The 1,153,433-nt window shown below is 47.2% G+C and overlaps 2 protein-coding genes, 1 long non-coding RNA gene and 1 other non-coding gene across 7 annotated transcripts; 3 read left to right on the top strand and 1 right to left on the bottom strand.

Moving 5' to 3' along the window:
- Nucleotides 1-321,244: 321,244 nt before the first annotated feature.
- Nucleotides 321,245-346,348, bottom strand: C26H1orf94 (chromosome 26 C1orf94 homolog). 4 transcript variants are annotated; one of them, XM_006133793.4, is made up of 6 exons: nucleotides 346,026-346,347; nucleotides 331,929-332,596; nucleotides 329,631-329,800; nucleotides 325,693-325,767; nucleotides 323,325-323,509; nucleotides 321,246-321,570 (listed from the first exon to the last, which is right to left on the bottom strand). In XM_006133793.4, the coding sequence occupies exons 1-6, from the start codon at nucleotides 346,283-346,285 to the stop codon at nucleotides 321,495-321,497; spliced, it is 1,434 nt and encodes a 477-aa protein (XP_006133855.2). In that variant the 5' UTR covers nucleotides 346,286-346,347; the 3' UTR covers nucleotides 321,246-321,494. The 4 variants fall into 4 exon arrangements, with proteins under 4 accessions (XP_075764898.2, XP_006133855.2, XP_025045775.2 ...); XM_025189990.3 differs by having other exon boundaries at nucleotides 323,387-323,509; XM_075908783.2 differs by lacking the exon at nucleotides 325,693-325,767 and having other exon boundaries at nucleotides 321,245-321,570; nucleotides 323,387-323,509; nucleotides 346,026-346,348.
- Nucleotides 346,349-352,838: 6,490 nt separating this feature from the next.
- Nucleotides 352,839-1,087,460, top strand: CSMD2 (CUB and Sushi multiple domains 2). The gene is made up of 71 exons (XM_014578911.4): nucleotides 352,839-353,240; nucleotides 404,837-405,053; nucleotides 462,115-462,227; nucleotides 565,880-566,074; nucleotides 597,331-597,538; nucleotides 729,469-729,581; nucleotides 748,344-748,421; nucleotides 759,880-759,967; nucleotides 761,160-761,284; nucleotides 769,487-769,608; nucleotides 783,602-783,705; nucleotides 791,202-791,314; nucleotides 819,776-819,958; nucleotides 833,408-833,734; nucleotides 837,286-837,480; nucleotides 843,089-843,227; nucleotides 846,651-846,838; nucleotides 848,226-848,414; nucleotides 850,148-850,264; nucleotides 859,199-859,414; nucleotides 865,541-865,729; nucleotides 869,244-869,413; nucleotides 874,977-875,133; nucleotides 875,974-876,165; nucleotides 883,036-883,162; nucleotides 896,067-896,269; nucleotides 900,924-901,115; nucleotides 903,304-903,442; nucleotides 904,394-904,581; nucleotides 925,616-925,810; nucleotides 927,802-927,918; nucleotides 931,216-931,329; nucleotides 932,549-932,644; nucleotides 939,908-940,111; nucleotides 940,957-941,081; nucleotides 949,175-949,271; nucleotides 951,003-951,107; nucleotides 960,127-960,245; nucleotides 960,361-960,430; nucleotides 964,499-964,615; nucleotides 965,948-966,157; nucleotides 969,360-969,548; nucleotides 976,376-976,553; nucleotides 978,742-978,887; nucleotides 988,861-988,941; nucleotides 991,140-991,253; nucleotides 993,586-993,774; nucleotides 995,987-996,133; nucleotides 1,000,169-1,000,357; nucleotides 1,011,013-1,011,198; nucleotides 1,012,045-1,012,239; nucleotides 1,014,207-1,014,380; nucleotides 1,015,131-1,015,304; nucleotides 1,021,299-1,021,472; nucleotides 1,023,606-1,023,794; nucleotides 1,028,263-1,028,436; nucleotides 1,031,726-1,031,908; nucleotides 1,043,032-1,043,208; nucleotides 1,045,350-1,045,529; nucleotides 1,048,664-1,048,837; nucleotides 1,052,478-1,052,651; nucleotides 1,058,828-1,058,901; nucleotides 1,062,887-1,062,998; nucleotides 1,065,269-1,065,448; nucleotides 1,066,537-1,066,602; nucleotides 1,068,632-1,068,793; nucleotides 1,070,155-1,070,267; nucleotides 1,072,579-1,072,666; nucleotides 1,077,060-1,077,198; nucleotides 1,080,005-1,080,182; nucleotides 1,083,259-1,087,460. The coding sequence occupies exons 1-70, from the start codon at nucleotides 353,084-353,086 to the stop codon at nucleotides 1,080,162-1,080,164; spliced, it is 10,794 nt and encodes a 3,597-aa protein (XP_014434397.4). The 5' UTR covers nucleotides 352,839-353,083; the 3' UTR covers nucleotides 1,080,165-1,080,182; nucleotides 1,083,259-1,087,460.
- On the top strand, nucleotides 419,409-419,551 carry LOC112547546 (U4 spliceosomal RNA). The gene has a single exon (XR_003091309.1). It is a non-coding gene; the product is annotated as a U4 spliceosomal RNA (small nuclear RNA).
- Nucleotides 656,547-658,993, top strand: LOC142819946 (uncharacterized). The gene is made up of 2 exons (XR_012897630.2): nucleotides 656,547-657,299; nucleotides 658,740-658,993. It is a non-coding gene; the product is annotated as an uncharacterized LOC142819946 (long non-coding RNA).
- Nucleotides 1,087,461-1,153,433: the final 65,973 nt, after the last annotated feature.

Below are 1,153,433 nucleotides of genomic sequence, written 5' to 3'. Positions count from 1 at the left end.
GGTGTTCTGTCTCCCTGTCACACTCCCTAGCCACCCAGGCTGTGTCTAGACTTCAGGGTTTTTTCGAAAAAAGTAGCCTTTTTTCGAAAAAACGTCACCTGCGTCTAGACTACAGCTGTGTTCTTTCGAAATTAAATCAAAAGAACGCGGCTTTTCTTTCGACGGTGGTACTCCTCATTTCACGAGGACGAACGCCTTTTTTCGAAAGTGCTCTTTCGAAAAAAGGCGTTCTTGAATGCAAACAGGGCTTTTTCAAAAAAGAGCATCCAGACTGCCTGGGTGCTCTCTTTCGAAAAAGCAACTTGCTTTTTTGAAAGTGCTGCTTGCAGTCTAGACGCTCTTTTTCGAAAGAGGCTTTTTCTAAAGTATTTTTCGAAAAAGCCTCTTTCGAAAGAGGCTTGCAGTCTAGACGTAGCCCCAGTGTGTATCCCCACACCTTCCCAGTGCAGACTGGGTGTGCTACCAGAGAGGCCATTGACCATATTTCCTGAAGCGACGTGAGCACTGCCAACATTTGCCAAAGTTTCTGGGGTTTCCTGTTTTCTTTTGCATGCAATTCAATGGGTAGTTGTTGCTCTACAAAGCCCTGCATGGTTTGAGACTGCAGGAATTGTCCCTCTATGCACTATCACAAGAGTTCCCACCTGGTAAGGAGCTCTTGCTAACGGACTATACCACTGAATAATTGGGGAGGATAGAGAAGATTGGTCGCTAAGGCCACATCTACACTTACATGGAAGTTCGAATTAAGATACGCAGCTCCAGCTATTTGAATTGTGTAGCTGGAGTCAACGTAGCTTAATTCAAACTTTGGTGCCTTCTCCATAGCGGGAGGTCGATGGGAGCAAACACTCCTGTCGACTTTCCTTATTCCTCGTGATTTGAGGGGGCACCCTCAGTGTTCGATTTACTGGGTCTTTACTAGACTCTCTAAATCGAATGCCAGAAGATCAATTGCCGGAGCGTGGATCTCTGTGTCAGTATAGAAGTGATGTAATAAGCCAAAGGGCCTCGGTTCAGGTATTTTGGTCTACAATACAGCAGCCCTGCTTTGACATTGCAGTTTTGTGTTGGGGAGTGCAAGAGTTAAATCTAGGGTCTGGGAAATGGTTACTATAGCTACAGAGCCAGGTTGCAACCTTCCCACAGTCTGACTCACACCATCCAAAGTGTAGCAAAAACTTGAGGAAATCCTACCCTCATTCAGGACAATGGGACTTTTGCCATCGACTTCCGGGAGGCCACGGTTTCACCCATATACTGTAAAAAAAACCCCACTTAGAAAAGAAATATTAATACAGTACAGTGAATGAGAATGAAAGTCGATTCCTGGCTCTTCTATAAAGTAGCTTTGGAGGAACTTGGGCCTATTTTCCCCTCACAAACGTCTGATCATCACAATATAACAGCGGCCTCACCTCTGTCATCAGAGCTATAAATCTCAGAGAATGGAAATAACAGGTTTATTGTTTCGGTGATGATAGTTGCGGAGGAATTTTATGGTGCGCTAGAGAGATGGGGGGGGGGGAGGATAGTTTATAGGCAAGTGGTGCTTTTTGAAGGACTGTGGGACTCTGTGAAACTTATCCTGCTGCGAAAGCCCTGGATTTAAAGAAAAGCAGTTTCCTTTGATTCATTTCTCCGATACCAAGGCTCCATTGAAGTGCCAGATGATCAAATCCAACGATTCAAATTCAATTTCCTTTACGCATGGGTCCCATCCATTGAAGTTAAGGAGAAACCTCCCATGGGTCATTGAATCCGGTCGCAAGAGCAACACTTTTACTACCGCTTGCACACCCACGAGCATTTGCATAAGTTGCTTCACTTAGGCTACATCTAGACTACAGGCTTCTTTCAGAAGAAGCTTTTTTTTGGAAGAGATGAGACGCTTTCTTCCGAATGAGACCGTCCGCTCTGCAAAAGAGCATCGAAAAAGCAATCTGCTTTTTCGACAGAGTGTGTCCACACTGAATGGATGCTCTCTCGCAAGTCAGCTGTGATTGCTATAGACGGAGTGGCCAACAGGGCATCTGTGCTTTTTCCTCTTTCCTCTTCTTCTGAAAGAACTCCCTCTTGCCCATCCACACAGGCCTTTTTCCGAAAGAGCTCTATTGCAAAAAAGCTTCTTCCTCGTCGAATGAGGATTACCAACACCGGAAAAAACTCTGTTCTTTTGATTTTCTTGTGGGAGAACTCAATGGCAGTGTGGACGTTCCTCAAGTTTTAACGGAAAAACGGCTGTTTTTCTGACAAAACTCTGTAGTGTAGACATAACCTATATACTGGTGTGAAGAAGGCTCAGGGGCTAAGCAGGCAGCTTGGCTCTCTGCTTTTGTATTCGTTATTAACGAGAGTAATTTGTATTCCTGCAGCACCAGGCGGTCCCACCTGGGATCCCAGGGCAGTAAAAGGCAGACCCTTCTCCAAAGAGCTGTCTATCAAGCCTGTGCCGTCCCTGCGAGTATTCCACACCCGTCCGTGCTCTGCCGCAGATCTCCTTGTCTGTCTCAGAGCGTGCCATAGGGGATGGAGGTGTGCAACCAGGTTTTCCACGTGAGGTTCCTTAATGACTTTTCTCAGCTTCCAGACCTCAAAGGACATGCTGCCTGCTTCCCGGGCCATAAATAACGCCGGGGACATATGAGGCCGGGCCGGGCGGCAGTAAGTTTGAGTGATGGCTTTTAGGTCTCAGTGTACCTTCGAAAGCCTCTTCTTTTCCCGACTGGTGCTAATACAATCCAGTGGCTCCTGTATGTATATGACAGAAAGTGGCAAGTGCAGGGAGCTGGGAGTATTAATGAAGGGAGGTTCCAGGCATGTGCTTCTTGGGCACCTGCTCTTGCATGGTTTTTCATCTTCACCTTCTGGCACACTGGGGACACAGGCGTCCCTTTGCACTTCCCCTCCCCTGCTCTCTCCTCCTCCCCCGCACCCCCCCAGATATGGTGATTTAGCATTTTGCACCTCGGAACGAGTCTGAGATGGTTTGGTAAATTCCCACTGGGACACGACTGATTTTATGGATGCCTCCGCTGCTGCAGGACAGCCCGCCGTGAGTCACGATGAAGAAGCCCGGGAGACGGTCCCTGGAAGGTTCTGAGTGGCTCCAACCTCGGCCAGGTGCTGTGCAAGCAGGAGGCACTAAGTCTCTGGCAGGAGGGAGTGTTGCCTTCACTCCCCCATCTCATTTTCTAATGGACATAAATTTAGTTTAATACCAGAGCTAATGTGCAATGTTATTCAGGGCCGAGTGAGCCCATCAACTGAGCATTGCACTGGAGAATCACTGCCCCCCCCCTTTTCTTTTTGCATTTTAATGTTTGATCTTTTCCAAAAATAGCTCTGCGGCTTGGCCCTCTTAATATGGCTTTCATTAAAAAAAATGCTCTCGGTGAAAAGCTCTCGGAAGCTCTGCTGTGGGTTTAATAAAAGCCAGGCAAAACTCTTATCCCAGCAACCACGCTGAAGGACTTCTCAGGGGTCTGATGACATCTTCTCCTGGGCTGGGCTTGGAAAGCAGAGGGAGGGGGGAAGGCACAGGGAGGGGGGAAGGCACAACACACAATGTGTGGAGGGAGAAGGGGCAACTCAGAAGACACTGAAGAAGAGGAGGAAAGAAAAAACCCACAGACGCACCCTTGCGAGCAAAGGTGGCATCACACTCCAGGCAGGGAGCTGGGACTTAAGAACAGAATGGCCACGGTCAGACCAAAGGTGCATCTAGCTCAGCAGTTTGTCTTCTGACAGTGACCAGCGCCAGGTGCCCAGAGGGAACGGACAGAGCAGGTAATCGAGTGATCCACCCAATGCTGTCCTTAGGCTTTATGGGGCCCTGTTACTATTAATCTCGTACTTCTAAGACGGGGAAAGGGGGGTTATTTAGAGGTGCGATGTTATCATCTTCGGCAACACACTAACAGCATCGTTTTAAAGCACATTTTAAACTCCAGTCGACTAACACGGTCAATTCAGAAACTGGCAGGGCAGACCTGGGGTTGACAAAGGCCTGTTAAATGGCTTCATTACCACCTGAATGACTCTTTCCCTGGCTCTGCTAATCGCTCAGGCCTGCTTGGCCTCTATTAAGTGAGCCAGGTCCTCTCTGGAGGAAGCAGAGAACAGGGACAGGAAGAGGCAGGTGGGTGGATGTAAACACCCAGAGGAGCCCCAAATTTTCAGGTGCCCCACGCAGCTGCATATACAACATATGAGTAAGGATGGGGCTGGATCGATCCCTTATCACCCATTCCCAAGAGACTGGGGTTCAAATCCCAGCTGTGCCACAGCATAGACAAGTCACTTCCCATCTCAGAAGAGCGTACTTAGAATGCCTTTGCTCTCTATCATCTGTTTACGCCGCAAGCTGCCTGAGGCAGGGGCTGTCTCTGATTCCGAATATGTGCATCCCATAGCACAGACAGGACCTGATCTTGTTTAGACTCTACCATAATCCTGTTATTATTATTAAACAGGAAGGTTACAATATAGCAATAAGGATAATAAAAGAAAGGTCTAATTAGCATGTTTACTTTACAGTTATCGTTCCCCAGCGCAGAGCAGGGTGGGAGGAAGGGGAAAGCCGAGGTGTGTTAAATGAACTGAGAAACGTGCACAGCCAAGAAGCATTTAAAAATCGAGATCTGGCAGGAGGACTCTAGCAGGTTCCCACCCAGGTCACAAATTACAGTTATGTGTCGGCAACACGCCACAGCAAATGAAATTTTATGGAACGCACTCCCATTGCTTCTCACAGTGCGATGCGTCTTCCCATCCAAAAACTCATTTGGATCTCCCACTCAGATTTTACACTGGTGCGTCATTCCATTCCATGGAGCTACCTTCCATTTAGCTTCCATGGAGCTAATTTATGCCAAAGTGAGGGACATAATGGCTAAATCTACACTGCAGACTTCTTGCACAAGAACTTTTTGTGCAAGAGTTCTTGCACAAGAGTGTGTCCACACTGCCATGCACTTTTGCACAAGAGATGTGCTTTTACACAAGAGCGTCCATGGCAGTGTGGATGCTCTCTTGCGCAAGAAATCTCTGATGGCCATTTTAGCCATAGGGGTTTCTTGCGCCAGAAACCCCTGTTCCCATCCACACTAGCCTTTTTGCGTAAGAGCTCTTGCACAAAAAAGCTTATTCCTCGTGGGGAGAGGAATAACTCTTGCACAAAAAGCCCTCTCTTCTGACGATCTACTGTAAATTTTCTTGCGCAAAAACGGGCTTGTAGAATGGCCGTGTAGACATAGCCAATAGGTGCAACATTATCTTTTGCCGTCTCTCTCCGTTGCATTGGTAAGAAACAATAAGCAGGTAGGGTATGTCTACACTACCCTCCTAATTCGAAATAGGAGGGTAATGTAGGCATACCGCAATTGCAAATGAAGCCCGGGATTTGAATTTCCCGGGCTTCATTTGCATAAAGCCGACCGGCGCCATTTTTAAATGCCAGCAGTTCGAACCCCGTGCCGCGCGGCTACACGCGGCACGGAGTAGCTAGTTCGGATTAGGCTTCCAGCAGAAACGTTTCATTTTTCAACCATCCAAAAACCAACTACCGCCGTGGCTTGCTTTCAATGCAAACCCGAAACATTCCACCAAACATTTGGAAAAGAACACAGCTTATTTGGCAGCTGTGCACTAGCAGTACCCACCTCCAATCCAATGGTCTTGGAGCATCCCTGAAGAATTTGATTGAATTCATCCCAACGTTAAGAAAGACAGAATGGATGGACATCTTGTGAATCAGACTCCCAGAATAACTTATCTCCCTCACCTCTGATGCAGAGAGACACCATGCCTGAATTAAGACGACCCTTGAAATTGGCACAATCGGCTTTGCTTTCCCCGCTTGGTGTCTCTTACTAGCAGCTGTGTGTGCAAACTCCGCCCGGTCTCTCTGCTGCTGGGAAAGGGAGAGACGGCTGCATGCCCCAAATGGGATTCAAATTAGCATCGTACCTAGCATGCCAAGAGCGCCGTTGGGATGAAAAGTGCAGTCGTACCAGCATTTGTTAATTAAGACTCAAAAAGACCTCTGTGAATTAGGTAAGCATCATAAGTAAGTCTGCTCCAAAATGTTCCATTTAAATTGCTTTTTGATGGAATATTAGAGAGTTATAACTAGATACTAGAAGATTTACCCTGCGTTGCCTAGGTCCTTAACTCAGATAAGTTTTGGTTTTCTTCATTTAAATCATTGCTCTGGTATGGGGCTAGGGAGGAGGGCTGCAGGATGCAGGCTGCCCTGGGGAGAGAGGACCACCCTGGCCTTCTCTCACTGCAGCTTGGAGCCAGGTGAGAAGCACTTCTCCATGGCTGCTCCCACTCCAACAGGCATAGCTGGGGCAGAGGTGCTCTGGGACAGACAGACACATAGACAAATAGATACACAAACTCTCTGAAATGTATAGTAAGTAGCTGTCTCTTTCTCCACCACTGCTCCCTTCTGGCCCAGTGGGATTATGGTAGTGCTGGTCCCCATTTCTGGCCCTTTGCTGCCCCCTTGTGCTCATTCTACAGTATAACTGTCCCTCCTACCAGACCCCTCCCTTCCATTTTATGAGAAAGTCACATTCCAGGCACATCCGTTGTCCTGATCCAACCAAAACGTGACATTGCTGGAAGTTAGGAAAAAAGGAAGCTGTCTGCATACCCTAGCTCTTACCGTTTAGGAGTTCTTGAAAAAAAATGGACTCGCAGACAGACTGACAGGTATGCAGACAAAGTTTCTAAAATATTTAGTTGATTTACAAAAAGTGTTTGCTTGCCACAAAATAATCATTTTTGTCACAAGTCTGAAAACTCCAAAATTGAAAATTTCACCCTAGAAATCCCATAGGAGCAGTAGCTCTGTTGCCTCAAGTCCCCATTTTCCTTCGTGGGCCAGGCTCTGAAGCTAGACTGCATCTTCCATGGGGCACTACCTCACCGCACCAAAGGGAGTCCCTGGTTTACCACAGAAGATGTAATCTGACAAGGGAGCCCGACTGATAGATAAGCATGGAAACAGGAGGCACCTGGACTACAACCCCCATGAAACACTGTGGCAGCATGTTCAAATCAAGTGATTTTGGCCAATACATTTCAGGGGTTTTTTTTGTTTGTTTTTTGGCCAAAAAGACAAAATTTTCTACAGAACTCCCCTCATTTTTCAGCTATCTCTGGGGAAAGTGAGGAACAGAGGAGCTAACGGCTTGGTTTGCGGAGGTGTTGAATATCACAGTTCCCTCAGGTGAAATTCATCTGTAGGCCTGGGGCCAGAACAAGGCCTATGCACAGCATAATCCCCACAGGTCTTTGAGCCCTGCAACACCATGCTGAAACATTGAGTATGTCTAGACTACGTTGTTTTTTCGAAAAAAACCTGTCCGTTTTTCAAAAAAACTTCACCTGCGTCCAGACTGCAATCGCGTTCTTTCGAAATTAAATCAAAAGAACGCAGGGGTTTTCTCCACATTGGTAAACCTCAAATTAAGAGGAAGAACGCCTTTTTTTGAAAGAGCTCTTTTGAAAAAAGGCGTGTGTGGACACAGAACAGGGACTTTTTTGAAAGAAGAGACAATCGAAAAAAGCACAGGTGCCCTGGTGGCCATTCTGTGAATAGCAAATCGGGGTTTTCTTTCGAGAGAGTGCCCATGCAGTCTGGACGCTCTCGTTTGAAAAAGCAGATCACTTTTTCGATCCGGTTTTGAGGTGTGGACGCTCTCTTTCAAAAAAAGCTTGTAGTCTAGATGTACTCATAGGTACAGGAAGTAAAGCCGGGGGGGGGGGGGGGAGGGGAGGTGCTGAAGCACCTCCAGATTTTGGGCATCCCAGCCATATACCTCTGCTACCCAGGTTCCTGGCTGCCAGCCCCATGCCCCTGTTTCCCAGAGCTGCTGGGCCTGCTGTTTACCAGGAGCTCTGCTTCTGGCCCCGGGTCCCACTTAGCTGCTGTTGAAGGTCTGGGCTGCTGGCCCCACTGTTCTCTGGATGCTCCACTTCCAGCCTGGGACCTCCGCTTCTGGGCTAAGGTCTTGCTCAGCTGCCGGCCCTGCGAAGAGGGGCTCAGCTGCCAGCCCTGGGCCCCGCGTGCCTGGTCCTGTCCAGCCACCAGGCCCAATGTCGATGCCGGTGCCCAATAAGGAAGCTCCTAAACATGATGTATTCCAGAGGCTATGGAAACCCACAATTGCCGGTCACTTAAGAAAACCCAAAAAACCTCCTTCCCAAGGGCCTGACAGTTTAAACGGGAAAGAGTGTGAATCTGGTGTAAAATCCACTGCCCCTTGATGGAGCTACATCCATTTACGCCCTCAGAGGACTGGCCCTAGACAACTGGCTAAGGATGTGAAGGATAACAAGAAAGGTTTCTACAGGCATGTTAACAATTAGGTCATCAGAGAGGGTGTGCGGCCCCTACTGGATGAAGGGGGTAACCTAGTGACAGATGATGTGGGAAAGCTGAAGTACTTAATGCTTTCTTTGCCTCTGTATTCATGGACAAGGCTGGCTCCTGGACTTGTGTGCTAAGTGACACAAGATGGGATGAAGATGGACAGCCCGTGGTGGGTAAAGAACAGGTTAGGAACTATTTATAAAAGCTAAACGTACACAAATCCATGGGTCCAGACTTAATGCATCCGAGGGTACTGAGGGAGCTGGCAAATGTCATTGAGGGGCCTTTGGCCATTATCTTTGAAAAGTCATGGAGATTGGGAGAAATCCCGGATGACTAGAAAAAGGCAAATGTAGTGCTCATCTACAAAAAAGGGAAGAAGGACAATCCAGGGAACTATAGGCTGGTCTGTCTTACCTTGGTTCCTGGAAAAATCATGGAAGGGATCCTTAAGGAATCCATTGTGAGGCACTTGGAAGAGAGGAAAGTGATTAGGAATAGTCAGCAATGGATTCACAAAGGGAAAGTCGTGCCTGACCAATCTGATTCGCTTCTATGATGCAGTAACTGGCTCTGTGGACATGGGAAAGTCAGTGGATGTGAGATACTTTGACTTTAGCAAGGCTTTTGATACGGTCTCCCACAATATTCTTGACAGCAAGTTACGGGAATGTGGATTGGATAAATGGACAGTAAGATGGATAGAAAGCTGGCTAGAAGGGTAGTGATCAACGGCTCGATGTCAGGATGGTGGTCGGTTTTTAGCGGAGTGCCCCAAGGTTCGGTTCTAGGACCAGTTTTGTTCAATATCTTCATTAATGACCTGGATGAGGGGATGGATTGCACCCTCAGCAAGTTTGTGGATGACACTAAGCTAGGGGGAGAGGTAGATACGCTTGAGGGCAGAGATAGGGTCCAGAGTGACTTAGACAAATTGGAGGATTGGGCCACAAGAAATCTGATGAGGTTCAACAAGGACAAGTGTAGAGTCCTGCACTTGGGATGGAAGAATCCCAAGCATTGTTACAAGTTGGGGACCAACCACTTAAGTAGTAGTTCTGCAGAAAAGGACCTGGGGGTTACAGTGGATGAGAAGCTGGATATGAGTCAACAGTGCGCCCTTGTAGCCAATAAGGCTAATGGCATATTAGGTTGCATTAAGAGGAGCATTGGCAGCAGATGCCAATTATTCCCCTTTATTCGGCTCTGGTGAGGCCACATCTGGAGTATTGTGTCCAGTTCTGGGCCCCCCACTACAAAAAGGATGTGGATGCATTGGAGAGGGTCCAGCGGAGTTCAACCAAAATGATTAGGGGGCTGGAGCGTATGACCTATGAGAAGAGGTTGAGGGAGTTGGGTCTGTTTAATCTGCAGAAGAGAAGAGTGAGGGGGGATTTGATAGCAGCCTTCAGCTTCCTGAAGGGAGGTTCCAAGGAGGATGGAGAAAGGCTGTTTTCAGTAGTGACAGATGGTAGAACAAGGAGCAATGGTCTCAAGTTATGGTGGGAGAGGTCTAGGTTGGATATTAGGAAAAACTATTTCCCTAGGAGGGTGGTGAAGCACTGGAATGGGTTACCTAGGGAAGTAGCGGAGTCTCCATCCCTAGAGGTGTTTAAGTCTCGGCTCGACAAAGCCCTGGCTGGGTTGATTTAGTTGGGATTGGTCCTGCCTAGAGCAGGGGGCTGGACTTGATGACCTTCTGAGGTCTCTTCCAGCTCTATGGTTCTATGATTCCATAACTGAACTGCCCCCAAAAAGATGCCCGTCGAGAAGCAGTGTGGGCATCACTGATGGCGACTTGGAGACAACTAGGCATATGCCATTCGCATCCGAGCCCTGGCACCGCACAGAAGGGGCAGCCGGTGGGCACGGTGCACGTGGCGTTGCAGTGGGAAGCAGGCCACCAGTGACCGCAGAATCCTCTTGCTGGGAACCCGTGCTCAGCAGGGATGCAAGGAAGCAGATGCAAAGTAGCAAGACACCGGAGAGAAGGAAACCCACCGCATACACCAAAAGCCTTATTCATTTAGCTCTTTGTCCTTTTCTAAAGACTCTTCCTACACCACTGCATGAGACTGTCATTCCGACAGACATCGGTTTGGAGCGTGTATAAACGTACACTTCTTTCACTGCAGGTTTATTATTATTGCCTATTAGTCCAGTTTTCTTGCAAGCACCTTTTGCACTCTCTCCCGTATGCATGGGAAGAGTGCCCTGTAATTGTCCCTCCTGTGACATAACGCCAACACCCAGAAAGATGAGGCAGCGGCTGTGCCGTGCAGACTGCTCATTACGCTGAACAGAATCATCTCCCAGTTACCTTGTTTGTCTTGTGTCTTCATCTACCTCCCACCTCTTGGCTCGCATCATCTGTGAAGCTAGTACGGAGAAAGGGATTGCATTTTGGATATATGTATGTATGGCACCTAGCACAATGGTGTCTCAATCCCAGATACAAATAATAATCCTTAAGATAGTTGTGGACTGTCTGTCTGATTGTTTTTTTGTTTTGTTTTTTTTGTGAGCAAACAAAAAAACCCCTCAATAAGCCAAAATTGTGTGGCTGCAGAGATCTAAAATGCAGACTCCTCAAATACATGTGTAACCCACACTTCTGATGAGTGGAGGCAAGGTCCCATTTAGTGGTATGGAGCTCACTTCCAGAGAGAAGAATGGATCCACACTACAGCTTTACCTGTGTGGAAGCAGGAGTAGGGGGATTTGTGTGTCGCCATCTTAGGGTTTGTCAGTAGCAGAGCAAGAGTCAGGCTAAGTCTGCGGCCTGACAACGCGAGAGTTGTAATAAGACGCTGCCTTCGCCTCTTGCCTCCATACGGAGATAAGGATGGAATGCTGACTCCAGTGAGAACCTTGAAGATAAGGTAGCATCTGGGTAGAACTAAAATAAGTGTTAGCCGTTGGTGGGAAGGAGATGGATTGTTTATTGTTATTATATGTAATGCATAGTATATAAGCTGCTTCTAAACTGTTTGTATTTGAAGATCTGCCGGGGGGGAAGGCTCCCCCTTACCTCGTCCAAATCAGGCTTCCCTTGCAATATTGCTCAAATAAACTGCCTCTGGCTACTTGCTGCTTACAAATGCAGAGTGAGTCCACACCTGAGAGCCAGCTTGCTTTTAGCTCATGCAGCAGAGAATCGTGCTCAGAAGTCCCAGGTTCGGTTTCACCTGTCAACGGTACACAGGCACTTATTTGTCTCAGTTTGGGAGGTGGCAGGAGCTGTTCACAATGGACAATATGTCATGAATGCCATAAACTCAATGCCTGCATCAGCGGGATGCATTTGAAGGCTTAGTTGACGCGCACTATTTTTTGTTTTGCAGGGATGCAATGTTTTGCATGGATTAGGTTAAAGTCTTGCTGAACCGCAAAAACCTGCTGTGTGTGCTCCCAGGGAACATCTACAGACTGGCCTCCAAACTAGGGCAGAGTGAAGTGGGTTTTATTACTAAGTGTTTGTATTACAGTAGAGCCTCTCCCTGGATCCGCACCCCATTGTGCCAGGTGCTGTACAAACCCAGCTACTGTCCCTGACCGGAAATGCTAACCAGAGTGAAAGGATGGGATGGGAAAGAAGGACACAGAAGGGTGAAGGGACTTGCCCAAGGTCACTGAGCAGGTCAGTAGCAGAGATGAGACTACAAATGGTGCCTAGACCTTGCGCTAGCTTAGAATTGGAGTGATAGGACCAGTTCATCCCTTATCTCTGGTATCAATCAGTATCACCAATGGGGCTAAGGACCCAGCCCTTAGAGTGTTTGCTTAAACCAGTGACCTGACCCAGTCCTTACTAAAAGCCACCAAAACCTCTGCCAGCACTTACATGATTCCCCATTGTGCCAACCCTTTCTGCTCTAGCTGCAGTGACATTTTCATTTCATTTCATTTCATTTCATTTCATTCCTTTTTTTTTTTGTAATAGTTCAGGCTTATGATAATGTTAAGAAATAGCTATTGCAATCAGCCATTGTTAATCAGCAAATTACAACCTTCCATGTATTACAAAGCACTTAACTACCAGCTGCTTATTACCACATATTTATGCAGGAACAACTCTGCAGAGCAAGTTCCATGTCTATTCCAGAGCTATCAACCCTCCGTAAAGATGGCCTTAATGACCAACCAGTATTTATGAAAGGTGCCAGAGCCTGCCCGTTACAGTGAATCAAGGCTAAGCGTGCAGGTAAGTGTGTGGAAGGCACTGCATTGGAAGTTCAAAGCAAATAGGGGACTGCACGTTGCCCCAGCTGCATTAGTAGCTTCGGGGAAGCTATTATGCAATATCCAGGGTACAACAGTCCGGCCCGGTGCACTGCTTTCTGCAGTCTGTGGCTAGCTACCCATCAAGCTGTAATCATGTTGGTGGCTCTTACAGTTAAAGCTAAGCAAATTGCATGCTTCAGGGTTACATTGCCACAGTAGGGGTCAGGAAGGAGTTATTTCCTGTCAGGGCAATTCGCCAAGGCCTATGTACCAGTTCAGTCCCAAGCTTTCTTCTGGATCCCACTGATTAACTCCAGGTTTGCACCAGTGTGAAAGTGGAATTTGCCCCTTAAGTTCCGTCCCTTCTTCTCTGCAAATCGTAGAGATGGTGTCCCTGTGGGTTCTGGTGCATAGACAGAAGGCAGGGTGGCATTTGGAGAGATTTCCTGCACCCAGAGAGCTTAGCATCTGTGTGCGGCCTCAAGACCCACATGAAGTGGGTTTCGAGGGCCTGACAAGAGAGGGGAGACTGAGAAAAGTTCTCAGGCCTACACTGAAAGCTATACAGTATCCCCGCTCTCCCCCCCAGCTGTGCGGGAAGATATCTTCCTGCCCATGCCCCAGTGACATGTCCCTGCACCAGGTCTGGCCTGAAATCAATGAGAACTGGATTGGACCCTTAGGCAAAGCTCACCTCATGCTGGGGGCATATAACATGGTGCAACTCACTGCCACGGCACCTCCTGCTGGTCACTCAGGGAATCCACTCTTCAGCCCTGGAGCACCCCCTGCTGGCTGGGGTCACACCAACTGTTACTTTTTATTCACCACCTAGTGTTAGGACCCACGTCCCTCTCAAACCAGGATGCCCTTCCTTGAGGGTAGTGTCCTGCCACAGACCCCCCGCACTCTGGGGTCCTCCCCTTCAGGGAACCCCCAATCCTCTAAACCCACCTTGCCTCAGTGACCCGCCTGACAGTTGTCACCTAGCCCCTTATCTCAGGGGCAAACTACAGTCAGACATGGCCACTCCTCACTGCTGCCTTTTGCCTGCCCTGGCTGCCTCCCTGCAGCCCCAATGCTCCTCAGGCCTCTGTTGCTGGACCTTAGCCTGAGACTGCACCAACTGGAGCTCCCCCGTCTCACCCTGCCGTTCCCCAGCACGGCTTTGTCTGTGACACCTCAGCTAGCAGGCAGAGAGGTCATTCACGCTCCAGGGCTGGAGTGAGAATGAGCTCAGCCTAGCCAGCCATTGCTCTTATACAGCCTTTCTGGGCTCTGATTGGCTGCCCCAAGGCCTCTCGTGATTGGGCCCCTCGCTACAGCCCTCTCCCACGGCTCTTTTAATCCTTTTTATGCCTGGAGCAAGGTGACCACCCTGCTCCAGGGCAACACAAAGTCTGTGAACTTCTGAAATCCCAGTGCATGATGGAGGATCCAGCCGGAGCCTGTGTTGAACGTTCATGACCCCTACTGCAGGACATAGGCAGTGCACAGGGCTGGGGATAGCTGTCCGAACAAGGTTGAAATCCAGCCTTAGGGTCCAGTCTAAGTCCCATTGAAATCAACAGGATGCTGGTGGTGGGAGCTGGATTATAAGGTTTCCAACTTTTAGTTTTGCTGTCCTGCTCCATACCCCAGTCCCAAGCCAGGAACCCACGTGCTAGGTGCCGTATTAACATAGAACAAAAAGCCATAGCTGAATGGACTAACCCCATCGGCCCAGAATCCTGCTTTACAAACTTGAGCCACTGCTACCTATGCTGGATGGTTTCCAGGCTGCTACTCTAGCTAGCTTTGTGCTACCAACTTGGGTGACCCCAAGACATTCCCAACTTGAGCTAGCAGCAGTCTCTAGCTAGCTCAGGTTAGGTATGTCTAGGGCTCACCAAATGAAATTAATAGGTAGCAGCTTTAAAACAAACACAAGGAAGTATTTCTTCATGCAGCTCCCAGTCAATCTGTGGAACTCCTCGCCAGAGGATGTTGAGAAGACCAGGACTTTAATAGGGTTCAAAAAAGAACTAGATCAATTCATGGCTATAAGCCAGGATGAGTCGGAATCGTGTCCCTAGCCTCTCCTTGTCAGAAGCTGGGAATGGGCGACAGGAGAGGGATCACTTGATTCCCTCGGGGGCACCTGGCATTGGCCACTGTTGGACGACAGGACACTGGGCTTGATGGACCTTTGGACTGACCCAGTCTGGCCGTTCTTATGGTCTTACACATACTGGAGTCAGACCCCCCAGTTGCAGTGTAGGCATACACTCAATCACGAGAACAGGCAGATATAGATGGAGGTGGATTAGGAGTTTGTGGGGCCCTGAGCCAGAGCAAGTGGGGGACGCTCCTTACCACCTTCTGTCTGCAGTCTCCTCTGTCCCCCCTTGGCCCTCCTGCTGGGGAAATGGGGTCAGGGTGCAGGCACTTACCCCCCTCCATCCCTCCACTTGTCACTCCTGCCAGGGTAGTTGCATGGGGGCTTCTCTGATCCCCTTTGCCCATTTTTCCAGCCCTCCAAGTGGCGGAGGCCCCTGGACATGTGGCCCAGTGGTTCATCCATCACTGTACATAGACAAATGGGGAAGCACAAGGCAGAATGAAACGACGCTGGCCAGCATCCCAGGCAATGACCCAACTCCCGTCAAGATTTTTGTAGACATCACCCCCAAGGAGAGCTTAGGAAGCAGGCGGAAGGAGGGCGACAGGGCAGCTGTTAATGAAACACCCCTCCCAAGTGTAAGGGACTTCAAGCTAGAAGGCCAATCCATTTGTGCATCGCCACGCTGGGCAGCAACAAGACTGTTTAGGTCAGCTTGTTCCTTTCTCAAAGAAGGAAATAGCATTTGGTCGTATTATTTTAACCTGTAACTGGAGTGAGAAAGAAGAATTAAACCGCCGTTTTCTTTTGCCAAAAATTGCAAACAAAGTGCTTTTTAAATATCCCCTTCTGGAAAACCACCTCTTCCCTTTCCCCATTGTTCTTCTCTTTGTAATTTTAATGTCTCCTTTCTTTGCTTGTTCTTTCACCTCGCCCAGCTGTCCTGTTAAAATACAAATGAATGCTTGTGATCAGCCAGGGAAATGTTTTACAAGCTTTAACAGTTTTATTTTCTACAGGGCTAAAGCCGAAATAAGCTATGCAAAGTCAACTGCATAGCTTAAGTTGAAATAGCTTATTTTGGCATTTGGCGCTGCCTACAAAGCAGGAAGTCTGAGAAAGACCACTCTTTCTCCTACTTCCTTTACTCCTCGGCTATGTCTACATTGGCACCCTTTTCTGGAAAAGGGATGCTAAGGAGACAAGTCAGAATTGCAAATCCGCAGGGGATTTAAATATCCCCCGCGGCATTTGCATGAACATGGCTGCTGCTTTTTTCCGGCTCGGGGTTATGCCAGAGAAAAGCGCCAGTCTAGACGCGATCTTTCGGAAAATAAACCCTTTTCCGGAAGATCTCTTATTCCTACTTTCAAGTGTAGATGTACTTTCAAGTAGGAATAAGAGATCTTCCGGAAAAGGGTTTATTTTCCGAAAGATCGCATCTAGACTGGCGCTTTTCTCCGGCATAACCCCGAGCCGGAAAAAAGCGGCAGCCATGTTCATGCAAATGCCGCGGGGGATATTTAAATCCCCTGCAGATTTGCAATTCCGACTTGTCTCCTTAGCATCCCTTTTCCGGAAAAGGGTGCCAATGTAGACGTATCCCTCATGAAATGAGAGTCACAGGAGTTGGAGTAAGAAGTCCTCCAGCTCACCATTATTTTGACATTATATCGAAAGAACTGCTTGTAGTGTAGATGTACCTTAAGGGTACGTCTACAAAGCATCCTAAACTCGAAATAAGATACGCAATTTGCACTACACAAATTGTGTATCTTATTTCAAATCTATTTCAAAATAGAGTATTTTGAAATTTGGCACATCTACACAGTGCCAAATTTCAAAATAACGCGCTATTTTGAGGCAGATCTTAACTCTTGTGCAACGAAGTTTACCAGGAAAGAGAAATAGCGCGGCCATGATTTCAAAAAATATGTTGAAATAACAGGTGGCTTGTGTAGACATGGGGTAGCTATTTTGGGAAACCTCCAGTATCCCGAAATAGCCATGCAGTGTAGCTGTCCCCTAAGTGTCTACACAGGAAGTGGGCTATTGGGGAAAAAAATTAAAAGGTTCCTTAAGCGTGTCCCCCCCCCCCCCCCCAGAAGTAAAAAAACAACGTGTTTCCTCTCTCCCTGGGGAAAGGTAAGTTCCGATGCCAGAGCTGAGGTGTGACTCTAGCGTAACCAACAGTGTCTTCATGATAATTAATCAAAGGATTGGTGGGGGGTGTAGCCAGACAGAAACCCCCCCTTGTAACATCCATTTTTGCTTTCCTGGAGCATCCAGGGCACACAGAGCAGAAGGCCCAGGCTGTGTGACCGTGAATGGCTGTAAACAGAGATACGCCAATTGCTGACCAAGAAGCTGCCAAAGAGTGCCCTTGACTCAAACCCATATTGATACGAACACACATCCATCCGCGGGGGGAGGAATCTCTCGCCCAGTAAAAAAATGTCTAGTGCTCACAATTTAGTTATCTCTCTTGCAAGTGTAAATTAACTTGAAACTTGCTTGTAAGAACTGGCGCCACAAAACGGACCAGTACAATTCAGCATCTTAGATAAGAAAGAGAATACGGGCCCCCAGGGGTATAAAGATAGGTCCAGCAGCGCATTTTCTCTGAGTGTCAATCTACCATCTATCTGCTGGTCGGGTTTGGTGTTTGATCTCCCGAGGTTCCAAGGGGACGCCCACCTCGTATTCGTCTTTCCTAGGAATTGAGAGACCGGCCCTGGCCTGACACGCTGGAGTCGAGAGGCACAGAAAGGGGTAAAAATTGTACCTAGATGTGGTCCTTTGTTTAAGTATATATATACATAGACTTAGAGCTCTTTAAAGATTAAGCTGTCACTTGGTACCATTATTTCTATTTTCTATCTTTATTTTCTTTGTAACCATTTTTTAAAATCTGTATTTGTTAGCATTTAAGAAATAGAGCAATAGCCATTGTAACCATATGCTTTTATAAGTCTTTTAATAAACCTGTAACTGTTTAAGCTTTAACCTGACTCCTTCAGTTGCTGTAACAGAACCAAGCACAATTTAAAAGAACTTCAGCCGGTCATAAAAGGGACAGACATAGGGAGAGCTTGGGCGTTTGGATCTGTGTCACTCCCAGGTGACAAGATCCGTTGAGGCACCTTTCCAGCCTTTCCCAGGCTGCCCGCTGCGAAGGAACCCCTGTGTTCTAGCAGTTAAAATCTAAAGTGTAATAAGCTCTTCCTATATAACAAGGCGTCTGTTGGCCTGCTGGCCACCCTCTGCGACGGGACCCCGGTCCTAGCAGTAAAGACACAGACGTTAAACCTTTTCTCAGAAGCATACACACACACACTGCCCTGACCGTCAGCTGACAGAATTGGCGTAGTCGGCAGGATTGTGCTATTGATTCAAATACAGCAGCATGAAGCCAGTCACGATTGACATGGATTTTAGCTGTACAGAAAAGGAGTTTGCCCGAGAGGGATGAGGCAACCCTAAGTGGGATAAAGAGATGTTAAGGAAAGGCGCTTGCATCTGGCTGTTAAAGGGTATGTGGCAAGCAGCCTGCTCTAGCTACTGGAACTTAGAAACAGAGCTGATAAAGGTGCAGAGAGAAAGATACAAACTCTGGGAGCAATGCCAGAACCTGGATACCCGGGTGCGAACCCTAAATAAGGACATGGAGCACCTTCAGGAACAGCTCTTCCTGAGGCTAGAGAGGGGAAGGAGAAAGTAATTAATGGAGAAAAATGAGCTTTTGGAGCTGGCTTTAAAACTTTGCTAGTTCAAACCCCCTCTCTCCCGCCTTCCACTATAACCAAGATAAAACAATACAGCATTCCAGCCGAAGCTATGGCTCCGGTCTGTGAACTAATTAAAGATCTGAAAAAACGGGGAATCTTAATTTGTACCTACTCCCCGTATAATTTGCTCAGGAAGCATGCTTGATGGGAATGAGCCCCCCCTCTCATGAGGAAGCTCTGAGAGACAGCTGATAACGAGATACGCACTTATCAGTCTATAGGTTCGATTTACCGTAATGGGTCCCATTTCATTTGTACCTTACTGTGGGAAACACAGGGATGTCCTATGCCTTATGGCAAGAAGGAGAAACTGTACCCCGCCGCCCCATACAGTTTGGCTCGAAGTTATGGCAAAGGTCACACTTAAATTACACGCTTTATAAAAAGTGCTTTTGACAGCCTACACAGCACTAAAGGAAACAGAGGAGCTAACCCAAGCTCAAGCCATAACACTTCACACTCCTCTCCCAATCATTAAGCCCATATTAGAAAGAAAGGAGTTGCCACCGGGAATAGCCCAAAAGAAAATGACTGTCCAAAGAATGAGCTTTATATATTGTCACTTTATTTTGTGGGTTTCAAATGAACTAGTTTTATTTTGTTTTGGATTATGTCCTCTTGCTTAAAATTGCAAACAGACAATGCACAAATTGGTTAGTGCTTCTGTTAGGCATTCAACTTTTAAGGTTAAATTTGCTCTCTAAGAAAACCAAGTTATTGTTTTAAGAATCCAAACTCTGAAACTTCACTGTGTCTATGTTCAAGGCTGAGTTGATAACACTTTTAGCTTGCTCTCAGATCCAAGGTTGTAAGTGGGTACAGACTGCCTGTCTGTTCTGAAGAAGTGTGAAACCAACTGTCCCTCATAAGTAAGCCTGTAACATTGTACATATGATTCTTTTCAGGAAAATAAAAGCTTTTTGCTTGCTGGAACAGTAACTGACCAACACCTTGTGCTAAAGAAAAGCATTATAGCTTTACACATTAAGCCTGATCTGTAGTACAAGAAGAAAACTGAGGCATGCCACTGTTGAGGAAGGCTAGCAACTCAGAGGTAATTCAAAGGAGTGGAAAGTCACGAGTACCGATAAAGCACCCTTGTTTTAGGAAAGTTGTAGCTCACTCGCCCATGGAAGTGGTAAGGAACTAGCTGTAACCGATTCCCCTAGCAGATCTTAGGCAGTATTTTAAGTTATAATGGACCACCCCGACGGGGGTAGAAATGTTTTCTTGTCTTTCAGATCATCAGAAAGCGCTGGTGCCAGCTGAAGAAAAACAACAAACAACAACAACAAAACACCATGGTTCTGTGTCATGACACAATAAGTTTGTGTTCTGTCCAAGTTTGTCTTGTGTGTCTTAATTGTAATACGTATTGCAAATATTGTTGTGTGTAGGATAGTGTTTTAATGAAAAGATACTTTGAGTAAAGCAGAAGCATGAATTTAAACCAACAAAATTAATAATTGGGCCCAATCAATTGGCAACTTTAAAATTCAGTGAAAGAATAATAGTTTGGAAATTGTTTAGGCTAGGAGAATGTTAACAATGTCTCCACAGGTGAATAAAGAAGAAACTAGAAAGAAGCAAAGAGTGCATCACGTGAACAGAAAGACTGGGAGTGGGGTACCAGCCCTCTCCCCCACCAGATTGGTTTTGCATTAATAGCTCTAGAGCGCCAGAGATAATAAGAAATCTATAAGAAAAAACACAGGCAAGTGGGACATCAGCATATTTAAGTAAAGATGCCCACAACAATGAGGAAACTAGTAACCTCACCATTGCAATAACAGCTACTTGCCCTGCTACTCACTGGTGCCTGATGCCTTAAAAGGCCTCAAGAATTATAGAATTGCATAAGTTAACAGTTAAATATCTGTGAACCATGCTTGGTCCTATAAGAGAAACAGTGACTCTAGTAAACGTAACCTCCTTCAAGTTACATACACGCTAATAGCAATGAGAATACACGGCCTTAGGCCGCCCCACATTCACACAGAATCATTTTGTTTATTGTAACAACATGAACACTATGAGGACAAAAAATACACAGTCCTCTGAGTTAAAGTTTGTATAGAATTTTGTAAGAAAGAAGCTAAACACTGACATCAGGCCACTGAAGTTGGACCTACTGACTCCCACTGGGGCTTACCACTTAAAGCCCAGACAAGGTAACCCCTGAGGCATGGCTGTCATTTGTTAAACAATGGCCATTGCTAACTTGCCGTATTATTAACCAGGTCCTTGAGGACAAAATAAAGCCTCCCAATTGTGCATTGTGCCCTAAACAGACCCCTGTCCCAGAACCAGGACAACTGTCACTGGTCCTTACCTTGGTGATGTTCCACACTGGTATAGACCAGCTGTATGCTAGACTGGCTAATCAAATTAGCAATTGCCTAATTAGGCAACGACGGGGCTTAGCAGATACAATCGCAGATTGGTTTAGGCCTGGAAACTCTGTCAGCAACACTTATGCCATAGCCCAGAAATTGTATAGAATACAGGCTGGTAGATGCAATAATATCCAATGCCTGTAAAGGCCTAGACACCAGCCAAGCTAACCGACTGATCCTGAATAGTTTGAAGGATTTGTCCAGCTCTGTATCCACTTCACTAGACCTAACCAGATATTTAGACCAGAGACTAATTAGATTGTTAATTAATGGAACTAAATTAAATTAAGAAGCCAGTATTAAAGAATAAGATAGCTTTGACCACCCAGCCCTTATGGTGGTGAGTCCCCATCTCCCCTGTGCCTACCCATGGGAGTGGGGAAGTAAAGAATCCATGAAGACCCAAAGGCCCACAGATGGCAAATGGGAAAACAGATTAGATACTGTGGTGCAAAGATTAAACAATCGGCAGACCCCTACGGGCAGTCCGATCAGTAAAGAATTTTTCCTTTCAGGGAGAACCTCTCCTAGCCACACTGTGCCACTCAAAGATTCTAAATATGCACCTGAAGACACTGTGGTAATTAAACACCCCAGTTTGGGAATGCAAACCCGCGTACTGCACTCCTACAAAGGAAAAAAAGTCTAGACCACTGAAGACGCTGGGTTAACACCAATAACCATTACTGAGGCTTGGATTGTATCCAAGACCGGCGAACTTTTTTGTTTTATTACAGGAAACTGAGGCAATGGCCCTGAACAGTGCTCCAGTGGGATGTATCCCTCCCAGCGCTGGTGTGGATCCAGGAAACCATCATGAACTTTTTGTATATATACCGCTTGCTGTTGCAGTGCTTGCAATCGCTGTTGTTATAGACTGAACTATAGAAAAAGAAACCTAAGCTGAAGCAAGACATAGTACTCCAACTCGCCATGGTCTTCTTCCTCATCCCAACTGCTACTGCTGTACCAGAACACCTTACTTAACTCCTCTACTGGACTGAGAATCGAGTTTGTCCCTCTCAGCCCAAAACAACTGATAGAACAAGAGTGACATCTTCCAATGGAGACCGGTATGGTTCGATAACAGCGACCACCGCAATCCTCAAAATAACTTTGGGGGGAGGCAAAGGAAGTGGCAATGGATAGTATGAGGTAAGACATGCTGTAACTAAGAATGTAAATATCTCATGGCTAAATTGGTTAGCCCAAGAGCTAGAATTTTCCCCAACTCCTTTCCTACACTTTATTTTTAACCACTGCTCTAACCACTATAATTTTTGTAATCATTTTCTGCATAACCCTATGTATTGTGCAATGTCTAGTTAATGCAGCTACCTTTTTTGTGCACATTCGATATACAGCACTAGGAAAGGACCCTAGCCAATTCCTAGATCCTGAACCTTCTATTCCGGCCATCGGGCACTTCTAGATTCCCCCAAGGTGGGCAAGAGGTGCTGGTATCACCGCCATCTTGTATCCTGAGATGTGGTGTGTCGTATCAGGGGGTGGAATGTAGCCAGACAGAAACCCCCCCTTGTAACATCCATTTTTGCTTTCCTGGAGCATCCAGGGCACACAGAGCAGAAGGCCCAGGCTGTGTGACCGTGAATGGCTGTAAACAGAGATACGCCAATTGCTGACCAAGAAGCTGCCAAAGAGTGCCCTTGACTCAAACCCATATTGATACGAACACACATCCATCCGCGGGGGGAGGAATCTCTCGCCCAGTAAAAAAATGTCTAGTGCTCACAATTTAGTTATCTCTCTTGCAAGTGTAAATTAACTTGAAACTTGCTTGTAAGAACTGGCGCCACAAAACGGACCAGTACAATTCAGCATCTTAGATAAGAAAGAGAATACGGGCCCCCAGGGGTATAAAGATAGGTCCAGCAGCGCATTTTCTCTGAGTGTCAATCTACCATCTATCTGCTGGTCGGGTTTGGTGTTTGATCTCCCGAGGTTCCAAGGGGACGCCCACCTCGTATTCGTCTTTCCTAGGAATTGAGAGACCGGCCCTGGCCTGACACGCTGGAGTCGAGAGGCACAGAAAGGGGTAAAAATTGTACCTAGATGTGGTCCTTTGTTTAAGTATATATATACATAGACTTAGAGCTCTTTAAAGATTAAGCTGTCACTTGGTACCATTATTTCTATTTTCTATCTTTATTTTCTTTGTAACCATTTTTTAAAATCTGTATTTGTTAGCATTTAAGAAATAGAGCAATAGCCATTGTAACCATATGCTTTTATAAGTCTTTTAATAAACCTGTAACTGTTTAAGCTTTAACCTGACTCCTTCAGTTGCTGTAACAGAACCAAGCACAATTTAAAAGAACTTCAGCCGGTCATAAAAGGGACAGACATAGGGAGAGCTTGGGCGTTTGGATCTGTGTCACTCCCAGGTGACAAGATCCGTTGAGGCACCTTTCCAGCCTTTCCCAGGCTGCCCGCTGCGAAGGAACCCCTGTGTTCTAGCAGTTAAAATCTAAAGTGTAATAAGCTCTTCCTATATAACAAGGCGTCTGTTGGCCTGCTGGCCACCCTCTGCGACGGGACCCCGGTCCTAGCAGTAAAGACACAGACGTTAAACCTTTTCTCAGAAGCATACACACACACACTGCCCTGACCGTCAGCTGACAGGGGGTACAAAATAAAATTGTGCACATGGTCACTTTGCTGTGTTCCTGCTGAATGTTCTTTCTCAACAGGCCATAATGGGCTGGAAGGAGGGGGAAATGTTACAGATTCACCAAGAGGAGTGGGACTGAAGAACCTTGGTGTAGTAGCAAGCTCTGGTCTGTGGCCCTGGGGATTTGGAAAGGCTACAGGTGGTCTTGTAGCTAAGGCACTGGGCTAGGCTGCCGCAGGTGTGGGGTCACTACCAAGAGGTAACCTGGGGCAAGTCTTTTAGGGAGAGATTGTATTATTACCTTTCTGGCCATGCAAAGGGCAAAACTCCTATTCCCCCGTGGTCACCTCAAACACGGGAGCTCTGCATGTGTGACTGGCAAGTGTGTGTTACCAGTCCCACTTTCGGCTGGCTCTGCCCAGGACAAGAATCAGCTGCCTTCTCAGCTGGGGGCTATGGCAGTTCAAGCTTTTAGCTCTGGACATGCCCAGCTCAATCCTGGCGTGTCAGCCTAGGCCAGTGGTCTTCAAGCTGCGGGTCGCGACCAACGTTCTCTCTAATTTTTTCCTTCTGCGTGCAGAATAAATTTTGTTCTGTGCACTTAGGTCAGTGTGAATGTGCACCACCAGTAGAAACATGTGCTGTCGGCTGTGGGCGCTTGGCTAATCAGTTGGGCAGCTTTTAAATCTCTCTTGAGTGGCCACCCAAGCGCTCAGCTTACAGGGAACATTGTTTGCGACTCAGCACTGGATGGTGGGCACTGGGTCTCATTGCTGCAGGGGAATCAGGCGACCAGTGGGGGGAGGGAGCTAAGGCAGCGACCTGCCTGTAATAGCACCGCAGACTGTGCTGTGCCCCAGAAGCAGCCGGCAGCAGGCCCAGCTCCTAAGCGGGGGTGGGGGAGCAACACGGCTCCCCACACTGCCCCTGCCCTGAGCACTAGCTCCGCACCCCCATTGTCTGGGAACCTGCTGCCGGCTGCTTCTGGGGCACAGCCTGGTCTGTGGGGCCAGGAGAGGCAGGAAGCTCCCTTAGCCCCCCCGCTGCACCGCAGACTGGGAGCTGCTCAAGGTCAGCCCCTCCTGCCCCAACGCGGACCCTCCCCCCAAAGCTGGAGCCCCCTCTTACACCTCACAGCTCTCCTCCTCGGCACCATCCCAGAGCCAACACTCGTATTGGGTCGTGGGCATCAGCAATTCTCAGCCACGTTTGTGGCCATCCTCAGACAGAGAGCACTGCTTTTCAAATCCATGCCAAGCGGTGTGAGGGGGCAATGGTATTCTCCCACTGGCAAAAGAAGCAGTGAGCCTGAATAGTAGTTTGGATGCCACCCAGGGGCTTTGGCAAAACAAAGGAGGAAAAGGAAAGAGTTGCCCTTTTTCTGAGCCGTCAGTGAAGTGGTGTTATCCAGTGGAGAGACGGTAGAGATTTGCTGCTGAAATGGTTCTAGGATTTTGGGGTCCCCCCCTCCATTGCATCACTGCAAGATGTTGTCACTTGTGAGGGCGTGACATCATATCGCAGACACTGTGTCAAGTCACTACATCATACAATTACCCGGTTGCCCCATAACGTCAGGTCATTGCATCATACTATGGCTTTGTTGACTCAGCAAAGTTAAATGTTGTCGTGGATTTGTTCTGTTAATGGCCCCGGGAGCCATTTATCGAGCTGAAGTCAAGTGTGATGTAGTCATCTCACTGACTCTTCAGGGCTGAGTAGATTAAGGCAGGTAATTGTAATAATAATATAGATTATTTCCAACATCTAGACACAGGTCAAAATAATCAAAGAGCACCAGCGGGGGGCTTTTCAGAACCTACAACTTAATCTGCCTTTCAGAGAACGTAGAGCAAGTTTGCCAGACATAAATAATTGAGAATACTTATTTTAATTATAACTAGATGGAATAAATTAGAAATTCAATTACAGAGCCACTCACTGAAGAGGCATTCAAAATGTTTGGACTATTAGTTGCACAAATTATCTGCAAGAAATAACAACATTGGTGGGAAGTGACCCCACACCCTTGTTTTTAATAAAAAAGTCAAGGTGCAAAGCACGACAGATCAGTTTATATGAAGGTCTAACCCTACTACCACTGTTTCTTCTGTATATGACATAAACATCCTTTTATAGAAACAACTAGCTGATACACACAGAACAATTCACACCTGGGTGGATAGGAGACATCAAGATTGGCTCCTCCCTTTATATGTCATTTGCATACTAATATTCTATTGGTTTCAATGAGTCATATTCAGTCATGATCTCGCTGCTTTCTCAACTCATTTGCATACTGTCATTTTATTGGTTAAAATGACACACCTGTTCAATTCTGCCATTTTATGATGTCTGCAATTGACTAAATCCGTATAAGATGCTGTGGTTTTTGCCTAGCAGAGTTTAGCTGACCCAGGGTTGGGTTTTGATTTTGCAAAACCCCAAGCCTGGGTATTTCACATGTGGGTTTCTTTATTTAATTTACCAAAGTACAGTGGGTGAATGGAGGGGAAGGAAGAGAGAGAGGAAAATTGTTCATATTTTATCTAATGCTACTGCAAACACTTTCTTGACTGATACAGGATTCATTCTCCCAACTGAAGTTTCAAAGTTAAACGGACCTCTGAGCCAAATCTCTACCCAAACCACTGGTTTTCTGTCAAAGCCACACAAGAAGTTGAAATGCACATGACATAAAGCCCATAAAATCTGTGCACACCAATGTGCTTCTCTGTTACCCTCGCCACCTGCTAGCACAGCCATGATAGCACACTTCTGACCTGCACCAATGGCCACCACCGAGTTCTACAATGCCCAGTGAAGGCTCTGGTGTCTTGTGATTATGTATCCCAGCAAAGCGGAGTGCAGCTGCTCTCCTGGGGGAAAACCCACAATGACCCATGCACATCGCTTGCACTTAGATTGTAAGAAATGCGTGTTATATGAAACTGATAACTAGACAAGTATGTACGGCAAATAGACCAATGAAGAGATGTTGCAAAATCAAGCCATTTTCACTGCTGTACTCCCCTGAGTCACATGCAAAGTGGTGAGACAGAGGGCAGCGAAAGACAGAGATGAATTAAAGATCAGAGAGAGGAAACTGGACAGTAACACCCAACCTGTGAGTTTCCTTAATCAGTATTTAAGGACACATGACCGGTTTCTAAAGAACGGCACTAATAAATCAAGCTTTCTGACAGGGATTCAGTTTTCCAGAGAGAGCCCTTTAATAAGTTTCACTCAGGAAGTCTCTGCTCCCAATAAAGACTTCACAAAGTTAATTACACTAAACAGTAATTATCGTGTCCCTTCATTGTTCAATTATCTTGCTGAACTGGTGTTTCCTGATTAATTTTCTGATTAAAATGTATTAAATGGAGGAAAGCTTGCAAACAGAAGATGACAGATTTTAGGCAGCTGGGAAAGCGAAAACGGGATAATGCCCAGCTAAGATCCAAGCCATTCTCTGGCAGCACACATGTGTTTTGGCCAAGGAAGAAGAGGGAGCAGTTGATAGGAGCAGAAGAAATTCCAGGAACATGTTGTTAGGGGTTGTTAGCATGCACAAAGTTCGGGAGTGAGGTGCTCAGCTTGCTTTAGGCTCTTGAGCTGTGCAGGTTAGCTCATTGCATGGAGAAGAGCCGGGATAACATTTGGAGGACGTGGTGCATGTTCTACCACAAGAACTCTGCCAATGCACCTTCCACCTAAGCTGCAGTCATCCTGGATGAGCCCATCCTGGGCTCGGCTGATGCTGATCGACTGTCTCTCATGTTATTCCAGTGGTGGGCTCCCGTTACCACTTTGGGCAACTCACTCCTCCTGAAACATGCCTTTGTTTATCTACCCCCAGCCTCCATGCACCTCAGCTGATGCACCTAACTCCAACCCTGCACCCCTGCTTTTCCAGCTTTGGATCTCCACACTGGTCTCTTGGTGCAGCTCAGGTCTTGGTCGGCACCCCCCACAGATGCTCAAACGCTGCTATGCTGCTCTAATCGGGGGAGCGGGTATTCTCTGGCCTGTGTCATGCAGGAGGTCAGACTAGATTATCAGGAGCATCCCTTCTGGTCTTCAAATCTTGGTAACACGCCATTCACCAGCTCTTCCAACCCTGGTTCTCCTTTCCTGATACAGACAAACATGCACCAATTCTGGGCCTCCCAACTCATTTCCATGTGTGACCTAAATGATGGTTGGGTTGTTGATCATGTCCCCTTGCAAGGGAGCCGCTGGTTCTCCGATCCATGTGGGCAACACGTCTGCTCGCGGGTTGCTTCTGAGCCAGAACAATGCTGCTTCCCAGGAGGATGCTGTTAGGATGCACTCTTAGTAATCCGGTAATCATCGGCGCTTTGATCCGCCGCTGATGCCATTTGCATAGCCTCTGTGAGGCAAAATCAGAAAAGAGGATTAATTTGTCTTTCTTCGCCTAAATATCACCTGTGGCTGGGACCACAACAAACAAATGCCTCTCCTCCTGCCCCAAATCCACATGATTAGGTTACTACAGCCCAAGATTTAAGTTAATTATTGAATGGATGCTGCGGAGGTCAACCCCACGTAATGGTTTATTTTGAGTTGCATAATGTGTGTAAGTCTCAATTAATTCACCGCTAAGATGACGCAGGTTGGATAAGAGAAATCTTGGAGGCACTGGAGTGATTAGCACCAAAATAGATAGATTGGCTTGGACTGAAATATTCAGTCCGTGCCTAGTTGTACGTGGAATAAACACTCTTCAGCTACGTCTACACTGGCGGCTTCTTGTGCAAGAACAGCTGTTCTTGCGCACAAACTTGCCGGGTGTCTACACTTACTTTGTGCAAGTAAATTTACAGGCTAGCTTCGGAAAACAGGGCTTCTTCTGGAAGAGTTATTCCTCTCCCCACAAGGAATAAGCCCTCTTGTGCAAGAGCTCTTGTGCAAGAGGGCAGGGTAGACAGGCAACATGAATTTCTTGCACAAGAAACCCCTATGGCTAAAATGGCCATCAGAGCTTTCTTGCGCAAGAGAGCATCCACACTGCCATAGACGCTCTTGCACAAAAACACATCTCTTGCGCAAAAGCACCTGCCAGTGTAGACGTGCTCTTGTGGAAGACTTTTTGCGCAAGAACTCTTCTGCAAAACAGTTCTTGCGCAAGAAGCTGCCAGTGTAGACATAGCCTTCCAGAAAAGGGGTTAAGAGAATTTTTTTCTATTTGTTCCTTAAGAAATTGTGCACTCAGAGAGAGTCAGGTAAGGAGTTAACTTTGCTTGTGAGCTGCGCAGCGCCTGAAAAAGAACTGCATCACAACTAACAAGAGGCATCGATCCAAGTGCTAACTGCTTGTACGTTCCGAGGAATTAAAAGGAGCAATTCCATTTGCAATAGTGTCTCCTGCTGACTTCCAATAATGCTACATAGAACATCTTTTTACAAACATCTTATATTTGCAGCAAGTTTTGTTTCATTCAAAAGGCGGTACACCTTTGCTAACATTTTAATTTCCAATTCACAAAGCAAAGAAAAGTTTGGAACAACCAGAGTAGCTTTTAGATTTGTTTTCATTAATACTACAGTTAAGTAATGAATCAAACTTCATTTGGGTTCCCTGAGTCCCAAAATATTACTTAGTAAACAATTACGCTTAAGCTAGCCAAACCTAATCTTGATATTTTAACATAGTCCCATGTTTGCCAGCTTACAGTAACATTTATCCTGCATCAGGCTGAATGTTGGTGTCCATAAGGGGGAGAGGGGATTAATGCTTGATTTCAAAAGCTTTCTCCAAGTTGATTCATTTCTATTTAATTTTTCCAGGCAGTTGCACTCTGTGTGCGTGTGCGTGTGTGTGTTCATGGGGCGTGTATCACAAAGCCAGTAGCACAGTCTTACCAAGCTGCAGAATACTGCATAACTTTAATTAAAGCACATGCATATATGGGGTACTAGTGAAGAGGTAGGGGGAAATCTTATTATCCCAGTTAAGGTGATGCTTTTGTGTTAAAAAACACACTCACAAAAACTTTTTCTAGCAAAAGTCCAAACCCAGTAATTATGTTGTAACTCACGGCATTATCAATTTAACTCCGGATGAGACTGCACTGCAGCCCAGAGCACAATGCACAATGTAACTGAGGTTAATTAGACCGAACTAGTCCCGGCCTCAGTGCTGGAGTTTATGGGTGGTGTAAAGCAGAGTTCACTCTCTTGACAGGTTAACTGTGCTATAAAGACAATATCACTATATTGTACCCAGCTAATGGCTACAAGGTCATCTTCTGTAGCTTCTCCGGATGGCAGCAATACAATTGCCTATCCTCAGGGGTTGAGGTGGCTCCCGATCCTGCGATCTGATCCACTCGGACTGATTCCTTCATCTGCTCAGCGCTGCTGTCCAATGCAATGTGTGCATGGTGGGGAGGACTGCCCATTTGTAGGATCAGTTGCATCAATCGCCAGACTGCAATTGGTCTATAACTACAGGCAGGATGGCTCAGTGGTTAGAGTGCCAAACCTAGCAGGCTGGAGATGAGTGCTCTTTTCCTTCATCTGCCACCAACCCTGTGTATGCACTTAAGAACATAGGAATGGCCACACCGGGTCAGATCAAAGGTCCATCCAGCCCGGTATCCTGTCTTTCAACTGCAGTCAATGCCAGGTGCCCAGAGGAAATGAACAGAACAGGGAATCATCAAGTGATCCCTCTCCTGACAAACAGAGGCTGGGAACACCATTCCTGCTCATTCTGGCTAATAGCCATTGATGGACTTATCCTCCACTTGGGTACTGTACTTAATTTTCCCATCTGTAAAATGGGGACAACAGTATTGCACTACCACATCAGAGGGTGTTATGGGGGTAGATTAAGACAGTATGTTAAGGGAGGCACACAACACAAGTATCTTGGACAGCAAGACACCTGCCATATGGCAGGACCAGCTGTGGGAAATAAAGTATTTCCTACTTAAAGAGCTACACACAACTTCAGAATGCGTAACAGCTGAAACACAGAGAATTCAAGATCAGTCCTAATTGTGCAAGGTTTTCATACTGAAATGAGGCCAGGCACAATGACCCTATGTAGAATAGCATGCTAGTCGTGTCTAAAGGCCTTCTGAGATCAGGGCTGTCACATATGAGGCACTTTATAAATACACTTGAACCCCTTTAATCCGGCAAAATTGGGTAATAGACTATGCAGGATTATGGAATTTTCTGGACCATGGGGATTCAGCATAATGAAGGGTAAAAAAAGCCTTTTACTAAAGCTTTTGTATGTGCAAGCCACTGTAGAGTACTGTACAGGTGTAACATGTCACAGTCCTTAAAGCACTGTATTTAAACTGTTATTGGATGTGGGGAAGTGGGATCTGTGAGAGCCATGCAGGGATCCGAACCAGAAGGGTTCCCAGAGCACAGACACCCGGATTAAGGAGGTTCAAGTGTATATCCTTAGGGAACATCCCTGCCCTAGAGTGCTTATGATCTCAATAGATAAGACCAATGCTGGGAAGCAAAACAGAGGCAGAGAGAGGTGAAGTGACTTGCCACAGGTTAAACAGTTGGTCAGTGGCAGAAACAGGACAAGGATTCAAATCTCCTGGGGGTATGTCTACACTGCTGAGTTCTTCCGAAAAATCGCTGTTTTTTCCAGAAAAACTACACTTACATCCACACTGCAATTGTATTCTTTCGACAGAAAGTTGAAAGAATGGAGGGATTTTTCTGATGGCGGTAAACCTCGTTCTACAAGGAAGAAGCCTTTTTCTGAAAGAGCTCATTTGGAAAAAGGCATGTGTAGATGGGGAAGAGGGGTTTTTTCGAAAGAAAAGGCCTCCAGGAAAAAGCACAGGTGCCCTGGTGGCCACTCCATCCACAGCTATCAGAACTTAAATGCGAGATAGCGCCCAATCAATGTAGATGCTACCTTTTGAAAAAGCACATCGCTTTTTCATTGTGCTTTTGCTGTGTAGACGCTCTCTTTCCGAAGAAGTTTTCCCGGAAGATCTCTTCTGGAAAAGCTTCTTCCAAAAGAAGCCTGCAGTCTAGATGTAGCCCCAGAGTTTTAACCAGCAGGCCACACTGCTGGATAAGTTCTTTGAGACATCTGGCATAGCTGGGACATGGAACATAGGAAAAAAATTATTTTTAAAGCTTTGCTCATTTTCAAACAAGTCCAGAGTGCATTGAGAACAGAGACACGCCCAAAAGGTCCCACCTTGAGGAGCTGCTACAGAGCATCCTGCCGTGTGTCCATACAGCTTGTTATAGGAAAAGCATATTACACAATCAATACTGTGGGAAAGATCTTTGCATTTCGTTACTGAGTGCTCGTGAGTCCCTCGCCCAGCAGCTCATCGCACATTAATGGTGCATGACAAGCATCGGGCACATTAAATGCTGTTACATCTAACAATACACCCCAGGAACCACTGCAACTTGACACATGAACAGAAAGAGACCTCCGTGCACTAGGGGGGCCATTACACCCCATTAAAGTCAGAGGAGCTGAAAGCCTGTGAGGTGCCATTGTGCTGAGGCTGTGATGAATCTGGCAAGGTTTATTGCCAACGGCGGGATATTTATAAGGCAACGGTGTGTTGCTGATGATCGCGGCTGTATATTTTTTTCTTTTACAAAGGCATTCAGGGAGGGAAGCAGATTAGAAAACCTCCCCTTAGGGGCTCAGCTGTTTAAGGAAGAGCACCGAGGCACTTTCATTCTGGAAAGAAAACAGGTTGCCCTGTGTTTTTTGGTTTTGATTTTGTTTTTGGTGTTTTGTTTTTGTCGGCACAGAGAAGGCTCCTTGCATGTTACCCGTAGTGGCCACTTGATTGCAGCCCACAGTCTTGGGTCCAGCCCTCCCCCATCCCCAAACTCCCTGCTGATCTGCATTGCAAGCCCCGACTCACCGTGTCCCCATCCACAGCCACTTCATTGCAACTCTGGGAGAGATCGGAAAGGCTTGGCTGGTGCAGAGGTACAGACCGAATCCTGCCCTGCAAGGTGCTTCTCTGTCTTTACTGAAAGAACAAATTGGGCTGTAAAACAGAAGAGGCCCTCATAAAAAAATACTCCAGCAGGAACACAGAAGATTTTTACTCCTAAAAGCAACCCATCCCCCACTTCTGGCGGCCAGGGTGGAGTCCAGCAAGAAAACATTCACTGCCACCAGGAAAAGGCTATTTCAGCGTCCTTTCACAGCAGCAAGAAGGATGGAGGGTGGCATTTTCAAAGGAGCACAATGGAAGGATTTGGGTACCTAACCCTCCAGCTGACCCCTGGCTAGGCCAATGAAAAGGGGCTGAAGTCTACTAGGGTGCCTTCCATTTCAGAACAGAGAGGCAGGTGGTTTGGCGGAAAGGTGGGTAGCTGATTTCAAACCCAAGGGGCCCAGTTCTCCCAGGCCCATCTCACGCTGGTCTGGCTTTCAGTCACGTCACTTCAGCTTTGCCCCCCTGAATGCTGGAGAAGCAGAGGAACACACGGTTCTGATATAACAGCCTCTAACCAGCAGCCCTCAAAGAGCTGGCTGGACAAGGGAGGTCGGTATCATTTTTACCTTTCTCTAGAGGGGGACACTGAGGCACGGAGTGGCCGTGACTTGCTCAAGGTGACCCAGCGAGCCAGTGGGAGCACTGGGAAAGACCTTACAACCCCAAATCCCAAGCTAGTCGGCCTCCCTGCCTCTCAAATAGAAGCTCTTTCAATGCATTGACAAGCAATGACTCCCACACCAGTCTGTCCTGGCTGAGGTGACCTTGGGTTCCCCTCTGCAAAAAGGGGACAATAGAGCATCTTCTTGGTGTCTCTGGGTTGGAAACTTGAGGACGGACCAGCTGGCTCTGGACCTCTGCCCGCATCCAGGCGGGTGACTTTAGATTGCACTCATGGGCGATGCCTTCCCAAACCGCTAACCTAGCCAGGACCACACTCCGCCTCCAACCCCTGCCCTCCTTTAGCAGTTTCCTGGGACTGTCTGGGCGTCATCCCCCATGAGGCTGGAGCTGTGCTGCCAGCCCTCCCGGGGCTGAGGAGGTTGGGGCCTGGTGCTGCCTATGCTCCAGGCGCAGAGGGGGCTGCACGCTTAGGGTTGCCAAACAGTTTAACCACAAATAACGAACCGCCCCCCCCCCACCAAAAAAAACAACGGGGAAAAAATTCTGTTGAGAAAAAAAAAGGGGGGAGACCAAAGTTTTTGAGCAAAAAAAAAAAAAAGTGCTGCGCCTTTAAATTGCCCCACGCTCCTCACTCCCCTACCCTTGCCAGATACGGGAGGGCAAAATTGTCCCCGCTGGGCTTCCATCCAAGGGAAACAGGAAATACCAGACATTTTACATTTTACTGCTATTTTCTGTTGTTTTTTTTTTTAACCAGACAGGGCACGCGAATACCGGACTGTCCGGGTGAATACCAGACACCTGGCAACCCTACGTACACTGTGCACCCTCTCTATGCTCCGGGGAAGGCTGGGGCTGCATGCTGCCAGTCCTCCCTCACTCCTGTGCTCTGGCAAAGGCCACACTCTGCCCATGCTCCTACCCTCCAGACTGGGGTGGGGAAGTTGGGGGAGGGTTGGCCTGCCTGTACAGCGGAGGGGGACGTAGAATCTTAAAATCCGAGGGCTGGAAGAGACCTCAGGAGTCATCAAATCCAGCCCCCTGCCCGAAGTAGGACCAATCCCAACTCCATCATCCCAGCCAGGGCTCTGTCAAGCCGGGACTTAAAAACCCTGCTCCCAATCCAACCCTGCCCCACCGACCACCCCTGTTCGAAAGAACCTCTTCATCGGGAACCAAACCGCAAAGGAATAACCGCGCCGAGTGGATTTAATGATGCTCCAGCCTCCGGTGCGTGCAAAGAGCAAGGCAATTAATAAGGTATATTTAGCATGCTAAGAGGAGGTGCCTGGCTCCTGCAGCAGCGGAGATCATTTAAATAACATTTGTCTTAAAGATCACCCCGGCTGTGACTGCAGCTGGAAACGCTGTCAGCTGCTCTGCAGCTCACCTGGCGACATTCGCCCCTCGGAGGGTCAGGAAGACGGTCTGAACCCTGCGCAAAGGGCCAGGTGCACCAGCCCCGGAGCAGTTCAGACAGGCAGGCTGCCTTGGAGCAGGAAACCCAACCTTGCTTCTTCCCGGGCCTGGGAATGCGAGGCTGGCCTGGACGAGCTGCTCCCGGCATTGGCCAGAGGGTAGGAGGTTGGAGCCAAGCTCTTGTGAAAGGGGCTTTCGGGGCTGCCGCACAGGGTAAGAGGGGCCCCGTGCCTGGGGCCCTGGGATGCAGCCACTAAAGCCACATGTGTGCTACATTCCTGGCCGGCTCTGCTTGGCGGGGGTGGAGGGAGGTGGCTCTGCACACTGCCATTCCCCCTCACCCTGGCCTGGAGCCCCATCGCTGCCAAGGCAGGAAAGCGCTGCCCATGCACTCGCCTGCAGCCTTCCCCCCCCCCCCCCCCCCGCTACTCTGATTGGCTGGGAATCACAGCCAACGGAGTGGTGGGAGGTGGTGCCTGTAAGCGCAGGGCGGGGCGGAACTACCTGTCCCCCCACCAAATGGGAGCTGCTCCAGGTAAGTGCTCCAATCCCCTGCCTCCTCCCATCCGTATCCTGCACCCCTGTTCCCAGCCTGCTCCCTACACACTGAACCGCCCCAGAGGCTGGGGGGAGGGAGGGTTCCACAAAATCTGCTAGCCCCAGGCGCCCAGGAGAGTTAATCTGGCCCTGCTTCCAAGCCCACCCCACCCCTTCCACTCCGTCCTCAACCCACACTCCTACATACACATGCCAGCTTTGACCAAGCTCACACCCTAAAACTAGCAATGTCGCCCGAGCAAGATGCGTGGCCACACGGGCTAGCTGCTGAGGGCCTATCAATGTTCCCAAGCTGGTTTGTACCTCTGGTGATCCGTGACTACACTGAGCCTACCCATGTGCGCATGGTCCCCTGCGCTTCCCCATGCTCCCCTGCACTTCCCCATGCTCCCCTGCACACTTGGGTGTGTAGCCCAAGTAACCGCCTCACTCCCAAGTCTTGTTAGGTCCCACACAATCCCTCTGCCCTTTGGAGGGGAAGGAAAGAAAGATCCCCTGTCAACAAGAACTTCATAAAGATGACGCAGCAGGTGAAAATCCATTGAGTCAGCGCGACGAGGTTCCAGAGTTGCTACCCTGGCTAGTGTGAAATTTTAAACGGGCCTCAGTCCTCCAATTTCAGGGCACAAGCTGCTCACCAGCCCGGCTGAGGAAGGAATTTCTCCTCCTGTCCGAGGTTTGCGTAGTTGGGTGCGCAATACAGAGGATTTCCTTTGGGTTGGAAGGACCCGCAGGGCTCTATCAGGCTACATGACTCACTGGGTCCATTCCAAATCGGCAGCTTCACATATGGCCAAGCAATCGTAGGAAATAACGGAGCGGGAGGAACATAAACGCTCACGTTTCAGGGCAGGGAAGAAATTTGTCCTCTAGGGGTTCGGGCCATATGCTTTTCCAGTATGCACTGTCTGAGAGAGGGGAGGAAAAGTGGAGAGAGATTTATCTCTTTGGCAGTTTTAGCCCACATCCCTGATGGGCTCTTTATACCACAGCGGCTCTGTTTGTGATTTACTACAGACCCGCCCTCCCTCGTGGCTTTCTAAGTGGGGCAGCTGAGTCAGGATAAGGAAATACAATAGATGAAGTCACTGGGAACGGACTCCCCTCCAGGAATAACGAGGTGAACTGTCTTTTCACCCTGACCTTGCCCACGGCCCATTCCCGGGCTGGCAGTCCAATCTGCTGCCAGGCAATGCTGTACTGGGAGTCTTGCCTGGACTCAGGAATCCCTCACTGGAGCCGCTTTAAAAAAGGGATCCTGGAAAAACTGACTTTGTTGAGAACTGCAGAATGGAAAGAAAAATGTAAAAAACTAGAGACTTGCCCGCCGAGAAATCTGCGTGCAGAGAAGCCGTTCGACTTCCAAGATTTGACATTATGGTCCTAGAAGGAAGAGTCAATACACAGACCTCAACTTCTGAAGTGAAATGAAGGCCTGGAATGTACGATTTTGGAATCATATTGTTATTAGGTGCTTGGCTTTATGGCAAGCCAAGCACTTAATACATAGGCTCATACGTGACTGACGCTCCATCCCTGATTCATATAGGCTACCTCTAGACTGCCGGCTTCTTTCGGAAGAAGATTTTCCGGAAGAGATCTTGTGAAAAAATTTCAGAAAGAGAGCGTCCACGCTGCAAAAACACATTGAAAAAGTGATCTTCTTTTTCGAAAGATAGCGTCCACACTGAACGGACGCTATCTCACATTTAAGCTGTGATTACTATGGACAGAGTGATCACTAGGGCACCTGTGCTTTTTCCTCTTTCCTCTTCTTTCAAAAGAACTCCCTCTTCCCCATCCACACACGCCTTTTTCTGAAAGAGCTCTTTCGGAAAAAGGCTTCTTCCTCATAGAAAGAGGATTACCAATGTCGGAAAAACCTCTCTGTTCTTTCAATTTTCTTTCGAAAGAATGCGATTGCAATGTGGACGTAACTCAAGTTTTTTCGGAAAAACAACTGTTTTTCCGAAAAAACTCTATGGTGTGAACATACCCATAGACCTAACGGGAGGTAGGGAAATGAGGGTTAGTGGTTTTTTGTTCGGGAGTGGGTGTAAAACTGAAGAAACCACAGGAGAAAGGGACTGGTCTTTACATAAATGGACAGAGGAGAGAGGTGTCTCTTCTTAATTTTGTTTAACCCTGTTCTAAATTACAGTGTCATGGCGTGGTGGCGCATCGGGGTCCCCCACCTCCTGCATCCCCATAGTGGCACGAACTGAATCCACCAGCCAGTAGAGTAGAGGGAGTTTATCGCTTCTCCAGGATACAGCACAGCACAGGTGTAATCTGGTTACAGGAACTGGGGCTAGGAGGCCTCAGTGCCCCCCTTGAGATGGGGGGTGGCTGGGCCCTACAATCCCAGCCCCCTCCCTAGCTCCTTCTCCCCTGCTTCCCACACAGAAACTACAACTCTCTTCCAGCCCTGCCCCCCAGCTAGGGGCGTCATTCCACCTTCCTTTGTTCCTCTCCTTGGGAGGTAACTGGTCGAACAGGTTACCTCCCTGTCCCATCAGCTACTCTGCTGGGCCGTGCTACAGACAGCAGCCAGTGGGGGTCACCCACCGCCCAAGCCTAGCAACCAGCAAGGTACCCACACTACGTCACACATGGGTTCTAATCTTTAGGAATATTTCACTCACAGCAAGCCTCCCAGTGCATCAGGCCCTACATGCTACTTTGTGTGGCCATCCCACCAGATCTCACTAGTAAAGCAAGGCAGAGAGCGTCAGTGAGAACTTCTAACGTCCACATCACCAACCATTCTAGGCTACGGAGCCGTCTTGTCCCTGGGTGGCAAGGGAGATAGCAGAGAAGACTGGCGGGCGTTTTAAAATTTACCCTGCCGTTCAGCCGCAAGTTGTCAGGTTTCATGCAGTGAAAACAGAGTGAAATTTATGGCCTGTGTCATGCAGGAGGTTGGACTGGTTGATAGAACAGTCCCTTCTGATCTTGAAGCCTATGAATCCACAGCATCCCAGCAAGCTGACAACAGTGCTGCCTAGTGATTGCAACAGAGGGATCCCTAGGAGCAAGGGTGTGGAGTTTCTATTCACGGAGGTGACATTGATTTGGTTTGTGGATTCTTACTCGTGCCTTCCCTGCCGTTTGAAAACCATCTTGCTCCTATGAGTATCTCCCTGGAGCGCGGAGGGAATTCATGAGCTAGCTTTTTTCAAGTGCTTTGGGGTCTTCGTGCGAAAGGGGACATATGAGCACACCCTGTTGTGATGGCGATTCCCGGGCTCTGTTCCCAAGCAGCGGCGCCCCACTACACACCAAGAGGCGCAGACCGTGGAGTGGATCAGGATGTGGATTCTGAGCACAGACCTGCCAACTGTGTTCAGTTAAAGGGAGCGATTCCACTAGACCAAGCGGTTTTCAAACTATTTTTCTCAGGACCCAGTTGAAGAAAATCCTTGATACTGCAACCCAACATAATTTGACTGGAGTGGGGGCTCCGGGGTGGGGCTGAGGAGTAGAGCTTTGGCTGTAGGAGGGGCAGTGACGGATATAGGGCAGGGCGAGCGGGGAGGCCGCCCCGGGCCCCGCGCTTCAAGAAGCCCCGCGCGTGCACCCTGTCAAAGGGGGTGTCCCGCGAAATAGTGCTGCCCTGGGCCCTGCAAAATCCTCATCTGCCCCTGAGGAGGGGGCTCTGACTTGGCGAGGGGGGCACGACTGGGGCAGAAGGGGCTGACCTCTAGTGGCTCCTGGACAGCAGTGCAGTGGGGGAAAGGGAGGGGCTAAGGCAGCTTCCTGCCTCTCCTGGCACCTCAGACCAGGCTGCGCCCCAGAAGCAGCCAGCAGCAGGTTCTCAGCCAATGGGAGTGCGGAGCTAGTCCTCGGGGTGGAGGCAGTGCACAGACCCCTGTGTGCTCCACCTCCCCCTATCTAGGAACTGGGCCTGTTGCCAGCTGCTTCTGGGGAGCAGCACAGGTTGCTGCCTTAGCACCTCCACTGGTCACCTGAACCCCACCTGCAGCAATGAGACCCAGTGCCCGAAATTCCGCCACCCAGTCCTGGGTCGTGACCCCTAGTTTGAAAATCACTGCACGAGTCAGAGTATCTTGTTTGGTTTTGAAATGGTCTGGAAATTAAGACTGGAGGGGCGAGGTTAAAAGACCCAGACACATCCAGGATTGGAGAAGAGTGGAGAAGAAGAAAATATTGGCCACTCTTGGGGTTAGTATATAGGGTTAGACAGCTCCCCAGCCTGATCCCGTATTAGAATTCCTTTGTAAAAGTGATAGGGATTGAGTTTTGCTGATCCACAGGGAGCAAAGAAATTGTACTGTCCTCATCTTAAGCTGCAGAAGGGCTGATGTTAGAGGATACTTTGTAATGTTAAAGCAGTGGAAGGAGCTGCAAAGGAGGACGTGTAATAGTGTATTGTTGGAGATGTTCTTTGGGAGAGGTTCTTTGTTCCTCTCTTGGGGATGGTTTAGCTGTTGTGAAATCCAACGCACCATGAGGCCCTGGGAGGAGATGCTGTGCCCCATGGATCAGAACCATGAGCTAAAGGGGTCAGCAGAATCAGAACCACAAATCCAAGTGATTCAAACCATGCTAGTTTGAGGACTTCCAGCAAAGTATTTTGGGGCCTTGTTTCCATAGGGATTTTAATCACTGATGTAACTTCATGACCGCAACAAGGCCACATCTTCACTTGCCCCACTGGAGATCAACCTTCTTGGCATTCGATTTAGCGGGCCTAGTTAAGACCCTCTAAATCAAATGCTGAGGGCAGCTCCGGTCAGCACCAGTACTCCTGGCAGTCACAAGAAGTAAGGGAAGCCAATGGGACCGTTTGCTCCTGTCGGCCTCCCTCTGTGAAGCTATATTTTATGTAGCTGGAGTTGTGTATCTTAACCCAAACTTCCAGGTCTAGTGCAGACCTGGCCTTAGAAAAAATCTACACGGGTATGGTGGAGCAAGCGATACTAGTACAGATCTCGCTGCACCTGTGCAAATTGTGACCACCCCAAAGGTTTGCACTAGTATAGCTAAAAACACAATGTCAAATCCTGAGCCCTGTTGAAAGCAGACGGAAAACTCAGTGCCGCTTCCCACTTGTTAGTAGTGGCACTGAGGTTGGCATGTTGCCATACTGCTATCTGCACCAAGGGAAATTAACAGTGCTCTTCTCTGATGCAAGCACATGTGTTTGCACTGGTCTTTGCATCAATTGTTGCTGGTTTTTGTGAACATTCCAACAGACAGATCTTTGCTAGCCTCATGCTTCTTGGAGGGCTGATAAAAGGGATTTGCAAACACCAGCCACGTCAGCTTGGAGGTTTTAATGCTTTTTTTCCCCTTTTGCAATATTTCCTCCATCTCTACCCCACGCTAATAAACAGTCATTTTTCCTCAGGTTAAAATCACTCCTGCAGCTCTGGAGATGGAAGTCTGTTGCTGACCTTAGCCCTCTGTTCCCCAAGATCTCACAAAACTATTAAAGTTCCACTAAAATTGTAACAAAACATCTGTCTCCTTTATAGCAGCTGCCATCTGGAGTATACAGCCAGACCAAAGGCTGTGCTGAACTGACGGCTCCTAAAGTCTTTGGAAACTACAGCAAATGTAAGAGCAGCGATAAGGACACACTGCACTTCTACACCAAGGAATCGTAAAGTGCTTTGCAAACCCTGAATTAGCCCCAGCACACCCTGTATGTTATTATGTCCATTTTACAGCTAGGGATATTGTGGCATGAAGAAGTTAAAGTAATTTCCTTGCAAGTGGACTATACTCTTTCTTTGAGACCCTGGCATGGATACGCCAGTCCCCTGCCCTAGCCACACAGCCACATGATATCCATTAGGCTACGTCTACACTACAGGGTTTTTGCGCAAAAACCTGCGGAGTGTCCATACCTCAAGTTCATTTTAGTGCAAGTAAATTTACAGTAAATCAAACGATCAGAGGGGTTTTAGCGGTGTAGGTATTCCTCTTTCTATGAGGAATAACTCCTTTTTGCGCAAGAGTTCTTGTGCAAAAAGGTGTGTGGGAACAGGCAACGGGGGAGGGGGTGATGCAAAAAGAGCCAATTGACAAAAGCACAGGTGCTCTGGTGGCTATTCTGTGAATAGCAATCAGAGCTTTCTTTTGAGAGAGCATCCATGCAGTGTGGACGCTCTCTTGCACAAAAGCCCATCGCTTTTGTGATGCACTTTTGTAGTGTGGACATGCTCTTGCGCAAGAAGTTTTTGCGGAAGATCTCTTCTGCAAAAAGTGTCTTGCGCAAGAAGACTGCAGTGTAGATGTGGTCTTAATATCCCTGCAAAAGACTTATACTTGAACCAATGTAATCTTATGTGGATAACTGATGGCAGCAAAAGATGGAGGGCTGTCAATTACAGGATTTAAACGTTTAAAAGGGGAGGGGGAAAACACAAGACCAAAAAAGTAGAGAAAAACAAAAGCTATTATGTAGCAAACAAAAGCAGCTATATATTAAAAAAAAGAGATAGACAATGCAAACCAAAAATATTCTTTATGATGCACTGACAGATAGACAGCGGGCTGAAATAATTAATTGTCTCTTATTATCATTGAATGAGGACCAGATGTGAGTGTTGACAGAACTCTCTTTTTTTTTCTGGGATAGCACGTTGCAAACTGTGTAACTTATCGCTCCTCTACATTCAAGGAAAGTAACTGACACATTTTACTGCCCTTTCTACCCTGGCGACTCTGCTAGATACGAGGCCATTGCCAAGGGACTCGCATAGCTGCAGTTCAAATGAAGTTTGGAGCTATGGTTCGGTTGCAGGACTGCGGAGTGAATTGAGAAGTGGGCTATAAGCTAGAACTCAAGTCACAAATTCACGTGAGCCGGCAGATTTCGGCAACACCTGTTTTTTTGTTTTGTTTTGTTTTGTTTTTAAAAGATGCCCCCGGTTAGATTTCAAAATACCACATGAAAAGGTTGAATCAAAGTGAGCGAAGAGGGGAATTCCTTTCAACTGCATAAATAACCCCCCAATGTAACACGCTATAAAGGGCCTGAGTCTGATACAGAGTGAACCTTTCTAGTCTGGCAACCTCAGTACTTGGCCGGTGCCAAACCAGAGAATTTGCTGAACAACGGGAGGTCAATATTGCCTAGCAGCATGATCAACACTTTCCCTGCTTACTGGGCTCAGAGGGTGTGTCTGCACAGCACCCTGACCTCAAAATAAGCTACACAATTTGCGCTATGCAAATTGCATAGCTTATTTCGATGTTATATTGAAATAGCTTATTTCAATATTTGGCACTGTTTACACAGCACCACATTTCAAACTAAGGTGCTATTCTGAAATTTCCCTTGTCCCTCATGCAATGAGGTTTACAGGAACATTGGAATAGCGAACCTGTTATATTTCAATATAATGGGCTTGTTCTTAAGACATAGAATAGCTATTTGGGGATACTGGAAGTATCCTGAAATAGCTCCGCTGTGTAGACGTAGCCTTAGAAGACATTTGTGGGAAACTATAGCCCAGCACAGAACACTGAGAGCCAAGAGTGGGGGCTATAAACAAACCTCATGGGCCCACGGGAAACTTAGCCACACCCATGATAAGTGGACTTCTGGCTAACTAAAATCATGCCAGACCATGGATGTTGTTGGACCAGTGAGTGCCAGATTAGAGAGGTTCCACCTGTAGGACTAACTGTAGAAGAACTGTGATAGAGATGCAGCTGTGTTAGTCTGGTCTAGATGAAACAAAAGTCAGAACTATGTAGCACTTTAAAGACTAACAAGATGGTTTATTAGGTGTTGAGCTTTCGTGGGCCAGACCCACTTCCTCAGAACAATATGTGGAAGAAAATTGGCACGACCATATGTACCAAAGTGATACAATCAAAAAAATGAAGGCATGTGAAATTGACAGATCAGATTTTGGAACAGAGTGGGGATGAGGGGGGAAGGTTAGTGTCTGTGTAGTAATGACATAGGGATGATAATAGGAGAAGTTTCTGTGAGGTAATGACATTAGGGATGATAACTGGGGAAGCTATCTTTGTAATGGGTGAGATAATTAGAGTCTTTGTTTAGACCAATACATAAATTTAAGCATGAATGACAATTCAGAAGCTTCTCATTGAAGTCTGGAGTTAAAGTCTCTTTGAAGCAATATGCATGTTTTAAGGGAAAGATCAGTCTGGGCTGTGCCCACAAAAGCTTATGATACCATCTACATGTTTTGTGAGTCTATAAAGTGCTACCAGACCATTTGTTGTTTGGTTGTTTGTTTTTGTAATGGAATGAACCATGTTGCACTGGTGTGAAATCAGTACATTTTTTTTGAATAGTCTTTTAAATGTTTCCTGTATTTTAACCAGCTATTAGACTAACAATCTTTCAAAAACATTGAAATGTTGACCCAAAAAAGTACGATTTTTGAAATTTTTGCATGAAGTGTTCCCTTTGTTTTACACTTCATGACAATGTTAGACACACTGATATGTAAAAGATTAAAGGAAAGATGCACAGCACAGTGTAAAAACATTCGTTTCTACCTCAGTGAGCAGCCTGTTTTAAGCTTTATGAAACACTAGAACATTTACCTGGTGATGCTCGGGGCCTTCAGGGCTGGAAGCTGGGGGTGTGTGGGGTGCAGGAGTCAGGGGAGAGGGCTGGGACTGTGGAGGATGTGGGAATCAAGGTTGGCAGTGAGGAAGGGCTCAGAGTAGGGGTTTGGGAGTGTGTGTGGGGGGAGGAGTCAGGATTGGAAGTGAGGAGGGACTTAAGGCAGGGAGTGAGGGTGCAGGAGTCAGGACAAAGGGTGGAGGGTTCAGGGCAGAAATGTAGGGGGGTGGTAGTTAGGGCAGGAGATTGGATGTGTGGCGGAGTTCAGGGCAGAGGGTGGAGGCCTCAGGGCAGGTGGTGCAGATATGTGTGGGGGTTCATGAGTCAGTGAAAGGGCTGGGAGGTGTGTGTGCAGGGGGCTTAGGGCAGGGAGTGAAGGGTGCAGGAGACAGGGCAGTGGGAAGGGGACTCAAGACAGGAAGTGGAGGTGACCAGCAATTGCTCTCCGGAGCTAGCGAGGGCAGTGTGAGCTGAGCTGCTCAGCCCGTAGCTACTCCCTGGATCTGGGACACTTGCTGCCCCCTGTGGTCAGTCTGGAGTAGAACTGTCCCTTTTCATTTGATGAGAACCAATCAGATTCCAGGCACATCCCATTGTCCTGGCACAACCAAACTCTGCCCATTGTCGTGGCACAACCAAACTCTGACCTTGCTTTAAGTTATGATAAGAGGAAGTTGCATCGTGAATTTCATGGTCCTTGTTCTTACTGTTTAGGAGAAGTTCTTGAACAAATAGACTCACAAATGGATGCACAGACAGACACACACACAAATTCACTCAAATATATGGTAGACTAGCAGATGTACTCTCTCAAATATATAGTAGACAATAGTTCCAATTCTCAGCTGATATAAACTGCCCATTTACATCACTTGTTTTGGTCATAATGAATTTAGTCCCCTATTAAGTCATTATTATAATTATTATTAAATAGTACCTGGGCCCTGATGTGTGAGGCATTGTATATACATGCCCCCCCCCCCCCCCCCAAGACAATTTTTTCCCATCCCCAAATCTTTCTATCTAAGTAATTATATAAGCTGGTTCAAAACAATCTATAGAAAGGGCAGAATTCATAAGCCTTTTCTATTTGGGTAGGTTTGTGAAATAAAGTGTATGGACTGAAAGTAGGCAAGACTTCATGTGAGCCCCAAAGACATACTAAACACATCTCCTAAGAGCTACCAAAAGCAGCACTTTTTTTAAGGAACAGGGGAACTAAAGAAGTCCTGTTCTCTTCTGTTTTTAGCTACCATCCTCAGTTAAGCACCATTCATTAAGAACTGAGAGCTGCAGGAGGCAGAGTTCAAAAGCATCAGCAGCTCACCTCTGGGGACCTGAATACAACTTCTGAACTACAACCGAAGAGGCGTTTGATGAGGTTTATTTTTTTCCAGTTCACTCCAGTCTCCTCTGATACACATTAAAAAAACACCCAACAATGCAGAATAGCAGAGGCTCTCAGTGCCACAGGGGAACCACAGTTGAAGGTAAGGAGTTGGAGGCTCACTACTGTGGAGGTCAGGAATGGAAAAGGAGAAGGTTCTGCAGTGTGTTAGCCAAGCTGTATCCCCAGCAGCAGGAATTCTGCCAACTGAGATGGGGCCAGAACAGTCACAATTGCTAGAAGGAGGGTGGGAGGGACTTTGACAGACCTGGATGAGAGTCTGGTATTGAACAGGAAGGGTTGCTGTAGGAAAGAACTGATCTGCATTGGCAGGGCTGGGTGAGTTTCACACGCGTTGAATTTATTCCTTTTATTTTATATGTCAATATCAATTAACAATTGTGGTTGAAATTGCTGTAAAATATGACACACCATGCGAAGTAACTCTTGGAGTTGTTCCAGACTGACAGAGGGAATTCAGGGGGAAATCCAGAGCAACTCTTCTGGGGTTACTCCAGATTGACAGTAACATTCACAAGCTCCCATATAAATCCAGACTAATTCTACCCAGCTTAGTCTTGGCTGATACTAATGCAAATGTAAATCCAGAGTAACTATTCAGTTTATTCCAGTTTTACACCAGCGTACAGGAGATCTGATGTGAATCCAGACTAATAAGCCTGAGTTTGGTCTGGATTTAAAGCCAATGGAAACAAAAACAGATACTGGTCCCTAGTACTATTTGCACATTCCCCATGCTATGCCCCCAACCTCTGCTTTGCTTCCATTTTCATTTCATTTCATAGAGCATAAGACTCCAATGTCACTATTAAAGTTAATCACAGAGTTAGACCCACCCACCACTGGACCATGTAAATCAGCCTGCATGCCATTCACCCGAGCCATGGCAACCCCTTTAATTGCAATTAAAGGGATGGCGGGGAGGAGCGCTGATATTGCAAATATTCATCATGCCTGGGGAGCCTTCCTCTGCTAAGGTCATTTGAGATTAGAAAACCAGGCTGTCACTGATACAGACCGATTCGCTCTGCATTTTGAGGGGATTGTCAGACACAGGCTAAAGGGACTCCGTGTAGGTGATTCACGAGCACAGTGAGTCTAACGACAACAAATTCCTTTCCTCCAGGAGCCTCCTAACACCGTTAATTTAAAAACGCTGTCCTCCATCCCCTGTTTTCTCCCACGGAAAGTTGTGTTGCTTTGCTCCTAGCTGCTTTGCCGACACGACATTTTCTGCTGAGTTAGTTTCTTCTTTTGTGCGGCTTCTTTTGGAGGAGAAGCCGCGGGCCTGCATGTTTCCTCTGTTCTCCCTTTCTGTCAAGGTACTTGTAACACAGCGATGTTGTTTTGTCCCTAATGCACCAAGACACAGAGCCTGCAGCTGGAGTCTGGCACACTCCCATCAATCCCAGGTAACACATGGGCGTCAGCTCTCACGGTGAAAAAGGAAATTAAAAAAGAAAAAAAAATCAGATGGCACGGGTGGATTTTGACTTTCTTTTCATTCGGGGCAAAGTTAGGACTCGGGAAAGACAAGGACTGATATCCGTGGGATGAGCTAGGCTGAATCAGTCATCGGCCCAACCGAAAACCAGGGACAGATCCCCGGCTGGTGTAAATCAACAAAATGCCACTGATTTCTGGTTTAAGCTGAGGATCTATCGATCCCCGCACTTAAATACGTGGCTTGAGCAAAGTGCCTGCAGCGTCCATTAATTTTAGTGACATTTGTGGAGGTTCAGAACTTCTGAAACTCAGGCCGTGGTTATTTAAGCATTTAAATGGGGAGTTAGTTGCCTAATTAAAGAAGCCAAGTTTAAGACCCAATTAGTTGCCTAATTGAAGAAGCCAAGTGTAAGACGGCTGGGACTAGAACTCAGAAGTGGGGAGGCCTCATCTCCTGCTCTGAACGCTGGACTCCCATGTGCTTCCTGAGTAAGAACGTAAGAGTGGCCATACTGGGTCAGACCAAAGGTCCGTCTGTCTACCGACAGTGGCCAAAGCCAGGTGCCCCAGAGGGAGGGAACACAACAGGGAATCCTCACGTGATCCCTCTCCTGTTACCCATTTCCAGACAAACAGAGGCTAGGGACACCGCCCCTACCCATCCTGGCTAACAGCCATTGATGGACCTAACCTCCAGGAATCTATCTAGATCTTTTTCAACCCTGTTAAAGTCCTAGCCTTCACTGTATAGGAAATCTGGCACCGCGTCCTCTTGCATCCTTTCAAGTTAGTTTGAAATGTTTGCTTTCCATAGCAACCCTCTTTTCTTTTGGGGGGGGGGGGAACCATTTTCTTTTTCATTTTTACACTATGACAAAAGCAAACGTTGTTCTGACTCCAAAAACACAACCCTTTTTATTTAGAACAGATCCAAAACAAGACCTTGTGACTATTTCAAACTTTGTTTCCATTCAGGCATTGGGGCAAAACCAAACTGCATTTCTCGATGTCGGTTTTTGACAAAATCCGCATTTTTTTCCCTTTTTGCCTAAAAAGCAGTTTGTCAAAACATTTCTGACTAGCTCTACCAACAGATGAAAGAGGGGCAGTAAAGAAGTGATTTTAAGCTCTATTGGAAGTCTATTCCACACTCCTGCTGAAACCACTAGACTCTGTGCTCCCTGACTCAAGGCAGAAGGGAGAAAGGCTGTAAATCAACACTGATCGGAACTGGGAGGAATCTCTCTTTGCTCTGATTGGCTGTACAGTTCCCAGTTAATATCACAAGCTTTCATTACAATGGGTAGATATCACAACTGGATGCTGTGTAAATGCTTTTTCGAAGCCATGGAGAGAAGGCTGTTCCTTGAATGCAGAATAACAGATAAGCACTTTACAAGCAAAGCTCTTGTTTTCATGCAAATCACCTCCATAATGAAAGGACAAGGGGAAAGAGATACAGAAAAACATTTGTTTAGCTGTGCAGAGTCCTTAACACACAGACAGCGAATTTGTAACATTCTCAATGAGGCATTTTCTTAGTGCATCTTCTTAGTGTCTTTGACATAATTTACATATATTGGAGTTGTGATCGGGCCCCATTTCAGCCCCTACAAACACAGTCTAAGAAGCCCTCCCAGGGAAGGGCGGATAACCCATCATGCAAGTTACAGTCTACTCCTTGTATTTAGTCAACCTAAGAACGTGGTGTCTGATTCAACACCCACTGGGCTTCATCAGAGTCTTGCCATTGACTTCAACATGTGATGAGTTGGACCCTTCTTCGGCACAATCTGGTTCTCTAGATTCCTCTTTAGATGGTGCGTTGTACCAATGGCACCGGTAAAATACAAAACCCTGGTGCTTTATCGTTCATTTGGAAAATGTTACCAACATGTGCTCTTCAGCCCAGGGATGGATTAACTATTCTGGGGGCCTGAGGCATGTAGATTGTGTGCCCCTCCGCCTAGGCTGTGGGATTTGTCAAAAATGAGGGACTCAGTGTATGGCAGGGGGCTGTCAGGGAGCAAGGTGGGGTGTAGGAACAGGCTGGTGGTGCATGGTCTGGGTAGGAGGTAGGGTGTAGGAGCAGGCTGGTGGTGCGTAGTCTGGGCAGGAGGTGGGGTGTAGGAGCTTGCTGGGGGACATGGAGTCTGGGTGGAGATAAGGTGCAGGAGTTTGCTGGTGGTGTAGGGTCTAGGCAGGAGGTAGGGTACAGGAGCGGGCAGCGGTGGGGGTACAAGATCTGGGCAGGAGATAGGTTGTAAGAGCAGCCTTGGTGTTGGGGTGCTGGGTCTGGAAGGGAAGAAGCAGGAGATTGGGGCACTTACCTGGCACAGCTCCTGGAGGGACATGGGGGGCTCCACATGGCGCTGCGCTTGCACCACTTCCAACGTTCCCATTGGCCGCAATTCCTGTCCAATGGGAGTGGTGGCAGAGGAGCCTTCCGGCGAGAGCCCTGGAGCCCAGGTACGTGTCTCCAGCGTAGCCTATCAAGTTGCCAGCCTATCATGCTCATAATATGGTTGTGTTGATTTAGATTAATTCATGAATATATTAATGGGTAGATTTAGTCTAGAGGTAATAGTTAAAAGCTGCAATGCAAGAAATCTGCTGAAGGCTGTAACAGGCCGTTTGCAAGATCAGCTGAAGCTCAGGTTAGCAGATTTCTGTGGTTGAGACACTGATCTCACCCAGACACAGGCCCTAGCTTACTTACAGCTTCCCTGGACTGAAACTTATGTCTGGGACCTTTCACCCACATAGGATGGTAGAGAAAATACCCTCAGACTCAGCACATGCATCATTATATAAAAAGTCCCCAAATAACTGGTTCAGGCTGAGCTGAGTAATCAGGACACAGGATGTGATAAATGACCACAAACGCCCATGGTAACGACTTGACGTATATGATAATAAGTTGAGAGCAATGCTACATTGACCTATAGGAAAAGGACACTTCAGCACTAGAAACGTCCCCTCCTGAATATGCCAGATCCTGGGACAAAGAACCTGTCAACCCTGAAGGTGGTAATTAGAAATTAACACGTAATCGTAGGGGAACAGCAGCTCACAAAGCTGCTTTCTCTTCCATGACCCTCCAGACAAAGCTGCAGCATGCAGGGCTTTAGGGGCTACATCAGGGGGCTCCAGGCTGCTGCCCCTGAAGCCCCTTTCATAACCCAACCCTGCTCCCACCACCTACCAATGGCGACCCAAGGGGTCTAATTCAGTTTTTATGCACAGGCGTTTGAAGATGGAGTTCTTCGGTTTGTTTCAAAGGAGGAACTGGTCCCGATAATGCCTGGAAGTAATAGGTACAAGCAAATGTACTTTGATGCTAAAGTGGCATTGCACCGCCAGAGCATACAGAGACAGGCTCTGTGGGGCATGCTTACTGCTGATAGCACGCCCAGCCAGGCAAAGTGTGAAGTTCCTCTGATAAAGGCAGAGATTACGTACCCCCACCAAAGTCGGGTCACTGGGGTTTAGCTCTCCAGCCAATGCCTGGGCTTTGGCAAATGACTGTAGCACTTTATATTTTATCTGAAAGCACCAAATAAGAATGGGAAAGATAGAAAATAAGCCAAAAGAATCCAGGGGTTCTTGCAAGAAGCAGGACTATGCACTGAACCCTGACTTCTGGCAGGTAGCAGGAACTTGACGGAGAGGGGTAATACAAAGAAGGAAAGCCTGTTTTCCCCAAGAGATCTGCTCTGTGTTTCTCAGTGTGCCTCTCTCTGCTGCATGGAGAGCTGTGGGGAGCATTCATCATGCCATACGCTGCAGGGACCGGGGGGGATTGGCCAATGGGCAGGATTATTTCCATCCAATTGACCAAAGGCTGGATCCAAACTCCCCTGAACCCAGGGGGGGTCTCTCCCTAGCTGCAGGAAAGGATCAGTGTCGGTTGTTTGTATGTGTGAGGGGCTAGAAGAATGAGGGGAGTGCCACAGGAAAGGGTGGGTAGGGGATGGCAGCCGAAAACAGCTGGTGGGTAGGGAATGTGGGGTGTTCAGGAGCAGGCAGTGGGGAAGGTGAGAAAGTAACGGGGGGAACGAGGAAGCTCCAACAGCTAACAGGGAGAATTCCGGTAAGGAATCATAGATTCAGAACACTAGAACTGGAAGGGACCTTGAGGGGTCATCAAGTCCAGTCCCCTGCCCTCCCGGCAGGACCAGGCACCATCTAGATCATCCCTGGCAGAAGTTTGTCTAACATGCTCTAAAATATCTCCAATAATGGAGATTGCACAATGTCCCTAGGCAATTTATTCTAGTGCTTCACCACCCTGACAGGAAGTTTTTCCTAACGTCCAACCTAAACCTCCCTTGCTGCAGTTGAAGCCCATTGCTTCTTGTCCTGTCCTCAGAGGCCAAAGAGAACCATTTTCCTCCTTCCTCCTTGTAACACCCTTTTAGGTCAGACCATGGGGGGGGGGGGGGTGCAGGTGCTCAGAAAGCAGATGGCCAGAGGGCATCTCAGGTCCCATGGCTTCCCAGCGAAGGGCAATGACTCCTGAGACAGGCTCCTCTGTCCCTCCTGAAATACAGCACTCTGAGCCGAGCAACAGCGGAACAAAGGAAAGGCAACGTAGCCCAGCTGCCAACCTCCGGCTGATGGATGAGGAGTTTGTGACAGATGAGTCTTCCTTCCCATTCTCCATTATGTCTCCTCAATGCAGAATTAATGTCAGCCCGTCATCATCACAATCATTTCTCCTGACCTTGACTACAGATCATCCCGGTCTACCGCAGCACTCTGCCAATGGGAAAGCCACATTCAGGACTCTTGAAATGGGCGACATCTCAGGATTTGCAGGGCTAGGAGCCTGATCGTGACATTAATGAGCCCTTCCCCTGCAAACCTACTCAATGTAAAACTCACCTGCCACGCAGCAAAAGAGCCCCGGATGCGTATTCATCTTGGGGACAATCAAACAATGTGGACAAAGGGACATTTTAATGAGTGGAGACATAAAATAATCACCTCAGTATCATTAAAAAAAAACCATCAGGGTCTGAGAGAGCATCTTTTTTATTCCCAGCTTGTCGTGGTAACTTTTCAGTATCCTGACCTCAATTCTGATGACCACAGGGTCATCCAAAGAATATGTCTTTTCAGATACAACAGTCTCGCTTATCAGAGTCCAGATTTCTCATTACACTTCTGGAGAGTTCTGGGTTTGTTTAGTCCCTCGAGTGGAACCTGAGGGGCCCAGATTTAGCTCAGTGGGCAGGTTTATGTTTATTATATTCACTGCTTTGCTATATATTTTGCTTTACTATGTTCAGCAGTAATGCAAGGAACTGACAGGTTTAAATTCCGTGAGACATTGGCTCTAGCAGTTAACCTGAGGTTTAAGGCCTGTAAACTTTGGCATAGCTCAACTTAGGTAACTCATGAGCTATAAGGAACTGGAAGTAGGATGTAAGGGGCAGTCTTGGGCATATAACATCAACTCACCTCAGAACAGGAGCTGACACCAGCTTCTAGAAGGTTCTGGATGGAACATCCGACCTCAAACGTGCCATGGCAACGAACTGATGAATATGATAATGAGTTGAAATCATAAATATACTCGCCTATGGGAAAAGGACACCTTAGCATTGGCAAGAGTTGGAAATCCAAATAAGGAATAAAAGTAACCCCCTATTAAATATGCATTAGACATGGTTACATCAGTGTAACACAGTATGGGTATATCTAGACTACATGGCGCCGTCGACAGAGCCATGTAAAATAGTTTATTCGTCATAGTCAAAGAAGCGGGGATTTAAATAATCCCCGTTTCATTAAAATAAAAATGGCTGCCGGGCTGTGCTGACGATCAGCTGATCCAGCACAGCGCGGCAGTCTAGATGCGGCACGGTTGACAAGGGAAGCCTTTGTCGACTGCTCTGGTATGTCTCGTGAAACGAGGTTTACCAGAGCAGTCAACAAGGGATTCCCTTGTCGACCTTGCCACATCTAGATTGCCGCACTGTGCCGGATCAGCTGATCGTCGGCACAGCATGGCAGCCGTTTTTATTTTAATGAAGCCGACTGCTCCGGTATGTCTCATGAAATGAGGTTTACCAGAGCAGTCAACAAGGGCTTCCCTTGTCGACCTTGCCGCGTCTAGATTGCCGCGCTGTGCCAGATCAGCTGATCATTGGCACAGCACGGCGGCCATTTTTATTTTAATGAAGCAGGGATTATTTAAATCCCCGCTTCTTTGACTATGCTGAATAAACTATTTTACATGGCTCTGTCGATGGAGCCATGTAGTCTAGATGTAGCAGAAGAGAGTAGCATTGCCGGTAGAGAGGTAGACCTTGGGAAAAGCCAGAATGATGATCACTGGTGAAGGCGAGGAAGGGGATGGTAATGAGGAAAATGAGGGCTAACATCCAGGTTGTTCTGTAAGGCATGGCGTGAGTCTGGATGTTCCAGTGTACTTTCTATATTATCTCAGTGTTATGTCTATCTACCTTGCTGACTTAGTTTGCATATCTGTAAATAAACTATTTATTTGTAAATATAAAAGCATTCATACAGTGTGAGCATTGCACCTCTGCACATCTGGGTTTCCAATCATAAAATAATTGAAATCATAATTTTATTGGGCCTGATCATGGGATAGGACCTGTCCATCCTCAGGATGTGTTACACTACAGGGTTTTTTTTTGAAAAAAGTAGGCTTTTTTTGAAAAAAATTCACTTGCATCTAGACTACAGCCGTGTTCTTTCGAAAGTAAATCGAAAAAACGCAGCAGTTTTTTTGATCGCGGTAAACCTCATTTTACAAGGAATAACACTTTTTTTCGAAAGAACTCTTTCGAAAAAAGGCGCTATTGAATGCAAGCTGTGCTTTTTTGAAAAATCTGCTTGTAGTCTAGACGCTTTCTTTCAAAAGAGGCCTGCAGTCTAGACGTAGCCTCAGAGTAAGATATGGGAATCTTCCGATCAGGTTACACAAACTCATCTTATTAACCAACTTTATGTCATCAAGTAGGATCTAGGATCTTGCTTTGCAAACACCAATACTGAAACCCTACGTCCATGAACAAAATGCCAAATCCTCAACTGGCGTAAAACAGTCACACGCCATTAGTTTCAGTGCAGCTTGTGACGACGCGTCGGGGACCCTTGACCCTGCACCCCCGTCCGCAGGAAGATGTGACTCCACCAGCCAGTAGAATAGAGAGGGTTTATTGCTTCTCAGAGATACAGCACAGCCTGGGTTCGATTTGGGCATAGGAGTAAGGGGTCAAGCAGCCTTAGACCCTTTGGGGAAGGGGTACGCAGGCCCCTGAACTCCCAGTACTCGACTTAGTCTGTTTTCTTCATGTTTGCACAGCCAAGACTGCCCAGCTCTCAGGTCCTGCCCCCCGGCCAGGGGCAGGGCAGGTGGCCATCTCTGCCTCCCTTCCTTTGTCCCTCCCTCTGGGAAGAGCCTTGTTAACTGCTCAGGCTGGGACTAGGTGTCTGAGCCAATACACATGTGGGGTGAGTCAATGGGAAACACACATCACAGCACACCCAGGTGGGGACATCGGGTTACAAAGCAGACAGCCCCCCACTGCGTCACACAGCTACACTGTTATGTGACACCCAGATATCTGACCCAGGGGCACAAAAATAACCTAATTAAATTCCCAAGGGCAGGCTGAAACACTCAAGTATAGTGCACAATGACCTGGTGCATTACAGGTGAGGTGTTTGTCTTTCCTTCCTGCACTGGCATGAACCCAGCAACAGCGCAGATCAGGATAAGGAAAACACCTGATGCAAATATTTCCATGCACGGATGTTAGACACGGATGGAAGCAGCAGAGTTCAGAAGATCCAAATGTTCCCAAGGTTCTGAGGTGTTCATTAAGACTTGGAATGGAGCTGGGGTCCGGACTGTCTCAAATGTGGGGGATTTGGGTTTCTAGGCGTTTGCACTGGGCTCCTCTCTGCAATGAACTACTAGAAGATTTACCCAGCGTGTCTCAGGTCCTTAACTTAAATAAGTTTTGTTTTTCTTCATGTAAATCATTGATCTGGGGTGGGGTTGGAGAGGAGGGGTTCAGGATGCAGGCTGCCCTGGGGAGAGAGGACAACCCCAGCCCTCTCTCACTGCAGCAACTTGGGGCCAGGTGAGACATGCCTCTGTATGGCCACTGCAGCTCCAGCAGGCACAGCTGAGAGCGGGGTGCATGTCCCCCAGCTGGGGGCCAGACAGACACACAGACACACAAACCGACAAACTCCCTGAAATATATAGTAGGTAGTTGTCCCTCTCACCACCCCTACCCCCTGCCGACCAAATGAAGGAACAGCTGTCCCGGTCCCCATCTCTGCCTCCTTGCTGCCCCCTTGTGGTCATTCTACAGTATAACTGTCCCTACTATCAGATTCCTCCTTCCCATTGTCCTGGCACAACCAAACACTGACCTTGCTTCAAGTTAAGATAAGAGGAAGGTGCCTGCCAAATTTGGTGGTCCTAGCTGTTACCGCTCAGGAGGAGATCCTGAACAAATGGACTCACAGACGGACAGAGGGACACACAGACACACAGATGCACAAAGTGTCTTAATATATGTCGTAGACTTGTGTAAACCAAAAACACTGAAGCATATGGGCAGGTTATTCCATCACTCAGAAATAGCCAGGAAGAAGACAAGTTGCCCAGGGGGTTTCTTGAATCCCCTAAATCCAATTACCTCCTCCCAGTGTTTGTTCCTAAACAGTTCATACGGTGGATACCACTGTTGAATGTACAATTAACTCACTGATCTGAGGCTGTGATAATAGATGTCTCTTGAAACTGAGCATACATTAAACAACAGAAGGAGTGGGAACCAATAATTCCTCTTGTCATGCCGATGACATGGAACCAAGACGACTAATCTCTGCAACGCGGGGCAGGGGAGAGGCGGAGGGATGGAAGCCATTTCCATATTTATTGACAAATTTAATTTACACCCTGAGTTTTCATGCTGGAGTGAATATATTTCACTTTAAATGTATCAGTCTTTAACCGTCAGCCCAGCAATAATGATTTCTATGCCCGCAGACACTTTTACACTGGGACACTACATTTATATGTAACACTTTTTAAATAAAATGTTATTAAAATTCACCATTTAGACGCAAGCTGTAAATTCACTGTAAGCAGGAACAAACGAGGAGGTGGCAGAGGAACTTCTGTTTTCAGCTTTTAGGGTGTAATTCCAGTAAGACAGCATGCCTCCCCGGGCCCGGATTAACCCTCTCGTGTTTAGGGGGCAGTGCTGAGAAGGCTAGAATGTCCCAGCCCAACTCTGAAGCTGAGAAACAGCTCCCCTGCAGTTCCTGTTGCCCCGGGAGGCATAAGGATGCCCCTTTTGATGTAACAAAGAAGAGCCAAGATGCAAGTCAGAATCTCAGCAACAGGTATAGAGTTCAAATGAAGTCAGCTCATTTCCAGACCCGTTTTGAGGAGATGAGAAGACAACATGGAAAACCAGTCTGACACTTTTCATCCAGCAGTTTCAAAGCACTTCCCAAACACATGCCATAAAGTCTACGTCTACATTGCAGCTCTATTTCAGGATACCGGTGGTCTAGCTATTCTGTGTCTTTTGAGCTTGCCCGTTATTTCAAAATATAACAGGCTTGCTATTCCGACGTCCCTGTAAACCTGATTCCACGAAGAGTAAGGGACGTTTTGGAACAGCAGTTTATTTCGAAATAAGTGCTGTGTAGACAGTGGCAATTTTCGAAATATATTTCAAAATGGACTTGAAATAAGCTACGCAATTTGTGTAGCTCAAATTACGTAGCTTATTTGGAGTTATGGGGGCAGTGTAGACGCACCCTTCGAGATGCAACATCTTCCATGAGAAAAGTAAGAATTATGAGACCCATCTTCCTGGGTGGATCAGGATCAGAACCCATGGACAATTTTGAGTTAGGAGGAGATTCCCAGGAGGCAAACTACATAGAGAAAGAGAAAGTCTGTGAAAAGGGAATGTCACCAATCAACTTAAGCCACTGTATACATTCTAAAAGACAGGAGGAGCCAAAATTTGACTTGCCTTGTCTTCTAAACACACTCTAATACTTTTACATAAAATTATATGTATCTCTTTCTGGATTTGTTGTGTTTGCCACATAAAATGGAAATTTCTATAAATGTCTTAGCCACCATCTTGGCTAGCACACTGGGGATTGAACTAGGACCTCCGGAATTAAAAGAATTAATGTGTGCATGTGCGGGGTGGGAGGATTACTATTTGCGCTAAAGAGGCAGACCTCTGTAGTCTGCAGATGTGCATTGTGAATTGGCTGGAGAGGGCAACCAGGAACACAGGTTCACCAGTGGGTTACAATTATTTTTTTTTCAGTTATAACTATAATCAGCCAACAGCCCAGCATCATATTTTGAAGAACCCTATAATAACAAACCTGCACTCTCATGAGCAACCCTACAATAATGAAACAGCACATTCCTGAAAAAAATCTATGATAACCTCAATGCACTTATAAGGCACCCTACAATAACAAAACAGAGTATGTATCTGACACCGCCCTGTGATAATAATCCAGTGCATTTCTAATCATCCCTAAAATAACACACCTATTTTCCAACAACCATATAACAAAAACTAATCTTAAGTGAAGAGTGCTCATGAGCTGCCATACCGTAAACAGCTGCTCTGTTCATGAACAATACTACAGAAATGAAATAGTGCAACATGAATAACCATACAACAACAAACCATAGCATTAATTACGATAACACAGCAGCAGGTGTGGTTGGTGGTAGGAGAAATTGTTGTGGAAGAAATGCTAATATTGTGAGTTTCTCCAGAGTCACCAATTCTCACAATTTTATTGCCACTCTCGTGATAATTTGTGGTTTTCAGAAAGCCCCAGCTCCTGGAATCATGTGAATATGTACATTTCCCGCACTCTTAGCTGCGGAATCCACTTGAAAACTTGATCCCTAACGACTGAAGAAACAGAAGGCAAATGAAAAGAACTCTACATTTATTTTAATTTTTTTTATTCCATGATATATACTGTTCTGTGGGGTTTTGGGGCCCTGTCTCACAGTTTTTTGACTGCTTTGGATTGGGAGTGGTTCTTCTCAGATGCTAACAAGGGCAGAAAATAAATCATGATGAGTCAATAATTTTGGGCCATGTTGGTGTCTGGGGCAAATTGGCAAAGCTCCACTAACATCACAGGACCAGACAAGTGCTTAGTTTGTAATGAAAGAGGTGTCCATGCTCAAGCAATTTTTTTGTTTGTGTGGTTTTTTTAAAACTTTCATAGAAGTGCCAGGGCTGAGCCCTGAAAACCCTGGCACAAATTAGGCACTGAGGGAGACCAAATTATACCAGCTCAGGATCTGACCCTATGACAATTTTTTGGTTAAATTTCCATCTTGCTTCAGGAAAAGCCTCAAAAAGCACCTTGCTACCCACATGCTAGAATCTCAGCAGGCCATCAAAAATGGTTAAAGGTCTAGAAATCATGACCTCTGAGGGAAGATTGAAAGAACTGGATTTGTTTAGTCTGGAAAAGAAAAGACTGAGAGGAAGGGTCATAACTGTTTTCAAGTTCCTAAAAGGTACAAGGTGGAGGGAGAAAAAAATATTCTTCTTAAACTCTGAGGTTCAGACAAGAAGCAATGGGCTTAAATTGCAGCAAGGGAGATTTAGGTTGGACATGAGGAAAAACTTCCTGTCAGGGTGACTAAGCACTACAATAAATTTCTTAGGGAGGTTGTGAAACCTCCATCATTGGAGATTTTTAAGGGCAAGTTAGACAAGCACCTGCCAGGGTTTATCTAGACGGTGCTTGGTCCTGCCTTGAGTGCAGGGGACTGGACTCGATGACCTCTCGAGGTCCCTTCTAGTCTATCATTTACAGCTCTCCAACTGTCCTGGCTACTAGCCATCTCATTTCTGGAGGATGAGTAGAGCTCTTCAAGTCATAAATAACCGTGAAAGTTGGGCTTATGCAGGGTAAATCTGACCCAGTCTATTTCCTATATGTATATCCTACAGCATCACTTTTGACACATAAAGGGCCTGTAGTGACCAATAATCTTGGTAAGTGGAAAGCCAAAGGCTCATCGTAACAACCACTCATTCATAGACATGGGCTACGTCTACACTGGCATGATTTTCCGGAAATGCTTTTAACGGAAAAGTTTTCCATTAAAAGCATTTTCGGAAAAGCGCATCTAGATTGGCAGGACGCTTTTCTGGAAAAGCACCTTTTGTGGAAAAGCGTCCGTGGCCATTCTAGACACGCTTTTCCGCAAAAAAGCCCTGATCACCATTTTCGCAATTGGGGCTTTTTTTGCAGAAAACAGTACTGTGCTGTCTACACTGGCCCTTTTGCGCAAAAGTCTTTTGGAAAAAGACTTTTGCCCAAACGGGAGCAGCGTAGTTTTTCTGGAAAAGCATTGATGATTTTACAGTAGATCGTCAGTGCTTTTCCGGAAATTCAAGCTGCCAGTGTGGACAGCTGGCAAGTTTTTCCAGAAAAGCAGCTGATTTTCCGGAAAAACTTGCCAATCTAGACACAGCCATGGAGTTTTCTCTTCTAAGAAGTTATTCCAGAGAGGGCAAGGTCTGGTCTATAGATGGATCTGATGCGTGAAGACAAATGAGGCCATATCTCTCTGCGGCCCACTTTGAGAACGCTGCTAATGGGCCTCTCCGGTTTGATTACTTACCAGCTCTGCAGCCTGCAGTTCGCCATTTGCAGCCTGCAGCCCACTTTGAGAAACGTTGGTCTCCAATGACGAGGACTCCACACCCTCCTGAGATAACCTACTCCATGATATAACTATCCTTAGCATTTGAACGTTTGTCCTACTTTCTAGTGTCAATTTCCCTGACTGCAGATTAAACCAATTATTTTTTGTCCTACCTCTAGTGGACATGGAGAAAAATTGATCACCATCCTCTCTGCAACAGCCCTGAACATATTTGAATACTGTCATCAGGATTCAGGATTCCCTTCAATCTCCTTTTCTCAAGACTAAACATGCCCATTTTTTAAAAACCTTTCCTCATAGGTCAGGATTTTTAATCCTGTTACCATTTAAGTTGCTGTCCTTAGGGTTGCCAGATGGTTTAACAAAACATACCAACCCTCCCCCCTCCCCCAGAAAAAAGACTGGGAAAAAAATTCTGTAGAGCAAAAAAAAAAAAAAAGGGACCAAAAATTTTGAGAAAAAAAAGGGTGCTGTACCTTTAAATGACCCTGCACTCCTCACTCCCCCGCCCCCGCCAGATGTGGCAGGCGAAAATTGTCCCCCCCAGGATTCTGTTTGAGGGAAACAGGACATACCGGACATTTCACATTTCTGTTTTTCTTACCGGACAGGTGACCCGAATAACAGACAGTCCAGGTGAAAACCGGACACCTGGCAACACTAGTTTCCTTTGGACTCTCACTGATTTGTGCCCATCTTTCTTAAAGCAGGGCCTCAAAGTGGACACAGCCCTTCATCTAAGACCTCACCAGCACCAAGTAGAGCAACACAATAACTCCTTGTTTTATACCCCAAAATAATATTAGCCTTTTTTGTCTAGGTCATATTCAATGTGTGATCCACTATAATTCCCAGCCCCTTTTCTGCAATATTCCTGGCTCCCCACTTCTTCCCCATTTTGTAGTTGTGCACATCTACAGAAATATCATTAATCTTGATTAACTCTGCTTCCAGCTGCAGTGGTGTAAATTATAGTCATTCCCTTAATCCAGAGTAACTGTGGTTTCAATTACACTGGTGTAAATCTAAAGTAACTCAATCCAGAGTAACTCTGGTCTCAGTTATGCTGGTGTAAATCTATAGTAACTCAATCCAGAGTAACTCTGTTCTCAGTAGCTCTCGTGTAAATCTAGAAATTCCATTAATCCCAGTAACTCTACTCTTAGGGTACGTCTACAATGCACACTTATTTCAAAATAAAATATTCCGGAATAGTTATTCCAAAATATCTTATTTCAAAAGAGTACGTCTACACTGCAGAGAAGCCCCAAAGGTAATCTGAGGTAGGCTTCCCTAATGTAGCTGTGCTATCCTGATTTAGAGCCCCAGGAGGCACTGGGGAGGAATAACTTAGAATGGCCCTGGGGAGGGGCTATTTTGAAATAGCAGCAGTGAAGCGTCTACACCCGCCTTATTTCAAAATAGCTATTTCAGAACAGGCATTATTCCTCATAGAATGAGGTTTACATATTTTGGATTAAGTCATCCCTTATTTCAAAATTTTAAAAATAATGGAATGGCTGTGTAGACCAGGGGTGGCCAACCCATTAAACTAAGAGAACCAACACAGAGGCGAAAAGAATGCGAAGAGCCGCACCAGAATTTTTTTTGAGCAATTTTTGTTGAGAAGAGCTCCCCACCATCCCCCAGAGTTGTGCGGGGGTGGGGGGGGAGAGGGGGAAAGGACGCTGCCCCTTTAAAAGAAAAGACAAGGCTTTTTGGCCACGTCAGGCTCCGGTAGGGCAGCACCATTTTGAATCACCACAATCGACAACTCCCATGCCCCAGTGAGCACAGGGAGCCGGGGGCCGGGGACCATTTCTAGGGGTGCAGAGGCGGCTTCGTGAGCCGTGGGGGAGGCTTTGCAAGCCGCACTTTAAGAGGGGGAAGAGCTGCATGCAGCTCGTGAGCTGTGGGTTGGTCGCCCCGGTGTAGACGCTCGCATTGTTATTTTGAAATAACGCTCGTTATCTCGAAATAATGGCGCAGTGTAGACGCACCCTTAGAATCACTTGTAAATCTGAAGTAAGGAACTGGGACCAGCCAGTCTCTGAACAGCCTGTTCCATGCTCAAAGAATGTAAGAGCCAAAAACTTCCCCCTTCCAGCCCCGGTTCCCACCAAGTGAGCCTTTTTTCAGCTGCGTTGCTCATTAATTAAGATTGTGCTTACTGCGGACAGCCAGTCCACTTGCACGCCACGTCCTCTCCAGGGGGCTGTTCCGAAATGAGCATGTGAACCATTCGTTAGCTCTGGTTGCAGTTTCGCTTGCTACTCAATTATCATTGCCAAAGGAGCTGAGTAGTGGACTGCAGGAGCTTGCATATTTATAAACAGGGGAACGAGACAGCCTGACTTCACTAATCAAATACCGTGGACCCGTTTAGATCTGAAAGCATCACATTCCAACCTGGTCCGTGAGAACTGCGGGCATATTCCTTGTGCCCTTTCCCTCCACAAGATAGAGAGACACACACTGTGTATATTTTAGTAGGGAAGCAATTATCCAGTAACCTTCCCCCCTACGATTTGTTTCATATCCACATTCATTTAGTCGTCGCTTTGATGACTGGCCATGTAGCAACGGCAAGAGGGAAACCTTAAACCTACCAAGAGATTAATGACAGGCTCCGATGGAACAGATGTATATGAATAGCAAATGAGGCCACTGAAAGATCCCCATAAAACTAATGACAGGAGTTTCCACCGCAGCAGAACAGAGCAGAAAAGTTCATTCCAGAACTCGCCAATTATACCAGGCTGCATTTGTGTCCCACATGCAAAGCTGTAAAATTAGGGGCTAGGTACTCAGCGGGTGTAAATGGACATAACCTGATTTCAGTGGCACTGTCCTGGATTTGCACCAGCTCGGGAACTGATCCCTCCTTTTATGGCTTTTTCCCCCTTAGCTGTCTACTGCATCTTTGCTAACTTGTGTATTACCCCTGCACACTGTGATGAACCAGGATCTGTACTGAGTAATGCAGGAAACTTTGAACCAGTTCCTCAGCAAAATAACTCTTCATCTGTAGTTATTTGGCTGATCCTAAAAGGCCCCTACACTCAACTTGCTAACATTCCCCTGTTTGGCTGCACAGAAACAATTGCTGAATGTTGCATCTGATCCATTCCAAAATTGCACAGACTGTTCTGGGCAACATCAGGCAGAAGCTTGTGAAAATTGGGGGGGGGGGGAAGGGGCTTGCAGAGCTCTTGATGTGGAGGGAATAAGAGGTCACACTGAAACTTTGGTGGTGATAGTGGGGAGAATGAAGGGCGTGAGGCTAAACGGGTTGTATCTGGAGGCCATAGCGTGGGAGGAGAAGGGAATGGGGATGCCACAGAGCCCCTGGCATGAAGGATGGAGTGGAGGGAGTTGTAAGGAGACCCTTCGATAAAGGGGGATGGGAGAGAGGGACGAGGAGCTTGCGGGGGGAGATCGGAGGGATGCAAGAAGAACCCAAGCACATTGTAGCCTGGAGCAGCAACAAAATCTTCCCCTTACAATCATGAAAAGAATACTTGAAAGATATTTTAGCTCAGCCCAGGAACGCCCTGTGTGTAGCAGAGCTCTCTTAAAGAAATAGACATTGCCAGGAGCAGATATTTCCAAACCTGTGTCTCTCTGGTCCATTGCGAAAGTTACTGACTGTGTGAAAACCAAGGGACATATGCTACCACAATTCCAAACTCATCCACCATGCCTTACTTTTCCCACTGCCTGAGGAAAGTCCTTCCTGAGTTACTGGGGAAGGAGAACATGCTGGTGTTTAGCCCGTGCAAGCTTAATATTTTATCTGCCTCATTCTCATGCATGCCACCCAGAAAGACAGGAAGAAAAATTGGATTAAGGGATCATGATGGTCCCATCTGAACTTCAAGTCTATGAATCTAGAAAAGGCGGCAGTGAGCCAAAATGTTACCCTCCTAAGGACCATCCCCGCTTGCAAAGTGCTTTGAGATCCTTAAACGAAAGAGGCTATGAATGCAAAATATTAGCAATAGCTTTTGCCAGCTCCAAGGACTGTACTTCTGTGCTGAAAGCCAATCAAAACGTTTTCTTTCCTCGACTGTATAGTCTGTGCAGCATCACACACATGGACTAAGGCACACAAACACACACACATGCATTCACACTCGAATAACCATTCACACACACAGAGAGAGACATGCAATCACCCACTCCCTTACAAATTCGCCCACACCGCAACACAGATTTGTCATATTAACTTACATCCAGAGACACTAACACACTGGAGCAAATGCACCTCACACACAATTAAAAACCCATATGCCTGCAAACACGCACTCAAATCCAAATGTGCAGACACAGACACACACCCGCTTCCATGGTGTCTGTAAATCCCAGGCAGCAATCAAGGGTTTATTCCATGAGTCCAACATTCACAAATCAGGCTGCCAGCCCTGAATACAATTACAGGGGTTGGAACATTTCGCCATCTATGGAGGGAGCTTTTACACCTCTCAAATGAGGCCCTTGGTGAATTTGAATGTTGATAGTCTGGGAAGTGAGAGAGCGGGGGTGGGGAGGGAAGGAATCTTTATCTTGATCTGATGTTGACACCCAAGACTTCATTTGCAGTCATGGTAAAATTCAGCCCAGGGTCCCCAAGTCACTAAAAATGCAGCAGTACGCCTGCTCAGACCTTTAGCAGGGGACTAGGGTGGGGAACTACGTTCATGCTGTGAAAGTCTTGCTTGAAGGGACGCAATGGGGTGTTCTCACTCGGCCCTTGTGCAGGGAACGCGACAAAAGAAAAGGACTTGGAGGTCTGGGGACAAGCTCTTAATGCGTAAAGAGATGAAAAGTCAGGATGTGAAAATGTCACCCATTTTTAACAAGCAGTGACACTCAGGAGGAGGCAGAGAGAGAGAGACTCTGATCTCAGCTGTGCTGACAGAAATCGGGAGTACACTCCTCAGAGATAACAGAGCCACTTTGGAGCAGCAGGGGCAGTGTTGCCAGCTCTCACAATTTCCAGGCGAATGGCACCGGGTTCTTCTTAAAATCCCCTGCTCCTGGAGTCATGGGGCTATGGGATAATCTTGCATTCTCACAAGAAAAGCTGCCGTGCTAGCCCGAGTGGATGCGAAGGAAATCTAGGAATTGGAACACCATCCTTTCCCTGAAGGGAGAACACATCCGAAGGCAAATATAACAACCCCTTAATTTAAAAAAAAATATTTAAAAACCAATCTCATGATTTTTGTGGTGTCTAATCATTTGGGGGGACCTGGCGCTAGCCGTACTGCCCTGCTGTAACAGAGACAGGAATTGAGGAAGAAAGGAGGGGTCAAATAAAGGGAAGAAGAAGAAAAAAGAAAGAAAATGAAAAAATAAAAACTTGCAAGGTTGAGCTGTGCCATGGGCGGCAGGTGAAGGCCCAGCTGGGGATGGCAAACACCAGCCCCGCCCCTTCTACCTGAGGCCCCACCCTTTCCACCCAAGCCACGCCCCTTCAGCAATCTCTTCCACTGGCCAGCTGAAGGGCGAGTTTCTATGCTGCGGCCCCCCCCCCCTCCCCGGGAGGCCAGGGAGCTGAGCTGCTGTGCCTTCCCTTGTCTTCATTTCCCACCACACACGAGCTGTACCTCATGGGGGTGGTGCAGGGGGTTAGGTATAAGCTGCACCACACTAGAATAGCCACTGGAAGCCTCATGTCCCTCAGGAGTCAAAATTCATCCGTCATTTCCTCCGTGACTCCTGCCATCATTGACAAGGTCCCACTCTGGCTCTGTTGCAATAACTTACAGTCTGTAAAGAGCAACCCAGCAGAAGCCTTTTAACTAGGAGTGTTACTGGGCCTAGAAAAACCCAAGAGCAATGATGCATATTCTTGAGTGCTACCGGCTGCTGCCTTATCTCTGGACTAGCTAGGAGCACAGACCTCGCTCCTTTCTGGAGCACCCTAGTGACAGCCGAGTGGAGCCTTAGTTCTACCCACGCCTTATCACTGCCCCCAAAAACCGATGGTAATTGGTTTTCCTACTGAAAAATCTTCCCACAATGCAGGCGGAAAAGGGGCAGTTTGTCAAATGTAATATTTTATTTGGTGCTTTTTTAAATTGGGGACAAACATTTTTGTTTCACTTCAAATTGCATGTTCTTTTGGTTTTTGGTCACTTAGTTATGTTCTGAACCATCTCCTCCCCCCACAAATCATTCATTATTGTTAAGGGGGGGGAAAATAATACTCAGTGTTACTCCCCGGCCACTTGCTTGAGGAAGGAGGAGGGGTGAAAGACTCAAAGTGCTCAGTTCCTCCTGCCCCCCTGGATCAGAAGTGCACTCTGAGGATGTCTAAGGGCAATTTGCTTCCCGGGGAATCCCACATGAATAGGTAGCCCATGGGACAGTGTAGTCCTTCCTTCTTTTGGGAATGCATTTTCCAGTGTGAAAAAGGGGAACATTTTTAGTCAGCACTTGCCAGGTAAAGAGAGGTCTGGTTTTGGGCAGGCCTACCAGTAGGCACCTGTTCTCCTTCCCAGAGTGCCATGCAGCAGGCTGCAAATGTCACCTTTGCCCTTAGTGTTTTCATGGTGGAGTGTGAACAAAAAGTGAGGGTGATGGGGTGCAATCATAGCCGACCCCTTAGGATTGTTCCCCGGTGTGCTGATCATGCCACTGATGCTCTTGCTATCTGAGGCTCCCCACCACTCTGCTGGGCCAGATCCTCAGGTATCCCAGAGTTGGGGTTACTAACCCGCTATATTGCAATGCAGACACTGAACCCACTTCAGCTCTGTCTGGACACAGTTCTCAGGCTCAGAACCCAGGAAACCAATCACTAAATGGGACCAAAACCACCACATACATTTGTCTCTCTCTGTGTACAAGTTTTACACAGGAAAAGCTTATCAGGTAAGCTCACTTTCTTAATGAAAGACAGATATGCAAAGTGGTTGCTCCCCCTAGATAACAATTATTTACACTGGGCCTGATAGTAAACAAAAGTGCTTTTATTAAGTACAAAGAGTAGGATTTAAGTGGTTGCAAGTGGAAACAGACAGATCAAAGCAAGTTATTAAATTTAAAAGAATAGCAAATGCATAGCTAGTTCTAACTCACTAAGAAATGTATTACATGCAAATTCTTACTCTAAACAGCTGTTCCTATTTCAGGCACAATCTTCAAGTCAGAGACAAAATCTTTCACCTTGACATGGGTCTCCAGTCCGCTTTAGAGTTCTTTGTAGCCTTTTAGGGTGTATCAGGTATTTTCCCAGGCCAGTTAAAGACAAAAGGAGATTGTGTCCCATTGCTTAAATAGTCTTTCCACCTGGGTGAGTATCCTTTGTTTTACATCCTCGCTTCCATGGAAAATGCCAGGTTCAGAATGGATTCCAGCACTAGGTGATATGGGCATAGGTCTCTCTAGACCAAACTCTTTCCAGACTTCCAGACGTACAGGACAAACAAGGCTGTTCACAAGTCATTAGACTTCCAGGACACCAGTAATGGCTCTAATTAACACATGTAACACTATAAACAGACTCACACTCCGCACTTCTAACTTCACATACAAGAATGAGGCATGCACCAAAACAGGACATACAGATCCAGCAGACTGCAATGTCAAAATCAATAGTTCCCATCGGGTGTTTTGTCTAAAGCACCTTTGAGTTATGCACATTTATATTCATAAGGCAAATTTCATAAAGCATAGCCGGGAGGAGAGGGGGACCATCACAGAGGGGTCCCAGCCCCTGGATCTCAATGGAATTTACAGTTCAGACTTAGCTCATGAACATTAGAATGAGGTGAACCTGAACACCATGGACCAGATGCCCAACTGGGATAAAGTGGCCTAGCTCTTCAGTGGACCCAATATCAGGATACTCATCTGCTATGAACCATGTGGAGTCACTTTCCCCAGGTGTAACATGACCTACGGAGGTGCAGTGGGGCGTGGAGAGGCAACCCCTCGATACAAAACATGGCTAGCCCTGCTCAGCCCGCAGACAGAAGAGCACCAAAGAAAATCCAGCACACTGAAGAAAGGGATGATGCAACAGGTGACGCCGTTTTATTTCTTTACTCCTCTACCCTAGGACCTGGCATATTGTTAGGTGTCAAGAAACCAGATGTGTCGTCTTTGAAATGAAACAGAAAACCGAGGCTGCTGGGAGACCCACAGATGCTACGAAAGATCTCAGATACATTGGGCATGGATGAGGTATAGAATCCTAGACAGGCCATTTGCAGTCATTAAAGATCCCACTGGATTTTTCTCCGGAGACATCTGTAAAGGACCGTGAATGAAAGCTGCGAAAAGGTAGAACGTTGCGATAGCCTTGGTAGGAGAGAGCAGGCTTTGCTCCACTACAGGAATATACCAGCAGATAGTAATCGATAACTTCTCTGGTCAGCTTTTGCCCCCTCATAGCCTTCTCCTTTCTAAAAATCAAAATAAAGAGCAGTGAGTAGTTCTGGAAGTGGGGAGGTGGATATATTTGGCCATTAAACTCAAGCTAGCTCTCTGGTTTTCATAAAAGATGTTAGTCTGTGGAAAGTGCATCCCTGTGTTTCACGTTTATGGCCCAGCTGGTGACTTGTGTATCAAATCCACTCAGTTTAAAACTCAAAACAGGATCTCCCTGCACTAAAATACTATCAATCACATTACAACAAGGACACAGTCAGACTCTTATTGAACACACAATTTGATACCAGCCTTTGTCCAGGCAGGAGGGCTTTGAACTACTTTGGATGGGGGCAGGTGAACAAAGCCGACAGGTAAGTGAAAAACATGGAGACCTGGGAGACAAGTCAGAAATTGGGTTATAATAGCAGGGATAAAGGAGAGATAAGGCAGAACTGGGGGGCAAAATAAAATCAGTATCTTAGTTGTCTGTGTACAAATGCAAGAAGTATGGGGAATATGCAGGAAGAACTTGGAATGCTACTAAATAAACACAACTATGACATAGTTGGTGTCACAAAGACTTGGTGGGATAATACACATGATATACATATTGGTTTAGAAGGGTACAGCTTGCTCAGGGAGAATAGGCAGGAAAAAAAGGGAGGAGGTGTTGCCTTATATATTAAAAATGTATACACTTGGACTGAGCTGGAGATGGATGTAGGAGACAGACTTGTTGAGAGTCTCTGGGTAAGGTTAAAAGGGGTAAAAAACAAGGGTGATGTCATGCTAGGGGTCTATTGCAGACCACCTAACCAGGAAGAAGAGGGGGATGAGGCTTTTTTTAAAAACAAAATCATCTAAAGCACGGGACTTGGGAGTGATGGGGGACTTCAACTATCCAGACATCTGTTGGGAAACTAACACAGCAGGACACAGATGCTCCAAGTTCTTGGAATGTATTAGAGACACTTGCTTATTTCAGAAGATGGAGAAAGGTACTATGGGGGGGGGGGCTGTTTTAGATTTGATTTTAACAAATAGGAAGGAACGGGTTGAGGATTTGAAAGTAGAAAGCAGCTCGGGTGAAGGTGATCATGAAATGACAGAGTTCATCATTCTAAGGAATGGTAGAGGGGAGAACAGCAAAATAAAGACAAAGGATTTCAAGGAGGTAGACTTTAGTAAACTCAGGGAGCTGGTAGGGCAGGTCCCATGGGAAGCAAGACTAAGAAGAAAACAATTGAAGACAAATGGTAGTTTTTCAAAGGAACATTATTAAGGGCAAAAAAGCAAACTATTCCACTGTGTAGGAAAGATAGGAAGTATGGCAAGAGACCATTCTGGCTTAACTAGGAGATCTTGAATTATCTAAAAGTCAAAAAGGAGTCCTAAACAAGTGGAAACTAGGTCAAAGTAGAAAGGATGAATATAAACAAATAACACAAGTATGTAGGGGTAAAATTAAAAAGGTAAAGGCACAAAATGAGCTCAATCTAGCAAGAGACATAAATGGTAACAAGAAAACATTCTACAAATATATTAGAAGCAGGAAGACCAAGGACAGGGTAGGCCCATTACTCATGGAAGAGGGGAAAATGATAATAAAAAAAAAGGAAATGTCAGAGGTGTTTAACGACCTCTCTGTTTCACTTTTCATAGAATCATAGAATCATAGAATAATAGGACTGGAAGGGACCTCGAGAGGTCATCGAGTCCAGCCCCCCGCCCTCAAGGCAGGATCAAGCTCTGTCTACACCATCCCTGACAGATGTCTATCTAACCTGTCCTTAAATATCTCCAGAGAGGGAGATTCCACCACCTCCCTTGGCAATTTATTCCAATATTTGACCACCCTGACAGTTAGGAATTTTTTCCTAATGTCCAATCTAAACCTCCCCTGCTGCACTTTAAGCCCATTACTCCTTGTCCTGTCCTCAGAAACCAAGAGGAACAAATTTTCGCCTTCCTCCTTGTGACACCCTTTTAGATATTTGAAAACCGCTATCATGTCCCCCCTTAATCTTCTTTTTTCCAAACTAAACAAGCCCAGTTCATGAAGCCTGGCTTCATAGGTCATGTTCTCTAAACCTTTAATCATTCTTGTCGCTCTTCTCTGTACCCTTTCCAATTTCTCCACATCTTTCTTGAAAAGAACGACCTCTCTGTTTCACTTTTCACCAAGATCTAGACACATTTTAGGAAGGGTATGGAGTAATTGGAGAGGGTCCAGAGAAAAGCAGTAGAAGTGATTAAAGGTCTAAAAAACATGACCTATGAAGGGCGACTGAAAGAATTGGGTGGGATTAGTTTGGAAAAGAGAAGACTGAGAGGGGACATGATAGCAGCTTTCAAATACCTAAAAGGGTGTTACAAGGAGGAGGGAGAAAATTTGTTTTCCTTGGCCTCTGATGATAGGATAAGAAGCAATGGGCTTAAATGCAGCAAAGGAGGTTGAGGTTGGACATTAAAAACTTCCTACCTGCCAGGGTGGCGAAACACTGGAATACATTGCCTAGGGAGGTTGTGGAATCTCCAGCACTGGAGATATTTAAGAGCAGGTTAGACCGACACCTGACAGGGATGATCTAGATGGTGCTTGGTTCTGACATGAGTGCAGGGGACTGGACTTCATGACCTCTCGAGGTCCCTTCTAGTGTTCTAGGATGCTATGATTTACATCAGAGCTGAATCAGTGGGTTTTTCACACTTTGCTCAGATACAGTGGGCCGGGACCCAAGGTACTTTCAATCAAAGCTCAGAGTGAGTTTCCTGCAGCTCCTGAACTCACCCAAGAGCTGGGCACTGCGGGGAACTCACCCGTGGCTCCAGGTAGCCAGGGGTAACTTATTGCGGACCAAGCTCCATAGATCATCCACGATAGATGCCTATCTAACCTGTGCTTAAATTCTACAAGAGATGGATCAGAGGGGTGGCCATGTTAGTCTATATCTGCAAAAACAATGAGGAGTCCTGAGGCATCTTAAAGACTAACAGATTTATTTGGGCATAAGGGTTTGTGGGCAAAACCCCCACTTTGTCAGATGCATCATACACCTGAAATGGGTTTTTGCCCACGAAAGCTTATGCACAAATAAATCTGTTAGGGTATGTCTACACTAGCTCGTTAATTCGAGCGAGGTAGGCAAATCAGGCAACCGGAGTTGCAAATGAAGCCTGGGATTTAAATATCCCGAGCTTTATTTGCATGTTCCCATCTGGCCGCCATTTTAAAATCTCCTTAGTTCAAATGAACTGCCCGCGGTTACATGCGGCAGTTTAAAATTAATCCGAACTAAGTCCTTAGTTTGGATTAACTGTTACTCCTCGTGGAATGAGGGATATTTAAATCCCAGGCTTCATTTGCAACTCCGGTTGCCTGTTTTGCCTACCAAGCTCGAATTAATGAGCTAGTGTAGACATACCCTTAGTCTTTAAGGTGCCATGGGATTCCACGTTGTTTTCGAAAGAGAAGGAATCTCTTAGCCCAAACCCGTGAAAAGATCTATAAAGGAAGGGCCAAATTGGCCGAGAGCATAAGAATCAACACACGAGGTTGCTTGGATTCATTTGGTAGTTGTATCTACTTCAAAGTGCTGCATTGGGCCTTTATTTGATCCTTGAGGTGGGGGGCAAGTGGAAAGGAAGAGAAGAGAAGAGAAGAGAAGAGAAGAGAAGAGAAGAGAAGAGAAGAGAAGAGAAGAGAAGAGAAGAGAAGAGAAGAGAAGAGAAGAGAAGGAGCCTTTAAAAATGAAATTACGTTGCTCATCACTTCCTCTTTCATAGCAAGAAAAAGCCTAGCATAGTTACTTAACCTGAATCTGTGTCACTCTAGCCCCTTGGCTGAGCCAAAGGAATCTCGCCGCTTCAGCTCCACTTGGCAATATATTACAGGTGTTGTCATGGCAATGATTTATGCAAGAATTAGTCACCGCTGCAGCACTTCTACAATAGGATGAAAAACAATGGGAAGACGGTAGCATGTGGAAGTGCCTGTGACACGGTGGGGAGGAGAAAGCACGTTTCCTTTTCCCCAAACAATCTCTCCCTGACATTTATAAAGCTCAGAGAAAAGTTAGTCCCTACTCAGAAATGTTATTAATAGTAATCTGACAATAAACCAAACTTCAAATTAAACCTTGCCAGCAGCTGCCAGAGCAAATTCTCTAATGGCCCATTCCTTTACTAAACTTCGATTGGGTAACCGTCAGAGCAGCAGATGAAATTATTACATTTACATTGTTATATAAGAAGAAAATTGGAATTTATCGGCGGTGGGGTTGGCTGGCTCTGCTGTGCCTCGGGGAGGCATTCAAGGAGGAGACAGAGCAACATTGCAAAGCTGCATTTGTCTCTTCTTGGCAAGATGTGCCCCGACAACAGAGCCGGTAGTTTACCAGGAAAGTAGGCATAAGAGATCTTCCGGAAAAGGGTTTATTTTCTGAAAGATCGCGTCTAGACTGGCGCTTTTCTCCGGCATAACCCCGAGCCGGAAAAAAGTGGCAGCCATGTTCATGCAAATGCTGCAGGGGATATTTAAATCCCCTGCGGATTTGCAATTCCGACTTGTCTCATTAGCATCCCTTTTCTGGAAAAGGGTGCCAATGTAGACGTAGCTTAGAGTTTTTTCTGAAAAAACTTCAGTTACGTCTACACTGCAATTGGGTTCTTTTGAAAGAAAATCAAAAGAACAGAAGGGTTTTCCCGACATTGGTAATCTTCATTCTACAAGGAAGAAGCCTTTTCCCGAAAAAGCTCTTTCAGAAAAAGGTGTGTGTGTACAGGGAAGAGGGATTTCTTCCAAAAGAAGAGGAAAGAGGAAAAAGCACAGGTGCTTTAATGGCCACTCCATCCAGAATAATCACAGTTTAAATGCGAGATAGCGTCTGCACTGAATGGATGCTATCTTTCGAAAAAACAGATTGCTTTTTTGATGCGTTTTTGCAGTGTGGACGCTCTCTTTCGGAAGAAGTTTTTCCAGAAGATCTCCAGAAGTCTGCAGTCTAGACATAGCCTCAGAGCCCAAGCTAATGACTCAGGCTTCCTGGATCCGGCCTATGGTGTTAAAAACAGCATTGTCAACATTTTCCGCTCAGGCTGGAGTCTGGGCTCTGAAACCCAGCTAAGGGTAGCAACCATATACAGCTAGGTTAGGGCCACATTGTACAGTAAATCCAGGCTCTGATAGAGGTGTGAGCCCAAACCCCCTTCCCCACACACAAATCAGACTATCTTGGGCCAGTAGGGTTGCCAGATATCCAGTATTGACCTGGACAGTCCGGTATTTCCACCTCCTGTCCAGTAAAAAAAAATCAGAAAATAATGGACACCTAAAATGTGCAGTATTTTCTGATTTTTTTTCTCCCTGCCAGGAGGCAAAAATACTGGACACCTGGCAACCCTACTCAGCAACCAGGCCCAGCCCCCGGGCCCCTCCCCCACAGGCTCCACGACCACCTCTGTCCCCCCTGAACCTCTCTGTCCCCCATGCTTACCTGGTTCTGTAGGGAAGCTGCCTTCTGGCTTGATCAGGAAAACAAGATGGCTGCCAGCAAACAGCTTCAAAGGCTTTTCTTAAAGGGGTCATTTATTTGACTTTATTTTTTTTGCTTAACTCTCAGGGTCTTTTTTTTTTTCCTTTTTGCTCAACAACTTTGGTCTCCTCCTTTTTTTCCCCCGGTGTTTTTTTTTTTAGGGGGGGTGTTCGGTATTTTTAGTTAAACCATCTGGCAACCCTATGGGCAGGGGCCTCTATGGACTCTGGCCTGCAAGTGCTACTGGTCAGAGTTTAATTCCTGCTGACACTCCGGCCCAGCCCTGGCCTTGTGCAACATAGAGGCAGCTCAAGCTGCAGACTCTAGTCAGAAAGTCTGTGTCATGCAATAAGGAGCACCTCTGTGAAGCCTGGGCCAGTGATTGTAAACTAGGGGTGTGAACAGGTCACTTGTTAACTGGTTACCTGGTAAGCGTCACCCTTCCTGGGTGATCTTACTGGATAATGGTTAACTGCTTCCCCAGGAGCAGCCCCTCACACGAAGCCTGCCACAGGCAGAGGGTTACTCTAGCTCAGCAGCCAGTCCCAGGTGTGGGCCTGGAAGTTGGCAGCCAGTCCAAGCCACACCTGTGGGGCCAGGAGCTAGCAGCCAGGCCCAGCCCCATATAGGGTCCGGGAACCAGCAGCAGGCCCAGCATGGGGGTGCAGAGTTTGCAGCCAGCCCCAGTACAGGGCTGGGAGTAGGAGCCCCATGGGTTGGGAGCTGCTCCACCGGAGCTAGAGTAGTCCCCCAACTGGGATCTCATTTAGTCGGTTAACGAGCTAAATGCTAGTGTAACCGAACGTTTAACCGGTTAACTAATGAATCAGGATTTTGCATCCCTACAGTAAATCCAGGTTCCAGCATAAGCTCTGGTTTGGAAACACTGAGTCTGTAAGGCAGGGGTCTCCTACCTTTGTAAGCAGATCACTTTTTGAAATTGAGTGCAATCCAAGATCTGCCTCAGACCCAAATACCCTTGTCCTGCCTCCTTTCTGCCCCTTCTCCGAGATCCTGCCCCTGCTCACTCCGTCCTCCCTCCGTCCCCCATCCTCCCTCACTTTCACCAGGCAGGGGCAGCAGGTTGGGGTGCAGCTCTGGGAGGGCGTTTGGATGCAGGGATGCTCGGGGCTAGGGCAGTGGCTTGGGGTTCACGAGGGGGTTCATGTTCAGGGTAGGGTTTCAGGATGTGGGCTGCAAATGGACACTGCTGACCTCAGGAGGCTCCTGGGTGGGGGTGCAGTGGGGCTAAGGCAGGATCACCCCTGCCCTGGCCCTACACCACTCCCAGAAGCAGCCATCAAACTCTATCCCAAGTCCTGTTGTGCCCTCTGCCCTGCTCTGTGGCGATAGGATACAGCGTGAGAAGGGGGCACCTTAGCATCAGCGTCCCTCTCCCCTGCCCTGCACAGCAAGCAGGAGGCTCCTGGAGGTGGGAGGAGGCAGCTCCAAGGCAGAGGGCAGGAGATGCGCAGCAGTAGGTGGACGGGCAGCTGAATTGCCCACACGTGACAGCCTCTTAGCCAAACCAGTCAGGATCACCTGTCAGAGGCTCCAAGATCTGCCAGTCGATCCCTACTGGTTGGTGACCACGGCTGTAAGGGTATGTCCATGCTACAGGGAAAATCGGCATTGCCACGGTCGATCTTCCAGGGTTCCGTTTACCAGGTGCAGTACAGATCTACTAGATCAAACTCAGAGGGCGCCCCCATCGGCTCTGGTCCTCCTGCTCCCTGCAAGGAGTCAGGGAAGCCAACTCTCCTGCTGTGCAGACAGAGATTTAAGATACGTCAACTCCAGCTACGTAATGTACGTAGCTGGAGTTACATATTTGACTTCAGCCTTCCCACGCTCCAAGTTCACAGTGCGATGGAGACATTCCCTCAGGGGCTTCTGTAAATGTGAGAAGCAGGTTAAGAATCTTTAAGAAAAAAGCCAGCCACTGGAGAAGGATGAGATGGGGCTAAGGCACAAGAGTGGGATTCCCACAAGATCTGGAGGGGGATGGGTATCGTTTCATGACTCTCTGCAACTGATTTCTGCTCAGACACCTGGGCAAGTTACTTAATCTCTCTTGGGTAAAATTTTTCACAGTGGGTAAGGGATGTAGGCGCTTAAGTCCCATTTTGAAAGGTAAATTAGGCAATTAGAAACATAACATTGAAAGTCAGAGAGATTTAGATGCTGGGGGCCCAGAGCCTCAAAATACATTTAAGATTGAAAAAAATAGTCCCCCTGCAAGTGTAGCAAGTTACAGCGCTGTAAAGCGCCAGTGAGAACCAGGATACAACGCCTAGCGCTTTAGCTACTCCTCTCGTGGAGGTGGTTTACATAGAGATCTCTCACACAGCGCTCATGCCATGACCACACTGTCAGTTTAAAGTGCTGCCGTGGCTGTGTTTTAAACTTTTATATGTGGTCAAAGCTGTAGGCGCCTAGCTCCAATCGATGTCGGAAGGAATCAGGCACGTGAATGTCTCTGACAATCAGAGCCTATGTGCCTGCATAACCCTCAAGATGGAATGTCGGCGCCTGTGTCCCCTGAGCGCTTCTGAAAAACATACGCTCCCTGCCTCAGTTTTCCCATTTATAAAGCGGGATGAATTGTCTTTCCTCTGTAACCTGTGGACTCTGTTTTTTCTGGAGGGCAGGTAGTCGCTCTCTCTTACTAAGTTGGAGCATGTTGGAGGAATCAGTGTCTACTGACCACAACACTGCAATCCAATAAGATGCGTGGGATAGCGCCCCCGCCTGGCTGAGAACAGCACTGTGCCTTCTACGCACACAACAGCAATCATTAGCAATGGGCGAGGTTCAAAAGTGCTTGATCCCATCAATAACAACACCCGTGTAGGGAAGGACAATGATGGATGATCCGAAGAGCACCACATTCGGAAGTAGTGATTTATTCTTGTTTTCTTAAAAGGGCCAGATATAAATCAGCATCGTTCCATTGATTTCAATGGCACTCTACTGATTTACACCAGATAAGGAACTAGCGCTGGATATTTGGATGCTATAACAAAGGAAGTTCATTTTAAAAGTCAATTTCAGTGACAGTTACATTGAAAACTACGTTAACAGAACAGTAAGGTTGCAAAATCAAGCACTTAAAAGCTAGGAAATGACAGAATCGCTGTCTTGGGCCTATGCATTATGAGGCAGTCTTTCATCATATGATCACTCCCTACTTTTTCTATGTTTAAAGTATGGCAAACTTAAAAGCAACTCAAAACAGGGTTTTTATAATAAATGGGATGTGTCTGCAACTTGAGTCATGAGGAAAGCTACCAACTCCCCATGCCATACAGAGTGCAGTTCTGTGGCCACTTACGCTAACTTCACCTAGGCCCTCAGTCTAACTCCATCTAGACCTGGAAAAAACAAACACACACAGATCTGCCCCCTTTCTAGCCTATTGTAAAGCCAGAAATATCGATAATTCCTCCAACCCCCCTCACAACTAGGCTAGACTTTTCAATCACTTTCACCCTCTTCCCCCTGAATTTTGCTTTTTGGCTGGCAGGAAATCTTTACTAACTTCTTAATAGTTTTTAAACATATGCATTGTCATATGAGTTTACCGTCAAACTCGGCCGCTAAGCCTAGTGTAAGCCTCAGAGGCACAGAACATATCTGTTCAAATTATATCAGTTTGCGTCTTAAAAAATAACAGATCCGTACCATGTGCCAGTGCTTTGGCAGAGACAAAATGTCTCCTTTCCTGGCTGCCTTTAACCCATTTCATGCTGGACCTCGTTGAACAGGGCATGTGGCTGGTTAGTATTTGCAGCCCAGACAACAGGTGGCGCTGGAGCACCTGTGGTCAGGAAGATAAGGGACAAGACGGAATGAAAGCAGAGGTATCCATCTCTGTTTTCAGCCCTTCTTCCATTCATGACTACACCTTTGGCATTTACCAGAATAAGACTGAGTAAATGCACAGGGATTTGCCACCTAGGAACTATCACAAAATCTTGGAGTCATCTGAAGTTTCAGTGGCTGACTTTGGTGGTTGTATAAGTACTTAGGGGTATTCCACAGTCAACTTGTGGAACTCCTTGCCAGAGGATGTTGCAAAGGCCAAGATTATAACAGGGCTAAAAAAAGAGCTCAAATTCATGGAGGTAGGTCCATCCATGGCCATTCTTAAGTTCTCTTGTACATTTTCCACCAGAACTCTGGAACAGTCAGACCAACACCTGTTCCTAGAAACTCTCCCCAGGTTTTGCACTGAGCCCAGCACCAGATGGGACAGAGCTTTGGGAGATAGAAGAGCAATAAAACTCAGAATCCTGAAATTTGTTGCCTGCCTGGGGCCGCAAGAGGTGGACACCCGCCTGGTCTAGTGCGGAGATCGTGGACTTCATCGAGGTTTAGGGGGAGGCCTCCAACATCCATGATCTCCGCACTATACACAGGAACGTGGCTAGCTACAGCCACATGGCTGCCAGCCTGGCCACCAAAGGCCACATGCGAACCCAGGAGTGGGTTTGCATGAAAATCAAGTTGGTCCAGTGAGACCCCCGACCCTGAGTCTAGACCATAGGAACATAAGAACGGCCGTACTGGATCAAACCAAAGGTCCATCTAGCCCAGTAGCCTGTCTGCCGACAGCAGCCAGCACCAGGTACCCCAGAGAGGATGGACCGAACACAATGACCAAGCGATTTGTCTCATGCCATCCATCTCCAGCCTTCCACAAACAGAGGCCAGGGACACCATTTCTACCCCCTGGCTAATAGCACTCCATGGACCCAACCTCCATGAATTTATCTAACTTCTCTTTAAACTCTGTTATAGTTCTAGCCTTCACAGCCTCCTATGGCAAGGAGTGCCACAGGTTGACTATGTGCTGTGTGAAGAAGAACTGGGGTGCGGGGTTTTGGATAGGAGGGGATTGTGATTTGAGGCAGGAGATTGGGGTGCCAGATCTGGGAAGAGGTATGGGTGCATGTGGAGTAGCAGGGCAGGAGTGGGGGGCGGGGGGGCAGAAGGTTGGGGAAGGGAGGTGCTGGGATGCCAGAGGCAGGTTCTGGCCAGGAGACTTACCAGCCAGCAGCCAAACCAGCATGCCTGCCTGCAGAGGTAAAGGCCTGCAGAGCTTAAAATGTTTCTACTTGCTCGGCCAGGTGCTTAAGTAATTGGGCGGGAGGGCGGCTGCTTGGTATTCAAACGTGCAACTCCCATTGACCAATTTCTGTCCAGAAACTGGCCAATGGGATTGTGCCAGGGCAGGAGCAGTGTCTGAATCCTGCCCCCTCCCCTCTGGACTCATACAGAGAGGATGCCCTGGAGCTGCATTTCTGAGTGACATGCGGGGTTGCGGGGCAAGTAGGGGAGCCTACCTGTGACTCTCCACTACCTCCACGGGCTGGATCTGGTGACTTGGCCCAGGCCTGAGCTAGATCCTGCTCTTCAGTGGTAGCAGGCCAATTTCCAGTCTTTTCACCCCAATTGCACGAGGCTGAGAGAGGGCAGGGGGCAGGCCGGCCCACGACATTTTGGCATCTGAGGCGGGGAGCTCAAATGATGCCTCCAAACCGCCTTTTCTCCTGCCTGCCTGTTATGTCTCTTGTGCCCGCCTTCCTCCAGCACAGCACTCCCCCATCTCTGTGCATCTAGAGCAGAGAGAATACATCTGCGCCAGCAGCAGACACAACTTTCTACACTCTGGGTCCTAGTGGCACCCCTCCTCCCCCACAGTCTGGCACCTGAGGCGGCCGCCTCAGTTCACCTCACAGTAAGGCCAGCTCTGGCAGGGGGCATGTGCACCATCTGACAGACACAGCTGTGTCCAACTGTAGCCAGGAAGGGTCCTTAGTCTTGCTCTCTTCTCTCGCTCGCTTTCCTACCTGTGACCATTGCAACCAACTGCTCAGACATTTGTTCATCCCCCTGCCTGGCAAGTCGAAGGCAGCAGAAAGGGAGGCCTGGCCGAAAAGGCCTCCTGTCAGGGTTTTAGCATTTTCCTGGAGAACCTACTGTCTCAGACATGCCTGAGCACACAAATGAAGCTGCTGATGCAAGCGGCACAGTGGGATGGGAAGATCTGACAGGCACAAACGAGACATGTTTTTTTCCAGGGCAGCTAAGAGGGATGGCTTTGGAGCACCTTCCTGGTGTGGGTAATTACCACGTGAGAAGCAAAAGGGAACTTAATGAGGAAGCCGACTTGGCTGGTTCATGTGAGGCATGGCGTGTGCTGTGGTGTGGAGGGGCTTTTCTCCTCCTCCCGCCTCCTATTCCTGGCGTTCATGCCACCGTTGTTTGACACCTTGTCGGCTGTGTTCTAAAGCGCCCCACAACATGCAAATGCAAAGTGCTCCACTTAGGAAGGCACAACCCGTGTCGCACACACAGAATGGGAAGTGATTGTCTAGGACGGAGTCCTGCTGAAAGGGATGAAGGGTTCATAGTGGACCACAAGCTAAACGTGAGTCAATAGTGTGACGCTGTTGCAAAAAAAGGAAACGCGATTCTGGGAGGCATGAACAGGAGTGTTGTGAGCAAGACATGAGAAGTCATTCTTCCGCTCTAATCTGCGCTGATTAGGCCTCACTTGGAGTATTGTGTTAGTTCTGGGCACCACATTTCAAGAAAGATGTGGAGAAATTGGAGAAGGTCCAGAGAAGAGCAACAAAAATTATAGGCTTAGAAAACATTTACTACAAAGGAAGACTGAAAGAACTGGTCTTGTTTAGTTTAGAAAAGAGAAGACTTAGAGGGGACATGAAAGCAGCTTTCAAGCACCTGAAAGGGTGTTACAAGGAGGAGGGAGAAAAACTGTTCTCCTTGGCCTCTGAGGATAGGACAAGAAGCAATGGGCTTCAATAGCAGCAAGGGAGGTTTAGGCTGGACATTAGGAAAAGCTTCCTACCTGTCAGGGTGATTAAACACTGGAATAAATTATCTAGGGGGTTTGCGGAATCTCCATCACTGGTTGGATAGACATCTATCATGGATGATCTAGGCATTGTTTGGTCCTGCCATGAGGGCAGGGGACTAGACTCGATGACCTCTCAAGGTCCCTTCCAGTTCTATAATTCTAAAAGGGGACCTTGTGGGCAACAAGCTTAGGAAGAGGGCATCGCGTCCCGGATCATCAGCTATGGGTTGACTCCCTCAAGGCCTGGCAAAATAAAAGGGCCCTTTTGTGAGCTCATGGGGTCCAGGGCGTATATCCTTGGGCAGCTGCTGACCTGCGGGCGGGCTCAGCAGCATAGCATGTGATTCCTTCCTACAGATTTCATGGCATCTCAAACAGGGTCAGGACACGGTTAGATGTCCAAGCAGCTCAGCTGGGAAACAGAACCGGCCAAACTCTATGCACTGGTGCAGCTGCTCTCACGCCAAACTACACCTGCATCAAATCCAACTCTGAGTCCCACATCTAGCTCAAATCTTTTCTCCTTCCCTTCTTTCTCTGGGCACTATTCTTTTCTGTTGCTCCCAGCCTTCCAGCATGTGAGGCAATTCCCTGTCAGGCAACAAAACAAAAACAAAAACAAAAACAAAACAACCCCCCTCAAAACCAGGGATAGAGAATAAGACAGAAAATATCTTATTGTCTCTGTATAAAATCATGGTATGCCCACATCTTCAATACTGCATACAGATGTGGTCGCCTCATCTCAAAAAAGATATATTAGCATTGGAAAAGGTTCAGAAAAGAGCAACAAAAATGATGAGGGGTTTGGAAAAGAGGAGACTAAGAAAAGCTTAGAAAAGAGGAGACTAAGGAGGGATATGAGAGAGGTTGATAAAATCATGACTGGTTTGGAAATAGTGAATAAGGAAAAGTTATTTACTCCCACAACATAAGAACTAGGAGTCACCCAATGAAATTAATAGGCAGCAGTTTTAAAGCAAATAAAAGGAAGGTTTTCTTCATGCAGTGCACTGTCAACCCTTGGAACTCCTTGCCAGAGGATATGGTAAAGGCTAGGACTTTAACAAGGTTCAAAAAAGAGCTAGTTAGATTCATGGAGGTTAGGTCCATCAATGGCTATTAGCCAGGATGGGTAGGAATGGTGTCCCTAGCCTCTGTCTGGAAATGGATGACAGGAGAGGGATCACATGAGGATTCCCTGTTGTGTTTCCTCCCTCTGGGGCATCTGACATTGGCCACTGGACAGACAGGACACTGGGCTGGATGGACCTTTGGTCTGGCCCAGTCTGGCTGTCTTCAAGCTCTTATGCTGGTAAAAGGGTATGGCTCAAGCACTCTGGTTGTAAAAGACCTGTTCCCACACAGAACAGGTGAAGCTCAGACACCAGCTATGCTAGATTCCTACATGTGGTTTCCCCATCACCAACTCTATCCTGCTTCTACTGAAACTCAGCGGCTGAAGATCAGGTGCTACATTCCTCAACTCTCCCTAGGGGTATGTCTACACTACCCCGCTAGTTCGAACTAGCGGGGTAATGTAGGCATACCGCACTTGCAAATGAAGCCCGGGATTTGAATTTCCCGGGCTTCATTTGCATAAACTGGGCGCCACCATTTTTAAATCCCTGCTCGTTCGAACCCCGTGCCGCGCGGCTACACGCGGCACGAACTAGGTAGTTCGGACTAGGCTTCCTAGTCCGAACTACCGTTACTCCTCATTCCACGAGTGATGAAGAAAAAAGAAAAAAAGAAAAGGGGGAACAAAGAGCCGCCTGCTGAATTAAAATGTATTTTCCTCCCCTCCCCCAAGAAAGAAATCTCACGAGCGTGAGAGTCAAAACCACGCAAGCCATACGAGTAGAATTACCTTCGTATTTATATCTCCAATGGGTCTTGAGTATCTCAACAAGATACTCAACAGTTCCGTGTGAGCTGGCACGGAACCAGGACGTTACAGCGGCGAGGTGATTCGGGGCAGGTAATTGCTAAAAACAGAGCAAGATTAATTAATGATTAACAGTGTAAGTAGAACTCCGCAGAAAATATAATTAGCATGGCATGTACTTGATGTAACTTAAAGGCTAATAAAAGGACTCCAGCGCTCCTGAGCTGCGTTTTTTAAACTACATGGGGCCGGATCACCAGCTGCGGTAAACTCGCATAGCGCCAGTGACTTTGACCGAGTCATGCTGATTTTCCTTAGCTGGGTAATGGGTACTTCCTGCCTCTGTACAGTGTGCACATGTATCCATACGTTTATTCGTACGGTAGGCAACTTCATCCAAAGACCCCAAAGCCTTTAATGGATATCATGGAGGCCTTCTGACAGACTTTTGAAATGGATTCATTTTTATTTCTCACAGCGTAAGACACACAGTGATATCTCATATGGTCGTGAATCTCTACCAAGGAGCAATAGCATCAAGGATGTTTTATCCCAACTGGCACATGAAAAGTTGGAAACCACAGTTCATATCCTCAGCTGGAGTAAATAAAGAAACAATAATCATGCCTAAGTCTTGTAAATTGACCTATTGCCATTTCACTCAGTGGAGCTATCCCAGTTTTCACCGTCTGAAGATTCCAGCCCCGTTATTCATAGCACTGCCATTGGAAATAACTGGGACGAAGCGTCTGTGACTAAATACCCAAGAGGCAGCATCACGCGACAAGACTCACACAAAGGCACACGAGGGTCACCATGACCCAGAAATCATCTGTGAACGGTCAGCGAGGATGTGCTCCGGATACATGAGCCCCACCAATTTAAAGCTAAGCTCGCTGACTGCACGAGCAATTCTGAGACGCTGTCTCAGACCATCAGCGCAGCCCAGAAGGCTGCTAGCAAAGCGAAAACAATATTTCTGATCTGACAGGAGAATTAGATCGGGCACTGTTCAAGCAAAACGTCACAGGGGTTTCAAAGTAGAGCGCCATATCTGCCGTCAGCATGGGCTGTCTAAATCCATCAGGATGCCAAATGAGCATTTTGCTCGGCCAGCTCCAATTCTTGTTGTGAACCTAAACCAAAATCCCCAATCCCAACACCGCATTCCCACAAATGCTCCAAGGAAAAGTAACAGTAATTTTAGGCCAATGTGCAAACCCCAGAAAGTGTGATAATGAAACTTAACACTAAATCCGAAATTAGAAAATGTTACAATAGTTATAAATCAGAATAAAAAAGGACACACAACCACCAAACTGCCTATGGTCACCATGTCTCTTTCCTGCCTTTTCCTTATTTTAGCAGCTGCTCATGTAAATAGATCACAGATACATTGTCGGTTCCCAATAAATAGTCTGTGTTCTGAGAGGTTGCAGAAAAAGGCATCTGGGACAAAAACACAGCAAGCCATTTTGACCTCCCCTGGCGATATAGATTGCAATGTAATAAATAATGGAGAAGGTTTTCCACTTGCCCTGAGCCACATGGGCAGAGGTAGTTACATTTCTTTGTGCCAGTATATTGGCCTTCGAAGTATGGACTGAAGACAGATAGTAGTAAATGCCCTCCTTAGCATATCAGTACACAAATTATCTAAACAGCTGGCAAACCAATGAGTCCTTCTAACAAGGGGAGACCCAGGTGACAGAGCTGAAAACGAAACAACTCCTATACCCAGCTGCTTATTTGTATCCTCTCTCCTCAACTTGATTCTGGATTTCACATTTTAAAACTTAAATCGAATCACTTCAGATTCTTAGAAACCTGGAACAGAGGAGGAGTTAGGGCTGCCAATGGTGTTGCCAATTCTCATGAGTTTGTCGTGAATCTCACGATAGTTATTGTTATCCTTGAAGACCCAGCTCCTGCAATCAAGTCATATATGATGATTTCAGACTTCATTCTTAAGGATAAAGTAAGTGTTTAGCCCTTGAGACTGTAGACAAAGCTTCAAAATGTGACTCCCCCCATGTGTACCAAACGCTCAAAAAAGCAGAAGGCAACGAAAAAGAACTGCACATATATTATTTTTAAGAACATAAGAACGGCCATACTGGGTCCAAAACTCCATCCAGCCCAGTATCCTGTCTGCTGAGATTGGCCAATACCAGGTGCCCCAGAGGGAGGGATTACAACAGGCAATCCTCACCTGATCCCTCCTCTGTCACCCACCTCCAGAGAAAATGATGATCTCATTTGTTTTTGGTGAGCCTGAGTCACCATTTTTGAATATTCTGAGGTTGACAATACCTATTATTAGAGGAAGGAACCAGGAAGTCAGGCTTCTTCGTCCTTTTTTGGGTTCCACTAATGCCTTTGCTTTGTCCTTGAGTAGAACTAGTCAGTATATCACAGTGCTGGTCTAAGGATTAATTATGCAATGTTTGCAAAGTACTTTGAACAAGAAAAAGAAACTTGCCTTCTCCGGGCCTCTGTTTACACACCTGTTAAGTAAGAATCATAATACCTACCCTAGCGGGGGGAAGGCTGGCTTAATTATTTCATGTTTGCAAAGCTCTCCTAGATCCTTGAAGAATGATGCTACAGAAGCAAATGATAGGATTGTTATTAGAAACAGGTGCAAACTGGAAAGTTCACAACCAGGTGCAAGCTTCTGCAAAGTTTGGAAAGAGTCCAAAAGAAGAAGTTACTCGCCTTCGTGCAGTAACGATGTTTCTTCGAGATGTGTCCCTGTGGGTGCTCCACTATTGGTGCCGGGCTTGTCCCGGCGCTGCAGATCGGAGATTTTCCATAGCTGTAGTCGACCAGACTGTGCATGCACAGTCGGCATCATGCTCCATTTGCACCCTTCGCTCGTGTGCGGTCCGGCTCCCACCAGTTCCTTTCACTACTTATCGACCTGAAACGAGACTAGACAGAGCTCCAGAGCAGGGAGGAGGGTGGGACGTGGAGATGGACACATCTCGAAGAAACATCGTTATTGAATGAAGGTAACCTCTTCTTCTTCTTCAAGTGGTCCCTGGGGGTGCTCCACTGTTGGTGACTACACAGCAGTATCTGTTTGCACTAGGGAGCTAGGTTTAATGTTAATGGATAATACTGCTGAAGTCATCACCGAGTCTCCTGCTAAGCATTGCACAATTGCTTAGTGCTACATAAATGTTGTGTCAGATGACCACATGGGCAGCTCTACAAATATCACTCAGCAGAACTCCTCTGATGAAAGCCGTTAAGGTAGCCATTGCCCTCGTAAAATGGGCCTTCGGGTGAGACTGGAGAGGTCTCTTGCGGATGTTGTGGCAAGTAGTCATGCAGTCTACTATAAGGTTTGAAATGCGCTGGCTTGATAGAGCACAGCCCTTGGAATGCCCTGAAACTGATATTATTAGGTGATCTGTTTTGTGCCAGTCCTGGGTTCTATGTATATAGAAGGATAGCGCTCACCTTATAGCGAGTGTATGGAGTAGCGCTTCCCATGAGGAAGAGTGAGACTTCGGGTAGAAGGAGGGCAGCACTATAGACTGATTGATGTGAAATTTTGTACAAACTAAGGGGATAAAGGCCGGATGTAGCCATAATACCACTGAGTCTCTGGTAAAAGTCATAAAGGGCAGAGTTGCCATCATAGCCACCAACTTGCTGACTCTACATGTAGACGTGATCGCTAGTAGAAAGAGGACTTTTATCATGAGCATATGGAAGGAAATCGAGGCTAAAGGCTCAAACGGAGAATACATAAGGGGTATCCAACATGAGGTCGAGATTCCAAGAAGGGGGAGATGGTCTGTGGGGAGGGCTGAGGTTTGTTAGGCCTTTGATGAACCTTTTCATGGTATGGTTAGCGAAGACCGATGCTCCATCTGCAGAGTGATGAAATGCACTAATGGCAGCTAGATGTACTTTCAGGGAGGAAAGCAAGAGCCCTGCTTGTTGTAGCTGTAACAGATAGTCGAGTATGTGATAAAGGCTCAATGTCTCGGGGTTGATTTGATTGTCAGAGCACCAGAGAGTAAAATGACGCCATTTCACCAGGTAAGTCGTGCAAGTGGATTGTCTTCTGTTATGCATTAATACATTTTTCACTTGCTGTGAACACAGATGCACCTGAACCAGTCAGGAGCCATGCCGTTAGATGCAATGCCTCTGGTCTGGGATGCAATAGGTGACCGTGGTTCTGGGAGAGTAGGTCTAGTGGGAGGTGGTGAGGAAACATGGGGGCTTCATGGACATTAGCTGGAGGAAGGGGAACCAGAGTTTCCTCACCCATGCTGGTGCTATGAGGATCACACCTGTGCAGAGTCTGCATTGATCTTTTCTAATACTCAAAGTATGAGCACTGTCGGGGGAAACACATAGAGCAATGGACCTTTCCAACTGATTAGAAACACATCTCCCATCGACCTCACTTCCATTCCCGCTCTGGAACAGAAGAGATGACACTTGGTATTGTCTTTTGTGGTGAACAAATCCACTCGGGGAGTTCCCCACTGATGGAAAATTCGATGGACAATATCTGTGCGTAGGTCTCATTCGTGGTTGTAGGGAAACTGTCTGCTTAGATCATCTGCAATGACATTGCTGATGCCTGGTAAATATGATGCTAATAGGTTGATGTTGTTTGTGATGTACCAATTCCACAATTGTATTGCCTTGGCACAAAGGGACCATGATCTCGCCCCACCTTGTCTGTTGTTGTAAAACATTGTGGCTACATTGTATGTTAGTATTCTGACAATGGAACCTGATATGTAAGTTCGGAAATGTCTGCAAGCAAGGTGCATTGCCCTGACCTCCAGAAGGTTTATGTGCAATGCCCTCTCTGCAGGTGACCAGCTGCCCTGAACTGTCATGCCGTCCATATGCATGCCCCAGCCTATGAGGGATGCGTCCATGGTTATTTGAAAGGCAGACTGCGAATGATGAAAGGGAATGCCTGTCATCAAATTGTGTGGGTTGGTCCACCACAATAGGGAGGAGCAGACGTGAGAAGGAGGTGTTACCTCTCTGTGGATGTTGTGCTTTGTTGGAATATATACTGACGCTAACCAATGCTGTAGACATCGTAAATGGAGACGGGCATATCTGACCATGAATGTGGTCACAGCCATATGGCCCATTAATTGCAGACAAGTACGCACCGGTACTGTGGGTGCCTGCAGTAAAACGGTTACCAGATCCTGTATGGCCTGAAATCGCTCTGTTGGTAAGTATGCACGTACACTGATGGACTCTAGCCTGGCACCTATGAAGTTTATGACCTGAGTTGGTTCTATCGTGGACTTCTGTTAGTTGGTTATGAGGCCAAGGGAGTTGAAGGTCCGTCTGATGAGGGTGACCATGTGAGTCGTGTCCCGCCGAGACCTTCGCTTTATAAGGCAGTCATCCAGATAGAGAAAGATGATGATGTCTTTGCATCATAAATGCACGGCCACTACCGATAACATCTTGGAAAACACTCTGGGGGCTGACGCCAGACCGAATGGCAATACTCAATATTGGAAGTGCGTGTTGCCAGCTACAAAACGAAGGAATTGTCGGTGCGCCAGATGAATAGCGATATGGAAGTAGGCGTCCTGCAAGTTGAGGGCTGCAAACCAATCTCCGTTGTCAAGTGATAGGATTATAGTCGTGAGAGTCACTATTTTGAAATGTTGTTTTTGAAGATGACAATTTAACTTTCCCAGATCTAAAATGGGCCTCCATCCCCCTGTTTTCTTCTGTGTTAAAAAGTAAGGGGAATAGAATCCTTTTCCCTAGAAGTGGTATGGTACCATCTCTACAGCTCCTATTGTTAATAAACGATGAACCTCTTGAGATGGGTCCCTGAAGAGAGACGGGATTGGTGGGGAGGGAGGAGAAATGGAGGCGAATGGGATTGCGAGATTGGATCTCACAACTTCCAGGACCCATTTATCTGTTGTTATCTCAGCCCATTGATGGTAAAAGGACCGTAGGCAGTGGTAGAATAAAGGATGGTCCCAGTGGTTTGTGTCGACAATGACACCTGGTTGGCAGTCTCCAACGGAGGAGTCAAATCTGCTGCTTCTGCCCTGGTTGATTGCTCATTCGAGAAGTCTGTGTGTGCCAACATTGCACTCACTGTTTCTGGCCAGGCTGGTCAAATGGGTGATGTGGCTGCCTTTGGTAGTGAAAATCATACCTCCTCTGATAGGGGTAGTGTCTCTTCCTCCTATACGGGGGAGTATACGTGCCCAGGGTGCGTAACGTAGTGCAAGAGTCTTTACCACAGTGCAAGACTTCATCAGTCTTTTCAGTGAAGAGTTCACGCTTTTCAAACGGGAGGTCTTCTACTTTAGTCTGTAATTCCTTAGGAATAGCCACCGCGGTGAGCCATGATGATCATCTCATCATGATTGCTGTGGCTGTAGGCCATGCAGCTGTATTAGTGATATCAAGGGTGACCTGTAACCCCGCTCTCACTGTATTATAGCCTTCCTGAATCACTGCTTTTAGTATTGGCTTTTTGGAGTCAGGGAAGTGTTGGAGTAAGTCTCAATTTTAAATAGTTGTCGAAACTATGGTTGGATAGCGAGGCCGAGTAATTCACTATGTGAAGAAGCAGAGTAGCTGAAGAGTACACTTTCCTTCTGAAAATGTCTAGTTTCTTGCTGTCCTTGTCCCCTGCTGTATTTTTGTATTGAGGCGTTTCAGCTCTGTGTTGGGCCGCATTCACCACCAGAGAGTTTGGTTGCAGGCGATTGAAAAGAAATTTGAGGCCTTTCGAGAGGACAAAATATTTCTTGTCCGCCCGCTTACATGTTGGCGCTACCGAGGCCGGGATCTGCCAGATGTCCTCCACAGCCTCCATGATTGCTTCGTCAATCGGAAGCGCAATCTTTGCCCTTTGTTGAGGGTGTAAATGTTTAAGCAGCCGGTATTGCTTCACTTGTACCTCCATTAGCTGCATCTGCTGTGAATCTGCTACCCACTTAAACAGTACCTGAAATTGTTTCAGGTCGTCTGGGGAGGGACATGTCTCCCAGAAACACCACTTCATCAGGGAATGAGGAAGATTGATCTGTTGGCGATGTTTCTGGTTCAGGGCCTTCCGGTTCCGACAATTGTCCCTCCTCCAGCTCTGATAGTTGATGCTCTCTTTCAAAAAAGCACAGTTTGCATTACATAGCGCCTTTTTTTGAAAGAGCACTTTCAAAAAAAGGTGTTATTTCTTGCAAAACAAGGTTTTCCACGGTCAACAAAACCGCCACGTTCTTTTGATTTACTGTCAACAGAATGCGGCGGCAGTCTAGACGCAGGTAAAGACTTTTAAAAAAAAGGCCACTTTTTTCAAAAAATCCCTGTAGTTTAGACACACCTTAGATGTCTTTGAAGATCCCTGTTTTAAAAAACCTAAGATGTGCTAAGAGAAGCATCATTAACCCCTAGAGGGAGAGCCCTGCAGAGAGGGGTAGTGACTTCCCCGAGGTCGCACAGTGCTGGGAAATGAAACCAGGTCTCCTGGGTCCTTAGGACTTTAACTGCAAAACCACGTTTCCCATCATCCCAGGTCTGACTGGTTCCTTCCTCCTGATGAAACACATAGAACCAACGAATCTCACTTCCAACTCACCCAGTCTCTGGGGTGGAACATAAATCACTCATGAGCCTTACGCCCTGGAGGGCACGTCATTAAACACCTAGAAGGCACAGCATATGCCTCTGCCTCCTTGGAAGAGCGTGGCATTCGAGCCACGTGGCTTCATTTTAATTACCAGAAACAAATGGATGCCCAAAGGTGTTTGCTTCAATCATTTGGCATCGCTGCGCATCTCCAAGCTCCCGGGGTGACCAGTGATAAAACTAACCGTGGGTGGCCAATAGCTGTGTGCTGTTCTTTCGCGGAAGCGAAATGTATCACATTGCTGGAGCCACCTCGCCCCGCTGAATTCGCCTCTCCCCGGCATAATGAGCACATCACTCTTTGGAGACAGCATGCGAAGGAGCTCATTATGCCGCACTGAGGAAAGCTGGTGTGCATTGCTCATGTCGCGGGTGGTCCAAGAGGGTACAACCAGGAGCAATGGGGTAAAAATTAAGCACAGAATAATTTAGGTTGAACATTGGGATAAACGTCCTTATGGTGATACGCACTAAGTGGTACAGCAATCTACCATGGGAAACCTGGAAAGATCCATTTTAAACCAGATAGGCTGCAGTGAAGATATTATAGGGAACAACCCTGCATGGACATAATACGTACTAATCTCTTAATTGCACAAAAGGAGTTGTGTGTGTGTGTGTGTGTGTGGGGGGGGGGGGGTTATCCTTCATTGGAGACCGACTGGCAGCAGGGACAGAAATATACAGCAGGAAGAACATAAGAACATAACGGCCATACTGCATCAGACCAAAGGTCCATCCAGCCCAGTATCCTGTCTGCCAACAGTGGTCAATGTCACATGCTCCAGAGGGAGGGAACACAACAGATAATCATCACATAATCCCTCACCTGTCACCCACCTCCAGAGAAACAGAAGCTGGGGACACCATTCCTACCCATCCTGGCTAATAGCCAGTGATGGGCCTAACCTCCATGAATCTATCTAGCTCTTTTTTGAACCCTGTTAAAGTCCTAGTCTTCACTAGGCAAGGAGTTCCACAGGTTTACTGTGCACTGAATGAAGAAAAACTTCCTTTTGTTTGTTTTAAACCTGCTGCCTATTAATTTCATTTGGTGACCCCTACTGTTTATATTACATGAATAAATAAATAACTTTTCCTTTTATAAACCTCTGTCATATCCCCCCTTAGTCTCCTCTTTTCAAAGCTGAAAAGTCCAAGTCTTTTTAGTCTCTCTTCATATGGGTCCCGTTCCAAATCCCTAATAATTTTTGTTGACCTTGTTGAAGCCTGCCCATCTGTACAAAACACAAAGGGATTTAATCCATGCAACTGATCACTGGAAAAAGGAAAGTAAGGCCATGTCTACAGGACATGGAAGATCGATGCTGCCATGGTCGATCTTTCAGGGTTCGATTTAGCGGGTCTAGCATAGCCGCTAAATCGAACTCAGAGAGTGCCCCCATCAGCACCGGTACTCCTGCATCTCATGAGGAGTAAGGGAAGCCTTCGGGAGCATTTGCTCCCGTTGACCTCCCGCTGTGCGAATGGCATGGAAACGCAATTTAAGGAATGTTGACTCCAGATACGTAATTAAGTATCTTAAGTCAACTTTCTGCTGTAGTGTAGACCAGAACTAGGTGCAGTACTTGGCAAATGATGGCCTAGATAGAGCCAGCCCTAAGGATCTGCATTCCGCACCACACGGAGGGCTTAGGTGAGAAATTATTGCCTGAGGGAGCCAGAAGAAAAATCACATTGGGCGTTAACTGAGCTGGGGAGGGAAATCAAGACATAGCCCTTTGTTTACAAAATCATTGAGGATGGTGGCATAATGGTTAGTGCCCGAAGCCAAGACTTCTGAGATCGAGGCCACCCTCTGAGAGAAAAGTGGCCTAGTGGTTAACAAAGAGGAGCAGTGCCCAGAGGCCTGGGTTTTTTCCCCCATCTGTAGCAGAATATGGTTAATGCAGCTGTTGGGGAGCTAGGAAACCTGGGTTCTGCTCCCAGTTCTGGGAGGAGGGGATGCTCTAGTGCTTAGAGAAAGGGGCTGGGAGTCAGATGCCTTTAAGTGAACTAAGAGGAAGAGGAGTTTGACTGACCGCACCAATACAAAGAGTTGGTCGCAAAGGTGGCATTGCAGTGACCACTTCAGCACACACTTCCCACCCTCCTGTGGCCTGCAAAAAGAAGAGAAAGTGGGCCCTTCACCTCTCTAATTTTTCTGGATCCCTCCGGAGTGGGAAAATCCATTTTTTCCTCTCCTGGACTCCCATTGTCCCCCTACTTTTCCATCGAGGACCCTAGGAAAGCAATGCTATTTCAGCTGCTAATAAGTGAAAAGGAGGAGCATGCTTTGGCATCCATGCGCTTTGTTCTCTTGTCATTAACAGACTCTTGATAACCTCATTTACATCCTCTTAAAACGTGCCGGTGTGCCTTCGTGCCTTGGGACCCTCCCTCCCCCAGCTGGATTATGCAGCACGCTCAGGTGATTCCGAGCTGTTCTTCTGCCTTAACAAAACTGCTTGGAAAACGCTTTTCAAACCACTTCTCCTGCTTTGTCAACACTCCACTTCTCCATAGGACCTGGAGGATGGCCAAGTGAACTCATAAGAACAAACATCAGAACATAAGAACGGCCATACTGGGTCAGACCAAAGGTCCTTCTAGCCCAGTATCCTGTCTGCCGACAGTGGCCAGCACCAGGTGCCCCAGAGAGGATGGACTGAAGACAATGATCAAGTGATTTGTCTCCTGCCATCTCTCTCCAGCCTCTGACAAACAGAGGCCAAGGACACCTTTTTATCCCCTGGCTAATAGCCTTTTATGGACCTAACCTCCATGAAATTATCTAGCTTCTCTTTAAACTCTATTATAGTCCTAGCCTTCACAGCCTTCTTTGGCAAGGAGTTCCACAGGTTGACTACACGCTGTGTGAAGAAGAACTTTCTTTTGTTAGTTTTAAACCTGCTACCCATTAACTCAGGCAGTCTTGGGATAAGATTCCCGGAAGGACGGTTCTAATCAGCAAACGGGGACTGTGCTTTCTAGGGATTTGTTTGTTTACAATGATAGACAGAGCAGCCAATTAGGATAAGAGGGGATCAGAAGAAATAAATCCTACAAGCACCTTTAATAATCCCAGCACCACAAAGCAGTATCCAGCAGAATCAATAACCTGCAGTCAACATTTACACTCCTTGGTTGATGTCGTGACATAAAAAAAAAAAAAAAAAAAAAAAAAAAAGATGTTTACTACAGCTTTCCAATAAGGCCCCAAATGAGATCCGGTCCAAGTGATGCTAGATACTTCATGTACTAAGAGACAGCCCCTGCCCCAAGGAGCTCCCAACCTAAATAGGCAAAAGTCAGGTAAAAGAAAATATTATCTCCAGGTCACAAGTAGAAAACTGAGGCACCCAGAGATAAAGATCCTGATTTAAGCAAGCACCAACTGATCCTAACCTGATCTTGGAAGATCTATAGTTTGCAGTTACACACAATTGATTTGCTACACATGCTCACAGGAATAATAATGGAAGTTATGAAAGCTGTAGCAAGTAAGAAAGCACTTGTACCTGGGTTATAATATTACCGTTGCAAGAGTTAAAGACTTGTTTTAGTGGGGTGAGGCCTTGTGGGAGTAGTCACATGAAAGGCTGTATTGGAGCACAAAAGCTCACAGGCCCTGGGAGAGAACCCCAGCTCACAAATTCCACACTCACATTTGGAAAGACAAACAAGCAACCACAAAAAAGTTCAGTGCACCACAATTTGCCCACCTTGGAGAGGATTTGCGGGACTTTTGTATTATAGTAACTAGACAGTAATGAGACAGTTAGACCACAGCGAAACACCGGAATGATTAAAATGAGTTATTAGTATTAATGATTGGGGCATAATGATAAACATCTGGAATGCCGCATGTGGCTAAGAGGCAGGTATTAATCTTGTTATGGTTATGGAAATTGATCAGATATGGTTGTATATCCAATATTACACAGACCTACTTTAGTTTCTTAATTTTGCTGGTCAGTTAGTTTCCCTGGAAGGTTCAAACTGAACCAAAATTGATGGGCTCCACTTACTTTTCCTTTCACCTATGTTTCTAATAGCGGCCACAATGTAAGACTCTAAGGCCACATCTCCACTTGCCACGCCAGAAATCAATGTTGTGGCATTTGATTTAGCATGTCTAGTTATGGCCCACTAAATCAAACGCTGAGGGTGGCTCCAGTCCAGGGTCGGCCAAAGAGTTTGCGGGGCTCAAGGCGGCATGTTGTGGTTGTCTGCACCACGTGGCCGGGCAGCTCCTAGCCAGGGCAGGGAGTGAGCAGCCGGGCGGGAGGGCACCAGGCAGCGTGGGGCCCTGAAGGCGCGGGGCTCAAGGCAACTGCCTTGCTCACCTTGCCCTAAGGCTGGGCCTGCTCTAGTTGGCACAGGTCTTCTCGCAGTCACAGGGAGTAAGGGAAGCTGATGGGAGCAAATGCCTCCCACTATGAAGACGGCACCAAGCTCTGTTTCAGGTAAGCGAACTCCCGCTACATATTTTACGTAGCTGGAGTTGTATACCTTAACCCAGCCTTCTGGGTCTACTGTAGACCTAGCCTAAGTATATACAAAATAAGACTCCAAGCAAGAACGATGCAGAAAACCACTTTACTGTCCTCATCTCACTTTTATGTATATTGATTTTTATGGTTTCAATTATAAATTTGTCTGAATTATATTAAGATTGTAAAGTTTCTGTGTGTCCTTCTCCACATTTTATCTTCTCAATTAACTAAGTAGTCACTCGAAAAAGAACCTGTCATCTGTGATCAGCGCATGTTGCACTCCAATAAATAACTGAATTAAACTCAGATCTCCCGGGCCGCATTCTACAACCTTTAAACCCAAAATCACCTTCCCATTTGATGTGGGGTGTGAATGGACAGAGCTCCCTCAAACACCCCTCTGGCTAGGATTATGGTTTAATAGGCTGCCCTCTAGTGTTGGGCCATGATATAACGGTCTACGGACCCATGGGATAAAAATGCCCGAGTGACCTCGTCTATTCTCATGCTGTTAGTATTTCAGGCTTTGCCCGAGGCACTCAGAGATAGTCTGTAAAGCTCTCTAGAATCCCCGGAGCATTTTTAGCAGCTGCTGGTCCCAGCAAGCAGCAGCGATAACAAAGAGCCTAAGTGGAAGAGTGATTTAAAAAAAAATAAAAAAACCTGGCAGGAAGGTCCCCAGCTGGAGAGACAACTCCACACAGCCCGGTATAGGGGCTGCAGTATGCACACTAGCTTGTCCTTCTGATTCATACTCCCAGCAAGGGCGGGGGGAGTCCTCTGTGGTTAGACACTGACGTGTGCTACACAGCGCTTTGCAAAACGGGGCCAGAGGGGAGGAGCTTTAATAGCTTAGGAGAGGCCAGACACACCTACCTAGGGTGTCCATATCTCCCTATCATATGTAGGGGGCACTTAGTAAAAGGACTTGTATTCAAGCGAGTTCAATAGCAATCTAGTGTACAAACATTCAAATGAACAGCAAGTTGACGGATGCCCCTGTTGAAAAGAAATATTGTTTAGTCGGATTCTTTTCATTTATCTTCACAGCTTTAGGAGTGACACACCCCACTCCCAACACACACACACACATGGGGAGAGGTCACACACACACACACACCCCTATACGCCTCTGTCACAGACTGACCAACACACGCCTTCCGGCTTGGCACTTCTCTCCCCTTCCTCACCATTGCCTCCCCCCTCCCCGCCCGCCTATGCCTAGCTGCAATCCCAGGATGGACCTGCCTCTCCTGGTACCTGGTACTGATTTGAGGTCGTCAGTAACTCAGCCAGAGGCCTGGGTCTGTTACAGGAATGGATGGGGGACGTGCTCTGGCCTGCAATGCACAAGAGGTCAGATCATGATGGTCCCTTCTGGCCTTAAAGTCAATGAATCTATGGTAGGAACTTTGGACGCCGACAGGAGAGGCTCTCTGGTGAGTCCATGCAGTGCTACAGAAAGGGCAGGTATCTCCATCAGCTCTCTCCAGGAGGCTAATTCAGAGCGAGCTGCTACCATTCCTTTCTCCCCATTGCCCTTTCTCGGAACAAAATCACTGGAAAACCCTTTCAAATGATGCATAAAACTCAAAAGCGGATTCTAAATTTACAAGCACAACCTTCTGAGTGCTGCTGTGCCCCAATAACTTAACAGAGCGGAGAGGATTCGCCGGCATGCTTTAAACTTTTTATGAAAGCAGGGCTCTGAACCCAGCCTCCCGCTTCTGTTCCCGCGTGCAGAGAATTATGCAAAGCCCCTTCGTTATTTTATGCCGCTTTGCAGAACAAGTCTCTTGGCCACAGCAAAATCGACAGGCTGGTTGAGAAATAAGTGATTGGCAGAAGCAACTGAGGAGGTAGAATGATAGAACACTAGAACTGGAAGGGACTTCAAGAGGTCATCAAGTCCAGTCCCCTGCCCGCGCAGCAGGACCAAGCACCATCTAGATCATCCCTGACAGGTGTCTGTCAAATCTGCTATCAAATATCTACAGTGATGGAGATTCCACAGCCTCCCTGGGCAATTTATTCCAGTGCTTAATCATCCGGACAGTTGGGAAGTTTTTCCTAATGTCCAACCTAAACCTCCCTTGCTGTAATTTAAGCCCCTTGCTTCCTGTCCTGTCATCAGATGTTAAGGAGAATATTTTTTCTCCCTCTTGTAGCACCCTTTTAGGTATTTGAAAACTGCTATCATGTCCCTCTCAGTCTTCTCTTCTCCAAACTAAACAAACCCAATTATTTCAGTCTTCCCTCAGAGGTCATGTCTTCTAGACCTTTCATTATTTTTGTTGCTCTCCTCCAATTTCTCCGCATCTTTCCTGAAATGTGGTGCCCAGAACTGGACACAATACTCCAGTTGAAGCCTAATCAGTACAGAGTAGAGTGGAAAATTATTTCTCGTGTCTTGCTCACAACACTCCTGTTCATGCCTCCCAGAATCATGCTCGCTTTTTTGCCCCTCAGTGCCAAAAGGAGGGTGTAGCTATCAGGGCATTACCCAGCGATGTATAATCTCCGTGATGGTATCTTCTCTCCTCACGAGTGAGCTGCAACTCTTCATTTGTCTAGGTCTTTGGGGTGCCCAGGTGAGACGAGGATGCTAATGGATTTGCCCTGGGGTGACACACAGCTGTCCTGCTACAGATGCTTTAGGGGGTCCCATCGTGCCAGGTGGTGTGTAGATATAAATGAAGCCCCAGTCATGCGAGATGACCAAGCCGTTGGGGCCCACACACAGACGTCATCGCAGCATAAGGTCCAGAGTGAACGGCTCCTTTCTGGGGGCAGAGGAGAGAGAGCTCCGATTTGTACAGCTCCCTGGGCTCCAAGCAGCACAATCATCCTTTTCGCTGTACAGCGGGACAGGCCCAGACCCACGCACGGGAACAGCACCCCAGAGGCCTGTCACCCCCTCACCACTGGCCCCGCTCGAACAGACCCTCTCCCGAGAATGCCGTCCGGAGCTGTACCCGGGGACCAGGCATCTCCTGCGTCGGCATTAACCCCACAAACACACCTACGCCCTGAGCTCACTGGCGTCGGACGTGCTAATCTGTCCATCTCTGCAGAGGAGTCTGGCGGGGGGAGGGGAAACCAGCGCACTCCCTGGACAGTTTATAAAAATAACAAAAAGTGATGGATGACCCTGCGCGGCACTGGATGGGGAGAAGCGGCTTTTTTCAGCGCAAGATAAATTGCGCCTGTCACAGCAGGGAGCGTAGTGATTTGCCCACAATCTACCTAGGCCAGCTCAGCCGTGAACGGGCTCCACAGGCCTTGCTTATTTCAACCCCAAAGGGCTGGGTTTGTTTTAAGTTGCCGTGACGATAAGTGGGAAGCGGGGCTGTCAGTTTACACCTGGGCCCGGAGAGCGGGGGGCGGAATTTCCTGGCTGTTGAGCAAGGTCGGGGGGGGAGGGGGGACTGTGCTCCTGGAAGGGGAGGAGCCTCGATCAGAAGGGGCAAGGCTGGGGTGTACCCTCCCCTCGCCAGCCCATCAGTACCCGCACTGGGGCATGATTTAAAGGGCTCAGAGCTCCAAGGCAGTGAAGGCTGGGAGCCCCGGGTCCTTTTGAACCACTGGGTCCCAGGTGAATTGCCCCATTTGCCCCACCTATCCGTAGGCTGGGATGTAAGAAGCTTGATTCACCATCGTCCTGCACCTCGCAGAGTCGCTTATGCAACACGTTTCTGCCAAGGCCTCCCACGGGAAGCTACAGGCGGTGCGCCACAGTCCACTGAGCTGGTATTCGAAGCCCAGAAACAATGTCCAGTATTCCTGAGTGCCCTCTACTGGCACCTTTTCATTAATCTGCGGTGTCTCTGCATGCAGAAAGCATGCTCGGAACACTTTCCACCAAGGGTGCTTGCTGCCCGTTGCCTGGCACCTCGGGCTGTCAGTGATACCAGGGCCAGGCAGCTACCAAACATGGCTTCACGGTTTTTGTAGGCGATTTAAGGACAGCCCAGCCTGCTGAGCACCAGAGCATCACACCCATAGAGGTCAAAGATGCCACCCCCAACCGTGTCCCGGTTGCAGCCTGGATCTCCACAGAAGCGCCCTAGAACAGTGATCCCCAACCTTTTTCCCATGGAGGAACCCCTAAAATATTTTTTCATATCCCGAGGAACCCCTACCTATGAAAACGGCTGCCAGGGGCACCTCCGAATGCAAATGGCAGCGTGGGAGAGAATGCCCAAGTGCGTGTTTGAAAATGGAAGCGACTTTCTTCCACGCCTGGCAGAAGGGGGTCCTGAGCATGGCGCACCTAGCTGCTCCCCCAACAAGTGAATAGAAAGAGACAAGGGCGGGTGAAGCGACAGCTCAGGAGGAAGAGTTCGCAGGAGATAGAAAAAGCCTCCCCTTCTACCCTCCCATTCTGAATGTAAAGGGTTTGGAGATTGCACGTGAAACACCCATTATCTCTGGCCTGTTCCGGGCAGCTGGCCCTCCCTGCCACCTAATGCATTCATGTATGCAAATATCTATATTTGATAAGCTGCTTCCTTGCGCCAGAGTTCACTTCTCATTAATGTGCTGGTGGAGGAATAAACTTTTACCTCCTGGCAGCACTCCTGTCAAGCAGGAGAAGTTCTCTCCCTGCTGATCTGGAAGAGATGGGAGGGGAGAGCAGTGATCAGCTCCCATCTAAGCAGGGGGCTGCTGGTCATAGGCCTGTCACAGCCGGGCAGAAGTGAGAGGCGCGTTTATTTATTTATGTCCTTTTGTGACTCGTTCGGTGGCTTGTGAATAAAAAAAAGTGCCGAGCGGAGGCGGGCAGAACGCATGCACAATGTGAACGTCTTCCTAGCCCAGTGCTGACAACACACCTCAATTCTGAGACACACACACCCCAAAACACACTCCTCCAGTCCGGTGCACCCAGCCACCCTCCCGCCACTTCCTCAATCCTGTTCCAAAACCTCCCTGCTTTCCCAGTTCTGAGCCCCTTCCCCACTTGACTCCAGCTCTACTAACACTTCAGCACTGACCCCCAGTCTCTCTTGTGCCCCCAGCGCTCGGCTCTCCACCCGCACTGAGCTCTGCAAGCATATGCACATCTCAACCCACAAAGCCTCCTGCTCATCCTGTTTGATTACTCACACTAGTAATGAACACAAACGTCGCTGCTTCCCCCCCCCCAAAAAAGGTTCCATCGTGTCTTCATCAAGTAGAGGAAGCTGGAGTAGTCCTCTGGTATAGACGCAGAAAGTGGAAGAAAAAGGCAAAGTGACTGCAAAGAATTAGCAGCACAGCTGGGTGGAACCCAAGAATCCTAAACCAGCCCTGGACCATCCCAGCTCTCAGCCTGGCAACTGTGTCACATGTCCCCCACACCCATTATTTTTGACTCGGCTAAATATTGGCATAGAAACAGGTTTATGACCCAAAGTATTGCCACAGTCACTGGCAGCATGTCTACACTAGGAAACTATTCTAACGTGATTATGCAAATGAAGCACAGGATATTTAAATCCCAGCTTCATTTGCAATTCTGAATATCTTCATTTGCATTCCTCTCTCGAAAGAGGTTGCAAGTGTAGATATACGTCACATGGGGCGAAGGGCAAAAGGGAACCACCAGAGGTGGAGACAACTGATCAAACTGTTGAAAAGCAGGCCTGCTTCCCATTCACCCCCCCCAGTCTTGTTCTGTGGCCACTCACCAGCCTCACTAGTTAAGGGAGCAAAAATCTGCTAACAGGAGATAGAATCATAGAACATCAGAACTGGAAGGGGCCTTGAGAGATCATCAAGTCCAGTCCCCTGCCCTCATGGCAGGACACAGCACCATCTAACCTGCTCATAAATATCTCCAGTGATGGAGATTCCACCGCTTCCCTGGCAATTTATTCCAGTGTTTAACCACCCTGACAGGTAGGAAGTTTTTCCAAATGTCCAGCCTAAACCTCCCTTGATGCAATTGAAGCCCATTGCTTCTTGTCCTGTCCTCAGTGGCAAAGGAGAACAATTTCCCCCTCCTCCCTGTGACACCCTTTTAGATACTTGAAAGCCTCTATCATGTCCCCTCACAGTCTTCTCCTTTCCAAACTAAACAAGCCCAATTCCTGCAGCCTTGCCTCATCGCTCATGTTTTCTAGACTTTTAACAGTCAGGATGAAGAGTCTAAATGACCCCATTTAAATTCCCAGTGGTTCAGAGATGCACTGGGTCCTTTCCAAGCCCTGCAGGAACCATCTTTCTGTGGTTTTCATATCTCGCCCCACCCATGCACACATTTGTTTGTGTCCGTTTTGTATACTGGGTCCTTTCTTCCATTTCAAGACACAGCCAAAGAGACACACGCACAGCAGTTTCTGGTGCGTTCTCTCTCCCTGACTCGCACCTGCACTTGGGCACATGCAGCCCTTTCCAAGAGATGGGTAGCATGCATCTAAATGGTGTCCCCAAGGAGACATATTGACAGCATGTTGTCACTTTGCTGCTCTTCACTCCCTGAAGAAGTGTGTGGTTGGCTCAGTGTCTCACCCAGGAGGTAAAAGATCTGCAGCAGAAAACACACTCAACTTGTCTTTGCGAATCAAGAGCTCATCCACTCCCACTCCCTTTGTTTGTTTCAGTTTAACGCCTTTAGGGCAAGATGATGAACGTGGCTGGAGGCAGAGGCCAGCCACCCTTTGACAATATATGACAATAAAGTTACCAGCCCTTTTTCACTTTTCAATTTAACTTCAGCCCTTCCCATCATTGTGCTGGAAGGAGAAAAACCTGCAAAACACTTACCTTGGGGGCGGCTGGAAAATTACTTTTCTGATGCTGTCTGGCATTGTGATTAGGGACCTACCAAATTCACAGTCATGAAAAATACATCATGGACAGTGATGCAGGTTTAAAACAAACAAAAGGAAGTTTTTTTTCACGAAGCACAGAGCCAACCTGTGGAACTCCTTGCAAGAGGATGTTGTGAAGACCATGACTTTAACAGGGTTCAAAACAGAACTAGATAAATTCATGGAGGATAGGTCCATCAATGGGTATTAGCCAGGAAGGGTAGGAATGGTGTCCCTAGTCTCTGTTTGTCAGAGGCTAGAAATGGGTGACGGGAGAGGGATCATATGATGATTACCTGTTCTGTTCACTGCTTCTGGGGCATCTGGCATTGGCCGCTGTTTGGAAAGCAGGATAGTGGGCTAAATGGATCTTTGGTCTAACCCAGTATGGACGATCTTATGTTCTTATGTAAATCTGGTCTTTGAGGCTATGTCTAGACGGCAGGCTTCTTGTGCAAGAGTGCATTCACACTGCAAAAGCGCATCGGAAAAGCTATGTGCTTTTGCGCAAGAGAGCATCCAGACTGCATGGACACTCTGGCAATCAGAGCTTTCTTGCGATTCACAGAATCGCCTCCAGAGCATCTGTGCTTCTTTCGATAGGCTGTTTTTGCACAAAAAACCCCTTGTTTCCCATTCTCACATACCTTTTTGCACAAGAGCTCTTGCGCAAAAAGGCGTATTTCTCATAGAAAGAGGAATAAAAATTGTGCAAAACCCCCTCTCTTCTTCTGATTTACTATAAATGTACTTGCGCAAAAATGCGCTCACAGTTTGAAGGCCCCGTGAGTTTTTGCGCAAAAACAGCCGGTTTTGCACAAAAACTCTGTAGTCTAGATGTAGCCTCGGTGCTTTCATGCTCTACTACACAGAATTGCCAGGGGACAATATTGTTTCTCAAATGTGGGGCCCTGAACCAAAAGAGGAGGGTCATTTTCGGAGTGGGGGTCATTGCTAGCCTTAATTCCATGCTGCCTTCAGAGCTAGGTGGATGAAGAGCAGCAGTTGTCGGCAAGGTGCATCTCTGAAGATAGCTTACTTCTGTGCTGCTGCTGGTGAGGAAGAGCAGCAACGCCTTTCCATACCATTCTTCCTTCTTTGCTGCTGCTGGCAGCAGCTCTGCCATCAAAGCTGGGCTCCTAGCCAGCAGTAACTGCCCTCCAGTCACCCAGCTCTGAAGGCAGCGCTGCCTCCAGAAGTGCAGAAGTAAGGGTAGCAGTATTGCAGCCCCCCACAATAAGCTTATGACACCCCTTCCCCCCCCCCCCAAGCTAATTTCTGGGTCAGGATTCCTGCAAGAATAACACTGTGAAATTTCAGCTGTAAATAGCTAAATTTGCCAGCTGTCTACACTGGCCGCTTGAATTTCCACAAGAACACTGACGAGCTCATGTAAGATGATCAGTGTTCTTGAAGAAATACTGTGCTGCTCCCGTTCGAGCAAAAGCCCTTTTGCGCAAATCATTTGAGCAAGAGGGCCAGTGTAAACAGCACAGTACTGTTTTCCGCAAAAAAGCCCCGATCGCGAAAATGGCGATCGGGGCTTTTTTGTGGAAAAGCGCGTCTAGATTGGCCACGGACGCTTTTCCGCAAAAAGTGCTTTTCCGGAAAAGCGTCCTGCCAACCTAGATGCGCTTTTCCGAAAATGCTTATAACGGAAAACTTTTCCGTTAAAAGCATTTCCGGAAAATCATGCCAGTGTAGACGTAGCCAAGAAGTCTGGGGTGGAATGGAGATGGGAAGCCAAATACTTGGACACTTCCTCTGTACTGCCATGAAGTGAATTGTTTCTCAGGAGAATTGGTTCAGTGGATCTGTTCTCAAAGGTCCTGCTCCCACCTGGCCCCACTGTGAAATGCTAGAAGTTGAACTGACCGTGGCAAAGAAAGTCGGGGAACACGGCAAACATTTTTTTCATACCATTCCATTTGGATTGGCGTCCAGAAGTGGGCAAAGGCTCTCATGCTGGGAAGGTCTTTGTTACAGCAGAGCAAAACTTGGCAAGTTGTTCTTCTCAGGGGTTCGAGGCCACCCCCAAGACACAGCTTCTGCATCCGTTCCAGGTTCCATTCACACCAAAAGCTGCAACGCTGACCATGATTCCCTGGTCCACCCCAGGGTTCAGATATGCCCAGAGCCCAGCCTAAACCAAGCCCAGCAAATCTGGGAGAAGGTCCGGTTTGGAGCTGCATTTTCAAGTCCCCACATTCAGGCGTATTCAGAGCTGGAGCACTGGTTCAGCCAGCTAGGGAGATGGGGCCCTACCCTCAGCAGATGTCAGAGTAGCTCTACTGAATGTAAATTTATTCCAGTGGACATGCTGACCCATGAAGCTTGGCTCTGGCTTATTCAGTGCTTGGTTCCTCTGAGGAGACCACCACTCAATGAAGGAAACTAACATCCGGAGTGATGGTGGCTTTGTGGTGTGGACACTCAGGCACTTGAACCGCACGGTGGCCGCTAGACTCATATTACTGACCAGCTGTCTGATCTCAGAGGGGATGTGACGGGTGGGCCTCACATTAAAAGGCTCCATTTTCGTTATCCCAGCACTTCCTGAATCCCGTGAAACATGCCGGCTCCGGCGTCCATCCCGGCGTCGCTTCGCCAGGCGGAGACTCCGCAGCCGACTTTGCGGTTGAGTTTTGTTTTCAAGCATGAAGCCCCAAGATCCTGCCAGGCCTCATTTAACCCAGCAGGGTTGGGAAGCGGCGACGCCCTTTGGTGCAGTGGGAGAGCTGAGCAGTAAAAGCAAATCAATAGGCCGAATGAAGATATAAAACGCCAGCTGCTGCTCAAAGTGGCGTAAAGCGTGTCAGTCAGAGGAGGGAGAGGGAAGGCGAAGGAGTAAAAGGCTGAAAGACTCAGGGAGAGAGGACAGCAAAGACGTATGTAGCAGGCCTCAGAAGTATGAGCAGTAGGATTTAAAATCAATTTCCCGGCTGAGACAAATCCACCCTGCTAGAGTGAAATATAATGTTCAAAATAACGGAGACAAAAATTACCCGCTAGTGGCTTGGGGCTCCGCAATTTATGAGACAAACAAATAACCTTCCAGGTCACCTGAGTGGGGTCACTCAATCACACAGATTTCAGAGTAGCACCAGCTCTGTCCATGGGACACACAGGGAAATGCAGTGCAAGCCCGTCTGGTTAAGACAATGCCATTCTGTGCCCACTGCCAGGCCGCTTCCCACTTTGGCAGGTCTGGTGATTTCTAATCAAACTGGAGCATATCAGTGTCAAGCAGAGGAAGGTGCCCAGAAACAGTCTTATGCCTCATAGGGGCTCACGCAAGATGAGGCCAAAAACAGGGGAGACCAGCATCTAAAGAACTTGGGCCATGTCAACACTAAACAGCAGATCTCCGCTGCCACAATCGATCTTCCGGAGTTTGATTTAGCAAGTCTCGTTAAGACTCGATACATCAAACTCAGAGGGCATCCCCGCCGGCTGCCGGTATTCCTGCTCCTGCCAGGAGTAAGGGAAGCCAACAGGAGCATTTTCTCCTATGGGCCTCCCACTGTGGGAATGGCGGGGAAATGTGAAACAAGGTACGTTGACTCCAGCTACATAATTAACGTAGCTGGAACTACGTATTTTGCTTTAACATCCCCTTTCAGTGTAGACCTGGCCCGTCTCCCTTATTCATGGGAAGTAGAACCTTACACCATACATAGTCCTAATGAAACCAAGGGATTATTAGTGGAGTCTGAAGCTACAGGGAGGGGGCAGAATCTGATCCTTATGTCTAAGGACCGTTGGATCAATAGAGTGAACACTGGATTGAGACGGGCATGACGGAGAACAGAAATGGCCCTAATTTAAGGCCCTTCTTCATGCTGCTAAGCTGTGGTTCACCTCGCTAGTGCTCTTTTGAAGGAGACTGCTCGTGCGAGCTACAGCTTGGCAGTGTAAGGGTATGTCTACACTACCCCGCTAGTTCGAACTAGCAGGGGTAATGTAGTCATCCACAATTGCAAATGAAGCCCGGGATTTGAATTTCCCGGGCTTCATTTGCATAAAGCCGGCCAGCACCATTTTTAAATGCCGGCAGTTTGAACCCCGTGCCGCGTGTAGCCTAATCCGAACTAGTTACTCCGTGCTGCGTGTAGCCGCGCAGCACGGGGTTCGAACTGCCGGCATTTAAAAATGGCGCCGGCCGGCTTTATGCAAATGAAGCCCGGGAAATTCAAATCCCGGGCTTCATTTGCAATTGCGGATGACTACATTACCCCTGCTAGTTCGAACTAGCGGGGTAGTGTAGACATACCCTAAGAGATTCACCACCTGGCCCGTGCTGCAGCCCCTTCCTCTGTCCCCTCGATCTGAGTGTGACTAATCATGGCGTAACCTACTGGGCAAGGTGGAGATTCCCTATTGCCATGTGCCTCCTTCCCACTAGTGCAAGACCAAGAGAATGGCGCCATTTTGCACTCGTGTCAATGGCTGCAAAGATGCAGGGCTGTGGAGGATCAGGCCAGGTGTCAGAATCTGACCCTTTGACCGCAGAGTAAAACCTCCCCTTCTTTAGCTTGGGTGCTTCTCTGGCCCAAGTGACTAGAGTATCTGAGCGACTCACGAGTTTTAGCATATTTATTTGTGCACCCCCATCCCCAATGCGGTAATGTACAGCTATTATCCCAAAGATGGGAAACTGCTGCTCCACAATATTAAGCAACTTGCCCAAGGTGTCTGTGATAGGGACTTTGAATGGCATGAAACCCAGGTGTTCTGAGTCCCAGGGAAGTGCCTAAGCAGCAACCCATCCTTCCACTTTCTATCATCCACAAACCGGTAAAATCTCCGAACACCACCTAATAGTTACAGTGGAAAGTGCCTCAATTCTTCAAACTTTGGCTACTCAACCGTTCCCCATAGCCCACATCAATGTTCCCTTTAATCTTTTCCATCTACATGAAGATTTTTTTCCACCCACATGTGGAATACTGTTATGTGCACCGAGGTATGTGCGGATGTGCACCACCCATAGAAACAATACACCTCACGGTGAATGCTCTGTTAACCAGCTGAGTGGCATTTGAATCACTTCTGGGGTGACCGCCCAAGCGCTCAGGTTACAGGGACCACTGGTTAGAGACATGCATCTAACAAAGTGGGTCTTTGCCCACAAAATCTTATGTTCCAATAAATCTTTTAGTCTAGAAGGTGCCACGGGACTTCTCGTTGTTTTTGCAGATTCATACCAACACGGCTACCCCTCCGATACTGATTAGAGACACTAAACCAAAGTCCATTTGTCCTTGCAAACATTGGGGATAGGATGACATGTGTCGGTTTAAAAGTTTTACATATATTGCTAGGAGCATCCTTTGCCACCTCCTTTGAAAACATGGCACCCGTGAGAGCTACTTCCAATGGCTGATTGGTTGCCTAGCCATCATCTCCCAGTTTCTCCGGGCAGATGCACAATTACACACTGTCTGATCACTAACACTCTGGGTCCAGACAGACAGAGGGATCCAGCCATGTGTTAATAAAAGGCCTGGTGAAGAACAAAGCAAACCTGCCAGTTGCCAGGAGGAAATGCGGCTGTATAAATAAATAGGATGTAGCGTGCCCATCTGTAGCTCTGTGCAGACACGCTCTCTTGTTTTGCACATAACATAAAATCCACCCTTCGCTCAGGTACAGCTCTAGCAACTGGACATGGCGGGGGGCAGATATTCCACACACTCATTACAGCCAATCCCCTTAGGGGGATGGATGTCAAGCCAGTTCCTCTATTCCTGCACTTGGAACAGGGATGCCTCAGTGAAAGATGAGGTGGGAAGGAAGTTTCTTATGAGCGAAAACAGAGGTCAGCACAGTCCTTGGTGTAAGTTAGAGCAAACTCTTGGCTGCTCTAGATAGGCCTCTGCTTCCACTCGCACCCAAAGGGGAAAAAAAAAGAATAACCCTAGTGCAATGCACATTGGCCACACTCAACCTGATCCACACCAGATGGGGAGGTCTGGGCAAGGCCCATATACTAATTCTATGGTGGTGGTAGGGATGCTCTTAGGGTCCTTCCCGCATACTTTAAGAGCCCGTTACACTGCCAGAGCCACATAAAAAGGTACCAATGTAACTAAACATCAGAACCGATCTTAGGACCCTTCCCAAATTATACTGGGGAAACTGAGGACCAGAGAGTTGATGTGAACAAGACACTCAACCCATGTGTGCTGCTCTGTCTTTGACAGCCTAGTCAGTGTGACCACCCCCAGCACAAAGGGAGAGAGAAACCCACCCAATCAGTAAGTGCAATCTATCCCTTTCTGATACCCAATATTATCTCCATTAAGCACCATAGCACCCCTTCCACAGCCTTACCTAGGTGCTTTCCCCCAGCCTGACTGTAGCTAATGTTGTAGCCAGATGACTGAAGTGGCATCCCGTCAGCAATCATTGCATCTTCTGGTTAATTATTGGAATCATGATGGCACTTAGAGACCACAGGCCCCCTTGAGCATGATACTGTTCAGACGCATCGTCAGAAGCAATGACTGTTCTGAATATTCATAGATCTGAAGGGACCACTCCAATCATTCCAATCTAACCTGTCTGGTTAGGCCCGGCAGCATCCATTTTCAATGTTCATTCATCTGTAAATATTGATTTCACCTGGCACATGTGTACACACATGCTCACACTCACTAACACCCATACACGCGCATGCACACACATCACACACTCATGGGCACATCCACACCCACATGCATGTACACACACGGATGTGCACATACACACATGCAGACACATACACGCACACACGTGTGCATGCACACACACACACACACACACGTGTGCCTGCACGTACCCACACACATACTCACAAGACCTCTTTTCCTGGACTAGACTTGGTGCTTTCCAAAAACAAAAGAAAAAGGTTTAGCACAAAGAGGGGGAGAAGAAAGTCTTTCATTCAAGCCACGATTATGGCCAAATGGGGCAGGAACCTTTCCCAAAGAGCTAAGAAATAATATATGCTGCACATGCAGCCAGGCTGCATATAAATTCCTCTATCCATCTCTGTGCTGAGAAATGAATTTTGGAAGGATCAGCCTCTAGCTTCTATCCAGGACTCATCACACAATCCATTGTTTACAGCTGAGCCCTACGATACAACCAAATCTGCACCAATCCCTCAGACTGAGACAAATACCTGCAAGATCTTTATCAAACATTCTTAAAATTTAAATATCCATCTGGGGAAGTGAGGAAACAGACTGACAGAGCCAGATGAGTACCGAGAAGTCACCTACTTCAGGACAGGCCCAACACGGAAAATAACAGAACACCCCTCGTCATCACCTACGGCCCCCAGTGCAAACCCCTCCAGTGCATCATTGACAATCTACAAACTATCCTGGAAAATGTTCTCTCACTCTCACAGACCTTGGGAGGCAGGCCAGTCCTCATCTACAAAAAACCCCTCAACCTGAAGTAAATCCTCACCAGCTGTTACACACCACATCACAAATACACTTACCCAGGCACCTACCCCTGAAACAAACCCTGTTGCTAACTCTGTCCACACATCTATACTAGTGACACCATCACAGGAACTAACCACAGAAGGCACAACATCAGGAGCTCACACACCTGCCTATCCACTAATGTGATCTAGGCCATCAAGTGTCAGCAATGCCCCTCTGCCATGGATTTTGGCCAAACTGGACAGTCTCTGTGCCAAAGGAAACAAGTCAGACATCAAGAATGGTAACACACAGAAACCTATAGGGGAACAGTTTAACCTCCATGGACATTCAGTAAAGGTGCATCTACACAGCACCCTGAGCTCAAAATAAGCTACAAAATTTGCACTATGCAAATTGCGTAGCTTATTTTGAAATAGCTTAGCTCATAATTTGGTGCTGTCTACACAGCACCATATTTTGAAATAAACCGCTATTCTGAAATGTCCCTTAATCCTCATGGAACAAGGTTTACAGGGACGTCAGAATAGCACACACGTTATTTCAAAACATATTTTGAAAAAACAGACACGCTGTCAAGACGCGGAAAAGCTATTTCAGGATACCCAGAAGTATCCTGGAATAGCACTGCAGTGTAGACATACCCTAATGGATTTAACAGTAGCCATTCTTCTACAAAAGAATTTTATCACCTGATTATGGAGGGAGACATGTGAACTGGAGTTCATTTACAAGTTCAACACTATCAATTTGAATAAAGATTGTAACTGTTTAACTCACTACGAAGGCAATTTCCCCATCTTTGATATTCTCATTTCCACATCACATGCTACGAATGAGACACATCCACCCTGACTTAATTAGCTTCATTTACACTGGTCCTACAATTGACAGGTAACTTATTTTGCTGTTATATATTCCCTAGAGTCTGTAATTTCCACTCCAATTCATCTGATGAAGTGGGTTTTAGCCACAAAAGCTCATGACCTAATAAACTTGTTAGTCTCTAAGGTGTCAAAGGACTCCTCATTGTTTTTACAGACTACATGTGTTTTCCTTGCGGCTTCTTCCCTGTTGTTCCATCCAATTGATAAATTGTCATCAGAGAGTGTTAGCAAGTTGGTGTCCAGAATGTATTACCTGTGTGAAGGCGACATGGACTAGGTGAGTGCAGAAATAGTCACTTTTCTGGATGAGATAAGAGAAGGTTTGCAAGTCAATAATCAGAAGTGGTTTTCCGTATCTTTATGGCTGTCTCATTAATGGCTCGAGGGTTTCGCAGAGTCACAGTCATTGTTTAATCATTTGAAAGTTATGAATTGCATATGCATTAAAATCTCCCTTTTGATCTCAACAAAGGGCCATCTAGCCATCTGGGAGCTCGGCCTATCTGCTTTAGGATTTTATGCAGGTTAGCTGAACAGACCACTCACAGCTTTGCAGGGAAGTGTTGAGGGATCTGTAACGGGGATGGTTTTTATAGGGTCCATCTGGTGAGTCCTGGAACATGACAGCTTGGGCAAAGCTTTTGGAAGGCATTGGGGAAAAAATGACTTCAATCAGCTCAAGAAATGTTGTTACTTTGCTCTTTAGCACACCCTGCAAGGGCACTCATACAAGTCCTGATCCAGCAAAGAATTCAAGTACATATTTGATTCAAAGCATTCACGTACATATTCAATTAGTCGATAAGGACTTCTCCATTCCATCTTTGAAATGTACGAGAGCTCTTGTGCATTTCAAAGATTGAAGTGCTGTGTCGAGCCCGGGGTCAGGGGGGAGTCCCACTAACCGACCCGGGCTCCATGTGGTGCTTCCACTTTGAAATGTACAAGAGCTCGAGCGGGGACTCTTGTACATATCAAAGTTGGCCACCAATGCATCCTGCCCCTCCCACGGAGCTCTAGCTGGGGGGGACTGGCCTTTAAGCTGGCTCCCTCCAGTACCCCCTCATCTTCCTCCCCCGCTTGCTGCCTCTTTGTGATAGAGGCAGCAAGGGGAGCGGAACCGACTAGTCATCTAATGTGTCGACTATTCGATAAGCTTTTGCTTATTGGATAGTTGACTAGTCGATTAGTCGCTTACATCCTTAGTATATAGATGTGATTTTAAGGGTGTGAAAAACCTCATTCAAACCAACAGAACCACTAACATGTTTAAACACCAGCAGTGTTGCTGACTGGAGCAATTCATTTATTTTTTTCCTTAAAGTTGCAGTTCCTGGAATTATCTGACTTAAAAGAATCTAAAGTTTTGCTTAAAAAAAACCCCAACAATTTCAGTTTCTAGCATTTGTGGTTTCTGAGGAAAAAGCTTTGAAAATGTGACCCACGTGTGCCCCCCAAATCAGGAAGCAAATAAAAAGAACCAAAAATGTATTATTTTTTAATTTCATGATTTTGCAGGGTTTGGCTCCTGGCTTTAGAGTATGCAGGTTTGACTTTATGAAATGTGTCCTGAGATTCGCATTCCTGGAGCAGAGCTGGATAAGAATCCAAAAAGCTGGGATCCTCTTTTTGTTCTGTGTTTGTACAGAGCAAAGGGTGATAGGATCTTGGGGTATGTCTACACTACCACCCTAGTTCGAACTAGGGTGGTAGTGTAGACATACCCTTGGTCTATATCTGGGACAAATCTTTGGGGGCTTCAGACAAAATGGAGCACAGATCTAAACTGCAACATCCTCCACATTTCAAATGTTCAGCCTGAAACTCCTGGAGCCCTTAATGGTGTACGTTATCCAAAGGTTTTAAGTAGTGTAAGAAGGGCACTAGTGGTGCACAACTATTGTTCGGCCCTTCTGGGTCGGAGTCAATTTCACCTGCATTCAGCACAATCCGAATGTGTCACACACAAAGCAGAGCAACCCAGCTGTGCCTCTTTGCCTCTATATCAGGGTTACGAGCAAGGAAGACATTTATGGCCCCATGCATTCCTAGGATAATCCCTTAAGTGACTCAGTCCATGCACCATACTTCCTTGATGATGGGCTAAAGCCTCCCATTTATTAGCCGGGTCATACCTGGTAAGTGGTTTGGAAACCGAGGAGGAAAGTAGCACGAGTTCTATGGAGCTGCAGCCTGCACCGTTCCTAGCAGAAGGATGAGGTGAGAGCTCTGTGGACAGGAAGAAAAGCAGGAAAGAGTTAAGGAGGAGAGGTCCAAAGACACACACAGGAATTGGGTCTCAAACCCTGATTCATTTTTTGATAGGATTTGGGCACCTGTGTCCTTAGAACAGCTGCTAATAAATGAACTGTGGGTTTTGCAAGTGCTTGGTGCAGGAGGTTAGAAATGAGCAGCTCCATAGCACTGGCTAAGTAGGCACCACATCTTCCCTCCAGGTCCCATCAATTCTGGTCCAATCAATCGTTTTGTGCTGGTTTCCTAAGTGTGAGGGAAAGGTCTTGATTCTCTGCTTCATGACACCAGATAGATGTAGAAAACCTGCGGGGTGAATGGGCAAGGGAAAAGTAGCATAATTTAAGTGCTTCAGGGGGTAGCCGAGTTAGTCTGTACAGGATAAACTTAAAAAACAACAAATGGTCTGGTAGCTCTTTATAGACTAACAAAACATGCAGGCTACGGCTAGACTGGCATGATTTTCCGGAAATGCTTTTAACGGAAAACTTTTCTGTTAAAAGCATTTCAAAAAAGAGCATCTAGATTGGCACGGACGCTATTCCGCAAAAGCACTTTTTGCGGAAAAGCGTCCTTGCCAATCTAGATGCGCTTTTCCGCAAAATAGCCCCGATCGCCATTTTCGCCATCGGGGCTTTTTTGCGGAAAACAAAGCTGAGCTGTCTACACTGGCCCTTTTGCGCAAAAGTTTTGCGCAAAAGGACTTTTGCCTGAATGGGAGCAGCATAGTATTTCCGCAAGAACACTGACAATCTTACATGAGATCGTCAGTGCTTTTGCGGAAATTCAAGCGGCCAGTGTAGACAGCTGGCAGGTTTTTCCGGAAAAGCAGCTGATTTTCCGGAAAAACTGGCCAGTCTAGACACAGCCATAGATGGTATTATGAGCTTTCGTGTGCACAGACCACTTCTTCAGATGAATGGAGTCAAGCCCGGTATATTTACACTGAACAATACTCATGAGTACAATTTACCTTCATGCAAAGCGTGATTTACCAGTTGTGAGTTAAGAGGAATTTCTCTCCCTCCTCTCTGTAACACCCTTTTGCGTACTTGAAAGCGGTTATCATGGCCTCTCTTCTCCAGATTAAACAAACCCACTTCTTTCCCCATAGCTCGTGTTTTCTGGACCTTTCATCATTCCTGCTGCTCTTCTCTGGATCTCCTCCAATTTGTCCACATCTTCCCTCTGAAATGTGACGCCCAGAACTGGACACAATACCCTAAAGGAGGCCTAATCAGTGCAGAGTCGAGTGCAAGAATGATATCTTGTGTCTTGCTTACAACAGGCTGGTTGATTAGGGCTAGATTAACACAACCTGAGGCCCTAAGGTATGTCAAGTTTAAGAGGCCTCATAGCATTACCAAGAAAATATGTAGTATTCTAACAGAAAGGACAATGAAAATAGACATCATAGTTTTATATTTGCATTTATACCAGTACATAGGCGAGGGTGCAACTACAAACTAGTAATTTTTTTTGTATTTAGAGACTCCTCATAATCCAACACCCAGAGCTGTAGTTTATTTATCTTGTGCATACATCCAGCATTGATGCTGCTACCTCCAAAAAGGATGGCTCAGAGGCTGTGATGTGGCCTCTCAGTTTGGTGATTGATTCAATACTAAATAATTTATCTGATCAATTCCAGCCCCTAGGTTTGAGCCTTGACCATAACTGCTCATCATTTGTCATGTGCCATTGGTCAGTCCAATCACCTGGTGTTGCTTCGGCTCCCTGATTGGAGGACTGACGTTTCCTCCCCCACCCACCCGATTTGGAAACAAGGAATGATTAATTTAAACAGACAGGCTAATAAAGGGTTAGTGTGGTGTAGGGGGCAAAGAACAAGCTTGGGACACCATGGCTCTGGGTTCTAGTGCCACCTTTGCTTGTGGGTGACCTGAAGGAAGTCACCACTTTTCTTTGTGCCTCAGTTTCCCTTGGGAGATAATGATATTGATCCTCCCATTGTAAAATGCTTTAAGACTGATGGTTGATAAGAGCTACGTGTAACCATTGACAGTTTCCTCCTCTCTGTAGTGTTCTTGTGTAAAGGACTCCCGTAATCCCAAGAAAGAGGCTGACCCCCTGGTAGCATGCACCAACCACCACATGTCCTTCACCTGTCAACAATGATTTCTACTGACAAACTGTGAGACCAACTTTCTTCTCCTGGACACTAGTAACCTCTAACCAGTCACTTTGCCCTGTTGTGCCTCAGTAGCCCCATCTGTAAAATGGGGCTGTTGATACTCATTCTCCCTGGTGACATGGACGGAAAGCTCTCTAAAGCTAAGTATTAAGTCCTGTGTATGGAACCGGAATGACAACCCAGCCTCTGCTGCATGGTCTTGCATGGTGTTCATATATACCTAATTTCCATGGCCCTTGCCCATTGCAATGCACGTGCTGTTAAAGTCTGGGCGAGCAACCTGCTTTGAAACCCAATTACTGGCAGTGCCACATCATCCTTAATTAGAAAACAAGTCACTTGCAAGAGAGAATTAATTTTGTGACCCTCCCACGGCTGATCCCTGGCTTGCCTGCGACCTCCCCTACCATTACAACATCACACAGTGAGTGAGAAAAGCTTGAAAGCGTGCTCCGAACAGGAGACTTCACTGCAACCCGTGCACATCGCCAATTAGCTGGAGGTCAAGGTGCTCCTTGTTAAGAGAAGGGCAAAGGCTGGCAACGTGCATTTCTCATTGCTCCAACAGATGTTAATCTCGGGGCACAGTTTGAAAACCTGGGCTCTGGTTTTCACACACACACATACACACACTGCCCGCACAGTGGCCATTGACTGCAACCTGCCTGCAGTTTATCGGCACATCTCAGTCTGCGGGGCACCCAAAAACAAGGCAGAAGAGGGATGAAGAGAAGCGTTTTCAAAAGTGCTTCAATTAGGAGCCCAAGTTCTGGTGACTTTGAAAATCCGACCTGTCATTTGGACGTAAAATATCCTAGGGCTTGCCTCTCTTCACCTCTTGAGGGAAGCGTGGATGAAGGGAAAGGTACCAAGACAGGAAGGAAGAGCAGAGGTGAAAGTGAACCAGGGTAGGCCCGTGCAGTGTTCTGGTAGGAACCGGCCCGCACACAGCAGACATTTTGCTGTCCCAGTAGGCATCTCTGACAGCAGAGTTCAGCAGTGCTGTCACGGCAGTGAGGTTAACATGCTGCTGGACCTACCGGCAGGGTCACCAATGGGGGGAGAAAAAGGGGCAGCTGCCCTGAGGCCCAGGGATTAAAAAGGACCTGGGGCTCCCGACCACCACAGCAGCGGTCGGGACGTCTGGCCTACTATAGGGCATGCTGGTGGGTCTCGGTGTCTACTTTCACCTTTGTGGAAGAACAAGAGAGAAATTGAGCTGAAAAATGTAATTCATGGGGAAAATACCATTTGTCCTTCCCTCACCATTAAAGATGCAGCAGACAAGGAAGAAAAATAATATAATAATAGAAATGTGGGGCTAGAAAGGACCTCAAGAAGTCATTTAGTCTCGCTTCCTGCACTAAGGCAGGATCAAGTAAACTTAGATAATGTCTTCACTTCACGGAAGATTGACGCTGCCACAATCGATCTTCTGGAGTTCGATTTAGAGAGTCTAGTTAAGACCCACTAAATCAAACTCAGAGGCTGCCCCCGCTGGCATCTGGTACACCTGCACTTGTGAGGAGTAAGGGAAGCTGCTGAGAGTGTTTGCTCCCATTGGCCTCCTGCTTGGGAACACCACCACACTTGACTTAAGGTAAGCTGACTCCAGCTATGTATTCTACATGGCTGGAGTTGTGTACCTTAAGCTGAGCTGCCGAATCTAGTGTAGACCTGGCCTTAGACAAACCCTGACAGTTTTTTTCCAATGACAGGGGTTGCACAATCTTCCTTGGAATGCTATTCCAGTGCTCAGCTACTCTTCGTATTAGAAAACTTCTTCGTTGTTTCAAATTAATCTGATTACTTCTCCCCCTGTCCTTCCTCCCCCCGCCCCCCACCATCAGGGGTTACCTCTATGGCTGTTTACAGTTCTAGAAAACCCAAAGGCTCTTAAGTGAGCAAAGCTCTTTCCTGCCATCAGAAACTGTTTATTTTCTCCTGGAGCCATGTGATAAATCAACCTGACACACTTTAGCTTCCATGAAGCCTCCTCGGCTGTAAGAACAGCGCCACAAAACATTCTGTCCACCTTGCTCGGTACGTTCTCCACATTTAACTTCTATTTGTGAAGCGGCTCGAGCCCGCCAAGATGGATGAGGTTGGTTAGCCAAGTCCCTCTCCCTGTTCACATAAAGCTAGGAAATCTATGCATTGACCAACCAGAGAGCACCAGAAATGCACCCCAGGGGATATCGGGATAATTCTTTATCCACTGCAGTCCACAATGCCAACATCAGGGTCAGATTCTCGGTTCCAGCAAGTCAACATAGCCACATTGAGTTCCGATTGAAGCCAGCTGAGCTGGCCCGTTGGACCAACTTTTTCTCTTCTCTACCTTGGCATAAATCCAGAGTAATTTCATTAACACAAGTGTAAATAGATAAGTGGCCCAGGATTTATAAAGCTGGGCGTACGCAGCACATAAACGTGGCTTAGGCTTTGTGCTCCGCGTTAGGGTAAATTTCACCCTACAAATAATTTTTTTAAAGTGCTTCACTATTTTTCTTTGTCCCAAATATCAACACTTTTAATGGCATGAACCACTCTGAAGTAGTTCACATTGGAAATGACAAAATGTTTCATCTAGGAGTGGGTAGGATTGTATTCACCTGAGATGCCTCACAGAAGGTGCAATTACAACTCTCTCACACCCCTGTTCTTCCTTCTATGCCCAATTCCACAGCCAAACTACATCTCCCAGGATGCACTGCAGCCTGTCCCCTGTGGCAGTGTCACTATGGGGCATCACAGGATTCACATGACAGCTGCAGCATAAGAAGAGACTGCCATGCATCATGGGATAGGTAGTTTAGATTGGGGAGCAGGATTCACAAGTCTTATAAAGGTGGGACGATGAACCCAGAACTACAATTCCCATTAGATGCGTTGAGGGCACAGGTAGATACAGAAATTAATGTTGACCCCACCCTAAACAAAACACTTTGTGTAGATTTTGCCTTTTTTCAGCTTTTTGTCTGAAATGTTCCTCTCTCAACAAAATCCCATTTTCTGATGTGAAAGTATGTAGTTCAAAATTTGTCAACCAGCTCAAGTAGAGCAGGAGAGAGCTAAGATGGATAGTATGTAGAATTTAATGAGCAACCCTATAACAATAGGCATAGACAGTAAAGGTTTTATAAAATACTGTCTGCGAATTGACACACATCAGGCCCTTAAACAAGTCCCCGTGGAGCATGGATTTTATTGGACAGTCATACTTGCACTAGGTATTTGGCGTATTTAGGGGCATGCGGGAAAGAGTTAAACTTTCTTCCCTGTCTGTTCCATAAAACCTTTAATTCTGGGAATGTACCTAAAACAAGAACATCGTTAAATCTGTCCTGTGTGTTTTAGGTCTTTTGTTTTTTATAAATGGTCCCACCCGCGATTAAAAACCGTTTTCTCAGTGAATCGGCAACTCTGAATTCCCACAATCCCTTAATCCCCTGGTGAAAGAGCCCTATTATCTCTCCAGTACAAGGCACATTATTAATGGATTATGTTTGCAGCAGGTAAAGGTCATTTTTAATGCTTTTAATGATTTAAACCCGGATTTTCTTTCAGATTTACTCTTTCCAAGGAGTCTGGCTGTGAAATCCTCACCAAATAATTAATTTGCATGCAAAGGTGGAGACAAAAACCTGTTTAATTCTCCAGTATAGAGGCCTGGGATGGATAGTATATATCCCATCAATGCACAATTTTTCAGTAGAGAGGTGACAAGCCAGTCAGTCAGGACAGAAATTAGAGGTCAGATTTTCAAAAGGCCTCTGAAATCAAGAATTCACCAATTTAAAGAGCAATCTCACTGGTGTGCAAATGCCACTTTCTGCTCCGTAGCTTTTATGGGGTATTATTTATCAGGTCTCTTCAGAATAGGCTTAGCCAGCATCTGCCTGCCATGTCTCATGGGTGGATTATACTGTGTTTGCTCATTCCCCGCTCATTCGCCATGTGGGCTCCTCTCAGCTTTGCCAGGATTGTGCGAAAGGTCTTCTACCTTCCCAGTACCCAGGTGACAGCCCTGCAAAGAACCCCCAGCAAAGCGAGTCGGAGGCATGAAACTTTTCTACACTAGCAGTCTCTCTGGAGCCTGGTCTGCACATGAAGGTGGACTGGTGTTGGCCGATCGATAGGGAGGGGGCAAAAGGGGCAGTCACCATCTAGCAGCTGCCGCCAGAGCCCTGAGCCCATTAAATTGCTACCAGACCACAAGGCAGTGCTAAGGGCTTGGGGGAGGGGGTGCTATGCTCTGGGCAGTGCTGAGGGCTAGCTGCCCTCAGCCCCACCCCTTCTGGCCTTGACCCCGCCCTTTCCAGATGCACGGAACTCACCTCCCATGTTGTCTGGGGGCTCATTTCTGTTGATGCAAAATGGGGTTTCATCCCAAAATGGGATACACAGTTGAACTCTCAGATTCTCATGGAATGAAATATTTTGGAAATAAAATCTATCTGGATGTGGTGCCATATGTGTACACACAAGTGCACACAAACACACACAGATCTTGGTGGCTCCACTCAACTCAAAGTAGGACCATTTCCATGGGTCCCATGGATTCGAGAGTGAGAAAGCAAGGGAGCAACTTCAGAACATAGGGGAAATTCCGCTTTGTCCTGAAATCTTTCAGGCAAAGAGTCCAAATTTCCATTCAAAATTCTACCCTGCTGCCTCAGGGGAGTTGTCGGGTGGATGATTTGGGCACTGGCTCTCATCTGTAAGAGGCAGCAACTGATTTTCAGACAGACTGTTTACCTGGCATGCATTTGCAGTAAAGCGGCTGCACGGGGGCAGCTAAGATGCCTGTCCAATCGGCCAACCACAGGATTTAAACCAGAGGCCGCCAGACCGAAAAGCGTGACTCTGTCTTGCTTGAGCAGAAGAGGCAGAGAGACAGAAATACATAATACACAGTGGCCAGTGGGTTACTGGAACTTACTGTCAAAAGTACATCATGCTGTTGCTGCTGATTCCCTGGCACCTACATCTGGCATGTTCTGATACAGTCACATCTGGGCAAACACATAGGCTACATCTAGATTGGCATGATTTTCCGGAAATGCTTTTAACGGAAAAGTTTTCCATTAAAAGCATTTTTGGAACAGAGCTTCTAGATTGGCATGGATGCTTTTCCACAAAAGCACTTTTTGCAGAAAAGCGTCCGTGCCAATCTAGACACACTTTTCCGCAAAAAAGCCCCGATCGCCATTTTCGCGATCGGGGCTTTTTTGCGGAAAACAAATCTGAGCTGTCTACACTGGCCATTTTGTGCAAAAGCTTTGCGCAAAAGGGACTTTTGCCCGAATGGGAGCAGCATAGTATTTCCGCAAGAAGCACTGATTTCTTACAGTAGGAAGTCAGTGCTTTTGCGGAAATTCAAGCGGCCAGTGTAGACAGCTGGCAAGTTTTTCCGGAAAAGCGGCTGATTTTCCGGAAAAACTGGCCAGTCTAGACACAGCCATCCAGTCCTCCTCAGCTGTGAACATAAGAACATCAGAACGGCCGCCCTGGGTCAGACCAAAGGTCCACTTAGCCCAGTGTCCTGTCTGCCAACAGTGGCCAATGCCAGGTGCCCCAGAGAAAGGAAACAGAATCATCCAGTGATCCCTCTCCTGTCATCCATTTCCAGACAAACAGAGGCTAGAGACACCATTCCCACCCATCCTGGCTATACATTGATGTTCTTGTCCTCTGTGAATTTATCTAGTTCTTTTTTTATTTGAACCCTGTTAAAGTCCTGGTCTTCACAACAGGTGTTCCGATGCAGTGTCCTCCTCGGAAGGAGACGCACAGAAAAAAACGTCGTCCCTTCCCTCATTTCCCACTCATCCTCTCGGATGCTTTAACCTCTGATTGCGTGTCTGCCGGTCATTGCACCAAAGCCTCAGAACTTCTCTTCCTTTCTCAGGCTGTCCTGCTCCTTCACCGTTCCTCCGGGCATGGGCTTGTCGACCTGACTCATGCAGAGACTGACAAAGTAACAGCAGGGAGAACAAAAAAAAACAACAAGAAAAGAGACCCGGCTTTGGGAGAATCATTTAGAATCAGCACCACGCAAACCCAGAAGGGAGAGGAAGAGAATGTTTTCATTCAGCCAGCTCTGTTCCATCGAGAGCACGTGCCATCCTCGCCTCCCCCGGACAACTAGAAAGCAGCAGTATGCTCAATAAGAAATCCATCTGCAAGGGATAGGGCAATGCAAGAACAATGCCAATGGACAGTTATCAGCCTGAGAGCAGGCCCCCTTCTGCACTGGACTCTACTGAGGATTAGTTCTACAATGGAAGCCTGTAGGAACCTCTCTCAGGAGACAGGGCTCCATTATGCTAGACACTCCATGGACAAGTACAGTTTGTCCTTGCCCCATAACGCTCCTGGTTAGTGTGCCCTGTAAACTGTGATCTTGTGCAGCTAGAATCATAGAATCCTAAGGGTAGAAGAGACCTCAGGAGTCATCGAGTCCAGCCCCCTGCTCAAAGCAGGACCAACCCAACTCAATCATCCCAGCCAGGGCTTGGTCAAACTGGGACTTCAAAACCTCTAGGGGTGGAAATTCCACCCCCTTCCCTAGGGAACCCATCCCAGTGCTTCACCACCCTCCTAGGGAAACAGTTTTTCCTAATATCCAACCTAGACCTCCCCCACTGCAACTTGAGACCATTTCTCCTCCTTCTGCCATCTGTCACCATTGAGAACAGTCTCTCTCCATCCTCTTTGGAACCTCACTTCAAGAAGGTGAAGGCTGCTATCGAATCCCCCTTCACTCTTCTCTTTTGCAGACTAACCAAACCCAAATCCCTCAACCTCTCCTCATAGGTCATGTGCTCCAGCCCCCTCATCATTTTGGTTGTCCTCTGCTGGACCTTCTCTAGTGCGTCCACATCCTTTCTCTAGTGAGGGGCCCAGAACTGGAGCTGCTCAGGAGAGATTCAAATGCTGCCCAGGCAATTAGCAGAGCGCTCGGCTAGGTTTTGATTCTACTGGTGTTGCACATTCACACATGCCTCAGTGCACATAAAATTTATTCCACACATGGATGGGGGGAAAAAATCCACATGTGGATGGAAATGATTAGAAGGAACATTGCTCCTAGTCTAGGATCCTGATTCAGGAAAGCACTTAAGCTTTCTTAACATTAAGCACATACTTAAGAGACCTTTCTGAATAGCAATACTAGGTGGGAGCAATCCACTGGAGCCCAAGCGTTGAGCCTGTTACCAGACCAGATGAGCTGCATGCATTTTACTAGCTACCAGGAAACCTAATTCCTGTTCACACAAGGTCTGTGCACCACTTACGTCCTTCTACAGGCTGGCTGCCCATGGTATGTGTAAGAGTATGTCTACACTGCAGAGATATTTTGGAAAAATGGCCATTTTTCTGAAAAAAAAACCTTACTTACATCCACACTGCAATCACGTTCTTTCAAAAAAAAATCGAAAGAACAGACCGTTTTTTCCAACATTGGCAAACCTCTTTTTTTACGAGAAAGAAGCCTTTTTCCGAAAGAGCTCTTTCAGAAAAAGGCATGTGTGGAGGGGGAAGAGGGAATTTTTTCAAAAGAAGACGAAAGAGGAAAAAGCACAGGTGCCCTGGTGGCCACTCCGTCTATAGTAATCACAGTTGAAATGTGAGATAGCATCCATTCAGTGTGGACGCTATCTTTCAAAAAAGCAGATTGCTTTTTCAATGCGCTTTGGCAGTGTAGACGCTCTCTTTTGGAAGATATTTTTTCAGAAGATCTTTTCCGGAAAAACTTCCAAAAGAAGCCTGCAGTCTAGACGTAGCCTAGAACTGGACTTGCTGCCTGTGACTATACACTGTTGCAATTAGTTCTGTTCTCCTAATTCCCTATTCCCATCTGCCCAGTCCCTCAATCACTGTGCCTGAGATTCTCTACCACTTGCCTAATTCCCTAACCCAACTAATCAGCTCTCTTTATTGATAATAAAGATCCATGATGTTATAATAATACATAAGGGGGGACATGATAGCGGTTTTCAAATATCTAAAAGGGTGTCACAAGGAGGAAGGAGAAAATTTGTTCCTCTTGGTTTCTGAGGACAGGACAAGGAGTAATGGGCTTAAAGTGCAGCAGGAGAGGTTTAGATTGGACATTAGGAAAAAATTCCTAACTGTCAGGGTGGTCAAATATTGGAATAAATTGCCAAGGGAGGTGGTGGAATCTCCCTCTCTGGAGATATTTAAGAACAGGTTAGATAGACATCTGTCAGGGATGGTGTAGGTGGAGCTTGGTCCTGCCTTGAGGGCGGGGGGCTGGACTCGATGACCTCTCGAGGTCCCTTCCAGTCCTATGATTCTATGATTCTATGATCATCATAGGCCCATTGCCGGATTGGAAAGTTGTGGCCATGTGTCAGCAAGAGAGGCTGATCTCAAGCACCAGAGATCCAAAAAGACACATTTGGCCATTAAGCTGTATTATGCATTGTAAAACCTTGCCTCCGGAGAAAGCAGGGCACTGTTTGACATGCTGGCTTAATTTAGGAGAGCCGGGAAGTCACTTGTGCATCTAAGACAAATGAAAATAGGTGCTGCCGATAAGGTGACACAGGAAACGACACGGACTTTATCAAAAGGACGTGGGCTAGAGATGGGAATGCCACTGCTGGCATTCAGGGCCTGGCCCAAATCCCATTAAAATCTATGAAACTGGTATAATTCCATTGATGTGAATGGATCCACATTGATTGGCACCTGCCATTGACACCAACAGAATTACAGTGATTTACAGCAGCTGAGCCAAGAGGAGGAGGGTGGATCTGGGTTTTACAAACCTAAAACCAAAGGGTGACTTAGACCTCGTGTTGTATTTTGGCCCAGTCACTGATGTTCAAGAGCTGTGATATAACAAATACAAAGGGGGAGACAAATCAGTCTCCCTGTCACATTGCAAAGTTCCCCCTCTTCTCAGAAATCCCCCCCCCCCCATTAGGGATCTTTTAAGCGAAGAGAAAACATCTTTAGATCATTAGGGGGAGGAATAATCACACTTGTATCCAAAGAGTGAGTAAAAGCCCCATTAGTCAGTGTTTTGGGTTGTGTTGTTTCCCTCTCCCTTTCCCCAAGCTATTTTGTTTGTTGTATTTCAAAATATGATGGATTTGCACTCCGGGAAAGCAAAGATTTTGTTAAACACTTCCAATATAAATTACAATTAAAAGCCAGACTTTCACTGGAAGGCATTCATTTCGAAAGACTGTTTTAAATCTTATTTAAACTGGGAGTCTGGCGCTCGTGAAAGCAAAGGGTTTGATTCTTCAGGTGCCCTCTGTTCTCACCGACTTCAACGGGAAATCAGCACCTTGCAGGATTGCAAATACGAACGGGGAGAAGGCTAAGCTAGCTTCCCTCAAGCAGCTCTACCTAGGCATCTCAGCGCAGACCGCTAGTACCTTTTCATTCTAACCTACAAACCTGCCCCTGCTATGTCAGGCCTGGAGACCCCACATCCCTCTGCTAATTAATGCACTTTACTCCAGCCCTCTCCCCTGCTATTGAAATCCACAGCCCCCTTTCCATTCAGTGAAAATATGCTTATTTATACCAGTGCAGCATCTGGACCATAACATCTGCCTAACACAGCCATTGCATTATCAGTAAATTTAGTCATTATTTAAAATGGTTCATAATTGCTTGGCAGACTGCCTTGGGAGAGATGGACCACAAATGGTGCTGTAAAAAGAAGCCACGTTGTACTGTTCTCTGCTATCATTTCCTATTATTCATAACAGAAATCATTGGATATTAAGTGTGACTGTATGTCTTTTAAATGGAAGGTGGGTTTTTAAACACCTTTTTATTTATGATAACTTTTCTGGCAAATAGTATATTAAAAGGTTGTAATGTGCCACTTCTTCCTGACAGCTCTCTAGGCTATTATTCCTGTTAAATTACCCCCCAAAAAGGATTATACCTTAAGCCAAGAGACCTCATCAACATAAAAATACTTTATATTTATACAACATTTTTCATGCACGGATCCCAAAGTGCTTTACTGACATTAATAGCCTCATTTGTCATCAGCTGTAGCTGAAAAGGTATCAAACAAAGAGAGGAAGAATCTTCTCCGACGGCCAGTTGACTATGAAGTCAATGAAGATAAGCTGAGAACTTGCCTTCACTACCAGAAAATCGATCTCCCAGGGATCGATTGAGAGGGTCTAGTAAGGACCTGCTAAATTAACCCCTGATCATGCCTGTGTCAACTCTGGTACTTCACCAGGGTTACAAGCGGTCAGGGAAGTTGACAGGAGAGTTTCTTCTATTGACCTCCCAGAGTGCGGCTGCCACAGAAACTCAACCTAAGGTACATCAGCCCCAGCTATGCTATTCAAGTAGCTGGAGTTGTGTTCTTAGGTTGACTTTCTCCCCTAGTGCAGATCTGGCCTGAGTTAGATACGGGTCTGGCCCCAGGGCTGTAATTTTAAGAGGACTCAGCATGCATAGTGGGACCCACATTTTTCCAAATATCTTGGCTCCCTTGCAGTCACCTTAAAGCATGAGCTAGCGGAGCAAGCCCTGGACTAGAACTCAGGAAACTTGGGTCCTATCGCAGACTTGCAGGGTTTCTGTGAGCATTTCAGCAAGGTCTAGCTTTTCTGTGCCTCAATTTCCCCATCTGCAAAATGAGAGTAATGATGCTAATCTCTTTGGTTAAAGTGCTTTGAGATCTACTAAGGAAAAATGTGATCTAAGAGCTAAGGATTGTTATTTTCCAACAGGCCAGTGGTATTGGATGTGAGCCCTATTATTGATCTCGTCAGCAATATGACAACAGGAGCTGCTGGATTCTGAGCAAAGGTCCTTATGTGCCCATGTAAATTAGAGCTTTGCCATTGAAAAATCTACCTGAGTACTTTTGGGAGTCTGGCTCCATTACCTACCTAGCATTAGCTCCCATTTATGAACCTACAGGTCCAAATTCTGAGCTCTGTGTTGTATGAAAAAACAGGATATGTTAGCCAGGCAGTTCATACAAAGAAATGTTTGTTGGAGAAAGCTATGTGTCAGGATTCCTAGCTTCCTTTTTCTGGTTCTGCCATTGACTTACTGTAACCCTGGTCAAGTCACTTGACTTGTCTATGGCAAAAATCACCATTTGTAAAAGGATGATAATAATTACAGGTTGGGTAAATGACCAATTTTTTAGTTGGCTGGCAGTTTCACAAGCATTTTAGAAAAAATTACAGGTCATCAAAATATTTTGATTGACCCGAAGCAAAACTTCTCATTCCCCCTAAAATGAAACATTTTTGATCTATTCAAACATGTTTAATTTAAAAAACTCAAATTCAGAAAAAATGTGAATAAAAAAGTGAATTTTTTCATTATGAAAGTGTCAAAACAGAACATTGAGTGTTTTTTTCTAAAATTCTTTATTGGTTTTGCTTCCCTTCTTAACCCCCCCCATATAAAAATCAGCAATTTTGACAGAAATTCATGAAATGTTTCAGTTGACCTGACCATGTACTTTTTGCCAAAAAAAGCTTCAGAGGAAATATTTCACCCAGCTCTAATAGAAAGCATTAGTTCAGTCCTGTAGAAGGTTTGGAGATCCTCAGAAGAAAGGTGATCAAAATAACAGAATATGTGTTTAACATGTCTGTCGTACAAATAGGGAAACTGAGGCATGGAGTGGTTAAGTGACTTGCCTAAGGTTACACAATGGAGCTGAGAATAGAAACTGGGAGTCCTCCCTGTGACGCCCCCTGCTGGAACAGTGGGAACACTCTCCCTCCTGGAATACAAGTAACAATAAAAACAGTCTTTATTAACTCATAGACACACCCATGCAACTAGCTCCATTGTTAGTGAGCCCACAAATCTAGGCTGCTGCTATGCTCCTTCAAATTTGTAGCACATAATTCCAAAGCTGCCTCCTTCCATACAGTACATTACATTAATGACTTCAGAGGATTAAGCCTCTAAGGAATTGATGTTTAAGCAGGTAAATAGGCAAATGCCAAGTACTAAAATACAGGCCAGACCCTTAGGTGACATATGGTCCTGGATAGCGAGGGGAAAAAAATATGTCATTTCTTTCTACAGCACCATTTGCAGCCCAGATAACTCAAGGCACTTGCAGTGCAATTACTAAGCACTAGAAGATTTGCCTGGCATTGCTCATGTCCTTTACTCAATTACTTTTTGTTACTTAGAAAATAAAATTAAAATGTCCGTGCTTCATTTAAATCATTGCTCTGGGGTGGGGCTGTGGAGGAGGGGTTCAGGATGCAAGGCTGCTCCAGGAAGAGAGGACTCTCTCAGCCCTCTTTCATGGCAGCAACTTGGGGCCAGGTGAGAAGTGCCTCTGTATGGCCTCTGCAGCTCCAGTGGGCACAGCTAGGGGAGGGGGCTCATGTTCCTCAGCTAAAGCAGGTCCAGGTTCATCTGCCCCCTGCACTCCCCAGAGGAAGTGAGGAATGCAGCAAACTGTGCACTTTCCCCTCACTCCCTGACAATGGGGAATAGTCACCAATGTTCCTGTACAAATTGGAGGGGGGCTTCAGACTTGCCCCCCGTCTCCTCAAATGGGCACCTGAAAGTGGGAGGCTCGGGGCCTAGTTGGTCCTAGATGGAGGGGTACACCTCTAGCCACCCCTCTCTTTTCTGTATGGTTTTATGAGAAGCAAACCCATTCCAGGCATATCCTATTTTCCTGGCGCAACCAGACCCTGACTTTGCTTTAAGTTATGGTAAGAGGAAGCTGCATTCTGAATTTGGTGGTCCTACCTATTACCATTTAGGAGGAGTTTTTGAACACACAGACAGACATTCAGACAGACAAACTCTCTCAAATATATAGTAGATTTTCAGTAATAACTAAGGGAACATCAACAGTAGCTCATTAGTTCGAGCTAGGTAGGATAATGAGGGCAAGCGGAGTTGCAAATGAAGCCCGGGATTTAAATATCCCGGGCTTCATTTGCAACTCTGCTTGCCCTCATTACCCTGCCTACCTCAAACTAACGAGCTAGTGTAGACGTACCCTAAAGTTATCTTTGTGGGATTAAGCAAACTGGGGATGTGAATGTTTAACTGGTTAACCAGTTAACCCAGGAGTGGGCAATATTTTTAATGGTGCACCCCCTGCAGGCGGAAGCTGCTGCAGAATCTGGAGCAGCCCCCCCCTCCCTGTTTTAATTGGTTCATCAGTTAAACTAGTGTTTCCCAATTGGTGTTCCATGGAACGCCCGGGGTTCCGTGAAGCAAAAGTAAGGGTTCCATGAGAACGCAGCCCCCTCTTAAAGTGACAGAGTCTATTTTGCTTTTTTTTTTTTTGGCTCAACAAAACTTCTCCCCTGCTGTAGGGGTTCCTTGAAATTCATCCCAGTTCCGTGGCCAAATAAAATTGGGAAACAATATGTTTAACCAATTAAACAGGATTTTACATCCCAAAAGCAAGCATGTCAAATATTATGGAGCAATACCAGTTTACATCCACTGAGGATTCAGCCCTCTGAGCTTAGCTATCTCACACACCTGCTCCTAAAATAAACTAAAATCCTTTGTTTTTCTTCCTTGTTTCAACTTGCCCCCTGCACCTGGTACCTAAGCTAAGCAGCAAGCATCAGAATTCATCCCATTTTCTGACGGAAGAAAAAGTTCCCTAGCAAATCCATTCAGCCTGACATCCTACATCTAGTAAATAATTGTCACTTACTGGATTGGAGGTAATAATGTTATAAGGGAGGGGGAAAGAATGAAACAAACAACACTGACGTTTCCAGGAAGTCAATCACATGAGCAACAATATCGCTTTCTTACCCAGTGGGCGTTCAAGCCGGCTCTGATAATGAGCTCTCTCGGTGCATTCAGAATGGTCTCCACGCCCTTTATTTATTTTAAAGCTGTAGACAGAGCTGCACTGAATTACATGATGCTAAATGTGAACTTCTGAAAACGGGAAGCAGGATTCAAAAAAATATTCTAGCTAAAGAAGGAGCAGCACACAATGCATGTGTCACTCTCAGAGTGATAGGATGTCTAGCAAGCTGAGATCTGAGCAAACAGTCTGTATTACATGAAGTTGTTAGTCTTTACTTAGCTGGAATCCTCATCCAAAGTCCTTGCATCAAGCTAATGCAATGGACTTTGCTGTACTGTAATTTCACCTTATAACATCATTTAAGATTAGGGACCAGTCTCACCCATCTACCTATAAGGAACAGAAGACTGACCATGGCTTAGGATTAGTTGGGAAGCAGTAATGGGATGTTTCCAACAATTTCTCTTTCGACAAAAACAAAACTTTTCCATTTCTGTCAACATTTTGCAACAATTGTGGGGGGAGATTGTACATCACAAACCCAGAAATTTGACCTGTCTACACTGGCCGCTTGAATTTCCGCAAAAGCACTGACTTCCTACTGTAAGAAATCAGTGCTTCTTCCGGAAATACTATTCTGCTCCCGTTCAGGCAAAAGTCCCTTTTGCGCAAAGCTTTTGCGCAAAAGGGCTAGTGTAGACAGCTCAGATTTGTTTTCCGCAAAAAAGCACCAATTGCAAAAATGGCGATCGGGGCTTTTTTGCAGAAAAGCACGTCTAGATTGGCACGGATGCTTTTCCGCAAAAAGTGCTTTTGCGGAAAAGCGTCCGTGCCAATCTAGACGCTCTGTTCCGAAAATGCTTTTAACAGAAAAGTTTTCCGTTAAAAGCATTTCCGGAAAATCATGCCAATCTAGACGCAGCCACATTTGGTTTTTTCACCTGATCTGATGAAATTTTGCAGTTGCTGAAAACCAAAACAGGTTTGAAAAACCTGTTCACCCAAAAGCTCTTTTCCACTGAGAAAATGTTTCTCCCAAAAAACATTTCTGCTAGCTCGAGCGGTGACTCCCTGATGCTTTTTCAGCACTTTCCCCTGCAGTCATGCTGACCCTGGAATGAGAAACCCATGAGACGGAATCTTGTGGACAGGGCTTTCCATGACACACTGACATCCAGGGTTGTGCCGTTTTTTCATAGATGTGAGAGCTGAAAGACAGAATTAAATGTCACCAAATATCCCTGTACGGAGCCCAGTGACTTTAAACAACACATTTCAGTCCTCAGGAGACTAAACAGGCAGAAAATAGGAGTCCAGGGCCGAAGGTCCCTGCAATGGAGGGACTTGAGCAGGTGAGGCCTGCTGAGACAATCTATCACCGAGCCACACCCCATGTCCATGCCAATCTCATCTCCCCACCTTGCTGAATATTTTCAGGGTGGCAAGTTTCCTCCTGAGGGTCAGGCAGCCAGATCGCACACAGCAATGGTTTGGCTGAAAAAGCTGGGTTTTAAGCCTGCTTTGCTGCTGGAGCATGACAGACAGCCACTGTCAGCCAAGAGGAATTTTTTTTTTTTTGAGGAGGGGTCTCTGTAGACAACGCAGTTGCTGGAGAAGCTAGGGAGGCAGGCCCTCCCCCACAAACCATTTTGATTGGGTATAATTGCCGTCCCAGCATGGCAATTTTTTTCTCCTGCCGACAAAGCGAACCCCCTTCATAGGGAGTGGAAGCGTTAAGCAGCATTCACGCAAGCTGACTTTTAGTGGTGTGGACATAGCCTTGTCGCTAAAAGCTACGTGGTATAGAAGGGGAAACCAACAGAATCGCCACCCGCAGGCCAGTTGGATGGGGTTTGCTCCATGTTCCTGAAAGGGGCGGGGTTTCAGGTGTAGCAAGTGGGACTGTGGTCTGCCCCTCCCCCTGCTGGCCAGCCCTCAGCACTGCTCCGAGCATGCTGGCCATCACTTTAGTAACACCAGTAGGGGGGAAAAAATGTGCAGACAGAAACCAGCTGAATCTGGCAACCCAGAGCGTGGGCAACCGTAAATACAATGTCTCACGGGCCACACGTAGAACCCCGATGGACTGTGGGCTGCAGGTTCCCCATCTCTGCTTTAACTGCTGCAATGCAGTGGAGATCTTCATTTCTTCACAATGGGATTCCGTTCATAAGCCAGTGACCATTTTGGCTGTTGACTTATCACTGGATCTTGCTCTTTAATTTTGCTTTCAGGAAGAGCAGTGTCCAAATGATAAGAAATGCATTATTATCCAATCGAATTGTCATTGCAGGTCAGGACAAAAGAGATGTAGCTGCTGCTGAATATTATGTAATTGTTCTCCTAATGGTACCTGTCATATATTCACAGAAGCCACCTGATTTGCTCAGGGTTCATGCTTTCAGAGGGAAGAGGAAGAAAAACATGGTCTTTCCCACGGCATTTTATCCATCTTAAAGGCTTGCTAAAATGGCTTGTTCTTCTTGGCCTGCCCCAAGCAATCCATGTCATCTGCATGCTAACCAAGAGAGGGTATCACCTGTCATGCTGCTTCCCAGCCACCAATGCAATACCAGTCCAGGGTCTCGGCAGGAGGTGCGTGAGCAGGATGGGATGTGGGATCTGGCATGAAGGGGATGGGGGCCGCCCCCCTGTTGCTCCTATTGGCTGGGATCCCGGCCAATGGGAGCAGCAGTGAAAGCCTCCAGGTGAGCGGTTTCCTGCGCTGCCAGAGGAAGGGGGAGTGGCACCACGCTGAGCCGCTTTCTCTCCCCTGTGACATAGTGGGGGGGCTGTCTGCTCTGTAACTCGGGGTTCCCCTGTGCTGTGATGTGTGATTCCCACTGACTCGCCCACCTGTGTATTGGCCCAGACACCTAGTCCCAGCTTGAGCAGGTAACAAGACTCTTCCCAGAGGGAGAGACAAAGGAAGGGAGGCGGAGACGGCCACCTGGCTGGGGGGCAAGGCCTGGGAGCAAGAGAGTTTCTGGCTGGGAAACATGAAGGGAACAGACTAAGCTGAGTGCTGAGGGGGCAATGGACCCCCTAACCCAAGGGGTCTGAGGCATCCTGGCCCTGACTCTGTAGCCACATCACGTCTGTGCTGGGCTGTATCCGGGAGAAGCAATAAACCCCCTCTGTTCTACTGGCTGGTGGAGTCTGTTCTGGCTGCTACGGGGGTGCAGGATCGGGGGGAACCCTGACGTGCCGTCACTCCCCCGCAAGCCGAATTTGGCCCACAAGGCTTGCCTCCCTGCACCCCACAGCTGGAAGCTGTCAGTGGCATGCCGACCTCTCACGGGGCACGAGGCTGGCGCTCCAGTGCAGGCTCCCCACTGCAGGGAGCAAGTCCCAAGCCCGCGACCCACCGGCAAGAGAGTTGGCCCACACTTTGAGAACCACTGTGTTAAGGATTCCTCACTCGAAGGTCTGGGTACAAAGCACGTCACCAGTGTTAAGTGGATGAACATTGAAATGTCTTTCCCCAGCATCTGGGATTTTGTGGAGGATTTTTCAACCCTCCTTTCGGGTTTCCTCTTCTCATTTATCACACTAACTTTATGAACCCTCTCAGACCTTCTGCCATGGGACACTTTGCAATAAAGAATATCAAGTGATAATGCAACGTCTCAGACACTGGAGGTGCATCTAGACTGGCAAGATTTTGCGCAAAAGCAGCTGCTTTTGCACAAAAACTTGCCAGCTGTCTACACTGGCTGCTTGAATTTGCACAAGAGCACTGACTTTGTAATGTACAAAATCAGTGCTTCTTGTGCAAATACTTTCATGCTCCTGCTCGGGAAAAAGCCCTCTCGCGCAAGAATACTTGCTCAAGAGGGCCAGTGTAGACAGGGAAGAATTGTTTTTCGCAAAAAAGCCCCGATGGCTAAAATGGCGATTGGGGCTTTCTTGTGCAAAATCGCATCTAGACTGGCCACGGATGCTTTTGCGCAAAAGCACTTTTTGCACAAAAGCATCCTTGCCAATCTAGACACTCTTTTGCAGAAATACTTTTAACAGAAAAACTTTTCCATTAAAAGTATTTCCACAAAATCATGCCAGTCTAGATGTAGCCTGGATATTTTATGATTAACCATCTCGGGCATGCCCGTTTTCAGCGGTTGTGTGATGAACTCGGCAATACAGTCATCCCCTTAGCAAATCGAGAGGCAGATATTTTAAAATTTGGTTCGTAGCTACACGGAATTGAGTTCTCCGTCTATATCAGCGAAACAGAATGAGATGCCTCAAATATAAATGCACTGAAGGATCACACCTTCAGTCTTCAGTACTGCAGGCGTTGGTAAAAGTACTGTCTTTCCACTCTTCACTCAACTGGAAGTAGGATGAATGGATAAACAGACAGACACTTTCCCCTTTTAACTACTGAAGTTTGATCCAGAATCAACCAGGGCAATTAAGCACCTGGAGCTAATTAAGTGGGCTTCCTGAGTCTGGCGAACAAAGACTGATTAAAAAGGATCTTCTCTGCAGTAAGTGTGTGAGGAGCTGAGAGAATGGAGGGAGAGCTGCAGAGGGTCAAGGAGGAGCAAGCGCCAGCCGATAGTTGGAGGCACAGCCTGTGATAAGGAAGGTTCTGGGGAAGTAGCCCAGGGATTGTGTAGCTGTCTCACAGCTGGTGGTAGAAAATTTTCTAGGCAGCTGCTGTTACCCGGCCCTAGGCTGGAACCCGAAGTAGATGCCCCCCAAAACCCACTTCCCCATTTCCACGTAGGGAAAAGTCTGGCTGGGGAAAAGACAGGGGTCTTCCCAGCCCTGTGTTATTTGAGGGTTCAGTGAGACTGTGGAATTTTGTTTCCTTCTGTCCCTCATACTGGCCAATGACGAGAGGAGCTGAGCAAACAGCAAGCTGATGCCCTACGTACGGTGCCTAAATTGAGGGCTGCTGTGAGCCTCTGAGGCAAGCAAATCCACCAGAAAGAGCAGGGCCTCCCCAGTGCAAGTAGGAGCTTTGTTACACCTGTCTATAGAGCTATATACATACCCAACCCCTTCAGCATTCCCTGTAAGCTGTGCACTTGGGCAGCTGCTCAGAAGAGAGCCAAATGCCACCCAGCTGATGAGCAGAGCAACTCAGCTAGGTTTTGTGTTTCCACTGGTGGTGCACATTCACACATGCCTTGGTGTGTACAAAAATTATTCCACATGTGAATGGAAAAGATTAGGAGGAATGTTGCTCTCTATCCATCCAAGCTTCCATTTTATCATTGAATTATAGCTAGCTGTCCTGGTTCTTAGACCATGCCCGTCATCCTGGCATCGGACTACAGCCATCAAGTCTCAAGTTCCTCTCTGCTAATCCCTCTCTGCTTCTCCTCCAACCCCTTCATGCTCTCAGTGCTTGCTGATGATTCTCCTAGAAATTCTGCATGACCCCCCATTTTCATACTACTTCTGCACCAACACTGTCCGGCCTCTGCGCCAGCAAGCGTTATGCTATTGTTACTTTCGTCTAAAAAAAAATCTCCTTTCATTCCATGTTCAGGAAGAATAAAACTTGCCAGTAGAGGCCTCAAGTTGCATTTGTGGTTCGAGTGTCAAATTTTTAGAGCAATATGTTGGATTTCCATAAGGTGCGATCCTGGCTCAGTGTGTGATTAACAACTCTTTCTGCTGCGATAAAAACAAGAAGTTTGTCGAGTAATTATCAAGGTAATCGAGATGTTGAATGTCTTTGCAGGAGAGACTAATTTATTGTATTGGCTCTTTGAAAGTAATTGCCTGTCTGAAAGGGATTGGTGACTAAAGTTCAATACCTATGTAACCCTTCCACCGGGTAGGCCTGGCAGCAACCAGGGCCGGGTTCAATATCTAGGGGTCCATCTCACACAGAACCGGATCAAGCCCCCACCCAGTAGCCTGGGAAATTCACACACCCCACGGCGCCTCTGAGAGGCAATGCTTCCCCACTCGCAAGCACAGAGTCTGAGTGTAGAAAAGAAATTTTTAATAAAAGAGAGAGAGAAGTCACATGACATTATCTTGGGAAAATACCACAGAGTTCGTAGCCCCCTCCCCCACGAGTAACTGTCCCAGCTCAAAAGGATTGAGCAAGGTCTTTTGCCTCTCAAGCTCATCAGTCCAACAAGGTAAGGGTTCCATTCACTTAACCAAACTTTCTCCGTACCCCACATCAAACGCCCCACTTACAGCTCTGTCCAGTCAGTGCAGACCCTGACACAGCCTCAGGCTCAAGGAGTAGAGTCATCAGGATGATATGACACCTTTGTGCTGCTCCTACCGGCCACCTGCCGGTTGTTCCCGCCAGCCACTCTCCTGGCTACCCGCCGGTCGTTCCCGCCAGCCACACCACTGGCTGCTTGCCGCCGCTCCTACCAGCCACCCTCTGGTCATTCCCACCAGCCGCCTACTGCCGCTCCTACCAGCCACCCGCAGGTCGTTCCCACCAGCCGCCTGATGCCGCTCCTACCGGCCACCCACTGGCCATTCCCACCAGATGCTCCACTGGCTGCAATGGGTCTGGCTCCCGGCCAAACCAGTGATTTCAGCTCTTAGCAATTTCAACGCTTTAGCCACCACCTAGGCTGGACAAAGATTCCAGCTTCCACTGGACTATCAAAAAGACTCCTCGGCTATGTCTACACTACCGGGTTCTTGCACAAGAACATCTTGCACAAGGGTTCTTGTGCAATAAGTGTTGCACAAGAACACGTCCGCACTGCCATGTGCGCGCTGTGCTTTTGCACAAGAGCGCCCATGGCAGTGTGGACGCTCTCTTGCGCAAGAAAGCTCCAATGGCCATATTAGCCATAGGGCTTTCTTGTGCAAGCAAGCCCTGCAGCGCGTTCACATTGCCCTCTTGCACGAGAGCTGTTGCACAAGCGAGCTTACACTTGTAAGAAAAGAGTGTAGCTCTTGTGCAAGAAGCCCTCTCTTACCATGCCGTACTGCAAATCTTCTTGCGCAAGAAAGGGTGGGCAGTGTGGACACTCTGCAGGTTCTTGCACGAGAACGGCCATACTTGCGCAAGAACCCACCAGTGTAGACGTAGCCTTCATGAAGTCTGCTTTAGGTCTGTCCTTAAAACCAGGGGGGAAGGGGTAGGTTGAGCCAATCTTACAGCTCACACCTGGCAGGCATGAAGCAGGCTGCCTCAAGCCCTTCCCCTCCTCCCCCCAACTCAGTTCACTCAACTCTGGCAGGGGGGAGGCTTGTTCCTCTGAGACCTCTTACAACGATGGCGTTTCTCCTGCAAGCACTGGTGTCACATTTAAGGGCAGCATGATTAGTGACCCCCACAACAGCCCCAAATTAGTTACAATACATCACATTCCATTTCCAACACTGATCCTCCATCAGCCCTCGCTGAATTGGATTTACATAGCCACACCTCGGATTCCTTCCCCCTCCTGGCATGAGCTGTATTTACATATCAACAGTTAACAGTTGATTATCTTGCAGAGCTAAACAATTGGAGTGAGCACACCCACCCCCAGGGCAGTTCTCTCCTTTTAGCTGGCTGATAGCATGCAGTAATTCAGCCCTTGCTTATACGTACATAAGAACAGCCATACTGGATCAGACCAAAGATCCATATAGCTGAGTGGCCTGTCTTCCGACAGCTGCCAATGCCAGGTGCTTTAGTGGGAATGAACAATACAAGTAATCATCAAGTAATCCATCCCATCATCCATTGGCAAACAGGCTAGGGACACCATTCCTGCCCATCCTGGCTAATAGCCCATGATGGACCTATCCTCCAAGAACTTATCTAGTTCCCTTTTAAACTCTGTTATAGGATTGGCCTTCTCAACACTCTTCAGCAAGGAGTTCCACAGATTGATTGTGCAAGGTATGAACAAAATACAGCCGCTTCCCGAGTTACGAACAAGTTACGGTCCGTAACTTGAAGTGTTCGTAACTCGGATCCCATAGAGTTACATGGCAACTGTGCTGTTCGGAAGTGCGTATGGTCGTAAGTGGAGGTGGTCGTAACTCAGACAGGTGTCCATTTCACATTCAAAAAGGCAGCTGGATGGAAGCGGATCTGGTACCCACATCAAGATAGATGATGTGTATACTCACTGGAACAGTTTCAGCTGGTATAAACGAGCATAGATTGACTGATTTCTGGTTCAAACCAAATGAGAAGTTGTCTCATTACTATAGACTCAGGTGGGAGTTGGCTAACTATTTGCAGTCCCAGCTTTCCTCACTTCCTGGGGTTTGCCTTTCTTACACTTTGTCCCCAAAACTAGTTGTTCCTATTGCTTCCTTGAAGAAAAAACCTAGTTCCTTCTGCTTCCAACAGAGACATCTTCACCCGTTATATCGTACTTGGAGTTGCCACTCTAGGATATTTCTATCCTGCTCGATGACTTCCATGGAAACATATGCCTTCTGTATATACAGCTCACAGGCACCGGAATAGTATTAATGAGGTGGTCTTTTCCTTGCAATAGCTCTCTATTAGCCCAGCGTGGCAGGAATCTGTTATTAAACAGCCTCTGCACCGTGTTTTAAATGTTCCACATAGTCTGTAATTTAGAAAGAGGGGTCTTCCCTGTGAAATACAGTGTCTTGTTAATGGGACAACCCTGTGGATTATTCATGACAGACTTTGCCATTGGACGTTTACACGATTTAAGCCCTTTTAGGAGCAGCTGTGAGTCGCCCCACAGGGAAGGACTGGGGGAGCTAAGTTGATACACAATTTTGGAGGAAATGAAACAGCCTGAGTAGCAAATCTGCAACTGCCATGTCAGGATGACACTGTGTGTCAGGATGAATGCTCACTGACCTTAATGTCGCTGAAAAATGTATGAACACCAGCCCACGCCACTGAATCAATGTTCAAAAACCTCACTTGTCAGCTTCCCTCTGTGTTAGAATCCTCGTGGAGGAATGTTGAATGAAAGCACTCCCTTTTACTTAGTTGTGTGTTTATCTGTGCCACATGCTGAACGGGGGAGGCAGGGGGGGGGGGAGACAATACTTCTCTAGTCCCAACAAAATACATTCTCAGTTTTCTGCTGGAAAGAGAGAACTTTTCACAAACAATAACGTCAAAGGGATGTCGTACACAATAAAAATTCATCCACCCTGAAGGTTCATCAAACTGAAAGCATAATATATTTCACCACTGGCGGGGCTTGTTTTACTGTTTGCACTTGGTCCTAATCAGACAGCGCAATTAACATTCCCTGTTTAGTTTCACTTCCTTTTCACGGATCAGGTGTTTACAGCCTCACCGTCCTTTTATTGGATTTTGGTTTGTAGTGTGGCAGGGGAGTACGTGTTGAAATGGGAAGAATACAACCTTTGCAGAGTGTGAGGGTATGTCTACACTACGGGGTTTTTCCGGGTGTGAGGCTATGTCTACACTACACTTATGTATCGGAAAAGGGTACATAAATTGCACCCCGCAATCCGCATACCTTTTTCCGATAGTTTTTTCGGAAGAGGCTTTTCCAAAATTTGGCCCATCTACACTGGACCAAATTTTGGAAAAACCTCCTCTTTTGGAAGAACCCTTCTTCCTCCTTGGGGGGGGGGGGGAGGAGGAAGACAGGGCTTCTGAAAGAGCACATCTGCTCTTCCTCAAAAAAAAAAGTGGAAGGGCAGACGCATTCCGGTATCCCCAAAAACCCCTATAGTGTAGACATAGTCTGAGTTACTCTGGGTTTACAATGGCAGGACTGAGAACAGACTCCATCCAGATATCTCTGAGGTGAAGAGATGTACATCAGCCATGTTGTCAAGCAGACAGTACAACCCTAATGAGTGGAAGCATTCCAGCAACAAAATGCCCGTGGCTGCTACAAAGTACAAGCAAAATATTCAATCACCTTTTTGGGCTTCTAAACACAAAACAAGCAAACAAAACACTCCCATCCCTTTTCGGCATCCATCCCTGTTAAAATTGGTGACACACAATGCTGCACGTTCATGCTGTAGTCTCTTGTGGATGGTTTGTGTAGAATGCAACATGGTGGAACTTTCAGGAAGTAAGCAGTTTCCTTTAATCTCCAGGAAACTAATTATTTTTGACATACTTCTTTAAAACAAAACAAAACACAAATATCTCCCTTTAATTGAAGGATGCTGGGCTCCTGTGGACAAAGGGGGGAAAATCTGAGCATAAAAACATAGGGAAGATGTTTTAAACAGCTCCCCAAACAGGTGAAGCATAACATTTTATCTGAAGCCACAGCACGGGTAGGATGCAATATTTTATGAAGCTACAAGCAATGCACAAAGCAAGTACTATGACAAGTTTGACAGCTGCCTTCAGAGCCAACATGCCAGTGACTAAACCAAGGACCCCCCAGAGTTAAAGTCATGAGAGGCTACAACTGGAGTTAAAAGCTGGTGAAGTCATAGACTCACCTCCTCTGTGAATGTCAGTGTAAAGAGCTTACCCAAGCGATCTGTACAATGTAAGAATTCCAGAGACAGGAATTTATTCAGCAAGGGTGAATTTAAGCCTGGAAAAAGAACTGGCAGACGCCCTAGAAAACATGTAAGTCCCATTCCTCAAAGAGCACAGCTTGAAGGATGCAAAGGCTGTCTTTCTGCACAGGGATGAATTTACCCCTAAATGCTTAGAAAAAAGGGGAAAGCTACATAAAATTCTCTCAGCTGCCAAGTGATATGAACAGTGTATCACAGGGTATGTATCTAGCAATATTGCACACAAAGCATAGGCCTAGTCTATGCATGAAAGTTATACCGGTATATCGGTGAGAAGACTGATTTTAACCAATTGCGTGAGCACAGTTGCATTGCTTTAATGGTGCCTTATACCCATATCGCTCTTCCTGCCCTGCAAGGCTACATCTACACTGGCATGAATTTCCGAAAATGCTTTTAACGGAAAAGTTTTCCGTTAAAAGTATTTTCGGAAAAGCACGTCTAGATTAGCAGGATGCTTTTCTGCAAAAGCACTTTTTGTGGAAAAGCATCCGTGGTCAATCTAGACGCGGTTTTCCGCCAAAAAGCCCCAATCGCCATTTTTGCGATCGGGGCTTTTTTGCGGAAAACAATACTATGCTGTCTACACTGGCCCCTTTCGCGCAAAAGTCTTTCAGAAAAAGACTTTTGCCCAAACGGGAGCAGCATAGTATTTCCGGAAAAGCACTGATGATTTTACAGGAGATTGTCAGTGCTTTTCCGGAAATTCAAGCGGCCAGTGTAGACAGCTGGCAAGTTTTTCCGCAAAATCAGATGATTTTGCGGAAAAACTTGCCAGTCTAGACACAGCCCAAGAGTTATACCTGCCTGGCTGACACCAGCAAATATTGCTACATTGGTTAGGTGGGTAAAAAACATCATACCCCAAACCAACAAGCTGAGGTGGCAAAAGCTCTAGTAGAGATGCAGTTATACCAGCAAAATAGTGCTTTGGCCAACGTAGCTTATTCTGAGCAGGGAACTGGTGGAAGCTATGCAACAAAAGAACTCTTTTTCTGCTAGAAGTGGCATCCTCCCTAAGGGGGTTTGCTGGTACAACTATACTGGTTTAACTATCCCAGTAAAACTTTTCTAGTGTAAACAAGGCTGCAGGATGAGTGGGAAGCAGAGAATAGCTGTAGGGCACGGGTGCAGAACCTAAATCCCGGGGGCCGGATGCAGCCCCCAACTTGCCTGGATCTGGCCCCTGATGCTCGAGGCTCCACCCAGCACTGAGGAGCCCGGAGTGGTGAGGGGTGGTTTTTTTTGTTTCTCACGTGTGTGTAGCCCGACTGATTTGTCTGTGGCTTGGTGGCCTCTGACTCAAAAAATGTTCCCTACCCCTGCTGTAGGGACACATCTCAGCTAAACCCCATACACTGAGTGCTAAGAGCTCTTACCTCAGCCAGGGAGAGTGTCTGTGTAATGCCAATAGATCCCCATCATCTGTGGACAGAATCAAACTTGGGACCTTTTGAACTTGGTGTATGAGTCTCTGCTATGTGAGCTAAAAGGCAGCAGCCTATTAGCTAAGGCTGAAGAGCAGTTTCATTATTCTTTCTCTGTGGCTATATCTGCACTAGGAAATTATTTTGAAATTACTAAATTTGACTTAACTCCCAATTTAACAAAATTGAATTAGTGTGTCCACACGATGGAGAAGCCTCGAAATTAGTCAGAGGCAGGCTCCATTACTGTGGACGTGCTACCGTGGACTTAGAGTCCCAGGAAGCACTGGGGAGTAATTCATTCAAATGACTCTGGGGAGTCGTTATTTCGAAATCGCAGCACCAGCGTGCCCACACGACCACTATTTCAAAATAACTATTTTGGAATTAGCGTTACTCCCGATGAAAAGCAGCAGTCCAGATTTCCAATTAAGCAGCCCGTTGTTTCAAAATAACGAGCTTGGTAGTGCGAACACACTGCTGATAAACAGGATTTGACAAATCTGTGTATATACTCGCCCATAGCAAGTAGATTTCAGCCAGTCACCCCGTTCACCGGCGGTGCGCACGTGAGCAGTGCCGGTCTGGCACATGCGTGGTGCGGGGCTGGCGAGTGGATTTCACCGCGGTTTGTCGAGCCCTGCTGATAAATTTGTCCTAAATATGGTTATTTCGAAATAAAGTCCTCGTGTAGATCAGGGCCTCAGTGGTCTCAGTGCCCTTAGATGGGACAATGTACCACGCCCAAGAGGTGTGTGTGTTACAGCTGCGGGTGGGGGGAGTCTGGGGCAATTCACGGCCTCTGCTTTCCTCTGGCCGGTGGGAGCACAGGGAGGGAGGCTGGGGCAATGCGCCACCCCTGCCTTTCCCAGACCAGCCGGAATCAGCCTCATGGTGGACCATGAAGGACCGGGCGGGAGGGGGAGTTCGCACTCCCTCCCCCCCCCCAGTGTACAGGCCTAAACTCAGTGAAAAAGACTCAGGGTATGTCTACACTACCCTCCTAGTTCGAACTAGGAGGGTAATGTATGCATACCGCACTTGCTAATGAAGCCCGGGATTTGAATTTCCCGGGCTTCATTAGCATAAGCGGGGAGCCGCCATTTTTAAATCCCCGCTGCTTCGAACCCCGTGTAGCGCGGCTACACGGGGCTCGAACTAGGTAGTTCGGACTAGGGTGCCTATTCCGAACTACCGGTACACCTCATTTCACGAGGAGTACCGGTAGTTCGGAATAGGACCCTAGTCCGAACTACCTAGTTCGAGCCCCGTGTAGCCGCGCTACACGGGGTTCGAAGCAGCGGGGATTTAAAAATGGCGGCTCCCCGCTTATGCTAATGAAGCCCGGGAAATTCAAATCCCGGGCTTCATTAGCAAGTGCGGTATGCATACATTACCCCGCTAGTTCGAACTAGCGGGGTAGTGTAGACATACCCTCAGTGAATTCTATCATATGACATTTGGTAAACAGTGGGCCTAATTCGCCACTGCATTGCTTTTGAAATCAATGGAGTTAAATGGGTTTATAACTGGGATAACACACGGATGAATTCTGCACTGGTGAGGCCACATCTGGAGAATTGTGTCCAGTTCTGGGCCCCCCACTACAAAAAGGATGTGGACGCATTGGAGAGGGTCCAGCAGAGGGCAACAAAAATGATGAGAGGGCTGGAGCACATGACCTATGGGGAGAGACTGAGGGATTTGGGCTTATTCAGTCTGCAGAAGAGAAGAGTGAGGGGGAATTGATAGCAGCCTTCAACTCCCTGAAGGGAGGTTCCAAAGAAGATAGAGAGAGGCTGTTCTCAGTAGTGACACATGGCAGAATGAGGAGCAATGGTCTCAAACTGCAGCCGAGGTGGTCTAGGTTGGATAGGAGGAAAAACTATTTCCCTAGGAGGATGGGGAAGCACTGGAATGGGTTCCCTTGGAAAGAGGTGGAGTCTCCAGCTCTAGAGGTTTTTAAGTCCTACTGGGATGATTTTGTTGGGGTTGCCTCTGGGTGGGGCAAGGGCTATGGTCTCTTCCAACCCTAGGATTCTATGAATCTGGCCTGGAAACTAGAGAGTAAAGCTAGTTGAAATTGTTTTTTGCCTACAAAGTTTTTCCAAGAGAAATGGCTTTTTGGTCACTATGAACATTTCAATTTGGTCTAAATTTTCCAGTTTTTCAATGAAAATCAAAATCAGAAAAATATAGTTTGGGTTTTGTATTAAAAATTGAAAACTATTTGAGATTTTTCAAAAAACACTTTGAAAAATGCCAGGTTTTTTTCATGGGAAATGTTTTTAAGACACATTTATGTTGATGTTGAATGGAATGGCTCACAGAATCAAGACTTTCGTTTCTTCCTTTTGTGTGTAGAACAATCACATTAATGTGACGCAAACAAGGCAAAGATAATTTCCTTGCGCACATGAATCATGATTTCTCTGCATCTCATTTTCTATTCCATAAACATTTCTGGTTTTCCCCCTTCTCTGACATGAGCTATTTGCTTTCCTTGTACTTCAAAATGTACAGTGTGCTAAATTGCCTCACACCAGATGCCTGCAGAAGGTTATTAACTGCTTTGAATTTACAGTGTTTCCTGCACTGGTATATTTCCTTAGCTAGCCAGTTAATCACTCAGTTTAAACAACACTTTACAAAATTCATTTATTGCATTTCTGGCCTTGTAATACACAACTGAACAATTTAATCCAGCTTTCGTTTATATGCAGCTCTATGATACATCCCCAACTTTGTAGGCAGCACAGAGAAGATGACATGGTGTTCTCAGATTGCATTATAATGATACAAAACATCCTGTTTTAGCATGTATATCAAATAGCTGCTGAATTGGAGGCAAACTGGTATTTATGAAAGCAACCCAAGGAGATGAAATAATTTTTAATCATCTGTCTTTAAAAATGTCTAGACAGCACTTGCAGACGGCGAAATAGTCTGTTGTTCCTCTCAAGTTTTGGACAAACAAACTTGCTTGACTCTCCCCCGCCCCCTCCCGAATCAATTCTCTTCCCTTTTCTATATTTTTTTTCTTTTCCTTTATGGGAAAGCCACATTATCAGTAATAGGATCTGTACATGATGAAATCTGATTGATGGGCTGTAATAAAAGATATTATAATTCAAAAGTGGAAGAAACAAGAGGGAATAACTGCAAAAAGTGACGATAGCTTTTGGCAATATTACTGTTTTCCTCTGTGCATCTAGTGAGAAGACAGCGGTAGCGAGGTAACAGATATGCAAACTGCTTGCAAATAAAGGCCATATATATACTAATCACCTGTATAATATTACTTGCAAAGCGAAGCTGATTTGTTTTAATAGCGCCACTATCATTAAAATACACCAAGGATGGGAACTCGATGGCTTGGGGGTTGATATATGATTAGAGAGCTGATATAAGACTTCACAAAGTCACGGGGTTGGGTCTTGGCATGTAGAAGTTTCAGCCCTACCGCCATTTTAACCGCCACACTCTCTGGAGCCACAAAAGAAGGAGTACAGCAGCCATTTACCCCACCACCAGAGGAGCCCTCTAATCCAGGCCGGAGTGCCAAGAGGCTGCTCCACAGGGAACAATCTGGATCCATGCTTCCTAAAAGCAGAGACTGAGAAGTGAGAAGGTTCCCCGCAGGTCCCGGCCAAGAGGGGGACCATATTTGAACTTTCAAACAAGAGGATACCTGGTGCTTGCGGGTGCTGCGGCGGCGGCAGCTCCACTCACACAGAAGGCCAGGCTTGGGAGCTGGCAAACTCGTCTCTGCACACCAGGCTTGGGGCTTTGGCCGCCTCCTTGCTGCTGCCAGGGCTGCCACTGCCCCCGCTGGCTCTCATGGCGCGAGGGGACGTCGCATGAATGTCTACTTTTATATGCTCAACTTTTCTGGGCTGGTCACCTCGTACATATGGACAAGGGACTCCCAAAGCCATATTCTTATGGACAGTAGAAAAGGGCAGTTCATATACTGGGAGGCTAGTGAAACCAGTACAAAGGCACTCTCAAAGCTCACCAAAAGCGGACCAGGTTGACCTGAATGTATGGGGATCTGCAGTGGCCAATAGATCAAGATGGCAGCAGATTTCTTAGTCTGCAGTTAAAGCCATGGTGAAGAGCAAAACAGAAAAGGCCAAGGAAGCATGTGCACAGACAGCAGGCGATGGCAAAAATATGCAGCCATGTCTTGTAAGCATCCCTTATTGCTTTACGGTCACAGAAGATGACTCACTGAAACAAATGGGCTCTCATCTGTCCACCACTCTAGCCACAAGGCCTTCCAGAACTAGGTACCTCAGCTGCCATAACTTGAGCTAAGGGGGGAAAAAACCCATGTGGGGTTGTCACAGGCAGGGACCTGTAACAATCATCCACTCACCAGTGGGATACAGCGGTTAGTACAATAGGGCCTGATCTCTTTTTGGCCTGAAGTGCTATTGGAACAATAAGGCTGTTCTATCATTTGGAGTTCCGCAGTTTAGAAAGAAATAACTGGAAATACTGAGAGCCTGAGCAGTTGCCAGTGTCCATTTATTCCATAACACAGAACTAACTAGAACTAGCCCACACTGGCCAGGCTGAACCCTAGTGACCTAATTCAGTTGCTATCACAACAAGATCTATATCTATAACATCCCAATACACAACAACAAAGGCGACCTCATTTTCAGAAGGCACCTGGAGATGGAGGTGTTAAGCATCACTTGCAATCCGGCATCATTATGCTTTAATTCCTTCTCAGCTAAAAGGAAGACAAAAGCTCCTTTCCTCCGTTATAAAATTAACACCCCCCCCACCACATGAATATCAACCCAGAGCCAGAAGTGGCACACGATTGAGGTGATATTAGGATAGCATAAATTAGCAAATTAAAAAAAAAACACACATCCAACTTGGAGGAAGAGAAGAGAATGGGCTTTGTTTTACTTGTCACGATGCTTCGAGGGGGAAAACATGCACTTTGGCTCCCTTCATACATCTCTGGTCCTCTCCCCTTGCACCGTATCCTTTCTCTTTACTCACTCCAGACATTTACACAAGTTATTCCTTCACGCATGAATGGTCTTTTATTTTTTTCCCCTGGGACACTATCTTTTTACAAAGTACTCTTTTTTTTTTTGCCTCATGCTGATGCTTCACAGCAGAAAAGAGGTACCTGTCAGTTAATATCTACACTGCATTCAGATTTTTCTTTTCCTATGGAGAGAGAGAGAAAAATCACACCAGAGAAATGTGGTCATTTCATTTCAAAATTAATGGGCTAGGAGAGAGCTACCGAGGGCCCATGACACACAACTGCCACGGGACCCTAATGCAGGGTGCAGTGAATGAGAAAGACCCTCAAATGGGAGGAGGAATTATCCATGCAGGAACTTAAAATTCTTTCCATCAGGTAAATAATTCAGTTATTGTTCTTGTAGCATGTATAGACCCAAATGAGATCAATGCCTCACACAAACTCATTGAGACAAAAATGGCTGCCCAAAAGAGCTGACAGTCAAAACAGACAAAAAACAGGAGGAGGTAGAGAGAAGAGAGGAAATTTGACCCACAGGCCATGTAAGAGAACCGGGAACAAAATATCAGTTATATGGGTCAAAGTTCAACATCCCGTTTCCTTGGCTGTGCTGCTTCTGTTGCCCGTCTTTGGCCTGAATTTCATGAATATTCTCTTTAGCTGATGCGCCTCATGACAGTAAATCACTTTACATCAGCTGAGAATCTGGACCAATGAAAAGGAATCACCATCCTGAGATATTGTGAGGCTCAGTTTAAGGTTTATGAGCACGGGCGGCAAGTGAAGGCCCAGCTGGTGACGGCAAGCCCCAGCCCTGCCTCTTCTGCCCATGGCCACACCCCTTCCACCTGAGACTCCATCCTTTCTGCAACCTCCCCCTGTGGAGCCAAGTCCTGCCCAACCCCTGCCTGGAAACCTATCCTTCCTGGCCAGCTGGGGAGCAAGGCTGCTACACTGCAGCCCCATCCCTTCCAGGTAGCCAAAGAGCCAGACTCCTCAGCCCTCCCAGGCAGAGTCCATAGGCTGTTTGGGGAAGGCAACTCCTTCCCTTGCCTACATTACCCGCCACCTTTGGTTATAAGTCCTTCTGACAAAAACTGAACAGAATTGTTCTTCCTCCTCTGACAACTAACTCCTTTACACTTAAGCCAAGTTTACACTACCAGCGAAAGTCGACAGAAGATATGCAATTCCAGCTATGAAAACATAGCTGGTGTCGACATACCTTAAGTCAAATTTTTGCAGTGTCCTGTCAACTTCCTCTACTCCTTGCAACCCAGTGGAATACTGGGATCTACTGAGGCACCATCAGCAGTAGATTTAGTGGGTCCTTACTAGAACCACTCAATCAAACCCTGGGAAATTGATCTTCAGAGTGTCAATCTCGGGGTAAGTGAAGATAAGCCAACAGTTGTGCACATAATAATTTGCTTGCATTCTTTTTTCATGCACCACTCACTGTGTTTCCCTTCGAGAAACATTTTGATCCATTTCCTTATTACAGCTTTTAAAAATCAGCCCCAAATGGTCATCACAGACTCTCCATTTTTGCATAAATAATACTCTACTTCCCTCTCATCTTCCACACTTGGAGAGGCATGGTTATTATTATTAATCTCATTAGGTTTGCCTAGGGCTGGTTTAATCTGCATTGTTCTTCGAAGACATTGTGGTACAACAATTTATAATTCTATTGCCAGCCCACTGTCTGAACCCTAACTGCCACCATAAACAGGAAAAGAAGCCTCAATTTCACTTCTATTCTAGTTTAACCGCTTTGATTTATATTTGATTTCTCTCCCAACAAAGCATCCTTTCCTGCCTTGCCTGCATTCCCTGCCACAGCTGTACACTGAGGCTACGGCTATACGGCAACGCTATTTCGGGATACTGAAGTATCCCGAAATAGCTATCCCGTATCTTCACAGCAAGCCTGTTATTTCAGACTCATTATTCCGACATCCCTGTGAACCTCATTCTACAAGGGGTAAGAAATGTTTCAGAATAGCGTGTTGTGTAGACAGCGCCAAACAACGAAATAAGGTATTTCGACATAGCAGTGAAATAAGATACGCAATTTGCATAGCTCAAATTGTGTATCTTATTTTGAGGGATAGTGCAGTGTAGACGCACCCTGAGCAGCAGAGAAGTGTTCAAAACAGTTAGACCTTGTTCTTGGGCAAGTTGTTAAAACAGACTGTAGCGCACACATACACAATGTGTGCTACCATGCCTTTTGCTGCTTTGCTTCAAATGAGATCCCAATTTAGGACAGCAGTTCCATATCCTTCTGAATAATGTTTCAAGTCATGGGGACTTATGCACGTGCTCAAAGAGGAATTTTGACTTGGGGGAGGGATGTAGCGGGGAGTCTGGAAGGGAATTGTGACCTGGAGCAGGATGTGTGTGCAGAGGATTTGGTGACTTAGGACAGGGAGTTAGGAAGTGGGAGGGGCTAGAGTACAAGGGGCAGGGGCTGAGGTGTTGGAGACAGGCTCTGGCCAGGAGTCACTTACCTTAGGTGGGTCCCAGCCAGCAGCCCAGCAGGGTCCCTGAGGCAGTCTCCATCCTGCAGCAGCCCAGGCCACATGGCTTCCCTCCATGTGCTGCTCAGGGCCACATGTCCCTGGGGGGCAAAAGACATTGCATATGCTCCCCTGCCCTCAGGTCAATCATCACAGCTGGGAGTGGAGCCTGGGGGCGGGGGAGCACACAAACTCTTTGGCCCCCCACCAGGGTCATGCAGCACCTAGAGGGAGCCACCAGCTCTTTTGAACGCTCTAAGCGTCACACACTCTTGGGGAGGAGAGAGAGGAGGAGACTTCATACACTCCCCCTCCCTCCAGGGCCAATTGGGATCGGGGGGGGCATGTTGTCTTTTGACCCTGTCCCCCCGCCAGAGCAGGCCACAGGCTGGATTAAATGGCTTAGTGGGCCAGATGCGGCCCACAGGCCATATTGTGCCCACCCCTGTGTTTGGTCCTGCTGTGAGTGCAGGGGACTGGGCTTGACAACCTCTCTGGGTCCCTTCTCATTCGATGAGTCTATGATTCACCTCGTACAGCGCTGAGGAAGTAAGGTTGCATCAATCCAGCATCAGCCTCTAAGAATTTTGCTGGTGTCACCCGTAAAAGTAGACTTGGGTTTCACGCTAGTGACAATGCATCCTCTCCACACATGGCATGTGTTTAACAGAGGTGCCCTCTCCTACCCTCCCTCCTCCCCACCTCCTACTCCCGCCAACACCAGGTGCAAAAGAATGAAGCAGGGAGTGGAAGAGCACAGTGGCCCATGGTTTGGGGTTGCAGAGAGCTGGAACAGCAATGGCAGAGCTCTGGAGAGAGCCCAGGAACATGACAAGACCGAGAAGCACTGGCAAAGCTGTTTGTCCAGAGCCCAGCCCTAGAAACGCAGGGCTAGGATGGTTCCTGTAGATTAGAACTAGGCAGCGTATCCTATAAGCTGAGCACTTGGGCAGCTACAAAGGAGAGATTCAAATGCCACCCAGCTGATTAGAAAAGTGCCCACAGCTGGCAGCATATGTTTCTACTGGTGGTGCACATCTGTTCATGCCTCAGTGCACATAACAAAATTTATTCCATGCATTGATGGAAAAAACTAGAGAGAACATTGGAACTGGAAGAGTTAACGCCCTATTCTGGGCTCTTCCCAATATTATTAGTCCCTCAGTAAATCCACTCATAGGAAATGAAGGTATTTTGCTTTTGCCCAAACCCATTCAATTCATTGTCAACAAACCCCCCTCACACATCAATGAGATAAGTAGCATTATCCCGCCCTTGTTTTTCTAGCTCATGCAATATGGGGACTTTATACTGTAAGACTTCCTCAGTTGCCAATGAGACAAATGAGCTCAAAGAAACTTTAGAAATAAAAGAACAACCCCCCTAAACAAAAACAACAACAACAAAAAATCAAGTTGGGATGAAAGTGGCTTCCAAAAGCACGGATTTTTCCAATCTAATCTTTTTAAATGTATTTTCTACAGGGAACATTTTCTGCCAGAAAACAATAATGAGAAATATCTATTTCCCAAGCAAACCGGCTTCATCAGTTTTATTTCTTTCAGAAATTTCTTCAGTGAGTCTCATACTAAAAAAAGAACAAAACTCTACAGAACAAAACTTTTCCCTTCAATCACTGGATTTTGTTATTCTAACAATCTCCAGTTTCGGATTTAGAGATTCCATTACCTAACTATTTTCTTCTTCCCACCCACAATAATCTCCAGTCTCCCTCTGTTCCTACATGATCCTCACCACCTAAGCTTCTAAGTATCTCATTAATGGGTTTTAGGTAGGAAAGTACAAGCTGAACCTCTCTAGTCTGGCACTCTCTGGTCCAGCAACCTGCATGGTCCAGCATGATTTTAGTTAGCTGGATGTCCACTTATCATGGGTGTGACCAAGTTTCCTGTGGTCCCATAAAGTTTGTTTACAGCCACCAGTCCTGGTGTTCAGTGCTCTGTGCTGCGATTTAACTCCAATTTACCCCTAAATGTTTTCTAAGAACCAAGTAAGCAGTAGATGTGTTGGCAATGTTGCTAAACAATATTGTCTTCTCATGGTTCAGCAAATTCTCTGGTTCTGTACCTGTCAGGTCCTGAGGGTATCAGACCAGAGAGGTTAAACCTATATTAGCTTCATTTTACAGACAAGGAACCAAGTAACACTGTGGGTTAAGTGGCTTGCACAAAGTCTCATAGGAAGCCAATTGCTAAACCAGAAATTCAAGCTCGCTTTCTCGAGTTTTAGTCCAGCAACTGATCCATTGGAGCATCCCTACCTGGGCAAGAAGAGCTGTAGGACTGGTATAAAACTTGTAGACCACTTCTGTACCCATCTGGGAGTCCCTCCTTGCAGACAGTATTCTCAGAGAACCATTTATGGGCCTTTCCAGTTCCTTTAAGCTGCTGACGTATATCTGGGAATCAATGCTTGGGTCTTTGTAGTTTAACAATGAAGTCATCTTTTTCCTCTACAAAAGTTTGAGGCAAGGGGGTAGAAAGTTTAGGCAATGCGTGTGAATTCTAGAGAGCGCTGTTGCTGCCTGTCCTCAGGGCCTAGCCTCGTCTGTTTCTCTATAAAGGAGCATCAGGGTAGCTGAGTTTGTTGACTCAGTGCTTTGTGAGTTGTTTTATAGCTTCCCCAGCAGCGTATTGTAAAACGATGATCCAGATGCAGCAGCCAAAAGCGAAAATAACTACGGTTATGTGAAATGGGATGGCAGTTCGAGCCACATCTGTTTTCCCACTATAAAAAAAGGGGGGAGATCTTTATTTCTGCTTTAAAGTGCCCATAAAACCTTAAGGATCCATGAGAGGATAAGATAAAATGCCACGGTCCCCTCTATAGCATGTACAGAAGGAATTTTTAAAGTGCATTTTTAATTATTAAAATCATGAAAGTCGCATATTTATCACTGAAGCAGCGTCCTCCCGGCACGCTGGTATTTCTCAGCAATGCAGTTAAGGATTATTTCAGGCACCACCCAATTTTCCTCCTAGATAGTGGCATGCCCCTTCCACCAAAATAAAGAAATAAACAAACCCTGCAAATGAAGCTGCTCATTATCTCCTGCAATTTAAAAAGGTTTCCTGAAGGAGCCAGCCAGGCAGGTGAATGACACATGCACGCAAAAAAAAAAGACACTTGTGGTTTCCGACAAGCAATAGCAGCCTTAAGAAAAAATAAACAAACCAACCACACGGATGAAAAATACCATCAGTACTTTTAAAATGATCTGGCTGAGGATAAATAATTCAGCAGCTGTAGCGAATATGAGTACTAGGCAAATCACACACATACACACCTGAAGGGGACCTGCAATACCATTCTGCTCCATAAACATGGGCCCCAGCGAATCTTTTTTGACTGTTACAGTTGGCACGTTAGTTCCAGGGAAGATCGGTCCCTCAGGGCAAAATTCTCTCTTTATAATTTGCAAAATCATGGAGGTGTTTTGGTCTGTTCTTTCATTTACTCTTCTCTTAAATTCTGTCCTTGAGAAACTATAGAGGAAAATATTTCATTTTCCATTATAAACACACACACACAGGGGCGGCCCATGATTATAGGCCGACTCGGCCGTAGCCTAGGGTGCCGCCTTCAACAGTGCCCGATGATGATGTCACAGGGCACCTGATGATGATGTCACCCCATTGACAGCCCATTGACAGCCGTGCAGGCGGAGGCGTCGATCGTGTGTTCCGCCTGGGGCACTAGCTGCCACAGCCCGCCTCAGGCCGCTCCTGCACACACACACACACGCACACACACACACACACACACACACACACACACACACACACTCACTTCATGAACCCACCTGTGTTGAGCCCTCCTATGTTTCCAAGCTGCCGTTCAGAAAGGCACACCTGTTTGTAGGATTTCTCATGGGAAACGATCTACCCACATTTTTACATGTATTTCAGTAGCACTGAAAGGCTTCCATGAAAACCGGAGCTAGATGTGCTGGACATTCAATGTACACAAAGGAAGAGATGTCTCCGCCACACCTGAAGAAGCGGGTTTTGCCCCATGAAAGCTCATGATCCTTTATATATATTTGTTAGTCTCTAAGGTGCCTCAGGACGACTCGGTTTTAAAGTTACAGACTAACACGGCAACACCTCCCAGACTTTCCTGCCCCCAAAGAGTTTGCAAGCTAAGCAAACCCTCCCCCCCCCCCCAAAAAAAAAAGCAATAGGCAGAAAGTATCATTAACCCCATTGTGCAGTTTGGAGACCTGATGTACTAAGGCTCGCAGGGAGGGTGGCAGAGCAGTTAGATTGCTAGTCTAAGACTTATAGCTGAGGGTTCCAAATCCTTCCACTGCTACTTTAAGCTAGCTAGTGCCCCTCATCCCATAAATAAATCTCCCCCATCTTTGCAACACCACTTGGGAGGTAATATGTAAAAACAGTGAGGGGAATTAAATAAAGTAGCAATTAGGAGACTGTGGCGGGGTGTCCAGCCCCGCATTCTTCCCCCAACAGTTCACACCCCATCAGACCCTCAGTCCTAGCCAGCCGCGAGGCCTAGTCTCTCGCAAACAGGCCCTGAGGCCTAGTCTCTCAGGATCAGCTCTTAGTCCGGGAGCTGGGAAAAGGGGGTAGAAGGGCCTAGGCCCTCCCTCTCCACTGGGCCCCAGCCCAGGGCTCTATCAGTGCTGAGTGGTTCCCACTACTGCTTGGCGGGGAGTTCTCTCTCAAACGCAGCGAACCTGCCGGGGCTCCTCCTGCTCCCTTCCCTGGGCTGCTTCCTACCCCATCCCCCTGGCCAGCATAAGTGCCCCCTGTACATGAAGATCCTGCTGCGGTGGCTGGTCTGGTGTCTGGTGCAACCGTGGTGGCGGCAGTTGACATGGCGGCTAGGGTGGCGCCAAGCTGTGGACGGTGGGGCAGCAGAGACCGGTACGGGGACTGTAGCTGTTGCGTTGGCTGGGCCTGTGGTTTTGGCTCAGGCGGCAGCTGCTCCGGTGTTTGGGCAGGAGCTCCTTCCTCTCTGGAGGTCAGCCCCGACTGAGCTGTCTCTCTGTCCCGCAGCTGTAGCCAAAGGCCAACTGGCGCCTTGCTGAAGCGCAGGCTTCACTCTCTCGTCAGTGGTCTCTGGGGGTACATCTACACTGCCACACAATATCGTGGGATACCGGAGTATTCCGAAATAGCTGCCTTGCGTCTTCACAGCAAGCCTGATATTTCGGGCTCGCTATTTCGACGTCTCTGTAAACCCCATTGTGACGGGGCGAGGCGGCCCCGCACTGAACCTACAGGGCCCAGCCAGGGTTACCTGGCTGCAGAGGCCCCTCCCCCACAGCCCTACTGAGCATGCCCGGGCTGCAGCGGGGCTATAAAAGCCTGGGGAAGGACTCAGTCTGGGGAGACAGCTGGAGGAGAAGGACTGGGGCAGGGAGCTCCCACTCAACTGTTGCTGGGGAAGCCAGGAGAGGCCAAAAGGGATGCAGAGGTGAGTTGGGGTAACCCCGGGACTACCTACCGAGGGGACGCCGGCACGGAGTTCGCAGCCAGCTGGGCAGGTACAGGGGAAGGCACCCCCGGGGACTGGGTAGGAAGTGGCCCAGGGCAGGAGCGGGAGCCGCCTCTCCCGCCCAGAGAACCTCGGTGCATTTCGGCCAGACTGCCCTGCCGAGGGAGTGACCTGTTACCCAGTCGCTCACAGGGCCCTGGGCTGGGACCCGGTGGGGTACGGTGGGCCCAGGTCCCCCTACCCGGGGGTGTGCCCTGCTACAACCCTGAACTACATTGTGGACTCAGGCCGGAGGGCCTTGGCCTTGTTTAAAGGGCCAGCTACAAACTGTATTGTGGACTCGGGCCAGGGGCCTTGGATTTATGAGGGCAGGCGGGCGGGGTCCCGCCACACCCATTCTATGAGGAGTAAGAGATGTTTTGGAATAGCGCTTTATTTTAAAATTTGGCACAGTGTTCACAGCGAAATAAGATATTCAATTTGCGTAGCTCAAATTGCGTATCTTATTTTGAGTTACAGTGCTGTGTAGACGCACCCTGGCTTACACACACATATATAGATTTGACAAGAGAGACAGGGAGTTTTCAACAGAGCCAGGATTGGACCTTGGTTTATTTATATGATATCTTAAGCACTCTACCAGTCTTCCTCCTGATTGTTGTGTTTACACTGAGCCCTGAGTCCCAGTTGAGTGCTTTAAGCAGATCATATTTCTTCTGTCTTAAACCAGAGAAGCAACACATCCACTAGAGGGAAAGAGCACTGGCAGAGCAAATCCAGAAGAGACAGACAAAGAAATAAAAGACTTTAACAATGATCCTTTCAACGCAAATCATTCCTTGGTGGATAAAAATTATAACAGGGAGTTTGGGGGAGAGGGTAACAGATGCAAAGCCAAGAACATGAGGCCTTCAATAGTGAGGCATTTTTGCTGCTCAGAGAAGTAAAATGCCTTTTGAAAAGATTAGGCTGAACTCATTTTGCCGATAATGTACATTGCAGCTTTCCAAATGAATTTGGCATAAATATTTTACATGTCACTACAATAAGCTTTGTTTAGGGAGCCTGGAAAATGCAGGTTTTATTTACCATCATTCTGGAAGAATCAATTTCAGTTGATCAATTTCTACAGTCCGTGTCATTGTGCTTTCTTTCTTCCTTTCTTTTTTTTTTTTTTTTTTTTTTAAGTTGTTGCTGCTGCTGCGTTTAGCTTAGCTGTTCAACGGTGGAAATGGAAGTGGTTCTTTCTTCAATAAATAGCCCACTGCAGTCACTCCCTTCATGTCAACCATGGGAACGCGCATAATGTTCCGCAATAGAAGTGCAAGTATTGAAAAGGTTTAGAACTGACGAGGGGCTTGATTCTGCAATTATCAGCACTGCCAGCCTCGCTTAAACCTCTAAGGGCAGGTTTATACTGCAGTGTAGGCCCAGGGTTTGTGGGATGGGTGTCAGCTAGCCCCTGTTGAGCACTGAATTTTAAGCCGGTGTTAAGTTTTTTCTAACCTAGGCTGTGGAGGGCACACGGTAGTACGCATACCTGCATCAGACTGAAGGTGGGGTGTATTACATTTCCTCTAAGAACAGCCATCCAAGGTCAAACCAATGGTCCTCTTGGCCCAATAGCCTGAATCCTGCCAATGCTGGATGCTGCAGAGGGAATGAACCGAGCAAGCAAACATCAAGTGATCCCTCCCCTGCCATCTAATCCCCGCCTCTGGCAGTGGGAGGCAAGAAACACCCAGCGCATGGGGTTGTAGCCCTGTCTATCTTGGCTAATAGCCATTGATGGATCTATCCTCCACGAACATATCGAATTCTTTTTTGAACCACATTATAGTTTTGACCTTCACAGTATCCTGTAGCAAGGAGTTCCACAGGCTGACTGTGAGTTGCGTGAAGAAAGGCTTCCCTTTGGCTTTTGTTAATCCTTCAGCCTATTAACTGCCTATTCATCAATTCCTATGACTGCCATTAACTGGCTCTTCATGGTCTTGTGGACAGACCACATAAACAAGAAGCAAGAGATCCAGATGCTAGTTCCAATATTGACTCTGAGGGGCCCTGGGACAAGTCATTTCCTCCACCCCTCCTGCTTCAGTGTCCCATTGCTAACACTGGACTAACAATGCTTATCAGACTTTTTAGAGCCCAATTTTTATGGATTATCATTACACCCATTTTACTGAAGTGTCTGTAAATCCACTTACAATTGTATAACACCCAAGGCCAGATAATAAATCCATAGAATCATAGAATACTAGGACTGGAAGGGACCTTGAGAGGTCATCAAGTCCAGTCCCCTGCCCTCATGGTAGGACCCAGTACTGTCTAGACCATCCCTGAATCATGTAGCCGCGCGGCACGGGGTTCGAACTGTCGGCATTTAAAAATGGCGCCGGCCGGCTTTATGCAAATGAAGCCCGGGAAATTCAAATCCCGGGCTTCATTTGCAACTGCAGATGACTACATTACCCCCGCTAGTTCGAACTAGCGGGGTAGTGTAGACATACCCTGTGACACCCATTTAGATACCTGAAAACTGCTATCATGTCCCCTCTCAATCTTCTCTTTTCCAAACTAAACAAGCCCAGTTCTTTCACTCTTCTTTTATAGGTCATGTTCTCTAGACATTTAATCATTCTTGTTGCTCTTCTCTAGACCTTCTCCAATTTCTCCACATCTTTCTTGAAATGCGGTGCCCAGAACTGGACACAATACTCCGACTGAGGCCTAACCAGCGCAGAGTAGAGTGGAAGAATGACTTCTCATGTCTTGCACAGAACACGCCTGTTCATTCATCCTAGAATCATGTTCACTTTTTTTTGCCGCAGTGTCACACTGTTGACTTATATTTAGCTTGTGGTCCACTATAACCCCTAGATCCCTTTCTGCCGTACTCCTTCCTAGACAGTCGCTTCCCATTCTGCATGTGTGAAAACGATTGTTCCATGTCACAACTGGAAAAGGAACCCAGGGCTGTGTCTAGACTACGTGCCTCTGCCGACAGAGGCATGTAGTTTAGACGTATCCCAGGAGTCCTGGTTCTCACTCCCTTCTGTTAAGTGATTGCACATCCCTCCCATCCTATATAAATGGCATTGCTTAGACAAGGATGGTTATATTTATGTTTCTGCCTGCCCTGGCAAATGTCTATGCAGAGAACCATGAACAAAAAGTGCTTGTCATCAGCTTTTTGTGGCATCTAATTTAAAGTTTATGTTGTTTAAACATGGTAATGTTGCCTCAATGACTGAGGTGACAGGGAGATTGGGGCTGGAGAAGGAAAAGCAGCTAGTATGTCACAAAGAGTGGAAGTGGAAGCCCGTTGCATCGAACAGAGTCAAAGTAACAAAAACTAATAAGCACAAAATAGACATTGGCTTGGCTGGTAATTTGTCAACTTCGAAAGGAATCATATCATACTGCCACTGGGGCAAGCAGTGCTGACCACATGGGCTCCATCTGTGGAATCCCTGAGAGATTTGTTCTCCATTCTCCCGGATTGCCAGTGTAACGCACAAGTGACTACACACTTCCTTGATGGATATAGCGGAGACCAAACAAATCCAGTCCAGAATGCGCTATCAATTCTAGGGATGTAAAAACGGTGACAACTTGTTAGCCGTCTCACTGATTGCAATTCAGTGACACGGTTAAACACTGCTGCTGGCCCCATATCAGAGTAAAAGATCATCTCTGACTTGAAGACTTGCCTGAAATAAGAGCAGCTCTTTAGGATAAGAATCTGCTTGTAATACATTTTTAGTGAATTAGAACTAGCGATGCGTTTTCTTCTCATTTCTTTAGTAACTCACTTTGATCTGTTTGTGCCACCACTTAAATCCTGCCGTTTGTACTTAATAAAAACACTTTTGTTTACTATCAAGGCCAGCGTAAATAATGGTAAAACTTTTACACAAAGATGGATTTATTTAGGGTTTTAACACCTGTTAGCAGTTGGTTTCCTGGACCCTGGGGCCTAGAACTGCATCTTCCTACAGCTGAGGTGGTTCAGTGTTTGCAGGGGGGCTGGGCCTTGTCTGGGGGAGACCAGAAGATGTGGCCCAATAAGACTGGACGGTGGGGAGCCCCTAGAGAGCAAGGCGGCAGATATCGGGGACATAATCGGCCCACCGGGGAACAATCCCAAGAGGGTGACTGCACCCCATGACTCCTGTATCTCCCTCCCTTTGGACAGCTGCTGAGATGGAAGCTGCTGTGACCTTAGAATCAATAGGGCAGGGGGACGGCCCAACAGGGCTGTGGATTCGCTTCAAGACACAGTTGATTAGGGCTAGTTGCTTTTATTAATCTCACTACATCACTACTATTACAGGCTTAATACTGCCAGATGGTCACACAAAGTAATACACCACTAAGCATAAGCAAAGCAATGCATAAAAGAGTAACAGGCACTTGGAAATGCTTATACATTTCCATTTCAGTCACCTCACACCTGGCCGCAGTGAACATGGCTCCAGCTAAGGGGATCCAGGGCACCTTTCAAGGTCTAGGTCCCTGGTGAGACTCAGTGGGCACGGGACTCCCTACACTAGTTATACTACAGGGCTACGTCTACACTGGCCCCTTTTCCGGAAGGGGCATGTTAATTTCAGAGATCGCAATAGGGAAATCCGCGGGGGATTTAAATATCCCCCGCGGCATTTAAATAAAAATGTCCGCCGCTTTTTTCCGGCTTTTAGAAAAGCCGGAAAAGAGCGTCTACACTGGCCCCGATCCTCCGGAAAAAGCGTGGAACGAGGTGTACAGATAGTTCGGAATGGCTACGTAGTTCGAACTATCTAGCCCGTGCCGCGTGTAGCCGCGCGGCACGGGGTTCGCACTAGCCGGCTTTTAAAAATGGCGGCGCCGGTTTATGCTAATGAAGCCCGGGAAATTCAAATCCCGGGCTTCATTAGCAAGTTCGGTATGCATACATTACCCCGCTAGTTCGAACTAGCGGGGTAGTGTAGACATACCCTAAGAGCATAAGACTGGCCAGACTGGGTAAGTCCAAAGTATCCTGTCTTCTGGTAGTGGACAATGCCAGGTGCCCCACAGAGTGAATGGAATAGACAATCATGAAGTGATCCCTCTCTTGTCATCCATTTCCAGCCTCTGAAAAACAGACGCTAGGCACACCTTTCCTGCCTATCCTGGCTTATAGCCATTGATGGATTTATCCTCCATGAATTTATCTGGCTCTTTTTGGAACTCTGTTAAAGTCTTGGTCTTCACAACATCCTCTGGCAGGGAGTTCCACAGGTTGACAGTGGTGCTGATTGAAAAATCACATTTTGGAAAAGATGCTTTTCTAATACTGGCCCGCTTTCTGAAAGTGTGAGCAGGCCCTTTATCAATAATGTAAAGTGAGGTGTTTAAACCTGAACTGGTTTCGAGTAGGGATGTGAATGTTGAACTGGTTAATCAGTAAGCCTTACCCTTAACTTTATTAATCTGGTGAGGTTTGCTGGTTAAAGTTAACTAGTGGGGGCTGGAGCAGCTCCCCACCAGCCATGGGCAGGGGGCTGCTCCAGCACCACAGGGGGCCCGCCCTGGAGAGGGGCTGCTCTGGCCGAGCTGCAGCCGCCTCGATCCACGCAGACCCAGGTACCCCATAGGCAGTTTAACCAGTTAACCAATTTTTTACATTCCTAGTTTCGGGTAGTGTTCCAGAAAGGGAAAGTTTCATCTGTATCTTCCCCACCCATTCCCCAATTGTTCCCTGTTTGTATGGAAGGAAAAATACACACAGAATTCAGAACTTTTGAAATCAGCGTATTTGGGGGGTTCTTTACCACAGACACCCCTTGATGAAAGAAGGGCCTCCAATTTTCTCTACAAACTCGGTACGGGCTGTATCAATTCTCAGGCCCATATGTATATTTTAAAGAGAAAATAAGGCCCAACTTTAACAGTGGAGCAGTGACCAGCAGTTCTGTATTGCCCATCATTACTGTGAACCACTCCGGTAATTGAATGTATTGGTGATTCGGTTAGCACGCCTCAGCATGAGTCTGTCTGCGCTCATTTTACTGCAAATGGCTTAATCAAATATTAAATTTTAAATGAAAAGAAAGGCTAACTGCAGTCCATCCTTGTGCAGCAGCTGCACTTCTAGTCGAGTTCTCTGGTAGCCATGCTGCTGGATGAACAAAACTTTTCAGAAGCTGCAGAGAGAGAGCCGAGTTCGTTTGTAACGAGAAAAACTTTAAAAATCAACAAATAGTCTTGCAGCACCTTAGTGACAAACAAAACATGCAGATGGAATCATGAGCTTTTGAGAGCACAACCCTCTTCTTCAGATGACTGGAGTTATTAAAGGTTCAGTTTCTAAATAAATAGGGGTGGGGAGAAAGGGAAAAAAAAGAAAGAAATAGTGAATTAGAGCATTGGTTCCCAAACTGGAGGGCATGAAGAAATTCCGGGGGGGCGCGAGGCGACCCAACCTTCCCCATCAAGTTCTTTTTTTTTTTTTTTTTTGCTCAACAATTTTTGCTGCTATTTGGGGGGGGGGGGAAGGGCGTGAGGGTTTTTCAAAAATCAAAAAGTGGGGGCGTGATGCCAAAAAGTTTGGGAACCACTGAATTCGAGTGTCCATGCTACAGGAAGCTGATAGAGAAGGTGCTAATTGTTCTTATGTACCCATTGTTGGGGGGTTTTATGTCATTAGGATGTGGAATGTAGCTGGCCATGCAGCCAATGTCTTTATTCATACCTCTGTGATAGGGATCAAATTTGTAAATGAAGTTAAGTTCTAAGGCTTCCCTGTGGAGCTTGTGGAATTGGCCTGTAATAGTAGGGTGACTTTAAGATCCATTAAATGAGTGCCCCGGGCAAGTTAAAATGCTCCCCAATAGGTTTCTGTGTGTTGCCTTTTCGGATATCAGATTTGTGTCGAATAATTCTCTCTCAGAGGGCTAATCTAGACTATGCTAACGTTTTGAAAGTGGAGCTTTCGTAAGTGAAAGTAGTCAGGACGCGGTTTTTTCGGCAACCCCACCCCCTCTTTGAAAAGCCACGTAAACCTCATTTTTTGAGGAAAAGTGGCTTTTCGAAAAAGGGGGGGGAAGTGCTGAATAAAATGCATCTTGACTACTTTCACTTTCAAAAGCTCCACTGTCGAAAGTGAGATCGGAAGAAGATATGCAAATGCCCATGGAATTTGCATATCCTCTTTCGACACTTTTTTAACGAAGTCTAAATGAGCCCATAAAGACTGTCCAGTTTGGCCAATATTCATGATAGAGGGGCATTGCTGGCATCGATCATTTTGGTGGATGTGTAGTTCAATGAGCCTCTGACGTGGTGGTGTATGTGGCTAAACAACTGAGATTCAGAGCTGGTTCTTCAAAGGGGTTATCACGAAACCGTCTGGAGCGCGGGAAACTCGCTCCGAGACTGAGGTGAGAGGCACAGATTAAGAACCAAAAAAAGATGCAGTTTGGGTGCTTTGTTAGGCAAACTGCAATTTTGACAGAGTTTCCCATTGAATTCTAATACCAGTGTCAGAAGTAAATATCAAGAAGCGGGAACCTCACACCAATCAGAAATGAAGACACAACCCCTGCTAAGCGGAACAGGCAAGGTTTGCTCAGCGCCAGTATATGGCAGAAGCAGCACAGCTTGGTTCTTGGATGCTGGTTTGAAGCCAGCTGGGCTGGTGGTTAAACCAATTTTGGGTTTAGCTTGTGAAGTGAGTCTGTTGTGGAAGAAGTAGAAGAAGAATTGATAAGAATCATCCAGAGGAAATTTCTATCCATAACCTTGCTCCCTCCTGAGGTATCTTTCTCTGTGTCTGCCTCATTAAAGAGGCTTCAAACGAACCCCTTGTAAAACTATGATCAATGGAACAGAATTTGCAAGAAGCTGGGATATAATTAAAATATGCTCATCACAACTTAAGAGCAATTTCTATTAGCTACATGTTGCCTCAATCTTTTTAGGTTCCTACTGGTTTTTGCAGTTCGTTCCAATTCCTGTGCCTCTCAAAGAAAATCAGTCAAACAAGTTCCCAGTAACCCTCCAGAATGACGTGGGAGCTGTCTCAGATTTACAGTTGCATTGCCTTGTGAGTGGGACTGTTGAGTTGTCATTGTAGTGTTTTTGATGCATGAGTCTTGTTCAGGGCCAGATTCTGAACCATCATCTTTTTTCGGCAAGAAGACTGTTTGCAAACGGGAGTGTTGCCATTTGCTATCATTCATGGTTATGCTGATGTGACAACAGCACATGTTTAGTATTCACGGCTGCAGAGCCAAAGCTGGGGAGACTAATATTAGTCTGGTGATGGCATGCTTTTACTTATGTCTATTTGCCAGTTGTTATTAGGTGCAGTGGTGTGTTGTTTGCAGACTCATGGAATTGACTCCCCCAGAAAGCAGCTCAAAACAAGATGAAGCATGGATTTTTAATTGAGAACCCTACCTTAAAAAAAAAAGCATTATTTATTATTTCTATTATCACAGCATGCAGCAGGGCCAATCAGCCAGGAGAGTACCTTTACAAAGTCCCCCACCCTAAAGCACTTAGAGCATAGCCAAGCTACTAATTTGAATTAGCCATTTTGTTTCCAAAGCCTTTTGAATACATCAGCAAGTTAACCCTGTGAAGTAAACAGCATCATTGTCATTTCGAGGATAAGGGAAACCAAAGCACACAGGTTAAGTGACATGCCTGAGGCCTTGACTGCTAGCATGGGCACAGCCAGGATGTGAACTCCTGATACCCTCTTCCATGCTGGGTCTCTAGAGGTGCATCTACACTGCAGGGCAAAAGATGAATTGAGCTACGCAACTTCAGCTACATCAATTGCATAGCTGAAGTTGAAATAGCTTAATTTGGTTTTTGGCGCTGTCTACAAAGCAGGAAGTCGAAGGAAGAACACTCTTCCTTTGACTTCTCTTACTTCTTGTGAAACGAGGGTTACAGAAGTCAGGCTATGTCTACACTGCACTTCATTTTCGGAAAAAGTACACAAATTGCGAACCTTTTTCCGATTCTTTTTTCAGAAGAGGCTTTGCTTACATTTGGCCTGTCCACACAGGGCCAAATGTGGGAAAAATCTCCTCTTTCAGAAGAGCCCTTATTCCTCGTAAAATGAGGACCACAGAGCTTTGGAAAGAACGCGCCCAATTTTTCAGAAAGTGATCCGAAAAAGCGGACGCATTCCCTAGACACGGCAGAGTTTTTGCAGGATACTGGAGGTATCCTGGAAAAAACTCTGTAGTGTAGACATAGCCTCAGAGTAAGAAGTCTGCCATCTTGAAATTATTTCGAAATCGCGGCTTTCTGTGTAGCATTTTGTTATTTCCAAATAATGGTGCTGTGTAGACGTATCCTAGATGACTCCTCTTTCTGCAGCACACCAACCAATCCAGAGTGAAATCCATTGGCATGTCCTATTGTCACGCAGGCAGATTTTGCCCCTTTTTCTGTACGCAAAGTCGCATCTTACTCCCTGCACGATCCCATTGGGACCAGTGCGCTGCCCCTTTCACTCTGCAAGCAGCATGGGGCCAAATGCAGGCAGCCAGCGAGATTAAGCCCTGAAGTTCTCCCGGGTCTCATCTACTTTTCTAATGACATGCTCGGCCTTGGCTCAGGGCACAGCTTTGCTTTGCAGAGCCCCAAGTCTCTGGGGGGAACACCAGAAAAAATTCTGTGTGTGTGGAGTAGTGGGAGCAGCTTGTGAAGCCACACAGCAAGCCAGCTCTCTGGGCTGGCTGGTTCATGGCATCTGTGGAGGGAGAAACATGACTCAGCCTCCTGGATCATTATATAGAGTTGCCCTGGAGTTCCTTCAGCACATGGACTGCATCCCGGCCTTGGCTCTTTCCCAGGCTATGCAAGGAGGAAGCTTCCGTGTGTCTCCTCACACACTGTGCACCCCTGCGTGGGCTCTGGAGAATGTCATGAACCATGGTCAATAAAGCAACATAGTTGGAATGGAGTTAATTCAGTACAGAGTATTTAGTGACCACTCTGAATGGGTGTGACATTGCAAGCAGAGTCATTATGGGTCTGAGGGCATTGCAATGGGACACAATGGGTATAGGATCTTAGCGCCAGATGTAAACATTCACTCATTGCCTTCTGTACTTCTGCTCGTCCACTTGGTGTGTTCATCCGCCTACCACCTGTACCTCTTCTCTAGACCAGAGGGATAGTCCCTCACACCCCAAAAGTAGTACAATAAAAGGTTTTATTCAATATTTCTATTTCTTTTTTTTCAGTTTGTCACATTTTGCAGGAACATTCTAGAAAAGGAAATTTGTTTTGTTTGTTTTACAACATTTTGCTTCCATTTGCTTTTCAAAGCCAAACATTTAAAAATTTTGCAAGAGTGACATTTCAGATTGGCTTTTCCTCTCCACCTTTCTCCCGCCTTCCCCCGCATCCCTTGAAAGGCAAAAGGAAGAGGTGTACCCTGTAAACCTGCCATTCTAACTTTTCAGAACTTCAGTGTTGCAGATAACGCAAAACACCCACATATTCATTCTTTTGCATTTGGCGGAGGAAAAAAGAGGGTGAGGGGGACGAGGGAAAATCAGTTCAAAATTTCAGAATTTGTTTTAAAAAAACTAAATAAAAGTTACATTTACAAATGCAATTAAAGGAAAGTTTTCCATTCATTTTTACATTTCCCATCAAAAAGTAATTTAAAATGTCACTTTCCCATGAAAACATTTTCAACAAAACACCGTTTTGTAGGGAGAACATTTTGCAGTTGAAAAACTTCAACCAGCTCTGTTCCACCTGCAGTATCTCTACGTATCTCCAATATTTATAAGGCATCATAATCTCTCCTTGGTCACTGTTCCACTAAGAACATGCGCTGCAGCTTCAGAGATACAACATTCCTGGCACTGTCCATGCTACCGAACCCCAATTCAGTCAGTCAATGGCGATATGAGTATGTTCAAAATTAATCTACAACCTATCCTGGCAAACAATCCTTCATTCTCAGAGGCCTTGGGAGACAGGTCAGTCCTCACCTAGGGTGTATCAACACTGCAGAGTTTTTTCAGAAAAACAACCGTTTTTCTGAAAAAAATTCACTTATGCCCACACTGCAATCACGTTCTTTAGAAAAAAAATCGAAAGAACAGAGGGGTTTTTCTGACAGCAGTAAACCTCTTTCTACGAGGAAGAATGCCATTTCTGAAAGAGCTCTTTCAGAAAAAGGCGTGTGTGGACGGGGAAGCGGAGGAGGAATGGGGGAGGTTTGAAGAAGAGGCCCCCAGGAAAAAGCACAGGTGCCCTGGTGATCACTCTGTCCAAAACAATCAGAACTTAAATGCAAGATAGCATCCAATCAATGTGGACACTAACTTTCGAAAAAGCAGATCGCTTTTTCAATGCGCTTTGGCAGTGTGGTCGCTCTCTTCCAGAAAAGCTTCTTCCAAAAGAAGCCTACAGTGTAGATGTAGCCCTACAGACAGCCCCCTAACCTGAAGTACATTCTTTCCAGCAGCCACACATCACACCTTAGACACACACGCCCAGGAAGCTACCCCTGCAATAAACCCCACTGTCAACTCTGTCCACACATCTGTACAAGCAACACCATCACAGGACCTAACCATATCAGCCATCACATCAGGGCTTCATAAAACTGCACATCCTTTGATGAGATCTATGCCACCAAGTGCCAGCAAGGCCCTTCTGCCATGTATATTGGCCAAACCGGACAGTCTCTATGACAAAGGATAAATGGTCACAAGTCAGACATCAGCAATGGTAACACACAGAAACTTGTCAGGGACCATTTTAACCTGCATGGGCACACATTAATGGATTTAAAAGTTGCCATTCTTCTACAAAGGAATTTCACCAGCCAATAACCACGAGAGAAAGTGTGGAACTAACCTTCATATACTAATCTGACATTGTTTCCCTGGGCCTGAACAAAGACATTAACTGGATATCACATTATAAAGCCAGACTTCCCTGCATTTAACACCTCATTGACATCAAAAGCTAAATATGAAATACTTCCAGCCCACTTAAGTAGACTCATTAGTACTGGTCCTACAATTGACAGGTCTTTTTCTTTCTCCCCCTTCTTTTTCTGTTATAAATTCTGGGTTCCTGTTATTTCCACCCTGACTGATCTGATGAAGTGGGATTTCCCACGAAAGCTCATGATACTATCTCTCTCTCTCTACATATAGATATGGTACGACAAGACTAGTCACTGTTTTTAAAGTTACAGACTTACACGGCTACCCCTTTGAGACTTTTCAAAATTAAGAACATACTTAAGCTCTGTGCTGGATTGGGGCCTTATTTCCCCATGTAGAAGGATGGACCAAATTTTTGTTCAGTTGATTCAATGGCAAGTTTCCCGTTACTTGATTTCAACCAGCAGAAAAGAGAGTGCTTTGTGCAATGGTACATGCAGATATGACATTTCAACGTGGCTTGTGGTGTACACATAGATACCAGACCCATGCTGTATCTGGGATCACAGCACAATTTCATGATGAAATTGCTAATTAACGAAACAACGATATTTTGCTCTTTTACTGCACCTTCCACCCAAGGATCACAACGCCCCTCGCCAGCTTTAATGAATGAAACCTTGTGTTGTCCCTGTGCTTGAGGTAGCTTCTCTGTTTTACAGATGGGTAAACTGAGGCACAGAATGGCAATGATGCCTCTAAAGTCACATGGCAAGACATGCGAAACTGGGAAAACAACCCCAAAGTCTTGACATTCCATCCCCTGCACTGCGCTGCCGCACACTAACTCCCTCCTGCATTTTGGGAGGGACCCAGATTTTCCTCTTTTGCATACCATCTTCGCCTGTTTTATTTCCATCATAGCCCCAATCTAGGCTTAGCCACATCCTCTCGTTCTATCTCATCTTAGAGATAATAATCCCTTTATTTATGGAAAAAACAGCAAGCAAATGATCTGGTAGCACTTTATACACTATCAAAAAATGTAGATGGTATCATGAGCTTTCGTGGGCACAACCCACTTCTCAGATGACCGGAGTTATGACTAGGGGATAAGAAAACTCAAAATAAATAGGAGAAGGGAAGGGGGTGGGGAGAGAAACATGCTCTGTCGCCCACCCCCCCATCTCTATACCTAAAGTATCAGGAGAAAGGGTGCTAAACCTGAGCAGATAAAGATCAAAGTCAGTAGATAGATTGCTAAGGCAGGAAGGATACCATTCAGAAAACATTCCAAGCCATAGCCTGGAACCCATACTGGAAGCTGCCTGCATCCAACCCAGTCCCCTGAACCCAGCCAATGGACAGCAGGGACAGTTAGCATTCTCACAGCTGAGTCTCACCGAATTAAAGGATTGGTTGTGCACTTTAGGCTATTAGCATAGCAAGCACCATTCGAATCCAAACTCAGTTTAGGAAGCAGGGGGTGGAGGTAATGCACTAGCAAACTACACACTTCAGCCACTGTGATAGCCAATTTGAATTGCATTATCACCATTTACTTGCATGACAATAGAGGAGCCCCAGTAAATGAATGTGCATTTTGCTCTCTGCTTTGCTAAAGATCATAAAGAATCCCCCCCCCCCCCCCCCCCCCCCCCCCCCCCCCCGAGAGTCACAATTTGGTCACAGTCTCATCTTTGCAGCAGCTGGCCCCTGCATGCTCCATGCTGCAAAATGGCAAATAGGGCTCCGCATTAATAAACGGTGTTACAAAAATAAAAGCAAAGAAGGGAGAAAGATATTTTAGGGCTTGTCTCAATATTTCATCCATACAAGTTTGCACCTACAGGTTGAACCTTTCTAAGCCAACATCCTTGGCGCATGATGGGTGCCGAACCAGAACATTTGCCAAAACTCCGGAGGTCAATATTGTAGAGAGTGGGTCTCTTTTTATTTTTATTTTGCCAAACTGAATAAATGGAACAATGCTTGCAACGCTGCTTAATAATGCATGACCTTACTGATACACCCTATATAAGCCTAGCCAAGGCTTATCCGATCTCTTCATAATGAAGTGTTAGTGCTATTACACAATTGTACTGTATTGGCATAAGGATATAAGTAGATAAAGCACAAAAACCATTAGGGATGTTAGATAGCAGTGAATTGAATAATCATGTAACTGCATCAAATTTTGAAAAATTGGCTCCTTGTGCAGACCGATTCCTCCGTGTTGTCCCGCACTGCTGCCTCTGACACAGAGGAAGCAGCATGGGGTGGCAGCAGCCCCCATCCGGGAGGGTGAGATCCCTGCGGACGGAGGCTGCTCCACATCCCACAGACACATAGACACAGGCTGCTCCACGGTAGCCCTTCCCCCTGTTTCGCACTGGTACTCTACCTAAGGTTACACTTGGTAACATCATATTAAATACAGCTCAGTTGCTGTCAATGTACCGGTATATTCTGCAACACAGACAGCCTCCCCGACCTGATACAAATACTCACAATCAACTTCACATCCTGCCACAGACATACACAGAACCTGTCCCTGCAACAAACCCCATTGCCAACTCTGTCCACACATCTACCCTAGTGACACAATCACAGGCACTAATCACATCAGCTATGCCATCAAAGGCTCATTCACCTGTACATCTACTAATGCAATATCTTCTATAATGTGCCAATATCTCTTCAATATCTTCATCAATGATATAGATATTGGCATAAAGAGTACACTTATTAAGGTTGCAGATGATACTGAACTGGGATGGGTTGCAAGTGCTTTGGAGGATTGGGTCATAATTCAAAATGATCTGGACAAACTGGAGAAATGGTCTGAGGTAAATAGGATGAAGTTTAATAAGGACAAATGCAAAGTGCTCCACTTAGGAAGGAACGATCTGTTTCACACATAGGGTATGTCTAGACTGCATCCCTCTGTTGGCAGAGGAATGCAGATTAGGCAGGTCAACATTGCAAATGAGACAGGGATTTAAATATCTCGTGCCTAATTTCCACAAAAATGGGCGCTGCATTTTGCCAACTTAACATTTTGTTGGCAAAAAGCAGCAGTCAAGAGGGGGATCTCTTGAGAAATAAAGCCTTTTTCGACAGATCCTGTAAACCTCCTTGAAGGAGACATAAGGGATCTGTCGAAAAAGGCTTCCTTTCTTGACAGATCCCCCTCTAGACTGCTGTTTTTGGCTGACAAAGTGCTGAGTCAGCAAAACACGGCAGCCATTTTTATGCAAATTACGCATGAGATATTTAAATCCCTGCCTCATTTGCAATGTCGACCTGCCTAATCTGCATCCTTCTGCCGACAGAAGGATGCAGTTTAGACATACCAATACATAATGGGAAGTGTCTGTCTAGGAAGGAGTCCTGCAGAAAGAGATCTAGGGGTTATAGCAGACCACAAGCTAAATATGCGTAAACAGTGTCAAACTGTTCCAAAAAAAGCAAACGTAATTCTGGGATGCATGAACAGGAGCATTGTGAGCAAGACATGAGAAGTCATTCTTCTGCTCTACTCTGCGCTGATTAGGCCTCGATTGGAGTATTATGCCCAGTTCTGGGCACCACATTTCAAGAAAGATGTGGAGAAATTGGAGAGGGTCCAGAGAAGAGCAACAAAGAATGAGTAAAGGTCTAGAGAACATGAGTTATGAGGGAAGATTGAAAGAATTGGGCTTGTTTAGTTTAGAAAAGAGAAGATTGAGAGGGGACATGATGGCGATTTTCAAGTACAGGCAGTCCCCGACTTACGCGGATCCGACTTATGTTGGATCCGCACTTACAAACGGGGCTTTTCTCGCCCCGGAGCTCACGGGCGGCGGGTCACCACCCGTGTCCTCTGGGGCGAGAAAAGCTTCTCCCGGTCTCCCTAGTCTGCTGGGGGGGGGGTCCAGCAAAGTTGCTAGACCCCCCCCAGCAGACCAGGGACACCCAAGCAAAGCCGCCGCCTGGGTGGCTTTGCTCGTTTGCCCAGGAGCAAAGCCGCCCAGGCAGCGGGACCCCCGCCGCCTGGGCAGCTTTGCTCCTATCCCCCTGGTCTGCTGGGGGGTCCAGAAAAGCCGCTGGACCCCCCCCCCCAGCAGACCAGGGGGACAGGAGCAAAGCCGCCCAGGCGGCGGGGGTCCCGCCGCCTGGGCGGCTTTGCTCGGGTCTCCCTGGTCTGCTGGGGAGGGAGGGGGCGCAGCTAGTGCGCCCCCCCCAGCAGACCAGGCTTTTGTTGCGGGACGCCTTGGGTAGAGCAGCTGGGGTGCTGCTGGGTTGGTCCTGTGGGAACCTACCGGGCAGCGCCTCAGCTGTTCTGTCCCAGGCTTCAGATTCAGCAGCTGTTGAAACTGATCAGGCTGATTCCAGGAAGCTGGGGGCAGAGCAACTCTGCCTCCAGCTTCCTGTAGTCAGCCCCTGGTCAGTTTCAGTGGCAGCAGCTGAATCTGGAGCCAGTTCCGACTTACATACCAATTCAACTTAAGAACAAACCTATAGTCCCTATCTTGTACGTAACCCGGGGACTGCCTGTATCTAAAAGGATGTCACAGAGAGGAGGGGGGAAATTGTTCTCCTTGACCACTGATGATAGGGCAAGATTCAATGGGCTTAAATTGCAGCAAGTGAGGTTTAGGCTGCACATTAGGAAAAATTTCCTAATGGCTGTTTTTCCGACACAACCTGAATTACGTCCACACTGCAATTGCGTTTGTCCGAAAGCAAATCGAAAGAATGGAGGGAATTTTCCAGCACTGGTAATCCTCTTTTTATGAGGGAGAAGCCTTTTTCTGAAAGAGCTCTTTTGGAAAAAGGCATGTGTGGGCAGGGAAGAGGGATTTCTTTCACAAGAAGAGGAAAGAGGAAAAAGCACAGGTGCTATGGTGGCCTCTCCACCCATAGTAATCACAGCTTACATGCGAGATAGAGTCCACACTGAACGGATTCTAACTTTTGAAAAAGCAGATCGCTTTTTCGATGCGCTTTTGTGTGTGGACGCTCTCTTTTGGAAGAAGTTTTTTCAGAAGATCTCTTCCGAAAAAAAGGTTTTTCTGAAAGAAGCCGGCAGCCTAGACATAGCCTGGGATATGAAATAACTATTCACACTGAAACCTATTAACAATGCCACTACAGGATTGTTACTTCTCTGGCCATTATACCAGGTTGTGTTTATGATACAATTTGATTAATAAGAGGTATTCTCATGGGATAGGGCTTTGAATATAGGTAACCAGAATTAGCAGTTAGCTTTTAGCACAGATGACTTAGGGTACGTCTACACTGCAACACTATTTTGAAATAGCTAGCGCTATTCCGAAATAAATTAGTCCATGTTTACACAGCAGGCAGTTATTTCGAAACAGTATCAAAATGCTGTCAAGCTAGAGGACTTCTTAATCAGACTCCTGTAACCCTCATTGTACGAGTATGACAGGGCGCCTGCCCTGCACTGGGCCTTTAAGCCCCAGGCTCAGGCCCCGAGCCTGAGGGAAGCTGGAAGACCAGCTGAGATGGTTAGGCTAATGAGCCCAGCTGCCAGCTATAAAAGGAGAGGCCCAGTTGCTGGAAGGGGGAGTGCAGGGCTGACTGCAGAGGCAGCAAGAGCTCCTGGGAGGGATACAGCTGCAGGAGACGGACTGGAGAGGGAAGCTCTCCCTCAGCAGTTGCCGGGGACTCCAGGAGAGGCCTGGAGGAAGGCAGAGGCGAGTTGGTGTCACCTGGAGACTACCTGCCGAGGGGACGCCGGCCTGGAGATCGCAGTCAGCTGGGCAAGGCCAGGTAGGAAGTGGCCCAGGGCAGGAGCGGGAGGCGCCCCTCTTGGCCCGAGAGCCTCGGTGGGTTTCGGCTAGCTAGCCCCACCGAGGGAGTGACCCTGTACCCGGTCGCTCACAGGGCCCTGGGCCGGGACCCGGTGGAGTAGGGTGGGCCCGGGTCCCCCTACCTGGGGGGGTGCCCAGCTACGACGAGAATCCGTTTGTGGACTCGGCCTGTTTAAAGGGCCAGTATAAACTGCTGTGAAGCCGATGATGAGCAACCCATACAGACTGTAATTGCCCTGAGATGGGCCATGTGAAGACAGTCCGGGGGCACTGAGGCTACTGGGGGCGTGTGCCCCTTGACAACGAGGAATAAGGGAAGTCGGAGGAAGAGTGCTCTATTTCAAAATAAGTGCTGTGTAAACGCTTCCTATTTCAATATAAGCTATTTTGAAATAAGCTACACAATTGACATAGCACAATTTGTGTAGCTTATTTCAAGTTAAGACCTGCAGCGTAGACGCACCATTAAGGAATGACACAGAGCCCTAGTTTGCAGTCTATGCTTCCCCTTCATAGTCAAACTGATGCTTGCATTGAGCAAGAGTTGCTTTCTCAGGCCAGGAAATTTAAATGAATAATTATACTGTGGCTGTATGGTATTTATCAGGCCTTTAAATAATCAATAGTTACTTTGTAATAGGCATTCCTATTACCTCGACACAGCTATATTCTGCAAGAGTCCTGCTATCCAAATATCACAGAGAGCTGCATCTTCTTATGTGCTGTTTAGAACACTCTCAACTTGTCCTGTGAGGATTTCCTGATTGTTTTAATTCACGGCAATACCACAAAATGATGCATACCCATTTTATGCTGAGAAACCAAGAAGTACATTTCTCCAGTCCTTTGGATTCTCTTTCCTGTTTGCTCTATAACTTCTTACAAACTTTCTCCTTGGAATCTGGGTTGTTCTCCTGGTTAACCTCCTGCCTCAGTGAACACAAGTAGTCCTGTGGCACCTTACCCCGGTCTACACTACGACTTGATTTCAAAATAACCACACACACCCCAGATTGAATTTATAAGCAGAGTGGCTACACAAGCAAGCCCGTTATTTTAAAATAATTGTCTGTGGAAGTTTAAATGTGTATCCCTGCTTTTCATCAGGATTAATGCTAATTCTGAAATAGTTATTTTGATATAACAGTAGTATGGATGCTCCAGTGTCACTATTTCAAAATAATTACTCCCCAGAGAAATTCAAACTAATTGCTCCCCAGTGCTTCCTGGGGCTCTAAGTCTGAGGTAGTGAATACACATTAATGGAGCCTGCCTCAGACTAATTTCAAGGCTTCTCCATAGTGTGGACACACTTTTGAATTTGTTAAATCTGGAGTTTTATTAAGTTGAATTTACTAATTTCAGAATAGTTTCCTAAGGTATGTCTAGACCACATAAAAATGGCCGCCACGTTGTGCCAGCTCAGTTGAGTTTCGGCACAGTGCAGCAGTCAAGACGTGGATCGGTCGACAGGGAATGCCTTTGTCGATCGCTCCCTTATGCCTCGTGAAACGAGGTTTACAGGAGCGGTTGACAAAGGTGTTCCCTGTTGACCGATCCGCGTCTTGACTCACATGCTGTGCCGACGATCAGCTGAGCCGGCACAGCATGGCGGCCATTTTTATTTTAATGAAGCGGGGGATATTTAAATCCCCGCTTCATTGACTGTCGGATAGTCTAATTTACATGCCTCTGTCGGCAGAGGCATATAGTCTAGACATACCCCTTGTGTAGACATGGCTTTAGAGATTAACAGATTTATTAGGGTATCAGCTTTTGTGGGTAATGCCCACTTCATCAAATGAATTGGAGTGGAGTTTATAAAGCGTGTGTGTGTGTGTGTATATACACACACACACATATGGACAACAAAAGAAAGAGGGTATTTGTCACATAGAATCATAGAACACTAGAACTGGAAGGGACCTCAAGAGGTCATCAGGTCCAGGCCCCTGCACCTCACAGTCTGGGTCAACTGAAAGCCCTTCTGCACCCCTGAATCACAAACTAGAGTCAGTAGCTCTCTTGCACCCCTGAATGGACCACTTGCATTGCTGGAGGAAAGCAGACCAATGGGAGGTGGGAAAAGAGTGGACGGAGCTGTAGCCAAGGGACTCTCTTGAAATCGCTGTGTGCTCCTGGGAATGAGTACAGCTGTTAACCCCACATAGCAGAAATAGGTTTGACTGCACAGATGGACATGGGGGGTGGGTGATGGTAGGGCTGCGTGAGGCAAGCCCCCCCCAGCCCAGCCCTTACTGCCCAGGGCCTGCCTCCAGGAGCCAAGCCGTGCCCCTCTCCCACCACCACAGGGAGGGAGGAGGGCACATGGTCCCAGCCTCTCAACCTCCAGAGCATGTGGACGACCCACAGCCCCAGCTTCCCCTGCCCCGGAGGACAGGCACTTGGCGACAGCAACGCTCTACCTCCAATATGCCTACAGTAAGCATTCTGGGAGCGTAGTGTGGGCGGGGCCCGGTCTGCTGGTTGGGAAGGCATTGCCTTCCTCCATTTATTATACCCACCACTCCTGCAGATAGAGGGTCAGGCTCCATCTTGGCAGGCAGAGCATGGCCATCCACACTGGCCTCCGGCTGCTTGTGTGCTAGAACTGGGCAACGTTACAGATGGGTTCTCGGTGGTTTGCAAGAAAGAGCACCCCACACATTCCCCTCCCCCCCCTAGGCTGGAAGGGGAGCCTCTGAACTAAGGTGAGCTGGTTTGGGGTTGAGAGGTTCTCACTCATTCAATGGGGAGCCTGTAACCGGATGCTGTTTGCCACCGTGCCTGTAAAACAAGGAGATTCGCTCTTTGCTGAAGGCAGCGGCGGATTTAGGGCACGGCGAGTGGGGCGGCTGCCCTGAGACCCGCACTTCCCGAGGCCCTGCGCATGCGCCTTGGCACCACGGCGCATGTGCTGTGTCAAAAGGGGGGCCCTCGCGAAATTTTGCTGCCCTGGGCCCCGCGGCACTCTCATCCGCCCCTGGCTGAAGGGTTTGGAAAACGGTTCCTGCTTGGGGCCCTCAGAATGTGTTGTCTCCATCCTGCAATGTCATTTCGAGCAAGCTAAAGGTGGGCATGTTTATCAGAGCTGAGGCAGTCTTATGGCCGTGTGGTCTGCAAGCCCAGGTAATGAGACATGAATCTCTGCTGTCCATACCCCTGATTTGAAGAACAAAGATGGCTCCTTATGTCTCCTGCAGAGACAATCCGTAATCAAGAATGAAATCTCACCATCTACGCATTGCCATCCATTGACATCAATCATGATCTAGGGTGAATCTTCACAGCACCCTAAACTTGAAATAAGAGCTGCAATTTGCAGTAAGCAAATTGCGTCTTATTTTGAAACGATTTTGAAATAGCTTATTTTGAAATTTGGCGCGTCTACACAGCACCAAATTTCAAAATAACACACTATTTCAAGCCATCCCTTATCCCTTGCGAAACAAGGTTTACCAGGATGGCAAAGTAGCGTGCCTGTGATTTCGAAAAATATTTCCAAAGAACGGGTGGCTTGTGTAGACGTGGGGTAGCTATTTCGGGAAACTTCTTGTCTCCCAAAATAGCTATGCAATGTAGATGTACCATAGAACAGTGGTCCCCAACGCAGTACCCGCAGATGCCATGGTGCCCACCGGGGCATTTATATGTGCCCACCTAATGACCAGGGCCAGCCTGAGACATTCTTGTGCACCGGGCACCCGGCACACGCGCGGCCCCCGCCCCAGGGGCCCGGCGGCCCCAAAATGTTGGGAACCACTTCTCTAGAAGACAAGACAGTGTAGTTCTTTACAAATGGAGTGCACATTCATTACCCACTAACAAGATGGAGCAGTATTCTGGGCCTGTAGGGAAAGCCCAAAGCCTGCCAGGAGATGGGGGGGAGGTTGAGTTCGTAAGCGTCGCTCTTTCATCTGCATCAGGGCTGAATCAATGCCTCAGCGGAGTTATAGGAAAATGAAGCGTGCAGTGTTTCATTTACTTGAACTTGTCATCTGCAGAATAAAAGTAGAGTTTGTAATATGGAAAATCATATTCACTCCACAAAGCACAATGGTGATTATACAGACAGGGGGAAAAAAAGAAAAAGGGAAGAAATTGTAGTTATTCAGTGCACCGGGAGAAAAAAAATCCATGCCCAGATAAAATGACCCTTTTCATGGTATTGTGTTACTTGATGGCATCACTGTCTGTACTATTGCTCAGACAGTTACTCAAGTCATGGTTCATTCTGCGCCGAAAATCATCTTCTCGCTATTTGTGCATTGGCAAGTTAGCCTGACTAGGGAGAAAAAAAAACAACCCTGTCCTTTTGCTACATCCTCTGCTCTCTGGGGAGGGTGTTTTCTGTGCAGTTGTCAGCAAGGGCCTTCAATAATGGGAGGAAAGGTAAACCAAACGCATCTACTGCTTGTTTGAGTCTTAGGCTGGGTGGGAAACTGGAGCGGATGTTAGTAGATTCATTTATTGCCCATCCTGGGTCCGTTGAAATGGAGGACTTTTGAATTACAGCCAATTAATTGTACTCTCTGTGTTCCTAGTCGATCTAAATGGAGACTTAGAGCTTTTAAAATTAACAGACCAAGCATTGCAGCCCTTTATCTCCCCCTGCCCCGTTCCTTTTCCCCATCTAACTTGTGCATGACATTTCAGTTCGTTATTTTAACTCATTTGAAGTGCGTGTTGAGCACTATTCTTCTCTGTGAATGACACGGGTGCTTAGAAACAGCTTAAGGTGATGGAGAGTCCTAGCACCCTTTCCCCTCCTCCATCCAATGCCTCTGCCTTGTCTGCATTCCAAGAAGTCTTGTATCAGAGGGATAGCCGTGTTAGTCTGAATCTGCAAAAGCGACGAGGAGTTCTGTGGCACCTTATAGACTAACTGAAGTGTAGGAGCATGAGCTTTCGTGGGCAAAGACCCACTTCGTCAGATGCATGTAGTGGAAATTTCCAGAGGCAGGAATAAATATGCAGGCCAGGATCAGGCTGGGGATGACAAGGTGGATCCAATCAAGGAGGATGAGGCCCACTTCTAGCAGCTGATCTGGAGGTGTGAATTCCAAGAGAGCAGAAGCTGCTTTTGTAGTTAGCAAGCCATTCACAGTCTTTGTTTAATCCAGAGTTGATTGTGTCAAACTTGAAGATGAACTGTAGCTCAGCAGTTTCTCTTTGAAGTCTGATCCTGAAGTTTTTTTGCTGCAGGATGGCTACTTTTAGATCTGCAATTGTGTGTCCAGGAAGATTGAAGTGTTCCCCTACAGGTTTTTGTATGTTGCCATTCCTAATATCAGACTTGTGTCCATTGATTCTTTTACGTAGGGACTGTCCTGTTTGGCCAATGTATATAGCAGTGGGGCATTGTTGGCACATGATGGCTTATATTACGTTGGTGGATGTGCAGGAGAATGTACCAGTGACAGTATGGCTGATCTGGTTAGGTCCTGTGATGGTGTTGCTGGTGTATATATGTGGGCAGAGTTGGCACCGAGGTTTGTTGCAAGGATTGGTTCCTGAGTTCGAGTTATTATGGTGCGGTGTGTAGTTGCTGGTGAGAATATGCTTCAGGTTGGCGGGTTGTCTGTGGGCAAGGACCGGCCTACCTCCCAAGGCCTGTGAAAGCGAGGGATAAAAGCGAGAAGATAGTTCAGAACAATTGAATAGGTATCATTTTAAAGTGTCCCTGTGGGAGCAGCCGGTGAACTCTCTGAGACTAGGGGAGGACAGAAGCATCCACCACCAGAGACCACTGGCTGCAGCCATGCTTGCAAGAATTCTCAGTTCCCCCAACCAAATTTTGGTCTATAAATCGCAGATGACACTATGACACTTGCAAGGTACTTTTGGAGCTAAGTGCCATGCCGTGATACCTGTAACAATCTCTATCAATGTCCCAGTCTTTAATTGTGCCATGTCTGCTTTCAACTCAAAGCCATGCAGCCGGGCTAGAAATATAAGAACATAAGAACGAGCAGACTGGGTCAGACCAAAGGTCCATCTAGCCCAGTGTCTTGTCTTCCAACGGTGGCTAATGCCAGGTGCCCCCGAGGGAGTGAACAGAACAGGGAATCATCAAGTGATCTCTTCCCTGACACCCCTTCCCAGCCTCTGATAAACAGAGGCTAGGGACTCCATTCCTAGCCATCCTGGCTAATAACCATTGATGGACCTCTCCTCCAGGAATTTATCTTCTCCATTTTTGAATCCTGTTAAAGTCCTGGCCTTCACAACATCCTCTGGCAAGGAGTTCCACAGGTTGACTGTGCATTGTGTGAAGAAGCCAACTAAGGTTCCAATTCTACAGTTGGAGGCACGTGAGCAAAGCCTGGAAGACTTTGGTGAAATTTCACATGGCTGCAAAGGTGCTTCCATAAGAATGCAGTTGCAGGATCGGTACCAAAAGAATTAGCTTCCTGGAACTAGACTATCCATCTGTCAAGTCTAAGCTCTTCCGATCAGCCATTGCCAAGAACTGCTGCTTAGAAGGTCAAATCTGTATTTAATTCACCTCACCTGTTCCACAATGCTAGTTTGGAATTCCTGCCTAGCCATTGCAAAGAACAGTCTCTTCCTGGAAGGATGACCTTTGTGCACCCTGTTTTTGGAAGCCAAGAGAGCTTCCAGACAAAACCAGGAGAGACAAAGTCATGCCACCCCCTAAAGGACAGGGATGGATACAGTCAACCGATCCAGCTCAGCATTCCATACTTGTACAAGTCTTCCCATTGAGGGAAATCAGCCATACCCTGGGCCCTGGCAAATCCTATGGACTTCAATGAGTCCTACAGGTGCTCAGCACCATTCAGGATTTGGCCAAATAGAAGGATTTGTATAGGGAAGGGCTAGAAGGCCTGGGCAGGAGTTGTGAGGAGGCACAAAAGGCTGCTTCGATTGTGATTAATGGCATGTAGATGGAGTAAATTTCAAATTCAGGGTCTGATTCAAAACTCAGTGAAAACGCAAGAACATGGATGATGACCCAACGGTTCCTGTTGTATTGGGGCAGGCCCATGTTGCATCTCCCCACCTGCTGAAATTGCCATAAAATATCCCATTCTTTTACAAATCCAGTGGATGCATGAGCGGTAGTCAATTCCAGAAGGTACCTTTGCAGTTGGGCTCAGCAAAGAAAACAGTGAAGAGAAAATATTTCACTTGCTGTTGATGCCTTATGAAGGCAAGCAGAACCCTGGGCATCCTGGTTGTCATGTCGCTGGGTTGTCAGGGTTTTATGCTCATGCCTTGGGCAAAAAGCCAGCACCGTTTCCATCCAGAGCAGAGAATATGGCATTACCGTAAATTATAGTGAAAAATTAGATTCATTCACGGCAGCGTTAATGGATCTCCCAATCTGCTTTCGAGTTGGCAGCTGGTGAGAAAATCAAACAGAATGTGCGTTTATCTATTTGTTTGTTTTGTTTATTTATTAAGAAGAAATTGAACTCAAGTCTGCCAAGAAAAGGGGAGAGGGGCTATTAAGTACATTTACTGTTGGCTCATTAGTAAATGCCAACTGAATACCCTGAAACTAAAGATGGAGGATACCACAATGTGAACAAGAGAACAATGGAGCAATAGTTGGTGAAATGTCCTAGGTATTGGGATTAACCATCCCCCGCACTGTGAGGGTGCGTCTACACAGCAGTGTTATTTCAGAACTCCTCGTCGCTTTTGCAGATTCAGACTAATACGGCTACCCCTCTGATATTTCAAAATAAGCTCTTCCGGAGTATTTCTTCCAGAATAGCGTATTTCGAAATAAGCGTGCTGTGTAGACGTACCCGGAGTGAAATTCACTCCTTTGCAGGAAATCAGCAGCATGAAGCCTTCTTCCACAGGGCTTTTTGTGAGCCATCAGTCCGGGGACAGTTTCCTTCCTTTAAATCTAGAGAGGTTGATCCTTGCTTTGCCAACACTGCTTTTATGCTGGTGTAACTCCACTGACCTCCGTGAAGTCACGTCGGGGCCAGGGTCTGCTTGAAGGCCTGTCGATGTGAATGGGATTGTTTCCAATGTCACCAAAGGCCTTCGGATCAGTCCCAAAGTGAGAGGAGATTGACTTCCATTCTGACCCAGCTTTCTCCAACAGCAACTCCCCTTTAGTCCCTGTTGCCGCCGCAGGGGCCAGATTTGATATCTGTCAGGTAGGGCCGGCCTGAGCCCTTTTGCCACCCTGGGCCCGGGCATGCGGCACCGCCCCCCGGGTGCAGGGCGCATGCGCAGGCCCGCCTGTGGGGCACGGGCCCGTCCCCGGGGTGCATGGCTTATGTGCGCGCCAGCCATGGCTGCTGGCGCGAAGCCCGGGGCCCGCCCCTGGGGTTCTCGGTGCATGCGTTGCCCAGCCCGGCCTGGCCAGCGCTGCTGGAGCATGTGCCGGGCCCTGTAGGGCCCCACAGAGCCGGGGAGGAAAAGGCCCTGCTGGCCGGTGCTGTGGGAGCCGGGCACATGGCGCCTGATGGCACTTGTAAGGGACGCCGCACGCCCCGTACAGCTGCCATCAGGCACCCCCCCGTCGGTTGACGCCCTGGGCAGCTGCCTGGCTCGCCCATGCCTCCATCCAGCCCTGCTATCAGGATATGCTGAAAAGGAGACATGTTTAATCTGTGGGGACGGATATGATAAAATAACCAAATAGACAGGGCTAGCCTATGAAAGGGGCTTTCAGGGCAGTAGTCTGGGGCCCCCTCAGTATAGTGCCCTGGGACACAGCCATTAAAACTCCTGCATATAACAGACCCTTAGGCTTGTTCTGCTTACGTGCAGAGCAGTCCAGCCATATGGATCACAACCTAATGTACAAGGCAGGGAGAAAAAAGCTATCATCAAGCCCATCTGACTGATTGGGAGCCGCACAGCAAAGAGATGAAGTAAGTGACTTGTTCGAGGTCAACGGCAGAACTAGAAATGGAGCCCAGGTTGCTGGAATTCTAGTTCCGTGCCTCAACCACAAGACTGTATTTCCCTTCATTGCTGCCACATCTGTAAAACAGGCATCCGTGTGATGTGAATCTGCTCCTTGGGGCCTGTCATTCACTTGTATGTGATCTGTAAGAGGGAAGCTGAACCAAGCGGGGGGAGTGGATTAAAAACAGCTAATATAACTGGTAAAAACAACAAGGAATCCCGTGGCACCTTAAAGACTAACACATTTCTTTATCATAAATCTCTAAGGGTACATCTACACCAGCTCCCTGTGGTTCATTAGCATGTTCTTGGCCAGTCGCCATTTTGGAAATTGACTAGCCCGAAATAACTGCCCGCGTCTACACGCGGCAGAGAAGCGCAATTATGAGATAAACCCCTTAGTTCGAATTAACAGTTAAACCTTAGTTCGAACTAGGGGGCTAGTGTAGACATACCCTAAGTCTTTAAGGTGCCTCAGGACTCCTTTTTATTTTTGCAGCTACAGACTAACATGGCTACCCCTCTGAGAAATATACAGCCAGTCCCCGAGGTGCGAATGGTCGACTTACGACCGTTCAGAGTTACGACCAAAGCTGTCGTAAATGGCAGACCCTGAGTTACAAACACGATCCACGCTTATGAACAGCGCAGTCGCGTGTAACTCTATGGGGTCCGACTTACGAACAAACTGAGTTACGACCAATTGCTTGGTCCGTAACCAGTTCCTAAGTTGGGAAGAGGCTGTAACTGGTATTAGACTAAAGGCATGTCTACACTAGGAAATTATTTTGAAATAACTTATTTTGAAATAATAACTCCCGAAATAACTATTTCAAAATAGTGTATCCACACTATAGGGAAGCCTCAAAACTAGTCCGAGACAGAGTCCCTGAATGTGGATATGCTACCTCAACTTAAAGCCCCAGGCAGCACTGGGGAGTAATTAGTCGGAATGACTCTGGGGCATCGTTATTTTGAAATAGCAGGAGTGGAGCGTCCGCACTACTGCTATTTCAAAATAACTATTTTGAAATAAGTGCTATTCTTCGTGGAAAGCAGGAGGACAGATTTCAAAATAACCAGCCCATTATTTTGAAATAACAGGCTTGGTAGTATGGATGCTCTGCATGTTATTTCGAAATAAGGGGAGTTATTTTGAAATAACAACCTAGTATTGACCAGGGCTCAAGTATAGGACTACAAGAAACCCCCAAGTTGAGACTGCCCAAGTTACGACCCCCTGTACTTACAAACATTTTTGTAAGGGGCTGAAAACCCCCGACTTATGTCCTTGGCCCCTGTGGCGGGGTAGCCCCGCCCCTCCCGGGAGTCGCCGGCACGCCGCAGAGAGGGGGGAGGACTCAACCCCCGGGACGGCACAGCCCGCCGCCTGCGGCTTCAGCGCAGGGAAGCCGGCGCCCCGGCCGGGGAACGAGCCGGGGCGGGCGGGGGCGAGGGAAGCCGCCGCGGCACAGGCGGCCGCGCACGGGGCAGGAGCGGGGGAACCGGCACCCCGGCCGGGTGACGAGCCGGGGCCGGCAGTTAGCGCCGGAGGGGGACGAGGGCGGGGTGGCGTCAGGGGGACGTCACCTGACGCTCTACCCTGGGAGGGGCCGCAGGCAGACGAAGGGGCTGACGTCATCTGCCTGCGACCGGCGGCCCATTCAAAAGCGGCCGGGCGGCCGGCAAAAGGGGGAGACGCCGAGGAGACGTTTCCCCCGCAAAGACCAGCGAGCGTAAGCTGGTGTTGGAGGCCCTGGGTGGGGGCCGAGGGAACACCCAGGTGAACCGCTTGGTTCCGGGGGGAAGAAGTGGCCCAGGGCAGGGATGTGGACCCTGAGAGCAGGGGAGTTTAGGGGTCTCGACCCCCCTGTTAGGTGGGGAGTTTTTCCCTCACCTTAGGGCCCTGGGCTGGGGTCCGGAGCGAGGGCGGGCCCGGACCCCCTTCCCCCAACCGCCGCGGGGCGCATACCGAGTAAGTTGCGTGCAGCGGCAAACAACGCTTTGGTGACTGAGGGGGCGGACATAAGCGCCCCCCCCCGGGGGTCCATCCCCTACAGCCCCGCATTTATGATGGCACATGCTGCCTATCGTAAATGAGGTTTCAAGTTACGATGCCCCCAACTTGTGATGTTTCCCTGGGAACCAATCGCGTCACAAGTTGGGGGCTGCCTGTACTCAGAGCTTTCCCACACAAGGCAAAATATTCCAGGGACTCTGAGGGAGTGTCTACACTGCAGGGTGTGATGTAGTGTCAGTACCTTGCTGGATGCTGTGCTTGGGCTTTGGCCCTGTTTGTAAGTACCGGCCTCTGTCTGTAAGCACCATCCAGAGGGGGGCGTCTTGAGGGCCCCCATGACAATGACTGAACTGGTTCTACCAGTTAAAGGAAGGGATGGAAAAGGAAGTGAGCATGCGGGGAAAGGAAGTCTTGGGCTGGAACCATGAAGGGGACAGACTACAGAGGGGCTGGATTCTAGGGGCCCAGGGACCCCATCTCATGGGGTCTGAGGCATCCTGGCCCAGACTCCTGTAGACACATCATGTCTGTGCTGTGCTGTATCCCCGAGAAGCAATAAACCCCCTCTATTCTACTGGCTGGCGGAGTCTGTTCTTGCTGCTACGGGGGTGCAGCGTCGGGGAAACCCGACACGTCATCACGCAGGGCTTACCTCAGAATAAGCTATGCAAATTGAGCTACGTCAATTGCGTATCTTATTTAGAAATTGGAGCATCTACACAGCATTTATTTCGAAATAGAGCACTCTTCCTCCAACTTCCCTTGCACCTCATACAATGAAGGGTTACAGGAGTCCTCCAGCTTGACAGTATTTTGACACTATTTCAAATATCTGCCTGCTGTGTAGACACGGACTAAGTTATTTCAGAATAGCGCTAGTTATTTTGAAATGGTGTTGCAGTGTAGACGTACCCTTACTTGGCCCAGTTCCACCTTTGATCAGATTGAAAGTCTTGTCTTGCCCCAACATACCATTGATATTCCAAAGACAATGCCCATAAAAATCTTGATTGTTGACACCCCCCCGGCTATGTCTAGACTGCAGGCTTCTTTCGAAAGAGGCTCTTTCGAAAGCATCTTTCGAAAGAGCCTCTTTCGAAAGATCGCGTCTAGACTGCAGGCGGATCTTTCGAAAGAGAAATCCGCTTTTTCGAAAGAGCACCCAGCGAGTCTGGATGCTCTCTTTCGAAGACGGCCTCTTTACATTGAAGAACGCCTTCTTTCGAAAGAGGAACTTTCGAAAGAAGGCGTTCTTCCTCGTAAATTGAGGTTTACCGCCATCGAAAGAAAAGCCGCGTTCTTTCGAAATAATTTCGAAAGAACGCGGCTTGAGTCTGGACGCAGGGGAAGTTCTTTCGAAAAAAGGCTACTTTTTTCGAAAGAACCCCTGAGTCTGGACACGGCCCCAGTGAGAAAAAAAACTAACAAAACTCCTCTCCCCCCGGTACAGCTACAGCAAACTATTTTGTCGTTCTTATTACCTGAGTTTAGTAAAACAGATTTTGAAAACAGGATTGACCCAGTCTTCACCACGTACCTACAAACAGCATAAATATAATCCCCTTTCCTTCAGAACATTAGCCAACTTCCAACTCATAGGGGTGAAAAAGAAACATTCTTTAGAGGACATTCTTTAGAAGACACATTATTCCACATTATCTACAACAGGATTTCTTGCACTTCATTTGGAAGAATCTGGTACAAACCACTGCTGGACAGGAAACCGGTTTAAAGGAACCATAGATCCAGCCTGATGTGGCTATACCCCTATATCAAGATAGCAAAAGGCAGAGAAGATGGAAGGTTGACGCCGGGACTGCCGTTAGCTTAATATGTTGGACTTAATTTATCTCAGCAATAATTGATGAATATTGATAAGATGATAATTCTGTCCCTGCTGTGCTGGAGATTGATACATTGCTGAACAAATTATAGTTGGTGTTGTCTTGGGCTCTGATTACACCAATAAATAATGCTTTAGAATGTAAGGAAACAATCAAAACCAGAAAACCTAAACTTCCCCAGAGTCATTACAATTAAGCCAGTTTGACAGCACAATTAGGGTTAATCAGTCTTAAGATTCAAATTTATCCTCTTAGGCATCTGCTCCAGTAGGAAAGAAAAAAAACCTCACAGAACAATGCCACATGCACCGTATCAGTGGTGGAGTAAGTTTGCAGAGACACCCAGTTTTCACCAAGGCGGGAACCTAAACACGGCAGTCATGGAACACATTCGTTATTATTTATGCTGCTATAGTGGCAGGGTTCTACTGTGTTAGGCACTGAACATACACATATGGCGAGAGAAAACGAGGAAAACCCAACCCACTTCATCAGATGAATTGGAGTAGAAATTATAGAGGTGGAAGTATCACTCCTTGGAAGTGCTTACAATCCAAGTACACCAGATAGAGAAAATTAATCCCCACTTTAGAGAGAGGATCTGAGACCTTGTGTACAAGGTCACACAGGGAGTCCGCAGCAGACCTAGCAAATAAACACTGATCTTCAGAGACTAACACTGTGCCTTCACCAAAGACCATCCTTTCTCTCCTTGGATAGTGCTGCTGATCGCTAGACAGGTAAATGCCTATTTGATGAGCCCAAGTAATTACTACGGTTATTTATCTGGATTAAAGTCACACTAAGACCCCAGATGTTACCGCACTAGTTGCCGTACAATTGATTTGAGCTGTCAAGTGTTGGTTTTAGAGGCCCTTTTAAAACCTGGACCTACAAGTGTGTCACTCTTCACATTGTGATTGTATTTGTGATGCATTAATTTACCTCACCAATGTAAATTATCCAATTGGTTTGCTGCTCTTGTCTCATTGTTGCACATGATTGAAATATACAATCCATAACAAGCGCCTAGGGCTTGATGGAAAGGCACTTTTTATATGCAAACCGAAAGAAATTAAATAAGTAAATCTTGATCTGGCAACGTCCCTCCAAGAGGCTGTTCTTCACCACTGATTTGAATAGAATGAGCCCAGCAAAACTGCTATGCAAGCACTACATTGATCCCCAGCCTTACACAAGACAGGCAATGAACAGGCTAAATGACGGTTTTAACAATGGTCTACAATGACACAAGGTCTTTTCTAAGGTTCTTAACCTTGCAGTTCCTAGCTCTGCCACTCATCTGCCGCATGACCTTGGGCAATTCACTTCACCCCACTCTGCTTCTGTTTATCCCTCCCAGCCATTGCCTATAGTGACTATTTCGATTAAGCTCTTCGGGGCAAGGAATGTCTGTTTTGTAGATACAGCATGAAGCACAAAAGAGCCCCAATCTGACCAGAGCTCCAGGTGCTAAAAATAATGTTCAATGGGGAGTTTTGCCTGAGTGAGGACAGAAGAAATTTGCTTCTTAGTTTATTTATGGGCTTTTTAAACAATGGGACTTACAAGCTGTCTTGTGAGTTTTCAGTGCCTGAGTGTTGTCACAAAGCATGATGACATCAGTCATTTAAAGGATGTGAGGGGTATTTCCCTTTTCTTCTTTATATGTATCTTCTTTATATGTAGAGCCCAACCAAATTCAGGATCCATTTTGGTCAATTTCACCATCCTAGGATTTTTAAAATGGTAAATTTCATGATTGCAGCTATATAAATCTGAAATTTCAGGTTTTTAAAGTTGTAGAGGACCTAACCCCCTCAAGTCGTTGAGACAATGTCCTTTCTTGACAACAGCAGTTTTGATCTACTTCTGTAGTGTAGACGTACCCTAGTCAACAGCCGCCACTCTCCAGCCACCCAGCTCTGAAAGCAGCCGTACAGAAATAAGGGTGACATGGACATGGTATCACCATCCTTTCTTCTGCACGGCTGCTGGCGAGATGCTGCCTTCAAGCTGGGCGCCTGGCCAATATTGCAACCACCGCTCTCCCATTGCCCAGCTCTGAAGGCGGCTCAGTAGTAAGAGTGGCAATACTGTGACCCTCCTAAAATAACCTTGTGATCCCCCTGCAGCTCCCTTTTGGGTCAGCACCCCAATTTGAGAAACGCTGGTCTCCCCCGTGAAATCTGTATCATTTAGGGTAAAAGCCCACAAAAAGCTAGATTTCACAGGAGGACACAAGGTTTCATAGTCCGTGATGCATTTTGCATGGCTTTGAATTTGGTAGGGCCCTACTTATATGCTAGAGCTGGCTATTACAAGATAATGATCCAGCTAGGGCCCTGCATCCTCACAACAGGGAAAATCAGTCCTTTCTCACTCTGCTGTGTGTATGATACCATGCACTTAAATAGCTGTGGGACTTTCCCTTCTCACCTCACCTACAGATTCTCACCCACTTGCAAATTCTCTCTTCACTTGGCCTTTTCCCAAAGCTGATTCTCTGGCTAACCTTCACTATCTCCCTGAGAAGTAACAATTTGGAAGCACCAATCAATGGAATTCTGTCTACACTGGCCGCTTGAATTTCCGCAAGAACACTGACAATCTAATGTAAGATTGTCAGTGTTCTTGCGGAAATACTATGCTGCTCCCGTTCGGGCAAAAGCCCTTTTGCGCAAATACTTTTGTGCAAGAGGGCCAGTGTAAACAACGCGGTATTGTTTTGCGCAAAAAAGCCCTGATTGCGAAAATGGTGATCGGGGCTTTTTTGCGGAAAAGCACGTCTAGATTGGCAAAGACGCTTTTCCACAAAAAGTGCTTTTGTGGAAAAGTGTCTGTGCCAATCTAAACGATCTTTTCCGCAAATGCTTTTAACGGAAAAACTTTTCCGTTAAAAGCATTTGCGGAAAATCATGCCAGTCTAGACATAGTGGCTGTGTCTACATTGGCATCCCTTTCCGGTAAAGGGATGCTAATGAGACACATCGCAATTGCAAATCCGCGGGGGATTTAAATATCCCCCGCGGCATTTGTATTTACATGGCTGCCGCTTTTTTCCGGCTTGGGGATAAGCCGGAGAAAAGCGTCAGTCTAGACGTGATTCTCTGGAAAATAAGCCCTTTTCAAGTAGGAATAAGAGATCCTCCGGAAAAGGGCTTATTTTCCGGAGAATCACGTTTAGACTGGCGCTTTTCTCCGGCTTATCCCCAAGCCGGAAAAAAGCGGCAGCCATGTAAATGCAAATGCCGCAGGGGATATTTAAATCCCCCGCGGAATTTGCAATTGAGAAGTCTACATTAGCATCCCTTTTCCGGAAAGGGATGCTAATATGTAGACACAGCCAGTCAGTATAACCAGGCAGATTCAAACCTGGGAACTCGGGTGATTACTGTAAGAGCCTCTACACCTTGAGCTATAAAGGCAACTGTTTAGGTTATAGAACTCCCTTGTTCTTATCTCTTACTGTAAGTGATCTAAGTGTCACTATGGGACAGTGAGCCACGTGGGGGCTATGTCTCCACTGCAGCCTTCTTCCACAAAAGCTTATGCAAATGAAGTGTGGAGTAGAATATCACTGCACGTCATTTGCATGATTAATTAGCAGTCAGTTTTGCGCAAAAAGGAGCTGTGTAGATGGCTCCTTTTTGTGCAAAACCCCCCTCTTGCACAAGAGCTGTTCTTCCTGAAAAAATGAGAACACCTCTTGTGCAAGAGGGGGTTTTTGCGCAAAAAGGAGCTGCCTACACAGCTCCTTTTTGTGCAAAAGCCTCTTGCGCAAAAACGGTCCCTAATTATGAAAATTAAGTGCGGCAATATGCTAATCTATGCTTCATTTGAATAGGATTTTGTGCAAGAGAGGTGCAGTGTAAACATAGCCTAGGTGTGTGGTTTACACTAGCAAGAAACAGCAGGATTGTTTCAAGATAACCTCTCTTCTAACAACATTTCAGGGCTGATTTTGCAGGTGGTGGAAGTCTGGCTGGTTAAGAGACGCTGGCAAACCTGCCTGAACCCCACACTTATACGGCTACTTCTTTCATTACACGTGGCATGGGGTGACTCTTTTCTTTAGGTGCTATCATGGGGAGAGATCCCCAATGAGAGTGAGGCCCACTGTGCCAGGCGAGAAAAAGCTCAGGCCCCCAATGAATTTACAGATGGAGCCCACAAATCAGACAAAGCGCGGGAAGGGAAACTGAGGAACAGCGCAGGGAGCTGACTTTCCCTCCTTTAGACCAAATCAGGAAGAGAACCGCATCGCCTGAATCCCAGCCGAGTGCCTGAGCCCCTGGTCCACCCCTTTCTCCCTCATTGCCATCTCTCAGGACAATTTTGACTGTTTACATTCGGGGATGTCCATGGCTTAGCTAAATAATCAGTGGAATTTCACTAGAGGCGTGGGCGTGAGAGACAGATGACTGAGAAGCCTGGGTCTATAATCAACAATTTACTGGCCTGTCATGAGGTATCAGCTGAGAAGCGTAGGCTGGAAACCATTCCCGTTTAACACCACGTTTGATAGGAGGCTTTTCTTTATATTACAGCCTCTGAGAGTATCAATCATGGACTCAGATGCGGGTATGAGAGGTGCTGAATAGACACAGAACAAGGACCACTCCCGTCCTGATTAACCCACGTAGCAAGTAAATTACTGTCTGACCTTAGGCAAGTCACGTTCCTGCTCCGTGCCTCAGTTTCCCCTTCCTTAAAATGCTACTGACCTCAGGAGACTTGAGTCAAGGGCTTGGAGATCCATAGCGAAACAGGCGCCAGGAAGATACAAAGCGCGATGATTTAGAAAGCCATGCCTCTCACTGGGGAGCACACGTGCATTGAAATGGAAATCAATCTGTCACTGTGATTTCAAGACCTTGTTCTACATGACAGCCTGAAAGCAGCACTTGTTGCATTGCGTGGGGGAGGGGAGAGTGGGGAAGGAAATAAAAACCCTTTTATCTCACTCCCAGAGAGCGATGAGATAATGACTGAGGGAGTAAATTAGAAAGTATAGGAATGTGCTTCGCTTATCACCGGGCCTTGAAACATCTTGTCTGTATTAGTAGGAAATGAGGTGTGTGTGTGTGTGTGTCATGGCTAATTCATACGGATTGTAATTTGGGGACATTAATTACCCCCACCATGTGTGCGCCATAACAAGGAACAACAGCAAAGCTACTCAGGCCCCAAACATAGATGTTAACGAGCTTTTCCCCTCAGCCTTCTGTCCCTGGTGGTTCACCCCTCCCCCAAGATTGAGGGAAGGGAGACCTCGAATTGCTGCCCCATTTGCCCACCTCAGTGGAGATGTCCAGATTCGGAAGGGGAGCTGGGGGCGAGGGGGCCAATCGGAGGCTGGAGTAGGGAACGTTCTGCAGTCCCAGGAGGGGGTGTAATCCCCCTTGTGGTTGTTTTTGTTGCGGAGCAGAAAAGGGAAGGGAAGGAACGTCCTGCCCCTTTAAGCCCAGCGGCAAGATGGCGTCCTCAGCCAAAGGCGAAGGCAACAGGCCGTGGCTTAGTCCAGGGGGTTTCAAACCCTTTTTCTCGTGGCCCAGTTGAAGACAATTGCGGATGCCTGCGACCCAACATAATTGGACTGGAGCGCAGGCTCCGGGGTGGGGCTGAGGAGGAGCTTTGGAGTGTAGGAGGGGGCTCCGGCGTGGGGGGGGAGGCAGAAGGAGCTGACCTCAAGTGACTCCCAGTCAGTGGTGCAGCAGGGGGGCTAAGGCAGCTTCCTGCCTCTCCTGGCACCGCAGACCAGGCTGCGCCCCAGAAGCAGCTGGCAGCAGGTTCTCAGCCAATGGGAGCGAGGAGCTAGTGCTCGGGGCGGGGGCAGTGCACGGAGCCCTGTGTGCTGTTCCCCCTCCCCATCTAGGAGTAGGGCCTATTGCTGGCCGCTTCCAGTGCTCAGCGCAGTCTGCGGTGCCAGGACAGGCAGGTCGCTGCCTTAGACCCCCCCCCCCCCCCACTGCTTACCTGGTTCCCCTGCAGCAAGAAGCCCCACTGCCCAATATTCCACCACCCAGGACTAGGTTGTGACCCATCCTTTGAAAACCCCTAGCCTAAGGCATGACGCCCTTCCTCTAAGCTGCAAGGGAAGAGGAGAGAACTAGTTTTGTTCCCCCCCTTAATTCCAGCCCTGTTTCCACAGACCTTTCCTCCCTGAATCTGAGTCTTTCACGGGGGGAGGGGAGGTGCAAATTAACCTGTTTCCCCCCATACTCACACATGCCCAGCTACTTCTGTCCCGCAAACAGCTGTATCATGAGAGGCAAAAGTTACATCACTGGGATATGCTCCCCTGTTGACATAGCACCCGCATGGACCGCCATGAGGTCATTGACACTGTTTTTCACATCCCCAGTGATGTACGTTACAACTTAAGCCAGTGTTTCCCAACCAGGGTTCCGCGGACCATCGTCAGGGGCTCCGCGAGAAATCGTGGAATAAATAAATAATTTTTTTCCTTACAATGTAAGCTGACATATATAACACAGCTCTTTACAAATACATTTTCATGACGATAATTTAGCAGTCATTGAATTGCGCACCCCGCTGTCAACTTTTTCTGGCCAAGCAAACGTTTTCATAGGTAGGGGTTCCTCGGGATATGAAAAATTGTTTTAGGGATTCCTCCATGGGAAAAAGGTTGGGAATTACTGACTTAAGCAGTGATATAAACCTGCCCTGACAAACTACAGCCTGGCCTTGGTCTGTAGCAATGGGCTGCCCCTTGCTCAGGGGTTGTGGAAAACTCACCATATGGTAGGAAGCCAGTTTCTTCAGGAGCGTAGAGTGCCTGCAAGTTATTAACTAGTCAGTAGGGCTGGTAGAAATACAGCATGTGTTTCCCACCCACCCCCAAAAAACAGAGAGAGAGAGAGAGAGAGAGAGGAAGAAAACATTGTCCCATGGAATTTCTCCGTTTTGCATCAAAACACGTCAAAAGGAAGATTTGTCTTCATTTCTCTGATTTGCGGTTTTTCATCTTTTCTCCCCTCCATGGGGTGGGAGTCAGCTGGAGAAAGATGTTAGAAAAATCCCCCAGTGTTTCATTTCCACTTGTTTTTAAGAAAAAAAAAATCCGCAGCAATATGAATCTTTTTGATTCTCAACCGAAACTGCTGCTAAGAATGAGGATGAATCCTCCCCAAAATAACGGAGGGATTGCAATGATTCAAAGGCCAAAAGGATTTCAGCAGTGCTTGGCCAGAGGCCACCCTGAGGGAGGGAGGAAAGTAGGGGTTAGGTGTGGGGTTGCCCCCCTTCTTTGTTACCATAAGGAATGTATGTTCTTATATGTATTTACTAGAAGACTTACCCAGCATTGGTCAGGTCCTTCAGGACAGGAGGTTAGTGGGGGGGGGGGGGGTTGCAGGAAATGGAGGGAGCAGGAATCAGGGCAGAGGATTGGGCGTAGGGGAAGCTCAGGGAAGGCTGTAGGGGTGCAGGAGCCAGGGCAGGGAGGCACAGGGTGGGGGTACAGAATTCACGGCAATGGGGGCGGGAGCTCAGGCCAGGGAGCTGGGCAGTCTGGGGGAGCTCACTGGGGCTGCAGCTACTGGAACCCCCCCAGATCCTCCAGGGATGGGCAAGATGGCAGGGCAGCGCCTCGAGGGGGGTCGAGGGGAGGGCTGCATGGACTGAGCCCAGCCCCCGGCAGCTGCTTGGGAGGGAAGGGGCTTGCCCCCCATACAGCGCTGGGGTCAACGGCTAGGAGGGAGGGCTTTGAGGTTCACTTATTTGTGGCTGGCAATATGGACAGAGCTAGCCTCTCTCTCCCTGGTGTTGGCCACCCCCCTGCGGTCACTCTGCCTATAACTGTCCCCCACGCTTGCCGGCCCCAGGGTTGCTGTGGAGCGTAGCTGTCCCTGCTCTCCGCCCCCTCCCTTTCTGTCTTACGGCCTTTCCGATTCCATCCCATTCTCCTGGCACAACCACCCCGACCTGGCTTTAAGTCACGAGACGAGGAAGCTGCATTCCAAATTTGGTGGTCCCAGCTCTTTCCGTTGGCGAGTTCTTGAACGAATGGACTCACAGACGGACAGCCTCGTGGACAGACAGACGCACAGACTCTCTATAACAGGGCTCTCCAACCTGCTTCACCACAAGAGCACTTTTTCAGTGTAAGTGGAGTGTAAGGTCTACCTCAGCCTAACTACCCTGGCCCCACTTCCTTCCTGCTCCGTTTTTGAGGTCCCGCCCCGGCTCCACCCCTTCTCTGAGGCCTCACTCTGCTCATTCCACCCCCCCATCCTCACTCACTTTCACCAGGCTGGGGTAGAGGGTTGGGGTGCAGGCTCCGGTCTGGGGCCAAGGGGTTTGGAGTGTGGGAGGGGCTCTGGGCTTAGCCCAGGATGGGGGTTTGGGGTCCAGGAGGGGTTTCAAGGTGCAAGCTCTGGGAAGGAGTTTAGGTGCAGGGGGTGGGGTTCAGGTCTGGGACAGGGGTTCACTCGCTGCTCACAGCACCTCCTACTGTCCGTCCCAGGGATTAGATCACCCAGCTTGGGCTTTCCCTTTGGTGTTGTCTTCTCCCAGTGTGGCTCATTGTGCTACCCCAGTGATGCCTGGGTTTGCTGCTTCCTCTCTGTGGCTTAGCCCTCCACCCAGGTCAATGAAGTTCTCCCCCTCTGAGGAATTCCGTCTTTCCAGACCCACTAACTGTCTGGCAGCTCCAACACCTCTTGCTGCTGTTTCCCTGGGCTCCTTCCTACAGATTTACTCCCCCCACTGCCCCTCTGGGTTTGCCAGCCACCAGCTCTCTCCACTCAGGGAACGACCACCCCCTCCTTCCCTGCAGCCCTTCCCAGCAGCAGCCCCCTCTCTGTAGCCAGCTGCCTGGGTTGCTCCTGCCCAGGTGAAGTCAGGCCTGCTGATGGAGGGTAAAGGGGGCAGTTTAAATTGCTACTGGGGTGCCATACCATGTGCTCCAGGCGGCTCTGAGAGCTGCAAGGGGGAGGGAGTGGCATGCTCCGGGCGGCTCTGGGGACTCAGGGGTTGGGCAACATGGTGCACTCCAAGGGCGTTGAAGGCTGGCTGTCCCCAGTCCTGCCCCTTGTGCCTGAGGCCCCGCCCCTTGTGCCTGAGGCCCCGCCCTTTCCAGGAGCACAGAGCTGCTTCCTCCCTGCTTTACCCAGGGGGCTCAGCAAGTCCTGGGAGCACCTGTCCTTAATTAGCTACCTCCAGCTTACCTCCCCCCCCTTTTGCAGGCTAATTAGCTGATTGGTTCCACCTGGCTTCATTCAGCTCTTGCAGGGCTAGGGTGAGGGGGGAGTCCTCCGCATCCCACTCCGTCAAGTCTTTCTTTGCAAAGCACTTTGAGATGGAAGTTATCCTGACGCATTGCTGCATTATATACGACTTATAGTTTGGGGAGTCTCTAAGGTGCCACAGGACTACGCATTGTCTTTAAAGTTTCCGACTAACTCCTCTGAGACTTTCCTACATTAGCAGCGTTACTTAAGCAGCCCTGAGGACCTTGGCTTGTCAATCAAAGCACAGCTGTGGGGGCTAGGAGCGCAAGGTAGCATTCTCCATTCGGGCAGTGACTGTGTAACACTGAGCAACCCCCAGCCTTGCTGTGTGCCTCGGTTTCCCCATCTGGGAATATTATCTCCCTTTACACAGTGCACTGAGATCTTTGACTGAAAGGCACTAACACACATCAGCATTATATTCACCACTGTGACACTCATTACCAAAAAAAATTAATAATAATACTAATACAGAAGCACCAGCAAACTTGATTATCTCTGCAGCTTCCTTTTAAGAACCTTCTTGGTCTTTGGTGGGGGCCTTTAAAAGGGAAGATAATTCTGTTCCAGCAAAGATATTGGAGAAAACAAGCACCATTTATAACAAAGCCCCAGCTGGAGACCATAGGGAGCTAGGCAGGTTTTACACCCATCCCCTCCCTGCTCTGAAGCTGAAGCTGCAGGCAGGGAGTTGAGAAAGGAAAGGGTGAACTTTAGCTTTGCATAACAGAAAAGGCCATTTAGCTGAGTGGCAGAAGAAAAAGCAGAAGAAAACTCTCTAGGAAACCAGATAATCCAGAAACCAGCGCTAATAAGTTATTGACTTTCCTGCAGTTCTACTAGTGGCTGCTGATGGCTTCTGGTAATCACTCTGCCACCATATTCACGAAGTCCAGCTGTGTCTCTTCGTAAAGCTCATTTATGGCAGCTTGTGATAATGTGATATTTTAGCAATGTCAGCTTTTATTCGTGTTATAAAAATCCTCTAATATATTGCCCCTTGCTCCTCTTGCACACATGGAACGGGAAAGGAGCCCATAAAAGTGTCTCTCTTACTCACATTTAGGTGGAAATTACTCTTTTTCCCTATCTTCTTGCAAACTGCCTGCCAAGGAGGAAGGAAAGCAAGCACATGCCCTCCTTGCTCTGCTGTCATCATTCAGATTTTAGCGTCAGCTGAACTGAAAGGCATCTGGCTTACAACGTGACACCCTGGCAAGCAACAAGGTGGCATGATCCTGCAGACAGGGCACTATGAAGGGGTTAGGAGACCGAGGTCCAATTCCCAGCTGTGAGGCTGATGTGCTCTGTGACCCTAGGCATGTTGTTTTGCACCACTTCTGCCTCTGTATCCATGCTAAGTTCAGGGGTTCTCACATATTTTGCCCCATCCTGCTCAACACAAACCATTCCGGGGACCACCAGCCAACCGCCCATGAAGACAAAATGGGTGCAGAAGGGGGAGGCGGTGCCGGGTCTGGGTGGATGTAATAGTATAATCGATTAACCGATTCACTGATAAGCAAAAGCTTATAGGTTAATGCTATAGACTACATGCATTCCCCCTGCCCCCACTTTGCCAGTTCATGTTTTAACAGGCTGGCCAGCAGCTCGGCTCAGTCTTGGCTTGTGCTGGGTCCAGGACATACCCCTGCTGTGGCTCTGCATTTAAAGTGTATTAGGAGCCGGTTGGGTAGGCAGCTCAGACCCCCATTCCGGGACAAGGGCTGCTGCCACCTTGTGCTGCTGCTTCTATATCAGAGGCAACAATGCAGGGCGACAGGCAGCTGGTCCGTGAGGGGAGCTGGTTTTTAAACTGGCTCCCCTCGTGGACCAGCTCCCACTTGGCAGCCCGCGCTGCTGCCTCAGATACAGAGGCAGCAGCATGGAGTGCCAGGGGGCTCCTCGGGAGTGGCTGCTAGCCCCACCCCTGGGGACTATAGAATAGTCGAATAACCGATAAGAATTCATGAGGTTGCTCAACTATTCAATTAACCGATATTTAACAGCCCTAGTGCAGGCAGGCTCACCGACAGGGGGGACAAAGAGGGCAATTGCCCCAGGGCCTGGCCATTCAAAGGGACACAAAGCTCTCATTGGCTGCTGCTGCTGGCTGGAGTCACAGGTGCTTTTGAACAGCTGTGGGAGTCATGGAGCGCTGCTCTGCACAGCATTGAGAACTGAGAGGGGACAAGACCATGGTCCGGGTGGAACTAAGGGCTGTCTGCTCTTGGCCACACCCCTTCTGGGGGTGAAGAGCTACGCCCCTAACGTGCCCCGGGTCCCTCGGTGGCTGTTGGCCTCTCTAGGTGCAGGACCAGGCTGAGGGTGGGGATTCTGGATGGGGGGTTGGGTGCAGGAGCAGGATGGAGGTACAGGGGTCTCAGCGAGAGGGAAGGAGTGGTGTATGGGAGAGAAGGAGGAAGAGGGGAGAGTGAGGACTGGAAGGAAGGGAGAGTGTGCAGGAGATGGATGATGGTGCGGGTTCTGGGAAGGAGGGAGGGAGAGGGATAGAAGTGTGGGATCTGGGTGTGAGAGGGATGGGGGATGCTTACCTGGCTCCTCACCCCCTGCCACTCCCAGGCACCACCCCCCCTGCTCCCATTAGCCATGATTCCAGCCAATAGGAGCAGCCAGGAAAGCCTCCAGATGTGCAGTTTCCTTTGGGGGGAGGGGGACCAGCAGTGTACGGAACTGGAACCTCCCCTCACCAGCCGGATCTGGCCCACAAAACTCGGGGCTCCACCCCCTGCAGCAGGAAGCCGGCGCTCATGGGAGTCATGGTGCAGGACTGGAGCGCCAAGGCGGGCTCCCTGCTGTGGCGTGGGGCAAGCCCTGAGCCAGCATCCCACCTGCAAGATAGTCATGGACCACGAGAGATCCGTGGACCACACTTGGAGAACCACTGCACTACAGGAATTGTTTTAAGTGGGATTTAGTGTATTAAGAAAACCCCCCTCCAAAAAACGCCTTCTCTCCTTAAATTGAAGAACTGACATGACAGCCCATGAATGACACCCCGGTTCCACAGAATACACAGAGAAGTGAAAGCATTAAAACCTTCCTATGTCCTGAATCAAAACTGACCAACCACCTGTGTCTGATATAATAAATCTTAGCCAACTAGAAGACATTATGCTCTGCATATCACTCAAGACGGGCAGAGTCGCTCAGGGCTTGGGAAGTGGCCATAATTCTCACCAAGATAAAAATGAAAAGTAACGATGATGCATGGGATTGTTGTCACCGAGACTCATCATAGTTCAGGTCGATCAGTTTGCAGGTGAGACTGGTCCTTCGCCCCCGTGCTCTGGAGTCTACAGCAGGGGAGGGTAATTAGCCAGAGGTGGTTCTCCAGGGTTAGGCCCTGGTGGGCCACCGGTGCTGTATTTACCGTATGCATCCACAGCTCCCATTGGCCATGGAGGACCACTCCCAGCCAATGGGAGCTGTGGGAAGCAGCACAAACTTCCTGCAGCTCCCATTGGCCGGGAACGGCAATCCGCAGCCAATGGGAGCTGCAAGCAACCCGATATGTGGACTTGCAAGTAAATAAAGTGCCGGAGGCCCACCAGGGATTAACCCTGGAGAACCACGCCTGGCCCACAGGCCATTTCTTGCCCATCCTAGTTTAGGCGAGACATCTCTTTAGCTGCCAGCCTCCAGAGACTGGGAAAAGGAAGTAACTTTTGGAGCATCCCTCAGGAATGGCTCCTCAAACAGTAATTCGCTTTTATCAACAGTTGCCAGCTGGGGGAATTGTCAGGTTTCTTACCACGGACAAATTGCTCGAGCCTTTAACAATGCTACAGTAAGTGCAGGGGAGAGAGAGAAAAGGAGCCAAGTTAATGTTCAAGGTAAAACGACAAGTGCTAAAGAGAAGGGAGTTGAGACTGTCAAACAGTCGCCTCGCAGGTCTTCTAATAAAAGCACTTCATTGGCTTGCTGTCTGGCATTCGGTGCATGGGAAACATGCCTTTGTCTCTGTGCTGCTTTTGCACGGAATCCTTCCCAGACAAATATATGGAGGTACAAGTGCAGGAAAAGAGCAGGAGCAAATGACGAGCAATTAACACTAAGGGAGTCGTAGTAGTTATTACATTCGCACTGTGGAGGCTCAGCACCCTCTCAGCTGCCCCAGATGTAACTCATCCTGATCTGAAACGACAACAGCTGGTGTAAATGGATGTCGCGCCTTTGAAGTCTGTTCTTAAAGTCAATGGAGATATGCCCTTTTATCCCAGCTGGCAGGGTTGGGGAGGGGAAGGCATCTCATACAGCAGTCAGCCCTGCTCGATGGATAAACACAGGCCTTCAGATTAGCTCCTTTCACAGGGATAAAAATGCAGACCTTACTTAAAAAAAAAAAAAGCAATATAAACTAAAAAGGCATCTGACCTTTTCCTGGCTTAAAAAAAAAAATCAATGCAAGTTTGGCTGAAGGTTCAGCTCTGATCTTATTCAACAAGTCACTGACTTGATGAAAGAGTTTCTGGGTGGAATTCCATGTTCGGGGTTTTGCCAGAGGTCAGGTCGGGAGGTGGGAGGGGCTTTGAAAAGTGCTCCTAAGTCACTTCGGAACACAAGGAGAGGGGTTTCCAAACTAAATCGCTTGCTCACAAAAGGGAATTAGGCATGTCCGTGCCCCTGGAGGTCAGTGGCACGTCAGCTCCTGGACTCTCATGTCCTTTAAACATCTTTCCCACCAGTCCCATTGGCTTTCAAACGCATGTACATTCCCGAGTCCCTTGAGTGCTTTTGAAAATTCCCCCCTGAGATGATCACGAACCTGAAAAATCTCTGAATGATGCAAACTAGCTGACACAGCCCCTGGGTGCAACGGAAGGGAAAGAGGAATTATTAGTGTTACTAGCAGACTGACCTGGCATTGCTGGAACCTGCAGGGCAGGGGGCTAGCAGGACTCAGGACTGGGCCCTAGGTGTGCAGGGGGTGCAAGAGGTGGGGGGGTGCAAGAGGTGTGTGGGGGCGGAGGTGCAAGAGTGAGGGTTGGGGGGCAAAGAGGGGCTCTATGAGGTTGGGTGGGTCCCATCCGGCATAGGCCTTTTCTCTCCCCCCAGCCTGCCAGAGGAGTTTTCTCTCTCCACAGCCCCCCTCCTCCCAGGTGCTACGGACCTTTTCTCTCCCCCCACCCCATCCCGACATCCAGGGCCATTTTCTCTCCTCCCAGCCACCCCTCCCTCAGCCACCGGCATTTTTTCTCCCCTCCCCCCAGCAATCCCCAGCCAGCCACCAGGGGTGTTTTCTCTCTCCCCACCAGGTGTCTTTTTCTACCCTCCTCCAGTGCTGCAGCTAAGGGCCAGGACACAGAAAGCATTTTGGGCAGGGGGGCTACTTACCGGTGTGCTGGCAAGGCAAGAAGGCAGAGACCTAGCCCTGCTGCCACTCCCTTGGCGGTGCGGCTGCCCCCAGTAGACACTCTCATATCGCATCCCACAGAACAGCCTAGCTGTTCCTTTACATGTTATGGAAAACAGTCCTTTTCCCAGCACTCTTAGTTGTCCGGGCACAACCAACACCTTCACCTTGCTTTGAGTTAGGAGAAGAGGAAGCTGCCTACCAAATTCGGTGATTCTTTCTCTTTAGGAGGAGTTATTGAACAAACGGACTCAAAGACACAGACTGACACACACTAAAATATAGAGAGATTATTATTATTATTATTTTTATTATTTTATTATTATTATTATTATTATTACTAGGGGGCTGCATCCCCTGCTTGCTACGCTCCTTAACCCCCCTCTCTGTGGCCGCTTTCGTGGCAGGAAAGCCTGTCAATCTTGCACCGATTATATAGAAAAGTGAACCAACGAAGCGGTGTAGAAAAAAAACATCATTGGTCTATCGGTCACGTACCGCATGTTACAGTTCTTCCTTAAGCAGTATGTTTAAGCCAGCCAGCAGCTGAGAGCAAAACCCAGTTGTGCTCTCCATGGCTCCAAGTCACTCGCACCCTTCTCTGCTCCCACCCCACCACACCCTGGACGGGCTCCTGTATCCGAATGCTCTCAGCCCATCCCACACACTCGCACCCTTCAATCGCCAGCCCACTGCACCATTCCTGCTCCTGCTCCTGCCCTACCCGCTGGTGCTGCCTCTCCGAGCAACAAGAAGACACTTCATAACATCAGTGTGGCATAATTGTAATGATCTTTTAAATGAACTTTGCATTTCAGAGTCATGTAAATGATTGAACCACTTTCTTTGACCAGGCCAATTCTTCTCTGGGATACATGTCAGAGTGGCTGTCTTTGGAGAGGAGCACAGATCGACAGAGGCCCGGCAGGTGGGGGGCACTGGCTCTCTCGCTCACTCACTGGCTCCGCGATGGATTCTCTGCAGCCCATCTGCGACGCCGGACCATCTTAGAGGGAGAGGAACGGGCCACGCAGCGAGATAGTCCCCAGCTCAGGGCTGGAGACTGTTGCACACAGATACTGATGGAACCTGAGTGAGGGATTTTGGTGTAGAACCCAAGAGGGAATTCATGTCCTGGGTCAGGAGGCAAGGGCAGGGAGGTGCCCTCCCCCCCCCCCGGCCTGGAGTGTCGGTGAGGAAGGAACCAGTCACCCACCCCCTTTCCATATGGGGGCACCTAGCCTGTCCTGGGGTAGTGTGGAGATCTTGTTTCCCCTGCCTGGTCTCCCTCTCTGGGTGTGTGTGGGAGAGTCGCTGTCTTCACACATATCAGAGGGGTAGCCGTGTTAGTCTGAATCTGCAAAAGTGATGAGGAATCCTGTGGCACCTTAAATCTCTTAGGGCATGTCTACACATCAAAGTTATTTTGCAATAACAGCCGTTATTTTGAAATAACTTTCCTAATGTCTACACAAGCCAACTGCTATTTCGAAATTAATTTGAAATAGCGGCAGGCTTATTTCGAAATTGGTAAACCTCATTCCATAAGGAATAGCGCCAATTTCGAAATTGCTATTTCAAAATAAGCGCTGTGTAGAAGCTTATTTCGAAATAGGGGGCCTCCAGCCCTTCCCAGGATGCCCTGCTGGCTGCCCTGGCCACAAGGTAACTTCTGACCTGAACCAGTTCCAGACGGCCTTAAATGCGATTCAGTGTCCAATCAGTGTGGATGCGCTATTTCAAAACAGCAAAAAGCTATTTCGAAATGCATTTTGTGTGTAGACGCGTTATTTCGAAATAAGATATTTTGAAATAACTATTTCGAAATTAGATATTTCGAACTAATGCTGTAGTGTAGACATACCCTTAGTCTATAAGGTGCCACAGGACTCCTTGTCGCTCTTGTCTTCACATGCTTATCCCGGCATGAGAAAGAGGAGCCCCTCCCTCTTCCCCTGCCCGTCCACTCTTCTCAGCCTGGGGATATACGCTGATGATGTAATCATGTCATATATCCTAATGGTGTGATGATGTCATTCTGTCATGTGGCATGAAATTTTTTTTTATAGAGAGAGAGATTTATTATTATTATTATTATGATGATGATGATGATGAAAAGCCCTTTTTTCAAAGCAGCTTTTCATGTTCAGCTACAACACCAGGCGGCCTCCCAAAAGATCGAATCCTGCCAAAGGTTCCTATTTCACGGCTGCTCTTTGAAAGGTTAGGGCAGTATATTTGCCATGAGACAAAACGATAACTTTGTTCTTCAGGCTAAAACTACCAAGCTGAACATATTTTTATTCAAACAAGAGCAGATTTTGTCGGATAAAGGGTAAATGGGGCTGTGTGTGTGCATTAGCAGGGTAGAAGACTAGAAAATCCACAGTATATTGCCACATGGGATCATGAAGGATATTCTGTGCCCAGACTGCACGGATAGTATTCAAGTGGGATATGTGCACTGTTTAACCTACGCGGCTGAGGAGTTATGAGAAGCCAAAGCAGGGAAGTTATATCTGGTTACAAGACATGTAAGTACATTCTGGTGTTTTCAAAACTGTAATGCACTGCAAGAAAGAAAGACACATAGGCTATAGGAGCAAAAGGATATCACATGCAAACCAGTCTACTGGGAACATCAAATCACTCCATCCATGCGAGCACAGCGTGGGAGAAATCAATAACCCGAGCAAGAAACCGTAATAACAGCTGACATTTATTTAGCATCTTACGTCCAGGTGTCCCCACACACTTGATAAATATTGCAAACCAAACTGATTTAGAGATGGTGAGCCAGGGGTTGTTCTTGCATAGAGGCAATTGGCATTTTTTAACAGAGCTGAGCAAATAGCTGATTTTTCACTTTGGTGGCTGAACCAAATTAATAATAATAATAATAATAATAATTAATTAATAATAAATCACAAATATATTTATCATTGTCCCTCAAAACAGGTCAAATTAATGGAGATTGCCTATCTCCTAGAATGGACCTTGAAAGGTCATTGAGTCCAGTCCCCTGCCTTCAAAGCAGTACCAAGAACCATCCCTGACAATTTTTGCTCCACATGGCCTCCTCAAAGATTAAACTCACAACCCTGGATTTAGCAGGCCAATGCTCAAACCACTGAGCTCTCCCTCCCCCCAAACAAAGCATTTACTGACTGCACTGTTCCATGTGCTCATGTCTGTTTCCACATGCCGGGTGTTTATGCCCTTTGCCCCCTTTTCAACCATCCATTGCCAATGCCCATTGTGTTGCAATATGGCTATGGACGGTCAAATACAGATGTTGTGTGCACAGGGCTTAGGGAATTGAACTAGCTCTCACTTCCATGGCCACTCTGACACTGACCTGATGGGAAGAAGTGAGCTGTGCCCATGAATGCTCATGATACCATCTACATGTTTTGTTAGTCTCTAAAGTGCTCCTAGACTATTTGTTGTTTTTTAAGTTTTTCCACTGACTTGATGTATGACTTGTCCCCGCCCCCCCCCCCCCAGCCAAGTCACTGAATCTATCTATACCTCTTTCCCCTCCTCTCCTTTGTATCATCTACTTAGGACATGTCTTCACTCTGGGGAAGATCGATGCTGCCACGATCGATCTTCTGGAGCTCGATTTAGTGGGTCTAGTAAAGACTTACTAAATTGCACTCAGACGGTGCCCTCATCAGCAGCCAGGATTGCTGCTCCTGCAAGGAGTAAGGGAAACCAACAGGAGTGTTTGCTCCCATTGGCCTTCCGCTGTGGGGACTATGGGGAAATTCAAATCAAAGTACGTTGATTCCAGCTTTGTAACTAACGTAGCTGGAGTTGCATACCTTGATTCGACCTTTCCCTTTAGTGTAGACCTGGTCTTAGATTGTAAACTCTTCACAAGAGCAGTATCTCTCACTATATGTTTGGAACTGAGACAACAGAGCTCTTTGAGGTGCTCCTCACAGTATAAATAATCCTTATTCTTCAAAGAAGGTAGTATAGATTCACAGCTATGGGAAAAAGACCAAACTTTCAGCCATGAACAGACTAATGGGATTTGTATAGGGTCCAAAGGAAGTCACAGGTCCTCTGCTAATGGCTATCAAGGGCAAAGGATGGGCAGGTTTTTCAGAGTTTTAAGAGCATAAAATAAAATGGTTGCAAGTGGCAAACTGAGCTAGGAGCCCATGTTTTACTGATTTTCAATGGGACTTTGGTTCTCTTTAAAACTGCATGCATAAGTGGGGTTACCTCTTTCTGGGTTACCTTGCTGACTTTTAATAAATAATCCCGGTCATAGTTATTACAGTTCAAATGTTCAAAATTGCTTAGAGTGACTCAGAAGCCTAAGTCCTGTTGAAAATGGCCTGAAATGCTCATTCTGGCCTGAAATCTATTAATCTAACTGAATTACTGCATGAGGCTTTTGAAAACAGACCATCCTCTCTTGTCAATCACCATTCCCCCCCCCCTTCACAATGAGGAACTGATGTCAGATGAGCACATGAAAATTTCTTAGGTCTTCTGTTTCCTCCCATCTTTCTTCCACATGCTGTTGTTCTTTTGCAAACGCTGCAGCAGTAAAAGAGGACTCCAATATGACTGTGCAGAATTTCAGAGGCAGAACCATACAAGAAGATTGTCCCTTTAATTTAAATGAGGCTATCAGAAATAGAAGTAGCAGCAAGTTGGAAATACACGGGAGTTCCGGGAACAAAGATGTGGAAGGGAAGAGTCAAACAATCAACAATTGGAGAGGGGTTTTTTTTTTTTTTGTTAACATAAACTTTAAACAGTTAGACCAGGGCTTCTCTTCTTGATGTCCAAATTTCAAGGTAGATTTGTGGATTGATCTGCTGCGGCCACAACTTCAAAGGGGTAAAACATTTAAACCAATCCTGATTTGCACTAAAAAAGTGTTTTGTCCTTTCACAGCAGAGTTCAATTGTTCTGTTACTGCTCTGATGGGCCAACCAGTTTTCACCAGATTGGAGGGGTTTTAAAAAGAGTTTCTAGCACTTCTGGCTGTGACCAAACACTGCATTATCTGTGTCTGCAGATAGACAACTTGTCTCAAAAGCTCTGACCTCCTCTTACCCCACATACATACATACTCATCAAAATGGCTAATTAACTTGGAATCCTAAGGCACTTGGGAATTTCTTCCTGTGGGGCATCCCCAAACTCTTTAACCCTTCCTCAGAAGAGTGCTTGAAAACAAACAGCAGTTTCTTATTAGTTAACCTCTCAAGCTATGTCTAGACTTCAAGCTTCTTTCAGAAGAAGCTTTTCTGGAAGAGATCTTCCGAAAAAACTTCTTCCAAAAGAAAGTGTCCACATTGTGAAAGTGCATCAAAAAAGCAATCTGCTTTTTTGACAGACAGCGTCCACACTGAATGGACACTATCTTGCATGTAAGCTGTGATTACTATGGACGGAGTGGCCACCAAGGCACCTGTGCTTTGTCCTCTTTCCTCTTCTTCTGAAAGAACTCCCTCTTCCCCTGTATTTCAAGCTGAAGGTCTCATGACTTACCCTCCCTACCTTTGGCTGATGCTTTCTCCAGCCTTGGGGAAGGCTGCCGGGCTGCATGGGGGCAGGGTAGTTGTGGTGGGGTACTTAGACCTACAGCACCAGGCTCCGGAGGTGGAGGCCCTCTACCCATTAGGACTCTGGTTTCCACACCACCACCCTACCTTTGTCTCAGATTTAGGTTAATTGTTTGGCATTTGATAAGCTTCACAACTAGCTTTTAGGTACATCCCTATGGGACCAAAATGTGATCTACTCTCTCAGCTTAGAGCTACAAATTTAAGCAGATAAGATATGTGAAAAAGGCTAGAAAAGTGTTTGTTAAATTTTAAAAAAATGTTCAAATTCTGTCTCATTCTTTTTTTGGTGCCTTAGTTTGTTTTCACGTGTCATTTTTTATTTTTATTTTTATTATGGCTAGCAGCCTCAAAAGCCAAACGTGGCCTGGGCCTCCCAGGACCTCTGAGAGAACCTGGTGAAGTATTCAGATGTTGCTCTAAAACCAGACATCTGAACCTTTTCATGATGTTCTGATCACATTGAGATCTCCTTGCATCTTTGGATCAGTTGTGGTGGGGTCCTTCACTCTGCTTAGCTATGGGGAGGTGATTACAGGAGACCTTATAGCTGTTCATTTTACCTTGGTGAAGATGTTCGGCATTAACCACAATGAAATTAGGAAGGAAAGACATCTGGATGCATCATCGCTGCACCTTTTCAAAGACCAATGAGGCTGGGAACACATGAGGCCCAGGGATGGTCTCTTGTCACTTGCTAGCTCCCCTTCAGGTCATAGAACCATAGAATCACAGAACACTAGAACTGGAAGGGATCTTGAGAGGTTGAGTCCAGTCCCCTGACCTCATGGAAGGACCAAGCACCGTCTAGACCATCCCTGATAGATGTCTATCTAACCTGCTCTTAAATATCTCCAGAGATGGGGATTCCACAACCTCCCTCGGCAACTTATTCCAGTGTTTAACCACCCTGACAGTTAGGAAGATTTTCTTAATATCCAGCCTAAACCTCTCTAGCTTCAGTTTAAGCCCATTGCTTCTTGTCCAATCCTCAGAGGCCAATGGGAACAATTTTTCTTCCTCCTCCTTGTGACACCCTTTTAGATACTTGAAAAACACTATCATGTCCTCTCTCGGTCTTCTCCTTTCTAAATTAAACAAGTCCAATTCTTTCAGTCTTCCCACATAGCTCATGTTTTCTAGACCTTGTGCAAGAGCCATTCTTCCTCATTTTTTCAGGAAGAACGGCTCTTGTGCAAGAGGGGGTTTTTGCACAAAAAGGAGCCATCTACACTGCTCCTTTTTGCGCAAAAGCTTCTTGCGCAAAAACGGCCCCTAATTAATTATGCAAATGGAGTGGGGCAATATGCTAATCCGTGCTTCATTTGCATAGGCTTTTGTGCAAGAAAGGAGCAGTGTAGATGTAGCCCTACTGTGGTTCACTGTCCCATGTAGCGGCACTTAAAGCACAGCAAGAGCTAAGAACAAAGGCGCTCAACAGCATAAGCTGAGACCCTAAATAGAAGAACTAGAGGACACCAAATGAAATTAATGCGTAGCAGGTTTAAAACTAATAAAAGAAAGTTCTTCTTCACACAGCGTGTAGTCAACCTGTGGCACTCCTTGCCAGAGGAGGCTGTGAAGGCTAGGACTACAATAGAGTTTAAAGAGAAGTTAGATAATTTCATGGAGGTTAGGTCCATAAAAGGCTATTAGCCAGGAGATAAAATGGTGTCCTTGGCCTCTGTTTGTCAGAGGCTGGAGAGGGATGGCACGAGACAAATCGCTTGATCATTGTCTTCGGTCCACCCTCTCTGGGGCACCTGGTGCTGGCCACTGTCGGTAGACAGGTTACTGGGCTAGATGGACCTCTGGTCTGACCCAGTATGGCCGTTCTTATGTTCTTATGTATGTTCTTATGACCCAGCTGGCTTTATAGCTCAAGCTATATAGGCTCCTATACTGAGATCCTAGGTTCAAATCTGCTTTGTGGGGGTTACGTAAACACGGCAGCAACAATATTTGAGTTGTGACCCCGACACAGCAGACCCCGTTGGGTTCCTCCTGGGGTGCTGGCATGGCTACTGCCACTCACCTTCCCATTCTCTAGGGCTTCTCATCCCACAGTCCTGCTGGGCCAGCACTGCTGGTCTCCCCGAGCCAAGGCCCTGAGCTGAGATCCCTGCCTACCTGAGAAGCAGTGCAGACTCTGAACCTCTTTAGGCCCAAAGAGAGTGCAGTTTCGGGCCCAGCTTCCTGGGATACCACTCCCTAAATGGGATCGAAACCCCAAAGAAATAGGTAAGCCACCTTTAACAACGGAAGGGGGAATGTGCACTCTGCTTCCCCCCAGTAATAATTTGCACCTGGGTTTGATAGAAAATAAAAGTGATTTTATTCAGTACAAGCAGTAGGATTTAAGTGGTAATAAGAGAGAACAGGCAGAGCAAAGTAGGTTACAAACTCAAAAGAAACAAAACTCTTGGCTAATTCTACACTGAAACCTCAGTACAAATTTTTCAAACTCACCCTAAAACCTCTTTTTCCAGCCGCCCCTCCAGACCAGGGCTGTCTCCCCACACTGGGGTCTTCAGCTCCTTTCTTCAGGTACAGCCCAGCCAAAAGACAAAACGCTCCTCCCTTCCTGTTCTTGTTAAAAAATTCCTTTATTGCATGGGGAGTCACTCGGCCAATCCCTACCAACCACCGCTAAGTGTTAAGGACAGAAGGCTATTTGCATATGACTGCCTATATTCAGTGACTGAGGCCTCCCTTCATGACTTTCATTCCCACATTTAAAAATCATAAAGTATTCCCTCCTCCATATGTCTAATGTTATACACAAGAATGATACACACATCAGAATGCAGATAAACAGAGCCAGCGGATCATGACATGAAGATTGATAGGTTACATGAAATAATTTGCTCAAAGCACTTTTTATTCATGTCCATGGGGGGGGGGGGGGAGGGTCCGTCACATGTGCATAACTAACCCAGAAAGTAAGAACCCCAGATGATTGGCTTGCACTGAGCTCTCACAAGTACCAGGCCAGGGCCAGACCCTCCTCCCTATCTTAACACCATTGAGTGGCAGACTTGTCAGGTCCCACTTGTTTTCCTTTGCAGTTTTCCCTTCACATCCAAAGCAGTATGTGAACCCCCAGCATATTTAAGCAGCTGCAACTGTTTGGTTCTAATAATAATATAAACATATGGGGGATTTTTTTTATTACTAATGAAAAAAAATTCCCCCTGCGTTTTTCACGTTGTTTTCATCTTGTGTTTTCCTCCTGAGGGCATCCCGCCCACACAGCGCAACATGCGGAGGAGGGAGACTGGAACCAGTGTCGCTAGCAAGCCTGGATCGCAGTCAGCGACAGAACCTCCCCTCTGCAGTCACACGTGACAGAAAAACGTTCTGTTGCAATCAGGCCGGCCAATGAGAAGAGGAGACCATAGGGGCAGTTGCCTCAGGGCCTGGCGATTCAAAGTGGCTCTGGACTCTGTGTGGTTGCCATTTTGCTATTGTGACAGCAGTGACAGCTGGAGCCCAGGCCCCTTTAAATCACCGCTGGAGCACCACATGGTGTACTCTGGGCAGTATTGAAGGCTGGGGGGAGGGCAATGAAGTCTGGGCGGCGCCGAGGGCTGGCTGCCCCACCTCCGCCCCGCCCCACCCCGCCCTTCCATCCAAGGCCTCGTCCCTCCCAGGAACGCAGAGCTGGGTCCCTCACACACCTTGCCCAGGGGCCCACAGAGACTTTCTGCTCCCCTGGCTGCAAGCAAATGCCTCAGGAAAAACAAGAGGCATTTTCCAAACTTTCTTGCATTCATAGCAAGGCTTCTTTCTAGCTTTCCTTTCCTCCAAATAAGATATTCTTTCCGAGTCCCATGCATCAGGTTAACCTTCTTCACAGCATAAGGCTATGTCTAGATTTCAGGCTTCTTTTGGAAGAAGCTTTTCTGGAAGAGATCTTCTGAAAAAAACTTCTTCCGAAAGAGAGCATCTACACAACAAAAGTGCATTGAAAAAGCGATCTTTTTTTTTTTTGGAAGATAGTGTCCACACTGAATGGATGCTGTCTCGCATGTAAGCTGTGATTACTATAGATGAAGTGGCCTGCAGGGCACCTGTGCTTTTTCCTCTTTCCTCTTCTTTCAAAAGAATTCCCTCTTCCCCCTCCACACACACCTTTTTCCAAAAGAGCTCTTTCGGAAAAAGGCTTCTTCTTCGTAGAAAGAGGTTTATCAATGTTGGAAAACCGCCTCTGTTCTTTCGATTTTTTTTTCAAAGGCACGCGATTGCAGTGTGGATGTAAGTAAAGGTTTTTTTGGAAAAATGGCTGGTTTTCTGAAAAATCTCTGCAGTTTAGACATACCCTAAGAGCCAGATCCTTAGGTGGTGTAAATCAGCATAGTTTTGCTGACATCGATTTTACCTCTCGGGGCATATTTTTTGTTTTGAGCAGCGACAGCTGCTTTCTCTGTAGCTTACTGTTTGTCTAAATAAGTCTGTAAGCTACCCGGAGAGAATTTGGGGAGTGTGAGGTGGAGTGAAGCTATGAAAAGTTTTCAAACAGATCTTGAATTCTGGTCTCTTCTGTCCTTATCCCTCATCCTGTGACGTCATTGCTGCCCTTCTGGGACGCGTGAGAAATTCCTTTGCAGTTTCACTAAGCCCTGAGAGATCAACAGTCAGGGAAGAATGAATTTGCAAGTTACTGATGCAAAAGTGTCCAGAATCCAAATTATGAATGGAGCTTCATAGGAAGGCATGAAGGCGGATTGCTACCTTAGACAATAGACCCAGATTTCATTTGCTAGATCTGTTCACAGGTCTTGTACTAGTTTAGATACAGATCTCTACGTGAGTTGTGAATGTGTGTTTTCTTTCCGAATCAATCCTTTCCAAGCCTTGACAGAAGACAGAGGCCTAATTTTTCCAAACTGACTACTGATTTGGGGCAGTGGATCTGAGATAACAGAAAGGGCTCTGATTTTTAAGGGCTGGGGTGAGAGCCATGCAGTAACGTACATAAGAACATAAGAACGGCCGTACTGGGTCAGACCAAAGGTCCTTCTAGCCCAGTATCCTGTCTGCCGACAGTGGCCAGCACCAGGTGCCCCAGAGAGGGTGGACCGAAGACAATGATCAAGCGATTTATCTTCTGCCATCTCTCTCCAGCCTCTGACAAACAGAGGCCAAGGACACCATTTTATCCCCTGGCTAATAGCCTTTTATGGACCTAACCTCCATGAAATTATCTAGCTTCTCTTTAAACTCTATTATAGTCCTAGCCTTCACAGCCTCCTCTGGCAAGGAGTTCCACAGGTTGACTAGGTGCCTAAACTCCAGGGACAGGCCCCTAAATCCCTGAGCACAGCACCAGTATGATCCATGAAACTCCTGCTCAGCTGCTGTACAACCTCATACAGGCTCCTAAACTCACTGGGTGACTAACAGTCAGAGTTCCCTTCATGCCAGGGGGGAGCCAGCTTCCATGGCCCCCTCCATGGGCAAGGTGTGGCAGGGAGGGCTGGCACTTGTTCCCTAGAAGGGGCAAGGTCTCATGTGGAAGCAGCGGGGCTGGGGCAGTCAGTCCTCAGCACCTCCCAGACGGCACTAGACTCCCTCCCTCAGCCCTCAGAGTCTCACGAAGCAAACAGCCCAGCACTCCAGTGGCAATTTAAAGAGGCCTGGGCAGCAGCAGTAACTGGGAGCTCTGGGCCTCTTTGAATCAGCAGGCTTTGTGGGCAAGCCCCTCCATCTCCTTGCCTGTTGGTGGGCCTGTTTCATGCCTCTGTTTCAGCTCCTGGGGCATGTTCACGGTCGCCTCCTTCTGAGTGTGTACCACCTGGCTCCAGGGAAGCTGCAAAGCCAGTTGCAAACTGGGGGAAGAGAGGCATTTGGTTCCCTACGTTGCAGGTGGGCCCACGCCCCGAGGAAGCCTCTGAGTTTTCCTACTGAATCAGGTCCCATTCAAAATCCAGCTGGAGGAGGTGAAGGTGGCGCCCACCTGACAGCTTTGAGACCAGGGCTTAGAGCACTCACCAGCTTCAATTCTCCCCCCAGGACAGGGCTGGAAAATTTGAACAAGGCTCTCCCACCACTGTGCTATGGGCTATTGGGATGCAGGACTCTGTCCATCTCTCCTGCTGACGCTGTTCCACTGTGGATACCTAATGACAGAGTGACTGGGGCAGAGGGACTGGACCTGTGGGGTGCACAAACACTGGAATAGAGTCTGTTCTCCCTCTTTCTGGTCATCTTTAATGAATGGAACCGTCACTGGGCTAGAGAGGGAGAACGCTTCCGGCACCCTGACCCTGCTAAAATCTCTGCCCATTCTGGTAGAGATGGGTGCGTTGAACCTGGGTCTGCTAAATCCCAGGCAACCGCTCGAACCACAAGGTTAGGAATCACAAAGGGAAACAGCTTTCTCCACTGGTTGGTGACCACTGCTCTAAACCCACTCGACTTAATTACCTGCATCCTGCTTCAGAAGCCTTTTAAATCTGCACTTGAAAAGGAATCCTCTGAACTGTCATTCATGCTAAAATTTGACACTCTATGCGTGGGTCTCAACAAAGACCCTAGCTATCTTACCCATTACAAAGATAGCTTCCCCAATTATCACCTCTAATACCATTAGCTCACAGACATTTACCTTCTCCCCCTCCCCCCACATCCCTCTTCTGTTCTGAAATTTGATTTGTCCTTTTCATATGTGTTCACTTTTTTCATTGTATCCTTTGGTATATATGGTTGTGACTATTTTCTTCCACTATTTGATCTGAGGAAGTGGGTCTGGCCCACGAAAGCTCATCATCTAATAAACCATCTTGTTAGTCTTTAAAGTGCTACATAGTCCTACATTTTGAGAGTTTGCTTTTCGACCATCTCTGTTCTTTAGCTTTGTCCCCGAATGGTCTCTTGAGTCTTGCCAGTGGTTACCAAATGCCAGGAGAGAGCATCCATCCCTCATCAGAGCCTACAACCGTAGCAGCAAACACCTGCCTGGTTGTGAGGGTTACCTCTGTAAAATACCAGCTCCTAAATCCCCCTTGTTAACCTTTACTGCATGAGGGATTTGTCTCAGAGTAATAAAGAAGACTCATTGTAGGAACAGTTTGTCAGCTTTAACTTTACCACTTTTATATTCTCCTACTCCCAAACCTGCCGTTGCCAATAATGGAGCTTTTTAATGAGACGCCAGAGGCTCACAGTCTATTTCTCTGCCAACGTTATCGTCGGGGTACCAGCAGTCCACTCTCCTGCCCTTCCTAATTCACTCTCGGTGTTTATTTTGTTTTGTCTTCAAACATTAGTTTTCCTCTTGCAAGTATGGTTTAGGGCCTCACATTTTAAAAGAGCAAGGATGCCGTAAAGAACATAAACCTGTTTAAGAAACCCAACAGCACAGGAAATTTACCAGGAATAGCTTCTTGATTCAAAGCCATAAGTGGAGCTGAATTCATCCATAGTTTTATAATCAAAGATTCCGGCTCTTTTCCGATGTTGGAATGCGTTTTTAAGTAAAGACGAGCAAAGAGTGTAGGAAAACTGTGGGCGCTTGCTTAAGATGCACTTTTTAGTGCAAGATGTTTGTGAACCTTATTGTTCCATTTAAAGTGGTACGTAGAGGCCCCAGTGTACACGGTGCTGTACATACACATAAACGATAATCCTTGCCCAGAAACGTTTAGCAGACAAGACACAAAGGCTATGTCTAAACTGCATCGCTATGTTGCAATACCGGAAGTATCCCAAAATAGCAACGCCACATCCAAGGAATGCATCTGCTATTTCGGAAAAAAATTTTAAATACAGATGCCCTCTTTCGCCATCCCTGTAAACCTCATTCTACGAGAAATAAGGGATGGTGCAAAAGAACACTTTATTTTGAAATTTGGTGCCGTGTAGACGTGTCAAATTTCGAAATAGGCTCTTTAGAAATTAAATTTTAAATAGAAATTGCATATCTTTTTTTGATTTTACAGTGCAGTCTAGATGTAGCCAAAGAGTGGGAAGAAAAATACTTAGAAGAGCAGTGAAGTGAATTAACCAATGTCACCAAAGTCAATGGTGGAGACGAGAATGGAATCCCAGTTTCCTGCATCTGGGTCTGGTTTCTGGTCTACTGCATTATGCTGCCTCTCCCTGGGTTGGTTAGCTGAGAACGTTTAAGCCTTTCAGCTTTATTAGCATGAATGCCCACTAAATGCAAATGTGAGGCTTCAGTCATTCACCAAATGTGATTCGGGACTACTCCATTTAATTGAAATGGGAATTTAAGTCATCCAAGCAGGGAATGGAAACACCAAATGACTTAAGAGTTCTGAGGCCAGGACTACGCCGAAGGAGAAATTCGATTTAAGATACTCAGCTCCTGCTACAAGAACTACGTAGCTAGAGTCGACATACCTTAAATCAAATTTCGATAGCAGCCTCACTGTAGGAGGTCAATGGGAGAAAGTCTCTTATTAAATTCCCTTACTGCTCTCAGCCCCATGGAATATTGGAGTTGACAGGAGGGCACCCTCAGCATTCGATTTAGCGGGTCCTTACTAGACCCAAGTAGGCCTTCCCACCATTCATATTATCCTACAGCCTTTCCGAAACATTGACAGTGGTATGCTTTTTATAAGCAGGAAGACCTAAAAATCAAGCTCTTTGTACAGAACAAAACTAACACATCTTAAAACGATTTCATAAAACCCCGTTTATGTAGGTACTTAGCTGGCATTCATGTCAGTAGCACATGAGGACATTGCTCTTTTGAGATGGGGAAACTGAGGCACAGAGGTGAACCAATCTGAACCAACCCCTCAAAGAAAAGCTGTGATGGGGCAGAAATTTACGCTCCTATCTGCTAAACCCCAGCCAAATGCCTTAACTCCAGGACCATCCTACCTACCAAGGCTGCCCTCCTGAGTTCTTTGTTTTGTATTTCAACGCAATCATGCGTAAAATCGAGCCTTAGCAAGAGAGAGCTTTTTTCTTTCTTTTGCATGTTATAATAATAACATTATAGGCATACTATAGAGAACACACTAGCTGTACAGTAATTGGGTCTATTGTAACTGTGAGTCAAACAAGTGAACATACCAATTACTGTCAAGTTTTATTCCACACTGGAGTTCATGTTAAACTCGCCAACACAAAAGCAGACAAAGCTGTGTTTAACACTGGCCAAGAAGAGAAAACAGAAACAGTTCCATGCATAAACCCTTGCACCAAACTGGAGCCGGCAGAAGATGCAATAGAAGCAACTTACTCTGCCAAGCAGTAGGAAATTAAAAACAAATAGAAGCCATCTGGTTACAGAACCCTAATTAAATCCCTATCGGTCTCAATACCAAGCCCCTAAGGACAGGTCGTTTCATTTGCTCAGCGTTAGGGCGGGGGGGGGGGGGGGGGTTGATGACGCAGGTGTTTGTGGCTGACAACAGGCGCCCCACATGTTCTGGGTAGCGGGGGTGGTATGGTTTACTCAGAGCAGGTTCCATAAGGAGGCAGAGGTCCCAATACTGTACAATGCGGCCAGCAGTTGTCTTCATTAGTGTGCAACGTACAAGGCGTGGAAATGACATCGCTCTGTTTCCCATGGCGGTGAGGGGGGGCACTGCCTATAGGAAGTTGAGTCTGGTGGATGTCTGTGCTGAAGATCGGGTCCCCAGTGGCTAAGCCAGACTGAACATCCCATGTATGTTCCTGGAGAGCTGCTGTCCTGAACCTCAGCTGGACAAAGTCTGGACACTTGTCTAGAGCACCCACCATCCTCGACTGCAGCTCTTACAGTTAAGAGCAGTTAAGTCAATGCAGTTAAGTCAATGGCAAGGGACTTAGGAGTTTGGGAGTTTAAATTCTAGCCCTTCCATAGACATGCTGGCCAAGTCTTTTATTCTCTCCAAATCGCCATTCCATAATGCTTCCTTTTCTCCACTTCATGGCCACTTCTATCATAAGCTCTCTGGAGCAGGTATGGTGTCTTCCTGCATATCTGGATAGCCCATAACACAATGAGTCCTTTGCAGCTACAGAATTTGTATCCACATTTGCAAAAATGAGCCACAGATATTCGCAGCTATACCTGTGGATGCTGATCTCCATGGATATAAAGCAGACCACCACCAATCTACAGGGTTCTAGATGCAAAATTTATACCTGCTGTGACGTAGTGGGGGTACCTGGCTGGTTTCTATGCTGCTGGCTCTGGGGTAACCCCCACTGGCTGCCGTGGGTACCACGACCCAGCAAAACCAGATGAGTCACTATGCAAACGAGTATGGCCAGACACCCCCCATGGAGAGGAACAAAGGAAGGTGGAATGCTGCCCTGGCTGGGGGGCAGGGGTGGAATAGAGTTAGTTAGTTGCTGGCTGGAAGCATGGAGGAGACAGACTAGGGAAAGGGGCTGGAGTTTAGGGGCCCAGTCTCCCCCATCTCAAGGGGGCCTGAGGCATCCTAGCCCAGCTCTGTGACCAGATTCCATCTGTGCTGTGCTGTATCCTGGAGAGGCAATAAACTTCCTCTATTCCACCGGCTGGTGCAGTCTGTTTGTGCCATTTCGGGGTGCAGGAGACGGGGGACCCCCAACGCGCCGTCACACCTGCATCCATAGCTGCCAAAATGAACTGTGGGTGTCCGCCGCCACCGCAGCGGATGTGGATATCCCTAGAAATGAAGCAGATAGCTGAGGATTTGCAAGACTCTAACAATGAGGCCCTGAACTCAGGGTTGCTAGACTCTGTCCTAATGCAAATAATAATAACCCCTAATAACATAAGATACAGGAAATCTGCTCAGCTTCCCACTGGCTGTAAATATTGTTTTGAGTGGGAGACGAGAGAAGACGGAGAGAGAATTTTCTCTCCTGCCTCATTGCCAATAAAAGTTTTTGAGAAAAAGCTATTTACAAAGCATGTGCATTCTAAGTGGGTCTATTGTGGACAGGTGCAGCTGGTTAATGGGTTTTTTTTTAACAATCTAGAGAGGAAAGCATTTCCTGTATACAATGATAATAGTAATAATTTGCACTTTCAGCTCTGGCACTCAAAGCACTTTGGAAACAGTGAATTACGCCGCACAACCTTCCCGGTGATACAGGTATGGATTGTTATCCACATTGAACACGATACACCAAAATTTCTGCCGGGGCTGAGTGCTAAGGGGAAATGACAAGGCGAGTGGTTTTTTTATTCTCTTTTTAAGCCTCAATATGAAGTGATCGGAGCTTCCTTTAAAACCAATCTCCGAACAGGAGACCAAAAAAAAAAAAAAAAAGAGCCCTAATTCTAGCTCGTATTTTGGCCTTTTCTGAAACTCCAGTAGCGTAAAACAGACTGGAAAGCTGCTGCAGTACTGTCTATCCTAAGTGGTCACAGACCCTGAATTATACCTGCTGGCTCCCACTCAAGGAATCATGAGATTGGCTTAAAAACAATCACAAGAATTAAATGAAGAAATAAATATTAGGTTCTAACTGAGTCAGACCAAAGGTCCATCTAGCTCAGTGTTCTGTCTGCCAACAGTGTCCAATGCCAGGTGCCCCCCAGAGGAAGTGAACAGAACAGGGAATCATCAAGTGATCCCTTTCCTGTCACCCATTTCCAGCGCCTGACAAACAGAGGCTAGGGACACCATTCCTACCCATCCTGGCTAATAAGTATCAATGCACCTATACTCCATGGATTTATCTAGCTTTTTTTTCAACCCTGTTATAGTCTTAAACCTTACAATATCCTATGGCAAGGAGTTCCACCAGTTGACTGTATGTTGTGTGAAGAAATACTCACTGGCTGTGTCTAGACTGCATCCCTTTTCTGTAAAAGGGATGCAGATTAGACACATCACAATTGCAAATGAAGCGGGGATTTAAATCCCCCCCGCTTCATTTGCATAAACATGGCTGTCGCTTTTTTCCGGCTCGGAGCTTTGCCGGCAAAAAGCGCCAGTCTAGACGGGGATCTTTCGGAAAATAAAGCCTTTTCCGAAAGATCCCTTATTCCTCTTAAAATAAGGACTAAGGGATCTTTCGGAAAAGGCTTTATTTTCCGAAAGATCCCCATCTAGACTGGCGCTTTTTGCCGGCAAAGCTCCGAGCCGAAAAAAAGCGGCAGCCATGTTTATGCAAATGAAGCGGGGGGATTTAAATCCCCGCTTCATTTGCAATTGCGATGTGTCTAATTTGCATCCCTTTTACGGAAAAAGGATGCAGTCTAGACACAGCCCTTTGGTTTGCAGTAAACATGATACCTATTAATTTCATTGGGTGACCCTAGTTCTTGTGTTATGGGAAGGAGTGAATAATTCTTCTTTATTCACATTTTCTACACCAAATATGATTTTATAGACCTCTATCATATCCTCTCTTGGTCATCTCTTTTCCAAGCTAAAAAGCCCCGTCTTATTAATCTCTCCTCATTTGGCAGCCGTTCCACACCCCTAATAATTTTTGTTGCCCTTTTCTGAGGTTTTTCAATGCCACAATATCTTTTTGTGATGAGGCGACCACAACATCTCATAGGCTACGTCTAGACTGCAAGCCTCTTTTGAAAAAGAGCTTCTAGACTACAACCAGCACTTTCGAAAAAGCACAGTTTGCATTACACAGCTCCTTTTTCCGAAAGAGCACTTTCAAAAAAAGGCATTATTCCTTGCAAATGAGGCTTTCCGCGGTCGAAACAACTGCCGCGTTCTTTCGATTTACTTTCGAAAGAACGAGGCAGCAGTCTAGATGCAGGGGAAGTTTTTTTGAAAAAAGGCCACTTTTTTCGAAAAACTGCTGTAGTCTAGACACACCCTTATAGTACTCTATATATTTTAGAAACTAGAAGACTTACCCATGAGCTCCTCCCCATCTCCTGCTTGGGCCTTGCAGCTTGACTTCACCAGGAAAACACCAGCTGGATGTGATTTCAGCTGCCCCTTTCACTTAATCAGCAGCAAAAGTCCAAGGTACCTACACTCCGGCAGCATGGAGAGGGCAGGAGAGAACTCATGAAACCCAGTCTAAAGCAGCATCAGCCTCCAGCTAGCACATGCATCCCTTATTCACCCTGGCTGAGTCTCCATTCAGTCCCAAAATGCAGAGCTGTCTATAATTCGTAAGTAGGCCATAATCTCCAAAGCTCCATGACGGAAGGTTTTTGTAAACCTAATAGCTAGAGTGCTTTGGGCTTCCTAAACTATGCTGAAAGCAGCCACTTGCTCTCCCATCCACTCCCTGCGTTGCTCTCTCCCAGTCGGATTCAGAGCAGTACACATGTATTTTAAAGGGATGGTTAGCGTTAACCCATGTTTCCCTGAATCAGGGCCTACGGGTATGAGCACACTTGAGCTGGAGCCATGATTTCCAGCATGGGCAGATGTACACACGAGCTTGGAACTGGCTGGTGGGTAGGGCAGTGCAGTGACAGTGGTGTGGGTGGAAGGAGGGTTTAGCCAGCCCAAATACAATCATGCCCAGGGCTCGACAATTTAGGTAATCTACTCGCCACGGTCAAGTAGATTATAGCCCAGCACGGCACCGCAGTGCAATAAGCGCATGTGCATGCGCAGCGTGCTGAACCGTACAGCTGGCGAGCGGAGATCGCCACGGCTTGGTGAGCCCTGATCATACCCTGGCTGGAATGATTTAGTTGGGGTAGGTTCCTGCTTTTGTTGGACTCAATGACCTCCTGAGGTCTCTGTGAGCCGTAGGAGTCAGTGATTCTATGATTCTATACATATTCGGTTGGCTAGCCCATCCCATCGCCTACGCAGCTGTGGCCACACTGATGTGGTTAGCCCACTAACATGATCAAAGCTATAGTGCCTACATCTACCCGAGCTGGGAATTACATCTCTGATTCATTGTAGATGTACTCCAAGGCCTGGTCTACACTAGAACTGTCAGTTTAGCTTAAGGTACGCAACTCCAGCTATGTAGACCACATGGCTGGAGTCGGCTTACCTTAAACCAAGATTAGTGGTGTCCCCACAGCAGGAGACTAATAGGAGCAAATGCTCCCATCGACTTCCCTGACCCCTCCCAAGAGCAGGAGTACCAGACACCTGCAGGGGCACCTTCTGAGTTTGGTTGAGTGAGTCTTAATTAGACTCACTAAATCAACCACCAGAAGATTGATCGCAGCGGCCTCAATCTTCCACGGAGGGAAGACATGGCTTAAGTCTCCCTCCATTAGCCTCACTACTTGCTGCCCTGGTCCCTGGGTAGTCACTGGCACGCATGCAAAGCGACTGTCCAACATGCCCATATCCAATGGGTAATATAGCACACCCACTTTGCACAAGGGTGCAATAGCTGGATTGAGTCTCCATGTCACTAAGTTTGCTTTGCACTGCTTCTGCTTAGGCAGTGCAAAGTGACCTTAGACCAGCCCAAGAATCCCTTACAACAGGGAAGGAGGGATGGGCAGGAATCACCAGTGGTATTAAGTCAGAAGAGGCAGTTTAGCCGGGAGGGAGGGGTAGCAGTGAAAGGTGCTTGGATACTTCCTGATAACCAGGCACCTTTAAGGGGGTCTCAAATCAGGCATTCCACAATTAAAACATCCCTAAATATGCTAGTCGCACTGGGATCTCTCAGCCAATGCTTCTCTGAGGTCATCTTTGCTCAGGCCTTGCCAAGAAGGCTCTCAAAAGAGCACTGGAAGAATTGTATGTTTTTCAGGGCTCTGTTTTTCCTTTTCTTGCAAGAAAATTAAATAAAAAAGAGACAAATAAAGTGGGGGGGGGGGGGGGGAGGGTACAGTACACACAGCAGCTGTGTGGTGTCAGGTTTGCTCGGTATCCCGGAGCCCTAATGGAAGCTGACAAGACAAGTCGCAATGAGTTTGACAGGCAGGGTTTGAAAAAGATCGGTTATGTCAAACAGACTCACGGTTCCAGGAAAGCACGGAAGGAAAGGAATGGGGAGGACAGGAAAATGAGAAGGATCAAAAAAAAAAGTGCAACGTGTCATGTGGGTAGCACTGGCTATAAGGCACTTTCAACTGCAATCAAGAGTGATGCAAAGAACCGTTCCGACTAGGTGTTTGGCCGACCCCGCAGGGCTCAGAACAAGCCACAAGTGCTCCCATTTAGTTCAGGAGTGGGCAGTCTTATGGCAGTGGCGGGGGGAGGGCAGCATGTGGGGTTAGGTGCCTCTGTCCCCCACTCCCCAGATTTCTGCCTTCCATTTAGCACAGAGGCTTTCAAACAGTTTGAAAACTGTCACCTCCTGCCAGGAACCGGCGGATCAGAAGCTGCTGGGAGCTGCCCGGTCCACTCTGGCTCTCCACCCTGGAGGTAAAGGCTGCTCTCCAAGCCAGGACTTTGCTGCACCACCAGCCGCTTCCCAGGCAGGGTGGGTACATAGCTTTGAGAGGCACCTTCTACTCCTTCTTGCCTCTCCTGGAACCAGGCCTAGTCCACAGCTCTGGAGGCCTCCTGCTGGCTTGGTGCTCCTGGTCCTGCTGCTGTTCCTCAGCGAGATAAGGAGGGAATAAGTGGCTGGGGGGGGGGGGGGGGAGATGGAAGCAGAGCGGGAGTAATTGGCTGAGGGGAAGTCAGAAGGGAGGGTAGCTTAGAGAATTCCATCTGCCCAAGGAGAGAGAGAGGCAGAAATCCAGCACTCCTCTTAAGCCTCCTGAGCTGGGAAGGTGGAGGTAAAGGGCTGACTGCATGGGATAAGTAGGGGAAAAATGTGGTGGTGGTTGCTGGCACTAGGATGAGGTGGAGGCAGGGGGGAATTTGTTTGTGCTGTGTGTCCGGGGGTGAGGTGGGGGAGGGCTGGATAATTTGTCTGTTCTGTGTCCTGTCCTGACTCCTAGCTAGGCTGCTGGTGCCTGCAAGTTTGAGAAGCAGGATTTTATCCCAGCCCCCAGCTGGGCTGTGGGGAGCAGATTGCACATGGGTAGGTGGAGGAAAGGGGATGGGAGGATGCTGGCATCTGTGCAGTGAGGTGGAGGGGGCAGTTTGTTTGGGGTGTCCTGACTCACTTGCTGCAGAACTCTGTGGCTGGGTGAGTTTGAGGGTGGGAGGGGGCGGGGGGGAAGCAGGCTGCATGCAGGGAGGACATTTGCATGATTACATTTCAAACAAAGTTTACATAGGTGCTAATGGCTTACGGTAATAAAGAAAAAGATTCTTTTAACAGAATTTTTTGGACTGTTGCAGATATCTAAAACTCTGATCTTTTTGATTTTTTAAAATCCTGTATTATTAATTAATACATGGGATATTGTATTGTATTAAGGCCAGATCTTTGCTGTGTGGTAGACTTCTGGCTCTGATGAGTCAGAAGTAGCAAGTAGTAGGTGTGATGCTAACTTTGTAGGATGAAACCTTATTTGCAAGCTCTTTGAAACACGCATCTGTCTATAGACCCTGAAGCCATGTGTTAATTTGTTCTGTGGCTTCTGCTCTTTGAGTTGGTGACACACACAAAGTGAAAGTTTTAAACCAGAAGGACTACTATCTGTTTTCACAGCATGGATCCTAAACATTCCCCAGAGACACTGTATAAGTCTTAGGGTACATCTAGACTGTGAGGATCTATTGGAAAAAGAACACATTTTGCGTATCTTTTTCCAATACTTTTGTCGGAAAAGGCTTTTCCGAAATTTGGCCTGTCTAGACTGGGCAACATTTTGGAAAAAAAACCTCTTTCGAAAACCCCTTTCTTTTTTGTGGAATGAGGAATACAGGGGCTTCCAAAAGAGTGTGTTTGCGCTTCCGCAACAAACAAAGTGGAAGAGCAAATGCATTCCCTTCATGTGTTGGAGTTTTTCGGGAAACCTCTGGTATCGTGAAAAACACCCTGCAGTCTAGCCATACCCTTAGTGAATGCCTTTTACTCTCCTTTCCAGTGTCAATAAATATTAGTCATGCTTTCCTTGCAAATACTATTTCTAGTTGACTCAGAGATTTGTTTAGCTTTTTAAAGCTGAGATATGTGTTGATAATATGCATTGTGGTGTATTTACTAGCTTGAGTTGTTAGAAAGGATGATGATACATGTATTCCAAGAGTAGTGTTAATTTTATTTTGTATTTGATTTCTTATTAAATATCATAAGCATTGCTCCTTGTTAACTCTCTCTTATTTTAATCTATTTTCTTCCACACATATGAATGGTTTAATAGATAGATAGATAGATAGATAGATAGATAGATAGATAGATAGATAGATAGATAGATAGATAGATAGATAGATAGATAGATGGGTTTTGTTTGTTTTGGTGGTGCACATCCACACACTACTTCAATATTGGTGTTGCACATAAGACATTTCAACCATCCCTAAAGAAAATTCAACCTGCCCAAGGACAGAAAATGTTAAAGGAAACTGTGGTAAAGACCCACTAAACTGAACTCAGAGGACATTCCCGTCAGAACCAGTGCTCCTGCTCTTCACGAGGAGTAAGGGAAACCAACAGGAGCATTTACTACCATCAGCTTCACACTGTGGAGACTACATTAAAAACTCAAATTAAGGTACATCAACACCAGCTATGTGATTGATGTAGCTGGAGTTGTCTCTCTTAATTCGACCTTTCCCATTACTGTAGACCTGGCCTATGAGTCAGAACTAGAGACTTCAGTCTGTGACTTCACAAAAGTCCCACCGTTTGAAACACCAAGCAAAAAAAATTTCCACTTTGTTGACAGAAACAAGCTAAGTGTGGAAACCTCTCTTCGTAGACCCATTGGACACTGAAAAAGGAATAGTCTTTGCTCTTCTTTGACCAATGGGGGCTCTCTTTGAAGCCACCTGATATAAAACCATGCTAAAGACAAGGTAAAGAGAATCATCTACTGAACAGCATGGTGAGGACAGCTTTTCATTGTCCACATACTAGTCAGGAAAACATTGCTAGGACTCTGCCTGCAACAACTGCATTTAAATACTGCCATAGGAAGCATAGGTCTATTCTGGAGAACAGAGGAAGTAAAAATGCTAAGTTCCTATTCAATGGAGCATTTCTTTGTTCTTTGCGGATTGTGGAACTCATAGTGATTTCCAAATTGTCGAAAACATTTTATTTTTGCGTCCATTTATATAAAAGTTCCCAAAGATGAGGTTAGCGAATACCAGGTGATTTTTTTTTGTCCCTGTGGTGATTAACTGACGGAATTGACACAACTTTGCCTGGAGCAATTTAGTCCTACAGTAACGCAACAGTAGACCAAACAAACCTAACAACTCCCTGCTTAAACAAAGCTACGCAAATTGAACACAAGCAATTTATAGCCCCAGTGGTACTCAAGTGAGATTTGATTATATCTCAGATAGCTGAATTGGCAAGAAAATCACAAACCAATTTTGTAGTGTAGCTGCTGTGCAGCTTGTTTACAGTGTTGAGATTGCAGGTCATACTAGGAGATGAATGGAAGGTCTTCATTTGCAAGAAAAAAATATTGTGAGGCACTCTTTAGGGTGCTAATTTTGAAAGATGGTAAATAAGAAGCTTTTCTCTTCACAAAGAGGCTGAATGTTGCTTCTGAAAGAAGAGCAGCTTATTTGATAGTCCAAGAAACCCATCTCTCAGAAATATACAGCCTTGTTGAAAAACCCGGGAGTAATTGCTTTTCTTCAGCTCCACACTATGTAACTCTGCACTAGAACGGACAAATAAATAAAACACCTTTCAAATTCAGCTCCTGCATTGTCGATAAAACCATGTGACACTTTGACTCAGGATCAAGCCATTCTGGGAGGAAGGCAGCATTCACAAAAGCTTGACTGGGTTTGATTTAGGGGAGGCACAGGTTGGAAGCAGTAAAACTCGACACTAAAACATCTCCTTTTTTTCTCATCCAAAGAGGAATTTTAGCCAGATTGAAATGGACGAGAGGAATCAAAGCCAATTTCACACCAGCCCAGGGAATATTTCAAAGACGAGTGTTTCCATAAGCTAATTGGTAACCATTATCGTGAAATTAAAAGGCAGAAGGAGCAATTCAGCCTCGTCTTTCTTTTTTTTTATGATGATTCTTTTCCAAGAGATGATGTCTCCATCTCTGAATAATTCCACCCGCCCAAGCACAGCCGATTCCCATCTGCTCTTCGGAAGCCCCACTGTTACTGCAGCACATCCCTTGACAAGTGGGGCTTCACATGGTTCAAAGGGGCCAATAATGACAGGGGTGACAACTGATAAGTGTGGGTCTCCAATGAAAGACTCCACAGGTAAACAAGCAACGTACCATTAAAATATGGTGTCTTGTGGGATGCCTGGAACAATGGAAACCTCACCGGGGAAAGTATCTGGCTGTTTCCACTGGAAATTCACAGTGCTGTTCACTTAGGGTATGTCTAGTCTACATGTCTCTGCCGGCATCAGACTACCTGACATAGTCAATGATCGTCGGCACAACGCTGCAGTCAAGACGCGGATCGGTCGATGAGGAAAGCTTTTGCCGATCGATCCCTTATGCCTCATGAAACAAGGTTTACAGGATCGGTCGGCAAAGGCTTCCCTGCCGACTGATCCGCGTCTTGACTGCCGCGTTGTGCTGACGATCAGCTGAGCCGGCACAGCACAGCAGCCATTTTTATTTTAATGAAGCGGGGGATATTTAAATCCCTGCTTCATTGACTATTTCGGGTAGTCTAATTTACATGCCTCTACCGGCAGAGGCATGTAGTCTAGACATACCCTTAGGACTTGTCAGCACATCTAGGGTGTGTCTAGACTACAGGGATTTTTCGAAAAAGGTGGCCTTTTTTCAAAAAATCTTTACCTGTGTCTAGACTGCTGCTGCGTTCTTTCAAAAGTAAATCGAAAGAACATGATAGTTTTTTCGACCATGGAAAAAACCTCGTTTTACGAGGAAGAATGCCTTTTTTCGAAAGTGCTCTTTTGAAAAAAGGCGCTATGTAATGCAAACTGTGCTTTTTCGAAAGAGAGTATCCAGACTGCCTGGGTGCCCTCTTTCGAAAAAGTGGCTTGCTTTTTCGAAAGTACTGGTTGTAGTCTAGAGGCTCTTTTTCGAAAGAGGCTTGCAGTCTAGACGTAGGCATGGTGCTCTAGCAGCGTGTCTGCTGAAGGCAATGCTGCCTGGAGAAAGCTTTCTAGTCTGCATAATAAACCACCTTGGTGAGCCTCCTGGGTTTACCTGTCAGCATGCTAGGTCATACCTGCTGGATTCACTCCCAGGAGGAGTCCCGTGGTTTTTGATGAAACTATGAGGAGGCCTCAGGCACCTAAGCCTGGGTCTACACTAGGGAGTTATTTCAAAATAACCCCCCCTTATTTCGAAATAACAAGTGGAGCGTCCATGCTACCAAGCCCCTTATTTTGAAATAACAGGCTGGTTATTTCAAAATCTGTACTCCTGCTTTCCTCAGGGAAAAAAGCGTATTTCAAAATAGTTATTTTGGGAATTATTATTCCAAAGTTGGTTATTTTAAAATGATTTCCTAGTGTAGACATGCCCTTAGAGACTACCAGATATATTAGGGAATGAGCTTTCGCAGGTAAAACCTACTTCATCAGATGAATTGGAGTGGAAGGTGCAGAAGCAGAGGTGTATATATAAGGAAGAAGTTGCTTGTGTTAATGAAGCTAACCAAGTCAGGGTGGAAGCGGGTCTTTCACAGCATTTGGTGAGGAGATATGAATATTCAGAGAGGGGAAATTGCTTCTATCAATTGCTATGAATGCCCCACTTCCACCTTGACTTGATTAGCTTCGTTAACACAAGCAACTTCTTCCTTATAATTCCTGCTTGTGTCACTTCCACTCCCATTCATCTGATGAAGTGGGTTTTACCCACGAAAGCTCATGCCCCAATAAATTGGTTTGGGTATGTCTACACTAGCCCCCCTAGTTCGAAGTAGGGAGGCTAATGTAGGCATTCAAAGTTGCAAATCAAGCCTGGGATTTAAATATCCCGCACTTGATTTGCATCTTCCCGGCCGGTCGCCATTTTTTAAATTTACAAGTCTGGGCTAACTGCCTACGTCTACACGTGGCAGGGACCTGGTAGTTTGAATTAAAGCCCTAGTTCAAACTACCTGTTATTCCTCCTGGAATGAGGTTTAACAGGTAGTTCGAACTAGGGGCTAGTGTAGACATACTTAGTCTTTAGAGTGCCACTGGACTCCTTGTTGTTTTTGCAGATACAGACTAACACGGTGACTCCTCTGAAGCTTCTGATGAAACTGTTTGTGGAAGGAAGGCAAGCACAGAATTGTGGGGTTGATTTATTGAAGATGATGCTACAGTGGTATACCAAGCGTGGGTAGCCTTTCAGGGCAGGGAAGCTGTCTTCTTCTGTGTTTGCACAGTGTGTGGTCCAATGGGGCACTCAGCACTTCCACAACATGAACATTAATAGTGATTGTGTACACTGGTCTAGTGGCTTGGATTGGCAACTCCAAAGACTGCAGAGTAAGCCTGGACAAACCTGGGCACCTCAGTCCCCAATGGGCATTGTGCTGTTAACCTCCTTTGGCATCTCTTCAGTCCTGCTGAGGGAGAGGGTTCCATGCGAGTTTGGTCTTACTGTTGTCCGATGGCCAAGGAGTGGCAGGCTTTGGCACTCGAGCCACCTTTTCGGCATTTGTACAGTCCCTAGCATAGACGAGTCCTGGTTCATTGCCATCATGCAGACAATCAACAGTCAGTGGCTGCAACTGAGTTTCTGTTGCTAGAGAAATCTGCCTCTGAGGCAGGGAATTGTGCCGTTTCTTTATTTAAACTAGGCCTTGATCCTGCTCACCTTTGACTGAGGTGGCCAGAACCGTGCAAAAGAAATGCCAGCTACCTTGGTTGTGTTACTGCTGCCCCAGCTTTTATGCTGCCTTTCTCTGATTCCAATCACCTTAGGAGCCCTTTGGAATGCCTGGTCACCCTCCCAGGCTCAAGTCCTGTGGCTCTTCACTGAGGATTGCTCTACCTCGAAGTTTCCTGCATAGCACTACAGATAACCCTCTCTAGCAGCTGTCCTTTCCCATAGCCCAGCTCTCCTGCATGCAGAAATCGTATGGGGTGTGTATATATTGTGGCAGCCTGAAAGCAGGGAACTTCAGGAGCCTGGTGGAGGGCAGGTACATGGGGAGTTGGGTTTGCAGGTTTATGTTCCCTGAATAGGCTGCCAGAGACTGTTGCTCCGCTATTAGGTCAGGCAGACACCTGAAGCCCATCTGGAGTCAGCCTGGAGTGAAGTCTAATTGGAACACCTGCTGCCAGTTAAGGCCTGTGGGCACACAATAAAGACCTTCCCTCAAGCAAGGCAAGGGGGAAGGAGTAAAGGGATGGACCAGAAGCGAGGCGAGGCGAGGCAAGGTGAGATGAGATGAGGGAAAGTAAGGCGAAGCAAGGCGAGGCAAGGCGAGGCGAGGCAAGGCGAGGGAAAGCAAGGTGAGGTGAAGGGAAGTGAGGGGAAGCAAGGTGAGGGGAAGCAAGGCAAGGTGAGGCGAGGCAAGGCTGAGCAGAAGGCAAGCCCTGCAGGCAGCAAGCTAAGGGTCCTGTTCCAAGACGCCGGGGAAGAGGTACCCAGGGAGTGGTTGGGGATGTGGATCCAGGAGGGGTTGCTATTCAGTGGGGGCAAGGGCCAGTTCTCACAGCCCCACTTGGAGCTATCACACAAGGCCTTGGGCCGGAACTCAGAGCAAGTGGGTGGGACCGGGTTCCCTCCAACCCTCCCCCTGGCTGGGGGGCTGCCAGCAAGGAAAGAAGGACCCTTGGACAATCGGAGGAGCTGACCTCCAAACCCCTGACTGGCCGATGATGAAAAGGGCTCTTGGCGCAGAGTACCCTTGCTTCCTCAGCAGTGGTAGGGACACTGCGAGCCTCTGAGCACACAAAAGAACCCTGCCAGGAAGCGCAGGACCCAGGGACATAGCCCAGACCCATCACAATATATATACACACTCCAGCCATATACACCTCATCTGAACTTCCACATGATATCCAGGTACTGTCACGTGCCTCTCAGAACATTCAGACTTTAATTCTGGGTGTTTATTCAAAACGTCTTGAATGCCGAACCTAGATGGAAATGTCATGAGTGTTAGGATATAGACATTCAGGCCTGCCTGTAAGGTCCCATCCTTTAAGACTTTAGGTGTATGCTTACCATTTAGCTAATTACAGGATATAAAAAACAAAGAGCCACGGTCACTTAGGATAGTTTGAGGCCTTGTTAAGCTAGGGCTTTTGGCTAAGTGGAGTGGGAAACGTACAGGCCCGGACACATTCCGAACCAGTCGCATTGAAATGAAGCAATTTGGGGCTGTTGGAAAGGCGATCCAATCTGTTGCCTCCAGATAGAGGGAAGAGCCTAGGAGATTTAGGGTCTGTCTATGAAGACATTCGAAATTGCAAACTGAGGTCCGGAGTATAGCAAGAATCTAAAAAAGGGTAGAAAGGGACCATAAGCTTTTCTTTAGCAGGGGTGGGAGAAGATGCATAGATAGTAAGGCAAGAAAGACAACTGTGATAATCTAGATCGTATAAGCTATCCAATTTCACCTTTGTCGTTCCTGAGTTTGAGCCTCTCTTGTGACCCCCATGCCTATACATGTATGTAGTCACTACTTGTTACCCATGTGCAATTGAGTCGGACACCTAACACTCTCAAACTCCTTTGCAACGCCAAGCCATGGCCTCCACAAAGTACGCGACGGAGAGTCAGTGCTTTCTAAACTTGGAACGTCACCAGTCTCTCGCACTCACAGCACGTCAGCAGCAAACTTGACTGTGTGTGGGTTACAGATCACACGAATTCCAGGGGTCCAGCACGTTTCCAAGGCTGAATCTTGAAGCAGATGATTCGTTGTGTGCAACACCAGAACCACTCGGGATCCCAGCTGTTTGTTTACAGTGCAGCTCTGAAGTGGATTGGCACCTCTTACAAACACTGTCAAAGAGAACAATTTGTTACTCGTCTGTAAGACTCCCGAGGAAGCCCTGTTTAGTGAATCAGAACGTCTTCCCTATACACTCTGCAACTGAGAAAGTGAAATGAATTAACTCCGGTATGTAACGTCGTCTGATTGTTGCCAATGCTAATGGGGTGTGTAGGGAACTGTATAATTAGGTGTATTATGGGAGAGTTTTACACCTCTCCTATGCATTGGATGTGATGGACTAAATGGATCATTGGTCAATTCTGGTAGGGCAGCTCCTAGGGGAAGATTGTCCATTACTGAATTCGTATTAGCCGTGACAGGCAGATCCCTTGAATGTGCTTGATTGGGGCTCATGAAGGCTGCCCGTCATTTTCAGCTCTGATTCAGGTCCCGCCCACACAGATCTAGTGTTTGCATGCTGTTTACGGCTGCCAATTATTATTACATCAGACATGTAAAATCATGAGGCTGAGGTTCAAAGAAAGGATTCCGGCCTCGTTTTTAGCTCCCTCCACGCCTGTTCGGTCCTCACCCTCTTCCTTTGTGCACCTCCCATTGGGGATGTGTCATGCAGGGGCAGCTCAGAGGGATGAAAGCTATGTCAACAGGCATCGTGCATCTAATTCTTGCTGCAGACCACTAAAAATGTTCCTCTCCACATCACATCTGCTACTCAGAGTGGTCAGGAGGATACAAGCAGAGCTGTTCATTTTTATTTTCATTGGAGCTAAACTTGAGCTATGTCTAGACTGCAGGCTTCTTTCGGAAGAAACTTTTCTGGATGAGATCTTCTGGAAACACTTCTTCCAAAAGAGAGCGTCCACACTGCCCAAACGCATCGAAAAAGCGATCTGCCTTTTCAAAAGATAGCGTCCACACTGAATGGATGCTATCTCGCATTTCTGCTGTGATTACTATGGACAGAGTGGCCATTAGGGCATCTGTGCTTTTTCCTCTTCTGCTGAAAGAACTCCCTCTTCACTGTCCACACCTGCCTTTTTCCTAAAGAGCTCTTTCGGAAAAAGGCTTCTTCCTCATAGAATGAGGGTTACCAATATCGGAAAAACCCCTCTGTTCTTTTGATTTTCCTTTCGGAAGAACGCGATTGCAGTGTGGACGTAATTGAAGATTTTTCAGAAAAATGGCCGTTTTCCGAAGAAACCCCCAAACCTCTGTCGTGTAGACATACGGGCCAGTATGAGGCAAGAGAAGTGAATGACTTAGGGACAGAGCAACAGAGCGTTCCACATCGAGGTCACTGCTTCAACCCCCAGGCAGACTGGTAAGTCGTTAGCTGTGTAAATAATGCAAACTCCATTTGCTCTGATCTTTAAATGGATTAAATGGTTCTGTTCATCTGACAGCGAACCCCTTCAGGGACAGAAAGAAATGCCCCTTCAAAGTGAAAGCTGTGATAGACTCTGTGGATTAGGCCCTGCGGGAAGTCTGTGACACCCACCCATAACGGGGTGACATACCCTTTTGCGTTCAGAATTAGATTGTAAACAATGGAGCAGATGGACCATGTCACCCTATGGAGTTTTATAACAGTCGGCACAACGGGACCCTGATCTTGATTCAGGTCTTGAGCCATTGCCAGGATAGAATCATAGAATCACAGAACCGGAAGGGACCTCAAGAGGTCATTGAGTCCAGTCCCTTGCCCTCACGACAGGACCAAGCACCGTCTAGAAATAATACGTTTCCTCAACTATTAATCTGCCAGACTGGCAGGAATATTGTGGGAATGGCAAACTTTCGTCTGATAGTATTAATACTGTTTATCAACATAGAATATTAGAACAGGAAGGAACCTCGAAAAGTCATCAAGTCCAGTCCCCTGCTCTCACAGCAGGGTCTGTTTGACCTGGGAGCCGGGCGTCTTCTGTGAAGCAGGCAAGGTGGAGCATGCAAACTGGCAGAAGTGCTGTGAGAACGGGGAAGAAGCCTTGTCTGACAAGAAGCCTTGTGTTTCCTGATCACAGTCTCCTGGGGAAGCGGAACACGTAGCAGCAGCGTCAAATGAATAGACAGTGGGAAAGAGATTGGCTAAACTTTCCCCAAAGACTGGGGCGGTGCGGGGTTTAGCTTTAGCTTGGCATGACAGTGCAGGGGGGTGTATTTTAACCGAATCAGTTTGCCCATCCCTTAGAGCTGACTCTGCATGCATCTGTAGCCCCCAGGGACCCCACAAACTGCTGCATTTGAAATCTGGATTGGGCTTTCTGAGTCAGATGCTCGGTTGATGTAATTTGGCATCGCGCAATTCCATCCTCCTGGGTGTAATCAGGGGGAGTGAGCCTGGAAGCTCTGGTTCCAAGAGACTTTCTCTGCTAGGCAATTTTCATGGGCGGTGGGTATAAGAGGCTGCCAGCCTGGCCCCGCCCACACTTAGGCCATAGTCGCACTTCCCTGCAAAGTGTTTCTCCCAGGGCGGGCTGGGATTCAGCCCTGATGAGGCAAAGGCTGGGCTCTTCTGGGGCTGGGCGTTGCCCTTCCTCCCTCACTCCAGTGCTCTGGCCGGGGCCGGAGAAGGCAGGAGCTGTAAGCTACCCACTCTCCCCTTCCCCCTGCTCTGAGGCTTGGGGGGAAGGATTCGGCTGTGCACGGCCCACGGGGGAAGGGTGGCCTGCCCCTACAGTGGAGGGAGGGGCAAGCTGCTAGCCCTAGAAGCACCATCTGCCCATGCCTGCTCCGTACTTCACATGTAGTGCTGCATTGCTCAGGAACATGAATTTCCACAGGAATAGCGAGGCTGACCAGACCCTTGAGGGGGATGCGGCCAGGTCTATAGAAGAATGCTTCCATTGACCTAGCCACCCTGCTCAGGAAGGTGAGTTATCTTCAGCGATGAAAGAGCTCCTTCCGGTGCTGCATGAAGTATCTACAGAGCAGCGCTGAGGCGGCATGGCTTTATACAAGGCTACGGCCATATTTAGACAGGGCCTTAGCCAACGCTGCAGCAGCTCATTAATTTCTAGCTCTGACCTTGCTGTTACTAACGCAGAACTGAGTGCCACCCCAAGTAGGCCTGGGTTATAATAGCTCCAGTGAAGCATAGGAGAGAGGGTGCCAATTTCCCACAGCTGAAGGGTCATTCCCCTCTCTTGAGCCCATCATTAATTTACACGCTGCTCATAATGAGCCACACAAATGGCACCTTTTCTTGCGGCTAATGGCCAGAAGGTGGTGGCTCGCTTATCAAAGAGGTTTCACCACTCCACAACGTATTTATGATCCTAGAACGGACACAGAATAAGTGACGCGACCTCCAGCTAGCAGAGGATAAAGTCGCACCATTCAGTGTACTCCAGGCATTTGTGCTTATCCGTATAGGTTCCATGGCCTGAGTCCTCCTGCTAATCCACAAGAGATCACCCGCTCTGATTGGGAAGTATTCTTGTTTCTTTTCTCCATGGTTGTTGAACTGCATCCAGGGATAGCTCACAGTTATAGATTCATTAGTATACACACACACACACCCCACGGTGCCCTCTCCAAACAAGGATCTTCAGTGTTAATAAGGAAAGTAAACAGCAAAACTTTCCACTCAGAGCTGATGGCTCTCCTAATAACTAAAAGCTTCCAGAGTCAACATTTGCCATCAAAGCCATCTGCTAACTCAGGCACATTTTTTCCCCTCAATCTCCTGGACTAACAGGTGACCTCTCTTGTTTACTTCACGCCAAATCTTATCTAGGGTCACCAGATTTGAACTTTCGAAAAAGAGGACACTCTTGAGAGAGAGTGTATCTATATCAGTATCTACCAACTCATGTTGTATTAATGCAGGGGTAGGCAATAATTTTTTGCCGGGGGCCACTTTGGAAATTTTTGAAGTGGCCCTGGGCCACACAGGAAGGGGTGAGGCATCGGGTGGAAGGGGCGGGGCATCAGGTGGAAGGGGCCGGGCATTGGGTGGAAGGGGTGGGGCATCGAGCAGAAGGGGCGTGGCCGATATATTTCCAGGTTCCCCACCCCTAGACAATGATTGGTCTGGAGGTGAGGGAGTGCCTTTGCCCCCCCACCCACATTCTCCCCAGGCATGGAAGGAGACTTCCCTCACTCCCCTGCCCCTAGGCCAATTTGGGTCTGGGGGTGGGGAGCAGGCAAAGCCTCCTCCCGCCCTGTCAGGAATACGTGGCACTTTGAAGGGGGGGAAGGCTGCTGGCCCAAACGCTGGCTGAGGAAAGAGAGGCTGTAGTGGGTCTGAGTGGGTGACCACGAGGGGGAGCCGCCCCTCCCTGAGCCTTGGTGGGCAACAGCTGTTCCTAACGAAGCACCTGACTATCAATCAGGAGGAGGGGCCAGGGAGATAAAAGGCCTGCCAAGGGGACCAGAAGCCTCCACCCTGCGCTTGCCAGAGGAGCAAGACACAGCAGAGGCCGAGAACTGGCCCCCAGCTGCCCGACCCCGCTGTTCCCAGATGACCCGGACGGACTCCCTGCCTGGCCCAAGCTGCTGACATGTTGGCGCTCCGAAGACTTGCCTGGAAACCAGGTACAGCCTCTGGGGAGTTTGGAAGTAGCTCACGGAAAGCTGACTATTGGTTAGCTGAGACAGAGCTCGGGCAGGGTTGCCAGGTGTCTGGTTTTTGGTAATTGAGTCTTCTGTCTGGTTTAAAAAAAAAAAAACAGAAAATAATGGAATTCGGTTCCCCTCCCCCGCTTTTTTTGTTTTTTGCTCCACCAATTTTTCCCCCGCCATGTTCGGGATTTTTAGGTGAAAGTATCTGGCAACCCTAAACTCGGGCACCATTGTGGAACGGATCCCCGCTGACCCAGCAGCAGACTGCTCTGCTGCTCCCTAGGCTCGGACGCAGTGGTGTGGACGGGCCCACGTCCCGCCCCGCCACCTCACTCTTGGGTGGCAGACTCCCCCCTTGGCTGTGCCTGAATTGCAGCCGACACCAACGGCTGCCACATCCTGAACAAGGGCCTGGCTTTAGACTGCTGTAGGTTTGCCTGCTGCCACGCCCTGAACCAGGGTTCAGCCCTGAACTCTTTATTTTGCAGCCTGCCCGACCTTAGCCTGTGAATTGCTCATTTGTTGCCTACCCCGGACAGAGGCCAGGCCCTTCAACTCTTTATTTTTGCTGCCCACCCTGAACTGAGGCTAGGCGCTGAACTGTTTATTTACTCGCCCCGAATGGAGGCCAGGGCTGGGAACTGCTTAGCTGTTGCCCACTCTGAATTGAGGCCAGGCCTGTAAACAGTGGCCCGCCCAGAGCCGAGGCCAGGCTGTTGAACTGTCTGTTGGCTGCCCCCTCTAGGCCAACTCTCTTGTGATCTAGGGCAGGGAACTAGCGTGCAGGGTTTACTCTGTTAGTCAACAGGATCTTAGTTTAAAATTTGCTTTAAAACAAATTTGTTTCATTAGTATGTTGCTGAAGATTGTAAAATCACATCATCTAAAAATAGTCATTTACACACACACACCTGCGAGTGCTATGGTGCATAGGAGCACCTGTTTAATAGTACTGCATAGGTCCCCGTGAATCTTAAGGACATCCCTGGACGTGGGCGTGATTAAATCAATGGTGAATGGATGGATACCATTCACCTACACAGGGTGCAACCCGCTCCTATCTTTGGAGGTGTGAATTGAAGCTTCTGAACGTTGCTTAATAGCAAAGTTTCAGTCATTCCAAACATGGGCTGGATTTGAAGCCCGAGCTTTGGCGTGAATTTCTCTGACCCATTGTACCTCAACAACCTTGAAGTAAACGCTTGTCTGTGTTAGTCTGGGGCCAGAGGGAGACTGCTGGTGCTTTTCATTTTAAATAGGATATTTTTTTAAATGAAATTTACTGCATGGTTTATTCTGCTTAGAGGACTTTGTAGGAAAAACGTAAGCCTCAGAAGGAATGCCTGATGGGTGTTTTATTTTGCATGTTGATATGAAAATAAGATGATGGTTCTTAATGTAGAATCTCACTTTTTTTAAGGTTTCAGCCAAACACTATCATGCATAACTCTGGCAATTTGTAATTCCAGCAATCAGATGTATCCAGCAGACGCTTTGTTTCTGCACAATATAGTTTGTTGTTCTTACTGTTCTGCGTACAGATTACAGCTTTGGTTAGTTATTTGTATTCCAGTAGTGTCTACAATTTCCAAGACACTGCATGCACACACACATTGGAAGACTCAAGGTGAGTTTTTCAAAAAGTGCCTACTGGGCCTGAGAACACAAATGCCATTGAAAGTCAAAACTTGATGTTTAAGAGTTTTAGGTGCCCAAATGACATCACCTTTCAATATCTTTGTGTTCCTAAATCTCTTAGATGCTTGAGAAAACCCACATTCCTCAGCTTAAACAATTCTCTGTCTATGGGAGGGATTTTCAAAGCAAACTAAGGTATTTAGACACAGGGTCTATTCATTGAATGAAAAATGTATCTAACCGCCCCCCCCCCCCGCTCCCCCCCGGCCACGTTGGAAAACTTCAGTCTAATGGCCGGAGCCAAGGCCCATTGAAGAAAGAGGAACCATTCCCATTGACTTCAGTGGATCAAGCTTTAAGAAGCCACACAAAATAAGGTTGAAGAAGAGGGATTTAATCAACACATATATAATTTGTATATATAAACATTTTTACATATGCTGGGCCAAACTCTGCAGTTAGTTTCACAGCTGCAAATCCAGAATAACTCTTTGGACTCAGAGGGAGTTGCTGGATGCTTATGGTTTTCAAAATTAGGTTTAAGAGTCTAAATAAGTATCTAGGGGCCAATGTGAAGACACCTGTCTTTAAAAAATTGCCTCTCCTAGTTACCTTCCCCTAAAGGATACCTACTCTTCCTAGTTTCACTGTATCCCTCAGTGTGCAGCCGTAGCCAAAAAAAGCAAACAGAATGTCAGGAATCTTTTAAACAGGGCTAGAGAATAAGACAGAGAATATCTTATTGCCTCTCTCTAAATCCATGGTACGCCCACACCTTCAATACTGCGTGCAGATGTGGTCACCTCATCTCAAAAAAGATATCTTCGCAGTGGAGAAAGTTCAGAGAAGGTCTACAAAAATTATTAGAGGTTTGGAATGGCTGCCATATGAAGAGAAATGATAACGTCTGGGACTTTTCAGCTTAGAAAAGAGGAGACTAAGTGAGGATATGATAGAGGTCTATAAAATCATGGCTGGTGTGGAGAAAGCGAATAAGGAAAAGTTGTTTACTTGTTTGCATAATGCCAAAATTAGGAGTCACCATATTAAATTAATAGGCAGCAGGTTTAAAACAACAAAAATAATGCATCTTCACACAACGCACGGTCAGCCTGTGGAACTCCTCACCAGAGGATGTTGTGAAGACCAGGACTTTAACAGGCTTCAAAAAAGAACTGCATAAATTCATGGAGGTTAGGTCCATCAATCAGCCAGGATGGGTAGCAATGGTGTCCCTAGCCTCTGTTTGGCAGAGGTTGGGAATGGCTGATGGGAAGAAATCACTGCATGATTCCCTGTTCTGTTCACTCCCTCCGGGACTACTGGCATTGGTCGCAGTTGGAAGGCAGGATACAGGGCAAGATGGACCTTTGGTCTGATCCAGTATGGTCGTTCTTATGTTCTTCTCCCCAAAAGAGGTCCATCTTTTCTAAGGTGCTGTTGGCTCAGCAGAGGGGTCTCTGCCCTATGGAGTAGCTCAGTGGTTTGAGCATTGGTCTTCTAAACCCAGGGTTGTGAGTTCAATCCTTGCAGAGGCCATTTGGGGCAAAAATTTGTCAGACATGGTACTTGGTCCTGCTGTAAAGGCAGGGGAGTGGACTCAATGATGGTTCAAGGTCCCTTCCAGTTCTCAGAGATAGACAATCTCCATTAACTTTAAAAATAATTGGTAAAGGACCAGCCTTGTATTCCTAGGTTTGTGTGTGTTGCATGACTGCCAGGTGGCTTCTGAGTGGTTTTGGTAGCCTGTAAAACTCGGGACCGTTTAGCTCCTATCTACTCTTTGGTCCCTGTTTCAGATGGCAGCAGTTTTCAACATCCGAGGAGTACTGTAGTATTTGCCCACCTGACCCTCTAATGTTTTCAGGCTGACAAGATACTTTTCTGGGCCCTGGAGGGAGCTGGCTCCGGGCCTCCTGGGAGAGGCGGGGCCTCGGATGGAAGGGGAGGGGCATGGGGCTATCCCCCGACCAGCCAGCCCTTCATTGCAACCAGGGTCACAGGGCACATGCTGCTAGGGCTCCGATGGTACTGCCCTTTTTGCCTTACCCCTCCCCTGTTGGCAACCCTGCATGTATTTATCCTCAACACCTCTGTGAGGGAGAGCAGTCATCCTCCTTATGCAGATGAGAGAGATTGAGTGACTCACCCAGGGTGAACCCAACACAGCTCTCAGAAATCTTAGACTCTTGCCCTTCCCGCTAGGCAGTCCTTCCGCACTGTGAACTGGAGGGAACTGAGAGGGGATTCTCACTTTGCGGGCTGTAGAACACGCTTCTTTCCCTTCCTGCCTTTGGTTGTCACGTCCAGGGACCTTGACAGCCCACTGCAAAAGGTGTTTGTTTTTCCCGGGGTATAACTAGAGGAAAGGAAGAAGACTGATTCGGAGCTATGGGGGAGGGTCTGTCTTGCTGAGACTGGGAAGACTATGTTCTTTAGCAGGCCCATCTTTCAAGGTCCACTTCTGATGCGTTTCACTTAAAAATTGTGTTGAATTGATGTTAGTGCCCGGAGTCTACAACAGGCCAGTGACACATTGACATGCTGTCAATAAAAGCTGCTTCGCTAAAAGCACCCAGATTTGCCAGTCCCTTTCTTGTCTCCCTAGTGAGGAGAGGGGGCCACGTTTTGATGAAAACCTGACCTTTCCCAGGCTCCTGGATTTCCGCTTTGGGTTCAGGAGACTCTAACAGAAATTTAGTTAAAAAAAAAAAAAAAACCAACCTTCACAGGAGCCTTTCGATTTTTTTTTTAAAAAATGGAAATTTGTGGTCAGATCGTAGAATACACTGAGCGCTTGAATGGACCTACAATGGTACGCCTGTTCTTAGCACTCTATTACACTTACAATGTCAGGAACCTAAGACTGTGTCCATCCAAGTGGCTGTCTTCATGTGAACTTTCTCATCTGTACTTATAATGGTGCCAACTTACAGGTGAGTATTTTACACACACATTTTCATACAGGTTTTGGTAATAAAGCCTTTTCTGTAGCAATTAAACATCTTGTCATCACAGCTGGGGGAATATTGCTTCACAAAATAAGAATTCTATGAATATTCATTTACATTGTAATATACATTTGCTCTAGGAATTATTGTGCATCTTCTGTGTTAGCTGTCTATCAATAATTCCACAGTCGGCTGATATCTGCACAAATATTTCCAGAAACCAGAATTTCTTGTATGGGCCAAGTACTCATTAGATTTTCATCTGGTAATGTTCATGCCAACAGTGTTTGCACACTCGTCCAGTCAGAAGAAGAAATCATGCCATTTGGCTTTTATACCTAATCATGACTAATCAGCCCAGATAAACTGCAAATTTTAGCAGATACCTGTTGGTTTAAAAAAATCCCAAGAAAATTAATCAAATACTTTGGAAAGACAGGAGGAAAAGCCCTGGGTGACTGATCTGTTCTGAACTGTCCTTGAGCCCTAAAACAAGATAAATTATTTGTTGCAAAGTATCGGCTTTGCACCTATGATTGCGAACCAATTTTCTATCTCCTTAAAAATTGCCTCAAGAACTTCTTAAATCTGTTGTGTAAAGTTACGTATGTGCCATCCATCCCCTGTGTTAGTCAGTCTACCTTCAGTCTGGAAAGCTTAGTTTTTTAGCACCAATTGTGGAGGATCATGCTTTTAGCTCTGGAAGACCCTGGCTCAGTTCCCTGTATCAGCCAAGTTAGCAGTTATCACATTTACACCAGGGATTTTTTTTCCCTACCAGCGTTCAAGCCGTCCTTACTATAAGTTTAAGATTTGTTCAAAAAAACTTGGGATTATATAGTAAAACAACTTAAAGCGGGATTTTTTTTCCTGTGGCTGACTTGCATTTGTGCAAATTGGGATGGGGTTTTTTTTGCACGACTTAATAGTGGGGAATGAGAGGACTTATATTGCATTAGTTCCTACAAACATCAACGACTTTAGTGCGAATGGATGTATACCAGGATGACAGCCTGTAGTTACATTGCTTTTGCACTGGTACAAACTTCTAATGTGGCTGCACTGCATCCATATACAAAGTCGATGGCACTACAGGTAGATCATTTACAAGTTACTCTTTGCACAAGAGCAGTTACATCAGTCTAGCTGCACCAAGGCAAAACCCTCAGTGTGTACGCAGACTTTTAGATGCAGAAGCCTGAGGCTTGGTGTCACATATTTTAGGACTTAGCAATTGTGGTCAATTTCCTCTGGGCTTTGCAGAATAAGCTATTCCTCGATGGCCATCCTAGAATAGCTTCCAGCATGGACACTTTAGAATACTGTGACTTTTAACATATTTGGCAATAGCTGTCCCAGTGAATTCTATATGTGCACAGTGTCATGCCCCTCTCTCATGCTTTATGAAAATTGGCTTACGGATCTGAATATTCATAAGTCAACGATGCCTTATGCAAAACTGTTCATGTACCATATCAGTTTAAAAGTTACAATCTGTTGGATCTGTAAGTCCTGGCTTTGTGCATGTATGGGAAGTGAGAAGTGTGCAGTGTGAATCTATGTATAGTTCTACATGTGCTAATGAGGGCCATTACAGTTGTTTTGGACCTTAATGACTCAGCACTCAAGCCAACGGCCTGTGAAGGGTCGTGTTTGTCCTGTGAGCCCAAAGTGTGGTTGGTCCTAGAAAGACATGTGACCATGCCACCTGGGATTGGAATCCATCCTGAACCTGGTATTTTTCCATGGGGATGGGAGGTGCTGAACAATGAGTTCCCATCCTGGTGGAAAGTCTAGTTAAGCAATGGAAAGCAAATGGTCTTTGTCTTCAGCTGGTCGTTGAAATTGCCTGGTCCACCCTATGAGGATACAAAGACCTTTAAAGAAGCTGTAAATTGGGAGTGGGCAAATACTGGCCCATGGGCTATATCTGGTCTGCCAGGGTTAGCCCTCAGTGGGCCTCTGCAGGTATGGGGGATCACAGCTCCCATTGGTCATGCATCTCCATCTCTAACCAATGGGAGCTGCTATCACCTGTACCTGCGCAGGTGCAGGTAAATATCGCAGCAGCAGCCCAGCAGGGGCTAACCCTGGTGAACCGCTGTGGTTTTATTGCCCACCCCCACTGGAGACCCATGCCAGAGTAAATATCAACTTGGGCTTGAAGCTCTTGACCATAAGAACAGCTGTTCAGGGTAAAAATGTGCATGTAACAACATTTTTTAGTGGATTTGAATTAGCTACGTGTTTTTTGTTCATTTTCATTTAGTAACTTGCTTTGATCTGTCTGTTTTCACTAGAAAGCACTTAAGCCTCACTTTTTATAATTGATAAAAAACATTTTTGTTTATTGCCGAGTGCAGTGTAAATAATTGTTACGGGGGGGGGGGGAAGCGAGGATCTCTCTTTTTCATTGATGAAGTAAGCGGCTCTCCTTAGGAGCCTTCTCTGTAAGACATATTTATTTGGGGTTTTGGTCCCTTTTGTGGGTTGGTTTCCTGGGTGCTGAGACTTTTTAGCTGAGCCCTCCCGGAGCTGAATTGGTTCAGCATCTGTGTTGCTTTGCAGGGAGGGCAGTACCCCAATTCTGGGGTTCAGCTGGAGGAGAGCAAAGGATTTGGCCCAGCTGGACAGCATGGTGGGGAGCCCCACAGAGCAGGAAGGCGGGCGTCAGTGACATGATCAACACCCTGGGGGTCAGCCCCAAGGGGACTTCTTTTATTCAACCCTTCACACACAGACCCTAAAATACCTTTCATGAGATAGAGTTCTCATTGACAACTGGGCTGTTTCTCAGCTTACATGTGGTGTGAAATGCTTCTCCCTTTCCAGGTGACCAGGCTGAGCTGAGCAAAATGAGCTGGCTTTTTTTTTCCAGGGATGCTCCCTTTGTTAGAGGGTGTCCATACAACTATGTTTTGTATCTCATTGGCTCTGGCCGTGCATCAATAGAAAATAGAGCTAAATATGAGACAGTCTCTTTTTTTCCTGTAGTGAATATATATCTATATATCTCCAGACCTGGAAATTCAACACTGGGACTATAAGAGGTATACGAAGTTTTACCTCATTTTGCTCTTGGGAATGTGCATTGTGGAAACTCATTATGTTTCTCTACACACACAAAACAGCCATGTACTTGAAGTCGAGTGAGATAGTAAAGGAATAAAATCTTCCTGGCAAAAAGTGGGAAATAAGACTAAGGAATCACTATTAAATTGTAAATGTTTTGGGGGCAGAGAGTGTCTTTTAAAATGGGTTAGCACAATGCCTTAGTACAATAGATATTGGGTCTGGACTCTGGCTCCTTGATATTAATAATGATGTCAGTGAGGTTATAATATGGTAATCATATGCTGAGAATGAGCTGCCCTGAAACATAGGGGAGTGGGAAAGTGTACTTGGGGTTAAAGACGGAGAGAAGAATGCGACCTAATGTGGAAAGCAATTGTTTGATTTTTTTCTCCAGGTTTCTGAACGAAGATGTCATGAGTAGGGGAAAGTTCAGTGGCAATATATTTTTAAAATTGCCCTTCCCTCCTCCCAGGCACAATTGTAATTTAAATGTAATAAAAACTTAAAAGGGAAAATTAAGATGCTGGAAGCAGTTAAACAGCCTGTCTGGAGACATCTGCACACGGATTTTACTCCCAAGCAAATATAAGGAAACCGGGGTTGGTGGGTTTTTGTATTGTCAAAAGTAATAATGCCTCCCATTTGTGCGACGCCTTTTCCAGCCAAATCCTGTTCACAGATTACTTCCAAAGCAGCACAGAGGTTGATTTATTTTTAAACTCGGTTCTCGTAACCCTTTTTTCTCCCAGCAGCGCAGCATCCTTTCATCATGGCAGCAGGCTATTGAGAGCAGAGCATGAGGTTGTATTTTAAGCAGAGGGACTGTCTACTGCATCAGGGCAAAGCAAGAACATGATTTTGTGTGTGTGTGTGTGTGTGTGTGTGTGTGTGTGTGCACTCCAGCTTTGATCCTGCTGCATGTCAAACTGGTTCCCCTCTCTGCTTCAACATGCTGGGAGTCCTCTGGGAGACTTCTCATCTGCAGCCTTGTTCCCACCTGGCCAAATTCAGGCCCTGGTGTATTGGCAAGATGGAATTAAACTTGGGCTGAACTGGGCCTGTTGTGTTCTGGGCATGATCTGTAGCTTCCCCCACCCCTGCTGATCTTTTGAACTGTCTGATCTTTCCTTTTGGATAGTTTTATGCAACCTCCCCCTACCCACAGCACTTCCAGGTGTTAATAGATGTTCTCTGTGTATTCACCCTTTATAGTCAGTCTCTTGTGGTCACTTCTGCAGAGGAGAAATCTTCCTGTGAGGCCGTAACAGGGCCCCAAGGCCAAAAGGGCCATAGAGAAGTCCTCCAGGTGGCTAGAGGGGCTAGGAGGAACCCTGCCAATCAGGGGCCAAGAAGGATTATATAAGAAGCTGTAAGAGCAGTGGCAATTCAGGTGCAGCCTAGACCTGGGAGGGAGAAGGGGTGGAGCAGGCAGGACCAAGGACAGCTCAGAGTGGGGAGCTGTTGAGAACGTTGTCTCCAGAAGGAGAAGCCCTGGAGGCACCACTCTCTCACTGAATGGGGAAACAGAGTGAGACCCTGGACCGGACTCAGGCATTCTCCAGATGGGCCCCTGTACAGTCCATATCCCGGATGGGTTGTGATTTCACGAGAGGCAGGGTGACTCGGCTGGAGGGCTGAGTAGCCCAAAAGGCTTTTAAAGAGAAAGTGCAGGCACACGCATGTGACCGGATGGGGGTGCCATCCTGTTACAGAGGCCCATGGATTCAGCTCCCCCTGGCCTTCCCTCATGGGCACACAACCAAAATGATCTGTTTGTTTACTCCGATGAAAGTTGAAGAGAAAGGGGCATCCGTGCTCTCTCTCTTCTCTGTAAGAGGCAGCAAGGAGGGCTGGAGTAAGAATGGGATTGTAAGGGCTGCGTCCTGGGGACCCCTCACAAAGATCGCCAGGCTGTCAAAAGTGCAAATGTTTTTGCAGGGCTCCTTTGCTCAGGGCCCTGGGCTGCGCTCTCTGTTCCAGCCTGGTCCCTAGCTGGGGGAGGAGGGAGACATGGTGCTGCACACTGCTCTTTGTCCCGCCACCCCAGCTGGAACTGCACACACCAGGAAGCTCTGTCCAAATAATTTCCCTCGCCTGCAGCTCTGAAACCACTGCTCCCATTAGCTGGAAATCGGGGTACCAGAGGAGGGCTGCCTCAAATAAGCTCCCCAACCCTTAGCTCCCCCTCCACCCCCAACACCCTCCCAGATGCCACCTCCTCCCCCATCTCCTGCCCCGAGCCCCCTCGCATACCCCAAATGCCTCTTTATGCTAGGTGCTCTGTCAAAACCCGGGAAGCGACCATCCCAGTCCCATAGAGCTTGCATTCTCAGCAGACTAGATACAGCAAGGCAACCAGAGCTCTTACAGGTCAGCAGCAGAATCCAAGCCTTCTAGCACCCAGCCCAGTTCCTAATCTACGGGACCACACTGTAGGCTGAGCCGCTCTAATCCGGCACCCTCGGGACCTGACCGCGGCCAAACCAGAGAATTTGTCGCACCAGGGGAGGACACTATTGTCTTGCAGCTTTACCAACATTTCCGCTTACTGGGCTCTTAGAAGACATTTGGGCAAATTAAAGCTAACTAACAGCACAGAGCACTGAGAGCCAGGCCTGGTGGCTGTAAATAAACTTTACAGGACCATGGGAAACTTGGCCACACCATGAGAAGTGGCCATCCGGCTAATTCAAATCATGCCGGACCATGAATGTTGCCGGACCAAAGTGCCGGACTAGAGAGGTTCTATCTGTCATGCCATAAATTTCGACAGAACTATAGAGGCAAACCCTGAAAAGAATATACAATGTGATGTTGCATGAGGGGCTGAAGGGGAAGGCCCCATATTGCGGGGAAATAGCCCAGTCTAACATTGTTTTTTGGCAGTGGGTACTTGATCCAAATAAAAAAAAAACAACACCAAAGCAAGCAGGGAGCAGAAGCAGCCTGCTTCAGATTTCTGAATAGTGATAGAGATGTAGCCGTGTTAGTCTGGTGTAGCTGAAACAAAAAACAGGACTATGTAGCACTTTAAAGACTAACAAGATGGTTTATTAGATGATGAGCTTTCGTGGGCCAGACCCACTTCCTCAGATCAAATAGTGGAAGAAAATTTGTCACAACCATATATACCAAAGGATACAATTAAAAAAATGAACACATATGAAAAGGACAAATCACATTTCAGAACAGAAGGGGGATGTGGGAGGGGGGAAGGTAAATGTCTGTGAGCTAATGACATTAGAGGTGATAATTGGGGAAGCTATCTTTGTAATGGGTAAGATAACTAGAGTCTTTGTTAAGACCCTGGCGTAAAGTGTCGAATTTTAGCATGAATAACAGTTCAGAGGATTCCCTTTCAAGTGCAGTTTTAAAAGGCTTTTGAAGCAGGATGCAGGTAATTAAGTCGTTGAGACAATGTCCTTTCTGGTTGAAATGGCAAGAAATTGTCTTTTCTTTGTGATCCTGTCTAATATCTGTTTTGTGGGCATTGATCCTTTGGCGAAGTGTCTGAGACGTTTGTCCAATGTACATAGCAGACGGACATTTTCGGCACATGATAGCATAGATTATATTTCTGGATGCGCAGGAATATGTGTTCTTGCTACATAGTCTTGTACTTTGTTTCAGATTTCTGAGGATTTATAGCCGGCTGACATGTGCCGATTGTACTGCCAATTTGTTTTCTCTTAGGTACCCCTGTGGTAGGCTCCAGTCTCCTGCTGGATCTGTTGGCAGGCTGAACACTAACTAGCCATGCTCCATATAGACAGCCTAGGGAGAACTACGAAAAATGACCCTTAAGGGCCAGATTCTCTTCCTAGTCACATCTGTTTTACACCAGCATGGGGGAAATGACACTTTATTCCAGATTCACATGATGGGGAGTGAAAACAGACTCAGGCCTGACTGCTACTCTCAGAAGCTGAGAAATCTGCCATCCAGGCTTTTGTGGTTTCCATTAACACTCCCCACCCCTTTGTATGATGTCTCTTGGTAAGGTCTCCTACAGGGTGCAGAGTTGTGTCCAGGGATACCTTAAACACCATGGCTACGTCTACATTGGCACCCCTTTCCGGAAAAGGGATGCTAATGTAGACTTCGGAATTGCAAATTCCGCGGGGGATTTAAATATCCCCTGCGGCATTTGCATTTACATGGCTGCCGCTTTTTTCCAGCTTGGGGATAAGCCGGAGAAAAGCGCCCGTCTAGACGTGATTCTCTGGAAAATAAGCCCTTTTCCGGAGGATCTCTTATTCCTACTTTCAATTTGCAATTCCAAAGTCTACATTAGCATCCCTTTTCCAGAAAGGGGTGCCAATGTAGACACAGCCCATCTGGCTCATGGCCTATGTCTACACTTGCGGCTTCTTGTGCAAGAAATTTGCAAATGAGGCTAAGCGTGGAATATCGCCGAGCCTCGCTTGCATACCTAATGAGCTGCCATTTTTGGAGAAGAGGCTCTTGCACTAGAAGGAGCTGGCTACACTGCCCCTTCTTGCACAAGAAAAACCGTCTTGCGCAATGCCATTATGCCAATTATTTTCAGGAGTGCAAATTGTGCAGCTTTTTTCGAGCTCTGTGTGCAGTGTAGACACCCTGGGTGTGTGTAGACTACATGGCTCCATCAACGGAGCCGTGTAGATTAGGCAGGACGACAAAGGGAAATGAAGCTGCGATTTAAATAATCGCCGCTTCATTTAAATCAAAATGGCTGCCATGCTGTTCCTATCAGCAGTTTGTTCGCTCAGCACGGCAGTCTAGATGGGGATCTGCCGACCCAAGAACCCTTTGTCGTCAGATCCTGTAAGCCTCATTTCACGAGGCATAAAGGATCTGACAACAAAGGGTTCTGGGGTCGGCAGATCCCCGACTAGACTGCCGCGCTGTGCCGACAAACAGCTGATCGGCACAGTGCGGTGGCCATTTTGATTTAAATGAAGCGGCGATTATTTAAATCGCCGCTTCATTTCCCTTTGTCGTCCTGCCTAATCTACATGGCTCCGTCGATGGAGCTATGTAGTCTAGACCTCCCCCCGCCCCAGAGTGAGGCACAAACACAGAGCAATCTGGCCAAGTGTAGGGTAGGGGCTGCAAAGAGCCAGGGACTTCCATGAGGCTGCCCCTCTGTGCTACTTTTCTCTCCCTTCAGGAACAGGGTTGCCGTTAAGCTACAGGCTGTGACTGATGCAAATTGGAGCAGACCGTGGCCCTCACTTTATTTTTTCTCTTCTGAGGGAAAGAGGAGGGGGAGGGAAGCGATGGGATTTCTCTGCGTGTCGTCCAAAAATAACCCGCCAGCTGAGGCTGCTTGATCGTTTGTACTCCTGTCGTGCCATCCGTTGGGGGGGGGGGGGGTCTGGAAGGTGTGTCTAGGAGCGAGCGGCCCATCAGTGGAGGGAAAAGGGACCAACTGCCCCAGGGCCCAGTGATTCAAAAGGGCCTAGCGCCCCACGTTCCAGGCAGCACTGAGGGCTGAGGTGGCGGCCTGCTATGGTCTGGGCGGCATTGAGGGCTGGCTGGCCCTAGCCCCACCCCTTCTGTCTGAGGCCCCACCCCCGCCAAGAGTGCAGCGCTCTCCTCACACCTTGCTCTGGGGCCTGGCCCCCCCGATCTACACTGCTATTTTTAGCACACTGGCTTGAGCCTAAGTAATGCAGGGGGGTCAAACCTGGCTATGTAGCTTGCAGTGTAGACATAGCCCAAGAGAGGCTTACTCAGTCTGCCTTGGAAATGCAAAACCTGCCTCAATCTCCCCTTTCCCTCGCCTGCTGCTTGGATAGCTCATAAACAGCTGGCTCCTTGCCAGCCTTTAATTCTCTCTCTTCTATAAGGGATCCTGGAACGGGGCAGAGCTGGATCCCTGTTAAAGGGCTAGGTCATTGGGGAGCAGGATCTCAAAGCATTTTATAACCCTGGATGCATTTAGCCTCATCATATCCCAGTGCTTTCTTACACCCCTCCATTTTGCTGATGAGGAAACGAGGCACGGCACATTTAAGTGACATGCCTAAAGTCACAAAAGTGAATCGGTGGCAGAGCCTGCCGTTAGCATCTCTTACTCCCAGTCTGGGGCTTGCAAGAACGAAATTTCTCTCTAAAGAGAAATGTGCAGACCCACAATTTATTAATAACCACTGTAAAAATGTACTGAGCTCTCAAAATGCTGACAGCACACTTCTACGACTTCTGGAGGGCAGGGGGGTTGCAGTTTAATTAATTTAGGCTTGGAAAGTGTGAGATCCTTGGATGAAAAGCTCTGGATAAAAGCAACATGTGACTATTACTAGTAACATTATCTATTCTAGCTCTGTATAGACAGCAAACCTAGACCAGTCCCAGTGCAAGCCACTGCAGCGACACCTGCCAAAAGGAAAGGATTGGGACCTGATTCGCAGTCACACTTGTAGCCATTTTGCCCCACTCTTGCAACATAAAAAGGAGTCAGTGGATGGCTCTCATCTTACTGCATCCTCTTTTTGATGGAAGGCTTGGGCTGGATATAGCTGGAATGCAGAGTGGTTACTCTCTGCTTCCCGGGGCTCATGGGAAGCAGCATGTAAGTTAGAGCAGCCTCAAGCCTGCTTTGACTCCAGATGCTGGACATGCATGGTCCCAGAATAGAGAAAGTGTTTTGGAGGCCTTGAGTCATGTAACCCACTGGTCAGAGCATGATATAAGACCCCCTCGTGTTGATCCACGGAGGAAACAGGTTACTATAGCCTCTACCCCATGTTTTTCCACCTCACCCAGTCAGCTCTGGAGGTTCCCGGTTCGTTCCCCACTTCATCAGAGGAATTGGAGTGGAGTTTAAAGAGGCACAGGTGTGTAAATATCAGGTCAATAAAAGAAAGAGGGTACTTGTGTATTTGAGGCTAATCAAGTTAGGGTATGAGCTACAGTTCATCTTCAAGTTTGACACAATCAACTCAGGATTAAATAAAGACTGTGAATGGCTTGCTAACTACAAAAGCAGCTTCTCTTCTCTTGGAATTCACACCTTCAGATCAGCTACTAGAAGTGGGCCTCATCCTCCCTGATTCGATCCACCTCGTCATCTCCAGCCTGATTCTGGCCTGCATAGTTATATCCGCCTCTGGAAATTTCTACTCCATGCATCTGACGAAGTGGGTCTTTGCACCTGAAAGCTTATGCGCCAACACTTCGGTTAGTCTATAAGGTGCCACAGGACTCCTCGCCGCAAATCAGGGTAGAAGTGGCTCATTTACAGCAGTTGATGTGGATATCCAGAGAGGGGAAATTGTCCTTGTAGTGCGTTAACCAGTTAAGTCCTTTATTCAGTCCTAAGTTAACAGTGTTGAATTTGCAAAGGAACCCCAGTTCTGCTGTCTCCCTTTTTGATCAGGGTTTTGTCAGGGACTCGAACCCGGACGGCCTCTGTTCGTTGTCTGACCGCAAAGAGACAGGCAACACCAGCAAGATCCAATCACAAGCTCTTTATTGAATAGTGCACACTACAATAGAGAGCGGCCCATCTCCAAAAAGAACCAGCCCCGATTTCATTAACAGGTAGGCTTATATAGACAGTTCCGTCGCGTCATAGACTATTTGCCCAAGCAACCCACCCCCCTTTATCAGTTAGAAACTTTTAGTATCCATGCACACCTAGCCAACTATACATCATGGCCTTAAGCAATTCATAATGCATCAGCAATTTCTTATCAGCCCAAAAGACAGGTACTGGGCAACAAGGAGAGAGTTTGTTATGGCCAAAGGAGACCATAAACAGGGAGTTTGGAACAAATAGGGGGAGAGCAGAAACAGGGAGTCTCCTTATCAGTTCTCAAAACAAACTGTTCCTCATCACAGCAGGTACAAAAATGCAGCTTCTTACTTATCTCATTTTGCAACTTGAGCAAGCGTGTAGGGTGCGTCCCTGACTGAACCTATCTCCAGTTCTACCCAGGGACTACCCAGAAACCTTTGTTACATTTGCTTTAGCATAACTGCACTAAGCCTATTTTTCTAGGACCTAACAGTTTGAAATTCTTTTGTAGAAGGATGGCTACTTTCAAAACCAGAGAGATTAAAGTGTCCCAGGCTTATGTGTGTGTGACAGGGTGTTTGCCCTGCACTGGCCCTTTAAGGGCAAACCCCAGCCTGGAGCAGGGCCGGAGAGTGTAGCCCCAGCTGAAGCTGCATTAGTGGATTAGGGCCCAGCTGGGAACTATATAAGAGCAGGGGCGGCTGCTCCCTAGGAGGGCAGTGAGAGCCTGGCTGCTGAGGGAGTAGGAGGCTCCCTGGAGCTAGGGCAGGGCTGGGGAGCCAAGGCTGGGCTAGGGGAGCTCTGGCCAAGCAAACCCCCAGACTGCAAGGCCAGAATAACGGCCCGCTGGAGAAACAACTACCCCTGGAAGGGGGGCTTAGAGACTGACTTGGGCACTGCCAGAGGGCAGTATGTTGAAGAGGATGACATGGCCTGGAGGAAAGAGGGGAAACACCACCTGAAGGAAGGTACCCTGCCAGCAGAAGGAGCTGATTCTGAAGCCAGATGGCAGACCCCTGCTACGGTGGTGAGTGAACCCCTCACAGTGTGTTACCTTTCCTGATGTCTCATTTGGGTTCATTTATCCTTTGTCGTAGAGACTGTCTGGTTTGGCCAATATCATGGCATAGGGAATTGCTGGCACTTGATGGCACACATCACATTAGTGGATATGTGAATGTGTGAGCCCCTGATGGCGTGGATTATATGGTTAGTTCCTGTGATGGTGTCACTTGAATTGACATGTGGACAGAGTTGGCAACAAGATTTCTTGCAGGGGTAGGTTCCTGGGGAGGTGTATCCTGCTGGTGTTTGCTTCAGGTTGGGTGGTGTTTGTAGGCAAGGACTGGGCTGTCTCCAAAGGTCTGTGAGTGCAGGACTGCTTTCCAGGATAGATTGTAGATTGTCAGTGATGCATTGGAGGGGTGTAAGCTGGAGACTGTAGGTGATGACCAGTGGTGTTCTGCTTCTTTCCTTGTTGGGCCTGTCCTGAAATAGGTGACTTCTGGGAACTTGTCTGGCTCTATCAGTCTGTTTCCTCACTTCCTCAGGTGGGTATTTAAGTTTTTTAAGGATCTTGTAGATGTTTGTCTCAGTCTGAGGGATTGGTGCACATCTGGTTGTATCTTAGGGCTTGGCTGTAGACGAGGGATGTTAAATTTAGATTAATTAACTAATCGAATAGTCAATGGGATTTTCATCGTCTGATTAGTCTATAAATGCGCTTCTGCCTTTGAACTGTAGCAAGAGCCCTGCCGTGCTCTTGCTACAGTTCAAATGCGGACGCCCCGCAGGGAGCACGGGGCCAGCGGGGGACTGGCCCTTTGACATGTACAAGAGCCCTGCTGGCCTCGTGGAGTGGGGCTTCTGTTTTTGACGCTGGGGCTCTTGTACATTTCAAAAGCAGATTTGCAGCAGACGTGATGTGAGCAGAGACGGCTTCAGTCCCTGCTTGTGCCGTTTCCCACTGTACCGCTACCTTCTCTGCCCCCTGCGGAGACACTGCTGGGGGGAACCAGCTTTTAAGCTTTGATAGAGGCAGCAAGGGTGGGGAATTGACTAGTTGCATCATTAGTTGACTATCCAATAAGCTTTCTGTTTATTGCATAGTCTAGTCGACTAGTCTCTTACATCCCTCCTCTTAACAATGAAGGGTGATGTGACCTGGATGGAAGCTAGTGGCATGTGGGTAAGAAGAGTGGTCAGTAGGTTTCCAGGATAGGGTGGTGTTTATATGACCATCATATCTTTGTATTGTAGTGTGCAGGAAGTGGATCTCTATGTGGCTTGTTCTAGGCTGAGGTTGAAGTGGGAGGGGAGATTGAAGAATTCCACTGGGATTTCCACAAGGGTCTCCTTCCCAGGGTTCCCTAGGATGAAGCTGCCATCAGTGTGACGTGAGTAGAGGAGGGTGCTAAGGGCCAGGAGCTGAGGAAACGCTGTCCTAGATCAACCATAAAATGTTAGTGTCTTGTTTCTGAGGTGCCACAGGACCGTCCTTTGTGATGCACTCTGTGCCGTGTCATTAAAACTCTCTTGCTTTTGACTGAGTTTGAGGGGAGCTGCTTTTTTTTCTGCCACGCCTCAGCGTAAAAGAAGCCTTGTCCCATCTCTAGGTGGCCTATTTGTCACAGCTCTGTTTCCACCAGGCCGCCTGCCGCCTGGCTTTGAAGGCATCCTGCCTACGGAGTCAGGCACTCCTCTGAGAGTGCTTCCTTCCCGCTATGCCCAGGCATTTGGCAATCACTTTTGAGCTCCGCCTCTCTTCTCTGAGAATCAGCCATGTTCCGGGGCTCGGTCTCTGTCTGTCTCTTTTCTTTAAGTTCCTGCATCTCAATAGGGTTTGCATGAAAATGTCACGAGCAGACAATGCTTCTCTTCAAAGCCCTTGGAGAAAAAGGTTGGGAAGTGACCGAACTTCCCAGAACGCCTGGTGAGAACAAGGCTGCAGCATACAGCCCTTGCACACAAGGGCTGCTAGAATAGTGATAGAAATGTAGCCGTGTTAGTCTGGTGTAGCTGAAACAAAATCCAGGACTATGTAGCACTTTAAAGACTAACAAGATGGTTTAATAGGTGATGAGCTTTCGTGGGCCAGACCCACTTTTGATCTGAGGATCATCATCTAATAAACCATCTTGTTAGTCTTTAAAGTGCTACAAGGGCTGCTACTGTCTCTGCTGTACTGTGCCATTGCTCATCTGGCCAGCAGCTCTTCCGATTCAGACACTGAAAAGGAGCTTCCTGGGTCCTTCTCCCTCCTCCCCCCCCCCCCCTTTCTGTCCCAATTCAGTTAATTATCACTGGAAAACATTAAAGACACTGTAATAGACTTCATGAGGCATCTATAAACCCCTTAGTAATCTGTGAGGGCACTTCTAAGGCAAAGAAATATAAACAAGTCTAGGAGGGTGAGTTGTCGGAGGTGTGACTGGTAAACTTCCCTGTATCTTTCTCGGCAGCTGAGCGTAAGTAACTCAGTGTGGACTTACAGTAGGGCTGGGCAAGATGCAGCCCAGGGCCGGATCCAGCCCGCCTAACACTTTGATCCAGCCCACAGACTGCATCTGGCCACTTTCTAGTTATATCTTGCTGTCTATGCCACCGAATTTCCAGGTGGCGCCTCGAGCAGCAGGCTCCTATTTAAATGGCTCCTGGTCGCAGCACTCCCCCAGAAAGAGTTGGAGCTGTGAGCCCTTTCAATAGCCACAGCAACCCTGGAGAGATGCCACGCAACATGGTAGCAGCAGGGCCGGGAGCATCAAGCACTTTGCTGTGTTCTTAATTCAAAGCTTCTGGCCCCAGACAATTCTGGGGGGAGGCTAGTCCCCAACCCCACCCCTTCCACTCCAGACCCCTCCTCTTCTGGGAGTGGAGCCCACCCATAATGATGGACCAAAATTCATTAAGTGGCTCCCCTGGGAAAATTATTTCCCACCTCTGACTTAGTGTATTGAACTGCCCAAAGAGAGGCTGAAATGTCTTGGAGTTCTAGGTACAGTGGCATGTGGTTTATGCATCTTTAAACCCAAGGATTAGTGAGTCAGGACCTCCCCCCAATTAAGAGTGATTTAAAAATCATGGTGGGAGGGGGAAGTGTTTGTTTCTCTTAATTTGCTTTCTGGGTTTTGAGTCTTTGGGGGAGTTCTCAGGTCCAGTGTTCCCTGTAAGCTGAGCGTTTGTGCAGCCGCTCAGGGGAGTAATTAGCAGAGTGCCCACCGCTAGGTTTTTGGTGGTTTTGCACATTTGCACCAGCCTCGCTGCACATCAAAAGATGGAAAAAATCCACATGTGGATGAAAAAGATTAGAAGGAGCATTGCTCAGGTCATGTTTCAAGCTTGTTGCTATAGCCAGGAGGGTAAAAATGCTCCCTTCTTCAATTCCAATGAGAGATGAGATTTTCAGGTAATCACTTGATTCCAGGAGCTGGAGCTTTACGTAAAATATCGAGAGCAGCCTAGCTGCAGAGACCCCAGCCATTTTGTTCTCCTGCAATCCCTCCTGGGGCCACCATCTTATGAACTGCAGATAGGGACTGTCTGTCTCTGTTTGTACAGCACCTAGCACGACCAGGCCACAGTCTCGGGTTCTGCTATCTTATGCGTCACAAGAATAATTAGGCTCCTCAGTTACTTGGTGGTGCTGGCACTGTAGAAGGTGAGCTAACGGCACAGTGCCTCCGCTAATGAACTGATTTGCTTTCCGCACTTTTTTAGGACTAACCTGGCATGAATCCGTATTTTAAAATGCACAGAGAGCAATGCCAGGTGCACTCCACACCCCCATTCACTCTGGCTGGCATTGCCCACCTTGGAACCAGCACTAGACCATCTTACAATGCCCCTAGACAGGTGGATTTTGGAAAGACTTGTACGTGGGTACTACTGCCAGCTGGTAACGTAGTATAAATCTAGGAGACCAGCACAGGGTAACGTAGTATAAATCTAGGAGACCAGCACAGTTATAAGAGAAGAGAGAACAAGGCTCATAATGCAAACCGTGCTGGCCGAGGAAAATCTGCTTTGACCAGCAAAATCACTCAGTAAGCTGCAAGATTGCCTGTGTCCTTTTAACACTCAAAGGTGCCTTTTAAATACAACTCTTTTCTTGGCACTTAGGGTATGTCTACACTACAGCGCTAATTTGAACTAACTTAGTTCAAATTAACTAATTCGAACTAATGCATCCGGACTCAAACTAGTTCGAATTAGCATTTTGCTAATTCGAACTAGCATGTCCACATAAAGTGGACCCTGAACCGGGGTTAAGGATGGCCAGAAGCAGTGCCAGCAGGGCATCAGATGAGGAGTTAGTGTGGAGCTGCTGTCTCAGGCTAGCCGAGGGCTGCGCTTAAAGGGACCCGACCCCCACCCCAGACAGTTCTCAGGGGTGCCCTGCTTGCAAAGCAGTCTTGGCTTGGATTGCCTGGAGTACCCACACCGGGCACATCACAGCACTCGGCCATCAGAACGGCTGCACTTGCTGCAGGCTGCCATCTGGGGAGAGGGGTGAATCGGGGCTGCAGGAGAGGTTCCACCCCCAGAAGCCTGCAGAGCCAGCCCAGTCCTCCCCATCAGGAGCTCATACCCCATTCCTCCCTCACCTCCTTCCACTTACCCTTCCCTAGCCCCCCCTTCCTGATGTACAAAATAAAGGACAATTGTGTTCAAAAATGGAATTTGTCTTTATTGAACAAAACTGGGGGAGACTGGGAAAAGGAGGTGGGAGAGGGGAGGGCAACTACAATGATGGGGGGGGGGGGGGTTGGAACAGGTCCCATATGAAGAGAGGCTAAAGAGACTGGGACTCTTCAGCTTAGAAAAGAGGAGACTGAGGGGGGATATGATAGAGGTCTATAAAAGCATGAGTGGGGTGGAGAGGGTGCATAAAGAAAAGTTCTTCATTAGTTCCCATAATAGAAGGACTAAAGGACACCAAAGGAAAGGAATGGGTAGCAGGCTTCAAACTAAGAACAGAAAGTTCTTATTCACAAAGCAAATAGTCAACCTGTGGAACTCCTTGTTGCAGGAGGCTGTGAAGGCTAGAACTAGAACAGAGTTTAAAGAGAAGTGAGATCAATTCATGGAGGTTGGGTCCATGGAGTGGTATTAGCCAGGGGGTAGGAGTGGTGTCCCTGCCCAAAGTTTGTGGAAGGCTGGAGAGGGATGGCATGAGACAAATGGCTTGGTCACTGTCTTTGGTCCATCCCCTCCAGGCTCCCTAGGGTTGGCCGCTGTCGGCAGACAGGCTACTGGGCTAGATAGACCTTTGGTCTGACCCAGTACGGCCATTCTAAGCTCAGGGTCGGGGGTCTCAGTGGACCACCTTGATTTTCGTGCAAACCTGCTCCTGGGTGGCCAGGCTGGCAGCTCTCCAGCCCTAGACGGCCACTTTCCTGTGCCTAGTGCGGAGGTCATGGACAAGGTCTACGATGTCTGCACTGGACCAGGTGGGCGCCTGCCTCTTGCGGTCCTGGGCAAGCTCCCAGGAGCCGCCAGCCTGGTCCCGGGAAGAGGGGATGGGCTGGGGGCATCAGGTCGCTGGCTCAAGCCGTGCCAGGTGCAGGGTCTGCTGGCTGGGTGCTGGCAGGCTTGCACCTGGCACAGGCACCGTAGCCAGCCCGTGCCCCTTTAAGGGGGCCGGGAGGGGGGCAATAGAGTTTCCCTGGTGTTGGCCAGAGTGGCCACCAGGGAAAGCTGGGGAGGGCTAGCCTCCCACTAGTTTGAATTAAGGGGCTACACATCCCTTAATTCAAACTAGCTAGTTCGAACTAGGCTTAGTTCTCGTAAAATGAGGTTTACCTAGTTCGAACTAAGCGCTTTGTTAGTTCCAATTAACTTTGTAGTGTAGACCAACCCTTATTTATATGGCAGGTTGTACCTGCTGGGCCTGATTCCTCATTGCCTTGGGGCCCTCTGTGTGTCAGCTACATGGATGCAAAGGGGATGTAGGATAAGTCTGCCTGGGTGGAGGAGGGATTCTGGGACGAGCCAGGGATGGAGTGCCAAAGGAGGAATGAGCATGGCTTCCAAAGACTGGTCCCTTAGCTAGTCTATGCCCCAGCAAATCTTGATAGGAGACGCTGTTGCTGTGTCACTTGAAGCTCTCCTGGTCTTTATACTGGCTGCATGGTCCCTCAGCAGGTGATGCATGGAGTAGATGCATTCCTACAGCAAGAAGGATCTTCTGGTAGTAGTTCGTGTGTGTGTGTGTGTGTGTGTGTTGCTCCTCTCTTTTGAATATCAGCATTCAGGTGAATGCCCTCAACATATTATTACAAAGGGGCCTCAGGCTGGAACGGGCATTGTGATTCTGCAAAGAGAATTGGTTTAATTGCAGCAACAGCACCCAGTTGCTGCAGAACAGGGTTGGTGGGGGGTGGAGTTTTATGGCAACCAAGCGTGAAGGGGAGGGGCTTTTTGTCTTTATCTTTTCTCCCCTCCCCATTTCCTGGTCCAGTTCCTTTCCTTGTTTTGTCTCGAACAATAAGCTGATCGATGAGCATCCGCTCTCGGCTCGTGGAGCTAATTGCAGCTAGGGAAGTTATGGTAAGTCTGGCCGGTTAGGGAAATTACATTTGAGAAAAGGGCTGGAAAGGGGTGGCAGGGAGGCAAAAGATGGTTGCGTTCCCTGCAAGCTGCTGGAATAATTAGGTAACCTTTGAGCAAAGTAGCCTCATGGGAGTGGAGAAAACAGAGTAGGCAATAGACTAGGGAGGGATTTTACACAGACTAAATTAAAAACTAGAGTTGCTGAGCACCATTTGAAATTGATTAGGCCAGGCGGGGTCTCCCACATTTTCCCACATTTTCTCATGGCATAACTCCCCCAGACATAGCCAAACACGTCTCCTTCTCCCTTCACCCCCCCCATTTTAATCTTGTGAGGAAATATGGGGTAGTTTGGGGGGGGGAGGATTGGTTATTGGGAGCTCAGATGTGCCTGTGTTTCATAAGACATGCAAGGACAAGCTCCCCAAATGCAAGTTCTGCTGGCTTCTGCATCAGACAATGGGGAGATGCTGTAGGCAGCAAGCTCTTTAAAGAGATACCACTCCATTTCTATGCACCACTGGACATCAATGAGGTCTCTCCTCTCAGAACCATTTCTAGAGAAGAGGGGTGAGGTGACTAGCTGTTCCACTATTGGGGGGCTTTATTTACTTATTGCCCCATCCCAATATTTCATACACACCATCCCAATATTTCACACTCATATTTCGCACTCAGAACTGCGGTTGATTTTGTTTGGAGACTAACAATGAATCAAGAGCTGCTGGGACTTTGGGGGAGTTTGGAGTCAGAGCTTTTTGGACTGTAAATGTCTCTTTCAGGTTGGTTGTATCAGGTTACTATCCAACCTAGATCTCTCCCACTGCAACTTGAGACCCTTGCTCCTCATTCTGCAATCTGCCACCACCGCGAACAGCCTCTCTCCATCCCCTTTAGAGCCCCCCTTCAGGTAGCTGAAGGCTGCTATCAAATCCCCCCCCTTGCTCTTGTCTTCTGCAGACTAAATAAGCCTGAATCCCTCAACCTCTCCGCAGGTCATGTGCTCCAGCCCCCTCATCATTTTGGTTGACCTCCGCTGGACCCTCTCCTCTCCTGTCCACATCCTTTCTGTAGTGGGGGGGCCCACCACTGGACGCAGTGCTCCAGATGTGGCCTCACCAGTGCTGAATAAAGGGGAATAATCACTTCTCTAGATCTGCTGGCAATGCTCTTCCTAATGCAACTTAATATTCCATTCACCTTCTTGGCTACATGGATGCACTGTTGACTCATATCCAGCTTCTCATCCACTGTAACCCCCAGGTCCTTTTCTGCCAAACTGCTACTTAGCCAGTCGGTCCCCAGCCTGTAGCAATGCTTGGGATTCTTCTGTCCCAAGTGCAGGACCCTGCACTTGTCCTTGTTGAACCCCATCTGATTTCTTTAGGCCCAATCCTCTAATCTGTCCAGGTCACTCTGGACCCTATACCTGCCCTCCAATGTATCCTCCCTGCTTTTCCCACCCTCCCCACCACACTCTCACTGCGGTGGTGGGAGCCGGAGCACCCGTCAACCTGCTCCACTCTGCCCTGCCAGCGTCTCCCAGCCTGCTGCACTCCGATTCTCTAGGGTGGCAGGAAGCAAAGCACCCTGGGACCTAGGAGCTCTGTGTCCTCCTGCCACGGTGAAGGGGAGCATGGCTGTCCAGATGGGGGCAGCGGGGCAGAGTGCAGCAGGCTGCCGGATCGCTCCAGCGGTGAGTGTCGGTGTGACCCCCTGTTGCTGCCACACACCAGGTCTCCAAGCAATCCTTCAGGCCCCACCCACAGGATGGTGAGACAGCTGCTGCAGGGCCCCCCAAAGTGCATGGCTGGGGCAGCTGCCCGGAACCATCCTATGGCTCTGGTTTGTACAATGCCTGGCCCAACAGAGCCCTGAGAGGCTACCATGATATAAATAATAGGTCTAGATCTATGCTTTGGGTCTTCCATTGTGCAATGGGCTGACTCAGAGCCCTGAATTTCAGTGGAACAGCCATCGCCGCAGCTCATCAGCTGGGATTGAATCTCGGACCTCGAGCACCCAAGCACAGCCTTGGTTAAATGAAGGAAAAGAGCAGCCCCGTCCACTGGCAGCAGCCATAGATGGTTCACCTCTGTGCACAAGAACTGGCAATGAGGGATGCAACCAACTTCTCAAGTTGTCACTCCTGAAAATCCAGGGAAGCTCCCATTCAGATCAGTGAGACACAATCAAGGATAATACGTGGGCCGCAAGAGTAACCCTCCTCCATCCCGGTGGGCTGCAAGATTGTCGTAACCAAGACAGTCTGCTGGGATAGGATAGTTTTGCTCACTGCACTTGCGTATCTAGAATTTCCCGCAGGTGCCGACTGAACCGTAGCTGCACTTCAGTGGGATGTGGAGGGAGTGCAGGTCTCACTGTCAGTGCTGTGTGTGACCAGCACCCACCTCACTTCATGGGCCCTGGCTGTACGTGTGTGTCACTACAGTAACACTGGTAGGGGGGGGAAAAAAAAACCCCGATGCAGATGAAAACCAGCAGAACCTGGCAACTCTGCTGGTGGGCAACTGTAAACCAAATATCTTGCAGGCCCCACATACAACCCCAATGGGGCACAAGCAGCTCTCAGGCTTCCAGTTGCCCACGACTGCTTTAGATCCACGTTTTGTTTGGGTCAGTTTCAGTCACTGAAAGAATATTATTAAAGCTAATGTTTGAAATAAAAATTCACGAGGTAGCCAGGCTGCGAGGAAAGGATCTAGGTATCATGCTTGGATTATCTAAGCTTATAAGTTTTGCTTTAAGAAGTCACATGATGCATAATCAACACACTCCGTCTAATCTTTCCCATACATGTGCAGATTTTTTCTGTCCATGCGCAGAATACATTTTTATGTGCAGTGAGTCACGGGCGAATGGGCACCACCGGTAGAAGCAAAAATGCTCAGCTCATCAGCTGGGCAGCATTGGAATCTCGTGGGTTGCAGGGAATATTGGACATCACCCCTGGGAAGTTTTACAGAGTTAGTCCTGGAAAGCAGATATGCTAATTCAGCCTCTTCCCAACTTACGAACAGGTTATGGACCAAGCAATTGGTCATAACGTGGTTTGTTCATAAGTCGGACCCCATTGAGTTACATGCGACCGCGCTGTTCATAAGCGCGGATCACGTTCGTAACTCGGGGTCCGCTATTTATGACAACTTTGGTTGTAACTGCGAATGGTCGTAAGTCGGCCGTTCACAACTTGAGGACTGGCTGTAGGGGGAGATTGTCCCTCCAGTCAGTCAGCGTCTGGGGTAGGCTCTGTCAGATAATTCTAAATGTGTAGATGAGGTGCTGTCCATATATGTTCCATGAGTCGTCATCTCCTGCCACATAAGGCAGCGTGGGTCAGTTTAGGGATGAGAGCATGGAGCTTGGACATCTGACTGCAGTCCCCAGCTCTGGCACAGCTTCTATGCAGCCTTGAGCAAAGTGCTCATTTGCTCTGTGCCTCAGTTTCCCAGCTGTGGAATGGGAACAATAACCCTTCCTTATTGCATCAGAGGGTTCTAAGGCTATATCCATGGAAGACTGCTTGGAGCTACTATGCTTGGGCGGAGAGGGGGGTGTCATATGTACCTAGACAGAGGTGCAATTGCACATCTGACTGCTATTCTCTGATTGTGTATTCTCTGTGAAATCAGCCCTTCATTTCAAATCTATTAAATCTGTTGCGCTTAAAGACAGCCGTCGCATCAAACAACCCAGTTCAGTTAGAGTGGGCAAATGTATTCACAACTTCCAACTTTTACATGAGGATTAAATGCCACGAAAGAACAGCACCGCTATTCTGCACCTTCAAGGCATCCGTGATGTTCTCGCGTTCAGAACAGATGTAGGCAGCCAGGGACTACTGGAAAATCATTCATGGTTTAATTTTGAAATGAGGAAAGGCCCTTCTGTACAAGCTGTACTGGCCTGAGGACTGGTTTTGACAGACTCTGTCAAGCTCACATGGAAGGTTCAGCTGCAGGTATATCTAGGTTCGCCGGATCTTTAAATGAGCAAAGGATTATAAAGTCTGATTTATTCTAGTGCAGGAGAGGCCAAAAGATCTGAGAGGTTATGAGTTTCTGATAGCTTGGCCTATTCATTCGAGCTAAGTGAGGGCATAAGGGGAAAAAAAGGAGGAAACCAGGTACACTTTGGTACCCAGAATGGATTAAATGGTGGGGTTTTGAACTGAATAAATGTATTTACATAACCTAATGTTCATACACTGTTAAGTGCATAAATCTGCTCTGGATTTCTAATGCTGCGGCTCCTCTAACACTGATTTACATAGTCCCAGAGTAATCACTCTGCTTATAATTATAATGTTTTGACAATGGCTCTGAAATGCATTCAGGTCAATCAGTGCACCTTACTTTTCCTCTGAATTCCTCAATCTGTGTATGAAAATCACAGGCACCAATCAAAGACGCTCTGGGCCCCAGTTACTATATATGGTTCAAATGTGTTTCTGTCCTGGCATGCCAATAGGCTGTAAGCATGTTTTAAACATGTCCTTGACTCATTCTAAAAAACAGGGGATAATTCATGTTTTTTGCCTTCGGAGACATGGTTAAAATAAAGTTCAATTTTATTTACAAGTAGAGTCCATGTTTTAATGGTGCCAAGTGCATCCATTTTCCGACTGGTCTCTGCAAACACAGTAGATTTCCGCAGACCTTGATGGATAGTGACCTGGTGTTGGAAGGAAGAAATGAATAATTGGTTAGTCTTTCTCTCGGAGAATGCCAAACTCATTCCTAATATGCATGCTAGAAGGGGTTAGAAAACTTGGGGGAGGCATTTCTAGGGGGAAAAAATGGGTCTTTTCAAATATTTGAGTACTACAACGTGCATAAGAACAGGCCAGCCTGGATGAGACCAACTGTCTGTCTAGCCCACTATCCTGTCTTCCAACAGTGGCTAATGCCAGGTGCTTCTAAGGGAATGAACAGAATAGGACACTTTATCAAGTGATCCACCCCATTCAGCCAAAAACTGAAATATTTCCGTTCAGAAATGTGTCCAGTGTCTCATGGGAGTTGTAGTCTGGGTGACTCTCAATCCCATTCTCTTCTGTAAACTGGACTCGCTGGTTAGACTACATCTCCCATTATGCAACACAGCCTCCACTCTTGGCAAGGGGAGGCAGTGCTTCATGGAAGTCTTAGCTCGTGGTTACCCATGGGTGATGTAGTCTGATTAGGGAATGTGGCCTGGGAATGGGAATGGGAATGTGATGCAACTGTTGAAGCAAACTTCTCTCTGGTTTGGTGGCTAACAAACAGTTTTATTGATCAATAAGACAAAGTGAGCCAAATGTGACCCCAGCGGAGCCGGGCCTAGTAAGGCTGGCTAATACAATCAATCCTAGTATTTTATATCCTTAACCAAACAAGTCTGTCAGGGCAAGAAATCAAAGTGAACTTCAAAGAGGAATTATTATCAGCAAAGAATGAAACAGGGTTTTAGGGAGTAAAATAGTTAAAATAGCTTAAAATAGTTTTAAATAATTCATTAACACATTCCAACAGCGCATCCTTCTGGCATCTCCCCACCTCGGCGAAGGCCAGTTCACTCCCTCTACTATACATGCAGACACAAACAGAAATGGCTTTTGTTATACAGAATGGCTTCTAGCTAAATATGAAATGGTTTCCACACAACTGAACTACAGCTTGCATGAGGTACTGCAGCAGCCTAGCCAAACTGTACTTTTGGAGTTTGTTTGTTTGTTTTTTCTGTGGAAAATGTATGTTTCTTTGGAAAATTTATTCTAGAACCAACTTTCTGTCAAACAATTTAAACAGAAAATTTTCATCCAACTCTCCTCCAGAGTAACTAAATCTACCTCTTGACTAAAGCCAGTGTTCCATTCTGCCTTTGAAATTTCGGGGAGTAAAAGGGCTTCTTTCAAAGGTGTTTCTGCTACCTCAGTACTTCAGCACTTGCATGGTTGTTGCCTCTTTGGTCTGTGAATCCTGCTTTCTACCCATCATATCCTGGGATGGATGAGCCTTTTAGGTGTGTTTGAAGGATATGACAGACACCTGTAAACAGGTAAATATTGATCAAAATGTGTCTTGGAACTAGCTAGCTGCCTCTCTTGAAATCCAATTACAGCTGATGGAGACTAGGCCCAGCACTACCAACAAAATGAATTAAACTGAACAGAGAATGGGTTGCCCTTAGAAGCAACGTGATAATGGCCTTTCTTTCCTTTTTTTGCACCAGTGTCCTTTTTTTGCACCAGTGTAACTCAGTTGGCGTTCATGGAGTTGCTCTTGATTTACACCAGATGGTGAGAGAAGAGAATCAGGCCCTATGTGAGCATAGAGATTTGCTGTGGGCTTCATGGACCCAGAGTATCAGTGGAACAGCACTGAGGCTAGTAGTTGAAAGTGTGAGTCTTGCCAGCTGCTCCACTTGCCTTCCAAGAAGTTTGCTCCAAAAGAGACAGTTCAGCATGAAAGCATCCCATTTTTTTGCTGCACTATAAATCATTTTGAAAAATGCACTGGGAGAAGCAAAATAGAAATTAACTCAGTTTGCGAAGATCTTATTTTTAAAGCAGGGCTCACAAGCAAGGCATGGGGAAAACACAACCCAGGATTTTCAAAGGGCCAGATTCCTACTCAGGACACTGTCAAAGAGACCTGATATTCTCATCATTTTCGGGAAATCAAGCTTGGTAAGCTTGGGCATCTACCACTGAAAGCCTCTCAGAGCTATTGTCTCTCTTGAAAATCTTGGTCAATATATCAAACTTTCCACTGGGCAAATGTTCCCAACTAGATTCAGTTTGCATAGATTTGGACCATGAAAATGGAAACCATTTGGGTTTTACCTCATTTTATTTCACCCAGTCGAGGCTATGAATTTCTTAACACAGCAATATCTCCATAGACACCTCATGCATAAGTTGGTTCCATCTGAGAAGACATCATTTTCCTTAACTTGTTTCTCCGTAAGCTGAAGAGGATTCTTGTTACATTGGCTATGTCTACGCTATGATCTAGAATCATAGAACAGGGAGAGACACTGAGGTCATCAAATCCAGTCCCCTGCACTCTTGGCAGGACCAAGCACCATCTAGATCATCCCTGATGGGTGTTTCTCTAACCTGCTCTTTAAATATCTCCAGAGATGGGGATTCTACAACCTCCCTAGGCCATTTATTCCACTGCTTAACCACCTTGACAGTTAGGAAGTTTTTTCCTAATGTCCCACCTAAGCCCTCCCTTGATTCTTGTCCTATTCTCAGAGGCCAAGGAGAACAAGTTTTCTCCCTCCTCCTTGTAACACCCTTTTAGATACTTGAAAGCTGCTATCGCGTCTCCTCTCAGGCTTCTCTTTTCCAGACTAAAAACCTCACTTTTTTTGATCTTTCCTTATAGGTAGGCAGGCCGACAGGGGTGGAGCAAGGAGGCCCTGATACCACTACTATGGCAGAAGTCCCAGGTCCCTCTGAATTGCTGCAGGAGCTCCACCGTGCCACCCCGCACCTTGATGTGGCTCTTAGGTCTGTGGGGGGAGGTTTGCGCCGTGGTCTGGGCAGCACTAAGGGCTGACTGACTTCAGCTCTGCCCCTTTCACCCAAGGCCCCCGCCCCTTCCAGGGGCACAGAGCCGGGGCCTTCCATGCCTTGTCCCAGGTCCCACAGTGGCTGTCAGCCCTGCTGCTTCTAGGTAATTTTTTTTTCTAGAACTTTAATCATTTTTGTTGTTCTTCTCTGGACCGTCTCCCATGGGTCTATATCTTTCCTGAACTGTGGAGCTGTGATTTCCCAGCTCACACAATAAGAGGGACTGTGAGTATAATATGGTGGTGAAAGTACAGAGGGCAGCGGCAGCAGCCGTACCCATACGGTTTGTACTCAGCACTTTGGAACCATGCCGGAAATGCCACTGCCCTTGCTGAGGCTGCTGCACTACTTATACTGACGTGAGCTCTCCCTGAAATACAGCAGGCACAGGTACTTATGCTAGGAATTACACCCCAACTCTGTGAGCAGATATAGTCTGAGCACATAGTAGACATGTTTAGAAGTGGTCCCTCTCCTCCGGGGTGGCCAACTCACTTAACAAAGAGCCAAAACAGCAGCAGAAAAAATGCAAAGAGCCACTCCAGAACTGTCAAGCAAAAAAAAGGGGGGGGGGGGGACAGGACTGCTCCTTTAAGAAACAAGCTTAGGCATTTTGGCCATAGCAGGCTCCCGTCAATGGCTGCCATCTTGGGTGCCATTTTGAATCACTATGCCAGTAAGCACAGGGGAGCCAGGAGCCTGGGGAGGAAGGGGGGGAAGGGGCCGGGGACCATTTGGGTGGGTGCAGGAGTGGCTTCGTGAGCCACACTTTTGGGGGAGAAGAGCCACATGCAGCTCGCTAACTGTGGGTTGGCCATCCCTGCTCTACACTTTTCTGTCTATATGTTGATTTTCCATCCATGTGCAGAATAATTTTCTGTGCACTGAGGCCTGTGTGAAAGTGCACCACCACTATAAACAAAATCTAGCTGTGGGCATTCTGCCAATCAGCTGGGTAGCATTGGAATCTCTCCTGAGCCACTGCACAAGTGCACAGCTTACAGGGACAACTGCCCTGCAGCCATGGTCATAATCAGGAAGAATTGGTGCCAAGAGATGCTTTTTGTGTGGCAAGACCCAAGCGTGTCCTGCTCTGTGTGTTAATGCAAGCGTGAACTGTAATAAGAACAGAGACCACGGAATTCAGTAAAGTTCGGAGTAACCAAATAAGGAGAAAGTAAGAGGCCTTGGAAAAACAGAGGGATGCTCCATTTTCCAGTAGCTGAAATAGGACTGTAAGGATAGTCTCACTGTACATTTAGGTGAACTGGCTTCACTTCCCAAATCTGCTGCAAGCAACAGAGGCACATTATTTTGTCTAAGGCCACGTCTCTACTCACCTGGCCAAAGATCAGTCTTGGCATTTGATTTAGCGGGTCTAGTTAAGACCCTAAGACCCGCTAAATCAAATGCTGAGGGCATCTCTGGTTGGTGCCGGTACTCCTCACAATTGCAAGGAGTAAGAAGCCAACAGGAGCTTTGCTCCCATCAGCCTCCCATTGTGAAGACCGCACCAAGCTCGGCTTTAGGTATGTTGACTCCAGGTCTGTTTACAAAGCTGGAGTTATGTACCTTAAGCCAGCCTTCTGGATCTAGTATAGATCCAGCTTAATTCAATGCTTCTGGCCCCTACCTCCAAATGGAGCTAAGCTTTCTCTGTCTGTCTTGCCTGTTATATTGTAAACTCCCTTATACAGGGACTGCAGTGAGACATTTCTAACCCGATTGTTCCTAAAGGCCCCATTGTAATACAGACAATAATAACAAAGCTGACCTACCAAGGCCTGAGATTTGTACAGAGTTAAGCTAGCATTATTGGCTGGGTGCACACTCCCATGGGACACTAATGCAACTAACATTGCTTCCTTTGCTGATGTGCAGAATGACTTTGTCATGTCCTGTCAGCCGGGGAGACAACGTGTTCATTTGGAATAGCTCATTCGTGCCCAGTCCTCATGGAAGAGGCTGCTCTCCTGGCCCAATTCCTCACTGAAAACAACTTGGTGATGCTACATACCGAAGAAACGCTTACGTTTTGCTGTGCCTTATTGTACGCACCTAAAAATAAGTCCTAAGAACTTGAGAACAAAGCACTTCAGGGAAGATGTAGCCATTAACAACTGAATTCTCTTTTCTGCTAACCCCCTCTATGTGAATGTAATATCTGTGTTTGGTGCTAGGGAAAATAATAGTAAACAGTTCTGTTCACTGGTAATACTTGGAAACCCCTACCATAGCTCACTTAATTTTAGTAGCCAGCAGGTTTAAAACAAAAGGAAGCCTTTCTTCACTCAGCGCACAGTCAACCTCTGGAACTCCTTGATAGAGGATGTGGGGAAGGCTAGGGCTACAGCTACACTGCCGTTTTTTGCGGAAGATGATATGCAAATCATGCTTTCATTTGCATATCTTCTGATTCTTTATGCAGAAGAGTTTTTGCCGAATAAAAGCCCCATGTAGATGGAGCCATTTGTCGGGAACCTTTTTTTGCAAGATCCCTTATTCCTCAAAAGTAGAGGTTTACAGAATAGAGAAGAAGCTAGCCTACAGAGAGGCCATTCTCAGTCATGCCTCACCTGAATCTCTCTTTAACTTCCGGTCTATTGAGCTTCCATTCCATGCAGGGGCTTGGTTCCTAGCTTCGTGCTGTCAAAAAAAAAAAAAAAAAAAAAAACCAATTCACTTGTGGCAAGCAGGAGATTAATGCAGATTTAAGGACCATATTTAGGATTAATTTAGCTATCGTCACTCAAACGGGAGGGGGGGGGAGAGAATGAGATGCTAATTCATACCAACTGCATGTTCTGTGGCTAGAGGGAGGCTGAGCCTCACCAGGTCTCATCTCATCAAGCTTCCAGACCTCAAACAGAACATTGTCTCCTGAGCTGCAAAGATAAAAGGAAGTTGAATTTTGGGGCAGGGAAGAGCAGGGAGGTGGGGAGCTGGCTGGCTAATGAGATAGACCCCTCCTGCTGGATTGATCATGGGAGGAAGTGATACATCCCAAGATAAGCTGAGGGAGAGGAGACAGCTGGGTGATAGAAACAGTATTTTTTTTCCTCCTGTTTTTTGATACTGCAGGTGTTCAGCATAGGGTTGATGTGTGTTTTTTTTTTTTTTAGCTTTCTTCCAAAACAAGCGATGAAGCTGCAAGCTAGCAGTTCAATGTACCTTAAAAGAACAAAAGGGGTTGCTTGGTTTAAGTGGTGAGGGTGTAGTGTTGAAGGTTACCCCTTTTGGCCCAAATGGCTCCCCAAAATCTGGGGTCTTGCAGATTGTTCCCACGGGGAGGAGAAAATGACAGTAGCATCTGCTATGTTTCCTGCCAGCGTGTTTCTTGACAAAGACCCTCTTACGTCCTAATGCCCTGAATGCAGGAGGAAACAAACGGTCAGACAGTTTGCTTGCTCACAGCACCACACCTCTTTTAGCCAGTACTGGCTAGAGCTCACGTGCTTTATATTTGGATTGCTTTGCTTTGTCTGTCTGTATCTTGCTTTTTAGCTGCCCTGTGTGTCTCTCCTTGTGCACACGCATGATCACCTTTCACCCAGATGGTTTGAATTCCTAAACAGATTTCTATTTCCTCTGGTTCTGGACAGTGACATGTCCTTGACTGTCTTACAGGTATTTTAGCAGAAGGGCAGTGGTGAAAACTCTAGCAATCTGTATGTATAGCATGAACAGCCCCATCATGCTAGGCACAGTACATACATATAGGAGGAGATGATCCGTCGCATGACGAGCTTACAGTCTAATCTGGGAGAACGGAGCTATTATTCCCCCTGCTTTCCAGAAGAGTTGAGACAAAGCATTTTGTCCACGGTGACAAAGGACACATGCAGCACAGCCAGAAATCCAACCCAGAGCCTCTCTCCCAAGCCTGGATCTTTGGTACGGAGGTGAGGCTGGCATGCTGGACTACCCTATCTGAGAATCAATTCTGAACCTTCGTATCCAAACTTCTCAGGCCCACTTGCCCTGCCGTGGTGTCAGTCCCACCATTCTTGTGCCTACTGGCAAAGTGCTTGGCAAAGCTGTTGTGAAGGACCCTGAAATGGCAATCTATGGCTAAGAGCCTGTTGTGGGTGGATTCTGCTGCATTTTCTAATGTCTCCTGTCCAGTCAGATGTCTAGTGCAAGTGAGAGACGAGGAGACGACTACATTTGTTGTATCAAATGAGGACTAGAGATGAAGGATGAGTGTGTGGTTAAGACCTATCACTGGGACTCAAGTTTTTCTTGGCCACAGACTCCCTGTGGGATTTTGGACAAGTCTCCAAATCTCTCCTTTTCTCAGTTGGGGATAGGGGAAGCAGTGTATGGAATTTTCTTTCTCTCTCCCTTTCTTTAGACTGGAAGCTCTTTGGGGGCAGGGACTGTCTCCTGCTGTTTCCCTGAAATGAAATACAATTCAATGGGGAACTGAGGGCCGGAGTCGAAATGCTGCATGCAGATGTGGGCCTCTCCTCTCCAAAAATATCTTGGCACTGGAAAAAAAATCACCAAAGGGCAACAAAAATGACTAGGGGTATGGAACAGCTGCCATATGAGGAGAGGTTAGTAAAGACTGGGCCTTTTCACTTGGAAAAGGGAAGACTAAGTTGGTGTATGATAGAGGTTTATAAATCAGGACTGGTATGGAGAAAGTAACCAAGGAAAATTTATTTACTACTTTGCATAACCCAAGAACTAGGAGTCACCACATGACATTAATAGGTAGCAGGTTTAAAACAAACCAAAGGAAGTATTTCTTCACACACTGCACAGTCGATCTGTGGAACTCCTTGCTGGAGGATGTTGTGAAGGCCAGGACTTTAACAAGGTTCAAAAAAGAACTAGATATATTCATGGAGGATTGGTCCATCAATGGCTATTAGCCAGGATGGGCAGGGATGGTGTCCCTAGCCTCTATTTGTCAGAAGCTGGGAATGGATGACGGGGTGGCTCATCTGATTATTCCCTGTCTTGTTCATTCCCTCTGGGGCACTTGGCATTTAGCCTCTGTCGGCAGAGAGGATACTGGGCTAGACGGACCTTTGGTCTGGCCGTGCTTATGAGTGAAATTCCCTGGGATAATATCTCCAAGGGATTTGGGACACGCTGGTGGGGATCACGGCTCTTTTGTTTAGTGCACAAATGTGGTAAGTGTTGGTGTGCAAAGGTGCATGGATTTTTGGCGCACCCAAGCGGGCCCGAACTCTTTGGCTATATCTCCCTACCATCTCGACCTCCACCAAAAGGTCTTTGCTAATTGCTCCTTTCTCTCCCTGTCTTCTCACATTTCCCGAGGAGAGATTTCATTACAGATTGCCCTGCTGGAGCTTTACACTTGTATCAAATGGAATAACCAGAAACAATCACTGTACCGGACTAACAGAGATCGCTCGGAAGGAGATCAATTGCAAAGCTGTAATTCAGCTGAGGGAGGGGAGAAACCATGAGAGAAGATTGAACAGGTCAGCAGGAAGAGTGTGTGTGTGTTGTCGTACTTTGCATCCAAGGATCTCACTGCACTTGTTGAATGGGGATTCCCTGGAGTTCAGTCCCCCCTGCAAGGTGGCTTTAAATGGGCTTTACTCACTGATTTGGGGGGGGGGGGGGAGAACCTGAGCCACAAAGCAAGGCTGTGCCTTGTCCAAGATCATAGAGCACCTTTGTCAGAGCTGGGACTAGAACCCTGATGCTTGTCCTTGCTCTTAGTGGATAATAGTCCTTTCAATTCCATTGCCTCTCTTCCAGAGTCATGCCATAAAATGAAGTGACTTGACTAAGGCTACACTGGAAGTCTGTGGCATGGTGAGGAATGGAAGCCATCTTGCCTGGTAGCTGGGCTATTGCTTTCACTGTCCTCCTTCCTGACATCCGTTGGCCTACACCCATTTGCGCCTGCTGAGAAAATGGCCCATTTGCTGAAACACAATCTGAACACCTCTAGGTCATTTAGAATGGAACCGGAGTGGGGAGGGGAGCGGAGGACAAACTGGGTGGTGATGCCAGACCAAAGAACATTATTCCTTCCAAGACACAGGTTCTTGTTTATTCCAGTGATTACCAGGGAGGGCTGATTCCTACGCCTAATTGCAAAATTTTCCTGTAGATGTAAGCAGTTGATTAATGACAGTTAGTAATTAACACCATGGAAACAAGGTCAAACCCAAGAACGAGACCCAATAAAAGTCACTTTCCCAAAAGTCATGTCAAAATTATTGCTGGGGAGCAGCTTTCATAAATAAATAAAAGTGTGGCATCTGATGAGCTGTCTGACTTATGTAAATGCACAGGTATCTATGGGCTCTGACCTTTTTGCAGAGGCAATTTTGTATTCAAGGCACTGTTGCCTGGCTGCCAAAGTCAAATTACAGGCTTGCGACGGCAAGTGATAACTGAGCTCCGGACAGGCAGTACAGCGGGGAGGCAGAACTGTTCACTGCCAGACAGGGAAGCCTCATCTGAAAGACACAGATCTTGGAGGGTGTTACAGTGGATACACCCCCATCCCTTGAGGGCAAGGTCCCAGGGGTGACTAGACCCTGCTTGCCCTCTTGTTGGGCTGTCAGTGACCTGAGTCAGTCTATCACCCCAGGGCAGCACTGCTTAATGGCCAGAGTCCATATAGTAGCCCTTTGGTCGCAGGGCAATACAGCCTAGTGGCTGAAGTCCATTAAGTCGCCCCTAGGTGGCAGGGCAGCACGGCCCAATGGCCAGAATTTCTGATATTTTGGAGCTCCTGTAGCAGGTCTTTCCTCTCCAGCATCCAGCTTAGACTGAGCTGAACTGCTCCCTTGTATACCACCCCAGCACTTGAAGCATGCTCAGGTCGGCTGGGGAGCAGGACTTCCTCTGCCCACAGGGCATTAACTCCTCCTGGCCCAGTATGGGAGATGCTCACCCAGTTGTAGAGGGGGTTGAATCCTTTTCTGATTAACAATGCACTTCAAGCAGGGATCTAGAGGCTTGACCCTCAGCGACACTGTCTGTCCTTTTTATGCTACGGTGTCCGTGCAAGATGGTTAAGGTGGAGATGCCTCTTTAGGGCAGTGTCCCTCTCCCACCCTGGCTGGTTGAGTACCTGCATAAGGGCTGTCTTCCAGCCCTGCTCCTAGTCATCAGGAAAGGGGGCAGACTCAGGGGGTGGCCACACTGCACAGCCTCACAGCCATTCTCTGCTTCCCGGAGCACTCAAAACACAAGACAGAGCAGCCCAGAGGTCTCTCTAACTTATGCCCTAGGCTGAGAAGGCCCCAGAACAGGTACAAAGGTGACTTCCCTGCCCCAGTACAAGGCAGCAATAGCAGAGAACGAACCTCTGTGTTGTGAAATGATTGGATGCAAGCTCTGCACACAGGCTAATCCAACCCCCTGGGGACCAATGGGAATCTGTCCATTAACTTCACTGGTCTGTTGATCAGACCCCTCAAAGGACCCATCTTCCTTCCCTTTCCAAACGCCACCAGATCTGTGTCAGGCATGAAACGAAATTGCCTTCTCCACAGGAAGGGCTAAATCGCGGTTGTGTGCTGGAGGCTGCACTAGTTCCCAGACGCCATGGTGATGGGCTGGGTGGCACATCTGATCATGCTCCAGAAGGTGCCCATCCAAGCAGCTGTCTCCGCCTCCCTTTGTGGTGAATCGGTGCCAGGAACAGTGAATGGAAAGGGCTTGTTGGAGGAAGATCTGCTCTTGCAGGTCTGCAACGTCTGAAGAAGTCTCCACCATGAAACGTCGTCGGCCGAGTTGGAGGTTGCGTAGCTGGTTGGTGTTCTTTAATAGGTCTGATGCGCTGCTGCACAAAAGCTCTTTCACCTGCTGTGACGTAGTGGGGGTACCTGGCTGGTTTCTATGCTGCTGGCTCTGGGGGTAACCCCCACTGGCTGCCGTGGGTACCACGACCCAGCAAAACAGGATGAGTCACTATGCAAACCAGTATGGCCAGACACCCCCCCCATGGAGAGGAACAAAGGAAGGTGGAATGCTGCCCTGGCTGGGGGGCAGGGCTGGAAGAGAGTTAGTGGCTGGCTGGAAGCATGGAGGAGACAGCCTAGGAAAAGGGACTGGAGTTTAGGGGCCCAGTCTCCCCCATCTCAAGGGGGCCTGAGGCATCCTAGCCCAGCTCTGTGACCAGATTACATCTATGCTGTGCTGTATCCTGGAGAAGCAATAAACTTCCTCTATTACACGGGCTGGTGCAGTCTGTTTGTGCCATTTCGGGGTGCAGGAGATGGGGGAACCCCATCGCGCCGTCACACCTGCTCCTCCAGGGGCTTTAGTATTATTGGAATCTCCTTGTACAATGGAGCTCTCTGGCTGGAGTAAATCTGGCTGATTCTGCACCATCTCTGTTCCCAGCCTCCCCGCAGAAAGGCTGGCACAAGGTCCAATGCACCACTCCATCCCCATTCTGCCTGCTTACACAGTGCAGAGCCTGTCTGTGTTAGCTCTTCTGTGCACAGGTGACATTTCTCCTAGATGCATGGGTAATGTTCACTGGAAATGGAATGTCAGGTTCTCCACAGCCTGGCATACCTTGCTTAACTACTGCTCCTCCCCCCCCTCTTCCCGCCCCCCGCGGGGGGCACCTGGCATCAGCCATTGTTGACAGATAGGACACTGGGCTAGATGGACCTTTGGTCTGACCCAGTCTAGCTGTTCTTATGGACACCCCTGCACAGAGGCTGGTATCAGTGAGTGGAGGTAGCCTATTTGGTCGGTTCTGCGATCACTTTCTCTTAGGTAGCAACTTACACACCCACGTTTTTCTGTGTCAGGTAAGATCATCACATGGGTCCTGATTCTCCAACGCTCTGCAAGCGACTGGCACCCCTGTGCCAAGAGGTGTCGACGTGAAGGTGCGTCTACCCAGCACCCTAAAGTCGAAATAAGATATGCAATTTGCACTATGCAAATTGCATATCCTATTTGCATTCTATTTCGAAATAGCTTATTTTGAAATTTGGCGCATCTACACAGCCCGTGTAGAATGAGGGTTACGGAGATGCCAGAATAGTGCTCCTGTTGTTTTGCAAAATATTGAGAAATAATGGGTGGCTTGTTAAGACGCAGGATAGTTATTTCAGGACACCGGAGGTATCCCAAAATATCTGTGCTGTGTAGACATACCCAGAGGCTACCTCTAGACTGGCATGATTTTCCGGAAATGCTTTTAACGGAAAAGTTTTCTGTTAAAAGCATTTTTGGAAAAGAGCATCTAGATTGGCACGGATGCTTTTCCGCAAAAGCACTTTTTGCGGAAAAGCGTCCATGGCTAATCTAGACGCGCTTTTGCCCAAAAAAGCCCCAATCGCCATGTTCACGATCGGGACTTTTTTGCTGTCTACACTGGCCCTTTTGCGCAAAACTTTTGTGCAAAAGGGACTTTTGCCCGAACGGGAGCAGCATAGTATTTCCGCAAAAAGCACTGACTTCTTACAGTAGGAAGTCAGTGCTTTTGCGGAAATTCAAATGGCCAGTCTAGACAGCTGGCAAGTTTTTCCGGAAAAGCAGCTGATTTTCCAGGAAAAACTGGCCAGTCTAGACACAGCCTAGACACAGCCTAAGTGACTAAGGGTACGTCTGCACTGCAGTGCTATTTTGGGATACCAGAAGTATCCCTAAATAACTACCCTACGTCTTTTGAACACATCCGCTATTGCGAAATATAGCAGGCGTGCTATTTCAGCATCCCTGTAAACCTCGTTCCACGAGGGATAAGGGATGTCTCGAAATAGCGCTTTATTTTAAAATTTGGCACCGTCTACACGGTGCCAAATTTCAAAATAGCCTATTTTGAAAGAATCGAAATAAGATACGCAATTTGCACTATGCAAATTGAGTATCTTATCTTATTTCAGGCTAAGGGTGCAGTGTAGACACACCCTGAGTAACAAATATAGAGCAACATTATGCTCTCTATCTTCCTTCTCCCTTGCACTGCAAAAGGCTATATTACAGTCTCATCAGCATGAACCCATTGACTTCATCGGAGTCACTCCGGGGTTACACCCGGAACTGGGACAGATTCTGCTCTCAATTTCTCCCTCCCCTACCTGAAACAGCTATGTTTATTGCCAGGAGTCAAATTCTCATGTGGCCTCAAGTGATGTCATTCCGGTGCGCTGTACCTTGTGAAATCGTTTACTGTCAATGGAGCTGCACCCATTTACACCAGCAGAGAATTTTGCCCCAGGTATTTTGTTATGTTCCATTCTTCACGTCTCTGAACTTTTTTTTTTTGCTCCTGTTCCTGCTTCCAAAAAAGGTGCTTTTTATGCTCTTTGAATCTGGCTAAGAGCACTCGAAATGGATCCAGCTGTGCCTCTTTTTCTCTTTAATGGCTCAGTTCAAACACGGGTTTTGTGTTTAATGCTTCATTATTTCTCTCTTCCCCCCCCCCCCCCCCCCCCGTTGTGTGGCCGTTAGTAAACTGAAGACGAACTGCACAATCTCGTCTTCCTGAGCTGAGGGAAAGGACAAACCTGGGAGGATGACGTGGAAACTTCATCCCTTCGGTCTGACAATCACGTTGATCTTATTTGAATTGGTTTTTACCAATTGGTGTCTATCCTCTTATTGCCGCTGGCTTCATGGAACAGAGCCTGGTGGTGAATTTCATTCACTGGGTTCCCAGGCTCTGTGGCACCCAAGCCCCTACTGAAGAAGGCTGTCAGGCATGGTACTGTGGCTAGACACCAGCTGCCCAGGGCATGGGGAGTCAGGGGGTTGGGAGGGAGGGAATCTGTCCACAGAACACTGCATTGCATCTGTTCTCAGCCACCAGGGGCCCTATGGGGGGGGGGGGGGCAGAGTCAATCAGAGCATAGAATGTCCTTAGAATTTATACCAGACTCCTGAACTGATTCCTGAGTAACCCCAAAATACAAGGTGGCAAAGATGAGGAAAAGCCCCCTCTACTTCTGTGCAGGCAGGCAGCAACAGAGCCCAGTAGCTCTTTTAGCCTCATGAACTTCCATGTCTTTTAATCCCCGTTTGGGTGATTTGCTTCTGTGATGGACACGTTTTGGATTTTAAAAAAAGCCCCCGTTGCATGCATTCAGGCTGTCTTCTGTCAGTCTTATGGCAAGGGGCTGGGGATGTGTGGGTGCAGGAGTCTGGGTTGGCATGTATGATGGGCTCAGGGCAGGGGGTTCAGGTGTATGATGGGCTCAGGTCACACAGTTGGAGTGTGGGGGTTCAGGAGTATTATGGCTGGGAATGTGGGGGTACAGGAGTGGGCATATGAGGGGCTCAGGTGAGGGGTTCAGATGTATGATGGGCTCAAGGCACAGGGTTTAGGGTGTGTGGGGGTGCAGGAGTGTTATGTCAAGGTGCTAGGGACATGGGGGTGCCGGGCCGTGATGCTGGTGTGTGTGTGTGTGTGTGTGTGTGTGTGTGTATGGGAGGTGCAGAGCACTGGGGATGGGAAGTAGAGTATGGTGAGGGAAGGGAAGGGACCAGATTATCTTACCTGGCAGGGGCCGGGGTGCTGCACCCAGGCAGGACGAGGGGCTGGGCAAGGATCGCCATAGCCGGATCATGGCCCCTCCTCCTATCTGTGCCACAGCCAGAGGGTGGGGGCGCAGCAGGAAGGGGGGCTGCCGTGAGCCCTTCCTGCGGTCAGATGGGGGCCGGACTGGGGTGTACCCCAGGATCAGAACCAGGGACAGGATGCTGCCCAATTATGGCCTTGTGGACCCCAGCTCCGGCATACAAAGCAATCTGCCTGCCAGGCAGCCACCACCAGCTTCCCCAGGGCTGGAGCAGGCATCAGTTGAAAATAGGGGGAAGAAGGCATCAGGTGAAAGTAGGGAAGGTCTTAGAGGCCTAATAGATGAGGCACCAGCCTCCAGAGCTGGGTTTAAAGAGCTCATGCCCCCGGGGTTGGAGCTGGCATTAGCTGAAGGTAGGGAGGGTCCTAATAGATAAAATATCAGACTCTGGATTGTGGGTTTGAGTACCACCCCCTCACCTGGGAGCCACCAGCAGCAGCTGGGCTGGGGTTGGAGCTAGAAGGCATGGGGCAGCTGGTTTGCTCTGGGGCTTTCTGTGGCCCAGCTCTAGCTCCGGCACATAGCTATGCTAAGGACTTGATTGCCCTTGGTCCTGCTTCCTCTGAGAGCCATGTCCCTCTCCTCACTCCCACACCTTGCCCTGGGGCCTGTGATGGCTGGTAGCCCCACTGGGTGTGGATGTGGGCTAGAGTCAGGCCAGGAGGGAGGGTGCAGGAGCTACCTGGGGTCTGGGTGTGAAAGGTGGGTGTTCTCCAGCCTTTCAGGGGTGGGGAGGAGAAATGTGGGTAGGACTCAAACCCCCAGTCTAAGACTCTGGAGGCTGATGCCTAATACTTTAGGACCAGCTTGCTCAGATTTACCAACTCCACACCCAATGTTCATTGCTCTGTTGTGGAGCTGGGCAAGATGCAGCCTGGGGCCTGGCTCCAGCCCGCCTAACACTTTGATCTGGCCTGCGGACGGCATCTATTTCTATTTATATCCTGCTGCCCATGCTACCGAATTTCCAGGCAGTGGCTCAGGCAGCAGGATCCTATTTAAATGGCTCCTGGCTCATGGACGTGGTACAGGCCAGAGCCATGAGCTCTTTAAATAGCTGCAGCAACCCCGAGCATCTACTAGACACTGTGGTAGAGGCAGGAGCTGTGAGCCCTTTGCTGTGTGTTTAATTCAAAGTCTCCGGTCCCAGAGAACTCTAGGGGGAGGCTAATCCGCAGCCCTGGCCCTTCCACTCCAGGCCCATAAATCCCAAATATTGACCTGCACAGTGTTACACGGACGCCTTTGAATTCTGCTTCCTTGATAAATGACATTCTCCCAACGGTGTTTCCCTTCTTCCTCATTTTCTGTGAGATTGCCTCATCACTGTAGCCAGTTGCTGCTGTTATCTGCTTCCACAGAGGTCGAGGCATTCTCTGCAGAATGGCCATGATCAGGCCTTTATGTGACTTCTAGTGAGTGTGACCTTGTTTTTGGTTTCTGTATGAATTAAGGCACCACACACCCCTAAATAGATGTGAGAAACAAGTTGTGTTACCTTCTCTGGCTAATCTCCATCAGCAGTTATACCTGTTATAAGATTCTCCTCATTTGTCCTCTACTCAAACGTGATTTCTGTATGGACATCACAATGTTGATTTTTCTCTCAGTACTTTTTACCGTGATGGGAAAACACCAACCTTAGCCTACCCATGCATTTTTTTCCTGAGTTATAATGATTTTCCTTTTTTATTCAAGTTCTCTTTCTACTCGATTTTCTTTGCTTCAACTTTTATTTTTAAAAAAGCGACAAGGAGTCCTGTGGCACCTTATAAACTAACAGATGTACTGGAGCATAAGCTTTCATGGGCAAAGACCCACTTTGTCAGATGCAATTTATTTTTAAGTAGCAATTAAATTAAAAGATTTGATACATTACTTGTGTTCATTAAATCAAAAACATTTGTAATGTCTAAGGCAACATGCCTGTCTCTCCAGCTGGCTTTAATTATTTAAATGGTTTCGTCATCATCAATATTTAACTGTTTAAACGAAAAAGGGACTTTTACATTAGGAGAGTGTTTCTAATCAGCCAGGCTTGAAAGCAGAAATCATTTTCACCTTCACACATTTTTCATCGTTTCCTACTTGCAATCTATTGAAAAAGCGTTTTTGTTCAAACTTTTATTTTGTTCCCTGGCCATTTATCGAAGGCAAATAGGAAATAAACACTGCATTGAATTACAGTAAAGATTTTTTTTTTTTTTTTTTTTTTAAAGAAAGGTAACCAGAAATGGTTGTTAGAGCTCAACATTTAAAAACAAAATGTTCCTTCAGGTAAAGACTTGTTTATGCATCTCTATGTCTGTATTGTTGCATTTATATTGTTTGTGCATTCATGTTTAATATGCTATTAATATGTTTGATGCGTCACTGATGTGATCGCAGCCATACAAGAGAGCACATGATTTCTGCTCCAGTGAACTTACAATTAAGGGATAATTGGTGATTCTGGGGTTGGTAAGAGGGCAGCGTATTCTGCGCTTCTACAAAGTAAACCAGATCTCGGGGGGGCGGGGGGGGGGCGGGGAGAGGGGCAAATTTCAATCTGGAGAACTAGGGATTGTATGCGGAAGTCTATTTACTTAGCTTCTTATAGGGGTCCCATAATCTCAGTATCTGAACAGTCTTTCTGGACCCTCACACCTGTGAAATAGGACAGTCCTTTATCCCTGTTTTTCAAGTGGGAAACTGAGGCACGGGCAAATGAAATGATTTGTGCCAGGTCACACATGAAGTCTGCGGCAGAACTAGGAATGGAAGGTCTCCTAACTCTCAAGCTATTACCCTAATCATGGGACTGTCCATCTTCTGCTGGTTTGCTGTGGTAGCCCTTGCCTCAGTTTCTCTTTCTACAAGAGGTGCCATGATTTGCCCGGTGTCCAACGGCGAAGTGTTTCCAGTTCTCACTATTCTTTTCATCAGGAGTCTTGTGGTGACTGAGGCTTCTGGAGTCATATACTTATGTGAAATGCTGCACTTTGTTTTTTGAACATTTTAGTGAAGTTTGTAGCCCTGGTGATTGCAAAGGAATACTTGAGGAAGTGATCCCCATAAATGGGACAAATAAGACCCCCAGATTTATTTTTTTTTAAATCACATGATTTATAAGCTAGTCTCATGGATTTTGAGTGCCTGATCCACAGCCTGCTGGCCTATTTTTTTAAAACACTGTAGTGAGAGAAGGAGATTTGGGTGTCTGGGTTCCTGCGGCTCTCTGGTCCAGCCAGGCTCTTTCCCTAGTACATGGGGAAGGAGCCTTCAACATCCCCTTCTCCTTTGTGCATTCAGTGATCGTAAAGGACGCGCTTGCTGTGTAAATGCAGTATCTGCGATGACACAGTGTGTTCTTAGAAGAATGTTCTAATTTGTCTCTCCTGACAAAAAAGCTATTAAACTATACAGGCAAGATTCTCTTTTGTCTTACCCTGGAGGCTTTGTCCACACAGCTGAGGAGCCGGCAAAATATTTTCACTGCTTTCAGGCACTTGTTTTTAATAAGTATCACCTCCCCTTCTCTCCAGGGGGACATCTGTATGACACGGAGGAAAATAAACCACTAGCCCAATGGAAAAAAATAAATAAATACTTTGTGTATGGTTGTTTATTCTGTCTGCCAGCAGTTCCCTCTCGAAGAGTGTACTTAATTGGCGATGCATACTCCAGCATAGCAACAAAACGCATCTTTCTGGATGGCTGAGCCCTTATTTAATGATAAAATTGCTACTGTATAGGGAGTTGCTTTCTATTGACGGAGCAGTCTCTTTAGAACAAGGCCTGTAGATCTGAACAGGCAACCACAGGGTGGGGGATGATCAGTCTGAAGTGTGTTGAGAAGAAAAAATGTTATGCCACTGGCTCAGCAAGTCAGGCAGACGTGTTTGGATACTAGCTTTGCCACATACTCCCCAGGTGACCTTGAGTAAGTCACTTAATATCTATGAGTTTTGATTTCCCACCCCATGGCACATTAAAGACTAACATTTATTGGGGCATAAGCTTTCGTGGGCTGGAGCCTACACATACATTTGTTAGTCTTTAAGGCGCCCCAGGACTCCTTGTTGTTTTTGCTGAAACAGACGTACAGGGCAACCCCTCTGTAACTTGTCACCTGCAAAGTGGAGATGACATTGCATGGTCTGTCCTGGCAATTTCAATTACAAGACTAACTGCCCAAGACCCCACCCCTTGCACCAGAGGCCCCATCCCTTCCAGGGGAATGACCCATCCCCACACCTTACTCCGAGGTCTGCAGTAGCTGTTGGCCCTGCTGCCTGAAGCCCTTTGAATTGCCAGCCCCAGCTTAACTGCCCACTTAGCCCCCCCATCATTGGGACAGAAACATCATGGATTTATATACAGACTATATGACATGAGCCATTTTTCACTGATCTTGAACCAGTGCACGTTAATTGGGATTTCCCATTCTGTATCTGCACCCCCCCCCCCCCCAAATGGTGCTCTGCTCTATCCCAGACTCTGCCTGGTTTCTGCCAATCCCCTTTGGGCTTCTCTTGTCTCCCCACTTGATTGGTCCTGATTTCTGTTTGATCTTTGCCCTTGCTAAGGTCAGTTTCACTAGGTGGCAGCGTTCCCTGTAAGCTGGGTGCTAATGCGACCGCTCTGGAGAGATTCCAATGCCTCTCAGCTGAAGAGCAGAGTGCCCACCACTAGGTTTTGTGTTTCTATGGGTGGTGCCCATCCACACATGCCTTGGTGCACTTAAAATTATTCTGCACATGAATGGAAAAAATCTGCGCACCGATGGAAAAGAGTAGAAGGAATATCGCGAGGTGGAGCTATTGTAGTCTTGTGATTTTTTTTTCTTTTTTAGTATGTGAACAAGTTTTTAGTCTTGGGCAAAACTAGTTTTGGGTTCCGGGTAGAGGAAGACGTGGGAAGGACGCACAGATTGGTGTTTGCCTTGGTCTTTGATTAGCGTCAGCTGGTGGGGCAGAGTTGCTCCCTGGGAACCTGGCACTGGTATTGAGTTGAGGTCTCTGAAAGAGGGGTAGATGCCAGGGCTGGTACATATCTGTAAATAAAGCAAGTTATGCTTAGAATATATCCAGATTCCAGAGCACTAATATCTTCTCCACCGGCAAGATCTTGGAATGTTACCACTGCTCATCAGTGGCATAAAACCTTCACATTTCCCTCTATGAGGCCAGGTCTACACTAATGGGGAAAGTTGACTGCAGATTCACAATTCCAGCTATGTTAATTAAGTAATTAATTATTTTTTGCACCGTCTACACAGCAGGAGGTCGACGGGAGCAAATGCTGCTATCGGCTCCCCTTACTACTGGCGCCGATGGGACGGGTCTTCGTTAGACCCACTAAGTCAAACGCTAGAAGATCAACCTCCCATGGGTTGATTTTCTCCCTAGTGTAGATAAACCCTGAGAGTCTTGAGTCTCAAACACAACAAAAGGGTTAAACAAGCTCTAGATTTACAATTTAAACAAATATAAAACAAGTTTAAAAACCACTCACAGTTTCTTTGACCAGGGGCTTTCAGGAATGCGAGTCAGCCCCAATACTAACACAAACCACCGAAAGATTAGAATGCTCCAGAGATGGTTTTCTGTTTCTTTCTAATAAATGAAAATTCCTACCGGAGCATTGCCCTGAGCTCTTACCAATAAGCTCGGAGTGGTATTCTCTGTCCCTGAGGCCTCAGTGGAATTGGAGGCAAGAGAAGCAGGGATACAACAAAAATCAGAGCCGGATCGTGCTGAAGGAAATGAAAGCCCTGGTGATTGGAACTGGTTAAAGGGAAAGCAGAATCATTAAAGGGAGCTTTATTTAAAGTCAGAGGCTAGACTATAGAACCAGATGGAATGTTTGTTATAGGGTCTGTTTTCCTTTGCTCCCTGTTTGTCAGCCATGGCTAACATAGGCTGACCCTCGAGGCCTGAATGGTGCTGAACCAGAGAAATTGCCAAACCTTGAGCGGTCAATATTGTCTAACAGCTTTACCCACACTTCCACTGCTTACTGGGCCCTTGGGAGACATTGAGGGGTAAATTAGCACTAAATAACAGCACAGAACACTGAGAGCCAGTACTGGGGGCTGTGAATAAACTTTATGGGACTGCGGGAAAGTTGGCGGCACCCACAGTAAGTGGACATCCAGTGAACACAAATCATGCCGGACCACGGAGGTTGGCAGAAAGTGCTGGACTAGAGAGATTCAACCTATAATATTAAAGGTCTGCATCTGAAAGAATGCATTTTGGCAGATTCTTGGAAAGATACGTAACAGACCCATGAACAGGACCATGCGTAAATAGCAAAAGCAGAATTAGACTCTGATTCTGCAATGTTTACAGGCCCCTGAATCTGCAAAGCAGCTTATCAAAGTCAGTAGCTCTCCACGAAGGTGCACGGGTCTGCCCACATGGAATTAAACACAAGATGGGAGCTGTAATTGTACAATGCAGAGCTGGAAAGGAGTTCAGGAGTTCATCTAGTCCACCCCCCACGCTGAGGCAGGACCAATTAAATCTAGACCAGGGCTATGCCCACAGTGCGGTTTGGGTTTACAGTGCAGTTTAGGTCGACAGGTGTTTTAGTAGTTAAACTCTTGGACTGTTGTAAAGCCAAAACAAAAAAGTAGTCAATATAATGGTCTTCTGTTGATATGCGTTTTAGTAGTTAAATTCCTGGACTGTCATTGCTCATTAAAAGAGCTGTCATATGGGTGAAAATCGGGTAAATATTGCATTTTATTAATATCAGCAGAACTGACTTAAACGGGGCCTATGTGTTGTGTAGTCTTGCCTTAATTTTTGTATTAATGCCCGTTAGTGTGAAATAAGCTATTTGCATATATATTTACATGTATATGCAAACACACTTAAGTTGTGGCCCTCAGCATGTGCTGTGAGTATTACTGTGGCCCCCAGGGCTTCCAAAGTTGAGTAGCCTTCATCTAAACCATCCCTGGCAGATGTTTGTCTCACTTGTTCTTAAACATCTCCAGTGATGGGGGTTACTGCAACTTTCCTTGGAAGCCTCTTCGGCTATGTCTACACTCATGGCTTCTTGCACAAGTAATATGCAAATGAGGCTAAGCGTGGAATATCGCCGAGCCTCATTTGCATACCTAATGAGCCACCATTTTTTTCAGAAGAGGCTCTTGCGCAAGAAGGAGTGTCTTCACTGCCCCTTCTTGCGCAAGAAAAACCCTCTTGCGCAACGCCGTTACACCTATTACTTTTCAGGAAGAACGGCATTGCACAAGAGGGTTTTTGTTGCATAAGAAGTGGCAGCGTAGACGTTCCTTCTTGCACAAGAGCCTCTTTTGAAAAAAAATGGTGGCTCATTAGGTACGCAAATGAGGCTCAGCAATATTCCACGCTTAGCCTCATTTGCATATTACTTGTGCAAGAAGCCACAAGTGTAGACAGAGCCTTCCAGTGCTTAACTATTCTCAGAGTTAGAAAAGTGTTTTTTCCCTTAATATTTAAATCTCCTTTGCTGCAGATTAACCATTTTCCTACCTCCTGTGGATCCAGAGAACAATGGATCACCATTGTCTTTGTTTAAAAAGTCTCAAAGGAGTCGCTGTGTTAGTCTGCAACGTTAAAAATAACGAATAATCCTGTAGCACCTTAGAGAATAACATATATTTGTTAGTATCTAAGGGCTTGTCTACACTACACGGAAGATTGATGCTGTTGCAGTTGATCTTCCAGGGTTCAAATTAGCGGGTCTAAGTGAAGGCTAATTTGAACTGAGAGGGTGCTCCTGTCGGTGCTGGTAAGTGCTGCTCCTCATGAGGAGAAAGGGAAGTAAAAGCTCCCGTTGACCTCCCACTATGTGGATGGCACGAAAACACGATTTAAGATAAGGTACTCAACTCCAGCTAAGTCAATTACGTAGCTGGAGTTGACTTAAGTCAAGTTTCCACTTTAGTGTAGGCCAGGCCTAAGGTGACACAGGACTATTTGTTGTTTTCATTTTCTTTATAACAGCCTTTAACATAGTTGAAGATGGTTATCTGGTTCCTTCTCAGTCTTCTTTTCTTAAGACTAAGCAGGCTGAATATTTTTTAAATCTTTCCTCGGGTCATTTATTATTTTTGTTGTTTTTCTTTGGACTCTCTCCAGTTTGTTCATGTCTTCCTTAAAGTCTGGCACCCAGACCTGGACAAAGTGCTCTAGCTGATGCGTCATCAGTGCTGAAAAAAACGGGCCATCGCCTCCCCTGTCTTACAGGCAACACTTGTATTCAAATTCCCTAGAATAATGTTAGCCTTTTTGGGCAGTCACATCACATTGTTGACTCACATTCAATTTGTGATCCAGAGCTTTTTTTCAGCAGTTCTCACCTTGCCAGTTATCCCCATGTTGGGGCTGTGCATTTGATTTTTTTGTTTCCTAGGTGTAGTACTTTGCATTAGTCTTTGCTGAATTTCATCTTGTTGATTTAAGACCAATTCTCCAACTTGTCAAGGTCATTATGAATTCTAATCCTTACCTCCAAAGGGCAGAGAGGGTGCGGGAGCCACATAGGTGGCGCTGAAATAACGGTCTTCAGTTGGCCACTGAATGGAGTGGATGGACAGTAGACTGCAGGTACCCCAGGAGCCAGGGGGAGCACAGTGTGTGGCACAGCCAGAGGGCTGTGTTGCTGAAAAGGATGCCACAATCCTTGAAGAGATCTCCTTCCAAGAGCAGGAATGATGATGGTGAGGCACCTGTGTTACCATGCCAAGCTAATTCCCAAGACAACCAGCAGGGAGCACCAGTTGCCTAATGAGCAATGCCCATTACACTACTCTTTGTCTATTGTCTTCCAACCACTTTTGCATTCATCTTATAGTAATTTCATCCAGATCACATATCCCTAGTTTGCTTATGAGAGTGTCATGTGAGACTGCCTCAAAAGCCTTCCTAAAAATCAAAGTATATCATGTCTACAGCTTTCTTCCTATCCTCTAGTAAGTTGCTTTGACAAGATTCTTTCTTATTGACTATTCCTGTAACCTATCCTCCTCTTAGTGTTACAAACTGGTTGGTTAATAATTTGTGCCAGTATCTTTTCATGTATTCAAGTGAGGCTGACTGGTCTATAACTACCTACAGAATAAGTATCAGAGGGGTAGCCATGTTAGTCTGAATCTGCAAAAGTGACGAGGAGTCCTGTGACACCTATAGACTAACAGATTTATTGGAGCATACGCTTTCAAGAGGAAAGACCCACGAAAGCTTATGCTACCTACAGAATAGGTACACTGATTGGCCAGTACTCTGAGGCCTCATGAGTGCTCAAAGATAATCACAAATTGTTTGGAGATTGCTTCGGCTAGTTTCTTAAATACCATAGGGTATGTCTAGACTGCAAGCTTCTTTCGAAAGAAGCTTTTTTGAAAGAGCTTTTTCGAAAAAGCTTTTTTCAAAAGAAAGCATCCACATCTCAAAACCAGATTGAAAAAACGATCTGCTTTTTTGAAAGAGAGCGTCCAGACTCCATGGATGCTCTCTCGAAAGAAAGCCCTGATTGCTATTCACAGAATGGCCACCAGGGCACTTGTGCTTTTTCTGCTTGCCTCTTCTTTCCAAAAATGTCCGTGTTCTGCATCCACACATTCCTTTTTTCAAAAGAGCTCTTTCGAAAAAGGCGTTCTTCCTCGTAATTTGAGGTTACCCCTGTGTTCTTTTCATTTAATTTCAAAACAATACAATTGGGCTACGTCTACACTGGCACCCTTTTCCGGAAAAGGGATGCAGATTAGCCAAGTTGGAATTGTAAATGCAGCGGGGATTTAAATTTTCCCCGCTGCATTTGCATGAACATGGCTGCCGCTTTTTTCCAGCTTGGGGCTTTGCCGGAAAGAAACGCCAGTCTAGACAGGGATCTTTCAGAAAATAAAGCCTTTTCCGGAAGATCCCTTATTCCTGATTTTAAGAGGAATAAGGGATCTTCCAGAAAAGGCTTTATTTTCCAGAAGATCCCTGTCTAGACTGGCGATTTTTTCCAGTAAAGCCCCGAGCCGGAAAAAAGCGGCAGCCATGTTCATGCAAATGCAGCGGGGAAAATTTAAATCCCCGCTGCATTTGCAATTCCGACTTGGCTAATCTGCATCCCTTTTCCGGAAAAGGATGCCAGTGTAGACACAGCCTTGCAGTGTGGACGCAGGTGAAGTTTTTTCGAAAAAACAATGTAGTGTAGACATACTCTTAGGGTACGTCTAAACTACATGCCTCCGTCGATGGAGGCATGTAGATTTGTGTATTCGAAAAAGGGAAATGAAGCCGCGATTAAAATAATCGCGGCTTCATTTAAATGTACATGGCTGCCACGCTGAGCCGACAAACAGCTGATCAGCTGTTTGTAGGCTCAGCGCGCTAGTCTGGACGCTTCCCTGCTGACATCAAAGTCCTTTGTTGGCAGCCCTGGTAAACCTCATCCCACGAGGAATAATGGGGCTGCCGACAAAGGGCTTTGATGTCGGCAGGGGAGCGTCCACACTAGCGCGTTGAGCCGACAAACAGCTGATCAGGTGTTTGTCGGCTCAGCACAGCAGCCATGTAAATTTAAATGAAGCGGCAATTATTTAAATCGCCGCTTCATTTCCCTTTGCCTACCTGTCTAATCTACATGCCTCCATCGATGGAGGCATGTAGTCTAGACACAGGCTTACAGTGAATTTTGTCAGGACCTTCTGACTTGAACACCTCTAACTTATCCAACTAGTCTTTAACCCGTTCATTCCCTATTTTTAGTTGGTGCTCATTGCCCATGGTAGTTTCTATTAATCCTGTTGAATGACTGGTTATGATTTTTAGAGACGACTGAACTCAAATAAATATTCAACACCTCAGCCTTGTGTAGGCCATGGGTTATTAGCTTTCCTTCGTGTTTCTCTTGGTCATGATGGTTTTTGAGTGAATTTTAATTGCCTTCTAGGTCCATTACAAAGTGCAACTTATTTTGTTTTTTAGCCTTTCTGATTTTCTCCCTACATGCCTGTGCTGATCTTTGGAACTCTTCCTTAGCAATCCGTTCATATGTCACTTTTTTTGGTCAGATTCCTTTTTGATTTTCAGATCACTAAAGAGTTCCTGATGGAGCCATATTGGCCTCTTACTATCTTTCCTATCTTTTCTTTGCATCGAGATAGTTTGTAGTTCTGCCTTTAATGTGCTCTCCTTGAAAAACTGCCAGCTCTCCTGAACTCCTTTATCCTTTAGATTTTCCTCCCATGGGATCTTACCTACCAGTTCTCTGTGTTTGTTAAAGTCTGGGTTTCTTTTTTAAGTCCATTGTCCTTATTCTCCTGCGCTCACTTCTTCCCTTCCATAGAATCACAAAAACTATAATTTCAAATCCTTCCCTCCAAATGGCCATCAACCTTCAAATTCACAACCAATTCCTCCCTGTCAGCCAAGAAGCAAGTTGAAATGGGCTGTCCTCGTGGTTACATCCTGTACCACCTGAAAGGAAAAGTTGCTCCCAACTCATTCCAAGAACATTTTGGAAATTTTGTATTTTGCCATCTTACTTTGCCAACAGCTGTCTGGATAGTTAAGTTCCCCATTACCACCAGATTTTAACTTTCAGATATTGCTGTTGTTTGTTTTACAAATGCCTCATCCACCTGTTCTTCCTGATCTGGTGGTCTGTGAGGAACTTTGCCACAATGCCACCTCTCTATTCCCTTTTATCATCACAAGAGACTGTCAAGCTACCTCTCACCTTCTATCATCCTTGATATCAATATTCCAGTCATGAGATTTCTCCCACCAAATCTCTGTGACACTAATTAAGTCATAATTTAGCTTATATACCAATTTGATTATGAAAATCACAGTTGGTACTGGGCTGATTAAAAACGAGTAGTCCTGTGGCACCTTAGGGTACATCTACACAGTACCCTAAACTTGAAATAATATATGCAATTTGCATATCTTATTTTGATTGAATTTCAAGATAATGTATTTTGAAATTTGGCACGTCTATACAGCACCAAATTTCGAAATAACACACTATTTCAAGACATCCTTAACCCTCATTGAATGAGGATTACAGGGATGCCAAAATAGCATGCCCATTATTTCGAAAAATATTTTGAAATAATGGGTGGCTTGTAAAGACATGGGGTAGCTATTTTGGGATACTTCTGGTATTCCTAAATAGCTGTGCTGTGCAATCATACTCTTAGGGTATCTACACAGCAACATTATTTCACAATAACTTAGTTCGCGCCTACACAGCAGGACTTCTTACTCCAACTCCTGTAACCCTCATTGTATGAGGAGTAAGGGAAGTCGGAGGAAAAGTGCTCTATTTCAAAATAAGTGCTGTGTAGACACTTCCATTTTCAAAATAAGCTATTTCGAAATAAGCTACGCAATTGACATAACTGAATTAGCATAGCTTATTTCAAGTTAAGCCCTGATGTATAGACGCACCCTTAGAGACTAACAAATACATATATATAGCATCATGAGCTGTGGTGGGTAGTTAAAAACACTATCCAGCTAAGGGAGAGAACTATTACCATGTAACCTGGGCAGGTTCCCTGGGCAGCATGAATATCTGGAAATGGAAGTTGATCTGGACATGATGAACTTCTGGCAGAAGAGGGTCCTAATGCTGAATAGTAATTAAGTGAAGAGTTTTTGACTCATGTTGCCAATGATCTGCAAGCAGAACATGAGAGGAAACGTGTCAAAGGATTCCCTGTAAATTATTCACCTATCTCTAATAAATAGATGGTAAATTCACCCCTACAGAGGAAGGCCAGCATAAACTATTATGCATCACTTAAGTCCCACTTAACCCTTATATTTAGGACTTAAATACTGCACAGCCCTTGCAGTGTCTGTCTTAATGGGGTGAATTTCACCCTGATGAGTAGGAATTATCTGCTCTGTGAGCTGTGCATAACAGCCATTGCTGAGTCACAAAATATACATATTCAAAGAATCTCGTACTCTGTAATGCCTCTTTCTATTTCCTCTCACAGCTCGTCCTTTTTTTTTTTTTTTTTTTTTTTTTTTTGCTCACTGCAAGCTTCCACTGTAAACCTATGCTCAGTACCATCCAGAATAGCTGGGACATAATCTGATGAATGTTTGGCATTTTTCTCCCCATGGCAATTATGAGTGTATAAAGAATGACAGTGGGCTTCAAATTGGCTTTCTCACCATCACACAATCTTCTCTTTGAGGCGAGCTGTCACTCACTGTGTGGTAATAATGTATTTTGTGTATTTCCTACGGATTTTTCAGCTGAATTATTTACAAAACAGAATGACACTCAGAACAGTGTCACTTTCTAACCTCAGTGCTGTTCTTTTCTCACCTCATTTTCTTAGAGAAACCGTACTTGGGGTATGTCTAGACTGCATCCCTCTGTCGACAGAGGGATGCAGATTAGGCAGGTCGACATTGCAATGAGGCAGGGATTTAAATATCCCGTGCCTAATTTGCATAAAAATGGCCACCACGTTTTGCCGACTCAGCACTTGGTGGGCAAAAAGCGTCAGTCTAGAGGAGGATCTGTCGAGAAAGAAAGCCTTTTTCGACAGATCCGGTAAACCTCCTTGCAAGAGGCATAAGGGATCTGTCGAAAAAGGCTTTCTTTCTTGCAATGTGGACCTACCTAATCTGCATCCCTCTGTCGACAGAGGGATGCAGTCTAGACCTTGGTCTTGGAAACCCAGAAAAACATACTTGGAAACAGCCTGTCAGAAGCCCCTGTTATGAGTAAGATTATTTAAATCCCTTATTGGCGTTACTGATATTAATTGCATTGAAAGAGGGACCAATGAAGATCAGGGCTCTGTTGTGTTAGGAGCTGTGCACACAAATAAGAGGACATAGCCCCTGCCACATATGCACTAAGAGGAATGTTGTTGTTGTTGTTGTTTCCCAATCATTCACAAAGTGGTCCTGACTTCTGCAAACGTTATTGGGAATTATTAGTTTAAATGAATTATTTCCAAATGATGGGGACTCGATTTCTCCAAGTGCCTGAAAAATTTAGGAGGGCAAGCCCTAGTGAAAGATAATGGGACTAAAGTTTTTAAAGTCACATAGATGCTTCTGAAAATCTCGCCCCGTGTGGTGTTGTTGTTTACCATGGTCCATATTCCTCAAAGTAATTGAGTAACTCTTTAGATTAAGCACATGCTTAAGTGCTTTGCCAAACCAGAGGCAGCTGTTGAGAAGATATAAATATGGTACCTAGTATTGCCTCTGATCTCTGATGGGATAATGAAACTCTCAACAGAATAAGAAATGTCAATTAACAAACTGGCTGGTAGGAATGTGTACCTCTCGTTTGCCAGCTGGTGAAACATTCAGGATTTGGAAACATTTTTCATTCATTGCCCTGCAACGTCTCATCCCTCACAGAAAATGTAAATGGATGAGTGATCAGGACCCAGAGTTTTTAATTCATGAAAATATTTGTCTTTTGGGCTGGTTATACCATCTAGCCTGCTCTGTTGGACAGTGGAGCCATAAAGATCATTCTCATTTTCCGGATCTCCAGCTGGTTTTGGATGCCCCTCGCTGCCAGGACTCTGTATCAGATTTTAACAAAACTTTTTTAAATTGACAATCGAAGACAATTGACATGTTTTGGGATGGAGCCTCAGTTGGTGTAAATTCATACCATTATAGAACACTGGAATTGGAAGGGATCTCGAGACGTCATCAAGTCCAGTCGCCTGCCTTTACGGTAGGACAAAGCACCATCTGGATCATCCCTGATAGATGACTATTCAACCTGCTCTTAAATATCTTCAGCGATGGAGATTCCACAACCCCCCCAGGCAATTTATTCCAGTGCTTAACCACCCCTGACAATTTTTTCCTAATGTCCAATCTAAACCAATTTAAGCCCATTGCTTCTTGTACTATCCTCAGAATTCAAGGAGAACAATTTTTCTCCCTCCTCCTTGTAACACCCTTTTAGATACTTGAAAGCTGCTATCATGTCCCCTCTCTGCCTTCTCTTTTCCAAACTAAACACACCCCATTCTTTCAGCCTTCCCCCACAGATCGTGTTTTCTAGACCTTTCATTATTTTTGTTGCTCTTCTCTGGACCCTCTCCAGTTCCTCCACATCCTTCTTGAAATGTGGTGCCTAGAACTGGACACAGTACTCCACTTGAGGCCTATTTGTTGCATCTACATTTTTGCATCTATCTCTGCCTCAGGAGAGTTGCACCAATTTACACCAGCTGAGGAGTTGGCCTTATATTGATGAAATGTAGTTGGTCCTTGAGGAAACTAACTGTTGGGCCAAAGCTGTGTTAACAACTGAAGGCTTCATTTTTTTCCTGAAGAGGCTGAGCATCCACAATGCTGGGTGACCTGTGTCAGTGCTGCAGCTTCCCAGCACTTCTATATGTTTTAGGAAGCACAGGTAATCAGAAATGCGATCCAGAGGACAGGACGCTTTACCAGGACTCTAGTAACCTGAGGTAAGATCCTGGCTGCTTTGAAATCAATGGCAAAGCTCCCATTGACTTCAACAGAGCCAGGATTTCACTGTGGGCTACATTCCTACATCTCTCCAAGCTTATTATAATACCCTGAACAAAGGATTTCTCCTCTGTCTGTGGTTTGCTCTCTTTCTCGTCTGTTTAGATTGGAAACCCTTCAGGACAGCAACTACCCCATTCTCTGTGTTTGAATGTACCACGTTGAATGGCGCTTCTGCTATGGGTTGCAGGCAGTGTTCCCTGTAAACAGAGCACCCACAGCTAGTTTTTTTTGTTACTGGTGGTGCACATTTGCACATGCCTCAGTGCACATAAAAATATTCCACACATGGATGGAAAAGATCAGAGGGAACATTGTTGGCAGGGAGTTGTAGATGCTAAAAACCATCCTAATATTATGGGTCTGCCAGACATCTGTCAGTAATCAGCATGCTGTTTTAAAGTCAGATTTTAATTGGTTTCAGTGGATGTGATAAATGGCAGGCTTGATCTTTGTTCCAGTTAAACGAACAGTTTTCTCACCCTATTACTTGATGGGGAAACGATAAGAAAATCTTGGCATGGATGCCATGGCTATGTGCTGCAGCTGGTCCTGCCACGAGAACAGGGGACTGGACTTGATGACCTCTCGAGGTCCCTCCAGTGCTAATATTCTGTGGTTCTATGTTTACCATAATTTCACAGAAATGTAAGGGTGTTCTCTTCCTGGAAGCCAGACATTTGCATCTATTTATCCTTCATGGATACAACTGATCGCTTTGCTTCTAAAACTGATGTAGCCGAAAACTGGCTTTTTTCAGTTCAACCCCAAATGTATGGAATAGGGTAATGATTTCCTTTCCCACACTAGGCAGTGGATCATCTTGTCTCTAGTGCATCATCCAAGACAATCTGGGAAAGAACTAGAGATTTCACGTTAATAATTTAGGCTTTTGTTTAAACATTTATCGGTAAGAATGAACGGCTCAATATGAACAAAAGTGATTGCTTAAGTTAATATTGGAGTCTGTCTGAGGGATGGAAGAAAGAAGAGTGATAGAAAAGTAATAGGAAAATATACAGCTGGTTATTAAACTTGAGGCTGTAGAGGAGAGAGACTGCATAACAAGACAAAAGAAATCATGGATCCTCGCCGCAGCCTTCAAAACCTGTAATAGATAAGCTGAACTGCTGCAGTGCTTTGTTCCAATACGCTCTTGTCCTTCACCTTCGCACTGGTGCACAGTGAGTGTAAAATGGAAAGTGGATGTCAAATTGTTGCACAATCAGAGTGTTTTAAACCTAATTTGCGCTCACTCGGTGCTGGTTTCAAGGTGCGCACCAGGGATCTGTTTTTCTATCCCACTTCCACCGAGGGTCAGAACGACACCCTTGCAAAGGGAGTTTGTATTTGTTTTCACTCACATGTTGCATGAAAATGAGGGCACAAGGAGCAGAGCCCTGGGAAATCAGGCCCATGAGGGAAGCAGGCTCTTGGATGTTTTGCAGGAGATAAGAACTGGAAATCTTGACTCTTCCTGTCCAGGAGCTGGGTGGGGAGGGGCGATGTTTTGGAGCCACTGGTGCGGGAACATTTTTAAAGGTGAGCGTGTGGAAATCCAGCTCCCTGACCTCTCTCTTCCCCTTTCCCGCAGCTGAGGCCAGGAACAAAGCCCCCATGTGCTAGATGGCAGCCAGGACCTCTGTGCACAGGGCTAGCAGCCGAGCCCCCAAGCCAGGAGCCCAGGGGAGCTGCATCACCACACACACCCCGAGTCTGACCTGGGAGCAGTCGGCATCCTCTGCCACACCATGCACTCCCTGCAGTGACTCTGCTTGGGCAGGGCTCCTGGGGAGCCAAAGGGCCCCCCGGCATCTCACCTCTACACTCACCAATGACTCTCAGCCAGCATTATGCAATGGAGGGCGTATTAGTCAACAGGGACACAGCATAGAACAGATCTTGCTAGCCCAGAAATCGGGAGCATTCAGCCAAGTCCATTTGTAGGGCAACGATTTATCTCCTGCCATCCCTCTCCAGCCTCTGACACACAGAGGCCAAGGACACCATTTTATCCCCTGGCTAATAGCCTTTTATGGAACTAACCTCCATGAAATTATCTAGCTTCTCTTTAAACTCTATTATAGTCCTAGCCTTCACAGCCTCCTCTGGCAAGGAGTTCCACAGGTTGACTACACGCTGTGTGAAGAAGAACTTTCTTTTATTAGTTTTAAATCTGCTACCCATTAATTTCATTTAGTGTCCTCTAGTTTTTCTATTTAGGGAACTAATAAATAACTTTTCTTTATCTGCCCTCTCCACAACACTCATGATTTTATAGACCTCTATCATATCCCCCCTCAGTCTCCTCTTTTCTAAACTGAAAAGTCCCAGTCACTTTAACCTCTCCTCATATGGGACCCATTTCAAACCCCTAATCATTTTAGTTGCCCTTTTCTGAACCCTTTCCAAAGCCAAAATATCTTTTTTGAGGTGAGGAGACCACATCTGTACACAGTATTCATGATGTGGGCGTACCATTGTTTTATACAGCAGCAGTAAGATATTCTGTGTCTTATTTTCTATCCCTTTCTTAATAAAAAATGTAGTCTATAGCATGAATGTATAAGCTTTTCTTTATCAATTAATCTACTACACTATTACAGCCATAGAGAGTACGCTTATTAAGTTTGCTGATGATACCAAGCTTGGAGGGGTTGGAACTGCTCTGGAGGATAGGGTCATAATTCAAAATGATCTGGACAAATTGGAGAAATGGTCTGAGGAAAACAGGATGAAGTTTAATAAGGACAAATGCAAAGTGCTCCACTTAGGAAGGAACAATCAGTTTCACACACACAGACTGGGAAGTGACTGTCTAGGAATGACTACGGCAGAAAGGGATCTAGGGGTTATAGTGGACCACAAGCTATATATGAATCAACAGTGTGACGCTGTTGCAAAAAAAGCCAACATGATTCTAGGATGTATTAACAGGTGTGTTGTGAGCAAGACAGGATAAATCATTCTTCTCCTCTACTCTGTGCTGATTAGGCCTCAGTTGAAGTATTGTGTCCAGTTCTGGGCACCACATTTCAAGAAAGATGTGGAGAAATTGGAGAAGGTTCAGAGAAGAGCAACAAGAATGATTAAATGTCTAGAGAACATGACCAATGAAGGAAGACTGAAAGAATTGGGCTTGTTTAGTTTGGAAAAGAGAAGATTGAGAGGGAACATGATAGCAGTTTTCACGTTCAGTATCTAAAAAGGTGTCATAAGGAGGAGGGAGAAAACTTGTTCTTCCTGGCCTCTGATGAACAAACAAGACACAAGGGGCTTAAACTGCAGCAAGGGAGGTTTAGGTTGGACATCAGGAAAAAGTTCCTAACTGTCAGGGTGGTCAAACACTGGAATAAATTGCCCAGGGAGGTTGTGGAATCTCCATCACTGGAGATATTTAAGAGTAGGTTAGATAAATGTTTATCAGGGATGGTCTAGACAGTACTGGGTCCTACCATGAGGGCAGGGGACTGGACTCGATGACCTCTCGAGGTCCCTTCCAGTCCTAGTATTCTATGATTCTATGATCCCTACTCACAATATCAGGGGAGCAAAAAATGCTCAAGTCAAACAATTCCTCAATTACCCAGAATTTCTTCCCTAAAGTGAAGCAAAGAGGTAGGAGAAACAGAGAAGTCATAAAGAAGAGCTTGCATGAAGTGACATGCTATTTACAGGACTTGGTTCCTGTGGTTAATAGAGTCATTTGTGAAATCATTCAATAAATCCAGCTGCGTCTTCTGGTGTGTCAGAGTGACACTGAAGCACAGAAAATAGGTACAGCAGAGTACGCCCAGGAATGAGGATAATATTATATGTGGCTGCATGTTATTTTATTTTATTTTTTTTTAAAAAGAGGCCAAGTCCCTGCTGGGAAGAAGCAGGGGAAAGATTGGTTGGTAATACGACGACAGTAAGATCTTCCATCTATTAAATCTGCATTCCAGCTAAGCCACATGAATTGGGGCTAAGTGTTTATTTAGCTTCTTCCTGTTTGACATCTCCAAAGTATTACACTTTACAGTCGCATTTACATGATACGCTTCAAGAAGCAAAAGCCACTTTAGTCATTCTGGATCAGCAATGTTGCCAACTGTCCTGCTTTCATTGTGAGATTCGTGCTAGCAGGTTTGTTGTTGGAGGCGGGGGCGGTTATTTTTATTCTTCGCATTTGTTTTTTCGCTTGAAGTCCCGGCTGCTGGATTCACGAGGAACTCCGCTGTCATTTTTAAACTAGGGAGCTTCTATCCCCATGATTGTGGAGAAGAGCTGGAAAATGGGAGGGAGTACAAAATGTGAAAACAAATAAAAAAACACCAAACCCCCCGCACAAAAGCAAATAGTCTTGTAGCACTGTGACGGGCCGCCGCTGGCCCGCACTCCCGGGGGTCCGGCCGCCTGGGGGGCTTGCACGGTGGCAGGCAGAACACGCCGAAGCCGCGGCCGCCGCGGTGGCGGTGGCAGCTGGAATCTGCGGCGACGCGAGGCAGGCAGCCCCCACCCTGGGGCGTTAGGGAGCAGCCCGACCGGGCGACAAGACGTGACAGACGGCTGGCCCCCGGGTTTGGTACGGACCACCCCCCGACTTCTCCAACTGAGGCATGGTAAGCCGGGTGAATGGACGGATCGTTCGAGGGCGTGGGGGGAAGGGAGGAAGCAGCCCGGGGCGGAAGCCTTCTGGCGCCCGTGGGTAGACGGGTTACGGGCAGAGTGACCCCCGTCTACCGTGTCGGGGCGCGAGCAAGCCTCGACGCTTAGGGTCCCGGGCTGGGACCCGGAGAGAGGGCAGGACCGGGTCCCCCTCCCTCCACCGGGGGAGTGTCCAGCTCCGAGCAACGCCTGCGTAGTCGTGTAGCAGAACCAAGTCACGCACCTCCAGGAGGTCGGACTAAGGGGCTCAGGCCCCACCCCGCAGGGACGGGTAATGACTACTAGGTCCGCTGACCCTCCCCCTTCCTTCCAGGGAGGGGGCTGATCGCACCCGATTCCCCAGGCTTCCGACTAGGAGCCCGGCCACGAGACGAACCAAAAAGAGGCAAAGGGGTCTGCCGAACCCCCCTCTCGACCTGGGAGGGGGTGATCGCACTCTGAACCCCTCACAAGCACCTTGGAAGTTAATATGAGCTTTTGTGGGGACAGCCCACTTCTTCAGATGACTGGAGTTATTAAAGGTCCACTTTCGAAATCAATAGGACACTGATTTTTCTTTAAACAAAAACACCTCGTGATTCTTAGCACAGCCTCCAGGGGATTGGAGGGTGTCTCAGTCCTGAGGGAGAATACTGTTTCCCTGTTTCTGTAAGAAGTGCACTGGAAAGCATTGCTACGCCTATCAAATCGTTAGTGAATGCTGTTAAAATTCTGCTACTGGCATTCATGGCTGACTTCCAGGGCCTGGTCTGCCAAAGTCCTGGGTTACCAGCCAGTCTTTTCGGGGCAGGCAAAACCGATTCATGACTGTGAGTGGCACAGGGCTACTTTCCTACGAATTGCTCAGAACCACTTTTTGAAAAGTGCGCTGTACTGGGGCTGCTAAGCTGCTCCAGGAAGACTTCTTGCGGCTGGCACTTCTGTGCTCTCCACCTGGAAAGCATGTGCTCCATAGTTCTGAAGGAGGCCCCGCATGGGTGCTTCACGTTCAGGGCTTAGCCTGCCTAATTAAGGACTGCAAAAGGCACGCCCAACTGGAGAATGGGGGGAATTGATTTCACTCTGATGTTTCCCGATGTTTGGATGAGGTGGAGTGTCCCGAGGGTGCCCTTTATGTACATGAGCTGCCTATCAGAGAGCTCATGAGCAAACAACATAGGGTGAGTTTCAAAAGGGACTGAGGGCTCTTAGCATTAGCTTTCAGTGGGCCTGGGGCTCCTAAATCCCAGAAGCGCTTCTGAAAATCCCTTGCTCAGGCAGCAAGTGGTCGCTCCCCTCCTATCGCCGTCTCTCCCTCATGTCTCAGACACGTATCCAATCTTCTCTGCACCGTGCCAGACTCGGTGGTGACTGCATTCTGGGAGATGAACATGCCTCAGGGAATGGGGACATAATTAGTCTCTGCTTATGGAGAGGGACCAACATCCCTTGTACCGAGGTGAAAGTCACTACCTAGAGGCCTACATAGCTCTTATATCCCACTAAAGACCACAGATTAGGATTTACCTTTACACCCATGAGCAACCAGCAATGTTCCCTCTAATCTTTTCCACCTGTGTGTGGAATAAATTTTATCATGTGCACTGAGGCATATGCAAATGTGCACCACCAGGAGAAACACAAATGCCACTCTCACTGTGCCCACTTTGCTAATCAGTGGGGCAGCACTGGAAACTCTCCTGAGCAGCTGCACAAGCGCATGGCTTATAGGTGACAAGTCCCTGTGATGGAGGTAGGAACGACGCAGATTTATCAGGGTAAAAAAGGGCATATCTGCAGAATCAGTGCCTCCGAAGGTAGAAACTATTTCTATATCAAGTTTCCTATAGTCACATCTATTTGCCTTTGGCCAAATACCCATTCCAGTAACCTGATATTTTGCCAAATGCTAAAATGAGACACTGCAAATTGCCTGGTTTAGGCGTCAGTTTTGCAGGCTGCTTGTAACATGCTAATCACTCACTTTCGCTGCTCTTTGACAAATAGAATGGAAGCCTTTTTTACCTTTGATTTCCCAGTTTGCTCAGCCCACTCGCTCATCCTTCTCTATTGGCACTTTTTCTAACGGGACTTAAAGCTTGTTCTAGCTACTAGGTCTCTATTTCCTTTTCCTTGTGGCAGGTGTTAAGCCATTTCAGAACACGGCCGAAGGACGTATTTACACCAATGAAAGGAAGTAAAAAAAATCAACGTTCTGAACGTTACGTTTCATAGTAGGATGAATTCAGCAGCATGAAAATAGTGAGGCATCACAGCCATGCCAAGCCATGCCAGGGGAGGTTTAGATTGGACATTAGGAAAAAATTCCTAACTGTCAGGGTGGTCAAATATTGGAATAAATTGCCAAGGGAGGTGGTGGAATCTCCCTCTCTGGAGATATTTAAGAACAGGTTAGATAGACATCTGTCAGGGATGGTGTAGACGGAGCTTGGTCCTGCCTTGAGGGTGGGGGGCTGGACTCGATGACCTCTCGAGGTCCCTTCCAGTCCTATTATTCTATGAATCTATGATTTATGAGTCCCTTGTTCCAAAAAAGCAAGATATCTTATTGAAGGAGGGAAACAACAGTGCATACGCCCGAGCTCTCAGCTCTGTTCATTTCCCCTAGTGTAAATGAGAACAGAGGGTACCCATGTGGAAGAGAGCTGCTGAACTGAATAGGGAGGGAAGCGTGATGGTGTGAACATAAGAATGGCCATACTGGGTTAGACCAATGGTCCATCTAGCCCAGTATCCTGTCTACCAATAGTGGCCAATACCAGATGCCCCAGAGGGAGGGGAACACAACAGGGAAACCTCATGTGATCCCTCTCCTGTCACCCATTTCCAGACAAACAGAGGCTAGGGACACCATTCCTACCCATCCTGGCTAATAGCCATTGATGGACCTAACCTCCATGAATCTATCTAGCTCTTCTGCGAACCCTGTTAAAGTCCTAGTCTTCACCATATCCTTTGGCAAGGAGTTCCAGAGGTTGACTGTGCGCTGAGTGTTGGCTAGGGTCAAAGCCCCCTGCTGGAGGTTTGCAGCCTTGCCCCATCCTGCCCAGGGAAAAGAGCAGAGAAGTCCTCCAGTCATGCTAGAGTGGCTGCAGTGGAAGCAGCCACATCAGGGACCAGCAAGCCAGTATAAAGAAGCTGCTGGAGCAGAGCCCTGGCAGTTCCTTTTTGGGGCTCAAGGCAGGCAGACCGAGGGACAGACAGACGGATGGACGGACGGACTGACTGACTAGGAAGGCAACAGTACCTTGGACAGCTCAGAGTGTAGGGTGGTTGCAGACCCAGTTGAAATCCAGGTCCAGCAGCTGAAGACCAGGCTTAATGGGCTAGGGCAAAGAGCAGAACTCTGTACAGGGAGCTGTGAGGACTCTGAGATTAAAGCCCCGAGAGGGAGAGAGTAAGGACGGAGCAGATTCTTGGGGAGGTGCCTCAGGGAGCGAGCAGCAGTGGACAGTAAGGACTGACACTTAGCAGTCAACTGCTATTTAGAGAGTCCCTGGGCTGGGACCCAGAAGAGTGGGTGGGCCTGGGTCCCCTCCCCCTCCCCTGCCCACAAATGCACCAGTAGCTTCTCAAAGGGGCAGGAAAGAAGCCTGGTCCTAAGAGTCCCAGATGAAAGACCTTCTGGGGCATCCTCCGCTCCCAGAGCCAGTCACCAGAATGGCAGTTTGTGGACACACCTCAGCCAGAAGGGGGCGCTCTAGAGAGGACGAGACCTCTACAGGGAGACAGCAGTGTTCTACAGAAATCAGAGAAAGTGGGGGGGGAGGGTCATTAAAATGTGTCCGACACCGGCATGCGCCTTTCCCAGCCTGTTGTGTTCCAGCAGGGCACGCTGGGCTTGCATATTTTGGCAGGCACAGGGAGACCCAAAACTTCTCTCATCCCTGTGCACAGACCCAGCTGGAAATGGGCACCTTTTGCTGGAGATGGGGAGCCCATCCAGATCTACAGCGCAACTGCCTTTTCACCAAGACCAGCACGTTTGGATGGCAAAATATGCCCAACTTTAGGCCTCGCCTCCTCTTTGTGTCCCACCCACATGCACTGAGTGTTGCTCTTGGCTGGTCTCTTTAGAACACTCCATAGACACTGGGGCTACGTCTAGACTGGCATGATTTTCTGGAAATGCTTTTAACGGAAAAGTTTTCCGTTAAAAGCATTTTCGGAACAGAGCGTCTAGATTGGCATGGACGCTTTTCCACAAAAGCACTTTTTGCGGAAAAGCGTCCATGGCCAATCTAGACGTGCTTTTGCACAAAAAAGCCCCGATCACCATTTTCGCAATCGGGGCTTTTTTGCGGAAAACAAATCTCTGCTGTCTACACTGGCCCTTTTGCGCAAAAGTTTTTCAGAAAAAGACTTTTGCCTGAATTGGAGCAGCATGAGATCGTCAGTGCTTTTGCAGAAATTCAAGTGGCCAGTGTAGACAGCTGGCAAGTTTTTCCGGAAAAGCGGCTGATTTTCTGGAAAAACTGGCCAGTCTAGACACAGCCTGGGTGTTCTTCCCACCACCTTGTGAAGTCAGCGTCATCCCTATTCTACTGCTCAGAGAATGAAGACAGAGGAATTAAGTGGCTGAGCCAAGCCCCACAACAAGACTATCTCAGAATTGGGCTCGGGGCCTAGAATATTTCGGATCCTAGTCCTAAATTAAGGCCCCTGGATTGCCCTAATCCTCAGACTGAAAAAGGGAGACATATTCTCAGTCAGTCAGGCTGCTCTGAAACGCAGGTAGCCATCTTGCTTTATTCTCTCTTACCTCCCCTCCCTCCCTCACTGCCCCGCATGGATTTGCTGGAACCCTGCTGGGTATTGGCATTGCGTGATGCCTATGGAGAGAAGGATTTTTCCTTATTTCATTGTCTATGTTCCCATCCAGGGTAGATGTGATGGGACCAAAGTCTCTGCTCATGTATCTGAACTGGCTGCGGTGGGGAAGTCAGCCGAAAGCATGGCGTTTCGATTCCACACAGCTTAAAAATAAAATGCTTTGATTCTGTCAGGCCCACACACTGGGTCTAAAACAAAAAGTCATTCATCAGAACAGGTCAAAGGTTTTGTCACCCCCCCCAGCTTTGCTGTTCCCCAACGTCCTGCCCCCTCACATCTTCCCTCACCTACGCTCGCTCTCTCGTCCCCGACAAGATTTGCTTAGGTCACAGAGGGTACACAATACAGAGATGCAATAAGTCACCAGGTGCCCAGTTTCCATTATGGGTCTTGCTCCCTTATCAGCTGTTATCCGTGTCTTCGGTTGCACGGATGGAGAAGACCCTGACAGCAAATCATTGGAGTTCATCTCCCCCATTCTGTGAGGGAGCAGATGGGTCAAAGCGATACCATTCAGGGGCCTATCGCTGTGTGACAGTGAAGGATTGCTGGCAGGCGCTGATGACAAGACCATAACTAAGTTCCTACAATTTTTAATCCATTCAAGGTGTTGGCACACATTTTTTTATCGCCCCAGGCAATTTTATTTAAATTATGGTGAGGATTATTTCATGGTCTACAGTTATTCCTAAACCATCGTCGCGTTGTGCAAGGTGATACACAGAGCAAAGGACATTCCCTGTGGAAAAGAGCTACCATGTGTGTTTAAGACAGGACTGTACACGTCTGTGATGTAAATAAAAAGACAGCGTGGACTGTGCATCAGCCACTAAGGGTACATCTACACTACATGGCTATTTCAAGAAAAATGATTCCAGAATAGTTATTCTGAAATAACTTATTTCGAAATAGCATGTCTACACTGCAGGGAAGCCTCAAAATTAGTCCGAGGCAGGCTACCCTAATGTAGATGTGCTATCTCGATTTAGAGCCCCAGGAGGCACTGGGAAGGAATAACCAAGAATGGGCCTGGTGAGGGGTTGTTTCAAAATAGCAGCAGTGGAACGTCTATACATGCCTTTTTTCGAAATAGCTATTTCAGAATGGGCGTTATTCCTCATAGAATGAGGCTTATAGATTTCAAAATCAGGCGTCCATTATTTCGAAACGATTTCGAAATCACAGAATGGCTGTGTAGATGCTCACCTTGTTGTTTTGAAATAACGGTAGTTATTTCGAAATAATAGTGCAGTGTAGACACACCCTAATTGAGGTGAGACAGGAGTCCTGGTTTCTGTTCCCAGCTCGGCCTCTGTTCAGTCTTGGTTAGACATTGAGAGGATGTTTCCCGAGCTCTTTGAGGTACTTTTGTACAGCGCCTAGCACCAAGGAGGTCCTTGGTTCTGACAAGCGCTCCCCCTGTCCTACGGATAGAAACTAGGGGATTACCTGGGCCCAGGGACCTCACTGTGGCAGCAGGAGCCAGAGTGGCCTGGCAGCCTGCTCCATTCCACCCCGTCGCCCTCTCCTGGCTTCTCAGCGGCTGCAGGAAGAAGTGCGCTCTGGCCCCAGGGCACTCCACTTCCCGCTGCTGTGGAGAAATGGTGCACAGCTGGCTGGGAGGGTGGCATAGCACAGCAGAGTGGAGTGGAGCAAGCTGCCAAGCCACTCTGACTCCCACCGCCCCAGTTAGTGCGGGGGGGGGGGTGCCTGCCGTTGTTGCATCAGGCCCCCCATAATTCCCTGGGCTACATTGCTCAAGGGCAGGGTGGGGTCAGAGCAGGGGAGGGGCTTGGGAAAGGGGCGGGGTCAACGTGACAGTTGCCACAGGCCTTGCACCTGAGCCTCTGGAGGAGGGTTGCCCCAGGCCCTGTGCGCCCCTCAGGATGGCCCAGTTCATAAGAAGAAGTCTGAACAAGTTAACACCTATTTCCCTGTTCCCTAAACATTTGCTCGGACTTAAGGAAAATGGGACTTAGAATCCAAATGAACCCCCGGTTGGTGAAATGAAATACCCAACCTATAACTTATGGCCTAGCCAACACTAACACTTGTGTTGCACGTCTCTGGATAATAATAATAATGAAATAAAAAGTTATTTAGCACTGCTGCAGTCTCCAGAAGGGAGAGTAACAAACCGCCCATGGTTCCGAAGCAATGCAAGACATTTGCATCTAATTTTTTCTTTGTGCCTAAGAAAACAGACTGTATCAACTTCCCAAGTAGTGCGCTAAGCTGCACTGCCTTACGCTGTGGTCTTGTTAGTTTTTCTGCAAGCTAAGCAGCGTTGGGCCAGCTCAGGGCTTGGAAGGGCGACTGCCTCAAAAAAAAATCCTGCAGGACGGGGGGTTTGCAAAGGGAACGTCTTGTCCTCTCAAAGCCGAAGGATTGTCACGCAGCTGCAGGCGGGATGAGACCATAAACCAAGGTGTCGCCTGCTCCTGGGAGACGACTGCCCCGTGGTGCTTCTGACGTTCCGGAGGACTCCAGGACTTGTTGACACCCCACACTCGGTTTGCAGCAAGCTGGAGTGTGAAGTTGCTGCACAAGACATGTCCAAGTCGACCTTGCTGAGGTGCATTCACTGATGGCTAATGCGCTTCCATCTCATCCCGTTTCAAAGTCCAGAGCTCAGTAACACACAGCGCCTGTGTGACACCAGGATCCGCATAGAGGCTTGGGCCTGGTTTACACCACACACTGACTTCAGCATAATGATGTTGCTCAAGTGATCTTGAGTGTCGTAGTTATACGCCTAGGCACCGACTTCCCCTCCAGCTGTGAGCTAATCAACCTCTCCTAGGCCTTGTCCCTAACCTACCCCTGCCTGCCTTTTCACGGCCTCCTCCCCTGAGTGCACCCCATCCCTGCTCCTCCCCCTGCATTCTGGAGTTTCCTGAACATTGTGAATCAGCTGTGCTCTGGAAACGCTAAGAGGGAGGGGAAGGAGTAGGTCAGCCCAGCCAGCAGCAAATAAAAGGTTGTGGGGCGGGGGGGGTTCTGAAAAGGGGAGCTGCCGGTGGTCGTGCTACACTCACTAATTTTCCCCCATGGGTTCTCCAGTCCCAGAGCTCCCACGGAGACAGCGCCGGTGGTTACTCAGTACCAAACTTAACCCTCCCATGTACACAGCACGTCGTTGGGATGGTTTCTCCCACCAGCATAGGTACCACCTCTCACAGAGGTGCCGTAAGTAAGAACTAGCTCTCGCCTGCTGGCTTAGAGTGTCTTCATCACAGTGCTACAAGTCCAATCTCCATTTTAACATTTCCAGTAATTGAGAAGCCAACCCAGCTCTTGGAAAGTTGTATAAATGGGAGTATGTTGCTGTTCTGCCCCTGTTCCTGTGATGGACGAATATCAGAGTCCTAGGGGGACCTTTACAAACATATATCAGGTGAGTGGGATGGAAGTAAATTACTGTATTATACCATCAGCAGGAGAAAAGGGGGTGAAAAGCCAGAGAAATAAGATTCAGTATGCTTTCAAAACAAGCTTAAAGTCCCCTTAAATAACCTATGTGTCTCTGCAGAGCTCTTACCACAGATAGAAACTAACATTTCTCCAATGTACATGGCCAAAAATTGGATGGTAGACATTAAGCAGGATTAACTCTGCATATTTTCCATCAGAACAGTCTTGTTCGTCTCAGTTTTCTGAGCCTAACCCAGAGAAAGCCAAAGCAATCCACAGCTTGCTTTCTGGTACATAGCAAATACATTTCCCCCAGGAAGTGAACCCCCCCTACAGGCCCAGCATGGTAATATTGGGCAGCCAAGGATTTAAAAAGAAGATTTTTTTTCCCAATTACCTCACTAAAAGGCATTCCTGCCCCAAATAAAAGTGCAGTTTCATGATGGAAAATCACCCGTCTGCAGAGGCTGGTATATTTGATTAAAAGAAAGTCACAATGGTAATATCTTAGGCCACTATAAGAGTATTTATTTTCTCCTGTTTGGCATTCAAAGAAAATTAAACTGATCTATGACTTGTGAATCAACGTTTTCATCGAGGTACCTAATATTTGTAACTGGCATTAAGTGAACAATTTCTAATGATTCTTTTTTTTCTGTTTGCAAATTATCTGCACGCCAATTGCAAAATTCCCTGGTTTCTTCATTTAAAAAAAATTATGAGTGAGTTTTCTTCTGCTGACGATTCCTTGTCTCTGGAAATCATGCAGACTGTGAATATTATAACTGAATATACTATTCTCACTGTGAAGCAGACTCTTATACATAGTGCAACAGAGGCAACCATAAGTAAGGCCCTGTTGGGTGGTACCCGGTACCAGTAAAAAACCAAAGTCAGTCTTTGTTTGTTCTAAAATGGAGCTACTGAACTGTGGAAGCCCTGGAGGCCACAATGATACTCAGAGTACATGCCAAGGGCTGCAACTTAAGTGTGGTTGTATATACATGCAAATATATATGCAAATATATGCAAATCGCTCCATTCACACTGACGGGCATGAATACAAAGATTAAGCCTTAAGCCATGATGCCAGACCCAAACTTGGCCACAGTGAGTCAGTCAGCACCTCTCAGGCTAAGCAGTCATAAGGCTAAGCACCCAACACTTCCCACAATGCCCCAGTGCTCCTGGCACCTCCTCCCTGAGGACTAGAAATGCCGACACCCTGTACCTGTTTGTTCCAGCCAGCCCGTCCGCTTGCATCTTTCAATGCTCACCCTGCCTGGGAGACACCTGGCTGTTGTGGAGCGTGGTCCCAGTGGAGGCCATGTTCAAAGGATCCCACCCCTGGGCCACATGCTGAGCCCCGTGTAAACCCAAACTGCACCGTGGGATGCAACCAAACGGGCCTGTTCTAAAACAATGTCGAGTCTACTCAGAAACTAGATGTGTCAGGTACATATACACACACGCAACAGAAGTTTAGGATGAGATAATTCAAGTTTCATTTATTTATTAGCTATTTTCTTGTTCCTTTTTTCTGGTTTATTAAGATGTTTGTAGCAATTTTTGATGGAATGTCTGACTGGAATTTTCACAGCACCCTATCGAGGGTAGTGAAGCACTGGAATGGGTTACCTAGGGAAGTAGTGGAGTCTCCATCCCTAAAGGTGTTTAAGTCTCTGCTTGACAAAGCCCTGGCCGGGTTGATTTAGTTGGGATTGGTCCTGCCTAGAGCAGGGGGCTGGACTTGATGACCTTCTGAGGTCTCTTCCAGCTCTATGGTTCTATGATTCTATGACTATACCCAGAGGTGATCAATCACGGAATAGAAACTGCACCACATGACTTATTCCACTCATGAACACAGAACAAACTGAAGTTTGCTGTCACGTCCATTGGGGAATATTGAAGGCATTGGAATAAGAAATCCTTTCTTCGCCCATATTCATGTGGGCAAGATTAATTGCTTTGGTGCTTGTGGAAAGAGAACCTGGAAGAATCGCGAATATGATCCGTCATGAATTTATGTAGATCGTCTCCTGTAAGTCTGCTCCACTTCGGTGGCTGTCTCTGTTCTCCCACGAGAGGTGATCCGAACTCTAAGAGAAGAGTGGAGCACAAATTCAACAAGACACTTAATTTCTGGTGAAGTTCTCTTTTTGCATATGCGTCCAGAAAAGATTAACTGAGATGCACGTCGGTAAGAGATGAACGTGCAGATGGAATTAGATCTTAATTTCAACATTTCTGATACAATCTTAGGCCTCTGTCTCTCTCCTCTAACCCGGGGTTATAACTGGTGACAATGCCCCCTAGGTCTTAATCAGAGAGATGGATTTACCTGCAGAACCCTGTAGACAGCCTTCTTCCCTCCTCAGTGCAATTATACTTACAGGTTGATAAATACCTACTTTGTGTGTGATCTCATCCCAAGGGGCCGGTAACAGTAGAATACACTTATTACCTGTGTCTATCATGGTAAGATGGAGTGTTAAGAGGTTAATGGATAAAGCACAACTAAGAGAATTAAAGGCGCGGAAGCACGCTTCCGATTTATCAACATATATAAATGAGCTGCTCCCAACGTATAAGATTTATTGCTCACGACACTTTAAAAGGTGATAAAATTCTTGTTTTTAAAATAGCAGGGGAAAGATGTGATGGAAATGACGGCACAATGGACTTTACTCTCTCTTAGGCGCAAATCAGGAGTGTCACCTTTGAAATCAGTGGGGTTAACCTGTTGTAAAACCAGTATGGAAAGAGAATAAGTAAGGTTCAATAGTGTCTAACAGGAATCTAAAGGGGAAGCGTATTAATTGTGTGTTCTCAGACCTCCTTAAATCATTCAGTTTCCCTTTTCTTGATATAGGGCTTTGGAGGTACGTGCATAGGGATGCAAACCTCCTCTTTTCTCCTTAGTGCTGCCCCAAAAGAGCATCAAAGGGAACAATGTTATTGCTTCACTATAGTGACTTTTACATTGCAACAATCCCAAAGCACTTTTCAAACTCCCTAGGGTGGACTAACAGCTGGGAGGTGGAACATGTCTGCTGTTTAACAGCACACAGCAACACGGAATGAGAGTTTAGGACAGGACCTGGTGGAGGAATCCAACTGAAACTAACTCGAGGGAACTAACTCAGGGACTCATAGGGTACATCTGCCTAGCAACAGTATTTTGAAATAACTAGCATTATTTCGAAATAACTTAGTCTGCGTCTACACAGCAGGCAGTTATTTCGAAAGTGTCAAAATACAGTTAAGCTGGGGGACTTCTTACTCCAACTCCTGTAACCCTCATTGTATGAGGAGTAAGGTAAGTCAGAGGAAAAGTGCTCTATTTTGAAATAGGTGTTGTGCAGATGCTCCCAATCTCAAAATAAGCTATTTTGAAATGAGCTACGCAATTGATGTAGCTCAATTTCTGGGGCGCAAGAATGGCTTAGGCCGGTCCTGGTCACTAGGTGGGCGCACATAAATGCCCCAGCGGGAGCCAAGGCGCCCGCGGGCACCGCGTTGGGGACCACTGCTCTAATGTGATCTATGCCAGCAAGGCCCCTCTGCTATGGATATTGGCCAAACTGGACAGTCCCTGCAACAAAGAATAAACAGACGCAAGTTACAAATCAGAAATGGTAACACACATAAACCGGTAGGGGAGCATTTTAACCTGCCTGGTCTCTGTCATGTATTTAAAAGTAGCCATTCTTTTACAAAGGATTACAGCCAATTACAGAGAGAGACTGCAGAACTGGAATTCATCTACAAGTTTGACGCTGTTACCCTAGGCTTCAATAAAAACATTAACTGCTTAATGCATTACAAAGCCAATTTTCCCTGCCCTTGACAGCTGCATTATTGTTATGCTTAAACGAAGCACACGAGATCTTTTATAGGGGAAAAGGCAGTATGCCGCATTTATTGAGAATACAACAGTTACAAATGATTTTCAATCACACACACAAACAGCATACACACAAAGTCTCACCAGAAGATGTCACAGTTACCAGTCCAGAGTCTGCATCAATCTAGTGGCCAGCTAGATTGAACACAGGGGAGAGCAGGGCCTTTGTCAGTCGATTAATCCGATGCTCCTCTGGATTTGTTGGAAAGATGAACCCAAAGTTCCATAGCAAAGCACCCTGCTTTTATAACCCTTTTTTCTGTTGAAACCAATGTATTCCGCTGCGTCATTCTGTGACTGGAACATTAACTTTTTTATGTCAGTGTTCCCAAAACATTTTCCAAGGCTCATCCTGTAATCAAGTGTCCTTTGGGGGTGCCCGCTTGCTTCAAGATTAATCAATCTGCCAATATCCAATCATCTAATGAGTTGGGGTACGCATTGATGGTTATAGATGGCTTCTCTGCAGCCAGGTTGTCTCGTCTTCACCCACACTTGTGACCCCGCCTCCTATGGCCATCTGGTTCTGAGAAATAACTTTGCACCTTATCTCGACACATTCATACCCCTTTCACACACATAATTAATGTTACAAAGACTTTCAAGGCTATGCAGCACATCAACTTCTGTATTGGTAAGACAAAGAGGCGTCGTAAATCAAACAATTAAGGCCTCAGCCTTTAACATTCTTATAGCCTTCATTAACACAGACACAATATAGGTATGTGTTCACTTGTCTCCTAGTTCGGACTAGGGAAGCAAATGAAGCATACCGAAGTTGCTAATGAAGCGCGAGATTTAAATATCCCATGCTTGATTAGCATATTCGTGGCCGGTCGCCATTTTAAAATACCGGTCACCTGAATTAAGTCACCGTGTGTAGACGGTGCATGAGGAGTAATAGTTAATTTGAGGGAAGGGTTTTGGCTCGGACTACCGTGTCTACACGTGGCGAGTTAAATCGGGCAACTGGCATTTTAAAATGGCGACCGGCCCCGAATATGCTAATCAAGCGCGGGATATTTAAATCCCGCCCTGCATTAGCAACTTTGGTATGCTTCATTTGCCTCCCTAGTCCGAACTAGGGGGCAAGTCTAGACATACCCTATGAGATCCTGTCTCTTTACTTACTAAAATTTTAGAACAAAGAAATATAGGAGATATATACTTAAAGGATTTAACCTTACATTACTACATTACTAAACCTAAAATACAAATATAAAAAAGAATAAAACTTTCAATCCTAACATTATCACATCAAAAGTTATGAATGGGACACATCTAGCCCATTAAATTAGGTTCATTAACACAGGTCCTACAGTTGACAGGTACCTCTTTCGCTGTTATATATATCTTGGATTCTGTTACTTCCGCTCTGACTCATCTGATGAAGTGGGTCTTACCTATGAAAGCTCATGATACTATATATTTGTGTTAGTCTTAAAGGTGCTACAGGACTACTTGTTGTTTGTCTAGAGGGAATTGACGGTCCTCTCTTGATAAAACTTCTAATATCTTATCTTGCGGTTTTCTGTCTTGTAAAATGAATTTTGCAGACTATTCATGTCTTCTAAATCGGACATGCCCTTCCTTCAGGAAGAAAGGATTTTCTGTGTTCAGTTAGCACCCCTCATTTTGGCAGAAAGTGCCTTGTTTGCCTTGGTTCTCCCTTCAATTTTCCATCTCATTCAGGAGGCCCCTTCTCTTTACAAGAGTGTTGCAATGAATCTAGCTCTAACTACAGCAGTGTCTTGTGCTGCTTTCGGACCAGAGGGCTTTGCTAGGTGATTGCCTCTGCCTGGCAGGGCAGGAGCCCAGCGTGCTGGGAGATGGACTGGAGTGGAGCTTCTCATCTTAGCAGGGAAGTGGAACTGGTGGTGGTGGGGAGAACCGGCCAGAAGGCCAGTGACTGGTCCAGGGCCCCCAGAGGGTACTGATAGCAGAGAGCCAGATATGACCTCCCCTGGTCTGGCAAACTCCCTCATTTGGGAATGGTCAGGTCCCAAGGGTGCCGAACCAGGAGGTCCAACCTCTACACAGGTTCTTGCCCACTGCTGGAATCCCCAGCTGGAACATCTTCCTGGGACCACGTACCAACAGCGCAGCACATAGGAAATATAGTGGGTCAAGAATCCGGACCAATGATTGTGTCTGATATTAATGTAACACATCAGGTCTGTGTCTAGACTGGCCACTTTTTCCAGAAAAGCAGCCGCTTTTCCAGAAAAACTTGCCAGCTGTCTACACTGGCCGCCTAAATTTCTGCAAAAGCACTGACGATCTCATATAAGATTGTCAGTGCTTTTGCAGAAATACTATGCTGCTCCCGTTTGGGCAAAAGTTTTTTTCTGAAAAACTTTTGCACAAAAGGGCCAGTGTAGACAGCAGAGATTTGTTTTCCACAAAAAAGCCCCGATCGCGAAAATGGCGATCGGGGCTTTTTTGTGGAAAAGCGCGTCTAGATTGGCCACGGATGCTTTTCCGCAAAAAGTGCTTTTGCGGAAAAGTGTCCTGCCAATCTAGATGCGTTTTTCCGAAAATGCTTTTAATGGAAAACATTTCCATTAAAAGCATTTCCGGAAAATCATGCCAGTCTAGACGTAGCCCAGGTGTCTTTTTGTCTCCCCTTAGTGGGTTGACTGTTTGATTCATTTGTGAGTTTGCTTCTATCTCTGAATTAATGGACTTGATCCTATAGATTAAAGTGCATAGGTTCATGTTTTTAGAGACACAGAGAAAAGCTTTTATCCTTGGTTTTGCAGTAGCGTCTAACGTCTGCAACAGTGTAAACTTTCTGGCCTGGCATAACTTTATTCTGCATCAATGACAATGAGTCTGTTTTATTTTTTTTAAATTGAATTTTTATACAGTAGGGAACCTTTTAATTCTCCCCTCTCAGCTACATATACAAATATAACAGATAGGCAGAAATATGTTATTAAAGCTATCTGTTTTTCTTGGCATTCCAGTAATTTAATAAACTACTTGAGCTGTGCTACTGCACTTTATGACATCACAAGACTAAAACCCATCCTTTGATTAATTGTCATTCAATCAATCTCTCCCTCCCTACATATTTTCTTAAGTGTAATGAGTTTGGGAGCTGTGCAAGCTAATTTTTTTTAAAAGTTTGCATTGGACAGAGGGGTTAACCATTGACTTTGCAATATCAGAGTGGTGTCTATGTGATTCATTCAGGACAACCGCAGATCTTTAAGTGGTGGGGAAACAAAAGTAAAAAATTGTTTCAGGCCAGTTGGTGTAGATCAGGGCTATTCAAACGCAGCCCACGGTGCAGTTTGGGTTTACACGGGGCTCAGTACATGGCCCATGGGTGGGATCCTATGAACATGGCCTCCACTGGGAACACGTTTCACATTGGCAAGACAATAGAATGGTCTTCTGTTGATATGCATTGTAGCAGTTAAATTCCTGGACTGTCATTGCTCATTAAAAGTGCTGTCATATAGGTGGAAATCGGGTAGACATTGCATTTTATTAATATCAGCAGAACTGACTTAAATGGGTCCTGCATGTTGTGTAGTCTTGCCTTAATCTTTGTATTCATGCCCATAAGTGTTAATGAAGCTCTTTGCATATGTATGCAACCACACTTAAATTGTGGCCCTTGGCATGTGCTATGAGTATTATTGTGGCCCCTGGGGCTTCCCAAGTTGAGTAGCCCTGGCGTAGATGGTTATCTCACCAAAGTAACATTGCAACAAATCTATGGAAACTTCAGACTTCTCAGTTGTCATTGTGCATGGCCACTGTGACCCACACTGAGGCAACAAAGATAGCATTCAGACCCTCTGGATGCTCTCAAAAGCATGGGGACCCCCACCAGAAGAGCTAATAGAAACTCAACATCAGGTAAAAGCAGTATAGGGCATATGAAACATAATGGAGCAATTCTGATGTCATATAATACCAAGAAGAACAGAGATACAGAACAGTGAGAGAGGGAGTAAAATTCTGCAGACCTCAACAATGGAAAATTTGAGAGGGGAGAAAGCAGCTGGGGGCAAAGCTATTAACACTGCATGTGGTCTGTGTCTGCTAAGAGCTTGACTCAAGAAGCCATTTGCAGTGCATAGAAATTTTATTGAACCACAGACTGGTGACCAGTGATGCACACTCATATGTGTCAGAAGCTGGTGCTTATTGTGTGCATGGATTGATCTGCTCCTTTGTATAGAACTCCTGCAACACAATGCAGGTACCAGCCATACTGTTGACAACTCAATAGAGGTGGTGGTAGAGAAGGTTGGGACAAAGGTGAATTGTACTTTGGGGTGACTCTATGTTGTAGTGATTCGGACAGGACGATATTGGCAGAGTCTCCCTTCGGCTCCAGCTCCAGTGTTTCCATTTCAATTGTCTTCCGTCTGCGATGAATTAGAAGTGATAAAAACCTCAGAGAAACATTAATCTTGAGAGGTTCTTGGATGAAGTCATGTAGCCTCAGAAAATTACCCGAGAGCGTTTTTAAGGAGACAGAGAAGGAGGAGAGAAACAGCAGAGTTAGCATTCCCATCCAGACTTGACATTTCTGTCTGGTATGAGGTTTACCAGCCTGGAGATAATCAAAGAAGGGTTTGTTACCATAACCCATGGATTTGCATTGCAGCAGTTAGTGGTGTAAATGGGGGGAAACTGGAGAGGATCTATAGTGTCTTGGTTTTGTTTTGGTGGGACTCTGTTGGGTTGGGCCAGAGGTTTTCTGCGCCTGAGGCAAACTACTGAACTGCCTCCCACTCCCCCAAAAATGATAAAATTCTTAATTTTTTTGTATTAATTCTATTCATTGCACATGTTGTTAATTGCACATAGATTGAGATTGCAAATGGATGATAGTAAAGATATAAATGAAATAATATTCTAACTTTCTAATTTTTAATTTTGCACCCCTAAATATACTGCACCTGGGGCCTGAGCCCTTGATACGGCTCTGGGTTGGGCTAAGATCATCCAAAAATTGGCTGTGGAAAGTAGTAAGCATGTTCATTATCTGTTTGAAGCCACTTAGGTGATTTCCATTGTGAGCAAGCCGCCTGACTGGACTCAGAGTCACTGACCAATAGGCATTCAAGAGGAACGGGAGGAGTTTATAAATAGGAAGAGTGGGCATAGGAGCCACTAGCGAATTCAGCTTTGGAGCAGCATGGGGGCCAGAAAGTTCTGTGGTAAGAACTGTGGCAGTTTTGATGGATTATGCTGTAGGTTCCCTCACCCACTGGAGGAGAAGAGAACTAGAATTCCCTTCAGGCTCTGCAGATGGTAGTCTGAGGTGATAAAGACTCACAGGAGATTTGAAGGCACCTGTGGGGCTAGCAGTCATTCCCCAACTTTAAAGACCTGGCGCACCCTGCAGAGGGCTTGGACATCTGTGACAGGGCGGACAAGGCCCTGAGACCAGAAAGGACCATAGAGAAGTCTTCTAGGAGGCTAGAGTGGCCAGAAGAACTTGCCAATCAGGGTCCGGGAAGGTCTATAAAGGGAGCTACACAGCTCAGCAGCAGTCAGTGTAGGGTAGAGCTGAATGAGAGAAGCCTGTGAGGCTGGCTGAGGAAATTGTCTCCAGGAGAGAAAGTCCTGGAAACACCACGCTCTCCGAGTAGTGGAAGAGAATGAGGGGGAAACAAACAGACAGAAGGGGCATTGGCAACGGGAAAGAGTTTGTTATATGCAGGAGTGAGACTCAGCTAGAGGGATGAGTTGCCAAAGAGGCTTGGGGCGAACAAATTGAGTGCATAAAGTGAGGGCTGACCCTCTTACAACACCATTCACTGAGACTGAGAAGGATAAATCCACCCAATGAAGAGCCCAAGGGGAGTTATGTATGTACATGCTGTGGTGGGCAGATAGCCTCCTCTCACGAAGACGCACCAGTCAAGAAAGAGTTAAAGATCACTGTCAATCTGCCGCACCTGCAGGTTTTTCAGGCCTGGAGGAAGGCCCTTAAAGGAAAGGAAGTCAGTCCAGGTGTGGTAAATGGCTCTCAGCTACAGCCCGCTGGAGCTCCCACACCAGGGTCCTTGCAGAGGAATGGCTGGAGTGCACTGCCAGATCCAGCCAGAGCTATTCCTTAGCTGTAAACCCTGCAGGATGGCAGGAACTGAGACTTGCTAAAAGACTGCTTCCCCTCCTTTGGGTGAGGGAGGGCTCTGTCCCCTCAGGTACTGTGGAGACGTTTCCATTTAGCTGGGAGTCTTTTATACCTGCCCAGAAGGGAGGGTGGACTTGTGAAGGGGAACAGATGGAGGGCTTTGCCCCAGGACCAGACCGCAGTTGCCCAGGGAATGAAGTCTGAGGTAAGTGAGGTGCCTTCTTTCACTCCATTGGGTCAACACTGAGTGTACATTTTATGTTGCATTTGGGCTTGCGGTAATAAGTACAACAACCTGGGGAAGTTTCCTGCAAGTTTCACCTTTGAAAATGTTGTTTTTGACAAGAGCCACAGTTGTTCCACGAGTGCTGAGTAAACTGTGACACATTTATAAAGAGAATTTGTGTTACTTTTGTTCTCTCAAGGTATGTCTAGACTTGCCCCCTAGCTCGGACTAGGGAGGCAAATGAAGTATACTGAAGTTGCTAATGAAGCACGGGATTTAAATATCCCATGCTTGATTAATATATATGCGGCCAGTCGCCATTTTAAAATGCCGGTAGCCAAATTAACTAGCCGCGTGTAGACGCTGTAGTACAATCCAAAACCCTTCCCTTGAATTAACTGTTACTCCTCATTGCATTGCAATTAGGAGAGAAGCAATTAGCCCTGCCTTGGAGACTAACCTATCTTTAGGAAAATGGCTCTCTTTGGTTGAAAAAACGCAGCCAGGGTTTGGAGAATAGACACTGGGGGTGGCGTATCGGAGTTTAGATGCCTGTTTAGGCCTTGTCTACGCAACAGTGACGAGGGTGAGCAGGGATCCAGTTATGATGTGGCTGGGCATGGACCAGCGTTCTAACATGACTGATTATTTTCTTTTTGTGTGATTATAACGTTGTTCAGTCTGTTTGGGAAAAACTGAATGGTGCCTTCACATAGTTAGGATGAGTTAATGTTGCAGCTAGGTTTCCTCGCATTTCCAGTGCAGGGGCCGTGAAAGATGTGAAGGAACTGGAAAGGGGAGGGCCCTATACTTTCTGGGGGTGGGGGTTTGTCTGGCACGTTTGGTGGGAGCCAGGCTGGAAGCTCATCACAGCAGGGCTGATGAGGTGAAACAAGGATGGATTGAAGGGGGAAAGCATGGCTAGGGAATTCCTCTTTAAGAAGAAATCCCTAAGCCACAAACAGGTTTTTTTAAGTAAATTAAACAGATGGTTATTTAACAAGGGGGTTCATCTCTGACTATACTAAGAGAAAAACAAAGCAATACTATGGGCAGGGCTTGACAAATCACTGAATCTACTTGACCATGGTGAGTAGATTTCTGCCGGTCACCCCGTTCACCAGCGGCGTGCACATGCGCAGTGCGGGTGAATAGGTTTCGCCGCTGTTTGTCAAGCCCTGACTATGGAAATGGGACCTTTTGCCCCAGCAAGGACTATCAATATGATTGTGTAATGCCAACAGGCAGAACCAAACCTGGGACTTCTGGAGGTTCATGCAGGACCATCAGCCACCTGGCTGTCTGCTAAGGCTGTAGAGCACATGCTTGCTTTCTCTTTGTGCCACTAGCTGGGACAGAGCACCCCACCCAGAAGGTGTGTGGGTTACATAAGCACCTAAATATCTTTGTGGATCTGGACATAATTGACTCACCAAAGGTCACGCAGGACGTCCATGGCAGAGTAGAGACAAAAAAAAACGATTTCCTCTAACAGCTGGACCAGCCCTCGTGTGGGTTGCTCTTTTGCCCACATGCCTCAGTTGAACTTTTACATGCCACAAAGTGCTGTAGCAAACAACCAGCAGCATTGCTAAGTAGATGGTCTCTCTGTAGCCTATCCTTCAAGTTGACAGATGGGGATTTTTATTACACACTATTACTTAATGAACTCTTCTGTGGCAAATGTAATTCAATATCGCTTCCGATTCCTAGTTTGTCATCAGTCCTTTACTAAGGAAGAAAAATGTAATAGGACTTGATGATGCTTTCATCTTGTTACATTAATTGCTTTAGGAATATTAGAGAGAAACCTTGCAGTGGGTTTAAAGACTGGAGAACCCTACAGTGTATTGCCAGTGGAATGGGTGAATTCGGACTCAGCTGGAACAAATTCAGAACCCATTTTCAGGTTTCACTAGTGTTTATTTTGTTCCATTTAAACTTTTTTGCTCGCCTTTTCAGTTCTTGGTTTGGCTTGACTAATGGAAATACTTCCAAAGCTAGTGCAGGAGAGGGATATTCTGACTTTAGTGGGCCTATGTGGAAGTGAGTATCTTGTGATATTTCTTCTCTGCTTGCTGTTGAATATAAACACCTGAAAATTAGGGGACTCAGTTCTCCTGAACTGTCCTTGTTATTCCCATCATGTCATCAAAACTTAATTGCTATAATTGTGAGAGATGCAAAAATCCTTTGGAATTGTAACACTGAGGGGGAGAAAATAGAGCAATGCCTTGGTCCTTGAAAGGTTTAGAGTTTATATATGGCTTTGCCAACAGCTGACGTATGTTTTTTTTTTTATCCTCCCATTGGGAAAGTGAAGAATAGTACAACTAAGTGACTTTCTGAGCCTCAGTTTTCCCATCTGCAAATGGGGGTAATAACATTTTTGGGGTCAGTTCTGTTCAGTATCTTCATCAACGATTTAGATATTGGCATAGAGAGTATGCCTATTAAGTTTGCAGATGATACCAAGCTGGTAGGGTTTGCAAATGCTTTGGAGGATAGGTCATAATTCAAAATGATCTGGACAAACTGCAGAAATGATCTGAGGTAAATAGGATGAAGTTTGGACAGGACAAGGAGTAATGGGCTTAAAGTGCAGCAGGGGAGGTTTAGATTGGACATTAGGAAAAAATTCCTAACTGTCAGGGTGGTCAAATATTGGAATAAATTGCCAAGGGAGGTGGTGGAATCTCCCTCTCTGGAGATATTTAAGAACAGGTTAGATAGACATCTGTCAGGGATGGTGTAGACGGAGCTTGGTCCTGCCTTGAGGGCGGGGGGCTGGACTCGATGACCTCTCGAGGTCCCTTCCAGTCCTATTATTCTATGATTCTATGATTCTATGAAATGCAAAGTACTCCACTTAGGAGGGAACAGTTTCACACACACAGAATGGGAAGCGATTGTCTAAGAATGATTATTGCAGAAAGGGATGTCGGGGTCATAGTGGGCCACAAGCTAAATATGAGTCAACCGTGTGACACTGTTGCAAAAAAAGCCAACATGATTTTGGGAGGCATTATCGGGAGTGTTGTGAGCAAGGCACGAAAAGTCATTCTTCCGCTCTACTCTGCACTGATTAGGCTTCAGTTGGAGTATTGTGTCCTGAGCAGCACATTGCAAGAAAGATTTGGAGAAGGTCCAGAGAAAAGCAACAAAAACTATTCAAGTTCTAGAAAACGTCACCTATGAGGGAAGACTGAAAGAACTGGGTTTAGTTTGGAAAAGAGGGGTGTTATCAGGAGGAGGGAGAAAAATTGTTCTCCTTGGTCTCTGAAGATAGGGCAAGAAGCAATGGACTTAAGGGGGCTTTAGGTTTGATAATAGGAAAAACTTCCTATTAGGATGGTTAAGCACTGGAATAAATTGCCTAGAGAGTTCTGGAGCTTCCATCACTGGAGATATTTAAGAGCAGGTTAGATAAACACCTGTCAGGGATGATCTAGATGGTGCTTGGTCCTGCCATGAGGACAGGGGACTGGATTCGATGACCTCTCAAGGTCCCTTCCAGTTCTAGTGTTCTGTGGTCTATGATTTATCAACTTCTCAGGTGTTGTGATTTCATTATAGAGCTAGCTGGTTTGTGGGTGTTTTTGCTTTTGCCTGAGCAACCTTAATTCAGCTGATAATGATATGGACTTAAAATACATGTTCACTTACCGTTTTCTTCCATGAGAACCCACCTCATTCACTCTGCAGAGTGGACGGGCACTGGGGATGACTCAGGGTGTGTTGTGAAGGAGGTTATATTGTCTGTAGATGCCTTACCTCATTTGCTGCCAGGAGTTGGAAGGTGTGCAGTGAACGTGGCGGGGGGCGGTTGCAGGAAAAGGATGGGTGAGCTCATGGTTTACACAGCTGCCTGCTGCCCTGGAGAATCGGCTTCTATCCATGCTTCTGCCACATAACTCTTTGGTGGTCCTACTGGAGACCACGAGTTGGGTGCCCACATCTAAAGGACCCTTTCCTGACCTACAGGGAGGATCCACTGAACTCTGGAGTCCAACTGATTATGGGGAACAAATAAAAAGGAAAACCAGGGGCAGGTGTGAAGGTCAAAGGGTCAAAACAATGAAACAGGATGGGGATTCCGAGCAGAGAACCCCAGAGAGCACCCACTGAGAACTCCTGGATGGTGCCGGGTAGGCAAACTTTCCAGAGTTGGTCACTACTTGTGTGCTCATAATTTCCTGAGTACCTGACTCAAGAGCCATGGGCTTGCCTTGCAGCTGAGCATTCTCAGCTGCAGGCTGAAGTCAAGCCGAGATGTGCTTGGAACATATAAAGTGCCCTGTATTGCTAAGTGTTCTGCACAATCTGACCCTGGGAGCTCAGATTGGGCACCCAAAATAAGAGGATCCCTACCTGGAAAACCGAGATCATTCTACTCCCTCCGCATCAGTTGGCTTTATGAAGATCAATTCATGCAGGTTCCTGAAGCAGGCAGGTCCGACCGAGATAAATGCAGTCGAAAGGCCCACGAGGGAATGATTCATTCTGGCTTCAGAGCAGGGTTTGAATACCGTGCGGTAAATACATCGAACAAGGAGGGTGAAATAAAATGATTGCATCATGAATTGAGTACTGTCCGTCTGGTACTCTGACTGAGGCTGGGATGCTGTGGGAAAGAGTATGTGGTCATGGACTTGAAGACGTTCCAATTTATCCCTCGGTAACTTCATCAATACGAAGTTTGGACCACTTGTCTCAACTTATAATACGAGAGGAGTAACCTTGGCGAGATGGCTACATTCCAACTGGACTGACTGCAGTCTTCTCACCTAAATTGCCCTTGCAGTATCATATGACTTCTTCCTTCTTCTCCAGGGGTGGGAAAACTTTTTCGGATCAGGGGGGCTGCTGACCCACAGAAAAATCAATCAGGGGCTGCACACAAGTGAGAAGCAATTAAAAAAAAAACCCTCACTGATGTGGCCCCCGACTGAGAAGGAGAAAGACCCTCCCCACATTCCCCTCATGCACCAAAGCTGAGGGGGGCCCAGGCTTGTAGATTTTGTGTGCTCCAGCCCTGTGGAGGGGCAGCAGGGGGGAGGGGAGGATCAAGCACCAGCGCTGGTTCCCTAATGCTAGGGGGCAGCTCTGAGCCTTGGGGGCCAAATCCAGGCAAGTTGGGGGCTGGAGCCAGGCTCCTGGGCCTTAGGTTCTCTACCCCTGTGACCTAAACTGTTGTATAATGTTCATGTGCCCAGTTAAAGAGCTGCCACGTCCCTTCCAAAAAAAGGGTGAAATGATCCCTATTCATAGCCTGTAAGGCAGGGGTGAGGAACTGCAGGCCCCCAGCTTGCCTGAATCTGGCTCCCGAGGCTCAGGGGCCTCCCCAGCATTGGGGAGCCTGCACTGGCACCCCATCTGCCCCTCCCCCGTGCTGCCCCACTGCAGCGCTGGAGCATACAAAAATCTAGGCTGCCCCCCGGCTCTGGTGTGAGGAGTGTCTTCCTCCTTCTCAGAGGCAGGCCCCAACACAGTGAAGGGTTGGGTTTGGTTGAGTTGAATTTCTCCCTTGTGTGTGGCCCCTGACTGATTTTTCTGTGGGTCAGTGCCTCCCCCCCAACTCAAACAAGTTCCCCGCCCCTGCTGTAAAGTGCTCCAAGCCTTACTGTTGAAAGGTGCTATAGAAATTGTCACGGACACCAATGAAAGTTTTTAGAGCAACATACGGCCCTCAGCTTTGATTTCCCCCTCCTCCGCCCCTCCAGCTGCCTTGGCATGCCTTTAACAATATTTCCACTTGTGCTGCATTATCAAGCTGTCATGTTATCCGCTAGCCACACACAGTGAAGGACACTAATACTGCACAAAACCACTGGAGGTTCTTAATTGTTGGCCTGCTTGCGTCTGGTAGTGTCTTTGCCTGTGGTTTGCCTGGTGGAAAAAAGAAGGGCTAACGGCCCGCTCCTGCCAGGCCTGGATTTTTATCCTAAACTGTCCCCGGTAGAATCAATCATCTGTACAACCCGAAATAAAATGCTGACACAGTGTGGAGAAAGAGAGAGGGTAGCTTACTAGTCTGTTTGAAATGTCACCGGAAGGATTGCTGTGAGATTAGATGTCAAGTGTAGCCAATTCGGACGATACAGCTTTGAAATGGCTTCGACCTCACTCCTCTGAAGTCTGTAAAATGTGGCAGTGTTGGGCGGAGGAGGAGGGGGAGGAATCACACAGCGCCCATGATATGGGGTGAAGGGAGAGGAGGTTTGAATGTCTTTCCCAAATGTGGCTTTGAGGAGTGGGCTACCCAGGGCCGGCTCAAGCCATTCCTGTGCCCTGGACAGCGGGGACACGGCGCGTGCACGGCTCCACCCCCGGGCACATGGCGCATGCATGGCCCTGCCCCCCGGTGTGCTGCGCACCTTACAGCTGCAATCAGGCACGTGGTGCCTGATGGCAGCTCTAAGGGGCACCGTGTGGCCCCCGGGCGTGTGGCACCCCATACAGCTGTCATCAGGCACCCCCTATAGGTTGGCCCCCCGGGCGGCTGCCTGGCTAGCCCCTCCTTTAATCCAGCCCTGGGGCTACCCAGAAGTTATGGCTGTCTGAATTTGGGACTTGACTCTGCAAATGACTCGGCATTCTACGGCTGGTCCAAGGCTTGTGAAACCCCCAAGGCTACGTCTACACTGGCATGAATTTCCAAAAAAGCTTTTAACGGAAAAGTTTTCTGTTAAAAGCATTTTCGGAAAAGCGCATCTAGATTGGCAGGATGCTTTTCCGCAAAAGCACCCTTTGCGGAAAAGTGTCCATGGCCAATCTAGACGCGGTTTTCCGCAAAAAAGCCCCAATCGCCATTTTCGCGATCGGGGCTTTTTTGCAGAAAACAGTACTATGCTGTTTGCACTGGCCCTTTTGGGCAAAAGTCTTTCAGAAAAAGACTTTTGCCCGAACGGGAGCAGCATAGTTTTTCCGGAAAAGCACTGATGATTTTACATGAGATCGTCAGTGCTTTTCCGGAAATTCAAGTGGCCAGTGTATACAGCTGGCAAGTTTTTCCGGAAAAGCTGCTGATTTTCCGGAAAAACTTGCCAGTCTAGACACAGCCCCCAGGGTATTCAGGGCTGATCCAAGTCACTGTGGAAGACAAGGGAGAGATGTCTAATATCTTCCAAAGAGCTTTGGGTTAGTGCCCTGAGAGGGGCCAAAACCACTTAACTCTTGTTGAATTTAATATGGGCTCAGGGTGCTTGCCACCTTGCAGAGAGCAAGTCTTGAAAACACACAGGCAGGGAGGGAATGGGCTACAGAGGAGGGATAGCTTCATCTCAGGTAATAATAAATCTCCACTATGAGTCTAGACTCAGATACATAATTCCCAGGCCATCCTAGTGTGGGCTTAATCTGACATTCCATTGCACTGGGGTTATGATCTGGATCAGCCTTTCCCTCCATGTATCATTCTTCCCCTCGTCGTGCAGCAGCGCCGTTATTTTATCATTTGTACTGTAGCACCAGGGTGGGCAGGACGGCTTCCATGGGCCGGATGTGGCCCACCAAGCCGATGGATCCGGCCCGCAGCCACCCTGCTGCTCCCCACCCCTAGGCCCATTGAGACCCGGGGGCAGAGGAGCACGTGAAGTCTCCTCCCCTACCAGGGGCATACAGCATCAGAGGGAAATGCCGGCTGTTTTAAAACAGCTGGTGGTTCTCTCTAGCTGCCTTGTGCCCCTTCTAGAGTGGAGGCAGGAAGTGAGGCACTTCTTGAGCTCCCTCTTCCCCCAGCCTTGATTGGTCTGGGGGCAGGGAGAGCACGCAAAGTCTTCTCCTGCTGCGGTGCCTAGAGGGAACCACCAGCTGTTTTAAAAGGAATAAGAAATCCTCCAGAAAAGGCTTTATTTTCCGGAGAATAACGTCTAGACTGGCGCTTTTCTCTGGCTTTTCCCCAAGCCGGAAAAAAGCGGCAGCCATGTTAATGCAAATGCCGCGGGGGATATTTAAATCCCCCGCGGATTTGCCTATTCCAAAGTCTACATTAGCATCCCTTTTCCGGAAAGGGGTGCCAATGTAGACACAGCCGGGGAGTTCTCCCAGCCTAACTGTAGTTGATTATAGTCACATTTAGGGACTGTCTACACTGATAAGTTACTGCACTGCAAAGCGCCAGTGTAAATGGGCTCCCAGAGCTGTTAGTTACTCCCCCTCAAGGAGGCGGCTTAGCTAGAGCACTGGAACAGCTCTCTCCCAGCCCTGGGGCCGAGACCTCACTGCCCCAAAGGTGCTGTCACGGTTGCACTTTCCTCTTAGAAGTGTTGATATGGCCAGAACCATATACTGGTCTAACTCCCTATGGGTATGTCTACACTACCCCGCTAGTTCGAACTAGAGGGGTAATGTATGCATACCGCACTTGCTAATGAAGCCCGGGATTTGAATTTCCCGGGCTTCATTAGCATAAGCGGGGAGCCGCCATTTTTAAATCCCCGCTGCTTCGAACCCCGTGCAGCGCGGCTACACGGGGCTCGAACTAGGTAGTTCGGGCTAGGTTCCTATTCCGAACTACCATTACTCCTCGTGAAATTCAAATCCCGGGCTTCATTAGCAAGTGCGGTATGCATACATTACCCCGCTAGTTCTAATTAGCGGGGTAGTGTAGACATACCCTATGTAAACTAGCCTTAGATAAAGACCCACGTAATTTTATAGCCGTGTCCTTGTGCATTTTATCTGTTGCGGGACCTTACAATTGCAGATTGTAAACTCTTTTTTTTTTTTCTTTTCTTAAAGGCCAGAAGGGACCATTATAATCACCTGGTCTGACCTCTAGTGTAACAAGCCACATAATTCCATCCAGTCCTTCCTGCTTTTAACCTAGCCGCTTATTGTTGAACTAGAGGAGAAAGACATCCATCATAGTTGTCTGTAGATTGCCTACCACCCTCAGGCTGTTTTCATGATATAGTACCAAAGGGGAGCTATGTCGCAAGGGCAAAAGCTCACTTTCAAATCTTGCAGCCTGAAACTCTGAATTAAATAAAGGGAACCTAGTAAAATAAGTTTCTTTGTACAGGCATTCTAGTTTCTTCTTCCTTAATGCTAAAGGTAGATAAGTATCACAGTTTTAGATACGAGACACAAGCATTTCACACACACCTTCCTCCCAGAATTGAGTCACATAACTATTGAATGCCTCTGAATTAATCTCACTTTGAATTACACGACTAAAGTTATCACTTCTGAAATTTGTGGGCATGATCCTTTTTATATCAGCTATCTTTATTACAGCAAAATTCAATTTTAAGCAGCTCAGGCACCTGTCATAAATAAAATATTTTTTTATTATTTCTCTCCATCTTACAAAAAAAAATCTCATTTGGTTCCGCTAAACAAAACTCTCCTCTTTTGGATGAATTGTTGTGTAGCTTTTTCTTAACACATAAGTCATGTAGGCTCATTGTAGACAGAAATCTGCGCTGTGGGAAATACGAAATCAGTCCTTATTTGACCTCAGAATTCGTAACAGCGACTGAAGCTTCGTGGTCTCTGAACAATGCATCAAAAAATTCAGATGATCTAAAAGTTTATACCGCTCCCATTGGCAGAGAAATATGGGTTTGTCCTCACAGATCCACCAGGCGTAGAACTAAACCTGAAAAACATTCACATTAAATCCAGTTTCATTTCCTGCACCATGTTTCCTCCCCCCCCCCCCCCCCTTGAGCTTTTTGTTTGTAAAAGGAGGAAATCTTCAATTAAGGGCCAGATTTTTAAAGGTATTTAGATGCCTAAAGGTGCAGCTAGATGCTTTTGAAAATCCCATCTGCATTATTAAACATCTAAATCCCTTTAAAACTCTCATGAGTCTGTATATCAGTTACATTTCATTTTATTTATGGTATATGTACCTCAGACACAATGGTTAAAATGCGAGAGGACCACTTGTTTGTAACAACAGTGGGGCAGTGTGCAGGGCGGGGAGAGAAAACTATCTATGGAAGCCCTATGTCTCTTAGGGCTGGATTTGTAAAACTAAGGATAACAATAGCAGTGAAAATGCAGTGGTGTGACTCTCTGCACGGGCTCGGTACAAGTCCACCAGGGAGTTTAGGTTTCATAGAATCACAGAACATTAGAACTAGAAGGAACCTCAAAAGCTCATCAAATCCAGTCCCCTGTCCTCACAACAGGACCAAGCACCATCTAGACCATCCCTGACAGGTGTTTGTTTAACTTGCCCTTACATATCTCCAAAGATGGAGATTTCACAACCTCCCTAGGCAATTTATTCCAGGCTAACCACCCTGACTGAAGTTTTTCCTAATGTCCAAGCTAAACCTCCCTCCCTGTAATTTAATCTCATTGCTGCTTGTCCTATTCTCAGACATTAAGGAGAATAATTATTCTCACTCCTCGTTGTAACACCCTTTTAGGTACTTGTGGATCTGGGTTACTAGCCCTTGCTAGGCTTCATAAATTCTACAAACAAAGGAAATTCAAAACATTTAGATTGCCCCTCTCTTGAAAAATGGGGAGAATATTTTTTCACAAAAGTCTCCCCTAATTTTGTCCTATCCTCCACCCTGACTTTAAAAACTTGTACCGAGCCCGTGCAGAGAGTCACACCACTGTATCATACATTGAAAAAGTCCTAGAAATTCAGAAAACGTCCACCTCCACTTTAACATTGGTCATTATTTTTATGGACATTGCTATGTGACCATTAATCTTTTGTTCTCCTAGTAGTGACCCTCTGCATTTCTAAATCTGCCTCTCTATAAGGAAAGCTATCATTTTTGCAAGGCAGGGTTGATGTTGCAAACACGCATACACCGTGCTCTCTTTTATGATGTTCTTACGACTTTCCCTTTATTTAAGCTAAGCCATTCAGACTCAAGATGAATGGTTTTGCATCTGGAAGACAACTCATCTTAGAACATGCAGTGACGGCCGGGGTGGAACAGATCAAGCAGTTTTCTGTTGGATGCTATAGGTATGATGAAATCGAAACACTTTTCAGGAACATGGCCATACTCAATGTTCCTGATGGCCCAGTATTTAAATGAATCATTTTGACTTTTTTTAGATCAAGTAAAACATTTGGGTTTGATTTTCATTTCATTTGTTTGGTCTCATATTGAATTTTCTACAGTATATAATGTTCCAACTTTACAGAAATAAAACAATTGAACATGATCTCAATACATGTTTCCAGATCAATCTTCTTTGGAAATTCTGTTCTCTTGAAAATGTTGACTTTTTTTGTTCTGATTCAGTGTTAAAAGCTGTTTGAAATGTCAGAAATCCCATTTTCCAGCTAGTTCCAGTAGCTTCATGGAGCTTTACTGTAACTCACCGAACCCTCCCATGGTATGAGAACTAGACCACACATCAGTGTGGACGTACCCATATGAATGAGAAAAATGGTACTGCGGCCCATCACCCGCCATTGCTGGTGGATCACGTACGCTGCTAGATGGTTTGGATGGGTTCCTCTGCTGGTATGAATAACCGGGCTGGACCAGAGGGACATAGTTCAATAAAGGGGTGTAAGGTGACCGGAAAATCTGCTGTGGGTTGTATGGAGTTACCTACAGAGGGTAAAGAAACAAAGAGCAAGAAGTTGGTGAAATAAAAACCTTTACAACCTGATATGCAGGTTGCAGTTGGAACTTGAGATGGATGAAATATTTCAAATTTTGAAATACAAAAATTATACACTGTAACCTCCGTACTCTGGGTGTCTCAAATTCAGGAACACCCGTGACAGATGCTAGCCGGCGGGAGAGGAGTAGTGGCTCTCCCTTCACTCCTTCCTTGGCCTGGCAAAATCCTTAACCCAGCAAACCCCATTTCACAGGGTTGCCGGATGAAAGAGGTTCAAGTGTATTTAAAAAGGGAAAGTATTCCATGACATCCCCTCTTTTAAAATGACTGGGTTTGTTGGAATTTTGTTTTGTTGGTTTTCTCTTAGTGAATTTTCCAACTTTGATAAAACGAGGATTTTGGGGGGAAAAAATTATATTTCCCCCACCCCATCACCATTTTTTGACCAGATGAATGAAACCTTCAGCTCCAACAGATCTCACAAGTGTTGAAAGGGTGCCTAGCACCTCCCAAAAATCTAGCCCCCAAGATGCTTATGACATTATGACAATCAACTGCAGAAACAATCGGCTATTGTGTGTGTGTGTGTGTGTGTGTGTGTGTGTGTGTGTGTGTGTGTGTGTGTGTGAATTCCTAGAGAAGCCTTATCAATGGCTCAAAACATGCCAAGGATATCAAACCCAACAAGAGCATCTTGTCCTAAGTGCTAATGTTTATCGCACAAAGAAAGGGTGAGGTCATTCAGATCTGATGCTGGGTATTCAGCCTAGGTGGCCATATCCCTTTTGGGGGAGAGGGCTGCAGGAAGGTCTGCTATGTCATATACCCAGATCTTAAATGTTGATCAAAGGGGGAGGTAGCGTTCCCCTTCCTGCCACCCCATTGTAGATCAGAAATGGGAGAGGAAAAAGCTGCTGTGTATTGTGCCTCAAAAGCCTCCTTGAAGAGCATGCTCATAGGGGATTGGCTAGTGTACTGGCTAATTTACTGGCTGGCTTGGTTCCTTTTCAAACAAAAGTACCTGCCTCCTTTTTTAAAGTCTTGCAAACTCTTTGGAAGTAAAAGGTGGGAGGTGTCAGAGCATCGCTCAGACTGTCTAGGACAGGCGTGTGTTCGCTGAAAAGTAAATGATCTCCTAGACCGGTGGTTCCCAACCTTTCGTGTATACGGACCCCTTGTCAATCTGTTAAAATGTTATGCCCCTCCCCCCAGAGGCAATCATAGAACACTACAACTGGGAGGGACCTCGAGAGGTCATCAAGTCCAGTTCCCTGCCCTCATGGCAGGACCAAGCACTGTCTTGATCATCCCTGACAGGTGTCTGTCTAACCTGCTCTTAAATATCTCTAGTGATGGAGATTCCACAACCCCCCTAGACAATTTATTCCAGTGTTTAACCACTCTGACACCTCCTACACACACACACACAGTCCCCATCCCAGAGCTCCTCCTCACCCCCACCCCTGAATTCTGCATCCCTACATTCTCAGCCCCGTGCTCAAAGACCCTCATTAAGGACCTGAGCAACACTGGGTAAATACACGACTTTCTTTTTTCCCCCTCTGGGATGATATTGCAGGACACCCGAATTCTCCAGGACTGCTGCCCTTTCAAAGTGAGAGCACTTTAGCTCTTTCCCTAATGAATATTTTAGCTTTTCTCCCCTCTCCTCACTCCCTCCCCAACTTGAGAAATCAGTTTGGGTCTGCCCGGAAGAGCTGCAGTGATACACATGAACTCAGCTCTCCTGGGGACATCCCAAGCCATCCCAGCTCTCTGTGGTGCCTCTTTCTGTCATAGCTTATCTCGCTGCAGCTCATCCAGGGTTCTGAGTCCTAAATTAACTCACAATAGAAACGCACCATTGCATGACGCCGATTGTACCGTCCTTTACAAAGAAAAAAAAGGACTGCCCTAACTTAACACTAAACATATATAACTGGCTACATTTTGATTAGAGGTTGGGGGGCAGGCCATTAGCTAATGTCAGCTGATGATCCTCCTTCGAGCAATGCTGATTTACACATCTGAAGACCTGGTCCCCAAATCTTTCTTTACAAAGAGACCAAAGTCAGTTATGCCACATGACAAACAGCTCTGTCTAATTCGCTGTGCTTAGCATCTGTGTTCTGCAAATGAAAGAGTATTTATAACCATTTCGACACACCTGTCTGGAATAGCATCCTAAGGGAGGGTGTAACGTCTGTTGATAGGGGATCCGTGCTCTTGGCTGATACAAGCCCTGTTGAAATACATAAGACATGACTTTAAAACAGTCAGACTGGGTCTTCTGTTGTGCAATATTTTCCGTTTCCTTTGTCTTTTCAAAAGCGTGTTATTTGCCCCAGGGAGTGGAGTTCAGCTGAATTTAGTTAATTCCTTTCTGCTCTTTTTGACTCCACAAATCTAGATCTCTTCTCTACATTACAGATCTCTAGTGTAGGTTCTGCATTTTCCATCCTATTTTGTAACGAGCTCAACTTCACATTGACCTCAAAGAGTGAAGGGTTAATTAAGAGCATGCAGAAATGAAATGAGGAGTAACGGTAGTTCGAACTAGGAAGCCTAGTTCGAACTACCTAGTTCGTGCCCCGTGTAGCCGCGCGGCACGGGGTTCGAACCAGCGGGGTTTTAAAAATGGCGGCTCCCCGCTTATGCAAATGAAGCCCGGGAAATTCAAATCCCGGGCTTCATTTGCAAGTGCGGTATGCCTACATTACCCTCCTAGTTCGAACTAGGAGGGTAGTGTAGACATACCCTATAACTGTAGTGGATTAGAGAGTGCCAAAGTGCACCCACAAAATAATAGGGTTAGTTAAGGCCAGTCAATAGGACTTAATCATACAGGTGAGATTTTCAGAGTCAACTAAGGCCAGGTCACATTACAGGAGAAAGTAGAATTAAGATACACAATTCCAGCTATGTGAATAGCATAGCTGGAGTCGATGTACCTTAGCTTGACTTTCCACGGAATTCCCACCTTGGGAGATCAAGGGAGTTCACTGCAATACACTGCAAAAGCACATTGAAAAAGCCATTTGCTTTTTCAAATGATAGCGTCCACACTGAATGGAAGCAATCTCACATTTAAGATGTGATTACTATGGACGGAGTGGCCACCTCTTCTTTCAAAAGAACTCCCTCTTCCCCATCCACACATGCCTTTTTCCAAAAGAGCTCTTTTCCTTGTAGAATGAGGATTAGCAATGTCAGAAAACCCCCTCTGTTTTGATTTTCTTTCGAAAGAACACAATTATAGTGTGGACATAACTCAAGTTTTTTCAGAAAAAAAGGCCATTTTTCTGAAAAAACTCTGTAGTGTAGACATACCCTGACTTTCCATGGGAGACAGGCACCTAACTTCTGTAGGCAGCTTTGAAAATCTCACCTTAAATGTGTAGCTGCATGTCCAAGTGGGTGGGATTGCTAGAGCAGGCTCAGCTCATGGGGTAACAGATGCATCTTTCTGCCCTGAGTGACTTAGTCTCTGTAGAATGGCCGACTGCTCTCCATGCCAAAAGGGCACAGTTCAGTGCAGAGAAAAAGAGCCGGGTGCAATCCAAGCTCTTTCCTTTTTGCCCTGAAAGAAATAGCTAGACATGGCAAGATCTCTAGAGAAAAATGAGGGAGTGCGAACAAAGCAGAGGGATGATAAGACTTTGGCATGGGGCTAGGTTGGGATCTAGAGTTTGATTGAACAGGGAACGTGCTGAGAATATGAAAAATTCAGAGATGAGATTGGTGGAAGGTGGGACGTGACTGAAGAAACTATTCCACGTGTGAAGAGACAGGAAAAGAGTACAATGCAATGCATTTGCTTCCAGCGGAACATTTTCTCCCCGCTAGAAAATGCTGATACATTCAAAATATTGTTCATACGTATTGAATGAGGCAAGGGATTTCAGGAAGAGGAACCTCGTGGTTAAAGTAGTCAAATGTCAGCTTGGAAAATTAGGTTATAGCCTTGCCTCTGCCATAGAATTCCTACGGGATGCCAGTCAAGTCACTTAAATTTTTCAGCAATGGTTGCCAATTGTGTGTCCCTCATTTTCTGGATGCTGGACCTCAGACCCTGGTATTGAATCATAGAGGTGCTGGTTAAAGTCAGTGGGAGTTGTGCTTTGATGAGCTATTTAGTTCCAAGTGCTCAGAAGTATCAAGTTTTAGGGGGTCTCAAACTGGGCAGTCAAAATGAATGGATCATTTTTATCTTTAGCTCCGTGCCACAGTTCCCCCATCATAATCCCTCCCAGATCTTATGGGGATATTGTGAAAAGAAATTCATTCATGTTTGTGTGGCGCCTAGATATTATGGTGGCGAGTGCAATAAGAAAGCCCCTGAGGAAGGTAATAATTCTGGCTTCAGATTTGGACTATGGAAGTGGGCAGTAAATAAAGTCTCGGATGGCACACAGCACGAGGAGAAAACCAACATATTGCTTAGCTGCTCATTGAGAGAGCATCGTGAACTGAATGAGGAAGGGGTCCTGTGGGAAAATAATCAGTGATCACGGAATTAAAGACTGTGCCACCTACTATACGTTTGTGAGTTTGTCTGGATGTCTGGCTGTTCAAGAATTCCTTCTAAATGGCAGCAGCTAGCACCACCAAATTCAGCTTCCTCTTATCATAACTGAAGAGCAAGGTCAGGGTTTGGTTGTGCCAGGAAAATGGCATGTGCCTGGATGGGACTGTGTCTCATGAAATCCTACAGAAAAGAGACAGAATCACCAGGCAGGCAAAAGGGGCTGACTGGCTGGTGGTGTGCCCTAACTCTGAGACTGCCCAATTCTGAGCCTCCCACCCCCAAAGCAGCTTTTAGGAATTGCGGGGGTGGAGAAGGGGCTGAAGCTCTCCCAATTCATACGGGAGCATTGCTGGCTTTTCCCCTTTGTCAGGGAGCCGGGGGAAAGTGCACAGTTTGCTGCATTCCTCACTCTAGCGCGGGAGCACAGGGGGCAGACAAACCTGGATCTGGATCTGCCCCAGCCAGGGACCATGTACCCCTCACCCAGCTGTGCCTACTGGAGCTGCAGCGGCCATGGAGAGGTGCTTCGCACCTGGCCCCACGCTGCTGCAGTGAGAGAGGGCTGGGGTTGTCCTCTCTCCCCAGGGCAGCCTGCTACTGAACCCCTCTCCCCAGCCCCACCCCAGCGCTATGATTTAAATGAAGAAAACCAAAAATGGTTTGAGGTAAGGACCCAGCAGCACTGGCTAAATCTAGTCATGTATACACGCAAGGAAGCTAAACGAAGGCTGTCCAGGGAACCCCAGTTTCGGCATCATTGTCTTTAAACATGGCAGTTGCCTCAAAAATCCATTTGGGGATCCTAGCAAATGTAAACTGGGGTTAACCTAAGAATGGGTTCAGAGAACAGTCAGCCATGACTCTGTGTCTCATAAAGTCAGCTCTCTCCCCGTGACGCACAAGCACCCCGATGCATTTGGCAGCTTGTTCTTTGTATGTTTTGCTTGCCACCCAAATTTCTTCCCCTTTATTTTGGAAGCACTCCGAGTTGGAGAGCGCTCCAGTTGCTTTCCGATCTTTCCAACGGTACAAAGCAAAAAAGTAGGTGTTGGAGCAGTGGTGCTTGCCAACTCTTGCTTGCCAGATTTAGATCTGACAAGGCTCATCTAGACGACATTCCTCTGTCGAAAGAGGAATGTAAATGAGCCCGATTGAACCTGCAAATGAAGCGCGGATTTAAATATCCCATGCTTCATTTGCATATTCCCGTCTGATCGCTGTTTCGAAAAAGAGTTTTTCAAAAGTGAAAGCTCAGTCTAGATGTGGTTCTTTCAAAAAAAACCCCACCCTTTTTCAAAAGACCCCGTACTCCTGAAAAAATTAGGAGTACGGGATCTTTTGAAAAAGGGTTTTTTTTCCTCGAAAGAACTGTATCTAGACTGCACTTTCACTTTCAAAAAACCCTTTTTCAAAAAAGCGCTCAGACGTGAATATGTAAATGAAGCATGGGATATTTAAATCCACGCTTCATTTGCACGTTCGATCGGGCTCATTTACATTCCTCTTTCGACAGAGGAATGTCGTCTAGACGAGCCTGCAATGTCAAATAAGAAGGGATAGGCTTATTTTTATCTTACCTGGAACTGTGGAAAGTTGGAATGATTTGGAAAGACGGGGGGCGGAGGATAGTTTAGACTGAGCCACACTGGCTGGTTTAAGGGTGTAGTCGCTGAAGTGGTAGAAAAACGCGGGGTGAAAACATTCCCATTGTATTTGAGATTGTTCTTATCTGACGCTGCCGTAGTTACTGTAAAATAGAAGAGGGTTAAACACATTATTGAACAGACACACTGTGCTTTTCTTTGCCTGTGTAGATTGGCCAAACTTAAAAGAGTGTGCTTTGCCCACAAAACTAAATTTACTTAAGATCTTGGCTATTTCCAGTGTATTGAGACCCAAATTCAACCCTTTAAATTCTCTAATTAGTAGGCCTGTCCACCAGTGTTCCCTTTAATTTTTTCCATCCCTGTGTGGAATAAATTTTGTTACACGCACCAAGGAATGCGTAGAAGTGAATCACTAATTGAAACACATGTTGCCAGCTATGGGCACTGTGGGTGTTAATCAGCTTGGTGGCATTTGAATCTGTCTTTCATTGCCGCCTAAGCGCTTGGCTTACAGGGAACGCTGCTATCCACCCACTCACTACTAGACTTGGAATTAAATTTGTCTGAGTCATAAGGATGAATGAAAAGGTTCAGACAGAGTAAAAATGGAACAAGACCCTTAGCACTACATTCAAACCTCTTTAAGGTTAGGAAAAAAACTGACTAGCTTTTAGTTTGCACTGAACTTTTTAGCATCTCTCGGTTGCAATACACCTGGGCCAAAATTTTCAAAATAGACAATTGATGATCAGTGCCCATTCTGAGAGATCTTATAGGGCATTCCAGAGGATGGAAGCTCAGTATTTTCTGGCCTCTTTTAAGATGTCTTAGGTTGGGTCTTGAACAAACTATGGCTACCCCAAAATATTTGAATTAATTTGGGAAACCTTGGGCCAATGGGAGCCAGCTCTCCCTTCACAGTGTGGGAGATAATACATTATGGGCCTAATCAATGCTTGTTGAAGTCAATAGAAAGATTCCTGTTGTTTTCCCTTGGCAGTAAACTAAGCTCCTTGATTGTCTCAGGTTAGCCTGCCTTGAAAATTGTACCCTGGCTGATACATAAGGAAAAAGACACCTGCAAGATTTATTCCTAGCTTGGCTGGCCTGGTGTGCTGCAGAGCTGAAGACAATTCCACACAGGTGTTCAAGTTGGCTTCTTTAAAAAGCTACCACCCATATCCACCAATCAATGGTTTCTCAGTATTAGGGCCACCCTACCATATTGTTGAGTGGGAGAAGGGTATTGCATAGATCCCTGCCAGATGACAGGGAGTATCCTGGGAGTTGATCCTGATATGGAAATGAGGATCAGGTTAAGAACCACTGAATCATAGAACACTAGAACTGGAAAGGATCTCACAAGGTCATCAAGTCCAGTCCCCTGCCCTCATGGCAGGACCAAGCACCATCTAGATCATCCCTGAGAGAGTCTATCTAACCTGCTCTTAAATATCTCCAGTGATGGAGACTCCACAATCTCCCTAGGCAATTTATTCCACCCTGACAGTTAGGAACTTTTTCCTAATGTCCAACCTAAACATCCCTTGCTGCAATTTAAGCCCATTGCTCCTTGTTTGGTCATCAGAGGTCAAGGAGAACAATTTCCCACCCCCCTTCTTGCAACACTTTTTAGGTACTTGAAAACTGCTGTCATGTCCCCTCTCAGTCTTCTCTTTTCCAAACTAATCACCCAGGTATTTCAGTCTTTCCTCACAGGTAATGTTTTCTAGACCTTTAATCATTTTTGTCGCTCTTCTTTGGACCGTCTCCAAGTCTTTCTTGAAGTGTGGTGCCCAGAACTGGACCATACTCCAATTGAGGCCTAATCAGCGCAGAGTAGAGCGGAAGAACGACTTCTTGTGTTTTGCTTACAACACTCCTATTTATACATCCCAGAATGAAGTTTCCTTTTTTTTGCAACAGTGTCACACTGTTGACTCCTATTTAGCTTGTGGTCCCCTGTGCCCCCTAGATCCCTTTCTGCAGGACTCCTTCCTAGACAGTCGCTTCCCATTCTGTGTGTGAAACGGATTGTTCCTTCCTAAGTGGAGCACTTTGCATTTGTCCTCGTTGAACTTCATCCTGTTTACCTCAGACCATTTCTCCAGCTTGCCCAGATCATTTTGAATTATGACCTTAACTGAACAGCTGTGGTCTGTAATCACAGAAGAATGAATGTGACCCAGGAGGTCCCTTCCCATACAAAGCCGGCTGCATTTAATTCCGTCCCTCCACCTCAATTGCTCTTCCCCCACCCACACATACCTGTGTTCTGAAGTCCCTCGGTAACTGAGTCAGGATCAGGTTTTGAACAGATCTTGGCAAATACTGGGAGCTGCTTCTTCTGCCCCATCGCTTGGCTTTCTGCTGTTGTGGAAGGTGGTAGCATCCCTGCGCTCTCCTTATGGATGGGTGAACTCATCATGTGATTTTGCAGTCCTTTGTAGTCCTTGGTCAGCCTGGTTTCCTCTACTGCCATTGGGTTATCTGGCGCTTTGGCAGGCTCTGTGTGTTTCATTGGACACTGCGCCAGTGACTTACTGCTGTCTTTGTTGGAAGCCCCTGGGTTACCACTGTCCACCCCTTTAGCAGTCTTGCATGTGCTTTTTGCGGGGCGCAAAATCCCCGTGATGGTGGATTTTGTAGAAAGCTGAGAGTCGCAGAGAGATCTTAGTTTCATCTCCCTTTCTTTGCTCCCCATCATTGCTCTGTACATGCTTTCTACTGCTTCTGTTTCCTCTAGCAACTGGTCCCTATCGGAAAGCAGGAGAAGGCTGTTGTTTGAAGAACTCTGATTTAAAGTCAAGGCGGTTTTTTCCCCTCCTTCTAAGCCTGGCATTTCTGTCTTGCTAATGTTCTCCTGGGTAAGGCTCAAGTACTCCTGTTCCACCAGAAGGGAAATCTCGTCCTTGACACAGTTCTGTTCCAACGATCTACATGAAAGAGAGAAATCTAACACCGTTAATGCACATTCCACAAGGATAGCGGCAGACAACTTGGATGAAGCGCGTTGTGGGAGGGCGAAGAATTACTCTGAGAGAGGTGTTGAAAAAAAGTAAGTTCTGGATCTATACATCTATTTCTGCTGCACAGTGAAATCCAAGCCTTGTCTTTTCTAGGAAGATGACATACGGTCGACCAGAGGGGCGTATGAATTAGTGCCGAACTCACTATGTCTGCAGCCTAGTTCAGTTCAGCATTGGTCCACCTGGCCTGAGCAGTGGGTGTTTTAGGATAGCCAGATGAAAAATGGGGAGAGAGAATTACCCCTCCCCCTTTTAACTGAAATTTGAAATTGTCACAATTGGGGAAGACAGAAAGCACTACTCCAGATAAAGTTCCACAGAAGTTTATCTTGTGTGCAAGGGCAGCCTGTGACTTAAGGCGCCGCCTTCAATGGTGCCTGATGATGACATCATGGGGTGCCTGATGATGTCACCCCATTTATGGCCCATTGACGGCCGTGCAGGCGGGGGCGCCAGCTGCCGCAGCCCGCCTCAGGCCGCTCCTGGTTGTGTGACTGTACTTATATGGCCCGCATCACTATAATTTCAGAACACTTCATAATTGCTAATGAATTTTTACCCTTTCGGCACCTATGTGACGTAGAGACATACTTGCCCCACTGCATAGATGGGAAACTGAGGCACAAGTGTATTAAACGATGTGCCTCAAATCAAAGAGAGAGGCAAGGGCTATGTTTTTATTCTGTGTTTGTACAGCGTCTGGCACAATGGGATCCTGGTGCATGCCTGGGACTTGTAGGTACTACAGTAGTGCACGTGGTAATCGTTATAATAAAATTCTAGGATTGGCACTCTAAGTGCCACTCTGAAGCCAAGAATTTCTGTGGGCTCAGTGTGAAGTGGTGGAAACATCCAGAAGCATGACTGAAAGTTTTGTTTTTATTTAGAATATCAGGCTTCATCACTACTAGGCCTGGCAGCCTGTTACCTGTGGAACTCCTTGTGAGATGATGTTATAAGGACAGGACTTTAACAGGGTTGAAAAAAGAACAAGATAAGTTCATGGATGATAAGTTCATCAATAGTTATTAACCAGGATGGGTAGGAATGGTGTCCCTATCCTCTATTTGTCAGAAGCAGAGAATAGGTGACAGGAGAGCAATCACTTGATGCTTCCCTTTTCTGTTCATTCCCTCTGGTGCACTTGGCGTTGGCTACTGTCAGAAGGCAGGACACTGGACTAGATGGACCTTTGGTTTGACCAAGTAGGACCATTCTTATGTACCATCCAACTCAGTTCTCATTCATTTTTGCTTTGACTTTATGGAGTAGGCCTGTGTTACATCACAGACTGTCAGCTAGTAGTGATAACGTCTCTAGAATTTCAGAGACAAGATGGGCGAGGAAATATCGCCCAGTTGGTCCTGTAGCCTTTTATCCACTAGATTGTCTTTCCCACCTTCCCCATTGAGGGGACCAATGCATCCTGACTTGCTCCTTTGCAGAGAGAGTCAAACTCGGGGTAGAACAAATGTTTACTGGAAGCATTGGGGATAGATTAGAGGTCAGTGATGGCAGAGCTGGAAGTGGCCTTGGAATTGGGACTTCACCACATTGCTTCAGTTTATCCATCCATAAATTGAAGAGGGTGATGCTTTGCTCCATGATTTGTGGAAGTGCTATGTATTGTCAAGGTGCGGCGGGGGGAGTTCTGTGTCTAATCCACAGCTTGCAATGAGATTGGCTTCGCTGTAAGAGTCAAGCTGACATTCTGAGACCAGAGCCCTTGAATCTGAAGTATAATGGGAACACACAATCACTTGCCCTAGGCAATACAAATCTCTTTCTCTCTCTCTAAACACTCACGTTCTTTATTCAAACTGCATATGGTGGGTGTGCAAAGTAGGCTCCTAAATCAGACACATTTTCCCTACTGCACAGATGGAAAACTGAGGCACAGGTGAAATCACTGCTGTGACTCTTGACCTAAAAGTGATCTGATCTCCAGAGGTGCTTGGACACACAGCTCCAAGCTGCAGTTAAAGATCCCGGTCCTAAAATGAGTTCCACGTGATGCAATGAGTTCATGGGGAATAGGTCCATCAGTCGCTATTGGCCGAGATGATCAGGGATGCAAGCTCATGCTCTAGGGTGGGCCTGGATGACAGGGTATGAATCATTCAATTTCAAGATGCTTTAAAAATCTGTTGGGCCCTATTTGCCATTGCCCTGCATCTTGTGCAGCCATTCACACCAGTGCAAAGTGAGCGTGAAATGTACCTAAGTCACAGTATTAATGTTTTGCACCCATTCTGCCCTAGCATGTTGTGTTAATATTTCTTTGTGTTACAGTAGACCTAGAAGTCCCATTTGTGGGCCAGAACTCTGAAGTGCTAGGAGCTGTACAAATTAATGATGTACGCAACTAATTGACTAGTCCACACACTAATCGACTAGTCACTTCCCCCCTACCCTCCTTGCTGCCTCTATCAGAAAGAGGCAGCAAGGTGGGGGGGAAGAGGAGAGGTGCTGGGGGGAGCCGGCTTAAAAGCTGGTTCCCCCAAGCTCCAGCTCCGTGGGAGGGGACAAGGACGCAATGGTGGTGTTCCACCTTTGAAATGTACAAGAGTTCCCACTGGTGGCCCCAGATTCCATGCGGCTTTTCAATTTTTGAAATGCACAAGAGCCCCCGCTAGGATTCTCGTACATTTCAAAGACCAAAGGCTCCGTTGCATTTCTGACTTTTGAAATGTAGCAACAGCCGGGCATGCTCTTGCTACATTTCAAAGTAGAAGCGCCCTTATCAACTAATCAAAGAGTTAATTAATCTAATTTTAACATCCCTGGTACAAATACAGAACTAAAAGGCAGTCCCTGCCCCACAGAGCCTGCAATATAGTGATGGCATAAGTGGTGAAATCAACCCATTCATGGTCAGAAATTTGTTTCTTTTCAAGACCTTGTGGCTCTTTCCAGTGTGGTTGCCCTAAATACTCCTGCCTTCTGTTCATTACTTGTATGATGAATGAACCAGTTTGCTCCCATATTACCAAATGTGACTAGTAACCTGCTACTTTAACTGGTCATCCTTATTGGCTGGGGTGTGTGTGTGATATGAACAGGGTTATAAACGTGCACATAAATAGCTTGCCAAAATTCTTAATCTTCAATTACAATTTGACCTAATTATGTTTGATTATGGAATCACTAGGCTATTATCAGAGTGTTCAAAGTGCCTGCCTCTTTCCTTCCATAACCAAGAAACTTCAGTGGAATACTGTGGGAATGAGAAAAACAGTTGGTTGGTTAGTTAGAGGGTTTTTGGGGAGGTGGTGATGGGCAGCCTATTTAATCTTTTAAAAACTTATAGCTTTCCTCCCCACAGCTGACTTCCCATGCAATTCAAAGCTACCTTTGCAGGATAGTCTAGGGCTTTGATCCTGCAGCCACAACACATGTGGTTTTCCTGATGTGAGTAGAGCCATTGAACTCAGTGGGGCTACTTATGTGAGTAAAAGTAAACGTCTGCATAAGGGTTTGGGGTGTTCAGTACCCCACTCAAATCCCGTCTCGTAATCAACCCCGTCATTCCAGAATGCATCGTGAAGTGGTGAACAACAGGCTCACTCACACATGGGCTTTACACTGTTAAATCGAAGGTTCTACATTTTACATTCAAGGAGCCAAGAACGCAAATCACACTTATGGGGGTGCGGAGGGCTGTGTTTTGGACAGCAGTGACTCAGAAAAGCACTTAAGAGCCACAGTGGCAAACCGGCAGAACCAGAGCTCCAGTGCATCGCACTGGGAGACAAAAGCAGATGTGTTCCTTGGATGTATTAGGGAGGGAGTACCAAGGAGAAGTTGGCAGGTGTTAAAACTGTTCTGCACGGTACTTGAGTAAGACTATTATCGCAAGACTGGGGCCAGTGCTGGTATCGAAAGGATGTGAGCAAATTAGAAAGGATTAAGAGCGACAACTAGGATTCAAGGTCTGGGAATCCTGCCTTACAGTAAGCAACTAAAGAAGTTCTCTAGTTTATCCAAGAGAAGGTTAGGAGGTGACTCCATCATAGTCTTGTAAGTACCTATGGGGAGGGAGGGATTTCTAAGAACAGGGGCCTCTTTATTGTAGCACACAAAGGCGCAAGAAATTCCTGTGGGTGGCAGATGCTGAGCGACACATTCAGCTTAGAAATAAGCTTCATATTTTTAACAGGGAGTGCAATTGACCATGTGGACAGTTTACATGAGAGTGTGGTGGATTCTGCATGACTTGAAGCCTTTAAACAAGGCCGTGATGTTCTAAAAAAGGTGCTCCAGTTCTCCCAGAACTTAGGGTGAAGAGATGGCGAAATTTTTTTGGTGAAATTCTCTAGTCTGTGTTCTACAGGAGGCCAGAGTAGAACATAAGAACGGCCATACTGGTCAGACCAAAGGTCCATCTAGCTCAGTATCCTGTCTGCCGACAGTGGCCAATACCAGATGCCCCAGGGGGAGTGAACAGAACAGGGGAACAGAGCAGGGAATCATCATGCGATTGCTCTCCTGTCATCCATTTCCAGCCTCTGACAAAGAGAGGCTAGAGACGCCCTTACAACCCATCTTGGCTAATTGTCTTTGACAGAGCTATCCTCTGTGAATTGGTCTAGTTCTTTAGAACTAGATAATCAAACTAGACTAGATAATCAAACCAGTCTCCTCTGGCATTAAAATCTACAAAGCCATGTTGATCTGTATGACCGTTTATCAGTATTGCTGCTTCCCCATAAAACTTTCCCTTCTTTAGAATTACTTCCAGCGTCCTTCAAATGGCCCATCAGTTCTCAGAGCCAAACTACGGAAAGTTTGGCAGCCAGGTTTAAAAGTGGGAGAGCACCCAAAAGGTGTTGCCAGCCAGTGGATAGAGGTCTGGGCTAGGAGTCAACAGACGTCATTTGTGCCCATTCCTCCACTGACCTGCTCTGTGGCCTTGGAATTGGGACTTCATCACATTGCTTCAGTTTGTCCATCCATAAATTGAAGAGGGTGATGCTTTGCTCCATGATCTGTGGAAGTGCTATGTATTGTCAAGTTTTGTGTCTGTAACCCACAGGCACTGAGAGAGGCAGAATAAAGTCTACTCTACAGCCTTAGCTAGGTGCTAGTTGGGTTTTAGCTCATGCTATAGAGGCACATGGTTTAGTCCCTAAGGGTATGTCTACACTACCACCCTAGTTCGAACTAGGGTGGTTAATGTAGTCATACGAACTTGCAAATGAAGCCCGGGATTTGAATTTCCCGGGCTTCATTTGCATGTTGCCGGGCGCCGCCATTTTTAAATGTCCGCTAGTGCAGACTCCGTGCCCGCAGCTACACGCGGCACAAACTAGGTAGGCTTCCTATTCCAAACTACCTAGTTCGTGCTGCGTGTAGCCGCGGGCACGGAGTCCGCACTAGCGGACATTTAAAAATGGCGGCGCCCGGCAACATGCAAATGAAGCCCAGGAAATTCAAATCCCGTTCTGATTGTAGCGCGAGGTGTTGTTAGCAGCACTCTGCATTTCCGTACTGCCTTTCACCCAGCAAGTTCAAATCGAACCACAGGCATGGAACCACGTGTCCAGGGGTCTGTTTCAATCCTGTCTGAAATGCATCCACTCCTAGAGCAGGAAATGCAGACCCTGTTCAGCCGCACTCAGGAACATTATGTAAAAGTTTAGGGCTGGTGTAGGCTGCCATATCTACCTGCAACTGGGGAAGAAATCAAGGGAGGCAAATTATGAGTTGATGGGCTTGAATTTGCACACTAGACTTGAGAACCCTAGTTGTTCAGAAAGTCTAGAGTTGTTAATGCTCGTTAATGGCCAGGATCTCCAGCATTACTGTAACCCATGACACCATGCTGGGATATTGGGTTAGATGTGGTGGGAAGCCCTAAATCTGCAAATGCCCGTGTGTAACTTTGCACAAATGGGCAGAGTCATTTACTCCAGTTGTATTCTCCCAGGGCAAATCAAGCATGTGTAACCCACACACTTCTTGGGTGTGGGGCACTGTCCCATCTGGTGACACTAAGACCACTTACAGAGAGACGTCTGAATCTGCCCTACAGCCTTAGTGGAGAGCCAGCTGACTTTTAGCTCCTGCACTAAGTTCCAGAGGTGGCGGATTCTGTGTTACATCTGCACTATCATGATCATAGAATCCTAGGGCTGGAAGAGACCCCAGGAGTCATCGAGTCCAGCCCCCTGCCCAAAGCAGGACCAACCCAACTCAATCATCCCCACCAGGGCTTTGTCAAGATGGAATTCTAAGAACCTCTAGAGATGGAGTTTCCAGCACCTCTCTCCATTCCAGCGCTTCACCATCCTTCTAGTGAAATAGTTTTTCCTACTATCCAACCTAGAGCGCCCCACACTTCAACATTAGACCCTTACTCCTCACTCCGCCATCTGTTACCACTGAGAACAGCCTCTCTCCATCCTCTTTGGAAACCTCCCATCAAGTAGTTGAAGGCTGCTCTCAAATCCCCCCTCACTCTTCTCTTCTGCAGACTAAATAAGCCCAAATCCCTCAGCCTCTCCTCCTAAACCGGGTGCTCCAACCCCCTCATCATTTTGTTGCCCTCTGCTGGACCCTCTCCAATGCGTCCACATCCTTTCTGTTGCGGGGGGCCCAGAACTGGATGCAATACTCTAGTTGTGGTCTCACCAGAGCCGAATAAAGGAGAATAATCGCTTCTCTAGATCTTCTAGCAAGGCTCCTCCTCCTGCACCCTAATATGCCATTAGCCTTCTTGGCTAGAAGGGCGCCCTGTTGACTCATATCCAGCTTCTCATCCACTGTAATCCCCAGGTCCCTTTCTGCCAAACTGCCATGTAGCCAGTCAGTCCCCAGCCTGTAGCAATGCTTGGGATTCTTCCGTCCCAAGGGCAGAACTCTGCACTTGTCCTTGTTGAACCTCATCAGATTTCTTTTGGCCCAATCCTCCAGTTTGTTTAGGTCAAACTGGACTCTCTCGCTGTCCCTAGGATCTTTAAGAGAAAATTGCCACCAATCCGTCCACTTTCTGAGCAGCAAACAAGCTAGGATGTCTGCTTTCTGTGTGGGACTATAGGGCTCTGTGCATGCAAGAATATGTATTCACGCACAGTGGGCATGGGCTGCTTGCCTTCGGCCTTCAGCTTAACAGCTGTTGCACAGTACACCATTCTCTCAGTCATGCAGTATAAATAACACTGGAAAAAAGGCAGACTCAGTATGATTCGCCGGAATCAAACTATCGGTGAAAAATTGTTAGTGCTGGATGATGATGCAAACACAAATCTCTACCACCGTGTTTCAGGCCTCCTGTAAAACTGGCGGGAAGGCGCATCCAAAAAAACGTGCGTTGCCACCCAAGCGTTTGTAAGAAGAAGAGAATGCCCCATCTTGTTTCAGTGCCTAATATTGATTCAGATTTTGACACTGGTGCAATAAAGGTTAGGCGAGCACCTGTGTGCTCCGCTGCCCTCTGCTGGATAGAATTGGAACTGCCCAACTGTTTATCCTAGAGCCAGGATGAGCATACCAGGCTAGAGAGCAGGTTTCATGAGCGGCCCTCCTTCATATCAGTGGGCGGCAAGATTGTCAGAACCGACACGGTCCCCCGGGATGGGGTAGTTTTGCGAAGTGCGCTTGTGCACTTAGAATGTGCCGGCTGTGCTGACGGAATCGTGGCAGCGCTGTGATGGGCTGTAGCGGGTGTGCGCGGCTCTCACCATCACTGTTGTGTGCAGTCAGCGCGCCCCCTGCCTTCGCGGGCTGTGGATTTATGTGTGTGTCACTTTACTAAGACCAGTAGGAAAATTCTCCGTGGATGGAAAACAGTGTAATCTGGCAGCCCTGCGTGTGGGCAACAGTGAACAAAATGTCTCTTGGGCCACACATAGAACCCAACGGACCCTCACGCCGCAGTTTGCCTGCTGTGGTCCTACAGTCTCTACGGCTAATGACGCTGTGCTTCTGCAGGAGGAATCGTGGGTTCTGCCCGTGCTGTTGCTGTCCTGTGCCAGGTGACCTTGGTGCCACTGTGAAGTTTGAAGACCACTGGCTACTTTCCATGGGAAAATATAAAAGCTAGAAAATGGCCACTTGTCGCTGTCCCAATGCAGAGATATAAAATAGCTTCCGTAGGCAAACAGCTCCTTGAGCCAAAGCAGAAACTGGCAGGTGTTAAAGGACAGCAATGTCCCTTCGAGCCCAAGAGGGTAGGAGTGTTAAACCCAGAAGGATCTCCGAAGGGTTGGGAAGGGAGGTTGGATTGGACAGGAACCATAGTGACCCGAAAAAGCAGATCATGGAAAGAATCAAGGAACTGTTAGTAGGGGAAGCTCCCATGACACAGGGAAGGTGTGTATCAGGGAGGTGAAAGAGGAATTCTTTTGCAGAGAGAAAGATCCGCTGCTAGGCTTGTGTGCTACCAGGGATGTGTCGCTATCACTGTCGGGAGCAGTGTTGTTAGTGGTTACAGCAAGGGACAAGAAGTCGGGAGGCCCGTGTTCTGTTCCATGCTCTGCCACTGGGAGAACTTGTCTGAATTTTTAAGGGATTGTCCATCACCGTATGTCGGTGCAGCACCTAGTTTCAGGCTTGCTTGTGTGTGTGTGTGTGTGTGTGTGTGTGTGTGTGTGTGTGTGTGTGTGTGTCTTGCGGGGAGAATTGGCACAGTTTCATGGCTTGGGGGAGACGGCACCATGATCTGGGCAGTGCTAAAGGCAGACTTCTCAAGGCTCCACCCCTTCCATGGGCACAAAGCTGGGTTTCCCTACACCTTGCTCTGGCTCTCAGCCCAGCTGCCCAAGAGGGTAAGGCCCTTATTTCAATGGGGCCCTCAAGCTGCTAGAGAAATACAAAGAATGGTAGAGGGAGCTGGGTAGCAAGCTAATTTTCCTTGCTGCAAAATCATCATGGGCCATCCTGTAGCAGCTGTAAAATGGGATCAGCTTTTGTTTCTCCTGTCCTAGTACTTGAATGGCACCTCTCGCCACAGTGCCGGAGTGCCTCGCAATCTTGTAACGGACGTCTCCTTACGACACCCCTGTGAGGCGCATGGTGGGCATCCCCGTTTTACAGACTGGGAACTGAAGCACAAAGAGAGCAAGGCCCAGATCCTCAAAGACATTCAGGACCCTTTGAGTACAGGCAGTCCCCGGGTTACGTACAAGATAGGGACTGTAGGTTTGTTCTTAAGTTGAATCTGTATGTAAGTCGGAACTGGCATCCAGATTCAGCTGCTGCTGAAACTGACCAGCGGCTGACTACAGGAAGCCCGAGGCAGAGTTGCTCTGCCCCGGGCTTCCTGGAATCAGCCGCTGATCAGTTTCAACCGCGGCTGAATCTGGACGCCAGTTCTGACTTACATACAGATTCAACTTAAGAACCTCAGGCGTCCCCAAGTCAGCTGCTGCTGAAACTGATCAGCGGCTGATTCCAGGAAGCCCAGGGAAGAGCAACTCTGCCTCGGGCTTCCTGTAGTCAGCCGCTGGTCTGTTTCACCAGCGGCTGACTTGGGGACGCCTGGGGCAGAGCAGCTGGGATGCTGCCAGATTGGTCCAGTAGCGCAGAGAGCGGCGCTGCAGGACCAACCCAGCAGCGCCCCAGCTGCTCTACCACAGGCGTCCCGAGAAAAGCCTGGTCTGCTGGGGGGGAGGGGGCGCACTAGTGTGCCCCCCCCCCAGCAGACCAGGGAGACCGTGGCGCGTCTGGGCGGTCCTGCCGCCCGCGTCCTCCAAGGCGAGAAAAGCCCCGTTCGTAAGTGCGGATCCGACATAACTCGGATCCGCGTAACCCGGGGACTGCCTGTATCTGGATCTAAGTGATTCCCCAAGGTCAGGCATGAAATCTGTGGCAGAGAAGGGACCTGAAACCAGGTTTCCCAAATCCTAGACTAGAGCCCGAACTAGGGATGTAAAGGATACCCAGTAACCCTCACCCTTAGTGATACCCGGTTAATTGGAGGCCTGGCTAGGCTTGAGCAGCCCCCTGCCTGCATCAGTAGGGAAGCCACAGGCGGGGGCTTCTCCAGCTCGGCTGGGCTCACCATGTTGCACTGGGGTTGCTCCATCGTTAACCAGTTAAACCAGTTAACTAGTTAAAATCGGTTAGCTTTTTAAACGACAGTTTACACCCCTAGCCCAAACCACTAAACCATTCTTCCTCTCTGCTTCAGCTGTTTAGATGTAAACTCTGCAAGGAAATGGACTGTCTGTCATTAGATGTGTGTGTAAACACTTAGGGCATGTCTACACTAGGAAATTATTTCAAAATAACGTATTATATAATAACTCCTGAAATAACTATTTCAAAATAAGCGTTATTCCTCAAGGAAGGCGGTACAGATTTTGAAATTACCAGCCCGTTATTTCGAAATCACGGGCTTGGTTGTGTGGACACTCCACTTATTATTTCAAAATAAGAGGTTTTTTTTTAACTCCCTATCATAGACCAGAGCTTAGAAAAATGAGGCTGGGCCTGATCTCAGATGGGTCCACTAGGCGTGATCACAATATGAATAAAATGTAATGGAGTTCTGGTTGCTTCCAGTGACTTGTCATCTGCCTGTGTCTAAATAGTCGAGTCACAAAGCCAGGAAGGTGAAACTGTGGCTTCAAAAGATTCCAGAGGCATTGAAAATGAACCTCGCAGTGATTTGCATAAGTCAATATTTTAAAATAATTAAAAGCTTGCGAAATCAAGCAAGGTCACTGCGAGTCGTCTTGGCCCCGTGTGTTGTTGCAGATGACGAATCAGGTGATTCGTGTGCCTTTGCGGGCTGTCAGCATAGATGGTGAGGGGTTTACAAAATCTCTTCCCAGCGACTGGATTGCCTGAGAGTTGTATAAGAACACTGATACCTCCAGGATCTGTGTCCAAACTGTGGTCTGGGTTTGCACCTGCTCAGCCTCCCAGTTGAGAAGCAGTGGTGACTCCAAAGAGGTTTATTCATGTGAGGAGAGCAAAGCAGGTCTTGGCATTTGGTCAACAGGAGCCAAAACCTACCTGAAGGCAGTTCAGTTATTACTTGTATATGCACCAAGATCAAGACCCCGTATGATACAGGGCAAGAGACAGCTCCTACCCTCAGCAGACAAAACCAACACCTGGAGGGTATGGGAGAAGACTTTTGCCCACAGCCCACCCCTCAGCTCAGTGGTAGAAGTGTCAGTAGAACCCAGCTCTCCTGAGTCCTAAGCTTAGTGTGCCCTGTCCACTGGACCCCATGGCCTCTCTCGTTGCATGGGAAACGAGTTTGATGGGTCTCAGTCCAGTTTCTGTGGGTTCAGACGTCCCCATCACAGCTCTGGTGCTCTTGTGGACAGTTTCACCGAACAAGACAAAGGGGCGAGAGAAGAGGATGATCTCCCCAATTATGATAGTTTCAGGGCAGTTACATGGCCCAGTGGCAAGGAATTATGCTAGGTTGGCAGCCCTTGAAGAACCCACTAAATTCAATGCTAATAAACAAAACCAAAAAAACCCCACCCCACTCCATGGAGCTTTACGGGTCTGTGTCACTAAGGGTGTGTCTAGACTACAGGGTTTTTTCGACAAAAGTGGACTTTTGTCGACAAAACTATACCTGCGTCTACACTACCGCTGAGTTCTGTTGACAGTAAGTCGACAGACGCAGCAGTTTTGTTGACGGCAGTAAACCTCATTCTACAAGGAGTAACGCCTTTTGTTGACAGAGTTCTGTGGACAAAAGGCGCTATTGCATCCACGCTGTGCTCTTTCAAAAGAGAGCGTCGGGACTCTCTGTTGAAAAAGTGGCTTGCTTTGTCGACAGAGCTGGCTGTAGTCCAGACACTCTTTGTCGACAGAGGCTTTGTCGATAGTATCTGTCGACAAAGCCTGTAGTCTAGACGTACCCTAACATAAGGGAGGAATTAAAGTTCAGATTGTTAGTAGTAGTTTGATGCTGTTCCACGCTGGCTGTGGTGCTTCCCTTCTCCCCATAACATTTGAGCCCCTCTCATGAGTGCATGAACAGATGTGATGAACATCTGGTTCATAAAGACACTTGGGCCTGCATTCTCCTTTCAGTTACTCCAGCTATGCACCAGGAGTTACTTTGGTGGAGTTACTCCCGGTTTACGCAGTCACAAGAGGATAAACGAGCCTCAAGAGTCTTCCTTCAAGATATAAGTACATTTAGCCCTGGTCTACACTAGGACTTTATTTCAAAATAACCCCTCCAAAGTCAAATTTATAAGCAGAGCATCCACACTACCAAGCTCGTTATTTCGGAATAACGGGCTGCAGAATTCAAAATCTGGACTCCTGCTTTTCATCAGGAGTAACGCTAATTCCAAAATAGTTTTTTCAAAATAATGGTAGTGTGGACGTATCAGTGTTGGTATTTCGAAATAACTACTCCGCAGAGTAATTCAAACTAATTACTCCCCATTGCTTCTTGGGGCTCTAAGTCCAAGGTAGCACGTCCACATTAATGAAACCTGCCTTGCGCTAATTTTGAGGCTTTTCCATAGTGTGGCCATGCTAGTTCAATTTTGTTAAATTGAGAGTTAAATCAAATTAATTAATTTCAAAATAGTTGCCTACTGTAGACATGGCCTTAGTGAGGATGGGACACTGGGTTTGAGTCCTGGATGCCTGGGTTCTATTCCTGGGCTGTGTGGCCTTTGTTAATTTCCTTTCCTTCAGTCTCGCTTTCAAGGGGAAATTATACTAATTCACCTTTTATAAAGCACTTTGAGCTTCTAACGTTACTTATTTACTGTATCTCAGCAGGCTGGGCCCTGTCTGTGAAACTGTGAATGGTGTTATTGCATTTTTACTTTCAGACTAGGACAGTTGCCAACCTTTGTTAATTAATTGCTGGGTTTACAAATTTGACTCCCTCACCCCCAGTCCCGCTTCAGGAGACTACTATAAATACGTCCCTCTTAAATTTGAAAACTGTGCTTCCTCCCCTCCCTTCCTTCTCTGCCAAATTCAGCTCTCCTTTGTAAAGATCAGCTGTTTATAGTATAACATTTTAATTTTCTGCTTTGCTTTTTGAAAGCATCTTTTGCTTCTTACTGTAAATATTTTGATTTAAAAAAAACTGCTGTGGGGAAACTGAATGCGGCAGCTGCTTACTGTGCTTGGGAATTACAGATGTGGCGAGGCATCACGGGGCGTTTTGCATAGGAAAATGAATGTGTGGAGGGAAAGGAAATAATTTTGCCCTCTGGCTTGATGCTGTGAAAATAAACACAGTGTTTCATCTCAACTAGTTTGAGAGATTTCCTACTCTGGTTGTACATAGAGTCCCAAAGCTACTGTAGGGCAGAAAGGGTGTTGGAAAGTGAATGTTTCCACATGGAGTTGATCAGTGATCTTCTTTCTGACATAGTTGGAGAACACTCACTCTTTCAGGTAGCGGCTGCCCTCTCCTCTGAGGAGGTCTGATGGCAAGACTGGGTGACAGGGAGGCTGCAGGACTGGTGACGTTGACTGGAGCTCTTCAGGCAGACCTTGTACCCGTTTCCAGATCTCGTGGCAGGCTTTGTCCAGGCTGTCCTGAGGGGTGTTGTGGTGGATCCAGATGTGCCTGGGGAAAGGTCCTAAAGGAAAGGGGCTTTTGGAGCTGATTGTCGGACCCGGGAGCTCACTCCCGCCTGTGAGCATCTTTCAGTCTTTTCCCACCCAGGCACCAAAAGACAACTTTTTGAAAGGGGCGTTGTGGGTACAGAATGGAATGAAAAGCAACAAGCCATGGTAACTTGGTAACCATAGAATCCCTGGGTCCTGGCAACTGGTACGAAGGACAACAACCGGACACAGCGGTAGGGATTCCAGCAGCACTGAAAGGAAGATGGGGAAGAGGGAGCCATGTGTGAGATCCTCCAAGTAAGGCAGAGGGCAGCCTCTAGGACCGGTGTCCATGGGGTCGCCACCCTGCCCCAACTCCATATATTCTCAGGTCCACGTATTAACTCCACCCTCCTCTTTCCTTCCTCTGTTCTTTATATTTAATGTATCCTGTGGCAATGAGAGGGTTACACCCACGTTGTCTCCACTGAAAAAGGAGGTGAGTTCTCCTCTGCTCCGAGTCCTTTCTCTTATTTCATATCCGGTCCCCTCCTGATCCTTCTCACAGAAATAAACTGAAGCAGAGACCGCAGGATTTACTCTGGTGTGGGTCTGAGAGCCAGGGGCTCTGGCTGTCTTGTCTGGTTTACTTCTGTGTCTCCAAACTAAGGAGCATGAGCATAGCTAGCTAAGTCTCCATTTGTTCTGCAGATGGGCTCAAGGAACCAACTTTCAGAACTTGCCAAAGTTTGGGGCGGGGGGGTCTAGATTGAGGATTTTGTTCAGGACACTATTTTGTTCTTAATGGTCCCTCTGAAGCATTGGACATCGGCTGCTGATGCAGGATACTGGACTAGGTAGCATGCTCTGGTACAACACGTACACCTCCGTCTTTTGCCAGCCCCGCCTTGGGAATGCCACCCAGTACAGTTATTTCTGTACTGCAGTTTGGAGCACCTGGATCCTGACAGAAGAACGGATTCTTAATAGTGACACAGCTCATGAAGAATCGTATTGCTTCTGCAGAAGAGGGCCATGAGCTTTTTCAGCGGAAGCTCCCAAGTCCTGTTCTGGCTGATATTTAAGGCCAGGAGGTGAGAGAATTATGAAACTATGTTGAACCTGAGGACAGGCTTATCAGCGACAGTTAAACCACATTTCTGTTGGGGAGGGCTGTGGAATGTGAATGAGAAGAAGGCAGCCAGCCCAGACTTCAGATGCACTGGTTATACCTGCAGAAATTCATTTGGCTGCTATGGTTCCATGTGCACCATGTGTCTGTGCAAAACAAAAGAACACGGGCAGGTAAAAGTGAAATTTTTACATGTACAAGAGCCTTTGCCCATCTGCAGGGGCAACACTTGTGCATAGATTTTTTTGTTTTGTTACTGCAGCTGTTGCACCTTTCTCTGAAATCTTAGCTCTGTGCATCTCCCGTTAGCTTAGAGTAAAAAGTGGACTTGTCTATCATGCATCTAAAAAGTCACGGTGACAGTAGTCTGTATAATCAGAGAGATTATTCTATGTACAAGCCTCTTGGCTAATACTGCATGGACATCTAATTGCTGCTCTTTTCACCCACAGCAGCTGTGGTTGGTCAACAAAGTAGATGTTGGGATTTATTTTATTCATCCTAAGTCTGTTCATATCCCTAGGGAGACTTGTTGATTGTGCTGCTTTTTGTTTGGGAAAAACACTCTTAAGATTCACCAGCCCAGATGAATTAAGACTCCTTGTTCCTAGCCACCTCTGACTATGTATGGAATGTCATTTAGTAGTTGAAGGGAGACTTAATGTCAGAATTCCTATGTGATGTTCTCAGATTTGGCACTAATCCCCTTTGTGCCCCGGGCAAGTTCTTTCTCCTTCCTGTCTCTCTGTTTCCCAATCTGTAAAATGGAGTTCATGCTTCTTACTACCAGGAAATCACTGTGAGAACTAACTAAGCCAGCAGCAGGCAAATACCAGCACGTGAGCCGGATCCAGTTTGCCAGGGTTAGCCCCTGGTGGGCTGCCGCTACTGTATTTACCTGCATCTCTGCAGGTATGGGTGCTTGCAGTTCCTATTGGCCGCGGATCGCCATTCCTGGCCAATGGGAGCTGCAGGAAGTGGTGTCCCAGATGGTGCTACTTCCTGCAGCATCCCATAGATGAGCTGCAAGCACCCATATCTATGGTGGCACAGGTAAATATAGCAGCAGCAGCCTGCCAGCGGCTAACCCTGATGAACTGCTGCCATCTTATTGCCCACACCTGGACTAAGGCCAGTTCTATGCTATGGACTTATATTGGTATAACTACATTGCTCAGGGGTATGAAAAAGCCATACCACTAAGCGATGTAGTTATACCCACTAACACCCAGTGTAGATAGGGTCATGTCTCCCATCGACATAGCTACGACCTCTCAGGCCATGTCCACACTAGGAAATTCTTTCGAAATTACTAAATTTGACTTAAGAACTGCCGATTAAACAACGTTGACCTTGCGTATCCTCACTACAGGAAAGCATCAAAATTAGTCCGAGGCAGGCTCCATGAATATGGACGTACTACCTCGGACTCAGAGCCCAGGAAGTACTCTGGGGAGCTGTGGGAGGCCTCCCAGAGGCAAGTAAGTTCAAATTAGCGGCACTGAAGTGTCTACACTAATGTTATTTCGGACGTACAAGTTTGGGAATAGCATTATTCCTCATGAAAAGCAGGAGTACAGAGTTCAAATTCCATGGCCCCGTATTCCAGAATAACAGCCTTGGTAGTGTGGAAGCATTGCTTACTTATTTGAACGGGGGACGGGTCTGGGGATTTTGGACTAAGGTCCTAGTGTAGACCAGAGCTCGGGGAGGTGGATTAACTACCATGCTGGCAGAAGCTCTTCTGCTGGTATAGTAGCATCTTCATTAATGGGCTACAGCGTTTCAGCTTCATCACTGCATGTGAAGACAAGACCTAATAGGTGTAAATCATGCCAAGTGACAGATGGCAGAACAAGGAGCAGTGGTCTCAAGTTGTGGTGGGAGAGGTCCAGGTTGGATATTAGGAAAAACTATTTCACTAGGAGGGTGGTGAAGCACTGGAATGGGTTACCTAGGGAAGTAGTGGAGTCTCCATCCCTAGAGGTGTTTAAGTCTTGGCTTGACAAAGCCCTGGCCTGGTTGATTTAGTTGGAGTTGGTCCTGCCTAGAGCAGGGGGCTGGACTTGACGACCTTCTGAGGTCTCTTCCAGTTCTATGATTCTATGTTTCTATGACCCTTGGCTCCCAGACATTCAGAAATATTGTGTTTGATTGTGTTCTTTGGAGGTGGAAGGCTTGCAGTGATTTATATTGCTTTGGCTCTGGTCGGGGAAATGATAGATAGGATATAATACATGCTGAACCTCTCTAGTCCAGCACTCTCTGGTCTGGCAACATCCATGATCCGGCATGACTTTAGTTAGCCGGCACTTGTCATTAGGGATGTGAAAGTTTAACCAGTGAACCGGTCAGCATCACCTTAAATTGGTGGCACTAACTGGTTCCGATTAACTGGTAACGAATGCGGGCTGGAGCAGCCCACCATGAACAGAGGCTGCTCTCGTCCAGAGCAGCCTCTGTCTACAGGGAGCCCGGGTGCCCCAAAGGTAGGGGCTGTTCTGATGGGAGCTGAGAACTGGGGGCCAGTGGCGGGGAAGGGGCTGAGGACTGGCAGCAGTCAGCCACAGGGTGGGATTGGGGGTTGGGAATCCTGTGGGCTGGGCACTGCTCCAGCTCAGATCCCGCTTCAGTCAGTTAACGGGTTAAACGTTAGGTTAACCCAACATTTAAGCAGTTAACTGATTAATCAGGATTTTATATCCCTGCTTATCATGGGTGTGGTCAAGTTTCCTGCCATAAAGTTTGTTTACAGCCACCAGTCCTGGCTCTTGGTGTTCTGTGCTGTGATTTAGCTCCAATTTATCCCTAACAGTCTTCTAAGAGCCCAGGCAGCAGGGGAAGTGTTGGTAAAGCTGCTAGATACTATTGACCCCCTGCCCCCCACCAGCTCCGGTTGGGCAAATTCTCTGGTTCAGCAGTTGTCAGGTCCCCAGGGTGCCGGACGAGAGAGGTTTAATCCGTAGGTGTCAGAATCTGGCCAGTTCTGAGCCTGAGCTTTGACTGTGGGTGGCAGTGTAGATCAAACATTCCTGGCTCCTGTTGGCTGCTTAGAAAGGCAAAAATCCTGTGTCCAGCTTAGTGTGGAGGTAATCAGGCAAGTTGATCAGTGGCTAGTGGAGGTTAACAGCAGCCTGCACTAGAACTGACACACATGCACTTTCAAAGAACCCTGCAAGTTTCTGCCAACTTGGCTGTCCTAGGCAGGCCTGTCCCCAGAGCTGGGCACACCTGGTAAAAGAGAGGGAGACCTTTCAACTCAGCGTGCTGCCAGGTGCTTTTTTTGGAAAGCAATTGATGGGGATGTGTGTGTGGGGGGGGGGGAGCAGGATTGGACCACGCTGGAATCAAATGGGCTCCCACTGGATGCCTGCGTGTTGTCTTTGCTCCCTGGCTAGTTCTGTGTGTCACCCTCTGTGTCTGCAGCAGCCGGGTCCCCTCTTCACCGGCGAGCGCGTCACGGGGGGGTTCTTTGGCAGAACTAGCCCAGGGAAAGGGGCCGGCCGGGGCTGCGCGCTGGATTCCCCGCTCTCTGGCTGGGGCTGCGCCTTGGAACGGGAAGGGCTGTCTGAACAGGACGCTGCAGTGTAAACGGGCATAAAGCGACTCTTTCATCGGCCAGCCCTGGTGGCGGTGGCTCTTGGCAGCGGCTCCCGGGCTGGGCAGGGAGAGGAGGGGGGAGATGGGCCAGCCCTGGCTATAAATTGTTTCCTGGCTGTCGGATGAGCTCATTCAAGGCACATTCAAGGCTGAAGGAGGAGGCGGCGGCGGCGGCGGCGGCGGGGGGGGGGGGGGGGTTTGCAGCAAGGAACTGCAGCAAATGCAAAGCGATAGCGGTAGGGGGAGGGGTGGCTGGTGCAAAAAAAGCCCACCCCTCCCCCCTGCAGCCCGATCACTCATTTGCATGTGGCCTTGCAGACCCCCCCCCCCCCTCCCGCTAAGGGTTGCAGCTCGGGAGGAGGTTGCAATGAGAAAACCAGCCGCCCTTCCTCTTTCGCAGTGGTGCATGTTCTGGATGCCTAAGGCGGGGGGGGGGGGGGGGGGGGGAGCCTCCGAGCTGCGGCGTCTGGCTCGCCTCCCTCTCTGCTTTGCCCCCCCCCTCCGGGGTCGAAACCTGCAGCTAAGCTCCCACCTCTGCTCCTGAATGGGCTCCCCAGATAACGGGAGGGAGGGGGGAGGCTCTTGCGTTTGTCCACTTTAAAATCGTGCCTGCAAAGCGTGGGGAGGGCTGGGGGGCCACGTAGGAGCCCCTATGGGCCGGTCAGCATTGGGGAGCCAAGGACATGCCCGATTGGGGCTGTACCAGACTGGCATGGTTTGCATTGCACTGCAAGTAGCTCACAGTGAAAAGAAACGGGCGATGATTTGGGAGGGGGTGACGCAAAGCCCCCCCTCCCCCATCTCCAAACCATCCCTATAACCAGTCCGCCTTGGCAGGCCCAAATCCGTCCCCAGCACCGCCTGCTCCTGGGAGAAGTAACAGTTGCAAAGCTGGGGGCTTTTTCTGGGGGTTATGGCCGCCCCCCCCCCCCCCCGCGGTGGGATGCCTGCTGTGTTTGTAACGCAGTTTCCTCGCTCATCAAAAGTGACCATAGAGCCTCAAGTTGTTGACACAGCCCCCCCCCCAAAAAAAAAGACGCGGGGGGGGGGGGAGAGAATTGTGGATGAAGCATGCCCCGTTAATTCTAGCAGCTGTGGGAACGCCGAGCAGAGCTGTAGGTCGCATCTTTGATCTGGGCATTTAGGGGAACTGCTTCTATGAAGAAGAAACCTGTGGCGGGTATTAAAAAGCACAAATAAATGCGATCCTAAACCAGACTTGGTGGTGTGTTGTTTCTGGGAGGGTAGAGGGAATTGAGGGAGTAGTGGAAGGAAAATCTATCTATCTATCTGAAAGCACACACATACATACACACACTTCTTGAATCTATCTATCCAGCTATCCATCTACCTATCTGAACACACACACACACACACACATCTTGAATCTATCTATCCAGTTATCCATCTACCTATCTGAAAACACACACACACACACACACACACCATCACACACACACACCATCACACACACACACACACACACACCTTGAATCTATCTATCCAGCTATCCAGCTACCTATCTGAAAGCACACACGCATCTTGAATCTATCTATCTGTCCATCCATCTAAAGCACAACACTCACATACACCTTGGATCTATCTACCTATCTACAAGCACCCACACAAATCTTGAATCTGTCTATTCATCTATCTAAAGCACACACACACAGATCTCTTGAATCTATGCATATCTCACACACACACACACACTCTCTTTCCGCCAAAATCACACCGCTGAAGTATGCCCCCTTTCCCAGGGTTTCAGAAACAAGGCTGTGAAGGGGATGAATCACCTGGAGGATGGTGATGATCAGAAAGTGAAATCCCCCAGGAACCTTCTGCTGCTAATCCTGAAAAGCTCGATCCAAGAGAGTCATTTTTAAGTGGGGAGGGGGGAAAGAGGGAGAATGGAGGAAGGGGGAGGAAAAAAAAAGAGCCAGCCCTCCTCTCCCTAAACCAGTGTGCGACTTGGTTCATTCCAGCTGCAGAAGCTCGGAGCCTTCCATGCATTGGGATTTTTTTCCGAGCTAAAATAATCATAATCACAATCCCGACCTCCCCCCCCCACTTCCTCCCTTCCTCCTCTTCCTCCAGCCGAGCCGAGGGGCCATCCCAATTGTGCAGGGGAGAGGAAAACAAGCCCCCCCAGCCCCCTTGACATGCAACCTGCTTTGGGATGGGACAGGACGGGATGCAGCTGCGGCTTTAGACGGAATTGGGGGGAATTGGGGATCTTTGCTCTCATGACGGTGGAAGCCAGCTACTGGAGCCGGATTCTGCTGCTCTCCCTGGGGCTGTTGGCTGCATCAGCAACCGGTGAGTGGAATGGAGGGAGCTGGCAACTTTGGGAGCATTTCTCTCCTCTCCCCCTTTGCTGTTTGAATCAGGAACCTTATTTAATTCGCGTGTGTGTCACGTTTGTTGCGGTGTGTCTCTGGAGGAAGATAAAGTTTGCAGGTGTCGCCTATGGGAGCAGCAGTTGTACAATCTGGGTTAAAAAAAGCTGGTTTTTGTTCCTTCCTTTACTCCCCATTTTCAAAGGGTCTGGTCACTCTGCTCCCAATGCCAGACGACCAACAATAAGGCCATCATTTTGCTTTTTTGCATCTTCCTTCATTATTTCTCTATCCTCCTATTTGCCTCTCCCTCCCCCCAGTCTATAAAATAGATGTAGGGACTTCTTACATGCAGCATGGGAGCACTTTTAGGGTTCCTTCCTTCCTCAAACATTTCAGGCGGCTGTGCTTCTGTGCATTAGCTGTTTGGTGTGAGCATGATAGAGCTGTCTATGTTTGGCCAAATCTGTAGCTTTAAAACTTAGGAAAGATCAAAATAGATCGACAACGAGGTTTTACCCTCATCCCTTGCCCCCAGGTTTTTGCAGCACCTCCAAATGAAATGATTCAGTCTGAAACTGAAGTTCACTGCTGCTGTGGTCTTGTGTAGAGTCTGGCTTTGTGTAAGGGGAGGGGAGAAGGAGGGTGAAAAAACACATTTTGTTCTTTTCTTCCTTTATCACTGAGGGGTTCCCAGTTTTCCAAATGTTTCGAAATGAGGTTCGTCTAAATGTGCCTAATGCAACTCCCCGTTGTGTGTGTGTGCAGAGCTGAGGGTAGAAAGCTGTTTTGCATTTGTTTGGCGGGGGGGTAAACTTTATGTTGTATCTGAAATGCAACCCTGCTTTTATGATGTCAGTCAGACTTCCTCCAAGGATACTCAGAAAGACCATCCTTGGTACCTTATCCTCCTGAGCTATCTTGCAATGGACACCAAAGAGTTTTACCAACTGGGGACACCAATTAAGGCAGGAGAAAATCAGTTCACTGGCAGTAAACAGAGACAGCTCCTCTCTCCCTGATTTGATCTGCCCTCAGCAAAAGCATTGAGTCTCTCTGAAGACAGAGAAAACACCCTTCTCACTCGGTGTGACTGCTGGACAGATACCTAAAATGAGTGATTTACTATTTCAGGGGTTTACAGTTCTTCTCTCACCACCCACCCCCAGCCTGCTATCCTTGACTCCTTCATGCAAGATCTTGCTGGCTTTCTTTCAGTGCTCAGTTGTTCTGCATTTAGTCCTGCTTGGCAGCACAGCTTCTCTCCCCCCCCCCCCCCTCAATCTTTGCTTCATTTAAAATTAGACCTTCACTGTGGGGCTGTTAATTGATTTCCCCCCCCTTCTTCTTTGACATGAGAGTCAGGTCTGCAAATGCCTCCAGACATCCTTCCGTGTGTTGGCTGCAATAGGACTATGAGGCAATTCTATCTGTGTGTGTGTGTGTGTGTGTGTGTGTTGTTTTTTTCCCCTGCACAGCACCACTACTTCAAGAGATTCTGAACAACCTTTCTGTCAAAACAAGGGACAACTCTGAGATTAGTAAAATACAGCTAGTTAACAGCAGTGCTGTGACTGTGCCCGTCGGGCAAAGGTGCCTACTGTTTCCTGTTTCTGATCGGATATTTTCAGGTTAGCCTAGGGTTGGAATTACCGGTCCCAATAATGAACCCCTACGGGACCACGTTCTTAACATGGTATCTCTTCAGCCTAGTCTTTTCCTGGGGATGGTGAGGGTAGCAATATCCAGAAGTTCCCATAGTGTGGCACTAGAGCTGTGTATATAAAACTATCAGTTAGTAGTTCTAGCCTGTCTGGAAAAAGAGGAAAAAAAGAGAAATCCTACTATTATTATATTAACCTTATTGTATCCACTTATTCTGAGCTGTCAATATTCCTATAGTCTAATACAGTGGGGGGGGGAGGGGAATGGCAGGTTGCTACAGATGATCTCTACAGATGCAAGTGATTCTCAGGAAATTACAAACATGATCACTTGTCTTAATCTTCTGCAAGGAACCAACTGTAGCTAAAGCTATTTGCTTTAAAAGGTAGAGGACACACATGTTTCTTCAAAGGATAATACATAGCTTACACACTAGTGGAATTTAAAAACATAAAATGCAGGAATAACCTGTAAAGCTTGTTGTCTGTTTCGAGAAGATGCTGATTTTTTTTTCTTGTGGCTGCGAGCTGACGATGCAGCGAGTCCAAGATAAGGCTTACCCATAATAGTTTTGTAGGTTTTTTTTTATCCCTCGAACTATGTACTTGTCAAGATTATTTTTCACCCTCGGTTATTTGTTCATTGTTATGTTATAGTTAAGACTGTGTTTTGGGGATTGACTTCCTGTTGATGACTGTATTATTTAAAGATGTACCAGACTGGAACTTGGCCTAGACAATTTTCTTTCTTTTGACCTGACTGTAAATAGTTTTTGGCTGACTTCTTTGTAAAAAAAGTGGCATAGGAGAAGGGAGGTGGTATATTAATTTGTGTGCTCAGAGAGCAGTCCAAAATTATTCATTTTATTAATCATCCCCTAGTGAACACAAAGTTAGACCATGGACTAACCCCCGGTATCTGTGCTCCAGCAGAATGGCCCATTTCTAGCAGGCAAAGCCTCCTCCCCGGTTGCCAGGGGAAGTGGGTAGTACTCAGTGTAAAGCCGGCTGGATGTTTTGACAGGGTAGGGCTGGGAATGAATAGCCACCGAGATGAGATGATCTGACAGAGCCTTTTAAAGGGAGTTTCTTTCATCCGATATGCCAGCACCTTGTACAGCAATGGCCTGTGAGGCTGCTGCTTGTTGCAGGAGTCCTGCTAACAGCCGGTGTGCAGAGGAGGTAGTTTGGGGCTAGACAGTGGCTCTAAAGGGGTGGGGAACCTTTCTCCAGTGGGGGGCTGCGGACCCACAGAGTCCGCAGTGATGGAGCCTCAGGGGATGGATCCAGGCAAGCCAGGGGCTGCATCATCCAGCCCCCAAGCCTCAGGTTCTGCACCCCTGTGAAACAATGCCCTCTGCAATTGTCATGAATTCCCTGTAATTAATTCCCCTGGGGGTGGTGGAGTCATTTATAGCAGCCTTTTACTGCAGCAGGTCTGGCTAGTGTGCAGAGGCAGGGCAGAGTAAGGGTACCAATCAATCCTTGTGTCTCCATACATCCTTCCTGCCCACCTTCTTGCGGGAAGTGGGAAAACCAGATATGCTACCCTTTCTCTCCCTCCGCCCCCCCGCCCAACAGTTATGGGGACCCAAGCTGCAGCCCCATGGGAGCACTGTCGAAGGTGTGACTCCTCCTTCCCACACTCGACACTGCCGCTGCCTGACCCTGAATATTTGCTGGGGCTGTAATACATGGGCTTCATGCAAAGGAGCTTTCCGATGTCCGCGTGCCTCAGTTTCCCATCAGACAATCAGGTTCAGACCCAAAATCTCAAAGCGGAATTTTTGGCAGAAAAGCCGCTTGGTTTGGCCCAGTTCAGGAGTGCATTAGGCTGGAAGAAGTAGTGATCCCAGTGGGGTTACCTCTGTTTCATTGGCATCACTAGAGCACCTCTCCCTTACCAGGTAAGGAACCCTTCTGAGCCAGCTGGGCGCATGGGCCTTGGGAGAAAACTGGTATCTTGGAATCAGGGGGGATGTCTCAACCCAGCCTAGAGCAAGCTCCATAATCTGCATTTCCTGAGCCAGCTGGGCCAGGATGTTGGTGAGAACTGTGTGCAGTTTTCCATGGGGCAGTTAGTGCAGTTAGTGGGTACATCTGTGGAAATGTTTCTGAAAGGGTCTCTGTACATCTCTAAGCTTTCGCTTTCTTTGCATGGGGGGGAGAGAAGGGGTGGATCAGGGTGGGTGTGGGAGACAAACATTCACCAGAGAGGCCACAATGATTCGGGAGATCCGGAAGCTATTGTATGCTCTGCCACTGATTTTCTGTGTGACCTTGGGTAAGTCTCTTTCCTTTGCCTTTGCCTATTTCTGAACTCTCGGGGCAGGGGGAAGATCTGCATGATCTGCCTCTTACTTTGTGTTCCTGCCCACCCCTTGTACAGTAGGGGTTGTGCCATTCCACATGACTCAAATACAAATAATTATGTAGCTAATGAAATCACAGACCTTCATTCCCTTCAGGTATGTCTACACTACCCTCCTAGTTCGAACTAGGAGGTAATGTAGGCATACCGCACTTGCAAATAAAGCCCGGGATTTGAATTTCCCGGGCTTCATTTGCATAAACTGGGCGCCACCATTTTTAAATCCCTGCTCCTTCGAACCCCGTGCTGCGCGGTTACACGCGGCACGAACTAGGTAGTTCAGACTAGGCTTCCTAGTCTGAACTACCGTTACTCCTTGTGGAATGAGGAGTAACAGTAGTTCGGACTAGGAAGCCTAGTCTGAACTACCTAGTTCGTGCCGCGTGTAACCGCGCTGCACGGGGTTCGAAGGAGCAGGGATTTAAAAATGGTGGCGCCCAGTTTATGCAAATGAAGCCCGGGAAATTCAAATCCCGGGCTTCATTTGCAAGTGTGGTATGCCTACATTACCCTGCTAGTTCGAACTAGCGGGGTAGTGTAGACATACCCTTCCTTGCCAACGATCGCTTCCCCAGACATCTCCCGACGAACTTGTTTATTTTCCCGGTTGATCCATCTCCAAGGTGCAGTGCTACAGAGATAGGTGTCTGATCAAACTCATCTTGAGTGGCCAGCTTCCAGGTGTCACGTGCTGCCGTCAAAGGAGACACATGTTGAAATGAGAGCAGGGAACGGGATCCGGGCAATCTACCTGGGGTCCCAGGAGTTGCACTCCGTGCCAGGTTGGTTCAGTTGTGAGACCCATCGTGGAACTATTTGCGGGCTCTTTTGTACCCTGCCTGCTTTATGAAACCCCTTTTCCTTTGCTCTGCAAAAAATGACTCTTCTGGTTGCTGGGAGAGGGCACGGGGTTCTCTCTCTGTTCACCACCTTCACCTGGCAGCTTCACCTGGATTCCTGGCAGCTGCAGACCATGAGGCGCACTGTCTTGATTGCTGCCGGCTTCGGTCTCCTGACAAGCCCGTTGTTTATGAAATGGAGAAGTGTGTGGCCTCAGTTTGTCCCACTGCCACTGGTTAAGTCGAGGAGTGTCTATTGAAAACGAGGGCTCCAAACCTTTCCTTCATAGCTGTTCTCCTCCTGTCTATAAAGGAACTAAACTGCCAGGCCGTAGCGTCCATCCTTTGCCCTCCTTCGGGCAAGAAACTGGCCGTGAGTTGTTATAACATAGGCCAGTGGTTTTGAAACGATGGGTCACAACTCAGGACTGGGTGGTAGAATGCCAGGCACTGAAGCTCCTTGCTGGAGGGGGAATCAGGTGACCAGTGGGGTGGGGGCTAAGGCAGCAACCTGCCTGTCCTGGCACTGTAGGCTGCACTGTGCCCCAGAAGTGGCCGGCAGCAGGCCTGGCTTCTGCTGCAAAGAGTTTACAGCGTCACTCATGCATCTTGCTGGGCACCAAAAGGACAAAGGGACATGTCTTTGGTCCCCTAGATCAGTGTTTCTCAACCAGTGGTACAAGTACCCTTAGGGGTACTCAAGAGAAGTCTGGGGGAGGGAGGGTACGTCAACACAATTGAAATTTGGAGAAAACTGATTTTTTTTTAAGTTTTATAATGCTTTATTATTTTTGTACTTTTTACACCCAAAAATGTCATTGCTCGCCCTGCTATGATTAAGTTGTTTAAACAAATGTGTTGCAATGGCAGAAAAAAAATTGTGTCTGAAAACTGTATTTGGTATTGAGGGTACTTGTACTTTTTTTTAAAGGAGTACAGTAGACTTCTGATAATCTGGAACCTATGGGACCTAGGTGGTACCAGATTATCAAATATGCCGGACTATCAGGCGGTACTATAAGATGGTTATATATATATACTGTATACATTATATACTGTATATAAACTGTTCTAAATCCTTTTTATTGTACATACTGTATACAGTATACTGTAATGTTTTAGGGTTTTTTAAGCCTTTTTTACCCTTTTTGCTCAGTTCAGCTGCTGCCGCTGTTACCTTGTGACTCATTTTTTGCCGAAGCTCACTCACTAGGCTCTTGCCATTTTGATGCCGGACTATCAGGAGTGCCGGACTATTGGATGCCGGACTATTGGAGTTTTACTGTACTTTATTAAAAAAAGGTTGAGAAACACTGCCCTAGATGACCACCGCCCTGGCAGCAATAGGTTAAATGATGGGTAGTAGGTGGAGGGTTACCAGGTGGAGCTGCAAATCTTGTTTGCTTTTCATTTTGGTAGTGCCGAGAGGTCCTTCTCTTCATCGGCATCATACATGCAGGTCACAAAAAGGCAGTCTTGTTTTTCAATCCTCAGAAAATGGTGAGTATGTGGGGATGGGAGGAAGGAAGGAGAGCCTCCATAGTACGAGACCCTACTGGGGTTTCTTCCAGAACCCAAAGATCTGATGCTATATCTATTGTCATTAAGTTCAGTGGGAGCAGGGGCAAGTCCCATAAGACGTGGCAGAACTGTAATGGCTATTGTAATAAGGATGACGCTACCGGTGGCGTGTGTCAGATTACAGTTTATTTTTTCAGTTTGGTCGTTACCAAGAACATAGGCAAAATCTTTCTATTTTCTATTTTTTTTCCAGGCTGCTCATTACCATAGTATTTGAGCAGCTTCCATGTTTTAAAAAAATCAATCCCATTCTTGATTGCTTTAATTACCCACAAAGACCTTCTGTCATTAGAACTAGAGTGCGCAAGCTTACAGGGAAGTTTGCTGAGGACTGGCAGGCCTGGGTAGTCTTATTGTAGTGATTATTGTAAAAGAAACAGGAGGTTTTAGGAGGGATATAAAAACCTCCTGCTTTCAAGGCCCAAACCAGCCTCTAATTCAGGGCGGTCAGGAGGAAAGGATCTCAGAAGCCAGGTTATCCCTTAAGTGACTGGGTTCTTGCACTTCTCTCTGCAGCAGCCGGTTGGAGACTGGTTTAGAGCATCTGTTGCAGGGGGATCGGTTTTATGTTGCTATGGAGAGAGTGGATAAACACGGCAATTGAGGTAGCAATTGGTGGGTCTTATTTAAAAAAAAAAGAATTTTGACTAGGGATGTGAATGGTTAACTAATTAACCTTTATTGACGCTTACCAATTCCGGTTAACCAGTGGGGGCTGGAGCAGCTATCCTCCTCCCAGGGGTAGAGGTCTGCTCCAGCCTCACAGGGGTTTCACCTTGTCCAGAGCAGCTTCTGTCTGCAGCAGGCCTGGGAACCCTGCAGGCAGGGGCTACACCAGTAGCGGCTGAGAGCTTGTGGCAACCTCAGCCCTAGTGTGGGGGCTGGGAGCCAGCAGTCCCTGCCTTAGCCTCAGCCCCAGCATGGGGGGCCGGGAGCTGTCAGCCAGCCCCTGTATGGTGCTAGGAGAGGGAGCCCAGCGGGTTGAGGGCTGCTCTAGTTGGGCTGGAGTGATCCCCTACCCATATCCCACTTAATCGGTTAACTGGTTAAACGTTCGGTCAACCTAGCATTTATCAGGTTAACTGATTAACCGGGATTTTACCTCCCTACTTCACGGCCAGATGTCTGCTGGGAAAAGTCATAGAATCAGAGAATCCCAGGGGTGGAAGAGACCTCAGGAGCCATCGAGTCCAGCCCCCTGCCCAAGGCAGGACCAATCCCAACTCAATCATCCCAGCCAGGACTTTGACAAGCTGAGACTTAAAAACCTCTAGGGATGGAGATTCTACCCCCTCTCTAGAGAACCCAGCCCAGTGCTTCCCCATCCTCCTAGGGAAATAGTTTTTCCTAATATCCAGCCTAGACCTCCCCTACTGTAACTTGAGCCCATTGCTCCTTGTTCTGCCATCCGTCACTACTGAGAACAGCCTCTCTCCATCCTCTTTGGAACCTTCCTTCAGGAAGTTGAAGGCTGCTCTCAATTCCCTCTCACTCTTCCCTTCTGCAGACTAACCAAGCCCAAATCCCTCAGCCTTTCCTTATAGGTCATGTGCTCCAGCCCCCTAATCATTTTGGTTACCCTCCACTGGACCCTCTCCACTGCATCCACATCCTTTCTTTGGGGGGGCAGAACTGGACACAGTACTCCAGATGTGGCCTCACCAGAGCCGAATAAAGGGGAATAATCACTTCTCTAGATCTTCTGGCAATGCTCCTCCTTATGCACCCTAATATGCCATTCACCTTCTTGGCTACAAGGGCACACTGTTGACTCATATCAGGTGGTCTGACCTCACTTAGCGTTGGTCATATAACATATGCCCCATGGCTGAAACGATAAAGGACTTTGTGGGAGCTGACCCAAGCATGGTTTTTGAGTGTTTCCTCTCTGAGCTTCCTTCACTCAAAGGCGAGTCCTTAATACCGTGTTCCTTAGTGGAGCCCTGGTGTAAAATGAGGAGATGCGGTCTGCTGGTTAGACTGGGGCCTTCTGATTCCACGATTCAGTTCCTTTTCGGTAGCTGACCGCGGGAGAGAGAATTCTCCTCTCTGACTTGCCATTTACTCCTCTGCAGGGGTGGCCAGTGAGCATAGGCAAACTCGGCGGTTGCCTGGGGAGCCGCTGGCCCGGGGTGCCCAATGATGACGTCACGGCCATTGATGGCTGTGCAGGCGAGGGCGCCGATCGTGCCTTCCGCCTGTGGCGCCAGCTGCCACAGCCTGTCTCGGGCTGCTCCTGCTCCTCTGTACAGCGGGTAATGCTGACCCTCCAATGCCGTTGTGTATAAAATGCTTGAAGCACCTGGAAGGACAGCTGCTATCAAAGTGCAGTGTTTTATAGCAACGGCCTGTAGGACTTCAACACGCTCATGCTAATCAGCTTTTGAATCAAGACTATCCCACGCCAGGGTGCCAAAGTCACCTTCCATTGGCATCAGTGGCATTCTAGCAAGGCTGCAGTGTATACAGTTAGGTTGAACAAGGAGGCTTGTCTGCCCTTCACATTGGTAGCGGGTGCATGCTGCAATACGCTTCGTGATCCAAGGTTCACAGTGGCTCCGCTTGTGCAAATACAAAGCATGGAGCCCCCAACATGCAGGATCCACGCTCAAGTCCTTAAGAATAAGAGACCCACTGGTAAGTGAACTCACGATTATCCTGTATTCATTCCATCTGTCAGTTCAGCACTCAGTTTGCTTGTTCCGTCTGTGGTGATTGCAAATGTCAGTGGTAATGTTATCACTCTTCAGGCAGAAGGGGAGTCCACCTTTTCCAAGGGCAGTCTCTGACGGATGCAGAAATATGACAGGAGGTTAGCAAGAGCAACAGATAGTTAAGCAGTAAAAACCGGAGAAATGTTGGGCCTGCCCATTGGAACCCTGGCTATAAAAAGAACAGATGACTATATCGAGCCCGTGTATGAATTAGGGGTTTTATGTTCTATCTCTATAGCTCAGTGAAGTCTCTGTGTTGGAATTTATGGGTACAGCATACTGTCCATACTAAATGCATCTATTGGGCTTCCCTGCCTTCCAAGGGGGTGGGGAATCCAGCAAAGGGTATGTAACCAGCACCAGGCAGATTTGAACCTGAGATCTCTGGAGCTGAGTATAGGAGCCTCTATCCTCTAATCAAGACAGCAAGACATGCCAGCTGGCTTTTAGCCCATGCTGTAGCAATGTCTTGATCTTAACTGTTGCTGTGGTCTAGGTACCACTTGCATTGCTCAATAACCACGCTAGGGCTATGTCCACACTCGCAGCTTCTTGCGCAAGTAATACGCAAACGTGGAATATCGCCGAGCCTCATTTGTATACCTAATGAGCCACCATTTTTTTCAGAAGAGGCTATTGCACAAGAAGGAGAGTCTACACTGCCCCTTGCGCAAGAAAAACCCTCTTGCACAATGCTGTTCTTCCTCTTAAGTAATAGGTGTAACGACATTGCACAAGAGGGTTTTTCTTGCGCAAGGAGGGGCAGCATAGACGCTCCTTCTTGCACAAGAGCCTCTTCTGAAAAAAACGGTGGCTCATTAGGTATGCAAATGAGGCTCGGCGATATTCCACGCTTCGCCTCATTTGCATATTACTTGCGCAAGAAGTTGCGAGTGTAGACATAGCCCATGTGTGTGGGTTACACATGCTTGAAACTTTTGACTTCTTGCAATGACAGAGCCACACCGAGGTCGTAAATCCCATCAAAACTCTTGGGAGTCTTTATGGGAGAAACCACGAGGGATCTGTAGCACCTTAAAGACTAACGGGGTTGTTTGAGCATCAGTTTTCGTGGGCAGGATCCTGCTTCGTCAGGTTGGGTTTTGCCCACGAAAGCTTATGCCCAAATACATCAGTCTTTAAAGTGCCACAGGACTATGCACTGGTTTTGTGGCTATAGACTAACATGGCTGCCCCTCTGATTTTTGGGAGAAGAAACATCTGCAACTAAGGGACTCTGTTCCTTCTGTCCTCTGCTTCACCTTAAATCTTAATTAGTGAGTGAAAATAGGGTTTGTGGAAATGATGGAGGAACAGCAGTGGTGCCACCTCCTGACACTGATCCAGAAGGCCTCTGCCAGAGAGCACATGCTGAAGTCTCCCTTAAAGATGCAGTTCTGCCATTCTGCTTCCTGTGAAATGAGCTGACTCATGTAAATGGCCTTTTGTTGCTCCCTGTTCCCTGAACCTTTGACATTGCACCGAGAGACACTCAGGCCAGGCACCGTTCCTTCTTGAGTGTTTGGGAAGCACCACTTGAGTGCTGAGATAATCAAGACGGCAATAGCTCCTTGAGTGAATGGCATGCACGCTTTCCGTGTTCTACTAAAGAACTCCATCCCAAGTGTTCCCTTCCTGGGTTCCTCTGCAGCCCTGTTCAGGCAGCTTGTTCCTGACTTGCACAACCTCCCAGGAGATTGAGTGAAACAAGGGCTGCATCCTTTTGGGGAGTAAGGGAGGTCTCCCTGTGCTTTCTAATGAGCACCCACCTACAGCAACCATAATTCATCCCTTCAGTGTTTTGATCTGGGGGACCCACCTGAAAGCAAGGCCCTGTTATGCTCAGCACTGTATGTACACCTAGTAAAAAAACAATCCCCACCCCAGAGACCTTACAATCTCAATAGACGAGACAGAAAGGCTCGGAGAAAGGAAGGATTATGACCAGCATCTTACAGCTGAGGGAATGTAGACTTGGAGAGACAGACTTGCCCCATCTCTTGGCTTAACCACAAGATCGTTCTTCTCTGATTTGTCAATTGCACTAGTGCTCTGCATGGAGTACGTGTAACTTGTGACAGCTGCACACCAGGGTGGTGGATTTGTGCACACTTAGTAGAGGTCTTTTGAGGCTCCCATCCATGTGCGAGCGGATGGCCTGTTCTCTGGAGGCCTATTCTGGCACTTGATATGCCTATATTGTTTCTTTATGGAAACAGAATCCAGTGATTAAAAAATAGTTAATGGTGGTCCCCATAGTGACTGTATTTACACGGTGCTGCTTGGAGTGAAGTATGGTGCAATTATGGAAATCGGTGTACTTTACTTACAATAAACACAATGCAATGCAGTAATGTGGAAATATATATACTCCAGACATGCAATGCAGTGGCAGACTAATTTGATAGTGGTTAATGTGTAACTGGGAAAATCCCATTGATTAAGGAAATCAAATTAACTCTGTTTCAATCTCTGCTTGCCGCCGTGGGGACAGCCAGCCAGAATGGGGATATTATATGTCAATGAGCCCAAACTTGTAACTTTTTATTTTTACACTTCCCTTGTGTCAGAGTGGAATGGAAGGTGTTTAGTACGTCACTTCAGAGTAGACTAAGCACAATGTTCTTCATCTGTGATTAGATTCAGCATCCAGTCCCCATTTTCCTGATGGCGGGCATCGTGGACTGTCTTTGTGGAATGAAGGGTTTATTGGGGTGATAATGACCTAGCTGGTGTGTGTGCACATCCTACCGAGGGCAGTGGTGTGGACTCAGACGTGCACCGCTCTATCAGAAGCCTAATCATGCTAACAACTAGTGCAGATGCTCCATCAGGCCATGTGTTCCCGGAGCAGGCAGATATAATCTTTGTCTCTGTGGTTAGGAGGTTCCGAAGGGCCACTTTTAGAGCCCGGCACATCCGTGGAAATCCACGAATATCCACAGCTCATTTTTGCAGCTATGGATGTGGATGCAGATACTTATTTTGTATCTAGATATGTGCCCATATCTGCTTCATATCTGCAGGTATCCGCATCCGTGGATGTGGATGCAGATATCTGTGGCTCATTTTTGCAGGTGTGGATACCAATTTTGTATCTGTGCAGGGTTCTAGCCATGGCTTCACGGTGTGCGAGGTAGGCAAAATGCAGTATAAAAATGGGTGGGTGTAGCACACACTTCTGGGAAGCTGGTGCCAGAGTAAAAGGTGCAAAATTGCCTCTTTCCTGCTCTTATAAAAATGCATATTTAGCTGTTTTATTATTTATATTGGGATATTATCCAGAAGCCCAAGTTGGGATCAGATCTTCTACTGTACTGAGTGCTGGATAATATAGTAAGAGACAGGACCTGTCCCAAATACTGTTCCCTCTAAGATTTTCCAACCATGAGCGGAGTGAGTTTTGGCTTGTGCACCAATATTGAGGTCATACGTGCTTCTTTGGATGTGTTATTAACACACACACACATTCCCGGCTGCTGGAGCTGAACCTTCCTCCCTCTCCCCCCACCATGCAGCATGTCCCGTTCCCAGCTGCTGGAGCAGACCCCACCCACCTTTGTCATGCGGAAGGTCCCGTTCCCGGCCCCAGCCCCCAAAACAGGCCCCCGCCACGTGGCAGCTCCAGCCGCCGGAGCAGGCCTCTCCCGACGCCACGCGGCTGCGGCAGGTCCTGGCTGCCCACCCCAGGGGTTCCCTCACCATGCCATGTCAGCCAGCCCTGTCCAGCAGAGAAGGTGGGTAGGGGAAGAATTTCTTGTGCGCAGCTGCACAGGCATGCACCTTAGTGGAACTATGGTCCCAGAGCTACTTATGGTCTTCACATAGACTGTGTGCAACAGACAGATGGAATGTGGACAGCTCCATTTCTATGGATGGGTTAAACGTAGCCATAATCCTAGCTGGCCATTTGCACAGGGTGGGCATGTTGGACAGGGAAGTGGGGCTGGAGAGAAGTCACAAACCGGGCAGTCTGTTGAAACCCTAGAATGGGGGATGGGTACGGCCACTGAGGGGGCGAAAGGGACGGCTGCCTCAAAGCCTGGCAATGTAAAAGGGCCTATTGCTTCTGGCCACCACTGTCGCTGCAGGGGCTGGAGCCCGGGTCCCTTTAAATCACAGCTGGAGCCGTGGGTGGGGAGCACCGCAGGGCTGGGCGGAGGCTAGCTCCAGCCCCACCCCTTCTGCTTGAAGACCCGCCCCTTCCACGGGTCTGGAGCCAACTCCCACCTTGCCCAGGGGCCTGGCAATTTTGTCAGCAGCCCTGGTTATGTGGACTGGTCCAGCAATGTGTGGGGCCCACTGTGCTGGTGGTCCATGGAGATCTAGCTGGTCACATGGGTCCTGGCCGCTCCTCCTTGTTTCCAGCTGGCAGATTGCATTAAATGAAGTGACCAATACCTTAAATACTTTGCTAGGGAGTGTTGTTGCCACTTATTACTGTAGGGCCCTACTTGCTGGCAGCCCCACCCAGGAGTGGAGCCCTCCAGTGCTAGCCCGCATACGTATCTCGAGAGGCGGAACAAAAGCTGGAGGGGCTCTCCCACGTTAACAGAGTAAAGAACAGAACCTCCATCTCTTGACTCCTGGTGCAGTGTCTTAGCCACCGGACTACATTGTCAGGACATAAAGTCCTTGCGGATGGGAGAGGAGACGTTCACGAGATGCTGTCTCGATACGAAAATGTTGTGTCCGCGCTAGTGGCTGCAGAGGCATTTACAGGAGCTGCTGTGAAACTGAAGAGTTTCTCAATCCATTTATCAAAGTGCCTGCAGTCCCATTTCAAGGCAGATAAAACAACAATGAATATCAAGTAAAGAGGCCTGGATCTGGAACATTTTCTTAAATAAAAGAAAGGGAGACGATCAGGGCAGCTGGCGGCTGCTTGTACCCACTCTGCGAAAGGGGAAGTCTGCTCTAGCCTAATGAAATCACTTTATTTGGGTTTCCTTCCTCGAGCTCGGGAGCTATAAATTTCTTCTGGTATAAACTGTGCAGCTGCCTTTCATGCTGACAAGACAGGAATTGCGAGAGACAAAGTAGGAGAGGGAATGCCTTTTACTGGACCAACTTCGGTGTGTGGAGGGTACAAGATTTCAAGCTACCATGATCTCTTCTTGCCAGACCCTGTTGGACCAGCGGACAATTTAGTCTGCTCATCTGTTGCTGAGCCTGGCGCTGCCAGGAGTTGGTAACTATTGACTGAATTGCACAGGAGAAGAAAGATGATCCTGTTAGATGGCTAGCGTGGGACATGCTGCAGAGGTTCTGTATGTCCTTGGACCAGCCACATCGTCTTACTTACCCATCTGTAAAATGGGGTTTCCCCTATTAGTGACATTTTTAAACGTGTTCTGCTCTCAAACTCTCCCTGCTCGCTGTTCTAAGGTGGGTTTGCAAAGCTTGTCACAGATACTCACAATTCGACTGTTGATCAGTCCCAAAAGTTGGGCCCTTGTTTTCTGTTCGGACAGAGTGAATTATGACTCTTGCCATTTTTAATAGACAAACTGAGCCTCACTTGCGCTGACTACTGAGACTAAAAGTTTTCAGTTTACTCCTAAAGCTCAAATGCTGGAATAGTCGTGGAAAGCAAATGCGAAAGGGCCTTTGATAGACTCAAGTCCAAATGTGATTACTGGTTGGAGCACCCTGATCTGACATCCTTGGGACCTGACTGGTCCTGGATGAGGGGTTTTGCTGGAGCAGGGGTCATATCTGGCCCCCCTGCTATAGGCCCCCTCCCCAGCTCTGGACTGGCTGCTGGCCTCCCACCCGGTTCCCCACCGACACTGGCTCCGTTGCCCTGCTAGCCCCCGCCCCTCCAACCCTGCCATGCCGGGCAGTCCGGCTCCCAGCACCCCAGGCTCCCACCCCGCCTGGCAGCCCCACTGCTGTGCATTGGGCATCCAGTCCCAGATGGCTGCTGCATTCTGGGCTCCCAGCCCCGCCAGGCATCCCAGCTGGCTCTCATCTGGAATCCCAGATGCAGGGAGCCGGGCAGCCCAGCTGCAGGGAGCCGTGCTTCCAGTCCCGAGCCTGCTGCCTGCCAGCTCGCAGGGCTCCCAGCTGCCAGCCCTCCACCGAGACTCTCTAGTCCTGGAACATCTATGGTCCTGCCAGACCATGGAAGTTGCCAGACCAGAGAGTCCCGATTCACAGAGGTTCAACCTGTCCTGACAGATCTTTGCAGGTGAGACTTTCCACTGTTTGCCTGGCTCTTCGTTCGTGTGTCCTGACTGCAACACCTTTTGCTGGACTATCTCGAAGCACTTCATGACGATCCCACGCACTCGAGGGCAGGTGAGAAAATGAGAGAATTGCAGCAGATGAGCTTAGTGCTGTTAAGAGATTGAACTGGAGCTTGTCAGGGACGGGCATTTTAAAATATCAGGGATCTGGGGTCTGGTTCCTACAATGGCAGGATACTAATAGAGAAGTTGGTCTGGTAGGTCGGGGGCTATCCTAAACAGCAGGAGACTGGGATTCAATTCCCTGTGCTGCCACAGACTTTGTGTGGCCCCAGGCAAGTCCCTTCCATATCTGTACCTCACCTGTTCCCCACCTGTGACATGGGGATAAGACCACTTCCCTACACGTAGTGAAGTAGCACGTTAAAGATTGTGAAGCGCCATTAGCATACAAGAACAGCCAGTGGTCCATTTAGCCAGGCGTGCTGAGGCAAGGAAAGGAGGAACAACGGGGGCAATCACCCCAGAGATTCAGGAGGGCCCAGGGTTCCCAGCTGTTGCTGCTGCTTCTGCAGGAACGGTGGTGGCTGGAACCCTGGGCCCTTTAAATCACTGCCGGGGCGCCATGCTGCATGCTCTGGGCAGCTCTGAGCACTGTCTGGGGGGGGGGGGGGGGAGCGGCATGGTACGCTCCAGCTGGAACGGAATGTTGGCTGGCACCAGCCCCGCCCCTTCCGCCTAAGACCCTGCCTTTTCCGGGAGCACAGAGCCGGGTCTGTCGGCTCCCCTGGATCTACCCAGTGTCCTGTTTTCTGACCGTGGCCAATACCAGATGCATCAGAGAGAATGAACCGAACAGAACAAGTATCGAGTGATCCATCCTGTCAGCCAGTCTCTCTCTGGCAGTCACAGGTTTGGGGACACTCAGAGCATGGGTTTGCCTCCCTGACCATCCTTGATAAGAGCCATTCATGCACCTGTCCTAAAGGAACTGACGTAAATCTTGTTTTAACCCATTATATTATGATGATGACAGCTGGATCAGTACCATAGACAGTCGCGGGACATTTTCCCTCCTTTAGTAATAAAGACAAGACGGTTTAGACACTGTATTTTTATTAAGATGGTGGTGGGAAAATACAAGACTGTTTCAAAAGAAGATAGAATTAGGATTGATTGTGGCCGAACCACTGCTTTTGTGGAGATCCAAGCTGGTGGGACGTGTCTCGGGGATTACTGCCTAAATCCATCGTTGTGTGGAAAGGCTGCTCTTTTAAGGAGGATTTCTATTTTATTTTATTGTGCAGGATGACTGAACATTTGTATCTTTCTGGAGTGGAAAAACACTCCATCTAAAACCATGCCCAGTGTCTTAGACTTGGTTACACTTCCCCCACCACCTCTTTTGTGAGCAGTGTGCAAATCAGTGTTCTCAAACTCCAGAGATCTAATCACTTCTAATGAGAACCCTTTGTTAGCGCTCTCCTAGTTGAAATGAATCACTCCAGCTTGGTTTTAAGAGTCTGAGGGAAACTAGACCTGCATTTTCCAACTGCAAGAGACTTCCTTAGCCTTGCTCTGTTCTCTCCCTGGCCTGTTTTACATCTCTGAACTTCAGCTGGCGTTAGTGGAATTACGCCTGCTTTACGTTACTCCAGGCAAGAGGAAAATCAGACTCACTGTTCGCATGAAGCCTGATCTGTCGTTTGATGAGAAGTTGATGCCAAGTTGGAGCCACAGAAAAGTGGAAGCTCATTTCTCCTTTAACAAAGGCACAATGCAGTGATCCTTTCCCTTTTGATTTATACTGAATAACACTATTAAAAAAAATGGGACACATTTCCTGGAAAGGGAATGAAACCCCATGCTTTTTGAAAACTGACAGCATTTTAAAAGATGTTGCTCACATCACAGGGCGTATTGATTGTCTCTATTGTTTTTCTTGTTTCCATTATGTAGAGGTTAGGCAGAGAGGGTGGACCCTGGACATCTGTCGGCAGCCATCCGGGAATATTTTCATTAAAGTGAAGCATCTTTCAGAGAAAGATTCAAGCTGTTAATAATAAAATGGTGTCACCTCCTGAAATGCTCAGCTCTGAAGACGGGGGAGCGTGGGGAAGCTGTACCTGATGGCAATGTTTTAGTTTTAATCAGATGTTTAAAATGTTGCAGCCAAGGGACAGACTTTAGGGAATGATCAATCCCGTTACTTACCTGCTTAAGCCACTGCAGTATGAGGCCTCAAATTTGCAGCCAAGGTGAAACATCGTATTTTCTGTTAATGGAGTATGCCAAAGCTATAGCACTGCACAAGTAGATCTGTAGTAAATAGAACTTTTAACAGCAGAGGATAAAATGACAGTCATCTGGAAAGTGCACCTTGATCAGCAATGGGCAACTTCAGCTGGTGAATGGGCTGCATGAGCGTCCCTCTTTCATCTCAGGGGGCCACAAGATTGTCGTCACCAAGACAGTCTCCCAGGATACAGTAGTTTAGTTAACTATGCCGGCAGATCCAGAATGTGCAGGTTGTGCTGGCTGAACTATAGCAGCATTTTGATTGGATGCCGAGGGAGCACATGGCTCTCACCGTCGCTGCAGTGTGCAATCCGTACACCCCTCACTTCACATGCCTGTACTTTATGGGTGCGTCACTTCAGTAATACCAGTAGGAATGAACCAGTGCGGACAGAAACCAGCGGAATCTGCCAGCTCTGTGCATGGACAATGGCGAACAAAATCTCTCATGGGCCACTCATGCAGCCTGTGGGCCGTAGTTTGCCCACCACGGTTCCAGCTGGTCTTTTAAAGAAAACAACTGACACACATTAAAAATGAATGGAGATGAGGGTTGCGGCCTCGTGGGAGGAGGCTAGTTGACAAAGTAGAGTAGCTGGAGAGAAGAAGCAGTTGGTGGAAGACCGAGGGGAGTTCTTCACTTCTAGATCATTCGGTTCGATTTTATGTGAAAAGCATCAGAAAACCGTTCTTGTCCTGGCAGCGACATGAAATCAGCTCGTAGGGGACTGGAGTCCCTCACACTTGATACTTAAGGCTTTGTCTGCCCTTTGTCACCTGAGCATCTCACACCAGGGATGTATAATTTAGATGAATTGGCTAATCGAATCGTCAAGGCAATTTGCAAAGATGAGTCGATAAGGGCTGTTGCTACACTTCAAAGGCAAAAGCGTTGCAGGGCACATGGGGGACTCCCAGCTGGCCCTGGACTTCATGCAGCATTTCAAAGCGGCAGAGCCTGGGCTCCATGCAGTGCTGCCGCTTTGAAACGTTGTGTGCTGCCCAGGCCAGTGGGGGACTCTCTCCTCTTCCCCCCACCCCCTTGCTGCCTCTTCCTGATAGAGGAGAGGCAGCAAGAGGGGGTGGGAATGACTAATTGACTAGTCGTTCACATCCCTGTTTCACACCAGCAACCTTTTAACCCTTTGGTCACCTAGATCTGCTTTGTGCTGCAATAGGCAACCAGATGTTCCAAATTTCAGAGGCTTGTCAAGGCTACTTGCTTATGCTGGGTCCAGAACCTAGCCCCTCTGTGGCTCTTCATTTAAAGTGTATTAGGAGCCAGGCAGGCAGGTAGCCCGGCTCAGTTCCGGCTCGCTCCAGGACTGTATCAGAGGCAGCAGCACGGGGCAACATGCAGCTGATCCACGAGGGGAGCTGGTTTTTAAGCTGGTTCCCTTCACGGACCAGCTCCCACCTGGCACCCTGCCCTGCTGCCTCTGACACAGAAGCAGCAGTGCGGAGCGGAAGGAGGTTCCTTGGGAGGGGGGCTGGAGCGCACTGGCTGCCGGCCCCGCCCCCAGGGACTATAGACTTGTCGAGTAACCAATAAGAATTCATGAGGTTATTTGACTATTCAATGAATTGATATTTAACATCCCTACTCTAAGGTGCTGCAGGACTATTCACTGGTTTTTAAGTTCTTCCAGTAGGAGTAGTCGGAATCACCAACTTAACTGACTTGGAGATGGAGCTTGAGAAGTCTGTAGGTAGGATTGTATGACATGGTGGCCTGTGGTAGCTGGAGACTGAGCTCGCTGACCCAGGAGATCCTTTCCAGGCCTGCATTTCTATGCTAACAAGGTAACCGTGCCGTGAGCAGTACCTAAGATAGTCCAGCTTCAAAAGAACACTTGGTGCCAGAACCAAAGGTTGTTGATGGCTCTCTGTTGACGTTGGTGGCGATTGGAAGAAGCCCTTGAGTCCTCGCTGCTTGGAAAAGGAGCCGCAGTGAATTTGATGGAGAAGCTAAGGAGACCCAGCGACCTTCTCTCATTCCTGTGCGTGGTTTTTTTACACGGGCATGGTGTGGGGCAGAACTTTGTGTGATGGCGGAATTAGTTCCCAGCTTGAAGTTTCTGCATGTGAAGAGTGAGTCTATTACAGAGCATTTTAAGTGAGCGAGGAGCTAATGTTTTAGAGAAGGGTCTGTCATTTGTTCCTGCTAATTGCTGTGACAGTCTTATACTAGAGAACAAATTATAGTCTTTTTCCCCTGCTAGGAACATCAACTTTGCAGGAGCACAGGTAGAAAATGAGAATTCTAGCTAGCTAGCTAGTGGCAGCTACTCACAGTTCAAAATTTTGTACTCTGTGGATTAGCCACATCAGTCATGTGCTCTCACTTCTGTTTCCTGATTGGCCAGCGTGAAATGTGAATTTTGCAACTTAATATACAATTTGAGATTCATATTCAGTGAGTATCCAAAGTGGATGTTTCTTATTGGCTAGCAAGGCTCCAGGGCTGAAATATTCTCAGAAAGCAAACACAAAAGAGTTCCTAATAGAATTAAGACAAAATTTGATTAATGTCTCAAATATTTGCAGGCCATATTTGCCACACTGTTCGCGTCTCTGTGCAATTCACGTGGCTTTGTGGTGTTGTAATAATTAGCATTTGTGTGCTTATGGTATTGCCTTTTGTTGGAAGATCTCAAAGCACTTCATAAATATCCCATGGCCTTTTGCATAGATGAGAAAATAAGAAAATTGGAGCAGAGAATAAAAAAGTGGTTAAGAGGGAAGCATTTGAGCTTGCAAGGACAATAATTCTGTACACTGAGCAAATGGGCGCTGGCAAAAGTAGTCCAGTAATTAGGGCAGTAGCCTAGAAATGCGTAGAAGGCCTGTGTTTGAGTTTCTTCTCTGCCACAGATTTCCGGTGTGACCTTGGCTGAGTCACTTGGCTGAGTCACTTATACCTCCCTCCCTCTCTCTCTCTCTCTGCTTCTATTTTCCATCTATAAAATGGGAATGAAAGTATTGCTGGCGTGAAATAGGGATGTGAGGATAAACAGCTGAAGATTGGGTGATGCTTGGATGCTACAGTAACAGTTGGTAAATGTGTCTAAGACAGATCCTGGGTGTGCAAGACTAATGCTTTAGAAATGGTAAATTGTACATAGATATGGAAACAATCAGATTGCTACACTGATGCTTTAGGGACATCTTTCCAGAGACCGAGCCTTTAATTAGAACACTGGCTGCAACTCCATCTGAACTCAGGTCAGACGTGTTTCTAAATAAGAATATATTTCCAGGGAGGGTGATCTCCTTGGATGGAGTTCCCCATTGGTAAAATGGAAATAACAGCACTTCCGTGCCTCACTGAGGAGAAGACATTTTTGAGACCTTCAAGCACTAGAGTGATACGGTCTGTTCCCAGCTCTCCCCCGAGCTTCGCTGGATATTCTTAGGCAAGTCACTTTACCCCTCTGTACCTCATTTCCCCATGTTTTAAATAGGGATCGTGGCATTGAATTTCTTTGTGAAGTGTGTTGAGATCTGCTGATGAAAAGAATGACACAAGAGATAGATATTTATTATTATGGAGGTCATCTACATAGCTGAGTAGATGGAATGAGGTGAGAAATCTCTTTTGTGTGGAGTTCCATTAGAATCATAGAATCATAGAGCTGGAAGAGACCTCAGAAGGTCATCAAGTCCAGTCCCCTGCTCTAGGCAGGACCAATTCCAACTAAATCAACCCGGCCAGGGCTTTGTCAAGCCGAGACTTAAACACCGCCAGGGATGGAGACTCCGTTACTTCCCTAGGTAACCCATTCCAGTGCTTCACCACCCTCCTAGTGAAATAGTTTTTCCTAATATCCAGCCTGGACCTCTCCCACTGACTTTAAGAGTTCACTGAACTTTATAAGTGAAGACACTGCTTCATTGCTAATGGAGATGAATAAAATTATCGCTAGCTTTCAATCTGTCACCCCAGGATGATGGTTTTTTTTGTTTGTTTTAAAATAAAAAGCCATGTGAAGACTGAGCAAGAATCTAACAGGAGGAAATCTGTAAATTAGCCCCTTTCTGTGATTTGTGAGATGGTTCAAAATTAAATCCTGTATTTTCCCCTTTCTATTTTTCTTTTCAGAGAAATGACCCTCTCCCCACCTCCCTGACAGAGCTGAAAGTGACTTTATATGTTTGACTATGGCACATAAGCCATTTAAATGCAAATATCCTTCTGCTGCAAAATAATTGAAACTCAAATAGAAAAACTTGTTTGGGGGATAATAATTAGTTCCTTTATAAATGTGGCTGCATTCAAAATTTTGCCTTCACGGGTGGAGTTGGTTTGTGTGAGTTTGTGCAAACCTTTCAGTTTTAGTTTTCATGGTGCTCAGTTCTGAGTTTTTCTTTACCTCTTTAGTTGTAATCAGTTGCACAGTTCAAGGCAAACCATGTCTGAAACCAGACTGTATTATTCCCATAAAAATGTTGATATTACAAGAGGGCTTGGAAGTGGGGATGTAAGGATGCGTCTAGACTGCTTTCCTCTTCCGAAAGAGGACATGCAAATGAAGTGTTGATTAGCATGTTTGTGCACTTCATTTGCATATCCTCTTCCAATCCTTTTTTCAGATGAAGTTTAAAAAAAAAGCAGTCTAGACACGGTTCTTTTGGGGGAAAAAAATCCTTTTTTCGAAAGAACCCTGTAAACCTCATTTTTTGAGGAAGAAGTGCTCTTTAGAAAAAGGGTTTTTTGTTTTTTTTAAAAAACCGCATCTAGACTCCTTTTTTTTTTAAACCTTTTCCAAAAAAAGGATCGGAAGAGGATATGCAAATGAAGTGTGTGAACATGTTAATCAGTGCTTCGTTTGCATTTCCTTTTTCCTCATTTGCATTTCCTCTTTCAAAAGAGGAAAATAGTCTAGACGCAGCCTAAATGGTTAACTGGTTAAAAGCCTCACCCTTAACAAATGAGGTTTATCAGTTAGGGGCTGGAGTGGATCCCTGCAGCCCCTCTCTGTGCTAGGTCCGCCCGGTCCCCCCACTGCAATTTACATGCTGGGTTCCAGGGAGCAGGGACAGCAATTCTCACTTCAGGGGAAGCTTCGCTGGGGCTCTCCAGCGTAAAGCTTTTTTAATCTTTATAATGCAGAATCTGCAACACATGTTACTGTGCCTATGTCAGAGCCCTGGCATGCTGGGTGCGACATAGACACCTTAGACAGTTCCTGTCTCCAGAGAATAGAAATTTAAATAGACAACGGAGCGGTTTTCGTTGTCTCCATTTTACAGATGGAAGACGAGTAAAATGTCCAAAAGCTCCTAAGGGTACCAGTGAGACTTAGCTTTGGAATTGCGGAATTGACAAGGGTATTTTGATAAGAACATAAGAACGGCCATTATGGGTCACACCAAAGGCCCTTCCAGCGCAGTGTCCTGTCTGCGGACAGTGGCCAATGCCAGATGCTCCAGAGGGAGTGAACAGAACAGGAAATCATCAAATGATCCCTCTCCTGTTATCCATTTTCAACCCCTGACAATCAGGCTAGAGACATCATTCCGACCCATCCTGGCTAACAGCCATTGATGGACCTAACCTCCATGAATTTATCTAGTTCTTTTTTGAACTCTGTTAAAGTCCTGGTCTTCCCAACAAACTTCCTTTTGTTTGTTTTTAAACCTGCTACCTATTAATTTCATTTGGTGACCCTTCGGTCTTATGTTATGGGACCAAGTAAATAACTTTTCCTCATTCACTTTCTCTGTACATGTCATGGTTTTATAAACCTCCGTCATATCCTCCCTTAGTCGCCTCTTTTCTAAGCTGAAAAGTCCAACTGTTTTAAATCTCTCTGCATATGAAACCCATATCAAACCCCTCACCATGTTTGTTGCCCTTCTCTGAACCTTTTCCAGTGCCAATACATCTTTTTTGAAATGAGGCAACCACATCTGCATGCAGCATTCAAGACGTGGGCGCACTATGGATTTATACAGAGGCAATAAGACATTCTCTGTCTTATTCTCGATCCCTTTTTTAATGATTCCTCACATTCTGTTTGCTTTTTTGACTGCTACTGCACTGAGTGGATGTTTTCAGAGCGCTATCCACAATGACTCCAAGATCTCTCTCTCGAGTGGTTATAGCTAAAGATGTCTAAAGATGCTTAGCGGGAAATACAAAACCATCTAAATAGATTAGGTGCCAAACTCAGGTGCTTCTGCTAGTTCTGCTGGACACCTGTCTGCATCTTCTGGTTCTTCTGTGTCTTTATAAATATGCCCCATGTGCCAAAATAACTTTCAAAAATGAGACTTATCAGGGTATGTCTACACTGCAGAGTTTTTTTCCAAAAAAAAAAGTCACTTACGTCCACATTGCAATCGCCTTCTTTCGAAAAAAAATTGAAAGAACAGAGGGTTTTTTCCGACATTGGTAAACCTCTTTCTATGAGGAAGAAGCCTTTTTCTGAAAGAGTGCTTTTGGAAAAAGGCGTGTGTGGATGGGGAAGAGGGAATTCTTTCAAAAGAAGAGGAAAGAGGAAAAAGCACGGGTGCCCAGGTAGCCATTCCACTCATAGCAATCACAGCTTAAATGCGAGATAGCGTCTATTCGGTCTGGATACTATCTTTCGAAAAAGCAAATCTCTTTTTTGATGCACTTTTGCTGTGTAGACGCTCTCTTTCAGAAGAAGTTTTATTGGAAGATCTCTTCCGGAAAAGCTTCTTCCGAAAGAAGCCTGCAATCTAGACCTAGAGTGCAGTCTAGGATTTTAATCCATTTGGGTGCTTTTGGAAGTCAACCTAAAGGAGTTGTCCAAGGTCTCACAGGAAGCATGTGGAGAGGCCACCTATGTAACACCTGAGTGTCTTAATCACAAAGCTGTCCTTCACCCCTTGATCTGGCTACTGGTTTTGTGTCAAAAACATTTGACCTATATTATTTTTGGATTCAAAGCCTTCTTACTATCCCGAGGTAGAATGTAGATACTTCCTCCCAGGTCTGACCCAGTTCTAAATGTAAAACATGGAGGAAACACCCAAGAGAGCTTTTGACCATTGCATTCCATTAGCAGATAACTCGGGATATTTGAAAAAAAACCCTGAAAAGAACTCACCAAGAAAGCCCAATGAGACTGTGAGTAACACTGGGGACGGCATGGGAAGAATGTGCATTAATTTGTTAATGCTCATAAAGTGTTTGGAAGATGAAAATGGCTATATAAGTACTTGATATTATTATTATGGTGACAAAGGCTATGTAGGAAGGCGTTGTGGAGCTAAGGGAGCAGTCAGAATTGATTAAGAGACAATTCTGAAAGAGTTTTTGAAGGGAGAAAATTATGTCTCTTGAAGAGGCCATTTGGGCAGAATATTAGGATAACTGCCTTGCGTGTCAGTACTTAAGTATATAACTCGCAGTGAATTATTTCTTTTCCCCTGTTTGTGAGCTGTCGGTGCAAAGTTCATCATTTCATCAAAATTATTCTTTCAATAGTTACGGGATGGTTGGTAGCTTTTGGACAGTTGGTTCTTTGTTGCGAATATTGAGAAGCCAACTTTTGTTGACTTGTTTTGAATGGGTATATGGGTCACATGGTGACGTTGCTGTTTCTTAATGGGATGAAGGTAACTGTGGAAACGGAGTGGTTACATGGATAGAAAAGTGGCACTTTTTATCGGAAGTGGTTTTTTTTTTTTAAAGCTTTAGATTACATGCGTAGTCCTGACGCACTTTGGCTTTTATTTTCAAGTTTTACAATTTGATTTTCAAAAATGCTTACAAATTGTTGTCCTTGGGCATTCCTGCAAGACAAAGATTGTAATAAATGAGTTTAGGGAAAGCAAACTCAGGAGGTAAAAATAAACTAGATTTTATTGGCTGGAAGCTCTTGGGAGTTTTTCTTCACCTAGCTGTCACCGTCCATGGCAAACCTCAGAAGGCACAAAAGTTGAGCTCAGATGAGCATAGTAGAGTTCAGACGCTTTTCTGTACCCTGGCCTACACTAGGACTTTATTTCAAAATACTCTCTCCTCCCCACAAGTTGAATTTATAAGCAGAGCATCCATGCTACCAAGGCTGTTATTTCAAAATTACAGGCTGCGGAATTAGAAATGTACACTCCTGCTTTTCATCAAGAATATGCTAATTCCAAAATAGTTATTTTGAAATAGCGGTAGTGTAGATGCGCCGGTTTCGCTATTTCGAAATAAACTCCCCAGAGTAATTTGCACTTATTACTCCCCAGTGCTTCCTGGGACTTCCAACTAATTTTGAGGCTTCCCCGTAGGGTGGACATGCCAGTTGGAATTTGTTAAATTGGGACTTAAGTTGAATTTAGTAATTTTGAAATAGTTTCCTAGTATAGATATGGCCTGTGTGTTATCCAAGTTCTCTGAAGGGGTTGCATATTCAGTCTTGTGAGTGCCTCCCAGAGGGCAAGAAATAGTGGGAACATCCCTTTTTCATGGTGTTTTTAGAAGCTGCGCATGTTACGTTCTGTACTTAGGTCAAAACATCACTAGATCCTAGCTTAATTGTGCTGTATTCTAGGAAGTTATATCAAACATTAAGTGTTTTAATGCATAATAATCTCCTCGTGGTGGGCTTTTTTAATAAATGCTTTATGTGCCAACAGAGGCTCTCTCAGAGACTCTCTCTAAGAAATAAAACAATCTAGGTAAGTAAGTCTAGGTTCTAAGACTTGTGTATGTTAAATATGAGCATTTGGTTTCTAACACTTGCTACCGCTTGACTCTGTGTGCTTCATTAAATAAACACATGCTTGTTTTCACTATAATCACGTGTAAGTGCTAAGCAAAGTGGTGAAATGGGATGAAATTGGCAAGATGAGGTTTTTATTTTATCTGTCTGGTGGTCGGAGGTTAGGCTAAAAGAGACAACTTTCCAACAATTGGTCAGCACTCTTTCGAGAGTGGAGAAGTCTCAGTGGGCTGGAGAAAGTTGGATGGATGTTCTGTGATGGTTCTTTGAGTATATTTTAGATTCAGGGACACAGGACAAACCAGTGAGAGGATATGTCTACACAGCGAAGTTATTTCAAAATAACCATTATTTCAAAATAACTTTCCTAGATTCTACACAAGCCAACTGCTATTTCGAAATTAATTCAAAATAGCGGAGGGTTTATTTTGAAATTGGTAAACCTCATTCCATGAGGAATATCACCAATTTCGAAATTGCTGTTTTGGAATAAGCGCTGTGTAGATGCTTATTTCAAAATAGAGGGCCTCCAGCCCTTCCCAGGATGCCCTGCTGGCTACCATGGCCACAAGGTAACTTCTGACCTGATGCCCTGCTGGAACCAGTTGGCCTTAAATGCGATTCAGCATCCAATCAGTGTGGACGTGCTATTTTAAAATAGCAAAAAGCTATTTCAAAATGCATTTTGTGTGTAGATGCGTTATTTCGAAATGAGATATTTTGAAATAACACTGTAGTGTAGACATACCCAGAGAGATCCAAACTTAACTACCTCCTATTTTATTGAAAGTTCAAGCAATTACAATAACCAAAAAACTTCACAAATAAAAGTGTCAATACAATTCCCACAAGCAGTGCAAAACAAATAAACACAGCACAAATCACAATATAGGCTTCAGCCATGATTCATCATAAGCTAACTTATTACTATGCAATATAATTTATTTACTATGGGTCTTAAAGAGGGTTAGCCTAAAATACCTCTAATGCAAAGCAGTTAGTGCAGAACTATACTACAATATTCAAGCCTAATGCACTTACAGACTTAAAGTTAGGGATTCCAGCTATCTGGTATTGAATTGGACAGTTCGGTATTTTCACCTCCCGTCCAGTAAAAAAATTCAGAAGATACCGGACACCTAAAATGTCCGGTACTTTCTGATTTTTTTTCCTGTCCAGGAGGCGAAAATCCCAGGCTGGCTGGCTCAATACAGAGGCAGCCTGGCAACCCTAGCGCTTATCAGGTTCTGCAGGGGACCTCTCCTGCCCTGCGCATGGAGGCAAGATGGCAGCCTCTTAGGGCCAAAAAGCCTCACCACTTCTTAAAAGGGCCATGCTGTGTTTTGTTTTGTTTTGTTTTTTTGCTTAACATCTCTCGGGGTCCTTTTTGTTGTTGTTGTTTTGATATTTTTTCTGAAACCATCTGGCAAACCTACTTACAGTTCACTCTTGAACTCCAACAAACCCCAGACAGGAGGTCATGATCTTGTTCCTTCCCGCTCTCTGAGTCGTCCTAGACTGTGTGATGTGGATGAACAGGCCCCAAACTTGTGGTTAGGTGAACAGACTTTGTGGGTCTTCTCTGTTCCTCCCTCCCACAATGCATGCATGCGGAAGCATCCTTTATTCAAGGCGAGACTTGGTTGCTCCACACCTTACTGCCACGTGGTGTTCCAGCCATACACATTTCTTTATTCCAACTCTCTGAGATATGCTAATCACTTTACTTCACCTTATTCGTGCGGCCTTTAATTGATGCCATTATCCTAAGCTGTTTACTCCTTTCGTGGCTAGCACTTTTGTGAAATACATGGTGTGCCGTTACACTGGCCCCCCTTTTTGTAAATTATGTTGCAATAATTCTAGAACATTTGATAACGATTGTTTTTAATGGTATATATTTTAATGATTTCAGCACTTTAAGCAACTTATTACCAGGCCTTGCTCAGTTACCGTAGGGTTGCCAGGTGTTCGGTATTGGCCCGGACAGTTCGGTATTTGCAACTTCTGTCCGGTAAAAATAAACAGAAAATACCGGACATGTAAACTTCTCAGACGGAGGCCGCTTGGGACATTCTTCTCCTGCCATGTCTGGTGGGAGTAGGGGGCGCATGGCAATTTAAAGGGGGGCTGTGACTGTTTTTTTGCATGCAATGGTTTTTTTTTTTTTTTTTTTTGCTCAACAACTTTGGTCCTCTGTGGGTTTTTTTTTCCCCACCATGTTCGGTATTTTTGTGAAACTATCTGGCAACCCTAAGTGACCGAAGACATGAACTTAAGCAGCTTCAGCATTTAGTTAATAATTTATGGTTAGGCCTTTACCCCATGACCGAGGACAAAAGGTTGCATTTCATATATTGTTTAGCCTGAGGCCTGCCTGCATGCTTTCTAGCATCAGACTTAACAGCGCCTTGCTCCTTAGCCGAACTCAGGTCAAATCAGAAAAGGCCGTGCAGACTCCTCCACAACGGAGCAGAAGAGGTGGTGGTTGTCATGGTTTACTTGAATTCATTCAGATTGAAATAGTCCCTGTGTAAGGCCAGCCGGCGTCGGTGCCCTGTGTGATTTGTCTGGCATGGATTAGCTCTGGTTGGTGCATTCCCTTTGGGCATTCAGCTGTTCCAGAGAAGTTGCTTAACTTATTTGGCTTGATTTCTTCATTGCTTTGCACCTGTGCAAATGCTACCAGACCAGAAGGATAGTGTGTTAGACCCTCCTTTGCACACCTAGAAGTGATGCACGGGAATTATGTAAACATTTCACTTTGGAAGATCTACGGAAGGAGCTTGAATGTTTCACGTGCCCTGCAGAAGCCTTTCTCCCACATTGGGGGAGTATTATTGAGTTTCTGTATAACAAGGATGTCCAAAAAAGAAAGCCTCTTTGCAACAGGACAGCTGGGAGTTTGCAGAGGTACCATCCCTGTTGCTGCAGTGAAGTGGGAAAACTTTACACCGCCCCTAGATTTGTTATAATCTTACCGGTGTGCCTGAACTAAAGTCCTGGAGCAGAGCCCCCCGAAGATCAAAATCTAGGCGCAATTTTTATGGCTTCCATAGCTGGAAGAGTCATGCCTGTTTAGGGCTGGGGCCGTCTCTTTTCTTCCTTGCCATGCTCTCCTTGGCTTCCTGCAATGGCCGAGTGCCCTGCGGTGCAGCGAAAAGCAATCTGTGTTGCTGATTCCCGGCGGCATGATGGCTGGCAAGGAAGAGGGGGCGTGCCATTATCTGCAACCCTCATTAAACCATGGGTAATGTAAGGTCGTTTTCAGACTAAGTTTCCAAACTAGCAGCTTGTTTTTTGACATTAAAATATATATATTTTAAAAATATTTGTATCGATTTTTTTAAATAGCCAGGCCTGTGATGGAACTGCAGTTAAGCAATTGCATGTGTGCCTTTGCCTAGCAACTGTGCCTAGCAACGTCACAGCATCTCAGAGAACCCAGCATTAGAGACGGAGCTGCTGGCTGTCAAGGAGCTGGTTAGAATGGTAATTTGCGATGAGAGATACCAGGGCCTCTCTTTATGAAGCACGCAAAGCCTTGTTTCTAGTTCCTTGACCTTCAGGCCTCTTGAATGCCTGCCGACAGCTTTTCGACACTGTCCCTCAGGAGATGCGACAGGCTGAAAACAGCCCAGGGGTCTGGCCTTCGTGAAATGTTCCTCGGTGTTTTCTTTTTAAACCAGACAAAAATTTAGCAGGAAGGCTGGACACTAGCCAGAGAGTCTCAGATTGTGTCCAGTTCTGGCTCCCCCACTATAGAAAGGATGTGGACGCATTGGAGAGGATCCAGTGGAGGGTAACCAAAATAATGAAGGGGCTGGAGCATGTGACTTAGGAGGAGAGGCTGAGAGATTTGGGCTAATTTAGTCTACAGAAAAGAAGAGTGAGGGGGGATTTGATAGCAGCCTTCAACTACTTGATAGGGGGATTGGTTCCAGAGGGGATGGAGAGAGGCTGTTCTCAGTGGGGACAGATGGCAGAACGAGGAGCAATGGGCTCAAGTTGTAGTGGGGAGATCTAGGTTGGAGAAAGGGTTGCCAGATGGTTTCAACAAAAATATCGGACACACTTGACATGACATCACAATCGACATGACATCTTATTTAGGAAATACCAGACAGTTCTATTTTCTCAATTTGTTTCCTGAACAGAAAGCTCAAATACTGGACTGTCCAGTTCAAAACCGGACACCTGGAAACCCTAGTTGGAGATAAGGAAAACAATTTTCACTAGAAGGGTGGTGAAGCAGTGGAATGGGAGGGGGTGGAATCTAACTTAGATAGGGCCACGATAAGGTGGGTGCATAATTGGCTGGATAACCGTAGTCAGAGAGTTGTTGTTAACGGTTCTAAATCCTGCTGGAAAGGGATAACAAGTGGAGTTCCACAAGGGTCTGTTTTGGGACCCGTACTGTTCAATATCTTCATCAATGATGTAGATATTGGGATAGAAAGTACGCTTATTAAGTTTGCGGATGATACCAAACTGGGTGGGGTTGCGACTTCTTTGGAGGATAGGGACATAATTCAAAATGACCTTAGCAAGTTAGAGAAATGGTCAGAGGTAAACAGGATGAAGTTTAATAAAGAGAAATGCAAAGTGCTCCACTTAGAAAGGAACAATCAGTTCCATACATACAAGATGGGAAGCGACTGTCTAGGAAGGAGCATGGCAGAAAGGGATCTAGGGGTCATAGTGGACCACAAGTTGAATATGAGTCAACAGTGTGATGCTGTTGCCAAAAAAGCAAATATGATTCTAGGTTGTATCAACAGGTGTGTTGTAAGCAAAACTCGTGAAGTCATTCTGCCGCTCTACTCTGCACTAGTTAGGCCTCAGCTGGAGTACTGTGTCCAGTTCTGGGCGCCACATTTCAAGAAAGATGTGGAGAAATTGGAAAGGGTACAGAGAAGAGCGACAAGAATGATTAAAGGTCTAGAGAACGTGACCTATGAAGCCAGGCTTCATGAACTGGGCTTGTTTAGTTTGGAAAAAAGAAGATTAAGGGGGGACATGATAGCGGTTTTCAAATATCTAAAAGGGTGTCACAAGGAGGAAGGAGAAAATTTGTTCCTCTTGGTTTCTGAGGACAGGACAAGGAGTAATGGGCTTAAAGTGCAGCAGGGGAGGTTTAGATTGGACATTAGGAAAAAATTCCTAACTGTCAGGGTGGTCAAATATTGGAATAAATTGCCAAGGGAGGTGGTGGAATCTCCCTCTCTGGAGATATTTAAGAACAGGTTAGATAGACATCTGTCAGGGATGGTGTAGGTGGAGCTTGGTCCTGCCTTGAGGGCGGGGGGCTGGACTCGATGACCTCTCGAGGTCCCTTCCAGTCCTATTATTCTATGATTCTATGATTCTATGATTCCATCCTTAGAGGTTTTTTAAGTCCCGGCTTGACAAAGCTCTGGCTAGGATCATTGAGTTGGGGTTGGTCCTGCTTTGAGTAGGGGGCTGGATTCGATGACTCCTGAGGTCTCCTTCAACCTTAGGATTCTATGTTATTTACACTCAAAAGTGGCACCACTATTACGGCCTGCTGGTGTAGTTAAAGTGGTACAAACCCTGGGAGAAGCGGAGTAATACAGATATAAAATGGTTTATACCCACATAATTTATTCCCATATGGAACATGGAATAAATGGCACCATTACTGGCATAACTGCACCCAAGCAAGGGGTTGTACTTGTATAGCTGTATCGGTGAAAAAATCACACCCTTATCCGAAACATAAAACAGGACTTATGTAGCACTTTAAAGACTAACAAGATGGTTTATTAGGTGATGAACTTTTGTGGGCCAGACCCACTTCCTCAGATCAAATTGTGGAAGAAAATAGGCATGACCATATATACCACACTCAAAAAAAGTGAACACCTGTAAAAAGCAATCCGTCATAGTTATGCTGGCATGAAAATGATATGTGGACCAGGCTGCAACCAGAGAGGGAGAGAACTGGTAGGCTTGATTCTGCCCTGCCTTGCACTTTGGGTTATCATTTAAACCAGTGCAACATAGCGATGTAATATGTAGCTGTTTAAACAGTTAACCGATAATCATGAGCTTATTAGTTACCCTAACGGTTACACACAGGCTCCTAGCCTTGCTCCCGGGGAGCCGGCTGTCACCCTGCACTGCTGGCTCTTTATCAGAGGCAGCGGTGTGGAGCGGTAGTTGGCTCCCTGGGAGCAGGTATGCACCAGGAACTGGCTTAAAAGCTAGGGAGCCCGCTTCACCGCTGATTCTGTAGTATAAGCTTTTTATTACAGAGCCGGCAGTGCGTAACCGTGTAATAGCTGAGATTTTCAACCATTACATGGTTACCTAATTACCCGCTTTTTAACACCTCTTGTGCAAAGTGCATGTAAAATACTACAGTCGTGTGTGTGTGTGTGTGTGTGTTGCACAGCCATTTACACCAGAGCAAAGCGAGGGTGCACTATGCATAAAATGCTGCCAAAAGAGAGAGGTAGCATCTAAAACGTGCTTCCAGGGGTGTAAGTGGCTACACAGGCAGTCGGGCAATGGGGAAATATGCCCAGAGGTGCATCAGCATAAATTAACAGGACAGGTCTACACTATCAACTTCGCCTATGTCAGTCTGGAGTATGAGGAGTTGGGATCCTTGACTGGCACAGCTAGACTGGCAGGAGTCCCTCGTGCCGACACATCTGTGCCAGCAAAACTGCTGTTCTACTTGTGTAGCTTATTGCCCTTGTGAGCAGTGTTTTTACTGCACTGGTGCTTTATTGGTATAGCTGTGTCCACACGTGGCGGGCTGTGCCAGGATCCTGTCCCGCTACTCCGATACTAAAAAAGCCCTGCTGGTGTGGACATCGTTATGGTCTGATAATTGCAGGCGGTAGTAATGCAGGATCACAGTTTTCAGGGTATGGGGTGCACTCCGAGCTGCTGCTGCAGCGCCAATTGCAGCCACTGTCTTAATTCTTGGACCCTTTGGACACGAGGAGAATAGGTGCATATTATCACCTGCTAAGATCCTAGCAAGTTGTAATTCAAACATGTCAACTGGACAGAGTAAGCCCTAGGTTGGGAGCTCCAGGTTTACCTCACCCAGCTAACATGTTAGAACACTTCCCCCCCTCCCCCCGCCACCCCGTCTAGTGGAGACTAAGTTTTGGTCACTTCTCCACCGGGATCCGACACTCCAAACCCTTTCCTGCCTCCCAACGAACAATGTGGATTCTGCACCGGCGGGGCCGATGGAAGGTACAGCTCTGCCAATCCCGCTTCTGTCTGTCCAAGGTGTTGAGTGGTACTTTAAAGCATGCTAGATAAGGTGCTAACACACTTTTACCACTCGGCTGCCAGGGGAGACAGGAGTTGACACCTTTAAAAATGTGTTAACTGGTCTTGATCTACTCTAGCGGGGAAGATGAAGTCAGAGCCGTGGAGAGTCTACTCTAGGCTAACATTAAACCAGTCTACACTCTTCCTTTGTGGTATTTAAAACCATGCTCACCAACACATGGGTGCTCACCCACCGTAAAGGTGTATTCCCAGCTGAAACAGCGAAGAGGAGCTCAAGAACCAATGTTGCCCTGTTTGTGCACGTAAGAGTTTACACCTGACAGAGGCACTGAGCCTTTGCTATTGCAGGAACAGGAGAGAGAACCTGAAAGCTTGAGTAGTGTGAAGGTGGGGGGCAGGCAGCAAGGAGACTTAGCAAACTAAATGGGCCGGCATGGTTTGTATAATGCAAGCCCTCCACTGGTACAGAGCTCCGGGTTATACAGCCAGCTACATAGCTCCATGGACAGATGAAAGCTTGTTTTTCTTGCAAACTGTCTACAGGCTCCTGCCGATCACTTCTCCCTCTCTGGTCCTGGGGCAAGCAGTCTGGCTGGTTGAGTAAAGGGCAAAGGACCTCCTCTGATCTAGTTCCATGTCTGCCAGAAATGTTGCAAAGCAGCCTGGGCCCGCTCATGTAACTTTTGTCCCTAGTCTGTAAATTGGGGATAACACTTACCCGCCCCATAGGAGGCCATTGGTGTTTAATTACTTGTGGCTGTGTCATCCTTAGCAAATGTGAAGTGCTAGAGACGTTCTTTGGAAGGGGCAGAAAGTTGCATCCGTCTTCGTAGGCAATCAGTGACTGGGATTTTGGAAAACGTTCCAAGTACGAATGTGTTTCAGACTCCTTCTAGGAGGCAGCAGCTGCCCTTTATTGCCCTCTAGTTTTCAACTCCATATTTCAGCTGTAATAGTTTACCCTGAACGTTGGGCCAGCGTCTGTCTTTGGGTCCCAGACACGTGGTCCCATGCTGCTCCCACTGAATGCACCCCCAAGGTGGAACTGAATTCGATAGGATTATCAATTCAGAACCACCATCCTGGTTTTGTTTCTTGTTTTCCCTGTGCTTCTCGCCAAGATTTGTGGCAGAAGAAATCATATGCGAGTTCATTAGCAGTGACGTTTGAGTGTCCTGGAGACTGGCTGTCAGCCATCCCTGCAGCGTAAACGATCTTGTGGAGCAACCTGCACTGTGGCGGGGAGGAAATGTTTCCTCTGGTGACATCCACTGGGGTAAATCTTTAGGCTAGATGGTTAACTGATAAGCTTGGGATTATCGGTTAGCATTCATGATTACACGCAGGCTCCTACTCCACTGCCGGGGAGCAGGCCACGCTGCTGACTCTGTATCAGAGGCAGTAGTACAGGGTGGCAGCTGGCTCCCTGGGAGCAGGGCTGCTGGTGTGAGCCAGTGCACAGCAGGAGCTGGTTTAAAAGACAGCTCCCAGCATGCACTGGCTCCCGAGAAGCCACCTGCCACCCCACGCTGCTGCCTCTGTATCAGTCACAGCAGCATAGGGGTTGCAGGTGGGAGCCCATGGCAGCCCCGTGTGTAACCTCTAATTTTTTTCGGCGTTTACATGGTTCCTCCATTCCACACATTGTAACATACTTAGTACAAAGCACGGGGGATACGTCTAGACTACAAGCTTTTGTCGACAGATACTGTCGACAAAGCTTCTGTTGACAAAGAGCGTCTAGACTACAGCCAGTTCTGTCAACAAAGGACAGTGTAGATGCAATAACGTCTCCTGTCGACAGAACTCTGTCGACAAAAGGCGTTATTCCTCGTAGAATGAGGTTTACCACCGTCGACAAAACTGCTGCATTCTGTCGATGTTATGTCGACAGAACTCGGCAGTAGTGTAGACGCAGGTATAGTTTTGTCGACAAAAGTGGACTTTTGTCGACAAAACCCTGTAGTCTAGACACACCCCGGATGACTGTGGCTTGCCTTGCTAATGCTTGGGCATCACCTTGGTACCCCTCAGCTCTGTGTAAGGCTGGAGTGATCTGTGGTTCATCCGGCCTAACAGATTGTTCCTATGTATCCATAAACTCTGAATCTCCATTCCCTTCCAAGTTAAAGACTCAGGATGCTTTTTTACCCTCTGTGTGTAGCACTGCTGTTCTGACGTGTGACGAGGTGTCATGGCTGTCAGAAGATGTTCTTCCTACAGGCAACAGGTCACACAGAGCCTGCGGACCCTGTTGCCAAGCTGCCCCACTCACTTGGTTGCCAGTGCCCTAGGGCAAGGAGGGCACCTTGCTGCCTAGCACGTATCTGAGAGCGCTAACAATCAGGAAGCCATGCTTGTGCAGCCGAGCATGCTTGTTTGAGGGCAGGTGTTCCAGAGGGCAGGTGTTCCCAGCGGAGGAAGATGTGTCTGGCTCTCCTCATTGACCTAGCTTTCCAGAGATGTGTGCCAGCATGCCGCATGCAGCAATGCTGTGCACCAGCCAGGGAAAAGGATACAGCGGAGGAGAATGCAAACAGGAGATGGAGAGACCTTGTTACAGTCCTCACCCTCTTCTGGCTCTTGCATTAGGCTCCCTCAAGAAGCCAGCTTTCCTTTCCCGGCCATGTTGAGTCTGTGCAGACTAGTAAAGGAGAGAGAAAGAGAGTCATTCCTTATGCAGAAGGGGCAGAGCCCAAGTCTTTACCTCACGGTGCACTTGAGTACATGTGGGTCTGTTAGGAGACACCCAGGGCACAGGGTCAGTACAGCCTCTGTCAGGTGCCACTGAGTTTTCATGGGAACTTCCCAGGGAGCTGCCAGCGGGGTTGAGAAACTGGGCACACAGCTCCCCAGACTTGCCTCTGGTGAAGATAGCGCTCCCCCGACCCAAGGAGGGTAGTGTGGGCCTACACTGTGGTGGCTGTAAGTTGACCTACTCTAGGTTAACTTACGTTTCTAGTGTAGACACATCCATAATTTCACTCCCTATGTGGGTGAGGGCATAGAATTTCCCTCCGTGAGGGCATAGAATTTCCCTCCGTGACTCTTAAACCTAACCGAGTTAGTGTGTATACTGCACATACCCTGTGAGCATAGCCGTTATTAGAAGAGCCATGTTTATCCTTAAGAAAAGATCAACCAGAGTCTGCTACAGTCTCAACCTGTGGAAGCAAAGCTCAGCTGTTTCCTTCACACTCTGTTTGTGCTTTGCAAACACTCACATACGTAGGGGAAGAAACTAGCCGAGCTTTGACGTCTGTCCCCGTAACCTGAGCATGCACGCTGACAGGCTGTGGCACAGAATAACCACTGTGTAGTGCCTCTGTCTGTTTGAGGACTCTGGGCACAAGAAGAGGCACGAGGGGTGTTGTACATTGCCATAGCAACCATATCAGAGGTTCTCTTACTTTGTGCCGTGCGTCTTCTCGCAAAGGCTGTTCGGCTTGGTGCAGCTCGCGCACACGCACAGATCTTTTGCTTTGGGGGCAGAGGGGTAGCTGTATGAGTCTGTTTCAGCAAAAACCACAAGGAGTCCGGCGGCTCTTTAAAGAAGAACACATTTTATAAGACTCACAATGTTTTAAATTTTAAAGACTCACAAGCTGTCCTTCTGTTTCTCTTCAGCAGCGGAGGAAGTGAGCTGTAGCTGATGAAAGCTTATGCTCTGATACCCTAATACAGAGTCTCCCCATTTTATTTGGCCACAGAACCCTTTTTAGCTTGAAAAAATTTCCAGGAACCCCTAAGGTTGCCAGGGTAAAAAAAAAAGGATCCACTGTAGTACGTCGAGAAAAAAACCTCCAACAACCCTGCAGTTTGTCAAGCAAAAAAAAAAAAAAGCCAAGTTCCGCTGCAATTTATCTGTCTCTTTAAGAGGGGGCGGGGACTGTAGAAGTGTACACCCTGGAGTTCCATGGAGCCCTAATATGTATGTTAGTCTTTAAAGTGCCACCCGACGCCTTATTCTTTTTGTGTGGGTGATTATGTGTTGAGTGGAGGTTTTACGTTCGTGCACATGCACACGTGTGTGCGCACATACACACGTGTACACGCACCTCTCCCCACCCCTCCGCTGCTCTGCAATGGATCTGCCCAGCTGGGGTACCACTGGGTCTTAATGTTCACACCACCTTCCTTTCCTATCCCTAGTCTGTAGCTCTTCTTCCTCCGGAGAGGATCGCGTTAACTTAAGTGAAACCCCCTGCCAGAGCTATTAGCAGAATCCTGATCTGGTAAAAGACCCGCTCAGGTGGTAATGAAGCCGTTTAACAGGCATTTGCCAATGCCTCATCTACCCTGTCAGTTTCTGAATTTACTGTATTCGTTGACAGGACCTGAGTTTAAAATTTGCTTTACAACTGTTTCATCCGTGTGTTGCTGAAGATTATAAATCCATCTTCAAAATTGTTACACACAGAGACACACACATGCGTGTGCCCCCCCCCCCCCCCACTAGTTTAATAGTACTACATAGAGCTCCACAAATCTTAAGGACACCCCTGGCGGTGATGAGGCAGTAGAAGGACCCAACAGTTTGCCTGATTTTACAGACCTGTTTAGCCTGGTATGCAGTGGAATAGCCCAAAACTTTGCTTTCTTTGCAGTTTAAATGGAAGAGCTATTTTAGCACAGAAAGTGGATAGAAGCCATTTTTTCCTGTGCTTCATGGCGAATCACTCTTCACTTAGAAGTAGATCCAATGTTGCTTATTTTGTGCCTGGGAAAAGTAGGTGCGTTAGCAAAATTAGCCACCCCCCACCAAAAAAAGGGTCTGTTGCAAAGTTTGTGATGAAACATGTATGCCCGAGAAGTTTTTCCTTTCTTTATCAATATTTCAAACTCCAGGAGGGGACGGATACTGTGACAGCTGCACATTTTCCTCTGCAGCAGTCTTCAGTGAGTACCGAGTGTGGGTAACACCTGAAAGGGTTGGGATGTTAGGTCCCACTCCTCTAATGTGGTCCCTGTGAACATCCCCCTAAACATGCATGGATCTCCACTGATGCTCTGCCTCTGTCCATGTTGGGCACACGGGATCTAATCTGAAGCCTATTTCTTTTGTGTGTATGGGTTTGGATGAGGCCCTAGTGGGGATAAGCATCCAAAACCCCGAGGGCAGATCAGCCAGTTGTGTAAATTGACTGTGGCAGTGCACCTTTGGAACGAAGGCTGGTTTCTGCCACCTGAGGACCTGCCTCTGTAGCTAAACGCACTAAGCCTAGAGCCTGCAAAATCAAAATAGAAACTTGTTGACAGGCTTTCTGATGAGACTTCCTGTGCTGTTTTGCTTCCTTTCATGTCTGGGGAATAAACAATCAGAGCCAGCCTTTTCTTTCTTTATTTTGGTGCACCTTCCACGGCTTCCGGTCCAAGGCAGAAAGAAGAAAAGTAGGAAAGACTGAAGGAGAAAAAAAGATTAAACTTCCTTTTCTGGAACTCACCAAGTTCAGTTCAAGTGATGATGGGGGAGGGCCTCTTTTAGCCTAATTGTGTTTGTCCAATTCCTGTGATCAACCTCTGAGACAAGTGGGTTTCTAGTGGAAATACCCCTCATTAGATTTGACGTTTGGCTCTGAGGGTGGGTGATTTTTGCAACAGGCAAACACAGGGAGAGATTCTCTGAATGACAAACACTACACAGAACATCTGTGGGCTTCTTATCAAGGTATTTCTGTTCCCTTGCACATGCCACAAAGTTGTTGGGAGTGGAAAGGTGTTGGGAGAGTTTTAACCTCAGGAAAGCTGCCAGTTATCACTGTCAATTCATTTTTGGCATATGCAAAATTAGTCATGTACTTTGAGTGTTAAACCATTTTTCCTCTAGATATGATGTAGCCCTTTCCACCAGTCACTAGGCAGGGTCTATATATAACTGTATGTGCCTTGGATAAGGTGACAGAAGGGATCTGCCGTAATGCTGAGAGAAAAGCTCCCTCGGCTCTAATTACATCATGCATTCATTTGACCCCAAATCATTGGTTTGAGGTAAATGTGCTGCTCTTCGAAGGTGTCAGGGTAGCAGCACAGGCAAGTGACCTCTACTGCCACTTTACGGCCTAGCTTGCAAGAGTGAAAAAAGTGATCTTCCCTTCCCCCGGCTCTGCTGTGGCTAGCGTGCGTCAATCCTGTTCATGGCATGGAAGAGTTTTTCATCTCAGGTGGTCTGGTTGCTTTGCTGTGGCAGTCAGGAAACAAGGTCAGTTAATACCAACTGGGGTGGGTTTTTGTAGGGGGAGGGGACTATATGCTGTGGAGATTGCCAATATGGCTTCCTCAGGTAGTGATTTTCAGCCCATCCCCTGAGGAATTCCACGTGGGTTCCTCACAGGCAGTCTCTTCCGCCTTAAATAGGGCTCGACTTGGGACTTTGTTGCAAGAGTGGAACAAATATCTGCAGATCACATTTGCAGGTCATGGAGTGGATGTGGATCCAAATTTTGGAGGGGCTCTACCTATTGGGGTTGAACCGGTAACTCTCGCTGCTCCATTTTTTGAAAATACATTTTTTTTTGACTTGTGGGGAAGGATTTAATTTTTCCAAATTTAGTTTTGATAAAAACAAAATGACACCTCTCATTTACTTTCTTTCCCTTCCCTTTTCCACCTCTTGTCCCAAAGGGAGAAAAACAAAAATGGTGAGAGAGAGAAAAAATCTGTGGAAGAACTTAGAAGGAAGCCATTATTTTCATTTCATTGCAAATATTTTCCAGAAAATATTTTTTTGACCCATTATACTGGCCACCATCTAACGATGTGCTGCGATTTAGAGGCGTCACAGTATTCTCCGATACTTACTGCCTTTGTGTTTTCTGTCCACAGCGAACCTTTCCTCAGAATTGCTTTTCCAGGGCCAGAAAAAGCCTCTATAATATAGGTAGCGTTCTGCTCTTGACACTGGTGTTTATTAAAGCCACTCAGAAGCCTTTTTTCTTTGTCTGGAGATGGGTCAATTTTATCTGCTTGTTTGTGTGCCTGAGAAGAGACCAGTTTAATGCAAGGAACTCAATAGGATAATGAAATTACTGATGAATAGCTTGCTCCGGTAGTTACTTTCATAGCAGGCAGTACTGTAAGGAATTAGTACTTTGGCAGAGAAATGCTGTCCCTACCCATTGGAGTGATGAAAGGATGAGCACCTGAACTCTTTACAGAACAGCTGACCGTGAAACATTACGAACCTCATCAATTATTTGTGTTAAAATGGGGCTTGCGTGCTCAAGCGTTCGGATGGGCTAATTGTGAGCCGGGCTGCTCTGGTGCAGTAGTCGCCGCAGGTATGCCAGCCAAGCAGACCAACTTCCTCAAGGCACGGGGTGGGGAGTGGCTGATTTGTTAAGAACTAAAATAGCTTAAATAGAAATCCTGGTGGTTTTAGTGCAGGGACAGGCAAGATACGGCCTGCGGGCCGAACCTGGATCTGGCCCACCAAGCCTTTCGATCTGGCCCGCGCCCGCCCCTGTGGCAGGGAGCAGCATCGATCAAAGCGGCTAGGTGCTTCTCTACACCACAGGGAGAGGGAAAGGCTTCAGCATGCTGCCCCTGCCCTCAGCAGAATCTTTCAGTTCCTAGTGGCTGGAAACCAGCCAACGCAAGCTGAGAGTTTTTGCTGGGGGTGGGAGCAGTCCAGCATAATTTCTCAGCTCCCATTGGCTAAACCCTCTGTACCCTCCTCCCCACTGCCCCAGGTCACAACTCCCACCCAGACCCTGCACCCCCTCTTACACTCCTCCTCCAGGCCAAAATCCTCTCCTGCACCCAGACCCCTTACCAGACATCAAACCCCAATCCCCTTCCCCAGATCACAGCTCCCTCCTTCACCCAAACTCCCTCTCAGACCCCACACCCTCTCCTGCACCCCTGTCCACTAGCCTGAACTCCCTTCTGCATCCCAGACCCCACAGCTCTTCCATAGAAAAGTGCGGCCCTTAATCACTTACCAAAATCTTGGCATACCCCGTACCAAAAATTGTTGCTCACCCCCCTTGAGCGTGCAGGGTTAACCCACAGAAGCATTGTGTCGGCTAGGGGGGATTGGGAATGAGCAAAGGAGCCATTTACTTCTCGGTCACTAGTGTAGATATGATCTGGATGGGTAGAGACAGAACATCTAAGCTCCTCCCCTTATTGACAAGGCCTTGCATAATCTCAGCCCTGCCTATATCTCTCCTGGGCCTTGCTCAAACTCGTTATGCTTTCCCCATTCTTTATTACGATTTGTATTGAAGGAGTGCCCAGAAGCCCCAGTGATGGACTCGGACCCTGTAGTGGTAGGTGCTATACAAATACCAAACAAAAAATTTATAGTCGGAATAGGTGCATCTCTTTCTCTCCCTCTCCAACTCTCGATTTGATACTTTCTATGCTGTCGACTCCATGCGTTCCATATCTGGACCACTCTCCCTGGCCAATACCTCTCTCCCCTCCCGCACGACATCTGCAGGCTCCCTCCTTTGTACCTGTGTCATGTTTTGTGTCTTTTATTTAAGCAAGTTCCCATGGCGAGACACATTCATCCTGAAAACAAGGTGAACTTTTTTTTTTTTAGATGTTGTTCTTAAAGGTCTGCTGTAGCCAAAAAGGCATTTAATTCAGGGACGCTCTAGAAAGAAGGTCAGACGGATGAAAGCCATAGTCTCTCTCTACATTGTAAGGTCAGAAAGGCCATTGTATTCATTTAATCCAACCCTGTGTCCAACATGAGCCGTCGGACTTCACCTACCAATTCTGATCTGATCCCATTGACTAGTTGAAGTAGAGCAGGTTGCTTAGAAGGGCGTCCAGTGTTGACTTAAAGACTCCATCTGATAGAAGATCCCCATGGTCCATGTGGAAATGGCTCTAATGGGTTCAATCAGGTATTCTGGCATCTGTGCTCCTTGATTCATAAAGATCAGATGCACGTATGGAGGAAGAAACAAAATCCAACCTCTTATGAACCTCTGTTGAGGCTGAAGAATTGGTGCAAGGGAGAGATCTCATTTTTGATAAGTCCTCCTTCTGTTTTTATCAGCCAATGGTGAAGTATTGCCCTTTATCCTTTGCTCTTCTCCTTCCCCTCCCTTCCTACCCCCACCTTTTTATTTGGGAAGTCCTTAGAACTGAATGCTTCATTGAGCTCGTGCCTCAGTGGCCATGTGGGACAGGTCTCTTGGGTAGTAGCCAGTCTCTAAGGACACGGGCCCCATTCTCAAAGTCCAGGCAGTGCTAAGCAAGACTGCAAGTGGCAATGGGGAGTGGGAGTGAAAGATGGAAGGGGTGGATGGGAAGTAATGCCTCTCTCCAAAGCCCTTCCTCCTCCCATCTGAGAGACCAGTTATCATCTAGGAGAGCCAGTCTGATTCACAACATCGCAGCATGATGGTGGTAGTTTGAAAATTCTCACCAGCACTGGTTTCAAGCAGCTTCGTACCTTGAAGAATGGGAAGACCATGGAACAATGCCAGGAACTGCTGAGTTTTAAGTAAAATAGAAGAAACCATGAAATATATGAACATATACACACACCCCTATCTTCAGCAGGTCCATCATCCCTCTTTCCAGATCTGGAGGCCAGTGCCATCCCTGGGGTAGCCTGTGTTGGCTTTCTAGCCTTCCCCTGGGTGGTCAGGACTTGAATGCACCACCCTGTGCTCCCTAGGCCAATGCCCTAGCCCTTAAGCTGTCTCCAGCAGGTCCTTTCTCCCACCATCTTCCGTCTGCTTTCCAAGGGAGCAGGAATTAAACCCACCACCCTAAGCTCTACCAGAACCCAGCCTGCCTATATTACAGGAAACTGCCCTATTTATTTTGTGTACTGTAAACTCCCCCGAACATTCACCATCTCTTACCCTGTGTCTTGTTTTCAGTGTAGGGAAATAAGGGCATTATAGCCACAAGTGCAATGTTGTCTGTTCCTTTGGGCCTGGCATTAGAGTGCTTCCCCCCAGGATGTAGGCAAAGCACCGTGCTCCTTCTACTTGCATTCTTCTCCCTGCCCAGAGACAGGCGGGTGCCTTTCAGTGTATGTTCTCCGTGCTGCTGGACTTTGAGTTAGCAGTTTTACAGTAAATGGAATCTCTCTGCATTATTTATTCCCCGGTGTTGCTTATGAAGCTGTAAGCTAAGGGCAACGGGAAATTGAAAGTATACTGAAAAGAGACTTAATTGTGCATTGTGTGTGTGCTCTGTGTAGGAATACATGCCAGCAAATGTCATAGACACAGGAGTAAACTGGCTATTTCTGTGTATGTATATATTGACTCTAGTGTGTTGTGTGTAAGAAATGTTTATTACTGATAAAATGTTCAAACCAAACAACTGCGGAAAGAGCTTGGAAAATTTTTCTCTCTTTTTAGTATTTACTTGGGTCATTTTACAGTGTCAAATTAAGGTTTTGGGTTATTTTAGAAGACCCTGATCCTTCAAAACCTGCATGTAGGTGACTCTGACTAGTAACACGAGTAGATCCAATTAGAAAAGTTATTCCATTTCAGTGTTAGCAGGATCTCGCCCCTCTTTGTATCTCCGTGGAACATATGTGTGTGAAGGTAAAGTGGACAAAATAGAGGCTTTGTGTGAGGGAGTGGTCTGGCCACACCTTGCCACAGAGAAACCATAGAGAGATCCTCCAAGCAGGCAAGAGTGGCAGTGGAGGAACTGGCCAGTCACAGGCCAGGAAGGCCTATAAAGGGAACTGCAAAACAGCCAGCAGTCAGAGCTCAAGGGGAGCAGCCTGTGAGGCTGGCTGAGGAAGTTGTTTCCAGGAGGGGAAGCCCTGGAGGTACCTCTCTGAGAGGGGGACAGACTAAGAAGGACACTAACAGAGGGCACTGAGATGGGCCCCTATTAAGTGGGTACCCCAGAAAGGGGCTGAGTGGTTCACAAAGAGTGTGTCTCTGCTGGAGGGCTGAGTGGCCAAAAAAGGCTTTTAAAGAGACACTGTGGGCACACCCACTTGACCCAGTGTGGGTGCTCGTGGGAGGTGAGTACTGTCCCATCACTCTTTGGTTTTATGTTTGTGTCTTTTTTGAAATTCACACATTTTATTGCACAGTAAGAAACAATGCAGCAGAAAAACATGTAAGTGTAAATAATAATAGCTAAGGAAAATCAGAACATGAAATGCTGACTGTGATAGGAAGAAAAATGGCCACGTATCCTCTGTAAACTATGTTGCTGAGGGAGAGGCAATGCATATGATTTGATTTTTGTTCGTTTTTTTTTTTTTTTAAATTGTGCGATTGCTGTATTTCAGTGGTGTTAAATTAGTTTTTGGTTCTGTGGAGATGTGAAGTGCCTCAGCTTGTGTTATGAGAAACTGCAGAAATAAATTTTGCTTTCCCCTTTCTGCAGTAGAGTGGGCCAGATCGTTGGCTAATCTAAATCAGCATAGTGAAGAGCTACATGGATTCATTCTAGTTAAGGATCTGGCCTAGTCAATTTAAACCCTAAGAAAAGGCTGGAAGATAATACAATGTTGGGAATTGCATTTTGCACATCATGGGTTGGCAATGTCAGGTGTTGGCTGCATCTCTGATTTTGGGTTGATCTGACAATGAGGAGAAGATTTGTAATGACAGTGTTGGGACGTGTAGGTTGTCTGACTCAGCTATGCTGCCTAAACACTAACGTAGTGGTGGGGGAACTATATGCAGAAGAGTCAAGTTTAACCAATTAAACCTCTAGTTTAACCAGTTAACAATTTACCCCAGATTTTACATGGGAACTCTGAATAAACTTGTGGTGAACAGTTGTTGAACTATAATCTTTGCAGAAGGTGGTTTCAGCAGAAAACAAAGGAACAAATTATTTATAAATGAAAAGAGGCAGAGGGGAAATAAAGATTTTAACATCCATTACAAATCTTCATTTGCCTCTTTTCATTTATATATAATTTGTTCCTTTGTTTTCTGCTGAAACCATCTTCTGCAAAGATTATAGTTCAACAACTCATACTTTGAGTCTTTCTATGTAAAATCTGGGGTAAATTAACTGGTTAAACTAGAGGTTTAATTGGTTAACTGTTCGCCACTCTGGTGGGGGGGGGGGCACTGGAGCTTATGGAAAATCTGCTATGTGTGGGCAACATGGCCCAAGAGTAAAATGATTGTGATGCCCTTAGATAGAGCTAATATAAACTCTGAAACAGGAAGGGGTTGATCCTTCCCCAAACTGTTATATTTTGGGAGAGGAGAGTAGCATTGGTAACGTGTGCCATGGTATTGGAGAGACCACACATGCCATCAAGTTCAGGCCAGTAGTGGGCATGCTGCAGAAGTGCCATTACAGAGAAACCTCCTTCAGCATGTGAGCCCCTGAGTGTAAGGCAGCGGTCTCCAACCTTTTAAAGCGTAAGATCACTTTTTGAATTTGTCAATCCAGGATCTACCTCAAACCCAAATACCCCTGCTCCGCCCTTTTCCTGAGGCCCCATCCTCCTCACTCTGTGAATATGGGGTACAGGAGAGGGAGACAGAAACATCAGAGCTCCCTTGCCTCTGTCTCCCCCACCCTGCACAACAAGCAGGAAGCTTCCAGGGGCAGCTCTGAGGCTCTGGGCAGGAGCAGCTGGGCAGCAGTAGGAGGGGCAGCTGAAAGGCCAGCGCTTGATAGTCTCCCAGCCAAACCAGTCAGGATCACCTGTCAGAGGCGCTAACCTCTACCAGTAGATCCCGATCGACTGGTTGGTGACCACTGGGCTAAGGGTTTGTAACCTGAGAAATGAGACGGAGGAGCCTCTACCTCTTACTGTTTTTAATTGGGAGGCTTGAGGGTTTTATTTTTTTGCTGAATTGTATTTATTTAGCAGTGCCCTGAAAGGGGGTTAGTGCAGAACATTAGTGCCTTGGCGGGGAAGAGGGGAGTACCCCCCCATCTCAAGCTTTCCCAGTGCACTGTGGGATTTTGCAGAACATGGGTGCATGCAGACCTGCACCAGCCCTTCTGCTGCTCCCCATGTCATGCCTCGCTCTGCACTGCTTTGGGGGTGATGTGCACCCAGGGGAGCGCTAGAAGGGAGCAGGTCCTGCCTTTCCCCGAGTTCTGGGATTTTCCTTTGCTCTTGCAATGGATGTGTGCTCCCGTTTGCCAGGAGGACTCAGGTTTGCACGAGAGAGTTGGATTTCTCTTGCATACGGACTGGGAGGCACAGTCAAAAAGGCCCATCGATAACCAAGCTATGTGGGCGCTCCAGGTATTAGTGTGAGCGTCACTAAAACATACATTCCTTTGTATTTATTGATGCCCCCAGGCCATGGGGAGACAGAGAATTGTTACCAGGAGCCTTCAAAGGAGAAATGCAACATTTGTAATCTAGACTTCAGATCAAGTCTTGGCGATCAAACCTGAAATGAACTAACTCAGACCTTCAATCAGATTATTGAATATGGGTAAAACCTCTTATGTTTCCTTGATCCTTTTCCCATGGCTGCCAGCTGTTCTCATCCATTTCCAGTTTGGACAAAGTTCCTATTTCTGATGACGAGTATATTGTCTTGTAGATTATCCGCTTGCGAGAAATTAATTTTTGCTTCCAAGAAGCAATTTTCTATTAGCTGTGTCATAAGAAGCATAAACCCATCTTGGTCTAGAATGAATGTGGAATTATTTCAGAAGATTAATTAGTTATAGAACCAGATCAGCTTTTTCTGTTGTCATTTATTGTGTTTCTTCAGCTAATAGTTAGGGAGGATGTAGATTTGTGTAGCTATTGCTTTAATCTTTGAGCTAGTGTGTGTCTTTCGCATGACTTTAGAACTGTTTGGAACACAGGGTCTCTGACCTTGAATATTCTTAGCATGATTTCTAGTAGCATCAACAGTTTTTATACCAGCAACAATTACACAGATACAGCGCCTTTAATTTACCCATTTTCCCAAATTGTTCAGATGGCATTTACTTATGATTAAAATTAAGAGTGTTCTGTACAGAAAATTGTGTTTCCTCATTTCACCTGCTGAATAACAGTCTGTGTGAAGGAAAGAATATGACCTAGTGGTTATGGAGGGAAATACAGCACTATGTAGCACTTTAAAGACTAACAAGATGGTTTATTAGATCTTGTTAGTCTTTAAAGTGCTACATAGTCCTGTAGTCTGGTGTAGCTGAAACAAAATAACACGGCTACATTTCTATCACAGAATCCTAGGGTTGGAAGAGACCTCAGGAGGCCATTGAGTCCAGCCCCATACTCAAAGCAGGACCAACCCCAACTCAATCATCCCAGCCAGGGCTTTGTCAAAATGGGATTTAAAAACCTCTGGGGATGGAGATTCCACTGTCTCCATGGATAGCCCATTGCAGGGCTTCTCCACCCTCCTGGTGAAATAGTTTTTCCTAATATCCAACCTAGACCTCTCCCACTGTAACTTGAGCTCATTGCTCCTTGTTCTTCCATCTGTCACCACTGAGAACAGCCTCTCTCCATCCTCTTTGGAACCCCCCTTCAGGGAGTAGAAGGCTATCATCACATCCCCCTCTTCTCTCTTCTTTTTTCTCTTTTTCCTCTTTTTTTCTTTTCTCCAGACTAAACAAGCCCAAATCCATCAGCCTCTCCTCATCAGTCATGTGCTCCAGCCTTCTAATCATTTTTGTTGCTCTCTGCTGGACTCTCTCCAATGTATACACATCCTTTCTATAATGGGGGCCCAGACTTAGACACACTACTCGAGATGTGGCCTATCAGAGCCGAATAAAGAGGAATAATCACTTCTCTAGATCTGCTGGAAATGCTCCTCCTAATGCACCCCAATATGTCTTTAGCCTTGTTGGCTAAAAGAGCACACTGTTGACTCATATCCAGCTTTTCATCCACTGTAATTCCTGTGTCCTTTTCTTCAAAAGTGCTGCTTAACCAGTTGGTCCCCAGCCCATAACAGGGCTTGGGATTCTTCGATCTTAAATGCAGGACTCTGCACTTGTCCTTGTAGAACCTCATCAGATTTCTTTTAGCCCAATCCTCCAATTTTTCTAGGTCACTCTAGACCCTATCCCTGTCCTCCAGCATGTCTACCTCCCCCCTAGCTTAGTGTCATCTGCAAACTTGCTGAGGGCACAATCTATCCCCTCATCCGGGTCATTAATAAAGATGTTGAACAAAACTGGCCCCAGCACTGGCCCTTGGGGGATTCCAAATTATATCTGGCTTTAATGAATGCTAATGCCATTCTTTTCCTGTGACTGGCTGGCACTCAGATGTGTGAAAACTTTACTGATGTGAAAGCAGCAATGAGCAATGAAAGGCAGAATTTCCAGTTACTTCAAAAGCCTTAGCAAAGGGCAAACAAACCAGCATGAGCTGGAGAAGCCAAAGTTGCTTTGTACAGCCCAGCACGCTCAACAAGCAGTGATCAGTCAAACTCGACTTGATCACTGGGTAACAAGGGGGCCCAGCTTTTATTATGTACTGCGTTTCTCTGCAAACAATGAGCCTAAAATTCAGCAGTGATGTAAACAGGAGCAATTCCACAAAACGCACAGGAGGGGTGAATTTGCCTGCTTGGCCTTGTCTTCGCTGCTGCAATTGGCTTTAGTGAGAGAGACCGCAATATGAAAGAACACGGGAGCTACACAGAGTGACTAGCCTCGAGTTGCAAATGAAGCTGCTGCAACCCACTTCATTTCTAGCCGGAGCATCAGCTACACTGGCGTTTCAGCCTGCTGGCTTCAGTTCAAAGTGTTAGAGGCTTGCGTGTCCGTGTGGACAAAACTCTGCTATACCTCAAGCTGGCACTGGAGTGAGGACAAGTCCTGTGTTTCAGAAAGCTTTTAATGCAGTGGGTAAGCTTTATAATAACGCAAAAGGGAAATGAAGTACCCTGAGGAGAATTTATTCCATGTTGCTTCATAGGGTATGTCTAGACTACGTGCCTCTGCCGACAGAGGCATGTAAAATAGGCTACTGACATAGTCAAATGAAGCGGGGATTTAAATATCCCCAGCTTCATTAAAATAAAAATGGCCGCTGCGCTGTGCTGGCTTAGCTGATTGTCGACCGATCCGCGTCTTGACTGCTGCACTGTGCCGACAATCAGCTGAGCCGGCACAGCACAGTGGCCATTTTTATATTAATGAAGCTGGGGATATTGACTGTCGGGTAGCCTATTTTACATGCCTCTGTCAGCAGAGGCATGTTGTCTAGACATACCCATACATTGGTCAAGGCTTCTAGGCACTAATGTACTAATACAATAACCTGCTTTTGCAATCACCTTTCTAGCAGGCCTACTCTAAGTGTATGTCCACATTACAGTGGCTGCAGCTGTATTCCTCCACATGCACCCTCCAGATAAAGACGTATAAGAACAATAACCATGTAACTGATCAAAACCGATCAGTTACATGGTTAAACAGTTACCCAGAGACCTGGGGGTAGGGAGGGAAGAATGCTGGGGGGTGTCCTGCACGTGGGGTGCTGGTTACTGGCCCCACCCCCAAAGCTATGCTGTTGCTGGGATCCAGGCGGCTGGCCCTGCAATCGATCTCTGCGGCCAGCAGGCATGCTGGCTAATGTTCCTTCTAACCTTTTCCATCCATGTGAAGATTTTTTCCTATCTGTGTGTGGAATAAATTTTTTATGTGCCAACTGTGCACCACCAATAGAAACACAAATCCTAGCTGCGGTCGCTCTGCAAGTCAGCTGGGTGGTATTTGAATCCCTGCTAAGTGGCCCCCACAGCTTACAGGGAGCACTGATCCTGGCATGTGCAGGGTCCCGGCAGCCAAGGAGCAGCATGGAAGGACCCCATCAGTGGCAATTGTGATAGCCCTTGAATGGGAGCCGGCAGCAGCCCACAGGAACCCCGAATGCAGGGTCAGCAGGCAGCACCCTAGATGGAGTTTAACTGTTAATATAAACCTATAACCAGTTAACCAGTTAAAATCTTGCTAGCTTGATAGAAAATTAGTCTGTTGACCAACCTCTGTCAGTAGGGGGAGGGGAAGGGCCAGTTCCATTAATTTAATGTTGGCACTCAAGGCTGCGTTTTTCTTGCTCTGAATGGTGTAAATCGACGGAGCTGAATTTAAGTGTAGTCCAGGCCTTGAGAAGTGCGGAAAAAAATAGCCTCTGGATGCTTCAGGCTTGTTTTATGACCCGTATGTGATGAACGTAGCTCCAATGAAGCAGGTGTATTTCCAACCCGAACAAATCATCATTTTCCAGCAACTTTTTGAAAACGAACCACCTGCAAGTTGGCTCGGATAGAAGGAAATCTGCACTGTGGTGGCAGGGTAGGATTTTATGAAGTATAAAACAACCGGAAGATTTATCCGACATTCCTCAGGTCTTGTAGGGTAGATGGCTGGGGGGTGAGGGGTACAGGAGTCAGGGCTAGGGCTTGAGGATGTGGGGGCTCAGGGCAAGAGGTTGGGGAGTGGTGGGGTGCAGGACTCGGGGTTGGGGGCTGAGGAGGGATTTTGGGTAGGGGGCTGGGGATGCAGGATGCAGAGCAGGGGGCTGGGAGGTGAAGGGGTGCTCAGGGGAAGGGATGGGGGCACCTGCCGGCTTCTTCATGGGGCTGGCCTTGGGCACATGCAGCCTTCCTGATGGCTTCTCTCTGGGGCCAGTGAGGTGGGGGTCCATGTGGCCCTGCCAGCAACTGCTCCCTGGGGTGACTGGGGCTGTGCTGCTGGCCAGTGGTTGGTCCCTGGGGCTGGGACACTTGCTGCCTCCTGTGCTCATTCAGGTATATAACTGTCCCTGTGCTTGCTGCCCCCCTGTGGTCATTCATGAGAATAACTGTCCCTGCTATCACACCCCATTTTTTCCACATTGTCCTAGCACAACCAAACCCTGACCTTGCTCTATATTTTGATAAGAGGAAGGCGCAGAACAAATTTGGTGGTCCTCGTTTTTACCAAATTTAGGAGGCTTTCTTGAACAAACGCTCTCACAGAGAGCTGGCCAGCTGGACACACATACTCTCCTCAGAGATACAGTAGATAATATGTTTGTCTTTTCTCTCACCAGCCCAGAACTGCAGCTACGTCTTTCAAGGTCCCAACGGGACGATACAAAGCCCTGGATTTCCCTACGGCTATCCGAATTATGCAAACTGCACATGGACAATCACTGCCGAGGCGCAGAACAGAATACAGCTTGTGTTCCAGTCCTTCGCCTTAGAGGAAGATTTTGATGTATTATCCGTCTATGATGGACTGCTTCAGCCGGGGAACCTGAGAACAAGGTACAGGGTGTGCCCCAACAATGGGTAACTTTTATAAGCATGGCGAAGGTACCTGCCATGGGGGTTAAAATACTTGGAGGCTTCTGCAGGGGAGCTGGAGCGAGTTGTACCTTGGGGGGTGCTGAGAGTCATTGCACCAAACGGTGAGCGCTGCATATCATGCCATTTCTGCAGAACCTGGGATCAGCTGGGGAGTCCCCAGCTCACCCTGGGCTCCACAACGCCTCCTTGAAACACCACCTCAGCGTTTCAAAGGGGCGGCACCACACAGCTGATCCTGGGCTCAGTGGTGTGGGGCTGCCCCTTTGAAGTACCCCCTTCCCTCCCCTTTGCTGCCTATATCTGATAGAGGCAGCAAGGTGGGGGAGCGACTAGTCCTTGATATCCTTAGTAAGAACCTGTTAAATCGACCACTGATGGTGTCTCCTTCGCGCCTAGTACTCCATGGGGTCAAGAAGTAAGGGATGTTGATGCCCCTGGTTGGTGCCAGGACTCGATTCATGAGGAGTAAGGAAAGTCGATGGGAGTGTTTGCTCCTGTCGAACTCTTACAGTGGGGATGCTGTGGTAAGTTGAACTAAGATACGCTGACTCTATGCACATAACTGGAGTTGTGTATCTTAGGCCAGGTCTATACTAGATTTGGAAGGTTGGCTTAAGGCACGCAATTCCAGCTATGTAAATAATGCAGCAGGAGACGATGTATCTTAAGCAGAGCTATGCAAATACTGTAGTGGGAGGTGCCCTCAGCTTCTTTTACTCCTTGTGAATCAAGGAATACCAATATCAACCGGGAGGTGACTTCAGCATTTGATTTAGCAGGTCTTTACTAGATCTTCTAAATCAAATGCTGGAAGATTGATCTCCAGCATGGTTAGTTTAGACATGGCCTTAGTTCAACTTTCTCCCTCTGTGTAGACCTAGCCTTAGAAATGGAGCTGGAAGAGAGGAAGTCTGATGTAAGGAAGATCTTCCCTTAAACCCAAAGCTTTGCTATTTTAGAGGGTGGCCTTGTGGTTAAGAGATTAGACCAAGACTCAGGAGATATGGGATTAATTCTTGGCTGTGTAACAGACTGCATGTTTGTTTTTGAGCAAATCACTTTAAGGTCCCTGCCTCAGTTTCCACTGTCTATAAACACAGGATAATAGCCCATTGATTCTGCAATGTCTGGTTAAATAGTAAACATTTTGGGGGTGAGGACTGTCAAAGATAACATGTTACTCCGATGCCTGGTGTAATGGCATTCTTGTCTCAGTTGAGACCCTGAGCGCTGTCATAATATTATGAATAATGTGCTAAATAGAGATGCTGATCATTAAAAAGACATGTGCGAGAAAGAAAGAGACACAGACAAACAGAGTGACAATCAGAGACATGATCCCAGATTGATTCTGAGGTTGTTGATTAATGCTAATAAGTTCCAGGGTCTCTGATTTTAAGATTGAACTAATAAAACTTCATTTTGGTGCTGGTATCGCACAATGAATTCTGTGACGTGAAGCGGCTGCTTCGTGGAGCACTTGAAGTGAAGGCTGTGATATTGGAAGAGGAAGGTGTTCAAAGATTTTGTGCCTCATCTTTGATACATCTGACGAAGTGGGTCTTTGCCCACGAAAGCTTATGCTCCAACACTTCAGTTAGTCTATAAGGTGCCACAGGACTCCTCGCCACTTGTGCAGATTCAGACTAACACGGCTACCCCTCTGATACTTGACAAAGATTTTGTGTTTAATTTTAAGCTGCATATTCACTGTGTGACTTAGGACCAATCCTCTTGGTGTCTCCGCAAGCCCATCTAGAAAATCTGGGTTAGAGATGCAGAAACATTAAAGAAAACACACTGTGGTATGTAGTGGAGTTCAGCTGGGTGGATAAATCATGTCTTTACCATGTCTCGCTATGCTGGAGAATTGTCTTGATTATGGGATGTCAGCATTTAATCAAGAAGCTGGACATGACATTGCTCTTGGCGGTGTGTAAAGGAAACCCACATGCTCAGCCTTCTCTAGACTCAAGTTCTTACGCGGTACACTTTGCAGTGGTGGAGGGTCGCTGCTGGGATTTGCCTTCTCCCAAGGGACCCCCCTGGCAAATCACGCCTATGCTGATGAACACAAACTACCTTTGCTCTCTGGAAGATAGTGGGGGATTCTGCCGAGGGTGTAGAATGCATAAATGGGCTTAGATTGGGGGAAGAGGCCATGGTGGAGTGAATCAGCAAGATTCCTGTAGACTGATCACAGCAGGTATTCCTGTTCAGTGTCAATTACTACCAAGCACAATATGACTCCAGAAGGATGGCCTGGAAATCTGAGTGTAAGCCACTAACACACCGATGGTATTCACAGAGCTTGGAGACATCGGTGATAAGGGTTGTAAAGGGGCCTGGATATCACTAGAGCAGTGTGTTTCTCAAAGTGGTCCGTGGATCCACTTGGAGGCTATGTCTAGACTGCAGGCTTCTTTCGGAAGAAACTTTTCCAGAAGAGATCTTCCGAAAGAACTTCTTCCGAAAGAGTGCATCCACACTGCCAAAACGCATCGAAAAAGCGATCTGCTTTTTTGAAAGAGAGCATCCATTCAGTGTGGATGCCATCTCGCATTTAAACTGTGATTACTATGGGCAGAATGGCCACGAGGGCACCTGTGCTTTTTCCTCTTTCCTCTTCTTCTGAAAGAACTCCCTCTTCCCTGCCCACACACGCCTGTTTCTGAAAGAGCTCTTTCGGAAAAAGGCTTCCTCCTCGTAGAAAGAGGATTACCAATGCTGGAAAACCCCCTCTGTTGTTTTGATTTTTCTTTTGAAAGAACGCTAGTGCAGTGTGGCCGTAAGTGAAGTTTTTTTTTTTTGAAAAACGGCCATTTTTCTGAAAATACTCTGCAGTGTAGACATACTCTAAGAGAACAGCCAACAGGCCATTCCAGTTTATTTATCGGTGCCGCAGCCACAGAGCCACATGGCTCCCACTGGCTGTGGTTTGCTGTTTGCAGCCAAGGAGAGCTTCAGAAAGCAGCATGGCTACTAGGTGGGCAAAATTCCCTGTTAAAACTGTGATGTATTCAAATTTTAAAAAGTCTGAGAAGTAGCTGTGCTAGTCTGTAACTTTCAAAACAATAAGTAGTCCTGTGGCACCTTGGAGATCAACAAAAATCTGTAATATCATGAGCTTTTGTGGATAAAAGCCACTTCATCCGATGATGAGCTGGAGTGGAAATCCTCTGGTGCAGTGGGTTTTACCCAGGAAAGCTCACAATACTGTATATTTTTGTTGGTCTCCAAGGTGACACGGGACTACTTGTTGTTTTCAAATTGTAACTTGGTTTTTTTAATTGAAATTTGTATTTACTGAAATCTCTAATTTTTAAAACAAGCTGATTTGTCTGTGGTTTTGCTGAGCCCTAGGAAAATTTTGAGTGATGACTGGTTCACTTAATAGTCCTGTTTTGAGTGAAAAATCTCTTTATTAGGAAAGAAATCACTACTTAATGCAAAGTAATTTTCTTATTAAGGAAACTAGTGAACAGCCAGACCTCCCTGTGCTTCTCTGTGACCTGACTATGTCATAATAAGCAAAATATCTGGTTTTGCAATGGCCTGGCAGGCAGTGGTGTGCTTAAATAAAGGAAAAACATTATGGAAAATATAATCAGCAAGTTTTGCATCAAAAATGCAAATGGCGGAGGTTTTCAGTGGCTCGGAGCATAGCTAAATTCCCAACTTCCAGTCATTTTCAGTGGCAGTTAGTTGCCTTTGAATTGTATCGGTATTACAAATGTTAGAATGCCGAGAGAAAAGCAGGCTGGCGTTCTTTCTTAGACTGTAAATTCTCTGGGACCGAGGGAGTCTCTTTTCATTCTGTGTTTGTACTGTACAATGAAATGCTGGTCCATGATTGACTCTTCTGCACAATACCGTACTTCAAATCATCATAATCATTTTGAAACAGGGCTGCAAAAATCGCTTAGCACAGGGTTCTATGTAGATTGTCTTAGGGTGTGTCTATACAGCAGACTTATTTCGGAATAATGACCATTATTCAGAAATAATTATGCGAGCATCTACACAGCAATTCTGTTATTTTGAAATAATTTCGAAATAACGGATGGCTTATTCTGACTTCTGTAAACCTCATTCTATGAAGAATATTGCCTGTTCCGAAATAGCTATTTCAAAATAAGGCATGTGTAGATGCCCCACTGCTGCTATTTCAAAATAGCCCCTCACCGGGGCCATTCTAAGTTATTCTTCCTGGGGCTCTAAATCGAGATAGCACGTCTACACTCCAGGGAAGCCTCAAAATGAGTCCGAGGCAGGCTTCCCTAATGTAGACATGCTATTTCAAAATAAGATATTTTGGAATAACTCTTCCAGAATAGCTTATTTTGAAATAACTGTGCAGTGTAGATGTAGCTTTAGCGACCCTAGATTCAATTTGCTTGACTTTAAGGCTGTGTCTAGACTGGCCAGTTTTTCCGGAAAATCGGCCACTTTTCCGGAAAAACTTGCCAGCTGTCTACACTGGCCGCTTGAATTTCCGCAAAAGCACTGACTTCCTACTGTAAGAAATCAGTGCTTTTTGCGGAAATACTATGCTGCTCCCGTTCGGGCAAAAGTCCTTTTGCACAAAACTTTTGTGCAAAAGGGCCAGTGTAGACAGCTCAGATTTGTTTTCCGCAAAAAAGCCCTGATCGTGAAAATGGCGATCGGGGCTTTTTTGCGGAAAAGCACGTCTAGATTGGCACGGATGCTTTTCCGCAAAAAGTGTTTTTGCGGAAAAGTGTCCTTGCCAATCTAGACGCTCTTTTCCAAAAATGCTTTTAGCAGAAAACTTTTCCATTAAAAGCATTTCCGGAAAATCATGCCAGTCTAGACATAGCCCACAAGTTTCTAGTTTACCTGCCCTGCAGACGCTTTTTTGGGATTGGAGAAACGGGTAAGTTCTTCCCTCCTTATGCAACGTCAGCGATCGCTTGGGTCCCAACTGAGGTATGCTGTAGTACAGTGAAGGTGGATTGCCACTCGCAAAACAAAAAGTGAGTGAGGTTCTAGCTGCTATTTGTTTACATGTGTGCAGCTGGGCAACCATCTATAATAAAACTTCTGAAGTGAGTTCCATGTAGTGTGAGATTTTCAAAAGTGTGGAGTAGGAAATCTAAAATCACAGTTAACTTTTTAACAGATGGAATGGCTCTCCGTCTGTGGCGTGGTGCGGTGGGCCTGGCCAGGCTGGAGTACCCCCTCACCCGCAGTGCGGCAACCTCGCTGAATTGGAATGGGCCTGCACCATGCTGTGGATGGGGGGGGGGGGAGACACTCCAGCCTAGCCGGGCCCACTGCACCAGGGGCTGTGCCATGGGCAGGGGCTGCTCAGGCTGGGCTGGCCCCACCACACAGCACTGCGTGGGGGGGAATATTCTTGGAGTGCTCTCTGATTGTAGTGCTATATGGCAGGCCTGGCCAGGTTGGAGCCTCCTTTTCCCCCGCCTGCAGCATGGGCCCGGCGAGGTAGGGCTGCTCTAGCCGGGTTGGGTTGGTGGTTAACCGCTTAACTTGTTACCCGTTAACATCCCTAGTATGGAGATGCTCAAGTCCCACTGAAAATCCTAAATGATTTTTGGACTTGCCACGTAGTTGCAGAATGGCTCTTAAAATGAGAACTTGCTGATTCTTGGGTGTTCAACGTCTCAATCTCTGTTCCGCTAATATTTTGTGATTCAACCTTCCCTTATTAAACTTTGCAGCTGTTGCCAGTGTGCAGTTTTCTTCTTTTTCTAGGCTATCAATTTTATGTTTTTCCTCGGTCTGCTTTCCAAATGTACTCCATTCATCATCTAAGTGCTACGCTAGGAGATGGATGACTGTACACCATTTATCAAAGTTCATCAGTAAGCTGGCCAAAATAAGCAATAGGCAAGAGCAATGGGAGGGAATAAAAATCTGACTCCGTGAAGAGAAAGTTGCTGTTCCATTCACCGTGACTGTGGCCATCAGTGAAATCATCAACAGACGGACAATAATCTTTTCTTATGGCTGCCTGGTCTTCTTTTGGTTTTCACTTATGATAAGACAAGAATACCTTTCAAATGGAAAGAGTTACGAACATACGAATGGCCATACTGGGTCAGTTCTTAGGTCCATCTGGCCCAGTGTCCTGTCTTCAACAGTGGCCAATGCCAGATGCCCCAGAGGGAGTGAACAGAACAGGGAATCAGGTGATCCCTCCCCTGTCTCCCATTTCCAGCCTCTGACAAACAGGCTAGGGACACCATTCCAACTTATCCTGGCTAAAAAGCATTGATGGATCTAACCTCCATGAATGTATCTAGTTCTTTTTTGAACTCTGTTAAAGTCATAGTGTTCACAATATCCTCTCACAAGGAGTTCCACAGGTTGACTGTGTGCTGCATGAAGAAAAACTTCCTTTTGCCTGTTTTAAACCTTCTGCCTATTAATTTCATTTGGTGACCCCTAGTTCTTATGTAATGGGAACATGTAAACAGCTACGGTTATAGTCCTCTCAGTAGATCAAATTCTGTGTTTGGATAGCTATGAATATCTGCTTTTAAAGTCAACAGAAATCAGATATATGAGACTAGTGGTATAATGGGGGGACTGGATGAATGTGTTTATATTGTACCCATGTAGGGACACTGCCTTGTTTAGTGTGTCATTCTTCGCTGAACTTCTTGGTGCGGAAGAATGAGCTTGTTGGAAATTAATGTATTCCCTATTGGTGAAATTCACCCTTGTGCATGAGAAACCTTACAGGGCTCTTCTATTGCATTTAATCTCCGTTACCAAGAATTTCCCCTGCTCTTTCTGCTGTGGGGCTCTGTGCGTCATGTCTAAGTAATTTCTGAAAGAGAGTTAGTAATTCTATTCTTTGTGTTAGCAAACACCCTATTGTGTTGCAGCTTAATGTGGTATGAAAGTTCCCTAATACAATAAGAGTAAACTTAATTCAATGAGACACTTGCTAATAAACTGCTTTACTGTACGTTGGGGAATTTTCATCATGTGTTTGTGATGAGCGCATGAGTATAAATGCATCTATCTCACTGTGTTCTTAATTTAGACCATCTAGAGTGGCTGTTGTCCTTAGCTATCACAATTCTTCCTGGATTGCTATCAGCAGCGCTGGCTCTTGAGGACTGGAGACCTTATTTACTCCTGTAGGATCATACGAACGTGACCTTCTCAGATTCCTTTTTCTCACAACACCTTGCATATTGCCAAAGTTCCTCTTCAGAAGGAATATGGAAATAGAATCTTCTTCTTTGGGTCTAGGTGATGATGAGGACAAGAGATTGCTTTCTTCCCCCTCCAGGGCTAGAGGGTGCCTTGTTCTAGAGGAATTCACATTAGAGCTACAGCTCTTCCCTCAGATGTAGGCATGTGCCTCCCATTGGCTTCAGTGAGATTATCCCATTGGCATCATTAGCCCGGACAAAACTTTCCTCCAGTCTCCAAGAGTCAAATGTGTTTTCTTTGGTTTGTCTTCTCGCTTGCTCTGTAAAAATACTTTCAGGGTCACAATCTTTATAATCTCTGTAACCTGTTGACTGGGAAAGTATGTAGTGTAGAAAAGTGCTGATCTGACTGAAAATCCTGTAAACGGGGGCGGGTATAATAATAATAATCACCTGCCTATTAATATTAAGGATTCAGGGGATGTAGTGATAGATATGTGAATTAACATACTAAAATGGATGAAGGAGTGTAACTGGTGCCAAATTATTGACACTCAGAATGTTGTGTTGGGGGTCTGAGATAAACATGTGTTGGAAATAAAGTGGTCTGTTTACCCCATCCTCTCCTGAGTTGTTGACTGTTTCTTCTCTAATATAAGGTACGCTACTCCAGCTATGCAAAATGTGTAACTGGAGCCAGTTTACTTAAGCTAAGCTTTAGTGGCATCCATACTGCGGGAGGCCGATGGGAGCAAACGTTCCTGTCGGCTTGCCTTCTGATGCTGGTGGGAGATGCCCTCAGAGTTCGATTTAGAGGGTCTATACTAGACCCACTACATTGAATGACAGAAGATCGACCTCTGGAGCGTTGATCCTCCAATAAGTATAGATATCCCTCTACAGAGTGCTAAGTGCTCTAACTCCCTCTGACATCATTGGGATGGGTACGAGGAGTACATCTGGAGTTTTCGGATTTAAAGCTGCTATTGCTACCATGCTTTGGTGAATGCATCATTGTTAAAGGGATGCTCCAGTTACCTTAGTTTGCAACAATGGTTTCTCACAGTCCTGTCCTGTGGGGCTATGCAGGAACACAGCTAAACCTGAGTAATAACTTGGAGCTGTTCATGGGGTTGAAATAATTGGAGCTAGTTATGGGGATGTAGCCCTTTCTAGTAACTGGCTGTCTGCGCATGGTGTCCCCAGGCTGAAACTTCCATTTACAATGGCTTTCCAAATTTAAGAGTCTAAAATTGGGCAGCAGAATCCCTTATTCTAAGTCTCAGATGGCATTCTGCTACCTAGAGCATGTATTTGCACATGTAAACTTGACAGTTGAGCCAAGAGGGAGCAATCAGCAGAGGTAAGTAGGCTTGGCAAGTTGGTTAATTGACTGCCTATTATTTGATGACAGTCAGAAATTGTCAAATATACCAGTAAAATGCCTGCTGTATTTATTTAAATATATGAACGAACAGTGATGGCATAACTCAGTTACTGTTTAACATTAAACAAGGTTTGGAGTTAAGTATATAGGGACGTCAGCTTGTTTAATATTATGGCGAACATACTGTTAACATTATTTCTGCCTGCCCGTAGATATTCATTTCATTGTGTTTCACATTTTCCTGAGTTAAAATAAGTTATAAAGTAACTTTTATTGTTTGTAGCTAGGCATAAGTAATTTATTAAACCTATTGGAGGCCATACAGCCTTAGTCTTTTTTTAATCCCATTTTTACTGTTCTGATAAATGTGTGTTTTAAAAGAAGTACCTATTTTTGACCTTATTTGTTAGGATTTGTCTGATCAACTGACCAAGTAGCTTTGATTCTGTCAAATGCCTAGTGCCCTTTGAGAGCAGTGGGTAAGAGATACCACAGCTTGTATTAAGATATAATTCAGAGTTTATCAGACAGCCCTCTGCTGGTGTGAATGAGCATAGTTAATGTGAAAAACTTTAAAGTGCTACCAGACTGTTATTTTTTAAGACTAACAAAACACGTAGATGGTATCATGAGCTTTCGTGGGCACAGCACACTCTGGTCACCTGAAGAAATGGGTTGTGCCTACGAAAGCTCATGATACCATCTACATGTTTTGTTAGTCTTTAAAGTGTTACCAGACTATTTGTTGTTGTGTTTTTTTAAGGTTTTCCTATTACAGACTAACTCGGCTACCCCCTGAAACTTTTGAACATAGTTAATGTGCCTGACGTCAGTAGGAATACAGTGATTTATATGAGCTGCAAACCTGGTCCTATGAGCGCTGCATTAGAGGAGATGGGTTCAGACTGTACAGTTGGTACCACACGAGATCTGAATCTCAGAAATTCTAGGCATGCTTGTTTCTTGGATTTGGTGCAGGTCCTTCTTTTTAGCATTCTAGGACCCTACTGTTAGATGGATCAGAAAGTACTTTATTTTGAAGTTATGATAAGAGATTTTTTTGTAACACTTATCATTTAAAATATAAGTTGTTCCCATTTTCCTCAGGGCTGGAGAATGCAGGTCCACACTTGGTCATATCAAGAGTTGCTTCTTAACAGGACAGGTTTTACCTTAAAGTGGACACATTATGGGTGCATCTACACAGCAGGGCTTAACTCAAAATAAGCTATGCAAATTGAGCTACGACATTTGCATAGCTTATTTCGAAATTGGGAGCGTCTATACAGCACTTATTTTGAAAGAGCATTCTTCCTCCGACTTCCCTTACTCCTTGTACAATGAGGGTTACAGTAGCTGGAGTAAGAAGTCCTCCAGCTTGACAGTATTTTGCCATTCTTTCAAAATAACTGCCTGCTGTAGTTATTTCAAAATAATGCTAGTTATTTTGAAATAGTGTTGCTGTATAGACATACCCTGTTTGCCCTATAGTAGTATCTAGAGGGTCTAGCTTAGATCTAGGCTCCCCTGGAGCATCTAGAGCAGTGTTTCTTAAACTTTTTAAGACCGAGGAACACCAAATAATTTTTTTTTAAATGAACACTGAGGATTTTTTGTTGAGCAAAAAGAAAAAAAGGGGGGATGGTGAAAAGTTATTGATCCAAAAAAAAAAAGGGTTGGGGGGGGGGGGAGTTATTGAGCAAAAAAAAGTCACCTGCCCCTTTAAGGGTGGCCATTTTGAACTCTGTTGGTCTCTGCGGCAAACCTCCAACTGTCTCGTGGCACACCGGAACACAGTTTAAGAAACACTGGTCTAGAGTTTCTAGCTTATATCCACGCACATCTGTGCAGTGCCCAGCACAAATATATAGTAAGGAGAATGGGAAACTGGTACGGGGAAGAGATGGAACTTCCCCAAGGTCACATAGTAGTGACTCAGTGGCAGTGCTAGGAATAAATGCCAGCCTTCAGCGTAAAGAGGATTAGAGTAGAATAGTTCCCAGGTCTCCCAGCCCCCATTCTTATGCCCTGTATATTGGCCACCTTACTATTGGCGAAGTGGCATCGGACAACTCTGGGGTGAGGTGCTTGGAGATTGCCTAGCATCATGTGGATGTGACAGCAGCCTAGACAGTGATGATGACCGTAAGTGAAAACCCTGTCATTAGAGAACACAGGACTGTTTTCAATACTTCCTTTAATATCGGTTCAAGCAATTGCGAAAACATCGTTTCGTTTTAAACATTAAACATTTTCTGTAAATATTTAAACAGGAACATTTTCTTCTGATTGTTCAACCAGTAAAAGTAACTTGCCAAGAGGTCTTTTAAGGAAAGCAGCAATGTTCATGTTAGCGTACTTTATTTTTAATAGGCTGGTGAGAGAAGTGCCCTTTGGATAAATTTATGCATAGTCAAGGATTTAAACCATATGTTGCTGTTGTCTTTTATCTTGACTGCAGTAGTGCAAGGAGGCTGCAGTTTAGATCAGGGCCTCATAGTGCTAGGTAGGTTCTGTATTAATTTTTAGTAAGACACAATCTCCTTATTCTAAATAGTGCGAAGGAAGTTCAGAGCATAAGGGGAAAGGCAGGCAGAAAGAAGGCCAATTCTTCTGGCCAATTTTCATGGTTCGGTGTCTGGATAGCTCAGTCAAGATAGTCTCCATTGTGCTACAAGCTGTATAAATACATGGCATGAAACAATGCTTGGCTTGCATAGCTGACAATCTAGATCAAGCATGAGAGGGGGAAACTGAGGTACAGAGACCAGAAGTGAACATGCTTAAGGTCACACGGAACAGTGATTTGTTCAGGAGCAGAAGCTATGTCACTTGACTCCCAGTCAAGCACCCCAACTGCTAACTTGTGTTTCCTCCTAGAGCAAGTTAATTGTATTTAACAGAATACAAGGCAAAATAAATATATATATGTATAATCTCCCTCCTTAGGTGGTAGTAGAGGAGGACAGTGCTCTCTGCCTTCATAATACCTGCTCAGAAGAATAAGGGCTACGCAGGTATTAGTGATTTGAGATGCTGACATCCTCTGATGTGAGGCCAGGTCTACACTAATGGAGAGATTTTTTTTTAAGATACACAATTCCAGCTACGAGAATTGCATACCTGGAGCTGACATACCTTAAACCAAATTTCTGGGATGGCCCCACTGTCGGGGGTTAGTGGGAGAAACTATTCTGTCGATTTTCCCTTACTCCTTTTGACTTTGAGGAGTACTGGGGTTGGCAGGTGTGTGCCCTCAGTGTTTGATTTAGCAGGTCCTAACTAGACCCGCTAAATAGAACCCCGGAAGATCAATCTCTGGAGTGTTCATCTTCCCAGAAATATAGATGAGGCCTGAGTATCATGTTAAATTTAGGACTTGCTGAGTATTCATCTTCATTGCATGATTATTTTAGGCTCTTCTCAAGTTAGCCAAGGTCAGAGAGAGTGTTGATGTTGCAAAACACCGGAACAATGCTAATTGTTGCATTAGCAGCACAAAATACCTGAATCCCCACTGCATTATGAGCAGTTCTTGAACACCAACCAACACCATCAAGGAGGCAGCTAGCTTAAGTTAATTCAGGCTGGAGGTTTTTGAGTGTGGATGGGAGTCTGGTTAAGGGCAGCACTCACATTATAGTGCCTTACCCGCCAGAGCACCTTGTCTGTCTCATGCATAGTCATTGTATTCAGTTCACTGCTGGGCTAGATTTTCAAAGGCACCGAGCGCAAGAGTTGTATGGAGGATGGAAATCTTATGTCATGACAGATTTTGAGATCTCCAAACATTAGAAAATTCTCTGCAGAAGAAAATTTTTGGAAAAAAAAAAAGTGAAGTTTTGGATTGAAAGAAAAGTTGTTCGGACAAAACTGAAATGTTTACATTTTGAGTTTTCTGTTTATATAGTGTAAACCAAAATAAAAAAAATAATAAAAGGCCACTTCAAAATCAAAAGTTGAACTGTTTTGTTCTGACAGTGCTGAACTGGGATGTTAGAAAGTTTTCCCATTTCCCTAAATGTCACTTTTTTTTCTGACAAAATTGACATGATTTCAGTGTTTCAATTTTGACCTCGGGAAAATGGCTACATCAAAGTTTTTCTTACCAGCTCTTAGTGCACAACACTCCCACTGTTTTGGGTATGGATGGAATTTTGCATTGTTAAGTGATGAATCTGTCGAAAATTACACTCATATGCTATTTCTCTCATTTTCTTTTTAGCCAATTTAAATATTCTTATGATATTAAGTTTGGGGGGGGGGGGAATATGTAAATTCAGTACAAATATAAAACCTGATTATTTCTCTCACTAATACACTTAATGAATGGATAAAGTCCGGAAGGCATGTGGAGAGAGGAGTCATTTAAGGATAAATATTTAAATAATTCCATATATAAATGAATGGCAAACACCCTTTCCCTTTTATCTCTTGCCTTTTTGATGACTTAAATGCTTCTCTTAGGATAATGAATACTGTTCAATGGATACATTATGCAGCAGTTTTTAAAAGGTTTGTTCAAGTACCTGCTCCTCCTTGTGTGCTTTTTGAGATATCTTCCTACCTTTCCTGGTCAAAGTTGACTTTCCGATATACAAAATTCATGTCAGTCAAAGAATGTTGATGATGTTTTGCTCCTCCCCATGCTGCGGATGCAGTTAAACTGGTATAAAAGTGCTTTATATTTACTGCCAAATTAAGTTTTACCCCTCTTGAAACCTATGACAAAACTCCCTTTGATTTCAAAAGACAAAGGTCAGGACCATGGAGAGTTCCTAACGCTGGGACTACAACCCTTGCCTGGTTTCTCCAATCAGTTCTATTTCTAATGCTAACTCTGGGTCATCAGTGGCCCAACCCCGACTTTATTCTGAGGCAAGGAAATAACCCTAATTCTAGACAGTGCTTGTGGGGATCAGTATCAGATGAAGAACCCAACTTTAAAACCTAAAATTTCTGCACAGGTGAGTCTTTCAATCAGCACAGATGCTTACTAACTGCTGCTGATGGCCTTCACATATAGAGTTTGCACATCATGTTTAGACCCCCATATTTCATAATCATACCTGTGTACTCTGTTAAGAAGTATCCATAAAATTGTAACTCTCTCAGACGCACTATATTGCCATTCATGGTCACAGAGAATTTGGAAGCATTACAATTACTGTCCAGAAATATCTATTCTGTACTAATGTCATGAGTCATATCTGTGTTGGCATAACTCATTGGTTACCTGCACTTCTCCCAGTCCTCTCCCCATATAAGCAGGTCTTCAGACCGCACTGAATTCAGTTGCTTGAGGAAAGATTGGGGTGTATCTTTCAAGACAAGTGAATGAATCCAGATGGTGGGGCAAATTGAACCTGCTATAAATGGGTGTAGCTCCAAGGAAGTCAAAGAGATTTGTGAGATTATACATACTTGAGGAATTGATCTGATATTTCCCCAATATTTTAAAGTTTCTAGGCTAGCTCAGGAATTGGTATTGTTAGATACATTTGCTAAGATTTGCCATGGTATCCTCCTTCTCAAAGTATGAGGGTGATTTGTAGATTCTAAGATAACATACCACTGAGTAACTATCTGGCACTAGATTCAGTTTTAGTGGCAACTGCTGTATTAAACAAAATATTGATGAGGTTTATTGTTTGTTCTTTTTTCCTGAAGACCTACCAAGGAGCATTAAAGGGAATGATTATTGTCAATATACTGTCCATAGGCAATTGCAAAATGTCCTCTCTCTGGCCACATTTAACTGGCTGAAAGATGTAACTGTTTGCGCAGTGGCAGTATTGTAGCCAATGAGGTTAATCCAAGGCATGATTATTGCTAACTGAAATCTTAAACTTGCCTGGCACTGCTTAGGACAGTATACAGGATGACCCGTATACAGATTTATTCAAAAATACCTGTTTCATGCTGATAATCTATTTGTCTTTCTGGAAAAAAATGAATTGGGTAATCTGTACTTGAGAGCCAGTGAGGAAAGCTAAGCTTCCAAGGTGGTAAGTAAGGGGAAAATAAATTGCTCTCCTCTCCCCCAAAACCTCTTGCTTACCATAACTTGCTATCAATGTAAGTCAGGCTTCCTGCACTGAAAAATTCACCCGCGGCAAATTTACTTCCAAAGTGTTGGCAAAAACTGGTCCATTCTCATAGGTGAAATTGTTCCCCCTTTTTAGCATCATGGTAACTTATATGAAGAATGCATATGCAAGACATGTTATCCCCATTTTGCAGAAGGGGAAAGTGAGAGATAGGGAGATCACATGGATCACGCAAGTTTCCTGACTCCTCGTCCTTTCATCTGCATGACACTCACATTATATAAGCACAGCAGAACTAAGTGTACTGTCTTTTTCCAAAGCGCCTGAGATATTGTGTTGAGCGCTGCCTAAATGCTAGGGTGGATAGCATTTGTCATTGACTACTGTCAGATCGGATACAGGATCCTTTGTCCTGGTTCTCTGTGGGATCATTGACACAGCCCTCTGCAATCACCTCAGGCCTTCAAGGTGACCTCAGTTCATTCAGTTGAAATAGAGAAAAAACATCCATGTCTACTAAATTCCTCTGTCCTGGGGAACTTTCCCTTCATAATTTTATTACCTCCAGTGTAATTTGTCACATTTTTTTTAACCATGCAGAAAGAGAGCACTTTAATCCATGCCCTTTGCTGTTGCCTGATTGGATACTTCTGGATCTAAATGGGGTGTGTGGTTGACTGGCCACTTCATAACTCTGAGGTATTGACTGCCATTTGCACCACTATTTACATTTTTCTCACCAAAAATGAGTGGCTACTCTCCACAAAGAATAAATTCTGAGCGTTGCAACCAGCTGTGGAAACAAATGTCCTACACAACCAGAATGAGTCAGACAGACAACACTGCCTAGCAAGAATTAGAGTCTAAGGCTACGTCTAGACTTCATTGCTTTTTCGTGATACCAGAAATATCCTGAAAAGCAACGCCACATCCAAGGAACACATCTGCTTTTTCAAAAAAAAAAATGCAAAAGAACAGACACACTCTTTTGCCATCCCTGTAGACCTCATTCTGTGAGAAATAAGGGATGGCATGAAATAGCACTTTTTCTCGAAATTTGGTGCCATGTAGATGCACCAAATTTCTCAAAAGCCTTTTTCAAAATTAAATTGAAAAAAGATACACAATTTGCGTAGAGCAAATTACATAACTTTTTCTGATTTAAGAGTGCAGTCTAGCCTTGGAACAGATTTGGGTTCTGAACATGGGCAAGTCATTTAACCTCAGTTCTCCAGTCTCTTGTAATTCTTATCAGTCTGGTGAGACTTAACTGTGGTTTGCAAAGTGCTTGAAGAAAAAGTATGAAGGAGGATTATTATCTGGTGGTGTGAAAATATGTAATGAACAGGCAAGACTAGCCCCCTAGTTCAAACTAGGGAAGCTAATGAGGGCGACCAAAATTGCTAATGAAGGATGGGATTTAATAGCACATTCCCGGCCAATTGCCATTTTGGAAACTGACTAGCCCGAAGTTACTGCCCACGTCTATACGCGGCAGAGAAGTGGGATTCCGAGATAAACCCCTTCGTTCGAATTAACTGTTACTCCTCGTGGAATGAGGTTTAACAGTTAATTCAAACTAAGGGGTTTATCTCGGAATCCCGCTTCTCTGCCACGTATAAACGTGGGCAGTTACTTTGGGCTAGTCAGTTTCCAAAATGACAACCGGCTGGGCATATGCTAATCAAGCATGGGATATTTAAATCCTGTGCTTCATTAGTAATTTTGGTCGCCCTCATTAGCCTCCCTAGTTCGAACTAGGGGGCTAGTGTAGACATACCCTAAGAGAATTAGCAACCAGAAGTCCTGCCTGAAGGCAGGAAAAATGTATGTGTTGGGGGGAGGAGAAGGAAAGGGAAGGGAAGGGAAGGGGGGGGAAGAGAGAGAGAGAAAAAAACCTTCAGAACTCTGTTAATCTTTAGAATAGTGCCATTTTTGTATGATTCTACGACATGACCTTCAAAGTTTCTGAAGCTGGGCACCACTTCAGGCGGTGCATTTCCTTTTTATCAGAATTAATGACTGTCTACAAGAAGCGATACAATCTTACTCGATCACAGAAGATACAGTGACACTGTGGAATGCTCTTCCGAGTGATATCAAATAGAAAATTGACAGCTCCCCTGTGCCCATTGACTTGCATTCATGCCTCCTGCTGCGTTGCAGAGGGTGGTGAGCGTTCTCAATGGAATACTCTGAATTGGTGCTTATCGTACGGGGGGAGAGCAACTGCAAACATTTGATCCTTTTGGTAAATAAAGAACACAATGGTCTGGCTTCAATGGTATGATTATTTAGAAAACAAAAATAAAGTTCTCCTAAGCAAAAGAAGAGTGGGGGGGAGGGGAAGGGGAAGCGTCACTGAAATCCTTACCCCATTTGGGGCTAGTTCTCTGCTAAGCCTGCATGTCCAGGGCCGGCCCACAACATTTTGGCACCTGAGACGGGGAGCTCAAATGAAGCCCTCATGCCCCCTTGCTTGGGCCAAAACTTTGAAAGATCTCAATTCTGCCTTCTTCCTGTTCTACTCCTCTCATGGTCCTGCTCTGCTACCTACATATGCACCAGCAACAAACACAATTTCTACACTCTGGGTCCTAGTGGCACCCCCCCGGCCACAGTCTGGCACCTGAGGCAGCTGCCTCAGTTTGCCCCATGGTAAGGCCAGCCCTGTGCATGTCATTAAAATAACGTTAAAATGAAAGGGTAGGACTCTATTATATTGCATATGGCTGATCTCATTTCCTCCACCCCCCCCCCCCCCGGCTTTTGTTTGGCACCTGGTTTTATAGTAATTTGTTCCCATGCAACTGTCAGTGTAAAATATTGTCATTCTATTTATTATTGATGTGTGTTGGTGGTGTTACACATGTACTGAAAGAGGCTCCAACTGATATCAGGTTCTTTTATACTAGGCAACGTACAGATGCTGTAGTCCCAAAGAACCTGTAGCCTGCCCGGTTAAGACCAATCAAGGGTAAAAGAGGAAAGAGAGAGGAAATGACTTGCTTAAGATCAAATGGCAGATGAATGGAAAAACCTGAATAGAACCTAGGTCACTCCACTCATGGTCTAGGGCCCAACCCATGGACCATGCTACCACAGGCCTATTTTGATAGACTGGGCCTAGTAAACTAAGGAGGAATGGTCTGAATTTTATCATGTCAACTGAAAGAAGTACTTGGTTAATAAGTGTCGTGTAAGTAAATATATTGGACTAAGGTCTTTCTGTCTTCTAGAGAATTGGAAATAGATTTTTTTTACTTCAGTTTTTTTTCATTAAAAAGCTATAGAGGATCAACAGACATGACCTGGAGGAACTCTGTACAGACACGTCTCTCAGCATGGTCTCGCATATATAATTTCGCCCCTCCCCCCCACATTCAAGCTTGGAACCACAAGAGGCTAAGTTCATCACAGAAGTGGGCTACAAATTGGCCAATGTTGAAATCCATATGCCAGTTGATAAGACACAAACAAACGTTTGCAACAACATTCAAGTTGAAAGAATCACAGAAATGCAGAGCTAGAAAGGAACTTGAGAGGTCAACTAGTCAAGACCTTGTGCTGAGACCGGACTACATATATCTAAAACATCCCTGACAGGTGTTTGTTTAACCTGTTCTTAAAACCGTCAAAGGATAGAGATTCCACAACTTCTTTTGGAAGCCAATTCTGAAGCTTAAATATCTTTATAATTAGAAAGTTTTCCTTAACATCTAATGTAGATTGCCTTTGTTGAAGATTAAACCAATTCTTATCCTACCTGGGGAAAAAGTAATCATAGTCCTCTTCACAACAGCCCTGAACATATTTGAAGACTATTATCAGGTCCCCATCAGTTTTCTTTTGTAAAGACTAAACATGCCCAGTCTTTTTTAACCTTTCCTCATAGGTCAGGTTTTCTAAACCGGTTACCATTTTTGTTGCTCTTCTCTGGAGTGGGAATAGACTACAGGCGATGGATCACTTAAGGATTATCTGTTCTGATCATTCCCTCTGAAGCATCTGGTATTGGAAGACAGGATTCTAAGCAAGTTGGACCATCGGTCTGACCCAGTTTGGCTGCTCCTATACTCTTTTGACTCTCTTTCTCCTCAATTTGTCCATGTCTTTCCTGAAGTGTGACATCCAGAACTGCTCACAGTACTCCAGCTAATGCTTCACCAATCCCATGTAGACAACAACAGTTACCTTCTGTCTCTTATGTGCAACTGCATCACATAGAATCATAGGACTGGAAGGGACCTCAAGAGGTCATCGAGTCCAGCCCCCGCCCTCAAGGCAGGACCAAGCTCCGTCTACACCATCCCTGACAGATGTCTATCTAACCTGTTCTTAAATATCTCCAGAGAGGGAGATTCCACCACCTCCCTTGGCAATTTATTCCAATATTTGACCACCCTGACAGTTAGGAATTTTTTACCAATGTCCAATCTAAACCTCCCCTGCTGCACTTTAAGCCCATTACTCCTTGTCCTGTCCTCAGAAACGAAGAGGAACAAATTTTCTCCTTCCTCCTTGTGACACCCTTTTAGATATTTGAAAACCGCTATCATGTCCCCCCTTAATCTTCTTTTTTCCAAACTAAACAAGCCCAGTTCATGAAGCCTGGCTTCATAGGTCATGTTCTCTAAACCTTTAATCATTCTTGTCGCTCTTCTCTGTACCCTTTCCAATTTCTCCACATCTTTCTTGAAATGTGGCACCCAGAACTGGACATAGTACTCCAGCTGAGGCCTAACTAGTGCAGAGTAGAGCGGCAGAATGACTTCACGAGTTTTGCTTACCACACAGCTGTTGATACAACCTAGAATCATATTTGCTTTTTTTTGCAACAGCATCACACTGTTGACTCATATTCAACTTGTGGTCCACTATGACCCCTAGATCCCTTTCCGCCATGCTCCTTCCTAGACAGTTGCTTCCCATCTTGTATGTATGGAACTGATTGTTCCTTCCTAAGTGGAGCACTTTGCATTTCTCTTTATTAAACCTCATCCTGTTTATCTCTGACCATTTCTCTAACTTGCTAAGGTCATTTTGAATTATGTCCCTATCCTCCAAAGAAGTTGCAACCCCACCCAGTTTGGTATCATCTGCAAACTTAATAAGTGTACTCTCTATCCCAATATCTACATCTATCCCAATATCTACATAATAGACTTCTGTTCAATTTGTGATCCACTGTAACCTCCAGATTCTATGCAGCAGTTCTATCAGCTAGCCAGTTGTTCCCATTTTGTAGGGGAGGCATTTGATTTTTCCCCCTCCTTCGTAAGTGTAGTTTGTAATATTCAAGCCTTTGTGTGTGTGTGTGTGTGTGTGTGTGTGTGTGTGTGTGTGTGTGTGTGTGTGTGTGTGTGTGAATTTCATCCTGTTGATTTCAGATCTATTTGTCAAGGTCTTTTTGAATTCTAATCCTGTCCTCCAAAATACTAGCCACCTTGGCCCTCTTAGACTACGTCTACACGGCAGCATTATTCCAAAATAATGAAGTCTGTGTCTATACTACAAGCAGTTATTTCAACATAATGTTGAAATACTGTCCAGCTGGAGGACTTCTTACTCCAACTCCTGTAACCCTCATTGTACAAGGATTAAGGGAAGTCAGAGGAAGAGTGCTTTTTCTTGGACTTCCTGCTGCATAGACAGTGCCAAAAGTCAAAATAAGGTATCTCAACTCAAGCTGCGCAATTGACATAGTTCAAGTTGAGTAGCTTATTTCGGCTTTAGCCCTGCTGTGTAGACATGCTTTTAGTGTCATCCACAGATTTGATAAGCATGCTCTCAAGTCCATTATGTAAGTCACTAATTAAAATGTTGAGTAGAGCCAGACCTAGGACAGACACTTGCATGACTGCACCCCTTCCTTTTCTCCCACCTCCTTGCAGTTTGACAGTGAATCTTTAGAAGCTATTTTTGAGTACAGTCTTTTAACCAGTTTTGCAGCCATTTTATAGTAATTTTATCTAGACCACATTTCTCTAGTTTACCCATGAGAACAACATGTAGGACTATGCCAAAAGCCTCACTAAAATCAAGATATATTACATGTACAGCTTCTGTTCTTCCATTAGGCCAATAACCTTATCAAAGAAGAAAAGTAGCTTGGTTTAATTTGATTCGTTCTTGATAGATCCATTTTGTCTAGTACTTATAATCCTATTATCCTCCAGGTTCTTATAAATTAGGTTTTTTTACATTGTTTTGTTCCAATCTCTTTCTAGGTATCTCAGAAGTTGGTTATCACCAGAGTAGCCTTTGGGTTTAAGTTCCAATAGCATGAAGGCTCAAACCCTACTTTTGGCAGACTCTTCTTAAAGCGTAAATTCTCGGACACGTTACTGTTTCTTTCTAGAGCAGGGAAGAAGAATTTCTTCCACTGCAGGAATTCTGGGATGAAAGTATAAATTCTTTGGTTTGTGGCATTCAGATTAAATGACTGCAGTGAACCCTTCTCGCTTAAAAAACTAGGAATGAAATACTGATGTCGTTGAAATCAGTACTAGGAATCTTGGGAGCCAGTGTAGCCCCATAGCATCAGACAAAAAGGGGCTTCTTTCTCAAGCAGACACAACAACCTCCTTTTGCTCCTATCTTTTTACTGTATGCAAACATATTTACAGAGGCCGACACAACAGAGAGGGGGGAATTATTTGAAAATGGAAATACTCCCACGCCAGTCAAATATTTATGGAGCAAGCCGGTAATAACAGGTGAAACCCTCATTTGTTCTGCAGATTTTTGCAGTCTATACATATTTATAACTGTTATCAGTCACTGTTTATCACTGATTGATAGTATTCTTTTGTCTTAATCCCACTTCTGCACTTAATGGGCTGTGCATTTGCTTTCTGTCAAGCTCAGACACAGAGTAAACACATATTTCTCAATTTTTTTCTAATCACCCAAATGCCTGTATATCACGGAGACCTGCCATGTATATGAGGAGCGGAATGATATTTTGAAATACAAGCTGCCCTGTTGAGCCATGATCTTCTGGCTGCTGGATCCAATTGCCTGAGTGGAGCTCATCTCTCTGCTCTCATCTTCCGTAACCCATTTGCGACACGCCGGCAAAGGGATCCGTTTTGCTGGCTGCACACCGCTGAAATGCAAATGGATGGAATGAAAGCGATTAGCTTTGACCCTCTGCATCTCTAGTTAGCCGTGCTGTGCGTGCAAGAATTTTTTTTAACTGGGGAGGAGGGTCAGTTTATGAAGAAATGGGTTAATGATAGAATATATGCAGTAAGTCCTTGCACCTTGTCTTTTCAATAAACGTTTGTACTGCACCTGGGCACGAGAAAACCATGAGTCTGACTAGAGCCCTTTGTGCTAATTAAGGAGCATCTCTTAGGAGAAGAAGCTGGCCTGGTGACTCGTGATTGGGATCACATTCAGCAGGGAGAAAGGCACTGAGCTGCGGGAGAAGGAAGCAAATGGAAGCATCTAGTCTGGCTTCCTTGGTGGGGTGGAGGAGCTTTGGGGAACGTGGATATGATCGCTGAAGGTCCCCGTTGACTGCACTGGGGCTGGGTGAAACCCCATGAGTATGCTTATCAAGATCCAACGCTTTGTTGTTTTGCATTGATGACATTGGGCTGTCAATTAAAAAAAAAACACTTGGACCCTGCCCTTATTCTTTCTCTCTAGATGTGCTGGGATCCCTGATGGAAAGATATTTGAATGTCATCTCTTCATTGTCTTTTGCCTGCTTTTTTTAGGGCTATCTGCTGTGATGTTGAAATCGCTCAACAGGCCCTTTGGGCTTCCTTCCCAGTGCTCACCCAGAAAGCTGTCAGCCCTGCTCCAGCAAAGTACTTGGCCACATGCAGAGGGAGGAGTCCCATTGATTTTGACCAAGGGAGGAAGGATTTCAGTGAGGCTAGCCATGCGCTTGAAGGGAGACGTGTGCACAAGTGGCTGAGTGGGGGCCTGAAATTCTTGTTTTCTGTGTCATGTTCATTCCTTCTTCTGAGTTGCCTGAAGCCCCTGGAGCTGCCCACACTCTGTGCAATTCACCTCTTCCTTGCGGTGCAAAAGAGTCAAATATCCTGCCTTCTAACATCCTGGTGTGAGGAGGTTGGTTGAGATTTTTTTGGGGGGGTGGTGGTGATGGAATTTGAGCTAGAATCTGCATCTGGGTCTCCAGTGCTAGATGTTGTTGAAGGAATTTTATCTCTTTAGGATACCAACCCTGGTATATTCTTCTCTTCAGTCTATAGTGCTAGGAAATTAGCCCTGACATGATGATCTGCCATGATAGTACATGAGTCCTGAGCTCATGTCTCAGAGAACGTCTACACTGCAGTGCTATTTCGGGATACCAGAGAGATCCCGAAATAGCCACCCCGTGTCTTTTGAATGCACCTGCTATTTCAAAATATAGCAGATGCACTATTTCAGCATCCCTGTAAACCTTGTTCCATGAGGGATAAGGGATGTCTCGAAATAGTGCTTTATTTTGAAATTTGGTGCCTTGTAGACGCGCCAAATTTCAAAATAGCCTATTCTGAAAAAGAATCGAAATAAGATACGCAATTTGCATAGTGCAAATTGCGTATCTCATTTGAAGCTAAGGATGCAGTGTAGACATACCCTCAGGATGTGTCTAGACTACATCTCTCTGTCGATAGATGGAGATGAGGCACATCGAAATTACTAATAAAGCAGGGATTTAAGTATCCTGTGCCTCATTAGCATATACATAGCTGCCACTTTTTTTTTTAAACTGAGTTTTTTTTTGTTTTTTTTTTAAAGGCAGTCTAGACACGGATATGTTGAAAATAAAGCCTTTTTCGACGGATCCTGTAAACCTCATTTTTGGAGGAATACAGGGTCTGTCGAAAAAGTCTTTATTTTCAACAGATCCTTGTCTAGACTGCTGTTTTTTCGAAAAAAAAAAAAAAAAAAACCAAACTGTTTCGGAAAAAAGCGGTGGCCATATTTATGCTAATGAGGTGTGGGATATTTAAATCCCGGATTCATTAGAAATTTTGATGTGCTTGATTTGCATCCCTCTGTTGACAGAGGGATTCAGTCTAGATGTAGCCTCAGTGATGGACAGGTCTGGCAAATAAGGAAGTGCTACTTTGGCAAATATGATGTTGGCATTGCTTATGGGCAAGAGTCATGCCTTAGCAGTATGTATGGTCCAGTATGCTGTTTCCAGGAGAGAACTGATAGCTATGGATATAAGCAAAATGAAATGCAGGAGGTTCTTCATTCCTAGGCCAAAGATATAAATGCACCAACAGCACCAGTATTTAGGCACCAGTATTACTGGCATGAGGAGTGGGAAATTATTAGTAAAAACTTATATGATGCATAGTTGGACTGACTTTTTGCATGGAAACAGTCTCTGAAATGCCCGGGGAAACATATTTTTGGTACTGTAACATAATAGCTGGTGTGTATGTGTTGAATCCTGCACAGATACAAAATTGGTATCCACATCCGCATCTGCAAATATGATCTGTGGATATCCACGTCCACATCCACAGATATGGATAACTGCGTATACAAGGTGGATATCCGCACATTTGCAGAGTGGATACAAATGTATCTCTAACATCTGGATGCATAAAAACTGACCTGTGGATATAAAACATATGTCCACAGATGTTCACAACTCTCTGTATGTGCGCCACTGCCTTTACTGGACAGAATTGGAGCTGTGTTCCTATGCACGTGTCATAGACTCATTATGGCTTGTGAAGATTCTCCTTTAGCTCTGGTGGCAGAGGCTATGACTTTGGAGCAGGAAAATGCCATCCCTGTGAGTTTACTTGGCCTCCACTATGATAGCTGTGATATTCTGTGCCCCCACCTGCCTTTCTGCATGGCGTTTTTTTGCCAAACAACATTAGATTGGTGTATAAGGGGGTACTATGGGCATACTGGAAGCCCTAATTCCCAGGGGAGCACAATTAATGCCATGGCTTGTGTGTGGTGGAAAATAGTTGTAGATAGAAGACTGGAGTGTATGTTCTGCTAGGTATTAGATATAAATTGCTGCTGTTGTGTTTGTGTGTTATTGGCTGACAACCACAACTGTTCTACAACAAAAGTCTTTGTTGGTTAAGTAACACTTATTCTATTTGGGCAGCTGGGCAGCCCGTCTTTATTAAACAGGCAACCTTCATTTTAGCAACACTCCAGGTGTCGCCGAGGGAAGTGCATGGTAATTTAGGCAAATCAAAAATAAAGGCGCTTTTAGGACAGAAAATGGTTCTAAATGAATTCATTATAAAACCATTAAGTAGAAATGGAAAGGAAAAAGGACAGGCACAAAGAAGAACGTTAAATTGACACTTACCCCAAACGGCTTTAAATTGTTGATCAGAATGATTTAAAAAAAAATATAGACTGGATGTAACCGAACCAGTGTTTAAAAAAAGAGAGAGAGAAAGGGAGGGAAAAAAGCCAACATTTGCAGTGGTGCCCAGAAGGGAATAATATTCTCTTTTGACATTATTGATTGCACGGTGCATATTCTCCTGGCAAGAAACATAATTAACCATTCTGTCATGCCCGCTAGATGGAACAGACTGTCAGAGTCTTTTCAAACTGACATTTTATTGCTGCGGAAAAAGAAAATAGCCCCACACACTACAAAAAAGACCTTTTGCTTTGCACACTATGTACACTTAATTGAATACAGGCTAGTTACGACATGGAGTTGCCTGGTTCCTCTGATTAGTGTGTACAGTTGTTGCCGTCTGACCCCAAATCTCCTCACTCAATCTACCACCTCAGACCACTTAACCTTTCCTGACACAGGAAAGCTCAGAAATCCTTCAGCACACTCTCTTCTCTAGATATCACATTGTGGAAAGGCACCTGTTAGGCTTACTGTGCCTTTGCATCACTGGGCTGTTTCCTTGATTTAGGATCTTTGGGATCAGATTGTATATTCTAGTGAAGTTTCTTAATTTTCTATTGTTTTCATAATATATCTACCTATTGAAAGCAGAGTCGGGTAGCTTGCTAGGTATGCACTCATCCTGCACCATATGGATCTCCTGATGACTCAGAGAAACTGTCTCTACAGTTCACATGGTCATACAAGTAATGCTTCTATCCAGGGATTGCCCAGTGCTTCTCAAACATTAATTAAACCTCCCCAGAGCCCTGTGAGGTATGTGTGGTTAACATTGCCATACCCATTTTACAGACAAAGAAAGCTGAGATACAGTTGAGTGGAGTTCCTAAAGCTACTTTGGGGTTGACAATATGCTGTTTTTGTTTACAAGGTTTTGAGTTTTGGAGTTTTCAAATATTTGTTGTTTTGATGAAAAAACCCCAAATTTCAATATAAGGGCAATTTTTGTGTTAAAAAATCCATTTAATTGAAGAGTAATTTTTGTCAGGGGAGGAGGGAGAGAAGGGGAGAGTCAATGAAAAGTTTTTAACCAGCATTGGTGGTATTGGGTATCTCAACTTTTAAGAACCTAATTTGAGGCAACCTTAAAGAGACTTGATTTTCAGACTGGGAATGTTTTCTGATTTAAGGAGGTCTAAATTGGGTACCTGAAACTCTAAAGTACTAGTCACTGGTCACCTTCAAAAATATTGTACTTCATTATATTCAAGGAATCCGTATCAATCAAGTCATCTCATGGATCTTTTGTCTTGGCACAATATGGATTAAATGATGGATTTTTTTATTCACTCAATTTTTCTTAATATTTTGGCTTGCTCTGTCACTAACAACATCATTTATTTTCATTCCCCTTCATTTTCTTTCATTTATTTGCAAATATTAAGTGACTTGCATAACAAAAGGTAAAATTCTCCGCCACACTGTCAACAGAGAATTTGTTTCAATTTATATATTTCACCGTACATTTTACATTATTAACCTGTTTGGGAAAAAAAAGAGCATTTTTACATGCTAATTGAGTTTCTCAAATTTAGGGTGTGTCTACTCTGCAGGGCTTAACTCAAAATAAGCTATGCAAATTGAGCTACATCAATTGCAAAGCTATTTCAAAATAGCTTATTTGGAAATTGGGAGCATCCACGCTGCACTTATTTAGAAATAGAGCACTCTTCCTTCGACTTCCCTTACTCCTTGTACAATGAGAGTTACAGGAATCGTAGTAAGAAGTCCTTCAGCTTGTCAGTATTTTGACACTATTTTGAAATAACTGCCTGCCGTGTAGACACGGACTAAATTATTTTGGAATAGTGTTGCAGTGTAGATGTACCCTTATTGGCTGCTAATCATTCTGATTCACAGCTTTGGTGCTTCGGAGGCAGTAGGTGGCGACATAACTTATTATATGGTTTTATCATACTTTAGGCAAGCCGATTGCATCATAGAAGACTAAATTAGAGGATTTCTGCAAAGTTAGGACCTACATAAAATTATAAAAATTAAGGATTGGTCAGGGGATAGTGTTTTGGCTTTTGCTTCTTGAGGTCTGAAGGCTCTGGGATGAACTGTTTGAAGGCCACCTTCATTTTCCCCACTCTCATCTGTCTTGTCGGTTTCGACTGATCTTTTCAAGCCTGTAACAATCTACTTAACACTGTGGAGCCCAGTACTTGTTAGTATCTTAGCCACTATTATGAGAAATATTATTAGTATTAGTAGTAGTATTAATAAAGTGGAAGGTGACAAATAAATTATTTCTGGTCTGTCTTTTTTTAATGGTTCTGTGATACTGGATAATAATCTTACAAATACAAATCACCGGAATGCTTTTGGTCTGCTGCTGCAGGAAACATCATGGTTGGTCAGTGAAGGAAGGGCTGGGGGGAGGCAAGGCCACAGCCCCAGGCCTTACACTGAGGCCTTGGCCCCATGGCAGACAAGCTGCCTCTCCATATGGACAATAGGAGGCAGAAAATCTGGTTTGACCAGTTTCCACTTTTGGTGACTTTTGCATGTCGACACCATCTTAGTGGCCAAACCTTCCCTGTGTAGACAGAACCTTGGTTTCCCTGTTAGGTTTGTAATGAAGACACTCTTTGCAAAGAGCATTGCTGGCAAAGTTTGTCATAGATCTACTTCCAATGCTGCAAGAGAGTAGAGGCAAAAATGAATGTGGAAGAGAAATGAGATAAAAATCGGAGCCCATGGAATTTGTACGTAGATGGTTACATGGCGTGATAATCAGATTTATTGAGATTTGACGCTCAGCCTGTGATGTTTATAGATGTGAGAGATGTCAAGTATTAATATATCTGGCCTGGATGAGCAGACCTCAAGCCCTATAAATAAAACCCATTTTAAATGAGCACAGAACTCCATCCATTCTGCAATGTATAATCCCTGCAACTATCCCTGGGGATTGATTAGTTAATGAAGTCTTTATTAGTGTCAGGTGAGCAAAGGACTAATTTTTGGCTTCAGCAGTTTTGCTCAGGAAAGCAAAGAGAAAAAGGCAGGTGATTTCTCTGCCATACTGGCATGGGCATATTGATTGCATATTGTCGTTTAGAATGAGCAGTGTTTGTAAAACCTTACAATGGGATTTCCAGAAGAGCCCAAGGGATTTAGATGCACCATTCTCATCAATATTCAATTCCCCTCTTAGAACATCTCAACCATCATCCCTGCCCCAATTAGAAAAAGCCTGCTGTCACACCACCCAGAGATCCAACACTTGCATTGTGTCGCCGTTTTGAAGTTTGTTCCATTGAAAATGACAAGGCATAAAAGCATGTAAACCCGGCCAAACAATATTATTGAAGAAACTGCACTTTTTACGTCAAAGAAATCACATGGAGCAGCACAGTGGTGGCAATTTTCTAGCAGTAGACACAGTATCCATCAACAATACATTAGGGATAAGATCATCCTGGGGCAATACAATAGCCTATCATTCAGGATGGGAGAAAACTTATGGGCTAGAGTCTTAGCTAATGTAATTCAGCATAACTCCTAGTAGTGTGGTGCTGGTTTGTACCTGTCACATAAAAGTCATATGTGGGTCCTGCAGCTTACCAGGCCCGGGATGGAACTTTCCATCCTAGCTGTACATAGTCTGGGACCCTGCAAGTGCAAACAGCAGCTGGACTTTATCAGCTTTATCCCATGTCTTGAGCTGGGAAACTACTAAGCGGTAAACAAGTTTGACCTCGGTCTCAGTTCATAAGAGTGATAAGAATGACATTGAGCCAGTATGCGCATACGCGGTAAACAACTGTAGTGTAACTGGTGTAGGGAGTCCGGTGCCCAGTGAGTCTCATCAGGGACCCACACCTCCGAGGGTGCCCTGGATTCCCCCAGCTGGAGCCACTTCTGCTGCGGCCTGGTATGAGGTGACAGGAATGGGACTCCCTGCAGACTGAAGGGGCATAAGCATTTCTAAGTGCCTGTTGCTCTCTTATGCATTGCTCTACCTGTGCTTATTGATGTGCCACTTTGCAGTAGCTTTGTAAATGCAGAACAGCATTAACCCTGTAGTAGTAGTGATGTAGAGAGATTAATAAAAGCAACTATCCCTAATTGACTCTGTGTGAAGCTAATCCAGAATCTTGTTTGGCCATGCCCCTGTGAGTTGTCAGTACCATATGAGAATCTGTTCCTGTGTTCTTCAGATGTGCATTGAACCTGATCCCAAACCTGTGGATGTCAATGGGATTCTTCTAATGTATTTTAGGATTCTGTGGATTGGACTCATGGTGCATTTTAGCTTCGGTCTACATGGTCAGAGAAAATCAGTGCAAGATACGCAACTCCAGCTGCGTGAATTGCACAGCTGCAGTCAATGTACTTTATATTGATTTTCTGGGGAGGCCCCACAGTGGAAGGTGGACAGGAGGAACTCTCCCATCAACTTCCCTTACTCCTTGTGACTGCTAGGAGTTCTGAGGTCGACGGGGGCACCCTCAGCATTTGATTTAGTGGGTCCTTACCAGACCTGCTAAATCAAATGCTGGAAGATTGACTTCCTACACATTAACCTTCCTGGAAGATGAAATGTGCCCTCTGTCTCCTGTGGAAAATCTTCTGTGTCATATTGTTAAGTGAGTGTATACACGGATTACAAAACAAGCAACGTGAGCTACCTTATCTTTCATTTTGGAGATTTAATAAACACTGTTATTGCTGCTTGTCATTTACAAAAGTTGTCTTAAAAGTGGTTCTTTGAGAGGAGGAGCAATATCAATGATAAATAGATCATTGGTACGGAATAAGAATAGCTTCTTAATTGCGGTAGGGGCTAATTTTTTATTTCAGATCTAGGACCAGCACTATGTTAGGTGATAATGCTCAGGTCTAAAGTTAGTTGCTGTATAAGTTGCTGGAATGATCATTTGTGATGCAGACTTCATCTGTACTCTCCTGGAAGCTTGTCTCTGCTCTCATTGGAGGTAAGAGAAGACCGCACAGCCTCAATGGCCCATTCAGTACTTGGCATTTCCTCCGATGCTGCTCTACAGAGGTGTTAATTGTCATGGTAGGATTTTTAAAAATGTGTATACCCATCTACTCACAACTGGCCAGAAAGCACAATGAATTTCAGAGACTGCTGAGAAACCATTGGCAGGTGACCACTACCACCAAATGAAATGTTTTGAATGTTCATAATGTTGATGCAGCGAGGAGTCCTGTGGCACCTTATAGACTAACTGAAGTGTAGGAGCATAAACTTTCGTGGGCAAAGACCCACTTCGTCACATATAAGGTGCCACAGGACTCCTCGCTGCTTTTGCAGATTCAGACTAACACGGCTACCCCTCTGATACTTGACATAATGTTGATGAAATTGATTTGAAAATGTTCTGATAATTTTGTTCTGTCTTTTTAGACCATGGCTAGTATTATCTTTTACTTACTAATGGACCCTGGATGGATACAAACTGATTGATCCTGTTGTTCATGCTTTATTATAGCTGTCACATGAGCCATCATATCCCCTTGTACAAATTAATCATTCCATTTTTCTTTGTAGAATTGATGTTTTCTACAATGGAAAAACAAAGGTGCTGTCTAAAAGGGCCAGGTATATGAGGACACCATATTCCTCGTGCTGACCTCTGTGTCTGATCGTTCATGAGGTGTATAGAAATAACACTAATATAATTTTGGCGTTGGAAAGAACATCAACATCTACAACATTATTCAGTGCATAAAGTGAGGGGGAGGTACAAAGTTATGCATATTAAGGAGAAAGCTCCATCTGCTACTGAACCAGATTTTAGGAGAGCATCCCTATACAGCTTAACTTCTGTACCAGGAAACACAAATGGAGCAAATAATTAAGGAATCCATTTGCAAACATCTAGAAGATAAGGTGATAAGTAACAGTCGGCATAGATTTGTCAAGAACAAATCATGTCAAATCAATTTGATGGCTTTCTTTTGCAGGGTGAAAAGCCCTGAAGATCAGGTGGAAGCTGTAGATGTGCTATATCTAGATTTTAGTAAGGCATTTGATAAGGTCTTGCTTGACCCCCTCATTAGCAAACTAGGGAAATACAACCTAGATGGAGCTAAGGTAGGTGCATAACTGGGATAACTGTTTCTAGAGAGTAGTTATCAATGGTTCCCACTCATGCTGAAAGGACATAGCGAATCGGATTCTGCAGGGATCAGTCTTGCATCCAGTTCTAGAGATGTTAAATTTAGATTAGTTGGCTAATTGAATAGTCAATGCAATTTGCATCGACTATTCAATTAGTCAATAAGGGCACCTCCGCCTTTAAAGTGTAGCAACAGCTGCTGTTACACTTCAAAGGTGAAAGCGCTGCGGGGAGCACAGGGCCAGCTGGAGGACTCAAGCAGTCCCCTGCTGGCCCTGGGCACCCTGCGGTGTTTCAAAGTGTCAGCTCCGTATGGACCCTGGGCTCCATGCGGTGTTGCCACTTTGAAACTCTGTGGGGAGCCCAGTGTCGCATGGAGGCTGGGGTCAGAGTTCCCAGTTGACCCCGGGTTCCACACGGCATTGTCGTTTTGATGCTCCCCCTCTTCTTCCCTGCCTTGCTGCCTCTTTCTAGGGTGTGTCTAGACTACAGGGTTTTGTCGACAAAAGTGGACATAACATCGACAAAACTCAGCAGTTTTGTCGATGTATGTAAACCTCATTCTACGAGGAATAACGCCAGAGTTCTGTCGATAGAAGGCATTATGGCATCTACACTGTCCTTTGCGTCCACACTGTTATGTCGACAAAGCAGCTTGCTTTGTCGACAGAACTGGATGTAGTCTAGACGCTCTTTGTCGACAGAAGCTTTGTCAACAGTATCTGTCGACAAAACTTCTGTCGACAAAACCCTGTAGTCTAGACATACCCATAGAGGCAACAAGGGGCGGAAGCAACTGGTTGACTAGAGTGTCGACTAGTCATTCACGTTCCTCTCCAGTTCTGTTCGATATTTTCATCAGTGGTTGAGATATTGGTATGGAAAGTTCACTTATAAAGTTTGTGGATGATACAAAGTTGGGAGGGGTTGCAAGTGGTTAGGAGGATAAGACTATAATTCAAAGTGATCTGGGCAAACTGGAGATATGGTCTGAGGTAAATAGGATGACATTTAATAGGACAAATGAAAAGCACTCCACTTAAGAAGAAATAATCAGTTACACACAAAATGGGAAGTGGCTATCTAGGAAGGAGTACTGCAGAAAAGGATGTCGGGGTCATAGTGGACCACAAACGAAATATGAAGCAACATTGTGACACTGTTGCTAAAAATGCAAACATCATTCTTGGATATATTAACACAAGAATGGCTGTACTGGATCAGACCAAAGGTCTTTCTAACCCAGTATCCTGTCTTCTGACAGTGGCCAATGCCAGGTGCCTTAGAGGGAATGAACAGAACAGGTAATCCATCCCCTGTCTCCCATTCCCAGTTTCTGACAAACAGAGGCTAGAGACACCATTTCTGCTCATCCTGGCTACAACCATTGATGGACCTATCCTCTGTGAATTTATCTAGTCCTATTTTAAACCCTGTTAAAGTCTTGGTCTTCACAACATCTTCTGGCAAGGAGTTCCACAGGCTGAGTGTGTGTTGTTTGAAGAAACCCGTCCTTTAGTTTGTTTTAAACCTGCTACCTATTAAATTCATTTAGTGACCCACAATTCTTCATTTATGGGAACAAGCAAATAACTTTTCCTTATTTACCTTTTCTACACCTGTCATAATTTCATAGACCTCTATCATATCCCCTCCAGTTATCTCTTTTCCAAGCTGAAAAGTCACAGTCTTATTAATCTCTCCTCATAAGGCAGCCATTCCATACTCCAAAATTTTTTTGCTGACCTTTTCTGAACTCTTTCTGGTGCCAAGATGCCTTTTTGAGGTAAGGTGGCTACATATGCGCAAAGTATTCAAGATGTAGTCATAAAATGGATTTCTATAAAGGCATTAAGATATTTTTGTCTTATTCTCCACCCCTTTCTTAATGATTCCTAACATTTTATTTGGTTTTCTGAGGGTACGTCTACACTAGCTCCCTGGTTCGAACTAGGGAGGCTAATGAGGGCGACCGAAATTGCAAATGAAATGCAGGATTTAAATATCCTGCGCTTCATTAGAATGTTCCTGGGCAGTCGCCATTTTGGAAACTGACTAGCCCGGAATAAATGCCCGCATCTACACACGGCAGTGAAACAGGAGTTTGAAGTAAACCCCTTAACTCGAATTAGCTGTTACTCCTCTTGGAATTAAGTTTAATAGCTAATTCGAGTTAAGGGGTTAAATTATCCGCATTACGTTGTATTTATCAACATTAAAATTAATCTGCCATTTTGTTGCCCAATTACCTAGTTTTGTGAGATCCTTTTGAAGCTCTTCACTGTCTGCTTTGGACTTAACTATCTTGATCAGTTTTGTATCTTCTGCAAATTTTATCACCTCGCTCTTTACCCCATTCTCCTGATCATTTATGTGTTTGTTAATTCTGTTCTTTAATAGTTTCCGCCAGTTTTCCCAGTACTGAAATTAGACTTACTGGCCTGTAATTGCCAAAATCACCCGTAGAGTCCTTTTTTTGAAAATTGGCATCACACTAACCTTCAGTCATTTGGTAAAAGTTAGGTTACAAGCCATGGTTAGTAGTTCCACAATTTCACATTTAAGTCCCTTCAGAACTCTCATGTGAATGCCATCTGGTCCTGGTGACTTAGTACTGTTTCATTTATCAATTTGCTCTAAAACCTCAATCTGGGACAGTTCCTCTAATTTGTAACCTGCAAAACATGGCTCAGGTTTGCAGTTGTGTAACAGGAGTACTTTTAAGCAAAACACAAGAATTAAGTCTGGAGTATTGTGTTCAGTTCTAGGAGCCTCATTTCAGGAAAAATATGAACAACTTGGAGAAAGTTCAGAAGAGAGTGATAAAAATTAGAAACCATGATCTAGGAGGGTCAGGGAAAAACCGGGAGGCAAGGTCAAATCAGGATCTTAGATGCCTATATACAAATGTGAGAAGTATGGGAAATAATCAGGAAGAACTGGAAGTGCTAATAAGTACAATTATGACATTGTTGGCATCACAGAAACTTGGTGGGACAATACAGGCAGTCCCCGACTTACGTCGGATCCACAGTTACGAACGGGGTTTGCTCCACGTCTCCCTGGTCTGCTGGAGACCAGCAGACCAGGGAGACGGGGAGCAAAGCCTCTGAGGATGCTGGCAGCGGGACAGCAAAAGCCGTGGAGCACGCGGGCAGCTGTCCTGCTGCCAGCGTCCTCAGAGGCTTTGCTCCCCGTCTCCCTGGTCTACTGGTCTCCAGCAGACCAGGTAGACGTGGAGCAAAGCTGCGGAGGACCCGAGCGGCAGGACCGCGGTGCATCTCGGTCCGCCGCCCGCGTCTCCCTGGTCTGCTGGGGGGGGCGCAGCTAGTACGCCCCCCCCAGCAGACCAGGCTTTTCTCCGGACGCCTGTGGTAGAGCAGCTGGGGCGCTGCCGGTTGGTCCCGCAGCACCGCTCTGGGCACTACTGGACCAACCCGGCAGCACCCCAGCTGCTCTGCCCCAGGCATCCTGATTCAGCTGCTGCTAGTCAGTTTCAGCAGCGGCTGAATCAGGACGCCTGGGGCAGAGTAGCTGGGGTGCTGCTGGGTTGCTCCAGTAGCACCGCTCCTCGGGAGCTCCTTGGCTTAACCACGAGATCTTGCATGATCTAAAAATTAAAAAGGAGTCATATAAAAAATGGAAAGTAGGACAAATTACAAAGGTTGAATATAGGCAAACAGCACAGGAATGCAGGGGCAAGATTAGAAAGGCAAAGGCACAGAATGAGCTAAAACTAGCTACCAGAGTAAAGGGAAACAAGAAGACTTTTTATAAATACATTAGAAGCAAGAGGAAGACCAAGGAGAGGGTAGGTCCACTGGTCAGTGAGGAGGGAGAAACAGTAACAGGAAACTTGGAAATGGCAGAGATGCTCAATGACTTCTTTGTTTCGGTCTTCACCGAGAAGTCTGAAGGAATGACTAACATAGTGAATGCTAGTGGGAAGGAGGTAGTTTTAGAAGGTAAAATAAAAAAAAGAACAAGTTAAAAATCACCTAGAAAAGTTAGATGCCTGCAAGTCACCAGTGCCTAATGAAATGCATCCTAGACTACTCAAGGAGCTGATAGAGGAGGTAGCCGAGCCTCTAGCTATCATCTTTGGAAAATCATGGGAGGCAGGAGAGATTCCAGAGGACTGGAAAAGGGCAAATATAGTGCCCATCTATAAAAAGGGAAATAAGAACAACCCAGGAAACTACAGACCAGTTAGTTTAACTTCTGTGCCAGGGAAGATAATGGAGCAAGTAATTAAGGAAATCTTCTGTAAACACTTGGAAAGTGGCAAGGTGATAGGGAACAGCCAGCATGGATTTGTAAAGAACAAATCATGTCAAACCAATCTGATAGCTTTCTTTAATAGGATAACGAGTCTTGTGGTTAAGGGAGAAGCAGTTGATGTGGTATACCTAGACTTTAGCAAGGCGTTTGATATGGTCTCGCATGATATTCTTATCAATAAACTAGGTGAATACAACTTAGATGGGGCTACTATAAGGTGGGTGCATAACTTGGGGTATGTCTACACTACCCCCCTAGTTTGAACTAGGGGGGGTAATGTAGTCATACGGAGTTGCAAATGAAGCCCGGGATTTGAATTTCCCGGGCTTCATTTGCATGAAGCCGGACGGCGCCATTTTTAAATGCCGGCTAGTTCAGACTCCGTGTCGCGCGGCTACACGCGGCACGGACTAGCTAGTTCGGATTAGGCTTCCTACCTGAACTAGCTGTACGCCTCATGGAACATTTAAAAATGGTGCCGTCCGGCTTCATGCAAATGAAGCCCAGGAAATTCAAATCCCGGGCTTCATTTGCAACTCCGTATGACTACATTACCCCCTCCTAGTTAGAAATAGGGGGGTAGTGTAGACATACCCTGGCTGAATAACCATACTCAGAGAGAAGTTATTAATGGTTCACAATCCTGCTGGAAAGGCATAACAAGTGGGGTTCCGCAGGGGTCTGTTTTGGGACCGGCTCTGTTCAATATCTTCATCAACGATTTAGATATTGGTATAGAAAGTACGCTTATTAAGTTTGCAGATGATACCAAGCTGGGAGGGGTTGCGACTAATCTGCAGGATAGGGTCATAATTCAAAATGACCTGGACAAATTGGAGAAATGGTCTGAGGTAAACAGGATGAAGTTTAATAAAGTCAAATGCAAAGTGCTCCACTTAGGAAGAAACAGTCAGTTTCATACATACAGAATGGGAAGCGACTGTCTAGGAAGGAGTACGGCAGAAAGGCATCTAGGGGTTATAGTGGACCACAAGCTGAATATGAGTCAGCAGTGTGATGCTGTTGCAAAGAAAGCAAACATGATTCTGGGATGCATTAACAGGTGTGTTGTGAGCAAGACACTGGAAGTCATTCTTCTACTTTGTGCTGATTAGGCCTCAGTTGGAGTATTGTGTTCAGTTCTGGGCAACGCATTTCAAGAAAGATGTGGAGAAATTGGAGAGGGTCCAGAGAAGAGCAATGAGAATGATTAAAGGTCTAGAGAACATGACGTATGAGGGAAGGCTGAAGGAATTAGGTTTGTTTAGTTTAGAAAAGAGAAGATTGAAGGGGGACATGAGAGCAGTTTTCAGATATCTAAAAGGGTGTCATAAGGAGGAGGGAGAAAACTTGTTCATCTTGGCCTCTGGGGATAGAACAAGAAGCAATGGGCTTAAACTGCAGCAAGGGAGATTTAGGTTGGACATTAGGAAAAAGTTCCGAAAGGGGCTTAATTTGAAATGAAGTCAGTGAGACGGACGGAAGTACGAGTTGAAAGGGTTTTCCTGAATCAAGGCTTTAATAGGTTTGCCCATCTTGTGGAAACTTAATTAACAAGAGGTTCTTTTCCCACACCACAAATCTCCCCCTTTCCGCTGCCGATTACAGGATTATGTTTCCAGCATTGTGAAATCTGGATGCTATTTCTCCAGTGAAGGAGATAATTGGCTATAGTGCTGCAAATATGCTGTTGTTTTGTAGATCAATGCAGAGCTTGCTGAAGAGAAGTGGTTCACTTATAAGCCCATCCAGAATATAACAACAAGATCTCCAAATTGATGTAATGATAACATTCAAAATAGATAAAATTCATAGATAGGCTATTTCTGATTTTCAAGAGCACAATGTCTGAAGATTCTGCCCAGGAACTCATTCATTATTGGTGACCTCCTTTCTGCAACCTCCTGTGGTAGATCAGTATTTAGATTCATTTAGACAGAGGAAAAACTCTCTCTGCCTCAGTTTCCTCAACGTCAGTAAGCAACATAATTGGGAAGAGAACCCAGGGTCCGTACTAGCCATTACCCACTAGACAGCACTGGTTTTCTATCTGTTGAACTTACAGTAGATGTTCTGGCATTAAATCCCCTTTCATCTGTTGAAATGAACCACATATTTGTGACAGTTCAGCTTTTGTACACTGTAACGGGGTGGACGAGGCCCGACACCCCCTGCTGTAGGCCTTCCCATACCATGCCCCAAGGAACAGAGAAGTAAAGAGGTCCTCCAGGCAGACTAGAGTGGTTACTTCTCCAGCAGCCAATCAGGGGCCAGCAGGCTGATATAAAAGAAGCTGCTGGGCCAGGGCCTGTCAGTTCCTCTCTGGAGCTTGACCCAACCAGATCTAGGGTATGTCTCCACTGCCACCCTAGTTCAAAATAGGATGGCTAATGTAGGCATTCAAACTTGCAAATGAAGCCCAGGATTTAAATATCCCGGGATTTATTTGCATGTTCCCGGGTGCCGCCATTTTTAAATGCCCCGTAGTTCAAGCGACCTGCCTGTGGCTACATATGGCACGGACTAGGTAGTTCGAATTAAAGCTCCTAATATGAACTACCTAATCTGTGCCGCATGTAGGTAGTTCGAACTACGGGGCATTTAAAAATGGTGGTGCCCGGGAACATGCAAATAAAGCCCAGGATATTCAAATCCCGGGCTTCATTTCCAAGTTTGAAAGCCTACCTTAGCCTCCCTAGTTCGAACTAGGGTGGCAGTGTAGATATATCCCAGGGACTGACTGGGAGGACAGCAGCACCTAGGACAGCTCCGAGTGCCGGCTGAACTTCAGATCTGGTTGAGACCCAGATCCAGCGGCTGTAGTCTAGCCAGGACTGGCTACAAAACTTCACAGAGCCCTGGACAGCATGAATTGAGAGCCTGAGAGATCAGGCTGGACGGAGCAGCATCTTGGGTAAGTGCCCCAGTGATCAAGGGAGCAGCAGAGATATTTTGCAGGCAACAGCTTCTTACAGGGTCCCTGGGCCAAAACCCAGAGGAGTGGATCCACCCCCCCCCCATACACACAATCCCCAGCAGCTACAGCAAGGGGTAAGAAGAAGTCTGGTCCCAGGCAACCAACCAGAAAGCCATCAGGGACACCTCCACTCCCAGAGACAGCCGGGACAGAGAAGCGGCAGATGCACCCTCGGCTACAAAGGTGATCCTGCGAGAGGGTGAGCCTCTTCACGTAGACCTAACATTTTCTGTTGGCAGAGACTGATTATGGAGCGAGGGACTGTATGGGGCAGAGAAAGACGGTGTGTTTCTTAATGCTCATTTCTGTCCTCTTAAGAAAAATATATAGTAATCAAATTCAGAGTGAGCCGTGAGTGAATTGATGCTTTCATTTAAAAAACAGCTTAATTATCCACCAGCTGGGCAGACAGAGTGATTGTAAAGTGTCTTGGAATAAAATAGGATCCTTGGCTTTGGTTGGCAGTGGAGGAGAGTTGAGTTGTGCTCTGAAGTGTGAACAGTGAATGTACAAGGAAACGCTGGTGGTGCTGGCTTGCTGCACGCGCATGATGGAAGGTGTTTGTTCAGGGATATATTTGTAGCTTGACTGGGAAATAAAAGCAGCTTGATTTTGATCATAAATCATTCCAATGAGCCAAGTTAATCAGCATTCATCGCCACCGTCCTGGTGATGCATTCTCTCTTGGGCTGAACGGATGTCTTGTGCGCAGCATTAAAAAAACAAATAAGACTGGAGGCTAAAGGTGCGTTTTCACAGCCTGCTGAAGCAAGCCTTCCAGCCACAGTCAACAGACTGGGCCTCGTTGAGGGTTCTAAAAATAAAAGTGTAGACCCTGCTTTGAAGTGTCAGCTCAGGCTGGAACTCGACCTCTAAAGCCTAAGAAGGGGAGCACCACCGACTATTTTAGGATTTTATCTACTGCCCATCTGGGACAGCGCACTTGTCCCACGCGGGGGTGAAAAGGGATAAAACGGCCCTGGGGGCGTGGGGGGCGCTGAGGCTGAAAGACAATCAGGGATGAGGCAGCCAATCAGGGCTTGGCTGAGCCCTATAAGAAGGGCTACTGGACAGGAAGAGCTCACTCTTGCTCCGCCTCTGGAGGGAGGGGGATGCAGCTGCTTCCCAGCAGAGGTGCCTTAGAAAGAGCATTGCTGGGGAAAGAGAGCAATCCAGGAGAGTGCCAGCCTGAGTAATCCCCAGGATGACACCCCAGGGAGGTACTAGGGCAGCAGAGGAGCCAGAGCAGGAGTAAGCAGCATGTCCAGCCCCCTCTCGGCAATGATGTAGTGGCCAGTCAACTAGGGAAGGGGCTAGTTGACGATTGGCAGTAGGTCGTTGAGGCAAGGTGGGTTTTGGGGTGATTGGGTAACCCAGCAGTGGAGGAGCCTGGGTGTGGGTACAACTAGGAAGGCAGTACCCAGGCCAAGGGGCATTGCGGTTTGGAAGGGATGTGGGGGCCTGACAAGTGGTGGAGACAGGAAACAGGTAACCTCAGGAAAGACACTGGCCAGCAGAGGGCACTTTGAGACCAAAGAAAAGCTAATTCCTGGACTTGCCAGCAGGCGGTCCCATGGTGGTGAGTCTGAACTGCTACATCACTCCTTGGCATCTTCCATGTCAAGTCAAGAGCCAACTCCCTGGTGGACCTGAAGGACTCTCTCTGAGATCTTGGGCCTGTAACTTAATTTCTCTGCATGTCAGTCCCCTACTATAAAACGTGGATATTCATTTTCCCTTTTGCCTATTCTTTGTCTCTTTAGACTAATGCTTTTGGGGGCGAGGGCTGTTTCTTAAGATGTGTATTTACCGTGCCCAGTCCAATGGGCCTCGGACCTCGATTGGAACCTCCCGGTAGTACTCTCAAGTGGGGGCTGATCTTATGCCTTAAAACAGTGATGGGCAACCTAGGCTAGCGAGTGGGCCTCATGAGCAGCCCTCCTTCATCTCCGTGTGCCACAAGGTTGTTGTCACCAAGACGGTTTCCCAGGATAGAGTAGTGTGGCTCGTGGCGCTTGCATCCCTGGAATTTGCCGACTGAACCGTAGCAGCACGTGGACTGGAAGCAGAGGGTGCTCACGACTTTCATTGTCAGTGTTGTGTACAATCAGCATGCACTTCCCTGATTTGCTTGACGTACACGTCGCCATAGTAATAACGGTAGGAAAAACCTGAGGATGGAAACCAGTGGACTGGCAACCTGAACATGGGCAACGATAAATAAAACATCTCCTGGGGCATGCCTAGAACCCCAATGGGCTGCATGTGGCCCGGGAACTACAGGCTGCCCACTGCTGCCTTAAAATTTAGCCCCTGTGTGCTTGAGGAGGGGCATAGCGGCTGTGCAGACTTTCAGTTTAAGGGAGATTCCTGTTGTTTGCAGGGAGAATTCACATCTTCAGCAATGCTAGGTTTCAGAGAGGTCGCCGCGTTAAGCTGTTTCAGCAGAAACAACAAGGAGTCCCGTGACAGCTGAAAGACTAACAAATTTATTTGGGCATAAGCTTTCGCGGGCTGGAGCCTGCTTCCTGCAGCGGATGATGCTTCTGTTCTAAGTGCTTGTCAACAGTGTGGTCTGGACTGCACGTCAGCCCTCTTCCCCCATCCCTGAAAACCAAACAGTGTCTTGAAAAACAGTTTTGGGGCTTGATCTGTCAAGGGGCTGAGTCCTTTGGCCCTGATCCTGCACAGCACTTAAGCATGTAAGCACACAAACCGTTTCACGGCAGAGAGTCCTGGACATTTCATGTGCTTTCGGCAAAGCAGGAGCGTTACGGCATTGCATGATCAGGCTCTGCACCAGGCAGGATCGAGCCCTCAAACACCTGCCCTCCGCAGTCAGTTCTGAAACCCACTGAAAACAACTGGCCAAGGCGCTGGTTAAACGTATGAGTCGTCCCTTCCATTTAATTTCTCTCAGCGAGGCAGAGGTGGGGGATTTATTTAACCACGAGCGTATGGAACAAAGCCATTGCACGAAGACAAAAGGCCTCCAAGCCTTGTGTGGAAACTGTGCCTGTTGAATGTCATTATAACATCATTGTAAGTTGGTTGAGTTTTCCTGGCCTGCAGCTTCATTCCTGCCCTGCAGGGACTCCAAATTAAAGGACAGCCAGCTAAGTAAGTGCTGGTGAGTCTTGCCTTACAGTCAGCATTGGCCTTTAAATGTTCCAAGATACAGCACGCTGCAGCCTCAGTTCATACGTAGCTCGTTTTATTTGCTGACTAATGAGGGCATTTAAAATATCAATTATGTTTCTGCCAATATTAAAAAAAAGTCAAACTAACATTTCTCATTGTAATTCCTTGTTTGTATTAAAAATTTAAATAGCAGGAGGAGGGGGAAAATAAATTTAGTGGCAGAACTGCTGAAAAAACAAAAACAAACCCAAAGCAAGAAAGCAGTAGGAATATGTGTGAAATACATGCTGCGGGCTCATTAGATACCCCAGTAAAGGATCAAGCCGTTGAAGGGGCTGTTACCTAGTTATCATGCAACCTTCGGAAGGCTTCTTAATTCCCAAACTACTGGAAAAGGAAGCTGTACCCAGAGATCAGGGCTAGGACCTGATGTGAGAGAGAATCTAAGCACGCAAGACCAATCCCAACTCAATCATCCCAGCCAGGGGTTTGCCAAGCTGGGATTTAAAAACCTCTAAGGATGGAGATTCCACCGCCTCCCTAGGGAACCCATTTCAGTGCTTCCCCACCCTCCTAGAGAAAGAGTATTTTCCAATATCCAACCTAGATCTCCACTGTAACTTGAGACCATTGCTCCTTGTTCTGCCATCTGTCACTACTGAGAACAGCCTCTCTCCATCCTCTTTGGAACCCCCCTTCAGGGAGTTGAAGGCTGCTATCAAATCCCCCTCACTCTTCTCTCCTGCAGACTAAATAAGCCCAAATCCCTCAGCATCTCCTTATAGGTCATGTGCTCCAGCCCCTTAACCCTTTTGATTGCCCTCTGCTTCACCCTCTCCAGTGCATCCACATCCTTTCTGTAGTGGGGGGGCCCAGAACTGGACGCAGTGCTCCAGATGTGGCCTCACCAGTGGCAAATAAAGGGGAATAATCACTTCTCTAGATCTGCTGGCAATGCTCCTCCTAATGCACCCTAATATGCCATTCTCCTTCTCAGCTACAAGGGCGCAATGTTGACTCAGATCCAGTTTCTCATCCACTGGAATCCCCAGGCCCTTTTCTGATGAACTGCTGCTTAGACAGTTGGTCCTCAGCCTGTTGCAGTCCTTGGGATTCTTCCTTCCCAAGTGCAGGACTCTGCACTTGTCGAACCTCATCAGATTTCTTTTGGCCCAATCCTCCAATTTGTCAAGGTCACATTGGACCCTCTCCCCCTATCTTAGGGTATGTCTAGACTACATTCCTCTGGCGACAGAGAGATGTAAATTAGACATACCGAAATTGCTAACGAAGCGGTGATTTAAATATCCCACTCTTCATTAGAATAAAAATTGCCAGCAAAAAGCGGCAGTCTAGGCAGGGATTGGTCGACAAGGAAAGCCTTTTCCGACCGATCCTGTAAACCTCGTTGCCTGAGGCATAAGGGATCTGCTGGAAAAGGCTTTCCTTGTCGATCGATCCTTGTCTAGACTGCTGCTTTTTCCCGGCAAATTGCCATGTCGGCAAAAAATGGCAGCCATTTTAGTTCTAATGAAGCACATGACATGGGTAGCAGTTTGAGCACTCACTACCCCACGCAGTGCCTCCTGCTGGTCGGTCTGAGAATTAACTCTTCCAGCCCTGGAACACCCCCTGTTGGCCGGTATCTCACCCTCAGTAACCTGTCTTCTGCCCCTGTGTCCCTCCTGCCCCACAGTGCACCTTTCCTTGGGGTGCTGCCCCATAGCACTGCCCCTACACTCTGAGGTCCTCCCCTCCCATGGAACCCCAGTCCTCTACCCACTGTCAGTTGTCATCTAGTGCCTGCCTGAGGGGCAAACTGCAATCTGAAATGGCCACTCATCACAGGCAAGGGGGTGTGGACCTGCTGCCTTTTGCTGCACTGGCTGCCTCCCTGCAGCCCTGATAACTTCAGGCCTTAAGGGCAAGGCCTCAGCCTGAGTTTACCTGGTTCTACAGATGCAGCAAGAGTGTCTGTTCTCCTCTCAAGATCCTCTATTTATACTCCCCCAGTTGGGCCCTAATTGGCTGCCACCTGCCTCAGCTGATTGCTCCACAGTCCCCGCCCCCCAGGGCTGGGTTTAACCCTAATCTCACTTGGTGTGGGGTGACTGCCCTGCTACACATGGTTATCCATGCAAGAGTAGGTCCTGCCAGGCTAGCCAAATTCTAGTTCACATTGCTGTGTTCTCCCTACATAAAATTGGAAGTGGAATTTTAGTGGATATCATATTTTCCACTTCTTGGCTAGGGCGGCATGAAGCTAAATAAACTGCTGTTTCACGCAGTAGAAGATTTCATTTCCACAATGGATGAAGAGTGTGCTTCAATTTGTATTTTTTTTAAAGAATTTTGACAGGTAATAGTGTGTAATTTTAAGCTTCTTTGATTTGTATATGTTTGGTTTTTCACAGTTGAACACAATCTGTAAGTTGTAAGTATTTTTTTTTCAACGGTATTGATTTACATTTTCCCTGGAACAGGACATTATGAGGGAGTTGGACAATTATTTAATTGCAGTAGGTTTTTTTTTTAATTCAAAAAGTTAGTTTTCTAACTATTAAAACACCAGTTATCAGCATCAGAAATCAAAATATTCACGGTATCCTTAAATAGATCTCTCATAGGTTCTCCGGTAGCATTTTTCTTACTTTGCCTATCTGAAAATTTTCATTACTATCAATGGAAATGTACGAGATGTTGTGCATATGGTGAAAATGATGTCTGCCGATAGAATGCTAATCCTTTCTTCTCAAATTATAATTTAGGTTCAGATCCCAAGGGGTTCTGGAATTTGGCCCACAATTTGAAAAAGGGCCTTCAGTCCCTTCAGAGTGAAAGACTTTGTGAAAAGATAAGAGAGTACTTTGCATGCCAAGATGTTTTCTCCATGATGTGCTTCTCCCTTCACAACACACTAGTGACAATGTCTGTAAGGAAAACCAGTACCTAGTTCCGCGAGATTGACAGAAAAATGTCCTCTTCTGTGCTTCTGCTCCTACTTTTTCTTCATGACGTTATTCTGAAATAACGACGCGCACATCTCCACAGCATGCGACTATTTTGAAATAATGGTGAGCTGGAGGACCTCTTACTCCAACTCCTGTAACCCTCCTTTCACAAGGAGTAAGGGAAGTTGAAGGAAGAGTGTTCTTTCTTCAACTTCCTGCTGTATAGACAGCGCGGAAAGACGGAGCTGAAATTGCGTAGCTTAATTCAACTTTTGCCCTGCTGTGGAGATGTGCTCTGAAGCAGTAGGGTGGTGATATTTCCCTATGCTGAACAAGGGACACCTGCTATAATTACACGTATTAAAGCGAATTCAGTGGTAATTAATCAGAAATCTTCAGTCCAAATGTTCACATTAAAATCAAGCAATCCTCTATTAAAAAGAAATATTCTGTCGGATTCTTTTTATTTACCTTCTTTCAGGCTTTAGGGTTCACCATGGGGAAGGACCCCCCCCCCACTCCCATACACCTCCCCTCTCACGTGCGGTGGGGTGATGGATTGACCTGATCTTGCCTTCCTGACATTCTCCACCCTCTGCCTGACTCGGCCAACGGGATGGACCCTCATCTCCTGGTATCTGGCACCATGAACTCCTGAGGCAATATGTGGGGGGAGGGCATGCATGGTCACATGCCCCCCCTCCCAGATTTGGGGGTTCACCCCAGAATGTAGCCAGCAGCCTTCCAGCACTGTGCAGTAGAGAGGGGATGGGAGCTGCTCCAGTTGCAAGGGAGAGTGGGGAGTGTTTGATCTCACCCGTGTCTTTGCAGAGCTTTTCCCCTCTCCTGCCCCAGCGCTTGTCTGGCAGCATCTTGTTCCCTTCCTGCCCACACCATTTTGAAAAGCAGCTAGCACCTCCAGGCTGCTGCTGGCCACCGGTAACTCAGCCTCCTCCTGCCCCCCAGCTACAGTGTGCACAGAAAGGGGTTAAACCCTGAGCATGGAACCTGACTGCAGGGGCTTTAGCTCAATAGGGGAGGATGCCTAGGAACAGGGCATCCCCATGGTCCCTGGGGGCAGGATCCGGGGGAGAGGGGGAAAAAGAGGAAGTGGGAATGCTGAGGCCCTGCACAGGGGGCTGCTATGGAGCCTGTAGAATCAGGGCATGAGAAGACAGGAAATTGCTTTCCCCCTGCCACTCCAGAGTTTAGCTGATGGGCAGAGGGGCTTCCCTGTGCTACTGTTGTGCAGGGCTTTGGCACGTGGTGGTCTCAGCTTCTCTTGACTAGGGCCCCAACTTGCAAGGTCTTGGTTTTACACAGGGCATCAGCCCAGCTAGCTGAGTGGGTTTTACCCATGAACGCTCATGCTCTAGCATGTATGTTAGTCTCTAGGGCTACGGCTACACTACAGAGATGATCGAAGCTGCCACTTTCGACCTTGCAAGGTTCTAATGAGCAGGTCTAGTGAAGATACGCTAATTCTGACTGAGAGGGGTGCTCCAGTTGATATTGGTAGTCCTGCTTCCACGAGGAGTAAGGGAAGTCAAAGGGAGAGTGTTCTCCCTTCAGCTTCCTGCAGTGTGGACTGTGCCAAAAGTCGAGTTAAGGTATTTTGACTTCAGTTATGCAATTAACATAATTAATTCGATCTTATCCCGTAGTAAATCATAGAACACTAGCACTGGAAGGGAACTCGCAAGATCATCAAGTCGAGTCCCCTGCCCTCATGGCAGGAAAAAGCACCATCTAGATCATCCCTGACAGGTGTCTGCCTAACCTGCTGTTAAAATATCTCCAGTGATGGAGATTCCAAAACCTCCTAAATAAGTAAAAGGCAATTTATTCCAGTGTTTAATCACCCTGAGTACGTCTACACTACAGTGTTATTTTGAAATATCTTATTTCAAGATAGTTATTTCCACAAGAAATGGACGGACGTGAGGGAGGAATGAAGCACAAGCCCCCAGTGGGGCAGACCAGGAAGACGGTTAGTGCTCCTCAGGGTGGAAGCTCTCCTTCAGGGCCTCTTGGATACTGACAGCCCCCTGATGGACCTCCTGGATCGCAGTCTGCAGCAACACATCCAAGAGAAGCATCAGAGTGCCCAGGGCCAGCTCTGGCTCTCTGTTGCAGAGTGCTGTGGTGTCCTGAATGAGGGCAAGCAGAGCATGCAGAGACAAAATGCTTTGTTGTCCCTCATCGAGGAAGGCAAACAAGCAGAGAAACCTGAGAACCAGCTGTCTCAGGGGGTCCCTTTAAGCACAGGCCTCAGATAGCCTCAGACAGCAGCCACACAAAGATACTCCTGACCTGATGCCCTGTCGGACCTGGTTGCCACTGGCCTTAAATGCAATTCAGCGTCCATTCAGTGTGGATGTGCTATTTCAAAATAGCAAAATGCTATTTCGAAATGCATTTTGTGTGTAGATGCCTTATTTTGAAATAAGCTATTTCTAAATAACTATTTTGAAATAGCTTATTTCAAAATAGGGTTGTACTGTAGACATACCCTCTGTCTTTAAGATGCCTCAGGACTTCTTATTTTGACAGCAACCAATGTCTTTCCATTGATATAAGTTAGCTTTGGATCATCCCATAGATTACATGTATATGTTACAAATACCTTAGCTTTATGTTGACTTCTGCTCATATCAGTTGTGAGACTGCCATGCACCTCGAAGAAAGAGTTCCGCTATTAATTCAGACTCAGACCTTATTTCACCAAATGTCCTAAGCCGCCTCTTCTGCTTCCCAGTGCTGTTTTTAACATAGCTCGTTCAAACTAACTTACCTTGCTTTTTTCCATAAGGTGATGCACCAGACAGGAAAATCAGTTTGGTTCTTTTGCCACCAATCATATTAACTGCATATGGTTAAGAGTAAGAGTGGTTAATTTCATCTGAAATTCTCTGTAATAGGCATCATTAAATTGCAGGCAGGGAAAAAAGTCATTGAGGTATGATGTGGTATAATTTAAAGCTGGGTTAAATGATGCAGTCCAATAGGTTTTCATTCGAGGCGTGCAGAGAGGTTGAGGTTTTTCTCTCGCGTTTGTGCTGTAAAGGACATTGGCTTGCCAGCTGCACTAACATTTTTGGATTGCAACCCAAGCTGACGTTGGGAAGCTTACCAGAAGGAAAATGTACTGTTTTAATTATGGCGCCCATGTTCCAAAATGGAACCCACGTTGTGCTATCTGCCACGGTCCCATCTGACGTGCTGGTAAAGCATAGAATGCAAAATGAGGAGATGAACGTGTTTTAAAGGAATGAGCCGAGGACTGGTTGACAGTTCTTTTCCTCAGGCTCATAACGTTTAAGCAGTTAACTAATTAAACAGGATGTTCTATCCCTCGTATGTGGTGATGGTGTTGGGGAAATCCAAAAAATTGGGCCATGCCCTGAGGCTCTTGCTCGCTTTATACTCGAGTGGTCTTTATTCAGACAGAACTCCCGGTGAAACCACTGCGCGCCTTGCTTGAATGGAAAAACAATGGAGAGCCTCAGTATTGATCCACAGTGATTTCTGTGACACTGAATAGCTCTTTGCGATGCGGTGGAATGAGAATCCTGAACAGCTCCATTATAGTTAAAGCAATTTTCTTCCCTCTGTGTATGCTGAAGCGTTAATACTGGCAGTATTGCTCTCCATAACGAAACAGGTCCTACTCTAATAATCATCCACTCCACATGCAGTGTTTATCACCTCCCAAAGCCAATACCGTCTCTGCTGTGATTAAGAAGAGGAGAGGAGAGAAGTTGCAGCTGAAGGAAACTCAGGACTTCCGGTTTGGCCACAGCCGATTCCAACGGAGCTGGAGAAATCCCAGTCTTATTACATATAGCAATGCACGCTCGATATTCTTGCAGCTGGCCTTGCAGATCACGGGGAGGCTCATGGGGTGAAAAGTGGCAGGTTCTCTTACTGGCTGCTCCCTCTCCTGCTATACAGACAAGCTGCTGATAGTGGTTCTTAAAAAAAAAAACTTCCCTCTGAATGGGGTTGTTATGTAAGTATGCGTGAATAGGACCATTAATGCGGAAGTGTAGGTGTTCAGAAGTATCTCTCTGTAGTGGCTCTTACTGCGAATACGTTATATTGGCATAATAAATCTGTGAACGGCGTCTCCATGAAGTGGTGGAATGGGCATCTGTGTATGTAAATTGTACAACAAAGAACAATGATGTGTTTCACTGCATGAAGTCACCTAGGAAATATTTTCACAGACACAGAAAAGGGGCAGGAAGTTGGCATTGGTGGCCCACAGTGGCAAATGCATGTGAAAATAGGTACTGTGCTTGTGTGCTCAAAGAAAAGCAAATTTGTAGCATTACGGAGCTGAATGAGGTGGCCGTTGAGTGTCGTGTCCTGGCTTTGCCACAGAATTGCCTTGTGAACTTGGGCATGTCACCTCACCTTTTTTTTTTTCCGTTTGTGATAGAAAGGTATTAGACAAACATATAGGCACCTAAATAGGTGATATGATTTGTTTTGTGGTACTGAGAACCCATAATGCCCAGTGACGGATTAAGTGACGTGCCCAGGGTCACAAACTGAATCTGTAGCAGAGAGGGGAACAGACTCCAGGTTCTCTCGAGTCCTAGTCCAGTGTTTTATGCACAAGTCAATCCTTGCTTTCTAAGGCCTTCCTTCAGAAAAGTACCTAAGCACATGCTTGTGGTCATAGAATCATAGACGACTAGCATTGGAAGAGGCCTTAGGAGGTGATCTGGTTCACCTCCCAACCTCCACTCTCCACTGAAATCGGGACTAACCCCAAGTAAATCATCCCAGCCTGGACTTTGTCAACCTAGCCTTGAAAACCTCTATGGATGGAGATTCCTAGTCCAATCCCCTGCTAAAAGCAGGACCAATCCCAACTAAATCACCCCAGCCAGGGCTTTGTCGAGCTGGGACTTAAACCTCTACGGATGGAGATTCCAACCTTTCCCTAGGGAACCCATCCCAGGGCTTCCCCATCCTCCTAGGGAAGTAGTTTTTTCTTATTATTCAACCCAGATCTCGCAATTTGAAACAACTGCTCCTTGTTCTGTCATCTGCCACCACTGAGAGTAGCCTAGCTCCGTCCCCTTTGCAACCCCCACCTCCTTTCAGGGAGTAAGAAGGCTACTGTGAAATCCCCCTTCAGTCTTCTCTTCTGAAGACTAAACAAGCCCAGTTCCCTCAGCCTCTCCTCGTAAATCATGTGCCCAGCCCCCTCATCATTTTTGTTGCCCTCCACTGTGCTCTCTCCAATTTGTCCACATCCTTTCTGGAGGGGGAGCCTGAAACTGGATGCAAGACTCCAGATGTGGCCTTACCGGTTCTGAATAGAGGGGAATAATCCCTTCCCTGGATCTGCTGGTATTTCTCCATCTAATGCCCCTCAATATGCTGTTTGCCTTCTTGGAATCAAGGGCACATTGTTGTCTCATATCCAGCTTCTCGTCTACTGTAAGCCCTGGGTCCTTTTCTGCAGAGCTGCTGCTTAGCCAGCCTGTCCCCAGCCTGTTGCAGTGCTTGGGATTCTTCCGTCCTCAGTGCAGAACTTTGAACTTGTCCTTGATGAACCTCATCAGATTTCTTTTGGCCCAATCCTCCAATTTGTATAGGTCGTTCTGGACCCTACTCCTGTCCTCCAGTGTATCTACCTCTCCCTGCAGCATGGTATCCTCCATGAATTTAGTGCAAACCAATCCATCATCCAGATCGTTTATGAAGATGTTGAACAAAACCAGCCCCAGGACCAACCCATGGGGGACACCGCTTAATACCAGCTGTCAACAAGACATCAGGCTCTTGATTACTACCTGATGAATGCAGTGGTCTAGCCAGCTTTCTATCCACGTTATAGTCAATTCATTCAAGCCATACTTCTTTTACTTGCTGGCTAGAACGCTGTGGGAGACCATACGGAAAAGTCTCGCTAAAGTCAAGATGTGTCTCATCCACCACTTTCCCCATCACCACAGAGCCAGTTATCTTGTCGTAGAAGGCACCATGTTGGTCAGTCATGACTTGCCCTTGGTGAATCAATGTTGACTGTTCCTCATCACCTTCCTCTCCTCCACATGTTTCAAAATGGATTCCTTGAGGATCCCCTCCAGGATTTTTCCAGGGACTCACATTAGCTACGTCTAGACTGCACCCTTAAATCAGAAAAATATATGCAATGTGCGCTACGCAAATTGCGTCTCTTTTTTCAATTTAATTTCGAAAGAGGCTTTTTCAAAATTTGGTGCATCTCCATGGCACCAAATTTCAGAAAAAAGTGCTCTTTCAAGTCATCCCTAATTCCTCATAGAATGAGGTTTACAGGGATAGTGAAAGAGTGCGTCTGTTCTTTAAAAAAAAATTCAAAGAAGCGGACATGGTCTTTGGACGCAGAGTTGCTTTTTTGGGATACTTCTGGTATCCTGAAAAAGCAATGCAATCTAGATGTAGCCTTATTTCCCCAGATCTTCCTCCTCCACTTTTTTCAAAGATGGGGACTATCTTTGCCTTTTTTCAATTGTCCTGCGACCTCTCCCAATTGCAACAGGTTTTCAAAGATAATGGCCAATGGCTTTGCAGTCATATCACCAAATCTCTCCGCACCCTCCGATGCATTAGAGCTGGCCCCATGGGCTTGTCCGTGTCTAGCTGTTCTAGCTAGTCCTTAACCTGTTCTTTCACTACTGAGGGCTGCCCACCTCCTCCCAATACTGTGCTGTCTAGTGCAGCAGGCTGGGGGCCCATATTGTGTGTGAAGACCGAAGCAAAAACGCATTGAGTACTTCAGCTCTTTCCATACCATCTGTCACTAGTTTGCGTTCCCCATTCAGTAAGAGCTCCACACTTCCCCGACCTTCTTCTTGTAGAAACCATTCTCGTTACCCTTCACATCTCTCCCTAGCTGCAACTCCAGTTTTCCAATAGGCCATCCCTATTCAGGTTAGCACTTACAGCCCATGGTCTCCCAGGGGCCTTAAATGCTTGTTAAAGAAAAGCAGGTTCAGAAGTGCTGCCCTCGGCTGTGGATATCAGAGCATGCTTGGATTATGTACGTGAGCCCGAGCTCAGGTGTTGTACCAGCCTTTTCTCTTGCCATCCCCGTCCGACAGGAAACACCCCCCTAGCCAGCAGTGCTGCAATATTCCTGTGTCGTGGTGCTGAGAAGCCAAAATTCCGTGCCTGCCAGAATTCAGAACATCAATGAGACCCCGGGATGTGCTTCTGTTTTCCGTCCTTGGCCTTGCGGTGGGTTGACAGGCCAGCGTTTATGCATCTGCCATCCAAAACCTCATTTACTGCAAAACAGGAGCCAGGAGGATCTGGCAGCATCTGGGAGCTGCTATTACGGTTACTCTGGAGAAGCTGGTCGGAACATGTCCAGTCTTTTGGGATATTGACAGGGGTTGGTTGGGGATTTGCAGTGCACGATGGTCGGCTCACTCACTGCCTTTCTTTGTGTCAGTTAGCTTTAGCATGGGATAGATGCAAGAACAGTTCTGCCCACGGTGGCATGAGACCTGCGAGTCATCCCCTGCCTTGGTCTGTGTGCAATGAGCTGGTGGCAGCCTGGGTTCTGTCTATATTCTTCTGTCGGTATCTGATACCAGGATAGACTTTAATTGCAGTCAGCTGGAGCACTTGTCTGAATGGCTGGTCCTACCTGTGTGTAACAGGAGGGGGCTGGTGAGCCGGGGACTCCGTGGTGAATCTTCAGCTCTGTCTCCCCATCCCATGTCTGATTGTGACCAGGGTTTTTGACCCCCTAAGAACCCTGTTTTCTAAACTTTATCTCAAAGAGTGGGGATGAATGTGGTTGGGGGGGGGGCATCAGGAAAACGGGGAGTTTTTAGTTGTGGGGCCTTTTGCGGACACAGGATGAAATAAGGGGTAATCTTTAGCTCAAGTGGTAGATCGATCTTGGAGATAAAGGTGCAAAGTTCTAGTCCCTGCTGCCAGGACACTATAAAATCCATCTGTCTCCAAAGCAGGAATGGCAAAACTTACTGACCCTTGAATCTATATGATAATCATCAGGAGTTTGAGAATGGCAAGATATGCACAACTTGCCCCGCAGGGCAGCGTGCCTGTCAGGGCCCAGGGCTTCTGCGCAGAGGCCCCCTGTCTTGCTAAAGCCTTTACACCCTTTCCAGCAGGGCAGAAGCTCCTAATCTCACTACCCCGCCACAGGACGGAAGCACCGAGCTCTCCTCTCTGCCAGTCTGGTAGGTGGAGACTGTGAGTGTGATGAGCTGCCTTTGGACCACTCCTGGTCGGTAGGGATGGGTGGGAGATGAGCAGGTTTAAGCAATTATCTGTCATCCGCACAACACGGTTTCATTAAAATTGCTCTGCGTTTCTGTATGTGCCTTTCTTGTAAAAATCAGCTGCTTGGAGGTTTCAATGAGCGCTTCTAATTAAATCTAAAAATAGCTATCACACTCTTCTACCCATCTGTACGTGGTGAAAGGACACACACCCTTTAAAATAGCAGACCTTGCTTTTATTATTCATGGAAATATTGGCTTTAAATACGGCAGACAATGGATTTTATTCTTTGCGTCTGTGCCTGTCAATATTTCACAGCTTACATTAAGACTTGACTATTGTGTGTAGCAACAGGAAGAGTTTTGCTGGGGACAACTGAGGAATTTCTCTTTAATAAAGTTCTGGGACAGGGCATGTCCAGTTGCATTATTCAGCCAGGGCTCTGTCCTTTTTGGGCACAGTATTTAGACACATTGTCAATGAGGGAGAAGTCTGCATTTTTTTTCCCTTAATGCTTGAATTTTACAAGTAGCCTGGAAGTGTTGGTCTCTGAACTCCTACAGATTCCTTTAATCTCAGCCCTAGTGGCTTATTTCTTGCCCTCGGAGAGGAAGGATGGCAGGAGCGAAGGTGCTAGTCTGGTCTGTGGGAAATCTTGATCACGTCCCAGCTTTGCCACTGACTTTCTCTGTGACCTTGGGCAAGTCATTGGATCTCTCTATGCATCAAGTTTTCATTTGTAAAACAAAGATAATATCATCCCCAGGGCTCAACAGGGTGTTGTGAGAATAAATACATTAGATGCTGGATATGACGGCACGTCGTTAGCGGTCGCTTGATAAAAGAGCTTTTAAAATAGGTATGGTTGTGTGTCATGAGTGTATTTAGGGGTCTATGGTAGAGTGCCTGACAGAGTTTTTCTCTCTCCAACCTCATGCTACACAAGGAGGAGGAAATATTCTTAATACAATTCTCTTAGGGTTTTTTTAATAGGACTATAGGAATCTCCAAATTGAATCAGACTGGGTTGATTTCTCTGGTCTAGTACCCAGTCGCTAACCGAGACTAGCTGCTTCAAAGAAACACTGAAGTGGGCATTTTAAATTGCCCATAGTGGAAAATTCCTTCCTATCCCTCTTAATGAGAGATGGGCTCATACTCTGAATATCTTGGCAAAGATTTTTAAAATACCATCTCTACTGTAACTGGAAGTTTTCAGGATCTGAATCAATATTGAATTCTTTTTTGAAACTGCTCAGCTCTTTGCCTTGCTATCATGTGGCAATGAGTCCCATAGGCCAGTTGTTCATGGGGTTTTTTTTACATGTATTTACAGTTGTGCTTGGATTTGTCTTTGGGCCTGTCAGGCACGCATTTAACAGGACTGGTTGAAAAACTTTTTTTTTCATCCCATAAATGTATTATGTAAATCATCTTAGCTCCGTGCAAGTGAATGGATTATAAGTTATAAACCTGTCACTGTTTGTCAAAAATGTACATTAGCTATTCTCAGTATGTGTCAATATCATATCAGGAAGTTACTGCCTGGGATCCAATAATGCCAGTTCAAAACTGTCGATGAACAAACATCTGCATTAGAATGAACAATTACCCTGTCACTCAGAGCCCTGTCTATCAAAAAACAAAACAAAAAAACCGCTGAAGTAATTAGGCTGAGGACACGATGTTATGGAATATTGTTCTTCCTTTGCTTACTGTACCCATCTTTTTCATAGAACTGTCACCTGTCTCGTGAGGATCCCTCCGTGTCTCCTTCTCATGGGGCGGCGGCATAATCTAGAGAATAGACCACTGGGCGGGTGCTTAGGAGAAGTGGTGTCTATCTCCTGCTTTGCGACTGAAAACGTAGCGGGTGACCCCTAAGCAAGTTACTGCTATGCCGTGCCTCAGTTTCCCTATGTGCAAAACGGGGGGAAAGTGCTTTTGTAATCTATGACAAAAATGCTCTATGGAAGAAAGATGGGTTTTGTTTGGAGGAGCACTCTGCCTCCTGTTTTTCTCTTTTATAATCACAGACTGTAACCACTTTCCCTTTCTTTTCTCCCTCCCTCCCCCCCCCCCCCGCCACCTCCTTCCTTGCTTTGCAAGGAGTCAGCCATCAAAAGACCTTGAAAGCTCCATTTGGAGGCATTCAGGGCAGCCCACTGGTTCTGCTGAGCTGCAGCTCGTGAGCTCTGGATTCAGTCCCAGCTCTGCTCTGGTGCGCTGCGTTATTCTGGGCAAACTGCTGCCCCCATCTATAAAACAGGACTAATCCTACCGGGCTCCTTTGCAAAGCACTTCGAACTCCGTTGACGACAAGCAAAAGCTTGTTTTTATGTCTTTATTGGCTTAGTCCAGAGGCAAATTCCCTTTGGGGTCAGTTGTCTGCTCTTTTACCTCCTAGTTCAAGCCTTGCCTCTAGTAAATATACAGAGTAAAAGGGTCAATTTTTAAACCCAGCCAGGCCGATGGAGTTTCTTAATGGGCAGTGTCCGTTTGACTGCGTCTCATCCTCTTCGAGTTTAGATTGATTGTGTAATTGACTATCAGTGGTTTAACATTGTAGGCACGTCTCTAAGGCCTTTGCTCCAAGGATCTTCACGCACTTGATAAAATATTGACTGAATGAAGCCACTCAGACGTTTGAGTGTCATTCCCATATCACAGAGGGCAGAGACAGACACAAGGAGGCCAAGGGACTTGCCTTAGGTCCTAGCGCAGGTTCGAAAAAGAACCAGGAATGCGAATCTCCACTGCCACGTTCTCTGGGCTCTCTACAGGTTGAATCTCTGTAAACCAGGACTCTTTGGTCTGGCCACATTTGTGGTCTGGAAGGACCACGGAGGTTCCAGGACCAGAGAGTCCTCATGGAAGGCTGGTGTCTGGGCTCCCCACAGCTGGGCGGCCTGGCTTGCTGCAGTTGAGATGCCCGGCAGGGCTGGGAACCCGGCGTGCTGCAGTGGGGTCCAGCTGGGCTGCCCGACGGGGCCGTAGCACAGCCATGGCAGTGAGGCTGCTGTGCATGCTGGGAGCTCAGCTGCAGCTGGGCAGCCCATCATAGCAGGGAAGTGGGGGGACTAGCAGGGCAGTGGGGCTAGCAGCAGAGGGTGGTGGTCAAAAGGCTGGTGGTCAGTCCAGGGCTTGGGGCGGGGGGAGGTGTAGCAGAGGGCCTGATATACCGGCCTCCCCATGTCTTTCACAATCCCTTATCTGGGACCGGTCAGGTCCTGAGGGTGCCGGACCAGGGAGGTCCAAGTTTGTACTACACGCTTCAGAGTATGTGACCATTACATGTCTAAACAAGTGGGGTCAGTGCTTGGGTCCAATGATGAATGTTGCTTTTGAAATGCTTCAGGCAGATACACAGACCATTGTTTTGTTCCCTGTAGCTTCTAGAAGCTGTCCCTGATGAACAAAACGATAAATATAAAATCTGACCAGAAGTAATCAGAATGGCTTTTAATTTAGATAATGAAGGAATATGCTAATAGTCATTATAATCCACTGGTGAGTGTGTAAGAGGCCCCTCTCTGGGCTAGGGTTGCCTGATACTTTCACAAAAAATCCCGAACATGGCGGGGGGGAAATAATTGGTTGAACCAAAAAAAAAAAAAAATTGCTGTACCTTTAAATTCCCACTCCCCCTGCCCCCGCCAAACACAGCAGGGGAAAAATGTCCCTGATGGCCTTCCATCCGAGAAAACAGAAAATATCGGATATTTTACATGTCCGGTATTTTCTGTTTGTTTTTGTTTTTTTACCGGACAGAGGCCGCAAATACCGGACAGTCCCGGTGAAAACCCGACACCTGGCAACCCTACTGTGGGCACATCTATAGTCAAGAGAAAATTGACACTCCGGAGACTGATCTTCTAGTGTTTGATTTAATGGGTCTAGTATAGACTCCTAAATTGAATGCTGAGAGCAGCCTCCACCGGCATCTGGTATTCCTCCTTCTGCGAGGAGTACAGGAAGCTGACAAGAGCATTTGCTCCCATCAGCCTCCGGTTGTGTGGACACCGAGAAGGCTCGGCTTAAGGTCCGCCGACTTGAGCTACGCTTTTTATGTAGCTGGAGTTGTGTACCTCAAGCCAGCCTACCTGGTCTAGCACAGTTCAGGCCTCTGTGCCCAGCCTATAGAGGGTGTAGACTTGTTGTAGTCGTAAGGCTGGTGCTTGAGGTGAAGCTGTAGAGGCTCATGTGTTTAGATCTGGAAGTCCCTCATATGTTGGCCAAGACGGTGACCATCCCTGCATATACAAGTGCCTCTAGACTTGCTGGCCGCTCCTGTATTTGCCACTCTAACATTTTCTCTTGGTGTTTTTCAGGTTAACTGGTTTCCAGCTGCCTGCACCTATTGTGAGTACAGGAGTTGTGTTATCTTTATGGCTTGTGAGCGATTACGCTGTCAGTGCCCAAGGCTTCCAGGCAAACTATGAAGGTAGGTCCTCCCCATTCAGTTTGTCTTACTGCTCCCTACCCTGTAGCAGGGACTAAAACCAAGCAGAGGACTGGACTTGATGACCTCTCAAGGTTCATTCCAGTTCTAGCGTTCTAGGATTATGTGATTCAAGAGCTGGCTGCAAAGTGTTGAAAAAAGGGTGTGAAATTTTTTTCAAAAAAAGAGAGCCCATTTTATTTCATTGCAAATTTGAGTTTTTTCCACCAACTCTAGTTGAAAAGTTTGGAAAAGTTATCATGTAACGAAAAACAAAGCGCTCCTTTGAGATTGGAAGGTAATGTAGCATTTTAGCTTTGGGATCCTCAGGGTCGTAGAGAATGCAGCCATCTTTCTGGCCAATGAGATGGTGGAAGAAGAGGTAACGAGGAATGCAGTGCTCCATGTAGAAAGTGGCCCTCAAAAGTGCAGAGATTTGTTTATTGTTCAGGGTGCATTTTCTTAACCACCAACAATGTATGTTGTTTTTTTCACTATACATTCCGTTGGCTGGGGGGTGACAAAATGTTCTGTATTATTTAAAATTGTGGAGATAGTCTGTCCGGCTAAAAAAATGCTTGGCTCTCAATAACTGCTTCTCTGTAAATAGGACCAAACAATAATTAACAGTGTTAATGAAAGGTCTTTGCTCAAGCATTTGTATAATTATAACATGTGTCACAGTAGCTGGGCACAAGAAAGCCTAAATCAAGTTATAATATGTTCAGAACTTTATTGCTTTTAAGCTCTTTCTGCTCCATGTTCCACACAATTGTTGAATTCTTCTTGGAATCCTGCTAAACTTTCAAGCTCATACTACTTCTCACAGGCTTCTTGCTTGACATACCAGCTCTGCACATGCTCAGAGTCTTAAGACAAACCTCATGGACGACTGGGGTGTTTCACCTGAGAGTGAGGTTTTTTGAGCAGGGTCAAAATTGTGCAACCACCCAAAATTTGAAATTCAATGTGAGACCCTGTTTCTGCTGAAATGTCCTCAAATCTAGCCCCGATATGGCACTTGGACATTCGTGATCTTAGCTAACCATCTCATCAACCTGGCCCCACCACTATGCTTGTAGCAAGACCGAAGAATGGGTCATGCTTCGTGATGGTTTTTACTGCTAACATTTTTGCACAGCCTGATCTTCCGAGATGCTTGCAGAGTCTTTCTGTGAGAACGTCAGAAGAATGCACCCACCTCCCAGGATTTCCACAAAGGCATGGAGAGCTAATAGTAGATTTTTATTGTAAAGTTTAGTTGGCCACTTAAGTGGGATACAATTGACAGAATTTCCATTTTTATACAGATACCTCCTTGTCTTTTGCCTTCAGATACCTTTCTTCCTGATCACTAGTTTTATTTTCCTTTGATACAGGGGACAAGTTTTTGTAGAAACTTGATCCAGGATTAGTTTGCACTGAAATATATTTCTGTTTATTTGCAGGATGTTTGGCTGCTATATTTGTAGTCAAGATGGTTTTTGTAGTCTTTGAATTAATTGGAAATACGATTTTTTAGGGGGACACGGTGCAGGAGGGACACTGGCACTAACTGGAACCCCTTCAGGGCTCTTTGCCTCTGGATGCAGATCTTGGCTCATGCAGCAGGAAGAAATTAGTTGTAGGATCTCACTCTATATCTGTGTTGGTGCTTATTGCAAAGTTACTGTGTAATTTGATACACCTGGCCACCTCTGCTCATGGGCATTTGAGACTTACCAGCAAGTGGGCTAAGGGACCATGACTGGGAAGATTAGGCTGAAGATGAATAAATCATTGTTAGCGGCTTTCCCTTCACCTTGTCACACAGACAGAAAGCAGGAGACCAGAAGTGTGATGTGCAGGCAATGCAGACTTAATTGGAGAAATTGGAAAAGGTCCAGAGAAGAGGAACAAAAATGACTAGAGGTCTAGAAAACATAGGCTCTGAGAGAAGACTGAAAGAACTGGGTTTGCTTAGTTTGGAAAAGAGAAGTCTGAGAGGATAGCAATTTTCAGGCATCTAAAGGAGTGTTACCAGGATGAGGCAGAAAAATTGTTTTCCTTGACCTATGATAGGACAGGAAGCAATGGGCTTAAATTGCAGCAAGGGAGGTTTAAGTTGGACATTAGGAAAAACTTCCTACCTGTCAGAGTGGTTAAGCACTGGAATAAATTGCCTAGGGAGGTTGTGGAATCTCCAGTACTGGAAATATTTAAGAGCGAGCTAGATAGACATCTGTCAGGGATGATCTAGACGGTGCTTGGTCCTGCCGTGAGGGCAGAGGACTGGACTTGATGATGTCTTGAGGTTCCTTCCTGTTTTAGGATTCTAGATGCCTGCAAGCATGTGCACAACTGTGAGGCCATAGAGCCTCGTTTCCCAGCATCCCTTCTCCTTCCTTTCTTAGCAGGCATGATTATATCTAAAATAGATGCCCTTGGCTTCATCCCTTGCAGTTTATGGTTATGTTCCATTTTTTTTGGGGGGGGGGGAAGGTCATGAGGCTGGGGTCTTCGTCCCACCTCTTTTGTGTCCCATGGAAGGGGTAAGAAGTGGGGTTATGTTGTGTTCAGGGACAGGTGTTTCTTTGGCCTTTTAATGTTTTGTACCTTCCTCCCAATTCCCTCTTCTCCCTCCCATCCAGTTGCTTGACCTCGCCTTGGGATAGGAGTTGAGGCAGTTCTAAAGTGTGTGCATGTATAGTATCCTCCCACCATGCCCAGTAACACTTTAACTGCACTTCTCTGTTCCATTATGCTAACAAACCCACCTGGCGGGGCAAAAGCAACATATACTGTCTTTGTTCACACACATCAGTGTAAGACAGGGCTACTTAACACATGGCCCCTGGGCCGCATGCAGCCTACGGCCTGTTCCTTTGCGGCCCACAGTGCCGTTTGGGTTTCTGCGGGCCTCAACTCGTGGGAACGAAAACAAAAAAGTAGTTACTGTAATGGTTTTCTGTTGCTATGCGTTTTAGTAGTTACATTCCTGGACTGTCATTGCTCATTAAAAGTGCTGTCACATAGGTGGAAATCCGGTAAATATTGCTTTTATTAATATCAGGAGAACTGACTTAAATGGGGCCTGTGTGCCTTACTTAATCTTTGCGTTCATGCCCATCAGTGTGAAAGACGCTATTTGCATATATTTGCATATATAGTTGCATGGTTATGCAACCACATTTAAGTTGTGGCCTTTGGTATGTGCTGTGAGGATCAGTGTGGCCGCTGGAGCTTCTAAAGTTGAGTAGCCCCGGTGTAAGATATAAGAGTATCAAGGCCTGCCAATGGGGGGAACACAAAGGGCAACTGCCCCAGGGCACTGCAATTCAAAAGGGCCTGGGGCTACTGGCTCCTGGCTGCCTGCCTGGACCCTTTAAATCACTGCTGGAATACCGTGTAATGTGCTCCCGGAGGCTCTAAGGGCTCGGGGGAGGGATACCCCTATTGCACAAGGCCGGCCCCTTCCAGGAGTGGATGTTGCTGGTCCAGAGGGTTCCGGTTTATAGAGGTGCAAACTGTACTGGGCTAAATGGACAGCAGTGTGACCCGGTGTGGCAGTTCTTATGATTGAAGGGTATCAATAGGGAGACCATGGGATAGGAATAGCAGGGATTAAGGATGTTAAGGACTAGTCAACTCTCAGATAATGCTTATCAGATAGTCGAGTCGACTAGTCATTCTCCCCCTCCCTCCACTGCTTCTATCAGATAGAGGTAGTAAAAGTCGGGACAGAAGAGGGGGTACTTCATAGCGGCAGCACTGCATGGAGCTGGAGCAGCACCACCCAGAGCCTGGAATCAGCCGTGCGGCGCCGCCCCTTTGAAACACCTCTGTGGCGTTCCAAAGCAGCAGCGCCGCGTGGAGCCCAGGGTTAGCTGGGGACTCCCAGTCTCTGTGTGGTGCTGCCACTTTGAAATGCTGCACAAAGCCCAGGATCAGACTCCAGCTCCACAAGGCATTTCAAAGCGGCAGTGCCATATGGAGCCCGGAGCTGACCCTAGGCTCCATGCGAGTGCTTCTGCTTTGAAATGCGCAAGAGCCCCTGCTGGGGGCTCTTGTACATTTCAAAGGAGGAATGTGGATGTGCCTGTCAAGTAGTCGATGGAAATTGCATCGACTACTCCACTAGTAAATTAATCAATATTTAACATCCTTGGCGTGGAAATGGGAGGATGGTGTAGAGGGGAGCTACGTGCATTAGTAGAGTTGTTGTGCGAGAGGGCCAGCACTTGTGCAGCCAATCAAGTTTGAGGTGTGTTGGTGCATTTATATCCGGGCAGCTCACACTAATGCCTGTCTCTAGATACCATTATTATCTCTCTGTCTTTCGTTACCGTGATTTTCCCACTGCATAGAAATCATTTTAATTGAACACGTGGATGGCAGGAAACCTACAAATGGATCCACTCCCGATGGATGAATCCACTGGGACTTGTGTCTGATATTCACAGTATGCAAGATTAATTTTAACTTCTGTTTCTAAATAAAAATTGGAGAACGTTTTCCTAATTGAGCTCTCTGTCGCACTGGCAACACGCATCTCCCCTGCCCAGTCTGCACTTTGTATCGCTTAGGGAGACATTTTTGAAACACAGGCCCATTAAAATTAATGAGAATGGTGTGTCCAAGTTCCCTAGCATGGCTTTGAAAACTGCTGGCCCAAGGTCACAGACAAATTGTGCAGCAGATCTGTAAAGTGGACCCGCATCTCCTGGGCTGTGGGCAAATTCCTAAACCACATGAGCAGGGGTGGGCAATAGCTGTTGATGGGGAGGGCACCCCGAGAATTTGGTAAGTGGTCAAGGGCTGCACATTTTTTCCATGACATAATGGAGGAAGTCTGGGCTCTGTGGTGGAGGTTGGGTGCAAAAAGGAGCTTGGGGTAAGGGATTGGGGTGCCGGAGTGGGTGTGGGATCTGGGAGGGAATTGGGCTGAAGGAGGAGGTTGTTACCTGGGGCAGGGGACTGGGTGTAGAAGGAGTTGCAGGGGTTTGGGTTGCGACCTAGGGCAGGAGGGGGTTGTGACCTGGGGCAGGAAAATGGGGTGCAGAGTCGGGAGGGGTGTATAGTTGCCGGAAGACAGGCAGAAGATTTGGATTATGTGGAGTAGAGGGGCAGGAGTGGGGGTGGGGTGAGAGCATTGTTGGGTACGGGGAAGGGCTGCGGTGCCAGAGGCAGGCTCTGGCCAAGAGACACTTACCTGAGTGACTTCAGGCCAGCAGGTTCTTTGCCTTCCATGCCCCGGCAGGCCGCTCAGAGCAGTCGGCTGTGGGGCCATGTGCATCTGAACTGCTGCGAGCCCGAGCGGGGAGGGGTACTTCACATGTTGCCTCTTCTTCAAACAGGCAGCTCTCATTGGCCAGAAATCAGCCAATGGGAAATGCAAGATTGTGCTGGGGACAGGGACAGTCCATGACGCCTCTCTCTCCCTCCACCCCCCAACTCGTAGCTGTTCACAGACAAATAAGGCCCTGCGGCCGGCTTTTCGGAGTAACCCCTGGGGGCAGGGCATGCAGGGAGCCTGACTGAAGCTCCCCAATGTGCCTGCGGGCTGGATCCAGCCTCTTGGCAGTCTGGATCCGGTCCATGGGCCGTATTTTGCCTGGCCCTGCACTAGAGCATTCTCTCTTTCACTAATAACACCTCTGCCTCCAAACAAATGGAGTTCAGGAAAAGCCCAATATCTGTCCTTGGAACTTGCATTTGGCCCTGAACTTCTGGGAATGTTTTCCACTTGATATTAAATGTATTCACAAATTGCAGCACCCTTAGTTTCCAGGCTACAATTCAGCTGCCTTCAAACTCTTTTAGTCGTGTTATTTGTTTGACTCACCAGGCAACATCATCAGTCAAGAGCTTTTCTGGGATTGATCTGTGGGCTTTAGTTTTAAGCAGGTATTTCACTATGGGCTCAGGTCCCTAGGAAATGCATTGCTCACCCGCACTGCTGTCTGCTTCTGCATAAATTCTCCATTTGCTGCCTTATGAAAAAAACTGAATTCATTATATACACCAGGCATGTTGTTGATCCCAGTAGTTTCAGGTTTGCAGCCTGCTTCATTCTAGTTATTCTGAATGCTGGATACTAATTGTTTTATCCTCATCAATAATAATAATAATAATAATAATAATAATGGAATTACAGAAAAAAATATGACCAACGTTGTAAACTGAAGTGTTTTGGCTGTAGTGCTTTCATTATCAGAGTGTGTCTGTAGGAACATTGGAATACATTACACAGCCTCCAGTGAAACAAAACCTCCCTTGTATTTACCTCCAGTTGAGTACATTAGCCCCAGTTGTTTTATGACAATGGGGTGCTCAGTAGGTATGTGAAACATGAAACATTCCCACCCGCCACGCACACTTTTCTCCAAAAGCCGCGTCATCCGCTCCTGAGTCATCTCCTCCTGAGGATTGTTTCAGGTTTAAGGATGCTTGTTTTGATGCCTGCGTTTCAAGGGCTATGTCTAGACTGCAGGCTTCTTTCAGAAGAAGCTTTTCCGGAAGAGATCTTCCGATAAAATTTGTTCCGAAAGAGAGCGTCTGCACAGCAAAAGTGCATCAAAAAAACGATCTGCTTTTTTGAAAGAGAGCGTCCACACTGAATGGACGCTATCTCGCATGTAAGCTGTGATTGCTCTGGACAGAATCAGGGCTGGCCTTACCATGAGGGAAACTGAGGCAGCTGCCTCAGGTGCCAGACTGTGGGGGGGAGGGGGGAGGCGCCACTAGGACCCAGAGTGTAGAAAATTGTGTGATTGCAGTGTGGACATAAGTGACGTTTTTTTGGAACAATGTCTGTTTTTCCTACAAAGCCCTGCAGTGCAGACATACCCGAGGAGGGAAACGGGAGGAGTTCAGCACAAGCAGGTGAAACGGCCGAACCGTACAAGCCGACAGCTTTTTCAGTTGCTTTTGTTTTTGTGGCATCATAAAGGATGGAGGAGGAAAAAGGAAAAGCCTCTCTCGGGTCCCGTCTAATGCATCTCCCTGGAAATAAAAAGGCTATTTTCATGCCTGGCCCAACCCCAGCACGTATCACAGTCCCAGGCTTGGTTCCTTAGGTAACTGGCCTGGTCTGTACCAACTCCCTGCAATGCAGTTTGGTCTCATATTTTAGAAGACGTCTCCCCGCCCCCAAGCAAGGCTTCCCGGGGCAGGCTGAATCATTCTAGCAGCGATGCAACTGAAGCTCTGTAATGGCCAATTTCCAACCATCAGTTCTTGGCTGCCTGCCTCTCCCTTGCAGCTCATGAGATCCGGGGTGACTATGACACAGCTTGGTGGGATTTCTTTAATTTTTAAAAAAATCCTCATTTCTAGATAGAGACAAAAACACCAGGGCAAAGCCCCCTTTGCTCTCTGCTAGTGAGGATTGCATGGTGCATTTCTCTCTCTAGTTGTTCAGCAAACCCAAATGTGAAACTTGCCGTGTTTTCAGCCACGCTGAAGCATGTTAGGGTCTCCATTATGTCAACATTTTCCATATTTAACGATAGGCAGGTGGATTAGATACCCTCTAAAGCAGGGGTGGGGAACCTTTTTTGGGTTGGGAGCCGCACACAAATGAGAAGCAACAACAAAAAGACCCCCAAACAAACCCCCACTCACATGGCCAACTGAAAAGGAAACACTCCCCATATTCCCCTTCACATACCAGAGCCTAGATGGGACAGATTTGTGTGCTCCAGCCGCACAGTGAGGCAACCGGGGGAGGGAGGAGGCTGGAGCACCAATTCAGGCTTCCCAATGCTGGGAGTCCTTGGGGACTGGATCCAGGCAAGCCGGGGGCTGGATATGGCCCCCCAGGCCTCAGGTTCCCCACTCCTTCCATAAAGCATCTTCTGTCGGACTTTTGACACAAATTCTGCAGTGCAGGCATTGCTGGAAGTTTACATAGGTATGTATCAGTTGGCTAAACTTGGGGCAGAAGGGCCAAATTTCCAAGCACTTAGGCAGCACCTACATTTGTAGCCAGGTTTTCAAGAGCTCAGCATGCAATGTAACGAGCTCTTTGCATAAAGTTTTGCTGTCTTCCATGAGTGCAAAACTCTTGTGAAAACCTGGCCTCAATTGTGAGTCTTGAACATTTTTTAAAATGTTGGCTTACGCTGCTGTGTATTTTCAAAGATATAAACACTCGGCTAGGAAAGCATTTTTTTTTTAAGTGATGCTGATTGGCAGAGACTGCAATTAGTCAGCAGGTCCACTCACATGCTTACATTTAAGAATATGCTTTGCTGAATCAAGGACTAGATAGGTTCACATTGTTCTTCCCCCTTTTCTGGAATGTTCTATAGTTCTGTGATGCCAAACAATTTGAGACAATGCTAATGTTAACAGATAATTGTATTTTTAAAAAGGGGTTATTTCTCAAAGCAAAGCCTGAAATAACTGATGGCGCTTTAAAAAAACCAAAAAACAAATGCAGAAGCGTATGAGCAGGCCCTGAGACAGCAACGATGCAAAATGAGTGACTGAGTTTATCTCCCTAGGGAAGAAAAATAAACCACTCCAAACCCAGCCTGCGCTACCAAAGGAGAACAAACTCATGTTTTAATTAAAACTTAATCCTGAGAGCGGAGAGAGGAACGCCCACTATCACTTCAGCTATACACCTTTCTCAAAGGGAGAGGCTCATTCACTGTTTGGAAGATTGCTAGTTAAGAGTAAAGAAGCAGATAACTTATGTTTTTGATGAAAGAGAGCATGTTGCTGCTACTGTTCTGTTTCAGGCCGTTCGTAATCTACGACTCAGTGAATAGCTTGTGGTGCAACAATTTTGTTGTTTAAAGACCGAGTGCATGAGAATCCTCGCTGTAAATGGCTCTTTTATGATCTGCTCTCAAATCGTGTTCGCTATACTCCCCCTCTTTTTAAACAATCTCTGGGAAATGCGGACAAAAAAACCTAAGCAGAATAATAAAATTGGAACGAAACACTTCTCCGCAATTTTATTATTCAAGGGGGGAAATTAATTTTTATAGGAAGAGCAAGTGCAAAGATGGATGCATAAAAAAGGATATAAAAATGGTATTCTTGTTATCTTCGTCTCTCTTCTCTCTTGTTCTCTTGGAAAATGGGTGAATGGGGCCATTGTGTCTGCCTCTTGATATATTGAACATATCCACTGCAGTAACACCTAAAGGCCACATGAGGTTGGGTTCCATTGTGTTAGGTTAGACGACATTGTACAGCAGCTAACATCAGTTTCATTTAGGTAGTTACCATGGTATTTGTGCTGGAAAACTATAGGTATTTCATATTTGTATGTGTAAAATCAATTTATTACCATCTCTATCGAAGTAATATTTATATAGGACCAAAGTCTGCCACCCCAAGTCATATTTACACTGAATTCAAAGGCAGTGCATGTGAGTAAAGATGGCACAATCTAGCCAATAATGGCATCCACTTTAAAAACGTAATTTGATCAACTGAATTGTCATCCATTCTATTAATGATAGACAGGGAATGTGAGGTGCTGAATGTTTGTCACTTGTTCACGTCCGTAAGTGAATTTGTTGTGAGAAGCTCATACTTTTCAAGCGCCTTTATTTTCACCTGCCACATTACCATGTCTCTGTTTTCCCTCTTTTCTCCCTTTCCATCTTCATAAGTCTTCTTTCCTTCTGGTGTGCATCTTCAGCCCTTCTTGGCTCAGCTCTTTTTCCATCTGTTTCTGTTCTTCCTCGTTTCCTTTTCTTTCCTAGTGTCTCCCTTTTTTGTGTCGCTGTGTCTAGATTACATCCCTCTTTTGACAGAGGGATGTAAATTAGGCACTTGGAAATTGCAAATGAAGCGGGGATTTGAATTTCCCGTGCTTCATTTGCAAAATCACATAATGGCGCTCCTTCGAAAAAGTGCTATTTCGAGAGTAAAACCGCAGTCTAGACGTGGTTCAAAAAGGGAAGGCTTTTTCGGAAGATCCTGTAAACCTCTTTTTGAAAGAGCGCCATTACATGATTATGCAAATGAAGCGTGGGAAATTCAAATCCCAGCTTCATTTGCAATTTCAAAGTGCCTAATTTACATCCCTCTGTCGAAAGAGGGATGGAATCTAGACGTACCCTCTGTGTGGTTCTTGTGGGTTTAATGCTGGATATATTGTTTCCAGCACCGTGAAGTGCAAAGAAAAGCTCTTTTGCTGTGTCTCTCCAATTTTTTTAGCAGTGCAAATATAGCGCTGGTTCAAGTAGAAGCTTTGTCCTCCCTGGAGACTCAGCCAAATTTCTGCGACAGGACAAATACAGCATAGGCAGATGCCGTGAAAGGTTCCCAGTGAGCTTGTGTGCAGGCACGTGCAAAATATAAGCTAAATTCTGTTCTGTATCGCTTTGGACAAGATTTAGCACTGCACAGACAGAGCAGAGTTTATTTTGTCTGGTGCTGTCCATTACGGACCACTACTACTTTTGGTGCAAAAGGGTTTTAAGCATCTGGTTGTGAAAATGAGCTGACCTTGCGTTAGCTTTCATTTGTATTCATCCCAGGGCAGCCATTTTCGCTGTCCAGCATGCCATATTTTTTATAATGTTCCAGTTAATCTCAGCAGATGTTTCATAGTGTTTTCCTGTTGTTAAATGTTTTGGCTGCAGCAGCCTCTCCTGGTACCTTCTGTTTTTCTTTTTTTCTTTCTTTTCCTGGAATGAACATAAATAGTATTACATGTGGAACATTTTTGAGTCCGCTTCTCCAGGCATTATTCCTTCCTCCTCCATTGATCCTGTCCAGTCTCTCCGAACTCCTCTTGTGTCTCCTGTGTCAACTCTTATTCGGGAGTTATGCAAACCAATGCATTGGAACTGGGCGAAAGGAGGTTTCCACATACACAGTGCTCCATGCAAGGTCAAAATTGACATCTGCTGTAGCTCTCCCTTTACCAGGCAACGCTTAGAGCAGAATCCTGCACAGAGTTATTACCAGGCATACGGCTTCCTTTGCCCATTACGTTTAATGGGATGAGCCATGATAAAAGCTGCCGTTGGCCTGGTTTTTCAGGATGGCTGATCACCCGGAACTTCCACTGCCTGCTGTTGGCACTGTGCAAATAATTGCTCCTACAAATGATGGCTAGCAAGGCTGGATGCTCGTTTGGCTGAGGTCCTGGGTTGGGATTTGAGGTCCGGCTTCAGTTCCCAGTGCTGATGCAAACATTCAGTCGGGCTCTGACTCTGCTAGGAAGGTTTGGCCACAAAAGTGGGTATGCAAAGGTCACCAGTAGTGAAAACCGATCAAACCAGTTTTTCTGCCTCCCACTGAAGACATTTCGCGGCCATGTGGCTAGCTCCCCTGTTGACAGAGCAAAGCATTGTGGGTAAGCATCCTACAGGGCAGTGCAGTGGGAAGGCAGAGCTGATCCCTGCGCTTCTTGGGATTCCCTCCTAGTTCTGGGAGCTCTCCGTGCTCAGGAGTGTCAAAGCAGCACAGCAGCCTCTCCAGTCCTCCCCGTGCAGCAGCCTGCCTGCCGCTGTGGTCCTAGCAGGGCAGAGCAGAAGCTGTCCGACGATTTGCTCCTTGTTTGTTCCCCGAACGGAGCAGCTCACTCAGCTGTCAGATACTTCTGGGAGCTTTGAAAGGTGAGGGGCGCCTGCCCGCAGGGCAGCAGAGCTCACACAAGAACTAGATACATTCATGGAGGTTAGGTCCATCAATGGCTATTAGCCAGGGTGGGTAGGAATGGGGTCCCTAGCCTCTGTTTGTCAGGGGCTGGAAATGGATGACAGGGGCAGGATCACGTGATGATTCCCTGTTCCACTCACTCCCCCTGGTGCACCTGGCATTGGCCACTGTTAGCCGACATGACACTGGTCTAGATGAGCCTTTGGGCTGACCCAGTCTGGCTGTTCTTATGTAACTCACAAAACATGGAGCAGAGTCATCAGGGCAGGCATAGTGAGATACTGGCAGAAGCCAGTTTTCTCCACAAAACAAACAGCAGATTTCACACTGGCTCTTTGTCAACATTAAAGGGAGGGAAAAGGACAAAAGTCTGTCCCAGGGCTGGAAATTGTCACCAAAACTGGATGACAAAAGTCACGTTGCACTGTAAACATTCTCACTGTTTTGTCAGCAAACGCCAGTGTAGACAAGCCCTCAGTCTGTCTGCTCTCTGTTGCCCATCTAAACAATCGGGCCAGTAATATTTCCCTGCCTCACAGGTGTGTTGTGGAGATGCATTCATTTATGTTTCTGAAGAACTCATGTGTGAGGGCACAGCAGGTCTGAAGCAGATCACATGGAATGCTTACTCTACTCGTGTACATCACGTGATAATAAAAGGATATAAGTAATAACAGAAGTAATACATGTGTAACACAAGTAAGTGTGCAAGAACGCCTTCCTCTGTAGCATGGGGCATGGATCACTTGCTGGAGGATTCTCTGCATCTTGGGGTCTTTAAACCATCATTTGAGGACTTCAATATCTGAGATATAGGTGAGAGGATTATTCCAGGAGTAGGTGGGTGAGATTCTGTGGCCTGCATTGTGCAGGGGGTCAGACTAGATGATCATAATGGTCCCTTCTGACCGTAAAGTCTACGAGTCTATGAAAATATTTACACACTAAATAAACCTCTCTTACCCCAATCACTAGGTATTATCCCCTTTTTACAGGTAGGAAAATTAAGCACATGGCATACCCACAGGCTGTGTCTAGACTGGAAAGTTTTTCTGCAAAATCATCTGCTTTTGCGGAAAAACTTGCCAGCTGTCTACACTGGCCACTTGAATTTCCGCAAAAGCACTGACGATCTCATGTAAGATTGTCAGTGCTTTTCCGGAAATACTATGCTGCTCCCGTTCGGGCAAAAGTCTTTTTCTGAAAAACTTTTGCGCAAAAGGGCCAGTGTAGACAGCACAGTACTGTTTTCTGCAAAAAAGCCCCGATCGCGAAAATGACGATCGGGGCTTTTTTGCAGAAAAGTGTGTCTAGATTGGCCACGGACGCTTTTCCGGAAAAAGTGCTTTTCCGGAAAAGCATCCTGCCAATCTAGACGCGCTTTTCCGAAAATGCTTTTAACGGAAAACTTTGCCATTAAAAGCATTTCCGGAAAATCATGCCAGTGTAGATGTAGCCAGTAGGTACTTATCTCATCGTATTACTGGGTGAGGTTAGGCTTGGCTGTGATAACCACTGCATCTTGCTGTAACTGCAAGGAGAATGATGTAGGCACATTTTATAAATAATCCAAGTTAGGATTTCATAGAATCATAGAACCCTAGAACTGGAAGGGACCCCAAGAGGTCATCAAGTCCAGTCCTTTGCCCTCATGGCAGGACCAAGTACCATCTAGATCATCCCTGACAATTGTCTGTCTAACCTGTTCTTAAATATCTCAAGTGATAGAAATTCCACAACTAAGGCAATTTATTCCATGCTTAACCACCCTGGCCGTTAGGAAGTTTTTCCTAATGTCCAACCTAAACCTCCCTTGCTGCAATTTAACCCAATTTGGCCAGGCCATCTTCCTACTCTTGTGAAAAATGCCCTGGGATCATTGAGGACCATAAATCGTTAGTGTTTGGTTTCACGTGTAACCTGAAGGACAGATACTAAACAACTGTGAGGACACGTTCTTTGGATAGCATGTGCCACTATTGTTCTTACACCTACAATAGGAAATGAATTATAATCGGTGCTGTAGGATTCCTGGTGAATACACAGTAAGGTGTTTAAAATAAATTGGACAAGTCTTTTACAGAAAGTGGAAAATTGGTAGGAATTCCACATCCTACCCTCAATAATATAAACAACACATCACGCCTGGAGTGTGGGCTTTTTTTTGTTGGTTGTTTTTAAGTGTATTAATGTGGGTGTAAGATGAATCTGCATTGTAATTTAGAAACTGCTACCTCTTGGCTGCATTGTCATTAGTCTTAAGGGCATGAAGAACAATCGAGGTACTTAACAGAATGCTATGAACACTCAGTCTTCAACATACATGAATAAAGACAGAGCAGTGCTATAAAACACTGAGCTGACCTTAATAAAACATTAATAGTCTTGTGCAGGTCTGTATAGTGCCTTCTGTCTGAGGCTCTCAGATGCTTAGCATATTCTCACTAAGCTATCAGGTGCTGAGTCTCCTATATGGAACTTGTTTCTGTTGAGCATGTGTGTGTGTAACAACAATTGCGTAGGAAGGTGACAGTTCTTTGATACCTAGACAGTTTTGCAAAGGGTTCTAGCCCTGCAAGGTGCTGAGTTCTCAGCATTGAAATCAATGGGTGCTGAGACACAAAGCGGGTTCCAGGTTTGCTTTGGGGTGTTAGCTGAGGCATGTACGTGAAAGTCCAGGTGCTTACCTTGATATTTACATTTTCCAGCACCTTTTGTTCTGCATGAAATGGGCTGGAAATCTCTCCCGATTGTCAGCTTTTCAGAGGCATTATGGTCAAATAGTTAAATCTTGTGACTAGCAGACAGCAGTGTTGGGTTCTGCTATGAGCTAGTCCTGGAACCTTGGGCATGTCACTTCTACTGCTGCATCCTCCATGCTCATATTTGCACTGCTGTTTAGCTAGAATTCACTTCACTTTCCAGTGCTCCCACTTTTGAGTTGCATTGTATGATTGTTTCGAGGTTCCCCCTCCTCCAATGAGATGGCTTATTATGCTTTACATCCATATAGTAAGAGACAACATTTTCCCAAAGAAGCTTGCAATCTAAATAGAGGATGGGAAAAATGGTGAGTTCCCATTTTATTGGTAGGGAACTGAGGGACACAGGTATGAAAAGACTTTTCCCAAGGAGTTTGCAACAGACCGGGGAACTGAAATTGAGTTTTAAGTGCCAAATTCCTTTGCTGCAAGACCAACTTTCCTTCCTCTGGTGACTCATGCTTATACAACACTGCAGTGCTACACACTCGAATTTGTTGAGGACAATTACTTCCAGACTTGGGGGGAAAGAGTACATGCCGCTTTTTATATAAGAAAATGTTTAAATCTTTCTAGGAATATTATATGTATCTCCATCCCTACCAAGGGAAGGCAGGGTCGTTGTGGAAGCAAAGCACCTCGCGTAAGGCGTGTACCCTACCATTACAAACACTGGGGTCGTTGACTACAGAGTCACTAATCTGGAATGCAACAGGATTTAACAGTAGGTGAAGATTTCCTTTTCCGAGACATCGTGTTTGATTACAGCTGCGACAAATTTGATAGCTGCAAACACTAAGTGCCTCATTGAAAAGAAACAATTATGCCTAGAAGAACACTGCTTATTTTAAGAAATTAGAAGCATTTAAATACAAGACACAGCCCCAAGTAAATGCTACTGTTTTTCTCCTTAATAAATACCCTCCTCTTTCTCATGTACAAATATCTCATTCTTCAGTGCTTGTTTGTAGACCTAGACATGGGTATTTAGATAGTCTAGCCCCCTCTTCCCCTATCTCCTTGAAAGTAAATCTAACCTGGGACTCCTGTGTCCTTATTTGCTTCAATCCAGTGGATGGGACATCAGCTCCCCCACCAGCACAGCACTGTGCATGCTACAAGTTAGGCTGGGGGGGAGGGATAGCCCAGTGGTTTGAGCATTGACTTGCTAAACCTAGAGTTGTGAGATCAATCCTTAGGGAGGCCATTTAGGGATCTGGGGCAAAATCTGTCAGGGATGGTACTTGGTCCTGCTGTGAAGGTAGGGGAGTAGACTCAATGATCTCACAAAGTCCCTTCCAGTCATAGGAGATAGGCAACTCCATTCATTTAAAATTTAGGTTGCCCAGGGTGTGGTTTTTTTCACACCCCTGAGTGACCTGTGTTTTGCCAACACAGCTGGGAGTATAGACGTCACCTGCGGTACAGCCAGCTGCAAGATAACATCTCCTTTTGCAGAGGTGGGGAAGAATGACAATTCCACTGCCTTGCTCTTCCTTTTAATAGGTCAGTGCCATCTCATTTGCCTGATGAGGTGGTGTAATCTCGTCCAAAGCAAATGACCCGCAATGGGAGGCGCGTGGTGCGTTGAAGGACTGATTAAGTTCTAAATAGTTCTTTGGTCTACTTTGTATCAGCCGGGGGGGTAACACTTTCAAGGAGCTATGTGCAATGCCTTTCGGGACTTCTGTGCATTCAGGTGACTGTTAGGGATGTAAGAGTTTGTGACCGGTAACTGGAACTGATAAGCACTCATCGGTCATCTGGTTAAACTCTCATGGGAGCCTGGGGCTGCCGGTAGCCCATGGGGCTGGCAGCTAGCAAGTTGTCAGCACCCACGGGATGGCTAACATCCTAAGGGGCCACCGCCAGGTAAAAAATACCAGCGTTTAACTGTGTAACTGATTAAATTGTAATCGATTACACAGTTAGTCTTTTGTAAACCCATTTTACATCCCTAGTGACTGTTACTACATTTCATGAGACCACAGATAGGTAACCACAAATTTCTTTTATTGGACCAGTGTCTTTTGGGGGAAGAAACTAGCTTTCAAGCTTCAGAGGGCTCTTCCTGAGGTCCGGAGAAGGTAATGTATAAGCTAAATACAAGGTAGAAGAGATTGTTAAGCATAAGGCAGAGGTTCTCAAACTTTGTGATACTGTGACCCCCCTTTAAGTTGCTCATGACCCCCCAGGGGGTCGGGACCCACAGTTTGAGAAATGCTGGCATAAGGGATTACACATGCTACCTTTTAAATTGAAATGGACAGTGCAGTAGAGGTTTAGTGGGCTGCGGGGATATTGCCTATAGGAATGGGCCAAAAAAACAGCATGCCTGTTAAGTCTCTGGTTTTTAGTGTCCAGCAGACTTAAATTCCAGGCTTGTTGTTTAAAGGTGTTTTTCAGGTTTCCTTGGAGGACGACTGAGAAGAAAGATATGGAGTGATTACTTTTCAAAAAAAAAATTGAGTGTTTTATTATTTTTCTGTGGAAGTTCATTTAAGAGTATAGTGACTGTTTGGTTTCACCCACATAGACTGTGTGGTGTCGTCTTGGCACATTGGGTGCATTGGATGAGGTACCCTACAATGCCTCTAAATCTACCTTCCCTCTGTCCCCTTTGGTGTGGAATTCTGCTCCAGGATCTAAGTTTTTGTTTAAAAGTGTCTTGCCTAGTGATCATTGAGAAGAATTGTAAAGGAAGAGAGCATGAAAACAGGGACAGTGGTATCTCAGTGCACCAACACTCTGAGATAATGGGTCCAAACTGCCCACTTAGACTTCAATTTTAATGCCCCTTGTAGACAAAAGTTATATCTACATGACAGCCCAGATCCATGCTCTGAGATGGATGAACCAGTGGTCGATTTGGAAGGTCTAGTGAAGACCTACTAAATCAATTGCAGACTGCTCTCCCATCAACCCTGTCAAGAGTAAGGGAAGTCAGTGTGTTTCTCCCATTGACCCTCCTGTGCAGAGCCCACGGCAACTCAACTTAAGGTACCTCGACTCTAGCAAAGTTATCCACATAGCTGGAGTTGCATAGTTTAAGTCGATTTTCTGCTGTAGTGTCCAGGTAGTCTTAATACGGTGATGGTAAATGTCATATTAAACAAAAAGATCAGTGGTGAATGTAAGCACACCCCATCAGCCGGTGCATTCTGCTCAGAGTCTCTGACTGCCTCTTGTTCATCTCCAGATGCCAAAATACCCAACTGCTGCTAAAACTTCCATCTTCAACCCCAGCCACTTGCATGGCTGTGAGAAATCTGCTGCCCTGCTGAAAACATGAGGCGATCGTTAATGAAATGTAATGACATATAAAAGTGTTAACAGGTTGCTATGCTCCATTGCTTTATTTTTTTTCTTCTGTTTAATTCATTAAAAGCTGCAATTAAATGAATCTGAAAAATTTTCCATCTGCCACACCAGAGTGCTGCAAAATCCAGGCACCAGAATCTTGCTTAGAATTTAGGTCCAACTTGCTGAAAAAGACGTGGGGTCTTGTATATATGTAAAAATGTGATAGTGGCAAGGACCCTAGTTCTGGCTGACAACTACCAGTCATTGATGGCCCATTTTTGGCTAGGGCAGTTGTGATTGGTTGCTTGTTGGCATTCCTTACAAGTACTGACTAGTTGGACCCAAAGGAAAATCACACAAGGATGCTGTAATAGTATGGCTATGTCTAGACTGCATCCATTTTTCGAAAAAGGGATGCAGATTAGGCACATCGAAATTGCTAATGAAGCAGGGATTTAAATATCCCGTGCCTCATTAGCATAAACATGGCTGCCACTTTTTTCAAAACAGAGCTTTTTCGAAAATACAGCCCTTTTTCGAAAGATCCCTTATCCCTCATAAAATGAGGGGGGGGGAAGCGGCAGCCGTGTTTATGCTAATGAGGCGTGGGATATTTAAATCCCTGCTTCATTAGCAATTGTGCCTAATCTGCATCCCTTTTTCAAAAAAGGGACGCAGCCTAAACATATTCCAACAATTTTGGAAAATGCCAATTTGTCAAAACCAAGCCTTATTATGGAAATGTGTCAGTATGAACAAAAATTTCTCAGGGCCAGTTAATTTTTAGCGGTGAAAGGAGAGAGGGATTGAGTCAGAGATCCACCCTAGAATACATTGCTGGCTAGGACACTCATCCGAGGTGACCCCATGTTCAGCTCCTTAGCCTGCCTGGCTGGCAGTAGTAATTTGAACCTGTCTTCCCCCATATCGCAGGTGAGTGACCAATCTATGAACTTCTGCAATCTCTTGGCTTTATTCAGATACAGAAAGAAAAGTGTTTCCCAAACAACATATTTTGCAAAATGTCATTCCTCTTTTTCAACTCCAACTCCACATAGTAATCAGACCAGCTTCTTCCTACTTTATATTCTGGTCTGCTGCCATGTAAAGGAAATAAAATATTGTGGGATGACAGGTGGAAATCATACATTAGAAAATAAGTGAATGCTATTTCTCTAGCAGTGGTGCAACATAAAATACAGTGAACCAGTACAGACCTCCCTAGAGTTCATTTCATTTCCAGCGTCTGTGTTCTCAGGTATTCGGGGTTGGTTGATTATTTTCTGAACTTGAGCTTGGTTTCCAACATCTGAACTTGAGCTTTTTCCACATCATCTGTCACTAGGTTGCCTCCCCCATTCATTAAGGGCCCACACCTTCCCTGCCACCCTCTTATTGCTAACATGCCTGTAGAAACCTTTCAGCTACGTCTACACTGGCATGATTTTCCAGAAATGCTTTTAACGGAAAAGTTTTCCGTTAAAAGCATTTTCGGAAAAGTGGGTCTAGATTGGCAGGACACTTTTCCGGAAAAGCACTTTTTGCGGTAAAGCGTCCGTGGCCAATCTAGACGCGCTTTTCCACAAAAAAGCCCCAATCGCCATTTTCACGATCGGGGCTTTTTTGCGGAAAACAGTACTGTGCTGTTTACACTGGCCCTTTTGCGCAAAAGTCTTTTGGAAAAAGACTTTTGCCCGAATGGGAGCAGCATAGTATTTCCGGAAAATCACTGACGATCTTATATGAGATCGTCAGTGCTTTTGCGGAAATTCAAGCAGCCAGTGTAGACAGCTGGCAAGTTTTTCCGGAAAAGCGGCTGATTTTCCAGAAAAACTTGCCAGTCTAGACACAGCCTTCTTGTTACCCTTCATATCCCTTGCTAGCAGCAAGTCCAGTTGCACTTTGGCCTTTCTGATTACACCCCTGCATGCTCAAGCAACATATTTATACTCTTCCCTCATCATCTGTCCAGGTTTCTACATCTTGTTAGCTTCCTTTTTGTGTTTAAGCTCACCAAAGATTTCACTGTTAAGCCAAACCGGTCGCCTGCCATATTTGCTTCAGGTTTCCTGTACCTTCAATAGGGCTTCTTTAAAATACAGCCAGCTGTCATTCCTCCACAACGGTCCAGCCTCTACCCCCTAACCTTATGCCCAGGGCTGGTAGAACAATTTGTATAGTGGAGGTGCTGAGAGCGATTAAACCAGACTACAACGTAAATCCAACATTTAATGGAATTCACTTCCAGACAGGGGGTGCGGCAGCATCTCTAGTTCCAGAACTTATGTGTAGCCACCACGTCGGAAATAATTTGGTGTGATTGAGGAGTTTGTTTGCAAGAGGCACAGAAACAGTCTACACTGCAGGGCTTCTTGCACAAGAACTGTTCTGCACAAGAGTTCTTGTGCAAAAGGTCTTGTGCAAGAGCACGTCCACACTGCCATGTGCTTTTGCGCAAGAGCATCCATGGCAGTGTGGATGCTCTCTTGTGCAAGAAACCCCTGTTGCCCGTCCACATTGCCTTCTTGCACAAGGGGTATTGCAGAGCAGGGATGAGCTAATTAGCAGAGCAGAGGAAAGAAAACCATTTTCCTTTCTGTCTTCATGTCCTGGCCTTAACTCCAGTCTCTTATTTTCCTGAGAGCTAAAAATTGCTGCAAGAATCCAGATTGATTACGGTTCTTTTGAACATTTAAGGGATTCACTTATTTGTAGTTCAGTTGTGGTCTTCCAGGCTGAGTTTTAAGAAATCTGGTGATTTTTTTTTTTAATATATGCATCTCTGGTCATTTTAAAACCAAGATTGGTGAGGGGGGTTTCCCTAACAGACCTGCTCTAGTTCAAAGAGGAATTAATTCAGCAATGTCCCATGGTCTGTGTTAAACAGGAGGTCGGACGAGATGATCACAGTTATCCCTTCTGGCTTTAAAATCTATGAATATAGAAGGGACACAAGGTTTAACTTTGAAATACTTAAAAATTCCCTAGCTGAAGAACAATTTTTGTCTCTGTCCATGCTGGAATAATTTAAATTCACACAATCACCATTTGGGTCCTAAAGGATTTGCTAATCTGCTTTTCTCTTAATTTTCAGCTCCGAGCCTTTCCCAAGACTTTCCTGACCTCATTTACCCTAGTTTTGCTTTTCTCTAAATATATTCAGTGAATTCTGATTATATTTCCCTTGCTAAAAATGCCACACTTTATTCAGAGGAATTGCCTGTTTCCATTGCACGTTGGACACGTAGGGCACAGTTTGAGAATGCCTGTGTTCTAGACGGATCTTTAGCCATTCCTCACCGGTGCATTGAGATTTCCAGTTATGTCAGGTTGTCATTTCCCCCTGTTTTAGGATAAGAGTGCATCAGTTCTAAGTTCAGAACATTTGTTCTTACGGGAAAGATTGAATTTCCAAGACAAATTAGATGAGAACCTCTTGAGTGGCTAGAAGCAGTCAAAAATGATCCTTTTATTACATTTAAGACTCAGTCTTCTAACTTTTTAGTGATACCCTCTAGCTAACAAATGGCTTTGTTCATGAGATCAGAAGATGTGGGGCTTGACTAGCTCTTTCTTAGACTCTCTGCCACTTAATAGGGATGTCCAAAATGTTAGCATTTGGGGGGAAAGTGTTTTAGAGAGTTTCCTTCATGTTTGGTTCTTGTCAACTGATCCGAAGATTCCCGTATATTATTCTGGGGGTTGACAGATCCTTATCCCAAGATCAGGCCCGGCAAACTATTGTTTCAATTGTTTTATAGTTGGGAGCTCCGATGTGCCCAGAGGTAACATCCATACTGTAGGAATTTGTTTATATTTACAAATAAATAATTTATTGACACATCTGCACACTAACTCAGCAAGGTAGACAGAGATAATACAAAAAATACATTGGAACATACTCACACCATGCCTTGCAGAACAACCTGGATGCTAGCCTTTATTTTCCTCATTACCATCACCTTCCTCGTCTTCACCCACCGGTGGCTTCAGTTCTCTGATTTCAGAGTGCACTGTATAATTATGCAGTTGACACACACAATGCTACTGGCACCATGCAAATCTAGGTACCTATGCAACCCAGGACAAGATATTTTCATTTATTTCTTGGTTCTAAAGTAACAGTATTTGGGTGACATGAAACACAGAGTTACACAATAAGCAATACAGCAATGAAATGTTGTCAATAATATTGAGTGACAGGATTGCTTTACACAGTCTATCAGAAAGAGAAGTCATTGTAAAATTAGGTTGAAAACATATCAATGGATTGATTCGGCTGTCAGTTAATTAACTTAAGTGTTGTTTTCTACCTAACCTCTAAAAATGTAGTTTGGCAACATACTTGCATACCATATGGTCTTGGTTTAGTTCATCACTGCTTTTGAAATAGGTCCAGAATATCTCAGCTGTATTGTTCTTACCCTTTCCATCATCCACTGTTTACAAGATGCAACTTTTATGTAACCTACCCTGTGCCTATTGGGAATAACAATGATTTCTCACAGTCAACTTCTGTGCCCTCATATTTATGTTTGGAAACTCGACAAAGAGAAACAGTAACCCATTTGGTTGGTCAAAGTGATTCATCTGGGCCGTGTATTCCAAGTTGGCCTTATTTCCTGCTAAATCTTGATGTCAGACTCTAGCATTGGTCCAGCGTAGACTGGTCTGTTAGCTAACTCTAATACTGGAAGGCTAGGAGGACCGTTGTGTGTATTGTAGTTGTCAACAGATATGTGACTAGCAGAACATTGTACATATTGTAATACTGGAAGGCTAGGAGGACTGTTGTGTATCCTGTAGTTGTCAACAGCTATGTGATGAGTGGAACATCGCGCATATTGTGGCTGTCAACAGATACGTGTGTAGCGGAACAACATCTGGCATATTAGTTGTCAAGTCAAAGATTCAAGAACTAGTGAATCTGATAGCAGAACAAAATGTGTCTCTCTGATGATTCCTACAAAAACCTGTTCTCTGACAAAGAGAGACTTACCTTGTATTTTCACCTCAGCTATGGAACTGGTAATGGGATAAATGTTTTTTTCTCTGTGTGTGTGAAGGGTTGAACAGCTTCTGCATTTACCATAACAAATATTGATACATTAGGTTGTATTCCTGGAAATAGCTAACCGGCTAGCATAGTTACAAATACTGGATTCTCAATGTGTATATTTTCCTGTTTATGATGAGGCAGTCCAGAAAACTGAGTTGAGGACCTAGATGGAGGGAAATGTACTGTAACAGAAGTTTGTAAGCGATTAAAATAAGTAAAACATTTTCTAGAAGAAAGCACACAATCTCTGAGGTTGATTTGCAAACATTAGTTTACTATATCAGTGTTTCTCAACCAGTGGTAGTAGTACCTTGGGGTACTCTAGAGAAGTCTGGGGGGTACATCAACAGAACTGAAATTTGGAGAAAGTGGAATTTTTATTTTAAGTTTTACAGCACTTTATTATTTTTGTACTTTTTACACCCCAAAATTTCATTGCCCGCCCGGCTACGATTAAGTTGTTTAAACAAATGTGTTGCAATGGTAGAAAAAAAAATTGTGTCTGAAAACTGTAGGTACTGGGAGTACTTATATATTTTAAAGGGGTCCTTAATAAAAAAAAGGTTGAGAAACACTGTACTATATTACTTCAGAATAGGGGAATTCTCTTAGCTCTCCTACACTTGTCTGCTCTATGAGCAGCATTGAGTATAAAGGTGGGTATCAAAGGCATTAACGCAACCCAGGTGATAGGAAATGGATGACAAATTTGCAAGACAGCAATAAATCCTTCATGTCTTGCAGCCCTGGAAAGAATGTGTAGGTGCTCTGGAGTCCAATACTGGCAGATAAGTAGGCTTTAGCACTCTGTCATGACAAACTTGTCCATACTTCTAGTAGTTATGGGCTAATAAAGTAAAAATATCTGGATGTGGAGATATTTAGATCATCAAGGAAATAAGATGCAAAAAATCTTCAGGACCAGACTTCAGAGAGAAACTGCTGAGCTGCAGTTCATCTGCCAATTTGACACCATCAGCTCAAGATTAAACAAAGACTGTGAATGGCTAGCCAATTACAAAAGCAGTTTCTCCTCTCTTGGTGTTCACATCTCTAGATCAGCTGCTAGAAACGGGCCTCATCCTCCCTGATTGAATTTACCTTGTTATCTCTAGCCTGATTCTTGCCTGCATATTTATACCTGCCTCTGGAAATTTCCATTACATGCATCTGACGAAGTGGGTCTTTGCCCACAAAAGCTGATGCTCCAATACATCTGTTAGTCTATAAGGGGCTACAGGACTCCTTGTCACTTTTTAAGGAAATAAGAGTGAGTCGCTATAGTGACTGTGTCTTCTCATACGACGCGTGAATAGAGGAGCTCGACCTATTATGACAATGTGCTTTTTTAAAATTCTTCTTGCGGATGTGGGTAATATTCAGGTGAGTATCTACTGATGCATGGAACTGAAGGCCTCTCTCTTAAGGGATACGATGCAGTTCTCTTGTAGCTAATGAAAGCCTCTCTCGATGGTGACAAGGTCAAGTGGCTTGCGGGGAGGGTGCTGACGGTAGCATTGGCTTAACAAACTGGGGCTGGTGATTCATGTCGACTGGCGCTGAATAAGAGTGTGTGCTTTTGAAGTTCCACTTCAAACAGCCACCTTGGCAACATTTCCGTCTCCCATCAGGCTCGTGTGAGTCCTGCAGTGATGAAAGCAGCATTTAGAATGACAATACTGGACCCGATCCGCAGCTGGTAGGAGTCAGAACCGTTCTCTTTATGCCAGTGAAGCTGAGTTATTTAATGCCAGCTGATATATATGCACCATTCCAAATGGGGATGTAAAATCCCAATCCATCAGTTAACCGGTTAAATGTTAAGTTAACCTGACGTTTAATTGGTTAATTGACTAAGCAGAATTGGTTAACTGACCAAGCAGCCCCCAACCTGGCTGGGAGCAACCCCTAGCCCGTGAGGTTCCTGCTCCCACCTCTGGATGGTACAGGCTGCTGGCTCCCATACCTATACTGAGGCTGGCTGCAGGCTCCTAGTCCTGTGCTACGGCTGGGGCTGTTGCCAGCTCCTAGACTTATGCCGGGGCTGTCACTGCCTGGTGGGGCTGGAGCAGCCCTCTGCTCACAGTAGGCCGGGGGCAGCTCCCGGGCACTGGTTACCCATTACCTGGTAAGCATTATTTTCTCTCTACTCTGGGCTGGTTAGACCTGAGTTGGAGAACTGTGTCCAGTTCTGGGCACCGCATTTCAAGAAAGATGTGGCGAAATTGGAGAGGGTCCAGAGAAGAGCAACAAGAATGATTAAAAGTCTAGAGACCACGACCTATGAAGGAAGGCTGAAAGAATTGGGTTTGTTTAGTTTGGAAAAGAGAAGATTGAGGGGGGACATGATAGCAGTTTTCAGGTATCTAAAAGGGTGTCATAAGGAGGAGGGAGAAAACTTGTTCATCTTGGCCTCTGAGGATAGAACAAGAAGCAATGGGCTTAAACTGCAGCAAGGGAGGTTTAGGTTGGATATTAGGAAAAAGTTCCTAACTGTCAGGGTGGTTAATCACTGGAATAAATTGCCCGGGGGGTTGTGGAATCTCCATCTGTGGAGATATTTAAGAGTAGGTTAGATAAATGTCTATCAAGGATGGTCTAGACAGTATTTGGTCCTACCATGAGGGCAGGGGACTGGACTCGATGAACCCTCGAGGTCCCTTCCAGTCCTAGTATTCTATGATTTTAACCAGTTACCTGTTCCTATCACTAATTCCAAGGCATTTGAAGCACTCACGCAGTAGGCTGAGCGTGGCATAGTGAAGACAATAGAACCTCTGCATAACGCCAGTTGCAATTCCAAAACTTAACTAACTAAACATCCATGCCTTGTACAAAACTTGCCATCCCTCTGCAATAGGCTTTCAGGGCGGGCCACAAAGTTTATGGAGTTCCATGGCAGTCTTTGAAATAGTTTTGAAGCTGGTCTATTGAGCCTGTTGGAAAATTAGCTTAAATCCAGGGACCATAGCACACCTGGAAGGAAGGGCAGGACCTACTGCAGAACTGGGACTCCCCAGCCAAACACACTTGCTATAATTTTGCCGACAGGACGCTTTAATTCTGCAGCTGTTGGCTCTGGCAAGCTAAGTAGGGTCAGCTTGGTCTGGTGTTTGCATTGGAGGCCTTCAAAGAAGACCTCACTAAAGGAGGTTGGGAGCATTAGAATGGGATACCGACCTATTTTGGCATCACGTTGTTTTGTTGTTAGAGTGGTTGCACAGCTTTATATCACTTTGGGTACGTCTACACTAGCCCCCTAGATTGATCTAGGGAGGCTAATGAGGGCAACCGGAATTGCAAATCAAGCCTGGGATTTAAATATCCTGCACTTGATTTGCATGTTCCTGGCCAGTTGCCATTTTAGAAATTGACTAGCCCGAAGTAACTGCCCGCATCTACACGCAGCAGTGAAAAGGAATTTTAGAATAAAGCCCCTAAATTGAATTAGGTGGTAAACCTCATTCCACGAGGAATACCACCTAATTCGATTTAGGACTTTATTCCAGAATCCCGTTTCACTGCCACGTGTAGACGTGGGCAGTTACTTTGGGCTAGTCAATTTCTAAAATGGCGACCAGCCAGGAACATGCAAATCAAGTGCAGGATATTTAAATCCCAGGCTTGATTTGCAATTCCGATCGCTCTCATTAGCCTCCCTAGATTGATCTAGGGGGCTAGTGTAGACTTACCCTTATTCCTGGGAAGGCAGTGTTGGTGACGTAGGAGAGACTATGGCCATGTCTTCACTTTTAGGAAGATCGATGCTGCTGTGATAGAACTTCCAAAGTTCGATTTAGTGGTTCTAGTTAAGACCTGCTAAATCAAACTCAGAGAGCATCCCCATTGGTAGCGGTACCCTTGTTCCTGCGAGAGAAGTAAGGAAAGATGATGGGAGCTCCTACTGTGGGGACGGCTGGGAAACTCGAATTAAGATATGTCGACTTCAGCTACATAATTACTATAGCTGGAGTTGTATCTTGATTCAACCTTCCCCTTTAATGTAGACCTGGCCTATATGTTGTGACAACGTGAACAGCCTAGGGACACCACTCTCTGAGATCAGTGCAGATGACTTGCTGTTGCGCAGAAGGACTGAAGCTACAAAAGAGAGGAGTGGAGACTCTGTGGTTGGGCATAATTGCTACAGGATTGAATTTCTGTGGATTTTACTAGCATCCTTCAGCTATTACACAAATGGAGAGTGTGGAATGTTCACATTCATTGAGTATTGCAATAGCCGAGCGTGGTTATCATTACCAATTTTTCCCCATGCAGTCCTAGGCAGTCACCTCGTTTTCCATTAGGGCTCCAACTTGGAACAACTTCCAGGTGACCCTGGGAGGAGGAATCTCCTATTTCTTTTTCTAAGGCTATACAAAAGATTGTTATTACTTAAATGAGCTCCCAGCAAGTCTGGTTTAATATACTACTAATTGATTTGAAGACTTGAAAGCAGGGAAGCGAATTAGCATGTGCTGACTCAGGCAGGGTCCTGGAGGACACGGAGTCTGAGAGAGCTACCTTTCTTAGTGCAACACCTAATGCTGCAATGCAAGAGCAGGAGACTCTTAAGTGGGGGAATGTCCTGGAGGGTGATTTGAATGAAATTAATCCAATGCAGGACAGCGGGAATAGTAATGCCTTGTGACTAGGAACCAGGATTAAGCATTTGTACAAATAGCAAGTGATACTTTCTCAGCAGCAATCCATGGCTGGTCTACAGTCCAGAAGGTCCCCATGCTGTTTTCTCCACAGCCCATCTGACCGGCTGTTGGTCAGTCCCATGTAAAAAGCGAATGCTGGCAGGGAGAGCTGAAGATGAGATGTGAATTTGCCGAGAATTAATGAACCACCCCTCTAGCTCTATTGCTATTTACAGAACAGTAACACCTGGAGGACCCCAGCTGAGACCTAAGTGCTAGTGACTGACCAGGTGGCCTACACAGATAAGCAACTGGAGCTTTTCCTATTTCTTGTATGCAGACCTGAGTCACACTTATTCAGTGTTTTGCCCAAGGTCACACAGAAAAGCCTGTGGCTGAGCCAGGAATTGAACTGCTCTTTGGGGACCCCCGCTACCAGTGCACCTCAAGATTGGAGGGGGGATTGGTAAAGTGCATGTGGGGAACCCAGGACCAACAAAGCTTAGGGCTGTGGGGCAGGGTTGACGTACCTTGGAAGGGGTACCTGGAATAGGAGGGGGGCTATTGACTTGCATTTCACACTGGTTTGTGTACGTGAGGTGTATTGGTTACACCTGTGCGCAAAGTGCTGTGTTGGCTTTGTGGGGTGGGGTTTTTTTGCAGTTCAAGACCTCGAAGTCTTTACAGAGTAGTCAAAGGAAATCTTGCAAAGGACCTTCAATCTTAATTCCTGTCGCTAGTCAGTGCTTTTGATACCTCGGGTTTTTTTCTTCTCTCTCTCTCCTTTTCTTTCAGGTATAATAGAGAACCATGTTCTTTTCAAGCCGGGAATCTATTTGAGGAACATGCAGTCATTAGATGAGTTTGGTTTTTGTTTCAGCGCTCATTTCCATAAAAAGTCACCGCTAATGAGCTGCGAGAAAATTGCAGCTTCTCTGCCAAGCCAATTTGGTTAAAAGGCCTGTCCATCTTTCATTATCATTTGATCCTGATGCATGCACAGTGCACTCAAACAGGTACCACCAAGGTGATCAAGAAAGGGAGGTGAGATACCTATGTTGACATCTCAGATCTTTGAAAAATCCCCCTTGATTCCATGCAGCTGTTACTCTTGTTGTTCTTTTAATTTTTTTTTTAATCTCCATATGCTGGGTTCCTGGTTTACAGCTCATCAGTGGAAGCAGGCAATGAGGATTAGAAATGCCTTTTCAAAGCCTGTGGAGTTTCTTTTCATAGTTAGAATTGGCTCATTTTTCTTCTAATTATAGCTAGGACTGAAACATTTTAGAAAGTCTCCTTACCTCGCTTTATCTCTGAAATTGACAGAGGTTGAGAAATACACAAAGCACATTGTGGGTTATTCCGAGAAATATCCCAGGAGATGAAAATTCTTCCATTGTGGGTTCTTTCCTCCTCTTTTGAAAATTAGGGGATTTAATGCAGTGCAGTGGTACTGGGACACGTACGTGTGTGTGTGTGTGTGTGTGTGTGTGTGTGTGTGTGTGTGTGTGTGTGTGTTGGGAATTCAGCCCCCTTTAAACAAGCTTTTCATAACACATGGAATTTGCTTTCTGATATCTAAGCATAGTCTTCCCCAGGTTCGATCGCTCATGGGAATTCTGGGCTACATTTCTCAGCAGCAACGTAGCTCTATTGAAGTCAAAGTAGATCTCGGCTGACTTACAAAATTGAGTATCTGTCCATCTAATTTTATCCAAGATGATGAGACAGGGAGGGGAAAGGGGCTGGTGCCCTTCTCAGTGGAAATATTGTGTGTGTGTGTGTGGGGGGGGGGGGTTCACCACATTTTATCACCTGGATGGGGAGGGGTGCAGAAGCAAGAGCAGGACCTACAGGAGCTCTGGTGGCTATTGCATGGCTCAGTGGCAGTCTAGGGAGTAGGAGCCAGAGGGCCCGGAGTGCCCCTCAAATGAGGCAGGCATCTCAAACGGTTAGGAATCCCAGGACCCCGCTTTATAGCTTGGAGCTAAGTCAAAAGTGGACAGTGAAGAGTTACAAAGGGATCTCACAGAAGTGGGTGACTGTGCAACAAAATAGCAAATGAAATTCAGTGTTGATAGACCCAAAGGAATGCACACTGGGAAGCATGATCCCACCTCTACGTACAAAATGGGGGTCTACCTTAGTCATTACTGCTCAAGACCAAGACCTTGGAGTCTCTGTGGACAGTTTCCCAGAAACATCTGCTGAAGGTGCAGTGGCAGTCAAAAAAGCTAAGAGAATGTAATGTTGGAAACCAAAAATATAATGCCTTATATAAATCCATAGTATGCCAAGACCTTGAATATTGCAGGCAATTCTGGTTACCCCATCTCAAAAAAAAAAAAAAGTGGAGAGAAGATAAAAAAAAAACCTAGGGCTATTGAACAGCTTTTGTAGGAGACATTAAAAAGACTGAGACTGCTCTCCTTGGAACAGAGATGACTAAAAGGAGATAAGATGGAGGTCTATTCAATCACGAATGATGCAGTGGAAGTGAATAGGGAAGGGTTAATTGCCCACTTCACATAATTTCGTTGGGTGACCCCGGTTCCTTGTGTTAACAAGCAGCAAGTTTAAAGCAAAAAAAATAAAAAATAAATAAAACCTTCCTTCACACTGTGCCCAGTTTGCCTGTGGAACTCCTTGCCAGGGGATGTTGTGACAGTCAGAAGTTTCACAGGGTTCAAAAATAATTAGGTAAGTTCATGGAGGATAGGTCCACCAATGGCTATTAGCCCAGATGATGAGGGAGATAACCCCATGCTCTGGGCTTTTTAAACCCTTGGCTACCCACAGAGGGGGATGATGATGGACGATGAATCACTTGTTAATTGTCTCTTCTGTTCATTTCCTCTGGGGCATCTGGCATTGGTCACTGTTAGAAGATGGGACCCTGGGCTAAGATGGACCATTGGTTTGACCCAGTGTGGCCGTTCTTATGTTCTTCCTGCTTCCTCCTTGCATGGATGAGTCTCAGAACCTCTTCCTATGCTGCCTCCTACCCCACCTCATCTCTCCTCCCCAGCAGGTCCTTTAGGGCCCCCATTTTATCTGTGTGTATATATGCAAATCTCTACAGAAATACCGGTGTGTTTATTGCTATTTCAGCTCTGTAATATTGACTGAATTCATTAGTGTAACCCCTGTGAGGTAGGTCTTTAGTATTATCCCATTATACAAATGGGGATACAGAGACACAGAGAAATTAAGGATACCGTTTTCGGATGTGCCTGAGTAACTTGGAAACCTAGGTAATATTTTGAAGAGTATCTTAGGAGCCTATGTCCTGTTCACCCTCGTTGAAATTTTGTACTTTTAAAGCCTAGATTCTCAAAGGTATTTAGAAGCCATTGAAATAGGGAGATAAGCATTGTTAAGGATCTACGCCTAAGTCCCTGTTGAAAATGGAACTTCGCCTCCTAAGTCACAGAGGTGCTTTTGAAATTTTTACCCAAAGGACTTGCCCAGGCTCACACAGGGCATGTCTATATGTAACGCACACACCTACTGTGGTTACTGAGCAATGCAAGTGGTACCTAGACCACAGCAATAGTTAAGACCAAGAGGCCTCTATAGCATGGGTTGGGAGCCAGCTGGCTTTTAGCTCAGAGGGTGGAGGATCCTATACTTTGCTTCAAAGGTCCCAGGTTCAGATCCGCCCAGTGGTGGTTACATATACATCAGGGCAAAAGTCAAATTAAGCTATGCAACTTCATCTACGTCAATTGCGTAGTTGAAGTCGAAAGCTCAATTTGGCTTTTGGTGCTGTCGACACATCAGGAAGTCGAAGGAAGAACACTCTCCCTTCGACTTCCTTTACTCCTCATGAAATGAGGGTTACAGGAGTCCGAGTAAGAAGTCCTCCAGTTCACCATTACTTCAAAATAATGGCTTGCTATGTAGACGGGCTCTTTGCTATTCTGGAAAAACGTCAGTTATTCGGAAATAACGCTGCTGTGTAGACATAGCCACAGAGTCACTGGTGGAACTGAGAATAAATCAGTCCTAGTTAGCTGTCTTAGCCACTGGACCTTCCTTCCATTCCCCTAAGGAGGGCATGTTCTAAGAATGACCTCTCTTGGGTTCCTCATTTATTACCTTTCCCCAGTTTCCTCTCTCTTGCTTCCTGGGCTCCCTCTAGCAGTTCACACTCAGTTTGGAATTGCAAGAGGGTGTTGTGTTTAATTAGGGCTTTATTGTGTTTTAATGGGCTTTGGTGTTGTACAGCAGCCTGGGCACCTCGTCAGGGGAGCAAAATTCTCTATAATGATGATGTTTATTATTTAGGCCTTTTGACAGGAACAGCAGCTTCAATGCCAGCTCGGTCCCAGAATTCCCTGTACAAATTCACTGGCATGGGACATTCCCCTTGCTCCTTGAGACCCCCAAACGCTATTGTAGAGATTGATTTCTGTTAACTGAATTCACAGGCTTCTACAGACTGCTCCTACAGGAGGAGGGGGGGACGAAGAGGACAGTGGCCTGGCGCCCAGCGATTCAAAGGCAGCAGCTGGAACGCTGGGCTTTTTAAATCGCTGCCAGAGCCCCACATGGCACGCTGCATGGCCCTCGGCAGCCTGCTCCAGATAGCGCTGGGGGAGGGAATTCAGTCTGGGAGGTGCTGTTCTGGCCCCGCCCCATCTGCCTGAGGCCCCGCCCTATCTGCTTGAGGCCCCACCCCTTCCACAGAGCCAGCCTTCCCACCTTGCCCAGGGGTTCTACAGGTCTGCTGGAGAGATCGCTTTAAGATAGGGGTGAGCAAAGGGGCCTCCATGGGCCAGATTTCGCCCACCACATGGGTGGGTCGGGCCTGCGGGCGCCCTGCCACTCCCACGCTCCCAGGCCAATCAGGGCGTGGGGGCGGGAGGAGCCTGCAAAGTCTCTCGCTCTCTGCCACCGCCCTGCAAGGGCTGCATGCCACTTGCAGGGCGGGGTCAGGGAGTGAGACTCTTTGCATGGTCCTCCCGCCCCCAGGCCCTGATTGGCCTGGGGTGGGGGAGCTGGCGAAGTTTCTTCCTGCCCTACAAGGGGGCAGGTGCCTAGAGGGAACCACCAGCTGTTCAGAACAGGAGGCAGTTCTCTCTGGGTGGGGGCAAAGACTTCATGTGCTCCCCCACCCCCAGGCCAATCAGGGTCTGTGGGAAGAGGAGCAGGAAGTGTCCTGACCCCCTGTGGGAAGAGGAGCAGGGGCAGCCTGGGGCCACATCAAACATTAGTGACGTGGCCCCCCCCCCCCCAATCTAAAATTAGCACCCACCCCTGCTTTAAGAGTAGGAGAGAGTTGTGTCTGGATCATTGTTGCTAGGCAGATTTATCCTTCCTCACCCAGGAGCTGCTGGAATTGGGTGTGGTAGTTTGGGGGTCTGTCCCAGTAGGGTCTTTCTGTCTCTGTTGCTTGGGGTCAGACTCCAAGAGCAGGTAGGCAGGGCAGCTGCTGTCCTAAGGGCCATGTGTCCTGCGTGAGCTTGGAGAAGCTGAGTCAGGAGCAGGCCGCAGGTTAATTCTCTACCCAGGCACGTGGGCAATGTTAATTGTAGCAGGGGGCAACTGGAAGGGAAAATCACTTTTTCAGTTTCAGTCGTGTGCTTTGAATGTTGTTTTGCTTTTAGCCAAACTGTTCTGGTGAACTTTCTCAGGAGTAGTGATAGAAATGTCGCCGTGTTAGTCTGGTGTAGCTGAAACAAAATACAGGACTATGCAGCACTTTAAAGACTAACAAGATGGTTTATTAGGTGATGAACTTTCGTGGGCCAGACCCACTTCCTCAGATCAAATAAAAAAGTGGGTCTGGCCCACGAAAGCTCATCACCTAATAAACCATCTTGTTAGTCTTTAAGTGCTACATAGTCCTGTATTTTGTTTCTGAGGAGTGTGATTCTTGAGCTCCTCTTTAAACGTAGCAAGGGGGAGGCATTTCTGTTCTGTTGTTTTTGGGTTTTGTATTTTCTTGTGAAAGGGTTTTCTTTGAGCCTGTATCCTCATGACTTAACTGAGTGGTTACTGATGAGCTGGCTGTCTCAGGCTGTGTCTACACAGCAAAGAAAAGTTGAAAAAAGATATACAAATTACGAACTGCAATTTGTGTATCTTTTTCCGCTTTTCTTCCGAAAGAGGTTTTTCTGACATTTGGCCCATTTACACAGGGGCAAAGGTCGGGGAAAAACCCCTCTTTCAGAACATCCCTGCTTCCTCATACAATGAGTATACAGGGATGTGGAAAAAATGCAACTGCTTTTCCGAATTTTTTTTTCAGAAAAACAGACGTGTTCCTTGGACACGGCAGAGCTTTTCCGGAAGACCGGAGGTCTCCTGGAAAAGCTCTGTAGTCTAGACATACCCTCAGTGATCCACAGCAGAGAAAGATTCTGCATGGATTCCGACTGACGATTTCTACAAGCAAGCGGAGCAAAGACGTTTCAAACTCAGCATATTGTGCAGATTTTCTGATCAAAGATGCAGAGAATGAATAGAACTAACCCGAAACTTTAGGGCTCTCTCGGTTTCTTCCTGTATTTGGTGTGGACTGAACTGTTCAAACTTGGTTTTCTTATATTTCTGTTTATTGTAACTATGAAGTTAATGTCTGTGGATTATAAAATAGCTGTTGTTGTAAAAATTAGATGATTTGTTTCTTCATCATCAGATTTTTATAGTTACTTAATTCATTGATTTAGTTCTCTTTGGGACTTGAACGTGGGGAGGCTGATCCTTTCCTTGCTGAAAGTCCTTGGAGCAGTGGTTCTCAAACCTTTCGGCCTGCGGCTTACAGTGCTCAATGCAGACCTTTCCTTGGCCCACCAGCCAACCACCTATGATGACAGAATGGGTGCAGGAAAGGGTGGGGGAGCAGGGTCTGGCCGGGAGGTAGGAAGCAGGAGCGGACTGAGGGTGGAGGAGGGGGAGGGCGCAGGAGTGGGGTGGCGGTGCAGGCTCTGGGCATGAGGGGGTTAGGGTGCTTTCCTGGCTCCGCCCCCCACCTGGGCACGTCCCGTACTCTTCCCATTGGCTGTAGTTCCAGCCAATGGGAGCAGTGGGCAAAGCCTCCAGGTGAGTGGGGGGACAGCAGCGCAGGAAACCAATCAGGGAAGGGGACAGCAAAATCTCTCAGCTCCCATTGGCCAGCTCCCATTGGCCAGTTTCTGCAAAGCCCTCCCCCCCCACTTCCCTTAGTGCAGAGAGCCACAGGGAGCAGCCAGCCCCTTAGCACTCTGTGGGGCTGCTCTGGAGCAGCTGGCTGCTCTGTGCCCAAGGGTCCCAGTGAGGTGGCCTGTGGCCTGGATCAGGTGGCTTGGTGGGCTGGATTTGGTCTGCAGTTTGCATCTTTCCTGTCCCGATCCAGCTTCTCTGGTGAGGAGACAATCCTGAGTGATTGTGTCCAGTGCATGTGGTTGGGGGCTCGTCTGTGCCTTGGCTGGCGGGCGGGAGGAGGGCAGCAGAATGGGATAAGACCCCATGCCCTGACCTTGCTCCTCAGTTGTGCAGATGGCGCAGGCAAGGAAACAACTTTATCAATGGAACATTGTGCGACTTTCAATGAGTGTGTTCTCTCACTGATCAGCCACCTAAGAACGAAACAAGGTTAACCGGGATGACTTTAAGTGAGGAGTGAGTGCCCTGCAGAGAGGGACAGATTGCAGTGATGTGGAAGTTTTCTTAAGTGGCCTGCCCTGGACTGGAGCTTTCGTGGCTGACCAAAAGACGTTGGAAGCACCTGCTCAGGCGATTGCTCAAATGGATGCCCGCAGCTCTGAGTAATGAAGGGAAGAATCTATCCCAGGAAATCCGCTGACCTGAGCTGATCAGAGCGAAGTCCCTGCGAGACATCTCATCTCAATCTGCCTGGCCCGTGGCTGGTAATTCTTTTCCGTCTTCTTCTCCCGGTGGCGTTTCGTTCTTGTGTTGAGATTAAAATGTCACCTGTCCAAGTAGACCCTGACTTATAAAGAAGTAAATAACCACAAAGCTGTTTGCTGAAGCCCATCTCAGGAGTGGAAATTGCTGCTCTATTTTGCTTTGGGTGTAGGCGGGATCTAGGGAAACCCAACCTTTTGCTTTCTTTGAGTTGGTGGCGATTACTGGGGACTTCAAATGAAGGACAGGGGTAGAAATCCTCCAGCGATTGATTGAGACTCTGCAGAAAGGAGGATGTTAGGGCCATGGAGACAGAAGTGCTTTGTTCTCCCTTAGCATCAGGACACCCTTAGGTTTATGGGGCCTCTTTGCAGTGCTATTAAACTGGTACCTCTAGGCCTGATGGCATCAGGGGGGGAGGGGTGAAACTTTTTAGAAATGTGATTTTTTAAAAACTTCAGCAACACCCAAATGAAATATTTTCAAAGCAGATTGTAAACAAAGGTCCTGTCAACTAACACAATCAGTGCAGAAACCATGGCAGCATCTACACTGGCATGATTTTCCGAAAATGCTTTGAACGGAAAAGTTTTCTGTTCAAAGCATTTTCAGAAAAGCGTGTCTAGATTGGCAGAACGCTTTTCCGCAAAAGCATTTTTTGCGGAAAAGCGTCTGTGGCCAATCTAGATGCGGTTTTCCGCAAAAAAGCCTCAATCGCCATTTTCGCGATCAGGGCTTTTTGGCGGAAAACAGTACTATGCTGTCTACACTGGCCCTTTTGCGCAAAAGTCTTTCGGAAAAAGACTTTTGCCTGAACGGGAGCGGCATAGTATTTCCGGAAAAGCATTGATGATTTTACAGGAGATCGTCAGTGCTTTTCCGGAAATTCAAGTGGCCAGTGTAGACAGCTGGCAAGTTTTTCCGCAAAATCATCTGATTTTGCGGAAAAACTTGCCAGTCTAGACACAGCCCATCAGTATATATCTGGGGTTGGCAAATGTTTGTTAAATGGCTTTATTGCCACTTGAATGGTTCTTTCACAGGTTCAGTGTTTTGCAAATCGGTCATTCACCAGAAGAAGATAGGAAGAGGCAGGTGGGGGACCTTAAGCCCCAGTGGTGCCCCAAATTTTTGGGTGCCCTATGCAATTGCGTATTCTGCATATGGGTAATGACGGCTCTGCTTAACTTGCTTCATCCCTGATGGATGCGCCTCTGTAGGAAGGGTTGGTTTTGTGATTGAGGGGCTGGACTCAACATCAGGAACATGGGCACTTCTCAGCTCTGCCCTGCATTTCCTGTGTGCCTTCAGTCACTCACTTTCTCCGCTCCTCATCTGTAAAATGGGGATAAGTCTTCCTTGCTCCCATCTTTTGTCTGCTTTGTCTAAATAGATTGTGAGTTCTCTGGGCAGGGGCTGCCTCTTATTTTGTACAGCACCCAGCTCTGTGGAGCTATGATCTCAGCTGAGGTTGGCAGATATTCTGTGACTGGAAAGAATCAACAACAATATTGCTGCGGGAGCCATGGGAAACTGGCCCTGCCTGTTTTGCAGCTAAATTGAGGCTTTCACAAGGACCATTGGTCCAGTACTTTTCACTGATGCACCAGTGTTGGGAAGAGGAAAGTTGTTCTGCTATGCAGAGCTTGGAGATTTGGGGGAATAGTTGCTTTTGGAGAGAGAGATGTCAGCGAGGGTCCCTAATGCGTGCTTGTTGGCATGCTGAACCCCCCCCCCCCCCACAGCCCTCCCTAAGGCTATGTCTAGACTGCAGACTTCTTTCGAAAGACCCTCTTTCGAAAGATTGCGTCTAGACTGCAGGCGGATCTTTCGAAAGAAAAATCCGCTTTTTCGAAAGAGAGCACCCAGCGAGTCTGGATGCTCTCTTTCGAAGACGGCCTCTTTACATTGAAGAACGCCTTCTTTCGAAAGAGGAACTTTCGAAAGAAGGCGTTCTTCCTCGTGAAATGAGGTTTACCGCCATCGAAAGAAAAGCCGCGTTCTTTCGAAATAATTTCGAAAGAACGCAGCTTGAGTCTGGACGCAGGGGAAGTTTTTTCGGGAAAAGGCTACTTTTCCCGAAAAAAACCCTGAGTCTGGACACGGCCTAACACTGTCTGGAAAAGGGTAGCTATTTGCGGTGAAAAAGTGGCTAATACACACAGCAGAGTGTAGGTTCTTAGGGGAGGGCGGGAGTGCAGCACAGGGAGATGGAGAAGCCACAGGACGAATCTGCATCCGGAATCTTTTTAATATTCATTACGGCGGAGTCCTGGCTGCTCTCTACCCTGAGAGATGGGCAGGAAGTGACCTTGGCTGTACGTTTGCTGAGTCTGAGATGGGGATGCAGAAAGAGTATTGATTTTTTTTTTAAGAGCCACGTGGAAGCCCCTTTCTCTGTCTCACTGGGGCATTCCTTAAAGGAGGGAAAAATCACCACAGAACTGAGGCAGAACTCACTGCCGAGGGGCCCTGGGTAAAGGGAGCGGTGAAAACAGTGATCGTTGAGAAATTGATTTTAAAACTTTAATATATGACAGGGATGGGAAACGTAAGGCTGGCTTGCCTGGATCCAGCCCCTGAGTCTTGGGGCTCCTCCTCCCAGCATTGGGGAGCCCACGCTGGTGCTCCAGCCCCTGCACCCCCCCCCCCCCCGCAGGGGTGGAGCACACAAAATCTACTAGCCTGGGCTTCCCTAGGCTCTGGTGTGCAAGGGGAATGTGGGGAGTGTCTGTCTTCTCCGTTGGGGGCATGGCAGCGAGGGGTTTGTTTGTTTGTTGCCTCTCACTTGTGTGCGGCCCCTAACTGATTATTCAGTGGGTCAGCAACCCCCAAAAGTTTCCCATCCCTGATATGACACAGACATGGGGGGGCACGTTAAAATTTTTCAGATATTTTAGTTTTAAGGGCGAGATGGTCCAAAATATGGTCCCGTAAAGTTGGGTGCTATATACACGAGGGATGATAAATTTAGATTAATTAACTAATCGAATCGTCGATGGAAATCCCGATTCGTCTAGAAGGGCACCTTCACCTTTGAACTGTAGCAAAAGCCCGGCAGGAGCTCTTGCTACAGTTCAAAAGCGGAAGCCCCGCTGGGTGTACGGGGCCAGCAGGGGGCTCCCGCTGGCCCCGGGCTCCCGGCGTCTCAGCTTTTGAAATGTACCAGCCCCCAGTGTGGCTCTGGTCCATTTCAAAAGCAGAATCGTAGCAGAAGTGGCGCTAGTGGAGGCTTCAGTCCCCGTCGCACTGTTTCCCACTCTGCCTCGACCTTCCCTGCTGCCCACAGAGATGGTGCTGGGGGGGGAACTGCTTTTAAGCTGGCTCTTCCCAGCACCAGCTCCTACTCCCCCCTGCCCTTGCTGCTTCTCTCCGGGTATAGGCCCTAGCGGTGTTGATTAAAGGCTGTACATTGAGAAATTGTCCTTTCACACCCTCCCGCTCCCAGTCCACATGGGACCAGATTTGTTTGGCAGCTGGTCAGTGCCTCGGGGTCATGCGTCGTGAAGCATTTTGGGGGTTTTTTGGTGAGTGTGGGCGCGACACCCCTGTTTGCTGTCAGAGTCTCACATGCTGTGCTGAACTGAGGAGTCAACACTGGGGCTGGAGTTTCTGGCGGCTCAGCTGACTAGATGTGGCGCATGTATGTCCAGTGGCACACGTATGCCCAGCTGAACACGTGCTTATAGCACCAGCTGGGCGCACTGAGTATCTGTGTCCAGGCCCCCCCGGGTTGATTTGTTTTAATCCCCGGCTTTGAGACAGCTTTGGCCTGACTTTTGGAGGCAGTGAGCACCCACCCCTCGTGCAGGAATAAGTGGGAGGGAGAAGCGTTCAGCCCCTTTCAAAATTATGCCCAGGAATGTTTGAACTTGAGCTCATTTTTTCCCAAACGAGGACTTTCCCTTTTGAGTGCTCAAGTGAGAGGCAGTGTGGCCCAGGGGGTAGAGACCTAGGAGACCTGACTTCAGATTCTAGCTCTACCATTCCCCTGTTGTGTGGCCTTTGAAAAGTCTCTTTCCACCCTGCATCCTCTGACTCTGTAGGCTAAGAGCTCTTTTGGGTGAAGGCTGGTTGTTTCCTGTGCATTTGCGCAGTGCCTGCCACAATGGAGTCTTCATTTTCTTTGCAACCTCTAAATCAGGACAGGGCAAAATACGGCCTGCGGGATGAATCCGGCCCATGGACATAGCAAGGAGCCTCAGGCAGGTTCCCTGCTTGCCCCGCCCCCCAGCACGCTGCTCAGAAAAGCAGCTGCAGGGCCCTGTTTGTCTTTGAACAGTTGTGGGCCTGGGGGGTGGGGAAAAGAGGCTTTGTGTGCTGCCCCACCCCCAGCGCAACACCATTGGCCTATTTGTGGCCAATAGGAGCTACCAGTTTTGAAGAACAGGCAGTGCATGAAACACCCCTCGCTTGGCCCCTCACACTCGCAGCTGTTTATAGACCTCCACAGCCCTGCTGCCAGTGCAAGGGTGGGGCAGGCAGGGAGGCTGCTGGGCTGCTGGCTGGGAGTCACGCAGGTAAATTTCCAGGTCAGAGCCTGCCTCTGACGCCCCAGCCCCATCCTCTCCCAAGCCTCTGCCCCCCACTCATACTCCATAGAACCCAAATGCTTTGCCCCCCTCCTGCACCTATACCCCCTCCTAGGCCCTGCATTCCAATCCCCTGCCCTAGGTCGCAACCACCTCCTTCACCCAAACTCCCTCCTAGACCACACCCCCCCGCCTCCATTCTGCACCCAACCTCTATCCCAGACCCTGCACTCCCTTCATTAATATAATGGAATAGTGAGGCCCTGTACCACTTTCCAAATTCTTGGAGTGCTCTCCACACAAAGATTATTTCCCACCTCACCCTAGATGTTATTAGACCATAAGAAATACTGTGCATTGTTGATCACTTAGCAAGTTGGTCCCGCCGCTAAGAACAGAACCCCCTCTTCCTGATGCCCCATCATGCATTTTCCCACTGGGATGTTCTTCCTTGTTGTGGAAGGGGGAAAAGTTGAAAGCTCCCTTAGAAGATGGTGTGGAAAGTTGTGAGTGCACCTTAGACAGTGCAATTAGTGCATTGGGTATTAGACATTCAATGACAGTGAGACTGCTCCTATATGCAGTATACCTTTCCTTTTAGGTTTTGATCACCTCAAGTGGAATGAAACCATCTTAATTTAAATTAAATGACTGTTTAATTAACTTTATCTCCCCTTCCAGAAGTGAGTTCACATACTACGTGTTCATCTGCATGTCTCTGATTACTGTGCGTCGTTACCTTGAATAATATTTTGAGGAAGAATGCACTATGATTAGGTGTCAGCAATTTAAGATAAAATATTGGCCCAAACTTCCCTGCCCCCATTACCAATCCCCCACCCCCAACCCTCCACACATCCTGTGTTAAACTTACAGTGGTAATTGTAAAATCAAAGCACATGCGAGGTTATTCCCAGTGAGAGCTGTTGGCAGATGTATGCAGCTGTCAATTTATGGGGAGGCATTGGCGACCTTGCAGTCACAGTGGAAGCCTGAAGCAGATCACAGAATTAGAGAACTGAAAAGAACCTCGTGAGGTCTCAAGTCCAGTCTAGGAATATAAGCAACCAGTTGACTACCCAGTAAGCAAATGCTTATCAGGTACACGAGTAGGAACTCGACTAGTTGCTTCCCTCCCACCTTTGCTGACTCTATCAGGGGGTATGTCTAGACTGCATCCCTCTGTCGGCAGAGGGATGCAGATTAAGCAGGTCGACATCACAAATGAGGCAAGGATTTAAATATCCCACGCCTAATTTGCATAAAAATGGCTCTTGCGTTTTGCCAACTCAGCACCCTGTCAGCAAAAAGAGGCAGTCTCGAGCGGGATCTGTCGAGAAAGAAAGCCTTTTTCGACAGCTCCTGTAAACCTCCTTGCAGGAGGCATAAGGGAGCCAGCGTGTGGGGGAGCAGGTGTGGAGGAAGAGCACAAGCTGGTGCTGAGGGGAGCCAGTTTAAATGCGGATCCCCCGGCCCCATCTCCATGGGGGGCAGGGGAGGCAGAAGGCAGCAGGGAAACAGCGTGAGCGGGGATTGAAACAGTCTTCCTCATACCGGTCCCACTGCTGCTCTTCTCCCTTTGGAATGTACAAGAGTCGCCTACAAATCTTGTACATTTCAAAGAAAGAGGCACAGAGGGGAACCCGCACCAGTGGGGACTGCTTTGCTCCTGGTGCAGGTTCCTGCTGCCTCATTTCCTTTGAAATATACAATTGCCGTGGCTCTTACTTTGAAATGTACAAGAGCCGCATGCGGCTCTTGCACATTTCAGAGGGAAAGAGGCTGAGGGAACCACGGGCAGCTCTTGTACATTTCAGAGGGAGAAGTGCAGGGGATAGCGAGTGCCCCCCTGATCGACTAATCGAGTAGTCGATGGAAATTCCATCGACTACTGGATTAGCTGATTAATGGAAATTTAACATCTCTAGTCCAGTCCCCTGCATGTATGGCAGGACCAAGCACCATCTAGATCATCCCTGATAAATATTTTTATGTTCTTAAAAATCTCCAATGATGGAGATTCCACAACCTCCCTAGGCAATTTCTTCCAGTGTTTCACTACCCTGACTTCTCTTCTTCTGACTTTCCTTATTCTTCATACAATGAGGTTTACAGGAGTCGGAGTAAGAAGTCCTCCAGCGTGACACTACTTCGAAATAACTGCCTGCTGTGTGGACGCGGAATAAGTTATCTTGAAACAGTGCTAGTTATTTCGAAATAGTGTTACAGTGTAGACGTACCCTATCTCTCTCGTACACAGAATGGGCCCTCTCAGACAATGTTCCCTCTAATTTTTTACCATCCATCTGCAGAATAAATTTTGTGTTGTGCAAATGTGCACCACCAGTAGAAACATTCTGCCGGCTGCGGGTGCTCTGATAATCCGGCGGGCAGCTTTGGAATCTCTTCTGCGCAGATGCCCAAGCGCTCAGCATACAGGGAACATTGCTCACAGAAGGAGGCAAACCAGTGTGTGGGGAGCATGAGGCTATTTTGGGATATAACCCTTTGAATGCACTTTCTGATATGCTGAAAGATCAGCTCTCTGATCCTCCTGCCGGAGGTTGGGTGAAATTCCCCTTCTGTGCTCCCATCCAGCACACACCTGGGTACCGATAAAGTTCACAAAGTATGAAATAAAAGGGGCATGGGCTTGTGCTTAGAGTCTGCCCAGGAGTGAATTTCACTTGAAATGGATAAATACATGGGAGCTGCATGTATCACTGGAGAATTGGATTTCCCCCATTGTGAGCTGCTCTGGGTCAATCTGGTTCCAAGGCCGGGCTGGCCAGCCTTCCAGCACTGACTCGACATAGAGCGTGGCCTTGCTGTTAGGGTTTTTGTGGCATGTGATGGCGAAGGGCGGCTTTCTTTCACCGCTAAGCTGGCGGGATAGAGACACAGCCTGCGGCACCTGGCACAGCTCACCCTGACATTCTGCTTGGCTGGCTGTCATCTCAATGAGCTATTGCAGTTGGTGTTGCTAATTCCAACTTCTGTACTGCTGGCGTTTCTGTTGCGTCCCTGCCATATGCGGAGCGGCTAATTAGTGCTTCCCACCCTAGTCTAATGAGTTAAATCAATTGCTCCTCACAGCCTTACGTTCAGTTTCACCCACAGAGTGAAAGTGCAGTGCTGGTCTATATTTAGACACTGCAGCTGGTGGGTTGCATGGATCGGAGAAATAGTTGTCAAAAATAGTTATCAATATTTGTCATATATCAAAATCCTCTGGAAAACAGAACTACCATTGAAATTGTGTTTTGTTTGCGTGTTTAAGTTCCAAAAAAACAATTCTAAGAAAAGAGCTTTATGTTCCAGAAGTCGGTTTTGGCAGAAAGAACGCAAAGAAACCTGACATCAGTTTCTGGAGCTCTGCAAGCACATTAAGAAAGTGTAACAAGATATATTTGAGTGATGTGAATGTGTACCCATGTACACGATTAACCAATGAGCGTGTACCCCCACCTCTGCTGTATCAGAGGCAGCAGTGGAGAGGTCGGTATCAACTTTCAAGCCAGCTCCCCACATGTACCGGCTTCCGCCGAGCTGACTGCCTCCCTGCCCCTGCACTACTGCCTGTCCCTCCCATGTGTACACGTGTCCCTCCCATGTATACATGTGTAACTGCTGAAAATTCCAGTGGTTACATGTTTAGAAAAATAAACACCTTTTAACACCTTTGTTTATTGCAAGATCATGAAGTGTCACTGATCTTCGACAGGCAACTCCAGTTCTTGTGAATAAACGCTGCTGCTACGACCAGAACCATGCTCTTGTATACAGGTGGAACAGGGCTGGATTAAAAGGTGCTGAGGCCCTATGTCAAGTTTCAGAAGCCTCATAGCATTACCAAAAAATGTGAATTATTCTCACAGAAAGCACAATGAAAACAGAAATAATAAAGTTGAATATTTCCATATATGCCGGTAATTAGGCAAGGATACAACTTAAAACTGAGGCACTAAACTGTGACTTACTTAGCCTGTGCATAAATCCCACATTGAACCTATCTAGTCTGGCACTTTCTGGTCAGGCAAAATCCGTAGTCCGGCCTGATTTTAGTTAGCCAGGTGTCCACTTATCGTGGGTGCAGCTAAGTTACCCATATTACAGCCACCAGTCCTGGCTCTCAATATTTTGTGTTGTGATTTAGCTCTAAATTACCCCTAAAGAGCCCAACAAGCAGTGGTAGAGCTGGTAATGCTGTTAAGAGTGAGCATAGTTTTTATGCTTTATCTACTTATTTCCTTGTGCCGATACAGTGAAATTGTGTAAGAACACTAGCACTCGGTTCTGAAGACAACTGATAAGCCTTGGCTAGGTGTATGGTTATATAGGGTGTATCAGTACAGCCCTACATTATTTAGCAGCATTGCAAGCGTTGTTCTGATCATCACATATATAGTAGCCCAATGTCTGTGACTCTGTAATGCTGAAATGCTGGCTGTTCCCTCTGGGCGGCGCTGTTGCCTCCTTGGCTGTTCCCTCTGGGCGGCGCTGTTGCCTCCCTGGCTGTTCCCTCTGGGCGGCGCTGTTGCCTCCCTGGCTGTTCCCTCTGGGCGGCGCTGTTGCCTGAGTCATGTCCTTCGCCTCCCGCCATGGCACTCGGCTGACTTCTGCACCGCTCAGCTGGGCCGCCACGGGGGAGCAAGCAGTGCAAGCGACCATTTAGGTGCCACAGTCCCCATGCAGCGTGGTGATGCTGCATGGGGAGCACGGGGCCCAAACGGCCTCTTGCGCCGCTTGCTCCCCTGTAGTGGCCCAGCTGAGCGGTGCAGAAGTCAGCCGAGTGCCACGGCGGGAGGCGAAGGGGGGCAGGGCAGTGACGTGCAGCTTGACAATGGTTCCAGGCCCCGCCCCCCTTTGCCTCCGTCTGACTTCTGTGCCACTCAGCCTGGCTGCTGCGTGGGAGCAAGTGGCGCAAGCAACTGTTCGGGCTCCGCGTTCCCCATGCAGCACGGCTGTTTGGGCTCCGCGGTCCCCCGAGTGAGAGGCAGGAGGGGGAGGAGAAGAGAAAGAGAGAGACAGAGAGGCAGGAGGCGGAGGAGAGCTGAGAGAGAGAAAGGGGGGGAGGCAGGAGGAGGAGGAGGAGAGAGAGAGAGACAGACACATGGAGTGAGAGACCGGAGGCTCAGGAGAGAAGACTGACGTGGAGGAGAGACCTGAAAATCCCGTCTTATGACGGGCTAATTGTCTAGTTCATAAGAACATAAGAACGGCCACACTGGGTCAGACCAAAGGTCCATCAAGCCCAGTATCCTGTCTCCTGACATTGGCGAATACCGGATGCCTCAGAGGGAGGGAGCACAACAGATAATCCACACATGATCCCTCTCCTGTCACCCATACCCAGACAAACAGAGGCGAGGGACACCATTCCTACCCATCCTGGCTAATAGCCATTGATGGACCTAACCTCCATGAACCTAGCTCTTTTTTGAACCCTGTTAAAGTCCTAGCCTTCACCATATCCTCTAGCAAGGAGTTCCATAGGTTGATTTTGCGCTGAGTTAAGAAAAACTTCCTTTTGTTTGTTTTAAACCTGCTGCCTATTAATTTCATTTGGTAACCCCTAGTTCTTATTGTACTAAGCTGAGGGTCAGTAACATGGAGTCAGAAGGCCTGAATAAAGGCCTGTAACATCAAAACAGCAACAGGCCTGCAATGTAGTGAGCAGGACTTTGGTTCAGTAACACGGGAGCCAAGAAAGAGGCCCTATTGATAATTGTGTAAGTTAGGTCGAGAATGGAAGGACATAGGGAGGCACCGAGTACAGACTGTAAGCCAAAGGAAAGCAGCGGAACATCTTAATAAGAAATGTCTTGGTACAAAGAGTCCCCAAAAACTAATGTACATAACATGCCGACCTAGGTTCATGACCGGGCCGAAAATGACAGGATGAAGGATAGAAAGTAAGCCCCCCTTCTGTAAGGTGAGGGATGGTAACTAGGCAACTGAGGTTGGCAACGTGGTACATAAAGAAATGATGTAAATTGTTTATACCTGTCTATAAAAGGGCACCGCAAATGGTGGACACCACCTGACCTTGGGTCGGGGGGTACACTAAGGGGGTGCACTACCTGAAGTGGTAGGTGTCATTGCCAGACGTTTACAGAATGCATAGCGGCTTACTAACCGCTGTTAATATCTATTATTTGGTAATAGGCCTGCTACGTGTTGGTGCATTGTCAACGCATGCCAAATGCACAGTGGTTTAGCACTGAGAATTTCTGCTAACAACTGTTAGTGCATCGCATTTGACAATGAACCTGCTCGATGCTTTTACTCTTGCCTGCATCTGTCGTTTCTGGGGGCTCTCTGAGATCTTCTGTGTTTATCCAAGTGCACGGGGTCTAACACTCTAGATAAAGGGAGCGCTGACATGGACACATGCAGCCGAAAGTTTATCATCACCGACAGAGTAGAGGTTCTGTCAGGAGCACACCGGGACAACCCCGAGAACCCTGACAGTACAACACTGACAGTATGACACTGACAGTATGACACTTACATTGTGGGAATAAGTAAATAACTTTTCCTTATTCACTTTTTCCACACCAGTCATGATTTTATCGATCTCTATCATATCCCCCCTTAGTCTCTTCTTTTCTAAGCTGAAAAGTCCCAGTCTTTTTAATCTCTTTTCATATGGGACCCATTCCAAACCCCTCCTCGTTTTTGTTGCCCTTTTCTGAACCTTTTCCAATGCCAATATATCTTTTTTCAGGTGAGGTGACCACATCTGAATGCAGGTGAAAATAGAGACCCACTCACCATAATATTGACCTCCCCTGGTTTGGAAGGAGTCCTGAAGAAAGGGATCTAGGAGTCGTAGTGGATCACAAGCTAAATATGAGTTAACAGCATGACACTGTTGCAAAAAACACCAAACCAAAACCAAAAAACCCACCACACGTCATTTTGGGATGCATTAACAGGAATGTTGAACTGATGAGCAAGACACAGAAGTAAATCTTCTCTGCTCTGAGCTGATTTGGAATATTGTGTCCCGTTCTGGGCACCACATTTCAGGAATGGTGTGGAGAAATTGGAGTAGATACAGAAAAGAGCAACAAAAATGTTAAAAGGACTAGAAATTATGACCTATGAGGGAAGACTGAAAGAATAGGATTTGTTTAGTTTGGAAAAGAGAAGACTGAGAGGGGACTTGATAGTGGTTTTCAAATACCTAAAAGGGTATCACAAAGGGGAAGGAGAAAAATTGTTCTCCTTGACCTCTGAGGACAGGACAAGAAGCAATGGGTTTAAATTGCAGCAAGGGAGGTTTAGGATGGACATGAGTAGGGCTTGACAAACTGCGGCGAAATCTACTCACCAGCCATGCACTGCGCATGCGCCAGACCCGCATTGCGCGTGCGTGTGCGTGCCGCCGGTGAACGGGGTGACCGGCTGAAATCTACTCACCACGGGTGAGTAGATTCACTGATTTGTTGAGCCCTGGACATGAGGAAAAACTTCCTAACTGTCAAGGTGGTTAAGCATGGAACAAGTTGCCTAAGGAGGTTGTGGAATCTCCATCATTGGAGATATTTAAGAACAGATTAGACAGGCATGTGCCAGGGATTATCTAGTTGGTGATTAGTCCTACTATGAGGGCAGGGGACTGGACTTGATGACCTCTCAAGGTCCTTTCCATTTCTAGTATTCTATGATTAGTTAGTTATTATTTTCTCCCTGATGATCTCATGAAGCATAGATAGAAAAGTTGGAGGGGTTTAAAGCCTTAGGTGACCTTTCACACTGGGAAAGAAGATATTGAAAATGCCAGTTTATAAAAATGGAGCAGCTGAGTTAATGCTCTTGCCGTTTTACCTCTAGACCCAACAGTGTGTAATCAGAATGATAGACATAAACTGATGGCAAAAAGGAGTCATGATTTTCCCCTTTTTAACTACATTTCATCTCGACATCTCTCATACTTAAAAAAAGAACCAGTTTGCACTTTCCATGGTGGTTACACGCTTCAAGACTCCCCATAATGCAGACAGTCATATAGAAGGCTGACAGAGCGTGTCTCAATGCCGAATGGAAGAGCAGTTATCCACACAAAGCTGATACTAACAGAGCTACAAAAACAGTTGAACATTCATAATCTCTTCACATAACAGTGGCGCTCACACTGAATGAAGCTCCAGTGCATTTCATGTGCCTACAAATCTATATTGGCCATTTTTCAGATGCTAGGGCTGCATCTTCATGCGAATAAATGCTTTGCATCTTCCAGAAAAATAATCAACTCCAAGTGAAAGGCTGTAGCTTAGTGAAATTAAGTTGTCTTATACATACACACACACTGAAGTATGCACAACAAAAACATGATGCTGTTAGCCATCAAGGACGGAATTTTGTCAGGCACTGTTGAAAATCCCATCCTAATAAGAAATACGTTATTTTAACTCTGTGAACTTTGGGGCAATTTAGGGTGTGATCCTGCAGAATTACTGAACTTCCATTGTCCATGGGAATAAAGGATCTGTGCAGTTGCTCCGTAGGAACTGTACAGTGCATTGACACAATGAGGACTGGTCTACAAAGTGACACCGGTTTAAAGATATGCTATAACCCTGATTTAATTAACTTGGGTGCAGCAGTCACATGTGGACACCCATAAACCAGGTTTAAGTCTTTTTTACCAGGTTTAACTGCTTGTAAGCATGAAGTAGAAACTAAATCACTGTAGCCATTCTGAAACCAATATATGGGGACACACACAAGAGTCTGCATTGCTTTTCAAACTGATGTAGGTTAAATCGCTATAACTTGTGTGGTGGACGACCTTAAAAGAAATCATTCATTAAAAGATTATATTATACCCAGTTCTCAAAAGATGGCAAACCTTTGTTCTGTGCTTTCTGTCCCATCATGATTGGCAAAATGCATCACCAACATTTTTTTCTTTTTTCTATACTCATTGGATTACAGTCAAATACTCCAAATACAGTCAAAAGATGCTATTTTAGGTGGGGGAGGGGTGCGTGTTCAAAATCACCGTCGGCACTGACCTAACTCTGAACCAATGGAAGCCAATAGTAAAACTCTTGCCCACTCAGAGAAGTTTACTTGGGGTGCAAGAATAGCTGACTTAGGTAGACTGTGGAGTTCCAGTAATACCCCATCTTCCCCCAAGCTGTTCTGTCTGCAGCTCATAGGCAAGTGTAGACTTCTGGCATCTCTTGCACATCCATTTGATTATGTAACAATGTCAATGCGTTCTGTTTGGAAGAGTCCCTTTAGAGGAATAAGATAAGGAGCAGAGAGCCAAAAGACATGTGTGAGCGGGGGAATGGTCCCGCTCTTGTGGGGAACTTTCCTGGCTTCTATACACCCCGGTGAAATGAACCAGCGAAAGGATCTGAGTCCCCGCTCCCACTTCCTTTACCCCACGGCTCCCTGATCCTGAGGGCTCCCCCTCCACTCTCCTGAGTAGCAGAGCCCTTGAAACCCCAACAAGGCTGGGCCCAGGTTTCCTGGGGCTTAATCCCTGACCTTGTAGTCACTAGGGGCAGGAGTTAGGGTGTCCCCACTCCGAGGTGCTCTCTTTACACTGCAGGCCTTCTTGGCCCAGTGATCACTTCATAAGGTTCAAAGCAAATACAATTTATTAAACAACAACTGATTAAAGAGAATAGAATAAGAAACAATGAGAATGGTTAAATGAGAACACACAGCCCTGCTCTGTAGCACAGGGACATCAACACAGCAGTCTGCAGAGTGTAAGGACAGTTCACAGTCTCTTCCTTAGAAGCCCTGGATGTGCTGCAAGGGGCTGCAGGCTGGACACGCTTGCACTGGCAGTGACCACACAGCCTCAGTCTCTAAGTGGCCAGACCCCTCTCCCAGTCCAGAGCCTTTCCCCACACTTTGCAGGTCCCAGTAGCTCACCACATCCAGCTGCAGGCTGTGCTGCTTGGCCAGTTCCAGCTTCTTGTGTTGCTTCTCTGTTCCTTTTGGCTTTCTGAGCACTGCCAGTCTGCTGCTCAACACAGGGTCTGCACTGCTTGGCCTGTCTGTGTCTGGTTCTGTCGCTGCAGGACTTCTTCTTGTACTCCTCTTTCAGATCTCTGTCTTTGCAGGACCTCTCCTGCACACAGCTCGCTCTGCTCTTTCAGCTCCCTGTTTGCTCAGAGACAGAGCCAGAACAATCCCCACTTACAACCTGTCAGTCAGGCTGAGCTGGAGTGTTGACTGCTTTCCATTGTCTCTGGGGTCTGTCAGTCTCATGAACCCTTCCCCTTCTGAAGCTGGTAAACCAAAAAACTCCCACAGAGTTTTAGTAAGGGGTAACAGTCCCCTTACATTCCCCCTTGCTAGAATTCTACCACAGCCACAAAATTCACACCATATAAAAAACATTAACAATTAACAAAAACATTTCACATACTTAACATCTTATTTCTACTGGACATGCGGACACTCATTAAGCCATTACATAGGACCAATAACATAATCATCTCTAAGTTTAACAGGCAATACACCCTTATTAGTTCTCTGGGACCTTCTTACAACAGGTGGTTCATTACCCATATTTTCTATTTCCCTGTCTTCGGGTAATACTGGTTCAGCCTGAGGGATCTGGTCATCCTCGTTATGGACTGGGGTTGCTACCCTCTGTTCCCTTTGGTATTCAGTTTGTGGGACTAGAACCATTCCCCAACTCCTTTCAGTCTCTTCAGGCCGTCCTGATCTACGCCTCCTAGGATTCCTGACTGAACTAAAGGTGCAATGTTTTAGCTGGTCTCTATGAACTGTTCTCTCCTGACCTCCGCGTTCAGGTCGAATGGTGTAAACTGGTAGGTCAGGATTGTTATGAGCAACTACAATGTGAGGACTCGACTCCCATTTGTCCTGTATTTTATTACGCCCCCGGTGTCTATGATTACGAACTAGTACACGATCACCAGGCCTGATGAGAGCCCCCCTGGACTTGCGATCATAAGTCCTCTTCCTGCTTTGGGCTGCCTGTTTAGACGTACTGAGAGCAACTTCACAGGCTCTCTTCAGCCTGTCATGGTGACTTTTGACCCAGTCATCCAGATTGGTCACATCATCTTCCTCAGGGCCCTCTCTGTCCAGAATATCTAATGGCAACCTGGGATCTCTAGCAAACATGAGATAAAAAGGAGAATACCCTGTCGACGAATGGATGTGACTATTATAGGCCATCACCAGCTCAGGGAGATGCTCCTGCCAGGCTCGTTTCTTTTCCGGTGGGAGTGTTCTGAGCATGTCATGCATTGTCCGGTTAAACCTCTCACACTGAGCATTTCCTTGTGGGTGATAGGGTGTTGTTCGGCTTTTGGCTATGCCATACAGTTTACACAATGCTGATATCACCCCTGACTCGAAATTCCTCCCCTGGTCTGAGTGTAACCGTGCTGGACAACCATAATACATAAACCAGTGTTTTAGGAGGGCTTCAGCCGTTGTCTGCGCTGTCTGGTTTCTAGTTGGAACTGCAACAGTGAATCGGGTAAACATATCTGTGAGAACCAGTACGTTCTCAAACCCCTCTGAAGATCTCTCTAGCAGAGTGTAGTCCATTGCTAAGACCTCCATTGGGGCAGTCACATTAGTACAGGTCAAAGGGGCCCGAGTGGGCGGAAACACATCCTTGGCTAGGGCACACCGCTTCAATGCAGCCTTCATCCTAGGCTCCCCATGCCGGTTCATTTCTTGGGTTCCTTCCCCCACTAATAGTAATTCTTTCAGCTCTCTTATTATATTCATCCCGAGAATTCCTGGTACTCTGTTCCCCATCAAAGTATTTTCCGAAGCTGGATCCTTTAGGATAAAGATGCATTTTCCCGGGATTATCCGACCCATATACCCTACATCAGCTTCAAGGCACCCCACAACAGGGATAGCTAGTCCATTAGCTGCTGTTAGCTGTACAAACCGGGTATTATGCATGGTCAGATCTCTCTCTTTTAAGTAGTTTTGGAAATATGATTCAGAAATAGTGGTGACTTCTGAGCCAGTGTCTATCAAACAGCGGGTCCTCACCCCTGCTATGGTTATTTCCACTGTCAAGCAGTCCCCAAAAGCTCGACCACAGAAGTCATCAAATGCACTAGCATCATCAGGGTCCTTTTCCTTACTGCTGGCATGCTGCCCTTTTCCGAGGGACAGCCGTAGGAACCCTTCTGTCCCCGCTTGGCCTTCCCCTGATGTGCTACTCGATCTTGGTGTCTCTTGGATTCCAGACGCTCGGGATTCCAGTCCCCTCTTCAGTGGACAATCTCGACTAGTATGCCCTGGCCTTTCACAAGTGTAACAAATGTACCTTCCCAGCTCATCCTTTAGTGGGGGTCTTCGGGACCCTGGGGTCCTGAAGTATTTTGGCCTAGTAGTGGAGGAGGTGGATTTTTCTTTCACCACCTCAGTCATTACTTTCAGCATCTCCCCCTGCTGGACTGCCAGTTTTTGGATAGCTTCACTTAAACTTTCCAATGTTAACTGTGTTTGGGGCAGGGCCTTTTCCCCAGTAGTTGCACTGACTAGGCCCCCACTCCGTGTTCGGGAGTTAGGCTTGGCGGTCTCTTCCACAGGAGCCTCCTCTTCTTCTGACCACATAATAGCAGCCTGCATGAGTTCAGGGAACTTCTTCCCAGGCTCTTCCTTCAACCTTCTCTTCATTTCACGGCGGAGGGAGTCATCCCGGAGCCCATACACCATCTGTTCTTTCAGCGCCATATCTGCGTCTGAAACTCGTTGAGGGTCTCGCCGCTCCACTTTGCTCATTCTCTCCTGGAGTTCATAGGCATATGCCCGGATAGTTTCACCAGGCTCCTGCTTTCGCTCAAAGAACTCCTTTAGCCGGATTCCAATAGGTACCTTGTCTCCATACACTTCTAGGAGGAGTTCAAATACCTTTTTCACATCTTTCTTGTCTGCCATTGCCATAAACTTTACTGTGGCCTTGGCCTGGCCCTTGAGGTGCTCTTCTATGAAATCCACATGATCTTCTTCAGGTATTCTTAGCACATGCAGAGCTGCCTTCACAGACTTCACCCACTCCTCTACCATAATGTCTCCTGGCCTAGTTGGGAAGCCACCAAACTCTGCAACCTTCCGCTCCCGTGGGACATAAATAGTAGGGGGTTTCTTAGCTTCTGCTGCCTGTTGGTCTATAACTGCCTTGACCAGTGATAAGGCTTCTCTAAGCTCAGCTCTAGCTTGCTGTAATGCCTCACTTTGGTCTGATAATCTGCGCTGAAGTTCAGCAACCAGAGTCTGTAGTTCTTCAATTCCAGCCATGGTAGTGCTCTCGACCAGGCCTGAATGGTGCTACCAGAACTCAACAAATAAACCAATGGGGTGGACCCTTTGAATGGGATCCTGTTCGTGACGCCAATTATGTGAGCGGGGGAATGGTCCCGCTCTTGTGGGGAACTTTCCTGGCTTCTATACACCCCGGTGAAATGAACCAGCGAAAGGATCTGAGTCCCCGCTCCCACTTCCTTTACCCCACGGCTCCCTGATCCTGAGGGCTCCCCCTCCACTCTCCTGAGTAGCAGAGCCCTTGAAACCCCAACAAGGCTGGGCCCAGGTTTCCTGGGGCTTAATCCCTGACCTTGTAGTCACTAGGGGCAGGAGTTAGGGTGTCCCCACTCCGAGGTGCTCTCTTTACACTGCAGGCCTTCTTGGCCCAGTGATCACTTCATAAGGTTCAAAGCAAATACAATTTATTAAACAACAACTGATTAAAGAGAATAGAATAAGAAACAATGAGAATGGTTAAATGAGAACACACAGCCCTGCTCTGTAGCACAGGGACATCAACACAGCAGTCTGCAGAGTGTAAGGACAGTTCACAGTCTCTTCCTTAGAAGCCCTGGATGTGCTGCAAGGGGCTGCAGGCTGGACACGCTTGCACTGGCAGTGACCACACAGCCTCAGTCTCTAAGTGGCCAGACCCCTCTCCCAGTCCAGAGCCTTTCCCCACACTTTGTAGGTCCCAGTAGCTCACCACATCCAGCTGCAGGCTGTGCTGCTTGGCCAGTTCCAGCTTCTTGTGTTGCTTCTCTGTTCCTTTTGGCTTTCTGAGCACTGCCAGTCTGCTGCTCAACACAGGGTCTGCACTGCTTGGCCTGTCTGTGTCTGGTTCTGTCGCTGCAGGACTTCTTCTTGTACTCCTCTTTCAGATCTCTGTCTTTGCAGGACCTCTCCTGCACACAGCTCGCTCTGCTCTTTCAGCTCCCTGTTTGCTCAGAGACAGAGCCAGAACAATCCCCACTTACAACCTGTCAGTCAGGCTGAGCTGGAGTGTTGACTGCTTTCCATTGTCTCTGGGGTCTGTCAGTCTCATGAACCCTTCCCCTTCTGAAGCTGGTAAACCAAAAAACTCCCACAGAGTTTTAGTAAGGGGTAACAGTCCCCTTACACATGCATTGTAATTCCACCCCTTCTCTTTTAGACCAGGTCCACACCATGAGGGAAGGACACTTATGATATTTAATTTCAGCTATGTAAAAAACATAGCTGGAGTCGACATACCTTAAGCCGAGCTTTGGCGCTATCCTGAGTTCAGGAGGTTGATGGGAAAAATGCTCCTATCAACTTCCCTTATTCCTTGCAAGGAGTGGGAGTTTCATCATCGACAGGGGTGCCCTCGGCATTCAATTTAGTGGGTCTTTACTAGACCTGCTAAATCAAGCTGTGGAAGATCAACCGCTGCAGTGTCGATCTTCCAGGAAGTGAAGATGTAGCCTTAACATACTATATAGCTTTGGGTCATTTGTGATCCTTCTGTCCCTCAAGGAAGTGGTTTGATCTCTCATCTGACAACAGGTTTAATAAGAAAGGTGGGAAAGTTACTTGGAAAATGGAAAAAAAAAAAAGAAAGTCAGCAGGATTTCATTTGATGTTGTTTTGTCTGAAATAAAGCCATTGTTTCCATGGGGGGTGGGGGGACGGGGACTGCAATTTTTTTTTATTATTACCGGGGAAAAACAAGCTTACACATTCTTCTCTATATTGGGAATATTTTATGCCTTGGGTTTTCCATTAATGCTGCACTTTTTTTGAGCAAGATTTAATTAATGACTTAATTATTAGCCACTCTGGGCCTGAGATCAGTGCCTGTTGAAATCATCAGAGATATTCCTGTTGAGTTAAATAGACATTGTATCAAGCACTAATAAGACACATGTATACATTCGCAATTCTTTTGGAACTAAAGTTTTAAATGAAGTCAGGGAGCCACTTTTGGGTGTCTAAATACTATAGAAAAGCAGGCGTGTCCAATGATAAATGGGAGAAATGGCCAAGTTCGACACATAAGCCCATCTCCATGTGTCCTGAACCCTTTACTTTCAAGGAAACTGGCAATCCAGTTAGCTGCGCGTGAAGGCGACACATGTATAAAGAATACATTTGTCTTGGGTGCACTGAACAAATGGTCTGGATGCTTAGCTGGTATAAATTGGCAAAGCTCTGTTGATTTCAACTGAGGTGTGGCCATTTACATCAGCTTAGGAACTGGCTTAGTGTTTTAATATATGCCACTTATGCATGTGAACTTTATCAAAGGATAGGAGCTCCTTTAATTTGTATGTGTCAGTATATGACATCTTACATGCAATGAATAGAATATACATTCCTTGTATAGCATTTATATATTCTAATATATTTTTCCAAGTCTTAAATTTTCATTAGCCATCCAAGAGTGTGTCCCTGCTGGAATTCATGACATGCTGTCTGGGTTTTGTTTTCAATTGCGTATTGGCATTTCTATCTGTGAGTAAAAAGAAGTAACCTGATTTTCAGTGGTGTGGAAGTTCCAGTTGCTTTTCAACTTTTTGCCTCACTTTCTCCGTCTGTGAGATGAAGAGAACCCAGCCTGACCCTCATGGGGAACTGCAAAGGCTCACAAAGCACTCTGAGAGCCTCAGATGGAAGGTGCTACAAAAGTCAGATGTTTTAACATTAATGTTTAAACATTATTTATTTCAGCATCATGGTGAAGAGCTAAGTGCTATTGCTTGAATAGATGCTGTGCCTGGAACCATGTAAAACTAGTTGTTAGCTTGGTCTGCCTTTGAAAGGGTTACAGATTGCAGAACTGGAGAATAGCTTGTTGTTTTGTAGCTGGGTGATGTCCCCGAGTTTTGACTTTAAGATTTAGGTGTCCTTTGTGGCTGTTAGATGTCACCCATGATAATCATGATTAGAAACCTAGGTGTGGGTTAGGTAAGGCTCTGAAAAGACTTGGTTTGGGAACTGGACCTTACAGGTATTTTCATGGGGATTCAGGGGAGGGACATTCGCTGTCTTTTGAGTTGGGCAAATGACATGAGTTCTTATTTGCCTGCTTTTATGACTGCCAAGTCAAGCTTCACCGAGCCCATGAAACCAGGGCTTGGTTTGAATGAGTTTGAGGTTGGAGGTGGATATTTCACCGAGCCCTGGTTCATTTTCACCACTTTCGCTGTGTCTAATTCTGAGAATAAGCCTTTTGAAAATTCTGTAATCTGCTATATAATTGAGAGAATCTGACTGTCTGTCTGTTGAAGAACTCCTCCTAAATGATAAGAGCAAAGATCACCCAATTCGGCATACAGCTTCCTCTTGCCATAACTTAAAGCAAGGTCAGAGTTAAGAATGTGAAAGTGCAGCTGTGTACATGGCCTCATTGGTTAACTTGCACAGTTAGGGTACGTCTAAACTACATGCCTCCGTCGATGGAGACATGTAGATTAGTTTATTCGAAAAAGGGAAATGAAGCCACGATTAAAATAATCACGGCTTCATTTAAATTTAAATGGCTGCCCCGTTCTGCCGACAAACAGCTGATCAGCTGTTTGTCGGCTGATCGGGGCAGTCTGGACGCGCCGCGGTCACAAGGAAGCCTTTGTTGATCAGCGCAGGTAAACCTGGTTTCACGAGGCATAACTGCTTAATTAATCACATTTTAACATTGCTAATAGGGGATTGTTGTGCCAGGAAAATGGGATGTGCCTGGAATGGGATTGCTTCTCAGAAAACCATACAGAAAAGAGACAGAATCTCCAGGTAGGTGAAAGGGGCTGACTGGGACCTTTCTCTACCCTGCTCCAGGATTGCCCCAAGCCCTAGTCTTCCCCCTCCCCAGGCACTCTTTACGGAGGGGGAGCTGAAGCTCCCCCCCGATTCATACGGGAGCGTTGCTGGCTATTCACCTTGGTCAGGGAGCGAAGGGAAAGTGCCCAGTTTGCTGCATTCCTCACTCTGGGGAGTGCAAGGGACAGAGGAACCTGGACCTGTCTCAGCCAGGGGACATGCACCCCTCCCCTGGCTGTGCCCACTAGAACTGCAATGGCTATGGACAGGTGCTCCCTCTATCCTCCAGCTGCTGGGGTGGGAGAGGGCTGAGGTAGCCCTCCGGGGTAGCCTGCATACTGAACCCTTCCTCCCCAGCCCCACTCTAGAGCAAAATTTTCCAAAATCCAAAAATTAATTAAGGACCCGAGCAATGTCAGGTAAATCCTCTAGTAAATATGTAAGCTGGGAATCAATTGCCATCACTTATATGGGGCTGGAGTAATAATAACTTGCCTCTAACCTTGTTAAACTGTTGCTTTTGCGTGTCTCTCCTGTGTTTCTTGCAGCATGAACACTAGAAAGCCTGGGTGTGAAAAACAGACACTTAGCTTCCTTGGCGCTTATTTTTCCTGTATTATTAAATTGTTGCGTCTTTTATGTGTTACACTGTTAATTACACATTATCCTGTTTAGTGACAGCTGACGGTAAAAAAAAAACCACCCACGGTTAAGGTGTTTTGATGTTTACATGTGGCTCTGATCTGAAACAGCAAGAAGCAGGAATGCTGTCAAAGGAGGAGCTATTTCTTTTACAGGAACTCAAAGGGCTCAATTACCCCATTGCTCTGCATTTAGTGCACACCAGTGCGGAAGGTAGGTTTAATGCTGCCATTCCAAGGGGGTAATGCTTTCCGCACAAGCTGCATTGGCGTAAATAACTATACAAGGTGCAGCCGTATAGAAAATTGGGCCCAAACAATCCTAGAGGCAAAGAAAATTACTCTTGAGGTTCTGGTTTTCCCCCAATTCTTTTTTTCCCCCCAGCAAGAGAGGCACCTAGGAAAATTTGTAAGTGGTTTATCGCACGGAAGTCTAGCATCTGATGTACTGGAACCTCAGCTGCCCAGGTCAAGTAGAGTTAGAAGTTTCTCAGAAGTTAGGAGACAGAGCTGACTTAGTGTGTGTATGGTTTGCTTGGGTGCAACTGGACATGTGGCAGAGATGATTATACTAATTGGAATGTCTCCTCAGTAGAGCTTTTGGTTATCAGGAGATAGTCTCATGATGTGATGTGTGTGTTATGGCAGCACCTAAAACCAACGTGAGATCAGGGTCCTGTTGTGCTATAGAACATGCCCTGGAGAGCTTACAATCTAAATAGGTAAGGCAGCGAAGGTATTATTTCCATTCATAGGTGGGAAACTGGGACACAAATACATGACAACCCAGATTTTTAAGGTATTTAGGCATGGCATTGCTCTGTGCTTCTCTGTCGAAGTGGTTTAGGAGCCTAAATATGATCTTTTTCTTTCCCCCAAAAGGGTTTAGAATTATTTTTAGAGTACCATAATTCTTGACTTCTTGTGTGTGTCCTATAAGTAATGAAGAAGAGGTATGTAACTGGGTGGTCTTCCCCTTTTAAGAATGAGGTGTTCGGGGGCCAGTCATCCTTGCTCAATTGTCTGGTCCTGGCTGGGGAAGGGGTCAGGTGATCCACATACAAGGCTAGTGGAACGCAGCTGGGCAGGAGCAGCTTGAGGCGGGCTGCGGCAGCTGGCGCCCCAGGAGGAAGGCGCGATTGGCAGCCCTGCCTGCACGGCTGTCAATGGGCCATCAATGAGGTGATGTCATCATCTGGCACCCCAGGTGCCCCATGATGTCATCATCGGGCGCCGTTGAAGGTGGCGCCCTAGGTGGCGGCCAAGTTGGCCTATAGCCATGGGCTGCCCCTGTAGCTGGGAGCAGTTATAGGCGGGAGATATTCTCCTGAAATAGACTCTGAAGCAGGGTTAATGAAGGGAGAAGGCAGGCGGGACTGGATGTGTTTTGGGGTTATTTTAGCACCGAGAGTGGCAAAGGGACCAGCCTTAGGCTAAGGAAGGCAGAGGAACTGCTTTTTGTTCAGATGGTTTGCCTAAGCTGCTCATGGTAATCATTGTACCAGGTCATGGCATTTGAGAATGAATTTGGTGATGAGATCCAGTGCTTGTTTTGTTAAAAAGAGGTGCCGGTACTCCATGGGAAAAGTTGTTGAGCTCTGACTGGAGGTGCCGGTACTGCATCTGGAAGTGCCGGTACTGTGTACCAGGCAGTACCGTCACCAGAAAAGCACTGATGAGATCCAAGCTGTCAGATATGAATAGCATCACTTTCCATGCAATATTAGATTTGCAGGCATGGACAGGTGTCAAAGCCTGATCGCAGAATGGACGTATCTTACTCCCATCTCGGTAGTGACGATCATCCCTACCTAATGTGTAATATCTGGCTCCCAGAGAAGGATGCCTCTGGACCCCCATACTCTGTGAAAATTGCAATATGAATATGCGTAAGTCAAAGTTGTTTTATACAAAATTGGTCATATAACGTATCAGTTGCATGGATACATTCTGCTGAATCTCTATATCCTCTATATTTTTGTGCCTGTCTCATTCTTGCAGGCAAAGTTAGAAGTATGAAGTGTGGACCTGTTTGTAGCTCTAACTGTGCTAATGAGCTTCAGAGGGGTAGCCCAGTTAGTCTGTAACTGGAAAAACTTAAAAAAATAACGAATAGTCCTGCAGCACCTTAGAGACCAACAAAACATGTAGATGGTATGATGAGCTTAGGTGGGCACAACCCACTTCTTCAGATGAATGGTCATTGCTGGTGCCCTAGATGCTTAATGACTCGGTGATCAAATCCATGACCTGTGAATGGCCTTGTTTGTCCTGTGAGCCCAGACTGTGGTTGGTCCTAGGAAGACATGTGACCATGTCACCTGGTATGGAATCCATCTTGAACCAGGTAATTTTCCATGGGGATTGGAAATTCAAAACAAAGGGAGTGCTTAAATCATCAGCCTTTGTCTTCAGCTAGCTTTCGAAACTCCCTGGCCCACCCTAAGAAGTACAAAACAACTTTGAAGAAGCTGTAGACCCATGTCAGAGTAAAAGATCAACTCTGATTTGAAGCTTTTACTTTGAATAAGAACAGCTGTTTAGGGCAAACATTTGCCTGTAACAAGTTTCTTAGTGGATTAGAACTAGCTACACATTTTTAATCATTTCAGTTTAGTAACTTACTTTGATCTGATTGTTTTTCCCTTGTAGCCACTTAAATCCAACACTTTGTACTTAATGCAAACATGGTTGTTTATTATCAAGCCCAGTGTGAATAATTGTTATCTGGGTAGGGAGCAACCACTGTGCATCTCTCTCTTTCATTGATAAAGAGAGAGCTAACTGTATGAGCTTACTCTGTGCAAAAGTTTTAAACGGAGTAAGATGGATTTTGGGGGTGGGGTTGGTCCTGTTTGGAGGTTGGTTTCCTGGGTGCTGAGCCCTTAGAACTGAGCTCTCCCAGACATGAATTGGTTCAATGTCTGTTCTGCTCTGCACGGGTGCAGCACCCAACTCCATGTTTTGGCTGGGGGAGACAAGAGGATCTGGCCCAGCAGGACAGGGTGGTAGGGACCCTCAGGCTAAGTCTAGACTGCAGGCTTCTTTCGTAAGAACCTTTTTTTGGAAGAGATCTTCCCAAAAAACTTCTTCCAAAAGAAAAGAGCGCATCCGCACTCAAAAGCGCATTGAAAAAGCGATCTGCTTTTTCGAAAGATATCGTCCATACTGAATAGACTCTATCTCGCATGTAAGCTGTGATTACTATGGATGGAATGGCCACCAGGGCACCTGTGCTTTTTCCTTTCCTCATCTTTCGAAAACGCCCTCTTCCCCATCCACACACGCCTTTTTCTGAAAGAACTCTTTCAGAAAATGGCTTCTTCCTCGTAGAAAGAGGATTATAATTATAATTCCATAATATAAGAACTAGAGGACACCAAATAAAATTAATGGGTAGCAGGTTTAAAATGAATAAAAGAAAGTTCTTCTTCACACAGCGCACAGTCAACCTGTGGAACTCCTTGCCAGAGGAAGCTGTGAAGGCTAGGACTATAACAGAGTTTAAAAAAGAGCTAGATAAATTCATGGAGGTTAGGTCCATAAAAGGCTATTAGCCAGGGGGTAAGGAATGGTACCCTGGACTCTTTCTGTCAAAGGCTGGAGAAGGATGGCAGGAGACAAAATGCTTGATCATTGTCGTTGGTCCATTCCTTCTGGGGCACCTGTCACTGGCCACTGTTGGCAGACGAATACTGGGCTAGATGGACCTTGGTCTGACCAGCATGACCATTCTTATGTTCTTACCAGTGCCAGAAAAACCCCTCTGTTCTTTTGATTTACTTTCAGGAGAACACAACTGCAGTGCGGACGTAACTTAGATTTTGTCGGAAAAACAGTCGTTTTTCCTACAAAACAGTGTAGTGTAGACATACCCCCAGAGAGCTGGAAAGTGGGTGTCAGTGGCATGATCAGCACATCGGGGGATATCCCCAGGGGACTTCTCTGATTGCACTCTGTCATGCAAGGCTCTGGCAATGATGTTCCCACCATGGAGTTTCAGGATAAGTTTGTATTTACAGAAAACTATGCCCTGAAGGAAATTAGAAAGACTCTGGGCATGGTATTGGCCTGTCTTGGCTACACTGCTGAGCAGACAGCTTTCGGGGGGTTGAGTTTGGAGAGTCAAAATTGTGTGGGATGGGGGGGTGGAGATGGTGATTGGGAAGGAAATAGATGGAATGGGGCAGGTAGGCTGGCACTGGTGGGGGGCAGAAGGTGAAGGTGCAAGGGACTGAGAAGAGAGACCAAGAGAACTTTTGCAGCTACAGCCCACAAGGCAGAGATTGTGACTGGGATGGAAAGGCCAAGTTCTACCAGATGAAAGAGTTAATGAGATGCACCCTCCAATGTCTGCAAAAGCGGCGAGGAGTCCTGTGGCACCTTATAGACTAACTGAAGTGTTGGATAGTGATAGAGATGTAGCCGTGTTAGTCTGGGGTAGCTGAAGCAAAATGCAGGACAATGTAGCACTTTAAAGACTAACAAGATGGTTTATTAGATGATGAGCTTTCGTGGGCCAGACCCACTTCCTCAGATCAAATAGAGGAAGAAAGTAGTCACAACCATATATACATGTTATAACATATATACATGTTATCATGCATGTTATCTGACGAAGTGGGTCTTTGCCCACGGAAGCTAATGCTCCAACACTTCAGTTAGTCTATAAGGTGCCACAGGACCCTTGCCGCTTTTGCAGATTCAGACTAACACGGCTTCCCCTCTGATACTTGACACCCTCCAATGTCTGAAATCTCAGGGTTTGTCTACACTGGTAACCGACTGACAAAATGCTTAACTCCCCTCTTCCCCCCCGCACGACCCAAGCTTTGCTGTGGCAAGTACTAGTGTAAACAGTGTGACTCTTGCTGCTTTTTGGTCAGCAAAAATGCCGAAAAACATTGTTCCCGCTCGCCTGACTTTTAGTGACATTGACATTGCTTGGCGTGGAGATGTATCCTGTGACGTAAGCTGACATCAAAATATTCCAGGGGAAACGAGCCATCGTGTTGTTTTTGTCATGAGACTTGCATCTAGATCAAGGTGTTATGTGACCAGGAAGACAACAGAGCCTTTGCATCAAAAGGTTCTGAAATCGGCCTCGAGTAGACTGGAGACCGAACTCTAGAATTTACCTTCTTAATAGTAGTATTAAACTCTGACTTTAGCTGCGGCAGTGAGTGTTGTTCTGATAGAACCGTAACTTTATTCCTCCTTTGGGGTTTAGAACCCTCACCCAGCAGTGCAGAATCTGAGCAAGGGCCAGGTTATACTAGAGTAGTACAAAGAGATTCCGCTTGGATTTCTTCATTTGGTGTATGAATTCCCAGCCTGGACATCCAGTCTCAATGGAAATCTGAACTTGCCTTTACTGCACCTCTCATCCCAGGATTTCAGAATGCTCCATGACACTCACAAACCACGAGCCCCACTTTTACAGACAGGGAAACTATGGCAGAGAAACTATGGCTACTGAAATCCTGGCTCCAGGAGAGGAAAAGAGAGTATCGGAGTGGGTGTGATGTGTGCCTTGTGGTTGACACTGTTTTTTTCAAGAGTCCTTTATTTACTTCTGGTGTGTTTGTATCTCATGTGTAAATTTTGTTTTAAAATGTCCTTGAATTTCAATCAAAAAACAGGACTATGTAGCACTTTAAAGACTAACAAGATGGTTTATTAGGTGATGAGCTTTCGTGGGCCAGACCCACTTCCTCAGATCAAATAGTGGAAGAAAATTGTCACAGCCATATATACCAAAGGATACAATTAAAAAAAAAGAACACATATGATTTGTCCTTTTCATATGTGTTCTTTTTTTTTAATTGTATCCTTTGGTATATACGGTTGTGACAATTTTCTTCCACTATTTGATCTGAGGAAGTGGGTCTGGCCCACGAAAGCTCATCACCTAATAAACCATTTTGTTAGTCTTTAAAGTGCTACATAGTCCTGCTTTTTGATTCAGCTGAACCAGACTAACACGGCTACATTTCTATCGCTATTCTTGGATTTCAATGCACTCATATGAAGACTTTTCTTTTTAATGGGGAAAGGAAGGACTTATATGCTGCCTTTATGGTGATGAATTGTGCACCTCCACTGTTTGAGTTGGATTGTGCTGCCATCAGGATAGGAGTCAAATTCATGGGACAAACACTACAGGAGTTCGGTCCTGGGATGGAGACATGGGACTTGTGTCAGATAGAGACATACTGTGGAATGGTTTGGTCACTAGTGGGAGTAAGATTTGTGCCAGGGAATAAAATCCGAGAGAGGGGGGTGGACACAAGATTTTGTGATAATTGAATCAGCTCTTTTATCAGATCTGCTGTCCTGTGGGAGGATTGTATCCATATTCTGTTGGATGGTGAGAAACCCCACTGGGGAAGGCACAGAAAGAGCAGCACTAGGCAAATGGAGATATAAGTCTTTTTGCGCCAAGAAAACGGAGTGGCTCACACGCAGTTCATATGGAACTCATTCATTAAAAATCTGGTGTGGTTTCATCAGCTTTGTTGTTTATCTATCTTATTTTGTGGCTCAATTCTTTTTTCAGTGCTTATCCTAGACTCTCAATATTTTGTTAGACCGTATCAAGTAAAACAGAAACTCTTGCTAATAGCGTGCACTGGATAGATTTCTAAGGTAAAGGAAACAAGATTTTCTAGGAACAAGCTTTCCAGTATGAAAAATGCCCTCCAAATCTTCTAACCCAAAAGAGGTTTTCCTTTTAGCTGTCCGGTATTTTCTTTTTTTCTCAGCTGGAAGGCCGCTTGGGACATTCTTCCCCTGCTGCGTCTGGTGGGAGCGGGGCAGCATGGGGATTTAAAGGCACTGTGACTCTTTTTTGTGTGCGCCTGGTTTTTTTGGGGTTTTTTGGGCTCAACCAATTTTTCCCCTGTCATTTTCGGTATTTTTTGTGAAACTATCTGTCAGCCGTAGAAATAAGCTATTTCGAAATAAGATCGAAATAAGAGGCGCAATTTGCCGTAACTCAAATTGCATATCTTGTTTCAAACTACAGTGCAGTGTAGATGTAGCCTAATTGTAATCAGGCCCTTCATTCTGCTGTCTAAAAAAATAAAGATGAATGCACTTCCACAGTCCCTCTTCAGATCCATCTCTAAAAGGGGAGGGGATGGGGAGAGGGAACAATGAACCTCATTCATTCAAACTACCTCTTTCTGCCAAAACAGTATAAATATGTATTATTTTTCTGCTATTGTAGCCTCCATTGCTGCTAATAAGTAATTGAGTGAGTTTGGGGTGGGAAGTTTGGCAGCTCTGTCGTTACTTGAACAAGCGGCAGTAAGGACACATGGATATTTTTGGCTTCACACAAAAGCTCAAAAACATAAAGCGTGGGGGGAGAGGGGAAAGTGAAAACACTGGTTCCAGCTAGTCCATTAAAGTTCATCGCTGCAGTTTCTGAGCATTGCACTTCTGTGGTTGATGGTTTCTAAGAAGATTAATCCTCTAAGTGATCATTTGTACACCGTGCAGTGTCTGGGATATGGTTAATGCATTCACTCTGCTTCCTCATAGACCAGGGGCTTCTAGATGGGACTTCAGTGGGATTCTGGGAAGGGGGAAAAGATCTTGTAAGGCTACTTGGTTCTCTTTAACCCTTCCCACACAGTTTCTATGTCAAGCTGATTGGAATTGCTCTGCTGTGCTTCATGTCTGGAGTCGGATCATTTGTAAAGCGTTTCAGAACGCAAATTCTGATCCAGGTTATGGCCCAGGTCCATGTGTGTCTTTTCTGTGATATCATTCACAGTAACTCTTCATAACACATACAAGCCTGTAGGAGAACATTTTAACCTGCCTGGGCACTTGTTAATGGATTTAAAAGTAGCCAGGGCTGGCCCTACCCTGCAGCGACCTGAGGCGGCCTCCTCAGGTGCCAGATTGTGGTGGGGGGCCACGAGGACCCAGAGTGTAGAAAATTGTGTCTGCTGCTGGTGCATAGGTAGGTAGCAGAGCAGTACCATGAGAGGAGTAGAACAGGAAGAAGGCAGAATTGAGACCTTTCAAAGTTTTGGCCTAAGTAAGAGGGCATAAGGGAGGGAGAGCGCAGTGGTTTGAGCATTGGGCTTCTAAACGCAGCATTGTGAGCTCAGTCCTTGAGTGGGCCATTTAGGGATCTGGGACAAATCTGTCAGGGATGGTATTTGGTCCTGCTGTGAGGGCAGAGGACTGGACTCAATGGCCTCTCAAGGTCCTTTCCAGTCCTATGAGGGTATGTCTACACTAGCCACCCTAGTTCAGACTAGGGTGGCTAATGTAGTCATTCAAACTTGCAAATGAAGCCTGGGATTTAAATATCCCAGGCTTCATTTGCATGTTCCCGGGAGCCGCCATTTTTAAATGCCTGGTATTTCGGACTCCCTGCCCGCGGCTACACACGGCATGGGCTAGGTAGTTCGAACTAAAGCCCCTAATTCGGACTACCTTTACTCCTTATTGCAGGAGGAGTAACGGTAGTCCAAATTAGGGGCTTTGGTTCGAACTACCTAGCCCGTGCCGCATGTAGCTACGGGCAGGGAGTCCGAACTACCGGGCATTTAAAAATGGCGGTGCCCGGGAACATGCAAATGAAGCCCAGGATATTTAAATCCCGGGCTTCATTTGCAAGTTTGAATGACTACATTAGCCACCATAGTCTGAAGAATGGGTGGCTAGTGTAGACATATCCTGAGATGGTATATCTCCATATTATTATTATTATTATATTGAACTTCCTACCTCCGGTGCCAATAGTTGTGGGCCGGCCCTGAAAGTAGCCATTCTTCTACAAAGGAATTTTACCAGCCAATTACAGAGCGAGAGTGGGGAATTGACATGTATCTGCAAATTTGACACTGTTTTCCTGGGCTTGAACAAAGATATTAACTGGATATCACATTATAAAGCCAGCTTCCTTGTGATTTAACATCTCATTTTTATATCAAAAGCCAAGTCTGGGACTTTTCCCGGCCCAGTTAATTAGCCTCATTAGCATCCGTCCTACAATTGACAGGAACTTCCTCCCATTTATGACTTCTTTTTCTGTCATAAATTCTGGGTTTCTCTTATCCCTCTCCAGCTCATCTGATGAAGTGGGTTTTGCCCATGGAAGCTCATGAGCCCATATATTTTTGTTTGTTTCTAAGGTGCCACAGGACTACTTGTTCATTCACAATGAATTTATTTCCCCCACCAGCCCGGATGCTCAGTGACCTTAAAAAAAGGAACTTCGCTGACTCTTCTGATGGGAACACAAGTGCATGAGCGATCTATGAAATCGTGATTGAGAGCCTAATAAAAATGGTGATTAAGCTCTATCTTGTGATGTAAGGCTCAATCATGCAAAACACAACCGAGCCACTGGGGCTACCCTGGGCAGTAAAGCACTCCGCTTGATAGCGATTACAGTTGGCCCTAAATTGGAAGATAGAATTTAATTCACCTTCAACTGATCTATGTTTTGCATCCCAATTTACATACCTCCTGCTGCTAGAAAGAGTTTTGTAGTTAACGATAAGGATAAACTTATTTCAAAGTTCGGGGACTGACAGAACATACTTAACTTCATGCTGATCTGCAATATCATCTGCATACAATTTATATATGCGTGTGTGACAAAATGCCTGTGACATCTTTTGCATTGAAAGTATAGAATGTAGCCAGCCAACCTGAATGTTGGAGAAAAAGGTCTGAACATCACAAAAACAATTAATTTATCCCTGGACTGAACCATTAGCCCTGACTGAGGGGGTAGTTCTTGACCTGCATCTCTTTGGGAATCGCTCAGGAGTCTTTATGACATAACCTTCCTTCAGAATCACATTTCTTCCCCTGGTCCTCTCCTAGAGCTTGTCTATACTTACGGGAGGATCAACACTCCAGAGAACAATCTTTGGGGGTTTGATTTAATGGGTCTAGTAAAGACCTGTTAAATCAAATGCTGAGAGTGCCTCTGTCAACCATGTATGAGAGGGGTAGCCATGTTAGTCTGGATCTGCAAAAGCAACAAGGAGTCCTGTGGCACCTTATAGACTAACAGATGTATTGGAGCATAAGATTTAGTAAGTACCATGGTACTCCTTGCCGACATGAGTAATAAGAGAAGTTGATGGGAGAGTTTCTCCTATTGACTTCCCACTGTGGGGTCATCCCAGAAAATCGATGTAAGGTACGTCAACTTCAGCTACGCAGTTGTGGCTGGAATGATGCATCTTACTTCGATTTTTCTCCACCAGTGTAGACCTGGCCCTGGGCACGTATGCTATACCATTAAAATGCACGGGAGGTTTGCCAGTGGCCTCAGTGAGCACAGGAGCAAGCTTTTTTGGGGAAGAAAGTGACTGCAGCCTCTTTACGTGGTCTCAAGTCCCCCTCCCCATCAATGGAGACATCTAAAATCACGTGTTACTTTAGAAAAGCTGGGCCATGTTTCCCTTGCAGAGCTTAGAATCAGCTGTGCCGTAAGGTCCATCAGACGAGTGGAAGAAACCATGGGTGCGGGGGGAGGACAAGATGAGTGGCAGCAGTGAGCACATGCACGCAGAATAGCTGGTTGTGGGTGTAACTTGACGAACAGGGAGGGGAATTTTTTCCCTTCCAAAACTGTGGGCAACGCAAGGAGTTTGACCTGTGGGTGACAAAATGAGGTTCTGAGTATGAGAGAAAACGAAAATCGGGTGCACTCCTTAGTGAAAGGGTCTTTTTTGGCTGCCCGGGGGTACCCAGGGCTGGCAGATGTTACAGGTTCTACCTCCGTGGTCTGGCAATCTCTCCCTGACCAGGGAATTTGCTGGACCAGGGGAGGTCACTGCCAGCTCTTTTGTTCCACTGGCTGCAGGGCTCTGCTCTGGTGGCAGCAGAGGGGCTGACGTTGTCCGAGGAAGGCCTGGGGGTGGGCACTTGGGAGAAGAGGAAGTGGAAACTTGTGGCCAGAAGCCCAGTTCCATGGGAGTGCCCTGAGCCCTGCAGCCACTCATTGTGGGACTGTACTCTTGGCCTCTGACTGTGGGGCTCCGTAGCTGCCCTACCTCTTCCCCCAAGCTCCCCCGTCGTCCCTGCTCTACCTCCTCCCTCCCTGAGCTTGAATAGGGCACAAATGAACTATTCGCGGTGCTCCAGAAGCTCTGGGAAGGTAGGAGAGGAGTTGCTGAGCATGAGGCTCCCAGATTTTCCCCATGAGTGCTCCGGCTCGGGAGCACCCACTGGGACACCAGACCATAGCTGTGGCTGGAGAAGGAAAGTCCAGTTGATAGAGGCCCAGCATGTATTGACAGATGAAAGGGAACCCTCCGAAATCAGCATGAATATCTGCACATAGATCAGCAATCTACTCTGGCTTGTTGGGTAGAAAGCCAGGTCTTTTCAAGCAGGGATGTTAGACGGTACATGACCAGCCGTTTCACTGATGCGGTTAGTGGTGTTGGTTACACTCCATCTCCCAGGGAGGCCACTTTGCTGTGGCCGAGCAACGAAACCTCCTCCCCGGGAGCCGGGCGGGCTAGGCCTGCAGGTTCCACTCCTGGGGAGGTGGCTTTGCTGCAGGCTCTGCAATATAAAGTTGAGCTGAGCTGAGATTTTCAGTGGTTACACGGTGACCCTATGTTACAATTATGTTACAAAAACGACTAGTCAACTATCTGATCAGAAAATGCTTGACACACTAGTCAACTAGTCGCTTCCCCTTCTTGCTGCCTCTATCAGAAAGAGACAGCAAGGGAGGGAAGAGAGGAGGGGGTGCTTCAAAGCAGCAGTGCTACGTGGAGCCCAGGACTGACCCTGAGCTCCACGTGGCACTGCTGCTTTGAACGCCGCATGCAGCCTAGGGCCAGCAGTCTCTGGGCTTCCTGCAGCATTTCAAAGTGGCAGTACTGCATGGATCCCGGGTCTGCCGCTTAGAAATGTTGCATGCAGTCTGGAGCCAGATGTGAAGTCCCCTGCTGACTCCGGGCTCCATGTGGCGTTGCCGCTTTGAAATTCTGCAGGGACCACGGGGCCAGCGGGAACTGCTTGAGTCCCCTGCTGGCCCCATCCTCCACGTGGTGCTTTCGCCTTGAAGTGTAGCAACAGCCCTCGGGCGGAGACGCCCATATCGACTCATTGAATAGTCAAAGCAAATTGCATCGACTATTCGATTAGCCAATTAATCTACATTTCACATCCCTACCCCCAAACCCCAGGCTCCTTGAAGTTAGCCTTCCAACCGTGTTGTTGCTTGTTTCCCCGCTGTGACATAAGCTTTTTCTGAGGAACTTGTATGCTAATTAAGATTTCCTGTAATCACTGATCACGCTCTTATCCGGTTTCTCCCACACAATCTCTAGAACAAGAAGCAATAGGCTTAAACTGCAGCAAGGGAGGTTTAGTTTGGATGTTAGGAAAAAGTTCCTAACTGTCAGGGTGGTCAAACACTGCAATAAATTGCCCAGGGAGGTTGTGGAATCTCCATCTCTGGAGATATTTAAGAGTAGGTTAGATAAATGTTTATCAGGGATGGTCTAGAAAGTATTTGGTCCTGCCATGAGGGCAGGGGACTGGACTCGATGACCTCTCGAGGGCCCTTCCAGTCCTAGTATTCTATGAAGGCCAAGAACAGGACTTAAATCTCTTTAGCCCGATTGCCCCTTGCTCTGCACTTGTGAAGTCATTTACACCAGCGTAAAGCGTGTCTCATTCGTTAGTCGTGCACATCCCCTTTGCACCGACTGCACTGGTGTTAACAAGCACGCAACATGCAGGGCCGTGAGAGACAGGTCTGCGGACACAGTGTAGGAGGGTGATTTTGTGGTGAGGCTGCTGCGCTGGGACTTGAGACTTGTATTCAGTTCCCGGCTCTGATGCAAGCATCCTGTGGGACCTAAGTCACATGATCTCCCTGGGTTTCGGTTTTTCCCATTCATAAAACGGAGATAGCACAGCTCTCTCTCAGAGCAGGACATGGAGGGATTGTGAGGCTGAATTCATGAGTGGTTGTGATAGGGATCTAAAAGAATAGTTGACTACCCGATAAGCTTAGTCTTATCGGGTAGTCAGGTTGACTACTGGCATTCCATGCCCCTCTGGCTGCCTCTATATCAGAAGCACGAAGGAAGGGGGGGATGAAAGCAGGAGCTGGTGCTGGAGGGAGCCAGTTTAAAAGCCGATTTCCCCCCAGCACTGCCTCTGCGGTGTGAGGGGGGATGAACAGGGGAGGCAGAGGTGCAGTGAGGAGTCCATGAAATCCTAGGACCTCAGGAGACATCGAGTCCAGCCCCATGCACAAAGCAGGACCAACCCCAACTCAATCTTCCCAGCCAGGGCTTTTTCACACTGGGATTTAAACACCTGTAGGGATGGAGATTGCACCCCCTCCCTAGGGAGCCCATCCCAGTGCTTCCCCACCCTCCTAGGGAAATCGTTTTTCCTAATATCCAGTCTAGACCTCCCCTACTGTAACTTGAGACCGTTGCTCCTTGTTCTGTCATCTGCCCCCACTGAGAACAGCCTCTCTCCATCCTCTTTGGAACCTCCCTTCAGGGAGTTGAAGGCTGCTATCAAATCCCCCCTCACTCTTCTCTTCTGCAGACTAAATAAACCTAAATCCCTCAGCCTCTCCTCAGGTCATGTGCTCCAGCCCCGTAATCCTTTTGGTTGCCCTCCGCTGGACTCTCTCCAGTGCGTCCACATCCTTTCAATACTGGGGGCCCCAGAACTGGATGCAATACTCCAGTTGAGGCCTCACCATTGCCAAATAAAGGGGAATAATCACTTCTCTAGATCTGCTGGAAATGCTCCTCCTAATGCACCCTAATATGCCATTAGCCTTCTTGGCTACAAGGGCGCCCTGTGGACTCATATCCAGTATATTGGCTCCATAACCCAGCACGAGCAGGGATTACAGAGAGAGACTGATGCACGGGAATTCATTGGCATATTTGCTGTCTCCCTGGGTTTGAATATAGGTATTAAATGGCTAACACACTACAAAGGCAGTTTCCCTTGCCTTTGACAGTCACGTTTCACAGCAATAGCTATGAAGGGGACACATCCAGCCTACTTAATTAGCTTCATTAACAAGGATCCTACAATTGACAGGTAACTTCTTTTGCTGTTTTATATTCCCTGGAATCTGTAATTCCCACTCCAGCTCATCTGAGGAAGTGGGTTTTTAAAACTTGTTTTAAAAAGTAATACACTAACAGGGCTACCCCTTTGAGACTTCTTACCAATATACATCTGTCACAAATCCCCAAAGGGGGCATGTTTCTGTAGAGTATATAGTCTGAGGGATCAGGCCTCCTGTTTTCTGAAGGCTGCAGTCTCATTTGCACTGCAATGCCAGTTCCCAGACTCCAGTTAGTCAGAGTTCTCATAGACTCATAGATTAATAGACTTTAAGGTCAGAAGGGACCATTATGATCATCTAGTCTGACCCTCTGCACAGTGCAGGCCACAGAATCTCACCCACCCCTCTTAGTATAATCCTCTCACCTATATCTCAGATAGTGTAGCCTTCAAATACTTTGAAGGCCCCAAGACGCAGAGAATCCTCCAGCTGTGATCTGTGCCCCATGCTACAGAGGAAGGCGAAAAACCTCCAGGGCCTCTGCCAATCTATCCTGGAGGAAAATTCCTTCCCGACCCCAAAGTTCAGTTAGGTCTCTGGGATTCTACATCCTTGGACCAACATGGTCAATTCTGTGGATATCCTTGCTTTGTGAGGGCCATTCTCTAATTGACACAAACCCTTTGAAGCCATGCATTCTGCACAGCTGACTGACATTCCTTTGCTGCGCTTACAGGAACATTAAAGTTCACTTGCACGTAGGGGAATGACGAAAAGTTATTTACTTTCCCTCAGTGATTCCCAGCTTAGTAGCTCGGTTTACACATCAAAAGATGATTTTCTCTAACTGCCAGTGCTCTGCTTGACCTGGGATCTGGAAAACTAAGCTCAAGTAAGCTCTTTCCCCTGCTTGTGATGTCAGCGCCAGTGATAAAGATTTAGCAGCAGAAATGTGGTGGATAATTCTGTTGGTGCTCAAGACAGAATCTGACGCACGCGCTCTCTTTGAGGCAATCGCTTAACAGGCTTAAGAGGGTTAAAAATGGGGTTTTTCTGTGAGCAGAGAAGGCGCTCAAAGAGCACGCGGTGAGTTAGTGGCATTTATAATAATTTTCCTCAGGACAATCAGGCTTCAAAAGCAGAAAGGAGTGATAGGTAATAAGGCCTGAAAGGACCATTGTGATAATCTAGACTGACCTCGTGTGAAACACAGGCTAAAGGACTGCCCTGAAATAATTCCTGTTGAGAACTAGAGAGAGAGAACGTGTGTACACACACACACACTCTCTCTCACACACTCTCTGTCTGTCTCTCTCTCTCACTCACACACATTCTCTCTCACACACACTCATTCACATACACCTCAGACAATACCTCACGAGTTAGACCCGAGACCAAAACATTCTGTTTTGCTTCCTTTGGGGTTGACCTCTATAAGTGGGGCTGCGCAGAGCTGCATTGCCACTGGAGCAAACCAGGAATCATATGGTGACTCCAGTTCACGTTCTCCAAGCCCGCCATGAGGGTGAGACAATAGGAGGCACCTGCCCCGGAGCCCAGCCATTCGAAAGGGCCCAAGACCCCCGGCTACCATCACTGCTACTGTGGCAGTGACCGGCATTCCAGGCCCTTTACATCACTGCCAGAGGCCCAGGGGGCGCACCCCAGGCAGTGCAAAATTGGCTGGAGGATTCTAGCCTCTAGCCCCGCCCCTTGCACCTGAGGGCCCGCCCCTTCTGAGAGTGAAGAGCCAGCCCCCCCCTTGCACCGGGGCATAGCAATTCTGTTAGCCCTTCTGATGCCCCTCCTACCACACCTCCTATCTTGCACAGCCAGAGCAGTGCTGAGTGCAGCAGTTGTGCAGTAGAGCCAAGCTTCATCCATTCCCCTCACTTTTTTGTCCACTCTTTGATCTTATATGGGGTGGGTGAAACATAGCACTCCTGTGGGGTGTAGGTAAGCAGCACGGAGTTTTTGTCCCCTTATATCCCAATATGATTGCTAGTCTTTATGCCGCATGGAGATGTATTTACAAAGTACTTAATGTCGTTAAAAATTAAACTAAAACAAAGACAAAAAAAAAAAACCCCCGACCAAACCTGGTAGCAGAATTCAGTGTCTTTCCCATTTCTTGGGTATTCATCACAAGCATAAAACCGCTTTATGGAAATTAAAATTCCTTACTCTGAAAGTTTAATTGTACATAAGCAAATTATCAGTAGTTAAAACGCTTGTCGTTTTCTCTCTAGCTAATGTGGAAATCCATCTTGCTCAAAGTACAGTAACTGAAATTGGGAAAAAAAAAGAGTCTGAACTGTGCGTGCTGCAAAATTAGCTATTACTTCTCAGTACACATTTGGATTCAGATGACACTAATAAATAAAGGAAGGTGACTAGCTTGTGTAAACTAAAGAACACCGTGAACTTTACTGTAGAACTCAATTTAAATGGGAAGCTCTGTAGAGATGGGAAAAAAAATCTGTCAATGTTCTTTTGACAATCTAGGTTGTGGATGAAAGCACACATGTGGAGAGACTCCAGAGTAGGTCTCTTCTTATTTCTGACTCAAGTAGATGCATGGAGCACTCATGAGACCATTAAATCCTGCTGGAATTCTCTTGAGAATGATCAGAACTTCAGTAAATGGCTGAACAGTGTTTTGGACGTTGAAAGCATTATGTAAATGCGAGGTATTTGTTTATTAAAAAGCATCCACATATTGGTTATCCAATTTGACCTGAACCTCAGTCTCTTTCTTGTGCTAATAAGCTTGTCACAGCTCAAATTTTAATGGCTCAGACTCTGCGGTAGTAATTCAGGCAGAACTCCTGATGACTTTATTAATGATTTAGCCCAGAACTTTCTGGGGTCTGTTATTGACACTGAAGACAACTGAACTTTGAGCTGACGGTGGCGTTTAAGCTCTCGTTTCTATTCTGCCCACGTGATCTGTTTTTCATTTGCATCATGTAAATGCCAAGTCAACTGGGAGAGGGGAAATTTAATAGTCTAATAATAATAATAATAATAATTAATACTTGGGTGAGATTGGCAGCAGGTATAAATCAACACACCTCTTGATTTCCATGAGCCTCGTGGATTTACCTCAGCAGGAGATAGGACACTCTGTTTTCCCTCCGTAAATCTCAAAGTCCTTTAGAGACGCTAACGAACTATTGCTCTTACTCCAGGGAGTAACAACCCCCCCTTGCTAACAGGCAAAGCAGACACAGAGGTGGGATGACTTTTAGGGCTGCCAACTTCCTAATTGCACAAATTTGAACTGCCACTCCCCACTCCTACCCCTTCCCTGAAGTCCTGCCACTCCTCGTTCTGTTTCCCCTTCCTTGGTGGCTTGCTTTCTCCCTCACCCACGCTCACATTCACTGGGCTGGAGCAGGGAGCTGGGGTGCAGATGGGGTGAGGGCTCTCACTGGGTGTGCCGGCTCTGGGGTGAGGCCAGAAATGAGGGTCCCCGCAGGGCTGGATGAAGACCCGCTGAGGCCCTAAGCTATGCCAAGTTTAAGCAGCACCATAGCATTGCCAAAACATGTAGGTGTGTGGGTCAGAATTTTTCAGCGGGTACATGTTTACATGTGAGGGGAGGGGATGCAAGGGGAAGAAGCGGTTCTGCAGGAGATGGTGCACACATAGAACCGGCTTTTAAGCTGGTTCTCCGAGCCCACACTGCTGCCTCTGTGTCTGGTACCAGCTCCATTTCTCCACTCCATGCTGCTGCCTCTGTCCTGGGACCAGTCCTATTCAACTTATTTATAAATGATCTAGAGAAAGGGGTAAGCAGCGAGGTGGCTAGGGTTGTCAGGTGTCTGGTTTTGAACCAGACAGTCCAGTATTTGAGCTTTCTGTTTGGGAAACAAATTGAGAAACGATGAATGAGAAAATACAAATGTCCAGTATTTTCTAAATAAAATGTCATGTAGACTGTGATGTAATGTCAAGTGTGTCTGGTATTTTTGTTGAAACCATCTGGCAACCCTAGCTCAGGTGGCAAAATCTGCAAATGATACCAAACTGCTCTAGATAATTAAGTCCAAAGAAGACTCTGAAGAGCTTCAGAAAAATCTCACCCAACTAAGTGATTAGGCAACCAAATGGCAATTTGAAATGTAATGTTGATAAATGTAAAGTAATGCACATTGGAAAAAAAAATCCCAACTATACGAACAAAATGATGAGGTCTAATTTGGCTACAACTACTCGAGAGAGAGATCTTGGAGTCATTGTGGATAGTTCTCTGAAAACATCCACTCAGTGTGCAGCGGCAGTGAAAAAAGCAAATAGAATGTTAGGAATCATTAAAAAAGGGATAGACAATAAGACAGAAAATATCCTATTGCCTCTATATAAAACCATGGTACGCCCACATCCTGATACTGCATATAGATGTGGTCACCTCATCTCAAAAAAAGATATTTTGGCATTGGAAAAGGTTCAGAAAAGGGCAACAAAAATAATTAGGGGTTTGGAATGGGTACAATATGTAGAGAGATTAAAAAGACTTGGACTTTTCATCTTAGAAAAGAGGAGACTAAGGGGGGATAGGATAGAGGGCTATAAATCATGACTGGTGTGGAAAAAGTGAATAAGGAAAAGTTATTTACTTATTCCCACAATATAAGAACTAGGGGTCACCAAATGAAATTAATAGGCAGCAGTTTTAAAACAAACAAAAGGAAGTTTTTCTTTAGACAGCACACAGTCAACCTGTGGAACTCCTTGCCAGAGGATGTGGTGAAGGCTAGGACTTTAACAGGGTTCAAAAAAGAGCTAGATAGGTTGATGGAGGTTAGATCCATCAATGGCTATTATCCAGGATGGATAAGAATGGTGTCCCTAGCCTCTCTGTCTGGAGGTGGGTGACAGAGGAGGTATCACGTGATGATTACCTGTTGTGTTCCCTCCCTCTGGGACCTCTGGTCTTGGCCACTGTCGGCAGACAGGCTACTGGGCTGGATGGTCCGTTGGTCTGACCCAGTATAGAATCATAGAATCATAGAATCATAGGACTGGAAGGGACCTCGAGAGGTCATCGAGTCCAGCCCCCCGCCCTCAAGGCAGGATCAAGCTCCATCTACATTGAGTATGGCCGTTATGTTCTTATTTTCTTATGTTCTCTGTGTCTGATATAGGGGCAGCAGAGCAGCGCTTGCGGGGAGGGGTTGCATGTAATCATGAAGTTTAACTGATAAGCCCCCACTTATTGGTTCACCATTTACACTATCGCTCCCTCGTTTACATAGGGAAGTGAGTGGAGAAGTGGGTCCTACTAATTCAACAGAATTCGCCCCGATTTACACTAGCAGAGGTGAGCTGAGAGCCAGGTTTTACAAATCTGTCTCAAGCCATTGGCTGTTGTCAGAGGCAAAGTCTGGTGCATGATACCACGCCACAGCCTTTCCACCTTCAACCAAAGGTTAGGGGCCCTGGGATGGGTGCGTTGACCTATTACCTCTTGAGGTGCATTTATCCGATGCTGACAATTTGAACCATGGAAATCCAGAACTTGGAAAGCTTCAGGTATTAACAAGTATAAACCTGCTCTTTCTAAATGTTACTCTTTACTTTAAGAAGGCTGACAAAAGCATACTGCTGGTTAATGCTAATAATTGAAAAATTACTTATATGACTGTCTTCCTCCTTTATGGAGTGCATTTAACTTTCATGAAGTAAATTACGGCCCAGAATCCCTTTCAAGTTGTCCCTGGGGGAGGGAGAGCAGAAATAACCCTAATCCGGCATATGCTGTGATTGAGTCCAATGGTTGCTTTGTGCTTTAAGAATGGAGAAATTTAGCACATGAGGGGTACTCTGGTTCTCTCTCCCACTGCTCTGATGTTTAGCTGACTTGAACCACGGCCTGCTGTGCCGCCTCTGACTCTATTTAATAACTCAGTTGTTTGGGCATGATTAAAAATATCATGAATGGAGAAGCAATAATAAGATGAGCAGCTTGTGAAAAATTCTTATTCTAAAAATACCTGCTTCCATATAGCTAGGGGAGTGCAGTCTCTGGCAACAGTCAGAGCGAAGTTCATTTTAAGTGTCTTTTGCAAGCCCTAGGGTATTGTTGCTGGAGACAGGACTTAGTGTGTCATGTTCCCTGGATTGTTCATTATACCAGGAGAAGGTTCCCCCCTCTCCTCAATGCAATGCATTTTTTTCATTCCTGGTGTTCCCCTGTCTTTGCTCAGCCCTTGACTCTGAAGAACAAGGGACCACTTATTGAAATGCACGTTGTATACTTTTAGAGCAAATTCTTCATTGTCTAGTACAAGAATGGCAGTGTATGTGGATTCTGGATTTAGATGGTTTTTAAAAAGGTTTAGCTGTGCATGTTACGAAAGGGAAATCAAATCTCATGCTTCAAGGCATAAACTGATCCCTCCAAGGGTCTGGAAGGATTCCCCTCTGCCTTTCCCTGCGGCATGTAGGTAAAGAATTCTGTCCCGGAAGGGGATAATTTTATGTCCTCCTGACTGCTGCTCTGTCCAAAGCTAGTGATGTTTGGAGTAAAAATTTTAATGAGTGATTTTTTTTCTTTTGTAGCAGGGTAGTTACCTCTGCTCAGCATGGTTTATTTTGCTCAGGGGTGGAGTTGAGGCCCATATAAGGTGATGTCACATATGCCCAGCTCTGAAATATAGCAGTGTGGATTTCTTCAGAAAGAGACAGGAGCTGGAGAGATTTGGGCTTCTTTGTTGTAGTGGGATCACTGAAATTGTTCCTTCCTTGAAGCCCAAAAGCAAGCTGATGAAGTGGGTGTTTATATATATATATATATATATATATATATATATATATATATAGAGAGAGAGAGAGAGAGAGAGAGAGAGAGAGAGAGAGAGAGAGAGAGAGAGAGAGAGAGACTATATATATAGAGTCTATATATATAGAGTCTATATATTTTTGTAAGTCTCCAAAAACAAGTGGTTCTGTGGCACTTTAAAGTTACAGACTCTGATGGCAACCCCTCTAAGACTTTAGAAAGCAATTTATATGTGTTTATGCTGATACAGTAAAACTCCAATAGTCCGGCATCCAGTAGTCCGGCACTCCTGATAGTCCGGCATCAAAATGGCAAGAGCCTAGTGAGTGAGCTTCGGCAAAAAATGATTCACAAAGTAACAGCGGCAGCAGCTGAACTGAGAAAAAGGGTAAAAAAGGCTTAAAAAAACTAAAACATTACAGTATACTGTATACAGTATGTACAATAAAAAGGGTTAAGAACATTTTATATACAGTATATAATGTATACAGTGTATATATATAACCTGCTTATAGTACCTCATGATAGTCCAGCATATCTGATAATCCGGCACCACCTAACTCCCATAGGTTCCGGATTATTGGAAGTCTACTGTATTTAGCACTTCTAGAGACCCTTCTATGCCAGGATCTGTCTATTTTGCAAGTGTTGGCTTTGTCTCCAATTCATAAGTGGGGAAACTGAGGCACAGAGTGGCAAAGCTGTCCATGCAAGTCAGTGTCAGAGGCAGGAACAGATCCCAGGATTGCTGATGCCAAATTTGGGGCTCTTCTGAAAGACCATCCTCTCTCACTCTAGAAAGATTTGACATCCCAGTTGCACGACAAAGGTCCAGAATCCTCCACTGGGGTAAATTGGGGTAGATTTGAAGCTGGGCTGATTAATATCAGATACAGATCTGCCTCCCCTCCCCCCTAAGCAGCCTCTAACCAGATTTGAGATCACGATGTCTCTTCGCTTCCAGTCTTTAGCCTCAGTCCTTTCTCTTTCCATGAATATACATTTCTTTCTGATGTCCTTTAGGCAAAACTTCATGTTCTGTTACCATGACAACATTGATCAAATGCCCCCTCCCCGCCCCCGTTTTTAAGCATGTGCTTATGGATTTTTATTCTGCTGTCCCTGTATGCAGCAATTCCAGGTGGTGTTAATGTTGCATTGCTGTCCTTGGGCCACCGTGCCATTCTAAAGTGACTTCAGTGGATTGACACCAGGTTACCAAAAGCCAAATCTGTCCTCGTTCTTCAAAGGGTTCTTAATAGAGTATTTTTAGAGACTCTTCCATCTGGGATCTCAAAGCATTTAATAAGTATGAATTCGTTAACCTTCAAAATCTTGCCTCACCCATCTCTGCTGCCATGGATAAATAAGTGTACTGTATTTATTTTACAGATAGGAAAACAGAGGCAGGGTCTTGCCACAAAGTCACTCAAAACAGGAAGGATATCTTCCAGTTTTAGCCCATAGTCAATATTTCATCCATGATTGCTAAAGTCACGTGGGTCTGCTGCTAATTTATTATTATTTATTTTGTATTGCAGTTCTACTTATATCATGAATCAGGACTGAATTGTGCTTCATATGTCTGAGTTATTAACGATTTATCGTTGAAAATTCATGGCAGATGGGTGAGATCCCAGAGGAGTGGAAAAGGGGAAATATAGTGGTCGTCTATAAAAAGGGGAATAAGGACTAGGGAGGTAATAGTGTAGTCAATTAACCAATAAGCAAAAGCTTATAGGTTAATGCTATAGATTACAAGCATTTCCCTCCCCCTTCCCTTGCCAGTACATTTTTAGCAGGCTGGCCAGCAGTCCAGCTCACACTAGGTCTGGGACCTCCCCCTGCTGCGGCTCTGCATTTAAAGTATATTAGGATCTGGGTGGAGAGCCTAGCTCGCACCAGGTCCAGGATCTCAGACCACTCCCCTTCCCCTCCCCCAGACAGGGGCTACTGCAACCCCTCTCTGCTGCCTCTTTATCAGAGACAGCATATAGGGTGACAGGCAGCCAGTCCGTGGGGGAAGCTGGACCACCTCGTGGACTACCTCTTGCCTGGCACCTTGTGCTGCTGCCTCTGATACAGAGGCAGCAGCGTGGAGTGTCAGGAAGCTCCTCGGGAGCGAGGCCGGAGCGCATTGGCTACCGGCCCTGCCCCTGAGGACTATAGAATAGTCGACTAAATGATAAGAATTCATGAGATTACTCCACTATTCAATTAACTGACATTTAACATCACTAATAAGGACTACCGAGAGAATTATACACCAATCACCTTAACTTCAGTACATGGAAAGATAATGGAGCAAATGGTTAAGCAATCAATTTGCAGACACCTAGAAGATAATAAGGTGATAAGTAACAATCCGCATTGGTTTGACACAATTTGCTCTTGACAAATCTATCTAATAGTTTTCTTTGGCAGGGTAACAAGCCTTATGGATTGGGGGAAACAGTAACATGTGATCTATCTTGACTTTATTAAGGCTTTTGATCCTGTCTCTTATGGCCCTTTCATAAACTAACTACGGAATTACGACTTAGATCGCTGGAGCTGCAATATGATGGGTGTGTAACTGGTTGGAAAACCATTCCCAGAGAGCAGTTCTCAGCGATTTACAGTCAAGCTAAAAGGGCGTATCTAGTGAGGTCCCACAGGGATTGGTTCTGGGTCTGGTTCTGTTCAGTGTCTTTAACAGTGCTTTAGATAATGGCACAGAGAGTACACTTATAAAATTTGTGCATGATACAAAGCCTGGAGGGGTTGCAACTGCTTTGGAGGATAGGGTTATAATGCAAAATGATCTGGACAAACTGTAGAAATGGTCTGAGGTAAATAGGGTGAAATTCAATAAGGACAAATGCTAAGTGCTCCACTTAGGAAGGAACAATCAGTTTCACACATTCAGAATGGGAGATGACTACCTAAGAAGGAGTACTGCGGAAAGGGATCTGGGGATCTTAATGGATGACAAGCTAAGCATGAGTCAGAGTAACAGCATTACAAAAAACCCAACATCATTCTGGGATATATTAACGGGAGTGTTGTAAGCAAGGCCAGGTCTACGCTAGGGGGCAAAGTCAACCTAAGATAACACAACTCAGGTACATGGACGGAGTAGCTGGAGTCAACATACCTTAGATCAAATTTCTGTGGTGTCCCCACAGTGGGAGGTGGATGGGAGAAACTCTCCCGTTGACTTCCCTTGCTACTCATGACCCGGTGGGGTACTGCAGCATCGATCTCCTGGTAAGTGGAGACAAGGCCCAAGATACAAGAAGTGATTCTTCAGTGCTACTCTGTGCTGATTAGGCCTCCACTGGAGTACTGGTGTCCAGTTTTGGGTGCCACATTTAAGAAGGAATGTGGACAAATTAAGCAAGTCCAGAGAAGAGCAACAACAGCAACAAAAAAAGGTCTAGAAAACATGACCTATGAGGGAAGATTGAAATAATTGTGTGTGGGACAGAGAAGCCCAAGAGGTCATATATTTTCAAGAACTCAAAAAGTTATTGCAAGGAGAAGGGAGAAAAATCGTTCTGGTTAATGTCTGAGGACAGGGCAAGAAGCAACAGGCTTAAACTGAAGTTGGGCAGTTTAGGCTGGACATTAGGAAAAACTTCTTGTCCTGGTAGTTATGTACTGGGATAAATTGCCTAGGGAGGTTGTGGAATGTCCATCACTGGAGATTTTTAAGAGCAGGTGTAATGGGGTGGGCACTCACCTCCCGTGAGCACCCTTCCCCCCCCCCCCCCATTCAGCCGTGTGTGGGCTTATGCACTGCCTCAGTCTTAAAAGACTTGCGGCTACTCAGTCCTCCGGCCGAGTCACAATGCCTTGTGGGCATTCACAACCCCCATCCCAGTGCGCTCTGTAGAGTGTCTCTGAGTCCAATCCAGTCTCTTTCCCAAGTCTGTAAGAGAGTGGTGCTTCCAGGACTTCTCCTCCTGGAGATAGTGTCCTGAACAGCTCCCCATTCTGAGCTGTCCCTGGTTCTGCCAGCCAGCCCCCATGACCTCCTCCCTTCCAGGTCTGGGCTGCAACTGAGCTGCCTCTGTTCCTGAAGCTTCTTTTATAGTCCTCCCTGGCTCCTGATTGGCCAGTTCCTCCAGAGCCTCTCTATCCTCCTGGAGGACTTGTCTACAGCCTTAGGGCCTAGCAGGTTAGATGGACACCTCTCAGGAATGGTATAGACCAGGGGCCTCAAACTCAATTTACCTTCAGGCCAGTGCCAGTCCTCAGATTCTCCAAGTAGGAGCACCTTGTCTGGCAGGGGTTTCCAGGCATCTCCTAACTCCTCTTGCTGGCGCTCCCCCCCCCCCTCACAAGCAACCCCCAGCTCTTCCTGCTGCCTTGGGCAATTTAAAACCTGCCAGGAAGCCCTCCCACCATCACCGGCAGTGCAGCAGGGCTAGAGTGGCTCCCTGGGTTAGCTCCGTACCACTTCTGGCATGTCTTTGTAGCACGGGGAAAGAGGGTGCAGAGCCGTCCCATCCATTGCTGTAAACTGTGAAACTATTAACTGCTTTTGTGAAACTGGCTAGATATCAGTGATGCCAACTCTCCTGGTTTGATCACACATCTCCTGATAATTGGGGCCTTTTTGTTTTCTGGAAAAGCCCCAGCCATGTTGTTAGAATTAAGCCAGATCTGGGAACTTCACTACCTGATGCCTCATGCACCCCTGTCAACTGCGATCCCCCTGACTGACTGGATTATGCTTGTTTGTTGGTGGCTGGTATTGGAAGAGAATCTCAGCCTTCTCTTTCTTGTTAAGGGAAATTGTCGGTCTCCTGATGAGTGGAGAAAAGCTAGAAACTTTGCCCTGAGTTCAGCCAAGAGGTCTTTGTGCAAAAAAGTGGTGCTACGTCTAGACTGGCATGATTTTCCGCAAATGCTTTTAAAAGTTTTTCCGTTAAAAGCATTTGCGGAAAAGAGTGTCTAGTTTGGCACAGTCGCTTTTCTGCAAAAGCGCTTTCTGCAGAAAAGTGTCCATACCAATCTAGACGCGGTTTTGCACAAGAAAGCCCCGATCGCCATTTTCGCGATCGGGGCTTTTTTGCGCAAAACAATACCGCGTTGTCTACACTGGCCCTCTTGCACAAAAGCATTTGTGCAAGAGGGCTTTTGCCCGAACGGGAGCAGCAGTATTTCCGCAAGAACACTGACAATCTTACATGTTCTTGCAGAAATTCAAGCGGCCAGTGTAGACAGCTGGCAAGTTTTTCTGCAAAAGCTGCTGCTTTTGCAGAAAAAGCTTGCCAGTCTAAAGGCAGACCTTATGTCCAGGTGCCCAGACGCAGACCAGAATCCTACAAAATACATGAATCTCATTCCTCACCCTCACGCTTTCATGTCCTTGTGCTAGGATTCCCCCTCTGCCCTGCTGACATCTGTGTTCTTGCTTTGGAATTCTGCCATCCCCCTCCGCCGCCCGCTAACATCCACACCCTTGCACTGGGATCCTCCACCCCCAGCCAGGGTAACCAAAAGCCAAAATGAAACCCAGCAGCTCCCTGTCCTGGCAGAAACAGGTCTGCTCATGTGGTTCCCTGGCCAGCATGGTGTGCATCACGGCAGGGGCAGCCAAGTGGCACCCTCTGTGGCAGGGAGTATGTGGGTGCTGGGGGTTTGGGTGCTGCTGGAAGCCATGTGCAAGGGTGAGTCCCTGCATCCTCCTTCCCTTATGCCCCTGTCCTCTAAGCTGGCAGCTGTGCAGGCCTGATTAAATAACTTTTTCAAAATATTTTGTGGGCTGGATCTAGGAAGTGCTCAGGCTGAATATGGCCCCTGGGTCTAGATAATACTACTCTTGTCTTGAATTCAGGAGCCTGGAGTAGAAGACCTATCAAGGTCCCTTCCAGTCCTATGATTTTATAAGCGTGTTAGGTACCGTACAAACAATACAACAAAGGCACAGCCAGCCCCAAAGAGTCTACAATAGCACCTAGAAGCCCCAACTAAAATCAGGCTGGCTGCCTTAGGCCCCGTCCCTTTTGCTCAAGGCCCCGCCCCTTCTTGGCGCACAGAGCCGGGCCCTCCCATGCCTTGCCCAGGGGCCCAAGTAGCCTGTTGCCACCTCGATAATGGAATAGTCTAATCCCCTTTCAGTCAGCATCCTATTTTGGACCCCCTCTGTCGTATCTATTGTGTAGCCTTCAAATCAAGTTCCCTTGTCCGCGTAATCATGACCCTTTGTGGAATAGCCCTCGGTAGCTCCAGAAACGCCGTCCACACACTCTGCAGCTGCCTCTATATTAGGTGGGGAGTGAATATTCCGTGGAGATTTCCAACTTGGAGATTTCCAACATTAGACGAGGCTCTACTGTGGGATCAAAAGTAGAAATAATTTACACCCAGGCCATGACTTTAATCTCTCATAAAAGCCTGAGGCTAAGGATCTCTCATTTGACACTTGAAACCTACATTTTTTTTTCAGTGCTGAATGGGTCTGAGAGATTTTTTTTTCCTTCTTGGTCTTGCTAGTGAATACCTAATGCCTTGAAGTCTGAGATTTGATTACCACCACTTTACCTCACATCCATATTGTTGATGATTCTAAAATAATTTGGTCTGATTCAACACTGACCATAGGAAAGGGAAGCCCTAAAAAAAAATCATAATTCAGCCCACAACAGCTGTGTCTGAGCAGCTGCCATATGAAGAATTGAAATTGGATAGAATTGCTGCTTGCTTGTGTGTAAAGTCTGTAGGGGAGGTGGTGGCCCCATGTGGGGCTCAAATTTGTTCTCAGAGGCATGTGCACATGTTACTGCATAGCTTGCAAAATCCTACCTAGGGTCAGTTGTGCAGTACAGACTGCTGTGAATGAATGTATAAAGCAGGACTAATGCCATAGGCATTTCATGTGGCATAATTATATCATTTTAGGTTCATCTGTCGTTAAATGTAATAGAATTTATTTCTGGATTTTTTTAATGAGCACAAATGAATAATAAATCTCCCCAGTGCAGTGTTAGAGAATGCTACATATTGCTACAAGTAGGGTCCTAGCCCATTTGGTGAAATTTATTTGGCCTTCTGCATCTCAGTGTCAGGTGTTTGTTCTATTAGCTCAGCATTTCTGCAGGCTGTTATTAATGACTTTCCTAGTGCGCAGTGTAATAGTCCACCACTTCCAAACATACCCTCTCCCAATTCAAATGTATTATGTCATTGATTTGGTATTCCGCTCATATGGCGCTTTTGTAATGCTGTGGTCAGATTTGCAGTTAAAATAATGCCTCCGATTTTGGCCGTTGCACTGCATAAAACAACAGTTCGGCCCTTGAAAAGATACACAGGAGGGCGAGAGAGAATGAGTTATGAATGCAGGTTGAAAGAGGTAACGGAGCAAGTTAAATGAAAGCTATGGTGGGATGGTCTTGGCATGGTCTGCTTTGTCTTTTTAGTGAGATAATGTTGGACTTGTTACAAAAATGGAAGTTGAAGCATCAGATGTGTAGGACAATGGTAGTTTCAGGGATTACCGCTAGGTCAGGCATGCGTAAAATATGGCCCGTGGGCTGGATCCGGCCCAACAAGCCACCGGATCCAGCTTGCAAATGCTGCGGGGAGACCCAAGCAGGCTCCCCGCTTGCCTTGCCCCACCTGCACGCTGCTCAGAAATGCAGCTGTGGGGCAGTTTTTCTTTAAAAACTGAGAGTCTGGAGGAGAGGAGGGAAAGTTTTAGGAGCTAATCCCACCCCCAGGACAATCCCATTGGTTGGTTGTCCAGAAATAGGCCAATGGGAGATGCCTGTTTCAATAACAGGCGGCCACGAAGCACAGGGGGCTCCAGAATATATCACTGCAGCCTGTGTGGGGGTGGGGCAGGCAGCAGTGTTCCCTCTAAGCTGCATGGTAGCCCAGCTTCACAGGTGAATAATCAGCCCCGCCCAGTCAGTGTCTCAGGGCTCCATGCATGGCTTAAAGGGAACACTGGCAGACAGGGAGGCTGATTCAGGAATGGCTGCTGGCCGGTAAGTCTCCTGGCCAGAGCCTGCTTTTGGTACCCCAATCCCTTCCTTTCTCAACCCTCTGTCCCCCTACTCCTGCCCGTTCCTCCACATACCCAAATCCTCTGCCCCCTTTTGGCACCCATATCCCCTCCCAGATCTGGTACCCCAGTCCCCTGCCCCAGATCACAGTCCCCTCCTTCCCTAGCTCACAACCCAAATCCCTGCACCACCTTTTGTACCCCAGTTCCCTGCCCTAGGTCACAATCTAACCCTCTGCCCCTCAGTCCAGTGCCCCAGGTCACAACTGCATCCTTCACACAAGCTCCCTTCTGCACCCAACTTCCATCCCAGACCCCACACCTCCTCCATTAATATCATGGAAGTGTATGGCTCTCATCCACTTTCCAAGTTCTTGGAGTGGCCCCCTATCAAAAATTATTGCCCACCCCTGCTCTAAGTGGATGAGTTATCCCCATCCCAGAGGCAGCACAGAATATGCAAAAACTCAGCTTGATTTTGTGTCTTGGTACAGGAGGTCTGCTACTAGAGAAGGGCTGCAGATCAAGACTGAGGCCAGGTCTACAATACAGAGGAAGGTCGAATTAAGATGCACAACTCCAGCTATGTTAATTACATCGCTGGAGTCAGTGTACCTTTATTCGAGTTTCTGCTCTATCTCTACAGTGGGAGGTTGATGGGAGCAAATGCTCCCATCCGTTTCCCTCACTGCTCAAGAGGAGCATGGTGGGGGGCACCATCTGAGTTCGATTTAGCAGGTCTTTACTAGACCCACTAAATCAAACTCCGGAAGATTGACTGTGACAGGTCTTTGCTAGACCCGTTCAATCGAACTCTAGAAGATCGATTGCGGCAGTATCACTCCTCCACATAGTGAAGACAAGCCCTGAACGTGTGATTCTTTGGCAGAGATATAGGCAGCCTATGACTGGGACAGCATGGGTACTGTGAGCCCGTACGGTTGGCAGTGCTGAATAGCAGGAAGGGGGTAGACATGGAGAAGCAGGGTCTGCTGCAGGCTAGGATGGTGGTGTGTTCTCGGAGGCTACAGCTACGCTACGAACCTTTTCCAGAAAAGGAAGTGCAAATGGAGCACTCATTTGCATATCTCATGCTCTCATTTGCATTTTCTCTTCCGATTCTTTTTGCGGAAGAGGTTTTTGAGCAAAAAAGCGCTGTGTAGATGAGATCAGGAAGAAGGGATCTTGCGCAAAAGGGGGGTTTTGCACAAAAAGGCACTGTCTACGCACCGCTTTTTTGCGCAAAAACCTCTTCCACAGAAAGGATCGGAAGAGAATATGCAAATGAGAGTGCAAGATATGCAAATGAGTATTCTATTTGCATTTCCTCTTCCGGAAAAATTTCTAGTGTAGCCTAAGCTGTTTGAAGGCCAACGGTTGAAATGCAAGTACTGTAGGTTAGCAGTGAGCAGGGGGCTGGATCTGTGTGCAGGAGGTCCAGAGTTAGATTAGCTGGGTGAGATCTGACAGTCGTCAGTATGGAGGAGCTGATGACTGGAAATTGAAGCAGGGAGAGTTCTGTGGGGAAGCAGGTACAGCAGCTGACTATGGCATGCTTAGCTTTAAGGATTGTTATGACTCTTCATGTTCTGTGACATGCACGGCTTCATTTCTCCCCCCCAAAAAAGAGGGGGAAAGAAAATCATAGATAATTCCTCTCTCTCAAATTGCTTTTTCATTTGCCGATGTTCTTGGCAGTAGTTTTTATTCTGCTGCAACTGGGCAGTAGCTACAGTCGGTCAGTAAAGAGACCAACTTTGCAGCCCCTAAAGTTTGAAGTATGGAAATGGTTTCTTTACCCCATGAAAAGTGTCCCCTGTCAAAGGGAATCTCTCCTGCATAATGCAAAGTGGATCAACACTGGCACCCAGTGTCTAGATCGAATCACTTCAGATCTGGATTTCCGAGTTTCGCACCCTGTTTCCACGCTGGCGGTCTGCATAAAGGAGGGAAACATTGTAACTGCAGAGTTGGCACCTGCCGTCTCTAGGGCTATATGGTACCTGTGTGGTGGTGTAGTTCCTATATAGATAACTTTCCCAGTAGCTGCTCTTTGTTACTCGACTTTTATGTGATGAGAATGCAGGATTTATTTATTTTTATCTTGAAGATTTTGACCCAGATCAAAAATTAAAAATAAAGAAATAATGAAAAAGCAAGCTCACTTAATTTTGTCATAAAGCAGTTTGACCCCAGTTCCTCAGAGCATTTAATCCCCTGCTTAAGTATGTTCCTACTCAAAAAAACACTTAATCACATGCTTAATTGTAAGCTTGTATTTAAGATGCATTGAAGTCAGTGGGAATGCAGAACATGCTTAAAGCTAATAATAATTCAAGCACGCATCCTGATTCAGGAAGGGTACGTAAGATCCATTTTAATCAATGGGAATTAAGCACCATCTCAGGGCTCACACGGCGTGAATGTTCTCCGAGTCGTGATTTAGAGATGGAGTTTCACTCCGTGGTTTAATCCTGGCCAAATTTTCTCTTCGGAACTCAGCAAGGTGATTGCTTTATAATTCAGAAGAACAAATAATGAACAGCTTAAAGTTCCAAGTATGGCAGTTCCCTACTTGTCACTTATTTGGAGACCTTTCTGCAGTTGATGTCGTTATTTATGTTTAATTGCCTTGGCTATCGGGGGGAAAAAAAAGGATTTAAAGATGCGATTCATAAAGCCTCTTTCATTAATCTTGCCTGTCATGGCAAACTGATTGTTGGAAATCAGTGATGGTTTTTCTCCTTAATTACAGGTGGAACCTCTCTAATCCAGCATCCTCAGGACCTGATGGGTGCTGAATCAAAGAATTTGCTGGACCATGGGAGGTCAATCTTGTCCTAACATTTTCCTAACACTTCTACAGCTTACTGGGCTCTTAGAAGCCATTTGGGGTAAATCAGAGCTAAATAATGGTACAGAATACTGCGAGCCAGAACTGGTGGCTGTAAACAAACTTTATGGGAGTGTAGGAAACTTGGCCACTCCCATGATAAGTTGTTATCTGGCTCATTAAAATCATCCCGAATCATGGATGTTGCCGAACCAGAGTGCCGGACTAGCGAGGTTCAACCTGTATTCGATTAATTATAGCAGGCCAGATTCAGCTATCTTGTTTTTGTGCAGTGCTATTGGTTTTTAGTGGGTCTACTTGGAGCGGGGGATTGCTTTGCATGCACAGGATGGTTGCTCTGTCCAGTGCTTCACCTTTCATAAGCCTTTGGAAGCTACTTGAATATGGCCACCTACTAGATCTCTTCTTTGATTGTTGTGCTTTGTATTTGCACCCTAATGGCTCACATAGCTCTGTGGGACTGTTCAGGTTCCAAATCAGAGATGCATGTGTATAAATCTCATTGACGTCAGTGGCTCTTAGGCACCTGCTTAACGCAGAGCATGTCCTGAAGTACTTTGTTGAATCAGGGTGGACTGATGGATTGGGACCCAGGATGGCAAAATGAGGTGTGAGAGAAAATAATTGGAAACTCAAGCTCTATATTATTTTATTTCAAGTCTATATTCACTGAAGCATGGAGGGGTCTAAGGTTTCTGGGCAAAATTTACTGTAGCTATATGCCAGGTGCTGTATCTCTTATGACACATTTCATTGTTCTGTGATGTTTTCAGTGCCTCAAAAGCTGTCTGGGAAAAGCTCTGAAGAATGGATGTTCGGAAATAAAGTCCTGAGTCAGCTGATCAGTAATGGGCTAAGGTTAAGTACGTGCTTCAATCCCACAGCATAGGTCAAGCGTGTGCTTAAAGTGTTTTGCAGAGTCGAGGCTAAAGGAAACCAACGAGAAACTAAGCAAAGTGATCGTTAAGTTCCTGGCCCTAGGCACATGCAGTCTATCTGTGCTGTGCTGTGTATGCATGCTACATGTTTAAAAAGTCCACAGTTGGAAGGGAGGGGCTTGTGATTATGATACTGGACTGGAACTCAAGAGATTTGAGTCCTGTGTGTAGATCGGCACAGACATGTGCAGCCTCAGGGGAGTCGTTTACTTCCTCTGGCTCTATTTTCTATCTGTAAAATAGAAAAGGGTTATTTCTTCCATCTCAGAAGGAGTTTGTGAGAATAAATCTGTGCATACTTGATAGGCCCATGAATATTCCCACAGCTGGGGTTCCGTACGTGCCTCGATAGTTAATTAACAGTGGGTGTGGAATAGAACTCTCATTTCTTATTCAAAGCACAGGGAAAGCATGTAACATCTCCGATACCATCGTGTGATGATAGGTTGGCATTTGCTGACTGTTTACTGATGAACTTCCTGTCTCCAGTTACCTTTCTCATGGCATTTTTCTGCCTGCTCTAGCTAGATCAGGGAAGTGCGAAGGCAACTGGAAAGGCTTCTAGGATGAGCAAAGGTTATTTGTTGTATCGTGACAGGTTCCTCCATACCCTTGTTGTGAAAGGGCTTGAGGAGAAAAGAAAAAAATACTAAAGAACATGAACATGGTGAGGTGATATAGATAGGGCCCAGATAAATCCTATTTCCATGATTTCTGTTTCTAGTTAAGTCCATTTAAACGCTCCTTATTTGCCTGCTTGGAACCCTCAGAAGATAATGGCCAACTTGTACCAGCTCATTGCTGCAAAGGAAATGGAAAACGGAAAGTACAGGCAGTCCCCGGGTTATGTACAAGATAGGGACTGTAGGTTTGTTCTTAAGTTGAATTTGTATGTAAGTCGGAACTGGCTCCAGATTCAAATGCTGCCACTGAAACTGACCAGGGGCTGACTACAGGAAGCCGGAAGCAGAGTTGCTCTGCCCCCAGCTTCCTGGAATCAGGACCAACCCGGCAGCACCCCAGCTGCTCTACCCGAGGCGTCCCGCAACAAAAGCCTGGTATTCCGGTGGGGTGGGGGGGGGGCACACTAGCTGCGCCCCTTCCCCCCCCAGCAGACCAGGGAGACCCGAGCAAAGCCGTACAGGCGGAGGGACCCCGCTGCCCGTGTGGCTTTGCTCCTTTGCCTCCGAGCAAAGCCGGACAGGCGGCGGAATGCCGCCTGTGCGGCTTTGCTCCTGTCTCTCTGGTCTCCTGGGGGGGTCCAGCAAAGCCGCTGGACCCCCCCCCAGCAGACCAGGGACACCTGAGCAAAGCCGCCGCCTGGGCGGCTTTGCTCCTGTCCCCCTGGTCTGCTGGGGGGGTCCAGTAAAGCCGCAGGCGGCGGCTTTGCTCGGGTGTCCCTGGTCTGCTGGGGGGGTCCAGCGGCTTTGCTGGACCCCCCCCCCCCAGCAGACCAGGGAGACCGGGAGAAGCTTTTCTCGCCCCGGAGAACAGGGGTGGCGACCCTCCGCCCGTGAGCTCCGGGGCGGGAAAAGCCCCGTTCGTAAGTGCGGATCCGACATAAGTCGGATCCACGTAAGTCAGGGACTGCCTGTAGATCCGCAAAGAAAGCACCAGAACCACACCGCAAATGAGATAGATGGTGGAGCACCCTAGTTTGTTACTATCTAAAAGTATCTGACTGTTGTTTAGCGAACAAAGAAATATGAGAGGGAGAAAATAGTTTCCATTTAGCTTAATCTTTTTTGGCTGTACTGGAAATGAATCATGGCATAAAAAAGAATAAAACGAAATGAAAAAAGATACCGTTTATTTCCTTTTCTGGAGCACACGGTGAACACTTTTTCTGAAGGTAAAAAATGTGCTTCTGAACTAAAGCAGATCACGCTACCACACAGATGATATACATTAACACACCCTAGACCAGCCGCAGCAGCACTTGAATGAAAAGTTATGGGCAGCGAAGGGAAAAATGGTATTTCTTCACCTGAGATTTACCCCCCTTCTAGCAAAAGGCCTAGATAGTACTTCAGTGTCGCATGGTGTTTTTGCTGGCATTACTTTTTCTTGTCATAATTCACCCCAGTGGAAAGGGAAAAGTCAATATACAAAATCGTAAATTCAGTTTACTCCCTGGTTTGGCTTCTGGTGATGTTGGATAGTCTGTCAGGGACAAGAATGCAATTGCAAGGTTCTACTCCTGGGATCTGTCATAGGAGATATGGACCATTTAGGTAGCCAAATCAAAGCTTTCTTCCCCTCCAACAAAATCCTTCTGCTTCTAATGATTTTCCATGAGGTAATTGGTACTGTTGTGGCAGAGCACCGACATGTTATGAGCTAAGTACTAATGTCTTTTTAAATGAGTCATTGCTTCTTGCTTTGAGTTCTGCAACCTCCACCTGGGCACGTCCATTCTTGCAAGTGTTTGGATCCAGGGTTTCACTGTGTCAGGATACTGATGTAAATATAGATTATGAAGATCCCAAGTTCACAGGGCCAGATGGTCATGGAACAATCTATAGAAATGGAAAAAGGAGACATAATGAGCAGTTCTCTCTGGTGGATCTTGCTCCAGGAGAAGTCTCGCGCCAATATGCAGAGGTCAGGGGATCCAGCTCAAAACCTACAGAACCGTTGCAAACGGTAGCCATCTGTCTGCAGGGTCTTGCGCCTTTCTGCAAGATCTGGGGCATTCTTCTCTCTACCGTTTCCCAGCAGCATGTTTCGAGGTCTCCCTAATCCACTACCACCAAGGGCACCGTCTCGGGAGAGCTGGGGGGAGGGAGGACAGCAGCCATGTGCAGTGGGATGTGGCTTGCTTTTCTTTCCATTCCCCTGACTCCTAGGGTATGTCTAGACTACAGGGTTTTGTCGACAGAAGTTTTGTCGACAGATACTGTCGACAAAGCTTCTGTCAGCAAAGAGCGTCTAGACTACATCCAGTTCTGTCGACAAAGCAAGCCCCTTTGTCGACATAACAGTGTGGATGCAAAGGACAGTGTACATGCAATAATGCCTTCTATTGACAGAACTCTGTCAACAAAAGGCGTTATTCCTCATAGAATGAGGTTTACATATGTCGACAAAACTGCTGAGTTTTGTTGACGTTATGTCGACGTAACTCAAAGGCAGTGTGGATGCAGGTATGGTTTTGTTGACAAAAGTCCACTTTTGTCAACAAAACCCTGTAGTCTAGACACACCCTCAGGGAATGAGGGGAAAGTGTTTACATTCTGTGCATGCCTCTCCTGGCTGGTGAAGGGAGGGGGCAGAAGAGTAATTCACAGAATCCAAGTACTTTCCCCTCGCTCCCTGAGAGGGGAATGGGAAGAAAAGCAAGTCGCGTCCCGGTACGCAGGGCTGCTGCCGCCCACCACCCCGCGCTCCCGAAATGGCGCCCTTGACTACTGCCCATGGAGCGAGGGTATTCCACAGCACGCACATTGTCCACTGAAGTGGGCCTCCTAACTGGTCACGGGGAGGTTGTTGTTGAGGCGTGATGGGTGTAAGTAGCACATCCTTTCTATCCTGTCTCAAGCCTGCTGCTCACCCCTATGATCCTCCAAAAGTATGGGGGAAAGAAAAGAATCCTATGCCTCCAAGGAACATCTCGTGTTCTGGTCTGGGCCTGGCAGGCGCGTGAAGCTTGGATATTCTTGTATCTTCCATTCAGAGGTGGAAATCTCATGGGAACATGCCCTTCTGCCATGGTTCCCTCTCCCACTTGTTGATGGAATGGTGAAAAATAGGGGAAGGACTTTTCTTTTCCTAGGGAAATTCCTGGAATGTCATGTCCTGGGAACATTTCTGAAAGTGTTTCTTGAATGTGCAGAGTTAATTCTAGCCTGACAGCTCTGCCCATCTGGCTTTGTCTCTCAACTCCCTCTAAGCACGGCTTGCAGACCTGCTTTGGTGCATTTCTTTTATTCCGGAGCCCACAAACACATGAAGATTCTTCCCTTCCGGGGAGTGTGAATTAATTGGTTCAGAGAAGATTACATCAGGCCCCGTATGATAAAAGTGGGGCTCTTTGGTGAGGCTCTAAGGTTAGAATAACAGTAGCATTAAAATATCATTGGCATAAACAAACATTGATAATTCAGGCCATAAAAATGTTCCTTTTTGCTATGTAAATTAGGTAACATGGTAGCTACATCTATTAACTCTTGGAGTTATTTTACACTCCAGCAATATAAAGGGAAAGAAGAGGTTTGTAGATTAATCTGAGTAGGAGCCAGCAAAGATATTGAATTTGAATCGCTAATAAGTACTTTGTTATGACTAGTGTTTGAAGCTACCTGAAATGGTGCAATAGCTCAATTGTTTCACAGGCTGGGAAGAATCTTGGGGTGTGTGTTTTTGGGGGGGGGCTGATGAAGGGAGCTGGGGAGGGAGGCGTTTTAGGAAAGTCTGGTATAGTTGGCCAGAATGTGCCCGGCCGGTGGGATTCTGTCCAAAGATGCACCGAGTCATAGCTAATGACTTCAAACCTATGAATGAATTAATAATGGATGAACGGTGAGAGCCAAGTGGAGCCTGTTGAAAACAATGGAGCATAACAATGAACAGGGAGTGGCACCCAAAAGGAGTGAAAACGGTGAAGGGATTTGAGGGGGGTTGTCTCTGAGGAAATGAAATGAGAAGGAACTCTAGCAAAGACTGCCCGGGGCTGGCAGCGGCCAGCGCTCAGTACTCTTCTGGCCCCTTCCAAACCTCTAGCTCCATTTCAGACCTTGTGCGGCATGGGACCGAGGGGAGTCTTCCTGGATTGGGGCCTATGGTCCTGGGGTGGGGATAAATTTAGCGGACGCTGGCTGTGCCCAGGAAGTGGGCGTAAGGGGGTCTTTGAAGATGGGAATGCAGGGCCCGTGGTGCGTAGGATCGGAAAGGATGTTCCAGGAGAATGAGACAATGTGCAAATGGGCACAAAGCTGAGGGGAGGAAGAGCGGTGGCGGGGGGGAGAGAGCGACGGGAGAAGTGTGTGAGGAGGGGGAGGGAAGCGAGGGCAGGCGTGTAGATGGAGAGAGGGGTGCGGAGACCAGCATGAATGCCTGGAGATGAGGACAACAGCGCTTGAATGGAAAGGCAGGATGAGGGAGGAAGCCAAGGAAGGGGTCAGAGCTGGGGAGCTGCAGGTATGTACAAGTTAACTTGCAATTTGTTTCTGGAGGACCAGGGGACTGAGGGATGTGCTGGAGAGTTCTAGGCAGGCTGGAGGGAATTAAAATCGGAGGGTAAGGCCTGGCTGACCATTTTCTTACGTGAAGTTTAATACCTTTTCCTTGGCAGATGATTGTTCTCCTCATATGAGATAAATTGTAGAGTTGAAGGCCAGAAGAAACCACCATGAGGCTGCCCTCACTATGCCGCACTTACAGGCCAAGCTCAGCAGCCCAAATGACACCAAAATATCGAACCGCTAGGATACCAGAGCATTCTGTGCCACAGGGTGGCAGCTAGAAGGACCGGGGTGCATCAGTGTATGAGACCCCCGCTGTGGGAGGAAACGATTATGGGGGGTGTACCGAGCTAATCCTGGCAAGTGACCAGCTATCACTCACAGCCCTTCATCTCCCACTGTGTCACAGTGTATTCCCTAAGCCAGGGATGGGCAATCATTTTTAAAAGAGGGGAGGGCACTTCGCAAATTTTTGAGGTAGTTGTGGGCTGCCCCTGAAGGGGCAGGGCCTCAGGTGGGGGGCAGGGGTGGGGCCTCAGGCAGAAGGGGCGGGACCTCGGGTGGGAGGGGTGGAGCCTTTAAATAGCAGGTGTTGAAAGAGCTCAAGCATCCCTGGGGGCTCCCAGGCAATGCGTTAGGGAGCTGCCGTAGGCCAGATGCAAGTGCAGGGTGGGCCAGACCTGGCCTCTTGCCTCGCCCTGCCTTAAGCAATGACTGAGCTGAGTCGGAGAGGCAGGGCCATAGAGGAGGATCGAGTGCTGCAGTGGGATTGAGGTGAGTTGGTTTCTGCTCTTGGCTCTGCTGCTTCCCCACTTGTACGTACGAATCGCATCCGCTTTCTGCCCCTTTGGTCTGTTTCGATTGTGGCTAACCCCTGAGGAGCCACATCGGCGGCTGTGCAGCACGGCTCCCATCGTACTGGGCTGGCCCCGGGGTGTAAGGCCGGCATCCAGGCAGCGTGGAACCCTGGACCACCTCCGTGGAGAGAGGCTGGTGGCCAGGCATGATGCACTCCTTGGGCCAGCCCCAGGGAACAATGCCACCCCCCAGGCAATGTGGCCTCTGCTGCCCTAGGCCAGTCCCAGGGAGCAGTGCCAGCTGCTGCTACCCCCACCCTGATTCCTGCACCCCCCATATCTCCAGCCCCCTGTCACTCCAGATGTCCAAGGCCCTGCCCTGACTCCTCCACCCCCACTCTTCACCCTGAATCCTGCACCCTTTCTTCCCCCCATATCCCCAAGTCTCTGCCCTGAAGGAGCCGAGCAACGCTGGGTAAATCTTGTGGTAATAAAAATAAATTAAATCCCCACCCCCCTCTTCCACAGCAAAAAAGGCTACAGCTTGACACGGGGTTAAAACCAAGGTAAATAAACCGAACTGCCATGCAGAGAAACAGATTTTTAGTGAGAGCCAACCAACAAAAGCCAGGGCCTTTAATTCAGATGCATCCATCTCGTCTCCGGCTACATTCATCTCCATACTGTCACAGGAAAATATGACGTTGATTGGTAGGGACACAGTTTTTGTGGGGAGAAAAAAATCCATGCTGCCAATCTCGGGTGGAATTGGTAAAGGGGCAGGATTTTGATAATACTTTGATAATACAACTCGGGGTGGCATCTGGGGAACCAATACAGATGCCGGGCAATCAAAGTGGCTGGCTGTTAGTTACAGCCCTGCGTGAGGAATAACATCTCCTCTAAGAAATTCTGGAATAGAAACAAATTCATTGGCTCAGCAGCGGTTCGGTGGGCCTGGGCCCTGGAACTCATATGCCGTACTCGAAGGCAAGGGTTTACTTGTGTTGCAGTTGGAATGAACCGAATGGGGCACCAGGAAGCAGGGGTGACTGGTAAGGGAGACGTTGGCCCCCATAATACAGGGAGGGGCCAAGACAGCTCACCTCCGACCCTTCCTTTCTCTGCCCCTGCTCCGCCCCATCCTTCCTCTTCCCTGACCTTGTTCCTGCCCCACCCTGCCTGTTCCCCCAACCTCTGCCCTGAGCAATGTGACCCAGGGGATTAGCGGGGCTGGAGATCTGCCGCAGGCATTGGGGGGGGGGTCCCCCACTCCTGCATTCCCTGGCAGCAGTGGGGCAAGTGAAGCAATGCGGCCCCAACTCAGTCTGCTCCCCCAGCCCTTTTACTCCGTTTCCTCCTGGTGAGTGCAGGAGCGATTCTGCCCCTCTCCCAAGTAACACGCCGAGAGAGCTGGGGCGGTTTTGCTCGGCTTCTCCTGCCAGTGCCCTGGAGTGCAGGGAGGGGTTTGGACCCTTGCTGTGGATACCAGTCCCCCCCTTCTGCCACTGGTCACCCTGTCAGCTGCTTGCTGGCTGGCACTTTGCTGCTCCTACCCATGGCATTAGGGGGCACGTGCCCCTCAAAGGATTTTTTTATTATACTCTGCAGGTTAAAGGTGTATATTGCCACCTGACAGTGCAGCCCTAGTTAGAAGCAGCATGGGCTGCACAGACCAGGGCAGAAAGCAGAATGAGATTGTAAGAGTCACATTTTGGCCCTTGACTTTCCCCTTTTTCCTGGAGAAAGTAGTCTGTAGGAGCCTTATCTTGGGGCAGATTTACTTCCTTCTCTGCACCAGCACAACTAAACCCAAATTCGAAATATTTAAGAATATTCCACTGCCACCTATGAATTCCCTTCTAACATAGTTAGTAACAACACAGTTGTTTCATGTGTCTGTCATAGTTGTTGGTGAATGCCTGTTAGGGTACTGTACAAAGGCACTTCTAGGCTGTCTCTACACAACAGTGTTATTTTTGAGTAACGGACGTTATTCAGAAATAATAATGCGCGTCTACACACAAGCGGTTATTTCGACATAATGTCAAAATAATGTCGAGCTGGAGGACTTCTTATTCCGACTCCTGTAACCCTCATTGTACGAGGAGGTCGGAGGAAGAGCGCTCGTTCTTGGACTTCCTGCTGTGCAGACAGCACCAAAAGCCAAAATAAGCAATTTTGACTTCACCTATGCCATTGATGTAGCTCAAGTTGCATAGCTTATTTCGGCTTTAGCCCTGCTCTATAGGCATGCCTTTAATGTATAGTGCTTAATTCTAAATACTTTTCAAAGTCTCATAAGCATCATCTTCTATGCTTTCCCCCCTATCTGGGTTTTAGCACAGGTGTGCATCCCCTTGGTATCGAAGTGGCCCTTTGGGGGGGAGGGAGAACTGAGGCACATTGCAGTTATTATTACTGGAAGTAGTAGTATTGTATTAGAGAAGTCCCAATTGAAATCAGAGTTGTACTGTGTTTTGTGCTGTACAGACATCTAGTAAGACACTGTCCATTTCCCAAAGAATGTATCATTTAAATAGGCAAGATGGAGAAAGGGCATGAGGAAAAACAGGAGCAGCACTGAGGTTTTTAAAACAGTCTCATGAAGATTGAGACACATCTTCCATCTGAATTAATGGATCCCTCCGCAACTCAGGCTCTGTTTAATCTGGGAACAATAGGGCGACCGAACTGCAGGGTCGGTCAGTCACTTTGTCTGTTTGTCCAGCAGCCTTAGTAAAAGAATCCCCTTTATATTCATTACAGTCAAGTCTTGCCTCATCTTTACCAGAAGGGATGGTGTCCATTTACAGATGGAGGCACAGAACCCCGTCCGGCAGTATCTTGACTGGTTTAGGCGCGCTGAGGTTTAAAGTGATTTGATGAAGATTCTGCCAGCTGGGTTTGACTTTCTATGCATGGCACAGCATAAAACCGAGCCGCCTTTCCAAAGTATTTTACTGTGGCAAGGCTGTAGCCCCGTATGCCAGTTACAGTGGCTAAATATGTAGCTATGCATGTTTACTTCATTTCACCTGGCTGTGCACGGCTCTCGCAGCGTTTTCCTCTGCTGCATCCTGTGTACGCTTAGCATCTCATTTTTGTGTTACTCTTGCTCTTCTCCTTGGCAGGATCTCTGACTAAACAACCGTGTGCTCTCAGGAATTCGTCCTTTGATGTGCATGCCCTTGACGAAATTCCTGGATGTGCAGTAAACACGAAATCAGCTCTGAAACAGAAACCCTTCTTTATTAGGTTTCCTTCCATGTTTCATTGCTGAGAAAGGGGGGTGATATGTAAGGTCCTGAATTAAAGCCGAATATGCCAGTAGTAGTTGTTCCGTTGCCTTCACTTGCGTCAGGCCCTACAAACCTTTGTCACTCCTGTGATGGGTTGAATCACAGAAGTCCCCTTAAAGTTGTTCCCTGGTGTGCTGATCATGCCACTGATGACAGTTTTCCTTCTCTCTGGGGCTCTCCGCTGTCCTGTACTGCTCAGTCAGGTCCTTTTGTCTCCCCCAGCAGAGGCTCAGAGCTGGGTTTACTGTCCCTCTGCGGAACAATACAGATACTGAACCCTTTCAGCTCCAAGAGTACTCAGCTATAAGGACTCAGCACTGGGAAACCAAATACAAAAAGGGACCAAATCCCCAAATATAAACCCATCTTACCCTGTGCAGAAGTTTTATACAGAGAAAGCCCTTAAGGTCAGCCCTTGTTATTAATGAAAGAGAGATATGCACAATGGTTGCCCTTCTGCCTCAACCTCCCCCCCCCCCCTTTTGCAGGTAGCAATTATTTACACTGGGCTTGGTAATAAACAAAAATGTTTTTATTAAGTAAAAAAGTAGGATTTAAGAGGTTGCAAATGAAAACAGTCAGATCAAAGTAAGTTACTAAATTAAAATCAAGCCAAAAATGCTTAGCTAGTTCTAATCTACTAAGAAACGAGTTACATGTAAATTGTTATCTTAAACAGCTGTTCTTATCTCAGGTAAAAACATCAAGTAAGACCTGGTTTGGGGCTACAACTTTTTAGAATTTTGCAAGTATCCTCTTGGGGTGGGCCAGGCAGTTTCAAAAACCAGCTGAAGACAAAGGCTGATTGTTTCCCATTGTTTAAGTAGACTTTTCCCCATGGCGGGAATCCTTTGTTTGGTATCCCACAATCCCATGGAAAAATACCAGGTTCAAGATGGATTCCTGTACCAGGTGGCACGTTCACATGTTTTTTTAGAACCAATCACAGTTTGATTTTACAGGACAAAAAAGAGTATTCACAGGTCGTTGATTTGATCACCAAGCCATTAAATTTCAGGGACAGAATTACTGACCTTCATTAGCACATTTAGAATTATAAACCGATCCACATTTCATATTTCTAACATCACATGCAGGAATGGTACATGCACAAAAATAGGATATACAGATTCAGCAGACTGTAACTGTAAAATCGATATGTTACATGACCAGTTTTGCACAAAGCATCTTTGAGTTATTCATGCTCATATTCATAAGCCAACTTTCAAAGAACAGCGGTTGGGCGGGATGCGTGACAACCCCCTCTTTCTTCCCTGGGTTCCTGGGGAGCAGGTAACGCACCTCTGTGTACCTAGGTACCTGATGTTGATATTGAAGAAGATCGCGAGTATCCCCGTGGTGATGTTGGATAGGAGGGAATCCTCTATCCACCCCTTTTGCTGCAGTGCCTTACTTCTAAAGGAATTCAAAACTGGTGGTGTGTCCACCTGGCTGGCCCCTGTATACAGTATATGGTGTGCCTAGGATAGCTCTGGGAATAAACCCATTCTAATAATAGTCTGTGGCATGGATCTCACTCAAAAATACCAATTATAAATAATATCCGTCCAATGTACTTAAATGAGACTTAACACGCCTTTACTTAGCAACTTGAGCAAGGTTTAATAGACTAAGATTGAAGATCATTATCAATTTAACTCTGCAGAGTGCAATTTAGTAGAATCAAATAACCTATATAGGATGCAATAAGAAATGAAAGTCGTCTACCTCTCATTTGCACAGCCACCATTTACCTACTCTGCAGCGTGTGCTCCTCTGCACGTCCGTGTCCTCATGGGTGCGCTTGGAGATCTGCAGCTGAAGACAAGCTGCACAGCCCCTCTGAAGATGGGTGTTGGGCCCACAGCTCTGGGTCCTGGTTCAGTGGGCTGATCACTCTGCCTCTCCTCAGGCTCAGTCTCTCTGCTTCTTTTGCAAGTGCTGGTGGGCGTTAACTCTCAGTTCCTTCGCCTCTACAGGCAGGGAAAGCCACCAACCACTCCTGAAGATCCCAGCTCAATGAAACCCCAGCAGGCTCTCAGCAGCAGGTCCTGGTCTGGACAAAGCTCCACACCAGCCGCTGGGTTCCTCTTTCCAAAGTGAAGCCCTCCACCTGCTCTTTCTGCACTGCCAGGAAGTCTCTCCTCCTTTTTTTTTTCTTCCAATGCCTCATGGGAGCTGAAATCTCTAAGGTCTTATCTATGTTTACCTGGAGATCGACACTCCAGAGATCAGTGTTCTGGGTTTTGATTTAGCAGGACTAGTAAGGACCCGCTAAATAGAATGCTGATGGTGCCCCTGTCTACTCCAGTACTCCATGGGGTCGGAAGGCATAATGGAATTTGACGGGAGAATTTCTGACCTCTCACTGTGGGGCCACTGGAGAAACTCAATTTAAGGTACATTGACTCCAGCTACACTGTTCTCGTAGCTGGAGTTGCGTATCTTAAATCGAATTTCTCTCCCAGGGTAGACCTGGCCTAAGGCTAGATTGTAGCATAAAGGATTTCCCCAACAGGAACACTCCCAGGAAAGCACAGAGGCCCCTATAGTAGAGGGGCCCTACAGCTAAATACACATGATATTTTGGAGGGTTTTATGGGAACCCGTAGAGTTTGATACTAATTCTCTAGCTTGCTGTCCAGAAGCAGTGATGGAAAATTATAAGAGTTATTGCCATTTCAGCAGCTCGTGCCATCTGCTATGCTTTAAAATCGGATATTATGGGCCAGATCCTTAGTTGATGTCAATTAGTATCACTCTATTGCCTTCATTGGAGGATTTGCTACTTTACATTAGTTGAGAATCTAGCCATATATGTGAAACCAAAATTGCTGCTAATATGGGTTGTTTTGTCTTAAATAATTGCTAATGCCAGACTGTGCCATTTTATATAGCACTGGCAGATTTATCTGGCATTGCCTGATAGTGGCAAAATAGAGCATCACTCCAAATTTCTCTGATTTACCTTTATTTTCAGTAAGATTTATCGAGAAGCAATCCTATTCCAGGTTTATCCTATTTTTCTGGCTCATCTTGGGTCAGTCTCTTTCAACATTTGCTCAGTTATGTTGATTTTGAGGACTATACTTGCTTTGGTGATTCTGTCTCTTTGCTGCCTGGTTTTATGAGAAGCAATCCCATTCCAGGCACATCCTGTTTTCCTGGCCCACCCAAACCCTTGCGTTGCTTTAAGTTAGGATAAGAAGAAGCTGTGTACCCAATGTGGTGGTCCTAGCTCATACCATTTAGGAGGAGTCCTCAATCAGTCCTCAATCTAAAATATATGGTAGATCACACCACGTCTAACACAATTCCACCTGCATTGCAAAAGATTTTGTGCCCCATCTGTTGAACGCCTTTGGCTGTGTCTAGACTGGCCTGATTTTCCGCAAATGCTTTTAACAGAAAAGTTTTTCCGTTAAAAGCATTTGCGGAAAAGAGCATCTAGACTGCCACGGACGCTTTTGCACAAAAGCACTTTTTGTGGAAAAGCGTCCATGCCAATCTAGACGCGGTTTTGCACAAGAAAGCCCCGATCTCCATTTTCGCCATCGGGGCTTTTTTGCGCAAAACAGTTTTTACCTGTCTACACTGGCCCTCTTGCGCAAAAGCATTTGCGCAAGAGGGCTTATCTCTGAGCGGGAGCAGCATAGTATTTGCGCAAGAACACTGACAATCTTACATTAGATCGTCAGTGTTCTTGCGCAAATTCAAGAGGCCAGTGTAGACAGCTGGTGAGTTTTTCCGCAAAAGCAGTTGGTTTTGCGGAAAAACTTGCCAGTCTAGATGCAACCATTGAGTTCCTGCATCAAACATGGTCTGTGGAGATTTGCACACTGAAAATACCAAAAATAGGTGGTGAAAATATCTTGATTCCTTGTAGGAGTCAGGAAGCAATTTGCTTCCCCTGTGCAGAGCCTGGCACTATGGTTTGGGTGAGTTCCTCAGAGAGGTTACCTTTTGTGAAGTATCCTCAGTAGGGAAGGTCACATACTAGACTTTTTTACCCAGGGACTGATCAATATGATAAATCCTATGGGCAGGGTGCTTATTTTTTTGCATTTGAAGTGATACGTTTGCTTTGGCACTGGAATGGTGCAGATCAGACATTGCATTTATTGAATTAAATCATCGGGGTCTGTATGTGATAAGATGAATCTTGCTGTAAAAACACAGGGCAAAATGAGGAGGGTGTCTTCACTGGACGGAGACAGAGGGCTGTGCTGTCTCTGTTTAACCGGGAACAATTTTCTCTCTGGCAGTTTTACCGAGTCATACCTGTGGCAATCCGGGAAGACTCCAGAATGGGATCCAGCAAGGGACGACGTTCAGCATTGGAGACAAAGTGAGGTACAGCTGCAATCCTGGCTTCTTTTTGGAGGGACATGCGTTGCTCACTTGCCATGCCAGTTCGGAGAACAGTGCCTCCTGGGATTTTCCACTGCCGTCCTGCCGAGGTAAAGTGCTTCCTTTGTTCACCTGTGAATACAAACGAATGGTCTTGTGAAAACTCCAGCGAGAGAGATCCTCCAGCGGCGGACTGAATCAGAGTTGCAGAACGAGCGGGACTGCAACGCTGCATGTGGTGGGATATAGGAAGAGGTGAAAGTAACTTACATTTCTTACAGTTACTGTTGTATTATACACAGTGACGGGGTTGTGACACAACAATACCTGTGAGAAATGTAAGTAATAGAGATGCAGCCGTGTTAGTCTGGTGTAGCTGAAACAAAAGACAGGACTATGCAGCGCTTTAAAGACTAACAAGATGGTTTATTAGGTGATTAGCTTTCGTGGGCCAGACCCACTTCCTCAGATCAAATTGTGGAAGAAAATTGACATGAGTCTGACCATATATACCAAAGGGATACAATCAAAAAATCAGAACACATATAAAATTGACAAATCAGATTTTAGAACGGGGGTGGGAGGATGAAGTTAGTGTCTATGAGATAATGATATTAGGGGTGATAATTGGGGAAGCTATCTTTGTAATGGGTAATTATCACCCCTAATATCGTTATCTCATAGACACTAACCTTCCCCCCCTTACCTCTCCTCTCTGTTCTAAAATCTGATTTGTCAATTTTATATGTGTTCACTGGGTTGAGGTATGTAAGGAGGGGCTTAGGGCAGGAAGCTGGGGGTATAAAGAGGGGCTCAGGGCAGGGGGCTGGGAGTTGGGGGGGGAGTGCAGGAGTCAGGGTTGGGGACGTGAGGAGGAGCTCAGGGCAGGGGGCGGGGGTGTGAGGAGGGGCTCAGGGCAGGGGGTGGGGTATGTGTGGATGCAGATGGGAGGTCAGGGCACTATTTAGAGGATGGGGGGGCTTGCCCCCTTTCCCAGTATTTGTACTTGGAAGCTGCTTGCTGTACCCTTCTCAGAGCCAGAGGGAAGCTCGCAATGTGAGTCACTCACTCCCCTCCCCTCCCTTCCCCTGTGCTTTGCTCTCGCTCCCTGAGGGGAAGGGGACCAGTAAGCAGGGTCCCCCTATGAATCTCAGGAGCCCCTCCCCCAAGTGGCACCCTGCAGAGGAGTCGGGGTTGGGGCAGTCCCAGAATCTCTTTCACCGGCCTGCCTACTGTTTAGCAGGGAGCCCCACTGGGAGTGCGTCACACCTCCTACTGCAGCCGAGAGCCCCAGCTGGGTGTATCTCCCTTCTGCCAGAGCGGCACCCCGGGATGCACCAGCTGACGTTCACCTCGATCTCTAGGTTTAGAAACCAAACCAAAGGGAATGAACCCCCAGCAAGACACATCTGGGAGCTCGGCTTTGTTTTGGGTCAGACCCCCTTAAGCTGTGGGGATTTGAATGATGCTTCTAGTTTATACAGCACATTCCCATGCTTTGAATTCACCAACTCTCACCACCCCTGGTCATCGTCATCATCCCCAGATGGGGAAACTGAGGCAGCCACATTAAATGACGTGCCCAAGGCCACAGACAGAGGCTTTGTGTTAGAGCTACAATTAGAATCTGGGACTGGGACCCACTGAACTTCCAGCCTCATGCTTGTTCTTCGAGTGCCGCTTCTCTTATGGCTCCAGCATGGCTCCATCTCCAGAAAGGAGCCTTCTAAATGACAGGCGTGTCCCTGGGTTCGCTCTTCGCTTGGGGAGTGACATGCTGAGGGCCTGATGGAACCAAACGTGGGATGTCTGGAGCTTAGTGCATGAGCCTCTGGAGCTTGTGGCCAGCTGGCTATCAGCTAAGGCTATAGAGCTAACTCATTCTCTCTCTGTTAGCGGTCTAAGTGCCACTACATGGGACAATGAACCACACCCAGTAAGTGTATGGGTTATGCCTGCACAAGACTTTATTTCCTGGAACCATAAAGATCTCCAGCTGGGTCTCAAACAAGTGGTGTCTTGGGGTATATCTAGACTGCGTTGCTGTTTCGGGATACCGGAAGTATCCCAAAATAGCAACGCCGTGTCTTTAAAAGCGCCCACTCTTTCCCGAAAGACTGGCCGTGCTATTCCGGCATCCCTGTAACCCTGTTCCAGGAGGATTAAGGGATTTGTTGGAATAATGCTTTATTTTGAAATTTGGCGCTGTGTAGACAGTGCCAAATTTCAAAATAAGCTCTTTCGATTTAGACTCGGAATAAGTTATGCAATTCACGTAGTGCACACTGAGTAGCTTGTTTCGACAGAAGGGTGCTGTCTGGACGCCCCCTTGGTGTATAGAGGTATGTTTTGGCAGGTGATTGACTGTAAGATGTGGGGATAGTCTGTCAAGGAAAATGGGGGAGTCTCCATAGCCTGCATCATTCTAGATGGGGCTAGGGAATAAACCCCCCATGGGCAACAATTCTGCCCTGCAATATGGTGAGAGACAGGCAATGCAATAGGTATCTTCCATCTTGGTGCTCTCTGAGCCTGCTTGATAGGCCTCAGGGTGGAATCCTCGCTTGTGTTCCCCACGTTGTGTTTTCCGATCTTCTTCTGTTTCTTATTGTCCGTTCTAAGCAAAGCGAGAGCTTCAGCTGGGTCATTTAAAAAAGCCCAAATATTCCCTGCCCTGCAGGGTAGGTGACCTACGCTTGGAAGCCCACAATAGAATAGCTAGCTTGTTAGGCTAAGAGGCATAGGCTCCATCTACATTGGCATGATCTTGCGCAAATACTCTTTAACGCAAGAGAGCATCTACACTGGCATGTGCCTTTGCGCAAGAGATGTGCTTTTGCGCAAGAGCATCCGTGCCAGTGTAGATGCTCTCTTGCGCAAAAATGCTCTGATGGCCACTTTAACCATTGGGCTTTCTTGCGCAAGAAATTCATGTTGCCTGTCTACACTGGCTTATTACTGAGCGGGAGCATCATAGTTCTTGCGCAAGAAGCCCTGATTTCACACATTAGAACATCACTGTTCTTGCGCAAGAACTCGTGGCCAGTGTAGACAGGCAGCAAGTTTTTGCACAAAAGCGGCCACTTTTGCACAAGATCACACCAATGTAGACACAGCCATAGAGTCTAAGGACTTCGGATCCAGCGTGGCAACTTTTTCGCTTTTTCCATATTTTTAATAAGCGGAATGAATTGCAGCCAGTTTTATTAGGTCCTCTCCATCAAAAAGTCACACAAACAAGGCCAGACTGGCTTAGAGAGCTTGCACTGGACCAAATTCTCCTCTGCTTTGCAACTTGCATGCATCTTGTGCGGTCATTCGTACCCACAGAAAGTGGGTATAAAAAGTTGCCATTCAGGCTATGTCTACACTACAGAGGTTTTTTTTTGGAAAAACAGCTGTTTTTCCGAAAAAACTCACGGAGCTTCTACACCTCAAGCGCTTTTTTGCACAAAAAAATCAAAAGAACAGCTGGGCTTTTCTGACGTAGGTATTCCTCATTCTACGAGGGAGAACACCTTTTAGCGAAAGAGCGCTTTCGCAAAAAGGTGTGTGTGGACATGGAAGAGGGCTTTTTTCTGCAAAAAGAGGAAAGAAGAAAAAGCCCAGGTGGTCAATCTGTGCATAGCAATGTCCATGCAGTCTGGACGCTCTTGTTCGCAAAAGCGTGTCGCTTTTTCGATGCGCTTTTGCAGTGTGGCCGCACTCTTGTGCAAGAACTTTTTGCGGAAGATCTCTTCTGAGAAAAGCTTCTTGCGCGAGAAGCTTGCAGTCTAGACATAGCCTCAGATTGGGTAGGGTTTGACACCCGCTTTGCACTGGCTACAGGCTGCACAACATAGAACACAACAGTGGAATACGCCCGAGGTCTCTGGGCAGGAGAAAGTTTCATATGGGAAGTAAAACTTGATTTAAAGCTCTGCTTACGTAAAGGGCTACAGCCTCTGGGAGCAAGTGGAATGTTTGCTTCTTTGTAACTATGGAGAATTGCTTTTTGATCATCTTTCGTGGACTCAGGGGGCCTCGGGAGACTAGATTGTCAGTAAATATACAAATGTCTAGGATGTTTTACCGAAATAGTTGCTGCTTCATTGCTGTTCAATTCCATCTGTGCTTCAACAGAGCATCTTGTATTGATCTTTGTATTGACCCTTTGCTTGTGTAATCAATTAGCAAGCCTGAGTTGGAGCGCACATCTTGAATTTTAAATACAGAAATGTTGTTGGCCTGGTGATGTATGTTCCCACCTCCTCCTTTGAGTCATACAGTCATGGGTCATGCTGTTAGTTGTGTTTATCTGACATTTCCCTATTGCTTGTGTGTGCTACCTGGGGTCCCAATACAGGAAGGGTTGATGCAGAGGTTGGTGCTGAAGAGGAATGTTTTACCTCCTTCATTTTTCATCTCCAAATTACATCCTTAGACTTGACTTTGTAGTCTCATGCCGAATCGGTGCTTCCATTCTTTAAACCCTTCCATAAACCCTTATTCTTCAGTGTTTTTACAACTTGGCTGGAGAAGGGAAGTAAAAAACAAAACAAAAACCCAAACCAACCATGCCTGAAGCTAAAATATGGAATAAAATGTCAGATCACACCCTGATTAAATGCTGTGCAAGAATAGACCCATGCTCCAGCTAATCTGACATCTTACCTCTCTCTGACAGTGACCAGTGGTTGAGAGAGGGGCTAACCATTGCCCCACTATTTACAGGTGTTTGTGCACTGCCGTTCCACAAGAGAAGGAATGCCTCCTGACCCCAGCAGGGGCCTTGAAGCATCAGGATTAATCACCTTTGTAATTTTTATTTCATTTTTCTGGGATGGTCGTCTTCCCTGTGTGTAACGCTTTGTTCAGAAAGCACTACTAATTAAAAAAAACCCGCATAAAGCTACAACCACCTTCTTCATATTTCATAGAATTGAAAAATGCAAAAAAATACTGTGATGGGCACATTGCATTGTGGCAACTATTACTTTATTTTAAATCCATTCCTTTGCTCAATTAGTATCATATGATGATGTGTCCCAAAAGTCACCATTCTGTGCAGCAGGTAGCCCGATGTTTGCTGATCGTATTAGTAGACTTAAGAACTTGGGGGATAGATTCTGCATCATTCGAAATCAGTAGTAAATGCTCATTGAGGGCAATGACAGCAAAGACTAGACTGGTCCCATAATGTTTATAGTTAATATGAAAATGTAGAAAGCAGAAAAAACAAACAAGAAATTGACACAATAGAGTCCTCAGAACCTACTCAACTATGTGAATTGATCTTACCACAGTAAGTTTTTTTAGTGATCAGATTTAAAATTGATGTCTGACCATTGGACTGGCTTTACAAATTGTGATGGCTGGAAAGGTCTAAAGATTTGCATAGAGACCAAAGTGTTTTACTGTCGAATTCTGCTGTGAAAATTTTGCATCTTCAGAGCTCCTGTCTGAATAGAAATATATGTTTCCTTGATAGAAAGGAGACCTTCTCAATGTCTGCACAGAGTGTGTTCAGCTTGTGGATTTCCTTGCCTTAGGTAATCAGTCAAATACCGCATCTGGATTCTTTTTTGAAATGGCCGGCTAACCTTATGACCAATATTTTTAGCTGTGTGAGCTAAAATAAGTCCGTCACACGCTTCAGGGCATGAGCTGGTTGCTGATGGATCAGGAAGGAACTTGTTCCCCATGTAAAACATTGCACAGTTGGTGGGTTGCATTTAGGTTTAGAAAGATAGCATAGAGCTTCTGGTGCATGTGGTAGTGATCACAGATGTATACTTGAGACCTCTATCGCATGACCTAATGCTGCACATCTTCCTGTAACATAGCACTGTGTATATTCCTGGAAGTGTTAAGGAACGGATGTATTTCTAAAGGAATCCGTGTCTTCTAGATTGCATGCGTGGTTCTGAAGAACTTGTTGCTATCTGCCAGGTGAATAACACACACATTTGTTTAAAAAGAGCAAAAAATACAGGGTTTGCCATTAAGAAGTCAGTGTTTGCAAATGAAAGCCCCTCTGTTTATTGTTGTTACAGTTATTTTGTATTGCAATTACAAGTAGAAAGCTGTATTTATCTGAAATATGGCTGCATGGTATTTGCTGACAAATGCCGACTGTTTTTTAATAATACCCCTTGTACGCATTTATGTGATTCTAACTATGGATCAATATGACGGACAGCAGAAAAGAAGCCATTTATTTTTGCTGAGCCTCTCGACTGTTCTGCAGCTCTGAGAATGTGTTTTGGGTATTTTGGGATTGTTACTTACGACGATTGTAGAATTGTGTGGGAGCTTCAGTAACAGATCAGTGCCTCCTTGTGCTAGGTGCTGTACAAAAAATTCCAGAGGATGGTCCCAGCCACAAAGACATGACAATGCAAGTATTGTGAAACAGCTGGAAACATTGGATTATCCTTTTAAAAGAAAAACACTGGGTATCAGGGTTACCAGATGGTTTTAACAAAAATACCGGACACGCTTGACATTACATCACAATCTACATTCCATCTTATTTAGAAAATACCGGACATTTCTATTTTCTCAATTTGTTTCCTGAACAGAAAGCTCAAATACTGGACTGTCTGGTTCAAAACCGGACACCTGGCAACTCTACTGTGTATGTTTGTCATGGAGTGGACTAACCCGAAGCCCCCTGCTGGAGGCATGTGGCCCTGTGTCACTGAGGTGTGGGGAGACACTGGCCTTGCACCCCCATCTGCAGTCGGATAAAACTCGCAGCCAGCTGGGAGAACAGAAGGTTTATTGGTTCACAGGGATACAGTGCACCTCAGTCTTTTTGTTAACACATGAACCAGGAGCAGACCAGGGGAGAAGGGGCCCTGAGTCCTGTTTCCCCCATCCTGCTCCAAGCCCCGCCCCAAAATAAACCCCCACACCCTCAGCAACAGTTCCCAGTCTGTCGGGAGGAGCCCCACCTCCTCCTTTGCCTAGCTTCCTCGGCAAAAGGTGTCGCCTGGACACACCCCCTCCCAGACTCAGGTTCCAAGGACCGTTGTCTATATGATGGGCTGCATGCTCTCTGAGAGTCACCTGCAATTCCCATCCCCCTCTAGATGGTAGAGCAGTGCCCAGGGAAACTGAGGCACGCACACACAGGACTCCTACAGGACAGTAGAGCTCACATATAAAAAAGCAAATAGAGCGAGTGTAGCCACCACCAAGGCGGATTTGAACCTGGGACCTCGGGAGCTGACTCTAGGAGCCTCCACCCTCTGAGCTAAAAGCCAGCTGGCTCCTAGCCCCTGCTGTAGAGGTCTCTTGATCTTAACTGTTGCTGTGGTCTAGGTGCCACTTGCAGGACTCTGTAACCACACTAGGTGTGTGGGTTACACGAGCACAATCCCCACTTCGTCACACCTTGCCATACCCCCTCCCAGGGAAAAGAGCAGAGGAGAAGTCCTCCAGGTGAGCTAGAGTGGCTGCTTCCACTGCAGCCAATTAGGGCCCAGCAAGCCAGTCTACAGAAGCTGCTGGGCCAGGGCCCTGGCAGGTCCTTTTGGAGCGCAAGCCAGGCAGACCCAGGGACTGACTGGGAAGGCAGCGGTACCTTGGACAGCTCAGAGCGTAGGCTGATAGCAGACCCAGCTGAAGCCCAGGTCTGGTGGCTGAAGACCGGGCATGGCAGGCTATGGTGAATTGCAGAACCCTGGACAGCGTGCTGTGAGGACTTGATCTCAAAGCCCTGAAAGGATGAAGCAGGTCCTTGCGCAAGCAGGCCAGGAAATGAGTAGCCGTGGATAGTAAGGACACTTAGCAGGCAACTGCTATTTACGGGGTCCCTGAGCCAGGACCCAGAGGAGTGGATAGGCCTGTGTCCCCCCTCACAACACTAAGTCGCTACAAAGGGGGTAGGAAAGAAGCTTGGTCCCTGGCAACCAAGAACACACCTCCTCTCCCAGAGCCAATCAGAGCAGAGGAGCTTGTTGACACATGTCCTCAGCCAACAGGGGGCGCTCGAGAGAGGGGTGAGCCAATTACAATGTTCTACACACTGATGGCAGGTCCGGCCAACACGGACAGCAAGGGCACGTCTACACTGCAGGGCTAACATCAAAATAAGCTACGCAACTTCAGCGACCTCAATTGTGTAGCTGAAGTCGAAATAGCTCAATCCGGCTGTTGGCGCTGTCGACACAGCAGGAAGTCAGAGGGCGAACTTCCCTTCGACTTCCCTTAGTCCTTGTGAAACGAAGCTTACAGGAGTCGGAGTAAGAAGTCTTCCAGCGCGTCATTATTTCAAAATTGCGGCTTGCTGTGCAGACGTGCAAGTTGTTTTTCCAGAATAAGTCAGTTATTCTGAAATAACGCTGCTGTGTAGACATGCTCTCTCCTACTATTTCTGCTGCTACTGCACTAGCTAATGGACTTACACCTTTTGCTTACGTGTGGGAGGCCTGTTGGTTGCAGTAAGTTCCATGTTCAAGTCTTCTCCCTTGAACATCTCTGGGGCACCTGACATTGGCCACGGTCAGCAGACAGGATACTGGGCTGGATGAACCTTTGGTGTTACCCAGTAGGGCCATTCGTATGTTCTTAAGCCCTGCAAATGACTCTTGGAGAATGAGAGAGTGCCGTTAGAAATTCCTCTGTTGTTCATCACTTTTTGCATTAGCATAACTCTATAGAGGCTTCAGACAAGTTCCTTCAGTTATTCACTGTTGGGAGGAGGGGCAGAAATCAGGCCCCCAAATCTGACACGTCTCAGTGAGTCCCACCTTCTGCTACCTCTTATTTTGTGTTTTATTGTAACAAGGCTGCTATAAAAGTGAAAGGCACATATCACAGCTCATGCTGAGCATTCTAATGCTTTGCTTAGCTGGTGGCTCTGACCCTTTCCATGTTTTATGTAAACATTAGCATTTTGTTCGGTGGCTCAATCAAATTGCACATAAACTGTGTAACAACACCTGCAGCCCCATTAGGAGGCGGAATAGTCTTAAGTAACACATTTTGTTCTGGAAAATAAGGTCACATCCCTGCACAGTCGGCACTGGAAGCATGTTCCCTTACGTCTGGGAGTTTGGGTTCTGTTGTATTTGCCCGATGCATTTATTTTGTCTCTTCCTGCCATGTTCTCTCTTTCAAATAGATTCACGGTACTCTAGATCGGCTGGCCCGGACCTCCAGTCCGTAGTGCAACATTGCCTTGCGACGGGAAAGGAGTAAGAATGTTTGGCGGCAGCATGTAGTTATTGCGGAAAGCATCAGCAGGGTCGGGGAAGGAATATTTTGCATCATTGTTCTTGCATAAATAAGTGGTATATGTGTGGGGGGATTTTAACCCTCCATCTAAGGAATGTTTACTCTCTATGCTGCCTTGAAGCCATGTGGCACCAATATTTTAACAAGAGGTTCCCACAAACATTCCTGTCCTTTTCCTACATCCTAAGGCCGGGGTCAGCAACCCTATGGCTCTCGAGCCAAGCAGGGCTCCATACGGAACCAACTGTGGCTCTTTTGTCATTCCCAAAACACACACAACTTTAAAATTAAAATTAATTGAAAACCTTAAAAATGTGTTATTCCTCATGGCACGATGGTCCTCTTTTGTCTATTTCACCTTTAACCAGAGGTGAAGGGTTGGCGGTGGGCTCTGGTAAGAGCTGACGGAAGCACTTGGCTCTGTTGAGGGCGCGCTGTAGGGGATGTGTGTGTGCTCCCAGCCAGAATAGCAAAAGGGGCTGGAGGTGAAGGCAGCCCAGACACAACCCCCATCTAACTGCCATGGTCCATCCCCCACCTCTGCTCATGGTAGCCAGTGGCCCTGGGGTCGTGGAGGGTCTGTGTGAGGGGGATGGGAAGCACCACCATCTCCTAATGTTCCCATTGACTGCAATTTGGACCAACAGGAGCAGTCTCCAGGCAACGTGTCCATTCCATTCTCTGCTATTTCCCTTCAGGCTTTCTCTCCCTCTGGGACTTGGACCCACCATCCCAGCCACTAGAGTTAGATGCTTTCACCATTAAGCTACCTTCCTCCCATGGTAGGATGGGTCTCAGTTTCACTGAGACCCACCCCTCCTCCCTACCTTGGGAGGAGGGTTGCCAAATGGTTAAGAGAAGTAGAATATGTGTGTGGGTGGGGGGAGGGAAGGAGGGGTGGAGAGGGAGCCTGGGGCCAGATTACCTTACCTGGCAGGGGCTGTGCTTCTGCACGTGGGCAGCATTGGCTGGACAAGAGGCCGGGCCAGGATCACTGCAGCTGAATTGTGGCCTCCCCTCTTACCCATGGTGCAGCAAGGAGGTGAGGGATGGACCAGGAACAAAGGAAGGATAAGGGGGACCCAGAATGTAGGGACATTGGGGGCTCCCCGAGTGGCACAGTGGAAAAGGTACCCACCACCAGAGGGCTAAGGGTTCAAGCCTCACTCACTCAACAGCCTGGAGGCCTCCCCTGCTGCCACTCCATGACCCCAGCCAGCTCCTGCACCCTCCCTCCCAGCCAGAGCCACCCACTAGAGCAAGGTGTGGGGGCCACCTGCCCTGCCTCCCACACATCCCCACCCTCAGCCCCTCCCCAACCCCAACTCCTGCACCCCCACAATCCCATCCCCATGCCATAACATTCCTGCACACCCCACAGCCAACCCTGAGTCCATCATTCACCCAAACCTCCTGACCTGAGCCACCCATACACACCAACTCAGACTCTTGCACCCCCACATCCCCAGCTCCCTGCCTTAAGGGTGACAGAAGACAGCCTGAATGCCCACAGGAAGCTGGATTTGAGCAGTTATGATGTAAACTTCAAAGAAATGTGTGAAAAGATGCAGCAGCATAAGTCCTATGAAATAGTCTGCAAGTGCATTCCTTTGTTTAGGCTCTTATTAGTCATCCTGTCAATTGTCAATAATATTAAGTTGTATATTTTCAGTCTTGCATATGGGCGTTCTGAGGCAGCTTTTTGTGGACCGCGTGTTCTGAATTTTGATGCAGTTTGGCTCTTTGGTTTGCAAAGGCTGCCGACCTCTGTCCTAAGGTGTAAATGTTCAGGGGCAAATGTTTGTTCTCATTCCATTCAGCCAGCACTTTCTCACAACAAAAGGGAGGAAGCAATTCTCCTTGGGATACAAAGCTTTATTAAACACCTCTGCTGGAACTCTTTCTAGCTTGTTCCCTTCTGGAATAGATACATTAGAGATGAGTCAGGATTCTGAATTCAGGATTAAATGTCAGATCCAGACACAGGAGTGCAAGAAACCAAGGAGCTGCTGCTCTGAGAGGAAACTGGTCTACTGTCTTAATAGGGAGCTTCTTTAAAACAAACGAAATATTTCTTCACACAGGCTATGTCTAAACTACATGGCTCCATCGATGGAGCCATGTAGATTAGGCTGATTGGCAAAGGGAAATGAAGCTGCGATTTAAATAATCGTGGCTTCATTTAAATTTACATGGCTGCCGTGCTGAGCCGACAAACAGCTGATCAGCTGTTTGTCTGCTCAGCGCACTAGTCTGGACGCTCCCGCGCTGACCTGAAAGCCCTTTATCGACCTCCCCGTTATGCCTTGTAGGATGAGGTTTACCGGGGCGGTCGATAAAAGGCTTTCATGTCGACAGGGGAGCGTCCAGACTAGCGCACTGAGCCGACAAACAGCTGATCAGCTGTTTGTTGGCTCATCACGGCAGCCATGTAAATTTAAATGAAGCGGCGATTATTTAAATCGCGGCTTCATTTCCCTTTGCCAAACAAACAAATCTACATGGCTCCATCGATGGAGCCATGTAGTTTAGACGTACCCAGTGTTCTAGGTGTCACTGCTGTAGTAGCAGAAATTAGCCAACATCTTTGGAAATGACTTATCCTAACAGTATCTTGTTAAGTGGCTACACAGGCCAGAACCCCTTTTAATAAACACGTTTTGGAGAAAGAAGCCCGAGAACTTGAGATGATCAAAAAGTTGAGATGCTCAAAAGTAAGCTGGGGTACGTGGTATTGTAGGGAATCAGTCCTGTATTAACCGGGAGGAGATGGACTGTAGGGAATGATCCTGTCCTACCAAAGTGACAGATGTTAGTTGATCCAGCGTAGATCTCTTCTGTCTGTACCTTCTGAGAGGCAGCTGTTCATCGGGCAGCCAGAATTCTTATTTAAGTGGGTCTGGATTTCTGAGCATCTCGGGAGCATGCTGGCGCTGCTGCGCTCTTGAGTTGTTTACTGAAGCACATTTACCGGACCGTGAAGAGAGAGAAGAGTGGCTGATGTGTGTGAGATGCTTGGTCTGAATTCACACCAGGGGAGCCACATTTCTCAAAGCAGCCTACACCCCTGCTTCCACTGGCCACGTGAACGTCCTGAGTTGCATAAAATCCTGTGTGGAATTTTTTCCAGAGATGACTGGAAAACCAGTGGTTTGGAAAGTCTGGTTATACTGAGACTGACTCTTGGAGCCTACTGGAAGCCATAGGGGTGGTATTAAATAGTTATCACCCATGCTTGATAGGGCGCTCCTGAATCCCCTCTTCAGGCCTTAAACTGGTGGTTTTCAAACTTCTTTTTCTCACAACCCAGTTGGAGAAAATTGTTGATGCCGCGACACAACAGAATTGGACTGGAGCGTGGGCTCCGGGTTGGGGCTGAGCGGAGCTTTGGGGTATTGGAGGGCGCTTCAGCTTGGGGAGAGGATCAGGAGGGCTCCCAGTCAGCACTGCAGCGGGGGGTGGGCTAAGGAAGCTTCCTGCCTCTCCTGGCCCGCAGACCATGCTGTCCCCAGAAGCAGCCAGCAGGAGGTTCCCAGCCAATGGGAGTGTGGAGCTAGTGCTCAAAGCAAGGGCAGTGCATGGAGCCCTGGATGGTCCCTCTAACCCAGGAGGTGGGCCTGCTGCCGGCTGCTTCTGGGGTGCAGCACAGTCTGCAGTGCCAGAACCAGCAGGGAGCTGCCTTAGCATCCCCACTGCTCACCTGATCCCCCTGCAGCAACGAGCCCCAGCACCTGGCATTCTACCACCACCACTGCCTTAACCACCCCTCCCACCTCCCAAAAAATCTTTCCAAGGTTATCATCAGGAACAAGCTCCGCACAGCCCAGGACCCACTGAGACCAGATCCTACCGTAGCAACAGATGCAAAATCCTATCTCCACTGCGAAGATCAATCCCTTAGAAGAGCCACTTTTCAAGATCCTTGGCTCTTTCTCATGCCTACGTACTTGAATGAAATCACAAAGAAGAAGGAGAAAAGGCAAAACCAAGGATCACCCGTGAGTGAATACTTCTCACAAAATAACTCCACATCTGGTCTCACAGGCTATGTCTAGACTACAGGCTTCTTTGGGAAGAAGCTTTTCCGGAAGAGATCTTTCAAAAAATCTTTTTCCGAAAGAGCGCATCCATACAGCCAAGTATATCGAAAAAGTGATCTGCTTTTTCAACAGATAGCGTTCACACTGAACGGATGCTATCTCACATTTAAGCTGTGATTACCATGGATGGACTGGCCACAAGGGCATTTGTGCTTTTTCCTCTTCTTGTGAAAGAACTCCCTCTTCCCCATCCACAAAAAGGCTTCTTCCTTGTACAACGTCAGTAAAACCCCTCTGTTCCTTCGGGTTTTTTTCGAAAGAACGCGATTGCAGTGTGGACGTAAGTGAAGGTTTTTTTTTTAAAAAAAGCTGTTTTTTCCAACAAAACTCTGCAGTATAGCCATACCCTCAGTCTTCATCTTCAAAAGAAAATGGCACTATACTTTCCAAGTCAGGAAGCTTACGTTCAAAGTTTTGCAGGACACCAAAAATCACGGTCTTAATAAAGACACTGAGGCTATGTCTAGACTGCAAGCCTCTTTCGAAAGAGGCTTTTTCAAAAGATACTTTCGAAAAAGCCTCTGTTGAAAAAGAGCATCTGGACTACAACCAGTACTTTCGAAAAAGCAAGCCGCTTTTTCGAAAGAGAGCACCCAGGCAGTCTGGATGCTCTTTCGAAAAAGCATAGTTTGCATTACATAGCGCCTTTTTTCAAAAGAGCACTTTTGAAAAAAGGCATTCTTCCTTGTAAAACAAGGTTTTCCGTGGTCAAAAAAACTGCCGTGTTCTTTTGATTTGCTTTCGAAAGAACATGGAAGCAGTCTAGACGCAGGGGAAGTTTTTTCGAAAAAAGGCCACTTTTTTCGAAAAAACACTGTAGTCTAGACACACCCTGCGTTTATTGTTTATTACAACAATCAGGAACCCACCAACCTCCCTTTCTTTGTGCTATAACAATAGGGGTATTAACAGGCCAATTAATTTTGAATGGCCCCTTAGAACAGTGATGGGAAACTGAGGCTACTTAGTGGATGACACAAGTGGCCCTCCTTCATCTCAGTAGGCCACATGATTGTCGTAACCCAGACGGCCTCCTGGGCTAGGGCCGTTTTGCTCACTGCTCCTAGAACATGCGGGCTGTGCCAATTGAACCGTAGAAGCACTGGGATTGGATGCAGAGGGTGTGCATGGCTCTCATCACTGTTGTGGGCAATCCGCACACCCCTCACGTCATGGGCCCTGGCTTTACGTGAGTGCCACTTTAGTAATACCAGTAGGAAAAAAAACCCCCTCTGTGAATGTAACCAGCATAATCCAACAACCCAGCATGTGGGCAAGAGGAAACAAAATGTCTTATGGGCCACACATAGAACCCCGATGGGCCGCATGTTGCCCACCACTGCCTTAGAATATGTGTGAACAACTAGGGATGTTAGATACCGTGCAATCGAATAGTCGTGTAACCTCATGAAATCTTACCAGTTACACGATTATTCGATAGTCCCCGGGGATGGGGGCAGAAGCCAGCGCGCTCCCGGCCCCACTCCCAGGGAACCCCCCGTCTATCAGAGGCAGCTGCGCAGGGTGGCAGGCGAAGCTGGTCCATGAGGGGAGTCGTTTGTAGGATGTGGAGCAGCCTCCATTCTTGGGGAGCTCAGGGCCATTGTGAACAGAGGCTGCTTTGTGGCAGTGTTCTCTGTGTGGGGAGGGGGAGCAGGTAGCACCCAGGAGCTGGAGAGAACCAGCTTTGAAGCAGACTCCCCCCAGCACCGGCTCCCTTCTACCCTGTCCCACCCTGCTGCCTCTGTAGGAAGCTGCAAGGGGTGGGGCAGGCAGGTCTGCGGAGCTGGCACATGCGGGGAGCTTGCTTGAAGGCCATTCCCTACACGTATCAACTCCTGCCTGCGCCCCTCATCCTCCACACTGCTGCCTCTCTATCAGAGGCAGCAGCGCGGAGGTGGGGGGGACCAGGCAGATCCAGTGCCTCTGATACAGAGGCAGCAAGGGGGAGGGTGTGTGTAATTGACAAGATTAACCGATAAACCCAGGCTTATCGGTTAATCATGTAGTCATCTACACACTGACATCCTTATTAACAATTTATTTTAAAGAATCTGTTCTGTCCTTTATTTGACACCCTGCTTGTCCAGAAGAAAAGCTCTATGGAGCTCAAAAGTTTGTTTCTCTCACTAACAGAGAAGCTGCTCCAACAGAAGATGTTACCTCATCCTCCTTGTCTGTCTGGATTCAGTAATGGCACTTAGCTAGCAGGAATCACAGGGTGAAATTCTACAGCCCATACTATGCAGACTAGGTTAAAATAAAAGGTCCTTGAGGTAGGGGACTGTCAATTTTGTGATGTGACTGTACAACCCCTAACACATCCTGGTGCATCATGAAGGCAATTCTGCAATGCTGCTACCGATATAAATGGTCCTTAAGAGCGGGATTTTCGGTGGTCAAATCTCATGGACATTCAGTAGGAGCTAAGCACTCCATTTCTTTAGAATAGTGATAGAAATGTAGCCATGTTAGTCTGGTGTAGCTGAAACAAAAAACAGGATTGTGTAGCACTTTTAGTCTTTAACATGCTACACGGTCCTGTTTTTTGTTCCATTTCTTTAGATTTTCCTTGGGATTTTCAAAGAGGAATTTTACAGGAAGCATGGGCTTGGGGAAAAAGGTGTTTCAAAAGTAATAAAATAAAACTAAATAAGTTATAATAGAGCCTTCTTCCATGTAAACCTTTAAAACCAGGTCAGATTGACTTCAGTTCTTATTCTGCGTGCAAACTTGGTTCACTTAAACCAAGTAGGATTTCTTATGCATAGCTCCAGTAGAATAATCAGAAATTATGTTTCAGTAGATTCTGTTTGCTAAAATGCATGCATGCCTTCGGAGAGAAAAGTCTGCCCCAGCTTGTTTACTGAGTGTAAATAGAATTGATGGGTTTATGACTCTAGTAGGCGGTTGAGTAAAAATTCAGTAAGCCAGCTGAAGAAGTTCAGAACATTTGCAATGCTGCATTTTAAGCATATCAAATATGCATTAGCTCATTAAAAGTGTCCAGGCCTATGATAATTTAAACAGCTGCTTAGAGTGCACTGTGCCCAAAACATTTTAAGAGCTGTTCAAGAACATTTTAATATGCTTTAACAATAACATCAAGCTCATCAAACTGAAGAACGCTGGGAAAACTGTATATCTGTGTCTGTATCTATCTATCTAATGGATGCTGGACGTTGTTAATGTTTTTTCAAAGATTTTTGAAGTTGGAGGTAAGGTTTTCGATGGAGCTACACCAATCTTCACTAACTGATCTTTTAAAATACATATTTAAGATTGATGCAGCATCAAGATGCAGAATTTTGTGGTATTTTCTTTTCTCCCTGGGAAAGAAAATTGCCTCGTTTTGCTTTATTGCCAATTGCAGAGAAACCTAAGAATTGTCTGACTGGATGAGTGGAGTCCATCTACTCCAGTCGTTCGCATATGTTTTGGCCTGCGGCCCACCCCGCTCAATGCAGACCTTTCCGTGAACCACCAGCCTACCACCCATGATGACAAAATGGGTGCAGGAAGAGATATGGGGATGGAGTCTGGGTGGGAGGTTGGGTGCAGGTAAAGGATGTTAAATTTAGATTAATCAACTAATCGAATAGTCAATGTCAACTATCCAATAAGTCGACTAGTCACTTACTCCCCTAGTTCAGGAACAGGCTGAGGGTGGGGGGTCTGGGAGTGAGGGACAGTGCAGGAGTGGGTGGGGGGGAAGAGGATGCTGGTACAAGCTGAGGGTGGGGGGTCTGGGAGGGAGTGTGGGGGGTGCAGGGTCTAGGCGAGAGGGGTGTGTGTGAGGGGGATGGGGGTGCAGGTATGGGGTCTGGGCCTGAGAGGGACACGGGGGTCACTTACTTGGCTTCGTGCTCTTAGGCACCCTCCTCCGCTACTCCCATTGGCCATGATTCCAGCCAATGGGAGCAGCAGGGAAAGCCTCCAGGTGAGCAGTTCCCTGTGCTGCCTTTTCTCCAGCCAGGGAGAGGGGAAGTGACAGTGCACAGTGCCACTTCCTCCCCCTCTCCCCCCAAGCTGGCTCCGGCCTGCGAGGCTCACCCTTTTCCCCAGCGGGAAGCCAGCGCTGGTGCTTCAACCTCGTGGCTACGTCTAGACTGGCATGATTTTCCGGAAATGCTTTTAACGGAAAAGTTTTCCGTTAAAAGCATTTTTGGAAAAGAGCGTCTAGATTGGCACGGACACTTTTCTGCAAAAGCACTTTTTGCGGAAAAGCATCCATGGCCAATCTAGATGCGCTTTTGCGCAAAAAAGCCCCGATCGCCATTTTCGCCATCGGGGCTTTTTTGCACAAAACAAATCTGAGCTGTCTACACTGGCCCTTTTGCGCAAAAGTTTTGCACAAAAGAGACTTTTGCCCGAACGGGAGCAGCATAGTATTTCTGCAAAAACCACTGAATTCTTACAGTAGGAAGTCAGTGCTTTTGCGGAAATTCAAGCGGCCAGTGTAGACAGCTGGCAAGTTTTTCCAGAAAAGCGGCTGATTTTCCGGAAAAACTGCCCAGTCGAGACACAGCCCGTGTGTGTGGGCGGGGGGGGGGGGCAGGGAGTGTCATAGGTCTGGAGCACCTGCAGAGGCTTCCCCCTACAAGGGGGGGCTATGCGGACCACACTTTGAGACCCACTGCTCTAACGTGATATCCTGTCTCTGATGCACTAGATCAGTGGTTCCCAAACTATGGGTTGTGACCCCAAAGTGGGTCACCACCCTGTTTTAATGGGACTGCCAGGGCTGTCATTAGAATTGCTGGGGCTCAGGTTCTTCAGTGCTTGGATTTTGACTTTGGTTCCCCCCACCCCACCAGGGGCAGCAGAGTTCAGGTGGACTCAGGGGATCAAGTAGTAATTTTTGTTGTCAGAAAGGGGGTTGCAATGCAGTGAAGTTTGTTTCAGATGAATTGTCAAGACCCTACAGCAGGCACTTAGGAGAGAACCTGACTTACAGGGAAAGCTTCTTTCAACCGGCTGCTGTTATAGGCTGGTTTAATCCAGTTGCTCTTCTTGCTAAATTTGTATGACTGTATTATCTATGTATTAATATTAATGCTTTATTTACCATAGTTCCCACGGAACAAACACAGAACAAAAAGACAGTCTCTGGTCAAAAGGGCAATCCATCTCCTTCATGGGCCTAGAGTCCCTGCTTCCTACATACCCAGCTATGTTAGATGCTGCACTTTTGGGGGGGTCCAACTCCAGATGCTTTTCAAGGGGCCTGGTTTTTTCAGGAGGGAGAATTTGGCATCGACTGTAAGTCAAAAGTCCCCAGCAGAGCACCCAGAAATGTGACTCCCCAAATTACCAATCTCTTAGAAACTGTAGGCCCCAGCTTTTGTTAACCCTCTCACTGCCAAAACTCCAAGCTGCCTGCTTTTGCCTTGGTCACTCTGTTGAAACTGGAGAAGGTGTAACTTAGTAGAGCCCTGCGCAGATACAGAATTGGTATCCGCATCCACATCTGAAAAAAAGATTTGTGGATATCCTTAGCCACATCTGCAGAGGTGGATACCCAGAGATATAAAGCAGATAGCCACTCCCGGACAAAAAGCTGGCTCGCCCCGGCATCGGCTCCCGGGTAGCCGACTGCCACCCCACTGAATTTTTCAGCAGTTACCCATTTCAACATCCCTAGTAGCTACAAAAATGAGCTGCGGCTATCTGTGGAATTGCAGGGCTCTGTAAATTCAGCCTTGGCTCTTGGCTTGTTCGCAGTTGGTGCTTTCTACCAGATTTACCTGGGCCCAGTCAAAAAGTTCATCACGCTGGCATGGTTCATTCCTCCGTGGTATTGGTATGAAAATAGCCCCATGAAAGTTCCATGTTCCTGTCGGGCAATAAGAATGTTTAAAAGGCGACCTGCGCCATGCTGGAAGTGGCTGTCCTGCGGGAATGCCTCTTTACAATAAACTGCCTCTCTTCAGACCTTTGCAAGCATTATTGAGGCAGCTAATGGCCTCACCCTGTCTCTGTCGTGTGTTTCTGCCTTTCTGCTGGGCATGTGGTTTGCAGAAACTTAGCTGACTAAACGCGGCAACAGCTCTTCTACATTCATTGCCTTTCCAGCACTCTCAAGGGGTTTGTTGAAGAGCCTAATGTGAAATGAGTCTGTGCCTATCTGCACATGCCAGTAAATGGGTGAATCGTGCTTCCTTATCCTTCGTGGCCAGAACCCACTTATACTCCCAGAAGCAAGAAGAGCTCCTGTATTCGCTAGCTACGGGGAAGAAAAATACATCCTTCTGTTTCTCCCCTTATTCTTGGTCTCATTTATCACCAGGGCTGCCTATCTCTGGGAATAGGAGGTATGTTGCATAGTCCAGAGCTGTCAAAACCACCCTCTGCCATCTTTATCTTGGAGGAGTTAATAAGTTGCAGAGAGGATCCTGAGTAAAAACAGGCTGTGGATCTTCTGGTTTACCTGTCAGGTCAATGGGGAATATCATACCTCAAAACTGGACACTATGGCTGTGTCTAGACTGGCACGTTTTTCCGCAAAATCATCTGATTTTGTGGAAAAACTTGCCAGCTGTCTACACTGGCCGCTTGAATTTCCGCAAGAACACTGACGATCTCATGTAAGATCGTCAGTGTTCTTGTGGAAATACTGTGCTGCTCCCGTTCGGGCAAAAGCCCTCTCGCGCAAATCATTTGCGCAAGAGGACCAGTGTAAACAGCACAGTACTGTTTTCCGCAAAAAAGCCCCGATGGCGAAAATGGTGATCGGGGCTTTTTTGCAGAAAACCGCGTCTAGATTGGCACGGACGCTTTTCTGCAAAAAGTGCTTTTGCGGAAAAGCATCCTGCCAATCTAGACGTGCTTCTCCGAAAATGCTTTTAACGGAAAACTTTTCCGTTAAAAGCATTTCCGGAAAATCATGCCAGTGTAGACGTAGCCTATGGGTACGTCTATACAGCAACATGATTTCAAAATAATGAGTCCACATCTACACAGCAGGCAGTTATTTCAAATAGTGTCGAAATACTGTCAAGCTAGAGAACTTTCTACTCCGACTCCTGTAACCCTCATTGTACGAGGAAGAAGGGAAGTTGGAGGAAGGGTGCTCTGTTTAAAAATAAGGGCTTTAGAGATGCTCCCAATTTTGAAATCAGCTATGCAATGGACGTAGCTCAATTTGCGTCGCTTATTCCGATTTAAGCCCTGCTGTGTAGATGCACCCTATGATAGGATGTGCAAACCCTACATGGGTCGGGGAAGGGTCAGTGGGCTTCTGGAGGCCTGTTAGCCCTAATCTAAAAGCCTGTCAGCTAGGCAATAATTGAGAAGGGCCGCACCTGTTTAGCTCCTCCCTCTCAGCCTTACACCTGAGCATCAGGTGTGTTAGAGCAGGGCTGATAGGGAGATCTGGGACATCAGGTTGGCTGGGATGGAGTTTTCTTGTTTCCACTTGTTTTCTTGGTACTCAGCAGTGCCTGGGAGAGGCAGAGAATCTACCGGAGGCTGAACCCAAGAGAGGAGGAGAGTTTGGCTAGGTCTACACTAGACCCGGCAGCTCGGCTTACGGTATGCAACTGCAGCCACACAGAATACATAGATGGAGTCGGTTTACCTTAAGCCAAGCTTGGCAGTGTCCCCACAGTAGGAGGCTGATGGGAGCAAACACTCTCATTGGCTCCCCTTACTCTGCGTAAAAGCAGGAGTACCGGATGCTGGCAGGGGTGTCCTCTGAGTTTGATTTAGCGAGTCTTAACTAGACTCACTAAATCAAACTCCAGAAGATCGATTGCGGCAGTGGCAATCTTCCTTTTAGTATAGAGAAGGCCTTTATGTTTATTTTGGCCTTTGGGAACCCTGTGTAGGATGGAACTTTTACATGATCTAGTCTGGGGGCGCTTTAGACACCCTGACCTGAAAGGTGTCAGAGGCTGGATCAGCTGAATACCAGGTGGGAAGCAGAAGGAGAGCAGTGCCCTTGGGCGAGGTACGGGGCAGGGGGCTTGGCTTGGCATCGTTCAAGTGTGTTAACCGCTGTTACTTGTGTTAAGTAAACCAGGAGGCCCCAAACGGTATCTATGCTGTGCAGATATGCAGTAAGAGACAGTGTCTGCCTTGTGGTGTTATGTGCACACCTAACATAACACACTAGACCAGGGGCTCTCTGCCGTCCTCTCCTGACCGCAGCACACAAGAGGCTAATCTGCTCTCTTAACAACGGTCTGACTTTATCGTCTTGCTCCAGGTGTTAGGGCCTGTACTTTGGAGTGGAGTCCCTGGGTTCAGCCAGCCAGGACAGGGAATAGCTGCACTTTGATGGGTTTGGACTGTTTGCTTGGTTTAAAATAAACGCAGTGGAATACAGGACTTAAATGGTGCTCGGAGGCGGTTTGCAGGCAGGGGAGGCAGTGGGCCCTGGATTTGGGAGACCTGGGTAATATTCCTGTCTCTACTTGGCTGAAGGAGAGCTCCTCCCCTCCATGGGTTTCCATTTTCCCAACTACTCTTTGTCATTGTGTGAGCTCTTCAGGACAGGGAAGCTCTAAGACCCATTGTGCCAGGGCTCCTGCTTCTTGGGGCTTCTACAGGTTGGACTTCCCTGGTGTAGCACCCTCGGGACCTGAGCGATCCTGGACAAGTACGCTTATTAAGTTTGCAGATGATACCAAACTGGGTGGGGTTGCGACTTCTTTGGAGGATAGGGACATAATTCAAAATGACCTTAGCAAGTTAGAGAAATGGTCAGAGGTAAACAGGATGAGGTTTAATAAAGAGAAATGCAAAGTGCTCCACTTAGGAAGGAACAATCAGTTCCATACATACTAGATGGGAAGCGACTGTCTAGGAAGGAGCATGGCGGAAAGGGATCTAGGGGTCATAGTGGACCACAAGTTGAATATGAGTCAACAGTGTGAAGCTGTTGAAAAAAGCAAATATGATTCTAGGTTGTATCAACAGGTGTGTTGTAAGCAAAACTCGTGAAGTCATTCTGCCGCTCTACTCTGCACTCGTTAGGCCTCAGCTGGAGTACTGTGTCCAGTTCTGGGCGCCACATTTCAAGAAAGATGTGGAGAAATTGGAAAGGGTACAGAGAAGAGCAACAAGAATGATTAAAGGTTCATGAAGCCAGGCTTCATGAACTGGGCTTGTTTAGTTTGGAAAAAAGAAGATTAAGGGGGGACATGATAGCGGTTTTCAAATATCTAAAAGGGTGTCACAAGGAGGAAGGAGAAAATTTGTTCCTCTTGGTTTCTGAGGACAGGACAAGGAGTAATGGGCTTAAAGTGCAGCAGGGGAGGTTTAGATTGGACATTAGGAAAAAATTCCTAACTGTCAGGGTGGTCAAATATTGGAATAAATTGCCAAGGGAGGTGGTGGAATCTCCCTCTCTGGAGATATTTAAGAACAGGTTAGATAGACATCTGTCAGGGATGGTGTAGACGGAGCTTGGTCCTGCCTTGAGGGCGGGGGCTGGACTCGATGACCTCTCGAGGTCCCTTCCAGTCCTATTATTCTATGATTCTATGATTCTAAGGGAGTTTTCTGGACCAAGCAAGGTCTTGGCCGGGGGGGGGGGAGGGTGGGACACCATCCTTCCCACTGGACCCCTCTCCCCAGCCTCCCTACGCCTCAAGCTGCAGCAGCCCCATCACCCCATTGGCCTTGCAGCGGGCCCGCCACCCTTCCAGAGCTTCCATCAGCCTCGTGGCAGCCCCGCCAACCCACCAGAGCTCCCACCAGCCTTGTGGCAGCCCCGTCACCCCACCAGAGCTCCCACCAGCGTTGTGGCAGCCCTGCCAGTCGTACGGCAGTCCCGCCACCCTGCTGGAGCTCCTGCCAGCCTCGTGGCAGTCCCACCACCCTGCCAGAGCTCCTGCTAGCCTCACAGTAGCCCTGCTACCCTGCTGGAGCTCCTGGAAGTCCCATTGGCCTCACAGAAGCACTGCCACCCCATTGTGGGCTCCACTACCCCGCTGACCAACTTGACTCCAACCCGCCAGCAACCTCTGCCCCTGGGGCTCTCCAGTCTCGCAACATCCGTGGTCCTCCCGGACCATGGATATTGCCGGATCAGAGAGTTCCGACCGCAGAGGTTCAACCTGTACATGCTAATGGAAGAAATACACACAATAAATAATAACATCATCTTTCTGAGACAGGAAGGACTGTCACTAGAGTCTGGGCGTCTCGACGCTTGTAAGTTGAGTGCTATTGCTCACAAGGATGAGTGTGTTCACGCATGTGCGTTCTGTATGTTCGGCTGACTGGCTGCCGTTGGGCAGCAGATGGCCATGCGAAATACAAGTTGGCATGAACAAGAGGTTTGTTTTTACTTTGTGTTTGCAGCTCCATCCGTCAGAAGCTGCAAAAGTCCCCGCCCTGCTGCTAGCGGCTTGTATTGTCAGCAGGGCTCAGACCCGTAAAGGTTCTGATACTTGTATGCTAAAAATTTCCTGGGGAGCAGTACCGTATATTCCGGCGTACAAGACGACCTCTGATGTTAAAAAACATCCCCCAAAAATCGGGGGTCGTCTTGTACGCCGGGTATACATCCCAGGCGCGCCTGGGATGCCCTGCCGCCGGCTTCCCCCGAGGCTTTGCAAAGCTGCTGCGGCTTTGCTCCCGGTGCCTCTGGTCTGCTGGGGACCGTCTCCAGCAGACCAGGGACACCGGGAGCAAAGGAGGCGGAGGGGCGCTGGGGTATAAGATGAAACCCTATCTTTTAATTAAAAAATTAGGGGGTCGTCTTATACGCCCAGTCGCCCTATACGCCGGAAAATACGGTATTCCAAAATCCTCCCCTCCCACCTCTCCATACACGTGCAGCAACTGCCGCATAAAACACATGAGGATCCCTCTGCTGAGTTGCACACTGAAGGAATTTTTTATGTAGTTTTATGCTGGAGTTTTAAACACTTGAAAATGGGTGTTTATAATGTAAAGCCTGAGAGCCCCTTGACTAAAGCATCTGAAATGCCATTCTATAATATGCATTGTAAAGTTAACAGGCTTTTCATAGTGCATTTCATATAAATAGCAAGGCATTTGACAATGCTGTACATACAAAAGTGCCACAACGCCACAATGCGAGTCAAATTAATTCTTGGTTCCCTTTATCTCCCTGCCCATGTTTTCTCTTGATCCTCCTATTTTATTTGCTCTAATAGCTTCTGCTAATAGAGCCTAGTTGTAGAAGAAGATAACCTGTAGCAAACACAGCAGATCCCATTTCTAACTGCTAAATACCTTCAGCTTTAGTGGCATATCAACTTTTTCCATAGGTTTTTACTTAGCTATTTTTAAATAGCATTAGCTCATTATAGAAGGGCAGCGTGCATGAATTCCTGCATAATGTTTTGTTGAGCTCTTATGCACTCTTCTTGGTCTGACAGGTAATGCCAAGTGGAAAAGATTTAAGAGCATGCAGCCGCTGAAATTACACCCACATTTTTTGCCTGTGTTTTACGCCCCCCCCCCTCCCCCCAACTGTGGCTCATCTGCACAAAATTGCAGAATTGTTAGGTGTTACAGCTGGCTTTGTCTGTGCCCTTTAGGTACTTGGATATCTCCTTATCCCATTGCCATGTGCAAATAGCAGCCTGTGCTCTGAAATGTGGGCTTTGGGGTGGAGAAAATGAGGACAATTAGAAATTGCAGGTGCTGTGTTAGTTTTTGAAAATCTGGCCATTAAAAACAAAAGAGTCAATGCTCTTATCTGCTATATCATTGGGAGAGTTTGTGAGTCAGTCTGTCTGCCTGTGAGTCCGTCTGTTCAAGTCCTCCTCCGAAATAGTGAGCGCTAAGACAACCACATTCGGTCTACAGCTTCCTTTTACTCTAATGTAAATCAAGGTCTGGGTTTGGTTGTGCCAGGGCAATGGGTTGTGTCTGGAATACGATTGTTTCTCAAAAGGGAAAGGGAGGGGTTTGGTTGGAGGAGCAGTTATACTGTAGAATAACCACAGGGAGGAAACCAAGAGGGAAGAGATGAGGAGCAGGACAGTTATTACCCATTTGGCCAGCAGGGAGCAAGAGTGGAGAAAAGGAAAAGCTATGTACTGTATAGTTCAGAGAATGTGTCTGTTTGTGTGTTTGTCTGTGTATGTCCCCCAGAATGGGAGCATGCACCCCTCCTCCAGCTGTGCCTGCCACAGTATCCATGCACACGTGCCTCTCACCTGGCCTCAAGCTGCTGCGGTGAGAGAAGGCTGGGGCTGTCCTCTCTGGAGCAGCTCTCTCCTGAAAATCCCTCCTCCCCAGCCCCACCCCAGAGCAAAGATATAAATGAAGAAAAAATTCTTTGAGTTGTTTTTTAGCCCGTCAGTCCCTTTTTTTTTTTTTTTTTTGCTCAACAAAAAAATGGTGGTGGGGAGGGTTTCTCAAAAATCAAAAAGGGGGTGTGATGCTGGAAAGTTTGGGAACCACTGGCATATAGGGAATGGCCCAGGCCATCCTGTCCCCTGACCCGAAGGGGAAGGTGCAACCAGTAATAGAAGTAGGACAAAGGATGGGGTGGTTCTGCCTAGTGGATAGGGACCAGTTGCTGGGGCTGTGTCTAGACTGGTAAGTTGTTCTGCAAAAGCAGCTGCCTTTGCAGAAAAACTTGCCTGTTGTCTACACTGGCCACTTGAATTTCCGCAAGAAATTCCTACTGTCTGAAATCAGTGCTTCCTACTGTCTGAAATCAGTGCTTCCTACTGTCTGAAATCAGTGCTTCTTGTGGAAATACTATGCTGCTCCCATTCGGGCAAAAGTCCCTTTTGCGCAAAAGGGCCAGTGTAGACAGTTCAGATTTGTTATGCGCAAAAAAGCCCTGATGGCGAAAATGGTGATCGGGGCTTTTTTGCGCAAAAGCGCATCTAGATTGGCACGGATGCTTTTCTGCAAAAAGTGCTTTTCATCATAGGCAAGTTCAGGGTATGGGAGGTCAGCCCCTATCTTAGACCACAGGGCCGCTCCTGTTTCTTGCAGGCAGCCCACTAGCCAGGAGAGGGCTGGGGGGAACCCCGTCCCACCCACTTGCTCCTGGTTCCAGCCCAGCACCCTGGGGGGAGGAGTAGACCCAAGTGGGTTGTGTGGCCTAGCTCTTGCCCCATAGAACAGCGGCCCCTCCCCCAACCCCTCCGGAGTGCCTCCTCCCGATGCCTTGGGTCAGGCTTTGTTGCAGGCTGTCTAGGGTTAGTCTCTTGTGCTGGGCTTCTCTGTTCTCCTTCACTTTTCCTCTGGTCCATCCCTCAACTCCCCCCTGACCCTCCCCCTTGCCTGAGGGAGAGTTATTTATGGTGCACTCATCAGCCTCAACTGGCCTCAGATGTTCTGATTAGCCTTCCCTTCAGGCTGATGACAGAGGGGCTTCAGGTGTTGAATTGCTGGGCCACAGTCTCTGGCAGCCTATAATGGGGACATAAAACTGCATACCCAGCTCCCCGTGTAGCTGCCTTCCCCTAGGCTTTGACGACCCCTTGCTCTCAGGCTGCCACAGGTTGGACACTCTTTGTTTTCAGCACAGCTCTCCTTCAGAAGGAAACAGTATCTCAAAAGACAGGAGGGGAAGGAAAAGATTTCATGCATTTTGTTTCCGATTGCACAAATTCCATTTGAACTCCACAAGGTTTATTCATTCCCTCGTGGGCAACATGGAGCTATCAGGAGTGAGTCATGGGGACTTAATTAGGAGCAGAGGGTTAGAACAGAGGGAACTCGGACAGAGTATCTGGAAAGAACTACTTGACAGGAAGAGCTAGTAGGCTGTGGAGCTGCTTCTGCCCTGGACGCAGTAGAAGCTCCGTCACTTGGGGTGTCTAAAATTAAACTGAACAAATCACTAAGTGTACACTCGGGAATACGCTTTCACTCGCAGGCAGATGGACTGGATGACCTAACGGGTCGTTGTATCCTGTCACGGCTGTTTCTTAGCAGGTATAGAAAATAACAACATGAAAAAACCCAAGTCCGCTGCCAGCTGGTAAAATGGAGCTAGTTAATAGTTCAGAGCTATGATTCACCTGAAGGTCCATATTTGAATGGTTCTAACATCACAGCCATGAAATATGATTTTCAGCATGATGGAGAAGGGGGGAGGGGAAGGCTGCATCATTCTTACGGTGTTTTCAGCCGTCCTCTGAACCATGTCCCTCTCCCTCCATTAACAGTGATCCCTGTTCTACAGTGGGCTCCGTATTGGAAGATCCCAGCATTCAAGTTGAACTACAGGACTCCATGTGGGTCCACAAATTTGCCCATGTAGAATTAGTGCCAGGATCAAACCCAGTGGAGGGTCTGTAACTCTGTGTCTGTATAGCTAGTGAGTGCAGTATATACAGGTAGCATGATGGAGCAGCAGTGAAACCACAGTTAAGGTTACATAAAGGGTTTTAATTTCAGGGGGTACATCTACACTGCATGCTTATTTCGAAATAAGTTATTCTGGAAGAAATACTCCGATATAGCTTATTTGGAAATAGAACGTCTACACTACAGGGAAGCCTCAAGTTTAGACCTAGGTAAGCTCTGCTAATGTGGGCGCGCTACCTCGATTTAGAGCCCCAGGAGGCACTGGGGAGTAATTACTTTGAATGGCCCTGGGGAGGAGCTATTTCGAAATAGCAGCAGTGGAGTGTCCACGCTACTGCTATTCCGAAACAGCTGTTTTATAAGAGGCATTATTCCTCATGGAATGAGGTTTACAGAAATCGGAATAAGCCGTCCATTAGTTTGAATTTATTTCGAAATAACAGAATTGCTGTGTAGACCCTCACAGCAATAACATCTGTTATTCCACAATAAGGCTGCTGTGTCGATGCACCCAGGGAGAGTGATTTATTATATACTACAAGATTTACCAGGCGTTGCTTGGGTCCTTAATTCAAATACTTTTCTTTTTCTGCATTTAAAGCATTTTTCAGGGGTGGAGTTAGGGATGAGGGGTTCAGTGTATAGGCTGCCCCAGAGAGAGGACAAACCTGGCCCTCTGTCACAATAGCATCTTGGGGCAGGGAGAAAAGCTCCTGCCCATGGCCACTGCAGCTCCAGTAGTTACGGCTTGTGGGGGGGTTCATGTTCCCAAGTTGGGGAACAGACAGACACACAGACAAAGATAGCTGTCCCATTCTCCACCCCTGCCTACTGCTTGCCCAATGGGGTTATAACTGTCCTGGTCCCCATCTTTGGCCTCTTGTTGCCCCCCTGTGGTCATTCTGCAGTATAACACCCTCCAGCCACACCCCTCCCTTTCCATTTTATGAGAAACAATCAAATTCCAGGCACATCCCATTATCCGGGCCTAACCAAACTCTCAACTTGCTTTATGTTCTGATAAGAGGAAGCTGCATACCAAATTTGGCGGGGCCTAGAATTAAAACAAACCCCCTACCCCAAATGAGGTTCCTTGGTCCAAATTTAGGTATCTACCAAGATTTTGAAAATGCTCAAACACCCAGCATGTCCTGTTGGCTTCTTTGGGTGTTGAGGATTTTTCAAGCAGGCAGATGCCTTAAGGTATGGATTTATGTGGCTGAAATTAGGCTTTTGTTTTCAAGACTCTTGACTTTTATAAACATTTCCTTTAAAAGTTTTCTTCTTCCAGTGAGGCAAATATCAGACACCAGCATATTGCAAATAATAAACCAACATGCATTAAAGGCAGATGGTATTTTTGAAAAGGAGTTAAAGAAAAATAAGTGCAACTATTTTAAGAAGACTCCAGAACCTCAGCAGTATGTACATGACTAACCTCTGCAAGCCTTGTCTTTTCTGTCCCTCTCCTTCTCCATTATTCCTGTTAATTACAGACATATGGACAGAGCGTACAGTCCTCATTTTATCCTGCATTCATGCCTATGGTGTCAAAACACCATAGTTCTTCAAGGCAAGAACTTTGTCTCTTTGCTCTCAACCACTCTGCTTTCCTATGTTGTTAAGTACTTAAACAAATTAATTTTTAAGATGTTGATTCACCAAATATATAAAATGCAACTGTTCGTTGCACAGATATCACACTGGGTGTCACTATAGATGCCGCCTCATCTCAAAAAAGATATATTGGCATTGGAAAAGGTTCAGAAAAGGGCAACACAAATGAATAGGGGTTTGGAGCGGGTCCCATATGAAGAGAGAGTAAAACCACTTGGACTTTTCAGCTTAGAAAAGAGGAGACTAAGGGAGGATGTGATAGAGGTCTATAAAATCATGACTGGTGTGGAGAAAGGGAATAAGGAAAAGTTATTTACTTATTCCCACAATATAAGAACTAGGCGTCACCAAATGAAATTAATAGGCAGAAGGTTTAAAACAAACAAAAGGAAGTTTTTCTTCATGCAGCGCACAACCTGTGGAACTCCTTGCCAGAGGATGTGGTAAAGGCTAGGACTTTAACAGTGTTCAAAAAAGAGCTAGATAGATTCATGGAGGTTATCAATGGCTATTAGCCAGGATGGGTAGGAATCGTGTCCCTAGCCTTTGTTTGGCTACGTCTAGACTACATCTCTCTGTCGGCAGAGGGATGTAAATGAAGCACTTCGAAAGTGCAAATGAAGGGGAGGTTTTTGAAAGCTTCCTGTTTTTGAAAGAACCGCGTCTAGACTGCGGTTTCAATTTTGAAATAGCGCTTTTTCGAAAGAGCACCATTACGTGATTATGAAAATGAAGCACGGGATTGTTAGATCCCCGCTTCATTTGCACTTTCAAAGTGCTTCCTTTATATCCATCTGCCGACAGAGGGGTATAGTCTAGACACACTCTTCCTCTGCAAGTGGGAGATGGGAGGGATCAGGTGAGGATTCTCTGTTGTGATCCCTCCCTCTGGGGCATCTGGCATTGGCAACTGTCGGCAGAGAGGATCCTTTGGTCTGATCCAGTCTGCCCCTTCTTATGTTCTTATGCAGAAGGGCACAAGTTTTGAAATCCCTGTTTCTCCTAGGTGCTGTATAAATACCCGTAATAACCATGCCACATGCTGCATAATCTGTCTTCCTATCTTAGGGTTCTGTGGGTCTGAGAAGGAACTTGAGCTTTGCTCTTATAGTTAATTGGTTGTTATCAGAACCTGGAGAACTATTCTCTGTATAATAGTCATCAATTGTGTTGTAGAGCCGCAGTAGGCCAAGTTCTCATTTAACACAAACGGGTATCGTGCCACTGAAATCAAGTTTGCAGGGCTGATTGAGGCTCCCCTGGAGAACCTGCTAGATGTTTGTGGTATCACTCGTTTCTCCAGTGACTTTAGAGAGGGGGAGAACCTTATGAAGTCTGGTGAATGGGTGTTACCTACTCGAACTTTCCTGCCTCTGGAAAAGTCTTCTCCATTGGAGGAAGAGGAGGGTGTGTCATAGAGGAAACACTTCCACTTTCTGTGCCCCATCCACACACATGCCAGACCCTGATGGTCCTCTTCTTCTACTCCATGGTGAGGAGCCCTGGAGTTGTAGAAGCTAAAGGTATGAGAGGGCTCATGGATCATGTTTATTCCTCCGGCTACTGCAGGCTCGCCCACTGGTACACTAGGATGGAAGCTGGAGTAACTGGTTTGGGGGTTGTAAGATGTCACCTCTGTGTCTTATGACGAGCTGCATCTCTCCACATGCAGTGGGACTAGTGGAATTTCCTAGGGCCCTTATGCGCCTGGTCAATGTGCCAATAAAAAAAAATGACGGCACTTGAAAAGAGCAGCAACAAAATAAAAATAAACACCCATGGTCTTTTTTAAGAGCTCCACCACAGTCTTCTCAGCACACCCCAATCTTCCCTCATCTGGCAATATGCATTGAATAGGCTTTGTTAGATTTATGCTGCTCTTTCCAGCCTAGGATAAGTTATTTCTAGGTCCCAATCAGAGGCCTTTTCAAATCGCTCTCCCCCGCCTTCTGCGATTTGGAGAAATTATTGATCACGATTTCCCTTCGTTGTCTCAAATGTGGCATATGAGTCATTCTCCCCACCCCTCTCCCGAAAGCTTTAACACATTAAGGGGAAGAATAAACAAACCTCAGGACTGGGCTGCTTCAGTGCCTTGGTAGCATATTCGCATTGTGCTCCCTTCCAGCAAAAAAACCCAGGATGTGTCTTTTTCTGCCTTTCAGCTGATGATGCGTGTGGAGGGACGTTACGGGGACAGAGTGGAATTATCACCAGTCCTCATTTTCCTTCGGAGTATGGCAATAACGCAGACTGTACGTGGACTATCCTAGCGGAGCCGGGCGATACCATTGCTTTGGTTTTCATGGATTTTCAGTTAGAAGATGGATATGACTTTTTAGAAGTCACTGGAACGGAGGGATCGTCACTCTGGTAAGTGAGTGGTGGCTGTATGACTTTATATGGCTATGTATGATTGCTTATATCTACACATATGTAACTTCAGGTGTGAAATTAAATACTGTGAGATCCAGTGTGTACTTAACGTTGTACCTGAGCAGAAATTTCCCAGGCATTACTTGCCCTCGTTACAGCCTCCATTCGAGATGTTAAAGTACAAACTGCAATGAGAAATCTGTGCATCCGTTTTTATGGATGTAGTTAAGTTTTACAGTGATTGATCTCTGCTTTGAAGCATGCTCTTTCTTAGGCGTGCTGGGGTGTGTAGTTGGCTAACTAGGTTACAAACCTGTGGATGTAGAAGTCTGGAACTTGCTGTTTGCTCTGTTGTCTTCGGGTTATTGCTAAATCTGTTGCTGATGAGTTAACTTTACTGTTAATGACCATGTGGCAAACATGCCAATGTTTGGTTTGCTGTATGTACACACAGCAGGCTGCAGACAGAATTCAAGTATTCCTGTTTTCTTGTCCCATTAAATCTAGCTTGATTCTCCACAAATGTGCAGGTTTTTAAAAAAATGGTGATTTATTTTATAGGTAAGAACAACTTAGTCTGCTGCAGGCATTCCATTTCTTTTGCTTTCTTCCAAATAACAATGAGGTCTCCATGGTCAGGGCTGCAAAAGTACAAATCAGGGTGTGTAGAATAAATTTAACAGCTGGCCTAGGAACTAAGTAGGTCTAACAAAAAGGCTACAGGATACCCCATGTTGACATTAGGAGTGTTAATTTGGATTCAGCAGTTGATGAGGTTAGAAAGTTCTCATTGGAGATTTAATAAGGTTTCACCAATGGTTGAATCACTTGAGGTTTCAGCTGCATTTTAAATTCTCTTGCTGCTTAGCTGAATGGAACATAAAAAAGAGGAGGCAAGTGTGTTCGCTGTATGAAGTCTTGTCTAAACTACAAAGACCTTGCAGGTATAAATATGCTGGCAAAGCCTCCTAGTGGAGACCCAGCATGTACTGACAAAAGGAATTATTTCCAGAGTCTGGTTAAACTGGCTCCCCATACAATGTAAACTGCAAAGGCAAAGGACTTTGTCTGATTTAAGCTACATCTACAGCTGGGGGTGAAGGGGGGGGGGGGTTGAGCATAGCCATGGCAGAGCTGTGCATTGGTTTTTATTTGTTTTGAACACTCTGCGCCAACATACAAAGACAGACCTCGTGAAAACTCCAGGTCCCATCACCACCCACCTCCAATGGAAATTCAGTCCAGAATCTCATTCTGCAGCTGGCTCTGACTTTGGGTGCCGGGTGTTGGGGGAGGCCCACTACAGAAAAGCCCAAGTTGTGCAGAAGTTTGGACTGAGGTCTGAGCTTTGTGGTTCAGGCCCGTCTTGAGCGATAAGAGAATGACCTTTCGCGTCATTTGAAAACAAGACCGAAAAGCTGCTGTCCATATCCAATCAAAATACAATTTGATTTTGTATTCCCCTGCAAGAATGACTGAAAGAGAAATAAGCATCATTATATAGAAGGAAGATCTTCACTGTATTCCTCCCCAGTTTTGGAGAGCATTGGATTAAAAGGTGTGAAATGCTGATGGATCCAGATGGGATTGAACCAGGCACCTTGGGGTTAAAGCCATAAGCTGCTACCGTATGAGCTTTACTCGCCCTCTTAGTGGTCTCAGTGCCTCTGGGTTACATGTTTAAGAAGTGGGAACATTAAATGGTGAGGTTTGTCATAGCCCTGTGCAAATGGAACCCACCCGCCTCCTGAGTGTGGTGCCCGTCCCAACTAGTGGCACTGAGACCACTTCCAGAGAGAAGAATTGAGTCTGCTGCACAGCCTTAGCTGAGAGCCAGCTGGCTTTTATCTTGTTCAGTAGAGGCTCATGCACTAAGCTCCGGAGGTTCTAGGTTCAATTCTGCCTGCAGAGGAATGGGGTGTGCTAGCTATATACAGAGGCAGAGGAGCTGGAACAATTCATATAGGCTGTGTCTACACTGGGCCACTTATTCCGGAAAAGCAGCCGCTTTTCCGGAATAAGCTGCGAGCTGTCTACACTGGCCCCTTGAATTTCCGGAAAAGCAGTGACGATTTACTGTAAGAAATCAGTTGCTTTTCCAGAAAAACTATGCTGCTCCCGCTCGGGCAAAAGTCCTTTTTCCGGAAAACTGTTCCAGAAAAGGGCCAGTGTAGACATCACAGTAGTCTTTTCCGCATAAAAGCCCCGATCGCGAAAATGACGATCGGGGCTTTTTTCCAGAAAAGCGCATCTACATTGGCCACGGACGCTTTTCCGGAAAAAGGGCTTTTCCGGAAAAGCATCCTGCCAATGTAGACGCTCTTTTTCCGGAAATACTTATAACGGAAAACTGTTCCGTTTTAAGCATTTCCGGAAAAAGGTGCCAGTGTAGACACAGCCATAGTGTTTGGGGGGCAGGCCTCTGAGGACTATTCAGCCATACTGTATGTGATGGAAACCACTTCAGGGGAGGGGGGCTGCACCCTCCCTCCCCAGCCACTCCCCTAGTTCCAGCACCTTTGTACAGAGATTTGGTTCACTAGTGACTTGAGGTTTTCTCATTGGGTTCTCTTGGCGATAAAGCAGTTAGCTCAATAACCCCGTGCTTGCTTAGGCATCATACTTCTCTACTTGTCAAGGCCCAAATGGGCAGCCCAGTGTGCAAGCGCTGCCCCCCAAGTCTCATTCAGGAGACTTAACATGCTGTGGGCCTCATCTCTTTAGTGCAGCTGATGCTTCCTGCATCCACAGATTCATGAGTGTTATTTTGGAGGTGCCGCGATATATGCACGCACCATCTGAAGGAGGGGGCCAATCAGGGCATGTGGGCACCCCTCTTACCACTTCCCGTTTGTTTGTGACTAAAATTCGCTCATCGCCACAGGGTAGCATGGCCTAGTGGCCCAAGCCTATATAGTGACCCTTACTTGTGGGGCAGTGTGGCCTAATGGCTAGCACCAGAGGGACTGCCAATGAGCTGGGGGAGCCCCAGTAGGGGGGCCTTCGCCCACCTGACTCCATCTGCCTTCTGTCTAGGGCCCTGGCAGTGGTGGAGTGCTCAGCAGAAAATCCCACCAAAACATGCCGAGCGCATTCGGGTGGGAAATATCACTCTCGCATCCTCCCTGGGTCCCTTCCTAATGTCCCTGGCGGTGGGGCGACCCATGAGGTTTCATTGTCTTCAGTCTCCCTGACACAAATCACTCCCCAAAGCTCTTCCAGTCTTGGAGGTTCATTCCAGCCTCCAGGGTCTCCAGCTGTCACAGGTCCTCCCTCTTCGGCTTCCAGCCCAGACTGAGCTTATTTCCTCATTCTTATCCTAGCCCTGCACTTGGAGCAGGCCCAGTATGTCAGGAGGGTGGAGGGTGACGACTTCCTCTGCCCGCAATGTATTAACCCCTTCTGGCCGAGTCCTCCCTGTCAAAGGAGGAAAATCCTTTCTCAACAGGAAAAATGTGTGTTGGGGGACATGCCAAATACGTGTGAAATGGAGGTAACTTGGATACTATAACGAGTGGAGTGCCTGGAGATGAAGGGCAACAGAAAGGTTCTTCCACAGTCTGTGGAGTAATCTTGGAAACTGGAAATGGCAACAGGGTAGAGAATTCTTAGCCTGTGCCAAGTGGAAGGAGCAGAGGAGAGAGTCTGTTCCATAGCGGTAAAACATTCGTGCAGGGCCATCATTTTGTGCCCCTGAACGAAAGGCGGGTGGATTGACAGAGACAGAAAGCATAAGGGTACCCAAGGGCTGGAAACAGTGTTTCAATGAGAGGTTACTGTGCCGGTTCTTAATGACAAAGCCAACTAGATTCCCAAAGAAGGTGCAGTAAGTATCATTGCAGTTGCTATAGGGAAGAATGGTGAAGGGAGCATCAATGTAATATAGAAAGGGTCAGACATCAATGTAATATAGAAAGGCTCTATCAGTCATTCCCAGCCTTCTTTTTCACACCGCCGAGTCCTTTCAGGCAATCACGTGCTCAGTGCCTGGTGGGGATGTCAGCAGATAACCGGTAGGCATCACACGTACTGGGTGATGCATATCGGGGACCAGTTAACCAATGGTCAGCCTGGGCTGGAGCAACCCCTCTCAGACATGGGTTGGGAGCTGCTCCAGCCTAGCCAGGCCCACCATGCTGTGGGCTGGAAGCACTCCAGCCTGCCTGGGCCCACTGCACCGCACTCCACCGTGGGTGGTCCCGTCCAGCTGGATTGGAGCAGCACTGTGGGTTGGGGGCTCTCCAGCCCAGCTAGGTCCACCATGCCACGCTGTGGGTGGGAGACCATTACAGCTCAGCCAGGCTGGAGTGGCCTTCCCCCTGCCTATGTGACCCCATTCAAGTGGTTAACCAGTTAAATGTTCCATTTAACTGGTTAACTAATTCAACGACATTTTACATCCCTACTGCCCGGTAGATTCATGCACTGCTTTCCGCTCATTCAGCAAGGAATTAAAACCTCCAGCTACTGAGTGATTGAGACAACTGTTCTTTGGGTCCCCACCCCATTTCAGGTAGGGGAAGAATTAAAGATCTAACATAATTAAAATATCTCCTGGGTATACCAGATACCGGATTATATTGTGATGATTTACAAGGATTCTGACACTGCTACAATACTGTTGAAGAAGAATTCCGTGTAAGCTCAAAATCTTGTCTTTTCCATCAACAGAAGTTGGTGCAATAAAAGATCTTACCTTACCCACCGTATCTCACTAACATTTATTTCTGTAATTTATACTTGCCTGGCAAATATGGGGGAATAAGATTAATATGAGGTAGCTGCCATTTCCTATGTACCAGTTGTTTACTGTTCCCGAAGACACCTTGGAAAATTAGATGTAGCTGTTTTATGAGCAAAATGATTTTATTAGCATACATTAATATTTTAGGGCGCTGTTACTTCTTAGCTATGCAGCTCTTCAGGAAGGATCGGTAGGCTGTGTGATACAGGAGGTCTGGAAGTTGTCAGATGGACTCTGAAGACATTTTTCAGCTTGTGGGTGTTGCTTCCTGAAAGTAAAACCTACATTAAAACTGAATGATAAAATAATGCATTTGTAATCAACAAGTACAAATTTGCAAAGCCCCTAGGTCAGTTAGGCTTACAGGATTTTTAAAACAGGACTTGAGTGCTTTCAAAAATGTTACCCCAGCATTTACTTCCTAAAGGGTGAAATTCACCCCCATGCAGAAGGCCCATTGGGGTGCCATTGGGGTCTGCTTTAGCTCAAAGACCAACACAATTAGCTATGCCCAGTGGATTGGTCACTGCAGTAGCACAGGCTAGACACACCGAATGAGTGAGTTCAATCACCCATCTTGCACAGGTGTGAATTTCACTCTCATGAGTTTGTAGCAAGGTGTGTTTTCCAGGGTGCATTCTTCACCCTGCCTCTAATGTGCAACATGCAAAGGCAAGATATATAGGCTCCAGCCAAGTCAAAAGATCCAGTTTGGTATTCTCAAGAAGCAAACTCGTCAGTTCCATATGCAGAATTACAGCATCCTTTTTAAATTTCCCTTTTCAAAGCTTGGCTGTCGCTATCCTGAGCCTGGTAATTAAATTCAGATGACTCATTTTTTCCAATTTTTAAATAATTTTTGCCTGTGGGGAAGAACTGGAGCTCATATCTACTCTTTAAATATGCTGATATGATTCAGCTTGAAAATATTGCTAGCAACCCATTCTGTTCCCTTTTTTTTTAATTTGCTTTATGAAAACCAAGTTTTAATTATTGGTAATGTGGCAGATAAACTCATGGCCAAATAAACCATTATATCTAAGTACCTCACAATGACAATATTTCATTTAATAAGTATTATAAACTGGTTTAATCAAGTCCAGAAAGGCATACAAATAAACAAAATCCAATCTAGCCCATTCTCCCAGAGAATCTCTCATGTCTGGTTCAAGCTACAGAATATTATAATACAAATATTTATGAGAGCACCAAACCATGGGAACTATGAGAGTTGGGTTGGAGCCGGTGCCGTGATAGCTGCTCTTTTTTCAAGCATCGATTCAACTTCATATCTTGAGCCAAATTCTGCATCACGCAGGCATTGATAGGAAGAGAACAAATGGGCTAAACCATTGTACCAGTCAGTGAGTTTGCCTCTTTGCAGGACAGCCTGTCCTACCAGTTGCACCATGTTGAGATTCTGCCAAAGAGTGCGGGAGAGAGTGAATATAAGTTACTCAAGGGCTTCTGTGCAAGTCCACCAACTGAAATATCTAGAGTAGTAGCTGAATTGGCTCATTTTTTGCAATGTCTTTGCCAATCCCATTTGTGTCATAGCCCTGCTGAGCTTTCACATGGCCCGGCCTTCTGCTTCCATTTCCCCGTGCTGACCAAGTCCCCAGGGTCCCCTCTGTTAGCTTATGCCATAATGTACCCTTCCGTCAGGGCAAAGGGAAGGATGTATACAGTATGTCTCAGGAACCTTCTGTAGCTCCCCTAGCAGCCAGGTCCTTCCTGCTCTTCCCTAGAGCTACTGGGCTGGCTAGACAGACTTTTGGTTGGCCCCAGTATGGGCCATGCTCCTGTTCACTGAAAGTGACAGGTTCAAATCCCAATAGCACCCCAAGGTGGGGGACAGCAATTTTATTTGTTGCGCCAGTTTTTTTCTCTCCCATTGCAGTATTGTGTGGATAGGTGATGTGTTTACCTGGGAAATCTCAGCTTTGCAATGATAGCTGAGACATGGGAATAAGGCTGGACTTGATTATGTTTGTAAATGGCCGACTGTGATAGGGTGTCTGCCCCGTACTGGCCCTACCAAGGGTTAAATCCAGCCCTGGAAGAGAGCAGGGGCTGTGACAGGCAGCCAGGAATTTGGGCCCCTCTGGGGCTGTATGAACAGGTGCACCTGGGGAGGCAAAAGCAGGAGGGACCTGGTTGCCAGGGGAGCTACAGAGGGTTCCTGAGATGGAGCAGGGCTGGGGAAAAGGAGGCAGAGCTGGGAGCTTGGGCCATATCCCACTCCCAAGCTACAAGGCATGAGACAAGGCCTGAGGGGACTAGGGCTGCAAGGTGGCAGCCGGAGCAGAAGAAGGTAGCAGGTTCACACTCTGTTACCAGTGATGAGTGGTTGTTTCAGACTACACTTGCCCCTGAGTTGGGGCTAGATGACGGCTGGCAGTGGGGTCACTGAGGCAAGGTGGGTATAGGGGATTTGCAGTTCCCTAGGACCCCAGAGTTCCCAGGAGCTGCCACAGAGCAGTATCATGAAGGAAGAGCACTGTAGGCTGGAAGGAGGACACGGGCCTGCAGATTATGGAGGGTGAGACACCAGTCAACAGGGGGCGCTCTGATGCTGAAGAAGTAATTCCCAGAGTGACCAGCAGGAGGTGTTGTGGTGGCGAGTCACGGCCCCGTTACACCCACCAAAGTCAGGAAATCAAACATGCAGGACGGATAAGAAGCTACAAGTTCTCCAGGTACCTATAGATCTGTCCGAGCATGAGGCAGACAGCTGCACTGAATGCTGAAACTTCACTGTCTAGCGCAACCAATTCCTTCATTCAACACTTGATTTAGGGTACGGCTATACTACAGGCTTTTGTTGACAGATACTGTCGACAAAGCTTCTATTGACAAAGAGCATCTAGACTGCATCCAGTTCTGTCAACAAAGCAAGTTGCTTTGTTGACATGAGAGTGTAAACACAAAGGACAGTGTAGATGCAAGAATGCCTTCTGTCCACAAAAGGTGTTATTCCTCGTAGAATGAGGTTTGCCACCATTGACAAAACTGCTGAGTTCTGTCGACATTATGTCAACAGAACTTGGTGGTAGTATAGACGCAGGTATAGTTTTGTCGACAAAACCCTGTAGTCTAGACACACCCTTAGTGATCAAAACAGCCACGTCTCCTCCACCGTGGGCTGACCTTGACATATTCCGCTACCCACTGGAGAATCCAGTCCCTGGTTTCATTTTGTTCATGACCTCGGTCACACATGAGTCCTGCTGCAAATCTGGAATGTCAGGATATGGTTCCAACCCTTCCTATGTCAAATGGTGCAGTACAGGTTCAGAAGCTATTTGAGTCATTTAATGAAATAACACGTTTGCAGCTCTTTTAACTGCTATCACAGTTTTAGCTGTGGGTTCTGGGACACGGACTTCCTTGAAAGGTGAGAAATAGAATTCAAATGAGTGCAGAAAAGAGGAGAATTAGATTAGAAATGACAGAGCTGTTTTCTCACACTTTCGGTAGAAAATGTCTACAGTCACCTTGATTCTTCTCAACATGGTCCTGATGAACTGGCTGCCCCAGTCACAATCTGTCTACTGGAAATGGGAACCTGATTTTCTGTGTGTGTGTGTGGGTGAGGGAGAGGGAGAGGGAGAGATCCATCAATCACTTTCAGAACATTTTCCACCTTGTAATTGGCAGTGGAACCCAGAGTGATTAAATCAATGCAAAGAAGCATTATGAGCCTTAATTACTGGGAACAGCTTTGACCCTAATGTAATGGGAGCCTGGGCGTAAGCTTTCATTGATCATGTCCCGTTCTCCTAAGCATCTGGCTAGGGCTGACTGAATCCCTTAGCTGATATTTTCATGACTGCCCATTGATTCTGAAAGTGCCCATTTCTGGGGACCAACCATGAGGTGCTAAGTATGCTCCACACCATTCATGATCACTGAGAGCGTGAGGTGTCCTGGTTCTATTAAATTGGCCTCTAGGTGTCTCGTGATCCAAATGCTGAGAGCCGTTAACCACTGGACCGATATACGAACTTTTGTGATGGATTTTCTATCAATGACCGGAACAGAACAGAGGGATCCTCACTTTGGTAAGTGAATGGCTGCATATCTTTATATGACTGTATGTTTACTTATAGATTGCACACATGTAACTTCAAAGCACCCAAAATACAAAGGCTACATCTGGAAAGACCGGGACTGTCTACCGAAGATCCAAGGAACGTGTTTGCACTTTTTTTTTTTTGCAGAAGAGCAAACACGCTCTTTCGGGGAGCCTTGTATACCTCATTTCACAAGGCATAAGGGTTCCGCCGAATTAGGAGGCTTTTCCACCAGTTGGCCCCGTCTAGACTGGGCCAAGTGGCAGAAAAGCCTCTTCCAGAAAAGCTATCGGAAAAAAGCTACACAAATTGTGGTGCACAATTTGCTGAGCTTTTTCCGATAAAGTCCCGTAGTCTACACTTAGCCCCTGACCCTTAATGGTGAAGGCCATCACTCCACTTAACTTGGATTCATTGCCCCTCCCCTCTCCTCTTTTTGTCCCAAACCAAAGCCCTGGTTGGGGATTTGGACAGGAATGTCATAAGACGATACAAAGCTGTTCTCACAAGATTTATTGTCCAGGTTTGGAGATTCAAGCTGATTAGGAGATTCAAGCAGATTAGTAGGACAAGATTTTGTAGATGCTTTATTTATTTTTCCCTCTTGAATTATGTTCCTCTTTCAGGGTAGTCTCATGCTTAACTTCCATCTGAGCTGTCTTTGCTTTCTTCCCTGCCCCAAAAGGGAGAGCCACAGGAGACTATAGCACATCCAGTATCTATTAAACAAGAACCAAACTGTCTGGTCTGTGCCATACTTGCTTACGGTGTATATCTATGGGAGATGCTTTGAGAGGAAGCTCCATTTCTCTTAAGGAGAATATCATTTAGCTCAGGCCTTGTCTTCACTTACCGGGAGGTCGATGCTGAGGAAATTGATCTCCCAGGGTTTGATTTAGTGGGTCTAGTAAGGATGCACTAAATAGACCATTGATTGTGCTCCTGTCGACTCCGGTACCCCATCGGTCACAAGGAGGAAAGGATGTTGATGGGTTGTTTCTCCTGTTGACCCCCAGTAGTGGGGACACCACAGGGAGTCAAACTAAGATATGTAAATTCCAGCTATGCTATTCCCTTAGCTGGAATTGCATATCTTACTTTGACTTTGCCCCCAGGGTAGACCTGGCCTCAGTTGGCTAACATGACTCATAAGGGCCTAGGAAGGATGGCCCCGTGGCTAAGAACTAGACTAGCATTTTATATTCTCTGATTTGCTGCAGACTTTGTGTGCGCCTTTGGACATATTACTTAAGTTTGCTGCCTCTGTCCCCCATCTGTCAAATGGAGATAATACTTCTCCGCCCCTCCCCCCCGCCCCTCTTTTCTCTGTGTTGTCCGCTTAGATTGTAATTTATGGGTCAGGGACTGGATCACAGAATCATAGAACACTAGAATGGGAAGGGTCATTGAGTCCAGTCCACTGCCCTCACGGCAGGACTATGCACCATCTAGATCATCCCTAATGGATGTTTATCTAACCTGATTTTAAATATCTCCAGTGATGGAAATTCCACAACCTTCCTAGGCAGTGTATTGCAGTGGTTAATCACCCCGATAGGAAGTTTTTCCTAATGTTCAATCTAAACCTCCCTTGCTGCAATTTAAGTCCATTGCTTCTTATCCTATTATCAGAGGTCAAAGAGAACAATTTTTCTTTTTCCTTTTAATGCTCTTTTAGGTACTTGAAAGCTGCTATCATGTCCCCTCTCTGTCTTCTCTTTTCCAAACTAAACAAGCACAGTTCTTTCAGTCTTCCCTCATAGCTCATGTTCTCTAGATCTTTAATCATTTTTGTTGCTCTTCTGTGGACCTTCTCCAGTTTGTCTACATCTTTCCTGAAATGTGGTGCCCAGAACTGGACACAATACTACAGTTAAGGCCTAATCAGCACAGAGTAGAGTGAAAGAATGACGACTTGTCTACATGTCTGGCACAATGAGGCCTCTGTGTACCACTTCAATACAGCTAATCAGGAAGAATGATGAGGAAACCCATGGATTAATACAAGTTTGCAAAAGGTTGCATCAGTTTTACTCTGTTTTAGCTGTTGTTAAGGATGGAATTGGAGCCGATAATCTTCTGGGAGGGTCTTGCAAATGAACGATGACTCTTGTTGAGTTCTAACACTAAACTAACTCTAATTAATTTTTAAGAAAAGTGCTTGGACTGTCTAAATATCTTGAGGAGGTGATGAGTACTTTAAAGATTTACCACACTGCCTTTCCCTGCAGCAACGACAACAAAAGTTGTCTATAGGTAGAAAACATGAAGGGGAATGCATTTGAATCAGGCTGTGTTTTGACTGGGTGAAGAATTAAATCCAAACTGTGACAAAGTATAAACAGACACTGGAAATGGTAACACACATAAACTTGTAGGGGAATATTTTAACTGGCCTTGTCACTCAGTCATGGATTTAAAAGTGGCCATTCTTCTACGAAAGAATTTTACCAGCCAATTACAGAGAGAGACTGCAGAACCGGAATTCATCTACAGATATGACACTGTTACCCTGGGCTTGAATGAAGACTTTAACTGGTTGGCACATTATAAAGTCAATTTCTCCTGCCATTAACATCTGCATTTCCACATCAAGAGCTATTTATGGGGCACATCAGCCCACTTAATTAACAATTGATGGGCACTACTTCTGCTGTTGTACATATATCTCTTGGTTTCTGTTATTTCCACTCCAATTCATCTGATGAAGTGGGTTTTGCCCCCAAAAGCTCATGATTCGATATATTTTGGTGGTCTCTCAGGTGCCACAGGAACACTCATTCTGTTTAAATGACAAAGTATTTGGGGAAGGGACTGTCTTTGTTTTTGTGTTTGTACTATGCCTAGCACAAAGGAGTGCTGATCCATGAATAGGGTTCCTAAGTACGATTGTAATAGGAATAACTAATTATATCAACATAATGTGTATTGTCCAGTGTATGATAATACAAGCATCCTCTCTGTCCCTCCTTCATAGCTTTGCAAGAAGCCCATTTAGCAATGACGGAGGACCTGTAGCAGGACAGTTACCCTGTGGTGGGAAAAATACAGTAGCCCAACAGTGTGGCATTTCATTTCATAAAGGGGACCTACACAAAAATGAGTAGGTTAATTAGAGAAATTAAAAGATACAAGGTGAAAAATAAAATCCCTGCAGTCTTCATGGGAATTTTTCAATGACACATAATAGAGGCTCAACTTAAATGTATACCCCAAATTAAAACACACACACACACACACACACACACACACTATAAGAGAACCAAAAAAGTGCCACTGTAGCTTAACAACCAAGTAAATAAGCAGTAAGAGATAAAAAGACATCCTTTAAAAAGTGGAAGTTAAATCCTAGAGAAGAACATAAAAAGAAGCATAAACTCTTTCAAGTGAAGTACAAACATATAATTAGGAAGGCCAAAAAGGAATCTGTAGAGCAGCTAGCCAAAAATTCGAAACGTAATAAAAAAAGTGTTTTAAAGACTATCAGAAGCAGGAAGCCTGATAAACAACCACTGGACAATTGAGATGCTAAAGAAGCACTCAAAGACAATAAGGTCATTGTGGAGAAACAAAATGAATTCTTTGCATCTGTCTTTATGGCTGAGGATGTTAGACTCCCAAATCTGAGCCATTCTTTTTAGGTGACAAATCTGAGGAAGTGTCCTAAATTGAGGCGTCATTAGAGGAGATTTTGGAATGAATTAATAAGCTAAACAGTAATAAGTCACCAGGATCTCATGGTATTCACCCAAGAATTCTGAAAGTACTCAAATGTGCAATTTGAGGAAACTACTAACCGTGGTTTGTAACCTATCCTTTAAATTATCTTCTGTACCCAATGACTGGAAGACAGTTAATGTGACACCAGTTTTCAAAAAGAGCTCTAGAAGTGTTCCTGGCAATTACAGACTGGTAAGTCTAATGTCAGTACTGGGCAAATTAGTTGAAACTATAGTAAAGAATAAAATTATCAGACACATACATGAGCATAATTTATTGGGGAAAAATCAACATGGTTTCTGTAAAGGGAAATCATGCCCTACTAATCTACTAAAGTTCTTTGAGGGGGTCAACAAGCACGTGGAAAGGGGGGATCCCATGGATACAGTGTACTTAGATTTCCAGAAAGCCTTTGACAGTGTCCTTCACCAAAGGCTCTTAAGCAAAGTAGACTGTCACGGGGTAAGAGGGAAGGTCTTCTCATTAGTTGATAACTGGTTAAGAGATAGGAAACAAAGGGTAGGAATAAATGTTCAGTTTTCAGAATGAACAGAGGTTACTAGTGGTATCCCATGGGGTCTGAATTGGGACCAGTCCTATTCAACATATAAATGATCTGGAGAAAGGGGTAAACAGTGACAAATTTGTAAATGATACTAAACTGTTCAAGATAGTTAAGACCAAAGCAGCTGGTGAAGAGCTTCAGAAGGATCTCCTGAAACAAGGTGACGGGGCAACAAAATAGCAAAAGCATTTTCATTGATACATGCAGAGTAATGCAAATTAGAAGACATAACCCCAATTATATATAAAAAATGATGGATTCCAATTTAGCTATTACCACTTAGGAGAGAGAGATCTTGGAGTCATTATGGATAGTTCTCTGAAAACATCCATTCAACATGCAGCAGCGGTCAAAAAAGCCAACAGAATATTAGGAATAATTTAAAAAAGGATAGAGAATAAGTGCCTCTCTATAAATCCATGGTAATTCCTCATCTTGAATACTGTGTACAGACGTGGTCAACTCATCTTAAAAAAACCAAAAACACCTTGGCCTTGTAAAAAGTTCAGAAAAAGGCAACAAAAATGATGAGGGGTTTGGAGCGGCTGCTATATGAGGAGAGACATTTTAGCTTAGAAAAGAGAAGACTAAGGGGATATGATAGAGGTCTATAAAATCAGGACTGATGTGGAGAAGGTAGATAAGAAAAAATTATGTACTTGCTCCCATAAAACAAGAACTAGGGGTCACCAAATGAAATTAATGGGCAGTAGATTTAAAACAAACACACAAAACATAATCAGCCTGTGTAACTCCTTCCAGCGGATGTTGTGAAGACTAGGACTTTAACAGGATTCAAAAAAGAGCGCGATAAATTCATGGAGGATACCTATTAGCCAGGATGGGTACGAATGGTATCCGCAGCCTCAGTTTGTCAGAAGATGGGAATGGGGGACAGGGGAGGGTTCACCTGATAATCATCTGTTCTGTTCATTCCGTCTGGGCCACCTGGTATTGGCCACTGTTATTGCCAAATTGTATCCTGAGTCTAAATTCTAACGTAGATTTCCCTAGAACCTAATGGCTGGTCACTGAGTAACAATTCATTTCAATGATGAAGCTTTATTCCCTCCTTCCAAAATGAATGAGTGTTTTTCATTTTGTTTGACTGCAGCAGGCAGTCTGGAATGCTTGGATGTTCATTCAGTATTTCTTAATTGATTATGTCCCTCTTACTGATCTAATCTTCTGCTGAGAATTACTTGAGATGAAAGTTTTGAAATGTCATTATGAAAGAAAAACTCCTTTTTAAAACTACATTAGGGAACTGGCCTTCCTAGATCATGGGAACTCAGGAAGGCAGGAAAGTGCTATAAGACAGATTGAAATTCAGCTGGAGCGAGCTGTCCTTAACTATCCCCCTATTGCAGCAAAAATGCCGTATGTTCTTATCGAGTGGAATTTTTCCTCGTATAGACGAGCAGCAAAACACTTAGGTAATACTTAAGTCCCACATGAGAACTCAAAATAGGATGCAAGTCGTGCATAGCCCTCAGTTAGTTTTCGGTTCAGTGTAAATTTAATTATAAGCAGTTAAGTTTTGGTCCCATATGAAAATCAGAACCTCCGATAGCACAGCATCTGTTAGTGCCAGGCTGGGGAATTGCAGAAGGCTGACTCACAAGCATGTCAGGCGGACTAGTGGAGTTCTTTTTAGGGCTTGAGAAACAGATTCCCCATGCCCTTAAATCAAGAAGTCCAGCGTTCAGACCTCACGAGAGCAAAGTAATAAACAGACCTGCTGACATGATTGTAATGAAACCCCTTTGGTGGTTTCCAGATAGTTTGAATATTTCAGTTAGCGATGTAAAGGGGTAACTGGTTAATGCTTAGGGCATGTCTCCACTAGGAAACTATTTTGAAATAACTAAAATCAATTTAATAACTCCCAAAATAATAAAATTGAAATAGCGTATCCATGCTATGGGGAAGCCTTGAAATTAGTCCGAGGCAGGCTCCGTAAATGTGGACGTACTACCTCGATTTAGAGCCCCAAGAAGTACTAGGGTGTAATTACTCTGAATTACTCTGGGGAGAAGTTATTTCAAAATAGCAGCACCACACGCGGTAGGAGAACCAAAAGAGTGCAAATTGTGAAATTAGCGTTTTTCGCCAACAAAAGCAGGAGTATAGATTTTGAAATAAATGGCTCTTTATTTAGAAATTACAGACTTAGTAGTGTGGATGCCCTGCTTATTAATTTGGCCTAAGGGCAGTTATTTCAAAACTTGCAATTAGCCCGCCATAAGACGGGATTTTCAGGTCTCTCCTCCACATTGGTCTTCTCTCCTGAGCCTCCGGTCTCTCGCTCCATCTCTCTCTCTCTCCTCCTCCTCCTACTGCCTCCCCCTCTCTCAGCTCTCCTCTGCCTTCTGCCTCTCTCTCCGTCTCTCCCTTTCTCTTCTCCTCCTCCTCCTGCCTCTCACTCTCTCTTAGCTCTCCTCTGTCTCCGTTGGTGATGCATGCTCATCCAGGCCCCGCCCCTGGGCATGTATGTCACTGCCCCGCCCCCCCTTCGCCTCCCGCCATGGTGCTCGGTTGACCTGTGCGCCGCTCAGCAAACGGCCTCTCTCTTTCTTCTCCTCCTACTGCCTCACCCTCTCTCTCTCTGAGCTCTCATCTGCCTCCTGCTTCTCTCTCCATTTCTCTCTCTTTCTTTTCTCCCCCTCCCGCCTCTCACTCTGTGTTTCTCTTCTCCTCCTCCTACTGCGTCTCTTTCCTTCTCTCTCTCGCTGTCGTTCGCCTCCTCCGTTCTCCTCTCGGTCGCCTCCGCATCCTCTGTGTCTGCTCCACTTTCCTCCTTTTGAATCCGGCGCCCTTTCCTTATGTCAGAAACGCACGCTTGTCCAGGCCCCGCCCCCTGGCTGTTCCCTCTGGGCGGCGCTGTTGCCTCCTACCGTGGCACTCGGCTGACTTCTGCACCACTCAACCGGGCTGCTGCGCGGGAGCAAGTGGCGCAAGCGGCTGTTTGGGGTCCACGCTCCCCGTGCAGCACTTGCTCCCACGCGGCGGCCCGGCTGAGCGACGCAGAAGTCAGCCGAGTGCCACGGCAGGAGGCAACAGCGCCGCCCAGAGGGAACAGCCAGCATTTCAGCATTACAGACTCACAGACACTGGGCTACTATATATATATGATAAAGCCCTAGTGTAGACCTGGGCCTACGGTATCTGGTTTATTGGCGCCTGGTTGGAGCAAGCCCCTGCTCCAGCGACAACTCATCCCAGTGTAGGGTTGCCAGGTGTCCGGTATTGAACCGGACAGTTCAGTATTTTTGCCTCCTGTCTGGTAAAAAAAATTCAGAAAATACCGGACACCTAAAATGTCCAATACTTTCTGATTATTTTACCAGCCAGGAGGCGAAAATCCAGGGCTGTCCGTCTCAATATGGAGGCAGTCTGGCAACCCTAGTGCTTACTGGGTTCTGCAGGGGAGCTGTCTGGCCCTGCGCAGGGAGGTAAGATGGCGGGTGTCCGCTGGCAGCGTGTTAGGGCCAAAAAGCCTCACCACTCATTTCTTAAAGGGGCCACACAATGTTGTGGGGTTTTTTTTCCGGTATTTTTTCTGAAACCATCTAGCAACCCTACCCCAGCGTGACGCGATGGGCTAGTTAACTGGCTAAACATCTAGTTTAAAAGATTTACATTTTAAACAGGATTTTACATCCCTATTTTCAATTGACATTTTTAATCAAACATAATACATGTGGATTGCAATAGTAATACATACGCTATGATTTTAAAATGCTCAGCCAGCAATTGTTTAATGTAGCTGCTCTTGGCCATTTGGAAGATGACTATAGTATTTAAAAGTGTGTTATGTTTTAATTGATTTTTTTATATTATTAGCTGATCATCATTAAACATTTATATCAAGCAAAAGTTCCTTGAATGATAAATTTTTACAACTGTTCTCTCCCTGGAATATGAATCTGTCCCAATTGCTGTAGATAATTATTATTTTACAGCCAAATGTTATCCTCTCTAATGATTACAAACTGCTTTGGATTTTAGTGCTTAAAGTTCGTATAGTTAGGTGAATGGAACAAGAATGTCCGCTTTCAGATTAGGGATGTAATAGTATAGTCAATTAACTGATTAACAAATAAGTAAAGGCTTATCGGTTAATTTTATAGACTACATGCACTCTACCCCCCACTCCTCCCGCCGCCAGTAATTTTTTTAGCAGGCTGGCCAGCAGCCTGGCTCAGTCCTGGCTTGTGACCGGTCTGAGACCTACCCCTGCTGTAGCTCTCCATTAAACGTGTATTAAGAGCTAGGTGGGCAGGCAGCCTGGCTCTATTCTGGCTCACGCCAGGTCTGGGAGCTCAGACTCCCCCCTGTCCTGAACAGGAACTGCTGCCACGCCGTGCTGCTGCCTCTGTATCAGAGACAGCAGCACAGGATGACAGGCAGCTGGTCCACAAGCAGAGCTGGATTTTAAACTGGCTGTCACCTCTGCCCCAGGATACTACCGAATAGTCGAGTAACCAATAAGAATTCATGAGGTTACTCGACTATTCAATTAACATCCCTATTTCAGATTTCAGATGTAAGTGGGAAAAAAGTCTTATATTCTCTTGCAAAGTTAAAAATAAATCTGCCTTTCCTTTGAACTTTTGAGAACAGCTGGGTGTTTGGGGAAAATAATGAGGTCAGTAAACTCAACCGAGAAACCAAACCTGAAAGTGCTGTGGTAAATTGTATTATTTTGTTTAAAAATATCTGTTAATTAGATATTTTATTAACAAATAAATTAATAGTCTCAGAGGGGTAGTTGTGTTAGTCTGCAACTTTAAAAACGAGTCATCCTGTGGCACCTTGGACACTCACCAAAAATATAGTACAATCAAAGCCTCTTGCGCAAAAAGCATCCGCAGAGAATATGCAAATGACAGCATGACAAATGCTAATGAGAGCATCATTAGCATACTCTCTGCCAGAAAAAGTCTGCAGTGTAGACATAGCCCCAGTGTATTTTAATATCGGATTCCTAGCTAGATGCCTGTCATGGCAGAGAGGCTGTAAACCACACAGACCTATCCCTGGGTACCAGTGGCTTATATCTGTCTCCCCGACTTTCCTTGGGATTTGTCCTACCAGCAATGACTTTTATTTGAAAGTTGACAAATGTTCCGGCATGTTGCGCTGCATGCAGGAGTCTGAAGACTTGAGAAGATTAGTGATTGTGCTCTGGGAAAGAACCTATTTCATCATCAGTTGAAACCGAGGTAATGCAGGTGTTACCGTTTCCCCTTTTCTGAGCCGTGAATTAGGTTTCTGCCTTATGAGAGTCAGTTAAATAACAGATACTTTTATCTGTAACACGTGGCTGCTTCCCTGGTCCTATTTTTCTGAGGACTAAGGAAGAATAAAAAGTGTAAGTGCAAAGGCTTTTTTTAATCCACTGCTTAAAATGTCACCGACATCTTCATCAGGATGTGCAAGCAGATTTCCTTCCTCAGCCTGTAAACGTTTCAATTTTTTTTTATAAAAGCTCAGTGATGTTTCATACTGGAGACAAATATTCTGCAGATGTCCTTTTTTGTTTTTGTTTTTTTAGTGGTGATATAGAAGTTGTTTGTTGCATGGCAAATTGATGTCTTCTAGAAGGTTCCCCCCTTTAATCTTAGAATCTGTATTCTGCAGAGATAGAGCGCACCTTTTCTTTAAGGATCTGAGAGCACTTCACAGATATAAAAAATTGGTCAGAAAAAAAAATTCGGGAATGGGGAACATTTTCCGTGATATTTTTTAATTAAGGGGATTCTTCTCCCCCCAGAAGTCCCCACACTCATCTTTTTTGACAGTTACTTTATTTACAACCTCTTTGTGAATTGGGTGAATATTATTATACGTGGATCACAGGTAGGTAAACTGAGGCATGGAGTCAGAGAAGGGCACTTGAGGACTGAATTCCTCCCATCAGGAAGAATAGGAAGATTCCTCAATTTGTGAGAGCAGGTCTGGGGGGAAATTCACTCTGTGCAGAGATCGTGTGCAGCACCCGGGCATCACTTAAGTACCACTTAAGCCCAAATGCACAGGCATCATGCCAATTGTGTTTGCGTGAGGGTGACTTTCACCAGTTAGTGTATCTTTAGGTTGAACTGTAGCAGGCAGGGGTGTTGTCCAAAACACTCAGGAAGACAGACTGGAAATAGAAACATCTGTTTACTCTTATGATTTTCTTCAATCCTGTGATTTTCATTCAGTCTTTTGGGTTGAGGTCTGTGTTGTGATTTTTGGGTCAGTGAAACTGCAGCTCCCTGGAAATCAAGGGAGATTTTTTTTTTCACTGCAGAGGGACTGTCGGGAAGGTTGTCTGAAGTCGAGACTGTCTCTGGGCCTGCCGCCAGCTTTGTAAATGCTAGTAACTTACTTCCCAAGGATGTGTTATCATGTGGTGTTCCCTCTTGCTCTGGCAGGCATGTGTCAGCCTACTGGGTGAGCCAGCCTCTGCAACTTGCCGTGTTGTGCTTTAGCCCTTGTTCTCCAAATTGCAGATTCATGTTGAAATAGGGATTGCAGGTCAGTAGCTATACTCTGCCCAATGGGAGGTAGCTGGCGCAGCTCTTGTACACCAGATCCTGTTTTGTGGCTCTACTTCCACTGCCCCCCTTCCACCATGGAGACGGTGCTGGGGGGAACCAGCTTTTAAGCTGGCACCCCTCCAGCACCGGCTCCTGCTCCTCCCCCCCCCCCCCCCACCTGCTGCCTCAGATATAAAGGTAAAGGGAGGGTGGGAATGCAAGTTGTTGGCTGTTCAACTACTCTTACATCCCAAGTGTCCCATGGGGCTGTGCCACATGCTTAAAATTAAGCATATGCTTAATCTTTGCAGGTTCAGGATATAAGTGATTTGCCCAGGGTCACGTGTGAGACTGATGCATTGCTATAAAACTTAGGAAGAAATATCTCCTCGTCTGCTACTCCTGCTAGAGCAAATGCATTCTAATACAGGTTGAACCTCTCTAGTCTGCCACCCTTGGGATGTGATTGGTGCCGAACGAGAGAATTTTCCAGACCACGGGAGGTCAATATTGTCTAGCATCATGACCAATACTTCCACTGCTTACTGGGTGCTTAGAAGACATGTAAGGGTAAATTAGAGCTAAATAACAGCACAGAACACTGCGAGCCAGGTGTCTGTAAACAAACTGTACCAGACTACAGGAAACTTGGCCACACTCCTGTTAAGTGGACATCCGGCTAACTCAAACCATGCTGGACCAGAGAGTGCCAGACTGGACAGGTTCAACCTTGTAAACTTGCAAATAGCAAATTGAGCTGAAACGAAAATGTGTTGCAGAACGAAAAAAATCCACATTCACCCAGCTAGGTCCATCAGTTTGGGCCAACTTCATTTTGACCTGTGAAGGAAGACTGAAATAATTGAGCTTGTTTAGTTTGGAAAAGAGAAGACGGAGAGGGGACAGGATAGGAGTTTTCAGGTATCTAAATGGGTGTCACAAGGAGGAGGGAGAAAAATTGTTCTCCTTGGCTTCTGAGGATAGAACAAGAAGCAACGGGCTTAAGCTGCAGAAAGGGAGGTTTAGGTTGGACATTAGGAAAAACTTCCTAACTGTCAGGGTGGTTAAGTGCTGGAATAAATTGCCTAGGGAGGTTGTGGAATCCCCATCTCTGGAGATATTTAAGAGGAGGTTAGATAAATGTCTATCAGGGATGGTCTAGACAGTACGGAGTCCTGCCATGAGGGCAGGGGACTAGACTCGATGACCTCTCAAGGTCCTTTCCAGTCCTAGTATTCTATGATTCTCTATGACTCCTTGTTAATATGGGCTCACTTGCCTGGTCCCTCCCCTTATTAGCGTCTAGACTCTGATTTGCTTTTGGTTTTCCAAAGTCGTTGAGCACTTGCAATTCCCAGTGATTTAATCTGGACTGGCGGGTGCCCGGCCCTCCGGAAAGCTCGGCCCTCCAGCCCTGCACAAATCTCTTCCCAACAGCATAGCAGGAAAAGCAAGACAGACGGAGGAGGGAGAGAGAGACTTCTATTACAAATTACAACGAAAGGGCCCCTTGACCTCTCCTGCTTTGTTTCACGCCATAAAACATGATTAGATTTCATATACTGTTTCCTGACTAATCTTATTTTTCCATGCATTAATAGGATTAATTTTATTTGCTGGATGATAGAGGGCATTCCTATGAATATTCAGGCAATTTTTACAGCCTAAAAACATCTCTACTGGCTTACAAGTTAAGCTAATCCTCCTTGAATTGTCTTTCTCATTCTATTTTGTCTCTTTCAATTCACTGTCTTACTCACCTCCCCAGGGCTCAGAGAGCCCCGAGTGGACAATGACCATACGAGGGTAGAGACTGCAGGGCATGGAGAGGTCCCCGCATGCTTTCCAACCAGCAGAAAGAAGCTTTTGGACATGATTGCTTTCTGCCTCTGCCCCCAAAAGAAGAGGGCGAGCTTCCTTCCAAAAATGCAGTTTGCTCGCAGGCTAAAGGGAGGGCTTCTGAACCAGATTGCTCTTGTGTACAGACTTGGTTAAGACAAAGCTTTAGAGGGAAATGGGGCCACAAAGGGAGCCGTAAGTTAGGGTACATCTACACTGCAAGCTTATTTCAGAAAAAGCTATTCCAGAAGATATCTTCCGGAATAGCTTATTTTGAAATAAAGCATCCACTACAGGGAAGCCTCAAAATGAGCCTGAGGCAGGCTCCCCTAATGTGGATGCACTATCTCGATTTAGAGCCCCAGGAGGCACTGGGAAGGAATAACATAGAATGGCCCTGGTGAGGCGCTATTTCAACATAGCAGCAGTGGAGCATCCACACACCCACTTCCAAAAGAGCTTTTTTGGAAGAAGTGTTATTCCTTGTGGAATGAGGTTTAGCAGCGTCAGAAAAAGCTCTACATTATTCCGATTTTCTTTCAAAATAACGTGATTGCTGTGTGGACACTAGTATTGTTTTTCCGGAATAACAGCCGTTATTCCAGAATAACGGTGCAGTGTAGATGCATCCTAAGTGACAAAGGGAAGCCATTCTGGGTAGGACATACCTTGGGCAACATGGGTACTAACCGCTGTGTTTCTGATTTAGGGCAGGGTGGTATTTCAGATCCATTCTGTACAAGCTGATGGAGACCACCACCTTTTTGTATATGTGAGGTCTGATGCTCGGCGTTGTGGTTGGGCATGAGTCTATCCAAGTCTATGGGGCTATACCAGTTTGCACCAGAGAATCCAACCCACCTAGGACCTGGACTTAGGGTTGACAGGGCAGGTACCACAGGATAATCACTGAGTCACTGAAGGTGAGAGAGAGTTCCAAGCCCAGCTCCAGGTTTGGGTAAAAAATTGGTTAATAGGTTCTTTCTTGATTGAGGCTGGTTCATGCCATCTGTGCATAGGACTCCTTGTGATCTTCTCATCTGCCCTGTTACATAACACATGGCACAGAACTTCCTCCAAACAATTCTGTTTTGGGCTAGACCAGATTTCAGCCATTTGATGGTCTATATATTTAATTAATTTTGATGTTTTGTTCCCCCTCTTGGTTCGTTGCAGCTTTTCCTCTCATGAAAGGATAGGAGAATGTTGCTTAACATGTGTTCTGTCCCTGTAGCGTTTCTTCCCATGCATTAGTTGGAAGTCATAACTAATTGATTCAGGTTGGGGCTAATTCGCATTGCTATTGTTGTTTGAATTCATTTTCAATGTCAAATGCTAATGTATAGCATGTACTGTACCACAATTAAGCCCAAGCCCCTCACGCCCCTCTAATTTCCATAGCATGTTCATTCATGAGGGGGAAAAAGAAATTGCATTTACCATGCCTTGCACAGGCTGAAATTATGGAGACGTGCCATTAATTTTCTGGCAGAAATCTCTCAAGTCTCATTTCTTATTCATATACATCTGTCCCATTTGAGCTTTACAAGTGTACGGAAGCCCAGGAGGACGTACCTGCAGAGTGTCAGCAGGAGAGCTTTAAGAACATAAGAACGGCCATACTGGGTCAGACCAAAGGTCCATCTAGCCCTGGCTAATACCAGATGCCCCAGAGGGAGGGACCACAACAGGGAATAATCACGTGATCCCTCTCCTGTCAGCATATCCAGAGAAACTAAGATAGGGACACCATTCCTACCCTTCTTGGCTAATAGTCATTGGTGGATCTAACCTCCATGATTCTATCTAGCATAAATTTAAGGGTGTAGCAGTGGCCGTAGGGTGGTGCTTGGGGATACTGTTGTGAGCACTTTACACAGAAGCCCACGTTGCTTTCCAGCACCCATGTGACTGTGGAAGATAGCGGTCTTTACAGGTGGTGGATCCCTCTGTGGAAAGACAATTACGAACCCTAATGAAGAAGTCTTTGAAGATTCCCAAACAACATTGACGTGGGGGGCAGCCTCCCACTGAAATTTCTTTATATATAAGCGGCAGTTGGGTCAGTGTCCTAAAAAGCAGCAAGTTGGCAGTAGGCTAGCACCTCCAGAGGGGCAGTCTTGTGCTTGGGTTATGAGGCTGCGCTTCAAGTGATGTGGGTGCAGTTACAGGTTTGCTGGGTGGCGGTGAGGCATGTCTCTTAATCTCTCAGTCTCTCTCTTTCCGCTTGTCTGTATGTCAATCGGCGCAGGGGGCTGGACTTGATGACTTCTGGTGGGCCTGTCCAGCCCTGCTTCTCTAGTCTGTGATCTAGCCCGTTAGCACACTCTTTGTCTCGCTTGTCTATTCAGGTTGTAATTCAACGGGATTTGCCTGGCTGGAGGGCATATTAGAAGCCAGAAGTGCTGGAGAGATCAGAGCAAACAATGCCCGTTGGCCTGCACATGCCACTGATCCAGCTATGTGGCTATGCATATACCAGCGATAGGAAAAACAGCCTGGAATCAAATCAGAGCATGTTATTTCTGTTCATTCCCAAACTCCTGAGACAAACTTTTCCCTACTGTAATACCCAGAGAACTATTTTCCCTGCTTGTGTGTTTGCTGGGAGCAGCAAATGCCAAAGTATTAATGGGATTGTGATAGAAGGACATTGAGTTAGGAGACCTGGCACCATCTTCTTGGCTCTATCCACTAACCCGTGTGACACTGTGGGCTCAAGTCATTTAATTTCTTTGTGGTTCTATTTCCCCTGCCCTCGTTTATTTAGTTCGGTAAAGATCTTTGGGAGCAAGGACTGTCACTGTGTTTGCACAGAACCTACTTCAGTGGATTCCTAACGCCAGCTGAGCTTTCTCGGGCTCCAGCCGTAGTATAAATGGTAAAACCAAGAGAATATTCTTACTGTGATTTTACTTAATGTCAATAGAACATTTGGGCATGATACTAACTCTTGCTCTCCCCAGACACTTTGGGAGGGGGTATCTTCCAATGCTCACATTGGCTGCATTTCTTTAATGCTGTTGAGCTATTTTTCCAATTGAAAGTCCTTCCGTATTTGGCCTCCACTTGAAATGGGAAGATGATTTTTAAATATTGGTTTAGGTTCCCAAGGAAGACAGGGTGAGAAATGACTCCTAAATTAAGTAATCTCAAAGAAGCAGTAAGAGAGGGTGAGATGGGCGGACAAAAGAAGAACATTTTGGTGTTAAAAGAACTTAGAGAAACATTAATTAAATGTATCGGATGCAAAGCCGTCTACAGTAGAAGCGGTGAAACAAAGGCGCCGGTTATCGCTGTCATCTCTGCAACAGCAAGGAGAGCGAGAGCGAGAGAGCCATTTTTGAGATCAAGGATTAGAAAGTGGGTTTGGAATCCGTCCATTGTGCTTATTTCGAGATATTTTTAATAGGTTTGTGTTTTCTCTAGCCAGTCTTTTGAAGTTTCACTTGACAAATACGCTGTAAATTAGGTAGGACTTTTGTCCTTGAGTAACAACCTTTCAGCTAAAGTGAAAAATTATTCCTTTGCTGCTGCAGTTGATTTATTCCGGGCCTGAGCCAGTATTTCTTTTAAAAGGAATAAACTCTGCTAACAATCAACCTGTTTGAAGGGCGGGGTTGAACTCCACTTTATGTTGCTGAGTGATAGAAGTCAGCTGTTCATAAGAGAAAAGTCCCGGTCCCATTGAAGGGAGAAGTAAATCACAGAGATTCAAGGAGAGAGGACAGTTTGCCATCTGCGTAGTCTGTATGGAGGCATCCACAAGGTACGACCTAGGTATCCCCCCATGGCAAGAAACCATGGGGAGCCAACAGTCTAAGATGACAAAAAGGTCAAAGAGTGGGCAGAAGAGAACCAGACCCCACAAGAAGTCTTTGTGAGACCCAAGATCTGAACGCCGGTCCATGGCGTCACAGGCCAGTTCCTTCACTACAAAGCATCCTTCCTCTCTTAGTTGAAAGATTATAGAGCTGCCTTACAATTGGACTTCTCTGGCTGTATTTGCTTTCTCCTCTTCCTTTGTTGACCTCGTGTGGTACATGATCGGTTCACGCGTCCTTTCTCTTGACAGTCACATGTCACCTGTTCCCCACTTTCATATCTAGAAGCAGCTTTTCCCCTCCTCATTGGAAATGGGCACTGATGCGAATTGCCAGACTGGCAAAGAAGAAGAAGAAAGATTAAAAAGACTTGGACTTCTCAGTTTTGAAAGGAGGCGACGGGGGGAGGGGAAGGATATGATAGAGGTCTATAAAACCATGACTTGTATGGAGAAAGTGAATAAGGAAAGGTTATTTACTCATTCCTGTAAGAACTAGGGGGTCACCAAATGAAATTAATAGGTAGCAGGTTTAAAACAAAAGGAAGTTTTTCTTCACGCAACACATTGTCAACCCGTGGAACTCCTTGCCAGAGAATTTTGTGAAGACCAGAACTTGAACAGGGCTCAAAAAAGAACTGGATAAATTCATGGAGGTTAGCTCCATCAGTGTTTATTAGCCAGGATGGGTAGAAATGGTGTCCCTAACCTCTGTTTGTCAGAGGCTGGAAATGGATGACAGGAGAGTGGTCACATGATGGTTCCCTGTTTTGTTCATTCCCTCTGGAGCATCTGGCATTAGCCACTGTTGGAAGATAGGACACTGGGCTAGAGGAACCTTTGGTCTGACCCAGTATGGTCGATCTTGTGTTCTAAAAACCCTACATGCGTTGTGGGACTCTGAATCCATTTCTAAGGATCGAGTCTAATCCATTTCTCCATAGTGTGTTGTTCCCAACGTCTCCCATAATTATTTCACCAAACCTTAGGTGAGCAAAGAGTGCTTTGGTAAGGTGGAGGTTCAGGTGTGTTTAACAAAATTCCATCTTATTTTAGTAGGTGGCAAATAGACGCTGATCGGCTTTAGGGATAGGAAGCTTTTCCCACCTCTCCATGGTGCTCACATCCCTCTTGACCAATGTCTATACAGCTCTTATCACGGTACTTAGTAAAAGCTTCAGAGGGGTAGCTGAATTAGTCTGTAACTGAAAAAAACTTAAAAAAACAATGAATAATGTAGCAGCACCTTGAGACTAACAAAACATGTAGATGGTATGATGAGCTTAGGTGGGTACAACCCACTTCTTCAGATGAATGGAGCATTGAAAGTCCAGACCAAGAATAAATAAGGGAAGCGGGGAGCAGGGGAAGGAATGGTGGGAAAAAAGTGATTTGGAGTGTTCAAGTTGCAAGAAGCTGATAATTAAGTTCTAACCCTTCCCTGTGTATTTGGCTTGTGCGCTTAGTGTTTTAGTTGCTCCTTGATGTAAACATCTCAACTCTAGATCTCTAAGCCCTTCTCAAATGTGACCTCCCAGCACCACAGACAACAAAGGGAGAAGCCGATTTTCTGATTCACATGGGCAACTGTGTTTGCTCCTCTTTTTCTCATCTGTTTTTATGATGTTTGGTCTCTCTAATGCCACATGGCTTATGGTCTTCCTTCTAATGGACAACACCGGTCTTCAAGATCTCCCTGAATGCCAGGGGGAATGTGCGTCCTTTCATTTTGTCTTGGACTTCACTGGGGCAGGCTGGGCTCACACCGTGTAGCACATGGCTGGTACTGTTGGGAAGTAAACAATTTCTTTTTCTTCAATCAATTCTGACAGCAGACATAAGAGCAGGTGCTAACAGTATGAGAACCCTGCACAGGTTACATCCACAAATAGGTTAGTGTTAGACCAAGCATTTTGAATCAGCTTTCCCAGATACCCCATCAGGTCAGGGTAAGGCAGGGTGCATTCGGCCATGAATATTTGTGGCATGGACACTGATCACAAAAATATAGGCATGGTGGCTGGGGCCATCTTTGTGTGTCTACGCTGGATCGAGCACCATAGCGCATCTCTGGTACTGTTGTCATGGTAATTCCTACTGTGACAAACAATTCTGGTTCTGAATAAATACGAGAATGTTGAGGCATTCAGGGAAAAGGAAGCTTAAATGAAGCTAAGTCTGTCCTTAACGCAGCATTTCCCGAAGAGTAAAGCAGGGCTGAAGGATTTGCTGGGTGGGATGTGACTAGGCCTTTCTCTTGATCTTCAGAATCTCCACTCAGGGCCATCCCACAACATTTTGACCCCTGAGGCAGGGAGCTCAAATGACGCCCCCATGGTCCCTCGCTTGGGCCAAAACTTTGAAAGGTTTCAATTCTGCCTTCTTCCTGTTCTACTCCTCTCATGGTCCTGCTCTGCTAACTACCCCAATAAAAGAGAACTAACAGCAGCAGACACAATTTTCTACACTCTGGGTCCTAGTGGCGCCCTCTTCCCCCAGTCTGGCACCTGAGGCGGCCGCCTCATGGTAAGGCCAGCCCTGTCTCCGCTTTCATTGCAAAGGAAAAGTTGGCAGCTGTTAGGCTTGTGATGGAAACCTGGGCAATAGGAGCTAAGTGTGCCTAGTGCAGCAATACCTGCCTCTGTTTGCAGAGAGCCTGAAACAACGGGTCAGCCGTGTGAACTTTCCCCTTCATCTCAGGGGCTTCTACCTTGGTTGCCGGTGATGATACTAGGGACGTTAAAGTGCTTGTAGTTGAGTAACTGTGTAAACATTGAAAATTTCATCGATTGCAGCGTTACACGCAGGGTGGCAGTCAGCTCCCCGAGAGCTGGTGCGCACCAGGTGCCGGCTGTATCGGAAGCAGTGGGGCAGGGCGGTAGGCGACTCCCTGGGAGCTGGCATACACCAGCTCCCACCTGCAACCTGCTACAGAGGCAGCAGTGTGGGATTGCATCTGGCTCCCCTGGAGTGGGGCGAGAGTCTGCATGTAACCATGAAAGTTAACCAATAAGCCCCGGCTTATCGATTAACCGTTTATACAATTAAACTTTCACCGCCCTAGATGGTGCATTCAGTGTCAACATGTCCTGAGAGAGATACAGGTTGAGGGGAAAGCACCTAACACAGAAGCAGAGCTGGCTAAAGCCAGTCCTAACAAATTGGTGGCCCCGGGCAACTGCCGGGGAAAATTTGTCGAGCAAAAAAAAAAAAACACCCAAAAAATGTGCGGTCGCGACCCTTTTAATTGCTGAGTGTCCTGAGTGGGCTTCTGTCGGGTTTGGTCAGCAGCCCCTTGAAAATGACAGCCCTGGGCAACCACCCGGCTCGCCAGCTCCTAAGACCGGCTCTGGAACTGGCAGCGAGGTGGCGGCAAACATCCTATTAGTTCCATGATTTTTCACCGTATTGCTGTAGTCTGCTGTTAAACACAGAGAAATCTCAGAGAAACAAAGACAAGTAGCCTGAGGATGACACGGTACAAGTGGAGTGCGTTTAAACCAATATGATCTCTGCTGCTTAAAAAAACAAACCAACTACGCTCTGGTCTTAATCTGTATTGGAGACCGGTATGGAGGGTGATAGGAAAACCTTTAAAAGTCAGCGAGGGAAGCCACCTCTGACTCTTTCATAAAGTAAGAGATAAGGTGGGTGAAGTAATATCCTTTAGTGGTGAGAGGAAAGAAGCTGATATAATAAATGATATTACCTCACCCAGATTGTCACTCTACTCTCCAGGGCCCAACAGGATTACAATAGCTCATTCCTTCCTAAAACAACAGTGCGGTGCCCTGTGTGCAAAAACATCACTGGGCTGGCTCTTTGTGTGTGTGGACTACATAGGGTTGCCAGATGGTTTCAACAAAAAGACTGGACACACTTGACATTACATCACAATCTATATTACATCTTAGTTACAAAATACCAGACATTTCTATTTTCTCAATTTGTTTCCCAGACAGAAAGCTCAAATACTGGACTGTCTGGTTCAAAACCGGACACCTGGCAACCCTAGGAATACACTTTGCATGACATAATTTACTCCCTCTCTGACTATATATTTTAGAAATGTGCGTCTTTCTGTCTGTCCACCCTCTGTCTGTGAGTCCATTTGTTCAAGAACTCCTCCTACACGGTAAGAGCTAGAAGCACCAACTTTGGTCTGCAGCTTCCTCTTCTCACTTAAAGCAAGGTCAGGGTTCGGTTGTGCCAGGACAGTGGGATGTGCATGGAATTCGATTGTTTCTCATACAATAGAAAGGGAGGCAGCAAGGGGCCACTGATGGCGACTGGGACAGCTATAGCCTCACTGGGCCAGCAGGGGGCAGGAGTGGAGAAAGGGACAGCTATCTACTATATCAGAGCTATGGACGATAACAGAGTTTAAAGAGAAGCTCGATAATTTCCTGGAGGTTAGCTCCATAAAAGGCTATTAGCCAGAGGATAGAAATGGTGTCCTGGCCTCTGTTTGTCAGAGGCTGGAGAGAGATGGCAGGAGACAAATCGCTTGATCATTGTCTTCAATCCACTCCCTCTGGGACACCTGGTGCTGGCCACTGTCAGCAGACAGGATACTGGGCTAGATGGACCTTTGGTCTGACCCAATACAGCCGTTCTTACATTCTTATATATTCCAGAGAGTTTGTGTATGTATCTGTCTGTACCCCCGCAAGGGGACATGAACCCTCCCCCGCCTGTGCCCACTGGAGCTGCTGTGGCCATGGAAAGGTGCTTTTTCTCCTGGCTCCAAGCTGCTACAGTAAGAGAGGGTTGGATTTGTTCTCTCTCCCCAGAGCAGCCTGCATCCTGAACCCCTCACTCCCTGCCCTACCCCAGAGCTATGATTTAAATCAAGAAAAACAAAACTTAGTTAAGGATCCGACCAATGCTGGGTAAATCTTCTAGTTTGTTAAAATGTGGTAAACTGACTTGTTATATAGATCAATGATTAAACATACAAACGTGGTACAGTTTTTATTGACTTGAGCAACTTAGATGTATTAGAACATATTTCAGGCTACCAACACTACTTACAGTATTAAACTTCCTAATGAGATAGTTCACAATTGAAGATCGTATGATTACTGTCCTGTACCCTGCATCCCATCCCCCATCCTCTCTCTATTCAGAGTGTTTTCTAAATTAATTTTGATAATTGTCTTCTGTGTGACAGGATGATTCAAATTAGCACTTTTACCCAGAATTACTTGCATTTAGAATCTCTCTTTTTCTTTTCCTTTTCTTTAAGGGCTTAAACATAATTAATCCAAACAATTATAATAATGTGGCTTAGCTTGTTTTAGTTTTCTCATTATAAAATCCGGTTTTGTTAACTCAGCTGTTTTTAAAGGGGGAAAAGCACTCCGGGCAGAGAGTCAGTGTTGAAACGGTTTTCATCTAGGAACCTTTGAAGGATTTTTTTTTTATAATATGTAGATGAGTTGAGTCAGGGGTTGATCCTGGGAGTTAGACCTTTCCCCTTGTCAGGGCTAGGCTAGAGGGGAAACATGGCCGTGTGGTCTAGGTATTAGCTCTGTATGTGCCAAAGACATGGGTTCAAATGCTGGCTTTGTGCAAACTCCTACTGCAAATCTTTTATTCATTGCAGGACCCTTTCAAAGGCACAGGCAGTGTTTGGGTGCATGATTTCATGGGCATCCTTTAAAATAACAATTTATTAATTAGTAATTTCAAATAAGAAATATGCAAAGTTCCAGTCACCTGGGTGCATAATTTTCGTATGACAAAATCCCAGCCACATGAAAACAGTCATCTAGTCAGAAACATGGCTGGCCTGCCATGGTAGGGAAAAGTAATCCCATTCCCCCTCTCTCAAGAACCCGGTCAAACAGGGTGTCCTACGCCGCTTGCTTAGAAGGTCCTCACATTCAGGCAGTCTCAGACCTGGAAGGCAAGTTCCAAAGTCCTGGAGTCTTCTGAGTGTCATGCTAGCTGTCCTGCTCCATTATGCGGGAGAACAAACTAACCTGCTATTGCTGACCTCAACTGTGACAGTCAGTATAGGTTGGGGAGAGACGCAGGCCCTCAGGTGGGGATGGAATAGGGATGATGGTTCTGATTTACCTTCCAGAGAGGGTTGTAAGAGCACATTCAGTATTGCATGTGGGATCTGGAGAGCTGTGAGGGTGGATGAATGTACAAATAGATAAGCAGACAATGTTTCAAATTATAATAACTGCACAGAACTCACTGCTCTCCAGGAGTTGATGGGGAAAGGCATTGTTGAAAGTTAGTTCCCTAGTAGGTGGTTTTTCAAGCTCCTGGCTGTAGCCCCTGTTTGTTTTCCTGGCTAGATGGGTGCAGAGAGACGTTCCTGAACTGTTATTTCTTTTGGAACATGGGGTCACAAACAGTGTTCCCTATAAGTTGTGTGCTTGGGTGGCCTCTCAGGAGAGATTCAAATACTGCCCACGTGTGTAGCAGAGTGTCCACAGCTAGGTTTTTTTCTTTCTACTTATGGTGCACATTTGCACATGCCTCTGCGCACATAAAATTATTCCACACATGAATGGAAAAATCTGCACATGGATGGAAAAGATTACAGGGAACATTGGTCTCGTTATGAAACAGGTTGAAATCACTGACACTAAAATCACACGACCCCTCACCGAAGCTTTTAGTGAATTTGAATCAAATTCACCACATTTTTTATTGTTGGGCAGGAAAAAAAACTTGAAAAAAAATCAGAAAAAAATGTTTCAAAATTGCCTTCACTTTTTGAAAAAAGCGTGCAAGTGTTTTTTAAAAGGCTTAGTTCTCATGTCCCTTTTGACCCAAAATAATTTTTACTTTTCATTGAAAATTTTAAAAAGAATCATTTTTAGGTTGACCAGAAACCAGGTTTTGTTTTGCTTTTTGTTTTTTTTTTCTATTTTTTTTAATTGTCAGCAAACCCCCAAAATCAGCTATTTGCATAGCTCTTCTCTCCACTGTAGGACATCTAGGGCTGTGAGCAGAGTCTTCCGGCTCAGAGGTAAATAGTGGAATATTCTGCAATGCGAGGTGGGATGCGGAGACAGCTTTGTGTGTGTGTGTGTGTGTGTGTTATTGCTGTTGCACCTTGCACTGTTCTCCCTGTTGACAGGAGTAAATAAAGTTCTTCACTCTCCCAAGTGCCCAGAATAGAATCATCCACCAGTGGGAAATACACTCCAAGCATTGTGCGCATATATTATATGGTAAAAAGAATAAAATAGTAAGAAATTTAAAAAGAACTAAACCCTAAAATTTAAAAAAAACCTACCAAACTAAACAGCAGATCGCGCTGTGTTTGTGCTTGCAAAATTCTAAAATTCAGTTTTTAAAATTTCTTAAATGAAAGTTGGCAAGGGATCGATTCATAGTTCAAACAAATTAAGGGATTTTACAGGGCACTCTACAAACACAGGCTGATGGCGTTCAGTTCCTTTGCTCATCAGGCTGTGCCTGGAAATTGTAGTGTTTGTGCAGAGAAAGATTTCCCTTCCACTTGCTCTGATGGCTGCTTTGATACTCATGTGATACTTTGATACTCATGTGATACTTTGATACCTTGCTTTTGTGCCTTTAGACCTTAGCTGCTGCTTTTTTTTTTTTTTTTTTTTTTGTTGTTATTTAAACAACACATTTGGGTTTGGAATCTCTTTGGTATCCTCCGTCTCCGTGTGTAGCACCTGTATCATGTCAGTGAAAGTTAGTTGGCTTCTACACTTTGCACAACCCTTGGGGCATTCTTAGAAGCAGGCTACAGTCCAAGAGGAACTCCAGAGGGTAACACACAATCTGTCAGTCCCTCATCCTCTCTGTGTGGCGGCTTGCAACTCCCTGGGGTCCCCGCTGCTCCCACTGGAGGCTAGGCCTGTGAGCACGCAGAGTCTTCTGGCTCAGAGGTAACCAGTGGGGCATTCTGCAATGCCGGGGGGATGCTGAGAGAGCTCCCCTTCTCGTGAAGCTAAACGTTCCTCCCCCAACACAAGCTGTAGGCATGGCTAAATGTTGCTGGTTCAGAACACAACAAAACAAGACTCTGCCTCGCTGACTTTTCATTAGCGCATGTTGCCAGTTTTCTTAGTGAACCTGAGACCCGCACAGACATTAATACATTTATCTCCCCCCATGGGTAAGGCAGGGCAGTGTGGTTATTCCCATTATTGTAATTAGCACAGAGACTAAGGGCATGGTCTTGGGAAGTCGCTGATGCCAGTGCCGCATGGGTATGAGCCTTGGCCGTTCCAAAATGGCGGCATTTTATACCAGTGGGAAAAACTGTGGAGAATGCAGCATCACAACCAGCCCATAAGCTACGGACCCAGGTCACATAAGCACAGTCCGCATAATGGCCTGCAATGGAGCTCAGTCTCTCAAACGAAGGCCTTGCCCCTCAAGCCACACTACCAACCACTGTATGATGTTAGCCAACAGATCCAGATCACTACGCGCTGGTGATGTATTATGGCATTATTTATGTGGTACAGCAATGGAAGTGCGCAGGGCATTTGTGTCGGGTCAGAACCCCCTTGCGATTGTCACCAAATCACTGAACCTGCTTCTCCTGACAGCCTGGGCACCTCGTAACCAGTGTCCCGCTAAGATTTTCCAACCATGCGCGGAGGGAGTTTTGGCTTGGGCACCAATACTGAGGTCATGTGCACTGGTTTGGATGTGTGCCACCGTGGTGACCAATTTATTAACACACACAGGTTCCTGGTCACCGGAGCAGACCCCCCCAACCACCGCCATGTGGCAGGTTGCATTCACAGACCCGGCCTCCAGATCAGGCCCCGGCCCTCCTGCCACGTGGCAGCCCTGGCCACCGGAACAGGCCTCTCCCTCCCTCCATGCATCTGTGGCAGATCCCCCACCCTAGTGGCTTCCTTACCACACCATCTCAGCCGGCCCTGCCTGCCGGAGCAGCTCTCCAGAGGAGGTGGGTGGGGGAACATTTTTTTGAGTGCAGTTGCACAGGCGCATGCCTTAGCGGGAGCTAGGCTCATAACACTATCTTGTGGAGCTTAGCTCTCCAGCCTGCTTCAACTGGGACACTGAGACAGGGCTCTTCCCCCGCCCCCAGGCTTCAAACACAGACTGCAAGCTGTACAGTGTGAGACTTTTCCCCAGCATACAAGTACACAGCCCCTCTGGGAGCTGAGCCCTCGATAAATCCATCTTGCACTTTACCATTGTAAGCTCATGAAATCCCCCCTTTTTCTCAATGTAAGGAGAGAGACTTGCACAAGGTTCCTGGCTCCTCCAGGTAGCAATTATTTATACTGGGTTTATTGCTAAACAAAAGTCGTTTTATTAAATATAAAAGAGATAGGATTGATGGGATCACAAAAGGTAGCAGACCAAACAAAGTAACTGAGCAAAATAAACACACAAGCTAAGTTGAATACCCTATAGAAACTAGTTACATGTTAGAGCTCACCCTAAATGTGGGTCTAATAATCTTCGTCACGGGCCAGATATTCTTCCACCTTGGGCCCAGTTCCTTCCTCCAGTTCAGTTTTAGTTGTTTCCAGCTGTCATCTCGGGTGGGGTAGCCAGGGAGAACTGAGGGCCAAGGGTACCTCACTCCCCACCCTTAAACAGGACTTGCATAAGGCTGGAGCACTCCTGGCCATGGCGAGGCCAAGGACCTGGAACAGCCCATTGCCCGTAGTGGGCGGGGAGCTGTTCCAGCCCCTATTGGTCAACCCAGGCGTGGGCAATAATTTTCGCAGGGGAGCCTCTTAATAAATTTTTCGTACATGCTCACAGGCCGGCTCCACCCCCAGAAGGGGAGAGGCCTGGGGTGGAAAAGGCAGAGCTGGTGACTAGCCTCCCCCCAGAGTTGTGCGGGCCAGAGACTTTGAATTAAAAACCCAGCAAAGGGCTTGCAGCTCCCGGCTCTTCCGTGACCACATTGCCTGTGGGACTGCTGCAGCTCCAGCCCCTGCCGGGGTAGCACGGTGACCGGGAGCCATAAGCCATTTAAATAGGATCCTGCCCACTGAGCCACCGCCTAGACATTCAGTAGCACAGAAAGCAGGCTATAAATAGAAAGCAGCCAGATGTAGTCCACGAGCTGGATCAAAGAGTTAGGCGGGAACGGCCATATTGAGTCAGACCAAAGGTCCATCCAACCCAGTATCCTGTCTGCTGACAGTGCCCAAGATCAAATGCCCCGGAGGAGGGAACACAACTGGTAATCCTTACCTGATCCCTCTCCTGTCACCCATATCCAGACAAAAAGAGGCCAGGGACACCATTCCCACCCATCCTGGCTAATAGCCATTGATGGACCTAATCTCCATGAATCTATCTAGCTCTTTTTTGAACCCTGTTAAAGTCCTAGTCTTCACCACATCATCTGGCAAGGAGTTCCACAGGTTGACTGTGCGCTATGTGACAAAAAACTTCCTTTTGTTTGTTTTGAACCTGCTGCCTATTCATTTCATTTGGTGACTCCTAGTTCTTATATTGTGGGAATACGTGAATAACGTTTCTGTAATTCACTTTTTCTACACCAGTCATAATTTTATAGACCTCTATCATATCCCCTCTTAGACTCCTCTTTTCTAAGCTGAAAAGTCCAAGTCTTTTTAATCTTTCTGTAGGTGATACCTACCAGTGAACTGGTTAACGGGTTAACCTTTCACATCCCGAAAAGCCGCTGACAGTGGTGTGGCAGTATCATCATGGCAACACAGCCTGGCAGCATCTCTTTGTGGGCTGGAGCATGGGAGAGGGTAGGCTGCTGGTCTCTCCTTGGGGTGCCTCCTTACAGGAAACATCCCATACTGCCACTGTGCTCATCAGCTGAGTCTGTGTAGAACTGTTGCACCATTAGCATGTGCTGGTTTAGTGGGGGCCGGCTTAGGGCAGGTTTGTGTTGTTTTTCTTCCCTGACCCTTGAGACTTCATGTGAAAAGCTCAGTTCCATGTATTCTATTGACCCTGAGGAGACAGCCTGGAGATTACTTCAACTGCTAGCTCGTTGGGGAAGGGGCTGTGCCCATGGGTTTTTTTTTATAGCTCCTAACATGGGGGGGCCCGATCCACGATTCTGGCCACCTAGACACTTGTTCGGTGCCCATAATTCATTACTAGGGGCAGAATAACGACTGGTGTAGGGAGCTGCCATGTCATTTGCCAGATTTTTTGGAAGGAAGGTTATTGATATATTAAAAAAAAAACTCCTCGAAAGGGCAAACTCAGAGGAGTGCAAGCAGAAGGAGGAAAAAATAAATGGAAATGCAGACGCGAAATTTCACAATGCGAGAAACAAGGGACAGCCCCCCTGTTTCCAAATTCTAAAGGACCATGGTGGATGGAGAAGACAAATCCTAGAACCTAATAAAAGCAGAATCAAAATGCACAATGCCCACATGGGGGCCGCTTTCAATAGCCTTCCTAGAATTGCTAGATCCTGGGACAAAAAATCCAGGAAAGGGCAAGAGAGGGGAATACCCTGAGAGAGTTAATTTGCAGAGTCTAAGAGTATATTCTTCCCCCCGCCCCGCATCTTTTAGAAGACCGACAATCTAACTTCAGCGATGCTAATGGGACTTAACATCCATGTAAGACGGAGCTTAAGGACTGAGAGAGAATGGTGAAAAGATGTAGAGACAGATAATAAGACTTTCTTTAAATACATCAGAGGAAGGAAGCCTGGAGAAGAATCACTCAGTCAGCTAGACCACCACAGGGATTGAAGAGGATAGAGAGATTGCAAAGGAGTAAAGGGTTTAATATCTGGACTTAGCACGATCCTGCTTTACTATTTCAAAGCCCTGTAAAGCCAGTCATTAATCATTACGCAGCGTAGTGGGATTTTTGTATCACCCTGCACCACCTCCATGGAGGATAACAGAGAAAGCCTTACCCCGGGCTTTTTGTGTATGACCTGCAGCTAAATCACTTGGTCCTATGAAGCCAGTAGCAGTGGGAAACCAAGCCATGGTGAACGGGGAACCTTCACAGGTGCTTGGTGCACTGGATGAGGGGAGGGAGTTAGGAGGCTTTTCTGTTTCCAGCTGCACCACTTACCTCTTGTGGGAACTTGTGCGAGTCACTTCTTCTGTCTGTCTTCCTGCCCCTCGCCTTGTCTGTTTGCATCGCAAGCTCTTTACATGGGTGTTTTCACTAGGGATGTAATAGTGGAGTCGATTAACTGATTAACCGATAAGCAAAAGCTTATCGGTTAATGCTATAGACCAGCGTTTCTCAAAGTGTGGGTCGCGACCCCCAGGGGGGTCGCAGCTGCCGGGGTCCTTCGTGCCAATTCCGGGGATTCCAGAAGTGTGTTTCCCTCCCACGGCTGTGCAGCTGTGGGAGGAGGTATCAGCCTCAGAGGAGGAGCGTGGCGCCGGCGGCTTCCCTGCATCACAATGATTACAGGAGGGGTGCAGTTGTTTTTGCTTAACAACTTTCCTTGGCCTCCCCCCCCCTTTTTTTTGCTCAACAGTTTTTTTTGGGGGGGGTCTCGAGCATTTTAGGGGGTCGCGGTATCAAAAAGATTGAGAACCCCTGCTGTAGACTACATGCATTTCCTTCCCCCGCAACTGGTTTTTAAATTCACGGACTAGCTCCCGCATGGTACTCCACGCTGCTGCCGGCCCCGACCCTGGGAACTATCGAATAGTCGATTAACCGATAAGCAGGGCTCGACAAACTGTTGCGAGAGCTACTTGCCAGCCCTGCACCACGCGTGCGCCAGACCGGCATTGTACATGCGCGCAGCGCCGGTGAATGGGGTGCACAGAGCGACTGGCTGAAATCTACTCGCCACGGGAGAGTAAAAACAGCGGTTTGTCGAGCCCTGCCGATAAGAATTCATGAGGCTACTCGACTATTTGATTCACCTATATTTAACATCCCTAGTTTTCACAGGGCACGTCTACACAGCAGGGCTAAAGTAGAATGAAGCTACATGACTTCAGTTACCTCAGTTGCGCAGATGAAGTCAAAATAGCTTAATTAAGCTTTTGGCGCTGTCTGCACAGTAGGAAGTCAAAGGAAGAACGCTCTTCTTTCCACTTCCCTTATTCCTCCTAAAATGAGGGTTACAGGAGCCGGCGTAAGAAGTCCTCCAGCCCAACATCACTTCGAAATAAAGGCTTGTAATGTAGACACGCACAAAGTTATTTTGGAATAATGTGAGTTACTCCAAAATAACGCTGCCGTGTAGACATACCCACAGTGCCTAGCCTAGTGGTATACTGATCTTGGCTGGTGCTTTGGGGCACTACTGTAAAATGTAAAAAGGTAATGGCACTGGCAGTTCCTGAACCAATGCTGTGGTGTGTCCAGGCATTGCAGATAATTAGTCTGCACAGTGAGGCCTCCCGATTTTTGGCATTCACGATTTAAGTGGTGCTACTGATGCACATCACCAAAGTGGGACTCTTAAGAAGTTTGTGTGACAGAAGCAATTTCCTTCAGTCTCTTTGAGATATTTATGAATGATGTTAAAGTATCCTTGGAATCCATTGTAGTAAAGGCATAGGTTCGGTGTGACAGTAGTCCTGGGAGATCAACGGACTATATTGGACTATGTTGCAGATAAGAGTTGAACTTTTGTCAATGAATGTAAAGTGCATTTCCTGGCTGCGCCCATATCTGCTGTTTACTGGTCCCAAGATCAACATCAACATACCCCTCTACTCTGCACTAGTTAGGCCTCAGCTGGAGTACTGTGTCCAGTTCTGGGCGCCACATTTCAAGAAAGATGTGGAGAAATTGGAAAGGGTACAGAGAAGAGCGACAAGAATGATTAAAGGTCTAGAGAACATGACCTATGAAGCCAGGCTTCATGAACTGGGCTTGTTTAGTTTGGAAAAAAGAAGATTAAGGGGGGACATGATAGCGGTTTTCAAATATCTAAAAGGGTGTCACAAGGAGGAAGGAGAAAATTTGTTCCTCTTGGTTTCTGAGGACAGGACAAGGACTAATGGGCTTAAAGTGCAGCAGGAGAGGTTTAGATTGGACATTAGGAAAAAATTCCTAACTGTCAGGGTGGTCAAATATTGGAATACATTGCCCAGGGAGGTGGTGGAATCTCCCTCTCTGGAGATATTTAAGAACAGGTTAGATAGACATCTGTCAGGGATGGTGTAGACAGAGCTTGGTCCTGCCTTGAGGGCGGGGGGCTGGACTCGATGACCTCTCGTGGTCCCTTCCAGTCCTATGATCCCAGGCTGTCTGAAGAGTGACGGACAGATTTATAGGGGAGCTCTGAGTTAACAGCTGTTTTGCAGCTTTGAAGGACTGCTCACTTGTCAGAATCCTTGTTAGAGATGGAATGATCTCTGACCAGCTGATTAGCACCACGTGTAGGTTCTTTTCTTGTTTCTACTGTGTTTTCTTAGGTTACTCACCTTTGTTTTGTGCATCAAATTGCTTTGAATTAAAATTAACTTTGCATCCAAGTCAGGTGGCATTTAGATCTGAGGTGTCTGGTTTGAGTCCCTCTTTAATTAAAATAGGACCTATGAATATAATTTTTTTATTTCTCCGAATGGGGGGGAGGGGTAAATGTGAAAGTGGAAAATATTTAAGCAGAAGATTTAGGACACTGCTGTTGAGAACTTATCATAGTATGGCACGAAAAGAGAAAAAGACCTCATGCGGACTTCTTTCAAAGGGCCTTGTCATTTTTTTTAACTGTCTTAAATAACTAAGGGTTTCACATGACATTCACATATTTGACTTTTTGTGGAAGGAGTAAAAAACCCACTAAATTCTACAATCCCTCAGAATACAGGTAAAGCTGAAGCCGTGCAATTCAACTTCCTTTTGAAGCCAGTGGACAGAAGATTTGTTAATGGGTAGCATCTTTATCAGTGCCATCCTTTTGTAAGTTTGGACTAATTAAATGCAAAGGGACACCAGGGTTGATCATAAATGTGCTATGGAACCAAAGGCTGTGTCTAGACTGGCATGATTTTCCGCAAATGCTTTTAACGGAAAAGTTTTTCCGTTAAAAGCATTTGCGGAAAGAGCGTCTAGAGTGGCACGGGCGCTTTTGCACAAAAGCACTTTTTGCGGAAAAGCGTCCATGCCAATCTAGACGTGGTTTTGCGCAAGAAAGCCCCGATCGCCATCAAAACAGTTTTTACCTGTCTATACAGACCCTCTTGTGCAAAAGCATTTGCGCAAGAGGGCTTTTTCCCGAGCAGGAGCAGCATAATATTTGCGCAAGAACACTGACAATCTTATATTAGATCGTCAGTGTTCCTGTGCAAATTCAAGAGGCCAGTGTAGACGAATGGAAACATCTTCCTATTACGAAGCAAACACCAGTCTTCAGAAAGCAGAGACTTACCTCAGCAGATCTGCTGTGTGTTGATTAGTGGCAGGCTGGAAGACACCATAGCATGGTGGATTAACTCGGCACATAAACGCCGACAGACTATGTGCAGCAGAAAGTGTGCTGTGTTCCAGTTTAATGCAATTTAAGTGGGAATATCTTTAATACACTGCAGGCAATAACATGGCTGTGTCCAATTTCTAACTGAAAACACAAGGCAGAACTTGGAGAGGATTTTAATGGCTTTTTTATTGATTTGAAAGAGGGGGAAAAGTTCATCTAAACTGTGGCTAATTTGGGTCATTTTCTTGCAAATTTGACTGCAGTATAGCAGTAATCGCGGCTTCAAGCTTAGAAATGACTTATAAGTAGTGATGCTAATAAACTGATTAACATATGTTGTTTCTTTGTGTTGTAAAGCTGGAAAGCTTCTTTTTATGGCCACTTGACATGGTCTTCATTACCACTAATTGGCTCAAGGAGAACATTGGTTTCCTGCTGGGAAGATGCTGAAAATTCCACCTGTCCTTTGTGGAATTGGCATATTAGTGTTAAGCCACTGGAGTTACTTTTTGTACTGCTCTGTTGCTTTCCTCCATTTTTGATTTTTACCATTCTGAAAAAAGGGCTGCAGTTCTCAAAGGCTGCGTCTACACAGCAGGGCTTAACTCAAAATAAGATACACAAATTGATCTATGTCAATTGTGTAGCTTATTTCGAAATTGGGAGCATTTACACAACACTTATTTCCAACTTCCCTTACTCCTTGTACAATGAGGGTTGCAGGAGTCGGAGTAAGAAGTCTTCCAGCTTGACAGTATTTTGACATTATTTTGAAATAATTGCTGGCTGTGTAGACACAGACTAAGTTATTTCGAAAAATGCTAGTTATTTCAAAATACTGTTGCAATGTAGACGTACCTAGCAGGTATTTCCAGGGGGGCTTGGGCACTCAACTCCCTTATAGTCCTTTTGAAAACGGAGAAGGGAAAGTCTGAACTACCAGAATTCAGATTTTGAACACTCCTAATTTAAGGGATGTTTGCATCTGGTATTTGCATTCTTTCTTCCCATTAGACAGATCGATGTCAAATTGCAAAACTTGTTTCCAGGTTTGGGGCCAGAGTTGAGCTGCGGAGGGGTCTGGTATTTTGTTATGAACTCATCTCTACAGACAGACAGACAGACAAAGTGATTATTATTCAGCAGTAGGATTTTGAAACTCTAAATGCAACCAAAGTGGTCACCTCTCTTTGGCCAATAATGGTGTTTTCAGTTCACAGCAAGGCTTGTGATTAATTCCTTCCCACCAGATTAGGTGCTGTGTAAGTGCTAAGCTTTATTATTGTCCATTACCACCTCCTGATGCTATTTGCATGGATGAAATATCGTCTCTCTGTCCCAGCAGTGCACAGCATGATCCCTCTTAAGAAGCTCCATCAGAGAGGATGGTAATTGAGCCATCTGGAGAGTTTAGACCGCACTGGGGCACCAGAGCCCCACACTTCCTAAGGCTCCCCCTTCTCCCCCCCCCCCCAGCACTTTCGGAGTGCACAAATCACCTGATTCGCACTCTGTCCCTGCTCCTCTCCCTCCCTCCCAGAGCTTGAACACCACAAATCAGCTGTTCATGGTGTTCCGCCTCTGGGAGGGTGGGGGAGGAGCAGAAAAGTGCATGGGCTCCAGTCTCCCAGAGCACGAGAGAGTTGTGGGGGGAGGGGAACGGTGAAGAGAAGAGTACCGCACCCCAGTGGGCTGCAGGTTGCTGCCGCCTACTGAAGGGAAGGAGGGCACTCATGCAGCCCCCTGGCTGTTCTTGCTTGCCCATCCCTGACTTAGACTAAGGAAGGGGGGCTGCTGGAGAAGCCAGGATCTACTGATATTTTCTCAGGGGAGGTGGTAGCAGAGTTGGATGGTGTAGTAATAGCTTCAGGGAGACTATGAAAGTGGCAACAAGTATGAATGGAGAAGCCTTCGTGGAGCAGCTGAAAATCATCCCCAATGATTCCCTGGACCCTAGGGCAGCTGCTTTTGCGGAAAAACTTGCCAGCTGTCTACACTGGCCGCTTGAATTTCCGCAAGAACACTGACGATCTCATGTAAGAAATCAGTGCTTCTTGCGGAAATACTATGCTGCTCCCATTCGGGCAAAAGTCCTTTTGCGCAAAGATTTTGCGCAAAAGGGCCAGTGTAGACAGCTCAGATTTGTTTTGCGCAAAAAAGCCCCGATCGCGAAAATGGCAATCGGGGCTTTTTTGCGCAAAAGCGCGTCTAGATTGGCACAGACGCTTTTGCGCAAAAAGTGCTTTTGCGCAAAAGCGTCCGTGCCAATCTAGACGCTCTTTTCCGCAAATGCTTTTAACGGCAAACTTTTCCGTTTAAAGCATTTGCGGAAAATTATGCCAGTCTAGACGTAGCCTAGAAGTGGACAGCTGTAATGTTAGTTTTGTTCTTGGACAAACGTTCCTCCAAGGATCTCAACAGGCCCGTTCCTAGGTTCGTAACCCTTTCCAGGGAGGCAGACACTCCCTAGTATCCCCAGATGAGTGAAATGAGGCCCGGGGAGGTTAAGCGACATGCCCAAGGTCACGCAGCAAGGAGGGGCTGTTTAGCCAGGAGTTCTGACTCTTGGTTCCCGGAGCTGACTGCTGGCGGTGCTAGCTGTAATCTGATAAAGCTCCTCTGGAGTGCAGCAAGGAAGGATTAAATACATTTGCTTTGTTTTAGGGATGCGTGATGCAAGGCTGTATTTCAGACACCTGATGCTTCCTCCAGCATTGGCAGGAAGCCAGCCAGTGAGCCCTATCGATTTTCTGGAGTAACAAGGTCATCGTAAACTCTCCTTCTGCCTTTTAAAACACAAGCATGGCTGAAACAAGGTGTGTGTGGGTGTATCTATTGATTCGATTGTTCTCTTGGTGCACATACACAACAGCCTTTAATATTAATGACTGTCATGGACACCTACTAAGACTCAGATTCAGATCCCCTGCAACCGAATAAGGCAAACCATCTAGACCGGTTAGTCTGTGGTAGCAGAAAGTTGTTAAGATTCCTGTCCCAGCGTTAGCCAATTGCTGATAGGCAGCCAGTGGGATTCTGTTGCATTTCAGAGTGTCGCTGGCTAATGTCTCCTGCTGTTCTGTAAATTTTGTGAATTAATTCAGCTAATCCTCTGTGAATGCGCTTGGTTCTGTTCTTAGAAGAACAAAGAAGCCCTTTAATTTGAAAAAAAAAAAAGTTCAAGAGAAAAAATATTTTAGTAGATTGGCAACGCTTCCTATGATTTATTAACAATGCAGCGTGTAATGCACCTATCGTTAATCAACTCTAGCAGGGTCTATTTTAAATGGAGAATTTATTTTCCTTTTTAATATGAGAAGATAGCAAAATGAAGCCATATACAGGCAGTCCCCGGGTTACGTACAAGATAGGGACTGTAGGTTTGTTCTTAAGTTGAATTTGTATGTAAGTCGGAACCGGTACATATTGTAGGGGAAACTCTAGCCAAACATTTCTCCAGAGCTCAGTTTTATTCTCCCACACCTCACTTCCCTCAGTCCTTTATTCTCAAGCTGAGGTGTCTGCTGAGAAAAGCCGCTCCGCGTCTCCTTGGTCTGCTGGGGGGGGGGGAGGCGCTAGCTTCGTGTCTCTCTGGTCTGCTGGGGGGAAGCAGCTAGTGCGTGGTTCCCTCACCCCGTTTGTAAGTAGGGATCCGATGTAAGTCGAATCCATGTAACCCGGGGACTGCCTGTACATTATAGGGCTGCGAACGACTAGTCGACATACTAGAGGCAGCGGGGGGAGGGGAAGAGATAAGGAGGGGATGCTTCAAAGCAGCAGCGCACATGGATCCCGGGATCTGCCGCTTTGAGATGCCACGTGCAGCCCGGGTCTGCAGCTGGCCACTGGCTGCATGCAGCGTTTCAAAGTGGCAGCGCCGCATGGAGCTCGGAGTCAGCTGGGGATTCCCCCACTGACCCCGTAATCCATGTGGTGCTGTCGCTTTGAAATTCCAAGGGGAGCATGGAGCCAGCGGGGGCTGCTTGAGTCCCCTCCTGGTCCCATGCTCCCCGCAGCACTTTTGCCTTCAAAGCACTTCAAAGGTGGAATCGCCCTTACGACTAATCAAATAATTGATGAAAATTGCATCAATTATTCGATTAGCCCATTCATCTAAATGTAACATCCCTAATACATTTCTACATATTTGTATGTGTGTGTGCGTGTACACGCATTTATATTTAATTTGGTGTCTTAGTCATAATTCCATCCCACTGCAGAGGAGAAAGTTAGGTTCATGTACCCAAGTTAATAATGTCTCTAATGATCCACCGTACCTGGCGTGGTTTTAATTTAGGCTGGAAGGGACACAACCCAATATTTATGTTATCAGTCTAATTGGTAATGCCATGAAATATCTACGGGGGAGAGAGACAGAGAATCAGATCAATTTTAAAAAGCAAAACCAAGAACCTCCCCTAATTGCACTTTTAATAACATAGCATCTGCCTTTTTGTTGCTGTCATTGTTGTCAAATAAATGAAACAGATGGTTTCATGGTTAGGTAATAATAATGCAGTCATGAAGACCTGTGTTTCATTAACCACACTCCAATTTACAATGAGGATGCATTTCCATTAAGGACTGCAAGGTCGATGGAAGGAGTGGAGGGTAAACAGCTCCCCTTGTTGAACAGTGCTCTTAGGTTAACTAAAAGATATTATTTGTACCACAGTGCAGCACTCAGTAAATCACGACTCAGTAAAGCACTATATTGTGCTAGGTTCTGTACAGATACGCAGAGAAAAACATTCCTTTTCCAGTGACTTTCAGTCTAAGGGCTTGTCTTCACTTACCAGAAGATTGATGGTGCGGACATCAATCTCCCGGGATTTGATTTAGCGGGTCTGGTAAGGACCCACTAAATCGACCGCTGTTGGCATCGCCACCAACTCCAGTACTCCACCAGGTCACAAGCAGAAAGGGAAGTCGATGGGAAAGTTTCTCCCATCGACCTCGTTCAGTGATGATGTCGCAGAAACTTGACCTAAGGTACATTGGCTCCAGCTACGCTATTCATGTAGCTGGAGTTGAGTATCTTAGGTTGACTTTCTCCCCTCATATAAACCTGGCCTAAGCTGGAGACAGACACAAGTGAGAGTACAGGGATTCTGTTGCATTAATTTCACTGTCCTATACATCCACAAAGAAAAATAAACATACAGGAATAGTGTCAGTGTTTGTTGGAAGATGCACGATTGGGTCGATTTGAAATAGTCCAAATATCTCTCTTCCTTCCGCAATGAAGGCAGGTAAGTTTGTTAGGTATTAAATAAATGAATAAATACAGATACCTGGTGGCCAAATTACAATCATGTTGCCAGTACTTTGGGATGCTGCTCTTTTCCAACAAAATGGCTGGTGATTTGCCAGACAGCTTATGCGCATAAGGTGCCTAAGCAACCTCTCAGAACTTCTTTTTAAGCAGGAAAAATGTGTCACTGATTGCCACAGATGTGAATTAGCTTGTGAGCGGTTGTTTCCTAGAAGGGTTGCACAGGGTGAATATTAATTTGAAGGTTGTGGAGAGCTTATTCTTTGTGGTTTGTTGTTGGTTTTTTTTACGATCTGCGCCAACTGCCCCTACGTTTGGTTTGTTGTTTTAACAGTAACTTCTCTGGAGTCGCACAGTCTGCAAACTTTATCGTTATTGGTTATTCTAGATGCCATCCTTTCCTTCAGTAAGATTAAAGCATGCGGTTATGTGTCTTGCTGAGTTGGAGGCTAGAAGAGGAAAAGTAACATTCCTCAGCTTTTGCACTAAATCATAGAAGGACCAGAATAGAGTAAGAATGTAAGATTGGGGGGTTCTGGAGTGATTTTTCTGCAAGATCTCAGCCTGAACAAAAGAACGGCCACACTAGCTCAGACCAAAGGTCTATCTAGCCCGGTCTCTAGCTCTTTTTTGAACCTTGTTATAATCTCGGCCTTCACAACATCTTCTGGCAAGGAGTTCCACAAGTTGAATGTGCATTGTGTGAAGATGGAAGTTTTGCATACTGTGTTCGTTAGACTCTTACCATGATGGTTTGTTTGCCAAGATGGGATGGGAAAATGGAGATGCCTGTAACGGAAACTACCGATGCAACTCTAGCACCCGTTTTGTCCCACTGCTGGATGTAATCTCCATTAGAAGAGACTTACAGGAAAGAGAGCGTAAAGCTGGCAGAAGCTTGCTCATTTCTCCTGCTGAAGTCATTCACCTTCTGCACAAGCAATGGGGACACAGATCCAGCCAACTGATTACTTCAGTTGCAGTGCTGTTGGGTTTTTGTTATAATCTTTTTAATTTTTGTCCTCCCATTTAATACTTACTATAATTTGCTGAAATGCCAATAAGGCTAATAATAGCATTTATTTAATAAGTTTGCCAGGGGAATCCTAATCTATTTAATGTCATAGAAGGATTGTTTTGACCTTCAAAAAGAAAAGAAAGTGCTTTCAGAAACATGCTCCCTCATCAGTTTTGCCGCATCCACTAGGAATCAGAATGTTCAGTCCCAGAAGACTTTTTTTTCCTTTTTTCTAAATGCAACAAGGCCGGATGCAATGTTTCAAAAAGCTCCTGTGAACTTGTGTTTTCTTTTCCCTGCCTGCCTGACTCAGGAAAGATAAGAAGCTTATCTGGAGGCAGTAAAGTAGAGAAGGAACCCCACTAACCTCATCTGATTCCAGCGCTGAAAAGGAATTTACGCTCCCTTCTCTTGACAGTGTTGTGAGAGAATCAAGGAGCTCCCGCCAAATCTGAGGGGTCCCTTTTGCATAGGGTCATACAACGACTTGGCAAGAGAGTCCTTACTTTGAAGAGCTTGAGATGGACAGAGAGTGAGAGAAAAATATTCCTGTTCCCATATTATAGTTGGGGAAACTGATTTGTAAGAGGCCAGGTAGAAAGTCATTAGGCAGTCTAGGTTCAGAATTCAGGTCTCTCCACTGTAAATTCATGTGTCTTCATTTCTGTCCAACGCAACAATTTTCAACTTTTTCCATTGCCAGACATTATCAAAAAATTGAACCGAGCTGTGGACCCCTCTGGAAGTTTTAATTTACAGACCCCGAAGGGTCTGCAGGCTACAGGTTGCAAACTACTGCTGCAGAACATTCCAGAAAAGTACTTGAAACTTGTTTTGTTCTTTTATGGCTTGAGCCTTAGCCAAATTTTTAAGGCTCTGAAATTTTCAGATAAGAGAAGTAATGAATCTGACATCTGAAGTGCAGAAGCACCGCCGGAGAAGTGGCAGTAGTTCTGTATTTCTGCCTGTAATTAGAACTGGAAGTGTGGGAAACTGCCAAGGAAAGCAGATTTCTGCAGACTTGATGTTTGGATAAGCATCGGAAACTTCTGGTTGCTTCTCCAATCTGAACCCTAAACCTTTTTATATCCATGCATCAAGATGACAAGAAAACTAAACACTTGTCTGGTTTTGTACTGCTGCCAGCAATCCAGATTAATCCATTTAGCTGGCTCACTAAAAGAAAGTAGCATTCTAGCTAATTTTCTTCTGCAAAACTTAAAAGGTATTCTTTATCCATCTTTCCCTTAGCAACGAAAACAAAGGCTGCATTAAGCTGTGTAAAAATGTTATTACGAGATCTATTATAATGTCATTATCATTAGTTTTGAGTATGTGAAAAGCATGTGGAACAGCTTCCATGCTAAGGCTTGTAATGAGCCTCAGCTGAGCGAGGTTGTTTCAATACTGGAAGAATCTGTGAACGTCAAATACAATTTAATCGCCTGTTTTTACTGGCACATAGCAACTGGATGGACGGGGAATCTGTCCCTGGCTGTCAAGGTGAGTAGTGATGCATGAGGAGGGCTCTGAGTTACTACAGAGAATTGTTTCCCAGGTATCTGCCTAGTGGGTTTTGATCAAAGGCTCAGGGTCTAACTCAGGGGTGGGTAAGATACGGTCCGCAGGCTGGATATGGCCCGCCAAGTTTTTTGATGGCTGCTCCCCTGTCCCCAGGCCAGTCGAGATCTGGGGGCAGGGGAGTACGCAAAGTCATTCACTGTTCAAAGCGGCTGGCGGCTCCCTCCCCCTGCCAGGGGCATGCAGCGCCTAGCGGGAGCCACCAGATGTTTTGAACAGCGAATGACCTCGCGCACTCCCCCGCCTCCAGGTCCCGACTGGCTGGTGGTGAGGGAAGCCTAAAGGCCTAGAGGGAAACACCCCTTCCTCCTGAGGCCCCACCCCTTCTGGGGGAGGGGCAGAGCTGGGTTAGAAGAAGTGGTCTCCCCTGCAAAAATTATTGCCCACTCCTGGTCTAATTGATCACAATATTTGAGGTTGGGAAGGAATTTTCCCCAAGTGGGTCACTTGCGGGTTTTTAAACTGGTGTCAACAGTGACTTCTCTATAACTTGAGGACTTCAATCTCTCAGCCAGTGGTTAGCGGTTCTCTGGCCTGCAGTGTGCAGGAGGTCAGTCTAGATCATCACAATGGTCCCTTCTGACCTTAAAGTCGATGGCTTTGTCAACACTGCAGGGTTTTTTGTGCAAGAAGCTTTTTGCAGAAGAGATCTTCCACAAAATCTTCTTGCACAAAAGCACGTCCACACCTCAAAAGCGCATTTCAAAAGCGATGTGCTTTTGCACAAGAGAGCATCCACACTGCATGGATGGCCATCAGAGCACCTGTGCTTTTTCTGATAGGCTCTTTTTGCACAAGAAACCCCTGCAGAGAGTCCACACATGCCTTTTTGTCCAAGAGCTGTAGTGCAAAAAGGAGTTATTCCTTGAGGGGAGAGGAATAACTCTACCAGCAAAAGCCCTCTGTCCTGTCGATTTACTGTATGGGTATTTTTGCACAAAAACACGCTTGAAGTGTGGACGCTCTGCTGTTTTTTGTGCAAAAATGGACGTTTTTGTTTAAAAACCTTGTAGTGTAGACGTAGCCAACGAGGCTTCATTCAAGAGAGCCTAGCAATACAGAGCCCCTCCAACTTCAAAATCCTTCAGAAGGTCCTGAGAAATAACTGCTTCTGTGAGTAATACTACAGAGCAACTGACACAGCATTAGGGTTGTTGTTAATTACTCTTACATAGCCCACTTAATCTGTAGCTCTCAAAGTGGTTCACAAATAAAGGTAAATATCATTCTCCTGGTTGATATGTAACCCAGAAGCACTGAGCTGCAAGTGCATAGTCTGCTCTACAGCCTCAGCTCAGCATCAGTTGGCTTTTAGCTCACATGGTAGAGGCTTTTGGCTTTAGCCCCTCAGATCCTAGGTTCAATCCCTCCTGCTGATAACTTGGGTCCATCAGCTTTACAGATAGATGTGGGAATAGAAACTCAGACGTGTGAAATGACTGTCCCAAAGTCATATAGTAAATGCATTACAGAGACTGGATTAGAACTAGAGCAGGGTGGCCTTGAGTCAAATTTGGCAAATGGTTTTGGCCAAAAACAAGGGGCGGATTTCCAGGAAGAAGTCCTCTTGTGTTTCAACATTGGCAAAACAAATCAGATCAAGATTTCATTTCGAAACAAGTTTCCTTAGAAAATTGAGCAGGAATTGACTGCTTAAAAAACTACCTGGAAACAAAAGCGAAAACTTCATTTTGGATCAAGTGAAAGGTTTCATTTCAACCACAAGACATTCTGGGGGGAAGGGCATTTTCCTGTTTGGCCCTAGAGCGGAAAAATGAGTTATTGACGCTGCTCTAATTAATCCGGAGACCTACTCACCTGAACACGCTGCTTCCCTGAGTAATGACTCTTGTGAAGGGAAAGCTATTTAACAGACAGAGGAATGCAGTCTGCTAATGCAAGCCAGCTAGTGTGAGTACTGTTGCTACGTGGAACTTGGAGACATTCAGAATTCTAAAATTCTCCTTTTGCCAGTTCCCTCTAATAGCTTGTCCCACTTTTAGTGCAACAGTTTCATTGAGGTGTGTGACCCAGTGCCCTGAGCAAAAAACCTGAGAAGCCTAGGAACTCAACGAGTTCTAAACCCTGGATTCCTTTATTAATCCTTTTGACTTTGGCCAAATCACTTACACAGCTCAAGTTTAGCATCCAGCTATACGTGGTCTGCCTTTCAGAGGTTCTAAGTGCTGATAGCTCCCCTAAAAATCAGGGCAACTTTTTTATTTTGGTACCTAGCTATGGATTTAGATGTTTAATTTTAGGAACCCAAGTTGAAAATTTGACCTTCACCTCTGCCTCAGTTTCCCCATGTGGAAAATGTGAATAATACCTTCAGTAATGTGTGCTTTCCACCAGAAAGTCTTAATGTATGCAGCAAACATTGCGCTGCTCTTACTTTTTCTTTCTTGGGGTGGCACTCCAGAAAACCAGCTCATGTGGAGAAAAAATAAATCATCACCCACTTCCCGAGCTTGCCGTCAGTTGAAAATCAAGGTGGCTGGAAGATGCATTTCAGTGGTAGAAGGTTGGTAACAGTAGCCATATTGAGACTTGATTGGAGCTTGTATGTTTGCAAAAGAGTGTGTGTGGTGGAAAGCCAGCAGGGTGTAGGAATTTACAAACATCAGTCATGACCAGTCTCTCATGCGTTAAATCAAGTGAAACCTACGTAGCAGCCTCCCAGAGCATGATTTTCCCTGCAGACCAATCATGCCCTGGCGTTTTGTGAAGTACATGACTCAAAGAACCAAAGATTCATAATTTTGTTTTTATTATTTTTAAAAGTCGTTGGATGGATGATCCCTTGTGCATGTTTGAGTGTGTGTATTAACCTCTTGGTATTTGCTGTGTGGACCAAAAATAGCTAAACATCCTGGAGTCACCCTCCCTAGTGCAGCTGGAAATAGATTTTAATTGATGGACCCTGTCAAGCTGTTAGTGACCATGCCGTGATGAGAACCATTAGTGTGATATTTCCTTGTCTCTGCTCAGTTAAACACTCTGCCACTGAGTCAGAGAAATTAGAGTAGAGAATTAGTCTGTACTTAATACGTCAGCAGTGTCTTTACTGACAATTTAGTGGGCTATGCCTCAGAATTTTTCCTCTGCATGCAGTGAAAGCTGTTGGCCCTGGTGACCTGTTCTCCTGCTATCACAGCAGAACCCAAACAAGCCCATTTGGTGGGAACACAGGATACCGATTCCATCACCACCAGAGCCAGTTTTGTTTGCAGTTTGGGGAGCTGAAATGATTTTCTGGAGTGTGGAAGGAAGGTGAGGATGGGATTCGACAGAGCTGATAGCAGATGTAGAAGAAAGACAGAGCCTCAAGCATGGGCCTGGTGTTTAAACCAAAGTAAGCAAGAGTTATGCTATAAGGGTACATCTATACTGCAGTGCTATTTTGGGATACCAGAGGTATCCCAAAATAGCTACCTCGCATCTTTTGAATGAGTCTGCTATTGCGAAATATAGCGGATGCACTATTTCGGCATCCCTGTAAACCTCGTTGCACGAGGGAGAAGGGATGTCTCGAAATAGTGCTTTATTTCAAAATTTGGCACCGTGGAGACACACCAAATTTAGAAATAGCCTGTTTTGAAAAAGAATTGAATTAAGATACACCATTTGCATATCGTAAATTGTGTAGCTTATTTCAACCTAAGGGTGCAGTGTAGACACACCCTAAGAAACAGACAGGTCGTGTCAAAAGCAAATGTTTTCCATAAGTCAGTGTGTCTCTGCAATAAAACTGCTAGCGCTAATAAAAGCACATGACATATGCAAATACGTTCAATCAGGACAGTACTGGGACACCCATCTAAGTACATAATAACATAGTTTAAACCAACAAGAGTGTAAGCATAACATCGGGTAGTGAATGCTTTGGAGTAAGGTACAAGGGGAGGTACCGAACGAGTCATTAATGTGTAAGCCGATACGTATGCTGTGTATCATAGAATTGTTCATTTCTGTCTATAAATGTTGGGGTACCTCACTTAACTCTTTGGCTGGCCTAAGGGGTGATAGTTAACCCATACTATTGATTGAGCCGAGTCCATTGTCCCAGGTACGAATACATAAGGGCTCAAAGGCCAGCTGGCAACCCACAACTATTAACTTCGTTCAACAATTAACCTGACTCAGGTGCCTTCCTATCTTATCTGATTCTGTGGTCTTTGGGGGCGCTCTGGTCATTTGAAGAAGTGGGCTGTGCCCGCAAAAGCTCATGATCCCATCTACATGTTTTGTTAGTCTATAAAGTGCTACCAGACCATTTGTTGTTTTTAAGTTCATCCTGTACAGACTAACTCGGCTACCCCCTGAAGCTTCGTAAAGTCTATTAGGATAGCACAGAGCTGGCATGATATACTAAGGGCACGTACAAAAACGCACGCAGCCAAACGTTTATCATCATCGACTGAGTAGGAGACCTGTCAGGTCACTACAACAGTGAATCCCAAATTTACTGCATCGCTGTCCTGAACTACTACAGCAAACACAGGCCCTCCCAAAACAAACCACTGCCCTGCACATGCAGGTCCACGCTGCAGTTGGGAAGTGTGATTCCTCGCAGTGTGGGTTTTGCTGCATGGGCTAGTTGCCTGTTCTCAGACACAAGGTGCCCAGTGGAGTTGGCTGGCTTCTTGAGTGGATGCCTGTCAGCCGACGGTCAGGGCAGTGAGTCCCTTATGACCGGCTGAAGTTCTTTTAAATTGTGCTTGGTTCTGTTACAGCAACTGAAGGAGTCAGGTTAAAGCTTAAACAGTTACTATTTTATTGTTACAGGGTAAACTTAGTTGTTAAATGCTACTGCTGTGTTACAGATAACACAGCCACTACAAAGGACAGGACAGAAATTACACTAATAAGTCACTTACAGGTACCATGAAACCCTTTTGGTTCTCTGAGCTCTTATTAAATGCATGCAAAATAGACACCTAGCAGGTATATATTCTCACCCCTGCGTTCCAGACTTGGCGTGGCCAGCGTCTTTCTCTCAATCCCTCGGGAAGAAGTAGGGCGAGGTTGGGCGTCCCACAGACCTCGGGAGACAATCAATACCTGCCAGCAGGTGTAGATGATTGGAGCTCAAATGGGGTAGGCTACTGAACCCCTCTTTATACCCCTTGGGTCATGTAGGCTTCTTCCTGGGCTCAAGTGGCCAATTAGGAGAAATGGCTTTGAATGCCAAGTTTCCCACGAAGGGTGCAAAGCATAATTCACACCTGGAAAAACGCAGACAATGGGCACCTCTGGTATGTGATGGGTGAAGATTCCTCTCCTGGGACAGTGCAGGTGTGTCAATTACTGATACTAGCCATCACGGCGACGGGAGGCCTCCTAGTCGTCAGCTAGCCCATTTACTGTCTGGTTTCTGTTTATGGTAGAGTCAGGGACAGGCAGCACACCTACGTTCCCAGGGCATCAAAGGCTGACTGCCTTTCTCTTGCTCGGGGGGGGGGGGAGAAACAAGATGGGGTTCATGTCTGGCTACAGTGCCCTTCCTGCAACATCCACACTGCTGTTTTTGGCAGGTTAGCCCATGCTGAGCTAATGTGAGTCTGTCTGCTCCTCACTGGGAATCTCACATCCCAGTTGTAGTGTTGTCACACCCTCAATACACCCAAATAATATGGAGATGAGGCTGGTTTAAGAGCCAGTATAGCAGTGGTCACCAACCAGTAGATTGGGATTTACCGGTAGCGCTTGGAGCCTCTGACAGGTGATCCTGATTGGTTTGGCCGGGAAGCTATCAAGCACTGGCACTTTAGTTGCCCCTCCACCCACTGTCATGCTGCTCCCTCCCTCTGCCTTAGAACTGGCCTCCCCCGGGAGCCTCCGGCTTGCTGTACAGGGTGTGGGAGGGAGAAGAGGGGAATGATGTCAGGGTGTCCCTCCTCTCTCCACTCCTGTATCCTATCTCCACAAGCATGCAAATCTCTCTCTCTCTCTCTCTCTCACACACACTCATACACACACACACACACACACGCAAATCTCTCTCTCTCTCTCACACACACACACACACACACACACACAAATCTCTCTCTCTCACATACATACACACACATACACAGAACACATACATGGGGGCCTTTTACTCCTTGCAAAGTGTGTTATTTCTGGTTTTTGACTGGTCTGTGCAGTTTATAATTTTCATTTCATGCGTAAATTTAATTTGAGTAGTGAGTTCTAAAATGCCTAACTTGTCATGGCTGGAGTAATTATCCCGATAGTAATTGCTGCTCCTGGAACGGCTGGCACGTTCCTGCAGCTCCTGAGAGAGGCAGAGCAGGGGGTCTCCACATGCTGCCCTTGCCTGCAGACACCGCTCCTGCAGCTCCCATGGAGCAATAACGGGGAACTGTGGCTAGCAGAAGCTGTTGGCTCAGTGCCTGTCGATGAGGGGCAGCACATGGCACCATGGAGCCATTGCTGTACATGCTAGCTGCTTTCAGCAGGGGTGCAGGGCCAGGGCAGGAGTAAGCCTGCCTTAACTCCAGTGCTTCACCATCCAGAAGCCATCTCAGGTAAGTGGTGCCCAGCCAGAGCCTGTTTCCTGAACCCGTCCCAGCCCTGAACCTCCTCCTACACCCAACCTCCTGCTCCAGACATGAGTCCCCCTGTGCCCAAACTCCTTCCCAGAGCTTGCACCTTGAAACCCCTCCTGGACCCCAAACCTCCACTTTGGGCTCAGCCCGGAGCCCCTCCCACATTCCAGACTCCTTGGCCCAAGACCAGAGCCTGCACCCCAACCCCCTCCCCCAGCCTGGTGCAAGTGAGTGAGGATGGGGGAAGGAAGAGGGATGGAGTGAGCCGGGTGAGGCCTTGGAGAATGGGTGGAGCAGGGGCGGGGCCTCAGAAGGGGCGGGAAGGAAGTGGGGCAAGGGGATTTGGGTTTGAGTAAATCTTACATTGCACTTCAATTGAAAAAGTGATCTTGTGGTTAAACAGGTTGGAGACCCCTGGGACAGTATAGGATACACAGGCTCATCCACAAGAAGTGTGTGGGGGGGTGAGCTGTGGGAGGGATTCGTGGCTTCCCTGCCCCCATGGCCCAGTCCTGCCCCCGGCCTCTCTCCTGGGGGAGGAAGGGAGAGATCAGTCCCAGGCTTCCCCCAGGCAGCGTGCTGCCTTCCCCTTTCCCAGACTGGCCAGAATCAGCCCAGGGCGGACCCTGAAGGACCATGGGGGGTTTGTGTGCACATTTGCACCCTTTGCATCCCCCTGCGTACGGACCTGATACAATAGGGTGTTTGGATACCAGGCAGAATTCCACATCTCTGCCAGCTCTGTCTTAATCCCTGGTAGCAGCACCTCTGGCTTTTCAGCAGGCCCGGCCTTAGGGTAAGGCTGTTCCCTCAGGCCTCGCGCCTTCGGGGCCAGCCCCCGCCTGCTCAGCCGCTCACTCGCTGCCCTGGCTGGGAGTCGCCCGGCCGCGCGGCTCAGCCAACCGCAGACCCCCCGCTCTCCCTCCCGCAAGTACCGTGAGGGAGGGCGCTGGGCTCCAGCCCCCACCCCTATAAAGGGGAGGTTACGGAAACGGCCACTGGCCCGTCCAGTGACTGCTCTCAACAAACTCCCGCCCACGCCCGGAGCCTGCCCTGCAGAGGGGATGTCCTGGCCAGGAAGAAGAGATTCCCAGTCTGGGATCAACCCTGCCCTACGGGGATGCCCTGCTCAGAGTGAAGGGAAGAGAAACCCTGGAATTATGTAACCCCTCAACTGGGTGTGACTTAAACTAAAGCATCCACCAGCCGGGCCTTGTGTCAGCGAGACACCTTGGGCCCCACAAACTGTTTAGCCGGGCCTGCTTCTTGGGGCTTGACCCAACGCCCACGGAAGCCATTGAAGAGACTCCTATTGTTTGTAGGTAGCATTGGACTGGGCTTCCTCATTCCTGTCCCCCCACATGTTCAGTATCTAGGTTCTCAGGCTCAGGACCACAGCATCGGCGTGCTGCTCATGCACCACTTCCGCCAGCCCTGCAAACACCCACTGTGAATTCTTCCTCCCTCCAGGATGGAGCATGACAGCCCTTTGAAATGATGCCGTGAGTCGTGAGGCTATTGAAAAATGGAGTCGGAAGCAAAATAATCAAACTTGCTTTCACTTGGGGAGCAGAACTGGGATTAGATCCTTGGTCTAAGAGGTCTCCGGAGTTTTAAAAGGTGGTTTATTATCCCAGGGCGTCTCTGAACTTACGCTCAGAAATGAGTTTTTCCACCTTAATCAAACAACAGGTTGAGGTGTTTTTAATCATAAAGGGAGGAACCGCTCCAATATTACAGTGCTGTCTTCCAGCTTAGCCCTGGGAAATGGTGAATATAGTTATGGGTTTGCAAAGCCCTTCGCCAGACCAGGGAGTTGTAAGTCTCAGTCAAATCTGTCTGTGAAGCTCAGTCTAGTACATATGGCAACTCCAGAGCTTGGAAACAGGGTGAAGGGTTCACTTTCACCTCCTGCCAGGCAATGAGGTTGGGATAAAGGGATTGAGAATAGGAAAATTAAAGGTTAACTGGTTAACTGGTAAGGCATATGCCTTATGCGAGCTCCTCAAGAGACAGAGGCTGAACTGGCATCCTGCCTGCCGCCTGCCCCTCATCAGAGGCAGCATCACGGAGGGGGGAGAAGGCAGACGGCCCAGCAGAAGCCGGCACGCACGGAGAGCTGGCTTAAAAGCCGGTTCCCCGTGTCTATTGGCTCCTGCCTCCCCCCTCTTGCTGCCTCTGGCAAAGAGGCAGCAGCATGGGATGGGGGAGCAGGCATCTCCATGGGAGCCTATACATATGAAAGTCGGCTTCCCACATGTACCAGCTCCTTCCTGGCCCCCCTCACCACATTTCATTTAGTGACTCCTAGTTCCTGTGTTATGGAAAAGCATATCACTTTTCCCTTTTTACTTTCTCCACCGCACTCAAGATTTTATAGACCTCTCTCATAGCCCCGCTTCGTCTTCTCTTTATCAGACTAATCCTTTCTCTTGTCCATGGTCAGTGGAGTTAGAGGCTGATTCATGGCAGGCATGTAAGAATATATGGTAGTGAGGTAACCCAGGGAGACGGCATGGACACCTCTGACCTCACTGGAGTGATTCCAAGGATATATTTGCCCGGATACCCCCCTCCCACCGAGGCTGGTTTGGCTAAAGAAGTTGTTCTTCAGTTCACATCATAAAAATCACCCCTTCTGTGGGTGTGAATTGGCACTGCTGTGATCTGCAAAGGGGGCCTGAGTCCTGTGCCTCTTATGGAAGGACCTCATTCTCAACTGTATTTAGGGGCCCTGCCATTCTCCATGTGGTACCTGTTTTGTGGGTAAAGGGAGGCTTTCTGTCATCATGACCTCCTTTGCTTTTCACCAGCACAGGTTTCACTCGAGGAGTTCACCATTGTTTCCTGTAAAGAATCACACTCAACATAGGTCTGGTCTCATGTTTACTTAAGGTCACGTGGAGGCGCGCTCAGACTTCCCAATCATCTACACCTACGTTAATGAGGAACTGGACTTGATGCGTTTCGTGGGCTTAGCAACAAATAACGCACTCAAAGTCATCGGCTACGTCCCTCCTCTTGGATCTTTTGCGCCGTGAGCCTCCTGTCTTTCTTGAGCGCCCCCAGATTCTGCCCCAACCAGTGGACTTGCCCTTTCGGTTCTTCTGCCTCAGCTGAGCGGCCTTTTTTTTGTACATCTCTTTGTCTTTGTCCGTTTGCTGGTGCCACATGGTTCCCAACTTCTTGGCCGTTTGTACCATGGTCCAGCCTGGATTTGACTTCTTGAGTGCTGGGCGGTGAGCAGCCATGAAGAGGAAAAAAGCAGACAGTGGCCTCTTCCTCTTTCTCCGATCCCCTCTCTTCCTACGTCTCTTTCTCTGGGATCGTCTCACACCATGCAAAGGATCTGATTTTTTCTTCTTCAGACACCGGGCATTATGCACCCTGGCCAGCTCTTCATACTTCTTTTTCTCCTCTTGAGGGATGGTTTTCCATTTTTCCGAGCACTTCTTGGATAATTCTATGCAGTTCAAGCCAGAGTCTGTTGGGTTTCCTTTGCATTGCTCTTTGAAGGATATGAAGAAGAGCAAATAGGAAGATAACTTCCCTTTCGGTTTTGTGGCAGCATGGCTGACCATTGTGTTACATAGTGATTAAATTTGTCCAGTGATCTGGTTGGAGCTCCTTTGGTGGACATCAAATGAATAAGCATTATTTTAAATACTAGAAAGACAGTCCCCTCCTCCTTGTGGCATGATGAACCCAGGGGAGGGTCCTACCTCGTCTGGTGTGCAGAAGGCAAACTTGATGCTGTACTCAGGTTTCTTGACATTGTTTGGTAGGTATTTGGATTGTGAGATCAAGTTAAACCTCTCCAATGAACCTAGAGCTGAATGTGGTCATTTGCATACTACAGTCTGATTGGCTAACACTCAATTGAGCTGAAGTCAGAGTTGTAGTTATGCAAAGCAGTCTTCTACAGACCTCATAGCTATGATAGGATTTTTCCAGATGGCTGTGAGATTTCCCTTTGTTTAATATACAGTACATTATGAATGTATGTAATATCCAGAGAATTAACTGGGTAACTCTAATACTTTGTCATGATAAAATGTGAAGCCACTGTTAGCCTCTGAGAGGCGACGGCTCATAATGTGAGAATGATTTAGTAGCAGCCTTAAAAATAATTATATGTGACAGTTGTTTCTTGGTTCCTGTCAGGATAACTACCATAATTTCAATCTGCAGCACTTAGCCTACCAGTCTAATTTACTTGGTGGACTTTACATTAATTTGAAAGGTTCTAAGGGTTTAAAAGCCTTCATTAATTATATTTTAGTAAATGAAAATGTGATAAGGTTCTGAGGGATCACAGCTAGCTGGTTTCCCAGGTTAGTTAGCTAGTTGACTTAAGGTTATGACATTGCACCCGGAAACCACAGACCGCATTCCTGACCTCATCAGAACTTTCTTTGGGAGTCTGACAGCTACCGAGAGCAAACCTATGAATAGTGGTAATGAAGCCAACTGACACTTTGGCCATGCAATTCACATGCCGGGGCGCTTCTTATTTGTACTGCTGTAGCATCTAGAGGTGTTAAGTAATGTCAGGGCCCTATGTGCTATGCAATGTATACACAGAATAGGAGCGTTCGGCCTTCAAAGAACTTATAATCAAAGGGCTTGTCTGTACCGGGAAGAGCCCACAAGATGGATCAGGCTACACTGCAAAAAGGTACTAAATGCAGCATTAGATTGTCCGCATGGGGAGCTGTTCTGGACTGGGGTCGTCTGGTTTCTGGATAACACCCTAGGTTATTTTGTAACAGTGTCTCCATGCAGGTAAATCCTAATAACTCAAGACAAAGCAAGGGGCATCCTTTCTGTTTTCAGGGGGTTCACTAAGGAACAGGAGTCTTGACTTATTTACACCCCTGCTTAATTCCTATTGAAAGTCTGTGTTTTAAAGGGTACGTCTACACAGCAAAGTTATTTTGGGATACCAGAGGTATCCTGAAATAGCCACCCCGCGTCTTTTGTATGTGTCTGCTATTTCGAAATGTAGCGGACATGCTATTTCGCCATCTCTGTAAACCTCATTCTACGAGGAGTAAGGGATGGTTTGGAATAGCGCTTTATTTCGAAATTTGGCTCTGTGTAGACAGCTGTTTAGAAACAGACTCAAAATAAGCTACTCAATCTTATTTTGAGTTTTGGGTGCTGTGTAGATGCACCCTTTGAATGCTGTGCTCAATATGGTTTAGTGAGATGGAGTGACTTGCCTTCAGTTAAAAACGACAAGGAGCACCTTTGAGACTAACAAATATAGTATCGTGAGCTTTCCTGGGCAAAAGCTACTTCCTCAGGTGAGCAGAGTGGAGAGAAAAGGAGACACCCTCAGTATTTACAACAGAAAAAGAAGGGAGAGGGGAAGAGGAAAAAAGTACTTGTCAATTTCAGTGCCCATGCTAGCCAGGCTAACTAAGTGGGCCTACAGTATCCCATACGCAGCTTTTCATGTCAATTATATTTTGATGTCCGTGCCCTCAGTTAAACAGGGCAATACATGGTAGAGCCTAGAATTGAACCCAGGGCTATGTCTACATTGCAGAGCTTTTCTGGGATGCTGGAGGTCTCCCGGAAAAACTTTGCTGCGACCAAGGAATGCGTCTGCTTTTCTGAAAAAAAATTCGGAAGAGCAGACGTGTTTTTTTCAGCATCCCTGTAAATCTCGTTCTACGAGGAAGCATGGATGTTCTGAAAGAGGGTTTTTTTCCGACATTCGGCCCCATATAGATAGGCCAAATGTCAGAGAAGCCTCTTGGAAGAAAAGTGGAAAAAGATATGCAAATTGCAATTTGCAATTTGTGTATCTTTTTCCAACTTTTCTCTGTAGTGTAGACATAGCCGAGATCTCCACCAAGAGCCTAAAACAGGAGTCAAGCCTCCAGCCCATTCAAGCGGTGAGCCGTTGTGGGTATGCTGTGCTGAGCCATTTTCTTGCAGTCGTTTTTATGGTTTATGAAGCAAAACAGAAACATACCAGGTGATCTATAGCAGACTCCATTACTGTGCTTACCTTTTAGCAGTGACCTTGCAGCAGGAAATCAAAATTGAATAAACTCCCAGTCTGTTTGGCATTAGTATAAGGCTCACTTCTTGTATGTCATTTCAGCTTACTGTACGCCTCAAGAGGGAGATTTCAATTCCATTTATCCATCCTGCTTCTCCTTCTGTTGATTCTTTCTTCTGAAATGGGAACCTGCATTTGTGATTATTCCGGGGCAATGCAATAATTTGATTACTGCACTTGGAGGTCTCTTCAGCAGGTGCTTTATTATCTCAATAATTCAGCCTGGGGGACTTTCCGCATTCCCCAGTTCCCAGCGTTCAAGAGTTGCAAATAAAGCTCTTCCGCTCCTTTCCTGATTTCATTTATTTGGCCTCATTTATTTGAGTCCTTTCTGGATTTTCCCCAGGAATTTCATTTAAATGTGGAATTGAATCTATTCAATGTGATTATCTTAAGGAGTGGGTTGGTATTAAAATGCACTTCAGACAGACAAACTCACATTTGGCTCTGGTCATTTATAAAAATCACTTTTAGTTGAGGCTGTTAATCTAATCCCAATAGAACGTTTGTGAAAATCCCCAAATTACCTACATAATTTGGCACGACAGTCAGACTTGAAGCAAGAGACACCCAGGGAGTAAGGCAGGTGAGCAGAGAGGTGTGAGAGGGTCAGAACTAGAATGACAGAGGTTATAGCCTGATGTGAGAGGATAATTCAGTGGTTAGGAAGCCATTATGGGATTAGGAAGAACAGCAGTCTGTTCCCTGCTATGACACAGACTTCAAGAGTGACCATGGACAAGTCACCTAGGCCTGGTCTACACTAGGACCTTAGTCCAAAATACCCTCTCCACCATAAGATCGAATTTGTAAATGACGCGTGCACACTACCAAGCCCGTTATTTCAGAATAAGGCGCCATGGAATTCAAACACTGTGGTCCTGCTTCTCATGAGGCAGGAGCCTGCCTTGGACTACATTCGATTCTTCCCTGTAGTGAGGACACGGAAGATTGAATTTGTAAAATCGGGTGCCCAGAAGTCGAACTTAATACATTTGAAATAATCTCCTACTGTAGACATGGCCCTAGCTCCCATGGCTAAACATGTAAACCGGTGTAAATGGCTTCATGATTGACACCCCGATGGGTGGAACTGTGGTGGATGGAGAGAAATGTGTTGGGCCTAGGATGTAGGGTTGCCAGATGGTTTCAACAAAAATACTGGACACACTTGACATTACATCACAATCGACATGACATCTTATTTAGAAAATACCGGACATTTCTATTTTCTCAATTTGTTTCCCGAACAGAAAGCTCAAATACTGGACTGTCTGGTTCAGAACTGGACACTTGGCAACCCTACTAGGGTATAGGAGGCTGATCATGCCTAGACTCCAGACTGCCCTAGAATCTGTCCTTGTGTCGAGCATGCCCATTGTACCCCCCAAATGTCACTTGGTTAAGTGGATGCAGTGATAAGAACACTTGGATGCCTTTATATTGTTCATAAACTCACTAGAAGTTTAATTTCTATAGGGCCATTCTGTGGTGGTGAAACTGATCTGACCAGAAAAGTGACCTAAAACCTTTATTAAGAGCTAGTCTAGACAGAAATGTTATACAGTACTGATATAATTCATGTACTGCAATCCCCCACTCCTTCCTGCTTTTATGTTGGTGTAATGTCCATACTAGGGATTGACCCATATAACTCTATGGCTTCATCTACACTGTGGTTTTTTGGGTCAGAAAATATGCTAATGAGGGTCTCATTAGCATAAGTCACACTCTTATTAGCATATTTTTTGCTGTTTCTTTTTGTGCAAGGAGTTTTTGCGCAAAAAGAATCCGTGTGGACAGGGTTTTTTGGGGGGTTTTTTGCACAAAAACCATTTTGTGCAAGATCCTTAAGCTTGTCCCACAGAGGTTTTTACGCCAAAAAAAAAAAAAAGTCGACACCGCTTCTTTTTGCGCAAGAACCCCTTGCGCAAAAAGAAATGGCAGAAAATATGCTAATGAGATTGCAATTTATGCTAACGAGTCCCTCATTAGTATATTTTCTACTGCAAAAACTCGCGGTGTAGGCAAAGCCTATAAGTATAGGAGAACAATGACACACATCTGGCCACTAGAATTATACCACCACAGGAACAAGGTGTTGACCAGGCCAGAATAAAGATTAAAAAATCTTAAACTGCTTATGTATCATTGGCTTGCTGTCTTCTGGATTGATTCTCCAAATTTAGAGATTTTTATAGAGAGTCTGGGTTGTGGTCAAGTATGCTTGCCTCATTAGCATTGCATTCTCTATTTTTGTACACTTACAGGCTGATTAGCAGTCATCTGTAACTAATCTTACAATTCTGAAGGAATTTCTCCTAGGTAACCAAAGAATATTTTGCCTCTTTAGAACATAGCTTTTTAATGTGCATTCCACCTGGTGTTGTTTGAATTAAAAAAAAAACATGTTGATGAATTGTTCACTGAACTAGAAACTTAGTTTTGATTTGGCATGTTTTATTCACGGCTCTTGGGCATTTTGTATGAGCATTTTTTTATTCAAATATTCATGGGCAGTTAATTTTGGGCCGGTAGCCGAGCTCTGGTTAGTCAAAAAATGAAATCGCCTGTTCCTGAAGGAAGATTCCTTTGAGTAACATTAGAATCCTATGTGCACTGGGCAAGCATAATGAATGCAAAGCACCTGACTTCCACTGAATCTTCATTTGGAGGTGCATAGACTCGTTTGGTGCATAGACTCTTCCCTGTCTGGTGATTGAAATTCAATCTGAACAGAAATGAGACACATTTATAAAGGTTGGGATGATCCAGTTAGGAAGGGGAATCCATATCATGTGAATATTATAGTAAGTGATCTGTCACAAGGCATCAACTTTGGTTCCAAAGAAGACTGAATCCCCAAAGTAAATTGCTCATGCACATGCTACATGCGCGAATACATTCGCTGAGAACTATTTGCCTAATGATTTCAAGCAACAAATGTGTAAACAGATTCTGGTTCTTTGTATTGGCAATTTGATGCACAGGAAAAAAAATGGATGAAATCCTCATTGTCTAAACTATTGAGAATAAATAGTCTGACCACCTTTAAAATCCCGGGAATGGCTTTCTTTCATGGCAAAGCAGCTTATTTGCTGAGTGGCGACAATGATCTTGACATTCTCCTGGTGTGTTTGCTCATGTACACACCATATCTCTCTGTCTGGAGCTCAGCTTCTCTTTCATCTCAGCAAAACACTTAATACTTGTCTTCGCGCTTCTAGAGCTGACTGTGGCTAAGAATGGTTTTAGTGTTGGTTTTCCCCCCGCATCTGTCATATATGATAAGTCAGTAACACCACAATAAAACAGAAAAAGAGTTATCTGATAGCAACATATACGGAACTATAATTTAAAAACAACTGTCCCTACCTGATAACAAAATAAGGTGCATTGAGTCTACTTTGTGTTTTGTTACAGGGAAACTGGCAGTGTAGAAAACCGAATACTTGGTGCTTTAAATATGCCCCTGCTCACTTTTTCCTTACCTTGTTAAACTTAAAAGTTTCGCTATGTCTCGGTTAAGGATGCAGCCTTGTATTTACGAAATGAACATCTTTCTGGGCATGCTAGCACATGCTAGCACGATGCTGCTGAAGAAGTTTCTAAGGATTGGCAGATTTCAAGCAGGGGATATGAAGGACTGTAATAGAGCAATAACCAAGAGTTGGAAAACAAGCCATAATTAGGGGATTTGAGGAGGTTTTTGCAGAGGATAATCACTTGTAAAGAAAAGACTGCTATGTTCTATTCCTGGTAATTAGTCAGGGCAGCCTTTTTCTTTACTGCTATTTATGTTTAATGGGAAGAAACTTTCTGATCTCCATATTTTACTTATGGTGGGTTTTGTTGGAACATAGTTCTAATCTCTCTCTTACATCCCGTTCCTGAAGGAAGATTCCATTGAGTAACATTAAACTCCTGTATGAAAATCACATTGCAGGTTAGGTGGGAATTATCTTTTTTATCTTTGGGCTTGTTCTACATTCTTTAGCTTTAGAACTCAGGTGGGATGTCCGAATTGAACCATGGATGGTTTGTTGAATCTAAGGCCGGGGAATAATTAAATACCATCCCACCCCAAAGACTGTGTCCTGGTTTGTTGCTCTTGATAAAGGTGAATCTTCAGACAGCTTCACCTGTAGCCTGAATGTTTTTAAAGGTTAGTATAGCTGGTGATGACAAATTAATTCTGAGCCACCTTTGCCACATACATTAGCTGCTAATTTGAAAGCACAGTTTTGGACTGTTTAAAAAAAATGTAACAGCTCCCTGACAGAAGCCAGCAAGAAATGAAAAAGCAGGAAGATGATGAGAAAAATGTGTCTGCTGATAATGATGTTAATTATAAGGAAAATGAATGTTGACATTTGAGAGTTCAGTTGAAAAGATCAGACACCCACTTGGGCATACAGGATCCGTATAAAATGTGATGTAGTCAGAAACAGAGCAATGTAATATCTACCTGTGCTTATGGAAGAGTGGTAAAAGGTTACACATTTTGTGCTGTTTATTTTAGTATTGCCAGTGCTTGTGACTTAACCATGATCCATGCAAAATTTGGTGTGTATGTTTTGTTTAAAAAAAACACGCCAGCTCCTGGAGTCATGTGATTGCACACTCATCTCAGCTTCCCAGTAAAAAGTGAATTTTTAGCCCTTGCAGTGGCAGAGAAAAGGTTGAAAATGTGACCCGAGGGCACCCTAAAGTCTCAGAAATCATAAGCAAAATACAAAGAACCCCATGTTTATTATTTCTGTAATGTCCTGGTAATATGGCGCCTGCCTCATGGTTTGTGAATGCTTTAGGTTGGCCATACGTATCTGGGTTTTTTTTTTCACATCAGAGGAATTAGAAAGCTGGATATTCAGAGACCTCCTTTGACTTCAGTGGGGTTGTGCCAATTTACACCTTGAGATCTGCTGAGATGGAAAAGGCAGTGGACGAGGCTGTATTTTGACACACATCCTTGTTCAATTTTTGGTGGAATTCCTCCGTGTGTTCTGGGAGCCTGAGTGAGACCGATGCACCAGTTAATTCTCACGTAACCTTGGAGGGGCTGTGTCTCAGACGAGGCCATAAGTGCTACATAGGCCTCTTCTGGGCTCTCTGCCCATGCATGAATTCCATCTGTGGCAGAGGCCTGAGGTTCTAGGCAGATACCGTATGTCGCTGTGACCCCTCCACACAGTCTCTGGCCCTTTACGAGAGGCAAAGGTCACAGCCTACAGGGCCATCCTCATCATAGGCAAGCCCAAGGATTGGGGTGAAGCCCCTCCATAGTCCTGGTCTTCTCCCTTCTGGGATAGACTCCATAGTGGTGTGAGGAGGGTTGGGGGGGACCTGGGTCCACCCACTACTTCAGGTTCCAGCCCAGGGACCCTAAGACAGTGGCAATTGGCAGCATTTCCTCCACTCTCAGTCTTGCAGCCTTTCCCGGGTCACTTCCCCAAATGCTCCCTCCCCAATACCTTCTCCCTGGCACCTGAGCGAGTCTCTCCTGCTCCTTCACAACACGCTTCCCTCCTCACAGACCTCAGCTCTCTGGCGGTGCCCCTCTTACTCTCAGCCCTTGGCTTTTCTCCTCCACCTACCTTTCCTGAGGGAAAGGCTTTTAATTGAGTCCCAGGCCTTAGTGGGCTGCGGGTGTCCTGATTAGCCTGCTGCTAATTGGCCCCTAATGCTTACCTGCCTTGATTATATGGCCAGTTCACTCTGAGAACAGAAAACCCACTTTTCTGTATATTTGGCCTCCCCCAGCCATTGTAACCAGTGGCCCTAGGTCTGTCATGCATCCTTGTGGGCCCCGCTGAGGGCAGTGCTTTTCAAATGTGGAGGTCAGCCCTTCTGAAGATCAGGTACTAATGAGTTAGGGGCCCTGGGAGGAGGTTGTCTGGAGCATTTAGCACAAATGTGAAATGTGGGTACAGTTCATTTGATCATCTGTTTCTCCATCCTGCTCTCTCTAGCATGCAATGGCAGAATTTCCAGGCTATGTCTACACTGGCCAGTCTTGCACAAGAACATATGCAAATGAGGTGCAATGATGAATATTGCCGCACCTCATTTGCATACTTAATGAGCTGCCATTTTGCACAAAAATACCCCCTTGCGCAAGAGCCATTGTGCTGTTTAATTTCAGACAGAACTGCTCTTGCACAAGAAGGGGGTTTTGTGAAAGAAGGAGCAGTGTAGGCTGCTCCTTCTTGTGCAAAAGCCCCTTGTGCAAAAAGGCAGCTCATTAAGTATGCAAATGAGGCACGGTGATATTCATCGCCGTGGCTCATTTGTATTTGTTCTTGCACAAGACTGGCCAGAGTGGACGTAGCCCCAGTGATCCCATTGGGCACTTTAATCTCAGAACACATTTCTTCTTGTATTTTGCTGAGCCAAGCTCACGTTAAGGGCTCGTGCATCAGTTTGCGGTGGTGTGTTCCCTTCCTGCCATCACTGGCTTTTGCACGATGTTCCACCAGTTACATCGGGTCTCACGGTTTGCACCTTGGTTCATCTGAAGGTACATAGCAAAGCGTGGGAGTCCAGATAGCTGGGCAGCAGCATCATAAGGAACCTTCTTGATCCGCTCTGTGCAGTGAGACCATTGAGCTCAGAATAGCTCCATCCATATCCAGTTGGCTGGGAAGTTGGAGGATCTTGGGAGATCACATGCTATTTGGGGAGCGATGAGGAGAATGATCAATCGTTGTGTCTCTTCAGAGGAGCTGTTGTGATGAGGTAGACCAGAAAGGGATTTGGGAAGCTCTTGATGATTGACCTCCAACAGTCATTCAGAAGCCCTTCTGAAATCCTCTCCCCTCTCTTCTGTTCCATTTCCCAGTTCACAAAAAAAGGGAAGGGAGATAGTTACAACTTCCTCCAAGCCGCTCACCTGTGTAGCTCTCCTTAGTGAAGAAAAAGGGGAGAAAGACCTAAAGTTATTGCTGCTTTATCTCCGGTGTAGTGGTTGAAGTAGGGGACATGAGGCTGGGTTTTATTCCTGTGACTTCCAGTAGCTATCTCTGCATCTTTGGAGAAGTCGCTTTGGGACAGATTTTTTTTAAAAAGAGCAGGGTGGGTAGAAAGCTGGCTAGATTGTCTGGTTTAATGAGTAGTGATCAATGTTTCAATGTCTAGCTGGCAGCCTGTATCAAGCAGAGTACCCTAGGGGTCGGTCCTGGGGCCAGTTTTGTTCAACATCCTCATTAATGATCTGGAGGTTGGTTTTCACCCTCAGCAAATTGGTGGATGATACTATGCGGAGGGAGGGGGGAGAGAGATAGATACATTGGAAGGTAGGGATGGGTCCAGAGTGACCTAGACAAATTGGAGGATTGGGCCAAAGTAAATCTGATGCGGTTCAACAAGCACAAGTTTGGAGTCCTACACTTAGGACAGAAAAATCCCAGGCACTGTGACAGGTGGGGGACTGTCTGGCTAGGCAGCAGTTGTACAGAAAAGGACCTGGGGATTACAGTAGACGAGAAGCTGAGAAGTCAACAAGTCATCAAGGCTAATAGGGTAGGCTGCATTAGTAGGAGTATTGCCAGAAGATTGAGGGAAGTGATTATTCTCTTCCATTCGGCACTAGTGAGGCCACATCTGGAGTACTGAATTTAGGCCCCCACTACAGAAAGAAGGTGGACAAATTGGAGAGAGTTCAGCGGAGGGCGCCAACAATGATTAGAGGGCTGGACCACATGTTTTACGAGCAATAGCTGAGGGAACTGGGCTTATTTAATCTGCAGAAGAGAAGAGTGAGGGGGCATATGATTGCAGCCTTCAACTACTTGAAGGGGGGGTTCCAAAGACAATGGAGCCAGGCTATTCCAGTGATGGCAGATGACAGAACGAGGAGCAATGGTCTCAAGTTGCAGCGGGGGAGGTCTAGGCTGGAGATTAGGAAAAACAATTTCCCTAAGAGGGTGATGAAACAATGGGAAGGGCTGCCTGGGAGGTGGTGGAATCTCCATCCTTAAAAGGTTTTTAAGGTGAGGCTTGACAAAGAGTTGGCTGGGATGATTTAATCGGGATTGGTCTTGCACTGACTGAGCAGAGGGTTGGACTAGATGACCTCCTGAGGTCTCTTCCAAACCTGAGCTTCCATGATTCTGTGCCCTGTTATCCTCACACGATTTATGAGCCCGCATGCTCTCACACATTAGACGGGCGTGAACTCAGCTCGTGCCTTCCATGCATGCACCAAAGCTGGAGAACATGCAGGCTGAGGTATTCAGAAGGACACAGCCACTGTCCAAAATTCAGCCTTTCACCTCTGTCTCTCGGTTTGGTCATCTATCAAATGGAGACAATAATACGGACTGTGGGATTGCAAAGCGTAATGAATGCATACACAGAACCTAGAGAATGGCAGCCTAAGTGCTAAGTGTTGATGTTGTTATAATTAATAATACAAGGTATTGCATATTTAAATAGACACTGATACTGCAAAGCACCACCTCTGTGAGTATTCCTCGGGAAAGTTGTATATCTTGGAGTATCTTGTCTTTTATCTGCTAACTTCATAAGGGAGACCAGTTTATCAAATCTCATTGAGTTCCCATGAAGGAGATACATTTAATTTTTATTTATTCCTTCCATGGTTCTCTTTTATTTTCCATTACTTGATAAACCCATGCAGCTAAGAGAGGAATAGTCCCCGAAGTGCTGAATTCGTTTTTCAGCGGCTGCTAAAACATGTCAGATCTTTCAGCTGTGTGTAATAAAGTATTTATTTTCTCTCTCTGATGCACACTGTGTTGCCATTTTATTCCTGATCCCATTTTATATTATGAGCTAGTGTTTTCTGCTTTAATATCGTATTTAACTTTTCCCTATTTCGGGTTGCTGGGTCGTTTGCTCAGCAGTTACAAAATATATTAAATGAAGCAATTGCAATATATAGTCCCTACTTAAGGTGGGTTACCATCTAGAGTGGTGATGTCAACAAGTAATCGACTAGACAATTAACCGATAAGCCTAGGCTTATCAGTTAATCTAGTTGACTTCTTCCATTCTCCTCTCCCTGCTGCCTCTATATCACAGGCTTCAAGCGGGGTGGGGGAAGCAAGCTGGTGCTGGGAGAAGCCAGCTTAAAAGCCAGTGCTGCCTCTCCTCCTCCTCCCCTGCCCATGCTACTGCCTCTATCAGAGGCAGCAGTGCTAGTGGGGACAGGGGAGACCACTGCAGAGCAGCCTCGGCCCACGGTGGGCCCAGCCAGCACTATGGCACATCCCACAGAGCAGCCTCTGTTTGCGATGAGCTTGGCACCCCTGCGGAGAGGGGCTGACGCCACCCTATGCTGCTGCCTCTGTGTCAGAGGAAGCAGCATGGGCCAGCTGATTCATGAGGGGAGCTGGTTTTTAAACTGGCTCCCCTTGCAGACCAGCTCCCACTTGGCTCCCCGCACTGCTGCCTCTGACATAGAGGCAGCAGTGCGGCATGGCAGGAGGCTCCCCAGGAGTGGGACTGGAGCACACTGACTGCCAGTCCTGCCCCCGGGCACTATAGAATAGTTGACGAACCGCTAAGACTTCAAGCAGTTAGTCAACTATTCTATTAGCAGGTATCTAACTTCCCTAATCTAGAGCCCTGTGCGAAACATGTACCTCCAGATCAGATGCTCAGGAAAGGCCATGAATGGAAGATATAGGGCTGTGCTGGAGTCAACACTGGTATTTATTCCAGCGCCCTCCTCTGCTGTACTGTACTTGTGACTGAGACAGGGACTAATTTATCACCGTGCATCCTGCACCAACAGTGGGAGCGAGAGATTCTCGGCACCTCTGAAAATCGGTCATCCAGGTTGTAAAGTGTAACTTGACTTAACCAGGCAGCTGACCAATCGCCACATGTAGAGTCACGAACGGTTTCTCAAGGAAAACTCAGTGAGGATTTTTAAGCAGGGTCATTCTTTGGGATCAAGTGGATATACCCTACATAACCATCTTATGGTGCAGAGGCTTTGGGCATGGATGGCCATTTCATACCCTGTTTACAGAGTGCTCAACGGTTTGGAACGGCTGCCATATGAGGAGAGATTCATAAAACTGGGACTTTTCAGGTTAGAAAAGAGATGACTAAGTGGGGAAGGATAGGAGAGAGGTCTATAAAATCATGACTGATGTGGAGACAATAAATAAGGAAAAAGTTATTTACTTGTTCCCATAACACAAGAACTAGGGGTCACCAAATGAAATGAAAAGGCAGCAGGTTTATAACAAATTAAAGGAAGTATTTCTTCACACAATATACTGTCATCCTGTGGAACTCCTTGCCAGAGGATGTTGTGAAGTCCAGGACTTTAACGGGGTTTAAAAAAAAAAGCTACATAGATTCATGGAGGTTAGGTTCTTCAATGGCTATTAGCCAGGATGGGTAGGAATGGTGTCCCTCGCCTGTTTGTCAGAAACTGGGAAAGGAAAGAGAAAGAGGCATTGGTGAAATGCACAGCCATTTTAATTGAGAAGAGTAAATAAGTTATACTAGGAGACCTACTCAGCATTGCTTAGGCCCTTCCGGACTGGGAGTGTGAGAGATGCAGGAGTCAGGGTTGGGCATGAGGATGGGCTCAGGATAGGGGTGCAGTAGCCAGAGCAGGGGGTAGAAGGCTGTCAGGGCTGTTCCCCACTCTGGCACTCCGAGTGCAGAAGGTGGGGGCCTGCAAAGACTTTATATATACCTTGCCACTATAGGCACTGGTTACAAGAACTTCCCCCAGAATCACAAATGCACAGATTTGGGGAGGTTTGCTGCCACCATCAAGTGATTTTTATCCCTAAAACTGAGGTGAACACTTGAATTTTTCTCCAGAGGTACCCCAAGCTCTGCCACAAGAGAGCTTGAAAAAAGAAAAGAGGAAAACAAGCTGCATTCTGATATCTGATCTCTCAGTTTATTTTTGCAAATTAAAAGATATACTTGATAAAGCATACCTGGTTGCTAGATGTTACTGAGCAACTAAGGAAAACAAATGAAAACACGGAGAAAATCTCTGGGAACAATGCTCAGATGGTAAATGTGGGAGGGGAGGTATAGATTCACACAGAGCAGTTCAAACGAAGCCACAAAATAAAGAAAATACCCTGATCGCAACTACATTCACTTTTTCCCTTTACGTACTTCCAATCTTTTCTTGGTTCAGTCCAGTTCCATGCCCCATATTCCTTGGAGGCATAGAAAAAATTTCTAACTGTCAGGGTGGTCAAATATTGGAATAAATTGCCAAGGGAGGTGGTGGAATCTCCCTCTCTGGAGATATTTAAGAACAGGTTAGATAGACATCTGTGTAGACGGAGCTTGGTCCTGCCTTGAGGGCAGGGGGCTGGACTCGATGACCTCTCGAGGTCCCTTCCAGTCCTATAATTCTATGATTCTAGTCCTGCCTGGATTTAAATCATTCTGTGTCTTTCAACTCCTGGTTTAACTCTCCCACACAAAGAAAGCAGGCAAGGTATCTTATGCAATTCACATTTCAACACTTTATTCCTATTTGTTCTCCTGGCTTTCTGCCAACCTCCTTGCTAGCTACGTGAGTTCAACCCCTTAATCACTAAGGGTACGTCTAAACTTCTGTCGACAAAGGGTGTCTAGACTACATCCAGTTCTGTCGACAAAACAAACCGCTTTGTTGACATGAGTGTGTAGACTCAAAGGACAGGGTAGATGCAATAACGCCTTCCGTCGACGGAACCTCGTAGAATGAGATTTGCTGCCATCGACAAGACTGCCGAGTTCTGTTGATGATATGTCAACAGAACTCGGCAGTAGTGTAGATGCAGGTATAGTTTTGTCGACAAAAGGCCACTTTTGTCAACAAAACCCTGTAGTCTAGACATGGGTACTGGGCAGCACTACTCCTATCCATTACAGAGGCTCAGGGCAGGGGGCTTAGAGGAGGAGGTGAAGAGTTTAGGGCAGGAGGTGGGAGTGGCCGGTGGCTTCTCCCTGGGGCTGGCCCAGGACAGGGTGCAGGCCACCTGCTGACTTCTCCCCGAGCCCAGCTAAGGGATCTTACTATTAAGACTATTTCCCTGCTGTCCAACTAGCATTTTATCCCACTGTGATTCTTTGTCTTGCATCTGTGAAATGATTCTGGTTGTTCTCTTTTGCATTAAGTCTTGTGAGAGGTGTTCTGCTAAAAGGGGTCGGAGTTTTGTTTCTCTTCCCGGCAGCAGTCTGCTCTGGGAAACAGGGATTCCAGACGTGGAATAAGCAGGAGGGGGTGTAGGTTAAGGTGGTTGCTGGTAAAATTCATTGCTGACTGTATTCATTCATGGCTTAACAGTGACACAGCAAATATTAAATGGCCTGACTCAGGTTTAGTGAATTAGTGCAATGAATTAAGTGTACAACGCTAGCTCAAGTAAGATGTTTGTTATGAACAATTACAGCAGTATTTGGTTTCCAAATATTTTGCTGTATTGAATTTTCAAATATTAAAAAAAATTATTCTGCCTGGAATAATAATTCTCTCTCCTACAGCGTTTTGTACCCATACATCTCAAAGTGCTTTATAAAGGAACTAAGGGTTTTTCTTCCCATTGTACACAGAGGCAGCAAAAACAACTTCCCTAAAACCACCAGGGACTACAAGCGCCTTGGTCTATTGAGTCCCAATCTAAAGGGGTAATGCTATCTACTATAGTGTTTGTGTTGCCATTTGATGCTACGGGAGATTAGATACTAGGTTGAGGTGGGGATGTGAAAGTGTAACCGTGTACACGGTTAACTGCTGAGCCAGTGTGTAACCATGTGTGTACCTGGAGCCTGTGTGTAACCATGAAGGACAGTGTTAGTCATCTCCAAAAAGGACCTGTGTGTCCCCACCTGCTCTGGCAGGGTGCTGTCCTAGGTGCCGCAAAGGGCGTAAGGCATCCTTGTGCATGAGGAGAGAGTTGTAAGTGTTATGGACGTGACGGTCAGAAAATCTCAGCCTCCGATCTACAGCTACCACTTCAGTGGATGGGAGTTAGAAGTGCTCAGTGCCTCTAATATTTGAGTCAGGGTTTCACAGCGAGTGAAAGTGATCTCGTGGCAAAGGTGCGTTCAAGTCCCCGCTTTACTTGTAAGAGACCTGGGATGAGCATTTCAGCCTCTCGCTTCTCCTTTCTGTAAAATGTGGGGAAATACTTCTTCCTTTTTTTCCCTTGTCCATTTGGATTGTAAGCTCTTCAGGGCACAAACCCTCCAGGCATGTCGTGGGGCCCCATTCTCCGTGGCTGCGATGTGCCACTGTAATAAATATAATAATAAACGTTAATTGACTGCTGCTTCTAATCTTTCCTTCTGCCGTGGTAATGGGGCTATTTCCATTCCCTTGCAGGAGTTTTTTTCTAGGCGTCTTAGGGACTGCAAGTCCCTGCTCCAATACAATTCAAGGAAATGTTCGATATCACAGTTCTGACTAAAGGTAACAAAACCTTGGTTGGCAAGTGTTTCCTCCACAGCAACTAGTTTCTCTAGTGGTCCTCTGGGCTGTGAGATCTCTTCCCCCTCCTCCCCCAAAATGCCATTATAGAGGTTTGTTCAGATAAGATAATGAAATTAGCATCCTAAATGGGGAGCTTGGGGGTCTTAAAGTAGGAGAGAGAGACAGTGCAGAGAAATCAATTCTGGTAAAGACCTGAGCCACAAGCAGGAGAGAAAATGCCTAGTCTCCAATCATGGAAGGTACATTTCTCCAGGGAATCTCTAGCGGAGGATCTGGCCCGCCTGTAAATTGTTTCTAAGTGCTTTCAAATTCCAGGCATCGATCTGGTCACAAGCTGATTTGGAAAGTGTAATTAAAACTTTTCTGGATTGGAGATGGATTTTTTTTATTTTTGGTCTTTGTTTTCAAGGAAGCCGTGAGACGGCGTCATGGAGAAGTGCTGTTTGGTTTCAGATACCGCCCCTCTATGGGGATAGCTGGTACTGTGGCAAACCTCCTGCTTTAGGAGCACTCATGCGAGCCACCGGGATGGACGGCAGAATATTTGCTGTGATGGTGATGTATAAAAGGGAAACAAAGGAAAGGTTTTAGCATGAGTGACTATTGCCTGTTTAAAGGTCCTGAAGTCTCCCTGGGTGGCCCGTGAGCTATAATATCACCACCTAGCCAGTGCAATCCAGCCCCACTCCTGGGGAGCCCCCTCTGATGGAAAGGCAGCATTCCCTGTCTGTGGGTGTCCGAGATCCCTGCGGACAGAGGATGCTGGGGAGGAGGGGGTTGGGAAGGCTGCTGTGAAGCAGCCTCTGCCTGCGGTGAGCCTGGTCCTCTCTCAGAAGCCACAGCGGGGTGGGGGGAGAGGAAGCGGCACCGTGGAGATAGTGCTGGAGCGAACCGACTTTTAAGCTGGCTCCTCCCAGCACCAGCTCCTGTCCCCGCCCCTTGCTGCCTCTCATACAGAGGCAGCAAGGCGAGGAGGTGAGTAGTTGAGTACTACACTCAACTACTCCATAAGCTTAGCCTTATTGGGTAGTCAGGTACTCGGCTACTCGCTTACATCCCTAATTCCAACCAGCAGAGTGAAAAGCAAAGCTGCCGTTTGCACCTGGGGATGGGTTTTTCCAGACAGCCTTTGAGGCTCCTCAACATTACCTCTCCCCCAAGCCTGTCCATTAATCTTGGGGATATTATAGGTGCTGTTCACCATACTAAGCATCAGGACCGTGCAGCCTGCCTCACCAGCCCACCCGGCCTCTGTCTGCCTGCCTGTCTCAGAAGGCAGCTTCCCACCTGGAATGACACTGAGCAGCTCTGAGACAGTCGAGCAAGTCTGGAATTAATTATCTTTAATTATCGTTATGGATGATGCAGTTCATTGAAATGCAGAGCACCACTTTGTCAACCTTGACACATCCCGTGAACATCTCCTGGGTTCCGGAGTTTGCCTGTCTTGAGTGATACAGACCCTCGGTGTTCCCCTGCCGGGGTCGGACGATGGTCAGAGAAGCTAGTGCGAACTTGGCACTTCGTTCCTGGACAGCTTTGGTCCTGCCCTCCCCACACATGTCCGAGCGCAGAGCAGTGCAGTTTGCTGTTGTCATTGCTGGTGATCAGGCGTGGACAGTCACATTTTCCATGAGGTCATAACTGTCTCCAGCAATGTGTTGGCAGGCACAGATCAGACTGCCAGTGGAAAAGCTGTTGCGGTTTGCAACCCGGCTGCATGCATGCACAGCTGTGATTTTACTCGGGGAAGAGTTCAGATCAGAACATAAGAACGGCCATACTGGGTCAGACCAATGGTCCATCCAGCCCAGTGTCCTGTCTGCTGACAGCGGCCAATTCCAGATGTCCCAGAGGAAGGGAATACAACAGGTAATCCTCACATGATCCCTCTCCTGTCATCCATTTGCAGAGAAACAGAGGCTAGGGACACCATTCCTACCCATCCTGGCGAATAGCCATTGACGGACCTAACCTCCATGAATCTATCTAGCACTTTTTAAAACCCTGTTAAAGTCCTAGCCGTCATCACATCCTCTGGCAAGGAGTTCCACAGGTTGACTGTGCAAAATGAGATGAGAAAAATTGAGACTGCAATTTTTGACGATGGGCCCACTCTCTAGTGCCCATGTGGAATTGTGATTTACCCAGTCTGGGCATTAAAAGGGCTTGATGCAATCTAGCAAAGCAGAGTGTTGTGTGTCTAAGCACAGGGTGATTGCAAGGAGCCGATTGGTAGAATACAGTGCCACCATAATGAGAGACAGCCCCTGAGTCATGCCAGTCACTGCTGCTGGAGAAAGGGAGTCTCTAGCACAGTGGTGGGCAACCTAGGCTAGTCCGTGGGCCACATGAGTTGCCCTCCTTCGTCTCAGGGGCTGCAAGATTGTCATTAATCAAAACCCTTTCCTGGGAGAGGGTAGTGTTGCTAATTGTGCTTGCGTACCTAGAAAGTGCGGGGGATGAGGGGTGCTGATTGAACCCTTGGCTTAGACATGCTCAGATTTGCTGGACTGCATCAAGCCCTTTTAATGCCCAGCCGGGGTAAATCACAGATACCTGCGGGCACTAGAGGAATCACACAATTCTCACAGTCAATATCGTGTGCAGTCTACGCTCCCCTCAGGGTACATCTAGTCTGCTGTGTTTTTACGGGATACTGGAAGTATCCCGGAAAAACTCTGCTGCGTCCAGAGAACACATTTTCTCTTCCGCTTTTTTTTGCGGACGAGCAAACGCTCTGGGAGCCCTGTGTACCACATTCTATGAGGAATAAGGGCTCCTCTAAAAGAGAAGGCTTTTCCGCTATTTGTCCCTGTCTAGACGGGGCCAAATGGCGGAAAAGCCTCTTCCAGAAAAGCCATCCGAAAAAGCTACTCAAATTGTGGAGCACAGTTTGCATAGCTTTTTCCGACAAAGGACTGTAGTCTAGACCTACCCTCACTTTACAGGCCTTGGCTTTGTGTCACTTGAGTAACACCGGTAGGAAAATACCCTCCCCCGCATGCAGACAGAAACCAGCAGAATCTGGCAAAGATAAACAAAAGGTCTCATGGGACATATAGAGGCTGCAGGTTGTCCACCATTGGTCAGATATCATATGTATGGCCCCCATTACAGTGCCTCTCACCCTGTTCAATGACGCAGGGAAGTGCTGTTCTCCTTAGGCTGCCGATGGGGAATTGAAGCTCAAAGGATCTTGCCCCCAGGTCTGGGTGTTGTAATTTGGGTCTCCTGAGTCCCGGACCAACACGCTAACCACTGGATGCTTCTTCTCCACCATTCCCGACCTCAGCCTCACCCCCTTTTTAGCTTGTGTACTGAAGAGCAAAGGAGCGGCATTCAAGGTGCTTGAGACATACACTCCTTGGCTGTGTCTAGACTGGCAAGTTTTTCCGGAAAATCAGCCGCTTTTCCGGAAAAGCTTGCCAACTGTCTACACTGGCCGCTTGACTTTCTGCAAAAGCACTGACGATCTCATGTAAGATCGTCAGTGATTTTCCAGAAATACTATGCTGCTCCCGTTCGGGCAAAAGTCTTTTTCCGAAATACTTTTGCGCAAAAGGGCCAGTGTAGACAGCATAGTACTGTTTTCCGCAAAAAAGCCCCGATCGCGAAAATGGTGATCGGGGCTTTTTTGCGGAAAAGTGCGTCTAGATTGGCCATGGACGCTTTTCTGCAAAAAGTGCTTTTCTGGAAAAAACATCCTGCCAATCTAGATGTGCTCTTCCGAAAATGCTTTTAACGGAAAACTTTTCCATTAAAAGCATTTTTGGAAAATCATGCCAGTGTAGACGTAGCCCTTCTGCTTAGCCTTTTTATGCCCAGGAGTAGCTTCGGCATGTCCTCATCCTGGATTGCAACAGCTTTTCATGCCTTGCTGTGTGCCGGGCACCGAGATGCCTTTTTCAGCGTCTTCCTGTTGGCCCTTAGGCAGCCTGTTGGAGAGCAATGCACCATGCCCAGCCACTGGTGCATTCTCTGTCTTGGCATTGCAGGACTTTTTTTTCAAGATCTTGCCCAGACAGAAGGCAGCTGTTTCTGGCAGGCCCTATGTTGGGAATTCAAACCAACTAAATCTGCCTTGCTCTCTCTATCCAGCTCTAGCACACAGACAACTGAAATCCGCTATATTGAGCAGACTGTGTCAAACAGCCCAGGTGTCAATAACAGCCTGGAAAGAAAGAAAGAAAGAAAGAAAGAAACTTTATAAATAACAGACAGTGCAGGACTGTAATTGTAACCCACACACCTACTGTGGGTCACCGTCGCACGTAGTGGTACTTAGAGCACTTACAGGGAGCGATAGAACAAGGGAGCTCTACAGCCTAAGCTGAGAGGCTCCTACCCTGAGGTCCCAGGTTTGAATCTTCCTGGTGGTAGTTACATTATGTTTCTAAATTGCACACTGGCAAATTGCACACTAGTAGCTCCTGGGAAGTTGGGGGGAACCAGGACCATCTACTCCTCTCTCTGTCAGCCCATGGATGCTGTAAATATCAGTTGTCTGCTGAGTGCCAGTCTTCATGGTTTCACTGCTACTCACTCACTAGGCCACTACCCCACGGATCTGCACTGCCTAGCTTGTGCTCCAAAGTGGAACAGAACTGGCCCAGCAGTGCCTTTATATTGGCTTGCTGAGCCCTGATTGGCTGCAGCGGAAGCAGCCACTCTTGCCCACCTGGAGGACCTCTCCTCTGCTCCTTTTCCTGGGGCATGGTGTGGCAAAGCCACAAGCTTCCAGCAGGGGACTTCAGGGCCTAGTCCACCCCATCTCAACACTCCATATGCACTAAAATGTGTCTTGCCAGGTGGGTTCTGTCCTTGACTTTGCCACTGTCCTGCCAGGTGTCCTTGGTCAAGTGACTTCCACTTTCTGTGCCTAGATGTTTTTTCCCACCTGACTGCAAGCTGTGTGTGTACAGCACCTAACACAGTGAGGTCCTGATCCTGGAAAGGGACCTTTGGATCCAGCTATTACCAGTGTCATCAACTCGTGCGATTTTTTTTTATCATGGTTCGTGGGTTTTTTGTTTTATTTTCCTATTTCTCTTAAATCCTCCACATGTGACATCAAGAGACTGTGGGAGAAATGGAATTATTATTTTTCTGAGCATTAACTCTCACGAGCGCATGAAAATGAGACCCTAAAGGCTTGTAAACTAGAATGCAAATAAAAAGCACCCACATCTGTCGTATATTTTTAATTGCGTGATTTTAAGCGAATTGCAGTGATGGATTTGCTGCCCGTTGCTCATTTTTACAATGCGTGTGGTTGGCAATGCTGCAGTCTCGTAAGGCGCATTTCTGCTCTCTGTGGAACAAATGCAGTGATGCCTTTGGCAGCCAGCAGTGGGGCAGAGTGAAAAGCATTCGTTTCCTTAAAGCGAGCGCATTGCTCATGAATGGAGGCTGCTGTGGGAATTGAAGTCGTCCCCTGCTTATCCAGGAACTGTACAAACAGCATTCAAGCAAAGCCCCCCCAGGGCACCCCCATTCAGTGGGCATTCAGTGCAAGACCCCCTTCCTATGGACTGAGGAGAAATCTGTTTCCAGGGGGCATTCAGCCTGTTGTGGAAAGCTTTAGATTTAAAACACGGTGCTAGTTTGCCCTGATCTCTGCTGCTCCGTGGGCTGAAATCCAGGGTCAATGTGGTAGAGAGTCTATGGAGTGAGTGTGCTGTGACGTAGGGCAGCAGGATACTCCCCTGCGTGGGCATGTTCCTGGCTGGAAAGTGAGGCAGGACGTGTCCAGAAAGGTCTGTGGCCGCCTGTGTTCCCTGGAAGCTGAGAGTTTCAAATGCCGCCCAACTGATTAGCAGAATGCTTGCAGCTGGCAGCCTCTCTTCCTACTGGTGGTGCACACCTGCACATGCCTGGGTGCACAGAATACAATTTGTTCCACACATGGCTGGAAATAATTGGAGGGAACCTGTGAATTTCTAATGGCAAATAAATGTGTCCCAAGCACAGTGTCCCAATGCACGTCCAGGTTGTGTGACTGGGACAAAGCCTAGAGCAGCGCCTCCTGTCCCCTGGCTCTTTCTCCACCACCGTGACCCCTCGAGCTTTTCGAACTTCTCTCAAGGGGATGGGGAGGAAGGACTCCTGCTTCTCCAACCTCTCTGCCTCAGCCTGTGCGATGTGCCCTCTTGCCGCCCGGAGAACTCACATGGGCTGGGAGTCCCAGCTTGACACGGTGGCACAATCTAACCCTATAAAATGTATCTTGCAGACCTGGGAAAAAACAGGAGGAAATTGTCAAGGCTCATTAACATTCAGTTTTTCTTCCCTATTGGAAGACTTGAGACTGACAGTGCCGATTTTACCGACCAGAACACACCACCCTTTGCTAGGAAGCAGCGATTTACGCACTCGGATTGAATGCCTGGCATGCTCGGCCCACAACAAACCATTTTGTTACACCATCCCTTTGAAAATGGACTCTACATAATTCACCAAATGCTTAGCGCCAGACTTGTGTTCTGCTGTTCTGCTCTGATTATTCAGCTCCTGCTAAGTTCATACCTGTGATCTCACAAGGGCCTGTTTGAAATGTTTGTCACCACAAACAGCTGAATCCATTAAGGCTGTGTCTAGACTGGCCGCTTGGATTTCTGCAAGGGCACTGATGATCTCATGTAAGAAATCAGTGCTTCTTGCGGAAATACTATGCTGCTCCCGTTTGGGCAAAAGTCCCTTTTGTGCAAAGCTTTTGCTGAGTGGAGAACCTGCTTCACTTGCCTGCAGCGAGCCTGTGTGTTAAAACTCTCTAGTCAGTGTGGAAACAACCATGGAGACTGTTGTGTGCTTCTGTCATCACTACTGGGCTGTTACTCCCTTGTCGACATTCCTCTCAGGAACGCCATGGATAATCTTGTGATGTCTAACTTGTATTTATTAACCCACCCGAGTCACGTTTGTATTGGTGTGGAAGAGAAGGAAAAGCCCTGGAAATAAGTGGCCTTTGTAAGAATGGTAAAAAGGCTTGGAGAGGTAGCCATGTTAGTCTGTAACATTAAAGACAACGAGCAGTCCTATGGCACCTTATTCATGTGTTCTATGCCATCAAGCGCCAGCAATGCCCCTCTGCCATGGATATTGGCCAAACCAGACAGTCTCCACGACAAAGGATAAATGGACATAAATCAGACAGCAGGAATGGTAACGCACATAAACCTGTAGGGGAATATTTTAACCTCCCTGGTTATCCAATAATGGATTTAAAAGTAGCCATTCTCCTACAAAGGAATTTTATCACCCAATTACAGAGGGAGACAGCTCCCCTGGAGTTCATTTACACGTTTGACACTATCAACTTGGGCTTGAATAAAGATATTAACTGGTTAACACACTACAAAGGCAATTTCCCCTGCCTTTGATAGTCACATTTCTACATCAAATACTATGCATGGGAGGCATCCAGCCTGACTTAATTAGCTTCATTAACATTGCAATGAATAGATAACTGCTTTTGCTGTTATATATATCTGGAGTCGGTTATTTCCATTCCAATTCATCTAGTGAAGTGGGTTTTACCCACAAAAGCTCATGACCTAATATATTTGTTAGTCTCTAAGGAGCCCCAGGACTGCTCGTAGTTTATAAGAATGGGTTCAATATAGTTGTCTAAAAGGGGTAGGGGTATAATCACATTACAGTAAAGCAAGAGGCAGCGTCACTCAGTAGATAAGGCCAGGCCTGTTCAAGGGCTTTACAATTCAATGAGCAAATCCTTAACTATCTATGACCAACGTGTTAGAATATCTGCTTCTCTCACTCAGTCTCTCTAGGGCAGTTGTGGGCCCTCTGTGCTGTCCTAATACTTACATGTATTGTGTCCCTTTAATTCTGTGATCCCATATCTACCTACCTACCTATCCGTCTGTCTGTCTGTCTCCCCCACCATCCATCTATGTATGCTTTCCGGAGCATGTTACCCCAGATTTGTTTGGTCTAAGGCAGCATGACCCTCCTGGAAATTGACAGATTGGATAACTGGTCTGACTTGAACAAGGTAAAAGTCAATCAAGACAAATACACAATACTTCCCTTAGGAAGGAGACATTAAACACACAGCTATCCAACAGGGAATAACTGAGTTGGTAGTAGGATTGTGAAAGAAGATGTGGGGGACATTGCAAACGGAATAAATGTGAAATGGGAGGCCGTTGCAAAAAAGGCGAGTATCGTTCTGGGGTGTATTAATAGAAGTGGTGTAAGAAAGACAGAGTGTCCCTCTCTGCTAGGTACCCATAAGGACACAACTGGAGTACTGCCTCCCATTCTGGGCACCACATTTTAAGAAGGATGGGAACAAATTGGAGAAAGTCCAGAGGAAAGCAAGAAAACTAAGAAAGGGAATAGGAAAGATGACATGGGTGACCCTGAGCAAGTCACTTTCCCTCTCTGTGCCTCAGTTCTCCCATTGGTAAAATGGGAAGAAGGATACTCCCTCTTTTCTAAAGTGCTTGGAGATCTGCTTGTGACATTGCTGCAAAGGGGCTAGTTCAGGGGTGGGAAAATACCAGTCCATGGGTTGGATCCAGTTTGCCGGGGTCAGACCGTGGCAGGCCGCTGCCATTATATGAATTGGTGGGCTACAGATCACCGTTCCCGGCCGATGGCAGCTGTGGGAAGCAGAATCTCAGTCTGTGGCTGTGTCCAGACTCAGGGTTTTTTTCGGGAAAAGTAGCCTTTTTCCGAAAAAACTTCCCCTGCGTCCAGACTCAAGCCGCGTTCTTTTGAAATTAAATCGAAAGAACGCGGCTTTTCTTTCGATGGCGGTAAACCTCATTTCACGAGGAAGAACGCCTTCTTTCGAAAGTTCCTCTTTCGAAAGAAGGCGTTCTTCAATGTAAATAGGGCTTCTTCGAAAGAGAGCATCCAGACTCACTGGATGCTTTCTTTCGTAAAAGCAAGCCGCTTTTTCGAAAGTTCAACGTGCAGTCTAGACGCTCTCTTTCGAAAGAGGCTCTTTCGAAAGAGCCTCTTTCGAAAGAGGCTTGCAGTCTAGACATAGCCTGTGTCACTTCCCGCATCTCCCATTGGCTGGGACCAGCGATCCGTGGCCAATGGGAGCTGCAGGCGCCTATACCTGTGGTAAATATAGCAGAGGTGGCCCACAAGGTGCTAACCTGTTAAACCACCAGTGTTTTATTGCCCATCCCTGAGATAGGTGTTGTCATTACTAAAGCGGGTTTCTTAAGAGCTGGGAGAAATACGGCTGATGTTAAGTGGGCTTCGGACTGTCTGGGTTACAGTATAGCACCAGAATAAGAACTCTTTGCAGCCACAGCAATTAAAAGTAAAATCTTCCAGAGTGATTGATTGCAGGGATGTAGAGGGGAAGCTAAGAATTATTTTGTATGAGATTTAGATGGTTAAATATTTTTTTCCGGAGATTTACCAAGTCTCTTTGAGCCCTGGAGGCGGTATACTAGGCTCAAGAACCATCCATCTTCGGCTTTCGGATTTGGATCAGTACATCACTGCCTGTATCCCTCCCCCAGTCCCTTCTCCGCCAAATCTTTCTTCTTAGTTTCTCAATTGATTTTGCCCATTTTTTCTGGGAATTGTGCCCAGCTGTTTAATTTTGTGCACGATTCCAGATAATTCATCTGGAGAATGGGAGCTTCGTAAATTAATAAAGTAAACAAATGTTCATAAACTGAAACAATCTTTACCTGTATCTCTCTCCTCAACTCCCTCTCTCTGTCTCTCTGGGTATGTCTACACTACAGCACTAATTCGAACTAACTTAATTCGAATTAGTTAATTCGAACTAAGCTAATTCGAATTAGCGCATCTAGACTTAAAAACTAGTTCGAATTAGTGTTTTGCTAATTCGAACTTGCATGTCCACACTGAGTGGACCCTGAACTGAGGTTAAGGATGGCCGGAAGCAGTGCCAGCAGGGCATCAGATTAGGACTTAGAGTGTGGAGCTGCTGTCTCAGGCTAGCCGAGGGCTGTGCTTAAAGGGACCCGACCCCCACCCCGGACAGACAGTTCTCAGGGGTTCCCCGCTTGCAAAGCAGTCCTGGCTTGGAGTGCCCTGAGTGCCCACACTCGGCACATCACAGCACTCGGCCATCAGCCCGGCTGCACTTTTCGCAGGCTGCCATCCGGAGGGGGGGTCAATCAAGGGGCTTCAGGAGAGCTTCCACCACGAGGAGCCGGCTAAGCCAGCCCAGTCCTCCCCATCGGGGGCTCATGCCCCATTCCTCCCTCACCTCCTTCCACTTACCCCTCTCTAGTCCCCCCTTCCTGATGTACAAAATAAAGGACACGTGTGTTCAAAAATAGAAATTCTCTTTATTGAACAGAACTCGGGGAGACTGGGAAAAGGAGGTGGGAGAGGGGAAGAGAGAGGGTGGGAGAGGGGAGGGCAACTACAATATCAGGGGTTTGGAACAGGTCCTATATGAAGAGAGGCTAAAGAGACTGGGACTTCTCAGCTTAGAAAAGAGGAGACTGAGGGGGATATGATAGAGGTCTATAAAAGCATGAGTGCTGTGGAGAGGGTGCATAAAGAAAAGTTCTTCATTAGTTCCCATAATAGAAGGACTAAAGGACACCAAATGAAATGAATGGGTAGCAGGCTTCAAACTAATAACAGAAAGTTGTTCTTCACAAAGCAAATAGTCAACCTGTGGAACTCCTTGCTGCAGGAGGCTGTGAAGGCTAGAACTATAACAGGGTTTAAAGAAAAGTTAGATAAAGTCATGGAGGTTGGGTCCATGGAGTGGTATTAGCCAGGGGGGAGGAATGGTGTCCCTGGCCTCTGTTTGTGGAAGGCTGGAGAGGGATGGCACGAGACAAATGGCTTGGTCATTGTCTTCGGTCCATCCTCTCCAGGGTATCTAGTGTTGGCCACTGTTGGCAGACAGGCTACTGGGCTAGATGGACCTTTGGTCTGACCCAGTACGGCCATTCTAAGCTCAGGGCTCCGGGTCGGGGGTCTCAGTGGACCACCTTGATTTTCATGCAAACCTGCTCCTGGGTGGCCAGCTCTCCTGCCCTAGATGGCCACTTTCCTGTGCCTAGTGCGGAGGTCGTGGATGAGGTCCACGATGTCTGCACTAGACCAGGCGGGCACCCGCCTCTTGCGGACCTGGGCAGGCTCCTGGGAGCCGCCAGCCTGTTCCTGGGAAGAGGCAGAGGGCTGGGTGGCAGCGGGTGGCTGGCTTGAGCGGTGCCAGGTGCATGGTCTGCTGGCTGGGTGCTGGCAGGCTTGCACCTGGCACGGGCACCGTAGCCAGCCTGTGCCCCTTTAAGGGCTCCGGGGCCGGGAGGGGGGCAGAAAAGTTTCCCTGGTGTTGGCCAAAGTGGCCACCAGGGAAAGCTGGGGAGGGCTAGCCTCCCACTAGTTCAAATTAAGTGGCTACCCTTAATTTGAACTAGTTAATTCGAACTAGGCGTTAGTCCTCGTGGAATGAGGTTTACCTAGTTCGAATTAAGCACTCCGCTAGTTCAAATTAAGTTCGAACTAGCGGTTTGTATGTGTAGCGCCTATCAAAGTTAATTCGAACTAACATCTGTTAGTTTGAATTAACTTTGTAGTGTAGACATACCCTCTCTCTCTTGAATTAGATCCAGAGATTTGGGCTTAACTCTGGATTTCCAGCCTTTGATGGCTTTCATTCAGAAACTTAATAACATTTGATTCTTTTACATGTTTTAGTGCACAGAGCATATATATTTCAGTTTTATGAATCCGCAGAGAGGCCTCATTTGCTGAGAGCCTGTCTCAGTGACCTTGGAGGCTGAAATCATTCTTTTTTCCTCATTACCTGCTTGCAGGCATAAAAGATCTGGATGGTTCAAACTGGAAACGAGGAACCTGTTTTGCCCTTTCTCATTAAAAGTGCAGGGAGTGCCTATAAAACAAAGATGTTTGTTGGCGAGAGTCTGGATGCAATTGAGATTTTGTTGATGCTGCGTCTGCTGTTATACAAAGCTGCAGTGTAGTGTGAGCTTTGGTTTCCTCTTCATCTGTCTTGTCGGTCTGACAGATATTTCAGGCTTAATGTAGGCATGCAAATGATGCTATGATTGTATTGTGGGTAAGCTTTAGATCTAGCTAATACAGGTCACACTGGAAGTGTAGATGTGATAACTAGAGCGAGCAACCTAGTGGGTTTAAACTCTTTTTAACAATTCATCTGGAAGCCTACACGCCCACTGGCACACTAGGGCTATGTCTACACTGGTGGGGTCTTGCACGAGAACCTGCAGAGCATCCACACTGCTCGCCCACACTTACAGTACGGTGTCAGAAGATAGGGCTTCTTGCGCAAGAGCTATGCTCTTTTCTAACAAGTGTAAGCCCTCTTGTGCAAGGGCTCTTGTGCAGGAGGGCAGTGTGGACGCATGGCAGGGGCTTCTTGCACAAGAAAGCCCTATGGCTAAAATGGCCATCAGCGCTTTCTTGCACAAGAGAGCGTCCACACTGCCATGGCTGCTCTTGCGCAAAAGCACATGGCAGTGTGGACGTGTTCTTGTGCAAGAGCTCTTAGCCACGGGTACTTCCACCTGTGCTAAAACACAGATTCACTTGCTATGTGCATGTATCCTTTTGGGAAAGCGGGGTGGCTGGAGTATGGAAAGTGGTAAAGGGACTACATAGAGGGATGGGGAACAACTCTAGGAGGAGGAGCTATGAAGAGAGAGGAGAGAGAGGAAATAGGGGAGGGAAATGAATGGAGGATGTGAGTGCTTAATGTCTCTAGAAACACAAGCTATTATTTGCGTGTCTAAGGACGTAATTTAAGTCAGAGTGGGATAATTTTAATCCTTGATTTTAAACTGGTTTTGCATTTGTGCTTTTGAATGATTTTCCTAAAGAGAAGCTGATTGGTGTTGGTTGGTAACCATTAAACATTTAAGCAAAAACACCCGATTTTAAACAACAGTTAACGGGTTTTGTTCTGTTATTGATTTTATCTCTCCTGGTTGAGGTGTCTAACAATAGGTGCCTAAGTTGAAAAATGTCAGCATTGGGTTCTGGTTGTTCTCTCCAACAACGGGCTCATGGGGTAACTCCATAGGGATTGGAACGTGTCCAGATTTGCATGTCCATTTGCAAGTGACCTTTGAGTGCTGCCACTACCTTCGCATGGCATCAAAACCAAAGGGCTTGAGAGTGTTTAGTCACAGCTTTGCACAGTAATTTCTATCAATGTTTGGCACCTATTTTATGATTTCGCTCGTCCCTTCTCTTGGGGGCAAAACGTCATCCCTTTACTTGACTTTAAGCCATTTGTTTCCATTCTAAAAAATCTTGACTTCCACCTGCTTTTAGTGGACATCTTGGCAGACTTCAATGATGTCGGAAGACACAGAACATAATCCTCTTGGTTTCCCTTAACAAGAGACATCTGATCAAAAGCCGTTGTTGTTACTGATGTCGTCTTGGCAGGAACAAAGGTAGAATCAATGCATGAAAACGGGGCAGGTGATGGTGTGCAGACCAGCCACGTGCCGAAGAAGGGTTGATATTCAAGAGTTTCACAGCATAGGGAACAGGTGTTTAGGGTGCGACTGTGATTGTTCAAGATGTAACCACCACCAGGCAGATTTGAACCTGGGATTTTGGGAGCTGACTCTAGGAGCCTCTACCCTCTGAGCTAAAAGCCAGATGTCTTCCAGCCCATGCTGTGGAGGTCTCTTGGTCTTAATTGTTGATGTGGTCTAGGTGCCACTGCGTGGGACAGTGAACCATGCTAAGTGTGTGGGTTACAAAGACACGGGGGTTTTTTCAGGTTTTATCCCTGATTTGCTTCTTAGACCAGGATTTCCAGGAATAGGAGAGGGTTTTTTCATTTTTTGTTTTTTTGTTTGGTTTTTTTTACTTTGTCTAGCTGTGTCCTTAGCTGATTGCCCTGGCCATAGACTCTAAACATCACACCTCTATTGATGTTTTACCCACACAGTTTCTCTGTCGAAGCATCGTTATCTCATTTTACAGATTAAGGGAGTTGCTCAGGGTCAGACAAGGAGTCCGTGGCAGAGCAGAGAAATGGGCCAGGTGTCCTGAGTGACAGCATGTTGTCATAACTGCAGTACATTGCTAATTTAGAATGGTGGTGCATACATTGTGTTGTGGGTAGGTTACTGGTGTCTTTAGAGATATGAATGTTATTGCCATAATGAATCAGTCCCACTAATTCGGGGGTCTTATCTTGGCCAGTGGCCAGTGCCAGGTGATTCAGAAGTTGGTTGAAAAGCCGAGTAGTAGGACATGATGGATATTCCTTCTTCCTTATACGGAGCCTGTGAGGATTTCTTTTAGGGATGTAATAGTGTAGTCAATTAACTGATAAGCAAAAGCTTATCAGTTAATACAATAGACTACACACATTTCCTGCCCTCCCCTCCGCCCCCACTAGTACATTTGTTAGCAGGCTGGCCAGCAGCCCGGCTCAGTCCTGGCTCACACCAAGTCCGGGACATACCCCCACTACAGCTCTGCATTTAAAGTGTATTAGGAGCCAGGTGGGCAGGCAGCCTGGCTCAGTTCTGGCTCACATCAGATCTGGGAGCTCAGAATGCCCCCCTCCCCGCCCTCCACTCCTGGACAGGGGTTGCTGCCACCCCCTGCTGCTGCCTCTGATACAGAGGCAGCAGTGTGGTGCAACAGGCAGCCGGTCCACCAGGGGAGCTGTTTTTTAAATTGGCTCCCCTCATGAACTAGCTCCTGCCTGGCACCCCATAGGGGCAGCAGCATGGAGCTCCTTGGGAGTGGGGCCAGAGCGTCCTGGCTGCTGGCCCCACCTCCGGGGACTATAGAATAGTCAAGTAACCTATAAGAACTCATGAGGTTAATCGACTCTTCAATTAACTGATATTTAACATCCCTAGTTTGCTTCCTACCCAAACTTAAACAACCAAAGCCCAAAATAATATAACTCCGGCGGCTCTTTGCTTACATCTTAGAATCATAGAATCATAGGACTGGAAGGGACCTCGCGAGGTCATCGAGTCCAGCCCCCCGCCCTCAAGGCAGGACCAAGCTCCATCTACACCATCCCTGACAGATGTCTATCTAACCTGTTCTTAAATATCTCCAGAGATGGAGATTCCACCACCTCCCTTGGCAATTTATTCCAGTGTTTAACCACCCTGACAGTTAGGAATTTTTTCCTAATGTCCAATCTAAACCTCCCCTCTTAAGTATCTTTTCATTGCTGAAAAATCAGCAGGTCTCATTGCCAGGTGCTGTAGCTGTTTGGTTCCTCTATCCTCTGAGAGAGCGATCGGAACAATGACTCCACCTTGTCGCATGCCCGCCATCCATTTCCTAATGACCACAGCAGAGACTTGGCAGTAGATATTTAATATATCTGATGCCATGAATGTGCAAAATGGCCTTCACCTCACCGCACAGCGAATCTTGAAGGAATTGTTGCCACAAATAGGTTTTGTTGAAATTCAACAGTTAGGAAAGCATTATTTTGCCTTCTTTCCTCTGGTAGGTTATTGCAACTGACAGATACTGAGCTAGGAATTTTGAAAGCGTTGGGAGCTCTAGCAGAGGAGTGAGAGTTGTGATTGAGTGAGCCATTATAGGAGGCTAATGTCTAAGGACACGCTTTAAGTGCTGCTATTAGAAAAGAGAAGGCAGCTCTTGGTTTGCATGCACTGCAGCATTCTCTAGAGACAGAAAGTGAAGGCCTGATTCTGAGAAATGCCTGGGAGAATCTTAAAGACATCCTGGTTACTTATGGAAAACTAAGATGGCGACAAACCCACACATTTCTGGATATAATGGGGGTTGGGAGGGAGGGAGAATCCCCTACCCATATAAAAAATAGTGCCGAACCTTCGCTGCAAAGCTCAGGTCCGAATCCAAACCATCCCATATATTCTGGGGTGTTTAGGTACATCTTTGCAAGAAATGAAGTCTAGAATATTGGGGGGAATTATCTGATGGTGTCAATTGGCTTCAGTGGAATTGTGCCCCTCTATATCAACCCAGGTCCTGGACAAGTGCCATTGTGTTGCATGGTTTGTGTAGCCCTCACAAGTCAAGCAGGTTCAGGCCTGGGTGGTATCCATGTGGGGCACCCCACCCAATAAAAATCATGGCCTCGCAGGAAGTGGCAATTGTTACTAAGTCGGCAAAGTTCGTCTCTCTCGTTCAATAGTAAACCAAACCCTCTGGGTGATGCTTCAGGGAGTAGCCGAGTTAGTCTGTACAGGATAAACTTAAAAAAACAACAAATAATCTGGTAGCACTAAGTTTAGGAACGAAGCTGAGCGTCTTGAAAACGTGGATTTAGCAGCATGTTGTATGGATGTGAGACATAAGCCATAATGAAAGATTCGAAGAGAAGGATACTGGCATTCAAGAGGAGTTGCTATAGAAAGATCCTGAGAATACGGTGGCTGCAGAAGGTCACCAACAAGGAATTATATAGGAAGATACAGCCAAAAGAGAATGTACTGCAGAAGGTTATACAATGGAAGTTACAATTATTCGGGCATATCTGCAGAATGAACAACAAGCAAAAAGTTAAGACCCTGGTATTCGGCATAATGGATGGTCTGAATAGGAGAGGCAGACCCCACAGAGAATGGGTACATGATATAGTAGACTGGTGCGGAGCTAGTCTACAGAAACTAAGCCACTCCGCACTGGACAGGGAAAGATGGAAAGAAATAGCGAGGGAGGCATCGGATGCCAACGGGCGTTGAGACCATGGTTGTTGATGATGATGATGTTGACTACAAATAGACTGATAACATCAAATAACAACAAATAGTCTGGTAACATCACCTCTAGGTGATATTAGGGTATGTCTACACTACCCCGCTAGTTCGAACTAGCGGGGTAATGTAGGCATACCGCAATTGCAAATGAAGCCCGGGATTTGAATTTCCCGGGCTTCATTTGCATAAGCGGGGCGCCGCCATTTTTAAATCCCCGCTCGTTCGAACCCCGTGCCGCGCAGCTACACGCGGCATGGGGTTCAAACGAGCGGGGATTTAAAAATGGCGGCGCCCCGCTTATGCAAATGAAGCCCGGGAAATTCAAATCCCGGGCTTCATTTGCAATTGCGGTATGCCTACATTACCCTCCTATTTCAAAATAGGAGGGTAGTGTAGACATACCCTTAGGGAATATTTGCTACTACTAGATGAAATGAAAAACAGGGGGAGTCCTTTAAGAATAAAGACTGGACACGTACACAAATTCACCCTAGGAAGGTAAATGTCAGTTTTAGTTAGATTTTGCCCTTCTAGAATTCCTCCTGTGATTCTGACTGGACACAGAATTCATGTTTTAGGGTAGTATTTCTGCCCACTCCAAAACTCCGCCCCAGAAGTGGTTGAGTGATTCCAGTATAGGATAGGACTGGCCCTTTGAAAGCTTTTAAAGGTGGTTTGTACCTCTCCTCTGGTTCCTCAGATGCTCTGTAAATTTCCACTACATGCATCTGACGAAGTGGGTCTTTGCCCACGAAAGCTTATGCTCCTACACTTCAGTTAGTCTATAAGGTGCCACAGGACTCCTCGTCGCTTTTGTAAAAACTCTGTTGTTTTTAATGATTTTTGTTTTGTTTTTTTCTCCTCAGTTTGTTATAAGTGCAAAAACAAACACATTTTTCTTCATCTGCTATGGATGTGAATGCTGGTAGAAACATTTAAAATGTCTCGTCGTCTAGAGCCGGAGAAGTGTTTGAGGATGAAAAGTGCATAAAAATAAGGGATTATTCCAGTACAAAGGAAGCTTGTTTTGAGCTCTTGCTAGTTCTTGCAGTGCAAATGTGGAAATGTGATAATTAATAAAGAATTATCAGACCCAGTCCAGAAAGCAACTTGTCTCTGTAAATTGGTAGATACCTGACTATCAAAAAGCATAACAATACTCAAAGATGTTGGGGTGTTTTTCAACGCCCTGTTTAATAAGCGTTCTTACTGCAGTGTCTTTGGTAAGTTAAAAGGATTGTACTTCCCTTCTTTTGCACTGTGAAAGCAAAATAGCTCCTGCTTTAAATACTAGTTGCCGTCTGTGACGGGGCGAGGCAGCCCCGCACTGAACCTACAGGGCCCAGCCAGGGTTACCTGGCTGCAGAGGCCCCTCCCCCACAGCCCTACCGAGCATGCCCGGGCTGCAGCAGGGCTATAAAAGCCTGGGCCAGGACTCAGTCTGGGGAGACAGCTGAAGGAGAAGGACTGGAGAAGGGAGCTCTCACTCAGTGGTTGCCAGGGACTCCAGGAGAGGCCGGAAGGAAGGCGGAGGCGAGTTGGAGCAACCCAGAGACTGCCTGCTGAGGGGATGCCGGCCTGGAGATCGCAGCCAGCTGGGCAAGTCCAGGGGAAGGAAGCCCGGGGATCCAGGTAGGAAGTGGCCCAGGGCAGGAGCGGGAGCCGCCTCTCCCGGCCCGAGAACCTTGGCGCGTTTTGGCTGGATGGCCCCGCTGAGGGAGTGACCCGGTACCTGGTCGCTCACAGGGCCCTGGGCTGGGACCCGGTGGAGTAGGGTGGGCCCGGGTCCCCCTACCTGGGGTGCGTCCCTGCTACAACGATAAACTGGTTTGTGGACTCGGCCTTGCTTAAAGGGCCAGGTATAAACTGTTTTGTGGACTCAGGCCAGGGGGCCTTAGCCCTGCTTAAAGGGCCAGCTATAGACTGTTTTGTGGACCCAGGCGGGAGGGGCCTGCCACACCGTCCAAAGAATAGCCTCTTTTTGTACGATTTAAAATGCTTTCCCAGTTCCTCCCCTCATGCCTAGGGATAGATGTTTTGTTGGGATTTTGTTACCAAGAAGAGACCCACTTTTATCACTGAATCACTAAGGTTGTGTCTACACAGCACTCTTACCTCGAAATAAGCAAATTGCGTAGCTTCTTCCAGGGTTATTTTGAAATAAAGTGCTGTTTTGACGAATCCCTTCACCCTCGTGGAACAAGGGTTACAAGGATGCCAGAACAGTGTGCCCATAATTTCAAAATATATTTCAAAATAATGGGCACATTTAATGACACGCAATAGCTATTTTGGGATACCGGAGGTATCTCGAAATAGCTCTCCTGTGTAGATGTAGCCTAAGGGATCATTCTTAGAGAAAGAAGGGTGGCAAAATGGGTTATGGTTGGGTTTGCTTCTGTGTGTAGCAGTTGGAGATGTGGAAGAGCCGAAGAATTTCTCTTCTCTTTATTCACATAATGGCAGGTCTCAAAGCATAGTATTGGATAATCTTTTCCCCGCCATTTCCATTATAACATAAGAACAGCCATATTGGGTCAGACCAATGGTCCATCTGGCCTAATATCCTGTCTTCTGACTCAGATCACTGCCAGGTGCCCCGGAGGGAGTAAACAGAACAGGGAATCATCAAGTGATCCCTCCTCTGTTGCCCGTTTCCAGCTTTTGACAAACAGAGGTTAGGGACACCATTCCTACCCTTTTTGGCCAATAGCCATTCATGGAATTATCTAGGTTTTTTTTTTTAAACCTGTTAAAGTCCTGGTCTTCACAACAACCTTTGCAAGGAGTTCCATAGGTTGACTGTGTGTTGTATGAAGAAACACTTCCTTTTGTTTATTTTAAACCTGCTACCTATTAATTTAATTTGGTGACCCCAAATTCTTGTGTTGTGGAAACAAGTAAATAACTTTTCATTATTTACTTTCTCCACACCAGTCATGATTTTATAGACCTCTCTCATATTCTCCCCTTCATTGTCTCTTTTCCAAGATGAAAATTTGTATTAATCTCTCCTCATATGGCAGCCATTCAAGACTCCTAATCATTTTTGTTGCCCTTCTCTGAACTTTTTCCTGGGCCGAGATGTCTTTTTTGAGATGAGGCGACCAGATCTGCACACAGCTTTCAAGATATGGGTATAGAATTGATTTCTATAGAGGAAATAAGATGTACTCTGTTTTGTTCTCTATCCCTTTTTTAATGATTCTTAACATTCTGTTTGCTTTTTTGACTGCTGCTGCTCCTTGAGTGGATGTTTTCTGAGAACTATTCACAATGACTCCAAGATATCTTGTGTGCTAATAGCTAATTCAGTCCCCACCATTTTGTATGGCTAGCTGGGATTATGTTTTCCAATATACATTACTTTGCATTTATCAGTGTTAAAATTCATCTGCCATTTTGTTGCCCAGTCGCATAGTTTTGTGAAATTCTTTTTGAAGCTCTTCTCAGTCTGCTTCAGACTTCACTGTCTTGAGCAGTTTGGTAACATAGGTAAATTTTGCCATTTCACTGTTTACCCCATTCTCCAGATCATTTATGAACGTGTTGAATAGGATTGGTCCCAATACAAATCCTTGTTGGACACCACTAGTTACCGCTCTCCATTCTGAAAACTGTCCATTTATTCTGACCCTTTGTTTCTTATCTTTTAACCAGTTATCATCAGTCCATGAAAAGATCTTCCCTCTTATCCCATGACTGCTTACTTTGCTTAAGAGTCTTTGGTGAGGGACCTTGTCAAAGGCTTTTCGGAAATCTAAGTACACTATATCCACTGGATCCCCTTTGTCCACATGCTTGTTGACCCCTCAAGGAATTCTATTAGATTAGTGAGGCATGATTTACCTTTACAGGAATGGTGTTGACTTTTCCCCAACAAATTATTGAAATAAATTGCCCAGGGAGGTTGTGGAATCCCCATCTCTGGAGATATTTAAGAGTAGGTTAGATAAATGTCTATCAGGGATGGTCTAGACAGTATTTGGTCCTGCCATGAGGGCAGGAGACTGGACTCGATGACCTCTCGAGGTCCCTTCCAGTTCTAGTATTCTGTGATTCTAAATTATGTCTATCTGTGTGTCTGACAATTCTGTTCTTGCAACCAATTTGCCTGGTACTGAAGTTAGACTTACCCGTCCGTATTTGCCAGGATCACTTCTAGATCCCCTGATTGAAGCTTGATGGGTGTGAAAGGGATTAGGTATCAAAGCCTCATTACGAATCTCTCAGCGACATGAGAGAGATGTGAAGATCTCTTTAGATTAGTGTGGGAGGGAAGGAGTAGTGAGTCAGCTTGGCCTCCTGCTGACCCAGAAGGAGAAACGTTCCCTAAGACCCCTTAGTGAGCAGTGCCAGAGCAACCCAACCCCACCCACAGGAAGCAGAAGGGGGGGAGTATAAGAGCAGGGGTTGATAGCTCAGTTGGAGCCCAGTGACTGAGCAAGCCAGACTGTCTCCCTGAGCTCCTGAGAAGGAAGGCTGCCCTGTCCTCGGAGGGAAGACTGGGTTGGTTTGCCTGGGCCACTGCCTGGCCCCAGTTGCCACTATCACTGCAAGGCCCAGAAGAATGGCCAGGATAGCCAGGGCCCGCCCAAGAGGTGGCTCTGGAACCCCCTTCCTCCCCCCGCCCACCACCAAGGGGTCTTAGGGAGTGTTTCCCCTTCCAGGTCACTACAGAAGTATATTAGAGTTGTGATTCCGACAGGACAAATGAGGTTTAGTGCAGGACGTCTCTCAGAGTTGCGATGGAAATTTGTTGGTTAGTGTGGGTAGTGTGTCAGAGTTGCAAGCGAGTTCTGAACATGGTCCCTCACACAAACAGCCTCAGCACCCTCTAAACAACCAAAGAAGCTCAGCACACAGAATCTTTGAGGCCACCAGCAAGTACACCCCCAAACACAAATACACACACTGCAGACAACCATGTACTCCAAGGGTCACGTAATCAATCGATCCTCCTTCACCCGAAGAAGTCCCTCCTCAAACTCCCATTAGCTGCTCCTGTTCACAGCAGACTCTAATTCCAGATGATGTTTTAAGCTGGTCTCTGTTCCTAGGAAGATTGAAGGGGTGGCTTCCCCAGTTTCCACCATTCCAAGACATTCACATCTATATATACCTAATTCATTGACTGCTAATGCACTCAAGCTAACACAAAGGTAAAACATTAGCCCTGTTAATTTGCCTGCCCTATTGAGTTTTTCGTCAAGCAAGTTTGCACGCATTGATCAAGTGTGTTCTGTGTGCTATTGAGCTTTCAAGGCTCTGGCAGAACTTTCTATCACTGGGGAAGTTCCCAAACCGAAAAAGAAGTGGGTTGTGCCCATGAAAGCTCATGATGCCATCTGCATTTCTTGTTAGTCTCTAAGGTGCTACAAGACTATTTGTTGTTTTTTAACGTTTTTCCAATGTTGGCATTAACTCTGGCCGACTGCGTGACAGCAGTGAATGGGGAAAGACAGTGAAAGGGACGTTGTTAAAAAGACTTGGACTTTTCAGCTTAGAAAAGAGGAGACTAATGGGGGTGGGGATAGGATAGAGGTCTACAAATCATGACTGAGGTGGAATAAGTGAATAAGAGCAAGTTATTTACCTATTCCCACCAGGGGCGGACTGGCCCTGTGGGATACAGGGATTTTCCCGGTAGGCTGTCGGTCCGGTGGGCCATTGTGTCTGCACGCCGTTGCCCCTCACTCCGAGCAACTCTGTGTCCATGCTGTATGCGGCACGCAGAGCCCGACCCGCCACCTGTGTCATGTGCTGGACATGATGCAGGGGGCGGGGCTTGAGGGGCACACAGGAGTGACATCATGGAGAGGGCCGTTCTCAACCCACTTCCCAGTACGCTCCTGATTCCCACAATATAAGAACTAGGGGGTCACCAAATCAAATGAGTAGGCAGCAAGTTTAAAATAAACAAAAAGAAGTTTTTCTTCATGCAGTGCACAGTCAACCTGTGGAACTCCTTGCCAAAGGATGTGGTGTAGACCAGGACTTTCACAGGGTTCAAAAAAGAGCTAGATGAATTCAGGGAGGTTAGGTCTATCTATTAGCCAGGATGGGTAGGAATGGTGTCCCTAGTCTCTGTTTGTCTGGCAATGGGTGACAAGAGAGGGATCACATGAGGATTCCCTGTTGTGATCCCTCCCTCTGGGACATCTGGTATTGGCCACTGTTGACAGACAGGATACTGGGCTGGATGGACCTTTGGTCTGACCCACTATGGCCATTCTTATGTTGTTCATGCCGTGCCATGCTGCCTGGAAATGGTGGCAATCTCTTTTCACCATGCTGAGAGGACTTTGCAAAGTCCAGGAGGAGAGAGGTCCACAATGGAGGGATCAAAAAACTGAGAGCAAGATACAACATTGTGCATCTCTCCCTGCCCTACAGGTCACATCTGTTTCCTCTGTCAATAGCTGTGAATCCCAGTGCACAACCAGATTCCCCTCCCTCACCCATGCTCTGCACTTCAGCATTCACATGGTGATGGCAGGATTAGCATCTGAGACCACCAAGCAGCTTTGCGGCTGACCTCTTGGCTCTGTTTTCAGTCCCCCGGACACAGTGTGCGCCTGGATAGATGAATGCCTCATTAAGCTTGATGAGAGAGCACAGGTTTTGAAAAAAAAATACGCGTTTGGAAAATCAAATAAGTATTCCCATTGATGCTGGGCTTTGCGCTGTGGCTGATTACAATTAGAGGCATTTTTGTACCTGGAGCTGTGTCATTTAACTGTTTCACAGGCTTTTCAAAGAGGGAAGCCTTGTGCACAGACACCAGTCAGATGGATCCCTAAGCGTGGGACCCCACAGCTCACCCTGCTAGTCCAAGCTTTTCAAGAGTGCTAGTAGGGTTGCCAAACGGTTTAACCAGAAATATCGAACACCGCCCCCTCCCCCAAAAAAAACACCAGGGAAAAAATTCTGTTGAGGGGGGAAAAAAAGGGGGGAGACCAAAGATGTTGAGCAAAAAAAAGAAAAAAAAAGGACCCTGAGAGTTAAGTTAAAAAAATTAAAAAACCCACCATGGCCCCTTTAAAAAATGCTTTTGAGGCTTTTTTGCCCTAACAAGCTGCCGGCGGTTGTTCTCTATCTTGTCTTCCTGCTCCAGGCCAGACAGCTCCCCTGTGGAACCAGCTAAGCCCCAAAATTAGGGGCTGCTCAAAACTGACTAGCACTTAGGGTTGCCAAGTGTCAGTATTGACCCACACAGTCTGGTATTTTTGCCTCCTGGATGGGAAAAAATCGGAAAATACCAGACATTTTAGGTGTCCGGTATTTTCTGGATTTTTTTTTTTACCGGACAGGAAGTGAAAATACTGAACTGTCTGGGTCAATACCGGACACCTGGGAACCCTCAGTGCTAGTCAGTTTTGAGCAGCCCCAAATTTTGGTGCCCAGCTTGAAACCCATTGGAAAGGGGCCTGAGCATCAGAGGTCTGGTTCTAAAAGTTGACATGTTTCAAGTTAGCGACCCAAGCAATTATTGGGGCAAAGCTGCTGTTGCTTTTTAAAATCTGGGCTTTGGTCTGCATTGGGCGTGTGCGCGTGTGAAGTTTTTTGGCCCCTCAGGAATTTAAGAAGGCAATAACAAACTTTACTGTAGAGTGAGATCTCTCCTCCCCCTCATCTCTAGGACTACTTCTTCCCAAAGCCTGGGAGCTCATCAGACAGGGCCAGAATGGCCACCCATATACTGTATATATCTGCTGCTGTGTGTGGTCTGGAAAAGCATCAGCGAGAGTTGATGAGCAGACAGACGGATAGGGCTGCCAGGTGGCCCGGACAGTCGGGTATTTGCGGTCTATGTCCGGTAAAAAAAATCCAGAAAATATTGGACATGTAAAATGGGGGCTTTAAACGCACAGTGACTCTGTTTTTTGGTGTGGAGTTTTGTTTGTTTGTTTGTTTTGGCTCAATCAATTTTTTTCCTGCCATGTTTGGTATTTTTTGTGAAAGTATCTGGCAATCCTACAGACTGAAAGGGGAACAGAAAAGGAAAAGCAAACACAATGCATGAGGAAATAGAAGGAGAAGATGAAAGAAGACAGAGAAAGGGAGGAGAGAAAGAAATAGAGATTGGTGGCCTGGTTTTCCATTGCCTTGCCTTGTGCAGCCAGTTATGCCAGCACAAAGTCAGTGCACACAGTGTAAGCAAACGGCATTCTGATTTGGGTAGCACTTAATGAACACTTCCCCCTGGTGTAAATGACCATTTCCCATGCACTATCTAGCTATTGATTGACTGATCGTGCATGCAGAAGGCATTGCCAACAGAGGACTACTCGTTAAAATAAATGCAAGGCAAATAAACGCAAGGCAAATACTGAAGCCAATGGGAAGATTCCTCTTGACTTCAGGGGGAATCGGATCAGGTCCTAAATCCTAAATAGATCCCAAATTATCAGGGCTGCTGCTATGTTATTCAGCCAGTGAGACACTACAGGGGATTGCTTCAAACGGTCAGCCCAGTGCAATCAGTGCATTAAAAGGCAAAACATTTCCGATCTGTATTTCCGTGTGTCAGTGAAACCAAAAGGCTTTGTTCTGAAGTGACCGTTAGACCAAAATCCACCATTTGCTTTTCTCCTTTTGCCTGTGAGAGCGAATTTGCTTCTGGGGCGCACACAGGCAACAAACCTCAACAGCGCCTCTTCAGCTAGAAAGAGGGACTGCAGCATGGTCACTGTGAGAACAAAGCAGCCTCGTTCCAGGACCAGTTCTGTTTGGTGCTGTGATGTCCGCTGAGGGCAAGGACTGCTACTGACTCTACATCAGTGCTGCATTGGGCAGGGTTCACGCTCTGATTGAGGCACTGCCGTACGGCATTAAATACACGTTGAAATGTTGTGGCAAGGGCAGTTGCAAGAGCCTGGCAGTGGAAAACCACCACAACGTACAGCGCAAAAGCCTCTTGCGCAAAAGGGACCCAAGGAGGAAATGCAAATGAGAGTGCGGCATATGCAAAGGAGCTCTCCATTTGCATTTTCCCTTGTGGAAGGGGTTCGTCGTGTAGACATGGCCTAGGAGGTAAAAGCTGAAGTGATGGAGAGGAGGAGTCATGGAACCATGGGCAGCCCTTCCCACCCTCCCCTTACAGGTCCGTTTGCTGCCGTAATCCTCCCAGAGTACACTCTTCAGAAGAGCCCTTTCTCCACACCCAGTCTCTCTCTTAACACGGGGCTCTGGAGAGGTGAATGGCCAACACATGTGGAACCCCAATGTCCAGCAAAGCTCTTCACGCTGTACGTTGTACTAGACGATTTCTCCGGCATTGCTCGTGTCCATCGCACAACTCATGTTTGTTTGTCTTCATCTAAATCGTAGCGCTGGGGAGGAGGGGTGCAGGACCCAGGCTGCTCCAGGGAGAGAGGACAACCCCAGCCCTCTCTCACCGCAGCAGCTTGGGGCCATGGCTGTTGCAGCTCCGGCAGGCACAGCCTGGGGAGGGGTGCATGTCCCCTGTCTGCCTCTTGCACTCCCTCAGCAGATTAAGGAATGCAGCAAATTGTGCAGTTTCTGCTCACTCCCTGATGAAGGGGAACAGCAGCCAGCAATGTTCCCGTACAAATTGGTGGGCTTCACCCCTCTGAAAGGATGGTTGGGGGTGGGGAAGTCCCAGATGAAGGGCGCACCCCCATTCTGCCCCTTTCACCTTGTCTGGTGGTTCTGTCTCTTTTCTGTATCGTTTTCGTAGAATCATAGAATACTAGGACTGGAAGGGACCTCAAGAGGTCATCAAGTCCAATCCCCTGTCCCCACGGCAGGACCAAGCACCGCCTAGATCATCCCGAACAGGTGTCTGTCTAACCTGCTCTTAAATATCTCCAGTGATGGAGATTCCACAACCTCCCTAGACAATTTATTCCAGTGCTTAGCCACCCTGACAGTTAGGAACTTTTTCCTACTGTCGAACTCAAACCTCCCTTGTTGCAGTTTTCTGAGAAGCAATCCCATTCCAGGCACATCCCTTTTTCCTGGCACAACCAAATCCAGACCTTGCATTAGGTTATGATAAGAGGAAGCTGCCAACCGAATTTGCTGGTCCTGGTTCTTACCCTTTAAGAAGAGTTCTTGAACAAACAGATGGGCAGATAGACAAGACAAAGTCTCTCAAATATACAGTAGGCATTTTGGGTTTATTTCGTTGTTTGCTAGAGGCACCTGTTTTGCTCCTGTGGCAGCTGTCACCAGGGATGTTACCTGTTCTGGATAAATAATCAATCATTTGGAAAGGAGTTCCCAGAAAGGCAGCCAAAAACAGTTTGGAAAAGGAGGTCTCTGCAGAGAGGCATGTAGAAGTTGATGGAGGCAGACACAATAATGATAAAACCATGTGTGAATATACCAAAGAGGAAGGGGGAAGGCTTCTTCTCCGTAGTAGCCGAAGGTAGAACAAGAAACAATTTTACAGCTGTCAGGGCAATTATTAGGCAGTGGAACAAGCTGCCAGCGGGCCATGTTGAATCAGCATCAGCTGGAGACGTTAAAGGGAAAAAGATTGCACAGTAGGAATGAAGTGAAAGAAGCCATGACTGCATTCCAGCTCACGTTTCCACTGTTGTTGCTTATGGCTAAGTAAGGGCTAGGATTAGGCCATGTCGTAGGTAAGGATTCTAAACGCAGATTCTTTAGAAGGCAGAAGAGAATCCAGTTAGCTCTCGCCCAACCATGTTGGCTCCACAGGGGGAAAGCAAAGGAGTAACTAAGTATTTGCTGTCACCAAAGCAAGCCCATAAAACATGGAATACCTACAAAGAGCAGATCTAAGGCATGATCAAAACACTACAGAAGTAATTGACTTAGTTATATTATTGGTAACCCTTAGGAAGCCCAGTCAAGCTGGCACTCAACAAAACCCCATCGATCTTGGTGCTATGAAGAAAAGTAACAGAGAACTGCCCTGCCCCAGTGAGCATGGAGTGAGAGTTAGGGGGGTGAGGAAAGTGTCATAGGATCCCCCCCATGCTTTATGCAAATTGACTTATGAATATGCATAACTTGAAGATGCTTTACGCAAAACAGGCCATGAGGCATATACATTTTAGTCATAACCTGCAGAATCTCTATATCCTTTATTTGTGCACGTATTATTCTTGTAGTTGAAGTTAGAAATACAAAATCTGGATCTGCTCATAGTTCTCAATGTGTTAATGAGAACTATGAGTGATATTTCCATTACTGTGGCAGGTTCAGTCCCACTCCTGGGTCCCAGGCTGCTGTTCTGCCCCCTATCCCGCAGTTTAGGGACCATCAGCGATATTTCAGGTACTAAGTCTGAAGCCTGCTAAGATGTATCTTTCCTAGCCTACCTTTCTCTTTATATATTTTAATAATACTAAATTTTTAAAAATTAAACATAATAATAAAATAATAAAATCTGTATACTTAGATAAGTCCAGTTTGATTTTGTTAATGCTGTTCACAGAGGAGATTCAATTAATCTGTATACTCAGTGCTTCGTAGCATTTGCCACATTAATTCCTGTGCTAATAAAGCTTATTTTAATTGCATTCCGTGATTTGAAGTGCAACTGTCACTCAGCACCTGCAGACCCTCCTGAGAGGGGATCTTGCTGTTCCACCAGCTTGTAGCCTGGGATAGGGAGGACGAACTTAGAATCTCTGATCACATTGGTGAGCCGTACTCACCCAACTTTCACTTCAGTTCCTTCCCAGGCTACAAGTCCCACTCCTGGGTCCCAGACTCCTGTTCCACCCACTATCCCACAATTGAGGGGCTGCAGAAGAAGTCCCAATTGCCTTTTCTTGGCGTTTGGCCTTCTGTCCCTTGACAAAACAAAGGGGTGTTGGGACTGAGACCCCGGGCCAGTTGGGGCGGAGTAAACAGTCCTCCTTAGCCACCAGCTGAAGTTTCTGGCCACTGCCTGTCTATACTGGCCATGTGTTCTTGCACAAATAAACTGACATTCTACTGTATAAAATCAGGGCTTCTTGCGCAAGAACTATGATGCTTCCACTCAGGAATAAGCCCTCTTGCACAACTGTTCTTATGCAAGAGGCCAGGGTAGACAGGCAACATGAATTTCTTGCGCAAGAAAGCCCGATGGTTAAAATGGCCATCGGAGCTTTCTTGCGCAACAGAGCGTCCACACTGGCACGGATGCTCTTGCGCAAAAGCACATGCCAGTGTAGACGCTCTTTTCTGGAAGAGTTCTTGCGCAAGAAGCTGCCCATGTAGACGTAGCCTCTCTGCTCCAACCTCTCACCTCCCCCTGTAGCCTTTAGCAGTGCTGCTGATGTTGTTTTGCTCAGCTCCTCTGAGTCTCCTTATCAGTTGTTACTTCCTCTCTACCTCCAAACTGTACTCTCCCACACTGGGAAGCTTTTTAAAGAGATCCTGTGGTAGCGTGAAGTCAGCTCACCTGGCCCTTAATTGATTTATAGCCGCCCTGCCTCAGCTGCTCTAATTAACAAGGGCCGTTGCTGGGTTTTTTGTTTGTTTTTCCTGAGCTGCCTCCGTTAGCCTCCCGGGATATGTCTACACTGGCGGGTTCTTGAGCAATAACGGCCGTTCTTCCACAGAGCGTCCACACGGCCCACCTGCCTTGTGCAAGAAGATTTACAGTAAAGCATGGTAAGAGAGGGCTTCTTGCGCAAGAGCTATGCTCTCTTCTAACAAGTTTAAGCCCTCTTGCGCAAGAGGACAGTGTGGACATGCAGCAAGGGTTTCTTGTGCAAGAGAGCCCTATGGCTAAAATGGCCATCAGAGTTTTCTTGCACAAGAGAGCATCCGCACTGCCATGGATTCTTTTGCACAAAAGTACATGGCAGTGAAGACGTGTTCTTGTGCAAGAACCCACCAGTGTAGACATAGCCCCAGACTCCAATAGGCACAGTAATTAATGAGTCAATAGAGGGTCAGGTACTCAGTGAGCCTGAAGATGGTCCTGTTTGCCCTGTGAGCCCAAACTATGGTTGGTCCTAGAAGGACATGATCATGTCACCTGGTACTGGAATCCATCTTGGATATGGTATTTTTCCATGGGAATGGGGGATGCTGAATAAAGAATTCCCACCTTGGGGGAAAGTCTATTTAAGCAACAGGAAGAAGTCAGTCTGTCTTCAGCTGGCCTTTGAAACCACCTTGCCCACTCTAAGAGGATACTTGGAAGGAGCTGTAGACCCAAGTCAGAGTAAAAGATCAACTCTGATTTACCTGGGAGAAGAACAGCTGTTCAGGGTAAGAATTTGCATGTAACAAGTTTCTAAGTGGATGAGAACTAGCTAAGCATTTTTTGATCGTTTTCATTTAATAAATTATTTTGCTCTGACTGTTTTCTTCACCCGTCCCCTCAGCGAGACGCTGCCTGATGGGAACAATATGGCAAAGCTCAGGAGGTATGACAAGTTGCTCACCTTTCCCATGACATCAGCAGAAAGAAACTGAGAAGACTTAAATCCTACTTTTTATATTTCATTAAAAAAAACACTTTTGTTTATTACCAAGCCCAGTTTAAATAATTATTACCTGGGTTTGGGAAACCACTGAGCATCTTTCTCTTTAAAGAGAGATGAGCTTATGAGCTTTCTCAGGGTAAAACTTTTACACGGCATAAGAGGGATTTATTTGGGGTTTCGATCCCTTTGGGGAAGGAGGGTTGGTTTCCTGGATGCTGAGCCCTTAGAGCAGAGTCCTTGAAGAGCTGAACTTGTTCAATGTCTGTGTTGCTTTGCAGGGGAGGGGGGCAGTAACCCCAATTTTGTGACTTGTCTAGGGGAGAGCAGAAGATCAGGCTGGTTAGGACAGTGAGAGCAGGCAGGTGAATGTCAGTGGCATGATCAGGATGCCCAAAAGGGGTTCTGTGGTTTGCCTTATCATGGGAGGGACACTCGCAAAACAATTTAGAAAAAAAAAAAAGAATTCTGCCCAGCCAATGCCAGGTGCTGGTAGTGCTAGTTTATTATTTAACTGCATTGTGGCAGGTCTTGGAGACCTCACTCAGGGATCAGATTAAGGGCTGTACAACCAGTCTGTCTATACTGCAGGCTTTTCGCGCAAGAACAGCTGTTCTTGCGCAAAAACTTGCAGAGTGTCTACACTGCATGCGCGTTCTTGCGCAAGTAAATTTACAGTAAAGCATCAGAAAACAGGGTGTCTTGCACAAGAGTTATTCCTCTCCCCACAAGGAATAAGCCCTCTTGTGCAAGAGCTCTTCCACAAGAAGGCAGTGTAGACAGGCAACAGGGGTTTCTTGCGCAAGAAAGCCCTATGGCTAAAATGGCCATCAGAGCTTTCTTGTGCAAGAGAGCATCTACAGTGCCAAGGACGCTCTCGGGGAAAAGCACATCTCTTCCACAAAAGCACATGGCAGTGTGGACGCGCTCTTGTGGAAGATCTTTTGCACAAGAACTCTTGTGTAAAACAGTTCTTGTGCAAGAAACCTGCAATGTAGACATAGCCCCACAGTATGTGACAGTCCCTACCTACCAAAAGTTTAGTATCTGTGGGGGCATCACAGCAGGGGTAGTTTCCAAAGCAGAGAGGACAAAGCCATCAGGTAATGATTTTGTAAATATACAAATACACATCATTAACCATTACATAATGAGCATGTCAATATGCAAATAAAATGTTATCTGTCTGCCAAAAGTTTGTGAATGGGTTTGCCGGTCTGCCTGTTACAAAAAGTTGGGAACCACTGCTTGAGAGTATAAGTAGCATGTGAGGGAGTATTTATCATTATGCTAGCAGCTCTTGAAGTATAATGTGTTTACACTGTCTAAGCAATCAGGAGTCACTCTGGTTTCAGAGTAGGAAGGAGGTTGCAATAGTCCCAAGATTCATCAAACCATTTATTTTAAATAAAAAAAAGAAGTCTTCTCAGTTTCTTTCTGCTGATGTCATGGGAAAGGTGAGCAACTTGTCAGACCTCCTGAGCTTTGCCATATTGTTCCCATCAGGCAGCGTCTTGCTGAGAGGACGGGTGAAGAAAATCCAGCGTGCAGGCTGCTCCAGACTCCCAGGACCAGAGTGGCCATTTGTTAATTGATTGATTAAGACTTTGGCTTTGAGGCAGAAAGCAGTAGGCCAAGCTTGTGCCTTCCTCTGGAGGCTTTAGCATCTGTCCTTGTGCGACCCGTTCTCGAAGCACCATGCCGGCAGAGAGACACTCTTAATCCTGCCCCACGTACGATCAGTGCTACCAGGCATCCACGAGACCGGTTAGCGGGAGCTGTGTCTGCTATGGCTATTTTACTGTTTATGTAGCATGTTTGCATGGGACTGCTTATGGGCAGGGCTCAATTGGGCAATGTTTGGGGATTTAATTTCCCCCTAAGGCACCGCGAAGACATTGCAGGAGAGTCTAATGTGGTTTCAAAAAATGGCTCCAGATGCTGAGAGAGAGCCACGTGCAGCCAGTCCTAAATAGTGATGGAGCTGGTTTGGTGGCAGTCCCTGGTATCTGAGTCACTAGCAATTAGGGATGTAAGAGGATCACAGTTTAAACGGTTAACTGATAAGCCTTGTCCTGCTGGTTACCGTTAACCGTTACACGAAGGCTCTTGCTGTGCTCCCCACCGGGTGGCAGCCAGCTCCCCGGAAGCCGGGCAGGAGCAGGGATTGGGGCCAGGAGCTGGTATGTGCTGGGAGTTTGCCCCCTTTCCAGTGGCTCTGGTGTAGTAAAAGCCGGCTTCCAGCGTGCACTAGGTCCTAAGGAGCCAGCTGCTGGCCCACGATGCATGCTCGGGGGAGCCTGCAATGTGTAACAGTGTAATTGCTGATATTTTCAGTGGTTACTCAGTTACCCAATTACCTGCTTTTTAACATCCCTACTAGTAAAGCCTTCCTTCCCCAGGGCTCACATTTCTGCACATGCCAAGCCTTGAGGAGCATCCTTTGCAATTTAGGGATGTAACTAAACCTTCATGTAAGTGAGAGCATCCTCCCCCTCTTATCATTGAAACCATTTCCGTTCGCTTTCAGAAACTTGTCAGACTGGGCGTGGGCATGTCCACTGATTTTACTGATTTTTTTTTTTAATGCTTAGATAAAACAGAGTCAATGAACAACTGCTGGTAAAATGACCTCTTGTCAGTTATTAGTGGTGTGACTCACAGCCTATAGATGGCAACAGAGAGACTTCCAGGGCAAGACTCCGTTCCAGCCCCACGCAAGACTCTATTCATGTGCTGATCCCCGGCTGGGAGCATTCCAGTTGAGGGTATAACCCTTAGAAGTTGGGTGAAGGTTAATAAACCTTTGGCCACTAGCATTTTCCAGGTAACTGTTACCCCAGCAAATGCTCAGAAGGATCAATGAAAGTTGATTTTTTTGTATGGGGTAGTCGGTGGATGTGATATACCTTGACTTAGCAAAGCTTTTGATACGGTCTCCCACAATATTCTTGCCAGCAAGTTAAGGAAGTATGGATTGGACAAATGGACTGTAAGGTGGATAGAAAGATGGCTAGATTGTCGGGCCCAATGGATAGTGATCAATGGCTCAATGTCTGGTTGGTAGTTGGTTTCAAGTGGAGTGCTCCAAGGATCGGTTCTAGGACCAGTTTTGTTCAACATCTTGATTGATGACATGGATGAGGGGATGGATTGCACCCTCAGCAAGTTTGTGGATGACACTAGGGGAAGAGGGAGACATAGCATCATAGAATAATAGGACTGGAAGGGACCTCAAGAGGTCATCGAGTCCAGCCCCCCGCCCTCAAGGCAGGACCAAGCTCCGTCTGCACCATCCCTGACAGATGTCTATCTAACCTGTTCTTAAATATCTCCAAAGAGGGAGATTCCACCACCTCCCTTGGCAATTTATTCCAATATTTGACCACCCTGACCACCATGCTGGAGGGCAGGGATAGGGTCCAGAGTGACCTAGACAAATTGGAAGATTGGGTCAAAAGAAATCTGATGGGATTCAACATGGACAAGTACAGAGTCCTGCATTTGGGATGGAAGAATCCTAAGCATTGTTACAGGCTGGGGACTGAATGGCTAAGTAGCAGTTCAGCAGAAAAGGACCTGGGGATTACAGTGAATGAGAAGCTGGATATGAGTCAACTGTGCGCCCTTGTAGCCAAGAATGCTAATGGCATATTAGGGTACATTAGGAGGAGCATTTACAGCAGATCTAGGGAAGTGATTATTCCCCTTTATTCAGCACTGGTGAGGCCACATCTGTAGTATTGCATTTAGTTCTGAGTCCCCCACTATAGAAAGGATGTGGACGCATTGGAAAGGGTCTAGAGGAGGGCAACAAAAATGATTAGAGGGCTGGAACACGTGACCTACGAGGAGAGGCTGAGGGATTTGGTCTTATTTAGTCTACAGAAGAAAAGTGTGTGTGGAGGGGGGGGGAGGGGAATTGATAGCAGCCTCCAACTCCCTGAGGAGGGGTTCCAAAGAGGATGGAGAGAGGCTGTTCACAGTAGTGACGGATGGCAGAACCAGGAGCAGTGGTCTCAAGTTACAGTGGGGGAGGTCTAGGTTGGATATTAGGAAAAATTATTTCCCTAGGACGGTGGGGAAGTGCTGGAATGGGTTACCAATGGGAGGTTTTTAAGTCCCTCCTTGACAGACTCCTGGCTGGGATGATTGAGTTGGGGTTTGTCCTGCTTTGGGTTGGGTGCGGGACTCGATGACTCCTGAGGTCTCTTCTATGATTCTATTTGAAATCAGTAGTTTAAATTGAATGTGCATGGTCCAGTTCCCAAAGTAACCACCATCATAAAAACTCAGGTGGGTAGGGAACATGGAGAATGAAATGTCTTTCTAATCCTTGGGTGGGTCTTTTGAGTTCAGGGCTGACCATTGTGTAAACACATGCCTTGCTTTCATGGTTGCTCTACATAATCTATGGATAAAAAGAGAGTTTTGACTCCTGGGCTAGTAGTCCATCCTCAGCAAAGCACTTAATTATGTGCTTAACATTAAGCATATGACTACACTCCGTTAAATCACATTTAAATTCTCTGTCTCCTAATTATTTAAAAATAAAATAGTAACTATTAAAAAGTTGGTGGGTCTTTGCTCTCACCATACAAGCAGAATGTGTCCTGAGAAAAAGCCCTCACTGCAGCATTGCTAATAAGGTGGAAAGAGGTTACAAGAAAAAGAAATAAAGCTGCAGCAAATTTCTTTTGGGGATTTGCACATGTCATTAGCAGCTTTCAAATGCATTAGCTACTTTATCCTGGGTTGAATTAATGTTTGTTTTCTCCTGAATAGAATAAATATAATCATATTAGCCACCTTTCTTTTTCTATGACTTGAACCTAATGTTATTGAAGTAACAGAAATACCGTGGCAAGCACTTTTATCTATATAATTTGATATATCCCTCCTATTAGGTCAGACTCCTCTTGTAAGCAGTCTGATGGCTGTTTATCATGTCTATGCATTGTATAGACTTCCCATTTCTGTCTGTTTTAAAGACTGTGTCATATTGACACGTGTTGCCTTGTATGGAGTCACTGTAAGAATATTGGAATTAAGCATAGATTAGCTAATTGGTGAATGGGATGTGAAACTATTTCTCATTCTCAGGTCACAGTCTAGTCCAGATCAGCAGTGAGTGAAAGCCATTTCCAATGGGTGTCTGTCCAATAGCCGTAGATCCAAAAGCTTCAGGGGGTAGCCAAGTTAGTCTGTAACTGGAAAAACTTAAAAAACAACTAATAGTCTAGCAGCACCTTAAAGACTAACAGAACATGTTGATGATATCATGAGCTTTTGTGGGCACAACCCACTTCTTCAGATGTGTACATGTTCTGTTAGTCTTTAAGGTGCTGCTATACACTATTTGTTGTTTTTTAAGTTTTTCCAGTAGCTGTAGGTTATTGTTGTATTGCTGTGCAAAACTGCAAATATCCATGGGTATCTGCGACACATTTTTGCAGATGTGGATAGAAATTTTGTATCTAGAATAGGGATGTTAAAAAAATGTTTTTTGGGCAGCAGGGGGTAAACTATATGGGGGTTATGGGTTTTTTGGGGATAAACTATTTAGGGGCAACATTTTTTGGGGGGGGGAATATTCAGCAGTTACAAGTTTACACACGGCATGGGGAGATTGATAGAGGGAATAGGGTGGGAGGTCACCACCATGGGAGTCATGGATGCAGATACCCGTGGATATAAAGTGGATATCCGCAAATGTGCAGGGCTCTAGATCAGGGATGTGTTAGGCTACACGGTTAAATGGTTACTTGCAAGCTTTCCCCCTCCCTTCCCCCACGGAACACAAGCTCCCACCTCCTCCTTTCTCTCCCCGTTGCCTCTGATACAGAGGCAGCAGTGCGAGGGAGGGGGGAGCTTGCATGTAACCATTTAATCATGTGTCCTAACACATCCCTAATCTAGAACATTGAAAATCTGCAGCTATCCACTTTATGTCCACGGGGATCCGCCTCTGCGGATGTGAATTTTCGTGGATCATTTTTGCAGAGGCGGATACCAGCTTTGTATTGTGCAGGGCTCTTATTATTATACATGTGACCCCATCAAAACCCATTCCTTTCCAGTAGGCAGGATTTGGCTGCTGTGTTGGGTATGTAACCAGGATCGCCCAGGGATGATCACCGAATATTACTTTTCGTGCCTGAAGGTGTGCCTATGGTGCAATCCATTATGAATGCAATATTTTCAGATCTGCCCATTCCTAGCTTTGATCCAGCTAGCTCAAATACCAATAGCAGTGAGGGCACAGCAATATAGGCCTGCTTCGTACCCTGGGTATGTTCTGGGGTGGTTATCTTATGCTTCCATGGTTTCACTGCTACTGTAATTCCGGCTGGCTGGATCAAAGTGTCTGTGTCTACAGGTGCTTCCATCACATCTCTGATTCTGGTGCAGACATATCCCAAGGCACAATGGTAAGGCAGGTATCACTTCATCTTTTTTGGATGCATGGAGGCTGTGATGGCATTAACCTCCTCTCTGTATTAAGTACCATAGAGGAGAGGGATGGGAGAAGGACTATCAAGCTGCCAACTTGCAGCTTCTCTAACTAAACCTGGGTTCTATTCCCAGCCCCTTGCGAAGCCATGGGTAATTCACTCCAACTCCCTAGTGTAAATGGGTGCAACAACACCCTCCCTCCTGTGTAAGGGGCTTTGCAAACTAGGAATGAAAAGGCAGTGTATAAGCACCAAGTATTGCTGCATATTAAAAACAAAATGCCAAAGGCTGTGCATGGATGATCCCTTTTGAAATATCTAATGGTGTTGGGCAGAACTGTTTATTTTGAAAGTCCTCCGTATACATCTTTTGGAAAGATGGTGAGCAGGGTTGTTCTGGGAGTCTCTGTGAGAACTACTCCTCTCTGGCTAGTATCTAGAATAGCTCCGGCCACCTATAAAACAAATTCTTCTCCAGGAGCAAGAGTCATCTCTGTTGGATCCATTTCAGAAGTATTTATAACAGCAGGATGTTTCCCTCCTAATGATGCATGCAACTTCCCCGCTTGTTGGTACCTGGACAGGCAGAAGCAAATTAGCATCAGATGGCTGGGTTTCACCTTCATCTCCAGTAGGCACTTCTTCCGCTCTTTCAAGGAATGTGCCACTGGCTACCTAGAGTTTTTGTATATTGAGAGAGAGTTTAGTTATCCAGAGTATTTGAACTTCAAAGCTTGGGATTAGGATAAGGTTTTTGAGCAAAGTTTCTTGGTTAATTTGTAAGGGGGCTGTAATCCCACAATACTCAGGTTAATCAGCTGATTTTCTGTAAGTGCAGTAAATCTATATACAGTTCCAAATCGTTCAGCTGTCATAGCAGAAAATCATCACGTAGAGGATAGTTGCATCTTTTAAGTCCTTCTTTGCAAATGGAGTTGAGAGTTGTATTTATAGGAGCAAAATTCTCCTTTATTTGGCACTGGTGAGGCCACATTTAGAGTATTGCATCCAATTCTGGGAGCCCCATTACAGAAAGGATGTGGACACATTGGAGACAGTCCAGCAGAGGGCAACAAAAATGATTAGGGGGCTGGAGCACATGACTTAGAAGGAAAGGCTCAGGGATTTGGGCTTGTTAATGTTCAGAAGAGAAGAGTGCAGAGGGATTTCATAGCAGCCTTCAACTACCTGAAGGGGGATTCCAAAGGGGATGGAGAGAGGCTGTTCTCAGTGGTGACGGATGGCAGAACAAGGAGCAATGGTCTCAAGTTGCAGGTTGGATATTAGGAAAAACTATTTTACTAGGAGGGTGGTGAAGTACTGGAACAGGTTCCCAAGGGAGCTGGTTGACTCTCCATCCTTGAAGGCTTTTGAGGCTTGACAAAGTCCTGGCTGGGATGATTGAGTTGGGATTGGTCCAACTTTGTGCAGGGGGTTGGACTCGATGACTCCTGGGGTCTCTTCCAACCCTAGGATGCTATAAAAATGCACTTTGATAATTAAATACTTAGAAGGACACGGGGCCATTTGCTTTAACACTTATATGTGGTGATGGAAGAGGTGTATACACAAACTATGTTAAATTAAACAAGAAATCTTTCACATCCAGCCTTCACCTTGTTACTGTGAAGCTGTTTAATAATTTCAAACATGATAATGGGCATGTAAATGAATTAATTTCATTCATTTTAAAGAAACTCTTTGTATGAGGGGGCCAGTAATGAGTCGGATGAGGGGGAGTGAATTAATTTTGAAACATTGTGTAGGTCAGGAAAATAAATTTGCAGAGAAAATAGGTAAGATTAGATAATTTGCTGGTGTAAAGTGGTGTAGCTCATTTACCCCAGTGGCGGACAGCCTGCAGCCCACATGCAACCCATTGGGGTTCTGTGTGTGGCTCACAGGACATTTTGTTTACGGTTATCCACGTGCCAGATTCTGCTGGTTTCCGTCCGCCGTGTTTTTTTCCTTACCGGTGTTACTAACATGCACGTAAAGCCATGGCCCATGAAGCGAGGGCGGGCTGATTGTGCACAACGGTCACTGTGACAGCCATGTGCTTGCTCTGCAGCCAATCACAGTGCTGCTACAGTTCAGTCGGCACAGCCCACACATCCTAGGAACACAAACACAGTTAGCAAAACTACCCTCTCCCACCATTTTGTGGCCCACTGAGATGAAGGGGGGGGGGGCACTCATTTGGATCACTCACTAGCCTAGCTTACCCATCACTGCTGTACACCAGTATATGCCGATTAAAGCTCTGGTTTATAATTTTTTTTAATGAGCTAGAGAAATCAAATCCTAAGTCACTTGAAAAAATAAAATGATCAGCAAGGTAATTCTCCTGCAAAAAGTATTGATTGTTTTTATCCAGCAAGTTTATCTGGGAGGAGACAGTATTTGAAGTTGACGACTGTGGCTGATTTTTGCTGCTATGAGGAAGTGCTCTCATCTTTCAAGAGATTACAGCCACATCAAAGGTATGTCCATATGGAGGGCCCTTGCATCATGATCCGTGAAATCTGGTGTCCTCACGGATCATCATGCAAGGGCCCTCCAGAAGGAGCCTGTTTTTCCCAAAGATGTTGAGCTCCTGTTAACTTCGTTTGGATTTGTGGGAGCTTAGCCCCTCTTGGTTCAGGCCAGTATCTCTGGGGTGCTGCTGGTTTCCTGTCTATAAAAGGAGAAGGTAATTGAATCCCTTCCTTTCTTTGGGAGGTGGTTTTGTTCACGTAAAATGCTGTGTGGTCTTTGGATAGATGGTGCTATTGAAAGGCATCGCCGTTCGTATTATCAGTGAATTGTTGTTCGTAGTGTAGCAGCCGGCAGCAATCTTGTGCTCAATGGAAGTTCAAGTTTTAATATTCAGGGTCTGTCAAAGACTTAAGTTCAGTCAGAGAACCCAGCGTTACCTCGCGCTCCATAGGAGAGCTCTGGATGTGTCCATTTTGTCTGCTGACATTCTGTAGGTGTTTTTAGAGATGCTTCTTCTGTCCTTCCCCATCCCCTCCCTGGCTTTCAAAATGACCCCATTCTCCGTTGTTTTTGTAGAAGTTCACCATGATGAAATTGCTCTGATATCACAGGCAAAGGAGGGGTTGGGGGTTGTCACCGCAGGCTTCACCGTCACAGGGTGAATATCCTAAAGTACAACATTCAAATGTAATGACAATTCACCTCTCAGGATCATTTGAGTGGAAGTTTGGCTGAAAAGGTAAACGTTCAGATGAAGTGAAGAGTAATAAATAATGCACAGACACCAGAAGAGTTCCTGAGATAGGTCCCCTTGCCTACAGAAAGACTAGATTAAAGTGCTGGTAGAGACGACGTTTCCAACCGCATGCTGTCCCACTTGGCATTAATAGGAGTGTTGTGAGCAGGACACAAGAAGTCATTCTTCCGCTGTACTCTGGGCTGATTAGACCCCGGTTAGAGTTTTGTGTCCCGTTCTAGGCATCACATTTTAGGAAAGAAGTGGAGAAATTGGAGAAGGTCCGCAGAAAAGTAACAAAAATGAATAAAGGTCCAAAAAACATGACCTATGAGGGAAGACTGCAAGAACTGGGATTGTTTAGTTTGGAAAAGTGAAGACTGAGAGGGGACATGATAGCGGTTTTCAAGTATCTAAATGGTGTCATAAGGGGGAGGGAGAAAAACGGTCCTCCTTGGCCTCTGAGGATAGGACAAGAAACAATGGGTTTAAATTGCAGCGAGGGAGGTTTAGGTTGGGCATCAGGAAAAAACTTCCTGCCTCTCAGGGTGGTTAAACACTAGAATAAATTGCATAGGGGGGTTGTGGAATCTCCATCAGTGGAGATATTTATGGGCAGGTTAGACAGACACCTGTCAGGGATGATCTAGATGGTGCTTGGTCCTGCCATGAGGGCAGGGGACTGGACTCGATGACCTCTCATGGTCCCTTCCAGTTCTAGTGTTCTATGATTGTGACCGTCATGTGTCATAAGCTAAGTATGGTCCCTCTGGGCCAAAATGTGCCAGGGAGAATGGAAGCTGGTGCCCGGCACACGGCAGTGATGTGCTCACCTCTGTTTTGCTCCGTGACTTTGGGCAGGAGTTACTGATTAAATAGTGTGGGAACACCAAAGCAAGTGATTCCCTCGCCCCATGCAGGGTGTAGCACAAAGGTGCTTTTCTCTTTGTCTCCATCCAGGGCATACAGTACTGTTAAACCCCTTCCTGGGTCGAATGACAGGCAGGTACCCGTAACCTTTTACTGGCTGTTTCATAGTCCCTGTGGGGCTTCGGAAAGTAGTATTGATTATTTACAGAGCAGCTGCTTCTCTCCCGGAGTCTGTGATTAATCCCTCGTGGTGTGAGAAGAGTGCTGGGGTTGCTGTCTTGCAGAAAAGGGAGATTGCTTGGGTGTGTGAGATTGGACGGTGCTCTTCACAAGAGGAGTTAGTTACATCCCAGCTGAGTAATTACAACCAGCCAGCCTATGTTCACTTGGCCACAGGGCCCTGGGTCGCGAAAAAACTGACTGAAACACTGGGAGGAAGACAGTGGTCAATAAAGGTAACACTCCCCAGTACAGAATGGGGCTTTTTGGGTGTGACCCAAGATTCGAATGAACTCACCCAGGGACCATGACAAATCTCACTACCTTCTCCTCAAAGTGCAAGGCGCATTTCTTAGCCTTCTCTAACAATAATGTGTGGGCAGGCACGCACGTCCCACCATGTGAACTTTGTCCACTGGGGGAAGGATAAGCGAACACACACATTTCAATCTGTGGAACTCCTTGCCAGAGGATGTTGTCAAGACCAGGGCTTTAACAGGGTTCAAAAAAGAACTAGATAAATTCATGGAGATTAGGTCCATCAATGACTATTAGCCAAGATAGGCAGGAATGGTGTTCCTAGACTCTGTGTGTCAGAGGCTGAAAATGGGTGACAGGGGAGAGATCACTTGATGGTTCTGTGTTCTGTTCAATCCCTCTAGGGCATCTGGCATTGGCCACTGTTGGAAAACAAGGTACTGGGCTAGCTGGATCTTTGGTCTGATCCAGTATGGCCGTTCCTACGTTAATCATGTCACTTAATTCACTTCTAGAAGGCAGTTCAGGTGAGAACTTCTATGGAGCAGAATAGACCTTTTTCACTACCTGTTGAGTGCAATAGATTTCTGAGCACTCATCACACATCTGCCCAGATACATAAGGGAGCCCGTGGCATTGCTTCCCGATGCTGTGAGGCAAGGAAAGACGAGTGTGGAAACCCAGACCAAAGAGTGCTGGCTTGGAAAGTCCCATCCAGCCGTCGCTGGTAAATGAACTGCTGCCTGGAAGTACAGCGGTAACACAGCAAGCCCTTTGTCATTGTTCTTTTTCCGAGGGCACGGGAGACATTTGGATTGTAATGTACAAGAGCACCATAAGGATTTCTTTAGGAACTCCTGTTCTCTGGCCATGCTCATTTAAATGAAGGATTCAGAATCCCCGAGGGACCTAACGAAGAGCAGTGGCTATAAATGGAAGTCCATTAAAGGTCTCCTCCTGAAGACATGAGCCCGTTAGGAAACGAGAGGCTTTGTTATGAGGTTCATTATGGCCCTTGGCGAGGGGAAAGCGTTGCACAATTCCTATTGAATTTGCAGTTAACCAAATGTAATGGCGGGGGGGGGGGGTTGTGTGTAATTTATTCAGCACAAAGGCTGGCAGCTCCAACACTCTCTTCTTTGATTGCCAGCTTTTAATTACATGTGGTGTAGCCCTGCTGGAATGGAACACTTAGCATTAGGAGACGTTAATTCTAGGTGCACCTGTGTGAAATGCAGGGCTCTGGCAATGCTGGGCCTCATGGATGTAGGAACACAAGGGGGGCCAGATGGGATCAGGCCAGCCGGCTGACTCATTCAGTATCCTGCCTCTCAAAGCGGCCAACACCAGCCGCTTCAGAGGAAGGTGCAAGAAATCTAGAGCAGCCAGTTATATAAGAACCTGCCTACAGGGAAGGTTTCTTTAGAATCCCCACTAGTTCTTGAGAGGTCTGGGTTCAACTCCCAGCTTTGCAAGGACGTGTTTTGTCCATGGTCTAGTTATTTCAGCCCTCGATGTCTCCGTTTCCAGTGTGTAAAACAGAGACAAAGAAATTACCGTTGTCCGATCCGTTCTCTCTCTTCTGTGTTTAGAGCCCGATTTGGGAAAGGATTGACACTTGGGTTTAATACTACCTATTGAGAATGTGACGCAAGCCAGCATTCCCTTGGCCGCTCAGGAGGGATTCACATACTGTCCAGCTAATTAGCAGAGCGCCCTTGACTAGGTGTTTTCTTTCTACTGGTGGTGCGCATTCACACATGCCGCGGCACACATAAAAATTATTCAGCACATGGATGGAAAAAAATCCACACGTGGATGGAAAAGATTAGAGGGAGCATTTACTTAAGCATATGCTAGAAGCTGACCATGTGCTTACAACCCATACATTTACAAATGAAGCACTTCACTTATTTATAAACTGTCTTTCTCCAATTGTGGCCTTAGAGCGTAAGCTCTTAAGGGTCAGGGTCTCTCGTACTGTTTGTTTGCACAGCACCTATACATAGGGATGTTAAATTTAGATTAATCGGCTAATCGAATAATCAATGCAATTTGCATCAACTGTTCGATTAGTCGGTAAGGGCACCTCCGCCTTTCAAGTGTAGCATCAGCCCCAGGGCTGTTGCTACACTTCAAAGGCAAAAGCAGTGCAGGGAGCACTGGGCCGGCAGGGGGCTCAAGTAGTCCTCCGCTGGGCATGTGCTTCCTTGAGGCATTTCAAAGTGTCAGCGCTGTGTGGAGCCCAGGGTCTGGCTCCTGGCTCCATGTGATGCTTCTGCTTTGAAGAACCCCCTCCTCTACCCTCTCCTCTTGCTGTCTTTCTGATAGTCAGAAAGGGGAGGGGGAAGCAACTACTCAACTAGTGTGTTGACTATCCGATAAACATTTGCTTATCAGATACTTGACTAGTCGTTCACGTCCCTGCCTACACAATGTGTTCATGATCTCATAGCTTTGGGAGCTATCATAAAGTATTAATAATATAATAATGCCAGTAAATTGAGGGAGAGGAATTAAATTAGCATTTCTGTCAGGAAATACTCTCCTTCTGGTCTTCTAGTTCTTCTGATTCACATTTGGAGACATTATTGATTTTTAGAGAAATAAATGGAAGCAAAGTAAAATGGGAATCAGGGATTATAAATGGATAATGGTGCCAGAGATTAATCAATGCTGCATGCATACCGTAACACTGATCATGCTGAGGAAGGACTGGCTGTTTGAACGGTATAAATATTTAATGATTAAATCAAATGTAAAATAAGAGACTGGAAAGGGAAAAAATGCCCAAGTAAAATCATTTAGATCAGGAGATCATAGTTCATGGAGTTTACTTGGAAGGCACATGTTTGGTAGTATTAACATTTCTGTATTATATAAGAACGGATGCTGTTGAGCTGTGTTAATCTTGGAGGCTTCCATTCCAGTTAAGGGAAATTGCTTTAATGCTGTAGTTACATCGGTATTAGAAGGCTTCTGGGATGAAACCCAGGAAAATCTTTGCCTTTTCTCTGACTTTAATAGACTTTTCACAGGCCAGATTTGCAAGTTCCTGGGAAACTTTGGAGTCCGAACTCTCTTCCTGCTCCTACTAGTGGAAATCCAGAGTAAACACATTCAAGATAAGAGTCTATTGCTGGTTATGATTCCACTAACTTCAATAGAGTAGCTGCTGGTTGTTTATTTTCCCACTGAGATGGGCAGCTGCTTCTGTTAGGTGCTCTGCATACGTATAGGCTACGTCTAGACTGGCATGATTTTGAGGAAATACTTTTAACGGAAAAGTTTTTCTGTTAAAAGTATTTCCACAAAAGCGCGTCTCGATTGGCACGGATGCTTTTGCACAAAAAGTGCTTTTGCGCAAAAGCATCCGTGGCCAGTCTAGATGCGATTTTGCGCAAGAAAGCCCCGGTCACCATTTTAGCCATTGGGACTTTTTTGCGCAAAACAGTTCTTCCCTGTCTACACTGGTCCTCTTGCGCAAGAATTCTTGTGCAAGAGGGCTTTTTCCTGAGTGGGAGTGTAAAAGAATTTGTGCAGGAAGCACTGATTTTGTACATTACAAAGTCAGTGCTCTTGCGCAAATTCAAGCGGCCAGTGTAGACAGCAGGCAAGTTTTTGCGCAAAAGCAACTGCTTTTGCGCAAAATCTCGCCAGTCTAGATGCACCCATAGAACAATAGAACTGGAAGGGACCCCAAGAGGTCATCAAGTCCAGTCCCCTGCCCTCATGGCAGGACCAAGCACCATCTGAGCACGGGAGTGGATCATCCTTTTAGGAAAGCAATGATGATCAAACTGATTTGTTTTTTTTCCCCTCTCACCCAGAATCACTGAATATGAGGGCAATTACATAACAGGTGTAAACATCCACATCAGCTCTGGGCAAAACTGTCATATGAGTTGCCCTCCGCTCCTTCAGTCTTCACCTCCAGAAAAATTATCCAGCCTTTTCTAAACCTCAACCATTTGGGGATTGAACATCCATTCTCTCATCCATTCCCTATTCTAATTGTATTGGAAAAGAAGATTTAATTTAGAATGAACATTGAACTTCCATGAATGAGTAATGTTAGTTTTTTTTCTTCAATATGTGCCCAGCTAGTCATCCAAAACCTTAGAATTTCCAGTTAACATGTCACCATATTCAGGAAGCAGAATATGTAATCGGGTGATTCATGTCTCCTAATGATGCTGGCAGAAAAAAACTGGGAATGGTTAAAAAGGCTTTAAAGTTGCTAGTAGTCTTCTTTCTCAGATAAGATCCAGAAAGTTACAGTAGCGCAAGGTTTCAAAATAGATTTTCACTTATTCTAGTGACTCACTGAGCTACTAGAAATGCAATCATTTATTGGGCTAATGGCAGAGGTTGGAAATTCATTGTGCATCATCTAGTAGAAATGTGTCTTTTGGAACGCAGGAAGGAGAAAAGTCATTCTATGGGCAGCTGTGTGTGTTTAAGCCTGTAGAATTTGCTTTCTGCTTTATTACTAGGCAATTACCCAGCATTGTATGTCAGATAGGGTTGTGCTATAGGTTCTGTACCGAACACAGCCCTGAAAAGTTAAGGAATGAAAGTCTAAATCTAATCACAGGACAATCCCTCAAATCCACTTCCACCACTGTACACTGCAGAATATATGCCACAGTCTTAAACTGCCCTGTGCTAGATTCCATCCAACACAAACAGTACTGGATTCCTACTGCACGGTTCAGTGAAAGTCCACTCACTCAGCTTTGGGGAGGGAGTTACTAGATGGCATAGCATCCTTAATGGGGCCTCTAGGTCTTACCTCAATACAAACACTAAACAAGGTAGTTATTAAAAGATGTTTAGGGCGTGTCTACACAATGGAGAAGGTTGACCTTCTGGAGGTCGCTCTTCTAGAGTTCCATTGAGGGGGGTGTAGTGTAGACCCCCAAAATCAAACAGCGAGGAGACCCCGCCGGCATCCTGTACTCCTCATTCTGTGTAGATACTTCAGTGGCTCAGTTTAAGATAAACTGAATCCAGCTACTCGTTTTGTGTTGCTGGATGGCATACCAGAAGCCAATCTGCCTGGTCTATTTGGGGGTGTTTACACAGCAAAGTTATTTTGGAATAGCATCCGCTATTCCGAAATAATTATGCGAGCAGCTACACAGCAATTCCGTTATTTTGAAATAATTTCGAAATAACGGACAGCTTATTCCGACTTGTAAACCTCATTCTATGAAGTCTAACGCCTGTTCTGAAATAGCTACCGTATATACTCGAGTATAAGTCGACCCGAATATAAGCCGAGGCACCTAATTTTACCCCAAAAAACTGGGGAAAAGTATTGACCCGAGTATAAGCCTAGGGTAGGAAATAAGGCAGCCTAGGGTAGGAAATGAGTCGGGGCGAAAGCTGCTCCGGTGCCCCTGGTCTGTTGGAGACCGTCTCCAGCAGACCAGGGGCACCGGGCGGGTTCCCGCGCTTCTGAGGCTTTGCCAGAGCAAAGCCTCAGAGGCGCGGGGAACCTCCGCTGCTGCCGCTTCAATCTGGGAGCCTGTGGTCTGCTGGGGACCGTCCCCAGCAGACCACAGGCTCCCGGACTGAAGCCGCAGCCGCGGGGGGGGGGCGTCCCGCGCCTCTGCGGCTTTGCCCGCCTCAGTTCGAGATGCTGACTCGAGTATAAGCCGAGGGGGGCATTTTTCAGCACAAAAACTGTGCTGAAAATCTCGGCTTATACTCGAGTATATACGGTATTTCAAAATAAGGCGTGTGTGGACACTATACTGCTGCTATTTCGAAATAGCCCTTCACCAGGGCCATTCTAAGTTATTCCTCCAGGGGCTGTAAATCAAGATAGCACATCTCCATTAGGGAAACCTGCCTTGGACTCATTTTGAGGCTTCCCTGCAGTGTAGACATGCTATTTCGAAATAAGCTATTTCAGAAGAACTATTCCAGAATAGCTTATTCCGAAATAACTGTGCTGTGTAGCCGTACCCTTTTAGACCTAGGCTTAGGTCTGCACATCCTCCCAGATGTAAAGCAGCATAACTTTAATGAAATCTGTGGAGCTGTGTTGATTTCACACCATCTGAGCAGCTGACCCTTGGCATCTGAGATGTTGTGACTTAATCCGTGACATTTGCATTCAGGGCTGCTGCAGCCGCTTACATTCAGTGCGTGTTTAATTGTAATTAATTGTTCCATTATCAGTTAATCATTAATGCTTTCTAGTGATTATTTGAAACGGTGGGATCCCGTCCTGATGGTGAAAAATGAGTTATTAACTGCTGGAGAGGAACATGTTTTCCCGTTAAGTACATGGCTACAGACAGTCATTTGTTTTAAAGAGGATTCGCCCCCTCCTTCCTGGTTAATGCTGTTTATCCAGTGCTGTGGTTCTAAGCACTTGCCTGAATTCTGATACCCCCTTACACCTGAATATATTCAGCAGGCCCGCCGACGGGAGGAGGATGGGAAGGGGAAGCCTGTCCTAGGGCCCATAATTCATAGGAGCATGGGGCTGCCGCTGTTGCTACTGTGGCAGCACCAGTGGCCAAAGTCCCAGAACCTTTAAATTGCTGCCGGAGCCCCATGTGGTGCATTCCAGGAGGGTGGGGCAGCACTGTGTGGGCGGTGCCCTGACCCCACCCCTTCTAACTGAGGCCCCACCCCTTCCGGGAGCACGGAGTGGGTTTTCTGCCATCTTATTCTGGGCTCTGGTGATGAGTGTTTCGGGGGTGAGGTGTTGCAGTCTTGTTGGTCCCAGGATATTAGAGAGGCCAGCTTCTGTTGGTGAGAGAGAGAACATTCCTGTATCCTAACCCTTAACCTCAGATCTGTACATCTAAGTTTAGGGCATTTCGCGACTAGGTCCAATTTCACAGCTAGCACTGACCATCGTTATAATGAGCCGAATCAGAACCGTGGATCCAGGATCACCTAGAACTAATACTGTGGGCTGGACAAATCCAAATTGTTTTGGATGTACAAAGACATGACAAGCTTGATCCAAAACTTGGGGAAGCCCATGGAGAGATTCCCGTCAATTTAGACATTAGAGCAAGCACAAAGTGGCTGTGTCTACACTGGCAAGTTATTCCGGAAAATCAGCTGCTTTTCCGGAAAAACTTGCCAGCTGTCTACACTGGCCATTTGAATTTCCGGAAAAGCACTGACGATCTACTGTAAAATCATCAGTGCTTTTCCGGAAATATTATGCTGCTCCCGTTCGGGCAAAAGTCTTTTTCTGGAAAACTGTTCTGGAAAGGGGGCAGTGTAGACAGCATAGTACTGTTTTCCGCAAAAAAGCCCTGATCGCAAAAATGATGATCGGGGCTTTTTTGCGGAAAAGTGCGTCTAGATTGGCCACGGACGCTTTTCCGCAAAAAGTGCTTTTCCGGAAAAGCGTCCTGCCAATCTAGACGCGCTTTTCCGAAAATGCTTTTAACGGAAAACTTTTCCGTTAAAAGCATTTCTGGAAAATCATGCCAGTGTAGACGTAGCCAGTGTGTATGAAATCACTACATGCTATGTAATCTACAACACCCAAAGGGGTTATAATTAACAATAGCGCCCATAGACAAAATGCTCCTGTGTCCGGTGGAATTCTCCCTTCTTTGGGTCATAGATTGGTCTCAAGGCAGAGTTCACATGTATTATCCCAAATTATATTTTGATGCAATTTAACTAATTAGAAGATGAAGACTTTATGTTCTTGAGCCAGTTTCCATGAGCAAATCCCTATATAACTGGAATCAATTTAAAAAATCACTTTAATTGTTTAACTACTCTTTATATGGTCTTGAAAATGCAATTTGGTGATGGGGTTTGAAATGCTCCTCATCGGTTGGGAAGTTAATGTGGTCAGAAACCCTAGCAAGGGTGAGCATTATTATTCTGTTTACTTTAAAGAAGAGAGAGGAAATTAGACCTCTTCTGCTAATGTGGAGAATCCAGACATAACGTTACCAGCTTTTGCTCATCACAGTTTAATAAAGTGGTATGACCCAATGGCTTTGTGACACACGCTTCATAAGAATGGCCATACTGAGTCAGATGAAAGGTCCATCTAGCCCAGTATCCTGTCTGCCGACAGTGGCCAATACCATATGCCTTAGAGGGAGGGAACACAACAGGTAATCCTCACCTGATCTCTCTCCTGTCATCCATCTCCAGACAGACAGAGGCCATTCATGGATCTCTCTAGGTCTTGTTTGAACCCTGTTAAAGTCCTAGTCTTCTCCACATCCTCTGGCAAGGAGTTCCACAGGTTGACTGTGCACTAAGTGAAGAAAAACTTCCTTTTGTTTGTTTTAAACCTGCTATCTATTAATTTCATTTGGTGACCCCTAGTTCTTATTTTGTGGGAATAAGTAAATAACTTTTCTGCATTCACTTTTTGCACACCAGTCATAATTTTATAGACCTCTATCATCTCCCCCCGTGGTCTCCTCTTTTCTAAGTTGAAAAGTCCAAGTCTTTTTAATCTCTCTTCATATGGGTCCCATTCCAAACCCCTCATCATTTTTGTTGCCCTTTTCTGAACCTTCATTAATTGCATATCTTTGTATGGACACGTGCACACACCCATATCCACATACAAGCAATACTCCTAGTCCAATTGTGCAACACGAATTCACACTGAATGGTACCTCGAGAGGCATACAGATTTGGTGGTATCACTGGCTCTACTCATGTAGCAAAGTACGGCTCCTCTTTAGAGACAGCAGTTAGAACATGAGCCTGGGAGACAGGGAACGTAGGTTTAATTCTTGTTCTGTCACAGACATCTAACGTCATCTTGAGCAAGTCACTCAGGGTATGTCTACACTACCCTCCTAATTCGAACTAGGAGGGTAATGTAGGCATACCGCACTTGCAAATGAAGCCTGGGATTTGACTTTCCTGGGCTTCATTTGCATGAAGCTGGCCAGCGCTATTTTTAAATGCCGGGAGTTCAAACCCCGTGCTGTGCGGCTACACGCGGCACGGAGTAGCTAGTTCGGATTAGGCTTCCTAATCCGAACTAGCTGTACTCCTCGTGAAATGAGGAGTACAGCTAGTTCAGATTAGGAAGCCTAATCCGAACTAGCTACTCCGTGCCCCGTGTAGCCGCGCGGCACGGGGTTCGAACTGCCGGCATTTAAAAATGGCGCCGGCCGGCTTCATGCAAATGAAGCCCGGGAAATTCAAATCCCGGGCTTCATTTGCAAGTGCGGTATGACTACATTACCCTCCTAGTTCGAATTAGGAGGGTAGTGTAGACATACCCTCACTCACCCTGGGCCTTGGTTTCTATGAAATAGGGACTATATCACTGACCTGCTGTTGAGGGGGTTGTGAGGATAAATTCATTAAAGACTGGGAGGTGTTCAGATATTACGGTCACTATATAAATAAACTAGAAGACTTACCTGGTGTTGCCTGGGCCCTTCAGGGTGGGGCTTTGCGGTTGTGTGTGTGTGTGGGGGGGGGGGGTGCAGGAAGTTGGGGACCAGGGGTGTGTTCTCTCTTCACTGACCACCCTTCAGCTCATTCAGGGCCTGTTCTCTCTCACACACCCGCCCAAGCCACCCCGCCAGCCCACCTGGTGCCTGTTCTCTCCTGCTCCGACCACTTCCACCAACCTGACCAGGGCCTGTGCTCTTCCCTCCCAGTCTACTCCCCAGCCTCCTGGGGCCTGGGCTCTCCCCCTCCCCAGATCCTACTAGCTACCAGGGGTCTATTCTCTCCCCCCACCCACTCCAGTGCTGCGGTCAAAGGCCATATGGGGGGTAAAGGGTTTGGGGCAGGCGACCTACGTACTTGGTCTGCTAGGAGGCAAGATGGCAGATCCTCAGCCCTGCTGGCCACTCCTTGGTGGTATGGCTGCTCCCAGTGGACACCCTCATATCACGTTCCCCCAAACAGCAGCCCCTCCCTTTCCATACTATGGAAAACAGTCCCTTCCCTGAGGCTTCCGGTTGTCCTGGCACAATCAGACCCTGACCTTAGGAGGAGAGGAAGCTGCCTACCCAATTTGGTAGCCCTAGCTAATACTGTTTAGGAGGAGTTCTTGAACAAATGGACTTTCCGACAGACAGACAGGTGCACTGTAATGTATAGGGAGAGAGTAAGCGAGAGACTTCAGAGTGTCCTTAAAGTCTAGCTTTAGATGTATGAGTTTCATGTGTGGGTGTATGTCTTTGTATGTGTGTGTTTGTGTCTGTGTTGCTTAGAGCCCAAGGAGTGCTCCTACAGCCCAGATATTAGTTCAATGCTTATGACCTGTGATCGGACAGGAGACCACCCCACTGTGATGCAACATTTTAAATTAAAATTCTAGTTCAGTTTAGAAAATAAAAATGAAGGTGGGAGGAGATGGAGGAGGAAGTTTGAGGAGTGGCAGACTGTTGCACTGGTGCCTTAAAGAATACAAGGGATTTAAGCAGGTTCTTAACCTTAAGCCAGTGCACAGTCCTGTTGAAATGAGGGTTTGATGCTCAAATTCTGCAGGGATATTTTATGTCTTCAGAATCCTGTGGACTGATTCCGTGTCAGGAAGTGTTGATGAGTTCCATACACAAAATATACACCACTTGATTCTTTCAACCCACCCCTTGTGGAACCATATACACCAGTGTGAAGTGGATAAAAAACACTGCCATTCTCAATGACTAGCCATTTTGTATAAATAGCTACACACGGTGCGAGACAAAAGAGAATCTAGGCTGTTTTTAAAGCAGATTTGCAGAATGATATACTAAGATGCAGTCGTCAGTAGATTTCTGGCATTTAACTTTACATACACAGGGTCAGTTGGAAGTCAGTGGGGATCTACTTGTACCCCTAAGTTAAGCAAATGTAAATACTTGGTCGTAGAGGGGTAGGTGTGTTAGTCTGTAGCTATAAAAACAACTTAAATAGAATACTTAGGTTTCTGTGATTCCTCTCCAGTTCATCATCTGAAGAAGTGGGTTTTGCCCACAAAAGCTCAGGATACTATATATATTTTTGCTAGTCTCTAAGGGTGCGTCTACACTGCACCCTTACCTCTAAATAAGGTACACGATTTGCACCATGCAAGTTGTATGACTTATTTCGAGGTAATTTTGAAATAGTACCAAGTTTCAGAATAAGCTATCTACACAGCGCCAAAATTCAAAATAAAGTGCTATTCCGAAACGTCCCTTAACTCTCGTGCAATGAGATTACAGGGACGTGGGATAGTGATCCTGTTATATTTCCATATAACAGACTTGCTCTTAAGACATGGAGATATCCCGAAATAGTTCGCAGTGTAGACGTAGCCTAAGATGCCACAGGACTACTCATTGTAAATACTCTGGCTACTGGAGTCACTCATCCAGGTAATGGATATGCACAAATTACCAGGCCAAATTCTGCCATATTAAACAGGTACATTCTATTCCATTCTACTCCTATTGAAGGCAGTGGGGTTACTCCTGATACGTACTGATGCCAAAGCAAAATTTGGCTCTGCACATGCATAAAGATGGTTGATGTGAATGTACCCTGACCCTTGTTTCAAAACACACAATAACATTATAACCTTTGGGCTAAGACAAGGGTTACGTTTAACTGTGCAGCCATTGTACCCATCCATACTAACTTTCTCAAAATTAGTAATTAGCAGCCCAGGTTTGATCTCTCAGCTCAGCGACGAGTCTTTTTATTCATTTATTTAGAAAAGTTTTAAGCAAAATTGGTTCAGCTCTCCCCGAATTAACCAAGGGTGGACACATGCCCTATATGATTCTTTCCTATAACATGCTATGCCTCAAAGGGCTTTGGAAAAATCAAATCTAAATAAGCACCCAATAAATGTCTAGGAAGAATCTTAAGAATTAGCAGGAGAGAAACATTTTTGATCGTATTTTACAGTTGCCTAGACTTGTACCACCCATGTGGGACGAGGCTGAAGGTTAAACTTGGTATACAGGCTGCACAGGAGGGGGCAGAGAAATGTTAACGATGCAGTAGCCTCATCTTGGCTGCTTCATTAACACACAGAACAGGGATGTATTGAATTCACCCTCTTTGTGCAGTTCATTTACTAATGTCCTCCCAAGAGCCTGCTGTTTGCCAGGAGAAAGATACAAGTTATCATGGGGTGTTACTTTGATGTAGGTTTTTTTCGGCTGCTTTGGCTATCTGGTCTGTTATTGGAAGGGTGGGTTATGAAATTTAAAGCCTCTCTAAGAATGGAATTGACTTACTTGGATTCTTTTCCTTTTGTCCAGAATGGAACACGGTGTTAGAAGGTGGATTTTTTTTTTTAAAGAAGTGACACAGTTGTACAGTAAAATATTTAAATGGGCTTTGCTTAAAAGTAATTGGATTCTGTAATAGCTCTTATCATGGCCATGTTGTTTGCACTGCTGTAGTGAAGGCTGTTAATACTGCTATTCGAACCCCTCGTCTTCAAGGGTACATTGGTACATATGACTCTTCTGTGAACATTAGTTCCAGGCTATGACGTGGCACATGATGACTCGGCCAAGAGTATTTTTTCCTGCAATGTATAAAGCAAACAATTTATCATTAAACGAGGAGTTGGGGGAGGTAAGTGGCTTCATGGGGCTGTGAATGGGATATGAAGCTTTCCACCTGGAATTTGAGGGCTCCAGTCGTCTGCCGGCTGGTGTGGATCCCATGTTATCATTTATTGACAGCTGTTTGGTGTCCTTAGTGAAGTCAGTTGTTGGGCATGGATAGGGTTGGCAGGTGTCCGTTTTTGAACCAGATGGTTCAGTATTTGAGCATTCTGTTTGGGAAACACATTGAGAAAATAGAAACGAGAAAATAGAAATGTCCGGTATTTTCTAAATAAAATGTCATGTAGATTGTGATGTAATGTCAAGTGTGTCCAGTATATTTGTTGAAACCATCTGGCAACCATAGGCATGGGTCATTTCTTATAGGAAGCAGCCCTGCATGCAGCCTTCCTGCCCAGCACTCTTGTTAGTTTCTGGCTACTTGGTGGAGGTTGCTAAGTGACCAAAGTAACCTCATCTGCCCTAGAAGCAGCTCTTGTTGAGGTATGTTGGTGGAGTAACTCCCTCTGTCACTCCCACACTGCCTCCTTAGTTCTAGGGAAATGAACAGTGTGTCCTTGTTAAGGATCCTTGAATGCTTGTTGATTCTTTGGCCTGCAAGCATTGGGGAAGCTGAGCCCTGCAGAGATGTCAACTTGCCCTCTCCAAAGATGCTCACTTCTTGGTCACTGATGTTAAAGAAGAAAGGGGCGACCTGGGAGTGGATGGGGTAAACGAACTGCTTTATTGCCGACTCACCTTTACCTTGGACATTCAACACAACTTTCCGAGTGGCCACAATTTGGCACCAGTTGCACCTTTTATTCGTGTTAGTATGTTAATTTACACATTTATTACCACTTTCCCTAAAGCCTTATTTAGTAAGGTTAGCTTTCATACCATGAATATTAATAAGCAGGTGTGGAATACATTTATACCCTCCCCTGTTATTTACTGGTTTTCAGTTAAATTAGCATTCCATGCTGTCTTAATTAGCAACATAGAAGGAGGGGGAAAGAATTCTGACCCTGAAAGTGTTTTTACAGAACAAGTGTGAAGACAAAACAAGACACCGTTCAGTGCAGCTCTCTTCCAAGGCTTCCAGGACAAAGGGGAAAACATGTTTAAAGTGCAATGCCTGTTCAGGCTGGACCCTTTTCCCACTGATGTATAGTCTTCCCAGACCCCTATTCATGTGTACATATCCCACCAACCTGCATTCCTTGTCCTCAACTAGAGAGAGAGATGGGGGGAGGGATAGCTCAGTGGTTTGAGCATTGGCCTGCTAAAACCCAGGGTTGTGAGTTCAATCCTTGTGAAGGCCATTTGGGGCAAAAGTTTGTCAGGGATGGTACTTGGTCCTGCTGTGAAGGCAGGGGGCTGGACTCAATGACCTTTAAGGTCCCTTCCAGTTCTAGGAGATAGGCAATCTCCATTTATTTATAACATATCCAGTTATGAATACAACGCTTCTGCTTGAGAGAGGGAAAAAAAACCTCCCTAGGTCATGCGTTCCCAAACTGGGGGGGCGTGAAGAAATTCCAGGGGGGATGCAAGGCAACCCCCCCTCCCCCCCCGTCAATTCCCCCCCCCCCCCCCCAAGTTGTAGTGCTATTTTATTTTGGCCTCGGTCAGTTCCTTTTTTTTTTTTTTTTTTGGCTCAACAAGATTTGCTGCTATTGGGTGGAGGGCATGAGGGTTTCTCAAAAATCAAAAAGGGAGCGTGATGCCGAAAAGTTTGGGAACCACTGCCCTAGCGCCTGGTACAGGGAAGTCAGCTATTTTGTAATTTGTGGTCACTTGTGGTGTGATTCAAAAAGCCTGAATGGTTAATGACCTTCCCCTTTTGTTTGACTCTGTATCCCCGAGTTCAGAAGAAGTGCCAGGCCGAACAAGGAGAGCAAGTGGTCATGCACCAGTGGGCAGCTCTAGATCAGTGGGTTTGCGAGGGGACTCGGCGTTTCTGTCCCAGGGAAGATAATGGAGCAGGTGATTAAGGAAATCATATGCAAACACTTGGAAAGTAATAAAGTGATAGGGAATAGCCAGCATGGGTTTGTGAAGAACAAGTCATGCCAAACTAATCTGATAGCTTTCTTTGATAAGATAACGAGCCTTGTGGATAAGGGAGAAGCGGTGGATGTCATATACCTAGACTTTAGTAAGGCATTTGATACGGTCTCGCATGATATTCTTATTGATAAACTAGGCAAATATAACTTAGATAGGGCCACGATAAGGTGGGTGCATAATTGGCTGGATGACCGTAGTCATAGAGTGGTTGTTAACGGTTCTAAATCCTGCTGGAAAGGGATAACAAGTGGAGTTCCTCAAGGGTCTGTTTTGGGACCCGTACTGTTCAATATCTTCATCAATGATGTAGATATTGGGATAGAGAGTGCGCTTATTAAGTTTGCAGATGATACCAAACTGGGTGGGGTTGCGACTTCTTTGGAGGATAGGGACATAATTAAAAATGACCTTAGCAAGTTAGAGAAATGGTCAGAGGTAAACAGGATGAGGTTTAATAAAGAGAAATGCAAAGTGCTCCACTTAGGAAGGAACAATCAGTTCCATACATACAAGATGGGAAGCGACTGTCTAGGAAGGAGCATGGCAGAAAGGGATCTAGGGGTCATAGTGGACCACAAGTTGAATATGAGTCAACAGTGTGATGCTGTTGCAAAAAAAGCAAATATGATTCTAGGTTGTATCAACAGGTGTGTTGTAAGCAAAACTCGTGAAGTCATTCTGCCGCTCTACTCTGCACTAGTTAGGCCTCAGCTGGAGTACTGTGTCCAGTTCTGGGCGCCACATTTCAAGAAAGATGTGGAGAAATTGGAAAGGGTACAGAGAAGAGCGACAAGAATGATTAAAGGTTTAGAGAACATGACCTATGAAGCCAGGCTTCATGAACTGGGCTTGTTTAGTTTGGAAAAAAGAAGATTAAGGGGGGACATGATAGCGGTTTTCAAATATCTAAAAGGGTGTCACAAGGAGGAAGGAGAAAATTTGTTCCTCTTGGTTTCTGAGGACAGGACAAGGAGTAATGGGCTTAAAGTGCAGCAGGGGAGGTTTAGATTGGACATTAGGAAAAAATTCCTAACTGTCAGGGTGGTCAAATATTGGAATAAATTGCCAAGGGAGGTGGTGGAATCTCCCTCTCTGGAGATATTTAAGAACAGGTTAGATAGACATCTGTCAGGGATGGTGTAGGTGGAGCTTGGTCCTGCCTTGAGGGCGGGGGGCTGGACTCGATGACCTCTCGAGGTCCCTTCCAGTCCTATGATTCTATGATTCTCCTGGTTCATCCTCCAGCTAAGAGTGCCTCTTGGAAGCTTTCCAGCTTGCTCTTTTGCTATGATCGCAGGGTTGTTCTGTGAAAGGGGAGGTGCTTTTCCTTTGACTTCCTCTTCTGGAAGGTGTGCCAAACTGGTGGAGGTCCTACCCCTGCGCCACCACCTCCTTGGGGTGGAAGCTGATAGCACTAGAAAGGAAAATACTGGCTGTGCATTTTCTTCCCAGTGGGGCAGGACACCGTAAGAGCGGAACAGATCCCGGGAACCACCCATCATGGGAGGTCTAGAGGGCAGCTCTCTGGTTAAGTTCACAGAAGGCAGTTTCCAGCCACATGAATTTGACAATCGCCTGTTAATTTTCTTACAGGTTTACTGGAATGAATCTGCCAGCCCCAGTCATCAGCAGTAAAAATTGGCTGCGACTTCACTTTACATCAGATGGCAACCACAAGCAGAAGGGGTTCAGTGCCCAGTATCAAGGTAACTACTTATTGACCATTTTGAATCATTAACCCATGGATCCTTTCAGCTCTTGAGGGAGATATTTTAGCTTCCAAATGACACACACGAGCCTAGCTGTGTTGCTTCCTTAGAAAGCCATCCTGGCAGCCTGCTGGGAGTGTGGGGGTTGCCTCTCCCTGGAAAATAAACCTGCATGTGTTTAAAATAAAAAAAAAATAAAACAGAAAGACCTTTTTCTCAGTTTGCACTTCAGTCCGGCCTTGCGGATTCTCAGAAATTGCTTTTTGTCCGAGTTGTAACTCCAGTCTCCTGAAGGTTTCAGGAGACGCTGTCTGCAGAATGCGTTTTCACCTCATGGTGTATTTGGATATCTAATATGCCTTGAGAAGTGTCCCTCGAAGAGGGGTGGGTGGTCTTTCGGTAACAATCCTAGCTATTTCTGTCTGCTTGACTCAGTCAGAATGTCAAAGCCCAGGTTTATTTTGACTGATTTCGACGTAGCTCTCACACTGGTTAAATTGGAAGTCACGGTACTGGAGGCAGTGGAGTGACACCAGTGTCAGGGAGATCTGAATTGAGACTGTTGTGTTGAAGGCCTGGTAGAATGGTAAGTCTTTCTGACAGCTATAGGGCTACCAAACTCAAAAGTTCCACCAGGAGGACAGGATGGACAGTACACTTGTCCAGCCAAACCGTCAGGTGAAGATGTCCATCTCGCCTTAGATAGTACGCTGAGTCCATGGGACTGTCTCTAGAAGTGTGTGGAGGCTGGAGGGATTTGCAAATTTGTTAGAGATGTCAGTTGTGTGTCATGTCTCCTTGTGGTGGTCGGTCCACAGAGGGGATAGCAGTCTGCTATTGCTGCTGGTTTGCTTTGCGCAGCAGATGTTGAGACTGAAGATCAGGGTTCAAATCCTGCTAAAGACCCAGGTTTGGGGATTGCTACAGGAGACCAACATGGACCTCAGTTTAGCACTGGGATATTAAGAACACTGCCCTGTTGTGCTATGGAAGGAGATGGTGGTGTTGCATTTGCAGAGAGATGGCCAATGAGTTTGTGTTTTGTTTAATCATAGCAGACAGGAGGGATCCATTTGGAAAAAATAATCATTGGGGATTCAAAGGAATAGCTCAAGGCCCCTATGCCATTTGTGACCTCCTTACACTTTATTTTGAAGGCTTAAGTGGGAAGTGAAGTGACATGTGGGGCTTGAATGGAGGGCTGCATTTCACCAGGGGTCTTTTAGGGTGTTACTGAGAGAGAATAGGTTGGGTCCAGGGATTAGAGTTGTAACCTGGGATTTCAAACCCAATTCCAAGTTCCTTCTCTGCCACAGATTTTCTGTATGTCCTTTGGTCGGTCTCTTAGGGCATGTCTACACGGCAGGGCAAAAACTGAATTAAGCTACACAACTTCAGCTACGTCAGTTGCGAAGCTGAAGTCGAAATAGCTTAATTCAGCTTTTGGCGTTGTCTACACAGCAAGAAGTTGAAGGAGGAGTGTTCTTCCTTCGACTTCCTTTACTCCTTGTGAAATGAAGGTTGGAGGAAGATGTCCTCCAGCTCAACTTTATTTCGAAATAATGGCTTGCTGTGTAGACACGCACTTTCGTTATTTCCGAATAACGTCAGTTATTCCGAAATAGTGCTGCTGTGTAGACGTACCCTTAGTCTCTCTGGGTATGTCTACACTACCCCCCTAGTTCGAACTAGGGGGGGTAATGTAGTCATACGGAGTTGCAAATGAAGCCCGGAATTTGAATTTCCCGGGCTTCATTTGCGTGTAGCCACGCGGCACGGAGTCCGAATTAGCCGGCATTTAAAAATGGCGCCGGCCAGCTTCATGCAAATGAAGCCCGGGAAATTCAAATCCCGGGCTTCATTTGCAACTCCGTATGACTACATTACCCCCCCCTAGTTCGAACTAGGGGGGTAGTGTAGACATACCCTCTGTGCCTCAATTCCCTGATCAGTAAGATGGGGGAACAGCACTGCCCTATACTACAGCAGTGTTGGAAGGGTAAATTAAAGACTGGAATGTGCTCTGATACCATAGTGATAGGGAATCAGATAAGTACTCAAGATAAAAAGAAGAAAATGGAGCATTCAAGCCGCACAACAGGATCACCTAAGGTGCTGCAGCAAAAGGGCAGAGTTAATAGCTAAGAACATGTTGTTATTGCTTTGTGTTGCCGGGTGTTTGATGGTTATTACTATGCAGGAATATGCCCAATAAAAATTAACAAGGTAAATAAATGGGGGGAGAGGCGGTTTTCCACTCTTAAATATCTCCAAGGTGTAGGTGCTAAGTAAGGAGGATGCCTGCTGAGATGTACTCAAACAGCGTCCTCCCAAATCTTTTGAGGCACTGCTCAAGACTGCCCCAGACTGTGCAACATCGTTAATTAGTTCACCACCCCAACAAAGAGTGGTGGTAACAGCCCTTGTTAACCTGCGTAGAGATTCCCCGACCACTTCAACCTGTTTTGGAGAAAATATAAGCCAGAGTAATTACAGAAAGACAGATTGGAAGTGATTATAAGTCATTAGACATAGAGATCAAAGTTGGGTATGATAAGAAATAAAAAATAGAATTGCAGTCTACATTCTAACTTGAGAAGACTGACTAAGCAAGGTTTGAATCAAGCAGCTTTTCTCACCCGAAGACAGGGGGTGGGGAATCTTTTTTGGGAGAACTTCAGTCTGAGGTTTTCAAAGTGCTGAAGGGACGTGAATGAGTCAATGCTTGCAACCCCTCGGCCGTCTTGCCTCCTTTTGTACACATGGGAAACTGAGGCACAGCGTGGTTACGCTCAGTGTTCCCTGTGAGTTGTGTGTTTGTGCAGCCACTCAGGAGAGATTCAGATGCTGCCCAGCTGATGAACAGAGCACCTGCAGCTGGTTTTTTTCTTTCTACAAGTGGTACACATTTACCCATGCCTCAGTGCACATAAAAATTATTCTGCACATGGGTGGAAAAGGTTAGAGGGAACATTGGTTAAGATCCTTTCTTAAGGCCACAGATGGGCAGTAGAACCCAAAAGCCGGGACTCCCAGCCCCATGAAAAAGATTCACAAAAAAACGCTTCTCTTTTCATATGGCTCCCTTTATCCGGACTTTGTTTTATATATAATTTTTTCAATCGCCCTCCCCCACTGCATAATCACAGTTTTAAATTAAAAAGCGCTGCCACAGCTTTTTGTTTCTAACATAGACTACTGCACGCTATTGATGGCTCTTGATGTGACATTTTCCTTCTGCCGTCATGATTGCGGCTTTCTATTAAAACACCTGTCTGAATTATGCCTTTTTTTTTCTTAAATAGAAAAGTAACGATTAATGTTATAATTTCCTCTGATTAGATAAATGTCAGGGGGTTCTAATCTAGCGAGCTCCTCAGAAACCGTTGTGTTGGATATAATGAGCTCTGCGTTTGTATGTGTCAGACGCTTAAAAGATTAACTTAAAAAAAAACACTCACAAAATAGCAATGAAGGCAGAACCCCAACGGAGGTGATGGAGTGTGTCCCATCTGCCACCCGGGTCATGCTCTAAAGGATGTCTTTGTGTTATGATTTCAGCGCAGGGGCCATTCGTATCAATGGGGCTTGGTGTGTGGGCATTTTTTGTCTTCTGCATGGAAGCTGGTAACTTGGCAGTGGGTGTGGCAGTGAATTGAGAAATCAACACATGGGATATGTGATTAACACGAGAGCCACGTAAAGGGGCTCTGGGAACACAGACCACACATGGGTTGGGTGTTTTGCTACAAACTCTACACAGGGGCTGTGTCTACACTGGCAAGTTTTTCCGGAAAATCACATGATTTTTTCGGAAAAACTGGCCAGCTATCTACACTGGCTGCTTGAATTTCCGGAAAAGCAATAGTGATCTAATGTAAAATCATCAGTGCTTTTCCGGAAAAACTATGCTGCTCCCGTTCGGGCAAAAGTCTTTTTCCGAAAGACTTTTGCCCGAAAGGGCCAGTGTAGACGGCATAGTTCTGTTTTCCGCAAAAAAGCCCCGATCACGAAAATGGCGATCAGGGCTTTTTTGCGGAAAAGCGCATCTAGATTGGCCATGGACGCTTTTCTGCCAAAAGTGCTTTTCCGGAAAAGTGTCCTGCCAATCTAGACACGCTTTTCCGAAAATGGTTTTAACTGAAAACTTTTCCGTTAAAAGCATTTCCGGAAAATCATGCCAGTGTAGACGTAGCCTAGCTGTGTTGAAGGTTTATGTTGCAGGTGGGGTTGCTCCACAGCGCACTCTGCAGGGCCAGGTGTGGTACTGCAGGCGTTCTCTGCTTTCCTCTGCAGGTCCTGGCTACCTGCTCGGAGCAGGGTGCTCTGTACCATGCAGGTGGCACGAGTCTCTGCACAGTTAAATAAAAACAACAGACTCAGAATTTGTCCCTTTGTGCTTTTGAACCAAACACAAACTGGCAGGGAAAGACGAAATTTGCAGCACTTGAAGACAAATGCCAAGCTGGCCCTAAAGTTTTGGGTTAGCCATGAGGTACTGCTCCTGTAGCTGATGCTCACCCAGGACTATCCTAAGCCCTTTTAACCTGCCTGCAAGTGCTCAATCCGTCAGTGTCTTCTCCTGGCCCTTCTAGGCCTCGTGGGATGAGGTTTACCGGGGCTGCCGACAAAGGGCTTTGATGTCGGCAGGGGAGCGTCCAGACTATCGCTCTGAGCCGACAAGCAGCTGATCAACTATTTGTCGGCTCAGCGCGGCAGCCATGTAAATTTAAATGAAGCGGCAATTATTTAAATCGCGGCTTCATTTCCCTTTGCCCAATAAACAAATCTACATGGCTCCGTCGACTGAGCCATGTAGTGTAGACGTACCATACCCATGGTGACATACTGTGGTGCCTAGACCAGCCCCTTGACTCGGAAACAGAGAATTTGCCAAGCGATGTAGCCAGAGAGAAAGAAAATTATATATGATTCCCTTGAAATAGTTGTGAGTGTTTGGTGGAAGCTAGCGTAGAATTTGTAGTTAGAGCTGGTGGGAAATCGGTTTCTTGGGATGAAACCTGCAGGGCTTTGTCTATACCACGCAGCTTTTAGCAACAGGATTGTGTCAACACAGCAGTGTTACTAAAGGCTGGCAGTGTGGACTCTGTTTGTCAGCACTTTTAATTCCATCCCTGAGAAGCTGGGTTCCTGCCATCAGCACAGGCCATTCACCTTCTAATTGTCACAGCAAAACTTTTGTCTTTGTGTGCTTTTTTAAGCATCTGTGAATGGCAAAAGTTTTGTCCTTCAATTGGCAATGTAGACAAAATACCGGCCATTCCAATACTTATTTATTTATTTGAGAATGGTCCCCATACCCAGCCTGCCTATGGCACTCCCCCTAGGATGCACAGGATATGGGCAAAACAGAGTCACATCTGTACTCTAGAGCAGGGAGTTTGACCCATATCTCACCTATCCTATCAGACTGCCAATGGATTGCTGGCTGTTCTAGTGGAGGTGTATGTCCTTCTGACTGCTTTTGAATAGAAATTCTATCTTTGATCTGAGGCCTTGGCAACACTAAATGGAAGATTGCCGCTGCTGCGATAGATTGCCCGGAATTCTATTTAGCAAGTCTAGTTAAGACTCACTAAATCAAACTCAGAGGGTGCCCCCACTGCCATCCCACATGCCTGCTTTTGCGAGGATTAAGGAAGCTGATGGGAACATTTGCTCCCGCTGTGGGGATTCCACCAAGCTTGACTTAAGATAAGTCAACTCCAGCTACATAGAATAAGTAGCTGGAATTGTGTGCCTTATGCCAAGCTGCCGGGTCTACTGTAGACCTGGCCTGAGAAACCTTGCCGCTAAAGCAGACCCTGTTACAGGAAATGTTTGGGTTTTGAGGAATTGACTTTTTTTGACTGAAAAACTGTTTATTCAAAAAAAAAACCCACCAAGTAGCTCTATTTGTAACTTTCACTCTCGCTCCCAAATAATAAAAGAAACACAGGTTCTCAGATGCTCTCTTCCCTCCAGGCACTCTTGTATTTTTGCATTCATACCACATAGGATTCACAAGCCAAACATTTTATGGCATAATCTTTTGGCAGTTTTCCCTTCACTTGAAATTATTGGGTTTGTGGTCAGATCTGAAGAAATCATTGGTGTGTGAATCCCTGTGAAGGGAATTTGAGGATTTTCACATCTGTGTTAAATTTGTGAATTTTCATACTTTGTATCGTAGTCATTTTAATTTGATAATATCCAATTCTGTATCCCCTCCCACAAAAATTCCTGCTACCTACTCCTGTCCCATACTCTTGTCAACCCCAAGCACTCAGAATCATGAAACAGGCCCCCCAAATTCATGATTGACTTAATAGTCATGAAAATTGGGGGGAAATGTACATTTTGCAGTCTCTTTATTTACTCTCAGTCTGCAGTATTGTTATATTGTGCTGCTCCCAGATACTGGAGGGACAGGGTGAGTGAGGTAATATATTTTACTGGACCAATTTCTGTTGGTGAAAGAGACAAGCTTTTGAGCTATACAGGTCCTGAAAGCTCAAAAGCCTGGCTCTTCCACCATCAGAAGTTCATCCCATAAATCACTTCACCCATCTTGTCTCTCTTTTGTACATTCTGATTTGTCTTTTATGGGGGCACATTTTCAATATTGTTTCTGCAACTGAGAGAGCTATAAAATTACGTTTTTTTCCCACAAACCAAAGTAGAGGTTTATCTTATTCACATGACTCCAGGAGCTTAAGCATTAAGAAAAAATACCTCAGACATCTGAAGAAATGGGCTGTGCCCATGAAAGCTTATGATGCCATCTACATGTTTTGTTAGTCTTTAAAGTGCTACCAGATTACGTGTTGTTTTTTAAGAAAAAAAAAAGAATATCCTGAGACTCATGGACACATTGTTTCCAACCTTATTTTCGTGGTAGAGTTTGTTCCATCCTGTTAGTCAAGACCCGTGCAAAAAACCCATCTTTGTCCTTTTTTTGACGAGTTAATGAAACCATCTTCCACCCTAGTGGGGCCAATGGGGCCTCAGAGGAGACCGTCTCTCGTCCTCTTAAAAAGAGCCGAAGCTGGTTTTAACAAAAATATTTACTTGAAATGAATACATCCATGCACAATGAGACACGTCATCAACCCACATGGAGCAAACAGCAAATGGTTTTTATCAGCAGAGAGGCAAACTGAACTGGGAATTGCTGTAGCGCCAGGTTTGAGTTTTGAAATGCATAGACAGGGCAGGTCAAAGCCTCCACAGGCCACTGGGCAAGGGGGGAGGGGGGAGCTTTGGGTGTAAGGGGTCAGCCAGCCTCCACGGCGTTCAGACCGTGGGGCCCCTTCCAACCATCAGAGATGCAGGAGCACGCAGGGTGGAGCTCCAGGAGCAATTTAAAGGGCCTAGAGCTCTGGGTGCTGCTGCTGCTGTTGTAGTAGCAGCTAGGGTTGCCAGGTGTCCGGTATTGGTGTTTTTTCTCGGATGGAGGGCCGCTTGGGACATTCTTCCCCTGCCATGTCTGGTGGAGGCAGGGGGAGCATGGGGATTTAAAGGCGCTGTGACTTTTTTTTTTTGAGGTTGGAGGGGGGGGGGTCCCTCTTTCCTCCCCCTCCCCCACCATGTTTGGTATTTTTTGTGAAACTATCTGGCAAACTTAGTAGTAGCGTGGAGCCCCGGAACCTATTTAATTGCCAGGCCTCAAAGGCAACTGCTCCATTTACTCCCCCATCAGCAGGCCTCTGCATAGATTGTATTTGCTTTCTCTTTTCCAAAGACTGGCATGTCACTTAGCATCCCAGGTGCCCCTTTTCCGCCTCTGTTATCGGCATTTGCAGATTATCTAAAGAGAAGCCTTTTTCCTTTCCAGCTTCTCAAACGTGATTTTGAAATGTACCTGAATATGTTCCTCATGCTGCTGCTTTCATGTCCGAAATCCAGGCCCTTCCTTTGGGCGCCTGCTTTCGACGAACAAAAAAGGCCAAGGTCCAGACAATCAGCACAGAAACGAGCGCTCTTTCTATTGATGTAGACATTGATAGGAAATGCGACCCTTTCGGCAGTAATCATCCGCTTTTGCTCTTCTCCTGCCCCTTTCAACACAAAGTCTCCCCAGACGCTTTGCAAAAATTAATTCTCTCTTCCCCCGTCCCCTCGCTACTCAGTAAAATGAGGCAAAGAGAAGTCAGCGGCTTGACTTTAAGAGGGGCCAAGCACCCACAGCGCGAATAGCTGCCCGTAAAGTACTTGTGCGGGGTCAGTGGCAGCTCCGTGATTAGAACCCAGGAGTTCTAACTCTCCGTCCTTTGCTCAGTAAGTGTTGAAGATGAACTAATGAGAAAGCTGCTGTGTTTAAAACAATGCTAAACGGACCTAACTAATGATCTGGCTGCGGTAGCCCTTTCACTAGCACAGTAGGATCCCAAATTGGTTTTTTAGCTGATTGTTACCACCCCATTATTGCTTCCCATATTACTTTTTGGTTTTTTTTCCCCTTGGTAAGGAAATAAATGCGGGTCTAGTCTCGGCGCAATCATGCCACTGCAGTGTTCTGAAGGTCAGACGAACTCTGCTCTTCAATAATGGTTAGATAAACTGTTCGGAGAAGCTCTGAAAATCTTGCACCACATTTTAAAAAAAAAAAGCGCCTCTGATATTTTTCTTTCTTCATCAGATCTGTCCATTGGAATCCCAGATAATTGGTTTGGCGTGCAAAGGAACACAGCACGCACTGTATCGACCTGTCAAATCCACTTTGGAGGGACAGAATACAGGATTCTCCTAATAAGAACCAGTAAATCCTACAGAGAATTATTTCATGTTAGCTTTTCGAAGCCCCGTTGGAGGACAGCTCTCCGCTATGTCAGGGGCTGTACAAAGATATCATGAGAGCAATTCCCTGTGCCAAAGAATTTATAGTCTTAGATAAAAAACGGTGTGGGGAAAAGGAATATTGTTCCCATATTAAGGAGGGAAACTGAGGCAAAAAGAGATAAATGATTTTCCCAAGGTCATACTTGGCATTCGTGGCAGGTCCAGGAATTCAACCCAGAGCCTCTCTATTCCACTCCAATGCCATCGTCCTTCAAAATATTTCCTCTCTGTGATAGGCACACGACAAACATAATTTAGAGGAGCTACAATGCCAGGACCCTCATTGATTGCAGTAAGGATTTTGGGTGCTCAGCAGTTCCGAAAAACAGATATGCACATCCCCAGCCTAGAGATAAATGACAGCTATAGTGTTTGCATTCAGCTTTTGAACCTTACACTCTCTAGAAAAGATACAGGTTTTCATTTGGCTGTTTGTTGGGAGAGTCAGGAAATTTACATACAGATTTCAGTTTGGATTCCAAAAGCCATTAATGTTTGAGGATGGTGTTTATTCAGATTCATCTCTCCTGCGGATTGTTTAATTGCAGGCAGAAATTCATGCAGGTGGAAGGCATGTTTGCATACTCTGTGTGCATAATTGCCAAGTGAGCAAAAGAGCACCCAACCCAGCCCTCTGAATGGTGTGGACTGCAGCCCTGCCCTGCTCTTTGGGACAATAGACAAGGGGTGATGTTAGGGTTGCCAATTTTCCCAGACCGCTGAACACCACTGCCATCCAGTCGAGAGAATTGGCAAACGTGGCCGTGGCATGGAGCCACAGTGGCTTGCCTTTTGTGGTACAGAGGGCGTGAGTTATTCCTACTTTCCAGAATTCCTAAAATGAGTTGCTCTAAACTTTATAGGGTAAAGGTTTCTTGTAAGCCACCTCTGTGTGCAGCTTATGGTGTGAAAGTACATATAAGTCATTGATTCGGCATGGTTGAGTTCTCAGGGAGGGCAGTGGATGGTTTTTTCTCTAAGGGTATGTCTACACTACAGAGTTTTTTCCAGAAAAACGGCCGTTTTTCCAAAATAACCTTCAGTTACATCCACACTGGAATCATGTTCTTTCGGGAAAAAAGTCGAAAGAATAGAGGGTTTTTTCCAACATTGGTAATCCTCTTTCTATGAGGAAGAAGCATTTTTCTGAAAGAGCTCTTTTGGAAAAAGGCGTGTGTGGACAGGAAAGAGGGAGTTCTTTCGGAAGAAGAGGAAAGAGGAAAAAGCACAGGTGCCCTGGTGGCCACTCCGTCCATAATAATCACAGCTTACATACGAGATGGCATCCATTCAGTGTGGAGGTGAACTTTTGAAAAAGCAGATCGCTTTTTCGATGCGCTTTTGCAGTGTCGACACGCTCTTTCAGAAGTTTTTTCGGAAGATCTCTTCCAGAAAAGGGGCGTGGAGTCCTCTGGCACCTTATAGATTAACTGAAGTGTAGGAGCATAAGCTTTCGTGGGCAAAGACCCACTTCGTCCCATGCATCTGACGAAGTGGGTCTTTGCCCACGAAAGCTTATGCTTCTACACTTCAGTTAGTCTATAAGGTGCCACAGGATTCCTCGCCGCTTTTGCAGATTCAGACTAACACGGCTACCCCTCTGATACTCTTCCAGAAAAGCTTCTTCCAAAAGAAGCCTGCAGTGTAGATGTAACCTAAAGTAAAGCAAAGTCCCTGGTAGCTAGAAGAGATGTGATGTTTTTGTTACGTTGTGTTTATTTTGGGGGGGAATGTGTTGGTTTGCATTTGTTTTGATTACAAAGTCAGTCAATATGGGGGAAGGAATGAGTTTAAATTACAGGGGATACAGCAGGCCTAAAACACAAATTAGTTTCCGCAAGCCCACAAAACAACTCAAAGTAATCAAATCAACTCCCCCAGCCTCCTGTGAGATTCCGCCCACCCTTTCAAGCAACACGTTGTAATAGAACGAATGCAGGATTTAGACTTGCCAGCAGGAAGAATCAAGAGACAGGAAAGAAGGAAACAATCTCAAATTCAAACACAGAGCCGTGGGCCCTGGAACAGCTTTTATAGTGGGGTGCTAAGAGCCATTGAACCAAACTGGATTGAATCCTAGATATGATGGGCACCATTCCAAGCCAGGAAGGGGAGGGGGTGTACAGCACCTCCTCTCCCCCCACAAACCTTTAGATCCAGCACCTATATCGAGAGTTCTGAAGCAGCTACCAGAGCTAGGGAAGTAGAGAGATCACATGGACACTGGGAACAAATTTCTACTTAAACACTCGCTTTCTTTTATTAAAAGTTTTCCCCATGAGAAATTCCTCTATAAGAGCAGCATGAAGCAGTTGCAGTTTTTAATACACCAGATTGTCCGCTCACTGCAAACACTTTGTAATGTCACACTTCAATTTGACAAGAAATTGAATATTCTGTCAGAACTGTCAGTTGTTTATGTACAGCAAAACCGTTGCACATTTTGTTTGCTTAGCTATCCTGGCAGGAGCCTTGTCAAGCGCTGTCCCGCATCTGACCCTGGAAGAACATTGGTCCCTTCGCAACCAGATTTTGTACTTTTGGGGAATGAGGAAAAACAGCTAAGAGTCCTGTGGCACCTTAGGGTATGTCTACACAGCAGCGTTATTTTGGAATAACTGGTGTTATTTTGAAATAACATAGTGCGCGTCTACACGGCAAGCCTTTATTTTGAAATAATGTCAAGATGGAGGACTTACTCCAACTCTTGTAACCCTCACTTTATGAGGAGTAAGAGAAGTCAGAGGGAAAATGTTCTTCCTTCGACTTCCTGCTGTGTAGACAGCGCCAAAAGCCGAATTAAGCTATTTCGACTTCAGGTATGCAATTGACATAACTTAATTCAACTTTTGCCCTTCGGCATAAACATGCCCTTAGAGATTTATTAGGGCATAAGCTTTTGTGGGTAAAACCCACTTCATCAGATGAATTGGAGTGGAATTTACAGAGGCTTGGAGACGTGTGTGGGGGTATAGATATAGATATCGATAGATAGACAACAAAAGAAAAAGGGTACTTGTGTTAATGAGGCTAGTCATGGTGAGAGTGGTTCATTCACAGCAGTTTCTGTGGCAATGTCGATATCTAACTGCCCTTTGTAATGTGTTAACCAGTTTAGATCTATATTCAATCCTAAATTGTTTGTTCATGCTTTTATTGTCCTAATAATTAAAATTTAAAAGAGAGAGAGAAAGTGAGGCTACATGTAGACTACAAAGAAAAGTTAGAAAAAGATACACAAATTACGAACTGCAGTTTGCGTATCTTTTCCCACTTTTCTTTCCAAAGAGGCTTTTTCTGAAATTTGGTACATCTAGATGGTGCCAAATTTTGGAAAAACCTGCTTTTTCGAGCCATCCCTTCTTCCTTGTAAACCTTGTTTTACAAGGATGGTGAAAGAATGCATCCACTTTTCTGAACTTTTTTTTGGAAAAGCGGACATATTCCTTGGATGCAGCATTGCTTTTCTGAAGGCATATGAGAGAGAGAGAATATGTATATCTTGAATTATCCTCTTTTAAACTGATGCCTTTATTACTGGTAACCCCTGAAGATGTTGCCAAAACCTCTCATGAAGCTTGACTTTCAAATTCTGGCTCCATGTAATGAACAAAAGAAAGGATGAACTGGAAAACAGATAGGAATCTCTCTCTAGAAATAACAGACTGTCCGGGCGAAAACCGGACACCTGGCAACCCTAATACCTGAGGCAAGACCGTCCTTGGCGCAGGCGGGGGTGCTGGCATGGTGCAAGGCACGAGCGAAGACAGTGGAGTAGCTGTCTTTTCTACACCCCCTCAGCTGTGCGCCTGAGGCAAGTGCCTCACTCTCCTCACCCTTGTTTCAGCTTTGGTTTTGGGGTGTGTCTTTCTGTGTGTGGTGGGAGGGAGGCAGCACAAACAGGGGGACGAAAGAGAGAGAAGCAGGGAGAGGAAGCGAACTAAGCCACCACGGGGTAGAAGCACAGTCCTGTGGCCTTCAAATAAAGCAAAGGGGAAAGTCCATTGGAGGACAAAGCATCAGAAGAGACAGGCTTGGAACAGTGAACAAAGAAGCCATCACCTGCTGCTAGATTCCTACTGTGTTCAGAGAAACGGGACTTGGTACGTTTCTTGCACATAAGCAAGACCACATCAAAAAGACACTGTTATCAGTTTCTGTTCTCAGCTGGAACCACCCATGAGTCCCTGGACTTTGAGGCTCTGCGTGGGTCAAAAGGAGCTAACACCACACTATCCCAGCCACTCTCACACCATCAGCCGCAAAGGCTGTTTTCCCCATCGTTGTCAGGTGCGCAGTATGGGTGGAAAGCATTCAATGCCCCTCTTACATTAGCAATCGATTTTCAAAGCCAAAGGGCAGGAAAAAAAAAAGGTGTTTTCAATCCATCAATCAATTCCTGTGAACATAGAACAGGCAAAAAACTTCTTTTTTATGTGAGCACATTTCAGAGTCTCAAAAAAAATCTTTGTGTCACTTGTACAATAAGATGCACTAGGAAGCCATGCAGGGAGTAGAGTAGAATTTGGTTTCATATTTTAGGTGTCCCAAAGCAGTGAGTTAGGTAGTGCAAAGCCAGGAGCCATTATGCACATTGTAATAGTTCAACTGGCTTTAGACATTTTTTGAGGAAGACAGGATCTGTCGAAAAAGGGATTATTTTCAACAGATCTGCATCTAGACTGCTGGTTTTTTTTTCGAAAAAGCTCCATGTCAATGTTTATTGACCATGTTTATGCTAATGAAGCACGGGATATTTAAATCCCTGCTTTATTAGCAATTTTGACATGCTTCATTTGCATCCCTCTGTCAATAGAGGAACAAAATACAGGACTAAGACGTAGCCTGAGATTCATCAACTTCTGCCTGCAAAATCAGCAGGGGCAGGTAGAATGGGACATTGATTTCAACATTTCCGCCAAATCAAAGCACTGCTGGCCAGGCATCAGCCCTTCCGAGCAGCTCTGTGGTGTCAGCCCTCCAGCTGGGAGCTCCCGTTCTAGGCAATGCTGCAGACTTGTGTCGGAATTTCTCCTGCAGTAGACATGAGAAAGGACTCCCTTGTAACCTATATGAGAGAAAATCTTCATTGAGGCTGCAAGTTGCCGAGAGAGCCCGCTTTTTCTCTGGTCTTCTAGCTCCCAGCCTCACTGAATACAGCACCGTGCTGCTCCAAAGGGTTTCCCTAAATCCTGGCCTGGTTTAAGGGACTATGGAAAAGACTGCTAACGCATGCACAGTGTGCATGTCTACAGAGCACACAGGAAGTTGTTCTAGCCAGTGGCATATTTTTAATGTCACACTTCAATTTGACAAGCAGTTGACTCCAGTGTCCCTCTAAGGTTTTCCAAGCATGAGCAGAGTGAGGTTTGGCTTGTGCACCAATATTGAGGTCATGCGTGCTGGTTTGGGTGTGTGCCCCCACGGCACCCAGTTTATTAACAAACACACGTTCCCGGCCACCGGAGCGGCCCTCCCCTCCCCTCCCCTCCCATGTGGCAGGTCCCATTCCCAGTCTCAGCCCCATCCCCATCCCCACCATATACCAGCACCAGCCACCAAAGCAGGCCTCCTCCTGCCACGCGGCCATGGTAGGTCCCGGTCCAGTGGTTCCCTCACCACGCCGTCTCTGCTGGCCCCGCCCACTGGAGCAACCGCTTGTGCAGCTCTCCAGAGAAGGTGGGTGGGGGAGGAGTTTTTTGCGTGCAGGCGTGCACCTTCATGGGAACATTGGTTGCCTCCAATTTTTGTGCAATGATGATACATCTGGATCTGTAAAGAGGCACCTCATGAGTGGGTTACTAGTGACTGTACGAAGGTATCCACTGGATGCTTTGCAGGTTTCACACATGCTGGTTACTGTAGGTACCTTTTCCAAGGAGATTCTTCCCTCCCTCACAGTCATGGTCCTCTGAGACTACTCTTACACTGATTTTGGTCTGTCTGTATATGAACACGTTTTATGGGAAGAGACGCAGGCCAAATGCTATGAAATTCAATTATTCTCTGAAATCAGAATTAAATTTTCCCTGTGTCTTTAACAGTGTGTCTGTGTACCACTGCCCTCTAGTGCCTGGAATGTGTCAGGTCACCTCATTCCTTGGTTTGTTAAATTTTCTCTTTTTTTATGTTCTCCCTAGCTGGACATTTTCATTTAGCTTCAGGGTTTTTTGTTTGTTTGTTTGTTTGTTTTGAAAACCAAATCAATTAGTGTTTCCAGCTTGCATTTGTCCAGTTCTTCCCTTTGTACATTGGTAATGTCTATTTTTTTCCTGGCATTTTATTCCTCTCCCATAAGCCTCCTCCCCCTTTTTTTCTTCTGTTTTTTTCCCCCCCATGTTTCTCCAATGTTGTAAAATTTACCCAGTGGTTAAACTACAAATGAATTATTAATTGTGTAACACTGATTTTTCCAAAGTTGAAAACATTTTGGAAAGTTACCATTTGGCTGAGCCAAAAATAGCTCCTATGATTCTCAAAATTGTTGGGGCTTTTTGCAGCCAAAGTCAGCATTTCAGTATGCAGCAGGTTAGCTGTTCACTAAAGAAACATGAGGTTGCCTATATGCAGGGATTATTATTCCAAATGATCCCAAATGAGTCTTGCCAGTTAAGGCATTCTGAGACAGGCATATTCCTTAGCATATATGCAATTGGTTTGTATTTAAATGAGTTGTGTGTCTCAGGTGTCCCTTTCAAATCAATATACTATTCATTATCCCCCTCCCAAAGATGACAGCCATTAATTCTTATAGGAAAGACAAGAGCTACCTAAGAATATAATATAATATAATATAATATAATTAATTATAATTAATTATAATTAATTCAGTTCTGAGCACCACATTTCAAGAAAGATGTGGAGAAACTGGAGAAGGTCCAGAGAAGAGCAATGCAAACGCTTAAAGGTCTAGAGAACATGATTTATGAGGGAAGACTGAAAGAATTGGGTTTAATTTTGAAAAGAGAAGACTGAGAAGGGACATGAGAGCAGTTTTCAAGTATCTAAAAGGGTGCTACAAGGAGGAGGGAGAAAAATTGTTCTCCTTGGCGTCTGAGGGCAGGACAAGAAGCAATGGGCTTAAATTGCAGCAAGGGAGGTTTAGGCTGGACATTAGGAAAAACTTCCTGCCTCTCAGGGTGGTTAAACACTGGAATAAATTGCTGAGGGAGGTTGTGGAATCTCCATCACTGGAGATATTTAAAAGCAGGTTAAACAGACACCTCTCTCATGGATCATCTAGATAGTGCTTGGTTCTGCCGTGAGGGTGGGGGACTGGACTCGATGATCTCTTGAGGTCCGTTCCAGTTCTACTGTTCGATGATAATATAATATAATATAATATAACTATGTACCTGACTTCAGTGTGACATTTTCACTGCGTTATTCAAAGATAAGTAAAAATCCCTCAAAGTGCTACAGCCGCATGGAAAAAAAAAAAGAAAGAAAAAGTGCCAACAAATATAGAGCAGAGAAAGTGTTACTGGGGGTAAGTTTCAAGAAAAGGCATTTGACATTTCTCTACTGGAAATGTTTGCACACAGATGCTGTTACCAGCTTTGTTCTAACACACACACACACCAAAGTTGCTTAAAATCTCCATTAGTTTTATTGATAATTCTTCTTGACAATGTTGTCTTAGAAATGTGCTAATGTAGAGATGAAAGCATGAAACAAGAAAGTACACAAAGAGAACCACTTGAGATGAAATGCACACAGGCTGGATAGAGGAAAATAAGCGACAATGGAAAGAATTATGTAATATGATAATGGGCACTTTGCTTTCAGAAGCAAGATTACTCTGTTTTCTGTACTAAACACAAAGCCCCACTGAAGTCTGTGCTCCTAGCCCCTAAATATGGTACTGCCCCATGTGAATAAGCAACCTCCCTCCCCGGGCAACAGTAGTTACACTACCCTAAACACTGTGTAGACCAGGCAGGGATGGGCAATAATTTTTGAACGGCGGCCACATCAAAATTGTTTGAAGTGGTTGCAGGCTGCCTCAGAAGGGGCGGGGTGACAGACAGAAGGGGCAGGGGCTCGGATTGAAGGGGTGAGACCTCAGGCAGAAGGGGTGGAGCCTTTAAATAGCAGGAGTTGAAAGGGCTCATACCTCCCCTGTGGCCCCCAGGCATCACATTAGCCGGAGAGGGGAGCTGCAAACTCTTTCAATTCCTGCTATCCATTGTCTTTGATCTTTATCTACTCAGGTTTAGCACCCTTTCTCCTGATACTTTATGTATAGAGGTAGGGGGTGGGTGACAGAGCTTCTTTCTCTCCCCCCCCCCCGCCCCTTCCCTTCTCCTATTTATTTTGAGTTTTCTTATCCCCTAATTATAATTCCAGTCATCTGAAGAAGGGGGCTGAGCCCACAAAACCTCATGATACCATCTACATGTTTTGTTAGTTTATAAAGAGCTATCAGACAATTTGCTTGCTATTTAAAGGGCTCACTGCTCCCAGCCTCGCTGCTAGAGTGTTGCTTGGGAAGTGGGGACATGCGAGCTCTTTCAACTGCTTCTATTTAAAGGGCTCTTGCCTTCCCTGCAGCTCCCAGTCAACACGCTGGAGGGCGGGGCCTGGGACAGCCGTGTGAACCGGATCAAAGCTCTAGGTGGGCCGGATCGAGACCACTGAGTGGTTTTTGCCCATCCCTGGTGTAGACAATGCGCTTTTGGCAGGAGAACTCCTCCTGCCGACATAGTTGGGTTGGATTAATTAAGTCAACAGAAGACCTCTCTCCTATTGACTTGGGATAGAAATGTAGCCGTGTTAGTCTGGGGTAGCTGAAGCAAAATGCAGGACAATGTAGCACTTTAAAGACTAACAAGATGGTTTATTAGATGATGAGCTTTCGTGGGCCAGACCCACTTCCTCACTAGGGTATGATTTCACGACTTGCTGGATCACAGGGCAGGAAACAATCCAGTGGGGATGGATTTATCACATCTGGTATAGACGTGATAAAGTGACAGCCGAATATTCTCCCATCAATTCCAGTATTCTGTCAAAGCAAGAAGACTAGGTGGAGTCAACGGGAGAGTGTCAGCTGTTGACTTACCACTGTGACGATACCGCGGTAAGCAGACCAAAATACATTGACTTCAGCTACATTATTCACATAGCTGAAGTCGAGTAACTTATGTGGATAGCTCGCGTTAGTAGAGACAAGGCCCTAGAGCGCTTACGATGGTGCAGCTACATTCCTTTGTATCCAATCATTCTCATTTTCTGGTACATTGAATGTAACTGTTGGTTGTTTATATTGTATCTGTTGATCTAAATCAGTGTTTCTCAACCTTTTTTTTTTATAAAGTACCTCTTTAAAAAAAAAAGTAATGTCAGTACCTACAGTTTTCAGAGGCACAATTTTTTTCTACCATTGCAACACATTTGTTTAAACAACTTAATCGTAGCCAGGCGGCCGATGAAATTTTTGGGTGTAAAAAGTACAAAAATAATAAAATGCTGTAAAACTTAAAACAAAAATTCAGTTTTCTCCAAATTTCAGTTGTGTTGACGTACCCCTCCAGACTTCTCTTGAGTACCCTCAGGGTTTTCATACCACTGGTTGAGAAACACTGATCTAAATCACAAGCCATTGATTTTGCTTCCTGATTGGCCAATACCCCTCTGAGAGTAAAAATAGGCCACCCAAAACGCTTTCTACAGAAGAGTTTATATAATTTAACATATTAAGAATATTGTGAATTCTGGGACATGGGGACCTTTTCTTATTGTGTTTAGTTTTTCTCCAGGTCAGGCTTTCTTTGTGCAAGGTGCTGTGCAAACACTGTGTTAGCATGGGATAAAAATAAATAAAATTGGTGCTTCGGAGTCTCCAAACGATTCAAATCAGGAACCCTTCCAGCCGAGCTAAACTTTGTTTTTGTTGTTTTTAAAATCTCTTTCCAGTCAAGAAGCAAATTGAACTGAAGTCCAGAGGAGTGAAACTAATGCCCAGCAAGGACAACAATCAGAAGACATCTGTGTGTAAGTTTCGCTGCTCCTAGATAAGCACTCTTTGCAAGGTTATCTCCCTGGACAGTCCATACAACAATAATCTCTACAATGTTGTTACTCTTAAAAGGCTGAATGCTTCTCCTTCCTCCTCCTCCTTCCCATTACCTCATCACCTTCTTCCGGTGCTCTATTCACAAACATGTACTAACTCCTTAAACTGAGACCACGGGGGAGCAGGTACGGGTGTGTATGTGTATATATACTGTATACGTATGTCTGTGGTTATACACCAGGTGGGGGTCCAATACTTTTCTGTTTTAATCTTAAGAGTATCAAAATGTGTTTATCCAGTGTAAAAGAAAAAGGAGGCAGATCTGCAATGAGGAATCCACAGGCAGAAAATGTAGTGAAGAAGTAACAAAAACTGCAGCAATAATAGCCTCTTTGCTGTCCTTGCCAAGTTATTTGACTTCATTATTCCTCCCTGCAGAAAAATCATGTTGCTCAGCCAAGGAGGGACTAAGTCACTGAAATACAAACTTCAGCTGCATCTCACATCTCTGACAGTTTCTTATGTTAAATGCATATAGCAGATGAAATCTATTGGCGAGGTGCCTATGAAGTCCATTTTTATCCCCAGTATGTTTTCCTGCTCCAGTAAGTGAACCCTGTTGGACCTTCTTTGTAAATCAGAAGTAAAATTCATAGTTTTGGGGGCATATATTTATAGACAGATGACTGTGTTCTTACAGGGCCTCTCTCTCTACCTTTTGTGAAATTAGGTAGGAAAGGTTTGAGTCGGAGCTGAGCTGTGTTTTGCATAAATGTGAAGATTGAGAAAATTTAGCACTTATGGACTGATATAATCATTTGTGTGGGGGGGAAGTTGCTCATCCTCTGCGTAATGTATTATGCTTATCCAAGATGTTCCATTTTGGTGTATTGTATCAGTAATTCCAGCAGGTGACATTTAATTAAGGGAGAAATGGACAAAATAGAAAAAAAATATAAAATATCCGAGAGTGTCTGTCTGAAATGATGTGCTGCCCGTTGCTTCAATTTTAGCTTTAACATTGGTGTGTTGAGGTCCTCTGCTTACTCTGGAAGGATGAGAAATGGGCTAGGTTAGTCATGGTTAGAGAAAGCAAGTAGGATTTGATTGTGATGGAAAATCCATATGCCCCAAGATACTTTTGGCGCTAGGATAGATTCTAAGCAAGAGGAATTCACTTGCTCCAAGAATCTGTCATCAACATTCCGGTCTCTGCATTGGCGGTTAACACATGTTGGAAAGTGTCATTCACGTTGGTGTTGGTTTGGTTAGTGGAGCTCTTAGAGAGTGAACGTTGAGGATATGGGTGGGAATGGGAATACACTTAGTTTTGGGCAACTCAAAGGCAGTGGGAGGGCCTTATCTAGAGAACTGCCATGGCCTGGAGTTGATGGAACCCATGATTTGCACACACACAGGTGTTCCAGTTGAAGAATTTGGTTTCTTAATGGAAGGGTGCAGGTCTTGCGTTTGTTGTGGTCGAGAGCTTTGGGATTCTTCCATTCCTTCACTCTAGCAATGATAGCAACATAACGATGTGTCCAGGCCCTGGTTAAGAACTGAACAATGTTGTTGCCTGCTCAGTGATCAGGTGACTGTTGGGTCCCACTCTGGTGTCCAGTAAGATACAGTCACTCCTGCCATTGGCCCGCTTGGTGGCCATCTCAGCAGGAGTGCTGAGAAATAAAAGGGAGATCGAGACTGAAGCCCTCCCCCTTCCCTTGACATACTCAAGCATCTTGATGGATTGGTGGGGAGGAGAGTGATGCACCCTTGGCTCAGACTGTCCCCTTTCTGCGGATACTCTTCGCCAAGGCGGTGATTCCAGTAACGACCATAGTGCTAACTGTGCAGAAGGCAAAACTGCCCCCCTGAAGCCATGGGAGGCAGATTAGCTTGCAAACAGCTGATCTAAAAACACACATGTTGCGAATTATGAGCCAGATTACTTTCTGTTCCCAGCATGGAGCCTACCCCAGGCATTGGGTGTTCAACTGACCCAGGATAAACCATGCCTTGTTCATTTGCTTCGGTCCAATACAGCTGCTGCTCTCACCATTCAATCATAGCAAATTCTTCCATTTCAGAAATGCTGACTCAAGAGGTACCAGGAAATGTTATTTCCCTTCAGGAAATGGGTTTTGCACTGTTACAAACTCCTTACCTGGTGCTTTTCCCTTATGTGCCTGACCATGTCTCTTCCACTTTCCTCTCATATATGTAATCAAGATATTAGGGCCAGTAGTACAGTTGAGAAGGATGATTGAAAAACCACAAAGTTTATGTTCGGTGCCACTACTATTTCATGTGGCTGGCTTATCGGATGTTTCCAGTAACATGTTTCTATAAAGGCTAGTGCTAAACGTATTCCTACCGGTAATATTTTCTGCTGTCTGTTGCAACTCTCCAAAAATTGCAACTTACCCAACCCCCTTGTCAGGCATAAGGCAGACTATGGCTGTGTTCTTAATATCTTGCAGGTCTTTCAGAGAATTGTTGCTTTGCTGAACAGTGGCTATAAATGGCTGCCAGATTCCATAATGATGCCTGCAAGTTGCATAAAAGACCCCTGGAGGCAAAATGTATTTCACATCCTTTAACACGTCTCTTGTGTGCCTGAAATAAAAATGGAAAATAATTTTATCTCTAAGTCCTGGAGCAAATTGCATTGCGTTCAATGATGATTGAAAGTTTTAATTTGAGATTTTAGATCTGCGTCGTATTGCCCAGTTCCCCTAAAATTAATTGGTCATCATTCCTTTAAATATACTTCAGTAAATTGCTTTGGAGAATAAGCAGGAGAAATGTAGCTTAAAGCTGAGACTTCACTTACAGGATTATGTTTAGGAGTAACTTTTCTGTCACTGATACTGATTGAGAGGGAAACTTTTATTTCAACTTCTGCTGCACTCCTCTAGCTGTGGAGTAGATTGGATATTGGGTACAATGTGTATTTTTTCCTTATTTGTCTGGCGTGGAAAGCAACTTTTCTATAGCATCTTTCGTTCTTCTGCTTAAATGCAAGAGATGACAGAAGTTTCTCGGTATGTTGCTGCTGACATTTGTTGGAAAGAGCTGTGAGTGGAAAGGGTATTTTCAAACTGGTTTATATCCCAGCAAAAAGATTTTCATAGGGAATGAGCCAGTTCCTTGACCATAACTAGGTCAGCAGGAGATGTTGGGTGTTCATCACTTCTGGAAAACAGCTCAGTTAAATTAGGTGCTTAAATATCCTTTTTGGGGTCTCATTCTCCATTCCCCTGTAGTCATTTACACCAGTACAAAGTGAGCACCAAAACCAAGTGTACATCATGACCGTTCTGATTTGGGAGCATTGTACCAGTGCATTGCACCATGGTAACGGAGCATCAGGCCCTGATTTCTCCCAGTAAAGCCTCCAATTTTGCAAATACAAGTTGAAGGGAGGAATAGTCTCAATGTGTCTTCTGTAAATTGGGAGTCATTTCAGTTTTTGATAAAGTGTGAGATGGCTAGAAGCTGGAAACATTAGTGATGCTGGATTTCTGGATCCCTGGTGTTTAGAAGAGGCGTTTCGATCTGCAGATTTCCTTTGATCTAGTCTAGACATAGAGTGGACAGCTGTGTGACATGTGGGTTTGGAAGACCTTGGTGTTCTGGGTTAGCCCTCGGACTGCTTTGCACATCAACACAAACTAAAACTGAAGGTGCCATTTGGATGTGAGCAGCCTCACAGATGCGGATTAGAATCATCAAGTCAAGGGAAGATCCATGAGGACATTGTGAGGTGGGTCATGTGATGTGAGCTCATGCGTTGAGTGGCGTGAATGTATCTTTTTAACATCTTGATTTTAAAACCCTCCTCTTCCGCATGCTTCATGCTCTCTGCTACAGTGGAGGACTCCTCTCGGTCTGCATGTGAATCCTGGAGCCCTGATGGTTGAGGAAAGACATGAAGCTGAATGTTCCCAAAACCTGGGTGGGAGTGGGGAGACCCTCACCATATCCAACCCGTGTGTCCCAGATCTTTCACAAACATGGGGGGAGGGATAGCTCAGTGGTTTGAGCATTGGCCTGCTAAACCCAGGGTTGTGAGTTCAATCTTTGTGGAGGCCATTTGGGGCAAAAATTTGTCAGGGATGGTACTCAGTCCTGCTGTGAAGGCAGGGGGCTGGACTCAATGACCCTTCCAGTTCCAGGAAATAGGCAATCTCCATTAATTTACTTAATTTATTTGTATTCAAACCTAGTCGCCCTTGCAGAGCTTGGAACATGTGACTAGTCCCAATAACTGATTCAGAACCGCTGTCATGCTTCAAGATACATAGGTGCAACTTGCTTTCTTGGGTCAGGAACACAGTACGCCCTTGCTTTGTTTAGCTAGGGTATGTTATCCGGGGGAAACTCTTTGTAGTCCAGAAATAAATTCTTTGGCGGGTTGCCACACCGAGGTTTGCATGGGAGGTCGCTGGAAGCAGAGTTTGCTCGCAGGATATTTCTGCGTTGCAACGAACACAAAAAAAGCAATCACTTGGGAGTGGGGGCTAAAGTAGCAATGAAGACACCTGCAGTGTGGCTTTTAATGCAGACTACAGCCCAGAAGGGTATGTCGGTGCTGCAGCCGGGAGACAAAAGGGTGTTGGCCATTCACGCTAGTGCCTTTAAAATAGCGGTTGCTGCAGCTTGGACTCACGAGCCCAGCTCCAGCCTTAATGGCAGCCTTGGCACCAGTGGTCAGTCACCGGCCAGTGGATTGGGATCTGTTGGTAGATCCGGAGCCTGGGACGGGATGCTGGCTGGTTTGGCTGGGAGGCTATCAAGTGTCGGCACTTCATCTGCCTCTTCCCCCCACTGCTGTGCTGCTCCTGCTCTCCATCTTGGAGCTGCCCCCAGGAGCTTCCTGCTGGCTGTGCAAGTGACGGAGGGGCAGCGGTGAGGGGTGCTGATGTCAGGGTGACTTTCTCTCCTTCCCCTGTATCCCATCTCTATAGAATGAACAGGATGAGGCCTCGGAGAAGGGATGGGGCGGGGCGGGACCTCAAAGGGGTAGGGCCAGGAAGGAGACAGGACAAGGGTATTTGGGTGTGAGGGAGATCGTGGATTGATTTAAATCCCTATCTCGACATGGATTCTCACTCCTCTCTGCAGTGCAGAAGAGCTCTGCCTGGGTTTGAACTCAGGCTGACCTCAGTTCAAAGCGAAGCTGTTTTGTTTTCACTACTGTTTGAACCCAAGTTAATTAACCTGAATTAAGAGTGTTCCCATTTTTCCCCAGTCTAGTCATACGCTTGAGATCATCCTGCTTCATTTTAACCTCTTCAGAACACATGTTTTAAATAGAAGGGATTGTTTGCTTTCTTCTCACTGGGAAACTTTGGGGGCGGGCGGCTGTACCTCTCTATTAAATACTTCTCTTGGATCTCATAGCTCATATCAAACAACCCCAAATTCAATAGAAAGCTGCCCCCAGGAGATCCATCAATGAAATTCCTTTATTAACATGAGGAAAAAAAATCAAGGATCATCCTTTTTAGCTCTGCTTTCAGTAGAAGGAGTAAATTACTTTGGCAAACAATGAGATCACAATTGACTGCTCTTGAATAGAAGACGGAAAGAAACTTGAGTTGACAGAAGGAAAAAAGGGGAGGAGGGGAGAAAACAAACCCTAAACCTTTGGGGAGGAAAACTCTGCAATCTGTAATTTATAAAGTCAACAGTTCATTAAGATTGGGGCTTATTTTTGAAGAATAACGCTCCATTCCTGAGCTCAGCTCAGTTAATCCTCCTGTAAAATGAAAGCAGAGCTGCTAACTAATACACAGCCCAGCAGATATGGTGTATAGCTTTGCACAGGGTTAAATCAAGGCATTTCTCTCTATTTAAAAATGCATCAATAACAGAAGAGGAAAGGTTTGCACATTATACTCAGCAGCAAGAATTGTGGATGAGTAATCAAGTGCCTTCTGTCCCCTCCTTCTCTCTCCCTCCCACGCTTACATTTACAATGTAAGTGCCAGGACATCTGGGTGACTTTTCTCTTTCCCCTTGCTCCCTATTATAGCACCCACCCTGCTGTCTTATCTGACCTTTGCTATGTGGATATTAATAACATGCTCACGTACAGGGAAATAATTTCCATTGTCACCGATGTGCTGGGGAGCTCCTTTGGATTAGATGTGACTCCATTTGGTGTCAATTCTGACGGGCCACTGGAGTCCAGTGGGCCCCGCCATCTGATATGGAACGTAGTAAGTTCAATGGAATGGATCGGAAATCGGCTCGGGATAAGTAACTTGGGAGTACGCTTGGGTAATGTTGTTGCCTTTTTAGAGAGGCGGGACACAATCGATGGCGAAGGGTGCTCTGTAGTGTCTAAGTTGTTGGCATCTGCTCTGCAATATGCTTTGAGAACTCATGTGCTTAAATGCCGACTCATCCCCAGTAGAAGTGTGGGAGAGCAGGTGTCCGATGCACTTGAGTGTCTGTCTGTGCACAGCATTTTGGGGTTTGGCAAAAGGTGTTGGAACGAAGGATGAAAGCTAACTGGTTATCACCTCAAACACTTGTGATGTGTACAGGGCTAACATGGTCCATACCCACTCTCCTGGCGGGCCTTAGACACTTCTTTTTCATTGTCGCGACACGCCTGTACCTACGTGAAAGTTAGGCCCAGCAGATTTGCTTTGAGGTGAGTAATACGTATCGCCTGGGTGCAGGGCGGTGGAACGTGATTACGAAACCCAAAGGAAAATGGAGTGACTTGGCTGATCCAGCCTAAATCCTCTCCTTTCCCAGAAGCGATGAGTGAGCTCCAGCGCTTGCATCACCCCACTCCATAATGCTGATGGATAATCCCATGGCTTCAAATATTTCCTCCAGCTTCATAGTACAGTTGTCTCACTGTCAATGGGAGGGCTAGCTCAAGGGTTTGAGCATTAGCCTGTTAAACTGAAGGTTGTGAGCTCAATCTTTGAGGGAGGCATTTAGGAGTCTGGGGTAAATCTACTGGGAATGGTACTTGACCCTATGTGAGGGTAGGGGACTGGACTTGATGACCTCTCAAGGTTCCTTCCAGTTTGTTGCTGGTTTTGTTTCTTTGGGGTGGAATGTTTCCAGTGAAACAAACTCCTTTCCCGACACTGGCCCCTTGTGCCTAGATTGTGGAGGACATTTTCCCTGGCCCTTTCTGTTGGTTTGCTTCGGCAGAGACCATCCCAGCCTGTCATTGCTAGAGTCCCTGTGTCCTCCTTTCCTTGCTACTGAGTCCCGTTGATTTTCCAAGGACATGCAAGGCCCTTCCAAGGTGGGCTGCATCGTGGCACAGCAGCAGCCCAGGAAGGCAACTCGTTGAGCGGCACGTGGTACACTTAGCAGCCGGATGAACAATACAACATAGGTAGCACTTGTATTGAGCTAGAAAGAGCACATATCTGGCTGGATTGCTTCTGTGTCTCCCCCAGCCTGCTTCAGGTCTCAAAGAAATTGCCTTTGTCATTCACTTGGCTTTCCAGGAGGTTGTGTATATGTTCTGTTCCGGGAACGGGGGGGGAATTACAACCCTCGGGCTGCATCCGGCATGCAAGATTTCCAGTCCAATGGTACCAGGGTGCTCGGGCAGGCTCCCTGCCTACCCTAGCCATAACCCTGTGGCCACTCGCTGTGGCCCTCTAGGTGGGGGAGGGGCAACAGGGAGTTTCCACGCACTGCCCCTGCCTGCAGGCACCACCCACTGCCACTCCCATTGGCTGGGAACTGCTGCCATTGGGAGCTGTTGGGATGGTGACTGTGGATGGAGCGGTGCTCGGAGCTCATCCCACCCCCCAGAAGCTGCTGTGGGACATGCTGGCTGATTTCAGGAGCCATAGGGAAGACTTAGCCCCACCATGCTGATGTCCTGGAGCTGCGCAAGGTAAGCGGTGCTGGACTGGAGCTCGCACCCCCTCCCATGCCCCAACCCCCCTACCTTGACCCCCCCTCTTGGACTCCAACCCCCTCCTGCACTCCAACCCCCTGCCCCAACCCTACAGTCATTGCCCACCATACAGTGTTCCTACCCAGATTTGGCCCACCCCTGTTCTGTACTAAAACTTCTGCTCTGTGTCCCACGTTGTTCGAGCAGTGCAAAAGGTTTGCACCAAAATGCAAAAAAAAAACCCTCCTGGTGTGGGGTTTGCATCTCAAGAGACGGTGACGTTCAGACCAGGTGCCCTGAAATCTTTCTCGCAGCTGGCAAACCTGTTCAGCGACGCTGGCTCCTCTGTACGATTTCAGATCCAAGTTACGGCACATTTGTTCCATTGAACTGCAGGTATACCAGGGAGCTTTCATCTGCGTTTAGCTTTTGAGGAGCGGTGTGTGTTTGAGCATGAAATTCAAAGGGAGAGTGGGGGACGAGTTCTCACATCTCCAAACCAAAGGGAATATTTTCACACGAGGCAAAACCAGGCTAGCTGGTGGCTCTGTTAACTATTGGAGGTGCCCATTCAGGAAACAGGTTTTATTGTGGTTTTTAAAGACTGCCTAAATTATTGGACAATTGCTGTCAAATTTCAAACTGTATTGCAAATAGATATGGCATGCTATGGCATGATTTCCTTCTTCTTAGCTTCTCCACACATTTAACATCCCCAGGATATACTGAAAGTGGCAACACATGTTGTTGTGATGAAGTATAGCCAACAGGAAATAAAGCGAGAACCATTTTATTGCGGCTGTTTCTTTTGCTTGTCTCCTTGGTTGCTCTGGAGTTTCCGAGCCTGCGTGTACTAATTAGTCAGGGAGTTCTGAGGATGCTCCAAAATTCACAAGGTTGGAAAGATGCTTCCAAGAGGGATTGTTTTCAATGCTGCATCTTCCCTGTAATACATGGCTGTGGGAGACTGCAGGACCCCAAATCTCCCTTTGTGCTTGCAGAGCATCGTACAGCTGCTGCAGTGTTTCAAAACAGCTGCGTGGGCAACCGCGTCCCAAGAACTTAGTGAGCCTCTAGGTCCTGGAGACAGGCAGGTAGGTGAAGGGGGCAGGTTAGCGAAAGTGCTGTGGTTGAGGCAGAGGGCGAAATATCTTCTTTTGAATCCTTGTAGAGGAGCAGTGGGAAGAAGGGCCTTGTTGTTCGTGGCTCTTAATAAAAGCCTGGCATTCAGTTACTATGGGGATGAGCTGTCTAGAAAAGCCAGTAGAACGGGAGTTATGGCTGCCTCGGCATCCAATGGAAGACCTGCAACGCACCATCCCCAAGTCATGCTTCTATAGCTCTAGGTGAACCTTTATTTGCTGAATACTTTTAAGGCTTCCAGCATTCAGGGGAGCCCACAGCCTCTGCAGGGTCATGGGCAAGGTCGGGGGCGGCTCCATGCTCCCAGAAGGGGTGTGGCCTAAAGTAGAAGTGCCGTGCTCTGGATGGTGCTGCCCCCCTCGTCCCTCAGAGCCATGCAGAGCAGTGCTCTGGCGGCGATTTAAAAGGCCTGGGGCTTTGAATCACCAAGCCCCCGGGGAAGCTGCCCTCTTTGCCCCTGCTTCCCCCAGTCAGGGTATGTCTACACTACCCCGCTAGTTCGAACTAATGTAGTCATCCGCAATTGCAAATGAAGCCCGGGATTTGAATTTCCCGGGATTCATTTGCATAAAGCCGGATGGCGCCATTTTTAAATGCTGGCTAGTTCGAACCCCGTGCCGTGCGGCTACACGCGGCACGGAGTAGCTAGTTCGGATTAGGCTTCCTAATCCGTTAGGCTTCCTAATCCGAACGAGCTGTACTCCTCATTCCACGAGGAGTACAGCTAGTTCGGATTAGAAGCCTAATCCGAACTAGCTACTCCGTGCCGCGTGTAGTCGTGCGGCATGGGGTTCGAACTAGCCAGCATTTAAAAATGGCGCCGGCCGGCTTTATGCAAATGAATCCCAGGAAATTCAAATCCCGGGCTTCATTTGCAATTGCGGATGACTACATTATCCCCGCTAGTTTGAACTAGCAGGGTAGTGTAGACATACCCTCAGTGAGCCTGTTGGCAGCAGATCCCTAAAGATTTTGAGATTGAAGCTTTGAACTCCTGGGCATGGACAGCTCCTTCAATTGGTCTCAGAACAGCGCTGTCTCAAGCGCTTGGGAAGTGTAGTACCTAGTGACAAAGCAGGGTGTAACTGTCCTGGGAAGATTTGCTAGATGGTGTTTTCTTGCCTCTAGTGTACTCAGGGGTGTGCGGGCCATGGCTCCTCAGATCATGCATGTGCATTTTTCCACATAACTCTTCCCACTCTCCCCACACCTTTTGCAGCGTGCTCAGTATCACATGGCATTAACACTGCAGGAACACCCATTCCAAGGCCACCTTTCCCATCCAGTCTTGAGTGTTCTTAAGACCGCAGCTCTAATTAAATAAATTCGGGAGTGCCACGGAGAGGGTGGTTTGGCTTCCTTCCATTCAGGGAGCTAGGCTGAGGCAGGAGGGGAGCCTACTGAGGTTTCACGCTTCATTGCGTTAGCGTCGCCACCGAGAAACGCCACTTTTCCCCTGCGTCTTTTCCTCAGTGTCGCGAGAATATGGAATCCTATAGATTCCAGCCCCTCCATGACAACTCTGACCCTTTGCTGATATTAGCATGGAGGAAAAAAAATGGGGGGGGTGGTTATCAGAATGGAAAATGGAAATTGACATATTGCCAGAGTTCATTTCGTCCTTGTTGAGAGCCCACCTATAGTTTATCCATTATCTGAGTCTACAGTTGTTTGCGCCATTTGACATATTTGTGGAGGGGTGGAGGGAGTGGAAAGGGGTGAAACAGAGTTTATTCAGTGCTAAGTACTTCTTTATAAATTTCTTTTTTATAAGCAGCCCTTAGAGGGCAGTGGACTGGACTCGATGACCTCTCGAGGTCCCTTCCAGTTCTAGTGTTCTATGATTCTATCAAAGTTGCTCCATAAAAGTTTTCATATGCAAACTTAACTACTTGCTTTAAAACTTTAGACTGGCTTATATTTTTTAAAATTGTATTGGGGGGGTTATGTGTATTGCGGGGGGGTTATGTGTATCACATATTCACCCTTTATTGAGCTGTTTTCTTTCACTGGTGCCAATCAGAAGGCAGTTTGATGGGCATTAGGAACACACCTTGTCATGCTGCGGGTGACCTTTTAAAGAGCGGTCTTTGTAAATGTTCTCTTTAATTGCTATAATTTTGCAAAATGCAATAATTCTTTTACAGTGGTGCTTCTGTAGTGTAAGGAAGGGAAAGGCACCATTGCTCATTGAGCAGAAAACACAGTGCATATACTGAGAGGAAAGGACGTCAGTTACATTTGTTTCCAAACTGAAAACCAACCAAAATCAAAAAGCTAATGCATTCCAACTAGCAATTATCCATTTTCTCTTCACATTCACCGACCCCAATGCAGTTGATGTAAGATGATGTATTCTCCTGTGCCATTCTATCTCTGTATGTGCTGTTTTTGCTTTGTAGTAACTCAGGTTGGTGTGTCCCAGGGACATAATATGTGTCCGGACCCTGGGATTCCAGAGAAAGGCAAAAGAATAGGCAACGATTTTAGGTAAGAACCTTGCATGTGTTTCTTCTGCATGCCACAAAGCAACTCTTCAGAACTGCCATATGGGCTCTATGTTCTATAGTCTTTCTTTAGCAACCTGCTGTACACCTATAAATGGTTTGTCTGAAAATCTTGCAATGATAAATGACTTAGAAAAAATGTGTGCATGTGAGAAAGAGTGTGTATGATACTATGATAAGCAGATTTCATAATGAATCTCCTTCCTTGTGAATGTTTTCTCCTGTCAAAATCAGCCTTGTACCCAAGACTTTGCCATCAGGATTCTTTGTAATTAATGCTCCTCCTCCCTGCCCCTTTGGTTAAGAGCAGAAAGGATTCTTTAAAAAAAAAAAAAAAAAAAAAAAAAAAAAAAAACAGCCCTATTTTTCATTAGCATGAGTCACCGCAGGGCTCTGTCCATAGAGGCTTCCGAGAACACTGTGTCAACCCTTTGTCAATAAGCATATGTACTGCTGGATAATTGTTCTCGTCTCAAGTTTAAAACAATGCCTTTGTCCTATTTCAGTAGCTGGCCTTCATGTGAAGTGTTCAGGAATAAATCAGCCAGCTGTTAGCAACGACAGATCAATAGTTAATCTTATTTCTCTGTCGATTGCTGTTCTACTCACTAAAAATGTCTAACGCGAAACCATCAAATTCTCCTGAAAGCCACAAAATGGATTTCTGAACAAAGGAAGAAAAGGGGGCTGCAAATAGAGTCCTTAAATACTAAGGGCCAAATTCTCTGCTCGTTGAAATCAGCATCACTCCCTTTTTGTGAATGCGGCCACACTGGTTTGCACCAGCCGAGTCTCTGGCTTTAAAATTGTAGAATGAACAAGTGTCTCCAGTACAAGGCGATTTTTTTCCTTATATATCTCGTTCATAAAAATGCAGAGCATGGAATACATTAGGGTGTGAACCTGCGCTCCTGCATTGAGGAAAGGTCTCCGGAAGTCATGTTGACAGGCTCTGGCTGCCTGTAAGTCCATAATCACCGTAAGCAAAGCTCTTCCAACACAAGCAAATGCCTAAGAAAAGAGACTGAGGTTCCGTGTCCAATCCTATGCCCTGGTAGTCAGTGGTCTCTTGTTATTCGCATTACAGGGAATCCCTGAGCAGTCAGAGAAGGACAAAACCGTCAGTCTGGTAGTTTCTCCAAGGTTCATTTGCTCCCTTTGATTTTCTCTACTAGGTTAGGATCCAGCGTCCAGTTTACCTGTAATGAAGGCTATGATTTACAGGGGTCAAAAAGCATCACCTGTAAGAAACTGAGTGACATGATCGCTGCCTGGAGTGACCAGAGGCCGGCGTGCAGAGGTGAGAGAGTTAACCTAGCTCTGGAGATGGATGAAAAATCCATCCACTCCTTTGTTTGTGTCCACTTTGAGCTGGTCTTTCAACTTTCCTTACACCTGAATTCTTCATCCACTCTCGGGAGTGCTCTTGGTAACAGCTTTCAAAGGAGTGCTGTCAGGTTGCAAAACCATCCTACAAAAACTCATGCCCTTCATTGGGTATCTTTTTGTAAAGCCCATACAACACGTAGTTGTGGGTTCTTGCAGGCTCTTGCCTCATTTGGCTCACTACTCATTCACTCCGCAAAGAGACGCTGTTGTCTAGCAAATAGGGCCAGGAAGCGGGGTGCAAGGACTCCTGGTGCTACTGTCTAGTTCCAGTGAGAGTTGGCAGTAGCCTGCCTGACCAGACAGGGATGCCTTTAGGATTCATGGGGTCTGTGCAGTGCTATTAAACTGGTGATCCTATGCCCGACAGCAGTCTGGGGGCGAATGACAATTTTTTAGAGATATGATTTTATAATTTGCAAATTTTATAAAAAGCAAATTTTAAACTCAGGTCATGTCGCCGAACACGGTAAATTCAGAAACTGACAGGCTAGACCCGGGGTTGGCAAATGCCTGTTAAACGGCTTCATTAGCAACGGAATGGCTCGTTCACAAGTTCAGGGTTCTGCTAATAGCTCTAGTGGCTTTTTCAGTTTTAACTTAACTTGATCCTCTCTGGAGGAAGCAGAGCCATAGAACAGGGATAGGCATTAAGACCCAATGGTGCCCCAAATTTTTGGGTGCCTGTGATGGTTTGGTCTAGGCCTCAATGCCCCCTACAGGAGGCTAGCGGCCTTGCCGCATCGCATCCCATCCCATCCCGAGTGAGCGGAGAAGAGGTCCTCCAGATGCTATAGAGTGGCTGTCTCTGCGGCAGCCAATCAGGACCCAGCAGAGAGTTTAAAAGAAGCTGCATGGCTGGGGCTTGGCAATTCCCTTCAGGAACTCTACCCAGCCAGGTCTATACCCTGACAGGGAGATCAGCACTACGGCCAGCTCCCAGTGTGATCTGAGCCTAGATCTGGGTAAGACCCAGACCCAGTGGCCAAAGATAAGCCACAAGCAGAGACTTACTAGCACCATGGACAGGGCTAGCCAAGCCCTGGTTCCAGGACTTTGAGGGCGACCGGACAACCAGGCAAGGACCCTGCGCAGTGCCACTTCGCCACAGCAGAGCGCTCACCAGCGGGTGGATCCGTTACAGGTGCCCTACACACTTGCATAATCTGCATGTGAGCAAGGATGGCTCTGTGCCCACTGGGGATTATAAGACCTGCTTCATTCCTGGAGTGGATGTTAGGCTCCGTTTATTTTACACTTGTCAAGTGCAGTGAGATTTTGGTTGAAAGGAATTAGGGGTGAGCAAAGTGCTGTTATTAAGGGGAGAAGGCATGGCCATCAAGTCAACTCCCATCAGCAAACACTTGTACATGCCCAATGGTGGAAGACCCAGTTTGGTCATAGAAACCGGCCCTCCTTCCCATTTCCCACTATAAGCAACAACTGGGGGGGAAAGCTGTGTCTAGTCCCCTGGGGGGTATCACTTTGAGGACAGCATCGCTGATGCTTGGGCGGTCCATTAACTGAGCTATTTGTGCTGTCTCCAGGGTACCAGGGTCACTCTTAATTGCTTCCCTCTGGTGCGTGTGGGTTCTCTCCTTAGAACGGTTTCCCTCCAAGTCCACTTGCTGGGGAAGGTAGGATTTGGATCAGAGTCCCAACCTCATGATTTGGACTTATTTTTGACCATCGAACCGTGTCCCTGGGAAAAATGGACCCCGGTGATAAAGACTATCCTGAAATGAGGGATGTCATACATCCTCACAAACCAACTTGCCTTTCTGTGATTAGCCGCATCAAGTATTCATTCCAAACAGATGCAAAGGAACACGAGGCTGTTTGTATTTGAAGGAGAAGTCTCCAGTGTTGTTTCTTTTCCTGCATGGAGGTGAATGCCTGTAATGTGCATTATCATTTTAGGGTGTTGGATTGAAAAGCAGGTCTCTGATGAGCTGTTTACTTCTCTGTATTTTCCCAGCAATGCTCACACGTACACCATAGTCATCAGCCAACAACAACAAAAAGGCCATTGTGGTGTGCCAGGGATGTTTCAACAAGGAGCATAACCCCTTCCCAGTTGTTATTCCCTTTATAAATTGTGACAAAGCTCCTGACTCGGGCATGGTGGGTCCTGTGCATTGGGGCAGATTTGCTTGCCTCAGAGGCTCACAGCAGCCCTCAAGTTAGGAACCGCACCTCAGGCATCAGCTTGCTGTTACTCCCATCTTTGGCCAGCATGAGGGACAGGAGGAAACCAAACTTCGCAGTCTCAGTGAACCCCCAAAATGATGCAGGGCTGATTAAGCCCCCTTTTATTCCCCAGCGAGTCTTTTCCCTGAGTGGAAATGGAGACATGGGTGTTGGGAGGAACCCAGGCCCACCCTCTATTTCGGGTTCTGGCCTAGGGCCCTGTAATAGCAGCTGCCTGTAAATGTCTCCAACACCAGCTACAAAACCCCTGAGCTCCCTCCTCTCCCGTCCTCGTGCACTAACTGCAGAGAAGCTCCTTTTTAACCAGTCTCAACAGGCTCTTGAGATGGCCCCAGGTAACCCATCTAGCCTTGGCTCACTTGACCCACTTAATTAGCTCCAGGTGCTTAATTTCCCTGATTGATTCTGGCAAGGTCCCACTGGTTCTGGACTAGCCCCTGCCAGTTTACCCTGGGAACAGAGATTTATTCCATCTAAGATTTATTCACTGTGTTGTGAGCAAGACACGAGAAGTCGTTCTTCCGCTCTACTCTGCGCTGCTTAGGCCTCAGTTGGAGTACTGTGTCCAGTTCTGGGCACCGCATTTCAAGAAAGATGTGGAGAAATTGGAGAGGATCCAGAGAAGAGCAACAAGAATGATTAAAGGTCTAGAGAACATGAGCTATGAGGGAAGGCTTAAAGAATTGGGTTTGTTTAGTTTAGAAAAGGGAAGACTGAGGGGGGACATGAGAGCTGTTTTCAGGTATCTAAAAGGGTGTCATAAGGAGGAGGGAGAAAACTTGTTCATCTTGGCCTCTGAGGATAGAACTGCAGCAAGGGAGGTTTAGGTTGGACATTAGGAAAAACTTCCTGTCAGGGTGGTCAAACACTGGAATAAATTGCCCAGGGAGGTTGTGGAATCTCCATCTCTGGAGATATTTAAGAGTAGGTTAGATAAATGTCTATCAGGGATGGTCTAGACAGTATTTGGTCCTGCCGTGGGGGCAGGGGACTGGACTCGATGGCCTCTCGAGGTCCCTTCCAGTCCTAGTATTCTATGATTCTATGATAGGGCTAATACACCTCCCTTCCATCGCTCTCTTGTACCCCTCTGGCCTGACCCTGTCACCATGTATCCACTGTCTAGACCAGGGCTACTCAGCATGCGGCCCAGGGGTAGGATCCTTTGAACATGGCCTCCACTGGGAACATGCTCCACAATAGTGAGGTGTCTCCCAGGCAGGGTGAGCACTGAAAGAAGCAATCAGATGGTCTGGCTGGAACAGACCAGTACAGGGTGTTGGTGTTTCTAGCTCCCAGGGAGCAGGTGCTGGGAGTACCGGGGCATTGTGGGAAGTGCTTTTTATTCATGCCCATCACTGTGAAAGAAGCTATTTGCATATATTTGCATGTATAGGCAATCACACTTAAGTTGCGGCCCTCGGCATGTGCTGTGAGTATCACTGTGGCCCCCGGGGCTTCCGAAGTTGAGTAGCCTGGGTCTAGACTCAGACTTCCAGGAGACAGGTTCAGCCGAGATGCAATTAGACAGTCTGGTTCGAGGGGCTTTCCTGCTGGCTGTGACGAGAAAAGTCATTTCCACTGCTTTGCTCAGCATGCAGCAGCATCTTAAGTCCTTTGGGCTGGCCTCTAGGCACAATCCTTCTGAGCTTCCCGACGTAGTGTTAGCTCCTGGCCTTCATGACAGGTTCTGTGGCACTTCAGGACATGGGATGCGTGTTCAAAGGCTGCTGAAAGACCTGCACCAGGACTGGGCTCTGATAGAAAAAGTAGCAGCAAGTTGGTGAGATCCAGCTGCAGAGTCCCAACCTGAGGGTAGATGAGGGTCCCATAGTAGCTCTGTGGGGCCATTGTGAGGTTTACGTTATGATTCTAGCACAGCCCTGTTAACCGCTCTGCCTGCCTGTGCATATATTTTGTGCGCACCTGCACCCATTGTTGGGCTAGAGAGAGTTGTGGGCTTGAAGGAGTCTTGATCACTGGAGGTGAATATCTGCAGAGGGACCAGCAAAACGGCCGGTGTATCATGTAAATCCCATCTGAAAACTACCCTCAGGGTTAAGTGAGAGGTGGTTAAGTGATTCATCCAATTAGCACAGCGATGGACAGAGAAGCGGCTTTTCGCCACAGGGCTGACTTTTCACCTGTATCCCATCAGTTTCCCCCATGTCCCATTCAGTCCACGATAACCGGGCTTCACACGGGCCCTCCTTACTGTGGTTCCCATCACAAGCCCTTCTGTCTTACCACTTCAGCGGAGACGTGCACTGCTGGGGCAGTTGTTCTAGTTGGGGACAATGCCGATTACACAGCTCAGAGAACATTCTTAGCTGCAGCAATCTGGCGATGGAATGAACTTCCAGGGGAGACTCATCTGCAGAGCCTGACCCATCTCTTAGGGACCAGTGCAAATGCTTTGTTTAAGAACATAAGAGCAGCCATACAGGGTCCATCTAGCGCAGGGTCCTGTCTGCCGACAGTGGCCAAAGCCAGAGGGAGGGAACACAATAGGTAATCCTCATGTGCTTCCTTTCCTGTCACCCATATCCAGACAAACAGAGGCTAGGGACACCATTCCTACCCATCCTGGCTAATAGCCATTGATGGACCTAACCTCCATGAATCTATCTAGCTCTTTTTTGAACCCTGTTAAAGTCCGAGTCTTCACAACATCCTCTGGCATGGAGTTCCACAGGTTGACTGGGTGCTGCATGAAGATGCATCTTTTCCAGTCACCGCCTCAACTGATCCCCACTTTCCTACCCCTAATTCAGAAAACCCCACCGACCTCCCATTAACGGAGTTGTGGGTGACCTGAAAAGGAAGAAGAACCAGAGATGCCAAGAGGACAAAGCACAGAACTATTAATCCATCATAGTAGAATCCATATAGTTGGTTAGTGCGCAGCATGTAGAGTACAATGGAGTTACACCCTGTATTGCTGTTGTGTGCTAAAAGGGGGTGTGGACAAGTCGTAGTTGTAATATAACCAAGGCCATTAAAGAAAAATGGTCGTACATCGTCAGATCAATAGTCCATCTAGCTCAGTATTCTGTCTCCGACAGTGGCCAGTACCGGAACATCAGGGAGGGTAAATAGAACAAGACAGCTGGAGTGATTTGCCTTTACCTTCCCCTCTGGCATCTGACTGTCAAAGGTCTGTTAAACAAAGACCTGTGAGCCTGCTCATTATGGCTTTGATTAGGAAATGAACAAATAACCAGAAACTAGCAAAATCTGGGTGTGCAGTGACCCAGCACTGAGGGGATGTATAAATGGAATTTAACTTCAGAGAACAACATAGATGGATGCCCGTCTAGCCCTTGCATGTTTTGGTACGTTTTTCTTTTTAAGCAGCACATATAATCATGATGTTTGTCATGCTAATAATGAACAACTTGTAATACTTTTAATTAAATCCCTCTGAAGCCTTGAAGTCATAAATTATTATTCCTTCCATTCTTCTGTTTCCCCACCTTTAATTTCCTCTGCAAAGTTTTTGCAAGGCGGTAGAATACTGTCTGGTTCTTTGAAACAAGTATAGAATAAATTGAATCAGTTTAAGAGGATATTTGGCATAAATATTTGACACTATAAAGGAAATTTATGGTGCCCTCTCATTTGAGATAAGAAAGGATTTGCCTGTTTTATTGCGTCTCTGTGAATCAACCTGTTTTTTTTTTCATTCTTACCTTCAGGGTTGTTTTATATATACGTGTGTGATTTTGTTTTGGTTGCTTTTTATTCCGGTTCTAAACCACTTTTAGCGTTGTTGCTGAGTTTACATTTTTCGTCGTTTAATGATGAATTCCTTTGAAATGCAAAAGTCAAGACGTCATTTTCAGCCAATACTACCTCACTGCAGTGTCCTGGGAGGCCACTAACTCTTGTGTCTCCAACTTTTCATAGTCCAGCCACCAGCCTGTGAATCAGGAGACTTGGGTTTAAGTCCCGCTTCTGCCACAGACCCTTTGTGTAGCCTTTGGCAAGTCACATAGCCTCTCTCTGGCTCATTTCCCCCTCTACACTATGGGGATAACTCTCCTTCACTACTTCAGAGGAGTGCAGTGAAGACAGGCCCGCCACTGGGGGAGGAGCAATAGGGTTGCCAGGTGTCCAGTATTCAACCGGACATTCTGGTTTTTGTGCCCTCTGTCCAGTAAAAAAATTCAGAAAATACCAGACATGTGCAATGTCCAGTATTTTCTGCTTTTCCAGCTGGGCGCCCGACGGAAACCTAGCAGGAGCGGGGGGAGTGGCTGGGGAGGCGGGACCGCAGTCAGCACTGGGAGGCTCATGTAATCAAAATATATGATGTAGACTGTTGATTGTTTATAACAAAGTTCCCATTCAGTGTCAAGCATAGTTGTGGTGGGATTTTTTGTTTTTATTGTTTGACAGATTTTTAGCACGTGTGTTCGGTATTTTCTGGGGAACCATCTGGCAACCCTAAGGGGCAAAGGAGGCAAATTGCCCCAGATCCAGCAATTCAAGGGGGCCCGGGATTTCGGACTCTTTAAACTGCCTCCAGAGCGCTGCGCCACACACTCCGTGAAGCTCTGAGGGTTGGGGTGCATGCCATGCTCCAGGTGGCATGGGGAGGGGGCTGCCCTTGGCCCCGCCCCTTCCTTCCAAGGCCCCTCCCCTTCCTTGAGCACATAGCTGGGAATCCCTCCCCCTTGTCCAGGGGGCTCTCGGTTCCCCTGTGTGAAGTTTAAAGATCATGAGGTGCTCAGATGGGGGCGGATAAATATTGACTTCATTGGGCTTAAAGCGCTTCTACTTTGGGCCTCACCACCGTACACTTGCATGGCTTTACTGACTTCTTTGCTCGCTAAACAGTGCCCCCTACTGACAGAAATCAGCCTGCTTGATCCTTTCCAACTTAATTGGCTACAGCCATTGAGCCTGCCTACCCATTCTCCCACCCAACAGTCTTGGTCTTACTTGGTGCCCCTCACCAGTCTTAAGAGAGCAACCTCAGATAAGGCGGGTCCAAAGGGCTCCCATGGATCCAGGGTTAACAAGGTACAGCATTCCCAGTAGGAGACTGACCATGAGTCTTGTGAGCCTGTCCAGGTAACAGGACTGCTATTTGTCTCCGTCAGTGTCAAGATGCAGCAGTGCAATGTGAAATCACTGAGTGGGGGGAGCCCTAGGGAAGAAATGCGGGTGTGGGGGTGAGACTTGGGTCTAGAAGCAAAATGTATCTGTCACCATGAAATGAAACAGATCAGGTGAAATAGGAAATGCGAGCACAATTTGCATATCTTCGTCCACAAAAAAACGGCAGTGTAGCCTTAGCCTCTGAGCCACCAGATCTCCCAATCAGGAATCCCCTTTCTAGTCATCACCAATCCTATGTCTTCTGTACTATGAGGGGTGCAACAGCCTCCACCATCCCCATAACATACAAATGAGGGGTCACCAAATGAAATCAATAGGTATCACAGACAAAAGGAAGTTTTTCTTCATGAAGTGCAGAGTCAACCTGTGGAACTCCTTGCCAAAGGATGTTGTGAAGGCCACAAAAAGAACTAGATAAATTCATGGATAAATTCATCCATCAATGCTTATTAGCCAGGATGGGTAGGAATCGTGTCCTTAGCATCTGTTTGTCAGAGGCTTGGAATGGGTGACAGGATGGGTCACTTGAGGATTCCCTGTTCAGTTCATTCCCTCTGGGGCACCTGGTGCTAGCCACTGTCAGTAGACAGGATCCTGGGCTAGATGCACCTTTGGTCTGACCCAGTGCAGCCGTTCTTATGCTGGAAACAAAGTAAAGCAGTAAAGTTTCCTCCTGCTTTTGTGCAAGCCTTCTCTTCCCTTCCTAAATAAGGAGCTAAAGAAGCATTCCCAGAGTGATGAACCTCCCACAGACACTGTCTTATTTTCTTCTTCGCAGCCAGGATGTGTGATACTTATCTCCGGGGCCCCACTGGAGTGATAACCTCGCCCAACTACCCCGTGCAGTATGATAACAATGCCTATTGCGTGTGGGTGATCACCGCCCTCAACCCAGCCAAGGTAGGTCTACGAAAGACGTCTCCATGTTTGTATCTTTACGAGCTCTCTCTTTCATCTTTCCTTCTCTCTTTCTTTCAAAGCTGCTCAGGTTTTTGTTGCTGTTGTTTCCCCTACTGCGTGTGTTTCAGCTACTTAAGGAGGCTGTGACACATCACGTACCTCCCGTTTAAAATATGTTTCTTTAAAGGATGTAATTAAAAGTCAATGCAATTATTTTTAATCAAAACCTTTTGATATCTCGATGTGAATGGTGCTGAAATGCCAAACCGCTTAGCGAAGCATTTCATTAAAACTGGCTTTCAGTTAGGGCATGGAACAGCCGTGCCATGAATGCTGATGTTCACTGGTCTTGACTGATATCTGACCCTTGGTCAGCTGGGAATTATAGCCTAAAGGGTGGACGGTGAGTGAGAGAAGAGGAGGCATTAGCATCCCCCACTGCTGATGTCAGCCAGGCCGGTCCTTCCTATGCTATGGGGTTTGGAGAAGGGGGAAAAAACACTTAGTTTTCTCTGCCATTTCCCAGTTGGTCTGTGCTGGGGGAAGGTTTTTGCTTGCTGCCTTTGAAGCCCAAACCAATGGTCCTTGATAACACAGAGAGCTCTAGGCTAAAGTGCTTCGGGGCCGTGAAAATCTGGAGAACTTCAAGAGATTCCAAAACTTCAAGAGGCTCTGTTAAACAGGATAGAGCACACTGATAAAGTTCTGAATTCTCTGGCCTTTCTGCACGTTTTGTCGTCAAAAACTGCCTTTTGGCGATAAAACAGGGAGAGAGTTTACACTGCGGTGTGACTTTTGTTGGGAAAAACACCCAGTTTTGGGGTCAAAAAACCACCTCTACAAGAGACTTCTGTCTTTTTCCCCTCCCTCGATTGTCCAGAGAGAGCCAGTGTGGACTCTGCTGTTTGTTTTGTCGAAAGAACTGGCACAATGCGACAGTGCCTGCAGGCTGTGCTCAATGTTTTGGGATCTCTGCTGCCCTGCTGGCATGTACCCCTCCCCTTTAAAGCTCTGGGAAGTATCTGGCAGCTGAGTGAGCTATTCCGTTTGGGGAACGAACAAAGAGAAAATCATTGGAGTGTGCCTATTCTACAGCGGCCGGCAGACTGTTTCTGCCGGGGGAGGAGGTGGACTGGAGAGGCTGTTGTGCCTCCTTAGTACACTACGGGCTGCTTACCCACAATGTTTTGCTCTTATCTGTGGATAAGACAATGGGAGACAGAAAAAGTGGTTTGACTAGTTTTCACTTTTGGCAACTTTTGCAAGTTGACAGCGCTTTTGTCGCCAAACCCTCCTAGTGTAGACACAGCCACAGTCTTTTGCCTTCTTTCTTTCCTTCCCAAGTTCTCCAATAATTTTCCCTGGCTGATTTTCCTGTCTAATTTCCCCTTCATCCTCATCGAACCCACTTGTGAGAGCTTTTCCTTGTTGATCTGTCTGGTCACTTGACAAGTGTGCATAAGTCACAAAAAGGCTTTGGAAATAACCTTAACAGTAATAATACTTCACCCTAGTTCATAACTGTTTGGGACAAAGTGTGGTGTATGTTGTGTTTTGGTTGTTTTTGTTAATTTATTGCATAGTAAATTATATTTATATTCTAGGATACATTATAGTACATTTATTGCATAGTAAATTGGGAGTTAACTGAAGATTTAAAAACAGATTTCAAGCCAAGAAAAATGCAGTGTCATTAATTTCTAAACCTTTGGTTTTAATGACAATCATACAAAAGGGGAAGTAGAAAAGCTCAAGTCTAACGTGTGATTGCAACTGACATTTGCAAGTGCTTCTAAGCAAGGATGCACCAGTGCTGCTCAATATTCCAGGCATGTCCAAATTGATCTGTCATGCTGGTAAATGTACAAGATGTGTCCAGGTGTCCTTATGTCGGTTTGACTGCAGAGTGCACTCAAGTATGCTGTACCACTGGATGGTATTCTAAGGCCTAGACTGATTAGGTCACCTAGGTTAGGCTAATTTAATATAATGCCCTGTCTTGGCCTCAGGTCTTCTCTCCACTTACCAGGGATGGATGATGTGGAGATCAATCTCCCAGGGTTTGATTTAAGAGGTCTAGTAAAGACCCGCTAAATCGACTGCTGATGGCATCCCTGTCGACTCTGGTACTTCATCGGGTCGTGAGGAGTAAGGGAAATTGATGGGAAACTTTCTCCCGTCAACTTCCCACAGTGGGGATGCTGCAGAAACTCGACCTAAGGCACGTCAACTCCAGCTAGACTATTCATGAAGCTGGAGTTGTGTATCTTAGGTCGACTTTCTCCACTGGTGTAGACCTGGCTTCAGAATGGATGGGTCAATGAATCTATTTTAAACAGTGTGTTAGCAGGAGGTATTTGTGCAAGAGACACAGGTTTTAAAAAAAATCAGCAGTGTGTGATATGGTAAGAGTTAAATGGAAAAAAAAAAGACTTGTCCAAAGAGATTTAGCCATGCCTAGCTTTGGAATCAGGAATACTGAAAGGGTGGTGCTGGGAGGTACAGTCCCTTCCATAGTGCCAAGCCAAGTTGTCTCCAGCTACTAGCAGCTGGCAGGCATCCCAAAGCAGCATCCAAACACCTCAGCGATAAGAAGCAAATTTGCCTGGCGCAAGGTAGTTTTAAAGAGGTATGACAGATCCACACCTCTGGGCCACAGCAGTGTGATGGGAGGCAGATATGCTGGCCTCTGGGGCTACGTTTACACGGCGGCAGTTTTTCAGAAGAGGAAATGCAAATGAAGTGCTCATTTGCATATTCTCTTTTGATCCTTGTGGCAGAAGAGGTTTTGGCAATAACAAGCCCTGTGTAGACGGGGCCATTTGTCGGAAAAAACCCTTTTTGCGCAAGATCCTGTAAACCTCGTTTTTTGAGGAATAAGGGATGTTGCGCAAAACAGAGGACTTCCGACAATTGGCCCTGTCTACACAAGGCTTTTTATCGCAAAAACCTCTTCCACAAAAAGGATCAGAAGAGAATATGCAAATGAGAGCATGAGACTTGCAAATGAGCACTCCATTTGCATTTCCTCTTCCAAAAAATTGCCGCAGTGTAGACGTAGCCTAGATGAACCGGTTTCTGCTCCCTGAGTAACCAGGGTAGGGGCTGCCGCCGCACAATCAAGAGGACCCTGGGACCAACTAAGAGCTCACCAGAGGCAGCAGGCTAATCCGAGCACCTGCAGTCCATTAGGGACCAGCTGGGTCTAGTTTAAAAGACTTCTCTCTGAGGAGAGCCGGCAGGCTAAGGACTGGAAATGAAGAGGTGCTGGGGAAGAGCGGAAGGACGTGGTCAGGTACCAGGAGCAAGGCACGGGCAGGAGTTGGTTGGGGAAGTGGCTCCGGGAAAGGCCGCAGCTCTTGTGGTGAAGGAAACATCTGTCACTGCGTCCATTACGGTCCTTGGGACGCGACCTGGAGTAGAGGGTGGACCCAGCTTCCTCCCAGCCCTCCCCTCACCACTACAGAGACTAGCCCTGAAGGGGGAAGTCCGGACCACAGAGGGATGAAACTTGTTTGACTGGCCCATGATGAAGGTGGCTCAGTTGACTGTGACCTCTAGTCTCCAGTAAGGGAGAGGCCACCTCGAGGAGTCACAGCGAGCTGCCGAGGCAAGTGCTACCCACCGAGAAGTGCCGGACCCCTAAGGAAACCCTTCTGTGAACCCTGTGAAAGGCATGTCCGGTGAAACACAGAAGAGGGGCATCCACACTGCTTGGAGCTGAAGAGAGCATGATTAATACTTTCCAAGTGTTTCCACTGCTGCTTGGAAGCTATTGCCAAGGTGCAATGGAGGGATTAGATCCAGCTTATAACGGTGTCAAGTAACATCAAGTATTTAGCTGTATAATGTGGAGTCGGGTAGGTTTTTGGGCATAAGGACTTTGGGGCCACGTGAGAAGTTGCAGGCGAAGAGGAGAGAAGCAGCGTATTTCCTTAATTTTGTCTTAATTATTTCCCTTCATCTTTCTTTGTTCAAAAACGGATGAGGAATGCAAAATGCTGATAAATAAAATGTATGGAAAACAGTTCCTTTTGTTCTAGGGCTTGGCTGGGAAGTTACAGTCAGCCAGACACTGTCTGCACTGGCCTTCAAATAGGGCGAGGCTCTTAAGCTTGGGTGCATGAGTTTGGGCCCCGAAATGTGTGTTTAGGGCCATGTCAGAGTGATTTTTCTGTGGGTCAGCGGCTCTCGACCCGAAAAAGGTTCCCCCGGTAGGGAATAATCTCTCCATCTCTTTGTGGCACAAGGGGTTGGGTGAAATGCACTGATGTGTCGGAAAAGCCATTGCTGCATCTGCTAATCGCCTCGGAACGGTTTAGCGTGTTTACCTTAATTTGAGATGCCGTCCGTGACCAGCAAATGAGGTCTGACACCCTGTCCAATGGCAGAGTGTGCTCTGTGAGATCCCGGGGGCTGATTCGCACAGAGGGCTTCCCCTAGGAAGGTGGCAAACAGCAGACACAAATCAATTGCATTTCACGTTTGCTGCTCCTGAAGAGATCTGTTGAGGCTGCAGAAACCCCACGCTGCGTAGAAAGCAACTCATCCGCATGGAGAAAACACACGTATGCTACTCCGAGTATTGCATTCGCCAACAGCAATGCATGATCACTGAAAAAAGTCCACACGCTGATGGCAAAGGTCCCAATCAAGCAAGTAGATTGACTATCATGGCCAGTCCCCTGTATCTATCTGAGTCACACAGATGTCAGCTGTCTGGGTTGGTTTGTCAGTTTCTGGCACATCTAGGTCATGCTAGGAGCCCCTGAATTCTAATCCCAGCTCTGCCTCTGGCGATCTTTGGAGTGTTGAGAAAGTTCGGTAGGCCTTGATTCACCAAGGTATTCAAGCACGTAAGTATTCATTGAGTTAGACACGTGCTCAAATACTTTAACCCGCCTGGTTCATGTCTCCCATCTGTAAAACAGGGATGAGAACATTTATGAGTATTCCATCCCAGGAAGGGAAAGTGACTTGAAGATGGATTAATTATATGTCTGTAAAACTTGTTGGGGATAAAAACATTATGGATTTGACCCAAAGCCAATTCAGGTCAGTAAGAGCCAAACCCAGAACTCACTTGAAAACCCTCTATTCTGCATTGAGAAAGGTACTTGTGGGGACTACTTCCTCAATTGGTGTAAATGGATCCATTGAGTTCAAGACAGCCATGCCAGTTTATACTAGCTGAGGATCTGAACCTATATTTTTAAGGTCCAGGTGTCCTTTGGCTTGGGAAAAGAAATGAGCTAGGTTGGAAGACGCGTGATAACTAATTACCAGCCAAAATTGTCATTGTGGGTAAAATTCACTGCTGGGTAGAGGACGAGTGTCCGTGCTCCGGGTCACAATACACTCGGCCATCAAAAACTATTAATCTCCTTGGCCAAAGGAGGTGTTAGCATTTTGCAAGGCTGCTGTTTTGTATGTCAAATAGGTAGATTTGGCAGGGTGAGCTTTTTATTAGTCAGGGCTGAAAAAGGTCATTTCGCCGCCCTTGCTAAACCAATGAGGAAAACATCGAAATTCTTGAATAGCCCAAATACGAATGTTGCTTGTGAAATTGAGAAATGTATTTAAGGATCTTTACTTTGCGTAGTTTGACATGCAGTGTTGATCATTTGTATTTCAATGGTTGTAAAGCTTTAATTCTGTCAGTCTCGACATCTGTCATTACATAATTGTCTGAGCTCGCCCTCCCCTTCCAATTTTCTACCACCATGAAAATTTAAATCAATACAAATCCGAAAAAAACACACCATTATTTAAAGCCCCCACTAAGACGTATTCTAGTGGCCTTAGCAGTGCTTACCCGGACCAGGGATCAGAACTGGGCTCAGAGCCTGGGTCTGTAGACAGGCATGGGGTGCTGAAGCAGGAACCAGAAATAGGGCTGGAAGGCAGGGGTCTGGGACAAAGCATGGCCTGGGGTCAGGAAAGAGTGGGGTCCAATAGAGAAGGGAGCCAGAGGCTTGCCAGCTGCCTTCTAGCTTAAATCATGTTTCTGAGCCAATTTGACAGGGTGGAGGTCTCCTTCGGTCAGGAGTTTCATGGAGCTGGGGTGCTAGGGTCCACCAGCCCATGCTCACAGCTGTACAGGAGAGGGGCTGTGTGTAGAGCCCTGCATCACCCACATCCACCGGTCCATCAAACAGAGGGGGGTGGGGCACCAGGGCAGGCCCGTGCACTGCTGGGAGGGAAAGGATGCAACAATCTCTGTCTTAAATCTCCCTGCAGGAGGGGCTGAGTGCTGGCCCTGCCCGATCCCCCACTCCTCTTCCCCCACCTGATGAGCACTGACCTGCAGAACCCCGGTCCCTGTTGCCCCTTACCCCCCAGTCCCTGCTTTTTTGCTGCCTGCCTCTTCCCCCTGCCGCCTCCTTGCTCATCCGTGCTCCCTCCCTTCCCCAAGTGGTTCCCTGTGCGGATGCAAGTAAAATCCGGATGGCAGATTGTAGCTCAGATAATGAGTTGAGCCGGGTGGATGTGAATCCACATTTTTGTATCCGCACAGGGCTCTAGCTATGTGATGCCTGATGGACCCGGGTTCTCGACCTGCTGTCCGACACACTGATCTATCAAAATGGCATACAAATTTAATTCTGCCACGCCGCGATCTAAGATGCAGATCCATTCCAGCATCAATCGAGCTTGCTCACTAAGGGTGTGTCTACACTGCACCGCAGGTCGAAACTAGATACGCCATATGAGCTACGCACATTGCATCTCTAATTCAATCTTATTGTGAAATAGCTTCTTTTGTCAGTTGGCGCTGTCTATGCAGCACCAAATTTTGAAATAACCCGCTATTCTGAAACATCCCTTACTCCTTGTGGATTGAGGTTTACTGGGACATCGGAATAGTGAGCCCGATATATTTCAAAATAACGGGCTTGATGTTAAGACGCGGGATAGCGATTTCGGGATGCCTCCAGTATCCCGAAATAGCGCTACAGTGTAGACATAGCCTAGGAGGGGAAGTGAGGGTCCTGAAGCTTCATCACTACCCGCCAAATGCTCCTTCACCCCGGCTGGACATGTACTCTGTTATGTAGCCTACACTGAAGCCCATGATGCTAAATCCCCATTTCCGTTTTTCGCAAGGTGGCCACATGGAAGCTCTTGTCGATATGCCCTTCCAGGCTGGAACAGTCACATCCCTAACAGTGTAAATGGCCCTATGATGAGTCCAATCCACTACCCTGGATTGTGCTTAGAAACCTGGGCACAGTGTCCCTTGGTGGAAATCTTGAAATTCTTTTGTGTACAATGAGCCCATCTACTACATGAGCCACCGTCTGTAACAGGGGTGGGAGATAATTTTTGAATGGGGGCCTCTCCAAGAATTTGATATTAATGGAGGAGGTGCGGGGTCTGGAATGGAGGATGAGTGCAGAAGGGAGCTTGGGGTAAAACAGTTGTAACCTGAGGCACTGGACTGGGGTGCAGGGAGTTGTACTGTGACCTAGGGAATTGGGGTACAGGAGGGGGTGCAGGGATTTGGGTTGTGAGTTAGGGCAGGAGGGGACTGTGATCTGGGACGGGGGATTGGGGTGCTGGATCTGGGAGGGGATACGGGTACAGGAGAGGGGCAGAGGATTTGGGTATGTGGGGTATGGGGCAGGAGTGAGGGGCAGAGGGTTGGGGATGGGAGAAACTGGGGTGCCAGATGCAGGCTCTGCCAGACTTACCAGCCAGCAGCCATTCTTGAATCAGCCTCTCTTCCTACCCTGCCCCCGCCCCCGCCCCCTCACAGGCTGTAGCCATGTGCTATGGAGACCCTTGTGCTTCGTGGCTGCTGGTTATTGAAACAGGCAGCTCCCATTGGCCAGTTTCTGGCCATAAACCGACCATTGGGATTGTGCTGGGGGTGGGAGCAACTCCTAAAGTTTTCCCTCCTCCCCTCCAGACTCACAGTTTTTAAGAAAAGCCACATTTCTGAGCGGTGTGCAGGTGGGGCGAGGCAAGGGGAGAGCCTGCCCAGGCCTGTTCTATATACACTGTTTTGCAGACTAAAGTGTTTGTGCTGGTCTCCGGGCTGCGGACGTTGGTTTCACTAGTGGCGACTCGGCCATTTAACCAGAGGCAGACTGAGAAGTGTCTGGGGAAAAACAAGATTTGAATTAAAATTGCCATTTCCAGGCCCACCGCTGGTGACATTTCCCCCCTTCTTAAACTAAAAGTGAGCTCATTTGTCAGTGCTTCATGGGAGAAGGACTCCTAAAGCTCAGTGCTAGCAGATGAGGAGTAGGAATTATTCACATGCTTCAAATGAAAGTGCAGGCTCATGTGGCTTGCTGAAATTAGGCCAAACTACACAGTGCCTTCCAGGTTTGAGATGATAAACTGGCTTCTGATTAATCGAGGCATGAGATACCGTTTCGGGTAAACCAGCCAAAATATTTGTACTCTTGCGAAAACTGGAGAGCTAATGACTGGACCCAGAAATGCCAGAGAGTCTGTGCTTAGCTCTGCCACATTCTTACTCTTTGGCCTTAAGCAAGTTCCTTAACTTCAGAGCAGGTTTCTTTTTTTTTTCTTTTCTTTTTTTTTGTGTCCAGCTATAAAAACATCCCCTACTGTGTTAATTTATCTACTGGATAGCAATGTTTACTTGTTGACCTCCAACAGATATTGTGGGGGCGAATTAATATTTGTAAAGCACTTTGAAATAAGCACATTAGAGGTGCTATCCTACCTGGGCAGGATTATTATTGTAATTTTGTTCTCCAAATGCAACCTTCCTTCATTTTAGAAATTACAGCGGATCAAACCTTAATACCATAATATTTGAGCTCATTTCTTTGACGTTGACTGTTGTTTCTTTTCATGTCAATGTGTTAAAAATGAGATGTTATGGCATCAATATTGTTGCATGCCAGGAGATCTCGTTTGGTCTATTGTCTCATTAAATAATTTTCAGTCTTCAACCAATAGCAAAACAACATAAACAGTGGGGGAAAGATACATAAATAAATGTTACACTTGTTCTCCTGTTTCCCGTGCAACGAGGTTATGGTCTACAGTATATTAGAATGTAATTAGCTATTTAATGAAGGTCGGACTCTTTAAAATGCGGTTTACTTGCATGACTGGTTTAACTAATGATGTGTGCCGCTTTGCAGCTCTGTGTACTTTGTATTAATCACATTATTTCATTGTTACACGGTTCAAATAATGCTCGGTGCGAGCTAATATTTCAGCATTGCTACGAATACTAGCCGCTTTTTTTATTTCAAAGACAGTAATGAAGACTGGGGATTTGGAGAACATTTGCCGTCAGCCACAATCAGGAATTGGAGCTGATCAGTACAACAATGGATACAAGCCCCTAAACCTCCATGAAATTCCGCATAGGCTCTTATTGCAGAACCCAGAAGCTTTTGAAAGCTCTGCTCTGCCCAAGAGGTGATCGCCACACGATCTCATTTCATCAGAGTTGCTAGATGTGCACATTTGGAAGAGATCGCTTACAAGAAAAGAGTATTCAGTCTGAATCCTCACGGGGGGTTGCTCTGTCCATCAGGCGTTGCTTCTGTTTTCTCAGCATGGGGTTCATACACCCCGTCAGGCAGCTGCCGAGATTCCCTGCCATCACAGCCAGGGACTCCTGTCCCCGGGGCAAGGCAAACAGTCAGTGTATCTATAGCAAGAGTCCCCAGCAGCCATGTCTAACGGGCAAGTGCAGGGGTTTAGGGGAACCTGCACCCACCCTACTCTACTATCTTCCGACCCAGGGTCCTATGGAGTCAGTAAACTCACTATTAATGGTATAGGACCACGGATGTTACAGGATCAGAGAGTCCTGGTGTGCTGCGGAGGGTGGGGGGCCAGGAGCCCGGAGGGATGGGGGGGCTACGCGATGCCCAGCTGTGCTATGGGGGGGGGGTGGGAGCAGCTCACAACTCAACTGGGCTACGGGATGTGGAGGGAGAGGGGAGCCAGGAAGCACAGTGGCAGGGCAGAGGTGGGGCCGTCAGCAGGGGGGGCCAAAAATGATCTCCCTTGGTCTGGTAAAATCCCTTACCCAGGACCAGTCAGGTCCCAAGGGTGCTGGACCAAGGAGGGCCAACCAGGGCCGGTCCACAACATTTTGGCACCTGAGGCAGGGTGCTCAAATGCCGCCCCCATGTCTCCTCGCTTGGGCCAAAACTTCGAAAGGTCTCAATTCTGCCTCCTTCCTGTTCTGCTCCTCTCATGGTCCTGCTCTGCTACCTACCTCTGCACCAGCAGCAGACACAATTTTCTACACTCTGGGTCCTAGTGGCGCCTGCCCACAGCCTGGCACCTGAGGTGACCACCTCAGTTTGCCTCAGGGTAAGGCCGGCTCTCCCTGTATAAGGCTCAGCTCCAAACATGTTCCCTTTCCATCATAAAAATCCATTTCCGGCATCCCGGCTGCAGGGGTCCGGCATCCCTGTCAGAGTTATGGTCGGCCGGGCTTTGGCAGCATAGTTCGGATTCATGACCTCAGTGGTGTGGAGAGTTGATGCAGGAGGCTGCAGCAAACGTCCTTCCTTCTCCTCAGCCAGCCCCAATAGAGCTGGGCCTCCCCCTTGATCTGTCCCCCCCACCAGGAGCGTGGGCAGCAGGAATGAGGGGGGAAGGTCTCCTGCTCCCACAGTGATTGGTCAGCCCTTGTTGGCTCCATGCAGAGTTGATACACCCCATGGGTGGTGGGTGAAGGCCCAGCACCTATCTCATAGAGCTGGAATGGACCAGTCCCCTGCCCTCATGGGGAATGCAAGCCCAAGCCCCGCCCCTTCCACCTGAGGCCCCGCCTCTTCAGCCCCCTCCCCCGTCCCCAAAGCCAAGTCCTGCCCAAACCCAGCCTGATCCTTCCTGGCCACCTGGAGGACTGGGGCTGCCAAGCCACGGCCCTAGCCTTCCTGGGCGGCTGGGGAGTGTAGGCATTTTTGGGAAGGCAATGCCTACCCTTGCTTACATTACTCATGGCCATGATACACCCCATCACACAGGTATATACGCGTTGTTCTGAAAAGTGGATTGTCCTTTCAATACCTGGACAATTAAAACCAATAAGCAGAAACATAACATTATAGGTGGCTTAAGATGATTATCATCCCCTGAGCCAGTAGTTGTGATTTTTGCAATCATGGGTTTTTTTTTTTCTGTGTTTTTAAAATGTTTTCCTCTCCCTGCTGCTGTGTGAAAGTCCCACATAACATGAAAAAAACCCCAGGAAATGCAATTAAATGAGCTTTAATAAAGTGCTGTCAAATGTGAAAAAAAGGGGAGGAGGGTGAGAAACACACTTGTGTCTTGTCCATGATTTCATAGATTTTGGTTAGTCTCTAAGGGTATGTCTACACTATCCCGCTAGTTCGAACTAGCGGGGTAATGTATGCATACCGAACTTGCTAATGAAGCCCGGGATTTGAATTTCCCGGGCTTCATTAGCATAAAGCCGGCGCCGCCATTTTTAAAAGCTGGCTAGTGTGAACCCCGTGCCATGCGGCTACACGCGGCACGGGCTAGATAGTTCGAACTACGTAGCCATTCCAAACTAGGAGTACAGATAGTTTGGAACGAGGAGTACAGATAGTTTGGAATGGCTACGTAGTTCGAACTATCTAGCCCGTGCCGCGTGTAGCCGCGCGGCACGGGGTTCGCACTAGCCGGCTTTTAAAAATGGCGGCGCCGGCTTTATGCTAATGAAGCCCGGGAAATTCAAATCCCGGGCTTCATTAGCAAGTTCGGTATGCATACATTACCCCGCTAGTTCGAACTAGCGGGGTAGTGTAGACATACCCTAAGGGTGTGTCTACACTGCACTGTTATTTCGAGATACCTAGCATTATTTCAAAATAATAATGCGAGCATCTATACAGCCATTCAGTTACTTTGAAATCATTTTGAAATAACGAACGGCTTTTTTCTAAAATCTCATTCTATGAGGAATAATGACTATTCTGAAATAGTTATTTCAAAATAAGGCATGTAAAGAGACTCCACTGCTGCTATTTCAAAAATAGCCCTTCACCAAGGGCATTTTACATTATTTCTCTTGGGGCTGTAAATCAAGATAGCATGTCTCCATTAGGGAAGCCTGCCTTGGACTCATTTTGAGACTTCCCTACAGTGTAGACGTGCTATTTCGAAATAAGCTATTTCAGAATACCTATTCTGGAATTGCATATTCCGAAATAAGTGTGCTGTGTAGACCCATCCCAATATGCTACAGGACTACTCGTACTGAAATCTGTGTTCATTTTGAATTCTGTGGGCTTACTCATGCTTCAAGTGATACACCCGCTGAAATCCTTGCACAACGGGAGCCTTAAATGCTGCTTTTAACTATAGTCGATGAAAAATATTTAGACAAACATCCATGTGTTTTATTGTTAGGTTAGTGGGGTCCTTTTAGAGAGATGCTTCCAAATATAATTGATCTTCACATACTTCTTGAGTAAATATCACTGCCCTACAATCAAATGTCATTGGCCAATGATCTAATATGAATAGCTACATCTACAAGAGTTTTATTTTAAATTTCAGTGACATTAAGGTTTAAACTTTCTCCCACCTCTTTGGTAACAAGCTAGTGCACGACAGTGAAACTGAGAGGAGTCAGAACGTGAAATTGACAGATCTAGGGTCAGATACTCCACTGATGCAACATGATGGAACTACATTAGTTTAATGCCTAATAACTTCCCATAGAGAATAGACTATGGGCAAGCTTCCTCAACTGGTTTAAATTAGTGTAACTCCACTAGTGTCAATGGACCTGTGTCAGTTTACACCAGTGACGATCTCACACCTAACTCCTCTCTTCTAGTCTGGAGGGAATTGTTTATTTTCTGGCCTACTGCCCGTGTGGTGGTGTACAGACATTTGGGGGGACAGGGTCCTTGTTTTTAGATTATTTCTAATCTGAAATGTATAAATAGTGAAAAGAAGGATTAGACTTAATAAATACATTCATATTTGATAATCCAAGGTGTTATGAATATCACAGGAAGGTCTTTTTTCATATAGGCACATGCTCAAGGAATAAGGCTGTATTTAAGTATGTGCTTACATACTTTCCCGAATTGGGAGTCTTTGAGAAGTGCTGAGTAACAGCAGTTGGCATTGTGGACACTTAGCCCCTCTGAAAATCAGACCCATATTAGATTCAGGTTACAGAGCTTGCCCAGGGCAGTATTAAGGTCGAGCCATGGGAGGCCAGGTTCAACGGGTAAGATTTTCAGAAGCACCCAAGTGATTTCAGGGCACAAGTCTCCCTGACTTTCAGGGAAACTTGTGCTCCTAAATCACCTAAGTGCTTTGGAAAACCCCATCCAATATTTATGTTGAAAAAAGTGTGAAAACTTGAAGCCACTGTAAATCAATCCAGTGATGTCTGAATCTGCAGGGAGCCTGAAACCATTGCTCTGAGATGGGGGAGTCCCCTCCCCCTCGATGTAACCAATACAGTGATGTCTACAGACAGACATTCTCAAACTGAGGGAGAGAGAGCAGCCACTAAAGTCAAGAAGGAAACGCACTAAGTACACACCTACCACCAAATCCACTAACCTAAGGTCCCAGGATCCTGTAAATCTATCTGCAGTGTGTTTGACTCATACGTACCACTTATGTGCGCCTTAAAATCTATCACCCAAATCCAAATCCTTAATTTGCAAAGAAAATCACCTGTTGCCAGTGACTAACCTGTGGTGCAAATAGAACCCCGGTGCTGCAAGCACAACAGGCCATGCCTCTGTATCAGTAAATGCCTCTGGAAAATCGATAGACACAGCAGAGAAATCTGAAAGATGATTTCAGCAATAACTGTGTGCGTCTGGGGAGAAATGCCACAACTCAATACAAAGTAAGCCCGGGCCTCGTTTCCAATGTCCAGGAGATTTAATGCTCCTATAAATTGCTCCTCGATAGACACACACAGAGAAATAAACACGAAAAGAGCAGCTGCAGGCTGCCTCGGCGGTTGATTCATATTAACACACTGTATCTTTGCTAGGTTATCAAACTCACCTTTGAAGAATTTGACTTGGAAAGAGGATACGACACGCTGACAGTGGGTGATGGAGGGCAGGTCGGAGACCAGAAAACAGTCCTCTATGTGTAAGTAGAGTTTCTTTTAACACTGTGCACATTAGAACATGAGTTTTGCATCAGGATAGTTACCCGAAGTGTTTGGAGGGTCAAAGACGAGTTTGCTTAGAAGCCGGTGAATGTTTTACGTCATGGTCTGCAATAGAGAATGAATGGAATGTTCTTGCTGGAGTCTTGTTTTGTCTTCCCACTTACATTATTTTCAGGTCCATCCCAGGAAACCTTCACAATCTTTGTTCCCTCACCCTGCTGTTTCCATTCTTCTGGAATGTCTCTGTCTCTGGACACCTGAGGAGAGAGAAAAGGAAGAGAGAGATTAGCTGTAGCTAGGAAGCTGAATGCATGGGGACAAAAAGCTAGTGCGAGAGCTAATACGGAAGAAGCAAGAACTGGGTAAACCAGTCAAAGCATGTGTACTCCGAGAGAGCCGGGTATTGAACGATCTGACCCAGACATGCCTGTGGTGGCGTGAGGAGGGTGAGGGTTGGGGTTGGAAGGTGAGGGGGGTCTCATAGTGGGGGCGACACATCCAGCAGGGCTTTCTCTCCCCCACACCTGTGGGGCCTTTTCTCTCTCCCCAGACCCTCCAGCCGGCAGTGGCCTTCTCTCACCCCACCCCCCGCAGCCTTCTCACCAGCAAGGGCCTTCTCTTTCCCCCCAGCCCCCCGCCCTGCTGGACAGGTGCCTTCTTTCTCCCCCCAGTCCTCCCTCCAGCAGGGCTTTTTCTCTCCCCCCAGACCCCGCAGCTGGCAGCAACCTTCTCTCATCCCCAGTCTGCCGGCCAGCAAGGGTCTCTCTCTCCTCACATCCACCCCTGTCTGGGAAGGACTTTCACTTTCCCTTCAGCCTCCCCACCCCTGCCCAGCGGGAGCTTTCTCTCTCTGTGCCCCTCAGTCCTTCCAACCAGTAGAAAGGGGCTTCCCCCACCCCCATCTGGCAGGACTTTCTCTCCCCCCTCCCGCATGCCCAGCCGTTGCAGCCAAGGACTGTGAGAGGGAGGCTTTGGGGAAGGGGGTTTGGTGGCAGGAAAGATGGCAAGTCCCAGCCGGACACTCTCTTGGTGGTGATGCTGACCCCAGTGGTCACTCTGCAGTACGCTCCCCCCTGTGCTCACTGCCCCCAAGTGGTCACTCTGCAGTACGCTCCCCCCTGCGATCGCCGCCCCCCATTGGTCACTCTGCAGTACGCTCCCCTGTGCTCACTGCCCCCCATTGGTCACTCTGCAGTACGCTCCCCTGTGCTCACTGCCCCCCAGTGGTCACTCTGCAGTACGCTCCCCCCTGCGATCGCTGCCCCCCAGTGGTCACTCTGCAGTACGCTCCCCCCTGCGATCGCCGCCCCCCAGTGGTCACTCTGCAGTACGCTCCCCCCTGCGATCGCCGCCCCCCAATGGTCACTCTGCAGTACGCTCCCCCCTGCGATCGCCGCCCCCCAGTGGTCACTCTGCAGTACGCTCCCCCCTGCGATCGCCGCCCCCCAGTGGTCACTCTGCAGTACGCTCCCCCCTGCGATCGCCGCCCCCCAGTGGTCACTCTGCAGTACGCTCCCCCCTGCGATCGCTGCCCCCCAGTGGTCACTCTGCAGTACGCTCCCCCCTGCGATCGCTGCCCCCCAGTGGTCACTCTGCAGTACGCTCCCCCCTGTGCTCGCCGCCCCCCAGTGGTCACTCTGCAGTACGCTCCCCCCTGCGATCGCCGCCCCCCAGTGGTCACTCTGCAGTACGCTCCCCCCTGCGATCGCTGCCCCCCAGTGGTCACTCTGCAGTACGCTCCCCCCTGCGATCGCTGCCCCCCATTGGTCACTCTGCAGTACGCTCCCCCCTGCGATCGCTGCCCCCCAGTGGTCACTCTGCAGTACGCTCCCCCCTGCGATCGCTGCCCCCCATTGGTCACTCTGCAGTACGCTCCCCCCTGCGATCGCTGCCCCCCAGTGGTCACTCTGCAGTACGCTCCCCCCTGCGATCGCCGCCCCCAAGTGGTCACTCTGCAGTACACGCCCCCCTGTGCTCGCCGCCCCCCAGTGGTCACTCTGCAGTACGCGCCCCCCTGTGCTCGCCGCCCCCCAGTGGTCACTCTGCAGTACGCTCCCCCCTGCGATCGCCGCCCCCCAGTGGTCACTCTGCAGTACGCTCCCCCCTGCGATCGCCGCCCCCCAGTGGTCACTCTGCAGTACGCTCCCCCCTGCGATCGCCGCCCCCCAGTGGTCACTCTGCAGTACGCTCCCCCCTGCGATCGCCGCCCCCCAGTGGTCACTCTGCAGTATGCCCCCCCTGCGATCGCTGCCCCCCAGTGGTCACTCTGCAGTATGCCCCCCTGCGATCGCTGCCCCCCAGTGGTCACTCTGCAGTACGCTCCCCCCTGCGATCGCTGCACCCCAGTGGTCACTCTGCAGTACGCTCCCCCCTGCGATCGCTGCACCCCAGTGGTCACTCTGCAGTACGCTCCCCCCTGCGATCGCTGCCCCCCAGTGGTCACTCTGCAGTATGCTCCCCCCTGCGATCGCCGCCCCCCAGTGGTCACTCTGCAGTACGCTCCCCCCTGTGCTCGCCGCCCCCCAGTGGTCACTCTGCAGTACGCTCCCCCCACGCTCGCTGCCCCCCAGTGGTCACTCTGCAGTACGCTCCCCCCAGTGGTCACTCTGCAGTACGCTCCCCCCTGCGATCGCTGCCCCCCAGTGGTCACTCTGCAGTACGCTCCCCCCTGCGATCGCCGCCCCCCAGTGGTCACTCTGCAGTACGCTCCCCCCTGCGATCGCTGACCCCAGTGGTCACTCTGCAGTACGCTCCCCCCTGCGATCGCCGCCCCCCAGTGGTCACTCTGCAGTACGCTCCCCCCTGCGCTCGCTGCCCCCCAGTGGTCACTCTGCAGTATGCTCCCCCCTGCGATCGCCGCCCCCCAGTGGTCACTCTGCAGTACGCTCCCCCCTGCGATCGCCGCCCCCCAGTGGTCACTCTGCAGTACGCTCCCCCTGCGATCGCTGACCCCAGTGGTCACTCTGCAGTACGCTCCCCCCTGCGATCGCTGCCCCCCAGTGGTCACTCTGCAGTACGCTCCCCCCTGCGATCGCCGCCCCCCAGTGGTCACTCTGCAGTACGCTCCCCCCTGCGCTCGCTGCCCCCCAGTGGTCACTCTGCAGTACGCTCCCCCCTGCGATCGCTGCCCCCCAGTGGTCACTCTGCAGTACGCTCCCCCCTGCGATCGCCGCCCCCCAGTGGTCACTCTGCAGTACGCTCCCCCCTGCGCTCGCTGCCCCCCAGTGGTCACTCTGCAGTACGCTCCCCCCTGCGCTCGCTGCCCCCCAGTGGTCACTCTGCAGTACGCTCCCCCCTGCGATCGCTGCCCCCCAGTGGTCACTCTGCAGTATGCTCCCCCCTGCGATCGCCGCCCCCCAGTGGTCACTCTGCAGTACGCTCCCCCCTGCGCTCGCTGCCCCCCAGTGGTCACTCTGCAGTACGCTCCCCCCAGTGGTCACTCTGCAGTATGCTCCCCCCTGCGATCGCCGCCCCCCAGTGGTCACTCTGCAGTACGCTCCCCCCTGCGCTCGCTGCCCCCCAGTGGTCACTCTGCAGTACGCTCCCCCCTGCGCTCGCTGCCCCCCAGTGGTCACTCTGCAGTACGCTCCCCCCTGCGATCGCTGCCCCCCAGTGGTCACTCTGCAGTACGCTCCCCCCAGTGGTCACTCTGCAGTACGCTCCCCCCTGCGCTCGCTGCCCCCCAGTGGTCACTCTGCAGTACGCTCCCCCCTGCGATCGCCGCCCCCCAGTGGTCACTCTGCAGTACGCTCCCCCCTGCGCTCGCTGCCCCCCAGTGGTCACTCTGCAGTACGCTCCCCCCTGCGATCGCTGCCCCCCAGTGGTCACTCTGCAGTACGCTCCCCCCTGCGATCGCCGCCCCCCAGTGGTCACTCTGCAGTACGCTCCCCCCTGCGATCGCTGCCCCCCAGTGGTCACTCTGCAGTACGCTTCCCCCTGCGATCGTTGCCCCCGAGTGGTCACTCTGCAGTACGCGCCCCCCAGTGGCCACTATCAGTATCATGTCCCTCCTCTCTGCCATCTCACTCTCCATGTTATGGAAAACAGTCATATTCCAGGAACTCCCCATTGTCCTGGAACAACCAGACTCTGGCCTTGCCTTAAGTCAGGAGAAGAGGCAGCTGGGTACTGAATTTGGTGGCTCTAGCTCTGACCATTTAGGAGTTCTTGAACAAACGGACTCGCAGACAGACCAACTGACAGACACACTCTGATATGTCGATTACACTATAGATCTATCCAGAATTACTGGAATGGGACCTGTAGGGTACTGACATCTTCTGCAAGTCTGTCTTTTGTCCTTTTCATCACATTCATTTCCTGTCTGACACGGAGAGAAAAACACCTGGCCATTTTGAACTGGTGAACCTCATCAAGTGTGAGGCTTTGTAAACTTCTTTAATGCTGCGGCAGCGGTGAGGGGCGGTGTTTTTTGGTGGGGGGGACAGGAAGGAGGAAGGGAAGAAGTTACAAAACTAGTTCATTTGCAGAGGTAGGGAAGGCTTATCCTCTCCATATAATAGAGAGAGAACCGAGTCACAAACATCAGGGAAGTTGCCCAAGGTTGCAAAGAGAGTCTGTGGCAGAACTGGGAACCGAGCCAAGTTCCCTGGAGTGCCTGAACCTCTAGATTATCCTTCCTCTTTGTGTAACTATATTATAGCTAAAGAAAATGTGTGCTATGCATTATCAATAGACTAACTTTCCAAAACCTAGGCTGCCATACATGGTCGATCTCTATACTCCATTTCTTACTATGTTCAGGTTTTTTCCTCTTTTTTTCCATTTTGCCACAGTCCCTTTGTCTTTCTGCCTCTCTGGTTTCCTTTTGTTTAATTTGTCACTCTTTTTCCTCTGGAATTTCTCTCTGCCTTCTGTCCTCCTTTTATACTGTTTGGGCAGAGTATGAATTCCAGTATATTTGAGTCAACTTTTCTCACCTGCGGGGTGTACTACTCTGAGAGTGTGTCTACACTACAACCCTCTTTTGACAGAGGGATGTAAATTAGGCAGTTCAAAATTGCAAATGAAGCGGGGATTTAAATATCCCATGCTTCATTTGCATAATCACGTCATGGCACTCTTTCAAAAAAGTGCTATTTTGAAAGTAAAACTGCAGTCTAGACACAGTTCTTTTGAAAATAGAAGCCTTTTTCGAAAGATCCTGTAAACCTCATTTTTTGAGTGTAACTCTTACTATCAAGTGAAAAGTGAAAAGATGCCCAGGGAATGAATTTTCAATCCCAGGACGCGAGCTGAAAACTCACTGGCGAGAGTTGGTGCCACAGGAGCCGAAAGGCAGCGGCACTGAACCTTTCTATAAATGTGAACGAATACGTGTAGGTGATGTCCTGCGGCATTCGCCCAGCCCTAGGGCAGACTCAGCGGAACCTGTATGTCATACATACCCGCTGTCCGGGGTTACCAGCTGGGAGAGCTTGAGTCTGGAGTCTGATTCTGAAGCCAGCATCAGCCTTGCTTCTGCCACTAGCCTGGACCAGGTCTCCTCTGCTTGTTAGGAGCTGAATCCTGCATCCCCTGAAGTCAGGAGGAAACTTCCAAATGACTTTAATAGTGCAGAATAGGTCCTCCACTCCCATCCGGGACTGCCCCAGCCCTGTCTCCCACCTCCCAGGCCTCCTTTAGAGAGGGAGGGGGTGGGGTGAAGCTCCCTCCCCCCAGATTTGTACAGGGACACAGTTGGCTGTCTCTCTTCATAAGGGGGTGAGAGGAAAGAGCACAGTTTGCTGCGTTCCTCACTCTGGCTGTGGCATGCCCGGGCCAGAGGATCCTGCGCATGCCCCAGCTATGAGACATGCACCGCTCCCCTGGCTGGGCCTGCTGGAGCTGCAGCAGCCATGGAGAGGTGCGTCTCACCTGGCCCCAAGCTGCTGCAGTGAGAGAGGGGTGGGGTTGTCCTCTGTCCCTGAGGCAGCCTGCTACTGAACCCCTTCAATGATTCCAATGAAGCACAGACGTTTTCATTTTCTTTTCCCAAAAACACAAAAATGCAACTTAAAAACTCAACTCCTCCCTTCCCCTCCTCCCCGAAGTGAATTTCTCACCTTTATAATCCTCCCCACGCCCTACTTCATTTTAAAGTGTGTGTGTGAGAGAGAGAGAGAGAGAGAGAGAGAGAAAGAGAGACTACTTCATTTTAAAGGGCATGTGTGTGTGTGTGTGAGAGAGAGAGAGAGAGAGAGAAAGAGAGAGACTACTTCATTTTAAAGGGCGTGTGTGTGTGCGCCTACTTCATTTTAAAGTGTGTGTGTGTGTGTGTGTGTGTGTGTGTGTGTGTGTGTGTGTGTGTGTTATTGAACAGAGGTAAGGTGAATATCCTGGTGGCTATGTAAGAGGCCTGCCATCACTCATGAACATGGATCTGTTGTGGCATTTCTCTAATAGGTTGCCAGTTCAGCTCTCCTGCGTGTGTTTTTCCAGGGTGTGCCTTGCGTAAGCAAAGCCCCCATACTTCCATCAGGTATGTTCTCCTGGCATCATAAGGGTTCCTCCAGGACCAACAGCCGCACTAGAGTTTGAGCCTATCTGCCTTTTGTTTGCACTCCCTGTAAAAAACTTCCTGTCAGCAGAGATGTGCTGCAGGAAATGCAATGACATTACATTTCTAATATTTGACTACATTTTGTTTTATAAGCGACTGCAGGGAGGAGGCATTAAGGTGACCTGCTCACCCGCTTCCCTCTCCAGCCCGTTACATCCCGTTTGAATGTCAAAGGAAGTTTATTCACTCTGTGGTATTGCCTTAACGGCTCAACTTAACGGGGCGAGGTGCTGGGCAGGTGCTTAGTGAGACCTTGACTCTTCCCCAGTCTCACCTTACAGCAGGTAGGAGAGGAAAGAGATTAGTGCCTGATCGATGCTAAACACTGTAGTGGACATAGCTACAGTGCTCGGGGTGTGACAAGTGCACACCCGCAAGCACTGTTGCTATGCCGACCTAAGCAGCCGAGTAGACATAACTAGGTTCTGTCGATCTGGATACTGTCACCCAGGGATGTGGGGTGTGACAGAGGGGGAAAAACCCTTTCTGCCATAAGCCACATTGACATCCCGGGGCTATGCTAGCCTAGCTGCAGTGTTGTAGCTGTACTGCCTGCAGCGCAGCCATGTTTTAAGTGCCAGGTTTCAGGGGGCGAACGGTGTTCGAAACACTACCACCACCAAGGAGTCTGGTGGCACTTTAAAGACTAACAAATTTATTAGGGTATTAGAGCCTGAGCTTTCATGCGCTGCGACTCACGTCAGCTGTGTCTCCTCGGGAAAGGTTTGGCCATAAAAGTGCAGTGACTTTCAGGAGCACTCAAACTTGCTTAATTTGCTTTTTTTAAAGTGAACTTTGATGGCACTGTTGCAAGTCCTTCTCTGCCCCAGAGAACAGGTATATGTGGTCTTTGAACTGGACAACCAGCCTAGAACCCTCATAAGGGAAATAAGCACTATTTTTTTTTGACAGTTTGACAGGTACGACGGTTCCTGATCTGATTGTCAGTACAAACCACCAGATGTGGCTCCTCTTTCAGACAGACAGCGTCAGCAACTTGCTAGGATTCAAAGCAACCTACGAAGGTAATCTAAGTTGAGCTCTTGGGGTGGGCTTGCCTCAGAAGAAGCTGGGATGTGATCTGGTGTAGCTCTTATCATCTCGGGACATGTAATCCGGCTGCCGTTTTGACAGCTGCATGGTGGGCATTGCACTTGGAGGATTCTGACTCAGAGCTTTTGGCTATTTATAAAGTACCTAAGAGGGTGATACATTCTTGACGCCATGTGCTCCAGTGGGCTGTCACCTGGGCTTTGAATGACTGACTCGTTACAAGGAGTACGGTGTATTTGGATATGTTAATGTGCTTCGTATTACAAAGGGAGACCTACCATGAAAATAGAAAATGTATGGCAGACTAAGTTCCAAAAAAGGAGATTATCCCGTGAGTCAGAGCTGTCAGATATCTTGTCTTGCAAGCTGTGAGAGTTTTCAGGGCTTTCTCTTCAGTGATCTTATGCAGCAGAATTCAGCGCTGAAAAAAATATTGGCTTCCTTCTTGTAATTGTAGTTCTTGTTTTCTATGAAGGTTCTATTTTTGTTGTCTTGTGTTTTTTTATATATATATCAGTTTAACATGGATAGCAGACAGTAACTTTTTTACACAGGAATTGAAAAGCTTAAGTTAAAAAAAAGATACAGATTCAACCTCTCTAATCCGGCACCGTTGAGACCTGACCGGTGCTGAACCTGAGATTTTGCCAAACCACGGGAGGTCAATATTGTCTAGCAGCATTACCAGCACTTCCACTGCTTACTGGGCTCTTAGAAGACATTTAGGGGTAAATTAGAGTTAAATCAAAGCACAGAACACGGAGAGCCAGGACTGGTGGCTATAAACAAACTTTATGGGACTGTGGGAAACTTGGCCACACCCATGTTAAGTGGACATCTGGCTAACAACTATCATGCTGGACCACGGATGTTACTGGACCAGAAATTGCTGGTCTAGGAAAGTTCAACCTGTATTGTCAAAGAATTCCAGCTATAAAAAGAAACAAACAAAAAATGGAGGAAGGAGGCTGACAGATTCCCAGAGATGCTAAGGAGCCGTGATTGAAATTAGAGTTCTGGCCCAAAATGAATAGAAAAGATTTCATAGTATTTTGTTTCCATGAAAACATTCTGGGTAAGTTTTCTTGAGCATTTCCTTTGCTTTGATGGGAATGCTAATGCGGCAGCAGTGATCCTGTACGTTTCAGAAAACAAGTGGGAGTGAAAATAACCAGTCTGAATTCCTTGTGTGGAATGTAAATAATCAATCTCATCAATCGTGCATAGTACATTTACAGAATAAACATGTTTAAGTTGTAATGATCTAAGCAAGATGTGAGGGAGAAAAGTAAAAATGTAGCTCTGATCTTCAGAGTAGACAATTGAAATTCATTGGGATTGGAATGCAGAACTCACTTAGCTTTCTTTAGAAACCCCGGCCTGAAATAAATAAAAATCCTACAGGGGCTGCAAGTGTTTGCAAAATTGTATCTGTAGTTCTCAGATCTATAGAAAAAAACATTAACATGCATCCTTCTCCCAACTTAAGGTCAGCTATTCTATTCCTTACCTTAGAACCCCCTCCGAGATTTTCACAAAGTGTCTGGTTACTTTGAGAATCAGACGTGGAGACAGCCCATCTGAGATGGCTTTTCAAGAGGCCTGAACACCAGCAAAAGGCTAAGCAACCTTGAAAATCAGTCTCTTTAACCAGTCTCACACTGAGCACCCAACGGCACTACTCACTCTTTCAAACTTGGGCCCTGAGGTCTCTCCCTGAGTGTGATATTCTCAAGCACTGCAAGCTATGTTGAAGGACATTTCCAGTGTGGGAGCGAGTGGGTGAGGTTCCTGCTAATTGATCATGATGATCCCTTTGACCTTTAATTCTCTGGACAGATCTACACTACCACTTAAATCAACCTAATGTACGTTGCTCATGGTTGTGAACCACAACCCGCCCACTATATGTTGCCCCTCCCGACAGATGCATGTTTCACACTGCCTGCACTCGTGCTGTGCCGGTGGGATGCTCAGATGCCATCACGATCACAACGGGAGAGTGCTCTCATGTCAGCATGCTGCATCTTCACCCGATGTGCTACAGCACACAGCTACATTGGTGTAGTTAGGTTGCTGTAACAATGCAGTGGAGACTTGTTTTAGGAGTACTAGCAGACTCATCTAGTGTTGCCCATGTCCTTCAGGGCAGGGGGCTGGTGGTGTGGGGCGTGCAGGAATCAGGGCAGGGCCTTGGAGATATTGGCGGGGGGGATGCTAGAGGCTGGGAGCAGGGAAGGTGTGAGAGCGAGGGTTGGGGGTGAGTAGGGACTCAGGGCAGGGGTCCCATCCAACATGGGCCTTTTCTCTCCACCACCACCCCAGCCTCTTCTGGCTGTCAGGGGACTTCCCCTGTGCCTCCTTTCCAGTGCTGCAGCCAAGGGCCAAGGGGGGGGACAAAGGTTTGAGGCAGGGAGGCTACTTACGCTCTGTGCTGGCAAGGCAAAATGGCAGAGCCCCAGCCCTACTAACCACTACCTCGGTAGTACGGCTGCCCCCAGTGGACATCCTGTAGGATAGCTCCCCACTGTGGACTCACTGTCCTCAGTCACCACTGTCATATTGCATCCCTCCGAATAGCAGCTGCTCCCTGTTATGGAGAACAGTCCTCTTCTTGGGGCTTCCAGCTGTCCTGGAACAACCAAACCGTTTAGGAGTTCTTGAACAAATGGACTCACAGACAGGCACAAAGACAGACAGGCACACGGATGCCACTCTGGACATGCTTCCAGTCTGGAACTCAGGTGTTAGTAGCTAAACAAATTTCATTTGATCTTTTTAGAAAGCTCTTTTCTCCATAGACCATGCATCTTGTTTACTCTCTAAATCCCGTTGGTTAAAACCATGTCACTCCTCTATTAATTGGGGGCCAACACTTTAAAATGTGGCACCTAAAACCAGATACCAAAACCTATTTCTAGGACTCTAGATACAGGATTTTAAGAAGCACTGAGCAAGTGCTGCTGCTGTTGACTTCAGTGGCCATTTTGAAGTGCCTGGAACTTGGAAAATAGGATTGTTTTCTGGTGGATTTGCCCACCTTTAAAACTGTTTGCCTATGAATTTTCAGGGCATGGGGAAATTGCCGTATTGCTTTCAAGCTGAGAGGTCCTTCTAGTAGGATGCCGATTGTGGTAGTCCAGCAATGTTGTAGCAGAGTCTGCAGGAGATATACAAGAAAACCTAATAGAGCTCAATAGCATTACATCTCGTTTGGTTGAGCAATGCCTTGGCGGGATGGAGCACGATGGCTTACGAATATTTACAGGATGTCGACATCATGTTTGCAGAGAGTAGTACAGGGGATAAACCAAGCAGAGGAAAATAAAGGCTGAACATCCAAGTTACAATGCTGAGCACTTAGCTTATGGAATAGCTTCCGAAGAGAAGTGGAATTAGCCTCATTACTTCAGACAAAGATTTTAAGTACGTATTGTAGACACCATCCTGTGCTGGTAAAGGTAACATTATCTCATCTAATAGGTCTTCTCCCTCTGGAATGTAGGGAAAATTAAAAAGAGCCTACCTTTATTCCTAGGTTGTGTTCTGCCTTTGATGTGCATAAATGTTACAGATGGCTTGATCTGAAGAAGTGCTAAACCGGTTGCTTGATCTCTGGCTGGGGCTAGGGCAACCTTTGAATCTCAGGATTGGTGCTACAGTGCCAGTCAGGGAGTTCTAATACAGTTTGAACCTCTCTAGTCTGGCACTATCGGCACCTGATCAGTTCGGAACAAGAGAATTTTCCCGATCACGGGAGGTCAATATTGTCTAGCAGCATTACCAATACTTCCACTACTCACTGGGCTGTTAGAGGACATTTAGGGGTAAATCAGAGCTAAATAACAGCACAAAACACTGGGTGTGTGTCTAAACTACAGGGTTTTGTCGGCAAAAGTGGACTTGCGTTGACAAAACTATACCTGTGTCTACACTACTGCCATGTTCTGTCAACAGTAAGTAGACAGAATGTGGCAGTTTTGACAATGGCGGTAAACCTCATTCTACGAGGAATAACGCCTTTTGTCGACAGAGTTCTGTTGACAAAAGGCGCTATTGCATCCACACTGTGCTTTTTCAAAAGAGAGCATCTAGACACTGTTGAAAAAGTGGCTCGCTTTGTCAACAAAACTGGCTGTAGTCTAGACGCTGTTTGTCGACAGGGGCTTTGTCAACAATATCTGTCGACAAAACCTCTGTCGACAAAAGCCTGTAGTCTAGACGAACCCTAGGGGTGCATCTACACTGCACTCTTAGCTCGAAATAAGCTACGCAATTTGAGCTATGCAAATTGTGTAGCTTATTTTGAGTTAATTTCAAAATAGCTTATTTCGTCATTTGGCGCTGTCTGCTATTCCGAAACATCCCTTAATCCTCGTGGAATGAGGTTTACAGGGACTTTGGAATCGGGAGCTCATTATATTTTGAAATAACAGGCTTGTTTCAAAGATGTGGAATAGCTATTTCGTGATACCAGAAGTATTCCGAAATAGCGCTGCCGTGTAGGCTTACCCTATGACTGCTAGAACTGGTGGTTGTAAACAAACTTTATGGGATTGCGGGAAACTTGGCTGCACCCATGAAAATTTGACATCCACCTAACTAAAACCATTGTGGAACATGGATGTTTCCAGACTAGAGAATTCTGGACTAGAGAAGTCCAACCTTTATATTCTATAACAAATGCTACAGGTGCTGCTTTTCCTTCCCCCCTTTAAATGTGCTTGCTGTAGCGGTGACTCCCATGATATGATTTCTTATAGTTTTCTGCATTTTTCTACTTTATTTACCTCCCAGAACCTTGCAGCGAGAAGAGCAAGGGGAGCACCATAGCTTTGCAGGAAGAGAGGTCCCATCACCAGTGTGAATGCACCTTCCTCTTCCGCTCAGATGAGGCTGCTTGTCCAACAGATCCCTGGGCAGTGCAAGCCAGGAAGCCCTAGGCTGCTGTGACCCTAAAAATATCCAGAGCCTCATGCCCCAACCTTCAGGAGTAAAAGGTGCATGTTGGCTACAGCTGCACCTCTCTTAGAATAGACTCAGAGGGGTAGCCGAGTTAGTCTGTACAGGATAAACTTTAAAAATAGCAAATAGTCTGGTAGCACTTTAAAGACTAACAGATGGTATCATGAGCTTTTGTGGGCACAGCCCACTTCTTCAGATGACTGGAGTGTTGTATGTCCAGAACCAAAATAAATAGGGGAGAAGGGCGGGGGAGGAGGGAGACAAAAGGAGGCAGTGGATATATAAATATCAAAGAGAAAACCAAGCTGGTATGTAACGGGCAAAACTGATAGTCTATAAGCACCTAAAAACTAGATAGTTAAAAGAAGCAGATAAGGACCATTAGTTAGCAATTAGAGAGGAAGAGTACTAACACCAGAATCTATACAGACAAATAGACTGTTCATTGCAGCAAAGTTACCTACTAATAGGTCCTGTAGGATAGTAGCCCAAAGGAATCTGTTTGAGGCATTCACATGGGCTATGTCTAGACTGCAGGCTTCTTTCGAAAGAGGCTCTTTCGAAAGCATCTTTCGAAAGAGCCTCTTTCGAAAGATCGCGTCTAGACTGCAGGCGGATCTTTCGAAAGAGAAATCCGCTTTTTCGAAAGAGAGCACCCAGCGAGTCTGGATGCTCTCTTTCGAAGACGGCTTCTTTACATTGAAGAACGCCTTCTTTCAAAAGAGGAACTTTCGAAGGAAGGCGTTCTTCCTCGTGAAACGAGGTTTACCGCCATCGAAAGAAAAGCCGCGTTCTTTCGAAATAATTTCGAAAGAACGCGGCTTGAGTCTGGACGCGGCCATGGTGATGCCCCATGTGTTAGGCAGATGAGTGGAGTTGGAATTAGATGAGTTCCTTACCCCATAGGCAGACTCACGGTCTGTGCATTGTAGCTGAAACCCGCATGAGTCTAAAAGGAGAGAGTCTTTCTAGGAGTGGCCCCTGTCCCTGAAAACCACTCGCTGACTAGTATCAGAGGGATAGCCATGTTAGTCTGAATCTACATAAACAACGAGAAGTCTTGTGGCACCTTATAGACTAACAGATTTATTGGAGCATCAGATTTTGTGGGCAAAGACCCACTTCGTCAGAGGCATGTGACAAAGTGGGTCTTTGCCCACAAAAGCTGATGCTCCAATAAATCCGTTAGTCTATAAGGTGCCATAGGACTTCTTGTTGTTTCCTCGCTGACTAGTGTGCTGTGTCCTTCTCCTAAGCTCTTTGCCTAGTTCTAGGGTACCTGTTTGTGTTCGGTCTTGCTGAAAAGCACCAGATCATGAGCTGCAGAAGGCACCTCTCTGTGGTGTCCCCAAAGCCTGCGCTGGAACCGTCCCTTCACTTGGCTTTCCCCCGATCAGCCAGTATCATAAAACCCATTTCATTTTGCAAACCCTTTGGGCCAAATGACAAGGTGAAAAACGTTTCGTGAGGAGGCAATTTGTACATGGCAAATACAAATGAAATGACACCCAACTTATTAACGAGTGTCATCCTCAGTTTTACAGCCACTGGGTTCCCTAATTGCAAGAAAGAAATCACAGTTAATGGATCCGTATACAGTCAAGACGAAGACGTTGCCGAATTGGAGTATTGCTTATGTAGTATGTTTAAATAGCTATAGATCTTAGCATTCATCTTGGGTTTAGTGTATCTTTTAAGTGTAATGCAAGCATAGAGCACTTTGGTAGTGTTCAACTGCCTGTGCTGATCTTACTCTAAGTAGCAGGAGTAACATGCTGTGATGGGTGCGGTCACAGAAGACCCATGGGCGGCGCTCTTCCGGGAATGCTGACAAAGCCACTGACATTCGCCGCCTTGCTCTCTGGGGCTGCTCACCACTCTGTCTTGCTGGGTCACATCCCCGGAACCCCCCCTGCCAAGGAACAGAGCTGAGATCACCCCCACCATCCAAGGAGCAATACAGACACTGAAACTTTTTAGGTCCAAGGAAGATGCAGTATGGGGCCCAGGTTCCCAAGACATCACTCCCCAAATGAGATCAAAACCCCAAATGAGTTATTTAGTAAGCCCACTTTAACAATGAAAGGGGGAATATACACACTGGGTCCGTCTAGACTGACAAAAACTTGCCGCCTGTCTACACTGGCCGCTTGAATTTACGCAAGAGCACTGACGATCTAATGTACGATCTAATGCTCCCACTTGGGAAAAAGCCCTCTTGCACAAGTGTTCTTGCACAAGAGGGCCAGTGTAGGCAGGGACGGGAATTTTTTTCGTAAGAAAGCCCCGATGGCGAAAATGGCCGCTGGAGCGTTCTTGCACAAAACCGCGTCTATCCTGGGCATAGATGCTTTTGCGCCAAAGCAAATCTTTTGCGCAAAGGCACTTGCCAATCTAGATGCTCTTCTGCGGAAATACTTTTAACGGAAAAACTTTTCCGTTAAAAGTATTTCCTCAAAAACATGCCACTCTAGACGCAGCTACTGATTGCTCCCCCAGGGATCAGTTATTTACTCTGGGCTTGATAGAAAACAACAGTGATTTCCTTAAATACAAGCAGTAGGATTTAAGTGGTTGTAAGTGAGAACAGTCAGAGAAAAGTAGATTACAAACTTAATAACAAAAAACTGCATCGCTAATTCTGAAACTCTAACCTCAGCACAAACTTACCCTAAAACTGTTTTTATTTCAGCTAAGCCTCCAAGCCACGGAAAAATCCTTCTCTCTGAGGTCTTTGGTTCATCCCCTGGGGTGTACCATCTCTGTCAAAGACAAAGAACCTGCTAACTTCCTGTTGTTCTATAGAATGCACTTTGGGTGGGAATTCTGTTTCCACCTTCCACCCTTACTTGGACACTTCCTTGCTCAGCCCCTACCCATTGGGGTGGTCATGTGACTTCCTACGACCAACCTCTCCTAAGACTTAAAGGACAAAGGAGGCTGTTTACAGATAGTCATTTAGTCCAGTGTTTCTCAACCAGTGACACAAGTACTCTTAGAGGTACTTGAGAGAAGTCGGGGGGGGGGGGGGGTACGTGAACACAACTGAAATTTGGAGAAAACTGAATTTTTATTTTAAGTTTTACAGTGTTTTATCATGATTGTACTTTTTACACCCAAAAATTTCATCGCCCGCCTGGCTACAATTCAGTTGTTTAAACAAGTGTGTTGCAATGGAAGAAAAAAAATTTTGTGTCTGAAAACTGTAGATACTGGGGGTACTTTATATATATATATATATATATATATATATATATATATATATTTTTTAAAAGGGTTACTTTAAAAAAATGGTTGAGAAACACTGATTAGGTTTCTAGACTTTTTGCTTCTCTGGAGAAAAAACAGCTTATATCCTTCCAGGCATGCTTATTTAAGTCAATTATTTACCTAGTTAGATTTTGATGCAGAAATTCACCCCACTAAAAATGACTATAGGGGAGGTGAAATATGGCCCTCGTCCTGGGTAATGAGGTCCACCTAAGAATGCTAAGGTGTTCTGGGCTGTGATTCAGCGCTAATTTACCCTAAAATGTCTTCCAGGAGCCCAGCAAGCAGTGGATGGGCTGGTAATACCGCTAAGCGTAGGCATAGTTTTTATGCTTTATCTACTTATTTCCTTGCGGCAATGCAATAAAATTGTGTAACAGCCCTAACGTTATGTTATGAAGAGAGCCAATAAGCCTTGGCTAGGTGCAGGCTTTTATTTTGCAGCAAAATAAAAATAAAAAGAAACCCACTCATTACAATATGGACCTCTCATGGTTTGGCAAATGCTCTGATTTGGCATCCGTCAGTCCGGAGGGTGTCAGACTAGAAAGGTCCAACCTGTACACACCAGAGACCATCCTTGCCTGGCAGAGCTCACAGAATAGATCAAGAGTAGAGGGGAAAGGGAGGTGAAGTGACTTGTCTAACGTCACCAAGCAGACCAGGGGTGGGGCTGGGAATAGAGGCTAGATTTCTTGACTTCTTGCCTAGTGCCTATTTCACTGGGCCTTTCTTTACATTGCTGCATAACAAATGAGTAAAAGAATTTTCATGTCCTTACCAGGTGCTGCATTGGCAAGAATTCTGAGTTGATCCAATTTTTACCCATCCTCCATGCCCCAGACCTATGGTTATAATCCCCTGTGTCTCAGTACTGTGCTTGTAACAATGCCCCGGCTGGATCGTGCACGTGAATTGAATCAGAAACTTCTGAATCCAAGCCCCTGGGTCTCTCCTGCCTGAGCTAAAAGACCGATCCATGCAGCTCTGTCTGGTTAGCTCCTCACAGGGATGAAGAGCCCACACCGGGTTAGCGCAGGGTGCTTTCTGTCCATCAGAAATGATGGAGTGGAGAACGGAGGCTAGAGGAGTTAATTGAAGTATTGGTAAAGTCCAGAAAACGGCTGTTAGCAAATAAGTGATTTTCTTACTCAGTGTCCTGTGGGCCTCATCCAAGGGCTATTGGTGTCAATGTGTTTTGTTTTCCTATTGAAAAACAGGTTCTGAGAGAGTCTTTCAATGTGTAGCTCCTTATATTGCTACAAAGACAAAGTCTTTGGTTTGCCTAATAGAGCTGCAGGGGAGTGAGTTGGAATTCACTGTATTTCGTGGACAGTAGAGACCCACTGTAGGTTTATTCCTGGGCTGCGTCTACACTGCGGCTTTTGCTGCGAGCGCCTATGCAAATGAAGCGAGGATTAGCATATTCTAGCGCTTCATTTGCATAATTTATTCTGCGCCTTTTTGAGGAAGGGGTTTTTGCGCAAAAACATGCAGTGTGGACGTTTTCTTTTTCTGCAAAAAAACCCTTTTTCCACAAGATCCTAATGTCCCAAAAAAGGAGGTATACCGATCCTGCAGAAAAAGGGGGTTTTGCGCAAAAAGAAAACGTCCACGCTCCTTGTACAAAATCAGCTCCGAATAAATTATGCAAATGAAGTGTGGTGATATGCATTGGCTCTCGCGGCAAAAGCCGCAGTGTAGACGTAGTCCTGGTGATGATGCACAAGTCTCAGACCCCTGAGAAGGTGGTGTTTGCATCTGAATCTGGACTGGGTGTAGGCTAGGTTTCAAATCCGAGGCTGACAGAGGCTTCTTTCCCCAACTAACAGCAGGCAGGAGGTGGAGGAGTTTGGCAGATGAAAGACGAATTCCATGTTATTGTCATTTAAGGGCAGACTTAGTCTTTTGGCTCTGAAGAGCCCTTCTGAACATTAATCTGAGCCGTCAGCTGGAGCTCCATGGAGCTAAGAAATGGAGGCACTCTGCCGAATGTAAGACTCAAGATTCCCTCTGTACCTGGTGTCACGGGGTGTGGAGGAGTCCCCAAGCCTTGAACAATAGCAACAGTCTTGCAACACCTTAGGGTGTGTCTAGACTACAGGGTTTTGTTGACCTTTTGTCGACCACACTATACCTGCATCTACACTACTGCCAGTTCTGTCAACATAATGTTGACAGAACTTGGAAGTTTTGTCGACGTCGGTAAACCTCATTCTACGAGGAATAACACCTTTTGTCGACAGAGTTTTGTCGACAGAAGGCGTCATTGCATCTACACTGTGCTTTGTGTCTACACTCTCATGTCGACAAAGCGGCTTGCTTTGTCGACAGAACTGGATGTCGTCTAGACACTCTTTGTCAACGGAAGCTTTGTCGACAGTATCTGTCAACAAAGCCTCTGTCAACAAAAGCCTGTAGTCTAGACGTACCCTTGGAGATGTACAAAACATGCAGATAGGATTATGAACTTTCCTGGGCATAGCCCACTTCTTCAGATGAAAGGTGCTGCAAGACAGTTCATTTGTGTATATGTAATATACGTTTGGGAAAGTGCATTTAGATAATATGATTAAAGTAAAGCCTGATTGCCCATTGTCTTGCACTTTGTCCTGTCTGTTGTACCCATGTAAAATTAGTACAAAACACTACCGCTCCATTTTAGGGGCATTTACATACATTTTGCACAGATGCAAAGGAGTGCACAAGGCTCCGGGCAATGGGGATTCTCACCAATAATATAATAGTGTCCCAGTGGGAACTGCTGAATGCTCAATGTTTTAATTAAAAAATTAGCCCTTTATTCCTGAATTCGAGCTGAGTGCACCTGAAAATCTAGCTCATAACCTGGACATGGGACTTTGGGGAAGCAGGACAGTCCATCAGGTAAGGCACTAGGATTTGCAAGTTCTAGCTTCAGTGCCCTGCCTTGCCACTGACTTCTTGTGTGATCTTGGTTAAGTTATCTAGTCCCTCCGTGCCTCTGCTTCCCATCTGTGAAATGGGGCAATAGCACTGCACTGCCTCACAGAAGTCTTATGAGGATGAATACATTAAAGATTGTGAGGTGCTCCAATACAACAGTTACGGGGGTTAGAGAAACAGCTGAGATAGCTATCCATATGTATATATACAGTGCTAATTGCCACCTGTCCCAAGAGACGATACATTTTTTCCTTCCCGTCCGATGGTTCTTCTGTACAAATCACACCGATGCATTTTGCATTTCTCCTAGATTCAGAGGATTAGAACAGTCACTTTAGTGGCTGCTGTTAACAAGTGTTTGCTGTACAGAGACAGACATCCATTGATCTGTTTCACGTCTCAGATCTCTTTGTGATGCAAGGAACTGTTCCAATGCACTGCTAAAGAAACCCAGTCCATCTTCTTGACCACTTGTCCCTTGGAATCCATGCCAGAGCTGCTAGTACACACCAGCTCCTATGGGAAGCCATGCATCCTATTGTTTGTTCCTTTTCCTGAATGCTCTCCATCAATTATATGTGCATACAGGCAGTCCCCGGGTTACGTACAAGATAGGGATTATAGGTTTGTTCTTAAGTTGAATTTGTATGCAAGTCAGAACTGGTACATATTGTAGGGGAAACTCTAGCCAAACATTTCTCCAGAGCTCAGTTTTATTCTCCCACACCTCACTTCCCTCAGTCCTTTATTCTCAAGCTGAGGTGTCTGCTGAGAAAAGCCGCTCCGCGTCTCCCTGGTCTGCTGGGGGGGCGCTAGCTTCGCGTCTCCCTGGTCTGCTGGGGGGAAGCAGCTAGTGCGGGGTTGCCTCACCCCGTTTGTAAGTAGGGATCCGATGTAAGTCGGATCCATGTAACCTGGGGACTGCTTGTATTTGCTTTTTAGTTGGTCCTGCTTTATGGAAAGCCCCCAGTATCCTGGGCATCAAAGTCTCTCGAGCCAGCTTCTGTGTACTTCTTCCCCTCCCCATTTCCACCATGATGGACCAAGCTTTGGTGTCTGCTGAATCAACATACGTTCAGGCTTTTAGCTTACAGTGCACTGACCTGAGATCCATTTGGAGTCAGCTGTCTCTGATTTGCCTTTAAAGAGGCCCATCAAACTTAGCTGGAGTAATCTGACATTATGCCATGCGGGATTTTAATGAGTGATAGCCTGCTGGATTCTTTTATTTCTGCCTGGAGCTCCAGCCTAGGGTGCAGCTACGCTGCACCGTTATTTCTAGATAACTAACATTGTTTTGAAATAACAAAGCGAGCCTCTACACAGCTATTCCGTTCTTTCAAAATAATTTTGAAATAACGGACGGCTTCGTCCAGAATCTGTAAACCTCCTTCTATGAGGAATAACGCCTATTTTGAAATAGCTATTCCGAAATAAGGCATGTTTGTAGACACTCCATTGCTGCTATTTTGAAATAGAATGGCTAAGTTTTTCCTCCTGGGGCTCTAAATTGAGATAGCGCATCTACATTAGGGAAGCCTGTCTCGGACTCATTTTGAGGCTTCCCTGCAGCGTAGACCTGTTATTTCGAAATAAGCTCTTTTGGAAGAACTATTCCAGAATAGCTTATTTCGAAATAAGCGTGCTGTGTAGACATGCCCTTAGATGGTGGGCACGAAGGGAGATTTAAGCCCAAGGAGCAGGGTGAATTTCTTTCTGAGCTTTGTTTCCTTTGCCACTTCCCCCCCACTCTGTGAACCAACAAAAGGAAATAGGTTTCTAGCAGCTTGTGAATCCTGAATCATGCTGCAGTTCTCTCCAGAGCGTAGCTTCCTCCAGTATGAACTACTTGTGCAATTGCACCACTGTATACAAGGTTGTACAGATGAGCCAATTGACTATTTTGCATCATGCTTAAGCACACTTTTAATGGTCTGATTCCCACTTTCCACTGAAGTTAAGGAAAAGGCTCCCATGGGGGTGTGAGATTGGGCTCTAAGAAAACAATGCCCTAAATTTTGGGTGCCTCTGTAAGGGGGATGTACGCTGACCACTCTACTCAGAAAATCAAGTGTCTTTTCCATGTCTCAGATGGAACCTCTGGACACTGAAACACCCCCGGTGATCGATAGTTTTGAAAATCGAGGCTGCCTTCATTATATGCCAATATGCAAATTCACCAATACCACCCAGCACCAAACTACCTGGGAGCTAGGGGGAGCCGGCTGAAAACATTTAAGTGGAAGAACTTTTTGTTAGGAAATGCAGTTTCATCCCGTTCGAAATGTTTCACAATAATATGTCGATTTCAGTGACGTTTTCAGAAAAGTCTTGAAATGCTTCCTTTTGAGTTTGACATTCTGTTTTGTTCAGTCTTTTACACTGCATTCTCCCGTTCATATTATTTATGAACGATCTAATTTTTCAAAAGGATGGAGATGAAAAGTATGACATGCGTTTTGATGACTCTAAGTCGTAATTAGTCACAACACTCCTACAAGTTACTTACCCTGCAGGCAACAGATCCATTTTCCAACCAGCGCTAGGCTTGAAGCATCTTGGTTTCTTTGCACAATGCTCACAGAGAGGAACACGCCTAGTAGAAGGGAAAGGACCTTCTTAAATCTGCCACCCCCCCTCTCCCCATAGAGCTCTTTGTACTTGTGGGCTTCATACTGTAATGCAGAAGGGAAGAGTTTCTGTCCAAGCAAATAGGAATGAGAGAGGAACTTTCAGAAAACCAGCTTGTTGGGAAGTGCCTCTGTGAGCTTCTTTCTTTCCATTCAGTGGCTCAGAGAGAGAGCGAGTCCTTTCTTTCTTTGTACGGCTGCACGTCTCTCTTTGCTCTCTTTCATTCCGAGTACCCACCTCCCCGTCGAATCACAGCCTGATTTTACAAAAGCAATGAGCCTCTGCATTCCATTGACTTCTGTGGGAGGTGGACTTGCCCTACACTTCTGTCTCAGCTGCCTGTGCCTCCCATGCCAGAGCTGAAAACATGGGAGATGATTATAAAAACACCCAAGGGGGAAAATCTGGCCCTATTGACATCATTGGCAAAACACCCATTGACAAAACACCATCCCTACAAGTTCTGACACCCATTCAGTGGGGTCAGAGTTTCACCTTGTGGGGCTTGTGCGGTGTCACCTCTCCTGTGCCAGATGGCTGTTTTAAAGGGATGGCAGGGTTATTCACTGGAACATGCCCTGCAGCCAGGTGTCAATTTCACAGCACAGCTCTGAGTGTTAAGACCCCGCCCAGCACAACCCCAAAGAACAGGGCAAGTGGCTTCAGCACACCCACCCAGAGAAAGAATCAGAATGAATTAACCCCCGCTGAGATTTTAAAATGGGGGGAAGGGGTTTCAGTCGGATTTCCAAGGCCTGTGTCTCCTCGCAGAGGATAAACCTGTGAGAGTAAACAGGGTCTGCCAAGGAGGCAAATCAGGCCCAAGTGCTCTGCAGCTTCATAGCTTAGGTCCCGAGGCAGCAAAGTGTTTGCTTTTGTGTCCTTTGCTGGCTACGCTTATGCCTCAACTTGAGCATGTTCTTCTGTTGGCTCTGGCCCTGAATCTTTGTAAATTGCTTTCTGGCATGGCTTGATGGACGGTGCTGATCCCAGGGCTGCTGCTAATAAGATTTAATGAACACCAATGATATCGTGTTCATTGTATATTAGGATGGTTGAGATGCGGGTCGAAAGGATTCCATAGAAGGGTTATGAATGGGGGGGATCAGTAAATATAGGTGTAACTGGCACATCAGCTGAGTGTGATGGACTCTCCCATGTAGAGCCACCAAGACCACTTACAGAGAGAATAATGAGCCTTAGCTGAGAGCCAGCTGGCTTTTAGGGAAGTACTTAACTTGCACATCTTCTGGGTGTGGTGCACTGTCCCACCTAGTGGCTTTACAGAGATCAATGAGTCTGCTCTACAGCCTTCACTGAGAACCAGCTGGCGTGTAGCTCCTGTCATAGAGAATCATGCACTGAGCTCTAGAGGTCCCAGTTTTGGTTCCACCTGTCACTGTTTGTGGTGGGCTGGACTAGGCCCCGACATCCCCTGCAGGAGGCCAGCGGCCTTGCCGCACCCCATCCCAACAAGAGGAGCGGAGAAGAGGTCATCCAGGCACTATAGAGTGGCTGTCTCTGTGGCAGCCAATCAGGACCCAGCAGAGGGATATAAAAGAGGCTGGGAGGCTAGGGCCTGGCAATTCCTTTCAGGAGCCTGACCCAGCCAGGTCTATACCCTGACAGGGAGATCAGCACTTCGGCCAGCTCCCAGTGAGCTGAACCTAGGTCTGGGTAAGAGCCAGACCAAGTGGCAAAAGACTGACCACAAGCGCACTAGAGACTAACTAGCACTGTGGACAGGACTAGTCAGGCCCTGGATTCAGGACTTTGAAGGTGACAGGACCACCAGGCAGGGGCCTTGCACAGGGCCACTTGACTGCAGTAGGGCGCTCACCAGCGGGTGGACCCGTTACAGTGTTACATAAGCATTGGTAGGAGGTACCCATCTTTTCAGAGTACGGGGGTAGAACCTGTAGGGATGGTCTTGTGGTGAAAAGCACAGCGCTGCAGCTCGGGAGGGCAGCGTTTCCACTGCGGAGCCACAAGGCTCTCCAAATTCATGCCATTAAAACCCTGTGTTATCACATTCTGTCTCTCTTGCTGCATATCTGTACGTGCATGTATATACATGCTTCTGAGAGCAGGTAGGTGTTTTTATATAGTATCTGGCATATATATGTGTGTGTGTCTGAGTGTGTGGGTGTATACATTGTGTGCGAGTATTGTGTGTGTGTGTATGTATATAAAGATATAAATATCCAGAGCCTCCAAAGAGCTGAACCATTCAACCCCAATGACTGATAAGCAGCTATAATAGATTTGTATTTGAAGCAGCAGTTCCAGAAGACTCAATACAAAACAGGTATCCCGGCCTTGTATAAGTAGCACATACACCGTTTGTAGCCATTAGTTCTGTTCTCCGCTGCTGGGTGGGTTATTTCTTTCTTTCACATTCTTTCCCGCTAAACTATGAATAGGTTCTACCCCGTATCAAACATTTTACATTGCTGGTTTTTCAAAGGAAACAGGTCCGCCCGCTTTGCTTTCTGAGCGCTCGATGTTTTCTATCAGCTATTTGCAGACAGTGGTTTATGAGCTCCCTGACCTGCCTAATGGATGTTTGCAGAACATTCAAGGGGAGTGTATGGCTAATGAAATCCCTCCCACTCTCCACTTTTGTCTTCTGTCACTTCGAACAGCCTGCTCTTGACCTCTATTAACAATTGCAGTGCGCCAGGCAGTGCAGTCGCTAAATGGAAACATATTCTGATTGTGTGCATGAGGAGACATCAGCAAGGGGCTATTCCACTGGCAGCTTTGTAGGGATTGTTGATTTTCAATGCTAAGTGTGGGCCCATGTGGGGAAGTCCTACAAAACTGAGAAATGGTGGAAACCAATAGCACGTCTGTAGACACCTTCGTTTTGTAGTACTTTCTCTGAGGAGCACAGAATCTGAGAGCATTTGCTCCATTCTAGGGCTTTTCAGCAACTTTACTAAGCAGGGAAGGAATTCCCAATGTAAGATGCTTCCAAAAACCTATGGGAAAAGTAAACCTTTTCCTTCCATTCTATTGGACTTCTGCATACAGTTCAGGCTTGGCGCTTTGGCTGGCGGTGTAACAAGGTGACACACGCCTCTCGTGAGCACCCCCATTTGGCCGAGTGTGTCTGCCTGCACCACCCTCACTTTGCAAAGCCTTTTTAGCTACTCAGCCCTCTGGCTGAGTCACACTTCTGTGTATCTCAAATCTCTTCCGGAGTACACCGCTAACAGGGGCCCATCCCAGTATCCTCTGTAGAGTTGCTTACTCAGGCCAGTCAGTTCCCGTGGTCCTCTCTCCCTCTAGTCTGGTCTTTGTCTGCCCTGATTCTGGTGCTGCAGCTTCTTATGTAATTTTTCCAGGCCCCTGATTGGCTGGTTTCTTCCCAGCTCCTCTAGCCGGCCTGGAGGACTGCTCTATGGCTCTTTGTGGGCTCAGGGCCTTGTCCACCCTATCACAGGTGGATTCAGGCCTATTGTAACAATTCCATGGATACAAACTCCTGGTTAAAAGCAAGGGTAAAACTTGGGAGTCCCGACATAGGCTTTTTACCACCTGTGCTAAAGAAGGCTTCTGCTTCTAGCTGGTGAAGTGTTAACAGCTCTCCTCCTCCACAGCTAATCTAGGTACTAGAAGGTATCTTGATATCACACTTTAGAGCGGGCCTGTAACAGGGCTGTGCCTCACTGCCATGGCGCCTCCTACTGGTCTCATTGGGAATTAGCTTTTCAGTCTCGGAGCGCCCCCTGTTGGCCAGTGTCTCGCCCCCTGTGACCTTGTCTTCTGTTGGTTCAGGCCCTCTGTCCTTCCAGGCCAATGGTGCCTTTTCCGCATTGTTGTACCGTATCACTGGGCCCCCACACTCTGGGGTCCTCTCCTCCAAGGGAACCCCAGGCCCCTACACCCACCTTGCCTCAGGGACCCATGACCACTCATGATTGGCAAGGGGGTGCGGACTTGCTGCCTTTGCCTACCCTGGCTGCTTCCCTACTGCCCAAGTATCCTCAGGCCTTGTCTTAGGCCCTACAACCTGGGAGTGGGGTCAGGCCCAAGCTCCCCAGCTCTGGCTGCCTTTCCCCAGACCTGCTCTATTATGGGAAGCCTCTGTAGCTTTCTTGCCAGCCAGGTCCCTCCTGCTCTCTTCTCTCTAGGAGCTTCTATTTACACAGCCCGCAGATGGGCCCTTATTGGCTGCTGTATGCCGTAGCTGCTTCCTCCGCTACCCTAGCCCTCTTCCAGGGCTGGATTTAACCCTTCGTAGGGCCAGTGCGGGGCAGACACCCTGCCATAGGGTCTTCTACTCCATCCAGAGAGGCCTGCAGTGTATATGCACATAAGTCAATACATTGGTTGGTGGTCCACATTTAAATATCATAAAACAGACTAGAGTTAATTGGCCAAGACTTTTGTATATGATTGTAAATTCCATATGACTTTGTCAGCTGTGGCCATTAGGACAAGTATGCCTGGAGGATACAGTTGCAAAATTATCTCTTTATGATGCCTTCTAGTGATAGACTTCAGGAGATCCATCTATTTACTTAACAAAGAAAAGGTTCATGAAGTGCCGATATAGGGAACAGATATTGGCTATTGGCTTCTTTAATCTAGCAGAGAAAGTTGTAACACAATTTCACTAGACAAGTTCAGACTGAAAATAAGGTGTTACATTTTAACAATGAGGTTAATTCGCCATTGAAACAATTTACCAAAGATCGGGGTAGATTCTCCATCAGTGACAATATTTAAATCGAGATCAGAGGGTTTTTTTCCCCCCCCAAAAGCTCTGTTCTGGGACATATTTTGGAAAGTTCTCTAGCCTGTGTCAAACCGGGGATCAGACTAGAAGATCACAAAGAGCCCTTCAGGCCCTAGAATCTATGAATTGCATTGCCAGTGTGCATGCAGTACATTAAAGCATCCATTCGCTTGTCAGCCACATCTGGGAAGGGGAGAAGAGGAGAGAGAATGGAGGTCAGCACCCTGTCTGGATGCAGGTAATCCATCGCTCCCCAGGGATGATTTTTTGTTTTTAATCTCTGTCTCATAAAGATGTTTCTGAAATGTGGACTCTTCTGCAGTTGAAATGCACCAAAGTGAATCTAATACAATAGTGCTTTCCACAGCACACCATTGTGGGGAGAGGGAGCTGCCTCTAATGATCATATTGCTTCTCTCATTTACCGGATCTGTCTGCAAAGCACTCCAATCAGCTAATCCATGCAGCCATCCTTAACCCACTACTTGTCAGCCCCGATTTTCTCCATTCTGCCTGAGTGCTTGGCCATAGGCTCCTCACAGCTGGCTAATTTGGATGAGCCAAGCATGGATGCCACTATATTAGCTAAGGCTGTAACTTGTCAGAGTATCCTGGGCCCACTCTCTGAGGCTACATCTTCACTTGCCGTACCGGGGATTGATCTTCTGGTGTTCAATTTAGCGGGTCTAGTTAAGACCCACTAAATCAAATGCTGAAAGTGGCCCCGGTACTCCTGGTAGTCGCATTTGCTCCCGTTGGCCTCCCTCTGTGAAATGCTGCCAAACATGACTAAAGATAAACTGACTCCAGCTACATAAAATGTGTTGTGTAACTTAACCCAACCTTCCAGGTCTAGTGTAGACCTGGTCTCAGTCACTGCTACCTCTTCAAATCTGAGTTTACGAGGAATTCCAAGTTGGATCTCTTACGAGGAGGCTAGACAATGCTGAGGGCATTGTTTTTAAAGTTATACCAAACTCCAAGCTTCATAAAGAAGCATAGAAATGTCAGTCTAATGTAGGTATTTGACATGCAGCCCTCTTTGTGCACAGACATGTTTTTGGTGCCTTGGAATGTGCCAATAGCTCCACCTCAATGCAGTATCATGGCAGAGAAGGAGTTAAACTGTGCCAGATATATCCCGGGGTAGATTGATTTATTCTAGTCTAGCCTTCATCTCTTTTCATACACCTATGTGAACATGGCGCCTGTGGCATTTGGATCTAATATTAGCCACGAAATTGGTAGCAGGGTCTTTAAATGAAACAAGTCTCCATAAAATAGATCAATGGGGTGAAAACCCATTATATAGCTGTTAATTTTTGAAATGTTTGTTTTACTAAGTAAAAGAATAACGTAAAGTATAAAACAAGGCAAGAATTTTTGTAATCCCTACAGACATCAAGTACTGGCAGTCTTTGGAGAATGTTGAATGAAAGGCATCTTATTAATGACTGCTTTAATTAGTAATATTTAATAATTTTATATATTGAGTTTTTAAGAAAGGGAAAGGCTGAGCAAAAATGCAGTGTTTCTAGATTTTTAAAGAGGTATAGATGGCAAACTGATAATAGAAGACGAAAGTTAAAAGGATTGCCACATTTTTGTCTGGTTACAATCATATATGCTTTAAAGAAACACCCTTCCTGTAGATTATTAAAACTGTGATACGAGTCTTAAAAGTTGAATTTCCTTTTGTAATTTACACGATTGGACTCCCCCTTTGCTCTGCTTTGGAAAATGGCAATACATTTTTCAATTTCACTATTGTATCTAGTCTGTTTCACTCTCTGTTCCTCCTCATTGGCATAGCCTGCCGGGCAATATTTAAATTCAGACCCGCTATTTTCCCTGAAAAGCAGAAAAGAACTACACTTCATGAAAACTTTTCTATTCATATTAAATTATGTTAAATCATATTTTGGACCTTATTACCCATCTGTAACTTTTTAGTGCAGGACATAAAATGCAATAACATAAACCAGATGCTCTATTGTGGCTTCTGGTGAAAATATATCGGTATGTAAAGTTGCCTAGAGTCAGTACAACAATAAGAGAAACTTGTTGATATTCAGACCACATCAGAATATTAGATGTATTAATACAAACCTTGGATAATGTGGTTTTCTCTGTAAGGGAAATGTCATAAAAGAAGTTTCCAATTTGGTGTTAGAAATTGAAAACTAGGAGAAAAGGCAGGGAGGCTGATCACAGATGATGGGGATAAAAACCAGAGAAAGAGGACGATGAGATGAATGCAACACAGATTAATAGTTCTGAAGCACTGAAGAAGGCTTTAAAGGAATCATGTCTCATCACGAATAGTAGCAGAGAGGGAAGGAACTCTTTAGAAATGAAAATGTATGAAAGCAGATAACAGGAAATAACATACATGATTATTCCAAAATCAAAATACAATGAATCTCTTGCTACCTGTACATCTCCACATGAGAAGGGGTCATCTGTCTGCTTTAAAACTGCTTGGGGGAATCAATATTGAAATGGAATACGGTAATACAGAGAGATAACGTTGACACAAATTTAGCAGCCAAACTTGCATTTTGTAGGTATGAGGGAGAATTATGTATCATGCAATGGACTTTTCAGAGGTGGGTCCTTGTGATAAGGCTCTGCTCATGCAGGTCAACTTCTAGCCTTCCTTATTGTGATGAGGATTAAATGTTCGTATCATGGTAATGCCCAAGCGGGATCGTAAGTGTGCAGGGAGCTGTACAAGCATAGAAATGAGACAATCCCTGCTCCGAAGGGCCAACTCATACAATATATGCTAAATGCAAGTTTTAAAAACTTAGCGATTACTGCTAGTCCATCCAGACCTGAATCAGACAGTGGCCAATACAAGATGGATGTAAAGCATCCATGTAGTGTTGTTCCCCAGGATAATTTATTCCTAAGCCTACATTTGTGATGGTTGACTCAGGAAGAATGAAGGTTGATACAAGTAAAAGGGCTTTTTCTAGCTGGTATAATGCAGATGATGTTCTTATTATTCACATGCGTGTCTTTTTGCAGAGAGTTCCATGGGTTAATTAGGTATCGCATATAACTACACAAATACACATCTATTTCCTTTCTTTCTAAGAGTATTGCCTTTTAATTTCATGAGATGCCCCCTTGTTTTTGTACTTTGAGAACGTAAAAAGAGTGCATGATTGCTCTTCTTTATTTTCCAGTCACTATTGAAACATTTGGTAGCCAGTGGAGTGGAGGGATAGTTTTGCCTCTATCATAACATTAAAAAGGAAAAATACAAAAAGACAGGATGGATTTATGCTAAGGTACTAGGGCTATGTCTAGACTACAGGCTTCTTGTGCAAAAAGCTTTCTTTGGAAGAGATCTTCTGAAAATATGTCTTGCGCAAGAAAGTGTCCACACTGCAAAAGCACATCGAAAAAACTGCGCTTTTTCGAAAGATAGTGTCCAGACTGCCTGGATGCTATCTCTCATGTAAGCAGTGATTGCTATGGACAGATTGGCTATCAGGGCACCTGTGCTTTTTCCTCTTTCCTTTTCTTCCCCGTCCACATGCTCTTTTGCAAAAAGGCTTCTTCCTCGTAGAATGAGGACTACCAATTGCGCAAACCCCCCTCTGTTCTTTTGATTTACTGTCGAAGGAAAGCACTTGCAGTGTGGATGTAACTCAAGTTTTGTTGGAAAAACGGACGTTTTTCTGAGAAAACTCTGTAGTCTAGACATACCCCGGGACTCATATTTGTGTTTGAATCCCAGCTCTGCCACTTAATTATTTTCTGTGTCTTGTGTCAGACTACAAGATCTTAAAATCTATGCTGTTAGACTAAGCATGTTTCATTCCTTATCTGTATTTAGTTATTTACTTATTCCCACAATATAAGAACTAGGGGTCACCAAATGAAATTAATAGGCAGCAGGTTTAAAACAAACAAAAGGAAGTTTTTCTTCACTCAGCGCACAGTCAACCTGTGGAACTCCTTGCCAGAGGATATGGTGAAGGCTGAGACTTTCACTGGGTTCAAAAAAGAGCTCGATAGATTCATGGAGGGTAAGTCCATCAATGGCTATTAGCCAGGATGGGTAGGAATGGTGCCCCTAGCCTCCGTTTGACAGGAGAGGGACCACGTGAGGATTACGTGTTGTGTTCCTTCCCTCTGGGGCATTTGACATTGGCCACTGCTGAGCTAGATGGATCTTATCGGATACACTGCGACATTCTGTGGTTCTGTAATGAAGTAAGGAAAACAAAGACATCAGAGTTGAAAGACATCAGTGAAATTGAAATCTTTACTCGGCAGGCTGTGGATATGGACGTGGTTGTGGATCAAAATGTGAAATGGAGCCTCTTGTTCCAGAGCATGCTCAAGTTTTCTTGTTTAAAAAGTGGGTGACGTGGGGAGCTCTATGGAGATAAAAACATCCAAAGCTGGTTAGACTAGAACTTTAAAATGCAAACATGTATTGTTAGAAATCAACTATACTACTAGTTATATGTGGTTACTTATATCTTATTGATGCTAATCATGTAAGCAGGTAGTTCCTGTCTATCAGTAGGGGTGTATCTAGACTACAGGGTTTTTTCCAAAAAAGTAGTCTTTTTTTCTAAAATACTTCACCTGCATCTAGACTGCAGCCGCGTTCTTTCGAAAGTAAATCGAAAGAACGCAACAGCTATTTCAATCACAGTAAACCTCATTTTACGAGGAATAACACCTTTTTTCGAACGTACTCTTTCAAAAACTCTGCTTGTAGTCTAGACGCTCTCTTTCGAAAGAGGCTTGCAGTCTAGATGTAGCCTAACTGAGATTCAGAGATCAAAAGGGAATATTAACATTCAGATGAATCTTAGGTTAAAGAATGTCGATGTTGAGATGTCTCTTTAAAGAGTGTGAGAAACTGCCTAATAGATACGTTACCTTATGCTAATTGCCATGATGTTTGGGAGACAGAAGGTCACATCAAAAAGCCTATTGTGTTCTCTCAGGCCAAGAGGCTGCCGCACATGTATAAAGTCCCTTTGGAGAGGACCCTTTTTTGTTTCATATCTGCTTGGATGCTCATGGGCAAAGCTGCAAGCCATACGAAATGAGATCCCAGGATATCCTGGTGCCCCCTTTTAGGGACATTGACTTAAATCTCAGCTCTGCTTGAGGTTTCGTACAGGGAAAACCTAAGCCATAAAGATGGACTTTTCAGTCATTAGCTGGAAACCCCCTGGATATGATGTTGGATTTTGGACTATAACCATGGATTAAATTCTAAAATAACTTCTTGCAAGTACAAGATCACCAAATCTTTGAGGTATCTCAACCTGAAGAATTGAACTCATGCCGTTATGTATGCCATATGTATGTAAGACTCATGCCATAAAAAGGGAAATAAAGACAACTCAGGAAACTATAGACATTCGGCTTAACTTCGATACCTGGAAAAGTAATGGAACAAATAATCAAGGAATCCATTTGCAAACATCTGGAAGATAATAAGTGATAAGTAAAAGTCTGAATGGATTTGAAAAGAACAAATCATGTTAAACGAACCTAATGGTTTTCTGCGGTAGGATAGCAAGCCTTATGAATAAGGGAAAAGCTGTAAACATGTTATACCTAGACTTTAGTTACACATTTGACATAGTCTCTCATGACTTTCTTACAGATAAAGTAGGAAAAGACAATCTAGATGGGGCTACTACAATGTGGGTGCATATTTGGTTGGATAACCATTCTCAGAGAGTAGTTATCAATGGTCACAGTCATGCTGGAAGCGCTTAACAAGTGGGGTTCCACAGGTATCAGTGTTGGGAATGGTTCCCTTGAACGATTTAGATAATGGCGTAGAGAGTATGCTTAGAAAGTTTGCAGATGATACCAAGCTGGAAGCAGTTGCAAGTGCTTTGTAGGATAGGATTATAATTCAAAATGATCTGAATAAACTGGAAAAATGGCGAGATGTAAATAGGATGAAATTCAATAAGAACAAAAGCAAAGTACTCCACTTGGGAAAGAAAAAAATAGTTTCACACATATAAACCAAGAAGTGACTGTCTGGGAAGGAGTACAGACAAAAGGGTTTTGGGATCATAGCGGACCACAAGCTAAACACGTGTCAACAGTGTGACATTGCAAAAAAAAGCAAACATCAGAAGCAAGACACGAGAAGTCGTTCTTCCGTCCTACTCTGCACTCATTAGGCCTCATTCGGAATATTATGTCCAGTTCTGGGCACCATGTTTCAGGGAAGATGTGGAGAAATTGGAGAAGGTCCAGAGAAGAGCAACAAAAATGACTAAAGGTCTAGAAAACATGGGCTATGAGGGAAGACTGAAAGAACTGGGTTTGCTTAGTTTGGAAAAGAAAAGGCTGAGAGGGGACATGATAGCAGTTTTCAAGTATCTAAAAGGCTGTTATAAGGAGGAGAGAGAAAAATTGTTCTCCTTGGCCTCTGAGGATAGGACAAGAAGCAATGGGCTTAAACTGCAGCAAAAGAAGTTTAGGTTGGACATTAGGGAAAACTTCCTAACTGTCAGGGTGGTTAAACACTGAAATAAATTGCCTGGGGAACTATGGAATCTCCATCACTGGAGATAGTTAAGAAAAGGTTAGACAAACACCTGTCAAGAATGATCTAGTTGGTGCTTGGTCCTGCCATGAGGGCAGGGGACTGGACTTGATGACCTCTCAAGGTCCCTTCCAGTTCTAGTGTTCTATGATTTTGTGTCTAATGATCTTTTAACCAGTACACTGTCTTGTTTATTTTTTAATAGATTTTAGTCTGGTTAATTAGGATTGACTGTAAGCATGCATTTGGGGTAAGATCTGAAATATTTATTCTCCTGGAAGGTAATGTGTCCAATCCCTTGGAATTGTTAGAATTTATTGTGATTTGGGTGTCTGAGTGGAAGCCGGAGGGTGAGTACCTTAAGGGAATCGTGTTGTCTGGACTTCTGAGTAACCAATAATATAATCCAGACTCTATTTTGTGCTGTCTTGGTAAATATAAATAATGGAAAAACCAGCAACTTTAGGTATTGGCCTTCTTATTTCTCACAGTGCACCCTAATCAAGTGACCTCAGCTGATACTCCTGAGATCCTTGTTCTCCCAGAAGTGCTACTAATTGCTTCAGGAGGCAGGATTTACTCTCATTTTTCCAGAACTGCCATTTCGTTGAGCTGTTCCATCTGTCACCTGAGACATTGCTCCTTTTATTAGCTACAATCAGAAAACTTAGTGAAAACTATAGTTAGGAACTGTAAATGGGCTGAGGAGCTTTACAACCCCGTAGTCACTGTTGTGAAGCAAGCAAGGTCAGTCAGTCGTTGTCCTCTGTTTGTTGGGCTCTGTGGAATGAGCTGATGGCCTCAGTCCTGTCTGTTGATTGAACTGATGCCCTTCCATGTATCACAGTCCTTCACACAGCTGACACTGTCTCTAGTTCCAGCACAGGGCCAGAGGTTTGTGTCTGTTGTGTGTACAGAGTGCCACAGTGTGACCTAGCCCGCCAAAGGACTTGGGCTTAGCCTCCCCTGTGGCTGTTTTATCTTCCTGATTGTAAGACTGGAAGTTCAGCAAGGAACCAGGAGTCGGGGAGGGACACTGTCCCATGGTGAGGCTAAGTTCCGATTGCCGTAAAGGGGCCGGCTCCCCCTATGACACACCGCCATATGTGTTCCCTGCAGAAGCACAAAGTCCAATTGCATCTCGAAGGAGGCTCGTCCTGTTTCAGCCAGTGATCTGCGGATCTGGTATCCGGGTTAGCCAACTGGTAGCAATAAAGGCCCTCACACGTTCTGCTTTCCTCACCACAGCACCTCACTGCGTTCCCATGATGCTACTATATGGTATCAGAATTATGAAGACCACAGGAGGTTGCTCATAACTAGGGTTACCATATATGAACTTACAAAAAAGAGGACACCCCAGAGAGGGAGTGTATCCGTATCAGTATCTACCAACTCCCATTGTATTAATGTGTTATATACTATATCAATGTGTTATATAGTATATACTATATAATACATTAATATGACAGGAGTTGGTAGATACTGATACAATATCCTCTTTTTTGAAAGTTCAAATATGATAACCCTGCTCATAACTTTGGGTACGTCTACACTTGCCCCCTACTTTGAAGTAGGGAGGCAAATGAAGCATACCGAAGTTGCAAATCAAGCATGGGATTTAAATATCCTGCGCTTGATTAGCGTATTCGCGTCCGGTCGCCATTTTAAAATGCCCATCACCCGATGTAACTTGCCACGTGTAGACGCGGTAGTCTGATTTAAATCCCTCCCTTCAAATTAACTGCTACTCCTAAAATTTAAATCCCGCGCTTGATTTGCAACTTCGGTATGCTTCATTTGCCTCCCTACTTCGAAGTAGGGGGCAAGTGTAGACGTGCCCTTTGACATGTTTATAAGTCTGAACAATACAGGTTGGTTGTTTTTTAAAAAGTTTACAGCTCAACATTGACTTTACACAGCTTTAAAACTTTACTATGCAGAAGAAGAATGCTGCCTTCATTTTATGATTTTAGTAGCTTGCATTTAACACAGCTTCCTCTTTCTTTCTTTCTTTCTTTCTTTCTTTCTTTCTTTCTTTCTTTCTTTCTTTCTTTCTTTCTTTCTTTCTTTCTTTCTTTCTTTCTTTCTTTCTTTCTTTCTTTCTTTCTTGTTTCCTCCCTGCTGCCTGATTGTATACTCCTGATTTCAAATGAGGTGTGTAGTTGACTGGTCAGTTTGTAACTCTGGTGTTCCTAACTCTGAAGCTCTGCTATATTTGAGACTCCCCGAGGTGTATAGGCAACTAACGCCCATTGCCTAAGCCATGTTTCCTATCAGTGGAAGTGTGGCATAACCCTTGAGAAGTAAATGAATGTCTCCAGGCTTAAACAGATTTTAATTTCTGAGGAATAGTAGTGATGTGTTAGTTTACTCCTGAGAGAACTTGAGTTGATGGAGACAGAGAATTCCTTTACCGAGAGCCATAAACCTTTTTTTCCCTTTATTAAAATGGATTTAAGAATAGTTTGTTGTATTTCAACAGCCACATTGTCAAATCAGATCCTCCCCTCCTCCCTATAAAGCAGTGGGGAAGGAACCTACGGCCAGGGGGCCAGATTCGGCCCCTGGCTTGCCTGGATTTGGCCCTTGAGCGTCGGAATGTCTTTCTGCATCTCAGTTGGGAGCTATGTCAGTGAGAGGATTTTTTTTGCTGTTGTGGTTGATGTTGCTTTTCACTTTGGTGCAGCCCTCAACTGATTTTTTCTGTGGGTCAGCAGCCCCCGACCCAACAAAAGGTTCCCCACCCCTACTGTAAAGATTACACAGTAACAGTGTGTCCACTTAAATATTCAGCGGCGTGCAAAATCAGTATACCAATCCTTCTTTCTTTCCCTGTTGTGGCTAGAAAGGCATTCGGAAATAGATCCGTTCCAAGGATGGATGGAATGGGATTCGCAATTCAGATCAATCAACCAGGAAAACCATTGCCGTGCCTGTAAATATTGATGTGTAACATAATGGCTTGCTTTAGTTATTATCCCGACTTGATACTGATACCATTCACCCTCGCCACGTAACATGCTGCCCCCCGTAATAGTAGTGGGACGTAGCTAGGGGACCATGAGGTGGCTGGTGCGTTAGCTAATAAAGGTGGGTCTTTTAATTCAAGCAATAGAGGCTCATGCATAAAGACATGGAGTCTCCCAGTTCAATCCCCCATGCCAGTGATCCACCCAGGGGTATGGCTTTATGAACACATGTGAACTGTAGAAGACCTATTGTGTTTATCGGTGAACACTGTAAATAGCATGTCAGCAAGAGCATAATAGGAACATTAGAACCAAGCATCCAGCTGTCAGAACCTTTTTTTCCCCCACTTCTGTTTTTATTTTCTTTCAGAAATTGACCAGGGGAGTTGCGGCGATCCGGGGATACCGGCCTACGGCAAGAGAGAAGGCTCAACATTTCGCCATGGAGACACTTTGAAGTTTGAATGCCAGCCTGCTTTTGAGTTGAAGGGACAGAAAACAATTACCTGCCAAAAGAGCAGCCAGTGGTCTGCTCAGAAACCAGTCTGTGTTTGTAAGTCAGTGAGGAGACTGCTTTGAAATGTTTGCAATGTGCAGAGCCAAATACAGAGTACATTTGTGCACTGGATTTAGTATGTACTGTGCAGAAAAATGTAAGCGAGATGGAAGCCCAACTTCAAAATATGGAGCAAGATTTCAACTCCCCCAATGTTTGAGCGTATTTAAATCTGGAAATTTGGTTCTGCCCATAACAGGGGTAAAGGGACAGACTCAAAATTTGGATCTAGCTTCAGATTCCCATTTCTCCTCCCAAGCCATTTTTAGTGGTATCTCAAGGGTTTGGGTTCAGGTTCCTCTCGGGGAGACAGTGGAATCTTCCATGCTGGTAAAAACACATTAAATTAAATTCAGTTTTTGGCCACTGAATTCTCCTTTGTAACTGGACAGCTCTCAGATCCCCTACCCCCACATCTCAGCTTTTAATTTCTTATTTTGAATCCCAGCAGAAATAGAGTTTGATTCTCTCAGGAGCGATTGAGGGGGGAGATGTTCAGAGGCATAAGGAGAAGTTACACCCCCCTATTTTACTGACTATCAAAAGTCCTGACTATCCTTAGAAAATCTCCCCTTGAATTTATAGTGTTAAGCAAAGTTCACTAATAAACAGCAGGGCCAACAACCTCGCCAGGTACCTGGGCAAGGTGGGTGGGGGGAACTGGCTCCGTGTTCCTGGAAGGGGCGGGGTCTCAGGTGGAAGGGGTGGAGCTAAGGCAGCCAACTCTCTGCACCACCCCCGTCCTCCTGTCAGGCCTCACAGCCACCTGTAGTGGCAGCAGTAGCCAGAGCCCCGGACTCTTCTGAATTGCCAGGTCCTATGGCAATTGCCACTTTGTCCCCCCCCATTGGCAAGCCTGCTTATAAATGATCTGAACCTTCTCCCAAAATGAGAACTATACCTGACACTTAACGAGGCTCACAAAAGTAATCATTGTGTTCCGTAGCTCAGAGCAAGTGGACTCGTTGTGCCTGATGCTTTACCCATTTGAACACTCTAGCATTTGACAGTTCAGCTTTGAGGAGAAAAGAAGGGAAAGTCAGTGAAATAGCAGGACGATAGAATGGAGGTAAGGGCGACAAACGGATACAGAGGAAAGGAGAATGTCGGGAAGAGCATGCCAAAAGGAAGCAGCAGAAATGTGTGCGCATTGTTAAAGCCAATGCAGTGTGTGCACATGTATTATAATACAATACACATACACGTGCATCCTGTACCAGGTGCTCACTTGTCATGTACATGGGCGTTGTCTGTACCAAAGACATGGCAAAACCTAGAAAAGCAAATATGTGATTTCAAAATTGAATTACCGGGCACACAAAAAAACTACATTGGAGGGGGAATGCACAGTGGCAATTGTGAAAGACCAGTCGTTGTAACGAAATACCCTTTAGTTTGAGTTATAGGAGAACTGTTTCATGTGATTTGAACAAGTTTTGCAAAACCTCGAAGTAGTTGGCACAATTTGTGAAAGCCCTTGACATCAAGAAGGCTTGCCCAAACCTACATGTCATCCCCTTTTGCATTGCTTGGGTTTGTCTGAAAGCAAACACACCTGAGACATTTGAGGAAAACAGTCCCCCTTGTATTTTTCTCCTGATTAAAATGGGAAGTGCTAGAATTCTCTTGAGGGAGTCCTTTTTGGAAGACTCTCCAACCCAGGTTTTTTCTACCCAAAATGGTCCAATATTTTGGACTTGGGGATTGTTAACAAAGCCTTCAGCCGTTTTTGAGAGTCCCTCTGATGGACACTTGATAGTAACAAGCAAAAAGCCTGTTATTCGTGTCTTGGGCTTTGTCTACACAACAGCGTTATTTCGACATAATGTTGAGACAATGTCCAGCTGGAAGACTTCCTACTCTGACTCCTGTAACCCTCATTTTATGCGGAGTAAGGGAAGTCGGAGGAAGAGTTCACTAACTCGGACTTCCTGTTGTGTAGACAGCACCAAAAGCCGAAATAAGCTATTTCGACTTCAGCTATGCAATTGACATAGCTCAAGTTGCATAGCTTACTTCAACTTTAGTCCTGCTGTGTAAACGTGCCCTTGGATACCTGGAGAGACACAGCTCCATCAAAATGTTATCACAACAGAAATTTTCCCATCTTCAATTGAATACAGGTATGGCTTTTTTTAACCTAATTTGTCCAAAGATACAGTAAGGGGGAAGGGGCGGGCGTCATACTAAAGCCGATATTGCCCAGAGCAGGAAAGAGAAGCGTGATCATTAAAGAGCCAGTTAAAATCATGCAGCACTTTCCACCCTTTTGTTGTCCAACTATGGATATTTACTAGGCAAAAAATATGGGAGGTGCAAAGAAGTTTTGCATCTCTTTTGCCCCCCGCCACTCTTGTGTTTGGTTACTCTAGACACCGTCCTGTTTGCTTGCATCAGTGGAGGTGATATAACAAAAGGGCATACAATGTGTAACTCAGCATAAATTCGGTATCTGACCTGTATTGGGCATGAGGTGGAAAATCAAGGTAAATCGGTTTCTATGCTGCTAGTTGAAACGTGTAAACAATCCAGCGCCTCCAATTCTAACTGCAAACGCAGGAGAAATGCAGGGGGAGATAAAAGCAGCATTTGCTGGCCTAAGCAAATGATTCGTGTGTGTGTGTTATATTTATCTTGAGTACTTGTGGCCTCGGTATAGGGAGGAGGCCACATGAAATCATCATGTACCTGCCTGACGACTCGGAGTTCCACGTCTAGACGATAAAAGACCTTCCATCTTTATCCTCCTTGTGGTTGCTGTCCCACCTCTCCACCATTCATGCTGTGTATGTCGGGTCCTTGACAATCTCCACCAGACTGCCCCTGCATGCATGTATTGCCTCGGACTGGCCGAGCTCATAGAATCATAGAATACTAGGACTGGAAGGGACCTCGAGAGGTCATCGAGTCCAGTCCCCTGCCCTCATGGCAGGGCCATATACTGTCTAGACCATCCCCAATAGACATGGAAATGGTTCCTTTCGCTCACTGAGTTTCCGTGTTTCTGCAGCTGGAAGGGGTGAGTGTAGTTATCCACCCATGTTTTTGCTGTCAGGGGCCACTGGTGTCTTTGGGGAAAGAGGGTGCAGAGAGGGACCATAGAGGGGAATCCCCCTGAGCAATTAAATGTTGGTGAGGGCGCATGGGGGCGGTGCACCTCTTGAGTCCCACCACGAGTCACCTATGATTGCCATTAGCCGCTGATGGAAGGTCTGTGTTGCAGTGCAGCCAGGATCATGACCAGATATGGAAGTCCTCTCTCCCCACTTGGAAGTGTCTCTTAGACCTCAAACCAGCTTCAGGGTGAGCTATTCACCCTGCATGTTTGGAAGACATTGAAAACAGAGGGAGGAAGCACGTAAGGGAGAAAATTAGTACCTCCAGCATGCAGTTGTGGTAAGTAACCTGAGGAGGTACCATATCCTGGTGCATTGGTGGGATCTGATATGTATGTATGTAACTGGAGTTACCTGAACGAGTACATAAGCAGTTTAGAGAGTGGGGAAACAACCTCATGGTAACAAAACTTTTGACAAGGAGCAGGCTGCTTGTTCATGTGCCACAATGATGAGTCTCCTATAAATGTTTGGCCAGACAGGACTGATGGACGGAGATGTTCCAGCCACAGCGTAACTTTCCATCACGTCTCCGTGTTGCGACGTAAACGCACACACGCATACTCTGCAAAATATGGTGTTTTCTCTTTGTTACCTGGGTTTGAGGTGGGCCGTTGCAATCCGAGGCCCCGATTCAAAAGCTTTCCTGACCAGGCTGTGCATGTAACATATAGATTTTACCAGAGCTAACGGAAAGAGAAGAATGAGCATCGCTAGAGCAGAGGGTGCCCAAGATATTCTGACAGCTTCCCCTGCACAGCTCAGTTCTGTCCTCCAAAACTCTTCGCACTTCTAGTCTTGGGTTCCCCCCAGCCCCGTTAAAGCAACCCAGCCCTGACCACCCATGCCTGATGTTCCAGTCCTGTGCTCTGAGTCAATTGCGCCAAATTGGGGGATCCGTTAATGATGGGGGTAAGGGTGGAATAAGCCGTCGCTGTCTGTCAGAAGCCTGGGACACCAAATCCTGGTGACCATGAGTAATGGTTTTCCCTGTCACTCCTCTCCTCCATTACTTGCCCCAGTGAGCGACGCAGGAGAATTCTTTCTGAAATGGATTTGTTTGCTCACCCCGTCCGTTCAGTGTCCTCCTGCTCGAGGATCTGCCGTTTGCTGGACCCGTCAAGCATTGTGCAGGTAACGAGCACAGGCATGTGCGCCTCAGATAATTATCATTATGATCATGCTCACATGGTGCGAACAAAGGGGGGGGGGCAGCTTTATGGCTTTACATTGGCGTTCTGCTACAACTGCTAGAGCGGAGGTGTGGAACCTAACGAAGAATGGTGCGCTTGTGGGAGGAGCCTTATTTTGGGGCCTGTTTGGGATATTGCCAGGATGAGCCCGAAGGCTTGGCTACATGTCCTAATACAGACTTTGCCAAAGTTCCAAGTGGGGTTTTAGTTCAGGTGCATCTCTAGCTTCCAAGGATTTTTGCTTTTTTATTATGAGTTCTTTCATTGTTTCCTTAATTAGCATTGTGGTCACACCTAGGAGCCTCCGTCTTGGACGAAGACCGCATTGAGCTAGGTGTTGTGCAGACTTAGAACACAGGGATAGTTTCTTGTCCGAAAGAGTTTAACTAGTGACATTATATTTCCTTGCATCTTTTTTTCCTTAGTTTTGTTCCACATGGTGCGCTCTTCCCTCCCCCCACTCTCCTCAAGTTCAGATTTAAAAGAATCCAATACACTGCAGTGGACACTTTTTTTTAATTGTGAAAGATTCAGACATCTCTCATTGTGATGTTCTGGTTTGCAGCATAACTGCACCTGGTGGTGGTGTGGGTCTGGGTGGCTGGGATGTGGCGTGATGTTCTGTGTCATGACAACGCGTGTGTTGAGCTGCACACTTGCGAGTCCCCATGCGCTGGTGCTCGTTGGCTAAGAGACTCAGGTTCATCGTACTGTATGGTTAGAAATACTTTCTTTCTCACTTCCCTGTTCATTGCTTGAAACCCCCTTCTTGCCTGCCTCTGATTGCTGTGATACATGTACCCTGTAAGACAGGCACTTACCTGATATTGGAACTTACTTGGTAGATGTTTTAGAACTCATGATTTATGCTCCAAACCGGTTATATACTCACCCGGAGAGAGTGGCTAGTTGCAGCAAATTTGATTTTGTCCCATGAAGACACCACCCATTGTGTGTGCAGTTAGCAGTGTGATCCTGAGCTTCAAACCTGTACCCCCAGCCTATTGTAAAGCACTCGAGTTCCCTTCTTGTTTTCTGTGAATCCTTCCAGCCCGTCTGTGCGCCTGATGGTTTATGCCTCGCATATGATTTTTCTCCCCATTAGTAGTAATTACCCTTCCTTGTTAAGTGCATATTGGCCTTTAATACCTGCTGAATAATCCTCAACTCCCTGTTGCAAATAGTGTGTTTTCTAATTTAAAACTAAGTGGCTAACCTTTTGCATGAGCCCCCTGATATATACATACAGGATTCTGAGCCGGTAATACAAACTGTGATAGACATTTTCCCAGCAATGAACTGAACCCAACCATGTAATTTTATATAACTTGACAAATTTTCAATTTTAGCTCTAAATTAACCTGTCAATTGGTCGTTCCTTCCTTCCTTCCTTCCTTCCTTCCTTCCTTCCTTCCTTCCTTCCTTCCTTCCTTCCTTCCCCTGGATTCACAGCAGTAAGTCGAGCCACTCCCCCCCCCCCCCCAAATTGTGAGTTTTCAGTAAGTGGCAATAAGAGGGAAAAAATAATCTCTGTGTTTATTTTAAATTATGGAAATACATTTTAAGAATGGGAAAACCAGGCAGCTAGCTTGCAGAAGGAAATAATAATATGCTAAATGTGGTTGTACTAAGCTTTGTCAAAAGCAGAGAAAGTCTTGCGGGACAGGAATTGCAGTTCTGTTCTAAGTACAGCCGGGCCATTTTTCCCTGCAAACTTTCAAAATTTCAACAAAGCTTTTTTCATCCAAAATGTGACGGTTGTTTCACAGAAAACTTTTAGAGCTGTTCATTTATCGTGGGAGCTATGGTTGTATTTAGTCAGGGGTCCTTAAAGTGTTTGTTGCGTCTGCAGGCTGCCTCACCCCTCGGCGACCAAGGGGTGGGACTGTTCTGCTGTGGATGTGAGTTACTCATCTGCTTGCAGACTCAGCTTGTGTAGCGGCTTGTGGGCGAGCAATCAGTCATTTGTCATTTGTTGGTTTGGGGCTGACTTACATGGTGCCTTTTGTGCCTTGTGCACTCAGAAAAAGTGCTGGAGATCCTGGGATTTGCTTTTATCTACCAAATAATACAGGGTGGGCAGTGGCTCTGCAAGCTCACCCTCCAGCGTGTCTCATCTATCACTTCTGTGGGCTCTTAAGGCAATGTCGGGCTCCATATAGTCAAAGACCACCATGAATGAGACTCGTTCTTGCTGAGAATGGTGGCGTGTGTGTGTGTGTGTGTGTGTGTTTTCACACGCACACCTGTGTGCAATATGGACCTGTGTCCACAAAGACTCATTAACATCTTTTGTTTATGGTTGACCACAGTCAGGTTTGAAGAGATAAATTACCAATGAAACGGAGGGGGAAATGGACCATTGGACAATAGGCCCAAATTCAACAAAGTACATACGCATAAGTCCTAGTTACCACTGCACTTAAGTGGTGGAGAAAGGGATGTAGCCTACTGGGTTTACACTGATGCATCTTTGTGCCAGAGGATTTCTCCTTATTCCTGATAGTGGTGCTATTTTCTGGGTGTCTCGCTCTCTGCTCACTGGGACAGGTGGAATTCTTACTTGTGGTTCTTCTGATTTTTACCTTTGCGTCTTTTCTCCCCTCCTCCAGAAAAGCATTTCTCCGGTGCACCATATGCCTGCCTTTAATCTGGACTGTGGAGTGTTTTTCTCACGTCTCTTCCATTTGTCCTAATGTCCCCCTGTACAGGGGGTCCCTGTTATAAGTCCAGGTTATGTTCCTAAATAATGCAACTTATAACTAAATGATTAAGAAAGGGGAATTAAAACCCATAAGGAATAATGTAATTAGTTTGAGATACGTTCCCAACATGTATACAGTTCACATACGTCAGCATTCTTGGGAAGGGTACGAACCGTTTTCGGAGGTAGGCCAAGATGACAAGGAATGTCGGTAGCCCATTCACTGGTTTTGATGCGCTTTATCACGTCTATTTTCACAGTGAAATTCACACTAACACATTGCCTCTTGAGAATAGCACTTAACTTTGCACCAACACTTGATTTTCCGGTCATGGTTAAAGGTTTACACAGATATATTAAGATAAAGGATGTGCATTCGCAATGCGTTCACTTCAAAACTTACAGACAGTAAGGAGGAGGACGCAAAGGAGTAACATCACGGCACTCTACAGCACCTGCCACCAAGCCACCACAAAACTCGCCTGGCCTACGTTGCTGGCTTTTGGTCCCTTGAAAAACGATGTAAGTGCAGATCTGTGCGACGTATTATGAATTTAGTTTCCTTAATTAATTGACAACGTATGTGCGAAAAGATGAATATTAAGGTGACTTATAACGGGGACCCCCTGTATTTAACCTAATATTGTATCTGTGCTGTTGTTGTTTGAGGAGATTCTTTTTCTTTGCATTGGTTTCTTTGTTATGCAGAGTGCCTGTGGCAGGGTAGTGCCATCTCTCAACTCTCTTTTTGTTCTCATTATTTAATGTTTTAATTGCAGTGCTTCAGTGTTTTGCTAAGTAAATGGATGCTTTATTTGCATGTCTGTTAATATACAGGGCCATAACCTCACTTGGGGTTAACCTGGGTCTGAGACAGGGTATAGTTTTATCCCAGGAGTAGACCACAGAAAAGATTGTGACTCATAGGGGTTGTCTCCACTTACCGGAAGATCAACACTACAAAGATTGATCTCCCCGAGGTTGATTTAGCAGGTCTAGTAAGGACCTGCTAAATCGATCACTGATCCTGCCCCTGTCAACTCTGGTACTCCACAGGATTGTAAGGAGTAAGGAACGTCAACAACGGAGTTTCTCCCGTCGAATTCCCACAACAGGGACACTGTTATGGTGTCTCTTAAGTCAACATTCATGTAGCTGTTGTTGTGTCTCTTAAGTCGACGTTCTCCCCTAGGGTACGTCTAAACTACATGCCTCTGTCGGCAGAGGCATGTAGATTTGTTTGTTCAGCAAAGGCAAATGAAGCCGCGGTTTAAATGATCGCGGCTTCATGTACATTTACATGGCTGCCGCGCTGAGCCGACAAACAGCTGATCAGCTGTTTGTCGGCTCGCGCGCTAGTCTGGACGTTCCCCCTGGCGACATCAAAGCCCTTTGTCGACAGCCCCGGTAAACCTGATTCCACGAGGAATAACGGGGCTGCCAACAAAGGGCTTTGATGTCGACAGGGGGAACATCCAGATCAGCTATTTGTCGGCTCAGCGCGGCAGCCATGTAAATGTCAATGAAGCCGCGATCATTTAAATCGCGGCTTCATTTGCCTTTGCCTATCTGTCTAATCTACATGCCTCTGCCGACAGAGGCATGTAGTCTAGACACAGCCCTAGTGTATACCTGGCCTCATTCACAGTGTGAATCCCTTTTCTTCCATTGCTCCAGGTTTAATGTATCCTATGTTAGGCCTATACCTGATGCTGCATAGGTCTTCCAGCATGTCCAATGCAACTCTGCCCACCTCAGCACCCATGGGCCAATTCCCCCAAACCACTACCTAGAATGCAGGTACCCTTTGCAGGGGGGCAAGTGAGCCATAATCTAGCTCTTGTACCTCAGCATTGCTCCATTAACATCAATTTATACCATCTGAAAAACTGGCCCTTAGGATCATTTGGGGTTGTCTTCCCCTCTGTGGTTCCTTTTCCCCCTTCCCTTTTTCAATAAATATGAACATTTTTTTTCTTTTTGGTTGTGTGTTGCATCTTCATTTGCACCACAGACTTTGTAAGTTAAATTGATGATAGACAGATTTACGAACACCTCTGCTGCTAGCTGCATGGATCAGCAGTAGGGATTGAATAGTATCGTCGATTCACAGATAAGCAAAAGCTTATAGGTTAATGCTATAGACTACACACTTTCCCTCACCTCCTCCCGTACTTTGCCAGTAAATGTTTTAGCAGGCTGGCCAGCAGTCCGGATCAGTTTTGGTTTATGCCGGGTCCAGGACATAACCCTGCATTTAAAGTGTATTAGGAGCCAGGTGGGCAGGCAGCCCAGCTCAGCTGCAGCTCGCGCTGGGTCCAGGAGCTTAGACCCCACCCCTGGACAGGGGCTGCTGCTGCCACCCTGTGCTGCTGCCTCCATATCAGAGGCAGCAGCACGGGGCCACAGGCAGCTGGTTCACAAGGGGAGCTGATTTTTTTAATTGACTCCCCTCACAGACCAGCTCCTGCCTGGCACCCCACACTGCTGCCTCTGATACAGAGGCAGCAGCACAGAGTGGCAGGAGGCTTCCCAGGAGGGAAGCTGGAGCACACTGGCTGTTGGCTCCAGCCCCAGGGACTATAGAATAGTCAAGTATCCGATAAGAATTCACGAGGTTAATTAACTGATATTTAACATTCCTAATTGGCAGATCATGGTATGTCCTACAATATGATAGGTCCTACATTATTATATATGCTTTATATGACGGTAGCACCTTGGAACCCTAATCATGAACCAGGGCCTCCATTGTACCAGGTGCTGTACAAACCCAGAACAAAAAGATGGTCTTATTTGGGACCGGCTCTCTTCAATATCTTCATCAACGATTTAGATATTGGTATAGAAAGTACGCTTATTAAGTTTGCAGATGATACCAAGCTGGGAGGGGTTGCGACTGCTCTGGAGGATAGGGTCATAATTCAAAATGATCTGGACAAATTGGAGAAATGGTCTGAGGTAAACAGAATGAAGTTTAATAAAGACAAATGCAAAGTGCTCCACTTAGGAAGGAACAATCAGTTTCACACACACAGAATGGGAAGCGACTGTCTAGGAAGGAGTACGGCAGAAAGGGATCTAGGGGTTATAGTGGACCACAAGCGGAATTTGAGTCAACAGTGTGATGCTGTTGCAAAAAAAGCAAACATGATTCTGGGATGCATTAACAGGTGTGTTGTGAGCAAGACACGAGAAGTCGTTCTTCCGCTCTACTCTGCGCTGGTTAGGCCTTACTTGAAGTATTGTGTCCAGTTCTAGGCACCACATTTCAAGAAAGATGTGGAGAAATTGGAGAGGGTCCAGAGAAGAGCAACAAGAATGATTAAAGTTCTAGAGAACATGAGCTATGAAGGAAGGCTGAAAGAATTGGGTTTGTTTAGTTTGGGAAAGAGAAGACTGAGGGGGGACATGATAGCCATTTTCAGGTATCTAAAAAGGTATCATAAGGAGGAGGGAGAAAACTTGTTCATCTTGGCCGCTGAAGATAGACCAAGAAGCAAGGGGCTTAAACTGTAACAAGGGAGGTTTAGGTTGGACATTAGGGAAAAGTTCCGAACTGTCAGGGTAGTCAAACACTGGAATAAATTGCCCAGGAAGGTTGTGCAATCTCCATCTCTGGAGATATTTAAGAGTAGGTTAGATAAATGTCTAGCAGGGATGGTCTAGACAGTATTTGGTCCTGACATGAGGGCAGGAGACTGGACTTGATGACCTCTCGAGGTCCCTTCTAGTCCTAGTATTCTATGATTCGGCAGTATAGACCCACAGGGGAGCTATCTGTCTCACACTCTCAGTTCTCCATATTTCTCAGTGCATGAGCGTGTTTATTTTTTAATAGACAGACATTCCCAGCCACATTATAATAAGACTCAGTTGTCAAAAACACTTGACAGCATGCCTTTTAATAAAGATTCCTACCCACACCGAATCCTTCGTAAATGCTGCTGCTTATTTCTTTTCTCCTTAATCTAGCTGCCTATTCTCTCTGTTATCGGGAGCAGGAAATGACTTGTAGCTCTTAACCTCAGTAATGCCTGGTAATGTCCATTTTATTTGATTTAAAACCATTAGGGTATTGAAGATAAAGGAAGCTGATACTAGGGGGTGGGAAACCAGCAGGCTAAATAATTGTATAAATGTGAAATTAGAACCCAAAGCCATTTTCTGTGTTATAGTCTCTTGCCAGGAATTAGCTTGAAAGGTGTATCACAATGATAGCTTTTTAATAAATGTATATCAGGCAAAGTGGTAGAGTGGGGGAAGAGAGCAGGCAAGCTGTATGGAAAGTACAAAAATCATCAGCTAGGTATCAATTAGCGAGGAGCATTGCAATTCAGAACTAATTGACCCTGCCAGTTAAAAAAACAACCCGTATTGAAAACAGTCACCCCTGAATGCAGGAGAAGAGAGAGGGTGTCATTTGCATTATGCCTCCTTCCTCGCTATGTCATTATGTTCTTAAGGGCAGGAGTTCCACGTGATTCTTCTTGACACCATCTCAGTCCGGTGGAAGATCCTGATTTATCCCTAACTAGGGGTATGTCTACACTACCCCGCTAGTTCGAACTAGGAGGGTAATGTATGCATACCGCACTTGCTAATGAAGCCCGGGATTTGAATTTCCCGGGCTTCATTAGCATAAGCGGGGAGCCGCCATTTTTAAATCCCCGCTGCTTCGAACCCCGTGCAGCACGGCTACACGGGGCTCGAACTAGGTAGTTCGGACTAGGGTGCCTATTCCGAACTACCGGTACACCTCGTTTCACGAGGAGTAACGGTAGTTCGGAATAGGAACCTAGTCCGAACTACCTAGTTCGAGCCCCGTGTAGCCGCGCTGCACGGGGTTCGAAGCAGCGGGGATTTAAAAATGGCAGCTCCCCGCTTATGCAAATGAAGCCCGGGAAATTCAAATCCCGGGCTTCATTAGCAAGTGCGGTATGCATACATTACCCTCCTAGTTCGAACTAGCGGGGTAGTGTAGACATACCCTAGAAGATTTACTCAGTGTTGCTCGGGTCCTTAACTCAATTCATTTTTGTCTTTTGGAAAATGAAATGAAAATGTGCGTGCCTCATTTAAATCATTGCTCTGAGGAGGAGGGGCTCTGGATGCAGGCCGTCCCGAGGAGAGAGGGCAGCGCCAGCCCCCTCTCACCGCAGCTGCTTGGGGTTGGGGAAGAAGGAGGCACAGCCAGAGGAGGGGTGCATGTCCCCTGGGGGCAGGTCCAGGTTTGTCTACGACCTTGTGCTCACGAGCCAGAGCAAGGAATGCAGCAAACTGGGCACTTTCCCCCTTGCTCCCTGACAAAGGGGAACAGCCAGCAGTGTTCCCATGCAAATCGGGGAGGGAGGCTTTAGCTCCGCCATCCTTCTTAAAGGGCACCTGGGGAGTGGGACGCTCAGGGCTGGGGCAGCCCCACATGGGGGTGGGTATGGCCCTGCCTGGTGAATCAGTTTCTTTTCTGTATGGTTTTATGAGACGCAATCCCATTCCAGGCTCATCCCGTTTTCCTGGCTCAACCAAACCCAGACCTTGCCTTAAGTCATTGGTGTGCAGCCTTTTTTCCACCACGACCCCCATATTGTATTGTCGTCGTGTCGCGACCCCCAAAGTAATTTGGGCGGCTCAGCACTTAGATCCGGGTGGCCGGGGCTTATGCCCACCACAATCTGCAGCACAGGGGGCATGAAATTTCTGGGTATGTCAACACTAGCCCCCGAGTTCGAACTAGGGAGGCTAATGTAGGCATTCCAAGTTGCAAATGAAGCCCGAGATTTAAATATCCCGGGCTTTATTTGCATCTTCCCATCCAGGCACCATTTTTAAATCCTCTTAGTCCGAACTAACTGCCCACGGCTACACGCAGCAGTCAAACAATTTAGGACTTAGTCAAACGAACTAAGGACTTAGTTTGAGTTAACGTTTGACTGCCGCGTGTAGCTGTGGGCAGTTAGTTCGGACTAAGGGGATTTAAAAATGGCGCCCGGACGGGAAGATGCAAATAAAGCCCGGGATATTTAAATCTCGGGCTTCATTTGCAACTTCAAATGCCTACATTAGCCTCCCTAGTTCAAACTAGGGGGCTAGTGTAGACATACCCTCTTATGGGAGTGGAGGGGTTTCAAAACTTCCGGGTTACACACAGCATAAAGAAGGGTACCATGCAATCCCTCTCTGGAAAATCATGGACCATTCGGAACCGAGGATCAGAGAATTCTTTTTTGAGTGAAGACTTCCTCCCCGTTATCAATATATCCCTGCTGTCCAACAGCGAATGGAGCAGTGAACCCCTTCCCACGTGAAGCTCTTTGAGAAGCCAAAAGGTTACGAATGTGTATGACCTACACAGCTGGGGGGTGGGGGAGGGAGGCACCGCTCAGGGTTACGGGAACGGCGTGCCGCATGATTGATGGTGCTTTTCTCATTGCAGTTTCCTGCTTCTTCAACTTCACCACCCCGTCGGGGATTGTCCTGTCACCCAACTACCCTGAAGAATATGGGAGCAGCTTGCACTGTGTGTGGTTAATTATAGCCAACCCCGAGAGCCGGATCCACTTGGCTTTCAATGATTTTGACGTGGAGCCTCAGTTTGATTTCCTTGCTGTGAAAGATGGTGGAACGGCGGAGTCCCCGGTGCTGGGGACCTTCTCAGGCAGCCTGATCCCTTCCTCGCTGACCAGCAGCGGTCACATAGCCAGGCTGGAATTCCAGACCGACCACTCCATGGAGAAAAGGGGTTTCAACATCACCTTCACTAGTAAGTGCAGCATCCGTCCTTTCTCATAGCACTGGGAGGATGGGCCTTCGGCTGAGTGGGCCCAGATTCTGATCGAACTGAGACGAGAGTAAATCCATAGAATCACAGAACACAAACTGGAAAGGACCTCAAGAGGTCATCGACTCCAGTCCCCTGCCCTGCCCCCGTGATGAGAAAGTTGGCTTTGGGCCTGAGATACAGAAGTTAGAGACAATAATCATAGGTCTCCGGAAACATGTGTGGTCTAGTGGTGAGAGCAGTGAATTAGGAATCTGTCTTTCTAAGGTTCTTACATGAGCTGCATTACTGTAGCATATTAGCTTCTCACAATCTTCCTTGCATGTATCCTGGTGCCCCGCCCATCAGATAGGACAGTGCTATTATTCCTCCACACAGAAGGGAAGATGAAACGAAGTGAAGTGACTTGCCCATGATCACGTGACAAGTCTGTGGCAGAGCGGAAAATCGAACATGGGTCTCCCAAATCGTAGCGATGGGGCCATAACTATCAGATTGGTAATTTCCCCAGCTCTGAAAGGGAGCGGGGGATTGAGAGGTGAGATTTTCAGTGCCTCACTTTCCTGATCTAGAATATATGAATGCTTATCTGACCGAGGTTTGGCTGTGAAGTGCTTTGAGGTCTTCTGATGGAAGATGACCATATAAACGTTCAGCTTAGAAAAGAGGAGACTAAGGGGGGATATGATAGAGGTCTATAAAATCATGACTGGTGTGGGAAAAGTGAACAAGGACAAGTTATTTACTTATTCCCACAATATAAGAACTAGGGGATCAGCAAATGAAATGAATAGGTAGTGGGTTTAAAACAAACAAACGCAAGTTTTTCTTCACTCAGCCCACAGTCAACCTGTGGAACTCCCTGCCAGAGGGGGTGGTGATGACTAGGACTTTCACAGGGTTCAAAAAAGAGCTAGATAAATTCATGGAGGTTAGGTCTATCAATTAGCTAGATGGGTAGGAATGGTGTCCCTAGCCTCTGTTTGTCTGGAAATGGGTGACAGGAGAGGGATCAGGTGAGGATTACCTGTTGTGATCCTTCCCTCTGGGGCATCTGGCATTGACCACTGTTAGCAGACAGGATATTGAGATAGATGGACCTTTGGTCTGACCCAGTCTGGCTGTTTTTATGATACCGTTATTCACTGGAGACATGCAGAGGCTCCGAGGAGAGTAAGAGACACACGATATACAAGGAAGGAGGGAAACAGACAGGGTTATGTTTGGCTTCGCATAAACTCAGGCCTTCGGTGTTCAAGTGAATGCCAACTACCACAACAATTTACACTCGTGTCAGCCTGTAATGTTCTCCAGAACGTTATTAAACCTGCTCAGCAGGCATGATCAATGATTCCAGTTGTAACCGCAGTTAGCGGCGCTGCTAAGAGAAGGGTCTTTCCTGCTGGTGACTGCAAATCAGCCATTTAAGAAAAAAAAAAAGAGCCTTTGAGAAATCAGGTGCCACATCCGATCAGAGCAGGCCACTTTGGGCAGTGGACGAATACTGGCTGCTTCTGAGGAAAGGGCACGCCAGCCCCTCTGCCAGTGCCGTGTCACGTGGCCGTTCACGCTGAACAAGGACGGAGCCTGAAGCATTCTGGCCTCGGGCAAAAGTCTCTTTTATCATGAACCCCCGAGCAGAGGTGAAAGCAAGAGAGAAAGAGCCAGACCGCACTCGCTGGTAGGAGGAGGCGTGACATGCTCCCAGCCGGGCTCCTGATAAGCCAGGGGTGGGAAATCATTTTTGACCGGGGCAGGGCCTCAGACGGAAGGGGCGGGGCCAGGACACTTCCATGCTTCCCCTCCCGTAGATGGGAGCGCGCGTGAGAACTGCCAACTGTTCTGATCAGTTAGTGGTTAGCGGCCACTTTTGCACAAAATCTTGCCAATGTAGACAGAGCCCTAGTGTGGTTACTGAGTACTGCAAGTGGCACCTAGACCACAGCAACAGTTAAGATCAAGAGACCTGTACAGCAGGGGTTGGGAGCCAGCTGGCTTTTAGCTCAGAGGGTAGAGGCTCCTATAGTCAGCTCCCGAAGTTCTAGGTTCAAATCTGCCTTGGTGTTTGTTATACCAGAATGGGTTTCCCACGGCTGAGCCTTGGGGGCCAGATCCAAGCAAGCCTGCATCCAGCCCCCAGGCCTGAGGTTCCCCACCTCTGCCGTAGCACGTAACAACCCCAGGCATGAACCAGGACTATAATTATACACATGCCATAAGCTGCTGGGTCCCTGTTCCAAAGAGCTTCCAATCAAAGGATAAGACAAGGGTCAAGAGAGGCGTCATGTAGACAGATGGGAGAGCCCAAGGAAATGGCGACCATGATGTTCAACCTAATTTTTCCCCCTTTCTTAACTGAACGTGGTACTGATAGGTCGTGTTCAGTAGAGCTGTGCCCATAAGCTGGCTCCAGACATCACCCAGAACTCATCTCCGTCAGACAAGTGCATGACACTTGTAAGAGCATTGGTGTTCAGTTAACCTGGGTGCTTTTGCCTGTCACATGGTGCTGATCACAGAACACCACGACTCACGTGGTTCAGGTGTGGTACGCAAAATTAGAAACGTAATGAATTCAGATTTAAATGTCTTTTTGATTGATTGATTGCCTTGGTTTCAAACTGCTGGTAAAGGCCAGTGCTGAAAATGACTCCGTGTCTCATGGTACATGCAATTCCACTTTCAATTTTGCGATACATAAAAAGGTAATTACTTTGTTTCCTTCCATTTATAGCAGCAGTAATGACTGAGGTCAGCTATTTCATGGCAGACCATCTGTGCCTAAAGTGCTCTTCGTTTTAGCCTCAGGTCCCCAAGCCTTTCCAATTCTGTCATTAAATGTCAGTCTATTCCCCCTCCGAGCACACCACAACTCCCCTTGGCTGGGAACGGTGATCCGCGGCCCACAGGCACTACGCTCGCCCATACCTGCAGAGATGTAGGTAAATATAATGGCGGCCCGACAGGCTAACACATCTTATTGTCCCCGCTGCTGTAGCATCTAAATGATTTGTTATCATTACTAGGGCTTGTCGAGCTGCGGCGAGCCCCGCTCACCAGCCGCGCTGTCTGGCGATCTGCGCATGCGCAGACCGCCCGAACCCGGCTCTTTCTGGTTGTAATCTACTCGCCACGGGTGAGTAGATTACATAGTTTGTTGAGCCCTGATCATTACCATAACTATCTTCACTGTGAGGTGAAGCAGTGCTATCAACACTGTTGTATAGATAGAGAACTGAAGTGGCACAGAAAGGCCTAGTGACTTGACCAAGGTTACAGAGGAGTTCTGTGGCAGAGCAGAAATTTGAACGCAGGCCTCCTAAATTCTAGGCTAGTACCTGCCCTCCTATCCTGTTCTGTCTCTGTGCACCAGCTCCCATTGAAGTCAACGATCTTCAGGGGTGCAGGATCAAGCACCGGGCAGATCTAGGGAAGTGAACATCCTGGATTTGGTCTGTCCTGCTTCTTCCTCTAAAGGCAAGAGGTTGGGTGGGGAAACAGCTGACTCACCACTGCCTTATGACCCCCTGCAGCATTCAGGCACAATGAATGCCCCGACCCTGGCGTGCCTGTCAATGGGAAGCGGTTTGGTGACAGCCTCCAGCTAGGCAGCTCCGTCTCCTTCCTCTGTGAAGAGGGCTTCATAAGGACGTATGGGTCGGAGACCATCACCTGCATCTTGAAGGAAGGCAACGTGGTCTGGAACAATGCGGTGCTGAGATGTGAAGGTAAACGGCTGTATTTCCCCCTCCCCCGCCCGCAGGGATGGCTTAGTGTGGGGGGAGTCTGATTTGGAGAGATTAAATGCCTGAGGACTTGCCTCTGGCCCTAACCCAGCAGAGCGGGTGCTTAACATTAAGCACATTGGATAGTCTTGCTGAAGACCTCGGGCTGCTCATACGCTTACAGTGATGCGCTCTGCTCAAACAGGGCCAGAGGGCTTAGCCAGGTGCTGGGTCAGACCTTAAAGAAACAACATAACGTGTGTCCCTATGTGCACGTGCATGTGCTGGAGAGAGAAATTTCCCGGCAGCGGCTACCCCCTCAGAACATATTAGGTCAGGCCAACAGTCCATGCAGCCCAGGGTCCTGTCTACCAACAGTGGCCAATACCAGATGCCCTAGAGGGGGGGAACTGTAGCGGGTTCACTCACTTTTCGCACTTTTTTTTGCCCGGATGACTCCCTCAGGGTGGCTCGTGGGGAAGTCACCCGCCTCTCTGACGCCGACGCGCCCCCTTTGGGTGAGGTGCTCTCTTCAGGTCGCTGCCCTCCGACAGAGGCCACTCCGCTGTTCGTCCATGCCCCCTTCCGGTACTCCCAGGGTCCTCCCTACTCCCGGGGACCCCTAGATCTTCCCAGGAAAACTCAGCTCCTTCCTGGAACACCCAGTTCCTCGGTCTGCCCGGTTCCCTCCTGCCCCTCTGCCTTTGTGCCTTCTGGCCTAGGGCTTCCCTGGCTTGAGCGCCCCCAGCCTACCGCAGCTGCCTCCATGCGAGCCACGGCTGCCTCCCTGCAGCCCGGCCTTTTAGGGCTGCCTCCGTGCAAGCCCCCGCCCTTCATGACTGCCTCCATGCAGCACTGGGCCTCAGGCTGGGTGGTCTGGGTTTGCTGGGCCCAAAGCCTGCGGCCCAGACAGGCAGAACCCTCTCCTCCTCCCGGGAGCTGCTCTTATAAGCTCCAGCTGGGCCCTCCTTAATTGCTCTCAGCTGGGCTTCCCCCGACTCCAGGTCTCCCAGCCCTTTAAAGGGCCAGTGCAGGACAACACCCTGCCACAGATCTTCACCTGATCCCTCCCCTGTCACCCACCTCCAGAGAAACAGAAGCTAGAGACACCATTCCTACCCACCTACCTACACCATTCCTACCCACCTTGGCTAATCACCATTGATGGACCTAAGTTCCATGAATCTATCTGGTTCTTTTTTGAACCCTAGTCTTCACCACATCCTCTGGCAAGGAGTTCCACAGGTTGACTGCATGCTGAGTGCAACATAACATTAGACCATTAAGAGGGAAGGAAGTGACCACTTCTGCCCACCAATGTCCCAATCCTGCAACGCTTTCCTACGTGCTTTGCACACTGCGTCCCAATGACCTCAAAGTGCACCTCCGCATGGATAGCATTAAATTCATGCCTAATTCTTTGCAGCACTAATGGAGACTTTTCTTGTCTCACACCTAGCAGCTTGTGTTATCTACGGCTAAAAGCCCCGAGTTCTAATCCCCTCCTCCACACACCATTTCTCTAGCCTTAGACTCTTGTCTACCCCCTATAGCTTCATTAGAAACATAAACCAACCAAATAATCACTGAACTCTGGTCTACACTAGGACTTTATTTCGAAATAACCCCCCAGGGTTGAATTTACAATCAGAGAGTCCACACTACCGAGCCCGTTATTTTGAAATACCAGGCTTCAGAATCTGAAATCTGCACTCCTGCTTTTCTTGAGGAGTAACACTCATTTCAAAATCGTGGTAGTGTGGGGACTCCGGTGCTGCTATTTTGAAATAACTATTCCCCAAGAGTCATTTGAACCAATTACTCTCCAGTGCTTCCTGGGGCTCTAAGTAAAGGTAGCACATCCACATTCACAGAGCCTGCCTTGGACTAATTTCGAGGCTTCCCTGTAGTGAGAACACGCTATTTCGATGTTGTTAAATTGGAAGTTATTAAGTTCATTTACGGAATTTTGAAATAATTTTCTAGTGTAGACATGCCCTGAGTGATTAATCCAGTGAAGTCTGTGACTTATATTCAGACACATCATGGGATTTTTATTAGCTTAGATCTGTCTACAAAAGATGTTTTTCCTCTCTCTCTCGCTCTCTTTCTCTCTCTCTTTCTCTCTCTCTCTCACACACAGATTTGTTAAGAACAAATAATAACATTCTTTACAAGTCACATGGCAAGATGTAAAGAAAAGAAAAAAGAAAAGTGTAGAGATGCAGTCAGTTTGATTACTTTTTCTACATTTTTTATTTTTGAGACGAAAAATCTTACATGTTCTTTAAATAACAGAAGAAGCAAAAGATCTTTGTGATGAACAATGGATTTCTCACTATAGAAATCCAGACCTGTCTACGAATCTTCAGTGTATCAATGACTGGATAGTGCATAAGACCTATCTAATGGACTCCAAAATTAGATGTTTTGCAGTTATAACCAATATGGCTGCAACTAAACACACTCATACAAGGGAGGGGAAATAGAATTAAAGGTTCTGATATGGATTTCAAAGTGGTTCCTGGTGCTTTAAAGTTTCCAACGTGGAAAACAGAAATGAAATGAAAAGAGCTTGTTAGAAATTAAAAGGCCTCTTTCCCTCTCTGTTCTCGGAGAAGAGATGCCGGGAAGTGATATTTGCAAGCGTTTGAATTTCAGATGTACTGAAGTATTGAAAAATGATTTCAGTAATTGGCCATCCACATTTTAGTGCCAGTCTGCAAATAGCATGGAGGATACCTTATTGCCTTTTCCATTAAAGGGAGAAGAAGGTACTTGCTGACCAGAATGACTGTAATTCAGTCGGAGAACGGGTTGTTTTGTTTTGTTTTGATTTGATTTTTGCAGGAAGTTGGTAAAGGAAACATTTGTGGGACCAGCTCAGTACAGGCAGTCCCCGGGTTACGAACAAGATAGGGACTGTAGGTTTGTTCTTAAGTTGAATCTGTATGTAAGTCGGAACTGGCGTCCAGATTCAGCCGCTGCTGAAACTGATCAGTTTCAACAGCGGCTGAATCTGGATGCCAGTTCTGACTTACATACAGATTCAACTTAAGAACCCCAGGCATCCCCAAGTCAGCTGCTGCTGAAACTGATCAGCGGCTGATTCCAGGAAGCCCGGGGTAGGGGCTTCCTGTAGTCAGCCACTGGTCAGTTTCAGCAGCGGCTGACTTGGGGACGCCTGGGGCAGAGCAGCTGGGGTACTGCTGGGTTGGTCCAGTAGCGCCGCCGCTCCTCGGCGCTACTGGACCAACCCAGCAGCACCCAAGCTACTCTGCCCCAGGCGTCCTGATTCAGCCGCTGCTGAAACTGACCAGCAGTGGCTGAATCAGGATGCCTGGGGCAGAGCAGCTGGGGTGCTGCCGGGTTGGCCCAGTAGCGCCCAGAGCGGCGCTACGGGACCAACCGGCAGCGCCCTAGCTGCTGTACCACAGGCGTCCGGAGCAAAGCCGTGGAGCACGGGGGCAGCGGGACAGCCCAGACGCGCCGTGGCTGTCCTGCTGCCCTCGGGCTCTGCGGCTTTGCTCTGCTTTGCTCCCCGTCTCCCTGGTCTGCAGACCAGGGGGACGGGGAGCAAAGCGGCGGAGCACGTGGGCAGCGGGCAGCCCAGACGCATCTGGGCTGTCCGCTGCCCGCATGCTCTGCCACTTTGCTTCCTCTCCCTGGTCTGCTAGAGACCAGGGAGACGGGCCCCGTTCGTAACTGCGGATCCGACATAAGTTGGATCTGTGTAACTCGGGGACTGCCTGTATTTCAGTTTCCTTTGTGAGCTCGGGTGTTTCACAGTGCACATCTCTCTAGCTGCTCGGGGAAGGGGAAATATATAAATAAAATATGTTTATCGACTTTTATCTGTTCAAGCTTTGATAACGCAGCTCTGTTAATTTGTACTTCTCTATATGTGATCTCTTTGGTTTGCTTTTGACTTTGCCCTCCAGTATGTGCTCAACAAAATGCAAATTCTAATTAGCTCTTAAAAAGAAGACGTGTATTTAGTACACACACATATATATATATTTAAAAGTGTATAAGAGCTGGTCTCTGTCACCAACAGAAGTTAGTCCCATAGAAGATATCACCCCTTGCACTTTGTCTCTGTGAAATACTATTTGGTATGTGGAAGATGAATACGAAGTTTTTACAGGTTGAACCTCTCTACTCCGGCACTCTCTGGTCCGGCAACATCCGTGGTCCAGCATGATTTTAATTAGCCAGATGTCCATGTATCATGGGTGTGACCATGTTTCCCGCAGTTCCATAAAGTTTGTTTACAGCCCCCTGCCCTGGCTCTCCGTGTTCTGTGCTGTGATTTAGCTCTAATTTGCCCCTCAATGTCTTCTCAGAATCCAGTAAGCAATGGAAGTATTGGTCATGCCAAGGCCACCCAGAGGATTCAGGGGGCCTGGGGCAAAGCAATTTTGGGAGCCCCTTCCTGGCTCTCTCTGTCTCAGAACTCAGGCTTCAGACATTCTCGTGGGGGCCCCTGTGGGGCCCAGGACCTGGGGCAAATTGTCCCACTCCCCCCCCCCCCCCCCCGCTCTGGGCGACCCTGGGTCATGCTGCTAGACAGTATTGGCCTCCTGTGGTCTGGCAAATTCTTTAGTTCAGAACCAGACAGGTCTGAGGGTGCCAGACTAGAGAGGTTCAACCTGTATCTGAAGAACAGCGACTTCTCCCACAAACTAGGGACACAGCAGATGGGCACTGGATGGTTCATGTTTCTGAGACCCTGATGTTTGCTCTTAGATCGCCAATTAGGACCCAGCTTGGGGAGGGCTGATCCAGTACCTTCCCTCACCAGGTGCTTGGGGCCAGACTTGCAAAGGCAAGTAGGCGCCTAGTAGGATTCACTAAAGCATCTGAGCAAGTGAGGCAGCCAACACTCGTTGAAAACTTATTGGAGTTAGGTACCTCACACAAATACCCACTTCTTAAATTCCCACTGGGCCCTTATATGTATCGGCAGGTGCCTAAACACATTTGTACCACTGGTCCTAGGGAATGGTGTCCCTAGCCTCTGTGTGTCTGGCAATGGGTGACAGGAAATGGAGCATGTGAGGATTCCCTGTTGTGTTCCCTCCCTCTGGGGCATCTGGTTTTGGCCACTGTCGGCAGACAGGACAGTGGACTGGATGGACCTTTGGTCTGACCCAGTACGGCCGTTCTTATGTTCTTACGTTATTAGAGACTGGGATTCATTATCATTTGGTCACTGTGTGCTGCCTTGTAGAAGTGAGTTTGTTCAGTCTCAGCCCTGGTGTCCATGTCATAAAGCCACTGCCAGAGCTGGAAGTGACTGAAGGCTTTGATAACTGCCTCCACAACGAGAGAAGTCAAGTCCCAGCCGGGCCGTGAACACTGAGTTCTCCTCAGGGCAGGACTGGGTCCTGTAAGTTGGAGAGTGTCATGGAGAATCTTGCCTAAGCAGAACGTTTCTGTCTCCCAGGTTGTCCACTTTCATGTCACAACGTCACTGAGCGGAAATTAGGGACGCTACCAGCCTGGGTATTGTACGTCCTCCATCAGAATCCTTCCTGTCCGCAGGGTTCTCAAAGGAGTAAACGGCTCGTTAAACCTTTCCTCTGATTCCTGTGTCCTCTTTCCCCAGCTCCGTGTGGTGGCCATCTGACTTCTCCAAGTGGAATGATCCTGTCTCCAGGCTGGCCTGGCTTCTACAAGGACTCGCTGAACTGTGTGTGGGTGATAGAGGCCCAGCCGGGATATCCCATCAAAATTACATTCGACAGGTGGTCACTGAGGATTAAAAAATAGCATGGCTTCTATTTAACCAATCGGCACTGCCAGTGGGTCTCACCCCGGTCTCCCTGAAGTCAATGGAAAGATTCCTGCTGACTTTGGGCCAGTCCTGCATTGACACCAAAGAGAGGCGCTCATGAGCGTTCTGTTCCAGTCAGACCATTTATTTGGCAAACATTTGGGCTATGTCTACACAGGCGGTTTCTTGCGCCAGAATTATGCAAATGAGGCAAAGCGTAGAATATCGCTAAGCCTCATTTGCATACCTAATGAGCCGCCATTTTTGCAGAAGAGGCTCTTGCACCAGAAGGAGCTGTCTACACTGCCCCTTCCTGCGCAAGAAAAACCCTCTTGCGCAACGCCGTTATTCCTGAAAATAATCAGTGTAGCCGCATTGCGCAAAAGGGTTTTCCCTGCGCAAGAAGGGGCAGTGTAGACACTCCTTCTGGCGCAAGAGCCTCGTCTGCAAAAACGGCGGCTCATTAGGTATGCAAATGAGGCTTGGCGATAGTCTATGCTTAGTCTCATTTGCATATTTCTGGCGCAAGAAGCCGCCAGTGTAGACATAGCCTTGCATAATAGTCCAGAAGAAAAAGAAATGGGGGGAGGTTGATGATATTTTACTTGTCATTCAACCAACTCAAGTTGGCCAAGTCCTCCCCCCCCCCCCCCGCACCCTGAAAATGTGAAATTTTGAAATTTGTTTTGACATGAAAATAAATGAACAAAGCAGAAAGGGTTTTTTAAAGGGCATATTTCCCCATTTCCCCACCTTCTCTCCTTTCTGTCTGCTCCCTAACCCTCACCACAGCCCTGCCAGCTGGGTAAATAAGTATCTGTACGCCCATTCTGCAAGAGGAGAACTGAGGCTAGGAGGGCGTGGAGCTGCAAATGGATTCAGTGTCACCACCATATAGGAACCATCCGGCTCCTATGTCCCAGTTCTGCACTCCAGCCACCATTTGCGACGGTCTAACCAGCTTTGAGGATGAGTAAGCCAACCTCTTAGGGTGGCTAAAAACAAAGAACTGATCTACATTTCTAGCCAGAGCTACGAACAAGTTGAGCTGTTTCTGATTTTCAAAGGAGAGGAAGAATGGTGTAGTGGGAGGGATAGTTGCTTGGATTTTTGGCAGGGTCCTGAATCAATTCTGTGCTCCAACACAATGACTTAAGACAAGATTCGTCTCTAAAAACTTCTAGGCTATGTCTACACTCGCGGCTTCTTGCGTGAGAAATATGCACATGAAACTAAGCGTGAAATATTGCCGAGCCTCATTTGCATACCTAATGAGCTGCCATTTTTGCAGAAGAGACTCTTTCTCTCGAAGGAGTTGTCTATACTACCCCTTCTTGTGCAAGAGAAACCCTCTTGCGCAATGCCATTATTCCTGAAAATAATCGGCGTGACTGCGAGTGTAGACATAGCCTTAGGGTGTTGTGGGCATAATTGCATTCAGCGAGGCCTGCACACACTCTGGGAAAGAGGGACAAACAAATAACTGTGATAGAAAATTTTAAAATTCATTACATTCTGGTTGCAACTTTGATTCAGAGACAGGACAACACATTCCTTTTCGCCATATGTATTCCGGAGACGCGTTTGCAAGCTTTTCATAATTTTTTCCAAATTCCAAAAGTGAGATGCACAGTTCAACGCCACCTACATCACCAATGAATTTGGCACGTTAATTACAGGTCTCTCCCTTGACATAGAACCGGGTGGAGAAATTCACTTGCCGTGCATTTAAATCAAAAGCTTTCTGGGAGGGCTAAACCTTCCAGCGTAGTCACTGATTTCAGAGAGGTGGATTGTCGGCAATTCCAGTTGGCTGCACAAAGAAATGTTGCTGAGGGAGGGGCATGTAATTGAGAACATATTTATCGGGGATTGTAGAATTGACGCATATAGTGACTTCTGCGTCTCAGTCACTCTGATGATCATGCTTCTGCATATTATGATTAGAAGATTTACCCAGCATTTCTTGGGCCCTTAATTCAAATACTTTTTGTTTTTCTTCATTTAAATCATAGCTCTGGGGTGGGGCTGGAGAGAGGGGTTCAGGATGCAGGCTGCCCAAGGAGAGAGGACAACCCCAGCCCTCTCTCACCACAGCAGCTTGGGGCTAGGTGAGAAGCATCTGTCTATGGCTGCTACAGCTGCAGCAGGCACAGCTGGGAGAAAGGTGCATGTGCTCTGGCTGGGGGACAGACAACGACACAAACAGGCAAACTCTACTCCTTCTCCCAGCTGCCGCACTGAGGCTATAGCTGTTCTGGTTCCCATCTCTGGGCCCTTGCTGCCCTCTGTGGTCATTCTGCAGTACAGCTGTCCCTGATAGCAGACCCCTCCCTATGGGTGTGTCTAGACTGGCATGATTTTGCGGAAATACTTTTAACGGAAAAGTTTTTCCATTAAAAGTATTTCCGCAAAAGCGCATCTAGATTGGCAGGGATGCTTTTGCACAAAAAGTGCTTTTGCGCAAAAGCATCTGTGGCCAGTCTAGATGCGATTTTGCACAAGAAAGCCCTGATCGCCATTTTAGCTATCGGGGCTTTTTTGTGCAAAACAGTTCTTCCCTGTCTACACTGGCCCTCTTGCACAAGTATTCTTGCGCAAGAGGGCTTTTTCCTGAGCGGGAGCGTGAAAGTATTTGCGCAAGAAGCATGATTTTGTACATTACAAAGTCAGTGCTCTTGCGCAAATTCAAGCAGCCAGTGTAGATAGCTGGCAAGTTTTTGCGCAAAAGCAACCACTTTTGCGCAAAATCTTGCCAGTCTAGACGCACCCATTATCTGTTTTATGAGAAACAATCCCATTCCGGGCACATCCCATTGTCCTGGCACAACCAAACTCTGACCTTGCTTTAAGTTAGAAGAGGAAGCTGCACAGCAAATTGGTGGTCCTTGTTGTTACTGTTTTAGGGATAGTAAATTGAGACTAATCAGCTAATCGAGTAGTCGATGGAATTTCCATTGACTACCTGATTAGCCAATGGAGTGGGGGGGAAGGGACTTGCCACCCCCGCTGCGGCTCTGCAGTTAACCTGGCCCTGAGCTTCTCAAAAGACAAGACAGACAAAAAGTGAGCAAGGAAATGCTTTGCCGTAGGCCGCACAGCAGGCCAGGGGTAGAACGGTGATTTGTGCTCAGGACTTTCTTCGTTCAGCCTCTTGTATGGTGGACCATGTTATTAGGGATGTGATTGTGTCCACATGTCCACAGTTAACCAATGAGCCTGTATCAGAGACAGTAGCAGGTGGGCAGATGGGAAGGGAGGCGGTTCCTCTCTTCCCCCCCTCCCCCCGCGTGTAATACACTGTAATACAGTGGATACACTTTTACCAAAATAAACACATTTTTAACTTTCCTAATTGTCTCATGGAAAATGCCAATTTTTTTGTCCCTGGCAGGTTTAAGACGGAGGTGAACTACGACACCCTGGAAGTGCGAGATGGCCGGTCCTATTCCTCCCCCTTGATAGGCGTCTACGATGGGACTCAAGTTCCCCAGTTCCTCATTAGCACTAGCAACTACCTCTACCTCCTCTTCTCTACTGACAAAAGCCACTCTGACATTGGCTTTCAGATCCGCTATGAAAGTAAGCGTGACATGCCGCAGCCCAAAGGACTCACTCAAAGGCTCATTGCAGCTGCTTCTTTCTGCCATGCAATTAGCACTGTGACTCTGAAGTGCTCGGAGGTCTTGAAGCTCTTGCAATCGGATAATCGCCCCGCCGTATTGTCTTTGTTTTATGTTACTTACAACTAGAAACAACATCTGCAGAATACAATTATTTCGCCAGGAAGCCAGTTCGACTTCCTCTTTCTGTGTCATCCCCTCCCCTTAGAATGAATCGGTGGCCCCTCAGATTTCACAGAAAGCTGCCAATGAGAATCCCCGTTTGTCAACTACCCATTCAAGTGCCGTCCTTGCAGTCATTCGAGTGATTTTATTGGAGTCAGAGGAAGGGGCTTGGTTGGAGATAAGGACTTGCATGCAGCACTGTGATTCTTATTCGCTGGTTGGCATTTATGAATGTGCCCATTACAGAGGCATCTGCGTGTGCACTGATTGAGTGAGGCACATGTTTGCGGGCAGGATGTGTTCTCATACCATGGCTGTGCAATTTGTGCATTGCCTATTGATTTCAGCAGCAGCCTTTTTTTTTTTTGGTCCATGTTTTCTCTCTTCAAAGAACACCTGCCAGTCGCTCTCAGTGCTATTCTGGATGGTGTCTGTGTGGCTGTCTATCATTCTGTCTTCTTATCTGTATACGTAGATAGGAGGGTAGTTGCACATATAAATATGTGTCGCATACAGAAGTAAAATTATAGCCCACAACAAACTATGAACAAACTCAGCAAAAGAAAGGGATATTCTTGCTCCTCGTCTAGGACTGTACAGTCCAGAATAATAACCCCACAATGTTGTTGATGATAAAAACACTTGTCAACCAATGTCTCCCTCAACAAATTCTCCACCTGTATGTGCGCGTGCGCACACACATATAATTGGTCTACACACACAACCGTTGCTCAATATACACTCATACGTCCAAACTGTTGACACATTCATGCACCGTTGCTCAACACACACACGCACTGTTTCTCAACACGCACACACATAGACACCACTGCTCAACACACACACACACACACACCTTCCAGAACCTTAGTGGATATAGCTCTGTCCCCCACCAAACTGTGGTATCCCTCACTGGTATCCTTCAGCTGAGTGACACCAAACCTTCCTGTTCTAGGAAGTGAACACTATGCTGTCCTTGTGCTTCCCAGTCCAGGGATGATCCAGGTCCAAGGAGCAGAACTGGACCCAGCCCGGGTTTTGTGCATGTTTCTCACTTAGCATCAGAGAGATTTAAAAGTTCATGATAAATTTCCTCCTTCCCGTGCAGCCATTCTACAATGTAAGATTCACAGAGGTATCTGGTGAATCCCATTACATCTCTGTGCATTTCTTTGCTGCAGCTGTGAAGCTCCAGTCAGACCACTGTTTGGACCCTGGGATCCCCGTCAATGGACAGCGTCATGGAAACGATTTCTACGTGGGAGCTCTGGTGACGTTCAGCTGTGATTCAGGCTACACCCTGAGCGACGGGGAGGCCCTGGAGTGTGAACCTAACTTCCAATGGAGCAGGCCCCTGCCCAGCTGTGAGGGTGAGGGGTCTGGAACAGAACCTCTGGAGAAGGGAACTCAAGAGGGATACGTTCTCAGTGCTGTGCACTGGGCTAAAGCCCAAGGCAATACAAGATGGTCTTTATGCACCATCCGTACACTCAAAACTCTGCCGTCCCTTGGGTACCCATGGCATCCATCAAGAGTCCATGATATCTCCAGGCTTCACAGTAGCTACCACAGTTACTGGAGGTGTCCAGAGCAGGGATTGTTGAGTTTTTAACTGCACCTACTCTGGGAATGTTTTTAAGGTTTTCCCAAGCAGAGTTTCCCATGGGATAGAGGAGTGTTGGTATTCACTAAGAATAAACATCTCAGTGTTGGGGGGCTGGAGTAGTAGGTTTTAAGGTGAATTTAGAGAGCTTGAGAGGTGCCCAGTTTACAGCCTTGGATGGCAAAGTCTCTGTTGATGCTCAGAAAAGTTATAGCAGCAGAATTCTTTCCCCTCCCGTACTGCCCCTTCAGTGTGCTGCCGTTCTCATCTGGGACAGTTCCTTGGGGAGCAAACATGTGGTTTAGAGTCCAGGACCCATTTTCTTGGCCGTCACTCAGCTGGCTCTGGCATTCTGTCGCTGGCAGTGCCCAAAGTGCAGGTGACACGTCACAAGAAAATAGAGGCACCTCTAGCGCACTGGCCATGGTGCAAAGTTATACACGGGGAAAAGGAGGGTTCTATTCCCTGACCTCCGGCAGTAAGCATGGGTATGCCCTGATGCAGGAGTTCTGATTGGCTGTAACTGTGGGTAGTATCACCGGTCATAACATTAGTCATCCATTGTAGCGAGCACTGGGGGGTCACTCCGAGATTTTGGTAAGTGGTGAAGGGCCACCCTTTTCCATAGAGGAGGTATGGGGTTTGGGATTGAGTTTGGGTGCAGAAGGGAGCTTGGGGTAGGAGACTGGAGTGCAGGAGAAGGGGTGGAGTCTCAGCTGGAGTTTGGGTGAAGGGGGGAGTTGTGATCTGGGGCAAGGGCTTGAGGTGCAGAGTCCAGGAGGAGGTAGGGATGCAGGAGAGGATTCTGGCCTGGAGGAGGGATGTAAGAGGGGGTGTAGGATCTGGGAGGAAGTCGTGACCTGGCAGCTGCATGGGGAGGCGTGTAGCAGAGGGTTTGGATGGTAACCTGGGGCAGGAGGGTGTGGTGACCTGGATCAGGGAAGTGGGGAGGAAGAGGCTAGGGTGCCAGAGGCAGGATGTGGCCAGCAGGTAACTAGGTAACTCCTGGCCAGCAGCCTGGCAGGACCCCAAGCCCAAGACAGGCTCCCTGCCTGCTGCAGTCCCAAGCTGCTCAAAATGGCTGGCTGCTCTCTGTGGCTGGCTGCTCTAGAGGCTGGGGGGAGGGGTGGCTTTGGGCGCTGTCACCGCCCCCAGCAAAATCTCTCAGCTCCCACTGCCCTGTTTCTGCAAGGCCTTTCCCTCCCCCCAGTGTCAGGGTCAGAGAGCCACAGGGAGCAGCCAGCTGCTTAAAGCAGCTACCTGCTCTGTGCCTGAGGGTCCCTTCTGACCACTACAAGCTGGTTGCAGAAGTCTTTCCTTTGTACTTTCTAAATGCGCTTAGCCTGGATTCTGTCATGTTGTCTCCGCAAGGGAAGACTCTAGAAGGGGGAGATGAGCCAACTGTGACCCTTTCCTGTCTCGTATATCCCCACCCAATTCTCTCTAACCCTTTTCTTTTTTCCTATCCATGTCTGATTTTAGCATCTTTGATTTTTGCAGCTCTTTGTGGAGGTTACATCCGTGGCTCCAGTGGCACCATCTTATCCCCAGGCTTTCCTGATTTCTACCCCAATAACTTGAACTGCACCTGGGTGATAGAAACTTCTCATGGCAAAGGTGAGACACTGCTAGGGCTTGAAAAGGAGGAGGGCTGAGGGGAAATGGGGGAGTTGGCGTCAGGTAATGATTATGGTTCAGATGGGCAACCCCTAAAAAAGCTAGGATAGGTTGGTATCTCTCTCTTTTGTTCCCCATCAGTCCTCGCAGAAGTGACCTGGGAATGTCTCCAAGGGTTGGGCCGAGACCAAGACTTTCTTAGTACAGGTTGAACCTCTCTAGTCCAGTCCTCTCTGGTCCGGCATGATTTTAGTTACCCAGACATCCAATTAGCATGGGTGTGGTCAAGTTTCCTATAGTCCCATAAAGTTTTACAGCCACCAGTCCTGGCTCTCAGTGTTCTGTGCTGTTCTTTAGCTCTACTCTACCCCTCAATGTCTTCGAAGAGCCAAGGAAGCAGTGGAAGTGTTGGTAATACTGCTAGACAATATTGACCTCCTGTAGTCCAGCAAATTTTCTGGGTCCGCACCAGAATTTTCTGGTCCCAAGGGTGTCGGACCAGAGAGGTTCACCCTGTAGCATCTCACCTTTTTCAGGAATGGGGAGAGGTGGCCTAGTAACATAGGTAGATGGACCCAACCCTTCACATCCAAGCTTTGGCGAAGTCCCAGTCTGTAAGTGAACCTGGCTGCTGGTATTGGTCTCACATATGGACTGGAGCAGACTGTCAGATCTCTAAAGATCCTCACTGTCCAGTTCCTCTTTGCTAAACTGTACTGCTCCGGTCCATCTCTGTAAGGAAGGGAAATCGTCCACAGTGCTCTCGCAGACACACGTCCATGCAGAATTTTTACCAACATTTTAGAAGAGACATTGAATTGTCCCGTTGCTAAGCTAATGCAGAGCACAGAGACATGACACCTTCTCCGAAGATGTAATGAAGAGGCTGGTTGTGCTTTCTTCCCTCCACGTGAACAAAAGAGAATCTCCTGCCCCAGGTAATCCTCATTTTCAAACAGTGGAGCTGTGTCTATGCTGGTCTTTTAAAATTCCTCTGAAGTGTCCTGCCACTGATACAGCCGGTTCATAATGCAAGTTGGAGCATCGTCAAGGTTGCTAAGGTGTCCGTCGGTACCGATCCGCCATGGAGTCAGTCCCAGGCCACAACTCAGAGCAGGGCTAGATAGTAGGGAGCCAGACTGACAAAAGAGCTAGTTGAGATCTGGAAGCTGAACTCTCCTGAGAGTCTGACCTTTCATGGCACAACAGAAGGCCCTGGGTGTGGAGCTCTTTGGAAAATGTTGGTCCCAGCCTGGGAGTTCTCAGCACTGGAAAACTCCCTCCCTGAGCTTGCTGGAAAATCTGGCACGTGTTGGTTAAAACTTCTGTACTCTCTAGCACCGTCTCTACAATAGCTCCCACCATTCTGATGGGAAAATGTAAAAATGGCATACGGGCCAGAGGAAAGAGAAACTGGGTTACTCTGAATGTGTTGGGTTTTTTTCCCTCCCCTTTTTCCTTTGCTATGCTCCTTCCTCGAATGCTAATTACCAGCATCCTGCTGGAAATAAACACCCACAACCACTGAAATCTCTCTCCTTCCCCAGCTCCCGTCGGCTTTAAAGGCATTTTGCTTCTTAGCGTTATGACTCAGCTGTTTGGCACTCCGTTCCCCTTGCCTTGCTGAATCACCCTCCCTGCATTTCTGTGGCACCCTGCATTAGGCACGCAGAGATCATGCTGCTGTGTTGCGGGGAGGGAGGGAGGGATCAGGAAAACATGAAACCAAATTAGAGTTGGGTGGGAAAGGAGAAAATCCATCAGAGGACGTAACGGAATTATACAAGGTTGCCCTTTATGTCGGGTAGTCCTCTCCCACGTTGCTCCTGGAGTTCAGACAAGCCGTGTTCAATTACCAGCACAAGGAAAGGGAAGGTGCTTCTGAGGTTTTCCTTTTAACTAATGCTTTGGGGAAAGGCAAGAACATAGTCAGATGCCAGTCTGTGATATGCAGTAGATACATCCTGTTTCTATTGAAGCTGCATGCACTTTCTTAATGACCTGTTTTTCACTGGGCTTTACTGTATTAAACTGCCGAATGATGCATGACAGGGAGATTTCCCATCCCTGTTCAGCAGCCTCTCTCATCCCTGAAATAAGATGCAATGGGACTGATTCATCCCAAGTGAACATTACAGCGTTTGGGATGGATTTGGCTTGGTGGGCAGCAAAGAGGCTTACACCTTCTGTTGCTAGTGGGGCCTCATTGACTTCTGTCGCATCACCCCCTTAATGGCAGAACAGACTCTTATTACAGCCTCCTCTCTGGATTCCCTCGCCTCTAACGTTGTAGTTGCTCATTGAAGTCAGAACGTTGACTGCTCTGGCGTGAACAGGCATGGGATGAGTTGCCCTTTGCAACGCTCAGCGTTTACCAGTGCCAGCTCAACACTGGCTTGCAGCACCCCTGTGCGATTCCAGTCCCAGGCTGCTCACTCACAGCTCTGACTGCTCGAATCCTGGGCCTACGCACACAGCTCTGAAAGCATGCCTTGCTCCTCTGCTGAGCTTCCTTCCAGCTCTCCCAGTACACCCAGCTCGGCCTCGCAGCACGCTCTCGATGGTCCGAGCTTTGACCCCCCTCACGCACAGTTCTGCCAGCATCATCTTCTGTACCAATCTTGGGGACCGGGCACAGTTTTCATGGTCCCATGCTTGGGCTGGCGGCACGCATGACTGGGAACGGATGGCGTTTCCAGCTGCCAGGCTCCGCATCTGTTGGAGATTGTTCGTCAGGCTTGCAAAGGGATTCCTCACATTGGAGACACAATGCACTATGCCTGTGGCAGATTAGCAGCGGCTTCTGCTGGGATATTTATTGAGTCCATAGCGGGGGTGCTTCCGTTTCGGACGAGATGCTGAAACGAAAGGTCTTTTCTAGGGATGTCAACGTGTAGTTGGTCCCACGGTTAGCCAATCAGCGTATCGGTTAATCGTAATGACAGCGCGCAGCTCCCTGCCTCTGCTGTGCCTGGGGCTTAGCTAGACTCTCCGTCCTCCTCACGTCTGCTGCAGTCACCTTGAGCTGCAGATCTCGCGGAGGGGTGATACTTTCTAGTCGGAATATCAACGATCTCGCCAGCTCTGATCCCTGTTCTCCCCCCGCTTACGTCCCCTTTGAAACTCAACACTCTCCCACGCACCAGGCGAAGTCCCGACGTAGCCCTTCAGTCCTGCAGTGGAATTTTACATCCTTTGATTTATAATGCATCTGTAAACAAATTGCCTTGTCAGATCCTCTTTCATAATCTGGGTTAGGAGCTCATTTTACATGGGCATTAATGCTCACTCCCCACCCCCCAGCTGAGGACTTGGTGGAGCCAGTGGGTGCATTCCATTTCACCAGCCACGCATGTGAACATGAGTGAAAAGTGACTGAGTTTTAGAGTCAAACAAGCACAATTCCCCATTGTCTTCCTCCTTGCACTTCCTTCTAAAAGGCGTGCCTTTGCTCTCTTGAGGACAGTCGGCATGCTGCCATGATTCCGGAATGCCAGGCTCTCCAAGATTGGGAGGGACAGTCCTTGCAGAAGGGCAAGTTGACTTCCTAATCCCGTCAGAGCTTAAAACCAGCAGGAACACACCCGTAAGCTGTATCAGCCGTTCTCTGAAATGGCAGCTTTACTCTCCAGAATCTCAGTTTGCAGGTTTTTTTTAAAAAAAGTTAGTCTCTAGCTGGGATGCTTGCAAAGAAAACTTTTAAAGTGAGTGACTGCAGAGATGAGTGTTCAAAGAGCCTGGAAGAATAGCTCAAAGAAATGTGAGCTGCTCTGTGCACCTTGATGAGAGGTTAACTCAGACACCAGCTTTGCTCGCCATGTCATGGTGTGTGTGTGTGTGTGTGTGTGTCTGTGTGTGTGAGAGACAGATGGGTGCAGTTTACTGTGGGTGATGTCTTATTTTGATCCCATAAAAGCATGGCATTTTGGAAGATGCTAACGCTTATTTTTCCCCCCTTTAGTCAATTCATATCCAAGCCTAAATTACCCGGCAGAGCTTATGGCATGTTCTTTTCTTCCCAAAGGGAAGTCAAATCCAGGGTCCTTAGCAGTACCAAGCAACATACACAATCATATTCTAAACATCTTCACGAGGTACTGTTTCATTTTAGTAACAAAATGGGCAGGGCTTATTTTGTGGGTGGAGTCTGGAGGAGTACAGCCTCATTTTTCCCCCTTTCCCAATCTGTCCCGATGCCCATTTATTGATTTCTGAGCCACTGTGTTGAGATCGCCAAAAGGTACGTCAGCGGGGACCAATTACAATAGTGATTTCCTGGTCAGAGGAATACCAATTCTTTTGGTACAGGTCCTACTGGGGCAGCAAGCCCTGTTAGGTTGGTGACAGCAAAGGTGATGATCTCCTCTGGTCCAGCAAGCTCCCTCATTTGGGACCAGTCAAGTCCCAAGGGTGCTAGACCAGTGAAGTCCAACCTGTACAGGCCATGGAAGAACTTTTACTTGGTAACTTTTAGTCCTTCACTGCCATGTTCGGAGTGAATAATAGCAGATCGCTACTGTAACGCGTGTTTTCATCTAGGGATCCTAAGCATTTTACGAAGGAGCTGAGCCTCATTATCCCTATTTTACAGATTAGAAAACTGAGTCAGAGAGCAGGGTTAGGTAATGCCACTCAGTGGCAGAGCTGGGAGGAGAACTGAAATTGTCTTACTCCCAGGCAGTTAGGCCACTAGACTAGCAGTGAAATATTCTGTAGCACATACACCAATTTCAGCATATTGCTCACATGTAATAAGCAGAGCCAAAGTTCAGAAAGAACTGGGAGCAGTTCTTTCTGAATTTTTGCTCTGCTTATTGCATGTGAGCAATACACTCCTTTTCTAAAGGCAACAGCTGGGTGGTTGTAATAGCTTTTTTTTATGGGCCCAAAGGCACTAATTTACATTATGGACTAATGGGCTGCAAAATTTCAGTCTAAAAAGAGTTTAATTTTTTAGTCTGAAGGGAAAAAAAGGGGTGTTTTTTTGTTTTGTTTTTAATCTGGTCACTTCAGAGTGACCCAAATGATTTCTTTCCCCCCTAATTTGGTAAAAATTAATTTGCTTTCTGGCTGACACATTTTGTGCTACAGTCATTTTCAGACCAGAGCAACGTGTGAGTCAGAATGACCAGTTCACGTACATGTGCCTGTCGTCAGCTGAATGAGTTTAGTTATAGGTGCTGCTATTAGAGTATGCGATGAGCGAACAGCGTGATTCCCCTGCTCATATACATGTATCCGTGCTAGCTCCTATCAGACAAGTGCTGGAGTAAATCGTGGGGTGGACACGGTAGCATAGGTCGCAGCAGTGGGTGTACATGCAGGGCTGACGAGAAACTTCATTGAGCCCTGGAAGGAGCCATCTCCAGGCCCCCTGAAGGGGTGGAGTCAGGAGGAAGGGGCGGGGCTAGGAGCAAGCCTTTCCCACCTAGCTATTCAGCTTCACAGAGTGCACACCTATGGGGCCATTTAAAGGGCCCGGGACTCGGGCTGCTGTCAAGTCCAGGGTAGAAGCAGCCATGGCTGCGAGCCCTCTGACCTTTTCAATTGCAGGTCCCCGGGGCACCTGCACCCTTTGCCCCTCACTGTTGGCAGCCCTGGCCGTGCAGAGTACAGCTCCTTGCTTTCAGGCACTACCATGGCAACTCTGCAGTTCACATTGGCACTAGCTCGATGGAACTTAGCATGAGCATGTGTAAGCCAGGAGAGGAGTCAGACCCCTGGTTTGCGGGGTCGGCCCCGTCCTAGGTGGCAAGAGACAGCACGATGTAGGTTGTGCCGCCGCAGCACGTCCGGCGAAAACGTGCAACACCAGTGGGAAAGAGCTCTCACATCGGCGTTATAAAGCCACCTCCATGATCGGCAGAAGCTATGTCGGTGCGGGAAGCTCTCCAGCCGACAGTGCTGTCCACACCCGCGCTTATAGCACTGGAACTTATGCCGCTTAGGGCGGGTGGTTTTAGTTACACTGACATGGGCTATAATGTGGACCAAGCCTTAGTTTGAGACCAAAGTACTGCCAATCAGAAACACCGCCCCCTCCCCCAGCTCAGGGAGTTGTGGGGAGGTGTAGGGGACCGAGCGCTGGGAGTCTGGGTTCTGCTCTCAGCTCTGTTACTCACTCAGGGGGTGAGCTTACGTGTGTCATGGGCCTTGGCGTAGCAGCAGTTTCTGCAAAATGGAGAGGACAATTCTACAGTGGGATGAAGAACAGGCAAAAAATAAGAGTCAGACTTTTGCATTAATTCCTCCCCTACCTCTTGTCTGTTGAAAAAAACCCTTGCAGCTGATTTTAATCAGCCATAGGAGTCTTAGCAGCTTTTCCCTCCTGGTGTTTCATTGGTAGACTTAAAAATGTTCTGCCCGGCTCTAAAATAATACGTGCCTGTCTCACAAGCAGTTCCTAAGCATCGTGGCCAGCGGGTGGTCTCATTTGTTCACACCGCGGAGAAGTTACCCGTGCAGGTAGGGTCCTGCCTCTGGCTCGTGCTGCTCCGAAACTAGCAAGTCACTGGTGAAAGGCTCCGCATCACAACAGCTGATCTCACATGCCGTCCATTCCTGAGTCTGGTTGCCCACGCTCAAGAAAGATTGAATCAAGCGGGAAGAGGTGCAGAGAAGGGTGAGCTGGGGGCAGAAGAGGCTATTTTACGAGGGCAGAGAAGATGAGTGTGGTTTCTTCAGCCAGGCCAAATGAAGGCCAAGAAAGCAGTGGGATTGCTCTGTATCCGGGGGGCTGGACACCGGGGGACAAGGAGAGTTACTGACCCGAAAGGACATTGTTAGCCCAAGCACAAATGGGTGTAAACTGGCCATGAGTAAACTTAGGCTGGCAATGAGAAGAAGGTTTCTAACCCTGAGACGAGTGGGATTCTAGAACAGCCTCCTAATGGGAGTAGAAGGGGTAAGAAACCGAACTGGTTTTAAAATGGAGCTTGATAAGTTTCTGAACAGGTTTATAGGATGCGGTCACTTGTGAAAGCAGGGGCTGGACTTGATGACCCAGGAGATCCCTTCCAGTCTTATGTTCTTATACGTTTTTAGGAATTTTTGTTCTTGTTTCTATGTGAGTAGTAACCCTGCAGCACCTTAACGACTGATACATTTATTTGGGCATAAGCGTTCGTAGGCTGGAGCCTGCTTCATCAGAAGTGGATCCACTCCATGCATCTGACAAAGCAGGCTCCAGCCTACAAAAGCTTATGCCCTAATCAATTTGTGAGTCTTTAAGGTGCCACAGGACTCCTGGTTGTTTCTGCTGAAACAGACTAACACAGCCACTCTTCCACAATCCTCCCAACAGGACTGAGTATGTCTAGGGTTTTAAGAATGTCCAGACCAGTAGTTCTGAATGCCAACAGAAGATCTGGAGGGGATGTTGGCTTTACCCAATCTTGAATGGTTAGAAATCAGAGTGAAACCTAATGTGGGGAAAAGATTATCCTGCATCTGCTGCTGTGTGCAGTTCTTGCATTTTCCTTTCTGTCAGAGACAGAATTAGATGAACTGTCTATCTGATCCAGTTTGGCAATTTATATATTGCTAATTCGGGTATTTGGTGTGCCCCTGGGTGTTGTTTGTGTCACTAAAGGGGTTACATTTTGACTGTTTATCTCTGAGGCTAAGTAGGGACTTCATCCGCCATTAGCCCCACTAATTTAGATTTATCCCGAGTGTAAAGTAGAATGCAGCATGAGGTAGGGCATCCCAGGCTGATCCTTACGGTTTGGAATGTGCATCCAGGTCTTAGGATGAAAGAGGCTGTATCAATGCCAAAGGGTTTTATGCGTTGCTTGAGGTTGCAGTAGCCTGATAACATAATTGAATGGTTTACGTGACAAGAGTATATTACAGGGTCCCACCATGCCCATCTCTGCAAAAGCTGCTGCTGCCATTTTTGTAGCTGATGTTTTCCCATTAATGAAGGGGTTCTGATTTCAATTGTGTGGACGTCACTCCGCTGGAGGCCTCTGTGGAAATGAGAAACAGAAGCTGGTTTTGCAAGGGCATAGGTGCGAGGGAGATGTTCAGTAACTCGCTGCTGCCTCTGAACTCTTCACACGTGGCAAGGTTGAAGCCTTCCAGCGTCATTGTTCAAACTATGGAAACCTAGGTTTTGGGAGGCAGGGGGGAGCTTTTCTTTCTTTGCCCGGCTCTAGCTGTTATTGGCTGTTTTAATTTCTCTTTTGGCAATATGCTGTCAGGATACAAGTGCAGAATCTTTCTTGCTCAGAGGAACTGCCAAACCAGATGAGGCAAGGATCCGTCTCATTCAATATCCTGTCACTCACAGAGCTTAATACCAACAACTTCAGAGGAAGCTGCAGGAATCCCTGTGTATTTGCCCTAACCTGCACACAGGGGAAGCGTCTTCTTGGCCCCTATTAGTTTTTCCATCTTCCTTTGCAGCATGGGGCATGGGATCACTGCTGGGATCATCTGGGTATATCTCACTTCATCAGGTTCTTGTCATTGCAGAAGCCTTGGGCATTGGTTGCATCTAGGTCTCTGTTCCCTTCTCTCCTCTCCTCCGCCTGTTTCCTCTCGTCTCGTCTCTCCTCTCCTCCGCCTGTTTCTTCTCTTCTCTTCTCTTCTCTTCTCTTCTCTTCTCTTCTCTTCTCTTCTCTTCTCTTCTCTTCTCTTCTCTTCTCTTCTCTTCTCTTCTCTTCTCTCCTCTCCTCTCCTCTCCTCTGTTCTCTGCCTGTTTCCTCTCCTCTCCTCTCCTCTCCTCTCCTCTCCTCTCCTCTCCTCTCCTCTCTGAAGTAGATGCTCCCAATCTTTTCAGTCTCCTTTTTCTTTTTGGAGGGTGGTGATGTTGAACTTCTGTTTTGGGGACCAGGAAGATGCGTGGGCTGCACCTGGATTTTGTGCCCTGGGACAATGGGCCCTGTAGAAACCCCTGTTGAGCTGGGTTCCTACTTCTTTTTCCTGCAGGTGTGTTCTTCACCTTTCACACCTTTCATCTGGAGAGCGGCCATGACTACCTGCTCATCACCGAAAATGGCAGCTTCAGCCAGCCTCTGAAACAGCTTACCGGGTCCCGCCTGCCTCCTCCCATCAGTGCCGGACTCTTTGGGAACTTTTCCGCTCAGATCCGCTTCATTTCGGACTTCTCCATGTCCTACGAAGGATTCAACATCACCTTCTCGGGTAAGAGCAAAGACTGGTTCTCGTCCCATACTGAGTGCGGGTGCCAGGTTGAGCGTCCCAGAGATCGGTCGTCTACCTCTCCACATTTGCACCACTGATGCTCCTCAGCCCTGAACGGAAGTGGTTTGAAGATTTCTAGAACTACTGGGTGCCCCTCTACAGGGTGTTCAGTCCGGGCTGCTGTACAATTTTCAGCCATGGTGACTTGAGCCAAAATCAAACTGATTACCAAGTATAAGAGGCCCATTTTCTGAAGCCGTCAGATTATTATTATAATTACTATTATTAATTAATTTTATTTTGTATTACCATATCTCTTAGGGTCCTTAGGCAGGGACCAGTATCCATTCATCCATTCTTTATTTTAAATCAGGAATTTTAAGGGGTATTTCAGGTTTTTTATTTTATTCCGTGTCTTGTGATCCATGTAAGTATAACAGACATAACAATGTACCTGGGAAATTATATTTCTTCACTTTTGCCTGGCATAGCCAGTGGACTAAATCGGCTAAAATTAAATCCCTCTGCATCGATATTTATCATGCCTTTCCTGCTGGCTTGTTCTCCTCTCCTCAGTTTCAGGGAAGCCAGTTTCCTCTCTTGCTTCCTGGGGGTTGGCCAGCCCTCTTTGCTTTCAGCGCCTCCATTCCAGCTAATCAAAATGGCTACCAAGGCACAGTGGCTTCATTCTCAGCCCAGGAAGCTGGGGGAGATGGGATCCCATAGAAAGAAACTCCAAGAAATCTGGATTGTTTGGGGAAAAGAGCAAAGCATAGCTGGGCACTCCCGGTTCATTGGTCCTGTGCCCTGTTTATATGCCACAGGCACATCATCAAGCAACTCATCCAGTAACCCAGCCTCTGGTGCAGGCCTGGGCAAAATATGGCCTGTGGGCTGAATCCAGCCCACCAAGCCATCGGATCCGGCCCGCAGAGACAGTGGGAACCCCAGGCAGGCCCTCCTGCTTGTCCCACAGCCCTGCACATCGTTCAAAAACGTGGCTGCGGTACACTTTCTCTTTATGAGTCCGGAGGGGTGGGGGGAAGAGTCAGATGCTGCTCCTGCCTTCAGCACAATCCCATTGGCCGTTTTCTGGACAGAAACTGGACAGTGGGAGCTGCCTGTTTGAATAGCAGGCAGCCACGAAGTACAACCCTCCTGCTCAGTTACTCACTCAAGCACATGGATGAGCAGGCAGAAATATTTTAAGCTCTTCAGGCCTTTAGCTCGTCAGGCAGGCAGGCAGGTTTGGCTGTTGGCTGGTAAGTCTCCTGGCCAGAACCTGCTTCTGGCAGCCTAGCCTCTCCCTTCCTCGACCCTCTCCCTCCCACTCCTGCCCCGCTACTCCACATGCACCCATACCCCCTCCCAGATCTGGCACCCAAATCTCCTGCTCAAGATCACAGTCCCTTCCTACTCTAGGTCACATCCCAGAACCCTGCTCCCTAGTTCCCTGCCGTAGGTCACAACTGCCTCCTTCACCCAAATCCCCTCGCAGACTCCTTTCTCCCTCATGAATTCCTTACCCCAACCTTCTTCTGCACCCAACCTCCATCCCAGACCCTGCAACTCCTCTGTTAAAACCATGGACAAGTGTGGCCCTCGACAGTTTTCCAAAATCTTGGCGTGGCCCCCTGTCAAAAATTATGGCCCACCATTGCTCTGGTGGGCCTTAGAGAGAATATATGGCATGCAATGCCTTAGCCTTTAACCTGAGGGCACCATTGGGAAGCTGGACTGGTACATGCTTGCTGAGCTTTCTCTGCTCAAGCCACAGTAACAAAAGGGTGGCACGTTGGAGCGGTGTAAAGGATGTAGAGTTCTGAGGCCTGGTGCCTCAACTTCTGTTCATCACAGGGGAGCTTGTGGGTGCAAAGCGTTTGGCATTATTAATGGTTTGTATCACAATAGCACCTGTGGATCCCATCCAAGAGCCTGTTGTGCTAGGCTGTGTATAAACACATGCAAGCACCAGCCCCTACTCCAAACAGCTTACAAGAGGGGCAGAGGGCAGGAGGGGAAACTGAGGCACAGACAGGGGAAGTGACTGAGCCAAGAACAGAATCAAGGTCTCACGAGTCTAAATTCAGTCCCCTACCCCACCGGACTGTACCACCTCCCTCGCAAGCAGGGGAACTGACAGGATCACTGGATCCCTGGGCAACGTGGGGCGGGGCCCAGCTCTGTGCTCCCAGGAGGGGTGGGGCCTCAGGCAAAAGAGGCGGTGCTAGGGCAGCCAGCCCTCAGCGCCACCCAGGTGGCCCAGCACTTCCTCTCCCCCGCTGGCCCTCAGAGCCAGCCAGAGCACATAGGGTGGAGCTCTGGAGAGCACCAATTCTAAAAGGCCTCTGGCTCTGGCTGCTTTTGAGAATCACCAGGCGCCATGGCAATTGCCCCCTTTGCCTCCCTCTGCCCCATCTCTCGTCAGAAGACCTGCTCACAAGTCCAGGCTCCCTGTAATTGTACAATAGACTGGTTTCCCCAAGGCCATATTTCACATGTATGGAAATCTGCTTTGCCTGCAAAATGTGTGGTACAGCCAGGAAATGCGTATTTCAATGCACATGCAAACGGTCACTTGTCTTGTGAGCTCTCATTCCAGTGCGTGCAGATGGGTGTTTTGCGCTCCCCAGTCTGAACCCGTGCACGTGATTTCTTGCATGTTTGCCCATGGGCGCATTTTGGTGCCACGGCATTTTGAAAATACAGTCCCGGTGGTCTGGCTTTTCAGGATGCTCGTGCATGCTGGTAGACTGTAGAGGAAAAAAAAATCAGTGTTCTATATCTGATATGCACATCCTAGCTTTGAGGGGAACAGCTGCGAAATACTGCCTAATGGGGAAAACCTGAAAAAAAGCGGACGTAAGCTTTCATGGGCAAAATCCCACTTCATCTGACCATGCACCTGATGAAGTGCGTCTTTGCCCACAAAAGCTTATGCCCAAATCAATCTGTTGGTCTCTAAGGTGCCACAGGGGTCCTTGTTGTTTCTGAAGATACAGACTAACGCAACTACCTGTCTGAGGGTATGTCTACACTACCCTCCTAGTTCGAACTAGGAGGGTAATGTATGCATACCGCACTTGCTAATGAAGCCCGGGATTTGAATTTCCCGGGCTTCATTAGCATAAGCGGGGAGCCGCCATTTTTAAATCCCCGCTGCTTCGAACCCCGTGTAGCGCGGCTACACGGGGCTCGAACTAGGTAGTTCGGACTAGGGTGCCTATTCCGAATTACCGGTACACCTCGTTTCACGAGGAGTAACGGTAGTTCGGAATAGGACCCTAGTCCGAACTACCTAGTTCGAGCCCCGTGTAGCCGCGCTACACGGGGTTCGAAGCAGCGGGGATTTAAAAATGGCGGCTCCCTGCTTATGCTAATGAAGCCCGGGAAATTCAAATCCCGGGCTTCATTAGCAAGTGCGGTATGCATACATTACCCCGCTAGTTCGAACTAGCGGGGTAGTGTAGACATACCCTGACACTGATAACAATTGTGATTATAATGCCGAGTGCTGTGGTGAAAAGACAGGCCAAGTGTGACACACCTGTCTAGAGCTGGAATTTATCTCATGAACTGCTCTGGGCGGTGCAGCAACCTAAGCATTCATTTTAAATAGCTGGATTAGGCCTTCTGAAACCAGGAGTTCAAATCTCATCCGTTTAAACCCCCACAGCAAACAGAGCAAACATGTTTTCATTCACATGTTAATGAAAAATGGCTTCTGATCAAACAAAAAAAGTGGCAAACAAATACGTCCCCTTCTATTGACAAGATTTTGTCAACATTATTTTTTTCTGTGTGTCATCTAAAATTAGGATTCAGTTTTTAAAAAATTTTGGCTGTCATAAACCAAATAACTTTTGGATGGGGAGGGGCTTTTTTAATAAAAAACCTGAACAGTTTGATGAAAAATGCTTTTTCTTTTTTCTGTTTTGTGGTGAATGCAGCCTCATTCCACTAGAACAAATAAAGTGACTAGCCAGCAACTTACTCTGTGTGAGTCTTTTGGGATGACACTTTTAAAAAATCGTCTCAGAGGGGTTAGCCACGTTGGTCTGTAACTTGAAAAACAACGAGTAGTCATGTGGCACCTTAGGCCAGGTCAACACTACAGGGGAAAGTTGATGTAAGGTATGCAACTCCAGCTACGTTAATTACGTACTGGAGTCAACGTATCTTAAATCTCATTTTGACGCCGTCCACTCTAGGGATGTTAAATTTAGTTTAATCAACTAATCAAGTAGTCGATGGATTTTCCATCGACTAGTCAATTAGTCGATAAGCCAGGGAGCCACAGAGGGGTTAGCTCCTGGCCTAGGAGCTAGCCCTGCTTTGGCTCTGTATTTTAAATGTATTAAGGTCCTGCTGGCTCTCTATGCATTTAAAAGGCAAAAGCAAAGTGTGGGGAAGGACCCAACACGAGCCAGGAATCACATGTCCTGGTTCATACTGGGTCCTCCTCTCTGCACTTCTGATTTTTAAATGTATTAAGAGCTGGCAGGACTGGGTGCGAGCTGGAATTCAGTTGATTCTTGTCTTGCGCCCGGTCCCAGGCACTGTGCCTCTACTTCCCCTGCCTCCCATGGAGACAGTGCTGGGGGAACTGGCTTTTAAGCCAGCTCCCCCCAGCACCAGCTGCTGCTCCTCCCCTTGCTGCCTGTGTCAGAGGCCTGTGTCAGAGGCAGGAGGTCAACAGGAGCAGGGCGCCATGTCGCCAGGAGCACCCTCTCCATTCGAATTAGTGGGTCTTCACTAGACCCACTAATTCAAACCCTGGAAGATCGACTGTGGCAGCATCGATCTTCTCCATAGCGTAGACAAGAATTTAGAGACTAACAAAAATATATATCGTATCATGAGCTATTGTGAGTAAAACTCACTTCTAGCTCATCTGATGAAGTGGGTTTTACCCATGAAAGCTTGTGATACTATATATTTTTGTTAGTCTCTAAGGTGCCACAGGACTACTCGTTACTTTCAAAAAGCTAGCTCTGAAAGGAGCAGACAGGAAGTCAAAAATCCCCATGATATTTTTCAGATTATGCCCCTGGTGTGCTTGGCTATTCCTCCCATCCTCTTTTACACGGTGCAGTGTTCAGTGAGATTCCACTGCAGAGGTACGTGGGTACATTTCACTGGTGTCTGGGTTCTCTCAGGCACTTTACACCATCACTGAAGGATAAAAGGTCTGATCGTAATGTAGGCTAAATATTGTCTTGATGGCTGACTGGATAGAGCAGATCTGAGAGAGGGAAATGCAGACTTGAATATAACACAGGGTGCTAAGAGGGGGCTCTTGAGAAGAAGAGAAGATGAGGGGGAATATTAGGTTTGACTTCCCATGTCATTTACCTCAGTCCAAAGGGAGAAGAAACGGCCTCCATTTTGATTTGGCACCAGAGACATTGCTTCGCACTCCCATGAATCTGGTGTCACTGTTGGAGGATGAGGTCCTGTGTCAGGTTAAATCCACTGTTCACCTAGGATGACACCCTGGCTGTGTCTACACTGGCATGAATTTCCGGAAATGCTTAAAACAGAATAGTTTTCGTTATAAGTATTTCCAGAAAAGAGCATCTACATTGGCCACAGATGCTTTTCCGGAAAAGCCCTTTTTCCGGAAAAGCATCTGTGACCAATGTAGATGCGCTTTTCCGGAAAAGAGCCCCGATCGTCATTTTCGCGATCGGGGCTTTTTTCCGGAAAAGAATACTGGGCTGTCTACACTGGCCCTTTTCCGGAACAGTTTTCCAGAATAAGGACTTATGCCCGAGTGGGAGCAGCGTAGCTTTTCCGGAATAGCGGCTGATTTTGTACAGTAGAGAGTCGTTGCTTTTCCGGAAATTCAAGGGCCAGTGTAGACAGCTCGCAGCTTATTCCGGAAAAGCGGCTGATTTTCCGGAATAAGTGGCCCAGTGTAGACACAGCCCCCAGGTTTAAGTGAAATCAGGTTTAAGTGAAACTTATGTGCCGGCCTTGCACCTGCCCATCTGTGCTGGCATGAATTGCACCCAGACCGAGCAATGTTGTCCTCTCTGTTTGTTTCCATAGCTCCTTGCAAATGGGGGGAAAGGGAGTCTCCCGAGCCACCCTCTAACACAACATCCTTGTGTCCCTCTGTAGAGTACGACCTGGAGCCCTGCGACGAGCCTGAGGTCCCGGCCTACAGCATCCGGAAGGGCCTGCAATTCGGGGTGGGGGACGTACTGACTTTCTCCTGCTTCCCCGGGTACCGGCTGGAGGGCGTGTCGCGCATCACCTGCCTGGGGGGTAGACGGCGTGTGTGGAGTTCGCCTCTGCCAAGGTGTGTTGGTAGGTGGTCACGTGCTTTCATTTTGCTTGGTCGACGTATTATATCAGAATGTGAAAGGGGAGGGGCGTGGGGCAGCGGGATGCGGCATCCGCCCCACTCCGGGGACGTGTCTTTGTGCTCGCTGTGTGGGCTGGGAGGGAGAGGGAATGAGCCACAGCTCTGGAGACTATCCACAGAGAGGTGTGGGAGGGCCCCGCATCCCTGTTGAGAAAGTCTTGTAAAGAAGGCTAGAAAACTATATCCAGGGCGCACAGAATCATAGGGTACTGGCATGCGGGGGGCTGCAGAGGAGGTGTCCGCGACCCAACGGAACAGGAATTAAGACAGAGACTCTTCTGGAAACGTCATTCCGCACTCCAGAAATGAAACTTTTTGGTTAGAAAATGTCCACCAGGATGTTCTCACCATTTCAAACCCTTGTTCTCATTTTCAAATTGAGAGGCTCATCAAAACTGACCCTTTCCCACAAACAATTGCAGTTTTCATAAATCTGAATTTGCAAGGGCAACTCCTGGCCTGCTCTATTCAGGACTAGAAATCATGAACCCTAGGTTCTACCTCCTCCACTGGCTCAGCATTAGACAAGCCACTTACAGCTTGATTTTTCAGAGGCACCGAATGCTCACAGTTTTCCTTTGAGAGTCAGAAGAAGCTGCAGCTGCTCAGCAGTCTGGAAAAATCAGGCTTCTTAATTCTTCTGTGCCTCTGGGTCAAGGTGGGCTGGGCCTTGAGGCCCCCTCCTGGAGGCCTTGTGGTCCTGCCATACCCCATCCTAACTAAAGGCTATAGAGAGGTCCTCCAAGCTGGCTAGAGTGGCTACAGAGGAAGCAGCCAATCAGGGGCCAGGAAGGCCATATAAAAGGAGCTAGAGAACAGAGCAGAAGCAGTTTTCTCTTTGGAGCTCAAGGTGTGCAGACTGGATGACAGGCCGACTGAGAGAGCAGCTGTGGTAGTGTAGAGAGCTTGCTGTGGAGAGCTTCTTGCACACTGGACTTTGTTGGGACTGGGAGATACAACCCTGAGGAGGAGGAGGAGGAGGAGGAGGAGACGTTGCTTCCTGGAAGAAAGCCTTGAAGGCACCTCACTATTCCACAGTGGAAACAGACCAAGGGACATTATGAAGGGATTTGTTTATGTGGCACACCGCCTGTGGGTGACTCAGCTGGAGGGCTGGGCCCCAAATGATCCCCCCTAACCAGAGAGTGCAGGCACTCACACTCGGCCAAGGGGAGCGCTAGCGAGAGGTGAGTGCGACCTTGTTCCTGCCTCATTTTCTCAACTGCTCTTGGTGTTATTTTTCCAGTACAAGATCAAAGCTCTGTTGTGCTGTCTAGGCAGGAAATATGAGACAAACCTTTTCTGGGAAGTCTCAGAGGGGTCGCCGTGTTCATCTGTAGCTTTAAAAATGAGTAGTCCCGTGGCTAGATGTATTACATACATCTTTTTTGTTAGTCCTCTAAGGTGCTAAAAGACTACACATTATTTTCTGGAAAGACATTCTAAATGGACAAGACAGACAAAAGAAATATGATTATCCCCACTTTACAGATGGGGAGTTGAGGCCCAGAGAAATAAGAGGGTTGCCCAGGGTCACACTGGGAGGAAATCCACCTCTGCTGAGTCCCGATCCAATGTTGTAATGCCAAAACCACCCTTCTTCTAGAAAGTAGCTTGCTTTGAAAATGCTGAGCCTTTCAGACACTGTGGAATCCGAACATTGGCTTGATCTCAAATCATAGAATCCTAGAGTTGGAAGAGACCTCAGGAATCATTGAGTCCAACTTCCCTGCCCAAAGCAGGACTAATCCCAACTAAATCATCCCAGCCAGGGCTTTGTCAAACCAGGACTTAAAAACCTCTAGAGATGACACAGTGTTTGTATTGGGAGAGAGTGCACAGAAAAGGATCTAAGTAGGTAGGGTGGGGGATGAACCCCAGTGGAAACATGTCCCGTGACAAAAGGAGCAAAGAGATATTCTGAGGGTAAAGTAAATATAGTCTATATCCCGACTACTTGTCTGCTCAGCGGAGCAGTTCTGGAGTTCTCTCCCTAGCAAAGAGTGCTGTGGCTTTCCTTCTGCGACAGAAAACGGGGTGGGGTTAAAGTGACTCCTCTTTAAAAAGTCTCCAGGCTTAAGTTTTGGGAGAAAACAAAGGTGCATGGACTTGAACTCATTTGGGAAACAAAAAATGAATATGAGAGAGCTGAAAAACCTTCATCTTTCCACCAGCTTCTCCCCTTTTTGGTTGAAATTACTAGTGTTGGCAGCTTGGTGAAGGAGAGAAGTGCTTGGATGTTAAGGGAACAATGAACCGTTTCTCGAACTTTGCCCAGTCTTCTGTCTTCATCTTTATTCTTGGGAAGGTTGTAAAGTGAACAAGCTGAGTTAGGCTACATTGACATTGGCAAGATTTTGTGCAAAAGCATTTGCTTTTGCACAAAATCTTGCCACCTGTCTACACTAGCCGCGAGTACTTGCACAAGAACACTGATGTTCTAATGTGTGAAATCAGGGCTTCTTGCACAAATACTCTGACACTCCCGCTCAGGGATAAGCCCTCTTGCGCAAGAGGCCAGTGTAGACAGGCAACATCAATGTCTTGCGCAAGAAAGCCCGATGTTTAAAATGGCCATCAGAGCTTTCTTGCGCAAGAGAGCGTCTACACTGGCATGGATGCTCATGCGCAAAAGCACATCTTTTGCACAAAGGCACGTGCCAGGGTAGACACTCTCTTACTCAAATACTCTACCGCAAAAACTCTTGCATTAAAGAGTATTTGTGCAAAATCTTGCCAATATAGACATAGCCTTAGTGTTTGAAATTATTTGTGAATGTCGCCTCAGCCTATTTTCCTGCACAACCAGCCTTTGCCAGTGTTACAATTTGTTATCAGTAATCAACAGCCAAACACTGAGATTTTCTCGGTGTTGGTTAGCTAAATAACATGGTACTGTTTTTTTTGTTTTGTTTGTTTTCATAGGGGGTAACTTAAAGAAGCACAAAGGCAAATGGTTGACTAGCACAATGTAAGATGCACATCAAAATTTCCTTCCGGGCCCTGCTTCGGGAAAGCATTTAAGCATGTGCTTAAGCCCCATTGACTTCAGAGTTAGGAAGGCACATGGGGGCTTTTATGATTTGGAACCTCAGTGAGTAATAATGCATCCAAGCTTCAATTATGGTTTTTTTCTTTTTTGCAAATAGCTGTGCTAGTAAAGCCCATTCCTTTGAATGCTCCTAGAACATGCACAATCCTGTTAGGACTAATCTTTTAAAGCTGAAGTTTTGAAGACTTTTCTAAACACTATTTGTTCTGCCCTGATCATTTCCGAAATGACAGTTGCACTTGAAAAGAGAGCACAAGGCAATGTTGGTTGTGGGAGGGGAGCGTGGAACAGACCGAGTACCCCTATATGCAAAAGTGCCAGGATGCAAATATCACTGTATGCATGTATCCTATTGCGAGTGTTTCCATATGGTGCTTACAGTGTTTCTTTGTGTCTTCCCACAGCTGAATGTGGCTCATCTGTCACCGGAACTCAAGGTATTCTGTTGTCCCCCAACTATCCAATAAACTACAATAACAATCACGAATGCATCTACTCCATCCAAACCCAGCCAGGAAAGGGAATTCAGCTGAAAGCCAGGACTTTTGAACTGGAATCAGGGGATGTTCTTAAGGTAATACCCCTCTCTCCTCTGTTGGAAGTAATATAGACGCTTGTAATGACAAATAACATTCTGAACATCTCTTTCTTGGTTAGCCAGTTACCATTTAACTGATAAACACCCATCTGGAAAGGCAAATGTACTGATTTATCAAGCAATATCCACAGTTATCAATGATAGCTATCATTTGTATGGTGGTAACACCTAGAAATGCCTTCCTATTTCTGGACCAGAAGTCTATTGTGCAAGGTGCTGTACAAACACAGAACAAAGGGATAGTCCCTGTCCTCAGTCTAAGTTGTATCAGCAGCATCTGGAAAATGGTACAGCCGTGAGTCTTTGGGCGAAAACATGAGCTGCCTCAAAGAGTTATGAAGCAGATATTTAGAGTGGTGCACATGTGGACATAGGGAAAGGGTTTGCATTATTTGTGTCCATAATGCTTGGAGTGCAGGTCCATAAAGCTTGGACTGCAACACCCTACAGAGCATTACTGAATTTGGATCAGCCTCAGGAATGAGTAAAGTCATTTGGATAAATCAAAGAACATACCTGTAATTTCTGGCTAAATTGGAAATTCCAAAAGTATTGCATAAGAGATTACCAAGTGGTCTTTATAATGTAGATGAAGCAAGTTAATGGCTGGTTAATACTGGCGAAACTAAGGGAAACCCTTTTCTCCCAGACAAGCAACTTGGAGAGCTGTCTGTTTCGGGGGGTAGCTGGTTTTATCAATCTCCCCAAATTCCTTGAGTTTCAGATTTTGTTGATTAGCCACTTTATTGTCTTCTGGGTCCAACTCTCCTTTGCTGTATGCCCACATAGGCATCATTGCTGGTGAAAGATGCTGGGTTGGTAGGTCTCGCAGCTGAACTGCACAGCACAGGCAGCAGCCAGATGGATTTCTACCAGGCGACTCTTTCCTCCGTCCTTGGTCGTCCCCAAGAGGGTGGGATGTCCGTTTAGTCCTTTACCATTTACCGAGATTTCCAACACGACTGCCCATTGTTGTGTTGTTTGTAATGTCCTAGTCCAAGGATGGGCAAAATACGGCCCACAGGCCAGGTACGGCTTGCCAAGCCCTTTAGTCCAGCCTGCCAGCCCGTGTGGCATGGAGCCGCGCTGCTCAAAGAGATTTTACTGGAGGCAGTGCAGCACAATTTCTCAGCTCCCATTTGCCAGTTTCCAGCCAATGGGAGCTGAAAGATTTTGCTGGGGGCAGGAACAGCTCGTGAAGCCTTCCCCCCACTCCTGCAGCACAGAGAGCTACATGGAACAGCTAGCCATGGGGCTGCTGTGGCAGGCAGGGAAGCGTGCTCGAAAGAACTGCTGGCCAGGAGCTGCTTAGGTAAAGTACCTCCCAGCTAGAACCTGCCTCTGGCATCCCATCCTCTCCTGCATGCAACTACCTCTCAGACCCTGCACCCTCTCCCATGCCCCTCCCCTAGGCCAGAATCTTCTCCTGCACCCATACACCCTCCTGGACCCTGCCCTGTAATCACCGGTCATAACCCCGCCTTCACCCAAACTCCCTCTCAGACCCCACACGGACCCTCCTGCACCCCGAGTTCCCTTCTGCAGCTGACCTTTGTCCCACACCCTGCCCCCCCCATAAAAAAATGCGGCCCGTGACCACTTGCCAAAATCTTGGAGTGCCCCACCCCATCAAATGATTGTCCTGGTTGGATATTAAGAAAGACTATTTCCTTAAGGGTGTGTCTAGACCACAGGGTTTTTTCTAAAAAAGTGGCCTTTTTTTGAAAAAAAACTTCCCGTGTCTAGACAGCCGCCGCGTTAGTTTGAAAGTAAATCGAAAGAACACAGCAGGTTTTTCAACTGCAGAAAACCTCGTTTTACGAGGAAGAACGCCTTTTGTCGAGAATGCTCTTTTGAAAAAAGGCGCTATGTAATGCAAACTGTGCTTTTTCGAAAGAGAGCATCCAGATTGCCTGGGGGCTCTCTTTCGAAAAAGCGGCTTGCTTTTTCGAAAGTATTGCTTGTCTAGATACTCTCTTTCGAAAGAGGCTTGCAGTCTAGACGTAGCCTTAGAGGGTGGAAAAGCACTGGGATAGATTCCCTAGGGAGGTGGTGGAATCTCCATCCCTAAAGGTTTTTAAGGCCTGGCTGGGATGATTGACTTGGGGTTGGTCCTGCTTTTTCGGGGGGCTGGACTCAATGACTCCTGAGATCTCTTCCAGCCCTGGGATTCTCTGATTGCTCACCCCTAATATAGACACATTGTTGTCCCATGCCTCAGAAACTGGACTGAATTCTCTACATGGGTCACTATAAAGCCAGCCAACTGGTAGCTACCACTTATCACTTAAGGCCTGATCCAGAGTCCCTGGAAGTCAGTGGAAAGAGTCCGTTTAACTGTAGATCAAGAAATGCAGCTGAACCTTAGCAATGTCTGCAGTTGGGATGCCTCACTGGGGTTAAAAAGAGAGGTGCAGATGACTGCGTATTTGTGTGATGTATGTGAAACAACATCCCACCATCTATGGGTGCTGTGCAATTTGTGTTGCTATTATGCGCGAATTTGCAGCGCTTACAGCACGAGCCAACCCCCCATCTCCCAGTTCTCCCTGTTGTCTGTCATGGCTGGCTTTGGCACACAAAATAGAAGCAACATTAACATGCCACTTTGCATGCTTCAGTTTAGCGTTGATTGTTTCATGATGATTTGCAGGCTGCTAATAAACAAGTCAATAAAATATATATTCTATAAAATTAATATCACTGCAACTTCTGTGAGCAAATCCTTGCTGAGAGCCAGGGAGAGGCCTCTGTCTTTTATGTAAAGGCCGTGCAGTGTTGTTTCAATTCATAAAAACCAAGGGAACTATCCTGCAAAGACAGCTAAGAGGAAATATTTTGTGATTTGTAGTAGGTAGCGAGAGATGGAGCAGTAATCTGGCATCTTCGACATCACACAGAGCAGCAGATCCTGCCCAGTGTGTGGAAATGTTTCGAAATAGAGGGAGAAATGACTGTGTGTCAGAGATTTGCTGGAATACCAGGGGGCCACACCCTGCAGCCAAACGTCCATTCTTACCCACATTGTTAAAAAGCTGCGCAAATGAATCCGGAGGATGCACAAGGTCCTTTGGCTTATTTTGTGTGGCTAAGTGTCAGGGCTGATTTGCCCACAAAAGATTATTGAAATGCAAAAGGCCAGACCCAAGCTGTTCAGCCGTGCAGCACCCAGCGTTGGATTAATCTGCATTTACACATTTCAGGACTTAAATAGAGGGAGACAAATCTAGGCCATGTTGTATTAACCACAAAGAACTGCCTTTTGTAGGGAGCACTATTACAAGCTCCATGCCACTGTGCTAAACCATCTCCCAGGGAAAAACCCTGTCCTGATTTATATGGTGCACGCTGAATCCCCTGACATGCTATCCACTGATTCATTGGAAAGAGAGAAATTTCCTGCTACTGCAAAGCATGCTTAGGGTATTGAAATGTTGGGCTAGCCTAACAAATATTGACATCAGGTCCTTACCAACTAGAGCCCACACACTGGAAAGAGACATATTTGGCAGAAAGAATAGGCTGCAATGCTAAACTCCACTGAAATATACTAGACGGGGAGGAACTTTCAGATCGGAGCAGGGAAAGGAAATATTTCATTAATCTCTGTCATACTTATATGGCCCCTGTTCCCATGCGATCTGAGCCCCTCCTCACCTTGAATGTATTGATCATCGCAACATCTTGTGAGTATGGAAGTATTTCTCTCCATGTTTATAGGTCTGAAAATGAGGCACAGAGACACATAGGCCAGGTCTACACTGTGAGAGAAGGTCAGCTTAAAGTACGCAACTCAGGCTACATAAATAATATAGCTGGAGTCAACGTACCTTAAGCCAAGCTTGGTGCCATCTCCACAGTGGGAGGTCAATGGGAGAAATGCTTCTGTCGACTTTCCTTACGCCTCATGACAGCGAGGAGCACTGACGTCAATGGGGGCACCCTCAGCATTTGATTTAGCAGGTCTTTACTAGACCCACTGAATTGAACTCCAGAAGATCAATTGCTAGAGCATCAAACCTCCATAAGTGGAGATGTGACTTCAGGCTTAGTCAACACTAGAAAATGACATAGTTAAAACGATGTCGTTCTGGAATATGAAATAATCCTTCCCATTGGCACAGTGTCTACACTGAAGCACTATAGCTCCATAGTGTTTTAAGTGTAGACAAGCCACGAGTGTCTTGCACAAAATCACACAGGAAGCCTGTAGCAGGGCAGGGAATTCAGTCCTTCCGCCCTGCTGAAATGGGGACAGACGTAAACGAAAGGCATCCCAGATTGTTTCTTCCCAGATTGTCTGCATCATGACAAGACAACTTGCAGCATGAGGCAGCCGAGTTGTGTGTGCGTGTGTGCGCGTGCTTGTGTGCGTGGTTTTGTTTAGCCCAACAAAAGGTTGTGTGCTGGGTTAGCCACAGGGCTAGATTTGGGGTGTCTGTACTTCCAAAGTACTGGCAGGGAGACATGGACGACTCAGGTCATCGGTGATCATAATAAGGAAGCTCTCTCTTCTGGGTCGTTAATTAGCATGTTCAATGCCTGCTACACAGGTGACCCCAGTCACAACCCCTTTCCCCCCCCCCCAAAAAAAATTCACTCTTATGTTACTGGGACAGAGGGAACTCTCAAATGGGAGTGGGGAAGCATTGGAGCTGGTGATCTGCTCCTGAACAGGACACATGAGATGAGTCTGGCTGGCTCTAATCAACCCGAGATCGTCTCACTGGCTGCTGGAAGGGGTTTGGGTCCCGTGTGAGTCCAGACCCGGCTCCTTCCAAGGAGAGGCAGGAGGTGGAGCAGCACCAAAGAAGGGCCTGTTACTGATGGAACATTAGAGGGGAGAGTATCTCAGAGGAGGACTCTCTCGACAGGCACCAGATCAGGAGAGAAGCAATGCCTTGCAAAAGAAGAGCTGGAATGTGGGGGAATTTGGGCATGGGCTGGGGCCTGCCTTTGGACTCACCAGTGAGCCAGGAGAGACTTTGAACGTGTTTTGGGCTCTCAGAGCATGACAGGAGAATTTTGGTGGAAATGGGCCTAAAAGCGAATGAGTGTAGATGATGATAAAATAAATACAGGGTGTCCAAAATACATTTAAAAAAATATGGACATATAGCGAAACGATGTAAAGTGGGAATTTTTTCCTCATTGGCGCGACTTGGTTGTGGGTTTTTTTGGCATGACACAAGAGTGGGGAATGTGAGGACTTATAATGCAACCGTTCCTACAAGCGCTAACAATGTTAGTGCGGAACCAATGTATACCGGGGCAACGTATAGCGGGGACGTCCTGTACTGATGCACTCCCTTTTTAAGCACTGCTGCATTCCCAGCTTCCTTCCCCAACCCCAGGCCTTCCCACTTCTGCAGTGGTCCTTCTGGTTCATGAGTCAATAACCCAGCATCAGGCATCCTTGTGGATGTTCTCATTCGTGTGATCAACAATTAAACGGGTAGCCCTCTGTCCCCCTCTGGTGGCTAGACCATGGAACTGCCAGATAGACAATGTTTTCGTTTGTTTGTTTTTTGCCTTCCAGGTCTATGACGGTAACAATAACTCTGCCCGCCTGCTGGGCTCCTTCAGCCGCACGGAGATGTTGGGCACGAGCATCAACAGCACCTCCAGCAGCATGTGGCTCGAATTTATCTCCAACAGCGAGAACACGAGCAAAGGCTTTGAGCTACAGTTTTCTAGTAAGTCCCAGGCTGCTTGCCAAGAGGCTCACACTAACACCAGGGTCCCATTGCTCTTGGTGCTATACAAGGCATGTCTTGCCCTTAAGGGCTAGTAGTGTCAATAGACATCACAGAGAAAGCCTGATGGAAAAGCAGCGTTCTTATCTTCGTATTGACACAAGGCAAAGAGGTTATGCCCTGGTCTACACCTAAATGTTTTACTGGCATCCATGCCAGAGATGGAATTATACTGGTAAAAAGTCCTTTGGCCAGTAGAGCTTATTTCATTTGTGGATCTGGTACATGCTGCATCTTCACCGGAAAGGAGTGCCAGCCACTGTTCCCTGTAAGTTGTGCCCTTTTGTGGCCTCTCAAAAGAGATTCAGATGCTGCCCAGTTGAATACAAGAGTGCCCATAGCTTACAGTTTTTTTGTTCCAATGGGTGGTGCACATTCACACTTGCCTCAGTGCACATAAAACATTATTCCACACATAGATGGAAAAAATCCCTACATGGATGGAAAAAAATTCAGAGGGAACATTGGTGCCAGTATAACTGTATGTGTAGAGCCCTAGAAAAGGTGATGACAAGGCCTGGGGACTTGCCGGAGGTCACACTGGGAGTCTGACAAAGTTGGGAGCTGAATCCGTGGATCCCCATTTGAGTGCCTTAATCACAAAGCCACCCTTCATCTAACATTCCTTCTTCCCCACTAGCCATGGGATCCACAGTAGGTGGAGAAAATGCTCACACCTGGTGCCCAGAGCAGTCAATATGTTATCATCTTCCTCCATTTATTCGTGTACCTGAATAGTTGAATATTTGACAAAACCAGCTTCCTCTTCTCTGGTTCCAGGTTTTGAGCTCATCAAGTGCGAGGACCCCGGCATCCCACAGTTTGGCTACAAGGTTCATGATGAGGGGCACTTTGCAGGCAGTTCTGTCTCCTTTAGCTGCGACCCTGGCTATTCGTTACGAGGCAGCAGGGCGCTGGTCTGTTTGACGGGCGAACGCAGAGCCTGGGACCAAGCGCTGCCGGCGTGTGTGGGTATGTCCACTGTCATTCCAGTTCTTTCTTTGCTAAGTGCTCCATTTGCATCTCCCACCCCAAATGCCCCTCCCACTTGTGTAGCCAGTCCACTAGCCTGATACGGCCTTGTGTTGATTCCCACCCATTGACTCTAACAGAGGCAGCACTGTAGAGCCCTTTCCATGTGTCCTTTGGTCAGACATCTTTGGGTTGTGACTATAGATTGAGAGCACTGAGCTGTGCGTGTGTACCACAAACAGCCCCTTATGCAGTGTACCTCAGTCCTGACCTGAAACAACCCTTGCTATCAACTTCAAGCTGTGGTCCCTTCAACACAACTCTGCTAATGTTCCTCACCTGTACCTCTCCTGTTGTTCTGACCTTCGTCCTCTCTTAGGCAGGTCTACACTAAAAGGGAAGGTTGAATCAAGATACACAACTCCAGCTATGTTAATTATGTAGCTGGAGTCAACGTACCTTGTTTTGAGTTTTCCTGACGTCCCCACAACGGGAGGCAAATGGGAGTGAATTCTCCCATTAGCTTCCCGTACTCCTCACAGAAGCTGGAGTACTGGCTGCCAACGAGGTTACCCTCTGAGTTTGATTTAGCGAGTCTTAACTAGACTCGCTCAGTTGAACTCCGGAAGATCAATCATAGCAGCCTTAAATGTGCTAAGCTGACCGGTGATTTCTGTTAATGGCAGACGTCAACTGAGAGCTAAGTTTCAACAGTGAAACTCACTTTGAGAACGACACAAGATTTAATTCCAGATTCTCAGTGATTTTAACTCTGTTGCATTCATTCTCTTAATTTGCCTCCTCTCCACCACCCCCAAGTGGTCCATTCTTCTCCTTACCCACAAGAGTGGTACCTTCTTGCCTAGACGAGTCTGAAATTAAAACCTCAGTATCCAAAATGAAAGTGACTCCCATGGGCTAAATTTTCACCACGGATTCTTAAAATTCACTTGCAATGTTGATTTGATCTCTTCTTGTGATGTGTTCAATGGCATCCATTTTGTCATGGGGGAAGGAGAGCTGTGTGCATAAACAGATAGTTGTTGTTTATATGGCAGTGCCGAAAATATAAGACATGTTAGACCAGCGTTTATTAAACTGCGTTCTGTGGCACACGAGGCAGTCAGAGGTGTGCCGTGGAGACAACAGAAAATTTCTGCTCCCCCGTCCCCTGCAGAGCCCGTAGACAACTCACAGTGGGGCTGCCCCCCAGCCCGCAGGACGGCCCCTGTCCCATGGGGTCTCCGCTGCTGAGCAGCCGCCTCCTCCTCCACGTGCGCAGGCGGCCACTTTTACTGCGGCTGCTGCTTCTGGGAGTGGGAGGGGTGGCTGGAGCTGAGGAGCCGCTCCTGGACCTCGGCGTTTTAAAACTGCCGCCTGTGGGGAACCTGGCTCAGGCTCTGCCACCCGCCCCCGCCCCTGCCTGTGGCGCACTCGGGCTCTGCTGCCACCCCCCTCGGGGCTCGCTTGGGCTTTGCTGCCCCCCATGTATTGCTGCTCTCTCTCCTCTGCGCCCCGCCCCAGCCAGCTGGGGAAGTGGCAGTTTAATCTGGTGGGGACGGCTGGCGTTTCCACTCTTCCCATCTCCCACGCCCTGCCAGCGGGAAGCCTGGCCTGGTGCTGCAGCTGCACTGGGGTCCCCCGCTGCATGGGCTGCGGGGGAGGGGACTGAGCTCTCCATCCCCCTCCCCCTATCAAGACTCCGCATTCCCGGCTTGCTCTGACACCCTGCCCTGAGTCCCCTCCTGCATCCTCCCTGCCGCAAGTCTCCTCCTCCACCCTCCCTCCTGGCCAGACACCCTGCCCCAAGACCCTCCTCCCCCCCTCCCTCCTGGCCAGACACCCTGCCCCGAGACCCTCCTTCCCCCCTCCCTCCTGGCCGGACACCCTGCCCCGAGACCCTCCTTCCCCCCTCCCTCCTGGCCGGACACCCTGCCCCGAGACCCTCCTCCCCCTCTCCCTCCTGGCCAGACACCCTGCCCCAAGACCCTCCTCCCCCCCTCCCTCCTGGCCAGACACCCTGCCCCAAGACCCTTCTCCCCCCTCCCTCCTGGCCAGACACCCTGCCCCGAGACCCTCCTCCCCCCCTCCCTCCTGGCCAGACACCCTGCCCCGAGACCCTCCTCCCCCCCTCCCTCCTGGCCGGACACCCTGCCCCGAGACCCTCCTCCCCCCTTCCCTCCTGGCCGGACACCCTGCCCCGAGACCCTCCTCCCCCTTCCCTCCTGGCCGGACACCCTGCCCCGAGACCCTCCTCCCCCCCTCCCTCCTGGCCGGACACCCTGCCCCGAGACCCTCCTCCCCCCCTCCCTCCTGGCCGGACACCCTGCCCCGAGACCCTCCTCCCCCCCTCCCTCCTGGCCGGACACCCTGCCCCGAGACCCTCCTTCCCCCCTCCCTCCTGGCCGGACACCCTGCCCCGAGACCCTCCTCCCCCCCTCCCTCCTGGCCGGACACCCTGCCCCGAGACCCTCCTTCCCCCCTCCCTCCTGGCCGGACACCCTGCCCCGAGACCCTCCTCCCCCCCTCCCTCCTGGCCGGACACCCTGCCCCGAGACCCTCCTCCCCCCCTCCCTCCTGGCCGGACACCCTGCCCCGAGACCCTCCTTCCCCCCTCCCTCCTGGCCGGACACCCTGCCCCGAGACCCTCCTCCACTCTCCCTCCTGGTCTGGCGCTTTTCTTTTTTTCTCAACAAAAAAAATCCTTGGTGTTCCCCATAAAAAAAAAACATTGTTTGGTGTTCCTCAGTCTTAAAAAGTTTAAGAAACACTGTGCTATACGGACCATATAGAAAGACAGTGTCTCTGTGCCAAAGAGCCTGTTATATATTTAGAGGAAGGAAGACAATGTTGGAAAGAGCTAAGTAATGCCCAGTGGATAATTAGCATGTGTTTGATTAGTTCCAGGCATGTACATACTAACCCCAACAGCCCTTTACCTAATCATTGTTAGTTCTTTATTTTAAATAGGCAATTATGTGCTATAGCCAATGTCCATGTACATTCACAAGACATGGTCTTTATGCTTGCAAATACAATTCATGCAATTAAGGACTGCTGTCCAAATGTGGCCCTTCAGAAACCTTCAGATTGGCTTAACTCTGCTTTGATCCATGCTAAATTCTCATTGCTGGTAAATCTCCAATTGGCTTCAGTAGACGGGAAATTAGGCCAAAGCTAAGAGACTCCTCCCCTGATGAAATTGAATATTAAGCCAAGGAAGTCCATTGTGGGAAGAAAACTCCTGTGATCTGATGAATTCAAGGAGCCCTTTTGATTCCAAAGAAAGAAAGTTGGTTCCTTTTCATCATCAACATCTTCATTAACGAACTGTTTTGGATTTTAAATTGCGTATGCTGTATAGATCAGATTGTGTGCAGCAAAAGTTGGTGTGTGCACGCACGCTCTCTCTCTCCTTCTCCCGCCTTGGGAATAATACAAAAACCACTGAAGGCCCCCAAATGGATGCGTGCATGGGGACAATCAAGACAAACAAGAAACATGGTAAAAAACAGGAGACTCCTTTCTTGAGGGAGATTTATGTCTCCATCTCCCTATAAAGATGATGCACAGTCGTGCCACAATATGCACAAAATTGACTGCATATTTACTCTGAAGGTTATTACACAGTAACTGCAGGATAACTCAGTGGAAATTATAGCAATTCAAATTGCTGTAGACATGTAAAACGTGGCTGGACAAAGCATTAGGGAAAATGTAAGAAGCATGTTGTATTGACTAAAAGATCCAATACATTTTTCCACCTCTAACTACTATGACTCCGTGGTGATCAGCTCAGCACAAAATACCTTGCTAACGGATCGCTGCATAATTAGGCTGTATTTCCAGCGCATGATCCACCTCTTGGAGAACTCTTCCATATAAGGTCTCAAAAACTGGTGATTCATTTTCAGGCTCTGGAAATTACTTGGACCTGAGTGGCATGGATATCCCATCAGTAAAAACTAGCCGGGGTTCAATTCATGCAATGACTATGCTGAACTTTGCCTCTGTCTATTAAAATTAATAGGCTCTGTGTTTTATAATCCACTGATCTTGTCCTCTCAGTGGCAAGGGGGGGTGTGTGTGTGTGTGTGTGTGTGTGTGTGTGTGTGTGTGTGTGTGTGTGTGTGTGTGTGTGTGTGTGTGTGTGTGTGAGAGAGAGAGAGAGAGAGAGAGAGAGAGAGAGAAAATTCACATAATTTTAACAGAACACATTTAGGGGGGGGCACTGTGTTCTTTATAAGATCGATAAGCAGGCATGGAATCATAGAACACTAGAACTGGAAGGGTCCTCGAGAGGTCATCAAGTCCAGTCCCCTGCCCTCATGGCAGGCCCAGGCATGGGGATAATGTGGCTTTATTGTGCTTGTGACTCATGATCATGGGCAGCTGGTATGCTAGGCAGGGGAAGACATTGCCTTCCCAAACTGCTGTTCTGGCTCTGCCCCCAGAACACCCACTGTAGGAATACAGGGGTGGAGTGTTGCTGCTCCCAGCACCTGCCCTCCCCATGCTCCAGGCCGGGGAGATGGGGAGCATGCCCGCCCTCCTGCCCTGTCTGTGTTGGGGGGGCATGTAGGTGGCTTGGCTCCTGTGTGGGCGGGGCCTCCGGAGAAGGGGTGGGGATGCGGTGAAGCGGGGGGCTTCCGTCTCCCAGCCCTACCTTCACCGACTACTCATGATCATGATTAAAGACGTGTGCATATGCACATTTGGTATTATGCACTCTCAAGTTACCCCACAGAGTGTGAATGAGAGAAAGCCGAATGCTAATCAGCGCTAAACAGGTGCACTGTGAAAACAAAGGGGGATGGAAGAATTTTTGCTCCACTGTGAGATCACGTCAGGTTGTAGGAGCCCGTCCTGCAGATAGAGGCAGAGCTATTCTGCTGACTCGCATGCAAGCCAGAAGAGATGAGACTCATTAGATTTAGGATCACAAAGTTGCGAATCTCTTCCTGGAAACCTCCAAGGCCTGTAGTAATTATGGGCTGAGAATTTCCTCTGTGATTAGTTACATTATAGATAAGAGTGTAGCCTAGGCAGGAGATGCATTTTGTTTGTACGTGAGCAGTCTTAGGGGTTTTTGAACACTTAGAACATGAGAATATAAGAATGGCCATACTGGGTCAGACCAAAGGTCCATCCAGTCCAGTACCCTGTCTGCCGACAGTGGCCAATGCCAGGTGCCCCAGAGGGAGTGAATCAAACAGGTAATGATCAAGCGATCTCTCTGCTGCCGTCCATCTCCACCCTCTGACAAGCAGAGGCTACAGACACCATTCCTTACCCATGCTGACTAATAGCCATTTATGGACTTACCCTCCATGAATTTATCTAGTTCTCTTTTAAACCCTGTTATAGTCCTAGCCTTCACAGCCTCCTCAGGCAAGGAGTTCCACAGGTTGACTGTGCACCGCGTGAAGAAGAACTTCCTTTTATTTGTTTTAAACTGGCTGCCCATTAATTTCATTTGGTGGCCCCTAGTTCTTATATTATGGGAATAAGTAAATAACTTGTCCTTATTCACTTTCTCCACACCACTCATGATTTTATATACAGTAAACTTCCGATAATCCGGCACCTTTGGGACACAAGGGGTGCCGGATTATCAGATATGCCGGACTATCGGAAGGGGGGGCTATGAGGGGTCTGGGGTGGGGGGGCACCTCAGACCCCTCATAGCCCCCCCTTCCAATAGTCCGGCTCTGCCCCAGGCGTCCCTGATTCAGCCGCTGCTGAAACTGACCAGCAGCGGCTGAATCGGAGACGCCTGGGGCAGAGCAGCTGGAGTGCTGCCGGGTTGGTCGGGGTAATGCCGACCCTTGGCGCGGCGAGACCAACCAGGCAGCACCCCAGCTGCTCTTGGGGACGCCTGGGGCAGAGCAGCTGGGGTGCTGCTGGGTTGGTCCCGCAGCGCCGCTCCTCGGCGCTACTGGATCAACCCTGCAGCGCCCCTGCTGCTCTGCCCCAGGCGTCCCCAAGTCAGCTGCTGCTGAAATTGACCAAGAGCTGACTCCAGGAAGCCTGAGGCAGAGCAGCTCTGCCTCGGGCTTCCTGGAATCAGCCGCTGGTCAATTTCAGCAGCGGCTGAATCAGGACGCCTGGGGTGCTGCCGGATTGGTCCCGCAGCCCCCAGGGTCAGCGCTAGGGGACCTACCCGGCAGTGCCCCAGCTGCTCTGCCTCCGGCTTCCCCAATTCAGCCGCTGGTCAGTTTTAGCAGCGGCTGAATAGGGAAAGCTGGGGGCAGAGCAGCTCCAATGGTCCGGCTGCAGAGCACTTCCGGGTTCCTGATGGTGCCGGACCATCAGAAGTGCCGGGCCGTCAGATGCCGGACCAATGGAGTTTTACTGTACCTCTATCATATCACCCCTTAGTCTCCTCTTTTCCAAGCTGAAAAGTCCCAGTCTCTTTAATCTCTCCTCATATGGGACCCGTTCCAAACCCCTCATCATTTTAGTTGCCCTTCTCTGCACCTTTTCTAATGCTGGTAGATCTTTTTTGAGATGAGGAGACCACATCTGTACACAGTATTCCAGATGTGGGCATACCATGGATTTATATAAGGGCAATAAGATATTCTCCATCTTATTTTCTATCCCTTTTTTAATTATTCCTAACATCCTGTTTGCTTTTTTGACTGCCACTGCACACTGCGTGGACGTCTTCAGAGAACTATCCACGATGACTCCAAGATCTCTTTCCAGATTAGTTGTAGCTAAATTAGCCCCCATTATATTATATGTATAATTGGGGTTATTTTTCCCAATGTGCATTACTTTACATTTGTCCACATTAAACATTAAACTTAAAACCACAAAACATCAAGCATTTTTCCTAACCAGTCATGTGTTTTTTTTCCCCAGCGGAGTGTGGGGGTACTATTAGAGGAGAGTCATCAGGACGGATATTGTCACCAGGATACCCCACACCCTATGATCACAACCTCAACTGCATTTGGACAATCGAGGCAGAAGCTGGTTGCACAATAGGGTGAGCTGGGGGGTCAAATATACGGGCTGCTGTACTGCTTGTTTTTACTCATAGCTCTTCCACGGCGAGCTTTTGATTTACTGTATTCTTTTGCCAGCAGAGCTAAGCAAAACTTGTTTGGAGGAATGGGTTAGGTGCTAAAAATGCAATTATGGTTTGACAGAAATTATTTATGAATTTGTGTCAAATTTGGTGTATAGTCTGGGTCAATTAAAAAAATTAAGATGGGAGGACTCAAAAAGCTCCATCTATTTAACTTAACAAAGAGATACCAGTAAGTATCTACATGGGAACAAATATTTCATCTTGGCCTCGGAGGATAGAACAAGAAGCAATGGGCTTAAATGGCAGCAAGGGAGGTTTAGGTTGGACATTAGGAAAAAGTTCCTAACTGTCAGGGTGGTCAAACACTGGAATAAGTTGCCCAGGGAGGTTGTGGAATCTCCATCTCTGAAGATATTTAAGAGCAGGTTAGATAAATGTCTATCAGGGATGATCTAGACAGGATTTGGTCCTGCCATGGGGGCAGAGGACTGGACTCGATGGCCTCTCGAGGTCCCTTCCAGTCCTAGTATTCTATGATTCTATGATTTAATAATGGGCCATCAGTCTAGCAGAGAAAGATATAACATGTTCCAATGGCTGGAAGGTGAATCTAGACTCATACAGCTAGAAAAAAGTGAATTTATAATGTGGACAATATGTAACCAGTGGAATAATTTCCCAGTGGTTACTGACCATTTTAAAGCTGGTTTTTTTTTTCTATAAAAGGTCTGCTCTAAGAATTATTTGTGGAATGTTCTATGGCCTGTGTAATACAAAAAGTCAGACTTAGGTTTTGCCAACACTTAAAAGTTTAAGGCGTAGCTGTGGGTGTGCTTTAGTGCAGCAGTGTGGCAACAGCAGGAACACTGGGAGATGGGTATCCCAGCGCTCTAATAATAATATAATATATGGACATATACCTATCTCGTAGAACTGGAAGGGACCTTGAGAGGTCATCAAGTCAAGTCCCCTGCCCTCATGGCAGGACCAAGTACCATCTCTGACGGATTTGCTCCAGATTCCTAAATGGCCCCCTTACGGATTAAACTCACAATTCTGGGTTTAGCAGATCGATGCTCAAACCACTGAACTATCCCTCCCCAAAAACTACCTCCGCAAGGGAAGTGGCCCAGTTTACCCTGGCACTTTCCAGTGCTGTAACGGGGTTGCAGTGCAGAGAAGTGCTAGGGCAGCCTTAGCCTTAAATGGTCATAATGATGCTTTCTTGGAATCCGCGAATCTAAAAACAAAAGCATCAAAGCATTTCGGTTTAGAACGTGGTTTTGTTTTGACATATATCTTAGCTGTCTTTGCAAAAACACAACAACCAAAGATTGGGGGGCAAGACACCCAGAAAGGAAACGAGGAAGCTGAAGTACATGTTGTATCCTTTAACCCCAAACCACATCTTTTCAGTCTTTTGTTTCAGCAAGAATACTTAAGTGGAAAATCAGGGTTTTTTTGCTCTGTTCTCAGCTCTCTTTGGTCTGTTATCATGTGTTATCTATATTATGATTATTATCTATTTCCTCTATTATTTACTCTCAGCCCTGTTTGCTCTCTTATCCTTTATATTATCTCGCTTCTCTGTTATCTCTTTTTACAAGTAGGCTAAAGTCAAAACTGGCCTTGCATTTGAACAGCTAATTCCCATCAGACATCCAGGTCCCCTAGTTTGTGTTGAAAACATGACCCGTAGTTCTTCTGTAGGGAGGTTGGGTTACCGTGTGCTCTTATGCAGCCTTAGGTGATACTCTGGGAATACATGGTGGTTGCTATAGATTTACTTCCCATTTGCAGCTTCTGAGAGGCTAGAAGCAGGCTAACACTTACTTAAAGAGGTTAGAAGGAAAGTTGTTTCACTTTGCGGGTCACAAATGAGCCACGGACGCTTTCTCTTCTCCCTGCTGGAATGGTTAAAAGTGGCACCATTTGTCCTTCCACCCCAGCTTTGGTTAATTTATACCCCCTATACGGCTTGTCTTTGAAACATACATTATTGTCAGAAACATCTGTCATGCCACAGTGCGGAGAAGGTCAGGTAATTTGCGCTGCCGCTCTTGCCTGATATGACTGCTTTATTAAACTTTCATCTGTTCGCCCTCAATCCTGTATCTGTGAGTTGCGCAAGAGGCTTTGATTTTGTGTTCTCTCGGGATGCATTTCAGCACTGAAAACAGGCTCTCCACAAGAGTATTGCATGGACATTCCCTAGTTTGGCCCAACACGCTTTCAATTGCGTTATCCCACCAAATGGGCTTGTATTTAAGATCCAAACCTCTGAAAGATTATATCTTAGGCAATTAGGGGCTTGAGCCGTTTCCCGCTCACACCACCAACATAAATAGATAGGAATAGGTCATCCAAAGTTGGCGGAATCACATGGTGCTAGATAAAGAAGGAATCACAGATATGAGCTGTGAAGGGAGAAGCTGGAAGGATAAAATCGCAACACATGGCATCCTTTTATTGTAACATCACTGTTCTGTAGCTTTAATAATACTGTAATAAGGGAATGCACAAAAGGGAATTCGTTTCCCCCTAAACGAAGGATCAAAACAGTTTGCAAACATCTGGCAAGCATAGAGACCAGAGACAGTTTCCTCCTCCTGCCTCTCCCCACCTTTATTCTTCTACCCCTTTGCTTTTGGTCCATTGCAGTGTAAAATGTAATGTTTTATAGTTTTTCAGTGTGTGAATTTGACACTGCCGCAGATGGGGACCTGAAAACACTGACTCGTGCAGCCACCAGCAGGCTTATGGGAACCTTCTGCTTCCTGGGTGCTTCCCTAATCCAGCACCAAATTCCCTCATGGCCCAGCCACACCACCCCCACAGCCGTGAATTTAACTGGTTCTTCCAATCCAGCTGCAGCGGCCTTTAAGAGAAAACCGACAAATATTTGCAAATACATTTTTGCTAGTAGATGGGGAAATGTGAAGAATTTATTCAACCAATTGTTATTTAGACCAGCTCTTCTGTTGATATTCAACTGCTATTGCTCCCAATAAAAAGTTTTGCAGTAAACTCATCTGCTCTGATCTGCAGAATCTCTTGCTGTTCCGATCTTGTGGTGTCACACTGCTCTGTCCCTATATGTGTAGCCTGACCCATAACTTCCTTGCTACACAGCACAGATCTGATCTTTAACAGAGACTGTTAATCACATTGAACCATGTGGTTCCTTTATTAAAGAAGTTTATGCCGGGCGTGAATTTGGTCCAGCATTTTTAAATGAAGAAATTCCTGCATTACTTCAGGTTTCTCAAATTATTTTGGTGATGGCTGATGTGGGGAAATCAGTATGAGATGTCTGAATGGCCGCCAGGAAAAGGGGGGACTGTGGATTGTTTCTCAAAAAGCGCTTCCTGCCATCTCCCAGCATAGGACTTTGTCATATCCCAGGCAAACCATTGACACTTCTTGGCTCCTGTCAGAACAAAGGACGGATAAGGAGGGCTCTGAAGATAGGGAGTTTGGAGGGGCTTCTCCAGTGGCCAAGGTATCTGCCTCCAGGCCAAGGGTTCAAGCCCCACCATCCAACATGGAGTCATCCAGCACAAGCTTGGCAATGAATAGATCTGGCACCTTGAGCACAAAGGACAGATAAGGGGGGCCCAGAATGGAGGAGGCTGGAGGCCTCTTCCAGTGTCACAATAGCTAAGGTACCTACCACCAAAGGCCAAGGGCTCAAGCCCCACCCTGCCACCCTTGGGACATATGACAGATTTAGGATGTCTTTTGATTGAGCTTTTCTCCACTGATGTCTTGCTCGCATCCTTGTTGCTACAGATCTATTCCAATTAACATGTACATGCCCTGCCGCTATTCATAGTGCTCTTTTGCATCACCTCTTGCTGATTTAAATGATGATCTGACCCATGGCCCCTGTTCTAAATTGGCAAGTGGTAGAAGCAGGCATTAAACTGCAGCAGTGGGAACCGTGTTTTTTGATGGATTGCAGGGTACCAACTAGGTAATCAAACTAGGGAGAAATAAATGTGAATGTAGTACTCATGGAAGACGCTAGGGATGCGAAAGTGCCTGGGCTCATCGGTCATTGTGCATGCAGTGTCTTCCCCCCCACTGCTGCCTCTGCATCAGAGGCAGCAGTGCCTCAGGAGAGTGGGGCAGGCAGGAGCTGGTACACACAGGGAGCTGGCTTAAAAGGCCCCTCCCCACACGCACCAGCTCACCAGTATCAGAGGCAGCAACGTTGAGGGGGGCGGGGGACAGGCAGGAGCCAGGGCTTGCAAGGAGCCAACTTAAAAGCCTCGTCCCCCATTTGAGTGGAGGAAGCCACCATCCCTCCCCCCGCGTCACGGTATAACTGCTGAAATTTTCAGCGGTTGCACATTTACTTGAATAAACACTTTTTAACATCCCTAGAAGGCCTGGGTTGAGAATCAGAAAGACTGGGATTCTATATTTATTCATAGAATAAAGGCTGCATGTTTTGTAGCATCCACTGGCATATATACAGTGCCCTAGATGAATATGGCTCTACATGTAACAGACACAATTAAAAATATAAGGTCCCAGACTTGCAACCTGATCCATGGAGACAGATTCCTGACCCTGTCCACAGCCCCATTATTTTTGTTGCGCCAGACCTGTAAGTCCACATAGTGCCCCCTTGAAACTTGGAAGTCTGACTCTCATGTATTCTAAGGCAGTGTAACGGGGTCTAAGAGTGGATATGAATAGGATTCATTTCTACAGATGAGGTTGCCACCACTAGAGTTTGAAAGCAGATTTACTCCTACGCGTAACCCTTATCCACTTCCGTAGGAATCCATGAATGAGTCATCCTACACGCTTATGCTTGTAGGATCAGACCGATGGTTTGGAAGGACTCAGAATTGGAACAAACCTGTGACAGGTGATAATACAAATTGTGACCCTCTCTTTCTTCCGAGGTTAAGCCCCTTGTGCTGTTCCTTCAAACATCTGGATTTTTTTCCCCACTGCTCAAACAGAACAGATGAATTTTGGTTTGTTGGGAGAGCGAGTTTCCATCAGCTTCATTTTTATGGTAATCCATCAGAATAATAATCCTCTTCACACATGATACAATTGTGTAAAGCTCTCCTTTATAACTTGCATTAAAATTAATCACAAAGCTTTTTGAATAAAGCTGTATCTCTCGGCGAGTGGGGAGAGAGAGGGAACAGAAGAAAAGAGGAAGCGAGATAATGGAATGTCCATTATTGGAACAAATGGAAAAGGGGTGTGCTTCGAAAGGGGATTAGCCGTCTCCCCCCACCAGAAAATTGCAGATAAACTGTCTTTCGTTCCAGGAAAGAGGCAGGAGGAGGGGGATTGGAAAGCAAATGAAACTCGCCCCTGACATCTGCTTGTATGCCCAAGAACAGCCTGGGAATATGCTGATTCAGTGGTGTTTTATTGTTTACCAGCAATCTCTCTGTTGTATGAGAGTTTATTGTTATTGCTAAGCCAGGGCTCATGGATGGCACTATATCCACAGGTCCCTTTTTCAAAGTCTCCTCTGAAAATACGAGCAGAACTATCTGGGTCTTTGGAGTAGTTTCATTCGAGACTTCTGGCGGCATGGAGTTTTGGCAGATCTTAGGATGCTGGCGTGGTGCTTTCGGGGACTAAGAATCCCTACCGACTGACTCTGAAAGTCCCAGCCTTAAATGGAGGCTTGAGCCTTTGGCTGATGAGTTGTAAAATCATTAGCATTGCAATCATTCTGCGGCTTAACCAGCTCAGGACATGATTTTATGTTGTGTAAACATAAGAACATAAGAACGGCCGTACTGGGTCAGACCAAAGGTCCTTCTAGCCCAGTATCCTGTCTACCGACAGTGGCCAGCACCAGGTGCCCCAGAGAGGGTGGACCGAAGACAATGATCAAGCGATTTGTCTCCTGCCATCCCTCTCCAGCCTCTGACAAACAGAGGCCAAGGACACCATTTTATCCCCTGGCTAATAGCCTTTTATGGACCTAACCTCCATGAAATTATCTAGCTTCTCTTTAAACTCTATTATAGTCCTAGCCTTCACAGCCTCCTCTGGCAAGGAGTTCCACAGGTTGACTACACACTGAGCAGAATTGGGCTTGAATGGGTGGAAAACCCTGAAAGCTGCCATCAGTGAGGGGGTTGGTGCAGTGTTATTATTGGTATTCCAGTAGCGCCTAAAGGCAGGAAGCAAGATCAGGGACATTGCTGTACTCAGTGCTGCATATACAGCTACTAAGAGGCAGTCTCTGCCTCAAAGACCCTATCGTCTAACTCAGTGGCAGGCCATGTCCGGCCTGAGGGCCACGTGCAGCCCATCGGGGTTCTGTGTGTGGGCCACAAGACATTTTGTTGACTGTTACCCACGTGAACATTTTCCTGATTCTGCAGGTTTCCGTCATCGGTGTTACTAAAGTGACATGTGCTTAAAGCAAGGACATAGGAGGGGCGGGCTGATTGTGCACAACAGTGACTGTGAGAGCCGTGCGCTCCCTCTGCAGCCAATCAAAGTGCTGCAACAGTTCAATTGGCACAACCTGCAAATTCTAGGTATGCACGCACAATAAGCAAAACTGTCCCATCCCAGGAAACGGTCTTGGTTACAACAAACTTGCGGCCTGCGGAGAAGGAAGAGGGCCGCATATGCAGCCTAAGTTGCCCATCGCTGGTCTAATTACACTTCAGGAGGAAAATAGGCTGTATTCATATCCCCATCCTATAGGTGATAGTCAAAGGCACAGAGAAATTAGGGGATGTGTCAAATTCACGGAAGGAGTCCCTGGCAAAGCCAGGAGCTGAACCCCTTTATTCATAGATCAGTTTCACACATCCAGAATGGGATTTGATTGTCTAGGAAGGAGTCCTGTTGAAAGGGATTTAGGGGTCAGAGTGGACTCCACATTAAACACGAGTCAACAGTGTGACACTGTTGCAAAAAAAGCAAACGTGATTCTGGGAGGCATGAACAGGCGTGTTGTGAGCAAGACATGAGAAGTCATTCTTCCGATCTACTCTGCACTGATTAGGCCTGAGCTGGAGTTTTGTGTCCTGTTCTGGGCACCACATTTCAGGAAAGATGTGGAGAAACTGAAGAAAGTCCAGAGAAGATCAACAAAAATGATGAAAGGTCAAGAAAACATGAGCTATGAGTGAAGACCGAAGGAACTGGGCTTGTTGAGTTTAGAAAAGAGAAGACTGAGAGGGGACATGATAGCAATTTTCAAGTATCTAAAAGGGTGTTACAAGGAAGAGGGAGAAAATTGCTCTCCTTGGCCTCTGAGGACAGGGCAAGAAGCAATAGGCTTAAACTGCAGCAAGGGAGGTTTAGGTTGGGCATCAGGAAAAACTTACTAATGGTCAGGGTGTTTAAACACTGGAATAAGTTGCCTAGGGAGGTTGTGGAATCTCCATCACTGGAGATATTCAAGAGCAGGTTAGACAGACACCTGTCAGAGATGATCTAGACCAGTGGCTCTCAACTCATTTCAGTCCATGGACCACCAGGCCAATCAAAAAATTTTCTTGGACCACCTCCTTTCTGAGACATGATAGAAAAGAGCAGACAATGAACATTTTGGTTTGAAATTTATTTTCTCTAACAGATTTTTGGTGCCTGTCCATGCCGTGTGATTTTGGACAATGTTCTTGTGGACCACCGAAAAAGTCACCATGGCCCACCCGTTGAGAACCACAGATCTAGATGGTGTTTGGGCTTGCCATGAGGGCAGGGGACTGGACTCGATGACCTCTCGAGGTCCCTTCCAGTTCTATGATTCTATATTCTTGTCCTGCAGGCAGCTCTCTCCTTGTGCAGGACTGGATTTCCCTCTGGGATTTCCCCTTGCAGCGAGAGGAAGGGGTTAGTTTCAATGTTAGATCCACCTTGTCACATCATTACTTTTTCCTGTCGTGTGTGCTGGGTCCCTGCCATTTCTATTTAAAAGCACGTCCCCGTGGCAGCAAAAACCTCTAGATGAGGTTTTTCTCTCCTTCTCGTTGAGTGAGCACCTAGGGCAATTTTCCACCATTCTGCACCCTCTTAAAATCCCTTAATGCTTTCAGACATTTGGGTAATAGAGTACAGCATGTTTCACTTGTTATTTAGAGGACTTATGTCACTCTGGTGTGGAAAGCCGCTTGGTCCTGAATCTCTAATCACAGCTGCCTTCTGTCTCACAGTTCTTCTGCATACATGGCATATTCTTCGAACCCTTTTATGCAGGGTTCAGGGAACACTTGGGAGAGGCGCGGGGCAGAAGAGGCTGCCTTGGGAGCAGTGTTTCCCTGTAAGCTGAGCACTTGGGAGGCCACCTAGGAGAGATTCAAATGCCGGCCCGCTGATTAGCAGAGCACCGGCAGCATGTGTTTTTATTGGTGGTGCACATCTTCACAAGCCTTGGTGCGCATAACAAAATTTATTCTGCATGTGGATGGGAAAAAACAAGAGGGAACACTGCCCTGAAGTTGTTGCTTAGTGAGGCAAATGCCTGCCTGCCTAGGAGCTCCATAGTTTTTTTCTTGGCTTTCTGGCTTGTTTATATTCTTTAGCAACAAGTGGCTGAGAGAATGAAGGACGCAGCTGGAGTAATCATTCTGTGCTCTTTGGTGTTTATCTGAGGATTTAAAGGCCCTTAATAAAGTGGATTTACTTTAGCTCATCAGGGGCTAATTTATTATGAATCCCATTCTGCAGTTGGGAATATTGATGCATTTACAGCGGCGATGGAGCCTAGGCGGGGGAGCGGGTCACGTGAGTAGCCCTCCTTCATCTCTCCGAGCCACAAGATTGTAACCAGACGGTCTCCCGGGGATAGGGTAGTGTTGCTCACAGCGCTTGCATGCCTAGAATGTGTGGGTGGTGCCAACTCACCTGTCGCAGCTCTGGGACTGGCTGCAGAAGGAGCGCCCGGCCCTCACATCACAGTTGTGTGCAATCAGCCCCTGCCTCACTTCTCATGCCCTGGCTTTATGTGCGTGTCACTTTAGTAACACCGGTAGGAAAAAAACGACACAAGCAGAAACCAGCAGAATCTGGCAACCCAGACCATGGGCAAGAGGAAACGAAATGTCTTGTGGATCACATCTAGAACCCTGATGGGCTCCATGTGGCCCGTGGGTTGCTGGTTGCCCACCCATGATCTAGAGCATAAAGCTCAAGTTTGCAATAACGCCTGATAATTTGAGATCTTCTGCTCACAACCTGAGGTATATGAGGTGCGTCTGCTCTCAGCCTCAGGTAATTTGAGGTGCTTCTGCTCTCAGCCTCAGGTAATTTGAGGTGCTTCTGCTCACAACCTGAGGTAATTTGAGGTGCTTCTGTTCTCAGCCTCAGGTAATTTGAGGTGCTTCTGCTCTCAAGCTGAGGTAATTTGAGGTGCTTCTGCTCTCAGCCTCAGGTAATTTGAGGTGCTTCTGCTCTCAACCTGAGGTAATTTGAGGTGCTTCTGTTCTCAGCCTCAGGTAATTTGAGGTGCTTCTGCTCTCAACCTGACTTCCAGTACTGCTTAGCACCCACCTCTCCATGTGTTTTGGAGACAAGTATCAGAGGGGTCGCCGTGTTAGTCTGAATCTGCACAAGCGGCGAGGAGTCCTGTGGCACCTTATAGACTAACTGAAGTGTTGGAGCATAAGCTTTCGTGGGCAAAGACCCACTTCATCAGATGTGTTTTGGAGAGCTGGTCATCATTGCTTACTTAGCCGCCACTTCTCTTCAAACATCTTCCGTCAGCTGATCACATTTAGCTTTGTAATAGCTAGAGCTTTATATCAGATGGTGTCAAAGAACTCTTCCATCCAAGAGCCCCCTGGGACAGAAATATACCTCACCTGCTACAGCACCTTCGCTCTGGGCATCTCAGAACTCTGTCTTGAAGTAACATCATAACCCCTCTGTGAGGTAGTTATTCTTGTCTCCATTTTATTGACGGGGAAACTGAGTCACAGATGTTATGGGCCTGATGCGAAGCTCACAAAAGTCGGTGGAGAGACTCCCGTCTACTTCACACCAGAACCTACGGGACTTGGCTCTGGTTCAAACCAGAACAAACCAGGTTCTTCCAGCAGGTCCCTTAACTCTAAGGCTATTCCTCCTCGCTCGAATCCTAGTTATCTGCTTGCCCTTCTACAAAATCAAAATGAGGGAGGGTGTTACTCTAACCCTGGGATTCCCTGGCATGCAAAGGCGCATCTTGTAGTCTTCAAAGTTGGTTTAGGCAGGAGGGAAGTTAAAAAAGGAGAAACCAGAGATCACCTCTCAGAGCACATTATGAGGAGCAGAATCATAGGCTGAGTGCTTATAAAGGGAAGTTGGCATTTGTTTCCATTCACAGACGGTGAGCTAAACATGCTGTCTAATAAATAAGCAGGAGAGCCCTAGAGTTGAATTCCTCTGTGTTTTAATCAATATTTCATTGTTTTTCCTGTACAAAATTATTACCCCAAAACAAACATAACAAGCATATTAAATAAAAGCCTAAAACGCAGAACCCTCCGGAGTAGTCAATTAATAATATCAAATCACTGACTAACATATCTAATGCATTACTATAGTAACCATTATCCCGCATAGGGAATTAAAATATTAAAGTGGCAGGAGAAGCGAATAAAACAAAACAAACAAAGGAAGTGAGGTCCTTGAAAATCAATGGATTGAAAAACTCTCAAAAACTCAGAGGCTGTGTCTACATTGGCACCCCTTTCGGAAAAGGGATGCTAATGTAGCACTTTGGAATAGGCAAATTCGCGGGGGATTTAAATATCCCCCGCGGTATTTGCATTAACATGGCTGCCGCTTTTTTCCGGCTTGGGGAAAAGCCGGAGAAAAGCGCCAGTCTAGACGTTATTCTCCGGAAAATAAAGCCTTTTCCGGAGGATTTCTTATTCCTACTTTCAAGTAAGAATAAGAAATCCTCCGGAAAAGGCTTTATTTTCCGGAGAATAACATCTAGACTGGCGCTTTTCTCCGGCTTTTCCCCAAGCCGGAAAAAAGCGGCAGCCATGTTAATGTAAATACCGCGGGGGATATTTAAATCCCCCGCGGATTTGCCTATTCCAAAGTGCTACATTAGCATCCCTTTTCCGAAAGGGGTGCCAATGTACACACAGCCTAAGTGTTGCTATCTTTCCTGCACCAAGCTTGTGGATATTATGGGTAGTGGAGGGGCTGGTATTACTAATTAACATTAAGAAATGGATTTCAGTACTGATTTTTGTGGGCAAAATTTATTTTGAGACAATGGACATTTGTAGTTCCACACAGACTGGCTTAGAGAGTGCTCTACTACAGCATTCATGGGAAAAAATGTCTGTCTAATAAAAACGTTTGGAAAAATTATGAGGGTGTCTAGTCACGCATGAAACTATTGCATACATTTGCAGCTCAGTATAGATTAGTCCTTGATACTCACAGGCTATATTCTCATTCATTTTCTGTTTAATCACGGTAACAATTGGTGCCCTCCGTGGTCTCTGCGGATTCCAGGTTTTTTGTCCTTTGTTCTTCTCTACAGGTTTTACAAATAGGTTTTACTTTGAGTTGTGTTATTTATATGCTGTTTCCGTCTTGTGCATATATTTAGATGCATGAGGTTTTTATGTGTTTGCATTCGATCTAGAAACAATAAATACAAAGTTACAGGAAAAAAAAGTCACTCCCCCCCCGCACACCTGATCCTAGCCCATCTCCACTGCACAGCCCTGTGCTGACCACACGTGGAAGCAATTCCTAGAGTCTCATGCTTCCCTTCAATGTGGCGATGGATTCAGAGAGAGGACTAGCCCAACGAGAGATGAGAAGGAATGAAAACAGGAAGTGAGGAAAATGAGACTAAGGCTACATCCAGACTGCAGGCTTCTTTCAGAAGAAGGTTTTTTCGGAAGCGAAGGGGAAGCAGGAGTCCAGATTTTGAAATAACTGGGTTGGTAGTGTGGACGCGCCGATTATACATTTGATCTAAGGGGAGTTGTTTCAAAATGAAGCCCTAGTGTAGACCTGGATGTGGAAGCCACTGTGCTGCTCCTGTACAACTTCCTTTCACTTTTCTGGGCCAGCTTGGTTTTAGGCTGTCCTAAGGTTTTATCCTCCCACATGGCACCATCATAACTGAGCACTTTCCACATATAATCACTGGCAGTAACGAAGTCCCTAGTGGAGACATTCCCAATGACATCAGCAGCCTTTGAATTGGGCCTTTACTCTCTCTGGGGGAGAGTTCTAGGATTGGTGAGTGATTCTTGGATGCCCAGCTAGACATACTGTAAAGGGGTTTGATTTCCAGAAAGCGTTGGGAACCCTCTTCCGCTTTTCATCCGTAGCTCTCAAAGCGCTTCACAGAGAAGGTCAGCATCGTTATCTCTCTTTACAGATGGAGAAGCTCTCAAACAGAGAGGTGAAGAGACTTGCCCTACATCAACCAACAGGCTCGTAGCAGAGCTGGAGTCTCCCCTCTTTCCACTCCGACGGACATCAAGATCATTTTTAGCTGCACCCACAAAGGACTCAGTCTGTGTTCTAGCTGGGCTGGGTCACCCTGCAATGATGTACCGGCAGTTTTGCCGCATGGAAGGTGCCATTTTGTTCTCAAAATGGCGTCCTTCGTATAGCATGGTGCGTGCGAGGACACACAAAATGGAGGACCCTATTTGGTTGAGCAAAATGGCGCCCCCGCCAATGTTACCTCACGCAGAAGCTATGCAGTGGACGCCATTTTGCTATACCACATGGAGCCCTCTGCATAGCTTGCGTGTGAGGTAACGTTGACATGGGGGGAGGGGCATTCTAGCAGTTGCTCATTCTGGTCTACCCCGGTAGATGCCTACTCTCATATTTAGTTTTACAAGGATTTTGATGAGTTGTTCCATTCTTCTCTCCGCAGGCTCCATTTCATGGTTTTCCACACGGAGGAGTTCCACGATGTGCTGAGGATATGGGACGGGCCAGTGGAGAACGGGATCATCTTAAAGGAGATCAGCGGCTCCAGCTTGCCCAGCGATGTCCATAGCACCTTTAACTCCGTCGTCCTTCAATTCAACACTGACTTCTTCACAAGCAAGCAGGGGTTCGCTATTCAGTTTTCAGGTAGGCACCACAGAGATGCTGTTTCCTTCAGGGTTGGACAGGGCTGGTGATGAATGGCCACACACCACACTGCATTCATTGGGCAGGCCCGAAAAGACCACTCCATTGAGTGCAACTGATGGATGAATATTGTAGGTGGGCAGAGCAATGTACCGTATCCAGATTCACCACAATGAGCTTCTAAGTGCACAGTTGATCATGAGAACTACAGTAGATGGAATTGTGGGTGTTTGTCCCCACAGCCTTGTCGTTCCTTGTGAGGTATCCCACAACAACCGAATAGTGGGGGTGCCATGTTTCCCACAAGGTAATGGCTACCTTCAGCTTTTCCTAATACTGCTCAATGCTGTAGACACAACATTCAATAGCACAAGAAGTGTACTCCACTGGAAATTGCTTGTGGTTTGGGGGCTTTTGGTTTTTTTTGTTTTTGTTTTTGGATGAGGTAGATACTCTGGAGGTCAGGGATATTGTCCAGAGTGACCTAGACAAATTGGAGGATTGGGCCAAAAGAAATCTGATGAGGATCTACAAGGACAAGTGCACAGTTCTGCACTTGGGACAGAAGAATCCCAAGCATTGTTACAGTCTGGGAACCGACTGGCTAAGCAGCCGTTCGTTAGAAAAGGACCTGGAGGTTACAAGGGATGAGAAGCTGGGTACGAGTCAACAGTGTGCACTTGTAGCCAAGAAGGCTAATAGCATATTAGCAGGGCTCGACAAATAATACAATCTACTCGCCTGTGGTGAGTAGATTGCAACCCGGAAGAGTCGGTTTCGGGCGATCTGCACATGCACAGAACGATCTGTGCATGCGCAGATCGCCGGACAGCGCGGCTGGCGAGCGGGGCTCGCTGCAGTTCGGCGAGCCCTGCATATTAGGGTGCATTAGAAGGAGCATTTCCATTAGATCTGTGGGCTGCTGGTGCCCTGGCACTGAGCACGTGGCAGGCAGGAGATGGGGCTGGGACCACCTGAGCCCATAGGCAGTATGCAGCGGCATAGGACACCATGACATTTGGGGCAGTTTGGTGCATCTGATTCATGGGGCCCTCCGTGGCTGCGTGTTTTGCCTATGGGTAGAGACAGCGCTGGTTTGGAGCTGTAGTCACAAAGCAGGGGTGCATTGGTTTTGGAGTGTGCCGTAACTAGACAGCAACGTTCCCGGAGAGCTGAGCGGTGCCTTTCTTAGTAGGTAGGCAGGAGCTCTTGTCGTAGCTCCCCAGCGGTTTTGCCGGATGAGGGTGCGATTCTGTGCGGGCTGGCGGGGTGCATGCATTGCAGGTGGAGCCCTCCGGGGGAAATCTCCCTGAGTCAGAACTCCTGGGGCACACAGGACCGAATGCCCTTGGAGACAGTGCTGCATCCTCTGTTCCGTACCTGGCTTACGGCATGGGCTGGGGTGGAGCATGCACGTGTCCCTGACTCACCCTAAGTCAGGGTGGGCAATCATTTGGGGGGGGACACTTCACCAATTTTAGTAGTGGTTTCCAGGCCAGCTCAGCCCCTGGAAGTGGCAGGACATCGGGCAGAAGGGGCGGGGCCCAGGCAGAAGGGGCAGGACTCAGGTAGAACGGGTGGGCCCAGGTAGAAGGGGTGGTTCCCTCTAGGCACCATATGAGGGAGAGATAGGAGACTTTGTGCACTCCCTGCAGCATGGGAGAACACATGAAATCTCTCAGTCCTTGCCCCTGCCATGCCAGGGGCATGCAGCGCCCAAAGGGAACCGCCAGCTGTTTTGAACAGCTGGCGGTTCCCTTGGGTGCCACATACCTGGGGGGGGGGGAGATTTTGTGCTCACCCCCATTCCCAAACATCAATTGGGCAGGGGTGCAACAGGGCGGGCCGGATCAAACGGTTTGGTGAGCTGATCCTCAAGCATCCACTGGCCGGGGGCGTGGCAGGGCAGGCTGAATCCTGCCCACCAGCTGTATCCTGCCCACCCCTGCCCTAAGTGCTTTGGGGGGCTGGGAGACAGCCGGGACTGTGCTCCCCAGTGTTTTGGCCAGCCCCTGCACAGGGATAACATCAGGAAACTGACTCTGCGGGAGCTTGTCATCACCAGGCTCTGTGCAATTAGCTCATGTTACCCTAGCAGAAAATAAGCTCTAGGCAGTTGTCTGATGCAGAGCTGTGTCCTTATTTCCTACTTCTTCCAACAGCCGTAGTTCACAGGGCGCCATCATGAAGCCAGAGACCTGAGCTCAAGCATATGGGCTGGGATGTGGTATAATTTAAATACATTTTATTGAACCCTGTCCCCGACGCCAGCACTAAAATGCATGAGCCTACATAGTTTTATTGCCACGGGGACATTAGGGTGCATGTCCTCAGCTGATGTAAATCAGCCGGGACTTTCACAGTGCGATCCTGATGTACAAGGACGCAGGGTCCGTCTCATATTTTTTTTCAGTTGCCTTGTAAGGATGCGAGGCGCGCACGGCCGTCTCTGAAAGTTCAGACTTCATGCTTCCCCAGGCGGGAGGCGAAATCCCACTGCTGCGCAGTGCCGATAAACACAACTAGCCTATCAGTTCATTCAGCAGCATTTGTTTGACACAAGATTATATCACGGGGCCACGTGAGATCCGTGGACGCCGGGCTGTATGAAGTAAACATGTATGTGCGATGCATGATTATCCATCACATTTGCACTCTGTGTTTCACACTTGAATTTGCTATTCCCCGGAGCCTTTCCCAGCTGGAAGAACAGATGCTCGCTGCAAAGTAAAAGACTCTTCTGTGTGTGTGTGTGTGTGTGTGTGTGTGTGTGTGTGTGTGTGTGTGTGTGTGTGTGTGAACTTTAAGGGGATAGAGAAAAGAAAGGGGGAGGACAGTCATTGCTTTACAGAGTGTATTTAAAGAGGATAACAGTGATCATCTCCGTTATGCCTCCTGGCTTCTTCTCCCCTTCCATCCTCTAATCAATTATTTGCACTTGAGTCAGCAACACAAGGTGAAGGATGTTTTGGGGATTCAGGCTCTGGCCAGAGACTTGGGAGGTGGAGGTGTAATTCTTGGCTTTGCCGCTGATTTCCTCTGTGACCTTCAGGAAGTTATTTGGTTCTATGCCTCAGTTTCTCCATCTGTAAAACCCAAGCAGAGATACTTTCTTCTCTCTTAGGGTACGTCTCCACTGCATCCCTAGTTCGAACTAGGGATGCAAATGGAGACAACCGAAGTAGTTAATGAAGCGGGGATTTAAATATCCCGCGCTCGATTAACATGATCTCGCCGGCGCGCTAGTTCGAATCACAGCTGATTCGAACCAGGAAGTGCATGCCGGGACGCGTTAGTTCAGATTAAAGCCCTTAGTCCGAACTAATGTTACTCCTCAAAAAATGAGGAGTAACATTAGTTCGGACTAAGGGCTTTAGTCCGAACTAACGCGTCCCGGCATGCACTTCCTGGTTCAAATCAGCTGTGATTCAAACTAGCGCGCCGGCGAGATCATGTTAATCGAGCGCGGGATATTTAAATCCCCGCTTCATTAACTACTTCGGTTGTCTCCATTTGCATCCCTAGTTCGAACTAGGGATGCAGTGTAGACGTACCCTTACAGACGGTGTTGGGATAAATGTCTTACTGTACATGAAGTACTAAGGTATTATGGCAGTGGGGATTATATTAAACCCTAGGGCTACGTCTACACTGGCATGAATTTCCGAAAATGCTTTTAACGGAAAAGTTTTCTGTTAAAAGCATTTTCAGAAAAGCACGTCTAGATTGGCAAGATGCTTTTCCGCAAAAACACTTTTTGCAGAAAAGCGTCCGTGGCCAATCTAGACGCGGTTTTCCGCAAAAAAGCCCCGATCACCATTTTCGCGATCAGGGCTTTTTTGCGGAAAACACTACTATGCTGTCTACACTGGATTTAAATATCCCTGTCTTCATTAAAATAAAAATGGCCACCGCGCTGTGCCGGCTCAGCTGATCATTGGCACAACGTGGTGGATTGGTCGGCAAGGAAAGCCTTCGCCGACCGATCCTGTAAACCTTGTTTCACAAGGCATAAGGGATCGGTCAGCAAAGGCTTTCCTCGTCAACCGATCCATGTCTTGACTGCCACGTTGTGCCGACAATCAGCTGAGCTGGCACAGCACGGTGACCATTTTTATTTGAATGAAGCGGGGGATATTTAAATCCCTGCTTCATTGACTATGTTGGGTAGTCTAATTTACATGCCTCTGCCGGCAGAGACATGTAGTCTAGACATACCCTAAGGTTCCACAGGACTCTTGCTTGTTTTTGTGGATACAGACTAACATAGCGACCCCTCTGATCTTCTGCTTGTGAGTCTTTAGATGACACTCATATCACATGTTCCAGTTTTTCTCTGCATCCACAAGGTTTAAACACTTCTAGTATTATTTGGCTGTTTTTTAGTCAATGAAAGCCAAGCATGTCACCTTCCATGACTCCAAGCGCTGTTCTTTACGAAGAATACCAGATAATGTGAGAAAAGCATAACAGTTGTCAACACCGCTCTTGAAAAGTTTCCCCTTCCCCCCCACAAAAAACATTTTTTCGAATTGAAAAATTTCAACCAGCAGCATATAGAATGTGCAGGAGAGAGTCGGGTAAGCCAGGCACGGAGAGGCATGCAAACCTGCATTTATATATTTCTTTGTTTGCTTATTTTTAATACTCCCAGTTTCCACCGCCACTTCCTGCAATGACCCAGGCATTCCCCAGAATGGGAGCCGAAGTGGAGACAGCAAAGAAGCAGGTGACTCCATCGTCTTTCAGTGCGACCCTGGATACGTCCTGCAAGGGGAGGCCAAAATCAGCTGCGTCCAGATCGAGAACAGGTTTTTCTGGCAACCTGACCCTCCCTCCTGCATTGGTATGATCCAGGCAATGTTTCTTTGACTGTACAGCGAGCGGGTCTAGATTCCCCTGGCTAAGGTGTGTTGGAACGTGTCAAAAGGGGGGGTCGAAATCCCAACTGGCTTGGTGGATAAGTACAACAGGGTGAATAGGCTTCACATAGCCAGTAACAAGGAAGAGGTTAAAATCCATATCTGAAAATGAGAACATCAGGAGTCTGCCCAGACATGTAAGGAAACTCACCATGTAGCTCCACTGTGCAATGAGGTTTGCCTAAGGGGTCTGGCATGGCAGTCTGAACATTCCTGATCCCACAGCCTAGAGGGAAATGGGGAGGAGATATTAGCTAGGAGGCCCGGGATTGTCTGTGCTAGGACCTTGGCTGTGTGATTTCTTTTGGCACAACGAGGTAACATTTTTTGAAGCACAACTCCTTGACATTCTCCTTGGGCTCATAACGTCATAAAAGAAGCTTATAAAATCTCTTTATCTTTTTCAACATGGCCGGAACATAGAACAATTGTCATGCTATGCACATAAAAGTCATAAATGTTCAATTAGCTGGCTAATTAAATGTTAGCCAGATATTAGTCATCCTGTAACCTTTATTCATGTTTATGCAATGTTACCCCAAGCAGCTTAAATTAATTAGCTCCATTTCTTAAAACAGATTTAAAGCCAGCTGGGAAACTTTTATAACATGCCCAGCATTTGTTTGCTGCAGGACAGCTTGATTTTTATACCACTCTGTTAATAATCTCATATGGCATCATTTCTATTTGATGCTGACAGCCTTATTAGTTGTCTGGAAGCTGGAACTAAAATTACAGTGTTGTGTATTGTACCCCTCTACCTACTCCCCCACTGAGGATTTCATTCACATCAAAAGTGGAAATCTTCGTTCTTGTTTTCCCAGGGAGATGGAACTGAGATGAGATGATGCAGGCTAGGAAATTCTCATAGGTCGTCTTCAGTGAAGGTTATGTGAGTTAGAGCCATTCTGGTCCGTTGCTTTTGGACAGAGCCATGGCAGGTGTTAGAAGACACAAGATCTCCCACTCGCATCTCTCAGGCTGCATCTACACCACGCGTTTTCTCGTCAAAAAATATGCTAATGAGGGACTCATTTGCATGTGCCACAATCTCATTTGCATCTTTTCTGCCGATCTGTTTTTGTGCTGGGGTTTTTGCATGAAAACAAGCAGTGTGGAATTTTCTTTTTGCGCAAAACCCCCCTTTTCCACAAGATCCTTATGCCCCCCAAAAGGAGGTATTACCGATCTTGCGGAAAAAGGGGTCTTTGCGCAAAAAGAAAACGTCCACACTGCTTGTTTTCGCGCAAAACCCCTAGCGCAAAAACAGATCGGCAGAAAAGATGCAAATGAGATCACGACTCATGCAAATGAGTCCCTCATTAGCAGGGCTTGCTGAATCGCAGCGAGCCCTGCTCGCCAGCCACGCTGTCCGGCGATCTGTGCATGTGCGCATCATTCTGCTCATGCATAGATCGCCCGAACCTGGCACTTCCGGGTTGCACTCTACTCACCACGGCGAGTAGATTGCATTATTTGTCGAGCCCTGCTCATTAGAATATTTTTTTCTGAGAACACTCGCTGTGTAGACATAGCCTTAGAAAAAGATTTGATTTTCAGTCCGTTTTGGCAATTAGTGCATTGGCAACTTCAATCAAAACCAACGCCTCATGTGTGCCTGACAGCGCGTATTCTTACTTCCAGAGCAGGAAACTTGATTTTGACTGGGAGCTGCTTAGATAGTGAAAGTGGAAGGCTCAAGGCATCTTTTCTCTCTCTCTGACCCATTTGTGTTTCTTAATAAGATTGTAATAGGCTCGGTTTTTCTCTCGCTATGTAGATGTCCAACACCCAGTACAACCGGTCCCAATCTCGGTTAGGGTCCTTCATTGCAACTATATCACAGTCGTGTTTTGGCAATCTAGCAGTCTGTCTTTCCCTCTTTTTCTCTCCCTATGGCTGTCTGTGGCCCTCTACCCATTCATCATTCCATCCATCTCTTCATCTCTCTACCCGATCTCCATCCATTTCTGAATCTACCCTCCCCATGACTTGCAGGGGCACCTAGTCTAGCTCTCAACCCAGCAGTCTACTTCCCGCAATTGTCAGTGGTTTTCCCCAGGTGGTTGAACATGCATCGCTCATCCCCAACCGCTCCCTTTCTGATTTCAGCTCCCTGCGGTGGGATCCTGACGGGGCCGGCCGGAGTCATCCTGTCCCCGCAGTACCCGGAGCCCTACCCGCCGGGGAAGGAGTGCGACTGGAAGTTGACGGTCTCTCCCGATTATGTCATTGCCCTGGTATTTAATATGTATGTACCCCCGGGCCGCTCAGAGTCCGTTTCACTTCTGCCAGGACCTGTGGGATAAGGGGAGGAGTTCACGGGTGGGGCGAGGGGGAGCGAATGGGTTTGCCTGTGCATCTCCTGATCTCTAGAGGGGATGTCCCTGAGCTCCGTGGATCTGTTCCCAAGTGATCCCCTCACCTGTGTTGATAAAAAGAAAAAAGGAGCACTCAATGGAAAGAAAACCACGAGTGTCTGCCGGCTCCTTCTCCCTGCCCACCCCAATCTAAAGCAAGCCTGGTTTTAAGGTGTGACCTGCTCTGCTTATAGTACCCCCAAACTGGCCAGAAAGAGGCATCTTTCCAGGCCTCGTTGGCAGACTCAGGAGCAAGGCCTTGTCCTTCCCAGTAACAGCTGCTGGAAACTTCATTGAATGCCTGCGCCCTCTCCTCCTTTAAACCGTCCTGCTGCGCTGAGGGAAAGAGCCGTCTCCTGGCGCGACTTGCTTTAATTTGTACTTTTCCATAAGAGCCGTAACGAGCATCTCAAGAAGCCCCTTCGTGAACCAGACTCTCTGCATGGAAGAGCAGAGAATGGCAGCATTAGTACCATCGATTTGTACGGGTTCTTTTCCCACCTGTCAGCAGGGCCACCTTGTGCTTACGGCGGGACAGGGGCTCTGGCGAGCTAGATTCAGTTCCCAGCTTTGCTGTGGGCTCTCTGGGAGACTTCCGGCATGTGGCGTGGTTTCTTGGGACCTCAATTTCCCATCTGTAAAATGGGGATTTCGCCCCTCCGTTTCCTCTTGCCTTGCCCACTCAGATGGGAAGCGTTTTGGTAGAGAGGCTGTTTCCTTACTGTGGTTCTTGGCACACTGGGGCCCCATGTTCTGTTCTGTCTCCCAGTACGCTCATGATCCACATACTAGTTCAAGCTCTGCTGGGGTTTTTTTTGTTTGTTTGTTTGTTTCTCCTCCAGCTTTAATTTGGAGCCTGGGTACGATTTCCTCCACATCTACGACGGCCCCAGTTCGCTCAGCCCCCTGATCGGGAGCTTCTACGGCTCCCAGCTGCCCGACCGGATAGAGAGCAGCAGCAACAACCTCTTCCTGGCTTTCCGAAGCGATGCGTCCGTGAGCAACGCCGGCTTCGTTATCGATTACACAGGTAACCCGCCGGCCACGGCGTGCTCTGCACTGTGCCGTTCTTCAGGGCAGCCGACCCCCGCCCCCGCTCCTGGATGAACCACACACTGGAGATGATGCTGCGGTCCTTGTGGCTGTGCAAAGGTACAGAAGGGAGGCCAGGCAGTTGATCTCCAGGGGGAAAAATTTGCAAGAAGGTTGGTTGGGAATAGGGACGAGGCTCAGAGAAAGGGCCACCAGATCACCTAATCTGAGTGGCCGGATAGCACAGGACGCCGACACCCAGACGCTAAACCCAGCCACTGAAATTAGACCAGGATATGACAGCCCACAGGAGGGACCCAGGTGCACCAGTGCCCAAAGCCCCGGCAGTGGCAGGTAAATGATTACATGAGCGATACCCAGGTAAGTCTGTCCAGTGAGCTACCCCCACACTCTCCAGAGGAAGGTGGGGAAAAAAAACCAGTCTCTAGAGCCCTGTGCAGATACAAAATTTGTATCCGCAAAAATGAGCGGCGGATATCCGCCTGCACATCTGGGAACACGGATACCCGGGGATAGAAAGCAAATACCCGTACGTTTGCCGGGTTCTAGATACAGAATTTGTATCTGCATGTGCAAAAAGAGCCATAGAGATCCTTCCCAATCCTTACATTGCAGCAAGGGAGGTTTAGGTTGGACATTAGGCAAAACTTCCTGCCTGTCAGGGTGGTTAAACACTGGAATAAATTGCCCAGGGGGGTTGTGGAATCTCCATCACTAGAGATATTGAAGAGCAGGTTGGACAGACACCTGTCAGGGATGGTTTAGATGGGGCTTGGTCCTGCTGTGAGGGCAGGGGACTGGACTCGATGACCTCACGAGGTCCCTTCCGGTTCTAATGTTCTAGGATTCTATGATCCCCCAGGTTGTGAGCAATTAGTCCCTGAATATGTGTGTAAGAACCAGCCAGCCAAGCACCTGAGAGAGGGAACTCTTGGTGCCACCTCCGGCGCTTTGAAGGAGACAAAAAAGTCCAAAATAGAATGGGGGCAGGGGAGGGGGAGATCCCTTCCTGACCTTTGCAACTAAAACCCTGAAGCATGAGCATTAGGAATATAAGACATAACGTGGAAGGAAGCCCCAGAGCTGCCTGGTGCTGCTGCGCCCCATCTCAAATAGGCCTGCCATATAATCCCACAAATTGGTCCAACTCTATTCACACGAGTTTATGTTGTTTGTCCCACATTTCTTATTGGGAGTTTGTTCCAGAACCTCACCCTACTTATGTGTAAGAACCTTTAGTTTCCAGCCTGCATTGGTTTATGGCCAGTTTATCCCCATCTATTCTTGGGCTAGGATTGTCCTTTGGCTTGAGTAGCTCTTCTCCTTCCCCGGGGTTCCCTCCTACACACACATATACACATACTGTGGGGCTACGTCTACACTGGCATGATTTTCCGGAAATGCTTTTAACGGAAAAGTTTTCCGTTAAAAGCATTTTCGGAAAAGCGCGTCTAGATTGGCAGGACACTTTTCCGCAAAAGCACTTTTTGCAGAAAAGCGTCCGTGCCAATCTAGACACGCTTTTCCGCAAAAAAGCCCCGATCGCCATTTTCGTGATCGGGGCTTTTTTGCGGAAAACAAATCTCTGCTGTCTACACTGGCCCTTTTGTGCAAAACTTTTTCGGAAAAAGACTTTTGCCCGAACGGGAGGAGCATAGTATTTCCTCAAAGCACGGACAATCTTACATGAGATCGTCAGTGCTTTTGCGGAAATTCAAGCGGCCAGTGTAGACAGCTGGCAAGTTTTTCCACAAAAGCAGATGATTTTGCGGAAAAACTTGCCAGTCTAGACACAGCCTGTATGTACAGAGAGCAATCCTCTCTCCTCAGCCTTCCTTCTGCTAAGCTAAACAAGCCCAGCCCTTCCCATAGGCCCTCCATTCCCTCAGCCTCGTAGTAGCTCTTCTTTGCACCGCAGGTCCAGTCTGAATTCATCTTTCTTTGAACACGAGTGACTGGAATGGTACACGATATTCTGGGTGAGGTCTAACCAATGCCTTGTATGATGCCATTCATCCTTCTCTCCCTCGATTGCAAAACACCTTGCCCGAGGCTCCTTAGGATTGCATTTGCTTTCTCATAGCTGCCTCATGTTCGTCTGAGGTCATCAAGTCCTCTGAACTACCTGATTTGTGGAGTTTCAGTTTGTCCATCAGGTGAGAGCACCCCCCTCCTCCTGGGGCCAGGAGAAGCTAACGTAGAAGCTTTGGGAGGTGTTGGCTCTTGGAGAGGTTCCCTAGCCTAGCCAACGTGGGCAAACTCACCAGCAAGTACAGTGCTGTGATTCAGTTTTGTTACGCGCTGTAGAATTGACTCTGGCATCCACATTAGCAGGGCTCGACAGGTCAGCGAATCTACTCGCCCAGGGAGAGTAGATTTCAGCCGCTCGCCCTGTTCACTGGCGGCACGCGCATGCGCCATGCGGGTCTGACGCATGCACAGTGCGGGGCTGGTGAGTAGATTTCACCACGGTTTGTCAAGCCCTGCAATTAGCATCAGCAGCAAAGGAAGGGCAGGGAGGGCGGCAAGGCGGAATGCTTTTCAATGAGCATTGTCTTATATAACCTCCTAGGAACAGTTGTCTCTGCCACTGATTCTCCTATCCTTGGGTAAAACACTTAACTTCTCTGTGCTTCCATTTCTCCAGCAGTAAGACTGGGGGTGATGGGACGACCCCCCTTCCCCCGTGAAGTGTTTTGAGATTTAAATATAAAGCTCCTTTCTAAATGTGAAATCCTGACCCCTTTGAAATGAATGGCAAAGCTCCCCCTGACTTCTGTGGGGCTGGGCTTTCACATTAGTGTTCCCAGTTCTCACCCCGGCTACACAGGCCCTGGCGGTCGAGATGGGAGCATGAGGGCATTTGAGGTCCCTGATTGGAGAGGAAGTGGGAAAACAGTTACATGGGCTGAACTGAACCCGGCCTGTTTCCACACAGCCCGTAAGACTTGCGTGGAGGGAGCGTTGGGTTCTGTTCTGAGACCAGGTTTTTTATGATTCTTTGTGTTGCAGTAGAACCAGCCTCGCTGTGCTCAGGGCTGGCCACGTGCCAAATCGAAAGCCCACCCCAGCCCCCGAGATCTCATTTCCCTCGCCCGGCGCATTGACACAAACACACAAAAGCCGCCAGTGCTCTGGGCTGGTGCAACTCCCTTTGCACCGCTTCTTTGCTCATGTCCCCAGCTTAAATGGATGCTGTGTCGCTGTTTCCCCTCCAAACGGTGGCATTTTTGCCAGCGCTGAGCAACTTAGTGGTTCGCTGCCCAGGCTTTCCTTTGCTGGGACTCTTTGCCAGTCTGCTGCTCCTGAATTATTTGTCTGTGCTGAATTACCTAGAGCTTGCCTGGTGCTCAGGCGGCGGGGCCACAGCACAAGGAGAAGATGCAGGCAACGAGGGAACCGTCACGGCATGGCGGCTGGTTTGGGTATTTCTCTGGGGTTCCCATACTTGGTTCATATCTGGTCTCCATGATGGGGTGTTCCCCACGGCTGGGGCTGGCTGGGTTGGTTTCCGGCTTGTGCTTTCGTCTGCCATGCAGAGGAGAGCCAGGCTTGCTTTCCATGGACCAGGAGGTGTCTGGAAGATTGAGATGACAGCCTGTTCAGCCATGGGCATTAATGGGAAGGGGAGGGAGCGTTTTGTGATACTCGACACCAGATCAAAGTTTGGAAGGTTTCTCCTTTTCCCCAAACTGGAAGTGTAGGGCCTGGTGCTAAGTGACTCCGGGCATGAGGGAGGTGTTTTGGAGTCACCTTTGCGTGCGTCATGCTTTGCCACGTAGGCACCTGTCTCCACTCTCCAGTATAAGTTAGAGCAGCCTCAGGGCTACTGTATTTTACCCTTTGCTCCCTGGGGTGGCCTGGGATGCACAGAACCACGGTAGCGCTGTGGGTTTTGGGTGTGCCTCTAATCCCCCCCCCCACACACACACACACACTGAAGGCCGTGAGAAGAGACCTTGTAGGGTTCATCAGTGCTACAATAAAAGGATCACAGCTGGTCCAGGTTCGCTGACACAGCCTCACAAGGCTGGGGCTATGATGCATTTTAGACATTGAGGGTGGAGCTGGATGCCAGGTTCTGACACCTGGCCAGGTGTGAGGGTCTCAAAGTCTGAGCTCCAGCTTGAGTTCAAATGATTTTAGCTCTGCAACACGAACCCTGCGAGCTGAGTCCGGTGGCCCAGGCTCCATGCCGGAGGTTTTTTACTGAAGCGGATGTCCTCATAGAGTCCGTATAGCAGCTATTCTCCTGCTCTGAAGGGCCCATTGTACTGGGGAGGGGGGGTGATTCTCAGGGCCAAAGCGTGTGTATTTATCCTCACCTTAAGACCCCAGAATGCTGCCAGGGCAGCATCAAGGCACTTTTATGTATCTGTAAATCCATCCCACTGGCTCTTTTGGGAGAGCAAAAGAAAATCTAGGAATCCTTTTTATCTTCAAAGTGGAGATGGAGGGAGAAACCCATATAAAAAATAGATCCACACATGAAACCACACACACACAAAACCACACAAACACCCCTTGCATTCTGTATAAGCATTCTGGCTTGCTTTTCTCCATTCATTTTCCCCCCACGAAATGAGTGTCTAGCTAGCCAAGCCAGGTTAATGTTCTAGAAATGGGGCAAGCAGAGCAGCAGAACGAGGCTGGTGAGTTTCACATTCTTGCTACATTGTCCTGCATTTTGTTTCTCGTCAGTTTCACTCTCCGCTTCTCCCTAGCTCTGCTCAGAATTTCTAAAAGGGCTCAGTGCCCACAATGGGAAGCAGATTTTCAAGAGTCACTCATGTGTGGAGTGCTGAGCTCTCTGCGAGACTCTTCCCAGAAGTCTCACCATGAGAGCTGAGCACTGGACAGTCTCTGCCTTATTGAGGCCCATTGAAAATCTGGCCCTGAGGGTTTGAATCCTGTCCCGGGGGTGAGCGCTTCGGTTAGTTCTTAAGAGGCCTCAACTGGCACTTGCAGGATGGAGCCTGCTGCCAGCTGGGTGGCATTTGTGCTTCTAGGGCCGCAGGGGACAGTCTTTCACAGGAAGAGATTTTCTTCCGAGAGTTCGAGGCTAAGTCAGCACTGGCACTTTGCAGCGCCGCAACTTTCTGGCTCAGGAGTGTGAAACACACACACACACACACACACGCAGCGAGATACAGCATCGTACAGCACCAGTGTAAGCAGGTTACAGCGCTGGGGGCTGTGCTGGACTGGGTGGTGGAAGGTCGGGCATTGCTGCAGGGGGATCAGGAGAGCAGTGGGGGGGGGTGAAAGCAGTGACCTGCTTCTCCTGGCACTGCAGACTGCGCTGAACCCCAGAAGTGGCCTGCAGCAGGCCCGGCTCAGTGAAGGGTGGAGGGAGCACACATGGCTCCGTGCACCGCCCCTGCCGTGAGCACTCGCTCCACACTCCCATTGGCTGGGAACCTGCTGCTGCCTGCTTCTGGGGCGCAGCCTGGTCTGCGGTGCCAGGAGAGGCAGGAAGATGCCTTGGCCCACACACACACAATCACACTGCACCACTGATTGGGAGCCACTCGAGGGAAGCCCCTCCTGCCCCAGCCCTGACACCCCCAAAGCCGGAGCCCCCTCCTACACCCCAAAGCTCTCATCCTCAGCCCCAGCCCTGGAGCCCACACTCCAGTCACATTCTGTTGAGTTGCGGCATCACTCCTTTTCTTCAAGTGAATCATGAGAAAAAACAGTTTGAAAACATCTGGTTGACATAGAGCGCGCTCTCCCAGAGTTCATGGCCTGGCCACACTTTCAGTGCAAAGCCTTGATGCAGCCGGGCTTTAAACCTCTAGGTGTAGACGGAGCCGTAGTGCAGTAGCTGATCACACAAACAACAGGCAGGCAGAGGGCCAGCTGGGGTGAAATCGATGGAGCACACCTGAGGTTCACAGGACTGTGCCTAGGTGCTGTGGCTCTCCTGGTGCTTCCATCTCCGTTAATGAGGTTTCCCCTGCTTGGCTTTCCATGCTGCATGTCTACCAGCTCTTGACCCTCGCTTACGTCCTCTAGGGCAGACCAGCTCAATGGCTATCCCCGGGCAGGTCGGGTGACCGGTTGGACTAGCGTTGAGTTCTCATAAAGGAGCTAAACCCCAGTATGCTCGGCCGATTCCCTCTCCCTCCTGGCCGCCCCACCTTTAAAGGGCGATTTGCGGATTCCTGCTTGACTGAGGCGCGCATGCGGCCTGGATGAATTGTGCTCTCCATTATGCATGAGCTACTCCCATCGGAGTGGCACAGACATATCAGACAAAAGAGCTTTGGCCCCAAAGTGTATTTACAAAGGGAAGCGGTTGCCAAGCCCGGTGTCCTTTCTTATTAAAGCAGCAGCTTTGTGGCCTTTGAAGTGTTTTATTTCTTTCTCTGGGGAATCGAGAGTAAAACACACCTGGTAGATCCAGCTCTAAGGGCAAAGGGGGTAAGAAATGATTAAAGTCTTAAGCTGGTCTCTTTAACTGCCCTTTGCTTTCCAGCCAGGCTGAGAAGTAGCAAAGCTAGCATTGTTATTCAGGGAGGCCTGAAATTAAAGCACATCCAGACAGTCTGTTGTTCTTAGCGGAACCCAGAGGCACTGAGACCACTCAGAGGGAGAACGATGCGGGCTCTGTAGCCTCAGCGGTAGAGATGGGGCCGGCAATATACAGGCCAAGGGCAGAATCTGGCCTGTTAAACCTTCAGACCCGTCCCACCACTGTCCCACCTCCCAGCTGGACTCCCTGGATACGTCTAGACTACAGGCTTTCGTCGACAGAGGCTTTGTCGACAGACAAAGCCTCTGTCGACAAAGAGAGTCTAGACTATAGCCAGTTCTGTTGACAAAACAAGCTGCTTTTTCGACAGAAAGTCTAGACGCTCTCTTTTGAAAAAGCACAGCGTGGATACAATAGCGCCTTTTGTCGACAGAACTCTGTCAACAAAAGGCGTTATTCCTCGTAGAATGAGGTTGACCGCCGTCGACAAAACTGCCACGTTCTGTCGACTTACTATCGACAGAACGCAGCGGTACTGGAGACACAGGTATACTTTTGACGATAAAACCCTGTAGTCTAGACACACACCCCCGTCTGCCATGCCCCTGCATGCTGCTCAAAGCAGCCAGCCGCTGGAGCTCGCATGTGCATCTCTGAGCACCTTGGGCCCTGGAGTAGAGGCGAGAGGGCACAATCTCACCGCCCCCTTACGCTGGAGAATCCTGCCCCCTGCGCAAGCACTTTGGTTCGTTCTTAAGTGCTTGAGAATTTGAGAGCTGGAGCCAGGAGTGGGAGGGTGTTTCCAGGGACGCAAGGGGAGAACTTGGCTCATTCCTACGACGTGTCAAGCTGCCTGGGCCCGTCACTGCTGGGATAGACTTGTCATTGGGCCCGCTGCCCAAGCTAGTGGTTCCGACGTGAGTGACGAAGGAAGGCTGGATTCCTGGGAGGTTGTGCTGTTCCGGCTTCTACGGAAAGGAAGGGCTTGGCCTGTCAATGGGCTTTCCAGGCCGTTCCAAGCCCCTGCTACTCACCAGCAGCTGATGGGGGCAGAGAGAGAGGGAACTGGGGAAGCCAGGCCCATGCAGAGAGGGAAATTAGGACTAAGCAGGAGCTAAGAAGGAATGCCAGAGGCACATGAGGCACCCCATTGGGAGGGCTTGCCTGCTTTCAAATGTGTCTGGACAAACTGCTGAACTCACTGCCCCCACCTGAACATGCAAGCAGCATGGTCTAGTCCAGGGGTAGGCAATAAAACAGCAGCTGTTCCCCAGGGTTAGCCGCTGGTAGGTCGCTGCTGCAATATTTACCTGCAACTCCACAGGTACAGGTGAGCACCGCTCCCATTGGCCGCAGATCACCGTGCCTGGCCAATGGGAGCCGTCATCCCTCCATACCTGCAGAGGCGCAGGTAAATATGGCAGTGGGCTCACCCTGATCCAGCCCATGGGCCGGTATTTGCCCCGCCCCAGTCTAGTGGATCGGGTGCTAGACTGGGATCAGTGGCAAATGCTACCACTGACCTGCCACGTGTTCTGAGCCCAATCTCGCCCCTTCTCTGTGCCCATCTGTAAAACGGGGGTGTTGAGACTTTATCCTCCTGTGGATACTTTATCCTCCCCCACAGCTGGTAATCTAAGTGGTGTGACAGTCAGACAGGGCCAATCTGCTTCTGTTTCTCATTCTGAATGAATGGACGCAGCTCCAGAACCCAGCTAGAAACGAGTAAGACAAAGGCAATTAGTAGCTTTTCAAACTGAACGGATTAAAACAAAATTTCTAGCCTTTAATTAGAATTCTTTTGAGTACAAATCAAGGTCTTTGGTTTTGTCTCCGTTCCCACTCCCCTTTTTTTGTCAGCCAAAACATAGTGAACAAAAGGTGGCCTCATTAAATTAGGGCCGTTATACAGTATTATTTTTCCCCCCTAAACACACCTACAGAGTTAATCACGCCTACATACTTCCCACAAAGCTAAACTGCTGGGAGAAAAGAATGAGGCTTTAACTTTGCTCATTAACTTCCCCACGCATTAGAAGGAGTTTGAGAAGCAGCCGAAAAAGGAACTTCAGGGAATTAGAGGAAGAAGAAAAAGAAGGGGGGAGGGGAAAGAGCATATGAAAGAAAAATCAAATATCTTGTCGGGCTTATTGTCAGAGCCAAATCCCAAGTACAGTTCAAAAACACTGGCTTGTTTGTAACATCTCGATGCATAGGGTCAGCCCTCCCCCCCCTCCCTACTCATAGACCAACATGTCTCTAGGTCCTCAAGCGAGATCTCTCAGCCTGTCAGCCCCAGATGAAACATTGTTAATTACCGGAGACTTTGTAATTCTTCACCAGGAACATACAGGGAAGGACACAGCAGCCATCCACCAGCCCCTTTTGGAAATCCAACATCATCTCAGGGACTGGGATCAGATTGCTAGCCTCAAGCTAGAACACGCCTGGTGAATTTCAAACAGCCCTGGCTCTTTATGTGCCATTGATTGGGGACCCAGGGGTCTGAAAGGGCAACTTTTGCACTGGGTAGGGAGAGGAAGAACTGTGTAGAAAGAGAATGGTTTGGGTCTCAATGGTCCTTGTGCAGGGCACAGAAGGGAAAGATGAAAATTGGTAGGAAGGCATCTTAGGCCAGATCTAAACGGGGAGTGCTTTTGCCGGTATCATTTATTTCAGTGCCTTCTCCCGCAAGTAAAATGAGCTAAAGGTGAAGTTTGCTTGTATGCAACATGGCCGTAGTCAGAGCACTTGATTGCCTCAGCTACGTTGGTCAGGGATCCCATCTCTTCACGCTAAAGCTGGGCACAATTTTTTGGACTCATTTTTCTTCAAAAAAAGGCATTTTTGGTGCACCAAAACAATTTGTAAATGCAGGTGAAAAAGCTTTGACCGAGGGGGGAAAAAATGAAGCAAAACTGTTAATTTGTGACCATTTTGACTTTTTTTCAATATTTTGTTTGGATTTTCCATTTCAAAATGGTGTTTGTAATTCATATTGGGCCAGCTTTTTAAAAAGAAACCCCCAAAGGGGACAACAGGTCCCCACAATAACAACCACATTGAAACAAACAAGCAAACAAATCTTTCCGAGCAAATAGAAAAGCTTTCCTCTTTTGAATTTGGGGTTATTTTTGAAATTCTTTGATTTGATGAAAGTTTTTGAGCAAACCTTATCCGATCAAATTGAAATACATTCCCTCCTCCTCCCAGATTTTTCATTTCTGTCCCCATACAGAAAAAGTCATTACTCGATATTTTTACTTCATATCCCTGACCAATACACCCAGGCCAACAACGTGTGTCATAAGTTTACTTCCTTTCTCTTACACAGGAAGAAGATATATTGGTAGAAGCACTTTCTACTGATATAACTGCTTCCATATGGGGATTGGTATGACTTTTAATAGACCAGTATAGTTAAAACTAGGGATGTTAAATATTGGTCAATTGAATCGTTGAGTAATCTCACGAATTCTTATTAGTTAGCTCAGAGGTTCTCAAACTTGTGATACCGCGACCCCCCTCTCTGTTGCTCATGACCCCCTTCTCCATTGCTGTAACCACCTTTTCAGTTGCTTGCGGCCTCCCTCTAAGTTGCTCGCGACCCGCTGGGGGTCAGGACCCACAGTTTGAGAAACTCTGGGTTAGTTGACTAGTCTACAGTCCCTGTGGGCAGGACTGGCAGCCAGTGCACTCCAGCCCCACTCCCGAGGAGTCCCCTGCCACTCCACATGGGGTGCCAAGCAGGAACTGGACAGAGGCAGCAGCATAGAGTGGCAGCAGCCCCTGACTGGGGGTGGGGAGGGAAATGCATGTAGTCTATAGCATTAACCTATACGCTTTTGCTGATCAGATAATCGGTTAAGCGACTACACGATTACATCCCTAGTTCAAACAATAAGGCCTGCTGGACAGAATCAGCATGGTTGAGGAGCCATGGCTAAAAACACAATCCTTGTGTTGTTAATGTGCATCTAAATCTATTCTCCCCATTTTCCAGCCTAACTCCTGCTACGAGTTGGGAGTCACTTGTTCTCATTAACACAGGACCCAGGGTGCCTTCACTCCCCATTCTGTTGGCCATATTTTTAACATGGGGTTATGCACGTGCATCCGGAGTCTACATTTCCAAAGAGTTCATTGCAGGATTTTCCGGTGCTCAGCACCCACAATTGGGGCTCAGTCTCCATTGTGTGCCCAACTCACCCTGGAAGACCACTGTGCCTTGCAGAAGAAGGCCCTTACCTAAAAAAATGCCAGAGTTGCGTTTTACAAACGATATTGCAGCTTGAACCTCTCTCGTCCGGCACCCTCAAGACCTGACTGGTTCCAAACCAGAAAATTTGCCAAGCCACCAGAGATCAGTGTTGTCTAGCAGCATTACCAACCAGGGGCGGCCCGGGCCTATAGGCCGACTCAGCCGTCACCTAGGGCGCCACCTTCAACAGCGCCCAATGATGACGTCACGGGGCACCCTGGGCGCCCGATGATGACGTCACTTCATGGATGGCCGTGCAGGCGGGGGCACCGATCGCTCATTCTGCCTGGGGCGCCAGCTGCCGCAGCCGGCCTCAGACCGCTCCTGTTACCAACACTTCCACTGTGTGCTGGGCTCTTAAAAGACATCCGGGGTAGAGTAGAGCTACATCACAGCACAGAACATGGCTATGTCTAGACTGCAGGCTTCTTTCGGAAGCAGCTTTTTTCGGAAGAGATCTTTCCAAAAAAAACTTCTTCCGAAAGAGAGCATCCACACTGCCAAAGCGCATTGAAAAAGCGATCTGCTTTTTCGAAAGAGAGCGTCCACACTGAATGGACTCTCTCTCACGTCTAAGCTGTGATTGCTATGAACAGAACGGACACCAGGGCACCTGTGCTTTATCCTCTTTCCTCTTCTTTCGAAAGAACTCCCTTTTCCCCATCCACACACGCCTTTTTCTGAAAGAGCTCTTTCTCAAAAAGGCTTCTTCCTCTTAGAATGAGGATTACCAATGCCAGAAAAATCCCTCTGTTCTTTTGATTTCCTTACGGAAGAACGCAATTGCAGTGTGGACGTTTCTCATGTTTTGTCAAAAAAACAGATGTTTTTCCAACAGAACTCTAGTGTACACATACCTGCTGAGAACCAGGACGGGTGGCTCTAAACACACGTCATGGGACCACAAGAAACTTGGCCATACCCATGAGCAGTGGACATGTGGCTAATTAAAATTATGCTGGAGCAGGAAAGTTGGCGGACCAGATAATGCCCAACTAGAGAGGTTCAACCTGTAGCGCAATTGATGTGTCAGGTCGTTTCCTTCCAGTTGCTAAAATGTACTCCGTATCCCTGCCTGTTCTTCTCAAGACCCTGTTCCGGTGAAATGGCACCACAGGCTGTTGGTCTGCAAAGGGAGTTTGTCCAAATTCAGCATGAGGCTGACCTCTCTGGAGAACTGAAAAAAAAGTCACTGGTTAGAAAGGAAGCTCTGTTGAAACCAAGATTTGGGGTCATTTGTGGCACGGGGTGAACCTCCAAAGGCTCTCAGGTTGCGTTGGGTTTTAGTAAGCACCTCAGTAGTTCGGATGCTTTGGTGCTTATCTGAATTTCCCAAACCTCTGAGGTTTTTGCAGCTCCATGAGCACATCCCTCCAGGTAGCCAGCCTGCCGTCAAATCTTTCTGCTTTGCACCTCCGTGCCATTTGTTTCACTCTTCATCCCAGCTGGCACCCGGAAGTGCTGGACTGGAATTTGAAGAATAACTGCATTTTCTCAACCTCGGGAGAGGTTTGCTTTGTAGTCGGTGCACTGTCAGAGATCTGTCCCGTCTTTCTCTATAGTGGCTAGCTCATCTGTAATGATACCTTAAATGCAGCATCAAGGAGAATAAGAATGGATTTAAAGCTGTATTACGGTCCATCAGCAAGAGAGATCTATGGGGAAAAAACATGCCTTTGGTGAGGGGATTTAAATTTCAAGTGGCATTTGAAATGATCCCTAAAGTAGAAGGCGCTTATGTGCAAGTACATTTTGGAGGGCTGTTGGAATCCCTGAGCATTACCCAATAATTCCAGTGACTACAATGAACATGCTACTGGTTTGTTCTATTTTGCTTGTGTAGAACAGTATTATTGTGGCGTACAATGTGCAGCGCAGTCGTGCCTGCGTTGGTCATAAGTTTCACGTGAACACACGGATGCTGGGGGACAATGGTTCTCTTTGGGATAATGGGGGGGGGGGGGGCTCAGAACGGGAAATGTAGCTAAGCGGATCCCTGTTGAAATCAGTCCTGAAGCTGTTCAGTGACTGAGTGCAGAGGAGTTCCCCAAAATTCAGTGGAGGGCTTCTGCCCCATACATAGCTCTGGTAGATTATAGTGGACAGAAAAATCCTGAAGGGGCCAGAGGAGAAATTTATCAGGGGGATGGGGGGGGATTTTGTAGGGTTACCATAGGCAGTCCTACGCCAGTTCCTCCTCCCCTTCCCACCACCACATCCCTAGCCTAGGGAAGAGCATAGGATGGCATGAGAGATAGGCGAGGCTGGGCTGTAGCACATGCTGCTCCACAATTCTGGCTTTTGCTGCTGGCTATAGGCAGCTCTGGGGAAGCTGACATAACCTACAGCAGCCCCCAGAACTGGCTATTTGCTTCTTCCTCCCCTTGGGCTAGACTCCCTGAAAGTTCATCTCAGCATCTGACTCTCGGGGTATGTCTAGACTGCATCCCTCTGTCAGCAGACGGATGCTGATTAGGCAGGTCGACATTGCAAACGAGGCACGGATTTAAATATCCCACACCTAATTTGCATAAAAATGGCCGCCATGTTTTGCTGACTCAGCACTTTGTCAGCAAAACGCAGCAGTCTAGAGAGGGATCTGTTGAGAAAGAAAGCCTTTTTCGACAGATCTCTTATGCCTCCTGCTCCGAAAGATCCTCATTTTTTGAGGAATACAGGATCTTTCGAAAAACCCTGCCATTTTCGACAAAACCGCGTCTAGACTGCGGTTTTACTTTTGAAATGGTGCTTGTTCGAAAGAGCGCCATTACATGATTATGCCAATGAAGCGTGGGATATTTAAATTCCCGCTTCATTTGCAATTTCGAAGTGTCTAATTTACATCCCTCTGTCGAAAGAGGGATGTAGCCTAGACACAGCCTGACTGATCAAACCGGCGGTGCCCCTCCCAGGTTGACAAACACACGCAAGATGATTCCTGCAACAATTCCGGTGTTCCTTTCTGAAAACTGAAATCCCCACGGAGCTGCCGCATGCTTAGCGATTCCCTGCCGGACATGCTGTAGAACATCCAGTCGCGTTTAGCATCAGAGAGAGCTGAAGAGGGGGAATGGCTCAAACAGCCCCTAAAAATGAGTCATCGTATTGCACTTGAAAATACAGGGATGTGCCTTGAAAAGGAGCCTTGTGATCTTGTGGTATCAAAGGAAGAGAGGCCGGGCTTCTTTCAGAGCTGCATTGGCATCTGGGAAAACGGCTGTGGTTGAGCAGCCGAGGATCCCAGCAAGGGAATGCTGCAGTTTATTGTATTTTGTCTTGGTAAATGAGACTTCACGCCAATTATTTTCTTTTATGTGACTCCGCAGAGTGTTGTCTGAGGATTTAGTGTTGACAAAGAGCCCCATAGCAACAGCCTTTGAGGCTACTGTGCTCTGCCTGCAGGACAGATGCAATGCAGACGGCTGCAGCACCAGTTTCCTTCAGTGTCCTGTCCGTGCTCTCTAGCTGTCAGAGAAGAGATTTCTATCCAGGCCGTATTTGACTCATTCATTCTTTGCTTTTTATGCCATGCTGGCTTGGTAGAGGGCCAGTTTTGGTTGCGGACAGTTTTGGGTGTCCCTTTGGAACTGGAATGAGACCACTGAATTTACTTGATGCAAGACACCAAATGTTTTTCAGTCGCTGCCAGGCAGGACAGGTTGGGAAGCAGTCCCCACTTACTCTGCAGAGCTGGACCTTGTGGAGGTACGCAGTGTCCCTCTAAGATTTTTCCAACCACGAGCAGAGTGAGTTTTGGCTTGTGCACCAATACTGCGGTCACGTGGGCTGGTTTGGGTGTGTGCCGCCATGGCACCCAATTTATTAACACATGTTCCCAGAGCCGGAGCAGAACCCTCCACCCCCAGCCCTGTGGCATGTCCCATTCCCAGCCGCCGGAGCAAACCGCCCCTCCCCCGGCCATGTGGCATGTCCCATTCCCAGCCACCGGCGCAAACCCCCCCCACCCCCAGCCATGTGGCATGTCCCATTCCCAGCCGCCGGAGCAAATCCCCCCTCCCCCGGCCACGTGGCATGTCCTATTCCCAGCCACCAGAGCAAATCCCCCCTCCCCCGGCCACGTGGCATATCCTATTCCCAGCCGCCAGAGCAAATCCCCCCTCCCCCGGCCATGTGGCATGTCCCATTCCCAGCCGCCGGAGCAAATCCCCCCTCCCCCGGCCACGTGGCATGTCCTATTCCCAGCCGCCAGAGCAAATCCCCCCTCCCCCGGCCATGTGGCATGTCCCATTCCCAGCCGCCGGAGCAAATCCCCCCTCCCCCGGCCACGTGGCATGTCCTATTCCCAGCCGCCAGAGCAAATCCCTCCTCCCCCGGCCACGTGGCATGTCCTATTCCCAGCCGCCAGAGCAAATCCCCCCTCCCCCGGCCATGTGGCATGTCCCATTCCCAGCTGCTGGAGCAGAACCCCCCATCCCCGGCCCTGTGGCATGTCCCATTCCCAGCTGCCGGAGCAGAACCCCGCACCCCCGGCCCTGTGGCATGTCCCATTCCCAGCTGCCAGAGCAAATCCCCCCTCTCCCAGCCATGTGGCATGTCCCATGCCCAGCTGTCGAAACAGACACCCCCTCCCCCCATCATGAGGCAGGTTTTGTTCCCAGTCCCAGATACCAGAAAAGACCCTGGCTCTTCCTACCTCGTGGCAGCCCCAGCCACTGGAGCAAGCCTCCCTCCTGCCACACAGCAGGTCCCGGTCCCCTACCCCAACGGCTCCCTCACCACACCGTCCCAGGTGTCCCCTCCCACCAGAGCAGCCGCCTGCCACATGGCTCTCCAGAGGAGGTGAGTGGGGGAAGAATTTTTTGTACGCAACCACGCACCTTAGTGGGAACTATGGCGGTACGATGCTTGTTCTGCAGAGGGATGAATCAAAGGTCCCCGAGACGGAATCGTGCTGGGGTCACATGATAAGTCTGTCGGTGGTGCTGGAGATCCAATCCAGGAGTCCTGACTCCAATCCCCCGCTGTCACCACTGGGCCAAAGGCCTCCTTAAACGTGAGGCTGTCCTGCCACGTGGCTCTGAGAACACATTCGTGGGTCAGTGTTGGCCGTTGTCACGGAGACTCGGTCAGGAAGGAGCTGGTGGGTTGGGGTGGGAGTATTATCGGCATGCCAAGAGGAAACATCTGCACACCTTGCGAAGGCACGTCTTGTCCCTCAAAGCACGGACTCTCTCGGGAAAGGAAAAACAACCAAGAAGGAAGAAAACAAAAGAGCAGCAGGGATACACTTCAGCAATCAGCCGCCAGCCCCCGTCAGCCGGCATGACTGGAGCGCCGCGCGTCATGATGTTTCAAAGCGAGCGCGGAGACTGAGATCAAGCGTGTGGCTGCAGCATCTGACAGCCGGGCGGGAGGCTGATTGGCAGGTTGCGGCGGCATCCACTTGCGAGATGAAATGCAGGGAAACTGTTCAAAAGAACAAGAGAGCCCTAACGGGGGCCTGGAGAACCCCGTTGGGTGCTGCCTCGTTAGGGAAGAAGCTCATAATGAATGCCGGCATTCCAGGGGCCTTCGGGCCGGCAGAACGGAGAGGCCGTTTGGACAAGAGAGTGCAGTGTTTACTCCTGCAAATGTCTCATGGGCTGTGATGTACGTGGGTTGGCTGGGCCGGGAGGCAGCACCTCCGCCTTTTCCAGGGCATGGAACGTAAAACCAGGAAGGGCCTGGGGGTCCCTCGCTCCCAGGCCCATGGAGCCAAAGACGAACAGCAGATGCGTGGGGCGGGGCTCCGCTGCAGCTTTCAACTTCCTACTCCCACAAAGCCAAACACCCCTGCACTACTCCCTGTCCCTTCAAGGCCCCTGACACTTCTCTCCAAGGCCCCAAACCCTGCTCACTACATTTCTCCTCCCTCCATCACTCACTCGCAGTCCCATTCTCCCTCCCTCGTTGTCACCAGTCTCACTCAGGAAGCTGGGGTGCAGGGACTCTGGGCTGGGACTGAGGGGTTCGGAGTGCAAGAGGGTGATCAGGGCTGGGACAGGGCCTTGGGGGTGTGGGGTGGGTGCAGGCTCTGGGGTTGGGCTGGGGATGAGGGGTTTGGGGCTGCAGGGTGGGGCTCTAGGCTGGAACCACAGATTTTGATGGGCAGGAGGGGCATCAGGAGAGGGCCTGGGACATGGAGGAGGGGCCTTTGGCTGGGGGTGTAGGCTCTGGAGCGGGTCTGGGAATGAGGGTTTTGAGGTGCAGGAGGGGACTCTGTGCTGGGATTGAAGGGTTCCAGATGGTAAGGGGGGGGCAGGGCTGGTGGAAGGAGGCTCCGGGGTGTAGGCGCCGGGCAGCACTAACCTCAAGCAGCTCCCAGAGGGAGCAGCATATTCCCCCTCTGGTTCCTAAGCAGAGGCACAGCCAAGTGTCTCTGTACGCTGCCTCATCCACAGGCACCGGCCCTGCAGCTCCTATTGGCCTCCGTTCCCAGGCAATGGGAGCTACAGAGCCAGCACTTGGGGCAGAGACAGCGAGCAACACGCATAGGATCCAGGGGGCTGATTCCAGGAGCTGCAGTTGCCAGGGCAGGCAGGGAGCCTGCCCTTAGCCCCACTGCGCCCCCAGCCAGACATTTCACAGCCCAGTCAGAGCTGCCAGGGTGCCTTTTCAGCCATGAGTTCTAGTCTACAGCCAGCCTGCTGGCAACCCCAGCTCCACTTCTGATGTCGGCACCAGTGTCTAATACTGGGTCCTAACGCTGTGGTGCAGGCCCAGCTTATGGCCTCTGTTCCAGGTCTGGGTCGCTGTGCCCGACCCTGCTGGCGGGGGTAGGCATATTCAGAAGAATATTAGTATTGGGGAAGGCCACTTGCTCACCGATGTAGCCAGGGCTGAGCAGCCGTGGTCGTTATCCAAAGACTGAGGGTTCAAAGAGACGAAATGGCAGCTCCTGGTCCACCCCCTTGTGGTTATGCTCTGCACTGTCCTGGGTGAAATGAGGCCCCCAGGCCTGGCCTCTTACTGTTCAGCATGACCAATCTCTCTCTGCCCAGGCTGGAACTGCGGGAAAAGATGGAATTAAAAACAAAGTTCTAACTTCTGAGAACAGAACTATTCTGCCACCTTATGTCTGAGGGTCGGGGCCCTTTACAAACAGCTAAATTTGCCTCCTACCATGCTGCCTTCCCCCCCTCCAGGAGGCAACTCAATTGCAACATCCCATTTTACAGTTAAGAGAAGAAAGCTGCAGAGAGAAGAAGTGAGGTGGCCACGGTCATGCAACAAGTCAGTGGCAGAGCCAGGGAAGGAACCAATGAGTTTTGTCTCCTTGGCCTGTGCTTTTACCACTAGGCTGTGCTTCCCTCTAGAGAAGAGGAGTGGTTTTACCTCCTGTGGCCCAGTTCAACTGTCCCTAACGGAAGTACTTTGCAGTCTTTCTTCTCCACCTATCCCAGCCACTGTCTAATGGCACAGCTGTCACATGAAGAAGACCACAAAGCTAATCCTACTTTTCTCTACAAACAAGGGGGCCAGGAGAGGCCCTGGTGGGAAAGGGTTGAATGTTTTTTACTTTCAAACAGAATTAAAACTGTGCATTATAATTCTTAGGCAGCTGTGCTTATTCACAGATCCCACTGTTCACCAAAAAGCCCTGCACTTTAATCAGCAGTTTCTAAATGACAAAAGCACAGGAATAATTATAACTCTTAATTATCATTCATTTTTTAAAAAGTCCCTCCGAAGCCGCAGAACAATCTCCGCAACCTGACAGATCTGCAGTCTTTACTGGAATTCTTAAATGGAAATGGGGATTTGAAGTCTGCGAGGCATGGGGAAGAGAATGAAAAATGTCTTCATTTTGTCTAATTGCGCGTTGTCGTTCTGCAGCAATCTCAGTCACGCTACACATCTGGATTAACAACCAGCTAGCAAATGGCCCCGTATGTCGCTGTGGGTTAGAGCACTGAGCTTGTGAGATGCTGGACTGATAAGTGCCTGAGAGAGGCTGTGGATAGATGCAGGGCATCCAAGCTATATTAAAAGAATGAATCCCTTATTGAACAGCCTGCACATGCAATTACATGCTCTGATTTACAACGCGCATTGCGTTCTGTCTCCAGTTCAGCAACGGATGCGTGCATCGGCTTCAATCAAGGCTCTACCTGCCCGATTTGGTACCAGTAAATAGTTGAATGACAATCTCCTCCACCATGTTGTGCTTTCGACACTAAGGCTACGTCTAGACTGGCATGATTTTCCGCAAATGCTTTTAATGGAAAACTTTTCCGTTAAAAGCATTTGTGGAACAGAGCGTCTAGATTGGTACGGACGCTTTTCTGCAAAAGCACTTTTTGCGGAAAAGCATCCGTGCCAATCTAGACGCGCTTTTGCGCAAAAAAGCCCCGATCGCCATTTTAGCCATCAGGGCTTTTTTGAGCAAAACAGTACTGTGCTGTCTACACTGGCCCTCTTGCGCAAATGATTTGCACAAGAGGGCTTTTGCCCAAACGGGAGCAGCATAGTATTTTTGAAAGAACACTGACAATCTTACATGAGATCGTCAGTGTTCTTGCGGAAATTCCAGCGGCCAGTGTAGACAGCTGGCAAGTTTTTCCGCAAAAGCAGATGATTTTGCGGAAAAACTTGCCAGTCTAGACACAGCCTAAGTGTGTGTCTAGAGTACAGGCTTTTTTCGAAAAAACTTCCCCTGCGTCTAGACTTCTGCCACGTTCTTTCGAAAGTAAATCAAAAGAATGCGGCAGTTTTTTCAACCACGGAAAAATCTCGTTTAATGAGGAAGAACGCCTTTTTTTGAAAGTGCTCTTTCGAAAAAAGGCGCTATGTAATGCAAACTGTACTTTTTCGAAAGAGAGTATCCAGACTGCCTGAGTGCTCTCTTTCGAAAAAGCGGCTTGCTTTTTCAAAAGTACTGGTTGTAGTCTAGATGCTCTTTTTTTAAAGAGGCTTTTTCGAAAGTGTCTTTCGAAAAAGCCTCTTTTGAAAGAGGCTTGCAGTCTAGACATAGCCTAAGTTAGAGATGGGCCTGAACCAAAATCAGGGATGTGATTATCACCAGATTCCTCAGGGTGTGAAAATGTGTTTGGAATCCGGATGTGGATCTGGGTTCAAATCTTGCAATCACCCTCCCCCTTCCTTCTCCCCGTTTCTGATATAATGGGCTGAAGTGGAATCCCGGATCAGAAAAGCAGTCTTCGAAATTGGGATCTGCCTGTTTTGTGGAAGAGCATAGTTGCTTAGGAAGGGGCTTAGACATATGTTTGTAATATCAACCATAATTTTATGCCCAGGCTATAGGACTTGGGGGGAAAAAAATCTTCAAAAGTGCCCGCGTGATTTAGGAGCCTAACTCCACTTGCCTTTCGTTGGGCCTTATGGGTAAAATTTTTCTAAGTGCCTCAGCCCTTTTTTTAATTGGCTTGAAAATTTTGCCCTAAGTGTCCGCCTCCATGACTATGGTTTTTGGAATGCCAGCAAAATTAAAACCCCAACTGAAGACCAATGAAGAAAATTGCTTGTAATAGCACCAGCACACCAAGAACACACAACTAAAAGGGGATATGAGAGTGGTCTATAAAATCATGACTGGTGTGGAAAAAGGAAATGGGGAAAAGTTATTTACTTGTTCCCATAACCTAAGAACTAGGGGTCAACAAATGAAGTTAATAGGTCACAGGTTTAAAACAAACAAAAGGAAGTTTTTCTTCACTCAGCACACAGTCAACCTGTGGAACTCCTTGCCAGAGGATATTGTGAAGACTAGGACTTTAACAGGGTTCAAAAAGAACTAGATAAATTCATGGAGATTAGGTCCATCAATGGCTATGAGCCAGGATGGATAGGAATGGTGTCCCTAGCCTCTGTCTGCCTGGAAATGGGTGACAGGAGAGGAATCACGTGATGATTCCCTGTTTTGTTCACTCCCTCTGAGGCATCTGACATTGGCCACTGTTGGCAGACGGGATACTGAGCTAGATGGTCTGACCCAGTCTGGCCCTTCTGATGTTCTTATGAATTGTGGGAGATCCTGTCAGTCCTTGTGGGCATACGCCGGGGATTGTGGGAAGCCACAGGAGGACGAACAGCCCTCGAGTGATGTCCCCTGCGGCCTCACAGCAGAGAGTGGAGGTTCCATGCTGTGAAAGCAGAGGCTGGGCTGTAACCCGTCCCCCCAGGCTGACTCTGCAGTGACAAGAGTCCCTTTGTGGCTTAGCTGTTAGTCGTAGAACTCTTGGCTCTTGCCTCCCAGTGCCGTGCTCTGCCTATAACCTGCTGAATGGGCATCTTCATGCTGGTCTCTTGCAGAAAACCCCAGGGAGTCTTGCTTCGATCCTGGGTCAGTTAAGAATGGCACCCGAGTGGGCACAGACCTAAAACTGGGCTCCACGATTACCTACTACTGCGACGGCGGCTATGAGATCGAAGGCGTCTCCACCCTGACGTGCATCATGGGAGGGGATGGGAAACCCGTGTGGAACAAACCTCGGCCCACGTGCACAGGTGAGTAGGGTGGCCAAGTGTCTAGTTTGCGCCCGAACAGTCCGGTTTTCACCGCCCTTGTCCGGATAAAAAACGGTATTTTCTGTTTTTCTCGGATGGAAGGCCGGTGGGGACAATTTTTTTTTTTTTTTGCGCAACCAATGTTTGCCTGCCATGTTCAGTATTTTTTTTTTTTTAAATATCTGGCAACCCTACAGGTAAGGCCGGAGGAGTGAGCAAGGAGCCAGCTCCAAACTGTCCATGGCTGCCGTTCAGACGCACAGGTGTCCCTTTCAGTAGCGCGCTCAGCAGGAAATGGGAGGGCGGGGGTGGGGGAAGGTTTGTTTTTATTCCTGTTGGAATGGAAGATGAAAGCACTAACTGCCTGCGGGCAGGGAGAAATTACTCAGGGTGCAGATGATTTCCTAGCTGTCCATTATGAGGCCCCGGGGGGGGGGGGGGGGCTTTCCCAGGCTCCCGGGCAAGGTAGGTGGCAGCTAGGAGCCCCTGGAAAGAGTGGGGCCTTGGGCAGAAGAGGTGGAGCTAGGGGCAGCCAGCGCTGAACACTGCCTCGACCACAGCACTGCCCCCCACACCCTCAGAGCCACTCGGCCACGCTGCTCCGGCGGCGATTTAAAGGGCTCCAGCCACTGTCACTTCCGTAGCGACAGCTGGGAGCCCCGAGCCCCTTTGAAATGCCGCAACCTGGGGCAACCGCCCCTTCCCCCGTCTTCGCCCCACATTGGCAGGCCTGGAGGCCTCTTGCCACTTCTTCCGGCGAGGTAACGAAGGCATGGCCCTAGAATGAAGCAGTTGTCAGATACAGCCTGCCAAGCTATCGGTGCTTAACTGATTTCCTGAGCCAGGGTGGGAGCTGGTAAGAAAACAGGGGGAAAATCACATATGTTTTCTTGTTTTTATCAGACACTGATTTTGATTCAATGTTTTGGACCAGCACTGCTGGCTAACTCAGGGGTGGTCAAGAGACACTCCGTGAGCCGGATGCAGCCTGCCAAGTGGATGGATCCCTGCTGCTCCCCCACCCCGAGGCCAATCAGGGCGTAGGAAGGGGGGAACATATGAAGACTCCTCCCCCGCCAGCTGGTGGTTCACTCTAAGCACAGCAGGCATCTTGCAGGTCGGGGGGCAGAGAGCAAGAGACTTTGCATGCTCTCCCCACCCCCAGGCCCTGATTGGCCTGGAAGCGGGGGGAACGCACTGGGTCTCCTCCCGCTGCCTGGGCGCAGGTGCCTAGAGGGAACCGCCAGATGTTCTGAACAGCTGGTGGTTTTCTCCGGGGTGGGGGAGGGCAGTGGCAAAAACTTCATGTGCTTCCCCACCCACAGGCCCATCAGGGTCTGTGGGCGGGGGAGCATGGAAGTGTCCTGGCCCCGCCCTTTCCTCCTGAGGCCACGCCCCTTCTGGGGCAGCCCGGGGCCACTTCAAAAATTTGTGTAGTGACCTCCCCCCCTTCTAAAATTATTGCCCATCCCTGGGCTAAAGGGAGCCCGACAACTACGAGGCTGGAACATGGGTGTGGAAAGGAGAACTCAGTGGTTTGAAAATGTTCTGACAGGGATTTCCGCGTGAGTCACTGAACTAGTCTCCTGTTGCACAGGAAAAATAATGAATTCATTGAGAACCCATCCCTCCAACTCCCCTGCTTCGGAATCAAATGGATAACGCTGGAGATCAGGCTTTAGGTTACCTACAGGACGTGACATCCCCCGCCCACTCCCTGGGATGGTGGTGGTAATTAAACGTGAAGCAAGCATGAACTTGAGTTAGACTAAGCTGTATTGTTCTTAACGAGAACTAGCAGTCAGCGCTCCCCCACCCGAAGTGTAGAATTGATCGCAGACTTGGGCAGCGAGCCCTGCACAGAATTATAAGCACATGCCCGGGTGTATTCTAAAGCAGCGGAAAAAACGGGTAATGCGTGACGCTAGGTCTTGAACGACAGCTGTGCTAGTCCCTTCTTCCACTGATTTCTCCCTGGCTTTGTCTTTCAGCACCGTGCGGTGGGCAGTACACTGGATCAGACGGAGTAGTTCTGTCTCCAAATTATCCTCGGAATTACACCAGCGGACAAATCTGCCTGTACTTTGTCGTCGTGCCAAAGGACTACGGTACATAGCATGCTGAGCTAGACTCTCAGCTGGTATAAATCAGCATTGCTGTGGCGAAGCCACTGGAGATAAGTCAGTTCGTAGCAGCTGAAAATGTTCTCCATGATCTCTTTTCAGTGGCTCGGTGTGAGTGTATTATTCCCAGGGAAGAGGACTGAGAAATATGGCAGAATGGGCACTGTGGATTGTAATTAAATGTCACGTCTGCGGATGCTTCCAATTTAAATTATGACATAAAAATGGTGCAACCATTGTCAACATTTTTTAGGGTGGTTTTTTTTACAGTTTCTCAACCCAATCACAGAGTCACTGATTTAAAAGAAAAAAAAAGTTAAAATTGGCTTTACAGGGACTAGGTTTTCCAGTGGAGCAATGGTAGCAATGGGCCCCTTCAGAAAACCTCTGGGCGAGCAGATGCTCAATTTTGGGGTTGGGGCATATGTGAGTGTGCGTGGATATGTGTGTGTGCACATGTGTGTGTGTGCATGTGTGCGCGCGCGTGTGTTTTTATCTCCACAGTGCACACAGTCTTTCTTTCACATCCTTTTTTCTCTCGAAGTTGTAAACAAGTCCATAATCCTCCGGGTCACTGGCTTGAACCATAGTATGGCCTCTCTTCAGCTCACTGACTGCTAATTCACTCATGCCAATCATTCACACTACCCATGATGCATGACATATGCGTGCATGCAGGACACGTGTGTGCATGCATGTGTATGTGCATGTGTGTGCTTGTGTGTGTGTGTGTGTGTGTGTGTGTGTGTGTGTGTGTGTGTGTCAGTCACATCTGAGTAAAAATCCATCCGGTGGCCCTTTAAAAGTCTTTCAGGAAATAAGTGTGTGTCGAATGGCTATTTAGAAGGCAACTATGAACTCCCTACAGCTGCTAGAACTGATCTATGCAATCCAGCCACTGCCAAGTGAAATACTGTCTGAGGCATTAGATAGAAATATTGCCCCTGCGACGACAGTAATGCTCCCTGCCATTCTAATAAGCACAATGTGGAGGCCCAGTCCCTTGTACCATATTCATAATGTCTCTGAGCAAGGCTGTCTCCCTCATGCACACTCCTTGTGAGAGGTTATTTCTCCTGCACGCCGGCCATGACCTTCCTTTTGCTAAAGCCACTGCATGGAATACTGGACTCTGAAGAGAGTGCGCTTCTGAGGTATGTCTAGACTACAGGCTTTTGTCGACCGATGCTGTCAGCAAAGCTTCTGTCGACAAAGAGCGTCTAGACGACATCCAGTTCTGTCGACAAAGCAAGCCGCGGAGGACAGTGTAGATGCAATAACGCCTTCTGTCGACAAAACTCTGTCCACAAAAGGCGTTATTCCTCGTAGAATGAGGTTTACCTCCGTCGACAAACCTGCCGAGTTCTGTCGACGTTATGTCAACAGAACTCAGCGGCAGTGTAGACGCAGGTATAGTTTTGTCGACAAAAGTCCACTTTTGTCGACAAAACCCTGTAGTCTAGACACCCCCCCCAGCCTAGAGCAGTGCTCTGCCATGGGGACCGGGATCATTCTGCAACAGTGACAGCAGCAGGCCCTGATTCAGCAAAAGAAGCTTGGCTGACTAGCTAGGGAAGCATCCCCACACTTAAATACTTTGTTGAATCAGGGCCTTTAGGTGCATCCGAGCCAGATTAAATCTAGGCACTGATAGTGTTGTTACAGCCGCTGCTGTGGCGTGAAAGCTGGACAGATGGGTCCTAATGTTGTGTAACGTATTTCCTCTTTTTCAAAGTGAGCATAGGGCTCAGGAAACTTGCTGCACTGGCAGCTCTGGAGTATGCAGCCCTGTACATTCTGTCGTGAGGAGGAAGAGAAGCTAACAGGAACATTTACTCCCATCGGCCTCCCTCTTTAAAGACAGCGCCTAGCTCAGTGTAGGGAAGCCGACTCCAGCTCTGTATTTTACATAGGGTAGTGTAGACCTGGCCTAAGTTAGTTTCTTTCCTCCGTTCTCCATGTTTCAACGTCTTTTATTTAAAGGGAGTGGGAAACCGCTAGTAGCCAATACTGGATGAATGCTGTTTCTGTGGCGTTCCTGATTCTCCAGCTAGTAGGTTGCCAGAGGGCTGGCCCAGCCCTCTCGCAGTGTCCTAGCATGGAAGCCAGGCTGTAAAACTGAATTTGCAAGTCACCAATGTTGCCGCTTGCTTGTTGATGAATTTCACAGTGAGGGACCTCACAGCCTGTGAATCTATAATGGGGAATTTACGACTTACAGATACACAGCACAGGGAAAAAGAAGAGAGCCTTGGGTTCTTGTTGAATTTTATACAATATACACAAATAACCCAAACCCGCCCACACCAACTTAAAAACAACCTGATCTTCTCATTATCATTTTCTCGTGTATGAGATTGGAGGTCATCTGGATGCATTTATAAAATAAGTAATAAATTAGGGAACCCAGAGTAGCTTCTTCTTTGGCATTCTCAGTGGGGGTGCCTAGGACTGGCTGGAAATTCAGGTATCTTTTCACCACTAGAAGCCATCCTTTCAGAGCAGATGGGCTTGGTTCTGGAATTGACCGGGGGAGGCGTCCCGAGCCTCTGTTTGTCAGAAACTGGGAATGGGTGACAGGGAAGTGATCACTTGATAATTCCCTGTTCTGTTCACTCCCTCTGGGGTATGTGGCATTGGCCACTGTCGGCAGACAGGATACTGAGCTAGATGGACCTTTGATCTGACCCAGTCTGACTGTTTTTATCTTACGTTCTTAATGAAGGGCACCATTTTTGGAAATAAATCTTGCCCTAAACGTTCCGGGGCAGGGAACAGCTTTGTGTTCTGTGTTTGTACCGCACCTTGCACCATGGACTCCTGCTCCATGGAGTGGTTTAGGTGGAGACCAGCGCAGAGAGAAATTTTGTTTCCACATCTGTAGCTGCAGATACCCGTGGCTAGAAAGCAGAATTCCGCAGATTTGCAGGGCTCCACCTCTGAGTGTATCAGAATGCAAAGGATAAACAATAATCGATCATTATCCCTGAATGAAATTATACAGCCTGTGGTATGTAGAAGGGCAGATTAGAGTTGCCATAATAAGATTCCTTTGGTCCGTGAATCATCGGTGAGCCAGCTCTGTGGAAGTGTGCTGCTGCCCATGTTTTGCCGGCTTTATGGGTAGATAAGGAGCTTCCCTTTCCAGGGATGACCTTCAGGCACTTTTCTTTGAGTCCCCAAGACAGTTTAGAGTTACTTGAGGCACCGGGGATTGGCTTTGGCTGTTGCAGTATGTTCCCTGCCCTTACTGGTTCCATTCTTGCCTCTGTCCATTCACAGTGGTTTTCGGACAGTTCGCCTTCTTCCAGACAGCGCTGAATGATGTCATAGAAGTTCACGACGGACCCAACCAGCACTCCCGGCTCCTCAGCTCGCTCTCTGGCTCCCACACGGGTAAGGATGAGTCCCCGTAGCACTCGATGGGGACTGCCCTCTCAAAATGCCACCATGCTCACTGCACAGCCACACGCAAAGGACACCCAGCTACGTAGCATGGCACAGCGAGCCAGTTTGGTGAGTCGGGCAAGGCCCCAGGGGTTCATCTGCCTTGCAGCTGGGAGTGAGCCTTCCAGCCCAGGTACACAGACTCTAGCCAGCCTGACTATGTACGAGGGCTGGGAGACTTGCTTCATAGAATCCTAGAGCTGGAAGAGACCTCAGGAGGTCATCAAGTCCAGCCCCCTGCCCAAGGCAGGACCAGTCTCAACCACTTGCAGCTGCAGGGAAGATGAACCAACTGTAGCCTGCCGGAGAACAGCTAGTTAGAACAGAGAGGGACCGGCCCTTCTCTTACAAACCTTTCACACTAGTGTGGTGGCGTACAGGGGAGGTGAACCTCCCTTAGCCGGCTTGGGAAGAATTCCTCCCGTGCGGGCCCTGTGTGAACCGGCCCCTACACAAGGGAGGTGACACAGCGAGGGGAAAGAGGGGGCCATAGCGCAGGAGCTGGCGTTATCTTCTAATTGAACATTGCTCGGCCTTCATTTTTCAGCACACATCCGCCGCTTGCTTGGTTTTATCTCCCCCCTGCTGCCCTTATGGAGCCTGTTTCCTTGTCATGTGAGAGTCCTGCTAGCAGGCGATATTTTTCCGTATTGACTGTTGATCTAGAGTGCTTCATTTTCGGGAAGCCCAACTGGAGACACCTTGGAAGGGCCTGATTTTCGCACGCGGAGAACCTACCCTCATTGCTAATCGCTTCTGAAAATCTTCCTCAGGGACTAGATCTCTCAGGATAGGGGTTTTAGTAAGATGTGCCCCCTGCCTTTTTTTTTTCCCTCCGAAATTTGAGTTTGTTTCTTTTAAAAAAAGGAAATAAAAGGACGGCCACCATTACATCATTTCTTCATGAAAACCTCCCACCATAGGCAAGCCCTCCCTGCTGTGCAGAGCCATATGCTTCTGCAGGCACAGTCTCAGGGGTCCCTTGGTACAGGTAAGGATTGCTTTGTGTGCAAGGAAGACTCCTCCGTGCCCGCCCCGGAAACACATACTCTATGCAACTTTTCCAGGCTGCGAAGGTCTTTTCACAGAAAGGCCTCAGCTAGCCAGTTCCCTGCGTGGTGCTGTAATGTGCGTATGCCTGCCGTCTGCTTCCCTCTCTCCCGTGTAGGTGAATCGCTGCCCTTAGCCACCACCAATCAAATCCTCATCAAGTTCAGTGCCAAGGGTCAAGCGACTGCCAAAGGATTTCATTTTGTCTACCAAGGTAGGTGCCGGTGTGGTCCAGAGACGCCTCCGTGGTGAGCAAACATCTCATTGACATTGGGTAGCGCCTTTTCTTCCCCAAATAGGCGAGGGAAAGTCCTGCACAGCTTTGGCTGCTCTTGTTTCAGTGAATTTGGCAGCGTGAGTTGCGATTCTCAAAGGGGCTTAAGATGGTTTTCAATGGGCGCTGGGTTCCGTTAACCCCGTGTGAATTACAACCTCTCTCTAACATTTCCAGTTTCCTCCCTCTTCCCTCAACCACGCTGTCTTGTGGAACTGGGCCCTTTTAGCAGCCGGCTTCCCAGACACACCCACCTGAGAGACCTTTTCCACACTTACATTTCAGCACATTTCTCAGTGGTTGGATGTTTGTCTTTGCTGTTCTGTAAAACAACTTCCTCTCCCTATAGGGCAGCCTCAGAACCCCCCCTCTGTCAGAGTTTCTGCCTCTTATGCCACACCTGTGCCAGCATGCGAAGGGCTGGCTATGGCATAACTAGTGTTTGCCTCTAAGATTTTCCAACCACGAGTGGAGGGAGTTTTGGCTTGTGCACCAATATTGAGGTCATGTGTTCTGGTGTGGATGCGTGCCACCGTGGCACCCAATTTATTAACACACACACGTTCCCAGCTGCCAAAGATGTGGCATGTTCCATTCCCAGCTACTGGAACAGACCCTCCCCTCCCCCCGGCCATGTGGAATGTTCCATTTCCAGCCACTGGAGCAGATCCTCCGCCCCTCCCACCCCCCGAGCCATGTGGCGGTCCCATTCCCAGCCCCAGCCGCCAGAGCAGACCCCAGCTCCCCCTGCCATGTGGCAGTCCCGGCCATGGGAGCAGGCCTCCTTATGCGGCCATGGCAAGTCCCATCCCCCCATCCCAATGGCCCCCTCACGACATCATCTCAGCCAGCCCCACCCGCTGGAGCAGCCGCCTGCCATGCAAGAGGTGGGTGGGGGAAGAATTTTTGTGCACAACTGTGCAAGCATGCACCTCAGTGGGAACTATAGTCATACTTAAAGATGGTTCCCATGTATTAAACAGAAGACCCTATATTCCCAGAAGATAGTGGCAGAAACAACAGACTCATCTTACCCATATGACTCATCCTTTCTAGAGTAACCACAGAAATTTTTATACACTGGGACTACGTCTAGACTGGCATGATTTTCCACAAATGCTTTTAACGGAAAACGGACGCACTTTTGTGCAAAAAAGCCCCGATCGCCATTTTCACGATCGGGGCTTTTTTGCACAAAACAAATCTGAGCTGTCTACACTGGCCCTTTTGCCCAAACGGGAGCAGCATTGTATTTCTGCAAGAAGCACTGATTTCTTACATGAGATCGTCAGTGTTCTTGCAGAAATTCAAGCGGCCAGTGTAGACAGCTGGCAAGTTTTTCCGCAAAAGCAGCTGCTTTTGTGGTAAAACTTGCCAGTCTAGACACAGCCTGGGAGCAGACAGATGGCGGCTGTAAGCATCCCCAGGAAGGAAAGTGGGGCGCATTTTCACTCTTCATCGGAGACCCTTTCAACTGAGTTTCTGTCTAATGCAAAATTATTGTAATTCTGATAACAATCGTTAATGATTTAACCAAATCAAAAAGCTTTGATTAAATCAATAAAGATTACCTCCTGCTTGTTAATTGCAACTACCCACTGCACACTCCACAGCGATTTACACATGGAAATCAGGAGTAAAAGGAACAAATTACCTCACGTCCCACCTACCCTAGCCAATATCAAATGGGTTTTGCTTCTATTATATACCTACGGGGATCACTTTTCTCTCTGCTATGCCCGTGTCTAGCTCTTGTGAATGTTAATACCTGTGGGTACCATGTAGTCTTACCACCTCAAAGTGTTTTGCAAAAGTGGATAAGAATGCTCACCATATCCATTTTACAGATGGGAAAAATAAGGGTACATGTGTGCTGTTTGGGTTTACTTTATTCAGAGCTAAATACTACTAATAAATGCCCATTTGGAAATGTTTTGGTGCTCAAAAAATTTATTAAACTTTTAACAGCCATTCAACAGAATGAAACACTCATAGAGGTATCAGTTAGCTCAGCCAGCCAATTAAAGCAACAAAAAAGCTCCTTTCACACTCCTAGAATGTGCCTTCAGGTGCTCTAGCCTTCTGCCTCCTCCGCCCATCCCAATCTGTCAGATCTATAGTTTTTGCAGGTAAATTCAGACCTATTTCAGGCATAAGCTGCTGGGAGAAGATTTACATTAGGTATGGTAGATATACACGTGACGTACAGGCAGCCTCCAAGATACAACCACCAAGTTCTGACCCCCCCACACTTAACAACCATTTTTGTAAGGTGGAAGGCCGGAAACCCCCAACTTACATCCTTGGCCTGCATTTACAATGGCGCACAGCACCTACCGTAAATGTGGGTTTGAATTACAATGACCCTGACTTGCAACGCTTCCTCCAGAACGAATCATGTCACAAGTCGGGGGCCTCCTGTATATGATATGGTAGATATGTTAGATATACATGTGACATATCCCAGGGCACAAGCCGGACTGTGGAATTACCGTGCTCCGTTAATTATCTGACTGAGGGTACCTCTCACACTGCTCTGCTAATGACAAGCAGCCCCTTCAGGCTTTGCCCTCACACAGCCCGTAGTATGGGAAGACACACTCACAGGTACATGAATGTGCTCCCAAGCCACTCCTGAGCTACACATAGGAAGATCCAGCAAATGTCCCTTGCCTTGCACCCCAGAAATGTGCATCTTATGCTGCTCAAGACCTTCATGATCAATGCAAACTTATTAGTTTGCCACTCTTCACAGGCTAATGGACATGTACCAGGCTCTGTAATCTGAGCAGGTCCCCACACATGTTGGCCGAACTCACAGGTTTAGATTAAACATCAAAATATGTTTTTAACTAGAGAAAGATTGATTTGAAATGACGGTAAGTGATAGGCATAAAGGTCAGCATTGGTTACACACAAAATGCAAAGTAAACAGTCATTCTAAATGCTTATCATAATCAGACTGAGTCTCAGAGGGGTCATCGGGGTTGTCTGTAACTTTAAAAATAATGAGTAGTGCTGCAGCAACTTAGGGCATGTCTACACTAGGAAATTATTTCACAATAACTACATTCAAAGTAATAATTCTCAAAATAATAAAACTGAAATAGTGTGTCCCCTTTACGGGGGAGCCTCGTAATTAACCGAGCCTGTCTCGGACTAATGTGGGTGCATTACCTCAATTTAGAGTCCCAGGACGCACTGGGGAGGAACTCCTTCAAATTAATCTGGGGCGTAGTTATTTCAAAATAGCAGCACCGGAGCGTCTCCACTGCTGCTATTTCAAAAAAATGTTCCCCGAGGAAAGCAGGTGTACAGATTTCAAAATAACGGGCTTGGTAGTGTGGACGCATCACTTATTTCAAAATAAGGGGGGTTATTTTGAAATAAAATAATTTCCTAGTGTAGACCAGGGCTTAGAGACTAACAACATATATAGTATCACGAGATTTCATGGGCAAAACCCACTTCTTCAGATGAGCGTGAGTGAAGAAAAAAGGGGGACTGTCAGAATTTATAACAGAAAAGGAAGTGGGGGCGTAGCTGTCAATTGTAGTACGAGTGCTAATGAGACTAATTGAGTGGATTGGAAGTGTCCCAACTTTTGATGTCAATGAGCTGTTGAATGGAAGGAAAGCTGGTTTTATAATGCACCATCCAGTTCAAGTCTTTGTCCAGGCCAAGGGAAACAGTATCAATGTGAAAATGAAGGTCAATTCCACACTCTCTCTCGGTCGCTGGCTTGTGAAATTCCTTTGTGGAAGAATGGCTCCTTTTAAGTCCATTAATGAGTGCCCAGGGAGGTTAAATGTTCGCCTACAGGTTTCTGTGCTAATATGTGATTTGTGTCCATTTATCCTTTGTTGTAGAGCCTGTCCAGTGTGGCCAGTACACATGGCAGAGGGGCATTGTTGACACTTGATGGCATAGATCACATCAGAGCTGTGGTGTCCAACCAGTTCTGAAGAAGTAGCCCCTATAGTGGTGACTGCTAAAGCAAATTAGCCACACTCAATCGACCAAACAGCCACCTGTGGCTAGTGGCCAAGCGTGTTGGACACACCATGGCTTCAGAGGATGTGCAGTTGTATGAGCCTCTGATGTGGCGGCTTATGTGTTGAGGTCCTGCAATGGTGTCGCTTGTATAGATGTGTGGCAATGGGGATTATTGCAAGGGCAGGTTTCTGGGTGAGTGTGTTTGAGGTGTGATGTGTAGCTGCTGGCAAATCTATGCTTCAGGGTAGGGGGCTGTGGGAGAGGATTGGCCTGCCTCCCAAGGCCTGTGAGAGGGAGGGAACATTTTTGAGGATAACTTGTAGATTGTCAATGATGTACTGGAGGGGTGTGAGCTGGGGGCTGTAGGAGATGACGAGGAGTGTTCTGTTATTTTGCTTGTTTGGCCTGTCCTGAAGAAGCAGATTCCTGGGTACTCGCTTGTCTCTGTCAATCTGTTTCTTCACTTCCTCGGGTGGGTATTTAAGTTTTAAGAATGCCTGGTAGAGATCCTGTAGGAGTTTGTCTCTGTCTGCAGGATTGGAGCAGGTACGGTTGTATTTTAGGCCTAGTTGTCAACAGTTGATCGCATGAGGTGTCCTGGATGGAAGCTAGAGGCATGTAGGTAGGAGTAATGGTCAGTAGGTTTCTAATATAGGGTTGTAACATTCCCTTGTACTGTAGTGTCAAGGAAGTGTATCTCCTGTGTGGACTGATCCAGATTAAGGTTGATAGTGGGGTGGAAGTTTTTGAAATCCACACACTCAGAGAAACTGAGGAACCACCTAATCAGCATCCTATACAGCAAACAGAAGAAATTCAAGAAGACACGCTCAACACTAGAGGCTCTCATAAAAACCCGAGATTCCACACAAACTTCCTCCTGACTGGACAAGCCACTTACAATGCTCACTTCACTTTGCACACAACAGAACATGCCAGCCAGGGGACCCTTTTTCTCAAGAACATGGATGGGCATCAACATTTATCGTCCCCACTTCCTGGGCTGTTCTGTGTGTGGGGGTGGGGATGCGTTGTCTGAGATGTTAGCGGGAGGATGGGCAAGGCATCCTGGATACCACAAAACACACAGGGCACTGACATTCCTCTCTCTGGGCCAAATTAAAATCAACCAAGGCACCTCTCTAATGTGCTTGTAATCATGGTTCCCCTCCCCCACCCCTCTTCCCAGCAATTTGAGTCTGAAATGCTAATAAATGTTAGAGCCACTAAGGGTACGTCTACACTACATGCCTCTGTTGGCAGAGGCATGTAGATTTGTTTATTCAGCAAAGGTAAATGAAGCCGCGATTTAAATGATCGCGGCTTCATTTACATTTACATGGCTGCCGCGCTGAGCCGACAAACAGCTGATCAGCTGTTTGTCGGCTCGCCGCTAGTCTGGACGTTCCCCCTGTTGACATCAAAGCCTTTGTCGGCATCCCACGAGGAATAACGGGGCTGCCGACAAAGGGCTTTGATGTTGACAGGGGGAACGTCCAGACTAGCGGCGAGCTGACAAACAGCTGATCAGCTGTTTGTCAGCTCAGCGCGGCAGCCATGTAAATGTAAATGAAGCCGCGATCATTTAAATCGTGGCTTCATTTACCTTTGCCTACAACCCTAATCTACATGCCTCTGCCGACAGAGGCATGTAGTCTAGACACAGCCTAAGAGATGAAAATTCACTGATTTCCTTCTCAGGAATAAACAGTGCTTTGACGTCTTTATCCCCACTGGGAGCAATTTCCCACATACACCAAGGTCTGAGAGTCAGTCTCTGACCCTTTCACTCTCTCTGATGCTCAGCCGTTTCCATGCACCATCCAGCTCACAAGAGCATCATCCGCCAAGCGGCAGCAGCTCCAGCAATTTCAGAAATAAAGGCAGTGCCTGGACCTGTCTCTGTTGCCCCCCCTCTCTTGTGCTCAAGTATTATTGTATTGGAGTGTTACAGTAACACCCTTCATTGTTCCAATCCATTGCAATAACAAGGCTTCTAGTACCCTGTAAGAACCAAAGCCGTTTCCTCTGGGTTCCAGTCCCAGCTCAATTGCTGGATCACTGTGGCTGTGTGTGGGTCACATAGCCCTGGTCTACACTAGGGTTTTATTTAGCAATAACCCCCCTTAGGTTAAATTAATAAGCGGAGCATCCATACTACCAAGCCTGTTATTTCGAAATAATGGGCTGCTTAGCTTGAAATCTGTCCTCCTGCTTTCCTCGAGGAATAATGCTAATTTCTAAATAGTGATTTCGAAATAACGGTAGTGTGGACACTCCGGTGCTCCTGTTTTGAAATAATTATTCCCCAGAGTAATTCGAATGAATAGAGCCCCACGAAGCACCAGGGAGTAAAGTCGAGATAGTGGGTCTACAGTAACAGAGCCTGCCTCGGACTAATTTCGAGATTTCCCTGTAGTGAGGAAACGCAGTTTCGATTTTGTTACTTCGGGAGTTACTAAATCGATTTTAGTTCTTTTGAAATAGTTTCTTCATGTAGACATGCCCATAGGGTGGGGTTTGCCAGGGAACCTAATCAAGGTAGGTACTCAGTTCTGTCAGGCATCATTGAAAAACTCACCATGTAACTTCTTTGTGCCGTAGTTTTCCCATTTCTAAATTGGAGGAAACAATACAGCCCTGCCTCACAGAGCTGTTGTAATTAACAAAGCCAAAGTTGCGCAGTTTAATTCGGCCTGACCATTGTCCCTTGAGTCTGAGCTGATGATATGACTAATGCGGCACCTAGCTTCTGCATGGTGGGGTGGCAGGAACAATCAACAAAGTCTTTGTTCCACAGTGGACCATTCGGAGTCAATAGTCCTTCCTATTGACCAGGAAATGAAACTATCAGTAGGAATACAGTGTTTTGCATTAGGTGAACGTTTTTTCTCCCTCTTGGGTGAGTTACATAGTTTAAAATACACATTTCACAGTTACAGAGCAAACACTTGATTATTCCCATCTTAGCCTGGGATACGGAAGGCACAAGTCGGATTAATACATGCAGCATCCTGCAAGCATTCCATAAAGTCGAAGCACATTCTTATAACACTAATACCCAGTTGAACTATACTCACCCACAGGTGAGACAGGCTGGTTTCTAGCTTCGCGTTTGCCCATGTGCATAGAGGCCCAGAGACGTGGCCTGGGCTGGCTCTCGGTTTCTTAGCATGAGTCTCACATTTTCCCCATCTGTGTTCAAAGCGGTTCCTCGCACCAGTGCCACACAATGCAGCTCCGTGCCGGAACCCCGCTACGGGAGGAGGATCGGCAGTGATTTCTCCGTCGGGGCCATTGTCCGATTCGAGTGCAGCGCCGGATACGCTCTTCAGGGCTCCCGGAGTATCGAATGCCTCACTATGCCAGGAGCGTTAGCTCAGTGGAATGTCTCCGTGCCTACCTGCCTTGGTTTGTAAACCTGGTTTTATGGGGGATCGAGGCGGCAGTAAGGGTTCTCCGTACGCCGAGCGCTTTGTATTCCTCGTACAAAAGCCATATGCAAAATAATGGAAAAACCATCCTCTTTTTCTAGGCTCATTTTAAGGGAGCATTGAATTATATAGAATAGTTACAGACACCTACAGGGAGGATGTTAGTGTCTACCCAGAGCTGTACTCCTGCTTGCCGGGTGTACCAGGATAGTGTCCAGCACAGCTGCCTGAGTGGGAGAGCATAAGAGGAATTATGCCCCCTTTCTTACCACGTCCCACAATGCCAAAGGCTGAATCAGCCTGTGCTGTCAATCAGGCCCGCCGACAGGAGGCAGTTGCCTCGGGGCCTGGCCATTTAAAGGGGCCCGGGGCTCCTGGCCACTGTGACAACAGCAGCCAGAGCCCTGGTCCCTTTAAATCGTGGTTGCTGCACAGAGCACATGGTGCAGTGCTCCATGGAGGGCTGTCTGCATGCTATTGGCTCCTCTGCTGTAAATTACACCAGCCCCGAGGCTGCTGTAACATGTACCAGAAAATAATGGTTTCTACAGGGTCTGTCCACTGACCAGGATTGCAGAAAGGTAGTGCATGCCTTTCCCCATCCCCCCAACCCCAGATTTGGGGCCCACAGCAGGTTCCCATTGCGCTGGGTGCTGTACTGTCCGGAGCAGAATTGCAACCCTGAGGGATTCATTCACAAATCCTTTTCCTGACGAACCCACCGGTCTCTGTTTCTTTGCTGCCCCTACGCAGGTGAGGCGTTCGTGTGAAAGCCGAGCTTTCCCACATGCCAAGGTCTCGTTGGCTTTTTTTTTTTTTCAGTGCCTTGTGGTGGAAACTTGACCGAGCGGAAAGGCACCATCCTTTCCCCTGGCTTCCCTGAGCCCTATCTGAATAGCCTCAACTGTGTGTGGAAGATAACCGTCCCCGAAGGAGCAGGAATACAGGTACTATATCGAAGAGCTGTCAGTGCAGCATGAGACCGAGAGAAGGAACATACTGTGTCTAGTGCACGCATAGAGAACATGTACCATCAAGTTACTGCTACTCGGAGGAAGGAGATCCATGGAATGGGTAATTCTCTGGAATCAGAGAAAAGGAGGAGAAGAGAAAGGGAGAGTGAGAGGCAGGAGGGGGAGAAGAGAAAAAAAGAGACAGAGAGAGAGGCAGGAGGCGGAGGAGAGCTGACAGAGAGGGGGGATGCAGTAGGAGGAGAAAGCGAGAGAGAAAGACACGGAGCAAGAGAGCTCAGGAGAGAAGACCTGAAAATCCCGTTTTATGACGGCCTAATTGGCTAGTTTTGAAATAGTTTCCTAGTGTAGACGTGCCCTGAGAGACTAGTCTCTCAAGTGCTACGGGACTACTCGGTTTTTTGTAGCCAATCTAGTATAACTCCCTGTGTGGATGCTCTATTCTGGAATAGAAGTGAGTCTTTTTTGGTATCGTTTACGTTGCCCATAGCAGTTGTGTGGCACTTAATTGCACAGGATTAAAGTCAGAAATACCATATCAATTTAAACCATTTTAATCTGGAATAGATTATCTGTACCTTAGATCTCACACCAGGCTATACCATACCAGCATAACAGTATAATTATACCGCTGTATTTCTACTGGTCAGTTTCTCCAGGTAATGGAGTCTTGTATTCTGCTTTCTCTGGCACTAATCAATCCTCCACAGAAACCCTGCCTCAAACCTGAGAAGATTGAGAATTAAATTCATTCAAAACACATCACAGAGACTAGTCCTTTAGATAACATTCTCGTTCTCATCGGAAGGTATCTAGCTGCATGTTATGCTGACATCAGTTGATGCAGATAAGATGGATTCATTTAACAGGGTTCATTCATTCCACACGTCTGATAATCACTGGGCCTTCTTTACACCATTTTATCTGCGGGGATTTTGTTCTTTAGATGCTCTTATTTCCCAATCAGGCATTTGGCTAAGAGAGGGCTTTTCCTCCTCTCTCTCTGCAGCAGCCATAGCTGTTGGTAGACATTATAGAATCATAGAATAATAGGACTGGAAGGGACCTCAAGAGGTCATCGAGTCCAGCCCCCCGCCCTCAAGGCAGGACCAAGCTCCACCTACACCATCCCTGACAGATGTCTATCTAACCTGTTCTTAAATATCTCCAGAGAGGGAGATTCCACCACCTCCCTTGGCAATTTATTCCAGTATTTGACCACCCTGACAGTTAGGAATTTTTTCCTAATGTTCAATCTAAACCTCCCCTGCTGCACTTTAAGCCCATTACTTCTTGTCCTGTCCTCAGAAACCAAGAGGAACAAATTTTCTCCTTCCTCCTTGTGACACCCTTTTAGATATTTGAAAACCGCTATCATGTCCCCCCTTAATCTTCTTTTTTCCAAACTAAACAAGCCCAGTTCATGAAGCCTGGCTTCATAGGTCATGTTCTCTAAACCTTTAATCATTCTTGTTGCTCTTCTCTGTACCCTTTCCAATTTCTCCACATCTTTCTTGAAATGTGGCGCCCAGAACTGGACACAGTACTCCAGCTGAGGCCTAACTAGCGCAGAGTAGAGCGGCAGAATGACTTCACGAGTTTTGCTTACAACACACCTGTTGATACAACCTAGAATCATATTTGCTTTTTTTGCAACAGCGTCACACTGTTGACTCATATTCAACTTGTGGTCCACTATGACCCCTAGATCTCTTTCTGCCATGCTCCTTCCTAGACATCGTAGGTGTGTATCGTCTGACATGTTTATTCTGTCACCAGGTGGACTTTATTACCCTGTCTGTATGTGTGGCAGATCTGCATTTGACATGGAGCAACCAAGCTGCATTCTGACCTCTGTGACACTGGTGTAAATCTGAAATGATTCCACTGAGTTCAGTGGAGTTACTCCAGATTTACAGCCATGTCTCTGAGATTAGTATCTTGCCTGACCATGGCCTGTCGCATCCATGACAGCTTGTTAGCAGGCAGAAGGGAGTGGGTAAGTGCTCAGTGGCATCCAGTGGAACAGGCAGTACTTCCAGACTGGCATATTCCTGCTTCTTGTTTTGTGTTTTAAATCCAATTAACAGAACACTTTGCGAAATGCATCACAGATTTCTTCCCACTCATCTGAGATGTTAAGCCATTAATACAACCCAATTGCAGGAGGCTCCGTTTAAACATTTAAACAGTCAATGCAATTTTGCAGAATGTTTGGGACTCACATTATCAGGAGGTGATAATTAATGCACTGAGTTTTTTAAAAGTGATAGCAATAGATTCTTCCTTCTGCCACTTCTCACGCAAAGCTTTAGTGGAGATGTTTTCAGCCCATGTCTCAATCACTGTTTTTATATTTCCACGTTGGGTATGGAAGGAAGTGAATAATAATGTAGGCTGGTAGGAAAAACCATGTCTGTCATTCGTAAGTGCTCTCCCCCGATTTTCGGTTCTCCATCATCATGATGCATCTAATAAACCCTCACACGAACCACAGTGGGTAAAACTAAGCACCGTAACATGAGGGAAATCAGGAAATAATCCAAAGGCCCTTTTTCTGCTCAGGGTTTATCCACATGGGGACACTTAGGAAAGTTAAAGTGGATTAGTTAAACTTCACTAAACCCCAATGTGGACACAGTTAATCAAAATTACAGGAGCCGTAATTCAATTGATCTTAATTAACTCTGAAAGTAAAGTAATTCAGATTGAATTAAGGCCACTTGCATTCTGAATATGAGCATCCATACAGGGTCAGAATGTGGTTTAATTCAGTGTTTCTCAACCAGTGGTATGAGTACCCTTAGGGGTACTCGAAAGAAGCCTGAGGGGTACCCTTAGGAGTAATCTTGAGAAGCCTGGGGGTACCCTTTTGGGTACTCGAGAGAAGCCTGGGGAGTACATCAACACAACCGAAATTTGGAGAAAACTATGAATTTTTGTTTTAAGTTTCACAGCGCTTTATTATTTTTGTACTTTTTACATCCAAAAATTTCATCGCTCGCTCGGCTACAATTAAGTTGTTTAAACAAATTTGTTGCAATGGTAGAAAAAAAATGGTGTGTCTGAAAACTGTAAGGCTATGTCGAGACTGCAAGCCTCTTTCGAAAGAGAGTGTCTAGACTGCACGCGGAACTTTCGAAAAAGCAAGCCGCTTTTTCGAAAGAAAGCAGCAAGTGAGTCTGGATGCTCTCTTTCTAAAAAGCCCTGTTTGCTTTCAAGAACGCCTTTTTTCGAAAGAGCACTATCGAAAAAAGGAGTTCTTCCTCATGGAATTAGGTTTACCGCCGTCGAAAGAAAAGCCGCGTTCTTTCGCTTTAATTTTGAAAGAACGCGGCTTCAGTCTAGACGCAGGTGAAGTTTTTTCGAAAAAAGCCTACTTTTTTCGAAAAAAACCCTGAGTCTGGAAACAGCCTAGGTTCTGGGGGTACTTTTTTTTTTTAAAGGGGTACTTCATAAAAAAAGGTTGAGAAACACTAGTTTAATGAGTCCACCATAAAGTCTCCCCTTTACTTAATTTGGATAATCATTCTGAGTGCCCTTGGGTAGGCAGCCCTCAAGGTTACCTGCAAAGAGGGAAAAAATACATTTGGGTTCATGCACACGAGAAACAAAAATCATCTTGCCTCTAAGGCTATGTCTAGACTGCAAGCCTCTTTCGAAAGAGAGCGTCTAGACTGCACGTTGAACTTTCGAAAAAGCGGCTTGCTTTTTCGAAAGAAAGCATCCGATGAGTCTGGATGCTCTCTTTCGAAGAAGCCCTATTTACATTGAAGAACGCCTTCTTTCGAAAGAGGAACTTTCGAAAGAAGGTGTTCTTCCTCGTGAAATGAGGTTTACCGCCATCGAAAGAAAAGCCGCGTTCTTTCGATTTAATTTCGAAAGAACGCGGCTTGAGTCTGGACGCAGGGGAAGTTTTTTCGGAAAAAGGCTACTTTTCCCGAAAAAACCCCTGAGTCTGGACACAGCCTAAGTGAGCGTCAAGTCCGTTATTTCCAAAGGTGTAACCAGGGCAGTGCCGCAATGCCATGGTGGTGAGACATCAGCAAGGGAGTGGTCCTTGCCCTATTGCAGAAGCCTCTGCCACTTGAGCTGTAGAAATAACTCTGTTGCTTGGAGCAGCATCAGGTTCTTATCTTCTACCCCTGCCAGCACTGAGAGGGGACCACAGAACCTTCAGCTAATAGTGTGAGTGGGGCTATGGAGGATGGATAGAGCCACAGTCAAGGGACAGAGATGTGAATTTCCGCCGAGGAGGCTGGTGTTGATTTGCCATGCTTCTTCTCTGCTGGAAGTTTCTCAGCTGAAGAGAAGAGGGCAAGAGACTTCGACAGGTGACAGATGTCACCGATGGAGTCTCCCTCCAGGAGCAGTCAAGGAAAGGAATGCACCAAAGGCAGCACACGAGCGGTCGCTCTGTGTCTGACCCCCACACAAATACAGCTGGCATCTACTTATGCTTATGCCCTTCGAAGGCTTTCTCTGCCCCGAGGTGAACTACAGTGTAACCAAAGCCACTTAGCTCCCAGCACCTTATGTGCCCCCGTCCTTCCATTTACCTTCCTTAGTGTGTGAAATGTTGAGTTATTAGCTACTAATTTAAGTTTCAGTCGACCCCCTTTTTTGCAACAATTAAAGTTTAAACAGCTGTAAATCAGAGGAGGAGGCGACATGAACACTTTCTTAGCAGCGGCGGGAGGCAGGAGTGGGGTTATGTAATCAATGCACCAGCTCGCACTTCTGCCATGAATTATTCATTCTCAGAGCAAACCTTCCTGTGAATAAATCTCTCTCTATGGCAGTAAATAAATGCAGATCCCTCATGAATCCACATCAGCCTAGAATTAGCACTTTGAATGTCTTTATAAACATAAAGGAATTTTAAGAAAGCAAATGAAACGCAATTGTAAGAAGGAACAATTGGGGTGCCGTTACGCAGGCTGACCGGTATTGACTCCGTCAGTGTGATGGGTAACGACTCCACAGGGGTTATTAGTATTCCAGCTAGATAGACTGTGTTTGCTGTTTAAAAAAATAAGGCTACAAAGTTCTTCCAAAGCTATTTTAGCATTCGGCGTAAATCAGGCACAAAACTGGGTTAAAATGCCAGAACTAATGGTTTGATTTTTTTTTTAATACTTAGCATTAACAGGCAAAAGGAAGTCAGGCACTCGGACTGGATTTGTAAATGCAGAATATGGGCATTTTAGAGGAAATGGGGGTGTTTTCATAGCATTTCCAGATGCGGGGGGGAGGGTTGCTGGGAATGTGTGTGATTATATAGACAGTAGGATTTGCAGGGTCTAAAAGTACCAGCAAGTGTTTGGTCCAGCGCGTTCCCTCATGCTGAGTACAGTGCTTTAAGGAGTAATTGCATTGAATTTAACAGGACTTCTGCTGCTCATAAGCATCGGGGCTGCTAAGAAGTATTTACATCACGGAGGCGAATAGCAGCAATACGCACATGCAAGAGCCCTGGAAATGAGAGAGAGTGTAGCCAGCCAGGCAAAATGCCCAAATGTGGGTACAAAATCCCATCAAGTTAGACACTGAGGCTACGTCTACACTGGCATGAATTTCCGAAAATGCTTTTAAAGGAAAAGTTTTCAGTTATAAGCTTTTTCGGAAAAGCGCGTCTAGATTGGCAGGATGCTTTTCCGCAAAAAAGCCCCGATAGCCATTTTCGTGATCGGGGCTTTTTTGCGGAAAACGGTACTATGCTGTCTACACTGGCCCTTTTGGGCAAAAGTCTTTCGGAAAAAGACTTTTGCCCGAACGGGAGCAGCATAGTTTTTCCGGAAAAGCACTGATGATTTTACATGAGATTGTCAGTGCTTTTCCTGAAATTCAAGTGGCCAGTGTAGCTGGCAAGTTTTTCCGGAAAAGTGGCTGATTTTCCAGAAAAACTGGCCAGTCTAGACACAGCCCGAGGGTACGTCTACACTGCAACACTATTTCGAAATATCTAGCACTATTCCAAAATAACTTAGTTCACTTCTAAAGAGCAGGCAGTTATTTCGAAATGGTGTCAAAATGCTGTCAAGGTGGAGGACTTCTTACTCTGACTCCTGTAACCTTCCCTGTATGAGGAATAGGGGGAGTCGGAGGAAGCGAGCTCTATTTTGAAATAAGTGCTGTGTAGACACTCCTTATTTTGAAATAAGCTATTTTGGAATAAAATACACAATTGATGTAGCTCAATTTGCATAGCTTATTTCGAGTTAAGCCCTGCAGTGTAGACACATTGAGACATGGTCCCATTTTTGTCAGGTTTGAATGGCAATTGTGGGCCCACGACTCAGCATTTCTGCAAATCCAGGCCTCTTGTACAGGAGACTCAGCATGGGCATAGTTGCCTTAGGGTATGTCTACACTACCCCCTAGTTCGAACTAGGGGGGGTAATGTAGTCATACGGAGTTGCAAATGAAGCCCGGGATTTGAATTTCCCGGGCCTCATTTGCATAAAGCCGGCCGGTGCCATTTTTAAATGCCGGCTAGTTCGGACCCCGTGCCGCGCGGCTACTCGCGGCACGGACTAGCTAGTTCGGATTAGCCTAATCCGAACTAGCTAGTCCGTGCCACATGTAGCCACGCGGCACGGGGTCCGAACTAGCCAGCATTTAAAAATGGCGCCGGCCGGCTTTATGCAAATGAAGCCCGGGAAATTCAAATCCCGGGTTTCATTTGCAACTCCGTATGACTACATTACCCCCCCTAGTTCGAATTAGGGGGGTAGTGTAGACATACCCTAACTGTAGGCTTCCACTTCTGAAAATTGTAGCCATAGGGTAAGAGTTAAACTGGAGATTGTCAAAGAACGCTAAAGGTGCCCAGCTGCCTTTCACTTTCATGGGGAGTTGAACCCCCAACTCTCCTAGGCCACATATATACTTACCACGCTAGAGATCAGTGTTCCGGCATTTGATTTAGCGGGTCTAATAAGGACCTGCTAAATCAAACGCTGAGAGTGCCCCTGGACGGTGCCAGTACTCCTCAATTCATGATGAATAAGGGAGGTCAGCGGGAGTGGTTGTTCCCATCAACCTCCCACCTTGGAGATGGTGCCAAGCTTGGCTTAAGATGCATTATTTACGTAGCTGGAGTTGCATACTTGAAACTGACCTTCCGGGTCTAGTGTAGACCAGGCCTGAGAGTGCCTTGAAAATGCCCACCTAGAAGTACAGACCAGTTTGTTTCTCCTGGTGGGACAATCCGCCCTGTCACTTCCTTGTCCCCAGCAATACTATCAGAATCTGTCGGAAAAGGCATCAAGAGGAAAAAAGATTCCACTGGTAATCACAGGAGGTGTTCTTGCTGAAGAATAGGAGCCATTCAGAATGCAAATGCTGTGTCACCAGCTCTAGCTATTTTACTTATTTGCTGATTTTTTTGAAGCCTTTACTCCTGGAGTCATGTGATTGCCTAGAAATCTCAGTTTTCATATTTAAAGTAAATGCCTACTGCTTCTCGTTGTAGGAGAAAACTTGCAAGGGAGATTTTTGGACCCCCCAAAAGCTCAGAAACTGAAGGAAAATATGAAGTACCCTCAGTTAAAAATAATCATCACCCGATCATGAATGTCAAACCATTTTCACAGAATCATTGGACTAGAAGGGGCTTCGTCATCTAGTCTAGTCTCCTGCCGTCATGTTGTCTGATCATGGGGGGTTGGCATTCCTGTACATGGGAGCATCTTCCATCTGAAAACACCATGTTTCAGGGTGAAAACCTACTGAACTTTGCAGCAATTTTGCCAAAATGGAGCCAAGGGTCAGCTCCTCCGCTGCTGTGGATCAGTTGTGAAGCCAAAGGGGCGGCTTACTAGCTGATCTGGCCCGGGCTGTGTACTGAGACTTCCCACTGTCACTGTAATGCTTTCACCCAGCCCAGCAGGTGATATTCAGAGACAATAGTTCTGTAATGCATCGTCACAGGCAGAGGCACCTTTTCCAGGGCGCACAAACCCCATTGTTTGCTTTCTTACTGGCTCTGCAGTGGGTATCGCCTTTGCTTATTCACCGCCTCATTCCAAAGCGGATGATTTTTTCCCCTTTGTTTAATGTTTCAGATTCAAGTGATCAGTTTTGTTACTGAGCAGAACTGGGATTCCCTGGAAGTGTTTGATGGTGGGGATAACACAGTCACCATGCTGGGAAGTTTCTCTGGTAGGTGGCTATTTTATCAGACCAGTTAATTTCCATTGACTTCTACTAGACCTCAGCCTGTGCTTAAAGCTAAGCATGTGCTTACATGCTTCACAGAAGAGGGACAGATTAAAGCAGGGGCTGATGTGGGGTTGTGTGTTTTGCTGAATTGAGACCTTGGGCTGCATTTGGCTTCAGAAGGAACTAGCGGGAAACCTTAAACATGGCGCTGGTTGGGCGTCTTTGGAGAGTTATCACATTGGTAACAGCAGTACCACATCCTCCTAGGAAAAAGGGAGGAATGTGTCCCAGTAAGTCTGGATTCCTGACTCTTACATAAGCTCCAGTGATAGGGCTGACCTGTCTCTTGATGACCTTGGAAAGGACCAGGAAAGGTTAGTCTTGCCTAGTGGGTCCGCACTAGCGAGCATTGTACCCGTTTTCCAGCAATGCAGTAGCAACAATGGAAACACAAGGGGAAACACCTGCTTGTGAGAATCTGTGATATATCCTGTCTAAACTAGTATGCTCACCATCCCCAGCATGGCTGCACTGCACCACTGCTGGGAAATGAGTGCAAAACGTGCTGTAGATAAAGACTCTGTGTCTCACTTTTACCCATCTGGAAACTGGGTACAATACTATGGCACTTTCCCTACATTGCTCTGCCAGCCCAGCACTTACATGGTGTATAATCCAAGATGGCTGCCTTCTTTGTTAACATGGAAAACGGGAACAAGTGACCATCAAACTCAAGCTTTTTCTCTGGACTTGCTTTCTAATCTGGCTACTCCCTCAGGACCACTCAGCCCACACCCTAGATCCTCTCATCCCAGAGAGCGAAATTACCTTGTATCCAAGTGGAGTAACAAGCCACCTGTACCAGTGAGTCAGCAGAGCCCTTTTAACCCTTTCCCTGCAGAATCAACACCCAGGGGCAGAGTTTCAGGCAAAAACTTGCCAGTGGTTATTCACAGAGGGTATGTCTGGACTACAGGCTTCTGTCGACAAAGAGCATCTAGACTACATTCAGTTCTGTCGACAAAGCAAGCCTCTTTGTCGACTTGACAGTGTAGACGCAAAGGACAGTGTAGATGCAATAACGTCTTCTGTCGACAGAACTCTGTCGACAAAAGGTGTTATTCCTCGTAGAATGTGGTTTACCGCCGTTGACAAAACTGCTGCATTCTGTTGACGTTATGTCGACAGAACTCAGCGGCAGTGTAGACGCAGGTCTAATGTCGACAAAACCCTGTAGTCTAGACACACCCAGAGTTATGAGGTTGAATTGATTAATGTTTTTAACGCTTTGAGATCTTCACATGAAAGTTTCTGGGTCAGATTCATAAGGAGCGGGGGTGGGGAGCTACTGCTTCCTGGGCTGTGCTCAGTCCCACGTTTCAGATCCAAACTGTTGGACCTGCTCTTGTAACAGCAGAATGCTCATCTCTCCGCTCCGGCGAGTCCAGGCCCCTTCCTCGTCTCCTCGCCCTCATAGACCTCTCAGTCCCTCAGCCCGCCTGCTCTCGGACTGATAGAACTTTCCATGATGAAATGAGTCCCATTGGGAAATGGCTTTTCCGACAGGCCTTCGCCAGTCCTCTGGTGAACTCATTAGGACCTGTTCAAGCCAAGCAGGGCTGTTCAATGTAAGGACTTTCTGTTCTCAGATTCTTATGCAGCAAATCCTGAAAATACAAAGGGGGGGAGGAAACTACCCTTCAATCCCATATATCCCTCCTCTTTTCCCAGGAACGACGGTGCCGGCGCTGCTGAACAGCACTTCGAACCAGCTGTATCTGCATTTCTACTCGGATATCAGCGTGTCCGCGGCAGGATTTCACTTGGAGTACAAAAGTAAGGGCAGCTTCCGGTGGGTTTCCTGTAACAGCACATTCTGTAGCCTTGATCCTGCAGGTCCTGGCAGGGCATGGGAGGGGCTGACAATCCAGTGCAAATGAAGCTGACCTAAGGTGGGTGCTGACCATGAGGTTAAACCCTGGGTTTTGTCCCAGGATTCACACCCCATCCATGCTGCTATGAGCTGTATCTGGCCCTCTGCAGAAGGACACAATCATAGAATCATAGAACACTAGGACTGGAAGGGACCTCAAGAGGTCATCGAGTCCAGTCCCCTGCCCCCATGGCAGGACCAAATACTGACTAGACCATCCCTGATAGACATTTATCTAACCTGCTCTTAAATATCTCCAGAGATGGGGATTCCACAACCTCCCTGGGCAATTTATTCCAGTGTTTGACCACCCTGAGAGGCAGGAACTTTTTCCTAATGTCCAACCTAAACCTCCCTTGCTGCAGTTTAAGCCCATTGCTTCTTGTTCTATCCTCAGAGGCCAAGATGAACAAGTTTTCTCCCTCCTCCTTTTAGATACCTGAAAACTACTATCATGTCCCCCCTCATGAAATGAATGTGGAGTTGCAACAGTGTCTGTCCTAACTATCCCAATGACCTTTATAAAGCAACAGATTAGCTGCCGGAGATGTCGTGATGGGGCGGGTGAATGCGGCCGGGGGTTGCTCTCACAGCTTCAGACGTCAGACCTGGGAGGCTTATGAGCATGAACTCAAGAGAGACCTTCCAGCCAAAGCAGCTGCTGCCCCAGGCAACCTAGAGCGTGTTTCTATTGTTGTCTCCCATCTGGAGGTCCCCCATCAACTAGAGGTGATGTAGATTCCATTCCCATTCTGGGACCTCCACTCCAGGAGATTATGGCTATGTCTACACTGCACAGTTATTTTGGAATAAGCTATTCTAGAATAGTTCTTCTGAAGTACCTTATTTTGAAATAGCATGTCTACACGGCAGGGAAGCCTCAAAATTAATCTGAGGCCAGCTTCCCTAGTGGAGATGTGCTATCTCGATTTAGAGCCGCAGAAGGAATAACTTAGAATGGCCCTGGTGAAGGGCTATTTCGAAATAGCAGAAGTGGAGCGTCTACACAGCCCCTATTCCAAAATAATTGTTGCGGAATAGGCGTTATTCTTCATAGAATGAGGTTTACAGACGTTGGAATAAGCTGTCCGTTATTTCGAAATAATGGAATGTCTGTGTAGACGCTCGCATAGTGATTTTGGAATAACAGCCATTATTCCAAAATAACTTAGCTGTGTAGCTGCACCCTAGGAAAGCGTCACCTGGGTTTGGACAGGGAGCTTGGCTTGTGTCCATGTGTGTAGCACAGGGAATCTGACTGGAGTTGGGGGTGGGAAGGAAGCCACAGAACCAAGGACTTATTCTTCTGGTAGCCTATACTCTGATTCCTCCTGTAGGATCAGATCGGGTCAGTCTAGAAAAGCTCTTGCCTGGTAAAGCGACAGCAGACAGCCACGCAGACAGGGTTGCTTTTCCCCAGGGGCAGGTAATAAGCGGCCCATGGGCCAGATGCAGGCCGACGGATGCTTTATTTACCTGTGTGTCCACAGGTACAGCCGCCTGCAGCTCCCATTGGCCGTGTTCCCGGCCGGTGGGAGCTGCGGGAAGTGGTGACCCGGCCGCCTGTTGCCCACCCCTGCAAGTTGTACCTCTCAGGTCAGATGGTGGCAGGTGTATGAATGATCGCTAGATCAGAGTCCGGCCATGTCGGGAGCATGGTCGCTGTTAGGAAATGGAAGGTGCCTGTCACCGCCGGGAAAGCACGATGACGTGAGTGTTCGCTGTGTACGCCGGGGGTATCGGCAGGAGCCAGGCCAGGCATCCTTCACTCCCTGCATGCATGAAGGTTAATCAGCAGCCCTGTTCTGGCTCTTTGGCTCTTGCCTGCATGGCCATCAGCAGCGCCGAGCTGAGGAGAGATGTGCTGGGATTATCGTCTCCTTTAATGGAGTCTTCCCGCAGGCGGTGTGAATATAACGGCTGGGCAGCCTGTCTTGACAGCTGCTCACAAACAAGACTGTCACCTTCAGCTCCAGCCAACAGAGGGGTGGGTGGTTTCCCCTCCAAAACTGCAGATGGATTTCAGCTGTATTTCATTGGCAAAGAGTACGTTTAGACTGCAGGCGTCTTTTGAAAGAAGCCTTTTCGGAAGAGATCTTCTGAAAGAACACCTTCCGAAAGAGAGCGTCCACACAGCAAAAGCGTGTTGAAAAAGCAATCTGCTTTTTCGAAAGATAGCGTCCACATTGAATGGACGTTCTCTTGCATTTAAACTGTGATTCCTACGGACGGAGTGGCCACCACGGCACCTGTGCTTTTTCCTGGAGGCCTCTTCTTTCGAAAAAACTCCCTCTTCCGCGTCCACACACGCCTTTTTCCGAAAGAGCTCTTTCAGAAAAGGCGTTCTGCCTTGTAGAATGAGGTTTACCAATGTCAGGAAAACCCCTGTGTTCTTTCGCAATGGCAGTGTGGACGTAAGTGAAGTTTTTCGGAAAAACGGCTGTTTTTAAAAAAAACCCTGTAGTCTAGATGCACCCAAACTGTCCACACAATGGCAGAGGGGCCTGTGCGGTCCAGGTATCTGTCTGCAGAGACTATGCCCGTAGAAATGCCAGGGGAGCTGGGGAGAGGCTCCAGAGGTGAGAACTCAGGAGATAAAGGTTATGAACGTGAGAAAGTTTCTTCCCTTTTCTGTGTCTCCTCCCATCTTGGGTCTGTTTAGCGTGTAAGCTCCTTAGGACTGGAATCACCTCTTACTGTGTGTGTTTGCAGCACGCCACACAGCAGGGCTGTGATTTCAGCAGGGCCCTGTAGGCATGACTGTAATAAACGACGATTGATTTTCTTTGCATTGCAGGAGCACGTCGAGGCCCCAGGTCAGGGCCCCATTATGCTGCTGTGCACACAGATAATGAAAGAGCAATTCCTGCTCCAAACCTCTTACCATCTAAACCTGCAGCGGCTCAGGGCTCCTCCCAGCATTGGGGAGCCAGCGCTGGGGCTCCAGCCCTGCACCTCCTCACCCCTCCCACAGGGCTGGGGCAGCGGCTCCCCTCTGCAGTGTGCGTGGGGGGAGCCCCAAGCCTCACGGGCTGGAGTCAGGCAAGCCGGGGCCAGATCCGACCCACGAGTCGGAAGGAAGCAGCTTCAAGCTCTGCTGCTCCCCCTCCCCCAGCTGCAGGAAAGGCAGCACTTGCCTGGAGGCTTTTCCTGCTCTGCTCTGATTGGCTGTAATTGCTGCCAATAGGAGAAGCAGGGGGCAGTGCTTGGGCGTGTCGGGAGACACCGAGCCATGTGTGTCCCGACGGAGCCGCACTCTCCGACCCACTTAGACTCTGCTCCCTAAGCCCACTTCCTGGCAGACCCCTCCCACACACTGAACACCCCATTTTTGGTCCCATCCCAGAGGCTGGGGGGGGGGCACAAAATCTACTCGCCCAGGCCCCCTTAAGCACTGGAATGCAAGGGGAATGTGGGGAGTGTCTTTCTGCTTCTCAGTTGGGGGCCACGTCTGGGAGGTGAAGGGTTTTTTGGAGAGGGGGTTGCTTCTCCTTTTTGTGCAGCCCCAGACTGATTTTTCTGTGGGTCTGTAGCCTCCGACCCAGAAAAGATTCCCCACCCCGATCTCTACAGATTCTACTTATAGCTGAGCCACTGCCTTGCTCCGTGGGTGGGGTCCCCAGGGATCAACTATTGGCCAAGGGGTCCTGTGTTTCAGCTGCTGCTCTGTCAGTGACTTGTCATGTGGGCCCGCATGGGTGGTGAGTGAAGGCCCAGCTGGGGAAGGCAAGCTCTAGCCCTGCCCCTTCTGCCTGAGGCCCCGCCCTTTGAGCCAAGCCCCGCCCAGCCCAATCCTTCCTGGCCCCCTGGAGGGCCAGGGCTGCCGTACTGCAGCCTTGGCCCTGGTCCCAGCTCTCCTCAGTGGCCAAGGGGCCAGGCTACCGTGCCGCAGCCCCAACCCTCTCTGGTGGCTGGGGAAGCCAAGCTGCCATCCTGTGGCTCCAGCCTTCTTGGGGGCAGTTTTGGGACAGCTGTGCCTTCCTTTGCCTGCATTACCCTCCGCCCATGAGGGCCAGTCATTTAATTTCTCCGTAATTCAAGCTCCCTGTCTGTGGCAGCTGGCTAGGAGGATCGGTTAATATGCATACGGCATGTTGAAGTTGTTTGAGAGCTTCCTTTGGGGCCCAGTTCTTGTGCCAATGTGGGAGCTTTGACCTGGGAGCAGAGCCAGCCCTGGGTTGCCTGGCAGTACCAAGCGTCTCCGCTTCTGCTTGCTTGTTACGGGGAGGTAGCAGGATGATTGATTCCTCCCTCCATGTGCTGGTGGTCTGCGAAGTGTTCCTCATCAGAGTCTTGGCCAACGCAGCGCTCTGGGAAGCTTCCTTACTGTGTGAGGAACTACTCGTCTGTTTAGCGCACAGCAAGAGGTCGACTGTAGAGCAGCAGATGCTTCGGTGAACTGTTCACCCCAGCCAGAGCTGGCTGAGATGGGCTGGGCGTGTCTCTTCCCTGATTTATAATCATTGGGACAAGAAGGATACAGGACAGCAGCTGCTGGGAGCGAGGCCGTATCAGGAACAAGCCAGTAGCAGTATCGCCAACCCCAAATGTTCCAAAACCATAAGTCAGATCCACCAAGATCATAAGGATCTGTATGACTTTTGGGCATTCCACCACCCTGGGCCTCAGTTTTCCCTTCTGTGAAATAGGGATAACTTCCAGTCGGGTAGGGAGGGGGATTGGTGTTCCATGCCATACGTAGGCTCCATGCCTGTGTAACGTGTTGGATGGGGCATGTCGAGCTATGGCTCCCTATGATGCCGGACCTTCAGTGCTGAAAACCACAAGCCCCACCACTCAAGCTGAAGGAGGGCTCCTTTGTATGTGAGTGAGTCTCAGGCTTGTAAAGCGATGGGCCCCAGGAACTGAAGCAAAACACAACCCCATGCATGGAACCAGTGTCTGGGGTCCGCAGGAGTTTGCAACCCATCTAGATGCCTTGATATGTAAGTGAGAAGGGACCATCGTAATCAGACAGTCCCCTGTATAGGCCATAATTTTTCACCCTCTGATTCCTGCAATAGAACTGGTAGGGTGTCATTTGGCAAGGATCCGATACACAGAGTAGGAATGTTAGTGAGTTCTCGTTTACATGATTCACTGATAAGCCTGGGCTCCTCAGTTAATTCTAATGACTACACGCATCGCCCCCTCCCCCTTGATGCCTCTGGATCTGTATGACTTTTGGGCATTCCACTACCGTGGGCCTCCGTTTTCCCTTCTGTGAAATAGGGATAACTTCACTTCCTATTGTGTTTTGTACTGAAGCAGTACGTTAGCGTGAGGTACAACAGCAAGGATGATCGCAGCGATATGGTTGTTGACATTGATTTTACATGTAAGGCCCCCAGAAACTATAGTGATAGTCGGCAGTATGAAACCCTGAGTTGCTTTTTGGGGTTAGGTTTCTGGACTGGGGCAGGATGTTTCCATCTTGTACGCTTAGAAATGCTGGAAGGAAGCAGTGTTACATGATCTGGTGTGTCATGTCTCTTCCACCTCTCCTCCCACTCTGATCTCTCAAGAAATAACCCTTATCTCCCCTGCCCAAAAGCCAGGTCGACATGAGTGGACTTTTGCACCCAGGATGACTCAGTCCCCAGTGGTCCATGTGAGAAGCTGTTTCAAGTTGCTCTCTCGGCTCCCTGAAGGTCAGGGGGCACAGCCACATGTGGCCATGCGCGTTTTCTTGCCAGGCAACACCACTCTGATTTCAGAAGGGGTGTCACCATCCAACCTCTGTCAACCTTGTTTCATTTTTTTCCCCCTTTCAGTTCAGCCTCTGTCTAGATTGCAGGGTGGAAGCAGAACTTGAGCCCTTGGAAGGATGCTGAAGGTTATCTTTTAGCAACAGCTGTCAGCATTGAGAAGGAGGGAGATTCTGGCAGACAGCTGAGCTAGGGTGGGCATGAGGGGACTGCAGACTACCCTGCAGCCCGGCGGGAGTGGGAGGCGGAGGAACCCCCGAAAAGGAGAGCGTGTCACCTGACGTATGACCTTTGGGGTCGCTACTCCTGTTTGCCATGGACCTCCTTCCCATTGCGATTGTATCCTGGAAGGGAACAGGATTGAGTGAAATTGTCATGGACTATTCTGTGTCGTGTGGTGGAGCTCCGGTCGTATCCCCTGGGTCCCGCACTTCCTGGCGCCTCAGAGACTCGTGGTGACCCTCTCACAACTCTTTTCTCTCCCAGCGGAAAGGGTCCCTGCTTAATGAGCCACCCCCATCACAGGCAAGTCACTAGCTTGGGGGAAGAACCCCTTCCGTGGTCCTAGGCTCCCCTTTTTCCCCAGTGGGGGCCCACCGGGCATGGGGAGGGTTGGAGGGACCCAGTCCCGCCTACTGACTCCGGGTTCCGGCCCAGGGCTCTAGGTAATAGCCACTAGTGGGGCTCTTGCCCTTATCCCCTCAGACTAGTTGCCTCTCCCTGGGCTACCTCCCCTGCCGCTCCCACAGCACCTCCTTCCGGTACCTTGGTGAAACCTCTCCCTCTTGTAACCGGCAGCTCTCCTCCGCGCTGTGCTTCCTCCTCTCCGGTCCGTCCCTCTTCTCCTTCCTCCCACCCTTACCTGAGGGGAAGCCTTTTATAGTGGCCCAGCAGGCCTTACCTGGCTGCAGGTGTCCGATTAGCCTGCTGCTGCAGGCCAGCTGTTAATGAGCCGCAGGTGCCTGCCTGTCCTGGTTACTGAGCAGCCGTCTTTGGCCACCTTTGCTGGGAATAGGAACACACTCACCCAACTCCTGGTATACCTGTCCCCTCCCCCCCACTAAACTCCTGCAGCCCGCTGCCTTTGGTCTGCCACAGTAGCAGAATCCCATATCTATGACTGTCGCTGTATGGACTGATAAATTCATTCCATATTTGAAGAGAGGGAGGCGGGGAGCGGTGGGGAGGGACGGTCATCTCTGTCCCAGAGGAGGATAAATGACACGAGAAAAATAACGTTCTCTTTGTACCACAAGTGCGACTCAAATAAAATGGAGTCCGTCAAGCAAGGGACAGCTGGGACCAGCTCCCTCCTCTTACAAATCAGGCGGCATCCAATCTAGAATGATCTACAGCAGCATGAACACAAACACGATTTAACGTTCTCAAGGGGGGGTTAGTTGCCTGTGTGCTTTGCTTGCCTGCTCTTTGTTACTTTAAAGACTGATGTATCGTTGCTTATGGATAATACAGCAATTATTACACTGTCGACTAGCCCTGAGTCATTGAGGTCTGATCGGTAGCATTCATGCCTGTCAACCAGAAGGTTACATCTTACTTATTCATACCCTCCGAATGCTCTCCCCAAGGGGAGTGTTGGAAGCCCGCTCATGCAAGACGAATAAAATTGAACTGAACAAAGCACTAGAGAATATGGAGTGGGGAACTATTAAGATGCCAGAGGAAGCTGCTGAGCCTAAGACCGTAAATGAGATGTTGGTGCTTCTAATGGAGGATGGAGAAAGGCGATTAGGGCTGTGTCAGGGACATGGGACCCATGGCATGGGCCTTTGGATCAGGGTACGTGGCAAAAGAAAGTCACACAGTTTGTTCTAAGGACCTGGCTCTCTTGCTGATAGCCCATAGGAAGAGGTTTGGACCAGCCCAGAGGCAAAGAGAGTGTGTAGAGGAGGGACCAGACCTACCGGTCAGCCACAGAAGGTAGGGAGATGTAGTGGGTCCTTTGGTGGGTTCATGGAAAATGCATCTACCTGTGGCTCCTGGGGTTGTGGGTTTAAGGGGGTGTCTACACAGCAAAGTTATTTTGAAATAACGGCCATTATTCTGAAATCACTATGCGAGCGTCTCCGTAGCAATTCCGCTATTTCAAAAGAATGGTCGGTTTATTCCGACTTCTGTAAACCTCATTCTACGAAGAATAACGTCTGTTTCGAAATAAGGCGTGTGTAGATGCTCCACGGCTGCTCTTTCAAAATAGCCCCTCACCAGGGCCATTCTACGTTATTCCTCTTGGCTCTGTAAATCAAGATCACATGTCTCCATAAGGGAAGCCGGCCTCGAACTCATTTTGAGGCTTCCCTGCAGCGTAAAGGTGCTATTTCGAAATAAGCTATTTTGGAATAACTCTTCCAGAATAGCTTATTCTGAAATAACTGTGCAATGTAGACCTAGTCTGAGTCCCGTCTTCCCCACCTGCCCCAAGAGCATCCACGGGGCAAAATGGGAGAATTTAAGCCATCAGCGGGAAATACAGCAGTGATCAGTTCTGCTAGGCCCTGCGTTGGTCTCCCAGTGATCATGATGGAAGGCCAAAGCATACCAGGGCACCCTGTTCTTTGTGCAGATTTCAGAGGGAGGTGGAGATGGTTAAATGGAGTTTCCCCACCTGCTTTCTATGGGGAATCACTTACAACTATTGTAGGGACACAGCAAGTGAAGTCACTACTTCTCCTTTGTGGCTTATCCCAGTTGTAGTAGCCCACCCTCTCAGCTGCATTGGCTCTTTCTCGCTGTTTGCTCTTGCAAAAGCGACGAGGAGTCCTGTGGCACCTTATAGACTAACTGAAGTGTAGGAGCATAAGCTTTCGTGGGCAAAGACCCACTTCGTCAGATGCATGTAGTGAAATTTCCAGAGGCAGGAATAAATATGCAGGCCAGAATCAGGCTGGAGATGGATTTATTCCTGCCTCTGGAAATTTCCACTACATGCATCTGACGAAGTGGGTCTTGCCCACGAAAGCTTATGCTCCTACACTTCAGTTAGTCTATAAGGTGCCACAGGACTCTCGCCGCTTTTGCAGATTCAGACTAACACGGCTACCCCTCTGATGTTTGCTCTTGGGGTCTCTCTCCCCTACAGAGTGCGTCTGTGCTCAGGGCATCCTTGTCACAAATTGTCTCATTGAGACCCACGGCTCTTCCTTCTCTGCCTTCGTCACAGCTCACGTCTCTTTCACTCTGTCTTTCTTCACAGCCGTTGGCCTGTCCAGCTGTCCAGAGCCCGCGGTGCCTGGGAATGGTTTGAAGATTGGAGAGAGGTACTTGGTTAACGACGTTGTCTCCTTTCAGTGCGAGCCGGGCTATGCCCTCCAGGTACTAGACGCTTGCAAACCCAGAAGGGTTGGTTTTTTTCTGGACGGCAGCATTGCTGTGAAACGCAGAAACCCCAAATCTCCTCCACATCCCCTTCTATTTATTATTTTTTTAGGGGCACTCGCACATTTCCTGCATGCCAGGGACCGTCCGGCGCTGGAATTATCCGCCTCCGCTTTGCATCGGTAGGATTCCTGCTACGGTTTAACCACTTAGAGACCTTTTAAGATGTGGGGGAGTTTAACGCTGCTGTAAAGGGAAGGACCCAGGCCAGCCGAGGGACAAGCTGGGCCCGGGACATGGTGAAGGGCACCTCGCTCCTGGAAAGGGCCACGCCTCAGGCAGAAGGGGCGGAGCCAGGGCAGACAACCCTCAGCACTACCCAGGCTGTGCCCTCCCCCAGCACAACCTGGAGTGCACCACCCAGAGCTTTGCAACGTGCCCCAGGGGGTTCTAGCGGCCACGTGAAGCACCCAGGGCCTTGCCTGCTGCCGCTGCTGCACAGGCAAAGGGATGTCCTGGGCCCCTTTGAATTGCTGGGCCCCGGGGCAGTTGCTCCCTTCACACACACACCCCGTCAGTGGGCCTGGAAGGGCTGGCTGCACTGTGACTGGCTCCAGCCCAGGCTCATGTCCAAAACACCAACAAAATTTAAGTTGGCTCAAGTCACGGAGCCCCCACCAGTGAATCTCCCTCACAGAACCATCATTCCTGTGTGAGAGAGAGAGAGCCCTTCCCCCTACCCGTCATTCAAGGGTGCCTCCCCCCCCCCGAAAATGAAGGGGAAAGTACCAGACCCTCACCAGACTTGCCTATGTGGCACCCTGGGGGAAAGGTACCACTCAGTTGCCAGCAGCGTGCAAGGTTGTGAACCTTTGAGGCCCGCCCTGCTCCGGCTGAGGAGAACAAGTGTTGGGCTGTTGAATCACACCGGAGCAAGTTCTGTAGGAACAGAGGGGGGAAGGCAGCTTGCAGGGCCTTTGGGGCTCTTTCGAGGCAATATTTCGCTTGTTAACAACTCTAGATGTTTAATATTCATATTCTGCACTTTATGACTTTGTGAGAGAGACATGTATGCGTTTAATAGCGTTCGTTCGTTAACAGTTATTCCAGGCCCTGCTGCTCCAACTTACATCAGTCAGCTTTAAAGTAATTAGAATAGCTGCCGGCTCTTTTATCTGATGATCTACTGGCCAGAAATACATAGTTACAGCAGACATAAGTGAGTGGAGGGGACTCCTGCCAGTGGGAGTGGCTTAGGGAGGAGCCAGAACCCCTTTGGCTCAGCGTCCCAGCCAAGGAATTCAGGCACCGGGAGTGGGGTCTCAACACTGCAGCTTTGGGGGGACCTCTGCGATTAATGGGGAGATAAACAAGAAGAAAAAGCTCGGACATTCGCATTCCTGTCATGGATTTGTGTTAGCATAGCCCGGAGGAGCCCAGTCCTGGCGCAAGACCCGGTTTCAGACATTGGCACCTGTCCAGTGCCTCGCACAAATGGGGTTTTGCTCCATGACTGAGGGTATGTCTACACTACCCTCCTAGTTCGAACTAGCGGGGTAATGTAGCCATACCACACTTGCAAATGAAGCCCGGGATTTGAATTTCCCGGGCTTCATTTGCATAAGCCAGGCGCCTCCATTTTTAAATCCTGGCTAGTTCGAACCCCGTGCCGCATGGCTACACGTGGCACAGAGTAGCTAGTTCGGATTAGGCTTCCTAATCCGAACTAGCTGTATTCATTCCACGAGGAGTACAGCTAGTTCGGATTAGAAGCCTAATCTGAGCTAGCTACTCCGTGCCGCGTGTAGCCGCGCTACACGGGGTTCGAACTAGCCGGGATTTAAAAATGGCGGCTCCCCGCTTATGCAAATGAAGCCCGGGAAATTCAAATCCTGGGCTTCATTTGCAAGTGCGGTATGCCTACATTACCCTCCTAGTTCGAATTAGGAGGGTAGTGTAGACATACCCTGAGGCATCTAGCTGTTACCACCACGCAACTAATGCCAGTGTTTGATTCAGATTGCCCCTCCCTGGAGTGGAGTGCTGGAAAGTTTTGCGACTGTGTGTCCCCAAACGTGCCTGACTCTCTTTCTACCTCTCTGCATACTTCTTCACATCCTACCAATGTTACTGGGTGGCTGCTGCCTGCCAGAACCAGGCCGCTGATGTTGTCATAAAAGAACACAGTGTGCAGGCGGGGTTGGTTTGTGCAAGCCCAAGAGTCTCAACTGGATCCGTATTTGGGCTTCATAAATAACAGTACGTCAAAGGCAGCCCAGGACAGAAACCCTCTGAATCCCAGTCAACAGAAGGGCTTGCACTGCCGCATTCAACACGGCGAGGTAGACGGCACTTCTACGTTTCAGCTCAGCCTCCGCAACTCATCCCTTGACTAGGCTCCGGCCCAAGCTGCTGTGTCTACACAGCCATTTTTAGTGTGGGATTGTGAGCCGCCTGAGCCGGAGTCTCTCCATCCAGGCTTACTGGTTGGCTGCTATAAGCTCTGTAGAGCTGGTTTTTGGAGATGCTAAGAGCCTTCAGCTCCTTCCGTGAAACTCGAGACACTTATTCCAGTGCCACATATATGAAATGGGCTGTGTGGGTGTACGTCTGTGTGTACGTGTGTGTGTGTGTGACAATTACATGTGTATGTGCTAAGCCTCTCCCAAGCCTGACGATTTTCACCTACATGTAAAACGAGAGGTTGGATTCTTAGTAATTCTCTCCTTCCTAAATCAGACACAGTGAAAGCTTTGTTACCTGGCACACGAGGAGAATGGGGGCTGCCGGTTAATTGAATGTGCCGGATAACAAAGCGAATTGCTCTGCCTCCTCCTCCCTACTGGTGGATCTGGATCCTGTCTGGCTGAGGGGGAAAGAGGCACCTGATGACAGTGCCGGCTGTCAGAAGCTCCGCAACGGCAAGAATCAGGCTCGGGTGCCTGAAGACGCAGCAGTTTTGTGGCTGGAGGCAATGTCAGTTAACAAAGTTTTCCGGTTAACAGAGTGCCTGATAACAAAGCTTTCAGTGTTCGATACTCCCCAAAGCGCTGGAGAAAACATATGGAGTCTCTGGTAACTTTTGCTGGCATCTCCCAGTTTAGGTTGCTTTTTACGTGATTTAAGAGTGGTTATGTTAAGCAGACAAAAAAAACCCATCCCAGCAAGAGAAGTATTGTTGGACAGGAGTGTGCACAGTGAGACGCTGAGGCTGAACAAAGGAAAATACATACTTTCCGTGTCAGAGCGGCTTAGGAGTTTGAATGCATGTCTTTGGTGGGAATGTATTGCAATCGCAACTCACAGGTCAGTCAGATGAGATGGTGTCTTGAGTTTAAATGTAATGGGATGTCTTGTTGGTTTTGATGTTCGTGCATCTGTCCTTTCTAGAGACTTTGTCCGACCTAAATGAATATTCACATTGTTCTGTCTTAATAATTGTCCAGAGTTTGCTAAATATAATACTAATTGTTCCATCTTCAGTTGGGTAAAATGGAGACACACAGAATCAACACGAGGGCTAGATAGATAGATTACGTAGTTGTAATGTATGCATTACTTAAGAAAATGAAATACGGGTTGAACCTCTCTAGTCTGGCACTCTCTGGTCCGGCAGCCTCCGTGGCCCAGCATGATTTGAGTTAGCCAGATGTCCAATTATCAGGGTTGTGGCCAAGTTTCCTGCAGTCCCATAAAGTTTGTTTACAGCCACCAGTCCTGGATTTCAGTGTTCTGTGCTGTTATTTAGCTCTAATTTACCCCTCAATGTCTTCTAAGAGCCCAGTGAGTGGTAGAAATGTTGGTCACGCTGCTGGACAATATTGACCTCCAGGGATCCAGCAAATTCTTTGGTTCGGCACCGGTCAGGTCCCGAGTATACCGGACTAGAGAGGTTCAATCTATAGTTACCAAATTCTTGCATGACATTGCACATCCATGCAGCAATCGAGTCCCCTCTGCTTCTAACACCTCACAAATCAAGGCCCCAACACTGGGGGCCGGGGCTGCTCAGAGGCAGGCTTCCAGGCACAGAGACAGAGATCAGACACAGAGCGCAGGGAAAAGATGCAACACACCAGTGCAGTGATCAGGGTGGAGCTTGGGAAAAATTGCGTCAGTCCCCTGGTGAATATTTCTTTTTTCTTCTCCATAAAAACGACTTGATGGCCGCTGCCGTCTCTCTGCGTGAACGGTGCAGGACCTTTCTGCAGAACCTTTCCGATAACCCCGAGCCCCTGTCAATATTACAGCCCAGTGCGGCGGGACTGCAGAGGAGATGGAAGGAGTGATCTTGAGCCCTGGATTCCCAGGAAACTACCCCAGTAACACAGACTGCAGCTGGAGGATCTCTCTGCCAGTGGGGTTCGGTAAGGCGGCCGGCTCTTCGGATGAGCATTGTGGGTTCTGGTGGCCCATTGCTGCTGGTGGTCTATGAGCTGGTGGGCATTCAGGGGTTAATCTGGATGGTCTCGCTGCACCTGCAAGTGCGGCTGAGTCTCTGGGTCGCTGTCGAGTTTTGTGGACGGAAGCTTTCCCCCTCGTAATCACTCATGCCTCTGATTGTTGGAGGGCAGAGAGGAATGCAACAGCCCCACCTCCCTCAGGACCCCAGTTTGCACCCGAATTGTGGCTGGCCCCGCACCAGAGCATGCAGGAAGAGGGAGAGATTTGTCTTGTGCTCTCCTCCTCCGTTCCTCGTTGCCTGCCTGCTCAGGACCCATTCACAAGCCAGCCCCCAACAAGGCAGGGAAGCAGCACTGGGCCCCTCGCTGGAGAAGCGTCCCTTGCAATGTAGCTGGAAACCAGCGGAGTTGTTGCAAGGGAAAATCAAGATCCGGGCCTCCATGTACGAGGCACTTGAAGGCGAGCTTGCTGCCCCGAGTCAGTGGATTTGGGTGGAATTGGGCCCTGCCCGGAGTCCCAGCCTGGCATTAGTGTGCAATGCAGACATACCCGGAGGTCCCTATTCAAAAGCAATGGCTCCCACTGACACAGTGGGCTGAGCAATGTTTGCAAAGAGCACAAAAGTTCAGTGCTCCAGCACTCAACCACCGAGTGTCTACTGGACCCATGGGGACCAACAGACTTGCTAGGCCCGTGAGCAAGGCAGGGGGGCGGAAACGCACCACGCATACGCTAGAAGGGGTGGGGACGTTGGGAAGAAGGGGCGGGGCTTCGGGAAGAAGGGGCGGGCCTCAAGAAGAAGGGGCGGAGCCTTGGGGGGAGAGGGTGGGGCCTTGGGGAGAAAGGGCAAGGCTGGGGCTAGCCTCCCCCAGGAAGCCTTTTGTGCCACCTGCACCAGAGCTCATGGGGCTCCAGCAACAATTTAGAAGCCTGGGATCCCTGGGCCCTTTTGAATCAGTGGGCCATGGGGAAGCTGCTGCCTTTTCCCTCCATCCATTGGTGGGGCTGTGGTACCTGCGGTGTCACAGCACTCCACTGAAATAAGGCACAACAGAGCTTAGATGACACGGTCAGTGCAGCAGGTACTTTCTGTCCAGACGTACCTGGGAGATTCAGCAGCACAGGAAATGCATCCTACCTGCATATATACAGGTTCCTTCTGTCCACCGGCATGTATTCAGCTCCCGGCCCAATGGGGCACCAGACACAGCTCCAAGGCCTGCTGCCAGTGTTTGCTGGTTTCAGTACTAACAGGCTGGCCAGCCACTGAGTTAATTTCTTCTCCGCCTCCTCAGGCGCCCACATCCAGTTTCTGAACTTCTCCACCGAGCCGAACCACGACTTCATCGAAATCCGGAATGGACCGTACGAGACCAGTAACGTGATTGGCAGGTTCAGCGGCACCGAAATCCCCGGCTCCCTGCTGTCGACGTCCCATGAAACCACCATCTACTTCCACAGCGACCATTCGCAAAACAAGCCAGGGTTTAAGCTGGAATACCAAGGTAACGGGGGCCCTGAACAAGCAGGAAGGGAAAATCCTACCCCCAGGCCTGGCAGTGAAGAGGGAGCAGATGGCACAAGAGCTGCTGTTGTGTTGAATTAGTGCCATGAGAACTTAATCCAGATGGGTGGAAAGGGGTTACATGAGAGCCATCCTTAATCCTAATGCTGCGTCCCATTCGTCCTGCCCTTGCCGAAAGGCAAATAACAAAAAATCCCCATAGCACTTTGTGACAGTGAAATGCTTCAGAATTAATTCTGGCCAGATCCACTTTGATCTTGTCTCTCCAGACTGTCCTGGGCCATAAGAAAGTTGTCCCCAGTGGACGTGACTTTGCCGTGGAATTTCGCAGGTGCTTTCTAGGTCAGAAGGAAAGCTGATCTCTGTCTCTTACAGGGTACGGCTACACTGCACAGTTATTTCAGAATAAGCTATTCCAGAATAGTTCTTCTGAAATAGCTTATTTCGAAATAGCACCCCTACACAGCAGGGATGCCTCGCTATGAGTCCCAGGCAGGCTTCCCTAATGGAGACGTGCGATCTCGATTTACAGCCCCAAGAGGAATAACTTAGAATGACCCTGCGGAGGGGCTATTTCGAAATAGCAACAGTGGAGCGTCTACACATGACTTCTTTCGAAATAGCTATTTCGGAATAGGCGTTATTCTTTGTAGAATGAGGTTTACAGAAGTTGGAATACGCCGTCCGTTATTTCAACATTATTTCAAAATAACGCAGTGGGGGAGCCCTGGTTTTCAGAGGGATGGAGGTCGACTCTCAGAACCATGTCCCGCTTAAGTTAACTTCAGCACCTGTAAAATTTGGGCATCCCGGCTCCTCAGGGAAACAGTTAGGCCCTGAGCAGTGAATGCCCGTGAGTCTCTCATACACTCTGGGCAGGACCTCTCGGAACATTTCTTGGTGCAAACGTCTCGCGTGGATTTTCTGCTTTTGGAAGGCGCCGGGTTGACAAGCCGGACGCTGAGCTCCTCGGCCTGTCTGGCTGTGGCATAGGCAACAGCTGCGCTGTTTCCCCTCAGCACGGCCCCCGGCCAATGTGCCTTTGGAGGGATGGTCATAGTTTGTTCGCTTTTTGGCCTCTCTGCTGAGGGAACCATTGGTCACTGCAATACACTGGCCGCCACACTAGAGGAAGACAAGGACCAAGTGGCCCAAAGAATCTGTAACCCATGGCTACGTCTACACTGGCCCCTTCTTCGGAAGGGGCATGCTAATTTTGAAAGTGGGAATAGGGAAATCCGCGGGGGATTTAAATATCCCCCGCAGGATTTAAATAAACATGGATAAACGGGATTTAAATAAACTTTGAAGTAGGAATAAGAGATCCTCCAGAATAGGGCTTTATTCCGGAGGATCGGGCCAGTCTAGACGCATTTTTACGGCTTTTCCCACAGCCGGAAAAAAAGCGGCGGCCATGTTTATTTAAATCCCGCGGGGGATATTTAAATCCCCCGCGGATTTCCCTATTCCCACTTTCAAAATTAGCATTCCCCTAATTGTGTAGACGTAGCCCATGGGTATACCTTGAAACAGCCTGGTATCTATAGACACCGTGGGGGCGGGGGTACGTGTATAGCTGTGTCCTCAGGACTATCAATCCAGAGCTCTCATGAGCACCACATTTGCAAAAACTCTCCTCTGCATCTCTGACTCTGATGGGATTTGAGCCGGAAGGGACCTGGGTCCTGCAGGGGAGTTGTGTCTCTCATCGCGAAGGAGGTGAGGGGGGACGTCGATGGGCCATGGCTGGGAGCCGAGTGATCCTGCCTCCAGAGAAGACAGGAAACCTAGGAGAAGAAAAGGCAGAGCAGACCTCTCTCCGTGCGGGTGATGCAGCCAAAGGGCAGACTCCCCAGAAATAACACTAAACACAGCTACTCAGACCTAATTGAAAACATTAATTTTCCATTGGCTTTCCCGTGCATGGACTATAACTCATGCCCTGTTGTATAGTTTGAGGGAGGGGAAGCACCCTCCAAGGCACCATGGGTAATCTCAGGGAATTCGCTATGAAAATTAGATCTTGCTGTGCTGACCAATAATAACTCTTTACGGCAGGCAGAGTATGTTAGCCGGTTGCCATCCATTAATCACCCAAATCTTCTCCGTTTTGTTCAAACAGCAGGCAGATTTCCCCCGTCAGAAGAGAGCTAGGGGTTGACTCTGTGGCCATAGGCCTCATAGAGACAGGATAAACCATGGCTCCGTGAACACGGCTGCCCCAAGCAATAGGATTTTCTAGTTGTTGCCATTCAGAAGAACATTAAAACGCTTTATAGAGTCACCCCACTTGAAAAAACAAACCAACCCACCAAGCCATTGTGAAGAAAGACAGTGGCCACTTGACCCCACTTCAGTCACAGGCAAAATTCCCATTGAATCCAGTAGAGCCAGAATTTCACCCGGAATCCTGAATCATGCCACAGGTTAGACTTTTACATAGTGATTATCATGGTGGATCAGACCGCTTTTATATAGCTGCAAGCCCTTCTGCTCCTAAATCCAGCTATAAGGCAGGGAACCGAGCTATCCTTACCTACATGCAGAATTCACAGCTATATGGAGCACCCAAAAATTTGGGGCACCCCTGGGTCTTAATGTCCACCCTCCCGCCTCTTCCCATCCCTCTTCTGCAGCTCTGCTTGCTCAGGGGATGCGCTAGTTAACAGTGAAAAAGCCTGCCAGAGCTATTAGCAGACACTGAATTTGTGAAAGAGTCATTCCGGTGGTAATGAAGCCATTTAACAGGCATGTCCTGACAGCTTCGGTATTTACTTGTTAATCAACGGGACCTTAGTTTAAAATTTGCTTGAAAATATTTCATGAGTGTGTTGCTGAAGATTATAAAGTCACAGCTCTAAGCAATCGTGGGGCCCAGGGGCACCGGTTTAGCAGTGCTGCCTAGGTCCCTGTACATCCTAAGGATGGCCCTGGTCGAGAGAAGAGGAATCTTTACCACCACTGGACTTGTATTTATCAAGGGATTTTGTCTGTTGAGGTGATATTTTGGTGTCTCTCCCATGCCCTGTGTCCTCCTTGACCCATTGTACCTCCATCTTCTAGAGCGACAGCCAAGATATGGGGAGGATAGTTCTACAAAACCTTGGTGGGGGGAGGGGGGTGACTCCAGCCCTTAGAGGAAAGCATGAAACACAGAACCCGCCTCGTTCTTATATTTCCAGCCTATGAACTCCAGGAGTGTCCTGACCCTGAGCCTTTTGCCAATGGTGTCGTCAGAGGAGCGGGCTACAACGTCGGCCAGTCTGTATCTTTTGAGTGCCTTCCAGGATACCAGCTGATTGGCCACCCGGTCCTGACGTGTCAGCACGGCACCAACAGGAACTGGGACCATCCACTGCCCAGGTGTGAAGGTACGACTTTATCGGGTCACCTCGGAGCAGCACGGGGGGGCGGGGGGTTCTAGGGAGCCCAAGACGTCTGCTCAGCACTGGCCTCTTGCAACACGCTTCTCTGGGGGGATTTTGGCGGGTCAGCTGGGAGGAAGGAGGCTGGCGTTGGTATTTTGAATCCATCTTCTTTCTAGGGCAGTGCCCAGATTTCTGACTCGGGCTCTTTCAAGCACTTGTTTGGTCTGGCTTGGTGCCAGTGCTGATCAGTGAAGAAGGAACAAGCTCACGACAGCTGCTCAGTGATACCAGCAGAAGCAACAGACAATTTTTTTTAAAAGGGGGGGAGGGTCTGCAATTTCTTGATGTCCATGTGACCCTCAAGGCCATCGCTCTTCTTTTCCCTCTATGTAGCGTTGCCATGCGCTGTTGCCTAGCTGCTTTGCCTCACCCCAGAGCCAGCTCCCTTGCAGCTGTGAGCCATGCGCTTGTAGTGTGTTTGTAAAACCTAACATGGCAGAGACAGGCCTGAGCTCGTGCGGATACAGGTCTGCACCCTGGCAGGGTTGGGAGCAGTGAGTTGGGCTCTGCCCACTTTGAAAGCGGTGGGTGAGTGGTGAAATTCAACCTCAGGCATGGGTCTGTCTTCCACATGGAGAGGGTGTTTGAATTTGGGGTTATGATTCAAGCCTGTGTGTCATGTTGGTATGCTGCGTCTAGACTGGCAAGTTTTTCTGCAAAAGCGGGCACTTTTGCACAAAAACTTGCCAGCTGTCTACACTGGCTGCTTGATTTTGTGCAAAAGCACTGACGTTCTACTGTCCGAAATCAGTGCTTCTTGCGCAAATGCTTTGACGTTCCCGTTCGGGCAAAAGCCCTTTTCCGGAAATGCTTTTGCGCAAGAGGGCCAGTGTAGACAGCTGAGATTTGTTTTGCGCAAAAAAGCCCCGATGGCGAAAATGGCAATCGGGGCTTTCTTGCGCAAAACCACATCTAGATTGGCCACGGACGCTTTTCCGCAAAAAGTGCTTTTGCGGAAAAGCGTCCGTGCCAGTCTAGATGCTCTTTTCCACAAATGCTTTTAACGGAAAAACTTTTCCGTTAAAAGCATTTGTGGAAAATCATGCCAGTCTAGACACAGCCGTAGTGTTTTATTCTCTGCTTCTTCCATTGCTGCCTATCAGTGGGAGCAATACAGCAGCGTATGGCTCTGAGAAGAATATGCCTGGTAGGCCTGATCTTTGAAAGCACTGAGCACTTAGAGCACCCACTGTCAGAAACTTTGTGCACCGGGGCACATAGTGCCTGTCTTCCAAGGATAGAGGTGGGCTGCATATGTATTGACTATTTAACCCTCTCCGCTCCCCTGCCACATACATTATTGATTCTAGTACACCGATGAGGGAAGCTGAAACACAAGGCATTCAAGTGACTTGCCAATGGTCACCCTGCAATGCAGTGGCAGAGATAAAAATAGACCTGAGGTCTCATCAGTTCTTAAAATCTGTAGGGACAGAGGATCCACATTGCACCTTCACTGATTTGCCGCCTCTGCAAGCTCCCCCCAGAGCACGTTTCCCTGAGCGCTGTCACACGACAGCTTCAGAATTTGTGCTCTCTGCTTATGCTAAGAAACCATCATCATTTTGTGGATTTATTAACCTCTGGGAACTGGCTGCCAACTCTTTGCTAGGTTTATGGCCGCACATGGCCAGCATTCTCTGCTGGCTTCTCTTTCTTTTTTTTTTCACTTTTCCACCATTCCCAGCCTGCTATTTCATGCTGACACGGAGCCTGATTAGAACAGTGTTTTATTGTCCGAAGTAAGTTTTGCCTTTTTTCCAATTCAAACACCTCTCAAAGTCAGAGCTTTATGATGTGTTGGAGCAGCTAAATAAATAAGGTAAAGAACTGGGGCTTTGATCCTCTCCGCGCTTTGTATTTGCTGAGCCGAAGTCAATTTAATCACCACCGCTGTGCTGAGCCCTTGCTGAGAAAAGACCCCGGCAGCTATCCGGCTGCATCTCCAGGGTAGGATTGCATCAATAAGCAGCCAGGTCTCCCCAGCGCAGCAGCGACTGCTGCATCACTAAACCGCTGCTCAGTTGCTTCCTGTTGGGGGCGGCCTTCTTTAAAGATCTTAGCAGGGGTCTCCGGTTGCAAGACCTGTGTTGGCAGCTCTGGTTTCCAAGAGTGATTTCGGGGAATTAGCCGGAGGGAATGGCTCGGCAGGGTTGACATCACTTCAGAAATGCGTCGTTTCTCCGTTCACACCCCAGTAGGCCCATCTGGGCCTTTCATCGTGCCAAGACACAGAGATTGAGTTTTGTAGTGTTTACCGTGGAGGTGTCTCTTCTATGAAACCTTTCAAAGTCCAAGCCTGCTGACTGACGATTCTCCCCGTAAGCTGGTGGGATTGTCCTGTTCTTTTCGGACCAGTGGCTTTCGAATCACGTCACCTTAGCTCTAAGGGACATAAAACGTAGAAGGCCAAGGGCTCAGCTGGTGTCAGCTGACGTCAGTGGCGCTCAGGTGTTGTACACCTGCTGACGAGGTCGTTGAACTTCCCCCTGCTGGTGCTCAGTCCAGGCAGGTGCTGAACTGTAGCAGTAGGTGCACCGCCCCTTCCATGCTCGCTGATTTCACTCGCTGATTTCACTCGGCTTTCAAGGTAGCCGAAGCAAGCCCCGGACTGTTCTGCTGGCATTTTCCATCCAGCCCTTTGTGTCCTCCTGGCTCGCTTTCTTTAGAGCGTATCCTGCTCCACCCCCAGGAAGGAAGTGCAAGCAACTGGCGTGTCCGCAACACTTCTAAATTGTATGCTGCGCGAGCCTCGTTCATAGGCTCAGTCAGAGGTGGTTAGGTATGGTTGGGGGGATGTGTTTGCTGAGGACTCGCTGTGCACTCTAGTTCTTAGCACAATTAATATCATTGCAAACACTCCCTTTCCAGAGACTTTCTTAAACACAGCCTCCAATTGCTGTCTATTTTTACATGGAAGCTGCCCGGGAGTAATAGTCACCTTCGTCCAACAGTCTCAGCTTCCCCATGCAGGTCACAGTGGCAAATCCATTTCCCCGTAAGAGAAGGAGTGATTTTGAAATGAATCTGTATGGGCTGAAATTGCCAGAACCACTGAGTGGATTCCGGCGGGAATCACTGGGGTGCACCGTTTTTATTGCAATTGAGAGGAACGGAGCATCCTCCATCTCCGAGGCAGTTGGGAAAATCTCAGCTTTGCTAGATACAATGTGTTTGTGAGGAGGGACGCTCGCGCTCTCGTACTGCACATGTGAGTAGAAGAAGCAGGGTTAGGCACTCAATTGGGGGGGGCCAGATCCGGCCCACGGGCTGGATCTGGCCCACCAACCCTTTGGATCTGGCCTGTGGCCTGCTCCACCGGGACCCTCCAGCAGGCTTCCTGCCTGCTGCAGCCTCAGACCGCTCACAGCAGCTGGCTGCTGGGGCCACGTGCCTCTCTGTACTGTGAGCTGGAGGGGCGGCGAGTGAGGACTTTGCATGCTGCCACTGCTCCAGCCTAATTACCCTCTTCTAGATCCCTACCCCTCTGGACTCTACACCCCAATTCCCTGCCCTAGGTCACAATCTCCTCCTTCACCCAAACTCCCTCTCAGACTCCACACCCTAGTCCTGCTACACATGGCTCCCTTCTGCACCCAGCCTCCGTCCCAGTCCCCATACACCTCCACAGAAAAGCACGGCCCTTGACCACTTACCAAAATCTTGGAGTGGCCTCCCTCAAAAATGATTGCCCACCCCTGCACTAGATACACAGGGCCTGCCTCAGAGCTGACTCACACCACTGCTAATTGGAGCTCACTCCCTAAGGCTATGTCTACACTCATGGCTTCTTGCGCAAGTACAGCTGTTCTTGTGCAAGAATCCACAGAGCATCCACACTGCTCGCCCGCTCTTGCGCAAGGAAATTTACAGTAAGGCGTGGTATGAGAGGGCTTCTTGCACAAGAGCTACGCTCTTTTTTAACAGGTGTAAGCGCTCTTGCGCAAGAGGGCAGTGTGGACGCTCGGCAGGGATTTCTTGCACAAGAAAGCACTATGGCTAAAATGGCCATCAGAGCTTTTTTGCGCAAGAGAGCATCCACACTGCCATTGTCGCTCTTGCGCAAAAGCACAGCGCGCATATGGCAGTGTGGACGTTTTATTGTGCAAGAGTTCTTGCACAAGAACCCTTACGCAAGATGTCCTTGTGCAAGAAGCCGCCAGTGTAGACATAGCCTAAGGGTGTGTCTACACAGCAAAGTTATTTCGGAATAACAATGCAAGCGTCTACACAGCCATTCCATTATTTCGAAATAATTTCAAAATAACGGGTGGCTTATTCTGACTTCTGTAAACATCATTCTACGAGCAATAACGCCTCCTCTGAAATAGCTATGTCAAAATAAGGCGTGTGTAGACACTCCACTTCTGCTATTTCCAAATAGCTCCTCGCCAGGGCCATTCTAATTTATTCCTCCTGGGTCTCTAAATCAAGAGAGCACGTCTCCATTAGGGAAGCCGGCCTCGGACTCATTTTGAGGCTTCCCTGCAGTGTAGACGTGCTATTTCGAAATAAGCTATTTTGGAATAACTCTTCCGGAATAGCTTATTCTGAAATAACTGTGCAGTGTAGACAGAGCCTTAAAGTCCGGGGAGCTGCTCTAGCATGAAACCCTGTGTGGAAGCCAGAGGCGAGCCAGGCCCACAAGGTGAGAGAGCAGCCAGCCTGCAGGTGGCTGACCAGGCCCTGAGAATACACCAGTGCCGCTCCAAGCAGATTGGAAAAGGTTCTGCCCCGGAAATCTTGCACACGAGAGAGGCAGCGCAGTGCAGTGGGTAAAGCCTAAACAAGGGACTCAGGAAACCTAGGGTCTGTTCTCTGTTTGCCATTGAGCTTTGGTGTTTTTCTAGGCAGGTCACATCATCTCTCTCGTCTGTTTGGCTTGCAAGCTCATCCAGGCACAAGCGGCGCATTCAACATACCGGGGCCCAGATCTCAATTAGGGCACATATAGGTGCTGCTCTCGTGCAAATAATAATTGCTAGTAATCCGCAGATCTGCTCTCTCCACCCTCTCTGGCTGGTGGCTCTGGCCTGGGTCTTTATTAATGACCTGGATGAGGGGATGGGTTGTACCCTCAGCAAGTTTGCAGATGACACTAAGCTAGGGGGGAGGTAGATAGAGTGGAAAGCAGGGGTAGGGTCCAGAGTGACCTCAACAAATTGGAGGATTGGGCCAAAAGAAATCTGGTGAACATAAGAATGGCCAGACTGGGTCAGACCAACGGTCCATCTAGCCCAGTGTCCTGTCGGCCGACAGTGGCCAGCACCAGATGCCCCCGAGGGAGGGAACACAACAGGGAATCCTCACCTGATCCCTCCCCTGTCACCCAATTCCAGACAAAGGTTCGACAAGGACAAGTGCAGAGTCCTGCACTTGGGACAGAAGAATCCCGAGTGTTGCTACAGGCTGAGGACCAACTGGCTAACCAGCAATTCAGCAGAAAAGGACCTGGGGATTCCAGTGGATAAGAAGCTGGATATAAGTTAGCAGTGTGCCCTTGTAGCCAAGAGGGCTAATGGCATATTAGGGTGCATTAGGAGGCACATTTCCTGCAGATCTAGAGATGGGATTATTCCTCTTTATTCGGCTGTGGTGAGGCCACGTCTAGAGTATTGTGTCCAATTCTGGGCCCCCCACTATAGAAAGGATGTGGATGCAATGGAGAGAGTCCAGCAGAGGGCAACCAAATGATTCAGGGGCTGGAGCACATGATCTACGAGAAGAGGCTGAGGGATTTGGGTCTGTTTAGTCTGCAGAAGAGAAGAGTGAGGGGGGATTTGAGAGCAGCCTTCAACTCCCTGAAGGGGGATTCCAAAGAGGATGGAGAGAGGCTGTTCTCAGTAGTGACGGATGCAGAACAAGGAGCAATGGGCTCAAGTTACAGTGGGGGAGGTCTAGGTTGGATATTAGGAAAAACTGTTTCCCTAGGAGGGTGAGGAAGCTCTGGAATGGGTTACATAGAGAGGTGGTGGAATTTCTATCCCTAAAGGTTTTTAAGTCCCTGCTTGACAAAGGCCTGGCCGGGATGGTGGAGTTGGGGTTGGTCCTGCATTAGGATGGACTCGATGTCTCCTGAGGTCTCTTCCAGCCCCAGGTTTCTATGATTCTATGGCGTATTTATGGCTGAATAGCTTTGCTCACTGACAGGGACAGGAGTGTGCTGTTCACCCTGCTGGTGAGCCCCAGTCCCGCATCAGAGCCTGGGGTGTGGCTCCTCAGCCCACCTGTCTGTCAGCTGGATACCAAAAGCCTCTGATGGTTTCTGCCCAGCCGTGAAGCACAAAGCTGGGTTTATTGCAATAGGACGGTGCTGGAAAGTTTGGCCCCACAGATTCCTAAGGTGGGCGTTGGGTTGGGTTCAGGGTTTGGACTTGGATCCATGTTTAATGGGAACCGCTGTCTTGTGTCTCTGATCTGTCCCCTTGTGTGTTTGTTGGGACCAGTCACCGCAGCCCTCGGCCCTGCCTTATTCCCTGTTGACATCGTGAAAAGGAAATGGAGTTCAAATCTTGCCATTGCCTCGAGCCCTCTGGGGCTTAGAGCGATAGTCAGACATCTGGAGCTGCCTCAGACTCTTGGATCAGTCCTGCGGGGCCAAGGGGCAGATCAGCAACATTGGACACAGGAATGAGCTGTTTGTGCGGCTCTGCTCAGGAGAGGGTCGCGGCAGGAAGAAGGAGGGATGCGGGGGGGGGGGGGCGAAAGGGGCAGGGGACTCAGGAGGGGTTTGCTAATTCACTTGTGTTTCTGTTGTTAATTGCATGCAGTCCCATGCGGAGGAAACATCACCACCCAGAACGGCACTGTCTACTCCCCTGGCTTCCCCAACCAGTACCCCAATTCCCAGGACTGCACCTGGCTCATCACGGTGCCTGCGGGATATGGGATTCATCTCAACTTCACCCTGCTGCAGACGGAGCCCTACAACGACTTCATCACCGTCTGGTGGGTGCATGGGTGGGAGCATGGGGCTGACCCGGTCGGCCAGTCGATCTATCTGCTCAAGCTGTCGGGATTTCGGCCCTGGTGGAACAAAGGGCTCCCGCCCAACCATGGTTCCGTTGACATGGGCAGTGGGTGTTGTAGGCAGGGGACAGCTTTGCCTTCCAAACAAGCTGTCTCCTCCCCTGGCATGTTTCCCCTTCAGGCCCCCTCTGCCTGCAGGCTGAGGGCCGCGGTGCACCTCCTGGGCAGTGCCACGCCGCCCGTCCTGGGGCAACTCCGCCTGTGCCGCCCTCTTCCCTGGGCAGAGGGCGGGGGACAAGAGAGGCTGGGGTGATGTTGCTTGGCTCTCCAGTGCTTTGGAGCTTAGCGAGAGGATGGGGCCATGCTGCCTGGGAGGGGGCTGGGCTTTGTGGGTATGGAAGGGGCGGGACCTCAGACAGAAGGGGCGGGGCTGGGAGCTACCATCTCAAGACTTGACTTCAGTGGTATTCCTGTGCTTGAGTGCTTTGCTGGGGCAAACCATTGGGCCAGGGGGTGGGTGAGAAGACTGCTGCTGGAGGCATTTGGAATAGAGCTAGGAGTGATGGGAATTTGACCGATTGAGTCTCTGTGCAATGGTGGGCAGGCCCTTTCTCCCTCGAGCCGTGGGCTGTGCTTCTCCCGCCTTTGCTGCCGTTCTGCTAACCTACCTCTTAGGCTGGATGTCACATGGAAAGCCCACAAAGGGAATGGTGGACAGGAGCTGGCGGAACACCCCATCCCTCGTGACTGGGCAAAGGTCTGTCAATGAACCCTCAGCTGATGTACGTTGGCTGCAGCTCCAGTGACTCTGAACTCCCACCGCGCTTTTCCCACCAGCTTCATCGGCTCCACTGGCTGAGGTTTTAGCCCAGGGAGGATAATTCTGCCTATGGAATGAGAGTCAATGGCCCAGCACAACTTCACGGGTCTTTCCTCTTCCCAATTCTGTGACTGTCTGCTGTTGGGCAAAGACTTCAAACCCAGGCAGTGCGCCTTTTAAACTAATGCTGCCCTCCTGAGGCTAGGTTGACCATTTCCTCTCTCCAGAGGCTGCATCTCCACTGGGGGCAAATGTAGGAGATCCATCCCGCTGAGACTGGACCTTGTTCCGTTACCGGTTCCTTCTCTTGCTACTGGCTTCTGTCAACAGCCCGGCCCTTCATCTCTGAACTGCCCTGCTGAACAGAATAAGAGAAAATCTCTCTGGCCGCCAAAGGGGCTGGACAGAAGATACTTTTAGGAATGGCAGACAGCCTTTTCCTCCAGCTGAATTGAGCTGAAATGAATCTGGTTCAGACTAGCACGATAGGGATTGCCTTTCGCTTCTGATTTCTCCAGCAGCCGTTTTCTCCAGCTTGTTCATTCCTTTGCAGAATGATTTTGTGGTGCTACATAGATACCGAACGGGGGGAAAAGACGACCCGTGCTGATGTCCTCTGTAGCTTTTGCTGTACAGTCTGAAGTATAATCACAGAACATTTTCTTCCAGAGGAAGGGCACCACATTACATCAGAGGTGGCCGGCTGGTTTCGAACACAAGCTTTTTAGCTGATGTAAATAAGTCACTGTAGCTACACGGATTCACGTCAGCTGAGGATTTGGCTTCAGGGGGATGGCAGAGTTGGATCTTTATCTCTCTTTAGGAGAAGGAAAGATAAGTCATGCATGGGCACAGTAGCTCCGCCCACATCGGACAGTCCAGGGAGGAGTCACATGGGGCCAAAATTCCTACCGTACTTAGAGCTACGTTTTTAAGCGTTCAGTGCTCACGGTGAGACATTCAAAAGAGCTCAACATCCACCATGCACCCAGGCACAGAGCTCTTTGAGACCTCTGGCCTTACTGTTCCAAAGCCAGGTGCTGCATGTTCAGAAGGCTGGGATAAAAACCTCTTTTCACAAGCCATTATTGGTTACACGTGGAGCCCCCTTTTTCCTGCAGTTATGTGGGCCAGATTCCACTTGGACCAGTCTGGAAATGAAGCTACGGGCCCAGAATGGCTGCCTAAGGAGTCATGGGAACCTTAATATTGGACTGGGGTCGGGAAAACAAAAATAGGACAAGAAGGAATAGGGGGTTCTTTGTATGTTTGCAGCAGAGTGCCAAGAGGCTGGTCCAGCAGGGAGAGGTGTAATACGATTGTTTTCTTTCTGACCTGCGCTTTCAGGGACGGACCTCAGCAAACAGCCCCGCAGCTGGGCATGTTCACAGGGAACTCAGCAAAGAAGTCTGCTCAAAGCTCTTCCAATCAGATCCTGATGAAATTCCACAGCGATGCAGCCAACGGAGGGATCTTTGCTATCAGTTTCTATGGTCTGTATTGCTTATTGAGCAGCCCGTGTTTTAACTTCTTGCCCCTCAGTTTGGTGGGATATAGAGGCCTCTGGGCTAGTGGTGGGTCAGGAGGATGAAAGGGATCTATTTAGAGTCCAAGATACAGGAAATACTCTGCTGCTTGAAGCACTGGAAGTCAGAGACCTTTCATAGAGGGGTCAGAGAGTCCACACCTTCGGTGTCTGTGCAATTTTGCAGGTGCAAATGCTTGCCCTATAATTGCACATGCAAAGTAAACGTGCATATGCCATGCAGGAGTAGAAATAGATCAGCAACTTCCTATATTAACAGGAGTGTTGTGAGCGAGACACAAGAAATCATTTTTCAGCTCTACTCTGCACTGATTAGGCCTCAATTGGAGTCGTGTGTCCAGTTCTGGGTACCACATTTCAAGGAGGATGTGGAGAAATTGGAGAGGGTCCAGAGAAGAGCAACAAACATCATTAAAGGTCTAGAGAACATGTCCTGTGAGGGAAGATTGAAAGAATTGGTTTTCTTTAGGCTGGAAAAGAGAGGAGTGGGAGGGGACGTGATAGCAGCTTTCAAGTTCCTAAAAGGTTGTTGCAAGGATGAGGGGGAAAAATATTCTCTGTCACTCTTGAGGAGAGGACAAGAAGCAATGGGCTTAAATTGCAGCAAGGGAGGTTTAGGTCAGACAATAGGAAACACTTCCTAACTGTCAGGGTGGTTAAGCACTGGAATAAATTACCTAGGGAGGTTGTGAAATCTCCATCATTGGAGACACTTAAGAGCAGGGTAGACAAACACCTGTCAAGGATAGTCTACATGGTGCTTGGTCCTGCCGTGGCAGCAAGGGACTGGACTTGATGACTTCTCAAGGTTCTTTCTGGTACAATTATTCTGTGACTTTATACTCAGAATACACATTAAACTCCTGCAAACTAGTGGCTGTGAAAAATCCTGTAGCATATCTCACAAGACAACAGCTATTAATTCTGCTCTCCTTGACAAATTCTATTGTGTGTAAATTCATTTTGTTACTTACCACTTCTGTTGGATATGGTGGCGTTCTTCCAATCCCATGCTAAATTGTTTGGGTATCCTTGCTGTGCTCTATTCAACCACAATCACGTTCCAGCCCGGAGGTGGCTTCATTTTCCAGTGAGAGAAACCATTCCTTAAATTATTTGGGGATTCTTCCGTTTGAGTGAATTGCTCGCTCCAGAAATCAGAGTCGTAGAACACTAGAACCGGAAGGGACCTCGAAAGATCATCAAGTCCAGTCCCCTGCATGATGTTTATATTGTTAGGAATGGCAAAGCAGTAAGCATATTTATATCCCGTAACTAAACTAGAGCCCAACTTTAAATTAGAGTAGCAAACAAGAACCTTAGATAATGCTGGAATTTTTCAAAATGTGATGAGGACCTTCTATTCCTCACAGTAATTCACTTGTAACAATTGCAACAGAGTCTTACTTCAGTTACATGCCGTTTGTACAGATCACCAGAGGTTACATCCAGTAATGGAAAGGCCAATATTACATGACTAGACTAAGTTTAAAGAATGTTTCCTAGGCTTCTGGGGGAATTGCTTGAGTCCTGTAAAACACAATAAGGTGGATAGTAATACACAAGCAACGTGTGTGTCACAGGTAAGCAAAAGAAAAGCTGACAATGGATATAAATCCCACAGCAATTCAACTGATGTTTATTTTACTGAGAGTTAGAGACCAGAATTACTACAATGAAAGCCCACCAGAATAAATGTATATTCCCAGGGCTGGGTCGCACTTTATATTGAAGGTTTTTTTTTTCTAAATCTTCTTTGTGATTAAAAGATAAGTCCTGTATAAGAGTTAGGTATTGTTATTAAATAGTTTAGCTCCAAGTCCTGTTTGGCCGGGGGGTTAGACTAGATAATCTTTGGGATCCCTTCCCACCCTATAAGTCTGGAAGAACTAGTAAGTGATTAATGAGATGTCATTAGCTATTGAGCACTGCACCCAAGCGAAGCCCAGCAGAACCTGACTGCAAGTGTCAGGTACGAGTCCAGTCCTGCTTGGCTCTTTACTGGCTTCCCTGGGGGGATGGCTGTGTGCCTTGCTCACTGTGCCTTTTGTGGTGCACTGTGAGTGTGTCAAGGAGTCCCAGGACCTCTCACTCGCAGCACAAGCACAGTGCAGCAGCAGCAGGGTGGGCACCCCAAAGTCCGTGGAGGACAGTCGACCTCATGGGCAGCAGGCGGTGGTGGTGTTGGCTACACCCCTGGTAAGTGGACAGCTGGCAACCTAAAATCATGCCAGGCCATGGATGTTGCTGGACTAGAGCGTGCCGGACTAGAGAGGTTCAACCGGTAAGAAAAAGCCTGCTCAACACTTATTTGAGGTTGAGACGAGGATACTTTCTTTGTATATTTTGCCATGTGGTGCTGGCCATTTGCGTTTTAATGGTGGTAAAACTTCAGCTCTTCAAATCTCAGCCTCTGTTGTCCTGAAATCATCATCACGTAGCCCCCAAATTCTCTGACTCCCCCCCATAATTTCACACATTTGTGAAATTTTAATTTGATACAAATCAGAAGAAAATCTTCAGCCCCCTAACTGTGCACAATTGTGAACATATAATTGATAAAAATCAAAATTGTGTCAAGCGTAGTTATAACCAGTGGGTGTGAGCAACGTGTAAGACTGTCACACGTGAATAGCCATTTGTGCAAGCCTCTATGATTGGTTTATTAACCCCTTTATATGTAAATGGAACTTCCATATAAACTGTGGCTAAAAACGTCATTGATTGAGCTGCTTGAAAAATGTTTTTAAAAAGTACATAAATTTCATCTATTATTTGTCAATGGCATTCAGAATTTTTGTGGGAATTGTATTTTTATTTAAATGACTTGTTTGAAATTATCTGCAGCTGTATTACATTGGGGCTTGCTTGGATTACATATCCCACCAACGCTACCCACAAAAGAGCAAGGAACTAAGTCGTTAAACCTAGTTCCACTCATCTGATCCCCATTTCAGTCTCAGGCAATTTGCTCTGACTAACTCCTGCCTTCGCCTTCATCCTGAGCAACAAACTTCCACAAAGGTTTGAGAGTTTGGCTGCCAGCAGTTTTAATCCTCCCCCAGTCATTGACTTCCATGGGTATTGGACGATATTGGTTTTAGGCACAGGAGTCAGAAGACGTGGGTTCTATTGAATGCTCTGCCGCCATCTCGCTGAAGGACTTAATGCTTTTCCTATTAACCTCTAGTCACAACTCTGCAGTGTTTTTTTTCTCGGTGCATAGACCAGGCATAGGGTCAGATTCTGCTCAAGCTTTGTATACCTCAGTGACTAAGTTGTGCATCGTCCAACAGAAAGTTTGCCCCTGATTGACCAATGTGCGAAGAGTTCCTATCAGTGCATGCCACGTGCCCGTGTAAATCTACAGTACGTGCACTGCTCTACTCTGCACTGAGTTTCTCCTGCCTCTGCCACAATGGAACGGAGATCCGATTTTTTTTTCCTTTTGTGCATACACAGACTTGCTGAAATAGGGCACTTGCGACATCCAGTCAGAGCCCTTCTTTAGTATTAAATACCTAAAATGTCTACATATCTCTCCAATGCAGTGGTCAGCATCATCCGCTTCAAAAACCATCCTGTTTTAAACCCCCACAGGGAAGCATCTCCCGGAACATGCATAACTCAGGGAGCCCCAAAGATTGGCAGCTCCCCCTCCCCACTGAAACATGAGGACGTTGCCTTTTTAAATGCTTATTTTAGGTAGCCGCACAAGAACCTGGTGTGTGTCTGGAATGGGAAAGCACGTTTGGGGGCACAGTCACGCAAGGGCGGGTCTCAGCTGTGTTAACAAGACAAAGGCTCCGCTTTGTTGCGGTGCATGCACATCAGGGTGCTTTCACAGGAAGCTTTATCGGTGCTGTGGTATCCAGAGGCTGAAACTACCTGACTCACGGTCCTGTATTAAAATGTGGCCCATTAAGGAATCGAGATTGATGCTCCAATTGCTAGGTTATCTCTCTACTTAAATAGACGTTGTCATGCGCTTTTAAAACAGCATTTTATTTCATTTTTGTCAGGGTGGTTTTTTTTTCTATTATCCACTGTCAAACATCCGTTTTAAAGCTTGCAAATAACACCTCTCTCTCTCTCTCTCTCTCTCCCCCCCCCCCCAGCTGTGTTGTTTGATTTTCCCCATGAGTTTCTTTTATATTCCACAACCAAGGGGATTCATTCCCCCTTGGGATACATCTAGATTGCAGCGCTATTTCGGGATACTGGAAGTATCCTAAAATAGCAATGCCACATCTTTAAACGTGCTCACAATTTCTCAAAATAGCAGGCGCTCTATTCTGTCATCACTGTAACCCTCCTTCCATGAGGATTAAGGAATTTTTTGGAATAGTGCCTTATTTCAAAATAAGCTCTTTCAACTTAGACTCAGGATAAGCTACACAGTTTGCGTAGCTTATTCCAATAGAAGGATACTATCTAGACACACTCTCAGACTCTGGACTCCTTATGCCACTCTAACATAAAGAAGGGGAAATTATTCTCGCTTTTATGGTAGCACCTAGAGTTGAGATCAGGGCTTCCTCTTGCTGTAGCTTCTGTGTGATAGTGTAGCTGAGGTCAACGTACTTACCGCGGTGTCTTGTGTGCGGTCAGGTTGGTGGGCACTGCTCTCCCGTTAACACTGGCTACTCTTCTTATTCGGGTGGAGTACTGGAGTCGATGGGAGAGCACTCGGAGATCGATTTGTCATGTCTAAGCAGACGAGAGATATCGACGGCCGACGGATCGATCGCTGCACCATAGTGGAGACAAACCTTTAGTGAGAGGCAGTCCCCATCCCAAAGAGTTTCCTTATAGGGAAGACAAAAGTTGGGAGGGAAAACAGAGGCAGAGAAATACATTCATGGTCACTGCTGAAAATCTTGGCCTTACACCCTTAGGATATGTCTACACTGTGATCACGGGGAGAGATTGTAGCTCTTGTAGACACACCTGAGCTAGCTTTAATGGCGCTGACTCAGCTGCTGGAGTGGTGAAGTAGCAACAGCCGACTCCCAGTTAACCACCCAGCTGTCCAGGTTTCCACCGCATCCCTGCTCTGGTGCATTAAAGCTAGCTCACTTGTCTACGTGCACGGCAGTCACATTCCTCAGTGGCAGTACAGACATACCAGTGGCATGGAGTTTTATTGAAATACCAATAAATCTTCTCAGGGACACATCTGCCATTAGAGCAGTTGTCCAAACGTCTTTCTTTCTTCTGGGCCTTTTTCTCCATCACCTTGTTTTATGTTGGTCATCATACTGCACCTGTGGTTTATACAGAGGCAGACTGTTCAGAGAAGCAAAGGTTTGCAGTGTTTGTTTCCAGGGCTAAAAAAAATAGCCAATGGGAAATTCACTCCCATTTTCTCCCCTGCCCTCCTTTCTAGTCCTGCACGACCAGAGAAGCTGAGCAGGAGAAGTGACAGGTTCGGCAGTTAGTCTGCCCAGATCTCTAGGGCATTCATTGTTCTCCTGCTCATTAACTCATCATTTCACCGTAACTTTTTGGTAAGTTGCAAAGAACTTATATAGAAGGCATCTCAGAATTACAGATCTGACAGTTCCCTTTGATCTTCTCTGCTCAAGCTTTGCTCATTATGGTGATGTCAGGATTTTTTTTTCTTTTGCAAACGTTGGGTCGCACGCTGCCCTTAGGCTGTGCCTGGGTAAAAAGGAATTGCTCTTTTCATCCAAGCCTTTTCAAGCATTTTATGAACATGAATTGAGCCTCACAGCCTCCAGTGTATAGATGGGGAAACTGAGGCACAACGCAGCATGAGTGTGTGTCTAAAGTTAAGCATCTCAGTCCTAATTTAGGCACTTGCATTATCACTATAATGATGTTTTAGGAACACTGTGCTAGTGCTGCTGTTTCTGCTAACTTTAATGTGTGAAAAGTGTAGGACTTGGTAAAGTTAGTAAGAATTAGCCCCATCTAGAAGGTGGTTCATCTACATTTGGGCTTAGCAGGCTGACACCAATTGCAGAGAAGTTTATGGTGACAGATGTTCAATAGGAGGGGTATGCAAGGATAAGACTGACCTCAGCAAATGCTTCCCATGAGGAGTCATGCAGATCCAAAATCAGATTTTTTAACTGCATCCACATCCCTTGCATGTTCATTTCCACAGGCATTTCCACAGGGACATGCCTGTGAACGCATTCTGAGTTGAGCAAATTACTGTGCTCAAGTGCTGAAAATTTTCTGACTGTTCATTTCAGGCTGTAGGCTCAGTTGTTGAATTGGCTCTTTGCTTTGTTTGGCCAAGCTCATAAGTCAAACCGTACAGTTTTTGGTCCCTGACTGGATGGCTTCTTTATTTCACCAGCACAGCACCAGCTGAGATATGTATATGCACCGGGTTCAAACCTGCACTATTGTTTTTTCCTTCACATGCCGGGGAAGTTACACTGTAAAGATCCTTGCCAGAGGATGTTGTGAAGACCAGGATTTTACAGGGTTCGAAAAAGAGCTAGATAGCTATTGATCTAATCTCCATGAATCTATTAGCCAGGATGGGCAGGGATGGTGTCCCCAGCCTCTGTTTGTCAGAGGCTGGCAATGGGTGACTGGAGAGGAATCACATGATGATTCCCTGTTTTGTTCACTCCCTCTGGAGCATCTGGCATTGGCCACTGTTGGCAGACGGGATACTGGGCTAGATGGACCTTTGGTCTGACCCAGTCTGGCTGATCTGATGTTCTAAACTGCAGCCTGCGTCTTGGATTTTAATATTCTCCATTGGGAGTGCAAACCAGCTGCATCTCAGGAATTATTTGCAGAATAAAGTAATGACTAATTCCAAGTAACAAGTAAGTGAATTTTGCAATCTCAATTCAAGGACAGGGAGCAAAGATAAAATTCTCAAAATAATGACTCGTGAATTATTCACTTGATAGCAGTATAGAATCAGATTATCCCCCCATCCTGGTTCTTCCAGGATTGACCTGATCCCACTGAGGTTGTCCAGTCTCTTCCATTAAGTATCCCAGATTCTGTAGATGGTCTCATCATCTCAACACACGAGTCAATCAGTAAACACAATTCACCCTTTATCTGTCCATGACCCAAACCTTTCACTACCTTCCCATTCCCCTGATTCCTGGAAGAAGTGCTTCCTTGTGAGCTCTCCATGGTGCTGAATCTCAATACAGACAGCATCCCAAGGGCCAGGGTAAGGAGCTCTCTGCAGAGCCTTCATGGATACAAAATGGGTATCTGCATCTGCAACAATGATCCACGGATATCCATATCCGTGGATGCAGATACTTGTGGATATTAAGTGGGTATCCACAGATTTGTGGGGTTCTAGATACAATGTTTGTATCCGCATCCATAGCCACAAAAATGCACCGTGGATATTCATGAATTTTCAGGGCCCTAGTCTTCTACAGTCGTGGGACCATGGAGAGTTAGTAGGCAGCAGGGTGTGCTGGAAATTTTTGTAATAGGAACACACTAATGTCTCTATTAAATCTATGTTTGTAGTGCCTTGCTGTCTATTAACTCTCCATTGTCCCTTTATTGCAGAGTAGGGAAGTTAAATTTCAATTAATTAACTAATTGAATAGTCAATGGGATTTCCATCGACTATTCAATTAGTCGATAAGGACGAGTGCAGTCTTCCACCTTTGAAATGTACAAGAGCCCCAGCAGGGACTCTTGTACATTTCAAAATTGGAACTCCACCACTGTGCCCCTGCCCGCAACCACAGAGCTGGAGCTGGGGAGAACTGGCTTTTAAGCCAGTTCCTGCCAACACCTCTCCTTTCCCCCTCACCCCCCATTGTTGCCTCTTTCGGATAGAAGCAGCAAGGGGGGAGTGACTGGTTGACTAGCATGTCAACTATCTGATACGTTATTGCTTTTCGGCTAGTCGATTAGTCACTTACATCCCTACTGCAGAAGTGTTAAACTGCCCACTTCAAAGTGGTCTCCTACAATATGTGGGAACCTCTTCTGCTTAACAATCTGTCCCACCTTGCCTTTAGCTTGGACATGCTGGTTACCTTCTGCAGACCTGAAGAAGAGCTCTGAAGCTCCTAAGTTTGTTCTTTCCATCAACAGAGTTGGGTTCAATAAAAGATATGATCTCAGCTGCCTTGCCTCTCATATCCTGGGACCAACATGGCCACAAAAATACTGCAATCCCCAAGACTTGTTTTCCAAAATAATACCGGAGGGGCGGAGGGGAGCAGATCTCTATCTCTCATCTGCTCTTTCTCAGAAGCCAGGTAGGCTGGATGTATGTTGGAATCTGGTGGCTATTTCAGCACACATGCTGGGGTGGCAGGCACTGACATGGACTGAACAAAGCTGGGGTAACGTTGGGAGCATGGGCCAGAACTGTACAGTCCTCATCATTGGTGTTCACATATTTGGGAATGGCAAGGTGGGCAGTATATTGTAAAGTGAGGTTCAGCCATGGACCTACCAAGAAGAAGGGAGGATGGTCCAGAGTTAAGGGGCTAGCAGAGGACTAAGGGGACATGATTCCTGCTGAAGACTACCTATGGGACTTTCCACTAAATGTATCATCCCCATGCCTCAGTTCTCCATATGTACAATGGATCAATAGCTCTGCCCTGACTTGTGCTGTGAGGTTGGAGGATTATGAATTGTTCAGGTGAAGGGGAGCCTAATAAGTAACTGAGATTGATGTCAAGAATGGTAATGTTAAAAAAACCAGTGAGAGAACATTTTAGCCTCCCTGGACAAAGAGATACAGAATTTGCCATCCTCAAGCAAAAAAACCCCAAAAAACCACACCTTCAAAACCAGGCTGCAACCTGAAACTGTGGAGGTGGAATTCATGTGCATATTTGACACCATCAGAATGGGTCTGAATAGGGATTGGGAATGGCTTTCTTGTTGCAATAACTAATTTTCCATTTTCAATATTCTCACCTTCTTATCTACCTCCACACTGATTGAATGAGCTGTGATGTAACACGCTCATCTCTGTATCCCTACTATCTGTTTGGTTTGCATTTCCTTCATGCATCTGGCAAAGTGAGTTGCAACTCACAAAAGCTTAAGCCATAGTAATATGGTTATTCTTTAAGGCCATGTCTACACTAGGAAACTATTTCAAAATTATTAAATTTAACTTAAAAACTCCCAATCGAGCAAATTTGAAATGTATGTCCTCACTACCGGGAAGAATTGAAATTTGTCCAAGGCTGGCTCCATTATTGTGAAGGCGCTACCTCATACTTAGAGCCCCAGGAAGCAGTGGGGAGTAATTAGTTCAAAGTACTCTGGGGAGTCCTAATTTTGAAATAGCGGCACCGTCATGTCCATACCACCGTTATTTCGAAATAACTATTTCGGAATTAGTGTTACTCCTCATCATCGAACAGTAGAACTGGAAGGGACCTCGAGAGGTCATTGAGTCCAGTCCCCGGCCCTCATGGCAGGACCAAGCACCATCTAGATCATCCCTGACAGGTGTCTGTCTCACCTGCTCTTAAATCTCTCCAGTGATGGAGATTCCATAACCTCCCTGGGCAATTTATTCCAGTGTTTCACCACCCTGAGAGGCAGGAAGTTTTTTCCTGATGCCCAACCTAAACCTCCCTTGCTTCAATTTAAGCCCATTGCTTCTTGTCCTGTTCTCAGAGACCAAGGAAAAGCAGGAGTACAGATTTTGAATTAAGGGACCTGTTATTCCAAAATAAACCTTTGTGTAGACTAGGGCTAAGGTGCCATCAGACTCCTTGTTGTTTTTGAGAGAGACAAATATGGCTGGGTGCTCCACTCTTGTGTCACTCCACCAGGTGGCAATTCATTCCGGAAAAGCAGATCCGTGCACCGCACTGAGCTGTTAGGCATGTGCGGGCCTTACCCCTAAGAGTCTCACATCCCCTGAGAACAATTTCATGCGCTCACCTTTGCTGTTTTTCCCTTCTTTTCAGCCTATCAGCTGTACAAATGCCACCCTCCAACCATGGTTCCGAATGCCGAAATCATCACTGAGAATGAAGAATTTAATATAGGTATCTGCTCTCCCCACCCCATGCCCATAGGATGAGCTGATTCAACCAAGAGCTCCCCTAGCTGGTGTCCGGGCTGCATGCTTCAGAGGAAACCTGGAATGCATCTAATTCTGCACTATTCAGCATGGCTACGTCTAGACTGCATCCCTCTGTCGACAGAGGGATGCACATTAGGCACATCGAAATTGTTAATGAAGCTTGGGTTTTTTTCGACACGGAGCTTTGTTGACAAAAAGCGGCCGTCTAGACACGGATCTGTCAAAAATAAACCCTTTTTTGATAGATCCTGTAAACCTCAAAACATTTTACAGGATCTATCGAAGAAGGGTTTATTTTCAATAGATCTGTGTCTAGTCTGCCACTTTTTGTTGACAAAGCTGCATGTCGAAAAAAAGCAGCAGCCATCTTTATGCTAATGAGGCATGGAATATTTAAATCCCAGCTTCATTAGCAATTTTGATGTGCCTAATCTGCATCCATCTGTCGACAGAGGGATGCAGTGTAGACACACCCTATAGCAGATGGGAGTGGAGCTTGGCCCAGTTTGGCTCATGCACTGGATCAGCTGGATTTGAGAGTCCTTAGAGTTTTGGTCCTCATGTGTGTGTGTAACTGCCAGGACGTGTCTCCCAGAAACTCTGGTCCGTGTTCTGAACAGACAGAGCTATTTGCCCCACTCACATCCTGCAGCATGAAGATATTTAAGGTATTTCAAGGAAAGCCCCATGGAGCAGACTGGGAGGCCGATGACCAAGCTTGCCTCTGCATTGCCTGCGCTCCCGAATGTTCTGTGTTACGTCTGGGTTTGAAGCACATCCACAGTCTGAAAAGTAGCCAGGTTCAAAAGGGTCAGATCCTCCACAGGTGTCAATTGCTACAGCACCACTGAAATCAGTGGAGTGACTCTGGTTTACACCCACTAAGATTGTCACCTGTATGGACCACGTTTTGCTTGTCCTGTCCCGTATAATCCACATATGATCTCCATAGAGCTCAGGGGGCATCCAGATGGACTGGTGTCCGTGTTGCGTGTGATGAGCACCACTGCTAGTCATGTCCAGTTGCAGGATCCATAGTGGTGTAAGAGCTAAAACAGGGGTGAGGAACCTAAGGCCCGGGGTCTGAATCTGGCCCCCAGCTTGCCTGGATCAGATCTCCAAGGCTCAAGGCTCCCTTCCCCCAGAATTGGGAGCCTGTACCAGCATCACCCAGACCCTGCACCCCCTCCCACTCAGACCCCTCACCCCCAGCCTGCATCTGCACCCACCCAGGCCCCTCACCCCCAGCCTGCTCCTGCACCTCCCTCCTGCCCAGACCTCCCAGCCTGCTCCTGCCTCCCCCTCCCACCCAGGCCCCTCACCCCCAGCCTGCTCCTGTACCCCCCTCCACTCAGACCCCTCACCCCCAGCCTGCTCCTGTACCCCCCTCCACTCAGACCCCTCACCCCCAGCCTGCTTCTGCACCCTCTTTCCCTCAAAAGCCCTCCCCCCTAGTCTGCTTCCCAGCAGCCCCCTCTCACACACCGAAACTCTCATTTTGGGCTCCACCCCAGAGCCAAGAGGGTGCTCACAAAATCTCCTAGCCCAGGCCCCCTTAGGCTCTGGTGTGCGTGGGGGATGTGGAGGATTATCTTTCTGCTTCTCAGTCAGGGGCCACGTCAGGGAGAAGGTTTTGTTTTAGGACGGAGAGGTGCTTCTCACTTTTGTGCAGCCCCTCCCTCTCCCCCCCCCCCCGACTGATTTGTGGGTCAGCGGCTCCTGACTTGAAAAAGGTTCCCCACCCCTGAGCTAAACGGAGCTGGGTTCTCAGCTCTTGAGGGCCTGGGTGGCACGGGCTGAGAGAGGCGAGGGTGTGTCTGAGCAGGCCCTCGGTGGAGGTCAAATGCTCCTCTGAGCAGACGTCTGAGCATCCCTTAAGTCCACAAAAGGAGTGGAATTAAGTGGGGCTGCCCGGGGGCTGGGGGCGGGTTTAACCCTTTTCTTTTGGCCTGTCTGTGGCTACGGAAGAGGTGAATTGTCCAGCTGGTCCCTGCGGCCAGCCCCTTTGGATCCAGCTTTTGCAATAGCAGAGGGAAGCGCTCGGGCACAGCCGCGGCGGGAGTGACGTGGAACACAAGCTTGGGACCGGCTGCTCTGCTGAATGGTGCCCTAAGCAAACCAGCCCTTCTCCCCAGCTGAGAGCTTCGTCTTGCTTTCCAGGTGACATCGTGAGGTATCAATGCCTCCCCGGCTTTACCCTGACGGGAACGGAAATCCTGACCTGCAAGCTGGGCACGCACCTCCAGTTCGGCGGGCCTCCCCCCACCTGCGAAGGTAACTGACCTGCAGCCCCGCCCGGCCGCAAAGCGTTTCTCCATCAGACCCTGGCGCAGGGAGTGGCTCTTCTCCTGCCATGAGATCAAGCTAGCTGGGTGCCTTGCTGGGCGGGCACTGAGTGAAGCTGGGCGAAGACTGGAGTCCTTATCAGTTTATTTATTCCTGTATCCGCCTGAGAAATGATGCCCCTGCTGACGTCAGTGGGAGCTAAGGACTCTCAACATTGGCTAGCTCGGTGTTATACCGTGAGGCCCCAGTGGAGAAAAACATTTCCTAGGACCCTAAATCTGGAAGGGTATGTCTACACTACCCTCCTAGTTCGAACTAGCGGGGTAATGTAGGCATACCGCACTTGCAAATGAAGCCCGGGATTTGAATTTCCCGGGCTTCATTTGCATAAGCGGGGAGCCGCCATTTTTAAATCCCCGCTGCTTCGAACCCCGTGTTCGAACTTTAAGCACGTGTGTAAGTACTTCCCCGAGTCACCACCCAAATGGCACCGTTTTGGGTACTATTCTGACACCTGGCTACATCAGCAACTCAGAACAACACTCCCAACATCCCCGTTCTAGGAGGCTACATCTAGACTGCAGGCTTCTTTTGGAAGAGATTTTCCGAAAATACGTCTTGCGCCAGAGAGCGTCCACACAGCAAAAAGTGAATTGAAAAAGTGATCTGCTTTTTCAAAAGAGAGTGTCCTCACTGAATAGATGCCATCTCGCATGTAAGCTGTGATTGCTATGGTCGGAATGGCCACCAGGGCACCTGTGCTTTTTCCTCTTCCCTCTTCTTGCGAAAGAACTCCCTCTCCCCCGTCCTCACATGCCTTTTTCTGAAAGAGCTCTTTCATAAAAAGGCTTCTTCCTTGTAGAATGAGGATTACCAACACTGGAAGAACCCCTCTGTTCTTTCATTTTTCGTGCGGAAGAACACAATTGCAGTGTGGACATACCGCAAGTTTTGTCGGAAAAAGGCCGTTTTTCCGACAAAACTCTGTAGTGTAGACAAATGCCCCCGACCATCTGCCACTGGTACACGAACACCGCATCACACTGTGTACAGTCCTTCTGTGGGCAGCATCTCTGAGGAGCTGCTTATGGATTAGTGCAGAGTGCATTGAAGGAGAGACGATTGAATGCGCCAAGTATGATGCATCACACGCCTTCCTCAGACGGAATCGCAAGGTTGCCACCTTGTTACCTCATTTATCCAATTGCTTCCTATTGATACTTTTTTTCCCACTTCAGCCACGGTTCTCTCTTCCTCCTATTTCCCCCATCTGAACATTTTTGCTGTCCAATGGGAGATTTTTCTACCGCTCTCTGAAATAGTGTGAGGTAAGGGGGAACGCAGAGGAGGGCGCTCATTCTGTTATTTACTGGTAGTTGTTAGTCTGCAAGCCAAGAGATGGCTTAAATCATGTTTGACCATCCATTTCTGGAGGTAAAAAAGTCATTAATGGGATTAAGGATTTGGAAAGAATTCACTGTCCCTTCTGGACAGCTCTTTCTCTTTTCTGTAATCCACACAGAGTGCTTGCTACAGCATTAGACACAATCACTGATGCATGGAGATGTGGATAAATGAAGATCCTCTTGTTTGTTTGTATTTCAGTCTCTCTCTTGGGTTGTTTTTGTGTTACACCAGACTTTTATTTAACACTTGTGTCTGGTATAAACACTTCCAAGATTGTGTGAGATCTAGTGATTAGAGCAAGTAAGTGGGACTCAGGATTCATGAGTTCTCATCCCACTAATTTGCATAGAAAATCTTGGGTACATTTCCTAAGCTCTGTGTCTCACTTTACCAGTCAGTAAAATGGGGATAAGAAAGGTAGCTTGGTCTTCGAGGAAATTTTCTGAGGCTGCACAGGGCTTTAAGATCCTCAGTTGAAAGGTAAGGGGGGCCCTGATCCATTCCTGCACTACTCCAGTTTTACACCAATGCAGCTCTCTTGGATTTTGAGTTACCCCATACAAAGCGGGAGTGACACAGCATTAAATTACCCCATCAGACACCCCATCACATGGTTTTTTTTCTTGATTTCAGCTAGAGTTGCTGGTGCCCAGTGCTCTTAAAGCACGGTCCACTTACTGAGGAGCCTAAATCAGGAGTTAGGTCTGGAATGTTCCAAGGATTCCAAGAGAGTTAGGAGCCACACGCCTAATAAAAATCCAACTAGAATTGGGAGCGCGGCTCCCTTAAACCACAAGCGTCACTCTAGGCTCCTGCTGTTGCAAACCTGGGCCTTTGTTTCCTGCAATCGTTTTCTCCTGGCGCTCAAAACGAGGCCTTATTTTCTGTGGGCTCCTGTTTGTCTTTTGCACAGTCCACTGCCCGATGAACGCAGTTCTGACGGACTCCACCGGCGTGATCCTCAGCCAGAGCTCCCTGGGGCGTTACCCCCATTTCCAGACCTGTTCCTGGGTGATCAAAGTGGAGCCCGGCTACAACATCACCCTCACCCTCGAGCACTTCCTGAGCGAGAAGCAGTACGACGAGTTTGAGATCTTCGACGGTAACTGTCAAGGAATCGCATGGGGCGAGGTCGGGGGGGGGGGGGGCGCAGCACATGACCGTGTAGCAGTGTGTGTGGCCGTTAGTCATTAACGGCCTTCCAAGGGAAGTAGTGGGGCAAAAGATCTATCTATCTATCTATCAAGATTAAACTAGATGGATTTATGAAGGGAATGGTTTGATGAGATAACATGATCTTGGTAACTAATTGACCATTCACTATCAGTGGGAAATAGGTCAATGGAGGGATGATAGGAGTTACTATAGAGAACTTTCTGGGTGTCTGGCTGGTGAGTCTTTTCCAAATGCTCAGGGTTTAGCTGATCGCCATATTTGGGGTCGGGAAGGAATTTTCCTCCAGGATAGATTGGCAGAGGCCCTGGAGGTTTTTCGCCTTCCTCTGTAGCATGGGGTACAGATCACAGCTGGAGTATTCTCTGCATCTTGGGGTCTTCAAAGTATTTGAAGGCTACAATATCTGAGATATAGGTGAGAGGATTATTCCAGGAGTAGGTGGTGAGATTCTGTGGCCTGCACTGTGCAGGGGGTCAGACTAGATGATCATAATGGTCCCTTCTGACCTTAAAGTCTATGAGTCTATGAGAACTCCATTTCCCGTAGCCCTTGGGGGCAGGGTTCTTTTCACCCACATGCTTATTGCCCTGCTCAGTGGATATGTCTGCACTGCAGTGAAACAACTGCCACTGACCCAGGTCGGCTGATGGACTCATGGGTCTTGGGTGCCGGGACTGTTTGTGGAGATGTTCAAGGTCACACTGAACCCCGGCCGCTGGGATCTTCCCCCGTCACAGTGTCCCAGAGCCTGACTTTCTGAGTCTGAATGTCTGCTAGGGCCCTATCCAGTTCACAGCCCATTATGGCCAATTTCGTGGCCACCGGCTCTGAAAAGTGGTAAATGTCACGTTTTCGGATGAAATTTCACAGTGCTGTCACTGTGGGGTCCGGCCCGAAAGGAGATGGGGGGGTGCAAACCTGTTGTGGGGGGGGGGGCATGGGATTGCCCCCCTCACTTCTCTGCTGCCTGCAGAGCTGGACTCGGAAGGCAGCAACTGCAGAGCTTCTGGCAGCTGCAATAGGTTCCAGGACATAGGAGTGAGTCTATCTAGTCTCCCCCCTTCCTCCCGCCGTCCCACGGCTAGAGCAGTTTGTAGGGGAGGGACAGGTCCTGTCCTTCGCCTGCCCAGTCGGAGGTAGGAAGCCCCCCTTGATGGGGCCCTCCAAGCTGCACAGGGAGGATAGGATCCATCTCCATGTCTCCTGCTGTTCAGTCTCAGCCTCCTGCAGCAGGGGGAGGCACCCAGAGGTGGGTCTGGTCTGGTCCCCCGCTCCCAGCACCAGATCAGTTTGCAGGGGAGGGGCAGGTCCTGTCCTGTTGGAGATAGGCAGCCCCCTTTGGTGGGGCACTCCCAGGAACAAGGAGACATCAAATGTCATGGGGAGGGGCTTATTTCATGGTCCATGACATGTTTTTCAGGGCCCTGGGGTCCTATAAACAGCCCCATCACCCGAGCACTGCAAGCAGGAATGAGCTGGCACTGGCCAGTGCAGGGTGTTTAAAGTCAGCATTACATGTATCCTGTGGGAGTATTTCTGCACAGCCTGTCAAGAGCTTCTAGCTTTAGGCTGTGCTTCAGGGGGAGGGAGGGGAGGTGAGTTCATCAGGGCAGGATCCCAGCGCAGTAGCTGGGATCACTGCGAGGGAATTCGCTGGGGGATGTGCGAGGCTGAAGGACAAGGAGGAAGGTCTTTGGGAGGGTGGGTTCAAAAAGGGCAGCGAAAGCATTTTCCAAAGTATTCAAGGATGTTTCCCTAAACCACACACCAGGCGGACGTGTTGCCTTGCCAGAGAGCGGAGGAGCCTGTCCGGGCTCGGGTTTTCCTGAGTGTCACAGCTGAGCGGCTCTGTGAGGGCTCGCCGAAATGCTGAACCCAGAATCCAACCCCCCTGCTCCTGGTCCCAGCGACTGTGCAGAAAGTTCTGCCCCGGGGTGAAAGCTGGGTCCCACAGAACACAATGGCAATGTTGTAGGGGAAGGAAAAGCTCCCACGATAAGGCCCGAAGCGGGTCCGGCCATGTGTCCCTTCTACAAAGTTCAGGCCCTGCTGTGTGAGGCTAGGAGTGGGCCACGCTGAGGGGAGAACGGTCCTCGTGTGCCGGCCACAATTTTTACTCCTCCATTCTTCCCCTACAGGTCCCGCTGGCCAGAGTCCACTGCTCTTGTCCCTAAGTGGGAATTATTCCACTCCGCTGACAGTGACCAGCTCTGGGAACAAGGTCTACATCCGCTGGTCCTCCGACCACGCGTACAACAGAAAGGGCTTTAAAATCCGCTACTCAGGTGAGTTGTAGCAGGGAATGAAAGACAAGACACCGGAGAAACGTGGGCGTTCTTTTAGCTAACTCCCTCTGCTTTTCCCACGTAAGTGTGATTGCTACGTGAGCCAAGCAAGGTTGTGTTGGGGGAATGAAGCTGTACAGAGCACTTGGAGTCAGCCCAAAACTTGCCTGGTTTTGAGTTCGCTGCCCTGGTCACTGATCTCTGGGACACAGGCTCAGTTTGCGGTTTCCAGTAGGAACCGTGCAACTTAGGGCTGCATTTCACCTTTGTGTTTTGTATTTCTGATGCCCTCCTGTCAGTGATAGCCGGGCACTGAACTTTCTGGTTCTTGAGAGATTGTTGGGAGCAAACACACCTGGGAACCCTGCCTTGGGAAGGGAAACCAGAAACATATTGCGTGATCTCAGTGAACCAAAACTAGTTCTGCACAGCGCTCTGCAGATGAAATTCAACAGATTTAAGCCCAACCTTGACTATAAACCGAGGCTTTTGGCAGACTCAGCAGCTGGGAGAATTTATCCTGTTGCGTGGTTGACACGCTGATTGGGCATCTTCTTCTACCTCTAAGGGTACGTCTACACTGCAACACTATTTTGAAATAACCAGTGCTATTCTGAACTAACTTCGTCTACACAGGATCTACACGCAACTACACAGCAGGCAGTTATGTTGAAATAGTGTCAAAATACTGTCAAGCTGGAGGACTTCCTGCTACGACTCCTGTTACCCTCGTTGTACAAGGAGTAAGGGAAGTCAGAGGAAGAGTGCTCTATTTCGAAATAAGTGCTGTGTTGATGCTCCCCATTATTTTGAAATAAGCTACGCAATTAACATCGCTCAATTTGCGTCATTTATTTTGAGTTAAGCCCTGCTGTGTAGACATTTGCCTAGCTTTGAATCACTTAGGCTACGTCTATACTGCACGCTTATTTTTGAAATTACTCAGATTAAGCCCTTATTTCAAAATAACAGGCTTCTTACTTTGACTTTTGCAACCCTCATTCCACGAGAAGTAAGGGAAGTCAAAGGAAGAGCGCTCTTCCTTCGACTTCCTGCTGTGTAGATGGCGCCAAAAGTTGAGTTAAGCTACTTTGACTTCATCTACGCAATTAATGTAGCTGTAGTTGCATGGCTTAACTTGACTTTAGCCCGCAGTGTAGACATACCATTAAAGATCACTTTGATGTTGTGTTGTTGAATCCCAATACTGGGGAGTCCAATTGGCTGCTCAGAGCTGTTGGGCACACAATCAGAAGCACAGCACCTTTAGATTTGTGTTACAACCGTTTGGTGCGTGAGAAGTGACTCGGGAGTGACTTCTAGTATTTCAGCACCCACAGTGAAATCCTGTTCCCATTCTAGACCCTGGCTGCTTTGTCTCATCCAACAAAAAAAATCAATTACTGGATACTGTTTACTAAGAATTCCTCAAAATTAATTAGTCTCTTTTGGAAGTTAGCAAATTTCAATCGCTTAATGAAGGCTCTAAAACTAGAGTGTGACCCTGTATGTATGGCATGAATAAATGCTGTTGCTCGGTAAATGAATCAATTAATATTTCATTCCTTGATTTTATTCTTAATTTCTGGAGCTGGGTAAATCTTGGAGGTTTTGTTCCTTTAAGGGTGGGCTTGAATGATAGCCCCAACCCTGACTTACAAGATGGGAGACTCTCTCCTGGGAAGCAGCGACTCTGTAAAAGATTTGGGGTAGTGGTGGATAATCAGATAAATACGAGCTCGCTTTGTGATCCAGTGACCAAGAGGGCTAATGAAATCCTTGGATGCATAAATGAGGATCTCAAGTAGGAACAAAGAGGTTATTTCATGTGTCTCTTTTGACCTGCTGTGATCACTGCTGAAATACTGTGTCCAGTTCTGGTGTCCACTGTCCTGGAAGGGATGTTGATAAACTGGAGAGGACGCAGAAAGGAGCTATTGGGATGATTAAGGATTAGAAAACATGTCTTCCGAGGATAGATTCAAGGAGCTGGATTGATTTAGCTTCATGATGGAAGGATAAGGAGTGAGGGGGATTATAGCCTACAAGGCTATGTCTAGACTGGCATGATTTTCCGGAAATTCTTTTAACGGAAAAGTTTTCCGTTAAAAGCATTTTCGGAAAAGAGCGTCTAGATTGGCACAGACGCTTTTCTGCAAAAGCACTTTTTGCAGAAAAGCGTCCATGCCAATATAGATGCGCTTTTCCGCAAAAAAGCCCCGATTGCCATTTTCGCGATCGGGGCTTTTTTGCAGAAAACAAATCTGAGCTGTCTACACTGGCCCTTTTGCGCAAAAGTTTTGCGCAAAAGGACTTTTGCCCGAACGGGAGCAGCATAGTATTTCTGCAAGCACACTGACAATCTCACATGAGATCGTCAGTGCTTTTGTGGAAATTCAAGTGGCCAGTGTAGACAGCTGGCAAGTTTTTCCGGAAAAGTGGCTGATTTTCCGGAAAAACTAGCCAGTCTAGACACAGCCCAAGTGTCTACATGGGAGACAGATATTTAGCTGAGAAAGGTATAACACGATCCCATGGCTGGAGGTTGATGTTGGATGAAATCCAACTGGAAATAAGGTGCACGTTTTTAACAATGGGAGTAATTAACCATTTGGCACCATTTCCCAAGGGCTGTGGTAGAGCCTTCATCACTAACCATTGTGAATCAAGATTGTCTGTTTTTTCTCAAAGGTTTACCTGGGGGGAATGGTTTGGGGAGAGTTCTCTGGCCTGTGGGAGGCAGCCCTGTGGGGGGGGGAGGGTCAGGTGATCACAGTGCTCCCTTCTGGCCCTGGAATCTACGAAAAGCACCGCCGTGTTGGTAGTGTTGCCTGCTGCCTTGCTGTGGAATGTGGTAGTGCTTTTCCAGAATGGCTCACCGTGAAGCCACCGTCCGATCATTTGCTCAAGGGGCGTGTGACCATCAGCCCAACCCTTCCCGCTTGTAACAGATCCTGAAATCAGCCATGGTGCGGATGCTTCCATTGTTCAAGAACCCCCCTACCTCTTGAGCTCTCTCAAGGCTCCGTTCTGAGCATTGCTGTGCACCCTCCATGTGCATTGGATCCAATAGGAGCCGGCGGCACTCAGAACCTTGCAGGATCAGGCCCTTACTGGCTAAGGCCAGATCTAGACCTGGAAGGTTGGCTTAAGGTATGCAACTGCAGCTACGCAAATACGCACATGCTCCTGTCGGCTTCTCTTACTCCTTGTGAATCGAGTATCGGAGCCGACCGGGCCATCCTCAGCGTTCGATTTAGTAGGTCCTTACTAGTCCCGCTAAATCAAATGCCAGAAGATTGATCTGAAGCACAACAAGTGACCGGAAGGCAGGACTGTGAGCTGCCCTTACTCCAGTGTTGTATCTCATGGTGCTGAAAGGTCCATCTCTATGAACTTCTGCTCCATCCTAGAATACTAGCACCGGACGGGACCTTGAGAGGGCATCGAGTCCAGTCCCCTGCCCTCACGGTAGCACCAAGCTCTGTCTAGATCATCCCTGATTGATGTTTGTCTAACCTGCTCTTAAATATCTCCAGTGATGATCTCCCATGCCTGTGGGCAGAACCTCAACACCATTCCTTCCACATACCGGCCAACCAGCAATGCTGAGCTGGTGCAAAGGGGGGGAAGTTATCTGGTATAGACCAGTAGCATGTTATTTTCCCCTTTGAGCAGGGGTGGAAGTGTGTCTCTGAGGCACAAGCCCCTTCCTGATCTACTGCTAGGACAGGAGGGCTACAGGCTGCTTCTAATTCAGGCCACAATAATGTTACAGACTTGCCCTACATAGGGCTGGCACTCAGTCACAGAGAACACGGGTTCTGTACACTGCTGTTCAAAATGCCCGCTCCTGATGGTGTGCCGGGGAAGCCTTTTCCTTTTAAGGTTTCCTTTTAAGCCCCTCTCGCTCCGTGTAAGATCCTCCACCCAAGCAGGCGCTAGCACCGAAGCACAGGCAGGAGCTCTTGTCCCGACACGCGCCTCTTTTGTTCCGGGATGTCTGTGTGTGACATGTTTTCCCCCCTTCTCCAGCTCCGTACTGCAGCCTCCCTCCGCCCCCTTTCCACGGCTCGATTCTCAGCCACTCCGGCCTGCAGCCGGGCAGTGACATCCACTTCGGCTGCGACGCCGGCTACCGTCTCATCGGCCACAGCAGCGCCACGTGCGCCCAGCACCCTCAGGGCTACTACCACTGGAGTGAAGCGGTCCCGCTGTGTCAAGGTGGGGAGAAATCGAATGACTTACCGTCGGGATGCCCGGGTCCCCTGAGCCGCCTAAGTCTGTGCTCGGGCACTGCGCCAGGTTGCTTGGGCTGTGCAGAAGTGCACTGCCGCGGCCCTTGTTCCCCTTGCTGGGGCAGGGAGGGATGCTCACTCAGTGTGCGCCTCTCCGAGCAAGGGGCTAGGAGGTGGAGCTGATGCCTTGGGAAGGGGGCAGGATTCAGTGCCTGAGCTGCAACGTCTACACCGCTATTTTTAGCACCGTGGCACAAGCCAGAGCCCGGGAACCCGCAGCCCTGCTCTGGCCCCAGGAAAGCCGCTGAGTCCTGATACACTGCGGGAGAGAGGGGAGGGAAGCTGAGGCCCAGGAGAAGTTGCATGTGTATAGGGGGAAGCCCTAGGCCCCCAGCAGAAACTGTTCAGGGAGGGGAGGGAAGCTGCATGGGGGAGGGCAGGGAGGGAAGCCATAACCCCCCAGCAGGAGCCATGGGTGGGTGTGGGGAGGGGGCACCAGGACTCCATCAGGATCTGCGCTGAGGTGGGAGGGACACCCATGGAGCCTGACAGAACCTGCGGAGCGGCCCTTAGTTGCATGGGGCCCCATCATTTGTACGGACGACCCCGGCGTAGAGGAGTCGTCAGGGCGCACAAGGGCCCCCCATGGCAACCTGCCCAGAGAGCAGCGCCTCAGACCAGCAGCCCCATAGCGGCCAGCAGAGGTGCTGCTCCTCTCACTGCTCCCCAGCCAGAGAAGGGGGGAGAGGTCACCGCCTGGCGTGGGAGGAGGTGGGTGTGATAGGGGTGTGATAGGGATGTGAACACCTGGCCAGACGGGGGGCAGCGAGGAGGTGGGTGTGATAGGGGTGTGATAGGGATGTGAACACCTGGCCAGACTGGGGGCAGCGAGGAGGTGGGTGTGATAGGGGTGTGATAGGGATGTGAACACCTGGCCAGACTGGGGGCAGCGAGGAGGTGGGTGTGATAGGGATGTGAACACTTCAAAGACGGAGGCGCCCTTATTGACTAATCAAATAGTCGATGCTAATTGCATCGACTATTCGATTAGCCAGTTAATCGAAATTTAACATCCCTAGAGTGTGATGCTGGGGAATGAACATTGTGTTGTTGGGTCTGGAGAATGGCCGAGGAACAGGCCCTGTGTCGGCAAAGTGTTCTCATACTGGCGTTATGCCGCCCCCCTCGGCGTAGCAGGATAGCTGAAGGTGGGATATTCATACCAGACTTAAGTGTTTCAGGTGCTAAGCCGCACTTACATACCTACATTACTTAGGGCCAGATTTTTTAAAGGTGTATTTAGGCTCCTAACACCCATTAAAAATCTGCACGTCAGGCTCATTTTTAAATCCTGCCCATTCACACTTCAGCATCTCTGAGGACTGGGAGAAAAAGCCAAATGGCTGCCTCTTTCAAACTCCCAAACTGCCAAAAATGAAAGGGACGAGAGGTTTCGCTGCGTTCTCCCTATTTATGACCCCCTTTTCCGTAAGTGACAGAGGGTTTGGGTTTTGCCAAAACGTCAAGTCGCGCCACAAAATGTGGGAGTGAAGTTTGTCAAAATGTTGCTCGTTGCTCTCTTGGGGGATGTGGATACCCTAGACCACTAGAAGTCCCATGGGGACCTACCCCTTCTGATTACAAGAGCAGCTTGGTGTTCGGTGGCTCTGAGTTCCTGTGCAGAGTTTGTATTAACAGGACGATTAGTAGGGGAATAGCAACCCAAGCCAGGAAAAGCTGGGCCCTGAGGTGGATAAAGGGGAGGGGCACACATGCGAATGACCCCAGTCTAAAATACCAATGGGGTAAAAGCTGGACATTTGCCCAAAGCAGCCGAATCAGACCATACAACACAGTTATATTAGCAGCAGGCTGTCATGGCAACTGTAGCTCACGAATCCCAGTGGAGTGGCACATGGAACCCAGCGTGAGGAATTTCTACCAAGCGCCCGAGACAGCAGGATTTACGTGCTGCGATCTCTCTGAAGGAAAACCCCATCGGCCTTGTTTGCCGCACCAGAGGTTAGTAACACTCCCGAGCGTCTACAACCAGCTGCCCTGCGAGCAGATGGCGTCAGGGAGAGCGTTCCCATTCAACAAAGCCACCACCCTCCAGACGAGATCCTCACAGGCATGTAGGCGCCTAGTTCCCATTGGTCTGACAGGGAGGCAGGTCTCTAAATACCTTTGAGAAGCCATGCCTCCCTTCCTGCCAGACACGGGGAGTTGTAAAGTTCTGGGGAGATCTGACATATGGAGAGAGCGTGTCGGTTCGTAGGTGCGAGTGTCCCCAGAGGATAGCAACAAGACCGTAAAAAGGAGGTGGGGGCTGCAGTCTCCTTTCCCCCTCCCCCCCGGGTGACTGCATTGACGCTGATTCTGCGAAAGATCCTCCAAGTTGCATGGTCCATTAGTACCAGCTAAAAGGCCTGGAACTCAGACAGCTCCTGTGGTGTTACTGAGAGCTTGGCAGGTCCCTGCATGAGGCCTGCTCTGTCCGGAGTCCTTCCAGGCTGAGGGCTGTTTCTAAAGCAGCAGGATCCGCTCTGGAAAGTCAAGTGCTGCCTGCCAGTGGAGTTTCACTTCGCTCATAACAAATGCACGTGCCTGTGGATCCATGGCCTGGCTGCCACTCAGTAATGCGACCCTGTAACTGCTTGACGTGTTTCAGTGCAGTGCAACGGACGCGTGCAGGGAGACCCAGCAATGATAAGGTTAACAGTCTGGCCTTTACCCAGGTTGCTTTTTTTTTAATCAATGCATAACAGGCCAGTCTGCTGATTCCATAGAGTTACATCAGGAATGTAAATGGCCCAGCAGTCTAAAAAGCAAACAGAAGGTTATGGGCAGCTGGTTTAAAACAAATAAAAGGAAGTTCTTCATAAGCGCATAGTGAATCTGTGGAACTCCTTGCCTGAGGAGATTGTGAAGGCTAGGACTAGAACAGGGTTTAAAAGAGAACTAGATACATTCATGGAGGTGAAGCCCATTAATGGCTATTAGCCAGGATGGGTAAGGAATGGTGTCCCCAACCTCTGTTTGTCAAAGGGTGGAGATGGATGGCAGGAGACAGATCACTTGATCAGTACCTGTTCAGTTCACTCCATCTGGGACACCTGGCATTGGCCACTGTCGGCAGACAGGATACTGGACTAGATGGACCTTTGGTCTGACCCAGTATAGCCATTCTTATGTTCTTAGGAATCATTTTAAAAGGGATCGAAAATAAGACAGAGGATATCTTATTGCCTCTGTATAAATCCATGGTATTCCCATGGGGTTGCCTCATCTAAAAAATGATAACTTGGCATTGGAAAAAGTTCCGAAAAGGGCAACAAAAATTATTAGGAGTATGCAATGGCCGTATGAGGAGAGATTAATAAAACTGGGGCTTTTCAGCTTGGAAAAGAAATGACTTGGGGAGGGGGGTTGAGAGAGGTCTATAGAATCATAGAATCATAGGACTGGAAGGGACCTCAAGAGGTCATCGAGTCCAGCCCCCCGCCCTCAAGGCAGGACCAAGCTCCATCTACACCATCCCTGACAGATGTCTATCTAACCTGTTCTTAAATATCTCCAGAGAGGGAGATTCCACCACCTCTCTTGGCAATTTATTCCAATATTTGACCACCCTGACAGTTAGGAATTTTTTCCTAATGTCCAATCTAAACCTCCCTTGCTGCTCTTTAAGCCCATTACTCCTTGTCCTGGACAATCATAACTGTTGTGGAGAAAGTAAACAAGGAAAAGTTATTTACTTGTTCCCATAACACAAAAACTAGGGTAGGGGTCACCACATGAAATTAGTAGATAGCATGTTTAAAAAAAATAAAAGGAAATATATTTTCACACAGTCCATAGTCAACCTGTGGAACTCCTTGCCAAAGGATGTTATGAAGATGAAGACCAGGACTTTAACATGGTTGAAAAAAGAGCAAAATAAATTCATGGAGGACAGGTCCATCAGTGGCTATTAGTCAGGATGGGCAGGGATAGTGACCCCAGCCTCTGTTTGTCCAAAGCTGGGAGTGGGCGACAAGGGAGGGATAACCTGATGATTTCCTGTTCTGTTCATTCCCTCCAGGGCACCTGGCATTGGCCACTGTCGGCAGACAGGACACGGGCTTGATGGACCTTTGGTCTGACCCAGTCTGGCCGTTCTTCAGTTTACAAATATTACGGACCAAAACTGGGGGGGAAAGTTCATCCTTTGGGGCTGATGGCTGAAGTAGAGGGCTCCTGAGTTCTCTCCTGGTCTCTTTGCATGACAGTTGGCAAGTTACTTCCCCTCTCTGTACCGTAGTTTCTCCCCCACTTTTAAAACAGAAATGATTTCCCCCTCCCCCCATATGAAGCGTTATGAAGCATAAGCTAAGGTCTACTTATTACTGTCATTCACAACGGTAGCAGCTCCCCCCTCTGGCCTTGAGGAGATGAGCTCAGTTGCCGGTGCGCATCTGTTGCCCAGTACGGCGACATAAACTCCAGCATGTATTTTTTTGTCACTCCCTTTCAGCCATCTGGCAACCTTTGGTTTTTGGCTGTCCTCAGCGCTTCTCTTTTCCAGTCACTAGCATCACACGGCAGGGATTTGGGAACTCATCCCACGACATGGAACAAATTGCTCACACAGTCCGCCGTGTGAGGAGGATGGGAACGGGGGTCCCCATAAACACACGGTCTAGTTAGCAATGACATTTCCCAGAGCCCCCTTCTGCCAGCTCATAACTGTCCATCCCTTTCCTCACCCCCTCCAAATAAGATTTAGTGACTGTTCTGGCCTGGTTGACATTTGTGGAACCAGGACAGAACATTCTGCAGGGAACAGCTCGGCATTGGCACAATACAAAACGCTCCGATCCGTCTTTTCTGCCCCTGCTATTTTTAAGCTGCCTTGTTTTTGCAGTCGTAGTGACGTGGTTCAGAGACTGCAACCTCTTCCCGAGCACTCATTCTTCCTGCAAACACCACTCTCAGACCTCCTCCTCAGCCGTTTTACCATCCCCATCCTGCGAGTTGGGTGCAGGGTGGGTCTCCCAAAGATAAATGTTGACTTTGCTTTTCCTGGGAAGAGTTCCAAGATTTCTTCGCCTTCCCGGACCCTCCTGGATCGCGGCGCTTGCGTTTCAACCTGGGAGATGCACGGCTGGAGCAGATGGCAAGTTTACTGCACTCCTGAAAACCAAGTCTCTCTGCTCCATGCCGGGCCCTGTAAATCAAGACTTGATCATCCCACATTCTGTTCAAGGAATGTCACATTTGCAAATGGGGACCTCGTCTCACTGCAAAGCGCAGGGCGCCGGAGCCCACATGGGGCAGCAAATAAAATATTTGAAGGCCCAACAGGCCGACTGTGATGGACGCTTTGCATTTCAGCCTGGCCGTCGGCAGGTGAAGAAGGGTTTTGTGGGGAGGCGAGGGGATTGGTAACGTAATGGACTTTTTAGTTAACGACATCTGGCCTGAATGACGAGCACTACTGCTGACCACCCTTTGTGTCAACACCCGGCTTATGCAATAGAGAGTCACCCAGCAAAATCCAAGAGGCAGCTATAGAGGAAACCAGCAGAATAAGAAGAAGTAAATGACTGTGGTGCTAGATACCCATAAATAGCATGGGACAGGCTCCCCTCTGGGCCACGGGATGTCACTACAATGGGATTACCCTGAGGTCAAATTAGCCTAGCAAGGCGAGTCTAGTCCCTTCATTCTCTGGACATTCCTCCCCTCCCGATATCACATCTGTGTTGCTAGTTTCTCTGGCGTCACTCCTCCAGTGTTTTTTATCGTGTGTAGCACCCAGCAGCTCCGGCTGTTGTGCCAGGGACTGCACACACACACATGAAGAGAGACAGTCCTCACCCCCTGCCCCAAGAACGTGCAACATAAAGAGACAAGACAGGGAGGGAGGAAAGAGGGATTCTTATCCCTGTTTTACAGATGGGGGAACTGGGATACCCAGGTTAATGTTAGGGCTTGCGAAGGAAATGTCGGAAATCGTGTGGCCCTGTCTCATAGACTGTCCGCGAAAATTGGGCATCCGGTGTTCTTCAGTCTCTTGGAAAGCCCAGCCTGAAGTGCCCCGTGCCTCAGTTTCCCCAATGGGGTATGATAATCCTGGTCTCATACCGGGGGCTCGTAGAAGACGTTATGCTGTGCTGCTTCCTAGTACCCTTTGCCACCTTTTGCAAACAGCCTTGGCGCTAAAACAAATCTGCCTCAGGGTCAAGCACGGAGCAGTCACGCTCAGGCTCTGTGCACACCAAGGCTCAGCCCCAAAGCCCCATGAAGTCAGGAGAAAGGCTTTCGGGGTAGCTCCGCATCACAAAGAAACAACACCCTGACCCAGCTAAAAATAGCAGCGCAGGTCTGGGGATTCGGGTGGGAGTCTGGGCTCTGAAACCCAACCAGGCAGTCGGGTTTTGGAGGCTGGGCTGAGCCCAAGCAGGAATGTCTCCAGGCCCGGCCTTTGGGCAAGATGAGCGAGGTGGTTGCCTTGGGCCCTACGCATTCAGGGCCCACGCTGCCCAACTCCCAGCCGCTCACTGCCCTGACTGGGCCCTCACTGCCCTGACTGGGAGCCCCGCGACCGTGCGGCTCAGCCAAACACAGCGTGCTGCCTTGGGCCCCGCAAACTCTTTGGCCGGGCCTGAATGTCTACACTGCTGTTCGGAGTCCTGGAGCCAGTGGACCCAAGCTCTTGAAACACACTGCTGAGGCGGGGACGGGGGCAGCTCTGAGCATGTAGACAAGCCTTCGCTGACATTAATGGGCTTTGGATCAAGGCTTCCGGCTATGTCTACACGACAGAGCTTTTTCAGAAAAACGGCCGTTTTTCTGAAAAAAAAACCCCTCTTACAGCATCCACACCTCTAGCATGTTTTTGCACAAAAACATCGAAAGAACAGAGTGTTTTTTCCAGCATAGGTATTCCTCATTCTATGAGGAAGAATGCCTTTTTGTGAAAGAACTCTTCTGCAAAAAGGCATGCGTGGACGGAAAAGAGGGGTATTTTTGCGCAAAAAGAGGAAAACACACAGGTGCCCCGGTGGCATAGCAATCAGAGCTACTTTTGAGAGATCGTCCATGTAGTCTGGACGCTCTTTTTCACAAAAGCACATTGCTTTTTCGATGCACTTTTGCAGTGTGGACATGCTCTTGCGCAAATTTTTACGGATGATGTCTTCCGATAAAAGCTCCTTGCACAAGGAGCCTGAAGTGTATCCATAACCTCAGTGTGTCCACTTCTGAGAGTTGTCTTTTCGGTGAAGTCCCTAAACACCACCATCGCCTTGTCCCTCCTCTTTCTCTTCAATGCCTAGAAGCAGCCACAGTGAGGGAGACGCCAGAGGAAAAGCTGCCAGCTTGCGGTGACTGCTAACCAGTTGCTTTGATAGGGAATAGTGCGCACCAGCCCCCACAAAAAAGTGATAACAAAATGACAGCTCCCAAGCTAAGAATTTCCAGCACCGTCATCTTTCACCTCTGACTGAAATTGGTATTCAGCATGGCAACTTGTCTAGACACCCAGTCTCCTCGCCGGATTCATCAGGCTTCTTCGCTCGCTGAAGTGACAGGCGGGAGATTATCATTTCAGCCGGGGAGACACCTGATCCCGCTAATTCCTGCTTGCCGGATTACCCACGTGTATTAGCAAGACCAGCTTATGTTAGGGGCTGCTTAATTGCTTTCCAGACTGGAGCGGTGAGGGGCCCGAGCGTTGGCAATGAGACGAGAAGCGCCGTGCACCTCGAAGGGTGGGAAGCCATGCCCCTTGTGGCAGGTCGGCGTGAAAGGAGATGGGATGGGTCTGTCCACTCCATGCCTACGGTGGCCCTTAGCACAAAAAAGCCATGCTCCTGGCTGGCTCTGAGCTTTGCGCCCTGCCATGGCATGTAGGGTGATTAAGAGGACAGCTGGCCGTGCGGTAGAAGTGTTGGACTGTGACTTGCCCTTCCAAATTCCCTGCACAAGCCATGTCTCCTCTCGGTGTTTTGGTTCCCCGCCTGTAGGGTGGTGATAAATACTCCACTATTGCGTGCCTTGTCTGCCTGGCTTTTAACTTCTTTAGGGCTGTCTGTCTGTCTCTCTCTCTGTTTGTACAGCACCGAGCGCAATGGAACCGTCATCTCGGTTGAGGAGGACTGGACAGGGCTCCTGGGGGGCCTGACCCACTCACACTTGATTGGGGTAGCTGTGACCTAGTGGCTAGAGTACTGCTGTAGCATTTTGGGAACTGATGTTCTGGTCCCAGCTCTGCTATTGGGAGACCTGCAGAAGGCCTCGTGCCTCAGTTTCTCCATTTTTCAAGTTGGGATGATGATGCAGAGCCTTCTTTTGTGAGGCGCCATTGAGCGTGCCCGTGTAGCGGCTGAACAGAGGAAGCTCTTTCTCTAGGGATTTTTTTCCCTTGCGGGATACAGTTGTCTGGCTCAGGGATCCACCCTAGAATACTGGCTCCTAAAAGTCCTGTTATTGCCTTCTGCCTCTTTAGCCTGTGGGGGCATTTTACAGAGTGGACCCCGCGGCTCTTTTGTAAATAGCAGCTTAACATTTCGCAAGCTATCCGTTTCCATTCGCCATCCTACGCCACTCCAGGCGGGTGGGCTGTGAGTCAGGGTCATCAAACCGAATGGACCAGCTGCTGTCTTAGCCAGGATTTGAGAAGAGAGGGACAGGACCCCACTGGTTATTTTCAGAGGCAAACCCGGGGCCACGTGTCCAGCCGCAGTAAATGCTGTTGCCAAATGCAGCTGTGGTCCCACAACCACCCGAAGCACTGACACACCGTTCCAAATTGCCATTGGCTGGGGTGACAGGCTGATGCATCCACGCCTCTTTGTCCCCTGGGCTCCTTCCCCCCATTGCCAAACGCTCTGTGCTCTGTTAGTCCCGGCTGCCCTGTGAAGCTGGATACGTTCAATGCCTTGAACACCAGCCTGCCACACTGCAGCCTCCAGCTTTACAGGGCGGGTGCCCCGAAATCAGTTGGGATAAACTAAGAGGGCCAGGAAAGGTCAACGCTGCAGCACCCGGTTGTCAACTGGGTTCCCTCTAAGCTGCGTGGCAGCACGGTCCCGCAGCTGCTTAATGAGCCCTGCCCAGGGGCTCAGGGCTGCCGCACGCAGTGGTGCCTGGCTGGGGGAGGGGCACTTCTCTCTCAGCTACCTCAGCCCTGTAGCTCCACTTTGTGGGCTCCATCTGATTTCATCTGTCACCTGAAACCATTTTTCCCCTCTCGCCTGTAACTCTCAACTTAGTCCGGCTTCTGTTGCACCTAAATCACACAATCCTCTGTCTCATATAGCCCTGGGGTATCATAGAGCTTCATGACTGCTACGAAAACAGGTTGAGGCCCTGGGTGCTATAGGATCTAAATACAAAGCTAGTTTTCGTATTTAGTCTTGCAACTCTGTTAAAATGGTGGAGCCTTTGGGGAGCTATTTAGTACTACAAGACGGACCTGGTGTTGCTTGGGTCTTTCAGGGCAGGGGGCTGGCGGTGTGGGGGTGCAGGAGTCAGAGCAGGGAGTTGGGTGTGAGAGGCATTCGGGGCAAGGGTGGGAGGAACATGGCAGGTGTCTTGGAGGTGGTTTGGGGGGGGAGCAGAGCACGAGGCTTAAAGCATGAGTCTGGGACAGCTGGGAAGAATCACCAGGGCCCTGGTGGTGAGGATGGTGCTGCAGCTACCAGCCCTCCCCCCTGAAGCTTCTCCTGGGGGGAGCAGAGCTGTGGAGCCCAGCCCCAGCTGGCCGCTCCTCTGGGTGGGGTGGGCCTGTGGTGCCTGCCCCCGACTGCCCGCCCAGCCCCGGCTCCCAGTGGTGCTCCTCACTGCTGGTGGAGCTGCTGACAGGCAGGGCTCCCTCCCTCGTGTAGCACTGCAGCCGTGGGCTGGAGGTGAAAGGGTTTGGAACAGGAGGGCTGCTTACTTGGGCCAATGGCTGGCAACATGGAGAGCCCTGGGCCCCATTGGCCAATCTGTTCCTGAGGCAGCCACCCCCCTCACCCCCTCAGTCACTCTGCAGCATAACTGTCCCTCCTATCAGCCCCCATTCCAGACACATGGGCTACGTCTACATTGGCCCCTTTTCCGGAAGGGGCATGTTAATTTCACGAGTCGTAATAGGGAAATCCGCGGGGGATTTAAATATCCCCCGCGGCATTTAAATAAAAATGTCCGCCGCTTTTTTCCGGCTTTTAGAAAAGCCGGAAAAGAGCGTCTACACTGGCCCCGATCCTCCGGAAAAGGGCGCTTTTTCCGGAGGATCGGGGCCAGTGTAGACGCTCTTTTCCGGCTTTTCTAAAAGCCGGAAAAAAGCGGCGGACATTTTTATTTAAATGCCGCGGGGGATATTTAAATCCCCCGCGGATTTCCCTATTATGACTCGTGAAATTAACATGCCCCTTCCGGAAAAGGGGCCAATGTAGACGAGCCCATGGAAAACAATCCTATTCCAGACACATCCTGTTTTTCTGGTGCAACCAAACCCTGACCTTGCTTTGAGCTAGCGTAGGTGGAAGCTGTATCCCAGATGTGGGTCCTTGCTCTTACTGGTGCAACACCTGGAGTGGGCCCAGTTCTGTTAATTAACCATCTATCAAGGTTCCAGCTCAGAGGGCAGTATTTTTCCCCCCTCCCCAGCTATCTCCTGTGGGGTGCCCAGAGCCCCGAAGAACGGAATTGTCTTCGGCAAGGAGTACACAGTGGGTACCAAAGCTATCTATCATTGCAACCAGGGATTCCACCTGCACGCCGGGGAGGAGTTCTCCACAGAGTGTCTGCAGACAGGCCAGTGGAGTAACAACAACAACCCGCCGCAGTGCATGGGTGAGTAGCCCAGCCGGGCCCAGTCACCTGATCCGCGCGACGGTGGTTTAGAAAGGCCCCTCTGGCCAACAGAACATCCCATTATGGCACCTGGTCTGCTGAAAGGTGCATCACTCGCCCATCTGCTGGGGGGACAGGTATGGGGGAGAGCTGAAATGTCGGCCTCTCGGGGCTGGTCATCCGTGCCCACTTGGGCGGTGACGTTTTCAAGATTTGCCCGCTGCTGCAGCACTGTCGCAGCAAAACAAACCAGAAAAATGAAGGACCCAGCCGCCCTGTTTTGTGACTTGTGAACACTTCCCTCCGTTGTGGCTTGGAGGTTCTCACCAGCTGTTTTGTAATTAGCTGTGTTCAGAGGTTAAAACCAGATATTCAGGCAAAGGACAGAAGCAGCCCTGTGAGAAAAAGGTGGCTCTTCAAGGCAGGCTGCAGGCCTGGCACTGTCTCTTTCCTGGTTCAGTGCAGAACAAGGCCCTTCTGGGAGGAATAATGCCTGGGAGTTGTAGGGTTGGCAGCAATGCATGCTGGGAGCGGGCAGAGAGAGGTGAAATAGCTTCCTTTCCTCTGACCTCACTCTTCTTCATGGGCATCCCTTCTCCCCTTCCCAGCATGCACTGCTGCCAAGCCATTGATTCCCCTCAAACCTAGAAACAACCTCTCTTGGAATTTCCTGGGCTGTAAATGGAAACAGGCTGAGCTGGTGCCGAAGCCACCCAGAAAGGACCAGCACATCCCATTACAAGCCCTGAGGTAGGAGTCCCACAGTGAGCTCATGAATTAATTCCCCTGTTTCTGCTTTTTCTTTTTTTCTCCCTTGCTCCCCCCACTGTTGTGGCTGCTCTTCAGCCGTCCCCTGCCCCGATATCAACAGCATCACGGTGGAACATGGCAGGTGGAGACTGACCTACGAGACCCAGTATCAGTACAACGCCCAGCTCATGCTGATCTGTGACCCTGGATACTACTACACGGGCCAACGGGTCATCAAGTGCCAGGCCAACGGGAAGTGGAGTATAGGCGACCCCATGCCAACGTGCAAAAGTAAGGATGGCGGCTCGCGGTGCCCTCTTCCTGGGCAGACTGCATATCTCCCAGAGGAATCTCCTTACACACACACACACACACACACACACCTTAGTTGCTTTGCTGCAGAATTCCTCAAGTGGAAGAATCTTGGAGCCAGGCCTGGCCCACGTTTTGATCTGTTTCATAATTGAGTTGGAACTGCTCCATGTGAACCCAAATGTTATTGTCCGTCCTTAGCTGTCAGATCCCAGCCACCCCATGCCAGGCACTCTCCATTTAAAACAAACAGGGAAAAAATAAACTTGAGCTTCCAGTTGGCCACAAGTGCCAAGTTTACAAGGGCAACCTGCGTAGATCCGTAAATCAAAACGCTCTTGGCAAATGAATTAAGTGACTCTTCCAGGCATTCTCTCTGTTCTGACGCAACTTGCTGTGTTTTAGATCTTTCCTTTTTGAAAGGTCTTTTTCACTCCTCAAGCATGACTAGAGACAGAAACATTACTTCTTCAGAACAGCACTTTCCCTCAACCGCCGTGTCTAGAGACACAGCTGCCAACTTCACTGTCAGATGCAAGATTTTGCTCTTTTTAGTTTTTCAGAGCTCAACCTGTTCTGGGAACGAGCCAGCTCCTTTTCTGCCTCACCAGCAGTATTGTCAACTACATTTCGAGAGCGTAATGTCGGTAGCAATAGAAAAAGCAGAAGGAACCCAACTCAGTCTTCAAATCCATGTTGGGCTTGAAACGTAAGGGGGTCTGAAAATATTAGAGACTGGCCAGACAGAAATCTTGAAGAGGGTCGGATCTAAACTTGTGGCTGGGACCTCAGTCTGTAGCAGGTGATTACTAAACTTTGGATCCAGACGTTCTCCAATTGCTGGGGAGCGTTGGAGCTTCACCCAAACTTTAGGCACCTTCCTTGGAAGATCTCCTTTGACTTTTTAAAGCCGATCTGGAAGTCCCTGGAAGAGAATAAATCTTTGGAGTCACGTGTCTGATGTCAACTTCACAATGTCTTTGGAAGGGCAGGAGCAGCTGGGCAAATACCATGCAACCTACTCTGGCCGTGTGCCTGAGTGTTCATAGATCCATTGAGTTTAAGTCCAAAAGGCACCATTCAGTTATCTAGTGTGGCCTCCTGTACATCTCAGGCCATTAAATACCACACAGCCCCCTCTGTATGTCTACACAAAAGGCATCTGAAATACAAAAATCCAGGGATTGCCAACCTCCATCTGACGGTCTAGTCTAGTAGGCTGTCTCTCACTGTGACCAGTGCCAGATGTTGTAGAAATCCCATACTGGACAACTATGGAAATATCTGTCCATAGAGGAGGTTTCTTCCTGATCCACATCAATTAGTTGGGCTGATGCCCTGAAGCATGAAGGTTTATATCCCATATGTTTTCACCTTGCGAAATGTAACTGTGGCATATGCACCCACATTTCTTGGTGCCCCACACAGCTGTGTCTTGCATTCGTGGCACCGTTGGCTCTGGCAGCCATTTCCATCCTCCCCCACCCCCATGGGCTGCCACCCCACCAGCTGTTCCCCTTTCCGACGGAAGAGGAAACCTCTCCTTGTCTCTGTCTGGCTGCAGAGCAGCTTCAACTCTATCTCTAGCCTGCAACTCAAGTCACACCATTCGCAGACTGGAGTCTGCACCTGCCACTTGTTCCTTTCCCAGCTTATCTGGCAGCCCCACCCTCCTAGCTCCTGCCCAGTGGCCCCACAGTGATGAATAACAGCCCCTCCCCACCGTGAAGGAGATGGGATAGTCACTTGAGCTGCATAGGGTACCGTGATTTGTAAGGACCCACTGAATGTTCTTATTAGTCACGTAAACATCTAATATTTTTTCAGTCCTGCTACAGTCTTGGCCCTGGTAATAGTTTGTGACCGTTAATTCCCCAGACTGCTTTGCATTCCAAAGCGTCCTCCCAGCCACTCGTCCTAACTGGCTGCTATGGGATTTCTTTCAGTTATTTCCTGTGGAGACCTGCCCACCCCTCCCAATGGGAACAGGATTGGGACGTTAACCGTTTACGGCGCGACCGCCATCTTCTCCTGCAATACCGGCTACACCCTGGTGGGGTCGCGTGTGCGGGAGTGCATGGCCAATGGGCTTTGGAGTGGAACTGACGTGCGATGTCTGGGTAGGTGTTGGAGTGGTACCGATGGGAAGAGATGAATTCTCTTCCGCGAGGGAACGATGGACCCACATCCCAATTCCATAAGTTATGCACGTGGTTAAGTCCCACAGAATTCAAAGGGGTGTAAACCCATATTTGAATGAGACTGGAGGCGCCGCTTATCGGTGAATGTAACAAGCTTTGGCCGGTGAAGATGGGAGGGGTTTATAGATGTGATGTATTACTTTGATTTGTTGCTATTGTATTGACTATTGTGGGGATGAAACGGCTTCATCCTCTTAAGAAACGCCCCCGGGACTGATCCCACAGCTCAGTGGAAAGATGACCGTTGGCCCCGTAGACCTTGAGTCAGGCCAAGGGGAGCTGGCAGCCATGCTAGGCCCCCGGTCAAGATGCGGGAGGGGGGCAGCTCCGTGCTTCCAGAAGGGGCGGGGCCTCAGTCAGAAAGAGGCAGCCATCCCTCAGCACCATTCAACACTTAGGACCTCCCCACTCCAGCCCTTAGAGCCACCCAGAGCGTGCCACTCTACTCCGGTGGTGATCTAGGGCCCAGGGCACCGGGACTGCTACAATAGCCCTGGCAGCAGCCAGGAGCCCCGGGCCTTCGAGAACAGCCCAGACCTGGGGAAGTTGCAAATCTCCTTCCTCCCCCCAGTGGCAGGCCTGGTCCCATATATGGAAATGGCAAGCTCATTGCTTTGCTGCCACCGGCCCCTCCATGCACCCAGCTCTTCGCTTGTGTCCCCCATGCAGCCGGGCACTGCGGCACGCCCGACCCCATCGTCAACGGGCAGATCAATGGGGAGAACTACAACTACCGAGGCAGTGTGGTGTACCAGTGTCAGCCTGGCTTTCGCCTCATTGGCATGTCGGTGCGGATCTGCCAGCAGGACCACCACTGGTCTGGAAAGACTCCTGTCTGTGTGCGTAAGTATGTTGTCTGGTTTCTTTAGCCCTGCTGTTTCAGGGACAGAGGCGGACGAGGCAGGCTCCTACTTCCTGTAGGAGTTCACAGACTGAGAGAGCAAAGGGGGGGGGGGAGTCCCTTGAACCAGCAAGGAAGAACTGGTTGGTCTGGGGAGAGGAGGAGCGTTTTGCATGTAGGTGATCAGACCCCGTTTCAGCCCCTGCAAGACATGCTTGCCAGCTGGGCCTGCATTCAGGATTTGGGAGTTGGGAAGATAACCTCAGTCTTATTTCTATCTCCTATATTAAAAAATCTCCCCACCCCCTTTGAATTGCGACTGGTGTGTTTGCAGCCTCTGCTGCCTTTCCAAGCAAGAGACTCTGTACGGAGGCTGTGGCCTTATCACACCTGCAGGCGATCCTTCTGGTTCAAAGTTGCGGCACATGGATGAAGGACATTGACAGCCACCCGTGGGGTAGGAGTTGTCCTCTACTTAGCCCAAGCCCAGCCTCGCGGGCTGTTAATCTAGCACCTTTCAGACACGTTAACACTCTTTTCAAAAAGGGAGAAAATAAAATGTAAGCAGCTTTCCAAGAGACACCTGGAATGGGAAGCAAACAAATTAATTCTCGGGGCGTTCTGAGGAGATTCTAGCGTGGTTTCAGCCACCGTGCTGGGAACAAAATTGGACTGGCCAAACTGTGTAGGCAAGCAGCCACATTTTGCTAACTTGTGATTTATGGGCTTTCTCATGAGCTGTCCCCCTGTTGGTTTTGTGCCTCTAATCGGCCATCTGTTCGAGAGATCCTTCCTGCACCAAGAATTTCCCCCTGCTAAAATACCTTTGGGCAGATTTGCACACATTGCCACGTGTGTGACTTCCCTCGGGTGCATGCGAGTCTTGTGAATGCCAAATGTGCGCTCGTGTTGCATGCGTATCTCACCTGCATGCGCAGGAGAAAACTTTGTATCTGTAGCAGGAGAGGGAAGATTTGAAATATTGACGATTGATTTCTGTACATATGTCAGTGTCGGATCCACAAACCCTCTCACCTTTTTCTTGGGTTTATTTTCTTTTTCTTCGTGTATATTTTTAACTGGCGAGAGCTTATGACATTGCTGCACTTGTGTCTCTTGCCAGAGAACAGTGTCCAGGGAGGTACACTAGAACGGAGTAATACCTTTCTGTATGCCGATCTCAAGTCCACCGCTGTCAAGCTGGAGAAACTATATTGCAGTCATTTAGAAAAACTTCCATGGCCAGGGTGGATATCTTGCTGAGTTACTCAGCCTCTTGCTGAGTTACTCCTTATATATCACAAACCCCTTCTGGGGTTAGATCTCTAACACTACCCGATCTGGTGCCCTCTGTAGAGCGTCTCTAAGGCTATGTCTACACTCGTGGCTTCTTGTGCGAGTAATATACAAATGAGGCTAAGCGTGGAATATCGCTGAGCCTCATTTGCATACCTACTGAGCCACCATTTTTTTCAGAAGAGGCTCTTGCGCAAGAAGGAGCATCTACACTGCCCCTTCTTGTGCAAGAAAAACCCTCTTGTGCAATGTCGTTCTTCCTGTCAAGTAATAGGTGTAACGGCATTGCACAAGAGGATTTTTCTTGCGCAAGAAGGGGCAGCGTAGACACTCCTTCTTGCGCAAGAGCCTCTTCTGAAAAAAATGGTGGCTCATTAGGTATGCAAATGAGGCTCGGCAATATTCCACGCTTAGCCTCATTTGCATATTACTCGCGCAAGAAGCCGCGAGTGTAGACATAGCCTAAGTCTCTTGCATCACCCTGGACAAGAGAGGTGCCTCTATGGCTTCCCTTCCTTTGCCTTTGCAGGGCTATATCTTCAAGTCCCTTCATTTATCAGCAGCTCTCCACTGGGAGCTGTCCATTGTGCTGCTGTTCCCCCAGCCAGCCAGTTACCCCATGTCTTTTCTCCCTCAAGTCTGGACTGCAAGGGACTGCTGCTGTGCCTTGCAGCTCCTTTTGTAGGCCTTCTGGGCCTCTGATTGGCCGGTTTCTTCTGTCCCCCGCTCTAGCCTCCTGGAGGAGTTCTCTATGGCTCTTTCTGAGCTCAGGGCTTGGTCCACCCCATTACAAAGGATATCGAGCTGGATGTGGGAGTGATCAGGTGGCATTCTCTGGACCTATCTGTTGCAAGAGTAAATCAGAATGGCCCATTCCAACCTTAAAACATCCAAAATTAGTCTGGATTTAAGCCCGAGGCCAGAACCTGGCTCATAAGATCAATTCTCATCTCCTTCGTGCCCAAAATGTTGTAGCCATCAGTGAAGTTACTCCTGATTTACACAGGTGTAAGAGAGGAGAGTCAGTTCCTATCCTACGATACATTTTTAGGAGTCATCTTGCCCAGACTGCTAATTGATCTTTTCAGTAAATAAGCTAGTTAAATAACTGATTGGATTTCTGACTATGGTGTTGTGACATAGTGGGGGCGTGCTGTCTGCTCTGTAACACAGTGTGGTATGGGGGTGCCTTGCTGGTTGCTGGGCCTGGGCAGTGGGTGACCTCCACTGGCGGCTGTTTGTAGCATGGCCCAACAGGACAGCGGATGAGCCAGTAGGCCAGGGTCTCCCAACCTGTCCGACCGGTCGCCTCCCAGGGCAAGAGACAAAGGGAGGAAGGCGGAGACCAACACCTGTCTGGGGGGCAGGGCTGGAAGAGAGGCAGTTTCTGTCTGGAATCATGGAGGAAGCAGCCTAAGCAAGGGGCTGGGATTTAGGGGCCCAGTCTCCCCCATCTCAAGGGGGGCTGTGGCATCCTAGGCCTGGCCCTATAACTAAGTTACATCTGTGCTGTGCTGCATCCTTGGAGAAGCAATAAACGCCCTTAGTCCTACTGGCTGGTGAAGTCTGTTCATGCCACTACGGGGGTGCAGGAGTCGGGGAACCCCGGCACGTCGTCACAGGTGTAAATAAATATTAAATTTCCTCTTATAAGGAAATTACGAGCCATATATTTCATATCTCAATTTGTCGGTTGCTCGTTTCCAATCTGTGTTGTAGCTTTAAATGCTCAGCCATGATAGCATCATCCATTTCAGAGCAACATACAGAACAGTTAGTAGATGCCCTGCAAAGCAATACATAATACAGACAAGTCCTGCAGAACTTCATGGATGCTCCAAAATTCAGTGCCGTTTATACCCCGGGGTTTTCCTCTGTTTTGTTCTGAAGCTAACGGTCATAGGAAAATTGGGCTCCGGGTCTGATACCTGGTTTCAAATGCACCAAAAATGTTGAGAATGTTTAGATACAAGATCTTGGTTCATTTTTACTAGCCATCTGTGAACCACAATGAGAAGTAGAAAACCCATTTACCCTGCTTAGTTGAATACTGAGCCAGGGCCAGTAACTGACTCAAGCTACGTTTACACTGCCAGTTTTTTTCAGCAGAAGATATGCAAATAGTACTCTCATTTGCTTATCTTCTGCCGATCCTTTTTGCGGAAGAGGTTTTGCCGCTAAAAAGCTCCATGTAGACGGGACCATTTGTCGGGAAAAAAAACCTTTTGCACAAGATCCTGCAAACCTCATTTTTTGAGGAAGACGGGATCTTGAACAAAAGGTTTTTTCCGGCAAATGACACCATCTACACAGGGATTTTTAGTGGCAAAACCTCTTCTGCAAAAAGCATCAGCAGAAGATATGCAAATAAGAGCATGTTTTGTGTATCTTCTGCGGGAAAAAACCCGGCAGTGTAGACATAGCCTGATGGCTGGGTAAGCCATCCGTTCTTGACTGGTGGGAATTTTCAAACCACACCTTCAGCAGGTCAGATTAGTGAACCCCACAGCATGTGTAACGCACGTGCATTTTCATGCAGTGAATCCAACAGCAGCCCAGGGCACCCAACCGTTAGAATTAAGCAAGTCCCGTTGCTTGCCTGCATCAATTCCCTTTGCACTGGTAACTTTCCCTTTCCCATGCAGGGGGCCTTACTGGGACTTTCAGTCGCTGAGCTTAGCTTCGTTTCCTTTTTTGGCCATGACAAGCTCATTTGGCTCCTTGTGGGTTTTGAGCATCCTGCGCAGGGGCTGGATGTTCAAAAGGCGGCCTCAAAGTAATGAAAGCTACAGCAGCCCTGTAGGGTGACATACATGCAAAGTAATTAAAGCAGCGCTTGTTGGGCTTTGAAAATAGATGCCTTGAGGCTGTGTCATTATTTATACAGAAGCAGGGCACTGTGCTGTCCCTTCATAACTCCCTGTCTCATTAATGGCTTTCGCAGCGGCTTTATTATGTATGAACTGGATTGCGTGGTACATGTTGGCTACAGGGGGGTTTATTTGTATGCTGACAAAGAATCCACAACCTAGTTCCCAATTGCTCCAATACCACCCTAATGGTGACTCATCAACACCTACTTGACATCTGCTTTGTGCAGCCCCAAAAGGCCATCCGTCTTCATGCCTCGAGGCCCAATCTAGTCACTTGCTAGGGGCCCGGAAGAAATGTCTTTCCCCCTGGGCATCGTCTTGCCCAGTTGATCAGCTGTATTATTTTGTCCCACTTTTCTCTGTAGCGTCTAGCACATGCAGCTGTTGGAGACAACATCCTAGACTTCTAGTAATGGACTATTAGGGTATGTCTAGACTGCATCCTTCTGTCAGCAGAGGGATGCAGATTAGGCAAGTTGACATTGCAAAGAGATTTAAATATTCCACACCTAATTTGCATAAAAATGGCCACCGTTTTTGCCAACAAAGTGCTGAATCGGCAAAAACGGCATCCATTTTTATGCAAATTAAGCACGGGATATTTAAATCCCCGCTTCATTTGCAATGTCGACCTGCTTAATCTGCATCTCTTTGCTGACAGACGGATGCAGTCTAGATATACCTTTAGTCTGTTTCAGCATGACGGTTCCTATGTCCTCCAGTCTGTGTGGCTTTCCGACTGACGAGCAAAGGACGTCATGTTCTTAACATGGCCAGAAGGCTCTTAGCCAAAAATCCTCAAGCATCCTTCACCAGTGGAAAATACTGCTGTACTCTGGAATAAAGATCCCCAATGTTATTCCTTGCAGTAGGGTTGCTTAAATCCCTCTTTAAGACCGGTTTCTTCCGGGGCTGGGGGAGAGGGCAAAGTGCCAATCAGTTCCTGCCATGAGGGCAGGGGACTGGACTCGATGGCCTCTCAAGGTCCCTTCCAGTCCTAGTATTCTATGATTCTATGACCAAACCAAGCCTGCATTAAGTCCAAGCACTATCTCGACTGATTGGCCACATAATCCTGCTGTTGTATCCATTGGCTCTCTGACCCCACCCTACCCCTTGTAAGCATCACCACACCGGGTCAGACCCCTGGCCCATTTTACCCAACATCCTGTCTCGGACTGTGGCCAACCCTAACTGCTTCACAGGGAAGTGTGAGAAAGTCCTGCAGTTCTGAGATAATCTGCTTCCTTACCCCCATCAGTCAAAAGCTGGTTTACACCCTGAAGCAGAAGGGTTTCACTCCCTCTCTCTCATCTCCCGCCATTTGGGTTGTACGCTCTCCGAGTCAGGTACCAGGAACCTGATTTTTCTCTTGCTGTTCAATCTCTTTCCTCCCCTCCCGCTCCTCCCACGCTGCCCAGGACTTCGGTGCGGTTACTTCTGATTTACACCTGGACGAGCGAGAGATGAATTAGGCCTCTTGGCTTTGAATGACTAGGCAGTGCTTAGCACGTCTGTGGATGCGCAGTGAATGAATTAATAATAGCTGAGATTTTCAGACGGGCCTAGGAGAGTTAGGCACCCAAATCACAGGGAAGGGCAGGGGGAATTGGATACTGAACTCCTTTAAGAAACGCCCCTCAGTGGAACAATACAGGGAGCGATTCCCTGCTGGTGTAAATCAGTGTAGTTCCAAAGACGGGGCCCTCGATGCTTAGGCTGGCTGTGGTGGAACATGGTGGTATTTTCTTGGTACCCTTATTCCTTCCAGGCCGAATGCTCCCTTCCTGCAGCCCAAGAGGTAATGTCTCCACTTTCTGATTGTAGCCATCACGTGCGGTCACCCCGGCAACCCAGCCAATGGCCTGACGCAAGGGAGCCAGTTCAACTTGAACGACGTGGCCAAGTTTGTCTGCAACGTCGGGTACCACTTGGAAGGGGCGTCCCAGTCCCAGTGCCTGGCGAACGGACAGTGGAGCAACTCCCTGCCCACCTGCCGTGGTAAGTCGTCTTCCCCTTTGGGCCTCGCTCAACCACTAAGGTTACGGCCTGGAGCATATGAAGGCCGCAGCCCCTTGAAAGGAAGCTGAGACTGGAAGGAGTGGATGGCGGCTAAGCTACAGTCCAAGGTTTAGAAACGCCTTCAGGTGTGCAGCGTAACAGGGTTGTGACAAGGGAATAACAGCAACGCGGCTTCCCCCTCCTGATGCGCCAGGTACATCAGAGGGGCTGCATGGGAAATGGAGGTCGAAGAAGGGCATGTTCCCCCTCCCTCCCTGCCATAGGCTGAGCCCCAAACAGGGGTCTCCTCTGTTTTACGCTTCCATTCTTCATCATGAAACTTTTGGTTTCTAGTTACAGCCCCTGGGCCAGATTTTCTGCTGGTGTTAATCAGCGCAGCTCCATTGGTCACATCAGTCTATTGGGTTGGGTGACATTCTACCAGTTTTCACCAGCTGCAACTCTGGCCCAAGCAGAAATCCTGGCAGATAGAGGCTGAGTTTTGTTCTCCCCACTCTGTCATTCTTGCTGCTGATGTGGTGCTATTGAGGTAGCAGGGAGGTGGAACTGGGAAGCACAGAGAGGAGGTGATGGGGGTGTTGCTGATGAAGGAACAGTGCAAAGGACACACCCTGTGAGCAAGAGGCGTTGGACTTTGTTTCTCTCTGTGCCACAACCTTGGTTAATCCTGGTTCCTGGACTCCAGAGTGATGCCACGCTGAGTCAGCGTAAAGCAGAGTTTGCAGCGGAGCGGGAAAATGAGAGTGACATTTGAAGGTTAAACATTCCTGTGTGGCATAAGCAGACACAACCTCCCACCCCCTTGAATTCAGAGGCATTGCTTCTACTCACCCCTGTGCTGATCCGATCCCGTGTTCTCTCCCCTGCCCCTCCCCACCACACTCCAATGGATAGAAGTGTGAATTGCAAATAAGAAAAAAAATCACCGGGCCAAATCTGCAGCTGGTATCAGTCAGGACAAGCCCCATTGAAATCAGCAAGAGTTATGCCAATCCATACCAGTCAAGGATCTGACTCCGGGCTGGTCTGCTGTCCTCTCCCGCAGGAGATCGATCTAATTTACACCACTTCAGTGACGTGACTAGTGGAGCTGAAGCCAATGTGCTTAGATTGCCTTACTGTGGTATCTTCACCTCAGTGCGTCCATGGGTGATGCTCTCCTGTTAACTCCCCAGGTGCTTCTCATTGAGGTGGAGTACCAGAGTTGATAGGAGGGCAATTGGCGGCCGATTTGTTGTGTCTACATTAGACATGATATATCGACCCCTGCTGGATCGAAATCATGTCTACATTAGATACGATATATCGACCCCTGCTGGATCGAAATCATGTCTACATTAGATACGATATATCAACCTCTGCTGGATTGATCGCTGCCCCGTTGATACAGCCCGTAGTGAAGATGTTCCTCCAGAAACAATCAGTCATGTTCCCATATGCTAACCTCTCTATCCTCTCGTTTCTAGGGCTTCCTGCCTTCTTTAGTATCAACATTAAAGTTCACTTACCAAATTCCCTCCTTCCCTCCCCTACCCATCCTTGCACTCCCTTCCTCTACCCCAGTGTTTCTTAAACTGTGTTCCATAGCACACCGGTGTGCAGCGAGACAGTCGGAGGTGTGCCATGGAGAACAACAGAGTTCAAAATGGCCACCCTTAAAGGGGCAGGCAACCTTTTTTTTTCTTTTGGTCAATAACTTTTTCCTGCTCTCCCCCCCCCCCCCCACACACTTTTTTTGTTGTTCAACAAAAAATCCTTGGTGTTCCTCATAAAAGAAATTATTGTTTGGTGTCCCTCGGTCTTAAAAAGTTTAAGAAACACTGCTCTACCCTGTCAAGCAAGTTATCTCTGTCCCTCCTGCTGTCCGGTGAATGACAAAGGCAGCCCTTCCCACCTTCTCCCTTACGGCCAGTTAGAGGGGCTCTGTCTCTGCCCATCATATGGCGGAATGGGGCCCAGTTATTTTGATTGCGTTTTGTTTTTAAAGACAGAAAAAAGAACCCAAACCACGGAATGTGTGACTTGCGGTTTCTTCCCCTTTTGTCTCTTTGTTCTTTGTTACACCCTTGGTTTTGTATTTTTGTATTTTTTGTTGTTGTTGTTTGCTTGCAGTTGTAAACTGTACGGACCCCGGGCACCTGGAAAACAGCATCCGGCAAGTACAGCCAAGTGGTCCGCACAGATTCAGCTTTGGAACAACTGTCTCATATCAGTGCAACCATGGATATTACTTATTGGGCACACATGTTCTTTCCTGTCAGGGGGATGGCACGTGGGATCGATCCCTCCCGCAGTGTCTTTGTAAGTTGTTCGGAGCGTACCCTTTTTGCTTAGGGCGTTGCTAAAGAAGTTGTACTCAAATGGTCTATTGCAACCTTTCACCCCCAAAGGATTTCCCTCCCCAAAACTGATGCCTGCTAGGTGTGAGCCAAAGCCCCTTGGAGTCAATGTCACCTTCCTATCCCCTGCACCAGGCTTTGGATCATGCTGCAGGGAGCGATTAGATGAACTACGGGCCATTTCACCCACCAATGAAATGCAGCGGCCTTTGCGTTTGGACTCCTGACTCCATTCTGCTCCAGCGCCTGGATCGTAGGTGACAACAAGAAGTGTCACTTCTCCAGTGGATACCACACAGGGAATTTATGGGAGGGCAGCATGTAATTAGCCAGAGCAGATTTAGCCCAGCACATACACATCTGAATTTGCACCCGCCCGCTCACTCCCATGTCTTTGGAGAGAGGCAATGTCAGTGCAGTATTGAAATAAACACCCTCGTTGCTTTTACTCTTTTGCAAAATGCACATTCCAGAGGACTCGCTGCTTGTCTCGGGTAGGATTTTGCCTTGCTAGTTACGGAGATATTTATAAGTAAAGGCTCAGTGAAACGAGACAGGAGAGTCTCTGTCAGGGCTTGGGGTAAAGGAGCAATTTGATTTGAGAGAGGGGAACTCTGAGCTGTGTCAATTTGAGCCAATAGCAGCACTGCCTGGAACTGATCAAAGCAGCCATCTTAATACACTCCATGATGTGCAGTTAAGATCCTAAGCACACGGCTCAGGTACTGGCGAATTTGTTTAGTCTCGCGAGGCGTGCCTATAGTGCAGCATATGTTATGCATAGAGCCCTGTGTGGATACGAAATGTGTTTCCGCATTTGTGTACACAAAAATGAGCCATGGATATCCTCATTGACGCCCATGGACACAGATGCCCACAGATTTAAAGGGATATCCATCAATTTGCAGGCTCTAGATATAAAATTGGGTCTGCATCCATACCCACAAAAATAAGCTGTGGATATCTGCACCCATGTCTGTGGATGTGAATACCCGTGGATATCCATGGATCTGCAGGGCTCTAGTTGTGTGTCCTGTGGTGTACTACGTTTGTGAGTGCTTTGTAGCACACACATGCATGCACACACATTGCTGTCCCTTTAAAAGTATATTAGACCCAAGAATTATGCGCCCCAAACAAGTCTAGATCCATATAACCCCAAAGATTGATATTTGGCACTAGGCTGGATGAGACACAATGTAAGAAAATCATTTTTACAACAGTGACAAATTTCAGGTAACACAGCACCATGCAATCCTTAGATACAGTGAAGGAGTGGCAGTGTATGAACCTGACAGACAGACAGATAGATGGGGGGGTGATTGATAGATAGATGGAGCGGGAGTGTGGATAGATAGAGAGAGAGAGAGAGAGAGAGAGAGGCAGGTGTGGGGATAGATAGATGGATGATATGGTGTATGGGGATGGATGGATAGATAGATGGTGTGTGTGGGAGATAGATAGACAGACAGACAGAGGGTGTGTGTGTGGATAGATAGATGGATGCTCTGTAATATAATGCAGGATTTTCCTACTAATCAAACAGGCTGGATTAGTAGTAAGAGTAACACCGAGCTTAATAGGTATAAATTATAATGCTTTTCATCAGTAGATCTCAAAGCACTTCACAGGAGGTCAGTATCATGCTTGCCCATTTGCAGATGGGGAAACTGAGGCACAAAATGGCAAAGCAGCTTGCCTGAGGGTGCTCTTGCTACTAAATCACACTGCCCAAGGAACCTGACTCCCATCAGAGAGCCAGCACTGATTGCAATAGGCACTGCATTATGGCATAATACACCATGCCCCTAATGGCCCCCAACAGATCATCCAAAGCAGCCTAGTGTCTCACCCTAATCCCACAAAGGCAATTTCCAATGATAGAGCAGACAGGGAAAAAAATAAAGACCCTGGCTCGAGGTGTGCTCATTCCCTGCACAGCTCAACCCAACCTTCCAGTTCAAGGCTCCTTAGCAGACTTGGTGGATTTTCCATGGAACCCATAAAGCACTTCCCAAGGAAGAAGGGCTGTGGTGAGGACAAGGGGCAGGCGAGGAGAACGGGAAACATGCCCCTTAGAGACGATTATTGATTTTCACGTTCACAAATTCCTTCCTCAAGATTCAAATCACGAGTGCTTGTGATTGGTGCATCTGCTCTTCAGAACCGGCACCTTGTACAACGATGAAACCCAGCAATCCAAAATGGAGGGGACTGTTCCCCCCATTCTTCTCCTATCCAGCTCCTTAAATTAATTCAGCTGAGCTGTTCCAAAGCCTCAATCTTTTTATTTATCTTTTCATTCCTTTCTTTCTTTTTCCTTTTTACACCAAGTCATAAAAACTAGGTTTTTTGGCACAATTTTCTTTTCCTTTGTTACCAGCATGCCACTATCTTACATGTAGAAGCACGTTGCACAAAGCCCTGGGAAATTGACAAGTGATAACCAGCTACCTTGGACTCTATAGGCATTCAGATCAAGTAGCCAACCTTCTCATACCTGGGGGCTTCAAGCCGGGCGCTTTAAATCCATAGCCACGCTGCTAAATAAACCTGGTCTTCTTCAAAAGTGTTGAAGGCCTACTACTTCCATTGAGGTCAGAGGATTTTATGCACATTTCACCACCTTTGAAAATCAGGCCAGTGCTATTTAGCTGCCTAATCGGATTTACAAGCGTAGTTTTTCAAAGCTGCTGGTGATTTACAGTCTCTTGATTTGGGGGAGCGCAACTAGAAATGCCTGAAAAGGGGGTTTGCTATTGAGAGGAAGGGTGTTCGGGACTTTCTGAAGACCCTTGAAGTGTCATGCCTTTGGTACCTGTAATCACGGGTCACTTTTTAAAATATAGACCCAGGAACTTTACCTTCATGTTACCCAGGTTTGAACATTTTGGTTTCTGAGTATTTAAAGAACAACAGATTTTCCTCCCTGTTCTTTAAAGGGGCGCATAGGGACTGATATAATAAACGAAATTGACACCAGCAAAATCTAGCACAATGGAAGAAATCTGTTCTGACCGTCTGTTCACATGCTTAAAAACCCACAGCACTGTCACATAATTTTAGCTTAGGTGAGCCTGCTGGAGTATCCATTAGTGAATTGTTCGGTACAATCTGAGTTTATTAACTATCAACTAATGTCGTTGGAAAAAAGCTCTCGATTTAGTCCCAGCTCTGTCCCAGTATCTTTCAAAGGCCACGTACATAGACCAGTATTTCTCAACATGTTCCACGAGATCACTTTGGGGAGGTCCCTAGGGGTCCCGCTCTGCTGTGTTTAACTAAAGGGTCCGTAGCCACAGAGCCTCACGGCTCCCATTGGCTCTGGTTCACCGTTTCCAGCCACGGGAAGCGGCAGTCCAGGCCACGCCACTTCCCACGGCTCCCTTTGGCTGGAAACAGAGCCTCGAGACTCCATGGCTACTGCCGCTTTCGTTAAACAAAGCAATGTGGTCCGTTAGTGGCTTTCCCAAAGCAAGCCTGCAGAACACTTTGGAGAAACACAGACACAGACATAGACAGCCTCTTCTTGATGCATACATCTTGCTTTCCACCTATGCAGACGGGAGAAAGGCATCCCCTGCTAATCTTTCCCTTCAGCAGCCCTCATGGCATGTGGCCCTTTCATTAAGACTCGTTTAGATCAGCTCATATTTAATGGCGTCTGGAGCTGTCAGCTTGTTTGCGCACAGCCAAGCTTCATTAATAGTTAAGCTAAATAAACCGATTTGTTATTGTTAACAGTGTTTTCACTAGCAGTCAGAGGGTGAGTGGTTCTGACGAGCCGCTGGAGTAATTTCATCAGGTGTGACATTGCATCTAATATGACAGCGTGCTGGCAGAATCCCATGCCGGCAAGGGATATGTGGGTGTATAAATATTCATATCTAATAGGGGATGAATGTGCACAAGAACGTGCAAAATAGGTGCCTGGGAAATCCTTGCTCATGTGTGCACTTGGTTATTTGCACGCCCAGACCTGAGACAAACTCTGTGCAAAGGTTTACGTGACTAGCCCAGTGAAATCCACTCCCGTGGACCAAGTCCACCTTTGTGCACCATTCAAAGCCTCTTGAGCACCTCCCTGGTGCATGGTGCTTGTGCTGGCTTGGTGGAGTCAGTGTGACTTGCACCTGATTGTGAGTAAGGGCGTGTAAGATTTTAATGGGCAGTTCATGCTGAGGTCACGTAGGGCCAGCTGCTCCCCTGGGGTAAATTGGCCAGGCTCTGATGAAGTCAGTGGGTCTGTGCTGATTTACCCCAACTGAGGGATCTGGCCCATAACCGTTTGCTCAGGGCTTGTAAATTCCACAGCATGGGTACAAAGGGGGAGAGTTTTGCATCTCTTGCCATTGCACCTTCCTTTTGGATGCTCGTCCCCCGGCGGTTAAATAGTGACACAAGCCATGACGTCATTCTCTTTCTTTCAGTGGTTTCCTGTGGCCACCCTGGCTCCCCGCCCCACTCCCAGATCTCAGGCGATAGGTACACGGTCGGCTCTGTCGTCCGCTACAGCTGCCTGGGGAAGCGGAGTCTGATCGGCAACTCCACACGCATGTGCCAGCTGGACGGGCACTGGAGTGGCTCCCTCCCTCACTGCTCAGGTGAGACGGCCAGGAAACGTGGCCGGGGTAGTGCAATAGCCTTCTTCTTAGGGAGAAGGGGGAGGGAATCCATTGCACTTCCCCACTGGCCTCCCGCTGCAAAGGAGCAGCCCTAGATTCTTCTAACCAAAGGAAGGATTGGCTCTTGCAGGATTTAGAAAGCCCCCGCTGGTGCCCAGCTGTCCAGCCTCCAGCACCTTGGCTGGTGGAGCCGTTGGAAAGCAAACTTTGCCCTGCGGCACGGGATGAATGAAATCCTTGCTCCAAACATAACACATCCCGGTCTGGCCCAGGCTGCAGCGTGCTCTTTGCTATTCAGCGGCTCCTGTTGTGCTTCTGTGCAGCATGTGGATTGGGGGGAAGGATTCAGCCTCTCAAATTGCTCCTCACATCCAAATGTCCCATTCGCTCCTCCTTTCTCAGGCATTCGGAGAAGTCAGAGTCCCCTGTCTCGGGCATGACGCCTCATTTGTGGTTCCAAGCGCAGCGCGCTCCCTGCCCCGCCCCGCACTGTTGACAGTGCATGTGCACAAGAGGACGTCCCGTATCAGCGAGGGGAGGGGATAGACTCATGGTAACAGACTTCCAAGCGCTCCTTGCCCACAGCCAGAGCCATATTTTCCAAAGGGCTTAGGTGTCCAAATAAGCAATAAAGTTACAGGTCACCCTGCGCTGATCTCAGTGGAGGGGAGTGCTAGGGGCAGGAGGTGCCAAGCTGGACAGAGGAGAATCACATCTTTAAGGACAGGTCTAGACTACATGGCTACGTCGACGGAGCCATGTAGGGGTATGTCTACACTACCACCCTAGTTCGAACTAGGGTGGTTAATGTAGGCAACCGGAGTTGCAAATGAAGCCCGGGATTTGAATTTCCTGGGCTTCATTTGCATAAAGCCGGGCGCCGCCAATTTTAAATGTCCGCTAGTGCCGACTCCGTGCCACGCGGCTACACGCGGCACAGACTAGGTAGTTCGGACTAGGCTACACGCGGCACGGAGTCCGCACTAGCGGACATTTAAAAATGGCAGCGCCCAGCTTTATGCAAATGAAGCAGACTGCCCCGCTGTGCCACCAAACAGCTGATCAGCACAGCGCGGTGGCCATTTGAATGTATGTAAAGTGGCAATTATTTAAATCGCCGCTTCGTTTTCCTATGTCTAGTAAACTCACCTAGGGTATGTCTACACTACCACCCTAGCTCGACGTAGCCATGTAGTCTAGACCTGTCCTTAAAGATGTGATTCTCCTCTGTCCAGCTTGGCACCTCCTGCCCCTAGCACTCCCCTCCACTGAGATCAGCGCAGGGTGACCTGTGTCACCCTTACATAGCTCCTGGCCTTGGGGAAAGCTCTAAGGCCACCCTTTGCAGCCCAGAACCATGCAGGGAGGCCAGAATCCACTTGCGGCTGTTTCCAATCCAAAGGTATTTGTCAGGTGCAGGCAGCTCGTTAATTGCAACACGGGCTTTAGCAAATCAGAACAAGCCGTTTTGGAAGAAGTCACCCCCAGAGGAGACGCGTGAGCGCCGCCCCTTTTAAAAACAAGTCTTCTCCTCGATGACAAATGGCTTCATTATTTTTTACATCCAACACGGTGCCCCAAAGCTCATTACTGTAGCAAAACACAGAGGGTCGGGGAGCCAGGGGCTTCCAGCCTAACGGGAGGAGTGAAATATCGCTCCCTGGCTTGGACCTGGGTGTTTACAGAGATGGTTAGCAGAGGCAGCCAAGAACAGATCGATTTGGCAGGAGGGGAGACGTGTTCTCAAAGAATCCCCGCAAGGCATCCGTTTCCAGCTGCCTCTCTCCTCGTGGCTTCCTAACTTCCTGCCAGCGGTGCCGAGGGTTTAGCGATTTCTGCACGCGGCTGTTTCTCGGCCGGGGTCCGAGCGCATCTGTGCTGCGACGCCAACAGCTCCTTGCTCTGCCAGGAGAACAGGGCTGGCGAGGGAGACTTTGAGCATCTCATCATTTGTGCTCAGAGGGGAACCGTCCACCTGGCTGAGGCTGGCAAACAGCCCTCTTGCTGCCCAAGCAGCTGCGGCAGAAAGGCTCTGCCTCCGACTCGTTTTCTTTCTGGAGGTTCAGGAGTAAGGGGGAGAAGGTTCCTGTTCTGCAAAGCAAGGTGCTTCTGTAACCCACACACTTAGGCTATGTCGACACTGGCACGATCTTGCGCCAGAGATTTGCAAATGAGGCTAAGCGTGGAATATCGCCGAGCCTCATTTGCATATCTAATGAGCCGCCATTTGTGTGGAAGAGGCTCTTGCACCAGAAGGAGCTGTCTAAACTCCAAGATCGCACCAGTGTAGACATAGCCCTAGTGTGGTTACTGAGTACTGCAAGTGGCACTTAGACCACAGCAACAGTTAAGATCAAGAGACCTCTACAGCATGGGCTGGGAGGCAGCTGGCTTTTAGCTCAGAGGGTAGAGGCTCCTAGCGTCACTTCCCGAGGTCCCAGGTTCAAATCCGCCTGGTGGTGGTTATACTTCCAAATTCAGTAGACACCTGGGCTGAAATGGCCACTGTGCAGGACAACACAAGGGCTCAATTTGGACTTTGCTGCACAAGGAGAACGTTCCCCCTGCTTACTTCAGTGATGCAGGTGGTATAATGCAACATGCCGTGACAGCTGCCACTGCAGGTCTGGCTGATTTATGAAAGACCAGTGCTCAGTTTTAGACACACACACATGCCTCCCTCCCCCCCCCCCCCACACACACACATCCCCAGTGGGCAAAAGGGGAGCGTAGAGCTCACTGGCCCTCTATAATTCTGTTGCATGGCCCCCAATGGGGGTAAAAACGAGGGAGCAAATTCAGGCTGGTGAGAAGCGGAAAACACCTAGCGGCTGTCAGATCCCTCAGGCTCAATATAGTTTCCCCAAAGGGGGAAGGCTCCTCATTTAGGGGCATGTAGAGCAAACTGACTGGGCAGAGCTCTGGAAGACATCCATCCCTGGCATGGGAGAGGGACCGGATGAGCTAGTAGATGATTTGCCTACCCAGAAAAATTCTGTGGCCTGCACTGTGAAGGAGATGAGGGTGGATGGTTGCGATGGTCCCTTCCCACCTTAAACTCGATGAGGTTTCGATGACGGTGGCTTCCTCGTGATCCCAGCAGAGGGTCAGGCGGTTCATGAGATGGTTAGCGTGGCTTATAGACAGGATACCCTGAGGTAGCCACTTGTGTAGCCCCGGTAACGCTTCTTTGTCACTGGGGAGGAGGGAGAAGCCAGGACCGCCGCCTGCGGCTGTTGCTGACAAAGCCGTTTTTTCCCTTCCGCAGGAGGCAGCCAGGGAACATGCGGCGACCCGGGGATCCCTTCACACGGCATCCGGCTGGGCAACGAGTTCGGGGTGGACAGCGTGGTCCGGTTCAGCTGTGAGCCGGGCTACACGCTCCGGGGTTCATCGGAGAGGGCCTGCCAAGCCAACAGCTCCTGGACCGGCACGCAGCCGGAGTGCGAAGGTACCGCTCCTCTTCTCACAGGCTGTCTCTCCAGCAGAGCCACGGAGGCGGCTCATAGAGGAGCTCTCCGGGCCCCTCCGGTACCTGGGCGCACTCCATGAATTTCACCTCAGAGGCAGGCACCATGGCTGCCTGTCAGCGCTCGTCCCGGGGGGTCCCTGGTGTGCCCGATACGTGGCGAAGGCTAAGGGCTTTTTACTCAGCTTGGCAGGAGAGGGGTTGGCTACAAATACCTTGACACCGTTACGGCGCTAACGGAGCCATATCAAGACATGTTGGAGCCATCCAGTGCGGAGTCAGGGCTCTTCAATCCGACAGCCGCGGGTGTTTTCTCCAACCTAGGTGCCTCAAGCATATAGGACCTTGTGGTGGCCAGGTCAGATGCTGCTACCACATCTCACTGGGTTCTCTCTGCAAGGACTCCCTGCCCAGGCGCTGCCGCCACGCCGTAAGGTCCCACGCGGACCTGCACCGAGCTGAAATGTCCGGCGTTCGCAGCCTGGTCTGCCCTTGGCCCTGCGTCCCATCCCTGGAGATTCCCCTTTGCCTTCAGCTCCTCCGCAATTCTCTGCTGCCAGGCAGCCGCCCCTTCCAGACAGAGCCCAGTCACTTTCAGGCACAGGACTTCTCTCCCGGCCGGGAGATTGGGGAGTGGACTGAGGGGCACTGTAGTGCCCTGCCTAGCAGAGCCAACGTAGCAAGGTAACTAGGACTGTGGCCCCCCTCAGCCTTGCTGTGTGGTGGGGCAGACAGCAAACCAACCCCCTTCATCCTGCTCTTGTAGGCCACAAACTGCAGGGGGCGCCCATGTCATTAGCTTGCTCCTGGGTTTCCTGCCAATCCTTGAGGGGCCAACGGTTCACACAGCCACATCCCCAGCATACCCGCAGGGGGAAACCGCCCCTTTCCACTTCCCGATGGAAAGCGGAGGCCAGGGGGGAGGAATGTGTCGTGGAGGCAGAACACTCTGTTTGGTGCCCACGGAGGGGGCAGCCACGAAGGACAGCGCGTGCTGCCGGCAGCAATTATCCACCTAAACGGGCCTGTTTGGGCAGGATGGGACCAGAGCCCTGACCCCCAACCGGCTATCCAGTGGACTGCACTTGCCGCCGGCAAGAGAAACACAACCTGTCCTTTGCTTTGTTTCCAGCAGTGTCCCTGTTCCGGCAGCAGCATCCAGGTGGGTGGTCTGCCCTCATCACGGCTGACGGAGCTCTCCCCCACTCAGTGCCTCTAAGTCCCTTAGGCCCCAAACAGCTGTATGTGTTTTTAGCCAAGGCAAGATCTGCCGCGAGGAAGGCCAAAGCTTGCAGGGCCACATGCTGGGCCTGATTCCATTTTAAGAACCGCAAGGGAGTGACCTGGTTTTTCAAAACAGGAGCCACTGGCATCTGCAAATCCGGGGCTTGACGTTCATCCGCAAGGAACAAATTCGGCAAGGCACATGCCTCACTTGGAGCACATGCTTAAGGCCTGTGGGCATCGCTGGGACAAAAGCACAGGCCTTTCCCACCCGGCGGGCCCGTGCAGGCGGTAATCCGCACTGGGCCCCTGCGTTGGTGCATTGCTGCAACAAAGCCCAACCGTTGATGTTTGTGTCCTACGTACCCTTTGTGTGACTAGCTGATTGGGCTGCTTTAGAAGCCACACACAGTTCCGGGCGTTGTTTGGCTCCTGCAGAACAAGCTAATGGCTTCTCTGTAAGGAACCAAGTTCCCAAACTAATGAAATCTCATTGACAAGCTTGCTCCGACCCAGCTGCTCCAGTGCCTGTCGGAAATTACTGCTTCATCAAAGGCAGAATTCTTGGATCAAGTTCTGCAGCCCCCTTGAAAACAAGCCTCGGTCCCAGAAATCTCCCCGAGCCAGGAGTCGGCTTCTACTAGCAAAAAGATTTTTTTTTTTGGAGGGAGGATTGCTCCCGCACCCAAGTTCCATATTTCCTGACTCGTTAAAACCTGGTGATTAAAGGTCTCCACGGCATGATATGCATCAGGGTGATTAATATGTTCCATATCCCTACACCTGGGCTAATCATATTTAAAAACCTGCTCAATTGCATTTCCCTCTCCATATTTCTGAATTAGCCCAGTTCAATGTATGGGAGTCTCGATGGAAGCGCTGTTCAGCAGTGGAGTGGCAAACTCCAGCCTGACAGTGCAGCCAATCAGCACTTCTGTAGGGCATTGATGGGCTCTGATTCACGTCTCGTGCACCCCAGCTACGAGCAGGAAGTGTCATCAAGTTAGGCGGTGCCTGCAAGGTCTCGCTACGACCCTGCCCCGCGAGTGAAAATCAGTCCCCTCTGCATGGGCGGTGGGTGAAAGCCCCCAGACCAGCCCCCAGCCCTGCTCTTTCTGCCTGGGCCCCATTCCTTCTGCCCAGGCCCTACCTTGCCCCCCCCCACACACACACACACACATACACACACAAGGAGGTAGAGTGGCACAGACCCGCCTCCCCAGCCCAGAGCACGGGGAGGCAGGAGGGCTTGCAGTTCCAGCCTCCCAGCCCTGGAGCACAGGGAGGGCAGGTGCTGGGGGGCAGCAACATTCTACTCCTAGTACACCTACAACAGGTGGTCTAGGGGCGGAATGTGGGCGGGGCCAGGCTGGAGGTTTGGGAAGGCAACTCCTCCCCCTGCCTGGCATACTCGCTGCCCCGTCTCCTGTTAGCCGCAATGCAAAAGGAGAGGGGAGGAGCCCCATCCGTTCTTGAGTAGACAAAGGTCTAAGGCGCAAAAGAAGCGTCCTTCCTGAACGTTGCCAGAGGGGCTGAGACATGAAAGGGGACAGAGCTCAAGCTGCCATCGTGCCCCCTGCAAAGCGAGGCTGTGCCAGCTCACCATGAGTGGGCAAAATCGTCGGTGGCCACTGCCTGTAGGCATGAGTGGGAGTTGTGGGGCGTAGAGGAGCACCAAGAGGTCTGGCTGAGATCAGGACCCAATTGCACCAGGTGCTGTACGGACACGACCTAAAAGACAGTCCCTGCACTCCAGGTCTTACCAGCTAAATAGACCGGGTGGGGAGAAAGGAGAAATGCAGCAGCAAACGTGCTTCAGTTTGAAGGCCACAGAACTTAAGCATGAGTTTCACTTCTAGTGCTTTGTAGAGCTGTTAAATATCGGTTAATTGAACAGTCGATTCACCTCGTGAATTCGTATCGGTTACTCGACTGTTCTATAGTCCCTGAGGGTGGGGCCGGAAGCCAGGGCGCTCCAGCCTCACTCCTGAGGAGCCTTCCGCCACTCTGCACTGCTGCCTCTGTATCTGAGGCAGCCACGCGGGGTGCCAGGTGGGAGCTGGTACGCGAGGGGAGGCAGGAGCGCAGGGTGGCAGCAGCCCCATTCTAGAGGGACTCTGAGCTCCCAGACCCACCGTGAGCCAGAACTGAGCCAGGCTGCCTGCCCGCCTAGCGCCTAATGTTCTTTAAATGCAGAGCCGCAGTGGGGGTAGGTCCGGGACCTGTCACAAGCCAGGACTGAGCCTGGCTGCTCTCCAGCCTGCTAAAGAAATTAGTGATGGGGGGAGGGAAATGTGTGTAGTCTCTAGCATAAACCACTAAGCTTTAGCTTATTGGTTAATCAGTTAATCGACTACACTATTGCAGCCCTAGTGCTTTGCTCAGTCAGGACCAACATGTCTCTCCCAAGTCACGTAGAAGGGGGGTGGCAGAACCAGGAGCCGAATCCAGATCTTCCAAGTACCCAGCTGGGGAAGGAAGGGGGGTGGGAGAGAAGGTCCCATTGGCCAGGGTGGAGAGACATCCCCGGTGGATGGGACTCGCCCTGAGCTCGTCCTCATCTCCCACCCTCACTCTCGCACCTCCCACATCCCTTGCCCCCTGCCCTGAGCCCCCCACTCTGACTCCTCCACCCCCATGTCCCCAGCCTCCTGCCTCCCCCTACCTCCCCAAGGCCCTACCCTGACTCCTGCACCCCCTACAGCGCCAGCCCCCTGCCCTGAAGGACCCGGGCAAGGCCTGGTAGGTCTGCTAGTTTTTTCATACAGTACAAATGGATTGAAATCATGTGAGCTCATTATCACCAGCGGCAGGAACTCCCCAGACTTGCTAGCTGGGTTAGCCAGAAGAGGCCGCTTCATTTCCAGTACAACCAGCATTCCAGGCATTCTACAATCTTAGATTTCAAGCCCCATTTAGCTTTAATTTAAGCTCGCTTCCCTCCGCCCTGCCCGTCCCCTGATTCATCTCTCCATGCACCATGCTAAGGAATGAGGGGGTGAGGGAAAGAAACCAAACAAGCCATTCTCTCCTTTCCAGTAGAAATTGCAGTTGCATTGTGGGTTGCAGATAAGCTTTCTAGTTTCCCCCCTTCCTTGAAAAACGAAATGGAACCTTTGCTGTTAGCATGTTTATTATTGGGCCAGATGAATTAAACAAGATCTGCAGCCAGAATGGAGTGTGCCAGTTTAAGTAAATAGAAATGCGTTTGTTTTAATTGGTCCCAATTTGACCACTGAGGATATGCTTGTGGCAGGATTATTTTCCCCATCTTCATGTCAGATGGAATGTGGGTTACGATTTAATTGAAACGGTATGTAAATTACCATCTGCAAAGCGTTCGGTCGGACTCCACAGGCTCTCGGCTGTGTGTTATTCCAGCAGTGAATTTCAACCGATATATGGGATGACATTCAGGGGGCTATTCAGCCTATGTGCTGAAAGGCAGCAAGGCTCAAAAGAACGATTCTGTCCGCTGTACGGATTAGACGGTGGGACGTTTTAGTTGCGCGCTACCTGGACTGGAATCAGTTTAGTAAACAGCTTTTACTGGGAGTAGAAGAGAAACTTTATTGCTCTTCCTGGACTTTCCATCTGACACCTTCAAATGCCACCAGTTCTGAAGCCAAAAGCAAATTACGAAAACAAACAAACCCCACCCCCGTCGGTGCAGCCCAATAGGGTTCACTCAGGTCGACCAGGTCGATGGAATGTTGACACCAGCTCTGTGTGTAACCGCTCACCGATACAATGGGAACGGGGACCCTAGAAGCCTCGAATAAATAAATAAATATTATAGCTCCTTCTAACACAAGGGATGGGCAGTAATTTTTGATGGGGGGGCTATGACAGGAATTTGGTAAGTGGTCAAGGGCCGCACTTTTCTATGATATTAAAGCAGGAGATGCAGGGTCTGGAGGAAGTTAGGTGGGTGCAGGAGGGAGCTCAGGGTAAGGGACTGGGGTACAGGAGGGCATCTGCAGTCGAGGGGGGAGTTTGGGTGAAAGAGGGAGTTGTGACCTGGGGCAGGAGGTTGGGGTGCACAGTCTGGGAGGGAGTATGGGTGCAGGAGAGGATTCTGGATGAGGGGTGTAGGAGGGGGTGCAGAGTCTGTTGGTTCTGAGCTTTTTCTGAAAATCCTGGCCCATCGGTGTGTTTCAGGGGTCTGGCCCCATTCAGATCGTTTGGGTGTTGATCTGGATTCTCTATACCATTCCAGCCAGGAGCAGAGAGGTCCCTGGCCCACGGTGCCCACGCCAGCTCCTCCCGCTGCCTCTGGGTGATTTGAAACTTGCCGCACGGCTGGAGCAGCTTTCTGCTGCTCACTCTGTGTGGCTGCCGCCCCCACCCGACACGGCCTTGCGGTGTCTGTGCACTGCCCCGGCCCCAAGTGCTCCTACGGTCCATAGGTAGCTGCAGGGGCAGGTGCCTGCAGGCGGTAGTGCATGGAGACCCCCGTCCTCCTCCCCTAGGAGCCCAAAATCCTGTCACTGATGTGGCTCCCGACTGAGAATGACTCTCCCCACATTATAGTAGATTTTGTGTGTTCCAGCCCCGCAGTTCCCAGGCCCGTACACAGGAATATCTGTGGGGTTGCTTTTTTTGTATCTGTGGACTGCAATGGTGTGAATGCGCACCCCTCGCCAATGCCATGGTCCCCCATGTAAGCCTACTCTGGCTGGCCAGGGGAAGGTCCTGCCTAGAGCAGGGGGCTGGACTTGACGACCTTCTGGGGTCTCTTCCAGTTCTATGATTCTATGATAAGAGGATGGGTTGATGAAATAACATGATCTTGGTAACTAATTGACCATTCATTATCAGTGGGAAATAGGTCAATGGAGGGATGATAGGAGTTACTATAGAGAACTTTCTGGGTGTCTGGCGGGTGAGTCTTGCCCACATGCTCAGGGTTCAGCTGATCACCATATTTGGGGTCGGGAAGGAATTTTCCTCCAGGGTAGATTGGCAGAGGCCCTGGAGGTTTTTCGCCTTCCTCTGTAGCATTGGGTGCAGATCACAGCTGGAGGGTTCTCTGCATCGTGGGGTCTTCAAAGTATTTGAAGGCTTCAATATCTGAGATATAGGTGAGAGGATTATTCTAGGAGGGGTGGGTGAGATTCTGTGGCCTGCACTGTGCAGGGGGTCAGACTAGATGATCATAATGTCCCTTCTGACCTTAAAGTCTATGAGTCTAAGGCTGGGGCGGATTTCCCCCAGGCCTTGCTCCTGTGTGGGGGTGAGAATCAGCCCCAGCCTTGCCCCAGCCGGTCGGAGTACCAGGGAGAGAGGCTCAGGCAGCGTGCCATCCTAGCCATCCCCAGCCCGGAATCGGCCCCATGGGAGACCATGCTGGGGGATGCATTCACACCCTTCATACACCCCCCTGCACACGGGCCTGATTTCACTCTTCCCTGCCTGACTTTCCCGTCTGTAACCTTGGCGTTGTTGTTCGTGACTCATCTGAAAGCGCCCCGCGACCCAGAGACCAAAGGCGCCGCAGAACGGCACCGTGTTAATGCTGGAACCCGAAAGTGAAACTGACTGAACAGATCAATCTCATTTCGCTTTCCACGGCTGAGGAGAAGTTCCAGGAAATAATCGGCGTCAAGTGTGAAAAGCGAATGAGATCGTTACGCCGCCTCTCCGTTTGGACAGCCGGACGAGCTGTTAGGAATGCAGGTGGAGATTTACACACCTCGTTCCCCAGCTGGAGCGTGGCTGCTTGGCACCACACTCCTGGCAAAAATCTAGCCCCCAGACCCGGCCACAGCAGGCCGGCTCCAGTTTAGGGCGGCAGGTTTCCAACGTGTTTCCTCATGACCCAGTGGAAGAAAATCGTTGATGCCGCGGCCCGACAGAATGTGACTAGAGTGGGTGCTCCGGGGTGGGGGCATAGGAGGGGGCTCTGGCTTTGCAGCATCAGGGCTGGGGCAGGAGGGGCTGACCTCAAGCGGCTCCCAGGGGTGCAGCGGGGGAGCTAAAGCAGCTTCCTGCCTCTCCTGGCACCGCAGACCATTCTGCGAGCAGCCAGCAGCAGGCTCTCAGCCCATGGGAGTGTGGAGCTAGAGTGCGGGGCAGCGGCCGTGCTCGGAGCCCTGTGTGCTCTCTCCCTGTCCCAAGAGTCGGGCCTGTTGCCGGCCGCTTCTGGGATGCAGCCAGGACAAGCAGGTTGCTGCCTTAGTCCCCCCCCCCCCCCCCCGGCTGTGTCTAGACTCTGTCGGCAGAGGCATGTAGATTAGACAGATAGGGAAAGGCAAATGAAGCTGCGATTTAAATGATCGCGGCTTCATTTACATTTACATGGCTGCCGCGCTGAGCTGACAAACAGCTGATCAGCTGTTTGTCGGCTCGCCGCTAGTCTGGACGTTCCCCCTGTCGACATCAAAGCCCTTTGTCGGCAGCCCCGTTATTCCTCGTGGAATGAGGTTTACCGGGGCTGCCGACAAAGGGCTTTGATGTCGACAGGGGGAGCGTCCAGACTAGCGGCGAGCCGACAAACAGCTGATCAGCTGTTTGTTGGCTCAGCGCGGCAGCCATGTAAATGAAGCCGCGATCATTTAAACTGCGGCTTCATTTACCTTTGCTGAACAAACAAATCTACATGCCTCTGCCGACAGAGGCATGTAGTTTAGACGTACCCCTGCTGCTCACCTGATCCCCCTGCAGCAACGAGCCCTGGCGCCCGACATCCCACCCCCCGGTGCTGGGGCGCGACCCCTCGTTTGGAAACCGCTGGTTTAGGGAGGTGGCTGCTCCCATTCCTGCAGCCAGTAGCCAAGAGAAAGGGGTTGGGGCCGTGGGTTCCCTGCGCCTTTGCATTCCTTCCTCTGACCCTTTGGTTAAAGCCCGTCAGTCTATCCGGGCATCAGCCTTTGAAATATTTTCCAGTTATAGTCAGAATAAAACCAACAGCCCCAATCAAATTATTTTCTTCTTTGATGGGCTTCAGGAGGGAGGGGGGGCACGTTGATTTTGATACGTGCTCCATCCAAACAGCGAGGCAGCTCCGTTTTCCGTCTGTCCTCTGATCGTGCAGGGTGCTCCCATTTATACCATGGGACATACTTTACGTGGATTGTCCCGTGCTGGCTGGATTGGGCCCTGAGCTCTTTTAAATACAACTTTCAAGTCTGATCAGTTGCCTAGAAGTCCGTGGTCTCTTACCTCGCCAGGGCAATACAGGCTTTTGACAGACATCCACCTGGAATTACAACTTCTGCTGTCACATTGCGCCTTTGTCATTCCCTTCCCAGTGCCGTCTTCTCCAAAGACACAATTTGTGTAGCAACCCTGCGGTGGCTATTTTAGAATCAGCTATGTGCATTTGGGAGGAGGGGGGTGTACATAAGTCAGATGGGGTAGGGGAGAGAAGATGATTCATGGACCCGACTGTGAAATATGAATCCACTGCTCTTCTTGAGCTGATGGAATCTGACTTTTCTCCCTGCGTTTATTGAAAATGACACTGTGCATCATTGAGACGTTGGCTGCACGAGGCCTCTGCAAACGAGCACGCACCCCGAGTGATTTCCGTGCCATGCAAAATGTCTGCGCACGTAGCCTAGGACGGTTATTAGTTTTTCCCTGTCAGACAGATACACATCCAACAAGCTCATCTGTTAACCTGCTGTCAGCAAACCAAGAAACAAGGGAGAAGAGGGGGCTGTTTCTCGCTCTCTCTGTTAGGCAGCTGTGCACAGCGCATTCCTACCGTGACCCATGAGAGATTCATCTCCCTGGGCAGAATGGCAGGCGATACTCCATTCCCGCCATCGCCGGGTCTGGGAGGCAGCGAAAGACCATGGAGATGTGGGCACCTTGTTATTTCCAGACTGATTCTCTCCCAGGGAGTGAGATGGTGCTGCATTGCCCCGAGGAATTTCCTTGTCAAACAGTTTAAGCCTTTATTGATGCCTGTGATTTACTTTCATGTACTGTAATTCCACAGTAAATGAGGACCGGGTGCCGTTATTGCAGCTTCTTATTTTGCCATGGCGGGGCTGCGTGTCCTGCCACTCAGTTGGATGCCCTTTTATTGCAGCAATGTAGACATAAAACCTGGGTGTCGACAAAACCTGCGATTGTATCTGCGCACTGTTCCGCCCCAGCTGAAAGCATCATTGGCTATTCACAGGCCATAAGCAGGAGCGGCTGCCTTGACGGAAAGGTAGCCGAGTCCCCTGCTGCGTCGATTCCCTTGACGTCAGCAACGATCAGATGGGAGCCCCAGTTCTGCAGCTGAGACCCAGAGAGCGTCACTCGCTGGGACCCTATGATGTGGATGGGAAGCCAGCTGTGAAATTCAGAGCCAGAGCAGTGCTGCTTCCCCTGCCCAGATGTGTTGTAACCTTGAGCTCCAAGGGGCACCTCAAGGGTACACAAGGGATCTTGTGGCCCATATCAGGCCCTCTGGTCACACTAATGTGCCGGGCATTGCTAGTTTTACTGCTTGTGTAGACCCCTCCTCCCTTGTTTCACACAGCTCACCAAGCCATCATTCAATGGCCATTTGGTCCCTACCACTCCAGGCTCGAATTCAGACCGGCCAGGTTCTGAGCTTGTTGGGGTTCCACCACCTTCTTCTGCAGGTGCTTTGTGAGAGCTGCCTCAATCATGCTGCCAAGAGCCAGCTCGGCTCTTTGAGCTCCACGTAGGGTTAGGTACTTTAACAGCCTGATCATGCAGATGATGGAAAGCCAGGGGCAGAAAACCTGCATCTCTTTCAATTCAGAAGAGACCTGTAAGCAAGAGACTTGCAGCCAGGGGATGTTCTTGAATTCCAGTGTAAACTCAATCCTAGAACACTAGAAGCAGAAGGGAACTTGAGAGGTCATCAAGTCCAGTCCCTTGCCCTCCACTTTCAAAAATCAATGAGGTGTGTGGTGGGGGACTTGGCTTCTGGGGCAAGAGAACATCTCAAATGTAGTAAGTGGAGGGTCAGTAACATCGATTCAGCAGTGAATAAAGGCCTGTAACATGAAAATAGCAACAGGCCTGGAATCTAGTGAGCAAGACTTTGGTTCAGCAGCCAAGAAAAAGGCACTATTGATAATTGTGTGATTGTGTAAGTTAGGTCAAGCATGGAAGAACATAGGGAGGCACTGGGTATAGATTGTAAACCAGCAGAGAGTAGCATCTTAATAAGAAACGTCTTGGTACCAACCGATTCCCCAAAAACGAATGTACATGCTGACCTAGGTTCATGACTGGGTCGAAATGGACAGCATGAAGGATAGGAAGTAAGCAAAGTGAGGGATGGTAACTAGGTAACAGAGCATGGCAACTTGGTACATAAAGAAGTGATGTAAGTTGTTTGTATGTGTCTATAAAAGGGCACCGCAAAGGGTAAATGCCAACCGACCCTGGTTGGGGGGATGTTTTATGCACTTTTGTATGTGGGGGGATTATCAATGCTTACAGAATGCACAGTGGCCTAGCGCTGAGACTTTCTGCTAACAACTGTTAATGCATCACATCTGGCAATAAACCTGCCCGATTGGTTTCATCCTTGCCTGAATCTGTCATTTCTGGGGGTTCTCAGTGATTCACAGTGTTGCCCCAAGTGCCCGGGGTTTAACACTTTAGCTAAAGGGAGCATACACATGCATGCACACAGCTGAAAGTTTATCAGCACCGACTGAGTAGAGGACCTGTCAGGAACTCACCAGGACAACCTTGACTGACGACATCAATTCCTTGTGGTTTCCAGGGCAAGACTCATCCACTGTTCTCGGGATACTTCCCTCGCAGTAGTAGGCGCGGTTGACTTCACGCCAACCCATTGTTCACCATTTAATCCAGAGATTTTTGCAGCTAAATTGCTTTGGTGATGATCGGGGTCGTCTTTGTTTTTTCTAATTCTGGTATTTTTGGCTTTTTAGTGATATCTTGTGGAAACCCAGGAACTCCAAGCAACGCACGGGTCGTGTTTAATGACGGCTTGGTTTTCTCCAGTTCCATTATCTATCAATGCCGGGAAGGCTATTACTCCACGGGTGTGCTGAGCCGGCACTGTACTGTTAACGGAACCTGGACAGGCAGCAGTCCAGAGTGTACAGGTGAGCCTCGGAGTGTGTTCCTGGAAAACAAGGTGAACAACAAACAAAAGGCACTTAGGGCGAGGTTTCCAAAGAGTGCGTTTGAAACCCTCCACTTTAAGACCTGCAGGAGTCAGCATGCACATTTTGACAGACTGTCGTCCAAAGTGCAATAAAACTATCCACAGGCATTGGAAATACAAACACTCCGAGGCCCCACATCCCCTGTGGAATACCCCAGCTTTGGATGGGTATCCCAGATGAGTAGTCACAAACTTTGTGATGAGAGCTAAGCTCCACCAGCATGTTGCCTTCCCAGAATGCACCATGATTTGGCCATAGCTCAGAAGCTTTTGTTGAACATATAGGCTGTGTCTAGACTGGCAAGTTTTTCCACAAAAGCAGCTGCTTTTGTGGAAAAACTTGCCAGCTGTCTACACTGGCCGCTTGAATTTCCACAAGAACACTGACGATCTCATGTACGAAATCAGTGCTACTCCCATTTGGGCAAAAGTCCTTATGCGCAAAGCTTTTGCGCAAAAGGGCCAGTGTAGACAGCTCAGATTTGTTTTGCGCAAAAAAGCCCCGATCGCAAAAATGGCGATCGGGGCTTTTTGGCGGAAAAGTGCGTCTAGATTGGCACGGACGCTTTTCCGCAAAAAGTGCTTTTGCAGAAAAGCATCCATGCCAATCTAGACGCTCTTTTCCGCAAATGTTTTTAACGGAAAACTTTTCCGTTAAAAGCATTTCCGGAAAATCATGCCAGTCTAGATGTAGCCATATTGTGTTGGGTGGTATCATGAGCTTTTGGGGCACAACCCACTTCTTCAGGTGAATGGAGTTATTAAAGGTCCAGTTTCTAAATAAATAGAGGATGTGGGGGAAAGTAAGGGGGGAAAAGGAAAAAAGGGGAAAGAAATAGTCAATTAGAGTGTCCATGCTACATGAAGCTGATAGAAAAGGTGCCAATTGTTCTGAAGTACCCATTGTTTGTTTTTTTATGGCATTAGGATGTGGAGTGTAGCTGGCCATCCAGCCAATGTCTTTATTCATACCTCTGTGATAGGAATCAAATTTGTACGTGAAGTTATGTTCTATGGCTTCCCTGTGGAGCTGGCTTGTGAGATTGGCCCAGGCATTTATTAAAAGATCCCAAGGTCGGCGTATTGTTTCAGGCTAATGAACACGTTCAGCCCCATGAAAAGCCTTAGTGCCTTAGGGTACGTCTAGACTACAGGCTTTTGTCGACAGAGGCTTTGTCGACGAGTATCTGTCGACAAAGAGCGTTTATACTACATCCAATTCTGTCGACAAAGCAAGCCGCTTTGTCAACATGACAGTGTAGACATAAAGGTCAGTGTAGATGCAATAACCCCTTCTGTCGACAGAACTCTGTCGACAAAAGGCATTATTCCTCGTAGGGTACGTCTAAACTACATGGCTCCGTCGACGGAGCCATGTAGATTAGTGTACTCGAAAAAGGGAAATGAAGCAGCGATTTAAATAAACGCCACTTCATTTACATCAAAATGGCTGCCTCGCTGTGCCGGTCAGCTGTTCCACGAGGCATAACGGGGCGGTTGACAAAGGCTTGCCTTGTCGACCGCGAAGCGTCCAGACTACCGCGCTGTGCCACCAAACAGCTGATCAGCACAGCGCAGCAGCCATTTTGATGTAAATGAAGCAGCAATTATTTAAATTGCCACTTCATTTCCCTATGTCTTGAAACCTCATCTACAGAGCCATGTCAACAGAGCCATGTAGTCTAGACATACCCCTAGAATGAGGTTTACCGCCGTCGACAAAACTGCCGAGTTCTGTTGACGTTATGTTGACAGAACTCGGCGGTAGTGTAGATGCAGGTATAGTTCTGTCAACAAAAGTCCACTTTTGTCGACAAAACCCTGTAGTCTAGACACACTCCTAGTGCCCTTGCTTATTCATATTGTCCACTCCACTGAGCATGGCAAAGTTTTCTGCACACATCTTTTCCAAACATTTCCCTGGGTGACCCAGCTCCTTGGTTTGCCCTGGCGCTGAGAGTGCATCATCATCTACTGAAAGACGAGGAGACTGCGAGGTTTCTAGCCATTTCATATCCATATGCTTGAAACAGGCAAGTGCAGTGGAAAATGTAACCATTGCCTCTTCTCCTTTTCCAGTGATAAATTGCGGGGATCCTGGTGTGCCAGCCAATGGCTTTCGGCTTGGAAATGACTTTAACTACAACAAAACGGTTGTGTTTCAATGCATACCTGGCTACATGATGGAATCGGACCGGGCATCCTCTCTGGTTTGCACAAAGGACCGAACCTGGAATGGCACCAAACCTGTCTGCAAGGGTGAGAGCCCGTTTGCTGGAAATGGAGGTTACAGGCCTCAAGGTGCCATGTATCTACTTGGGACCAGCGGCATCCTCACCCATACACAGAATACACAGCTGCATGGGGCACCTGAAAATTTGGAGCTCCTCTGGGTCTTAATGTCCTCCCTCCGACTTTTCCTATCCTGTCTGTGGCTCTGCTTAGGGTCTAGTTACCTTAAGAGTGAAAGAGCCGGCCAGAGCTATTAGCAAACTACTGAATGTGGTGAAGAGCCATTTGGGTGGTAATGAAATCGTTTAGCAGGCCTTTGTCAACCCCAGGTCTATCCTGTCAGTTTCTGAATTTAATGCATGGACGGCGGGTATCCTAGACAGGGGAAGGCCCTGCCTTCCCAAACTGCCTCACCTGGTCCCACCCATGCCCAGTCCTGTGCTATGCCTGCAGGCCAGCTCTCTGGGGTTACGCTGCTGGTTCTCTGGATCTTTTGGGATGGAGCAGGATGGGGCTACACTGGCCACCAGTTCTCCGGAGTTCTGAGGCTCGGGGATGCTGCGGCCATGCTGCCTGCCGACTCTCTGGGGCCAGTGGAGTTTGGGGATGCGACTCTGGGGCAGGGAGGGTACCAGGGCCAGCAAGCCACAGTGAGGGGCGGAGCATGGGCTCTGGTGGGCAGAGTTGGGGCAGGCTTGCCTCCTCAAGCTATGGGGTCTCCCACCGCCTGTGATGGAATGTGTTAGGCTTTGTCTACTCTTAACCATTTAGCGCGCAGACCCGGCAGCACTGTAAACAGAAAGTGTGGCCGTATCTGTGTAAGCCACCTCCCCAAGTCACTGCCAGCGCCGTAGCCTGGCTCACATTGGTGCTTTACAGCACTGAAACTTGCTGCGCTCGGGGCGGGGGGGGGTGTTTTTTCATACCCCTGGCCTCGAACGTGACAGCGCAGTAAAGTGCCAGTGCAGACTTGGCCTTACTCGACAGGATCTTCATTTAAAATGTGCTTTAAAATGATTTCATTCGTGTGTTGCTGAAGATTATAAAATCGCAGCTCTACCAAATCATCGCCCCTCTCCCGCTGCCTCTGGGCATAGGGGCACTAGTTTAATAAGACTGTGTAGGGCCCCTGCAATCATAAGGGTGTCCCTAATGGGGCCAGACTTTGCTCCTCCTCATGAGGCAATTAACAAGCATTGGAACTCTTGGTAAGTAACTGGTCATCAGTGGGAATTAGAGGACTCGTGTTCCGACCCACCTCCTCTGCGTCGGAGGGTTCCGGAAAGAAGGAACTGAGGGAGTGGAAGGCCAGCAGGGGTATATATGCACCAATATAGCGGCGCCTCTCAGGGGGCTCCCCTGTTGGCCCGACGGGTACCTCTAAGGGAAAACTCTCCAACAATCCGTGAAATGGTCGTGAGCAACACATCTCAACGAACAACCATTACGAAGGCAAGTAACAGTTTTTTCCTCACCCATTCAAGCAAATGATGCCACATAGGTCCAAAAATAATGACCACCTCACTTGTGCTGTAGCTTAAAAGAAAGAAATGCTCTTAGATTTACCCTGCAGGGATACCATTGACACTTGTAATCTCCACCAAGCAGATTTGAACCTGGGCCCTCTGAAGTAGAGTATAGGAGCCTCTTCCCTCTGAGTTAAAAGCCAGCTGGCTCCCAGCCCATCCTGTAGAGGTCTCTTGGTCTTAACTGTTGCTGTGGTCTAGGTACCACTTGCATTGTTCAGTAACCACACTAGGTGTGTGGGGTACACTGGCACTGTACAATATCTCATATGCAGCCAGATAAACACACACAGGATGTCCACTGCACTGTGGTGCCGCATGGCCAGGGAAGGTAAGATCTGCTGCCTTCTAGGAGAACCTAGATTTGATTCTCTGTTGCCCCGAACCTGTCCATGTCCTCACCACGGGGGAGATAGGTGCCGCCAGGATCAACATTCTGGAGTTCTATTTACTGGGTCATGGTTTGAAAGGGAGAACGGAAGGACCTATTAAAGATCAGATGCGCCCAATTTAAAAATAAAAAGCGTGCCTATCTAGGAAAGCCACATTGTATTTGAAATCAAACCTGCACAGCAGGCTCTGTCTAAAACTGAACTCTCTGCTAATAGGGTTTGCTTCCAAGGGTCCGACTCTGATCCCATTTGCACTACTGTGCATCAACTTCACTGGACTTACTAGGGATGTACAGCCTTATGAAAGAAATTGGAAGCTCAGCCGTTATGAATGGATGAAGCACTTGGCACTCATCTGCAAGTCTGCACCCCAAACTCAAAGCAAACCTGAAAAAAAGCATTGTCTTTGGCCTCTGAGAAGAACTGGAAAGCTTTTCCACCCCTGCGTGTATTATTTTTCAGTGCTGTGGTTTCTTCTGATTTGATTAGGAGGTGGAAACACTGGAAATCTTGCAAGAGAGGCTGATTTCTTTGCCAGTGTTTTTTCTGACCCAGAGGTGCCGATAAAATGTGAAGCAGCCTCTGGATGATTGTCTGATCTCACCCTGCAAAGTTCTTGAGGCTCACCTGCCAGATCCACAGGCCACTTGGGATCTTCCATAAATACGTGATACCCCTGCAAGGCTGTGAAGAGAAACGCTTCCTTCCTCTTTCTTCTTGCCCCTTTGAGCTAATGCAGCAAGAGCAATGCACAATGAGGCTCGATTTTCACTTGGAAGCTGCATTGATTTACACCGCCTGCTGAGCATTGGGCCCAGTGCTCAGATACACTCCAAAGCAGCGTACTATAAAACTTTTCAACCTGGGAAAATTCAACCTAGTTGGTGATTTCAACGCTCACTTCAAACAAATCTGGTTTTCCCAAAGCTGTGAAATTTCTGAAGTCTCTGGGAGGATGTTCCAACTAAGCTGGGCTCAGATTCATAATTCTGGGTGGAAAATAGAAACTCTGAGAGCGAGTCCTGGGATTTGGTCAGCCCTAGAACTCAAAGCAGAATCCCAAGATTTACAAACATGCATATAACAGAAAAAGTTTGCCCAGGCTCCCTCTAGCTAAATTCCCTGCGATAGATTCAGTGCCCAGGAAGTAACTTGGCTCCTACGTGGATTTGTTTGTTAATGGAAACAGCTACGCTGAGAAGTCATTAGAACTGAATGTGCTTTTTCTTTCCCCCCTGCTCAGCAATCACCTGTAAATCCCCACAAACCATCCCCAACGGGAAAGTCGTGGGCTCCGATTTCAGCTGGGGAGCAAGCGTGAGCTATGCCTGCCTGGAAGGATACCAGCTCTCGTTACCTGCCGTCCTGACTTGTGAAGGGAACGGGACGTGGACCGGAGAGCTGCCGCAGTGTTTTCGTAAGCAGACATCTCTGGGTAGCCACGTGCAAATGGGAAGGAGCATGAACCTTAAACTCCAGCCCCCTTCTATCCCACCACTGGAGCCATCCTGTCCCGGGTGCAGTTCGGGATGGCTGTCCCAGGCCCCATGCTTTGGGGGACCCCTCAGTGGCTGCCCCAAATGTCCTATGGATGGGATGGTTCACCATACTGAGTTTAGTTTCTGAGGCCCAGGACAGCCAAGGGGGTTGCCTGGGGGGGGCCTGGAGCAGGGTAGCAGCAGGAGTCGCCCCCCCCCTCTACTCGCTGTGGAACAGTGCAGCAGACAGCTCTGCCCTGCCACCCATCTGAGCCGGTTTGCTCCACTCTCCCACAGTGGTAGGAAGCAGAGTGCCCTGGCCAGCTCCACTTCGGAGCAGGGTGGGAAGAGTTGGGGGAGTGCTGAGGGCAGGAGGGGGCCCTGCACTCCCTTGGGGACAGCCTTGCCCCCCCACTTGCAAAGGATCAGTCTTTTTTGACCCAGTCAATGCTCCATTCAGTCTTTGACCTAACATATAAAACAGACGGTGATGGCCTCACCTGCCCATGGGAGAAGTTTCTTCCAGCCATAAGCAAGTAGTAAGTGAAGTATTTCCCCTCCCCTCCAGTCTTCATGGCTCGCGGATGCTTCCACAGTAAAAGGAAAGTCGGAATTAAAGGCAAAACACTTTTCTACACAGCATCACCTTGGCTGTTTGGCTGGATGTTGCCTGGTGCATAAGGATTAATTGCACTCTGGAAGGAGATGTTAGGGATAGTAATCCAGTTTTTAATCCTCTTTGTGAATGGTGTGCCTCATGGGAGATGAAACTCGTGGTGGGATTTTATATACTGTTTCTCAGCATGTGTCTAGACTATGGGGTTTTGTCGACAAAAGTATACCTGTGTCTACACTACCGCCGCATTCTGTCCACACTAAGTTGACAGAACACAGCAGTTTTGTCGACGGCGGTCAACCTCATTCTGCGAGGAATAACACTTTTTGTCGACAGAGCTTTGTTGACAAAAGGCGCTATTGCATCTACACTGTGCTTTTTCAAACGAGAGTGCTTTTTTTTCAGATTGCTTTTTCGACAGAACTGGTTGTAGTCTAGACGCTCTTTTTTGACAGAAGCTTTATCGACAGTATCTGTTGACAAAGCCTCTCGACAAAAGCCTGTAGTCTAGATGTACCCCCAGACAATGGAAATTGGGTATTGTCATAGATCAGGACGTGGGTGGTCTGTCTATGAGTGAGAGCAGGAGTCTGGAACCAGAGGTCGGGGCGGAGTCAAGAGCCAAGATGGGTCAGAGCCGGGATCAGCAACCGGGGATGTGGTGGAGAAGCAGGGATCTGGCACATGGAAGTAAGACAGGAACAGGACGAGAAGTCAGGAATCAGGAAAAAGTCAGGTCTCAGGAATGAAGCAAAAAGGCAGAAGTCCAGGGTCACAATCAGCCAGACTCAACTAGTTACTCAGACAACTGCATTAAATACTGAGTCTGAGCCAACCAGAGAGGCTGGACCTAGCTAGAATCCACTAGGCTAGACTCCCTGCTAGGACCATTTGGCTGCTGGGTGGTGACTGTAGTCTGAGGACTACCTGGAGGCTCTGGTTTGAGACTTGCCCCCTCCCTAATCCCTCACAGCTACGTCTGCCCTCAGAGGGAAATCCTTGTCCCATCCTCCCAAGACATGGACTTCCCCAATGGGGCATTAAACATTTATCTGGGATTGGAGTAAGGATGTTAAGAAGCGGGTAATTGACTGATCGTGTAGTTGATACAATTTTTATCGACTACACGATTAGTCAAGAAGAGGAAGCGCGAGCCAGAGCTACCCCCGTTGCGGCTCTGCGGTTTAAATGTAGTAGGAGTTGAGTGGGAAGCCCAGTTCCTACTACATTTAAACTGCAGATTCGCAGCAGGGGTAGGTCTAGGACCCGGCTCCTGAACTGCTGCATTTCTGCCCCCCCCCCCCCCCGCTGCACCACGGAGATGGTTCTGGGGGGAACGGCTTTTAAGTGGGCTCCTCCCAGCACTGGCTCCTGCTTCCCCTCCCCTTGCGGCCTCTGATACAGAGGCAGCAAGATCGGTGGGAGTGAGTAGTCGAGTAGTTGACGCGACTAGTCACTTACATCCCTAGATTGGAGACCTAACACCAGGTTTTTAAAAAAGGAAGAAGGAGATTCCAGCGGACTACAGGCAGGTCGGCCTCACCTCAGTCCCTGGAAAAACCATGGGGCAGGCCCTCAAGGAATCTATTTTGAAACACTTGGTGGAGAGGAAGGTGATCAGGAACAGTGGAAACAGATTCACCAAGGGCAAGTCATGCCTGACCAACCTAATGGCCCTGGCCCTGTTTTGAGCAGGGGGTTGGTCTAGATGACCTCCTGAGGTCTCTTCCCATCCCAGGCTATGTCTAGACTGCAGCACTTTTCGGTATCCTGGAAAAGCAATGCCGCGTCCAAGGAACGCGTCCGCTTTTCCGAAAACAATTCAGAAAAGTGGACATGTTCTTTCACCATGCCTGCAAACCTCGTTGTACGAGGCATAAGGGATGTGTTGAATGAGGAGGTTTTTCCTGACTTTGGCACTGACTTTTTCCGACTTTTCTTTGTAGTGTAGACGTAGCCCCAGTCTTCTATGAGTCTAGATTCTCGACCCCAGGTGAAATCCGGGCCCCACTGAAATCAATGGGAATTTTACCAGTGACTTCAGTGAGGGGAAAGTGTCACCCCATAGGGACAAAGTTGGATGGCAGCATGCAAATGAAAACGGAAGAAACGTAGGGCCAAGACTTTTGGGTGCTTTCCCCATCCCTGCCACCTGCTTGCTCTGCCTCAGTTTCTCCATCTGTACCATGTAGGCAATAATCGCCACCTTATAGCACTGCTGTGAAGACAACCTGAATCCATTTCTTGGCATGTAAATTTGGAGCCAGATTTTCAAAAGACCCCAGCGCCCACCATGCTCCCAATGTGCCGAGCACTTCTGAAAACCTGGCTCCTGAGGCTCGTTGAAAGCCTGAGCTGAAAAGAGCCCCGCAGTGTCACAGCAAGCATTGGAACGAGGAGCAAAGGCAGAGCCCTATGGCTGGATGAAAACCTGCGGGTGTGATACAATACAGAGTAGGGAACCGGCTCCCAATGACAAAGCCGGATTGTAGCATTGAGGATTTGGCAGCGACACAATAGCCATTTTCGTATTAAGCAGTACAAAGACCCGGCTGCGTGCCTTACACCTTTCCCCAGCTATTCTATAATTAACGGACTTTCTGTGTGACACGGCGCTGCATGGAAATTTGACATTGTGCAATTAAAGATACGGTTAAAGTTAAGCATGCCATTGTGCAGGAAAAAGAAGGGGGAGGGGGACGCTCCAAACCGTCTGTTCCTCCTCCCTGCCAGGAGATGTTGGAAAGTGAAAGTTAATTAAACAGTAATTGACAAAAAAGAGAGAAGTGAGCAGAATTCAGCCAGTCTGCCTTCTGCCACTAGTAATTTCCTGAGCCATCATAGCGCTTGAAAGCCGGGGTGGGGAAGTTTGGGCCACGAATTGAATTGTCTGTATCCCATTATCGCTATTTGCCCTTGCTGAGGTCCGTCGCCACCCACTGACTGTCCTTTGGCTTTTCCAGCGGTGTTCTGCGGCGACCCTGGCACACCGGCTCAGGGCAGGAGAGAAGACAGAGGATTCACCTACCGCTCATCTGTGTCATTCACCTGCCTTCCCCCGCTGGTGCTGGTGGGATCAGCACGGAGGTTCTGTCAGTCTGACGGGACGTGGAGTGGGACCCAACCCAGCTGCATAGGTAAGGGGACATCCTCTCTCTGCAGGGCGCTGCGACCTCTGACCTCTCATCCCAAACCATCAGTTGCCCCTTCTCTCTCCCAGTCTGCTTAGTTTCTGGTCCCCGCTTTCACCTGCTTGCTGGTCCCCTGTGGTGAGAAGTGGAGGACGATGGAGGATCTTCTGCAGAGAAGGCCAGCACCTGGCAAGCTCCCCTTCCTTCTGCTCATCTGTTAGACCCTCCCCATTAAACCTTAGACCGTATCTGGGTGTGGCCTCACCTCCCTTAACGAACTTCCCAGGCCCCAGATGCATGCTCTGCATAGAGGCCACCTCCATCGGCCGACAGTATTTCAGGACAAAGTCCCAGATCCTGGAACATGTGGGAGACTTTTACTTACGTGACCCTAAATCACATTTCCAGATGTGCCCACCACCCACAACTGGGGCCAGACTGTCCCAAGGGCTCCTGGTGGAACAAAGTAAATCCTCCATGTGAAAGTACATGGTGGCTGTGTCTACACTGGACAGTTTTTCCGGAAAATCAGCCGCTTTTCCGGAAAAACTTGCCAGCTGTCTACACTGGCCGTTTGAATTTCCGCAAAAGCACTGACGATCTCATGTAAGATTGTCAGTGTTTTTGCGGAAATACTATGCTGCTCCCGTTCAGGCAAAAGTCCTTTTGCGCAAAACTTTTGCGCAAAAGGGCCAGTGTAGACAGCTCAGATTTGTTTTCTGCAAAAAAGCCCCGATCGCGAAAATGGTGATCGGGGCTTTTTTGTGGAAAAGCGCGTCTAGATTGGCACGGACACTTTTCCGCAAAAAGTGCTTTGGCGGAAAAGTGCCCGTGCCAATCTAGACGCTCTGTTCTGCAAATGCTTTTAACGGAAAACTTTTCCGTTAAAAGCATTTCCGGAAAATCATGCCAGTCTAGACACAGCCGGTGTGTGTCCTCTGTAACACGCTGTATTTGAATGGGAGCCAACAGGCCAGTTGCTCCAGCAGATCAAGAGACCTTTGGAAAGGGAAAGGTGCTGTCCACAGAATACAAAACCACACGGGTGACTGTGCGTAGCTGCGGAGTTGGCCTGCAGGCTTGGATACAGATCCCAATATCCCCAACTTAGGTCTTGTCTGTCAGTTCCTAGTGGCTTCCTGGGCACATGAACGGTCAGGGCAGAACATAATCGTTATTCGTCAGAGCAGGCTCCTCTTTTTCAAAATCTAGCTTCTGTATTTGAATATGAGGTCTCTGTAGCAGTGAGTTCCGCCAGCTGACTGCATGCCGTCTGTCCCTTTAACTCTCCATTTCTAATGCCACCCTCACCTGATTATCCAGGCTCTTGGAGCACAGAAGTTGCAATGTTGTCAATTTATCTGCCATCAATCACATCCTTGTTCTCATATGTAGGATGGTGTGAGAAGGACAGACTAACTCAGCCATGCGTATTGGCCAAACTGGACAGTCTCTCTGACAAAGGATGAATGAACATAAGTCAGATATCAGGAATAGTAAAACACAGAAACTGGAAGGGGACTGGGCACTCATTAATGGACTTAAAAGTAGCCATTCTTCTGCAAAGGAATTTCACCAGCCAATTACAGAGAGAGAGAGCATGTGGAATTGACCTTCATATGCAAATTTGACACTGTTTCCCTCCAGCTTAACAAAACCACTGACTGGATGGCCCATTATAAAACAAGTCTTCCTTACATTTAACACATCATTGACCTCTAAAGATAAGTACGGGACACTTCGGGTATGTCTAGACCACATGCCTCTGCCAACAGAGGCATGTAAAATAGGCGGCCTGATATAGTCAATGAAGCGGGAATTTAAATATCCCCAGCTTCGTTAAAATAAAAATGGCCGCCACGCATTGCCAGCTCAGCTGATCATCGGCACAGCACGGCAGTCAAGACGTGGATCGGTCCATAGGGGAAGCCTTTCACGGGCATAAGGGAGCGGTTGACAAAGGCTTCCCCTATGGACCGATCCACCTCTTGATGCTGCGACGTGTCGATGATCAGCTGAACAGGCACAGTGCAGCGGCCATTTTTATTTTAGTGAAGTTGGGGATATTTAAATCCCTGCTTCATTGACTATGTCGGGTAGCCTATTTTACATGCCTCTGTCAGCAGAGGCATGTAGTCTAGACACACCCTTCCAGCCTACTCAATTAGCCTCATTAGCACCTGCACTCCTATTGACAAAAACATGCGGGGTTTTTTTCTCTTTCCTCTCCTTTCTTTTTTTGTTAAAATTCTGATAGTCCTTTTTTCCTCACTGAAGTTCATCTGATGAAGTGGGGTTTACCCACGAAAGCTCATGATACTCTCTCTCTCTCTCTCTCTCTATAGATATAGATATAGATATAGATATAGATATAGATATAGATATAGATATAGATATAGATATAGATATAGATATAGATATAGATATAGACAGGGCTCGCTAAGCAGCAGCGAGCCCTGCTCACCAGCCGCACGGTTCGGCACGCAGCGCCTGTGAAGACAGCACTGCGCATGCTCTTACCGCACTGCGCGGCTGTGCTGGCTTGTAATCTACTCTCCCCAGGTGAGTAGATTACACTAATTGTTGAGCCGTGGATATAGATATAGATATGTTAGTCTCTAAGGGTACGGTTTCACAGCAGGGCTAAAGTCGAATTAAGCCACACAACTTCAGCTACAGCACTTGCATAGCTGAAGTCGAAATAGCTTAATTCGGCTTTTGGCGCTGTCTACACAGCAGAAAGTCAAAGGAAGAGTACTTTTCCTTCAACTTCCCTTACTCTAGTGAAATGAGGGTTACAGGAGTCGGAGTACAAAGTCCTCCAGCTCACCATTATTCCAAAATAATGGCTTGCTGTGTAGATGTGCTCTTTGTTATTCTGAAATAACGTCCGTTATTCCGAAATAATTCTGCTGTGTAGACATACCCTAAGGTGCCACAGGACTATTCGTTGTTTTTAATCTAATGAGTTAACCAGATTATACCTGTACCACTAGCTATGTGTGTAGCGCCAGTAGTCAGAGCATTTAGGGCATGTCTACACTAGGAAATTATTTCAAAACAACTAAATTTAAAATAATAACTCCCAAAATAATAAAATTGATATAGCGTGTCCCCACAATGGGGGAGCCTCAAAATCAGTCCGAGACAGGTTCCGTTATTATGGACGTGCTATCTGGACTTAGAACCCCAGGAAGCGCTGGGAAGTCATTAGTTTGAATTACTCAGGGGAGTAGTTATTTATAGCAGCACTGGAGCATCCACACTCCTGCTGTTTTGAAATAACTACTTTGAAATAAGTGTTATTCCCCAAGGAAAGCAAAAGTACACATTTCAAAATAACCAGCCCATTATTTCAAAATAACAGACTTAGTAGTGTGGATGCTCCACTTATTATTTCAAAAGAAGGGGGGGGGGGTATTTCGAAATAACTCTCTAGTGTAGACCAGCACTTAGGCTTTTAACTACCACAGTTGGGTTTGCCTGCCTTGTTTCATCACTTCTCCATGGGTCGTTACTCAAAACCCTGTTATCTATGTTCAGGACGTGGCATCCACACCTCTGGAAGAACATTATCATAATGTAGCCTTAAAGAGCACAACAACCCAGTTGTGGATATTGCCAAAGAAATGTACTTTGCTCCTTTAAATTTGCTTAGTTCAAATCGGAGGAAGGGAAAATATGTGTCTGCCTGTGAAAACCCTGTGTGTCTATTTCCTGTACAGGCAGCTGATTAAAAAAAGCATGATTGATATTCAGATCCCATGCGATTTTGAGGTGTCTTAGACGGCTGGGCTCGCAGGCCCCCAAAATACAGCCCAGAGGCCTGGATTTAATACACCTCGCTTGTTGTGATCCATCAGCCTCCACCTCATCTGTGGGATGGGACTTCATTTCAGTTAGTTAGTGAACTTAGACACTGCGATTTATCTTGTGGGCCTCTGTTGGATGCCATGGAAACCGGGCCGGTGATAAATGACAAAAGCTCAGCAGAGCTGAATAAGTGAAATGAATTAGCTCATGTGTTGCAGCCCTGGTTTGCCTGCACTTGGCATCTCTTGTTTACGGACTCGGAGCAGTTCCTGAGGACCTGCGGAGAGCTCCGGGAAGCATGTCAAGCTGCTTTATGGAGAGGCTGAATAGTCAAGTCACGAGGAATAACAATCGAAGCCTGTTCATTGCAGCATCGGGTGTCTTTTCCCCCTTCGCCACCATGAGGAGAGGGTGGCATTTCTGGTCCAGCTGTGTGTTTGATTGTGAGGGCTTTTCCCTCTGTGTGTGTTTCCTGGGTCTGGGTGTGTCTAGGGCTGTGTCTAGACAACAGAGCTTTATCAGAAAAAGGAGCAAATTGCGCTCTGTCATTTGTGTAGCTTTTTCCGATGGTTTTTTCAGAAGAGGCTTTTCCAAAATGTGGCCAGTCTACACTAGGCCAAATATTTGAAACCACCCCCCTCCCCCTTTCAGAATAGCTCTTCTTCCTCATGTGAGCAGGAAGACGGGGCTTCCAGAAGAGCTCGTCTGCTCTTCCGCAGAAAAAAAGCGGAAGAGCAAACATATTCCCTGGATGTGGCGGAGTTTTTCCGGGATACCTCCAGTATCCCGGAATAACCGCATAGTCTAGACATAGCCTGGGTCTCTTTTTAGCTTATGGAGTGAGTTGCCAGGGAAGGTTTGATCCTCCTCTTTGGGGTGCAGACTACTTTGAACGGCAGCTCAGTGTAAACGGGGGAACCGGATTGCCACCCCAGGAGACCCCAGTCTGGCATTGTGGACAATCTGAGCTGGAGTAAGAAGTCCTCCAGTTTGACAGTATTTCGCCATTGTTTTGAAATAACTGCCTGCTGTGTAGACACGGAGTAAGTCATTTCCAAATAATACTAATTATTTCAAAACAATGTTGCTGTATAGATGTACCCTATGTGAGCCCTGCCAGAAGCACTAGAACATGAAATATGAAATCCTATTGATGGAGAGAAAATGACTCATTAACCAAGAGACTGCACATCTGTGTGCAAAGTGACAACATCTCTGCATAATCCGTATGGCTAGGGAAATCCGTTTGCACTACCTGAAATGCCCAGATGGGGGAAACATTGCCAACATGCCTTTGAAAACGTTTAGCGCTCCCATCCCTGCCCAGATGGTAATAATGGAACAATCCGTGAGACATTCCATGGTGTCAGGTGCAAAGGGGAGCTACCTGTATGTCTAAGTGAAGATTACATGTTGGGCCTTGCTTCCCATGGGCATGCTGCTAATGGACATTGTCGCGGGACGGTTGAAAAATGGGAGCCTTTTTGGATGATTTTTTTTTTTTTACTCCCCTCAAAAATGTTGGTCTTGTTTTAAGTTACTACATTTTTCCACCCGCTCTTGCATTTTCTTCAGCTGTGTTCAGGTGAGTTAGGAACGCCTGCTACCGCTTTGGTGGGTGCGACAGTGTTTTGGGGATGCACCAAGCCAGTCTGGGGGGCCGCGGTACCTGCTCCTGTGGGGGGGAGCCCAGGTCTAATAGTGCATTAAATCATTAGGGGGGAACCTTTTTTGGGTCGGGGGCTATTGACGCCCAGAAAAATCAGTTGGAGGCCACACACACGTGTGAAGCACAAAAAAAAAACCACCTCACAGATGTGGCCCCCGACTGAGAAGGCGAAAGACCCTCCCCATGTTCCTCTCACACACCAGAGCCTGGGGGGGCCCAACCTAGTAGATTCTCTATGCTCCAGCCCCTCAGTGGGATAGCGGGGGGGAGAGGGTTGGAGTACCAGCATGGACTCCCCAATGCTGGGGAGGGGGCTGAGCCTCAGGGGCCGGATCCATGCAAGCCAGGGGCCACATCCAGCCCCCCGGGCTTAGGTTCCCCACCTCTGCATTAAATTAACTGTTGCGAATGGTAGGGAGAACTGGAAAAGGGAGGGAGATATACACCACTTGTCTTGTGTATTTTCCCCTGGGGGGGCAGTGCTTCCCGTTACATTGGCTAAGAGCTGGAAATAATTTCGTAATTCTTTCTGATGGTGTATGTGAGCTCTGTCGCAAAATATGTGAAAAGTAACGTGAAAGAGCCATGGAGTGAGCCGGGAGCACGCACAGCTCTGGAAATGGATTTCACAAACACCCTCAGTGTCTGAGTCCTTTTAATACTGCTGTATTCTTTTCTCTTCTTTTTTTTCCTATTTAAGATCCGACTCTCACTACATGTGCAGACCCCGGTGTGCCTCTGTTTGGAATGCAGAACAATTCCCAAGGTTATCAGGTAATCTAATTTCCCAATGTCCCTTTATCACATTATGCAAGTACAAGTTTCGTAGCCTGTGTAACCTGCTCTGATGTCCCACCCGAGAAGTCCCCTGGGGCCTTAATTAGACTCCATGGGTATGGGCTTTTGCTAGAGAGTGCAATGATTCCACGGTGAGACTTCAGTGTGTTTAAGTGTTAGATTTATAGTGTTAATTATACAGCTAACTAAGATTTATTCTGAGCGTAATTAGTATTAGCAGTGCACGCCTTGTTTCCTTTACCTTTAAATCCAGATCCCTTAGGTGGTGTTGCTAATCTCAGCCATAATGGGGGGAAAATCAATATGTCATGCAAAGGAATCCTTCATGTCCCACCTGTGGATTCAAATCTGTGCTTCATACAAGATGCCTTCCATGCGGGGGTAGGACATGAGGCAGGATTAGTTAATACAATGTAGGCGTTCCTTTGCAAGTGGTTTTTTTTTCCAGCAAAGCTGCTAATTTGTTACCTTGATCCATGGATTTAGTGCATTAATTCTAGGGCCTTCTTCATACTGAGATGCCGCCGGTGTGATTTTTTTTGGAAGTGGTGCTGGCAAGAGAGCTGAGGGGTGTGGGTAGCCATGCAATTAACGAGACTCTACTCTTCTGCTGAGTTAAGGAGAGCCGGTTGGCATAGGCACATGGGGAGGCATCGCAAAATCAAAATGTTTGTTCATTGGCTGATGAGACAAACGGCAGGGGAAAATCCTGTGTTACTTCTGCCCCTGTGGGAGGTGGACAAGATGATCAAAGGTGCCAACTTTCCAGCTGGCTCTGAATGCTGAGCTTGCAAAAGAAGATTGGCCCAGTACCTACAGGCAGGCAAACACCAGGAAGTTCTGCACGCCTTTGTGACTCTAATCTTCCAATTCCTGTGATCCAGAGTGAAGTCCTGGCAAAATGCCCAGTGGACTTCAGTGGGGCTGGGATTATACCCCATTGTGTATCTTGAACTTCCTTGTGTAAAAAACCCCAAAGCCCATTTCAGATCGTTTGCTATTTGTGGGGCTTTCTTTCAAATTCATAGACTCATAGGACTGGAAAGGCTCTTGAGAAGTCATCCAGTCCTCATGGCACGATTAAGTATTCTCTCTGGACCATCCCTGTCAAGTGTATGTCTCTTGGTTTGTCAAAATACTGAAGCAACAAAAACCAAACTGAAAAAGAGCAGAGTTGAAATAGAATTTTAAAGTGAAAAGTGCTCTGTGGCAAAGCTCTGAGCCTGCCCCGAGAGTCCTGTGTTTCTGGCGGACAGTGATTGTCTTGAAGGCTCGCTGTGACCCTCTGCACAGCCCCCTGCCCTTTACTAGAGGCAACGGTCACAGGCTACTGGGCCACACTCATCAGAGGCTAGTCCACAGTTTGGGGTGAAACCCCCTCTGTAGTCCTAGTCTTCCTTCTCAGGGGCAGACCTCTGTAATGATGTGTGGAGCACTTGGGAGTGGGGGGACACGGACCTGGGCTCGCCCACTACTCCAGGTTCCAGCCCAGGAACTCTAAGGCAGCAACAGGCAGGGTTTGTTCTACTAATCTGGCAGCTTCTTCCCAGGGCCACCTCTCCAAATGATCCCTCCCAGCAGCTTTCCTCTGGCACCTGAGCAAGTCCATCCTGATCCTCCATGGCACTCTGCCTTGCTTGCAGCTCTCAGCTCTCACTCAGTGCGCCTCCTCACGCTCCGATCTTGGGCTCCTGACGGGCGTTATCGACAAGCCCCAACAGGCCTTAATGAGCTGCAGGTGCTCTGATTAGCCTGCTGCTTCCAGCAAGCTCTTAATTGGTCCCAACGTCCTGCCTGATTGTGCTGTACTAGGCTTGGCCCTGGTTACTCAGGGAAGAGGAAACTGTTCGCCCAGAGCCCAGCATGTTTTCTCTCCATTAGAGTTCGGCAGCCAGCTGCTCTGGGTCTGCCACATACTTTCACAATATGTGTTTTCTTTTTAATTTATCTTTAAATGAAAACATTTACTTGCAATGGTGGAAACTCAAAAGAAACAGCGTCATGCTAGCAGCCTATAAAAACAGGTCCCAAAACTGGCCAGTCTGGCTTTGCTATCTCCATAGAATAAAATGTAGGAAAAAAGTAATAATGTTGAAAAGTAAATTAGATTTTAAGACTCCTTTTCAGTGTCCATAAAGGGGCATCGATAATGTAAGTAAGGGATGTTTCCTATCGTCATTATTTTATTTTGAGTTTTAAGGATGTGGACGCATTGGAGAGGGTCCAGCGGAGGACAACCAAAATGATTAGGGGGCTGGAGCATATAACCTATGAGGAGAGGCTGAGGGAGTTGGGTCTGTTTAGTCTGCAGAAGCGAAGAGTGAGTGGGGATTTGATAGCAGCCTTCAACTTCCTGAAGGGAGGTTCCGAAGAGGATGGAGAAAGGCTGTTCTCAGTAGTGACAGATGGCAGAGCAAGGAGCAATGGTCTCAAGTTGTGGTGGGAGAGGTCCAGGTTGGATATTAGGAAAAACTATTTCCCTAGGAGGGTGGTGAAGCTCTGGAATGGGTTACCTAAGGAAGTAGTGGAGTCTCCATCCCTAGTGGTGTTTAAGTCTCGGCTTGTCAAAGCCCTGGCTGGGTTGATTTAGTTGGGATTGGTCCTGCCTAGAGCAGGGGACTGGACTTGATGACCTTCTGAGGTCTCTTCCAGCTCTATGATTCTATGATTCCCTTTAAACATTTGTCATAAGGAAAATAACCCTTTTGCTCCTCAAGGCAAGGACCATGTCGTCTTGCTTGTTTGCACTCCATCGAGCCTTGGAGGGCTACTATAATAAACACCAGAGTTAGTGACTACTCATTTGAATGAGATTTTATTCCTAGATTTTATTTTATGGACATTTTGATGAATACTGTAATCAATATTCTGAAAAATTTCCAAGAGGTCACCGTGTTAGTCTGTCAGTTTCAAAACAAAGAGTAGTCCTGTGGCACTGTAGGGTATGTCTACACTACAAGGATATTTTTAAATAAGTTATTTTGGAATAATAACTCCCGAAATAACTGTTTCAAACTAGCACGTCCACACTACATGGAAGACTAAAAATTAGTCCAAGGCAGGATCCCCTAATGTGGATGTGCTACCCTGATTTACCAGGAAGCACTGGGGAGGGAGAGCTCAGTGGTTTGAGCATTGAGCTGCTAAATCCAGGGTGGTGAGCTCAATCCTTGAGGATGTAGGGATCTGGGGCAAATTTGTCAGCGACTCCTTGTCACTGTTGCAGATCCAGACTAACACGGCTACCCCTCTGATACTTGTCAGGGATAGTATTTGGTCCTGCTGTGAAGGCAGGGGACTGGACTCAATGACCTGTCAAGGTCCCTTCCAGTTCTAGGAGATAGGTATATCTCCATATCAATTACTTTGAATGTCTCTGGGGAGGAGTTATTTCAAAATAGGAACAGTGAAAGGTCCACAACTGCTATTTCAAATTAGTAGTTTCAAAATAGGCATGATTTCTCATGAAATCAGGGTTTATTATTCCAGAATAAGAAGCCTATTATTTTGAAATAATTTTGAAATAACAGGCTTCCTGGGTGGATGCTCGCCTTGTTATTTCGAAATAATGCTGTAGTGTAGTCGTTGCCCTTAGAGAGTAACAAATATATATGTAGCATCATGAGTTTTCATGGGTAAAACCCACTTTCTCAGATGAGCTTTTTTCCTCCGCTCCAGCTCATCTGAGGAAGCTCGTGATATTATATATACATGTATTTTTGTTAGGAAGTAGTCCTGTGGCAGCTTGGAGACTGTTTTGAAAAATGTCAATCTGTTGCAAGTAACCTGTCATGCTGCTAATTAGGTGGTAATTGCATGACAAAGGAGCCGTAGTCACTTCTTTGAATGAATTAGCACTATGCCTGCTGAAGCAAATGCCGACTGGGAATTGACATAGAACAGTGTGTGCCAACTTGTTGATTCACTGGGCAATCCAGCTCTTTATCTTTTGTTGCGACAGGTGGGAAGCCTCATGTTCTTCAGGTGTCAGAAAGGATACCTGCTCCAAGGCTCGACCACGCGGACGTGCCTCCCCAACCTGACGTGGAGTGGTGTGCAGCCCGACTGTGTTCGTAAGTGTCAAAGGGAGGTGTGGTTTGTACAACCGCAGCCTGCTGTGCACAGCGAATCTTTGGCCATTCTGCGTTGGAGGGCAGGGGGAATTGATATATGATACGCTTTTAGGATACGTTTACACAGCAACATTATTTTGAAATAACCAGCATTATTTTGAAATAGCTTAGTCCGCGTCTACACAGCAGGCTGTTATTTCGAAATACTGTCAGGCTGGAGGACTTTTACTCCGACTCCAGTAACCCTCATTGTCCAAGAAGTAAGGGAAGTGGGAGGAAGAGGGCTCAATTTCGAAATAAGTGCTGTGACGATGCTCCCAATTTCGAAATAAGCCATTTTGAAATAAGCAAAGCGGGATCACCTGAGATCATTCAGATTCCTAGTGCGGCGAATCAGAGGAGGAAGGTGCAGTCGTGGGCTGTATCGCTGCTTTGTGCTGGCGGAGAGCAGTGCTTCTCCTTAGCTCCCCATTGTAATTTGACTAGTTCCCAGGCGCTCACACTCACCCCTCTTGCTGCTCCACCGGCCGGCACTGAGGATGCAGAAGCTGCAACCAAGATGAGTGGCACTTGCTGCTCTTAAGAGGTGAAGCAAAAATGCTTCTGGGGCTTTTTTATAATAGGGAGGAACAAAGTGTCAGGTTTCCTTGAAGCTTCCTCTGTCCATGCAATTCACAGGCGCAGAATTAAGTGCAGTTAGTCTAACTTACTGAGTGCTGATCTGCCATCTACTGATTAGCACAGGGCATGGAAAGTCAGAAGTCCTAGATTCTTACCTAGATTTACCATTTCTTTCTCTGTGTGACTTTGGGTGAGTCATTTAGCTGCCTTGGTTTCCCCATCAGCAAAAGGTAGATTATGATAACAATACTCAATGCACAGGGGCAGCTGATGCCTCATTCATGTTCGTAAAGTGCTTTGAGATCCACAGAAAGGGAGAAATCGGAGGAAGGCTTGAGGAAAGCTTCCTAGCAATGAGATTATTAGCTTGGTGTAGTAACGCCCCCAAGGAAATTGGCGGTATGTTTTACAGGACTGCAAAGGGCAGTAAAACACACACACACAAAATGATCTCTTGATTTCTAATACCTGAGGGCCAAATCTCTCTCTCTCTCTCTCTCTCTCTCACACACACACACACACACACACACACACACACACACACACACACACACACACACACTCTGATCTCATCGATTTCTAATATCTTAAGGCCAAATCCCAAAAGACATGGCATAACTATGGGAACATAGGTATTTAGAACCTCTTAAGATTTGACCCTTTGATTCTGGTGACAGGTGGGTGCAAATTATTGCTTTGGGGGCCGGTCAACAGTGATACTTGGAACCGAAGCTAAATAAGGAAAGAATCCTTCATGCAGCCACCATGTAGAAGCCTTGCTACAACCAGAGCCATCATCTTCTGCATAAGTAGCTCAAGATTAGAGCAGGATTTGCCTTCAGGCTGTTCTCTGTCCTCATGTTAACATGGTGACAGGATGCCAGGACTGCAGCCAGAGGCGGCACTGAGGAGATTAAAAGATTTTCTTTCTTGGCTTTTATCAGGTGCCGTTAGGTTGAGATAAGAGCATGTGTAAAAATGGCTCCTTCCTGCCCAGTGTATTTGCCGAGAGCCCCTTCCCGATGCATGCAGCGGACTAGAATGTCGCTCATTCTCCCACTGCTCTGCAAGAGCTCGCACATCATTTAGACCACGAAGTCGGCAGGCACGCATGAGTAGAGTTCTGACTTGGGGAACTTTGTCATGGGGGAAGATGCCAGAGGTGTGGGAAGATCAGGGCTCAGTTCCTCCGTCCTTGGTGGAATTGGAAGTGCTAACTAGGAAGTTCACTGGTCGACTCATAAACCGATCACGTAAGATTGGGGTGTGAACGTGGAACCCCACAGAGCAACCTTCTCTGGCCAGAGAGGTGCACCTCTGAGTGTTCCAAGAGGACTCTGACTGTTCATTGACACTGTTTCCAGAAGGGTTTGGGAGCGCGCTGGCTCTGATTGTGCCTGGATCAGGGTCCCGCTGAAAACGGTGCCCTGCCTTCAGAGAAACGGATGCCCCGCGACTGAGTCTGATGTCTTTGGCCACTTGAATTCCCTGTGTCTGTGAAATCCCCAACATTGTCATCTTCACTGAATGGCTCCAAGTGGGACAAAACTGCCCACATTGAAGTCAATGGACAAGCTCCCATTGATTTCCGTGGAGTCCGGTAGCTATCCAGGCAGGCTCTCTCATCTCCACCCTTCCTGTTTTTCCAGCTCATCACTGCAAACAGCCAGAGACCCCATCCCATGCTAATGTAGGTGCCCTGGATTTGCCCTCCTTGGGCTACACCCTGATCTATTCCTGCCAGAGCGGGTACTACCTCACTGGAGGATCTGAGCACAGAACCTGCAAAGCGGATGGCAGCTGGACAGGGAAACCACCCATTTGCCTTGGTAAGAACCCCGAGCCTGCCAGGAGGGAAGGGACCGATTGGGTTGTGTCTTGAAACCCATCCGAGGGATGAGAAGTTGTGATGCGGGGGAATTGGCTATCTCACAAGCTCCAGGGTACATCTGAGAGAAGCTGGTAATAGTCATGTGTCATGATTGCAGGTCTCATATGAACTTATAAAGTCCGACCCACTATCAAAGATGGACAGTTGAATCTGGCTCAGACACACCAGTACTAGCAGCTAATGGAGACCTTCCGCTGTATCTGCAATAGCATTTGGCTCTGAAGAGCCCTAAAGTCCCAAAAGAAACAGACTCCTCATGGAGTCAGTTTAGAAAAGAGGAGACTGAGGGGGGATAGGATAGAGATCTATAAAATCATGAGTGGTGTGGAGAGGGCCGATAAAGAAAAGTTATTTATTAGTTCCCTAAATAGAAGAACTAGAGGACACCAAATGAAATTAATGGGTAGCAGGTTTAAAACTAATAAAAGAAAGTTCTTCTTCACACAGAGAGTAGTCAACCTGTGGAACTCCTTGCCAGAGGAGGCTGTGAAGGCTAGGACTATAATAGAGTTTAAAGAGAAGCTAGATAATTTCATGGAGGTTAGGTCCATAAAAGGCTATTAGCCAGGGGATAAAATGGTGTCCTTGGCCTCTGTTTGTCAGAGGCTGGAGAGAGATAGCAGGAGACAAATCGCTTGATCATTGTCTTCGGTCCACCCTCTCTGGGGCACCTGGTGCTGGCCACTGTCGGCAGACAGGATACTGGGCTAGATGGACCTTTGGTCTGACCCAGTACGGCCGTTCTTATGTTATGTTATGTTATGAGATGCAGATGGTTAGGATCGAGGGGGATGGGGCTAGGCTATTTGGGGGCCAGTTACACATACTGCAAGCGTGAGAAATGTTAGCTCAAAGTTTATCTCCTCTCGCTGCTCCTTGCTTCGCTGTAACAAATACCCGCGCACTGGGCAGCGAGTGTGAAGCGACTGCCACCCCTCCATCATGTGTTGCCACTGGGGAAATGATTCAACCCTGCTTCAGTGTCCCGTGATCTTACTTTGCTGCGGTTTCACCCTTTCTTTTTAGCTGATGTACGGCCTAGCGGAAGACCGGTTGGCACTGCCCGGGATCCACCACTTGCTAAGGTGTCAGGTACTGTGACATGGTTATTTATTCTGTCGGAAGCCTTAACACCGGATTGTGGAAAGAGAAGGTGGCAAGGAGCAATCTACAGCTCCCCGGCTTTTCCCTCTTAGCACATCCACCGGAAGGCTAACAAATAGCTCTGGGTATGTCTACACTACCCTCCTAGTTTGAACTAGGAGGGTAATGTAGGCATACTGCACTTGCAAATGAAGCCCGGGATTTGAATATCCCGGGCTCCATTTGCATAAGCAGGGAGCCGCCATTTTTAAAACCCCGCTGGTTCGAACCCCGTGCCGCGCGGCTACACGGGGCACAAACTAGGTAGTTCGAACTAGGATTCCTAGGTAGTTCGAACCTCGTGGAATCCTAGTTCGAACTACCTAGTTTGAGCCCCGTGTAGCCGCGCTGCACGGGGTTCGAACCAGCGGGGTTTTAAAAATGGTGGCTCCCCGCTTATGCAAATGAAACCCGGGAAATTCAAATCCCGGGCTTCATTTGCAAGTGCGGTATGCCTACATTACCCCGCTAGTTCGAACTAGCGGGGTAGTGTAGACATACCCTCTCTGATTGTGCCCTACAGTTCTTTAAACTAATCGGCTGGTGGAAACAACCAGCATCTCCTGCCACTGGTTTCATGGTATCACCATACTTAGACATCTGTGAGACTCACATCCCAAGGGAGTTAGGCACCTGACTCCAGCTGATTTTTCGCTCCTTTGAAAATTTCAGTTCTATATGTCCCCATGGGAATAGTGCTGGTCAGAAGTTTTCATTCCGAACTTTTTTTTAATGAAAAATTGCTTTTTTCCTCCCATAACACAAGCTGAAAAGCTGTGTAGGGCGGGGGGAGGGGGGGCTGGGATTACTTTCTATTTTTCAGTATTTTATCAAAACTGGAAATTGCAAAATGTCAGAATTTGGTCTCCCCCCCCCCCCTTTTTCCCCTCCCTTTATTCCTTTCTCCCACTGAGTACAATAGAATGAACCAGGGTTTGGGGGAGGGGTTGCTTTATTTTTCTTTTCATTTTCCTTTTGTCTGCAACCTAGTTTTGAAAAGTGACAGAGGAGCAAAAGGCCAATTTAAACCATAGAATCATAGAACCATAGAGCTGGAAGAGACCTCAGAAGGTCATCAAGTCCAGCCCCCTGCTCTAGGCAGGACCAATCCCAACTAAATCAACCCAGCCAGGGTTTTGTCAAGCTGAGACTTAAACACCTCTAGGGATGGAGACTCCACTACTTCCCTAGGGAACCCATTCCAGTGCTTCACCACCCTCCTAGGGAAATAGTTTTTCCTAATATCCAACCTGGACCTCTCCCACCTCAACTTGAGACCGTATAAGTTTGCAAACATGGGGGAAGTTGCAAGGGTCTCAGTCATTCCTCTCTCCCGTTTACTCTATTAGATTTTCATATTAGATTTTTAAAAAATTACATTTTTAACCCAGCTAAAGTGGCAGCTTTAAATAAATTCATTCCCCACCCCAGAGCCGGCCCAAGGTACGGACCAACCGGGCTACTGCCCTGGGCGCCCCATTATAGGGGGCGTCACACAGGGCTGCCGGGCCAGGAGAGGGCAGCACCGTGCATGCTTCACGCACCCGGGGCAGTGCCACGCATGCGCAGGGTGCCCCGGGGTGGGGGGTGCCGCGCGCCCGGGGGCGGAGCCACACCTGCGTCGCACTCCTGGGGGCGGCGCCGTGCTCCCAGGGACCGGGGTGCACGAATGGCTCCGGCCAGCCCTGCCCCACCCCACAGCCCTGTATCTGCCTGTTGTTTGCCTTCCTCACAATATTCATAGAATCATAGAATCCTAGAGCTGGAAGAGACCTCAGGAGTCATCAAGTTCAGCCCCCTGCCCAAGGCAGGACCAATCCCAACTAAATCAACCCGGCCAGGGCTTTGTCAAGCCGAGACTTAAACACCTCTAGGGATGGAGATTCCACCCCCTCCCTAGGTATTGTCCATCCTCCCACAGTATCGTGGGATAAACCCTCTATCCATTCAGCTCTCCTCTCTTTCTTACTATTTCCAGTTCCCGCTGATGTGTTTGCAAAGAATTCTCTGTGGAAAGGCTCCTATGAATACATGGGAAAGAAGCAACCCGCGATGCTCTCCGTTACTGGCTTCAATCCCTCCACCAGTAAAGTCAACGCTACTTTGATAGACCACAGTGGTGTGGAACTGCTGGTGGCAGGTAAGAAGACTTAGCGGGGCAGCTTCTGTGGATTCACGCTCACCGCGGCCGGTGCCGTCAGTCTTTTGCAGGGGAAAAGTGACCTTTGGAGTCACCAAATGAAGCAGCATTGTCCTGTTCTGGGACTAACATGGATTGCCAAAAGATATTTTGGCCTTGGAAAGGATTCAGAAAAGGGCAACTAAAATGATCAGGGGTTTGGAATGGTCCCATATGAGGAGAGGTTAAAGAGACTGGGACTTTTCAGTTTAGAAAAGAAGAGACTGAGGGGGGATATGATAGAGGTCTATAAAATCATGAGTGGTGTGGAGAGGGCCGATAAAGAAAAGTTATTTATTAGTTCCCTAAATAGAAGAACTAAAGGACACCAAATGAAATTAATGGGTAGCAGGTTTAAAATTAATAAAAGAAAGTTCTTCTTCACACCGTGCGTAGTCAAGCTGTGGAACTCCTTGCCAGAGGAGGCTGTGAAGGCTGGGACTATAATAGAGTTTAAAGAGAAGCTAGATAATTTCATGGAAGTTAGGTCCATAAAAGGCTATTAGCCAGGGGATAAAATGGTGTCCTTGGCCTCTGTTTGTCAGAGGCTGGAGAGAGATGGCAGGAGACAAATCGCTTGATCATTGTCTTCGGTCCACCCTCTTTGGGGCACCTGGTGCTGGCCACTGTCAGTAGACAGGATACTGGGCTAGACGGACCTTTGGTCTGACCCAGTACGGCCGTTCTTATGTTCTTATGCCTGCTGGATCTTTGACAGAACCACTGAGCTTTGAAACCGCTGTTCTTTGATGGCGTTAAAGAGATTGGAAGCAAAGGAGACGCTTCACCTGTATATATAAACTACAGTCTTTTGTTTGCTGTAATTCCAGCTCAAAGCCAATCCTGAGCGCCCGCTTGGGTCCGTCACACTGCAGTGGCAGATTCACAATTAGTTAATACTAATGAGGTAAAAAAGGCATAAACACCTCCTGCCTCATTATCCTCTGTTCTCTGCTTCTTATAATGAACTGGTTGTAAAGTTGAAATACTGACAGGCTAGGTTCTTCTTGTCCTCCAGATGCTTTATTATCCTGCGGAGGTCTAAGGGGTGGTTTTTTGTTTTGGTTTTATCGCTTCGCAGTGACATTTTTATATGGTGCAGGAGTTGTGTTTTGCTTTGGGAAGAAGCAATTATGGCACCGCTCTCTGCGGCTTAGGGAGAAAATGCTTTAACGCTACTTTTATAAAATCCACGATTATTGTCATCTCAGATTATTTGTTTCCCTGACTGAGCCCCCCGCCCCTCCGTACCAAAATAGGCATCTGACGGGTTTGCTAGGCTAAGAACATCTGATTGCTAAAACCCCTGTGTCCTTTTCCAGGCATTTACAAGAGAGAAGAGATGCACCTACTTCTCCAGGTGTATCAGATAACCGGACCAGTGGAGATCTTTATTAACAAGTTCAAGAATGATAAATGGGCTTTAGATGGGCACGTAAGTACATTGGCACATGTGCAAGGGTATACTCAAACACCAGGTCCACACTAAGGGAAAAAGTCAACCTAGGCTACACAACTCCAGCTATGTGGATAGTATAGCTGGAGCCAACGTGTCTTCGGTCAAATTTCCACAGCATCCCCACTGCCAGACAGGAGAAAATCTGCCGTTGAGTTCCCCTTACTCCTTGCAACCTGGTGGATTACCAGAGTCCATGGGGGCACCATCAGCAGTTGATTTAGCAGGTCCTTATTAGACCTGCTAAATCAAACCCCAGGAGATCGATCTCCACACTGTCGATCTACAAATAAATGGAGACAAGCCCGGAGTATACAAATCTCTTGCATGGCAGTATTAGCATGACAGCCCCCTCGGTTATCAGCAAAGTCTGACCTTGACAACAACAACATAGATCTCTGCCGTCTCAGCTGAAAGAGTAATGCACTTAGACGGTACCAGTAGTAGGTTGTTATCTTCTGTTGCTAGAGGGGGATGGAACACTCTCTACCAGCACATTAGAGGAACATTGCACAAGCAGCTCTTCTGCTATCACTTCTGGCCATAGGGATTTTCATTGCCCAATGCTGTTAAATCTGCATGTTTTCCAGATAATGTAAAAGGAGAAGCCAGGAAGGTTAATTCCAGCTTACCATTCTGTCTCAAGTGAACATCCAAAAGAGCTAATCTTTCCCTGAGGACCTGGCTTCCCCACACCAACCTTTATCTCCGATAGCTTCACAGGCACCGCTGAGGCCTCCTCAAGCTAGAAGGAGACTTCATCTGATTGACCCATGACCAGATGTAGCCTGGGATCTTGCTATCGCTATTCAGTCAGCCCGGTGTGCAGCAACCGGTTATTACAAACGAGAATTTCCCCCTCAGGAAGGCGCGGTTGGGTTGTTTGGGGCTTTTTTTTATTAAGAAAACGCTTTCGGCTTTCAGTGCAATTGAGCCAAATTGATGCTCTGCATACACGCGGAAGAGCTTGCAAAGACGAAGCAAGCGCTTCTCGTAAACAGGTGGCTGATGTAGGATCTCTGGTAAAACCCAGCTGCTGCACTTCTCCAACCACTGCGAGGAGCCACATACTCCACTTTGTGTGCTGCAGCAAATGGTGCCTGACAAGAGTTTGGATACTTTGGGGGTCTTGTTTCATGGCAGGAATTTTGGCTCAGTCAGACACGACAGCGAGGTGTTTTGCACCACTTTGGGCTTTCTCCTAGACTCTCCTAACAAACAAGCACTTTGCAGGGCTACAGGACAGCCTTTGGGGGGCCATAGCTGTGTTAGATCTCACAGAATGCCAAGATTCTGGGCAATTGGAGAATAAATTTGGAAGCAAGACTACTGAGAAAATCACCGGCGGGCTTCCTTTCTCTCTATAACTACCGTAGTAAATTTGCTCATCTTACACATCCCAGGATTAGGTTTCTAGCTGCCATTGCTACCGACTCCATCTGGCATCACAGAAACACGCTGGGTTCTGTCTGCCTCTCCTCACCTCTAATAAATGTTCTGCAGTCAGATGCGATTCTGTTGACGCCAGCCAAAGCCACATCGACTCTGCTCATTCACCCAAAGCTGGCTTGGTTCTGCAGGATCAAAAGCAACAACCCTTTGGTTTTGCCTCGAAGTTAGTTGCTGAAGGTGCCAGGATTAGAATTCACCCTGGTGCAAAGAGCTCGCATGAGACCTACACACCACTTCAGGGTCAAAATAAGGCTTAACTTGAAATCACATCTCTGATGTATCAGAGGGGTAGCCATGTTAGTCTGAATCTGCAAAAAGCGGCGAGGAGTCCTGTGGCACCTTCGGGTATGTCTACACTACCACCCTAGTTCGAACTAGGGTGGTAATGTAGGCAACCTGAGTTGCAAATGAAGCCCAGGATTTGAATTTCCTGGCGAGATGCAAATGTACATGCATCTGACGAAGTGGGTCTTTGCCCATGAAAGCTTATGCTCCTACACTTCAGTTAGTCTCTAAGGTGCCACAGGACTCCTCGCCATCTCTGATGTATGCTCCCCGTATGGCACTGGGACGAATTTTCACCCTCTGAAAGAACATATAATGATTAATAGACAATGTCATTTATGTGTGGCCATGCCTCTGATATTAACCTAGCATATCATGAATATTCACATCTAATATTTAGCTAAATTATCATTGTGTCAGTAAATGTGCCCCCATTGTGCTTTGAGCATATTTCTGGCCTCATCACAAGCGTTGTGTTACAGCTGCAGTACGATATGATGCATTTTTGTTACCCCAGTGTAAATCTGATTTATTTGGGCTCCCACCACTGCAGGTCTCATCTGAGTCATCAAGCGGCACCTTTGTGTACCAGGGCTTCGTGCGCGGCAAAGGGTTTGGGCAGTTTGGCCTTCAGAGACTCGGTAAATTGTATTTTATTATTATTTCAAGGTCCAGGTGATTGAAACTGGATATTGCACTCGGGAAAGTTTGAAAACAGGAAGCGTTTGATCATTCCTGCATTTTGGTTTTCAAATATCGGCACATGATGTAAATTAGCTTAATCCAACTGATGGTAATGGAGCTGTGCTCATTGCAGACCATTTGAGGATCTGGCTTAATATTCCTCTCTGCTTTGGCTATTTGATCTGTCCATCTTTCAAACACCCGTACCTCCTTCCCTACTGCCAACCTTCCCCCACAGACAGCTGCATTGGTCGTTCCATGCAGAGGATTGTGACGGGGTGCCATCACAGAAGACGCCTTAAGATTGTTCCCCTGTGTGCTAATCATGCCTTCTTGCTCTCTGGGGTTCCCCACCACCCTGTCCTGCTGGGTCAGATCTTCTGGTCTCCCCCACAAGGCACAGAATTCAGGTTACTACTCCCTCCTCCTCCCCCTGCAAAGTAGTGCAGTCACTGAATCATTTCAGCTATGGGAGGATGCAATTCTAGGACTCAACATCCAGGAAACAACCCCCCCCTCCCAAATCCATCTGTCTCTGTAAACGTTTTACACAGTGAAAGCTCATTGGGTAAGCTCGCCTTATCAGTGAAAGACAGAGATGCACAGTGGTTGCTTCTCCCAAATAATAGTTATTTACACTGGGCCTGATAGCAAACAGAAGTGTTTTATTAAGTACAAATGGTAGGATTTAAATGGTTGCAAGTGAAAACAGACAGATCAAAGTAAGTTACTACATTAAAATGCAAACACATAGCCAGCTCTAATTCACTTAGGGCATGTCTACACAGCTGGGCTAAAGCCAAAATAAGCTATGCAACTTGAGCTATGTCACTTGTGTAGCTTAAGTCGAAATAGCTTATTGCAGTTTTTGGCACTGTCTACACAGCAGGAAGTCCGGGTTAGAGCATTCTTCCTCTGACTTCCCGTATGCCTCGTACAATGAGGATTATAGGAGTTGGAGTAAGAAGTTCTCCAGTTTAACATTATTTCGACATTAGATCAAAATAACTGCTTGCTGTGTAGATGATTGGAATCAATAGCAAAACTCCCCACTGCAAGCCAGAAATCTTGCTACTTTCACAGCCCAGTCAAGCAGCACATACGGTAAAGTCCAGCATATAGAGGACTGGCCTGGCAGCCAACGTTCTTGGGGCGTGGCTCTGCCACTGTCCAGCCTTATGCAAGCCACTCCCCCTTGCTATGCCTCAGTTTCCCTGTCTGTCTTAGCAGGATGAAACTACTTTCCTGCCTCATGGGGGTGTTGTGAGGGCACATTCCTTAATATTTCTGACATGTTTGTTTCCTGTGATGGGGATGGGCCTTTAGAGTTCCTGGGTATAGGAGACAGAAATGGGGTCTCTTTGGAACACTACTGGCTAGAGAACGGATTCCTAGGTTTTCTCTCATCTCTTGCTTGCTAGTATTTCAGCTGTGATTTGCCTGCTGTGACTGCAGCTCCACAAATGACAACATAAAGCAAAGTGCTCCACTGAGGAAGGAACAATCAGTTTCACACACACAAAATGGGAAAGGTGTGCCTAGGAAGGAGTATTGCAGAAAGGGATGTATAGGAGTCATAGTGGACCACAAGCTAAATATGAGTCAAAGTGTGAGACTGTTGCAAAAAAAGAAAACATGATTCTGGGATGTGAGCAAGACACGAGAAGTCATTCTCCCACTCTGTGCTGATTAGGCTTCAGCTGGAGTATTGTGTCCAGTTCTGGGCTCTACATTTCAGAAACGATGTGGACAAACTGGAAAAAGTCCAGAGAAGAGCAGCAAAAATGATTAAAGGTCTAGAAAACATGACCTCTGTGGGAAGATTGAAAAAATTGGGTTTGTTTAGTTTGGAAGAGAAAAGACTGAGAGGGAACATGATAGCATCTTTCAAGTACTTAAAAGGTTGTTGCCATGAGAAGATAGTAAAATTATTCTCCTTAATTTCTGAGGATAGGACAAGAAGCAATGGGCTCAAATTGCAGCAAGGGAGGTTTACGCTGGACATTAGGAAAAACTTCCCAATTGTCAGGTGGTTAAGCACTGGAATAAATTGCCTAGGGAGGTTGTGGAATCTCCATCACTGGAGATATTTAAAGCAGGTTAGCTGTCAGGGATGGTCTCGGACACGCTTGATCCTGCTGTGCGGGCAGGGGACTGGATTTCTCAAGGTCCTTTCCAGTTCTAACGTTCTATGATTGAAAGGACACGTGTCCAGTCTGAACTGTGCAGTTTGAACACATCTTTCATGAACACACACACAAGAATCACGCCTGTGGCCACTGAAATGCAGCTGTCTCTGGGGTGGAACTCGTCACTTGTTTAACTGTGCTCACTGTCACTGCACAATAGCTTTGCAAGGGGTGAAGAACACTGACCACTTGCAGTGGTTTTTGGGGGTTGGAAGGAGATAGTTTTTCTGCCCAAGCTGGGTGGTGTTTGAGACTGAAACTCTTTGCCAAAGTCCTCAAATTTTCTTGTCTAAAATTAGTGAGCTAAACCCCTATTGAAGAACCTAAAACAATGATCTGGTTTTCCAAAGACACTGAAGATAAAGGGTAAAATTTTAAAAAGTGACTGACTTAAGTGCCTACGTACCATTGAGTCCATGGCTCCTGAATCCCTAACGTACTGCAATGCCTTTTGATTGCAGGGGTGGGGGGATTCCAACTGCCCAGGACCTCTGAAAAACAGGGCAATTGTATGTATGGTTGTATAGCTCCTTGAATCCTTTTAGCCTGCTCAGAAAAGGGTGCCGTTCTATCTCCTCCTATTTAAGAGAGAGACAGACTCTCTGCCCCTAATGTCTCAGCCCTAGATATTCAGAGAGGACCTTCAGAAACCCCTGGGGCAGAGCTAGTCCCGGCCATTATGCAAACTCCTCCGCAAATAAGTCAACCAAAGCAGCTCCTGGTGGGGACTAGGAGATGGGCAAATGAAGAAACACCCTTTTGTTTCCTCTGAAAACGAGGCCTTTTTTGGTGCTTCAGGATCAAATCTTCCCCCTCTCCCAGAGTCACTAGTTGCTTTTGAAAATCGTGGCCTTTACTTTTAGACTTCTTTTCTACTTCATTCATTTAACAAAATACTCCTTTGACCGAGGGTTGGGGGCTAACCTGGTTCAATTCCCTCCTCTGCCACCGACCTCCTCTGTGGCCTCGGGCAAGTCACTTAAGCCCAAATTTTCAAAGGCCTTTAGGTTCCTCTCTCCCATTGAATTCAGTGAAAGTTAGGACCCCACGTATCTTTGGGGATCTGGGATTAAGGCTATCCATGCCTCAGTGAAAGAGTAAAATGTGGTTAATAGCCCTCCATCACCAGGGTAGGAGAGGATAAATTCAGTAAAGCTTGTGAGGTGCTCAGATGCTACAATGGAGGGGACCAGAGACATTAGTTCAATAGTATAAAAAAATGGCTTATGACACCCAACTGGATGTAATATTTTTAGGCTGGGATTTTCAAACTCTGGTGCTCAGGTTAGATACCTACATGAGTAGGCTGTTTTTTAGATGGGGGGGTTAATTTTTTGAAGGCACACCTGGTAGTTAGGCACTTTTGAAAATACCACCCCGGAGGTCTAAATGATTTAGGAGCTTAAATAGCATTGGCTTTCAGTGGCACTTAGAGCACGATTTATGGAAAGTCCCTAGTCCCATTTCCAAGAGACATAGGCATTTAGGTATCTGAGTAGTCAATGGGATTGAGATTCCTAAATGCCTACAGCTTAGCCTCCATCACACACACACGCTCCCGTCGAGCTAACCGCCACAACTTCCGCTCTGCGAATAACGTGGCTGAAGTCGACGTACTTACTAGTGTCTTCCATGCAGTCTGGTCAGTGGGGGGCTGCTCCTTCATAGACTCTGGTTACTTTTCTCATCCTGGTGGAGTACTGGAGTCAAGAGAGAGAGCTTGGAAGTCAATTTATTGCGTCTAAGTGTAGACAAGCCCCAAGTCACTTTTGAAAATGGGACTTAGCCTAAATCGCGAAGAGGTTTTTGAAAATGTCACCCCTCATTCCAAATAGCCTCTGTCTTTCTGCCCTTCGTCCCTTTGAGTGGTTCCCCAAAGAACCGGGCCTGTAGGCATCGACATGACAGCATTCTGGTGTGAGTCATTTAACTTTAATAAGATCTTGGCTGTGTTTTCTTTTACTCTGGAGTCAATATTGGAACCGCAAACTAGGCAACCTTATGCATGGTGCTGTAGCTGCAAGTCCATCCTGCGTATGAATCCAACATTTTAAATGACCTTTTTGCTGAAGCATGGAGCGGACTTGTTCTAGCATCACTTGGGCAAAGCCCAGCTCTCAGCCGCAGCGGTTAACACCTGTTTGCTTTCGTTGCATTTCAGACATCAGCATGATTGAAAACGATCCAGAATCAATAGGGCATCATTTTGCATCCAACAGCAGTTCTGTGGCAGCTGCTATTCTTGTGCCTTTCATAGCCCTGATTATTGCAGGGTTTGTGCTTTATCTCTACAAACACAGGTAGGTTTCAGGAGCGGAGCGATTTAAAAAAAACCAAACCTGTTACATGGCGAGGGGCAGCGTACGGAGAAAATGCGATTGAACGGAGCTAGGTGCTATGGGGAATATTAACATTTGCAAGCTGCGCTTAAGAGAGCTCCTGAGCGTTTTGCTTTCTGATGTGGCTGGTAGGGGGCAGAAATACTGGGGCAGCGTTTTTGCAAAGGGCCGGGTAATTTAACAACCGCTAATAAGATTTGTTGCAAGGCCAAGTTAGCTAAGGCAAGCGAATCTCACGCTTCAGAGTTTAAGCCTCATCTTGCAGGTGCTGCAAAGAATCCTCCTCCCGCCTCCCCAGATTGGTGCTTTCCAGCAAGTAGTTTTCAAGCGATGGGTTGCAACCCAGGACTGGGTGGTGAGAGGTCGGGCACTGGGGCTCCTTGCTGCAGGGGGATCAGGCAAGCAGTGGGGGTGTTAAGGCAGCTGTGCTGCAACCGGCAGCAGACCCACCTCCTAGGCTGGAGAAGGGGGGAGCACACAGGGCGCTGTGCACTGCCCCTGCCCTGAGCACTAGCTCAGTACTCCTGTTGGCTGGGAACCTGCTGCCTTAGCCGCTCCCCTCCCCCCACTAGGGTTGCCAGGGTTGTTTTCACCCAGACAGTCCGGTTTTCTCCACCTCTGTCCAGTAAAAACACCCAGAAAATAGCAGACATGTAAAATGTCCGGTATTTTCTGTTTTTCTCGTATGGAAGCCTGGTGGGTACATTTTTCCCCTGCCGCATGTGGCGGCAGCGGGGGAGTGGGGAGCACTGGTTTATTTAAAGGCGCAGTGACCTTTTTTTTTTTCCTCAACAAGTTTGGTCCCTCGGTGGTTTTTTTTTGCTCAACCAACTTTTCCCCCGCCATGTTTGGTATTTTTTGAAAGTATCTGGCAACTCTACCCCCCGCACTGCTCGAGGGAAGCCCATCCTGCCTCAGCCCTGACACCCCCCGCCCCAAAGCTGGACTCCCCTCTTACACCCTACAGCTCTCATCCTCAGCCCCACACCGGAGCCCACACTCTAGTCAAATTATGTTGGGTCGCAACATGAACAGTTGTCTTCAACTGGGTCATGAGAAAAAAAGTTTGAAACCCCGTTTACAGAGAGAGCGATTGCTTTCCTTTGAAACATCAGACTTCGCTGGAGCAGGAAGGCTACAGGACTTGGCTGCCCCATGAGCTGCTCGAGGGTGGCAAATCGGTATGAATGATGCCACCTGGGCATTGGCAAGAGAAGGGTCAAAGCTACGTAAGGGGGCCAGGAGCAGGTCTCAGAGAACGCCAGTGGAATTGGTGCTACTAACTGTCGCAGGTGCTTTCAGTGTTCTCCCCCTCTCGCTCCACATGCTAGTGATCTCAGGGGTCACAGCTTGTGCAAATGGCCGGGGTGTGAATGCTAGTGCTTCTTGTCACATGGATGTGCACGTGCAACTTACACCTTTGAACAGAGACACAACCTGGGAACACTGTGGGTGCTGAGAATCTGGCCCTGAGCTCTTCTCAAAATGGGACCCAAAAGGCCTGGCTAGATGTAGTTGAATTACTCACACCACCAGCTGAGAACGGTGGAAGTTGAGTGCTTGGTGCCTTTCAGGATCGGCCCCTAAGAAACAGGCTCAGCAGCCTGAAAATAGCTTGCCCCTGCTATTGAGTTTTGGCTTGGATCCTGTCCAATGTTCCCTCCCATTTTTTCCATCTATGCACAGAATAAATTTTGTTATGCGCACCAAGGCGGGGGTGGATGTGCACCACCAATAGAAACTCATGCTGCCAGCTGTGGGTGCTCTGCTAATCCACTGGGCAGCATTGAGATCTCGCCTGAATGGCCGCCCACACACTCAGCTTACAGGGAACGCTGGACCCAAAATTGGGGCAGGTGGGGGAGCTGAGTCGTGTTTTGCCTTACAGCAGGCAATTGGGTGTCTGAAAAATCTTAAGAATCAGAAACCAAGACTCCTTTCACAGATCTATACAGCTAGTGATTCTGGGCCAGATTCTCAGCTGGTGTAAATCAGCAACGCTCGACACCGATTTACACCAGCTAACCATCTGGCCCTCCATTCCTGCTTAATGCCGTCAGGGCACCACCAATGAGGTAACGTTGATACAACTAAAGAAGCTCCCATAGAGACCCGCAGGCCATTTGAGCACATCTGGCCCTGCTTGAGTGTCCTGATTTCATACTACCTCTCACACCCTGTCCCACTCTTTTACTGGAGGTAAATAACTTTTATTGGAGGGAACCAGCTTCTGAATTTCACAGAGCCCTTCGGCTGTTCTACTGCGGCAGCAGCCAGAGCCCTGGGCCTTTAAATCGCCACCGGAGCACCACTCCATGCGCCCCGGACAGCACTGAGGGCTGGAGACCCGGCGTGGCATGCTCCGGGCGGCTCTGAGGGCTGGCTGCCCTCATCCCTGCTCCTTCTGATTGTCCAAGCTACATGCAAAGTGGGACAGATGTTAACAGGGGTTCACATATGCTCAAAGTAGGAGACCCCTTAACCTGCAACAGACAATTAACACCTCCAGAGTTGTAGGATCGCGGAGGGCCAGCTGGGCAGTGGGGTGTGTTATAAATTGTTGTAAGGAGCCATAAAACCAGGGTCTCTCCCACGTCCATGGTTTTTAGTCTCCAGCAGGTGTTAGTTCATTGAAGTTCCCAGGCTCGTCGTTTAGACCTTCCAGGTCATTTTGGCTCAGCCTCCGAGTGGGGTGAAATAGCCCCGAGCCAGATGCCAGGAGGAACAAGCCGTGATCTCTTTGGATTCTGTTTCTGGCCCCTCGCAGGAGAAGACCCAAAGTACCGTTCAATGGTTACGCCGGCCATGAAAACACCAACGTCCGAGCGACGTTCGAGAACCCGATGTACGACCGAAACCTACAACCCACGGACATCGTGGCCAACGAGGCGGAGTTCACTGTCAGCACCGTGTGCACAGCGGTATAGCACTCGGTCTCCTGCGCGGTGAGTGGGAGACAAGAGGGCCTGATTCTAGGCCAGTGACGGCACCCCCTGATCTATCAAACTCCATGGCTATGTCTCCACTCGCCGCTTCTTGCGCAAGTACGGCCATTCTTGCGCAAGAATCCGCAGAGTGTCTACACTGCCCGCCCGCTCTTGCGCAAGGAAATTTACAGTACGGCGTGGTAAGAGAGGGCTTCTCGCGCAAGAGCTACGCTCTTTTTTAACAGGTGTAAGCCCTCTTGTGCAGGAGCTCTCGCGCAAGAGGGCAGTGTCAACGCTCGGCAGGGATTTCTTGCGCAAGAAAGCCCTATGGCGAACATGGCCGTTGGAGCTTTCTTGCGCAAGAGAGCATCCACACTGCCATGGGCGCTCTTGTGCAAAAGCACAGCGCGCACATGGCAGTGTGGACGTTTTCTTGTGCAAGAAGCTGCGAGTGTAGACATTGCCCATCTGTTTTTTGGTCTATCGCGTGGGCCCAACCTGGCGACCGCAGGCACCATTCAAACGCCTCTGTTGTTCTAAACAGGGTCTCCCGAATGGCGACCCCTCTAATCCACACGCACAGGCTGTACAGAGCTTTGCTTTGATGTCAGCCATGACAGATCTCTGTTTGAGGGGAGAAAGCTTGCCAGCAGGCCTGCTAACAAAGGAGAGCAAAGGGGGCAGTTGCCTCAGGGCCCAGTGATTCACTGGGGCAGCAGCTGGAGCCCCGGGCCTTTGCTCCGTGCGGCTCTGAGGACTGGGCCGGGTGACTGATGTGACAGCACGGAGGGCTGGCTGCCTCTGGCTCCGCCCCTTCTAGCCAAGGCCCCGCCTCTTCCGGGAGCTTGAAGCCAGGACTGCAAATGCTGTTGGCTCCCCTGCATGCCAGTATCAAGATGGCCCAGAAAACGCACGAGTGGCACATGCGCACCGTGGAGTGGAGTGGCAGGATTGTGTGTGCGAGTGGTTAAGCACTAGAATAAATTGCCCCAGAAAGTTATGGAATCTCCATCACTGGAGATATGTAAGAGCGAGTTAGTAGGACACCTGTCAGGGGTGATCTAGATGGCACTGGGTCCTGCCGTGAGGGCAGGGGACTGGACTCGATGACCCCTCGAGACCCCTTCCAGTTCTAGGGTTTTATGACTCTGTGATTCTACAAACCACCCTCCGGTTTCCTCCTTTACCCCTTTTCCCCCCAGGGAGAACAGGTGGGACGATTAAGTGAGTCCAAAATCAAAACCTGGAATCGTTCCCTGAATAAAAGTAAAGAATTGCAGGCAGGAAAACTCTGCCAGGGGTTTCAGAAGGAGCCCTGAGTTCTGGTCTCTTGGGACATGGGTAGGGTGAATCGCAGTATGGGAGGGACACGCTGGATTGGAACCCAGGAGATCAAGACTGGACTCCTAGCTCTGCCACAGACTTACTGGGTGGCCTTGGGCAACTCACCGAGCGCAGGACCCTTGTCTAGGAGTTGGGGGAGCAGACCGGGCTGCTTCCCACCACTGCCGGCGAGGGCAGGGTTAGTCCCTGACCCCTGCTGCTAGTTCCCTGCATCACTTTGGGTCCCTCGGGCTCCCCAAAGTCCAGAGCCCAAGGCCGGCTCTGACTGAGGTTCTCAGTTCCCTTCCAGTTCCCTTCCATACAATAGGGATAACAGCCCTGATCTACGCCATAGGAGCACTGGGAAGATAAATACATTGCCAGATTGAGAGGTGCTCAGACACTATGGTGACGGGGCTCAGAGAAGCACCCAACAGAACGTTATTACAGTACAGCCCAGTCTACACTGAAGGGGGTGGGCAGTTTAAGATACACAACTCCAGCTATGTTAATAATATAGCTGGAGTCCACGTACCTTACATCAAGCTTGGCGCCTTCTCTGCAGTGGGCGGTCGACAGGAGAAACACTCCCATTGACTTCCCTTACTCCTCGTTGAGTATTGGTGCCAACAGGGCACCCTCAGCATTTGATTTAGTGGGTCTTTACTAGACCCGCTAAATCAAACCACGAAACATTGATCACCGGAGCGTGGATCCTCTGGTAAATGGAGACGAGGCCTTAGAGTCACTCCACTGACTCCATCAGCTTTTGTTAAGGGGGGTAGAAACAGGTTCAGTCAGCTCCAGGACTTGCTGAACACTTGGGAACCCATCACTGGCAAGCAACCACACCAGTCCGTTCTTCAGGGGGAGAGGTTGGAGACAGTGCCCAACACCCTAGATCCAAACACACCGTGACGTTTGGTTCCCTGGCGTTTGGTTCCCTATTAAGCAGAGGCCGTGATGTTGTTACTGACTCTGCTTTGTGCACAGTGGGAGGAAAGGAGAAAAGTGGCCCAGTGGCCTGAGATTTGGAAAAACTGGCTTCAAGTCCCAGCTCTGCCACAGACTCCTTGTGTGACCTTGGGCAAGTCACTTAGCTTCTCTGTGCCTTAGTTCTGCACCTGTAAGAGGAGGATCATAGCCTGGCCCTGTCTCATGGAAAGGTGAGCGAGGGAGGATAAATGCATTACAAATTGTGAGGTGCTCCAATATTTTGAAAGAAGATATACCTTAGGCCAGGTATATGCTAGAAAATACTGCCAAAAAAGCGTGCTTGCTGATATATCTGGGGCTACGTCTAGCTACTGCATCCAAGGAACACATTTGCTTTTTCAGAAAAAATTCGAAAAGGCGGACACGCTCTTTCACCATCCCCATTAACTTCGTTTAATGAGGAATAAGAGATGTGTCAAAAGAGCACTTTTTTCCAAAATTTGGCACCGTGTAGATGCGCCGAATGTCGGAAAAGCCTCTTTCGACAGTAAAGCGGGAAAAGATATGCAATTTCAATCCCGCACATTGGGTTTCTTTTTCCAACTTACCATTGCCGTGTAGACCTAACCTTAGACCGGTGGGGCAATCAACATGCGCTACACCAGCAAATGCACCGTTTTTGCCAGTGTAAGCTGCCTCCCCGCTCCTATATCAGCACAAGTTTCTAGTGTCGTCCTGGCCTCAGGTAGGTAGCAAAGTTGCCTCCGGTTCGCTGGTTTTTGCATGTCTAATAGGAACGTGTTCTTCTTTCTCCTTCCCTCCCCCACTGTCCCAGAATTCCCCAGAGGCAGGTGTCCTGTTGATGATTGTGTCACCTCGCTAGTCTTCGGTCATTATCTCCCCTCCCCTAATCATGCGGAGGCTGTGAAGAAACTGCTGCTCCTTTGTTGGACTTTGAGTTACTCCCGAGAGAGACCGCTCAGCTGTCCTCTGTCCTCCTCATTCACCCCGCCCCGCCCACCCACCACGTCTTGCAGTGGATAATCAAGCCAACCAAAGTGTCTCCTCCAGCACAGCTTGGGGGAACCTCGTCTTTTTCCCTCCCCCTGGGCCACTTCCAGTCCCTCCTGGCCGACGTCGAGATCCCACCCCTCTGACGGTGCCCGGTGGCTGAACCTGAGAAGGCAGGCGATCGTCTCCATGTCCTTGTCCACCTGCAGGTCATCGTCTCCAGCGAAGCAACCGAGGCGGGTGCTGGGCACAGCAACGGAGCTCTTTTCCAGCAGAGGGAACCGTCGGGGGAGGGGGCTTCTGTAAAACCAACACCCCTTTGCCTTTGAGAAAAGCTTCCTTGGCAAAGGGAGGGATGCAGGTAGCAGAGCACAAAATGCCGACGAGCGTAACAGACTTCTGCAAGGGAGAGAGGCTGGTTTATTTGGGGTACGTTGGGGAGGGGCAGGTTGACACGGGCTTTTAGCGATGCAAAAGTTTTGAACAAGGGTTTGGGTTTTTTTTTTGGTTAGAAGGAAAATCTTCCCCTCCCCTTTCTTGATTTCCGTTTGGTTTTCTGCTGCTGATGCTGCTGCTGTTAATCTCAACATCCTTTTTCTGAAATCTCAGAGGTCACCTGGGTCCAGTACAAATGGAGTCTCTCGACCAAGAGTTCTCTTTCCCTCTCGTCCCCGTGGCTAATGATTGCTAATCTGGTGTAACTCTCTTCACAAACATTAAAAAAAAAAGTTTTGGGGGACAGAAAAAGAAACAAAACACCTTCTTTTTCAAAAAAAAAGCCCCTACTAATACAGATGATTTTTCTTCAGTGAGTTCAGAAACCTTTGCTCTTTCCATATTGATCCTCCACACAGCAACACAAGAAGGGTTTCATTTCAGGGCAAAGCCGCGCACTGTATTTCTCAGAGGCCAAAAGGTTGTTTCCACCGCAGTGAAAGCAGACAAGAAGACTTGATGTTATTATTTTTCCCTTCAAAGAACGATGCTTTGGTGGTGACTGATCTTCTTGAATAAAGGGAGTTGGGGTTTGATTTAGGATTTCATTCGGTTTGGTTTGAGTAGCTCTTTCTTAGGCAGGGCTGAAGTCAGCAAAAGCAACCGGGCCATTTCCTCACACTGTGAGCCAACTGCTTTTCCTAAGTGCAGCAGATTTAGAAGCATATGTATCAAATGAACTTAGAGGAAATGAACTTTTTATTACTGATGGGGAAACACGACTTATTTTTTAAAACCCATTGAAGTTTGGTTTTAAGATAACGGGTGTCAAGTATCAGAGGGGTCGCCGTGTTAGTCTGGATCTGCAAAAGCGACAAGGAGTCCTGTGGCACCTTATAGACTAACATGCATTGGAGCATCAGCTTTCATGGGCAAAGACCCACTTCGTCAGATGCATGTAGTGGAAATTTCCAGAGGCAGGTATAAATCTGCAAATTTGACACCATCAGTTTAGGATTAAACAAAGACTGTGAATGGTTAGCCAAGTAGAAAAGCAGTTTCTCCTCTCCTGGTGTTCACACCTCCACATCAGCTGCTAGAAGAGGGCCTCACCCTCCTTTACTGAATTAACCTCGTTATCTCTAGCCTTAGTCTGGCCTGCATATTTACACCTGCCTCTGGAAATTTCCACTACATGCATCTGACGAAGTGGGTCTTTGCCCACGAAAGCTTAAGATAACGGGTGGTATCTTTCACCCGTGTAATGTTGAGGCTCCTGTCTGATTAAAACCACACAGTCGATCTTCATTTTCCCCTTTCCTGTAGAGATATATGTTTATTTTTCCTTCTATCTATTATGTAGACAGCTCTCTTACAATAAGCCGTGCTCAATAGCCTGATAGATTGCAGAACAGTCCGCCCGCCAAAAAGGGTCAGTTGTGCTCCCAGAACCAACTGTCCAGACTGCTCTGGGAGAGATGCGTGTGTGTGTTTGTGCAGGTGTGTGTATTTGAAGCAGGAACCAGTGACTGGATGCAGAAACTAGACACATTCCAATGGGGGGGGGGGAGACGTACCTTTTTAAAAGTGCATGTGATGAACAGTCTAGCCAGGGTCCAGAGCAGAGTCTCCAACATGGACCGTTTTGTTAAGTCGAGGTTAGATGTTTTTCCAAAGGTGTCATGCTAGGAATTATTTTGGGACAGTCCTCTGGCCTACATTATACAGGAGACCAGACTAGATAATCATAGAGGTGCCTCGTGGTCTTAGAATCCATGCTAAACCAAGGCACCCATCCGGCAGTGATGCCAGTGTTGCCAATGAGATGGGATTCATGTTCCAGGGGCTGTCTGATTGGGTTGTGGGCCCTTGCTGACAACCAGCAGCTCCCCACACAGGACGCTAGCAACAGGTCACGCCAAGTGCCCTGGTGCGGCAGACTCGACATGCCAGTTCTACATCCTGTTTTCGTCCCGGGTAAAAGTGGCGACGAGCCGCTCCCTGTAACGCAAAGATTTTGTGGGTGATTTGTCCCCGTTTTGTCCCTGACCCCACGTGTGTGCTTTGAGAGCGAGTCTGGATCCCTCAGACTAAAGGGAGCCGCAGAATTCAGGTTCATAGGTACGGGGCCTTTGCCCATATGTCAATCTGGAGTCACTCCAGTGAGGTCAAAGGCGTTCTTTCCCATTTACACAGGTAAGGCTCAGCCCAGGGATATTTTATGGTGCCTGCAAATGGGTGACTAGCTACAGATGTGAAGATCTGAGACTTTGCTCTGGTTTCCCTCCATTATCCTGGCCACTGGTTAAACCTAATCAGATCCCTGGCTGATTTCACAGAGCCCTTTTTAGCATCTCTATGTGTACGTCTAGACTACAGGCTTTTGTCGACAGAGGCTTTGTCGACAGATACCGTTGACAAAGCTTCCATCGACAAAGAGCGTCTAGACGACATCCAGTTCTGTCGACAAAGCAAGCTGCTTTGTCGACATGACAGTGTAGACACAAAGGACAGTGTAGATGCAATAACACCTTCTGTCGACAAAACTCTGTCAACAAAAGGCGTTATTCCTCATAGAATGAGGTTTACCACCGTCGACAAAACTGCCGAGTTCTGTTGATGTTATGTCGACAGAACTCGGCAGTAGTGTAGACGCAGGTATAGTTTTGTCGACAAAAGGCCACTTTTGTTGACAAAACCCTGTAGTCTAGACACACCCTATGGTATAAAGTGTGCACCCAGCCGCCCTAGAAGGAGAATTGTGTATTTAGCAAGAGAGCATCTTCTTGCAATCCTTCGTGCTCTAAGTATTGTATCAAACTGGAAGCCACCTCAACCATCACAGTTGTTATTCTGCATCAGAACTGCAGACCTACGCTTTGCCAGCTGTGTGCAGGAGAGGGTATATGACACATCCTTGAGCAGTTCTGATTCTGTTCAGTAGAGGGCAGTAGAACACGTGCACGCACACATTCAATTATCTACACAATTAAGGGCCCTACCTTCCACTTCTCAGCTTTTCTGATTTGTTCAGATAATGCAACAGTGCAGGAAATTATACGTAACACAATAATACCTAGAGGTTTAGGACCCATCAGCTGTCTTTGAATAGCAAGACAGAATGAACTGTGGCGCTGTTTAAAACCCGCGCTAGCTGCTTTCAACACATGATGTACCAGTTTCCATTACTGGTTCATTCCACAGGGCCCAGATGGGACTGCTCCATTGTTTTGCAAGCTGGCCAGGCCATGAAGTCTGACATTTTTCATTCTTGTGCCCATCGGACTTGCATTATGTTTAAAAAAGAAAAAGAAAAAATCCCTCTTTTGTACAGAGATATATTTTTATGAAACAAAAGTTTGTACAGTTAAAACAAGACACAATGTAAATGGTTTTTTTTTTCATGATTGTAGTAAACAGTAGTGGAATATTGGCTTTTTTTTGTAAATGTAATAAAAAAATGTATAAATATGGTTTACATTAAAAAAAATGTAAATATGTAATCTATACATACACTTGGCTTGTCTGCAGTATATTCAATTTAATTTATCTGTCTCTGTATATGAGGCTTTTCATTGTGTCCAGACATCCTTTACCGAATTTGAAAGCTATTTTAAATTTTTGAAATAAAATAAAATATAAATTTTTGCATTGCTTTTCTTACATTTTTCTGGCATTCTTTCACGTGCCTCCCAAGAGCGCCGCATTCAGAAGGAGGCTAAAATCAGCAACTACATAAGCTGGGGAAAGCTTCTACATCTCTCCTGAGGAGAGAGGCTCCGGGACACCCGTCTCACAAGCTGGGAAAGGCCTCTACGTATCTCCCGAGAACAGGCACCTTTGGACAAACCTAGGCGTGGATGAGCTGCTGCCCCAGAAAATTCTCATTGCTTTGCTGATTCTTTGCTCGCTTTCCTCCAGGCCGTTCTAATCTCGAATAGCCACGGGGGTTGCAGGTTGGAACTAGGGTTACCAAGTAGCTTCAGAAAAAATAACAGACGCACTTCGTGGGGGTGAAGGGACCAGCCGGGAGGGGAGCAGAGCTGGCTGGGAGGAGGCGGGGGGACGGGAAGCAGGGCTGGCGAGGGTAGGGCGGGAGTAGCGGGGCTGACCGGGGGGGGGGGGGGGCGGGGAGGTGGCCGGTGGGAAGCAGGGCTGGTTGGGGGGGGGGGGGATTGGAGGCAGCAGGACCTGCCAGGGGAGATCAGGGTGAGGGGGCAGCCAGCAGGAAGCAAAGCTGGTCGTGGGGGGCGGGGATCAGGTGCAGTGGGGATGGCCGGGGGAGATCGGGAGGAGGAGAACCAGCTGGCAGGAAGCAGGGTTGGCTGGAAGAGAGTCCGGGGAGCGGGGCTGACTGGGGGGGGGGAGAAGTAGAGGGGAGAGAGAATCAGCTGGCAGGGAGCAGGACTGAACAAGCACATGCAGATCCCAGGGCGCTGCCCATCCCGTGCACAGTCCCGGCGAAGCTCAAGCAAGTCCAGCTACAGCTCCACACCGCGCTTGAACAGCGCTCAGGAGGATTGACAGGGCTTCTCCTCTGCCCCAAGGCGTCACTCCTACGTCAGTTGCAACCGGAGGCTCCCAGCACCAATCACGCCCGGCCTCCCAGCCACCGCTCCCCCCCCCACACACACACACTGCCCGTGCCTGGCTTCTGTCGGGTGCCCAGCCGGGAATTCAGAAAATACTGGATATTGCACATGTCCGGTATTTTCTGAATTTTTTTACCGGATAGAGGCCCCAAAAAACCGGCCTGTCTGGTTGAATACCAGGCACCTGGCAACCCTAACCAGAACTGAGGGGTGCGGGCAAAGCTGACGGGAGAAACCCAAGCCTGGCCTAGCCTGGACTGCGGCTGAGTGGGCATTGGATGCGAAGGCGGAGCTGAGGGTGGCATATGCCTAGTCATAGGGTTCACGTGATGCAGAGCCGGTCTTAGTGGCGGGCGAGCCAGGCAATCACCAGCGGCCGCCATGTTCAAGGGGCTCCAACAGAGCTGGTCTTAGGGGCGGGCCACACCCGCATTTCGGCCCGACCTCGGAATCCTCCCCTTAGGTTTCCCTGCTTACTCCCCGACACTTTTCTTTTTCAATCCGGTACTTTTTTTTTAAACCATCTGGCAACCCTACGGGTGAGCTGGGCAGTCGCCCGGCACTGCCCATTGGTTAGGACCGTCCCTGAAGCGATGTATTGGCAGAGCTGGGGGAGAAAACAAGAGCTGTCGCTCCGGCTGAGGTGCAGTAACAGGGGGCAGTAAAGAGCCGTTACTGTGAACAACAGGAGCAAACGGCTGGCGAAATCAGACAAGGCCCTTTCTCCATCCCACGCCACATGCTCGTCTCTCCTGCCACCACCATTAGGACACCCTCCCCAACCAGGATGAGGTTTGTGCGTTCCAGCCTGCAGCAGACTGAACCAGGAAGCATTTGTCAAACTGTGTCCCTAAAACAGAGTATACAGGTAAACGGCAGGTTGGACCTCCCCCGTCTGGCACTCTCCGGACCTGACTAGGCCCAAACGAGGGAGATTCCTGGACCAGGGAAGGTCAATTCCGCCTCCCTTCCCCTTCTCTCCTGGCCCCAGTGGCTTCCCCTTTTCCCACCCTGGCCACTGGCCAAGCTCAGGCTGCTGGTCCCCACCGGGCCATCGGCCGCAGGCCCCTCTGGCCCATGAACATCCCTGGTCCTGCTGGACTATGGATGTTGCTGCACCAGAGAGGCTATTTTAACGGTTCAGCCTGTACACAGAACTCAACATTTTGCCCTGGGAGGCACAAGCCATGTTGCCATGTTCCCCACGTTTGGGCCTCTCAGAAGATGCTACATCGCAGCCTCAGCATCGCCTTGAGCCTTTGGCCTCAGTTTTAAAGGCGTTGCGAAGAGTTGGTCGACCCGCTTTGAATTTTCAACCAAATGGTTCATCGAAACATTTGAAAGAAACGAGAACCCACACCATCGACAAAACCTTTCACAACGCATAGTCCAGCAGCACCTTGGAGACTACGGGCATGTCTAGACTACATCCCGCTTTCGAGGCATACAGGAGTTTTCAAAAAAGAGGGAACCCCGAAAGAACCCCGTCTAGATGATGGTTTTACTTTCAAAAAGCCCTTTTTCGAACAAACGTGCGGCCGCCAGTATGCAAATGAAGCACGGGACATTTAAATCCCGGCTTCATTTGCAATTTTGATCTATCTAATTTGCATCCCTCTTTCAAAAGAGGGATGTAGTCTAGACATGCCCTAACAAAAACACGCAGCATCACAAGCTTTCATGGGTAAAACCCACTTCATCAGATGAGCAGGACCAGGTCAAGATATTATATTTAGTTTTAGCAACAAGGAGTCCTGTAGCACCTACATGCATCTGACGTAGTGGCCACTGCATGCACCTGACGAAGTGAGTCTTTGCCCACAAAAACTTATGCTCCAATACATCTGTTAGTCTGGATCTGCAAAAGTGACAAGGAGTCCTGTAGCACCGTATAGACTAACACAGTGACCCCTCTGGTATTTAGTTTTGTTAGCCTCTAAGCTGCCACAGAACTACAAGTTGTTTTTAAAGTTACACTAACACGACTACATCTCTGAGACGATTCTTTCCAGTTTCGCTAGGTGAAATATTTCAATTGTTTGCAAAATTGGGGGACCAGGGTGGGAATGCAGGAGGGAGGCCAAAATATTTCCAAACCATTTCACTGTGTCCTTGACATGGAAGAGTACCGAATATGCTTGTGCATGTGAATTTTCAGAGCTGGATGGGAAAGTTATAAGCCTATAGACTTTTCATAAAGCAACTAAGCATAATTTTAGCCACCGTTTCCCAATAGGGGCCTGAGTGTGGTTTGTTTCAGTCTAACGCTATGCTGCACAGTCTCAGCTGACTCCCAGGGAATTGTCCTAGGATAGACCAGGCTCAGGGGTTGGATATGTGGCAGCCGTGCGCTATTAGCAGTGCTTAACAAAACATTTGTAGGCCGGCAGCTCTGCCCCATTATATGGCCCAAATGGAGAAGAACTTGTTTTGATGGCGTGCTTTTCATTTGGAAGGGATCCCGAAGCATCTGCAACCCACATGTCCGTGGCTCATGCCTGCCAACCGTTGGAATGCAGCCCCCTCTGGGAAGGAGCACAGCAGCTGTTCAGCAACCCGCTACGGTCTCAGTGGGGAGGACTAGTGAAAGGAGGACAAATGTGGGGAGGCAGAGAAGGCATCTTCCTCTTCTCTGCCCACCCCACGTCTTTCCGTCACACCGCAAAGCAGAACGCTAAGTGAACCATTCCCCCGTGGGACAGCAAGACCATAAAATGAGACTTCTGTGACCCTGCACCATGTTCAGCCCCACAGCCCCTGGAGAAAAAACAAATTAGGAAGGGATTGTCTGTGCTGAGCAGCCGGGAAGAAAAAGCCCCGTGGCCCTGCCAATGGGGGCACAGCCCACCCGGTCGCAGAATTACGTCAAAAAGCTGTTTGCTGAGGGATTATGTTTCTAGCCATGAAGTTCCACACTGAGCTGATAGGCTGGAAAACACCCCACACAGCCAAAGGCCTTATTCCCCTAGCCCTGCTTTTCCCCTGCGGCATGCAGCAAGCAAAGCCACAATGTCATTTCTGTCCGTCTTTTAATGGCCCTTGGGTGGGTTTTAATCTCAGGCCTGGTAGCAAACAGCCCTTCCGGCTCCTTTCTGAGCACTTGTGGCTTTTCAGCCAGGTGAGGAAATGCAGAAGCCAGGACTCCAGTGAGCAGGGGAGCAAAATGTTTGTGCCTATCTTCCGTGTGCTGCATGCCAGGTAGTAGCCGTGCCTTGGTATTGGACAGGGAGAAGTTCCTTAGGAGGTTGGGGGGAGAGGGGCGAACAGGGTCTGTATCAGAGTCAGGTAGCCTCTGGACAACAGGCCGGACCCTCGCTCACCTTACCGAGTTGACTTCCTGCTGCACTCCAGGCATTGGGACAACTTACCCACGGGAGCAGTGGAGGGCAACCCGTAGCCCCCTGAGTTTTGCATCTAGCCCATGACACCTTTTATTCACCGTGGCTCAGGCATAGGCTTGTCAGACTCCGCTGGTTCTCTCGCCGGAGGTTTGTCTCCTTGCCTGTGTTATTAACGTGACACACCCGTGAAGCCGGGGCAGGTGAGACGAGACGCGCCGAGTGCATGCAGCCGTGACTGCAAGAGCCGTGTGCTCCCGCCGCAGCCAACCACAGCGTGGCCGGTTAGCGTGGCAGGGAGGCTGGCCCTGTCCCGCCCCTGGAGAAGGGGCCAGCCCTCGCCAGCTGCTTCCCATGGGGAGCACTTTTCAGGTCTGAAACGTCCGTTGGCGGGAGGGGGCTCTGCCCGTCTCTGACCAGGGCTTTCATACGCACGGAGCCTTTTCGCATTCCCAGTCTCATGGCAGGCCCAGGACAGCCGCCGCCCAGGCTGGGCAAGGAGGAAGAAACAAAGCAGTGAAAAAGCAAATCTGCCAGCCCAGGGCTGCCTTCCGTTCAGCCACAATAATTCGGTTCCCTCCTCCCCCCACCGTTAACCAGTCTGAGTCAGTGGCTCCTGGTGAGTCCGCAGTGTCGCCAATAAGGGCCTCATTTGACTCCCACAGGGAAAACGAAGTGCAGCACGCCAGGAAACGGCACCCTCCTTTCAGCTGCACGGCCTCCGTCTCTCCCTCTATGGCCTGCCCAGCCAACCTCCATTGTCCGCCCTCCGTCCCTTCACCCTCCCATCCCTCCTTGCCTGGCTAAGAAGATTTCAGCCAATGGCCCCTGCCCATGCTCTGACTGTGCTGAAATATGGTAAAGCCCGTCCATCACATGCCAAGAGCATTGTCTTTGCTTTGCATTTTAGGGACCTTACAATCGGCCTGCGTGATCTGTGAGGGCACCACTGAAGTGTAATGCTGAAGCCTGAAGCAGGGTTGATCATAACAATTTTCAAAAATGAGCTATTGCTGCACTTTAGTGTTACTTAGCTCCTCAGTGTAACATTTGTGTTCCCTTCCTGTAGCTGCTGCACCTTCTCTATCAGCGTCTTGTAACTTGAACACCCAAATTCACTGTTTTTTCCTTCCTCCTTCCCCCTCTCCCCCCCCCCCCCCCCCCACACACGCACATCCCCCTATTTATTTTTGGATCTGGACTTTTAATACTCCATTCATCTGAAGAAGTGGGTTGTGCCCACGAAAGCTCATGAGACCATCGCCATGTTTTGTTAGTCTCTAAGGTGCTGCTAGACTATTCGTGGTTTTTCAAGTTTTTCCAGTTACAGACTAACTCAGCTACCCCTCTGAAGCTTTTGATCATGATCTGGTTGTTTAGTTATGGTAGCAGGTCCGTATTGGGCTTTTCAGGGGAGACGCACGTTAGATCCAAACCTCTGTGTTACTTCCCCTCCTCGCTCTGTTGCACTGGGAGGTCCCAGGCCTAGTCTATAAATATGGGATTTAGTAAATCTTTGGAACCCACAGACTGGAGTTACCCTTAGAACTAGAAGTGTCATCATATTTAGAATAGCTACTTTTTTTCCAGAAGTTATACAAGCGACCATCCCTCCTGCATGCACCTGGCCTGATATTTCTGAATATTCTAACACTTAAAAACACCTTTAAAGCCTTCAAGTAGCAACTGAGACATCTGGCTGGAGCCTAAGGCAAGTTAGCTTCCCAATCGCATTCAGGTTCAATGAGGTTTGAAAAATCTCTTGGCCTTCGTCAATGACTTTCCTAGCACTGGCTAAATGAGGTCCCACAGGACACCCTACCATGTCATTATGGGAGACTCGGGCTTCAAGTAGGTCCCTGAGGCAGGATAAGAGCTGCTCTTCGTTCATTTGCAGCGGAGTATTCAGACTCACAGAGCCTCATTAGGAACGACCTGCCGCTAAATTTCCCGGCGTTGACATCTGGCTGTGGAATTGTCTTCTCCAAGGGAAGGTGCGGAAGCCCCATTGCCTGAGTCACAAAGCCTTGGAGAACGGATAGCCCTGTGCTGAGGGAAGCACCCCTCCAGCCATCGCTTCCATCGCCAATTTCTATCACCCAACGGGCAGGAGGTTTCACAGCTTGTGAACACAGGCAATGCCGCTGGGAATAAACCGATGAATCTCAACATGGAACCCACACACCTGCTGGGCACCGATCCAGTGGCACCGAGACCACTTACAGAAAGAAAAATGAGGCTGCTCTACAAGACAGATGGCTCTCAGCTAAGCTGGGGAGGCGCCTGTACTAAGCTCCAGAGGTCTCAGGTTTGAGTCCACCTGTCAGCATGACAAGTGTGCTACTTAGGACCTAGCCTTACCCTCTTGGTGGGATTTGGTTTGATGGCTAACCCATAAGCAATCAGCAGCCTAGGTGGCTTTGCTAGGCTCAGCTGCCCGCAGATCCCTACTTGATTTATAGTTTCCAGGAAGGACTTAATTTGAGGTTCAAATTAATTGGTGCTAAAATGCAGCCAGATTTCACTTGAACCACAAAAGTTCAACTAATGGGATGAGATTTTTCTTCTCTTGCAGGGCTCAAGAAATTTCATCACATCCCCCCATTGACCTGCATAACAGGCCCCTTCTGACTTTGGATCAAGCTAGGAGGAGGTGGTTTTGGATCCTGATATCTCCAATCCCTAACTTAGGTTGCAAGTTCTGGCTCTAGAATAATAGAATCATAGAACACTAGCGATGGAAGGGACCTCAAGAGATCATATTGGACTTCACAGCTGGACCAAGAACCATCTAGATCATCCCTGATAGATGTCTATCCAACCTGCTCTTAAATATCTCCAGTGATGGGGATTCCACAACCTCCGTAGGCAACTTATTCCAGTGCTTAACCACCCTGACCATTAGGAAGTTTTTCCTAATAACCATCCAAAACCTGCCTTGCTGCAATTTAAGCCCATTGCTTCTTGTCCTATCTTCAGAGGCCAAGGAGAACAATTTTCCTTCCTCCTTGTAACACCCTTTTAGGTATTTGAAAACTGCTATCATGTCCCTTCTCAGTCTTCTCTTTTTACAACGAAACCAAACCAATTCTTTCAGTTTTCCCTCCTAGGTCATGTTTTCTAGACCTTTAATCATTTTGTTGCTCTTCTCTGGACCCTCTTCAATTTCTCCACATCTTACTTGAAATGTAGTGCCCAGAACAGGACACAATACTCCAACTAAGGCCTAATCAGCACAGAGTAGAGCAGGGGAATGACTTTTCGTGTCTTGCTCACAACACTCCTGTTAAGGCACCCCAGAATCATGTTCGGTTTTTTTGCAACAGTGTCACCTCAGCGTCAATCTCATCTCTGGGAGGCTGACTGCCAATCGGCTGCATTTCTGTATATTCTGTGCTATATTGATCTGCACCTCCACATGTTCAGGTGCTTGTAGTTCCCATTGGCCACGGATTGACGTTCCCAACCAGTGGGTGCCACGAGTCAGGTGTAGTGGAGCTACGTGGCTTTACACCAGCAGAAACTCTGGCCCTTCTTTTCTGCCCCTGACATTGAACCCACAATCTTTTATGCATTCTCTGACTGACGCTCCCGTTACATTTCTTATAGAATTCTTCAGCGTCACCCCCAGTAAGTATTTCTTTTTGCGTTGTGAGTCCCTGGTGCAGTTTTAAAGTCAATGACAAGCTTTTTCATTAGTCATTAAGGGCGAAATTCACCCTCATGCATCACTTATATGCCGCTTATTCGCTATTGGATGACTATATAGCTAATACAGCGCAAGAGAAAAAAGAAACCTCTATGGCTTCCAGCCATCTCACGATAACACACACGAGATAAACAGCAGCCATAATGCTGCCTAATGGCTTGGGAGATGTTATTTTACCCCTTTCCCATTTCCTCATCCATTTTAAAATTTCATTATAATGAGCCAGGTTTGGACATCACTCTCCCCAGACTTTTATTATTTTTAAAAGGAAAACTGGAGCCATTTATTTTTTTAATTAAAACTTTTTTTTAAAGCAGCCCCCTCCCCCCCCCCCCCAGATGTCATTGGTTATGTTCTTTATGGTTAGGGGAGGAGAAGTACAGTGGCCAATTGTAGGGACTTAGTGAGCGTTCACCCCCTAATGTTATACTTGTCACGGCATTATTATCATGAATTATATTGTTAGTGTCTAGAGGCTACAGGTGAGCTCTGGGTCTCAATGTGTCAGGTGCTGTACATACGTATTAAGGCAAGGATGGGGAACCTAAGACCCATGGGCTGGATACAGCCCCCGGCGTGGCTGGATCTGGCTCCGAGGCTAGGGGCTACTCCCCCCCACCATTGGAGAGCTGGTGTTGGCGCTCCAGCCCTGCACCCCCTCATCCCACTCAGCTCCCCCACCGCTTTCGTTCCTGCACCCTACCGCCACCCCCAGCCTGCTCCTGCACCCACCTTCCCACCCAGACCCCATGCCCCCCCACTCCACTCCTGCACCCTACCCCCTCCTAGCCCCACCCAACCCCCAACCCACTCGTACACGTTCCCTCCTGCCCGGATGCCACACCCCAAGCCTGTTTGCCAACAGTTGCTTCTCATACACACGGAACCCCTCATTTTTAGACCCACTCCAGAGCCTAGGAGAGCCCACAAAATCCACTAGCCTAGGCCCCCTTCGACACTGGTATGGGGGGGGAATGTGGACTGTCTTTCTGCTTCTCAGTCGGTGGGGGGGCACGTCAATGAGGTATTTTTTTAATTGTTTGCTTTTCACCTGTGTGCAGCCCCCATCTGATTTTTCTGTGGGGGAGCAGCCCCCAACCCAAAAAAGGCTCCCGCCCCTGCAGTAAGGTACCTGTACCCCGCAAGTGAGGGTGTGATTGTGGTACTTGTGCTAGCTAGATTGGGTACCAAGAGCAGCGTAGCTGTCATGTTGTGGACTTCAGCAGGCCTAGCAAATAGCATATGCGCCTTGCACCTCTGGTGGGCCAGTATGCTGGTTTCTAGCTCATGCTGAAGCCCAAGTTGCCATGCCTACACTGCTGTTGTCACCCCGCTAGCCAGATGAAACTTGCACAAGTACGACACACCACCATAGAGCCACACCCATCATGACTGTCTTGGCCCCAACGAGTAGACAAACTGCTTCTATTCAGTTTGGATATTGCTTCCTTTGCAGCTGTGGCATGAGGGATGCAAATCATCACAAAGGCCACTTTGAAATGTACCTGGCCAATAAAACATCATTACTCCTGAATGCAAATTAGAGCCTGACCCTCCAAGGCCGGACCATAGAGCAGCCATGACATGTGACTAACACATAAGAGACAGAAGCTGTGGGGGAGTGTATGTGCGTAGATAAAGATCTGACATTCGAATGCCAGATGCCCATGGATTTGCATGGGATCGCTCTAGTAATGGTGTCTGGGTTCTTGATTATTTACAATGACCCGCGTGAGTTAATTTTTTTAAAGTGACTTCATGCAAATATCCTTGCGGCATGAATTCCCACCTCTCGTTCATGAATTACGAGTCGTAAAGAGATCATGTCAGTGTCTAATATTGGACCCCTCATTATGCATTTGTTCTGGAGGGTGGAATGTCTTCTTGCAAAGTCATTTACATATCCAACACTGTCAACTTCGGCGTGACTAAAGATCTTAACTGGTTAACGCACTACAAAGGCAACTTTCCCGCCTTTAATATTCGCATCTCCACATTGAATGCTGCGAATGAGACGCATCCCACCCTGATGTAATTAGCCGCATTTATGCTGCTCCTACAGTTGACAGGTAACTTCTTTTGCAGTGCTATATACTCTGGAGTCTGTCATTTCCACGCTAACTCATCTGATGAAGTGGGTTTTACCCACGAAAGCTCATCACCTGTTAGTCTCTACGGTGCAAGAGGACTCCTCATTTTTCTTGCAAGTGTATTTTTTCCAGCTTTACTAGTGACTATGTTGCACTCCTGAATGCACAAAAGCTAGTGACTATGGGAGTGTAGATATGTGTGCATTCCCATGCGCTCGGTTTGCTGGGATTCACCTTGGCACTGGACGCTGGAGTCAGTACCAAGACTACTCTACAGGCCGTGGGGGTTGTTTCTGCCTTGTCATGCTAAGTGCAATGGGTGAAGGATTAGCTGCCAGCAAATCCCTGCAACCGTTATCTCCACCTAAGCATGGGCACTGCAAAATAAATAATTAACAGCATCTACCGCATTAGCTTTATCATGCAGATACAGGCTCTACCCCAAGGCTGGGCACGATGTAGCCCGAGGGCCGAATTGGGCCCGCCTTACACTTGGATCCAGCCTGCGGTCAGCATCTGGCCGCTTTCTATTTATATCCTGCTCTCCGTGCCAGGAGGGTCCCAGCTCCTGGTCCCAGTTGTTACCCCGGAAGGGGCTGGAGCCTTTTAAGTAGCTGTAGCAATCCCAGGCGGCTGCCAGGAACCACAGCAGTATCAGAGCCGGGAGCCACAAGCCCTTTGCTGTGTTTTTAATTCAAAGTCTCCGGTCCACACAACTCTGGGGGAAGGATAGTCCCACCCAGCCCCGCCCCTTCTGCCCCAGCCCCTATCCCCCAGCCCCGCCCCTTCTTCTCCAGGCCACACCCCTTTCGGGGTGAAGCCAGCCTGTGACCACCTACCAAAATGAATGAAGTAGCCCCCCTGTGAAAATTATCACCCACTCCTGCTCTACTCGCTGCTACTGTCGTCCCGCAGTGCCACTGTTCTGTCTGCATTTGTAGCTCCACCCCGGAGATCCCCACCCTACGGGTGAGTTGCTGATTCGCTTAGCTCAGCGTCACCCGTTGCACGATCACCCCCCGGGTGTCTTCAGCATCATACAAAATGCTCAGGCAGTCTCCTTAGCGGATTTCCAAGCCCTAGGAAACAATCAGCCATTTCTACCCCTCTCTCACTGTCTGATTTAACAAAAAAAACACCCTTATAAGAAGCCCTAAAAGACTAACCCAACGGAAGGCACTAGCTCCACAGCTGCAGGCACCCTAACGCTCTAGCTCGTGATACCCCAGGCCAGCTGTTCACGTGGCTTTGCCTGCTGGGACCTCAATGGCAAAGAGGCACAAGAATAAATCATAGTGTCATTGCTTCGCTGGAGAGCCTGATTTTTAATTCCCACGAAGGGGAATTGCAAGGGCTCAGCATCTTTGGACATCAACGCATGTAGTTGTAATTGGCCCTGTCTAGAGTAGGACTATAGGGACCATCCGTTAATATCTGAGGTGTGCCTCCTTAGTGCCTGTCTCTCTCTCTCACACACACGCACACAGAGATGTAATGGCGCTGGTCCATAGTTTGCCTTTGTGTGTACAGCTTCTTTGGGGAGACACATGTAGGAGCTGGGAAGCTGGTCCTTGCTGAAGAAAATGTCTCTCTACTGAAGAGCTACATTTACACTGGCATGATTTTCCGGAAAAGCGCGTCTAGGTTGGCAGGATGTTTTTCCGGAAAAGCACTTTTTGCGGAAAAGCGTCCGTGGCCAATCTAGACGCGCTTTTTCGCAAAAAAGCCCCGATCGCCATTTTCGCGATCGAGGCTTTTTTGTGGAAAACAGTGCTGTGCTGTCTACACAAGTCTACAAAAGACTTTTGCCTGAACGGGAGCAGCATAGTATTTCCGGAAAATCACTGACGATCTTACATTAGATCGTCAGTGCTTTTCCGGAAATTCAAGCAGCCAGTGTAGACAGCTGGCAAGTTTTTCCGGAAAAGCGGCTGATTATCCGGAAAAACTTGCCAGTCTAGACACAGCCAAGAGGTGCTGACTGTTCAATCCAGTTCAAGCACTAGGCTACACCTCTCAGGTACCGCATCCCCACAGAATATTGGATTTGACCCAGCAACCCACATGGCTACTGTTTTCAGACCAGGCCATGCAGCCTGAGTGGAGGTTTTAGTCCAATCCTAGATATCATTGTATAAGTTTGTCTGTCTCTAGCAAGAAGGAATAACTCTCTTCCTTTTCAAGTGCTCCCTTTTGGGAAAGGCTGGGGCGGGGGGGCAGGTATAGGAAGAGGAAAAGCAAGGCCGAGGGGAGTTGCCGCTTGGATAGGTCCTACCCTCGAGGATAAAGGCACTGCACTTTGTGACAGGACTGTGAATTGCTCTCCACACATCTGACAAGGGCTGATGTGGTGTCCCTGTTGAAAGGAACAGGAGTCCACAAGACCGCCTGAGGAGCACAGCGCTCCTCTCCTGAAGTGCTGCACAATTCACGGTGTGCACGGGTTGACTGGTGATAGCTCGCCCAAGGGCTCAGAGTGATCCCCTTTGTGCAGGCTGCTGTTACACCATATTTTAAAAAAACAACGTTTTTCTCATTGTTTCTATGCACACGGTAAGAAAACAGGATCTTTGCTGTATAGGATTTCACCCATTTCTGCTGCTTGTTTTCCCTACTTGAAATCATAGGCTGTGGCTAGACTACATGGCTCTGACGACGGAGCCATGTAGATTAGCCAGATAGGCAAAGGCAAATGAAGCCGCGATTTAAATGATCGTGGCTTCATTTAAATTTACATGGCTGCTGCGCTGAGTCGACAAACAGCTGATCAGCTGTTTGTCCGCTTAGCGCGCTAGTCTGGACGCTCCCCTGTCGACATCAAAGCCCTTTGTCGGCAGCCCCGTTATTCCTCGTGGGATGAGGTTTACCGGGGCTGCCGACAAAGGGCTTTGATGTTGGCAGGGGAGCGTCCAGACTATCGCGCTGAGCCGACAAACAGCTGATCAGTTGTTTGTCGGCTCAGCGCGGCAGCCATGTAAATTTAAATGAAGCCGCGATTATTTAAATCGCAGCTTCATTTGCCTTTGCCAAAAAAACAAATCTACATGGCTCCATCGACGGAGCCATGTAGTTTAGACGTACCCATAGGGGCTGCGTCTACACTGGCATGATTTTCTGGAAATGCTTTTAACAGAAAAGTTTTCCGTTAAAAGCATTTTTGGAAAAGCACGTCTAGATCGGCAGGATGCTTTTCTGCAAAAGCACTTTCAGCGGAAAAGCATCCGTGGCCAATCTAGACACGATTTTCCACAAAAAAGCGCCATTTTCGCGATCGGGGCTTTTTTGCGGAAAACACTACTATGCTGTCTACACAGGCCCTTTTGCACAAAAATCTTTTGGAAAAAGACTTTTGCCTGAATGGGAGCAGCATAGTATTTCTGGAAAAGCACTGATGTTTTTACATGAGATCGCCAGTGCTTTTCCAGAAATTCAAGCGGCCAGTGTAGACAGCTGGCAAGTTTTTCCGCAAAATCGTCTGATTTTGTGGAAAAACTTGCTAGTCCAGACACAGCCAGGGTGTAATCCCATTCTGAGCTAAGGTCAGGGTGTCGATCTGCCGTTGGCTTTACAGGGGTGTAGCTTCACTGATTTCATCAGAACAGCCTGACATCCTCTCTCCCCCAAGAGCTAGCATCAGCTGCTTCCCCAACGGGCGCTATGCTATTCTGCAGTGGGTAATTATGGGTTAATCTGCCCCAAGAGAAAATTTCTCCTTTGCCCCATTGAGTTAGAGATTAGCTTCTGCCCTCATGTGGTTGGATTTATGACCCTTCCGATACAGAAGCGGCTTCATTGAACACTAACGAATCACGCTTGTTTTTTTTTTTTTGCGGTTTTGACCCAAGAAAGGCAGGGGCAGAAGTAATCTGCAATCCAATTTTCTCCACCCCGGTTATGCCAAATTCCTTCTCTACTGAAGTCCACGGCGTGGTACATTTGATCCATTGTTTCAAAGATGTCCTGTGCCGAATCGGAGAGCGGTTGAACGAGTCATTGCTATGGAGTGAGGCTGGGGGGTTCAAAATTCCACCGTGGTTATTCAACCGCTGCCAGTTTTTCAGTTCCAGAGCTAAGATTTTGGCTTCTGCTCTTGCTTCCTTTTTTATCATTATGATTAAAAATGTAATTAAAATAACACAAAGAACGTTTAAAAAAACCCACCGAAAAGCCTTAGAGCAAAGCAGCAAAGCAAACCACCTTAGGGCAAAGCAGATGGGCCCATGCAAAAGCAATCCTGCTGCGCAAAGAATAGTTTCCAGGTGTTTCTTCAGAGAGCTCACAGCTACACATCAGCAACCTGAAACTCCACGGCTTGGTCCTTACAGATGTTTTCTCTGTAAAGCCTCAGGGTCCAGTTTGCCCCCTTCTTCCTTTCTCCTCTTTGATACGGCCAGGCCAAGCGGTCGCCTGCCTATTTCTACTCAGTGCCCAGCTGGGAACAGACACAACTGGAAATGGAATCTTTTGCAGAGGGCATCGAAAACATTCCTTGAATAATTGCCAGCAAATACAGTTCCCTGAACTGACCATTGATTTTTTTTCTCTTCCTTTCAAGAGGGTGAGACTATTGCTCGTTATGAGGGAAATCAGCTTTTATCGATCCGGCAGCGTGGATTCAGCTCACACGGTCCAGCTTGACGACAGCGCGTGCGGCAAAACTTTCCACTGAAAGAAAACTCTTCACCGTGTTGCTTTGTTTACCTAACGGGTCTGTAGCCGCAGAACCTTGCTGTTCCCATGGGCTCCGCTTTGCCGTTTCCAGCCCAGGGGAGCCGTGGGGTGCTTCCCAAAGCGGGCCCGCAGAGCCCTTTGGAAACACTGCACTCGGGCAATCAAAGCATGGAGTTCTGGCTTGCTGGAGGATTGACCCGCTGTTTCTCGGGTTGTTCACTCAATTCATTTTGGAGGGGTTTTTTGGAAAATAAAATGAAAATGTCCATGCTTCATTTAAACATTACTATGGGGTGGGGCTTAGAGGTGCAGGATGCAGGCTGCCCGGGGAGAGAGGACAACCCCAGCCCTTTCTCACCGCAGCAGCTGGAGGCCGGAGCAGAAGCACCTCTCCATGGCCGCTGCAGCTGGCGGAAGGGTGAGTGTCCCCAGACGGGGACAGGCCCACCTTCATCTGCCCCCTGTGTTACCCAGGCAGAGTGAGGCATGCAGCAAACTTGGGCACTTTCCCCTCGCTCCCTGACAAAGGGGAACAGCCAGCAATGTTCCTGTATAAATCAAAGGCGGGGGGAACTTCAGCTGGCCAGACTCCCTAAAGGGCACCAAAGGGGTGGGAGGCTCGAGGCTGGGGCAGTCCCGGAAGGAGGGGGGTTGTACTCCCAGCCAGCCCCAAGTATCTGCCTGGTGATTCTGTCTCTTTTCTGTATGGTTTTATGAGCCACAATCCCATTCCACGCACATCCCATTTTCCTGGCACAACCAAACCCGGACTTTGCTTTAAGTTCAGAGGAAGCTGCCAACCAAATTTGGTGGTCCTGGCTCTTACCATTTCGAAGGAGTTCTTGAACAGACAGACAGACAAGCACACAAACTTTCAATTGTGTCGTAGATAACTGTGTCTGCACATCTCCGTTTCCCCCGCTCCAAGCCAGCCGTAATTTCCAACAGTTAATCAGGCAAAGTGTTGTGGCATGCTATCTTGTAATTAAAGAATTAAAAGCCTACCTGGTGCATGCAGATGGGATGCAAAGTTACATTATTTAAATACAGCCAGGCCATTCATTATGCACGTCCTTCAATCTTTCGCCTCTTGAGACGCGCCAGCCGCGTTTGGATTGGGGATGGGGAGATGTTAAGAAGTCTGGATGAATTAATGAGGCAGAAGAAGACCCTCCGGGGGCATTGAGAACTGCAGGTGCTGCGACGCAATTTGCAGAGGGGGTAAACTGCCTGTCATTCCCAAGTCCAAATTAGGAGCTGGCTGGATTCACATGAGTTTGTTGTTCTTGGTCGTTTGTGTATTTCTTGGCTGGTCCTGCCCAGAGCCTCATGCTTTGGGCTGATGATCACCCTCTCCCTTTTTTCATGGGTGGGAGTGATGCACTAGCTCCACCAACCAGAGACTTCTTGGCTGTACCTTGGTTAGCCCGTACAGAGCTTCCTGGCTTGCAGGTTCAAAGGAATCTCCCACTAGAGAAGGCTGATCATAGAATTATAGAATCATAGAATCGTAGGGTGGGAAGAGACCTCAGGAGTCAGCCACGCTGCCCAAAGCAGGACCAACCCCAACTCAATCATCCCAGCCAGGGCTTTGTCAAACCGGGACTTAAAAACCTCTAGGGATGGAGATTCCACCCCCTCCCTAGGGAACTCATCCCAGAGTTTCCCCATGCTCCTAGGGAAATAGTTTTTCCTAATATCCAACCTCTACCTCCACCACTACAACTTGAGACCATTGCTCCGCCGTCTGTCATCTGGCCCCACTGAGAACAGCCTCTCTCCATCCTCTTTGAAACCCCCCTTCAGGGAGCTGAAGGCTGCTCTTAAATCCCCCCTTCCTCTTCTCTTCTGTAAACTAAATAAGCTCAAATCGCTCAGCCTCTCCTCATAGGTAATGTGCGCCTTAACCGATTCCTAGGGCTCAGGGAGTAACTGTGGGTATGCAGGACCTTTTACCAGCGAAAGAGCCTTACACAGTAAGGATACGGCTACACTAGCTCGTTAGTTCAAGCTAGGTAGGGTAATGAGGGCAAGCGGAGTTGCAAATGAAGCCCGGGATTTAAATATCCCGAGCTTCATCTGCATGTTCCCGGGCGCCACCATTTTTAAATCCCCCTTAGTCCGAACTCCGTGCCCGTGGCTACACGCGGCATGGACAAGGTAGTTCGAATTAAAGACCTAATTCGAACTACCGTTACTCCTCGTGGCTAGCGAACTAACGAGCTAGAGTAGCCATACCCTAATATCCTCTCTCTCTATTTATTAACAGTGACCAAGCAAGCAGAGTACACATGCAAAGCACACAGTGCCCTGCTCACCAATCCTAATCAAGGCAGGTGAACTTCCTCTGCTAGCCAGACAAGGTCAGTTTCATCTGGATTCTGGTTGCTGCATGTCAGGGCTGGTTGAGCAAAGGATTCTTGGCAGCTCTGATCATAGGCTGTGTCTTTGAGGTGAGCTCTTCCATGTCACCTTCTTCCTTCCTTTAATAGGCAGCAGGTTTAAAACAAGCAAAAGGAAGTTTTCTTCATACAGTGCACAGTCAACCTGTGGAACTCCTTGCCAGAGGATGTTGTGATGACCAGGACTTTAACAGGGTTCAAAAAAAGAACTAGATAAATTTATGGAGGTTAGGTCCATTATTGGCTATTAGTCAGGATGGGTCGGAATGATGTCCCTAGCCTCTGTTTGTCAGAGGCTGGAAATGGACGACAGGAGAGGGATTATGTTCACTCCCTCCTGGGCATTTGGCATTGGCTACTGTCGGCAGACAGGATACTGGACTAGATGGACCTTTGGTCTGACCCAGTACAGTCGGTTCTTATCTTCCTTCCTTTGTTTCCTTTCTTGCTGTTCTCCTTCTTGGACCCCAGTTTATATAGTGAAAATTTGAATCCTGTTTAGCTCTACCTTAACCAATTATTTTACTCAAATTTTACTAACCAATCCTAGCATATTGTAATGTAATTCCCCAAACCAATTATGTCCCTCCACCTTAAATGATTTACACCTAAGAAATTTAATTAGACAGCAGACAGAAACAATTAAAAACCAGACAGAAATCATAAAAACAAACAACTGGAAAGTGGGGACCATAATCAAAGCCTCTAACTTTTGATAAGTTTCTTGCCAGATAAAATGCTGTCAAACAAAGTTTTCTTTAACTGTGTTGAGATGTGTTTCTTTATCTAGTGATATTAGGCACCATTAAGAGAAGGTTTCCTTCTGTACAGCCTGGTATGTACTGTAATGCCCTGCTTTAACTCCCTGCTTTACAGCTAATGGCTGCTGTTCTTTCAGTTTGGCTGCAGATGAAAATCTTAAACTTTAGACTTTCCAGTATGGCTACAGGCCTTCCAATAGAGCTACAGGAAAAGGCCTTTCTCTTACAGGGGGGAACATGTATGTTATGTCTGCCCCAAAACTTGGCAACAATCAACTTCAGTAGTAAACCAAGTGGCAGTACCACACCCCCAGAGAGCAGCAGCAAATGGGTTGGAACTGATCAAGGACTCTCAGAAAATTAGTGGAGGCAGGTGTTGGACAAGTGGCCAAGAATATTCTCGTTCTGGTCCTGGTTTGTGTGGAGCAGTCTGGGTCTGCTCTGCTCTTGGGATTGGCTCACGACCCGTGGCAGATGTTTAAATGCCACGATCTGTTTTTTGTGACTTGGCAAAAGTCGGTGATCGATGGAATTGTCTTCCAGCAATGATGGGTGTCTGTGATATACAGGTCAACATTGACAGGCAGGTTTGATCTGCAGTCCAATTTTCAGACCCAGCCACCTAACTCTGATGCAGGGACAGAGGACTTGGCAGATGTCAGAGATCAGGGGCCAGTTTTTGCATATGGCCAACTCTCAACTGGGAACTAGTTCTTCAATTTTGATAGGCTCCAAGTTTGTTAATTCAGTGAGCTTCACAAAGCACAAAACCTCATTGTAAGACCCTTCGTAAAATAATTTCTTTGGCACCCTAATTTTTCAGCTGCTACCTGAGGCTAACTCCCACCCACCTGCATAGCTTTTGGCATGTGAATAGTCCCATTAAGTCTCAGAGGGGTCACTGTGTTAATCTGTATCTGCAAAAATAACTAGATGTAGTGGGGTACCTGAGGGTATGTCTAGACTACAGGCTTTTCTCGACAGAAGTTCTGTCGACAGAGCGTCTAGACTACATCCAGTTCTGTCGACAAAGAAAGCCGCTTTGTTGACATGATAGTGTAGACGCAAAGGACAGTGTAGATGCAATAACGCCTCCTGTCAACAGAACTCTGTCGACAAAAGGCGTTATTCCTCGTAGAATGAGGTTTACCGCCATCAACAAAACTGCTGAGTTCTGTCAAATTATGTCGCCAGAACTCAGCGGCAGTGTAGACGCAGGTATAGTTTTGTCGACAAAACTCCACTTTTGTCGACAAAACCCATAGTCTAGACACACCCTCAGAGACTAACAATGTATTAGGGCATAAGCTTTTGTGAGTGAAACCCACTTCATCATATGAGTTGGAGTGGAAAGTACGGAAGCAAGGGTGTATATATATGGAGGAAGTTGCTTGTGTTAGTGAAGCTAATCAAGTCAGAGTGGAAGTGGCTCATTCACAGCATTTGGTCTGGAGATGTGAATATCCAAAGAAGGAAAATTGCCTTTGTAGTGTGTTAACCTGTTGAGATCTTTATTCACGCCTAAGTTGATAGTGTTGAATTTGCAAATGAACCCCAGTTCAGCTGTTTCCCTTTGGAACTGGTTTGAGAGACAGCTGAACTAGAATTCATTTGTACATTTAGGGGTAAATTGGAGCTAACTAACAGCACTGAACACTGAGAGCCAGGACTGGTGGCTGGAAACAAACTTTATGGCACTGTGAGAAACTTGGCTACACCCATGATAAGTGGACATCTGGCTAACTCCAATCACCCTGGACCACGGAGGTTGCCAGACCAGAGTGCCAGACTAGAGAGGTTCAACCTATGCAAGTGCACAAAGCAATCCTCATTCTTGGTAAAACCTTTGAAAGGTTCAAGGTTCCCCCACACAGCTGGGCATAAACCAGAGCTCATGCAAATGCTCAGGAATAAGAACTCCTCAGGGCCTCTGGTGAAATTGCCAATTCACCACATGAATCCATTCAACCCAACATCACTGTCTGTGCCCTAGTCCTCCAGCTCCTGTGCACAGCAGATGTGACGTTACTGGCAATGAGCAAGGAGCTTCTGAATATGGATGGGTAGCTCAAAATAGAGCCTAATTTCCTTTTTCTTTTTTTTTAACACACTGGCTCATTCTAAAAATCTGCTACAACGGATCCAGTGACAAAAGAAGACAGCGACGATGCACCAGTCCTTACAAATAGCCCAAGACCTTCAGAAAGATATTGGCAAGGCCCTGGGCTTTAGGGTCTGATAGATCAGTATCTCATTTGAGTAGTCGAGATTCCCCAGCATTTTGGGGTGATCTGGGGTAGTGCTGAGAGCTTCCAGGCTTTCCGGGGGAGCAGAGAGGGCTTGGCAGCTGGGCTGGGGTTTTGGCTCCGCAGCAAGAGTTGCTGGCTATTTTGCAATGAACGCTATAACATGCATTTTTCAGTGGGCAGGGGAAGGCTGACATGGGCGGTGGGCGGAGTTAGGGAAGGGAGAGGAAAGCCCCCCAGACCTGCCCTCAACCCTGCCCCTTCTGCCCAGGCCCCGCCCACAACACCACGGGGAGGTGGGGTGGCATGCAACCCGAGCCCGTTTCCAGGTCCTCAGGGATGGTGGGGGCACCCAGCCCCAGTCTCCCAGACACTGGAACACAGGGAGGGTGGGTGCTGGGGGCAGCAACACTCCGCTCCCAGTACACCCAGTGGGGGGGGGGTGGAGTGTGGCCGGGGCCATGCCTGGCGTTTGGAAAGGCAACGCCTTCCCCAGCCTATGATACCCACCCCCCCGAAGGCTGACCTGCTTGGTGAGGTTAGGAAGAATTCCTTGTCGTGGAGCACTGGCGGTTTGTCTGTAGGTTTCCTGTGTGTCCCCGGGCCAAATGGCTTAGGCCCAGGTCCTCCAAGTGCCTAATTCCCATGGGCGCCGGGTGCTTAAAAGGCCTTTGGGGATCTGGGCCTCGAATTCTCTGTGCCATCGCCGACAGAAGGATCAGTCACCCTTCCTTTGTCGATCTCCTCAGCAAGACACCTTCAGGCACGGACAATGGGTTTGCACAGCATCTGGCTCAGCGGGACCTTGGTCTCTGGCGGGGCCTCTGGGCGCCATGGCAGTACAAAAAGTAGTAATACCTTCAGAAAATATCAATTGCCGCGTCACCCTGCCAAAGCTCATCCAATAATCCCCCCTCCTTCCTTCAGAGAACGTGATGATTGCACTGTACGAGGTAGCCATGGCAACAGGTTTTAAGTCATGAGGTAGCTCTCCCCCACGGAAAGTAATAAATAATTTTGACTGCTGAATCAACAAGTTAGCCGTGTCTGAACCCAATGGCACAGGATTATTTTTTCTCTCCTGTCCAAGACCCTAAATAAAATCCATGCCGAGGAACCATGCATGTCGTGATACATCCATGGGTCTCAAACTGTGTGTCCGGGCCTTCATGTGGGCTTAGGTTACAGGCCCCTTAACTGTGGGCTTCAGCTTTGGCGCACACAACCCGCCCAGGATGCTGAAGCAGCTCTGGGGCCCTCCGGTGGGCTCAGGGTTCAGTCACCGCCTTCCCATCTTGGGGTTGTGTAGTAATTTTTGGTCTCAGAAGGGAGTCGCCTTGCAATGGAGTTTGAGACGCCCTGCTCTACATGATAAGAACGGCCATACTGGGTCAGACCAAAAGTCTATCTAGCCCAGTATCCTGTCTTCCAACCGTGGCCAATGCTAGATGCCCCCAGAAGGAGTGAACAAAACAGGGAATCGTTCAGTGATCCCTCTCCTATGGCCAATTTCCAGCCTCTGACAAACAAAGGCTAGGAACGCCATTCCTACCCATCCTGGCTAATCGCCATTGATCGACCTATCCTCCATGAATGTATCTAGTTCTTTTTTGAATGCATTAAAGTCCTGGCCTTCACAACATCCTCTGGCAAGGAGTTCCACAGGTTGACTGTGCATGAGTAAGTATTAAATATGCAATCTTGAGTTGCTAGAGTGCCTTTCATCCTGAATGACCCAATGGCATGTTACAAGCTTTTCTCAGGCCAGGTCTACACTACGCATAAAATACATAGCTGGAGTCAACGTACCTTAAGCTGAGCTTGGCTCCATCTTCACAGAGGGAGGCTGACGGGAGCAAATGCTCCCGACAGCTTCCCTTACTTCTCATGACTATGAGGAATACCGGTGCCACCTGGAGCCGCTCTCCGCGTTCGATTTAGCGGGTCTTAACTAGACCCTCTAAATCAAACACCAAAAGATTGATTTCCAGCATGGCAAATGAAGACGTGGCCTGAGAGACATCCTCCCCCACTACTGATGCACCACCTCTGGGGTGGTGCAGCACAGCAGCTTGTTTTAACAGCACACAGCAACACTACACTATACGGGACAGAGCTGTGGTTCTGGAACACTCATAGTGAGGGAGGTGAAAGCCAATCCTCTTATTTCTGTCCACACCACCCCACACCCCACCACCAGAGCTGGGGCCAGGAGCAGGGCCATGTCTCTGGGATGGAGGATTCTGGACAGCAATAAGAGGGAGGCTGTGGCTGTCAGCCTGGATGCTTGTCATTGGGGCCAGGAATGGATCCCTGCCTAAAATATAGCACCTCCCACAGCCCTAGTTCCCACACCTACGGGACAGGGGAAACTGAGGCACACACTGCCTAATGGAAATGCAGCATATTGGCAGGAAAAATGTCACTACCCCATTTGGAATGTACCCTGGTGACCCTTGCTAAGTACAGACAGCATCAAAGGGATCTTAAATGTCCCCTTCTTGGCCTGGGTTTCAAAGAATATACTTATATGGACAGCACAGTCTGGGCACGGCATGTTCTACTCTGACGGGCAGTGCCACCTCCTGGAACTGCAGTGCCTCTCCCCACGGGAAGTGCAGGCTCCCACCACCATATCAGAGATGCCGGACCCAGGGAGTAGATGAGGCCAGCGTGCAAGGTCAAGATAGCAAAGCAGAGTAGACAAGGCCTTTGCATTCAGAATAAAGAGCCGGGCCGGTCACAGTAACTGCCCCTGGGAGAATCAAGTCTTCTCTGTTCATAACTGTCTGTAGTGCTCACTCAGGCAGACAAGGGGAGGTGTTTAAGGTAGTGTATTTCCTTTCACCTGCGGACACAAACAAACGATGATGCCTATTCACTCTCCATTCTGGACACTAGCTTTCAGAATGAATTCCACTGGGATTGGTGATTGCCTGCAACCCAGGTACCTTTCCAGCATTCCAGGCTTTGCACAAGGACATGAAAGCCCATTTCACCTCGCCAGTTTCACGCGGCCAGCCAGCCGAGAGAGCCAGCCTGCCCCTTCGGAATTAATGCGATCAGCCGCAGCCTTCGGGTCGCTTTTATTGACTTGTGCAGGTGGAAGGGTTCGAAATAACTTAGTCAGCAGGGGCCGGCTGGTTTGCTCTCCGCAGTGACAGTCACTGGAGAGTATTAACCAGCCGTGGTCACCGAGGAATCTTGAAACGAGCAGCTAAAGCAGCGGGAGGAAAAGACTTTGATGTTTTGTGTATGGCGTTTTATATTAATTAGCCTCCATTACGCCTTGGTGTTCAGAGGGAAAAATCGGAGGGGTGGGGTTATTGCAGTGGGAATGGCCGACATAAATATGGGAAGTGCTACGCCTTTGGACACTCAAAATTAGATGGTACAGTATGTAGGAGAAGGAGTCTCCGGTATAGAGGGAACAGATTGTGGAGTGCTCCCATTTTTGACTCCCCTATGCAAGGTCAAAGGCAGTAGCTTCTCTTCCCTGAGCACCAGCCTGTCCAAAAGGAGTGGAGCGGCAGGCAGGGATGGGGCGAGCTAGCACACAGCTTTCTCAGACACTTTGCTCAGGAAATCCCTTACCTGCTAACTTTTCGACATTCTTTGTTGTGATGCGGTGAAAGAAAAAGCCGTTTTATCCATCTACAAAGCATGAGCCTCGCTGATTAACAATACTCATTTATTCTTTGGGGCGTGAACTGCCCGCTATGTCTGCTTTGTGGGCTCTATTCCCAGAAGTCCCTCAGACTTGTTGCGTGAGCTATTCCATGCCTCAGTTTCCCTATTTGTTCCAAGGGGGGTATTAACATTGTCCTTATAATAGGCTTGTAAAGAACAGTAATTATTGTTAAAAAAAAGCCCTTTGAGAAATGCTGCAGGTCTGGATTATTGTGTACGGTGCCTCTCTGTCTATCTAGATGTTTCCAATACACCCATCACAGTAGTATCTAGGTATGTAGTTGCCACTTTGATCCACATACATTGTGCTTAAACATGCGTATAACTTGTTCTTCGACTGTTGTGATGGATCTCTTGTGGCAGCATAGTTTCATTTACTGTATATTGGAGAGAATTGGTGCATCTCTTTGTCTGTGTGGCCATCTATCCATCCGTGAGTCTGTTTGTTCCAGATCTCTTCTCAAATGACAAGAGCTAAGACAACCAAATTTGGGATGAAACTTTCTCTTACCATAACTTAAAACCAGGTCAGGGCTTGGTTGTGCCAGGACAATGGGGTGCGTGTGGAATGTGATTCTTTTTTGTCACACGGAAAGAGAGGGCTGTGATAGCAGGGATAGTTATATACATGAATCACCACCGGGGGGCAGCAGGCACCTCAACTCCAGGAAGCAGCCTCAGGCAGGCCAATACAATTCCTGCTGCCCCAATCCAGCCTCAGGGAGCAGCCAGGACCTGGGCTGCACAGCTCCCCCTGCCCCTGGCCAGCTCCAGGGAGCACCCCACACACCACCAACCTCCTGCCCTGAGGGACCTGAGCGATGCTGGGTAACTCTAAGTAAATTAATACAACCAATTCACTTCTGCAGCAAGGGACTGGGAGGCTCTGAAAGGCCCAAGAAGTTAATCCTGGTAGCATGATCCTGCACCTAGAGCTGTGGTTCTCAACTGGTTGTCCATGGTGACTTTTGCGGTAGTCCACAGGAACATTGTCCAAAGTCACACGGCGTGAGCTGGCATCACTGTTAGGCTGTTTTACGCCGTGTTCACAAATATGCAGCGCGTCATCCATAGCGTCACCTAGGACGCACCCACGTTGTGTTGCCAGTAACTTACATCTGAGGCTCTGAGTGTCAGTGTAACTGACCCCGTCGTGCTGAGCGGTTGCTGTGATGTTCGTTCTGTGCTATGTGTGCTGGAGGTGGTCCACGAAAATTTTTTGATTGGCCTGGTGGACTGAAACGAGTTGAGAACCACTCACCTAGAGGCCCTCTGAATTATTCATTTTCTTGATTATTCTTATTGGCCTGTTGACTTTATAACGGATTCCTGAACAAATACAATTCTGTAAGAATCCCACAAATTTGGCCCACTCTATAATTTTGCCTTTTGAGCTGCAGAACAGTATTTCAGGACAAAAAGTGGTAAAATGTCACCCCTTTAAAGCAATCGCCAGGGTGGATTAAGGAAGGTCTAGGCTAGCCGGGGAAGAGTTTTGGTTTGTTTTTAAGGCCGTCCTACATATTACGATGCTGGACATCACAGTTCTGTTTGCACCACAGCCTGGCACACCATCACAATGATGGGAGAGCTCAGACCGTCCATCTTCGAAAGCTCATGGGACTGCCACATGTGTGAAGGGAAGATTGCTACCAATGTTTAGCGGCACAAGGCATCTCACACACAGCTGAATGGGTCTGAGTCTATCCAGTAGAGGGCAGCGACACTCATTCACACACACACACACACACACACACACACACAGCCCAGGTCTACACTAGGAAGTTATTTTGAAATAAAAAGTAGAACATCCATACTACCCAACATGTTATTTCGAAGTAACGGGCTGGTTATTTTGAAATCTGCACTCCTGCTTTCCTCGAGAAATAACACTCATTTCAAAATAGTGGTTGTATGGATGCTCCGTTGCTGCAATTCAAAATAACGACTCCTCAGAGTAGTTAGAAGTAATTACTCCCCAGTGCTTCCTGGGCCTCTAAGTCGAGGTATTGCATCCACAATAATGAACCCTACTTTGGACTAATTTGGAGGCTTCCCCGTAGTAGGGTACTCTCTTTTGATTTTGTTATTTGGGGAGTTTTTATTTTGAATTTAGTTATTTCGAATTAATTTCCTAGCATAGACATGCCCATACTGTGCTGCTCAGTTCCCTCAGATAGATTGTGTTTAAATTATATCTATATCTATATCTATATCTATAGCGAGATAGATCTATAGATAGATATTTTATTTTAAAGCTGAGGTGTGAGAGAGCAGCATTAAGGTTAAGGATTTCAGCACTTTTCTGACAGCCGATCAGTTATTTCCTTACCTTCAGTGATGTACTGATACTTTGCCTCTTTGCTTGGAAAAAAAAAAGAGGAGCAAGAGAGATTTAATGTGTGTGGTCCCTGTGCACCGTCTAGTTTGGAAAGCTTTCTGCAGTCCTGTAGGATGAAAGGAGCCTCAGAAATGGGAGGTTGCTTTTTATTCTTATTATTGAAAGGCCAGTCACGGGGGCGAATGTTTAGAGTGAGCACCTTGGGTGCAGAGCGCCTATGAAAATCTGTCCATAGTCCAGCCCTATAGAGGAGCTGAGCTCTTTGGAAAATCTTGTCCTTTGTAGTCACTACTGGGCTGCTAAGCGAACCCTGAGACTTTGCCTTGGACAGAAGACAAGGCCTCCAGCTCTGTGCGTCCCCTCACTGCACAGGGTGGGAGAGGTTTTCAGCATCAGACATTCTGTTCTGGGGCGTGGTTGTCAAGACACAGAGCAGATGTCTTAAATAACCAGGATGGGTAAGGAATGGGGTCACCAGCCTCTGTTTGTCAGAGGGTGGAGATGGATGGCAGGAGAGAGATGGCTTGATCATTCCCTGTTGGATTCACTCCCTCTGGGGCACCTGGCATTGGCTACTGTCAGGGGACAGGACACTGGGCTGGATGGACCTTTGGTCTGACCCAGTATGGCCGTTCTTATGTTCTTAACAGAGGATCCCCCCGCCCCTCAAGAGACTGTCTTCAAATATCTAAAAGAGGGTTACAAGGAGGAGGGAGAAAAATTGTTCTCCTTGGCCTCTGAGGACAGGAGAAGAAGCAATGGGCTTAAACTGCAGCAAGGGAGATTTAGGTTGGACAGTAGGAAAAACTTCCTACTGTCAAGATGGTGAAACACTGGAATAAATTGCCTAGCAGGGTTGTGGAATCTCCATCTCTGGAGAGATTTAAGAGCAGGTTGGACAGACACCTCTCAGAGATAATCTAGACAGTGCTTGGTCCTGCCATGAGGGCAGGGGACTGGACTCGATGACCTCACAAGGTCCCTTCCAGTTTTAGGATTCTAATTCTATGATATTAATCAAAGAGGTGCCGGGTCTGGGATAGAACTTGGGTACAGAAGGGAGCTTGGGGTAAGGGCCAGAGCTAGTGCAGGATCTGGGATGGAGCACAGGGTCTTGGAGGGGGTTTTGCCCAGACTAGTCCAGCCATGCTGGGCCAATTGCCCATGAAAGCCCTGGGCCGAGCAGATTTGAGGTTGGAGATCACTGAAGTTCATCCCCTCCATATGCATCGTCCTCTGAACTTGCTGCCCTGGCCTCACTGCCGCCTGCATCCCTTTCCCAAGCATGCATGCCTGACGGCCGTGCAGCTGAATTATTCAAATGGCACTTTCTTCTCTCGCCTCCATCCCCGTGTATTATTTATCTCATTTTCTGTTTCCATGTGTTATTTATAAGGCTTTCCATGTCAGGGCCTCAGCTGGCCAGCGGATGGAGAAACCTGAGGAGGCAGCAGGCCTGATCTACCTAGGAGGCCCTACATACGCTGACAGCAGCTAAGCCGTTGGGAGACCCGGGCTTATATCTGGCTACGTCAGTGGCAGAGTCTGATAGTTCTATCTGGGCCCAGTTCACTTTAGGGCCTGTCGGTCAAGGTCAGCTGATTTTCCCCCCTTCGTTCTCTCTGCAAACGAAAGGACAGGAGAGGTGATGTTCTAACAGCATCTCCTCACTAACACGAGTGAAACCGAGCCCCGGGCCCGGGGAGCGAGCACAAAGACTATTTATGACGTGAACAGGGCTTGTGCCGACAGCGGTGAATTTCACCCGGTGTGAGCAGACTGTAAAGTTTATTCTGAAAACCAACCACACACCACGTCGCTGCCGTGCCGGCTTTTTGATCTGCCGGGTCAGGAGAAAAAAAAAACCAGAGTGCTGCCCTGTGAGCCTTGACAAGTCTGTTGAGTTCACCGTGGGCGGGAAAGCAAAATGTTTTAATCTAGAAGTGAGTTAGAAAAGTATCAGCCACTGGATTTATTAAGACAAATGAGGCACCAGAGCCAGGGGGAGGGAGGAGAGAAAGAGAGACCAGAATTAGAACGGCAGGAAGTCAACACTGAGGTGCACTGGCAAAGCCAGCAGACCACAGCTTAAAGAGCAGTACTAGCTGCAGGTAAGGATGTAGGGGCATCAGCAGCTTTATGCAAGAGGATCTGGAATGGCCAGGATGTTGCAGGAAAGGACAGTGACTCTTAGCAGAGCCCTGTGTGGGGAGCCCAGAGATAAACTCTTGGGAGAGGGCCGGGGGAGGGGGGGGACTGCAGGGCAGGATAGCGGGGCATCAGGAGAACCAGGCAGGAGAGCCTCATATAGAATCAGAGAACACTACAACTGGAAGGCACCTTGAGAGGTCATCAAGTCCAGTCCCCTGCCCTCAAGGCAGGACCCAGTACTGTCTAAACCAGTGTTACTCAACCTTTTTTTGCTCATGGCCCCCTTCTGAGCCTCATTCATCATACACCTGGCAGTGAAGTTTGGGTGGCCCCCTCAGAAACTTACTGTGGCCCCCTAATGTTCTGTTTTTCTCCATGTGGCCCCCTGGAAGTAAGTGTGGCCCCCTGGGGAGCCATATGGCCCACGTTGAGGACCACTGGTCTAGACCATCCCTGACAGGTGTCTGTCTAACCTGCTCTTAAGTATCTCCAGTGATGGAGATTCCACAACCTCCCAGGGCAATTTATTCCAGTGTTTCACTGGAGGTGATGAACTTCAGTATACAATCAAAAGGCTGGAAGAGACCTCAGGAGTCCCCGAGTCCAGCCCTTGCCCAAAGCAGGACCAACCCCAACTCAATCATCAGAGCCAGGGCTCTGTCAAGCCGGGACTTAAAAACCTCTAGGGATGGAGATTCCACCCCCTCCCTGGGGAACCATCCCAGCGCTTCCCCACTCTCCCAGGGAAATAGCTTTTCCTACTATCCAACCTAGACCTCCGCCTCTGCAACTCGCGTAACCTAATGGAAGAGCAGGTCCAGGTGTAGACACACCGGCTGAAGGACGCTAACCCAGCACTTTCCTGCATGCTCCTTGACTCAAACCACACCTGGCCCTGGGAGACCTTGGGCTGGCGTCAGCACAGGCGCAGCAATTGTCTGCTTGGCCGCACAAGGGCCAGCGCCGTAATGAATACTCGTTTCTACTCGTTTCAACCTCAGCAGCGTGGGACGGGGCCCCAGACCCAGGGGTGCTCCAGGCCGTGCGGGGCAGGGCCAAGGCCAGGGGGAGAGAGAGCTCCCTTCCCTCAGGACGGTGGGAGAAGGATCGCAGCCTTGCTGCTCAGTCCCTGGTGAAGATGAAGGATGGGAAGACTGGGGAGCCGGGCGTGGGTGACAGGCGGCCTATTTAACTCAGGGGCGCTTCAGAAGGACACGGCGACCCTTTCATGGCCGTTCTCCATCATCCTTTCTCCTGTCACCTCTGCACAAAACCAGCCTTTCCATCCAAAGAACGAGGAGTTGGCCTGTGTTGAGGGGTAGATGGGGGAGGGGAGCCACTTGGCTTTCCTGCAGTCATCGCCTCTTATTCCTCTCGTGAATAGAGCTCCCAATCAGATCGCAGTCGCACATCAAGGCCTCCACTGAGCTTAGACCCCCCCCCTTTAATGCTTTCTCTTAGGGCCAGATCCTGAGACGGTGCCCAGAGGTGCAGCAGCTCCTTTGAATTCAATGGAGCTACAGGTTGAACCTCTCTGGTCCAGCGCTCTCTGGACCTGACCGATGCTGAACCAGGGGGAGTCAATACGGTCTAGCAGCATGACCAACACTTCCACAGCTCGCTGGGCTCTTAGAAGACAGTTGGGCTGTGTCGAGACTGCATCCCTTTTCCGTAAAAGGGATGCAAATTAGACACATCGCAATTGCAAATGAAGCAGGGATTTAAATCCCCCCCCGCTTCATTTGCATAAACATGGCTGCCGCTTTTTTCCAGCTCGGAGCTTTGCCGGAAAAAAGCACCAGGGGGGATCTTTTGGAAAATAAACCCTTTTCCGAAAGATCCCTTATTACTTATTTTAAGAGGAATAAGGGATCTTTCGGAAAAGGCTTTATTTTCCAAAAGATCCCCGTCTAGACTGGCGCTTTTTTCTGGCAAAGCTCCAAGCCGGAAAAAAGCAGCAGCCATGTTTATTCAAATGAAGCGGGGGGGATTTAAATCCCTGCTTCATTTGCAATTGCAATGTGTCTAATTTGCATCCCTTTTACGGAAAAGGGATGCAGTCTAGACACAGCCTTGGGGTAAGTTAGAGCTAAGTAATAGCACAGAACACGGAGCACCAGGATTGGAGGCTGTAAACAAACATTATGGGACTGCAGGAAACGTGGCCACACCCATGATACGAGGACATCCGGCTCACTCCAATCATGCCGGACCATGGAGGTTGCCAGACCAGAGAGTGCCGGATTAGAGAGGTTCAGCCTGTACACTGCTTTATACCAGGTGTGAAGCTCTCCCAGTGCCTTGTCCATGGCAGGACAAAACCAGTGGGAATGATCACCCACTGGAGCTCAGTCATTGCAGACTCAGCTCTTCCTCCTTCCCAGGGAGCGTGTGGTTTGCTGGGCGGCGGGACTTCTAAGTGGGATGCCAAGTATCTGTCTGCCCTGCAGGGAAATCTCATACACGAGTGAGAAGATCCTGAGCAAAATTCTACCCCAGACACCCATGCATTTAGCTGCACTCCCCCTTCTCAACCCCACGCCCTCCTCCCCCCTGTAGCCTCTTGCCACACTGCCTGCTTTAATTAGATCTCAAACACCACGTCCTGCAATCGGCAGCAGAGGCAGGCTTGACTGCGATGAACACACCAAAGGAGGAGGGCCACTGCCATTGCTGTCACACTTGGCACCTCCTTGTGCGGACTCATCCTTCACCACATTGGTGGCGCCCCCGCATTGCCAATGGAGATCTGAGGCCCCTGGCTCTTGCTTTGGGAGGTAGGGGGGACATGCTAAGAGTAGAAGGGCAGATGGCTGAGCTGCTGCTGGAATCCTCATTTTTTGCACTCTCCCTTAATTTTTGAACACGTCTCCTCCCCCTGCTCAAATCCTGATGAACACATTTATCAAACACCATTCCTACCCATGCTGGCTAACAGCCATTGATGGACCTAACCTACATGAAGTTATCTAGCTCTTTTCTGAACCTTGTTAAAGTCCTGGTCTTCACAACATCCACTGGCAAGGAGTTCCACAGGTTGACTGTGCGCTGCATGAAGCAAAACTCCCTTTTCATTGTTTTAAACCTGCTCCCTACTAATTTCATTTGGTGACCCCTAGTTTTTATACTATGGGAGGTCATTACCAACCCTAGGACTCTACAAATCTGCATTCAGTGTGTTGATTTTTGTCTCCCTCTAGCGGCTGCTTCTCGTACGAGTCTGCTGCTGCCACCAGCCAGCAGACTTACTCCTTTAGCGGGAGTGGGAGAAAACTGGGCTTTTCGCATTGATGTTCCTGCACTTGCCCCCCCAGCCTGTTATCGAGGGCAGAGGGCGGCCTGAAGATGAGGCAGCTGATGCATGACTACACTACCCTCCCTTCCTTAGTACAGCTGCAGAATCAGGTGGGAGGGAGCTATCTTCCAGCCCGAGTGCTCCCCCTTGAAGGGGGTACGTCATTTGTCCCATTCCCTTGAGGAGATTTCAAGGGTACGAGCATCATTCTTCCTTCCCCCCCGTTAAGTGTCTCTCACCTATTGGCTCTGGTCAGCAGGCACTCGCTGAGACCGGAGGCCAGTGGCGAAAGCTGCTGGGGAGAAGGATGCCTGCACTTCCAGCCATTTGTCATCGTTAGCTCCCTGGTAAAGGCTATTGGACTAAAGTGAGACGCTATGAACCTCTGCAGGGAAATCATCAGGCGAGAGCTCATGGGCCAGAACCACGCAGCCGACCTCATTCCCCCTTTCTGCAAAGGATTCCTGTCCGAGAGAGAGAGACCGCAGAGCACAGGAGTCCGTCTCGCTCTCCTCAGGCTGGGGCCTGAATGTTCTGCCCTTGTCTCTCCAAAGGCAGTGAGATTATTCAGGTGCGTCACGAGTGGCAAGAGCCTCCATGATTCTCTGAGAGCCAGGAGCTAGCAAAACCAGCAAGACTCTGGGAAGTTTGGCAGCCCCCATATGTTGGGTGTTCGTCATGGCTTTGATTCTCTGCGGTGCTCCATAAAAAAGTGCCTCTAGTGGGTGCTGCTGGACTCCATTCTTGCTGGGCACCTTAAATCAGGCTCTTATATAGCACTTGTGGGCTTAAGTGACATGCCCAAGGTCACATAAGTCAGTGTCAGAGGTGGGATTAATATTCTAGTTTAGTGGCACCTATCCTAGCCCAACCCCTCATTTTTCCAGCCCTCTTCAATGTTTTGCACTTGGAATCTTGTGTGCCAATGATTTCCAGTCATGTTTGGAAGAGCTGGTGGTCATGTCCTGAACAACAGCCCTCTCTCCTCAATAAAGCAGCTTCCAAGGCTGACCAGGAGCTGTTGTTGATGAAATAGATGTAGTGACTACTGGATTGCCCTTTGAGACCAGTTTCATCTTTAATGCTTTCAAGATGTGCCTCTTTAAGGCCTCCAAGTTGGTTCCCCTGGATCCAAAGTCTACCAGGGTGCCTAGCAAGGAAAGCAGATTTTGCTGCTGACTGGTAGAAAGATTCTGAACTGTTCTGGAATGGCCATAAATAGATGAATAATATAACAGCTTCTCTGCCCCTCATCCTGCCCCAGGGCACTTCCTGCAAATGCAAACTTTCATCTCAGTGCTGGTGTCTTTTACAATAAATAAAAGAGGCTGAAATTTTTTAGTTCACTTCCCTTATTGAAGTTCTGTACGTAGCAATTTTCCCCCCTCTTTTCCTCTTCATTTCTTTTTGCTGACATGTTAATTTATCCTGGGTGTTTAAGAATAAAAGTCCCCCTCTCCCCTGCAGCATTCATTTCACAAGCAGAGAAAACTCTGGCAAAAAGATGTACACCTTCTGAGTTCTCTGGAAAATCTTACCATATATTTTAGAAATGGACATTTCTCTGTCTGCCTGTCTGCCCGTCTGTGAGTCAGGCTATGTCTAGACTGCACTGCATTTTCAAAAGAGGATGTGCAAATTCCTGTGGATCTTCTTCTGATCTCACTTTTGAAAGTGGGTTTTTTGAAAGTGAAAGTGAAAGTAGTCTGGACACGTTTTTTTTTTTTTTTTTGAAACCCCCCTTTTTCAATAAAACACTCTTCCTTAAACAATGAGGTTTACGTGGTTCCCAAGGAATTTGCATATTCTCTTTTGAAAATGCAGTGCAGTCTAGATGTACCCCCAGTTTGTTCAAGAACTCCTCCTAAACGGTAAGAGGACCATCAAATTTGGTAGGCAGCTTCCTTTTATCCTAACTTAAAGCAAGGTCAGGGTTCGGTTGTGTCAGGACAATGGGATGTGCTTGGAATTCAACTGTTTCACATAAAATGGAAAGGGAGGGGTCAGGTAGGAGGGACAGTTGTCCTATAGAATGACCACAGGGGGCAGCAAGGAGCCAGTGATGGAGACCAGGGCATCTACCACTCCATTGGGCCAGCAAAGGGCAGGGGTGGATAAAGGGACTGTTATCTATATATTTCAGAGAGTTTGTCTGTGGGTGTGTCTGTTCCCCAAACAGGGGGCATGTACCCCTCCCTAGGGTGTGCCCACTGGAGCTGCAGCAGCCATGGATGGGAACTGCTGGGGTGGTCCTTTCTCCAAGGCTATGTCTAGACTGCAGGCTTCTTTCGAAAGAGGCTCTTTCGAAAGCATCTTTTGAAAGAGCCTCTTTCAAAAGATCGCGTCTAGACTGCAGGCGGATCTTTCGAAAGAGAAATCCGCTTTTTCGAAAGAGAGCACCCAGCAAGTCTGGATGCTCTCTTTCGAAGACGGCCTCTTTACATTGAAGAACGCCTTCTTTCGAAAGAGGAACTTTCGAAAGAAGGCGTTCTTCCTCGTAAATTGAGGTTTACCGCCATCGAAAGAAAAGCCGCGTTCTTTCGAAATAATTTCGAAAGAACACGGCTTGAGTCTGGACGCAGGGGAAGTTTTTTCGGGAAAAGGCTACTTTTCCCAAAAAAAAACCCTGAGTCTGGATACGGCCCCAGTGCAGCCCGAACATAAACCCCTCACCCCCAGCCCCACGCCAGAACAATGTTCTAAATGAAGAAAAACAAAACTGATTTAAGGCCCCAAGTAACACCAGGTAAATCTTCTAGTATATGTACCTATAGCTTCCTTTTTTTCATAATCAGCAGACTGGTTTCCAAAAGGGAAGCTATTTAAGAGACCAAATCTTCTTTCCAGCCTCCCTCTTTGAATCAGAAGGAACTAAGTCACCGATTCTATTTCTCCAGACATACACAGCCCTCCACATGACCTCCATGTAGATATGCCAAGCCCTCAGTCGCTGCTGGTGTTTTGATTCATTAGAAGGGGTGCGGTGAGAGCCTGCAAATGTTTCAATGACCAGCTGAGGTGCCCAAATGCTTTCAATATAATAGATTTAGCTTCACAGGTTCCATCCTTTAGAGATAAGGAAACTGAGGCATGGTAACATGACGGGTCTTGCTGTAGAGGGTGTAGCAGAGCCAGGATGAGAACTCAAGAATCTTGAAGTCCAGGCCTACGCTCTGCTAAGCTCTCCTTTTCAAAGAGAAGGAACGGGGAGCCTATTAGGACAGGGCAACCATAAACCAGGTGGACGATCATGATCAAAGCTGATTGTTCTTTTAAATAAGTTAAATAATTTAACTACTAAAACGCCTATTAACAAAAGACCATTGTATAGATTACTTTTTTGTTTTGGCTCTTACCCACGGGCCACATGAGGCCTGCGGCCCGTTCGTTTGCAGCCCACAGTGCAGTTTGGGTTTATGTGGGGCTCAACATGTGGCCTGTGGGTAAGAGCCAAAACAAAAAAGTAATCTATACAATGGTCTTTTGTTAATAGGCGTTTTAGTAGTTAAATTCCTGCACTGTCATTATTCATTAAAAGTGCTGTCATAAAGGTGGAAATCGTAAATATTGCATTGTATTAATATCAGCAGAACTGACTTAAAAAGGGCCTGCGTGTTGTGTAGTCTTGCCTTAGTCTTTGTATTCATGCCTGTCAGTGTGAAAGAAGTTATTTGCATATGTATATATATTTGTCTATGCAACCACACTTAAGTTGCAGCCCTCAGCATCTGTTGTGAGTATCACTGCGGCCCCTGGGGCTTCCAAAAGTTGAGTAGTTCTGTTTTAAATCATCCACCAGGTAACCAGCTGCCCAAGCCAAGAGCTCACGTAGGTTTCCCCAAGTCGTGGGGGGAAGGTGGTTTGCTGAGTCGGTACATTTCACTTGAGTCTCTGAAGCAGAGTCATGACCGAGCGCAGGAAGGGGAGTATTCTGCTAATCCCCTTACTCTGTCTGCCTTTGGACAGGATGCCCTGGAATTTGACTTTTCTGCCCTGAGCCGAGAGCAATAAACAACTCCTGTTTATTGACAGTGAGGAGGTGGAAAGGAGCCACAACAAAACCCTACACGCAACGTCGCGCCTCAAAATGCTGAAGGATGACTTGCTATGCCGAAACCCCACAACTGCCGCCTGATTTATTGATCTGGCCCCGACGTGCGATTCCTCAGCTGGCCGGGATAGCCTAATAAATCAAGTCACGGCCACCCCCGCAACTTGACACGTGTGCCAAGCTCTGCTTCCGAAATAATACTAATACGATACACAAAACAGGAGGGCTCATTTGCAAAAAATGTCCACGTCCACTCAGACAACTTAATGAGATTTTTACCCTTGACTTCATCCAAATGAAGTGAGAATCTTCGCTGTATTAATGAATCACATTGTAATGTACAAAATTTGGTTATACAACTTCAGTTCCAATTGGGCAAAATCCGATCTTTTTTTCTGGTTCTCCTAGGAAGGTTAAATGCTTATATACCTGCATTCATGCACACCACATTTATGCCCCAAGGATTGCTTAATGAGTTGCTGCAAAATGGATTTGCATAGCAGAGAGGCCTGGCATCTCCATTGTGATGTGCTGGTTCAGCTGCTGTAGTGGCATTTGATAAATCACAGCAATTGAAGCCAATTTGTCCATCAAGGTCAGCATCAGAAGTGGCCTATAACTGTGATGCTTCACAGGCAGCTGACGCCAGCTCATTAAAACCAGCCAGTTGCACAAGGCTCCATAGACAGGAGTTATGAAAGGATTGAGCATGCTTGGTACACAAGGAGCGATCAGAGACTTTAAACACTGAACTTGAAGAAGTAAATGTGGTGGGGGGAGGAAATGATTTTCCTGTCACATGAACCTTTTTTCCCTCCCAAACTGGGACGAAAATATTGGAAAGCTCAAAGAATGATGCAAACCAAAAATCCCTCCCACCACCAAAATCATCCAATTGGATCAATGGAAACATTTGTGTTTTTATAATTTTGACAAAACGCATGTACCTTTTGTTTACTTTTTTTTTTCTTGCTGTAAGTGGAAGCTGTCATTTAATTTCATTTTTTGAATTGGAACAACCTAATCCATTTCCTTCTGCAGGTGTTGAAAAGAACCATTCCAATAATTTGCAAATGATTTCTTTAAAAAAAAAAAGAAACAAACTGTGACTCAATATAAGTTTGTGGAAATGAACCTTTTTCCAGAAATTGCTTTAGTTTTGATGAAACAGCTTTTCTGATCTACTATATATTTTAGAGAGTTAGTCTATCTGTTGGATCAAGAGCTCCTAAACAGTAAGAGCTTGGACTGCCATATTCGATATGCAGCTTCCTCTTATCATAATTTAAAGCCACATAACTGTGCCAGGAAAACAGGATGTGCCTGGAATGAGATTGCCCTTCATAAAGCTAAAACAGAAACAAGACAGAATCACCAAAGCAAAGTACAGTCCTCAAAATAGATGTCGCTGAGCGAAAGTTGAAAGAAACTGAACCAAGAGGAGCCAGAAAAATAGGAAGACCCTGGACTAGGATTGCTTCTTAATAAACTTTACTGAAAACAGATGAAACAGAGAAATTTAGAGTACCATAACTGTTCTGGCACAGCTAAATCCATGCTTCAGGTTTGAAAACTAGAGGACAATGTTAACTTTAGCCCTTTTTTGTTAAAACATAGCGAATGGTAAATGGGATGAAGAAACGAAATAATGGAATTCCTGAATTATGGACCCAAGCAACACTGGGTCCATCTGCTTGTGAAAAACAAAACAAAACACATTGTCAGACAATTCCTGACCTGCTCTGATACAAAAGCCTCTACTTGAACTCTGATGTCAGAGGCCATGATAATATGGCCAAAATTGGATGCACATCCCGGCAAAGTCCCCAGCTCCCACCATCCACAGTTAACTTCCAGTTCCCAAGCAAGAAGGTGTAGAGTTTCTCAATGAAACAATGGAGTGTGTGTTTAATGCAGGAAAAAGCAACACATTATCTCCAATCTCTTGGAAATGGCTGAACTGTTTTCGCTGAAACTTGCCAAAATAATTCAGCATGAGGCAGTGCCTGGAGTGGAAAATTTAAAATTTTACAAATTGACAAGCAGCTAAGAACAGGATCTTATATTGGTGTCAGGCACCAGCTTTGCCTATTCTATACGCAAATACATGGTTAATAGATAAGGTGCCAGTCAATAGCACTCAAGAACACATGGCATTGCTCCTGGGCTAGAGCAGACCAAGAAAACTTCATGCTATGCTCTGCCAAAGGCTTCCTTTAGTAGCTTTGTGTACGTAGCTCTTAACACGCGTGATTCCTACCTGATCTGTGAGGGACTGAAGCATGAGCATTGATAAGCTCAAGAGGCACAATACTCCAGTTTTACACCAGTGTAACTGACAGCAGGGAGGGGATGGCGTAGGCCAGCTCTTCGTACCATTGCACGAGGATAATAACCCTCATCCATTTAAATCAATGGTGTGTGTTAGGAAAGAACAGGTTACCCAGAGGCGGATGGAATAGAAGGGCCTTTCTTGCAGATACTTGTTCTGTCTTGGACCCTACCCCAACCTGGGATGCGAGCAAGCAATACATTAACCCCACATGCACCTTTTTATTTCAGTTAGTATGTAAATACACTTATCGATCACATCACCCTTTATGCCCTAATTTTGTAATGTGAACATCCGTATCATGCATAAGCATAACCATGTGGTAAATATAACTATACCCACCCCTGTTGGCTGTTTACAGCTTTTTAGTTGATGTCAGCAGTTTACACATCACAAAACTCCTTGAATCAGCAGCTTAAAGGAGATGTGACCCCCAATGTATACTTCAGAGCGAATAAGAACGGATAAGGGGGTGAGGAAGATAGCACTGTGAACCCATAGAGCATTCATTAAAAGTTCCATCTCTACTGAGCAAGCAGGAAAGGAGGAATAAAAAAAGGCTATGAATCAATAGAAGTAGTGTCTGCCTGGTACCCCATGATCATGGTGGCAACTACCGAGATTCCTTATTTAACCTGTACACACCCCAACAGTGCTACTGAAAACATAGTCCCTAATCCGGCAGTCAGATCTGCCATGATAGCAGGAACTTCATCACAGACTTTGCTAAGATTCTTTGGGGCCATCCTTCATATACATATTGGCTACGTCTAGACTGGCATGTTTTTCCGGAAATGCTTTTAATGGAAAAGTTTTCCGTTAAAAGCATTTTTGGAAAAGAGCATCTAGATTGGCATGGACACTTTTCCGCAAAAGCACTTTTTGCGGAAAAGCATCCATGCTAATCTAGATGCGCTTTTGCGCAAAAAAGCCCCAATCGCCATTTTCGTGATCGGGGCTTTTTTGCGCAAAACAAGTCTCAGCTGTCTTCACTGGCCCTTTTGCGCAAAAGTTTTGCACAAAAGGGACTTTTGCCCGAACAGGAGCAGCATAGTATTTCCACAAGAAGTACTGATTTCTTACAGTAGGAAGTCAGTGCTTTTGCGGAAATTCAAGCGGCCAGTGTAGACAGCTGGCAAGTTTTTCCAGAAAAGCGGCTGATTTTTGGGAAAAACTGGCCAGTCTAGACACAGCCATTGATTACTGGTCCATCCATAGGGTGCATCTACACAGCAGTGTTAATTCGAGATAACTAGCGTTATTCCGAAATAACAATGTGAGCATCTATACAGCAATTCTGTTATTTTGAAATAACATCGAAATAATGGGAGGCTTATTCCAACTTCTGTAAACCTCATTCCACGAGGAATAACGACTCTTCCGCAATAGCCATATCGAAATAGCTGCAGTGTGAATTCTCCACTGCTGCTATTTCGAAATAGCTCCTCCCCAGGGCCATTCTAAGTAATTTCTCCCAGTGCCTCCTGGGGCTCTAAATCGAGGTAGCGCGTCCACATTAGGCAAGTCTTATGTTCTTATTTTCTTATGTGTGCCTTGAGCTAATTTTGAAGCTTCCCTGTTGTGTGAACGCTCCATTTCAAAAGAAGTTATTTCAGAATATATAGAATCATAGAATCATAGAATACTAGGACTGGAAGGGCCCTCGAGAGGTCATCGAGTCCAGTCCCCTGTCCTCATGGCAGGACCAAATCCTGTCTAGACCATCCCTGATAGACATTTCTCTAACCTACTCTTAAATATCTCCAGAGATGTGGATTCCACAACCTCCCTGGGCAATTTATTCCAGTGTTTGACCACCCTGACAGTTAGGAACTTTTTCCTCATGTCCAACCTAAACCTCCCTTGCTGCAGTTTAAGCCCCTTGCTTCTTGTTCTATCCTCAGAGGCCAAGATGAACAAGTTTTCTCCCTCTTCCTTATGACACCCTTTTAGACACCTGAAAATGGCTCTCATGTCCCACCTCAATCTTCTCTTTTCTAAACTAAACAAACCCAATTCTCTCAGCCTTCCTTCATAGGTCATGTTCTCTAGACCTTTCATCATTCTTGTTGCTCTTCTCTGGACCCTCTCCAATTTCTCCAAATCTTTCTTGAAATGTGGTGCCCAGAACTGGACACAATACTCCGACTGAGGCCTAACCAGCGCAGAGTAGAGCAGAAGAATTACTTCTCGTGTCTTGCTCACAACACACCTGTTAATGCATCTCAGAATCATGTTTGAATCATATCCTCAGGAATAGCTTATTCTGAAATACGCATGCAGTGTAGACGTACCCTTAGCCAGCAACAGTAAAAGAATAACACAGGAGTACTCAAGCTTAAGTGCCTGATTTAAAAACTTGCCTGTATGATTTAAGAATAATGCATAACAAAGGGCAATATCTTATCCTCATGGAAGCAAAGCTTTGCAGCCAACGACACAAATGGACTCAGCACTAGTTCAACTAATAACTCCAATTTTTCACTTATTTTTTATTGTCTACACTACAGGCAATCTGTAACGTCCCTTTTGTCATGCACATGTCAATGGTGCACAGCTCTTTTTGTCTGGGGCATGCTGCAATTTGCAAGCACGTGGTCAAATATCTGATCTTTCCATCCCGATGCACTTCGTACAGTTTGGGGTTGGACCACTGGCTCTGACAAACAGGATATTATGCTAAAGATTAAGCAATGAAACTGTCTAGTCTTACCAGCTAAGTTTTTCCACCCTTAATAAGATTACATGATTTATTATTCATTATTATTATTATTACAAATTAGTCTCAAATTTGCTAGGGTTTTGGTTCACTCGACAAAATGCTTTAGCAATAGGTCCTGTGGCTTTAGGGACATAGTTATCAATTGGAAGGGGTTCTACTCTAGAATCCTGAGGTTTGGAACCAGCTGGAAGGCGATTGATTTATATCTGTCTCTGCCTCTCCCCTGGATTTTGACAGGAAATTCCATCTTGGACCTGAGAAACTGCCACCCAAAATTGATACATTCCTGAAAAAAAAAAAAATCAGATTCAATCAACTGGCTTTTTCCTATGAAAATCTGTTTCACTGCAAAATTCCCAACCAACTCTAGTTGTAAATAGCTAGATAAGTAGTTGAGAATGGGAGATATCTAGCAATTACGATGGGGCTGGAAGACAGATCTCTTGGATTCTCCTCCCAATGCTGCTATGGCTCTGGTGTGAGTTTTGGATGAGTCTCTTCCCTTCTCCACTCTTTAGTAACGAGGGGGTGACAAAGGCTTATTGCATGAATCGATGCAGGTTTGTCAACCAGCACATTGGAAAGCTGATGCATAAATGTCGGGCCCCGTTAATGATAATTTCACTTTAGTAACATTTTCAGTTTGGCCAAAGCCATTCTAGTCATGTGACTTTGAACAGGCTAATAAGAGGGGACCAGAAAGTTTCTTCCAGTTTTACTAAGGAAGTAAGTGATGTGCTACATGGTCTATTGGCCTTTGGTTGCTTTTCTCCATGGGATGACGGAACCTCAGTGCTGATGGAGTGTCTGGTTGCTGGAGTTAGCCATAATTCCGTCATTAGCCTGTAGGGCAACTTCAAAACAATTGTTTAATTTGCTCATTATCTTACACAACCACCACGCACGGGGAGTTCTGTGCTGCTTGACAGTGGGTGTTTACCCTCCAGCCCTCATTGAAAAGGACAGCCACTGAACAGTGCCTCAACAATTACCATGCTGGTCATTAAAGGAGATTAGGTTTTTATAGGCAAAACTTCTTCTCTGTTCTTGGTGACAGGCAAAGCTGTCTGGTGCAGCTCCATCCATTTTATGTCACAGTGGCTTTGGTTTAAAAGCCAAGGCATAATGGGCTCTCTAAATTAATGTGGGCATAAAGCCAAGCCATTTCAAACAATTCATCATTATTGATAGATTTTGTTGCAGGACATAATGAGAGGAGCTATGTGATCCCCCAGTATGTGAGTCTGCATAATGGAATTAATTTTTCATCTTGCCTTGTGTCTTCTAGTTTGTCTGTCGGCATTCTGCAGAGAGGTTGTTATTTTGTTTTGGGAGAAAGCATAGCCTGGCGATTAAGGTGCCAATTGGGAATTTATAGGACATGGGTTTAATTCCCTGCTCTGTCACAGATATCCTGTGTGACCTTGGGCAAGTCACCTAGCCTTTCTGGGCCTCAGCTTTCCATCTGTAAAATGGGAGTAAATAATATTTCTTGTACTCTGCACAGGGGTGATGTAGGATGCTCAGATATTGATGGGGTATTCACCTGTTTGCAGAGAGGTAATTTGTCTCAGGGTCTCTTATTATATATATTACAGTGGTCCTAGATAATCCAGCAAAAATCAGGGCCCCTATGTGCTAAATGCAGTGTATTAACATAGTCCCTGCTCCACAGAGCTAATTATCAATAGAGGCACAAGGCACATGCATTTATATCTTTTATTGGCTCATCTTCCGATGTCCTGGGACCAAACTAGCTATAACAAGATTATAATCTAAATAGACAAGACACACAAAAAGCAGGAGGTCAAGGGGAGAATTGGTCTATCCAAGATCTTACAGCAGATCACATGCAGAGTTAGAACTAGAACACCCATCTCCTGAGGGTGGAGGCCATTGTGCTAGGCTGCCGCACCCGGTATTCAACGGGGTTGCCAGGAGTAAGGGAAGACAAGAAGAGAGTTTCTTCCGTCGACCTCCCACAGTAGGGCTGCTGCAGAAATTCGATTTAAGGAACGTCGACACCAGCTAGGCACATAGCTGGAATTGCAGATCTTCCATGGAATTTCTCTCCCAGGGTAGACCTGGTCTGTTTTGAATTTCCCCAGCTCCCTGCCTCCAAAAATAAAACCAACCGTCAAATTGCCACACACCTTCTATTGTAGGAACCTTCTATTGTTCCTACTTAAGAAACAAAATCCATTGTCCTAGATGAAGGTTGCTCCCTGGTTCTCTCTGCTCATGTGCCAAAGCTGCATTGGCTAGGCTCTTGCTTTCCCTCACTACCACCTCTGACTCTTTCCCTTCTCCAGCCCCTGCAGTACTGAGAATCCTACCCTTTCAGGGTAATGCTGATGCTGGTTCAACTGGCATCTTGCTGTGACCCAGCCTGTGTCTCAGCTCTAAGTCCCACTCAGGTTAGCGCGGTTTGGCCTGCTGAGCCAACGGATGGGCTGGTCTGTAAGCGAACCTTAATGTTCAAACAGCACAGCCGGACTCCTGTGTGGGAAGGTCTGGGGGAAGGGAAGATGAAGGATGCTAGTGGGTAGGCCTGTCGGCAGCCACTTCCCATTAGAAAAGAGGCCGTCGAGGAAACTGACAAGCCATTGAGCGAGACTGACTACCACAGGAATCATTTTGCCAATAGGTACTGAGGTGTCTCCTCTCTCCCAGCTCAATGGTGAGACGAGCGATTCCTCTGACCCAAATAGCATCTGATTGTTCTCATCTCCTAGGTAAAAGACTCTCTCCTTTCCCACTGATTTCCATCGACACGTTGCCTGCCTCAGAGAGAATTTCTCTTAGCCCCCTCACGAGCCGAGACAGCAAAGGAGGAGCCGGCTTTCGAGTGTCGTGTGTCGCTTTGTCTTTCAGAAGGTAGCTGAGCTCGGTCGGAATAAATTCTGTGACGTGTGTGCGGCAGTTTGGTTAAAGAGGCAGCTGAGTGTGTTCCCGCTTTATCCCCCCCACCTCCATCTCTCACTAATTTGCCATCCCATCTCCTGGCATTTTAGGTATTCATGTTTGTGAGGTACCTGACAGGAAGGCCTTGTCTGGTCTCTTTCACGGGGATGGAATTAGGACAAATGTGCCTAGCTTTGATGGCTTCTGAAGGACCTGGCAATTGTTACCATCACTCATTGGGTGTACCCTGCTAGTGCCGACCAAGGGTGAGCCCCTCATTGGCCAGCCACGTAGTGTATTTCTTCCTTGTACACTTCATTCGGGTCCCCCCAGCTGGGTTTGCCTAGCCTGGATGTGAACATCCCCTTTGCCAATCCCACCTGCCCCATCTTACTCTATCTGCCCTCGCCTGGGATGTCTGGAGGCCTATCCTATTGGTAGAGATGTAACCAGCATCTTCCTTGCAAACACATTTCCCCTCACTTAGAAGGATTAATGTAGATGCTCCAGGTCCCGCTGAGACTTCAGAGCCCTTAGATGTGTCTCCAGTTAACACATCTTGGTGCATTGTGACATATGTCGCTTTATGCTGTGGCTGTCTTAGGCTACGTCTCTACTTACCACGCTGGAGATTGATCTTCTGGCGTTCGATTGAGCAGGTCTAGTAAGGGCCCACTAAATTGAATACTGAGAGCACCCCAGGTTGGCACCAGTAAGTCTCAATTCACAAGGCATTAAGGGAACTCGACAGGAGCATTTGCTCCTACTGACTTTCCACTGTGACGACGGCACCAAGCTCAGTATATCGACTCCAGCTATGTTATTCACATAGCTGGCATTGCATTCCTTAAGCCAACCTTCTGGATCTAGTGTAGGCATGGCCTTATCGCTGGCGGCGAGACTCAGGAGCAGGAAAAGGGCATGCCCCAACAGTGGGAAAGAGACCAGTTTTTTTCCCACACCCCCAAATGCCTGTGAAATTCTCTCCCTAAAAGTTAAGCTCCAAAATAAATCCAGCGCTCATATTCAGGGAGTTAATCACCAGAGATCATCCACCTCTTTATGGTCATGGGGGGACATGCGCGTGTGTATGCCTCCCCGCACAAATTCAAAGCAGAAATAATTATCGCGGAGATAAAGCTTTCATTTTTTAAATAGCATCAGGTTCGCTTGGTAAGTTATTACAGTAATAAAAACTAATTAGATCCCTAGTGATATATCCCCCCCCCCCCACTCTGCCTGACTGCCTTATCAGTCATTATTACCAAAACGCATAACTGTATATCAGGGCATTGGTAATAATGGCTGGGGGGGGAAGGTGTTTCATGGTTGCTTAAAACAAGATACATATTTCATGTGAATAAAAACTCAAAGGAAAAGTCCTGATTTATTTTGTAGTGATAGCTATTTGTCATGGATTCAGAGAGAGCCACAGAACGAATGGATCTGTTTCTAACAGTGACATGTAAATGCTTTGTCTCTCTCTCTCGCTGCGTGTGTCTAGACTACAGGGTTTTGTCGACAAAAGTGGACTTTTGTCAACAAAACTATACCTGCATCTACACTGCTGCCGAGTTCTGTCGACATAACGTCGACAGAACTCAGCAGTTTTGTCGACGGCGATAAACCTCATTCTACGAGGAATAACACCTTTTGTCGACAGAGTTCTGTCGACCGAAGGCGTTATTGCATCTACACTGTCCTTTGTGTCTACACTGTCATGTCGACAAAGTGGCTTGCTTTGTTGACAGAACTGAATGTAATCTAGATGATCTTTGTTGACAATATGGCTATGTCTAGACTGGCCAGTTTTTCCGGAAAATCAGCCGCTTTTCCGGAAAAACTTGCCAGCTGTCTACACTGGCCGCTTGAATTTCCGCAAAAGCACTGACTTCCTATTGTAAGAAATCAGTGCTTTTTGCGGAAATACTTTGCTGCTCCCGTTCGGGCAAAAGTCTTTTTCCGAAAGACTTTTGCGCAAAAGGGCCAGTGTAGACAGCAGAGATTTCTTTTCCGCAAAAAAGCCCCGATTGCAAAAATGGCGATTGGAGCTTTTTTGCAGAAAAGCGCATCTAGATTGGCCACGGACGCTTTTCCGCAAAAAGTGCTTTTGCGGAAAAGTGTCCTGCCAATCTAGACTCTCTTTTCCGAAAATGGTTTTAACGGAAAACTTTTCTGTTAAAAGCATTTCCGGAAAATCATGCCAGTGTAGATGTAGCCTATCTGTCGACAAAGCCTCTGTTGACAAAAGCCTTTAGTCTAGACACACCCTCTCCTTTCAACCTAGCTACTATCCTCATCCTGGGTACGTCTAGGGTACGTCTAGACTACATGCCTCTGTCGCCAGACATGGCTACCAGACATAGTAAAATGACTACCAGACATAGTAAAATGAAACGGCGATTTAAATAATCGCCGCTTCATTTAAATTTACATGGCTGCCGCGCTGAGCCGACGAACAGCTGATCAGCTGTTTGTCGGCTCAGCGCGATAGTCTGGACGCGTGGGTGTCGACATCAAAGGTATTTCTCGACCACCCAGGTAAACCTCATCCCAGGAGGCATACCTGGGTGGTCGAGAAATACCTTTGATGTCGACACCCACGCGTCCAGACTATCGCGCTGAGCCGACAAACAGCTGATCAGCTGTTCGTCGGCTCAGCGCGGCAGCCATGTAAATTTAAATGAAGCGGCGATTATTTAAATTGCCGCTTCATTTTACTATGTCTGGTAGCCTAATCTACATGCATCTGGCGACAGAGGCATGTAGTCTAGACGTACCCCTAGACTACAGGCTTTTGTCGACAAAGCTTCTGTCAACAAAGAGTGTCTAGACTACATCCAGTTCTGTCAACAAAGCAAGCTGCTTTGTCGACATGAAAGTGTAGACGCAAAGGACAGTGTACTTGCAATAACGCCTTCTATCGACAGAGCTCTGTTGAAAAAAGGCGTTATTCCTCGTAGAATGAGGTTTACTCGGCGGTAGTGTAGACGCAAGTATAGTTTTGTCGACAAAAGTCCACTTTTGTCGACAAAATCCTGTCGTCTAGACACACCCCTGAGACTTGATTCGCAGCCCCTGAAGTCAATGGAAAGCCTCGCATTGATTTCACTAGGGGCTGGATCCGAGCTCTAGACTCATCGATTCCCAAGCCAAAAAGGACCACTGTGATCCACTTGTCAGACAGGAGCCTTAGAATCCCACCCCTGCCTTCCCTATCTTAGGAATGTATCTATCCCACACCACTGTAGTATCTGAGCATCCCACTGCATTTGACACATTTATCCTCCCAGCCACCCTGTAAGGCAGGCAGAGCCCTTGACCCTACCATGTGATGGTAAACTGAGGCACAAAGTGATTAAGTGACTGGCCCACACCTACACAAGTCGTCTGTGGCAGAGGCAGGGGATTGAACCCATGCCTCGGGCTAGTGTCCTAACCACTGAACCAGCATCTCGCTCTCTGGACTCTAATGAGATTGAGCAGCTTTGCAACCTTCTAGTGGATTGGCAACTCATGCCGCTATCAGGAGGGAACAGTGCAAAAGGGTGGTCTTGCAGCCGACTGCGGCCGCTAGCTTCAGACCAGTTACTGCAGCATGAGCGTTTACACGGGGAGGTTTTGCATGTAGGTTCGGGGGGGCGGGGGTTCTCATGCATTCCTGAAGATCAAGCGTCTACATGTAGCTGATTGATGGTCAAGACCATCAAAGTTACGGTGCTGCCAGTGTTCTCCGAAAGCCGAGCGCTTGGGTGGCCACCCCAGAGCTTCAAATGCCACCCAGCTGATTAGCAAAGTGCCCCCAGCCAGCAGCATATGTTTCTACTAGTGGTGCACATCTGCACATGCCTCAGTGCACATAGTAAAATTTATTCCGCACGTGGATGGAAAATTTGAGAGGGAATATTGCTGCCAGTCCCATTTTCCTGTGAGCCAGTTGCAACTTCAGTCTTCTCTGAGGCTCTTGGATTGCAACCTGCAAAGCTTTGCCTTTTCCCCTCCCCCCTGTTATTGGTTCTCAGTGCCTTAAACCTTACAGACAAACTGAGCTTGTTAACAAGACGAGGTGGCTTTAACTGCCAACCATCTTGGGCAGTGAACGTGCTTTGATATATCATACGAAACAGCATGCTGTGGTTTCCCAATTTCCAGTTATTTGATGTGGATTCTTATTTTGTTGCTGCCAATTCTAACCCCTCTGAAACGTCTGTTAAGCTATGTTATAAACAATTATAAAACACACAACCAATATAAGGGGATATTTTCCCCCTGGGATGCTAATTTTGTTGAAAAAAAAACCCAGTGAGAAGACATCTGTTCTACTAGGGATTTAGAAGTTATTGTGAGCCTTTCAGGGAAAAGCTAGTACTCATTTTGAAAAAGCCACTCACCATCACCTGCCTTTTGTGCAAGAGCTAGCGGTCCTACAAAATCAATTTGAGGAGTTTAATTGGATTCCCTGATATTTAAAAAAAAAATCCTGTGCAAGAATTTGCTCGCCAAATTGGTTTCACATTATTATTATTGTTTTCTGTGTAGGACTTTAAAGTAAGGATTAAGTCTTCTTGATTGATGGTCAAGACCATCAAAGTTACGGTGCTGCCAGTGTTCTCTGAAAGCTGAGTGCCCAGGAGAGCTTCAAATGCCATCCAGCTGATTAGCAAAGTGCCCCCAGCCAGCAGCATATGTTTCTACTAGAGGTGCACATCTACACATGCCTCGGTGCACATAGTAAAATTTATTCCACACATGGATGGAAAATTTGCTAACGAGATGAGGTGGCTTTAACTGCCAACCATCTTGGGCAGTGAACGTGCTTTGATATATCATACGAAACAGCATGCTGTGGTTTCCCACTTTCCAGTTATTTGATGTGGATTCTTATTTTGTTGATGCCAGGGGTGGGGGACCGAAGTCCTGGGGGCTGGATGCAGCCCCTGGCTTGCCTGGATCCAGCCCCCAAGGCATGTTTCTCCCCTCCCAGCACTGGCTAATCCGCCCCTCCTCCCCCCACACACACACTGCTGGGGCTGAACACACAAAATCTGCCCCTCTAGGCTCTGGGGTGTGAGGGAGATGTGGGGAATGTCTTTATCCTTCTCAGTCAGCGGCTACATCAGGAAGGGTTGGGGGGGGTTCCTTCTCACTTGTGTGTGGCCTCCCAACTGATTTTTCTGTGGGTCAGCAGCCCCCCCGACCCAAAAAAGGTTCCCTGCCCTGCATTGATCAATGCATTTGAAGGGAGTGACAGGTTGGTACAGAAATGCAGCCTGTTTACATCATGCCCTTTCAACCTCTTTCTGGCAAATAAATGAACTGTAAAGGGCCCATTTTACATTGACAGTGGCCTTTTTAACTTTGCAAACATGAAAGGATTTGCTTGGGCAAGAGCTAAAATATTCCTGCAAACCGAACAGTTGGTAGGAGGGACGGATGAACCCCCGCAAATAGCAAAAATGACCAAGTTTTCGCCCCCCAACCGCAATCCCCAAAAGAACACGGCTACATCCTCACTGAAAATGCACCAGAAATTCTATTCCAGGCTCTCGTACAAAACACGAAGGATTTCTGCATCAACGTTAAATACTTTAAAAATCAACGGAGAGTCAATAACACCAGAGTCAGCCAAAGTCAATCTCTCAACATCAGTGATAGGGGCATCCCTGGCCTAGTTGGATTGGTCCCTTCTTGGTTTCAGTGATAAGCTTAATGTCTACCTCAGTACCATGCTATTTAGCTCAAACTTGGCATCTTTCTGTATGGACGTTAATTTGATTAGGTTTAGCAATGTCTAACTCAATTAGGCAAGCCATATAAGTAGATGGTTGCATTACACTACGTAGCGTTTGCGGTATAGCTAACAATCCTACATTACTGCAGGGATTGGCTCGATGGATTTATTAATTTTAACCTAGCTCCTGCCAAGCAAACGGTCACATTCAAAGAAGTTGTTTGCAACTAAATTCTCCATGGAGGCGAATGTAGCTGTATTTATTACTAGCAGATTTACCTGGCGTTGCTCAGGTCCTTCAGGGCAGGGAGCTGAGGGAGTGCGGGGTGCAGGAGTCAGGACAGGGGTCTGGGGATCTCAAGGCAGGGAGGGAGAGGGTGGAAGATCAGGGCAGGGTGTTGGAAGGTGTGGGAGGGGGCTGAGGAGAAGGGGTGGAGTAGAGAAGTCAGGGCAGGGGTGGGGGTGGTCAGCGGCTGTTCCCCAGAGCTGGCCTGGAGCGACAGGGGCCATGCTGCCTGACCATCAGCTGCTCCCCAGGGCTGTCCCGGGATGGGAGGGGATGTGCTGCTCACTTGCCAGTTGCTCCGTGGCTTTCTGGGGTGGTGGGGACTTCTCCCCTGGGCTGGTTGGGTTGGGGTGCTGTGGGCTGCACTGCCTGGCTGGCGACTACTCCATGGCTCTCCGTGTTGGGGCAGTGGAGGCACTCTGGCTTGCTTTCCCCCTGTGGTCATTCTGGAGTAGAACTGTCCCTTCTAGCAGACTCCTCCCCTTTCCATTTGATGAGAAACAATCACATTCTAGGCATATCCCATTGTCCTGGCACTGCCAAATCCTGACCTTGCTTTAAGTTCTGATAAGAGGAAGCTGCCAACCCAGTTTGGCAAGCCTGGCTCTTACCGTTTAGGAAGAGTCCTTGAACAAACAGACTCACAGATGGATAGATGGACAGACAGACAAACTCTCCCATATCTAGTCAATTAACCTTTGCAAAAGGAATTGCATGGCCATGAGGGCATGTTAAGAATACACCAACGGTAGTTGTCGGCTAATTATAATCTTGAAATAATGCTGGGCCACAGCAAAGTCTTTTAATATTAAATATTATTTCTTTGCATGCAAACATGCTTGTGTTGCAACCAAAGAACTGTGAACTACCAAAACCATTTTCCATAACCTAGTCATAGAACATAAACCCCCACATACCTAAAAAACCCCACAAATAATTTCAGCATTAGCTATAAACATATAATCCCAATATATTAGAAAACAGAGTTAAATACATCAAGTAACCACTGATATTTATCCAGATTAGACATTGCGGATTGGAGTAGGTCCAGGAAACCTAAGGGCTAAAATTATCTTTGACACCAGCACTGACCAACAAGGCAAATGGACACTGCAAATGTGTTGGTTTTAAATAAAGGGTTAAAGTGCTTGTTGTTTTTCATGCAGCTGGGCAGTTCTTGCCTGGAGTTTCTCCTTAGGCTCACGTGTCTGTAGGTTGTGGTACTGGAATGGCCTGAAACATCCAGTCCTGTCAGGCACGGAGACCCCACAGCCTCATGGCACTTTAAGCATCTAGGCAGAGCTGGTCTTAGTGGGGCCGCCATGTTCAAGGGGTCACCAACAGAGCCGGTCTTAGGGGTGGGCCGTAAGTGCATTTCAGCCTGACCTCCCGAATCTTCCCCCCGGGTTTCTCTGGTTTCTCCCTGACCCCCTTTTTTTTCTTCTTTTTTTGCTTGACACATTTTTGTCCGGTATTTTTATTGAAACCATCTGGCAACCCTACGGGCGAGATGGGCGGTTGCCAGGGGCCGCCAATTGGTTAGGATCAGCCCTGAATCTAGGCCTCAGTGCTCCAAATTGTCATTGAGTCGGGAACACATGCTGGTTCGCTGGATGTGTTTAAAAATTTCGTCCTGGAAAATACTAATCCGGGCAGATGCCGAGAAACCCCCCTTCGCTGTTTTTTAAGTTTTTTCGCTCTGATTATGCAGTTTTCTCTGTCAAGCTAGGGGCTCTAATATTAAAGATTAAAACAAGCTAACCTAGTTTGCAATCACCACAACAAACTCTCTTGCGGCTGCTGCTAAATTCTTCCCAGCGCTCAACAGAAACATTCGTCTTAAGAAGCTAAAAATCATTTGAAAAGTGCAAAGCCTGGCTTTTTTTTTTTTTTTTAATTACTTCTAGCTATTGGCCTGACTTGGAAAACAGACTCTAAATCTCTTCTGAGTGTGGGAGAAAGTTGAGGTCCTGCCCAGGATCTGAACTGCCAAAAGCCCTCTCCCTGCCCCTTCCCATCCACCACAACCCCCACCTCCTTCACAAACTCCTCCAGCATTGGTCTCCTCAACAGTGCTCGCCCCAGGCTAGAGGCCCCATGCCTTCCTCGCCTGACCTCGAACTAGTGTTTCATGAGCGGTTATCCCTGCATGGAGATTTTGAACTCTTTCGGGATTGATCGTGGATCAAATTTTGGAGGTGAGCCTCTAAGCCATGGGTGGCCAATAATTTTGGCAAGGGGGGCCATTTAATGAATGTTGGTACTGGTCACGGGCTGGCTCCACCCCCCTCCCTGGAAGAGGCGGAGCTTGCGCAGAAGGGGGCAAGGCCAGGGATTAGCCTCCCCCCAGAATTGTCTGGGACCAGAGGTTAGTAAAAACACAGTGGGTTTGCGACTCCTGGCCCCACGGCTAACAAGTTGCCTGGCGCCCTCTTTGCATTGCTGTGGCTATTTAAAAGGCTCGCGGCCCCTGCCCCTGTCAGGGTGAGTCATGAACCATTTAAATAGGATCCTGCTGTCTGGGCCACCGCCTGGAAATTCAGTGGCAGCAGGATATAAATAGAATGCGGCCAGATGCAGTCTGCAAAGTGTCTGATGGGCCGGATCCGGTCCCAGGGCCGCATCGTGACCAGCCCTGCTCTAAGCTGGTTAAGGGGTAACTATGTTAGTCTGTAACTATAAAACCAACAAGTAGTTGCTCTCTAAGATGCCACAGAACTACTCAGGGTCTCTAAGCTGGTGTAATTTACACCATCTGTTCTCTTTACAGCCGCTAAGACACCTTGTGGACAGACTTAGGCCCCCTTGCCCCTTTTGTACCCTATATTTGCAATCACTTACCAACGTGTAACCTAGACTGTTTGCCTCCCTCTGCATTTCCCCTGCTAGGGGCACGTCTCTCCGGCAAGCGAGTGCGTGGCAAAGCAGGGTGTGGATCTGTAGGGTGTAGTAATGTTTCATGTGGACAGCATGACAGCCCACCAAAAGCCATGGAGCGTGGCTTGGTTTCCGACACTTCCAAGTAACCCCTGGGATTTTCAGCGTGCCCTAGCAGTGGCCACATGGGATGTTACCGCCGGGCAAGCCTATGTACTGTAGATTCACACCTCGGTTTACTGTGCACTGACTTGCCGTGTAGACAAGCCCTGGGACGAATTGAATCTTAGTTCCCTGGAGGCCTTATGGCCATGAAGGAGAATTTGCATTGGCGTAACTACTACGGTGTTGCCTGGCACGATGGAGTTCCCAGTCCATGAGCCAGGCTCCTAAAAACTGCATCACCCTGTGAGTTAAGCCCTGTTGCAACCCCTGGGGTAGCCAGGCCCAGCCCACAGGACAGGGCCCCTAGATATTACTGCTGGCTCCACCAAGCAGAAGGGTTACATGTGATTACAGCAGCCCAGAGCAGGAACGTTCCACTGTCCAATTTCCGGCATTATCAGCCGAGACAGCATCTGTGCCGTAGGTTAGTCCATCTGATTACAACGCCTTGAACACAAAAACCAAAGCAAATTTACTATTGTAATGCAACACAGAGATGTTCCAGGGCGGAGGAGGGAAAAAAATGTTTGCACAGGGATTAGTTCCTTAGCTGGATACATAATCAGAAGGTTTAAATATTTATATGGAAGCAACAGAATAATATTGTTTTTTCAAGTTTTTCTCTGGGATACATTTGTATAGAGAGAACGGGTAAATAATTGCGTCAGCCATGGCCACCAAACTGAGCATGGAGTGTAAACACAATGTAAGAGCTCACAGACATCGGGCACAATGGTTTAGGATAGAAAATGGAAGAAAAAATAGCATCACCCCATTGAATTTTGGAGGTGGAATTTTATGTTGACAACGCACCAAAATGACCTGAGACCACAAGCGACCATCCCGGCTCCCACGAAAAGAGCCACACGATTCAGGCTAAGCTACAAGTAGTGAGGGCCAAAGTTGTATTTTGTTTGAAAGAAGGCACCCACAGAAACAAAGCAGCCCCTCATACTGGGCAAAGATGCTGCTTCAGGAATAACACAGAACACCCTAGTCCAATAACCCTTCCTGGTTTCCTGGTAGGGTTGGTGTCACGGTGTATGCACACCCCTTCCTGCATGGGGGGGGGGGGTACTAAGGGTGTGGATGCTTCCTGTTCAGCCATCAGATCATCAGAGACCCACCTGTGTCCATCACCCAAAGGCACTGAGGTCCATTGGCCTGAAACAGCAGTGTAGCCCTTTGTTCACAGGGAGGCACAGCTCAACAACCAGAGTCAATAGTACAGCCCTGGGGTGCAGGGCAGCACAGCCTAATGGATAGAGTTGGTAGCACAGCCCTGGGGTGCAGGGCAGCACAGCCTAATGGCTAGAGTCGGTAGCACAACCCTGGGGTGACTTGTCACCTTGGGGCATGGGCTGGCATATTTCTGAGTAGCTGGAAACAAACATTTTCAGTCATGGGTGAGTTACTAGTATTGATTTGTTTGTCTTACAGGTGGCGGCACCCAGCGACTTTACTTAGGATCAAGACACTGTGGCACAAATATACAGGAAAGACATCAGTTATGGAACTGCTCTAAGAAAGTGCCTGGAGTTATGGACAACAGGATGGCATGAAGCGAAGTGTGATGGATGGGAAGAGTGCTGGTCTTTTCTGAACATCCCAGCATTCAGTAATGAAAGGTTAAACTCAGGTAGTAAGGAAGTGTTGACAGGGAACTGGGAGAGCCAATGGGGGAAAATATTGAGATTTGAAATGAAAGAATCCCTGATTGCTTTTTCTTCTTTGTGTGAGTTTTAAGCCGGGAGTTAGCGGAGCAAGATGAATTGAACCAGGCAGAACTACCATGCCTACAAAGAAAACCAAGCATGGAAATAGACTGGACCTTGAAGCACAGATCTGTGAGTAGATAGGGAATGGAATGTCTATTTAGATGGGATCAGGTTAGTTTCTTTGTTTTGTTGTTTGGTTAAAAATGTCTCTATGCTAAGTCCATGTGCACCTCCCCTATACACTGTACTTTAAGCTGTACCCCAGAGATGAAATTTTCTCCGTGTTTTTAAATTGTTCTTTTCTCAGTTGCTCTGTAACAACTAGCAACAAAATATGCTATATCAATGATATCTTTTTGTTTAGTTAATAAAATCAACTTTTTAAGGCAATGATTTGATTCTTGTGTCCTCACCGGTAATAGAAAGTCTGCGTATGCATGCCTAAGACAGAAAGTTTCAGAGGGGTAGTCGTGTTAGTCTAGAAGGGTGCATCTTCACTGCACCGTAGCTCGAAATAAGATATGCAATTTGAGCTATGCAAATTGCGTATATTATTTCGATCTTATTTTGAAATCGCTTATTTCATAATTTGACGCTGTTTACACAGCACCAAATTTCGAAATAACCTGCTGTTCTGAAGTTTCCTTTACTCTTTGTGGAATGAGGTTTACAGGGACGTCAGAATAGAGAGCCCGAAATAATGGGCTTGCTGTTAAGACGTGGGATAGCTATTTTGGGATACTCTGGTATCACGAAATAGTGTTGCAGTGTAGACGTAACGTAACTGAAAAAAACTTTTAAAAAATGGATAGTCCTGCAGCAACTTAGAGACAAACGAAAAAAGAAGATAATATCATGAGCTTTCGTGGGTACAGCACACGTCTTCAGATGAATGCCTGAGGGGTCAACTATCAGAGATTGCAATTGTTTTTTTGTTTTTTTTAAGCTCTCTTGTGGTAAAAGAGCTTGGGGTACCCCTCTGGAAGAAGTTCCCAGGTGCTTCTTCCTGGGTTCAAGAAGAAAGGATGTGGTTTTTTTTCTTGGTGGTGGCAGCTACCTCCCAAGGCCAGGAAATCTGTGACCTCAAGGAGTTTTTAAGCAGAATCCTATAGATGCAAGGTATTTTAAAGTCTCTTGTGGTCCCCCACCTTCTGCTCTCGGAGTGCCAGAGTGGGGAACAGCCTTGACACTAAGGCTACGTCTAGACTGCAAAAGCGCATCAGAAAAGTGATGCACTTTTGCACAAGAGAGTGCCCAGACTGCATGGACGGTCTCTCGCAAGAAAGCTCTGATTGCCATTAACGGAATGGCCACCAGGACACCTGTGCTTCTCCCGTTTCCCATCCACACACACCTTTTTGCGCAAGAGTTCTTGCACAAAAAGGAGTTATTCCTCGTAGAAAGAGGAATACTTATACCGCAAAAACCCCTCTGTTCTGTTGATTCACTGTAAATTTTCTTGCGCAAAAATGCACTTGAGGTGTGGACACTCCGCAGGTTTTTGTGCAACAATGGGGCTGTGTCTAGACTGGCAAGTTTTTCCACAAAATCATCTGATGCTTGAATTTCCGGAAAAGCACTGACGATCTCCTGTAAAATCATCAGTGCTTTTCCGGAAATACTATGCTGATCCCGTTCGGGCAAAAGTCTTTTTCCGAAAGACTTTTGCGCAAAAGGGCCAGTATAGACAGCACAGTAGTGTTTTCCGCAAAAAAGCCCCGATCACAAAATGGCGATCGGGGCTTTTTTGCGGAAAACTGCGTCTAGATTGGCCACGGACGCTTTTCCACAAAAAGTGCTGCAGTGACAAACTTGGTGTTGACACAACTTTTGTGGGGAAAATTTCTGACCAGAGAGTAAGACACACCCCACGACCACCAATGGATCTGCTTCGAGTCCCTGATACAAGTATTGGCTACACTGGAGAAGGGTTATGGCAGATATATATTAGAAAAACTTCCAAATATTTGTATCCCTGTAAACTAATAGGTCTTTCACGAAGAAATAACACAACAACTTCCTAGCTACCACGAGTTTTGTTGCAGTGACCCCACACCTAAATGTATCCCATATATTTTATATTTTCCCTAAAGAGAAGATTGGTGTTTTAAGGGATATTCCCTTAATTTGTCTCAGTGTGGTCTAGCAGCTAGGATACTGGAGGAGAATGTAGATACTTGATTTCCAAGTCTGGCTCTGCCACTAAGCGTCTGTATGTTCTTGGGCCCATCCCTTTGCCTCTGTTTTCCTCTCCTAGGCTTTGTGTATTTGACTGCTTGCTGATTGCGGTAGGCGCTATCTGTTACTGTGTGTATGTACAGCACCTAGCACAATACAGGCCTACTTTGGGTCGGGGCTTCCAGGAATAACAATTGTCCCCATTCTGGATTCTGTTTTTTGCACTTGAGCAATCACCAATGTGTGAGTTCATTGCATGTTTTTTTCTCCCTCACCCCAAAGGGTCTGCTGGGGAGGAAAAAAAGAACTTGGAATAATGCCATTTTAACATGGAAAACTGCCTGTTTCTGCGGCGGAAACCTGGGGCTTTAATTTTCCCGCAGCGTTACACTGATAAATCACCTGGCTTCAGCAGATCTGGGCGATAATTAGACCTATGGTTCTAAGGGAGGAGAACAGTCATTTTCGAGTGCATCCCTTCTCTACCTCCTTGAAAGGAAGCGCAATCCTTCAATATTGGGAGCTCGATAGGATGCCTGTTGTAATACACCCACTGAAAGGGTTTCTTGTCATCCATGCTACAGCCACACGTCCGTCATTAGAAGTATCCTCCAGAAAGTTTCTGGCAAACAAGAAATAACTCAACAAATGGTCTGGCAGCACTTTATAGACTAACAAAACATGTCGATGGTACCATGAGCTTTTGTGGGACGGCCCCCTTCTTCAGATGACCGGAGTTATGAGCAGGGGAAATGAAAACTCAAAATAAATACGGGTGGGGGGGGAGAGGAAAGATGCTTGGAAGTCTCTCCCTCTCCCTGCATTTCAGGTTGTGTTTCTTTCGAAGATACTGGGGAGTTGTGCTTAGCAGAGCGCATGACATTTCTCTGCCCCATGATGCCGGGATCCAAGGAGACCAAGCACAAGGCGGAGACCTGACTGTCAGGCAGACATTCCTCTCCAGACAGGAAGCAACTGTGCTAGTCCAGTGCTGGGCCTCCCCAGAGCCCAGAGGAGCCAGCTGGTTGTACCATTCCGGAATTCTTTCCGTGGTGCATGCCCCTGTCCCGTAGGGACCTGCCATCCTCCTTTGGACTTAAAGCCCCAAGTCTGACCACATCTCAGCTATCCAGAGGGGTGCAGTGCAGGTGACAAGTGGGGAGCGGTGCTGAAAAGTCAAGCTCTGAGCCATGCTAAGCCCTGTGGATCACCTTCTCCTCTCCAGCCGGAGTGTGCAGCGCCTGCAGCATGGAAGGGGTGGACAGAATATGCTCCATGCATCGCCGAAAGGCTGAGCTGCTTTGGAAGTGACAGTTTGCTCCATTGTCTGCATTTGGCCAGCGGCACTAAAGATCCTGGGAAGTCACCCTGCGATTGCAGGGAATAGATCAGTCTTGGCACACTGGAGACTTTGCTCCTTTGTAATGTTCCCGTGTTGCCCTTAGGGCTCCTCCAAGAATGGCTGGAGAGCCAAAGGGGATGGTGGGAACCGTAGGGAGAGCGCCAAAGCTTTGGTCGCTTGTGGTTATCCTCCTCTCCTAGCGCATTCAACAGAGCCCCGGAGCATGCATTCCAGCTGGCTGGGGTCCCAGTTTCTCTTCGCTTTGTAAAGATCACTTCTCTCCCCACCTCTTCCCTCAGTTTTCCCCCTTGGCTTCCAGTGCACCGAGGAGCCTGGTTGCAAGAAAAAACAACAACAATAAATCAAAGGGAGAATTGAAAGAGGACTTGCTCTAGAGCAGCGGTTCCCAAACTTTTCCAGATGGGGAGCCATTTTGACAATTCAGGAAGGCTTGGTGACCCAAGGCGATTCAAAAACCGGGAGGGGGGGTGTCCGGGGAGGGCGAGAGGGGCAAAGCCACCTTGGGAGACACTTGGTGACCCTTTTGAACTGTAATTGTGATGGGGTAAGGTCACAGGTGACCCCTTGGGGGTGCCTCCCGGGGTGCTAACCTGGCCACTGCCACTCGCCTTCCTGCTTTCTGGAGCTCCTCACGTCCCGGTCCTGCGGGGCCAGCTCCCTGTCTCCCCCAGCCACGGCCCCAAGCTGAGGCCCCTGCCTGCACCGAGAAGCAACACAGACACTGAACCTCCTCAGGTCCAAGGAGAGCTCAGTTTAGGGGCCCAGCCTCCCGGAGGGAGCACTCCCCAGATGGGATCAAACCCCAAAGAATTAGGGAAGCCCCCTTGAGCAATGAAAGGGGGGATGTGCACACTGGTTGCCCTCCCCAGGTAACAATCGCTTCCACTGGGTTTGATAGAAAATAGAAATGGTTTTATTAAGTGGAAGCCGTAGGATTTAAGTCGTAATAAGTGAAAGTCGGCAGAGGAAAGTAGGTTACAAATCAAAAGAAACAAAACCACTTGGCTAATTCTACATTGAAACCTCAGCACAAACTTAATCAAACTCACCCTAAAACCTCTTTTCCAGCTGCCCCTCTAAACCAGGGCTCTCTACCCTCCCTAGGGTCCGTGTTCCTTCCTCCAGGTGCAGCCCAGCCAAAAAGACCCAGGCCTCTGCTTTCCTATTCTTTTTGTTAAGGAGTTGAGGCCACTCCCTGCCAACCACTGCTCAGACTTAAGGACAAAAGTGATAGAAATGTGTTAGTCTGGTGTAGCTGAAACAAAGAACAGGACTATGTAGCACTTTAAAGACTAACAAGATGGTTTATTAGGTGATGAGCTTTCGTGGGCCAGACCCACTTCCTCAGATCAAATAGTGGAAGAAAATTGGCACAACCATAGATACCAAAGGATACAATCAAAAAAATGAACACATATGAAAAGGACAAATCAAATTTCAGAACAGAAGGGGGATGGGGGGGGGAGGTAAATGTCTGTGAGCTAATGATATTAGAGGTGATAATTGGGGAAGCTATCTTTGTAATGGGTAAGATAATTAAGGTCTTTGTTTAGACCGAGATGTAAAGTGTCGAATTTAAGCATGAATGACAGTTCAGAGGATTCTCTTTCAAGGCTGGTGTGAAAAGGTCTTTGAAGCAGGATGAAGGCAATCAAGTCGTTGAGACAATGCCCTTTCTGGTTGAAATGGCAAGAAACTGTTTTTTCTTTGTGATCCTGTCTAATATCTGTTTTGTGGGCATTGATCCTTTGGCGAAGTGTCTGAGACGTTTGTCCAATGTACATAGCGGACGGACACTTTTGGCATGTGATAGCATAAATTATATTTCTGGATGTGCAGGAATATGTGTTCTTGATCTTATAACTCACTTGGTTAGGTCCAATAATGGTATCAGCAGAGATACCGCCCCTGAGAACGTGATGTATGCGCCACCCCACCCCCGGGCGCCCAGTACTCCCTGCCCCCGGGCACCTGGCGCATACATAGCCCCACCTCTGGGTGCACGAAGCATGCGCAGTGCTGCTCCCTCCCAGCCCGGCAGCCCCATGCGGCACCCCCTTCAATGGGGCACCCTAGGCGATAGCCCGATCAGCCCGTAGCTTGGGCCGGCTCCGACTAGAGGACAGAGGTTGCAGTGTAAACAGAGCCTGGGTTTTGGTGAGAAGGATGTGGGGGGGTTGGAATTCTTATTCATCCAAACCAGAATCAATGGCACTATTGAAAGCAGCAAGAAAATCGGTTGCTTCCCGTGTCTGTTCAATTGGTGTCATTGCTGTGTGTTAGTACTGTTACGGCTGCCTTCTCCTAAGCTTCATCAGCAAGGCTCTCAAGAACATTTTTAACTTTAAGCACTTGATTGCGGCTAATTGACTTCAATGGGATTTCAGCGCATGTTTAACTGCTTTTGCTGAATGAAGGAAGTAACTGATTTGGACGTGCAAGTCCCATTCATTTTTATGAGAACTTTGGGAGTCCCATGTACACGGAGGTGATTTTACATGGCTCTGGTAGCATAAAGGATCTTAAACTGGGGGTAAAAATTACATTCACACTCCTTATATAGCTCTGTGAAGCAGCCTTAGTATAAATCAGACTCTGATCCCAGGTGTCCAAATCTCCTAGGCAGCACGGGCAAATTTACCCTGTACATTTTACACTCAGCACTGCACAAAGCACACAGGAATCAAGTCAGTCCCTATTCCGAAGGGATACATCTAAGAAGCAACCTATCAATTCCTGGTAGCTATGTCTGCCTTCTGGAGGAGCAGACACTACATACACCCAGCCTGCTGATAATGTGATCCCAGGTGCCAATAGATATGAACCAAGAGAGCAGTTCCCTCTCATAACATGAATTAATCCTTGTTAAAGTGAATGGGACACATGCTTGAACCTCTTGGCAGTATAATGCTAAAGACAGATTTATTCTAGACCCCACCATCCAAACACTCTGGGACAAATTCTAAAAAAACAGCACCTAAGTGAATTAGAAACACTCACATCCCATTTCCAAAAGTTCCTTAGTACATGCCTACGTCCCATTGATTTTCAGCTAGGTGCAGATGGGTGTGTAGGTGCCCAACTCCTAATGTGTTTTACAAGCATTAGGCACCTGGGTGCTTCAGAAATTCCATTAGGTTGCCATGGGTATCAGGATGCCTTTAAAAATGTGGCTCTTGGGTGCATACGTTACATGAAATTGGGGTTTAAGTTCCCAGTTGCCTAAGTCATTTTTGAAAATGGGACTTTGGCATCTAAAGGTCCTTCTATATTCTCAGTCGCATGGAGAGTAGCACACCCAGGGCATGCCTGTGTAACCCACACACCGGGGCTATGTCTACACTCGCGGCTTCTTGCGCGAGAAATATGCAAATGAGGCTAAGTGTGGAATATCGCCACGCCTCATTTGCATACCTAATGAGCCGCCATTTTTGCAGAAGAGGCTCTTGCACCAGAAGGAGTGTCTACACGGCCCCTTCTTGAGCAAGAAAAACCCTCTTGCGCAAAGCTGCTACGCTGATTATTTTCAGGCATAAGGGCATTGCGCAAGAGGGTTTTTCTTGTTCAAGAAGGGGCCGTGTAGACAGCTCCTTCTGGCCCAAGAGCCTCTTGTGCAAAATGGTGACTCATTAGGTATGCAAATGAGGCGATATTCCACGCTTAGCCTCATTTGCATATTTCTCGTGCAAGAAGCCGCGAGTATAGACATAGCCCTAGTGTCGTTACCGTGCAGTGGCACCTAGACCACAGGAACAGTTGAGACCAAGAGATCTCTACAGCAAGAGCTGGGAGCCAGCTGGCTTTTAGCTCAGAGGGTAGAGGCTTCTATACTCCACTTCAGAGGTCCCAAGTTCAAATGCACCTGGTGGTGGTTACACCTGCACTAAACTAGAAAGAATAACTCCCAAAATAACTCCTTCGAAATAAGCACTTTTCCCCCAGGAAAGCAGGAGTACAGCTTTTGAAGTAACTAGCCCATTATTTCGAAATAACGGGGTTGGTAGTATGGATGCACCACTTATTCTTTCAAAATAAAAGGGGTTCTGTTGAAAGAACTCCCTAGTATAGACCAGGGCCCACCAGCTAGCATGGATATAAATGGCAGTATAGACAGTGAGGCCTGGATTAGAACAGAGTAAGTGCCCTAACGTACCTGAACACCCAGAGTAGGTCTCCTACACGGCTCTTTGCACACCCACGAGATGCCTCCCTGGTCTAGTCTCCTGTTGCCTGCCCGCCGCTGGGGCCTTTGCCGATGGCATGTGTAGAGCCTGTCCTCTCCATGCCACTGTAGGTGTAGACGCAACACAGGGGTACATCGATCTGCAAAAAAAATAAGACCTACGGTAGCGAGGGTGAGCGCCTGGGTCAACTGTCTCCGGCTGGCTGGGCTCATGCTAGAGGGCTAGAAATAGCAATGTAGACTTTCCTGCCTGGGCTAGCCCTTGGGCTCTGACACCCAGCAAGGGGGGTGGGTCCCAGACCCCTGGCTGTTCCTGAATGTCTAACTGCTACTTTCAGCCCCTTCATGAGCTTCAGTTGATCCAGGCTCCAAGACCCACTGATGTGGGGCTTTTTTGGCCATGTTGATGGACCTTATGATGCTTTGGTGCTCGCAAAACTGTGACCCTTTGACATTCAGGGATGCTGAAAAATGTCCCTACCCCTGTTTCGATAATTAGCAGAACATGTGACTTTGACACCCCCCCCCCTTCTCTGAGCAAAACAATCCTCCATTATAGGGCTGCTCATGTGTCTGCAGGGTTGGTGCTGGGAGTTTATTCACGTTACATCCAGTGTCTTTAGAGCAGAGCAAACAAGCTGCTTGAAGAGTTGAGCTTCATTCAATGGATTTCTCTGCTCTCCGTGAAAATCACTGTTTCTTGGGACGACGTTCCGGATTTTCGTTTTTCGCTGGATGCAGTGTGCGCAATGCCTGGTTGAAGGGGGTGGTGGGCTGGATGAGCTGGTTTTGCTCCCTGATCAGGCACTTGCCTCCAGCATCAGTCGTGCTTTAGAGAAGTGCCAAAGTCACATGTGCAAGGTCTTGACCTGGAAAGACCAATAGTCTGACCCAGCATGGAGGCCACTGTGGTCCTGATTTTGCCCAATTCCCCAGGGAACTCTCTGATCCGGGGCCATAGCGGCTGCCCCTAGAAGGTGGGGCTTTGGATAACATCTCAGGAGGGGCGGTAGAATCCATTTCACGCTGGCTGCTTTGGCTTTTCTCTGCAGCGTTATTCTCCTGGCATTGACAGTCCCTGGTTTGGATTCAATTTCTCTCACCACGCCTCTGTTTCTAGCTGCCTGAAGGGAAGGTTCGTGCAGCCCGAGCACCAGCCACGTGCATTATCCTCCTGGCTTTTGCAGAAGTAAATTAGGGTTGGTGCCTGAATTCTAAAGCACATCAGCGTGTTACCCTGGCCGGCCCTAGTATTCTGCCAGCGTGATACCCTAACACTGATTGAATGGGAAAGTAATGTCCTGGCACTATAGACACTCTATGCACATGCAGAGATGACTAGACAGCTGAAAACAGCAAGACAACTTTTGGCTCTCTTTGCTTGGCTTTGACAGTGCAAAGGGGCCATGAAAATGGCTTCACCAACCAACTGAAGAACCCTGTGGCCTGGAAGAATTCCAGCTGTTGGTGCAGAGCCGGGGCGGGCTGTAATTTTTGAGGGGGGAGGCCAAGCCAAGAATTCGGTAAGTGGTCAAGGACTGTACTCTTCCATAATGATTTTCAAGTACCTAAAAAAGTGCTATAAGGGGGGAGAAAAATTGTTCTCCTTGGCCTCTGAGGATAGCAATGGGCTTAACTTGTAGCAAGAGAGGTTTAGGTTGGACATTAGAAAAAACTTCCGAACTGTCAAGGTGGTTAAACACTGGAATAAATTTCCTGGGGGGGGTTGTGGAATCTCTATCACTGGAGATATTTAAGAGCAGGTTGGATAGACATCTACCAGGGATGATCTAGATGGCGCTTGGTCCTACTGTGAGGGCAGGGGACTGGACTCGATGACCTCTCGAGGTCCCTTCAAGTTTTAGGATTCTGATTCTATTATCTCAATCAAAGAGGTGCAGGGTCAGGGATAGGACTTGGGTACAGAAGGGAGCTCGGGGTAGGGTCCGGAGCTGGTGCAGGATCTGGGAGGGGGTACAGGGTCTTGGAGGGGGGTGTAACCAGGAGCAGGAGTGGAGAAGGGGGTACAAAAGTTTTGGGCTGTAACCTAAGGCAGGAAAGGATGCAGGGTGTGGGCGGAGATTGTGACCTGGGGCAGGGAGGTGGGTTATGATCTGAAGCAAGGAGGTGGGGGAGGAGGTGGGGTGCCAGGTTCAGCCCGTGGCGAGGAGATGCTTACCTTAGCCAGCTCAGCAAGAAGCCTCCTAGCCTTCCATGTCCCCCACACAGCTCCATGCGGCTGACTGCTGGGCCTTAGAGGTGTGTGGCACTCGGAGCTGCATATCACCTCCACATCACTGAGCAGTGGACTGTGGTAGGCTGGGTCCAAAGGGGTGCAGCCTGCCCTGGGTGTAGAGGGAGCGTTGAATGGGGCTGGTCAGAATTGTTATTCTAAAAAATGATTCCAGGGTATTAAAAGCCAGCTGCTCCTCTAATTAGTGCAGAATGAAACAGCTTATTTCCTTGCTAGAATGTCTCTAGTTTATTGTGCTGAAACAGTTTGACACATTGAACAAGAAAATAGGATAAGCACATAGGAGTATGACGAAGAGAAGCTTTTAAAAATCATTTTAGAGCTAATATTTAATGTGTGTGGCATGTCACATTATGCACTACCCTGCTGACATATTGTGAAATAGCAAAGCAATATAAAATAAACCAAAATGCTTTTCAAAAGAGGCTTTGTTTCAAAACAAAAATTTAGCGCATTTCTAAAGCGATTTCTTTTAAGCCAGATGTTTCAGAAATTCTGTTGAGTTGGAAATTTCCAAGTTGTTGGGTGTGGGGTTCAGAGCAGAATGCAAGCAAACTTTGAAATGCCAGAAACTGAAATGCCAAGTTGCTACCAACAGTAGTTTTGAGGGAGTGGCTAGGGAAAAGGACATGTGCAAGGGGGCGTGGCCAAGGAGAGAAAGGAAGTGCATTGAGGGGCGTGGCCAGGGGAGAAAGAAAGTGCATCGAGGGGCGTGGCCAAGAGGGGAAAGGAAGTGCATCGAGGGGCGTGGCCAAGAGGGGAAAGGAAGTGCATCGAGGGGCATGGCCAAAGGGAGAAAGGAAGTGCATCGAGGGGCGTGGCCAAAGGGAGAAAGGAAGTGCATCAAGGGGCGTGGTTAAGGGGAGAAAAGTGGCTGCTTCAAGTCGCTCCAAATCAGGCAACTGCAAAAGTGACTCAAAAACCCATTTTCCTCAAGCCCCATCTTCTCAGTACCCTCCAGAGCTTAACTGCAGCGGCGGATTGAGCCCGCTAGTGCTGCAGTCACCGATGCATCCCTCACTCACGCAGTCACCAGTGGGTCTCATCTTTAAAAAACACCCAGCTGTTGTGTTCTGCTCCTTTCTCTGGCAAGACCATTGCTGTTACCTGAGTTGCCTCTGCTCAGCCCCTACAGCAGGTGCTGTTAGTTCTATCGCTTCCTAACCGATCTACTCCTAGGGGGAGACACGGAGGCCTCAGCACCCGATAGTTTAAAGGGATATTACGCTTGCTGGTGGAGCAGATACGTAATCCAGAGCCTGAGTCTAGATGCGACCAATGTTCTCCATTCTAACGTAACAGTTGTGCAGACCACTCCCCAGCCACCATCCAGTGACATATCAGCAGACCCCAGCAACCCTACAATAACATGCAGCCGGGGCCGACAGCCACCATGGGCCCTGGGGCAAGGTGTGTGTATGGGAAGCCAGCCCTGCGACCCCAGAAGGGGCGGGGCCTCAGGCGGAAAGGGTGGAGCCAAGGGCAGTCAGACTGTGGCATGCCCTCCCCGCCAG

Source organism: Pelodiscus sinensis, chromosome 26, assembly GCF_052426305.1.
Source record: "Pelodiscus sinensis isolate ZL-2025 chromosome 26, ASM5242630v1, whole genome shotgun sequence".
NCBI classification, from domain to species: Eukaryota; Metazoa; Chordata; order Testudines; family Trionychidae; genus Pelodiscus; species Pelodiscus sinensis.
Note: the sequence above shows the minus strand (reverse complement) of the source record. Positions and strands in the feature narration are given on the sequence as shown.

Bases quoted from the DNA above. Each gene is read 5' to 3' on its own strand.
- C26H1orf94 (XM_006133793.4), bottom strand. From the start codon at position 346,285: ATGCTCACAGGCGGGAGTGAGCTCCCGGGTCCGACAATCAGCTCCAAA. The intron at 332,597-346,025 runs GTGAGTGTTCTC...TCTTTCATGTAG, and splicing joins GGCAGCCGCTACCTGAAAGA to ATCGTTGGAACAGAACTGTG. The intron at 323,510-325,692 runs GTGTGTCGAAAT...TACCCTCTGTAG, and splicing joins TAGGATGCTATTCCAGACAG to GTAACTCCATACAACCCACA.
- CSMD2 (XM_014578911.4), top strand. From the start codon at position 353,084: ATGCAACCTGCTTTGGGATGGGACAGGACGGGATGCAGCTGCGGCTTT. The intron at 850,265-859,198 runs GTGAGACACTGC...TTTTTCCTGCAG, and splicing joins AGAAACTTCTCATGGCAAAG to GTGTGTTCTTCACCTTTCAC. The intron at 883,163-896,066 runs GTGAGCTGGGGG...TTCTCTCCGCAG, and splicing joins GAAGCTGGTTGCACAATAGG to GCTCCATTTCATGGTTTTCC.